The 1,153,433-nt window shown below is 46.7% G+C and overlaps 2 protein-coding genes across 3 annotated transcripts; one reads left to right on the top strand and one right to left on the bottom strand.

The window, feature by feature from the left end:
* Positions 1-188,203: 188,203 nt before the first annotated feature.
* Positions 188,204-757,676, bottom strand: C5PH6orf52 (chromosome 5p C6orf52 homolog). Of its 2 annotated transcripts, XM_069613441.1 has the most exons (10): positions 757,491-757,630; positions 683,079-683,176; positions 680,607-680,646; positions 680,390-680,489; positions 590,289-590,341; positions 483,231-483,362; positions 385,627-385,746; positions 271,191-271,380; positions 229,594-229,630; positions 188,204-188,573 (listed from the first exon to the last, which is right to left on the bottom strand). In XM_069613441.1, the coding sequence occupies exons 2-10, from the start codon at positions 683,092-683,094 to the stop codon at positions 188,437-188,439; spliced, it is 825 nt and encodes a 274-aa protein (XP_069469542.1). In that variant the 5' UTR covers positions 683,095-683,176; positions 757,491-757,630; the 3' UTR covers positions 188,204-188,436. The 2 variants fall into 2 exon arrangements, with proteins under 2 accessions (XP_069469542.1, XP_069469541.1); XM_069613440.1 differs by lacking the exon at positions 680,607-680,646 and having other exon boundaries at positions 757,491-757,676.
* A 740-nt stretch (positions 757,677-758,416) lies between these two features.
* Positions 758,417-1,080,834, top strand: PAK1IP1 (PAK1 interacting protein 1). Its single transcript, XM_069613439.1, has 10 exons — positions 758,417-758,658; positions 787,883-788,045; positions 806,967-807,087; positions 807,179-807,253; positions 807,672-807,724; positions 826,206-826,351; positions 906,073-906,170; positions 970,786-970,885; positions 979,751-979,877; positions 1,080,082-1,080,834. Exons 1-10 carry the CDS (start codon positions 758,578-758,580, stop codon positions 1,080,249-1,080,251), a joined length of 1,134 nt encoding a protein of 377 aa, XP_069469540.1. The 5' UTR covers positions 758,417-758,577; the 3' UTR covers positions 1,080,252-1,080,834.
* The last annotated feature ends 72,599 nt before the right edge of the window (positions 1,080,835-1,153,433 follow it).

Here is a 1,153,433-nt window from a genome sequence, read left to right as displayed (position 1 = left end):
AACAGCATTTCACGTAGCACTGGTACCGGCCGTCCACTGACCGCCCTCACCCGCACTCCAGCTAACTCCGCTTCACTGTGCCTCCGCTGTTGTAAAGCTGTAGAGCGACCCCTCGTGAGGTGGCGCTCCTGGGGCAGCTCTTGGGGCAGCTCTTGGGGCAGCTCTTGGGGCTCTTAGAGCTACTGTAAAGCAGCGCAACCTCCGACCTCTCCGTGGTGCTGCCTCTTGTAGATTACAAGTAGACAGATCGACGTGAGGTACATAGGCACCTCTCTTACTGGATAGCCTAAGCGACTGCTCCATTCCTGCCCCTCTTTTGTCTAGAGCATTACCCATGAAGTGTGCCACCTCAGGGTCTTTATTCTGCCCAGAATTCACTCTACAGGACAGTTTAGACTCCAGTTGGGTAAAATGCACTGTTAATTCCATGGCCCTCATTACGACCCTGGCGGTAAGTGAAAAACGATGCTGGTAAAGGATTACCGGCATCGCTTACCGCTAGGTCCGATTATGACCAGAGAAAGTGCAATTAGCGGCACCGTAGTTAACGGTGCCGCTAACAGCACCAAGCGCGCGGGCACGTGACCTCCCATGCTGTAAATACTGGCATGGCGCAAAGTGGGGAATATCACGAGTCAAGCGGACATGCTCTTAACGCCCTTGCGAAGGCCGTAAAGTACCTTACCGCCATGGTGCTAATACCGCCATAGCGGACCAACCGTAAATGGCCATGTGCAGTGTTCCCAGCTGCCACAGGTGCACACAATCAGCACAGGTGGAGGCAATACAGACTGGCCAAGTACAAAAGGAGCACACCCCACCCCTTCCCACACCCAGTCACACTCCACAATGATTCCAATACGACTAGCAATGTTGGGTCTGGAGGACCTGATTGCAATGGAAGTGCTACAGCAACAACAACAACAACAACTACAACAACAGGCAGCACAGAGGAGACGCAGGAGGAGAAGGAGGGCAAGGCAGGGCCAGCAAGCCCTACCAGCACAGCCAGTGCCACCACGCAGGCAGCCCCCAATCCCACGCATCAGAGCCAGTCCATTCAACCTCACCGCTGAGCAGATCCACACCCTGTACAGTTTGGACCGGGACACCATCACCACCATCGTGGACATGATACACAACGACATTGTCAGCATGATTGAAACACCCACCGCCACACCCCCCCCCCTTACGAAGGTAGTGTCCGTGCTCCACTTCCTGGCCACAGGCACCTACCAGCACACAGTGGGGCACTTGCATGGCATTTCACAACCATTATTCTCACGTACGCTGAACCAAGTGCTCAATGCCCTCCTCAAGCATACAGATGACCACATTTCATTACCACGGTCTGCACAGGAGATCGCAAACACCAAAGTAGGTTTCCATGCACTGGCCGGCATACCTGGTTGCATTGGTGCCATCGACTGCACCCATGTGGAATTGGTGGTCCCACATGCCATGGAGGTAGCGTACCGCAACCGTAAGCTATTCCACTCAATCAACATACAAATGGTATGTTACTCGAACAGGATCATCACACATTGTTGTGCCTAATTCCCTGGATCAACCCATGATTCAATGGTCCTGCGTAACTCCACAATTCCACGCTACATGGAGCGACATGCAGGGCCGAGATCCTGGCTACTCGGTGAGTCTCATGTCATGGCCATAGAAATGTGAAGTGGGTAGGTGACTGACGTACCAATGCATACTTTACCTGGCTGACATGGGGGGGGGAGAGAGATGCATATTTCACCTGGCTGACATGGGGGGGGGGAGATGCATACTTCACCTGGCTGACATGGGGGGGGAGAGAGATGCATACTTCACCTGGCTGACATGGGGGGGGAGATGCATAGGCTGTCATGGGGGCGCGGGGGGAAGAGATGCATACTTTACCTGGCTGCGAGTACCAGAGGTAATGGAGCCAGCTCATACCTAAAGCAGCCCAGACTTTAACTGACACCTGACCACATAATGCCAGATGTAAGCATCCCTACCATTTGAATGAAGATGTGTCCCAACCATGACACAACCATCTGTATGTGCACTGTACCAAATCAGACCTCATCCACCTCAACGAAATGCACCTACATGCAAGGACTTCAGCCAATACACGGCACCAAACACCATCAGCTGAAATGCCAGTCTCCCATAACTGCGCACAAAGGAGTCACATGACGGACATAAACATCAATACACCACTACACTGACACAGAGGCCCAAATAAATTGCATAACAACATTTGTAGTGCTCAGTGACGTCATCATGAGGCTGACAGCAATGGTGCCATGATGAGAGCATTGAAATCACATGGACATCGGCCAGATCACCTAAACTACCGCCATGTAATAAACACAGTCGATGGGCAATCATAAGGTACTGGACCACCCTGCATACACTGGTTGATGGTATGCAAAACAGTCCATAAGAGGAATACACATATAGCGGTCACATCGTGTGACTCCATTCGTGCATGGAAATGGGGTTCAAAGTAAGAGATGAATGCATGCCATGGTGTCACGTCATGATTTGAAATCTGATGTCATGACTGACACATACATTGTTGCCCACATACAGGTGATGCAGGCTATCCCTTGAAGAGGTGGCTCCTTACCCCAGTCCGGAACCCACAGAACCGGCACGAAGAGGACTTTAATCGTGCACATACACGAACCCGTGTGGTGATTGAGCAGACATTTGGCCTCTTGAAGGCACGGTTTCGCTGCCTCAGCAGGTCTGGTGGGGCACTCCTGTACCACCATGAGAAGGTGGCAAAGATCGTCATGGCATGTGTAATGCTACACAATATGTGCATCAGACGGAATGTGCCGCTGCCCCCTGACGCTGAACTGCAACCACCTGACGATGAGGATGAGGAGGGTGGGGATGGGGCAGCACCTCAGGGAGGAAGCGATGCACAGGAGGGACGTGCCATGCGTCAGACTCTCATTAACCAATGCTTCTAGCACACATGGACGGTGGGTGTCACATGGAGATGGCACTTGGGGCACTGTGTGTGTCTGGGACATGCACACTGCGGACTGTTCACCAATAAAGCACACGTACACAATGAGCAATGTCCACACATGTGATTTGTGCATAACCGAAAAGTGTATTGATTTTGTGATTTGAATGAACACATCCCATCCCCCATCCCCCATCCCCCTCCCCCCTCAACTCCCCAACACACCCCATACCCCCTCAACTCCCCAACACACCCCATCCCCCCTCCCCCCTCAACTCCCCACAAAGGTGTGTGGATGCCTGTGGTCAAGTGCATCATGTGGAATTGTTCCACTGGGCGGACTCTATTGGCACCCCCCTCTCCCTGCACCTGGGGCACCCCTGCCTGTACTCTGCAGGTTCCTGGCAGATCTGCGGATGGGGCTGGATGGGGCAGAACTGGCAGCAGAGGAGGTACTTGGCTGCTCGCAAGGATGCATGTCCCTCAAGGTCTGAACAAGGTCCGAGAGCATGTGCCGCACCGCGGCTAATTCTGCACAGATATCCTTGGAGGTGGATACTATTGCTGCCTTCACAGTTTCTGCACATTGTTGCATTTCCGCCCTTGCACTTCCACATTCGGCCACATGCTGATTCATGAGTGAGGACAGTTGTTGTTGGCGCGTGATGATTTGTTCCATCGACTCCTGGTTTGTCTGGACTAAGGATAATGCCAGTGTCGTGTCGAATGTGCTGCCCCCCTCCTGTAAATCTTCCACTGGGCATGGAGTGGCTGGCCAAGAGTCATCAGGGGATTGCCCCTGTATGCCTTCATCATGCTGGCTGCATGGGGAAAGGTAGGGGGAATGAAGGTGGGCAGTGGGGGGACCCACAACAACATCAGCATCCCCTGCATCATCGTCCGAGCCAGCTGCGGTGGCAGCAGTCTCGCCTATTGTGCTGCTTCCGGCAGACTCAGTGCCTTCGGTGGGCACCACTTGCTGGATGTTTGTTGCTGGTGGTAACATGGTGCTTGGCTTGGTGCACATCTGTGCCCTGGCCTGTGTCGTGGTTGTAGATTTCGGCTGTGGAGGGATTTTGCTTTTTCCAGCAGAGGTGTAGGGTTGGTGTGTGGGGACATCGGCCCTGGCCTTCTTGGCAGGTGTGGTGGCAGTGTCTTCCTCGTCACTGTCCGAATGAGAGCCTGTGGTGGAGCAAAGGGGGGAAAGGGTTATTGATGGGTCTGCGGACATTGAGCAGGCATTGTGATGACTGCATTCATATTGATTTCTAGATGTTGCACATTGGAGGCAGTGACATACAGGTTGTCTCACTTTTAGGTGGTAGAAGCATGGAGGCATGTGGGTGCCTACAGAAAGGGTGCGCATACTGCATGTGTACAAGGTGGAGGTCAGAACTGCCTGTAGGCAGTCTTCTGCTGATGTGTTGTGTTAACCTTGTCAGGCATCATTGCACTTCCCATGAATCTGGACTTCAGTGAGTTTGGCATGGCTGGATTTAAAGCACCTACCTGCGTCACATGATGTCGGGGCTCCTCTCTTCATGTCTCCGACCCCCTCTATGCTCTCTGTGCCAATGAGTGCAGCACATATCTCCTCCCACCGCTGCATTTTTATTGGTGACTCTGCTCCTCCAACAGTTGCTATGGCCAGGTTTCTGTTTGCAGAAAGTATACTCCTTACGCGGAGGCGTAGGTCATCCCACCGTTTCCTGCACTGTCTTGCATTGCGGGGTGTAGTGCCAACTGCACTGACCCTCTGTGCGACCATGGCCCATATGGCCTTCTTACGTGCTATTGCCGGTCTGGTCATCTCGGTCGAGAACACTACGTCGGCATGTTCTTGTAGTGTTTCTGCCAACATGTTAAGCTCCTCCTTAGAGAAGCGCTCCTGCCGCAGTCGATCGCCACTTTCTTTCACAAGTTTAGGCATTGTGAGGATTGATGGATGTAGGTGAAGGTTTGTAGTGGTTGTGGGGGTCAGGTGTTCACTGGTTGGGGAGGATGGCAATGGATTGTGTTTTTGAAGATGGCCGCCGTGCCCTTTCCTGTTCCTGTGCTGTGACGCAACTTCCGGATCCGCTTATTTGCGGTCACCGCTAATAGGGGTTTCCGTTATTTGCAGTCACCGCTATTAGCAGTGATTGTTGATATCGATGGCTAGGGTGGCGGACGTGCTATTTGCACGGCATACGATGCCGGTAAGTGGCATTTTCTGGACGTTACCGCCATGGTGGTAATTACATTACCGGCATGGCGCAATGCTCGTGCCCGAGAGGTTGTAATGTGGAGCTTTTAGCGGTATCTGGCCAGCACGGACGCGTTACTTATGCCATGCCGGTAATGTCCGCTACTTACCGCCAGGGTCGTAATGAGGGCCCATGTCTTTTAACAGACCCTTAGTAGCCGACGTGAGAACATGAAAACAGTCATTCAAATCGGTCTGTCCTTCTACTCAATCCTCCTGCCAGACAAACATACATTCTGCACCCGCCCCACCCCCCGGACTCCTACAGGTGAGTTAGGAAGTACATCCTCATAGTTGCTCGCAAGGAAAGCGGGAGCAGAAATAGGTGTATTTGACTTCTTTGCCTCCACTGATGTAGGTGTAGAAGCAAATGGCTGTCTGGTGTGGAGCCTCAGTTGTTTGTTCAAGAGTGGGGCACATGTTAGCTTCGGCATTGGGTTATGAATTTGGACAATCTTGACGGTACTGGCCATACTGCTACTAGTGTTATTGCCGTATCAGCACCAGCATTGCATTCATTTTGCACCAGCGTCACTTTTGGTTGTAGGCCAGTCACCACCACTGTCAGCTCCAACCCTTCTGTTTCTTCCAGGCACAACACCGGTAAAGGTCCGCCAGCCTTGCTTCGTGGTCCTGATTCCATTTTTCTCCACAGCTGATCGAGTTTCCTCCTTAGAACACAGGCTATTTAACTGTTTTGTATACAATCCCAAACCCACCAGGCATCAGACTAATGAGGCTTTTCAGTATTGCACATAACCAACCCAGCAAAGGGGGTGATCACCAGCTTCTTATTTTAGACAAAGTACATGGGGTCACATGTGATCGTGAAAATGTAAAAAGCTTGACCCACATTATAGTTATAAAAAAAAGGACCCAAGTATTTAATCATACAACTATAAAACTGTTCATTCATTTAAAAATTCAATATAATCCAATAAAATCCAATAGATATACAATTTCCAGAGTCTTACCGGAGGATGTTGAATAGCCAAGCACTGGGGGCCATATTGAGATCGTAAAGCCATGAAGCCCAAATGTAAGGGGCCAGGAGCTGGGTGCCGAGCACCCAGAACACACAAAGCACACCGCGCAACACACCGCACAGCGCTCTGTGATCAATTGAGTCTTTGTATCAATGTGAGCTTTAGCAGCTCTTCCTTCACCATAAACACAGAGAAAAGACTTCGGGCTCCAGTAGAACATCGAGTCCTTCAGGTAACAAGTGCACACAAAACACACTGCGCAACGCTCCACGCTCAGTGGTGTCTTTGTACCAATGTGAGCTTTAGCAGCTCCTCCTTCACCATGAAGACAGAGAAAAGACTTCTGGCTCCAGTAGAACAGTGAGTCCTCCAGGTAACTGGTGCACACAAGCATAACAAAAGAGGTGAAGGCTGGAAGGTTTAATGTTATTTTCCTGCCAAGGCATTACAAAAGGGCAAAGACCATATGCAAATCAGGCTAGGTCCCACCCCAAAAGGGGCAGTCCAGCCCAAACTGCTTGGTCACATCCATTCTGCACGAGACCACAAGCATCCCGACACATGTTTCAACCTTGTTGGGCCTCATCAGTGAGGAGTAGCTTGGATCTCTAAGCCCAGCAGGCACGGGACCCAGGTCTGGGCATACCCGTCCTACTCAGGGTGACTATAGCATAACAAAAGAGGTGGTGGCTGGAAGCTTTAGAATTAATCTTAACCTCTGGCATTGCTCTAGGCAACCCTCCAGACCATCGTTCTCCGCCTGCCAAGCCATTACAAAAGGGTAAAGACCATTTTCAAATCAGGCTTTGTCCCACCCCAAAAGGGGCAGTCCAGCCCAAACTGCTTGGTCACATCCCTTCTGCACAAGACCATAAGCATCCCCAGACATGTTTAAGCCTTGTTGGGCCTCATCAGTGAGGAGTAACATGGATCTCTAGGCCCAGCAGGCAAGGAACACACATCTGGGCATACCCATTCCACTCGGGGTGACTATTGCATAACAAAAGAAGTGTTGGCTGGACGGTTTAGAATTAATCTTAATCACTGGCATTGCTCTGGGCAACCCTCCAGACCATCGTTCTTCGCCTGCCAAGCCATTACAAAAGGGTAAAGAGCATATGCCAAAAATAAACGGTGCACACAAAACACACTGCGCAACACACCGCAATAATGGTATTTTAAAAATAAAGTTGGAGAAAATGTACCCGGGGAACATTTAAATGAAAAAAACTATAAAATGGCACATGTAAAGCTCCGCCGTAGTGTGGGCTGAATGCCAACTATAAAGAATGTATGATGATGGGGAAAATATGTATTATGTTGCACAAAGTTGAAATTGCTTGTTATTTTTAAAGTATTTAAAAATTATGGAGGCGAGTGGTGCTGTTCAATAATTAATTATAACCAGAGTATGTTGAACTATCAAATGATTAACTCTACAATAAGTTATATTTTTTTCGATATCTTATCACAGGTGTGCCTGGATCCATGCCAAATGCAAAATGCGAAGGGAACCTCGGAGCTGTGAAATGGAGCGACATGAGCGCCCATGGAGGTGTCATGGTGTGTGGTATTTTGCCCTAAATTGAACAAATGCGTATGTTATGGTATGTTATGAGAATGTCATTTGTAAAGCTCTCCTATACCCACAAATGCATTTCATGGCTCAAGAGGCAGAGCAACGACAAGTTGTACTTATGGAATTATGAGAACGCATTTATGAAGAAACAATCTTCTAAGGATTGGTGAAACACGGAAACATATTGTAAAGAAAGTGGTAGGTAGTTCCAGAGTGGGAAAGAAAAAGATCTACCACTAATGGGGATAAACAACAGAGGTACTTACTGGAGCAATTTACCAACTGAGCTAAGGGTTCTTATTGGGTAATAAACAAGAAAACGAGAGGAAAGAAAATCAGATAATTTGCCATAATAACAGCAATACTCTGTATCAAAAGCTATGAATGAATTACGTTGCTTGATGATAATACAAACATAGAATATGGGGATAAATGCAAACAATGCTTAGTGCTTGTACTCAGGCTGTCTGCTCTATTCTGGATAATCTAGAGTTGGCTGATATAGCTGGGCATCCCCAGATAAAATGCATTGAGGTAATCTAGTATCGAACGAGCAGTACGAAGAGAGGGTCCCCGGGAATGCCCCTCCTCAACCCCATGAACATGACAGCCCGAAGAGTTAAAAACACACAAAGCAACTCACTATTCCGACAGCCCCCAGGAGGGCCAGTGACATCTACACATGCAGACAGATAGTCTCTTAGACAGCCATTCAACCCATATCCAATGTCTTTATGGATGCAGGTGCTTCAACAGTGGTCATGGACCAAAACGCCTCGATGGACGACGTTGACTAATGCTGAGAAACCATTGTGCTGACGTTATTAGTGACACCAGGACCTAGCCACGTTAGTCACGAAGTACACTCGCAACCATGCACGAAGTTACAAGAACATACACTTGAACACACAAAGAACATGCTTATACAGTTCCTTAGCTAGAGGACAGATACATGCCACATCATATCATATCATACATATACATACTGTCAAAAGCTTTTATTATTATTCTCATTAAACAATTGCAGAAATGCTAAACAACGAAGAGATGCAGAGCAAGCTTGCAGATGTGTATTGCAACTAACCCTATGGGACTACAGGATCATGTAAGGAGCCTGTTAACCTATGGGAAACATAGCCCACTATAGATATGTAGAACTCATAGTATGATTATAATGGGGATTACATGAGGCCACAAGCCACAGGACAAGAGACAAGGGAAGGCAGAACTAGGCTGCACAGAACAACAGGCCAGGGCTCGCAGCTGAGGTCAGAAACGAGCAGCACATTCCAAACCTAAAACGACAAGGAACCATCTGCAGAAAAACAGGATTCATTTTCATAAATCGCAGACCTAAGAGCTCGATTTCGTGGTCCCCCAATCATGTGATGCAGCCGAGCTAGACAATGGTCATTGGTCATTCACCCGCTGTGGGAAGACGAACTGTTCTCGGAAACACAGACAAGAAGTGAAAAATTGAATTGTTAACAACGTTGCAACGCTGAGGGCACTCTCACAGGCAAAAGTGGTAATATTAACAATTACATTGGGAACACATAGTCATTCTCAACACCTTGAGAAGCTGCAGAGAGCGCGTAGAACAGAGCTGAGTCCCAGGCCTGGGGAGAACAGTTCCAGACGGTCAAGGGTCAGTGACATCTACACATGCAGACAGCTATTCTCTTAGTCATTCAAACCTTATCCAATCAATGTATTTATGGATAACGATGCTTCAATAGTGGTCATGGACCCAAACGCCTCAATGGACGACGTTGACTAATGCCGAGAAACCATTGTGCTGACATCATTAGTAACACCACGTTAGTCACAAATACACTTGCAGGGGTCTCAGGGGTGGATGGCAGAGGACAAGGGCCAATGGTAATCCTGCAACCCTGCAACAATGTAATCAATAGTTTCTTGGGGATGGGGCAGTCCAGCCACCTGACATGCGAGGACCAATAACACCATATCTATAGGTGCTATCCATAAGGGATACCATTTCAATGACCCAACCAGAAGGACCCGTATGTTATTCAGGGAAGGGCCCATGCAGCAGGAATGAAAAAAAATAGCCTATTACGGGCTTGGGAGCAGTGATTCATGAAATTTTCGAATGTCATGTATGATCCCTGTCGGTTTGTGTAATAAACAACAGCTCTAACTTGCCCTTGGCTGAGTCCTCCATTTGTATACTGGGGAGGGTTGTTGGGCCCTGGGAGCTGAGGCAGCACGCTTGTGGTAACTCCCATACCTCTGGCACACCTAAGCCAACAAGTAACTGCAGACACATGACAAACACAGGTCAGCATAGGAAAGAGCAGTTTGAGAATATGGTAGTGGACGAGCTAGGAGTATGCAACATATTTGATGGGCACGCCAAAGGAAAGATTGTGGCCAAATTTAAGTCCTAGATTTGTAAATGCAGATTCAGGTAAAGGACAGGGGCCCAAAGCAGTAGGCCATAAAAGGCCCTGTAAAATGTCTCCATTCCTCACCAGCAAAGCCTCAGCCTTTTCTCCATTAAACTTCAGGCTATTGTTGGTCATCCATTAGGTGATGGCTTTCAGCCATTGCTGGAATTTCTCTGACACCCTAGTATAGTGGCCGGACCATCGGACTAACAGCTGAGGCTGCCAGCAGAGGCACACAAAACAAACACAAAGGATTCCTTCTGCAAATGGATGAGCACAATTTAAAATAAAAGAGGGCAAATGGACATCTCTTGAGGTACTCTTCACATTTACGGATGGAACTGAGGTGCAAACGGAGAAAGTGGCACTACACGTGTCCTATCAGAGAGGAACGAGCTGCCCCAGTCAAGCGCCACGAGGGAGACACCATAGGAGTGTCTCATGCTGTTGTGCTCTTTTTTAAGGTAAACATACATAAGTTTGCTGCGAAGTACATTTCATCTGTGGTGGGGCAATCTCTGAAGAAGTATGTTGAGGATAATGCTGCTGTGGGGGGTCATGCGGCAGGGGAGGGTGAAGTAGCTGGTGAGGGGTGATGCAGCCATATTGCGCGATGTTTCAAAATAGCATTTTATTTGGAGTTTTAGAACATGCAACATTGCAATAAAATTGTTGCTTCAAAACATGCAAAGGGTTGGGGAACAATCACAGCTAAGCCCTGGACTTGCATTCTAGATCCAGATTAAACAAGCATTGGCAATGCTAACATGTGAGATAGAGACGACAGAACACCATGGAGTATTGGAACAAGATGTGTTGTCTTGTACTTTACATCGTTTTTCTTGAACAGAAGAAGTCGGGTTACTTCAACCCTTCCTCTTTCTTCTGGGTACAGATTCTTACTGAGTTGGGACCTCTCTACTCCCGAGCTTCTCTTCTCTTAGTCCTCAGGGAATCCATATACCCACTCTAGAAAGGCAGCTTCTCTCGACCTTCCTTCCTCCTAGAATAGACGAAATGAAAATCAACCTTCCTCTGGCTCAGTCCTTGTTTTATAGGGTAGGCCCTTGAAACCCACCAATCCCTGTGTTTTCTACTGATGCCAATGAAATATGCCATATTCGACTGAGCCCTGCCCCCCTCCCCGAGGATCCAGGCTGCCATCCAATCAGGGACCAGTTTGTGAGCCCTTGGGCTGAGACCTCGCCCTCTTTCCCCGTTGCTCTCGGCCCTAAGTAGCATTAACTCTGTGTGTCCACCATTTCCGTGCACCCCACGGCACCTAGGCCCCTACCTGTGTGCCATCCTCGATTTGATGCCAGATTCCACTTGGCAGATGTTGGTCCGCTCGGCCAGCTCGAGCCTTCATCCACAGTGGCATCTGGTATCCGGAGAGTACATCCACCCCAGCATTTTTCAGCCACATGGTGTGCCTCCGTGACAACGCGACAGAGACCTCCAACTTCATTGTGCCGCCGGCATCTTCCGTTGGCGGATGGTCCTTCTCTCAACGGGACTCTACCGGTCTCTCACCCTTGGTAAGTATAGTTCTGGGCTGCTAAGGTGTATGTCGGTCTTACCCAATAGTTGACCTTTCACACAACAGTTTGGGCTTTTGTCTTGGCATGGAAAAAGCACTTGCCAGGCACTTCCATAGTGGTATTAACTGGATATTGTTGGAAGCAGGTGCAAAATTGTGCAAGTACCTGGGCAGCAGTGCCTGGCAAATGCCTAATACTTATAAACAAGCAAAAACGGTTGGCTCTGCCAATGCTTCTTTTCAAAAAGGACTTCAGTGAAGGACACATATAGTGTTTATAAATCGAGTGGCTGAAGGCAGACCTGGTTAAGACATTTATATTAAACCAGTACAGTATCAAGTGGTAATGGAAAATCATTCCTTCTTTTGTAAAAATCTTACAGATTAAAAACAAATAAAAATAAAAATAAATAAATAAATAAATAAATAAATAAATAAACCAGTAGCAGGTTTGCAGCTCCAACGAAATAGTTAACTGTCAGAAGACTGCTTTGAAAAAACACTGGCAGGCACTTTGGGTGCAAAGATTAATGGTAAGGCTTGATTAAAGCAAGCTCAAAGAATTCCCATTAGGAGGTGTTTTGGGGGGGAGGGGCAAGAACTGGTTGGGAATGGCCATAGGGATTAGCATGACCATGGGCAGTCAATGGGTGGGCAAATAACCAAACAACACCTACGGGCTGTGTGTCCCCCCTCGTATGCCAAAATGGGTTTTGATAACATTCAGCAGCAAGCTCAGTACTGCTAGGAGAAAAACCGAAAACTATGCCATAGAATGTATAACAGTAATATTTCCAAGTAACCTTTACATAAATTAATAAAGGCTATGTATTTTAAATTCAAGGTAGGGCTTTTACTGTGACTCAGTAACTGAAATGAGAGCAGCATATCTATAAGATACAAGTGTTAAAATGTTCATCAGAATTGCACAGCCTAACCAATTTTAAGGAGTTGACAACATTTTAATTTAATTTCCACAATCACAAGCTGGCAAGCCTCATAGCCTAAACCACACCCACAAAGGTAATGTTGTACTGGAAAGCCCTACCCATTACTCACTTTCACGCTTGTGCGTTGGTATTTTGGAAGATAGCAGCAATGATGTAAGTTATGTTATGTTACATGGCATTTATATAGCGCCTTATGTATCATTGGTATGATCTCAAAGCGCTGGTAGGTTGAACGCCCTCGGGAACCATAGTTCAAGTCAGTAGAGAGAGAGAGAGAGAGAGTCATAAGGTGCGTGGCTGCACCAGATATGTGTGCAGCCGGTGACAGTATGTACTAACTTTTAAAATAAAAGCAGCCTGCACTGCACATCTAGGAGGAATACTGTTGCTTCCTACCCATGAATGAAGGTAAATGGGCTGCAGCAGGTGGTAAATTGCCTTATACCTTTTACGCCCCTTGCTAACACAAGCGCTATAACGTTTCATTAGACCCATGAGAAGGATTCCGCCTACGACACAAAAGTTTCTCAAAGGCTAACCACAACTGCACATCACTCAACCAATTCTCTACTTGTGGCTTTTTCCTGGTTTTCCATAGCTTCAGGGTCTGCACCACCAGAACCTGATCTATATCTATATATATATATATATATATATATATATATATTTTGGCTATATCGTTTAGCAGTCACACATCTTCCCCTGCCAGACAGAAGAAGTGTTTGAAGGGGCAATCTAGGAAGAGGTGTTTATGATTAGGATAGACTGATTTTGATACTGATTGCATTGTATTATCTTTGTTTACCGTTGTACTGTTTTATTAGATGTTTAAGATCTCCAAGGTGTGTTAACTTATTCTTTGTTTAATGCTAGAGGGAATATTGATCCTAGGTGTTTGATGTATTGCTTGATTTGAGTTAGTTGTTAAACATTTGTAAAACTTGAAAATAAAGAGTTAATAAAAAGGAGAACCATGAAAAGGAGAATTTGTTATTTTTAATCAACATTTGTTTACGATGTACCTGTGCCACCTGCATATATTTCATATGTAAACCTTATCATTTGACAAGACCACATGTAGACTTTTTTGTTATGTTGCCTCAAACATTCAAAAATTTAAATAAACAACAAAGACACATTGGTTCGCTCCCAAAATTATTTTTTGTTTTTTGTTTTTAGTTGGGCTCTGTATTGCATTCATACTGGGTGTTTTCACAGTTATTCACAATTTTTGACAATCTTCAAGCCCAATTTTTGATATTGCAATTTAGAAAACGTATGCCAATGTATACAATGAAGACTTGGTTCCCCCTCTTAGCTCCCTCTACACGTGTTTCTCCATCCCTTCAGACGGTTCATCAGGAGGGTTTATTGGTCTAGAGTCTTTGTTGGCCACCATTTGTGTTTCCATATTGAAGCTGTTGGTTTCTTAGTTGTTGGGTAGTTTGATATAGTGGGTAGGATCTTGCCTGTCTGTGCTTTTGGTATTCTTCTAAAAAAGAATATGTTGCCGTATTGTCTGATACCTTTGTACTTTCTTGTTGTGATTCTATTTGTTCTTCATTTTCACTTTCCTCAAACATTGATATTGCAGATTAGAATCAGTGTTTTTCATGAGGTGTGGGGACAGTTGGCAATTTCTCGTTCCAACCGTCCCTCCTTGTGTCCAGTTGGCAGACAGCTTATTTTATGATCTTTCCTTGCAAATATGGTTCTCTTGCCTAACTGAAAGTAGGCAAATGACCTCAACAAGTAGCTCTAGTGCACTCAACAATAGAACAACGTCTTCTCAATATTATGGGCAGCAGAGTTTAGAAAACAGTCTTTCAACTAACATCATTTAGAAGAGAACAGGCTTGAATTAAGGGAGTGTAAGCAATAACTTTTAAATACCCTCAGCCTTCATAATGGCATTATGCTGTTATGGAGCAAAATTGCAGCAAGATGGTGGTGAAGTGGGGTAGTTTGGCCAATGGGGGCAGAGTCTGGTGAAGGGGTGAAATCAGGTGAAGGTGCAGAGTCTGTTAAAGAGAGGAGTACATTTGTGGGGGCACATGCACTATATTAGGCCTAGGGCAGCACAAATCCTAAATACGACACTGCAGTGACCACACTAGCATATATTGTGGCACCAGGATGCAGCTTCTTGAAAGGAATTTGCGATGGAAGTGATCAATACTGGACTAGATTGTGGCCACAGCCCCATGAAGTGATTTACTGTGGCAAAAACTGGCATATATCTTGGGCATAGCTGCATGAAAGTGACTTATAAAGTCAATGCTGGCATATGCTGAGGACCCAGACACCATGAAAATGTTCTAAAATGCTCCCATCTACTGTTGGTGGCATGAGATCTACTGGATTCTTTCATGGTACTATAGAGAACCAATTGTATATTTTATGGCTTTTAACCATATTTATTTAAAAGGAAATTGTGCTGTAAAATGAACCATTTCAATACATTATTTTAAAAATGTTCTTGGGGAAGCACCCCTACTCTGAACCCTCCAACATTTCCTAGATCTCACTTAGTAACTTGTTTGTTCACTCTAGTTCCTGGGAAATGGTTATGCCTTGGCACTAAAAATATTTACCTCCGGCAACCAACTTTGCATTGTTTACTACGCCAGTGCCCCCTCAGGAACCCCCATGCACCAAAAGTTGCCTTGGACCTGTCATGCTTATAATAATGTTACCGGATATGCAGCAATGGGCAGGTACATGTGGGTGCCAGGGCACCACCTTCTTGTTTCTAAGGTAGGTGCAAGATGTAAAGTGTGATTATAAAATGTACTTGCATCTCTGACCTAGTCCAACGTGCTTCACACACTTGTGGCAGCATGATCATCAGGAGTTTGGGTGGGCCTCTGAGGAGGGCTTGAAGGGGGGGGCTACATTTGGAGCTGTGCTACTGGTGGAGCTTGAAGGAGAGACAGGATGGCCAATGACCACTTTCTTTTAGTGAAATCTTAATTCAGGAATGTTTCAGTTAAATCTAATCCCTTAACTTTTTTGTTTCTTTAATAAAGACGATGAAACCGTCCTAGGGCTCATAGGTTACGTCTGTCCTGTGCACCAAACCCCGGTGCCATCTTTACATCATTTAAAGTGGGCCGTGTGGTGGATTGCCAGAACTTCCCATCCTTTTATATGAGTGAACAGGAGACACTAGGACTTGGGTTGATCTGGCCGCTACCTTATGTGCCTCCTAGAGGATGGTTGAGGAGAGATCCTATTGGCACAGGGCATGGGGATAGGGTCTACACCTGCTAGTGTAGGAGTGGAGCCTTTCCCCCAAGAAACCCCTGAGGCTAAACACTGTCAAAGGTGAAGTCATCCGGTTATGTGGCAAGGAGTTTGCGCAGCCCCTGAACTGAAGGAAGTGGTCCTTAACCAAGGAAAGGCCTGTGAGGGCAATGTCACAGAGGTTGTAAAGCCTGCAAGTTATCACAGGGACTTAAACTACCAGAGTTCCCTAGACCTGCTAAAACCGTACCCAAGAGTGGAATGACTGATGGGTCAGCAAAGATCCCTCTGAGTCACACTGCAGAACAGGCTTCAACAGCGAATAAGCTAATCACTCTTACAATTGAAAGTCAATGTCTCGGATTGATGCAAAGTCCTACACAATATCACACAGCCCACCGACAGGCAGTCAGTGTATCAAAAAGCAAATGGGAGACCACTCACTTGTCTCAAGCGAACAGATGAAATCCAAGATGGCATACAATTCTGTGAATGCCTTTAAAGTGTTATCATTCAAATCATCCTGGACAATAATCTATCAGATGACCAGCCATCAAAACCTGGACTAATAAGAAAATAATGAAGGCAAGTGATAATTTAAGCAGAGCAAAAACTCCCAAGAAGGGATTCAGAAAGGCAGGAGGGTGAACAATCAGCAAGGCTCTCGGCCCCTCCTTGCCCAGGTCTGTAAAGGGAGTGTGGAAATGCCAGTATGGGGCATAATCCTAGTGCAGGCGGCTGTGTAGCACATGCCTTTGTTGGCACAAAGAGGAACTAATGAGGTGATACCTACATAGAAGAAGGCAACATTTTAAACATGTTGAGCAATACCGTGGCCTGGAAGCAGTGGTAAAAACCATTAAGAATAGACACAGCTCCCTAGGAGTGGCTGGTACCTGGAAGGTCTTTGGAGGTGGTTGTTAGAGGTACAACAGAGCAACCCTTGGACACAGGAGAATTGGTTAGCTAGGTCTGAAGGCTTACCACTGGTGACTCCTGGGAAGTAGAGTGAACACTTAACTTGTGGCACTGGGGTGGTCAAAGAGGAACTGCCCGGCAAGTACCCTTAATGAAGCCCATTAAAATGTTGTGAACCCTAATCAAACCAAGGACCAGGAGATACCTGTTGTGAATCCTGCCAGAGCCTATGTCAAGGACAAAACGACTCTGAACCCTAGTAAAGCCAGGGTCAAGGAGTGTCCTGCTGTAGATTCTGACAAAGTCAAGGTCCGGGAAGCACCTGTTGTCAATCCTGATGAGGAAGGACTTGTTGTGACCCCCAGGGAAATCCAGGTTCAGGAACAACCTGCTGTGAATACTTACAAATACAAGTTCCAGGAAAGACATGTTGTGAGTCCTCACAAAGCAAAGTTCCAGAAGAGAGCTATTTTGGATGCTGACAACACTAAGGTCCAGGAGGTACCTGTTGTGATTTCCATCAAAGCTAAGGTCAGGAGGGACATACTGTGACTCTTGATAAAGACAAGCTCTAGGAGAGACCTGTTACGAATCCTGACAAACCGACGATCAAGGAGGACCATGCTGTGAATCCTGATAAAGCAAACGTACAGGAGGGCCCTGTTGTGATTCCTAAAAAAAAAAATTAAGGTCCAGGAGCGACCTATTATGAATTGTGAAAGGTTAAGGTACAGGGAGGACCAGTCTTGACACCTGAATGAACAAGTGGTACAAGAGAAGCCTGGTGTGAAGTATGAGAACGTGACAAACAAGAGGGAGTTATTTGCTAAACTCCAAGAATGTGCAACTCTAAGAGAATCTTGTTGTGAATCACACCACCTCAGAAATGGGGGAAAACCCCATCATTGAAAGCCAACAGGGCATGGGGCGGCCTGCAAAATGGAGGGAGTATAATCAACTTCCCGGGAGAGATCCTGCATTCCAGAAGCAAAAGCAGAGAGAACAATGGAGCAGTCCAGACTGTGAGCAGCTCCTGAGTGAGCCTTCCTAGGAACGTTTGGATTTTGTGTTTGTTGAATTGGTATAGGGACAGGCTCTTAAGTATAGGTTTCAAGAACTCTTGAATAGGCCAACATTGTAACATTTATGTTATTAGGCTACGGTCGCCAGGAAGCCAAAGACTCATTAAGACTAGGTTGAACTATTCTGCTGGCCATTGAATTTGAACATTATTATGTAGAATGATCACAGCAGTATTATTATTATTAAAGTCCCTTTCATGTAATGATTAGAGAGAGATTAAATGCTCCTCATGATCATTAGGACTGTTCTAAATTACATCCAGATTTTGAATCCAAAGATATTCCCTATTCTGGTGCTTTTCTTCCCCTTATTCACTCTCCATCTAAATAGAGGTATGTTTACATCACTTTCCTCTGCAAATCAGTATCTTTATGTCCCTGGGGAAGAAGTGATGGACAGATTTGGTTGGGGCAGTGCCTTGATGCATTTTCTACCTATGCTTCCCAATCCGGGCCGTAGATGTACTCCAAGCCACACTGACACGTAATACAATAAATTACATTCGGTTTATAACAATTGATAAATCTTGTTCACACTTAACATTTCCAGAAACAAATTCTTTAGATGTTGTAAACTTACATGTCACACATCGCCCCCAAGCAGCTCTTCTGCCTACAAATTGGGCAATTTACAATTACTCGTGTCTCAACCATGTCTTGACTACAAAAGGGCTGAATATTTCCCTTAAAATCAAACAGTGGCAATCTTTTCAACAAGTCCTGGTCTTTCACCAAATGCCAACTTATTTTATTAATGTATTTATCGCTGATTTATATCATGCTTAACGTGGGACTCCTTCTGCTTCTAAGCACCAGGCCGGGGATCAAACCCACGTTGCACATCATAATCTTGGTCCCCGGGTGAGCACATGGCCCATGAGCTATCTTCCTGGCCCAAATTGCTCAACTTAGCAGCTGGCAGCTAGTATGTGATAGCACATACCATCCTTTTGGTGGCATAGTGCTGTAACCAAGAAGGGAGTTAAAACAGGACTCTGGACATTGATTAACTCTCAAAACAAGGTTAATTGTGCACAAAACAACCGAAGACAGGCAAAAAAAGTGAGACCCAAGGCAAGGTACATCCTTAAAGTTGATGAATGGAAACAAAACAGTGGCTGTAGAAATGGTTGTAAAGGCTCTAGGCAGTCTGTGAGAGGATATATCATTGGAGGCAAAACATCAAACAATGGTTTTAAGACATTTTCAAGCAAGATGTTTCAGTAATAGTCACACAGAAATCTCACAATTCTGGGGTCAGTGCTCCACTCGATGCCTCTGCTCCAAGAGGCACATTGTAGATGATTGTCAGTTTCTTTCCTATTAGTCATGGGTGGATTGACAGGCATCGTCAATATACCCCCTTCCAAGGGCATGATTTTTGTTGACTTGGTTTCTGTTAATCCATACCAAGCTTCAAACATTGGGAGGGCTTCTTGATCCTGGGTGCCTCAAAGAAACTTAGGGTCAGCCGCAGTTTATCTCTTGCCTGCTGGGGAAGTATGTTTAGTGTGCTTGGTGAACTCGCCACTCCCACCAAGTGTAATATGGCTAGCTTCTCACCCTTGAATGAATCCTAGGACAAACATTCTAGGAAACCGTATGCTCAACCAGCATTACTCATAGAGCTAGTAAGTCATTTCAGCATTGAAATTGATCAGTTAGAAATAGGTGCATATGACAGTACATATACATTCTGATGCAACTCATAAATTAAAGTGGACAGCATTTTTAATGCAAACATAGAGGATGGCGATGCATTTGAACAAGGTCTGGTAATGCATTTCGGACTAAGTGCATCCATGGGGCAACCTTATAACAATGAAATTATGATCAAGTAATCAACCAATCATGATTTCATGAAATTTTGTCCACTTTAATGTATGAGTTGCATTATAATTTACATGTACTGCCAAATGCACCTATTTCTAACTGTTCAAGTACACTGCTGAAATGGCTCACTAACTCTATGAGCAGTGCTGGTTGAACACCCGGTTGTCCTAGGATTCATTCTGGTGTATTTTATGCCTTAGTGCTTAGGGTCTCTCACAGTAGTGCTCCCGTATCCTCGAATACATTCACTGAATTCAGAGTTTATCTCTTGTTTGAGCAGGGGGTGGTGCCCACCTTTTTCCTCTTAGCTTCTCACCCTTGCAATGTTTCCCCTCAAACCTGTTAGAGCTGCACAACTTGCAGCCCAAGGCCAGCCAGGTCATCAATCCTCGCCCGGTTGTCTGTGCTTGTTGCCACTGCTTTCTCCACAGGGGCACCCTGTAACCACTTAATACCTTTGCTACTCTCTGGGGATGTGTCTGCTACGCGAAGCAGTCCTTGCAGTCTGGTGTTCGGGCAGTCTGCTTAGCCTGCCTATCAACGAGTGGAAATTACTTAATATGTAGACCAGTGCAAAGTGCCAGCTAAGTGCAACAGTTCCTGCAGCCTGGTGTTTGAACAATCGGTTTACCCTGCCTTTTGCTGAGTGGTGCTCTTGGATTGAAGGGACTTTTTTAGCTTTGGATTGTGACAAAACTCACGTTATATCACCTTTTGGTGGACATAGATATGGATGTAGTTGGTTATAATCTCCAAAGAAAAGCTGTCAAGGGTGGACCTACTTTATTGTCCGACTCTGCTTTTGCTTGTCTGAGCAATTCTTTTCTGGACATCTGAGCTATTATGCCATGGCAAGTGACTTGACAGGGCTGAAATCATTTTAAAGGGGAAAACATCTAAAATAGCAAACTATTTCAAAATATCAAAAGCCCACATGTATTGAAATGTCCCTTGGTTGTTGAGGTGCAGGTTGACTACTCTGGTCAGTGCTCAGGGTTAGGAGCGCCTAATTTGGATAGGTCTACCTATCCAACTGCAGATTTCTCTTTTCTCCAAACTTGCTAAAGTTTGGAAAGGTATATTGCGGAAGTCCAGGACGCTAATATGGATGTAAGAAAAGATTTGACTTAAGCAGCAGATATGACGCTTGTGAATGTGGAGACATTTGGATCCAGTGTGACTATTGACATCAGCTGCCCAGTTTTGAACTGCACACATACATAGATGTTTCCAAATTTAAATTATTCCTTTTTTAATTCTCGCTCTAACATTTTAACACCAGCACCACCTCCTCTCCAAACTCTACATACTGAACTGCAGTCTTTGGTCAAATTGTATGATGTACGGTTTAAAGAAGTTGATTCAGACACAGAACTATTAAAAGACATTTTTAATATCTTTTTTTATTTATTTTATTTTTATTTGGCATATAGTGATTAAACATGATAGGAAAACCTATTTGCCAAAACTCCAGATAAGAACATTAGGTTAGGAAGAGAGTAAAAAGAAAAGAAAAAAGAGAGATGAAGGAGGTAGGGAGAAGAAAAAGAAGCGAAAGGTTCATCCTTCAACTTTTTTCTGTTTCCAATTCATCGATTGGTAACATCTCTAGCCTTATTCCATCATTCAGATCAGTTAGTCTTTTAAAAACATCAATCATGAATTGTGTTAAATGTACAGTCAGCCGAACACACTCTCCCTCCAGCCGTCTGGTCCACCAATCTTCTTCAGATCTACTTGTGTACTCCTTGATGTAATCCCCCAGATATCTGATTCTTAGGTCCTTTGTAGCCGTGCAGAACATAATCAAATGCATAGTTGACTCCAATGATTTTGTATCTTTGCACAGTCTACAAGAGATCTCTTTGATTTCCGAGTGGGGTCTGAGAATTTCTCTATGAGGGAGCAAATTTAGACGCAACCTGAAGAATTGATCCCTAATGAACCAGTTAAGGAGCAGCCTGGGTGGGCAGTTCAGTTTTCCTGATTCCAAAAGTGGTTTTCCATACAATTTGTAGCATTGCCTCTCTTACTGCATAGTAATCCAGTCTTTGATGAACATTTTCTTTTTTACTTTATCTGGATTTCCTAGCAGGGTTTTCTCATTTAGGCCTAGGCCTTCCAAAATCGCAAGGCAAATTGCTTTCCACTCCAACAGCATTTGTTTAAGGTTGGTGTCTAAAGCTCTCTTCAATACAACAAATCCAGCCTTTGGGGGATCTTCAATACATTTTGGGTATAGAGCCACAGATTTCCACGTGGCAACCGCACTGAGTGATGTAAGGCCCAGCCCCATCTGGACGGCTTGTATGTTCGTCCCCATTGGGAGATGTAGCACCTTTTTCCAGAAGGCACCCTCGAGTTTAGGCCAGTTTGTGCTATCAAAAGAGAAGAAGGTCTCAGTTCTGAAAGTGAGGATTGGTTGCACCTTCATCCGATAAAAGGTAATCGGTGGCATTAGCGAGAATCCACAGTATCTTTTGAGCAAGATTCTTCCCTGCCCCGCCAGGTTGAGGACTTTTCTTTTCAGAGAGACTAGTCTCGGGCCTCAGTTTTAGAAGTGTTCAAACAGACCCCCAGATAGGTGACGATGAGACCACCGGTATTTTCTCTCCCTCCAGGTATAGTGCCTTAGATCATTTCTGGCCACCTCCAATCTGGTCCCCAAAGACCATGATCCTTGATTTACTAGGATTTATCTTCAGGCCATTATTTTGAATATACATTTGTACGGCATCTAGCTGTCTTTGTAGGCCTATTTGAGTCTGCTCCATAAGAACCACGTCATCCGCGTACAGTAGATGCCCCACTTTGGTGTTGGCTTTTTGTGGGGGGGAAGCAGTGAGTCGATATAAAGGCTTCTTCAACATCCAAAATGAACAGGTTGAATAGTTTGGGTGCCAAAGGGCAGCCTTGTTTAAGCCCCTTGTTAGTTTGGATCTCTCTTGATAATACACCTACACCATTCAAACGTATTCTGATTGTCGTGTCCGAATATACCCAGTCATTCTTCTTTTCTTATGGAGTTGGATCTCTTTATTCAGCAGTTTCTTTTTCCAGGCCACTTGTTGGTCAAAGACGTGTAAATAAGAGATATTTGGTCTGTTCCCCCAACCACTTTTTTTTTATCAAGAATGCTTTGAAGAGCCCTTGATAGTCAAATCTCTGCTCACCCCCGAAGTGAGCATGATGGTATATTCGTACGCTCAGATCTTCCATCAAGGCGTGCATTGTGTTAGCATCTACCTTCAATCTGGTTCTCCCCGGAGTAATACCAAGCTTGCAATTGAAGGTTTCACATAGATTAGTTTTTGGGCAGAGATAAGACAATTTGTGGTCACTTAGGGTACTCTCGAGGACTTTCAGAGATTCTACTACTTCGATCATGTTCCTTGAAGTACAGGCATAATCGAGGGTTTGGCCCCCCCAGTCGTCCTCGCTGTGTTGGTTTTCCCGGGACATCTCCCTTTGTTGAGCCATTCAAGATTATAATGTCTCTCAGACATATAGTCTTAGACCACTGTTGTCCTCATTTTTGGAACTTGCTTGAGGATGCCAAGCTCACTTCGATAGCTTGTCCCTTCTGATCCAAACAGGTACAGTTAAAATCCCCAAAAGGTATGATCCACGGATCTTTTCACTTAGCTCTCATTTTATCAATGAGATCAACAACCTGTTCTGGGAGATTGACCGTCATCTCAGTAGCCGGGTTCCAGTAAAGGTTTATTATCACCAGAGTTTTTTCAGTTTTTGCCGTTAGACTGTTTTGAGGTCTGACTGCTAGTATTTGAATAAATGGGTTCGGGTTTGTCTGTTCCAAACTCATGAGCTGAAGGTCCTCCTTTATGGCTATCAACAGACCCGACATGGGGCGTCCCCTCAGACCATTCATGGCCGGATTTAAGTATATTGTGTAGCCGTCTAAGAGTGGTGGCTCCCTTAGCCATGTCTCTTGCAGACAAATAATATCGAATAGACCAGAGGTTCAATCATGATTGGAGAATAAATGCGCAAAACCCCTGGTGTTCCAGCTTACCAGCTTCCGGATTTTGTCATCTGGCGTGCGTTGGCATTATTGGGGTTTGATCTCATCTGCCAGTAATCCTGCTAGCCACTTCCAGTTTTCTTCATTTCCCTCCTCACCCTTTGATCTTCTGTGTGAGTGTCTATCAATATTTTCTGGTTGGTCTTCCTCCCTTTTCTGATCTTTCTCTCTGGGATTTCGTGAAGACCTCTCATAGGTTTTGTCTTTATTATCTGTATAATTTCTTGAGGACCTTTCATGATCTTTGTCATTGTTGGGCCTGTTTTGTTGGTGTTTTTCATACTTCTGTCTAGGGGGCGTTTTAACCTCAGTTCTCAGGACCACCGGTTCGGTTAGGTCGAAGTCCAGTATGGTAGCATGTGGCCAAACACAGGTGATGACAAAAACTCACTTTGTAACGCTGGAATTAATAGAAGTAATATGTTCTCTCTACGGAACAATCAAGAGCAGAATATTTGGAAGCCAACAGGCCTAACAGAAGACTCCCAATTTAAAGTCCATCGCTTTTTATAACAACGTTCCACACCAAAAGCAACTAAGTGCTGGGAATCCCAGTCTTTATATGGCGACATACAAACACCAGCAAAAATCTCGGATCAGCTGCTAATTGAGACCTACCTGCCGGTGGAAAACAATGGATTAAACCTGGGAGATACCGGTGGAATCCACCCAAATAAAGGGGGATCAATTCCGGCTGTACTGAACAGTCCGTCTACACGATAAAAGTCCTGCTGTCCTCATTGTCCAACTCAGTACAGGTGGCGACTCTGCTCGAGTCGTGGATGCAATGTGCGACAAAATCCTCTTGAGATGAAGGATGTGAGGATGTCCACGGTGCAGGTTGGGGCAAACTCTCCATATGAGATGTTCGGGGCAGGAGACCATCTGTCTCACAAATGAGCCCCGCAGTCTCTACGGCATCACCAGGGGCAACCACAGTCCCGTCCAGCATCGTTGTCTTTCCCCTTTGAACTGCAATGGGGGAAAGACTTTCTTGCACAGTGTAGCCCCAGGCACCAAATGAGTCAAGCAGCTCAGCTGCGACTTTCGGTTATCTTTGCAGCTCGCTCACTCACGCGTGGCAGTCTGCCTCAGTTCAAGTTTCTCCCAGCAGCAGCTCACACTTTCCTCGCACAGAAATGCTGAAATGATACCTGCGTGCTGCATGCTTGTGCGATGAAAGGCTTCCTCACACAAAAAAAATATTTACACTAACGTGGAACCACCATCTTAAACGTTGACATTTATTGCATTATAATGAATAAGGCTTCCTTAGTGGTCATAGAAAAGTTAGTGCGCCTATTTTTCTCCTTGTATGTAAAATTACGATATTTCTCACCCAAGTACTACTCTTGATTTAATACATTTTTCAGTAGATAATATCTGGTTTTAAAGGCATTTATGCCAATAAAAATAAAAAAAAAAAATAAAAAAAAAAAAATATCTGGTTTTCAAGGTCTCACAAGCACCTGAAATGAATGCTTTAGTGTTACTTCATCAACCTCCTCCTATGCTCAGAGATGAGACTATGAAAACAACAAACAGCCGTCATAAAGTTGTAAGATTACATTGTCAGAAGAATTGTTCCTAGACACAGAGAAAGACCTGCCCTAAACATCACACTTAAAAAAAGCAAAAGGAGGGTATTACTAGTTGTTTTTCAAATGTTACCCTGATCACCAATGAAGTTGAACAATTTGATTTAATTCCTAGCGAATAGAACACTATAGCATCTATTGAAAAAAAGAAAAAGACTACTTGAGAGGGAAATTGAAGAGCAAAAGGATGACAGAAAGGATATACTTAACTTTTTAGTCCTACCAACACCATTAGCTTCAGGTCACCAGACTGCCGATTTTGATCCGAAATTAATATTCCAAAAAAAATGAACTGGCAAAATATCAGCGTTCGAATACAATGGAATCTAATAACAGACCCCTGGATCTCTCCGATGGTGCTTACTCAACTGGCAGAGGGCAATTATCTTCCTAGTATGCAGGACAGTGAAATTAATTTTGCTCCAGATCTTCCATGCCTCTTCAGTGAAACAAACTATTCTACCAGCCAGACATTGACCCCGAATTTGTCAGTAGACTCCTCACTCCCCACTTCACTGTGAATTTTTGTAAGCAAATTTGCAGTGGGGTCGATTCTCTCATTTTATAGATGGAAGTAATTTGAGGAGACTGAGTTTCCTCTTAATCGCTGTCTAATTCTTCAGATTTTCCTAATCTAAGAGTTTTGACGATACACAACATATCTGTGAATTTGTGATTCAAGATTTTGCTTTTATTGTTAGTGTTTATGTAAAGATTCCCGACATTATAAAGATTATTCTTTTAGAAGGTCATTATTTTTTATTCTTGGGCCATGACTCAGCCATTGCGGAAGAACATGTGGCTAAGGAAACAGAGCCTTGTTTTACACAAATGGTTGAGGGCATTTATGGTCATGTTAATAACCTGGAGGCCAGAATTTTGCTAAGGATCTCATAAATGATAGTATACAATGCAAAAGTAATTTGGCAGGCAAGAGTGTGGTTCAATTTAATAATGTTGGACAACCTCAAGCTGAGGTACTAACATCGGATTGATCATGGTTGCCCACAGTGCTTTATCCTGCATTGCAATCCAGACCCTGAGGTCAAGTCTAGTTTTGTTAGTTTAGTGTCTTCAAATTCCTGGGGTTTTAACAGCTTCCTGAATAATGGGGTGGTATTTTATTATTTAAGAGAACAAAGGGCCTCATTACACGGTAGGAGGTAACCATGCCGCTATTAGCGGCATGGCTACTCCCTTACTGCAAACCGGGTCCGCGTAGGCGGTATGGGGACTTACCGGGTCATTCCGACCCTGGAGGACCCAGCAAGTCCCCATTCCAAATACCATTCCCCATTCCCATTTGAGCCTACGGGCTCAATAGGAAAGGGGAAGGAGATAATAACGGTACCGCAATTTGCGCTACCGTTATTAGTTCTGAAGTCCCTCAGCGGGTCCCGTCCTTAACGCCTGGTCAGACCAGGCGTTAAGGACGGGACCCGCTGAGGGACCTCGTAGTAGGGCGCTAAGGGATTACAGGCACCGGTGACCTTACCAGTGCCGGCAATCCCTTAGCGCCTACCGTGTAATGAGGCCCAAAGTGTTATGGTTGGTAGAGCCTCCCTTTATTGATGGTTACGCCAGTTTCTTTTAATCTGATACAAAAGAAAGAGAATAAGTGGCATCCCTTTGGTAGCCTCTTGGTCGATATGATTTAAGTGTCTGGTAAATGTTTGGACATGCTACCCTCAAGCATAAAATGGACCGGACTGCCCCTTCATAAAAATTGGTAATTGATTAATGTTTACAATCCGATAAGGGCAGAAGTCATATTTTGTGGGTATAGGTAGCGATTTTAATTGAATATTGACTGGAGACCTCCCTAACCTATGTTGTAATATTCATAGGTAATTTGAATTCTAGGTGCCCAGACGTATTTAAATATACTTGTGGAGATTAATATTCTCCTCTATTTCAAGTTCCCCCTGTTCAATTTTTTCAGTGGACTCCAAATGCGCAGATTCTCATGTGGGCAACATTTCTGAATAAATGGGGGTTGGTAATCTAACATGGATGAATTAAAGGTGATATTCCAGGCACCTGAACCTGAAATCCAGGTATAATATGACACATTCTTATTTGTATGCATACATCAATGTCCTGAAAGGACGTTGACTGGTGCCTGTCAACCAAGACTATGGTAAGCGATCATGTGTGTTTGATCCTGCTTTTAGATGCTGGTTCTCAAGATTGAACTCCAGTGGCACAATTAAGTAGTGTCGCAGTTAATAAGAGCATGAATTGAATTATCTGTTACCAATGGAATAGTGCTCATATGTTTATTTAAGAGCCATACCACTACTATGTGGAATAGTTCATGCTGTGCTGCCATCGTTTTTTCAGTTCTCTGTTTCTCAATCAATAGTTAGGTGGACCTCCCATTATATCCCCCATTCTAAGTGCTGAAATCGGATCCAACCTAAGCATTCCATTGTTAAAAATAATACTAGGATTTGCAAGTGCATTCTGAGGCAGTAATTAAGAAACTGAAATGTTTGAAGTTCATCTGCGATTGATGTATCGCATATAAACATACATGTGAACAATGTTTTAAAAATTGGCTAATTTCCCATCAAAAATTAGCATATATTCTACAATGCCAAGGAATGATTGGAGTACTTAAAATGTATGACGCAGAAAGATTCTGGTCGCTAGTGGCAAGAGGAGACGTTTGCACACATCAGGCTAATGTTATACCAATTACAAAGGAAGTTTGGATTGAATATTTTGCTAAATTAAGTTGAATAAAAGAGTCTACAAATACCAATGAAATAGAGAAACGAGACATGTGGCCAGTGGCATTTTCCACTGTAAAGGTTGTGGTAGTCATGAAAAAAATGTAAGAATTTAAAAGCGCCTGGGCCAGATGGTTTATCTAACATGGTTCCTATAGAATTTCCTGAGCCATTGGATGAACTCCTAAGTGTTCTTTTCCGTAAAAGTGTACAAGATTCAGTTCAGGAGCAAGGCAGAATCCAGATAAGTACAAGCCGGCTAAACTACTTGATGTTACAAGAAGATTTGTTCTGAACTAGTACTCAATGAGTTGATGGACTGGGTATCTTCTAAGGATATTCTCTCTACGTTTCAATCAGGATTCAGGAAGGGTATGGGTACCACTTTAAATGGGTTCATACTTAAAGGGGTAGTCCAGCTAAAAATCTTATTTAACAAATAGATAGGCAACATTAAAAAAAACATACTAGCACTTTTTTTTTAAAACTTCCTATGTAAAATTTTGAGCAATTCAAGCTCAAAATTCACAAAAGCAAGCACATGGGTGCATCCATTTTGTGAGTTTCTCAGGCTCGGAGGAGCCTGAGAAACTCGGAAAGAAAAACCGCAGCGTTTTCAAACACAACCGCGTTGTGTTTCTGCCTGCTGTGGCTATCACTTTGGGTCTCCGGTGCTCCCACAGGGGAGCACCGGAGACCCAAAGTGAAAGCCAAGGCAGGCAGAAACACAACGCGGTTGTGTTTACATGCCACAGTGTTTCTGCCTACAGCTGATTTCCAATTTGGGGCTCTCGGGCTCCCCACGGGGGGCCCGGGAGCCCCAAATGGGAAATGCTAAATGCTGCAGTGTTTCTGCCTAAATCTGATTTCCCATTTGGGGCTCTCGGGCTCCCCACGGGGGGCCCGAGAGCCCCAAATGGGAAATGCTAAATGCTGCAGTGTTTCTGCCTAAATCTGCTTTCCCATTTGGGGCTCTCGGGCTCCCCTGGCGGAGCACCGGAGACCCAAAGTGATAGCCACAGCAGGCAGAAACACAACACGGTTGTGTTTGAAAACGCTGCGGTTTTTCTTTCCGAGTTTCTCAGGCTCCTCCGAGCCGGAGGAGCCTGAGAAACTTGGAAAGAAAAACCGCAGCGTTTTCAAACACAATAACGTTGTATTTATGTGTGCGGTAGCTTCAAAAGCTACCACAAACATAAATACGTTTTTAAAGCTGCGGTTTTATTTCTAAGTTTTCCGGGCTCCTCCAGCCCGGAAAACTTCTTAGAAAAAGAAACGCAGCTAGTACTTATTTAAAAAAAAAAAAAAAATAGCACTTACCGAGATTCAGCTGTAGCTTTCCTGCTCTGGTCTCCGGTCCCCGTCCTCCGCGTACAGCACCAATGAAGGAAAAGCCACCCAGCGGTAGCTTTTGTTTACTACAGCTGGCTGGCTTTTCCTTCATTAGTGCCGCAAAAGCAAAAGCCAGCACAGGCGGGCATCCATTTCACAAAATGGATGCGCCCATGTGCTTGCTTTTGCGAATTTTGAGCTTGAATAGCTCAAAATTTTACATAGGAAGTTTTTTTAAAAAAGTGCTTTTTTTTTTTTAATGTTGCCTATCTATTTTTTAAATACATTTTTTAGCTGGACTACCCCTTTAATTGCCTGAAGCTTTCTTTCACTTTTTTAGATTGTATGGATATGGATACATTTGAAATTATAGATTTGAATCATTTGTGGCCAAAACTGAAAGGTTGTGGCATACTATAGGGCTTATTGAAGATTCTCTTTCTAAGAAGGCTCAGCCAAGTATGGTTTAAAGTAGGGATGCATTCTTGCTCCCTACCTTTTCAACTTTTACATGGCAGACGTTCACACTGTGCTAGATAATGTGGGGAATTTTCCCCATAGGTTAGGTGGGACTTCAGTTTCTTGTCTAGCATATGAGGATGATTTAATTATTTCTGCATCATGGACCCAAAGGCTAGTCAAGAAGTTTGACTGCTATTTGGGCTTCTTCGGTCACTTAGTTATAAGCTGGAGAAAACCCTCAGTTATTGTAACGCTCACCTGAATCCCTCGGAGGCGCAGGTCTGGGCTGGGGGTTCTCGGAGTCTTCTAGGGTCACGCGCAGGCCTCGAATGCCACCCTGGAAAGGCCCTTTCCTCACTGAGATCTTGATCTGAAGGGTGAGGTGTCTGCAATTATGAGAGCAAGGGGTTAATAAGGATATATAAGCCTGACTGGGCAAGCTGACTCCCCCTTCCTGGTACTCCCCAAGTAGTTCGCAGGCTAAATGTGCTCACCTTATGTAGGTGAAAGCGGAGCTCTCCATCCTGCGTCTGTGCAGGGGCGCCGAAGCCAGTTACTTCACTGGTTAATTGTCCAGCCTCTTGGTTGCAGAGGATGAAGATTTGGAGCTAGGCTGTTGTTAGCAGCACGAACGGCGGTTGCTTGAATATGGAGGTCCGGAGAGCGATGGAATGGCAAAGGTATTGCAGGCAAGTAAGTAGAAAATGTCAATTCGAAGTTAAAAGCACTTCTTAATGTCTCTTCTCTTTTTTCAGGTTGCAGAAGCAGCTGGGTAGAAAAATACATGTCGAGGAATGCGCCGAGGAGTGAGAAAGATGAGAGCTGCCCAAAACACGTGCGTATAGATGGAGTTTTGTATTTCTTAATGATGTCCTTTTGTTTTGCAGATGCGAGTAGCAGCGTCGGCGGAGGCGAGAAGAATGCAGCGCAGGTAAGGAAAGTTTCACGGTGGTTTACTAACCAATGTCCTTACTTCCACAGGGTGCCGAAAAATGGAAAGCTGCAGCCCGTGGCTTGAGATGCACCGATGGACTGGGTAAGTGCTGCGCTGGTTTTTATCTCGTGCTAACCTGGTGTGCTTTTCCCTTCTCAGATGCTGCAGAAGACGAAGATGGTATTTCAGAAGGTAAGATTACGGATTTCTCTTCCCTGGATGCAGAAGTTGAAGATTCTCTGAAGCTGACACGGTGAGCGTCCTGCTGCTATTGCAGAATAACGCGAAGCACGTTGCTCTGATCGGGCGTGGTTTAAATAGTCCTACTGGAGTGCTTAGGTGTCTCCTTCCACAGCAGCCTCGCCCAGGTAAGAAGTCCCAGCTTCCAGAATAGTTCCAGTATCCAGTCCCAGGGAGTGGTGCTGGCCACACCCAGAAGGTAAAGTAGTTCCAGCCATGGATGGATGAGGATTTCATCCTGCAGGTGAGTGAGCAGCATGGTCTGCAGCTGGTAGGTCCACCCAAGCACCATTCCTTACATCATGAGCCCGGCACGTCCTGTGCGGGACTGGGTCCCCTTATGAGCCTGGCGCCACTGGCGCCAGGACAAGGTCCATAAGGCCCCTATAGGAGCCGATGGGTGCCTGGAAATGAAGTTGTGACCCAGCTTCCGAGGCAGTTGGGCTAAACCTGACTCCTTGGAGGCTGCGGTCATGACAGCACCCCCCCTCAAGGCCCCTCCCAAGCTTGTCTTTTCCGGAGGTTTTGGCTTGTTGGGAAAAGCCCGATGAAATTTTCGGACTAAACGAGGTGCATGTACATATTCTGAGGGTTCCCAAGATCTCTTCTGGGGTCCATATCCCTTCCAATCAATCAGGTAGTATAGTTTTGATTTGGAAATTTTGGAGTCCAAGATGTCTCGAATTTCAAATTCGGATTCTCCGTCAACTTGGATTGGCTCAGGAGGTTTAGTCAAACGGGTTCCGGGTTGCACAGGTTTCAGGAGAGAAACATGGAAGACAGGATGTATCTTCATTCGAGTAGGTAATTCAAGTTTGACAGCCACTGGGTTAATCACGGCCGTGATCGAGTAGGGTCCTAAATATCTTGGGTTGAAGGTGCGTGGCCCTTTTAAAGATAAATGTTTAGTGGACAGCCAGACTTGATCTCCTTTTTGATATTGAGGAGCCTCTTTTCGATGTTGGTCTGCTCCTTTTTTGTATGATTCTTTAGCTCGTTGAAGATGAGCTGTGGCTTCTTTAAATGCTTGAGTTATCGTCAAATGCAGATGGTCAACAGCAGGTGTTCCGAGAGCTTGAGGTGGGTCCAGATTTGAGGTTCGAGGATGACTTCCATACAGCAGGAAAAAAGGGGTTTTTCCCGTCCCAGAATGGATTGAATTATTGTAAGCGTATTCAGCAATCCAAAGGACATCCTTCCAAGTACCCTCGGATTGATGCAACATGCAGCGCAGATATTGTTCTAGAGTTTGGTTAGTTCTCTCAGTCTGCCCATCGGTTTGAGGATGATGGCTGGTGGAAAGTCGTACATCAATTTGTGCTAAACGACAACAACTCCGCCAAAAATGGGAAATAAATTGGCTCCCTCGGTCAGAGATTAGTACTGAAGGGAAACCGTGCAACCGGACAATGTTTTCAAGAAATTCCCGGGCTAGAATGGAAGCTGTAGGTAAACCCTTCAGTGGGATAAAATGAGCCATTTTTGAAAAAAGGTCCACGATCACTAGAATTGTGTTGTATCCGGAGCAAGGGGGTAAATCCGTGATAAAATCCATCGAGAGCGTGTGCCAAGGGCCTGGTGGAATGTCTATTGGACGTAATAATCCTGCTGGTTTTTCCTTCTGACTCTTGTTTTGTGCGCAGATACCACAAGAAGCCACAAACTCCTTAACATCTTTCCTCCAAGATGGCCACCAAAAATGCCTTTTAATTTTCTCTGAGGTTTTGGCAACTCCAGGATGTCCTTCCATTAGAGAATCATGGCAGCAGGTGATGACCTGTTTTTGTAAGTCAGCGCAGGGTAAGAATAGTCTTCCTTGGAAATACAATAGGTTCTGATCTATTGTAAAATCCTTTCCTTTCAATTGCCAATTCGATGAATCTTCGGGAGTTATGAGTTGATTGACCCTTGCTTTAATCTCTTCGAGGGATAATGTGCTGATTACTCCTAGTATCTTTTGTTCAGGAATTATTGGCACCGGCTCCGGATTAGCTGTAAGTTCGTCTACCCCTATCCGGGAAAGGGCGTCTGCTTTTCCGTTCCGAACGCCTGGTCGAAATGTGATTACAAAATCGAATTCTGCGAAGAATAAAGCCCAGCGTAGTTGCCTCGAAGATTGAGCTTTAGCTGACTTCAGGTACTGGAGGTTACGGTGATCCGTGATTACAATTACTGTGTGCCGGGCTCCCAAAAGATAATGCCGCCAGGCCTTAAAGGCGGACTTAATTGCCAAGAGTTCTTTGTCCGTAATTGTGTAGTTGATCTCAGGAGCCGAAAATTTGCGAGACCAAAAGGCTACAGGGTGTAACTGGTGCGTTTCGGGGTCTCTTTGTGACAGCACCGCCCCCATTGCAAGACTGGAAGCGTCTGTCTCGACGATGTAGGGAAGTTCTGGACGGGGATGCCTTAAGACTGGAGCAGAGATAAATTTGGCTTTTAATTCTTGGAAGGCTTGTTCGGCTTCTGGAGTCCACTCGAATTTTTTATTCTTTTTCAGAAGAGCCGTGATAGGTTGGACTACCCGAGAGAATTCAGGAATGAACCTTCGGTAAAAATTAGCGAAGCCCAGCATGCTCTGCACACCTTTCACGGAAGTTGGGGAAGGCCATTTGGTGATAGCATCCACTTTTCTTGAGTCCATGTGAACTCCGTTGGGTGATAGGATGAACCCTAAGAATTCCACTTCCTTTGCGTGAAAGGTGCACTTCTCCAGTTTAGCAAACAAGCGGTGTTGGCGAAGTCTCTGTAAAACCGCTGTGACGTGTCTACGATGATCAGTTTCTGAGGCTGAGTATACCAGGATGTCGTCGATATAAACGACTACGCACACATCAATAAGTTCTCTGAGGACATCATTCATGAAAAACTGGAAAGCGGCCGGTGCGTTACATAGTCCGAAGGGCATTACTTGATACTCAAATAATCCATATTTAGTGCGAAAGGCCGTCTTCCATTCGTCGCCCTCCTTAATGCGTACCAAATGGTAAGCTCCTCTGAGGTCTAACTTTGTGTATATGCAGGCGCCTTTTACCTGGTCCAATAATTCAGGAATCAAGGGCAACGGGTATCGGTTTTTGACTGTAATCTGGTTCAGGGCACGATAATCGATACACGTTCTTAGGTCACCTTCCTTTTTCGGGACGAAGAACAAAGCTGAGGAAGCCGGGGATTTCGAGGGGCGGATGAATCCGTTAGCCAAGTACTGGTCCAAGTATTGCCTGAGATGGAGGTTTTCTGGTTCAGTGAGGGCATATATTCTACTGCACGGAGGGGTGGACCCAGGTATCAGGTCTATCTGGCAGTCGTATGACCGATGCGGAGGCAGGGTGTTGGCTTGATCTTTCTGAAAGACGTCGCTGAACTCTTGGTATTCCAGAGGTAATCGGGGGTCCTCGGAAGTGATGGCTGCTAGCTTGATTTCGGGCTGAGGATAACAGGTTGAAGCGCATTCTGGAAACCGAATCACCTTGGCTCGCCAGTTTATCTGAGGATTGTGCTTTTCCAACCAAGGCATTCCCAGAATCACCTGAAACTGCGGGGCCTTGATTACATCAAACACGATCTTCTCCCGATGTCCGCCTTGACATAACAACGTTACCTCCATGGTGGTATGAGAAACTGGTCCGGAAGCTAATTCAGTACCATCCACTGTAGTGATTACGTCCTTTACCATCTTGGGACATAGGGGAAGATCCATCCTGGTAGCCAAGTCGTGGTCCACATAATTACCGATTGCTCCGCTATCAATGTATACTTTGATAGCATCCATGCGATCTGGTCTATTGGGACTTATGAGGACCATAGGCATTACCAAATGCGAGGTCAAGGAACTGGTTTTAACGCTCGGCAAGCGGACCTCTACGCTTGTCGGGCGAGGTCGTTTCCCGATTCCAGTTTCTCAGCATTTTTATCAGAAGCTCCTACGGTCTTCTTGACCGGTTTCACTGAGCAATCACGAAGGAAATGTCCAGAATTCCCACAGTATAGGCACAGCTGTAATTGCCTTCTTCTTTCCCGTTCTTTCTGAGTTAATGGTCCTTTTACTACTCCTATTTGCATTGGTTCCACGGAGTCATTCCCTTTAGCGGAGCTCTGAGGTCTTGAAAGTACCCGGGTTTCAAATCTGGATCGATCGGTCTTCCTGTTCTGTAGCCGATGATCTAATTGGACCACTAGGTCGATATAATCTGAACAGTCTTGCGGCGGATTAACCACCTGTGCTAAAACGTCTTTAAGTTCCCCACGTAGACCTCTGTAGAAGAGCGTGATTCTCTTATCTTCAGGCCACCTGGTCTCAACCACCAATCTATTAAAGGACGCTATGTAAGCCAGGAGATCCTGATTACCTTGTCTGAGTGACAAGAGTTCATTGTCCAAGGCCTGCCCCTGTGAATGTCTTGCGAACAACTTTTCCATACTGGTCTGAAAGTCTTGAAAGTTATAGAGGAGCGGGTCATCCTGTGTCACGAGAGGAATGGACCAATCTGCAGCACTACCGCTAAGATAGGAAAGTACAAACGCTACCTTGGCTTGGTCCGTTGGGAATGCGGCGGGTCTACACAGAAAGTGCAAGCGGCATTGATTGATGAATACTGCATATCGCTTTGGATCACCGGAAAAACATTCGGGCGGGGCCAAAGGCACATTCCCTGGCAGATTAATTTGCACCGGATTACTTGAGGTTGTAGGAGTGCCGCCCCCTCCATAGGGAGGCAGTGGCGTCTGTCCCGCTTGAGCCTGTAGCAACTGTCTGGCCAGATCATCCGTACGTTCCTTGGCAATGATCAACTCCCTTCGTAAAGCGTTTGTTTCTTGGCGAGATGCGTGTACTTCTGCCCTTAGTTCCCCAAGCAATTGAGCCAGTTGATCTGTGTCCGAGGTTTCCATTGCGCCTGGGTGGGAATATTGCGGTAGGCTTCGCGTTCTGTAACGCTCACCTGAATCCCTCGGAGGCGCAGGTCTGGGCTGGGGGTTCTCGGAGTCTTCTAGGGTCACACGCAGGCCTCGAATGCCTCCCTGGAAAGGCCCTTTCCTCACTGAGATCTTGATCTGAAGGGTGAGGTGTCTGCAATTATGAGAGCAAGGGGTTAATAAGGATATATAAGCCTGACTGGGCAAGCTGACTCCCCTTCCTGGTACTCCCCAAGTAGTTCGTAGGCTAAATGTGCTCACCTTATGTAGGTGAAAGCGGAGCTCTCCATCCTGCGTCTGTGCAGGGGCGCCGAAGCCAGTTACTTCACTGGTTAATTGTCCAGCCTCTTGGTTGCAGAGGATGAAGATTTGGAGCTAGGCCGTCGTTAGCAGCACGAACGGCGGTTGCTTGAATATGGAGGTCCGGAGAGCGATGGAATGGCGAAGGTATTGCAGGCAAGTAAGTAGAAAATGTCAATTCGAAGTTAAAAGCACTTCTTAATGTCTCTTCTCTTTTTTCAGGTTGCAGAAGCAGCTGGGTAGAAAAATAGATGTCGAGGAATGCGCCGAGGAGTGAGAAAGATGAGAGCTGCCCAAAACACGTGCGTATAGATGGAGTTTTGTATTTCTTAATGATGTCCTTTTGTTTTGCAGATGCGAGTAGCAGCGTCGGCGGAGGCGAGAAGAATGCAGCGCAGGTAAGGAAAGTTTCACGGTGGTTTACTAACCAATGTCTTTGCTTCCACAGGGTGCCGAAAAATGGAAAGCTGCAGCCCGTGGCTTGAGATGCACCGATGGACTGGGTAAGTGCTGCGCTGGTTTTTATCTCGTGCTAACCTGGTGTGCTTTTCCCTTCTCAGATGCTGCAGAAGACGAAGATGGTATTTCAGAAGGTAAGATTACGGATTTCTCTTCCCTGGATGCAGAAGTTGAAGATTCTCTGGAGCTGACACGGTGAGCGTCCTGCTGCTATTGCAGAATAACGCGAAGCACGTTGCTCTGATCGGGCGTGGTTTAAATAGTCCTACTGGAGTGCTTAGGTGTCTCCTTCCACAGCAGCCTCGCCCAGGTAAGAAGTCCCAGCTTCCAGAATAGTTCCAGTATCCAGTCCCAGGGAGTGGTGCTGGCCACACCCGAAGGTAAAGTAGTTCCAGCCATGGATGGATGAGGATTTCATCCTGCAGGTGAGTGAGCAGCATGGTCTGCAGCCGGTAGGTCCACCCAAGCACCATTCCTTACATCATGAGCCCGGCACGTCCTGTGCCGGGACTGGGTCCCCTTATGAGCCTGGCGCCACTGGCGCCAGGACAAGGTCCATAAGGCCCCTATGGGAGCCGATGGGTGCCTGGAAATGAAGTTGTGACCCAGCTTCCGAGGCAGTTGGGCTAAACCTGACTCCTTGGAGGCTGCGGTCATGACAGTTATGAATACCTCGTTCACAAACTTATGTGACAAATTTTATTTGAAGGAAAAAGAAATGACATACTAATATGAAGTCTGAGGCAAGATTGTAGAAGGATATGCTCCATCAACTACGGCCGATAGCAATGATATTGAAGATGTTTGATTGCGAATATGGGGATTTTCATTCTTGCACGGCAGGAAGTGTGCACAATTTCAATGAAACCCTGCCCAACATGCTTGCACGTCAGGCAGGGTTTCTTTCCAATTGGGAATATTGTTTACCATGCACGCATGTTAAGCATTATTCCTAATTGGAATTAAATCCTGCCTAATATGCTCGCATGTCAGGCAGGGTTACATTTTAATTGCGAGTGCCACTTGCCATGGAAGCATGGCAAGCGGCGCTCACAATGAAAAGCAAACACAGCCTAGCATGCAAGGCAGCGTTTACTCACTTTGCATGGCGGAATGCAAAAGTGCAGAGCAAAAGGCGGGGTGCTCTTTAGCACTACGCTGTGCAAATGAGTGAAATTTGGTGGCCGTGTGCGATTTTATAGAACATGAGCCCCCCTATATTGCATGCTAAAAGTTGAAGCTTGCTCTGGTCCTTGTCATGTTTTAACATACTTTATTACGAGTTGTGACAATTATATTAATTTGACAGATGCTAAAGTAGATAATTGTATGCATTAACACATTTTGATAACATAATTAGGCAAGGGAGTGCTCTTAATCCAATTGACACACATGACATATCTTAAATTATTTCTTCGAGATCAAATTGTGCAAACATATTTGTAATTTTCCTAATAGATAGTATGCTAGCGTGTAAATGTATTTTCATTGTAACCTGTTACTTACATATGCAGTCTTAGGCGCACACTTGAAAGTACCACGTTGTTTACGAATTTGTTCCACATGTCCTGATCCTTTGTCAGTTGAAACCTTGAGACGGCTTTTCATTCTTTGTGTAGGGATGGATGATTCACGCAAATTGTTTTTTTAGTCCATTTTTATTGAATGATAGTATGCTTCAGACATACATTTTGGATATGGGTAATTAGTGGAGGGAAAATCTCTTAAATTTTAAGCATGGCTGGTCATTGCCAAATATTGTTTCATTATTTAAGTGGATTGGATCGATGACATTGTTTTTAGTTAAATGCTTTGTGGAAACCCGAACACAGTAAATAAGTAAAGGTGTCCAGTCAAAGTTACGAATACAAAGTTTCGAAATGCAATATGTTTGAAACAAAAGGATCGAAAAAAAAATGTTTGAATGCTTTTTTTTAATGTATTTTTTTTTTGGTTTTGTATAGGAAAGATTAGTGGTATTTCCCCCAAAAAAACAGGGATTTGGGGGGGACCCCCCCTCCCCAAAAAAAGGGCTTTCGGATTTTTTTTTTTTAGATCATTTTGGTTCGAAATTATTGCATTTGATCCTTTTGTATTCGAACCTTTCACTATAAACCTAAGTAAATATTATCCAATTTGTGTGGAGTATGTCTGATTGTCTTTCTGCCTTATGAGCTTTCTCTGTCCCCTCTCCTCTTGTGCTATGGCATGTCACAAGAAGGACTTTCATGATTAAAAGTCATTCTCAAAAGCTTTTATTAAAATATAAAGAGTCAAAACGTCTAACTATCACTATTGCTATGAGGGAAGTTCACTAACAAAACAAAAGCTAAAATCGGCTTTAAAGTCCAAATTAAAGTTCTCCCATACGAATACTTTCCGACTACCTGGCCCTTCCACTTAAGGGAAAAACAGCTAACTAAAAAGAGGAAATGGGTAGCCTCAACTGGGTGTCTGCTTGGCCCAGTTTCTTCCATTGTGGGTCTAGTACACTCGCTCCCTCCTAACCTGAATTGTCTAGTCCATATTATTGTCATTATCCTGGATGAACATAGTAACAGTGAGGGCTATCCATTGCATTAAAACTGTACCGGGTTCTTGCTTTTGCTCCCCCGGAGCCCTTTCCCACACCCCAGTTTCCGCTGACGTCCATTTTCTAAAGTCTTCCTACCATCTGCTAACACTCGGTGTTGTGGTTGTCTTCCATGTGATTGCAATCCATTGCTTTGTCAGTACATATATGAGATCTGTGATTTTACGCATTGCTTTCTGTTTGGTTACCCTCTTAAACTGTCCTAATATGCATGCCTCTGGGGTTTGACATCTAGGGTGATTCCTCCTGAGGCCACTTTGGTTGCAATACACTTCCAAAATTCCTGTTTTATAGCACATTCCCATAACATGTGTGTCATACCTCCATTCTTCACATTACATTTGGGGGCCCTATGACTACTTTCTCCTTTAAACTTGGATATCGCCTCTGGTGTGAGGTATGCTCTTTGGATGATATAAACTTGGAGCATCTCCAGTCTACCATTTCTAGATACTTTTTTTATGGTATGTAACAATGTTCTCCCCAATTCTCTCTCCCATCCCGCTTTGCATTTAATTTCTTCTAGTGAGTTACACCCTATGAGGACCTCATACAACCTGGATATGGCGTGACCCCACTCCAAGATATTTATCATGGTTTCAATGTCCTCATGCATTTTCATGGCATCATCTGCCGCCGGCCACCTTTTCTTAATTGGGTTCAGTATAGCTCTGTGCAACAGGAATGGGCCCTTATGTATGCCTGTGGTTTCTTGCAATTCAGAAAATACTAACAGCTTTTCCAGATCCCGTAGGTCCCCTATTGTTGCGATTCCACACAGGTCCCAATGTGCTCTAACTCCTGCCCGCACCCACCTTTTATCCGCCATTAGGACTGCAAGCGCTGTCTGTGGTGACATTGGGTCCTTGATCCCCATAGTCCTGCAAGCCCTCTGCCATATTTGTACACCTAATGTTGCTAAATGTGGGTATGACCCATGCTCATGCAGGGGCACCCATACTAGGTCTCTCAGGAATAATTCCTTAATTGCCAGTTGCAGGAGAGTCGTGACCACCGTGGGTTCATCCACCATCCAATTCACCATATACTGTAGCTGGCACGCTAGATAATACAATTCAAAATTAGGGATCCTCAGCCCTCCCAGCTCATAGGGTCTTTGTAGCGTGTTAAGAGCAACTCTGTGCCTGCCACCTTGCCACAGGAATCTTCGACATTCTGCATCTAACCCAAGGAAGATCCTCTTTGGTATGTTGTACAGGATATTCCCAAAGCAATGCATTAGCATTGAAGCAACCATTTAAAGTAGGACCGCTCTACCTACCATTGACAGGGGTAGTCTACCCCAGAATTGCATTGACTTACCCAACCCCTCCCTAGCTCAAATGGTGTTCTTTTCATGTTCCTGTTTGCGGGTGTTGCATATGTTAAGTCCTAGATATCTGAAGTGGGGCCCACTCCATGGCAGGAGCAATACAGGTAGCTCTGTCTTTCCTTGCGGCTAGCTGGGCCAGCAGGAATAAGCAGGATTTAGTCTTGTTTATCCTTATCCCTGAAAATGTACCAAAATTGTCCAGGACCTCCAGTACATACTGTAGATTCTCCTGTGGGTCTCGTAAATATATATAAACATATATATTTACGAGACCCACAGTCTATATAAACATGTCCTCTGCATACATTGATATAATATGTTTGACCCCGCTTACGTCTATTCCTATATCGCTGTATTCCTGTCTCAAGTATGCTGCTATATTAATTTGGAACGCTCCCCAGAGGTTTGCCTGTGGGGGATCCTGCCAGGGGAGAAACAGAATAAGCTACGAAATAGGATGGGCCGGTTTCTCCTGATATTGGCCAAGCGCCGTATGGCGATTGAGTGGAAGTCCCCGTTGGGTCCGACAATCCAGTTATGGAGGAAAGATGGAAGGAGGTGGGGTCAGGCGGAGTTGACTGTGCTGCAAGCATTGACGGGGAAGGAAGATGCCGAAGAGGTAACGGTCCATTGGTCCCAATTGCTGAATGATCTGGCAAAAGATAATGACCTAGCCCACCGTGAAGTGAAAGATGCTGAGGGAAGGTGGCGAGGGGGGGAGGTTTGGAGATCGGTGAGCCAGAAGAAGTCTTTCTAATGACCTTGGGTTGGGAACTTTTGATGATCGACTGCTGTGCCTTATGGACGAAAGGGGATTCAGGTGGGATTTCGGTGGGAGGGGAGGTGGGAGGTAGACAGGGGGGGATGTTGGTTGAGTCATGATGTTTGGGGAAAGGCGGGGGGGAATTTTCTGGGGCTGGGGAAAGTTGGGTGGGAATGTTGACGGTTGTTATTTTAAAATGCCAATAAAGTGTTCTTTTAAATAAAAAAAAGTATGCTGCTATAGGTTCCACCGCTATTATATACAGCATTGGGGACAGTGGACAACCGTGCCTAGTGCCCTTCTGCAGCACTCATCTATCTGAGTAAGTTACTCCGGTCCTGACTCTAGCCATTGGTTCAGTGTAAATCAATCTCACCCACATCATGTAACGTGCACTGAAACCCATTTTGTTCATTATAGCATACAGCCAATCGCAATGGATGGAATCAAATGGATGCCACTGCACAACATTCCTGTCTGTCATTGGTGCTATGTATTACGTGGTGTAGCCTCCTTAAGTTCCAGATATGTTCCTAGCTGGGACATACCCTGTCTGGTCCAGGTGTATTATCTTGTTTATCACTTTTCGTAGTCTGTCTGCCAGTACTGCAGTAAGAATCTTGCTATCCTGATTTAGTAATGACAGGGGTCTATAAGACCCGCAGTTTGTGGCACTTTTGTTTGGCTTTAGTAGTGGAATTATTAAGGCCTCTCTCATGCTCTCTGGTAGGAGTCCTATCTCATATGCTTCATTAAATATTTTTGCCAGTACTGGCACCAGGATACTAGCATATTCTTTATAATATTCTCCTGGCAAGCCATCCGTTCCTGGGGTTTTGCCCGAGGGAAGACATCTTATTGTGACTAGTACTTCTTCTGCAGTTCTAGGTTCATCTAACATCCTCTTCTGTTCCTCGTCTAAATTTGTTAGTCTTATTAAATCCAGTACCTCAAGGAGTGCCTCTTCTCTGTCTATATGGATGTCTTTATACAGTTCTTCGTAGTACTCCTGGAATGCTAAATTAACTCCTGCTTGTATGTGTTCTACCTTGTCTTCGGATGTTTGTATAGAGTATAATGGGACTCTCTTGTTATTGCTTCTGTACAGCCATGCTAATAGTTTACCCGGCTTATCTCCTTGTGCATGGGTTCTTTCAATATACTTAGTGTAACTGAATTTACTTAACCTGTTCCAGTGAGTTAGGCAAGTCTGAAGCAGTCTAATCTCTTCCTCCGAGTGGTCTCCCCCCCACTGTTCCTCCTCTCTAGCTCTGCAATTTTTGCTTGCATGTTCTCTGTCAGTGGTTATGGATTTTTTAACTCCCCCTGCTTTGACTATCATTTCTCCCCTCATCACCACCTTATATGATTCCCATACTGGACCTATTTGTTTAACGCTTCCTTCATTGACCTCCAAATACTCTATTGTGTGTTTTCTGACATGCTCTTTAAATGAAGTGTCTAACAGTGCTTCGCTCCTGAGTTTCCAGCTAGGGATAGGAGGTCTCGGAGCCGCCATCATCCATTTGAGCAGGAATGGGGCGTGTTCCAAGAGTACTCTTGGTAAATAATTTGTCTCTACGAACTCTGTTATATGTTCCATAGATATGAACAAGTAGTCTAATCTGGTATATACTCTGTGTGCGGCTGAGTAATGGGAGTAGTCCCTATCTTCTTTATGAAGAGTCCTCCAATATCTGCCAATTGAAATTAAGATAGGAGTGTGTTCAGGATTTTGGCTGAGGGGCCGGTCTTTTAAATTTATGGTCAGATCCGTCTGTCGTTGGGTTCAGGGCACAATTAAAATCTCCCCCCCCCCCATATCATAACCCCATCAACAGGGCTAGTCTTGTGTACAGTGACTTGAAGGCAATTGTGGTATCGTGATTGGGCGCTTTGGTGTTTACTACGTGCACTTCCCTGCTTTTGCATGTATTATGACCATTCTTCCCTCATTGTCCATTTTAGTGAGCAGAACTTTGAAGGGGATTGAGGGAGCAATCAACATAGGTACCCATCTTGCATATACCGAACAGTCTGATCCCAATACTACCCCCTCCCCATTTTTCTGCTACTTTCTTCAGTTTCTGTTCGCTCAGATGCGTCTCTTGCAACATTGCTATGCCTACTTTATGTCTTCTTATGTATGTTATCGCCCTCTGTCTTTTACAGAAAATGTGGCTTAGCACACTGGTTTCAGCTAGAAAGAGTAAGTCTGACTCAATTCCAATCTGGAAAGATTTAGACTATGTTGAGGGTGCACGGGAGACATCTGTGACTCTGGCATCCAAAGTCATTCTATACACTGAAAACAGACTTAATGTCCACAATTTATGGAGACTCCCGTCCCATGCACACCTCTATGTACTGGAAAAAACTTCAGTCAGTCATTCAATATATCTTGTGTTACAGAAAAGTTTTTTAGAAAAAATTAACTTTTGCAATTACACTTCGTTTGTTTCGTGATTCTTTTACTCAGTGCAATCATGAGTAACTAACCAACTCAGTAATACCTCATGTTTTACGTGCATAACAAAACTAACTACAATTCTGGTTAAGGTACAATTTACAATATGACAAAGCAATTTTCTAAAATAAAAAGCTCGACGCGTTTTTGAGAATTGCATCTCTTCTTCAGGAGCAAAACGACAGATCGTCTTCAATTTTCAACAACATTTCTACAAAATGAATCCAAAATATATTTGTCAGAGATTCTCACTTCCTATGTCAGGATATTTCAATACAAGTATAATTTGTGGAGAGGTATTAGATTTTAAATTTACATATTTCACCTAATGTTTCTTGGCGCTGTGGTGGACCGTGGTGATATGTTATGCTTCATTTCAATTGCAAGCCTTTTGGGGAAATGTATAAACTCGGTCACCTGTGGGAAATATATTTGTGTTGAATTAGGGATCCTATTAATGTTTCTCACATATCTCAAGGTGATAATATTACCTTGTAATTTAGCTATCACCAGACATCTTTCACGGTTTCTTAACCACTTTAATGTAGAAGCTTTTTTCTTCTACAAAATCGCACAAAATATTCACAACAAAGCGTGCAGATATCTAGAATACTCCATAAGAATTGGAAAAAATCACCAGATTGGATCCCCAACTCAGCAATCGGTTTCCAAAACCGCAACTTATGGCATACACAAGAGGAAGGATCTTGAGAGACTGCCTATTAAAAGCAGAGAGAGTTGAGAAAAACAATCAACTTTATATGAACAAACCGAAGAAAGGCACATTTCCCTGCCTTCACTGTTGTCATTGCAATAATGTACAAAAAGGAGATACCATCGGACACCCATACACAGAACAGAAGATTATATTACAGAATTCCACTTCACATGGCAGTTAGCCACGCCCCCGACTGTTCCCCTATTTATCAAAGTTCTATTCTTTCTGTTACTTGTTCAGCCTTGATTCAAAGTGTCCTTCATAGGGTATTTGTACATTAAGGTTTCTCAGGCCCCAGTTAAGCAGATAGCTTTCCCAGCTCTTATCCATGATATTTGACCTTTTATGATTTCTCCTTTCACAGGGAATTTACACATTCAGGCCTCTCAGGCTCCTGTAACTTTGATAGCTTTTGCAGCAGTTATTCACAGTGTTGATACCACTTCTGGTCCCCTTTTCATAGTTTCTTTTTTTAATTCTCTGGTTTCTCAGACTCCTGTAACCTGGATAGCTTTTCCAGTGGCTTCTCACCATATTTGTCTTATTCTCAATCCCCCTTTTATAGGGAGTTAGACAGTTGGATGGCTCAGGCTCTTATAACCTGGATAGTTTTTGTAGCCGTTATTCAGTTTGTTTGTATCAAGCTCAGTCCCCTTTCCATAGGTTGCTTGCACTCTCTGGTTTCTCAGGTTCACGTAACCGAGATAGCTTTCATCGTCTTTACACACAATATCCGTAACTTGTATCGGGCCATTTTCTTTCAGTCCTTCTGGCCCCCATAGCCTTATCAGCTTTCCCCAGGGCTACACTTCTCTGCAGCCACGGTCTAGATTGCACAGGGCTCGAGGATCCAGGCTACTTCAGACAGTCTGGTATCGGTGTCCCTTGACAGCCTTGTAGGCCACCATTGCTCCTTCGTGGTCACGCTATCAGACTTCATGGGTGTCTCGCTGTCCATGTTCCTATTCTGACCTGGGCTTGTCGGTCGAGTCGAACACCAACAGGCATTAGGTTCACTGCTTGCTCCTCCTCCATGCAGCCATTGGCTCTGTGGCTCACAGTGGCTCCACCCCTCCAGGACGTCAATGGTGTAGCAGCTCGCATCTGTATAGCAGCTCTCCTCCCTTGCTAGGAGTCTCCCTTTATTTTACAATCCATTGTCTTTTTATACATGTCACAGGGATACATAGAACAGTGTCCTACTTCATTGACCAGGGAATTCAAGTTGTGTTCAGCATTATTTGTAGGCAAAGAGATAGAAGAAGTGTTACTATTAGGTGGTTTCAAAATAAGGGTATTCAAAACAGAAGTCAGTCCAATGTAAGTAGATAGCATGTTCCATGCAGGGAGTTCGTTATCCGGATAGGCGTTGTTGTCCCCGAGAAGGGAGTCACTCAGAGTGAGGTCCCACTTGTCCAAACCCCTAAGCAATGTTTGGCTGAGCGGCTCCCCTCAAAAGGGATGGCTCCTCTTTGGGGAGAAGGGATGAATACCTTGGATTTGTCACAGTGCTGTCTCTAAGCTCTTGCCCTCCTCTCCTCTACCCCTCACCAACACACACCTGATGGTTCTTGTTCCTCCTCACCTCTGATGGTTCACTTTCTTCCTCTCCACTCGTCCGTCTTTTCACTCCTCTCCCCTTTAACAGATGCTTATTCATTGGTTCTCCTCCTCCTCTCCTCTCTACAGATGCTCTCCTTGTTATTTCCTCCTCCTGGTCTTTCCCTGTACCCACAACAACCTTGCCCTCTTTTCTCTCTTCCACCTCCTATCTTGTTCCTTCTCGCTCCCTCCATCTTGTACCCCTCCCTGCTCCTAATTTCCCACTGTCTCTTCTCTCCTCCAACGTGGGACTACGTTCACCTGGGGTACCCCCATTCCACTGTACTTTCGCTGCTCTCACGGATAAGCTTGGCAGTTTAGTCTATAAGCCACACCTGAGCACCTATCAGGTTGTGGCTCTCTGTTCTTTTCTAATATGAACCATGACTCATGTGACCTTAGCCCCCATGGACTTGCAAGTCTTTTTCATAAACACAAGCATTTAAATACTGGTTGGAGATTCACTATGTCTCCGGGGGAAGAGGGAAGAGGCCTTGAGGGATCCTCATTATACCACCTTTGGGTAGCCATCATCTAGCGAGTGGTCTTTCATAGTCCTCATAGTTTCCTCTACCCTGCTTCCTAAGTTAAGGTTAGAGACTACATCAAAGAGTTAAAAGTATAGTCCTGTGAAAATGTAGAGAGTTTTTCTTTGCTGCCTTGATAACTCTTGGCGGGTATTTTCTCTGCAGTAATTTCTCCTATAGCTTTTTGGCTTCATTGTAAAAATCTCTTATTTTAGACATTTTCTGGAAAATACACAGACACTGCGCAGATGTAAGCAATTTTTTAGGCTTAGCAGGCAATATGCACAATAATGTAACCTTTTATTCCTGTCCATCTTCTTATTGCAGAGAAGCATATACATTTATCCTCCCTATTTTTTTATCAATAAATCCAGAAAAGCCACTTCCTCTCTGATCCAGGACATCATAAAGTTAGGTGTGGATTTTGTTAATCTAGCGACACTCTAAACAGCACAAGATCTGATTCTGTCCCTGTCCATATTATAAAGACGTCATCAATGTAGTTCTAACACAGAAATAAAACACACCAAGCGAGATAGATGATGGCTTTGGCAACATATTGGGCGTGTGTTGGAATATCTTGAGACGTGAATGAAAAGGGACTAGAAAGCGTTGCAAATCCATCAGCTTGAACTCTGCCTGTAAAATTAAAATGAAAGAACTATTGGCAGACCTGGTTGCAGCTTCCCATGAAAAAACCCAGGCTTAGACAGTGTTACTGGCATATTTAAATGGGAACTGAAACTCTGGGTGCAGTGTTAACCGCAGCCTTTAATGCTATAGCTAAGATATCTTGTATACCATTGAGTTGGAGGGAAGCAGGAATAGTCCCAATATATAGGAAGGGAGGCAGGACCCTGACTAAGTCCTACCAAACAATTACTCTGTTTGATGTGTGACAAATCCCTGGTTGTCGTCACGTCTCCCCTGCAGGGAGTCCCTTCCTATGAGGCCAGGGAAGTGAGGCCACTACCCGATAGTACCCCTGGGGGTGGTACTCAGCGGGTGGTTATTTCCTAGGGAGGGAAGCCTCCTATTGTATTAGTGACGACCTGGGGAGAACATGATATCCCCATATTCCACCTAACCCTAACAAACCTTCCTACCCCCTTCCAGCAACACATTCCCTAGTGTTCCTATGTGTTTTTTGACATACCACCAATATAGGCAGTACTGGGACGAGGAAGAGTGTGGACTCTGTAAGGAAGGCATAGTATCCAACAGTGAAGACAAACACAAGTGATCACAGTTCAAGGGTGCATATTGAACTTCAATGAGTTGGTTGAACCCCTATCTAAACCTAAACTAAGGGTGGGAGCAAGCTATGACCATCAAATAATATTAACGTAGTCTTAGTCAGGTCCGTCAAAATAAAAGGGCCTATACTAATAAACCTATTGCCAATCCTTACGTCTAAATACAAAATGGTGTGGGCAAATAGTGCATGCAAAAGAAAAGAGTTCAAGAAATAATATGTTAGGATAGTTGAGCAGTTTGCTTCTCTTCCCCACGTTTTCAGCACAGGGAAAGGCAGCACGTTTGAGCATTGTACACACTCTGGCTTCCCTGCCATGAGGATACAGTTCACAACATAGGTATCAAGGCCTTCTGCCAAAGCCTCCTTTCCAACAACAGTCTCTTACTGCAGAGGGCATACCGTAACAAACCAACACCAAAGTTCCTTTGATCATGGGTCTCCCTCCTTCAGGCTTGGACCCCTTTTTACCACAATGTACACAACTGGTCTCGTTCACGCTTGGACCACGGATCCCCTTTGCTTGGGCTCAGATCTCTTTTGTACATTATTCACCTTTGGTCTCCCTCGCGCGGGCTCAGACCATATAATCTCACTTTCTACATTTTCCTCTTGATATCAAAAATCAAAGACTTTTGAATGTGAGATGGTTTCACTTTAAACCGTTGCAGGACCACCTCGATTCATTTTCCACAATGTCCTTACTTTCGTTTCTGCCACTTCTTGTCTGGATACCTTTACAGAGACCTTAGAGGGAGCACCCATGCAGCGCCGGACCACTCTCACTGGTATTGCATCTTTCTCTCGTAAATGTTCAAACATCTATCAGCAATTAAGCTTTCCTCACGTCTTTCATCTTGCACATTTCAATCTTCGTTCTTGTACTCTTTACACAATGTTGCCGCTTGCGGCCCAGAGTTCAACACAGACCGTTCTCGTATCGGTCTCCCCAACTCGCCGGTTGTGTTGATCTCTTAGGCGCTGCTTTGAATTTGGATCCATGGACAGTACCACGGCAGCAACTGATCCTCCCGGACTCTGTCAGCCATGCAGGAGGGCCTGGGTATCTCCGACACACAATAGAGGATTCTTCAGTTTTGTTTCCGGGCCTTATGCTTTCTGGTTTGAAGTATTCTGGAAAGTAATGGTTTCTCCCCAAAAAGGTCAAGGGCATCTTCCTCCTTGGGTACCCTTCTTGGTTTACCGTCTTTCTTCCCTTGCTCAGCTGCCGTCTGAAAAGTACTGTTCCTTAGTGTGTTCTGCCTCGCTCAGAGTGTGCTCTCGTGCTCCACCTTTTATGCATGTGGGGAAGGTTAATGAAAGTCAGGGGTGAGTGATTACCAGTAATTGCCTGACTTTGCCTGACCACAGTAGTGAGACATGTCAGGTACAATGCTCGCGTGTGAGTGTTTTTCTCCCAGAGCGGGCTGTCTGTGTGGAAGTGTTCATGAAGGGAGAGGGGGGGCAGTAGAGTTTCTAAATATCCTATCGGGTAGGATGGGGTAAAGGTGTTACGGGGAGGGGGATACAGCGTCTCACCATCGGGTGTCCCACTCCCCAAAGACACCTCACCCAGGTGATCCTCCCACACTGGTCCACCCCTAGGGTCTGGATCTAAAGGCTATGGCCACATGAGAGAGAGACCCCTGGGGACTAGCGGGTGAGACACCTTCTGGTATCTCACAACTTCTTATGGAGCATGTAGCACTTAAGTACTGACACGAGGGAGAGACCAATTGATTCATTGGAAGATCCAAAGATCGGTAATGGGGCAAGGAAGCCATGCGGCAGCATAGAGAGCACTTGTGGGACCATGAATGAACAGTCTAGTTCGAGAGCTGATTGGGAAAAAGCCAGTTAAAACTATAACAGTAAATCAGGAAGAGGAGACAGGGCCTCCCCGGAGGAGCCACACGCGTGGGGAAGGCTTGGCAGAGGAACAGGGCAGCTTCAGAAGAACTTACCGGGCAGGCGGAGAGACTCTTAGCTTGTATGACGCCGAAGAAGAATCCAGCAAAGCAGAGCAGCGAACATCCAGGCAAGCCAAGCCGAGGGACCGTGCGGTTGCAGGAAGGTGCACCTGCTGAGGATCTGCAAATGCCATGGAGATGCTGCAGCATGCCGGTAGAGCAGAGAAGCCTAGAGGAGCCGGAACTAGAGGGCGGACAACCCAAAGACAGATGGGCCAAGATGGTAGAGACCCTAACGGTACAAGAGCTACCATGGCGGTTGGAAGGGTTAACAGAGTGCCCTAGCATATACTGGAGCTATAATACTAGGGCAGAACAGAAGCCCCTTGGGGAAAGAGCCAAGACCCCATAACAAAGTCACAGTACCTGGCAGGAGAGTAAACCAGGTCTAACGCTACAAGAAAAGAGAAATACATGGCCTGGGGCATGCATCCATAAAACTGGAAACTCATGTAAACGGAGAACTTTGAAGTGCAAAGCAAGCCAGGAGAGGGGGGATGCAACCCCCCCTCACAGATCCCCCGATAATACTGAACTGTGAATTGTTAAAGGCTGAGAAGGGCATGGTAGGAAGGGAGTCATTCCGTCCAGCTCTTGGGAACTGGAACTTTGTTTATTTCCTCAGAAAGGAACTGTGACATGGAGAAGGGAGTTATTCTCACAGGCAAAATCTCCCCTACATTGGAAACTGTGGCTCATTGACCAGAAGAAGGGTAACGTTCTTCTGGACCAAGAAGACCCACAACCCTTTTCTTTTTAGTTTCAAGTTTGAGGGATAGAAATAGGCATTTTGACACAATGGTGGACTTTTTATTTACTTGGACATTCTAACCGACTTCTTAGTTCCGTATTAGAGATAGGGAAACCCCTCTTAGAGTTAGGGAGGGATAGGTTTCCTCTTCATTTTTGGTTAAATAAAAGTCTTTGCCCATCACCATGCTGCCATTGTTTCAGACCCATACTTCTGCACCCTTACAGACGGTACTACTCATTTTTATTCTAAAATATATAGACTTGATGGGATGGGCCACGGAGCAAGATATATTATCAGATATACAGCTAGAATTTAGGGAGGGATTATGGACTGCTCATCACGCTCTAAATCAGGTTTTGATTTTGTCCAAGCATACCCGTGACATGGTGGTACGTATCGACGTGGCAATTATGGATTTGATGTCCGCCTTGGACCGCATGTACAGATCCCTACTGTGTCATTCTCTGTTAGATCTAGGAATGCAGATTCCCTTATTAGCTATACTAATTAAACTCCATAAGGGATCAGTGGTTAGATATGGGAAGGCAGGATATATGACAGATGCAATTGGGAATTGCTTGGTCAGGAAAGGTGCCTCAGCAGTTTTTGTGATGCATGCTACCTTTCAAATACTGATGGTCACTGAAGTTTCCATTGATTGTTTATTGAAATGTGGAACAAATAAACCAGCCATATTGCCTTCTCTAATTACTATTTTATTTGTGTGTAGGTCGCTACGTGAGTGATATCTGTGTATTTGGAACAGGAGACCTGCACTGGCTGCTCACCCCTGAAAGCATGTTCGCCAATAAGTTTGAGCTTATAATGTGGAAACAGGAAAATAATATGAGGCCGGGAAGCCCAAAAGAAACACACCAACACAGGTTACAAAGAACATACAAGTGCTTTATTTAAAAGCTACAACAGTTACCAAAGTCAATTGACAAACGGATAGCTATTCGGCTCTCAGAGTAACGTAACAAACGTAACGAATTTCAACGAAGGTTCGATGCATTAGTGAGAGAGACCGTACATTGGAATACTTGGGCCTTTTATACTATTTGTCCAGCCCTTGGCCAACCCTCTCGCATGTTAACCATTCTACGAGCCGGGCCCATGGGTTACTTGCCAGGTCAATCCTATAATATATGCATTTTGATTAGTTTCGCTGATATAGTTGTACATTTACACATAGGTCAACAGTAGGACAAGATCTCGGTTCGCGACCCCGACAAGTGGCCTGCAGGCATATTAATTATTCATGTGTACGGAGGTCACTACGGCCAGAATCTTACTCAGAATGACATTCGGCCTCCATTTGATGTTCAGGGTGACTTCCATATTACAAGAGAACCTAAATTGGCGCTTTAATCCAAGATGGCGACTTACATTACTTTTCTCTAAGGTCAAGACCTTGCCGTGGAGTTTGTTTGCATATTATGTTTAGACAACTTGGCGTAGGCCAATACACATACAATTGTTGCGATAGGAGGCATAATATTGTTTCAATTCCGACAAACCCTCCTTTTGGCCTATGCCAAGTGCTAATATCATTTCTAATACTTCTGTAAATAACTCCATGTATTGTCGTCCATACATCCTGAATCATTATCTGTAATGTCTATGGCCATTAGGTCGTTCATCAGAACCTCTTGTAACACAAACTCTTTAGATGCTGTGTCTGGGGCATACATTTTGTGCCCTACTGTGCTCACCGCTTGAGCACAACATCCCCCTAGCATTGCACATATACTAGGTAGACATTGGAAACAGCAACAAAGGAATAGCAGGATTCCCAAAATAACCAGGATAACAGAAAGCACCTTCCAACCCCAGAATCGTAGAGAATCCCAGAACCAGGCGCTAATATTCCAATCTCCCACAGGAACATGCACCTCAGAACTAAGGATGTGCAAGTTCTGTATTGCTTTGAAAATTGTCGGTGAGGAATCTGGTACGAAAACACAGCAAGCGGACCCCACTAATTTGCATACTCCATCACGTTCTGCCAGGATGACATCTAATGCCATCCGATTTTGGAGCGCTACCAATCTTATTGCCTTTTGTTCTAGTGTCATATTGTAGAGTATATCCGTGGTCCGGTTGATGGTTCTCTCCAGTACTCTTGCTAGCCCCCTAATATTTTCAGAGTTTGCTATCTGTCCCCAAAATGGCACAACTGATTTCGCTATATCTCCTAATACTTGCCCAGGGGTATCTCCGTTCTCATCCCGCCGTGGGCGAGCCTTTGAAACTTCCAATGTACTAGCTATAAATACCCCAGGTAATAGGATTCCTAAATAACAGGTTCCCTGCCAATCCTTGGGCAACCAGGGGAATGCTGAACTACCACAAACGAAATAAACAGGCCCCCCTACATACAGAGACCTATTCTCCCCGGTCAAATTTACAATGTTCACACAACCTTCAAAATCTCCCATTGGTCGAGTGCCATTTCTTTGTACACAAAAGGGGACCGAATCGGGGCTATGATTAATAGAGTAGGAAGGGGGCACAGCGTCCTTATTGCCTATCGGAGCCATTTTAAAGGAAATTAGAGTCTGGAAAGGAAGAGATAGTTTATCAGATGGCCTAATACAAGCAACATTAGGTCTACTTCTATTTGCAAAAAGCGAGCATCCCAGGGGAGTCAATTCACGTTTCTCAAAATCATTTAAATTAGTTCCATCAAAGTTCCCTGAGATGCTATCATTCCAACGGCCAAAGAATAGTGCTCTAAGAGAAGCATAGCAAGCAGTCGTTAAAGGTAAAGGGTGAATATACCATCCTAGCCCCTTGTTCCCATGTTGCGGTAAATGGGTGCAAATCCAGCAATTACTCTTATTAAAAATGGCATGCGTTGCATTCATTACTATCATTAAAGTGTTATTATGATACTTTCGTCTATGCTGGGAGTCTCTAGGTGACAAGGTGTGAAGGTGTACAGAGGGAGTCAAAGCAGTAGGTACAATCTCAATTGGCAGTAGAGGTTTTAGAGGGTAAATTTCTTCGAAGTACCAAAGTCCCACAGCAGTAATTACACAAATTCCAATTATTATTAACACAACACAGCAATACGTTTTCGGGGCCCAGGCACATTGGTCGTTGTCCGAGTTGGTCACCCCCTTACTTACAAGTCCAATGCGGGGAGCAGCGGTGGAGGTGGCAGGCATCATAGTTTCTCAATCAACGACCCCAATGTTCGTTGCTGGCGACACTACGGTCGCGTGACTTCTTAGTCCTTCCCAACCGTAGCCAGCAGAATCCCTGTTTTTTCCTTTTGTTCGAAAGGAACTTTCTTTTACAAGAGAAAACTTTCATTCACTTCTTTTTTCCAGATGCATGGAAAAGACCCGTGCAGTAGTTCTATTTTCTTCGTCGAAGGTCGTACCTGGTGGTACCCAGAACTGTTTGATCCGGAAACAAGGTAACGTCACTTCCTGAGGGAAGCGACGTATCGGAGGCGACGGAAGTCGCAGAACTTGAAACAATGTTTTCCGGAAGTGACTTTTTCAAACAGTGCGGAGACGAAATGGGCTGTTCCCCAAGCTCCACGGGCTCAGAGAAATTCTCCGACGCACTCACAGTGCTGTTTGCTACTCCAGGATCAGAGATTGTAGCATCAGCGAGGGATTCTGCTTCTTATGTAACGTGTGGCGTCGGGTGAGGAAGTTTCTTGACATGCGTCGCGTGGATCCAATGCTTCTTTCCAGCCACCCGCACTGCTGTTTGGGTGACCAACAGCACCTGGTAGGGTCCCCTCCGGCGAGGAGCGAGACAGGAAGACCTTTCATAGGCCTTCACTAGGACCCAACTTCCAGGCTGAATATCGTGTCCTGGGCCCGTAAACCGTACAGGTAAAGCTGATTGGACCTGATGATAAATGAGATACAGATTTTTAGTCAACTGGTTACAGTAGTCTACAAGCAATACATCCTCGACCTCCCTTAAGGTTTTGGGCTTCGGAAGGCCCCAAATGTTAGCAGGTCTCCCCATCACTACCTCAAATGGGGAGAGCCCAGTCTTAGTTTGAGGTGTGGTACGCATGGCTAACAATACAATAGGTAAGGCATCTGGCTATTTCAGTTTGGTGTCGGCACATGTTTTTGCAAGCTTATTCTTTAGGATGCCTTTATGTCTCTCTACCAACCCAGCACTTTGAGGATGTCTAGCTGAGGGAAATCGTTTTTCAATGTGTAACGCTGTGCATATCTGCAAAATTACTGCTGCAACAAAATGGGGACCATTGTCCAACCAAATTACCCTTGGAAGCCCAAATCGTGGAAAGAATTCTTTTACCATAGTCTTTGCAGTGGTCATGGCGGTAGCATCTTTAACGGGGAAAGCCTCGACCCATTTACTAAAAGCACAAATAATCACAAGAACATATTTTAGATTGTTACACCGTTCCATCTCAATAAAATCAAAGTGGATGACCTCGAAGGGAACAGAAGGGGGCCCAAAGCTTCCCCTTGGAGTTACTGTCCCCTTCCCTACATTGTGCTGTAAGCAAATCATACAATTCTGAACATGTCGCTGTGCAATCTTCGAAATTTTATCATTCACCCATACTTGTTCTAACATTTTCGTAATCTGCTGAGCACACACATGCGTAGGACCGTGTGCCATCGTAACCATTGCCAGCACATATGAATCAGGGAGCAACCATTTTCCTTCAGATGTATCCACCCAACACCCATCGTCATCCAGTTTCCCCATTCCTTCGGCCCACTTTTTAGACTCTTCTATTGTGGCATCAGTTTGGATATCTCGCACAGACCCGATACCCTCATCCATTACATAGGCATCTTTTGTTTCCCTTAGAGCATACATGTCTGCGCTAAGGTCTGTAGCCATTTGCCTGGCTATCTTTTCCCACATCATCTATGACCTTACGATGTGCTGCACATTTCATGATCGCTAACTGCCTAGGGAGTGAAAGTGCCGAGAGCAATTGCACTATCAGGAGACCATGCTGGATCTTGGTCCCATGTGATGTTAGGAACGCTCTTTCCGACCAGAGCCTCCCGAAGTTGTGAGCCACCCCAAAGGCGTACTGGCTATCAGTATATATGTTTACTATATGCCCTTCGGAGAGTTCAGAAGCTCGGGTCAACGCTATAATCTCTGCGGCCTGCGCGGAGTTATGCGGAATTTTCTTAGTTTCAAGAACCGTACTCAACGTAGTAACTGCGTAAGCAGCTGTAGATGTACCATCTGGAAGTTTGAAGCAGGAGCCATCACAAAACAGCTCCCCTTCTACATTGCCCAAACGAGTATCTATAAGGTCTAACCTGCCCTTCGTTTCCTGTTCAGTGGTAAACAGGCAGTCATGTAATTCTTCGTCGCCGCAAACAGTATTTTGCAGAAAAGGTAGGAGTTCAGCCGGATTAAGAACACAACACCTCTTAATTTGAATGTGAGGGGCGAACAGAATTAATTCATACCCTGTCAGCCGTGCAGAGGTGAGGTGTTGCGTTTGGGTTTTATTCAATAGGACATCTACAGAGTGAGGTACCATCAGATTTAAATCATGGCCTAGGACCATCCCCTCACTCTGTTTTACAGACCCAGCAGCAGCAGCGACAGCTCGCAAACATCTTGGCAAAGCGCATGCGACAGGATCAAGGGCGGAAGAGTAGTAGCCGCACGGTCTATTCTTCCCTCTGTGTTCCTGTGTTAACACAGCCAAAGCACATCCATCACATTCATGCACAAACAACACAAAGACCTTGTCATAATTTGGAGTACCCAGAACCGGTGCAGAGCATAACGCGGTTTTGAGAAGCTCAAATGATCGTTGATGTTCTGATTTCCATGCCAGCAGCAGAGAAATGCCCTTCTTCGTCAAAGCCAACATCGGTTTTATCACTAGTGAAATGTAACGCTCACCTGATTCCCGTAGAGGCGCTGGTCTTGACTGGGCGTATACCGTATCTGCAAAGGTGATGTGTAACACACGGCTGGCTCTTTGGGCTGGACCTCTGTGCACTGTATGTCTGACTTGAAGGGTAAGATGTCTTAGGTAAGTGAACGCCGTGCTCTCCATCTGCCTCGGGGCAGGGTGCTGTAACCAGTTTCTTCACTGGATAAGAAGAGCAGGCCTCTTGACTTCAGAGGACTGCTGTCCGTCGTTTACTGCACGAACGGTAAGTTTCGAGTAATTCTAATGTCTTTAAAGTCTTTAGTAATGATGTTTCTTGTTTTGCAGGGTTCCGGCGATGGCGGATGACGGGCTGAAGTGAGTTGAAGATGGAGCCCGTGTGATGAATAGAAGCGCCTGGAAGCACGTAAGTAAGCGCTTGTTGCCTGCTTCACGATGCGCTCTAACTGTCTTTTTATTTTGCAGGTACAAGTTCGGAGCGGCTGCAGGGTGCCGGAATACCCACTGGGTTAGATGTGGAAAGGAGTAATGGCACGTGAGTATTAAAGTTCCCCAATATCTTTAAACGCACCTTGTTTTGTCTTTCAGATGCGGGATGCAGCGCCGAAGGCCTCCGGAGCGTGCGAAGAGTTGGTAAGCTTTTGTCTTTCAGATGCCGGAATGCAGTGTGAAGACCTCCGGAGCGCACGAAGAGTAGGTAAGCCTTTGTCTTTCAGATGCCGGAATGCAGCGCGAGGCGTTGGTGACAGCCGATGGACCAGGTAAGTGAAGAGCTGTCACTGAAGACCGTAATGCTAACCTGTTCTTTCTTGTCTTTATAGGTGTTGCTGAAGACTGGATTCAGGATGGTAAGCCTTTTTCCTTAGGCCCAGGATCAGATGCAGAAGACACGATGAGCGTTCTGCTGCAGAGGATGCAGAATAACGCAAAGCAAGATTCATCCATCGGGTGTGGTTTAAATAGCCTCCTGTAGTGCTTAGGCGTCTCCTTCCACAGCCACGCCTAGGTAAGAAAAGAGTTCCTGCTTTCCAGAAGAGTTCCAGTGTTCTGAATCTAGGGAGTGGCTCCTGCCCCACCCAACAGGAAAAGTAGTTCCAAACAGAAGAGGATCAGAGGCTCAACTGGCAGGCAAGTAAGCAGCATGGTCTGCTGCAGGTAAGTCCACCCAAGCATTATGAGCCCGGCGCTTCCAGTGCTGGGACTGGGCATATTTATGAGCCTGGTGCCATTGGCGCCAGGACTGGGTCCAAAAGGTCCCAATTGGGACTGGTTGGCACTCGGAACCTGGGTTATGGATCTGCTTCCAAGGGAGTTGGGAAAACCCTGACCTTTTGGAAGCAGAGATCATGACAGTACCCCCCCTCAAGGCCTCTCCCAAACCGGGCTTCTCCGGGGGTTTTGGCTTGTCAGGAAATGTTCGGTGAAATCTTTTGATTAGGCGAGGAGCGTGGACATATTCAGCAGGTTCCCAGGATCTCTCTTGGGGGCCGTAGCCTTTCCAGTCAATTGGGTAAAATAGTCTAGATTTGGAGATCTTGGAGTCCAGAATGCTTTTGACTTCAAACTCGAGTTCTCCATCAACTAGGATAGGTTTTGGAGATTTAGTTAGTCGGGTTTGAGGTTGCACGGGTTTTAATAGAGAGACGTGGAAGACCGGATGTATCTTCATGTGCGGGGGCAAGTCCAACTTGACCGCTACTGGGTTTACTATGGTAGTGATGGAATAGGGACCAAGGTATCTTGGGTTGAATGTGCGTGGCCCTTTTAGAGGTAGATATTTGGTGGATAACCAGACTTGATCCCCTACTTGATATTGAGGGGCTTCCTTCCGATGTTGATCTGCTCCTTTCTTGTATTGTTCTTTAGCCCTTTGAAGGTGAGAAACAGCTTCCTTAAAGGCTTGGGTGATTGTAGAATGCAGGTAGTCTACTGCTGGTGTTTCAAGATCTTGGAGGGGATCCAACTCCGAGGTTCGAGGGTGACTGCCGTACAAAAGAAAAAACGGGGTTTTCCCAGTTCCCGAATGGACAGTTATTGTAGGCATATTCGGCTATCCAAAGGATGTCTTTCCAAGTTTTTTCAGTTTGTTGCAGCATGCAGCGTAAATACTGTTCCAGAGTTTGATTGGTCCTCTCGGTTTGTCCGTCGGTCTGAGGGTGGTGACTGGTCGATAGTCTCACATTAATTTGAGCCGACCGACAGCAACTTCACCAAAAATGAGAAATAAATTGACTACCTCGATCCAAAATTAGAACCGAAGGAAAACCGTGCAGTCGGACGATGTTTTTCGACAAATTCTCGGGCCATTGCTGCTGTTGGCAAGCCTTTGAGCGGAATGAAATGCGCCATCTTGGAGAATAAGTCCACGATTACTAGAATCGTATTGTATCCGGACCATGGAGGTAGATCGGTGATGAAGTCCATAGAAAGCGTATGCCAAGGGCGAGGTGGGATGTCAATAGGGCGTAAGAGGCCTGCTGGTCTTTCCTTTTGACTCTTGTTTTGGGCGCATACTCCACAGGACATTATAAAGTCTCTGATATCTTTTTTCCAAGACGGCCACCAGAAGTAGCGATTGATCTTTTCTGAGGTCTTGGCCATACCGGGATGTCCTTCCATTAAAGAATCGTGATAACAAGTGATTACTTTTTTCTGTAAATCTGTGCTGGGTAGGTATAATCGTTCTTGGAAATACAATAAGTTGTCCTTTACTGCAAAGTCCTTTCCCTGCAGATGCCAATTCTGTATGTCTGCTGGAGTTACAAGTTGCCTGGCCTTATCCTTAACTTCCTCTATGGATTCTGTGGCGATTACACCCAGAATTCTTTGTTCGGGAATGATTGGTACAGGTTTAGGGTTGATCAAGTGTTCTTCCACTCCCATCCGAGAAAGGGCATCAGCTTTACCGTTCTTTGTACCAGGTCGATAGGTAATTATGAAGTCAAACTCGGCAAAGAATAAAGCCCAACGGAGTTGTCTAGAGGATTGGGCTTTTGCGGTTTTCAAATATTGCAGGTTTCGGTGATCCGTAATCACAGTAACGGTGTGTCGGGCCCCCAGCAGATAATGCCGCCAAGCCTTAAAGGCAGACTTGATAGCCAGAAGTTCCTTGTCAGTAATCGTGTAATTGATTTCAGGAGGCGAGAATTTGCGGGACCAAAATGCCACGGGATGCAACTGATTGGTTACCGGGTCCTTTTGTGATAGAACTGCCCCCATGGCAAGGCTTGAAGCATCAGTTTCCACGATGTAGGGGAGTTCGGGGCGAGGGTGTTTTAAGATTGGTGCAGAGATAAATTTAGTCTTCAAATCCTGGAAAGCTTGTTCCGCCTCGGTAGACCATTCAAAACGTTTGTTTTTCTTTAACAAGGCAGTGATGGGCTGGACTATTCGAGAGAATTCGGGGATAAACCTGCGGTAAAAGTTAGCGAAGCCTAACATGCTTTGCACACCTTTTACGGAGGATGGTGATGGCCATTTGAGAACTGCATCGACCTTCTTTGAATCCATACGCACTCCGCCAGGTGATAATATGAATCCCAAGAATTCAACTTCAGTCACGTTGAAAACACATTTTTCCAACTTAGCGAAAAGTTTGTGTTGACGCAATCTTTCGAGGACCATTTTCACGTGTTTCCGATGTTCAGATTCCGATGAAGAATAAACGAGGATGTCGTCAATGTAAACAACAACACACACATCTTTGAGCTCTCTGAGGACATCGTTCATAAAATATTGAAAGGCGGCCGGGGCATTGCAAAGTCCGAAGGGCATGACCTGATATTCAAATAGGCCATATTTGGTGCGGAAGGCCGTCTTCCATTCATCGCCCTCTTTTACTCGTACCAAGTGGTAAGCTCCTCTAAGATCCAACTTTGTATATATGCATGCTTTTCTGACTTGGTCCAGGAGTTCAGGGATCAAAGGTAACGGATATCTATTCTTAACGGTGATCTGGTTCAGGGAGCGATAATCTATACAAGTTCTAAGGTCTCCTTCCTTTTTTGGAACGAAGAACAAAGCTGAAGAAGCAGGGGACTTGGAAGGACGAATAAACCCATTTGCCAGGTATTGATCCAGGTATTGTCGAAGGTGAAGGTTCTCAGGCTCGGTGAGGGCATAAATTCTACTACAAGGAGGAGTAGATCCAGGTATCAGGTCTATCTGGCAGTCATAAGACTTATGAGGAGGTAGAGAGTTAGCCTGATCCTTCCGGAAAACATCTTGGTATTCTAGGTATTCGGGAGGTAACTGGGGAGTCTCTGAAGAAATTGCTGCCAGTGCAACACCAGGTGGAGGGTGACAAGTAGAGACACATTCTGGAAACTGGACCGTTCTTGCTCGCCAATCGATCAGAGGATTGTGTTTCTCTAACCAAGGTATTCCTAGAATAATCTGAAACTGAGGGGCCTTGATCACATCGAACACGATCTTCTCATGGTGTCCATCTTGACTTACTAGCGTCACCTCTTGAGTGGTATGCGTTACTGGCCCGGAGGCTATCTCCGTACCATCCACCGTAGTAATGACGTCCTTTACAGCCTTGGGACAAAGAGTTAGATTCATCCTCAAAACCATTTCATGATCCACATAATTGCCGATGGCACCGCTGTCGACGTAAGCTTCAATTGCATGTAATCGATCCGGATTATCAGGGCTAATGAGGACCATAGGTATCACGAAATGCGAGGTCACGGAACTGGTTTTCACGCTCGGCAAGAGGACCTCTATTCTTGTCGGGCGAGGTCGTTTCCCTGCTCAGAGTTTGTAACTTTGGTAACTGCAGCTCCTACTGCCTTCTTGGCAGGTTTCACCGGACAGTCTCGAAGAAAGTGCCCTGAGTTTCCGCAATAGAGGCATAATTGCAACTGTTTTCTCCTTTCCCGCTCCTTTTGTGTTAGAGGACCTTTCAGACCCCCTATTTGCATGGGTTCACCGGAGTCTACTCCTTTGGAAGGAGTTGGCGGTTTGGAAAATACTCGAGCATCAAACTTGGAACGATCGGCCTTCCTGTTCTGCAGTCTGTGATCTATTTGAACGACTAAGTCTATATAGTCCGAACAATCTTGTGGGGGATTCACTACTTGGGCTAACACATCTTTGAGCTCTCCACGTAGACCTCTATAAAACAGCATAATCCTTTTGTCCTCAGGCCATTGAGTTTCCACTATCAGTCTGTTGAAAGACGCAATATAAGCCAAAAGGTCTTGATTACCTTGTCGCAACGAAAGAAGCTCATTGTCCAAGGCCTGCCCCTGTGAATGTCTTGCGAACAGTTTTTCCATACTGAGCTGAAAAGCTTGAAAATCATGGAGGACCGGATCATCTTAATTTACTAGAGGGATCGACCAGTCTGCCGCATTGCCACTAAGGTACGAAAGCACGAAAGCTACTTTAGCTTGATCAGTTGGAAAGGCTGCTGGCCGGCATAAGAAATGCAACCGGCACTGATTGATAAATACTGCAAACCTCTTTGGGTCACCAGAAAATCGTTCGGGCGGAGCCAGAGGTACATTCCCAGGTAGGTTGATCTGCACTGGATTCATAGAGGATGTAGAAGGAAGATTTCCCCCAGATGCGGGTAACGGGGTCTGTCCGGCTTGTGACTGTAGCAATTGTCTAGCGAGATCATCTGTTCGCTCCTTGGAAATAATCAGTTCCTTTCTTAGAGCGTTCGTTTCCTGACGGGCTGCATGCACTTCTGCCCTTAGTTCCCCAAGTAACTGGGCTAGCTGGTCGGTATCCGAGGTTTCCATAGCGCCTGGATGGGAGTTTTGTGGTAGGCTTTGCGTTCTGTAACGCTCACCTGATTCCCGTAGAGGCGCTGGTCTTGACTGGGCGTATACCGTATCTGCAAAGGTGATGTGTAACACACGGCTGGCTCTTTGGGCTGGACCTCTGTGCACTGTATGTCTGACTTGAAGGGTAAGATGTCTTAGGTAAGTGAACGCCGTGCTCTCCATCTGCCTCGGGGCAGGGTGCTGTAACCAGTTTCTTCACTGGATAAGGAGAGCAGGCCTCTTGACTTCAGAGGACTGCTGTCCGTCGTTTACTGCACGAACGGTAAGTTTCGAGTAATTCTAATGTCTTTAAAGTCTTTAGTAATGATGTTTCTTGTTTTGCAGGGTTCCGGCGATGGCGGATGACGGGCTGAAGTGAGTTGAAGATGGAGCCCGTGTGATGAATAGAAGCGCCTGGAAGCACGTAAGTAAGCGCTTGTCGCCTGCTTCACGATGCGCTCTAACTGTCTTTTTATTTTGCAGGTACAAGTTCGGAGCGGCTGCAGGGTGCCGGAATACCCACTGGGTTAGATGTGGAAAGGAGTAATGGCACGTGAGTATTAAAGTTCCCCAATGTCTTTAAACGCACCTTGTTTTGTCTTTCAGATGCGGGATGCAGCGCCGAAGGCCTCCGGAGCGTGCGAAGAGTTGGTAAGCTTTTGTCTTTCAGATGCCGGAATGCAGTGTGAAGACCTCCGGAGCGCACGAAGAGTAGGTAAGCCTTTGTCTTTCAGATGCCGGAATGCAGCGCGAGGCGTTGGTGACAGCCGATGGACCAGGTAAGTGAAGAGCTGTCACTGAAGACCGTAATGCTAACCTGTTCTTTCTTGTCTTTATAGGTGTTGCTGAAGACTGGATTCAGGATGGTAAGCCTTTTTCCTTAGGCCCAGGATCAGATGCAGAAGACACGATGAGCGTTCTGCTGCAGAGGATGCAGAATAACGCAAAGCAAGATTCATCCATCGGGTGTGGTTTAAATAGCCTCCTGTAGTGCTTAGGCGTCTCCTTCCACAGCCACGCCTAGGTAAGAAAAGAGTTCCTGCTTTCCAGAAGAGTTCCAGTGTTCTGAATCTAGGGAGTGGCTCCTGCCCCACCCAACAGGAAAAGTAGTTCCAAACAGAAGAGGATCAGAGGCTCAACTGGCAGGCAAGTAAGCAGCATGGTCTGCTGCAGGTAAGTCCACCCAAGCATTATGAGCCCGGCGCTTCCAGCGCTGGGACTGGGCATATTTATGAGCCTGGTGCCACTGGCGCCAGGACTGGGTCCAAAAGGTCCCAATTGGGACTGGTTGGCACTCGGAACCTGGGTTATGGATCTGCTTCCAAGGGAGTTGGGAAAACCCTGACCTTTTGGAAGCAGAGATCATGACATGAAAAGTTCGGGATCCACAACCTACAGTAAGAAGCCATACCTATTAAGGCCCTGACTTCCTTCTGTGTATTTGGAACAGACATGCCAGAAATGTGTTTTATTCTTTCAGGTGTCAATCTTTTCCCCTCCTTTGACAGGAGGTAGCCTAAATAGGCAACCTCCTGGCAACAATATTGAAATTTCTTGAGCGAAGATTTATGACCGTTTTTGGCCAGATGAATAAGTAACAATACAGTGCCTTCTTTACAAGCACTTTCAGAGTCTGCAGCCAAAAGCAAATCATCGACATACTGAAGTAGTGTACAAGTAGGTGGCAATTCAAGGGTGTCCAGCTGTTCTTTCAAAGCTCTACTATAAATGCTTGGACTTTCAGTATACCCTTGAGGTGCCCGAGTAAATGTAAATGAACGTCCTCCCAAGGTGAACGCGAACAAATATCTACTCTCCTTGTGTATAGGAATGCTAAAGAAAGCATTCTTTAAATCCACAACACTAAAGTGCGTAGCTGTAGCAGGGATCATTGTTAGTATCGTTGTTACATCAGGCACAATTGGAAATTGTGGGGCGACAACTTTGTTAATAGCACGAAGATCAATTATAAAACGGTATGGGATTGCATTGTCGCCTTTCTTGTATACAGGCAAAATCGGGCTGTTACATAAACTACCTGCAATCTCTTCAATCACCCATCGATGCACAAAATCGGAGACAATGCACTTCAAAGCACGCTCACCCTCAACTGATATTATATATTGCGGAATGCGTGGTAGTTTAACTCCATGTTCCAAAACTATTCTAACGGGCTCAATCTGTAGTACCCCGACATCATTGTCGTCAACCGCCCATAAACATTCCGGAACAACACTAAACTCAGGAGGCAATGGTTGAGTCAGAAACTGAGAACTGGGAAGTTGTTGTGGTGAAACCGTCAGCCGTACCCCATCAGAGGAACAATTAATTACTGCATTCAATTTCTTCAACAGATTTAACCCCAGCAAATTCTCTCCACAGTTCGAAGTCAGAAGGAAGGGACAATGGTCCGTAAAGGGACCCAAAGAAACAGACACCGGCGAAGAAACCGGACAAACAATTGGTATACCAGAAAACCCTACAGAAACATTTGTTTGCCCTGACAGTGGAATGTTTGGAACCCGGGAATGATCAATGGAGCACCTCTGTGCTCCAGTGTCTATCAAAAACTGATGTTTCATATTCCCCACTAACAATTCAACGTAGGGACCTTTCTGATTAACGGGAATAGGTGAAGGTTCCAAACCCTGCTTCGGGCAGTCCTAACGAAATAAAATGTCATTGGAAGGAAGCTCTTCAGAAAGGTAGGCAGCAGAAGGGTGATCAAATATGTTTCTTGTGTCCACACTCGGAATCTGATTTTCCCGTGAAAAAGGTTGCTGAGGATCTTGCGAAAACTGACCTCTATCAGGGCCCCCCGCTGCGGGGCGACCTCTAGGTCGTCTACCCATACTCCCAAATGCATTGTTTGACCTTTGGTGAAGGACGGGGCACTGTGCTCGCCAATGACCTTCCTAGCGGCAATAGGCACATTGATTAACATTCACAGAACCCAAAGGAGCGTTTCCTTTCGGGACATACTGACCTCTGGTCTGTGACGTACCTCCTCTGGGATTTCTAACAATTTGTTGTAACAATACTTCAGTCTTCAAATCTCCTTTCCTCTTCTCTATTTTCTCTTTTTCATTATTAACACGATTCTCATAATACTGAGCCATGTGCAAAACTTCAGATTGGGATTTCGCCTGCCAAGCGCTCTCAGAGGACATAATCTGTGACTGGATGTCGGGCAACAACCCACGTACAAATTTGTCCACAAACAACCTTTTCCCAGAATCTGTGCCCAAGTCCTGTCCACTGAAATCAGAGAATACCTGTTTGAATCTATTAAAGAACTCGGTGGCACCTTCAGTTTTTCCTTGAACACAGGCCGTAAGCTTGTCCCAAATAATTCTTTTCTCAGGAATTATGGTTTTCAATTTTGCGACAATTCTATCAGGCAAAGTAAGTATTACCTGAGGTGGTTTCTCACCAGCTGGTCTTTCCCCATCAAACCTAGTCATGTTAGCCCACGTATCTCCTAACCTTGGCACATCGTCTATTGTTCGAACCTGCTTCCATAAATCTACGGGCAGGAGTACAGGGAATAGCAAGTCAATGTCACTTAAGGTGAACACAGAGGACTGCAAAAAGGACTATCTCTTTGTAGAATCCTGTCGGGTTTTTCCTAATATCGGGAATTGATTGTCTAATAGTGTTCACTTCCTGTCGTGAAAACGGGACGTGAACAAATTGCGATACATAGTGTGCAGGGATGTCCACAGCGGGTGCACCAGTCCCAGCGTTAGCGGGAATCTCAACCTTAGGGACAAATGTCGGAGGAACCTCTCTCATAGGCAACTGAGATGTAGGTAATTCTGACCGCTTACTAAGCAACAGAGCCAGGTCGAGCGCTAAGGCAGCTGAATAAGTGTCGGGCGAAAAAAACCCTCTTACAAATACCCAATAATTCTATAGGACAACTAACCTTCTTCCTTACACATTCATCTTGCAGGTACTGTACCATCACCTGAATCACCTTCCTCTGCATTTCTACTGTATACTGACTATACGTGTCATATACTTCATCTGGCGGTATCGATGAATCCGAGATCCATCTAATCGCGTCTTTGGTACAAATTCGTACTTCCTCAGGTGCCGATGTACGACACGGAAGGAACCGTTTCTGTACATACATACTGTCGTCTTCATCATCCTCACCTCGTAATTTTTTCAAAGTCCCTCCTATACTCAAACAATCTCTCAACATGACCATGTACTTTCTCCTCTGTGTCCCTCGAAAGTGCTAAAGTATTTAGATCCCACTCCTTGTGGGAGATCCATATTATGTAATTTACCCCACATTACACATAAATGAGTCCCCAAACCTTCGATAAAAACATTTTTCTCGGGAAAATTGCCCATACTTGATAATGTGGAAAAAACGTTAACTTGATCACCTTTCTCCATACAGTGCTTAGCCCATGCAAATAATTCCCGTTTCTTGTCTGCCGAAACAGTATTACGAGTGACAATCTTTGACCCCGGACCCTGATCAACTTCAGTCGATACAGAACCACTCGGGAGCGGAGGTGTGGGCAAATTCAATGAGGGTGCAACTATCGGCGCAAAAGGAAGGGGTGGCGGGATAGGTGGAGGAACAACAACCAGAGGAATAGGAACGATAGGTTGCACAGGGGGAACAGGAATAACAGCAGGAATGGGCAGAGGACCCGGGAGAGGTTCATACGGAGGTGGCGCAGAGGCACCAGGCCTGCGTTCGTTTAATAATTTTTCAATAAATTCTTCAGAAATATGGAAATCTTTAGAGGGATACATTTTCTGGATACCTAGTGAGAAAGCCCTATCCATATTTCTAACTGACTCTGAATGTTTTTCTTTATCATATAACAACGCCTTTCAGGCATTTGTTTTATGACGGCGTGCATGTTTATCCCTACTTTTAAGCTGCTGCACCGCTTCTTTTTTCCAATTTTGCAAAACATCAAATGCTGCAGGTCTGGCCTTCTTTTTTAGCAAAACCGATTCTAGGTATTCAATACGGGGATCTCGAAACTACCATTGATTGGCCACTGAAATTCGGAGGCATGTCTGGTTTGTCTGTGCCAAATATCATTAAATACTATACTTCCAATGCCATACTTGCAGTACATAGTACATGCCCGCGACCCCTCCTGTGGTGCCGGGCGGCTAAATTCCAAAGATTGTCGATCGCTGCGGAACAGAGCCCTAAAGCAGCTAGACAATTTCCCAGGCATTTCACAAGAAATTGGTGTTACGTGGTCAATAATTGTGTCTGCAGATACAATACGCCAAATTCAAATTGTCAGGGTTAAATTAAGAGCCGGGTCACGACTGCACCTGACCAAACCTAAGGAGGACCGTACGGTTTACCAAAGAACTTACCTAATGAATTCTACCTTGTGTTTGGTGGTTTCGACAAATATGCCCGCCTCAAAAATGGACCCTCGTCAAGATGCCGTGTCAGACCACACGACTATCGCACAAGGATCGGATCGTGCAGCGCTGCCGAGGTATCGCGTCTCGTTCGGTCGGGCCCGCAGTATCACACCGTCCGATCCCGGTTCGATAGTCTGCGTCAACCTTCAATGATCCGGCATCAATCTTGAGGGTCCCTATTCGGGCGCCAACTGTGGAAACAGGAAAATAATATGAGGCCGGGAAGCCCAAAAGAAACACACCAACACAGGTTACAAAGAACATACAAGTGCTTTATTTAAAAGCTACAACAGTTACCAAAGTCAATTGACAAACGGATAGCTATTCGGCTCTCAGAGTAACGTAACGAACTTCAACGAAGGTTCGATGCATTAGTGAGAGAGACCGTACATTGGAATACTTGGGCCTTTTATACTGTTTGTCCAGCCCTTGGCCAACCCTCTCGCAGGTTAACCATTCTACGAGCCGGGCCCATGGGTTACTTGCCAGGTCAATCCTATAATATATGCATTTTGATTAGTTTCGCTGATAGAGTTGTACATTTACACATAGGTCAACAGTAGGACATGGTCTCGGTTCGCGACCCCGACAAGTGGCCTGCAGGCATATTAATTATTTATGTGTACGGAGGTCACTACGGCCAGAATCTTACTCAGAATGACATTCGGCCTCCATTTTGATGTTCAGGGTGACTTCCATATTACAAGAGAACCTAAAATGGCAGTTTAATCCAAGATGGCGACTTACATTACTTTTCTCTAAGGTCAAGACCTTGCCGTGGAGTTTGTTCGCATATGATGTTTAGACAACTTGGCGTAGGCCAATACACATACAATTGTTGCGATAGGAGGCATAATATTGTTTCAATTCCGACAATGACCTACCCACCAACGCTGGATTGCCTGGAACTGAGTCTAAGAGAGAGGGCGCTGAACCAGAGCGAGGTCCACGTGTAACCCAGCTGGCACTTTTGATCACAGGCTGCTGTTTGACACTTCCCATACAGGTGTCGCTTTGCTAAGTGCAGGGCAGAAAACCAGTGTCAGACAATTTGAGACCAAGGGCAGATTTCAGGATATCATTCCAGATATGGACTCACAGCAGCAGAGGTGTGCTATTCATGCTTGTGGCCTCTCACTGGGCACGTGCAACACCTCTCAGGCTGGGTGGATGTAGCTTATTGGTAGAGAGTGATGTAATTAAATGAGAAGTTCAAAGTCTGTGTGGAGGGAGGTGATCTGGTGGAACAGTGACGCATGGACATGTTGGCTCCAATGCCTTCCATCAATCCTGTTGTTGTTTCAGTGAGTCATCCCGTTTGGCATAGGTACACTCAGATGTGCATCCTGCACATTATGTCCCTGGAATTTCAAACTATACTCAGATGATGAGGTTGGTCTAGGTTGAAACTTTTTGAGGTCCCCTTCAGAAATGACGTGACCTAGTACTTCCGGACGGGACTGGCCATTTTAGGGTCAGGCCAGGCCTGATTTCTCTTTCTGCATGGGCTAAAATCAATGAAACAGGAACCTGCCCTGAGGAATTCCCATGCTAATGGCACCGTCTAAGCTCTCCATGCATTCAATGCATCGAGAAGGAACATTTCTGACTGTGCATGTAAACAGGCTTCCGCGTGAAGAAGGATTGCCTCAGAATGACTGCGGGCCCTCCATCACTGGAAAAGCGCATCAGAACACAGAAAGTCAGCAGGCCTTATGTATATCGAGATCATAAAATGGCTAGCCAAATCCAAAATGATCAAAAGGGTTCCTATGTCATCGCCAAATTAATTATCATTTAAATCAAAAAAGCCTTGAGGAAGCGGGAAGACTGGAAACACCTGCCAATCGTCCTCTCATGATAAACAATGTTCCGATGAGAAAGAAGCTGACCACTCCAGCGGGGTTACCTTCCATCATGCCCAAAAGAAGAACACACCAACCTCCCCTTCCCCCCACTCAATTGTCATCTAGGTGCCGAGTCTGGGAGTAGGGAGCACAGGGAAGAGAGAGCGCCCCCTCCCCAGGGTGAGTTTGGGGTCCCAGAAGAAGCACCTCTCTGCAGTGATCCGAAGTGGCTCCTGGTCTGCATTCGGTCACTGACCTGCTGATAGCGACCGAGATGAACTCCATTACCTGCATAGTGCAAAGGGCTTCCAGGGCCGTTAAAACATGTCCTTTCAAACGGATTTCAAAAGCATCTGCATGATCCTATGATCGTTTGTTTCCCTTTCAAAAGGCTCACGCACAGGGCAGCTAAACATTTATTTCTCAAGAAATTAGGATTGTAAACTGACATCTGGGCACCTAGATTGGATAAGCAGGAGGTAAAAGCAGCTCATAGCTATCCAACATTCACTAGTGACCAGGAGCTAAAACGGCAGGACGAGGAGCTACCACGTGGCGTTCTGCAAATCTGACAACCACATAAGATACAAAAACACAATGTTGTCTGTTATTTATGATCCCTTATGCTTTAAATGGTGTACAGATGTGCCCTAATGTTTATTTGTACATTGTACCAAATGCACACAGCTAAAGTCGCATAGGTGTGTTTGTTCGGCATCTCCTGGCCTGGGGAGCCAAAAGTAGCTCCTGGTGTCAAGCTAACCAGGATCTTTTAGGCTACAAGCAGCAGCTAAATAGCTCCCAGCTCCCCGCAATTTCGAACCCCGCTATTGTATTATCTGTAACCTTAATTTCTTGGGAAGATTTTGGAGAGCTTCTTCTCATTTCAGCTAACAGGATATGTTGCTACTTCTAGCCTTCCTAGACCGAGTCCACCAAGAGCCCAAATACAAACTTTACTGGGGCCCTCATTACGACCCTGGCGGAAATCGAAAAACGATAGCGGAAATGTAATACCGCCATCGAATACCGCTCGGTGCGATTATGACCCGTCACCGTAAAGTACGATGCCATTAGCGACACCGTAGTGAACGCCAACGCTAACTGCACCAAGTACGCGCACGCGCGCCATGCAAAACCGTAATTACCACCATGGCGCAACGGTACGCGAATTCTGACCCCAGCGGACATTTACTTAACGCCATCAAGCATGGCGGAAAGTACCATTCCGCCATGGTGAGAATTACGGCATCGTGAACCAACCGTAAATGGCCCTACTGAGTGCCTGTACACCACTCCCTGCCCACATTGCACAACTCCTCGTAGGTGCAATGAAGTTACACAATGCAACCAGTGAAATGCACAAGTCACCCATGCATGCCAACGAACAAATGAATGTAGGGGCTCCAAGTGCCTTGTGAGTGGCCATCCATATTTGGCATGTCACCATTGCCGTACTGATGCAGCACAGGCATGTGAAGGTTCAAGTACAGCAATATGAACTGAAATATGAGACAAAACAACAACAGGCCCCCATCGCTTGACACCAGTGTAAGGCAACATTCAAAACAGTATCCTGAGGGAGACTGCACCAGCCCTGTACTCATGCCAGTAAACAAACCAACCATCAGCATAAGCATGTACCACACAAGTTGGCAGAGTGACTGAGCAGCCAGGCTCATCTCAAGAGGGGCCAATGGGAGCTGCAGGGCACAGATGGCACGAATACAGAAGCTATTCCAATGGACATGACCTCAGTCTCCCTCCAAGAAACGCACGCAAACACAGGCACCTGTGACCAGCCATTTTCTGATAATCACATCATTCCACCAATCCACCTGGCTGACCGGCATCTGTTACACAAAAGCTAATCCCCCGCCCCTGAGCATGACATCATTAAAACAGTCATAATGGCAGCCCCTATCCCTGACCTTACTGGGCTTCGTAGGCAAACGCGGCCAGTACAGTACCACGCAACTATACTCAGAAGCCGGAACCCAATGCAGATCTACTCACAATACATTGCTCCACAAATAGGAATATGCTACATTACTTGCAAAGAATAACGCTACACGGTTAATATCAGAATAAAATTTTAATGCACATCAAATTCACCAAGCCCATACAGCTATTAGGTCATAAACCCCAAAATATTTTCATTACTGTGGGCTGCATCCGCAATAAATGACCAGCTACTCCTTGTGTGACGCCCTGTTCCTTCATGGTACACAGGGGCTACATTCACGTTCAAAAAGGCAACATGGAAGCGCCTAGAACCGCAGGACCGTCCCATTAGGTAGGCACTAGTCCAGCTGAAAGGTTGATATGTTGCTCCTAGCCATTAGTACTGCGTAAGGGCATGTGGCCCATTGGCGATCGTCCCATAAGATCGTAATGGTGCTCCACTGATTAACTCGAAGCAGCAGGTGTCGGGAGTAAAAGCCATCTGCAGGAGTGGCATACAGATGGCAGCGGCAAAAGGGGAGGAGATACCTGTCACCCAAATGAAATGAAAAAGAATAGTATGGGCATCAGAACTTCATTAGTATTACTCACTTCAATGATCACACTAAATCTACAGCCATATGCATGCTAGCCCACTCAAAAGGATTATTTCCACCCAAAAATCACTTGCCAATCATAACAATATAAATCGAGGTGAAAACACTATTACAAACGAGTGTTTGTGTGCATGCGTCTGTTAAAACAGAATCCATTAGATGGGAATAGTAACGTGCATAGACACAAGTGTTGGAAGGCGCGTCGAGACAGGGAGGGTTCAACAAGGGCAGATAGACGATGGACCCACTATGGCAGCTCTGCATCACATAGCGCAGGGGAAGGGGATAGATTCCAAAAAGCCATGTACATGGCAAACTCTCAATTAAATCATCTGTCCATGCATCCATACATCATTCCCTCATCCCGGTATAAAAACGCCTGATTATTTACTCACATAACATTTGAAATTTCCATTGAGTCTGTGCGTAATGCAGTCTGCAAAATCCACTGTGCTCCAGGCCGGAATTCTAGTGTTGTGAAGTAACATGTATTTGGGAACGTCCTGCCTTATCGTGCACTACGCTATTGCGCATCCCATACTATTCATATCAATCATTGCATTCTCGCCATGGCCCCTGTCCCAAGGACATTAAACGATTGAACGTTATATTTGCAGTCAGACCTGTGGGCGTCTCCTCGCCGCTAGCTGAAAACCGAAAGCGCTGTCCTTCGAATTCCTCATTTGCAACATCACGTCGAACAGGCATCTGTGACCGCTTGAAATCACAAATTCATCCATGTAGTGCGGCAGTGTGTGAAAATGGCAACTGGCTTCACTCACAAATGGGACGCCCCGCCCGTCGGTGAACCTCGGTACAGTGCTCGCCCAAAGGGGATTGCAGCTGGCACAGGTGGAATGAATCACCACAGGTGGAGGCTACACAGCCTGAAAACACATAAATTGCACACCCAACCCCCTCCCACAACCACACCCACTCCAAAATGCTACCGGCAGGACTAGCGATGTTGGCCCTGGGGGACCTGATAGCACTGCAAGTACTCCAACTTCAAGAAGAAGACGAACACCAACTACTACAACAACCGGCCGCACAGAGGAGACGCAGGAGGAGGAGGAGGGCAAGGCAGGGCCAGCAAGGCCCACCAGCACAGCCACTACCACCACCACCACGCAGGCAGCCCGCAATCCCACGCCTCCGAGCTCATCCGTTCAACCTCACTGCTGAGCAGATCCACACCCTCTACGTTTGGACCAGGACACCATAACCGCCATTGTGGACATGACACACGCTGACCTTGTCAGCATGATAGATAGCCCAACCGCCATCCCACCCCTACTGAAGGTGGTGTCTGTACTCCACTTCCTGGCCACAGGCACCTACCAGCACACAGTCGGACAGTTGCATGGCATTTCACAGCCACTGTTCTCACGGACACTATTGCAAGTGCTCGATGCCCTCCTGAAGCACGCAGACGACTACATCTCTTTACCACGCTCGGAGCTGGAGATTACAAACACAAAAGTGGGATTCCATGCACTTGCCGGCATACCGGGTTGCATTGGTGCCATCGACTGCACCCATGTGGAATTGGTTGTCCCACATGCCATGGAGGTCCAGTACCGCAACCGGAAACAATATCATTCTCTTAATGTACAAATGGTGTGTGACTCCAACAGGATCTTTACACATTGTTGTGCCCGATTTCCTGGATCAACCCATGATTCTATGGTCTTGAGGAACTCTACAATACCACGCTACATGGAGCGACACGCAGGGAACAGATCCTGGCTACTCGGTGAGTCTCATTCCATGCATGATAATGTGGGGTATGTGATGCGGCAATGACCTGGCAGGAAGGGGGGGGGATGCGTACGTAGCAATGTCATTCCACAAACATCCTTTATTGTCCACATACAGGTGATGCCGGGTATCCACTGAAGAGATGGCTCCTTACACCACTCCGGAACCCACAGAACCAGCATGAGGAGGACTACAACCATGCCCACTCACGTACCCGTGTAGTCATAGAACAGGCATTCGGCCTACTGAAGGCTCGTTTCCGCTGCCTCAGCAGGTCTGGCGGGGCACTCCTGTACCGCCATGAGAAGGTTGCAAAGATAGTCATGGCATGTGTCATGCTACACAACATGTGCGTACGTAGAAATGTGCCCATGCCCCCTGACGCAGAACTGCAAGCACCTGAAGATGGTCATGATGAGGCTGGGGATGTGGCAGCACCTCAAGGAGTCCGCGAGGCACAGGAGGCCCGTGAAATTCGTCAGAATATCATAGATTCATGCTTCTAGCACTCACGCCTGGTGGCTGATGCATGGACACGGGACTTGTGGCACTGTGTGTGTCTGGAACATGCACAATGTGGACTGTACGCCTATAAAGGCCTCGTACACAAAGATCAATGTCCACACATCTCATTGGATGATTATGTAATGTTTATAGCATATGTGAAATTATATTACACACCCCATCGACCCGCCACCCAAGTAAGCCCAACACCCCCCCTCCACCCTCCTACCTCCCCCCCGAACACCAGTGTCCAAAGATGCTCATTGTCAGTGGGCAGACGCTATTGCAAGCCCCCTCTCCGGGTATCAGGGGCACCCCTGCCTGTGGAGCGCAGGTTCCTCCCAGATCTACGTTGGGGGCTGCCCTGGACGGAACTTGCAACGGATGATGTCTCGGCCTGCTCACGTCCATGCATGTCCCTAAGGGTTTGTGAGAGCTCAGTGAGCACACGGCGCACAGCGGCAAGTTCACCACATACGTCTTTGGACGTTGCATGCAGTTCCCCCCTCAGGCTCTCGGTGCTTCTCTCCATTTGTACCCTTAGTGTCTCTGTACTTCGCTCCATTTGTGCCCTAAGTGTCTCAGTAGATGTTTCTATGGCTGCCTTAGAAGCCCCACATTCATCAGCATGCTCCTTGAGGAGCGTGGCCAGTTGCTGCTGTTGCACGATCACCTGGTCGAGGGACTGTTGCCTCTGCTGGGCCATGCCCATTTGCGGTGGTGTCACAGAGGGGCTGATCACCTCATGTTGCCTTGCCACAGGGCTTGTGGGGGATGGCCAGTCGTCGTCTTGTGGGTGCCCCCGCGTGGTATCCTCATGGTGTACGGGATGAAACAAACAGGGGGATTGAGACAGGTCATGGATGGGTCCTACATCGACAGCACCGTTGTCTGTGTCGGAGCATGCTGGCATTAATGCAGTGTCACCTATGGTGCTGCTGCCATCAGAAGCAGTGCCTTCTGTGGCATCCATTGGGGGGACCTGTGGTGCTGCTGGTGTGGGCATGCTGGCTGCTGGGGTGCCTGTTGAAGTCCCCTCCTGTGTGCTGCCACTTGATTTGTGCTGCTGCCGTGTCTTGATCCGTGCAGCTGAGGTGGAGGGTCTTTGGCCGTTGGTCTTGGCCCTCTTTGCAGGTGTGCTGGTAGGGGTGTCCTGAAGCTCGTCGTTTGAATCGGACCCTGTGGTGGAGTAAAGGAGGGCGAGCGTTATTTATGGGTCTGTGGAAATTGGAATGGCAATGTATCACATGCATTGGGGTGGTACCTGAGGGTGATTTGGGTCAGGGCCTTGGAGGTGGTTTCATTTTTGTGTGGATTGAGGATGCAGTTGTTTTGCAGCCTGCAGTTAGGGTGTGCATGCTGCAAGTGTAGAGGGTGTTTTTAGGATTTTTGATTGTTAATGTATTTGATGTGAGTTTTAAAGTGCGCTATCAGGCCAATTCTCCTGGACATGTGTTTCTGTTGCACTATGTGGACACATGGTACTTCACATGATTGGACATTGTGGATTTAGCATTGTTTTATTTGGCCCACCTACCTGGTTCTTCGGATGTCTGCACTCCTTTCTCCATCCCTCCGACTCCCTCTATACTCTCCATTCCAATGGTGGAGGCACAGATTTCTTCCCAGGGGGTCAACTTGATGGGTGATTCCGATCCTCCCCCGGTAGCTGTGGCAATGTTACGGTTGGCTGATAGTATGCTCCGTACGCGTATCCGCAAGTCGTCCCATCGCTTTCTGCATTGCTGTGGGGTGCGGGGTGCGGTCCCCACCGCACTTACCCGCTGTGCCACCAGGGCCCATATGGCCTTCTTGTTCGCAAGTGCCGTCCTGGTCATTTGCGTCGAGAAGACGACGGCAGCATTCTCCTGGAGGGTCTCTGTGAGCACGGTGAGTTCCTCATGGGAGAAGTGGACCTGCCGCTTGCGGTCGCACGCTTTTTTAGCAACTTTTCCCATTTTGATTGTTTTAACTAGGGTGGCTAACGGGTTGGGATGTGTCTCAGGGTCGGATTTTTGATGGTTGTGTTGGGATTCTGATTTTATAGGTGTACGGCGTGCTGTTTCCCGTTCCGGCCCCATGTTTTTACTTCCGTTTCCGTATATTTACGGTCACCGTATTTTGCGATTACCGCTCATTACGGTGACCGCTATGATGGGTGGCGGAATTGCACCTAGGGCGCCGTACGACGGCGGTGAGGGGCGTTTTGGGGACATTTCCACCATCGCGGACTTTGCACTTCCGCCATGGCGTAATGCTCGTGCCCGATGGGTCCGAATTAGCTGCACTTTACTCCATCGTGCAATGGCGGAAACGCTATTTACGCTATAGCGGTCAGGTCAGTTACTTTCCGCCAGGGTCGTAATGAGGGCCTGGGTGTTGAAAATTAATATAGCTTTGCTAAACTACATTTCTGTGTTATTTTGTGCCAGCGGTTCTAAAGTGCACGGGGGAATATTGTAGATCTTAGTAGTAAACAGCTCTCTGTGACATGCTCCACCTGTCAAGTGCATTTCTTTATTTTTTTTATGTGCAGTTGACGTTTGCTCAAAGTGACTGCACATTCAAAATACTACAAACATAAAAAACAAACTATTACAACATGTCAACCAATGCTATTTGTGCAATATTGCTCTACACGAATTAGCACTACTGGAATAGCATCCTACATAAATGGAATTCAGCCCTAGGATCTTAGTTTCCAACACCTGGTACAGTTTGTGTAATGCAGTGCCTGGTATTTGCATTGCAAATAGTGATCTTTGGCGATATTTCTGCACTTATAATAACTTGTAATTATAATAATAACTTGTTATTTAACACCTTTATCCAAATTGCTTTACAGAGAACATATGTAAATACGTTATTATTGCCCAATCGAAATTGGTACTCACATTATTGCCCTCGGAAGGATGAAAGGTTGAGTCGACCTTTCCGGGATTTGAATCTGCAATGTGCAAATCAAACACAGATTACAGCAACGAGCCCTGAACGTGGTGAGCTATCTAACCGGTTTATGATGGACCTATGCAAACTTGTGACACAAATCGTGATTAGTGTCCGGGCAACCCCCCTGTCCCCCGCCCCCCCAAAGTTAATGTGTGACTACTCACGGGTCACCATTTAGGAAATTCAATAAGCAGCAAATGTTTGTGCATCACCTTTGGGGGAACTAAGTCAGCCAAGCCCACCCTCCAACACTCCTATACCGCTGCAGCACCTCAAAACTAGCTTCTTGCTAAAAATAAATAAAATAGGTTTAAAAAATAAATAACGTGCCATGCTATGCTACCAGGAACCAGTACAATTGTGGAGCATGTGGTTTGGACCCTGCGGGGGATTGCAGCAGCCTGCCCTCCGTCACAGGGCCTTAATTGCGGAACCCAAACTTTTCCAGATTAATTTCTGGAAATGTTATAAAGTTTGAAGGCCCTCCAAAATCTGAAAAAATGGGTGAATTCAGTCTTTTCATAATTAAATAAGACCAGACAGGTATTCTCGTCGCATATTATATAATTGGGGATGTAAACTTGATGCATGATAATGCAGACCATACCAGGGCCTTCTATTTTCATAATAAATCACAAATATCCCTTGCTTAGAGACAGCGATAGTGTCATCGAGTGAACACCTCATACACAGGCTTTTTTTCGGAAGTCCAGACACAAACATTTCCGCACATCTCGTACATGGACCTGATACATCGCGCCTCATTCGAATGTGGTGGTTTTCCTGCAGTAATTCTGCATTAATACCACCAAACCTAGTTACCGTTATCACCACTCGGTCTGATGGAGATGCCACCAGATTATTTTCAGAGTAAATAAGACTTCTTTGGGGGTTTGTGCATATTTAATTAAATGGTAATTACAGGGGAGGGGGTAAAACTACACATCATTTTAAGAGTAAGTGGAGAATTCATGTATAGCTATTTGCTTGAAGCAAATCCTCAACTTTACCTCCAAAGTCAGAATCCGGCTATGTGGGAAACTGGTAGTAAAGTGGCGGTAAATCCGGTATGGATATTTCATTGCCATTTTTTCCACCATCCTAGTAGTGAGGCCAGAGATTTCTTTATGGAGGGCAAAAGGGGCACTTGCCCAGGGCCCCCACCTTGGAGCGAGGCCCACAAGGCTGCCTGATCTAAATAAGTCCGTTTCCATTGTTCACCAGACATAAATGGCACACGTGAGAATATTTTATGGCATGCTGCTCAGAGTAAACCTATTGGGCCTCATTACGAGTCGGCCGGAAAATCCGGCACAATTACCGGCACAGGGCTCGAGGATCCAGGCTACTTCGGACAGTCTGGTATCGGTGTCCCTTGCCAGCCTTGTAGACCACCATTGCTCCTTCATGGTCACACCATCAGACTTGATGGGTGTCTCGCTGTCCATGTTCCTATTCTGACCTGGGCTTGTCGGTGGAGTCGAATACCAACAGGCATTAGGTTCACTGCTTGCTCCTCCTCCATGCAGCCATTGGCTCTGTGACTCACCGTGGCTCCACCCCTCCAGGACGTCAATGGTGTAGCAGCTCGCATCTGTATAGCATCTCTCCTCCCTTGCTAGGAGTCTCCCTTTATTTTACAATCCATTGTCTTTTTATACACATCACAGGGATACATAGAACAGTGTCCTACTTCATTGACCAGGGAATTCAAGTTGTGTTCAGCATTATTTGTAGGCAAAGAGATAGAAGAAGTGTTACTATTAGGTGGTTTCAAAATAAGGGTATTCAAAACAGAAGTCAGTCTTTTTACATCCAATGTAAGTAGATAGCATGTTCCATGCAGGGAGTTCGTTATCGGGATAGGAGTTGTTGTCCCCGAGAAGTGAGTCACTCAGAGTGAGGTCCCACTTGTCCAAACCCCTAAGCAATGTTTGGCTGAGCGGCTCCCCTCCTTGACCTCAAAAGGGATGGCTCCTCTTTGGGGAGAAGGGATGAATACCTTGGATTTGTCACAGTGCTGTCTCTAAGCTCTTGCCCTCCCCTCCTCTACCCCTCACCAACAGACACCTGATGGTTCTTGTTCCTCCTCACCTCTGATGGTTCACTTTCTTCCTCTCAACTCGTCCGTCTTTTCACTCCTCTCCCTTTTAACAGATGCTTATTCATTGGTTCTTCTCCTCCTCCTCCTCCTCCTCCTCCTCCTCCTCCTCCTCTCCTCTCTACAGATGCTCTCCTTGTTATTTCCTCCTCCTGGTCTTTCCCTGTACCCACAACAACCTTGCCTTCTTTTCTCTCTTCTACCTCCTATCTTGTTCCTTCTCGCTCCCTCCATCTTGTACCCCTCCCTGCTCCTAATTTCCCACTGTCTCTTCAATCCTCCAACGTGGGACTACGTTTACCTGGGGTACGCCCATTCCACTGTACTTTTGCTGTTCTCATGGATAAGCTTGGCAGTTTAGTCTATAAACCGCACCTGAGCACCTATCAGGTTGTGGCTCTCTGTTCTTTTCTAATATGAACCATGACTCATGTGACCCTAGCCCCCATGGACTTGCAAGTCTTTTTCATAAACACAAGCATTTAAATACTGGTTGGAGATTCACTATGTCTTATGTTAAGAGGGAAGAGTCCTTGAGGGATCCTCATTATACCACCTTTGGGTAGCCATCATCTAGCGAGTGGTCTTTCATAGTCCTCATAGTTTCCTCTACCCTGCTTCCTAACTTAAGGTTAGAGACTACATCAAAGAGTTAAAAGTATAGTCCTGTGAAAATGTAGATGGTTTTTCTTTGCTGCCTTGATAACTCTTGGCGGGTATTTTCTCTGCAATAATTTCTCCTATAGCTTTTTGGCTTCATTGTAAAAATCTCTTATTTTAGACATTTTCTGGAAAATACACAGACACTGCTCAGATGTAAGCAATTTTTTAGGCTTAGCAGGCAATATGCACAATAATGTAACCTTTTATTCCTGTCCATTTTCTTATTGCAGAGAAGCATATACATTTATCCTCCCTATTTTTTTAATCAATAAATCCAGAAAAGCCACTTCCTCTCTGATCCAGGACATCATAAACTTAGGTGTGGATTTTGTTAATCTAGCGACACTCTAAACAGCACAAGATCTGATTCTGTCCCTGTCCATATTATAAAGACGTCATCAATGTAGTTCTAACACAGAAATAGAACACACCAAGCGAGATAGATGATGGCTTTGGCAACATATTGGGCGTGTGTTGGAATATCTTGGGACGTGAATGAAAAGGGACTAGAAAGCGTTGCAAATCCATCAGCTTGAACTCTGCCTGTAAAATTAAAATGAAAGAACTATTGGCAGACCTGGTTGCAGCTTCCCATGAAAAAACCCAGGCTTAGACAGTGTTACTGGCATATTTAAATGGGAACTGAAACTCTGGGTGCAGTGTTAACCACAGCCTTTAATGCTATAGCTAAGATATCTTGTATACCATTGAGTTGGAGGGAAGCAGGAATAGTCCCAATATATAGGAAGGGAGGCAGGACCCTGACTAAGTCCTACCAAACAATTACTCTGTTTGATGTGTGACAAATCCCTGGTTGTCGTCACGTCTCCCCTGCAGGGAGCCCCTTCCTATGAGGCCAGGGAAGTGAGGCCACTACCCGATAGTCCCCCTCGGGGTGGTACTCAGCGGGTGGTTATTTCCTAGGGAGGGAAGCCTCCTATTGTATTAGTGACGACCTGGGGAGAACATGATATCCCCATAGTCCACCTAACCCTAACAAACCTTCCTACCCCCTTCGATCAACACGTTCACTAGTGTTCTTATGTGTTTTTGACATACCACCAATATAGGCAGTACTGTCAAGAATGGCACTCTGTCAAGAGTGGCACAGGGTACCCAGGTAGGTTTTGGGTGGCTGTGCTGAAGTAAGGTAGCAGATAAGCACACACAGCAGGAAGTTCAACAAGAAAGAAGAGTAGGAAACTGTAGCTGTGAGCCAAAAGGGGCAAAAGATACAAAGGTACAAACAAACTGGATTCCCTCGTGGGGTGTATGCTGAAATGGGAAAGGGTGTTCCACAAACCTTAGGAAACTCCAGCCTTCTGCACAGATTGCTATAACAGAGGCCCACGCTGTACGTTCATGGCTGGGAACAACAGCAGTGGGTGTCTGTAACACTGAAAACGGGACAAGGGAAGGGGCAGAGGTTACCTGCCGGAAACCAATAAGCAAGCTCTGTACAAAGGGATTACATAAGACACATGAGAAGACAAGAACAGATATATACAGCGAAAAGGAAGTCAATGAGCAATCTAGCAGAAGGAAATGAAGGAAAGGCAGTTACACTGAAGTAGATAACCTAAGGTGGAGTACAGAGGACTCAAGGAAAAGAACAAGGGAGCAGCAGTCAGGAAAACAGAAGGGCTGCCAAGTAGGAAGCAGGTCTGCAGTCAAGAGTGGCACTAGGTGCAGGCAAACTGTAGTGGACTGCGGAGGACTGCAGTAGGCTGCAAGGCAGGGAGTCCAGAAGAACAGGACAGAGAGAGATTAGTAGTAGGCGACAGACAGAGAGCCCAAAAGAATAGGGCCGCGAGGTAGGGAGCCCAGAGGAGCAGGGCTGTAGGTAGCTAAGTGTAATACAGGCTGTAAGGCAGAGGAGTGTAGCAAGCCGCAAGGCAGGGAGCCCACAGGGCAAGGGCTGTAGGCAGTGGAGGGAGACAGGCTGCAAGGAAGGAGCCCAGAGGACACGGGCTGTAGGCAGCGGAGGGAGCAGGCTGCAAGAAAGGAGCCCAGAGGACAAGGGCTGTAGGCAGACGGAGTAAAGCAGGCTGTAGGCAGGCAGCCCAGAGGACAAGGACTGTAGGCAGCCGGAGTGAGGCAGGCTGCAGGGCAGGGAGCCCAGAGGACAAGGACCGTAGGCAGCCGGAGTGAGGCAGGCTGCACGGCAGGGAGCCCAGAGGACAAGGACCGTAGGCAGCCGGAGTGAGGCAGGCTGCAGGGCAGGGAGCCCAAAGGACAAGGGCTGTAGGCAGCCGGAGTGAGGCAGGCTGCAGGGCAGGGAGTCCAAAGGACAAGGACTGTAGGTAGAAGGCAGCGGAGCCCAGAGGACAAGGGCTGTAGGTAGAAGGCAGCGGAGCGGGATCGGCTGCAAGGCAGGGAGCCCGGAAAGGGCACTGAATCAAAACAGGATAATGCAGCAACAGGAACAGCATACAAAGTAGCGGGTCAAGGCAAACAGGAGCGGGGAGATCTCAAGATGCAAGACACTGTGCTCCTGCAGGCAGCTGCTTATATACAGCCCTGCCCTGTTCTGAGGCAGGCTAATTGACTGCACCTGTAGCAGCACACCTGAAGACAATCTGCCTCCTCCCTCTCTGGTCCTGAGCAGGTGGAAGCAGCACTGGCCGCTAGGGCTTCTGGGGATTGTGGTCCCAATAACGATGAATGAGAATAGCCAGGAATTGAGGACTGCAGCCAGGTGCATTATGGTAAATGTAGTTAATTGAATAAAATAAGAAAGAACCAAAGTTGAGCAAATGGAAATAAAAGACCAAGGCGTGAAAAGGAGTTGTTCAAGGAGTATTAGGAGGATAAATGAGTACCAAGTAGTCCATGATGGTTGCCAATGCGTGCGCCAGCGGCGCAGGCATGACAAGTACTGGGACGAGGAAGAGTGTGGACTCTGTAAGGAAGGCATAGTATCCAACAGTGAAGACAAACACAAGTGATCACAGTTCAAGGGTCTATATTGAACTTCAATGAGTTGGTTGAACCCCTATCTAAACCTAAACTAAGGGTGGGAGCAAGCTACGACCATCAAATAATATTAACGCAGTCTTAGTCAGGGCCGTCAAAATTAAAGGGCCTATACTAATAAACCTATTGCCAATCCTTACGTCTAAATACAAAATGGTGTGGGCAAATAGTGCATGCAAAAGAAAAGAGTTCAAGAAATAATATGTTAGGATAGTTGAGCAGTTCGCTTCTCTTCCCCACGTTTTCAGCACAGGGAAAGGCGGCACGTTTGAGCATTGTACACACTCTGGCTTCCCTGCCATGAGGATACAGTTCACAACATAGGTATCAAGGCCTTCTGCCAAAGCCTCCTTTCCAACAACAGTCTCTTACTGCAGAGGGCATATCGTAACAAACCAACACCAAAGTTCCTTTCTCATCAGGATTTTCACATGCACAAGTTATCGCTTCCAGTATTGATCATGTGTCTCCCTCCTTCAGGCTTGGACCCCTTTTTCCCACAATGTACACAACTGGTCTCCCTCGTTCACGCTTGGACCACGGATCCCCTTTGCTTGGGCTCAGATCTCTTTTGTACAGTATTCACCTTTGGTCTCCCTCGCTCGGGCTCAGACCATATCATCTCACTTTCTACATTTTCCTCTGGATATCAAAAATCAAAGACTTTTGAATGTGAGATGGTTTCGCTTAAACCGTTGCAGGACCACCTCGATTCATTTTCCACAATGTCCTTACTTTCGTTTCTGCCACTTCTTGTCTGGATACCTTTATTGAGACCTTCGAGGGAGCACCCATGCAGCGCCGGACCACTGTCACTGGTATTGCATCTTTCTCTCGTAAATGTTCAAACATCTATCAGCAATTAAGCTTTCCTCACGTCTTTCATCTTGCACATTTCAATCTTCGTTCTTGTACTCTTTACACAATGTTGCCGCTTGCGGCCCGGAGTTCAACACAGACCGGTCTCGTATCGGTCTCCCCAACTCACCGGTTGTGTTGATCTCTCAGGCGCTGCTTTGAATTTGGATCCATGGACAGTACCACGGCGGCGACTAATCCTCCCTGACTCGGTCAGCCATGCAGGAGGGCCCGGGTATCTCCGACACACAATACAGGATTCTTCAGTTTTGTTTCCGGGCCTTATGCTTTCTGGTTTGAAGTATTCTGGAAAGTAATGGTTTCTCGCCAAAAAGGTCAAGGGCATCTTCCTCCTTGGATATCCTTCTTGGTTTGCCGTCTTTCTTCCCTTGCTCAGCTGCCATCTGAAAAGTACTGTTCCTTAGTGTGTTCTGCCTCGCTGAGAGTGTGCTCTCGCGCTCCACCTTTTATGCATGTGTGGAAGGTTAATGAAAGTCAGGGGTGAGTGATTACCAGTAATTGCTTGACTTTACCTGACCACAATAGTGAGACATGTCAGTTACAATGCTCGCGTGTGAGTGTTTTTCTCCCAGAGCGGGCTGTCTGTGTGGAAGTGTTCATGAAGGGAGAGGGGGGGGGGCAGTAGAGTTTCTAAATATCCTATTGGGTAGGATGGGGTAAAGGTGTTACGGGGAGAGGGATACAGCGTCTCACCATCGGGTGTCCCACTCCCCAAAGACACCTCACCCAGGTGATCCTCCCACACTGGTCCACCCCTAGGGTCTGGATCTAAAGGCGATGGCCGGCCCTGGCCACATGAGAGAGAGACCCCTGAGGACTAGCGGGTGAGACACCTTCTGGTATCTCACAACTTCTTATGGAGCATGTAGCCCTTAAGTACTGACACGAGAGAGAGACCAATTGATTCATTGGAAGATCCAAAGATCGGTAATGGGGCAAGGAAGCCATGCAGCAGCATAGAGAGCACTTGTGGGACCATGAATGAACAGTCTAGTTGTTCAAGAGCTGATTGGGCAAAAGCCAGTTAAAACTATAACAGTAAATCAGGAAGAGGAGACAGGGTCTCCCTGGAGGAACCACAAGCGTGGGGAAGGCTTGGCAGAGAAACAGGGCAACTTCAGAAGAACTTACCGGGCAGGCGGAGAGACTCTTAGCTTGTATGACGCAGAAGAAGAATCCAGCAAAGCTGAGCAGCGAACATCCAGGCAAGCCAAGCCGAGGGACCGTGCGGTTGCAAGAAGGTGCACCTGCTGAGGATCTGCAAGTGCCATGGAGATGCTGCAGTATGCCGGTAGAGCAGAGAAGCCTAGAGGAGCCGGAACCAGAGGGCGGAGAACCCAAAGACAGACGGGCCAAGATGGTAGAGACCCTAACGGTACAAGAGCTACCATGGCGGTTGGAAGGGTTAACAGAGTGCCCTAGCATATACTGGAGCTACAATACCGGGGCAGAAGAGAAGCCCCATGGAGAAAGAGCTAAGCCTCCATAACAAAAAAGAACGGCAGCACCAAGGGGAGAGAATCCCACGGGTCTGGGACCCACACCCTTTTGTGAGGATCAAACCAAATCATCTTCATAGTCACAGTACCTGGCAGGAGAGTAAACCAGGTCTAACGCTACAAGAAAAGAGAAATACATGGCCTGGGGCATGCACCCATAAGACTGGAAACTCATGTAAACAGAGAACTTTGAAGTGCAAAGCAAGCCAGGAGAGGGGGAAGGCAACGCCCCCCCCCCCCTCACAGATCCCCCGATAATACTGAACTGTGAATTGTTAAAGACTGAGAAGGGCATGGTAGGAAGGGAGTCATTCCGCCCAGCTCTTGTGAACTGGAACTTTATTTCCTCAGAAAGGAACTGCGACATGGAGAAGGGAGTTATTCTCACAGGCGAAATGTCCCCTACATTGGAAACTGTGGCTCATTGACCAGAAGAAGGGAAACGTTCTTCTGGACCAAGAAGACCCACAACCCTTTTCTTTTTAGTTACAAGTTTGAGGGATAGAAATAGGCATTTTGACACAATGGTGGACTTTTTATTTACTTGGACATTCTAACCGACTTCTTAGTTCCGTATTAGAGATAGGGAAACCCCTCTTAGAGTTAGGGAGGGATAGGTTTCCTCTTCATTTTTGGTTAAATAAAAGTCTTTGCCCATCACCATGCTGCCATTGTTTCAGACCCATACTTCTGCACCCTTACAGACGGTACTACTCATTTCTATTCTAAAATATATAGACTTGATGGGATGGGCCACGGAGCAAGATATATTATCAGATATACAGCTAGAATTTAGGGAGGGATTATGGACTGCTCATCATGCTCTAAATCAGGTTTTGATTTTGTCCAAGCATACCCGTGACATGGTGGTACGTATCGACGTGGCATTTATGGATTTGATGTCCGCCTTGGACCGCATGTACAGATCCCTACTGTGTCATTCTCTGTTAGATCTAGGAATGCAGATTCCCTTATTAGCTATACTAATTAAACTCCATAAGGGATCAGTGGTTAGATATGGGAAGGCAGGATATATGACAGATGCAATTGGGAATTGCTTGGTCAGGAAAGGTGCCTCAGCAGTGTTTGTGATGCATGCTACCTTTCAAATACTGATGGTCATTGAAGTTTCTATTGATTGTTTATTGAAATGTGGAACAAATAAACCAGCCATATTGCCTTCTCTAATTACTATTTTATTTGTGTGTAGGTCGCTACGTGAGTGACATCTGTGTATTTCGAACAGGAGACCTGAACTGGCTGTTCACCCCTGAAAGCATGTTCGCCAATAAGTTTGAGCTTATGACCTACCCACCAAGGCTGGATTGCTTGGAACTGAGACTAAGAGAGAGGGCGCTGAACCAGAGCGAGGTCCACGTGTAACCCAGCTGGCACTTTTGATCACAGGCTGCTGTTTGACACTTCCCATACAGGAGTCGCTTTGCTAAGTGCGGGGCAGAAAACCAGTGTCAGACAATTTGAGACCGAGGGCAGATTTCAGGATATCATTCCAGATATGGACTCGCAGCTGCAGAGGTGTGCTGTTCATGCTTGTGGCCTCTCACTGGGCACGTTCAACACCTCTCAGGCTGGGTGGATGTAGCATATTGGTAGTGAGTGATGTAATTAAATGAGAAGTTCAAAGTCTGTGTGGAGGGAGGTGATCTGGTGGAACAGTGACGCATGGACATGTTGGCTCCAATGCCTTCCATCAATCCTGTTGTTGTTTCAGTGAGTCACCCCGTTTGGCATAGGTACACCCAGATGTGCATCCTGCACATTATGTCCCTGGAATTTCAAACTATACTCAGATGAAGAGGTTGGTCTAGGTTGAAACTTGTTGAGGTCCCCTGCAGAAATGACGTGACCTAGCACTTCCGGACGGGACTGGCCATTTTAGGGTCAGGCCAGACCTGATTTCTCTTTCTGCATGGGCTTCAATCAATGATACAGAAACCTGCCCTGAGGAATTCCCATGCTAATGGCACCGTCTAAGCTCTCCATCCATTCAATGCATCGAGAAGGCACATTTCTGACTGTGCATGTAAACAGGGTTCCGCGTGAAGAAGGATTGCCTCAGAATGACTGCGGGCCCTCCATCACTGGAAAAGTGCATCAGAACACAGAAAGTCAGCAGGCCTTATGTATATCGAGATCATAAAATGGCTAGCCAAATCCAAAATGATCAAAAGGGTTCCTATGTCATCGCCAAATTAATTATCATTATTTAAATCAAAAAAGCCTTGAGGAAGCGGGAAGACTGGAAACACTTGCCAATCTTCCTCTCATGATAAACTTAATGTTCCTATGAGAAAGAAGCTGACCACTCCAGCGGGCTTACCTTCCATCATGCCCAAAAGAATAACACACCAACCTCCCCTTCCCCCCACTCAATTGTCATCTAGGCGCCGAGTCTGGGAGTAGGGAGCACAGGGAAGAGAGAGCGCCCCCTCCCCAGGGTGAGTTTGGGGTCCCAGAAGAGGCACCTCTCTGCAGTGATCCGAAGTGGCTCCTGGTCTGCATTCGGTCACTGACCTGCTGATAGCGACCGAGATGAACTCCATTACCTGCATAGTGCAAAGGGCTTCCATGGCCGTTAAAACATGTCCTTTCAAACGGATTTCAAAAGCATCTGCATGATCCTATGATCGTTTGTTTCCCTTTCAAAAGGCTCGCGCACAGGGCAGCTAAACATTTATTTCTCAAGAAATTAGGATTGTAAACTGACATCTGGGCACCTATTGCAGGGCTCACAATTAAGATTGGATAAGCAGGAGGTAAAAGCAGCTCATAGCTATCCAACATTCACTTGTGACCAGGAGCTCCAACAGCAGGACGAGGAGCGTTCTGCAAATCTGACATCCACATAAGATACAAAAACACAATGTTGTCTGTTATTTATGATCCCTTATGCTTTAAATGGTGTACAGATGTGCCCTAATGTTTATTTGTACATTGTACCAAATGCACGCAGCTAAATTCGCATAGGTGTGTTTGTTCGGCATCTCTTGGCCTGGGGAGCCAAAAGTAGCTCCTGGTGTCAAGCTAACCAGGATCTTTTAGGCTACAAGCAGCAGCGAAATAGCTCCCAGCTCCCCGCAATTTCGAACCCCGCTATTGTATTATCTGTAACCTTAATTTCTTGGGAAGATTTTGGAGAGCTTCTTCTCATTTCAGCTAACAACATATGTTGCTACTTCTAGCCTTCCTAGACCCAGTCCACCAAGAGCCCAAATACAAACTTTACAGGGTGTTGAAAATTAATATAGCTTTGCTAAACTACATTTCTGTGTTATTTTGTGCCAGCGGTTCTAAAGTGCACGGGGGAATATTGTAGATCTTAGTGGTAAACAGCTCTCGGTGACATGCTCCACCTGTCAAGTGCATTTCTTTATTTTTTTTATGTGCAGTTGACGTTTGCTCAAAGTGACTGCACATTCAAAATACTACAAACATAAAAAACAAACTATTAGAACATGTCAACCAATGCTATTTGTGCAATATTGCTCTACACGAATTAGCACTACTGGAATAGCATCCTACATAAATGGAATTCAGCCCTAGGATCTTAGTTTGCAACACCTGGTACAGTTTGTGTAATGCAGTGCCTGGTATTTGCATTGCAAATAGTGATCTTTGGCGATATTTCTGCACTTATAATAACTTGTAATTATAATAATAACTTGTTATTTAACACCTTTATCCAAATTGCTTTACAGAGAACATATGTAAATACGTTATTATTGCCCAATCGAAATTGGTACTCACATTATTGCCCTCGGAAGGATGAAAGGTTGAGTCGACCTTTCCGGGATTTGAATCTGCAATGTGCAAATCAAACACAGATTACAGCAACGAGCCCTGAACGTGGTGAGATATCTAACCGGTTTATGATGGACCTATGCAAACTTGTGACACAAATCGTGATTAGTGTCCGGGCAACCCCCCTGCCCCCCGCCCCCCCAAAGTTGATGTGTGACTACTCACGGGTCACCATTTAGGAAATTCAGTAAGCAGCAAATGTTTGTGCATCACCTTTGGGGGAACTAAATCAGCCAAGCCCACCCTCCAACACTCCTATACCGCTGCAGCACCTCAAAACTAGCTTCTTGCTAAAAATAAATAAAATAGGTTAAAAAAATAAATAACGTGCCATGCAATGCTACCAGGAACCAGTACAATTGTGGAGCATGTGGGTTGGACCCTGCGGGGGATTGCAGCAGCCTGTTGGGGGATTGTGGGAGGGGGGAGTGGGCACAGTTTTGCACTTTCATATAATACACAAGTTTTCTGGAGAACAATCCATGGCTGGACATTGTTATTTTTGGTGTGCATCCATTTAATGTGTTACGGTGTTCAATGTTCAAATTACAACATTCACTTTGTGCATGTTCACATTGGCCCAGTGTCTGACTGACAAAAGTCATTCATGGTCCCTGTATCTTAAAGGTATTCGTCAATTAGTGCTTGGCGTACAGCATGGCCGTCCCGTGCATCACATACTGGCAGGGGGGCTCTTTCACCTCCGTCTCCATCCCCTTCATCCACACCCGGGCCATGCATGTCAATGTCAGGTGGCAGTGGTACATTCCTTCGGACGCACATGTTGTGCAGCATGACACAGGCCATGGTGATCTTTGCCACCTTCTCAGACCTATATAGGAGTGCCCCACCAGACCTGCTTAGGCAGCGGAACCGTGCCTTCAACAGGCCAAAGGCCTGCTCAATCACAACACGGGTACGAGTGTGCACACGATTGTACTCCTCTTCATGGCTGTTCTGCGGGATCCGCACAGGGGTAAGTAGCCATGGCCTCAAGGGATATCCTCCATCACCTGCAAGCAGATACAAATAGGTGTGTGTCACTCTGAACTGACACCTTCAGGGAGCACGGTCATGGCAGCAGCTATTAGGTGTGAGCATGCACATGTCCCTGTATGTGTACCAAATAGTCACCAATATGGAATGCATACTGTAAAGAGGTGTGGAACACTGGATGGGGTTGAATAGATGATGCAGGGTGTAATCATGCATGCTGAGGCAGATGTGCTGTGGCAGTGCGACAATGTTTAGCCTCCAATTTATGCTGTATACTCTTTACTATGAATGGTCACACAGGCCGCATTGGCACAGTTGCCATCCTATTCAGTCATGCATTGCTTGCCATCACCATGGTGCCCAGGTTGTGCCTCTTACTTGTTGTCTTCCATTTGCATTATTTGTGATATGTGGGCCAGTGATGTGTCATTTTCCGTTTGGCTGTGTCAGGTGAGGAGTGTTTAGCTCTGCATTCATTCTCCACTCACTGGCTATTGCCACCCAGGTAAACTACCCCCCCCTTTCCCACCCAGGTGTACTATTCCCCCCCCCTTCTGCATCTGCACACATGAGTACCCCACAGCATGGCCATGGGCCTGTTGTGCAACTCACCGAGCAGCCAGGCACGTGGTCCAGCATGTCGCTCCATGTGACGGGGTAGCGTGGAGTTGCGCAGTACCATGGCATCATGTGTGGATCCAGGAAATCGGGCGCAGCAATGGGTGATGATCTTGCTGGAGTCACATACCATTTGCACATTGATGGAGTGGTATTGCTTGCGAGGGGACTACCAATTCCACATGGGTGCAGTTGATGGCTCTGACACAATTGGGCATGCCTGCCAGTGCATGGAAGCCTACTTTGGTTTCGGCTATCTCCTGGGCAGTCCGTGGTAGGGATATGTGGGTGCTTGCGTACTTCAGGAGGGCATCCAGCACTTGGTTCAGCATGCGTGAGAATAGTGGTTGTGAAATGCCATGCAGCTGGCCCACTGTGTGTTGGTAGGTGCCTGTTGCCAGGAAGTGTAGCACAGACACCACCTTCAGTAGTGGGGGGATGGCAGTGCGTATTTGTATGTGGCTGGCAATGTCGTTCTGTATCATGTCCACTATGGTGGTGATGGTGTCACGGTCCAACCGGTACAGGGTGTGGATCTGCTCTGGGGTTAGGTTGAATGGGCTGGGTCTGGTGCGAGGGATTGGTGGCTGCCTACGAGGCGCTGGTGGCTGGGCTGGTGGTAATTGCTGGGCCTGTCTCACCCTCCTTCTCCTCCTGCGTTTCCTCTGTGCTGCCTGTTCTTGCAGCTGTAGTTGTTGTTGCTGTAGTTGTAGCAGTATAGGCATGTCCTCCAGCGCCATGATTGCAAATGCTAGTGGTAGCATTTTGGTGTAGGAAGGGGTGTGGTGTGTGGGTGTGCTCCTTTTGTACTGGGCCACTCTGCATTGCCTACACCTGTGGGGGGTGTGTGGTGTGTGGGTGTGCTCAGTTCATACTGGCACATCCTCCTTTGACTCCACCTGTGGGGATTGTGTGCACCTGTGGCAGCTGCCTTGTATCTTGGCTGCTGTTTGCGGGTGGTCCGCGGTGCCTGTTTTTCCGGCATCATGCAGCCCGTTATTTCCGTGTTCGCGATGCCGGTATTTGCATGTTTGCATGGGTTGTGATTGCCCCCTATTACCGGCATGCCGGTATTTACTACCCGAAGAGGCGCGTGTACGCGCCTATGCCGTTATTAATGGCACCGTAGATAACGGTGCCGTTAATACCGGGTTTGCGGGTCAGAATGCGCTGGGACGTTAAATGATGCTGGTATTTGGATACCGGCATCATTTTTCCCTTACCGGCATGACTCGTAATGAGGCCCATTGCCTGTCTGTTATTGACAAGTACATTCTGCTCTGATTAATTCATCCTGTAATGCTTTGTGTTCACTGGGGTATACATAGTTTGTGCATTCACGCTTTTCAGTGGGGATCATATTGATCTTGTGCAATTGCCAAAGTTGAAATGCACATTAACAAATAGGAGTGCTGCAATGGTTCAGAAGATAGCTCAGTGTGTTAAGCACTCATTGCAGAGATCTGTGTGGATATGCAAGATTGCAAAAACAAATTCTAGCAAGGTTGACTCAGCCTTTCCTATGTCTGAAGTTGATAAACATGCATTTATGTGTACTTTGTTTTGTAACACATCAGGTGCTATTATCAGCAACGTATCTGCACCAGGCAGTGGTTGTTATAAAAACAGAAAGCATCAGTATGGTGAAGGTCTAGAAATTGGTTTATTCAGAAGAGTCGATTTTAAACCCTAGGCAGCCACCCATAATGATGAGCATAATGTATAAGTCTGAAGAGATTATTAGGTAACCATATTCAAGACTGTGGAACCAAGGCGTTCATTCTGGTATCCTGGCTTTGCCAGGAGACGATCCTGTGATCCTGGTCAAATCATCTTATATAACTGACAGTACTATGTTATCTTCTGTGAAAAGATTTGCCTTTTCACATACTGGTGGCATTGTTTAGCCCATTACCTGGTCTTTCTTTTTATATGGTCTATGTGGGTGGAAGGTGGTCTAGACAGAAGAAAGTAGACCACATATCGCAGGCATCTGGAAAGCATATTTTAAGGTCTGTTCATTTCACACAAAAAGCTGTTTGCTTTATTTTACAATTCAAAGGTTTATCTGTACGTTTATACATTTCTGTTTCACAAGCCTGTGTTTTGGGCATATTTAAAGCTTTTAAATACACAAGAGAAACCCTGACAAAATCTTTTAAGAGCACATCAATTAGACTTCTGGTCCTTGATAATGGAGACAATTAAGCTAGAATCATTCCCATTTTGCGTAAACGCTTCTGTAACATTTTGTCTTGAAACATGATCTTTACTTTAATTAACTTACAATGCGCAGCAATGGACCCGTGGGCATGATGGCGCGGACAGGACAATATACAACCAATAAAACAAATCCACAAGCAATCTAAAAGAAAGGTCAAGTGCTGATGCAGAGATTTTAGTTAAACAGCAAGGTTTTGAGCTTTTTTTGAAGGGCTCGAGTTTGGTTTCTAGTCTAAGATCAAGCAGCAGGTGATTCCAAGCTGCCAGAGCCACTATGGCAAAAGCGCAATTTTCGGCTTTTTTAGATTTACTTCTCGGAATCATGTGCGTTTTAGTCTCATTAGATCGAGAAGTATTCTTGAATGTAATGAGATCGTTCAATTAGCGAGGCATAAGGCCCAAGAGGCTCTTAAAAGTGATAAAAAGGGGGTGATAGTGAAGTCTCGCCTCTACGTGGAGCCAGTGCACAGACCTTCTGGCTGGCGTAACATGGTCCCGTCTGGCTAGATCTGTAACAACCCTCACTGCTCCATTTTGAATAACCTGAAGCCTTTTCAGTTCAGTTTTACTGATGCCAGTCAGAAGGATGTAGCAGTAGTCCATTTTAGACCCCACTATGGCTCTAGACAATGTTTCTGCATTAATCTGGGAGATCATAGGACGGAGGTGTGCAAAAGGTTTTAGGTAGTAGGCTGCACCCGAGACCACACTCCCCTCTCTTTTTGGGTTATGTGATTTGTGTACTTTCCAAGACTGTTCTATGAAACTGGATTATTTTTAAATAATGGTAAGAATTGGAAAAGAAAGTGCTTAAGTGCAGAAAGTGCAAAGTGGACGCCCATCCCAGCGTCACCTCTTAACCAATTTGTGTTCCCCATCTCCTTTAATATTGTATTGCCTAACGAGCCAAAACTACCAGTCCCTAAGTGTCGACATTGTCAGAGTGATTTTGTTCTTAGTGTATGATATTTAAAAAAGGCCTCACTTGTGGTTTCACTGGCTATAGTGTTGCATCTCTAAAGAAAATAGTGAACAATCATATTGCACACAATAACCACTGGTTTCTTTGCTCTCTAATGGCAACACTACTTGAAAACCATGTCCTCTCCAATTCTCAGTCTGTCTGGAAATGAACCCATTCCTGGTAGCTTCTAATCTTCACTACGTATGCCATGGTAGGTGTAGCTTTCTCCTTGCTGTCAATTAACCTCCCGTATGCATGCTTGAGCACTTTGGCATTCTGTGAGGCAGCTAATCTGAGTAATCTGTCTATTCAGGATTAAGTGCACGTTTTTCAGATGATCTCCGTCTTGCATTTATACTATGGGCAGTGTACCTTCATCGTGGCTGCTATTGATGAAAAGTGCCCTGTACCTATGCTGGAACAAAGCAACTTTATCCTGGACTGCTAATGGTACCCTTGAAATGCTACTTGTTTATCATTCGGACTACAGCAAGAATTACACAAGAGAGTAATGGGATTGAAAGGGAGTACCAATGCTTATTTTCACACAGCAAGGCAGCATATCAAGCTATGGGAGATGATCGCAATGAGGGGAGCAAGACCAGATATTCAGATCCCTTCATTCCTTTGGTTGGGTGGAGGAGGCCACTGGCGGTGTCCGTGCCCCAGCCCCCAGAAATGCTGAATATGGCCCTGAATGAGGCCCATTGTCTTCTTTTCATTTGGTGGTGTTGGAGAGTGAACAATTTGGCCTAACATACAGGGCATGGGCGAGTGTACATGGCCGTTCTGCATTGGTTTCTAATAACATAGAAACATGGCACAGCAAAAGAGGTAATTGTGATCTGCCCTATTAACACAGGAGAAAAATAGGTTAGAATGCAGCTGCTAGCAACGGCCAAGGTGCTCAATGTGATGGCCATCCACCAGAATGAAGAAAGGCTGGGGGAGGGAGGAGGATGACCCCGCATATTTCGATGAGTGTCACCACTGCCTATGTCTTCACTCCAGAGAATTAGGAACTGGGGTGGAAGCTTGCCATTGGTTCAGAGAGAGCAGAAATATAAAAATTGGGAGACTACTGTGTGATGTCATAAGGACACCCAAGGTGGAAGCCCTGCCCTCCACTTTGGTTTCGAATAGGGAGGAGGGGGCCACTGGATGGCATTACTTCATTTTTCATACCTTGCTCAGTACTGTTGGTTAGTGTGCTTCTAAGTCATAGGTTATTTGGGTAAAGGGAGTTAAGGTGATCTTCTGAAGACCAGGCAAGTTGGTCAAGTCCAGACTCCTGACCAAGAGCCCCTATTCTCGGTCAACAAACACGTTAGACAACATCCACTTTTAATAGGAGGTACATCACTTCATATGAAAATTACCTGAATACCCTTAAACCAGCATGCGTTCGGGCACTCTACATGAAGTTACACCTGGGACCGTTGCCATTACGAGATATAACTAAAAAGTGGGCGGGGACAGACAATTCACAGTCTACTGTGCGAGAATGGGGTGGAAACAATGGTGCATTTTCTATTATTTTGTTAGTCATTGCAAGATTTTAGAGCCATGTACCCAATACCCCGATTTACACAGCGTGGTGCCCAAACTGTTAGCAAAGCCATTCGCTTATGCAAGGAGACTACGGATTTGAACGTGGTTCATTTTGTTGCCAAGTATATTCACAGAGCATGGTTAAGGAGGAACAGGGTCATTTGTGGCTAGCCTGTGAAGGTTTATAAAAATAGATGAAGCTCTATACTAAAACCGTTCTCCTGATGTAGAGATCAACAATCGAAGATGATTGGGATTTGGTTGATAAAATGTTGGACCGTATATCACCCTTTTTTTAAAAAATCTTATCAAACGTATTGTAGAGCTCTTGAATTGACGATTTTTATTACTATGTATTGTTGGGATGTTATGTGATTATTTACTGTTGTAATGCTAACCGATATGGCTTATGCCGAATAAAGGTTATTTTGAATTAGTGACTTCACGTGATAAAATCGAGTTCCGTAGCATGTTAACAAATGGCTCTGGTTGTGCACCTTTAATGAAAGATGAAGACTGTGACACAGAGTGGCTATAGGCCAGCTAGAATCTCACATAAAATACTGATGTTCTGGGGGCAGCATGAGAGCAAACCCCAGATTGTTGCCCGTTGTTGTTTTATAATGTCTATAAGTTTGAAATGTAACTACCACATCAGATGCCGTGGCTAGAGAGAACCTGTAAAAGTAGGAATACCACAATTTAAGCAGCCGACCATCTTTTGTTTGTATATCCCTGGCATTACTTAAGTCGAGTGCAATTCTTGACACCAGTATGTAATTCAAGAGGAGCCAGAACGAGCATTGATGCAAACCTCCTCCTGTTCGCGGCAGAGGATGTACAGACTTCTCAGAGAATTTCCATAGGCTGGCCTGTAGAGAGGTAGAGCTTATTATATTAAGAATATGCTACATATAAATTACTGAAAAGGATGACTAGGGCTTCATTTAGAATGTTTAGGTTTGATCTATGCATATTGTTTGTGTTACAATGTTTTGCTTAAGGACTAAGGATTGATACATTGGAATCTCTAGCTTTTGTACTAAGTGTGCTTTGTAAGTTTGCACGATGCATTTGAAAGAGAGCACTTTTTTATTTTAAAGCCAAAAGAATAACGATTGAGCGAACGACCAGTCGTGATGCTCAGCTAGATCCAAGTGCAGGATATGGCCAGGAACAAGTGCAATTTAATTCAGTAGAGAAACATTCTTACGGTCTCCTAAAGTTAAGATAATGATGTAGAAAGTGAAGATTTTCCAGCAGTGCTTGTGTTCTGCCACTTGCACAGAGAAGGCGCTTCCTACCAGTCCTGCACGATTGACTCATGAAACCGGCGAACACTGTATGCGCTGGCGACTTCAACATCTGAATATTTAGATGAGAAAAACTGGACCCTGTTTGTGATTGGAACCATAGGGTTACATTCTGTCTGCTTGGCTATAAGAAGACAGTGGGGTTGTGACAGGGTGCTCAACCTTGCAACAGCAGCACTTTACTTGGTTACCAGTCAAATGGTCGAAAACATTTGGTCGACAGACAATTTGGTCGACACCATTTGGTCGAATGCCAAATGGTCGAATTTTTTTTTTATTTTTTTTTACCCATTTTTTGGTTTTTTTGGGGGGGGTCCCCCCCCAACCCCCTTTTTTTTCTTTTTTATTTTTTTTCCCCACACGAAAACCCACAAAACACATATATATAAAAAAAAAAAAATTCGACCATTTGGCATTCGACCAAATGGTGTCGACCAAATTGCAGTCGACCAGTTTGTCGTCGACCAGTTGACTGGACACCATTGTCAAGGTCTGCCTGGCTGGGCGAAGGAAGCAGGGGACACGTACCTGAAGCAGTTGCCGACGAACAGCAACGAGGTGCAGGCGTCTCGAAATGGTGCCTGTACTGGCTCTGGAATCGAGAGCTCAGTATATGCGCTGTGAGGCGGAGCGCCACTGCGCATGCGCTGGAGACTAGTGTCTCATAGCGTTGGGAACGACAAGGCGGGGAGGCACGCAGGGATAGGCTGGCTTGTCAGGGGGCTCAGCCCTACTGAAAAGAAGCGATCAAATGAGGAGCGAGCCAAAATGCAAAGACCTCTGGAGAGGCGCCCGTGCTAGGGCTGGGACCCACATGAGCCCAATTCTCCGCGGCCGAATAAAGGGGCGGAGTCGTGTGAGTAGAACACACGGGGAGTGTGGTGGTGATAGCAGTGGGGGCGGGGGGGTGGGTGGAGGGGAGAAGGAGAGGTAGAGGGGAGTGGGTTAAAGGCGGGACGTCTGGAGGACGAAATGTTGACTCTAAAATGAATGAGTCTGCTGATTGGGTGCTGGGGACATGGACTGCTGCACAAAGTATATGCGTGATGCAGCCCAGTCTTATGTGATTGCCCGAGACAATCCATTGGGCAAGGAGCGTCATGGTGGAGAAAAAGAAAAAATGCTCGAATATATAGGGGTTACAGACTGGATCCCTGCATAGTTGGAGTGGGCATTTGTGTTGGTCTGTCAGTGGAAGAGAAAGTGTAAAGCAATTGTAACCTGACATCTATCTAGTGTTCTGATGTGAACAGATCTTGTATAATAATAAATGCATCAACACATGATGATGGATAGCAAATGCAGACACATATGATGATGGATGGCAAGTACATCTGTTCTCGACATTTGCTTTCCAAGACAGTGCATTCAGGAACGGAAGATGTGTGTCTACTAAAGACAATACATTAGGCATGGGACATTGTGGTGAAAAAATGATGGAAAAATGGTACAAATGCACATATTAATACAGATTACAAACTAATGCCCTGCACAGTTTGAGTGGGCATTAATATTAGTCTGCCCGTGGTACAAAGTGTAAAACAACATCTGTCTAACACTCTGATTTAAACAAGTTTTGTACAATAATAAGTGCAGTAACGTATGATAATGGATGACAAAAAATATATATATAGTCCTGCCAACAAGCTAACAACACCACTTGTTATAGCAGGATAAGGGAAATGGCGAAGCTACAGAAAAACTGATCAGAGCAGAAAACTGTTCCATAATCGACTGAACAATTTGTTTGATTGTTGAGAGAGGACTGACCACGTGATCCGGCTGTTTCTTGTAGTTTAGTGTAGTGAGAGGCCTGTATTAAAAGAGAAGCCTGTATTAAAAGAGAAAACTGCAGGGCCGGGCGGAGAAAATCAGGGGCTCCGCCTTTGGTAGGGTGTAATGATTAAGGGTGATGTTAGTAGTAGAAGGGTCCTGGCAAGGCTTCATTGAGGCCAGAAGTGGTGGATTTAAGTTTGTGCATCCACCATGCTTCTTTAAAGTTCAAGGAGTTGGCAGTGTTGTTTCTGTTGTGAACTTTGTCTACCACCCACCAGGTAAATGAATCTGGGCTGTGGTGGAATTCCATGAAATGCTGAACCAGAGGGGCAGAAAGGGTTTTGCAGCGTATCCTCGATCTGTGTTCACTGATCCGTTTGTGCACAGGTCTAGATGTTTGACCTACGTATCTGAGGCCGCAAGGGCACTGGATCACGTAGATGACGTTGGTGGATTTGCAATTAGAAAAATGTCTAAATTTCCACTCTTTTCCATCAATCATGAAAGAGTTGAGTTTCTTGGTTTGCCTGCATCCTGTGCATTGGCCACATGGATGATGTCCAGTGATTTCTCTCATGGCCCACATCGTTGATCGGCTCGTGTTTTTCTTGGGTTTGGCACTAGTGAGGAATTCTTTAAGGTTTTTGGACCTTTTGAGTGCCATCCGTGGTTTCGGTTCATCTGGGAGATTGAGTTGCACCAGAGGCCAGAATTTCTTGATAAGGGTCTTAAGTTTGGAGGTGGTGGGACTGAACGTTGTGACGCAGGTAAGGATGTTCTCAGACGAAGTGGTTTTGTCTTTCGGTGTGAGAAGGGCTTCTCTTGGTGTGAATCTTGCTCTTTTCTGGGTATTCCTTACAAGTCTTTTGGGGTATCCTCTTGCTGTCAATTTCAGCTGTAGGTCGCTGGAGTAAAACCAGCCGTTAAAGTCAGGTCCCGCAAAGGGAACTCGTAGTAAGGCGGTAGGGGTTTACCGGTACCGGTGTGCTTACCGGTACCGGTAAACCCCTACCGCCTACTGTGTAATGAGGCCCATAGACTTAATCTCGTCTTCAGCAAAGCTACTCTTGGGTCCATATACTTTCAGGCTATGTTTTCCTCATGTGAAATACATAGAGCAGTTTATAGTTAAGAGTAACACCTTGTGATAGATTGAGAAATAGAAACTGTGCCGTTCTAGCAATTAGCTTGTGTATGAAGTGCTAACTCATGGTCCCCTAGTGTGTGGCTTTACCAAATAAAGGTGATTCAGTGTCCATGTTGAAGTTAAAGTGCACAGTATTTCATTTAAAAAATGTCAGTTGCCTCTATATTTCGAACCGTCTGCATTTATTCTGTCTGTGTAATACTCAGCCTGATGTCAAGTTTTCCACATTGAAGTGTGTAAACACTTTCATATCATGTCACAATGTCAAAGTTCGCTGCTGCTCTTCTACTTTGCTATGTATTATTTGTCTTTACTTTGTGTTGTTTCCTGTCAATTAATTGGAACTAAAACTAAGTTCTGACCGGCATCCTGTGCTGCAGATAAAAGTTTGAGGTGGGAGTATTGTACTGCCAATCTTTAAATGTTCAGAGTAAACGTGATTTCAAGGGAGTACACATTAGTTGTCTCCTATGCACGCCTTGTTTCGTCCCTATATGCAGTAGCTCTGCAATGTTCACTGTTGAGTCGAACTCTGGAACATTCATTGGGCTACCCCTTTTTAATTCTGCACTAATTTCGTGGAGGCATTTGCTAGGACCCTGGTTGGTCTAGGCCCTCAACCCAGTTTGGGCCCTTCGAGTAATCTGCACGCCTTGCATAAACATATGTTACACACTCAACAGGAATACTATTTAGTACTTGCAGACAATGAACAGATTCCTGGGTCAACGCTATCCTATCACCAACAACAGCTAATGACTGAGACACACACACACTCACACTCTCGCCCCCCCCCCTCTCTTTTATCTATATCTGGGTCTTCTGGAATATGCTCTAGTGTGTCTGACATGTCCAAGATGCCACAGCATGCACTCTGCTTCATAGAGCGATGCAATCCTATTTCCCTGTGCTGAAGGTATGCCATGTGACATGGTCATTCATGTCACCCTTTCAAGAGGAGGGGGAGAGTTGAGTGGAACGTCGGTCACCGATATGTTTGGAGACAGGTGTGCCCTCCTAGCTGAGCAAATATTTATCAGCCTCTGTCCCGGCAAGGTCTCTTTCTGTTTCTCCAGTGAGCAAGCACCTGACTCCTCAGAAGTCTGCCTGGAATAATGGGTCAACGGAAGAAATATCAGCTGAAGGGAAATCTGAAACTACCAGTACCAGAATGCAACTGAGCTAAACCGACAAAACTCAGCGTGGAGCCGGAGGAAAGGATTTGGTACCCAAATGAAAATGTACTGGAGTTTCTTCTTCCCAAACTGATGGAGACACCCAACATCCACCCAAGAAGCCTAGACACACTCATGGAGAGCGGTGGGGGACAACCAAAGAAATTAAGCTTGCAAGAGACTACCATTGAACACAAGAGACCCAGAAACACTGCCCAACCCCCATTTGCACACAGACTTACTTGGAGCAGAAGAAACCTCAAGAGCAAACAATCAGTCTGGGCACATGGCTGCTTGCAGGAGACTGAAGTCTAAAAAAGGGGCTGGGCTAAAAGGCTTCCTGAAGACTCCCAGGGCAAGTCCTGTCCCACAGGGGAGTAGTTCTAGTAGATTTTGGATAAGGGGTGTAGCTGACCTAGAGGGTATCCACAGAAATAATCAAATGCAACATTTATTTGATCGAATTTGTTAGGGGCTTTTGAACATTTTAATTAATATATAGATGGGGGTGGGGTAAGGGAATAGGTGAAAGTAGGGGAAGTTGGGATCTGACAAGGGGTCTCCCCCTGCATTATTAAAAATAAATTAGACCAAAAGAAATGTGGTCATTTCTCATTGGGTATTTTTTTCTGATCATTTCATGGACAAGCGACTTAGAGAGCCAATGTAACCTCTTGAGCAGGAAAGACTAGGCTATAAAAAGCCAGCAGTTGCAGTAGGGAGTGAAAGGTGTTCTGGAGAGGGAGTGAAAGTAGAGGAGAGGGAAAAGGCGAGTGAGAAAGAGAGGGAGAGAGCGAGAGAAAATATATATATATATATATATATTCAGTGAAAAAACTTTGTTAAAGGGGACGTTATGGTTAAGTTGCGCTACTAAAAACCTATCAAATTCAGTAAAAAAACTTTGTTAAAGGGACGTTATGGTTCAAAGTAAAACCGAAAAACCCCTGAAATTCGGCAGTTATGGTAAGATAAGCAACCATAACTCGCGCCACTGTGCACTGCTAACACTAACACCCTGGACATCAAAGAAGACATCACAAATGTCATTGATGACATCACATGGCTGGCTCTCCCTTTTTTTTCCCTTTACTGACATATCTGAGCCACATAGTTTTCTTCAGTAACAGTCAGGAAGTAAAAATTGAAAAGGTACTATATTTGTAGACTTAGGGTCAAGTCATATCATTATGTCTATGGGAAAAAACAAAAGTTTTTGGACCCCCCTATACCTTTGCCCCCCCTGGACCAAACCTCTCCAAACGTTGCAAAGAAATTCAGAGTGGGCCATATACTTTTTTTGCAAAGTTTGGTGAGGATTCGTCCAGAGGGAGCGAAGTTATAAGCCACCCAAAAAATGCTCTATATGTATATATATATATGGGTAGAGTTGGGAGCATAAGATAGGAATGGAGTTGGAGGGAAGAGAGTGGAAAGACCAGGTGATGGAGTGTGGAGAGAAGGAGACACATAGAGAGATGAGACCAGGGAGTGGAGTACATGTAGATGGGAGAGAAAAGTTAGAGGGGAAGATAGGAGAAGCAGAAGAGAACCATAAGACCAGCGGGCGAATAGAGAGACACACACACACTGGGTTGTGAGAGGAGACGGGTCAGTGAAGAGTTTTCCATCAGGAGAGAAGCGACAGACCTGCCAAACTACCCTGTTAGGTCCCTATGGGAGTGATATATATATAGGACTATGGTCTTTAGGCCTCCCTCATGTGTGATAGATCTAGCTTGTAGGGGTACCCTGGCCGTAGTCACCTAATTGCAGGAATAATTGTGGCGGAATAGGTAGCCCTGGCTAGTGAGGTGGTGTAAGGTTGAAGATAGGGTGCAGAGAACACCCCTAGACTTAGAACCTCAATTACTTTGCAGATATATATGTTTTCTTATGAAAAGGTTGAAAGTAAAGTGGTGTCCAGTCAACTGGTCGACGACAAACTGGTCGACTGCAATTTGGTCGACACCATTTGGTCGAATGCCAAATGGTCGAATTTTTTTTTTTTTATATATATGTGTTTTGTGGGTTTTCGTGTGGGGAAAAAAAGAAAAAAAGGGGTTTGGGGGGGACCCCCCCAAAAAAAACCAAAAAATGGGTAAAAAAAAAAAAAAAAAAAATTCGACCAAATGGTGTCGACCAAATTGTCTGTCGACCAAATGTTTTCGACCATTTGACTGGTAACCCTTGACAATAGGTTTCCTGCCATCTTGTACTACCTTCAGTCTGTGTGCCCCAATTCAGACTGATTGCTCCCTCATACTGCTTTTTTCTTTATATTCATCTCTACTTTTCATTGTTTGCTCACAGGGCTCACGAGACGATTTCTACCCATGAGCTTCCCAGCCTCGAAGATTTTTCTCTTGGTTTCCCCCAGTCGGGCTCCCCACGCTTACGAACCACACGCTCTTACAACCTGAGACAGGTAAATTTCCTCCCCTGTACGAGTGCCCCCCCACTTTATCCACTTTTGTGACAGTACCACACCACCCACTGCACAGCAGTGCCACTAACTGCGGTTTGTTTTATTTTTGTTCCATTTTATCGCAGTTTCAATGAGGTGCCACATCCTGTGGACCCTCCTCAGTCCCTGCCTATCACATCAGGGATCCCGCATCAGCCAGGCATAAGGGTCGCCTCCCACCACCCAGGCCAGCCCTTATGCTCACGCAGCCTCAACCTGCATCCTCACCTGCCCCATTTGTGGATTGACATGGCGTCCATCTACACTCACTGGAAGCACGACCAGTGGTGAGTGGACTCCCTCTTTTGGAATCTGTGCCCTGTTCTAGTATTAAATACTATGTATCGACCCATTTTAACACTCTGCTGCTGCATTTTTACATTGATTCCTTTCCCTCATGACCTTTTCCTTGCTTTCTCTTTTTTCTCACACAGAGTCTCCTGACTATTCTTGGCCCAAGAAGAAGGCTATCAATCTATCCTGCCGAAACGTCAGCAGCACACCCACCCAAACTCTATTGGGCCTTTTTTGATTGTGCTGCCCTTTAAAATTCCTAACATCATATGCAGACGTAGACCGAATACAAGGTCAGACTTTAGCCGGGCATAGGAGACATATATCCAATCGTTTCACAGTGTGTTCTCCATTCTCAACGACATAAGACATTTTGATTTTCAAGTTGTTGGTTAGACACAAAAATGATGAACCTACTTCTTATGTCACCGAGTACAGTTTCCTTTATACAGTGAATTTTTATCTATGTATGTTTTTCCATGAATGGACATCGTGGACTGTTATGAAATGAAACAACTGAAATTTCTTGCAAATATAAAGTTTATTTAAAGCTCATAATAGAAAGTCAAATGATAAATTAAAATTCATTTTACATTTATTTTTTGAGTCATGTGTTCAGCATCAGCAAGTATGTTGTTTTTCTTAGTGGTTGCTCAGAATGATATATGTTCCCACTAGGGTCCAAATAACCAGTGTACACTGAATTTTCCCTGTACACCTCCTAGATTCATAGAGGGGAGGACAACCCCCTTGTTATAGCAAAGGGACCTCAGAGCTAATTACGGTACCGCAATTTGCGTTACCGTAATTAGCACCTTCCCCATTCCCATTATGCCCTATGGGGGCAAAAATGGGAATGGGGAAGAGCCTTGGTGAATGGGGAATTACCGCCCCCGCTCACCTTGGAGTAGGGCGGTAATTCCGCCATCCACCAAGGCGGACACGGTAAAATACCGGCGGCAACCATGGCGCTAATAGCGCCATGGTTACCGCCTACCGTGTAATGAGGCCATATGTCTTAGTTACTTACCTGTAACTGTATTTCTCCAGCATTGGTATCTTTCATAGATTCACATGCTTGAATATTCCCCATCATCAGAGTGGGAATCCTCTGTGATAAAAATAATTATTAAAATGTTTTAATATACACACATTGCTACATAGCAATGCATGTACATAGCCCATTATGGCCTATGAGCCATTCTATTGCGTAGTCCCTCCACCTCATTTTGGTCCTTTATGGCCCCAACCAATGAGGTGGCAGGGCTTAAGCTCTGCCCCCAGCAGCCATCTTCAGATTTTGAACCATAGAGACTACAGTATGATGGATGATGAGCGTAGGAGCAGCCTCTCAGGGGAGGCAGGCAGGCGCATGTGAATCTATGAAAGATTCCAATGCTGGAGAAATACAGTTACAGGTAAGTAACTAAGACTTCCCCAGCATTGGATCTTTCATAGATTCAGATGCTCGAATAGAATACCAAGCAGTTAAAACATGCCACCATCATATACATATATGCATAAATACAGAAAAAAAATATTTCTGATCAAACCTTTACCATGCAGCAACCCAACAGTTACATACTTCGGGAAAGGTGCGAAAAGGAGGCTGATCTTACCTTATGCAAAGTGATGGTGGAGCACTGCCTGTCCAACTGCAGTTTCTTTGTTGGCATCTTCAGCCAGGCAGTAGTGTTTCGCGAACGTGTGCAGAGTGCTCCACGTGGAGGCTCTGCATATATCCTTCAAGGCCACCCCTGCGTGGAATGCTGTTGATGCCGCCCTCCCTCTGGTGGAGTGCGCTGATGGTGGTCTAGTTAGAGGGTCGCCTTTCTTCTGATGGCAGTGAGTGATACAGGATGACACCCAGCGTGCCAGACTTTGTTTAGAGATATGCTGTCCCTTGGTATGGCCAGAGAAAGCAATGAACAGTCGGTATGAGGAGTGGAACCCCTTGGTTCTCTGCAGGTAAATTTCAGAACTCTCATAATGTCTAGAGAGTGTAATGCTCTTTCTGCTTCAGAAGTGTGATTCTAGAAAAAGGTTGGCAAAACAATGCGTTCAGTGAGTGTCATTTCCGAAAGTACCTTGGGAAGGATCTGGCCTTAAGATGACACAGTCCTTCTGCAACAAAGTAAAACGGAGGTTCAGACAACAAAGCTTGCAACTCACTGATCATTCTGTCTAATGCGATGGCTATCAAAAAGGCTGTTTTCCAAGATAAGAACTTTACATCGCATCTGTGTATGGGTTCAAAGGGAGGTTCCATGAGGGCTGTCAAGACAGTATTCAGGCTCCAGTTCGGAACTGGCGTGGGAGGATAAGTACACATCAGCCCTTTCAGAAAGACTTTAACCTTCGGCAAAGAGAGTAAGGATTGCATCTCCGGAGTTGTTGTGTACGCCGCTATGGCTGACAGATGGACCTTGATGGAGGACAATGAAAGCCCTGTCTTAGCTAGGCACAATAAGTAGGGTAGAACTTGGTCCAACGAAACGGTAAGAGGATCGAGGGCAGCTCTCTCGCACCACTTGGAAAATCAAGTCCACTTCCTGGTGTAGGTGACTCGTGTCGACGGGGCTCTCGCAGCACCAATGATATCCCAACATTCCGATGGTAGTTTAAGAGCCATCAGTTTGCGCTGCTCAGGAACCATGCCTTGAGAGATCGTGGTGGAGGACCTTGCGGTTCTGTTGCATCAACAGATTTTGATGTGCCTTGAGGCGTATCGGGGCCATCGGGAGAGATGCTTCAGAGTCGAGTACCAGACTTGTCGCGCCAATCCAGCGCAATTAGGATCATTGAACGATTCTGTACCTTCAGTCTGCGCAGTACCCTCGCAATGAGGGGAATGGAGGGAAAGGCATAGATGAACCTTCCTGTCCAAGCCATTGAGAACACGCCTCCCAGTGATCGATACTCCGGGTACCTCGAGGCAAACCTTCGGCACTACTTGTCCTTGGTGGTGAAGAGGTCGATCTGCGGATGGCCCCATAATGCAAAAATCTGCTGGATTTCTTTTTCGTCCAGATCCCACTCATGCAACAATGTGTATTCCCTGCTTAGCTTGTCCGCTAGGACATTGTCCTCTCCATGAAGATGTTCTGCTTTGATCTGCACCCCATGGTGCAAGGCCCATGCCCATAGCCTTTGGGCTTCTTGCAACAGGATCTCTGACCTCGTGCCTCCCTGCTTGTGTGTGTAGTGCATGGAGGTCGTGTTGTCTGTCTGGACTGTGAGTACCTGTGTAGCTACCACCCAAAGGAAAGCAAGCCTTCAGCACCCACCTTATGGCCCTGAGTTCTAACACATTGATGTGGAGTTGGGACACTTGCACCGACCAAGTGCCCTTGGTTTGGAGGTCCGCAAGGTGAGCGCCATAGCCTGATAATGACGCGTCCATCCTCAGCAGAAGGGTCGATGGCGGTGCTTGAAACAGCATCCCTTGTTGAAGATTCCGCTGAACATGCCACCATCGAAGAGCCTTGTGTAACGTCGATGGAATCTGGACGACGTCCTCCCAACATCCAAGAGCTTGTTTCCATTGGTGGTCCAGGGCCTCCTGAACCGGTCTCAAACGAAGCCTGCAATTTGGTATGAGGAATATGCACGAGGACATCATGCCCAGAAGGGATTTGTAAGAACGTACCGATGTCTGTTTCTCCAGGAAGCATGAGGTTGAGCGTACAAGCGCTGATACCCTTTCTGCCGATGGTCTCACCCTGAGAATGCTGGTATCGAACGCGGCGCCCAGGAAGAGAGCTGTCCTGCTGTGAATAGGGCAGGACTTCTTGTGGTTTATGGAGAAACCTAACCCTTTCAGGAGGTTGATCGTCCTTAAAACTGCTGAGCGAGCCCTTGCGGCAGAACATGCTTTTATCAACCAGTCATCCAAGTATGGGAAGACTTCCGTTCCTGTCCTCCTGAGCTATGCAGCTACTGGTGCCAAGCATTTTGTGAAAACTCTTGGTGCCGATTTTAGCCCGAACGGGAGCACACGGAACTGAAAATGAAGCTCTTCCACCGTGAACCTGAGAAACTGTCTGTGAGCTGGATGGATCGGTATATGGAAGTAAGTGTCCTCTAAGTCTAAAGTTGCCAAGAAGGCGTTTTTGTTTACCCAAGGCAGCACTCCTTGCAATACTACCATCTTGAATGTTATGCATTTGATATATTTGTTGAGCGCCCTCAGGTCCAAGATGGGTCTCCATTCTTTCTGATGAGGAAGAAGCGGGAGTAGAAACCCTTTCCCCTCTGGGGGTACGGTACCGGCTCTACCGCTGCTTTCTGGAGCAGTTTTTGAACTTCGGAAATTACCTGTTCTAACATGTGCACCCTGCGCGAAGATGGAGGCAGAGAAGGAGGTTGGTCTAGAAATTCTAAGGTGTGACCATCTCTGATCACCTGCAACACCCATTTGTCCGATGTAATTGACTGCCAGTGTTGGAAGAACTGGCTTACCCTTCCCCCCACCGGGGTGTGACGTTGAGGGGACAGAATCGGATAGTCAGTTTTGTGTGCCTTGTGACTTCCCCTGGGCAGAGCTGCGCCTTCCTCTATGGGAGTATCTGTTGGAGGATTGATACTTGTTCTCTTGGTACGTGCTACCTTGTACCTTCTGACCATAAGAGGAGCGGCCGTACCCTCTGTATTTAGAAGATGAGCCCCTAAAGGGGCGAAAAGACCAACGGCCCTTATCCTTGTCCTTTAAAGAACTGATGGCTCGGGCCGTGTCCGTCTCTGATTTGATTCCCTTCAGGTGGTCGTCTATTTTCTTCCCGAAGAGGTCTTGTCCATCAAAGGGCATGTCTAATATCTGCGCTTGGACTTCAGGCCTCAAATTAGTAGCCTTCATCCAGGCCTGCCTTCTGAGTACTGTGCCATGGGCCATCTGTCTGAAGCCTGATTCGACCACATCAACCACTGCATCGATAATATGATCAGAGGTTGCTTCACAATCAGCGATTATCGATCCAGCCTCTTCCTGAAGCTCTAGTTGTAACTGCTTAGCCAATTTGGACATGCGTAGCCAAAGCTTGCGATCATATCTCGCAGTCACGGCCATAGCATTACCCGCTCTGATGGTAAGTGACGCCGAAGCTGATACCTTCCTGCCCATGGCTTCCAGCTTAAGCCCGTCCTTGTCCGGTGGTCCTGACAGTGGCGAAGCGGGATTAGCAAACTTCTTTCTAGCCGCAACTGTGATAACAGAGTCCGGTTTTGTATGACCTCTCAAGCAAAGCGGCGCAGACTCTGGCGCTTTATATTTCTTCTCTGGTCTGGACACCAGAGCCGGGGTAGACAAGGGCGTAGATACAATCTTAGATCCGGACTCCCAGATGGTGTCGAGGAGCGGCATGGTGGTAATCGTCCTCCTGCATTTGTCCCTGTGCTCATAAAGCACCGATTTCTTTTCCTCGGATGTAACCTGAATTTTGAACAATTCTGCAGCCTTACCAATTATGATGTGGAAAGAAACCAGATCATGCGGAGGTGAAGCATCTCCTGGGGAATATCTCCTCCTGGGCTTCTCGACGATGTACTCGTCCCACTCACTGGCTGCGTCAGGCTCCTGTGTAATTTTGCCTTTTTCTGGATCAGAGAATTCTCTAAAAGGATCTTCCTGCCAATCCGAGACTGAAACGGAGGACGGCACCAATGTGGGACCCCATCCGGAGATCGAGGTCTATGCGATGATGGTGGTGATGTGTAACGCTCACCTGGTCTCCGCGGGGGCAATGGGGCACGGTTGGAGCCTTCCCTTGACCTGGCTCCTCGGAATCGTCTCCCCCTCCAGATTGCTGCCGGACCTGCTGCTCGAGATACTGGTGTTGCCCCTGAGTAATGATGAGAGGCAATGAAAATGGAGTAGGGGTGTCGTAACTTCCCTCGACCCTTTCGTGCCAAAATGCAGTGTGCAAGCGCCTTCCCATACGAGCTCACCCGTTTTGTAATGTTGAGCTATCTGTCCTGCTTATCCTAGCAGGGGCGCGTAGAACGGACCGAGTTACTTCACTGGCCGTGGGAGTGTTGATCCAGACCAGCTGCAACCAATCCACTTGGAAGGTAAGTCTTTGATTATGAATATTGTTCAATTAGACTGTCTGTATATTGTCCAATAATAATTCTTGCAATGTCTCATTCTATCTCCATAGGTGTGAAGAAGTAAATCGGAGCCAAGGGGGATCTGGGGAACCCCTTGAGACTGATGGAGTTTCAAATATGGCAGGTAAATTGGTCATTATAAGGAAACTCCAGTCCCTTGTATGGCACGGCCAAGTGTTCGTTATTCGTATGATTTCTAACCTGTTGCGTTCTTTATTTCCTTGCAGGTGCAGGCCGACGGTAAAGAATGGCGTCCAGATGCTTGATGAAGATCCGCGGTTGCAGAATGAAGATACCGCGAAGGAAATGGAGAGAAGTGGAGCTCCGGATAGCTGGGCACCCGGATCAGGTAAAATGAAGGCTCCGACTCCGGGAGTGAGCAGATGCAGGTAAGATGTGCGCACAGCGATGTAGCAGCTGGCAGCAGGTAAGAAGCGTTCTCAGCAATGGAGTAGCTGGATCAGGTAAGAGGCGCGCACAGCGATGTAGTGGCTGGCAGCAGGTAAGAAGCGTTCTGAGCAATTGAGTAGCCGGATCCCGTAAGAGATGCGCACAGCGATGTAGCGGCTGGCAGCAGGTAAGAAGCGTTTCCAGAGATTTCTTCAGGAATGGAGCTGCAGGAATCCAGGTAAGCACAGCGGAGAGCGTTACGCTGCTCAAAGCAGAATAACGTAAAGCGAAGGCACGTCGATGGGTTGGCCTCATATAGGCTGCCTCTGGCCCCTCCCTTTAACCCCTCCTACTGACTCCACCTTGCCCTTCCCAGGGACTTTGGCACGTGCCTTCCAATGTTGTTCTATGGCCATGCCCGGCCCTGCTGCACATGCCCTTGGCACTGAGTGTGCAAGGCACACTTTTACATTAGCCTGGCGCCAGAAGCGCCAGGACTGGGTCCATTTGGACCCTGGGGATAAGGAAGGACTGGCCCCTTGTCCAGTGGCCATGACATGATGGGACCCTTGTCGTTCAGGCACTGCGAGTCCTGCTCCTAGACCTTCAAGGAGGTTCAGGTGATCGTGCCCTCTTCTGAAGTCTACTCCTCTGAGGTGAACTTCTTTATGTTCCTAGAGTTGGATACACGTCTCTCTGACGGGTTTCCGGTTCTAAGGGATCAGACGGCCTGCTCTGCTCCCTTTGACACCTGTAGAACTCATCCAAGATCCTCTGTACGGACAACATCAGTATCGGGTCATGAGGATAGTTGGCCTCTTCCGTAGAGGGCTGCCAAGGGGGACTATGCTGCTTAGGGGAAGGACAAGATCATTCTTCCACCACTTCTGCATCTGAAAATTCCTCCTGGAGAATTACATCAGGAAGCTCTGCCATGTCCTCCAAAGGAGAAACTTGCGCTACCATTGGTTCAGCAGCCTCAAGGTAACTGTCCTCAATGACAGGTGTCACCCTGGCGTGAGTGGAAGGCGCCTCAGGCTCCAATTCCTCGGTGCTCGATGGTACTTTCGTCAACGAGTGTCCCGCCGAAGTAGTTCCGTCGACGAACCCGGCTTGGATGGTTTCTCCATGTCAACGAGTGTTCCATCGACAAATGTGTTTTGGCTGGTCTCTCTTCCGTCCATGAGTGTTTTGTCGATGAATGTATTTTTGGTTGGTCGCTCCCCCATTGACTCCGTGGACGAATGGTGCGCTTCCATCTTCGACGACCGTTTCATGGACGATAAATCCAATGACTAGGATCTTGCCGTAGACGATGTCTTATGTGTAATCGTCGTCGATGAGGGTTTCATCGACGGTGTGGCCGACGATGGGCCTTTATCCTTCAGATCGCTCGTGGACAGTTTCCCCATCGACGAATGCCCCCCCCCCCCACCGCCTTTTGCAAACTCCTCCTTACCTTTGGAGGTAGATTTGGCTGATGAATGTGACTTTTTCTGGCTCGAGGAGTCCAGTGGAGGTAGAAAGGGTATCCACTCCAGTTTCCTCTTACTTTTGGCCATGGGAGAGGAACTCCTTTCCACTGAAGAGGACTTTCTCTTCGAAGTTTGCCTCTCAGATGGAATGCTGGATTGGACAGGAGCTGTTCTGACAGACTCTTCATCTGAAGATTGATCCCCGGCTTCCAGATGCAAAAGAAGTCTTCTGTGCCTGTCCTGAACAGTCTTGTTTTTGCAAATATCGCATTTCTGAATGTCATGCGGATACAAGCAGTAAATGCAATGTTCATGGGGGTCCTTCATGTAGACTAACAGACTAACTTCTTCTTGCACCTCGTGCAGTCCCTGAACAGGGAAGGCTTCTTAACAGCCTGAGATGCAGCCATTCTGAAGAGAAGGTTTACACAACGATTTTGGGTCAAAAATAAGAGATATTTGTCTCAAAAACACCTGAGACCAAAGCCCCTAAACAGGGGAACAAAGTGGAATTTATTTGAAAAATATATATTCAACACAAAAAATAGAAAAAGAATTGAAGAGCTCAGAGACCTTGAGGATTCCCTATGTCTGTTAGACTGCGGTGAAAAATCTGAAGAGGGCTTCTGGGGACGGAGCTTAAGCCCTGCCACCTCATTGGTTGGGGCCATAAAGGACCAAAGTGAAGTGGAGGGACTACACAATAGAATGGCTCATAGGCCATAATGGGTTATGTACATGCATTGCTATGTAGCAATGTGTGTATATTAAAAAAAAATGTAATAATTATTTTTATCACAGAGGATTCACAGTCTGACGACGGGGAATATTCAAGCATCTGAATCTATGAAAGATCCAAGGCTGGAGAAACACATTTTCCTAAACGAACTGGGAACCCACCCCAATAAGCTTGCATTATTGACATACAACTGGAATATTGATGTTCTGCACCTGGGACATATTTGCAATAACTTCACTTACGTGCAGTGTCTATATGGGGATTTTCTGCACAGCTCTTAAGATGGGGCATACTAGCTAGGTCAAAGGCTAAGGTACTCTGGGCAGGTCTGGCCAGGGATTAACGTAGGGGTGTAGGGCAGTCAGTAGCAGGTCTTAGTGATTGGTAGAACCTTTCATTCTCCTCTGGTCTTCAGACACTGCAGCTGGCAAGGTGAGTTAAAGGCTGCGTTGGCAACCTTGCTTCTCCTTGCAGTTAGCGGGGCTGCAGTGTGCCAGTTAGCAGGACAGACAGCAGCAGCTGTGTCATGGATTTTTCTCCCTTTGCTCTTCTCTGGTACTCGAGCTTTTCAGCTAGTGCAGCTCTCAGTCCGAGGTGGGATTTGGCTCAACCTTGGACACACCTACCCCAGCTGAGTCTCCCCCCACCCCCCAACAGCAATCATGTCTGCCAAAGGGTAAAACACCCAGCAACAAGGCTTCAGGGTAATGCCTAGCTCAGAGCACAACTCTGCATCCATATGTGTCCCTTGAAGAGGGTCTAGAAAGCACTGTGTCACACAGCAACAGGCTGGTATCTAAAGACCAAGACAGGAGTGCTTACATTTTCAATGGCTTGGGAACATACGAAGCACGGGTGCACGAGGCACACAGGAAGGATGCACCAAGTACCAAATCTGGGGTGAGGGTGCAACAACTATACATTTCCCACACACCGTATTTGACAGGAAAGCTGATAAAACCGGAATTAAAATGATGTAAACCCGAACAAGGGTGAGAGTTACACAATGTTTTATGATAAAATAAATTAGTTAAAACATTCACACATACAAGGTGCACCCCCAGGGCAGTATCAAGGTTGGAGGAGGAGGAGGCATTCTCCTTTCAGTGCCAGGAAGTCTGAAATACAACTCAATGTAAAGAATTGGAGGAAGAATGTTTTGCCACATAAGGGTTCCATCTGAGCTGACATGCAAACACAAGGCAAAGGAGGGGGCTGCTAAGACTAAGGCTGTGAAGGGTTTCAGAATTCTGAGATGTTAAAGGTTCCAGCCTCCCCCCCACCTCCAGTCATGTCCATTGAAATACATTTCTGTCCATTCCAAGACATGGCAATGCATATGTGAATTTAAAGGACACTTTCTCAGTATTCCACTAATATGAAAATACAGCTATTGCTGGCCACATGAACGGTTCCTTTGTCACTAGCCCTTAGGGCAGGACTTGCCTGAATGAAGTTTCAGACTGTTTGTACTGCCACACCACGGCATGTCCAGCCTGTCAGGGTCCGGAGGCTCACACACCACAGCCTCTCTGTTGCAGGCACACTGTTCGTACCACTCGCAGTCAATGGGGGAGGGGCTAAAAGTGCTTCTTGAGACAGACTAAGGGGAGCATGAGCAGGGGCATCATAGCTTTGTTTGACTTCCCCTACATAAGCAACTGCTTGAAAATATATAATTTCCTTGAAAAGGAACCGTGTGGGAGACTGCACTGGTGATCCAGGGACTGTTTTGGTACCTGCAGTGCCACTTCCCATTGAGAGCAATTTTAGCAATCCTGCAGCACACTCAACGTGAGCATAGGTCATGCTAAAACATAATGTGACACTTGCACCCACTACTGTGGATGCAAGGATTAAATTCAAAACCCTCTACATTGTCCACAAGGCTTTCTGGGGCCTGGGTCCAACATACCTTCAGCTATCCCTCTGCAAATACCTCCCATCTTGAGCACTCCGCTCCTCTACCTCTCACTCCCTCAGGGTCAGTCGTTTCTCGCAGAAATGAGCTGGGGGTAGATCTCTGTCTTCGGCTGGGGCCTCCCTCTGGAACAGCCTCCCTGCCACTCTAAAACCTGAGAAGCATCTCCGGTTCCGGAAGTACATCAAAACCTTCCTCTTTGCTTCTGCCCTCTCCTCTCCTCTCCCCTGTTGATTCTACTCTCCCTCGGCACCATGCACCTGGCCACCCTCTGTCCTCTGGGCCCAGGTACCTGCTCATCTTGCCATCCTCACGCACTGCCTCCGGGCCACCCCCTGCACTGGGGTCTGTATCTGTACCCATACAGCCCTCCCCTTTTCTTCCTGCACTTTCAGACCTACATGGCCTACTGCCATAAACCCAGCACTTGCCACTTGCTGGCTGCACTCCCATTGTTTGTTGCCTTTTTAGTTATTATTTTATTATTATTTTTGTTTTTTTCTTCTCGCTCCGCACTCTCCTTTTGTTCCCTCTTCCATGCACTTCTCCCCATTCCCCCTCTACCCTGCACTTGCCCGTTCTCAATGTCACTGGGCCTAGTAAGATCATTGTTTTTGTTCTCCCCTGTTCCCCTTGCCTTGCCGCGCTCTGCGCGATAGAAATAAAATATCAATATCAATACTGCTGGAGAACTTCACAAACAAATATCCTCAGTGGTTCCAACTGCAACAGACCATCCTGCTGCAGCCTCTTGCATTGCCCGACCCACCGCAGAGCATCTTCTTTAACTTCAAGACTTCTTTGCCTCCAATAGGCATGCACGGACGCTAATACCTCGATCAGACACTAGTACACACCCTTCTTGTTTGATTGAACTAGGCAACTATTGCAAGGTCACCCTTTTATCACATTGCTAGCCTTAAACATTGGGCAGGTAAAAAGACCCATAAGTCCTTTTCATTGAAAATGTTTCCACCACAAGACATCAGTGAGCATCTATGATAAACCTATATCATAGTTTGCTAATTCTAATTTCATTTTTCATAGCAGACTAATTTTCCATGTAGGGTTAAGCGTGTTTTTTTTGTTCGGACATTTTCGTGCTTTCTCATTGATAAATTCTCATTCTATGGAATACCCTTGTCTATTTATTCATTGCCTGTTTTGTATTGTGTTTGCGGTTTCCCAAATTCCCCTGAGGAGTCTGTGGCCAGGTGTGTTATGAAATGCTTGATTAACGCAATTCTGCTTAAGACTAGTACAGGTTATGAAGCCTCTAGTTATTCGCCAACGCAGGCAGAACAGTATGCAGCTGGGGCCCTAATCAGGGAGTACACCCAAATCAAATTTGCAGTGGTAAAAAAAAATGACAGTGGCATCTTTTATTTGGAAACTACTAAAATATGGTCCTTTTTGAAATATGTACTGAGCAAATGTTTGGCATTAGAAGTAAAGCATCTCATGATAGGAGACCATGTAGTAGGTGTCATGCAGCGATTAATTCTAGGATAAGGAATACGAGAGGAAAAGTGTAAAAAGACAGAGACCACAGATGATGTGGTTGGGAGCGAGAGATGGCCCTTCTTAGGATAGCTCCAAGAGCTTTGGTAGTCTATGTACTGAGTAACGTAGTACCTGATCATTCTGTGGACACCCAATAAGTCATGCCCGCAGAACGGTGACATCCATAGACTGCCAGTAGATTAAAAAAAAGTAGGAGTAAAATTTACTGTTGGTGTTATCCAGACAGGGGTAAGGAAGGGGCATCCGATTTCTCCTTTCATGTTTTCTTTCTGAAAAAGTAATCTTGGACATATCCAAGTTTCATGGACCAGTTAGAAGGAAATAGCGATTCCAAGTACAACAAAGCATCCAGGTCATGGGAGGAGATGGCGGATCGAGAGACCAGGCGGAAGAAGGACGTAGCAGCAAAGTGTGAAGGATATTTACAGAGCGCGTGTGCAAAGTGAGCAATTGGTTGGTGACAAAATGTGGCACGTGGGTGAGAGTAAATGCCTGGTGAGTGAAGAAAGTGACTGATGTTAAGGGTAAGTGTAGGGGAGTAAGTGGGGTTGAATGGGAAATGTGGATGGGAGAGTGAAATAAGAGTGACTGTGACAGTGGGGTCTAGTGAGTAGTGGGATGAGACGGTAATAGAGCGGAGTGGGGGGAGAAGGTAGTGGAGAGTAGTGGGAGAAATGTGTGGTAGAGAGTAGTGGGAGGAGACTGGAGAATAGTGGAGAGTAGACGATAAGCAAGAGCAGTAGAGTGGTGAGGGAGTAGTAGAGAGTGAGGTAGAGGTAGAAAAGGCAGGAGATAGAAGAACATCAGAGGGACTGGGAGAGTGTGAGGAGAAGGAGAGGAAGAGTTGAAGGAGGGGAAATGAAAGGAAGGGAAGAACATCAGGGAGAGGAGTACTACGGCATGAGAGGTGAAGGCCAAGTGAGGCCTGGGTGTTTGTAAGACACCATTTCTTGAGATAATTTTTTATGTGGGACCCCAAGTTAGGATCTACCTGCAAATTCCCAGACGGAGTAAGAGAGAGGAAGCTTTTAGGCCTCACCACTAGCCGGCCAGATTTTAGATAGGAGTTATCAATCTCTAGTGACCAGCTTGGGATTTAGACATGTCTGGGCTAGGGTGGAGGGAGGCCCGAGAGACTAGAGAGAGGGCCAGTCCTTATGTGGACCCCTTCAACCATCTTCAAAAGTAGGTGCTCTCTTGAGACTATCTGTGAAAAAGGTTAGGCGTGATTGTTTGGCCTGTTGTATAACGTTGGTGATAACCATCACCTCACCCAATAACTGTATTTGGCTCTACAGTTTGTCAGCATGTGCACTGCATCTACTACTTGACCACCAAAGACTTGGCACAAAGGTATGCCCTTCTGCACCCTTTATTGAGACTTACAGGGATAAAATAACACAAAATAAGTAATTTTGAAGATTTGAAGACAATGATTTTTGGTAGAACCAACCTCTTTACTTCCCACGTTTCAGAGATCGAGCCTTCCTTTCTTGTTCACTTGGGAGTAGGGAAGATGGGGGGTTGTGGGGGTTCATGGCCTCATATAGTATAAAAAATGTCCCAATAACAATACAAAAGTGCCTAAACTGTAAATACTTGTAGCAGTCACAAGGCTGAGAGTAGTGCCCAGATAGTGTCTCAAAAGAGGCAATTCTTTCCCCCTACAAAAGGTCATTGAGCCTGCTCAGAGGAGTTTCCTTCCACTGTGCTGCATGAGCATCTGAGGCGATAGGGGGAAGATCCTATCTCCTGGTTGTCCCATATAATGCTCTGATCAAGCTTTCTAGGCAGCCCGTAACTTCCTACCGCAGAGAAACACAACCAGTGCCTGGAAAATATACATACATTTGGGCACCGTGGTCATCTTCAAAAAGTTGATTCTCCATAAATTAAATCGAGTTCAGACCACTTTGCCATTAGTGAATGTTTTTCTTTGAATATCCTCTTAGTCTTCTTGTGCCTATGCTTAATGGGGATTTCTAGAAAACCACGAAACTTACTACCTGTTCATACTGTGGTGCCATATCAGCTAGCTCTTTTCAGACAATAGTTTGCATCTTGGTTGCATTTGTATAACCAGAAAATAGTCCAAATATGGAATGCTTCAGCTAGTCATCAATGGTTCTGACGAGTAAACTATAACGTCATCTGTGTACAATGCAAACATAACTTAGCTCTCTTTTCTTGTAAAAGAAATGCAGGAATGCTTCTCTACGGTCAATGTTTTTCCACAAAAGATTCTAAAAAGATAGACGATGGGTGAGGTAATCCGACTTTCCCCCCTCTCCTGTTTTCTAACCGACAGCGATGCAGACACTTGCAATCCTCACTTTGAACTAGAGGTAGCAGGCATCAATCTGCTCTATTAAGTTGTCTGAGAAACCAGATATAAGCATGCTGCCCACAAGAGCCACCAGCCCAGCATAGATCAGTTAAGTAGTGTTGTCCGCAAAGCAAGTGTCAACTCACACTCTATGCGTATATTGCCTTTTTTGAAATGCAGTTTAAATAACAGATAGATAAAAATGCTGCAAGCATAGAAAACCTCATGCAGGAATCCCACATACAATGCATGGCCATGACTGAAACTTGATTTATAGATGGTGCATGGCCATCCTAGATGAGGTAGTTCTTATAGGCTTGTCATACCATGGGCATGAAACAACAGGCTGGACCACATGAGGTTGAGCTGTCAAGGTTATGTTGTTGATTTATTCTTTGTTTTTGCCTTTCTCAAATCTCAACAAAATAAACAAAACAGACCTCCAATAGGCACCCCCAATCTTTAACTTTCTACCCCCACGCTCTGGTAAGAAAAATAACTCGGCAGAGCAAAGGACATTTTCTTTTATAAAAAAAAAGTCCATAGGGACCAGCTTTTGCAAAAGAAAACTGATCACAGTCTCTTTGCAGTTGTATTAGTTCGAGATAAAAGTGCACCAAGCTTTTTGTTAAGTGGTTAAGGGGTTTGTGCCCCAGCACAGAGTCTCTCATTTCCCAAGGTGTTGGTGCTACACTAGTATCTGGGGGGTAGTAGCTCTGCTGTCCTGCCCAGCGTCCATTTCAGTCCTCCGGCCCAGTCCGTAGACATTGTTGTGTCAGTATCACTGGGTTTTTTCTGAGTAGGACTTCAGTTTCAGGTGCTGGGGAGAACCAGATGGGCCCTCTCACTGTAGTATCCACAGGAGGGTTGCTGAGGGACCGATTACTTCCACTTCCCAGGGTCCCGATCTCTACCCTACTCAGCTCGTCTCCAACTGTCTTCTGAGCCTGTCACTGCACATCGCCATGTCATGGCCTCACTCCTCTTGAGCCCCCTCAGATTGGGCTTTAACCCTACCTCCTGCCATGGGCAAGATGTGCAGTCTTGTTTCTTTCTATTCTACCTGGAGTTGCTAGGTGTTCTACCAAGCCTATGGTCTTCCCCTTGCTGGCTCCCGCCAATCAACATATTAACTTTTCTTCCTGAAACAACCTTTTGTTCTCCTACCAGCACCGGCTTCTGTTCTTTTCCTTCCACCTGAAGGGATAGTAGTTCAAAAACTGGACGAAAGGACAATCCAAAAAGCCAAATAAGCACTGCACCTCTTTGCAAGGGAAAAAAAAGGTCTGTTACATGCAAAAAGATCTCAGACGGTCCCGCACAACCGAATTGACATGGACCTCTCTGATTTTTTCGAAGGGTTACATCTTTTATAGGCTGATAAGCCACACTTAATAATAGCATAATTATGAGTTACAACATAATCCCTCCACCCTCATTGGCTACCACCTTTATAGCATGCTAATGTCCCCCTAAAGTCGCTGGACCGATTGGCCACATCTAATCTAAGCCAACTCCCCTGTATACGTGGTTTACTACATCGCCACTATTATTTCCAGGACCAGAATGGGTGTTTTTATCTTATGGACAAATTCATAAATCAGAACCGTCACGTGATGTGTACCCCTCTGGCCCAGACACAATCAAAGTAAATTGACAAGGCCAACTCAGCATTAATGGACAATAGGCCTTCTCATTATACCAGACACCATGGCTCACACAAGTTGCTTCTGCGAGAAACCTGAAGGTGTCTACCTGGCTAGTCCCCAGGGATCTGTCATCCAGGTGACCAGGACACGGCCATTGTTATTGGATGTAGTTCCGGGGGGTGGACGACGTGAGGGTTAACTCAGCACAGTAGTTCAAGAGGAGGCGAAAGACAGCGAATACCGAGAGGGTGACAAGGTGAGACGTTACCGTGCCCTTTCCAATCCAGGCCTGTGAAACCTCCACAATCGGAAACAAGACTTCAAAGAAAGGCCTGCGTGTGTTGCAGCAGATGTAGTATAGTACACAAGACCCTCCTACGCTGATAACCAAGCCGGGGCTAGACGCTTGTCTCAGTGGTACTCGAAGGAGAAGAAATGTTAAAGGACATTTATACCGCGCACTATCACCAACAGAGTGGTCCCCTGGCACTCTGGCGGCTCTGAAAAAGGGGAAAGGGAGGGTGAGTTAGTGGGAGGAAGCTGGAAAAGTGCAAGAAAGCAGTGATGTGGTGTTGGCAGCCTTAGCCCGGTGGGTCCGTTGGCTGGGCCTGGGGTGTTTGCGGCTGGCAGTCGTCATGTACTGTTGTGTGAGTCTATGTGTGTTTTTGTTTTGTTGTTGCAATGTAGTGAAGTTTGTGCGTAATGTTGTGGTTGTGTTTGGTTTGGAGTTTGAGAGGTGTATGCAGAGGGGGAAATTGTTAGTGGATTGGTTAGTTGGCATTTGTCTTGAAGTGAGGTGCTGAGTTAGCGTAATCTCCCCAGAAGGGGTGTGGGGACATTTCTGCGCCTCTGTCCTGATCTGGGTTTGTCCGGTATTCACACTCCCTTTCCCATCTGTCCTCGACTTCCATTAATTTCCTTCATAACCTTACCTGCCTTCCTTTTCCACTCATACGGCCAGTGTAACTGCTAAGGTCCACAGCTCAGTTCGAGTGTGGTGATTGCTAACCAGTGGTCGAAGTGGGCGGGAGCGGTCGGGAGTGGTGCTCCTCTACTTCTTTTAATTAGGTTTTACCATTCCTATACTTTTATTTTAAAAAGAAACCGTTCTGGAACGGTTTCGTTTTAAAAATAAAAGTGTAGGAATAAGTTGAAACTTGCACTTTCAGTGCACTGCACTGGACTTTCCCTTAATCAGCAGGCACATGTGTTTTGGGGTTTGTCGGGAGCGGTGCAGAAAAGTAGGGAACATAGTTCCACTACTACTTCTTGTACACTTCGACCACTGTTGTTAACATATAGAAAACTCTATAACAGTGTGGCACCTGGTAGCACTTATGGGGCGAGTGATGCTGGCTGGAATTTCCTGGGGTTGTTGATTCTGTCTTAATGGGTGTCACTTGTGTTCTATTTGACTTGGCTTGGCCTGTCTAGTTGTGGTGGGAGTTTCTTAGTCGGTTCTGGGTGTTGTCAGTGTCCTCTTAGGTTTAGTCATTCTTTTTCTTTCTGTTGTTTCGGTTTTCAGTTTGAGTCGGTGGTGTTCAAGAGCCAGGTTTCTAGTAATTTCCTGAATTTTAAGTGATCTTTGGTGTTTCTTATTTATTTTGTGATGTTGTTCTAGGTTTTTGCAGCTAAGTGGTAGAAGAAAGTGCCTCCAAGTTTTTTCTTAAGGTATGGTTTTAGTTCCAGGCGGGTTTCGTTGCTTGACCTGAGGAATCTCGTTGGCTTGTAGATTGTTATTTTTTTTGTAGGAATTCTGCTCCTTGTCCACTGATCGCCCTGTGAGTTATGGACCTTGTTTTGAAGGTGATGCAATGTTTTACTGGGAGCCAGTGTAATGTTTTTAGGGCAGGAGAGATGTGGTGTCTACTGGATAGTTTGAGGAGTAGTCTGGCTGCTGAAATTTGGATCCATTGTAGTTTCTTCAGGAGGTATTCTGGTATTCCAAGGTAGAGGCTGTTTGCTTAGTCGATTCTTGACATGATGAGGGCGATGATTGTGAGTGTTTTGTGTGTGAAGGAGAGAAGTAGGATTCTTCTTGCCTTGTGGAGGAGGAAAAAGCATTTCTTGACTGTTGCATTTATTTGTGGTTCTAACGTTAGGGTGTTGTACATCAGGACTCCCAGATTTTTTACTACCTTAGATGAAGATGGTGCGGTTCCCATTTCCGTTGGCCACGGGATGGCGGTTTCGTTCTCTTGGTCTTTGTATATGATCACGATTTCTGTCTTTCCTGGGTTGATTTTTCAGGTTGTTGACATTCATCCAGTTGAAGACTTTTTTTTTTTTTTTTATATTTTTATTGGTTTGTTCAACCTTTTAAAAAAAAAACGATAACCAAAGCAGACAGCACAAAAACAAAAAATACATCACATGTGAATTTTTTGTTTTGTTTCCCTTCCTCCATCCCTCACTCCACCATTTCGTCTTAACAACTCTATTAGCGCTTCCATCGTGTCATATTAAGGGATGGTATCATGACAGCTACCAGAGAGTTCAAGTCTTTAGTTGCACCAGATTTACTTTTTGATCGTCCAGACGTCCTTTTACTACACGGAGAAAATGTATTAGTGCAAATAGAACTGCTCTATTAGATACCTCAAATAAAGCTGCCCACCAGTCATCAGCCGTCATACATTGATGCTCGTTAATCAGCTCTCCAAAGCGGATTTGTCTTTGATGTTGAAAAGTTTGACAGAACAGCGTTAGATGTTTTAAGGTCTCCTTATACTTGTTACAGAAACGACACCTTAGGTAAATGTCCGCGCACTTCGCCCAGCTGCTCATACGCTCCTTTGTTTTTAGCATATTTAACCTGAAGTGCATGTATAGAGATCTTGCATAATGATCTGGAAGAAAGGTTAAATAAGTGTGCCTCTGATGATATGCTTTAGCTTCTCCTGGGACCTCTTGCATTAGAGTTGAATTAGCTCTTGAGTCGCAAGTTTTGATCCAGTCAGCTCTCCAGATTTTAGTTTTTGCCAACTCGGGATTCTCAGATAACATTGTGACAGAAATGCCAAACTCCTTTAAAAGTGTTTCACAAAGGAGATTCCATTGAAAGAAAATCGTATGTTCTTTGGCAGTATCCGGCCTGTGTAATATTTTAAATTGGAACGCTGGATCTTTTATCAGTGTTTTCCTAAATAGACTCAATAGGTTCCAAGTGACTCTTGCATTTATCGAAATGAGTCCCAATTCATATCGGAGACAACCCGTCGAGGTGCCTCTGGGAAGCTGTAGAACTCGCATCCAGAATATGTTTTCAAGTGAGTTCCACAGGTCACTTGAACAACCAAATGCATTTTCACCGCCATATATTAAGGCGGGTACTACTTTTTGTTGGAAAAATTCGATTACTGGTTTTAAGGATAACTTTCCAAATTTTTTGTTAATTAGAATCGCTTGGCAAGCCATCTGTCGGCATTTGCCCTTTGCCAATTCTGCCCATGGTGCATCGTTTCTACTGGCACTGATCTTCATGCCCAAGTATGTAGAGTTTTTTACGATCTGAAGTTGTTCGTTACCAAGACACCATCTGTTCTTTTCCCGTCGAGTGCTACGGCCTTGCAGTTTCTCCAAAATTAAAATTTTGCATTTTTGTTTATTAATTCGAAGGCCGTTAGCTGTGGTATATATGTCGAGACAATTTAGTTTCCGCTGAAGGCCTATAGGAGTCAGATCGACTAGAATAAGATCGTCAGCGTAGACCAAGTAGTTGATAGGTGAGCCATGTAATTTCGGAGGAAACATTGTTGCACCAGTGAACGCCTCATTTATGTCAGATATAAAGAGGTTGAAAATAATGGCTGCCAAAGGGCAGCCTTGTTTCACTCCCTTCTGTGTACTGATAGGGGCAGATAACGTGCCTTTAGAGTCCAAACGGATCTGGATAGTGGTATCCGTCTGTAATTCACGAATCGCTTCTACTAGACTTGGAGGGCAGTTCCATCTGATGAGTTTCTCCCATAACAGCTCCCTGTTTATGCTGTCAAACGCATGGGACAAGTCTATCAGAGCCAGATAGATCTTTGTGTTGGTTCTGATTGCTTCCATCTTTATGAGGTTCAATATCAATAGATTCAAGCCGCATCCAACTCCCTTTACAAAACCTGCTTGTCTGGGGTCTACATGGTTATGATCTTTAGCCCATTTTAACAGTTTCTGTTGCAAAAGGGTGGCATAAATCTTCCCCAACACGTCAAGAAGAGCTATGGGCCTGTAGTTTTTTGGATTTAGACGGTCTCCCTTTTTAAAGATTGGGACCACTACAGCTCTTTTCCAAGACTTTGGGGTTGATCGGCTCTCGATGACTCGGTCAAACAGAGTAACACAAAAGTCTGCCCATAAGGCGGGAGTTTTTTTCAGTGTATAATTTGTTAGGCCATCAGGGCCGGGCGCTCTAGAGTCGTGCACATTCTTGATTATATCCAAGATGTCACTTCTCTCAAACGCCAGGTCCCACTTATTTGACGTGGTAGGTACCCAAGTTGGTACGGGTTTATCACTGCAAAAAAGGTCTGTGTAGAAAGTCGACCACTCAGCTTCAGTTACTGCGATGGCTTGGAGGGCTTGCTGTGGGGCCATAGTGTTATTTATCAGTTTCCAGTATGCTGCTGAGTTTTTATCAGCCATTTTTTGCAGCATCTCTTCTGAGTCATTTTGAAGCATAACCGCTGCATGTGATTTAAGCCAGTTTCGGTATTTGGCCTTGATCACTCTTTTATTCTCTTTCATATTATCGGTGTGTGGACCTTTAAGTTTTCTTAGTTCTTGTCTCATCTTTCTTTTGCGTTGCAGAATAGAAACGTCGAATTTATGCTTTGGGCGAAACTCGACGTGTTTTTGATTACGTTTATGTTCCTCAAAGTTAGACAGAGATCTTGATATTCCAGAGATTTAACAGTGTGTTGAAAGGCATTAGAGATAGCCGCTACTTCTGTATCCAAAAGATTTAGACTTATTCTACCAGTCCCAGTGCACACCGCAAACGGCCAACAGATCTGCTCACCCAAACAAGGGTGATGAATTGATAATTTCACCATATCGTGATCACTGTATTGCATTTTAATGACTTCCAGTTTCGTTGTTCTCTTATGGATGCTTTCAGTCACAAATATGTAATCAATGACCGATTTTTGATCATCTCTTCTCCACGTAGGGCAGGCCGGAATATCACCAACTGTTTGTCCATTGAGCATGTGCAAGCCTCTGAGATCTAGTTCCAGACACCATTGAGCCGCAGCTTGCTCGCGTTTGCAGTTGCCTCTCTTATTTTCATCAGTTTTAGCAGTATCTGGAATACAGACAATGTTTAGGTCGCCACATACAATTAAGTCTAGCGGTTGCTCCTTTGTAATTAAATCGTCGATCAAGGTTGTTACAAGGTCGATAAAGGTACGCTCTTCATTGCGTCTGTGGTTCCAGTATAAATTGATGATATACAGGCAAGCTTCCTTGTTTAATTCTTTCTGATAGACACCAACGGTGGAGACTTGGATAAATGGTGAAGGATATGAGTTGAGGATCCGAAATCCAACGCCTTTCCTCACAGCCAAGAGGAGGCCAGCCATCGGCCTTCCCTTTGTTTGTTTTATAGCGGGATTAATAGCTATTTCGAATCCTTCCAACAACGGACTTTGAGAGAGCCATGTTTCTTGTAAACACAGAATGTCCAGTTCTGAGGCCCATGTTGTTTCAAATAGATGCATAAAGCCTCTAGTGTTCCAAGAACCTATATTACATCTGTGAGTGCTTCCCGGTACCTGGCATTATGTCATCGGTTCAGTGTTTAAGGTTTTGGCCAACCAGGACCAATCATCGCATTTGTTTGTTATGATGGCAGGGTTCCTCTCATTGTCTCGTGTGGTAGATGGGCTTACCATTCCATTGACTGTAATTCTTATCAGATCGCACCCATGTGGAGAAGCTGCTGAGTCCCATATTCTCAGCGGACTAAGCACTTGACTTTCCTTTGGTTGATTCTCGGTGCTGTTCTCCAGATCTTGAATAGATCTTTTATTCACTGGTCTACTGCGGGACTTCTCTTGGGAGTCAACAAGCAAAACCCCTCCTTCGGCATTAGTTATGTCGAATCCTAGGGACATCAATACAGGACCGGCGTCCAATAGTGCATCTGCTATGATCTTAGAGTGCAGATGTAAAATCACAGCATCAGTTTTCATTTCATTCGGAAATTCCACAATTTTAAGGTCTTCAGAGGTTATCGCGCGTAGGCTTGGAATCAGCTGACACAGCCGCAGCACGTTAAATCGATTTAGTATCAGGTCATCAGAGGATTCTATACGTTCCAGTATTAGGCGATGAGGTGCTTGCCGCGTCGCTGGTTGATGTGTTCTCCCCTTTGCCATTGGTTTTTGAGGTTGTTTAGTTGATCGGTTCACCCACTCTGTTTGATTTTTGTTTTTATCTATAGGCATAGGCAGTTTGAACCCAGGATTGCTCGCTGTATGAGCCCCGATATGTGCAACCTTTGTCGCACATATAGAAGCTTGCAACACATTAGGCCCGATGGATGATTCAGTCCCGACCTGCAGGCCTAGAAATGGGCCCCATTGTACGGATTTTGGCATCAAGCATCCGTCTTTTGTCGTCCAGAGTCACAAAGCGGGGACTCTGCAGAACATCATCTGTGTTCTGCAGCGATGGTGGTTTAATCAATTGGCAGATTCTAGACACTCCCTTAAACGCTTTCTCAATAGCAGGCACATGTTGCCTAAGCTTCAGAAATGAGGTACAAGAACTTTTGACTTCTTCCTGGGGTGTAATATCAGGCACGACTGAATCAGTGTAGGTATGTGCAGCGGAGCCTAATTTAAGTCCACCCTGCGAAGATGCCACCGACCTGTCTCTGACGGTAAGTTCTTCCTCGTCGTACACAGATACATTCAGTAAATCATCGGAACCATCACTGACACAATTTGATGTCTCTTTGAGATCTACTGGCATAGATTTTGTTGAGCTTACGACCATCTTTTTTCCAATAGTGGTGTCTTTAGTGATGGCGCCATTCACGGTTACGTTAACTGTTTTAATGTTACGTAAACATTTTCGAGTGTCAATTCCTCTTCTCGCTTTCCTTGCGGGTTGGTTTTTAGGTTTTTTAAGTGAACCACCTCTGGTTTGTTTGTTGGCTGCGGGAGACTTTTGTGCAGCAATTGGTTTCTTGAAGATGTCGTATATTGCAGACACGGGATTTACCCTCGCAGGTGGAGACATCGATTGCAGTTGGGAACAAGACGGATCTTGATTAGGAGTCGGCTTAGAGGTTGATGCCTCTTGGGGATTTTGTAGTGCCGGGTTCGTAACCGCCTGGCTCTCTTTTAGAGCAGTTGCAAACGGAGTACTAAGCTGGCATTCGTCTACTGCGGTGATATCAACATGCGGGTTAATAGACGCTCTCCTTCGTTTCTCCGTTGTCTCTGGTGTCAAGTTGAGATCTATCGAGTTTGCAGTGGCGATATGAGGCACCATAGACTCTGGAGTTCCCTTATTGCTTAAGATCGGCTCTTTTTGCACATTGGCAGGCCTGCATAATGTATTGGCAGCAGTAGTGTTGTTGTCGCTAGCAGCATTCTCAGGTGGGTTAGTTGATGTACATCTTTCAGTACTAAATGAGAAGACTGACATGACTCGTGGCTGTTTCGCCTGGAGTGCGACATGAGGGGAGACTACCCCCTGGTAGCTGTGTCCTTTTTTTTGTTGTTGAAAGATACTCAGCGCTTCTTTAGCTACTTCAGCTAAAAGCTTTTTGTCTAGGTTTGCATTTTTGGCGTGATCTGATAGAGTTTCAAGCGCCCAATCTGTTTTTTTGTGTAGCTCTTGTAAGACTTCCTTACAATGGAGGTTTTTGTTTTCCATGCTCTCCATTTTGTGATTCATGGCAGTAACCACCGTAGAAAGCTCTTTTATGTTGTCATTGAGATTCTCATACATTTTGATGAAGGGTGCGATGGAGATGGCCATAGAGGAGATTATAGTTGCTTGTAGGTCCTTAGTATATTGAACAGTTCTTGGACCTTCTGGATTTGTAGAGTCAAGTGGTGGCATTCGCCTACCACGGTGTGCCGGTCGTCGGATCTTGGGATATGGCCGTTCCATTATGGATGAATCCGTTGAGGTTTGATCAGATGAGGAATCCATTGCACAAGAGATATCTTCAGTAGCTAGGACTGTAGCTGGTGAACCCATTGCATTGCTAGGCTCTGTCGAGCTTCTTTTGAGTTTCTTGTTTTGAGAGCAGCTCAAACTGGGGGATACGCTCCCCCCAATCCTCCTTCGTTTATGCAGTGAGCTTGACCTCAAGGTGAGCGATATGGGTTGCATGGTAGAGGAACACGCCCCAGAGCCAGAATGATATTTTACGGGAACCTTTAAATCCAGGTCACCGTTTGTAATATTTTTAACAGCTCTTTCTTTGTTTAAACGAGTGAGGTCAAATAACAGTTTGTTGGCCACCTCAAGTGAGTTTCTTCTCTCAGATCCTATTATGGGTTTAGCAGTGACAGGGTTCGATGTAAAAAGAGGCAAGGCGCCACTCAAAACATTATTCAGGCATAAATCAGTACCCCTCTCTTCAACTTGTCGTGCTGCAAGACACACGGTCCCCTTGATCCCACACATACCTTCGCTAAAAAGTGCATCTGGTTCCTCAAATGAAAAGGCCTCTTTGCTGTTATGTGCTGAAGAGATGTCAGGGTTTCCAGGTGAGGCCAAGGCACTATAGAACCCGGATCGAGGTGACTCATGAATTGTGTTTGTCTGTCCATTAACAGTTGGGCTAGTAGTTCGTGGAGGCTTAAGAGGATTCCCAAGACGCAACTGCGAGTCACTCGAAACGGCCACGGCATCCAAAAAACAGACCCCGCCAGGTTCGCAGGGCGCTCTGCTCAAGCAGAGCTGCCGCGAGACGGCGCCCTCTGTGACAAGCGGAGTCCGCCTCTCCGCCCGCCCAGCAAAATCAGCATCACACGAGGCGACCGCTCCGACCCCGGACGGCTCCAGGCATCCGGCGAGGTCGGGGACCTCCAAAACAGCAGCGAAGACTTCGCCATCCACGTTGCCACCGTCGCCGCAACCAACAACGTCGGCACGCATAGCATGCCCACAAGACCAGCCGGCCTCCCCGACACTCGGCAAAGCAGCGGACAACGATGGATGTATACAGGTGACGGGGGTTTGAAGTGTCTCAACACAATTGTCGATACAGTAATTGTAATTGCAACTGTATTGGCAACTGTATGTGGCACAGTGTTTATGCTGGAAAGCACTCACCTCTGGCATAGGTGCTGCCCGTGCAAATGAGCATAGTCTTGATGGTGATGGTGGTGAGGCCGATGCCGCACAAACCGCACCTCGGCCATCATAAGACGGTGCGTGCGCGGCAGGGTCGCCAGAAACAGTCCTTGCTGTGGATCTTGGAGAGATCAGTTTTCGTTGAGCGCGGGTTTCGCGCTTTCTCACACTGAGGCTATGGCCGCAGAGTGGGTGTCAGACCAGGAGGGCTACACACCTCCACCCCTCCACTCCTCCGATCCTCTGACTCCTCAGACTCTGCCCTGACTCCGCGCCCGCTCCGCGGGGGGAATGAGTCTTTGTAGGCAGACACACCCACAGCGAACGATGAACAGAGTAAACAGACTTTCCGCTCCACTCTCCACAGCTCCTCAGACTCTGCCCTGACTTCGCGCCCGCTCCGCGGGGGGAATGAGTCTTTGTAGGCAGACACACCCACAGCGAACGATGAACAGAGTAAACAGACTTTCCGCTCAACTCTCCACAGCTCCTCAGACTCTGCCCCGACTCCGTTTTAGACACTCGATTAGGGTTGAGTGATCGGCTCTGGTGTCTTCGATTTTGTAGATGATTTGAGTATCATCTGCGTAGATGTAGCATGTAATGTATTTTTTGAAGATTCTGATAACTGGAGTCTGGTAGATATTGAAGTACGGTGCTGATAGTGAGGATCCTTGTGGCACTCCAGTCGTTAACTCGTGGGGTGGATTTGAAGGGTTTAATCCATACGGTTTCTGTTCTGTCTGCTAGGAATGATTTAGTCCATAGTAGTGCTATGTCTGTTATGCCTATGTCTTCTAGTCTTTTGGTTAGCGTGTCATGGCTAACTGTCAAAGGCTGCGGAGAGGTCAAGCAGGATGAGGGCTTAGGTTGTGTTCGAGTCTGCGTTAGTTTTTAGGCCGTCGCAGATAGATAGTAGTGCTGTTTCTGTTCCTCATGTGGGTCTGAAGCCGACTTGAGCTTGGTCTAGCAGGTGGGGTTTTTCTACGTGTTCTTGGGTTAGTTTGTATATGTAGGTTTCTAGGAGTTTTGCTGGACAAGGAATGTTTGAAATCGGCCTGTATTTGGAGAGGTCTTCTACTTCGCCACTTGTGTTTTTTAAAAGTGGTTTGATGTATACTGATTTGAAGGTCCTTGGTACAGTTCCTGTTGCTAGTGATCGATTTAGAAGGTTTCTGTAATATTCTGCTGGCGTTCCTTGTGCAAGGATTGATTTGTAGATGTCTGAGGGACAGGGATCCATGGGTGATCCTAATCCTGCTTTCTTGCTGTGTTTTACCAACAAGGCGAATGCCTCTGCTGATATTTCGGGAAAGTTTGAGTTTGTGCCGTGGTTTGATGTTGGGTTTGTTTGGTTGTGTGTTGTGGTTGGTTGGTCTGTTTTGTATGGTTTGTCAGATGTCATTGATTATTTTTCTTGAAGTGGTCTGCCAGGTCGTTGCATAGTTTCTCTGAGGGAGTTGGGGTATTGTCACAGCCTGGTGGGTTTCTCATCTCCTTAATGATATTGAACATTTATTTTTTGAGTGTCGGTGGCATTGGCGATTCTGTCATCATAATGCCTTCTCTTCGCCTTTAGAATTAACTTCTTGTATGCGCGGATTTGTTTCTGGAAGAGTTTTATATTGGGTTGTATTCTTTTCTCCAATCCAGTTCCATCTTTCTGTTTTCTTTTTTCATGGAGCTTAATAGGGGGGTGAACCATTTTGCCATTGCTCTTTTTTTTGATGGGGTGAATGTTTTCTCCGGGGCGATCTTGTCAATTGTATCTGCAATCTATTTGTGTATTATCTCCGCTTTCCCGTCTAGGTCAGCTAGCTCTAGTTCTTTAGTTGGGGGTTTGGTCATCTCCAGTTGATCGAATAGGATGCTTTCTTTGACGCATTTCCAGTTTTTTTTTTGATGGTAGCGAGTTTAGGGGGATGGATGTAGATTTGAGTTGGAGGAGTGATCACAAATGGGATGATGAGATGGTCGCTTCACAGTATTTGTATTGGCGGTGCTGTGGTGATGAGTTTTTCCTTGGCGAAGATTGTGTGGAGGGTGTGTCCTGCCACATGTGTTTCCTCTTTGACTAGTTGTCGTAGTTTCATGGTAGCGAGTTGTCCAATCAGTGAGTTTAGGGAGTTGGCATGACTGTCTTCAAACCAGATGTTGAAGTCCCCGAGGATGATTAGATGTTCGTGGTTCATGGCTATGTTGGGGATGAATGTGATGTTGGTTTTTGGGCTCCCTGTTAGGTGAATAACCATGGTTTCACAGTTGATGATGTTCAGCTGTTCGTCTGTTTTTATTTTCAGGTGTTCTTTGAATGCTATTGCGATGCCTCCTGCTTTTTTGTTTTTCCTGTTTATTTGAAGGCATTTGAAGTTGGTTGGAAGGCAGCTTTGGAGTGTGATTTTGTAGTGTAGTTGTCATCCAGCCATGTTTCTGTGATAAATAGGATGTCAATGCCATTGTCTTCGAGTAGGTCGAAGATCTCTGTTGAGTGTTTTGACATGGATCTTATTAGATTGCAGTGGAGTTTGGAGGTGTAGTTTGGTTTGGACTTTCTTGTTGGGGTGGTCTTCTGGTCAGTTTGGAGGTTTCCTTTCTGGTTCATCAGTTGTGGAGGTCTTGGTGCCGGAGTGTCAGTGTCGAAGAGTTTTTATTTTCATCAGGTTCGTCTTCCAGGAATTGTGGGTGTCGATTGGAAGTTCCTCTTGTTTTGGTGATGTATGGTGTTATTGCATCGATCATGTTTTTGTTGTTTCTAGTGTTGTTTATCCTTCTTCTGCGTGGTTGCGTTTGGTTGTTTGATGTTGCTGGTTCTAGCGTTGGGTTGGTTTGTTCTGATGAGCAGTTGGCGGCGAGGTATGGAGTTAAGTAGAGGGATTTGTCCCTTCTCCGGATGTTGGTTCGATTTGTCTTCTTGTCTGTGAGGGTGAGTTCTGTAGTTGTGGTTCTTTGTTGCTGTTCCGGAGTGTTTGTTCTTTCTTCTCTTTTTCTTTCCCTCTGTATGGGTCGTTTGCGGAGCATTTTAAGATTTAGAGATTTGTTTGCTGATGCTGAGTTGGTTTTACTTTGGTCTGGTTGTTTTGTGGTGTAGTACTGGGTGTGAGGGGTTGTCCTCTATCAGTTTGGGCTCTTGTCTTGAAAGGGGTAGTGGAGGTATTAGGGGTTATATAGTTGGGTGTTATCGTTGGCTGTCCTTAATGCCCATCTTCCTGGACGCGGTTCTCTGCGGTGAGCTAGCTATGTGGGTTTAAGAATATCTACTATCTAAAGTGAATTTGACGGCGCAGCTAGGGCTCACTGTGTCGTGGTGTCACTGCACAGTAATACTCACAATGCTATTTGGGAACAGAACCCCTGCTAAATTTGAGACACCTGTATAGTGGGAGAGAGGCCTATCAATGCAATCTGAATATCATACAATGTGATTTAGGAACAGAACCCCTGCTAAATTTGAGAGACCTGTATAGTGGGAGAAAGGCCCATCAATGCAATCTGAATATCATACAATGCAATTTGGGAACAGAACCCCTGCTAAATTTGAGAGACCTGGATATTGGGAGGAGGGCTATGCCTAACAGGTCAGGTGAGTACAGTATTAAACACTGCTTAAATTTAGTCTAAGTTGAGGGTGTGGGAGAGAGATGCAGTGGGGGGTAATCACCTTGTTCAATGTGGGTTTGCTAAGTGGCTCGGATTCTGGGTTAGAGTGGTTGCTCTACTCCTAACCCAGGCCACCCCTACCTTACTGGTCCTTGTAGTCGCTGGTTGACGGCTGGCCACTGGCTTCCCCAGCGGACACCTGCAGACACTCTCTGGAGCCGCCTCTATTGGAGCCTGCCCTTGGCCTTAGGGCCCTTAGCCTCAGGGCCTCAGGGCTGCAGGGCAGAGGGCTGCCCTGGGAGGTTTGGTTAAGACAGGGCAGGAGACCAATCACCGGAGGGGGAGGGCTAGGGAGGCGGGAACAAGGAAGTCTGGGAAGGGGAACGGAGCACACAGGCCTGGGGGGGGCACGCAGTGGCAAAAATATAGTGGAAAGGCCCAGAGGGTCTTCAAGGGGGCTACACTCACCTGCTGTCACGACCCTCAGCCCTGACCCCCACCGGCAGGCCCATTGGCCAGGTGGAGTCAGGACTCGATCACAAATAAGGCCTGGCATCCACCTTTCAGGCCCTCTTGGGACCAGTCCTGGTGCCTTTGGCGCCAGGCTCTTACCCATTGAAAGACATCTGCTCAAGGAACTACTTTATTTAGGCTTTCAGCCAACATGGAGGCATCCACATAGCTTGATTCCTAAGAACCAAGCTATGCAGTATAGTGTTTTAGGTGTGGTGGCCTAGGGACTACTTTACCTGCACTACTTTGCAGAGGCTATTTAAACCACATCCAAACAAGACAACACGCTTCGCGTTACTTTGCAACTAGCAACATGACGCTCACCGTGTCCAGCTTTCTCACGAGCCTGGCAAAATCCGGACCTGCAGAAAGACAAAGAACATAGTTAGCAGCAGAATACTACCTGCACTCTCCATCCTTCACTGCTCGAGCTCCTGGGCAGCTCCGTTGGAACGGTTCGCCGCCCGGATCGAAGGACCTGAGAAAGGAAGAAAGACATCATTAAAGGAGGTAGTAGAGACATTACAACCACAAATTGCTTAAAGATTTACCTGGCTGGTTGCTTTTCGACCGACATAGCTCCGGAACTCCACCCGCGCTGGGAGCACACCGTGACCTACGAAAAAGAGAAAACACAGGTCAGCGAAGACAAGACATCGCAGCGCTGCGCAAAGCGCCTACTTACCACATCATAGCGCTTATTGTGCGCCATCATTTACCGGCGAGGAACAGCCTACCCAGTTCGCCAAGCGGACGCTCTGCGCAGCTAAGGGAGATAAAGAGAGACATTACCGAACAGAGAAAAGGCATGCAAGAATAATACCATAAACCGCAATAAAACCTACCTGAAAGACATTACTTGGGCCGCTGTCAGTGAAGTAACTGGACCGCACACGCCCACGAAAGACAACGCGCCCCTACCCAGAAAGCAGGACTGAGAGCCCACCAACTTCTACAACAAGGTGAGAAGAGAACCCGGAGGGGGCTGAAATCACACGGGAGGTTGGGGGGAACTTACCTTGGTCATTCAGTCCTAAACACAGTCTTCATTTCCAGGCAGAATTTCCACCGAGAACCACACCAGGGAATCACTGAGAAGGGCACCAACGACCAACTGGCTGGGTGGCGTCCCCGTGCATAACAGCTGAGCTTAACACCTGCCTTGCACGATGTAAAGTGCGGGCAGGCAGAGAGACACGGCCGTAGGGCCTACGAGGCTCTGGATGCAAAGGAGCCAATCACCGGAGGGGGAGGGCTAGGGAGGCGGGAACAAGGAAGTCTGGCAAGGGGAAGGGGAACGGAGCACAAGGGCCTGGGAGGGGCACGCAGGGGCAAGAAAATAGTAGAAAAGCCCCAGAGGGTCTTCAAGGGGGCTACACTCACCTGCCTTGCACAATGTAAAGTGCGGGCAGGCAGAGAGACACGGCCGTAGGGCCTATGAGGCTCTGGATGCAAATGAGCCAATCACCGGAGTGGGAGGGCTAGGGAGGCGGGAACAAGGAAGTCTGGCAAGGGGAAGGGGAACGGAGCACAAGGGCCTGGGGGGGCACGCAGGGGCAAGAAAATAGTAGAAAAGGCCCAGAGGGTCTTCAAGGGGGCTACACTCACCTGCCTTGCACAATGTAAGTGCGGGCAGGGAGAGAGACACATCTGTACGGCCAAGTGGTTCATCACAGCTGGTGAGTCGAAGGGAGAGTCGGTAAGAAACCGAACTGTATTTAACGAAAAGTAGCAAGAGCTGTTCTGAACTTTGAAAAGAACTATTGGGAAAAGAGAGGAAAACCTGCAAAAGAGGCGACCGGCGCCACGAGGGTGCTGGTGCAGGAAACTCTGAGTGATTACCCGATAAGAGACTAGCGTAACCAGAGGCCTTGGGAAGAGGTGAAGAGAGGTCAAAGTTGTCATACAGGGGTCTTGTAAAATCCTCTGTACCGTTGAGTCTTTGACCGACAGATGAATGTGAAAAAAAGGGAAATTAATCCTGCATAGTGAAAACTAGTACATTAACTGTTTGTTAAAAGGTGGCAAGAGTAAACCCGGCGGAGGGATGCTAACGAGACGGCGCAAAGTCTAAAGTCCCATAGTGAACTGTTTGTAGAAGTTGGCGAGAGTGAACCCGGCAGAGGGAAACCGACAAACCAGAATAGCGCATTAAGAAAAGGGAAACCGACCAAGCGGTGTGCACAATGAACTGTGTGTAAAGGTTGGCGAGAGTGAACCCGGCAGAGAGAAGCCGCCAATTAGAGGAGCAACCTGACGAAATGTTCAAAGACATTAAGACCCGTGAAAGTAAGAAGCATTGGAAGACCAGGAGAAGTGAATGGTCCCCCTTGTCAAGTGTGTCCGAGCCCGGTTGAGTGAGCTCCAAGAGTGAAAAGTCCACACCCAAAGTCCATTGATAAAGGAACATTTTGTTTGTTGTTGACTTGATCAGGCCCTCGAAAGCAAGAGACTATTTATTGGAAATAGACTTATCCATCAAAGAACTTGATAGATGGAAAGGAACTGTTAGCTCGTGCTGAGAAGGCTTGAGCGTGTGCTGTGCTCCAAGGTCCCACCTGTACCATGCTGAAAACATGGGGAAGGGAGACCCCTGGCAATCACATCCTGACTTATTATTTGTGAACCCTTCTTTCTTTATTAAACCCTTATCCCACACTCTTTTTGTAATTAGTTGTAAAGAATTGGCAATAGGATTTTCTTAGTGTAGGCCCTTTTATTTTGACAACGTCACAAGCACTCTTATTTTTCATTTGATGGTTGACGCTTGCTCCCATCTTAGATTCAGGTTTAGATTAGGCGTTTTTCCACCCTGCATTTAGAGTTTAGTAAACACCCTTGAACTGTGATCACTTGTGTCTGTCTTTACTGTTGCCACCATGAGTTCCTTACACCTCCCCATCCTTGTACTTAATGTATTGGAATCACCTCTGCTCCTCCTATCCCTAATGACGGAATGTTCCAGACACAGCTCCCCTTTATCGCTTTCAAACCCCAGGTGCCTAGTAATGACGTGACTGGGCACCACTCTTAAGTCTCAATTTCAAAGATTTATTTGCTTTTGGTTGTGTGGCTACTTGTAATTCGTGAGGCATGAGGGTGCTGACAAAAACAAAAATACAGAAATCAATAACCCAAATAAGAGCACAGTAGTCTAAAACACATTAACAAGTTAAGCAACAAAAACTAATAAAAACAAAAGAAAAAAATATTAAATCAAAACATACAGGAAGAAAGATCAATTCAGAACAATTCTAACCTTAGTGGGCAAGATCATGTCCTGTAAATGCGTAATTCTGTTAAAAAAAACAATGGTAAACTACTGGAACCACATCCAATAAAGATACAGTCTGTATTGTCCGCTGTACACCAATTATTAATCTGTAGTCGACTGAGAACTTTCAAGTCCTGGGTTCTGACACAGTTGGGACCTAATTTTTGGTTAAGCCATTTTAGGATTTTTTTCTTAAGCACCTCCCTAGATTCAAATTGTTTCGGCTTGTCAACGTTTGTTATGATGATGTTTCTAGGATCGAGAACAAAGCTCCTTGCACTAGAGTCCATAATTTTAGCAATAGTTGATTATTTATATCGAATTTCCTTGGCAAGTGGAGAGGCCAGTGATGAAACAGACTTAGTGGAAGGCGGAATACCCTCCAAGGGAGGTGCACCCCCTAGGCAGCGAGCAGGGGATGCTTCCTTTGCTTGCAAGAACAAACCTGTCTGGGAGGACTCTAAGCACTGTCTGACAAGGGGGATTTTGGGAGAACTTTTCCATTACTTTAAGATCAGTTTGACTGGGCTTCTGCACATTTGGACGGTGTAACATAGGTATTTTTGGACTAACGGAGGCCACCCAGGACTGAAATTCCTCAAAGTTTGAGCAAACCGTTAAATCCTGCAGCATATGGTTCTTGAAATGCACCCACTTGTCTGGTGCTTTGGGTTCACCCAACCCCCTCTCAGCACTTTCAGCAGTCAATTCTTCTGGCTGCTCCCCTTTTTTTAATGGCTGAGCTAACAAAATCTGGGCACACATAGGTCCATGGCCTTTCCGATTTATCGGATTCCTTGTCCTCTAATAACACCCTGTTGACCCATCCATGGGTATCATGAAGATCAAGTGCCTTTATAGGTTGCATGGATAGGGGGGTGGGTGGGACAGGCAACACTGGCATCACTCTTGGGATCTTTATTGATAAGCAGAAAATTGGTGAGAAAAAGATGTCCTTTCTGCAAATTTTATCTTCTTTTAGCACTTACTACTAAAACATCAGATAAACGGCTACCAGCCGGTGATGGTGAGTGGAGGGAGAATTCAACCCTACTTAAGGCATTAGGCTGATTATCAGCGGTCCCAGTCCCAGAACTAGGGGCAATATCAGGTACAGAAAGGAGATCCATACCCTTGTCCCTGCTGGACATTGCTTGCATTGTTTGCAGCCTCGTAATTGGCATGCTAGCAAAGAAGAGGTTTTAGGACGCTGAAAAGACAAGGCAGAACACGGTTGGAATGGGAGGATGATGAGCGCTTACCCGCATAAGCTGCACAGGGCCGAACGGAGCACTGAGCATATAGCTGGAATGGTGCTCTGTAAGCTGCCCCCAAAGCTCCCTCTGGAATTCGTCGCAGGAAAGACCTCCTGGAGAAACACAGGTCTGTGGCACCTGTAGTGACACATTGAGGTACCCAACCTCGTGGACCGATGCCGCCAAGGAGCGTGCACGGCGCAGGGCTAAGAGGGCTGAAGGGCAAAAGGGCTTCAAAAAATGAAGAAGGCTGCAATCCTCGCAGCAGAGAGCCTCACGGCCGAGCTCGCAGCTTGCTGCGTCACTGCAGCAATATTGAAGGAAAGGACCCTACGTTGGTACAGGGACACGTCAGGCTGCATGGCCTAGAACAACCGCCTTCGACGTTGGTTTACCTCGGTTTCAGAGAGCTGCCCTAAAGGCAGCCCTAAATCAGCAAGAGCACAGCCCTTGAGCCTTTGATACTGCTGGACCTTTAGGATCCATATGGGATGACTGCTCTTTGGGGAGGGCATTAGCAATCTAAATCTTCACCTTGCATATTGATATCACAAAACCTGCTCCCATGAATGTGTCCTTCAAAAGGGCGCATCCCTATCAGCTCTTCCTGCAGCTCACATTCCGTTCCCACCCCAATCAGGCTCTGCAGTTGGATACAATTAGCATTTATCTGTGCACTGCGGGTGCCTCAGACCTCGGCTTCTCTCCTGGGGAACATAAAAGGGGATTTGTTTTTGCAGCCAAGCTACACACAGCCTCAGCTCCATGCCAGGGCCTGCATTATATTCTATTCAAAGTGTACCATGCCTTAACTTCTAATATGGCAATACTTTTGCCATGTTAACACATTAACCTCGCTTCTACCACAACACCTTTCTGACTCCATCTTTCACCCACTTCGACTCTTTTCGTACCTCACTATCGTCCATAACTTCAAATACATCAAATAAACACCATGCTTATAATACTGCCCTACCTATAACCTCTCCAAACACGAGTAGTACATTCGTTGCTTTCTGTGTTGCTATATGTGAACATCTAAAATGTGTCAAACCTAACTAAAAACAAAACAGGTGCCTTCTGCTGCACAAACCTCAGTCTATTCACACACTATCTTGCACTAATAGGTTTTCCTCAGCCTGAATCTTTTTGCCTGGCTGGGAAGCTGTACATGCATTCCAACACACCAACCCCTGTTCCCCTCCTACCACCAACCACGGCTGTGCCTTTCCTTTCACTAACCTCTGCTGTGTCCCTCTGTCCACTTCCTGCTGTTTTACTTTACCCAAACCATATTTTCCTCTTACCAACATCTGCTTTCCTCTATCCAATGCTTGTTGTTATCCTCTTTACAACCCCTGCAGTTATCCCTTTTCAGACCCCTGCTGTTATCCTACTACTGTCAACACTGTAAACTCGCCTCCTTCCATAATCTGCTGTTCTCTTCTGTTCTTCTCCTCTCCGATCTCCTCCAGGCCCTCCCCTCAATCTCCACTTCCCCTCTCCTCATAGCTCCATCTCCCAAAGCCAACTGAATCCAAACTATGCTCCGAACACCTTCCTGGTCATCCCTTTCTATCCCTGGTCTGCTTCTCCCCGTAGTTGGGCTATCGGTTTCCAACCATGTACCATTTTCTGCTTTGAGTTGCAATTGTTCCAATTTGAAAAACCAATGCCGACCAGCTCTTCCTATTGGCTAATGCCAAGGAAGTAAGCAGGGGTTGGACTATTGCTTTAAAGAGTCAGTCCGCCATTTTGGGACTGGATAGCGCACTGCTCCAAGCATGTAAAGGCAGTCATCACCTCAGGAGCAGAGCTGTGTCCTTTTCGTTTTTTGGGGATAATCACTTGTAAAATGTGGTCTGTATACATCAGGTGATCGCAAAATACATTCTCCTTCAGCTGAAACAGGTTCATTGGGCACAAGTGGGGCAATTGCTCTGAGATATTGCAAGGGTCCTGGTCTTCAGGATTGGGGAGTCTGTCTTTTCTTCCATGCAGATCCTTCTCTTGAACGCATGTGATGGTGCCCAGCTTGCTGGTGAGATTTAAATAGGGGTAAAGCAGGGGATCCTACCCATACCATCATCCACTGCATCCGTGTCCAGACTAGGACGTTCTCGCCCTCCTTCCTCCCCACTCTCCTCACCTGATGATAGGTTATCCAAATCTTCTGGGTTGAAGTTCCTTCGAATAAGGTAATCCTCCTCCTTTTTATGTGGAGGGAGCCTGCCGCGAGAGGAAGCCACAGTGACCGCTAGCTATAACAGAAGTCCTGTGGCCTCGTTCCCACGAGCAGCCAGGAAATAAAAGGGAAAAAGCCGAACGGCAGAAAAAACCCTTTTTGTCCGTAGAGTTGTTCCGCTCGAAGGAGATCCAGCAATGGATAGCGGTCCGGAGATGGTAGGAGTAACTGGTAGGTGGAAGCTGGTTCAAGAAGCAGGCGATCTTTGAGGCAGAGGTAAGGCTAACCACAAAGAAGGAGTGGAAAGGTAAAAGCCACTGGAGAGGGCGCCGGCCAAGCGGTTAGCGAAGTAGAAATGAGAAAGCAGCGAGGCAATGAGATAAAGGGAAGGAAAGACGCCAGAAGGGCGTATGAAAAGGAAAGCAGGAGTCGGCTAAAGGAAAAGCCGAAAGAGGAAAACAGCGTCTGACCTAAAGGAGAGCGAAGCGCTAATCTAAGGGGGTTGCAACGCAACAGTAACCCGGAAGTAAACAGAATATATACTTCCGGGCGGCCGTCAGGACGCAACAACTAGACCTGCACAGAGAGGAAACTAACCCCAAACTCTTCCGTGACGAAGCCGCTAACGTGGAAGTAAACCCCATCCGGCACGGCGGATGACAATCAGAGAGGTACCCGACCCATCAATGCATCTCACAGAAGTCCCCAAATTCAGTCAGTGGACTTCATTACATTCTGTAAACTATTCTGAAAAGAATAGAACCCATAAAGAAAGGGAACGCTTTGCTTTCATCATACGTTTCACTTTGGCTTTGGTGGAAGCATCACTGGGAGAACAATTCCCTTGAACGTCACTGAAACCATGGATGTACTCTCACCAACAATAAACCTTTTAATCTTGGAAATAAATGTTTCACCACAGAGATCTGGACATTATGGAAGCCCATCAAAAGCTGAAACGGAAATGAAAGATCACAGAAGCGCAAACTTCCTCGAGGTACCATGAAGAAAGTCTGCACAAAGTAACATCATATGCTAAAAAAAGATTCACCTCAATAAATGTAAACAGCAGTTTATACAGCTAACCTACTGAGCAGGTTAACAGCCCCTCCCCAAAACGTGCAGCCTCTAAATTTGCCACAAACCGCATATTTTTCAATGATGGATTTTAAGGATAGCTGTGTCCACCAATTGCCAGTTCGTGCTCTGTAAAATACGGATTACAACATTGGGATGGAGTGGTGCTGTACACAACCAGATAAAGCCAGTCACAGTAAACGAGTAACCTGGCACCCTTGGGGGTAATCCATTGTGTCAGATGACAAATATGTTGGATAACGGAATGGCTATTCCAGAGGGCAGAGAGCCAGAAAATCGTGCTGCAAGTCTGGATAACAAAGCATTCTGGACTTCTGCTCTATTTGCCAGCACTCTACCATCAGAAATGCTCCATTGTCTGGGCATTTAAACTTTGTTATCCGGCATGTGACCATCTAGAGTACTACTATTTAAGGCCATGACAGGTGATAGTACATAGAACGCTCGGGATAGCAAAGTGCTGGATAAAAAACGGCATTAATTGTAGATGCAATATTGCCCTCTAACCCAACACCAAACTTGTGTATATAGCAGACACCATCGATACATTAAGGGGCACCGCTTTCAATAAAGCGAGTCATTCTGCCACGTGTTTGGACCCATGACCCCTAGCCATTTTTGGCCTGAAACCTATCATGGTGGAACTCTTGCGTTCCAGCTCGGGGAACCACACCTTCATCCGGAGGCGGGCCTTGGTCTTGGCGGCCCCTTGATGACCCTGGTGCGCCAGTGCAATCACCTCGCCCACCTTTGACTGGGGAACTACAATCCGATCACCCCGAAGTAACAGGCCCGATGTTGAGAAGGACAGTTCTTCGCGGACCTTCCATAGTTGCTCCAGCCCAGTCCGGGCCTCCTGAGTGCACCCCGCCAGGGCCTCGAGCGCTGACGTCCAGGAGCCTTGCTGCATGGACTGCCTCAGAACCTTAAAACACTCATCCTGTGCCGCCGCAGCCTCCAGCTCCTGAAGAGGCATGGCATTCGGTGTGGCTGCTTCCACTACGACTCGGACATGCTCCTCAGCTTCTTCTTCACAGGTGTCTCGGTCCCCTCCTCCAGGCACCCCGGGGTGTCTGGAGAGGTAGTCAGCTGCGTTATTCGCCCCCGGTCGGTATACCAGAGTCACACCATACTCCAAAAGAGCCAGCATCCACCTCTCAATGCGTGCTGGAGGCTTGGATGACGACCCCGCTAGGATGGGCAGCAGTGGTTTGTGGTCAGTTACCACCGTCACCGGGCGTCCGAGTACATAGAGCCGGAAGTGGCGGCATCCCCACAGCACTGCCAGCGCCTTGCGCTCAATCTGCGAGTATTGTTGTTCTGCATCCGACAGTGCTTTGCTGGCATACGCAACTGGCCGGACGCCGCCGTCACGGTCAATCTGTGTCAATACAGCACCCAGGCCAAATGGGCTGGCGTCGACGATGATCTCCGACGGTAATGCAGGATCAAAGAACGACAGTGTCCTCGGCTGTGAGGGCACTTCTAATGTCATCAAAAGCCGCCTGCTCCAGTGGGCCCCAATTCCAGATGGTGTCTTTTCTTGTCAGGGCCCTGAGAGGCTCAGACCTGGATGCCAGGTTCTTGATGAACCGCCCACAGTACGTGACCATGCCCAAGAAGCTTCGCACTTCCGATACAGACTCCGGTGGTTGTGCCTTCTGTATGTCCAGTACCTTCTTGGGGTCAGGAGACACCCCCCCTCCTTGAACACAAACCCAAAGAACTCCAGGGAGGGGCGTAGAAACTCGCACTTCTCCTTGTGGAGGGTGAGTCCCAACGACCGCAGCCTCTCAAATGTCTTCGCCAAATGCCTCAGATGGTCTACCTCGGTCCTTGCAAACACCAGAATGTCATCGCTTATGTTCAGGACGCCCTCGAGGTCAGCTAGGGCACCCCGAATGATGTTCTGAAATACTTCAGCCGCCGAGGACACCCCAAAGCTCAGCCTCTTATATCGATATAATCCCCGGTGTGTGGTGAAGGTTGACTCGGGGTGGAGGACAACCTGGTGATAGCCGGCCCGGAGGTCGAGTTTCGAGAAGAACCGAGCGCCCTGCACCTCCGCAATGATGTCATCCAGCGTCGGGGTGAGGTGCCTCTCCCTCTTGATGGCCTTGTTGGGGATCCTCATGTCCACACAGATCCTGACTGCGCCCGGTTGTTTGAGTTTCCTTGCCACCACTATAGGGGACACCCAGGGAGTCGGGCCCTCAACCTTTTCTATGATGTCTAGATCGACGAGGCTGTCCAGTTCTTTGTCGACCTGCTCGCGGAGGTGGAATGGTACCCTCCGATGTTTCAGGGCGATCGGCTGTACCGACTCATCGATGTGCAGCCACACCGGCTCCCCGGCCATCCGCCCGATCCCCTTGAACAGAGCATCATGCTTCTCCAGTAAGTAATTAATGTCTTCCAGGTAGACGGAGTACGCGAAGCTGACGATGCCGAGAGCTTCTGCCGCTGCACAACTTAAAGTATTCGTACTCACTGGGATCACGTAGAAGCGTGCTGTGATGTGAGAGCCATCGTGTTCTACTTTTGCTACGAATGCCCCGTCCAGAGGGATGGGCTCCACACCACCGAATGCAAAGATGCGGGCCTTGGGTGTGACCAGCCTGGGCGGCTGATCCATGGCGTTGTAATGTTCACGGGCCATGACGTTTACCGACGCCCCTGTGTCCACGAGGACAGGGACTGGAGACTGGTTCACTTCAACCACGCACCTTGGTTGTCGTCGGTTCAGAACCCCCACACTTGAGACAAAGAATATGTTCTCTTCGTCTTCTTCCTCCGCCTCTTCCACCTGGGCCTCCTCCTAGCTCTGGTCCACTTGAGCGACGTTGGACGGCCGACCTTGGCGAGTGGAACTAGTTCGGCCTTGGCCCCTTGGCACCAATACGGGCATAGTCGCCCTACACACCCTTGAGAAGTGGTCCGGCAGCCCGCACCGGCCACAGGTCTTTCCAGCTGCAGGGCATTCTGATTGGTGGGGCAGGTCATACCCGCATTTTTGCCAAATCTCGCCTGCCCTCCCGGCTCTGTCTCGGGTGCTGCCACCAAACCTCCTGGCATCCCTTCCCCCTCGCCACATCACGCAGACCTCTTCAGTTTTGATAGGGCGCGACCCGGCCTCCATTCTTGCAGCTCTCGCCTCCGACACCTCGTGGCACCTTCCTAGCTCAAGGATGCGCTGGAGCGTTATCCCGGGCTCCCTCAGCACCTGGCGCCTGAGCTTGCCTGATGAGCATGCCTGGATAAGCATGGTCCTGATCATGTCCTCTGCATCACCCCAGGCACAGGCGAGCGACAGACGCCTCAGGCGCCCATAAAAAGTGACAAAGGTCTTGTCATCTTTTTGTTTGGCAGAGAGCATCACGAACCGCTCATATTCCGCGTTGGCAAGGGGCAGAAAGTACGCTTGTAGGGCGTCCTTTGCTTGATCATAAGTTCCATTCCCTTGTGGCAGAGATTCAAAGGTCTCCTGGACAGAGGGCCCTGCCGAGTATAACATCGTAGCCAGGCTGGTGTCGTCATCAACCACCTGTGCAGCCCTGAGGTACATGTCCAGGCGGTCCACCCACCTTCTCCATCTGGGCCCCAAGCTGGAGGGCGGGCCCGACACATCGAATTCGGGGATGGGCTGCAGAGCAGCATGTGCACGTACCTGGGCCATGACAGGTGCGGCTTGTTGAACACCAGGTGCTGCAGCTGGTTGTATTGGGGGTTGAAGAGCCGGAACCGCTGCCTGACCACCTACTGGTGCTGCTGGTTGCTGCATTGGAGGCTGTCGACCCTGCGGGGCCACTGGCGCACGAGGATGTAGCTGCGCCGCCGCACCGTGTGCTCCGTCCTGGTCCTCGGTGTCACTCATGAGTTTGAGCACACAGGCACCCCCAGAATGTTGACCAGGAGCCGCAACTCAAACACCCAGTCCAAAATGACCCCCAGCATGGACCACCCCTGTATACAGTCACTTGCAACACACCTCTGTGATGATGAAGAGGATGAAGGCTGGTGGGGCCACCAGGATGATGATGAAGGGGATGAAAAAGGCACTCTACCTTTAGCTGTTCCAAAAATTGTGCCAAAGGACAAATGGGTTATGCAGGCCCAGCCAAGATGGGCCTTCTCCTAGCTTCCACTCGACGTAGAAAACCCAAAATTGAGTTGATGCACTATTCAGATATAACCTCGTGTAGATGTAGCTGTCAGCTACCAGGATTTCCAAAAATTAGGCCTGGGGTCGCTTCAGTGCTCAAACCGGAGCATCTTGAAGTCCCACAGCCTGTTGCACAAAATGGCCACCAGCCGCGTGGGCAACGCACTACCCGCGGCGTGAAACGAAGTCTTTACTCCGACCTCGTTTCGGTGAAAAATTGTTCTGATGATCACCGCCGGGCCCGGGCATCGTTTCCCCCACTCGTCGCCACTGTAGGGGGTGACTGGCGCCCCCCGCGTGCTTCACCGCAAGCCCCGGCACCAAGGACTGAGGCACACACGTCCGTCTTGGTTCGGGCTTCCCGGTCGCTCTAGCGCGGCCGGGAAACGCCCCGTATATTTGTTCTGCACGCGACGGCGTGCAACGTCACGCCGCCGCGTGCGCGCCCGTCATCGGGCAGCGCCACACAAGGTATAATTCTGGACTATGGTGGCGGCACAGTAGTAAGGTAAATGCACACCTAATTAGAGAAAGTATTGCGAAGTATTGTTTAAACACCCACAAGGAGTGATCTCTATATTCTTATGAGGTGCAGAGGAGGAATAGAGGGTTTTGGCACAACAACCCTATAGTAAATAAGAACAAAGGAAGAGGACCCAAGGTTGGAGTCCTCCCGTCCCCTGCACACTCTAAGTCTACGCAACAGGGGCGTAGATATTTTAAGGTAAAATTCAAAATATTTGTTTTTAGACTATCTATAGGAAAATGATTTGTCGAGACTATTAACTTAGAACAGAAGAACAATCGTTTTGGTTTATTAGGTGTTCAAAAGTGGAATGAGCACCTATTTATTAATACATAAAACAATGTGTAGTCAAGGCAGGAAAAACACAACAACATTATAATGTCAACGTAAAGATGATTGATTGAGATTCCACTTTCTGTGGCTTGACGCGTTTCGAGGAGATTCCTCTTCTTCAGAAGCCTTTGTGGATCTACTGTCTAGTCATTGTGTACATAGAAATGAAGATCAAAAAGAAATCAATCAATCAAACGAGAGTATATGTCTATATAAGCTTCATTGATCAATAAAATACAGTTTCATAACTACAATCAGATTGAATAAATACACATATTGTGCTCTATATTGTTCAAATTCAGTTTAGTACACCCAGGGTTGCTATATTTTTAGTTGAAAACAACTCCAAAGAATATCAGTCTAGTGCATTCCCTAGCACCTCTAGTGGGAGTCTAGCAGACATGATGACCCAGAGGAGGACAATTTAATTGAGTCTGGTTGACGCGGGCTACTCACCCAACGAAGTTGTTTTGACAAGGAAAAACATTTTCTAGGTAAAGTGTACTAACCTATAGAGGTCTAATGTTGTGGCTGAGAAGCCACCCACAGTGAGCGGTGCGTCAAAAGGTTGCATATTAGAGGAGCCAAGTTCTCGATGTAAGTATTTTCCTGATGCCGGTTGGTGTTCCGACACTCTCGATATGACCTGTATGAAATAGTAATCACGTACAGGTCACCATGTGTGATTCGATGTAGCTATACAAGTGTGAAAACCAAAATACATTGGTCGGGATATGCCAAAATACCTTTCTGCGGCACGATTCAATGATGTGGTAGTCTCTGGGAAACGTGTAACATCTCAGGGGGAGCAGGTGAAAATTGATCGGCGAAGTCCTAAAGCCAGCCGTTGTCTGTGAAAAGACAATGGAGTGTAGGTAAGCCTGCAGAACTTAGTAAAGTATAGATAGCGTGAGTCGAGTGTGCAGAAAGTTGGAAGAACGCGTACCTAATCCATCGCGATGTTCTATTGAATCGGCAATGTTCTGCTCGTTGTTAGCACGATCTCCATGGAAACCAGGGACCGTGTAGAAGAAGTCTGGTATTTAGCGGGCTAAATTCAGTGGAGAGACATCAAAGACGGACTAACCCAATCGTAACAGAATGTGGCGGCCATCTTAAGCAGTCTGGGTAACACTAGTAAATCAATGAAGTAGCATGTAAACAATTCAGAGTGGCATCATCAAATAACTGAAACAGGATGATGATGCCAATAGCATGATTTTAAGAAATCCATGCTTCACCCATAGTGATCAAATATAGAAATCAGAATAATTTTCTCAAATGGTTTTTTACGTGATAGTGCTAAACAATGTGGCATTACTAAGGCATTCAAGTATAGGTGAGTCCCCATAAACATTCATTTCTTTTATTACACTTCGCTGAAACATCTGATAAAAAATCTACCAGGTGTCCTCACATTCTTTGTGATTGGCTGAACCATCTGGTTACGAGTACCAGGTGTCCTCACATTCTAAGTTGTACGTGACATATTCAATGTTTAGCCTTAGGGGATACCAATGTAGATTACATCTTATGACAAGGGTCTCAACTATGGATCCTTGCTTGCAACTGAGCATTTAGGAGTACAAACTGTGTAACATGACGTAGATACTCTACTTAAATGGTGGCGTCCCCATAGTTGGTGCTATTTGTGCAACAGATGGCTATTGTTCAATCGGGAGCCATTATGTTACTGATCATCTCATATATCAGGTGGGTAATTATTGGATCGTTGCTGACAACCCATGTCCCAAGACTTAGTAAATATGTTGGTGTATACTATAGGGTGCAGGGTCTACAGGACAAAAATATCTAGACTGTTAAAAAATGCTCAGATAAAGCAGTTAAGGGATGTTTCCTCATTGAGTCCCCTTGGATATTTAGTGTCTAGAAGGTATATCCAGAATTTTTCTCTTTGTGCCAACAATCTTGTATAGTTACCACCTCGCTGTGGTTTGCTAACAACTTCAACGACCTGAAATCTCAATTGGCTGATGTTATGTTTAGCTTCCATGAAATGTCTGGCTACCGGTGATTTCTGATTTAGGCAACGGATGGTAGACTTGTGCTCTGAAATTCGTTCTCTTAGGGACCTCGTGGTCTGTCCAATATACAATTTACCACATGGGCATTTCAAAGCATATATGACGCCTGCTGTTAAACAGGTGGCGAAGCTTCTGATCTTTATCTTCCTGCCAGTCGATGGATGAGAGATGGTGTTTCCCTTAATTACATTATTGCAATTGGTGCAGTTAAGACATGGGAAAGTACCCATTTTTTTAGTCTGTAGGAATGTTTGTTTCTCCTTGTCAGGTCTTTCAGCTTTCACGAGTCTATCCCTAAGGTTACGACCCCTTTTAAAAGCCATCATTGGTGCTCTTGGAAAAAGTTCTTTCAGATGTTCATCACTCTGTAGTAGTGACCAGTGTTTTCTTATTGACTTTCCAATTTGGAAACTTTGACGTGAATATTTAGAAATATACATCAATGGAGTGGAACTAGTTTTAGATTTAGGTGCTAACAGATCTTTCTGTGTTAGATGATTTGATCTAACGTTGGCATCTTGTAAAATATCATGGGGATAACCCCGTTTCTCAAAGCGTTCAATCAATTGAGTACATTCAATGTCGAAGCCCGCTGGGTCTGTTATAATCCTTTTCAGTCTCAGCATCTGACTGTAGGGGAGACTTTTTAGCATCGGTTTGGGATGAAAGCTGGTGAAATGTAGGAGATTATTAGCGTCTGTAGGTTTATGATAAATGGTGGTCACTATCTTGCCTTCATAGATCTTCAAGCTTACATCCAAAAAGTGGAGATCTGGTTCCCCCACATCCATTGTGAATTTGATTTTGGAATGTACTGTGTTCATGTAGAGCAGAAAATTGTCCAATTCCCTTCTTGTGCCGCACCAGATTCCAAATATGTCGTCTATGAATCGTTTCCATAATATGATCTTACTCGACCATATTTGGTTCTCTAGGACATGTTCTGTTTCAAATCTATGCATAAAAGAGTTTGCATAGACCGGTGCCATAGCAGAGCCCATGGATGTGCCGGATATTTGATTGTAAAAGGTCTTTTGAAATCTGAAGTAACTATTATGTAGAATGAGTTTCAGTAATTCTATAATGAACTCTGGGTTACCTCGTATTTGTTCCGAGTTGAGGAGCAACCATTCCACAGCGTTAATACCTTCCTCATGGGGTATGGAAGTATATAGGCTGCATACATCCATGCTGAATATGATGCAGTCACTACTGATAGCTGAAATTTCTGCTAAGCAGTTGAGAAAATCAGTAGTATCCTTGAGATAGGTAGGAATTACCTGGATCAGAGGCTGGAGAAGGCGGTCTACATAGATAGCCAGGGGATCGAATATACTCTCCGTCCCTGCAACTATGGGTCTTAGTGGAGGTTTCTGACTGTCCTTATGGATTTTGGGGAGTCCATAAAATACTGGTGTTATAGGATATTTATTGATAAGGAATTGACTGGTTTTAACACTAATCCAATCATTTTCGAGTGCATTATTGATTAGGGTCTCGATGTTAGTTTTTAGGCCCTGAAGGGGGTCTCCGTTCAATCTGTTGTATGTTGTCTGGTCGTTGAGTTGTTCAAGACATTGAGTGGTATAGTAGCTCGTATCCATAACTACTATGGCTCCGCCCTTGTCTGCAGGTTTGATGGTGATATCTTCATCTTTAGCCAAGGTTTCAATGTGCTCAAGTTGACTATTCTTGATATTAATCGGAGATGATTTACGGTAGTTAATCTGTTTCAGATCATTAAGTACCTTTTTCTCAAATAAATCAAGTATAGGGTTTTGAATGGGTGGGTCGAACAAGCTCTTAGGTCGTAGCTCTAAATTGTCTTCAGGAGTGTCATCTTGTCCAGGGTCATTTTCAAAAAACATCTTGAGTCTAATCTTTCTCATGAGACGGTGTAGGCACACTTGTTCATCAAACATTGATGTATTGTTCGTGGGTACAAATGATAGGCCCCGATTCAGGATAAAGAGTTGGTCGCTTGATAAATGTTTGCTTGAAATATTCATCACGATATTCTCAACTACTTGTTCTTTGTTTTTGGAGGTCTTTTTCCCTCTTCGGGTCTTTCTCTTAACCGGTCTCTCAGGCCTAAAAAAACCCCAGCTGTTGTTGCTGCTCGTCCCGTATGTTGATCTATTGATGATTCTATTCTGGCGCTTTCTGTCTCGCTCTGGGATACTGTTGATTGTTGTCCTGAAATTTGACCAATCGGGTCCCCTAAGCTCCCACTGCTGCTGTCGCTACCCGAGTTGGGGGAATTCGGGTGTGGTGGTCTATTTCTGTTCTGGTTTCGATGGTGGTAGAACTCTTGCCAAGAGTAGACGATGTCGTTCAAATAATCGAAGGTATCACGTTTGAACTTCCTTAATTTTCTTTGTTCAATGTCAACCTTATAATGATTTAATTTCACGTTGATGTCCTCCAACAGACTTTTGAGCTATGGTGGCGGCACCCCATTAGAAGCTAAACTAAATACAGCTGACCTGTGAAAACACCAACTGATTTTCAAAATTGCAAATCCTGCTAGTTAGATGCATTTGTATCCACCCTTTTATTGCTGTTGCTTTTTACAACCAATTTTCTACTACATTTTAAACTAATTTCAGCTGTAAAATGCGGTTTCGGTGGGTCGGGGGGGCAGTTGGGGGGTCTCACCTCAGCCTCCCGTTAACCCCAAGCCCTACCCGCCACCTCTGTAAACTCAATATCCTCTTTCGCAAATGAACCATTTTTTTTGTTTTTAAATACCCAGTGAATATCAATGCAATCAGTGGCGGAAATGGAAATAAATCGTTGGGGTATCCCACAAGGGCCAGGGTGGGGGTGAAGTTTGGGGGGGCGGTGCCCGAGGCGGGGTTAAGTGGGGCAGAGCTGGCAGTTGACCTCCATCAAATATGCTTTAAAATGCACAATTTGCATTCCATTTTTTTTTTATTCCCCTTGGGTACTATTCAAACTGTGATTTCCGTTCGCCACAAGCAACGTTTTCTTTTACTTAAACCTCACCCAGCACAGCTCCTGCAGCTCCCCTCTGAAAGCGGTTGGGTGTCTGCATCGTGTGGGATAGTGCCAATGTTAATGGGGGTATTTATTTATTCATGCTATATTTACCAGCTTTATTTATTTATTTATGCAATGTTTGTTGGATACATGGACCCGGATTGTTTATTTATTCATGCCAGGTTCGTCAGATACCTGTATATTTATTTATTCGTTCAATGTTTGTCGGATACAAGTATCCAACAAACATTGCACCCATAAATAATCCGGGTCCATGTATCCGACAAACTTTGCATAAATAAAGCGGGTTGTGGCTGAGGACTGTAACTTCGTCTTGTGACCTCTTGCATGGGGTCACCAGAAGAAGTTACAGTTTGCTCATGTGCACTTTGTTCTTCTTCTCCGCAGAGCAGGGGTTTGAGGCAGCTGACTATGGTTGGATCCCGAGATCCAGCTACACATCTGGTGCAGGATCTCGGATCTGGCGAGATCCGGCCCAATAACCAGCCCTGAATGGAATGATTTATCTGCACTGGAAATGTGTGCAGTGAATATCCTGAAATGATGCCCTTTCACTTCATCTATGGTGCACAAGTAGCCTTCTACCAGCTCGCCACAACTGGTCATAACTATCTCCTTCCACTAGTCCTCTGGCCACGAGATTTTCCAGTCCGAGAAAGCCTTATTGTTCATGCTTTTCAAGATCAACATGCAGCTAGTCCCAAACATACTACACATTCACAGCTTTAGCGACCACCTATTTGTGAAGGTTGGGCAAATGGTGGGACTGGAAAAGCACCCAGTGTCCAGTAGTCAGGCTAACCAGAAATGGCTGTTCTCAAGCACTTACGTGGTTTAACCTCAATTGGCCGATAGCAGGCTGGCTCCAGATAAGAATTTTAGGTAAAGGTATTTTATGTTTTATTTTGTGAAGTTTTTGACTGGTGTATTTTTAAGCAAGTAAAATATAATTGTATAAAAGAATAGGTATTTGCTTGTAATGCAGACATTCTTTGTAGTTTCCAATCTTATACTGGAGGTTTTCCCCATCAAGCCACAATATAGAAGGGGTCCTCTTTGTAGCAGCTTCTTTTCATGCCACTTCTCTGAACACATGACCCGAGCAGAACAGTTGCAATAAAAGGGTCAGACACATGGTTACTGCCGGCTACCACCCTATTCTGCTTTGTTAGGAAGATTATCCATAGTTTAATCAAATTGATGGGTTCACAGCTTATTTGGAGCCAAGAAGCATTATAAAAAACACTTCCAACTAACATTCCCCCCTGTGGCCAATCATTCTGGGTCCTGGGTTCTGCAATCGAAGTCTGTAATTTAGGATGCCTATTGGACTTTGTTCTTTCAGGAAAAAGTCTCTAATATAGTGGCACAGTGTAGATTTTACCTCAAGACTGTACAAGGTAGACCTCTACTCCTGGAAACAAAGCACTCCGATTACTCATTAGAACCGTTGTACTTGCTAACATCGACTATATAAAGAACGCCCTTGTGCGAGTTGCACTCAAAAACCCAAAGATAAATGATTTGATCATATATAATAAGAAGTTTAGCAAATTTGCATCTTGACAATCTGAATTGCAAGGAGACAGGGCAGATACCAGCATTTCGAGCATATGTTGCTTTAGCAATATGTTTTAGTGTGCCAAATCACCACGGTAGTAGTTTCGGAATGCCGAGGGTGGCTGGAAGTTGGAGGATTGTGCCCCCAACTGGGATATCCAGCCTGTCACCTGTGGAAAAAAGTGGAAAGAGTATAAGGTAGGGGAGAGAGAGAGAGAGTGTAGGTAATATTAAAAGGGGTTCAATCAGGTTTGGTCTACTTGAGCACACCTCAAGAATACTCAAGTAGACCCTGGCTAAGCTTGGTGGCCTTTGGATGGAGAAATCAAATGCATTCCTAGACCAGACAAAATCAATCCAGAACAGGATTTCTAGGAATGGCAGGCCAAGAGTGAGAACATCAAAAATACACTGACAGGAGAATGTGGATGGAAACGAAGGGAAGTAGTAAGGGCTGGGAAGAGGATTTTAAGTGATAATATCGCTGGAAGAAATACCATTTTTAAAATACACATTTACATTTGCGAAAAGCATTCCTCACATATTTCTCACATATTCTAGCACTGGGTTAGTTTATGAATGTAACTCCTGCTTTGGAATACTTGGGTAAAGTGCTGGATGGTGGTCACAATCAATTAGAAATCCACATTGTTTCAATAACAGTATTTATTCCAGTGATATAACTGGTTACCAAGATGGGCAACATGTGCTCATCCCACTTAAAGCAGTGAAAGGCAGCATGATATGTTCTAGGACCAGGCTTCCTAATAGTGCTGTCATATGCTGAACATTGTCTAGTACTGATCTAGATCTGATTTGGAACTGGTTTAACAGCAATAAACTGACGATACCTAATTGGTTACAAGCATCAACGATTTGGTAATATAGAACCTTGGCAAAAATGTCCCCACTCCAACAGAGAGGAAAACAACCAAGCGCTCCGTTACGGACTATTGGCAGAGTAGATATTCATGACTTGTTGAAATTGCTACATACCATCGGTCTGAGACATACAATAGGCATGCCTAGTATTGAGAGCAAAATCAAAGCCCAAGAATGAACTGAAAATAACGTTGACCTGTTACAGAACATAAGAATGTGACCGATCACAGCAGGAATCAACCCCAGCTTTGGTTTAGCCCGAATAGAAAAAGGTGGAAATCACAAGGGGAGCAGAAGTACAGCTGGACCAGACACAAGAGGACCTCCATTAGGGCACAAAATAAATAAGGGAGCTCTCCTTTACCTGGTCATATGGTGGTTGAGTTTGGGCGGGGTTGTGTGGTGGAGCAAGGCAACAGAGTAAAGAGGGGTGGCTTTGCTTTTTATCGGCTGCCCAGGCAAGGCTACCCTGGGTGATTCCAAGTTGTTACACAGGTCTCACCCCATGTGACAAGGCAAACACCAATTACTTTGCAAGAGGGGGAACAAAGGAGGGCAGGAGAGGATTGGTATGTGTGTAAAGATGGGCTAGAAGGCCTAAAAAAGTCTGGAAATGTCTCACGATCCTCAAGAACACTGGCGAGAATGCCCCTGTGAGATGAGTGGACCAGGTTCAGGCCCCTGTGAGACGAGTAGGCCAAGTTCTGGGACCTGTGAGACGACTGGGCCAGGTCCAGGCCCCTGTGAGATGACTGGGCCAGGTTCAGGTCTCAACTCGACCTAGTTCCAGTGAACAGAGTAGCACCAACTGCAGTGCAGGAGCAGGAAGGCGGGAAGGGTGAGAGAAGAAAGGGAGGAGTGCAAAGGTAGTCCTAAAAAATGTTGGGCTGAGATGGTGTATGCTTGCTGACATTGCAACACAAAAGTCTGTGCAAGGCTGCACTGCGAATCATCGGCATATACCACCCGTTTTCCAAGCCTCTGTCCCTGTGCTGCAGTCAACTCCTTCAGTTGCAGGTGTAGCACAGAGCATGTAAGGGAATGAATCATTTTACTTACAAGGAATATGTAAAGACAGGAGGGGGGGGTTATCTGTATTCCTGCCCTTTATATGGCAGAATAGAAGCACAGAGCACCCCAGCCAACGTTCTCTATTGTGGTAGCAATGGACTAGCAACCAAGGCTTAAGCTCTCAGGTGGTGATGCAGGCTGGTAGTACAGTGTAGTCCCGAAGCCCCCCCACAAAGGAATGCCCACACACTATGTTATGTGCCAACACAGTTCTTTATATAAACATAAGGTTCAATATATATATAAATACACACAATTAATAACACACTTTATACTTTGGCAAATCTAATATGGCAAATGTATACAATGTCTATGTGTTACCACTCTTAACTATTGACTCCATTAAAATGCACCATCTTCTAACAGTTTCTAATGGCATACAAATCAAACAGTAATGTATATCAGCATAGGAAGGAAGACAAGTTGGGTTAAACAATGGCAGAATAGTTCTGCTACTAAGACACAGTTTTGTGTGAGGATCCCCCACCCCCACCTGGGCAACCTGTAATAAAGCGCATTAGCAAGCCCAGTCCATATATGTTTAAGTAGTCTTGTTTTCTGGTATAAAAAAAAAATGTCCACTACCCCAATGTACTTGATTTAGCAGAGTTTCTTTGAATGCTCATCGATGGATTCCTCGTGAGTGGACTCCCTTTAAGGCAGGAGCCACCGTCATTGAGATTCCGTGAAGAAAAATGATAACACTGTTGTCGGGACAGCAGCTTTGAATTTCGCGATGCTAGTCGACGATCGATCATGGTCGTCCTGTGTAGACAAGGCGTTGACGGAGTTTGTGCCGCAAAGAGGACTCAATGACGAGCGTAGGCCCGGCAGCAGGCATCTGGTATTGGCATTGGCATCGACGATCGGGACTCGACCATGGCTGGATCTTCAATCGTCAGCGTGTTTGTGGACCCACCAGCGGATTCTCCTCAGTCATCAGCGACCAAGACATTCTCTGGAGGGGCAAAGTGGTCGACAGTGACGGCAAGAGAGCCCTTGGTATAAATGTTCTTAGGCAATGGTGGAGCGTTGCTGCTCTGGTCGTCAAGCAGCACAGCGTCAAGCTGTCCCCGCTTCTGGGCAACATGACTCGACAGGCTTCCAGCAGTCACAGAACTCTTCCAAACCCCGGTCAACGGTGATGGACGTTGACGGCCTCGATGTCCTGGTGTTTTACTTCAATGTTTCTTGGCGGACCCGGTCTCTGGTCGACAGCCTTTTGGGACTGACTTCTAGGTTGCCATGATGAAGATCAGCTTCTGCATGATGTTCCCTCGTAGCTCAAGGAGAGGTCTCCTCAACAGGTCCTCTCTTGGATCAGCCATTGACAGACAGCAGCTTTCAGATTTCGTCGATGGAGAGCAGCAGCAAACTTTCTTCCAGCTGGGCTTCAAGAACAAGCCGCTTCAAGTTTCAACCTCAGCTTCTGAACAAATTGGCAAGTGAAATGTCCCCAAATAGACAGCTCTGTCCCTCATTCACACTGCTGAGCCAAGCTCAGCCAGCCATTTAGACAGAAGGGCATTCATGCAGGCAGGCAATCAGGCTCACAGTTCATTCAGGCCATTCACTTCCACCCAGGCATGTGGCTTTGGGCAAGCACCCAGCCTTTCAGCACACCACACTGTATTAATGTCAGTTTCGGGCAGGGCTGTCTTATTCTGTGTGTCACACACACACAGATACCAGACACCCATAACATAGAATGCATATTGGTCACACACTCCATTCACCCAGGTCCCAACCCAATAGTATACACACAACATACAGTCACTAGGAAGGCTCCAGTCAGTCTGGCCTGGACTTCCCCACAATACCATATATGGTTATTCCACCCAACAGCCGGTAAGGTGAAGAGACAGAGTCAGGTCTTTAAAGGACTTTGAGAAAACAAGGTAAGGGGTAATAGAAACCAAGAGGCCACAGGGGCCACCTTGTCTACTATCAGGAATCCACATGCACTCCTGTTTAGAAAACAACACAGAACACACATAAGGGAGAACAGGGCAAGGACATGGAGGCCCTGTCCCTCCAATGCATTTCCAGCATCACAGAATATATGTTTCTTGCACTGATTGGTATTCATGTGCAGTTTCTACAGAAAGAGGGTGTTTTCATGAGATGTGCGTGTCTGTTCCAAAAACCTATCAAAAAACTTTAGGGAGACGTGAGGGAGGTTCACCTACCTAACCAAGCAATCCCTCAAAAACAGGTTTCAAAACCTTTAACTATCAACAAAAAAGCTTGCAGGTAGACTATTATTTCAGGGTGGGTACCGAGCCCTAACAAGTGGGTATCAATCTTAATAGGCGATGGACTGGCAGAGTTTTTCAATCAAGTCATAAGGCAGTTAATTTATAATCACAAAAATATAAATTTTATTTCAGCACACGTTTCAAAACAATTTCAGTTTGTTACAAAAAATACACAACAGTACGTAAAAAGACAGTTGAGTACAATAAGGGGTTGTCTTGGGAAACTCTGGACTTATTAAAGTGACAAGTGTTGTGCAAAATCAATTCTCAAGTTAAAACTCACACCAGACATTCAAATCCAACTACTGCTTGCTCTCAATTTCATAATACAACATACTCATCCATTCCAACATGTTTCTTTCCTTAACATACAAATGAGATGCTACTCTAGGAAATTCTTCAGGGATTAACTGTCTTGCGACTGTAGTGCAAGGTGCACTTGTGTCTCACAACCACCACGGTCTGGGAACGCAAAGAATTAAACCTGTTAATAGTCATTGATGTCCTCACTTGAGCAGGAAAACGTTTCCTTCCCTGAAACAAAATGAACATTGGTATAAATACGCCATATGTTCTGCAATATAATTTTTACTTCAGCACATAATGCTGTTTTTGAAAATGTGCCAGTGCATATGAGTTGCACTGGATTCTTATAAACGGGAACTCTAACAAACAGCAATTCCTGTTATATGCTTTAAAACAAGTCCCAACTAGCCTCCATTCAAAAAAGACATGCTCTCATTATCTTGGAGCTTAGTTCTAGAATTACAATGTTGTCAGTGTAAAAAATCCTGGGGTGTCTTGGCTAGGTCCAGTTGTTTTAAATTGGTACATACATAATTTCAAATGATTATTAATGCCACTGGTGATTGCTGTTAGTCAACATTCTTAAAAGGGTTCCCTCTCAAGTCGGTGTGCAGCAGGCTACACAACTGGTGGGGGATAAATGCAATGTTACGCTCACCTGGTCTCTGTGGAGTGAGGTCGCTCGGGTCCGACTTTTCCCTCTGCACGTATGTGGTGACAAGTGGTAATAGGTGATACTGCTCCTGCTTGGAGAATAGGGGGCATGAGTATGCCAGCTTGTGCGCCTGATCCCCTTCCAGACTGTGGGATGCTCCGTCCCTGGAAAGCTCACCTGATGATTAGTTTTGGCGAGCACTCCGTCCTGCTGCTTCTGGCAGGGGCGCTTGTATGATCTGGACCGAGTTTCTTCACTGGTCCCTTGAATGTGGTAGTCCAGTCCTGCTGCGACTAAGCCACTATACTTCAGGTAAGTGTTCCTGTTTGCCTTTGTCTTTACTCATCTTTTTTGTTGTATTGTAAAGTTTGTTGTTTTGTATTGCTGTCCTTTCCACTTTTGATGTTTGCTCTTTTGCTTTCATCCTTTGCAGGTGATGTTGCCGGCCCGGCAGAAGCTGCGGAGCTCGATGCGGCAGCTGGAGGAATGACGCAGCAGCGGTACAGTAGCTGGTAAGTTAACTAGGGGGCGTGCACGGTTGTAATGCGGCGCGGCACTAGGACAGATGTTCTAACATTGTCTTTCTTCTTCACAGGGTCTGAGTTCGTGGATGCGGAGCGCGGTGCTGCGGCGTCGGGATCAAGATCACTGGATGTCAGGAGATGAGTCTGCAGATGAAGCGATGAAGCACTGGTTTCCTGGAGGGGAGTATGCAGGAGAACACCTGGTTTCAAAGGTAAGTAAACTGGTCCAAGCAGCGGTGAGCGTCACTTTGCACGCAAGTGCACAGTAACGCGAAGTACCAGCCTTAAGGATGGAGCAGCTTATATAACTGAGCTTTTGAAGTCACGCCCACCAGGTTCAGCCTGCCTGCCACACTTGATGAGTCAGCACATGAAGACCCAGCCTAGGGAGCCACACCCAATGAGTCAGCACATGAGGATGTTTTCTGGAACAAAGGCTTTCAGCTCCTGGAAAGTTCTTGTAAAATAAAGAACAAAGCAGCGTCTGTACAGTAGCTGTTAAAATGTTAATGAGGGGGCGTGCAGGGTTGAAATGCGGTGTGGCCCTAGGACGGATGTTCTAAACTTGTCTTTCTTCTTCTTCACAGGGTTCGAGTTTGTGGATACAGAGCGCGGTGCTGCAGCATCAAGATCACTGGATGTCAGGAGATGAGTCTGCAGATGAAGCGTTGAAGCACCGGTTTCCTGGAGGGGAGTATGCAGGAGAACACCTGGTTTCAAAGGTAAGTAAACTGGTCCAAGCGGCGGTGAACGTCACGTTGGACGCGAGTGCACAGTAACGCAAAGCACTGGCCTTAAGGATGGAGCAGCTTATATAGCTGAGCTTCTGAAGCCACGCCCACCAGGTTCAGACTGCCTGCCACACCCTGCCACACCCGATGAGTCAGCACATAAAGACCAGGCCTAGGGAGCCACACCTGATGAGTCAGCACATGCGTATGTTCTCTGGAATAAAGGCTTTCAGCTCCTGGAAAGTTCTTGTAAAATAAAAGTATTCCTGCACTGAAATAAAGTGTTCCTGCTCACATCTCTCATAAGCTGTCGGTTAGTTACACACGGGGACCCTATTAGCGAGCAGATTATTGGCTGGCAAACACAGTCCACTTACCGATTGAGAACGAGAGTGCACTTAATGATGCGTGCTTCCAAATGGGAGCTGCGTGCAGGTGTTCCTCTCACCTCTTCCGTTTCGACAAAAGGGCTTGCAGAGGCGTACAAATCTTAGTCCTATTTCTAATGTGGGTGGAAGGCTTACGCTGACTTTTTACCAGTGCACATTCACCTTTACTTCAGTCCTCTTTTGATCTCTAAACACAACTTGTCCATATCACCGATCCTATGTCTGTTAATATCACAACAAGGAAAGCTGTGAGTGAAAGACACTGTGTTCATAGCAAAACTTATGCTGGGGAAACCAGTCCACAACACAGATAGGCGATTAGTGGTAGTCACTTGTTGCCAAGATCCATATTGTAGTCCTCATTCAGGAGTGCCTTGTTTGCATAATGTTACAATAGCAGCATGGCCATTTCTTAACCTGAGCAGACATGCACATCTTAACAGCCTGTGGTTGGTCAAACATGAGTCTCTAGTCGTGCATTCTCCAATGCCCATTATTGCGAAAGGCATTGTTCAGTAAATATACCATCCAGTCTAGTTTTTCACTGAGACCCTTCTCAATACTGTTGGCTAAATATATAAATTGTTGTTCTTTCCTGAGGAGCATTTTTTTTAAAATCACGTTTTCTATCCATGCCCGGTTTTAGTTTGAACAGGACTGACCATCTCAGTGCATCTGGTTGGTGCATCTGCTCGATCCAGTGCCCCACTAAGGGGGCATTGGGTGTCCGGTTTTTCCAACAGATTTATGTTTACTAATTCTTAGTTTGATCTTCCTTTCAGTTTTTCCAATATAGATTGGCACCAGATGCCATATATTTCCATAGATGAATTACAGTGGGATAATTTTGTTTCCATGGAGAGGCTAGACCAATGTCTATTTGAGTGCTTTTCTGGCAGATGGACAGCACGTGCACTTACCGCATGGATAGTGGCTCGTGATTTCTTACATGCCCCATTGTTCAGGAAGAGTTTTTTGTTTCGTTGGTCTAAGGCTGATGTCATTTCTCGTTATATAATCTTAAAGATTTTTACTTCTTTTGAAAGCTATTATCGGTCTGGACAAAGGTTTTGTGCCATTTTCTAGGATGTTCCAATTCTTAATAAGTTTCTTTTTGAACCAACATTATTACCAGAGCAGTCTATGGGAGTATCTATCAAATGTGTTAGTAAAACATGGAATGAAATTGAAACCGCACAGTACTTAAGCCAATTTTGGATTGAAATACCAATTTTACGTACTGTTGCGATTAGAAAAAAAGTAAGCGGTGGAAAGGAGTGATGGGGTCCTGAGTATATGTGTAATCTTGTTGGCTCAAAGGATTGAGAAACCAGGACATACTTGTCTCGTCCATGAAAGATCACCAAACTTTACATGCAAAAATACATACTGAGATGGCCAAATCTGAATACTAGGCCACAGATGGACATTTAGTCGATGTATTAATTCCTAAAATAACTGCTCAATGAGTACATTTTGTAGCATTCATTTTAAGCACAAGCAATATTTACAAATACTTATGTTTCTAAATATAAGCAGTAGGAGCAGGACAAATACAATAAAGTTCAGGCCGCTCAACAGAAAGATACGTGCTGGGGACATCTTTCCTTTTGGCAACTTTCACTCCATAGATTTCAGGGTATTCCCCAGGATCAACTATGTTTTGGTAGCCTGGCTGTTTTTTTAGCCTCACTTACCGGCTAAATTAATTGGCTTTGATGGGGCAAGGGTATGGCCAGTTCCTAATGCTGGCATTGCAGGGAGAGTTTTTCTTCCATTTATAATGTCTTATGTGTGTACTTTGTAACACAAACCACCAGTGGAGGGATACAGGCACACTTTGCATCCTTTTTTTCTCTAGCAACATTTTCAATGCCTGTTTGACGTGCCTGGGACAGGCTAGTGGCAGGGAATCATGTTTTATAACTTTTTATGGAGCACTACTGTGCACCATTTTTCTTTATACAATGTAAAGGGGAGACTGTATGTGCGGGAAAGTTAAGGCCTTTTTTTTGCTGTCATGAGTGTGGCGGGCATGCTTTTCAGGGGGCCAGGAGTGAGGGTCTGGGTCGGATGTATAGTAGTCTCTGCACCAGACAGTAATTCATCAGCAGGTATTTTCATGGGTAGCTGGGTGGAGCAGCAGGCTCCCAAGACAAGCGCTTCGAGAGGTGGGGCACGGGCTAAGAAGTCTTCAGTTCAGTGTCAGAGAAACAGTGGAGAGCTACCACAATCTGTGCGACTGTTTACGAGGGGCCACTGGGCCAGGCAAGGCAGAAGGAGGAATACAAGCTGAGCTACAGTTGCGTATGCCAGGAGCAGCAGCTCAAATAAATGGATCAGGCTAACCCTGCTGTTAATGGCGGCCTTGAATACCTCGAGTGGACACCAGAACCAGAGCGATCCGTGAGAGCGATGCATCATGCAGAGGGGCAAAAAAGAGCGGGGTGAGCAGAAGGGGTGGCGAGGCTGCACATGCCATAAGATGCAGTGGGAAGTAATGAGGCGGAAAGGCTGGCAGTCAGTTTGGGCGGGGTGCGGTTGGAACACAACATGGTTTTGGTGTTGTCAGTGAAGATCCTCACCATCTTGCAGTTCAGTACAGTAGGAACGACTTGACAGTCCAGAATACTGCCCATAGCTCCAGGATGTTGATGTGCACATCCTTCTCCTCTGGCAGCCACAGACCTCTGGCGTGCAGACTTCCAGTGTGTGCCCTCCCACCCCAACCTTCCAGCAAGGCGTTCATGGTGACCATCTCCTGGTATGGGGGTTCTGAAATCCTGTGCCTTGGGGATCCCCCCCTCCCCCACCACTGTCACCCGCTGGAACTCCTCGTTGAGAGGGATCTTGTCCTTGAAACTTCCAGACACCTGAATCCAACGGGCATCCAAGAATTCATGAAGGGGGTTGCATCTGCAACCTGCAGAGACGGACAAGGTAGATGCAGGATGACATCATGCACAGCAAGAACTGGATGGCCCGCACCGTAGCGGCCTTTGCCAACGACAGCTGCTGCACCTTCCCTTGAATGGCTGCTAGCCTCTCTTCCGAGGGCAACGCCAGGCAAGCCACTGTGTTGAGTTTGGGGCTGAGGAACAGCGCAGTCTGCGATGGCGGAAAGACTTCGGATAGTTGATGATGAATCCCAGATCCATCAATAATCAGACGGTCGACTTTGCGTGTTCGTCTGCCAGCTCCCATGAGTGGGAACGTATCAGCCAGTCATCCAGGTATGGGAATACATGCATGCCCTGCAGACGTAGATGGGCCGCCACTGGTGCTAGGCATTTTGTGAACACTCTTGGGGCCGACTTAAAGCCGAATGCAGGGCCTTGAACTGGTAGTGCTGGCGCTGCACCATGAAACAGGCAGTTTCGATGTTTCTTGTGAATGGGGACATGGAAATGGGCGTCCTCCAGGTCCAACAACGTCAAGAAATCCCCTTCTTCCAGTTGGCTGAGCATGTGTTGCAACGTGACCATCCTGAATTTTGGGGTTTTCAAGTATTTGTTCAGACCGCACAGGTCCAGCATGTGTCTCCATCCCCCTGTCTTCTTTCTGACCAGAAAGTATCTGGAATAGACTTCGGAGCCCTGGAATTGTTGGGGAACAAGCTCTATTGCCCCCTTTTTTTTTTAACATGGCCCGTACCTCTTCCAGGAGCGCAGGGATGTGCTGCTCCTACCGGGGACCGGCAGAATATGAGGACACTGTGTTGTAACTCCAAAGTGTACCCCTGGGCGAGAGCATCCAACACCCATCTGTCTGTGGTGCTCTTTCTCCACTCGCTGACAAACTTTGTCAGCCAGCCTCCCACCGGGGTGCACGAGTGGGGGTTCGATGTCTTAACTGGTTGAGGCTTGCTTGTGAGCCGGCATCCTGACCTCTGCTACCGTAGGCCTGCGAGCGGCCGCCCCTGTAGGCTTCTTGTGTTGAGGAGCAGGAAGGCTGTAAGAGGTGGAGAAACCGTTTGATGGCCTGCTCGATTTTCGCCTGGACGAACGAAAAGACGAGTGGTGCTACTGAAGCGTTCCAAGGGAACGAGCTGTCTGTTTTTATGGCCTGGAGGGACTCTACTACCTTTCCAAACAGATTCTCACCATCCAGGGGCATGTCCAGCACCTTCGCTTGGACCGCATGACGGAAGTTAGTGGCCTTCATGCATCCCTGCCGACGAAGGCAGACACCATTCCCATTTGCCAGAAACCTGTGTCGGTGACGTCCACTGCCACTGTGATGGCATGGTCTGATGAGACTTCCCCTTCTTGAAAAAGGGCAAGGGCTTCCATCTTCTTATCAGGGAGGAACTCCAGGATCGGTCCTAGTTTGTACCACAATTCCCTGGCTACTGGCTAGGATCCCCAAGGTTTTGGCCACTTTGATTGTGGACGCCAGCATGTAGATCACCTTCTTTCCCATGGCGTCCATCCTTTCTCCCCCTCACTGTCCGGAGGGACTGACGACGATGAGGCCGGGTTATTGATTGATATTTTATTTCTATTGCGCTCGTACACAAGTGTTTCAGAGCGCGGGTTAGCCGACCGTTGCCTCGTAGCTGCCAACACAGAGTCCAGTGACGGTTGCAACCTCGGGCACTTGGTTGAAGAGTTCGGCACTCTATACTCCTCCAGCCTATCCCACTTAGCTGGAGCTATGCAAGGGTTCTTCATGAGGCCCAGGCCCTCCTCCCAAATGTCGTTCAGAAAAGGCACCACCATGATCATCTTTCTTTTGGCATAGAAGTCCTGCTTCTTTGTTTCCTCGGGCACCAGCTGGAATAGCTTGGAGGCTCTTGCGGTCATGGAGTGGAACAATCCCATCTCGTCCAGTGGGAAAACTATGTGCAGCATCCAAATGAGGTGATTCATTGTCTGCTGGGACGAAGTCTTTCTCTTCATCCGTACTCGGGAGGAAAACTCAGGGGCATCACGGTCACCTTGGAAGCAAGACGACACGGAGCAACACAGGTTCGAACCCCCGGTCTGCACTTAGAAACCTCTGGGTATTAAGCATGTTATAAATAACCAATTACTCGTGACCGTATGCGTCCCAGTACCCTTTTCCGGGCCTGCTGGGGGAGTTGGGGCCCAAAGTGGTGGAGGCGGTTGATACAGGGGCGTCAGATGATGCTTCCTCTTTTTAGACAGAGGCTGATCAGGAGTCTGGGGTACCTTGGGTGTTGGGGGCATCCTCAGCTGGATCTCCGACACCAAAGTGTGGAGAGTCGATAGAATGTCCAAGGAAATGTCCCTCGGCTGAGAGGGTAAGGAAGGAAAACTAGGCCCTCTGCCGTTGTGGTCCTTGTTGACCGTATGCACACTCTTGATCTTCTCTGTCCATGGACGAGATAAACATAGGTTGAACGGCGACCCGGGAGGATGTTTTGGGACCTCCTCGCCCCCCGGACCTCAGCCGTTACCTTTACCTCTTCTGGATTGCCTGCAGCCTTTGTCAAGGCCTCTGCAGTGGCGTCACATCGTGGGGGAAGGGGTACTTTCTGTGCTGTGGGAGCCACCCTCGTAGGATCAGTGCCCGAAGCTGCCGTAGTAGTAGATGTCGACGAAGTTGCCGACAAGTACTTTTGTCTGCGCCGGTTGAAACTGAATGGGCTTCGCAGCCTGTCCTTGGATTATCGGATTTCTCCCGTAGCTGAGCAGGGGTGGATGACTTCCTTTTTGAAGAAGAGCTTGATGATAGGCTGGATATGGAGGCGGAAGGCAATGCTGATAGCGCCCTATCGAACTTGGGACCCACGTCAGCAGCAAACTCGGTGGACTCAGACATGAAGATCTTGGCCTTATCTTGGACCCCCACGGATGGAGCAAGCTCAAAAGGACTTAGAAGACGGCTCTTCGGACCGGCCGGTCCTGGACGAGCATGGGGCAGAGGCCTTGTTGGAGTTAAACCACACCAACAGCCTACTATACCTGTCTTTCGTCATTTTCTTTGAGAAACTGATTCATATTTTGCACTCTACCTCCTTATGGTCCAGATGTAGGGAGTAGAGGCATTGAGGGTGCTTGTCTTCCACAACCACATTCCATAGCCCGCATTTGGTGCAGGGTCTGAAGAGGTACCTTCCCTCCTTCTCCTCCGCCATGGTCAGAGGGCACGAAGTAGGTAGGCCCAACATGGCCTTCTAGAAACTTCAATGAATCTTTGCCTTTGAGGGGCGAGGAGCTTCACCAACAGGTCCCCGTTGCAGGCAGATGAGAGAAAGAGCATACAGGCTCTTTGAAACAAAAATTGAACTTTTATCACCAAAAAAGTAGAAGAAACGTTCCTCCAACGTATTCGACATCTTTGAAATGTGCTGCTTTAGAAATTTTTCAGCAGGGGGCCTCCTGCATCGATGGCGTTGGGTCAATGTCCCTCGAAGGCCTCCGTCGAGGGTGACGTTACTGGATGTTATAAGTAGGACGCACGGCGCCCGTAGCCTCAGTTCATGATTTTTCCCTCCACAATGTGTGCCATAACCGCACACCAAGCCTCCATGACTGCACATAGACTTGTGGGAACGCAAGCTGCAATAGCATATGAAGTTCTGCAGAGGAGCAGGCTGGGAGGGCAATGTGAAATACGAGGAACATCCAGTCGAAAGAACGTTACCAGTTGGTAAGTAACTTGTTCTTCACATGGATTTTGTCCTCCGTCGTATTCCACATATTTGACAGACGTCCAAAGCAGTATCAGTGAACAGACGAGGGAGAAGAATTTGGATATACGCAATCAGATGGCAGAATAGAGCACTGCTTTACCAAAGGCCATATCTTGACACTGGAAAGTATCCAGGGAGTAATTCTTGACAAAGGTGTGGCTGGAAGACCACGTTGCAGCATCACAAATGTTTTTAACAGGAACTCCCCATTGTAGGGCTGAGGATGTAGCCATGCCACTGGTGGAGTGAGCCTGCAAACCCTCAGGAGGGTCCTTGCGAGCCAAACCGTAACATTCAGCAATGGTGAGGATAATCCACCTGGACAAGGTCCGTTTGAGAACAGCCTGGCCCAATCAGTGCCCAGTGTATCCCACAAAATGTTGGTTGTCCACTCCGACCCTGGACATCCTAGAAATATATCAAAGCTCTCCTACGGTCCAACCTATGGAGTCTCTCCTCTTCCTTACTAGGATGAGGAGGAGGATAGAAAGCAGGAAGGACCACCTTCCGGCTCAAATGAAACTCAGACACTACCTTAGGTAGTAAGGAAGGACGTACCCTCAGTACAACCCTATCCCCTTGGAACACAGTAAAGGATGGCTTAGACGAAAGTGCCTGCAACTCGCTCACTCTGCGAGCAGATGTAACTGCAATCAAGAAAACTGTCTTGAAGGTCAACAGTCTCACAGGACAAGAGTGCAAAGGTTCAAACGGAGCACACATCAAGAATTTCAAGACTAGATTCAAACCGGCACCTGAAAAGGGGACGGTTGGAACACATTCATGAGCCCTTTTAGAAACTGGGCAATCAAAGGAATCTTAAAATAAGAACATTCCTCAGACGAGCACTTGAAAATAGACAGCGCTGCCAGGTAAGCTTTAATGAAGACCCTTGTGGGCCAAAGAAAGCAAGAATGAAAGAACCATTGGAATGGAACACTGAAAAAGACAGACATTGTTTCCTGTGCAACAGTCGCAAAACCTACGCCAACTGCAACACTACAGGGATTTGGTTGCCGAATGCCTGGCCGAAAACAACACCTCCATCACGTCATCCGGGAGGTCCCAATCCTTATATCTCAACCATTCCGAAACCATGCATGAATGCTTGAAGGTTGACAGTCTTGACCTCTGGATGTAGAACCCGACCTCTCTCGCGTGAGAGAAAATCCTCTCTGTGGGGAAGACGGCATGGAGTACAGATGGACATTTCTAGAAGGCTCGGGTACCACGCTCTCCTGGCCCAATCCAAAGCAATTAGGATAATGTGGGACCCGAACCTCTGCAACCTCCTTAGAACCTGAGGAATGACGGGGACCAAAGTAAATGCGTACAGAAGTGGGAATGACCAATCCATGATGAACGCGTCCCCTTAAGCTCCTCGCGGAGGAAATTCCCTGGAGCAATATGGCGTGTACTTCCGGGTGCAAACAAATCCACTTTAGGGGTTCCCCAAAGGGCAAAGATCTCCTGAAGGACTTCCTGAGATAACTCCGACTTATGGGAGACTGCGCTCTGCCTGCTTTGAGCGTCTGCCGCCGCATTCTCCTCTTCGGCCAGATGAACTGCCGAGAGTGAGAGTCCTTGCTGTATTGCCCAGAACCAGAGCTGCATCGCCTCGCTACACAGCGAGAGCGACCCTACACCCCCCTTTTTGTTGAGGTAATGCATGGACACTATGTTGTCCGTCATGATCAGGACACTCTTCCTGCGTACAAATGGGAGAAAAGCTTTGAGGGCTAACCTGATGGCCCTCAGCTCCAAAAGATTTGTGTGAAGTCTGTACTCCAACAGAGACCAACGACTGCTGGTGGTCAGCTAGTTGGTGTGAGCTCCCCATCCTGGGAGGGAAGCATCCGTCACTACCGTCACCTCCAGCCACGGTTGCCAAAACGGCTCTCCCTTCATCAGATTCACTTTGCTGGCCCACCACAGAAGATCCTGTGAGATAGTGAGCGGAATCTGCAGAAGACCTGACATCTTGCCTGAGAGCCAATTGACAGGATGTCATCCGCAGTCTGGCCTCTGGCACCAGAAAAATGTCAGATGCCATGAAGCCGAGCAACCTTAAGAATTCGAAAGCCGGGAAATTCTGGTCATGTTGAAACTTGTCGACCATCTGGCCAATGTGATGAGCCCTCACCTTGGGTGGTGAGCACTTCCAAGGATGTGTCCAACACAGCCCTGATGTACTGGAGCTGTTGGGAAGGTGTCATATGACTTCTTGAAATTGAGAGAGAAGCCCAGCTTAACACAAAGTATTAAGACTATACCTTTGCAAGTTGTGTCTTCTCACCAATAGACTAAAGGAGAAAACGGCAAGGAAAACGACGATCAACGTAAGCCACAGCTAACTCCTGGGAGACTGGATCTTTATTCATACCTTTGTGCGTCATTGGAATGAGAGGCGGTTCCATGGGCCTCCCTGCTTTATATACATAACTCTGACTGCTATGAAGGTGGAAGGCAAGGAGAAGTGGATTCACCTTAGTGACGCCCGAAGGAATACCTGTACAAGAGCAAGCACAATGTTAAGTAGGCCCTAGGGGTCCACCATTCATTCCAGTGAAAAGGGGGATGCGAACAAACATCTGGGACTTGAATTTCTTTGTTTAGGAAAAAGAGAAAATATTTAGATTCATAAAGTGTGTTCAAATAAGTATTTTTAGGGTCCTTACGGTTCTTTTGTCATGTCTGAAGATGGTAACAAGTGTAAATATAGAAGGTTCAAATATATCTAGTTTTATGGAACTTGAACATTTATTGTTGAGAGAAAAAAGAAGTTATGTATTTTTTTTTTTAAATAACTAGGACGATAAACTAGATCCCACAATGTCACGCTCACCTGAATCTCCGCAGGAGCGATGGATTCCTTCGACCTCGCCTTGCTCTCCCCTCACCCGGAGTTCTGCTCTCTCACCCTTCACCTAGGGTTCTACCTCTTGGTTTGGAAAGGGGGGCTCTCCGCCCTGCCTCTGCAGGGGCGCTATGGTGCGGGACCAGTTGGCTGTCGCGCTGACTGGATGCTGAATTTGCTGGTTGCTGTAGTGGTGCCGCTGAGAAGAAAGCACCGCCGCTTACTTGGTTAGAGGAGTTCTGAAGCTCCTGAAAAATGTTCCAGGGCCAGTTACTTCATTGGGCCATTCGTGCTGCTTGGATCAGGTAAGTGCTATATGTCCTCGAAATCCCAGTTCCTTCACTGGGTTCTAGCACGAGCAAGTACAGGTTTGAAATGCCTGTGGAGGGTTTTTGCAAACTGAGTGTCTTTAAGTTCTAACCTGTCTTTCCTTTGTGTTTTCTCTTTGCAGATTGCCAAAATACCTCAAAAATCCGGAAACCTTTGCCCAGGAGACGAGCAGAAGTGGCTTGTAGGCCCTCAAGTGGAAGATGAAGTCGCAGACACCACCGGACCGCCGCTAGACGGTGAGTAGAAAAACTGCTGCTTTACTAATGCTGCTGTTCTTCTCTTTACAGGTGCAGTGTCCGTAGTGAAGATTATGCCCAGCCAGGCGCCGTAACTGTAGAAAGCTGTGGAAGACTCCGGAGACTGGAACCAGGTAAGCGTGTGCTCGAAGCTACAGAAAGAGCACGAAGCATGGATTGCTCATTGGGCATAGCTTTTATAGAGAGCCACGCCGAAGACTAGAGTGTTCAACTTAGTTCTGGGCTGGCACAAAAGGATCCATACTAGTGGAAACAGGAAGTCTCATGTTACTCTATGGGAGAAGGGAGTACCAATGGATGAAATGGATATTAACCCTATCCTTGCTCACCATGCTCTCACCCACAGTGCTCCTGCCTGTTTTCCCTTCTTGCCATCATGAATTGAATATGAAGGTGACTTGGTAGTGCTAGCTAAGACAGTGCCCATGACAGTCCTCCCCCTCAAGGCCCCTCTCAAAGGTGTGCTTCCTGGACCAGGCTTGGTGGGATTGTTTCGATGGAATTTGAGTAGTAACCAAGGGGCATGAAAGTTCTCGCTTGGCTCCCATGACCTATCTTGGGGCCCATATCCCTTCCAATCCACTAAGTAATACAGGGTGTTTCGAACTATTTTGGAATCCAGTATTTGCTTGACTTCGTACTCTGGTTCCTCCCCTTTGATTTCTATTGGGGCTGGTGGAGCTAGTGTTTTAGTCCCAGGGTGTACAGGTTTCAATAAGGAAACATGAAACACCGGGTGTATGCGCATTTGTGGAGGTAGAGTCAACCTCATGGCAACAGGAGTAACTACGCTTTCAATTGTGAACGGGGCTAAGAACTTGGGTTGGAATTTCCTGGCCCCTTTTAATGCTATATATTTAGATGCAAGCCATACTGAATCTCCTGCCTGATAGTTTGGGGCCTCTTGTCGGTGACAGTCAGCATACCTCTTTTGTGTAGCCTTGGCTGTCTCAAGATGTTCTACTGCATCTTTGTTTGCTTGGGAGATTCTTTTGTTTAAGGTCTCAATGGCTGGCATTTCGATGGCTTTTGGTGGGTCGTATGTTGAAATTCTTGGGTTGCGGCCATAAAGAGTGTAAAATGGCGTCATGCGTGTGGAGGTGTGTATTGAATTATTGTATGCGTATTCGGCCAAGAGCTCCTCCCAAGAGAGTTCTGTCTGTTGTAATAGACAACAGAGGTATTGCTCCAGAGTTTGGTTTGTACGCTCCGTTTGACCGTCTGTTTGTGGATGGTGACTGGTGGACAACTGGATTTCTATTCCGGCCAGAGAGCAACAATGCTTCCAGAATCGTGACACAAACTGGCTTACTCTGTCGGAGATTAATATGGATGGAAACCCATGTAACTTCACAATGTTATTGAGAAATACCCGAGCCAAGACTTGAGCAGACGGAATGCCTTTTAAGGCAATGAAATGGGCCATCTTGGTGAATAAATCTACCACCACAAGGATGGTGTTAAATCCGGAACTGGGAGGTAAGTCTGTGACAAAGTTCATTGAGGCTGTGTGCCAAGGTGTGGGTGGTATTGCCAGTGGTTGCAGTAAGCCGGCAGGTTTTTGCCTTGAGGCCGTGTTTTGTGCACATGTTCCGCATGAGTTGACAAAATTGAGGGTATCTTGTCGCCAAGTTGGCCATCAGTAGGATCTTTCAATCTTTTCAGCGGTCTTTGCCACCCCAGGGTGACCTTCAATTGTTGAATTGTGGTAATTGGCGAGTATTTCTTCCTGCAGAGTACGTGTTGGGAGGTAGAGACGATCTCAGTAATATGGTAGACCGTTCTTGATGGAAAAGTTGACCCCTTTTTCTTCCCATGTTCACAATTCCTTTATGGACAGGCTGTCCTTTATCTTCTGCTTGAATGCCTCCCATGAAGAATCATCTCCACACAAACCTAAGATCTTGTCTCCCGGGATGATGTCCACGGGATCAGGAGTTCTGTAAGCTTGTTCCCCTTTACCAATGGGCAATAAAGCGTCTGCCTTTCCATTTTTTACTCCAGGCCGGTAAGTGATCACAAAATCATATTCTGATAGGAACAGAGCCCAGCGAAGCCGTCGAGGTGATTGTGCTTTAGCCGAACGTAAGTACTGAAGATTTTGATGGTTGTTATTATGGTAATAGTATGCTTGGTTCAGAGTAAATAATGCCTCCATTCTTTGAGGGCCTCTTTAATCGCAAACAGTTCTTTATCCGTAACTGCATAATTCAGTTCTGCTGGTGAGAATTTCTTCGACCAGAAAGCCACGGGGTGTAGATGGACAGTGTCAGGATTCCGCTGGGTAAGACCACTCCCATGGCTACACTTGAAGGATCAGTCTCGACGATATAAGGGAGGTCTGGTTGTGGATGTTGTAATACTGGGGCAGATGTGAACCTGCTCTTTAGAGCACAAAAGGCCTCTTCAGCTACGGGGGTCCATTTGAATTTTCAGTGCTTGCGTAAAATGGTAGTAATAGGATGCACTAAATGCGAAAATCCTGGTATGAAGTGTCGGTAGAAGTTCGCAAAACCCAGAAAGCGCTGCACTCCCTTTAGAGACAAGGGTGGATTTCCTCCACTTTCCTGTTGTCCATTCGGATCCCTTGTGGTGACAACACGAATCCTAAAAACTCAACTTCGGTGATATTGAAGGAGCACTTTTGCAGCTTGGCATAGAGGTCGTTTTTGCGTAACTTGTGGAGAACTGCCCGTACATCCGATACATCTTGTACGGTAGCCGAGTAAATAAGGATGTCATCTGTGTACACTAAGGCACATACGTCTAGCAGTTCTCGCAGGACATCATTCATGAAGTGTTGGAATGCAGCTGGAGAATTACATAGCCCAAACGGCATTACCTGATGCTCGTAGAGGCCGTACCTGGTGCGGAACGCGGTCTTCCATTCATCACCCTCCTTTACACGCACCAGGTGATAGGCCCCTCGAAGATCCAGTTTCGTAAACACTTGCGCTTGTCGCACTTGATCGAGCAACACAGGTATTAGAGATAACGGGTACCGGTTCTTCACCGTGTCCTGGTTCAACGTGCGATAATCGATGCACATACTTAGATCCCCCTCCTTCTTTGGGACGAAGAAGAGGGGGGAAGCCGCGGGGGATTTGGAATGGTGGATGAAACCATTTGCGAGGTATTGGTCCAAGTAGGCTTTTAGATGGGTTTTTTCCCCTTCCGTCAGGGCATATATGCGGCTACACGGGACCTTTGCTCCCGGTACCAGGTCTATCTGGCAGTCGTAAGAACGATGCGGGGGCAGAACATTGGCTTGTTCTTTGGCAAATACGTCTCGGAAGTCCTGGTATTCTAGGGGTAAAACTCCCAACATCCCCAGCACTTGGACTGTCTTCTGAGATGCGGATATAGGTTGGTCCGGCATCCAAGCTGACTTGTAAAAGTGTCTGCAGTCCCTGGGGAAGGTTAACGACCTACTACGCCAATCTATGAGCGGGTTGTGTTTCTCAAGCCAAGGAATGCCAAGGATCATCTGGAATTGTGGAGCCGAAATCAGATCAAATGAGATTTCTTCCTTATGCCCGTCTTGGCAGAGCATTATGACCTTTGCAGTACAACGGATAACCAGGCCTGATAGTAGCTGAGTTCCGTCGACAGCGGTTACATTGTCTACAATTTCCTTTGCACAAGTTGGTAAACCGATCCTGTCGGCAGTCTCCAAGTCCAAATAATTTCCAATGGCTCCACTATCCACGAAAGCTTCAAGGGCGTGTAACCTGGAGGGTTGGCGTTGGTCCACTATGGTCACCAGGATGATAAAGTGGGCGGTCAAGGGAGTCTTAGATGCGCTCGACAAACCAACCTCTATGTTTGCCGGGCGTTGGAGTTTTCCGCCTCGGTTGCTTCCTTTCCTCCCTCCATAGCCCCAACAGTCTTCCGGGGCGCTTTAGCCGGGCAATTACGAAGGAAAAGACCGGATTGTCCACATTACAAACATAGCTGCTCTTGCCACCTTCTGTCACGTTCCGCCTTGGTAAGCGGACCACGAACTCCCCTCAACTGCATGGGTTCAGGATGTACTTCCGTGGGCTAGTGAACCGGCGTCTCCTTGGGCCGCATGTAGAATGCCCTACTCTCAGAGCGTGAGCGATCGGCTCTCCGGGTTTGCAAACGGTGATCGGGCTGGAGTGCTAGGTCAATGTATTCTGCGCACCCATCGGGGGGATTAACCACTTGTGCCAGGACGTCTTTAAGTTCTCCCCGTAGACCTCGGTAGAAAAGAGTTGTTCTTCGGGCCAGTTTGTTTCGGCTACCAGATGATTAAAGGTTGCTACATAAGCCAAACGATCCTGATTTCCTTGCCACAGGGATAACAGCTCGTTATCCAAGGCCTGTCCTTGTGTGCTGCAGGTGAAAAGCTTTTCCAATTCACGCTGGAAGCCGGCAAAATTCTGAAGCCAAGGGTCGTCCCTATCGACTAACGGCACGGACCAATCCGCGGCATGTCCCACCCTCCTCCCCCCCCCTAAGTATGACAACACAAAGGCCACTTTTGACTGATCAGTGGGAAGCAGCCCTGGTTTGCACAGGAAATGTAGACAACACTGATTCATAGAAGTACTGAACTTTTTGGACTACCCCAAGAACTTCTCCGGGGGCGCGAGTGGTATGTTGCCAGGAAGGACTACTTGTACTGGTGCTGCTATGGGTTGGGATGGTGTAGTTGGCGTAGCCGTGGCTCCCCCTGGTAATGGAGCCATACCCGCTTGAGTCTGTAGTAACTGGGGAGCAATCTCATCCGTTTTGTTTCTGTTCACTGCCAGTTCACGCCTCAAGGCGTTTGTCTCAGAACAAGCTGCATGCACCTCAGCCCTCAAATCCCCCAATAACTGACAGTTGATCTACCTCTGAGGTCTCCATCGCTCAGGCGGAGGTGTTTTAAAGTAGGCTTTGTATTCTGTCACGCTGACCTGAATCTCCGCAGGAGCGATGGATTCCTTCGACCTCTGTCTTGCTCTCCCTACACCCGGAGTTCTGCTCTCTCACCCTTCACCTGGGGTTCTACCTCTTCGTTTGGAAGGGGGGCTCTCAGTCCTGCCTCTGCAGGGGCGCTATGGTGCGGGACCAGTTCACTGTCACGCTGACTGGATGCTGAATTTGCTGTGGTGGTGCCGCTGAGAAGAAAGCGCCGCTGCTTACTTGGTTACAGGAGTTCTGAAGCTCCCGATTAATGTCCCAGGGCCAGTTACTTCACTGAGCCCTTAGTGCTGCTTGGATCAGGTAAGTGCTATATGTCCTTGGAATCCCAGTTCCTTTATTGGGTTCCAGCATGAGCAAGTACAGGTTTGAGAGGTCTATGGAGGGTTTTTGCAAACTGAGTGTCTTTAAGTTCTAACCTGTCTTTCCTTTGTGTTTTCTCTTTGCAGATTGCCAAAATACCTCGTTGGAAGAAAATCCGGAAACCTTTGCTGAGAAGAAGTGGCTTGTAGGCCCGCAAGTGGAAGATTAAGTCGCAGACACCACCGGACCGCCGCTAGACGGTGAGTAGAAAAACTGCCACTTTACTAATGCCACTGTTCTCTTTACAGGTGCGGTGTCCGTAGCGAAGATGATGCCCAGCCAGGTGCCGGAACTGTAGAAAGCCGTGGAAGACTCCGGAGACTGGAACCAGGTAAGCGTGTGCTCGAAGCTACAGAAAGCACACGAAGCATGGATTACTCATTGGGCGTGGCTTTTATAGAGAGCCACGCCCGAAGACTAGAGTGTTCAACTTAGTCCCGGGATGGCACAAAAGGATCAATACTAGTGGAAACAGGAAGTCTCATGTTACTCTACGGGAGAAGGGAGTACCAATGGATGAAATGGATATTAACCCTATCCTTGCTCGCCATGCTCTCACCCACAGTGCTCCTGCCTGTTTTCCCTTCTTGCCATCATGAATTGAATATGAAGGTGACTTGGTAGTGCTAGCTAAGCCAGTGCCCATGACACACAACAAATACACATGATTCTGCAGTGAATAATGTCTGTTATAGCCATATGAGGAAGGTTGGGAGAGAGAGCGATCAGGAGGATATTGCTACATCTGCTCTCTCATTCCCTTGCGTCTGGTGTCCCAAGGCTGTTTATCCAGTACAAAGTAGAGGTAGCATTTGTGCAGGGTTTGATGGCAGTTTAAAGGGAAGTCAGTTACATCATCAATCATACCCAATGATGAAGAATGTATAGTTGCCGATTGTAAAGAGCAGAAAACCATACGGTGTATCCAAAGAGCCCAATTGAGTATAGAAGGGGCTATGTCTTCTAAAAATAGACTGGGGCAAGGGGTGAAGAGCTGCAGAGCTGGAGGAATGAGGGGATTCTCAGAAGAAGGGGTGACACGAATAAACCAAGAATGTGGGCCTGTGTGGCTAATTTATTTGTCGCATCTGACTTTGTTCAAAGAGCCAGAAAAACATGTTGAGATACAGACACTTATCCATTTTTCTATGTGTTTTAAGGGCAATGGCATGGTGCCCAGTGGGTCAAATGGGAACTGAAGCTGCACGCTTCGCATCGCTGATCTGGCTGTAGGTATGGCTGCCCTTCTGGGCCCAAGCATCGAACGCCTATAGGCAGTTTCCTCCAGCCTGGAGAGGTGTGTGCAGTTTCTCTATACTCCACGTGCCATTGCTCATCCCTGAGGGGCACCTAGTCCTAGTCCGTCCAGTCCCCAAAGCTACATCTGTGCCCCCTTTATCCCATGTGCCCCTTGCATCCTCTTCATCAACATATATGGACAATCCAATGACTTTGTTTGACGAGAAGCAGGAACTATTGCAATGGGCCAGACACTCAAATCACTTCTCAGAGGCATCATCAAAAGCTTTAATGGACATTCCTAATCAGTATCGGCTGTTTAGTCATACCAAAACTTTCTTTGCCTCTCTATTGGCTCCAGGCTACCAGATATGAACTTCTACTGTTTGTCAATGACTCGGAGTCAGCATTTAATGGCATTAAGGAAGTAGTCACAGGCCCCGAGGCTTAGGATGTTGCCAAATCGTTATCCTCGACCTCCTGACAGCAATGGAGGTGGGCATATCTCAAAACATTGGGAGTACTTGTTGCACATGTGTGCCTCCCAATGACTCAGAGAATGGTACTGTCACTATTGCTGCCTTGCAAACTCAAAGTGATCATGGAAAATAAGACAGGTATTACAATTGATACACAAGTAGACTCACTTTTTTCCTGTGTGCCATCTTGGATGAGCCTCTCTGTGAAGATCCTTCCTATTTTTGTCTTTTTTCTTATTGTTTTTTGCTTGTCAAATGCTCTTACAATGTTGTTCTGTTCAGGTACCGAAAGTAGCTGCTATGAGGATTGTGACACTTTGCAAAGCTAGAGTAACTACCATTTCATCTCTCATGATTACTCAGACTGAAGCTGTTGTGTCCTCCACCAAGTTGTGATGATTGTGTGGAGCAGTGGACAGATTGTGGAAGTGGTAGGGGACAAGTTGGGTTTGTTCAGCGGCGTATACCCATATTGGGACCGGTTTTAAAGGCGATTGTAGGGTTATTTCCCAAGATGATGATTATGATTTGCTTGTTAAAGTATTAAAGGGGGGAATGTTGGGGTGCTCAGCCAAGTTTCCCACAAGAGGGGTTTTTGTTACACATGCCATATTTGTAACTGGGAGTGAAGCGAACTGGGCGCTATGTTACAATTTCATATGTATCCACTGTAGCTAATTATGGATGAGATATTACTTGACTGTTACTTTTTGTTTAGATTTGATACATATCACAATTGCACGCGTGCAGAAAGATAAAATGCTCAAAGCACTGTTAGGCAGAATCATATGCAGTACCCTTTGGGAACACCACACACAATTAAGACTACAAGGGCAAGTACAAAATCACCTTTGGTACAAGCCTGTACTACACAGTAAAGTGGTAGTGATGGCTGAGCAGCCAGACTTATCTCAAGAGTAAAGTGAGCATTATCAGAAGTTATACAAAGGACAGCAATTACTATGGTTCAAACAAACACTGATTCAAGTTTTCTGAGTAAAAGAATATACATTTATTTACACAATCAGTTATAAAACAGTTCACGAGTATAAAGCAGCAGAAAATCACAATCTTAATGCACTACACACCACGCAATAAATTCTGGACAAGTTAAGCTCAAAAATGAAGTGTGAGCAAAATGGCACTCCAGCAATTTAAAAGGGAGGAAAAGACAAGGTTATCAAAAATCAACAACACCAACAAGTGATAAGCAGGGCAATCTAGAAAAGGCTTACTACAACTAGGATTCAAATCAATAGGCCTGGGCAATGTTAATGGTACAGAGTCTTTGCAGAGCATCACACAGTTCAGAGTAGTTTGCGGTTAAGTCTTTGCCAAGAGTTCAAAACGAATTTGGTGGGAAGAAAAGTTATTCAAAGGAGTAGAGAAGGACAAACCTTCTGAGAGGCGAAAGATTTAAAACACTTTCACCGCAGTCAGACGGCATGAACGACTGGATTTGCACAGTACCTTAACAGAAGAAGAATGCTGTAGCTGAGGCAGAAGTTCCTGGCCGTTCCTGCAGCCTCACGGTTCCTGAAGCGATTGTCGTACTGACAAGAAGGAGGAAGACTGGAGGGTCCTGCATTGCCCAGGGAAGAAGCCAGGAGCGGAGCAAAACGTCGAATAAAAGGTGCGCTCCTTAAAACCCAAACAGACTACTCTCCACCTGGCTATCCGGTTCACTGCAGCGATGCACAGCAAATTCGACCAGGAAGAGGACCGCTGTCTGGTGTTTGGCTAGCTAGTTGGTCCCACCAGGCTCAAGGGAAGAAGATTCCTTGCAGATGATCTCTGTCGTCGAAGTTCGGGTGATTCAGACCTGCAGCAGGGCTTCACCGAGATGTCCAGTAGTTGCAGCCGTCATCTTCCTTCAGCTTCTCCTCGGGTTTTTCGATCCAGTGGCAACTTTGCCTTCCAAGTCTCAGAGACCTGATTTTTATGCAGTTTGCCCCCATTCACATAGCCTGGCTGTCAATCACACAGCAGGGTGGCTGTCCTGGCAGGACAGTCACCTAGCCAATCAAACTAGAGTGCGATGTGGATCTCCAAGAAGGCCCTGTGCAGGGGGCCTCAAACCCCTCCCTCACATCCTGTCCACCCAGACACTCAGGTGCCTAAAGAGGGCTTCTGTGCAGAAGCCTGCCAAAGGACAGCAAACAAAGGAACCAAACCTGGTTTGGCGCGCAGAGTAAAACACGAGAAAGACCTTTCTACTAAGAAATGGCGAATAAACCCAACCGGAACCAAATGAAAATAAAAGGCGTCTAGTGGGTTACAGTTTGAGGCTACCACCATAGCCTCTAACAGTACCCAAGGCTATTTTCATAGTCTGTGTTAAAATAAAAACGGTAGATACCACTGCCACCAACCAAATCGTAGCGAAAGGGGAACAAAATAATGTTCCATGAGAAACAGAAAAAACGGATAACTAGTAACCCTTCCAGTACTCTATTGGAAGATAGGTTGTACTGGGTCTGAGAATTGAAAAAGACTAGTAAAGTCAATGGCAACTTTACATGTTCTGGGAGACAGTAGTCAGTCCTAGAAAATTGAGTTTAAAGTGGGAAGTCTAAAAAGACAACCCTGTGTCACTGCACTAAAGGTGCTGTGTGACACAGTAAAAAGATGATGTCTATGGAGTGGGTGAGACTCCATAGTCCATGAGCAAAAATGTACAACACAGCAAAAACACATGTTAGAATGGGGAAAAAAGGCTCACACTCTTACCAGGTGAAAAATAAATCCTAGAAATCCAGCAAAGCTGCTGAGGGACTCAGTAGGTAAGGGAAATTAGCCATTCTGGAGAATTCTCCCTAACAAGCACTAAATAGAACATGAACACGATTCACACATGGGGAAACAGACGGGGAGGGTTTTAATACGCGTGCAACCAAGGGGCCGGTCCTGAAGAACCCCCTCTAAAGGAAAGATAGTATTTTTTAAACATACATGCACACTGAGAAAAACAAAAAGGGTATTTATGAATCTACATGCTTCTTTATAAACAGATCAAAACACAGTAGTCAGGGTTTGACTTTGAGGAACTACTTCTGCAGAGTTTCACAAGCCAGGGAATGGGTAAATAAGCAACTATGACCTTAGTGACAGTCAGCTCAGTTAAAGGAGCCGGGCATGGTTTTTATGGTCTGATAATATCGCAGAAAGCAGATGTAAACTCTTGAATGCATGAGAGCTTGTGAGAGGGTTTTCAGCTATTTGTTTTTGACCAGTAATAAACGTTGGGTGCAGCAATGCTTGAGGCTAAAGTAATCGACATCGAAGAGTTTCAATGATATTCTTGAAATGTTCCGTGTGTGATGAGATGCAGTTATTCAGATTAGAATGTTCCAATGGAGCCAGAGAGCCGGGACAGATGAGATAGCTAATGCTAGTTTAAAGAGAACCGGTTTACTCAGATTTCTTCAACATGCCGTGAAGAATCTATGCGAACCATGTGCAATCACAATTAAGGTTAAAGGGCTCAGGCCAGTTAATAGTAATGAAATAGGTTTGTGCACAAATGTTTACCTGTTTGATGAGGTCATGACGTACCACAAACAAGTCCCAAGAAGGGGTGTGCCATGAATACAACATGTAGATGGTAGTTAAGATAATGGCTACCAATGAGAATGTAGGAATTGGAGAAAGATTTTGAAGAGGTTTTTGTCCAATCACATGTGGGGGGTGGAGTGTAATAAAACATATGAGAGTGTTTTAACTGTTGAAAAATCGTATATAATGTGTCAATTTATGTGGTTCAGTGACACTTGGGTTAGTTTGACTCCATGGCGTCATCTAACTGCTCCCCGGATGTTTGACAATAAACTTGCTTTACATATAAAACGTGCACTTGCTTCTTAAGTGGTGGGTCTCTTTAGGTTAAGGTAATTAAAGACCCATTCATACAATTCCAGGTCTTTTGAAAGTAAATGTTCCATTAAGGTTCCAAGCTTTTCGTAACAAAAACAGTTCTACAAGATCATTGTGGGGCTAGGAGAATGACTCCCTTTGCCTAGCTGGTTCCCCAATGTTCCTTATAGTTTTCAACAAAACGTGTAGTTCCTTCAAGGAAGTCTCAACACATGTTTTCTTTATACTCTTTATCCTGCCCCCACTTGGATGACGAAGATGCTCCCTGGGTCCCTCTCGACCCTCCAGCACCACACTCGTGAGGAAGTGCACAGGGAATTGTTCAATGAAATGATGCACTACTTCATCTGCTTCTTCTTTTGACAGAAGAGAGCACAACAACAAGGATATTTCCTCATTATTTAAGAAAGGAACATTAACCCCAGGGATTTGAAAGGGCTCGACTCTTGACGGGGTCTGGTGTCGACCAATAGTAAGTTCAAAATGTCCTTTTGAAAGGTGATGTTTGGCTTTTGCTTTCAAGACCAGCCCCAATCTTATTCTGGTGTGTGTTGTAGGATTTCTGGTTTAGACGTGTTTTAGGGCGTTACTTTTTGCCAAACATTCTTCTTGAAAGTCCTCACAAACTCCATTCTCGTCAATGACACGCTCGAAAACCCCTCAAAGGGTTTCGGGTCTTCTGTCCACATTCAGCAAGATAACCCCCCCTCTAATGTTTTGGCGTGTAGGGTTTCACTTTCGAGGACAGAATTACTTCACAGAGGATGAGATGAGTGCCATCTCCTTATTATCTTCACAGTTTTTTACACTTGATTGTGTTTGTCCGTTTTCCAACAACTTTCTCAATTTCCCCCCTCGATTATAACGATTCCAGTTACCTGCTCTCGGCGTCGGGATGTCTCACTGGTTCTGCCAGGAATCTCGTGGCAGTATATAGATTCTCTCTGGCTGGGTGCTCGTCTCCGAGGCCCTGTAGTGCTTACTGTTCTTGTAAGGAAAAAGGGACTGATAGCCTTGAAATGTCATGCTAAAAGTGTTTGGTGCCAAAATAGATGAAAAACTACAATCCCTGTGATCCTTTGGGGAGCAGTTGGTCTGGAATGAGGCAGGTGCAGCCAACTGCGATTTAAGAACTTCCTCGGCCCGTGCTGCCTGTTGGTGGTTGTTGGCGTGGCAGGCACGGGCCGTAGGAAGCAGGTGTGTGAATATGCATGTGGAGGTACCCCTTCACACAGGACTCCGGCCAGGCGGTGAATTTGCCAGAATTCAGGCACGGTGGTAAAAACGCTGCATTACAAGCAGCCTCTCCATACCTCTAGTGGAAGGAGCTGGAGCATGGCAGGAGACCATACAACGCTGGAGTATTACTGACTGGAGAGGAGCCGACGATCCCCCCCCCTCCCCCCAGGCTTCAGTTAAGTGCCTGACAGAACGTATTGTTACATGAGAGTGAGTTTTTTTCTTTGCTGGGTGCCGACCACACTGTTTTGAGAATCCTTGCCCGAACAATACACGACAGCGGTTATTCTCGGGGTATTCAACCCACAGATGGTTTTCTGTCTCAAGCAATCCGAACTTCTGTTAGGCGGACCGCCGTGTCCTCGGAACGCTAAATACGCTCAGAGAGTGTGGGGGCAGTGTGAACAATGCATGTCGTGAAGTAACACTATGTTTGTGGCTGCTGATTTGTCCATTTCATGTTTTGTACCATGTCATTATGTTTCAAGCCAAGTGTTATGTCTGACCATGTTCAGGTGACGCATTAAGGAGGACAAAGGTGCACTCAGGAGCCATTACTAATTAAGAAGTACAGCACCAGTATATTTGTTCACATGTGTATGTTGTCACAGTATCATGGTTTCATTTCATATGTGCTTATGTTTGTTGCTTTTTAAGGCATGTCTATGAATGCAAGGTAGAGGAGCCTGTACTCTAAATAAGAAGTTTACTGACTAACTAGGAACTTAGGGTGCATGACAGGTTATGTTACAAGGTTTGGTCAGGTTGTTTATCCCAATACCTTTTCCTGGTGACCCTAACGCCCCCTACCTATCCACAACTTCTCCCTAAACGTTTCTCCCATGGGCTGCCTCGTGGTGCCTGTATGTACTAAAATCAGGACCCCGTGCCAACCAAGGTGGAAGGGGTCAACTACATTTGGCTTCCGTGGCTAGGAGTTGTTTGATACTCCAGGGGTGTGACAATTCTGATGTGGGTAGCAGACTCTGTCCCTTCTGTACCGGTCAGGCATACACCACCACTCGGGATTTCCCAGGCTCATTTTGTTTCCCTTGCAACAGGTCTGTGGTGGCGATCTTGGTGTTGTTGGACCGCACCGTCCACCCACTTAAAGGCCACGTCACCATAATATACTCTTCGTCCTTCCATTGAGCCGGCTCTCTGACAAATGGTAAGATGCCTTTGGGGAGTCTCACCAATGATATCTGCTTCTTTTGCTGGGGCGTTGTATCGACTCTTCTGTCTCAGTCTTACTTTCATCCACCAGCCCCCAAATTCCGCTTTTGTAATGTTTGGCGTTCTGCCGCTAAGTGGGACGCCTTCTCCAGTCTCTACTTCTGCTTCTACTGCTACCAACACTGGCCTGAGAGACGTCCTTGTGAATTCCCTTGAACCACACCCCCTACGTTTCTCTCGTGAGTTGCTCGCTTCTTCCTGCTGCTGAGCTCTCAATCCCTCTCTCGATCTCAGCCTCCATCTCGGCCTCAATGTCATCTGTGGTTTCCTCTAATCCTTATTCTCATTCTCGGTTTCTGATGTCTTGATATAGTGGGATCTGCCCTAGCATAACACCAGCTTCACAGACTACAGCTGGTTGAGCATTTTCCCCACCTAACTGTAGTATGTGCAGGTTCATTCCGGTCCCGGTACTTATATTAAGATGATCCAATCTTGTACAAAAACCAGTGGTCGAAGTGTACGAAAATAAGTAGTGGAACTGTTTCCTGCTGGCCTGCACCCACTCCTCAGAAACCCCATCACCATGCCCCCTCCCACACACAATACAAACCCCCAAACACATGCACCTGCTCTTTAAGGGAACGTTCAACTTCTTCCTACACTTATTTTAAAATGAAACCATTACGGAATGGTATCTTTTTTAAATAAAAGTATAGGAACAGTAAAACAATTTAGAAAAGTAGGGGAGCACCGCTCCCAACCGCACCCGCTCACTTCACCCACTGACAAAAACACATACGGCCTCATTACGATACTGGTGGTAGCCGTGCCGGTAAAACAGGCATGGCTGCCGCTGGTATACATTTTTTTCCGGCATCCACAAATGGGCAATTACAGGGTCATTACAGCCTTGCCGGACTTGGTACTTGCCCGTTCACAGGCGCCGGAAAGAAAATGTCCCCCATTCCCATTGAGCCCTATAGGGCTCAATGGGAATGGGGAGGTTGGATGCACCAGCACCATTCAGAATGGTGCCGATGCATCAGACATGCTCTGCTCGCAGGTGCCGGTACACCCACCAGGTCAGACTAGGCGGGTGGGAAGGAACCCGCGAGTAGAACTCTTAGTTGGCCGGTCCGGTAACAATGGTAATGGTAGCTTACCGGTACCGTTGTTACCAGACTGGCAAACCTATGAGACCAATGATCTCAGATACGAGCCCAGGTAAGGAAGATCTAGGTGATGCTAGTACCTAACTGGGGTCAGGATTTAAAGGGGCCGGTTCCTCTACTTGCATCCTTGTCCCCAGGAAGGGATCTCCTCTCCATGAGGTCCTCCTGCAGATTTCCACCCCTAGGGGGACTATAGGCTAGCAGCCACACCTCCCTAGCCTCTTGGAAAGGGTCTCCCCCCTGGGGAAAAGTGACGCCATGTAACGGATTGTCACAACTGGCATAATACTAGCATACATTGTGGGCAAAGCCATCATGAAAATGTGTTGGGAAATGATCCTGCGTACTGTTGGTAACCTCTCCGCTATTAGAGTTTTCCCCCATATCACCCAACAAAACTGATTGTAAATTGTAGGGCTCTGTATCAAATTAATCACAAAAAATGTGCTGTAAAATTCGCCATTTTAACCCAACAATGTAAAAACTATTTATGGGTGGACCCTCTGCAATGCGATGAAGATGGATTTCCAAAATCCAACCTGAGGGGAGGATTTTGGGAGGCCACCATATTATCGTGAAAAGGCCACAGAGGTTAGTCAACCCAATCAAGGTAAGGTAGTACACTGGAAAGGCTAAGTCTCAGGAATTGTGTGAGAGAGGTCTAAGGCTATGATGAGTCCACACAGAGTAACACCAATAATTCCAGTTAGAAAGATAAGTATAAAAAATACAATCGTTTGTTGGGCCTTTACAATGCACACTAAGCAAGTAAAACCTTTATTGAACTACTGTCACACTATAAAACAGATCTATACATTCACACTTATGCAAAATGGAATAGCATGTGATTCAATGACCAGTAAGTACTGAGATGCATTAGAAATAGAAGGACACATTAGAATATTCATAGAACAGCTTCCCTAACTCTTATAATGTCCAACCCTATAATGGTGTGGGGCCTTGTGCCCAAGTCACCAGTTCCAAAGTAGATACTTCACAAATCTGAAAGTTGGATAACATTCTGTTAAGGCCAATCACGCAATATCACTCCTTACGGTAGTCCTAGAAAGGGATACATGACCAGGCCGCCACAGACCGAAACCATTTAGGGACAGGACTTTATCCTATGGAGAACAGGGGAGGACAAACAGGTTTTTAAACTTTCCGCCCTGACTTTTCTCCAGAGATCAATTCTGCTGTTTCGGAATCCATTGGGGACGCGAGGAATGCCCAGGGATCGCGGATGCAAAGGTCACTTTCAGATGCAGGATTTAGTTCTTTGTTGGTCGCTGTGCTTGGAAATCTGTTCTAGGCGGCATCCAGTAGAACACCCAAATGAGTAAAGATGAAGAGTTCTGTGGGGAATGCCACCTCAGGACAATTCCAGGGATTTAATGAGTGTTGCAACGGGAGTCACCACGGTCAAGTGGCGACAGGCGATATTCAGTGGATGAAAAAAAATAGCACACCCAGCACAGCTTCATTTCATGCAAGAAGACTAAAAAAATCAGGAGCCTTATTCCTTAAGGGGAAGATCTTCCAAATTCCAAGAAAGCACTCGGAACAGCAATGGCTGCAGCGAGGTAGCCCACGAGCGGGCTTGTCAGTCCCACAGTTGGTCCAGGCACACTTCCAAACGGCTCGGAATGCATGTATTCTCAAGCAGGGGTCAAGACAGGTTGTTCCCATTAGTCCAGGGGTTGAAGCACCAACAAGGGTCTTTTTGAGATCAGGTGAGAGGAGCAGGCTTCACTGGGACAGCACTGGGAGTTGATGCTGGTCAGCTGCAGGGGCCGTCCTCCGGTCATTAGCGGGCTGAACTTCTTCAGAGAGATCTTGGCTCCAATGTTCTGTATAATGGCTGTGGGAACCCTCCTTTAATACAAGATTTGGGCTGGGAGCATGCCCAAGCCCACCAATTGTAAGGATCTGCCCCATTAAAACAAGCAGTGATTATCCAATCAGAGAGCCACAGCATCTGCCCCACAACAGACATTCAGGCACCAGGGATGTGGATTGGGACTAGAAAGCCCCAGCTCCCCTCTGGCCACACACACAAACCGCCCCTTAGCCCACGAAAGCCACAGCTTTCTCCGGGAAAGGGCATCCCATATAAGCCATATAAAGAATTTCCTGACCTGAGAAGGCAGTAAGAAGGACAAAGAACAAGTGAAAAACCTTGTGCCCTGGCTATCTTAGGGTTCCATCTTTAGTAACCAGTTGTGGCAAATGCAAAAGTGCACGAGTAAAATGTTTCAAAAAAGGTTTAAAAAGAAATTATCACTGCCATCAGCTTGTTTTAGGCACGTTGTGAAAGTAACCAAAAAGCCATTATATAAAGTTATATGAAAACAAAGCATCCAAACGTCACTTCACACTAAGGTGATGTGTACAATTGTAACAATACAAGAAATTTACAAAGAGACAGTCTCTCAGTACTGATCGTATTAGAAGGTTTTACTTGCCTCCAAAAAGTCAGGACAGGGTTTAAAACAAGCAAACAGACAGGGTGTCCCATACATGTCTATGGGAGGAAAGCAGCCAAAAAAAACCTTTCCTAACCAAACACCCACATGGTTGGTTCAGGCTAACTCTTTATGCTCGGTTGGTCAAGCAGATGTGGTAAATATGCATGCCCCTACAATAAAAAAATAAATCGAAGTGTCACCAGCAACCACATTGGGGAGAGGAGGTGGGGATAGGGGGTGGGGTTATTGTGCTAGCAGGCTGTAACCAAGGTGCCCGCAGTGAGATAATGCAGCCACATATTGGCGCAGCGAGCATGGACAGGTTTACTTACAATGGTACTGCTGGCTATAGGGGCAAAGCAAACAAGAGTATTTTAAGAGGGGATAATAGCAAACATTGCCACAGCAGACGTGTTACAAGCAAATGTGTGCGTTAATGTATGGTTACTAGCATATCCTGGCCCAGCCAGCATTGACAGGCTCCCTTACAATGCATTATGGACAAAGCAAGTCTAAGTATGCTGTAAGTGAGAATTTGGCACAACAGTATGAACAAGTGTTCTTACAGTTACAGAATACTTGCACATGTTGTGGGAAAAAGCATCACAAAATGTGGTGGGGGAATACTCTTGAGTATTGCTGGTGACCTAGCGGCTGTTGGATATTTTCATGTGTTATCCTACTCAACCATTAGTAAATGGAAAGGCTTTCTAACCAATGTTTAATTAATTTTTTAAGTGTGCTGTAAAATGCACAATGTCAACCAAATATTATCAAATAATGTTCAGGACGGGAACCCACGTCCCCTCCGAAAATTGACCCTGGCTGGTTTGTGCTCCATTGCTATATTCCTCTCCACGTGTGGGAAATAGTTAAGCCCCTCTTATAAAAACAACCAACCACTGGGAGAGGGGGTTGAAATGAGGGGAGTGCTACTGCTAGGGACTGGGGTCTGCAATCGTTGGCTAGTAAGAGGTTTTAGGCTACAACTCCCATCAGTCTAGCCATCATAGTCAATGGTAGGTGATCTTTGGAGTCAAAGTACAAAACATCTGCAGAGCTTCAGGTTGCAGGCTCCTGAGCTAGCCGATTGACTCGAGATGTCTGCTGTTAGGGACAATGATGGGATCCTGCACTGGTTGACAAAAAGATGTGAAAATATTATATTGTACGAGTCTCCATAACCTCAGTTAAACTGACTTACAAAGTAAGTGGAAAGGATAAAAAAATAAAATAAAAAAATCCAACTAGAAAAACGGGAAACCTCTATGACTGGGTTGGATACTGCATCCTGAAATATGAAAAACAAAAGCATGCCTTTCCGGAGCAGATGCTTTGTGAAAGAACTACTTCACAACATCCCAAATAAGATGCACAAGGAAGAAAACTTGCATGTGTAAAGAAGAATTTTATTTACAAAAGCAGTTCTAAAGTTAGGTTGTAATTTACAAACATGTCAAATATATGTATTGGATACAAATCCAAAACGGAGGAAATAAAAAAAATTAAAATCATAAAAATAAAACATTTGAACGCATGTTTTTTTTTATTGATGGTCAATGCGTTGATTCTAGCAACTTTATCTCGCAATGTTCATGCTATGAATCAAAGAGTAAGACATTTATACAATGGAAGGAATCTCAGATGTGGCTGTATCCAGCGGCTGCCAATGGCAGTTCATGAGTGCATCAAAAACCTCCTCACTTCTCGCCATGTAAAGTCTGTTCAACGATTCTGTATCCGGGGTTTCATAGGGCTCTGGAAAAAAAACACAAGCACAATACATTACTGAAAGAGCCATTATTAGTGTGGACAAAAGTTCAACCATCCACAGCAAACCAAGCAGATGAAGGCCACATGTTCTGCAGTACATATTATGTCTTTTGTAAACTGCTATGCGGGGAAAGATTTTTCTTTTTGCAGATTCCCCCATCTCTTTTGATGGGACCCAGTCATACGTGCCAAGTGATTTGTGATTCTAGTGAAGTCCGTTTTAACCTCACTCACTAAACACAACGAATTTCTTCTTTGGGGAGGCAGAGCACTGTTGAGTCCTCAAGGCTACAAATGCAGGAGACCCCTGTCCCCGTTGTTCCTTTCTAATGAAGCACTACCACCTCATGTAAGGAGAATAGTTAAGGGGGACCTTCTTTCTCGTTTATTTTACCTCCGGTGCATGGCTACCTCTACGCAGTGTAGCCAGACGTGCTACCTTCTTTTTCTTTTACAATTTTAGGTGAAGTCCTGAGCACTGCGAGTTTGCCTTTTGCTAGCATAGACGTAACATGGCTAAGATTGTTGTTTAACTCTTGCCCTTTAAGCTTGCTATTTTTGTTGATGATATTCATCCCTTGAGAAGTAGGAAATGTTCATAAATGGTCAAGTACCTTTGCCGACTCTACCCAGAGCCAGGAAAGTGAAAAGTAGAGCTTGTGACGGATTTTGACTGGGCAGGAAGTTGTAGAAATCCAAATAGACCTCCAAACCAGTGATGATACAAGTGCATCTGAGATGGCTATTCGGGATCTGAGAGACACTCGAGCATGTGAAAGGAGCAAGTCCTCTGAGAGTGGAGCTGCGTCACCCCAACCCACGCTGTGTATATGTAGTGCAAGTGGCCTTGTCTAGTGCAGTCTGCCACCATCAGTGGCCTCGCTGCACATATATCATGGGGGGATCTGGAGCCATTTGGTAGTCAACCACTGCAACCTGGAACCCAAAGCACTTAGGGCCACTGAGATGCTTTAAGTTGCTGCTTGACAACCATTGTCAGTGCCATCTCCCCTATGGTAAACATTTCACTGTTAACTAGGGGAAGTTGAACCTTGTGCAGCCTCCAGTGCTGCGTAACCTGGTATGCCACCTCATTGAAGAACTCAGACTTGGCTGATCTGTGGCTGCTCTCATCAAGAGGGTCCTTTAAGGAGCTTAAATCCTCTGTCCTCCTTCACTGTTGCCTGCAGACCCTTGCTGGGTCACCAACACTGCTTCTTCCAGCTGCTTCATCATCATCATCCACGTTGTGGGTGCTGCAACAGAAGTCCATTCATTGTTTGAAGTTGGAAGTGCAGCTCCTGTTGGTATCCGGAACATATACCTCACTGGGCCGATCCAACACCAAAACTTAACTCTGCAACAATGACCTGTGGGACCCCTACCCCCATCCTTGCAGCAACCAATGGTTGTCCTCAATGGCCTACGTTTACCTGTAGTCAATATTCTGGATTGTGGTTTAAGGTAATTATTAGCTTACCTCTTGTTGCCCCCCAGGGACAGAGGCGTGGCTAGGTTTGTCTCACAAGTAGGGCAAGTAGGGTGTAAAGCTAATGAAGTTGGGCCGACCACAGTGACATTAACATATGTAAATGCCCACACAGCGCTGCTGAGTGGGCATTCACAGATTTTGGGTCTGCCTTGCCCGCTCAGGCCCTACCTGGTCTATGCCTGTGCCGATGGGCCCTGTTAAATTCAAAAGGAAGTAAAGTCCTACTTTGCAGGCACTCTTGCCTTAACTTTGCGGGTGGAACCTGGATACACTAATCTCCGTTGGGTACACTCAAGACTGTGGCACAGGTGGCGGTCTGCTTCCTGCAAGGAGAACTTGTAAGCACCATCGTAAGAACAGTGTCCCCATCATAACTGTGCTTAACTAACGTATTGAGCCTATTAAATCATAAGGGAAACCCTTGATAACCCATTTAAACCCCTTATGAGTACCCAACACTGGTTACTTACCAGAACCTTTGGATACACAAGTATCCAACGGATAGGGATGGACAACTTAAGCGAGTTTGTCAGTGTGTTGGTGTGCCCTATATATTTATAGAAATTGTGAATTAACACCCTTTTGCCTTACTTTAATCATTGTAACACTGTATATAACGGTTTTGAGATCGTATGTGCGGTAGGTGCCCCAAATGGACACCAAAGGTGTGTTGTGTGTTCATTTAAGATTTATTTTTCATGTTATAACTATAGAATGTAATGTACCGTTTTTTGTAGTAATACATACATATATTGTGATGCCTCTGTGGACTATCTATTGCGTGACAATCCCCAGCCCTCCTGAGAGACCCTGCGTGTCCACTAAGGTTGATCCTCTCATGGCCCTATTCCAATAATATTTCTTTAAACACCTTCCAACCCACTTTATGCCAGATCTGTGCAAATGCCAAACTTGCTGGATAGTGCTCATTTTATCAACCGTGGAAATATGAAAGGCTGAGTCAGCCTTGCTGGGATCCAAACTTGCAAACTGCAGACTCTCCACCCATCTAGTAGTTCTGCTGTTGGTCTCACTACATACAAGTGGGGTTTACAGTCAATCATCGTGCAGATAAGTAAAGTTTTACTGGTAAGTAAAATTGGGCCGAAACATTAACGGATTTCAAACAAGTGGAGAATCTGTGAAAAGCCCCAGTGTGGAATTGCCAATGAACACGCCACAATATATACAGCACTAACCAAACTCAAAGCTAAAAATGAAAACTTAGTTGATGCAATGATGTCCACAGTGAATACAAACATAGCCCGATGGAAGAATAAGCATTGGCAAAGCCATTAAGGTTGGGATGTAACATGTCAAACGCAGCTCATATGCCCCTGTAATGCCATGCTATGTCCAACTTAATCATTACCTGGTAAGGTATAACAACACGTGAAACTATTGCCATCATGTCATGCTAACCTCTAAATGCCCAAGTGATATGCCATGTTAAACTTCCAAACACAAATATTCAGTCATAAAGGGATTCATTGAGTAAGGTAGGAGTCAAATGGGTGGCCTTTTCTCAGGTAGTCTACCGACACGTTTGCATACCAGTATCTTGAGTACAACCTACGATGAAACTCGCCACACACCGATCTGCAACTTGAATGCCAGTGCGTGCGGCGTCAGAATCTCGCTATTATAGTTTTCAATTTCTCTATGTTGACAGTCAGGTCATTTTGAGTAGCCCCAGGGCAGCACCATGTTGCCAATAAATGGAATGAGGTAGAAAGGGGCGAGGAAGTAGGAAAGAGTAGACTTTGCAGGCTGCTAAGTGCAGATGTATGGACAGGGAGGTGTAAGGTGGTGCAGTGCCCAGCAAAATAGAAAAATCACCATTGAAACTTTCTTGGAGTTCAGACGATGTACGAAATGCCAGACATCCTCAAATGGATCAATTAGAAAGCATTTGAAAAGAGCCAATTGGAATTATCTGCAGGACACCTTGCCTTCAAGCAAAAAAAAACAAAAAAAACCCAAAGAGGAAATGCTGGTTAAATCAGGGAGGCAGCTCAAGTAGTTGTATATGTCAGCTGAAATTATTTATAATAGATCCAGTTTTAGCATAAATTGAACGGATTTACAAACACGTCCATATAACATTTACAAAAAAACGTGTATCCTTTGCGATAGCATACATCAGGGACCCTACTTGCAGGGGCCTGCAGGCACTGAACATAGCTGTCGACCAAGTCCTGGGCGGCACTGTGACCCTATCTGACACGATTGAATCATAGCCTACAGACACTGACCCTGTGCCAGCAGGACATGGCCTATGTTGACGGTAACAGCTGAGAGCATGATCTTTAGCCTTGTCCCGACAAAGTATGCATACCACACTGGCCACAGGGTGTGGCCATGTCCTACAGATACAGCGACTTTAAATAGCAGGATGTCCAAGCACTGCAGCCCTTGCACATCCATGTTAATAACTGTGAACCATTATTTTACGATTGGTACTCTTGTGGTATGTATCAGTGGTTGGAAGTAGCCTCTCCTGGTGTCCAAGAGCTCAAAACGCCCACAGAACCCTTGCTTTAACAAATGCCGTTCTGAAAAAGGGGGCAATGTGAAAATTTGCAAAGATCTGCCGTCGGGTCCAACTCGCATTTGCGCTCTCAGATTACCTGCTGACTCACTTCGTAAGCCAGCTGATTGTATATCTTTGGAAGGTTTTTTGCCATTCAAGAGATGACCCTATGAAGGCATTGTATTAAAATTCTTTGGGCAACTAGGGAGATTGTTGTCTTCCTTGTTTATTGATGTAGCGCATCAATTTAGTGCTGTTGGTTCCAATTACTAGTGTGCAATTTGTGAGTGAAAGATTTCTGGCCAAATCCAACAATTACACCACATTTATGTGGAACTCATTTTGATCTTACGTCCACATCCCTTTACCTTTATGTGATTTGTGTGTGCTCAAACCTGTTCCATTGTGTAGCCTTGATAGAACGGTGTGTGAAACGTCATTTCGTCAGTAAGTTCTGTGCATTCCAAGACTTCAGCAAATCGACAACGTTCTTGTCCACACTCCATTCTTTCAAATCCCATCATGGCTGGGACCACGGACTCATGAGCCTGTGTGTAATCTGGCAATGGGGACCAAACGTATACATGAAATCATTCCCATTAAATTCATCACATTCCTCGCTTGCACCGATAGGTCTGCTGAAGGGGAATTGGGTCTTGGAAGGCATTCAATCAAATTTGCAGGTTGTTGCAATTGCTATAATCAAATCTATATGGTACCCAAGGATTTGCTCACCAGTCATCTAGATATGGGTACACATGTAATGCATTTCTACATATATGTGGAGCCACCATGGACATACAATTTCTAAACACCCTTAGTAATCGTTTTATCCCAAATGGGAGCACCCTTACTGATAGTGCTGAGCACCCATCTGAAATAGTTGGGCTGCATTGATATAAAAGTATGTATCCTTGAGATCTATTGTTGTCCTAATCCATCACTTTGTATTTGTGGGACGACATGTTGAACTTCTAACCTTTCACTCCTGTTTTGTTGTTGTGGGTATTTGTCATCTTTCGCTGGAATAAGGAAGTGCACTGAATACATGTCTTTGCCCTTTTCATTGATAGGAACCATTCCTTTTGTCCCTTTTTAGTGTTGGCTATTAGGTGGCGCTGAAAGCACTACCTTTAAGCCAAAACTATTGTCACTAAAATAAGAGCTTTAACATAAAACCTTCAAATAGGGGCTTTGAATGATGGTCTGTAATGCTTTTTAATGCAGATGAAATTTGAGGATGGATTTGTGTTTGGTTATGTGTCCCACTCATTTAACTCCCAGTGTTAGGGAGAATTCTCAAAAATGTGCCAATTCCCTCCACCTTAGAGACACCCAGCAACTTTACTGGATTTTGAAGACTTGATTTTTTAACCTGGAGAGCGCAGGACCCTTTTCCCCACTCTCTTATGTATTTTAATGTGATTTTATACACTGTTTCCTTTAGGTTATGGAGTCTAACCAACTCCATAGGCATCATCTTTTACAATTGTGTCACAAAGCACCTTCAGTGCAGTACCACAGGGAAGTCTTCCAGATTTCCCAAGGTTTAAATACCTTCTCTGGGATCAACCACTCTTTCCCAGAGCAGTGAAGTGAAATGAACTTTACTTAGCATTGTACTTGCTAGACCCAGCACAACCTATCTTACAATAGAGTGCTGGAGGGGTTACTTAATATCTCCTGTGTCTAAATGCTCATGTAACATTTTTTATGTTACCATTTCCTCAATTGACTGGCTGGTGGCAGTGGTTTCATTTTGAACTACCTTGGATTGCATTTACCACAACCGTTCGCGGCTCCAGTAAAGTAACCGCGGGAGCCATCTTTTTCAAAATGGCGTACAGCCATCTTTGCTAAAATGGTTGCCGGTCTTTTTTCGCCAGGTCTTTGTAGAAAGGTCCTTCTAGAGTGTTTCTCTGTGCGCCAAACCAGGTTTGGTCTCTTAGTTCATTTCGCCTTTGGCAGGGTTTCTGAGAGAAACCCGCCTCTGGCTCCAGAGTGTCTGGGGTAGGCAGGAAGTGAGGGAGATGCACGAAACTCCCTGTGCTTAGTGTCCTAGGAGACCCAAATGCACCCTGTGGTGATTGACTGGCTGACTGTTCGGCAAGTACAGACAGTCTGCTGGGTGAGTGACAGCTAGGCTGGAATGAATAGGAGAGAACTGAATAAAAGGAGTCTTTTGGCTTGGAAGGCAGAGTCGACCACTGGACGAAGGAACTGAAGAAGAGCTTGAAGCGGACGCCTGTTGCAACTCCTGGACCGTTGATTTGCCCAGTGACGCCCCTTCTGCACTGACAACTTACCAAGTTCGCATCGACAGAGAAGCCCCTGCAAGGACGACTTCTCCCTTTGAGTTGGTTGGACCAATCAACTCCAAAGTAAGCCACCGGGACACCCATCTTGGAGCTGGTTGAATTTCCTCAGAGTTGCTGCAGGAACCGTATAGCCAGGGAGATGGACACCAGATCGTGTGCGTTACTTTTAAGCTGACCTAAAAGATTTTGGAAGCTCTTCCGGACTCCCACGAAGCAGGACTGACCGAGCCTAAGCCCCCCTCAGCAGAGTGTCCCAGAAGTAAGGACAGTCCACCATGACAGCCAGGAACCACGCTTATTGCCATTTGCTGTACTGCAAGGAGCTGAAACGCGAAACAGACACTGAAAGTAAAAGTTTGCCGGTTGCCAGTTTTGACAGTTCCAGTGCAGGAGTCACCCCCGACGCCCTCCCTCTTGTCCCCACAACTAAGGCCCAGGAACAGTGAGATCTGCAGAGCTGCACAGGAACAGAAGTCGTAAGCTGCATCTTTTCTTCTTTACCAAGGTACTGTAAAAGAAGTCTTAGAGAACTTACCTCTTTACTGTGGAAGTGCTAGTAATTTCTGCAACTCACAAGTCTAATCAGCTTGTGGCCCTACATTTGATTCTTCTTTTTATCAAAGACTCCTAAGAACTCGTGCAAAGACTTTTCCATTTACTTACCCGAAGTGCTGCATCCTATACAAAGACTTTTGCCCATTTACTTTGGCTTAGCCTATTTGAATTGAATGACTCTTCTAAGTGCTATCTGAAAGTATTTGCCCTGCTTAAGAATATTTATAATCTCTTGTGTTCTAACAACCTTTGCCTTTTACCAACTTTTTAAGAATGTTCTGAATGCCAACAGTAAGATATTGCTGTCCCCAGCACCCTTGTTACTGAAGTCACCTGTGGGTGTAGGTTGTGTTTGTGGGCCATCCCAAAAGGGTCTTGTTGGATTCAGAAACTCAGAGTGTACAGTACTGAAGTGTATTTGTATGTTACTAGTATATTGCTCCCTTCTAAAGAAGGCTTTATTATGGACTGATAAATACATTGTTTATGCAAGAAACCATGAGTGTAAGAGTTTACTTGAATACCTGTAATTGTGAATCTTTGTGTAACTCCACTACAGCTCACATTTCCCCTCTTGAGATAAGCCTGGCTGATCAACACGCTACCAAAACTGTAGTACAAGCTTATACCAAAGGTTGGGTTGCCTATACCTGTAGTCAAAGTTGTTAGTAGTGTTGCCAGAGGGTACTGCATTCAAACATTGCCCAACACCCATCTCGAAGTCAAAGCTGTATGATTTTCTGGCCATTCCCACCCATCTCTACCCAAAACCACACCCCTTTTGTATTCTTTACCTGCATTTGTATTGTGTGCCGAATTTGGCGGCCATTTTTACCTCCAAGGTCAGACCCACTCGCGACTACGTATGAGTTATGCAGGTCAGAAACATTTGTTACCTTCGCCATTCCGAGCCCCCACCAACGCTAAGCAGACCTACACGAAGCACTACAAGTGATATTACTGGTAAGCGCACATCCAGGGGGATGTCACACCTACCAATAGCCATGAATCACGCTTGCTTTAACATGTATATGCTTGTCGGTTCATGGTATAGCCGTCTCAGACATCCACACCATCTTTAGCATGCACGCTAAGGGTCTGCATGCATCTGTTGAACTTAAGAAATAATATTAGAACTTTTACTTCTCTGTTGGACTATTGGTGCTAAATTATGTTTTCTCTCTGTTGTATGTATTTGTATGTCTTGTTGCCAAATGCACACAACTTGTTCTGACCATGAATGTATTACATTTTTACCATGTATTATAGGGATGACCGCGATTTCGATATTGTTTGATCACAAACTTGTAATTTACTAACTTTAATAGTCTGCTTATTTGTTCGACATATGGCTTTCTATGGTTATCTGATTAACTTGTTTTCCCGGTGGATGGGATTGGAGGAGGTCATTGTGACAATTTGATGATTCTCAAACAATCTTATGAACTCTGATTTGACGTACTGACCTTTGGTATTAACAATCCGATGAAATCCGATGACTATATTACGCCCTGAAGAAGGACTTTCGATAGTCCGAAATGCATCAGCGATTGATACATCTGCACTTATTTCATAATCCATAAACCTAAAGCCATCTTTTGGCAAGCAAGAGGCTGAAAAGCATTACTTTCGAAAAACTATATGAAGCCCTTACGTGAGATATGGCAATACAACTGTACTATACATTTTACTGAACCACATGGTGGAAGTTAGGATGTGCAGCCCACACCGAAGGCTAGATTGCCTTGGTCCTTTTTTTGGCCACGATGTTAGTGATCTGTGTTTGCATTTGGTCGGTAGTATGTGCTTTTTTCAGCAAGCTAGTCATTTTCTTTTACTGAATCATGGTGTACCGAGGACAGGGTGCCTGGGCGTGAAGAGCACCCAGGCCATGCACTTCTTTCGTACACACTGCACAGGTGCTGCCCAGGGACGTCATTTCACCAAAATGCCAGGGGTAGCGGAAGTGACATCACACAACCCTTGACCCTCTGATGACATCACAGGAAGTGATGTCATTTGACCCCACCCCAAAGTGATATCTCAGGAAGCGATGGAACACGACCTTTCACCCGTTGACAAGACAGGAAGTGACATTACATAGCATTGTACACTACGAAAAATATGGTTACGATATCACTATAATGTGATGTACATTTCATGCAAGAATGCATCGCCATATGTAGCGTTAAGATCAGTGTGTAAAGGCACATATCATATTACAGTGAATGCAAGCAGACCATGACCAAATGATAATGTGTTATTATATAACATTTACGCTTAAGCGCTTTATATAGAAAAAATATATGTCGGTACTCATTTATCGACCTCAGAAGGATGAAAGGCTGAGTTGAGGTGATTAAGAACAGAACAAAATCAGTGACTCACCCCCTGAAGTGTGCCTGAAATAAACCTTTAATGAGTCTAGCAATTATTGTATAGAATTCCAGAAAGACACATTATTTGGTATTCCTATTCTTTCTTATTTAGGGTCAGTGCTGAACGTGTTAGACTTGTGGCACTCCCGTTCTTATTTTTCTTCTTTTTTTTTTTAAAAGTCCTGAACAAGAAAGCCAGCCACTCCAGGAGCTTGCATTACAAAAAACCGATATATATTTTTTCCCCTTTTTTTTCGCAAGTACGACCCCTAAATGACGTCCCTGGTGCTGCCCCCCAGTCACAGAGTCTCTCGTGGCCGGCACAGTCTGCTGAGTGAACTCGTCGGGTGATCGGGGCCCCGCGAGAGGCGGTTGTCTAGGAGGCACTCAATGGCTGCCCATCTTGCTTTACGTGGGTTGCGGAGAGCACAGACAGGGTGATAGATAAGCAGTCTGCCAGGCGGGTGGCCTGGACAGCCCACACCCTTCCTCCATCAGACGTCTCGCGAGAAACGATTCAAATATTTGCACGCAAATCCAACCCTCGCTTAAAAGCACAACAGATAAACACGTTTTCCTTGTATGCATGGTATATTTGGAAGCCTGTGTTTATCTAGGGCCTGGGCTCTATGAAACAATTCCATCTTCACGGGTTTATGAACACTGCAGACCTGCTTTTAAAAAGAGCGCGCTCTACTTTAATTTCTTACCATTTATGGACAAAGTAGAGCACAATGGGCATCCCGAGCTCCAGGAAGAGTTTAGCGCCCAGTTTAGCGCCCAGAAAACAAAAGGGTGAAACGTCCTCGCAAACACTGTCTGAAGCAGGAGTGTTCCCAGCCCTGCCTCATCATGGGGGCCCATTTTTATGGTTGAACAGACGAATCAAAACATACCAAATTGGACAGGACTGACGCCTGTGAGTATTATTAAGGCTTGTGCTTAGTTTGGGGTCATCCTGACAGTTTTCAGACTGTTAGACTGAGTTCTGCGATATGTTTTAGCATTTTTATTTTATTGTATATTAACATATGCCGACTGACGAGTAATCGTCAAAATCACAGAAAGGCTGCAACCCTTTTGGACCATGAAGTCCCGGCGGCCCCGTCACCTTACCAGTATCGGCACATGAATGACTTAATGGCGTGAAATCTCACTGGACTCCAGAATGCTCTGTTTATACTTAGACAACAATGTTACAAGGGTGCACAGTCAAGTGAGAAGAGTGTGTCAGGGGCACCGCAAAGCAAGAGGAGTGTGCAAGAGGCACAATAAATGGAAAAGGAGGTGCAAGTGTGCACAGCAAAGAGGAAAGAAAGGTGAAAGAGTAAACAAGAGCAGAGTAGAAAAGGCACAAGCGGAAAAAGGTGCCAGAATAAAGATACAAGGTGTAAAGAGAGGGGTCAGAAGACAGTGGTCGCACAGGTGAGGAGAAAAAAGCCCAGCTTTTTCGAAAGTCTCTGGCACTGCCCCTTGAAGGACTATGTGTTGAAGGGTACATCCTGACAAGGTGAATGTTTGTTTGATGTTTGAAAGAGAGGCCTAGACTTGGGGCAGGGAACCCCGAGAGGCCTAAACATGAACTGTCTTTGTTTGGAAATGGAAGGATTGAAGCTTGGGAAAGGGAACCCCAAGAGACATTGGCAACTTTATTGACTTACTGCAAGAACCCAACGTGGAAGGTTCCAAGGGCAACCCTTTTAAGTTGAACTATTTTTTTGAAACTGGCAGAACTACACCTGATCTTAAGGCTAACTGAAACCAGTCCTGGTCTGCATTTCTTTTTTTTTGAGCCACCGTTTTTTCTTTAAGAACCACAGAACACATTTTGTCTAAGAGTGAGGGCAAGCATAGGTTATCACACAGACAAATTTGGTTTTGGACTTACAGACATTGACGTCCTTTATGAACATCATTTGAGGGAACAACCCCCTTAGAGTTAGGGCCAGTTAGGTACTACACCACCCGAACACAGCTTTTCAATAAAGGTTTTTAAACTGTTGCTTTTGAGTCTGTGTCTCTCTTGATACCATGTCTGTCTCACAGTGTACAGGTCCCCAAATCTTAGTAGAAGTCTGCACTACCCAAAGGATTGGAAGAATGGCAGAGCAGCCAGGCTTATCCTATGAGGAGGATTTGAGCTGTAGGTAAGTACACTGAACTGAAAGTTATATTAACTATACATTTATTCTTATATACAGAAGGCAAGATAGGTAAATACTTATTTAAAATAACCAACACACATAGGAATCATTAACAATATTTTTCATAGGTGACTGATTCAGTAGTAGTTGCTTGCGCTTACATTTGTTACAGAAAATGACACTGACAGTTCTGCCGTATTACTGGTAGAGCCACACACTCATTTGTTAGAGAAATGATAATTTCATTCATTTAGTAAAGTCACAACAGACAGGTCTGTAGGAAGGAAAAGGATTGTTATTCCCAGTTTAGCAGTAATCTACTTTAAGGCTTCTAATGCTCGGCAGTCCAATCCCTAACTATCCAAGATTTCTTCAAAGTCAGTATAGGAGTGGAACAAAAGTCTTATGCAGCAGCAGAAAAGACAAGATACTTTAGTACTTTAACAAAAATGCTTAGCAAGATAACAAGTTATAGGGACCCTTCAAAGGACTTCCTAATGGAGCACACACTGTTAAGTCTGTACCAGAGGTATGGGTGGATACCCAAACACCTTGTAACGCACTCCAGTCACACCGTAGCGATTATTTGGCTCAAGGCAAGCTATTCCTTGAGCCACACAGTACCTTAAGGTGGATGATGGAAACACAGCTCAATTCTCTCCTGTGCAGCAGCAACAGACCTGGTCTCCTGATTCCTCGCTCCGGTGACAAAACAAGGACTTTGAATGGGATGTCACAAGAGCAGTCGCGAGAGAGGACCCTCAGCAAGGATTTCTTCGGTCTCCCACATTGGTCTGTGGTTTTGGCGCCTTTTTATCAGCTCCAACAATGAACTGTTACGGCCTGGTCAATCCGCCTCAATTCCGCAGTCCTACACTCTGGTGAGGGGACTCGGATGAGCGGGATCGTGCTTCTGGAGGTCCAATTGGAGCTCACCAACGTTCTGGGCAGATTCATCCACGCAAAGATGTTGCACTACAAATGGAATGGAGGTCTCCTTGTATTCGCTTTGTGCAGCCCAGGAAAGTCACAGCACCTCAGGAGAGGGTTCGATCTGCAGTTCGTTTTGTGACTGGTTGGTCCCACCAGCCAAAGGGAAGGAGCCGTCCTCTTCGGAGCCCCTCAATCGATAAGAAAATGGGGTCAGGACAGCAGTGGTCGCTTCACGGTTACTGGAAGCGTACGCAGGCAGCTCTGGTCGTTTTCAGCTTCAGATCTTCTGCTCCAGTGGTCGACTTGCCCTCTGCCTCAGGAACCTCACCTTTTATTCAACATTCCCATTCATTCCTCTGCAAACTCTCCATGCAGTTTACAGAAAGGGGCTGGTGGCGGTCCAATCAGAACAGCCAGTCGCCCCACCCCCCCCAGTGGGAACTGGTTCCATTCAGGAACGCCGACAAAGGACAGGGGAGTGTTAAACTTCTCCCCTGCCTCCTGCCTTCAGACACACTGGGGCCTAGGTGGGGACACCCAATGGTTCCCACCAAAGGCAAAACACATTCAGACCTCCCCCTCCCAGAATGTTACAAGGCTAAAAAAGGACAAGCATGCTCGAAATGGTGAAAAAATAAAGGAGCCACCATGTTAGAACATGGGTGACCCTTGTATGCATACCTGCTGCTGTGAATACAACCTGCTGTAAAAACAGCACACAAGTTGGTAGAACATGTCCACTGCCACCAGCCATAACTAGAGGGTTGTTACTGTGACTAAAAAGTCACTGGATCAGAGAAAAGGGGGACCATAGGTATCCCCTTAGCACACATAAGGAGGTGTGTGCTAATCTCCCATAAATTCAAGTTTTATGAAGGGTACAAAGTATCCCTCTTTCCTTAAAAACAGTACTCGTTAGGAAATATGAAATGAAAGCATCTCAAAGGGTAGCCAAAGGGTACGGCACATAGGGTGCTGTGGGGTGCAAAGGTTAACACAGATGCCTTCAAAAAGATATGAAGGAAAGCATGACTCTATAGAATAACTATAGAATAAGATAAAATGCAAAGAACAGAGTTTCCAAAGTCAGAGCAAATATGAAGGACGGGGGAAAAAGGCTTCCGACATTCAGGATAGAAAGAAAAAGGTCCAGAGGTCCAGCAAAAAGTGCTGGGGTCTCACTAGGGGAGGGGATTAAGCATAAAACTGAAATCTCTAACAGTAAGCAGACGTCCAACACAATTATCATCACTCGGGCAAAACTGTAAACAGAGAAAGCATCTCGAAGAGGCCTTAACCCCAAAGCTCAGACATCCAGTGCCCGACAAGTGTCTAGCCACAAACTAGAAACAGCAACTGACCAACACAAGTCCAACGAGAAGACCATCAGAGTCTGTACTGCTTCATGCTTTTACACTCGACAATACGCGCAGGGATCTTCAAGTCAATAGTGCACTTTGAACCATTGCACAACAACCCACTCCTGCCAGTCACCCAGAGCCTGAATATCTGCCAACAATTTTCACTACGGGCACCCCACCATCCACTGAGTCGCTAAGGGCCCTCTGTTAAATGTCTGTCACCTACTTCCACCCACCAACACCTTACACCTCCAATGCCGTGCTCCAACACCTTCATGTTTACACAGTGCCACCATCCAGCAACTTAAGTCTTCAGCATTCTTCAACACCATCAACCTCAAGCAAACTAGCAACTTAAGTCACCAGTACCCTCCTTCAACACCCCAACAGTGTGAGTCTCAATTACCCCCCTCAAACATTTTATATCTGCATTTAATGCATTTCAACTCTTACAACACATTACGTCTCAAACACTCTATCCCAACATCTGCAAGTCACTTGTGCAACATCGTAAGTCTCAAGTACCAGCCTCCATAACATTACATAGATGGAGGGGAAGGATGTATTGCAGGTCACAGTAATTGCAGTTTTAAAAACATTTTTTAAATGTAAACAGCAGCAGCAGCCTGACACCCCACCTAGAAAAGGCCAATTTTATTATTTTCTTTGGTCCTTTATGTCTTCCTTAGTGCCAGCCTCATCCACCTTTTAAACACTGGAACAGGACCTGAACCCATTTTGTATTGCATCCTCTTTTTCCAAAATCAAGCCTGTTGCCCGGAGCGATCCTTCCAAATGTATATTTATTTTGCTTGAGGAAGCAACAGATGGTTTACTTCAAAGGCAGAGGGCAACTTCAGGTAAATTATGTCATCTAGCATCTATCTACAGTGTGCCTGTGATGCAGCACTGGGGCACAACTCTCGCATCATAGGCCCAGTTGCTCACTGGATGTGCAAAGCAGACAAACACTGATGAGATTTGCGTTCATGCTGTGCTTTCACAGAGTACTGCAGGCTGCCCTCAACCATTCCTAGTTAGCTAGACCTAGTTCCCATACCTTTCCTGTTGCTACAGTACTGGGTATGAGCTGCACAGACAGCCCTGCCTCTGAACCCAACCATTCAGGCATTCTTCACAAATGGATTGCCAACCGGTTCGTGATGGCGGCTTCATTGTTTTTCCTGCATCTCTGTTATTTCTCCAACGAAGTCTAGATTACAGGTGAAAAAAGCTGTGGCACATTTAGCTGTATTTACAACCGCTTTTTTCAGGTGCAACACAGATATTTACTCTTGGCACTGTCTCTTTGTCCAGTGGCCCAGGGGTCGCAAGGACAGTGACAGGTCTAGGGGTAGCATATGTCTCTGCTAGCTATGCCCTATCTTGAGTAGCATTTCTTCATCCATCCAAATCAACCACACACCACCCCATCATTCTTCACTCGCACACACTGATAGCACAACATATTGAAATCATCCCTGCTTCCAAACCTTCCTAATTCGTCCTGGACTTATGTTCCACCTCTCATCAAGAAACAGACTACCGTCTAGCCAGATGCTGCTACCATAGTTATGGCCAGGGAACTATTTTTTACATGACTGAAGAGATGGCAATATTTGAATTAATAAATATATGTTCATCTATTTGATATTTGTCTTGAAATTGATTTGTCTGTTGTGGGTAAAAAAGCAGAGATGTTACCCATAAATGTTTTTAGGTCTGGCCCAATAGTGGCTTCATCAGTATAATGTGTTAAATACTAAGGCCCATAAAACTGATACAAAGACAATGCAAATCCCAAAACATTTTTGAAACAATGATTCCCATTGTGAAATAGTGTCAAAGTTGTGTGTACGTGGACAGAAAAGGGGTTCCTCTGCACATTCTCTACACAGTCTCATGCCAGTATCACTTAAACTTATCCAATGCTCTTTTCAACATGCAGCTATTCTACGGACCCCCCTCCTTGCTCCGATCAGATAACCTGCATTCATTGATTACTGAACACACCTAAAAACTCATGTATTCACCAACGTATTTAACTTGTTTCTGTTTCATCACCTGCCATTGGAGAAGAACCCTGATGCTGTTCCTGGTGGCATGTTGGAACTAACCATAATCTTAAATGAAGAAATAAATAGCTAATGTAATATACATATGAACAACAAAATCTAAGTAGTGTAATCAAAGCGCTATAGTGCTGAAAGAGCAACTCAACCTAATTCTTGTAAATCTTTCATATGCAAAGACGATTAAAAAAAATCATTGTACACTTGTTGCAGGAGTGTTGCAATTTATTTTTAACGGGTATTAGGTTACACAATGCACGTTTCGACCCAACACCATAGGTCTTCTTCAGGGCTATGAGAACCCAATTATCAGCCATCAAAATAGTTTATAATGAACCAATGAACATGTACAAAACATAAGTATCAATACATTACCCAATATAGGAATGGTCAAATTCAAAATGATTGTTGTTTTCATAAGTACATTCTTTGATGAGCACATCGAGGGACCTACATGGGTTTCAGAGGTTATGGAAAAAGACAATATGTGTAAAAGACTATCATTATTTGGTTTAATCATAAAACATAATTAGACACCAAGCAGCACCATCACAATCTAGTGCTGATTTCAATGTCCAGTGACTCACCAATCTGCTAATTGTACAAAGTGCACGTGTCCACCACCACTACAACCAATCAAAATACCTTTTGTGAGTGTCCCAGCCTCTTAGGGAGAGGGACAATCCCAACAATGGAACATATGAAGCAACCTAATTCTATCATGGTTTACATCCCGAACTGTGTATGCAAGCTAAGACCGTCTGATATATTACCTTATCTTATAATGGAGATCAGCAGGCGCTCAGTTCAGGTTTTGCCAGCTATGGCGAGTGCTTCAAAACCACAATCCTTTGTAACCAGTCCTTTGTAACACTGGCTGCATGCTGCACCTCCCGGCTACCTTGTATATAATGCATCTGTATATTACCCCTGTAAATGTTGTACATAATTTATATAGGTTTATGTATATATAAGTGTAACCTCTAAGTACCTGCTGTAACACTTTCTTTTTTTTTTTTATAACATATTTTATTATATTTTGTGCAAGAAACAACAAGAAATCAACAAAACTACAAGACTACAAGACTTTGCATACGGCTGGCAGGGTAGCCTGGACGAATATACTGGAGGACATAGGCAAGCATAGCAACACATGTGAAATAAAGTATATGAGCAGTTGAGGTGGCAATCAGTTCCTGGATAGTCATATTACGTGAAAATGCCCCAAAGCATGGTGTTAGCAGGCATGGATTTTGCGGGACTGCACGCCAATGCACAATGACGCTATTGCAGTAGATTTACATTGTTTGTTCCCATCTTCCCCAAATCTTGTCCGCTTTGCCCGGACAACCTCTGGCTTGATAGACTCTGCGTTCCATTAAAATGATTGCATCCACATCCGATAGCCAGTGATCATATTTCGGGGTGTTTTCTGAACCCCATAATTGCGCGATGTTCCTTTTCGCAATTCCTGTGGCAGTTGACACAAGTAGCTTTTCGAATCGTGGCAGTTCTAGGTCGTCTGTAATACCTAGGAGCATGAGTTTAGGGTCCGTCGGAACTGGGCGGGACATGGCCCTAGAGAGCCTTGCGCTACATTTATGCCAGAAGCGTTGTATGCGTGCACACTGCCAGAGGATGTGGTAAAAGGATCCTTCTTCTTGTTTGCAGCGTAGACACTTGGGGTTGGTCGATTTACCCCAATTGTAGAGTGTTATTCGAGGATAATATATCCGATGTAGTATTTTAAGCTGTACCAAACGAATCCGTGCCGAAATTGCGCATTCTCTAGGATACATTAGGATTTCAATCCAGTCTTCCGGTAATATGGGGCCAATGTCATTTTCCCACTTCGTCTTCAGGGTCAGAAGTTCTTTCGTGCCGAATGAAGAAATAACATTGTACATGGTAGACGTGACTTTATTGTTCACCTTGTCCATTACTATATTTCTTTCAATAGGTGTGCATTCCGACATGTCCACAAGTTGGGCTCTGTGTGCGACAAGTGCGTGTTGTAGCTGTCTGTGGTGATACTGTTCAGATTCCGGCAAGCCATGTGCCGCAGCGAGCTCGGGGAACTGCGTCAGCCGGTCGTTTACGATTATCTGTTGGATCGTCTGTATGCCAGCTACGACCCAGGCTGGCCATTTCGGGAGGTTGGCAAGATTCGAAAGGTGAGCATTGTTCCAGATGGGCTGGAGTGGGGTGATTTTATTGTCCCAACCCAAATGTCTGTGTATTTCTTTCCATACCAGGGCTGTGTGTACTGCTATCGTGTGTGCAGGCGGGTGAGTTTGTTTGCAGTAGAGACTTTCGAGTGGGGACATTCCATGTCTCGCCGCTAGTTCGGCTCTTATGTGAGGGATGCTCGGGTCCCCGTGTAGAATATCATTGATTGTTGCCATCTGGGATGCCCAGTAATAAATCTGGATATTCGGGAGCCCTATTCCCCCTTCCCAAACCGAACGTTGGAGAGTGTGGAGGGCAATTCTCGGGCGCTTCCCACCCCAGAGGAGTATACGTGTTGTGCTATTTATACTGTGGAATTCTGCAGCGGGGACGTGGAGGGGGGCATTCTGAAGAACATATAAAAAGCGGGGTAGGGCCAGCATCTTGAAGAGCGCTGCCTTTCCTAACAGTGTCAACGGGAGTGCCTGCCAGTGGGTTACATCTTGCTTATATCTTTTAGTAAGTGGGCGTAGATTTTGTTCTACATAGTTATTTAATTCATTGGCGATTAAAATACCCAGGTATCGGAACTGTTTGGTTTCAACCTTATATGGGGAGCCCGCTGTCGGAACGCAGTCCATCCCTTTAACCGGGAACAGCACAGATTTGGACCAATTTACTTTAAGTCCGCTAAAGGATCCGTATTCTATTAGGATTTGCGTGACCACAGGGCATGAAGAGGCTGGGTCGCCCAGGTATACTAGGAGATCATCTGCATAGAGGGAAACTATCTTCACAGCCCGGACCCCATCGAAAGCCAGTCCATGCGGAAGAATCCCTCAGGAGGACTGCTAGTGGTTCCATTATTAGTGCGAACACCATCGCCGAAAGTGGGCAACCTTGTCTGGTTCCCTTCCCTAGTCGGACAGTGCGCGACGGCCACCCATTTACTTTAACCTCGGCTATTGGGTTCTTGTATAGGAGTTGCACCCATTTTATGAACGGTTCTCCGAAGTGCATCCTATGCATTATGGCCCATAGCGCCTCCCAGTGAACAGAGTCGAATGCTTTCTCGAAGTCTATGGCCAACAGAGCCAGAGATTGCTGCAGGGCCGGGGCTCTTTCTAGTGCCAAGTGTAATCTGCGAATGTTCATTCTGGTCGACCGCTGGGGCATAAAGCCACATTGGTCCGGGTGGATCAGTGATGTGATGACTAGTTGTAATCTGTTGGCTAGAACTTTGGCCAAAATTTTTGCTTCGCTATTGATAAGGGATATGGGACGATAGGATGTGCATTCTTCTGGGGGTTTGCCTTTTTTAGGGATCACTATGATGGTAGCTTTGCGAAGGTCGGGTGGGAGCTCATTCTGGGTTAGAGAGTGTTCAAACACCTTGAGCAAGTGTGCGGGTATGTCCAGATGTTGTAGTTTTTTCCAAATGTCAATCGGGAACCCATTCGGGCCCGGAGTCTTGCCGGCCTGGAGTTGCATAATGGCAGTTGATATCTCGGTAGTAGTGATTTTACTATCTAGGGCAGTGGTCTGGTCTGGGGTGAGTGTTGGGAGAACGATATCATCTAGTATGGTACTATCCACAGTATCGGTGGGGGGTTCGTAGAGGTTCTCGTAGAACTCAGCAAAGCGTTCAGCGATCTCTGCGTCGGCATGGACTAGGTTTGCGTTTAGGGTTCTGATGCATTTCACCTTCGATTGTCCTTCATCACGTCTTTCCAGCCACGCAAGCAGTTTGCTTGCTTTGTCGCCTGTTTCATATACACGCGCCTTCATTGCTGCGTGTGCTTTCTTGGCGCAGTCCAAGGATAAGTTATGCAGCTTCCTTTGTGCCAACAGTAGAGCCCTGTTTGACTCCGGGGTGTCATTGGCAATGTGGTCCAGTTCCTTGGATGTGACCTCGGATTCAGCTTTGACGATTTTTTTGCGCTGTTTCTTCTTCTTATGGGACGTCCACGATATGATTTCTCCGCGGAGGACTGGTTTGTATGCCTCCCATAGTGTATTGGGGTTATCAACTGAGTCTATATTAAGCTCAAAGTAGTCGGAGGTGGCGGTCTCTACCATCTCCTGAAATTCAGGGAATCCCAAATAGTAGGAATTTAGGCGCCATGAGGGGGGTGGTCTCGGTCTGGCCGTTTCCAGCTCCAGCAGCAATGGGGAATGGTCAGAGATTCCTCGGGGAAGGAAGGATGCATTGTTTATTTGGTGGATACTTTGGTGTGGGAGGAAGAAGTAGTCTATCCTAGACATCGAGGCGTGGGCCCCCGAGTGGAAGGAATATTGACGAGTCTGTGTATTAAGGGCCCTCCATGCGTCACAGAGGCCCATTGCCGACACAAAGGAGGCCAGTTTGGTTGTGGTGGCGGGATTCCTGGTTCTTAGGTGCGTGCGATCAAGCGTATAGTCCATGACCTCATTGAAGTCTCCCCCTATCACCAATGTGTCTGCAGTTCTCGTTGCCAGGATGGGGGTGATTTCGTTTAGCAGATCTTTGAGGAGAGCTGGCGGGGAGTACACTGCCATGAGTGCTAGTGTTTGGTTCCATAGTGTTGCCTGAATGAATGCATAACGGCCTCCTCTGTCCAGCAACACGTCTGTGGTCACTAGCGGAAGCCTCTTGTGGATTAGTACGAGGACCCCTCTCGCTCCCATAGAAAAGCCTGCGTGTACCGCAGTGCGGTAATTAGATCTTTGAAAAAATTTGCATGTGGTTCCGGCCAGGTGTGTTTCGGTCAATATGGCTATGTCTGGGGAATGTCTATTTAGATGTTGCAAGACTAGCCGTCTTTTGATGCTGGCACCCAGTCCGTTCACATTCCATGCCAGGAGTTTAAGATTACTTTGGGTTGCAGTGTTTCGGGTTGCCATTGTCAATGGGCAATTTGTTTACACAGATATATTTCCTTGGTTGCATGCGCAATATTTCCGTCGTATTCGATCCGTATAGCATACTCGTCTTGCCTCTGTATGTCAAACATTGAATAACTATAAGAAACCCAACTCCCCCCTCCCCATACTCCACCCACAACTGAAGCATTGTCGACCCAGTGTTAACTTTTAAACAATTTAACAATAGTCTACATCTGCCTGCCTCGTGGCAATCCGCGTCTCGGGCACAGATGTGCCAGTTGTTACGCCCCGGGGGGAAGACACAAGGCAGGGTGTTGGAACTCCGCTATGTGGTGTTCTGAGTTCGTTTGGTTTGGTGTCCAGGGGCTGGGGGGGGCGCTGTGTGGGCGGCCGCCAGCCGGAATTGCTATCCTAGTCGCATTTACAGTGTACAATACAGCATCCCTGCAGGGTCATAGTGGTGGCCTGGATATCCCAGATATTAGTGATGTCTACTAAGCTTCTGCTTGTTGTGGGACTCCGTCCTGTTGTTGTTGCTGCGGTTCCCGATCAGGCGGTCGGTCAGGGCGCGGTCCATTCCGTTCTCTCCCTCCTCTCCCGACAGTGCTCCAGTCGCCGTCTATGTGTCTTTCAGCCCAGCTCCACGCCTCCTTGGGATCAGTGAAGTGGACTGTCATGTTCTTGTGATATATTTTGAGTTGGGCAGGGAATATTAGCCCGTATTTGACTCCCATTGCTTGCAGGCGTTTTTTGAGGGGATCAAAGGATTGGCGCGCTTTCTGTACTTCTCTGGTGAAGTCAGGGAAGAAAGCAATCCTTGAGCCATTGTATGTAATAGTCCCTTTGGACCTCGCCAGTTGCAGTACTGTGTCCCTGTCTCTATAGTTTAGAAACCTCACAATGACTGTACGTGGTGGTGCTCCTGGAATGATCTTGCCTGTGGGGATGCGGTGGGGGTGGGCTCGCTCGATGGAAAAGAATTTGGAGAAGGATTGTGCGTCATATATATCCGCAAGCCACCCTTCAAGAAAAAGTTCCATGCAATCTCCTTCTGCTTTCTCCGGAATACCCAGTATGTGGACGTTGTTCCGTCTTGATCTGCCCTCACTCTCATCGGCTCTCGATTCCAGGAGCTTTATGCGTGCCAACATGCCGGACATCTGTCGGTTCACACCGCGAAGGTTGTCCTCCGCTTCGGAGATCCGCATCTCCGCTTCCCCAGTACGAGAGGTCAGCTTCTGTAGATCATGTCTTAGCAGGGATACATCCGCACCAATGCTGTCCATCTTTTTCTCCATGGAAGTTCTAGAACTGGCAATAGCACCCATTATGTCTCTGAGGGAGATACTATCCTCCATGGGGTCTGAGTCCTGTTGCGTTGGTCTTTCCGGGGAGCGGGTGAGTGGCGTAGTTACGTATTGTTCAATCCGGCTTTGAGTGGAGGTCTTCCTAGGCTTATCTTTCCCCATTGTAGGTGAGGTGGGGAGGTGGTGGCAAAGGTTCACCCGGGAGAGGATGCTCGTTAGAGGGCAGGGAAGCAAGTATTGGTGTTCAATAGGCAGAAGAAATGGTTATGGCAGGCTCCACTGATGGCCCTTCGGGAGAGGGGCATCCACAGTCCATGTGCACGCAGCTGGACACGTGTCGGGGGGAAGCCCACAGATTTGGGTCTGGTTCGGTCGGAGGGCCGGAGTTCTGTGCACCGCGACTAAGTGGGTGCTTCTCCCAGTACCGCTTTGAGTGCGTTGAATCGGTTCCGAGGATGTGTTTGGCGGGTGATCACCCGCGGTTTGGGTAGGCCTGTGGGCTTAGAGGTAGTAAGGCCTATCTCTCCGGGGTTCGGAGTTTCGCTCAGGAGCTGCGACACACACGTCGGGCCCAGAGCGTGGCGTTTGCACATATGTGGCCAGGAAAAGTCTCACAGGATGCCAGGGTCGAATCCCCCGTCTCCCCCTCTCCTTACCGCTTGGCCCGAGTCCTCAGCGAGCGACCGGGAGGGTGATCAGGAGTCGCCGTCGGAGCTCAGCGGGTGCTTGACTGGGACCGGAGCGGCTTTGTCCCAGTGATCCTCTGGTGGGGCCTGTATCGTGCCGCGCCCGTATCAGGAGGTGTGGATCACGGCGGGGGAGGCCGCCTTCGTATTGTTGGAGCTGCCGGCTGGCTTCTCACCCCTTCAGGCGAGGTGACGGTATGGTTTCCCACAGGCTCTCGTACGTCGCAGCCAGCGCGTGGGAGGCCGCGCTCACTTCGCAGTTTCCCGGGGTGGCCGTAGTTTCAAGGATTCTCAGTCTCTGCCTCCCTCGCCCTCAGGCGGCCATCTTGGATGTTGGTAACGGTCCGCAATTTGAGTGCGCTGAGGGCTATATCTCGCAAAGCCCGCACCGATTCGGGTCCGCGATGTTCCGATTCGAAGCAGCAGGATTTCAGACGTCGCTGTAGTATTTTAGGGCTTTTTATCTATAATTCTAGTCGCAGGATGGATGTAGGATTAGGCTGGCGGCCGGGAGCAGCGAGGAATCACGTCCTCATCCTACGCCTGCTGGCCACGCCCCCTGTAACACTTTCTTGTAACCACCTTTCTAAACATGCGCCCTGATGCCCGTGGGCAGGCTGCGCAATACAAATAAACAAATACAAATACAAATACAATAGTCATTGAAGGGAATATGTCTTCCCACTATGTCCTGTAATTGTATAGTGCAAAACGTTTTTCAAAAATACTATATACTTCAATACCCGAAACAACCCTATAGTATGTATAGTATGTTAGCCAGAAACCAATCGCATCATGTGACAAACATCGCAATCCTAGAATAGTATTCTAACCAGAGGGCGTCACTTTTGTGAAATGTCAGCCATTTTTCTTTTTCTGTCAAAACGCTTTGCAAAATGTGTTCTATGCTTCGAACTCACACGGTGCGAGGCCACGGCCTGAATGCTGAAATACTAACACAGACAGGAATGTCAAACTATGCAGAAATGCATTGTTTTTCTCTCTCACCAAGTCCTTGAAGCCGAGCAGAAGCTGCATCTAATCAGTAGTCCAGGTGCCGGCCTGTCTTGGAAACACTATAGTAAAAGGCAGTTAAACCATGAATTATATTCTTCTACAGGTGTTCCTTCGCGGAGAGTGGTATTTTCTGCTTCAGAACTGTCTGACCCTTAGCTCATGAACCGAGACACAGATAACGTGCTAAGGAATGTTTCTCTGCTACGAACATGATATCTTCCCGAGCTAAGAGCTCCATGTTCCCCATAACTGAAAGTTGTCTCTGCTGCTACTGCTAGAATAACTAGGTTTAGACTGAATGAAAACTTGTCATAACGTGTCATATTGTCATGACTGTCGATCACCGAACCCTAGCCTGAATGACACGTTTATGGGCGGATCAAATTGCCTTCGTAAAGATTGTATGTGATGTATATATATTGTCGCTTGAGCGTTGCTCGCTCTCTTGCGTCCCATGAGGTCTGGGAACACACGCGAGACGTTGAGAACCAGTCGGCCGACTGAGATACTTTGAAATAAACCAGACTTGTTTGGAAATCGAACCTCGTGTCTGTCATGTCACTGAAGTATATGGTTATTATGCCTTAGTTTCCATATGCAGTCTTTATGGCCTAGCAAATATGGCGCCCGAACAGGGACCCTCCCACTTATGCTCCATCGTATACGTTGAGTTTGAAGAAGGCCAAAACGAGTCGAGGAGGAAGCTGTCGAGTCGGGATCAAAAGGTGTTCGGGGCGCCCCTGTAGAAGTGATAAGACTCCTCCGCAGATCTGTACAAAGCTGATCCCTGATCAAATAGCAGCGCCAAGAGAGCATCGAGGCGAGGGTCCTGGAACAAGGCAGTCACAACGTTTCTTGGTTGCATCTGTATACGGACGAATTGCGTCCCGAGTGACTAATTGGTTGATCAGGGGTGAGTCGTGGCCCGATTCTTAAACGTCCTGATATTGGTTTAGAGTTGCTCTTGCAAGATCAAACGCTCTGGGTAAGAAAAGGGTAAGGATTAACCATGCCTGGGGAATTGTCTTCCTGTCTAGTGAGATTCTTTCACTGTGGTAGACAATCTTTGGAAACTGGCCAGGTTGCGCCACCCGAGGGGTCACCGGCACATGAAATGTACATAAAATACGGTATAGGGGCAAGTGTTTAATGTGATTTGGCATAGGCAGACCAGACGTGTATCAGATCTTCAGTGGCCTAATAATAGGAGCTTTGAATTAGCATGTATAGAACACCTAGAATCAGTATTGCTACGCAAAAAGGCCCGACCAGCAGCGTTCAACGTTGAGAGACTGGAGGAAGGAAGCCAATCTCTGTCTGAGAAGTAGAGAGAAACACGCGCGCAGACATACAACAAATGTAGAGAAAGCGCTAGAGCATGATCAGCATCAGCAGACAGAAGCCATTAGGAATATGGACAGGGCTTTCCAATTAGCTGTACAGAAAATATATCCTCAGCAAGATTTGCAACCATCAGATGAACTTATAAACAAATATTGAATGAGCGAAGAAATGAACATCACAGTACTGACCCAGTTCCACCTCCTCCGTATGTACCTTCCATTCCCGCTATTCCAGCTGCACCAGCAGTAAGCAGTTCCTCTCCCCCTGTGCTGGTGACATCATTTCCTCCACCGCTGCCAGAGCATGAGTTAACCGCTTTAGTAGGCAGTTCTACTGAGATGGGGCCTGCGCAAGGAAGCAGTAGACATACTCGTTGTGCGGTTAGCAAATTATGGAAAGAAAAACTGAAAGTTTGGGCAGAAACATATATTGATTGTGATGATGAAGTAGCTGTACAAAGTTCCATATCTGACCACAGAGGCCTTGGTGAACAGCAGGTATTGTTAGAATGCCTGGGGAATTATCTTGTGAAAATGTGGAGCGATTTGACCGATAGAGTGGTACCGCAAGAATTGCGTGATTTGGTTGTCCTTTCGTATTTGCAAGATAATGCAACGAAAGTATGAGAACTTGTAGGCTGAATATTTGAGTTTAAGCACAAACTTGAACAACTGCATAAAGAATTATTGAAAAAAGGTAAACCGCATATGTCCAGCAATGATTTTTTCCGCCGCTGAAACCTGCTAGTGAAGAGATGAGAATTTGAACGCGAGATGTGCTTAGATGGATTACAGATGCCACCATTTCCCCAATGCAAGTGCTTGATACGTTTAGTCAGTATACACCAGAAATGCAGAACAAGGTATTACAGGTCATGGTAGAGTACTTACTGGATGAATGTATGAAGAATAAGATATGTTCTCCTGCCGATTTGATGACAATTTATAAAAGAGCATTTTTGCCTGAAACTGGAACGACTGCTTTTTCTCTCGATTTAGCTTTGTTGCTTAATAGACGAACTAATGTAGAATCGCCCAGTTTGCAATTACCCATGAGGGAAGTGCCTCCCACGTTTGTCCCGAATGTAGAAGTTGCTGCCTCTGGAGGAACTCCAGCGCGAACTATAGAAGATCATCATATTGCACAGTTTGTGCATGTCCCTTTTTCGAAGCAAGAGGTAAATACTATAAAGCAGACGATCCCTGATATTAGGAAAAGCCGGTCAGGATTTTATAAAGAAATTGAATCGGTTTTGAATTCATCTGTTTTTACATTGAGTGACATTGATTTATTGTTTCCCGTGATTCTTCCTGTAGACATATGGAAACAGGTTATAAATATAAACGGCGCGCCGATATTAGGTGATACATGGGAGAATTTGACTAGAATTGATAGTGAGAGAAAGGCTGGAGAAAAGCCACCCCAAGTTATGTTGGCCTTACCATTGCAAATAGTAGAGAAATTGAAAACTTTGGTACCCGAAAAAAGAATAGTTTGTGATAAATTGATTGCTTGTTTGCAGGGCAAAGAGGAAGGAGCGACAGATTATTTTCATTGATTTGAAGAAGTATTTGCAGATTTTAGTGGTCAAGATTTAAGTACTGAACCTGGGAAGCGATTGTTGATAAGTTTGTGCGAGGGTTGCTCCCGAAAATTCAAAGTTTAATAATGACATCTGGAAATGCATGGCAAGCAAAAACACAAAGTGAAGCATTACATATGGCCCAGTATTATGAGAATAGAGTAAATTCAGAAAAGGACAAGGAACTGAGGGACAAAGGGAACTTGAAAACAAGAGTATTATTGCAGCAAGTAGCAAACAATAATAGGGGTGGTAGGAACGCACCATCTAGAGTCCAATTTTCATTAGCATCCAACATGCAAGGTGGTCCAATAGGGATTAATCAGTGTGCATATTGTAGACAAGAAGGCCATTGGCGAGCACAGTGCCCGCATATACAGAATCAAAATGTGACTTTACCGAGAAGACAGAATAGAGGTCGCCCGGGAATACAAGGACAGAATAGAAACCACAATTTCAGGAGAACCAGGGTAATCAGAATCAGAACCAACAGCGAAACAGTACAAATGGTGGGAATATTTTTGACAATCAGTCCAATGCATATTACTCTGGCGCCTTTACATCTGACGATGTACTGTTCTACTAGGACAGCCCTAGACAGAGGATGGAACCAGTATCTATTCCCGTAGACCAGAAAGGGCCCTACGTAGAAATGAAGGTTGGGTATAGGGAACACATTGTTTAAGTGGACACAGGTGCACAAACATTTTCAACTGACCATCAGCGGGTTCCAAATATACCACTGTCAGGGCATAAGAATGTCTCAGTAGGGTTCTCAGGTACACAAGTAATTAGTCCAGTGTCACAACCAGTACCTATAACACTAGGACCATTCACTGAATCTTGCCCATTTCTTTTGACGAAAAATTGCGGGGAAAATCTTTTGTGATTAAATTTGTTGAAAAAACTGAATGCGGTCCTTTATTGTTCTCCTGATGGTGTATTTGACGATTTCGTCACAAAAGGCTCCTGTATCGCAATTTTTATCTAAGCCATTACTGACTGAATTAAGTAAAGTACCAGCTTGTATATGGGCAGTGAACGACAATGATGTTGGTTGTTTGAAAGTAGAGCCAATGAAAACAGTTTTTAAAGAAGGAATTACATTGCTGCGTACTCCGCAATATAACATTTCGGCCGAAGGTGAGAAATCATTGAAATGCATTGTATCAGATTTGATTAAAAGAAACGTAATTGAAGAAAATTCTGGTAGTACTTGCAATAGTCTGATTCTTCCGGTTTACAATAAAGGAGGTAATGACATACCGTACCGTTTCATAATTGATTTGAGCAGAGTGGAAGAGTTGTAGATCCGCAATTTCCATTAGTCCCGGATGTGACTACAATTTTGACTATGATTCCAGCATCAGCATCATATTTTAGTGTTGTAGATTTGAAGCAAGTGTTTTTTAGTATTCCAGTGCATCCAGATAGCAGATATTTATTTGATTTTACTCTAGAACGCTCATTTACACGAATTCCACAGGGCTACACTGAAAGTTTGAGTATTTACAGTAGTGCATTAAAGGAAAAACTAGATATGTTAAAATTACCAGCAGGTTGCGTTTTATTACAGTGCATAAACGATTTGTTGATAGCAGCAGACAAGAAATTTTTTAAGAAAGTACAGTTGCACTATTGACACATTTAGCAGCGCATGGACACAAGCTTTGCTAAATAAATTCCAGTATAGTCAAAAGAAAGAGGCCTACTTGAGCTACCTCCTTTCGAAGGAGGGAAGAAGACTGACACCAGAAAGAATAGAAACCATCTCGGATATGCCCATTCCAAATACGCAGAAAGAAGTCGGGGCTTTAATTGGCATGGCTTCATATTGTAGGCAGTGGATCGCTAATTTTTCTAGGATTGTGAAACCGATAGTGGCATTGACAAGGAAAGTTGTTACCTTACCTTTGCCATGGAACATGGAATGTCAAGAAGCTTTTGACCTGCTCAAAGCTGCATTGTGTTCAGCTCCAGTTTTGGGCACGCCAAATTACAACAAGAGTTTTAAGTTATTTGTGCATGAAAATAATGGATGTGCTTTGGCTGTTTTGACTCAGGAACAAGGAGGGAGAAATAGACCATGCGGCTACTTCTCTTCCATGTTGGATCCTGTTGCATGTGCTTTGCCGCGCTGCTTGCGAGCTGTTGCTGCAGCCGCTGAGTCAGTAAAACAAACCGAGGGAACGGTTTTAGGTCATGCTTTAAACATTACGGTACCTCATTCCGTGGACATTCTTTTAAATAGAACGCAGATGCAACACCTTACATCAGCCAGGTTAACGAGATATGAAATTGTCCTGTTTGCACCACATATCCAAATTATGAGGTGTTGCGCTTTAAATCCGGCCGAGTTAATGAACAATTCCCCCATGATATTTTAATGGTTACTGAGCAAGAGACAAAAGGAAGAATTGATCTAACTGATACCCCACAGAAAGAGCCAGATGGAGAACTGTTTTGTGACGGTTCTTGATTTAAATAACCTGATGGTACATCAACTGCTGCTTATGCCATCACTACACTGAAAAGTATTGTAGAAAACAAAAGAATCCCATATAACTCAGCAGAAGCTGCAGAGATAATAGCGTTAAGAGCATGTGAAATTTCTGCAAACCTTAATGTAAACATAACACTGACAGTCAGTATGCCTTTGGGGTGGTACACAATTTTGGTCGATTATGGGCTGAAAGAGGTTTCCAGACATCACATGGAACCAAAATCCAACATGGCACTTTGATAGTGAGACTGTTGTCAGCACTTAAGCTTCCCAAACAGCAATAATGAAATGTGAAGCACATAAAGTAACATGTAACGTTGGAAAGGGAAACGCATTTGCAGACAGAATTGCGAAACAAACTGCCACCGATTTACGCACGAAAATGTATGTTGAAAAAATAAAAGAAATATCCTGCATGATAGAGAATGGGATTGGCACAGTTAAGGAAATGCAAGCAGAAGCTACTGTAGATGAAACAAAAAAACTGGTCTGAGGGTCCAGAAGAATTAGATTCTGAAGGATGTTGGGTAGACAAATAGATGGATGTTCCCAAATGCCTATGTAATGGCAATGGTCACCATGGCCCGCAGTCCAACACACATGTGCCAGGAAAATGATTCAACATCTGGATTCTGTATGGCAGAATCCACACATTAGAAAAACTGCTGAAAGACTGGTTCAAAATTGTATGACTTGTTTACAACATAACATTGGAAAGGGAACAGTGACGCCAGTAGGAAGTTTTGGCCCCCCCTTTATGCCGTTTGAAGTCATCCATTTTGATTTCATAGAAATGGAAAGGTGCCAAAACTACAAATATGTCCTTGTGGGGGTTTGTGCATTCTGCAAATGGGTAGAGGCCGATCTCCTGAAAGATTGTACAGCTATGTCCACAGCTAAAGTCATGCTAAAAAGAGTACTTTTCCCGTTTTGGGTTAGCCAGTGTCATATGGTCAGATAACGGTGCACACTTTATTGCAGCCGTAATATTGCACATTTGTGCAGGCCTCCAAATTGACAAACTATTCCATTCGGCCAGACACCCGATGAGTGCCGGTTTGGTGGAACGTCAGAATGGTATCTTGAAAAATAAATTGAGTAAGATATGTGAGGGGAGCAAGTTGAAATGCATAACAAAGCTAGTGGTAATGCATCAGGCCATGAGAACAGCTGTACAGGTGAGGACTGGTCTCTCCCCCTTACGAAATCGTGATGGGGAGACCAGCGGATGTTTGGCATGCCCCTCAGCCGAAACGGCTGAGGGATATAGAATACCTGTTGCTTATTAATTATTGTAAACAGTTAACTCAAAACTTGCGTTTAATTCATCAGCAGGTGCAGGAGGCTCTTCCTGTCAGATATACTGGCCTAGGACATTGTCTGCAACCTGGGGACTGGACATTAAAATTTTGAAAGAAAATCTTCACTCGCACCGCGATGGAAGGGGCCCTTCCAGGTATTACTGGCTACGCAGACTGCAGTCCGAGTGGACGGGCGCAGACACTGGATCCACCCAACACATACAAAAAGAGTTTATTTTCCTTTGCCACATGAGAAAGAGATTGATGATCTGGATGTCGAAAGAAATACAGCTGCACCTGATCACAAACATACCATCGCCAGATCTCTGCCAGAAGTGCTTCCTAAGCCCGAGAAAGGGCCTGGGGAGATTGCAAAGAAGATCGAAAGGCCAAAGGTGCCTCAAGCTTGTCCAGCCGCTGCCTTATGCATTGCAACGCAAACTGGCGCTGATCCTGCATCTGGAAATGAGAGTGCACTGTTCATCGATCATACTGTACCTAGAGCTAGAAGGTACAATCTACGTTCACGAAATCGGAAGTGATCAGCGTTTTGTTTTGCCTTTGCTCCCAACATGGATGAAGTGGGAACGGAGGCCTAGGGAAAAGGAGAGTATAAGCTGTATCAAGCTGTGTTAGGGAGAATTCTCTGTAAAGGCTAATTTCCCAAACCTAGTGAGTCCCCCAGCAGCTTTGCTGGATTTTTGAGGTTTATTTTCTTTCTCCTGCTAAGAGTGAGCCTCTTTTCCTCCCACTCTTAGACATGATTTGAGGTGTTCCTTTGACTTTGAATGTGTTTTATAGGCTATGGGGTCCTTTACCCCATAGGGCTTCATATGTTTTTGGTATATGGGTTACACAGCACCCTCTGTGCCGTAACCCAGGGGTGTCGTAGTGACCCCCAAACAGACTCCATACCCTGAGACTGACTACCGTCTCCCAGGGCATGTAAAGTCACCATTGGCTTTACTAGTCTCAAATTGTGAACAGAACCAGTACAAACCATCATATTGTGGACGTACTGGTCGATTGCCCAGGGGTCTGTTGTTCGAGGGGGCACTGTCCAGTCCCACCCAACCGAGTTTTGGCTGGTGGCAGTGGATACTACTTTATATATTCGACCGCAAATGTATTCCTATGGGATTTTCCCATTGTTCGAGGCTACCACTTTTTAATAAAACCTCGAACATACCGCCGGTTTACTAAATTAATATTAATTCACCGGTTGGTAATTTTTGCCAAAACTTGGTTCCAAAATGGCGTTTGTGTTCGCTTCTGTGACTCCAACCAAAGTCGAGCCCTTTGTTCCACTTTTTGGCGGGCTTCTCCACAGAAGCCTCCAAAAGTGGTGCCACTCTGTCTGGGTACCACAGAGGGTGTGGGAGGGGGTTTAGGCACCCTGGACTGAGTTGCCTCGGCAAGTCAAGTCGCACTCTTGTGTGATTGGCCCAAGTGGTGAGCCCCCCGGCTCACCACTTAGCATGTTTGATTGACAGCTAGGCTGAATGAATGGGGGTTTTCTGCATAAAAGCAGGGCTTTGGGGACTGGAACTTCAGAAGTCGCCACAGGACCTAAAGAATCCGAGGAGGGAGAAGCCGAGCCGACCTGCAATGACGACACCACCGGTGGAGCCCTGCGGAACCATCTCACCACTTTTCCCAACGACAGAGGAGATCTCCAGTCCGGAGAGTCTTCTTCCTTTGACTGGTGGGGATAACCAGTTTGCCCGTCTTTTCGCCTTCCTGGACCATCTCGTGGCCGCCTTGCCTCTGCCAAGCACCCCGGCAACCAGAATACCACGTATCACCACTACCGCAAAGAACAGGGTAGTACCTTGTAATCGGGAAACTCTGCGGCTGGTTTCTTCCCTGGCAGGGCAACGACCTTCAGCTTTCCTCCACATCGAGACCTCCTCTTCCTCTGGACGAAACACCGACTTGCACCCGCTGCCAGGAACAACTGCCCCCGCTGGAGCGTTCTTCCCACTTTCAGGTACTGTGTCCCGCCTGGCTTCCCTTGCAACAGATCGTTCGGGGTGACAGTAAATCCTCGACTTTCTAACCTGGGCTAGCCTGGGGCCTGTTAACTAACTTTTCCTGACTTGATTTCAATCTTTTGCGAACTTTCTACAAAGACTCTTTGGGCATAACCCCACTGTGTGATCCTGGACACATTTCGCTTGCTCTCTCTAAGAGTGGGCCTGGCATTTGAACTTCCTTGCTCCCCAGTAGACTCTGCCTAACCTGCCTCACTGTGGTTCTTTGGAAAGTATTGAAATTTGTGTGCTTTCATAACTCAGCCTTTTACCCTCCCTTTTTATTAACTTATTAGAGTGCCACCTTATGTTAAGCGCTCACCTCTGTCTGAAAATAAATGGTGTTTCTCATCAAGACTTGTCTAATAAGTAATTAGGGTTGTATATATATATATAATAGTGACTGTGTGTTGAATTTATTTACCTCTCTTTGTGCTAGTGTAATTTACAAGTGTGTCTTTAAATAATGATATACTTTTACACCAAAGCTCTGGTCAGTGTTTGCTTGTGCTACTGTGTCTCTGTACCTATTGTGTATACTCTATATACTGCCTAACTCATCTTGAGAGAAGTCTGACTGCTCAGCCACAGCTACCAGGTAAATCTGGGTGGTACAAACTTCTACCAATTGGGTTTACTGCCAAACACCTGTAGTCCTAAATCTTTTGCAGTGGTCCCTAAGGGAACTGCACAGGTTTCTGCCTAACAAGCTGCATCAAATTGAAAGCTGGTTTCCCGGTGCTAGCATTGAAAAGTGAAGGCCCAGTGCAACCTAGCGTGAACGAGCGGGGGCATATGGTACCGACACTATCGATGCTTGCTCCTGCCTTTTTGGAGCTCTGTGCTTTATTTACATCAGCTTGCTGTCATTTGATAAGCAGGCTAGCCTGAACTGGCCTGAACGTTTTGTTACTAACGTGTGTTGCTGTGATTTCCTGAGATAAACATTGCAAGACAATGCCTATATTCACCCCTGCTCCCTCCTGCCCCAATGCTGTTGATGATATAGAAATAGAGATTAAGCCTACTCCTAGAAAGACTTAGTTTAAAAAGAATATCATGGTAAGGATTATGATACTGCTTTGCATTTTGATTACACTAGTCCCAATATTTTGGTATCTAGAAACTGTGCATCCTTTGAACTCTTAACTGCTACCAATGCTCCTACCGTGAGCAGCCCAGTACATGTGCTCTCTTATACTCTCTGCTCACAAGAAGTGAAACCCAGAAAAGGTTGACAATAATACATTGCTATTGATTATGAATATGACACATGCTATGTTGAATAAGTCCAATTGTTGGGTCTATTCCCATTTACCCCAGCATGGGGAAAGAGGAATGGGTTGGTATGTACAACCTTTGCCACTTAATACTGCCCGTTATGCATCATTAAGAGCGTTATTTTATGGAAAGTGGAATGATAGTGTTACTGGTCAGTTCGATGGAACAAATATAAATGAGTTTCAAAGACTAGTACTGGAACCATTGGGTTGTTCTGTATTTACAAGCAGAAGCAAAATAAACACGGTAACAACGAGTCCAGTAGATAGGCTCTCTAAGCCTTACAAGTCCCTAATTACTTTTAAAATGGCTCCAGTAGGAAACAAAGATGCTGTTCCTCCCTCCTATACTATTAATCACAGTCCACGTTCTGTCCCATTTTGCTTACGGAAAAAGGGTTCCTACTCAGTGGGAACGTTTACTAGATGCATGAATATTGCTGTACTTGAGCAAGAAGAAAAACCATTATATATAGGAGATTCTGTCTATTTTGTATATGATATGATTGTGTATAGGCACTATATAAATAAACTATGTGTTTCAAAGCACTTCAAGGCAAGGAAGGGAACAAGGGAAAATACAACGACATTCTTACAGGCCATGAACAGTAAGGATATGACATGAACTATCGTACTCGGCCTGACGACATTTCAGATAATGCAAGTGCTAAGACATAGATAAGGGAGGGGGAGAGTGGGAAGGAAATGGAAACAGACAGGCGACTACCGTACTAGGCCCGACGACATTTCTGGTAGAGCCGGAAGAAAACAAAAGTTGAGGGAGAGGGGTGCAGAAAGGGAGGGGTGGAACAAAACAAGTGACTATCGTACTAGGCTTGACAACGTTTCAGATAGTACTGGAGGGAGGGGGGCAACAGTAAGGGGATAGGGGGCCGACAGACAAGGTTGCTATCATAGTAGGTCCAGGGACAATTCTGATGGAGTAAGTGCATAGAAGAAAGTAAGGGGAGGAGATAGGAAAAGGGATAGGGGAGGAGAGAACAGAGTAAGCAGTCAAAAAGAGTGGAGAAGCAAGAGAGGAGAGCAAATACAATTGCAGAAGTCAGTAGTAACACAATGCTGCAAGCCAGGATACAAGATGAAGATGGAACAGCATGATTCAGGGCCACCATCAGTACAAGATGCAAATGAAGTCCAGCATGAGAGTTGAGAAAGAGTAACACACCGTGAATCAATGAAGTCCATAAAAGTAAAATCCAGCATTGGCCACAAGATGGTGATGGTGAAACCAGAATGTTTCAGGACAGACTCCTGTGTGCAGGAAGTGGGGTGCACAAGGTAACACAGGGGGACCAGAGAGGGTGGGGATGGCCTGCTGGGACAGAGTGTGTAAACATGTTGGTGCATGCTTACCTGCTGTCTTACCAGGGGGTCGGACACTGGATCCTCCTGTTCCAAACAGGTCCAAACAGCAATAGCCCTTTACTTTGGACGCCCGGGCGAGAGACGCCCTTCATCTAAGAGTTAAGAGCAGGAAGGAAGAGGCAGGGCTAAGAAGGTGGGTGGGGCTTAGGCCAGGTGACCTAGATCCACTTACACCTGCTCCCTAGCTGCAAAGGAAAAGAGGCTGGAGGGCTCCTTAAGTAGAGAAAAGAGCGGCAAGCAGGAAGCACCAAGTGGGCGGGGCTTGCTAAGTGGTGAAAAGGAGCAGCAAGCAGGAAGGCACCAGGTAGGCGGGGCTAGTGGCAAGCAGGAAGGCACCAGGTGGGTGGGGCTTAGGCCAGGTGACCTAGATCCACTTACACCTGCTCCCCAGCTGCAAAGGAAAAGAGGCTGGAGGGCTCCTTAAGTAGTGAAAAGAGCGGCAAGCAGGAAGGTACAAGGTGGGCAGGGCTTGCTAACTGGTGAAAAGGAGAGGCAAGCAGGAAGGCACCAGGTGGGCGGGGCTTGCTAAGTGCTGAAAAGGAGTGGCAAGCAGGAAGGCACCAGGTGGGCGGGGCTTGCTAAGTGGTGAAAAGGAGTGGCAAGCGGGAAGGCACCAGGTGGGCGGGGCTTGCTAAGTGGTGAAAAGGAGTGGCAAGCGGGAAGGGACCAGGTGGGCGGAGCTTGCTAACTGGTGAAAAGGAGAGGCAAGCGGGAAGGCGCCAGGTGGGCGGGGCTTGCTAAGTGGTGAAAAGGAGTGGCAAGCAGGAAAGCACCAGGTGGGCGGGGCTTGCTAAGTGGTGAAAAGGAGTGGCAAGCAGGAAGGCACCAGGTGGGCGGAGCTTGCTAAGTGGTGAAAAGGAGCGACAAGCAGGAAGGCACCAGGTGGGCGGGGCTTGCTAAGTGGTGAACTGGAGCGGCAACCAGGAAGGCACCAGGTGGGCAGGGCTTAGGCCATGTTACCTAGATCCACTTACACCTGCTCCCCAGCTGCAAAGGAAGAGAGGCTGGAGGGCTCCTTAAGTAGGGAAAAGAGTGGCAAGCAGGAAGGCACCAGGTGGGCAGGGCTTGCTAAGTGGTAAAAAGGAGAAGCAAGCGGGAAGGCACCAGGTGGGCGGGGCTTGCTAAGTGGTGAAAAGGATTGGCAAGCAGGAAGGCACCAAGTGAGTGGGGCTGGCTAAGTGGTGAAAAGGAGCGGCAAGCAGGAAGGCACCAGGTGGGCAGAGCTTGTTAATTGGTGAAAAGGAGTGGCAAGCAGGAAGGCACTAGGTGGGTGGGGCTTGCTAAGTGGTGAAAAGGAGCGGCAGCCAGGAAGGCACCAGGTAGGCGGGGCTTAGGCCAGGTGACCTAGATCCACTTACACCTGCTCCACAGCTGCCTGTATGTGGAAATCAGGCCCATCCATGGTTGCCTAGAACTTGGGAAGGGACCCCCTTATTTAGGTATATTTTTACCTGGTGTAGTTTTTTCCAAAACTTCTAGATAGTTTTGCAATTTCAGATCTCGGCTACGACGAGACGATACCACAGGACAGATTGTAGGGGATATAGCGAAGTCATTCATACCATTTTTGGGGCAAGCAATAAATTCATGGAATATAAGGAAACTGTCCAGAGTGTTAGAAAAAACGATAAATGGAACTACATATATGCTCTATAATATGACACTGGAACAAAAAGGAATCAGATTAGTGGTACTTCAGAATAGAATGGTGCTTGATATAATTTTGGCTGATCGTGGAGGGGTATGCAAATTGGTGTGGTCAGTGTGCTGTGTATTCGTAAGTGACTCCTCCCCCACGATATTTGAGGCAATCAAGAAATTACATGTCCTAAATTATGAAATTCATGTTCCTACAGGTGGTTGGAATCTGAATATAAGTTCATGGTTTTGGGAACTGTTGCAATCATGGGGATGGAAATGAATTGCAATTTTGGTCATGATATTTGGAATCCTCATGTTCTGCTGCTGTTGCATACAATGCCTGCCAGTCCTTTGCTCCCAAATTACACATGTGTGTACATGCGATTAAACCGAAACCTATTTGCATAAGTGAAGGTGCACAACACGAAAATGAAGTTATTAAAGAATTTATGGCAATTAATATTTCTGATGACGATTACAGCAGTATGGGTAGTTCAGAATTGGACACGTGGTCCGATTAAGACGCGATGTATGGATGACGCTCTTGGCTTACAGCCTAAAGGAGGGTTTGTTAGACTCAAAACAACCCTATAGTATGTATAGTATGTTGGCCAGAAACCAATCGCATCATGTGACAAACATTGCAATCCTAGAATCGTCATTGTAACCAGAGGGCGTCAATTTTGTGAAATGTCGGACATTTGTTTTTTTCTTTTCTGTCAAAACGCTTTGCAAAATGTATTCTATGCTTCGAACTCGCACACGGTGCGAGGCCACGGCCTGAATGCTGAAATACTAACACAGACAGGAATGTCAAACTATGCAGAAATACATTGTTTTTCTCTCTCACTAAGTCCTTGAAGCCGAGCAGAAGCCGCATCTAATCAGTAGTCCAGGTGCCGGCCTGTCTTGGAAACACTGTAGTAAAAGGCAGTTAAACCATGAATTATATTCTTCTAGCGGTGCTCCTTCGCGGAGAGTGGTTTTTTCTGCTTCAGAACAGTCTAACCCTTAGCTTATGAACCGAGGCACACAGATAACGTGCTAAGGAATGTTTCTCTGCTACGAACATTATATCTTTGCCGAGCTAAGAGCTCTATGTTCCCCATAACAGAAAGCTTCCCATGCTGCTATTGCTAGAATAACTATGTTTAGACTGAATGAAGACTTGTCATAACGTGTCATAATTGTCATGACTTTCGATCACCGAACCCTAGCCTGAATGACACGTTTATGGGCGGATCAAATTGCCTTCGTAAAGATTGTATGTGATGTATATATATTGTCGCTTGAGCGTTGCTCGCTCTCTTGCGTCTCACGAGGTCTGAGAACACACGTTGCGAGACATTCAGACCCAGTCGGCCGACAGATACTTTGAAATAAACCAGACTTGTTTGGAAATCGAATCTCGGGTCTGTCGTGTCACTGAAGTATATGGTTATTGTACCTTAGTTTCCATATGCAGTCTTTATGGCCTAGCAGTTAGCGGTATGCCCCAGCTAAACAGGGCTTAGGATATTGCCATCTCATCCATATTACCTTGATTAGGGAGCACAATGCAAGTTAGCATAATTCCAAAACTTTCCAGGCAATCTAGCTGAGTTCTCCAAGAATGCATTGTGTAGCCTGTGAAAAAACCCAAAATATACCCAATTGCATAATAGAAAGGATAGTGATACACTAAGCAACTAACCATCACCTAGCGTAATGGTGCAATCCCTTACAACTTACACTCTCAAGGCAAGTTCAACAGTGAATAAGATTGGCATTTGGCTATAAAACATTAGATTGCTAATGTTCTTTTAGTACTGCAAAGAAAGAGGCATAAGAAAAAGTACTCTTAGATAATCCATTCTTACAAACATACTATTTATTCTCTAGTAGTCCTTATAATATGAACCTGATCAACAACAGAAAGTAAAAATAAATTCAAAGTCAACCCACTATTACGTTTCTTTAGAACAAATGAAAAGGATCTGGAAAGGCAATTTCAAGGAAACAAGCAAACGGGTATTTTACTCAGATCCACCAGTCACAGGTTTTATAACCGATCTAAGACTAGGCGAGGTACCACAGGTGGAAGAGGAGGGAGGGGGAGAAGAGCTCACAACAGGGACACGAATCACAAGATCAGCGACAACAGAGAACCAGAAGTAAGTGAATATAGTAATTAGTCTAGTAGAATATTGGATGATGTAGAGATTGCAGTGCTCAATACAGGGTTATCCTTTGCACCTACAGTACAAAGTGTTTGGATTGATACACAGATGGATCTTTTCAAATTTACTAGAAAACTCAAACTAAAGACATTTTTTCACCAGAAACAATCCACACCAATTACAGGAAAGAGATCTAGTCCAGACACCGCCCTCATGGTATCGGTTGTTATGGATGCACATCTTTTTATGTCTTTAGAGGGGAGTAAGACTACATGCTCTTGATATTTTGAAAGATTTAGGATGTAGATCCTCAACATCTTACCAAGAAAGAAATGAGAAATCAAAATGTGCACCTTTTTTTGGAACAGAAAACGCCATTGAACTTTTTCATAGAGCGGTCACACGTGACATACATGAAATAATAGAGGTCATTAGGGTTACCAGTCATTTGGTCGACTACAAACTGGTCGACTACAATTTGGTCGATGCCATTTGGTCGAAAACCAAATGGTTGAATTTTTTATTTTCACCCCTTTTTTGGTTTTTTTTGGGGGGGGTCCCCCCCCCCCCGACCCCCCCTTTTTTTTTTCGACACGAAAACCCACAAAACATATATAAATAAAAAAATCGACCATTTGGTTTTCGACCAAATGGCGTCGACCAGTTTGTAGTCGACCAAATGACTGGACACCGGTCATTAGATATATATATATATTTTTTTTCTTTTCTCAGGCTGCACATTGCATTCTTGGACAACTCGGCTAGATTGCCTGGCACGTTCTGGAATTATGTTACCTTGTTTTGTGAGCATCTAGGCTCCCTAATTAAGGTAATATGAATGAGATGGCATGACCCTACGCTCTTTAGGTGGGACATACTGGTAATAGGTATTGACGTATATCATTTTTGAAAAACGTGTTGCACTATACAATTACAGGACACAGTGCGAAGACTTATTCCCTTCAATCACTATTGCAATTTTTAAGGACTTGCTGTAAAGTGGCAAAACCTGAACTGAGCGCCTGCTCATCTCTATTATAAAAGATAAGGTAATATATCAAACAGTCTTAGCTTGCATATACACTTCGGGATGTAAGGATTGATAGAATTAGGTGGCAATTGAGACAACTTCAGGATTGCTCCATATTGTCCCGCTCCCGAAGATGCTGGGACACTCACAAAAGATCTTTTGATTGGTTGTTGTGGTGGCGGGCACATGAACACTTTGTACGATTAGCAGATTGTGAATCACTAGACATTGAAATCAGTACTAGATTGTGGTGGTGCTTCTTGGTGTCTAATTATGTTTTATGATTGAACAATTAATGGTAGTCTTTTATACATATTTTGTCTTTTTCCACAACCTATGAAACCCATGTTGGTCCCTTGATGTGCTCATCAATGAATTTACTTAGGAAAAAAACATTGTGAATTTTGACCATTCCTATATTGGGTAATGCATTGATAATTATGGTTTGTACATGTTCATTGTTTATCACTAACTATTTTGCTGGCCGATGATCGGGTTTTTCTAGCCCTGAAGACCGATGGTTTCAGGACGAAATGCGAGTTGGCTAACTGCCTACCCATTAAAGAGAAATTGCAACACTCATGCAACAAGCCTAAAATTAATTGTTTTTTTATATCATTGTTGCATATGAAAAATTATGTATACGAATTAAGTCTGATTGCTCTTTTAGCAGTTTCTTAATAGGGTAGTAGTGCTTTGGTTACACTACTTAAAAGGTTTTGTGTTTTGAGGTGACCCATGGACTTGTGTCACCTGGTGCGACCACTGCAGACTCAGCACCCTCTTGTCAATAAGAAGGGTATTAAGAATAATCTATCTTACTGGTGATCCTTAGCTCGATGGAGATGTAGCTCCATATCTGTAGATTTACATTTGAACAACAAACCATACATTTATTAGGGTATCACAGTCCTACCTTCGCAGTCACTGGTCTCTGTTCCTGTGAGGAGCATCTGAAAGTGAAAGAGAATGCCAGTTAGGATAAAGAAAAATGTTTCAAACTATATAAAAGCTGTCCAGTGTGTGTTAGGTAGGTTTTTCATTTCTATGCCTAATCTCCTTCACCTTTGAGATCCCCAGTTTTTTTGCTTGACTCATGAATGTTTTGGTCTGTTCTCCTGACTAAGTGGGAAACTTTTTACCACTCACTCATCTTTTACTCTGTTTATGGGAACCCGTGTTCATTACTTTCATTACCTTTGTACTTGTTTTATGGAGTCATGTTGTAAAGACTGCAGGGGGTATCTGTACTTCTACCCCCATATGGTAGGGTAAAGGCACAGAACAACCCCAGCAATGCTCTCAATTGGGTAGAACATGGCAAGCTGCCAGGCTTAAGCTTCCAGTAGGTGATGAAGGCAGGTTCTTAAGTACAGTGTTTCCCCAAAGCCCCTACAAAGGAATGTCCACACACTATGTTAGGTGATAACAGCTGCTTTATACTGCGCTACCAAATATATACATATTATACATATAAATAATAACACTTTAGACATGGAATACTTATTCAGAGAATGGTACATATCTACACTATGCGGTACCACACACAACTTAAATTCATTAAGAACTGCACTAACTGCAGACAGTTTTAAATGGCAGGTGAATTCTTAAATAAGGAGTAACCAGCATAGAATAGGAAAGAAGGAAAAAGTTACTTACCTGTAACTGTTGTTCTCCAGCATGGGTCTGGCATGGATTTGCATGCTCATGAATATTCCCCGTCAGGCTGGAAATCCTCGGCAAAGAAAAAAATCAGTATCAGTTTCATTTCTGATCTGTCTTTCTTAGTAGTAACCAATCACTGATCTCTGGGTCATACTGCCCCCAGCCAATGACTGCCCTCTCACTAAGCCCCTCCCCTGGCAGCCATCCTCAGATTTGGTAGCACGTAAAGTGGCAGTATGACCAAGTGAAGAGCCGCAGAGGGGAAGGAGGGAGGGTTCGCTTGTGAATCCATGCCAGACCCATGCTGGAGAACAACAGTTACAGGTTAGTAACTTGTTCCTTCTCCAGCATGGGGTCTGGCATGGATTCACATGCTCATGAATATAAGAATACATAGAAGTATACACATGCACAACCACGGGAGGTGGCAACAGGCTCAACATTAAGCAATACAACAACTCAACATTAAGCATCTCTTACCTCCTCAACAGGCTAACGTTAAGCAAACAGGTTGCGCAGCACTGCTTGGCCGACCCTGGACTCCTCCCTGGAGTCCCGATCGATGCAGTAGAATCTTGTGAAGGTGTGCGTCGACCTCCACGTAGCAGCCCTGCAGATGTCCAGCAGGGGCACACCAGACATGAACACCGTGGTAGCAGCGATCGCTCTGGTCAAATGGGCTCTCGGACGGCCTGGCAGCGGTCGGTTTGCCAACCGGTGACAGTGCGTGATGCAGCCGGACAGCCATCTGGAAATGGAAGTCTTCCCTTGATTCACAGGTCCAAAATTCACAAACAGCTGTGATGTCTTCCGAAACTCTTCGTGCGGTCCACGTAGAACTTCAGCACTCTAGCCACATCCAGCGAGTGCAAAGTCCTCGCGGCCGGAGACGAAGGCAACGAGAAGAAAACTGGCAACACCAAGGGCTCGTTGAGGTGGAAGTCCGACGGCACCTTGGGCATAAAGGAGGGGTGCGTCCTCAGCACCACCCTCGTGTCGTGAAAAGTCAAGTATGGAGGCTTGCAAGATAGGGCCTGGATCTCTCCCACTCGTCGTGCGGAGGTGATGACCACGGGAAATGCTGTCTTCCACGACAGGAACTTCAATGGCGCCGAATGCATAGGCTCGAATGAGGCCCCCATGAGCCTGGTCAGCACCACGTTGAACTCCCACGCCGGGCCAGGGGCCTTCACCGGTGGGAACAATCAGAATAGTCCCTCCATAAATTCCTTCACCAGGCGATGAGACCACAAGGACGCCCGTCCTGTAGTTCTGGTGTATCGGGAAATGGCAGCCAGATGTATTTTGATGGAGGCGTGAGCCAGTCCAGCTTTGGCCAATGACAGTAGGTACGGCAGTACTTGAGGGGCCGTAATCCGCAGAGGGTTAATCTTCTGTGCACGGCACCAGACAGAGAACCTCTTCCACTTGTGTCCGTAGCACTTGAGATTTGAGGACGCCCTGGCCTTTGCAAGAACCTCTTTGCAGTCAGTCAGGATATCGTACCCCCCCAAACTCTAGTGCTGCAAGAGCCAGGCCTGTAAGTTCAGCGACTCCGGGTCGTGATGAAGAATGGCGCCTCCTTCTCTGGAGAGAAGATCCGCGTCCGCCGGCAGCTTGACAGGTGGGGACGCTGATAATCCAGGAGGTCCAGGAACCAGATCTGTCTCGGCCACGCCGGTGCGACGAGGATCATCCTGCACCGGGACCTCTTGAGCTGGTTGATGAGCTGGAGCAGCAATGGCAACGGAGGGAACGCATAGAGGAACAGGTCGTCCCAGGGGAACGAGAAAGCATCGCCCATGCTCCTTGGCTGGGGAAACCTGCTGGCAAACCTCTGGGACTTGGAGTTCGTCGTCGTCGCGAACAGATCGATCTGGCGTTTGCCCCATCGCTGGAAGAGTAGATCCACTTGATCCTGGCGTAGTTCCCACTCGTGGCACGAGCGCAGCTCTCTGCTGAGTGAGTCGGCAATGGTGTTTTTTATCCCTGCCAGATGAAAAGGCACCAGAAACATCCCTTGGCCGACGGCCCAATGCCACAGATCCTGGGCTTCCTTGGATGGGGCTGGGGATCTGGTTCCGCCCTGCTTCCTGATGTAGAACATCTTGGTGGTGTTGTCGGTGAAAATCCTCACCACCTTGCCCTTGAGGGACGGAAGAAAGGACCTGAGGGCCCAGAGCACTGCATGGTGCTCCAAGATGTTGATGCGGAGCGGCTTCTCCTCCGGTAGCCAAAGGCCTCTCGCGTGAAGATCTCGGGTGTGCGCTCCCCACCCTTCCAGGGAGGCATCCGTCGTCACGTTACCTGGTGAGCTGGGGTCTAAAAGTCTGTGCCCGCCGTCAGATGAGTGCGGGTGCCCCACCACCAGATCGCCTGTCGCAAGGTCTCGTTGAGCGGGATCCTGTCCTCGAAGCTGCCCGTCGCTTGGATCCAGCGGGCGTTGAGGAACTCTTGTAGAGGACGCATCTGAAGTCTGCAAAGGCGCACAAGATATATGCAGGAGGACATCATCCCGAGGAGGGACTTGATGGAACTCACCCTGGCCACATCTGTGGCCAACACAGGTGCTGCACCCTGCCCAGTATGGCCTTCGTCCTCTCCTCCGACGGCGAGGCCAGCCGCGCCACTGTGTCGAGCTTGGCTCCCAGAAACAGGGCGACTTGTGACGGGACCAGGTGGGATTTGAGAAAGTTGATGGAGAATCCCAGGTCCGTGAGCAGCTGGACGGTCTTCGCTGTGTGTTCTACGGCAAGCTCCCTTGTCCTTGCTCGGATGAGCCAGTCGTCCAGGTAGGGGTAGACGTGGATCCCCTACAGGCGCAGCCGCGCCACCACCGGTGCGAGCCACTTGGTGAACACCCTGGGGGCCGACTTCAGTCAGAACGGGAGGGCCTTGAACTGGTAGTGCCGTCCTTGGACCACGAACCTGAGCAACTTTCGGTGCCCTTTTAGAATGGGGATGGGGAAGTACGCATCCTCCAAGTCCAACGACGACAGGAAATCGCCCTCCTCCAGCTGTCCCAGCACTTGCTGGAGGGTGACCATCCGGAACTTCTGTGCCTTGATGTACTTGTTCAGTCGCAGGTCCAGGATGGGACGCCATCCTCCTGTCTTCTTTACGAGGAAGTACCTTGAGTAAACTCCGGAGCCCCAAAGCCTCTTTGGGACGAGCCCGATGGCACCCTTCTTGAGCATCGACCTTACTTCCAACAGTAGTTGAGGGACGCGATTTTCCTTCCTGGCCACAGGGGGAACGCGCGGACACTTTTTTAGAAATTCGAGAGCGTGCCCCTGGGCCAGGGCATCCATCACCCAACGGTCGGTGGAGATGGACTCCCACACGCTGATGAATTTTGCCAGCCGGCCTCCCACTGGGGTGCTTCGGTGGGGGCCCGACGCCACAGTCGGTTCCAGTCCTGTTTTGAGGCCGCCTTGCCCCCTTGGCCTCGCTGGCGACGACGGCGGGATCCATCCGACTTGCCTCGTCCCCTATAGGCTTCCTGCGACGAAGAATGGGTCGCTTGACAGTAGATAGAGGAGCCATCGCCGGAACTTTTGGAGGCCCCTTGCTTGCTTCCGGCACTCCGAAAGGACGGCCGTCGCTGCTGGAGAACTCCTAGGGCCCGGGCCGTCTCCGTGTCCGTTTTGATGGCTTGCAGGGACTCATCAACTGTTTTCCCAAACAGGTTGTTCCCGTCGAAGAGCATGTCCAACACCTTGACCTGTACTTCCTGGCGGAAATCCGTCGCCTTGAGCCATCCGCGCCGTCTGAGGCAAACGCAGTTGCCCAACTGGCGGAAAACTGGTGTCATCGATGTCCGTCGCCACTGTTAAGGCGTGGTCCTACGCCACTTCGCCTTCCTGCAACATTTCCAGGGCCTCCGCCCTCTTGTCGTCCGGCAGGAATTCCAACAAAGGAGCGATCTTATACCACAGCTCCCTGTCGTAGCGGGCAACTATCGCCAAGGTGTTGGCTGCCTTAATCGTCGTCGTCCCATCGTGTCCAGTTTCTTTCCCTCGCCGTCCGGCGGGGATGTCGATGTTGAGGCCGATGCCCCCGTTGAGGCCGATGCCCCCCCGCCTTTCTTCTGGCCGCCGCAGAGACGACCGAATCCGGGGTCGGCTGTGCCCTAAGGCACAGAGGGGCCGCGTCCGGGACCCGGTACCTTTTCTCATACCGGTCCCTTTTTGCCGGCGTCGTGGATGGGTTCTTGAGAAGGGAAAGTCCCTCGTCCCAGATGTCATCCAGCAGAGGCACGCGAGGACCGTCTTCCTCTTGGCCTCGCGCCGTTGGTAGAGGAACCCCTCCTTCTCTTCGGGGCAGAGCTGGAAAAGCTTGGATGCCCTGGCGATCATAGCATGTAAAGATCCAATTTCATCGGACAGGGAAGCCCGAGGGGAGGGGGGGGAGACGGGAGGTCCACCCCGTTGTCGCCACCGTCATCATCATCAGTACCTGTCGTGGCCGTGTCCGTGTCATCCCCGGGGACCGTGGAAGGGGGCGAAGGATGAGCAGGCCGCGAGGGTTGAAAAGGCGGACAAGGATGAGTCCTTCTCCTCTTAAGTGGTGGACTTCCCGACGGGCCTGGCTCTGGCTCCTCCGTCGGGCCTGGCTCCGGCTCCTCCGTCAGGGGTAAGGGCAATCTCGTCCTTATTTCCGTACATAAGGATTGTATTGCCATCAAAATGGCTGCCGAGTTGTCCTGCGGCATTGGCTGCGACGGGCGTGACAGTTGATCTGGAACCTCGTTGGCGCCGCCGTCGCTCTCGTCGCCCCCCTCGTCGGGGTTCCTCCCGATGGGCTGGACCTCCGCCATGCCCACGTCGTGGCTTTCTAAGGCTTCGATCAGTTCCTCCTCAGAGGCCGTGTCCGTATCTACGATGGCCACCGCCCCCCCTCTTTCTCCGCCGGGGACTTCACAGGGGTCTTCTCGATGGGCTTGAAAGAGGCCTCCCTCTGCGGTGGCAGGGAAACTCTGGGCCCCGAGGTCGCTTCCACCGGTGCAACCTCCACAGGGTGCGCCAGGCCCGCCGCGACTTTCTCGATAGAGGCCTTGGCCGGGTGAATCAAGGCCTTCGTCACCGTCTGTGCGCGAGAGGCCTTCACCTTGGGGGGAGGGTCATCGCCTCGCTCCCCCTCAGCCGGAACCTTCGAGATCGACCAGGGCCTCTCCAGAAGCTTAGCCGGGTTCTCGGATTTCCTCTTACCCGAGCCAGAGCGTTGGCTCATGGTTGATGGCGCCGGGGAGGATGCACCCTGCCTGGCAGCCGAGGAGCCCGACCGTTCGGCGCTCCCGGTGCCCGCGGACTTGCGGTGCTTAGCCTTCTGTTAGGCCCCCGTCGCCGGGGCGCCCTCACAGGACTTAGAAGACCGCTCGGACTTCTTTTTCTTCTCACCTGACGTGCTCTTTTCCTCCAGCCAGTTGGCGAGATGAAGATGGCGATCCCTCTTGGTCCGCTCCGACATGTTCCCGCAAAACACACAGTCATCCTCCATGTGCGTTTTGTCCTCAATAAGACAGTAGAGGCATAAAGAATGCTCGTCTTCCTTGAACACATTCTGTAGCTGGCATCCAGGGCAGGCCCTGAACAGCTTCCTGGGCGTCGAGCTTCCTTTTTCCGCTGCCATGTCCGGGGGTAGGCCTCAGAAACTTCTAGACTCCTCTCTTTGAAAAAAAACACCAAAACGCAGCAAAAGCTCGAGAGCTATAGCACGAGGACTCCCAACACTTGAACGTGCGGTAAAAATCTGAGGATGGCTGCCAGGGGCGGGACTTGGGGAGAGGGCAGTCATTGGCTGGGGGCATTATGACCCCAGAGATCAGTGATTGGTTACTACTAGGAAAGAGATCAGAAGCGAAACTGATTTTTTTCTGTACCGAGGATTCCCGTCCTGATGACAGGGAATATTCATGAGCATGTGAATCCATGCCAGACCCCATGCTGGAGAATATCCATTTAACCCTACAAAAGCTCTAAAATCGCTTTTAGTTTTGGTTGTAGGTGTATCTAGGACGGCTCTCACTTTATCATTTTGGGGCTGTACGTTCCCGTTCCAAAAAACCCAAGATATTTTATGGCTGATTGTGTCAATCTTCATTTAGATGGATTAGCATTTAGGCCGGCCTGTCTGAGGACTCATAGTATGAAGGTGAAAAAGGTGGTCTTTCCAGGTTTTACTATAAATTACGATATCAATCTAAGCTCCACAGAATTTGGAATAGGGATGTAAGATTTTATCCATTAGGCATTGGAAGGTGGCTGGTGTGCGGTACAAGCCAAAAGGGAGGACTTTAAATTGAAATAGTCGTAAAAGGGTTGAAAACGTTGTCTTTTCTTCATCTGGCCCATATACTGGCACCTGCAAATATCCTTTTGTTAAGTATAGGGTGGACAGAAAGGCGGCTCCTCCCAGTTTATCAATTAGGTCATTGATGCGTGGCATGGAAAATGCATCAAAATCATATATCGCATTGACTTAACGGACTTCTTTACAGAAACTCCGGGAACAGTCCAGTTCATTGACCAACACAATAGGGGAGGACCATGGGCTCGATAATATTAGCTTGCAGCATTTTGTTAACTTCCTCGACCACTATCGGTTTACAGGTCTCTGGCAGTCGATAGGGTTTTAAATGTACCACTTTTCCATTAGATGTTCTAATATAGTGGTGGGTGCCTTGAATTCTCCCTGGTTTGTCTAAGAATACATCAGGGAAGGATGTGATTTCATCTCTTAGATCTTGTTTTTAGCCAGATAACTCAGGGGGATTAGTTCAAAGTGGTCGATATCTTCTGGAACCAAACAAGATAGTACTTTGGCATGGGTGGCTGACAGGTTCTCCTAACACTTCTTTAGATTTATGTGGTATAAATGGACTGTTTTCAGTCCGGTCGGGCTACTTTATATGTACAGGTTCCCATTTTGTTGTATTATTTCAAAGGGCCCATGCCACTTCGAAACAAGCTTGTTTTGTGAGGTGGGTAATAAGACCAATACTTTCTGTCCTATAGAACATCATCTTCAGCTTACTTTCTTATCGTAGTTAGATTACTATTGACTTTGGGCCTTTTCCATATGAGTGCTGTCAACATCTCAGATGTTCTTGCATTCGTGTAGCGGTTTGCGAGATGGGAATGGATGCCTCTTCTCGTTCTTCCCAGGTTTCCCGCAGCATGTCCAAGACATCTCTGGGTTCCCTGCGATTAAGTAACTCGAAAGGAGAAAATCCTGTAGAAGCCTGTGGGGTTTTCCTCACTGCAAATAGTGCCCACGAGATCTTTTGGTCCAAGTCCTTCCCATCTTTACTAGTTTCCTCAAGATTAATTTTAAGGTCTTGTTGAATCTTTCTATGAAGCCATTGGTTTGGGGATGGTACACAGAAGTTTGTAAGGTGGTAACATGGAGTAGCTCTTTGACCTCAGCCATGAGCTTACTCATAACATTTGAACCCTGACTGGTCAAAATCTCCTTAGGAAAGCAACCCTGGAATAATATGGTAGGAGGTGATAAGGATTTGCTGTGTGGTATCATTACGCATTGGGAATGCTTCGGGGTATCTTGGGGCATAATCAACAATCACTAAGATAAACTTGTTGCCTAATCTGGATGTTTCTAGAGGTCCAACAATGTCCATTCTGATTCTTGAAAAAGGGACCAACGGATTCAAAGGGGCAGGTAGGGGGACGTGTGGGCTTTTTATTTTTTACATATTTCACATGTCTGGATAAATGTCTTTATATATCAGCATGGTTACCTGGCCAGTAAAACTTCCCACTGATATGCACTTGGGTTTCCATTTGTCCCAAATGACGCCCGGTAAGGTGAGTCTGTGCGATCTCCAGGGATTACCAACTGTGTTTTGTCAATCCTTCACTTGATGTTTCCCTACTGTATAACAATCCCTGTTTTAAGAAGGGCTTCCCTTTTCTATACCTTCTCCTTCCGAAAAATCCTGTAGGAAGGCTTCAGGGAGAGCCGGATCATTTCGCTGGGCGAAGGCTATATTGGGATAAATGGTGGGTTCCTCTTCCTTCGTGCCTTGAATGTCAGAAGGTTTATAGGCCTCCCCAAAGCTCAATATACCTCTTTCTATTTTGTCATGTTTGCCTTCTTGAAAGAGAGGGAATAGTGCCCTTTCCAAAATTCCTTTCAGCAATTTGATTCCCACTATGTACTTCAAATAGGACTTTGCTGTTGTTTTGTAAGAGAACCTTTATGTCTCCTCGGACGTCAGGGGTCAATGAAGCCGGCTATAACGTCTACACCAAACTTTCATGCTAGGCCAGATTTTGGTGCCAACCTGATGTATCGGAACCAAATCCGTAGGAATCATTGCTCATTTCCCAGGGGGGGGAACGACAGCTTTTCTACTGCTACAAATATCAAAACCTATGGAATCTTTTGTGGCAACAGAAGGGTTAGAAGCTTGTGGACTACGTTACTGAAATTGTAGGGTTACCCAATTTGTTTCAAATGAGTCCCATCCCTCTTCCGACACCGCGCTACAAATAAATAAACAAACCATATGTAAGGAACTCATGGTGGCAACAGTAAAGACAGTTCAAGGGTGTTTATTGAACCTTATAATGGGTAAAGGTGGCTAATCTAAACCTAAATCTAAGATGGGGGCAAGCTACGACCATCAAAAAATAATAAGGCAGTCCTAGTGGCATCTGGTCAAAATAAAAAGGGCCTATACTAAAAAAAAAAAAAAAAAAAAAAAACAATTGCCAATTCCTTTACTTCTAAATTATACACAAAAAAAGAAGGAAAAAAAAAAGTGTGGGATATTGTTCACCAGAAAAGAAATTGGTGTTCACAAAAAGAAAAGTCAGGATGGTATGGCACAGTCTCCCCATTCCCAACGTTTGAAGCATGGGACAAGGCGGGACTCTCAAGCACAGCACACTCTTTGGCCTCGTCAGTATGTGCATCACAGTTCAGTTCAATGATATCTAAAACCTTCTTAGGCCAAGTCTCTTTCCTGCAAATGTCTCTTGCCTCAGAAGGCCTGTGGTGCTTCACAATGACAAAAACAGTTTCTTCGGTACTCTTGTACCTTGGGCGATTGTTCTTCGCCCCTTGGATCTCCCTCTGCCAGGCTCGGACCCTCCTTACAAAAATGGGCCTCCCTCCGTCGGGTTCACTAGGGCCTTTCTTCAACAAAGTTCATGTATTCCTAATACAGTTCATGTATAGCTCAGTTTGATCAGAAAGCAGGGTTTCCTTCTCTTTAGCTTTCTTTCGGCATCCCTCTGTCAGGTTCGCACTTGCCAATTATCAGTTCACAATCGTTGTGGAAAGTGGGATCCCATCCCCTAGCTATCCACTGGCAACGGGTCAGACTTTCGAGTGTATAAGGGATTTGGTGTAACCCTCATAGGACCACTGATGCCTCACGCCACCCTTTCCTCTGGCCTTCTGGTTGCTGTAGTTTTCAAACAAAATAGGCCCTGGTCAGAGCCTTTCCAATGAGCGCCCACATGACACCGGACCTCTCTGCATCAGGACCTCAACTTGGCTTTCTTAAAAGTTCAAACATACACACAAGTTCCTTTTTCTTGCGTTCAAAATGTTGCTACTCGCAACCTTGGGTCTAACAGTTCGGTTTGATATCAGCCTCCTGACTCACTGGCTGTACCAAACCCATTGGCTTCTTTGTTCTCTGGAGTCAAGGATAGTACCATGGTAGCAAGCTTGCCTCTCCGCCTGCATTATCAAAGCGGGAGACCCCCGTGTACCATTGACTTCTGTTGCTCCGTACGCCAGTTGTAACTCCCGGTCTTTCTTTTCCCTTCTGGAAGCTTTGCGGGTCTGAGTTGAAAAGGGCATGGTCAATTCCCCCTTAGTCATCCTTCCTGGTCTCACCTATTTTCTTCCTTTGTACTGCCGGTTCAGTATAGCTGTCTCCTCGTGCGTTTGACCTTGCTCGAAGTGTGCTTTTGTGCTCTGCTTTTTATCCCTGTGGGGAAGGTAAAAGGCCGTCCGGTGTGCATGGTTATTGACAATTGCCTGACCCGAGTGTTGAGACACGTCAGGTAAACCGCTTTGGTGTTAGTCCATTGTCTGTTACTGTGTATTCAAGCCATGTGGAAAAAGGGAGTGTGATGGGTAAAGCTCCTAAATATCCTACAGGGTAGGAAGGGGAAAAGTTATTACAGAGAAGGGGATTACCACGTCTCAACCCCGAGTGTCCCACTTCTGTTCTCTGAAGACCCCTCGCCCAGGTGATCCTCACCCAGTGGTCCACCCCGAGGAACTGGATCCAATAGCAGTGGCCGTGTCCTGGCCATCTGGACAACAGATGTCCGGAGACCAGCGGGTGAGACCCCTTCAGGTTTCTCACAATTCCCAGACTGAAAAATTAGATGCTATTGTAAAGCCAAGAATGGCAAGTGGAGCAGGATTTCGGACCCTCCGGGTACCTTGACCTCCGCTCCACCTGACCGACATTATGTAGAGCACTGGGTTGACTTAGCACGAGATGGGGGTTGTTTGATGACATGCACTTAGTAAGAACATGCCTGGTAGGGGGTGGAGAAGAGGGGAGTTTACGCCATGTCTGATACCCAAAGACGATGACTATTGAAGAAGGGAAGCAGCTGTGTTAGTTAAGTTAATGGAGTATTAACTGAAGGGGTGAATATTGGATGCACTTAAAGCGTCCCAGCCAGACAAAAAGGTTCAGGCTGAGGAAAACCTATTGGTACGTGTCAGTGTGAGGAGGTTGAATTCTGCTCAGCGGAATGCGCCCATATCACTAGCAGTTAATTTTGACACAGAGACATCATATAGCAACACAGAATGAGCAACAAATATAGTAATGTTGCAGTTGCAGAGGTTATAGATAGTGCAGTGTTAAAGGCCTTGTGTTAAGAAGTAGTATACAAAGTTATGTTTTTTGGCGCGGTGCGAGGAGAGACCTGAAGTAGGTGAATGATGGAGTCAGAAAGATACTGTGCTAAGAGCGATGTCAGCGTGTTGATATGGCAGGAGTGCCCTATATGGATTTTAAGGCCTAGTACACAATGTACGGTTTGAGGAAGTGGTTTGAAAGTGGTCGGTCTGTGGAGACCAGTGGAGACCTGGCGAGTCTTGCCAGTGACAATTTGGGAGGAGCCACAGACCACAGCAGTTCCCACATAACCCGCAGCACGGCATAGTTTGAGGAAGTGGTTTGCAAACAAGGTCTGTTTGTATTTGTATCTGTATTTATATTTTATTGAATTTATATAGCCCTTTGCTCCAAAGTGCTTTACATGAGAACAGATAAACATACAGCAAGCATAAGATGACAATTGAACCACAACCTGAAAACAGCATAAAAAACAACTTACAATATTACAGCGGAAGGGAGGGTGTAGTAGGGGGGGGGGGTGAACAAGGGAGTGGTAGGTGATGGAGGAGTTAAGGATGGGGGAAAGAGCAAGAATGTGAGGGAAGAAGGGCAGAGAAAGTGAGACAAGAGTCAAGCGGGGGAAGGGAGGAAGGGGATAGGAGGGATGGAGAGGGTAAGGAAGAGGAGGAGTATGAGGTAAGGGTAAAGGGGGAAGGGAGGAGAGAGCAGGTGGGGTGCTAGGGAGGTGAGTGGAAGAGTTAAGATTTTAGAGAGGAGCGAAAGGAAGGGTAGGAGGGAGAAGAGCGGATGTGAAGGGGAGGCGGTTCCAGTGGAAAGGAGCAAGGAGTTGGAAGGAGCGGGAGGGGGCGCAGGGTGGAGGAGGAGAGAGTAGGAAAAGATTAGCAGAACGGAGAGAGGACGAGAAGGGGTGTGAAAGGAAAGATTGGAGGAGAGGTAAGGGGGAGCAAGATCATAGAGGGATTTGAAAACAAGACAGAGGAACTTTAACTTGAGTTGGGAGTGGAACGAGCCAAGCTAGAGAGGTGAGGGAGGAGGAGAGGGAGTCAAGAGGTGAGAGAAGGCATAGGGAGAGGATGGCAGAGTAGTAGATGGATTTAAGAGAGGAGAGATGGGAGGAGGGGAGTCCGAAGAAAAGGGTGTAACAGTAAAAGTTGGAGAAGAGGAGGGAAGTAATGAAATGTTTAGTGGCGTGAAAGGTAAGGAAGAGTCAAATTTTACAAATGTTATATAGGTGAAAGCGACAGGATTTAGCAGTGAGAGAAATGTGGTGAGATAGAGAGGAGTGAGGGTCAAGATGGAGACTAAGGTTACGGGAGTGGGGAAGAGAAGGAGAGCTGGGCGGGGGGAAAGAAAATGAAGGGGGAGGGAGGAGGAACAGTGATGGCAGGGAAGAAAAGGAGATCAGTTTTATCAGTATTCAGAGTAAGGAAGTGTGAGGACATCCAGGATTTAATAGCAGATAGGCAAGAAGAGAGTTTATCATGAATGTCGGGAGAGAAGGAGGAGAAGGAGAGGAAGAGTTGGGTGTCATTAGTTTAGAAGTGGTGCAAGATGCCAAAAGAGGAGATAATAGAAGCTAAGAATGAGGTGTAGAGTGAGAAAAGAAAAGGGCCAAGAAAAGAACCTTGGGGAACTCTGTAGTTGAGAGGAAAAGAAGGGGAGGAGGAGCCACCCCAGGAGACAAAAAAGGTGCGGTTAGAAAGATAAGAGGCGAGCCAGTTAAGAACATTGTCCTTGAAGCCAAATGATGAGGGAGATGAGGAGAAGAGTATGGTCAACAGTATCAAAAGCAGCAGAAAGGTTGAAGAGAATAAGGATGGGGGAGTGCTTTGCATAGCGTGCAGAGAGGAGAGAGTTGAGAACAGATGTGAGGGCTGTTTCAGTGGAGTGCAGTGGGCAGAAGCCGGATTGGGTGGAGGGAAGGAGCGAGTGGTTGGAGATGAAGGAAGAGAGTTGAGAATAGACCATATGCTCAAGAAGTTTAGAAAGGAAGGGTAGTAGAGAGATGGGGCGATATTTGTAGGCAAGGTGGGGGTTGGCAGAAGGTTTTTTGAGAATAGGGATGATAGCGTGTTTAAAAGGAGAAGGAAAGGTGAAAGTTGAGAGGCAGATGTTGAAGAAAGAGGTGAGGTAGGGAATGAGGAGGGGGTAGATTTTAGGGATGAGGGGAGAGGGAATCGGGTCAGAGGGGGGATGCAGTAGGATGAGTGTTGGAGAGGAGAAGAGTGACATCAGAGTGCGTGACTGGAGCAAAAAGAGGACATAGCGAAGGTAGTGGGGGAAGGAGGAGGAGAGTAGGAGGGGGAGGAGATGATAGTTTGATGGAGATTGAGGACTTTGCTAGAAAAGGAGGAGGCAAGATCAGTAGCAGTGAGAGAAGAGGTAGTGGAGGGATCAGGAGTAGATGGAGAGAGAAGTCGGGCTAAAGTTTGAAAGATGCGACAAGGGTGAGAGGAATGTGACTGGAGAAGGTCAGAGTAGTAGGTGCGTTTTGCAGAATTGAGGCATGAGTCATAGAGGGTGTGATAGGAGAAATAAGCAGATTGGTTAGAGGGGGATGGGTGTTTGAGCCACTGACGTTCAAGGCACCTAAGGAGGCGGCGCATAGAGGAGAGATGAGAAGAAAGCCAGGGTTGAGCAGGTTTGTGAGAAGGGCAAAATGGTGAGAGGGGGTAGAGAAGATCAAGAGTAGAAGAGAGAGAGGAAGATAAGATGGATGAGGCATCGGAAGCAGAGGTAGAGGAGAATTGGGGGTTGGGAAGAGGAGAGGGATGCTAGAAATCGGGGGGTTAAAGCAGCGTAGGTCACGACGGAGAAAAGAGGTAGAGGATTGAGTGGGAGAGGGGAGAGGGAAAACAAAAGTAGGAAGTGGTCAGAAAATAGGTGGGAAGAGAGGAGATGGGGAGGCAGAAAAGGAGTACGTAAAAATGAGATCAATAGTAGAGCCAGATTGGTGGGTAGGAGGGGAGGGGCGAGAGGAGGTAGGAGTCGTGGATGGAGAAGAGAGGTCAGGAAGGAGGGTTAGAAGAGAGGTGGAGGTTAAAGTCACCAAGAACAAGAAATGGAGTAGGACTGGGGGAAATAAGACTGAGGAGATGGTCAATGTCCTCACAGGAGGAGGAGACTGGCCCTGGGGGCGGTAGATGATTAGGAAAGAGATAGCATGAGGGCTATTAAAGATTTTGAACATGAATTCAAAGGAAGGGAAGGAGGGTAGAGAAGAAGGGGATGGAGAAGAGGAAGTGTGGGCGAAAGACGAGGCCAAGACCATCAACATGGCCAGTGGTACAGGGAACATGTTCAAAGGAAGAAGAGGAGGAGGTGAGGGAGGCAGGAAGAGGTATTGTGAGGCTGCATCCAGGTTTCAGTAATGCAGAGCAATTGTAGGTTAAGGCGAAGGAAAAGGTCAACGACAGCAGAGGTTTTGTTACAGATCAATCTGGTATTCCAAAGGGTGACATAAAAGGCATTAGAGGTGTTAGTGAGAGGAGGATAGATAAGGTTGCAGCAATGAGATGAGGCATTAAGGAGAGGGAGTGGGAGGAGGGGGGAAGATGGAGAGAGTAGATGGCCATTAGAAGAATGTAGAGTAATGTGAGGGGGAAAAGTGAGGGGGAAAGAGGGGGTGGAGGGAGAGGATCGGTGTAGAGAGAGAGGAGGAAGCATAACAGGAAGAGAGTAGAATGAATCAGGAATGAGGGGCAGTTAGAGGGATTATATAAGAGAAGTAGAGCAGTGGGTGAGGGAGGAGAAGGGAGAGGTAATAGGATGGGGACGGACACTGAAAAGTAGTTGTATTATAGGGCAGAAGAGGAGAAATACTGGTGAGGAGGGAGGGGGTAGGGGCTATGCTAGTAGTGGTGGAAGGTGAGTTCAAATCCCGCAGTTGTGTAGGGGAGGAGATCACAGAAGCCTGAAGTAGGAGAAATAGGTAGTGAGAAGAAGGAGCATAAGGAGTGGAAGCGGAAGTACAGTGGTCAGTGACAGGGAGGGAAACAAGGACGGAGGAGGGGGAACTCTGAAGTACCAAGTGGCAAGAGCCGGCCAGAGGGTAGCTGGAGCCGCGGTTGTGGAGGCGGAAGGCAGAGCAATACGACAGAGGGGAAGGAGAATAAGTCAACGGAGGGGAATGTTGCAGAACGTAGATGATGAAGTCAGCCGGAGTGCAGTTGGAGCTGTGGAGTAGAATTAGAGGCTTCTCAGAATGGTGTAGGGGACAAAGGCCGCCGGGGGAGATGACAGTGAGAAATGAGGGGTACAGTAGGAACAGGTATGGAAGTCACCTTAGGTAGAATATGGAAGTAAAAGCAGCAGTCCGTAGTAGATGGAGTCAGGAGGGGCGCAGTGGGCTATGGACAGAGCAGGCAGCAAGAAGCAAGCGAGTGCAGGCGAGCGGGTGGGCCTGCGGTAGAGGAAGTAGGCCTGAGGAGGCAGGTAGGAGATGAAGCAGGTCGCTGTAGTTGAGACAGGTCCAAGGAAGGCAGGAGTGGCAGGTATGGGGGAGCCACAGATGACGGTGCAGGCAGAGGGTGAGCTGGAGAGCAGGCGGTAGTGGAAGCAAACCAATGGCAGCGAGGAGATTAACTCGCAGGCAGCACAGTTGGCAGAGCAGGCAGCGGGAGGAGAGTGGGTGAGCCCGCAGGAGAGGAAGCTGCATCACAGATGTTACGAATAGGAACACCCCTCTGTAGGGCAGTAGAGGCAGCCATACCCCTGGTAGAATGGGCCCCCAAGCAGACCGGTGGGTCCTTACCCGCCAAGCAGTAACACTCAGAAATAGCCAGAATAATCCAGCGAGAGACAGTCTGTTTCGTCACAGCTTGTCCCAAACGCTTTCCAGCTTAACCAATGAAGAGTTGATCGTCCACTCTGACCCTGTACATGCGTGACATATAAAAGCTTAACGCTCTCTGAGGATCAAGCCTATGGAGCCTCTCCTCTTCCTTACCAGGATGTGGAGGAGGATAAAATGCTGGAAGAACAACCTTCTGGCCTAAATGAAATTCCGACACCACCTTCGGAAGAAAGGAAGGACGAACGCTAAGGACAACCCTGTCCTTATGAAACACAGTGAAGGGTGGCTTAACTGAAAGTGCCTGTAACTCACTCACTCTGCGAGCAGAAGTGACCGCAACCAAAAATACAGTTTTAAGAGTTAACAGTCTCAAAGGGCATGAATGCAAAGGCTCAAACGGAGCACCCATCAGAAACTTGAGAACAGGGTTCAAATCCCAACCGGGCACCTGGAAAGGTGACCGAGGGAACACATTAGTGATCCCTTTCAGAAACTGAGAAATTAAAGGAATTTTAAAATAGGAACACTCTTCAGATGAGCGCTTAAATATGGACAGTGCCGCCAGATAACCTTTAACGGTACCCACTTGCAAGCCCCTGTGGGCCAAAGAAAGCAAAAAAGACAGAACCATGGGAATGTCGCATGCAAAAGGATCCCCATTCTTAACCCTGCACCAGTCGCAGAACTTACGGCAACAGCAACGGTACAGGGACTTTGTTGCTGGCTGTCTGGCCGGGAGCAACACCTCCACCACATCTTCAGGGAGGTCCCAATCCTTATACCTCAACCTTTTCAGAAACCAAGCGTGAAGGTTGAGGGATCCCACTTCTGGATGGAGAACCTGACCCCCCCCCCCTGCCCCCCTCCCGTGAGAGCAGATCGTCTTGGTAGGGAAGACGACGTGGAGGGCAGATGGACGAGTCGAGAAGGTCCGGGTACCACGTCCTCTGGGCCCACGCCGGAGCAATGAGGATCATCCGAGAACCGAACCTCTGTAACCTCCGCAGTACTTGCGGGATGACGGGGACTGGAGGAAACGCGTACAGAAGTGGGAATTACCAATCCACAATGAACGCGTCTCCCAAGGCTCCTTTTGGAGGAAATTCCCACGAGCAGAACCTCTCGCACTTCCGGTTGACACTGGAGGCGAAGAGATCCACACGAGGGGTCCCCCAATGGGCGAAGATCTCCAGGAGAATCTCCTGAGCCAACTCCCACTCGTGAGAGATCGCACTCTGCCTGCTCAGAGCGTCCGCCGTCTCGTTTTTGTCTCCTGCCAGATGAACTGCCGAAATCGAAACCTCCTGTGGATTGCCCAGAAACAGAGCTGCATCGCCTCCCTGGACAGAGGAAGTGAACATGCCCCTCCCCTTTTTGTTGAGGTAGTGCATGGCCACCGTGTTGTCGTCAGGATCAGGACATTCTTCCCTCGCACAGTCGGCAGAAAAAGCTTCAGGGCTAGCCCGACGCCCATCAGCTCCAATAGATTGATATGGAGTCTGGACTCCGCCGGAGACCAATGACCGCCGACTGTCAACTCGTTGGCATGAGCTCCCCATCCCGTGAGGGATGCGTCCGTCACGATCGTCACCTCCGGCCAGGGTAGCCAAAATGGAGCCCCATTCATCAGATTGTCTTCGACGGCCCACCACAGAAGGTCCTGGGCGACAGAGGACGGCACCTGAACAGTGTCCGACATCCTGCCGGAGGACTGAGACCACTGGAGCTTGAGTGCCCATTGCAAAGATCTCATCCGCAACCTGGCCTCTGGCACCAGAAGAATGCAGGATGCCATGAGGCCGAGCAATCTCAAGAACTCGAATGCTGGGAGACTCTGGGCAAGCTGAAACTTGTGCACCATCTGCTGAATGTGATGAGCCCTCACCTGGGGAGGAAAACACTGCCCCAGGGACGTGTCGAGCACTGCTCCGATGTACTGGAGCCTCTGAGTTGGTGTCAAATGGGACTTCTTTAAGTTGAGGGAGAAACCCAGCTTGAGGAGGGTGTGGCAGGTGACTGACAGATGATCCAGGACCTACTCTGGAGAGCGCGCCCTGATCAACCAATCGTCCAGGTAGGGGTAGACGTGAATCCCCCTTTCTTGAGGTGCATTGCCACCACTACCATGAGCTTGGTGAAGACCCTCGGGGCGGAGGTCAATCCGAACGACAGGACCCGAAACTGAAAGTGTGAGTCGCCAACCGCGAACCTCAGGTACTTCTTGTGCTTTGGATGTATCGGCACATGAAAATAAGCGTCCTTGAGGTCGAGAGACACCAACCAGTCCTGAAGTGGAAGGGCCTGGAGGACTTGAGAGAGTAACCATCTTGAACTTGTCCTTCCTGAGGAGTTTTTTCAAACCGCACAAGTCCATGATGGGTCTCAATCCCCAGTCTTTCTTGAAAATCAAAAAATAAGGGGAATACCTTCCCTTGTACCTCTCCGCTACAGGCACCAGTTCTATGGCGCCTTTCTCCAGCAGGGATTGAATTTCCTGCGCAAGGAGCAGATCCGGACGCTTCAAAGAGTTTCCCTGGTGGATTGTCTTGAGGCCTCTGCCGGAAAGGAAGACAGTAGCCGTGGGTTATGATCTCCAGAACCCACACATCTGAAGTAATGCGCGCCACTCTGTAAGATGCTGCGCCAGCCTTCCCCCAACCGGCGACCCATGGGACATGGCCTCATGACTGAGCTGAAGCAGCTGTAGCGTTGCCTGAGGGCAAAGAGGCAACCGCCCAAGTGGCCTTGGCACCTTGTTTTCCACCACTGGCACTACTACGGTGGCCCCTTTGACTGGCAGCTCCTGTCGCTTTACCAAAGGATGAGTAATAACGAAAGGAACCTCCCCTCCATTGCTGTCCCCTAGGACAAAAGGCAGAGGTTGGCGAACTGCAGCGCCCAACGACTTCGCCGCACCTTTGGAGGTCTGCAACCTCTCAAGGCTCTCGTCAGCCTTGCTGCCAAAAAGATGTTCCCCGTCAAAGGGCATGTTGAGGAGCCGGGCCTGCACATCAGGAGCAAACTTCGACTTACGCAACCACGCAAACCTGCGTATCACGGTGCTCGCCGCCATGGACCGGCTGACGCAATCTGCCATGTCCAAACCCGACTGAACGGCCTCACACATGGCATCCTTGCGATCTTGAACCATGGCAAGGAAACAATCCCGTTCGTCCCCTTCGGGAATATGTTCAGCCGCTAAGGAAACAGTTCCACAGTGTGCGTGAAACGTGACAAGGCACATACGGAGTTGGCCGCCCGAAGCGCCATACCCCCTGAAGAACACACTTTCTTCGCCCAGCCGTCAAAACGCTTGTCGTCCCTATCAGGAGGGATGGTAGGATACGACGCCTGCTTTGCTGGGGCCGTAGCTGCCTGCACCACCAAACTCTCCGGAGTGGGGTGCTTGGTCAAGGAGCAGGGGTCGCTACTGGCTGGGAGGTATTTTCGCGGCAAAGACTTGCCCACTGCCGGGAGACTCTCCGGAGCAGTCCAAGCCGCCGCCAACCTCGTCTGTAGAGCCATATGGAACGGCAGTACCGGATCAGTTGTTGTACCTTGGTCGAGGATATCCGTAAGGTCATCCTGAAGAAAATCCCCTGAGGGAGCAGACTATCCCAAGTACTCGGTTACCCTAGACATAAGACGCCAGTACGAGGAGTCGGCATGAGTGCCAGGCTCAGGCCTACAAAACTCCACCTCCGGAGAGGTGTCCCGCCCACTGGCATCGTGCAGGGACTGCCGCAGGTTCTCAATTTGGCTATGGCCGAGAGAATCTCGTCTGGCACCGTATCAGGAACCATGCCATCATCAGAGCCCTCATCCACCTCTGAAATAAACTCAAGATGGTGGTAAGAAGGCACAGAATGTGGAACAAAGCCATGCTTGACCTTGGCCAGAGCCTTTCTAGGGGGTTCCACTGAGCCCCGGGGTACCCCAGTCGAAACAGCCTCAAAAGGCGCCGAGTGAATCGGCTTTGGCGCCGAATGCGGCGCCAACAGCATCGATGGCGTTGACACAGGCCTCGAGGCCGGAGCCCTGAGCATGTCCCTCGACAGCCTGGGCGCCGATGGCATCGACGACTTCTTCGGAGGCGGGGCCTCGAAAGAGTCAGTCGACGACCTCTGCGCCACCGGCATCGACGTCTTCCTTGAAGACACCACAGGTGCACACGGTCTTGAGCGCGTTGAGGACCGGGACCTGGACCGGGCATGACGAGAACGATTCCCCTTGTCCGAGTGGGACCTCTCCCACGAATCGTGCCGACCACCCGAGCCCGAAGACGTGCGAGCGGTGTCTCTCGACCGATCACGACCGACCCCACTCAGAGGCACGGACGGACCAGTGCCCTGCGATTCGAGAACCGCTAACATTTTCTTCCCGAAGGAAGCCCACTCCTCCCGCGTCGCATGCTTGGTGGGAAAGCGACCTGGCGACGGGCGGAGTCCTTGGATGAGGACGGGGAAGGCGACCGATGACCGCACTTCCGGGAGTGCCTCGAAGAGGCAGAGGAGTGGCGGGACCGAGACCCACTGGACTTCCAACAACGATGTGGAGAGTCGCCCCTCGAATCGTCCGTCGAAAGCCCCGCAGACCTCGACTTCCGTGGCTTGGACACCTTACCTACCGACAACAACTTCTTGTGCTCCCGCAAGGCTTTGGACGTGAGCGACTGGCAGTCGACAGTCATCCGTGTCATGGGCCTCCCTGAGGCACCAGAGGCAGGCGTTGTGCGAGTCCGTCACTGACATCTTGGACCCACAGTCCCCGCACTTCTTAAAGCCCGGACACGGGGTGGAAGACAAGGTAGACATCTTCACGAAGAATATACTACACAATAGGAACAGGTTTGAAGAACCGAGAAAGAACAAACTCCAAAGAGTCAAGGCACGCCCAGATCTATGAAGCGAACACGTTCGCGGAACAAACAGAACTGCGGCTACGGGCGTCGTGTGTCCTACTTATAACATCCAGTGACGTCAGCCATCAGAGGAGGTCCTCGAGGGCGGCGTATCGACGTCATCGACACAGGGCGCAGACGCCAAAGATTTTCCAAAGCAGCACAGCTGTGGTGATTACTGTCATAGATATGGAATACGTCGGAGGACCCAATCCCCTCGAAAATTGCTTTTTGGAATTGGTTAATGTTCTCAGAATTGTTCCAAATGCATATAGTGACCATGCCATGCTGATCCTTGATTTAAATATGAATACTGGAGAAATGAACATCCCCAAGTGTGGTAATGTCGAACCAAACGATGCAGGGAATAGAATCTGTGGGACTCAGGTAAACATTGGGAAACTGTGTAGAAGGGTTTTCTCACAGGGTTATTTTGATTGGAAAGGACTCGAACGTACAAGGGCCAGTGATAGAGGGTTGGCTCTCTTGGTGTGCATGAGGTGGGGGCTGTAATAGAGCCCCCATGGTGGTTCGTAATACTAAGCCTTTTCAAGTCTTTGACATAAAGATACACAACTGCAAGCGTGCTATTCGTAAGGCCATTTCGTGGCATTAGGTTTGCGAAACACCCAGAGTGGAAAACAAGGTGCCCTGGTAATTGAAATTGTGTAAATTAAAAATGAATTTCGTTCCTGATTAAAGAACCATAAGGGTACGATTAAAAAGTTAAAATGGGAGCAGTTTGTTCAGCTGTACGCGAGACAGGATTCTGGATCTTTGTGGAAATTACTTGCAACAGCTTGGGGGGGAAAAAGGATAAGAATCCTGTTAACTCGATCTCAGGAAACACTTGCTGTACCCATATTGGCATGAAATACTATGACCACCTCGGCACCATGTGTATTCCCCCAGTCTGATCTGGCTTGGCCATTGGACATAAACAGGAAGAACCCTTCTGGAAGCCATAAATAAATGAAAGAAATCCAGAGTACCAGGGCCAATGACAGGCCAAATGTGGCTTTAAAGAGTGACCCAGAGAACTGGGCACGTTATGCTTATCCCGTTTACTCGAGTTTGCAGAGAGCGTATGATTCCATCTTCATGGCAGCAGTCTGTCTTTATACCCATTTGCAAGAAGGGTGAGCGACTGTATGTTAATTATGGGCTACTGTCCATGTTGGGCGTCTTTGGCAAACTCTTTGCTACACTGGTTCTAAAGGAACTGCAGAAATGGGTGGATGAGAATAATATCCTGCACCCGTTTCAGACAGGATTCTGCCCAGGGTCGGGGACAGTCCACAACATCAGAGCCCTAGACTCTCTTATACAAACTACCCATGGCAATAGTTCAGCAACCTTATATGTGGCTTTTGTGGATTTTAGATCTGCATTTGACCACGTAAACAGGGAGGATCCTGTGGTCTAAACTTGGTAAACTGGGGTACCCACCATGGCTGCTGCAAATACTAACTCTGCTACATAGTAATAATTCAGTTTGGGTCAGGTTGGACAATGGAGGGACGATGACGCCTTCAGCGTTAATAGGGGAGACCAGCAAGGTTGTGCGTTGGCTCCCTGGTTTAATTTGTACATTTCTGATTGTTTGATGCATTTGCAGGCGAAAGCTAACTGCCCCACCAAAGACTGGCACTGTGCTAGTTGTTGCCAGTTTGTATGCCGCTGACCTGCTCATTTGCAAACGCACTTTTGCAGGCATGAAGAACATGCTTAATGAATTGGCAATATATGGCCTGGCTATTAACTTTGATAAGACTAGGATCATGCTAATATTGAGAAATAAAGTCCACAGAGTTACGATGGAAACTACCCTGGGTGTGATCGATTATGTTCCCTCCTAACCATACCTTGGATTGGAATTCAATATTTTGTCTGGCTATGACCAGATCGTGAGTAAGGTCAGGAGGGCCAAACTATTGACTTACCAAATACAAAGGTTTGCTCATGAGTATTCAGGATATTCAATTAAGGGCATTATTACCCCATACAAACAATGCCTTTGTCCTGCAGTACAATATGGGCTTGAAGCTTTGTCCATGCAGGATTTCGCCTGGCTTAATAAGATAGTTTTTGGCACACAGTCTAGAGCCTTAGTCCCTCTTGCCCCATGGAATATCTGTGCCTAAAACTAGGATTTACCTCACTCAGGGGCATTGTGCTTAGGGCATATGGTTGTTTCTACATGAAGTCCAAGGCCAAACCTAGCTGTGCTTTGTTGGCACGACTAGGGGAAAAGTGGTGACAAAGAAGTGGTCTACAGGGTAGTAATTATGTGAATTTGAAACTTGATATATTTGACAAGATTGACTGGGCTCCCAATTTTGATCTGGGAACACCCCTTTGGACCCTGAAGGAAGCCTTTGTGAGGCGCCTTAATAGATGGGACTGGTGTAATAACTAGCTCCACCTCTCTAAATTAAAGAGATATGAGGCAGTTAACGTGGTGCACAAGTACAGGAATACACAGCCTTATTTACTATTATGCCCAGACAGAGAAGTAAGGCAGTTTATTTTACAGCTTCCAACGAACAAACTTACTGTATTGGATGTGAATAGCCCACGTTTGCATCTTGTCGCTGAGGCGCGGTTTTGAAGTGTCTGTAAAAACCCAGAAAAAAGGGAGACAGCCAAACATGCTTTGACACAGTGTGCTGTTATGGGACCTACATATATGTGTACACTTTGGAGTATTGTCCATAGGTATGGGGCAATCACTACAGAGACCTTCTGAAATTATTGCCTGAATACTGACTATTTCTTCGCAGATAGCCTTATGTCGGGTCTGGCTTCAGGTGTCCCGGAGGTGGTCCCCTTAGCAAGATGCAATGTTGTGGGTAAGATAGATACATGTTATGTTATTTTGCATTTATATAGCGCCTTATATACCATTGGTATGGTCGGAAGGCGCTGGTAGGTTGAACGCCCTTGGGAACCGAAGTTCGGGTCAGTAGAGAGAGTCAAAGGTGCGTGTGCGCACCAGGTATGTGTGCAGCTGGTGCGGAATTCGTGTAGTAGCTGCTTCTTAGCGGTAGGTGTGGTGGTTGAGAGATCAGGAGTATGTGTTCGTTCTGGCAGGATTTATCCAGACCGAGTGTGGCTGCGTTAGGCCTGAGGAGAACGCCACGCTGGGGGGTGTGTAACCAGCAGTGTTTACTTATAGTGATGGGGAGTGAGCGGGAGATGTTGATATGAGAACAGTTATACCAAATGGTGTCATAGTATCTCTGTGTTCTAGTTGAGTGGTGGTGTAAAGAAGAGAGTAAGCGTGGGGTGTGGTATGATGGGATATATGCTCTTTCAAATGTTCCCTGCATTCCAAACCATACTATGTACGTCACGCAATTCTATGCAATCAAGTCCGTTCTATGCACTTTTATTCATTTCATGCGTCCCAGATTGCCCTACACACTCCGGTCTGCTCGACACACTCACGCACTCCAGTCCGCCTTGCGTGCTCTAGTCCATCCCTTGCGCTCCACTGTGCCCCACGCATGCACTCCTGTATTCCCCACGCATGCGCTCCTGTCTTCCCCACGCGCTCCGTTCCGTCACACGCGCTCCTGTCCCCACCATGCGCTAGTCCCTTCTAGGCGCTTGTCCCCTCTAGGCACCTCTTTTCGTATGCACTTGTTCGCTCATATGCACTCGTCTGCTCTATATATTTGTCAGCTCTACTAGTAGTCTGTTCTATGCAGTCCTCCACCATACATTCTTCCGCCCAGCTCATCCATCCATTCCCGCACTCATCCGTTCTATGCATTCATCATCTCTGCATGCATTCCATACCCATCCGTTCTTCCTACTTATCCATTCTACGCACCCACCCGGTCTATGTAACTCATCCGCCCTAGGTTTTTGTCTGCCTTAGGTCCTTGGATGCACTACACCTTCATCTGTTCTACGCATTCATCCACCCTACGCAGTCACCATCTCCTCGCACTCACTCGCCACACTCATCCGCTACACCCACACTCATCCGCTACACCCACACTCATCCGCTACACCCACACTCATCTGCAATATGCGCTCGCCACACTCGTCCGGTCTCTGCGCGCTCGTCCGGTCTATATGTTCATCCGGTCTGTATAGTCATCAGTTTAACGCACTCTTGCGTTCTATTCGCTTCTCTGTATTTACGCACTCATCAGCTCTACACGCTCGTCACACCCAACCACTCTACACACTCCTCACTCATCCGCTTAGCATGTTCATCTATTTTATACACTCATCTGATCTACATACTCATTTGATCTAGTCATCTGTTCTTCCACTCATGCACTCTTCCACTCAGTGCATTCATCTGTTCAACATGCTTCATCCATTCTAACTATTTCATCCACGCCATTCACTTCGTTCCCTCCTCATGAATTATGTCAATTTCAGCGGTTTAGATCCCCTTTCTTTTCCCTATGATTTATTCCTATTGTCCACTTCACTGTTTTGATCTACTTTTCCCTACGATTTATTCATATTATCCACTACACTGTTTTGATCTACTTTATTAGTTTAGTTCTGTTTGTCTTTCTAGTTTACATTAGAGTTTATTAGCTGTCAATTTCTAGCATCAGGTAGTTTGTTGGGTCGGTGTCATTGTGATGCTGTTAGTTTGGAAACCGGTTGGTTTTAGGGGAAGAGGCAGGTTTTCAGTAGTTTGCGGAAAGACGCTAAATCCTCAGTTAGGCAGATATGGGGTGGGAGCGAGTTCCACAGAGTTGGGGCCAGGGCTGAGAATGATGATCCGCCTAACCTGACTGAGTTTGTCTTAGGAATTACTAGGAGGCTGGCTGAGCTTGATCTTAGGGTGCGAGTGGGATGATAAGGTTTTGGTTTGTCTTGAAGATATTGAGGTCCACTTTTATGCAGTGCTCGATGGGAGATGCATAAGGTTTTGAAAGTCACCCTTCGGGCTACTGGAAGCCAATGCAGCATCTTAAGGGCTGGGGAGATGTGGTCTCTTGGGCCGAGTGCAAGTAGCATTTTGGCTGCCGCATTTTGTGCCCTTTGGAGTTTATTCAGTTGGTATGCGTGGACTCCGAGGTATAGGGGGTTTGCGTAGTCCAGTCTTGCTACAACGATTGATTGGACCGCAGAGTCTCTGTTGGGAAATGAGAGATATGGAAAGATGCGCCTAAGGGTTTTAAGGTGGTAGTGGCAGGACTTGAGATGTTGACTTGGCGCGAGAGTGTTAGGTCAAAGTCAAGGGTGCATCCAAGATTTTTCACTGATTTGCAGGGGGTTGGTGAGTTGCCCATGGCGGCTGGCCAGGGTAGTGGGTGCGGAAGGAGTTCGGAGTTGCCACATACCATGATTTCTGTTTTGGAGGGGTTTAACAGGAGGTGGTTTTGGGTCATCCAGAGTTCTATGTCGAGGAGGCAGGAGGCCAGGTCGGGAGTTGGGATTTGAGTTAATTAGTTTTAGAATTAGTTGAGTGTCGTCGGCATAGTTGTAACATAGGATTTTGTGTGAACGAATTATTGGAGGGAGGGTGATCAGGTAGAGATTGAACAGAAGGGCGGATAGGCATGCTCCTTGTGGGACTCCTGTGTCGACTGGTCGGGCTTGGGAGGTATAGGTGGAGAGTATCGTTATTTGGTACCTATCTTTGAGGAATGAAGCTATCCATTTAAGAGCGATTCCACGAATTCCTAGGGAGTGGAGGCGGTCAAGGAGGATTGAGTGATTGATTGGGTCAAAGGCGGCAGATAGGTCAAGAAGGATGAATGTGGCGCATCCCGCGGAGTCTGCCGTCATTTTAAGGTCATCCTAGATTGAGGTTAGGGTGGTTTCAGTTCCGTGACGGGCTCTGAAACTGGATTGTGCAGGGTCTAGGAGATTGTTGGTTTCGACAAAGGCATTTAGTTGGGAGTAGGCGGTTCGGTCAATGAGTTTGGCAAGGAATCTGGTGTGAGATGGGGTGGTAGTTTTTGGGCTCGAGAGGGTCGAGGGAAGGTTTTTTAATTAGTGGTTTGACATGAACCGTTTTGAATGCGTCGGGAAAGATACCAGAGGAAAGAGAGGCATTTATGATGGATCTTGCGTGCTCTCCTGCGCAGGTGGAAGCAAACATTTCTTTGAGGGTTGTGGCCGGGCAAGGGTCAAGCGGAGAGCCAGATGGTTTGCGGGCAGATAGAAGTTTGAGAAATTGTTCTTGTGATATTGGAGTAAAGGATTATTCGAACGTTGGTTGCGTAGTGGTCGCAGCTGGTGGGCTGGCCGCTATGGGGGTGCGGGGGGGGGGTAGGGAGTATTGCCTGGAGGTTGTAGGAGAGCCAGTTTGGTGGCTAGCGTATTTGTTCTTTCAAGAGCTGTGGTGTAAAAGTGGAGAGAGACTGAGTCGCACAGTGATTGTGAGGTCGTCGGAACAGTTGTGGTGCAAGCCGGTTTGGTGAATTCAGAGATGTGGAGTTCCTTGCTTGGGTTTTTGCAGTTTAGGATTCGGGAGTTGTAGTGGGCTTTTTTGCTTTCCGGATTTCAGCCTTGCACTGATAGAGGTGTCGGGCCAAGGTGGCCCTGCTCTCCTTGGTTTTGTCTTTCTGCCATTTGCGTTCTAGGTATTTATATAGTTTTTTATTGGTCTTCAACTCAGGAGTGAACCATCTGGGAAAGAGGCCACAGCAGGTTAATGGTTTGCAGGGGGGGGTGAGCCGCATCAGAGGTGAGTTGAGCCATGAGTCGAAGGCATCGGGGGTTAGTTGTTTATTGAGTTGGCAGGTAGGTGGTGGAGACTGGAGGAGTGCGTCGGCTAGGTACGGGACGATTATTAGTTTTTTCCAGCATTTGCGTAGATTCGGTGGTTCAGATTTGAGTACGGGATGGGTTCGGGTGAGCGAATGGCGAATGAATGAAGTGATCGGACCAGATGATGCGGGTGGAGGGGTTTAAATAAATCCGGGTGTTGGAGCTAAAGATGGCATCAAGAGTGTGTCCTTTATAGTGAGTCGGGACATTTATGTGGGGTTGGAGGTTAATTGCGTCTAAGCCGTCAAGCAGAGAGTGTGTCATAGGATTGGTGGGGATGTCGAGCCATATGTTGAAGTCTCCAAGAAGGGCGAGGTTGGGATGGTTTAGTTGGAGGGTGGCAATAGAGTCGCAGAGGTTGTTTGCAAATTGTCTATCATAGCCAGGGGGCCTGTAGATTATTAGGAAGCTGTGTGAGAGTGACGGAGAGAGGGATAGTTTAACGAGGAGTGATTCGCAGGAAGGAATGGAAAGTTGGTTGCTGATGATTGAGGCATTGAAGAGAGACTTGAAGACGAATGCTACTCCCCCTCCTCTAGAGGGACAATTCAGTGGGATGAGGGAGTAGTCAGGGGGGAAGGCTTCATTGGCGATTGGGGCAAAGTCGTCAGAGAATCAAGTTTCGGTGATGAAAGCCAGGTCTGGTTTGTCAGAGGCGAGGAGGTCAAAGATGGAGTATCTGTTTTTTGCTACAGATCGGGGATTAAATAGGATGCAGTTCACATCGGCTGGCGTGATTGGTCTCAGGCTGGAGCTGAAGGGGGTGGGGCTGGGGCGGAAGGGGGTGGGGGCAGAGAGAGAGGAAGCTGGAGAGGGGGAGAGTGGGTGATGATCAATGAGAATAGTGGGCGAGCAGAAGTAGTGGCGGGCTTCGGGCGGGATTGGGTGGGTGCGTGTGTTCGGATGAACGGGTTTGGCACGGGGGATTTGGAGGTGGGGTGTGGGCGGTTAGGAGTTTCAGTTACAGATGATGAGAATTTGAGGGAGAGGGGTTTCAGGAAGGGCGATGCTACGGGGGAAGGAGGTGATTGGGGGAAAGGGGTGGTGGGTCGAGACAGGTGAGGCGAGGAGTGATGAGATTTACGGGGACCAGGTACGATTCCTCTTCAGTTTCTTTGTTGCAATTGGTGTGTGAGAGAGGGTAGGGGGGGGGTCAGATGGGGAGAGGGATGCGGCTTTGGTTCTTGCTAGGGCTAGGCGTGCAGTTTTTAGGGAGGGGAAAGGGTGCGTTCGGGGGGGGGGGAGGGTGGTGGGGGTTTGTGGGCAAGGCAGGGGGGTGGGTGCTTGCGGGGCGGGGTGTGCCTGCTATGATAGTGAGGGGAGCGGGTATGGTTAGTGTAGGCTGGTCGGTGGGGGGGGCGGTTCGGGGGAGGAGAGGTCTTAGGGTGTGTCTCTGATGCTGAAATTGCCACTGGCAGGACTGGTAAATTAGATACATTTGAATGAATTTAAATGGAAGGTTCGTTTTTATAGATTTTAGTGTAAGGTATTTTTCTATTTACTGAGTATATTTTATGAGGGAATTGGTTAAATACTTACATATTTTATGTTTTGTCTTATGATTTTGTGTGTCTGGTAGCTTTGCTGCATGAGAAACTAGATTAATGATTTGTATGAATTGATTGTATTAATGTTGTGTAAATTTCAATTTGAACTAAATCACAATAAAGATTATTATTATTATAACAATGAACAGAATAGTTTAGGCCCGAGACAAATCCCTTTTCAGTCCCCCAAGAAAGAAGCAGAGGTCAGAGGCACGCACGTTGCACATGTACATGCTAATTGAATTCAGCTGCAGAGCCTTAAAGCAATGTGAATGGAATGTAAGCTGTGGCACCCTTTGAATGACAAATTCATGAGACTAGGGCACAAGGTTTTGTGATTTCAATAGGCCAGGCAAAGATTTACAGCATTGCTGCCCTCACTCAAGGAGCGGTCTTCCCATCTGAGCTGCAAGTAGACACATAACCAAAGCAAATAAATCCCTGAAATTCAGACTCAAGAGTGGTGCCCTGGTCACGTCATTACTGGGCACCTGGGGTTGGAAGGAGATGAGGGGGGAGCTGTGTCTGGAACTCTCCGGGATTTGGGACAGGAGGAGCAGAGATGATGCCAGTAAATTTAGTACAAGGTTGGGGGTGCAGCTTGTGTGTGCCGCAGCGTCTGGTATAACGAGGAGGCCCATTGTCTTATCAAAGCAGAGTTGGCCTTGCCAGTCTTACTTTGAATGTGTCTGGGTCGGAGCGGTGCACATCAGGCGACAGTCACAATTTATAAGTGTATCAGTGTACCAGTCGGCGAAAAAGTACCATGATTCAATAGTGATGTAGTGGGTCATGTGAATACGGGAATGGGTTTGATAAGGTGTGGCCAATTGGTCCTGGGAATATAAGGGGGTATTAGCATGGTCTATAGGAGGTAGCCAATTAGGGTGGTGTGCTGACATTGTAACCTATGTATGCTAATATGCAGTTTTCTGCTATATAACCTGTAACTTCTTGGGGGTGTGACGAACTTCATGTCAGTTTGGTACTATGAGGCCGCCCAAGAACCTTTTGCATCTAATAGAGCTACAAACACCAGTGTATAATTGTCCGACTGATAAGACCCAGGCCTGGAATAATGAAGAATGTACTTGTTACTCAAATGGGAATAGAATAGGCTTCCCCAAATACGGGCCAAATTGGAGACCAAGCAACCAGCCCACAAACCACATCCTGGCTGTAGAGGGAAAAAATGGGGCAGCTGTGACTGTGCAGGCGCCATCTTGACACTACCAGAGAACAGGGGAGAACAAGAACTCTCCCCAAAACCTGTTGAACAATTGACTGAGTGAGGGGGGCATGGAGAACAAACAGTGACTGCATGGACTACATGGTAAAGATTGAGGTTGAAAAGGAAGTATGACTGGAGGTCTTTATGAAGGCTTCCAGGAGAAGTCCTGGCCCAGAAAGGGATAGCTCACACAGGACTGATCCATTTGCTACTCAAGTCTGATTCCCTGGAAGCTTCTAGACAGGAAGGGGAGTGCTATAAAAAGCAACCAGAGTCAGTTGACAGTGTGAGATGTAGAGATGAGGTCAAAAGAGGAGAAGGTGGACCAAGAGACCCGCAAGGAGGGAGTAGCAGATGGCAGATTTAGAGGAGACCTTTGGAGTATTTGGAGAGAGCCAAGTTATGGTGTTGGGATTGAGGGAGTGGCATCAATTTGGCAGTTTGTCAGACTAATTGATTGAAGGTTTTGGAGAGAGAGTCAAGAGTAGATCTGCATGAGAGAGAATCAGGATGGAAGCTAGAGGCAGGAGGGGAGGAGAGTCAAGTCAGTGGTAGTGTTGAGAGCAGTGAGATCTGGAAGGAAGTGAAGAAGATCAGGAGGGAGCTGCAGGGGAGGGAGAAAGAGCAATATAACAAGGTGACAGTGCAGGAAGAGAGAAAGGCAGAGGAGGGTGAAGAGAGGAGACAGGCGAGTGAGGAAAAGGTTGAGAGACATTCATCTTGAGGTAAAGGGCACCAAGACTACCAGACTACCGTGTTAGATCACACGGGAAGTCACAGAGGGAGTCAAATATAAAGCTACTGCTTTTAGGCACTCTGTAGGATAGGTATAGACCAGACAGTAAGGTTACCCTTGCTCTAGTGAAGTGGCACTGCATTACAACCTGTTGGAGTAAAGAGCCTGGACTAGGTTAGGGGGATGGGAGTCCCCTCAAAGGTTTAGCAAAAGGTGTATAGGGATCCCACAGACAGTCTTTATTGCCTGTTTTAGGAACATACTTTTTATGAGAAAAACTAAAAAGTGTTGCATTTGTCTTGCGACTCATTGAGCACCTTGTCAAAACACTTACTAAGCATTTACCAAGAGACCATATGATCTACCTTATATCCTATAGTAGGTTTAGTTCCCAATGTTAACCTCACCCCTTTGTACAAATTGCTGGTCAAAAGTGGGATGGGCTCAACCCAGTCTCCCTGTAGTATCACTTTGATTGCAATGGTAGTCCATGACAATGCTATCTTAACACAAGAGCACCTTTCGATTAAATTATTCATGGCTAAAACCAAGGAAGGACAAGGAGAGCTCCAGAGTCATACAGACAATGATGTAAGCTAGCAAAATTAACAGGGGTTGTGAGTCCAACAGAATCATTGCCACATCATGTAGTTACCCTTATGGAAGCACTTCATTACGGAAAAAATGGGCACCATCAATTAATCATTTGCCTACATTTTCTACAGTCTATCAGGTGATTTCGTTTTTTTCACTCTTCCCATGCTTTTATGCAGGTAGCTTTCTTTTGTCTACTATAATCATATAGTTACTGCTAGCAGCTTTTAAACATTCTTACCAAGAGGACGGATTGATGCCAAGTTAGTTTTCTTGATCAGACTTGTTTTTTTTTTTAATTTGCAGCCATTTGTTAAATCATGGGTTTCTGTCTTTGTTTTGCCAGGCCTGTAGTAGTCATCAGCGTTTGTGATTTTCATTAGATGTATAAAAAAATATATATACAATACTGTGATCGATGTTAAATTGTTGACTTAAAATTAGTCACAGGAACTGGAGCATTACATAGACAAGCTCTGGAAAATAAAATGGTTTCTGATTTATAGCTGGACACTACCCTGGCATTAGAGCTCACTAAGGCTGGTATTTGGTCCCACAAAGAAGTATGAGCAATGTGGTGCCACCAAGTACCTTTAATAGATGAAACCGATAATAGAATAGATGAACAAGTTACTTCTTACCTTGTAACGCTCTTTCGATGGAATGTTCCTCCGACGTATTCCTCATCTTTGATAATTCGTCTCCAGCGTCCGTTGCTCAGTTCCGTTTTGTAGCATAAGATAAGTCATGCCTGAATTAGTTATTGACCTTGAAGGAGCATAAGCTGCAACCACAAGGGAAGTATTACTGCGGGGATGGATGGAGGGGCGATAAGGAATACGTCGGAGGAACATCCCATAGAAAGAACGTTACAAGGTAAGAAGTAACTTCAACGTATTCCTTATCTTTGATAGACTCCCATAGCAGTGGCGTGTAATTGAAGGTGGGAGTAATAATGTCATGTATCCCTTTTAGGAATGAACCGCATGTAATAGGGCTTTTCCAAATCTGGTCTCTTGACTAGCGGAGGAATCCATGTTGTAAAATTTTGTGAACGTATGTGCGGACGACCATGTGGCAGCCGCACATATGTCTCGGACCGGTACCCCTCTTTGGAGGGCCGAAGAGACTGTGATACCCCTGGTTGAATGAGCCCTAAGATTTTGGGGTGGCTCTTTCCCTGCCAGTTTGTAACATTCCAGAATGGCCAAAATAATCCACCTGGAAATGGTCTGTTTTGTTATGGGTAGTCCCAACTTGTGACCTGAGTATCCTACAAACAGTTGGTCTGCTTGCCTAATCCTAGCCAGTCTGCTGATGTAAAAACTCAGAGTTCGCCTTGGGTCCAGCCTATGTAGCCTTTCTTCCTCTTTCCCCGGATGGGAAGGAGGGTAGAACAAAGGTAAGGTCATTTTCTGAGTAATATGAAATTCAGAAACCACCTTTGGGAGGAAATTAGGCTTCACCTCTAGGACAACTTTGTCCTTATGGAAAATTGTATGGAGGGGTTTACAAGAGAGCTTGTAGCTCGCTCACCCTCCTCGCAGATGTTAGTGCTACCAATAGGACAGTTTTAAGCGTGAGAAATCTCAGCGAACAAGAGTGGAGTGGTTCGAATGGAGTCCCCATTAGGAAGTTTAAGACTAAATTTAAAGTCCCATAAGGGAACTTGGAATGGTCTTGGAGAATAAACATTAATTAATCCCTGGAGAAATTGTATCATTATAGGTAATTTGAAATACGATGATTCCTCCGCATTGCGCTTGAAGATTGAAAGCGCTGCGAGTTAGCCTTTTACAGTGCCAACTTGAAGGCCTGAGTTTGCCAAGTAGAGTAGAAACAATAACACCGTTGGAGTACCACATGAAAAAGGGTCGATATTTCCTTCTCTACACCAGCTGCAAAATTTGTTCCAGCGGTATAAAGACTTTGTTGCTGGCCTTCTGGCCAAAAGCAACACCTCCATGACGTCATCAGGGAGGTCCCAATCCTTGTACCTCACCCTTTCAGAAGCCAAACATAAAGGTTGAGGGTTCTGATGTCTGGATGGAGAACCTGACCTCCCTTCTGCGAGAGAAGATTCTCTTTGAGTGGAAGACGGATTGGAGGGCAGATCGACATATCTAGAAGGTCCGGGTACCACGTTCTCCTGGCCCAGTCCGGGGCAATTAGGATCATGGTTTTCCCGAATCTTCTCAACCTCCTGATCATTTGAGGAATAACAGGGACTGGTGGAAACGCGTAAAGGAGTGGGAACTCCCAGTCCTCTACGAATGCGTCTCCTAGAGCTCCTCTCAGGGGAAATTCCCTTGAACAGAACAGATCGCACTTCTTGTTGGTGCTTGTGGCGAACAGATCCACCTGAGGGGTTCCCCAAAGGGCGAAGATCTCTTGAAGGACTTCCTGCGCTAGCTCCCACTTGTGGGAGACTGTGCTATGCCTGCTCAGAGCGTCCGCTGTCAAGTTCTTCTCTCCGGCTAGTTGGACTGCCGATAGAGAGATTCCTTCCTGAATTGCCCAGAACCAAAGCTGCATTGCCTCTCTGCACAGTGGCAGTGACCCTACGCCTCCTCTTTTGTTGAGGTAGTGCATGGCTACCGTGTTGTCCGTCATTATCAGGCCATTTCTCCCCTGCACTGATGGCAGGAAAGCTTTCAGCGCTAGTCTGATCGCTCTCAGCTCCAATAGGTTGATGTGTAGTCTGGACTCCGATGGAGACCAACGACCGCTGATGGTCAAGTCGTTGGCATGGGCTCTCCACCCCGTGAGTGAGGCGTCTGTGACTACTGTTATCTCCGGCCATGGTTGCCAAAACAGTTCCTTTCAAGATGTTCTCTGGATAGGCCCACCATTGAAGTTTGTGGGCTACCTTGTCCGGAATCCGGTGGAGATCTGTCATTCTCCCTGAGAATTGCGACCACCGAGTTCTCAGTGCCCACTGAAGAGATCTCATTCTCAGGCAAGCCTCTGGCACAAGGAAGATGCAGGATGCCATGAGGCCTAGCAACCTCAAAGTCGAAGGCTGGGAGACATTGGGCATTTTGGAACTTGTTGATCATCTGCAGAATATCTTGAGCCCTCACCTCTGGTGGCGAGGCTTTTCCCAGGGAAGTGTCCAGGAACGCTCCAATGAACTGGAGTCTCTGTGATGGTATCATCTGTGACTTCTTTAAATTGAGGGAGAAGCCCAGTTTGTGAAGGAAGTGGCAGACATAATCTAGCTGGATCTGAGCTTGTTCCGAAGATACAGCCCTGATCAGCCAATCGTCCAGGTAGGGGTAGACGTGGATCCCTTCCCTCCTTAGACTCGCAGCCGTATTTCCTGTGTTTGAGATGGATTGGCACATGGAAATAAGCATCCTGAAGGTCCAGAGATACCAGCCAGTCCTGGAGCTGGAGGGCCTGAAGGATCTGAGAGAGAGTTACCATCTTGAACTTGTCCTTCCTGAGGAACTTGTTCAATTCTCGTAAGTCCAGGATGGGTCTCAGTCCTCCGTCCTTCATTGGCATGTGAAAGGGGGGGGGGGGCAAGTACCAGCCCTTGTTCCTGTCCGCTACAGGTACCGGTTTTATGGCACCTTTCTCTAGCAGGTCTATAATTTCCTGCAAGAGGAGCGGATCTGTAACTTTTAGAGAGCTGTGCCTCGGTGGATGACTGAGGGATGTGTAGAAAGGGTAGGCAGTAACCCTGGGCAACTGTCTCCAATGCCCAAGCATCTGATGTTATAGCCTGCCATTCCGTCAGATGGTGAGTTAACCTGCCCCCTACAGGTGTTTTGTGTGGAAAGACCTCAGAGTGGTTTGGGGGCGGCTGATGCAGATGCCGAAGGTAAAGAGGCACCTGGTGCTGCTGCGGCGGCTTTAGTACTTTTGACCCGTCCACCTCGGGTGGATCTCCTTTGGCCTCTTCGAGCCGGCTGTCCTCCGCCTTTCCCGAATGCGGAATAGTAGCGAAAGGACTTTCCTCTTCCAGAGGTTCCTGAGGGGCGAAAAGGAGTTTGGCGGATTGCAGCTTCTAAGGATTTTGCCGCTGCTTTAGATGTCTGCAACAAAGGGCATATTCAAAAGTCTGGCTTGTACATCTGGAGCAAAGCCAGACTTTCGCAACCACGCATGCCTGCGGATTGTCGTACTTGCCGCCATGGCCCTGCTGATACTGTCAGCGGAATCGATGCCAGTTTGAAGTGACTCGCACATGGCATCTTTGCCATCTTTAATAATGTTAAGGAAGGCTTCCCTTTCCTCTCCTTCGGGTATGCAGTGAGCCGCTGATGAAGCACACTCCCACAGTGTGTGACTGAACCTGGTGAGCGTACAGGTGGCGTTGATGGACTTCAATGCCATACTACAAGCAGAAAATACCTTTTTCGCCATAGAATCGTACCTTTTGTCATCTCTATCCTGTGGGACAGTAGGGTAAGCAGACCTGCTGCTTGATGAAGTTGCCGCTTGAACCACCAGGCTCTCTGGAGTCGGGTGTTTTAATAAGTATTCAGGGTCAGCCGCAGCTACCCTATACTTGGCTGACAATCTTTTATTGACTGCAGGGATAACTTCAGGGGTTTCCCAATTAGATGAAATCTTTCTTTGTAAGGCTGCATGGAAGGGGACCACAGGATCCTCCTGTGGACCTTTGTCTAATATGTCTGTCAGTGTAACGCTCACCTGACTCCCACGGAGGCGCTGGCCTGGTTCGCGCTGCTGTGACCCCTTCTAAGGTGATGCGCAGGGTTCGGAAGATGGACTGGACCGGGCCCCCAAATCTGGCTTGTCTGGTTCGCAGAAGTATCCTTCTGTAGGCGAAAATAGGGGATTAACTGTCTGCGGGGTAATGCAATCGGCCTCCCACTTTCCCCTCTCACCCTCCTCGAAACCTTTCTGTGATTCCCCGTAGCATCTCACCTTAGGGTCTGGAAGGACGACCTCTCCATCCTGCTTCTGATGCAGGGGCGCGTTGGTATCCAGTTACTTCACTGGATTTTTGGATTGGTGAGAACCAAACTTGCTTGGCTTCCAGGTAAGTTTTTTGATAAGAGGTTCCCCTTGTGTCCATGCATTAAATGTACTAATGCTAGTGTCTTTTTCCCCATAGGGGCCGGGGTACGGAATGCCGGGGAACAGGCACCGACCCGAGATGAGAGGTGAAATCCTTGTAGAAATCCGGTAAGTCTTTAATGAGCGTTTTTTTGGTAATGTCTTTTCATTCGCTCATTAACGCTCATGTCTCTTTTTCCCCTTAGGGGCCGGGGTCCGGAAATGCCAGGATGCAGCGCGGACCCGAAATGAAGAGGGAATGAATCAACAGGTAAGTCTTAACATGGAGATTTAGCTTTCCTTATTCCCTTCTCTCTCTCACCTTTTGTTCTTGTCTTTTTCTCCCTAGGCGCTGGGGCGTGACTGCGAATCCGGATGATAGCTGCTGAACATGGAGGCGCCCTGTAAAGGTGAGTGAAATGCGGCGCTGCAGCGGTCGACGCGATGAGCTTTTAAATAAAAGTCTTCCTTTTCAGGATTGTCTGCGAGATGTCTCCGGGATGCGGATTTAGCAGGTAAGGACTTTTCCTTCTTCTGTTCTCTTCTTCTCTTCCTTTGCAGGTGATCCAGGATGCTGGCAGACGTGGCAGAAGTCAGGATACAGGAGCAGACACAGTGAGTGTCCAGCTGCTAGATGCAGAACAACGCGAAGCACGTGTGGCTGTTCGGGTGGGGTTTAAATAGCCTTGGAAGAAGTTCCAGGTATGTATCCTTCCTCCAATCAGGTATGTATCCTTCCCCGACCTCGACCGGATGGTAAATTAGTCCCACAGGTAAAGTAGTTCCTTTCAGGCCTCAAGGAGGCCGGGATCCTGCAGCATGGTCTGCATCAGGTAAGTGCACCCAAGCACTCCCATAATGAGCCTGGCGCCTATGGCGCCAGGACTGATGTCTTTTATGAGCCTGGCGCCATAGGCGCCAGGACACTGTCCAAAGGGCCCCTATATGGGGTTGCTGGGTCCTTTCTTGGGGACTGGATGTCCGCTTTCGGGGACGCAGGGCTTGAACCGGCTCCCCGGGAGCGGGCATCATGACAGCCAGGTCATCCTGTTGAAAAACAGGTGAAGGCGCAGACCAACCCATAAATTCAATAATCCTTGCCATCAGGGTTCTATAGGGTGTTTCGGCATGTTCCCCTGGGTCTGGTTTAACAAATTCCACTTCTGGGGAAGTGTCCAGCCCACTTGCCTCGTGTAATGACTCCTGTAGGTCTTTCAAACTTCTTTCCTCAGAGGTGAAATCCTCTGAAACCGGTAGTGTGGCCCTCTGCAACCCGAAGGTTTCCTGGTCAGAATCCTCCCCTTCTTCATAGATTGAAGATAATCCGGGGTACTCGGACCTCGGAAATGGTGTAAACCCCATTTCTAAGGCAGAAGGAGCCAAACGCGTCATTATTGGGCGATAAAACTAATGTCGTTGATGCCAATGTGACAGGCTTCGAGGCGCCGAGAACGGCGTAGAGAAAACTGGAAGAGGCCTCGAAGAACTCGAGAGGATCGGGATCCTACTCGAGGATGTCAACGACGGTCTTGGCGTCGTGCCGGAGGCTCTTGGTATCACCGTTGGCTGTGAAGTAGCCGTGGTTCTCTCTTTCATTGGCGTCGATGTCGACGATGGCGTCAATGTCGATCGACGCATCGAAGAACCCTTCGACAACGGCGTCGATGGCGCCGATCCATGCGTCGAAGACAGTGCCTTCTTACCCAATGGCCCGTGGCGCTCTCGGGTGGAATCTTTCGCCGGGTGCAGCGACTCGCGGCGTTTCGATTTTTTGGGTTTTTCACCCGGGGTATCACCCTCAGCTGTCTTCGAGGGGGTCGAGGCCGCTTTCTCAAAGACGCTTAGCATTTTCTTCCTGAATTCCTCCCACTCAGCCCGAGAGCTGTGTTTTGTGGGGCAGGAGACCTTTTGTGGGGAAACAGAAGATGACGAGGAAGGGGATCTTTGACGTCTCTTTGAGTGTCTCGATCTCGACGAATGGTGGGAGCTACTTCGAGATCTAGAATGGGAATGCTTTCTATGGTGAGGAGACGAATGCCTCGACTCAGCCGAAGACATTTTCGAGGAGGTTTTGACTGAATTACCCCTCTCGAGCTTCCCCCTGCGCTCCTTCAAGGCTTTCGCCGTCATGCACATGCAGTCCTCACACTCTGAACAATGGTGCTCGGCTCCCAAGCACCACAAGCAGATCCTGTGTGGATGCGTTATCGACATTTTTTTACCGCAGTCTCGACATTTTTTTAAGCCGGATCACGGCGTTGTCGGTTCCGATGAAGATGCCATCGAGAACGAGTTGGTATATAAGAGTAATTGTAGAAGGTTTATCTGACTGAACAACGATATTCCGAGGCCCCACGAAGCGCGGAAAAGCGGAACTTAGCAACGGACGCCGCGCGTGGCTATTTATGGGCATGGTGACGTCGGCGCTGATACGGTGGCTGTCGAGGGACATCGACTCAGCGGACGTCGACGCGCAGCGCCCTCTACAGAGAAAAAATGTCCAAGGCCAGCAAGCTGGAGACGAATTATCAAAGATAAGGAATACATCGGAGGACACAATCCCTTCAAAATGGAAAGAGGCTCAAAGTCACTTTAAGGTATTATTGTAAATTATTTATTTCTTAGCCTGATTGGCAAGGTTTGTAATAGTATAAATTAAGAAGGAACATCTGCACCACAATAGTAACAGATCTATAGAGTTCCTGCTTCACTCTAGCCAGAGATGTACTCAACAGTGAATCATTTCAGTGACATTTTCAGAGCTTCTAAATACATTGCTCTAGTTCAACATTAAACAACTTAAAAACAAATTATATTTAATGCTATAAAAAATAACTGAACTGAGTTTTACAAAATGTGAATGCCAGAAATTCATTTGATAGCACAGACCTTTTGATCTAATTTTAGAAGTCGGAAAAACAAAGATGCCCGATGACGTTTTTGGCAGCACATGTCTAACATGTAGCTAGCATGCTAGAAAAAACTTTGTACAAACTAACTTAAGTGGCTAAAGGGCAATAAGTACGAAACCTGTTGGCCTTTGTACTTTAGATTCAATCGAACTGCACAAGGTTGGATCTTTGGAATCCTTTTTAACCATCCTTTCACCACTTCCTGCTCATACTACTATTGGTTATTTGTACAGTTTCAGATATACAACCAGTGGCAGCCAACTGAATACATTGCATAGCTGATAAGGACCAGAGATCCCTCCGACCTCCTCTCCTTCCCCTTCCTCACTTCACAGTTCACAGTTTGTAAGCTGCCCATCTATTTTAACAACTATTATTTCAGATTTCTGGCAGAAGAAGTGGAGCACCCGCCTGCGCCTTAAGTGAATCGAGAATTTCAACAAATTCTGTGTCAACCTAGGATGTCCAAAGAAAATGTAATTTTGGTCAATAAACCCTTGACCCAAACACCTCTAGAGGATTTACTAGAGGATATAGAAAATTATTTGCAACTAAACCAATGTTTTCCAGAGACCATGTGTCTTGGGTGGTATAACGAAGTTGAGAGAAAAGATTAGTAAGGCAAAAAACATGCACTAATAATTAATGTGCCTCCTACAGAATCTGCTTAGTTTCATGGTAACAGCTGAATATAAAATACTGTATTATTCACAATTTAATTATTAATTATACAGGGTGTCAGTTGGATTTAAAATAACGGCTTCATTTTTTGAGAAAGACTGTAAATTACTAACTCAGGGACTAGATAAACTGTCCTGTTTTGGCACCAACATAAACCCTGCCAAAGCATAAAGACAGCAAAACACATGTTGGTCTTCCTTAGATTAATAAAATGGCATTGATTGCCATAAATTGTCCTAGATTGGATTACCTATTCGATGAGCCGAAAAACACTATGAATATGGTGTTAGCTTTGCGCAGTATAAAAGCATTATAACACATCATAGAATATAATATCTTAATGTGCCCGAGCACAGGGCCAACCGTGAAGTGTTCAGACATTCAGGTTACATTTATGCATTGGATACATTCAGCAGATGTTAGGAACGTGCTTTGAAGAGGAAAAACCAACACGTCATTAAGGAATTATTTAAATGGCTCAAGAGGAGAAATCAATGAAATCGTGTCATCCCCTCAGTGCTGGGAAAAGTTTTAGCTTGAACTTGTAGCAAGTTCTTTTAAACTGTCTTTTACTTGATTCATTGCACCTTTAAGGTAAAACAAGGTACACAAATAGTGGAAAACTTGAGTCCAAACAGCATACCAGGTTTAGCAAACATACCGTACGTAGGATGGCAGGCGTTTTTAAATACATTGAAGTTCCTTTTAATAGCAAAGGGTGAGCAAAACGTTATGGAGCAACACAAACATAATAAATGAGGGGAGAAGATAAAACACCACTTAGTATATCATTAGTACCTCAGATCCAGCTTGTGCAAGTGCCATCTCTCCTGTTTCAGTGGGGTATCCAGTCATTGCACCAGGGGTTGTGTATCCAGCGGCGTAGGCAGCATACGCGTCATAACCATTTTTTGTATAGTAGTTTGAGTATTGCTGATAGTATTGAGCATAATCAAAGGGCTGGCCCTGAGGGCTCTCCGGCTTTAACCTGCAACAAGACAACAAATATCCCATTGTGATTAAGGCACTCTTAGTCCTACCTCAAGCCAGAAAGAGTTGCTTAAAAAATGTTACTCAAATCTTCGAAGGAACTGCTCTCCCGCCTGCCCCCGTCATACCAAATCCTCCTATTTCTCCTCCCTTGACCCCTCAATATTCTCAGCCCTATAGTACAACATGGTAAGAGACAGTTTAGTGAAGTGGACTCATTAAAAGGCTGAGAGAAAGTACTAGAAGTACGCTGAAGAACAGGGTAATGCGCTACTCTGCTTTTATACAACTCTGAGGAGAGTTTTTCAGAACCAACAACGGTGTGGGGTTCTGACAAACTAGCATCCTGGACTTTGTAAAGCTTTTCCACACTACGGTCTAACCAAACTATGGATAGCGTAGGTTGAGCAGTATGCTTTAGACTTCGGAGATCAGGGAGTTGGAGTCAGGTACAAATGACAAAGTTGACAAGTAATTGAACGTCCAAAGATGTATAATTTAAGAAAAACACTGCTTCCCATCACTAGACAAAACCAGAATCTAAATGTTATGTTGATTTATACTGTGCACCGCTACCACCCAGTGGCAGTCTCCAGGCGCACGCGTGGCCCTGGAAGAGAGGAGAGTGGGGAAGTGAGCGAGGCTAGGTTCAGAACCAGGAAGAACTGGCGTCTGTGAGTGTTGTTTTGCATGTGGAAGTGGTGTTGGAAGGCCATGTGCAGTGTATGGGTAAGACTCAGTGCCTCTGGGGTGTGCTAGCGTTTGTGTTGTGTTAGTGTGTTGTGTGGTGTGGTGCTGGGGTGGGGTGGGTTGTGCGCACTGGTTAGGTAGTGTCCATAAGGGATCCAGAATCACGGGTGGTGGTTGCTGTAAGACTACATGATGTCTTGGTGTGTATTTGCGTTGTTTTTTTGATAAATTCTTTTTATTAGTTTACAACAACAAGCTGGGCATACCGTCGCTCAAACATACATCAAGAAATGGGATTCACTAGGTTAGTTCAGCGGGTCGATCAGCTAAAGCAAGAGTAGTGCACATGTTAAACATTGTTCGGGCAGGCCAGGTCATCGCAGAGTGTGTGAGTGCGGACATGCATGCGCATAGCTCCTTCGGGGAAAGCGGGTCATTCCCTGGGGGCAGGTGTGTGGCGGGGTCCCTCAGTATAATTGTCAAGATAGGAGCATCGGCCTCAACAATCATGTAATGCCTGGCCATTTGCCCCACACTTTCAGAAATCTCCCCGGGCAGCCTCTGGCCAAATATATGTATTTCTCGATGGACGCACATCTGTCCATCTCATTGGTCCACGTGGTGGCTACAACTACAAATCTTTTGAGTTCAAGTTCAAACAAGTTTATTTGGATGTATAAAAACAACCATTAAACAACAAATAAACACATTATTGCACAAATCCAAATTACAAATTCATAAAATTACATTTCCATAAAAATAGAATCGATAAACATTTCCAAAAGCAGCATACAAATACAGTTAGCGGTCAAATGGTTACCTCATCAAAGGCTACATTAAAAATAGTAGAGTGAGGGATCATACAAAAAGCAGTACACAAACCTTTGTCCCATTACGGATGCTATTATGCTTTATTACAGACCTTCACCACCTTGCAGTTTCAGAATACTATTTCTGAAATACATCGCTCTTTTCAAGAACGTCAAAAGAGCCCATGCTGTATAAACTGTTTCGGCACTCAAAAGGAACACAAGAGCAGCACTATGTGTGCGGATCACAGTCTTCTTAAGGGCAGGAATCGGGGTTGATTTACGTATACCAACATACCCTGTGCAGAAGAACAGCAAGTGAGAGAGATCCTTTCTACAGTGTCCACAAACCGGGCAGCCCGCTGTGTCAGGAAAACCCTTCCACTTATGAGTGTTACCTTGCAGCCGAAGGCAATCAAACCGTGCCCTCGTGATCAACCACCTGTCCTTTTTCGACGTACCCCAAAGCAGGTAAGGTTGAATTCCAGTTATGCAGCTAATGCTGGTGTGAAATTCGCCATTTCTATGGCCATACTCTAGCAAAAATCTTTTTCTTACTTTGATTTCACCCAACATAGCTTTGTAAACGGTCCCCTCACTCTTAGATATGAGTGTATCAGGCGAGAAAAGGGTCTTTCGGTGACGCCCAGTGCTACAGCCAGGAATGTTTTTTCTCCCCTTGTGTGGTCCATCTCCCCCCAGATGCTCAGCAGTGCGGCCCTGGGTTCCAGGGCTGGTTTATCCAGGACTGTGTTAATGTCACGAATACATTCACGCCAGAATGTATGCATGACATCACATTCCCACAGCATGTGGTAGAAAGTACGAGGCACCCTACGACACTTGGGGCAGTGGGCATCCTCCCTCAGTCCCCACTTGGCGAGTGCAGCCCAGGAGTGGTAGGCCTGATGGAGTATTTTGTATTGTATTAACCTTAATTTGGCGTCTATGCCCATTTCACTGGGAAACATTAGGGCCTCCACCCACTCCTCGGGGCCAACAAATCTCTCCCGCAGGCGGGTTAGGTCTTGCGCCCCGAATGCAGTAATCACCTGGTACAGTGTCGACGTGGTTTTTTGCCAGGATCCTTGCATGAAGGATGTTGACCTCAAGGGGTGAGCTTTTAGGAATGTCTGAAAAGACGGGGAACTGGGCGCGTAGGGCATGTGTCAGTTGTGTGTGCCTGTAAATGTCTCCAGGAGGAAGGTCAAACACCTCACGTAATGTTGCGAATGGCTTGAGGTGTCCATCCTGTAAGACCTCCATGAGGGTTAGGACTCGGAAGGGCGTACTGTCACCCATGCACCTAGTCTCATTCCCGACATGTGGGAGAGCAGGGTCTGCATGGAGCCATTCATTCTAGACGCCTAGCTGTGCAGCCCAGTAGTAGGCCCGAAGGCAATGTATGCCCAGCCCCCCCCCCCTCGCAGACTGACAGCTGCATCGTGGTCAGGGAGATGCAGGGTTGTTTCCCGCCCCACAGGAGCTTTCGGAGGGTGGAATCTATATTGGAGATGGTCGTGGAGGGGATGTGAAGGGGGAAAGCATTTTGAACAGGGCTGCCCTGCCCAGTAAGCCCAGGGGAAGGGAGTGCCAGTGGATGACGTCTGCTTCGAGCCTGCTCACCACTGGTTGGAGATTGAGTTGAAGGAAGTCTTCGGGGTTGGGGGTCACCCGGATACCGAGGTAGACAAAGCTCTGGATGGAGCTTGAGTAGGGACAGTGCGGCGGAATCGGGTCAGCCCCACCTTGAAGCAGGAAAAAGATCATTTTTTGCCTGTTGACTTTAAGCCCACAAAACTCCTGATATTCTGTGAGGAATCTAGTGACCTCAGGGCATGAGACACCAGGACTGCTCATGTAGATGAGCAGATCATCCGGTAAAGTGAAACCCTATACTCACGTCCCCAGGGCCACAAACCCAGACCACCTAGGGGATGCCCCAAGTCAGATTGCAAGGGGCTCAATAGCCAGTATGAATAGGAAGGGAGAAAAGGGGCATCCCTGCCTGATTCCTCTGCCCAGTGGGAAGGACTTTGAGGAGATCCCATTCACCTGAACGGCCGTTTCGGGGGCAGTGTATAGTAGCTTGACCCACGACATGAAGTTGGGCCCGAACACCATGCAGTCCATTATATTCCATAGGGCAGTCCACCCCACCGAATCGAAAGCTTTTTCTAAGTCAACTGCGAGTAGCGCCAGAGGCTCTTTGATTTTAGGGGCCAGGCTAATTGCAAATTGGGCCCTGTGCAGGTTCATCCTGGTGGACTTAGCCGGCATGAACTCACACTGGTCTGGGTGGACCAAAGAACAAAGGACCTTGAGCATTCTGTTGGCCAGGACCTAGGCTAGGATTTTAGCCTCCACATTGATGAGTGAGATGGATCTATATGAGGCGCAGAGGTCCGGGGGCTTCCCAGATTTGGGGATCACAACGATGGTGGCCTGTCCAAGATCATGCAGGAGCATACCGTCCTTACGAGAACATAGCAGCATGAGGTGCATATGACCAGTCACTGAATTGCCCATTCTCTGCCAGATTTCGGCAGGGAAGTCATTAGGGCCTGGGGTTTTGCCAGGTTGGAGCTGAGACACTGCCGTGGCCACCTCCTCCGCCGTGACTTCCTCTTCCAGTTAGCTTGGGGAGATGGATGGCATCCAGAGTATGTGGGGACGCCCCAGCGGGCGTAGTTTCCCTAGGGGCATAGAGACTTTCATAAAAGGCAGCGAAGGCATTTGCTATGTCCGCGTCCTCATGAAACAGGTCCCCCTCGATCTTTTTGATGGCCCTGACACTTGTCTGTGGGTGCTTCCATGCTGCTCCAGCCAAGCCAGGCCTTACCGGCCTGGTCACCAGTGGCGTAGATCTGGCTGCGCATGGTGGAGTGGGTGCTTCTGGCATTCTCCAGCGCCAGATTTTTGAAAATTTCTTGGCCCGTAATCATCGCTTCTTTGGACTCCGGCGTACCAGAGGCTAGCAATTCTTCCTCAGCTCTCGCTGCAGCCTCCTCCTCTTCTGAGATTTCTAAGATTTGGCGGCATCAGTGTGTTGAAACCAGAGAGGGCGTCTCCTCTGAGCACTGCCTTGTAACCCTCCCATAGTGTAACAGGGCTAGATACCGAACCTTAATTGAGGGAGAAGTACTCAGTTGTTTTTGCATGAGGTCTCGACACACCTCGGGGACACCCAGATAGTATGCGATGAGCCTCCAGAAGGGTTGCTTCTTAGTTTGGGTCTGTTTTATAGTGAGGAGGGGGGTGGGGGAGTGGTCCGAGATACCCCTGGATAGGTAGGTGGTGGTTTTCAGCTTGTGTGACATACCCTGGGGAACGAAGAGGTAGTCTATGCGGGACATGGAGTTATGGGCGCTGGAGAAAAAGGAGTAACACAGGTCGGTGGGGTGGAGAATGCGGCATGCATCTACCCACCTTAGTGCAAATGTGAAGGAGTGGAGTTTGGTTTGTGCATCAGGGTTCCTACTGCCTACATGCGTTCTATCCTTTCCTATGTTAATGACTTTGTTAAAGTCGCCACCCAGTACCCACTTATCCGCCTGTGCCATCATCATTACCTCCTTGAGGATTTTGTGTGTCAGCAGGGGCAGGGGTGCGGGGGTGTAGGCTGCCATGACACGATACCCCAGGAGGTCTTCCCAATGTCGCCCGTGACCACCACGAAGCGGCCCCTCCGTTCAGAGTTGAGCTCCCTCAGTTGAAACGGGACCCTTTTGTGCAAAATGATCATGGAGCCCCGGGAGCCACCAGAGAACCCGGCATGGAAGGTGGTTGCATAGTTGGATTTCCTGAAAAATCTACATTCTGTGCCCATAAGGTATGTCTGTCAGGAGAGCTATGTCTGGTGAGTGTCTATTTAGTTGTTGTAGGACTAGCCGTCTTTTAACCTCGGGACACAGCCCGTTCACATTCCAAGTGAGGAGGGTCAGGTGCCATCATGTGCCATTGGTAAGTGTGTAGTGGTAGCATTTGCCGAGGGGGGGTTGGGGTCTTCGCCTAGGGCCGGTTTGTAGCCCCGGTTGCCCCGGCGGGCGCTGATCGTCCGCTTCAAACCTTTCACTTCCCGTACTGTGTCCCGACCTGCCCACCAGTGGTTCTGGCCCATACCTGATCTTGAGTGGTGAGAGTGGTTGCATCGACGCATCTAAAAGAACATCTTGCCCCCCACCCTGTAGTGCCCCCCCCCCACCCAAAACACCTGTAACCCAAACCAGGCACCAACAGGGCACGTAACTAAAAGCATTATAGGGCGGTAGCCCGGACTGAAGTGGTATAGTTCACCTAATGGAAGGTGGCGGCCGCCAGTGCCAAGCCCCTAAGGTAGTGCGTTCCGGCCCAAGCATCACAGTGTAGCAGTGTTCACCCGTTCTCTGTGGTGCTCTTGCCGGGTTGTGATGCAGTCGCGGGTTCCGGCTCAGCAGGGGTTGGGCGGGTGAGGGGAGGTCTGTTCCGACCTAGGTTTCCGTCCGGGTGGTCCCAAAGGCGATCGGCTGGGCCTGGACCCTCAGAGGACTTGATTTTCAAGCCATTCCTATGCCTTCTTGGGTGTGTCAAACAGGTGGGTGGCGCCCTTGTGGTGGACTGAGCAGTGCCGGGAAGAAAAGTGCATATTTAAATTGACAAAGATTAAAGCTTTTTCTTCACAGAGTTGAAGGAATGGCGGGCCCTCTGGACCTCCTTAGTGTAGTCTGGGTAAAACCCAATGCGGTATTCATTGTAGGCGATGGGACTGGAGGCGCGGGCCATCTGGAGGATAGTATTGCGGCCCTGGAAAGTTAGGAGGTGTGCAATAATTGTCCTTGGTGGGGCTCCAGAGACAGGAGAGACTCTCTGCGCCAGTTCAATGGGAAAAAAAAAAAAAAAAACTTGAGAGCTTTTTGGGGGCAAAGATATGGGCAAGCCAGTCCTTGAGGAAACGTTCAACACTAGGGCCCTCTTCCTTCTCCGGATCCCTAGAATCCCCAGGTTGTTGCATTGCACCCTGCCCTCACCGTCTTCCGCCCGGCCTTCAAGTTGGTCGACCTTCTTGGCAATTGCTGCCAGCTGCTTTTCCATTTGACGAACCGTGTCTTCCGTGTCCAATATTCTTTGTTCTGAATCCCCAACTCTAGATGACAGGTTGTGTAGGTCTTGGCTGAGGAAGCACACTTCTGAGGACAGTCACCCTATCTTCAATTCTAGAGATGCCCTTGAGTCATTGATCGCTCATGACGTCAGAGTGAGATGGGAGGGTTCGGAGCTTCGTCCCCGGGATTTTCACCGCCAAGGGTTTGCATTGTATGTCTAGGGGGGGGGGGCGCCTACCATGAAGAGGTCAATTTTGCTCTGCAGGGCCTGCTTTTTGGGCTTATCCTTACCCATTGTTCTTTTTGCGTAGTCTCAGGTGAGTCTTCAGGTCCTGGTACCTGTTTCAGTCTGTTGATTGGTCTCGAGCGTAGGGGGTGCAGTAGTGTCTGGGCTCTGCAGGTCCTAGGTGGGTCGGAGGGCCGTGGCACTGGTTGGGTGTGTGGTCACTTGGGTGTCTGTAGGTCGTCCACCAAGTAGCCCCCAGGCGGATAGCTCACTCCCACCCGTTTGTCTCTTGTTCAGAGGGCGTCGTTCCCAGGGCGGCTTTGGCGCAGTTTGTGGTGCCAGGAGGCAAGTTACAGGGGTGTTACAGTTCGCATGGGGCGCTTTTATATGTATGAGCTAGTGGCACAGCTGCACAGATGGTGTTGGAGGCTTTGCGCTGGTTGTGGGTGGCGTTAGGGCCCCTCACTCGATCAATCCTGTTGCCACCCGGGATCTCACCGGGGTCACCATGTCAAGTCGAAGCTGCCAAGTCTTATGATGCTTGCCCCGCATTGCCTGTTGATCCTAAGCATGCGCAGCTCGCCTCCCCCTGCGAGGCCGCCTACAGTGCTCACCCACGGTGGCCCTGCTGGGGTGGTGGTGCAGGAGCTCCCAGTTGTATTGTCAGGGGCGAATGCCTTGGCCTCTCAGCTCAGGGGGCGGAGGGGGGAGGCCGCACTCACCGTTGCCTTTGTGAGATTGATCGTCATGAATGCAGTGGCACCTGTGTGTAAGCTATTTTTGCTCCCGTGCCCCAGGGGGGTCCTGGGGGCAATTCTGTTCGTCCGCGTGGGTTGCGGCTGTGTCTCCTGCTCCACCTCGGGCTCCAGGCAGAATGTGGTCTCTCTTACCTAGTCCCGGTGTGGGGCAGGGGAGATGGGGACTGGAGGGGTGTGGGGGGGGGTGGTCGGAGAGGCTGTGGCCCAAATATCCAGCGTACAACAGACAGACCACCCAGTGTTAACATCCGGTATGAGCAGGGAGTCCTTTGGTAGTCCCTAGACTGTTCGGTTGGTCCACTTTAACAGCGCCTGTGGCACCAGTCTGCCTCAGGGGCAGGATATGCGGTCGCTGATGCTCCTTATCGCCTGTCAAGGCCTGGCGTCTGTTTGGCTATGCTCCGGATGTTTGATGAAGGCTTACTCCAGGCGTGGAGGTCGTCCCAGGAGCCTTGCCTGTGGATTAGCAGCTCCCCAGGTATGGTGCATTGTGCTTAAGGCTGTTCCACTGCCGCAGGACCACCCGCCAGGCGGCGGATGACGCTGGGGGCCGCGGGATGGTCCGGCAGTCAGAGTCTCTGACTCCAGGGTCGCTGGCGCGATGGAGTCTGATAGTGTTGCTGGCGCCGTGGATTGGTGTGGCTTGCGTGCCTCAGCCATCGGGGGGCTGGGAGGAGGCAGGGCCTATGGTGTTCGGCCACGGGGCCACCGTATGTAGGTGGTGCTTTCTCCTTACCTCCCCCTCCACTGCTGCTGCTCCGGGTCGGTGCTCCACAGGTCCCCGCAGGCGGCCCAGGGCTCAGGGATGGCTTCCGAGGCGCCCGCAGTGGGCGGGTAGGAGGGTTGTGCGCAGAGCGCATCCCGACTCCAGAGCGGCACCTCTTGGTCTGCAGAGGGCCGTGAGGCCGATGGTCCATATATGTGTTTCACCCCTTCCGATTTCAGTTGGGGTTGTGGGGGCTGGTCCCCAGGGCATTCCGTTGTGCGGGCAGTGGTTGCTTGTAGATGTGCGCACAGGAGGGGGGGGAGACGGGAGGGGAGGGGGAGGTCAGGATAATGAAGATTAACGGCGACCGCCGGGCGCTGCTCTCTATTCCATCCGCATCCACCGCTCCTGTATTTGCGTTGTTGCCGATTTTATGGACTATGTGGGGTGGTTCCCTCTAGGTGTGCTTCGAGCATCTCAGAGATGGTGGGTGTGAACTTAGAATTGATTCTTAGTTTGTTTATGTGTATTATGGCTAGCCCAAGGGTCTGGAGTAGTAGCGCTGGTTATGACGGAGGAGCAGGAAGGGGGAAAGGATTAGTAAGTTTGTCGGTTTGTTGGAGCTTCTGATGGTATCTACCAGGTTCTTGGATGTGGATCATCGCCCCATCTCACCTCCTCTCTAGTTATTTATGTGTGATGTTATTGCTGCCGGTGTCCCTTTGTGGCTGTCATTGTTTGTTGAATAACTAGGTTTTGAGTCGTTTCCTGAAGGCGAGGTGGTCTTCTGTGGTTCGAATTTCTTTGGGCATGGTGTTCCAGAGGGTAACAATTAGACGTGAGAATGCGGTTCTGCTGAATTTCCTTTTTTTGTAATGTTCTGGCTCTATTTTTAAGTTGTTGCTGGATCCATGGTCCCTTCTATGGCGGTACCAGCTAATCTTGTCTTGGAGGACTTCAGCTCCTTGTCTGTGCAAGGCTTTGTGGGTGATGCAGAGTTCTTTGAATTAGATGCGTTTTATTACTGGTAACTAGTGTAGACTTCAGTGCTGGCGTGATGTGATATTATTTGTTTAGTCTTAATAGGATCCTGGCTGCTATATTTTGCACCATTTGGGGTTTGAGTCTTTGCAGCATTCCTAGTTGGAGGCTGTTTGTGTAGTCAATTCTTGGGAGTATGAGGAATATGATTTTGAGGGTTCCACGAGGGAAGGAGAGGTAGGGGAGTAATCCTTCGATTAGTCTTAGGAGGAAGAAGCATTTTTTGGTGATTGCGTTGACTTGCGGTTCCAGGGATAGTTTGCTGTCCATTAGTATTCCTAGGTTATTTACTACATCAGTAGTCTCCGGTTGCATTCCCATGACAGTGGGACAGTGCAGTTGTGGGTTTTCTCTGTCGAATCCTGCAGGTGAGAGCATTATTTCCACTTTTGCCGGGTTAAGTTTATGGTTGTTCGTTGTCATCCAATTGTAGATTGGTCTGTTTTCACAATCATTTATGTGTAGTCTGCGCAGATGTAGCCAGTGAGTCTGTGGGTTCGAATGATTTTCATTAGTGGGCACATGTAGATGTTGAAAAGCAGAGCTTAGAGGCTGGATTCCCTGAGTGACTCCGCAGGATATATTTTTGGTGTTTGAGGTGAACAGTGGAAGGTAGGTTCTTTCGGTTCGGGATAATTAGGAATGAGCTAATCCACTTTAGTGTGGATATCTGTATGCCACATTCCATCAAACTTTTTATTAGTGTTGCATGGCAGTTTGTGTTAAAAGCCACTGATTTGTCCAGTAGTAGGGCCGATTGGGCGTTTATTTTCAGGTCGTACCGTATAGATAGGAGTGCTGATTCGGTTCCTCTCTTTGGTGTGAAGCCAACTTGTGACCGGTCGAGTATTCGGTTTGTTTCGACGTATTAAAGTAGGATCGTGTATCCATGGTTTTCCATGGTTTTTGCTGGGTAGGGCTGTTTGGATACCAGTCTGTAGTTTCACAGGTCTTCTGAGTTTTCCAATTCCTTTTTGATCGGTGGCTTGATGTATGCCGATTAGAAGGCGGACGGTACCATTCCTCTTTTGAGTGATATTCATTAGGTTCCGGAAGCGAGTTGTCGGGGTTCTGTGGTTCAGGATTCCTTTGAAGAAGTCGGGGGGTTCCTTGCACCTGGACAGGATTCTTGGTTTCTTCCAGGATCTCTCTAGAGTGGGTGCAGGGATCCTCTTAACCAAAAAGCCAAGTAAGAGCTCAAACTCCCACTAGCCAATGACAGATCTGGCCCACACACACACACACATCCCAGCAGTGGTCCAATCAGGATCACAGGCATCAAAATTCAAGCATACCACTCAGACACACTGAAACCAGTTTGTGCATTGGTGCCAGACTGTCCCAACACACTTCCTGGCAGCAAACACCCATGGCACTCCAGTAGCCTGCCAAAAGCCTCTGTTTTCCCGGACACTGGAAGTCCATATAAGGATGTCCCTGGCCTCGCAGGCCAGGCAGAAGGGTAACAAGGCAAGATGTCAAAGGACAAGCGAAATACCATGTGGCACAGCCATTTTTGGACAGCCACATGGTAGCCAAACGCAGTAAACGTGGTAAGGCTAAAAGGAAAGACACCCAGAAAATTGCAAATTCTAGCTGCTGCCACCAGCATGTCCCTTTAGCACACAGAGTAACCAGAAGTACTGCGAGTGTTAGTCTAGGGCAAAACAAAATGTGTACCCCCTTGTATTGCATTGTAAGATGCATTGTACAATGATAAAAGTTATCAAAAGTAACTAAACTAAGGGAAACAACATTTTCCAGTACTGACAGCCGGAAGGACATGTCAGTTTCCCTATGACAAATTAGCAAAAGCCAGTGTAGTAAAGCTTAAGGCTTCCCTGCACTGCAAAAAAGAGTAGGTCAGGATCCAAAATAAAAGCAACAAGTTTGGAGGTCCATAGAAATGAAAGGAAAGGTGCTTTAAAGAGAAATCATTCCCAATAGTACCATCTGCAAAAAAAAAAAAAGCTTTTGGGTAGATGCCTTCAGGATGCAGCAGCACAGGATCCGGTCCTTGGATTCTTGGTCTGGAGACTGAAGAAATGGACCCTAAAGGAAAAGTGGCGGCAGTTATCAACCGGGGAGGCTTTCAACAAAGGATTCTTTACAGCTTCTCGCGGCTCTGGATTTGGTACCCTTTTACAGGTACCGGAAGAACGAATATCGGCGGCCAGATTCTCGTCACTGTTAGGGGAGTTTTCCTAAAATCTAGCAACAGGTGTCACTCTATAAAACTATCCCTTGGTATACAGGCCCCAAACTCTTAGTATATGTCTGTACTACCCAACAGCCAGGCTTATTTAGGAGGATGTGAGCTGTTGGTAAGTACAATGAACTCAGTCAATACATAGGCGTAAATAAAGTCTCACACGCTTGTAGTTATAGTAAAATAGACATTTATTTTATATAGACAAGGCAAAGTTAAATTCAGGTATGTAAGTACTATTTCACTAATCAACACAATAGAAAACATAAGCAACAATTGTTCAGGTGAGTAAAGCAATAGTAGTGGAATGTATCAGTCATGAACACAGTGCAATGGTAATCAGTTCACTTATTAAAGTTACTCAGACAATGTTCTGTTGTAAAGGAAAAAGGGTTATTCAGTACCAGCAATAGCAATTCACTACTTTGTAATACTTTTCAAGGATCCCGATACTTTAGCAGTCCATTCCCTAACTAGTTAAGAGTTTCTTCAGAGTCACTTGAGGAGGGGTGCAAAGTAATGTGCAGCAACAGAAAATAGTACTTCTATTACTTTGAAGTAGAAGGCTTTGGTCGAATTAAAAATTACTAAGGACCTTGGAAAGGTCTCCCTATGGGTGAACAGGCCTTAGGCCTGAGCAAGTGCTATGGGTGTACACCCAAACACTGGATACAGCACTCCAGTAACACAGGATAGACAATTTTGTTTGGGGCAAGTACTACCCTGAGCCACACAGTACCTTTGGAGTATTGAAGATGATGCAGCTGGAGTCTTTCCGATGCAGCAGCAGTGGACTCGGTCTCCTGATCCTTGGTCGTGGTGACAAAATGGACTCTGGAAGGGATGTTGCGGTAGCAGTCGAGAGAAAGGACCCTCAGCAAGGAATTCTTCTTACTCCGTCAGTCTGCAGTTTTGATGCCTTTTTACAAGCTCCAACAGAGAACGACCACCGCTCGGTCAATCTGCCCCGATTCTCCAGTCCTGCACTCTGGTGAGGGGACGTTAAGGAGGGGGTTCTGGTCTCTAGAGGTCCAACTGGAGCTCGCCAAAGTTCTGGAAAGATTTGTCTCGGGAAGACGATGCACTGCAATTAGGTTGGAGGTGCCCTGGTATTGGTGGTTTGCAGCCCTGGAAGGGCACAGCACATCAGGGGATGGTTCGTTCTGCAAGTTGCGAGCACTGCAAGTGTATTCTCACTCTTAATCCCCATGGGTCCTCTGCGCAGGTGGCCAGGGAAAGGCCATCGCTCTTGGATCCCAACCCTGTGTGTGGACAAGCGAGTGAAAATCACATGGGTGGAGGGTCTGTAGGGACTAGGAGTGGGATGCCCTCAGAGACATGTTATCCCCATTTCCTACTAATGACCAACCCTCCCCCCCCCCCCCCGTCTTCATGGGATATTATAAACCAACTCCCCTGACCTCCTCATACATGACTACAAAAAGTACTGGGACGAGGAAGAGGCAACTGATAGTAATGATGACTAGTTGCTTTGACCACTCTGGTACTGGGACGAGGAAGATGCCTGCTAAGAGCAGTAGAGGTCAGGCATGTCCCCGTAATGGTCAGGCAGAGCCGATTGCAAGCTTGCAACTGAAGCTTGCCTGCAGGTGTATAAAAAGCCCCACCAAATGGGTGGGGTAGGAAGCAGTGGGAGTGAAATTGTAGCAGCAGCAGAGAGGCCAAGAGAAACAGCAGGGAGCAGTCCGTGTGGAGCACACCTGGTTCAGGGAAGAGCGGCCCAGGAGCTAGGGCTCTGTGGAACTGAAGGAGCATTGAAAGGGGAGCTGTGCTGGATGGCTGCCCTTTTAGCTATTGCTTGAAGTGCGCATTATCCTGGGGCCAGGAGCCGACCCAGGAGTGCCTGAGGGGCAGGAGGTGGAGCCCTGAGGCAACATCTAGAAGGCTGGGAGATCTGCGCTGCAGGAACTCTCATCGAAGCAACTGGTTTCTAAGCAAACAGAAACCCAGTATGCAAGTGTTTGATCTTACGTGCAAGGTTATATTGTATCAGAGTGGTAGCGTGAATGGTGAGACACTTTTTCGAAGGTCTCCAATCCGAATCCTTGCAAACCAGCGAACAATACAACTTGTTAATCTCTAAACAAGTAAGAATTCTTTGTTACACAGTGACTGCGTGCAGAAGAAAGCATGTTTTCAAAGGTCTGAGTGCAGGGCATATTTAAAGGCAAACAACAAAAGCATATTACAACGAAGTGAAAACCTTAACAACAATAGAGTGACTTCTATGAAATCCTTTAAACAATATTGAATGCCAAACCCAAAACAAAGCTTGACAAATATATCTTCCCATTCTGAATACCGCACTGAGAGAAGATTGTTACTTATGAAGATTCTAAAGAAATGAAGCTTAAATTTACCATATAAATACATACAACGTATGCCATCTCCAAGGGAACAAAACAAATTGCAAGCAAAGTTCATATACACTCCATCTACAGATCAATTGAGTGCTACATCAAAGAAACCAATGCACATTGAACCCTAAAATGAATAGACCTTTAGCAAAGCCAGCAAACCCAATGTGCAGTGTAATCCAAAGTGAATGGAACTTTGGAGATGAACTTTAAAAAGTGGATTAAAACAAACTGCCATTTCCAACTAAGACATTTGTTGTGTAAAGACTGGCCATATGCAGAGGGTGCAAGTGTGGCGCAGAACATTAAGAAAATTGGGAAATCTCATCATAGCAATACATCATTGAAAGTATATCTTGGGGAAGGGAAACCTGACGTTTGAACTACTTATTGACTCGAGGACGGATCCTCAGGATATTTTGTGTTTTGAATTGTGTTTTGGATCTTGGAAAAGGGAACCCAGAGTCCTGGTTATCTTTATGTTACTTTGGAACTTAAGGCAGTCCTTAACCTTTTGCTAGAACTGCTTTATACTGGGCGAAGGGTGCTGAAAGAAAGCTGCAAGCTGGACAAAGCTCTGAACTTTATGCTAAACACTATTTTGTTGGTTGCAGACATCCCTACATGTTGTATGGGATTAGTTGTGAGGGCAAGTATAGGTTTTGGAGACAGATTCCAAAGTTGAATTTGGGGAGTTTAACTTTGCTTAGGTTTGGTTTGGTTGGGAAATCCCACCATAGTATAGGGCAAGATAGGTGTTTTTCCATTCTGACATTTAAGTTAATGAAAGCGTTTACTTTGAACTTTGAATCTGTGGTCTGTGTCTTACTCCAAGATGCCCTCACAAGGTCGTTTTATGGCTAAGTTGGTCCCACCTGCTAAAGGGAAGGAGGAGTCCTCTTTGGCGCGCCCCTGTCGATTTGAAAACGGCGCCAGGAAAGTAGTGTTCTCTTCGCAGTTACTGGAAGGGTCTGTCAACGTCTCTGGTCGTCTTCTGCTTCGGATCTTCTGCTCCAGTGGTCGACTTGCCTTCTGCCTCAGGAACCTCACCTTTTATCAGGATTTCTTATTCATCCACTGCAAACTGTCCCTGCAGTTTACAGAAAGGGGCAGGTGGCTGTCCAATCAGGACAGCAAGCCCTCCGGCAGAGGGAAATGGTTCCATTCAGGCAACTCTCCATCGGACTACTTTATCACAAAAATCGAAACTATTTGGTCAAACATCTCGCTGGCCACTTCAGCGGGAGCACCTGTCAATGCATTACAGGACGTGGCTCTGGCTGGGTGTTACAAGTGGTCACGGTTGCCCCTGTATTCGGCAGAAACTATAAGTGCTTCTATTAGCCATTTGAAATCAGCGGCTCCTTCTGATCCTGTACCTTTATCTGTTTTAAAGGACATCTTCTCAGGGCTTATGGGCGAGATATCTCAGGCTATTAACGTGTCCTGTCAATCAGGTCACATTCTCAGAAAGTTGAAACAGGCTGTAGTTATCCCGCTGCTGAAGAAATCTGCCCTTGATACCTCACACTCCCTCTAATTTTTGCTCTATTTCTTTGCTTCCTTACTTTATGAAGTTGTTGGAGGCATTGGTGTCACAACTCCTCTGCCTTGATTCTTTGATCCCTCTCAGTCAGGCTTCCGGCCTGGCCGTGGCACAGAGAGCGTCCTGGTATCAGTACTGGGTGATACGGCCAGGCTGGTCGATGGGGCTGGGGCCCTAATTTTGCTGGATCCGCCTGCAGCGTTTGACACTGTCGACCACCCCACCCTGCTGGCCCGCCTGGCCCTGGTTGGAATCTCCAGCTCGGTGCTGGCATGATTGTCATCGTTCGTGGCTGACAGGGGCCACGCTCTGTCACTTTTTCCTTTTCTCTCACCTTTCTGTTCTCTCACTTGTGGTGTCCCTCAGGGGTCTGCCTTGTCTTCCTTGCTTTTTAATGTTTACATTCAGCCTCTTGTTTTTAATCTGCTCCTTTGGCCTCAGATGTTACTCGTATGCCGATGACACCCAGATTCGTATTCAGCCAGATCTTGAGCAGTGTGAGGTGTCATTGTGCCTGGCTCTTTGCCGTGAAGCCGTGGGGGAGTTGATGAACCGAAATTGGGTGAAGTTGAATGGAGACAAGATGGAAGTCCTGGTGGTGGGGGCCCCCCAATGCCATCACTTTGGGTTTCTGCTTTCTGGCCCTCTATCTTGGGTGATCTTCCCCACTCTAGTCTTGTGGTGAAAAATCTGGGGGTCATGCAGTCTTCTACCCTTTCTATGACTCATCAGGTGTCTGCAGTCTGTAAGGCAGGACACTCATCTGAGGATTCTGCAGAAGGTTCTACCCCTTCTTCCATTTCATCTGTGGCCTCTGGTGGTAGCAGCTCTAGTCCTTACCTGCTTAGACTATTGCAACTCACTGTACCTGGCTGTCATGATCTCTGCTTCCAAAAGGTCAGGGTTTTCCCAACTCCCTTGGAAGCAGATCCATAACCCAGGTTCCGAGTGCCAACCAGTCCCAATTGGGACCTTTTGGACCCAGTCCTGGCGCCAGTGGCACCAGGCTCATAAATATGCCCAGTCCCAGCGCTGGAAGCGCCGGGTTCATAATGCTTGGGTGGACTTACCTGCAGCAGACCATGCTGCTTACTTGCCTGCCAGTTGAGCCTCTGATCCTCTTCTGTTTGGAACTACTTTTCCTGTTGGGTGGGGCAGGAGCCACTCCCTAGGTTCAGAACACTGGAACTCTTCTGGAAAGCAGGAACTCTTTTCTTACCTAGGCGTGGCTGTGGAAGGAGACGCCTAAGCACTACAGGAGGCTATTTAAACCACACCCGATGGATGAATCTTGCTTTGCGTTATTCTGCATCCTCTGCAGCAGAACGCTCATCGTGTCTTCTGCATCTGATCCTGGGCCTAAGGAAAAAGGCTTACCATCCTGAATCCAGTCTTCAGCAACACCTATAAAGACAAGAAAGAACAGGTTAGCATTACGGTCTTCAGTGACAGCACTTCACTTACCTGGTCCATCGGCTGTCACCAACGCCTCGCGCTGCATTCCGGCATCTGAAAGACAAAGGCTTACCTACTCTTCGTGCGCTCCGGAGGTCTTCGCACTGCATTCCAGCATCTGAAAGACAAAAGCTTACCAACTCTTCGCACGCTCCGGAGGCCTTCGGCGCTGCATCCCGCATCTGAAAGACAAAACAAGGTGCGTTTAAAGACATTGGGGAACTTTAATACTCACGTGCCATTACTCCTTTCCACATCTAACCCAGTGGGTATTCCGGCACCCTGCAGCCGCTCCGAACTTGTACCTGCAAAATAAAAAGACAGTTAGAGCGCATCGTGAAGCAGGCAACAATCGCTTACTTACGTGCTTCCAGGCGCTTCTATTCATCACACGGGCTCCATCTTCAACTCACTTCAGCCCGTCATCCGCCATCGCCGGAACCCTGCAAAACAAGAGACATCATTACTAAAGACTTTTAAAGACATTAGAATTATTCGAAACTTACCGTTCGTGCAGTAAACGACGGACAGCAGTCCTCTGAAGTCAAGAGGCCTGCTCCCCTTATCCAGTGAAGAAACTGGTTACAGCACCCTGCCCGAGGCAGATGGAGAGCACGGCGTTCACTTACCTAAGGTGAGAGCGTTAACCTTTGGGGTGCTACAGGAGAAGAGAAAGGGAAGAAGAGAGAGACATTCAATAACCCAGTTCATTAATCCCATATTTTCTATCTGCAGACATCTTACCCTTCGAGTCAGACATACAGTGCACAGAGGTCCAGCCCAAAGAGCCAGCCGTGTGTTACACATCACCTTTGAAGATACGGTATACGCCCAGTCAAGACCGGCGCCTCTACGGGAATCAGGTGAGCGTTACACTGGCCCAGCCTAAGTGCTTAGTCCAACGGCTTCTAAATCTAGCGACCAGAGGGGCCACTGGATCCCCTATAAGAACTCACATCTTGCAGCCTGTACACTTGTTGCCAGTGTCCCAAAAAGTTGACTTTAAGGAGCTCCGTTTGGTTCATAGTCTCCTTTATGGCCAGGCTTCTGAATTTCTTCAGGACAAATTTGTGCACTACTCCCTATTAGGGAGAATTTGCATTTCTGTGTTAATTAACTTCTACCTTAGAGACTCCCAGCTCTTTTGCTGGACTTTAGGGTGGTTCCTTTTTATCCTGGAGAGAGTGAGACCATTTTTCCCACTCTCTCATGCATTTTTATCTGATTTGGACTCTGTTTCTTTTGGTTTTGGAGTCTGACAAACGCCATAGGCATCATAGTTTTGTGTTGCGACCCACAGCACCCTCAGTGCAGTATCACAGAGAAGTCCTTTGGCGTTCTGCCAAGGTTTAAATACCTTCTCTTGGATAAACTACTGTTTCCAAGACTAGTAAAGTGAAATTGACGTTACTTACCTTTTCTCTCGTTGTGGACCCAGCTCACACTACCTTATATAGCGTTCTGCAGGGGTTACTTAGTATCCCCTTTGTCTACCTTCTTATGTAACAATTTTATGTTACCCTTACTACAAATAATGGCGGGTGTCAGTGGTTTAGTGTTCCTACCATTGTACGTTTTTACCGCAGCTGTAGTATTGCACCCATCGGTGCCCATTTTGTCAAAATGGCGCTCTGCTTCTTTTTTCGCCATTTCTTGTTTGTAAGGTCCTTCTCAAGATTCACTCTGCGCACCAAACCAAGTTTGGTCCCTTTGTTCATTTTGTCTTTGGCTTGATTCACTGGTGAAGGCGTGACTGGCAGGGCGGAAAGCGAGGGAGATTCCTGAAACTCCCTGTGCTTAGTCTCCCTGGTTGCAGGAATACACCCAAAGGTGATTGGCTGCCTTGCTGTCCTTGGAGGACAGCCAACCTGCTGTGTGAATGACAGCTAGGCTGCAAATGAATGGGAGAAACGTGCGTAAAAGGCGAGGACTTTTGCAAGGAAGGCAGAGTCGACCACTGGACCGTCGGTTTGCCCAGTGAATCCCTGCTGTAGTGCTCAAGCTCGAAATTTTAAAATTGCCTAGAGAAGCCCGGAAAGGACGATTTCTTCCCTTGGGTTGGGGGAACCAACTGACCCCAAGACTAACTTGACTGGAAACCCTCTCCTTGCTGACTGTACTTCTTTGCTGCTGCTGGAACAGAGTGCCAGGGGACAGGAACACCAGAATTGAGTGGACCATTTTAAATCCGGCACCCAAGCTCCAGGACGATCCTCCAGACTCCCTCGAAGCAGGACTGCCCAAGCCTGAGCCACCTCAACAGAGTGCTGGATCCCAGAAGCAAGGAGGGCCCATAAGGTGTCCAAGAACCACAGTGGTGCTATTTGAGAGTAGCTGAAACCACAAAGTGCCACTGATCTGAAGTGTGCCCATTGCTGCCACCAACCTTCAAAATGTAGTGCAGGAGTCCCCAGACTTCCTCCCTCTTGTGCCCATGACTGAGGCCCAGGGACAACAGGATCTATAGGACTACAACAGGAACAGAAGCCAGCTGGAACCTTTTCTTCAGACTCAAGGTACTGTGTAAATAGAGGTACTTACCTCTTGTGTGTAGCTTGCTTGCTCTCACTGGAGACTTGCATTTGCTGCCCTTTGCAGAGTTATTTACATCTTTGCTCCTCACAAGCCTCCCAGCTTGTGGCCCAACAGTGATTCTTTTTACAAACAAACTCTTTAACATTGTGCCATCTTCAAGAGGTGCCTCAGTTCCCCTACACTTAGTTCAATTGACATTGGCTGTCCTGGCTCCCTGCAGACTCTTCTTACCCTCTGACTTTGTGTTTATCTGTCTCTCCAAAAAGTAATAAATAAGTTACTTGTTTAGCTGGGAAAGGGTTAACCTACATTTCATTGGGGGATTCTAAAGTGCTTACCTGTTTGAGAAGCTTGTTAACCATTGTTTCCTTCCCTAACCTTTTCCCTTTTACAGAACTCCAGTATTACATTTAAGTGTAAAGTGATATATAAATATCCACAGTGTCCCAACTATTGAAGTCACATCAGGGTGTAGGAAGTGTGTGTGTGTGTGACATCCCAAAAGGGTATCTACTTAATTAATTGAAAATGAAGGAGTGTATTTTTGAAGTGTATTTTATTGTTGCATATTGCCCTTTTTAAAAGAAGGCTTATTTTAAAAATGTTAAATTAATAAAGAATTATTTTAATAAGAAACCTTGAGTATACGTGTTATTTGAATACCTGTCAATGTGAATCTCTATGTTACACCTCTACAGCTCACATTAAACCCTCTTGAGATAAGTCTGGCTGCTCAGTCACTCTACCAACTTGGGTAGTACAGACCTATACCAAATGTTGGGTTACCTATTGCCAAGAGGACAAGGCTGGTGTAGTCTCCCACAGGGTTACTACATACAATCTTGCATAACACTCCCCCAGACTGCCGCTCTGCTGCCAGTCTGGGTTGGTGGTAGTTCCCAGCTTTCAACGCACTAGGGTGGGTGGCCGTGCCTTCTTCGTGGCAGTGGCTCAACTTTGGAACATTCTTCCACCTCCACTGAGAAAGGTTACTAATATCTGTAATTCAGATGCTTTTTGAACACCACCTTTCTCTTTTAGGTGTGGTCTCTAGTCCATCCAGTGACATCTTAGGTCCAAAATACGCTCGGGCAAGTCTTCGTAACATAATACAGATCAGCGAACACCTGTAGACTGCATATGGTCTGCGATTGAAAACAGTAGCAACACAGTTCCTTATGCTGAAGTTGGTGATCAAGAATAAAAGCGGGCCATAAGAGCTTTCGAAGAGGAGCTAAGGGGAGGTGACTGCGGGCTACTGCCCTGCAGCCTTCCCACTGGAATTATCCTCACAATCACACCGCTGATACCTGCAGGAAGCCTCCGAGTCAGACACCATTACCACTCGAACTACGATTGGTCACCCGATTGCTCGGAATATATACAAGGGATTCACAAAGGACTAATATCGGACACTGCTAGTAGCATTACAAGAATAACGCATACAATTACATTAAGAGGGTAGAATTAGCCAAGAGGGGATTTTGAAAACAAGGGCTTGACAGAGCGAGGTGGACGGGGACTGTGGGATGAAAGCCTTTGAGCTGTACACGTCTGCTTTTCGCCTGGGCTTTGACAGCCTAATTAGGGGCTATGCTGCGAACTGGGAGGACTTTGTACGGCTCGGGCTCACAGCTCTGGCCCTAGTGGTTTCTAATTATGTTGAAAACCAATGTTCGTCTTCAGCGCTTCTTGCACTCTCAACATTTTATCACTTTGACCAGTGTTAAAAAAAAGAAATCAGTACTCAGTGCCAATTAAAGTGAACAAAACATTCACAGTAGAAAGTGGAAAGAGAGTGGGGATCACAATACCTTTGGAACAGTGAATGACAATACAATTGAGAAAAATTCATATATGTACAATTTGAGGAGTGGCTCAAAGAAAAAGGAAATGGTCAAAATAAAGCGGAGACATGTAAAATAAAAAAACAAATGGAAGCAATTCATTCAACAGATCTGCAGGTTGCAGCTAAGGAAAGAAATGCCATAGAACAGAGGTCACGTAATCAAGACAAAGTGGAGCCCCACGTACATTGGTCTAACGTCAGTAATTTAGAGAGGTGGACACAGGGGTTCAAAAGAGTTGCTTGATTGATTCAAGCATAATAAATGCTTGGACCCCAGTTTATGTCATGGGGACTCTAGAATATGCTGTGCCAAACTCTCCACCAGACAATTCCAGTAGCAAAGTCGGAGAAGGGTGTGGCAACTAGATGTCTGAAGGGATCTTTCTTACCAGATAAAGCCTCAACCCCAAAAACTGGTGGAAGAAATCCAGGAAAAAACAAAGTGAGGCTTTCCTCATGTGCAGCCAGAATAGTACACAACCCGAAGGATTTAATGCCACATGCAACATTGTGGGCAACGTTGGCTAATCCTACAAATTGGAGGCCTGTGAATAATAATAAAGAAACATGAAATATTTCCTTCAAAAGTTGGCAACTAGCACTAAACATTCAGGCTGAGTCACAAACCCATGGGGTGTGTGATGAAGTATACTGGAGGCAGTCACCGATCTGGAAGAAGGAGGCGAACTACCAATCACTATTCATCATGATGCAGAAGCAGCCGATGGTGAAACTGGCCTTAATGTAGAAGACTGAATTATAAACTCCGGAGAGATTGTTTCAATACTGACTGAACATTTATCATTGAGCTCAATCTCTTCCCCCGGTCCAGAAGTACACCGCAGATTACACAAAACCCTTTGGTAAATGGAAGAAAGAATGAAATTGACAATGCCTTCAATTTCCACTTTAAACCTGTTTGTTGTTTGTATTCTTCATCGTATGATATTCGAATCTTGCCAGCTTTGCTGCTTCGGAAAAAAAATTCTTGGCAGTGGGCGCTGTGCACGAGGTCGTGGTGTCCATTTCCCTCGACGGTCTCCATACCGCGTCAACGTCACCATCAGTATAAGTAGCTTGTGCCGCGCCCGTTGGCTTCAGTTCTGGTTTTTCGAGGAAATATTAGAGTAACACCCGTGCGTGCCTCATGACTGAAAACTCTTTGTGAGAGAGAAGTGTAAATAACGCGAACTGTACTGGGGGGTAGGATGGGAGGGTTGATGAGGAATATGTGGGAGGAACATCCAGTCAAAAGAACGTTACAGTTGGTAAGTAACTTTCTTCAAATGGATTGTGTCCTCCCACGTATTTCTCATCTTATCAAAGACTCCCATAGCAGTGGAAATTTTTGGAGGTGGGAGTACCAATTATTTATTATCGTGGACGTAATGTAGTACCGCCTTAGCAAATAACCCTTCATGGGAAGAAGGAGAGGCATCCAAACAGTAATGCTTAATGAAGGTATGCATTGATGCCCATGTTGCGGCTGAACAATATCTGCTACCGGGACTCCCCTCTTCAGAGTCGCAGAAGTAGCCATACCCTTAGTGGAATGGACTCTAAGCCCATCCGGCGGGTCCTTTCCGGCCAATCTGTAGCACTCCACTACAGCCCTCCTGTTCAATCTCTACATGGCCACCCTCCCACGAATAATTTGTTCTCAATATCCTGTGCTACAACTACGCTGATGACACTCAACTAATTCTAAAACTCCTGAACTCAAAAGCAAACTGCCGACCTAACCTCGCTTCCTGCCTCCTCGACATAGAGCTCTGGATGACCACGAACCACCTCTTGCTAAACCCCTCCAAAACCAAAATCATGTTATGTGGCAACACCGAACTTCTTCCACACCCACTACCCTGGCCATCTTCCATGGGCAACCCACCGACTCGCTCTAAATCAGTAAAAAGCCTTGGATGCACCCTAGACTCTGACCTAACACTAGCGCGCCAAGTCAACAACGTCTCAAAGTCCTGCCACCACCACCTTAAAACTCTTAAGCACATTTTTCCATACCTCTCCTTTCCCAACAGACTCGCCGCGGTCCAATCAATTGTTATATCAAGACTGGACTATGCTAACCCCCATACCAACTGTCTAAACTACAAAGAGCACAAAACGCTGCAGCCAAACTGCTACTAGCGCTTGGCCCTAGAGACCACATCTCTCCAGCCCTCAAATCTCTGCACTGGCCTCTGGTTGCCCGAAGGGTGACCTTCAAAACCTTATGCATTTCTTACTGAGCACTGCATAAAACCAGACCCCAATATCTTCAAGACAAACTAAAACCCTATCACCCTGCACGTACTCTAAAATCAAGCTCAGCCGGCCTCCTAGTCATACCAAAAACAAACTCAGTCAGATTAGGTGGATCATCATTCTCAGCTTTGGCCCCCGCGCTGTGGAACGCCCTCCCACCCCACATCCGACTCACTGAAGGCCTCATGTCTTTCCGCAAATTACTGAAAACTTGGCTCTTCCCCTAAAACCGACCCCAGACTCAAATTAACTTAAACTGGATAAAAGCACTTCAATGACTTTTGCCCAAATGCTAGATCATAATAGCAATGCAGCCTCATGATCCGAGCGAGAATCGAAAACTAATAACCTCTATTGGTTAGCTAAAAAGAACAAACAAAACAGAATGAGTAAAAATGATCAAACCTGTGAAGTAGATAAGAATAAGCTGTACGAGAGCAGTAAAGTGGCTGAAATTAATGAAATGGACGAAATAAACGTAATGAACAAGAGGAGTAATGTGGACGTGAGGATTAAATTGGATAACAATTCAACGAACCCAAACTACTAGATCTTAAATAACAAAAAAACAAATAACAATACAACCTCTTGATCTGAGAAATTGAAAACTAATAACCTCTAATGTTAACTAAAAAGGACAAACTGAATAGAATGAGTAAAGTAGATCAAAGCAGCGAAGTGGATAAAAGAAGAAATTGCAAGAAAGCAGTAAGGCGGCCGAAATTAATGAAATGGATGAAAGGATTGAAATGGACGAAAGGAACAAAATGGACAAAAGGAATAAAGTGAAGAGGATGGAAAGATGAATACATGGGACGGATGAGTGCACAGACAGATGGCATGGAATGTAAGAGCGCATGGTATAAATGGAAAGTACAGAATAGACGATTCGAGTACATGAGATGGGTGTAGTGCACGGGACAGGTGGAGAGCACAGAACGGATCGAATGCGTGCGACAAGTGACATGGGCTGAACCGTTAATGCAGGATTAATGAACAAAGTGAGAGGAGCGGGTGAAGTCGGAGTGGATGAAGCGCGTAGAGCGGAGGAGTGGGTAGAGCGGATGTAGGTTGTGGTGCGGATGTAGGATGTTGAGCAGATTTAGGGTGTTGAGCAGAGGTAGGATGCGGTGGTGTTGAACCGATGTAGGGTATGGAGCGGGTGTAGAACGCGGAGCGAGGAGCGGGTGTAGCGTGCAGAGTGGGTGGAGAATGCGGAGCAGGTGTAGAGTGCGGAGCAGGTGTAGAGCGCGGAGCAAACTGATGATGAAAGTGGACGAATGGGTGAAGTGGTTGGATGGAACGGGTGTAGTAGGGGGAAGAAACGGGTTAAGTGGGTAGCAGGATCAAGTGAAAAAGGTGGTTGGAACGGGTGAAGTACGGGGTTGGAACGGGTGAAGTACGGGGTTGGAACCGGTGAAGTACGGGGTTGGAACCGGTGAAGTACGGGGTTGGAACCGGTGAAGTACGGGGTTGGAACCGGTGAAGTGGGCGGTACGGGTGAACAGAGTGGAATGGGTGAACAGAGTGGAATGGGTGAACTATGTGGACGGAAAGAGTGAAGTATGTAGATGGAAAAGGTGAATTATGTGGATGGAACGGGTGAAGTATGTGGATGGAACGGGTGAAGTATGTGGATGGAACGGGTGAAGTATTGTAGGTGCAACAGATGAAGTATTTGGATGGAATGGGTGTAGTATGTGGATGGAACGGATGAACTGGTGTAGAATGGATGAAGCAGGTGGAACGGGTGAAATGGTAGAACGGTGAAGTAGGTGGATGAGCAGGTGATGTGTCTGGAACCGGTGAAGCGGGTGGAACGGATGAAGCGGGTGGAACCAGTGAAGTGGACGGAACGTGTGAAGACGACATATGTGGAACGATGATGCATGGAGAAAGGTAACGTGGGTAGAACGAATTAAAGGAGCAGTGCATAAATGGTTGGAGAGCATAAGATGGCTCAGAGTGCATGGAACGGATTGGAGAGAGCATAGAATAGCGTGACTTACATTGAAGGAGCATTGAAAGGAACCGAGTGCTTGAATCGGTCGTAATACATGGAACAGTTCGGAGTAAATGAAACGGATGGAGTACATGGAACCATTAGAGTGGGCTCAATCTCAAGCTCCTAAGGTAAGCCACCATATCACATCTCCACGCTTACTCTCTTCTTTACACCACCACTCAAGTAGAACACAGCGATACTATGACACCATTCGGTATAGCTGTTCTCTTACCATCATTTGCCTCATACTCCCCATCACCCTAACTAAACACTGCTGGTTACCCACCCTCCAGCCTAGGTGTTCTCCTCAGGCCTAACGCAGCCAGAATCGGTCTGGATAACAACCTGCCAGAACGAACACATACTCTTGATCTCTCAACCACCACACCTACTGCTAAGAAGCAGCTATCACACGAATGCCACACCAGCTGCACACATATCCGGTGCTCACACGTACCTTATGACTCTCTCTATTCTCTCTACTGACGTGAACTTCGGTTCCTGAGGGCGTTCAACCTACCAGCGCCTTGAGACCATACCAATGGTACATAAGGCGCTATATAAATCCAAAGTAACATAACAAAAGGACCCAGCGGGATATGGTCTGTTTTGTCACTGCTAATCCCAATTTATGGCCAGTATAACCCACAAAAAGTTGGTCATCCTGACGCAATATTGATATTCTTGATATATAAAAACCGAGAGCCCTTTTTGGGTCCAGTCTATGAAACCTCTCCTCTTCTTTGCCCAAATGAGGAGGAGGGTAGGACGTTGGTAGTATAATTTTTTGTGACAAGTGAAAGTCAGAAACTACTTTTGGTAAGAAAGAAGGTTTAACCTTAAGTACCTGTAAAAGATAGTGTACAGAGGTTTGCATGAAAGAGCCTGCAACTCACTTACCCTGCAGGCTGAGGTTAAGGCCACAAGTAGGACCGTTTTTAATGTTAAAAGCCTCAAGAGACAGGAATGCAGAGGCTCTAAAAGGTATACAAGTAAGAAACTTAAGTACAAGAGTTAAATCCCAAGTCGGTACATGAAAAGGAACTGGAGGGTTAACGTTAGTGAGCCCTTTCAGGAATTGGATTATCAATGGAATTTTGAAGTAGGAAACTTCTTCCGAGGAGCGCTTGAAAATGGACAGCGCAGCCAAATATCCTTTAATTATTCCAATTGGAAGCCCCAGATAGGCTAGATGCAACAGAAAAGAAAGCCCCATACGGGTGCCACATTGAAAAGGGTCCACATTCTTATCCCTGCACCAGTTACTGAATTTATTCCAGCGACACCGTTACAGGAACTTAGTTGCTGGCCGACAGCAAAATCTCCATTATGTCATCCAGGAGGTCCCAATCCTTATATCTCAACCTCTCAGAAACCATGCGGGAAGGTTGAATGTTTTGACCTCTGGATAGGGAACTCTACCTTCCTCTTGCGAGAGAAGATCCTCTCTTTGTGGAAGACGTATTGGAGGGCAGATGAACATGTCCAGAAGGTCTGTGTACCACGTCCACCTGGCCCAATCCGAGGCAATTAGGATCATGTGGTTTACCGAACTTTCTCAACCTCCTGATTACGTGAGGAATCACAGGGACTGGAGGAAACGCGTACAGAAGTGGAAACTCCCAGTCCACCACAAACGCGTCTCCTAGAGCTCCTCTCGGAGGAAATCCCTTGAGCAGTACGGTTCGCACTTCCGGTTGACCCTGGTCGCGAACAGATCCACCTGAAGGGTTCCCCAAAGGGTGAAGATCTCTTGACTTCCTAAGCTAGTTCCCACTCGTGGGATACTGTGCTCTGCCTGCTCAGAGCATCCGCCGCTGTGTTCTGCTCCCCGGCTAACTGCCGACAGAGAGACTCCTTCTTGTATTACCCAGAACCAGAGCTGCATTGCCTCTCTGCACAGTGGAAGTGATCCTACGCCTCCTCTCTTTTTGAGGTAGTACATGGCCACTGTGTTGTCCATCATTATCAGGACATTCTTTCCCCGTACAGAGGGCAGGAAGGCTTTCATCGCTAGTCTGATCGCTCTCATCTCCAACAGGTTGATGTGTAGTTTGCACTGTGATGGAGACCAACAACCGCTGATTGTTAGATCGTTGGTGTGGGCTCACCACCCCGTGAGTGAGGCGTCCGTCACTATGGTTATCTCCGGCCATGGTTGCCAAAAAGATTCTCCTTTATTGTCGTTGCAAGCCGACCATAGTAGATCCTGAGCCACTTTGCTCGGGACTTGCAGAAGATTTGACATACTCCCCGAGAATTGGGACCACTGAGTTCTGAGGGCCCATTGAAGGGATCTCATCCTCAGTCGAGCCTCTGGCACCAGAAAAATGCAGGACGCCATAAGGCCGACAAAATCCAAAATCGTAGGCCGGTAGACACAGGGCAGTCTAGAATTTCGTTACCATCTGCAGGATGTGGAGAGCTCTCACCTTGGGAGGCGAGGCTTGCCCCGAGGAAGTATCCAGGACTGCTCCAATAAATTGGAGTCTTTGGAATGGTATCATATGGGACGTCTTGTAATTGAGGGAGAAACCCAGCTTGTGTAGGGAGTGGCAGGTCATTGCAAGATGTTCCTGAGCTTGTTCGGGGAAACAAGCTCTTATCAACCAATCGTCCAGGAAGAGGTAGATGGGAATACCCCCTCTCCTGAGATTCGCTGCCACAACCGCCATCAGCTTGGTGAAAACCCTCAGGCGGAGGTCAGCCCGAATGGCAGAACTCGAAACTGATAGTGAGCCGCCAACCGCGAACCTCAGGTACTTTCTGTGCTTGAGATGGATTGGCACATGAAAGTAAGCATCCTGAAGGTCCAATGATACCAACCAGTCTTGGAGGTGGAGAGCCTGAAGGATCTGAGAAAGTTACCATCTTGAACTTGTCCTTCCTTAGGTACTTGTTCAAGCTTCTTAAGTCCAAGATGGGTCTCAGTCCTTCGTCCTTCTTTGGGATGAGAAAGTAAGGGGAGTACCAACCCTTGTTCCTCTCCACTACAGGTACATGTTGTATTGCATCTTTCTCTAGCAGGGTTAACATTTTCTGTACAAGGAGCAGATCTTCAATTTTGACAGAGTTGGCTCCCGGTGGATGGTCCTTAGGCCTTTTTAGGAAGGGAAGGCAGTAACCATGAGCTACTGTTTCCAGTGCCTAATCATCTGTAGTAATGACCCACCATTCGTTCAGATGCTGAGAGATTCTGCCTCCCACCAGGGTCTTGTGTGCTAAGATCTCAGAGATTTGGAGGCAGCTGCCGGAGCATCTGAGGGCAAGGATGCCGCTGCTGAGGCCGATTTCACACCTCTTCCTCGTACGAGGGAAATTTCTTTTACCTTTCTGTGCAGCCTGTCCTCTTCCTCTACCAAATGAGGAGTAGTATCGAAAAGAACGACCTCTCCAGGAAGATGAGCCCGAATAAGGTTTTTGAGGCTATCGTATAGAGGCTCTAAGTGACTTAGCTGCCACCTTGGAGGTCTGCAGTTTTTCTAAGCTCTCATCAGCTTTACTGACAAACAGCCTCGAGCCTTCGAAAGGCATGTTGAGTAGCCTGGCCTGCACGTCTGGTGCAAACCCCGACTTCCTCAACCATGCAAATCTGTGCAGCACTCTGCTTGCAGCCATTGATCTGCTGATGCGGTCAACAGTAACCAATCCAGATTGGAGACATTCCCTCATTGCCTCCTTACCATCTTTCACAATATTCAGAAAGCCTCACCTTTCTTCACCTTCTGGAATATGTTCAGCCGCCGCCTTTACGCAATCCCACAGTGTATGAGTAAACCTGGCCAGGGTACAGGTAACATTTGCTGATTTAAGGGCCATACTGCCAGAGGTTAATACCTTGCGGGCCCAAGCATCCACCTTTTTATCCTCTCTATCTGGGGGGATAGATAGATAAGCCGACTGTCTTGTGGAGGTAGCGGCTTGTACCACTAGACTTTCTGGTGTAGGGCGTTTACTCAGAAAATCAGGGTCACTGCCTGATGGCCTATATTTCTTAGGAAAGTCTTTATTGACGGCTGGAACAGACTCAGGAGTCTCCCAATTTGTAACCACTGTTCTTTGAAGAGCCCCATGAAAGGGAAGAACTGGGTCCTTTTGGGGGCCCTGGTCCAAGATGTCTGTCATATCATCTTGTTCAAAGGTTGGTAAAGACCTGCCCCAACCCAAATATTAAACAACTCTGTTCATCAAGTTCCTGTACCCGGAATCTGCATGTTCTGCAGGATCAGGTTCTTGAAACTAACTCATGTGACGTATCAATGCCACTGGCAGAGTGAAGGGTATCACACATGTCTCTCAATCTTTACTCAGGGTCAATCAATTCCTCTGGCACATTTCTAGTACCAACCTATATTCCAAAAAGGAGAAATGTATTCCTCTGAGACACTTTCTTCCTCAAATATTGAGGACATGGATTTAAAAAAAAGTCTGATTTAGGTAAAGGTGTATACCTTTTTTCCTGTTAATGAATTTGTCTCGAGGGAATCAAAGGATTCTTAGAAATCGTTGATGACGACTTCGATAAAGTAGTGGAGTGCTTCAATGATTTATGCTTTTTTGCCATTACTGGGGAATCACTCTAATTTCGAGGAGCCTTAGATGTTTTAACGTCAGGTCGACATCGTTGAATTTCCTCCTTACTACTGGACTTGCCCTTAGTAGTTTCTGACTCTCCTGCGTTGTCCAAGGGAGCGACCGGGGTCTGGCTCTTTCGAGGTTTCTTTGAGGGGGTCGGGCCGCATTCTCAAAGACCTTCATCATTTGCTTTTTGAATTCTTCCTGTTTTCTTGGGGAATCCGACCTAGTCGGACATTTTACCAATTCGGTAGATGTGTCAGACGAAGAAGAGGGAGATCTGTGTCTCCTCGTCATCTTCTAGGAAGAAGAAAAATGCCTCGATCTACTACGTGATCAGGATCTCTTCAAATGTTTGCGCCGATCCGAATGTCTTGATTCGACTGACTTTTTGTTTTGAAGAGGTCTTCGAAGAGGCCTTGGAAGCTTCTCGCCCCACTGCCAGTTTACCTTTTCTCTCACAAAGAGCTTTCTCTATCATCGACTGACAGGAGCCACATTCGCCGGTCCGATGGTCCAAACCCAGGCACCAAAGACAAGCGTGGTGGGGGTCAGAGATCGACATCATAAGACAGTCGAAACATTTTTTTTAACCACGTCTTGGGAGTTGAAGGGGTAGAAGAAGACAATTTCTTGAAGAAAAATCGAAGCGCGCCGTTAACACTAGAGCGAAGCAATCGGAAAAACGGAACTGAAGCCAACGGGTGCAGCACAAGCTACTTATACTGATGGTGATGTCGACGCGTTACGGAGACAGTCGAGGGACATCAACGCCACGACCTTGTGCACAGCGCCCTCTGTCGAGAATTTTTTTTCCGAAGCCGCAAAGCTGGTGAGATACGAATATCATAAGATGAATACGTACGTGGGAGGACACAATCCATTCAAAATATTGTTTCAAAGCACCCACAGGGCAAAGGGAGGGAACAAGCGAGTAAAACACATTACAAACACAATATTTAAAGCCGTGGATGGGAATAAGGAACAAACCTACTATGCCTTGTGAGTATTCACAACGTGCAAGTGCACCAAGGAAGAGTGCTGAGGAGGTTAAGTGCTGGGGAGTTCGAGCTCATGGGTGAGCCACAGATGAAGTGCTTGGATGTTGAGTGCTACACAGACTGGAGGCATGTTAGGTGTAAGTGCGTACCTCGAGGGCGCAGGGTGTGCCAAGGCAAGTGCTGAAAGTCAACGGGAGCGGAGGCGATTCGGTGTTGGAGGTCAGGGGCCCGAGGATGCATTACCGCCCTGGACACCAATCACATCAACTGTGGGATTAGCAGAGGAGGGAAGAAGGGAAGGAGGAAGTAAAAAGTACAGTCTTGAGGAGCTTCCGGAATTTAAGAAAGTCCTGCTCAAGGCGCAGAGGGACGGGGAGGCTGTTCCACAGGAGGGAGCCAGCTGAGGCAAGTGATCGACCCCCTACCCTCTGTTTAGCGAAACACTTTACACACAAAGAGTTGGTGCCAGAGGAACATAGGGGTCTTGAGGGAAATTATTTAGTAAGAAAAAGTTGAAGATAGTGAGGTCCCTGGGCCCATACAGCCTTGTGGATTATGCAAAGGGATTTGAATTTAATCCATGCAGCAACTGGGAGCCAGTGAAGATTTTTTAGGGCAAGAGATGCGGTCCCTGGGATTAAGGCCAATGATAAGTCTTGCTGCCTTATTCTGGATTAGCTGGAGGGGTTCACAGAGTAGAAGAAAGTAGAATCAGGAGAAGGCTATTGCAACAGTCAAGCCTAGAAAGAACCAGGGTTTAGGTAACATTGAGCCTCTGGGGGAAGTGAGAAAAGGGAGAAATCCATTGAGAAGGAAGAGCTGAAAGTGGGACTTTTTGGCAATGTCATGAGTGAAAGGGAGGAAGGAGAGAGGAGTTGAAGATGATTCCAAGGTTTTGGCTTCAGAGAAAGGAGCAGGGGGATTGCCCAAAGAAGGACAGAGTGAATGGAAGAAGGAGGGAGCAGGGGTCCGGATGGGAAGGATCTCAGTTTTATAGGCATTGAGGCAGAGATTGTTGGAGGTGCACCAGGACTGGATGGCAGATTGGCAGTCAGGGATGATGTAGGGTGCAAGAGGGTCAGCAGGAAGTTTGTTATCTGCATAACACTGGAAGTTGGAGGAAAACGAGGAGATGAGGCATGCAAGCTGAGCAAGGTAGATGTAAAAGATCCAAGGGGAGAGGACCCTGGGGGACACCACAGGTGGCAAAGGAAGTAGGAGAGGAGAAGGTGCCTAGGATGACTTGGGAAGACCGGTCAGCTAGGAAGATGACAGTCAGTCCAGAGCCCGTTCCGAGAAACCAAGGTTATCGTGGAGCCTTTGTATGAGGATGGAATGGTTAACCGTGTCAAAGGCAGAGGAGAGATCAAGAAGGATGAGGACAGCTGGGGAGTTGGAGTCCAGAGATGCGAGCAGATCTCCACGGGTGTTCAGAAGAGCAGTTGCCTTGCCTCTGGATGCTCGGATCCAGATTTATGGTCGTGGATACCACAAACAAGTTTGGTGTGCGAGTTGAGTTGGGGAAATGTCAGCTTCTCCAGTAGCTTCCCCAGGAAGGGGGTGATGGAAAAAGGGCAGTAGTTGGCAGGGGAGGTAGGGTCTGCTGCAGGTTTTTTCAGGATGGGGTGCACAAAGGAGTGCATAAGGGAGGCGGGGAAAGATCTAGTGGCAAAAGAATGATTGCAGAAATCAGAGTGTGCTGGTATTAAGCTGACTTATGAGTCTTTATGAAAACATCAAAAGTTGAACTTTTAGCAAACACATTACAACTAAGCAAGATAATAATCAGATTGTTTGCTTTAAAGGACTCGATTGGCAAAAACAAAAGTGAAGCACTTAAGACTCGCTTAAAGATAGTTGCCTTTTTTGGATGAAATGAAGGAAAAAGTCTTGGAACTTTCGAAATTAACAGAGCAGATCTCAAGTACTGCAACAAAAAGTGTTTACCCCACAAATCCACTTGAGAAACTGACATTAATGGTCAGTGGGGGAGCTTGGCGAGACAACTGAAGTCGTTACATGACCATCCTGTAATTGGTCCACAAGATCAAACAACTATGGAAGATCCCATCTCAACGAGTATAGAGGCCACAGTTATGCCAGAAGGAGAATCTGTTCAGAACATTAATAATCAAAGTAAGCAATATGAAAAACAGTTGGAAATAATAACATTAAACTCAAAAATAATGAATGGGAAAACAAAGAAACGGTTAAAGAAACAGACAGAAATTGCAGAACGTTTTTGAGAAATATTGACCTGGCTGAGAGCCTATCTGAATGTATAGAACAGGAAGAAGATCAATTGGTTAATGATTAAAGAACAGCCAGGTCTAGGAGAGGCGTCAGCCCTGAACATTCACAAAAAAACAAAAGAAAATACAAAAAAGAAAAATAGAAAACGGCACACAAACTAGGCCGCTGGATAAATGCACTTTAGAAGTATTAAGTGCCGATCTTGAACAAAAACAGTCCCTAGCACCAAATGAAATGGATGTTGGTCACTAATCAGAGGTTACGACTATTAAACCCAGAATGGTAGACTAAAATCAACAAACAGGATCAGAGGCAGAGAGTCGGATGCTAATCTGATTGTCACGAAAACTATGCCATCGCAGACTCAAATTAATGTAGGATGTGAATGTGCAATTAAGACAGTGAAGAAAATAGTTGCAGAAAGATGGGAACCTATATTTGACTAAAGAAATTTTCAGTGAAAGTATCAACAGTGGAAAACAATGAAATCACAGCGCAAGTCATAACAGAATGAGAACATTTTGGAAGATCCTCCATTTAGACAATCTGAAAATGCAACAAATTCTCAACATCGTTTGCCAAACCAACTGGTTCCAGTAAGGTCAGGCCTAATAATTCAAGAGGCGCCAAAGAAAAAAAAAAGAAAAAAAAAAAAAGGGTGCACCAATTTATCAGACCAAAAAGAAGAATATTGAAGCTGAATAGATACACGATAATATAGCTTTATAGACCTGCAGCAAGGGCCATACTGGGCGTTATGGGCCCTGAAGACCGAGTGAAAGGCCTGAGCATAGCAAGGGCCTTTAACGAGGTATGAGGGACCACAACACCCGGTACGGCCCGAGCTGCAGGTTTATAAAGCTATAAGAACACCATCAGTATTTTATTAAATCAGAAAGAGAGATAAATGACTAATAAATGGGACAGTTTGAGAAGTTACTTCATCATGCAGCTAGTAGTTTTGACAAGTGATACTGAATAAATCAAATCCCCCTCTACCCCTAGGGTACTACTAAAACAGTCTGCCACAAAGGGCATCAATTGCCATTTGCAAATATAGGGCACTTTTTCATTGTCGCCCCAGACAATTTTATGGTCCAGTCCGACCTTTTTATTAGGCAGGTGTATGCATGGGCAAATTTGGAAGGTTAATACTGAAATTTAACGTTTATTAGTGACAAGAGATTTATAAATAAATACTGCCCAATATTGCATTTCAACCATATTTAGTGTATAGCTCATGTTTTCAATTGAAAATGTTTGGTACTTAAATTTTTGTCGTGTCTTTCTAGCGTTTTATTGAAGCTGACAGTGTTTAATTTCCTAACATGAGGGTTGTAGAGCACGCATATTATGGATGTCGCCAAGTGATCAAAGGAAGCGTTGAGGGGCTACTTGCTGTTTAACATGCAGAGTTATTGCAGTGGCATAAATGGAGGAATGAGTTGTGCCGGTGTGCAAACGTTATATGTGGAAATTGCAGTGAAAACGAAAGGAAGTTTACTTCCTTGAGGGGGCAGGCCCATGCCAGGCATGCTTCGATGGCAACACAGGACACAGAACATTCATTGTTTCAGTTCTGTGTTGAATTTAACTGAATGCATGAAGTGTATTTTTATGGGCGGCGGCAGGGGTAACTAGAATGAATAAAATTTGGGGCTATAATGACGGTGCCGCATTGGAGATATGCTCCACTTACATTTTTGCGGGCTTTATTCAATCTGAGGGCTACACCAATTCATATAGCCCGCACATTGACCCATTAGGTTACTGGAAACCCCACTAGGGTGTTCTAATGCATATTACAAAGGACATTCCCGATTTGTACCTTTTGTTAACTCACGCTATTGAATATATACATTTTTTCCATATGATGAATGTACGAACATTGTGGAAATTGGGCTAAAAACTAGAATGGGAACAAACGCCATGTTGGCAGCGCATAGTGAATTCCAAAAACTAAGCTATTCAATATCTGACAGTAAACCGGAAAACAAAAAAAGGTCTTGAGAGATGCCAACTCTAACAGAGAGATTAGATTGGTAACACGGAGATGGAAATGAATGCTAGGTGAGGAAGGGGGACTGGCAAATTCAAGTTGTGGTCTGTTTGATCCTAAAACTAAAACGTGGTCTTTGCGGCCAGATAAATTCTCTCCCAGGTATTCTAGAAGCTAGTGGAGACCAAGGTGTCACTTTAGCGAATAATGAGGTTAATATGTTAAGCTGTAATACAAGAGGTCATAGAAGCTTTACCAACACACTAACTTGTGGAGATATATTCGGAAAATATTACCTTGTTTTGCTGCAGGAAACCTGGCTGAGAGTTGGGGTCAAAATAGATGGGTTTTCAATAGTAGAGCAAAGGGGGACTACTGATAGTAACAAGAAACTCAACATTTGTAAAATCAGCAATATTTAAAAGTAACCACCAGGGAATCCTTGCAGCAAAAGTACAAGATCAGGTCGCAGTAAATCTAAGCAACATGTTAAGAACAATACTATTGGAACCCCTCGTGTTCCAGCTAGGAAACATTCTTGGAAAATCTGTTATTGAAGATCTATTCTTTGGTGCAAACAATGAGCATTGTAATTGCAGGGGGATCGGAATTCATACTGTTTGCCAACCAATGCATCTTGGTCCAAGAATCGCATGGCCTGTAAAAATGGGGCAAACTGGTTAGCCCTTATGAAGGTCTGGAATTTAGCTCTGGTGAATGGGCGTATTGAGGGAGATCAACCTCCGGTCCTCACATGGAAAAACAGGCAATCCTCATCAATCATAGATATCAGGAAATATTTATGATCACTGCACTTCAACTACTATGAATAGCGATCAAAACATGCCAACGGGTAAGTTCACCATGGCGGTATCAAGGGCCGTTTCCAGTAGACGTTAGGGTTAGTATTGAATAAGGGAGGAAATAGACTGTCAAAGTTCAGAGGTGGAAGCAGGAAGCTAAATAAAAATTTGAGTGAGACTAACTTTAATGACAGGAGAACAAATTGACGTAACCTGTTCTCCTTCAAACTTCTTGGATATTATTCGGGAGCAGGATAAACCCTTGGTGCTGAATAATAAAAAGAACATCAATCACAAAAATGCATTTGACCATTAAACATAGATTCGGAAAAAGGAGTTCAGAAAAAACATCAGATCCCTCAAAAAGGGGGCTGAATCAAACTATGCATTTAACAAGGGCAAGAAGAAGTTAATGTCAGACTATAGACATTGGAAAAGAGAAAACACCTTAACACAAAAGGCAGGGGGAATTAATGTTGGAGACTCTGGTATGAAAAATGCATGGAATTTCTGGGCATTAGGAAAACAGGATGGGGGGGTCCAAGCTCCAGTTACAAGTTGTGACAGAAACAGCCTGGTCAATCCACTTCAAAGAACTTTATAGAAATGTGGATGGAAATGTTGTAGAGTGCGATGCTAGTGGTCATTAAACGTGTCCAGAGAGTTAATATGGGAATTACTTACTAACTCCTCATAATCAAATGCGGCCGGACACAATGGCCTAACACATATTATATTTAGGTCCGACATAGTTTTGTGGTCAAAGGTGCCCTCGTCACTGGTTGGAAATTCGTACAGGGTGTGGCCCATTAAGTTGGAGGAATGCAATCATAATTCTAATTTACAAGAAGGGCAATGGGGCAGATCCTGTCAACTATCGCCAAAAATTGACGCAGACAGTAAACTGATTGCACGAACAAACCTGAGTGAACTACAGCATTGGCCTGAGAGTAATAGCATATTAGAAGGAACACAGACTGGCTTTAAGAAAGGCACATCTACGTCCCTGAATGATCGAATAGTAAACATCTTGCGTGAGCAGGCCTGAAAAGCAGGTGACTCTCCCCTCTATTCTGCCTTAATAAATATACCAAAAGCGTTTGACACTATTAATAGAGGGCGTTTATGGAATAAGTTAATATCTTGGGAAATCCCTCCTGGCCTGCTCTATATAACAGTTGTTAGGCAAGATTGTAAGCAGTACCTTTAGGGTGCACAACAACAACCCTGACCTCCTGGCAATAGCAACCCAACCTTTGGTATAAGTCTGTACAACACAGGTTGGTAGTGTGGACTAGTAGCCAGGCTTAGCTCAAGAGGGGTCAATGTGAGCTGTAGGGGAGTTACACAGAGGTTCACAGTGACAAGTATTGAAGCAGACACTTACACACACAGGGTTTCTTGATAAAACAATATTTACCAGTCAGTTAATGTAAGCCTTCTTCAGCAGGGAGCACTGTAAAACACCACACAAATATACTTCAAAATTATACACTCAAGTTCAGAATCAGTAAATGCCCACTTGGGATGGCATACAGCAGAGCCCTACACCCACGGGTAACTTCAATTGCTAGGGTGCTGTTGACAATGTTTTATTACTGTAGGCATTCAGAATTAGTTGAAAGCAAGTCAAAAGGGAAAGATTAGAGCAAACAAGATACCACAAATATGTCTTAAGCAGGCAAATACTTCCAGATCCCCCCAATAAGAGGCATTCAGTTAAAACAGGCAAAGCCAAAGTCAATAAGCAAGAGTCTATATGGGCTGAAGCACTTCTTTGCAGGTAAGTAGAAAAGTCTTTGCACAATGATCTTTTTCTTCAAAGACTTCTGAAACAATCAATGTAGGGCCACAAATGTATAGGCTTGTGAGTAGTAGAAGATGCAAGCAATTCTACAGCAAGAGGTAAGTTCTCTTAGACTTTGTACAGTACCTTTGAAATGAAGAAAAGATGCAGCAGTTGACTTGTTCCTGTGCAGCTCTGCAGATCTCACTGTTCCTGGGCCTCAGTCGTGGGGACAAGAGGGAGGATGTCGGGGGACTCCCGCACTGCACTCGGACGGTCAAAACTTGCAACCGGCAAACATCACTTTCAATGGGTGTTAAGTGTTTCAGCTCCTCGCGTCTACTGCAAATAGCAACACCAGAGTTCCTGGCTGTCGAGATGGACTTTCCTTGCTTCTAGGGGCCCGCACTATGTTGAGGGGGCTCGGGCTCGGTCAGTCATGCTTCCTGGGAGTCAAGAGGATCTTCCTGGAGCTCTTGGCCAACTTAAAAGCAACACACACAAACTGGTGTTAAGTCTTCCTGGCTCTACCGTTTCCAGCAGCAACCCTGTGGAAATTCAACCAGCTCCGAGATGGATGTCCAGGTGGCTTACTTTGAAGTCAATTGGTCCCACCAACTCAATGGAAGAAGTCCTCCTTGCATGGGCTTCTCTGTCGATGGGAACTTGGTGTTTCAGCACAGCAGCAGGGCTTCACTGGGCTAACAGTCCAGGAGTTGCAGCAGGCGTCCTCTTCAAATTCTTCGGTTCCTTCGTCCAGTGGTCGACTGCCTTACAAGCCAAAAGACTCACCTTTATTTCAGTTCTCGCCCATTCATTCCAGCCTAGCTGTCACTCACCCAGCAGGGTTGCTGTCCTTGCCGGACAGTCAGCCAGCCAATCATCACAGAGTGCATTTGGGTCTCCTAGGAGACTAAGCACAGGGAGTTTCGGGCACCTCCCTCACTTCCTGCCTACCCCAGAAACCCTGGAGCCAAAGGCGAAACGAACAAAGGGATCAAACCTGGTTTGGCGTGCAGAGCAAATTTCAAGAAGGACCTTTCCACAAAGAAATGGTGAAAAAAGACGACCAGGGCCATTGCGACAAAAATGCCACCCTTGGGTGCTTTACTGCAACTGCGAACGCAGCCCGCGGTAAATGCACGCCACGGTAGTTAAAATGAAACCACTGCCACCATCCATTCAATGAGGAAAGGGTAACATAAAAATGTTACACGAGAAGTTAGAAAAAAGGAGAAAAGGGGATACTAGGTAACCCCTCCAGCACCCTATTGTAAGATAGTGTGTGCTGGGTCTACAAAGTTACAAATGTAAGTAAAGTCAATTTCACTTTACTGCTCTGGGAAACAGGAGTTTATCCCAGAGAAGGTATTTAAACCTTGGGGAAATCCAAGACTTCCTTGTGGCACTGCACTAAAAGGTGATGTGACACACAATGTAAAAGATGATGCCTATGGAGTTTGTCAGGCTCCATAACCAAAAGAAACACAAAGCTCAGAAATCACATAAAATACGAGAGAGTGGGGAAAAAAAGGGTCTCGCTCTCTCCAGGTTAAAGAAAATCAAGTCCTCAAATTCAAGCTAAGTTGCTGGGGTTCTCTAAAGTGGTGGGAATTAGCCAATTTCTGAGAATTCTCCCCAACAATAGTTCACCTTCATGAACATTGGACCATTCAGGTAAGATTAGACGGAGTAGGACATTTGACCAAACCCATTCGAACAGAGGTGTGAGGCAGGGGTGCATTCTTGTCTCCTGCCTCTTAAACCTTTACCTGGCGGATTTGAATATAGCATTGAAAGATCATTGTCTCCTTACCCCAAAGGTGGTAAATCGAAAACTATGTTGGACCCATACACCGTCGACAGAACGTTTGGATTGTACCCTGTGGGGACTCCACGTTTATTAACTGCACTAGAGATATATGCGGACCAAAATGATTTGCTTATCAATCCAGGCAAATCTAACATTGAGTTTTAGTAACCCTACAAAAAGCCATCTGGGGCCCATTGGACTTTAAATGTCCAGCCGATAAATCTTTCTAAAGAAGTACATTATCTAGGATTTAATTTGGCATCACATCCTAATATCTTGCTTGCCGTGGCGCCTGCACACACTTTTTCTGTATAGGCTCCATACAAATGCTCAATGTTCTTTTCTCCTGCTCGGGAGTCGCGATGATCTGGTCTCCTCTCCTACTTGGGCATACCTGGAGCCCGCAACGCCGTCCCTGGGGGCTGCATTTATCTGCTGGCAGCATTTGACCATACAAAGAGCGGTATGTTTTGATTTAGAAAATTCAAATAAAAAAGAAACAAAAATGCAAATTAAAATTTTACTTTATTGAAATGTGCGATTGCTAAAGGGCCTTTTACGCATGCAGATCCACTGCTGTTTCGCTCCATGGGCCGATTGCATTTGTGGGCTGTTCAGGGAAAGAAGCCTGTTCGCCCATTTCAATCACGGGTACCATGCAGCATTTCCAAGATGGCCGCCGCCTTCTGACTACACTTGGAAGGCACCTCTGAGCTCCTTCACCCACCTCCCGCACTCTGATTGGGCCACAGAGCATTCTTTGGGCCTATCAGGGAACCGGCAGGCTTTAGCCACCCGCCTCCCAATTCTCTTCGTGTTACTGCAGGCTACATGATAGACTTAACTGGGCACTGCATCCCAGCTGCCTTGAACTATGGCATCCCTCCAGCCACCACGCGAGTAATGGCTGTTCAACAATGGGCTGCCATATTTCACCTGGAGTCATACCCACTGCCTTCCTGGTACTTCACACTGCCTCATCTCTACTCACTTATGTACCCTTGCAAGATGATCTCCTTTTTTGATTCCTCCTCCTCCTTTGGTGCTGCCTCCACAAGACCACATTTCTGTGCTACTGCCTCTAAAACCTGTGTCAGCATTTTCGTTTTTAGGTGTGCCTTCCCCATGCATTGATGGTTACTGTTTGTTAAAAAAATTAGGTGTACTCCCATTAGGTTAGTCTTGTCCTGCTAGTTAAAATTGTACCTACTCCCTCGCTCTCTGTCCCTGTCCCTTGCTCCCTGGTACTCCCTCCTCACTTCGTGAGCTCCTACTGTTTCTCCCCATTCCTATTGTGATTCCTTGTTTTGTGTGTCCTCCTGCCAACCCACTCCCTCCCGTGTGCCCAGCTGATCATTCGGGTTAAGTGAAGCACGCCCTGTGCCCCCTCATGGAGAAGATAGGAGAGATAGAAAGCGCCAATTGCTTCTCTATCTCCTATCCCTCACTGCTCAACAAGTCTGGCAGGAAGAAACTTAAGGACACACTTGGCTCCAGCCCAGGCCTTCCTATCGCCGACACCTACGTCAGTGCTTCTGCAAGAGAGAGACTCACCGACATCCTCTTCGTCGTTCCTTCCCCCGACCTTTGGACTCTTAATACGGTTGCTCTGCTCTCTCCCTACTCTTCCTTACACATCAATGGTGCCACCCACTGGGAGGTCATTCTCGTCGCCTCCTCGACTTCCAGGGTTATCATTAATGTTAATCGAAAAGGTACCGTCTTGGTACAAGGGCCTCAACCCAACCTCCTTTTTGATAGGATCCTCCCTCGCCTTATCAACTTTCCATCTGTCTCCTCACGGGCTGCCTTGCCAACTGCACGTTCGGCTTCCCGGGCTTCCTTGCCTCCACCTTGCCACACTGCCTCTCTTATTCTGGCTCCTTTGACTTCTACTATTCGGGCTCCCTTATCCACACACTCAGCACTGACCTTGTTGGCCACACCCCACGCTGGGGTGCCCTTTGCCACCCACTGCTGATGCATATGGCCCCCCCACCCCCCCTCCCCCCACCCCACCCTCCACTGGCTCCCTTGCCTTCTACTACTGTCCTGGCTCCCTTGCCTGCACCACTCTTGGGCCCCACTGCCTTCTCCTGCCCCTACCTCTTTGGCACATTGGCGCTTATGGCTGGGACCTCCATCCCCTGCAGGACCTCACCGTAAGTTAACAGCAATCTGCTCCACGTAGCAACTCTTAACTCTAGCTCTGAATTCAAGCACTCCTCCGACATCTGCCACCTCCTTGAACACCAGGACCTAGATGTTCTTGTTCTCTGGTTTAAGGACAGCTGTGTCACGAGTTTTGACACACCTCTCCCTGAAGGCTACAATATTCACTCTGAGCCCAGGCTCACCAGGCCAGGAGGGGGAGTTGCCCTGATATATCCTGAGTGGATCCCTGTTTCTACCATTGCCACTCAGGCCTAGTCCTCTTTTGAATGCCTGGTCTGCAGGCTCTCTTACTTTGGCCACCTTGTATCGGCCGCCAGGCCATTCCACCCTCTTCCTCTCAGAATGGGATGACCTGGCATCCTCTCTCCTGTCCTCTGCTTTCCAACTTCTCCTTCTGGAGGATCTCAACATCCATCTGGACTCTCCTGACTCTTCAGGAGCTTTCTGCAACCTATGTGACTCGCTCTCCCTCTCCATTTTACCCTCTGGTCCGACGCACACTGCTGGCCACACCTTGGATACACTCCTCTCCACAGACATCACTCCCTCTATCCCTCTCACTACTCCACTCTCATGGACAGATCATGCTCTCCTTTCCTCTCACCTGAAGCTCTCGTCTCCTTTAACACTGGAACACTCTGCACTGCCTCCCACCTATGAGGTCTTCCGACCCATGAAAAAAAAGTGTCAGTAGCTGCCTTTGCCTCCACCTACTCTCCTCCGCCTACTCGCTCGGCTGACTCCCATACTGACAGCCCTCGCCAATTTTCACCTTTCCATCACAAATACTCTCGAAATCCTTGCACCCATCATGAGGGTCCGACTGAAGCCAAAAAGTGCAACTCTTGGTACGACACTGATATAGCTGACCTTAAACACAAGTGCAGGGTAGCGAGGCAGAAATAGGGATCTTCAGGTGCACCCTCTGATAAGTTGGCCTGCTGCCTTCTGCAAAGGCAATATAGACGTAGCATTCGGCACAAGAAAAGAGTCCATATCCAAGCCCGCATCTCTGCAGCTTCCAACAATATGGCCAAACATTTCAATGTCTGCAAGGAGCCTGTCAACCTTACTGCAGCATCATCCTCTATTGCACACACCCAGGCCCTTTGCGGGGCCCTGGCTTCACACTTCACAGCCAAAACGCAGGACACCACTCCCCCACTTCTCTCCTCAGCTGAGGAGGTTTCTAGACAAGTCCAGTCTATGAAAGCCTCCTCCACACAGGTGGACCCTTGCCCTTCCAAAACCATCAAGAACAACATTGAGTCTCTAGCTCTGGCTTTGGCAACCTTCTGCTGTGCCACTGGAGTCTTCCCCACTTCTCTCAAGCACTCTCTTGTGCACCCTCTGCTCAAAAAACCCTCTGCCGACCCATCCATTCCAGCTCTCACCCAATCTCCATCACCCCTTTATTGGGTAAACTCTTGGAGAAGCTGGTTATCTCTCAACGTACCCTCCACACCGAATCTGTTGGCTGCCTCCATGACCATCAGTCTGGCTTTAGAGCATCTAGAGGCATCGAAACTGCTCTTCTGAACACCCGTGAAGACCTGCTCTCAAACCTTGACTCCAACTCTCCCTCTGTCTCATTCTCCTTGATCTCTCTTCTGCTTTTGATACAGAAAACCACAACATCCTGATCTCCCGTCTCCGTGATACCCTGGGCATCACAGATCAGGCCCTGGCGGGGCTTGTGTCCTTACTCTAACTGTCCCTCCCAGATGGAACTTGGGTCCTTTCTCTCTGCAATAACCTTCTCTACCTGTGGCGTCTCCCAGGGATCTAATCTATCCCCCTGGTTTTTTAATGTCTACATGGCCCCTTTGGCCGACATAATGTCCGCTTTCACCTTCAACTTTCAGTGCTATGCAGATATGAGACAGCTCTCTTTCTGGCTACCCTCAGCCTCTTCCTCATTCCCAACTCTGTCTGCAATTCAGTCCTGTTGTGCTGCTAACGACATCTGCTTTAATGCCAACAAGACAGAGATCGTCCTCATTGGGACCCCTGCTCCCACCTTCCCACACTCACTTGGGCCTGCACCCCTACCCCACCAAGCTCTTCAGCCAGACCTCAAGTTTCGGAAACTCCTCAAGTAAGTATCTCTCCCTCTCCTTCTCCTGACTGGTCGCCTGGTGCACCTCCAGAACCTCACAGGTCCCAGGCTACCCCGCCAGTCCTACACTTGCCTCCGGGCCTCTGCACTAGTGCAACATCCCCCACGATAGGGGCAACTACCCTGCACTTAACCCTGGCACCTATTGGTCTGGATGCAGATCATTTAGTTCCTATAGGCATGATCTGTATGTTCCCTCCCCCCCCCACCTCCTGTATTTTCTCCCCTCACCATTTGTCAAGTACTTCACTAGTAGATATGCCCCTGTGCCTAGTATGCTAGTTATTGTTAGATCATTCGGAACCTTTAAGACCGAAGAATGACAACTGTATTCCTTGTTCCCTTCCCGCTTTGAAGCACTTCACTTGTGGATAAGCGCTATACAAATAAACAATTACAATTAATAAAGATGAAAAGACTAAAAGGCGAGTACTGTAGATGTTCTATTGCCCCTTGATAAACATCTAAGGGCAAAGTAATCCCAACCCTGTTTTATACGGCATGGACGAAGAATCACCATCATGGAAGCTGAAATGGAAATGATTGAAAAGCAGACTTTGGAGGAAAGTATCTTCCCCAGTCACTTCCAATAGCTACATTAAAGTATGAACACGGTCTGAGCTATCTTAGTACAAGCCTGCAATGGAAATTGGTACAACTTTCAGTCAATCCAGGTTCCATTCAAAAACTCTTTGTATGAGGATGTCACATTCATGAAGCAGCAGGCCAGTAGTATTTTCCTAAACAAGTTGGGAAAAACGGTTAAGGTGATTCTAGAGAACTGTGCCAAAACTATAGATTTAGCCACAAATCCTGGAGTGAGAAGGCTGCGAGTCTAAAAACAGACTGGGCTAACACAATAGACAATGTGTGAAGTTAAAGAGTCCACAACACATTTTCTTGCTTGAACAAACCACAGAGCATACTACCAGCTTAGCTGATGAAATTTCCAGATGCAAGATGGAGAGATTAATTTCTAGGATTTCGTCGAAATGTGTTGCCAACTGGAAAAATCTTATGGATTCGGTCAAAAGATGAGAAAGTAAGGGCAGAATGTGCCACTTGTTCCTTGCATTAAAAAAAGCACAGACACTATGCAATATCTTGATTAAATGTCTGGCAATCCAAGAATTGAGGGTTCTGCATCTTGAACGTTGTGTAAATAGGATACAACGGCTTAACATTGAAGACTTTTGGCAGAGACTATCCACGGCTCAAGAAATATTTTTAAGTATGGAATTATTGAAGCTCTTGAATGAATTGGGTTTTATCTCTTTGAATAAGTATGTGAATATATGTGAACCTAAGATTGGTTAGGATTTTATAAAATCTTTGGTTTTTAGATATTAATAAAAAATAAATTAAAAAAATGGTAAAAATATTCTGCTGCCACCAGCTTCCTAAGTGTAATCCGCTAGGGTCCCCCAGCAGCACTGCATTGTAAGATGCTGTGCGCAAAACTAAAAAGTTACAAAAATGTAAAAGATAAAAGGGAAGGTTTCCCAGTACTGATAGTTTTAAGGATAGTTTTTCTAAAGTCTAACTAAGAGCTTCATAAAACCATACATCTGGGTCAGTACAAAATTCACTCTTAGTATAAGGCTGTACAACCTGAAAACATGTGGTAGAGTAGACAGAGCAGCCAGGCTCATCTTAGGAGGGAGAGAGTACTGTAGCTTGGTACAAAGAAATTGTAGCATACAAATGGTCCAGAGAAACACTGAAACACTATGTATTGCAAAAATAAAGGGTTTAAATACAGGTGGGCCAAGATAAATCTTGGATAAGTGTTAGGGGAGTTTTCTCAAAGTCCTCTGGAAGGTAGGACTTTACAAAACTATCCCAATGGTTTGTAGGTCCTCAACTCTTCGTATCAGTCTGTACTACTCATGGAACCTTGGTAGAGTGGCAGAGCAGCCAGGCTGATCATAAGAGGAAGATGTGAGCTGTAGGTTTATACACAGAACCTAGTTAGTAATGCAATTCAATGAAACAGTTACTCAATGTATGTTAAAATATAGAGTTATTATAAAAACACAAGACTCACTTTAAAATACGTCACACATTAAACCAGTTTGTAGTTGCTCTCAGTTACAATTGTTACAGCGCTTGACACGAATGACAGTTCTACTGTATTATCGGTAATAACGCGCACTCACAAAGTATTGCAGCAATACTATTTAGTCTGCAAAACCACATAAGAAAATGACTTAAGAAGGAAAACAGTTGGTTAGTGTAATACTAACAGGACTTAAGGTTTTAGAGGCAGTTTCTTTGCACAGCATGGCTTTTAAGGTCCAAGACGCAACCTTAGCTAAAGGCTGTTCGGAGAGGTTTCAAAGTCTTGACAAGCAGCAGAATACAAAAGGTTCCCGTGGATACATTCTAGTCTAGGTTTTAAGATGCAAGAGTGTACACCCTGTTAAAGGACTTGAAAAGGGACACAAGCAGACGCTTGGGTCAGAGGTAAAAGGGGGTTGCCCTGGACATCTATTTGTGCACTCCAACGCTCTGCAGAGACTTTTTGGATTAAGGTAAACAATACCTATTCCCCCACAGTACAATAGGTTTGAAGAAATATTTGTGGTTGGATTCTCCTCTATGTGTCAGCCCTGGACCCGACCTCGGATTCCTTGGTCTGGTGACAAGGCAGGACAATGGACGGGATCTCTCAGCAGCAGTCTCAAGGCAGGACCTCTGGCACGGATTTAATCAACTTCTCTGGTCAGTCTGCGGTTTTGTGGTCTGTGGTCAAAGGACACAATTCACCCAGTCAATCTTCTTCGGTTCCTGAAGTCCTTAACTCTGGTGAGGGGACTTGGACGGGTCTGATTGTGTCTCTGCAGGTTCATCTGGAGCTCAGCAAAGACTTAGACCGATTCGGCCGTTCCACAACGAGGTCCCCGGTATTTGTGGTCTGCAGCTCTGGAAAGTCACAGGACCTCGAGAGATGGCTCAGATTAAAGTTAGTCTAGGGATTGGTTGTTCCCACCAGTCAAAGGGAAGGAGTCCTCTTCGGAGTTCCACTGTCTTATAGCAGTGGTCGCTTCACTGTGTTGCAAAGGGTCTGCAGACGTCTCTGGTCGTCTTTTTCTTCGGTTACTTCAGTTTTCAGCGGTCGACTTGCCTTTCACCTCAGTAACCTCACATTTCATTCAGTTTCAGCACACACTCCTCTGCAATCGCTCTCAGCAGTTTACAGAAAGGGGTGTGTGGCTGTCCAATCAGGACAGCCAGACCCCCAGTGGGAGCTGGTTCAATTCAGGCACTCAAGCAGACTCTTCCACCACTTCCTGCCTGCCCAGACACACTGGAGCTTAGGCGGGGACACCAAGGGTTCCTGCCAAAGGCACAACTCCCACACAGACCTCTACCTCCCAGAATGGTAGAAGGGCTCAGAACAACCATGCTAGAAATGGCAAAAAAAAAGAGAATCCCCCAAGATACTACTTAAGTGCCCCTATTGTGCATGACTGAGGCTATGGACATAGCCTGCGGTTAAAGAATAACACAATAGTCGTTAGAACACGTCCACTGCCACCAACCATCACTGGAAGGTTTTATCTGCTACTAGAAAGTCACAGGAGCAGAGAGAAGGGGGATCCCCTTGGCACTCCACATAAGGTGGTGTGTGCCACTCTCTCAGAATATAATGTTTGTGGAGAGATCCTAATTATTTCTCTATCCTTAAGAACTGTAGTTACTCTAGGATATAAAAAGAATCTCAAAGTAGAACCTAAAGGGTTCCCAGCAACACTGCCCATAAGGAGGTGTGTGTGGCAAAGGTAAATTACAGATGCCTTAATAGAGATATGGAGGAAAGTAGACTCCATAGTAAAGGTTAAACACAGAACAGAGATCCAAAAGACAGACCATAAGAATGAATGAAGGGAAAAAGGCTCCTTTCATTCAGGATTTAAAGAAAAATGTCCAGAAGTCAAGCAGAAAGGGCTGGCGGTCTCGGTAGGAGAGGGGATGAAGTATAAAAATGATAAATCTCCCCAACAGTAAGTAAGTCCTATAACATCATATAACACAATCATAACATTAACTCAAAACCTATGGTATGCAAACCAAGGTATAACCTTATTTAGAGGAGCAAGTGCAACTCAAGGTGAGTCAAACCTAAAGTTATACATTCAGGATAGTAATCTACTATTCTTGGGGAATAAGACCAGGTTAGATACACTTTTAGAATACAATCAGTATTTCAAGCGTAGTCTGAAATCACACAATAAACCAAACCTGTTACACCGGATACTCCTTTCAATATTACTTTTTAGAACTCAGTTCAGAGCAACTTATATACTTTGTGGAAGGACCTTAAACTATTAAATGGTAAATATGAACACTCAACTATTTCTCAATGCACTAAGCAATTAAAGGAAAGCAAAACCCAATCACACTTTAAGACCCACAATATTTCAAGGTAAGCAATGGACCCTAGGACTATGTTGGAAATGCTCTAAGCAGTTTCAGGGGAGGCACAGCCTAGGGTTCCAAGTTTAGAAAAGCAGCAGCTATTCACTGTTAGTAAGGAACCATACACTTTTAACAGGGGCATCAAGCAACTCAAAGACAATCATGAACTTCTAGGCTGTTTTTGGTTTGTAAAAAGCAGATCATGGAAAGCAAAACCCCATGGTACACTTTAAGAAAAACACAATGTTATTCAAGGTAGCTAAACCCTATTGGTAAGCTTTTACACTCCTTCAGCTAAGCAATGATAAAACAGTACCAACACGTATTACTTTTTAGAATGTGGAACACAATTCAAGGCTAGTAAAGATAACATACTTTTAAAAGGAGCCACCAGCAACTTAAAAGTTAAGTAATAACCCTTAGACACTAACTTTTCTAAGACAGAAGCCTTTTCTTATCTCATCCTTCCCTAGTCAATTGCATGAGTTTTTCTAAGAGGCAGAAGAGGACCCTAGTGGTCTAGGAGCCAGCTCTAGGTAGGGTGAGATGGGTTTCAATTGCAGGAAAGTCAAAGTTCCAGAGATCATCATCTTTAACAAGTTAGTCTTAGTTTCAGAGTTAGTTCAGGGACTTAAGAAAGGGCTCCTTACGTGCATTCCGGCATTAGGCCTGGGCAAGTGGTATGGGCAAACTCCCAACCACATGAATCACCAACTCAGCCTCGCATGATTCACACAAGACTTAAGCTAAGTAGTACCCAAGCAAATCCTGAGGGTAAATGAAGAGCTTCTGAGTGGATTCCTTAAGGTGGCAGCAGCACAGGACCCGCTCCCTGGATTCTTGGTCTGGAGATGAAAGAACTGGACACTGGATGTAAACGTGCAGCAGCAGTCGTCAGAGGAGGATTCCAGCAAAGGTTTCTTCATGGATACTCACTTCTCTGTGGATTTGGTGCCTTTTTACAACAGCCATATGAAGAACGAATATCACCGGTCAGATTCTCTTAACTCTCTCGGTCCTGCCCTCTAGTGAGGGGACGTCAGGGATTCGAATCGTGCCTCTGGAGATGCAGCAGGAGTCCACCAAAGTTTCAGACGGATTTGGATTTAGGAAGATCATGCATGCACTCAGGTTCGAGGTCCCCTGGTATTGGTAGTTTGCAGCCAAGCAAAGTCGCAGCACGTCTTCAGATGGCTCAAAATTCAGGTCTTCTTGCGACTAGTGCTAGTGGATCTCACCAACCTATGGATAGGAGTAGTCACATTCTGGACCGCCCAGTCGATTGGAATGAAGGGTTAACATCAGGCTCCGGATACACAGCAGGCTCTCCGGTCACCGGAAATAGCTACAGACGTCTTTTCTTCATCTTCCTCTTCAGATTCAGATCCAGTGGTCAACTTGTCAGCATCCTCCAGGATTGGAGTATTTAACAGGGACTACAGCACAACTTCTGCAAACTCTCCCTGCAGTTTACAGAAAGGGGCAGGTCTGGCTGTCCAATCAGGACAGCCAGCCCACTCCCCCCACCCCCACTGGGAGTTGGTTGCCTTCAGGCAAGGTGGAAGACAAAGGACTGCAGAGTTTTGGACTCCTCCCTCGCTTCTTGCCTTCTCATACACTCTGGGGACTCAGCAAGGAACACAAAGGATTCCCGCCGAAGACAAAACTTTAACGAGGTCGTTCCCGGCTAGAACGGCAGGGGAAGTCCTCAGAAACAACAAGTACACAAGAAATGGTGAGAAAATAAGGAGCCAGCCATTCTAGCAGAATGGTGGCCCTTCTGTGCATTACCGAGGCTGATTTAACAGCCTGCAAATAATAATGACAAAGTCATGAAAGTAGTTACACTGCCACCAACCACTCAAGTAAACTTGCAAACGTAACAAAAATGTTACAGGTAAGTAAGAAAGGGGATACATTTTATTCCCCAGCACTCCACATAACAGGCAAAATGTGGTGGCCAGAGGCTGTCCACGATTGGACAGCCCCAGCCAATTTCAATGGTGCAGAGCTTAATATTGGTGAGCTATGGGGCGACGCCATGAATCCTGGATAAAAGGGAGACTCCTGCAGCCATTCTTCAGATTGCCATTATAGCCAAGGATCCCAGTTTTATGGTATCTATTTTTGCCGTAACCACAGACGGTTGCTGCGCCAATTCGTCCTGACAAGATATTTGCTGCCAGCAATGTGAAGAACTTTCATGTTATTTTTTAAGCAACTTTTACACTATTCATGCTGCCAGTCTAATGCGAATAGCCTAGGATGTATGATTGACAGCATGGGGAACCAAGCAGATAGACCTATTTTTTTCTATTTTTATATATAAATATAGACAAAGCAGATTGATTTCCGTCTCTAATTATGTGTACAAATCAGTAAAAACAGGAAACTGGAAGCCCTAATTATAGCCAACACCCCTACGAAGAGGAGCATCCTGCTGAAGACACGGAATTCATAATTGAAAGCCAGCCAGCATTGCTTTCAACTGTCCTGGTGAAGCCCTGCTCCTTTGCTGATCTCCTGAATGTCTCAACACCTGCTTGAAGACCCTGCCCTTGGGAGCATTCAGAAGGAACTATCCCATGGGCTGAAAACCTCTTCCTGGGCTACACTGCTGAATTGGTTGTCGTCCCGTGTGGAGCCTTGGGACCTTGCAAATCCTCGACTTGTGAAACAAGAAGCCCCCTCTGCAGTTACAGCTCTCCACCATCAAAAGGGGCCTTGTAGGTCCAGCTTCTTTGTTTCTGTCACACAAGTCGACTTCTGCTATTTCTTCAGATTGGCCATTGTTGATTGCAGTCTGTATCATGTCTTAGTGGTCCTCTGTGGTTGTCGCAAGAGTGGTCGTCCTTTCTTCAGCCTATCCAATGTGTCCAGCTGCCCAGTGTCCAGAACAGATCCATTGAAGCACAGAACCAAAACACAAAGTCAAAAGTGACCACTGCACCAGAGACCCCTGGACTTTCTTCAAACCAAGGCACGGGAAAAGGGGGCCCAGCGATTTCAGGAACCTTCATAGTAGTTCAGAGTGAATCGAAGAACAAAGGCTGAGTAAACATACCTATTCCTACCCCCCCACCTCCATAGTGTTTCTCTGGCGTAAAGTCCCTACTCTACCTTTCCCTTGCCTGATCAGGATTGGTGGTGCTCTGGTTCAGGATCCTCCCATGGGCTTCCCCTAAAGTGGTTGGATTTGAAGAGAGTCTGCCAAGAACTTTCTTCAATTGTTTGTTAACTTTGAAACCCTTACAAACTGCTTGGTGGCTTTGCCAACACTTGTTCAGACTCTTTAAAAGAATCCTAGTGTGACAAATTAACTTCTTGGGTACCAGTGGTCCAGGGATGAATATCTGTTTGTAAACCATCAATCAGCCCCACACCTCTAGTACACCAGAAGGGATCCTAACAGATTGGAAAAACAAGTCAATTATAGCCCTCCTTGTCCTATTTTGGTAACGTGGACGGAACGGCAGGCTTATCTCAGTAAAGTCGTGCATTGGTGGTTAGTTGCAACACAGCGAAAATACAATTACCCAATTATAAAAGGGACTGTCCAGTCAAGGTTGTATAAAAATATTATTATTGCAACAGACCGCTCTAGCACACTGCAAAAAACAACCCACCCTGTAAAGGAACACAGAGGACAGACAGTTTCACTAGGGAAAGGGATGCAATCTGGATACTGACAGGACGGAAGTTGGTAAAGCTATCATTCTCAACTGTTCAAGGTTTTTCGGTTTCTGCACCCAGAGAGCGAGGGGTCGTAAATGTCACTAGGGGCCTTTGGAGAAGGACCAAGGTGACAGGACGACAATGTGTCTGGGGCTTGAGATGATCTTGATGCTCGACAGCGTAAAGTCGGTTCCAGGATGCTTTGCTCCTGATCAAAGCACAGGTCTCCCTTGAAGTTATGGCGAGAACAGACTGTCTCCACCAAATCGCATATCTCTTCCCTCTGAAAGGTGGTCCCCCTGCAGGGGTTGCCTGCTGTAAACAGTTGTTCCAGACATGACCTTCACTGCCCTTCATGAAGAGGGGTGGGAGCCAGGGGTGGGAACCAGCATAACAGAGGTGTTGGTTTCCTGTCCCCTTCTGTCAGTTCTGTGATCAGGCCTCTCAATTAACATCAGTATGTGCTGCCACCAGCAAAACTTTGACGATACACAGGGCAGATCTATGGAGCCTTTGACATTTCATTAGGCTGGCCATGGCAGGAGGAAGGTGTTGCACTCCCTTTCCCGAGATGCTTTGATGTACCCGTGGCTGTCACATTCCAGGTGAACATGACAGGTACACCCAGAGTACACGTGACTGTTGTGCGGCGAGCATAGGAAAATGTGTGCAGTTTAGCACCACACATTTTCCGAGGTTGATCTCCCATCATTCAATTTCTTGAGAAAATATCAAAAAAGCCCAGGCGAGTGCACCACCGTCGTGCTGATGGTCGAATTCCTTGCACCTAGCCTTCTGAAGTGAACTGTGTTAGGGGAGTTTTCCGAATGTCCTACTGGTAGTAAAAATATAGTAAGCTATCCCAGTGGTGTGTAGAACTCCAACTCTTGTTATCAGGTCTGTACTAACTCAGGACCTTGGTAGAGTGGCAGAGCATTCAGGCTTATCTTAAGAGGAAGATGTGAGCTGTAGGTAAGTACACTGAATCTAGTTAGACATGCACACCAAAGAAACACTTACAAGTATATATTTACACCAGAATAACTTCAAATACTTTTGACCTTTACACTACAACACTTCGAAATACTTGAGAATACACTTGAAAGAACACTTTTGTGTTTGTTCGCGGTTACATTTGTAGCAAAGTTAGAAAGGGAAAAGAAAATGCTATCGTATTATCGGTTATTGCGCACTCATGTGGTTTTCCACTGTTTATACAGTAATACATTTGCTCTGCAAACACTTACAGTAAAGTCACTTAAAGGGAGCAAAATCATTAGTTTGTGTAACATGAGCTTGGTTTGAGGCTTCAGAGAGGGTTTATTTGCATAGAAACTTTAAGTTCCAAAATGCAACCCTAGCTAAAGGAAGTTCGGAGAGGGCTCAAAGTCTTGACAAACGGTGAAATACGAAGAGTTCCTGAGGAGTTCTTACAATCTAATGTTATTGAAGCAACAGATTAACTAACAAGGGAGACCCAAGAAAAGGCCTCAATGAGGGGACATAAACAGTCGCTTGACTCAGAGAGGGGGTCGTCCTGGACACCTCTATGTGCACTCCAACGCTCTGGAGCGACTTCTTGGCATCAGGTAAGCAATACCTTTTTCCCCACAGTACCTTAAGTTAAAAGAAAATGTTTGTGCTGGATGCTCCGCGATGTTGCAGCTCTGGACCCAACCTCCAGATTCCTTGGTCTGATGACTAAAGTTCTATGCTGACGACACCTCATTTTTAGGCTGCCCTCGGCCACCTCCTCTCCCTCTCTCATCTCTGACTGCCTAACTGCCATTCAAGATTGGTGTGCCGCCAATGATCTTTGAATGTCAGCAAGACGGAGATCCTCCTCATCGGCACACCTTCACCATCCTTTCCCCTCACTCTCTGGCCGGCCTCACTTGGCCCTCCTCCTGCCCCACCTGCGAGGCTAAGATCCTCGGAGTCATCTTTGACTCTACACTTTCCTTCTCCGCCCACATCTCAGAGGTCTCTAAAAAGTCTAACTTCCTACTGCACCTCCTCAGAGGTACTCTGCCTTTCATCTCCTTCTCCCCAGAAGCTCACTGTCTCCCAAGCTCTGGTTCTCTCTAGGTTGGACTAATTTAACAGCCTCTTTCTAAATCTACCTGCTTCTACTCTCCACCATCTGCAACTAATCCAGAAAAGGACTGCAAGACTTGTCCTTGGCCTCAAACCCTGGTACCATATCTCTCCAGCTCTGAAATCTCTCCATTGGCTCCCAGTGGATGCAAGGATTAAATTCAAAACCCTCGGCATTGTCCACAAGGCTTTCTGGGGACGGGGTCCAAAATACCTTCAGGTATCCCTCCACAAACACCTCCCCTCTCGAGCTCTTCGCTCCTCTAACTCCCGCAGGGTCAGTTGTTTTTCTAAGAAACGAGCTGGAGGTAGATCTCCATCTTCGGTTGGGGCCTCCCTCTGGAACAGCCTCCCTGTCATTCGAAAACCTGAGGAGAACCATCTCCGGTTCCGGAAGCACCTCAAGACTTCCCTCTTTGCTTCAGTCTTTGCTCCCCGTCTCCCCCGCTGATCCGCTCTCTCTTGGCACTGTGCACCTGGCCACCATCTGTCCCCTGGGCCCAGGTACCTGCTCACCCTGCCACCCTCCTGCACTGGGGACTATCTGTAACCATACAGTCACACCCCCCCCCCCATTTTCTTCTTTTTCCCTACCCAGTCTTCTGCCGGAAACACATCACTTGCCACTTGCAGGATGCACTACCACTGTTTATTGCCTCTATTTTCCATGTATTTTATGTATTATTATTATTTATCTTTTCTCCGCTACTCCGCACTTTCCACTCCCCCTTTCCCATGCACTTGCACATTCTCAATGTCAATGGGCCTAGTAAGATCGTAGTTTGTTCTCCCCTGTTCCCCTCCCTTGCCGTGCTCTGAAACACTTGTGTACGAGCGCAATACAAATAAAATATCATACATCATAAAGGCAGGACAATGGATGGGATCTCTCAGCAGCAGTCTCGAGGGAGGACCTGGGACACGACTTTCAGCAACTTCTTGGTTCACTCTGCGTTTTTGGCACCTTTCCTGCAGCACCAACAAAGGACACGGATCATCTGGTCAATCTTCTTTGCTTCCTGCAGTCCCACACTCTGATGAGGGGGGTATGGGCAAGTTGGATTGGATCTCTGGGGTGTCCTTACGGGTTCAGCAAAGATTTAGACGGATTCAGCCTTTCCACAAATATGCAACCGAACTGGGCAGCAGGTCTCCTGGTATTGGGGTTCTGTCGCTCTCGAAACTCCTAGGACCCCGGGAGATGGCTCAATTCAAAGTTAGTCTTGGGACTGGTTGTTCCCACCAGCCAAAGAGTCATCATCGTCCTCTTCGGAGCTACTGTGTCGCACAGAAAACAGGGTCAGGACAGCAGTGGTTGCTTCATGGTCTTGTAAAGTGTCCGCAGCCATCTGTGGTCGTCTTCGTCAGTTACTTCAGCTTCCAGTGGTCGACTTGCTTTTCACTCCAGAAGCCCCACCTTCTATACAGTTCCAACACAGACTCCTCTGCAATCTCTCTCAGCATTTTACAGAAACGGGAGTGTGGCTATCCAATCAGGACAGCCAGACCCCCTGTGGAAGCTGGTCCTATTCAGGCACTCTGGAAGACAAAGGAGGGGGAGATACCTCCCCCACATCCTGCCTGCCCAGCCACTCTGGAGCCTAGGCAGGGACACCTAAGGTTTCCAGCCAAAGGCAAAAAAACACACCGACCTCCCCCACCCAGGACATTAGAAGGGCTAACCAAGATCAACCACGCTAGTAATAGTTGGTATTCGTGAACAGTAGGCCATAACTGTACCCCTTAAAAACAGTGGGGTACCCTCTGATCACGCTCAAACCAGAATAAATTCACCCCTCTAGGGAATTAAGGCCATGAGTCTATCTTGCAAGTGATAACAAACTTTAATCTTTACAAAGATGAGGATTGGGGGGAAATGGCAGAGGACTCTGCCATTCCGACCAGCATTCAGTCTTCCTTGGCTGGCTCCTGCAGACTAAATGGCAAGCAGTTGCCTTTATATACTCTACAACTTGGTCACTGGATACCGGCAGAGCTCGTCCTAAACTGTTCTTGCCATACAAGGGATGCTGTAGTCTCCAGTGTTGCATGGCCAGGTTTGCATTTAGACCAACCTACTTTAACATACTGCTGCCTCTGCAGGAATACATTGCAGCTCTTACTTCGCATCATTTGCTATGTTATAAACATTCATACATAAACACATCCTCCCGCCATTCTCTCAACACTTAATAAAAAGATGTTTTACCTGGTCTAGTAATTTCTACAAAAAAACCTGTTTCCTATAATGTCGCATTATGTGCATGTACATGTAGATTCTCCTATTCTATTCTTAGTCTGCATGGGCTTTTGATGGACAGGAACAGTTGCTCATCCACTTCGTGTGCTCTGCGAGAGCTAGCCTCGGTGATGCAATGCCTGTAGTCTACTTTTAGCACACGCTGCATTCCTTCTGGCAGAGAGCCTGCTTTGAGATAAGCTAAATTAGCTAAATACAATGTAACAGTTTTACAACTATATTCAGCTAAATAATGATTTGCAACTTATATTTCAATCATAACTATCTTTATTTAGTGACCCCCACCTGGACTCTTGTAGTGCTTAGAAAACAGATAACAGAAGTCTTGCCCAATTCTAAAGTGCTTGGGAAACTTGGGAATGAAGGAAAGCACTAGGCTCCTTCCAAACATTCCCCCCTTTCGTTACTTCTACAATAACAAACTCATCCACACCTGACATATCTACACCCTCAGAAATATTTGTTCAAGTTTTGCTGTTTATTGTATGGTAAGGTGTTTTAGATCCCCCAATCTTTGCACTATTAAGGGACTATAGGAACACATCATCGAGACCCCATTGGCACGTGCAGAAGAGAACCAAGAAGAACATGATCACAGGAACCAGTATTTTTACTTCTGCCTCCAGCCATGACGAGACCCCATCAAAGGCAAGCGATAGCCAATCTGCGTTCTGAACTCCACCTTCTTTCTTCATTTGAACACCTAGATTGTGCACCGCCTCAATGACGTGGGATAGTGACCCATTCTAAGCATCCTCCAGAGGTATTAAAGTCTAGCAGCTGCTTGTACCCCCAGGAGCTAAAAAATATGAAAAAAGTCTCCGCTGAGCTAAAAAGCTGATACTGGTCAGGTTTTCCTCTGAGCCGTGCGAAACAGTCTTTCGAGACAGTTTGATCTCTTCTTTTCTTCCCCGCCGTTGAAATCGTCCTTTTTCCAGCAGCATACCAAATTCTTGTCTGATCTGCAAGCTTCTTTCTGCTTCTCTAAGCGCTAGAGTGGCTCTTGGCACCTAGACAGGCATTTCTTCTCCCTTCCGGTGTTCTTCCAGGATTACTAGTAGCACTGAGTGCAGGGTGGCCAGTGAACACTTGTCCCTCCAAGAGGGCAGGAGGTGCAGGTAGGCTCATTGGCCACAAACCCAGTAGTAATCCATCACCGCTGCTGTACCTTTAAGAGGGAGAGGGAGAGAGCGAGCGAGCCCCTTTTTCTGCCAAAAATTGAAAAAGGAAAAAACACTAAAAACAAAGAAAAAAAGAAAACTGGTGTGTGCCACTGCACACCACCCTTGCATGGATCCTCAAAAATGTCTCTTCTTTGGCTATGCCCTTTACTAAACTTTGCCTTGTCTCGGGTGCTCTTAGGAAATCCGAGAGATGCACCCAATATCTAAATGCTTCCTACGGACGGCGAGAGGAGTACAGAACACTACCTCATATGGACTTTTAAACCTGGGCCTGATCAGTTCCCCAGATAATAATGGTCCAGTTGTAATATGGGCAATGCTGTGTATGGAACTATGGTCTTGCTTTTTACAGGGGTGGTCACTATTTCTCCCCCCCCCTTTACCGTGTCCCACTACCGCGCCTGTGTGCTTCGTCCCGTGGTCATTATTTATGACACATCACCATATAATGTGTCTCCTTCCGTCAATGCATGAGCCGTTCATCAGAGTGGGAAAATATATAATCCGGAGTTGCTAAAACAGGGGCCGTGCAAATAGCTTAAGTCCTCAAATTGTCTAGTCATTTTGTCAGTCCATTCAAATGTACTTTTAAGTCCTCTGTCCTTCCCTGAGACTTTGTAACAGTGGCCTTGTTTAGACTGTGTATTCTAGGATCCATGCCCTACAATAATTACATGAGCCCAAAACAAAAAATTGCTACATTTCCTTCACAGTACTGAGCCTAGGGGCAGTGCTTTCCTCCGCTGCCCTATCTGATAATATTTTTCCCCCCATTACAAAAATGAGTTGTCCCCAAGTATAGTCCCACCTGTTGGCAGTATTGTATCTTCTTTGTATCTGCCTTGTACCCTTTGTGAGCCAGCAATTACATGAATGCAACAGAATCCCTCCTGTACTGATGTTTATTTTCACTACATCCCAACCGATCATCCACATACTGGATGATTTGTGCTAAGCACCTTACTTCAATGTAAGGTTGTACTGGGTTCACATCTCCAAGTAACCCAAAATCATGTGAATTAACAGTCCATAATTATGCTGGCATATATCGCATGTCCTCCTAAAAAAATAAAAACATTGAGTTACCACTGCCATCAGGGGGCACGGTACCTCCCATATACTGCACCATGATATCACAGGGGATGCAATTTCCAAAATAATCTCCCCATTTTGTTCACGGTCCTCAAATAACTCCTCACCAGTCATTTTCTTTAATTACACTGTCGGGTCTACACATAGTATTGTGCGCCACTCGCACCCATCCTGGTCTGTTCCAATTAGGACTGCTTTTGTCTGATACTACTAGTCCTTATAAATCTAATGACAATATTGTCCCTGCTACTATCTCGGGTGGCACCATGGGCCGGAAAATATCTGTAGGTACTTGCCAACACAAGCAATTTGAAGCACTGCATTTATTAATACCTTAATACTAATAAAATAAATATATCTAGGACCAGAGGAACCCCATGGACTACTGACTCCCTTGCTATTGCACTGATTATTACCATTGCTTGAGCTACACACACTACGCTTGATCTGTGAATAATACAGTTATATTTATTGTACTGAGAAGAACCCTACCCACCCAAAAATGTCACTGGGGAACTCTGAATATAACAATGGGGTTAGTACTACCTCCCCTCCCACTTTTATATCCAGCTCCTCAGTCTATGGAACTGTAGAAATAGCCCCAGAGAATCCCTGCATGTAAAGAGTTTTCCCTGATAATGGAAAGTTCCCCTCAATGTTGCATGATTTGGTTGCACCTGAATCTACCATAAATATAAATTGCCTGTTTCCCATTTCCTCTTTCACCACGGGCTCCTCTTCAGGGTGTTCGGTTATCAATAGGATTGGCCATGCAAGTGCTTTGTGTGGGCTGCCCTAATCAGAATATGCATTTGTCCCGAGGAATGAAAAAAAGGGCTGCCCCCTTCATTGTAACTCCTTGGAATGGGGTGCCTGTTCCCCCTGCCATTCTGTTAAACTGTGTTCCCTCACCCTGCTGTAGTTGTTGCCCATGTTGCCCGTGCCTGTCAGCCCCATAAGGGGATTGATGTTGAACACCTCGCCCAAATTGCTGTTGTCTCCTTCCTGGATACCTCTGGGATCCCTGCCCTGGAGGTGATGGTCCATAATGAAATCTCATCCCAGGCATGTTCCTGCATTCCCTTGCGAAATGCCCGCAATACCAGCACTGTGATGTCCCCAATCCTCCTCCCAGAAGCCCTATCCTCCCAAAGCCTCCTGCTCTTGCTCCTTGAAATCCTCCTTTTCCCCTTGATGCTCCTTCACACTGCCACTGTGGTTTGGGGCAGTGCCCCCCCCCCACCCCATTGTCCCTGTCCTCCCTCACCCCACAGTGCCACAGTTGTGGCATTCCCAATTTGTGGAGTATCTCCTGTCTTTTCCCCCCTGAGCCGGTGCTTTTACTGGTGCTTGAACGACAACCTTATTTAGTTTCTTTTCTGCTAGTTTTGCCTCGTCCGTTTGCCGCTTCCAGGCTGTCTCCCTGTCCCGCTCCTTGATTCTCTCACAATTGTGGACTATTATACTTTGTATCTCTGCCCATCCTTTGGCTTCAATTCCCACAATTTTATCTAGTGTCTTCTGGCCCTCTTTTGGTAGTCCCCTCTTTACAATAAAATAGAAAAATGGTACTGTCTCACCTCTCCACATTTCCTGTAACTTAAGAGTAAACCTAACTAGGTTCTTTTCACCCATTGTGCACTGCATTAAAGAATGTAAGTCAGGGGTATCTGGGTACATCCTTCGTAGGGCAGCCCATACCCTTGCCCTCACCTCATCAAAGGCTTCTCCGTCATGTTCATTATCTGCAAGACTTACCCCGGCCCTTGCCCATATGTCCCCAGCCTGGTCCCCAATTATGGTGACCAGTAAACTCTTAAGGTCTCCTAGTGCTCAAGATAACCCTGCTGTTTGTTTTGCAAATTCACAGATCCATTTACTAGCTCTGTCTATAAGCTGGGGGAGAGCTTTAATCAAATTATGTTTGTCCATTTGAGGCCAAGGCACATACTGCGTTAACCCTACTCCTTTATGTATTAGAGGCATCTGCATATCTGTTTTCTACCCCTTTAGTATTCTTCTGATCTTGAACTACCATGATTAAATCTTGTCTATTTCTTGGTCTGTGCCTCCGCACTGCCTGTGGCAGGGAATGGTTTCTCACTGCCTCCTCTCCTTGATCTCCTTCTTGCCCTGCCTCTTCATTATTTCTACCACCTTGATCTTCCCCTCCATTATCCACTGTTTGCTCTACTTCTGGTCCCAGGACCGTCCATACCCTCTGGCCATCTTTTTCAACACAAACATTTCTTACTGCCCTAGGGTTGAATCTAAACAAAAAATCTCCCAACTTCCAATCCCCTATTTTCTGTACCAGTATCCTTATTGCTGGTGATACTTCTTGTAACCTGAACAACCTTTCCTGCAATGCTCTTAACTCGCTGTCTATGTCTACTTGTGGACCCTCTGGGTACACCAATGCTACGGGCATATTAGAGCTTGTGGATACACCATTGTTACAGGCATATTAGAGCTTGTGGATGGGTTATATGGAGGTGCAATAGCTCTTGAGCCCCCCCCCTCTAGTTGCTAATCCTGATAATCCCGTTGACACTTGCTCTACCACTGGAGGCTTATAGACTGGGTTTTTATACCTTGCTGCAGGTTTAGGTGTTACAGGGTATATATTCCCTTACATTGGATCTCTTTTACCTTCTGATCTTCCAGATCCTCAACTAATTGCCAGAGATCTAGAATCTCTTCTTTTTTGGGACTTGTTCCCTTCATATTTTGCTGCTACAAAGATGGACATTCTTTCTAGCATGTTTTCGTTATGGGAGCCCTGCTCTGGCCAGTAGTAGGGCATCCGTCCTTCCTTTGTTTCTACTATTGTTTATTCTGTCACAATACAGTGGCAGAATCCTATGCATGTATTTTACTGGAGTTTCTTCCTCCATAATGTTGCGTGTGTCCCTAATGCTTCACTTAGACCCTACTGATATGCTTCAGCTTTTTTACACAAAAATACAGATCCCACTTTTTAACCCACCCTCTTTTACTCTTTCTCCACTTTGATCACACATACACACACACAATTGCTTTTATCATTATAAGAAGAATAATGTGTGGTACTACCTTCTCAACCTGTTATAGCAGAGGATCCCTTACCGCCCAGTCCTTATAAGTTGGGGATCCCTTTCACCACAGTCTTCTATATATGCTGAGGTTCCCTTTCCATTATAAAAAGTAGAAAAACAGAAATGCGTGACAATTTCAATACATGACCCATTTCTTATCCAATTTACTCCTTTACACAATACCTGAAATCCAATCTATCCTATCCAATCTTATTCCTTATCACCAAAAGTCCTATTTTATACTGCATCACCAATACTACATTACCAAAAGTCTTATTCCATCTATTCCATTGACCTCGTATATCCTCCACATCACTAAATATTTCGTTCACATCACCATATCATACATATACATCATTTCATGTATACATGTTCCCATTTTGCAATAACTTGCAAGAGTATACTCACGTGGGCGTTCACTCAATTTTCCTTCATTCCAAAGTCCCATGCTGGCCTGTCTTTCTGGAGCCACCCCCTGCTTCTGTGAGCGGAGAGGATTTCTTTTAAAATGGCTTCTATTAAAACCGCTCAGGAAACACATTTTTTTTTATTTAGGGCACAGGTCACTATAGTTGGGCGTGGCTGACTTGGCCTGGGACTTCACAAAAATTACAGGGGGGTGGGGGTGGACTGAGGTCACGTCAAGGATCACCACTGAATGGTAGGCCATACTTGTACCCCTTAAATACATTGGGGTACCCCCTGATCACGCTCAAACCACACTAAATGCGCCCCCCTAGGGAATAAAGGCCATGAGTCTATCTTGCAAGATATAACAAACTTTAATCTTTACAAAGATGAGGATTGGGGGGAATGGCAGAGGACTCTGCCATTTCAACCAGCATTCTGTCTTCCGTGGCAGCTCCTGCAGACTAAATGGCAAGCAGGCACCTTTATATACTCTTCAACTTGGTCACTGGATACCGGCAGAGCTCATCCAAAACTGTTCTTGCCATACAAGGGATGCTGTAGTATCCAGTGTTGCATGGCCAGGTTTACATTTAGACTACCTACTTTAACATACTGCTGCCTCTGCAGGAATACATTGTAGCTCTTACTTAGCATAATTTGCTATGTTATAAACATTCATACCTAAACACATCTTCCAGCCATTCTCTCAACACTTCACTCAATAAAATAATATTTTATCTGGTCCAGTAATTTCTACAAAAAAACCCTGTTTTCACATAATGTTGCATTGTGTGCATGAACACGTACATTCTCTATTCTTAGTCTGCATGGGCTTTTGATGGACAGGAACAGCTGCTCAAACACTTGGAGTCTCACGATGCACACGGTGACGCAATGCCTGTAGTCTACTTTTAGCACAGGCTGCATTCCTTCTGGCAGACAGCCTGCTTTGAGATAAGCTAAATACACTGTAACAGTTTTACAATTATATTCAGCTAAATCATTATTTGCACCTTATATTTCAATCCCAACTATCTTTATTTAGTGACCCTCCTCCCCCCCTGGACTCTTGTAGTGCTTAGAAAACAGTTAACAGAAGTCTTCCCTAATTCTAAAGCGCTTGGGAAACTTGGGAATGAAGGAAAGCACTAGGCTCTATCACAACACTTGGATGCCCCCATTATGCACGACCGGGGCTATGGACTCAGCCTGCGGTATAAAAACTACACAACAGTTGGTAGAACATGTCCACTGCCAAAAAGTCACAGGAAGCAGAGAGAAGGGGGGATACTAGGTATCCCTTTGGCACTCCAATGAAAGTGGTGTGTGCCAATCTCAGTAACTGTAGTTACTTGAGGATATAGAAATCAATAGGTAGATAACAAAGAACAGAGCTCCAAATGACATTGCTCACAAGAATTAATGAGTGGAAAAAAAAAAGGTTCTACTCAGGATTGTAAGAAAAAGGTCCAGAATTCCAGCAACAGTGCTGGGGGTCTTACAAGGAGAGGGTAAGAAGCATAAAAATGATACATATCCTTAAACTGCATTCTAGGCTCCTCCTTTCTAGCTAGGGAACAACTTTTTAAGGCATAGTAACACCTTACACTAAGGTTTTGCATGGCATTTCAAACTTCTTTATTGTTCACATATTAGTTCTCTGACTGATGGTTACTTAGCTGGTGCTTGTTATTCACTTTCTTTGCTTTTCTATAGTTCTCTGAAACTGATCTAACTGTACATGATCTAGCTGTATACATAAAGCTAGATCATGCTTTAGGATTAGTGCTCTCAGCAAAGCATCCCAAGTGAATGTTTTAGTGTGTTACTTAACTGCGTTTCTTCCATTGCTAAGACTACGTCCAAACCCTAAATAAATAGATTTGTATACATTCTGGCTAACGTGTGTTATTAGGAGTGCTCTGTGTGTGATTAACTGAACCCTTCACCACTCTCACTTCCCAAGTCTAGCCCTTTTTGCCCAGTCACACTTAACAATAGTTTGGCGAGACATCAGCGTCTATGGCAGTTCACTAGAATAGGGTGGCCTCTCAATCAGTCCACAGGGCTGAATCTAAACATCCATCTTAACAATTACTAAGAATCCTTTGGCATTTGACTTCACGAAGCCGGCTATACATATAACACTTGTGAGTGTGTTTGTTGCCCTATATACAAAATGTACCCACCTCTAGCACTCAAATTATATATAAGGAACAAGTTACTTACCTGTAACTGTTCTCCAGCATGGGTCTGGCATGGATTCACATGCTCATTCGCCATCGTCAGGCTGAGAATCCGCAGTAAAGAAAAAATCCTTTTCACTTCTGAACTGTCTTTCTCCTAACAACCAATCACTGGTCTCTGGGTCATATTGCCCCTAGGCAATGACTGCCCTCTACCTAAGCACCTCCTCTGGCAGCCATCTTCAGATTTGATAGCACTTAAAGTGGCAGTAGGACAAAGAGAAGAGCCGCAGAGAGTAGGCGGGAGGGTTCACATGTGAATCCATGCCAGATCCATGCTGGAAAACAGTTACAGGTTAGTAACTTGTTATTTCTCCAGCATGGGATCTGGCATGGATTCACATGCTCATGAATAGAGAATACATAGCAGCATACACATGCACAACCACAGGCGGTGGCAAGGCTCAACATTAATCATCTCCTACCTCCTCACCAGGCTCACCTTCAAGCAAACAGGTTGCTCTGCACTGCTTGGCCAACTCTGGACTCCTCCTTGGAGTCCCCGTCGACGCAATAGAACTTTGTGAAGGTGTGCTTCGACCTCCATGTAGCAGCCCTGCAGATGGCAAGTAGGGGCACACCAGACAGGAATGCCGTAGTTCCAGCGATCGCTCTGGTAGAGGGGCTCTCGGACAGCCAAGCAATGGTCGGTTTGCCAACCGGTGACAATGGGTGATGCAGCCTGAGAGCCACCTGGACATGGAAGCCTTGGAGAGGGCCTTCCCATGGTTCACAGGGCCAAAGTTCACAAAAAGTTGCAACGTCTTCCGGAAACGCTTAGTGCGGTCCACATAGAATTTAAGCGCTCTAGCCACATCCAGCAAGTGCAAAGTCCTCTCAGCCAGCGACGAAGATGTCGGGAAGAATACAGGTAACGCCAAGGTCTCGTTTAGATGAAAGTCCGATGGCACCTTGGGCATGAAGGAGGGGTGCGTCCGTAGCACCACCCTTGTCTTGTGGAATGTCAAATAAGGTGGTTTACAAGAGAGGGCCTTGATCTCTCCCACTCGTCGTGCGGAGGTGATGGCCACAAGAAAAGTTGTTTTCCACAACATTTTCAGTGGTGCCGAATGCATAGGCTCGAACGGAGGACCCAAGAGCCTAGTCAGCACCACATTGAGATCCCACGCCGGGGCCGGAGCCTTCACCAGCAGGAACAAGCAAAATAGTCCTTTGACTAACTCCTCCTTGACCAATCGATGTAACCATAAGGATGATCGTCCAGGAGATCTGGTGTAGCGGGAGATAGCCGCCATATGAAATTTGATGGAAGCAAGGGCCAGTACTGCCTTGGCCAACGACAACAAATACGGAAGCACCTGCAGAGCAGACACTCGTAGAGGGTCGATCTTCTGAGTACGGCACCAAACGGTGAATCTCTTCCACTTGTGCCTGTAGCATTTGAGAGTAGACGAAGCTCTGTCCTTGGCAAGCACCTCCTTACAATCCGCTGGGAGATCGTAGCCCCCAAAATCTAGTGCTGCAGGAGCCAGGCCTCTGGTGCCACGAGGTTCATCCTGCACCAAGTCCGTCTGAGATGATTGACTAGACGAAGAAGCAACGGCAACTGAGGGAACACATACAGGAACAGGCCGTCCCAGGCGAAAGAGAATGCGTCCCCCATGCTCCCTGGCTGGGGAAACCTGCTGGCGAACCTCGGGCACTTGGTGTTCATCACCGCAAACAGATCGATCTAGGGATTGCCCCATCTGCGGAACAGGTTTTCCACTTGGTCCGAAGTTCCCCCTCGTGGCAAGAGCGCAGCTCCCTACTGAAAGAGTCGGTTACTGTGTTCTTCACTCCTGCCATATGTAACGGGATGAGGAACATCCCCTGGGCTACGGCCCAGTGCCAAATGTCCTGCCCGTCTTTCATGAGCGCCGGGGATCTGGTCCCACCCGCCCCCCTGCTTCCGGATGTAGACATCGTGGTGGTGTTGTCCGTGAAGACCCATAACACCTTGCCCTTGAGGTATGGGAGAAAGGACTTGAGGGCCCAAAACACTGCTCGCAGCTCCAACACGTTGATGTGCAACGTCTTCTCCTCCGGTAGACACAGGCCTCTTGCATGAAGACTTCTGGTGTGCGCTCCCCATCCTTCTGGGGAGGCGTCCGTCGTGACCGTCTCCTGATGAGGTGGGGTATGGAAATCTGCGCCTGTGGACAGATGTGCGTGCACTCCCCACCACCGTATCGCTCAACAGAAACTCTTGTTGAGTGTGATTTTGTCCTCGAAGCTCCCAGATGCTTGTATCCAACGGGCGTCGAGGAACTTCTGCAGCAGATGAATCTGTAGCCTGCACAGCTGAATGAGGTATATGCATGACGACATCATACCGAGGCCCTTACCCTTGCGACCTTCAGGGCCAACAGCCGTCGTACCTTGCCCAAGATGGCTGCTATCCTCTCCTCCGGAGATGGCAGGCAGGACACTTGAGTTGGGATCCCAGAACCGCGCATCCTGCGATGGAATCAAGCAGGACTTTGCATAGTTCACCGAGAACCCTAGATCCGTCAGGAGTTGGACGGTCTTCGCTGTGTGTTTGATGGATGTCCTTTGGGCTTGCCCGGATGAGCCAGTCGTCCAGGTAAGGGTACACATGGATCCCTTGTAGGTGCAGCTGTGCCGCCACCAGCGCCAGGCACTTGGTGAACACTCTTGGAACCGAAGGGCACTGAACTGGCAGTGTTGTCCTTGAACCACGAAGCACAGATACTTGCGGTGACCCTAGTGTATGGGGATGTGAAAATAGGCCTCTTCAAAGTCCAGCAACGACAGAAACTCCCTCTTCCAGCTGTCCTAGCACGTGCTGAAGAGTCACCATCTGCAACTTTTGAGACTTGATGTACTTGTTTCGGCGGCAGAGGTCCAGGATTTTGACAAGGAAGTAACGGGAGTACTTCCGGAGCCTCTTTGGGATGAGCTCTATTCGCACCCTTTCTTAGCATGGCCGGCACCTCCAGCAGCAGCTGAGGGATGTGATTTTCCTGACAGGCCACCAGTGGTATACTGGGACACTTCCGTTGGAACTCTAGGGTGTGTCCGTGGGCGAGAGCATCCAGCACCCAACGGTCGGTGGAGATGGACTTCCACTTGCTGACAAAGTTCGCTAGCTTGCCTCCCAATGGGGTGTACGGGTGGGGGCCTAACACCACGGCTGTTTGTCCTGTTTTGATGTCAGAGCGCCACCTTGGGGGCCTTGGCGACGTCCACCTCCAGACTTGGCACGGCCCCTGTAGGTCTCCTGGGCCAACGAGTGTGAGGGTTGACGGTAGGACGAAGCACCTCCTCCGAATACTTTAGAAGAACCTTGGGATTTTCCTCCAGAAGTCCGAAAGGACGGCCGTCGTTGCTGGAGCGTGCCCAAAGCACGAGCCGTCTCAGTGTCCACCTTGAGGGCCTGAAGGGACTCGTCCACAGTCTTCCCAAACAAATTGTCCCCGTCGAAGGGCATGTCCAACACCCTCGACTGAACATCCTGGCGGAAATTAGTGGCCCTCAGCCTGCCCTGCCGATGAAGGCAAACGCTGTTGCCCATTTGGCAGAATCCTGTGTCGGCAATGTCAGTGGCCACTGTAATGGCGTGGTCCGAAGCCACCTTGCCTTCCTGTAGGACCTCCAACGCCTCCGCCCTCTTGTCATCGGGAACGAAGTCCAGGAGGGGGGCCATCTTGAACCAAAGCTCTGTCGTAACGCGCCACGATGGCGAGGGCGTTAGCGGCCTTGATAGTCGTTACCGACGTGATAACTTCGCCCCATGGCATCCAATTGCTTCCCCTCACCGTCCAGGGGGGAGGAAGCCGCCTACGAAGAGGAGCCCGAAGACTTCCTGGCTGCCACCAAAACCACAGAGTCTGGCGACGGCTGGGACCATAAGCACTTGGGCGCAGAGTCTGGCACACTATTTCTTCTCATAACGGTCCCTCTTCGCTGGAGCCGATGAAGGGTTCATGAGGGACAACCCCTCGTCCCAAATTTCATCCAACAGCGGGATCGACAGCACGGTCTTGCTTTTTGCCCGTCAGCGCTTGTATAGGAAACCTTCTTTCTTCTTCTCCTGCGGGACAAGCTGGAATAGCTCAGAGGCCCTGCAGATCATGGCGTGGAATGAGTCCATCTCAACGGGCGGTGAAGATCTGGCAGGTGGCGAAGGGAGATCCCCCCTCCCCCTCCCAACCCGCCGTCGTCCGTGCCAGTCTCCGACGTCGATGTGTCTGGGTCATTCTCATCCCTCGGAGGGGAGAGAGGGGACTCTCCTTCGCTTGGATGGTGGTTCCTCTGATGGTGCTGGCGCCACAGGTGGGGCCGCCGACATAAGAGGCTACCTTTTTTGGATCTTCGAACTCAGGGTATGCACAGCCGTGAGAATGTCCACCGACATATCCCCAGGTGGTTGTTGAGGTGGTGTTTACGGCTTAGGTTGTTCCTCCTCGTCGTCTTCACCTTTGTCGGCCCCTTAGTCGTCGCCCTTGTGAGGATCCCTCCCGTAGTGCCAGCTCTCGACGCATCGTCCCTCCTGGAGGATCAGGAGGTTGGTGAGCTCCTCCTCTGAGGAGATGTCCATGCCCTGGAGGGCTACTGTGCCCCCTCCTCTGTGATCAAGCAAGACAGTTTTGATGAAATTATGGGCATCACCTTCTCCGACGTCCTTTCGATGGGCTGAAGAGAGGATTCCCTCCTGGCAGGCAGGGGTACTCTCGCCTTTGGGGCCGTGCCCTGCTGATCTGCCACTGCTGCCTTTGTGGGGGACGCCACCACCCCTTCAATGGACGGGTTTGGCTTTCGTCTGATGCACCTGGGCCTTCACGGTCTTTGCCAATTCCGCCGCCTTCACCTTAGGGGGAGTGTCGGGGCCCCGCTCACCCTTGGCCTTCTCTGCAGGGCCGGGCTGCGTCTTCTCCAAGAGCTTGCCCGGATGGTTTGACTTCCTCTTCTTCGAAGATCCTGACTGTTGGCTCGTGGTCGAAGGTGCTGGAGACGCTGTACTCGCCCTGGTTGCTGAGGAGCCCATCGCAACGGCGCTCCTGGAGGCAGTGGACTCGTGGTACTTAGCCTTACGTTGGGCCCCCGTGGGAGGGGCGCGGATCGGTCCGCGTGCAGGGCACCATCTCCCGACAAGCCGCACAGTCATCCTCCACGTGTGTCGGGTCCGAGTGTAGACAGTAAGGGCACAGGGAGTGTCCGTCGTCCGAAAAGACATTCCGTAGGTTGAAGCCAGGGTAAACCTTAGAGAGGCGCCAAGTCCTTCTCATCCGCCATGTGCACGCGGGGTAGGCCATGAAGAAGCTTCTGGAATCCAAGAAGAAACTTGACAAAAAAATCGCCCTTGAGTGGTGCTGAAGAGTCCGAAAACGGGTCCCCATTAATCGAAAGATGGATCGATAGAGCTTGAGGCTCGATTGACCAAAAAATAGAGCAAAACTCTTAGAAAAAAATAATTATATATATATATCACAAAACGCAGTAAAAGCTCGAGAGCTGAAGCACGAGGACTACCAACACTTGAACGTGCCGTAAAAATCTGAAGATGGCTGCCAGAGGGGCTTAGGTAGAGGGCAGTCATTGGCTGGGGGCAGTATGACCCAGAGACCAGTGATTGGTTGTTAGGAGAAAGACCGTTCAGAAGTGAAACTGATTTTTTCTTTACCGAGGATTCCCAGCCTGACGACGGGGAATGAGCATGTGAATCCATGCCAGACCCCATGCTGGAGAAATAGCAAGACAACACTGTTTCCTGAGATGTGGTTGTGGAAATGTATGCCTTATTAGCTTGTGTGTTTTGCAGAAAAAAAGGAGCTGCATCAGTGAATCAATAACCCCCCTCGCTGCATTCACAAAGGGACTCTAGAACTTGGACCTCACCCCTTTTGCCAGTGCCGAACCTGTTGGAAGATGCCCTGATGATCCAGCTCTTCTCTGTGGATGGGTCAATAGTCTTCTTAAACTCAATTGGATTTAATTGCAAGGTAATTCCATACTGTTACTATATCTCTAACGTTCTCCAAAGGCCCCTTATTTAATGTACTTTTAATATCAAGTGATTTCAGTCCTCTGGTACAAGACCTTAACACTTCCCAAATAAATGAATATATACTCTATTGATACTATTTACAGTCAAAATCCAACCATGGACTATTTCATTAAGTCGTTAGCACCAGGTCATGATTTTTACATATGGAAAGCCAGAGCAAGGCGAGTGCCACCTTAATACAATCTGTGATAGAATCAAGGCCCAATTTCAGGTATACCGGCTGTTTAGGGGTGGACATTAAGCAACAACAATTTCTTTAAAAGCTCACTTCAATACTTTCTATTTGTGCTGCATCCCCATAACCCCAAATGCTGGACCCATAGCTGTCCTCAACCCCAAATTGGGCCATAAAGACTTCCATGACATGCTTGATACTATCTCTGCTTTTGCCATGGAAAAGAGAGGATACCACTGCTAGTCTGGTTTAGTTGCAATTGTATACATTGAAAATGGTTTTTCCATTTCATATTATTACATACACGAATACCGAGAGCATTGTAATTTGATCAACGAGGTAATGCACCACTGGACAGATGAATTAACCTTTGAAATTGTCAACCTTTACACCCAGATAATTTTGCTACATTAATGTTAAAGTGGTTATCAGCCATATATTGCTCAAAGCTAAAGCCAATGATTGCATGGTCTTGTGTGTCCTAGAAGACCCAGAATGGAGTGGGTTTTGTACCTATACAGGGTATGTCGATGGCTGTCTCCCAAAACGCTGCCCCCACATCGTTAATAAATATTGAAAACAAGAGGGGCCACAGGACACAACCCTGCCTCATATCTTTTGTCATATGAAATGGCTCTGTATTCTCCACCTAAATACATACCTAACACTAGAATTTAGGCCAGATTACATTTGTACCAAGATCTTCAGAAAACAAGGATCAAGTCACTGCTCATGAAGCATTTCCCACCGGACTTGCCAGTCTATAAAATCAAGTGCACTTTTCAGATAAAAATAAATACATTTTTAAAAAAAATAAAAAAAAATAAACACTAACCGTAATGTGCCATTTTTTAAGTGAACATATTTTCCTGTAATTAAAGTTAGATTCAGGCACTGTTCGACTGTACCCATGTGATGTCTGAATCCAAATTAAGCATTCAAGATGATCCCCCTTAGCCTGACACCAGTTTTCTAACTCGCCTAGAGTCATTTTACCAATGTTTTTTATTGGAAAGTGCTTAAAGGGTAATGGGATGGTAACAATCAATAGAGACTATGTCATTTAAAAAAAAGAAATCGACACAAAGTATCCTAGGTAGCATGTAGATGGGCTTTTACTGCCAACGCAAGTGTGCTGGAAAAAATTCAACAGAAGGGCCGAAAGATCTAGGTTCTGTGAGAAAACACCCATTATTAGACAATCAGGGCCTGGGGGCTTACGAAAAGCTGAATGATTATATAGCTTTCTTAACTCCGTCAACTTTAAATATGGGTCAGAGATGTTCCAAGTTGTTAAAATCAAACCAAATTGGAAATCTCTCTTCTGTTGGTTCGTCAATACGTGGATCTGCCCTATGCATTTTTACAAAGCGCTTGATCCATATAATACACTTTACGGGATTTTATATTGGGCCCCATATTGGCCCGGGTTCAGCCAGCTCACCCACCAAGGGTGAGACACCAAGAAGCCCACAGTATCTAATTGTTGACAAAGGGGTCCAATCCGCATTGAGAGATTTATCAATTAGTATATCAGGGGATGCTAACCAATGGCATGCCAGAGTTTCTGCAGGTCAACAGATAATAATGTCATTGAGGAGAGGGACGCTTGAGTGTCATGAAGTCAAGGGGTGTTGAGGGTGGTGTTCCAAGAAATGTTTTTATCCAATTAGGACATGCAATGTATACAAATATATACGGGTCCTGTAACGACCCACCAATTATGTATTAGCACATCAACAAAATTGAAACGATTGACAAATTATGCTACTATGAGATTTCCTTGTATAAATATTGTAGCCCTTCTAGGCAGAGTTGAGAATGCATTACAGTTCAGGTCCCCGGAGCCGTCCGTCATCCGAGTTGACTGCTCAATAAAGCGTTTTATTTTTTCTGAACAGTGTATGCTTTTCTTGGATTACTTTTGTACTTTTCCATGGAACGCCCCATAAGACACTTGGTCTAGATCCCTGTACGTTTTGCTGACTCTGTGTTGTGATTTTTCTCCCAGTCAGGCTTCATCCAAAGCGTGGCTGAGAGAAACACAGAATGGAACTCGTGTGGCGCTTTGTTTTTTGTGCTCTGCCTTCAGAGTCCTTATGACTGCTAAGGCAAAGGTATACCAGAGGTACCCCATAGCCTCCCAGAGAGAGTACCCTCTCCTTTAGTTGTGTAGCTAGGCTGGAGGTGGCTTTTTGCTGTGTAAAATGGTTTCACTGGGTGTACTGCATTTTTCCTACATGGGGCCTTTTTGACGCTATCAATCAAAATGGAGGTTGCAGTTGTTTGCCTCGAAGACGTGAGGGGTCAACATGAATGATCATAAGGGATTACCCTTCTAACTGTGTGTGTGCACCAGTAGGTGACCATCTTAGGCCACTGGGAATGTGTATCCCAAGACTGGGTGCCGTAGTCCGCCTGAAACCAGTTCTGGTTCATATACGCAGACACCCGTCTGCAACAGTTTGGATTTGTTCCTTAGTGCTGGAGACTCTTCCAGAATGCCTAGATATGCTTAGAGGAATGGTCTGTGCTAGAGTAGATTACATTTTTGAGTGAAATTCTCTCCACCTGCGAGTCCCAGAGCATATTTTGGTGGACTTTTTTTTTATCTAACTCTCCCGAGGTGGGAACCTTTTTCCACACTCACTCACTCTTTTACTCTGTACTTGGGAACACCTTTTTATCTCATGTTGATACTTTTTTAATGGAGTTCTGCTTTCCTCCATGTTTTTTGGCATCTACCTTTGACTACTTTAGCGCACAGCCCTTTCTGTGCAGTGCTGCTGGAAGCTCCTTGAGCTTTTCTTTTTATTTTACCTGGGTATAGCAGGGCAGGGGGGGGGGGGGGGGGGGGGGGGGACACCCTTTTGTCCCTCCTATATTTTATTAGATCAGCACACCCCACCTTATATGGAGTGCTGAGGGGAACACGGTCTCACTTTTCTCACTGTTCAAGTAACTATTAGTTACGGTTACAAGTTCATCTAACAGGCTGGTGGCAGTGTACCTTTTTGTAGGACCTCTTGTGGACATCTACCACAGGATGTTTCGCAGCTGCAATAGGGGCACAGGTGGTGGCTGTACTTTAAGCCCTGTTCATTATGACTTGTTCTTACTTGAGCCTTCTTCTACCTTCCTGGGTGGTGGGAGGTCTTGATGGGCCTTTTGTTTTTGGCAGGCTTCCCGTGGAAAGTCTGCCATGGCTCTATGAGTGCCTGAAAAGACAGGAAGTGGGGAGGTAACCGAAACTTACCTGCAGTGTGCCTGCCTGGAACAAGGTTTAACTAGGAGGCTGGCTGTCGCCCTGGACAGCATTCCGCCAGATTTGCATGGACAGCTTAAAATGGTGATTGATGGGCTTAAGTCGATTTCCTGCATAAAAGGCGAGGGTCCTCGAGCTGTACCTCTGAGCCAACCACTGGACTGAAAATGCAAAGAGGAGTTCAAATAAGGACATGCCAGCTACTTTCAAGCGACTGCCAGAGCCGTTATCACTGAAGACCAGATTCCGAATTCCAAGTGACAGGGAGGGTCTCTTGAACACTACTTCCCTCCCATGGACTGGTGGGCCTAACCAGTCTGAAGACCATGTGCATTTTGCGCCATCCCACAAAGAGCCGCAACCTTCCCGGGATGCAAACTTCCTATACCCTTGGACCTATGCCATTTTGCAGTGCAACGTTGTGTGAAGTGCAGATCCAGCTGAAACCTCATGGGCATCCTTCTGGGCTGCAGTGACACATACACTTTTCCCCCTCAGCTGAGCCGAGGACCGAGAACCAAAGAAAAAATCTCCCTGACGACAACCATCACTGAACTGAAGCCTGTAAAGGGATCCAATGCACCAGTGCCGCAAAGATCCACTGCTGGGCATCCTACTGCAGGAGAGCATCCGCCTGTTCCCTCCAAAGTTCCTTCTTCAGCCATCCAGGCCAAGAAACCAAACCAGGGACAATGGTCGCCTCACACTGGGGACCAACCTGCTGCACCAAGTTCTTATATGCTAAGGTACTGTTTCAAGCGTGGGTACTTGTTGGCGAGACTTATGCCAAATCCCCATCCACCTGTGAGGACCCCGACACCCAGAACTTTTTGCTGGACTCCTTGATTTTTCTCGTCTGTGTGAGTGGGAGCCTTTTTCCCCACTCACTCACTGTTCCTTATTTGTGTACTTTATTTTATGGAGTTATGCTTTCCTCCATCTTTTCTGAGGCATCTGAAATTTGCTTTTGCAGCACACATCACCTTTTGTGCAGTGTTGCTGGAAGTCCTTTGGGCTCCCTTTTTATTATATTTTCCTTATGAGAACTTGTTATTCTTCTTACCTTTCCTTTTGTTTTGTTTGATCAGTACACACTGCCTTATGTGGGGTGCCTAGGGGTTACACTGTATCCCCTTTGTGAGAAACCAAAGGGTGGCGGGGGCACGGCCATTGCTATTGGATCCAAAACCCTAGGGTGGACCAGTCCAGGAGGATCACCTGGATCAGGGGTCCTTGGGGCGAGGGAGTGGGGCACCAGGAGGAGAGATGCAGTATCATTGTTCCCATATTCCTGTAGAACAACCTCATTTAATTTTCTAAGACCTTTACCTCCCCTCCCACTTTCCTACACACACACTGCTACACGGACCAAACCCTTGAAGGGAACACAGACTCACACAAAGCCAGTCTTGTTAATATGTCTCAGTTTCAGGCAGAGTCAGGCAACCGCGAGCGACAGATTGTAGAATACAGAGATTGTGCTTGTGAGAGAAGCCGAAAAAAAATCTGAAGCACTTGCGAGTTTAACCGAGAGGAGGCGAATAATAAAGTGGTCATACGAGGGTAAAGTCAACGAAACGCACTCCTCGTACAGTCGAAAGTCCTTGACAAAAGGTGAAAGCTAACTTAAGGAATTATTAGGCTTGTGATGCTAACTAAGAACTGCAGATACCAGAAGGCCTTGGGATAGGAGGCCGGTAGAAACCTTTGAACTGTATCCAGTATTGTGGGTTGCGTGTAGGACAGCAGCCGAGAGAAAGAGAAGCCCAATTGTTGAAAGTAAACCCACTTGCTACAATATGACAGTGACCCAGGGAGACGCGATCGCCTATCAGAAGTCTCTGTATTGAACTGGCACGTACTTTGAAGTGAAAGCGTGAAAAGATAGCAAAGTAACGAGTGTGATGCTAGAGGTTTGAAGGCTCGCACCCGATCGAGGAAAGCCAGAACTGCCTACAGAGGAAGGTCTGAGCCTGGAGGAGGGGCCCATGAGTGAATCGGTGAAAGTGAACCAACTATTAGTTTAAAAGAACATTAAGAGCTCCTGCTGTTATAAGCAAGTAGAACTGGTAAAGTTTACTGAACTGGGATTTGAAGGCTACAGTGAACCAGACGGAGGGATGCCAAGTAAAAAAGGGAAAACGCATCCTGCATTTTGATGAAGTGACTGAACAGTGGTGTTAAGACGAAGGTGAACCCAACAAAGGTGTATAACGAAAAAGCCGTGGAAAAGGGGAATCCTGCATGGTGAGAGCTTGGGAAAAATCTTGTGATGCCAAGCAAAAGACATTGATTCGAGGGATCCTGCCTTTTCTGAAGAAACTGCTTCTTGATGCCTATAGACTCAAGGGGTGCTCACAGTCATGTCACTGTTCCACCTTGTCCCGTGATTTAACGAGGGGAAGGGAGTGCACTAGTTCAGCAGTCCTGAACTACTGAAACCCTTTTGGACATTACAGTTTGCACTACACTCTTGTTATACATATTGTCCCACACTCTTGTTATATAGAGTAAGGATTTGGGAATAGGTTTATTAGTATAGGCCATTTGGTTTTGACACACCACTAGTACAGCATTTTCTTTACTTTGATGGTCGTAGCTTGCTCCCATCTTAGATTTAGGTTTAGATTAGGCATTTTTCTCACCCATTGTGATAAGGCGGTGGAAAGGAAGGGAGATCAGAGCCAGGTCAAGGCCTCAAGCAAGAAGCTTATCAGACCTTGGGGATGAGGTCATAATGGAGGGTGGGACATACAGCCTAGGAGTGACAGACAACTGAGTCAATTATAATGGTGTAGAACAAGAAGGAATCTAAGAATGCCACCCTGATGCAAGTGTTCTGTGTTGTCTTTTGAATCAGAGACAGGAGTTGGAGGAGGGACCAGTACCTGAGGAGGAGGTGACATGAGTGGGCCTATTGACTGCTGCCCCCCTTGAAGAAACTGAGGTTCTTAAGGCACCCGTTGTGCCCAGTTCTGTTGTGTCAAGTTCGAAGAGGATAGATAAGTGATTGGGCAAAAGGAGAAAAGAAGTCGGCAAGTGGTCCAGCGCCGATCAGGTTAACAGACTTTCAGGCCTGACGAGAGCAGCTGTCAACAGCTAGCATCGACGGAGAAGCTGCCGGGTCCGCGGTTCTCCTCCTCAGCCCCCAACATCCTGGAGGAGGAGCCGCGGCGCAAGCCTCCCCTGTTGAAGTCCCAGCAGGGACAGAGGGCCCGACTCGCACAGCGAATCAGCAACGCTGGCGACTGAACGGCTGTTGTCTTGCCGAGCCCTGAGGCTTCCCTTGAGCGAGCGAGGAGAGGCGGAGCGCTCGGGGGCACAGAGAAGCGCCGCTGGTGAAGGTACTGGATGAAAGGTGAGCGGCGTGAGAGTGGGGATGAAAGTGAACGGAGAGAAAGGTAGCCGACCTAATAACGCTTTATAAGGAAGCCTTATTGCCCGAAGTTGAAGGCTGGAATAGCTCCGGCTCAAAGACTGACCAAGTTACCTTCCTCCTGGTCACGGAAAGAGGAAGAGGAAAAGAGAAGTTTGAGAGGCAGCGTGAAATTATAGACTTTTAGAAGAAATGTGACTTAGTGATCAATTCTCCGAACTGATGAACACAGGGACTTCCCTTTCTGAGAGGCAACCAATCTGTGAGAGTAACCTGATAGAGCAGTCTGAGACCACGTTAACACAGAAAGTACGGTCCTCTGAAGAGTGGAGCCGAGCACCAGTTGAATACTTCCAAAGTGAAAGAAGGCTGTTATTTTTCCCAAAAGTAAAAGCCAGTTGAGTTTGAAGAATCAAAGAGTGGTCTGCTTATTTTCAACTACTCGCATCCATATACTGTTCAATGAGCACCCTTGGATTGTACTCCTTGTGTCTTTCCTACTTCCGATAACCAGGCCTTCCTTACACCTTTCTCACTGCTCCTGTAACATTTCTGTTACAGTGACAGAAACCTGAATGACTGGTGGCAGTGGACATGGTCTACCAACTTGTGTCATTTTTACTTACAAGCTGTGCTTATAGCCGCAGCAATGAACAGAAAGGTCACCATTGACCAGAAATGGTGACGGTTTTCTTTTTTCGCCATTTCTTGGTTGCTTGTCCTTTCTTGGTCCTTCTGCCATGCTGGGTGGGTTCCGGGTTTGGATAGAAAGCAGGGGAGGATCCCCAAACTCTGCTGGTCTTTGTCTTCTGGCACGCCTGGAACCAGTTCCAACTGGGAAGCTGGCTGTCCAGAAAGGACAGCCACCCCCAAAGTTTGAATGTAGCATGAGTGTTGATTGGCTGTGTTTCTGGATAAAAAGTGAGGAGACGATCAGAGACACTTGCAACACCTTGCAGCAACCTGAGAAGCCCTTCTAAAGTCACCGCTGGTGTTCTGACCCGGTTTTTAAATTGACAGTCATTTTTATGCTTCATCCCCTCTCCTTGTGAGGCCCCCCAACACTTTTTGCTGGACTTCTGGAACTTTTTCTGAAATCCTGAATGAGTGGAGCCTTTCTCCATTTATTCATTCATTCATTCATTCATTCATTCATTTCATTCATTCGGGCTCTGTCTTTCAGAACTCTATTCTTTGCATTGTACTTATCCCATGGAGTCTATTTTCCTCCATAAACTTTTAAAGGCATCTGTATTTTACTATTGCAGCACACAGCTCATTTCTGGGGACCCTTCGGGACCTCCTTCCGGATTATTTTTTCTTAAGTAACTACAGTTCTTAAGTATCTCTCCAAAAACATAGTTCGAGGGATTGGCACACACCCAAAGGGATACCTAGTATGCCCCTTCTCTGCTCCTGTGACTCTTTAGTCGTATAGACAATCTCCTAGTTATGGCTGGTGGCAGTGGACATGTTCTACCAACTATTGTGCAATTTCTCTACCGCAGGCTAGGTCCATAGCCTTGGTAGTGCACAATAGGGGCACCCAAGTACCAACTTGGAACCTCCCTTCTTTTTTGCCATTGCTAGCGTGGTTGTTCTTTGCTAGCCTGCAGAGGTCGGGGGAGGCTTTTGTGTGGATTTTGCCTTTGGCGGGAACCCTTGGGTGTCCCCGCCTAGGCTCCAAAAGCTTTGGGCAGGCAGAAAGTGGGGGAAGTTTTCCACCCCCTGTCCTTTCTCTGCCAAAGTGCCTGAATACAACAAGCTCCCACTCGGGGTCTGGCTGTCCTTATTGAATAGCCAAACACCCGTTTTCTGTAGACTGCTGAGAGCTTGCAGAGGAGTGTGTGCTGGAAATGTATAAAAGGTGAGGCTCCTGGAGTGAAAAGCAAGCCGACCACTGTAAACTGAATTAACCAAAGAAGACGATGACTAGAGACGCCTGCAGACCCTTTACAACACTGAAGCGACCACTGCTGTCCTGACCCTGTTTTCTGTGCGACAGAGGAGCTCTGAAGAGGACGACTCCTTCCCTTTCACTGGTGGGAACAACCAGTCCCAAGACAAACTCTGATTTGAGCCATCTCCTGAGGTCCTGTGAGTTTCCAGAGCTGCGGAACCCGAATACTAGGAGACCACCTTCCCATTTCGAGTGCATCATTGTGTAAAGTCTGAATCCGTCCACGTCTTTGCTGAACCTTCAAGGACACTCCAGCGACCCAATCCATCTAGTGCAGACCCCCTCATGAGAATGTGGGACTCCAGGAATCAAATAAGATTGACCGGGCAAATCACGTCTTTTGTTGGTGCTGCAGAAAAGGCGCCAAAACCGCAGAGTGACCTAAGAAGTTGATGAGCCATGCCAGAGGTTTTCCCTCGAGACTGCTGTGGAAAGATCCAGTCCATTGTCCTACCTTTCGCCATCAGACCAGGGGTCGGGTCCAGAGCTGCAACATCTCTGAGCATCCACCACAAATGTTTTCTTCAAACCTAAGGTAGTGTGGGGAAAAGGGTATTGCTTACCTTAATCCAGAAAGTCGCTCCAGAGCCTTGGAGTGCACTTAGAGGTGTCCAAAGCAACCCACTCCTACCTCCGACTCAAGTTGCTGCCTGTGTACCTTTAGCGAGTCCTTTAGCAAAGTCTTCCACATTAGTTAAGCCTTTTTGTATCTTCCTTCCTAGAGACTAGGAAGTATCTACAGGAACATTTGACTTCTGCTGCTTTTAAGCCTCTCCGAACTGCCTTCTAGCTAGGGTTGTGTTTTGCAAGGAAACTGCCTCTAGAACCTGAAGCTCGGCTACGATAACACTAACCAACTGTTTTCCTTCCCAAAAATCACTATCTTATATGTGTATGCTGACTGAATATAATTTCTGTATTACTTTGTGGGTGCGCGTTATTACCTATAATACAGTAGAGTCGACCTTACATACTCTTGTAACAATTGTGCGGGTTCAGCAACTACCCACTAAGTGGCCCTTTTAAAGTATTGCAAAGTATACCTGTGTGTTGGTTTATTGTGCCAAGTATTTAACAGTGGCTCTTGTGTAAATATAATAAATCTATATTTTAATTTAACTGTATGTGTGTTTCTTGGATGTGCATTACTATCCGGGTTCAGTGTACTTCCTGTGAAAAACTTGAAGGTGTCTCACATACTTGTCCCTGGGGATCTGTCATCCAGGTGGCCAGGACACGGCCATCGCTATTGGATCCAGTTTCTGGGGGTGGACCAGTGCGGGAGAATCACCTGGGTGATGGGTCTTCGGGGAGTGCAAGTGGAACATCCAAGGGTGAGACGCGGTACCCCTTTCCATGACACCCTTTCCCCATCCTACCCCTTAGGACATCTAGAAAGTCACACCCCCTTTCTTGACACAAACTTTCTCACAGACCAATTACCATAAGAGACGATGGACTAACGCCAGAGCCGTATACCTGACATGTCCCAACACAAGAGTCAAGCAGGGTCAGACAATTGCCGAGAATTATACTCACCGGACTTCCCTTCCCTTTCCCCATAGGGATAAAAGAGGGAGTACGAAAGCATACGGGGAGCAAGGCCAAATGCCTGAGGAAGCAGCTCTTCCAGGACAGCAGTTCAAACGGAGGAGAAAGGTGGGGAGACCTGAAACGACAATGAGAAGGGAATCGCCAGTGCTCTTTTCAAACCAGACCCGTGGAACCTCTGAGAAGGGAAACGCAAGACCGGGAATTGCAGCTGGCGAATGGTGCGACAGATGTCAGCGGTACATGGGACCCTCCCGCTCTGATAGCCAAGGCGGGGAGAAGCTGTTGCCATCCTGGTACCATCCTTCACTCCAGAGGGAGGAGACGCCAACAGAGTTCAGCACAGCCGGTGAGTCGGAAAGAGCAGATAATAGATCGGACTGTGTTGGGCTCAAGGTTGTGAAGAGCAACAGCGTATGAAGAAAGAACACTAAAGCACAAAGGTCTTTTGTAAGCAAAATGGGTATCAGAGTGGTCTGGTGGCCGCTCAATTGAAGAACTCCGACTGATACCCCACTCCTGAACAAGGAGAATGTATTGAACTGAGAAATCGAAGTGGTCACACGAGGGTCAAGCCAAACCCCTTGTACAGTCGAAAGTCCTTGGCACGTTGCAGTACTCTGAGGAATATGAAAGTGTAAACCCGACTAAGGGAAATGCAAAACTGCGGTTTGAGCCCGGATGAGGGGGAACGCTGTGTGAACTGTGATATTTTGAAGTATGTACTTGCCAGAGAATAATAGAGCGACCCAGCGAGATGTGATTGCCTTTCGGAAAGTCTTTGTTTGAACTAGGAAGTGCTTTAGGAAGCCGGTGAAGGAAGGTCTGAGTCCGGATGAGGGGGACCAAACTAAACTAGATGGTTGTTTAAAAAGATAGACTTTTGAATACTACAAATGAAGAGAGTGATTGAACGGCAAATGTGAACCCGCTTGAGGGATGCCTGCGAATTAGGGTGAAGAGTGATACACCCGTGAACATTGCGACAACAAACGTGACCCCGATTGAGGGATATCCACACAGAGTTTTTGGTCTGAGCACGATTGAGGGAGGCTAACGTTGAGAGAAGGATCGGAGCCCGGCTGAGGGGGATCCAAGGGTGAAGAGTAATCACCTGACGTGAAGATTGGTAGAAGGAACTTTGTTTTGTTGTTTATGGCATATCAGGCCCTCTAAAGCAAGAGACTATGCATTAAAGAGACTTGGACACAGAATGTCCTGATGGAGAAAAGGAACTGTAACCGTGTGCTGGAAAAGCCCCGGAGTGTGCTGTGCTCAAGAGTCCCGCCTTGTCCCATGCTGAAAACATGGTGAAGGGAGACCCCGGTCATAACATCCAGACTTAACATTTTGTGAACACTTCTTTTCTTGTGAACACGATCCTACACTATTTTGTAGCCTAGCTGTAAGGATTGGCAACAGGTTTTCTTAGCATAGGCCCTTTTTATTTGACTAGACTCCACTTGGACGGTGGTATTATTATATGATGGTCGTAGCTTGCTCCCATCTTAGATTTAGATTAGGCATTTATATCACCCATTTTTACAGCTTAATAAACACCCCTGAACTGTGATCACTTGTTTCGGTCTTGCTTTGATACCATGCCTTCCTTACATTACCTACAGCTCACTTCTTCCTCTGAAGATAAGCCGGACTGCTCTGCCACTCTACCAAGGTCTCGGAGTTGTACAGAATGATACTAAGAGTTGGGGATCTACAACCCACTGGGATAGCTTACTAATGTCTTACCTCCAAGAGGGATTTCAGGAAAACTACCCTAACAGAGAGGGAAGCTCTGAAGAGGATAATTTGCTCCCTTGGACTGGTAGACATAATCAGTCCTAAAATGACCTGCAATTTGAGACATCCCACGACGACCTGCGACCTTCCTGATCTGCAAACCACCAATACCCTGGGGCCTGCGAGCATCTTGCAGTGCTTAGTCTTCCAAAGATTGAATCCTCCCAAACCTTTGGTTGACTCCTTGAGACCTACAGAGGCAAGAGTCCCCTCCTCAAAGTCCCCTCAACAGAGTGCCGGAGAGAACAAGCGGGGCAAATCGACCGGGCGGGAACCGTTCTTCATTGGTGTCTGTGAAAAAGGTGCCAAAACTACAGAACTGCGTTGGAGCATGAAGAATCCTTTGCTGGCGGTCCTCTCCCTCGACTGCTGCAACATCTCTTCAAGAGTCCCTCCTTTCGTCACCACAACCAAGTAACAGGAGACCGGTTCTGCAGCTGCTGTATCTTGAAGGCGTCCGGCTTCATCTACATCGCTCCTCAGACTGTGGGACTCCGAAAACTTAACTCGAGTCGTTCCGGCGCTCCTTTCCTGCTGGAGTGCTGATTCGAGTCTCTGGGTGTTTGCCCACACAAATTCAACGAGCCGTCTCTGAAGTCCCTAAACCCTTTAACCAACAAAAGTTTGCAATATACTTGTAACTGAAAAATCCTCTCGAACGTTGGTTTTTCTACAGCTGTGCCAGGCCTGCTTTCCCTCAATCGGACATTAAGACCTCTTACCTAGATAGGAATGGAGTGCTAAAGCCGTAAGGCCTCTGAAATGCAAAAGTGCTGAACTGTTATTGTTGGTGTTGTTCATTCATTTTATTTCTACAACAGAATATTCTGAGTCACTAGAACAGTGGTTTTACTTACCTTTCTACCTTATATGTTTTTATACTGTGGTTTACTCACCTGAATGATTGCATTGGTTTTCTCTTGTATTTACTAGCTTTGGAATGCCATTTACCTAACTGAATATGTATCTTTGTCTTGTGTATATATAACATGAACTATTTTTTTAACTCCAAGTAAGTGATTCTTTGGGCCTATGTAGATTCCGAGTACTCTGTACTGACCTAGAGCACACATCTCCCTCCTAAAATAAGCCTGGCTGCACTGCCACACTACCAGTACCTTGAGTGGTACAGGCCTATAATAGAAGTTGGAGCACTCTATACCAAGGGAACAGTTTAATAAAATCCTACCACAGCTGAACGTTAGAAGAACTCCAACAGTACTTACCTTGGTCTTGTGTTGCTCAGATGTTATTGGAAGGCTGCAGTTAAGCTGTTACTTGCACCCCCATCCAGGACACCCCGAGTCCCATTGGTGTGAACAACCCACTGGGTTCTAAATTGGCAAAACAAACTATTACTTTCCTGCAAACCTGAAGACATCCTCAGAGACTTTGTTCTTTTTGCGGCGTACCCATCTCTTTCCTCCTCAGCCCATGGTCACTGATCCCCCTTGACTCCGACTCATTTAGTATAGGGTTAGACTTTTGAAGCGTGTTTAAGAAAGAGTTAACTAAAGTTGCAAGAGGTCATCTAACTTTGCTTATTAGTATTAGTAGTTTTCTCCAACTTGTGTTGCTTTACATTTCTGATTTAAAGTGTGCTACCTTTTATTATACTTTGTGCATAGTACTGTTAAGGACTGTTTATCTTAAGTCCAACTAAGGGCTTCATAAAACCATATCTGAGGCACTACAAAACTAGACTCTTAGTATAAGGCTGTACAACTTGAGAATATTTGGTACCGTAGACAGATGAGCCAGGCTTATTTTAGGAGGGAGAGGGGGCTGTAGCTTGGTACAAAGAAATTGTAGCATAGATATGGTCCAAAAAAACACAAAATGTATGGTAAAAATAAATAGTTTAAATACAACTAGGCCAAGATAAATATTGGAGAAGGTTAGTACTATAGCATCATATAAACACAACTATAAAAACCAACTCAATAATTATGGTAACAAACCAAAGTATAACCTTATTTAGATTACAATAAGCGGTCAAGGGGAGTCAACCTAAAACACATTCAGAATAGCATTAAGCTTTTCGTGGGGAGAAAAAACACAGTAGCTGGGCTTTAGAATACCGTAAGTAATTCGAGGGCAGAAGACCCTATTAGTCAGAATATACAGTGTTATTCAGTTATAGAATCACTTAATTAGACATCTATCTTGCAACATATGTAACTTTCTTCTTTCAATAATGGACACAGTTACACACCCATGTAACCTTTTAGGACACCGTTCAGTGGGAGTAACTTAACTTGTATACTACCTAGAGGCCTAAAGCTACTCAAGTATAGGTACACACAGAGAAAAGTGCCTTACAGCAATTCAGGGAAAGCACAACTCAGTGTTACAATTTTAAAAGGGAGCAGCAGCTATTTACGGTCAGTATAATCTATTGGTACATAGCATTTACACCATTACTAATCCAGGAACAGCTAGTTTGAACAATGATACTATGGAGAAGTGTATTATACAATTCCAAGTTAAATAAATAAGAACTATAGCAGACTTTTAGGAAAGGCAATTAGTAGTTCAAAGGACTTGAATACATTTTAGAAGGGTATCAATCAACTCCAAGACCAGTATTAACTCCAAGACACTTTTAGAAATGCACTAAGCAGATCAGGGAACGCAGAACCCAATAGTACACACTTTAAGAATTACAGTTATTCAAGGTAGGTAGACTTATTGGTGAGCTTTTACGCTCATTTAGTTAAGAATTTTAAAACAGTACCAACATAATTACTTTTAAGAAAAGTGGGACACTATGGCAAAGCAATTTATATACTTTCAAAAGGAGCAACCAGCAACTTAAGGGGAAGTAATAACTTTTCTAACACTTGATAATTTAGTCTATTTCAGAGATACAGTTACAACACAAACTAATTTACAAGTAGATACTTTTACACTTGTAATAGTTTTCAAGACAGCAGCCTTATCTTTTGCAGTCCTTCCCTAGTCTGTAGCATGAGTTTTGTCAGAGGCAGAAGAGGGACCCTAGTGGTCTAGATGCAACCTGTAGGCCGGTCAGGATAGGGTTCAGATGCAGGAAAGTCAGAGTTCCAGAGGATATCTTCTTCAACAAAAAAGTATTAGCTTCAGAGTTAGTTAAAAGTGCTCAGGGACTTCACAGAAGTCTCCCTATATGCGTTCCAGCATTAGGCCTGGCGAATGGCATGGGCAAACTCCGAAACATGCAATCACCCACTCAGCCTCAAAGGATTCACACAAGACTTGAGGTAAGTATTACCCAAGCCAACAAAGTACCTTAGGAGAAAATAAGAGCTTCTGGGTGGGTGCCTTCAGGATGCAGCAGCAAAGGACCTGGTCCCTGGTTTCTTGGTCCGCGATGAAAGAAACTGACATTGGATGGGAACTTGCAGCAGCAGTCGCCAGAGGAGTCTTCCAGCAAAGGATTATTCTCGGATGCTTGCGGCTCTATGGATTTGGTGCCTTTTACAGGACCCAGATGAAGGACAAAGATCGTTGGTCGGATTCTCTTTACTGGGTCTTGCACTCTGGCGAGTGCACTTCAGGGATTCAAATCTTGTCTCTGGAGATTCAGCAGGAGTGCAACGTTTCAGCAGGATTCTGACTTCGGCAGACCATGGACTGCACTCGGGCTCAAGGACCCCTGTATCAGCATTTTGCATCCCAGGAAGGTCTCAGCACGTTGAGGGATGGCTCAGTCTTCTTGATACTAGTTGATCTCACCAGCCTCTGGGAAGGAGTCGTTGCATTAGGAATCGACAGGTCGATTGGAAGGAAGGGTTGCATCAGCCTCCGATTAGACAGCAGGCTTGCTGGTCTCTGGAAATCACTACAGATATCTTTTCTTCACCTTTCTCTTCAGATTCAGCACAAACTCTCCCTGCAGTTTACAGAAAGGGGCGGTCTGGCTGTCCAATCAGGACAGCCACCCTCCCCCACCGCCCAGTGGAAACTGGTTTCTTTCAAGTAAGGTGAAAGACAGAGCTACATAGTCTTGGACTCCTCCCTTGTTCCTGCCTTCAGACATTCTGGAGCCCCTGCAGTGAATACAAAGGTTTCCCGCCAAAGACAAAAAGTGTACCAAGGTCGTTCCCACCTAAAACTGCAGATGAAGACCTCAGAAACAACAAGCAAATGAGAAATGGCAAAAAAAAAAAGGAATCCATCATTCAAGCAGAATGGTGGCCCTCCTGTGCATTACCGAGGCTGATTTCACAGCCTGCGAGTAATAATGACTAAAAGTCGTAAAAGTAGTTACACTGCCACCAACCATTCAAGTAAACCTGCAATTGTCACAAAAATGTTACCAGGTACGAAAGGGGAATCATTGCATCTCCCCAGCACTCCACATATGGTGGGGTGTGCTGGCTCAATAAAATAAATTGAAAGGATATGGGACTCCCACTTTACTTCTTGGGAACAGTAGTTCACACGAGGTAAAAAGAGAAATGAAAAAGGAAAACCCAAAGGGGCAACCCAGCCGAAGCCCAAAAGTTATAGGGAACTATAAATCCAATCACAAACTATGGAGAGACATAAAAAGGTCACCCATAAAAAGAGTAAAAGACTAGGTGAGAGGGGAAAAAAGATTCCCACTCATCTAGGAATAAGGGAAAAAGATCACAAAGTCCAGCGAAATGTCCTGTGTTGACACAGGTCAGGACGATATATCACACAAAAGAAAATCATACCTAACAAGTAATTACATTACTTATTTTTCTAAAGCCTTAGTCTATATAAAATAAATAACTGCTAGTGTGTCAGTGTTTCCTTGAATCAGCTGTATGCTCCAATCACTGTGTGCCTCACTACAGCCCTTATCCATCCTAGACTAAGCCTGGCTGCTCAGCCATTGCAACAAAACATTTCAGTAGTTCAGGCTAAACCTAAGGGGTTACAACCCTGTCACCCAAGGTGGACTTTTCCAAGTACTGTCACAGAAAGTAACTTCTAAAAAAAACTCCCTAACAGTCTGACACTTACTGCCAACCGGGGTGCCAAGCCCCAGTGTTCAGGTTCTTCATCGAAGTAAGGAGATGGAGCAGATGCGGGGTAAACTAAATGCCACGTGCTACCATAATGTAAGTGGCACAGGAATAATCTGGCACTGCAGACGTGATTTGTGCATGCGGGTAGGCCGCCCACCCTATGAGGGGAATCCCAGATGGTGCTAACCCCCTTCAGATGAAAGCCGCCCATGTGCACACCATTATAAGCACAAACCGCCACTAAGGAAGGAAGGCATACCGGAAGTCTGAGGTGGACATTGTCGAACCATGGGGGAGCTATGTCCACATTAGCTGGATCCCCTTATGTGCTGCGCCTGAAGGGGTTTATCATTTTATGAGAGACATCGACTGATCTGATTTTGCCATGCTCAGCAACCCTTTGCTGTAACAGGAGTTGGTAGGCTCACCTAAATTACACAAAGCAAGGAAATGGTTATGCTCTCAGGCTGTTGAGTCTCCTGGGCCCAGATTAAAGGCACAAATGAAACCTGACCAGGCAGCCGCAGCTTCTTGATCTCCCGTCTTGGGCTGCTCAGGGTGCATGGCTTAATCGACCTCCATGCTTGACCTTGCGCGGTTTACACGCCGATTCACCATGGCCAAGACCCTCAAGCTCTCCAAAGGGGATGACACTGTAATGGAAATGCAAACTTTGTGCGGAAAGAGGCGTGCACATATCAGTTGCGGGAATAGCTCCCTAAAAGGGGAGGGGGACTTACTGATTAAATAATTTGGGATCATACAATCATTGTGCCGATTTCACTGAGAAAGCCAAAAATGTCGATTTTCGACATTCCCATTTCACCCCATATATATATATGGGGATGGGTAAAGTAAATTAATGTGGGAGGGAGTAGGGGGACTGCAGGGGGTCTTCCCCCGATATATATTCAGTGAAAAGGGGATACACATTTTTTATTTTAAATCAACATGTTCGGCTTTAGTAGTAAAACCGTTGAAGTAATCACATAGATCCAAATAATTTTAGGTCTTCAACTTGAGAATGTCCCAAACAATATAAGTTTAAGTAGATAGCATTTAAATGACAAAGATAGGTTACAGGTAAGGATGCAGGGTTTAACATTAGATCGCGGTACTGTAAACATAGCATGCATGTCGCTTTAGTAGAAATCTATTCACGTTTTAATTTGCTTAGCAGCCACAGGGGCTGAATGCACATTTCAAGAGTCCAAGGATCATATGAGAGGGAAGGAATTAACCACTTATGATACTTTCGAGGTCACAGAGCCGAGCTCACGGGTGCAGGGGAAAGGCAGTGAACATAACCTCCTTTAATAATTCGGCATATTAGGTATGAAACAGGTCTCCTGGCAGTTTCAAAGCAGCCATGACTGTTTCAAATTGCCCTTTAACACAACTTAGCCTGGGAAGCAGTTTGAGGTGTTCTTAAGATGCAACACTAGAATGGTAACTTGTCTTTGGTTCAATGCTCTGCCAGTGTCACGATCGGTAGTATCTTCATGAGAAGCAGATGGGGATGATCATCGGCAGATGAATAAAAATCCGCTGGTCATCCCAAATGTTTCAATGCCTTGGCTTCATGATGTGGGAATTTGGGGTTGGACTGTGATGTCAAGGTGGGTGTCTAGGGTGCTGTGATAACATTTTCATGACCCATCATTGCAGGCTAATGTATGTCCCAATATAGGGGAATTACATGTTTGCCCAATGATTTTCATTCAAAGGATGGACCAAATGTGTCAATGTGCTTTGATGTTAATTAGTTTAGATGATTATAAAAGTTCTAGACTTGGGGGCGTTTCTTTGACAGCTCCCTTTCATGAAGTTGTGTTCTGCGTTCCGTTTGAAAATTCCTGTCCTCACATTTACTAAGAACCTGTTTAACCTTTTTCCTTCCTTAAACCTTTCCTTTCTGCAACCTCAGAATCTGCAAAGTAACTAGTGCGATTTATAAATGCCATTACTGTCCTTGTGAATGAAGTCGCCTCAAGGTGTAGGAAGTGTGTAAGAAGCATAGCCAAAGAGTATCCACTAACTTGTTCTGACTCAGTAATTTTAAAGTATATTTACATTGTTACATGAACTGCCTTTTTAAATTAAGCTTATTTAAAAAATATTGTTAAATAAAGAACTATTTATAACAGAAAACTTGAGCGCAAGAGTTACTTGGCTACAGATCAGCGTTGGAGCCAAAGCATCCTGTGTAGAAGAGCAGCCGGCTGAAGATCTGAGGACGATTCCGGAGGAGGCCCACCCGGTGAAGCCCTGATAGACTACCTGATCTGCTAAGGCCCCATGTGGTATTTCAAGCCTTGGACTGGTGGGACAAACATGTTGCGACGTGTTCGAGGATCCGGCTGTCCTAAGCCTTCGGAAGTGTCCCTTGGCCACCCCAGTGGTACGATCAGCTCTCCAGTGGGCTACCTCATTAGAACAGTCGTACGTTCATCACCGGAACTTCGGTAGTCGCCAACTTGCAGTCGAAGTCGCCTTCCTGCCAGATTTCAGTCTCCCATCTTCAAGGGATCCTGCTCTGGAAGGTCTTCAACCACGACTGGAAGGACGCCTGCCATCACTGTAACTCACCTTACCCCGTCTGGTGTGTCCTGAAGAGATCTGCTTCGGTGTCTTTAGCATTTCTTCATCGCCAAGGGTTGCACTCTGCTCCTGGAACCAACCAGAAGAATCCTTGCACCCGCAACTCGCGGGCACCTCTCACTGGAGCCAACGGTGAGACAACCTACCTCCAGCAACCCCCAGTCGACCCATTTAGTCATCTGGGAAAATCAGAGTCAGGGGGGTAAGTAACCGCAACCAATTCATCCTTGCCTGTTCTCCTTGGAATAAACTATGGTTATTCCATTCCATCGCTTTTTTATTATGACTATTTGTTTTAGTTCATCAAGAACCTTTACAAAATATAAAATATAATATATCATCGCTTTTTTATCATTGCGTCTAACAGTAGCTATACCTGAAAGATAGGCACATCATTTTACTTACCAGTAACTTTGTTGAATATCTCTCAGGAACATTTCACCAACACAAGAATTCTTCCTGCATCAGACCCTTTTCCTAAGAAGCAGCTTTGTGACTTTTGGGCAAAAGGCACCACACATCATATGGATTGGATTTATAAAGTTAGGGTACATTTCTTGTGACTAGGTTCCATTCTACTGCTTCACTACTTACCTTCCTTTTTGTTGAATACGTTATTGACTGCATTCCTAAGAACTTAAAAGTGACCGTATGGGATGCATTACTCACCGTAATCGTATTTCTGATGCTTGTATCTGCTTAGATTCACATGCTATTCATAGGCCGACATCTAGTCGAAGCTGCAGAGTATTACAGTAGTTTTCAAAACTCGAAAAGTGACGTCGACAGGACGTGCCAGTAATACTATCCCTAGTGTGACATCCACTGTACAGTTGTGTAACATTATCACCTGCTTGTTTCATTTCCTAGTGTGCGTTTTGGGCCTAGAATAAATAACTATTTTTATACATTTCTGTCTAAAAAGAATTAGTGTGCTTCACTGTGTGGACTCATTGTGGACCTCCAATCCCACTCTCACTCTCCTTAGAGTAGTCTTGACTGCTCTCCACATTTACCTTGATCTGGCTAACCTCAGAGATAACTTGTTAAATACGACTAGTGTGGTCTCCTAAAATCTGTCCACCAGTGTTATGACAGTTTTTCTGAAGTCCAACTGAGGGCTTAGTAAAACCATTCAACTGAAACAGTACAAGACTCCACTCTTAGTATAAGGCTGTACCTCCTGAGTCCAGGCTCGCGTAGACAGAGCAACCAGGCTGATTTTAGGAGGGAGAGAGGGCTGTAGAATTAGTACAAAGAAATTGTATCATACATATTGTTCAAAGAAACACTGACACTATGTATTGTAAAAATAAAGGGTTTATTTTATATACAAGCCGACCAAGAGATTCTTGGGTAAGGCGTACTATCAAAGCATATAAACACATTATAAAAACACAACACTAAGCTTTAAATACCCAGATCAAAGCACAGACCTAATTTAGAACACCTAACAGTATTTCTAGCCTTTGCATACTTATTCAGTATAGGGCACACCTATTCTTGGGGAGTAAAACCATAAGTTACTTTCAATTTACTTTACAGTAATGCAAAGGTAGTAGGCCCCCAACAGTTGTTCCGTAACGCTCAGCAAGAAATCACATAGTAATATCAAATTGACAATATACTTTGCAGAATAGTGACACTTATTCTATGAACAGTATCTACCTATAACTTCTTTTGGGATAACTCAGTTATACCTTAGCATTGATACGCCTCCACTCCCATTCAGTATATAATCATGTTAGGATTTCTGATTGCCACTATGTACCCATTTTGTATTAAGGACTCCCTACCCTGCACAGGAAGTTCATTCATCACCCAGGGAAATGGCCTCTCCAGAATTGTCTGTTACCGGCATCATCCCATCCCCTGCCCCACCCCATTCCAAAGTTCTACCCCGCCTTTCCTGCCCGTCCAGAACCACAAACATATTCAAAGCTCCATAGGAAGCATCAATATCTTAGAGCCAATCAGCACCACTGCAACGATGCCCCAAGAACTTGCACCTACTAATGTGAATGCCATTGACACTAATCCCATCCAGTTCATTACTAGACTGAGTCGATTAAGATCACGTACCAAACATCTCTTTTCAAGTTCTAACCCGACTCCGGCCAACCATAGCAGCATAAACTCAATCCTCCCTCTGACATCAAACAACGTAAGATACCACCCAAAGCTGTGGGCAAACAACCCTTCAACACCAAAGTATCTCAGGCACCGACCACAACCCCTCCGCCACCGCCAGAACCCCCACTCAACCTTAAAGGCGCTCTAATCAATGCCCGCTCACTAAGAGCCCAGGCCATCGAGATCCACAATCTCATCATTGACGAACAACTGGACCACTTAGTTCTTACAGAAACCTGGGTACACCAAGCATCTGGCCCCCTACTAGCTCTTGCCATTCTAACAGGCTTCAGGATGGATAGCTCTAATGCACAGGGAGGCGGCGTGGCCATAATAGCCAAAACCAATGTGCAAATCAGATCCTGCCCCCTCGAAAATTAGAAGGATACAAGCTTCTTCTAGCCAAAATCACATCTAACCCAAAAACAACAACCAATATTCTGGTCATCTACAGATCACCTAACACCCATCCCGATCTAGACATCCCTCTCCTACTCGCCCCTCACATTAAACCCAATACCAAATACATCATCCTGGGTGACATCAACCTAGGGTTCAATCATTAACAGGATCACGAAGCAGACGCCCTTCATGCTCCTTCATGATCACTTCCTTCCTCGAAGGTAGGGCCATGAAAGTCTTCTCGGGCATCGCCAACGCCACTCCCACGACAATCCACTGCGGGGTCCCTCAAGGTTCCTGCACTGCACCTACACTCTAACTTGTTCACCAAGCCCCTCTTTGACAAACTTGACTCATACGGCATCACCTACACGAACTACGCGGACGACACAAGTACTTCTACCCCTCTCAGGCTCATACAACGAAGACGCAAAGGCTCTCCACACTATCTACTCCATCATCAAGGCATGGATGGCAATTAATGGCCTCTGCCTCAATGGTGACAAAACTGAAATCTTGATATTAGGTCAACAGAACACCTTAGACAAACTGGACAAACTGTACACTAACTTCTCCATTGACAACTCCATCATCCCCGTGTCCACAGCCGTCAAGACACTGGGAGTATACCTTGACTCTTCGCTATCAATGACTAGACAAGTCAGCGCAATCACTTCCGCATCCGCACACACCACCAAACTTATAAACGCCATCAAGCCCTACCTCTCTAAACCTAACTGCCTCTCCATAGCGAGGGCAACCATTGGAGCCAAATTGGACTACTGCAACGCTCTCCTAGCAGGCACATCAGCCAAAAACATAAATAGACTACAAATCACGCAGAACAACGCTCTCCGGGCTGCTCTTAGTATCCCAAGAAGAGAGCATATCACCCAGGCCAGGCTCTCAGCCCAATGGCTCCCAGTCAAAGAAGGGATCACCCTCAAAATCCTCACCCTCACTCACAAATGCCTCTCCTTCTCCGCCCCGTCCTATCTTTCAGATACCATCCTCAAACCTTCCTCCACACGTCCCACTAGGACGCAATACGCTAACCTACTCTGCATGCCACGCATCAAAAAAGCCAAAGCCGGAGGTCTAGGTTTTCCCTACATTGCAGCAGAGACATGGAACGCTCTCCCTTCAGACATCCGAACGGAAAACTCACTTCCCATCTTTCGCAGGAAACTGAAAACCTCGTTCCTTGCAAAATAACTAGCAAACTCTCAAGAAGCCATGTAAATATACTGCCTTGCTATTGTATATATTTCCTCTGTAATTTATATACTACTTGTAACTACGGTTTCCTTTGCAACTAAGATGTCTGTAACAAGCGCCACGATGCTTCTGGGCTGATGTGCGCTCAACAAATTTGAATAAATAAATAAATGCTGCACTCAAAGACATGAACTTCACACAACTAGTGCATGCTTCCACCCACAATAAGGGTAGAATACTCGACTGGATACTCACGCTTAACGCCCAGCTATCTATCGATTCCATCGTACCCCTCGATTGGACAGATCACAATTTTGTCAATTTTACACCAATAATGTGAAATGCCCCCCCCTTGACCAAGACTGGATACATATGAAACAAGAACCACCCGGAAGCTAACCGCAGGCAACCTCTCCCCCATCCTAAGAGAAGCCTCGTCAACCAATGCTTTAACAGGTGACAAGCCCAGCCACCTTGCAGACTTTTACCATAACCGCCTCACAACTACCATTGACTCAGTAGCACCCATTATAACCAAAACACGTCGTGCTGACAAACGTACGTGTTTCTGGTTTAATGATGAATTAGTATCGCTCAGGTGCACTAAAAGATCCCTTGAACACATCCACAAAAAAACTCTTACAATAGACTCTGCCAATGCATTCATAGTGGCTAACAAAATATACAAAGCAGCTACCATAACCCATAAAGCTAACGCATACAACATTCGCATAAGCAACGCCACTTTGAACTCTAATGAGCTCTTTTCCATTCTTGGAGAACTGGAAAATCCGATCCAGGCTATAACGCCGGCTAATTCTAGCAAAGTGTGGTGTACCACCATCCAAAACGCACTAGGCTCCAAAAAATGAATCACTACAAAAACAAAAAAAGGAAGCCATTAGCGGACAAATACATTCCCTCTTCTACTTTGAACATAATGAATGACAATACAAATGTGCCATTCTTTTACTCCTGTGACCCAAGATCTAGTGTTAGACGCCATATCTAAACTAAAAGCTTCTAATTGTAAAGGGGACAACTTCCCAGCCCACTTAGTCAAGCTTTGTGCCCCCACTCTCACTCCTATCATTAGCAATTTTGTTAATGCATCGTTCAATACAAATATGGTCCCAGCCAGTATAAAAAGCATAGGAGACCCCACTTCTGAAACAAATCCCTGGACTCAACAGGGATTTCGGCCCAACCACAGCACCGAAATGGCACTCCTTGATTTGAAAATCCAGATGAACACCATCAGGGACACAGGCAAACTGTGTACTTCTTCGGTTAGATTTATCTGCTGCATTCGATCTAGTGGATCACGACAAACTCTGTGCCACACTAGCGAATGACTTCAGATTCTCAAAGAAGGCCATCCTCTGGGTAAAATCCTTATTAGCCGAGCACACTTCCAGAGTATCCATTGGTAAAGAGGCAGCAGATCCCATCCCAGTCCCCATAGGGGTACCCCAAGGGTCATGCCTGTCCACTACCCTTCACAATGCGTACACCAAGCTCCTTTTTGCAGCATTGGATGCCATGGGTGTCATCTATACCAACTTCGCGGATGACACCCAGATCCTCATACTGATCACAGGGAACTATGACCAGGACACTTTGCTCATCAACAAAATGTACGCAATAATATAAAATTGGATGGCCCTTAACAGCCTATGCCTCAACAGTGAGAAACAGATTCTCATCGTGGGCTACCCAACTAAAATTAATGCCCTCCACTCAGATTATACAACTATGAACATCAATGGTGCTCCTATTCCAGTACTTAAACAGGTAAAAACCTTAGGTGTTTACTTAGACGCCAACCCAACCATGACTAAACAACTAAATCTTCAGCTACCTCTTACAATTCTAAACTAATTGCTTTAAAGCCGTGATACCTCAAGGTTAGGGCGTACAACAAATGCAATAAATAAATACTCAAGGTAGGTAACCGCTTTTGTGTAACATATCGTTACAGCTACTTTTCAGTTCATTGACACACTGTCTAAGACAAGCAAGACCTTTGTAACTTATTTTAGATTGGCACACAGCTAACTCAAGGTAAGTGAAACCGCTATACTTTTGTAAGGCGCTACCAGCAACCTAAAAGGTAAGTAGAACCTAAACCGTCTTATTCAAGGTAAGTAAATCCTATTCATACTGGTCAGCATGGCAGAACTTAGTTAAGGTCAGTAATAACCATGTGCAACTATTCACTCAGAGTTTAAAGTTACACACAAACTCTTTTACAAGTAAGGACACTTTATACTTTTCAAGGCCGACCCTTTAAATTGTCTAGCCCTTCCCAATTCTATTACATGAGTCCTCTCAGAGGCAGAAGAGGGACCCTAGTGGATTAGGAGCGAGCAGTAGGCAGGGTGAGGTAGGGCTCAGTTGCAGTCAAAGTCAGCGTTCCTGAGGAAGACTGGCCAAACAATGAAGTAGTTCACTTTAAAAGTTAGTTGATGGTCCAGGGGCTACACAGAATATACCCCAGGAGAATTCCAACAGTGGCCCTGGGTGAACTGGATGGGTGGCCTCACAAGCACAGCAGCAGCACCCCAAGGATTCACAAGAATAGTTCAGGCTTAAGTTAAGTAAATACCCAAGCCAGCACAGTACCTTATCAGTGAAGAAGAGTTTTTTTATTTTTTATTTATTTTGTTGGTTTGTTCAAAAACCTTTAAAATACAAAAGCAAAAGGAAAAGCACACTTTTTGCCAGTCCCACACTCTTCTCAAAATCCCGATAAAATCAAAATGACCTTTGTTGGTTTTTAACATCACATCGCATCACAAGGAACAGGTTACTTACCTGTAACTGTTGTTCTCCAGCATGGGTCTGGCATGGATTCACATACTCATGAATATCCCCCGTCAAGCTGGGAATCCTCGGTAAAGAAATAAATCAGTATCAGTTTCGTTTCTGAACTGTCTTTCTTAGTAGTAACCAATCACTGGTCTCTGGGTCATACTGCCCCCAGCCAATGACTGCCCTCTCCCCAAGCCCCTCCCCTGGCAGCCATCCTCATATTTGGTAGCACGTAAGGTGGCAGTATGGCCAAGTGAAGAGCCGCAGAGGGGAAGGAGGGAGGGTTCACATGTGAATCCATGCCAGACCCATGCTGGAGAACAACAGTTACAGGCAAGTAACTTGTTCCTTCTCCAGCATGGGGTCTGGCATGGATTCACATGCTCATGAATATAAGAATACATAGCAGTACACACATGCACAACCACGGGAGGTGGCAAAAGGCTCAACATTAAGCATTACATAAACTCAACATTAAGCAACTCTTACCTCCTCACCAGGCCCACCTTCAGGCGAACAGGTTGCGCAGCACTGCTTGGCCGAGACTGGACTCCTCCCTGGAATCCCGGTCGATGCAGTAGAATCTCGTGATGGTGTGAGTCGACCTCCACGTAGCAGCCCTGCAGATGTCCAGCAGGGGCACACCAGACAAGAACGCCGTAGTAGCAGCGATTGCTCTGGTCGAATGAGCTCACGGACGGCCGGGCAATGATCGGTTGGCCAGCTGATGACAGTGCATGATGCAGCCAGAGAGCCATCTGGAAATGGAAGCCTTCGAGAGAGCCTTCCCTTGGTTCACAGGTCCAAAGTTCACAAACAGCTCTGACCTCTTCCGAAAACTCTTTGTTCGGTCCACGTAGAACTTAAGGGCTCTAGCTACATCCAGCGAGTGCAAAGTCCTCTCGGCCGGTGACGAAGGCGACGAAAAGAAAACTGGCAACAACAAGGGCTCGTTAAGATGGAAGTCTGACGAAGGGGCGTGGCTAGGCGGCCATGCGGTGAGGAGCACGAAAGGGAAGCTCCCGTACGATCCTGATTTAATCCGCTTTCAAAACTAACTTACTCGGCTGGAAAGTTTACCGACGGGTGTAGGAAGATCCACCGACCACCCGATCCAAGCCCTGAGGAGAACCGGACTGGGGAACGAGGCGAAAAACGGCAGCAAATACGCGGAGCATCGAAAGCAAGATGGCGGCCCACTGACACTCGGCCAACGGCCCAGAGACCCAGAGCGGGAGGCTACGAAAGGCTGTAGTTCGGCGCTGCGAACCCGGGAAGGAAGGAAGAGAGGCCACGGCGGAGCAGGATACGCTCCCCAGGCAGCGGAACGACAATAGCGAGCGCCTGGCGAGAGGAGAACAGCGGCGACAGGGCGCGGTCGCGAGAAGGCGGCGCCGAGGGAACGCAGCAAGCTCCGCAAGCCGAGGGAGATCCGTGCCGAGGACAGCGTCACCTCCAGCCCCTGCCGGCCTCGCTAGCACGAGAACAGGGGACCCGAGGGAGAGCAGAGGGGCGAGACGGCTCTCCGCCGGACCAACTCAGGGCACCGGAGAGATCCAACGGCTAGCAGGTGAGGAGAGCGCCTGCAGGCCCGCACGGCACCCGGGGAGGCGTGTGGAAACACCCGAAGACACAGGGAACCCCTGGCGGGAGGAGAATAGCACAACGGGCAGTCCCCATCCAACTAGAACCGGACCCCACACGGACTCGGTACAAGCCACAGATAGCGGACAAGAAGCATTGCAGTGCAGTACCCGAGGCCCGCACGGCGAGTATGCCCAACAAGAAGGTGGAGGGGAAAACGAAACAAGTTAGCATGGATCACTTTGCCAAAGCACCAGACAATAGGCAGCCGAATTCATCGGAGACAGCATTGGCGGAGGCCAACACCCCACACCCACCAGGTAAAGAGGGGCAAATCCTAGAGGCAATCGCCACCCTACAGGCGACGCTCGAGAAGAAAATGGACACGGCCATAGGGGCCCTGAAGGCATCTCTGGAACAAAAATTGGACACAGTCATGGTGGACGTAGGCCTCCTTCGCCAGGACGCGAGAAACCTGGCGGACAGAGTGACAACAGCGGAGCAGCAGGTACAGCAGAACACAGCGGACTCCACCACCACGAGGACCCAGTTGACGGAGGTGATCCAGAGAGTCAAGATCTTGGAAAGGAGAGCAGAAGACGCAGAAGGGAGGGCAAGGAGAAATAATATCCGCATAATCGGGGTTCTGGAAGGGGAGGAAGGGAACGACCCCACGGAATATATCGAAAATATGCTCCTACAGGAGGTCGGAGCTGGAACCCTGTCCCAAGGCTTTGTGGTGGAACGGGCACACAGAGCACTGATGCGAAGACCCCAGCCGGGGGCCCCTCCCAGAGCCATGATCGCTAAAATCATGAACTTTAAGGATAGAGAAAAGATACTGGAGTTCTCGAGGAGGGGAGGAGAGATTATCAGAAATTCATCCAAGATTGCCATATATCCGGACTACACAATGACAGTCCAAAAACAAAGGGCACAGTTCGGCCCCACAAAGGAACGCCTCAGAAAAGCAGAGATACGATACATGCTCCTGTTTCCGGCCAAATTGAAGGCGATACACAAGGGGAAGACACACTTCTTCGAGTCCACGGAAGAGGCAAATGCGTGGATGGATACCCAAGGAATCCCCCAACTGGAGCAGCGAATCGCTAACAGAGGCAGAGCCCAGCCCGGGCGTGTAATCCGCAGATAATTAGAATCAAGGGTGCAGAGTATCAAACGGACGAGAAGTTGGGAACAGGACGATAAATATGAAGGGAGCAACCAACCCTAACAAACCGCACTAGCCTAGTACGACGCACCCCCAAGAAGTGCGACCGAGAGTTCAGATGCCAGTTTTAAGGCATCACGCTGCAGCAAGCCGGCCTCACCCAGAGGAGCAAGGCAGGAGAAGCGGCGAGGCCCGAGCAGGGGGAGGGTGGCTGGGCGTTTGTTGTTGTTGTTTAGTTACAGTTCAGGTTATCGATAGACAGGAAGAATCGGAAGAAGGCATTGGCGTTGAAGGAATGGTTAAAGACTATGATGGGGAGACGCCAGCACACCGTGACTGGAGCGAACCACAACAGGGACCCAGGAGACGGGGCCTACAAGAGGAGAAGAGACTGAGCCCCACGCGGGCGACCCCGGTCAACACCAGTGAACATGGAAGAAGGGAAATGGACAAACAAATAGGGCCATGGGACGACGAGGCCAGGACTGCAAACACCCATGAGCCGGGATGAGCTAACGATAGCGACATGGAACGTGAGAGGCCTTAACGCGTACGTCAAGAGGCTGCGAGTTTACGCCTGGCTCAATAAAATGAAGGTCAAGATAGCAATGCTCCAAGAAACGCACCTGACAAGAGAAAAGCAGTCCAAGATTGACAAAAAATGGGGAGGGCAGGTGTTTAGTGCTACATATTCCAACTATGCAAGGGGGGCAATGATTTGGATCGCCCCGGGAGTACCATTCCAACTCATTAAAAAGGAGATTGACCAAGAAGGAAGAACAGTGATAGTGCATGGCATGTTGGAAAATAGGGAAGTGTGCCTAGTGAACACTTATGCTCCAAATCACGACACGAGAGAGTACCTCAGAAAACTAACACCCAAATTAGCCCAGTACAGAGACACAATGTTCATCTGGGCCGGGGATTTCAACTGCGCCCTGAACCCGCTCCTGGATCGATCGGATGACAAGCTCAGGAGGCCAGCACCACCAGCCAAGGAACTACAGAGGGCACTAGATCACCTGAAACTGGCGGACGTCTGGAGACAGGTACACGGGACAAGGAGAGGGTACACACACTACAGTGCACCCCACGGAACATTTACACGGATAGATTACATACTCACGGGCACTGAATCACTACACGAATTCACAGGTATTAGCATTAAAGCCCGAACGCTCTCAGACCACGCTCCAATACTGACATCATGGGCACACACACAAGGGAGAGCCCCGATACCTACGTGGCGACTCCGGGCAGAGGCTCTGGACGAAGGCGAATTCCAAGAACACCTACAGGGGGCAATAGATGATTACTTTGAACACAACACAGGGAGTGTGGAGTGTAATGCCACGCTTTGGGATGCGTTCAAGGTGGTATTAAGGGGGGCAGCGATCGGTAAAATGGGCGGATTAAAGGGAGCGGCCATAGCAGAACTCGACGACCTAGAAAAGCGGATAGAAATAGAGGAACTGAGGGCGCAGGTAGCGGGGGAGGAGTCAGAGGAACTGATGGAGCTGAGAATGGGGTGCATAGGACTCTGGGAGAAGCTGGGACGGTTGAATTATGGGAGGTATTTACAAAGGCTACATGCGGAAGGGGACAAACCCAGCAGGCTCCTGGCCTGGCTCACTAGGCAAGAAAATAAGAGGGAACCCATAACGGTGATAGAAGACGAGACCGGGGAGGAGGTGAGGGGCCAAGTGCACATCAATCAGTTATTTGCGGAGTTCTACGAGGAACTATATGCCCCCAACCCGGAGGTAGACCCTGAGGACATAACCGATGCATTGGCAGAAATAAGGTTGCCAAAGTTAACAGAAGAGCAGGCCCAAAGGCTTGATGCCCCACTCACAGAGGAAGAGATAGCGGGTATAATAGCAGAGCTTCCTACAGGCAAGTCCCCGGGCCCGGACGGACTCCCAGGAGAGTTCTATAAAAAGTTCAAAGACACTGTCACCCCAAGGTTACTGGAGACATATCTAGATGCATACGAAAGCGCACGATTACCCGCTAGTATGTCGGAGACAATCATCGTCCCGATCCTTAAGCCAGGGAAGCTGCCCACAAGGTGCACGGCATACAGGCCAATTTCCCTTATAAACCAGGACGTTAAGATACTAACGGCGGCTCTAGCCAACCGTCTGAAGCAGGGGATTCCCACATTGATACACCCCGATCAAACAGGGTACGTTCCTGGGCGGAACACATCATGGAACCTCCGTAGACTACACCACGTGATAGATAGAACGAACCAGGGACGGGGAGAACGTGCGATAGTGTCTCTTGATGCTGTCAAAGCATTCGATTCGGTGAATTGGGGGTGGATGGTGAGGGTCCTCGCCCACTTCGGCATTGGCGAAGGGTTCCTCAGGTGGATTAGACTACTGTATAGTGAGCCCAGAGCCAGGGTTAAGACAGGGAGATATATTTCAAAGGAATGGAGGATCTATAGAGGAACGAAACAAGGGTGCCCACTATCGCCAATGTTATATATCCTGGCCCTGGAGCCACTGGCGGTCTTCCTTAGAGCAGAATATGGAGACACGGGGATTGAGGTGGACGGGGTGCTCCATCAAGTCTCGCTGTACGCGGACGACATGTTATTGTTTGTGGAAAACCCCCGCATTAACCTGCCCTGCCTCTTGGAAGCAATAGGAGCATACACCAGACTCTCAGGCATAGCAATAAATAAAGAAAAGTCCCTGATCTTCCCCCTGGCAGATCTGAGACGGGCCCCCCCGGAGGGACTCCCAGAAGTGGGCCTAACATGGGCGCCACAGTCCTTCAAATATTTGGGGATAGAGGTCCATCATGACATTGCAGACACTCACCGACACAACACACAAGCAGCCCTGGACACAACACGAAAATGCATGGCCTTCTGGAGAACACTCCCACTGGGGATGATAGGTAGGGCCGCCCTCCTGAAAATGGTAGTACTCCCACGCCTGTTGTATTTTTTCACCAACATCCCATATAACATTCCCAGGACATTCTTCACGAACCTAAACACAATAGCAAGAAACTACCTATGGGCAGGGGGGAGAAACAGGGTTGCAATGAGCACTCTACAGAGAGACTATGAGGGAGGAGGCATTTGTTTGCCGGACTTTGAAAAGTATTATCTGGCTGGACAGCTACAATTTGTGGTCAAATGGTTAGGGGAGGATGAAACAATGGACAAAACCAACTTCCAGCCCGCACTGAAAACACATTACCTGAGGGAAATACTGTGGCTGGACAAACCCCTGCTCAGGACTTTACCGTACATGCTAAATCTCGCAGTGAGATTGTGGTGGAGAGCATGGAAGCTGCAAGGGACAAAGGACCCCTACTCAGCGCAAATACCCCTGGCGGGCCTGGTGGGCACAGACAGGAGCTTGTTGGCAGCGTTCCGAACACAATGGGAGGCCAAGGGGGTAGCGCAAATCGGAGACATGAGAAGAGAGGGGAGATGGGCAGACTTCCAGGAGATGAGGGAAGAATACGAAATACATGAGGGCCAATTCATCCTGTATAATAGACTGATCCTCAGAATCAAGGATAGATGGCCAGATTGGGAAGACCAAGAAGAACCGGTAGGAGCATTAGACATGTGGTACGACATTTCAGAGGGGACACACACGACCTCCAGACTATACGAGCAGATGCTGAGACCCCACACAGACCAAAAACTACACATAAAACAAAGTTGGGAAGAAGAACTCCAAAGGCCGCTCAGCGACCATGAATGGAACAGGGTGCCGAGATACCCCAAAACAGTGTCCAGGAACGCAAGGTTCAAACAGGCCCAGTTGTACGTGACACACAGGCAGGGCGTACCTCACACCTAAGAGGATGAAAGTGATACGCGGAGGTGACCCCAGCGGGTGCCCACGGTGCTCGACCGAGGAGGCAGACATGGTGCACATGTTTTGGGAATGCCCGGTGATACAGACGTTTTGGGAAGGCATCAGGACCAAAATAGCGAAAAGTGGCCTCCAGATACAGATGGAGCACCCCGAATGGTACCTACTGGGCCTCTTCCCTCGAGGAGGCAGAGACAGGGTGCACCTAGCAAAAATGAAAGACCTGATTTGCATACTAGCTAAAAGAAGGATAGCCATGTCCTGGAAATCTAGAGGAGGCCCGACCATAGAAGCATGGTGGGCAGACCTCCGAAAGTGGACACTAGCGGAGACTGCGGTGTGGATCAGAGCAGTGCAAAGAGGGGAGGGGGAAACGGCTGGGAAAATAGCGGCATGGAATTCCCTAGTGCAGAATCTATTTGGACGAGAAGAAGAGGAAACCGAGGAGGAGGATCCGGAGGAGGCTGGGGGATACCAGAGCGCCCAGGACAGGGAGACACAAGGAATGGAAGAATAGACACCGTTGTATGGACACGGAGGCAGCTAGCGGAAGCATCCACAGACTGGGCAGATAAGCTGTTGGACACTTTAAGACGATGACCCCCACGGCAGAATCCGCCGGAAAAGCCAAAATGCCAGTTGAATGTTCGTATGTATTTACGTTGTTAATTGAAAATAAAAAAGAAATTAAAAAAAAAAAAAAGATGGAAGTCTGACAGCACCTTGGGTATGAAAGAGGGGTGCGTCCTCAGCACCACCCTCGTATCGTGAAAAGTCAAGTATGGTGGCTTGCAGGATAGGGCCTGAATCTCTCCCACTTGTCGTAAGGAGGTGATGGCCACAAGGAATGCTGTCTTCCACACCAGGAACTTCAACGTAGCCGAATGAAGGCACGAATGGTGGCCCCATGAGCCTGGTCAGCACCACGTTGAGCTCCCACGCCAGGGCTGGAGCCTTCACCGGCGGGAACGATCGGAACAGTCCCTTCATAAATTCCTTCACCAGTCGATGAGACCACAAGGACAGCCGTCCTGCAGTTTTGGTGTATCGGGAGATCGCTGCCAGATGTATCTTGATGGAAGCTTGAGCTAGTCCAGCTTTGGCCAGCGACAGTAGGTATGGTAGCACCTGAGGTGCCGTAATCCGTAGAGGGTTGATCTTCTGTGCAGGGCACCAGACACAGAACCTCTTCCACTTATGTCCGTAGCACGTGAGTTGAGGACGCCCTGGCCTTTGCAAGAACCTCTCTGCAGTCAGCCGGGATATCGTACCCTCCAAACTCTAGTGCTGCAGGAGCCAGGCCTGCAAGTTCAGCGACTCTGGGTCGTGATGAAGAATGGCGCCTCCCTCTCTGGAGAGAAGATCTGCGTCTGTCGACAGCTTGACTGGTGGGGACGCTGAGAGGTCCAGATGGTCCGGGAACCAGATATGTCTCGGCCACGCCGGTGCGACGAGGATCATCCTGCCCTGGGACCTCTTGAGTTGGCTGATGAGTCGAAGCAGCAGCGGCTACGGAGGAAACGCATACAGGAACAGGACGTCCCAGGGGAACGAGAAAGCATCGCCCATGCTCCTCGGCTGAGGGAACCTGCTGGTGAACCTCTGGCACTTGGTGTTTGTCTCTGTCGTGAACAGTTCGATCTGGGGTTCGCCCCATCGTTAGAAGAGCCGATCCACTTGATCCTGGCGTAGTTCCCACTCGTGGTACGAGTGCAGCTCCCTGCTGAGTGAGTTGGCAATGTCGTTTTTTATTCCTGTCAGGTGGAAGGGGAACCAGAAACATCCGCTGGGCGACGGCCCAGTGCCACAGATCCTGGGCCTCCTTGGATAGGGCTGGGGATCTGGTGCCTCCCTGCTTCCGGATGTAGAACATTGTGGTGGTGTTGTCGGTGAAGATCCTCAAGACCTTGCCCTTGAGGGACCGGAGGAACGACTTGAGCGCCCAGAACACGGCGTGGAGCTCCAAGATGTTGATGTGGAGAGACCTCTCCTCCGGGAGCCAAAGGCCTCATGCGTGGAGATCTCCGGTGTGTGCACCCCATTCCTTGAGGGAGGCGTCCGTCGTCACCGTCTCCTGATGTGCCGGGGTCTGGAAGTCCGTGCCCGTCGTGAGGTGTGCACGGGTGCCCCACCACTGGATCGCTCGACAGAAAACCTAGTTGAGCGGGATCTTGTCTTCGAACGGGTGTCGAGGAACTCCTGTAGAGGACGCATCCATAGCCTGCACAGGCGCACTAGATCGATGCATGAGGACATCATACCGAGGAGGGACTTGATGGACCTCACCCTGGTCACGTCAGTGGCTAGCAGGCGCAGCACCTTGCCTAAGATGGCTTTCGTCCGTTCCTCCGACAGAGATGCCATCGTTCCACTGTATCGAGCTTCGCTCCCAGAAACAGTGCCACCTAGTTGGAGAACCCCAGCTCCGCGAGTAAGCGGAGAGTCTCTGCCGTGTGCTCGACGGCAAGTTCTCTTGTCCTTGCACAAATTATCCAGTCATCCAGGTAGGGGTAGACGTGGATCCACTGCAGACGCAGCTGCGTCGCCACTGGTGCTAGGCACTTGAATAACCTGGGTGCCGACTTCAATCCGAATGGCAGAGCTCTGAATTGGTAGTGGCGTCCTTGGACTACGAATCTGAGGAACTCGGTGCCCTTTTAGGATGGGGATGTGGAAGTAAGCATCCTCCAAGTCCAACGACGATAGGAAGTCGCCCTCCTCCAGCTGTTCCAGCACATGCTGGAGAGTGACCATCCTGAACTTCTGTGCCTTGATGCATTTGTTCAACAGACGTAGGACCAGGATGGGGCGCCAACCGCCTGTCTTCTTTCTGAAGTATCATGAGTATACTCCGGAGCCCCAGAGCCTCTTGGGGACGAGCTCGATGGCACCTTTCTTGAGCATCACCTTTACCTCCAACAGCAGTTGAGGGAACGTGATTTTCCTTCCTGGCCACGGGAGGAATGCAGGGACACTTCTTTTGGAATTCGAGAGTGTGCCCGTGGGCCAGGGCATCCAGCACCAAACGGTCAGTGGAGATGGACTCCCAAAGGCTGACTAACTTCGCCAGCCGGCCTCCCACCGGGGTGCTTCGGTGGTGGCCAAACGCTACGGCCGGTTCAATCTTGCTTGGAGGCGGCCTTGCCACCTTGGCCTCCTTGGCGACGACGCCGAGATCCTCCTTGCTTGCCGCGACCCCTGTAAACCTCCTGGGATGAGGAGCGGGCCGCCTGGCGGTACATAGAGGAGATCCCTTGGAGGACCCCCGTCTGCCTCCTGCGCTCCGAAAGGGCAGTCGTTGGTGAAGGACTCCCAGGGCTCGGGCCGTCTGTCGGCCTTGATGGCCTGCAGTGACTCATCCACCGTTTTCCCAAACAGGTTGTTGCCGTCGAACGGCATGTCCAAAACCCTGGTCTGCACGTCCTGACGGAAGTCTGTCGCCTTGAGCCAGCCACGTAGAAGGCAAACACTGTTGCCTAATTGGCGAAAACCGGTGTCGGCAATGTCCATTGCCACCGTTATGGCATGGTCCGACACCACCACACCTTCCTGCAGAATCTCCAGGGCCTCCGTCCACTGGTAGGAAGTCCAGTAGGGGAGCTATCTTGTACCACAGCTCCCTGCCGTAACGGGCCACAATCGCTAAGGCATTGGCCGCCTTAATTGTCGTCGCCGCCGACATGACGACCCGTCGCCCCATGGCATCCAATTTCTTAACCTTGCCGTCAGGTGGGGAAGTAGAGGTTGAGGCTGTCGGCCCTGCCACCTTCTTCTTGGCCGCTGCTGAGACGACCGAATCAGGAGTAGGTTGAGCCCTGAGGCACAAAGGGGCGGCGTCGGGGACCCGGTACTACTTCTCGTACCTGTCCCTCTTGGCAGGCGTCGTGGACGGGTTCTTCAGGATCGCAAGTCCCTCGTCCCAGATATCGTCGAGTAACGGTACCGCGAGGACCGTCTTTCTCTTGGCCTCTCGCCGTTGATAGAGAAAACCCTCTTTCTGTTCCTCGAGCTGGAAGAGCTCGGATGCCCTGGCGATCATGGCGTGAAAGGAGCCAATTTCGTCGGGCGGGGAAGCCCGAGGGAGTGGTGATGGAAGGTCCGTCCCATCGTCACCGTCGCCATTCATCCATCCCCCGTCGTATCCGTCGCCGTGTCATCCCTGGAGTCCGGTGAGGGGGGATGAGGGCTCCACGGGTCGTGGGGGCATGAAGGGCGGGGAGGGATGAACTCTCCTCTGCTTGTTCGGAGGGCTCCCCGATGGGCCCGGTTCTGGATCGTCCGCCGGGGTTCGTGGTAATGTCGTCCTTATCTCCATGCATAAGGTTTGGATTGCCATCAAAATGGCCGCCGAGTTGTCCTGAGGCTCGGGCAATGGCTGAGACGGGAGGGAAGGTTGCTCCTCCACTGGGGCCTCGTCGACGCCACCGTCGCTTTCTTCGACCACCTCTTCAGGATCCCTCCCGTGGGATCGTACCTTCTCGACCCTCTCGTTGAGGTTCTTCATGGTTTTCACCAGCTCCTCCTCAGAGGCTGAATCCATGTCCGTAATGGCCACCAGCCGCCCCCCTCTTTTTCCACCGGGGTCTTGTCGATGGTCTGGAAAGAGGATTCCCTCCGCGGTGGCAGGGAAACTCTGGGCCCCCGAGGTAACCTCCACTGTTGTAGCCTCCACAGGCTTCGCCAGGGTCGCTGCGACTCCCTCGATAGAGGCCTTAGCCGGGTGAATCAAGGCCTTCACCACCTTGGGCGCGCTTGATGCCTTCACCTTGGGGGGAGGGTCACTGCCTCGCTCCCCCTCGGCTGAATCCTTTGAGATCGACTGGGGCCTCTCCAGAAGCTTACCCAGGTTCTCGGATTTCCTCTTCCCTGAACCAGAGCATTGGCTCGTGGTTGATGGTGCCAGGGAAGGCGCGCCCTGCCGGGCAGCCAAAGAGCCTGACCGTTTGGCGCTCCCGGTGCCCGCGGACTCTGTGCTTAGCCTTCTGTTGGGCCCCCGTCACTGGGGCGCCCTCACAGGACTTAGACCGCTCAGACCTTTTCTTCTTCTCACCTGCTGGGCCCTTCTCCAGCCAGCTGGCGAGGCGGGTACGACGATCCCTCATGGCCCGTTCCGATTGGTTCTTGCAGAATGCAGTCCTGCTCCACGTGCGTCTTGTCCTCATGAAGGTAGTAGAGACATCTCGAATGCTCGTCCTCCTTGAAAACATTCTTGTACCCGCATCCAGGGCAGTTCCTGAACAGCTTGGATCCGGGCGTCAAGCTTCCCTTGTCCTGGGCCATGTCCATGGTAGGCCTCAGATCTTCAGAAATCCTCCAAGAAGCGAACCTCGATGAAAACTTCACCCTTGAGGGGTGTAGAAAATTCCGAAACGGGTCCCCATTGATCGAAGTAGAACGGTGGAGCTCGAGGCTCGATTTAACTGAAAAATGAGAAAATCTCTGGAAAAAATCGCGAACGCTGCAAAAGCACGAGAGCTATAGCACGAGGACTCCCAACACTTGAACGTGCGGTAAAAATCTGAGGATGACTGCCAGGGGAGGGGCTTAGGGAGAGGGCAGTCATTAGCTGGGGGTAGTATGACCCAGACACCAGTGATTGGTTACTACTAAAAAGGACAGTTCAGAAACAAAACTGATACTGATTTTTTCTTTACCGAGGATTCCCATCCTGACGACTGGGAATATTTATGAGCATATGAATCCATGCCAGACCCCATGCTGGAGAACTATTTGCTGCCAGTAACTTTTCCATATTGTTCAGAAACTGTGTCAGGGCAAAAATCAACTTTGTGTCAACACCATCAAACATTTTCAGCCACCAGTCTTCTGCACTTAAAGAGGACTGTTTCAAAAGTAGAGGACCCAGGTGCCTGGTTCTTAGTGACCATAATTTTTGGCAAAACAAAGTTAGGTGTTTCAATGTCTAGTCTTCTCTGGCGCAGAACCTGCAGGGTGGTTTCAGGTCCAGATGTTTGGTCCAGACTCTAAGTCGCTCTTTCGTTTGAAATGCGTTAAGTCAGAAACACATATACAATTGTCTTAGGGTTTGATCAGGAAAGAGCTCCACATAGCGTTTTAGTTCGTTGAATGCATTTGCCTCGCCAGGAACATCTTTCATGATTCTGCAGCTCCTTCTCTGCTCTCCAGTTCGGCTCCAGTCAGTTTGTCAGATTTTTTTTTTTTGGGCAGATTGGTATTTCCATGCAGCATGTCCATTTCGATGTCATTTTCTTTGAGCATTCCTTCACAGCACTTAATCCACGTTGATAGGAAATATTTTTTGTTGTCAGAGTCATGCAGGATTTCAAATTGTGGAATTTTCTCTTCAACTTTCGTTTTTCAAAAAAGTGACAATAGATTCCAATTTATCCTTGCATGAAGGGAAATCAAAGATAGTTTGTGTCGTATGCAGGCTGTTGACGTGCCTTTTGACAATTGTAGCACTTTGACCCAGAATATGTTAGTTGTCCACAACTCGTGTGAGCATCCAGAGCATTTTCCACTCCGTAAATAAGGGCTGGTACTACTTTCTGTTGGTAAAAGTTAATTACCGGCCTTAAAGAAAACGTTCCGTATTTTTTGTTCAAAACGAAGGCTTGACAAACAAGTTGTCTACACTTGCTTTTGGCAATTGCGGCCCAAGGTCCATCGTTGATGCTGGCGCTTATTTGCATACCAAGGTATCTGGCACTAGAGACTATTTTCAAGGTTTCCTGGCCCAATGACCATACAAACTTCTTGCCATTGACTGTGCTCGCTGTTTTGAGATTATGGAGTGATAGGATCTTGCACTTTTTTATATTTATTTGTAGGCCGTTGTTTTCCACATACAATTCGACTGCATCTAGTTTTCTTTGCAAGCCGATCGGAGTGACGTCCACCAAGATTAAATCGTCGGCGTACAATAGCCAACTAAGGTGAGTCCTGTTAATTCACGGTGGAAAGGAGTGGACACGGTCTATAGCCTCTCTGATATCGTAGAGGAAGAGACTGAATATTGCAGATGCCAATGGGCAACCTTGTTTCATGCCCCGGAAGGTGTTAATCTGTGGCGACAGCGTTCTTTATTGGTCTAGATGGATCCTGATGTTTGTGTCCGTATGAAGCTCTCGAATGGCTGCTAACAAACTTGGGGGACAACCCCAGATCTTCAGTTTGTCCCAAAGTTTGTCTCAATCAATGCTGTCAAATGCATATGAAAAGTCAATAAGCGCAAGGTACACCTTTGTTTTAGTTCTCAAAGCCTCCATTTTAAGCAGATTAAGGATTAGGAGGTTCAGGGAGCAACCAACATTCTTTACAAAGCCGGCTTGTCTCATGTCGACGTGATTGGTTTCAGTCGCCCAGTCAACCAGCTTTCGTTGCTAAAGTGCTGTGTAGACTTTTCCTAGTACGTCTAATAGAGCCATCGGTCCATAGTCTTTTGGATTAGCTCTATTGGCCTTTTGGAAGATCGGTACAATTACCGTGCTTTTCCAGGACTGAGGCATACAACATTGACAGTTCATCCTTTCGAACAGGGTAAGGCTGATATCAGCCCATACTTCAGGGTTTTGCTTAATTGTATAGTTTGTCAGCCCATCAGGGCCAGGAGCTCTCAAGGCACTTGCTTTGTTGATCACACTCAAGATGTCATCCTTTGCAAAGGTGAGATCCCAACGTGGGAGTGCGGTCATGGATGCAATTTGTTGTTTTTCACTCCTACTATATAGATCAGTATAGTGCGATGTAATGCAGACTGGGGTGCCTGCATGTGATTGATCAGTCGCCAAAACTCCGCTGAATTTTGGTTTCTCAAATTACCCAACATTAGATCTGCATCGTTTTTGCATCATCAGATGGTTATGGGCTTTCAGCCATTTTTTGTACTTTTGTTTTGCAGCTTTTTTTTTTTTTTTTTAAGTACAAATGCTTGTATATCCGTACGTTTAGCGTTTCGGATTTCACAGTGCATCATCCTTTTTCTCTTTAAAATTTCTAGGTCAATGTTACGCTTTGGTACAAAGTCGCGGTGTCTTGAGCCAAGTTTCTTTTCCACAAACTGAGTTAGGAGATGTTGGTATTCCACCGTCTCCCCCCTCCATTCGGTATGGATGAGAAATTTGTGAGACTGCTTGTTTATTCAGTTTTAATCTGACTCTGTTCACGTTGGGGGAATGCAGGAATATCACCTAGTGTATTTCCAATCAGCATGAATAGCTTTCTTTGGTCCATCTCTAGACACCACTCTTGTTAGTTGGCTCTCTGACCATGGTGTATTGTTCAAACAGTCAGTGTTTAGATCACCACACACTATCAGATTGGTACGGTTTGCCCCCCTCATAGATTTCGTCCACAATTGCAGTTACCTGATCTATAAAGGCTCTTTTGCCAGCTCCTGTATGGTTCCAATATAAGTTAACGACCTTCAGGGATTCAGGGACATTGCCACTCTCGCTAGAACTCCCTAAGGTTGTAACTTGAATGAAAGTAGTCAAATTTTTGGTTTCGGTAATCCGAAGGCCAGTTTCAGCAAGGAGACTAGGGGAGCTGCAGCCAAAAACCCAGTCGTTGAATTAATTCACCAAGAAAATTGAAGACAACACTCTGGAAGGATTTTTGCAGCAGGAATCACAAGGAAGGCTCTAAACAAGATTTTTTCAAATGGACTACTCAGCACAGAAGAAGAGGATGCCAAAGGTGGGACCTCAGGATCTGCAGCCAAAAGCCCAGGCACTGCATTCCTTGTCAGGAGGACACAAGACAGTGCCCTGGATGGGCTTTTTCAGCAGGGATCGGCACAGAAGGCTTCGGGGAATGTTTCTCCGTGGCTGGACGCGGATCAGTGGATTTGGCGTCTTTTCAGGAGCACAGAACACAGAATATCGCTGGTCGGATTCTCGCCATTTACAAGGGCCAGCACTCTGGTGAGGCGACTTTTCGTGCTTGAATCGTGCCTCTGGAGATCCAACAGGATGCCCACGAAGTTTCAGCTAGATTCAGAAGACTGTGCACTGCCAGATGGCTCGACGTCCCAGGGTATTGCAGCCCCGCAGCACGACGCGGGATGGCTCAAAATGCAGGTCTTCTTGCGTCTAGTGGGTCTCACCAGGCTCAGGATCGTGGCAATCTGTTTTGGGCTCCCCGCTGGAAATCATCTCAATTGCGGTTTCTTCCTCTTCAGTTTTGGTTCCAGTGGTCAACTACCTCTTCAGCTTCCATGATCAGACTTTTATCCAGGAACCCAGCCAATCAAACAGCCATGCAACATTCAAACTTGGGGCAACATTCAAACTTGGGGGGGGGGGGGGGGGGTCGGCAGCTCTCTCAGGAAAACCAGCTTTGCAGTTTGAACTGGATTCTCGCAGTCAGGCTGGAAGACAAAGGGTTGCAGACTTTTGAACTCCCTCGCTTCCTGCCTTAACAGACACTCTGGAGCCAGGGCAGGCTTGGCCGAGGTGTGTGGATTCCCTGCCAAAGACAAATATAACCCAAAGGAATTTCCTGTCCTGGATGTCAGGGGAAGGAACAAGAAAGGACAACAAATGCTAAAATGGCGTAAAAAGAAGACCAGTGTCATTTTGGTAAAATGGGCATGCATGGGGTGCCTTTACCAGGGCTGTGGAAACAGCCTGTGGTAAAGGTGTACCAAATTATTAAAAAGGTTCACTGCCACCAGCCATTTAAAGTAGGTTTGTCCTTCTAACAAAAAACTTACATTTGAAATGAGAATGGGGATACTCAGCCGCCCGTTATAGTCCACAAAGTAACTGCCACCGCTTCCCTAATCTGCAAGTTCACTATTTGCACCTGCAACAGTGAACTTGTTGCCTTGATGTGCGTCCCTACCCAACTTGGCCTTTATCCATGCCCCCTCACGGAAGCGATCGGATTGCAAACGGCACATAGGGAAGAAACACTGCAACGAGCAGAAAGCAAAGCTCCATTAACAAAGGTAAATACACCTTACAAAATATTTAATCACAACAATGCCCATTTACTAAATGTTATTGAAACACTTGTTTATATTTGTTTATAAATTACATGCTATATTTGATTTTAAAAATTCCAACTTTACCCCTGCATTACCCTGCCTGATGTTTACTGCAATGAAACAGAACCTAAAATAGATGTTTGCCTTTACAACACTACATTTTCCATCCTCTAAACCTTTTACCAATAAAAACATTTTTTCTGTAGCATTTATGTGTCATTTGTCATTTTTTCGAGTTTAATCAAATACCAAGGGTGTTCTAATAGCTTTATAAACCTGAAGCTCGGGCCGTATTGGGCGTTATGGTGCCTCATACCTCGTTAAAGGCCCTCATTTAACTCAGTCTTCAGGGCTCATAATGCACGACGGACCTTGCTACATGTCTATAAAGCAACATTAATATATTGTCTGTTCTGTTGATGCATGTTGATTCACTGAAGGTCAACCGCCAAAACAGATTTTAAATAAACTGGAAAAGTATGCACCTAGAAGAAGAGTCAAGCAGCAGAAAGCACTTCCATCAGAGCCCAACAGAGGCATTTTCAACCAACAGTTAACTTTTCTTTCTCTATGGGCTTATCTGTCGTGGCTGCTGGTCTTGTATTAGTGCTCCGATTCTAAATGCACCCGGAGCGCAAGATTCAAAATAAACAAATGAAAATCTTCAGCAATGCTCACAAAATCCAAACTCGGTGCAAAATGAAAAATATTAACTCGTTGCCACTTTTAAAAACTAGAAACCACTGCAGTGTCCAACAACTTCATTGAGGAACCAAGTCTGGAATAAGTTTCGGCAATGAAATACAATGTGCTTCTTACCGCCTAGGAATGGCTAAACTGAGGCGGATCGGTTTTGTCCCAAGACCCTTCTTAAAGTGACATTCTTTTAAGGCTCTCTTCTGCTCATTTTCATCACCAAATTTAACAAAGCCATAACCCCTAAAAGAAATAAGAGAAAGTACTTTATTAACAGAACATTGGGCCACTTGATACAGGTTTGCTGCCAAGCTTACTGAAAAGTTGCAATGTCACCAAAACAAACATACTGGTGGCGCTACAATTTACATCTGTTGAAACTCTACAGTAAACAGGCTGCTTCTGTCTATATTACATTATGTAGACTAATGAGGAACATACCATGGATGAATTAGAAACACACATTACTTAAGAGGTCCTATTGATCTCACATAGATAGTAAGCATTGCCACATTTTATAAGAAATCCAAAAATAACTTTGAACCCTTTCTTGCTTTCTAGATGTCTGCAATTTGCAAGAGTACAAATGGTTTAAGGTACACCCCCAAAAAAATAATTTTCTTTTTGCAACTTTCCCTTCCATAGTTTTCTATGGAGCCCCCTTCGTTTTGCTTGTTTTTGACCCTGACCCGACTTTTTCTCACATCCTATGGGGAAACTGGTCAGTCTTACAATCTCTCAGTACTGGGAAACTAGGTTTCCTTTTTGGAGTCTTGTACTTTTATGTTGCACACATCATCTAACAATGCAGTGCAATGTGGATATTTATGCATCACCCTATCTTTTTACAAAGAGGATTGTTGGTTACTTTTATGTGCCCAATGACAAGCTGGTGGCAGCAGTTACATTTTTACTATTTTTGGTGTGCACGTTGCCGTTTACTGCATAATACTACTAAATGTGGTTGTGCCCTAAATTGGCTGTCTCACAAGCTTTTTGATTGTTACTGGGATATACTGTTTTCACCTTATTCTTGACCTGCCAGGTCAGGAAGGTCCTTATAAGTTTATGCACTTCCTGGCTTTCGGGAAAAAGCTGCAGCACTCACGGTCTAGTGAGCCTTTGTGAAGGGCAAGGAAGCAGACTGAAACGGTTTATTTCAGTCCACATAACTGGTGGGAGAGTCTGCTACTGGGGTGGATGTGAAACCAGTTATGGTCACCGATTGGACAACTACAGGACAGTGGTGGGCTTGGACTTGCTACTAGCTCAGATTTTGGATAAGATGAGGACTTCTGCAGCTATTCCTCACATCTACGTTGGAGCCAAGAATCCCTGGAAGAAGAGCAGACTGCTGAATATCCAAAGAAGACTTACAAAGTGGCCCAGCATCGCTTCCAGTGTCTGGCCCGGTGAAGTCCTGCTCCTCTGCCCCATTTCCGAAAACCCTGAATGGTGCTTCATCCCTTAAACTAGTGTGACCAGCCCTTCACAGCCTTCAGAAGTGTCCCTGAACAGCCCAGATCTCTCAGCGGCTACATCGCAGAATCGTTGCTGGCCCGCATTAAAACCTTGAACTTTGGTGGTCGCCAACATGTGCCACAAGTCACCTTTTAACCGAATTCCAGCTTCCTAACTTCAAGGGAACATGTCTTGGAGCAGATGCTCGAAACCGTGACTGGAAGGATGCCTGTCGTCGCTTAAAAAACTCTGATCGTCACTGGAACTTGCCTTCCTCCATCTTGTGAAGTGTCCCAAGGAGGCCTGCATCCTTGTATTCTGCATTGTTTCACCGACAGCGGTTGCATCTTGCATTGCCATTCGACCGGAAGAATCCTCGAACCCAACTCCTGGGGTCCTCTCACTGGAACAAAGGGTGAAAGATGGAGCCCCCATGGGCCGCAAAATAATCCACAAAAACATCTGGGGAAATCAGAGTCTGTCCATCCACCCCGCCCCACCCTCCCACTGTCCTCCATAGGATAACAGGAGACAAAGGGCTTGTTCTCTAACTCCATTTCACTCACCTTTGGTCATCAAACCTAGGTCGGGTATCCTGCCCCTGGTAAACCTTGGATCTGGAAAACGCATACCTTTTTGTTGGTAAATTGCTACAGAACACTATTAGTTTGAAATGAATCCCCACCACAAGTCCATGCATCCTTTCTACAGACAACCTATTTTTGTGAGAAACAGTGACTTTTGGGCAAGAGTTCCCACTCAGTGTAGGGTCTTGACTTCTAAAGTTAGGATACTGTCCTTGTGATTGATTGGTACCCCATCTTACTGCATCTATATGACTTACCTGCATTGCTAGACTAGGTATGTCCACCAGGCCAGATTATAGGAATCTTAACAGTAGCCATGGCCTAAACCCTACAACAATATACTGCAAAAATGATGATTGATATTGGGGTGAGATTGATATTGGGGTGAAAGTGCCTTGCAAGATTGCTTTATTAACAGATCAAGTCATCATCATAAATTGCTTATTTCAAAAAATCAATCTACAACTTAAAAAAAAAAGGTAACATAATTCCTTAGATAAAAACATCATTGCATGTCGCATTTAAAACACAGCATAAAAAATGTTACAAACATGAGCAGAGTTAATACACCTCTTACTATGGAGAGGTTGCCCATATATTAAAACTACTTCCCTCGCAGTGATATTCCAAAATGGCCACAAGTGAGTAAGGACGTGTTAGTCCTTCTCTCGGTTCCAGACTAATTCAGCGGGCCTTGCTTCCGATTCGGAGGCGGGTTGGGCCACGTAAAATCACACAGCGAGGTGCGGGAGCAACAGGTGACCCTCGGAGCCTGGTGCTCGGCCCATCCAAGAAAACTGAAGATGCCATAACACAGGGGAAAAAGGGCGTTGCCGGCACAGGGGCCTGGCGGTGATACCGACAGCCAGCAAGAGGGAGGGAGGCAACAATGAGTAGCAGCAGTACAGGAAGAAGGGATCCCGGCCACAGTGCAAAGCGCAGGGAGGCACATTTCCCTAGCGTATTGCAGCAAGCATAAAGCCTCCAGTAAGGTAGGCGGCCAGAGGGGGACAAAAAGGATAAATAAAAGGAGAAGAAAGGCCACTGCAGTAAGTTATGCTTCTGTGGACAGCGCCTGAATGCTGGAAAATGGAAGAATAATAGCAGGTAGAGGGGGGCGAGCAAAAGGTCGGTGCCAAGTGGAAATGTGCAAAAGCCTATTTGAGGGAAAGTGAATTGGAAAAACGCCCATCTCGAGGAGAAGCATATCTTCCATACAGTGAAGCTGGCCAGAGGGTGAGCACCCTGGAGGAGTCGGAACCGTGGTTGTGGCTTGGCATAACGTTGTGAAAGATGCGTGGGGAAGACCCTACAGGAAAATAGCCAAAGGTGCAGAAAGTGGTGAAAAGGAGAAGAATCACTGCTAGACAGTGTGTGCCGAGAGACTGATACATTTGAGATATAAGAAAGTGAATAAATAAGAAGCCGGGAAGTGGAGGAGAGCCTCATACATGAAGTGGGTGGCAGCCCCCTAGCAAGAGGTGACTGTGAGAAGCATATGATATATATAGGGGGAGAGACTCCTCCCTGATGCCAAAGCCTAAAGAAAAAGACACTCTGGCCAAAAGAAAATAACCCCGAACGGTGCAGGAGGGACAATTGGAGTGGTGTTGAAAGCAAAGTGAAGTGAAGAGGTAAAAACTAGGGCCAAAAGGAAGGTCACCAAGGAACAAAGTGGGGACGCATTGGAGCAGGGAGAGATGGCCTTCTGTAAGGAAGATCTTAAGGAATGCCTTAGAGACATGGAAGGAAGAATTACGAAAAAATGTCCAGGAACAGTTCACTTCATTGCGAGAAGAACTGAGAAACTCCCTGATAGAAGTTAAAGGGGAAGTGAGAGAACTAGGCGAAAGGGTGGATGTCACAGAACAGGGCCTAGCAGAGATGTCAGATGAGGTAAGGCAGAACAGTGAATTACTAGATCAACTGGCCCGAGTCTCACATAACATGGAATTGCACGCGGAGGACTTGGAAAACCGATCACGGAGGGTCACCATCCCAGTGAAGGGTTTGAGTGAAACAATATTGGATACAGACTTGAAGTATACAATTCAGCAATGCTTTGACCCCTTACTGAGATGTCCCGCCGGAAGACATAGGAAATGACAGAGTTCATAGAGCCGGCCCCAAGGAGAAGAGATCCAGGAGCTAGACGTAAGGGTGTTTTGGTTGCCCTAACTTCATATGGCTTAAAGGAAAACATTCTGCGAGCAGCAAGAGTGGAAGGGTTCTGCGAGCGGCAAGAGTGGAAGGGAATAGCTTAGTGAATGGGGCACAGGTACAGCTGTTACAGGACCTGGTGCTGGCAACACTACAAAAGCAGAGACATGGGCCAGTTGACGAGAGCTTTGATTGCAAAACAGACCTCATACAGGTGGACATTTCCTTTTGGATTGCTTTTTAATCTGGAGGGCGCACAGCAGCAGATAATATCGTGTTTGGAGGGTCTGGCACTGCTGAACTTGGATAAAGAAGAAGGACATGGAAGTAGACGGAAGAGGCCCTCTACCCAATGGGGAATGTGACAATGGGACTGGTCCACTGTGCAAGGGAGATGGGGAGAAAAACAAAGGTACGCTGGGGAGAGGGCAAGGAGGAGGGAGATTTGGGGGGCAGGGGGCAGACGGATGGTGTTCTATAGGGGTGTGAATGCACAAGGCAAAATTAAAGCAGAGAGGAGGGTGGTCGGTAATGGGAGGTTTTGCCCGGAGTGGAGGGCTGGTGGATAATGTTTTGAAATCCTAGGGAGGTGTTAGGATGCTTCCCAGAGAGGGTAACCTCAAGTGATATACTAGGCCAAAGCTTCAGCGATGGTCCCCGAGGGCATCATAGAATCTTCGACCTGGTCCTGAGAGGTTTAGTTGGGGTAGGGGGGTGGGGTGCAGAGGATGTGCAATAATGGTCATGGGTGGTGGCTGGGGAACGTTAGAAGGATAATGCAGAACAATGCGACTAAATTTGTGTTCAAGGTTGTGGCTTATAATGCAAGGGGATTAAACTCCCCTGTTAAGCGAAAAAAGGTGGAAGCTCTAATGAAGAAAGCAAGCTTATGTTATCATGCTACAGGAGACATATTAAGAAAACAGATACATCTGTGCTGAAATGTACAATTCAAGCTAATGCAAGGAGGAAACCATTAGGGGTTTTGATAGGACTTAGATTCATTCAAGGCCACGATTGTGCACTCTCTGGAGGACACAGAAGGGAGATATTCGTTTTTGCTCATACAATTGGAACATAGCCAAATTACTTTGGCAACGATATATGCGCCTAATACTGGGCACGTTGGGTTCCTACCAGAGGTGGTACTTAAGCTGGAGGCCTTTGCAGCAGGAGAAATCATCTTTACGGGGAAGGGTACAGTACTCCCCTCACGGCGTTAAAGTTAAGTTTGCAAAACATTTCTTGTATGTATGGCAGACAAAGAGAGGTGAAGGAACAAGTTACTTACCTGTAACTGTTGTTCTCCAGCATGGGTCTGGCATGGATTCACATGCTCATGAATATTCCCCGTCGTCAGGCTGGGAATCCTCGGTAAAGAAAAAACCAGTATCAGTTTCGTTTCTGATCTGTCTTTCGTAGTAATAACCAATCACTGGTCTCTGCGTCATACTGACCACAGCCAATGACTGCCCTCTACCTAAGCACCGCCTCTGGCAGCCATCTTCAGATTTGGAAGCACGTGAAGTGGCAGTATGACCAAGTGAAGAGCCGCAGAGGGGTAGGCGGGAGGGTTCGCATGTGAATCCATGCCAGACCCATGCTGGAGAACAACAGTTACAGGTAAGTAACTTGTTCCTTCTCCAGCATGGGGTCTGGCATGGATTCACATGCTCATGAATAAAGAATACATAGCAGTACACACATGCACAACCACGGGAGGTGGCAAAGGCTCAACATTAAGCATCACATCAACTCAACATTAAGCATCTTACCTCCTCACCAGGCTCACCTCAGGCGAACAGGTTGCGCAGCACTGCTTGGCCGACCCTGGACTCCTCCCTGGAATCCCGGTCGACGCAGTAGAATTTCGTGAAGGTGTGCGTCGACCTCCACGTAGCAGCCCTGCATATGTCCAGCAGGGGCACACCAGATAGGAACGCCGTGGTAGCTGCGATCGCTCTGGTGGAATGGGCTCTCGGACGGCCAGGCAGCGGTCGGTTTGCCAACCGGTGACAGCACATGATACAGCCGGAGAGCCATCTGGAGATGGAAGCCTTCGAGAGAGCCTTCCCCTGATTGACAGGTCCAAAGTTCACAAAGTTGTGACGTCTTCCGAAAACCCTTCGTGCGGTCCACGTAGAACTTCAGCGCTCTAGCTACATCCAGCGAGTGCAAAGTCCTCTCAGCCGGCGACGAAGGCGACGGGAAGAACACAGGTAACACCAAGGGTTCGTTGAGATGGAAGTCCGACGGTACCTTAGGCATGAAGGAGGGGTGCGTCCTGAGCACTACCCTCGTGTCGTGGAAAGTCAAGTACGGGGCCTTGCAGGAAAGGGCCTGGATCTCTCCCACTCGTCGTGCGGAGGTGATGGCCACAAGAAAAGCTGTTTTCCACGATAGAAACTTCAACGGGGCCGAGTGCAGAGGCTCGAACGGAGGTCCCATGAGCTTGGTCAGCACCACGTTGAGCTCCCACGCCGGGGCCGGAGCCTTCACCGGCAGGAACGATCTGAACAGTCCCTTCATGAACTCTTTCACCAGACGATGAGACCACAAGGACGTCCGCCCCGTGGTTCTGGTGTATCGGGAGATCGCAGCAAGATGAATCTTGATGGACGCGTGTGCCAGACCAGCTTTGGCCAGCGTCAGCAGGTACGGCAGTACTTGGGGAGCCGTAATCCGTAGAGGGTTAATCTTCTGTGCGTGGCACCAGACAGAGAACCTCTTCCATTTGTGTCTGTAGCATTTAAGAGTCGAGGACGCCCTGGCCTTTGCAAGAACCTCTCTGCAATCGGCCGGTATGTCGTATCCTCCAAACTCTAGCGCTGCAGGAGCCAGGCCTGCAAGTTCAGCGACTTCGGGTCGTGGTGGAGGATGGCGCCTCCTTCCCTGGAGAGTAGATCCGCGTCCGCCGGCAGCTTGATTGGCGGGGACGCTGACAAGTCCAGCAAGTCCGGGAACCATATCTGCCTCGGCCACGCAGGTGCGACGAGGATCATCCTGCACCGTGACCTCTTGAGCTGGTTGACGAGCCGGATTAGCAGAGGCAAGGGAGGGAACGCGTAGAGGAACAGGCCCTCCCAGGGGAACGAGAAAGCATCGCCCATGCTCCTCGTCTGGGGAAACCTGCTGGCGAACCTCCGGCACTTGGTGTTCGTCGCCGTCGCGAACAGGTCGATCTGGGGTGTGCCCCACCGTCGGAAGAGGCGATCCACCAGATCCTGCCGTAGTTCCCACTCGTGGCACGAGCGCAGCTCCCTGCTGAGTGAGTCGGCGATGGTGTTTTTTATCCCTGCCAGATGAAACGGCACCAGAAAAATCCCTTGGGCGACGGCCCAATGCCACAGGTCCTGCGCCTCCTTGGACAGCGCTGGGGACCTGGTTCCGCCCTGTTTCCTGATGTAAAACATGGTGGTGGTGTTGTCGGTGAAGATCCTCACCACCTTGCCCTTGAGGGACGGAAGGAAGGACCTGAGGGCCCAAAACACTGCACGGAGCTCCAGGACGTTGATATGCAGGGACTTCTCCGTCGGGAGCCAGAGTCCCCTTGCGTGCAGATTTTCGGTGTGCGCTCCCCACCCTTCCAGGGAGGCATCCGTGGTCACAGTCTCCTGGTGGGCTGGGGTCTGGAAGTCCATGCCCGCCGTCAGATGCGCGCGGGTGCCCAACCACCGTATCGCTCGTCGGAAACTCTCGTCGAGCTTGATCCTTTCCTCGAAGCTGCCCGTCGTCTGGATCCAGGTAGATGCAGGAAGACATCATCCCGAGGAGGGACTTGATGGACCTCACTTTGGCCGCGTCGGCCACCAACATCCGTTGCACCTTGCCCAAGATGGTCCTGGTCCTCTCCTCCGACGGGGAGGCCAGAAGGGACACTGTGTCGAGCCTCGCTCCCAGAAACAGTGCGACTTGCGCGGGCACCAGGTGGGATTTGGCGTAGTTCACGGAGAATCCCAGGTCCGTGAGGAGTTGGACGGTCCTTGCCGTGTGGACCACGGCGAGCTCCCTCGTCTTGGCGCGGATGAGCCAGTCGTCCAGGTAGGGGTAGACGTGAATCCCCTCGCGGCGCAGCTGCGCCGCCACCGGTGCGAGGCACTTGGTGAATACCCTGGGTGCCGACCGTAGTCCGAAGGGAAGGGCTTTGAACTGGTAATGACGCCCCTGGACCACGAACCTGAGGAATTTTCGGTGCCCCTTTAGGATGGGAATGTGGAAGTAGGCATCCTCCAAATCCAACGACGATAGGAAGTCTCCTTCCTCCAGCTGACCCAGGACGTGCTGGAGGGTGACCATCCGGAACTTCTGCGCCTTGATGAACTTGTTCAGACGTCGCAGGTCTAGGATGGGGCGCCATCCTCCCGTCTTCTTCTTCACGAGGAAGTATCTCGAGTAGACTCCGGAGCCCCGAAGCCTCTTTGGGACGAGTTCGATGGCGCCCTTTCTGAGCATCGCCTTTACCTCCAGGAGAAGTTGAGGGACGTGAAGTTCTTTCCTGGCCACGGGGGGGACGCGCGGGCACCTTCTTTGAAACTCGAGCGCGTGGCCCCGGGCCAGGGCGTCCAGCACCCAACGGTCGGTGGAGATGGACTCCCACACGCTGACGAAGCCCGCCAGCCGGCCTCCCACCGGGGTGCTTCGGTGGGGGCCCGACCCCACGGCCGGTTCAATCCTGCTTGGACGCGGCCTTGCCGCCTTGACCTCCTTGGCGACGACGGCGGGGTCCGCTAGACTTGCCTCGTCCTCTGTAGGCCTCTTGCGACGACGAGCGGGCCGCTTGACGGTAGGAAGCGAAACCGCCGCCGGAACCTTTGGAGGCGCCCTTGCCTCCGCCGCTCCGAAAGGGCGTCCGTGGTTGCTGCAGAACTCCAAGGGCCCGGGCCGTCTCAGTATCCGCCTTGATGGCCTGAAGGGAATCGTCCACTGTCTTCCCAAACAGGTTGTTCCCGTCGAAGGGCATGTCCAGGACTCTGGTCTGGACGTCCTGCCGGAAGTCCGTAGCTTTGAGCCATCTACGACGTCGAAGGCAAACGCCGTTGCCCAGCTGGCGGAACCCAGTGTCGGCGATGTCCGTCGCCACGGTGATGGCGTGGTCCGAGGCCACCTCACCTTCCTGCAGGATCTCCAGGGCCTCCGCCCTCTTGTCGTCCGGCAGAAAATCCAGCAGGGGAGCTATCTTGTACCAGAGCTCCCTGTCGTAGCGAGCCACGATAGCCAAGGCGTTGGCCGCTTTAATCTACGTCCCATAGCATCCAATTTCTTTCCCTCGCCGTCCGGCGGGGAAGTCGATGTGGTGGCCGCACCCCCCCCCCCGCTTTCTTCCTGGCTGCCGCGGAGACGACGGAATCCGGGGTAGGCTGCGCCCGGAGGCATAGGGGGGCCGTGTCCGGGACCCGGTACTTTTTCTCGTACCGGTCTCTTCTAGCTGGCGTCGTGGAAGGGTTCTTGAGGAGGGAAAGGCCCTCATCCCAAATGTCGTCCAACAGAGGCACTGCGAGGACCGTCTTCCTCTTGGCCTCGCGCCGCAGATAAAGGAAGCCTTCCTTTTTCTTCTCCTCAGGGCAGAGTTGGAAAAGCTCGGAAGCCCTGGAGATCATGGAGTGGAAAGATCCGATCTCGTCGGGCGGAGAAGCCCTGGTGGGAGGCGACGACGGAATATCCTCGTCGTATGCCTCGTCGTCCGTACCCGTCGCTGCCGTGTCAGTCCCCGTATCATCCCCTCGGGTGGACGGGGAGGAGGGCTGGACGGGGCGCGACGGTTGAAAAGGAGGTGGTGGATGGATCCTTCTTTTCTTGGTAGGGGGAACACCAGAAGGTCCCGGTTCTGGATCCCCCGACGGGAGAGGTTCCTCCGTCGGTAACGGTAGCCTCGTCCTTATCTCGGAGCATAAGGACTGTATGGCCAACAAAATGGCCGCCGAGTTGTCTTGCGGCGCTGGCAGAGGGGAATCCGACGGGCGAGCAGGGGCCCCGTCGGTATCCTCGACGATGTCGTCGTCGTCACCTGCGTCGGGGTCCATTCCGACGGGCTGGCCTTCTTCCACGCCTAGGCCGTGGCTTAAGACCTCGATCAGCTCCTCTTCTGAGGTTGAGGCTGAATCTACGACGACGCCATGCCCCCCCTTCTTCTTCCCCACGGAGGGTTTCACGGGGGTCCTATCGATGGGCACAAAAGAAGACTCCCTCCGAGGAGGCAGGGAGATTCTGGGCCCTGAGGTCGCCACCACTGGTGCAGCCTCCACAGGCTGAGCCAGGGCCGCCGCGACCGTTTCGATAGAGGGCTTGGTCGGATGGATCAAGGCCTTCACCACCCTAGGTGCGCTCACCGCCTTATCCTTGAGGGAGGGGGCACTGCCACGCTCCTCCTCTGCCTTAGAGCTCGACCGGGGCCTCTCCAGGAGCTTCGCCGGGTGCTCGGCCTTCCTCTTACCCGACCCAGAGCGTTGGCTCGTGGTTGATGGTGCCGGGGAGGGTGCGCCCTGCCTGGCGCCCGTAGAGCCAGACCGTTCGGCGCTCCCGGTGCCAGCGGACTCGCGGTGCTTGGCCTTATGTTGGGCCCCCGTCGCCGGGGCGCCCTCAAATGTCTTAGAAGACCGCTCGGATTTCTTCCTCTTCTCGCCAGACGGGCTCTTACCCTCCAGCCAGTTGGCGAGACGTTGATGGCGGTCCTTCATGGTCCGTTCCGACATGTTGCCGCAAAACGCACAGTCCTTCTCCACGTGCGTCTTGTCCTCATGAAGGCAGTAAAGGCAGAAAGAGTGTTCGTCCTCCTTAAAGACGTTCTGCAGCTGGCATCCAGGGCAGACCCTGAACAGCTTTCCGGGCGTCGAGCTTCCCTTCTCCTGGGCCATCTCCGAGACCGGGCCTGAGAAGCTTCTGGAGTCCTCCGAAGTGTAGCTCGACGAAATCTTCACCCTTGAGGGGCGCAGACGAATCCGACACGGGTCCCCGTTGATCGGATGTAGGATCGGTGGAGCTTGAGGCTCTTTTGACCGAAAGAATCGAAGTTTTTGTGAAAAAAGCGCGAAAAATAGCACTAACGCTCGAGAGCAATAGCACGAGGATCCCAACACATGAACGTGCGGTAAAAATCTGAAGATGGCTGCCAGAGGCGGTGCTTAGGTAGAGGGCAGTCATTGACTGTGGTCAGTATGACGCAGAGACCAGTGATTGGTTATTACTACGAAAGACAGATCAGAAACGAAACTGATACTGGTTTTTTCTTTACCGAGGATTCCCAGCCTGACGACGGGGAATATTCATGAGCATGTGAATCCATGCCAGACCCCATGCTGGAGAAAGGGGATACCCGTGCTTCTCACACATTTACCAATACCTGTCTAAAATTCATTATACGGGGTAACAGCTGGGCTAATGTGGGAGGTAAAGGAAATAGATTTAGGGTCTATATCATCATCCGATCATGCCCCTATGTTGATGACGTTTAGGGATGTGGGGCCACGTACGGGGCTGTGGGCTTGGATGTTGCCAATTGAACTACTAAGAGATGCGGCAGCGGTAGAGATGATTGGGGACAAGATTGATGGATATTTTGCGGTTAGTAATAATCAAGCAGTATCGACTGGGGACCTGGGATGTCTTCAAGGCAGTAAACTGGGGGGAACATAGTGCATTACGATCTCAGAGGGAGAAAAAAAGGGAGGACCTAGAAGCTCAATTATGCAATACCCAACAGGCTATAGTTAAATCTAGAATGAGAGCTTTACATAAAAGGCTAAAGGATCCAATAGCCAGTTAGACTTGCTAAGTACTCACAGGGCAGAGAGATTTTTAGTGACAACCAAATCGAGGTATTATGTGTGTGCCAATAAAGCGGACAAGTAATTAGCTAGACAGCTGTTAGGTATGATTTGCACAGAACTTAAATCTTCCTAACCTGGGTCAACCACAGAACTTTTTGCTTTATTAGTGGGATATTTTTCCTTAATACCTCAGTGAGTGGGAACCTTTTTCCACACTCGCATAATCTTTAACTCTTTTTATAGGTGTCATTTTTAAGACTCTCCATAGTGCCTTTTTAAAGTTATCCTCTAACAATTGGCAATAAGGGCCTGTTTATTGCTGGGTTACCCTAGGTGCTCCCCTTTTTAACTTTCTTGTGTTAACCTTGAGTGAACTACAGTTCCCAAGGGTAGAAAGGATCCTTGTATCCCTTTTACATTTTGTTAAGTGAAACCAGCACACCCCACCTTATGTGGAGTGCTGGGTTGATACAGTTTTAGTGTGAAAGGGAATACATTGTAACAATTCTGTTAGTGACAAGCTTACCTTCAATGGCTGGTGGCAGTGATACCTTGTATTAATTTGGTGCTTTACCGCGGGCTGTGTTCACAGCTGCAGTAAAGGGACCCAAGGGTGTCCATTTAACCAAAATGGCCAGTCTTCTTTTTTCGCCATTCTAGTGTTTGTCGTTTCTTGTTCCTTCCCCTGACATACAGGGTGGGAAATTCCTTTGTGTGATTTTTATCTTCGGCGGGAATCCCCTGGACTCCACGCCCAGGCTCCAGTCTGTTTGTGAGAGCAGGAAGTGAGGGAGGAGTCCAAAACTCCACAGCCCTTAGTCTCACGCCTTGCTTGAATGGGGACAAATACCAGTGGGGGCTGGGTGTCCTGATTTGACAACCAGACTGCCCCTTCTTGTAAAATGCAAGGAGAGAATGCAGAGGTTGTGCTGTAATTCCTGACAAATACTGTGATCCTATAAGCTGAAGAAAAGTCGACCACTGGAATCAAAACTGAAGAGGAAGATGAAGGAAACGCAGCTGAAATGATTCTCAGCGACTGGAGAGCCTGCGTTTAACGGGAAACTGCTGTAGCCCTTCCTTCCAATCGACCTGGAGACTCCGAAAACGACCCTGACCCAGAGCCTGGTGAGACCCACTAGACTCAAGAAGACCTGCATTTTGACCCATCCCATGCATGCGTTGCTGCGACCTTGCGTTGTTACAATACCCCAATACCCTGGGAATTGAAGGCACTGTGCGGTGCACAGTCTTCCGAATTCTGAATCTCGCTGAAACTTTGTGGGCATCCTGGTGGATCTCCAGAGACATGAATTGAGTCCGAAAAGAGTGCTGGACCTTTGTAACCACGAGAATTCAACTGCAATTTTCTGTCTTCTGTGCTCCTTGAAAAGGTGCCAAATCCGCAGAACCGCATTCAGCCGGTGTCCAGTCAACTGGTCGACAACAAACTGGTCGACTGCAATTTGGTCGACACCATTTGGTCGAATGCCAAATGGTCGAATTTTTTTTTTAATATATATATGTGTTTTGTGGGTTTTCGTGTGGGGAAAAAAAATAAAAAAGAAAAAAAGGGGGTTGGGGGGGGGACCCCCCCCAAAAAAACCAAAAAATAGGTAAAAAAAAAAAAAAAAATTCGACCATTTGGCATTCGACCAAATGGTGTCGACCAAATTGTCTGTCGACCAAATGTTTTCGACCATTTGACTGGTAACCCATTCAGCCGCGAGGGAAACCTTGCCTAGAGCCTACTTCATCGATTCCTGCTGCAAAGTCCCTTCTGAGGTCTTGTTCTCAGTCACCACGACAAGGAATCCACTGACCGGGTATTTGGCTGCAGGCCCTGAATTTCTCCTGCTGCAAAATCTTCTTCAATGCTGAGGTACTGTGTTGGCTTTGGTATGTACTTACCTTAAGCCGGTTAGGATTTCTGTGTAGCTGTGGGTTGTCTTCTGTGATGGGGAGGCCTCTCATCCAGTGCACCCAGTCCCACAGCTAGAATCCTGCTAGGGTGTCTTCTGCAAAGCCCCTGGATGCTCTTCTAACCCTAGAAGAGAAGTACTCACCTGTTTGCCCAGTTTTCCTAAGGAACTCTGGCTTTTGCTACTTAAGAACCTATTCGGACACTGCCTTTTGGTCACTAGTCCTAGTGACCCCCCTTCTGCCACTGAGAATACTCAGGCTCCAAGAATAAGGGAAAGACTTTCAAGGGATTGGGACGTCTGCCTAGAAAAGAAAAGAAGTGTTTCAAAGTTACTTGTAAAGAGTTGGTTGGTAACTGTAATTGTAAGAGTGAAGTTACAAAGGTTCTTACTGAACTTTAATGTGTGATGCACTATTCTTAAAAATATGGTTAACATATTTTCTTCCTTAGCAACTGTTTTTCCAGTCTAATAGAACGTAGATGTGAAGGTATTTGACTCTCCTGTGATTAGGTTGTGCCTGTTCCCAAAAGTAAAGTGTTGGTATCACCAGATTAGTCCTTTGAGGATAATTGTATGAGTGCCCCCCAACTGGGTCTTGCTTCCCCTGACTTGCTGCTAAACTGTCCAGAATAAGTCTACATTAGGTTGTTGAGTCATTCAGTAAAGTGTAACATTGGGTTTTACTTTCCCCTTCATTGTGAGGTTAAAAAAGTATGTGGGTTTTACTTACCTTATGTTCACTGCGTGTCATCCAAAAATAAGTTACAAGAGTTACTGCTTACCTCAATCTGGGGTTCACAGATTTCAAAAGCACCTGTAATTGTATGTTACATCCTTAGGTCTTACTCACCTAGTATAACTGTTATGGCAAAAGTAGTTCTAGGTTTTTACTGCACCTAGAATAAGTGTTTCACTATTCACCTAAAGTATATTGCACAGTTGACTGATTAAGTGATTTGTACCGAGAATCATTATACAACTGGAAGGGTCTACTGCCCTTGCATTACTGAATGTAATTGTAAAAAGTGCCCATTGGTTTTTACTCCCCAAGCATAGGCTTCACCTATACTGAATGTTTATGAAAAGGTTTGGACTTCCCTAGAACTACTGTTAGGTACTTCAAATCAGGTCTCTACTTGGGTCTGGGTACTTTCAAGTATATTGTGTTTTTATACTGTGATTTCATATAATGTTTTAGTGCTTACTTACCCCTGGATGTATCTGGGCCCACCTGTATTTAAATAAATCCTTTATTTTTACAATACAAAGTGTTTCAGTGTTTCTTTGGACCATTTCATTTACAATTTCATTTGTACTGATTCTACAGCCCTCTTTCCCTCATAAAATAAGCCTGGCTGCTCTGTCTACGCTATCATGAGCTCAGGTGGTACAGCCTTGTACTAGGAGTGGAGTCTTGTACTGCCTCAGTTGAATGATTTTACTAAGCCCTTAGTTGGACTTCAGAAAAACTGTCCTAACAGCTGAAGGGATCAGAAGCAACTAGGTCAATCCAACAGATTACACTTTCTGATGGATCGAGTGCTACTGTTACAGGAGCTATAATAGAGGCTTTCGCCCAATTTTATGAGTCATTATATACGTCAGAGCAACCCAACTTGAGGGAAATAAATGTGCATCTTTCAGATACATCAGTACCAAAGGTAACGGAGCAGGAAATCTTAGACGGAGACATAAGGGAAGAGGAGGTAGAGGCAGTTATTAAGGCATTGTCATTGAACAAAGCGCCGGGTCCAGATGGTTTTCCGACAGCCTTTTATAAGAAATATGCTAGGCAATTGATTCTGAGGCTAGTGGAGGTATTTTTTTTGTTTAACCTTTTATTTAAGTTGGCAATTAATGAGTGCAATAGAGAGAATGACGTCTCACAGATAATGGACAGACACAACTATCATATTGGCATCCGTAAATTACACAACACATGACTGCTTCAGCAAATTCTGTCATTAGTGATTCAACGCAGTGCACAGCATAAATACTTTCCCTCGCCCGTATGCTCGAGCAAGGTAAGAGCGGAAGTCAACCCATATGTCACATGGTCTAGCTGCAGCGGGGAGCGTATGGTCATATTGCTCCTCGCTCTCCTGTGCCCAGCTCAGCGCCCTCAGCCATTCATTCTCTGTGTGGGGGCCGAGAGGGTTCTTATTTTTCCAGTTCAGGAGGATAGTTCTTTTAGCAACCATGCATCCCATATTGACAAAGGCCCTGTGGCTACTACTTAGTGTATTGGTCCACCACCCAAATAGTGCCCCAAGTGGGTGTTTCTCCAGTGGGGTACCTATCATGTCTGCCAAGAAGTCGAGGATTCAGTTCCAGAAGGCTTCCAACTGAGGGTACCTCCAAAACATATGCAGGTGATTTGCTGTAGCACTGTAGCATCTGGGGCAGCAGTGCTCCATAGGTGGGGGCATTTTGGAGAGTCTAACAGGTGTATAGTATAATCGTTGCAATATTTTAAATGCCGGTGGACGTATTTAATGCAGTAGCAGCTAGTTGGGGGTAACACAGATCATGACGAGGTAAGGTGGTGGTGTTCGGGAAAACAAGTAAAGATTTAACGAAATGCAGGTCATATAGACGCATTTCATTGATGAATATAGATCAACATTGTATACTGGCATTCTAGAAGCGAGGTTAGCACCTCTCCTTTCCGACCTGATAAATACTGATCAATCAGGGTGTATTATGGGAAGACAGACCTCTGACAAGATTAGGAGAGTCATTCACCTAAAAGAAAAAGTGAACTTTAAACAAATACCCGCTGTATTGGTGTCGTTAGATGCCGCAAAGGCGTTTGATTGGGGGTGGAGTGAGCCTTTTCGTTTGCAGTTATGGAGCAAATGGGAACTAAGTTTATACAGAGGGTACGGGCAAATTATCAGGCTCCTAAAATACGCCTCTCTGTAAATAAACAAATGTCCCGTATTATAGACATAAGTCAGGGAACGAGGCAGGGATGCCCACTGTCACTGCTTCTGTATGCAATATATTTGGAGCCATTAAACTCAGAACAAGGCCAGCGATACAACGCATCCCTTTTGGGGGGTGGGAGGGAAGGCTCACAAGAAAGTGGCTTTCGCGGCAGATATGCTGATAACATTAACACGTCCGGAACAGTCAATACCGATACTAGTGGAAGAATTGGCAAACATAGAACGAGTGGCGGGCCTCACGGTTAACATGGGGAAGTCAGAGCTGTTGGGGTTGGGCCTATCCACAATACAGAAGGAGGCTTTGCATTCCCACTCTCAATTTGCACGTGCACATGCATTCATTAGATACCTAGGTGTCAAAATAACTAAGGAGGTTTTGTGGATGTTCGATGGCAATTATCAGAGAGTGCTTCAAAAGGTGAAGGAAGATCTGGGGAAATGGACCCTGCTTAGAATCTCATGGCTAGGAAGGGTGGCTACTATTAAAATGGTGACCCTCTCGAGATTACTCTACTGCTTCCAAGCCCTCCCTATACCGGTCCCACAGTCATTCTTTGTGGCACTGAATAAGAGTTTCGAGATTTGATTGGCAAAACAAAACCCAGAGAGTGGCATTACGTACGCTAATGGCACCAAGAGAGGGAGGGGGCCTTCTGAATTTTGTGAAGTATTATGAGGCTGCGCAGCTGCGTGTACTTTGGGAATGGTTTGTGGGTGATACTTCAAATCCCTGTGCTAGAATGGATAGGGCGGTGGTGGGGTGTCCCTAGGAAGCGGTCCTCTGGTTGCATAGACAAGATAGGCCCCAAAATACACGAAACAGACAAGTACTGGCAGTGGTTTGCAATATATGGGACCACTTGATAGAAAGGGGAAATGCATCTACAAGCCCGTCTCGGTTTACTCTGATATTTGGCAACCCGCAATTCCGCCCAGGGATGGTTTGAGGGGCGTTTTGACAGTGGCTGCAAGCGGGATGTACAAAGCTATGGGATATGATGCAGGGCAAGGATATCTATACATTTGAGGAATGCAAACATCTGGTCCAAATACGACACAGCATAGCTAGTTCAGGGGGTAAATCAGAGGCGGCGACAGAGCTCACGTTCGCAAAGTTTATCACCACTCACACGGGTAATAGAGAAATGGTGTCAAGGTTATATAAGATTTTAATGGAAGGCGAGTTAGAACAGATCTGGGGATATATGTATAAGTAGGAAAAGACGTTAGGGATGGATATACCGAGGGAGCACTGGAAACATTTATGGGCCAACATTCCCAAACTGACAAGGTCAATCCTTGGGTTAAAATAATGGTTGAAATGCACAATACCCCTGAGAAACTACATGCAATGTTTCCTACAACAGGGGATATGGGTTGGAGGGGCTGTGGCATGAAAGGGGACTGGAGGCATATTTGGTGGGCGTGCCATAGTTTGGCGAAATATTGGAAAGAGGTCATAACCTAGATAAAGACGATGGTAACCCCTGATATAATTCTGACACCTAGAGAATGGATGCGTGGTTTGTTCGACCTGGAGATTCGTTTGACTAGAAAATAACATAGTAAAGCCTTTATGCCGATGGTCATAGCGAACTCCTGGAAACAGAAGCGACCACCAACAATAAGGGAGTGGCTGTTCAAACTGTGGGGGTTCATGGCAATGGAGTGGATGACGTATAATCTACAAGGGGACTACGCGAGATTCCAACAAGACTGGGAAATGGTTTTGAACTTTCTTAAAGGAGCGTATGTAAGACAATGTTGCTGTCAGAACTTGAGGATATTGAATATTGTGTAAATAGGAAAACGTAGCTACCATCTGTGACATGGAAGTTATGACATCATTACTCTGCTTGGGCAGGGGTGTGTGGGGGTTAATGTTTTATCTATTATATAAAAACGTCAATGAAAATGTTTTGTAAAAAAATGTTAAAAACTACTTCCCTCTATGCAACCAACTTGCACAGGTCTAAAAATCAGATTCAAACAAATGCCTGCCTTCTTCAAATATTTCCTACATCCCATGCAAACATCAATTTCGTACACCCCAATCTACTCCCAATCACAGACTCCACAGCAATACATAATATGGATTTGTAATCCTGTATAAACTTTCGACTTCCATGGAAACACCCTTCTTTAGTTATTTTGTTTTCAATAGTTCATGCCTTAAAATCTACTCCCATCTTAAATACCTAGCCAATCCATGTATAATAAATAGGAGAGCAGGCAATCTACAAACAGAAAGTGTGGTACTAATGTCGGATGTAGAGGCTACATATTGGCCTAAAACAAGTATTTCTTGCCTCGAATAATGTGGACATATGAAGACAAAGCGTAGGATAGCCTCCTCAAAATCTATAGAGAGGACAGAAGTCATTTGCCATTTCCTACTGGGCCTTATTAACAGCGAGTGCCAAAATGCCCAATCATAATCTTATATTCAGTGCTCTTATGAAGGGCGGTTTTAGATTATCCAAATAGCCCTCATATTCTGTGGTTGTCCCAACTGCTGGGTATCCTTGGATATCCTCCAGATTCTGTAGGAACCTCGACATTTTCATTTTGAGATCACCCACCCAATCCCTCAAACCGCCCTAACCACCCCAACCCTTCTCTCCTAAAACCCCCTCCACCTCCTCACCTCCCTCGATCCCCCACCTTTCGCAGTATCCCAGTAAACTCCAGGCGACCCAAGACAAATCACACTGTCAGGTAATGACCCATTAAGAGTACCTTCCAGAAGAGCGTGAAGTGTTTTAAAGACAAAGCCAGTAGGCAGTTCTGCTGCAGTGGTGAAATGTCAGGTAAATCTAGTTCTCTCTTCAAGTGCAGAGACAGAAACAAACAACCCCAGGACACCCGAGAAAACCATTGAAGAGCTCCTGGGCCAGGTAGGAGATCCAGCAGCCCGCAGACAAGATGCAGCACAGAAGGATTAACTCCCAAAGCAAGTCAATGGGAAGCCGCAGAGATCTTATACAACAGACCATGGGGACCCACGAGGGTAAGTATGAGGAATAGCTCACAAAACTAGGGCCCTGAGGTAATTACTCATGCTCATTCTCTCTCCATCTAGCAAGGCAAAACAACCCGGAAAGTACAACTATTTTACTTAACAAGATGTAGGCCCCAGTCACCCAGGACTTGAACCTGAGTCAACGATGGCCCAAAAATGCAACAAGCAGGCATTCACCATCCAGAAGCAAAAACAGCAATACAGTCATGTCAAGAAGGATGGAAGAACAACTGTTGAGATGGATTCCCAAATTCAAACCCCAAAGTGGATTTGGGGAGGCCAGGCTATTATGGTTAACAGGAAAGACACTGATGTCTAGCTAGGTATACCGTGCTTTCATCGACGGGTGCAATTTCAATGTTTTTTACGAGTATATTTTACTGAAAAAAAAACGAATCGAAATATATAGGGGGGGTTGGAAAAGGTTGAATAATAGGAAAATAAACAACAGTCAATGGGGAGTGACTGGGGGGCCCCCAAAATACAAATAAAACAATTTCGATTGCTTTTTTTAAAAAAAACAGACTAATAAAAAAAAAATAACATTGAAATTGCACCAGTCGATGAAATGACATAGAACCGTCTAGCCAAACCAAATTAAGGTAGGTAGCAGGGCAGCAAGGCTTAGACTCGGGGGGGGGGGGGGGGGGGTGAGTGTGGTCTAGAGCTAGCTACATGGAGTCCACACAGAGCAACACAAGAATTCCAGTTACAGTTGATTACAAAAATATACAATGATTAGGTCTTTAAAATACACATCAAGAAATAAAAACTGACAATATTTTCCTAAACATACTGTAAAATACACATATACATGCACTCCTGTGAGAAGATAGAAAAACATATGATTCAAAACCAGTGCAATACAGGGAAGTAATCAGATGCAGTGAACACAATAGAAACACTTCAGAGCAACGCTAAAGCAGTTCCCCTATTACTTAATAAGTCCAGCCCTGATGTGGTTTGGGGCCTATTGTCCTAAAGGCATCAGTTCTAAAAGGTTTTCTTTTCAGGTAGGCATATTATGTGATTGAATGATGCCAGTGGTGGTGAGTGGTTCAGAGTTCAAAAACGTTAAGGATAGTTCAGGGGAGTATCTCTCTCAAACCCACTGTTAGGCAAGATTGTGTGCAGTATCCTACAGCAACCTTGACCTCCTGGCAATAGGAAAACAACCTTTGGTATAAGTCTGTATTACACAGGTTGGTAGTGTGGCTGAGCAGCCAGGCTTATCTCAAGAGGGGCCAATGTGAGCTTTTAGAGTAGTAACACAGTTTCACAGTAACAGTTATCCAAATAAACACTTAAACTCAAGGTTTCTTGATTAAACAATTATTAATTTATTTAACAGTCAGTTATATAAGCCTTCATCAATACAAGTAACAATTATAATACACTTCAAAACACACTCTGATTCTCTAAATCAGACGATACCCATTGGGGATGCCACACAGACACTTCCTACACCCTCAGGTGACTTTAATAGCTAGGACACCGTGGACATTGATTTATCACTGGTACATTTAGAGCAATACTGAGTTTGGTGCAAAGGTTAGGTATGGGAATAAAACAAAAGGTTAACTAATAATTCATAAACAGGTAAGTACTTTTTAAACCTTCCAATGTCAAGTAAATTTAGCCCTTTCCTGGGGGAAAGGTAAAGGCACAGAGCCAGAGGTAAGAAGAGTCTCTCAGGGAGCCAAGGAAGCCAATGTTAGTTGAGCAAAGTCTAGGGGAGCTGAAGATCTTCTTTTCAGGCAAGTAAAGGTGTTGCACAATGTTTTTAGAAATGTTTGTAGAAATAAGATTCACTTGAAGGGCCACAAGCTGGGAGGCTTGTGAGGGGGAAAAGCTGCAAGTAACTGCAAGGACAACCAAGACAAGTCTCAACTGAGAGCAAGTATGGCTACACAACAAGAGGCAAGTCCTCTTAGGTTTACAGTACCTTTGGTTAGAATTAATGTTTCCAGCTGGCTTCTGTTCCTGTACAGCTCTGCAGATCCTGGTGTTTGAGCCTCAGTCTTGGGGACAAGAGGGAGGACGTCTGGGGACACCTGCACTGCAATGGGAAGGTCAGGGGCAGCAATGGGCAAACTTCAATGGTGCTCAGGTCTGACTTAAAAGCGATCTACTTGGTTTGGTGTTCCTCGCCCTGGCACTTCAGTTCCAGCATCAGAAGTACAGCTAGCTCTGAGAGGATGTCCAAACGAGTTCACTTTGGGGTTGATTGCTCCCACCAACCCAAGGGGAGAAGTCGTCCTTGCAGGGCTTCCCTAGTCGAAACGAATTCGGAGCTTCAGCACAGCAGCAGGGCTTCTCCAGGCCAGCCAATGGTCCAGGAGTTTCAGCAGGCGTCTCTTCCAGTTCTTCTTCGGATTCCTTCGTCCAGTGGTGGACTCTGCCTTCCAAGCCAAAAAGCCTCCCCTTTTATGCAGGTTTCTACCATTCATTCCAGCCTAGCTGTCAATCACAGCAGGTTGGCTGTCCTTGACAGACAGCCAGCTAGCCAATCACCTTTGGGTGCATTCATGTAACCAAGGGGATTAAGCACAGGGAGTTCCGGGCACCTCCATTACTTCCTGCCCCTGCTAGACACACTGGAACGAGAGGTGGGCTTCACTTGTGAATCCTTCCAAAGGCAGAACTAACAAAGGGACCAAACCTGGTGTGGCGCACAGAGTAAATCTCAAGAAGGACCTTCCTGACAAGAAATGGCGAAAAAAAGACTGGGCCATTTTGACAAAATGGGTACCCATGGGTGCCTTACTGCAGCTGCGAACGCAGCCCGCGGTAAAAACACACAATGGTAGTAAAAAGTAAACCGCTGCCACCAGCCAATAATTGTATAAAGGGTAACATAAAAATGTTACATGAGAAACTGGACAAAGGGGATACTAAGTAACCTCTCCAGCACCCGATGGTAAGATAGTGTGTGCTGTATCTAGAAAGTTACAAAATGCAAGTCAAGTCAATTTCATTTCACTGCTCTTGGAAACAGTTTCACCAAGAGAATGTGACCTGTGATGCTGCATGTGCCCCCCCACACTCAGCTGGTCGCCTGTGATGTTGCTGTGCCCCTCACCCCCTTCTTACTGCCCTCGCTGCCCTACCAAACTCCCTGCCCCTCACTTCCTGTTTAACAATGCACTCTACCCAATTGATTTACTTTATCTACATGCTGCTGCTGCCCTGTAACAAGGGGTAGGCACCATGTATTTGCCCACAGATTTGACTCTGGTATCTGTGTGCTGCTGCCGCCCTGCAACATGGGGCTAGGCAACATGTTTTTGCCACCTAAACGGACTTTTTGCACTGTATGCCTATGCCGCCCTACAACATGGGGTTAGGCAACATGTATGTTTTTGTATGCACTTATGTAACTAAGTAAGCTTTCTGTAACCCTAACCCTAACCCAAGGGTTGCTGTGCATTTTATAAATGCAAATGAAATAAAGGTATTTAAACCTTTGGAAAATCTACGAGACTAACCTATGCCACTGCACTGAAGGTGCTGTGTGCCTCAATGTAAAGATGATGCCTATGGAATTTGTCAGACTCCAAAGTCAAAGGAAACAGAGTATAAATCACAGAAAAAATACATGAGAGTGGGAAAAAAAACTCACTCTCTCCAGGTTAGAAATGAAAAGTCCTAAAGTCCAGCAAAAGAACTGAGGGAATTAGCATATTTCTGAGAATTTTCCCCCCCAACACCCACTACACAAAGGTAGGCCCAAGAGGGGATCCTTAACTAGACCACCAATGATCTTAGTCAGGAAAGAGAGGGATGGGGACAAGACATCATGCCTCTGTAACCCTAAGGATGACAGGGTGGGAAAGAGATTGCTTTGTTAACTTACCCTCTTTCTCCAATTTCTCCAGAGACCACTGCTCAGGTTCTAGATTCCACTGGGGACACGCTCTTCTGTGCTTGGTCCGGTCGAGGGAGGGCCAGGTGTTGTTGGTGCAGAGGTCACTTACGGACACAGGGTTTATTTTCAGGTTGTCGTGATACCATATTCTTGTTCCAGGCACTGTCCAGCTCAACACACTTATGAAAATAAGGAAGAAGACTTCTGTTGAGCAGGCGACCTCAGGACATCTCCAGAGAGTGAAAAAGACAGGTTGCAACAGGAGTCAGCATCATCAGGCAGCAACAGGCAATTTTCAATGGAGGAACAAAGGAGGAGGCCCTGTATGGCTTCCGTTGGGGCTAAAAGGCTGGAGCAGGCGTCTTGTAGTAGAAGTTGACAATCCACCAAGTTCCAAGTTTGCACTCGGAACGGCGACAGATGCAGCAAGGCAGCCCAGGAGACAGCTGGTCAGTCCACCGGGTGGTCCAGGGACACTTCTTCAGACGGCACAGATCCTTGTGAAGGGGTTGAGACTGGTTGTTTGCAACAGCGTGTCAGACAGTTTTTCTAAAGTTCAACTAAGGGCTTAGTAAAACCATACAACTGAGACAGTACAAAACTCCACACTTAGTATAAGGCTGTACCACCTGAGTATTTGGTAGCGTACACGGAGCAGTCAGGCTTACCTTATGAGCTAGAGAGAGCTGTAGGAAAGTATATGTAGTATACCAAGGATTCAATAGAAACTCATACACACCGAAGTATTATAAAAAATAAAGGTTTATTATAAATACAAGTAGGCCAAGTTAAGTCTTGGGGTAAGTACTAGTCAGAGTCATAAACATATTATAAAAACACAACACAATGCTTGGAGGTACACAGACCAAAGCATAAACCTGCTTCAGAATACCAACAATAATTCTAGGGAAGTTAAACCTTAACATACACTTTTAGTATAGGCCACACCTATTCATGGGGAGTAACCAATGGTTATTTTTAGATTACTTTACATTACGTCAGGCTAGTACACCCTGTCAGTTATGCATTGACATTCAACAATGAAATCACATAATCAACCAATCCGATTACCAGGATACTTTTCTGAATAGTGGAATACAGATTCAAGGAACAGTATATACATATAACTACTTTTATGATAACACACAGTTAATACTAGGTGCGCAAGACCTTTTGGTGTAATATACAATTACAGTTGCTTTTCAGCTCAGTGGAACACAGACCAAGTTAAGCAAGAACTGTTTACACTAATTTAGGATTGCACCGGGCAGACCAAGGTCAGCTACACCTAAAGAACACGTTTTTAAGAATGGGCCAAACCTATTCTAGGCAGGTAAAAACTAATGTTGTAATACACTATTACAGTTGCTTTGCAGATTAGTGGAACACAGATTGAGGTAAGCAATAACTCCTGATTTATTTTAGGATGGCACACTGCTAATGCAAGGTAAGGAAACCTGTATATTTTTTACAGGATCTATCAGCAACTTAAAGTAAGTATGACCTAAGGCAGACTTATTCTAGACAGGCTAATGGCAGGTCAGGGAAAGCAAGACCCAATTGGGGATACTCATACATTTATATCCTAACAGGAATAGTAAAGTGAAACCAACACCATTACTTTTGGGGAAGAGGCACAAACAATTCACAGCTGAGTAAAATAACCTTACATATACTTTTCAGAATGGCACAACACACATTCAAGGTAAGTAAGCAGGTTTGTAACTGTTCACTCTCAGTTACTTGTGAAAGAGTTGGTTGGTAACTGTAAGTACTGTTAAACACAGAATCAAGACAGAATCCTTTAATTATCCAGTCCTTCCCTATTCTATTGCAGGAGTTCACTCAGAGATAGAAGAGGGACCCTAATGGCCTAGGTACCAGATGTAGGCAGGGTTAGATAGGGTTCAGTTGCAGAAAAAGTCAGAGTTCCTTTGGAAGACTGTTTAAACAAGCAGTTCACTTTAAAGTTAGTTGAGGGTCCAGGGACTTAAGAGAAGGCACCCTAGGAGGATTCCAGCAGTGGGCATGGGTGCAAAAACACTGAAAAGCTTTACAGAAATCACAAAGGCTTAAGGTAAGTAAATACCCAGCCAACAAGGTACTTTAGCACGAAAGAATTGCAGCACGATGGCTAGAGGTCCCGGGGTATTGCAGCCCCGCAAGGTCGCAGCACGAGGTGGGATGGCTCAAAATGCAGGTCTTCTCAAGTCTAGTGGATCTCACCAGGCTCTGAGTCGTAATTTTCAGAGTCCCCCAGTCGCTTGGAAGGAGGGCTAACAGCTGGCTCTCGGGTCACTGGAAATCGTCTCAGCTGGGTTTTCTTCATCTTCCTCTTCGGATTCAGGTCCAGTGGTCGACTACCTCTTCAGCTTCCAGGATCTGACTTTTATGCAGGAACCCATCTAATCGAACAGACGTGCAACATTCAAATGGGGGATGGGGTTGTGGTCTGGGGCATAGGTAGTCCTTTCAGGATAGCTAGACTCCCAGTTTGATCTAGATTCTCGCAGTCAGGCTGGAAGACAAAGAGCTGCAGAGTTTTGGACTCCTCCCTCGCTTCCTCCCTTCACAGACACTCTGGTGCCACGGCGTGCTTGACCGAGGTCTCCCACCGACGACAGAAATCACAAAAAGGACTTTCCCATCCTGGAGGGGTGCTCTGGCTTCCTGCAGACTCATCCAGTCCATTGCCTTTGATTCTACTATCCCTCATATGTGATATATTGGTTAACTAATATTGCTGGGAAAGATTTTATCTAGACTTCATTGTGAGATTTAAAAGTTCTCACATGCTCTGAGAACCTGTTTACCTTGTTTCCTTCACTTAACCTTTCCTTTCTGCCAACCTCAGAATTTACCAAGTACAAAAAGCTATATATGAATGCCAATACTCTCCTAGTTAGTGAAGTCACCTCAGAGTGTAGGAAGCATCTCAAAAGAGTATTTCCTTGCTTAACTTGATTATGAGAAAGTATTTTGGAGTGTATTTTTATTGTTGCACATTGCCCTTTTTAAAGAATGCTTATTTAAAATGGACCGTCAAATAAATAATTATTTTACTAGAAAACCTTGAGTGTAAGTGTTATTTGAATACTTGTATTTGTGGATTTCGATGCCACAGCTCACATTTACCCCTCTTGAGAAGTGTGGCTGCTCAGTCACATTCCCAACTTGTGTAGTATAGACCTATACCCCTATACCAAATGGTGGGTTACCTAGTACCAAGAGGACAAGGGTGGTGTAGTCTCCCACAGGGTTACTACTCCAGTTCTTGGCCAACAGTCATGAAAGTAGTTTCACTGCCACCAGCAATTGAAGTTAATTGCAACAAACATGTTACAGGCAAGTGAGAAAGGGGATACAGCATCTCCCCAGCACTCCACATAAGGTAGGGTGTGCTGGATCACTATATAAAATGCAAAGGGGATGAAAATCCCACTTTACCCCTTGGGAACAGTAGTTCACCCAAGTACATTAAAGAGAAATTAAAAGGAAGCCTCTGCATTTAAAATGAGGTGTGCTGCTATGGACAAGTTACTTACCTGTAACTGTTGTTCTCCAGCATGGGTCTGGCATGGATTCACATGCTCATGAATATTCCCCGTCAGCAGGCTGGGAATCCTCGGTGAAAGAAAAAACAGTTTCACTTTTCCTTACAAAAAGGCTTTCTCCTAGAAACCAATCACTGAGCTTTGGGTCATACTGCCCCCAGTCAATGAGTGCCATCTCCCTAAGCCCCTCCTCTGGCAGCCATCTTCAGATTTGGCAGCATGTAAAGTGGCAGTATGACCAAGAAGAGCCGCAGAGGGGCCAGAGGGAGGGTTTGCATGTGAATCCATGGCAGACCCATGCTGGTGAACAACAGTTACAAGTAAGGAACTTGTTCCTTCTCCAGCATGGGGTCCGGCATGGATTCACATGCTCATGAATGAAAAATTCATAGCAGTACATACATACAGAACCATCAGATGTGGCAAGGCTCTACAGAAGCAATTATTCTTACCTCCTCACCAGGCTCACCTTCAAGCGAACAGTTTGCGGAGAACTGCCTGGCTGACCCTGGACTCCTCTCTGGAATCCCTGTTGACGCAGTAGAATCTTGTGAAGGTATGCGTAGACCTCCATGTAGCATCCCTGCAGATGTCGCAGGGGCACACCAGACAGGAACGACGTCATTGCAGTGATCGCTCTGGTGGAGTGGGCTCTCGGACGGCCAGGCAGCAGTCGGTTTGACAATCGGCGACAGTGAGTGATACAGACGGAGAGCCACTTGGAAATGGAAGACTTGGACAAAGCTTTCCCATGGTTCACAGGGCCAAAGTTCACGAAAAGTTGTGATGTCTTTTGGAAACTCTTTGAGCGTGCCACATAGAACATCAGTGCTCGAGCAACATCCAGCGAGTGAAAAGTCCTTTCAGTCGGTGACAAAGGCATCGGAAAAAAACACAGGCAACACCCTCGTCAGGTGGAAAGTCAAAGAAGGCTGCTTGCACAACAGGGCCTGGATCTCTCCCACCCTCCTGGCAAAGGTGATGACCACCAGACACGCAGTCTTCCACGAAAGGAACTTGTGAGGAGCTTGGTGCATATGCTCGAAAGGGCCCCCGGCATTAGCCTCGTTAGCACCACGTTACGTACCAACACTGGGGCAGGTGCCTTCAGCAGCGGGAACGATCGAAATAGTCTTTTAAGGAACTCCTTGACTAGACTGTGTGACCAAAGAGAAGACCGTCCTGGAGACCTGGTGTAGCGGGAGATACCGTCAGATGCACTTTGATGCAGGCGTGCGCCAGCCCCGCCTTAGCCACAGACAACCAATACGGAAGGACCTGAGGGGCCGTGGACCTCAGAGGGTTGATTTTCAGCGACCGGCACAAGTCGCAAACCGCTTTCAATTGTGCCAGTAGCACTAAGCGTAGATGATGCTCTGGCCCTGGCAAGGACCTCCCTGCAGTCTGCCGGTAGCTCGTACCCACCAAACCCTATGGCTGCAGGAGCCAGGCCTTGAGGTTCAGCGTTCCTGGGTCGTGGTGTAGGATCGTGCCTTCTTCTCTGGCGAGCAGATTCACAACCACTGATACATTGACTGGAGGCGACGTCGACCTGATTACTTGTAGCAGAGGCAGCGGATGGGAATGCATACAGCAACAGGCCTTCCCACGGGAAGGAGAAGGCGTTTCCCCCATACTCCCCGGCTGGTGGAACCTGCTGGCGAATCTCTGGCACTTGGTGTTCACCGCCGTCACAAATAGGTCGATCTGGGGCCTGCCCCACCTGAGGAAGAGGTTGTCCACTTGATCCTGCTGAAGTTTCCACTATTTCTGCGCCTCTCTATAGAGCGCTGGGGATCTGGTGCCCCCCTGCTTCCTGATGTAGAACATCGTGGTGGTATTGTCAGTGTAGAACCTCACCACTTTGCCCTTGAGGGACGGAAGAAATGAATTAAGGCCCCAGAACACTGTCCGCAATTCCAGGACATTGATGCGTAGATCCCTCTCCTCCGGTAGCCACAGGCCTCTCACGTGGTGGGCTCCCCAGCCCTTAAGGGAAGTGTCCGTGGTGACAGTCTGCTGGTACGGGGGCTCTGGAAGTCTGTGCCCATGGTGATGTTGGAGCACACGCCCCACCACCTTATAGCCCGACTGAATTTGTCGAGAATAATCCTGTCTTCGAAGCATCCAGACACCTGGACCCACCGGGCATCCAGGAATTCCAGGGGTTGCATCCGCAACCTGCAGAGCCTGATCATGTAGATACACAACGACATCATGCCGAGCAATGACTTGAGGCCCGCACTGTGACGATCTTCAGTGCCAATAGCTGTTGTACCTTGCCCAAAATGGCTGCAATCCTTTCTTCCGAGGGTGCCTCGAGGCAGGAGACTGTTGAGTAACAGGAACAGAGCGTCCTGTGATGGAATCGAGCAGGACTTCGGATAATTCACAGAGAATTCCAGACCTGTCAGCAGCCGGACGGTCCTGTCTGTGTGGTCGACAGCGATTTCCCTTGACGTGGCCCGGATGAGCCAGTCGTAGAGGTACGGGTATACATGAATCCCTTGCCGACGTAGATGGGCCGCCAATGGTACCAGGCACTTTGTAAACACCCTGGGCACCAACTTCAGTCCGAAGGGAAGGGCCTTTAATTGGTAGTGCTTACCCTGAAAGACGAAGCGCAGGCACTTCTGATGCTTCTCGTGAATGGGGACGTGCAAGTAAGCGTCCTCCAGATCCAGCAATGTTAGGAAGTCCCCTTCCTCCAGTTGGCCGAGCATGTGTTGCAACGTGGCCATCCTGCATTTTTGGGACTTGAACTTTTTTAGTCACTGCAGGTCGAGAATGGACCTCCAGCCCCCGGGCTTCTTTCTTACCAAGAAGTATCTGGAGTAAACTGGCACCCCAAAGTCACTTTGGAACGCGCTCCATCGCCCCTTTTCTTAACAATGCTGCTCCTGCTGGGCCACCGGTGGTATCCGGACACTTCTGCTGGAACTCTAGAGTGATTCCGTGGGCGAGCGTCCAGCACCCATCGGTCAGTGGAGATCTTCCACTTGCTGACGAAGCGCGCCAGCCGGCCTCCCACCGGGGTACATGGGTGGGGGCCAGACATCCCTGCCGGTAAAGTGCTGCTTCGTGGCCTGCGCGCCGCCTCGGAAGCAACGACGACAGTGGCCACCTCCGAGCGCCTTGGAACAACCCCTGTAGGCCTCCTGGGTCGTGGGGGGGGAAGTGGGGGGCAGGAGTGGTAGGTGTTGACAATAAGAGGACGATCTGTCGCCAAAACCCTTTGACGATTTTCCGGATTTGCTTCGTGAGGCATGAAAGGAAGGGCAGTGTTGCTGCTGAAGCATGCCTAGGGCTCAGGCCGTCTCCATGTCAGTCTTGATGGCTTGCAACGAGTCATCAACATTCTTACCCAAAAGATGGTCACCGAACGGCATGCCCACTTCCTGCCAAATGTTGGTGGATTTCAACCAGCCACAACGGCGGAGGCAGACACTGTTCCCCATCTGGCAGAACCCTGTGTCCGCGATGTCCAGGGCCATGGTGATGGGTCCGATGCCACTTCGCCCTCTTAGAGGATCTCCAGAGCCTCGACCCGCTTGTTGGGGAGGAATTCCAGCAACTGGCCTATCTTGTTCCACAGTCCCCTGTCGTACCTGTCCAGGATAACAAGCGCGTTTGCCCCCTTCGACCATTTTGCCACTGAGTAAATCCCTTTTCGGCCCATTGCGTCCAACTCCTTCCCTTCGCTGGCCGGGGGGAACGGAGGCTGACGACAATGTATTTGAGGACTTCTTCCTCGCAGCCGCCGAGACAACAGAGTCTGGGGAAGGCTGCGAACGCAGGCATTTCGGTGTGGACTCCGGCACCCAGTACTTCTTCTCCAACAAGTCTCTTTTCACCAGGGCTGAGGCGGGATTCTTCATCAGCGCCAGGCACTTATCCCAAACGTCGTCTAGGAGAGGCACTGCCAGAATAGTCTTTTTAGCCTTTCGGCGCAGGTACAGGAACCCTTTCTTTTTGGTCTCTTCTGGCGTCAGCTGGAAGAGCTCCGACACGCAGGCGACCAGGGAGTGGAATGAACTCCCTTCAGCCGGTGGAGATGCTCTTGGCCGCGGAGACACTCCGCCATCGCCATCCCCATCCTTTGTCGCTGTATCTGTCCCTGTATCCCTGGAAAGGGGGGGGGGGGGGTGTTATGTGAAGCGGTTGATGAGGCAGCGTGGGGTGCCTCGTCCTCTTAGCTTGCGGTGGGCCCAGAGCCAGGTGTGCCATTGGCATCCTCTTCTGCATCTCCGACACCAGTGTGTAGAGAGTGGACCGGATGTCCAATGACATGTCTCTGGGAGCTGGAGAAGGCCTGCTGTGCCAAGCGCCCAAATCTTCATCAGCTCCACCATCGTCGTCCCCCTCAACAGGTTCACAGTCATCCTCCTCTGCATTTCCGCCATAGTCATTCCCCACGTCCTCTACGACCATGTGAACGGACGCCAGTCCTCGTCGTTCGACGAGGAAATATCCGTGCCTTGGAGTACCGTAGAGGCCTCCACTGCCCCCCCCCTTCTTTGCATCCTGAGGGGTCAGAGCCAGGCTCAGAGCTGGCATCTTCACTGGCGTCTTCACCGGCTTGGCGGAACCCTCCCACGCGGGTAGGAAGGGCCCCTCTGGCCGTAGCCAGGGTCCACTGGACCAGGTCAGCCTCTTTCACCTTCGAGTTGGCCGCCACCAGCTCGATTGATGAGGCGATTTCTCTTGGGGCACCTGGGCCTTCAAATGCCGGTCGGTCACCTTATGTGGCGCCTTGACCTTATTGGCTTCTCCCGCAGTTTCCTGGGGATAGCAGACTTCCTTTTCGAGGAGCAGCTTGAGACGGAAGCAGATGGTGATGTTGATCGCGCCCTGCTCATTGCGGGACCCGCTTGCGCAGTGACCCAAACAAAAATGGACTCACGGTGCTTGGCCTGGTCTTGGACCCCCACGGATGGGGCGACCTCAGAGGGCTTATGAGCGTGCTCCTCGGACTGGCCGGTTCAGGGTGAGGCATGCCCCTGCTTGCCGCATGTGGTAGAGGCCTTGCCATTGAGCCATGCCGGAAATCTGCTGTGCCGATTCTTCATGGTGCTTTTGGTGAATCCCAGGCAAATCTCGCAATCCGCCTCCTTGTAGTCCGGGTCGAGAGAGCAGAGGCACTGGGAGTGTTTGTCCTCCACAAACACGTTCCTTAGGCCGCAGCTGGAGCAGAGCTTGAACAGAGCACCTCCGTCCTTCTCCTCCGACATGGTCCGGCGTGCGGTGTAGGTCCTATGGCCTTCCAGAATCTTCAATGGAACGCAACGATTCTAGCCCTCGAGCGGCGATGAAAAACGCAGACAAAGTGATCCCTGCTTGCTGGTCGAAAGCACGAAAGAGCACACTGGCTCCATTAGACATAAATTGGACATTTTTACGAATAAGACTCGAAAATCTATAAAAATTCTACGGAACAAAACACAAGAATTCCCTACACTTGAACGTGCGGTAAAAATCTGAAGATGGCTGCCAGAGGTGGGGATTAGGGAGAGGGCAGTCATTGGCTGGGGGCAGTATGACCCAGTGAAAGAGTAAAAGACTAGCTGAGAGGGGAAAACTATTTCCACTCACCTAGGGACAAGAGAAAATAATGACCAACTCCAAGCAAAATGTTCTGGGGTTGACACAGGTCAAGAAGATGTATCATTAATATGTAAATCTTTCTTAACAGCCACCAACCTCGTACGGTCTCCAGCTGAGGCCTCTGTCGGTTCACTCTACAGCAACCCATCTTCCCAATAGATCCTTTGTTTCCCAGGGGGCTCACTCTCCAAATGGGAACAGGCCCGTCTCCTGAGACCTTCAAATGATGGATACTCACACTGACCTTCCGTAGATGGACCCCCGTCGAAAAGCAAACTATTCCGTTCAGGGGGATCATTAGGGTTCTGAATATCAGGCAGTACCTCAACCAAGAATGAGAGCTAGACCTTGGGAAAGGCCTTGATGACAGAGTACGTGCAGGTCACGTTAGTGAGTCTCAGACATGTGATTTTCTAGCCTGCATTGAGGTTCTTTAACTGTCTGATACAGCACATGTTCTTCAACCTTGTGCTGGATGGACTCATTCGACATATCACCAATCAGATGCCCATCCAAGGTAAGCTCGGACGTTGCCCCCCAGCTGAAATCTGAAGTGATGTTTCACTCTGAATGCAGCAATTAGGACAGTGACTGATTTTACTTTATGCATTTTTTTACCTTTAAATTCTTTGTCACGCAGTTTAAAGTGGCTGAGTAGGAGTACTGGTCCTCGGCGACGAGAGCTTTGAAACTGCATCGCGGCTCTTGAAGGTTGCCCGATACGAGTGGTATCTCCTTCTAGCTTCTGGTATGAAACTTGTTGCACAAATTCAATGCAAGTTCCTTTGCAAGGCACGCCTATGCGATGGATGCAACCCTTTGCTCCGGATACTATTCAGTGTGATGCTTCACACAGAATGCAGCAATAGGGACTTTTGACTGATTCCCCTTTGCCTTTTCTTTCACTCTCTCATTTTTTTAAGCCCGTTGTGAGCCAGCTTCAGGTGGTATTATACCACTTTACTAGTTCCTTTGTTTTAACTGTGAGCTCTGGTGGCACAAATGAGCACTTAAATATGGTAGGGCATTTTTCCTTTCCTTGTGAGATTTTACATGTGACTGGGGCTGGGCCTATTTTTAGGACAAATGTGTTTATACTCAAATTATCCATAGGTCAATAAGGCAGCCATTTCTGTGCTGTCTTTACAGAAACCAGGTGATATTGCTCCTACATCATGGTTAACTATTATATATACACACCATGATTTAAGAAAGACTGAATGGGTTAAAGTTGAACACTTTTTCTGCCTGAGTGAATAAGTCACTTTTTCATTTAAAAACCTGTCCGTCACTCTTTGGTGATCAGGCAGCTCTATCGGGAGTTTGCTTGTGCTGTGGTGGCTCGTGGTTCAGTTCATTCACTATTTCTCTGGGGTTAGTAGGATGGTGAAGGTTTTGACATCCATATTGTTACGGAGCGATATGTATGTTCTAAACGCATGCATGAGCCTCGTTCTGGCTTGCGCAATCAATAAAGAGGAACCTGTGTGCGTCAGTTGCTGCTGGGACCCTGAAGCATACGGATGTGTCTGCGTACTATTGCATATAGGTGCGTGAGTGTGTGAATGGGCGGCCTGGAGCATACCAACCAACACTGGCGACACGGAAGGCATTAATTGGGGCGGGTGAAATCTTTGGAATGGCGTTCCTGAATAAAAGATAATTCGTCCGACACGCTCACAAGGTGCCGGTTCCCACGCAGCTCCAGCGGCCGCCATCTTTCCCATTGATACGAGGGTTGCGGCCTTAACAGGTGCTTGTGCGCCATTCGTACCTATTGATATACAATTTTTGGAACTTTCCACAGCTGTCTGGCCCCAGATGGCTGTGGCTAATTGCAAAGAGGTGCACTTTCTACTGCCACACAATCAGTAGCCCAGCAGTGAGCTCATTTAGGCCCGGTGTGTTCGCACGTGCTGTTAACATTCCCAGGACAGAAGGAATCCAGCCCTGTGGTGCAGAACATCCTGAGGAGGAGACAGACTTGCGGCCTCATACTTTAAGGTGGGGTGCTCGTGCAGTCTGACATCATGGGAGAACAGGAAGATGCTGCTGTTGCCCTATCACCATTGCCACGCAGACAGCAGGGAACATTAGCGCCCATGTTGGAATTTGACCTTTCTGGGCCCCCGTCCAAGCTGGGCCCCAAGTGGCTTTTATGGGTGAAGTAATTGGAAATGTTCTTTAGAGCCACCGGTGAGACAGAGGATGATGCCAAGGTGGCGACCTTGCTGTATTCAGCAGGATCGGAGGTGCATTGCATTTTTGAGTCGTTGAACTCACAGGCGACTACGTATGCGGCCGTAAGACTGCCCTACAGGAACATTTTCTACCCCTGGCAAATCTAGATTTCGACAGGTTTGTCATGTGTGCAGAGAGACAGTCTGGTGAAGAGACATTGGATCAGTTCTGTGGAAGGTTAAGGCATTTGGTCAGTACGTGCAGGTGGGAAAACGAAGAGGGCATGGTGCGTAACCAGCTTATTCAAGGTTGTAGCTCAGGAAAGCTGAGACGGCAGGTACTACGTGAGCCGGGCCGACGCAGACTCAAATTTTGGACATTGGGAGAGCATATGAACTGGCAGAAAGTAGAGGGGCCTGAATGGACGCAGCAGTCCGCCCTGGGAAAAGTGAAGAGGCCTTTGATATAGGAAGCTCAGCAACCCAAAAACAGCAGTGGGCTCCAAGAAGACCCGAAGGTTCTCAGAAATCTGAGCACCCACATCCCGGTCAATATTGTGGCTACTATCTTCCGCACGCTGGTGAGTGTCCAGCGAAGTCGAGAGTATGTGGTCGCTGCGGGGTGTCAGGACACTATGCACGAGTGTGCAGGGCAGCAGTGCCAGTGGCTGCATCCAGGGGCCCGGCGAGTATCAGCAGCGATGGCCCGAAGAAGTCAAAGAGTGTCGCCACAGTGGAACAGGGTCTACAAGAACTGGACATCGCAGAGGACGACGAGGTGTTCTTCATCTCCAACATCGCGTTGAGCCCACGGAAGCCACGTCAGCCCACCTGTGTGGTCAACATTGGAGTGACGCCAAAGCTGGTACTGATGGACACTGGAGCGTCTGTGTGTGTGTCCTAGCTGCGGGGCATTATGAAGCACTGCCGGGCCCACCAGAGGGGATCCTGCCAGGAGTCCTGGTGCATGGACATTCAGCTGACCCTGACCATGCAAGGGGAGCATTAGGAGGGTCAACAGAATAAGGATGCTGGACTACTACTGAAGCACAATGCACGAAGAGTGTGGATCGCTGATAGAGAGTGTTTGGGGAACAGAGTGCATGGGTATTGGCGATGTTTTAGCTACAGACTGAGCAAATTGGGGAAGTTGGTAGGATGGCAGCGATAGACAGTGGGGGTTGGAGGGCGTATTGCTTGTTGGTAGGGTCCCTGAATGTAAAGGCCTAAATTCCCTGAGGAAACACTGGTTAGTTGCAAAGGAGTTCAAGAGATCTGGGTTGGATGGGATGATGCTTCAGGAGCCGAGGATGGTGGAAGGGGAAGAGAAGCGCATCCTCTCCGAGTTGATTGGGGAAACATACTGAGCTTCAGGAGAAGTGAAGGATGGGGTTGGGATTTTATTGCACAAGCAGCTGAATTTGGACAGTGTAAATGTGTGGAGGGAAAAGAGTGCGAGAGCTTTAATGGTGATGGGCACCAGGGGGGTGCTTGGTTGTCTTTTGCTACGGTGTACTGCCCAAACCAAGGGCAGCAAGCCTTCTTGGAAGAGACTCGGGCCCAACTGACCAAGGAAGCGAAGGGGCACTTAATACTGAGGGCTTTGGGGGGGGTTTGCTTTAGTATGTGGGCATACCCTGGGCTGGATAGGACCACCATTGGAGTAGCCGCTGCTGCGCTGATGGTACAGGCTTCTCCACAAATGTCTAGATATGTACGGCTTGCGGGATGTATGGAGACGACTCCATTCTCGAGAGTTGGGGGTTTACATTCTTCTCCCCTGCCCACGGTACCTATACATGTATAGATTACAATTTTGGGGGGCGGGACTTGTTGGGTAGAGCTGTAGTATGTGATATTGTTCCCATTAGATCATCAGACCACGATATGTTCTACATGGAGTTTTCCCCTGATGGGTTTACAGAGCCGCTGTGGAAGTGTAATGACTGTGGCAGGATGCACATTTTAGAGCAATATTAGAGGGGGCCATTAAGGAATATTTTGATATTAATGACACAGGGGAAGTCGACTACTGTATTGTTTGGGGGCGGCCAAAGTCCCTTGGCCCAGTGTTGATTCGGGAGGGTGTGAAAAAAAAGGGAAAGGAATCTTTGAGACTAAGCTGAGTAGGGAGATTCATTCCATGGTACAGAGAATACAGGCCTGTGTGGAGGAGAGGGAGGGAGTGGTTAATACAGGAGATGAGGAGTAAAAGGGAGGAATTGAAAGCCATTGAAATGGGGAAGGTGGTGCATCAACTGCAACTCCTATAGCAGAAGTACTACTAGAAAGGGGACAGGGCAGATAGGCTCTTGGTGGCTCGCCTGCGGGGACAGAGGGCCGAAAGTTGGGTTAATGGGATTGTGGGTGTGGATGGCCATGTTGATGTGTCCGCAAAGGGGATAGTGTAGAGATTTGCATGGTCTTATAAAAAGGCTGTACTGCTCTGTGACGGTTACGGAGGAGCACAGATAGATTATTTGCAGGACAGTGCCCTTCCTTAGTTGAGCGAGGCTAATGTACTGGTGATTGATGCTCCAATTAGTTCTGAGGAAGTCCTCCTCGCAATTCAAAGAATGCAAACTGGGAAGGCTCCCAGGGATGATCGATTTATCCGTGGATTTTATGAGACTTCTGTGGGTGGTTTCTCCCCGTATTTAGTTACATTGTTTAATCATATCTTAGTGACTGGGAGGGCACCAGAGTCCTTCCATCGGGCCTTGATATCAGCGATTCCCATGGGTGGGAGAGATCCTAGGACATGTGGTTCTTATCAACAGATACCCCTGCTTAACATAGATAATAAGAATTTTTTTACAAGGGTGCTAACATCTAGACTTGAGAACGTGATGTGTCGACTGGTCCACGGACCAGGCAGGCTTCATCAAAGGGAGACACGGGGCAGACACCTTGTAGAAGACTTTGCCCTTGATGGACATGGCTCGAGGCAAGGCGGTAATCCAACGCGTCTGACCTTAGACGGGGAGAAGGCCTTTGATAGAGTGGGTGGGCCTTCCTGTATGGAGTTTAGGGAAAATAGGATTTTGGGGGGTGTGAAGGCATCATGAGGTATATGACAGACACCAGACTGTTAGGACAGTTTTTCTGAAGTCCAACTAAGGGCTTAGCAACACCATTCAACTGTGACAGTACAAGACTTCACTCTTAGTATAAGGCTGTATCGCCTGAGTATTTGGTAGCATAGACAAAGCAGCCAGGCTTATTTTAGGCGGGAGAGAGGCTGTAGGAAGGTACAAAAGAACTTTTAGTATGCCAGGGGTTCAACAGAAACACTGGCAACCAGTAGTCTTACACAAAATAAAAGTTTATTCTAAATAGTCAGACCTTATCAAACACATTTAGTATAGGACACACCTATTCATGGGTGTAAAACCATAAATTACTTTACAATTACTGTCAGTAATACAAGGGTAGTAGACACTAGCAGTTGTGCAGTGACACTCAGTTAAGGAATCACTAGAAGTATACGTTTCTGAATAGTGGAACAGTCATTCAAGGGACAGTAGAAACCTATAGCGATATTCAGGATAACACACAGTTATACTTGGTAAGACCTTTTGGTATAATATACAATTACAATTGCTTTTCAGCTCAGTCGAACACAGACTAAGGTAAGCAATAACGTTCTAATTAATTTTAGGATGGCCCAAGGCAGACCAAAGTAAACAAAACCCATACACTTTTTAAAATGAGCTACCCGCAATTTAAAGGTAGGTATAAACCTAAGACTGTTTTCTGTATAAAACAGAACAGGGAAAGCAAAACCCAATGTTACACGTTAAAAATGACTCAATGTTATTGCACGTAGGTAAAACCCAAGGCAGACTTAGTTTAGACAGAATATACAGGTCAGGGTAAGCAAGACCCAGCTGGTGAACTTGCACACTAATATTCTGAAAGAAATAGTTAGGTGAAGCCAATAGCATTACTTTTGGGGGAAGAAGCACAACCAATTCACAGCTGAGTAAAATAACCTTACATATACTTTTCAGAATGGCACAACACACATTTAAGGTAAGTAAGAACCTTTGTAACTGCTCACTCCCAGAGTTACAGTTGGCAACTAACTTGTTCACAAGTAAGTACACTTCTTCTCTTTTCTAGGCAACAGGCCAGATTCCTTACAAAGTATTTCTCTTATTCTTGGGGCATGAGTGCTTGCAGTGGCAGAAGGGGCGGTCACTAGGTCCCTAGTATCCAACCGACAGTTTAGGAGGGCACTGAAGTAGAGTTCCTAAGGAAGACTGTTGAAACAGGTAAGTATTACACTTGGAGGTTTGAAGGGTCCAGGGACTCCTGAGAAGACACCCTATGGGGATTCTGTTAGGGAGAATTATTATTTCTCTGCCAATTATCTTCAACCTTAGAGACCTCCAGCTCTTTTGCTGGACTTTGACTTAATTTTAGCCCTGGAGTGAGCAAGACCTTTTTCTCCCTCATGTGTTTTGACTGGATTTGGATTTCCACTGTTTTTGGAATCTGACAAACTCCATAGGCATCTACTTTTTGTATTGTGACGTACAGCACCTTCAGTGCAGTGACAGAGAAATCCTTTAGATTCCTCCTAAAGTTTAAATACCTTTTCAAGTGTGAACTACTGTTCCCAAGAATAGTAAAGTAAAATTGACTTTACTTACCTTTTCTCTTTGTAGGTCCAGTACACCCCATTTTATGTGGAGTGCTGAGGGGTTACTTAGTGGCCCCTTTTCCTACATACTCATGTAACATTTTAATGTTACCCTCACTGCTTTAAATAGCTGTGAGATGTCTTTCTTGGGTTTTACTATGTGTGTCAAAGCGGATTTGAGCCTTTTGTTCAATATACCTTTGGCAGGCTCCAACCCTGAAGTCCGCCTCTGGCTCCAGTGTGTCTGGAAAGGCAGGATGTGAGTGAGGTTCCCGAAACTCCCCTGTCCTTTGCATCTAGGATTGCCTGAACGCAACCAGTCCCGATTGGCTGGCTGGCTGTCCTCATAGGACAGCTACCCTGCTGTGTGATTGACAGCCTAGGCTGTGCATGAATGGGAGAAACCTGCTTAAAAGTCAAGGGTTTTGGGACTAGAGGCAGAATCGACCACTGGGAGAAAGAATCGACGAAGAAACTGAACTAAGCTTGCTGCATCCTCCTGGATGTTTGAATTGCCCGGTGAAGCCCTGCTGCTGTGCTGAAACTCCTTTCAATTCGACAGAGAAGCACCGGAAGGGATGACTTCTGCCCTTGGGTTATTGGGAGCAACTAACCCAGAGACGAACTCCACTGGACCATCTTCCCCGACTGGCTGTACTTCATTACTGCAAGAACCAAGAGCCAGGGTTCGCGTAATCTGTAGTTGAGTGAAATGCCTGAAATCTGTCTAGAAGCTCCAGGAGTCTCCCAAGGACCCTGCAGAAACAGGATGACCAGAGCTCGAGTCCCCTCACCGGAGTGCAGTTCCCAAGGAGTGAAGGAAGCCCAACCGGTATCGGAGATCAGCGATGGTGCTGTTTACTAAGTGCTGAAATGGCAAAGTGCTGCTGAAGAGAAAAGAGGCTGTAGCTGCCGACGACCTCCCAAGTACCGCCGCAGGAACCCTCCAGATGTCCTCCCTCTTGTCCCCATGACTGAGGCTCAGGAACACGGAGTCTGCACCGCTATACCAGGACAGAATCCAGTTGGACCACTCTTTTTCAAAACAGATCTACTGTTTAGACATGGGTTACTTACCTCATTGTCTTTTAGCTGTGCTTTTCATAGTTGGGAATTGCATTGGCTTACGTTTAGAGTTGATTCTAACTCGCTTTTCACCAACTTAACAGCTTGTGACCCTACAAGTGATTTTCTACAAACTCTCTAACTTTGTGCAAGACTGTTCCTGATCTAAGAAGTGCCTCAGCTCCTTAGACTGTGTTCCAATTGACTTTGGCTGTCCTGGCTCCCTGAAGACTCTTCTAGTCCATTGACTTTGATATGGTTTGTCCCTCATAGGTGGTAGCTTGTTAACTGTTACTGCTGGGAAAGGATTGTCTAGTCTTCATTGGAAGATTTAGTTGTCCTCACATACACTGCAAACCTGTTTAACCTTTCCTTCCTTAAACCTTTCCCTTCTGCAAACTCAGAATCTACAGAGTTTAACCAGTCTGATATATAAATGCCATTACTGGCCTTATAATTGAAGTCACCTCAGGGTGTAGGAATTGTCTAAGAAGTATATCCAAAGATTATCCACTGCCTTGTTCGGATTCTGAAAAGTAATTTTAAAGTATATTTACATTGTGCCACGAATTGTCTTTTTCAAGTACACTTATTTAAAAATTCATGTTAATTAAATAACTATTTATAACAGATACCTTGGGTGTAAGTGTTACTTGGCTACTTGTATTTACGGATTTCATTTGTACAGCTGCACAGCTCACATTTACCCCTCTTGAGATAGGCCTGGCTGCTCAGTCACACTACCAACTTGTGTTGTACACACCTATACCAAAAGGTGGGTTACCCAAGTGCTGTGTAACTTCACACAGTGTGACTTCACCAATTCTTACCTAACAGATTCGAGCAGTGGGCCTGGGTGAACCGGATGAGAGGAACCGGATGAGAGGACTTCCAATCACAAGGAACACCCCAAAGCTACACAGTAATCACAAAGGCTTAAGGTAGGTAAATGACCCAGCCAACACAGTACCTCAGCACAGAAGAAGTGTTGCAGCAGGGGAGACTTCATGATCTGCAGCCAAAAACCCAGTCGATGGATTCCTTGATCATGAAGACAGGACTTTTGAAGGTATTCTGCAGCAAGGATCAAAGGGGAAGGCTTCAGGGAAGAGTTTCTTCGTGGTCAGAGGCGACTGGATTTGGCGCGCTTTTCAGGAGCCAGAAGAAGACAGAATACCGCTGATTAGATTCACGTCGCTAATCTGGTCCAACACTCTGGTGAAGGAGACTTCAAGGACTGGAATCGTGTCTCTGGAGGTCCAGCAGGATGCCACCAACTTTTCAGCTGGATTTCGGAAGACCAGGCACCGCTCAGTGGCTCAAGGTCCCAGGGTATTGGGGTATTGCTGCCCCGCAGGGTCACAGCACAATGTGGGATGGCATAAAATGCAGGTCTTCTTGAGTCTAGTGGATCTCACCGGGCTCTGGGCCGGGGGTCATCATTTTCGGAGCCCATACGTCACTTGGAAGGAAGGATAAAAGCAGTCTCTGGTTACACAGCAGGCTCTCCGGTCGCTGGAAATCCGTCTCAGATGCATTTTCTTCATCTTCCTCTTCGGATTCAGGTCCAGTGATCCACTACCTCTTCAACTTCCAGGATCAGACTTTTATGCAGGAACCCAGCCAATTAAATAGACATACAACATTCAAACTTGGGGGGTTGGCAGTCCTTTCAGGACATAGGGCTGGAGAGTTCTGGACTCCTCCCTCACTTGCTGCCTTCCCAGACACTCTGGAGCCTGGGCAGGATTGACCAAGGTCTCACGCCGAAAATAAACATCGAAAAAAGTAATTTCCCATCCTGGAGGGCAGGGGAAGGCTGTCATGATGCCTACCCCCCGGGGACCCGGACCAAGTTCAGCAACCCCGGAAGTAGGCATCAAGTTACCCCAAGCAACCCCCGCTATGGGCTATTTGGGTGCAGTCCTGGCGCCTACGGCGCCAGGCTCATATGGAGAGTCAGTCCTGGCGCCATAGGCGCCAGGCTCATAGATTAAAACTTACCTGATGCAGACCATGCTGCAAACTTACCTGATGCAGACCATGCTGCAAGAGCTCCAAGCCAAACGAGGCTTGGAAGGGACTATTTTTTACTCGGGTGGGGCTGGAGAGGAATACTTACCTGGGACTACTATGGAGGCTATGTAAACCACGCCCGAAGAGCAGCAACCGCTTCGCGTTATTCTGCATCCAGCAGCGTAACGCTCAATGTGCCTGCAAGTCTGCATCTAGTTTTCTGCCACGCCCACATCGAGTTTGGAGCTCCTAGAAAAAGGGAGAAAGAAGGAGAAAAGGATAGAACGAGAGCAACACCTTTGATCCTTACCTGAATTCCCGATTCATCGCGCCTTCGAGCTGGAAGAAAAAAGTTATTTTATGCGCGTCGCCTCGCCTGCTGCCGCGCTGAACTCACCGGCCTTCGCAGCATCTTCACATTTCACCGCATCCTCCTGCATGTTCCCGCCGCACTCCGGCACCTAAGGAGAAGACAAGAACAGCAAGGTGAGCCAAGGGAATACCCCCATAGACTTACCTGATTTTACCACCGGGGGGTACTATTCTCCTTCACGGGTCGGCGCAGCTTCCACTGCATCCTAGCCGAACCCCGGCACCTAAAAGGAAACAAAAGGACAGCAAGGTGAAACAAGGGACTAACAAGGGCAACCCTTCTCACCACAAAAGACTTAGCTGATTTTACTGCCGGAGGCATTATTCCCCGAGACTTCATACTTTCTCTCAGCGCCTGAATAAGGGAGAAAGCAACAGGTTACATATGGACATTATTTTATCGAACTGTGTTGGATAATACAAATCCTTACCATAACATTACCAGTTGCCACGAGGAACTCTTCAGTAGGGTCAAGCTGCAACCTGCAAGGCTTCGGACAAGAGTGAAAGTCAGGCATTTGAACTCTTACGAACTACATACTTACGGCGTCTTGCCAGGAATATCGGAGTCAATATTGTCCTGGAACTCACCAATTCCTTCGAGCCAGTGAAGCAACCTGTTATCTACGCGCCTCTGCGCTCAATGCAGGATGGAGAGCTCATCTTTTCAAATCATCAGGTGAGACTATATAAGAGGGGACATCCAAGGTGATCAGTGGGGAGAACAGCGGGGTGGGGGGATTTACGCTCAACTCCACGGGTGGTTAATCCCCTTTCTCCATTTGCAGAAGAATATTCCTACGGGCCAAGCAAACGAAGCTAGGTGGGCCAGTCCAGTCCGTCATCTCGGCCCTACGCGTCACATTGGTGGAGACCGCAGCAGTCCAGTCCAGATCGACTCCTCTGTGGGAGCCAGGTGAGCGTAACAAAGACCAAGAAGGGACAAGAAGCACGAATATGCCAAAAAAAGAAAACCGCCTGTGGTAAAGGTGCACTGTATTTGTAAAAAGGTTCACTGCCACCAGACATTTAAGGTAAACGTGTCGCAATTGTTACAGTGCTAGTGAGAAAGGGGATACATTGCATCTTCCCAGCACTACACATAAGGTGGGGTGTGCGGATTTTCACCTAACAAAATGTAGAAGATAAAAATATCCTTTCTACCCTTGGGAACAGTAGTCCTCACAAAGTTAGCCAGAGAAAGTAAAAGGGGAGCCCCACAGTGCACCCCTGTAACAATAAAAGGGTATAAACCAAAAGATGTCAAAGAGGATAACATTGGAAGGACACTATGGATTGTCTAAGAAGTGACACCCATAAAAAGAGTAAAAGGATCTGCGAGTGTGGAAAATGGTTCACACTCACTGAGGTATAGGGCAAAATAACATACCAGTCCAGCAAACAATTCTGGGGTTCATACAAGTGAGGTAGATTTAGCTCTAAAGTTAAAATCTTACTCAACACAGACTTAGCAAGTACAAAATAAAATTGTTTATTAAATGAAATGTCAGGATGGTAAAAGGTCTAACTTGCCGTATGTCAAGGTGGGATGTCCCTACCTGAACAAAACTAATGAAAGTCTGAGTCAAAGGGCCCCATTCCGAGTGTGGCAGTTGGGAAACAAGGGTGCCGGTAAGCTCAACGGCACTCTTGTTTCCGGACCGCCACACTGCGAGTTTGCCTGCAGGGGCCATTGCGCCCGGCAGTGTCAGATCTGCTGGGCGGTACAACCCCTGCAGACAGACTTTTCACGGAAGCACCGGCACTAGTAGAAACGGTGCTGGTGCTTCCGGATCCCCATACGACAGGAATGGGGACTTACTGAACCCCAAACAAAAAAGAAGAATCAGAACTTAATCTGATCCTAGGTGTGCTCACTCCCAGCTCTCCTGGTTGGAGTTGCTCAAATTCTGAGTATCTTCAGTAATATTCACATCAAATTAGAAATTAAATTCACAGTTTATGTAAAATCATGAAGATTGTCTTCCACTTTATTTATAAGGCATAGGCGCTCCTTAGTTTCATAGTGTCAACAGATTTCTTTGCCAATGCATTTCGGACTATGTCCGTCTTCAGGGCTCTTAAGCACTACATGTTTATCACATTATATCAATCAAATAGTAAATGTTTAGCATCATCAAACGATTCACACATTTCATCCCAAAAGGAAGGTCACCATGTAATGTCATTCCCCCATTTTTCATGTTAGACCACAATAAATTAATTTGACCAAAATCAATATTTCAAGGTTCCATTCAATACATTTGGTAACATACCATTTGATGTCGGTATCCAGATTGTCCACATTCATGAAAATAGACAAATAAAAATTAATACTAAATGAGTCCATTTGTTCAGTAACGTGGCAATATATAATCAGATTTCAACTTAGTTCATAGTGCGTGTTCCGTGTACCTGTATTCCAAAAGGGCACTGTCTGTGTCCTACGTGATATCACTGCGCTAAGCCTCGATTCACTCTAGTCACCGTGGTATATTTGAGCAATCTGTTAGTCAAATGAAAATAACCCAGATGTGTTTACTGTCGCATCACTGTGCGTTGTTGCATGACTAACTCTCCTCACTCAGCTCTCCCCCTGGCTTACCTTCTTCACTCCATATTCTGTGATGAATCTTGCAACGAAGAACCGGCGTCTATCACAGACGCTGGTTTTCTAACTTGTTGTCTTCTGTTACTTAGCAACCTGCACATGCGCAGGCTGTACATGGAAAGTTACTTTCTTCCCACTTACGAGTGCCGTAGCGCTGTTGTACTCGTGAAACGTTCGGTGTACATGACACGTACTTATGTACCATGTCGTTGCAAATGTATCTATGACCACATACTGTTCTCCCATTAGTCACATCTGCGTGAATTGTCATGGATATTGTTCGCTATTCTGCTCATGTATTTAAATGCACAATGCAATACATCTTCCACTTTATATTAGGCAATCGTTATAACATACTTCACATTTGTAATCAATATAGATTAGCATATGAGTGTTCGAACACTCCCGGTGTCCTGTACAAGTCTGCTTTACTGTGAGGGGTGTGTTATGGCAGGAGTTCCAGCTACTGCCTTGGGTCCCGCTAGGACAGAACAAGTCCTCACGGGAAAACACCCACACAGTATATTCTAACAGTATGTTCAAATATATCTCTCTAAGAACATAGATATAAGCCATTCTTCATCTTCAAGTGTATATCCTTCACAGAAAGCACGCATAGTTCGTCTCCTCATCGATCCCGCCTGTTTTTAACAAGTCCAATCTGTCAATCCAGTAGGTCACTTGTTGGTTAAGCCTTCTGGTCAGGTCCTCATATTTGTCTCTCAGTCTTACCACTTCTAGGACCTGGATCCTAATCTGGTTTAAGTTGTTTTTCTTCATTTCCCAATGTCTTTCCACTGCAGAGTTTTTGTTATTAGTGCGGATACACGATCTATGTTCGTTCCAACGGATCCTCTCTGACCTTGTTGATTGACCCACGTAATAAATACTGCAGGGGCATTTGATAGCCTATATTATATTGGTTGTATCACACGTTGCATAGCTTTCCGGGGGTGATTGATTGTATCACCCTTGATGATGATGAAGTTGCAGTTACTACAATGTAGGCATGGGTAAGTTCCCGTTCTCTGTGCTGCGGGTGGTTGGGCCGCTGGTCTTGTCTTCACTAGTCTGTCTCTTAAATTTCTGCTCCTTTTATATGCAAAAATAGGATTATCTTTGAATAAATGTTACACTCGTGTCATTCCTTATTATCTGCCAGTTTTTCAGTAGGGTCGCTTTTATGCGACTGCTTTGTAACGAATAACATGACAAAAACTATAGGGGTATTTGATTTCTGAGGTTTTTCTTTCATTTGTGTTCCAATTGTCAGTGGTGATAAGCGCTCTTTTGCTGCTGTGATTTCTTCTTGTTTGTATCTTCTGGCTTCAAACTTTCTCCCCATGATCTCAATCTCCTTGTTGCATACCACCGGATCATTTACAATTCTTTTCACTCGCATCATTTGGCTGTATGGTAGATTCCCAAGTAGGCTTGGCTGATGGAAACTGAGTTGATGTAAGAGGTTATTGTGACCCTTTTCCGATAGATGTTTGTCTCATATCTCCCTTCTTTAACATGTATAGCCACATCTAGAAAATAAATACCTGTAGTGGAACTCTCATGGGTGATCTATATCCGTGGGCCTTTCGTATTAAGATATATAAAGAACTGTTGTAATGTCTCGGATGTTTCTATTCATATACCAAATATGTCATATATATACCTTGTCCACAATGCTATGTTGTCCTTCAAATGTACTTGTGATAGAACATGTTCCTCGAATTTTTGCATGAAACAGTTTGCATAAGCCAGGGCCATTGTGGCTCCCATCGATGTCCCAAAAATGTATTTCTATATTGGAAATATGAGTTCTCTGAGATGAATTCAAGTAGCACTATGATGAATTCTTTGACTGCCTTAATTTCGCCTTCATTCACTAGAAACCATTCAATAGCTTCTTGACCCATATCGTGAGGTATAGACGTATAAAGACTCTTGATGTCAATCGTAAACATGACTGAACCCCTCCATGTAGCCAATGTCTTTCAGGCGATTCAGAAAATGTGTGGTAGCTTTAGTGTTTGTACATGTTTTTTGTACTAAGTACGTGTCATGTACACTGAAAGTTTCACGAGTACAACAGCGCTACGGACGGACACTCGTAAGTGGGAAGAAAGTGAAAGTAACTTTCCATGTACAACGTGCGCATGCGCAGGTTGCTAAGTAACAGAAGGCAACAAGTTAGAAAACCAGCCCCTGCAATAGACGCCGGTTCTTCGTTGCGAGATTCATCACAGAATATGGAGTGAAGAAGGTAAGCCAGGGGGAGAGCTGAGTGAGGGGAGTTAGTCATGTAACAACGCCCAGTGATGCGACAAGCGGCAGTAAACACATCTGGGTTATTTTCATGTGACAACAGATTGCTCCAATATACCACGGTGACTAGAGTGAACGGAGGCTTAGCGCAGCAATAGCATTTAGGACACAGACAGTGCCCTTTTGGAATACAGGTACACGCAAGGACGTTTTTATGGGAGGGCAAAAGGGGCATTTGCCCAGGGCCCCCACCTTGGAGGGGGCCCCGCAAGGCTGCCTGATCTAAAGAAGATTCCTTTGCTCACCAGACTTAAATGGCACACACAAGGACATTGTATTGCATGGTGCCGAGGCTCTTAACCTATTGCCTGCCTGTTTTGGAAAGTACATTTAACTTCATTAATTCATCATGTACTGCTTTCTGTGTTCACTGCAGTATACATAGTTTGTGTGTTCCTTGCAGCACAACTCCTGTAACACTCTTTCCTTCCTGTGGGAATTATGTTGATCATATGCAATAGTCACATTTGAAATGCATACTGGTAAATGGAGTGCCACAATGGTTCAGACGTTAGCTCAGAGTGTTAAGCACTCATCGCAGTGATATGTGTTCCTATGCAAGATTAGAATAGCACATTCCAGTAAGGCTGGCTGAGCCTTTCCCATGTCTGAAGTTTATAAACATGCCTGCATATGTACTTGGTCTTGCAGCACAACAGGTGCTGTTATCAACAATATTCCTGCACCAGATAGGGGTTGCTATAAAAATGAACATGTCAGCCTTATGGTGAAGGTCTAGAAATTGGTGTGCTCAGATGGGGTGTAAAACCTAGGCAATCTCCTCCAACGATGAGCATAAACTGTTAGTCCAAGAGATGAATAAGTATCAGAATTTGGAGCCAAAGCAGTCATGCTTGTATCCTGGCTTTGCCAGCAGACAATACAGTGAGTCCAATCAATCACCTTATATCTTGTACATTATTGTACTGTCTTCTGTGAAATTTACCTCCTTGCATGCTGGTGGCATCATTTAGCCCATTACTAGATCTTTCTGCTTATGTAGGCTATTCAAGTGGAAGTGGTGGTAGATCGAAGGGAGCAGATCGGATGGGGAAGGGCTCGGGCAAGCATATTTTAAAGTCGCTTTGCATTTTTGTAAAAGCCAAAGGTTTTTCTGCACGTTTATAAATGACAATTTGACAAGCCAGTGTTTTGGAAGTATGTAAAGCTTTAAAATACAAAAGAACAACCCAGATTAAATTCGTTACATCACACTGTTTGCTATGCTGGTACTTATATACGTCCCTTGATGATGGAGACAAAGAAGCTAGAATCGTTCTGTGTTCCACCCTTCCATGATATTTTGTTTTTTAAAATGGTCATGTTTGGTAATGCGCGGTGTGTACTTTCCAAGTCAGTTTTATAAAATGAGATTATTTAAGTTCATGGTAAGAACTGGTAACGAAAGTGTTCAAATGCAGAAATTGCAGAGTTGGCACAAATCCCAGCTTCACCCCTTAACCAATGTGTGATCTTGGGCATCTCATTTAATCTTGTATTGTCCAACCTCTCAAAATTGCCAGTCCCTAAACCTTTCAAAATTGTCACCCATTCAGAGTGATTTCTTTCTCAGGGTATGATCTTCAAAAAACCCTCACTCATGGTTTCACTGGCTATAGGGTTGCTTCCACTATAATAGTGAGCTTTGATATATTGCACACCACAGGAATGTGTTCCTTAGATCTCCAATGGCAACACTATTTGAAAACTATGTCCCACTTATAATCTCAGTTTGTCTGGATACAGACACCTTTCTGGTAGCTTCTAATCTGCATCCACTATCCATGCTATGGTACATGTAGCTTTCGCCTTCCTACCAATTGGTCTGCTCTATCCATGCTTGAGCACGTTTGCATTGTGTGAGGCAGCAAATGTGAGATCTCTGTCTATTCTGGATTACATGTAACTTTTACATATAGTCCTGCATTAATACTACAGGCTGCTTACCTTCCTGGAATCTATTGATATAAAGTCGCCTGTATCTATGCTAGAACAGACTTAACCTCATTGTAGACAGAACAAGTAGAATTTGAAGGCCAACATTATCAGTCTGATTAGAGCAAGAATGAAGAGGGTAAGGGGACGTAAAGGGAGTAAACATTTGAAATGCTGTGAGGCAGCATATAAATCTATGGGTTGTGTTTGCAGCGGGGTGGGGCAGGTCACATATTCTTGATCATTTAATTCCTTTGGTTTGGTGGAGGGGGGCCCCAAAGAAGTTCGTGCCCAGGGCCCCAAAAGTGCGTAAGATGGCCCTGGGTACACAGAACATGCACTATGAAAAAACTGATTACATAATGCCACGTTACTGAACAAATGGACTCATTAGTATTCATTTTTATTTGTTTATGTTGGTCTATTTTCATGAATTTTGACAATCTGGAAACCGACATCAAATGGTATGTTACCAAATGTATTGAATGGAACCTTGAATATTGATTTTGGTAAAATACATTTATTGTGGTCTAACATGAAAAATGGGGGAATGACATTACATGGTGACCTTCCTTTTGGGATGAAATGTGTGCATCGTTTGATGATGCTAAACATTTACTATTGTTTGATTGATATAATGTGATAAACATGTAGTGCTTAAGAGCCCTGAAGACGGACATAGTCCGAAATGCATTGGCAAAGAAATCTATTGGCACTATGAAACTAAGGAGCGTCTATGCCTTATAAATAAAGTGGAAGAAAAGAATCTTCATGATTTTACATAAACTGTGAATTTAATTTCTAATTTGATGTGAATATTACTGAAGATACTCAGAATTTGCGCAACTCCAACCAAGAGAGCTGGGAGTGAGCACACCTAGGATCAGATTAAGTTCTGATTCTTCTTTTTTGTTTGGATATCATAACCTTGTGCCAAGATGTGCCCCAAACACATGAAGTAATATCGTACTAAATTTAAAATACACAGCAGTGCCCACCCTTCATATACAATTCAACTTACTGAACCCCAACCCCCCCCACTGACCTCAGTCTGACTTTCCGCTCTGCTGGGACTTGTAATTTTCCAGTGGTACTGGGAAGTCAGGGGGCGGATTTGGTGTTACGAGGTCGGCGGCAACCCGCCAGTAGCATCAGCGGGTTACCGCCAACCCCGTAATGAGGCCCAAAGATAACTTAAAAGTATGTCTGTGTGCAAAACCTATCCTTGCCCTCACAACTAAAGCTAAACAATGTGTAGGGATGTCAATAATGAAAGAAGTGATGATCAACACAACGTTCTGAGCTTCGTCCAGTTCCTAGCTTCTTTTTCAGCTTCCCTTCCCCAAGTTCAAGCAACACAGTTCAAAAGAAAAGGGTCTTGAGGCTCTGTCCTCAAGACAGCACTTGCAGTTTCTCAAGTCTCACTGTACCCTTCCCAAACGTAGCAACCAATGTGTGTTTCAGTCTTTCAAAGTTCAACTTAACTCTAGGTAAACCTGACCCCCCTCCTGGTTTGCAGCACCGGTTCGCTTACAGTGCTTCTCCTTAGTTTCTTTTGCATTGTCTTTGGCTTTTACAATGTAGGGTTAATTGGTATACGCGCAGTTGTCAGACCACACTGTCCACCTCACAGGTTCAGGACCCCCAGGTTGATTGGAAGGAAGAGTTACATCAGGCTCTGGTTACACAGCAGGCTCTCTGATCGCTGGAAATCGATACAGACGTCTTTTCTTCATCTTCCTCTTCAGATTCAGCTCCAGTGGTCGACTTGTCAGCAGCTTCCAGGATCGCAGTATTTAACAGGAACTACAGCACAACTTCTGCAAACTCTCCCTGCAGTTGGGGCGGTCTGGCTGTCCAATCGGGACAGTCAGCCCCCCGACCCCACCAGGAATTGGCTCCTTTCAAGAAAGGTGGAAGGCAAAGAGCTGCAGAGTTTTGGATTTCTCCCACGCTTCCTTCCTTCTCAGACACTCTAGAGCCTTGGCGGGGAATACAAAGGATTCTCGCCAATGACATTTCCACTGAGGTCGTTCCCGCCTATAATGGCCTAGGAAGACCTCAAACAACAAGCTCACGGGAAATGGTGAAAAAGGGAGCTCACCATTCTCACAGAATGGTGGCCCTTCGGTGCATTACTGAGGCTGAATTAACAGCTCGCGAGTACGAAATGACTAAAAGTTATAAAAGTAGTAACACTGCCATCAGCCATTCAAGTAAACTTGTTATTGTAACAAAAATGTTACCAGGTAAGTAATAAAGGGGATACATTGTATCTCCCAGTACTCCGCATAAGGTGGGGCGTGCTGGCTCACTATATAAAATGTAAAGGGAATGAAAATCCCCCTTTACCCCTTGGGAACAGCAGTTCACACAAGAACATTTAAGAGAAATTAAAAATGGGGAGCTCCAAGGGGCACCCAGCCTAAGCCCAAAGGTTATAGAAAACCAACTCCAATCACACACTATGGCGAGGCATAGAAAGGTCATCCTTAAAAAGAGTAAAAGGCTAGGTGAGGGGGGAAAAGAGATTCCCCTTCACCTGGAGACAATGGAAAATATTTAAGTCCAAGCAAAACATTCTGAGAACGACAGGTCAGGAAGATTATTCACATTTATTAACATCTTACCTAACATACTCTGCTAAGAGCACTAACACACATTTAAAATACTGTTAGAAGCAGTTTTCAGAATATTGTAAATGCAGTTAAGGAAGTAAATAATTTTTTTTAAAAAAAACAGGTAATTAACCAATAGGCTGAAATTAAAGCAGTTAGATATACCATACTGAACCTTAGAACTAAGGTACTATTCTTTAAAAAGTCCTTGCCTAGATAAAAAGAAGGGAGCCAAGTCATCTTAAAGTCACATATCCCAATATAAGCCTTTCAGTAAGATAGTCTCTTTAGAAAGTTAAACAAGTGTTGGCTTGAGCCAACATGTAGTTTTGTAAGTGTTTCAAAGTACAATAAGAACAGCAGACCCTCTCTCAATTCAACCACCTTAGGGAAGATACCCGACCAGAACACCACCGTTCAAAGCTAGGTAAGGGAGCGGTACAGCCAGGACTTTACGCCCATACAACACTAGGGAGATGGGGGCCAAAACAGCTGTTTACCCACCTCCTGTTAGGTAAGAATTGGTGCAGTCACACAGACTACACAAGACTTATCTGCTTGGTATTAGGTAACCCACCTTTTGGTATAGATCTGTACTAAACAAGTAAGTAGTGTGACTGAGCAGCCAGGCCTATCTCAAAAGGGGTACATGGGAACTGTAGAGCTGTACAGATGAAACCATTCAATACAAGTAACCAAGTAACCAAGTAACACTTACACTCTCTCATTTTCAGTTATAAATATATATTTACACATCAGTTTTAGTTAAGCATTCTGTAAAAGGGCAATTGTTTGTAACAGTCAAACTTTGGAATCACTTTACAAAGTCAATAAAGTTGGTGAACTCTCTTTGCACATGCAAATACATTTCTCCTACACCCTGAAGTCACTTCAATAACAAGGATAGTATTGTTATTTATCTTAAAGACCAATATACCTTTTATACTCTGGGTTTTAGGAAGGAAGTGTTAAGGGAAAAGAAAGGTTAGAACATACTTTCTCATAACATGAAGACAGTTTGAATCCTCTAATGAAATCTAGGTAAGCCTTTCCCAGCAGTAAAAGTGTTCAACACATTACAACCTATGAAGGGACAAAGCAGTGCCATAGTCAATAGATTGGCTGTCCTGGCTCCTTAAAGGCACCCTTCTAAAGTTAATTGGACACAGTCAATAGTTCTGATGCACTGCTTCTTGGACAACTTCTTTCACAAAGTCAGATAGCTCAAGAAAATCACTGAAGGAACACAAGCCGTTAAGCCTGGTCATGGGGAGTTGGAATCAACTCAGAAAAGGTAAGCCAGGGCATTTCTCAAGTGAAGAACACAACTTATGGCAATAAGGTAAGTACCCCAACTCCCCCACAGTACCTCTGTCTTGAAGAAAGTGCTCCAGCTGGATTCCTCCTTGCTACAGCCAAGCAGACCCTTGTTCCTGATCCTCAGTCGTGGGAGGATGTATAGAGGGCTCCTGCAGCAGTACTCGAGAGAGGACTTGGTCAACTACAGATTTTCTTAGATTCATGGTTTCAGCGCTTCACAAACAGCACTGATGCAGAACAAATATCCCTGGTTGGACTTTCCTTGCTCCCTCGGTCCTGGACTCTGGATCGGGATTTCCTACTCCTGGAGTGTCCTTGGGAGGCTCCTGGAGCTTTTGCCTGGATTGGACCGCTGGCATTGGGCTTCTGCAGCACTGGAGAGGTACAGCAAGTCAGGGATTGCACCAAAGTGGAGTTCGTCATGGGGCTAGTGGGGAGAAGTTGTTCCGTCCGGAGCTTCTCTGTCGATGCTAAAAAGAAGTTTAGCACAGCAGCAGGGCACATCAAGATCCAGGAGGTCGCTGCAGGCTTCTCTTCACGATTTCTTCTTCGGATGTTTCTTCCAGTGGTTTACTCTGCCTGTAGCCCCAAGAACCTAATCTTTTAAGCTTGTTCTCATTCATTCACAGCCCTAGGCTGTCAATCACCCAGCAGGGTGGCTGTCCTTCCCGGGCAGCCAGCCGGCCAATCAGGACTGGTTTTGTTCAGGCACACCTAGAGAAAGGACAGGGGAGTTTCTGGACCCTCCCTCACTTCCTGTCCTTCAAGACACACTGGGGTCAGGGGCAGGCTTCAGGGCAGAATCCCGCCAAAGACAAAACACACAAAGGGCTCAAACCTGTCTCAACTTACAGAGTAACAGCCAAGAAAGACCTCACAAACAGAAAATTGCGAAAAAAGAAGACGGGCCATTTTGACAAAATGGACACCCATGGGCGCTGTACTGCAGCCGAGGGTTCCACCTGCAGTAATAATGCACACCGATAGTAAAACGTAAACCACTGCCACCAACCATTTAAATCAGTAAGGGTAACAAAAAAATGTTACATGAGAAAGTAGGATAACTGGCTATTGGGTAACCCCCCAAGCGCTCCACATAAGAAGGTGTGTGCTGGACCTACGAAATAAAAAAGGTAAGGTCAATTTCACCTTGCTTTTCTTGGGAACAGTAGTTCACCCAAGAAAAGGTATTTAAACCGTTCGAGAAATCCAAGGGACTTCTTAGTGACACGGCACTGAGGGTGATATATGTCAATATACAAAAAGCAGATGACTATGGAGTTTGCCAGACTCCAAAAACAGTGAAAATATAAAATCATAGTCAGGGGGAAAAAACACAGGAGGGAGTGAAAAAAAGGTACCACTCAATCAGGAGTTAAACATTTTTTTTAAAGTCCTAAGTCCCGAAAAAGAGTTGGGGGGTCTCGATGGTTGGAGGAAATTAAAATTCTCACTAACACCGCCTGCACTCAGATTCATTCAGGGACCACTGTAAATTCCTGAATTTACCTGACCTCTTGGATTAGTTCTTTTGTTCCACAGAAGAAAGTCCAGGGGTCTCGGGTGCAGAGGTGACTTCAGGTGTCTGGTTATTGGGTCTGACTAAAAGGTGGTTACGGGCATCTGTTGGGGGGAGGGGTGAGGGGGGGTGGGAGGGGTTTACAAAAGTACTGAGACAGCACTTAGTAAAGCCCACCTTGGACAAATAGTTACAATACTTAAGTTTAGCCTGAACCACAGAAGGGTTTGGTAGAATAGCGAGCAATCAGGATTAGTTTAAGAAGGGAGGAGGGCTGTAGTGAGGTACAAAGAACTCAGGGCATACACTAACTCCAAGAAAACTCTGATACACTTAGAATTTATGCAGAAAAATTGTTATTTAATATATACACCAAGGCACGCTGTTGTAACTTGCAAGTCAAGCAAGTACTATAATACAGTAAAACAATAGAAGAACACTTGAAATAGTCTCAGGAGGATAGCTCAGGGGCAACATACTTGCCTGGGAAGCAGGACGACACGGAGCAACACAGGTTCGATCCCCGGGTCCGCGCTTAGAAACCTCTGGTTATTAAGCGCGTTATAAAATAACCAATCATATCGTATCATTCTTTAATAAATCACAGTTGTCGTCACACTAGAAGAACAAGTTACTTTCTTACCTGGTAAGGTTCTTTCGATGGGATGTTCCTCCAATGCATTCCACATCTATGACCGATAATCACCACAGCTGTGCTGCTTCGGAAAGATTTTCGGTGTCCGAGTCCTACGTCGATGACGTCGATACACTGTCCCTCAAGGGCCTCCGTCGAGAGCTGACGTCACTGTAAGTTATAAGTAGGACGCACGACGCCCATAGCCTCAGTTGTAGGATTTTTCCCCAGAACGTGTGGCACAAATCTTCTGCCAGTATGACTACAGAAAGCCCTGCGGAAACGTAAGCTGCAATCGCATAAGAAATTCTGTAGAGGGGCAGGCTGGGAGGGTGCGATGTAGAATATGTTGGAGGACTATCCCATCGAAAGATTGTGTCATCCAACGTAGTCCACATCTATGACAGACTCCCAAAGCAGTACCAACGTATGGAGGTGGGAAAAGAATTTAGAATTTTAGAATGCCGAATCAAATTGCAGAATAGAGGACCGCCTTGCCAAAGGCCAAATCTTGCCCACGGATAGAATCCAGGGAGTAGTGTTTCACAAAAGTATGGACAGAGGCCCGTGTGGCTGCTTCACAAACGTTACGAATAGGAACACCCCTCTGCAGAGCAGTAGAGTCAGCCACACCCATATTAGAATGGGCCCGTAAGCCTACCGGAGGGTCCTTAACCCCCAAATGGTAACATTCAGAGATTGCCAAGATAATCCATCTGGACAAGGTCTGCTTAGTAATAGCTTGACCCAAACGCCTTCCAGCGTATCCAACAAAGAGCTCATCTTCCACTCTGACCCGGGACATGCGTGAGATGTAGAAACTTAAAGCTCTGCTAGGATCCAACCTATGGAGCCTCTCCTCTTCCTTACCAGGATGGTGAGGAGGATAGAACGCCGGAAGAATGACCTTATGGCTCAAATGAAATTCCGACACAACCATTGGAAGAAAAAAAGGACGAACCCTAAGGACAACCCTGTCTTTATGGAACACAGTGAAAAGTGGCTTGGCGGATAGTGCCTGCAACTCACTCACTCTGCGAGCGGAAGTAACCGCAACTAAAAAATACAGTTTTAAAGGTCAACAGTCTCAAAGGACAAGAATGTACGGGCTCAAACGGAGCTCCCATCAGGAGCTTTAAAACTAAGTTCAAATCCCAACCAGGCACCTGGAAAGGTGATAGTGGAAACACATTAGTGAGCCCTTTAAGAAACTGAGAAATCAAAGGAATCTTAAAATAAGAACACTCCTCAGACGAGCGCTTAAATATGGACAGCGCCGCCAGGTAACCTTTAATGGTACCCACTTGCAGGCCCTTGTGGGCTAAAGAAAGCAAAAAAAGACAGAACCACAGGTATGGTACATGAAAAAGGATCCACATTCTTTACCCTGCACCAGTCGCAGAACTTTCTCCAACGGCAACGTTACCGAGACTTTGTTGCGGGCCTTCTGGCTGAAAGCAACACCTCCATCACGTCTTCAGCGAGGTCCCAATCTCTATACCGCATCCTTTCAGATACCAAGCATGAAGGCTGAGAGACTTGACCTCTGGATGGAGAACCAGACCGCCCCCTCCCGTGAGAGCAGATCGTCTCAGTAGGGAAGACAGCATGGAGGGCAGATGGACACGTCAAGAAGGTCCGGGTACCACGCTCTCCTGGCCCATGCCGGAGCAATGAGGATCAATCGGGAACCGAACCTCTGTAACCTCTGCAACACTTGCGGAATGACGGGGACTGTAGTAAACTCATACAGCAATGGGAAGGACCACTCCACTACGAACGCGTCCCCCAAGGCTCCTCTTGGAGGAAATTCCCGCAAGCAGAATCTTTCGCACTTCCGGTTGACACTGGTGGCGAAGAGATCCACTTGTGGGGTTCCCCCAAAGGGCAAAGATCTCCAAGAGAACTTCTTGAGCCAGCTCCCACTCGTGAGAGACCGTGCTCTGCCTGCTCAAAGCGTCCGCCGCTTCGTTTTCGTCTCCGGCCAGATGAACTGCTGAGATCGAAATTTCCTGCTGGATGGCCCAGAACAAGAGCTGCATCGCCTCTCTGCACAGAGGGAGTGACCATGCCCCCCTTTTTTGTTGAGGTATTGCATGGCCACTGTATTGTCCGTCAGAAGCAGGACATTCTTCCCCCGCACAGTCGGCAGAAAAGCCTTAAGGGCTAGCCTGACGGCCCTCAGCTCCAACAGATTGATATGGAGTCAGGACTCAGACGGAGACCAATGACCGCTGTCAACTCGTTGGCATGAGCTCCCCATCCTGTGAGGGATGCGTCCGTCACGATAGTCACCTCCAGCCAGGGTAGGCAAAATGGTGCACCCCGCATCAGATTGCCTTCGACGGCCCACCACAGAACATCCTGGGCGACCGAGGACGGCACCTGAACGGGATCCGACATCCCTCCGGAGGACTGCATCTTGAGAGCCCACTGCAGAGATCTCATCCGCAGTCTGGCCTCTGGCACCAGTAGAATGCAGGATGCCATGAGGCCGAGCAACCTCAAGAACTCGAACGCCGGGAGACTCTGGGCATGTTGAAACTTGTTCACCATCTGCAGAATGTGATGAACCCTCACCTGGGGAGGCGAACACTGCCCCAGGGATGTGTCTAGCACCGCTCCGATGTACTGGAGCCGCTGGGTCGGTGTCAAGTGTGACTTCAAGTTGAGGGAGAAGCCCAGCCTGTGAAGGGAGTGGCAGGTGACCGACAGATGATCCAGGACTCGCTCAACAGAGCACCCCCTGATCAACCAATCGTCCAGGTAGGGGTAGACGTGAATCCCCCCTTTCCTGAGATATGCTGCCGCCACCACCATTAGCTTGGTGAAGACCCTCAGGCGGAGGTCAATCCGAACGGCAGGAAAATGCGAGTCGCCAACCGCGAACCTCAGGTACTTCCTGTGCTTGGGATGAATCGGCACATGAAAGTAAGCATCCTTTAAGTCTAGAGACACCAACCAGTCCTGAAGTTGAAGGGCCTGGAGGACTTGAGAGAGAGTAACCATTTTGAACTTGTCCTTCCTGAGGAGCTTGTTCAAACCACGCAAGTCCATGATGGGTCTCAATCCCCAGTCTTTGTTCGGGATCAAAAAATAAGGGGAATAACATCCCTTGTTCCTCTCCGCTACATGCACCAGTTCTATGGTGCCTGTTCTCCAGCAGGGATTTGATTTCCTGTGCAAGGAGCGGATCCGGACGCTTCAAAGAGAGCTTCCCTGGTGGATTGTCTTGAGGCCTCTGCCGGAAAGGAAGACCATAGCTGTGGGCTATGATCTCCAGAACCCACACATCTGAAGCAATGGCACGCCATTCTACAAGATGCTGCGCCAGCCTTCCCCCAACCAGCGAACCATGGGACATGGCCTCATGACTGAGCTGAAACGGCAGTGCCTGAGGGCAAAGAGACAACTGCCCGAGCGGCTCTGGCACCTTGAGTACCTTGCTTTCCACCTCTGGTACTACGTTGGCCCCTTTGACAGGCAGCGCCCCCTCAATCTACCAATGGTAGAGTAGTATCTAAAAGGAACCTCCGCTCCATTGCTGTCCCCTAGGAAGAAAAGGCGGATGTTGACATACTGCAGCGCTCATCGACTTTGTTGCAGCTTTGGAGGTCTGCAACCTCTCAAGGCTCTTTTCAGCCTTGCTGCCAAAAAGATGGTCACCATCAAAGGGCATGTTGAGAAGCCGGGACTGTACGTCAGAAGCAAACCCCGACTTCTGCAACCACGCAAACCTGCACATCATGGTGCTCGCCGCCATGGGCCGGCTGGCACAGTCTGCCACATCCAGACCCGGCTGAACGGATTCACACATGGCATCCTTGCCATCCTGAACAAGGGCAAGAAAACTATCCTGTTCTGAACAAGGGCAAGAAAACTATCCTGTTCCTCCCCTTCGGGAATGTGTTCAACCGCTAAAGAAACAATTCCACAAAGTGTGAGTGAATTTTGCCAAGGAACAAACTGAGTTGGCTGCCTTTAAAGCCATACCCCCAGATGAAAATACTTTCTTCGTCCAACTGTCAAAGCGCTTGTCGTCCCTTTCAGGAGGGATGGTAGGGTACGCAGCCTGCTTCGATGGGGCCGTAGCCGCCTGCACCACCAAACTCTCCGGAGTGGGGTGCGCAGACAAGTAGCCGGGGTTGCCACTGGCTGGACGGTATTTTTTCGGCAACAAATTATTCACTGCCGGGAGACTCTCCGGAGCAGTCCAAGCCGCTGCCACCCTTCTCTGTAAGGCCATTTGAAATGGCAGCACTGGGTCAGTGGGTGGACCTTGGTCCAATATATCCGTCAGGTCATCCTGCAGGAAAATCCACGGGTGGAGCAGACCACCCCAAGTACTCAGTCACCCTCGACATGAGACGCCTGTACGACGACTCGGCGTGTGTACCAGGCTCAGGCCTGCCAAATTCAACCTCCGGGGAGGTGTCCAGACCACTGGCGTCATGCAAGGATTGACGCAGGTCTTCCAACTGGCTATGACCGGATAACAGCACATCAGGCACCTCATGAGGTACCAAGCCTTCCGCATCGGACCCTTCATCCACCTCAGAGATGTAGTCCAGAGGCTGGAATAAATCCCTGGATGAGGGCACAGAAAAAGGCACAAACATTTTTCGATTTGGCCAGGGCCTTCCTCAGGGTTTCCTCCGGTCTCCTGGGTACCTTCGATAAAGCCTCCTCCAAAGGCGTCGACTGAATCGGCGTCGAGCAAGGCACCGATGGCTTCGAGGCCGGAGCCCCAAGCGTGTCCTTAGACGGCCTCGGCGCCGATGGCTTCCTTGGAGGCGGAGACTCGAGAGAGTCCCTCGACGGAAATGGCGCCGACGGTGTCGATGCCTTCAAAGAAGGCCTCACAGGATCCAACGTCTTGAGGGCGTCGAGGACCGGGACCTGGAGCAGGCATGGCTAGAGCGATCTACCTTGTCCGACCGGGACCTCGAAGGTTCCCGATGATCGCGCCGATCGCCCGAGCCCAAAGGCGTGCGAGTGGTGGCCCTAGCGCGTTCCTTGCAGGCTTCTCGCGAAGGCGCGGACGGAACGGAGCCCTGCGATTCGAAAATCGCCATCATCTCCTTGCGAAACGTCTCCCATTCCGCTGGAGATTAATGCTTGTTGGGACAAGCTACCCACCCTCTGGCAGAGTCCTCGGACAAGGAAGGCCACCAGTGACGGCGCTTTCGCGGGTGCCTAGAAGAGGCAGAGGAATGGCGGGAACCACTCATGGACTGAGATCTCCCCCTCCCCCCCTCGACTTACGCCGATAGTGACCCCTCGAATCGTCGGTCAAAAGCCCAGCGGATTTCGGCATTTGGAAACCCTACCTACAGATCACATCTTCTTCCGCTCCCGCAAGGCCTTCGACGCCAAAGACTGGCATTCATCACAGTCATCGGTGGCGTGGTCCTCGCCGAGGCACCACAGGCAGACGTTGTGCGGGTCCGTAAGCGACATCTTGGAACCGCAGCACTTCTTGAAGCCGGGGTAGAATAAGACAAAGACATGATTTACACAAAAACCAATAACGAAGAACCGATTCTACAGTAGAAGAACCGCGGAGCGCCGAGATTCTGAAGCGAACACGTTCGCGGAAAAAATGGAACTGAGGCTACAGGCGTTGTGCGTCCTACTTCTAACATCCGGTGATGTCAGCTCTCGACGGAGGCCCTCGAGGGACAGCGTATTGACGTAGGACTTGGACACCGAAAAAATTTCTGAAGTAGCACAGCTGTGGTGATTACCTGTCGGATGTGGAATACGTCGGAGGACACAATCCCTTTGAGTAGCTTTTACCAGTACCAAATCACATAGTAAAACCATCTGAAACAAAAACGCAAAACCACATAGGAGAAAGTCTTTTGGGAAGGAAAACTTGGTTAGTCAAACAGAAGCAGAGCTTAGAGTTCTAGGGCATACTGTTTCTTTGCACACTAAGGCTGTTAAAGTCCAATTCGCAAGGCAGTTTGGCCTTTGGATACTTTTAGTCTCTAGAGAAAGATACTAGGATGGTTAACACAATGTTGGAGACCCCGCAAAAAGGACTCTCAAAGAGGACACAAGCCTGCAGCTTGGGTAAGAGTAGACAACCCCTGGACACCTCTTTGTGCACGCCAATACTCTGCAGCGACTTCGTGGTTTCAGGTAAGCAATACCTTTCCCCCCGCAGTGTTAAGGAGAATTCTCTCTTTAGGCTGAATTTCCTAACCTAGTGAGTCCCCCAGCAGCTTTGCTGGATTTCTGGAGTTTGTTTTTTTCTCCTGGCAAGAGTGAGACTTTCTCCCACTCTTGGACATGATTTATGGTGCTCCTTTGACTGTTAATGTGTTTTATGGGCTATGGGGTCCTTTACTCCATAGGGTCTCATGTGTTTTTATTATGTGTGTTACACAGCACCCTCCGTGCAGTAACACAGGGGTGTCATAGTGACCCCCCACCATAGACTCCATACCCTGGGACTGACTACTGTCTCCCAGGGCATGTAAAGTCACCATTGGCTTTACTAGTCCCAAATTATTAACAGAAACCCATACAAACCATCATATTGTGGACGTACTGGTTGGGGCAATTAGATTGCCCCGGGGTCTGTTAGTCAAGGGGGCACGTCTCCGTCCCCCCTGATTGAGTTTTGGCTGGTGGCAGTGGAAACTACTTTTCATATTCGACCGCAAATTCCTATGGGATTTTCCCATTGTTCGAGGCTACCAACTTTAATTATTTAATTCTCATAGCCTCAAACATACCACCGGTTTATTTAATTAATATTAATTCGCCGGTTGGTATTTTTTGCCAGGACTCAATTCTAAAATGGCGTCTATGTTCTCTTCTGTGACTCCAACCCAAGTCGAGCCCTTTGTTCCACTTTTTGGCAGGCTTCTCCACAGAAGCCTCCAAAAGTGGTGCCACTCTGTCTGGGTACCACAGAGGGTGTGGGAGGGGGTTTAGGCACCCTGGACTGAGTTACCTTGGTAACTCAAGTCGCACTCTTGTGTGATTGGCCCAAGTGGTGAGCCGGCCGGCTCACCACTTAGCATGTTTGATTGACAGCAAGGCTGAGTGAATGGGGGTATGCTGCATAAAAGCAGGGCTTTGGGGACTGGAACCTCAGAAGTCGCCACAGGACCTGAGAATCCGACGAGGGAGAAGCTGAGACGACACCACCGGTGGAGCCCTGCAGAACCGACTCACCACTTCCCGACGACAGAGAAGATCTCCCGGCTGGAGAGGCTTCTTGCCCTGACTGGTGGGCACAACCAGTTTTACCTTCTTTCTTCGCACCCCAGAGTGGTTTGTGGTCGAACTGCCCGTGCCAAGCACCCCGGCAGCCGGATAGCCACTCATCACTGAACCACGAATCAACAGACCGCTCCTTGTACCTGGGAAACTCTGCGGCTGGTTTCTTCCCTGGCAGTGCAACGGACTCCTGTCTTCCTCCACGACGAGATCCTCTTCCCCCGGACGAAGCACCGAATTGCATCTGCTGCCAGGAACAACTGCCCCCGCTGGAGTGTTCACCACTTTAAGGTACCCTGTCCGCCAGGCCTCCCTTTCTAAAGATTGCTACAAGGTAATAATAACTCCTTAACCTTCTGGACTGGGCTGGCCGCCTTGACCCTCTAACTGGTCCATTTCTTTGGTCCAACTCCTTTTTGAACCTTTACAAGAGTTTTGTGCACTGCAACAGTGTGACCTTGGACATATTTCGTTTCGATCCTCTTAAAGCGGATCCGGCCTACTGACTCTGAATTCACGGTTTTACTTTGCCTTCCTCTCTTGTTAGGTTCTTGTAAAAGTGTTGGGATCTGTTTCAATTTGTTCTCTGCTTTTCTCTCCCTTTTAAAAACGAACTATTAGAGTGCCATCTACGTTAAGCGCTCACCGCTGCCTGAAAATAAGTGGGGCTTTACTTAAGACTTGTCTAATATTCTTTTAAGGGAGTGTATATCTTTTAGTGACCGTGTTTTTGAATTGCTTACTATTAGTGCCTGTGTGTTTTTCTAGATGTGGTTTTTAAATAAATAATTATATCTCTTTTACACCAAGCCCTGGTCAGTGTTTACTTGTTCTATTGTGTTCTCTTGACCTATTGTGAATACTCTGTATACTGCCTAACTCTTCTTGCGGGAGGTCTGGCTGCTCAGCCACAGCTACCAAGTGAATCTGTGTGGTACAGACTGCTACGAAGTGGGTTTACTGCCAAACATCCGTAGTCTTAAATCTTTTGCAGTGGTCCCAGAGGGAACTGCACAGGTTTCTGCCTAACACGCAGTACCTTAGGTTAGAAGAAATTATTGTGGCTAGATTCTCGTCTGGACAGCAGCGGTGGTACCAATCTCAGTCTGGTGACTAGAGGATGGACTCTGAAGGGGATGGCTTGGTTGCAGTCTCGAGAGAGAGGACCTCTGGCACGGATTTCTTCAACTTCTATGGTCAGTCTGCGGATTTGGCACATTTTCTGCAGCATCAAAGGACACAATTCGCCCGGTCAATCTTCTTTGGTTCCTGGAGTCCTGCACTCTAGTGAAGGGACTTAGATGAGTCGGATTGTGTCTCTGGAGTTTCACCTGGAGCTCAGCAGAGACTTGATGGATTCGGCCTTTCAAGGATGATGCAGTGCAATTGGATTGAAGGTCTCCGGGTATTCACGGTCTGTAGCTTTGGAAAGTCACAGCATGGCAGGAGATGGCTCAGATTGTATATCGGATCAGGGCTGGTTGGTCCCACCAGCCAAAAGGGAACGAGTCGTCATCTTTGGAGCTCCCCTGTCCCATAAAAAAACGGGTAAGGACAGCAGTGGTCGCTTCACAGTGTTGCAAAGCGCAGGCATCTCTGGTCGTTGTGAGAAACCTGAAGGTGTCTCACAACCCAGTCCCCGGGAGGTCTGTCATCCAGGTGGCCAGGACACGGCCATTTCTATTAGATCCAGTTCCTGGGGGTGGACCAGTGCGGGAGGATCACCTGGAGGGGGGTCCTCGGGAAGTGATAGTGGGACACTGAAGGTTGAGACGCGCTATCCCCTTCCTTGTGACACCGTTTCCCCATCCTGCCTAGTAGGATACCAAGAAACTCTACTCCCCCCGCTCCTTTCCAAAACGAACACTTTCCCACAGCGTGACTGACAATGGACTAATACCCCAGCCGTTAACCGGACATACCCAACATAAGGGTCAGGCAATTACAGGCAACTATGCACCTGACTACGCTTTCCCTTCCCCATAGGGATAAAAAAAGGGGAGCACCAGAGCACAGAGCAAGGCCGAAAGCACGAGGAAGCAGCCATTCCAGGACGGCAGTTCGGTCTCGCCGCCTTTCTACTCCATTTGAAGAAGACATCAAGGAGGGAGTTGCCCTTCCCCTTTTCAAACCAGACCTGCAAAGCCTCAGATGAAGTAAACATAAGACCAGAAATAGCAGCCGACAGTGGTGTGACTGATGTCAGCGGTACATGGCACCCTCCAGCATTGATAGCCAGGGCGGGGAGACGTGGTTGCCATCGAGGTGCCATCCTCGACTCCAGCGGCAAAGGAATCGCCAACGAGTTCAGCACAGTCGACCGGACTGTTAGGCTCAAGGTTGCAGTGGCAACATAAAGAACATAAATGGACAAAAGGTCTTTGTGAACAAACTTGGTACCAGAGAGAGTGATCCGACGCCACGTGGGCGCTCAGTCAGTTCTCCAACTGGTACCCCTCTCACCTGAGCAAAGAGACAGTGTTGAACATTGTGACTTTTCTACAGAAAATTATAAGTACTGAGAGGCAATAAGGAAGGCCTTTATAAGGTGGTAATACAAGGGTCCAGCCAAATCCCTGGTACAATGAAAAGTACTTAACACATTACAGAAGTTTTATTATTGTGAAACAGGCGTTTGCGACCAGGTGAGTGGAACGCTGTGCGAATTGTGATGGTGTGAAGCCTGCACTTAGCATAGGCAAATAGAGTGACTCAGCGAGACGAGATTGCCACTTTTCAACAGAGACTTGTGAAGGGCAAAGCGCTTTGGGATGTCCGAGCCTGTATGAGGGAGCCCTAACATGAACCTTGGACAATTGTTTAAAAAGACATTAAGACTTTTGGATATTAAAAATGAATAGATGATTGAAAGGCAAATGTGAACCCAACTGAGGGATGCCTGCGAATAAGGGTGAGCAGTGTTACGGAAAATTCTAATTTCTGTGCTAATTCCCTTAGAGACCTTCAGCTCTTTTGCTGGACTTTAGGACTTTTTCATTTTAACAATGGAGTGAGTGAGACCTTTGTCTATCTCATGTGTTTTCAGAGTCTGACAAACTGCATAGGCACCTGCTTTTTGTATGGTGACACATAGCACCTTAAGTGCAGTGTCACTGAGAAATCCTTTAGATTCCTCATAAGGGTTAAATAACTTTTCTTGGGTGAACTACAATTCCTAAAAACAGGAAAACAATTGGCTTTACTTACCTTTTCTCTTTGTAGGTCCAGCCCACACCATCTTATGTTACCTAGTAGCCCCTTATCCTACACACTCATGTAACATTTTTAGGTTACCCTCACTACTTTAAAATGGCTGGTGGCAGCGATTTACTTGTTCCTACCATTGTGCTTTTCTACCGCAGGTTGAATCCTCTGCGGCAGTATAGCACCCATGGGTGGCCATTTTCTCAAAATGGCCCCCGTCTTCTTGTTTCCCCATTTTCTGTTTGTGGGGTCTATCTTGGGGTTTACCCTGTGAGTTGAGACAGGTTTGAGCCCATTTGTCTTACCTTTGGCGGGCTTCAGCCCTGAAGCCCACCCCTTGCTCAAGTATGTCTGGAAGGACAGGATGTGAGGGAGGGTCCCAAAATTCCCCTGTCCTTTGTCTGTAGGAATGCCTGAATGCAACCAGTTTTGATTGGCTGACTGGCTGTCCTTTGAGGACAGCCACCCAGCTGTGTGATCGACATCCTAGGCAAGGGTTCTGGGACTAAAGTCAGAGACAACCACTAGGAGAAACTCCCAAAAAAAGAAACCAAGAATGAAGCTTGCTGCATCCTCCTGGACCTTTGAATTGCCTGGTGAAGCCCTGCTGCTGTACTGAAACTTACAATTCGACAGAGAAGCTCCGGAAGGGACGACTGACTTCTTCCCTTGGGTTAGTGGGACCAACTAACCCCCGAGACGAACTCCACTGGACCATCTTCCCCGACTGGCTGTACTTCATCACTGCTGCAAGAACGGAGTGCCAGGGGTCGAGAAATCTGTAGTCGTGTGCAACATCTGAAATATGGCTAGAAGCTCCAGGAGTCTAAGGACCCTCCAGAAGCAGGACGATCAGAGCTTGAGTCCCATCACCAGAGTGCAGGACTCAAGGAGTGAAGGAAGCCCAACCGGTATCTGAAATAAACGATGGTGCTGTTTCCCAAGCGCTGAAACCGCGAAGTGCCAAAGAGCCCATAGCTGCCGACAACCTCCCAAGTACTGGCACAGGAGCCCTCCAGACGTCCTTTCTCTTCTCCCCACAACTGAGGCTAAGGAACACAGGGTCTGCACCGCTGTAGCAAGACAGAATCCAACTGGACCACTCTTCTTTAAACCAGAGGTACTGTTTACACTTGGGGTACTTACCTCGTCTTTTGGCTGTGCTTTTCTCAGTTGAGATTTGCAGTGGCTTAACTTTGGAGTTAATTACAACTCTGTTTCTCACAGGTTTAACAGCTTGTGACCCTACACATGATTTTTCTACAAACTCTCTAACTTTGTGCAAGACTTATCTAAGAAGTGCCTCAGCTCCATAGACTGTTTCAAATGGACTTTGGCTGCCCTGGCTTCCTGCAGACTCTTCTAGCCCATTGACTGATATTGTTTGTGCCTCATTGGTGGTAACTTGTTTTAGACTGTTACTGCTGGGAAAGGCTGGTCTAGTTTTCATTGGCAGATTTAGTTGTCCTCACATATACTGAGAACCGGTTTAACATTGTCCTTCCTTTCTGCAACCTCAGTATAATTAGTGGGATATATAAATGCCATCACTGTCCTCGTGATTGAAGTCACCTCAGGGTGTAGGTATTGTGTAAGAAGCATATCCAAAGATTATCCACTAACTTGTTCAGAATCTGAGAAGTAATTTTAAGTGCATTTACATTGTTACATAAATTGCCTTTTTAAATATCGCTTATTTGAAAATGTTAAATAAATATTTATAGCAGAAACATTGAGTGTAATAGTTACTTGTATTTACAGATTTCATTTGTACAGCTGTACACCTCACATGTACCCCTCTTAAGATAGGCCTGGCTGCTCAGACACTACCAACTTGTGTAGCACAGAACTATACCAAAAGGTGGGTTACCTAGTACCAAGCAGATAGGTGTTGTGTAGTGTAGTCTCACATAGTGTGACTGCACCAATTCCTACCTAACAAGCAGTAATGCACCCGTGCACATTGTGACAAGTATGAACCAGACTGGAGGTATGTCCACAGTGAATGGCTGGCCTGAGCCCGACTGAGGGAGGCTGACGACAGACGGATCGAAGCCTGGCTGAGGGGGATCCATGGGTGAAAGGCAATCACCTGACGTAAAAGGTTAACAGAAGGAACTTTTTGTTTTGTTGTTTTAGCGCATGCAGGCCATCTGAAGCAAGAGACTTTGCACGAGAAGCGACTTGGGCACAGCAGGCCCGGATACTGAGAAAAGGAACAGGAAGCCTTGTCCCGCCTTGTCCCGTGCTAAAAACGTGGGGAAGGGAGAACCCGGCCATAACATCCTGACTTATCATTTTGAGAACACTTCTTTCATTTCTTGTGAACATTATCCCCCACTTTTGTAGCATAGTGGTAAGGATTGGCAATAGGTACAGCCCCCTTTTTATTTGACTAGACTCTACTTGGACTCTTATTATTTAATGGTTGTAGCTCCCATCTTATATTTAGGTTTAGATTAGGCGTTTATCTCACCCATTTTTACAGTTTAATAAACACCCTTGAACTGTGATCACTTGTGGATGTCTTACTTTGATGCCATGCCTTCCATCGCCTTCTTCGGTTACTTCAGTTTGCAGAGGTCGACTTGCCTTTCACCTCAGGAACTCGACCTTTTGTTCAGTTTCAGCACACACTCCTCTGCGATCTTTCTGATCAGTTTACAGAAAGGGGCGGATGACTGTCCAATTAGGACAGCCAGCCCCCCAGTGGGCATCGTTTCCATTCAGGCCCTCAGGCATACAAAGGGCAGGTGAGTGAAAAACTGATTCGGTCAAAATGACCGAATCCAAATGACCTACACCACCAAATTACCAAAAATAGATGCTACTAAATGTCCTACGGACTAAATGTTCATAGGACATTTTGTAGTAACTATTTGGTGGTGTAAATCATTTATTTTTAGGGTAGGAACAGCGGTTTCTGCAGCTGACCCGACCCAAAAATCCCCCCAAACCCCAGACCCCCCCCCCCCAATTATTTTTTTCAAAAAAGGACCCTGCGGTGCCGGTTCCCGATCAAAGAAGTGAAAAGGAACTGGCGTTGCAGGGACCAACGAGACTGAAGGCAAGGTATGCGTTGGGGGTGTGGGTGTGGGCAGGGGGGGTTAGGGTTTCTTTAGATTTGCTTTTTTTTAACCTTGAATGACCGAATGGGAAATGTACAAACAATTTTGCATTACGTACATTTCTCATTCGGTCATTTCCGTCGCAGTTATTTTTGCCACGGGTAAAACAACCCCAATTCTGAAAAACTCCTCCCCCGCTTCTTGCCTGCCCAGACACATTGGAGCCTAGGTGGAGACACCAAGGGTTCCTGCCAAAGGCAAAACACTCACACAGACCTCTCCCTCTCACAATGATAGAAGGATGGCTAACAAAACAACCACGCTAGAAATGGCGGGGGAAAAAAAAAAAAGAACCACCAAATTAGTACTTGGGTGACCCTATTGTGCACAACCGGGGCTATGAATATAGCCTGAGGTAAAAATTAGCACAATAGTTGTTAGAACACATACAACCTTCTAGGTATGGCTGGTGGCAGTGTATCGGACTAAAAGGTCACAGGAGCAGAGAGAAAGGGGCTACAAGGTATCCCGTTAGCATTCACATAGGGTGAAGTGTTCTAATCTATCACAGTATAACGTTTTAGTTAGGATACAAGGTATCCATCTATCCCTAAGAACAGTAGTTTATTTTATTTTGTTTATTTGTTACACGCCCAGACCCTCAGGTGTCACGGCGAGGTTATAAGACAGCTTAGAAGATAGTCATGTTCAAACATTACATTGGTTACATTACATGATATAGGTTACAATATATTAACAACACTAAACAGTGGCCTAAGTATTTACAACAGTATCCGGTGGAAGGTGTCCTATCCTTGGGTGCTAATATTGGTTGAATAACCAGGTTTTAAGCTGTTTTTTAAAGATCGTGAAGGAGGATGCTTTTTTGATGTTGATAGGTAGGGAGTTCCAGTGTTTGGGGGCTAAGGTGGTGAAGCTGCTGCCCCCTGCTCTTGTGGTTACTGAAGGATAGTAAAATAATCTCAAAGCAGGACCCAAGGGGCACCCAGCAACACTGCACATAGGGTGCTTCGGGCTGCAAAAGTAAAATACAGATGCCTTAAGAGATGGAGGAAAGTAGACTCCATAAGAAAGTTAAAACACAGAACAGAGTTCCAAAAAGACAGAGCACATAAGAATGAAGGAGTGGAAAGAGACTCCAGTCATTCAGGATGCAAGCAAAAAGGTCCAGACGTCCAGCAAAAAGTGCTGGGGGGGCAAGGGGGAGTGGTCTCACTAGGAGAGGGGATGAAGCATACAAATTATAAATATTTGTACACAGCTGGTCACAGGTTTCTCGGTCTTGGCAACAGAAGAAAAGGGACTTCGGTGGATCAGGCGACGGCTCTCGTGCAGACAGACGCCCAGCCAAGGACCTTAACGATTCTGGCTTGTTGGTGACTTTTTCAGGCTTGGATGAAGGATAAGTGTCATGCCCGTAGACTCTTCTCCTTTTCTTGGGCCTCATCTTGGGTGAGGGGTCTTTAGGAAACTGGCTCGAGTCACTGCAAGATTAGAAGGATGCCCACAAAGGTCCAGGCGAATTCACGTTTTGGTCGACTATGCACAGCGAAGCAGCACAGGTCCCGGGTATTGGTGAATTGCAAGCCATGAAGGTCGCAGCTCTTTCTGGGATGGCACAAAAGAAGTACGTCTTGGGACTGGTTAGGTCCACCAGTCTAAGGGAGGAAGTCACAGTGTTTGGATATTCCCTGTCGCTTAAAAGTTGATGTCGGGACAGCAGTGGTTACTCAGCAGGCTGTTCGGGCTTCTTCAGAATCTTCTGTTCCAGTGGTCCACTCCAAGTTTCAGCTTCAGGACTTTATTAAGGAACACCGGCTGAGTGCACCAATCACGACACAAGCACCATTCAAACATGGGGGGTGGGGAGTTGCTGTCCAATGGGGACATCCAGCCCCCCGATCTGAACTGATTTCAGTCAGGTACATTGCAAGACAAAGACCAGGGGAGTTTCAGTCACCTCCCCCATTTCCTATCTTGCCAGTCACTTAGAGACCCTTTGCAAGCTTGGAGCCCTGCAAAGACAAATGGGGCCAGAGAATCCTCCCTCACTCAGAAAGGTAGAAGACAACACCAGAAAGGAAAAGTCATCTTGTTGAGGGCTTAGAAAAATACAGCCACCATTTTGGGTCGATGGTGACCCTTCTGTCCCCTACCACAGTTGAGAAGACAGCCTGTGACAAAAGTCCACAAAAAGTCATGCAAAAAATGTACACTGCCACTAACCAGAGGACCCGTCACAGTAACCAAAAAGTTACTGGAGAGTTGAGAAAAGGGATACATTGGATCCTCTCAGCAGTCCACATAAGGTGGGGTGTGCTGATCTCACAAAAGAAAATACAGGTAGGATAAAAAGTATCCCCCTGCCCTGGGTAACGTCTGTGAACCCAAGGAAAATAAAGTGGGAGAACTCTGAACCCCCCCCCCTCCAGCAACACTGCACTTAATGTGCTGCAATAGTAAAAAGGTAGCTGCCAGAAAAGTTGGAGGAAATCAAAACTCCAAACTGAAATACCAAAAAGAGGTCAAAAGGTTTCCCCAGGATCAGAGAAAAAGAATGAGTGCGTGTGGAAAAAGGTTTCCAGGCACTCAGGAGAACTATTCAAAAACCCAATGGTGCAGCAAAAGGTGCTGGGGGACTCACAGGTGGAGAGCATTTTACACAACAAGGGAAATCTACTCTAACAGCGCCGATGGACTGGTTTTAGACACTGGACAGGTGGACACCCAGGACAGAGACTACTGGATCATTACTCCTAGGAGGACTTCAAAGGGCTCCCAGGGAGCAAGGCGGACAGCAAAGGCCACTTGACGAAAATGGCAGAAAGCGATCCTTGTGTCAGAAACCAAGAAACTGGTCTTGCAAGGCCCCTCTTCATGGTGTAGAGGTGCAACTTCAGGGAAATTGCTTCTTGTTCGCGTCCCAAGGCAAAACTCAGGGTTATTTAAATTTGATTACTTTTATTGGCAGCGCCCAAACCCAGAGGTAGCAAGACTCTAGTACATGAGCAAGTAATAAGGGAAAAGTCAGCAGGAGGTAAAAAGATCCAGTTCCAAGTAAATGGACAAGGCTAGCCATATGCTAAAAAGGCAAGTTTTGATACATTTTCAAAAGACAGGGTAGAACTGTTCGTTTGGATGGGGAGGAGGGGAGAGGAGGAGCGGCCTGTGACGCCCGCTTCACTGGATGCGGAACGAGAAACACAAGCTTGAGATGTGGCGGAGAACCACAGATTTGGTACCACAACAGCAGTTCAATCCCAGTCACCCTGAATCAACGAGAGGGATCGGGACCAGCCTCCTGTGCAGCGGGCCCCAGAGAGGTCGTGCTCAGGCACAAGGAGGCTGCTGCCCCGAGGCGGCAGGCACACTCCCTGCTACCCGAAGACATCTGGAACAGTGACCTTGGAAGACACCGGCGGAAGTTATGCCCCGAGGCGAGGGGTGTGGGAGGCAGATCCAAGTCAAAGGTGGGCCTCTTGGGTGTTGCAGGTGTACCAGGACCGCCCGGCTCGGGCCTGCGCCTGGATCCCACTCGCAGCCTCTTCTCATAACCCTAGGGCAGACCGGAAAAATCTGGCATATGGCAACGGAACGGTGAGAAGCACACGTCTGCACGACTAATCAGCTGAGTCGGGGGTGGGGGAGAGAGGGTGAGACACTACCCATATTGGTCGATGGTCCATCGACTCGACCCGCAAAAAAGGCCCGTTAAACCACTGGACTAAGACTGGGCGCATTGAGCTACATCTGGGCCGTTCCCTCTCTGAAGAGACATTGCCAGGTGACAAAACAGCATGCGCCTTCCTTACACTTGTGCGCTACATGCCTGTCTCTTGATACTAGGACCCCAGCCCCCACCCAACAAAAGTGTGCACTGCACATGCCTGTGTGACTAAGCAACCAAACTGGGGCGAGTGGAGGGTGGGAGGGGGCGAGCCAGTGTCTGGCCAAAAGTGGTGAATTGCCAGATCTGGCCAACAGACTTCCATCAAGCCACTAGTCCACCAATGAGGATACTGAGCTACATCCGGGTACCCCGCATCCCCTCAAGAAAGACACTTTCAGATACCTGGAACAGCGCGTGCCTGCCACAAACTCGTACACTTCAGTCCTCCCTCTGGCAGTCGGATAAGCTTTCATACATGAGCACATGCTGCGAGGGACCACACTCTTCCAATCTCTTGTAGAGGACCGAGCATGGTCACATATCCCCCAACGGGGCACATCAGAGGTGGTGTATCAGACACATCTGGGACACAGCAAAGCAGAAGGAGCAGCAAACATGATACGGCATGTCAAAATCTCAGAAATTATGCAAACACCAGTTAAGACTGCATTTTCAAAGGCCCTGGGACGGCAAAAGACCGGACCACGGGGTAGGACTCCACCGAACACCACTGACCACTCCACTGGGCTCGACCTGGGAGGGGCCCTTAACATTAAAGCAATGCTCAGCCAAGTGCAAGCAAGCATCCATCGTCAGGGGAGGGGCCGGATAGTGCATGGAATCATACAGGGCCGACCATACACACTAATTATTACGGTCCCAACCAAGATTCGGTGAACACACTGGAATGGATAGGCCGTCAATTAGAGGAGCTACCTGGGGGCGGGGGGGATAATCTGGGGTGGGGACTTTAACGCGGTCATGGAGCCTGACCGGGACCACTCCGGGGTGGCTCACTGCTCGGCACCAAAAACAACACGCACACTACAGGACATGTGCTGAACCTGGGAGGTCCAAGAAGTCTGGAGAACTCGAAACACGTTTCACTCCTCTGTCCATAATTTGGTGTCCAGCTTGGATTAGTTTCTGATCTCCCACTCTCTGATGGGGATGGCATCCGAGGTCTCCATCCTCGCACATACCCTGTCAGAACACACCCCGTTACCATTGAATTGGTGGGCAGAGACAGGGGGGTGAGGCCCCCTGGGATGTTTAAAAGCAATGGGCTGACAGATGAGGTGTTTAGAGAGGGGCTGACATAGGCCATAGATGCCTTTTTCAAAACAAATGTAGGAACCGTGGAGTCACACGCAACCCTGCGGGAAAGATTTAAATGCGTAATTACAGGAGAATGCATCTCCAAAGAAGCAGGGCTGCTTAAGCAAATTTGTAGTGAACTCAAGAGACACAGAAAAATCACATACACAGTGTACAGTCAGGGGCACCCACACCTACAGTACAAGAACAAGTAACGATCAAAGAACAGCTACAGATGTTTAATTAACTGGCGCACAGATAGGTGAGGTTTCTCCAGGGGAGGGCAGCGGTACGACAATATGGGGAGGGACAACAGTCAGGGAGACTATTAGCAAGGGCTTCAAGATTTGAGGACACCAGAAACCGGGTCCTATCCATTAAAAACACACAAGGGGTGGAAGGATTCGCTGACACAGAGATAGTTGAAGAGTTTCGCAAATTCTATGGTCAGTTATATTCATCCCAAATATAGGTTTCCCAACAAGAAGTGAACGACTATCTAGATCAGGTCGCTCTAGATTGGTGCACACATGAGGAAAGGCAGTGGTTGGGTCGCCCTGTGTCGTTGGAGGAGGTCCTGGCGGCTATTAAGTCCTGGTTAGGCAAGAATTGATGTAGTAACCCTTTGGGAGACTACACAACCAGTGTCCTCTTGGCATTAGGTAACCCACCTATTGGTATAGGCCTGTACTACAAAGGTTGGTAGAATGACTGAGCAGCCAGGCTCATCTCAAGAGAGGTAAAATTGAGGTGTAGCAATGAAATCCACAAATACAGGTATCCAAGTAACACTTACACTAAAGGTTTTTAGTTGAAATAATTATTTATTTAATGGTCGTTGTTAAATAAGCAGTCTTTCAAAAGGGCAATATATATAGCAAGCAAATGCACTTTAAAATACTTGTTCAGAACCAACACAAAGCTAGTAGATACTCTTTAGAAATGCTTCTTACACACTTCCTACACCCTGAGGTGACTTCACTAACTAGGACAGTAATTGCATTTATATAACACTAGTACACTTTGTAAATTCTGAAGTTCGCACAAAGGAAAGGTTAGAGGAAGGAAAAAGTTAAAACAGGTTCTCAGAGCATGTGAGCACTTTAAATCTTCCAATGTTGTCTAGATAAAAACCTTTCCCAGTAATATTAGTTTAAAATCAATGCATCACCTATGAGGGACAGTAAGTATCAAAGTTAAATGGAATAGAAGAGTCTGCAGGGAGCCAGGACAGCAAAAGTCAATTGGAGCAAAGTCTATGGAGCTGAGGCACTTCTTCGATAGAAAAGGTTGAGTACAAAGTTAGTTTGTTGAAGAAAAATCCTTGTAGAGTCACAAGCTGTTACACTTGTGAAGGGTAGATCTGAGATCATCTCTAGAAAAGCACCTACTGCAAGTTTCAACTGAGAAGAGCAAGCTACAGACACTGAGGTAAGTACCCCAGGCCAGAACAGTACCTTTTGTTAGAAGAGGGTCCAGCTGGCTTCTGTCTGGCTGCAGTGATGCAGACCCCGTGTTCCTCTGCCTCAGTCGTGGGGACAAGAGGGAGGACGTCTGGGGACTGTTCATGAGAATTCCCAAAAATGTGTTAATTCCCTCCACTTTAGAGACCCCGAGCAACTTTGCTGGATGTTGAGGACTTGATGTTTTTTAACCTGGAGAGCGCGAGACCCTTTCCCCTACTCTCACATGTATTTTAAATGTGATTTTATACTCTTTCTTTTGGTTATGAGTCTGACAAACTCCATAGGCATCATCTTTTGCAATGTGTCACACAGCACCTTCAGTGCAGTGGCACAGGTAACTCTTGCAGATTTCCCAAGGTTCAAATACCTTCTCTGGGATAACTATGTTTCCCAGAGCAGTAAAGTGAAATTGACTTTACTTAGCATTGTACTTGCTAGACCCAGCACACCCTATCTTACAATAGAGTGCTGGAGGGGTTACATAGTATCCCCTATGTCTAAATGCTCATGTAAACATTATGTTACCCTTTCTTAATTGACTAGCTAGTGGCAGTGGTTTTGTTTTGAACTATCAAGGTTTGCATTTACCGCAACCGTCTACGGACCCAGTAACATTAACCGCGGGAGCCATCTTTTTCAAAATGACGTCCAGCCATCCTTGCTAAAATGGTGCCGGGTTTTCTTTTTTCGCCAGGTCTTTGTGGAAAGGTCTCTCTAGAGATTTTCTCTGCATGCCAAACCAGGTTTGGCGTTTTTGTTCATTTGCCTTTGGCGGGCTTTAGGAATGGAACCTGTCTCTGGTACCTGAGTGTCTTGGCTAGGCAGGAAGTGAGGGAGGTGCCCAAAACTCCCTGTGCTTAGTCTCCTAGGGGACTCAAATGCACTCTGTGGTGATTGGCTGGCTGACTGTCCAGCTAGGACAGCCACCCTGCTGGGTCAGTGACAGCTAGGCTGGAATGAATAGGAGAGAACTGAATAAAAGGCAAGTCTTTTGGCTTGGAAGGCAGAGTCGACCACTGGACGAAGGAACCAAACAAGAGCTTGAAGAGGACGCCTGCTGCAACTCCTGGACCGTTGGTTTGCCCGGTGAAGCCCTGCTGCTGTGCCTACTTGCCAAATTCTTATCGACAGAGAAGCCCCTGCAGGGACGACTTCTCCCTTTGAGTTGGTGATACCAATCAACTCCAAAGTAAGCCACCTAGACACCCATCTCGGAGCTGGGTGAATTTCCACAGAGTTGCTGCAGGAACCGTATAGCCAGGGAGAGGGACACCAGATTGTGTGCGTAGCTTTTAAGCTGGCCTAAAGCTTTTGGAAGATCCTCCATACTCCCATGAAGCAGGACCGACCAAGCCTGAGCCCCCTCAGAGTGCGCGACCCCAGAAGCGATGAAAGTCCATCTTGACAGCCAGGAACAGCGCTTGTTGCTATTTACTGAAACCGAGTAGCTGAAACGCGAAACAGCCACTGAAAGTGAAGTTTGCCGGTTGAGAGTTTTGACATCTCCAGTGCATTGCAGGAGTCCCCCGACGTCCTCCCTCTTGTCCCCACGACTGAGGCCCAGGAACAGTGAGATCTGCAGAGCTGCACAGGAACACAAGCCATCAGCTGCATCTTTTTTTTCATTCTAAGGTACTGTAAAATAAGTCTAAGAACTTACCTCTTACTGTAGAAGTGGTTAAAACTTCTGCAACTCAAGAGTCTAATGAGCTTGTGGCCCTACATTTGATTCTTCTTTTTACCAAAGACTCCTAAGAACTTGTGCAAAGACTTTTCCATTTACTTACCCAAAGAGCTGCATCCTATACAAAGACTTTAGCCTATTGAATTGAATGACTTCTATTGCTATCTGAAAGTATTTGCCCTGTTTATGAATATTTGTCATTTCTTGTGGTCTAATAACCTTTGCCTTTTACTTACCTTTTTAAGAGTATTCTGAATGCCAACAGTAACATATTAATGTCCCCAGCACCCTTGTTACTGAAGGCACTTGTGGGTGTAGTTTGTGTCTGTGGACCATCCAAAAAGGGTCTTGTCCGATTCAGAAACTCAAGAGTGTACAGTATTGAAGATATTTGTGTGTTACTAGTATATTGCTCCCTTCTAAAGAAGGCTTTATAACTGACTGATAAATTAATAATTGTTTATGCACGAAACCTTGAGTGTAAGAGTTTATTTGAATAACTGATTCTTTGTGTAACTCCACTACTGCTTACATTTCCCCTATTGAGATAAGCCTGGCTGCTCAACACGCTACCAAAACTGTGTAGTACAAGCTTATACCAAACGTTGGGTGCCTATATCTGTAGTCATAGTTGCTTGTAGGGTTCCCAAAGGGTACTGCATTCAAACTTTGCCTAACAGGTGGGTGTCTCCCATGTGGCTCGACCATCCCCAAGTCCAGTGGCCATTCCGGCAGGGTCCCCATTCTTCCCCGGAGGGAAAGGCTGTAAAGCAGCCCAGCCAGAGCTCCAGGCTGGGTTTGGGGATGGTCGACCCACATGGAGAAGGGTGCCCAAGGCCAGGGACATCACCCCTGATCATCCTGGAGGTCTGGCTGGAATGCGTTACAGAATTTACCTCCAGGAAGGGAGGGGGACCGTGCCGGGGCTGCCTGCGACTGCCACCGCACTTGGGGATGGTCAACCCACATGGGGGATGGGTTCCCAAGGCCAGGTACATGATCCCTAACCTTCCTGGTCTTCTGGCTGGCCTGCATTACAGCTTCACCCTCTGGTAAAGGACGGGGAATGTCTCGGGCTTCCCTGGAATCACCGCTGGGCTTTGGGACATTCAACCCACATGGGAGTCAGCCGCCCAAGGCCAGGGATATGACCCCCCTACCAACCTGGAGCTCTGGCTGGGTTGCGTAACACCTTCTCCCTCTGGGAAAGGACGGGAAGCCTGCCGAGGCTCCATGAAACCACCGCTGGATGTGGACCGTCAACCCACATGAGGGATAACCACCCAACGTCAGGGAAATCACCCCAACCATCCTGGAGCTCAGGACAGGAAGCATTACAGAATTTCCCCCAGGGAATGGACGGGGACCCTCCCATGGCTCTCAGGGACTGCCGTTGGACTTGTGGACGGTTGCTACTTTTTCTTTTCCGCCCAGGTAGGTGCACCCACAAGTGAGGTATTGTTTTCATCCGGACACCTGTGGGAATGTGGGACGGTAGGACATGTGTTGTGGTGGCGTGTTTCAGTAGTTTCCAGGTGGGAAATGTCTGAAAATTGTGGACTTAGCTTGTGATTGTGGGTAACACATTCTGGGGCGATTCACTTAAGTCAGACCTCTGTGGATTCCCACGGGTGTCTTATTTTCGGAAATGCATGGGGTTGCCTGTTTTCATTGGTGGCTGCGACATCCTAGGTCCAAATCTGTAGTTTGTCCACAAGAGCAAAATCTGCTCGGCCTAAAGACTTGGGGGTTACCAGTGGTTTAGCCTTTTCCCTTTGCGCCGAGGTAGGTCAACACACAGATGCCAGGTACCATTTTTGTCGGGACACCTGTGGAAACGTGGGAAGGTAGGACATTTGTTGTGTTTGCTTGGTTTTCATACATTAGCTGCTGCACTTTGTCACACAACCCTCTCATTTCCCAAATGTGACCTACATTTAGTCGCAGCTTTAGGCACTATACATCTGTAACCTGCACAAGACACCTACCCTTCAAATGGTCTACCTGTGCCCTTTCAAAAAAATGTATGCTTGCTATTCCTCACTACATTTGTTTTCCTTACTTAAACATTCTAAGTACGTCCATCTAAGCCGTAAGCATAAGTGTTCCATGGCTCAGCTTTTGGCTTGTGGTATTGCTTGTTTTGTGAAACATTACGGAAAATGTGTGATTTCCTAACCGTTAGAGTCGGGGGAATATAGCGGGCATTGCTTTTCTCAAAATTCACAGAAGCCATTGCCTTACCGGGCTAACCATGTCCACCACATCCCTTTTTTATCGTTCATTTTTCCAATTTTTCCCCAAATTATGGAAATCTTCCCTAAACAGTTGTTGCCTGACCTGTGCAAACCACCCCTTCCATAACTTCCAGAATTCCGTCTATTTTTCAGAAATGTATGCCTTTTTGTCTTCCCATTCAGTTTTCCTACCCGCTTCCATTCTGTCTACGCATGTCCTATTGGAAAAAAAGGGCAAAAATCGCCTACCTCTCACAAAACGGATGGTAACCATACAAAATAATGTTTTTGTTGGTTTACACAACCTGTTATTGAAAGCCTGGAAAATGGTGAATTCAGAACAGCAAACCACTTGTTCCTAGCTCTTACAAGGAAACACATTTTTCTTTGTACATAATTTTATTGGCATTTTCTGAGAAAAAAAAAAACATTTTCTCCCTTTTTGGTTATTTTCTCTAGCCCCCCTACAGCAAACTAGGATTACTTGGTGGTGTTATGACCACCTACATGTGGGAAGAAAAGGGGACACATTTGGCCGAGATATCTCATGTAACAAAAATGTTACAAGGGATTGAACGGCGACATACCGAAATCACCAAAAAAGGCCTTGGGACTGGGAGGGTGGTCTGGGGGGGGGGCGACCCTTGGCACTTGAGGGGTTAAAGGCAGCTCAGCTGAGATGCTAGGAGAAACTTATCCTACGAGTAGTAACTGCGGGAGCCGTGTACCAGGCAAGCAGACTTTTGGGTAAGATTTTCATATCATAGATAAATCTTCCCGACTTGTGTCAACCCCAGAACTTCTTGCTTTGACAGGGTAACTGTTTTACCTTGTCCCTAGGGCAGGAGAATCTTTTTACTCTTTATGGGTGACCTTTTTATGTCTCTCCATAGTGTATGCTTGAAGTTATAGTTTCATACCACTTTTGGGTCTAGGCTGGTTTGCCCCTTTGGGCTCCCCTGTTAATTTCTCTTTCATGTACTTGTGTGAACTACAGTTCCCAAGTAGTAAAGAGGAATTTTCATCCCCTCCCTTTACATTTTATATAGTGAGGCAGCCCACCCCAATTTATGTGGAGTGCTGGGGGAATGCAATGTATCCCCATTCTTACTTACCTAACATTTTGTAACAATTGTGAGTTTTACATGAATGGCTGCTGGCAGTGGTTTTACCTTTATGACTTTTAGGATTTATTACTTGCAGGCTGTTATTTCAGCCTTGGTAATGCACAGAAGGGCCACATTTTTCTAAAATGGTGGGCGCCTTTTTTGACATTTCTTGTGTGCCTGCTGTTTGAGGTCTTCCCCTCCCACACACTAGGCAGGAACGACCTTAGTGGCTGTTTTGTCTTCGGGCAGGAATCCTGTGGATTCCCCACCCAGGCTCCAGTGTGTCTCGAAAAGCAGGAAGCGAGGGAGGAGTTCAAAACTCTGCAGCCCTTTGTCTTCCACCTTGCCTGAAAGGGAACATCTACCAGTGGGGGGGGCTGGCTGTCCTGATTGGAGAGCCAGATCACCCTTTCTTTGAAATGCAGGGAGAGAATGAAGAGGTTGTGCTGTAGTGCCTAATAAAACTCCTAACCTGGAAAACTGCTGACAAGTCGAAGAGTGGAACCAAATCCGTAGAGGCAGATGAAGAAAACGCGGCTGAGACGATTTCCAGCACTTGTAGAGCCTGCTGTATAACCAGAGCCTGCTGTTATCCTTCCGGAGAGATCTACAAGGCTCAAGAAGACATGCATTTTTAGCCATCCCACGTCGTGCTGCAACCTTGCAGAGCTGCAATACTCAAATATCCTAGGACCTCGAGCAATTGTGTGGTGCACGGTCTTCCGAATCGAGCTGAAACTTTGGTGGCATCACGCTGGACATCCAGAGACACGATTTGCGTCCTAAAATGCCCCTCATCATAGGGCTGTACCTTGCAAACGACGAGAATCCGACCAGCAATATTAATTCCAACTCTAGCACCTGAAAAGGGTGCCAAAACCACAGAAGCATCCAGCTGCGAGGAAACTCTTTCCTGGAGCCTTCTCTGTTGATCCCTGCTGCAAATTCCCTTCCAAAGTACTGTCTTTCGTCTTCACGACAAAGGAATCCATCAACCAGGTTTTTGGCTGCGTTAGGTAAGAATTGGTGCACACTGTGTGAGACTACACCACACTTATCTGTTTGATATTAGGTAACCCACCTTTTGGTATAGTTCTGTACTACACAAGTTGGTAGTGTGACTGAGCAGCCAGGCCTATCTCAAGAGGGGTAAATGTGAGCTGCAGAGCTGTAGAAATGAAATCCGTAAATACAAGTAGCCAAGCAACACTTGCACTCAAGGTTTCAGTTATAGTTATTTTAATGTCAATTTTAAATGAGCATTCTTTAAAAAGGCAATTCATTGTGACAATTAAAATATACTTTAAAATTACTTTTCAGAATCAAAACAATTTAGTGGATAACCTTTGGATATGCTTCATGCACAATTCCTACACCTTGAGGTCACTTAAATCACAAGGACAGGAATGGCATGTATATATCACACTGGTATACATTGAAGATTCCGAGGTTGCAGAAAGGAAGGGGCTGGGGAAGTAAAAAGGTTAGAACAGTTTCTAAGTAAATGTGAGGACAACTAAATCCTCCAATGAAGTCTAGATAAGCCTTGCCCAGCCGTAGCAGTAGACAAAAAGCTACCACCTATGAGGGACAAACAATATCAAAGTCAATGGATTTAGAGGAGTGCCTTTAGGGAGTCAGGAGAGCAAAAGTCATTTGGAACACAGTCTATGGATCTGATGCACTTCTTGGATGAAAGTCTTGCGCAAAGTTAGAGTTCATTAAAATCACTTGTAGGGCCACAAGCTGTTAAACTTGTGAGAAGGGAGTTGAAATCAACTAAAAAAAGGTAAGCCAATGCAATTCCCAAGTGAGAAGAGCTTGGCTAAAGGAAATAGGGTAAGTACCCCAAGCCTAAACCGCACCTTTGGTTAGAAGAAGAGTGGAAATTAACAAGGGGGTCCTGGGAGTCCCTCTGCCAGACGTTAGTCCTGGTTACGAGAGACTTACCCAGAGTCTTTAGTTCAATATCTTTCACAGAGAAGAAATAATCCAAACATATCAGTCTTTGTCCTGCCCTGGGGCAGTCCATCACCGAAATGCTGGATGAGTGGTGCAGCTGGATTACGTCCAGCTACAGCGGTGCAGACCCTGGTTCCTGAGCCACAGTCTTGGGGACATCTGGAGGGCTCCTGAGGCAGTACTTGGGAGGTCGTAGGCAGTAACGGGATCTTTTCGATGCAGCAGAACTTCAGGGTTTCAGCACTTAGCAAACAGCACTGATGCGGCTCTCGGACACTGGTTGGACTCTCTCCGCTCCCTCGGTGCTGAAATCTGGTGAGGGGACTCTGGACCTGGAGGTCCTGCTTCTGGATGGTCTTTATGAGTTTCCTGGAGCTTCTATCCGGATTTGTTCCGCGGCAGACGTTGCACTCTTCTACGGACACTTGACGCCTGGCATTGGGCTTGCACAGCAACGAAGAAGCACAGCCAGTCGGGGATGGTGGTCCAGTGGAGTTGGTCTCTGGGTTAGTTGGTGGCACTAACCCAAAGGGAGAAGTCGTTCCTTCCGGAGCTTCTCTGTCTAGGTGAAAAAGGTCAGCACAGCAGCAGGGCTTCACCGGGCAATTCAAAGGTCCAGCATGTTGCAGGAAGCTTTGTTCACAGTTTCTTCGTCAGGTGTTTCTCCCAGTGGTCGACTGCCTATAGTCCCAAAACGCTTGGCTTTTAAGCAGGTTTTTCCCATTCATGCACAGCCTAGGCTGTCAATCACACAGCGCCAGCCAATCAGGACAAGTTACAATCAGGCATTCCAAGAGACAAAGGATAGAGGCGGTTCGGGACCCTCCCTCACAGCCTGTCTTTCCAGACACACTGGTGCCAGGGACAGGCTTCAGGGCTGAAGCCCACCAAAGACAAGACAAACAAAGGACTCAAACCTGTGTCAATGCACAGAGTAAAACCCAAGAAAGACCTCCCCAACAGAAAATGGCGGAAAAAAAAGACAGTGGCCATTTTGACAAAATGGTCACCCATGGGTGCTATACTGCAGCTTAGGGTTCAGCCTGCAGTAGAAAAGCTCAACGGTAGGAAAAAGTAAATCACTGCCACCAGCCATTTAATGTAGGGAGGGTAACAAAAATGTTACATGAGAAAGTAGGGTAAGGGGCTACTAGGTAACCCTGCAGCACTCCACATAAGATGGTGTGCGGCTGGACATACAAAGAGAAAAGTTAAGTAAAGTCAATTTCACTTTACTGTTCTTGGAAACTGTAGTTCACCCAGGAAAACGTATTTAAACCTTATGAGAAATCTAAAGGATTTCTCAGTGACATTGCACTGAAGGTGCGGTGTGTCGCCATACAAAAAGCAGGTGTCTATGGTGTTTGTCAGACTCCAAAAACAGTGAAAACACAAAATCCAAATCAGGTAAAAACACATGAGTGAGAAAAAGGTCTCACTCACTCCAGGGTTAAAATTAAAAAAGTCCCAAGTCCAGCAAAAGAGCTGGGGGTCGCGAAGGTTGAAGGGAATTAGCACAGAGATGAAAATGTTCCCCAACAGGCTGCAGCTCTTGAAGGCTTCCTGCTGCAACTCTTATTCTGTGCTGAGGTACTGTGTTGGCTGGGGTATTTACTTACCTTATGCCTTTGTGATTTCTGTAACTGTTAGGCAGAATTCTCAGAAATGTGCTAATTCCCTTCTACCTTAGAGACCCCCAGCTCTTTTTGCTGGGGGGTCTTTTTGCTCCTATCCTGGAGAGAGCGAGACCTTTTTCCTCCACTCTCACATTTATTTTTCTTTAATTTGAACACAGTTTATTTTGGTTTTGGAGCCCGACAAACTCCATAGGCTTCATCTTTTTACATTCTGACACACAGCACCTTCAGTGCAGTGGCACAGGGAAGTCTTTCAGATTTCCCAAAGGTTTAAATCCATTCTCTTGGATAAACTACTGTTTCCAAGAGCAGTAAAGTGAAATTGACTTTACTTACCTTTTGTAACTTTGTAGACCCAGCACACACTATTTTCCATAGAGTGCTGTAGGGGTTACTTAGTATCCCCTTTGTCTACTTTCTCATGTAACATTTTTATGTTACCCTTTCTACAATTAATGGCTGGTAGCAGTGGTTTACTTTTTCCTAACATTGCATGTTTTTACTGCAGTAAAACACCCATGTCAAAATGGCCCAGTCATTTTTCGCCATTTCTTTTTGGTAAAGGTCCTTCTCGATATTTACTCTGTGCGCCAAACCAGGTTTGTTGCGTTTGCTTGCATTGTCTTTGGTGGGGTTCACTGCTGAAATCTGCCTCTGGCTCCAGCGTGTCTGGCAGGGCAGGAAGCGAGGCAGGTGCCCGAAACTCCCTGTGCTTAGTCTCCTTGGTTACAGGAATGCACCCAAGGGCGATTGGCCGGCTGGCCCTGCTGTGTGATTGACAGCTAGGCTGCGAATGAATGGGAGAAACCTGCATAAAAGGCAAGGACTATTAGATAGAAGGCAGAGTCGACCACTGGATGAAGGAATCCGAAGAAGAACATGGAAGAGATGCTTGCTGCAACTCCTGGACAGTTTGCCCGGTGAAGCCCTGTTGCAGTGCTGAATCTCCGAATTCGCCTCGACTAGAGAAGCTCTGCAAATGATGACTTCTCCCCTTGGGTTGGTGGGATCAAACGACCCCAAGACAAACTCATCTGGAAATCCTCTTTTTGATGGCTGTACTTCCATTTGCTGCTGTAGGACCCGAGTGTCAGGGAAAGAACCACTAGAATCAAATATCGTTTTTAAGTCGGACCCAAGCTCCAGGAAGATCTTCCGGACTCCCTCGAAGCAAGAGAAAACAAGCCTGAGCCACAACAGAGTGCTGGACCACAGATGTGAGGACAGCCCATAAGGTATCGGAGAACCGCGGTGGTGCTAGTCGCAAGAAGCTGAAACCGCAAAGTGCCGCTGATCTGAACTTTGTCGATTGCTGCTGCTGACCATCGAATGTAGTCGGCGGGAATGTAATGCAGAGTCCCCAGACATCCTCCCTCTTGTCCCCAAGACTGAGGCCTAGGAACAACAGGATATGCCATACTACAACAGGAACAGAAGCCAACTGGAACCAATTTCTTCAGACCTATTGTACTTTAAACTAAGGGGTACTTACCTCGTGTTGTATAGCATTGCTAGCTCTCAGTTGAGACTTGCATTGGCTGCCTTTTGCAGAGTTGCTTGATGTTTTGCCTATCACAAGCCTCCCAGCTTGGGGCCCAACAGTGATTTCATTTTCTACAAAGCTCTCTTTAACATTGTGCAAGACTTTCTACTTGCCTACAAGAAGTGCCTCAGCTCTCCTATACTTTGCCCAATTGACATTGGCTGACCTGGCTCCCTGAAGACCATCTACTTCTGACTGTTTCGATCTGACCCTCCAAAGTCATACATTCTTTACTTGTATAGCTGGGAAGAACAAGTTACTTCTTACCTTGTAACGTTCGTTCGATGGGATGTTCCTCTGATGTATTCCTTATCTTGATAGATTACTTCCAGCTTGCTGGCCTCAGACTTTTTTTTTTTCAGTAGAAGGCGCTGCGCGTCGACTTTCCTCGAGTTGGTGTCCCTCGACAGCATCCGTATCGGCACTGACGTAATCGTGCATATAAATAGACTTGCGCAGCGTCCGTTGCTCAGTTCCGTTTTGAAGCTTAAGAGTAGCTGTGAATGAATTAGTTATTGACCTTGGAGGAGCGTAAACTGCAACTACAAGGGAAGTTTTACTGAGGGGATGGATGGGAGGGGCGATAAGGAATACGTCGGAGGAACATCCCATCGAAAGAACGTTACAAGGTAAGAAGTAACTTGCGTATTCCTTATCTTGATAGACTCCCATAGCAGTGGTGTGTAAAACGGAGGTGGGAGTAAAATTGTATTTCCCTTTAAGAATGAACAGAGTAACACAGCTTTGCCAAATCTTGTCTCCTGGCTAGAGGAGGAATCCAGATTGTAGAATTTTGTAAAGGTATGTGTGGATGACCATGTGGCAGCCGCACATATGTCTCGAATCAGTACCCCTCTTTGGAGGGCCGAAAAGGCTGCGATACCCCTGGTTGAATGAGCCCTAAGGTGTTGAGGGGGCTCTTTCCCTGCCAATTTGTAGCATTCTAGAATGGCTAAAATAATCCATCTTGAAATGGTCCGTTTTGTGATTGGCAATCCTAATTTGTGTCCTGCATAACCTATAAACAGTTGGTCTGCTTGCCTTATCCTGGCAAGTCTGCGGATATAAAAACTCAAGGCTTGCCTTGGACCCAGCCTATGTAGCCTCTCTTCCTCTTTCCCTGGATGGGGAGGAGGATAAAATGAAGGTAAGGTTATCTTCTGAGTGATGTGGAATTCAGAGACTACCTTTGGGAGGAAATTAGGCTTCACTTGTAGGACAACTTTGTGAAAAATTGTATGAGGAGTTTTGCAAGATAGAGCTTGTAATTCGCTCACTCTTCTGGCAGATGTCAAAGCCACTAGTAAGACTGTTTTAAGGGTGAGAAATCTTAATGAACAAGAATGGAGTGGTTCAAAGGGAGTACCCATCAGGAAACATAAGACTAGATTTAAGTCCCACAAGGGAACTTAAAACGGCTTTGGGGGATATTAGTTAACCCCTTCAGAAATTGAATTACTAGGGGTAACTTGAAATATGATGGCTCCTCCGCAGTGCGCTTGAAGATCGTACCAACTTGAAGACCTGCATTCGCCATATAGAGCAAAAAAGATAACACCATTGGTGTAACGCACGAAAAGGGTTCGATATTCTTTTCTGTACACCAGCTGCAAAACTTGTTCCAACGGCAGCGGTATAAAGTCTTTGTTGCTGGTCTTCTAGCCGAAAGCAACACCTCCTTGACGTCATCTGGGAGGTCCCAATCCTTGTATCTCAACCTTTCAGAAGCCAAGCGTGAAGGTTGAGGGTTCTGATGTCTGGATGGAGAACCTGACCTCCCTTCTGCGAGAGAAGATCCTCCCTGTGCGAAAGACGAATCGGAGGGCAGATGGACATGTCCAGAAGGTCTGGGTACCAAGTTCTCCTGGCCCAGTCTGGGACAATTAGGATCATAGTCTTCTGGAATCTTCTCAACCTCCTGATCATCCGAGGAATGACAGGGACCGGAGGAAATGCGCACAGAAGTGGAAACTCACAGTCCACTACAAACGCGTCCCCTAGAGCTCCTCTCGGGTGAAATTCCCTTGAACAAAACTGATCGCACTTCCTGTTGATACTGGTGGCGAACAGATCCACTTGAGAGGTTCCCCAAAGGGTGAAGATCTCGAAGGACTTCCCGAGCTATCTCCCACTCGTGGGAGACTGCTCTGCCTGCTCAGAGGGTCCGCTGTCAAGTTCTTCTCTCCAGCTAAGTGAACTGCCGATAGAAAGATTCCTTCTTGAATTGCCCAAAACCAGAGCTGCATCACCTCGCTGCACAGTGGCAGTGATCCTACGCCTCCTCTTTTGTTGAGGTAGTGCATGGCCACTGTGTTGTCCATCATTATTATGACATTTTTCCCCTTGTACAGAAGGCAGAAAAGCCTTCAGCGCTAATCTGATAGCTCTCAGCTCCAACAGGTTGATATTTAGTCTGGACTCTGATGGAGACCAACAACCGTTGATGGTCAAGTCGTTGGCATGGGCTCCCCAGCCCGTGGGTGAGGCATCCATGACTACTGTTATCTCCGGCCATGGTTGCCAAAACAGTTCTGTCAAAATGTTCTCCCGACAGGCCCACCACTGAAGGTCTCGAGCCACTTTGTCTGGGACCTGAAGGAGATCCGTCATTCTTCCTGAGAATTGCGACCAGTGGGTTCTTAGTGCCCACTGGAGGGATCTCATTCTCAGCTGAGTCTCTGGCACAAGGAAGAAGCAGGATGCCATGAGGCCTCGTAACCTCAAAAAGTCGAAGACTGGGAGACGTTGGGCATTTTGAAACTTGGCGACCATCTGCAGAATATCTTGAGCCCTCACCTCTGGTGGCGAGGCTTTCCCCAGGGAAGTGTCCAGGACTGCTCCGATGAACTGGAGTCTCTGTGATGGCATCATCTGTGACTTCTTTAAATTGAGAGAGAAGCCCAGTTTGTGAAGGAAGTGGCAGACATAATCTAGTTGGATCTGAGCTTGTTCTGAAGATACTGCTTTGATCAACCAATCGTCTAGGTAGGGGTAGACGTGGATCCCTTCCCTCCTTAGACTTGCAGCCACTACCGACATTAGCTTGGTGAAGACCCTCCGGGCGGAGGTCAGCCCAAATGGCAGAACTCAAAATTGATAGTGAGAGTTGCCAATTGCGAACATCAGGTATTTCCTGCGTTTGAGATGGATTGGCTCATGAAAATAAGCATCCTGAAGGTCTAGAGATACCAGCCAGTCCTGAAGCTGGAGGGCCTGAAGGATCTGAGAGCGAGTTACTATCTTGAACTTGTCCTTCCTGAGGAATTTGTTCAATTCTCCTAAGTCCAAGATGGGTCTCAGTCCTCCGTCCTTCTTCGGTACTAGAAAGTAGGGGGAATACCAAGCCTTGTTCCTCTCCGCTACAGGTACCGGTTCTATGGCACCTTTCTCTAGCAGGTCTAGAATCTCCTGCGAAAGGAGCGGGGTCTGGAAACTTCAAAGAGTTGTTCCCCTGTGGATGACTGAGGGGTGCGTAGAAAGGGCAGGCAGTAACCTTGGGCAACTGTCTCCAATGCCGGAGCATCTGACGTAATAGCCTGCCATTCCGTCAGATGTTGAGTTAACCTGCCCCCTACTGGTGTCTTGTGAGGAGAGACCTCAGAGTGGTTTAGAGGCAGCTGACGCAGATGCCGAGGGCAAGGAGGCACCTGCTGTTGCTGCGGCTTTTGTACTTTTCACCCGTCCACCGCAGTGAATGGTTTTTGGCCCCTTCGAGCCGGCTGTCATCTCCCTTTTCCGAATGCGGAATAAAAGCGAAAGGACCTACCACTCCAAGAGGTTCCTGAGGGGCGATACGAGTTTGACGGATTGCAGCTCCAAGAAATTTTGCTGCTGCCTTGGATGTTTGTAACTTCTCTAGGCTGTCATCAGCCTTCTTACCAAACAAAGAAGTGCCGTCAAAGGGCATATTCAAAAGTCTGGCCTGTACATCTGGAGCAAAACCAGACTTTCGCAACCACGCAAATCTGCGGATTGTAGTACTTTCCGCCATGGCCCTGTTGATACTGTCAGCAGAATCAATGCCAGTTTGAAGGGACTCACACATTGCATCTTTAACATCTTTAATGATGTTCAGAAATGCTTCCCTTTCCTCTCCTTCCGGGAGACAGTCAGCCGCAGATGAAGCACACTCCCAAAGTGTATGGCTGAATCTTGCGATCGTGCAAGTAGCATTAATGGATTTAAGCGCCATGCTACATGCAGAGAAGAACTTTTTTGACATAGCGTCAAACCTTTTATCATCCCCGTCTTGTGGAATAGTAGGGTATGCAGATCTACTGTTCGATGAAGTTGCTGCTTGTACAACCAAACTCTCTGGAGTTGGATGTTTGCTCAAATATTCAGGGTCAGAAGCAGATACCCTATATTTGGCAGATAGTTTTTTTTATAACCTCAGGAGTTTCCCCGTTGACAGATATTTTTCTCTGCAATGCAGCATGAAAGGAAACCACAGGATCTTCCTGTGTGCCTTTAAGTAAAATGTCCGTAAAATCACCCTGTTGAAAAGAAGGTGAAGGTTAGACCACTACATTAACTCTATTATTCTGGCCATCAAGACCCTATAAGGGGTCTCAGCATGTTCCCCTGGGTCTGGTTTAGTGAATTCTACTTCTGGAGAAGCATCTAAACCACTTGCCTCATGCAAAGAGTCTTGAAGGTCCTTCAATCTGTTCTCTTCAGAGATAAAATTCCTCTGGTATAGGTGTAGTGGTCCTCTGTAACCCAAAGGGTCTTTCATGGTCAGAATCTTCCCCTTCCTCATTTATAGAGGACAAAGCTCTGAAATAATCGGACCATGGGTATGGTTTAAAACCAATTTCTAGAGCAGAAGGGGCCAAGCTTGTAGTCACCGGTTGAGAAAACATCGAAGTTGTCAAGCCCTCGGTACGTCTACTGACTGAGATGTAGTAACAGCAGGTCTGTCCTTTATCGGTGTCGACAGCGGCATCAAGGACGGTGTCGATTCGACGATTTGTGTGTCGACGGGCCCTTCGACGACAGCGTCGATAACGCAGTCTTACTGCCTTTGCTCGAGGGTTCATGATGCTCTCGGGCAGTTACTTTCACCGGGTGCAACGACTCGCAGCGTTTCGATTTTTCGTGTCTTTTACCCAGGGTATCACCTTTAGCCGTGTCCGAGGGGGTCGAGGCCGCTTTCTCGAAGACGCTAGGCATTTTTTTACGGAATTCCTCACACTTACTTGGAGAGCTGTGTTTCGTGGGGCAGGTGACCCTTTCCGGGAAAGTGGAAGAAGACGAAGAGGGAGATCAACGACGCCTATTTTTCGAGTGTTTAGATCTCGAAGACTGATGGGAACCGCTTCGAGGCCTTGAACGGGAACGTTTCCTGTGGCGGCGAGGAGACGAATGTCTCGACTCTGCCGAGGAAACTTTCGAAGAAGTTGAAGTTTTAAGAGTCTCATCTCTTTCTAGCTTCTCCTTAGGCTCCTTCAATGCTTTCGCCGTCATGGACATACAGTCCTTGCATTCCGAACAGTGATGCTCCCATCCCAGGCACCACAAACAGATCCTGTGAGGATCCGTCAACGACATTTTCTTCCCACAATCTGGACACTTTTTGAAGCCGGACCGTGGGGTCAACGGTTCGGAAGAGGAAGCCATCGAATGAAGAAGATATCTTCGAGGAATAATAAGATATACTTGAAAAAAAAACTGAGCAACACGATTCCGAGGCCCACGAAGCGCAGAAAAAATGGAACTGAGCAACAGACGCTGCACGAATCTATTTATACGCATGACGACGTCGGTGCCGATACGGAGGCTGTTGAGGGACACCAACTCGAGGGACGTCGATGCGCAGCGCCCTCTACTGAAAAAAATGTTCTGAGGCCAGCAAGCTGGAAGTAATCTATCAAGATAAGGAATACGTCCGAGTACACAATCCCTTCGAAAGGGTTAATCTACATTGCATTGGGGAGTTCTAAAGTGCTTACCCGTTTGAGAAACTTGTTAACCATCGTTTTCTTCCCTAACCTTTTCCTTTTGACACCAAACTCAGTATTGCTCTAAATGTACCAGTGATATATCAATGTCCACAGTCCTAGTTGTTGAAGTCACCGGAGGGTGTAGGAAGTGTGTGACACACCCCAAATGGGTATCTACTGTATTTCTGAAGTATATTTAAGTGTTACATATTTGCTCCCTTCTAAAGAAGGCTTATTCAAACGGACTGTTAAATTAATAAATAAGTGTTATTTGGATACTTGTCACTGTGAAAGTCTATGTTGCAAACCTACAGCTCACATTGACCCCTCTTGAGCTAATCCTGGCTGCTCAGTCACTCTACCAACTTATGTAGTACATGCTTATACCAAAGGTTGGGTTAACTATTGCCAAGAGGACAAGGCTGGTGCAGTCTCCCACAGGGTACTGCATACAATCTAGCCTAACATTAACGCTTTGGGGCGTTATTGTGATTGGGACTCCTCCCATCCAGTTCACACAGGCCCACTGTTGGAATCCTCCTAGGGTGTCTGCTCTGAAGTCCCTGGACCCTACCCAACTTTAAAGTGAACTACGTACTTGTTTGAACAGTCTTCCACAGGAAGACTTTTGCCTGCAACAGAAACCTATCTCATCCTGCCTACAGCTGCCTCCTAGACCACTAGGGTCCCTCTTCTGCCCCCCCAAGTGAACTCATGCAATAGACTAGGGAAGAACAGGCTAAATAAGAGATTCTGTCTTGAAAAGTATAACAAGGGTTTACATGTACTTACTTGTGAAAGTTAGTTGGCAACTGTAACTCAGAGTGAGCAGTTACAAAAGTTCTTACTTACCTTGAATGTGCGTTGTGCCATTCTGAAAAGTATATATAAACACAATTTATAGGCAAATGGTTGTGCCTCCTCCCCAAAAGTAATGCTGTTGGCTTCACTAACCATTTATTTCAAAGAAACTGGATCTTGCTTCCCCTAACCTGCTGTATTGCCCGTTTAGAAAAAAGTCTGCCTTAGGTTTTACCTACCTAGAATAACATTGAGACATTCATAAAAGTGCAACATTGGATTTTGCTTTCCCTGGTCGGTTTTATTCAGATGCTAAAACAGTCTTAGCTCTATACAAACCTTTACATTGCTGATGGCTCCTTTAAAATGTATATAGGTTTTACTCACCTGGAGTTAGCTGTGTGCCATCCTAAAATAAGTTAGAGTCATTGCTTACCTCAGTCGGTGTTCCACTGAGACGAAAAACTACTAATTGTATATCACACCAAAAGGTCTTACTCAACTAGTATGATATGGCATTTGTAACGAGCCTGTAAACAAGTGTTTCTAGGCGCGACAGTAGCTGTTATCATAAATGTAGTAGGTATATACTGTTCCTTTCATACGTGTTGCACTATTCTGAAAAGCATCCTGGTGTTAGGGAGAATTCTCATAAATGTGCCAATTCCCTTCACGTTAGAGACCCCCAGCAACTTTGCTGGATTTTGAGGACTTGATTTCTTTACCTGGAGAGAGTGTGAGCCCTTTTTCCCCACTCTCTCATGTATTTTGATGTACGTTTTACTCTTGTGTTCTTTGATTATGGAGTTTTATACAGCTCCATAGGCATCATCTTTTCATGTGTATCACGCAGCACCTTCAGTGCAGTGGCACAGGGATGTCTTTTAGACTTATAAATACCTTCTCTGAGATAAACTACTGTTTGCCAAAGAATGCAAAGTGAAATTAACTTTACTAGTCTTTTCAAATTCCTAGACCCAGCACACACTATTTTACAATAGAGTGCTGCAGGGGGTTAGCTAGTATCCCCTGTGTCTACTCATCTAGCAGTCAAATGCTACCCTTTCCTAGCGAAACGGCTGGTGGCAGTGTTTTTACGAGCTACCATGATTTTTCCCGACCGCGAACAATGGTAGCGTTAAATCGCAGGAGCCATGTTTTTCAAGATGGGGTCTGAGCCTCCTTTGTAAAAACAGGTCCCGGTCTTCTTCCTGCTCCTCCCCACCCCCCCGTTTATTTTTGGAAAGGTACCTCGAGTTTGTCTCTGCGCACCAAACCAGGTTTGGTCCCTTTGTTCCATCGACTTTGGCGGGCTTCAGGACTGAAGACCGCATCTGACGCCTGAGTGTCTGGGGTGGGCAGGAAGTGAGGGAGGTGCCCGAAACTCCCTGTGCTTAGTCTCCTAGGAGACCCAAATGCACTATGGCGTGATTGGCTGGCTGACTGTCCGGCAAGGACAGCCCCCCTGCTGGGTGAGTGACAGCTAGGCTGGAATGAAAGGGAGAGAACCAAATAATGTCCCCCGCAACACCCCGCTCACTATACTAACAAAAAAAATGAAAAGGACCCTGCGGCGCCGGTTCCCGATCACAGAAGTGAAAAGGAACTGGCGCCGCAGTGAGACAGCGTGAAGGAAAGGTAAGTAGGGCTGGGGTATGTTAGAGGTGTGTTAAGGGTGGGGGTGAGGGCATGGGTTTGTAGGGGTTTTAATGCGTGTTCGTAAGGGAAATGTGCGAACCTTTTGTGGTTTGCACATTTCTCATGCAAACATTTCCGTCGTTGACTTTTCCGTGACAGAAAAATCACACAGATCCAAATACTGTGTAGTACCGACTTATACCAAAGTTTGGTTTTGCTTACACCTGTAGTCCTAGTTGTGTGTAGTGGTCCCAGAGGGTACTGGACACAATTCTGCCCAACACCTGGTAATCAGGATGATTATGTGATTTCTTTGCAGAGTGTCTCTGCATAACTGACAGGGTCTACTACCCTTGTATTACAGAAAGCAATACAAAAGTAACTTATGGTTTTTACTCCCAATGAATAGGTGTGGTCTTTACTAAATGTGTATGATAAGGTTTAACTTCTAGAACTACTGTTAAGTATTTTGAAGGTGTTATGCTTTGGTCAGTGTACCTTCAAGCATTGTGTTGTGGTTTTTTTATTAATTTGTTTACGACTATGACCAGTACTTACCAAGACTTAACTTGGCCTCCTTGTATTTATAAGAAACCTTTATTTTTTAGAATACTTCTGGCTGTAAGTGTTTCTATTGAATCCTTGGTGTACTACAGGTTCAGTGTACTTTCCTACAGACCGCTCTCCCTCCTAAAATAAGCCTGGCTGCTCGGTCTACACTACAATATATTCAGGTAGAACAACCTTATACTAAGAGGGGAGTCTTGCACTGTCTCAGTTGAATGATTTAACTAAGCCCTTAGTTGAACTTCAGAAAAACTGTCCTAACAGACTAGAGCTGAAAGGGAAGCCGTGAACGGAGGAGGAGAACCGAACGTGGTACAGGACAGAAGGACTACTCAGGCATCGGTCAAGTCGGACCTCTGGGTGACCCAGTTACCGGCAAAGCTTCAGAGACCGGGCACGCAGAAGGGAAGAGTCAGGCGTCTGAAGAGCAGCTGCAGATCCAGTCGGTTAACCAAACACTACCGGAGCCTCGAGAGGGGACGCAGCTGGTCAGGAAACACTGGTACCTGCACGGAAAGACACATGTATGCGGGTTACCTGAGAGAAAGTAACAAAGAATATCAGTGTCTGGCACCCTGTGAGAGAAAAGGACAGTCCATGAGAGGACAGTTGCTTGGTAGGAGAGTAAACCAAGCTATTCAGAATATTGCGAGTCTGGGACCTGCACCCATATGGAAGCTTGAGAATAGGAGAGTTAAGAAGCCTGGAACTGTAGAGGACTAATTAATGAGAGCCTGAGAATAAGCGGATCAAGAACCCTGGAACTGAAAAAGACGGTTTTGATCTGTCCCAGCGTGCCAAGTTGGGAGGGGGGGGTAAAGCAAGGTGAATCTGAGAAGCATATCCTTGTGAATTACCCAGTGACATTTGCCTAAAGAGAATACGGGTCTTGGGAGCCCACAAGGAAGGAAAGTAAAACAAGATGTCATCTAGGAAAAGGAGCATGACCCTAGCCTTGGAGTTTGATTTGTGAACGTTGTTTTTAATCGGTTTTGGTTACCCAAGAGAATGGGAACTTCTGTTGGTTGTAACTACCATCAACACTTTACTGTGGGAAGATATCATCCTTGCACAGTTTAAGTTATTAGCGTTAGGGACAAAGGTAGCTTTTCGAGACCCAACAGTGATAGACTTTAGTTTTGGACATTCTGACAACTTCACTAATTTTCTTTGAAGCAGTGAAAACCCTCTTAGCTTTAGGGATGGGGGGCATTTTTCCAACCATTTCTTTATCAATGAATGTTTGCACCTAAAAATATGTCACCATTGTGTCCGAGCCTTAATTCTACACCCTTACAGTGCCCAACTTTGGAACACCTACAAAATGCCTTTTAGCTTTGCCAAACTAATCCTAGACCTTTGAAAGAAAATATATAGCGACCTGTGGGTCTAGGACACTAGTTCCCATCTTTTCTAGCTGGGGAAAGACATATTAAGGTGTAGTGCCTTATTTTATAAAGGTTTTGCATGGTGTTTCTAACTGCTTTATTTTCAACATATTAGTTCTCCAACTTCTGGTTACTTACCTAGGTCTTTTATTCACATACTTTACTACTCTATGGTATTCTGAAACTGCTTTAACTGTATTCTTAAAGAGAGGTTCTGGTGCTCCTCGCAAAGCACACCAATGTGAGTGTGTATATAGTAGCAATTACTGTTTTAATGCATTACTAACCTGTGGTTTTTCATTGCTAAGAGTTTGTCTAAGGCCTAAATAAATAACTATTTTGGACATTCTGCCTAACTTGTATTAGTAAGAGTGCTCTGTGTGTGCTTAACCGAAACCTGCACCACCATCACACTTACAAAGTCTAAGCCTTGCTCCCAGTCACACTACCAAGATCGAGATTTAGACAGTCTTTCTCAGTTCACCAGAACAGGGTAGCCTCTCAGAATCTTCACAAAGGGTGGGATGCAAGCGAATACATCTTAACAGAGTCCAAACCTAAGCTCCTTTCACAGAAAGGAGCTTTGTGAGCTCAGATCACATGACCACGTAGACAGGCCAAATGGCTGTTCCAAGTCGTTCCCGCTGTGAAACACAAACAAGTTACAATCACAGCCATAAAAATGTAAATTGCTTGGCCACCAAATAAGCAGTATAGAACTGTGACCAGCCTGAAACACTGATAAGGTTTGAGGAGAGAATGGTTGAGTGACATTTTTGTCGTCTTTACAAAATGCCCTTGATCACTAGGATTGTAAAAGAGGAAACTTGGAGATTTTGTTTAAGCAAATAAATCACTTAATATGCTTTTACACAGGAAAACAGCTGGATCCATTTGACGAGAAAAGGAAATCCAGTTTTTTCCCCCGTATATAGTGGGATTGTGCCCAAGTGGAAAAGCATAGCTTTTTCCACTTGTATCTTAAGCACTGATATGATCAAATGTAGCTATTGAGGAACTAAAGTCTGCAGTCAAAAACACAGTTTAATGAATACCAGATCAAACCAATACATATATCGAGACAATGCCACTCTCTAGTTACCTGGAGTTTCCCAGAGGATCTGTGACCACTTTACCGCCTCTGCATGAAGGATACTTGGTTAAAAAATAGTAGTACAGCTGGAAGTCATCCACTTCAGGAGTTAGGTCTCCTACAAATATGGAATAATCCGGCCTACAGAGATTGCAGAAATAGAATTGGAGGGGGGTTAGTATTAAAAACCTTTGTTCCTTGTCATACAGCCTTTCCACATCATCTCGCACAGCAATCAAAAAAATAAAAAACAGCAATTGGCTGATTCAATGTTCTATTGGTTGCAATTATTATCAATCATTCATATAACAAATATAGATGGTTTAACAGTGTTAATTTCAGGTCAGATGCATTCATAAAACAAAGTCAATTATCCACACTCACAGAAAAGTTACAATGATAAAACATGGAAGAAATACACAATTAAGACAATGGTATTATTTCAAAGCCATAAAACTATTAAATAACATTTTACATATATAAATAGGATTTAAAAAAGATGGCAGGTTTAGCCATCATCATAACATTGGAGATTAGTGTCCGGCACCATTTGTTTGCCCCCATCCTCCGAAGGATTAAAATTGACGCATCAGAAATTAGACAAATTCAGTACACATTTCTGTAATCTGTATTGCATGAAATAAAGGTTTCTGCCATAATTAAGGCACCTGGTCTTCTGGTATATATTTGTGAACCATGTTCCATCCGTATTCATAATTATTCATTATGCCGTCAGTTTATCTGCATTTCGCAACATTTATGTTTTGTCCTGAAAAGAATGCATATCTATTCATTTTTCTCTGGCAGACGATTATGTAACTATGTTCTTGCACATTAAGACAATATCCATTTTCATGATAATGGCAGAATTTCATTTTTGGGGCGCTTTTTCTGAACTTTGTGAGCCCCCAAAACGTTTTGCTGGCTTTCTTTTTTTTTTTTCAGAGAGACCTACTCGCCCTAGTTTGCCCTTCATAACAGAAACTCATTTTGATGTGCTGCCCATGTTGTGACACGTTTGGAAATGGGTCGGGGGTTGGGTGGTTCCACAGCCTGAGGGTTGTAAAGAGACCCCTTCATCCCGAGTGGAAAAAACGACGGGGTGCCCACCAAGTTAGATCAAAACTCCCTCCATGGGTGTTGAGATGCTAAAATGAATTTCAAGAACCTGGCCTGGTGGACAGATATTATGAGGAAAAAAAACAAGTAAGGGGAGGGGGGGGGGGGAGGAGACAGACGAGGTTGCTATGATACTAGGTCCAGGGGCAATTCTGATAGAGTAGGTGCATAGAATAAAGTAAAGGGAGGCGATAGGAAAAGGAAGAAAGGGAGACGGAAGACAAGTACCGGAATGACGGAGCAGAGGTGTCCAACGAGACAGAAGCAGAAACTTAGTGCGGGAGCAGGATGTGCCGTGGAGATGCTGGGAGCGGCGAGAGAGTTCCTGGGCGCTTGGCAGCTCGAAGAACTAGCGTTCTCCATACTGTGACATGAAGGGAAGCAGGCATTTGACTACGGAGCCGCGAAGGAAGCCGAAAAGACGTCGGCACAATCCAGAGTGGGAAGCTGTTGGGGATCATTCTCAAAAAATGTGCCAATTCCCTCCACCTTAGAGACCCCCAGCAACTTTGCTGGATTTGTTTACCTGGAGAGAGTGCAACCCCCCCCCCCCTCATGTATTTTAATGAGATTGTACACACTGTTTCTTTTGGTTATGGAGTCTGACAAACTCCATAAGCATCATCCTATGCAATGTGTCACACAGCACCTTCAGTGCAGTGGCACAGGGAAGTCTTTCAGATTAACCAAGATTAATTACCTTCTCTGGGATAACTACTGTTTCCCAGAACAGTAAAGTGAAATTGACTTTACTTAGCATTGTACTTGCTAGACCCAGCACACCCTATCTTACAATTGAGTGCTGAAGGGGTTGCTTAGTATCCCCTGTGTCTAAATGCTCATGTAAAATTTATTATGTTACCATTTCCCAATTGACTGGCAGGTGGCAGTGGTTTCGTTTTGAACTACCAAGGTTTGCATTTACCGCAACTGTTCGTGGACCCGGTAACGTTAAAAAAATGACGTCCAGCCATCCTTGTTAAAATGGTGCCTGGTCTTCTTTTTTCGTCAGGTCTTTGTGGAAAGGTCCTTCTAGAGAGTTCCTCTGCACGCCAAACCAGGTTTGGTCTCTTTTTCATTCGCCTTTGGCTGGCTTCAGGATTGAAACCTGCCTCTGGCTCCAGAGTGTCTGGGGTAGGCAGGAAGTGAGGGAGGTGCCCGAAACTCCCTGTGCTTAGTCTCCTACGAGACACAAATGCACTCTGTGGTGATTAGCTGGCTGACTGTCTGGCAAGGACAGCCACCCTGCTGGGTGAGTGACAGCTAGGCTGGAATGAATGGGAGAGAACTGAATAAAAGGACAGTCTTTTGGCTTGGAAGGCAGAGTCGACCACTGGACGAAGGTACCGAAGAACAACTTGAAGAGGACGATCCTGCTGCAACTCCTGGACCGTTGGTTTGCCCGGTGCAGCCCTGCTGCAGTGCCTACTTGCCAAATTCGTATTGACAGAGAAGCCCCTGCAAGGACGACTTCTCCCTTTGAATTGGTGGGATCAATCAACTCCAAAGTAAGCCACCTGGACACGCATCTCTGAGCTGGTTGAATTTCCTCAGAGTTGCTGCAGGAAACCGTATAGCCAAGGAGAGGGACACCAGATTGTGTGTGTTGCTTTTAAGCTGGCCTAAAGCTTTTGGAAGATCCTCCTGACTCCCACGAAGCAGGACCGACCAAGCCCGATTCCCCCCTCAACAGAGTGTGGGACCCCAGAAGTGAGGAAAGTCCATCTTGACAGCCAGGAACCACGCTTGTTGCTATTTGCTGAAACCGAGTAGCTGAAACGCGAAACAGCCACTGAAAGTGAAGTTTGCCGGTTGCGAGTTTTGACAGCTCTAGTGCATTGCAGGAGTCCCCCGACGTCCTCCCTCCTGTCCCCACGACTGAGGTCCAGGAACAGCGAGATCGGCAGAGCTGCACAGGAACAGAAGTCATCAGCTGAATCTTTTTCTTCATTCTAAGGTACTGTAAAAAAAGTCTAAGAGAACTTACCTCTTACTGTAGAAGTGGTTAAAACTTCTGCAACTCACAAGTCTAATCAGCTTGCCGCCCTAGATTTTGATTCTTCTTTTCATCAAAGAGTCCCAAGAACTTGTGCAAAGGCTTTGCCATCTACTAGAAGTGCTTTATCCTATGCAAGACTTTTGTCCATTGACTTTGGCTTAGCCTACATAATTGAACGACTCTTCTATAATAATTTAAAAGTATTTGCCCTACTTAGAAACATTTGTGATCTCTTGTGTTCTAATAACCTTTCCCTTTCACCAACTTTTTAAGAGTGTTCTGAATGCCAACAGCAAGATAGTAATGTCCCCAGCACCCTTTGTGATGCCGGAAAGGCATTGGAGAGACAGGGCCTCCCTGTCCTTGTCCTGTAGCCCTTTTTCATATTCTGTTCTGTGTTGTTTTCTGCCCAGGAGTCCATGGGGGACTCCTGGCAGTGCAGCTCTTCCTCTTTTTGGTTTGGTGTACAGACCCATGGGATACCTTTATGGCACCCAGGGGTGGGGGTGCAACCCTGTGCCCCTAGTGTATGTTTTTTGGGCACCTGTGTGTGACCCACAGAGCAGGGTATAGGCTGGTGGCAGCACCATGCTGAATTTGACAGGTGCTCTGGGGGTCTTCCATTTTGGGATACCCAGGCCCTGCCATTGGAATCAGTTGATTCCTGATGGAAAACAAGATGGCCCCTGTGGCCTCTTGCTTTCTATTGCCTCTTACCTTGTTTTCCCAAAGTCCTGGGAAGCCCTGACTCTGCCCCTTCCCCCTGCCTGGCTGGTGGGTAGAAGTTCCATATATGGAGTTGTTGTGAAGGCCAGGCCAGACTAGCTGGAGCCTTCCCAGTGACTGTATGTTGTGGGTACCCCTGTGGGAGGACCTGGGTGAATGGAGTGGTGTGACCAATATGCACTCCTTGTTGTGGCTGTCTGGTTTCTGGCATGAGAGACAAAGACTGAGACAGCGCTGCCCGAAACTGGCTGAATGCAGTGTGTAGTGTTGAATGGCTGGGTACTTGTCCCAATCCACATTCCTTGTTGTGAGTGTCTGAGAGGGAGGAGGATGGCCTGAATGCACTGTATGCCTGATTGGCTGACTGACTGCATGAATGCTCTTCTGTATGATTGGCTGCTGAGTGTGTGCCAGCAGTGTGGATGGGAGACCAAATAGTATATCTGGGGACCTCTCAACACTGGAAATTGTTCAGAAGCTGAGTCTCCACTTTAAGAGTAACTGGAACTGCTGACCCTCGACGCCCAGCTGGAAGAAGAAGCCTTGCTGTTGCTTTTGCTTCAACCCGATCCAAAGGCTGCCGTTTTCGTCGAGGACTGACCCGAGAGAGGACCTGGCTAGGCACCCTCTTCCCGTGCTCCGAGGGACCATCGAGCACCGCTGAATCTTCGCCGAAAGCTTCCTGGACGCCAGACCCTCGAAAGGCTGCCGACCGGAGAAGGGGACCGCCGAGGAGATCGAAGTGAAGCACCCGGACCTCGACCAGGGTTCACAGGTTCGTGTAACCGCTGGAGGACCGTCGAAGCCGTGTCATCCCAGAAGAGGGAACCGCTTGACGCCGTGCCGCCGACGACCGGAGCCGCCTGCTCCTTTGCCTAAGAACATTTGAATCAAAGGACTCCCTCGTCCGCATCGTCGACCACTTACTCCTGCCGGAGAAAGTCGAGGACGACCAACGCGCCGAGGAGAATCTGCCGGTGGGTTTCCCGCCACCTCACGACCACAAAGACTCGATCGACTCGACGCCCCTGCTGGGCCACCGTCCTTCACAATCTTTGTGGTCCAGAACTAGTGTCTCCGAGGTGCCCCGCACGCCTCTTCCTTGCAGGACGCCGACGAGCACCACTCGGATCGAAGCCTGCCACCTCATCGACGCCGTTCTACTCCGTTCACTGTCAGACGTTCGATGACCCGTGTCTCCCGCTTTAAAGGGAAGGCACTCAAGAAGGGCCGTCGATTCCCCGACACCGAACACAGAGTTCCTCGACGCCTCTCGACGATCCGTGACTCCTGCTTTAAAGGGAGTCACTCAAGAAGGATCTATCGACGCCTCTTCGAAGAACTCGACTCCACCAGGTACATTGGGGGTAAAAACATAGGAGAGAATAAGACTAGTGATCAATATAAGGACTGGGCTTGTGTTATATATCTTTATTTTACAGGTTGCCCAGGTGGGGGGATCCCCACACAGAACTGTGTCCATTGGTAGGGGCCAGTATTCTGCCTCTTGTTTCAACCATCTTGCTTTCCTTCCTCTTTATTGCTGGTTTTCCTCTTTATTGATCTGTGTGACATTGCTACAGTATTGTTAATGCACTTTAATGAGATCTAATATTAGTGGTACCACTTTAGAATTGTAGATATTTACCATTGTTGATTTTCCTGAGCACAAAGGGCGTTATTGTGATAAGTGTACATAACCTTTGAACATTAATTATATAAAGACTGTTTTCAGTAATACAGTGTGTGGACATTCCTTTGTGGGGGCTTGGGGACTACACTGTACTTAAGAACCAGCCTGCATCACCTCCTGAGAAGCTAGGCCTTGATTGCTCGACCATAGCTACCGAACAGAGAATCTTGGCTGGGGTCCTCTGTGCCTCCCCTCTACCATATAGAGAGCAGAAGTACAGACCACCCCCACCAGTCTTTACACCCTTGTCATTGAAATCACCTGTGGGTGTAGGCAGTGTGTGGGCCATCCCAAAAGGGTCTTGTCTGATTCAGAAACCAGAAACTCAGAGTGTACAGTATTGAAGTGTATTTGTGTGTTACCATTATATTGCTCCCTTCTGAAGAAGACTTTATAACCGACAGATAAATAAATTAATAATAGTTTATGCAAGAATCCTTGAGTGTAAGAGTTTATTTCAATAAGTGTAAATCTTTGTGTAACTCCACTACAGCTCACATTTCCCCTATTGAGATAAGCCTGGCTGCTCAACACGCTACCAAAATTGTTTAGTACAAGCTTATGCTAAAGGTTGGTTTGCCTATACCTGTAGTTATAGTTGGTTGTAGTGTTCCCAGAGGGTACTGCATTCAAACTTTGCCTAACAGAAACGAGCAGCAGAGCCACGCTGCAGAAGCCTGAATAGGACTGGAGATGCCGGAGAAAAAAAACTGTAAATTAACCCAACGCAATTGGGGACCGCTGGGCCTTCCGGCAACTGTGCCAACGACAATTTGAATGCTAATACCGAAACTACAAGAAGCTTGTTTGAATGCAGAAAAGGCAAAGTACAGATTCAAGTCCAATAAGATACGGGTGCATGAGATGCAAGTGTGGGGCAAAGTTTGAACAAACATTACCGCAAACAGATATAGAAAGCCAAGAATGATATATGCAGTTTTGGTGATAAAGGGGACCTGTGAAATACCGAAGTCGTCCTGGCAAGGGAAGGATACCAGGCAATTGAAACACAAGAGAAGGCCCAGCAGGAGAGTACACCAGGCAGTTGGAATTGGATACAGAGTACTGCCAGGGGATTATACCAGGCAAGTTGCAAAGCTAAAAGAAATACTAAAGAAGGACAGTGTTTGCTAGACAAAGGAGACACTTGTGTTAACTAAAGACTGTTAAATAACATGTAGCCTAACAGGAATATTGTGAATCAAGGAGCAAGTGTTAGGACAGTTTTTCTGAAACGACTTAGTAAAACCATTCAACTGAGGCAGTACAAGACTCCACTCCTAGTATACAGCTGTACCACCTTAGTACATGGTAGCGTAGACAGAGCAGCCAGACTAATCTTAGGAGGGAGAGAGGGCTGTAGAATCAGTACAAATGAAATTGTAATACAAATGATCCAAAGAAACAAAAACACTTTGTATTGTAAAAATAAAGGATTCATTTAAATACAGGTAGGCCCAGATAAATCTAGGGGTGAATAAGTAGCAACACATTATATGAAATCACAATTATAAAAACACAGCACTATACTTGAAGCTACACAGACCAAAGTGTATACCTTATTTGGAATACCCAACAGTAGTTCTAGGGAAGTCAAAACCTTTTCATACACATTCAGTATAGGTCACACCTATTCTTGGTGAGTAAAAACCAATGGTTACTTTCACAATTACATTCAGCAATGCAAGGGCAGTAGACCCTTCCAGTTGCACAGTGATTCACAGTACAAATCACTTAATCAGTCAACTGGACAATATACTTTGTGAATAGTGGAACACTTATTCCAGGTACGGTAAAAACCTATAACTACTTTTTTGATAACACAGTCATACTATGTGAGTAAAACCTAAGGATGTAATATTCAATTACAGGTGCTTTTGAGATCAGTGAAACACAGATTGAGATAAGCAATAACTCTTGTAACTTATTTTTGGATGGCAAACCGCTAACTCAAGTTAAGTCAAACCCATAAACGTTTTATATCTCACAAGCAGTCCAGGTTAGATCTTTCCCAGCTATAAGGATAACTGCAGTATGACTTATCAGGGACAGTTAGAACCACAGACTCTAGGTTAGATAGCACAGGGAAAGTAAAACCCAATGTTACACTTTACTGAATGACTCAGTTATTCTAGGTAGGCAACAACCTAATGCAGATTTATCATGGACAGGCTAGCAGCAAGTCAGGGTAAGCAAGACCAAGTTGGGGAACACTCATACAATTATCCTCAAAGGACTAACCTGGTGATACCAACAGTTGGAGGACACTCATAAAATTACCCTGCAGGAATAATCTGGTGAAACCAACACATTACTTATGGGAAGAGGCACAACCTAATCACAGGAGAGTGGTAGACCTTCACATGTACTTTCTATTAGACTGGCAAAACAGTTTCTAAGGAAAGAAAGATGTTAAGCATACTTTTAAGAATAGTTCATCACACATTCAAGATAAGTATGAACTTTTGTAACTGTTCACTCTTAGAGTTACACCAACTCCTTACAAGTAAGTAACTTGTGAACACTTATTTTCTTTTCTAGGTAAAAATCTTCAAAGTCTTTCCCTTATTCTTGGAGCATGAGTGTTCTCAGTGGCAGAAGGGGGGTGATCACTGGGACAAGTGATCAACAGGCAGTGTCAGAATAGGTTATTTAGTAGCAAAAGTCAGACTTCCTTAGGAAGACTGGGCAAACAGGTGAGTACTTTACTTCTGAGTTAGAAAAGAGTTCAGGGGCGTCGCAGAAGACACCCTAGCAGGATTCTAGCAGTGGGACTGGGTGCACTAGATGAGAGGCCTCCCCATCACAGAAAACACCCCACAGCTACACAGAAATCCTAACAGACTTCAGGTAAGTACATACCCAAGCCAACACAGTACTTCAGCATTCAAAAAGATTTTGCAGCAGGACGACATCGGGGTCTGCAGCAAAATGCCCAGTCAGTGGATTCCTTGTCGTGGTGACTAAAAACAAGACCTCAGAAGGAACTTTGCAGCAGGGATCAATGAAGAAGGCTCTAGGCAAGGATTGCCTCGCGACTGAATGCAGTTCTGCGGATTTGGCGCCTTTTTAAAGAGCACAGAAGACAGAAAATCGCGGTTGAATTCTCGTTGTTACAAAGGTCCAGCACTCCGTTGATGGGACTTTTCAGACTCGATTCGTGTCTCTGGAGATCCACCAGGATGCCCACGCAATTTCTGCGAGATTCGGAAGACCGTGCACCGCATAGTGGCTCAAGGTCCCAGGGGGATGGCTCAAAATGCAGGTCTTTAGTCTAGTGGGTCTCACCAGGCTCTGGGTCAGGGTCGTCGTTTTTGGAGTACCCAGGTCGATTGGAAGGAAGACCTACAGCAGGCTCTGGTTACACAGCAGGCTTTCCGGTCGCTGGAAGTCGTTTCCTTCGTCATCCTCTTCAGTTTCGGTTCCAGTGGTCGACTTTTCTTCAGTTTCCAGGTTTCGCAGTATTTATCATCAGGAACAACAACACAACCTCTGCATTCTCTCCCCACATTTACAAGCAGGGGTGGTATGGTTGACCAATCAGGACAGCAAGCCCCCCCGCTGGGATTTGTCGCAGTTCAGGCAAGGCGAAAGACAAAGGGCTGTGGAGCTTTTGACTCTTCCCTCGCTTCCGCTCCCATTTTGCTCTGTGTGCAAAACGTGGGGAAGGGAGACCCAGGCTTCCACATCCTGACATAATATTTAAGAACACTTTCTATTCTTGAAAACTATTCCTCATCCCCTTTTGGTATTAGTTGTGAGGTTTGGCAATAGGTTTCTTAGTATAGGCCCTTATTATTTGACACAAGGCCACTAGGACTCCCTTATTTTTCATTTGATGGTCAACGCTTGCTTGAATCTTAGATTTATGTTTAGATTAGACGTTTTTCCAACCTACATATAGCATTCATTGTTCAATAAACACCTTTGAACTGTGATCACTTGTGTCCGTCTGTCTTTTTGCCACCATGAATTTCTCACAGACCCTTGACCAGACCCCTGTCGGAGAAGCCTTTCTCCAGAAGCTGTCAGAAGTGCCCCCGGCTCATTCCGTGGGCTATCCAATCTCTGCAAAGGTCTCTCTGCTGTACCAGTCACCGTCCTGAACTGGAAATTGAGACCCTGCAGGCCGACGACCTGAGGCTGAAGACCCTCTCTCCCGTTGATGCTGCTTTCCAGAATGAAGAGTGACCTCCCTGAAGCGGAGTCTTCCTCGACAGCCCACATCTCGCCTGCTACCCCTTGATTGGGGTGAGCTTTGCTGCTGCTCTTCTCTGGTGTGTTGCAATAGGCCTAGTGTTGGAAAGTTGCTAAAAGAGAAATCTTTCCCGGCATATTCTATGGACCTGCAAACATTTTGCTTTCCACACTGACCTGACCTTTTACAGTGAATTGAAGACTTCAGCTAAACTCCACTGTGCTTTTGCTCACATGTTACGCGGAAACTGACTACTTCTTCATGGTTGTCAGTACTGGTCTCCCTTAGTCTTCTGACTTTGTTACTTTTTTGGTATTTTTTTTTTATCATTGCTCAATGCATCTTACAATGCAGTGCAATGGGGATTCTTCTGTATGACCCTACACTAGAGTCAAAGGGATTTTTCTGGTTACCTAAGATGTGCTAAAGGACAAACTGTTAGCAGCAAACTTTTTCTTACTTTTTCCTGTACTTAGCCTCGCTGCATTTACTGCGTTTGGCTACTAACAGTGGCTAGTGTCCAAACATGGCAGTTCCACAAGGTTTTTTGTTTGTTCCTTGGCCATCTTGCCTTTTAGCCTTCTTCCTGACATGCCAGGTCGGGAAAATCCTTTAATGGTCATGCACTGCATGGGAAAAGCCTGGCTTTTCGTGGGCTACTGCAGGGGTTGGTTATGGGGTCCCAGGAAATGTGTTGGTCACAATCCATATACTAGTGCCTGAATGTCTGGTGTGCATGCTTGCAGGAGATTGGACTATTGCTGGTGTGCATGTGTGGGGCATATCTTGCCATTGGAGCGCTGAGTCGGATCACTCACAAGACTTTGGGATAAGAAGAGTGTCCTGCAGCCATTCCAGCAGATCAGAAGAGGAGCCAAGTATCCTGTGCAGCTGTGAAAACTGAATGAAGACCTGTGGGCGATCCCTGAAGCTGCAGTGAAACCCTGTCGAGCTGCTGATCCTAGAAGATCCTTGTTGGTGCTTCGGCACGCTGGACCAGTGGGAAAAACTGGTGCCCAAGCCAGTTGAAGTCTTCGGAATTGTCCCAGGGCTATCCAGGGGACTGACCAACTACGAAATTGGGCTACCGAGTTAGGAGCGTCGTGGTCCTGTGTTTTTGCCCAGAACTTTGGGGACTGCCAGCTTGTCCTACAGAGGTAGTCTCTTCCATATTTTGGCACTCCAATATAAGGGTCCCGAGATACAAGGCTGACTTCGACCATGACAACTGTGCCCTCTGTTGTTGCACTGCAATGGTGAATGTCACCAGAAACTGCTTTTCAACATCCTGTTGGGTGCCGAAAGGAGGCCTGAACCCAAGTGAGCTCCATTCTGCAAGTGGAACATGTTGCACCAGCATCTGTGGCAGACCAGGGACTCCCACGAACCTGCAACTCCTTGGCACTGAAGTCCGGAGGAAATGCAACCTCAGACGACCCTCTAAAGACCTGCCAAGTCCCAAGAGAAACCAGAGTACAGGCGGTGTGTGTTACAGTTGTAATTACCAGAACCCCCATCTCCACTTTTAAAAGTTTTCCTACGTTTTACATTAGTTTGGCTTTGACACAGCTTGTTCTCCCAAGCACTCCGAAAGGTGGGGATAGTTTTATTGGCTCGAATGCCATCTTATCCATCTTCACGTCCCCAGGGACCCTCTGCTAACTTCCCACCCAACTTACAAAACCGTGCAGAACTTTGGGCACAACCAAGATGCGTGAAAATTTTTTTTTTTTTATTATGTCATTCTTATGTTTTAGACCTCTCAAGCAAGGTGCCCTTTGATTACACGTGTTTCAGCAACACTAGTGCCTTGTCGCAAATCTGGGCATTCCATAAAACATTTCTTTTTTCCAATTTCGTATTGATTTGTAGTCAGGCCTCTTGCGTGATTAAATATGCAAATAACTGGGTTAAATCCCATCTAGGGTTTTCACGATTATCGTGCAGCATTGGCTCGGAGAGACAGCTGTGAGAACGGCACTAGTGTTGCCGAAACAAGAGTAATCAAAGGGCACCTTCCTTGAGAGGTCCAAAACATAAGAATGACATCATTAAAAATGTGTTTTTTTCACGCATCTTGGTTGTGGCGCAATTTAATGTTGAGGACAATAGTCTACAATTTTGAGGTGGGGTCTTGACCTCCGTTCCTCACATTTGAGACAACACCCTAAGCAGGGGTTCGTGTAACCAGGTCGCCCAGCATAAGAAGTTGATGTAACAACCCCCCCATATCCCAACCCATACAATTTAGGGTTGACTTGTAAAGTTAGGATTGTAAATCCTGTGGACAGTTGGTGCTATCTATAACCATTTGCCTTTCCTTTCAGGTATTGGGGGAGAGGGGTTACTGGATTGTTCAGCACCAACTACAATGACATTAAATCTCTTGTACAGTTTTTTAGTACTGCGTCATAATATTACTTGCCAAATAGTCATTCTTCATGCGTTTCCTGAGCCTATAATAAATGTGTTACGCTTATAACTAACTGGATTGTTGGTTGCTGAGAAAATCATAGAACAGGGTGCAAGCCTTGAAAACAGTTTGCGCCCCGTCCTGCTGTGGTAATAGGATGGGCATAAAGTTCCCTTGTCTGGTCATTAACGGTGGGTTTCAGGCCAAGAACCCCCAGAGTAGCTCCTAGTGTGGTGGGATTAAGAGAGCATCCGAAAAATATCTATTTTCTAAACTCCAATGGTACATTTAAAACCAAAATTGAAGCCAACAAATTGGTTTTGCCAAAGCTTGTTCTAGGGGGACTTTAAAGACTTCCTGCTCCCTCCCCATAAACCATCCTGGAACTTTATAAGGTACCTTGAGCAGTTCTTCCATACGAGATAGGTAGGCCTAGTATATTATCACTTATAAGGCAAGGTATATGGTTACTCTTTTAAATGCATTATTTCACACTTTACTACCTACAGTTTTCCTCATTTCATTGATTTGAACTGCTTTCACTGGTTTTATTTGTAAAGTGTAGGTGAGAATGCCAACTATGTTCATACACGTGGGTATAATTGTGCTTTTTCGGCTTTACTTCTGCATTATAGTTAAAAGCCTAATAAATTAGCATATTATTGAACACTGCGTATTTTACTTGAGTGGTTTATGTGTAGTTAACTGTACTACCCACGCCACAGCAGATCTCCTGAAGTATGCCTTACTGCTCAGTCTGTGTCGCCTTAATAGAGTTTGGCGAGACCGAAGTGTCAATTGCCCTGTTCAGTAAAATGAATCGACTCTCGGAACATACGTTTAAAAAGCAATCTCAACACCTGGGATGGGGGCCAACACAGCAGAAGACTCAGCAGCCACAAAGATGGTGACAGCAGCATGAAAGAACCAAACGAAGGTCCCAGGTGATCCCGGTGTAGCAGGAAGTGGCTGCCAGCCAGAAGACTCTCCACCTTAGGGCACTTTGCCCAGAAGGAGTACAGAGGCAAGAAAGATAGCCCATGAAGGAAGAACCAGTCCATCCAGAAAGGACAATGGCTGGAAGCAAACAAAGAGCTGTGTATTGGATTGCACCAGCAGGAAAGAAGTAGGATGCTAGGACAAAGGAGCCAGGATCGTCAGCAGCAGCCCATATGCTGCAGCAGCAGCCTTTTTGGAATTCAGGTGCAGATGAGGAATGCACAGGGGCTTCCACTGATAAACACTCTAGGTGAGCAGCGAGTAAAAACAATTTGATCAAAGCACCAAGCGCACAGGCACCCCAACACTGGATGTAAATTGGGCAATCTAGGGGCAGTTTACAATAAGGGATAGTTGAACTGTAGATGCTCGTTTATGGTTTTAAATGTTCATGCAAGGATGTTATAATTCACAGAATTGTTATTGATATTGATATTTTATTTCTATCGCGCTCATTCACAAGTGTTTCAGAGCGCGACAAGGCAAGGGAAGAGGAACAGAGGAGAAACAAAAACAACGATCTTACTAGACCCAGTGACATTGAGAACGTGCAAGTGCATGGTAGAGGGAGAAGTGCATGGAAGGGGGAACAAAAGGAGAGTGCGGAGCAAGGAGGAAAAAAAAAAAACATAAATAATAAATAAATAACAAGTCAACAAACAGAGGAAGTGCAGCCAGCAAGTGGCAGTGCTGGGTTTAAGGCAGAAGGTTGGGAAGGTCTGATAAGTGCAGGAAGAACAAAACAAAAAGGGGAGGGGGCTGTGTGGGTACAGATACAGACCCCAGTGCAAGGGGTGGCCCGGAGGCAGTGAGTGCGGGTGGCAAGACAAGCAGGTAGCTGGGCCCAGAGGAAAGCGGGTGGCCAGGTGCATGGTGCCTTGGGAGAGTAGAGTCAGCAGGGAATAGGGGGGGCAAAGGCAGAAGCAAAGAGGAAAGTCTTGAGGTGCTTCCGGAACCGGAGATGGTTCTCCTTAAGTTTGAGTGGCAGGGAGGCTGTTCCCGAGGGAGGCCCCAGCCGAAGACAGATCTACCCCCAGCTCGTTTCTTTCAGAAACAACTGACCCTGAGGGAGTTAGAGGAGCGGAGTGCTCGAGATGGAAGGTATTTGCGGAGGGATAGCTGAAGGGTCATTTCTGTATTGTATATAATGCAAGTGATAAGGCGCTCAATTTTAGAATTTTACAACATAATATTGTTTCATGTGGTCTTGTTAATGGAAAGGTGTCTACACCGAGTTATGAAACGTACAAAATGTATTAAGTGTTTTTCTAATATAATTTGATGTTTGATGTATGTGCAATAGTTTGAATAAACTAAAAGCAGAATAAAAAAAGTTTGCAAAAACTGTTTGCCTTTTCGGGTTCAGGATGAATCCATGTTAGCAAAACGACCATTGCAGTTGTGCCTCATACTCTACAGACAAAAAAGATGACCCAAAACAAAATGACCGGGAGCAGAGCTTAGTACACCAATAGTACACCAATGGCTACCATAAAGACGCATTGCGCTACTAACGTGGTGAATGTAGCAACAGCCATAGTGTAACCAAAAAGGAATCACTGTTGCTACCCTCCGTCTCCACAACACGCTTTCAGGTAGAGTCATCCTGCAACCAAAATGCACCACTGCCCTGGTAGTGACATGGGTTACTAAGGGCAGCACACTTCAGAAAAGGTTTGCAGTAGTGGGAGCGGGGGTTACAGTGCAAGTCCCTCTAGCCACAAACGAATGGTTGAGAAACCATGAAAGGCACAACAAAGCCCATATGGCTACCAGGACCCTATTTTGGTTGCAGGGTGTTAGTTGGACTTCAGAAAAACTGTCCTAAGGGCTTAGGTAAAACCATTCAACTGAGACAGTACACAACTCCACTCTTAGTAAAAGGCTGTGCCACCTGAGTCCAGGGTAGCATAGACAGAGCAGCCAGGCTAATCTTATGAGGGAGAAAGGGCTGTGTAATCAGTACAAAGAAATTGTATTATACATATGGTCCAAAGATGCGTTGTAAAAATAAAGGGTTTATTTTATATAGAGACATGTCGAGTGTATTACCTTGGAGTTGCGCCTACAGTTATCAAGAAATAGTATTGATTATTTGGTTAGTATTGTGGTAATAAGTCAGAGACACAATAAAGTTGATAATTCTTGTTTATTCAAATGTAGTTGTTGCCTACATCGTTCAGATATATTGTTAGCTTCACAATCTATATCTGACTTGTGGAACTTAAATTCTTATGAGTCCATTCGTGTAGATTCTTAGATGTCCTTATTGGGTTTTCGTTCTCATGAGTCCATATATGTAGGTCTTGATATCCTTATTGAGTTATTGATTGCAATTGAAATGGATTGTTGATTTCACAATAGATGACTAATTATAGTACTCTTATGAATCAGGGTCCTGTTGATTTCCTCATTACAAATTGGTCCTTTAGGTGTCTTGAAAGTCAATTGTAGTTTCAGTGCTGTGTATTTCCTCGGATTGTTGTTTTGCCTCTTCTGTATATTGCCTATGATTTGTTATTTTGCCTCGACACGCGTTTCCCCAGTAGAGAATATACTGGTTCCTCATTATTAAATATTATTTTATATACAAACAGATCAAGAGATTATTGGGTAAGTAAGTACTATCATAAATCATATACACAAACACATTATAAAAACACAGCACTATGCTTTAAATACACAGACCTTATTTAGAACACCTAACAGTATTTCTAGGGAAGGGGGAGAGGGGGCAAGACCATAGATTACTTTCAGTAACACAAGGGTAGTAGACCCTGTCAGTTATGCATTGACACTCAACAAGGAAATCACAGTCAACCAACTTGTATACTTTTCTGAATAGTGGAACACAGATTCAAGGAACAGTATATACCTCTAGTAACACACCGTTCTATTCGGTGAGTAAGATCTTTTTGGTGTAATATCCAATTACAGTTGCTTTTCAGCTCAGTGGAACACAGTCTAAGATAGGAAAGAACTCTTTACAATAATTCTGGATGCTCCAAGCAACCCAAGGTCAGCTACACCTAAAGGAAACCTTTTCAGGAATTGCACAGCTATTCTAAGCAATTAAGACCTAATGTTATAATATCTTATTACAGTTGCTTTTTAAGATCAGTGGAAGACAGATTGAGATAAGCAATAAATCCAACTTGTTTTAGGATGGCATACAGCTAAGACAAGGCAAGTAAAACCGATATACTATGTACTTGTTGCTATCAGCAACTAAAAGGTAAGTATAACCTTTGGCATACTTATTCTGGACAGGATAACTGCAAGTAAGGGGAAGCAAGATGGGGATACTCCTACATCTATGCTAACAGGAATTGTAAAGTGTAGCAACAGCATTACTTTTGGGGAAGAGGCACAACCAATTCATTAGTGAGTAACTTAACATCATGTATACACTTTTAGGAATAGTGCAACACACATTCAAGGTAAGAACTCTTGTAACTGCTCACTTTCAGAGTTAGTTACCAACCAACTTCTTTCACAAGTAACGTTTGAACAATTGTTATTCTTTTCAAGGCAGAACCCTTTTCTTATCCAGACCTTCCCTTATTCCATAGCATGAGTTCACTCGGAGGCAGTAGAGGGACCCTAGTGGTCTAGGTGCCGGCTGTAGACACCTGGGTGAGATAGGGTTCAGTTGCAAGCAAAGTTAGTGTTCCAGGGGAAGACTGTTCAAACAAGTAAGTATTTCACTTTAAAGTTAGTTGAGGGTCCAGGGACTTCAGAGAAGACACCCTAGGAGGCTTCCTCAGTGGAACTGGGTGAACTGGATGCATGGCCTCCCAATCACAGAACACACCCCACACCTATACAGGAATCACAAAGGCTTACGGTAGGTAAAATAACCCAGCCAACATAGTACCTCAGCACAGAAGAGTTGCAGCAAGAAGACTTCAGGATATGCAGCCAAAAACCTGGTTTCTGGATTCCTTTGTCAAGAAGACAGGACTTTGGAAGGACTTTTGCAGCAGGGATCACAGGAGAAGATTCCAGGCAAGAGAGTTTCCTCATGGCTCTGGGGATTTTGTGCCTTTTCAGGAGCACAGAAGAAGACAGAATATCGCCAGTCGGATTCTCGTGGTTTGCAATGTCCAGCACTCTGATGAGGCGACTTTACGGACTTGAATCGTGTCTCTGGAGATCTAGCAGGATGCCCCTGAAGTTTCAGCGATTCAGAAGGCTGTGCACCACTAGATGGCTCGAGGTCCCAGGGTATTGCTGCCCCATAAAGGTCACAGCACGGCATGTGATGGCTCAAAATGCAGGTCTTCTTGAGTCTAGTGGGTCTCACCAGGCTCTGGGTCGGGTTGTCGTTCGAGTCCCCAGGTCGATTAGAAGGGCGGGCTACAGCAGGTTCCGGCTACACAGCAGGCTCTCCGGTCGCTGGAATAGCTTTGGCTGCGGTTTCATCTTCCTCTTCGGTTTTGGTTCCAGTGGTAGACTACGTCTTCAGCTTCTAGGATCCAACTTGTATGCAGGAACCCAGCCAATCAAACAGCCTTTTAACATTCAAACTTGGGGGTGGGGGTTGGCAATCCTTTCAGGACAGCCAGCCTTGCAGTTTGAACTGAATTCTCGCAGTCAGGCTGGAAGACAAAGGACTGCAGAGTTTCCGACTCCTCCCTCGCTTCCTGCATCAGAGACACTCTGGAGCCTGGGCAGGGAATCCACAGGATTCATGCCGAAGATAAAGTTAACAAAGGAGTTTCCCATCCTGGATATCAGGAGAAGTGTTAGGTGAGAATTCTCACAAATGTGCCAATTTGCAGCTGCAGCATAGCACCCATGGGTGCCCATTTTGTGAAAAAGGGCCCAGTGTTTTTTTGCCATTTCTTGTTGAAAAGGTCCTTCTTGATATTTTCTCTGCGTGCCAAACCAGGTTTGGTTCCTTTGTTAGTTTTGTCTTTGGCAGGATTCACTGGTGAAGCCCGCCTCTGGCTCCAGCGTGTCTGGCAGGGCAGGAAGCAAGGGAGGTGCCCAAAACTCACTGTGCTTAGTCTTCCTGGTTACAGGAATGCACCCAAAAGGCGATAGGCTGGCTGTCCTTGGAGGACAGCCACCCTGCTATGTGAGTGACATAGGCTGAAAATTAATGGGAACGACTTGCATAACAGGCGAGGTCTTTTTGAAGGAAGTCAGTCGACCACTGGACAAAGGAACTGAAGAAAGAAACTGGAAGAGAAGCTTGCTGCACCTCCTGGACTGTTGGTTTAGCCGGTGAAGCCCTGCTGCAATGCTGAAGCTCCCATTTCAACATCGACTAGAGAAGCCCAGGACGACTTCTCCCCTTGGGTTGGAGGGACCAATCAACCCCAAGATGAACTTGACCGAAACCCCTCTCTGCTGGCTGTACTTCCATTGCTGCTGCCAGAACCTAATGCCAGGGGACAGGAATGCCAGAATCAAGTGCATCGTTTTTAAGCCGGACCCGAGCTTCAGGAAGATCCTCCGGACTCCATCGAAGCAGGACTGACCAAGCCTGAGTCAGCTCAGAGTGCTGGACCCCATAAGCAAAGAAAGTCCACAAGGTGTCCAAGAACCGTGGTGGTGCTATTTGCGAGTACCGGAAACCGCAAAGTGCCACTGATCTGAATTGCGCCAATTGCTGCCGCCAACCTTCAAATTGTAGTGCAGGATTCCCCAGACGTCCTCCCTCTTGTCCCCATGACTGAGGCCCAGGAACAACAGGATCTGCAGGAACTACAACAGGAACAGAAGCCAGCTGGAACCATTTCTTCAGTTCTAAGGTACTGTGAACTAAGGGGTACTTACCTCGTGTGTGTATAGCTTGCTTGCTCTCACTGGAGACTTGCATTGGCTGCCCTTTGCAAAATTGCTTGCAGATTTGCCCTTCACAAGCCGTCGAGCTTGTGGCCCAACAGTGATTTCATTTTACAACAAAATTCTCTTTAGCATTGTGCAAGACTTTTACCTACCTTCAAGAAGCGCCTCAGCTCCCCTAGAATTTGCTCAAGTGACACTGGCTGTCCTGGCACCCTGAAGACTCTTCTTAACCTCTGACTGTGTTTAACTATCCCTCCAAAAAGTCATAGATACCTTACATTAGAGCTGCAAAAGGGTTAATCTACATTGCATTGGGGGGGGATTGAAAAGTGCTTACCTGTTTGAGAAACGTGTTAACCATCGTTTCCTTGCTTAAACTTTTCCTTTTTGCTACCACTTCAGTATTAACATTTAAGTGTGAAAAGTGATATATTAATGTCCACAGTGTCCCAACTATTGAAGTCACCTCAGGCTGTAGGAATATATGTGTGCCATCCCAAAAAGGTCTCTACTTTATTGAACTGAAGGAGTGTATTTTGAAGTGTATTTTTACTGTTGCCAATTGCTCCTTTCTAAAGAAGGCTTATTATAAAACTGACTTAAATTAATAAATCATTATTTAACCTCTTTAGTGCAAAGGACAAGGTATTTCGTCCTTGGGATTCCCTCCCTGTTGCCAAGGATGAGATACCTCGTCCTTTCAGGCACTCTGTTTTGTGCGATCAACTGTAATCCAACCCCCAGGCTATGTGAGGGGGAGGTCCCTCTTCACTGCCCGGGGGTTGGATTACCTTCAATTTCACGTCGGCGTGCGTGACGCACGCCGACATGAAATTGAAAGTAAATTCATCGCGGCAGCCATTTTCGGCTGCCGCAGCGTAGAGAGAAGGTAAGAGCACCTCGATCTCCTGCTGTATTTCAAGCCAGAGAATGAGGCAGGTATCGTTGGAAAGGGGAGATTATCCCCTTTTCAACGATACCTTGTGTGACAGCATTGTTGCCCGCGGATCAGGCGCAGAGCTCGATCCACGGGCAGCAATGGCCACTAGACCACCAGGGATCTGTTTTGGGAGTGGGGGCTGCTTACCAGGTAAGCGGCCCCCTCTTCCCGAAGCCCCCAAAGCATGGCGCCACGGCTGTGGAGACCCCTGGGGGCAGTGATCTGCCCCCAGGGGTGAAAATAAAAAAAAATTAAAAAAAATATTTCGAAGGGCGGTGGTTTGGGGCCCTGGGGCCCACTAGACCACCATGGATTCTGGCAAAAATGGTGTTCGAAAGAGGAGAGAGCTCGATCCGTGACCAGCAATGGCCACTGGACCACCAGGGATACGTTTGTGATGTGGGGGGTCTGCTTACAGTAAGCAGCCCTCTCCCCCGGCCCCCAAAGCATGGGGGCACATATCTAATAAACACTGGGGGCAGATGGCTGATCATCTGCCACCAGGGAAGTGTGCAAAATAAAAGTAATAAAACTTTTTTGAAGGGAGGTGGAAGGGGGTTTGGGGCCCTGGGCCCTACTAGCCACCACGTATTCTGGCAAAAATGGTGTTGTTGGAAAGGGGAGATTCTCCGCTTTCCAACACCATGTATGAAGCATTGCTGGTCACGGAGCATTGGAGGAAATAAATCCATCACCCACCGAATCCAAATACTACAAAATAACGCCCTACGAGCCGCCCTTGGTGTCTCTAAAAGATCACATATCTAAAAGATCAGGCGTCAAAACTGGTTGTCCACCCAAAATAAAATCCACTTAAAAGTAGCATCCTTGGTTTACAAAGCCCTGAATAATGCCGCACCAAGCTATCTCTGCAATAAACTCACTAAAAGAAGCCACACACGCCCTGCCATATCTTCAAATGCCAATAGCTTCATCATTCCAAGATTCAGACTCACCAAGGTGGGGGGCAGCAGCTTCCAGGTCCAAGCTGCCCAATTATGGAACTCACTGCCAAACACTCTACGGGAGGAGCAGCCCTTTCCCGAATTCAGAAGTAACTACATTAATCTGTTGGTCTGCCAATGATTAACCCCTTTGGCTTCCACTCAACCCCACTTACACACACCTCGATCCTGCACCTTAATCTTTAATCTTATGGACCTTCTCACATTGCCCATCTGGCCACTGAGCGAACGTCTGAGTGCCTTATATATACACCATCATTGTATCTTGTATTCATTTTACGTGTACTTGTGTGTATTTTGCCATCGCCACATACAGGCGATGTATTGTATTTTGTATCTGTATTTTTAATGTGTACCCTGTAACCTAAGCTTCTCATTTTCTGTACTGCTGTGCCCGGCTTCCTTTGGGTCTGGTGCGCATTATAAATGAATAAAACAAACAAACAAACAGATCGGCGCAGATCGCTCGATCCGTGACCAGCAATGGCCACTGGACCACCAGGGATACGTTTGTGACGGGGTGGGCTACATGAGATGGGCCGCCCCTCCAATTGGGGTGGGGGTGGAGAGGTGCACCCCCCTTCACAATAGAAAATTCCACAGCGGTGTAGGTAGCCCCACCGCCCCCGCTAAAGGGCAGCCTGCCATTTTGAATTATTTTCTTCGTTTACTATACCTGCCTTGGCGCAGAGGGGCACATTGGTGTGCCAATCTGGCGCCGGGGTGCCCAAACCTTACTGCCCCACCCACTGGGGGGCCTGTCCCACCATTTTGGGGGGCCCTCTCCCCCCCTCGCCCCAAATGGGTGGCGGGGACACCTCATGCAGGCCTCCTACAAATGGCTGCGTGCAATGCACCCCCCCTCCATTTGGGGTGGGGGGAAGAGGGCCCCCAAAAATGGTGGGACAGGCCCCCCAGTGGGTGGGGCAGTAAGGTTTGGGCACCCCGGGGCCAGATTGGCACATCAATGTGCCTCTCTGCACCAAGGGGAGTTGGGTTACTAAAGGAAACAATTAAAACAGTGGAACGCTTTTTAGGGGGGGCTGTGGGGCACCCCAAAGGGTCGGGGAATTTTCTAATGGGATGGGGCGTTGACCCCCCTGTCCCCCATCCACAATGGAGTGGGTGCCATGTCATGCAGCCCTCTCTGGGACCAGATATCTGCTCTTAGGAAGGGACGCCTGACCCCAGGGAGAAGTGCAGGACAGCCCCCCACTTATCTGCCCCCGGGGATGGCTACATTTTGCTGGTGTGACCGTAGGTAACATGTTTTTTGTTTTGTTTACAGCTTTTTCTACCCGAGCAGCTGCAACGTGATGGGAGTACTGTTTTTTATTATTCTATGGTTAGGGCCCACTGTCAGTGGGGTGGGTGAGACTGGGGCTGGATTGTTGGTGGTGTGGGTCAGCAATGGCCCGTCTGGGCACATCACCTCTAACTGTCCTGGAGTTGCGGCTGGGCTGCATTACAGCTTTTCCCTTCGGGGAGGTATTGGCACACTGCCGAGACTCCTTGGTGGGGAGAAGCTGTAATGCAGGGCAGCCAGGGCTCCAGCAAAGTCGGCGGTAATATCCCTGGCCTTGGGCACCCTTCTCCCATGTGGGTTTTTGCTGGGGGTTCTGGGTAATAAATTCTGGGCCGATTTGCGTAAGTCAGACCTCTTGATTCCCACGGGTGTCCTCTTTTGGGAAATGCATGGGGTTCCCCGTTTTCCTTGCTGGCTTCGACACCCTAGGCCCAAATCTGTAGGTTGCCCACATGAACAAAATCGTCAGTGGAGAAAGGCTTGGGGTTACCCTTTTCCTTTTGCGCCCCCGGTAGGTGCACCCACACATGTAAGGTACCGTTTTCATTGGGACACGTGTGGGGGCGCGGGAAGGTAGGCCATGTGTTGCTGGCGGTGTGTTTTTTCGGTGGGTGGCCAGAGCGAAATGTCTGAGAATTGTCTTCATTTCCAGCCAATTTCAGAGACATTTCCCTGTGTCCACTCACCGAAACACGTCGCCAACAACAGATGTCATACCTTCTCGCGTTCCCACAGGTTTCCTGACGAAAAATGGTACCTCACATGTGTGGGTTCACCAATCTAGCCGCAAAGGGAAAAGGCTAACCCACTGATGACCACAAAAGGGTTTGGGGAGATAACCTACAGATTTGGGCATAGGGTGTCCAAGCCACCAAGGAAAACTGGGAACCTACGCAAATCACCCCTTCCTAAACTTGGAATTTTGTCTACTTTTCAGAAATATATGCCTTTCTATCCTCCAATTCGGCATTCTGTCCATGCATGTCCAATTGGCAAAAATGGCCAAAATCGCCTACCTCTCACAAAACAGTTGATAACCACATCAAACTAATTTCTTTTCGTTTCCACTCAACCTGTTCTTGAAAGCCATGAAGTTGGGGAATTCAGCACAGCAAACCATTTGTTCCTAGCTCTTACAAGGAAAAAACCACAGGCTTCTTTGTACATCATTTTATTGGCATTTTTTTTAAAAAACCCAATATTTTCCCCCTTTTTGCTTATTTTCTCTCATCCACCTACAGCAACCTAGGATTCCTGGGTGGCGTTGCGACCGCCTACATGTGGGGGGAAAAAAGGAGCCAAATGTGGCCGAGATATCTCATGTAACAAAAAAGTTACAAGGCATTGAATGGCCACATACCGAAATCACCAAAAAAGGCCCTGGCACTGGGGGGGAAATACCCATGGCATTTAAAGGGTGAGGATAACTTTAATTTCAATAATTGCCAATGTGAAACTATACTGCAACCCTACAACTCACATTGAACCTTCTTGAGATAAGCCTGGCTGCTCATTCACACTACCAACTTGTGTAGTACAGGCCTAAGGTTGGATTACCTATTGCCAAGAGGACAAGGATGGTGTAGTCTCCCACAGGGTTACTACATACAATCTTGCCTAACAGGAAGGGACAAGGAATGCTGAAATGGGGAAAAAAGAAGACCAGGGCCATTTGGTAAAATGAGAACCCATGGGTGCCTGTACCGGGGCTGTGGTAAAGGTGCACTGAATTAATAAAAACTTTCACTTTCAGCCATTAAAGGCAAGTTTGTCCTTTTAACATAAATGTTACATCTAAAATGAGAAAGGGGCTACTCAGTATCTCCTGAGCGCTCCACGTAAGGTGGGGGGTGCTGGGCTCACTTAATAAAATTTAATAGATATCCAAAGATCTTTTCTACTCTTTGGAACTGTAGTTCTCACACTGTTAGCCAGAGAAAGTTAAAAGGGGACCCCCTAAGGCAACCCAGCAACAAAAGGCAATTATTGCCAAAAAGTTATCAAAGGGGTTAACTTTTCCAAGACCCTATGGGGAGCCTTCTAAATGACACCCATAAAAAGAGTAAAAGTCTGAGTGTGGAAAAAGATACCCACTCACTAAGGTATAGGGAAAAATAATCTTCCAGTCCAGCAAACAATTCTGGGGGTGACACAGGTCAGGATGATTTATCATTGATGTGAAAATCTTACCAAACACAGGGTGATCCGCTCACCCAGACAGCCTGCAAGGGAGTAGGCTGGTAGTAGCTGTACTTTCTTTAGCTACAGCAGGTGTATGGCAATTTTTTATCAGATTAGTAGCAGATTGGTTGTATATGGTGGCCATCTGGGTACTAATGCTTTTTTAAAATTTATATTTTTAAGTGCTGTCTCTGGCCTCTCTCTGGTCGAGTGGACCATGAAGCACAGCCAAAATGACAATTTTGCAGGCGTAGCCTCATGCAGACCTCACAAAGGCATCCTCAGTTGGGGTTTAAACCAGTCAGAAACAACGTTCCCTCTAATTATTTTTGGTTATGTGTGGCAATAAAATGCTTGTGTGCAGGATGTTGGCGGACATGTGAGCAACTAAATGATGCAGTGAGAGAGGAATATGACCCACTGTGCAAGCGTAGCGTTAAAAAGCTCTACTAATGTTTTAACTATTCTGAAATTGTACTATTTTAAATCTCAAAATGCTAGGACGGTGCGCCTTTAGTTTGACTTGTTAAATGTTTCTGGGGAGCATGTCCGATAGCACTTTTACGAAAATAGAAACAAGGAAATATGTTATTTTGGTGCTGTGAGATTCTGCCTCAATCCCATCATCTCCTGCCTTCTCACCATTGGCTTAAAATATGGACTACAAAGGAAATGCTAGCGACATACAGAGGCAAAGAGACAGGTGGGCACACAAAGAGAGAGAGTGTAGCGAGGAGAGACAGACAGAGGGTGAAAGAGCACAGAAGAAGAGAAGCTGAGAGAGAAAGGGAGAGGGAGCACTAAATCAGTGTATGAACCTCTGGGTACAGTTATTATACAGAATATTTTTAGTTCAACTGCTTTGGATGGGCAAAAGGTGATGTCACCTGTGTAAGGGTGTGTAAGGAGGAGATCAGCACATAGGAGGCATGTTTCTGGCTATAGACATATTGGTAGTAAAACAAGAGAAAACCTTATCTACCTATTCTAAGAGGGGTTTCCCAGCCTCAAATAATTCGGATCTACGTGAAACTAACGGGAAAAAAAAATACTAAAGCCCAAACAATCTTTGGGTGTCGAATTCCCAATTTTGGGGGAGTTGAGGGTGGGGCGGGGTTATGAATTATTTTTTGATGCGGGGGGAGATCGTCCTGTGTCCAAAACCTATTTCCGATCCTCACACTATACATACAACTACAGAAAAGGATAGGTGGCTTTCTTGATTCAGAAGACTGGTTTATTCCTTCGGGAAGATAGCTGAAAGTTCACTTCTGGGTGATTTACAATGAAATGTTTTTCTTAAGGGATACAAATCAAAAGTATCCAAATTTTTTTTAACTGGATTGAGGGTACATAGAACAGAGTCTTGTATTTTCACAATGTCCAGAGAAGGACCCCCCGCCCCCCGATTCCTTTTTTCAATATCCACAAATACCAGTGGGTAGATCTCCTTTGCCCTGTTTTTTTCCTTAATCTCAACAGTACCCGGTTCACTATCCTGCAAGGTATGCTGGTCGGGTAGCAGACCCCTGTGATATTGGCTACTCTCTCTTTTGGGTCCCATACCCCTTCGGCTTCTTGCTTTTGGGTTCCAGACCCCTCCAGCTTTGTACAATAGGGATGGTGTTGTAGGGGGTTGGAGAGGAAGGCTGGTTAGGGTTAGGTGGGCTACGGGGATACCATGTTCTCCCCGGATTGTCACTAATCCCATAGGGCACTTCCCTCCTCATGAGATCCACCCAATGAGTACCACCCCCAGGGGACTATGGGATAGCGACCTTAGGGGAGAAGTGGCGACATCCAGGGATTCGTCACACCAGGCATAGAAATCATAGAACCACCATGCCTTCTGTTAACTAGTTACACAAAATAAGGTATATTACAACTGGGCGAGTATTGCAGACATTTGAAAAAAATAGATTTATCAGAGGTTCATAATACAGAGAAATGTTATAAGGAGAGGTCATTGGTGAATAATCTCACTCTCTCATCATGTTGGTTTCAAACAACTTTCCAAAGCTCGAGAAATTTAATTAGATTGATTTTTTAAATAAATATACCCATTAAACCTTTCTGTGTTTTCCAAGCGCTTAAACAAAAGATGATACGTTTATCCAACTCACTTGTACAGTTATCAATCACAAGGGTCTGGAAGTTTAACACATTCCTGTCAGTATGTACATTTGTGACCAGATGGCCACACAAAGTAGGCTGCAGCATGTGTTTTATCACACCAAGCTATCGCTCTAACCATAGTGATAACTTTAGCTGCATTAAGCAACATCCAGCCAACAAAGGCACCAACGAAGATCCCCATTCTTAAACTAGGCTACAGAGAGTGACAGATTTTTCACTGTACTGTTAATTTTTCAAATATGTTATTTCCAGACAAGATGGAGACCAGATTCCCTGAATCCATATACAACACACTAAATGAGTAGTAATTTTGCACATGATGTAGAAACAAAGGCTAGCAACCTGGGCTTGCTAAAGAAAATCCTAGTGGGAGGAAGTGATCGTGTTAAAGATTTGTGAAAAACCAGAGGGTGCTTCACAACCTAGTCCCCGGGGATCCTATACTCAGGTGGCCTGGGAAAAGCCATTGCTTTTGGATCCCGACCCTGGGGGTGGACAAGCAATGGAGGATCACCTGGGTAGGGGGGCTCAGGAGGTGGGGGTGGGGAAGAAGCACCCAATGGTGAGACATGGTATCCTCCTTTTTCCACAACCAATGTAACCCTTTAACCCTGCTCATTTTATGGTAAACCAACTACGATAATTCCTCCCCACTTTATTTTAACAGTACTGCGGCTGTGGAATTCGGAAGGCAAACAGGCTGATAGGCAATTGAGAGGATCAAGAGAAAGCCAGGCAAGATTCCCATGCTTTCGGGAAGCAGTGAGAGTTCAAAGAGCAAAGACCAGTGAGCGGAGGAAAGAAACCTTCAAGTTGCCAGAAAGCGTCCTGCGACCTGCCCAGGTACACAGCAGAGTTGGGGAAGAGCAGAGGTGGCATTGATAATGGCCTTGAGCTGCTGGAAAAAGATGAAAGAAATCCAGTTAACACAACTGGTTCGTTGTTGGAGTGAACAAAAGTCTGGTTGATGTTAAAGCGAAAGTGACTAATTTGAAAGTTGTGCATGTGCCGATAAAACTTGAATGAGGAGAACAATTGTTGAAAGCGAAGGGATACAGAGTAACAGCATGGTCCTGCAAGGTGAAGTCGCACATTCTAAAGTCTCTGAAATGTTGAAAATTTTGAAAGATATTGCAGCGGAGATCAAAGGAAAGAAAGTAACCGCAATAAGGAAAGAAAGTTGAATATGAGGAAATTGAAATATGTGAACATGCCAAGAGGGCAAAATAGAAGGACTTTGGAAATGGCCAAGAGGGCACATTAAAGAGAATAATTAAACAGAATAAGAACTACAAGTACCAAGTATTATGGAGAATATTCAGTTTTGTGCTAATTCCCTTTAACCTTAGAGACCCCCAGCTCTTTTGCTGGAATCTGGGATCTTTTTGATTTTTAACCTCCTGAGTGAGTGGTACTTTTTGCCATTTTTGTGTTTTAGGATTTTTAACTGTTTAAGGAGTCCGGTAAACTCCATAGGCATCTGTTTTTTGCATAGTGACACACAGCACCATATGTGCAGTGCCACGGAGAAGTCCTTTGGACTTCTCTTAATGGTTAAATACTTTATCTTGGGTGAACTACCGTTCCTAGGAACAGCAAGACAAAAGTTATCTTACTTAGCTTTCTTTTGTGGGTCCAGCACACACCACCCTATGTGGAGTGCTGGGGTGTTACACGGCGCTGGGCAAGAATTAGTGCAGTCCAACTGGTGTGGCACTAATCAAGACATCTCGTGTTATTAGGTAACCCACCTTTTAATATAGGCTCTACTACACAAGTTGGTAGTGTGACTGAGCAGCCTGGCTTCTCTTAAGAGGGGTAATGTGAGCTGTACAATAAAATAAGTAAACACAGGTATCCAAGTAAACACTTACACACTTAGTTATATAATACATTATTTATACACAAAGATATTAAAAGCATTCTTTGAACAGCAGTAATTAGCTGTAACAGTAATCTCAAGCTAGGATTCAATTCAAACAGTGAACAATAAAGCAGGTGAGTAATTCATTCATATGTTACACATTTTCCAGCACCTGGAGGTGACCTCATTGGAGGTCTGTATAACATGAATATAGTATCACCTTTGCGATATTGAGTTTTCAAGGAAGGAAAGGTAGAGTTAGATCTGAACAGACTGATGGGTTATAAAAACAGCTACATTCTCCCAAAGGGACGCAGGCAGTCTATTATCCCAGCATTAAAAAGTATTCAACATTTTAAACCTGTAAGGGAACACGCACTGCCAAAGCCAATAGGTTCAGAAGAAGGCCTTTAGGGAGCCAGGACAGCCAAAGTCAATGGACAAAGTCAAAGTTCTGATGCTCTTCTTCTTAGATTATTTTTCTTAAATAAAAAAAAAAAGAGAAATCACAGCAACTCAAGAGGAGTCGCCTTCAGAAAGCACAAGCTGTAAGGCCAATGCAGGTAAGTTGAGGTGAATTTAGTGTAGGGTTACATCGCACTCCCAAAGAGAGGAAGCACCCCCAATGGCAAAATGATAATGTACCCAAAGACCCACAGTACCTCTGAAATGAGGAAGTTGTTCCAGCTGGATGCCTTCACAGTGCAATGCAGTAGACGCATGTTCCTGGTCCTTGTCCGTGGTGACAAAAGGGTCTAGCGGGCTCATGCGGCAGCACACGAGAGAGGGGCTCGGCAGCAATGTATTTCTGTCAATTCAGCAGCTCTTTGGTGCTGAGAAAAAGGCACCAAAACCACAAAGAAAAAAAAGGTCTGCTTAGGATGTCCTTTACCCCTCGGTCCTGGACTCTGGACAAGGATTTCTTGCTTCTGTAGGGTCCTCTGGATGCCCAAAAAAAGGTCTGGACGGATTGGGACTGATTGAAGACAATGCACTCACAGATGGTCGAGGTACCCCGGGTATTTGGCTTCAGCAGCCTTGGAAAGTCGCAGCAATTCGGGGGTTGCGCCAAAAAAAAGAGTTTGTTTCGAGGCTAGTTGGTCCCACCAGCCTAAGGGAGGAAGGCATCCTTTACGGGTCTTCCCCGTCGATTCGAAAACGGGGTCAGCACAGCTGCAGGGCTTCATCAGGCACTTTGCAGTCCAGCAGTGTGCTGCTGGTGTCTTCACTAGTTTTCTACTGATGTTTGTTTGTTTATTTGTAATGCGCGCCAGACCCAAGGGTAACCGGGCGCAGTGAAGAGTATGCAAAGCTTACAGTGTTACATAGAATTACAATGTTACATAGAATTACAATATTACATAATTTACAGTGATAGAGAGATGGGTATGTACAGACTTAGCAGGGAGCAGATCTGATCAAAAGATTGAGGCATTGCTCTAAAACAAGGCGGTCAGTTATATACAATGTTACTATAATTATTTATATTTGTGATATATATTTCTAATACATATATACATTCAGGTAAAGTAGCATAACACAAGTGTCTAGCAGTACATTACATATTTTTGTCATTGAGGTGTTTGATAAGATTCATTCTAAAGTGTGAGAAAGGTTGGTGTGTTCTCAAGTTGTGTGGCAGGGCATTCCACCATTTAGCGGCTAGTACGGGGAAATTGGTGCCGCCAATTTTTGCAAGTTTAAATCTAGGAATTACCAAGCAGTTGGAGTTGGGAGTTCTTGTAGGCCTACTGGAGATTTTTATTTTTATTTTGTCCATCAGGTAGCTAGGAGCAGCGTTATTGAGGGCTTTGTGTGTCAAGGAGATCATTTTTAGATGGATTTTATTGTTGGTGGAGAGCCATTTGTATTGGTGTCTGATAGAGGAGATATGTTCCCTTTTATTTATGCCTAGAGCAGCTCTGAGGGCATTGTTTTGTAAGATTTGTAGCCTTTTGGTGATAGTTTTATTAACACCACTGTAAAGGACATTACAATAATCAAGTTGGGATAATATTAAGGCTCTTGCTAGGATCATGCAACTATCGTTAGATAAGAAGGGTTTGCCTGCTCTTATTAATTTACAGGTATAAGCTGTAGTGGAAGCTAAGGAGTTAACTTGTTTGGTGAAAGAAATGGTGGAATCAAGATAAAAACCTAGTGTTTTTACTTCTCTCGAAACCTTAATGCTATTGCCATCTATGTTAAACATGGAGTAGTCCTTGCCTAACTTGTTGATATCGGCCTGCGTGCCAAGGATAATCAGCTTGGTCTTATCATTCAGGCAGAGGCCATGGGATGCCATCCATGCCTGAATAATGAGGTACACCCTATTCACCAACTCCATGTCCTTACTGTGATCCCCAGAAAGTGGGAGGAGAATCTGTGCATCATCTGCATAATTAGTGTAGGTGATACCTAGAAGGTCCAGATCATCGAAGAGGGGTTTAGTGAATATGTTGTATGGGGTCGGTGAGACACAAGAGCCTTGAGGGACTCCGCACGTGATTGGTGAAGGGTCGGCTGCTGCCGAAGGGGATAAGACTCATTGTTCTGTCGCTCAAAAAGGATTCAATCCATTTAGTGGCGTGGGTGGAGAAGTGTGCAGCAGTGTCCAAGTGTTTGCAAAGGACCTTGTGGTCCACTAGATCAAAAGCAGCTGAGAGATCAAGTAGAAGGAGGAGTGCTGTTTTACCTTGATCTCTCAGTTCATCTATTTGGGTCTTTAAATCAATGAGGGCAGTTTCAGTTCCATGGAGTGGACGGAAACTAGATTGTCTAGCTCCCAATAGATTATGTAGTTCAAGGTGTCTTTGAATTTGTGTATAGGCAACCTTGTCTAGTATTTTCAGTAAGAAAGGTACTGTAGTAATGGGCCGATAGTTGGTGGGGATGAGGGGGTCTAGAGTCTGCTTCTTGAGAAGCGGGAGCACCCATGATTGTTTTAGATTAGCCGGGATGTTACCTGTGGTGAAGGAGGCGTTTATCAGTTTGGAAATGAACGGCGAGAGGTCTCTGGCAGCGTCTTTTATTAGTTGTGCTAGGCAGATGTTACCTTTGCAATTCGAAGGAAAGGATAGTTTTCTCTACCTCTAAGGCGGTGGTTTTAGTGAAGGAGAATTTGTTGGTAGGGTCGTTGGTGGTGTCGTTGAGTGGCGGCTTATTTGGGAGGTTTAAGGATTCTTTTTTTAGTTGGATTTTGTTTTGCAGCGTGGTAATTTTGGTTGCTAGGGCAGTTTGGATATCTGTACACCAGGTCTGACCTTAATACAGGTATCTGGTGTGGCAATGGGAGACTCAAGTTCTTTCAGGATGGAGAAGAGTGCCTTCATGCTTGAGTTAGAGTTGGCAATACGAACATTGTAAAAGTTACGCTTTGCTAGGCAGATTTCATTTTTGTAGTGCCGAGAGATGTTAGTTAAGTTAACTTTGTTCTCCTCAGTTGGACAGACTTTCCAGTCTGATTCTCATTTTCTTTTGGTTAAGCGCAGGGCTTTAAGTTCTGGCGTGAACCACTTGTTTAAATGTGCCTCGGGTTTGCTTGTTCGCATTTTGAGTGGGGCGACTTTGTCCATAGTAGTACGCATGATATTGTATTTGTTGACCAATGCACTAGGGTTGAGGTTGTCTGGCAGTGCATTTAAGGTTGGAAGGATCAGGGGAATAATATCCACTGTAATATTGTTTCTTGTGGGGCAGGGTGGAGCCACCTGTAGGACTGGAATGGGTGGTTTAGTGGTTAGTTAGTTAAAGGACACCAGGGAGTGGTCGGTCCAGGAAAGGGGCGTAATAGAGGAGACTGTGGCTGAGCAGTTGGAATCAGCGATCCAGTCAAGTATTCTGCCCTTCACATGGCTAGGGTTGTTGACTTTTTGGGTTAGTCCTAAGGTGTTAAGGGTATTGGCAATAGTTGATGCATGAGCATCTGCTTTGTCATTGAAGCCAAGGTTAAAGTCCCCTAGTACCAGCAATTGTGAGGTAGTTTTGGTATTGTTGGACAGAAGGCTGTGCAAATCCTCCTCGAAGGTTCCAAGTGGACCCGGTGGTCTGTAAATTAGGTCAATAGATAGAGTTTGGGTATTGTTTATGGGGATTTTCGCAGTCAGAGTTTCACAAGATTGCATGGTTGTGGCAGGAGTTAGTCGTAATGATAGGTTTATTTTGGATATAATGGCGATTCCACCTCCACGGGACCCTTCTCAGTCCTGCCTGGATATGGTGTAACCTTCGGGAATGGCCAACATGAGTGATGGACCTGCCGCATTGTGTAAACAGGTCTTGGTTATAGCAATAAAATCTAGATTGGCTTCTATAATTAGGGCAGCTAGGGATCTTACATTAAGGAGTGCTCCCTTAAAGGAATGTCCTTCAGGGTCCATTTTAGTTAGGGCAGTATTTGATGAGTTAGTATTTGTCTTAAGCTTGAAAGTTTGGGTCTTTATGTTCACTGGTAGGGAGTGAGGGGGATTGGGTCCATTACATATCCTGGTATGTTGGCCTTTCATTGTACGCTTTATAGCGGGAAGGGATCTTCTAAGTGGTTCATAAAGTTTGAGTCTGGCACGTAACTTGAGGTTTCTCTCGTGAGTTGGAATAGGCCGAGAGGTATAGGCTAGTTGGCCTGGTATGGCCTGGTGCATGGGGCTGGTATGGCCAGAGTAGTTGAGTACCTTGGGAGTGATGGGTGGGAGAGGAGGCGCAAGAACTGACTTGCATAGGGGGGACTACAGTATGGCACTTCTGGGTACTGGGGGCATGAAGCATGGCCATGACCATTATAGTCTAGATATTAAGTAAGCTTGACATAGTGCAAAGCTATCCCTGGAGACTAGCAATGCCACTTGGTGTGAGCAGACTAAGAGTTCAGGCAGTCTCAGTTACTAGGTGTCGGATAATTATATGACTAAGAACAGGTAGGTAAAATGGCTAGATACATTTACCAATTATGGCAGAATCTCTGCAATCTAGATGCCATTCACTAGTGGGGCACAGAACAATAAAGCGCAAACAGACACGTTAAAATGCTAGGCGCATTTTACCAAGTGTGGCACAATCTATGCAATCTATATGCCATTCATTAGTAGGGGCACAAATCTGTAAGGCATGAATAGGCAGTGACTAAAATACATAGCATAGGAGGCACCTAAATGCACCAGTCCCAACAAGGCTAAAATGCAATGAGTAAGGGCACTTAGATATGGCTATCAAACAATGACTAAAATGCAGAGTATAGCTACCTTGAGGCAAGACAAGTAGTGATACTGATATGGGTGAGAGGGTGCATTTACAATACCTCTGTAGCTCTCTAAGCAGTATTCATACAATGGAGGCTAAAGACAAATCAGGCAATGCTAAGAGTATCTGGGCAATAAGTGTGGATTTCAATCAAATTACTTTATGTATTAGTGATCTATGACAGTATCCTGTCTACACGTGCAGGTGTCGAGTTAGTATATATCCATGCAGTGGATGCACTAGCGCCCAGTACAGTGCAAGTACATTATGACAGACGTTCAGATTATACATTAGATAGCATTGTATGAGATATTATTAAAATTCGTTCTGAGATTAAAGCTTTACTGGGGGAGTGTCTATGTGTGGGTACACAAAGGTACAGAGTTCCAGCTGGAGAGAGTCAATCGTTGTCACAGCGATTCTAGGCAACGTGCATTGTTATGGGATGTGAGATGGCGTTAGACGTCGCAGGGAGCAAAGTAGCAATATCAGCTTACCTGAAGCAGAGCGGGCATAGGTACGGGCCCCAGGCTCCTACGGCTCCGGACAGGCTCAAGACAGGGGTAGCCTTTGTGTGTCTGCCTTCTTGTGGAGGCCGGCTCTCATTGGCTATGAAGTAAGGCCCAGCAGCCAATCGGTGGCCAAGTTGGGTGCAGCTGGGGCTTTCACGATGCAGCTGTTGTGCCGTGTCGGCGAGCGGCCATCTTGAAAGGAGTTTGCCTCGTGGCAAACAATGGAGGTCAGCGGAGTATGGGCTGTGGAAGGTGCTGCATGTGACCTGCTGTGGAAATGCAGGTTGTCCTGCAGTGGTCGCCTTGGCTTAGTCCCAAAAATCTCACTTTTTAAGTAAGTTTCCATTCATTCACAGCCCTAGGCTGTCAATCATACAGCAGGGTGGCTGTCCTCCAGGACAGCCAGCCGGCCAATTGGAACTGGTTTTGCTCAGACACACCAAGAGAAAAAGGACAGGGACGTTGCGGGACCCTCCTCCACTTCCTGCTTTTCCAGACACACTGAAGCCCGCCAAAGACAAAACACACAAAGCACTCAAACCTACTTTAAACAGAGTAAAAGCTGAGTAGGAACTAACTAACAAGAAATGGCCTTCCAGCTTGTGCGCCATCAAGTGGGCTCCCCTTCAGCGCCTGTGATTTTTCAAAGAATTCCTAACGGTTTGATACATTTTTCCTAAGAAATGGAACTGTCCCATTGACTTTGGTTGTCCTGGTTTCCTAAAGGTTCCTCTTCTGAACCCTATTGGCTTTGGCAGTGCTTGTTCTTACAGGTTTTCATTGTGGACACTATTGTTGCTGGGATAAAAGACTGCCTACATCCCTCTGGGAGAAACTATCCATTGAAGCAGTTGAAAGTGTGTTCTACTTTAACTCTAACCATTTCCCCTCAATCCTATTTTGTAATGGTGAACAAAAATAAGTGCCAATACGGACCACCTTGATTGAGGACACTCCGTGGGCTGGAACAGGTTTAGCATAGAAAAAGAAATTACTTGCCTGCATTATTGGTTCTTATTTAAATTAATTCCATCTTCCATTGATGCTTGGTCACTCTGCCAACATGTGTAGTGCAGGCCTATATTAAGAGTTGGGGCTGCCTAATACAAAGAGAAGTCTTGTGAAGGCCAACACCCGTTGGACTTTACAAAATCTTACCTTACACCAAGAGGCATTGGGGGAAAAGAAATACCAAGAGGTATTGGCGTTACACATGAACTTTTGAAAAGGCGAAGAGGGCAGACTAAAGAGAGCAAGAACCACAAGTACTGAGAAGTATTGGTGCCACAAGATGAGTTTTGATTGTGAATTGAAGAATTGTTGAAAGAGAGGTTGAAGTGGTCATGCAGAGGTCTATGTGAATTCCTTGCAGTTTCGAAAGTCTTAGACAGTAAAGAAAATACTTTAGATAAACCGTGGGGAAGAGAACCCCCACAAAGGAGAGAAATTCCCGAGCCCAGCAGAGGGAAGCCTGTGCAGAACTGTGAAATATTGAGAAAGTGAATGTGAACTGAATATTGATGGCAAAGCGGGCGAAGCCTAACGTAAGTGATGGAACTACCAGGAGATTGAAACCTAAGATTGAACTGTTGAATTGTACCAGTAAGCCAAAGTGTGCAAGACTGATAGAATTGTGCCAGCCACCTATACTTTTCTTTTTTTAAGAGACTCTACACCCCGTGGCGTTGAACCTGGGCAAGGGAGTTGGTACTGAAGCCATTCTGACATTTCTTTTAGAGACACTCATTTTCTTTAGTATTCCCTTAACACATTTGTCATTTTGAGAAGGACAAGGTTAGGTGTTCCTAGTATAGGCCTTTTTTATTTTGACCAGATGGACTTGGACGTATTTGTTATTTGTTTAATGGTCGAGAGGACTCCCATTTTAGAGTCAGGGCTAGTTAGGAATTCTACCAACCCAAATGAAACTAATTTTTGAAACTTATATCCATTGTGTCTGTGTCAACTACTTGATATCATGCCTTTCTCAGATAGCAGAACTGTAAAGGTAGAGAAAGTGTTGAAAAGTAACAGCCATTAAAACCTTACAGACTACATTTTCACTTCAGTGTTTAACTAGGTCATCTCAAAGCAGTCATCATTGCATTTCTATTGTTGTCCAATTATTACAGCACACCACAGCGTAAGAGCACCTTAACCGGCTGTGTTTATCAATATACTCTACTTTCGTTACAGGACCTTCAATTATACAATGCACTCTCAAAAGTTAGAATGCCTGCGCATGTTAAAATTGCATTTGCTTGCCTGTCGCAGAAAGAATAGGTATACAGATCAGAAAGGGCACTTTTCAAAGTAATCTTGGAATACTAAGAAGACCAAACGCAAATCATATTTTTTCAGAAAGGCAATTTAGAATGCCTTTTCTGAACCTAGACAAGTTAAGCATTGGCTGCATCTGTGCCAGTAATGAGCGCAGAGCCAAGGACCATCTCTTATTTACAAATACTTTACTGATTACTTACTGACCATAGCAACCTCAAGTGTAAAGCAATGCATCTTCCATAAAATGTACCCCTGCCAAGCAGATGCTGGTTAACAGGGAGGTTACTACTCTGAGAACTACCAGGTCTGGATGAGAGCTTCTGCTTGGATCTAGTGCTGTCTGCAGTCGTCTTGCATGAGCAATACCTTACATATCAGAACAACAAGTTACCCTCTTACCTGGTAACGTTCTTTCGATGGGAGGGTCCGACGATGTATTCCATATCTATGACAGTAATCACCATAGCTGTGCTGCTTCGGAAAATCTTTCGGCATCTGTGTCCTGCATCGATGACGTCGATACGCCGCCCTCGAGGACCTCCGCCGACGGCCGACGTCACCGGATGTTATAAGTAGGACGCACGACGCCCGTAGCATCAGTTGTAGTTTTTTCCCAGAACGTGTGGCACCAGTCTTCTGCCAGTCTGACCACACAAAGCTTTGCGGAAACGTAAGCTGCAATCGCATAAGAAATTCTGTAGCGGGGAAGGTAGGGAGGGAGCGATATGGAATACGTCGTCGGGCCATCCCATCGAAAGAACGTTACCAGGTAAGAGTAACTTGTTCTTCGAGGGGATTGGGTGCTCGGACGTATTCCATATCTATGACAGACTCCCAAAGCAGTACCCACGTAAGGAGGTAGGAAAAAGAATTTAGAAGATAGAAATTTAGAATGCCCAATCAAATTGCAGAGTAAAGGACCGCCTTGCCAAAGGCCAGATCCTGCCAACGGATACAATCGAGGGAGTAGTGACGTAAAAAAGTATGGACCAAAGCCCAGGTAGCTGCATCACAGATGTTACGAATAGGAACACCCCTCTGCAGGCCAGAAGAGGCAGCCATACCCCTGGTAGAATGGGCCCGCAAGCCGACTGGTGAGTCCTTACCTGCCAAGCGGTAACATTCAGAAATAGCCAGAATAATCCAGCGAGACAAAGTCTGCTTACTCACAGCTTGTCCCAAACGCTTTCCAGCGTAACCAATGAAGAGTTGATCGTCCACTATGACCCGGGACATGCGTGAAATATAAAAGCTTAACCCTCTCCTAGGATCAAGATTATGGAGCCTCTCCTCTTCCTTCCCAGGATGTGGAGGAGGATAAAACGCCGGAAGAACAACCTTCTGGCCTAAATGAAATTCCGACACCACCTTCGGAAGAAAGGAAGGACGTACTCTAAGGACAAACCTGTCCTTATGAAACAGTGAAGGGTGGCTTAACTGAAAGTGCCTGTAACTCACTCACTATGCGAGCGAGCGGAAGTGACCGCAACCCAAAATACAGTTTTCAGAGTTAACAGTCTCAAAGGGCATGAATGCAAAGGCTCAAACGGAGCACCCATCACAAACTTGAGAACAAGGATCAAATTCCAATCGGGCACCTGGAAAGGTGACGGAGGGAACACATTAGTGAGCCCTTTCAGAAACTGAGAAATTAAAGGAATTTTAAAATAGGAACACTCTTCAGACGAGCGCTTAAATATGGACAGCGCCGCCAGGTAACCTTTAACGGTACCCTCTTGCAAGCCCTTGTGGGCCTAAGAAAGCAGAAAAGACAGAACCATGGGAATGTCGCATGCAAAAGGATCCACATTCTTAACCCTGCACCCATTGCAGAACTTACGGCAACGGTACAGGGACTTCGTTGCTGGCCGTCTGGCCAAGAGTAACACCTCCATCACGTCTTCAGGAGGTCCCAATCCTCATAGCTCAACCTTTCAGAAACCAAGCGTGAAGGTTGAGGGATCTGACCTCTTGATGGAGAACCTGACCCCCAACCCCCCTCCCGTGAGAGCAGATCGTCTCGGGAGGGAAAACGACGTGGAGGACAGATGGACAAGTCGAGAAGGTCCGGGTACCCCATCCTCCGGGCCCACGCCAAAGCAATGAGGATCATCCGGGAACCGAACCTCCGTAACCTCCACAGTACTTGCAGGATGACGGGGACTGGAGGAAACGCGTACAGCTGTGGGAATGACCACTCCACCACAAACGCATCTCCTAAGACTCCTTTTGGAGGAAATTCCCGCTAGCAGAACCTCTCGCACTTCCGGTTGACACTGGAGGCGAAGAGATCCACTTGAGGGGTCCCCCAAAGGGCGACCATCTCCAGGAGAATCTTCTGAGCCAACTCCCACTCGTGAGAGATCGTGCACTGCCTGCTCAGAGCGTCTGCTGTCTCGTTTTCGTCTCCGGCAAGATGACCTGCCGAGATCGAACCTTCCTGCTGGATTGCCCAGAACCAGATCTGAATCGCCGCCCTGCACAGAGGAAGTGACCCTGCCCCCCACTTTTTGTTGAGGTAGTGCATGGCCACCGTGTTGTTCGTCAGGATCAGGACATTCTTCCCTCGCACAGTCGGCAGAAAAGCTCCAACAGATTGATATGGAGTCAGGACTCCAACAGAGACCAACGACCGCACTCGGCATGAGCTCCCCATCCCGTGAGAGATGCATCCGTCACGATAGTCACCTCCGGCCAGGGTAGCCAAAATGGAGCCCCCTTCATCAGATTGTCTTCGACGGCCCACCACAGAAGGTCCTGGGCGACCGAGGACGGCACCTGAACAGGGTCCGACATCCTGCTGGAGGACTGAGACCACTGGAGCTTGAGTGCCCATTGCAAAGATCTCATCCGCAACCTGGCCTCTGGCACCAGAGGAATGCAGGATGCCATGATACCGAGCAATCTCAAGAACTCGAACGCTGGGAGACTCTGGGCAAGCTGAAACTTGTGCACCATCTGCTGAATGTGATGAGCCCTCACCTGGGGAGGAAAACACTGTCCCAGGGACGTGTCAAGCACTGCTTCGATGTACTGGAGCCTCTGAGTTGGTGTCAAATGGGACTTCTTTAAGTTGAGGGAGAAGCCCAGCTTGTGGAGGGAGTGGCAGGTGACTGACAGATGATCCAGGACTTGCTCAGGAGAGGGCGCCCTGATCAACCAATTGTCCAGGTAGGGGTAGACATGAATCCCCCCTTTCCTGAGGTGCGCTGCCACCACTACCATGAGCTTGGTGAAGACCCTCGGGCCGGAGGTCAATCCGAAAGGCAGGATCCGAAACTGAAAGTGCGAGTCGCCAACCGCGAAACTCAGGTACTTCTTGTACTTTGGATGTATCGGCACATGAAAATAAACGTCCTTGAGGTGAAAAGACACCAAGCAGTCCTGAAGTTGAAGGGTCTGGAGGACATGAGAGAGTAACCATTTTGAACTTGTCCTTCCTGAAGAGTTTGTTAAAACCGCACAAGTCCATGATGGGTCTCAATCCCCAGTCTTTCTTGGAAATCAAAAAATAAGGGGAATACCATCCCTTGTTCCTCTCCGCTACAGGCACCAGTTCTATTGCTCCTTTCTCCATTAGGGATTGAATTTCCTGCGCAAGGAGCGGATCCGGACTCTTCAAAAAGATTCCCTGGTGGATTGTCTGGAGGCCTCTGCCGGAAAGGAAGACAGTAGCCGTGGGTTATGATCTCCAGAACCCACACATCTGAAGTAATGGCGCGCCACTCTACAAGATGCTGCGCAAGCCTTCCCCCAACCGGCGAACCATGGGACATGGCCTCATGACTCAGCTGAAGTGGCTGCAGCGTTGCCTGAGGGCAAAGAGGCAACAGCACGAGCGGCCTTGGCACCTCGAGTACCTTGTTTTCCACCTCTGGCACTCCTACGGTGGCCCCTTTGACTAGCAGCTCCTTTCGCTTTACCAAAGGATGAATAATAACAAAAAGGAACCTCCCCTCCATTGCGGTCCCCTAGGAAGAAAAGGCAGAGGTTGGCGAACTGCAGTGTTCCCAACGACTTTGCTGCAGCTTTTGAGGTCTGCAACCTCTCAAGGCTCTCGTCAGCCTTGCTGCCAAAAAGATGGACACCATCAAAGGGCATGTTGAGGAGCCGGCCTTGCACATCAGGAGTAAACCTGCGTATTACGGTGCTCGCCGCCATGGACCGGCTGACGCAATCTGCCATGTCCGAACCCGACTGAACGGCCTCACACATGGCATCCTTGCCATCCTGGACCATAACAAGAAAACCATCCCATTCGTCCCCTTCAGGAATATGTACAGCCGCTAAGGCAATACAGTTCCACAGAGAGTGCGTGAAACGAGACAAGGCACATACGGAGTTGGCTGCCTGAAGCGCCTTACCCCCTGAAAAAAACATTTTCTTCGCTCAGCCCTCAAAACGCTTGTCGTCCCTATCTGGAGGGATGGTAGGATACGACGCCTGCTTTGCTGGGGCCGTAGCTGCCTGCACCAACAAACTCTCCGGAGTGGGGTGCGTGGTCAAGTAGCAAGGGTCACTACTGGCTGGGCGGTATTTTCACGGCAAAGGCTTGCCCACTGCCGGGAGACTCTCCGGAGCAGTCCAAGCCGCTGCCATTCTTCTTTGCACAGCCATATGGAATGGCAGTAGCGGGTCAGTGGGTGGACCTTGATCGAGGATATCCGTAAGGTCATCCTGCACAAAATCCCAAGTAGTCGGTGACCCTCAACATAAGGCGCTGGTACGATGACTCGCCATGGGTGCCAGGCTCAGGCCTACAGAACACCACCTCCGGAGAGGTGTCCAGACCACTGGCGTCATGCAGTGACTGCCGCAAGTCCTAAATCTGGCTATGACCAGAAAGAATCATCTGGTACCGTGTCCGGAACCAACCCATCTTCAGAACCCTCATCCACCTCGGAAATATGATCCATAGGCTGGAAAGTGGGCATTGAATAGGGGAAAAAGACATGTTTTGCTGTGGCCAGAACCTTTCCAGGGGGTTTCCCCGTGCCACGGGGTACCTCCGACACCACAGCCTCGAAAGACGTCGAGCGAAACGGCGTCGAGCGAGGCGCTGACAACATCGACGGCTTCGACACAGGCCTCGAGGGCAGAGTCCCGAGCGTGTTCTTCGACAGCCTGGGCGCCGACGACTTCCACTGAGGCGGAGCCTCGAGAGAGTCTATTGACGACTTCGGCGCCACTGGCGTCGACGTCTTCTTCGAAGACTTCACAGGTGCACACGGGCTCGAGCAAGTCAAAGACCGGGACCTGGAACGGGCAGGACTGGAATGATTCCCCTTGTCCAAGAGGGACCTCTCCCACGAATCGTGCCGACCACCCGAGCCCGAAGGCGTACGAGTGGTGTCTCCAGTACGGTCACGACCGACCCCTCTCGGAGGCGCAGACGGACCGGAGCCCTGCGAATCAAGAATCGCCAACATTGTCTTCCCGAAGGAAGCCCACTCCTCCAGAGAGGATCGCTTGGTGGGATAAGAAACCCGCCGACGGGCGGAGTCCTCGGAAGAGGACAGGGAAGGCGACAGATGACAGCGCTTACGGGAGTGCCTCGAAGAGGCAGAGGAGTGGCGGGGCCCACTCCGGGACCGAGACCCCCTAGACTTACGACCACGATGCCGAGAGTCGCCCCTCGAATCGTCCGTCGAAAGCCCAGTGGACCTCGCCTTCCGGGGCTTGGACACCTTACTGACGACAGCTTCTTCTTACATTCCCGCAAGGCCTTGGACGTAAGCGACTGGCAGTCGACACAATCATCCATGTTGTGGGCCTCCCTGAGGCACGAGAGGCAGGCGTCGTGCGAGTCCGTCACTGACATCTTGGACCCACAGTCCCCACACTTCTTGAAGCCCGGACGCAGGATGTAAGAAGAGGTAGACATCTTCAGGAAGAATATACTTCACAATACGAACAGGTTCAAAGAACCGAGAAAGAACAGAAACTCCAAAGAGTCGAGGCGTGCCGAGATCTCCGAAGCGAACACGTTTGCGGAAAAAAACGGAACTGAGGCTACGGGCATCGTGCGTCCTACTTATAACATCCGGTGCCGTCGGAGGAGGTCCTCGAGGGCAGCGTATCGACGTCATTGACGCAGAAAGATTTTACGAAGCAGCACAGCTGTGGTGATTACCGTCATAGATAAGGAATACGTTGGAGGACCCAATCCCCTCGAATTAGGCTCTTTTAATGTCATGAACTCCAATTGAACCAATGTTAGCTTTGAGCTGGGGGGTAAATGCTGCCAACTCATGTTTGGGTAGATCCTTAAATGTAATGTGGCGGTAATAGAGTTACCGCAGCATTTAAGGGCTACCGCCCAACTCGTGATGGGGCCCCTAATATTTAAAAACCGCCACATCCAATCTCAAACGCAGATTGAAATGTTGATGGATGAGAAAGCCCCAGCAGCCACAATAAAATGCTTGACATGCCTTTTACCATCTAAAATAAAAGCAAAACTATTAACAGTAGACTGCTACATGCATTAAGTCAAATAACTGCCACGGTTGTAAGCAAGCAACCCCATCTCTGCCACATATGCTAAAGTGCAGTTAACATGTTATTCACCATGTGTTATTACGAAGCTGTCTTTCTTGCTTTTGTAATTCACAATGGTCATTCCGAAGCAGCCTGCTCTGCATTTGTACTGCAGTCTGGAAATGAGCGATCATCCATTATCCTTAGTTCACTTTATGCTACGTTATAACTACTTAATGAACAGAAGGTAACAACTCAGTGTAAAGAGACGGCCCCCTTTACCGGAACATCCAATGGCCTGTTCTGCGAAATAGTCTTCTGTAGTGCTCGTAATCTGGAAGAGTTTGGGGCTGAAAGTTATGTAAAAAAGCAATGGGGATGGGTAGGAGCCCAGTACACCCAAACAGCACACCCAAACTGAGAGGTTGATGCCAGGCCTGCTGCATGAGGACTGGTGTGAGCTGTATTTCATTAGCTGTTGTAGTACAGTACACATGCAGTCAAGCACTGCTGCAGCAAGTCGGTTTGAAAACATGGTTTGCACAGCTCCCGATTGGCTACAAAAATAAAATTGGGGATTTATGGAGAATTATCATTTTTAGTGCTAAATTCCTCCCACCTTAGAGACCCCCAGCTCTTTTGCTGCACTTTAGGACATTTTAATTTTAACCCTGGAGTGAGTGAGCCCTTTTTCTCACTCCCTCATGTGCTTTGACCTGTTAGGGAGAATGCTCAAAAACGTGCCAATTCCTCTCTACCTTAGAGACACCGAGCTCTTTTGCTAAACTTTGGGATACTGAACTTTTTAATTCCGTTTGTGTTCTGTGTTTATTTCTTTTGGTTATGGAGTTTTAGACAACTCCATAGGCATCTTTGTTATTTGTGTCACACAGCACCTTCAGTGCAGTGACACAGGGATGTCTTTTAGACTTCCCAAAGGTTAAAATACCTTATCTGGGATGAACAACTGTTTCCCAGAGAATGTAAAGTGAAATTGGCTTTACTAGTCTTTCCAAATTCATAGACCCAGCACACACCATTTTACAATGGAGTGCTGGAGGGGTTACATAGTATCCCCTGTGTCTAAATACTCATGTAGCAGTCAAATGCTACCCTTTCCTATTGAACAGGCTGGTGGCAGTGGTTTTACAACGAACTACCATGATTTTTCCCAACCGCGAACACCGGTAGCTAAAAATCACGGGAGCTATGTTTTTCAAGATGGCGCTTTAAGCCCCTTTGTCCCGGTCTTTTTTCGCAGTTTCTTTTTGGAAAGGTCCCTCTAGTGTTTGTCTCTGCGCGCCAAACCAGGTTTGGTTCCTTTGTTCGTGTGCCTTTGGCGGGCCTCAGGAGTGAAGACCGCCTCTGGCGCCTCAGTGTCTGGGGGTGGGCAGGAAGTGAGGGAGGTGCCCGAAAATCCCTGTACTTAGTCTCCTAGGAGACCCAAATGCACTCTGGCGTGATTGGCTGGCTGACTGTCCGGCAAGGACAGCCACCCTTGCTGGGTGAGTGACAGCTAGGCTGGAACGAACGGGAGAGAACTGTTTAAAAGGCGAGTCTCTTGGACTGGAAAGCAGAGTCGACCACTGGAACGAAAGAACCGAAGACGAGCTGCTGCAACTCCTGGACCATTGGTTTGCCCGGTGAAGCCCTGCTGCAGGTCCGAATTGCCAAACTCCATTTGACAGAGAAGCTCCTTCAAGGACGGCTTCTTCCTTCGAGTTGGTGGTACCAATTAACTCATAAGACACCTGGATACCATTCTCAAGGCTGGTTAGGATTAACCAGGGAGAGGGACACCAGCTTGTAGATTCAAGAACACAGCTACGGGAAACTGAAGTGACTCCATTTTGTTTGCTTTCTTCAACCATCCCGTGGAATGCAGGAGTCTCCCGAAGTCCTCCCTCTTGTCCCCACAACTGAGGCTCAGGAACAGCGAGATCTGCAGGAACTGCCAGGAACCAACAACATCAGCAACATTTGTTTCTTCATACAAAAGGTACTGTGCCAACCCGATTGAAAGAACGGTACTCTCGCAGTGAAAGTTGGTGAAACTTTCCCAACTTGCAAGGCCTAAATCAGCTTGTGACCCCACATACGATTCTTTTTTGCCTAAACTACTTCTAAGAACTTTTGCAGACACTTTACTGTTTGATACCAGAACTGCTCTTTCCTATCCAGAACACTAACCCATTGACTTTGGCCTAGGCCTATTGACTTGAATTGAACTCTTCTGGTGAACTGAAACTATTTGCACGGTCTGATAAGTATATGTGATTTATTCTACTTACTTGGACCCTTTTGCTCACTTCTAAGTAACTGAATTGCTATTTTGCTCCTACTTCAGGCGAGCTCAAACTGACTCAAAATCCTAAGTTTTGTATTGAAGTGAATTTGCCTATAATATTAAGTTGCCTCCTTCTAGTGAAATGTTTTTAAATCTCTGTGTAATACATTAATAAGTGTTTTATCAAGAAATCTTGAGTGGAAGGGTCTACTTGAAGTCCTCTGTGAAATTGACTGGTACTACTCACATTCACTCTTGGAAAGGCCTGGCTGATCAGCTTGGTACCAAAAACTGTGTGGTACAGACTTATACCAAAGGTTGGTTTGTGCTTACACCTGTAGTCCCAATTGTAGGTGGTGGTCCCAGAGAGTACTGCATGAAATTCAGGGTAACATGACCTGATGTGGATTATGTTTTTCCTTTGTTTTTGGTGTCTGACAAACTCCCTAGGCATCTACCTTTGTATGGTGACATACCGCACCTTCAGTGCAGTGTCACAAGGAAATCCTTTTATATTTCTCATAAGGTTTGAAAACCTTTTTTTGTGTGAACTACTGTTCCTAATAATAGTAAAGTAAAATTTACTTTACTTTTCTTTTCTCTTAGTAGGTCCAGCACACACCATCTTATATGGAGTACTGGGGGTTACTTAGTAGCACCTTATCCTACCTACTCATGTAAAAGAAAAAATGTATGTTGCCCTCAGTACTTTAAATGGCTGGTGGCAGTGGTTTAATGTTCCCACCATTGTGCTTTTCTACCGCAGGCTGAATCCTCAGCTGCAGTATAGCATCCATGGGTGACCGTTTTGTCAAAATGGCCAGTGTCTTCTTTTTTCGCCATTTTCTGTTTGTGAGGTCTTTGTGTTTTACTCTGCGCGCCAATACTGGTTTGAGCCCTTTGTTACTTTTGCCTTTGACAGGCTTCAGTACTGAAACCTGCCTCTGGCTCCAGTGTGTCTGGAAGGGAAGGAAAGGAGGGAGGTTCCCGAAAGGCCCCTGTCCTTTGTCTTAAGGAATGCCTGAATGCATCCAGCCCTGAACGGCTGGCTAGCTGTCCTTTCAACGACAGCCTAGGCTGTGCATTAATGGGAGAAACCCGCTTAAAAGGCGAGGGTTTTGGGACTAGAGGCAGAGTCAACCACTGGGAAGAACACCCGACGAAGAAACCGTGGACGAAGCTTGCTTAATCCTCCTAAACCTTTGAATTGCCCGGTGAAGCACTGCTGCTGTGCTGAAACTCCTTTTACTGATCGACAAGGGAAGCTCCAGAAGGGACAACTTCTTCCCTTGGATTAGTGGGACCAACTAACCCTGAGATTAACTCCACTGGACCATCTTCCTCGACTGGCTGTACTTCTTTGCTGAAGCAGGAATCGAGTGCCAGGGGTCGAGAAAGTGCATTGTCTGTGATATGCCCGGAAGCTCCAGGAATCTGCCCAGGACCCTCCAGAACCAGGACGACCAGAGCTCAAGTCCTCTCACCAGAGTGCAGGACTCACAGAGTGAAGGAAGCCCAACAGGTATTCAAGATCCGCAGTGGTGCAGTTTACCACGCACTGAAACCGCAAAGTGCTGCTGATCCGAAAAGAGCCCGTAGCTGCCGCCGACTTCCAAATTGCTGCTGAAGGAATCTTCCAGACGTCCTCCCTCTTGTCCCCACGACTGAGGCTCAGGAACCAAGGATCTGCATCGCTGCAACATGACAGAAGCCAGCTGGACGACTCTTCTAACCAGAGGTGCTGTTCAGACTTGAGGTACTTACCTCAGTGTATTTAGCTTTGACCCTCTCAGTTGAGACTTGCAGTAGCTATTTTTTAGCTAGATAATCGATTTCAGCTCTACCCTCCACAGGTTTAACAGCTTGTGACCCTACAGTGATATTGTACATGAACTCTAACTTTGTGCAAGCATTTTATTAACTAAGAAGTGCCTCAGCTCCTTAGACTGTGCTCCAATTGACTTTGGTTGTCCTGACTCCCTGCAGACTCTTCTAGTCCATTGACTGATATTTTCTGACCCTCAGAGGTGATAACTTGGTTTAACTATTATTGCTGGGAAAGGTTTTATCTAGACTTCATTGGAATATTTAAGTATACTCGCATGCCTTAAGAACCGGTTTAACCTTTTTCCTTCCTGTAACCTTTCCTTTTTGCAAACCTCAGAATCTGCAAAGTGTACTAGCGATATATAAATGCCATTACTGTCCCAGTGAATGAAGTCACGTCTGGGTGTAGTAAGTGTGTAAAAAGCATCTCTAAAGAGTATCTGCTAGCTTTGTGCTGATTCTGGAAACATTATTTTAAAGTATATTTGATTGTTACATAAATTGCCCTTTTTAAAGAATGCTTATTTAAAAAACGATATTTAATAAATAACAATTTATAACTGAGACCTTGAGTATAAGTGTTACTTGGCTACTTCCATTTGCGAATTTCATTGCAACAGCTCTACAGCTCACATTTACCCATCTTGAGATAAGCATGGCTGCTCAGTCACACTACCAACTTGCGTAGTACAGGCCTGTACCAAAAGGTGGGTTACCCAATACAAAGAGGACAAGTGGCGTGTAGTCTCCCACATGGTTACTACATCAATTTTGCCTAACAGGGACCCTGCAGGGAACATTGTTCAGAACGGTCTTAAGGGCCTCAAGGTTTCCAAACACACAAGCACTCCCACACAGGATGTGGATTTAATCGTTTGGCTGGTTTGTCCTGAAGGTCTGGCTGCCAAAACTTGAAGGCCACATGCTTGTTTGGTGGCTGGTGTTATGATGCGATTTTCTAGAATCTGGCCTGGTGGACAGATTTTGGGAGACACCCCTAGTTATGGTTGAAAGGGAGCTCTGAGAGGTTCACTAAAACCTAGTCAAAGTAGCAATGGAGAGCAGTTGAGAAAGAAACAATAGCTCAATAAAGTATTGAACGAATAATGTGAGCTGATCAAAACAGTCACAGAGACTATCTGATGATCAGCTATTAAATAGAAGTCGGTAAAAGCCAAAGTCCAGGAGAAGGGAGTCATTCTCCCGTCTTGCCATCGTAGTGGTAGGGCCAGTTAAGGTTAGTTTTGAATGGTGGACCGATTCTGTTAAGACATTCACGGACTACTTAAGTAGTTTTGTTAAGTAGTGATTGTTAGGGAGAATTCTCAATTCTGTGTCAATTCACTTCTACCTTAGAGACCCCCCATCTCTGTTGCTGGAATTTAGGACTTTTAATTTTTATCCTGGAGAGAGTGAGACCTTTTTCCCACTCCATCATGTATTTCCTTTGATTTGAACCCTGTGTTTCTTTTGGTTTTGGAGTCTGATAAACTCCATAGCCATCATCTTTTTATTGTGACACACAGCACCTTCAGTGCAGGGGCACAGAGAAGCCCTTTTGGATTTCTGCTAAGGTTTAAACACCTTCGCCTAGATACACTACTGTTTGCAAGAGTAGTAAAGTGAAATTGACTTTACTTACCTTTTTCTCTTTGTAGACCCAGCACACACTATCAGAAGAGTGCTCGTGGGGTTACTTAGTATCCCCTTTATCTACCTTATCATGTAACATTTTTCTGTTACCCTTTCTACAATTAATGGCTGGTGGCATTAGTTTATTTTTCCTATCATTGTGCGTTTTTACCGCAGGCTGAATCCTCAGCTGCAGTATTGCAACCATGGGTGCCCATTTTGTCAAAATGGCCCCAGTCGTCTTTTATTACTGTTTCTTGTTGGATTAAGTAAATTGAGATTTACTCTGCACGCCAAACAAGGTTTGGCCCCTTTGCGGGGCAGGAAGCGAAGGAGGTTCCTGAACACCCTGTGGTTAGTCTCATTGGTTACAGGAATGCACCTAAAAGGTGATTGGCTGTGCGAGTGACAGCTAGGCTGCGCATGAATGGGAGAAACTTGCATAAAAGGCAAGGTCTTTTGCAAGGATGGCAGAGTCGACCACTGGAGGAAGGAACCGAAGAAGAAACTGGAAGAGAAGCTTGCTGCACCCTCCTGGACCGTTGGTTTGCCCGCTGAAGCCCTGCTGCAGTGCTGACGCTCTGAATTTCTAATAGACTAGAGAAGCCCGGAAAGGAAACTTTCTCCCCTTGGGTTGGTTGGACAAATCAATCTCAAAACAAACTCGCCTGGGACCCCTCTCTCTGCTGACTGTACTTCTTTGCTGCTGCAGGAACCGAGTGCCAGGGGAAAGGAACACCAGAAATGAGTGCATCGCCTTTAAGACACCCAGAGCTCCAGGAAGATCCTCCGGACTCCCTCGAAGCAGGACAAACTAAGCCTGAGCCATCCCAACTGAGTGCTGGACCCCAGAAGCAACGAAAGTCCACAATGTGTCCAAGAACAGCAGTGGTGCTGTTTGCGAGTAGCTAAAAAAAAAAAACAAAGTGCCGCTGATATGAATTGTGCCAATTGCTGCCGCCAAACTTCCAACCGTAGTGCATGAGTCCGCAGGCGTCCTCCCTCCTGGCCCCAGGACCGAGGCACAGGAACAACAGATCTGCAGGACTACAACAGGACCAAAAGCCAGCTGTAACCTGTTCTTCAGGCTCAAGGTACTGTGTAACTAGGGGTACTTGCCTCTTGTGTGTAGCTGGCTTGCTCTCACTGGAGACTTGCATTGGCTGCCATTTGCAGAGTTGCTAGCATCTTTGCTCTTTCACAAGCCTAACAGTGATTCTTTTTACAACAAAACTCTTGAATATTGTGAAAGACTTTTGTACTATCTTCAAGAAGTGCCTCAGCTCCCCTGACTTTGCTCAATTGACAGTGGCTGGCTCACTGAAGACTCTTATCCTTTGACTTTGTGTTGAACTATCCCTCCAAAAATTCATACATACCTTACTTGTGTAGCTGGGAAAGGGTTAACCTATATTTCAGTGGGGGATTGAAAAGTGCTTACCTGTTTGAGAAACTTGTTAACCTTGGTTTCCTTCCCTACAAGTGTGAAAGGTGATATATTAATGTCCACAGTGCCCTAACTATTGGTGTCATCTCAGTGTGTAGGAAGTATGTGTGTGCCATCCCAAAAGGGTATATACTTTATTGAACTGAAGGGGCGTGTTTTGAAGTGTATTTTTACTGTTGCATATTGCTCCCTTCTAAAGAAGGCTTATTTTAAAAATGACAAATTAATAAATCATTATTTTATCAAGCAACCTTGAGTATAAGTGTTATTTGGATACCTGTCGCTGTGAAACTATGTTGCAACCCTACAGCTCACATTGACCCCTCTTGAGATAAGCCTGGCTGCTCAGCCACTCTACCGATGTGTGTAGTACAGGCCTATACCAAAGGTTGGGTTAACTATTGCCAAGAGGACAAGGGTGGTGTAGTCTCGCACAGGATGACTACATACAATCTTGCCCAACAGTGATGCCTTATAGCATAGGGAGAGGTAGGCTTTTCCCTTTCCTTTATAAAAAACTACAGTGAAATGGCTCAGAGTCTGCGCCCTTCTTCTGACCCACCACATTAGCCAAAATGCAATTGAGGTAAAGGAGAGTAATCAAGGCCATTCTCGGGAGAGTGAGTGTGTGGTCAGGGGCCCTCAATGAGTCCACACAATACACAATTAGTCAGGTATGCATAAAAATACAAATATGTTTCCTCGGTCTTCTACACAATGAAAAATGAAACTAGCAAGTGATAGCACACAATACCAAATAATAAATGCATATTCATTCACCATAGCTTCTTAAAATGCATTCAAATTACTTAATCAACACAGGAGGTAAGTAAATGAATGCCATCAAGATGGAACCAAATCACAAGTTACTTCAGCATCAAATCCCTAAGAAGAAAGGGGCCTTGTGCCCAAAGGTCAAAGGAGCCACAATGCTTCCCCCAAGAACGTAGTCTCTGTAGGCAAGTTCTAATTTTACTTGTGTTGGGGATTGTTCAAAGAAGATATTCAACAAGGTTACTAGGGAAGTAAATTGTGTCATCTTTCAGAAACTACTGCCCAGGTTCGATGACCAAAAGGCAGTGGAATGGAAGATCGGGATACAATGGGACGGGGGAAGGAGCAGGGAGGCACATGCTTTGTGTTTACTTATTACCCCTCACTGCCCAGTCTCTAATTTTCCCAGATGACTTGATGGGTCGACAGGGGGTGGCTGGAGGTTGGTTTGCACACTGTTGGTTCCAGAGAGGGGTACACAGGGGCTGTGAGTGCAAGGATTCTTCCGCTCAGGTCTAGATGCAAGATGCAACCCCTGGCAATGAAGACGTGCAAGATTCACTGATGCAAGCCTCTTCAGGACACTTCATTGGACGGGGAAAGGGGAGGACCAACAACGTCCACTGCATACAGACCACAGCAGGTGTCCTTCACCCTTGATACTGGGACAGTGACAGTCACAGAGGAGGGGACTTGTAACGGTTAGGTACGTTTTTCTAAGTCCAACTGGTGTGGGACTTCATAAGACATCTCTTGGTATAAGGGAGCCAACTCTTAATATATGCTTGTACTACACAAGTCGGTCAAGTGGCTGAGCAGGCGGACTCATTTTAGGAGGTAGTAATGTGAGCTGTAAGGCAGAACAGTGAAATCAGTAAAACATGCATTTCTCACCCTAATAGCATTTCTGATTATTGTATCTGCTTAGATTCACATGCTGTGCATATAGTCCGACATCCAGTGGTAACTGCAGAGTATTGCATCTCGTCGTTCAAGAATCGAAAGGAGACGTTGACATGGGCATGCCCGTAACACTATCCCGATCGTGACATGTAGTGTACCCAAAATCCCTCACGCGTTGAGGTTCCTCCGATTGTTTTTTTTCTGCCATGAGGGAGCCCAATGACTATCGTCATGTAGTACATAAAAGAGAAAGTAGAAGGGCGTCAATGTTCCTTCCACCCTGAGCGGGGAGGAAGAGTGGGCGCATGTGAATCTATGCAGATACAATCATCAGAAATGTTATTACGGTGAGTAATGCATGTCTTCTGATGCTTGTTAATCTGCTTAGAATCACATGCTGTGCATAGAGTAGCGAGCAGTACCCGGAGTTGGAGGTGGGTTGTGAGAAGGAACAGTGGTGAAAAGATGTCTTAATACTGGTTGTCCTACCTGAGAATCAGACCTAGAATGAGTGTCTAGGCAATAGTAGTAGTAGTGGAACATTTGCAATGAAAGCTATGGAAGCTCCAGTGCCTCGAGTAGGATGTGCTCTAGGCTTGAAGGGCAGTTCTCTCTTAGCAAGAGTGTAACCGAGTGTCATGCATTTGACAATCCACCTTGAGATGGCCGAGTTAGAGACAGGATCCCCTTCTTTACCAGCTGCCACTGAAACGAAAAATTGGTTTGTCTTTCTCAGTGGTCTAGTTCTTTCCAGGTAAAACATGACTGCCCTGCGTGCATCTAATGTGTGTAGGCTTCTTTCGGCCACATCAGTGGGATTCTGGAAGAAAGTAGACAGTTCTATTGATTGATTCACATGGAACTTGGAAATAAATGTAGGCGCAAATCGAGGTTAAGTGCGCAGAACCACCTTATTTCTGAACTGTAACGAAAGTGTCTAGAACTGAAAGGGCCTGTAGTTCACTAACTTTCCTTATAGAAGTGATAGCCAAAAGGAAGGCTGTCTTATAGTTAAGATCTTTGAGACTTGCCTTATGCATAGGCTCAAAGGGAGGCCCAATAAGTTTAGTCAATACCACATTTAGGTCCCACCTGGGAGCCAGGTTAGAAATCTGGGGATGAATCCTTTAAACCCCTTCCATGAACGACTTAATAACTGGTATTTTCCACCACAACTCCTTCTGTTGTGACGTAGTGTAGGCTGAGAAAGCAGCTAAGTTAACCTTCAGGGAATTAAAAACCAGGCCTGAGTGTAGTAGGTGAGTCCGGTACAATACAATGCAAGTAAGAGAGCAGTCAATATGAATGACGCACTTGGAATTGCACCACATAAAGCGCTTCCATTTACTGGAGTAGCAGTATCGGATGTTAGGTTGTTAGGTTTTCTTGCCTCCCTAAGTATGTCCATGCACCTCTGAGGGAGTTGTAGGTGCCCAAACTATAGGACCTCAGGAGCCAAGCCGCTAAGTTCAGGGTTTGCGGGCATGGGTGAAGAGTCTCTCCCCTGTCCTGAGATAACATGTTGTACGGGCAAGGCAGTTTCATTGGAGGAGATGGGGACATCTCCATCAGATGAGAACCAGGGTTGGCGGGCCCACCAATATCATGGGGACTAGTTCCTGGCACATCTTGTGCACGATCTCGTCGAGTAGGGGAGTCGGGCGGGGGTATGGGGGAAGCGTAAACAAATTTCCCTGACCATGTTATCCAGAGACCGTTCCCCTTGGATCGGTTCTGGGGGTACCTGGAGGCGTAATCTTGGCATTGGGCGTTCTCCAGAGTTGCAAACAGGTCGATCGTTGGGAAAACCCATTGTGCGAAAACATTGGAGACGATGTCTTTGTGTAGTCGCCATTCGTACTCTACAGGCAGTGGGACGTCTCTGCTGAGCACATCCGCTAGCAGATTGAGTTCCCCTGGAACGTGTTGAGACAACAGGAACATCCTGTGTTTGAGAGCCCATTTCCAAATGTTCTGGCACAGCTTGGATAGCCCTGGAGAGTGTGTGCCCCCTTGCTTGTTCAAGTAATACATGGCCGTGGTGCTGTCTGCGAGAATCAGGACGGACTTCCCCTGTAACTGTGTCTGAAAGGCTTTCAGTGCCTCGAATATGGCTAACAGCTCCAACAGACTTATGTGGTTGGGCGCTACTTCTGGGGACCACATGCCGTGCGCCGTCTGCTGAAGCAGGTGAAACCCCCCCACCCCCCCTGTGAGAGATGAGTCTGTCGTGAGAGTGGCTTCTGCTGCAGGGTGGTGAAGGTTTTCCCCTTCAAGAGGTTTTCCCTCGACCACCACTGCAGAGAGAAAACGAGGACTAGCGAGACAACCAACAGATCTTCCCATTGTCCGCTGGTCTGACACCACTGGCTGTTGAGCCACTCGTGCATAGGACACATACGCAGACGCGCATGACGAACTAAGTAAATGCATGACAGCATCATTCCTAACAGTCGCATGGCTTTGCATATCATCAACTCTCGACCGGCTACATATTGAGGGATCTGAAACAGCACGTTTTGAACCCTCTCGTTAGAGGGGAAGACGAGGCCGTCTTCTGTCCGAATTAGAGCCCCTAGGAACTGTTTGACCTGACTGGGGTCTAGGCTGGATTTCTTCTCGCTAAATAAGAGGTCGATCATCTTTTGGGTGTTCAACAGGCATGTTCCATAGGAATCCCCTGTTATGAGTCAGTTGTCGAGGTAAGGATACACCGGAACAGATTCTCTGGGCAGGTGCGCTGCTGCCACTGCCAGTACCTTCGTAAACACCCTTGGCGCTGAGGCAATGACGAAGGGGAGTACTTTGAACTGATAGTGCTTGTCCTCTATCATGAACCTTAGGTATTTTCTGTGTGCCGGCAACATTGAAATATGAAAGTATGCATCTTTCATATCCAGTGTTGCTATGTAATCCCCCTGTTTCAGCAGAGGGATTACCTCCTACAACGCGACCATACGAAACTTTTGAGGTTTGACTAATTTGTTCGCTGGGCGCAAGTCTAGCACAGGGCGCATAGAAGTGGTTGAAACTTCTGCAACTCACAAGTCTAATCAGCTTGTGGCCCTACATTTGATTCTTCTTTTCACCAAAGACTCCTAAGAACTTGTGCAAAGACTTTTCCATCTACTAGAAGTGCTTTATCCTAGGAAAGACGTTTGCCCATTGACTTTGGCTTAGCCTATAGAATTGAAAGACTATCATAATCTAAAAGTATTTGCCCTGCTTAGAAACATTTGTGATCTCTTGTGTTCTAATAACCTTTGCCTTTTAACTACTTATTAAGAGCATTCTGAATGCCAACAGTAAGATATTAATGTCCCCAGCAACCTTGTGATTGAAGTCACCTGTGGGTGTAGGTTGTGTCTGTGGGCCATCCCAAAAAGGTCTTGTCTGATTCAGAAACTCAGTGTACAATACTGAAGTGTATTTGTGTGTTACTATTATATTGCTCCCTTCTGAAGAAGGCTTTATAACTGATTGATAAATAAATAATAGTTTATGCAAGAAACCTCGAGTGTAAGTTTATTTCAATAAGTGTAAATCTTTGTGTAACTCCACTACAGCTCACATTTCAAGTCTTGAGATGAGCCTGGCTGCTCAACACGGTACCAAAACTGTGTAGTACAAGCTTATACCAAAGGTTGGTTTGCCTATACCTGTAGTCCTAGTTGTTTGTAGTGTTCTCAGACGGTACTGCATTCAAACTTTGCCAGACACTGGTGGCAGGCGGTGATGATGAATTGTAGAGTTGTTACATTGAGCACACAAGGCTAAGCTCCACTAGAAAAGCACTTGTAACATGCCAGATACAGATAATTTCAGACAGGAAACCTTGATCATGTTCACAGTAGAGCAACTGAAAGAAATGTGTAAAGTCAGGTCTCTCCCTGTTAAAAGAAAGAAAAATGAACTAAATACAAGATTGTTGAAAAGTCTGGGTAGTGGGCTGTCGCACCTAATATCCCAGAAAATGTCGAAAATGATGAGGATGATGATTCAGAGTCCTAACTCTAATATTGTTGAAGAGTCAGAACAGTTAGAGGAGTCTCAGCAAGAGAGCCCCTCTTTACCTCAACAGGCCCTTATGCCTCAACCTTTAGCCACAGGCACTACCATAGTGAGTCCATAATGGGTCTGTCTTGAAAAGATGAGACTTGGGTTAGATTTCAAAAAGTTACAAGTCCAAGCTGAAAACCAACATCAAGATCTCAAACTAAGGGAAATGGAATTACAACATTCCCTTGAAATGAAGAAATTGTCTCTTGAAAATGTTTCTATCCCAGAGCCTTCTAGGTCTTTCAGTCTTTAGAGACATTGCAAGCCTAAGGTAGCTGTGAGTATGTATGAGGTGAAACTAGATATTTTGGATTGGTTGGGTGCTTTTGAAGATAACTTTGGGATTCAGGGTTTCACAGGGAATCGGTTGATTCCTTGGCTTTTGTCTAGGCTCCCCCAGATTGCAACTGATGCTGTAATGGAGGTGGGGGAACTTGAAAGATTGGAGTATGAAAATGTGAAGCTAGCTTTGATAGCTAGATTTGGGAAAACTCCTTCCCAGTACCTTAAGAGGTTTACAACCCTCAAAAAGACCGATGGTACTCCTTGGGCTACCTGGGTGTGTGAATGTTTGAAAAACTTGGATGGTTGGGTTAAGGGTTAGAGTGAACTCCTTTGAAGGAATGAGAAATCTGTTTTTGTTGGAATCCATTTTTGATGCCGGCTCTCCTGAGCTGAGACAGCACTTGGCTGAATCAAAAGAGATTGATCCCAAGAAGTTAGCAAAAGCTGCTGACTTGTGGGTTGCCAACATGGCTACTCAAGGATTCTGGGGCGAATCATAAAAAGGATGAGGGGAAGCAGCAAAAGAAAGATGACAAAGAGAATTCTAAAACCTCCCATCCAAAAGAGGGCCACAAATATAAGAAGGGTAATCCACATGGGAAACCAAGTCAGTCTAGTGAAACCTCTGGTGCCAAACCAGAGGGCGGTCAGCAGAAACCCCCCCATTTGTCAAAACATTTGGAAAATGTTATGCTTGTGGGTCTACTGACCATGTGAAAGGGATACCAAATGCAAGGGTAAACCTTCAGGGGTCCACACTGCCTCCTTAGCCTTCATCCCTGAGGGAGAAGTACATATGGCAAGTGGAAACTATTGGCTGAAGACCCCATTGGAGTCTCTGCCAGTGTTTCTTTCGTGTCCCTGGTGTTACGCTCACCTGGTATCCACAGGGACGCCACCCAGCCGGGTTACTCGCTGGTATGCTTCTCAGCTTTGCCCTGATGTGGTCTGCGGGGAAGGTTCTGCCTGAAAATACAGGACTGTGTTCAAGACTGACCGACAGTATCCTCCCTCTTCCCCCGTATGATTTCAGTCCCTCTTGCGTCCTCTCCTCACCTTGTGGTAGAGTTAGGCGTGCTCTCCATAATGCCTTCTTTGCAGGGGCATGTTGTCTTTCATGGGCATGTGCGGTCCAGTTACTTCACTGACGCCGGCCCGTTTGATATTGTTCAGGTAGGTCTTATTGCTGTTCTTTAGTTTTGTTGCTATCCTGCATGCCTTTCATTGTTTAAAATGTCTTTTTTCTCCCTTAGGTATGCAGAGCTTCAGCACGGCGAACTGGCTTGGTTGAGCCCCGCTGGTAAATGATGGCGCATTAAGAGCGCTATGATACGGTAGGCGCTATGCGCAGCGCTGCGAAGTCTTGCCTTTGCTAACCTGTGTTTTCCTTCCTTGTAGGTCGCGGTGTTCTTCAGCGCGAGTGGAATGTCCGGAGTGGTGCCAGCCGAGAGGCGATCAGCCAGGTAAGCCTTTTGAGCAGTTCGTAATTTGCAAATGTCTCTACTGCTTTCTTTAATGTTGCCTCTATCTTCCTCTTTCAGGTCGTTCTGTCCAGGAGGCGTGCAGATTCGAGGAAGCTGTTCTCAGTAGCTCCGAGTGGCTAAAGATGAAGACTGCAGGTAAGATGCTACTGCTAATGATGTTCCTTTTGTCTCTTTGCAGGTTCTGCTTCTCCAAGGTTCGAGGGAATAGCTGGACACAGTGAGCGTCACGTTACAAGCTGCAAAATAACGCAAAGCGTGTTGTCTTGCTAGGGTGTGGTTTAAATAGCCCCAACAAAATAGTCCAGGTAAAGTAGTCCCTAGGCTACCACAACCAAAACACTAGACCGCATAGCTTGGTTCCTTGGAACCAAGGTATGTGGATGCCTCCATGTTGGCTGACAATACAATAAAGTAGTTCCCAAGCACATTGTTTTTCATGGTGTATGAGCCTGGCGCCATAGGCACCAGGAGTGGCCCCAAGAGGGTTTTGGAAGAGGATGCCAGGCTCTAGAGGCCAGAGTCCTGACTCCACCTGGCCAATGGGTTTGCCAGAGGGAGTTTTGGCCGAGGGTCGTGACACTGGGTCTGTGGGAATAGCAGAATGTAGATGTGTATAACTCTATACCAGATAACACAAACGAATACTACAAGGACAGTGCACTTGTAAATGGTCAGGAGACCCCTGCCATTAGCGACACTGGGGCCAGCATCACAGTGGTAGATTAAATCTTTTTCAAACCTGAGGATCTTGCGAAGGCACCCAAAGGTCCCACTAAGCTTGCTATCCAGATGGTTCCAATACTACCAGCTCTCATCCAGTGCAACAATATGTTTGTAAGAATACCTGTTAGTGTACAAAGTGAGGTGCCTGGGAGAATCCAGCTGGGGAATGACTTAAAAACTCTTGGAGTGTATCAAGCACCCCCTGGCCTCCCAGTAAAAGGAAGCAGGAGCAGACAAGGAAGGATAGAGAGCTCACTTTAAATGACTCTCAGTGTCAGTGGGTTGTTACAGAAGAACCTATAACACCCAGCCCAGAGGAAATGCCAACTTCTATTTCCAGGAAGAAAGAGACAAAGGGAAGCCTCAGGAAACAAGAAAGATAGCACTCCTGTGCATCAAACCAGGACATCCCCGAGAGGACAGTCCACGGTCACACCAGTGACTACTCCACCAGATAAAGCTGAGTGTGAGATCCAATCAGGAGAGGTTGAGTCAGCTGCTGAGGAATCAGAGCTGGAAGAAGACCTCTCCCTGTTGGAGGTCTGGATCCTAAAGACCATCCGGGCCCTGGCCCGGCTCGCTGTGGTGGTTCTCCGCGCGGTGCGCTGCTGTTTGGAGACGAGGCCGTAACAGAGGCTCACGCTGGGGTGTGCCCGAGCCCCTTCGCTTCGCTTCCAGGGCCGGATCCTTCTGCGGTCAGGAGGTGGCGCGTTGCTGCTGGGCTGGGGCCCAGCTGTCATCCCGGGGGCCGTACTCGGCAAGCCTGCACCGACTCATCCACGGATCAGGTGAGGAGCGGGGAGACCGATAACAGTCCGCTATTGTTGTCCGAATTTGCAGGCTTCCAGCAAACTTACCTGGCACACTCACAAGTCCACAATGGTACGCACATAATGTTCCTGCACCCCGCCACAACATCAGCCCTGGACTGGGTCATATGAGCCCCCGTCTGCCCAATACGAGACTCTTGGTTATTTTTGCCCACTCTGGCTGCGAGGGACACAGTGCTACCCGGCGCCACTAGGCCCTGCCTAAGACTGCGGCTCCTCTTTGATGCGGCCATAGGGCCCTGCGGCTCCTGCACACAATGAACAGTTAGCTCCCTAACCCCTACTGCAACTGCTGAGAGCGGCGGAGGGCAGATCCAACACAGCTCAGCAAGGGCAGTATTTAATACCTCTACATCGGAGTGAGGCATCACACTACAGCTCTGACAACTCAATAATTTCTCCCGACAACTGTAACCAGCCCCCGCTTTGCGCCTGGGCAGCCCTGTGCCCCACATCCCGCTGAAGCCTTGTTACTTTTACCCGCCGCTGCCATCGCCAAGCCGCCCAACTGCCACTGGGGGGTATTATCTGGAGCCTACCAACCTGTTGGATCCTTTATTGTCCACCCTGCCTCCAGCTCCTCCTGTGGATCATTGTCGTATCCAGTCTCTCACTTGCCATGTCTAATGATCCCGAGGCACCGGCAAGGGGGGGGGGGGGGGGGGGGGGACTATGGATAAGTTTGCTAAGGCCGTCCCTAGGGCCGAGGCGGGTCACACTTCTTCCCCCCAGGATGAACTAGAGTATGATCCCCATCCTAGTGCACTGGTACCAGACCTTACCACGTTGATGGAATCAATGGCGAAGAACTTTGACTCCTTCCATGAGAAATTAGACGACATTAACGCCAATGTCGCGTCACTCAAAACCGGAGTCAATCGAGCAGGAACTAGAATCTCCGATGCTGAGAACAGAATCGCTGTGAATGAAGATGAAATGCATACCCTTCAGAACACTGTTGCCTCCTTGACCCGAGATATGAAAAGCGTTGGGGCAAAGTGCGATGGCTTGGAGTCTCGCTCCCGCAGGAACAACCTGCGTATTGTCGGTGGTCCCGAGAATGCCATGAAGGGGAATATGGAGAACGTTGTTGAGAACCTACTGTAAGACCTTCTGGGTAATCTGGCCTTGTCACCATACTTCACGGTTGAACGAGCCCACCGGGCCTTATCACCACGTCCCAAACCAGGCGACTTTCCCAGGCCCATCATCGCCAGAATCCTCAATTACCGGGACAGAGACCTCATTCTTCGCCCATCACGGGAGAAAGGAGACTTGCGCTTGGAAGCCCACACCATCAGGGTCTTCCCTGACGTCTCAGTGGGGGTTCAACAGGAGAGGCGCCAGTTTCTCAGTGTCAAAAAACTGCTCAGAGAGCGCAACGTCCCTTATGCAATACTGTTTCCGACAACTCAAAATCACCCATAATGGAAACTGTAATTTTTCACTTTCCCAGACGAAGCAGTGAAGTTTATTGAGTCGCAAATACCTCTCCATAATCCAGGAGGGGGCCACGCTGATGACGACTAGTCATAAACTGTGTCACTTTCTTGGTGCCCATTCCATCTGGTGATCCTGGTCTTATAATGCGAGGATGGCAATGCTGCATTGTTAACCCAGCAAATATGGCTCCCGATTACAAGTATGCGGGCCACTGGTCGGCTCTTAACCCATAAACACTAACTATCTCCCTTTCCTAGTGCCTGGAGCCGGCCGCATGTCCCAACTAATTCTTCGCTCCAAGTCTGCTTTGATATGCTTACTGGTTTCAGGGGCCAAGCAAGTAATATATACACCACAGAAACCTGTGCAGGAAAACACATGCTGTCCACCTCCAAGTCTAAAATGTAGACCACACAGCAACAGTGTGCCCCACTGCAGTTGCAATGTTTATTTTCACTTGGTCGTTTACGATTGTTGCCCCCTGTTGGGCCACTAATAGGGCATACCCATGTTGGGTTTTGCTCACTGACCTCTGTTTTCAAGGGAGTGTCAGTTTATTGGGTGGGGGTGGGGGGGTGGACGGGAGCACTGCCTGGTTGGGGGAAGGTCGTGAGGGAGGGGGGTGGACTTGGGTTGGGGGATTATTCTAAAAATGGCAGAGGCAGACAGATGCACCATATTACACCCGGGTATCCCCGGACCGGAAACGCTGACAGCAGACACATACGACACCGCCAAAGCTGGGATGTGCGCTAGACTTCTAAAATGCCCACTACTATAATGTCCTGGAATGTCTGGGGCCTCAGTAATCACACCAAAGCCCGCAAGATTTTGGCCTACGCCCAAAGACACGGTTGCAAGATACTACTCCTACAAGAAACTCACTCCGAGGGCCCCCTGGCTAAAAAACATGGTGACATCCTGGGGACCAAACAGGTATTACACTTCCTACTCCACGAAGGCCAGAGGGGTCCTAACAATGATACATAAATCCATCAAGTTCGTAATGCACAAAAATTATATTGACCCCAATGGCCGATATGTCATATTGCACTGCACAATCATTAACAGAGAATACCTCCTAGTAAACACATATGGTCCTAACGTGGATAGCCCCAATTTCATAGACAGTGTGGTCTCCATACTCCTGGGATACGTGGGAATCCAGATTATTTGGGGGGGGGGGGGCGGATATGAACTTCATACTTGATACCAACCTGGACAGAACAGGGTCGGCGCCCAGGTCACTGTCTGGCACGGCGCGCAGACTATTGTCACACTCCGTCTCTCGATATTCACGACACCTGGAGACTTCTGCACCCACAGTCACGCGAATATACCCACTATTCCTCCGTACATGATAGCTCCTCTAGAATTGATTTATTCCTGGTGTCAAGTGAGATAATGGGGAGGATCGAGGGAGCACAGATACTTACCCGCACCGTTTCGGACCATGCTCAGATCACCCTGGAGGTGGAATTGGGGACTCCTGCTCCACCATTCAACACTTGGCGATTCAAATCCGCCGCACTGCGCGACATTGTGTTTAAAGCGGATGGCCTTGCGGACATCGAGGGCTTCTTTGAGCATAACGTACCCCTATTGGGGTACGATGGGATGCCTTTAAGGCTTATATTAGAGGAATGTCCATATTCAAGGAATCCGGGATATTAAAGACCATTAGGGCCGATCTTAGCCGCTCTGAGGCCAGATTAAGTGATCTAGAGCAGAAATGCACAACCTCAGCTGACCTCGCTACTCTTGCTCTTATTAGCGAGGAACTTCGGCTATTCAATTCGCACACTACCAGGGAAATTCAATACTTCAGCCGTCCACTGGCTGCTCGGAAGTACATGGAGGTCGAGACACCCGGTAGAACACTGGCTACCCTGACAAGGGGGGGAACGGGGACAGGCCCAGATCGCCTGCATTAAGGATGAACAGGGCACCACACAATGGTCGGACCGGCAGATACTGGACACCTTCACTAAGTTTTACACAAACCTCTAATCCCAACCCCTGGAGCTCAGCAAACAGCATATGAGGGGTATACTTGACCGTATACCCACAACTAGTATCTCACTTGCAACCAGGGAACAGCTGGACACCCTGCTCCGACTCGATGAGATTTTTTCCGTCATCTCAGATCGCCCCAAGAGCAAAGCCCCGGGTCCTAATGGACTCACAGCCATATTTTATCAGGAACACATTGCTATATTGGCCCCCAAGCTCTTGGAAGTGTGGGAGGAGTCCCTTCATGTCTCTTCCCTCCCCCCGACCTTGCGCGAGGCCGTAGTAACGGTGCTACTTAAACCCGGCAAGCCCAGAAAGGAGTGCAGATCCTATAGACCCCTCTCGCTGATGAATCTAGACACAAAAATGTTAAAGTGATAGCGAACCGCTTCCTCCCAGTGATGTCTTACATGGTCCATGAAGACCAGGCAGGCTTCGTACCCGGTAGATCCACCTCCCATAACATTAGGCAGCTACTTAACGTCATGTCACGGATAAACCAGAGTTCAAATGCGGTTGCGGTTCCATTGGACGCCCAAAAAGGTTGCGAGATGGTATCCTGGAGATACCTGTGGATGGTGCTGGAAACGATGGGCATAGGCCCTAACATGATCAACTATATCAAATTACTATACACCTCCCCACTGGCCAGGGTTCGGGTCAATTCTCTAACATCATCTTTGATCCCACTCTCCAGAGGTACTCGCCAGGGTTGCCCATTCTCCCCTATTCTCTTTTCCCTAGCAATACAGCCCATGGCAGACCACATTAGAACATATCATGCACACCGGGGGATTCGACTGAAAGACACTCCCGAGATCATATCCCTGCATGCGGATGATGTATTACTGTACGTAAGGGACCCTTCCACCCATCTAGACCCAATATTACGTGACATTACACAAATCGGCACTCACTCAGGATTTACAATTAAGTATACCAAATCTGAGATCCTCCCATTAACCAATTCCACCCAACAACCGGCCACCGAATACCCACTTTGTTGGTCTCCTAGTGGGATTAAATACTTGGGGGTAAATTTATCCCTCACCAAGGACACTCTCCTCACCGACAATTACATGGCAGTGTCACAGCTCGCTGAATCCAAAATGACTCGCTGGCGCGCTCTCCCGTTGTCACTTGCTGGGAAGCTTTCACTTATCAAGATGGTGTTGCTATCCAATTTCTTATGCACCTTCTCTAACATCCCCCATCTGGCCAGGGATAACATACTTTGCGAAACTACATAAAATGTGTGCACAGTTCTTGTGGCATTCAGGTGCGGTACGCAAGAAAAGGATGTCCCTCCCGTATATGAGAGGAGGAGGATTCACCGCCCCCGATTTGATGCTATTCTGGCTGATGGCACAGGCCCAATATGCCTCTCATTGGTACCCTGTGTCATGATCACTGCTTCCAAGGAGCTAGGACCAGCCCAACGTCCTTGGAAGCAGGCCCCTAACCTTCATCCTAGGCACCAGCCGGTCCCCACTGGGACCTTTTGGACCTTGTCCTGGCGCCGGTGGCACCAGGCTCATCAAAGTCACTGGTCCCGGCACTGGAAGCGCCGGGCTCATAATTTGTATGAAGATGCTTGGGTGGACTTACCTGCAGCAGACCATGCTGCTTACTTACCAGCCACATAGGAATCCTCTGTGAGCCGGGACTACTTTCTTACCTGGGTGGGGCAAGCTCCACTCCCTGGATACAACACTGGAACTCTTCTGGAACAGGAACTCTTTTCTTACCTAGGCGAGGCCGTGGAGGAAGACGCCTCATCGCTCCAAGGCTATTTAAACCACACCCGATTGATGAAACGTGCTTCGCGTTATTCTGCATCTGCAGCAGAACGCTCACCGTGTCTGTTCCAGTTTTCTTCTTTCCGATCCTGAACCTGCAAGAACAAACGCTTACCATTCCTGTATCCCGCCTTCAGTAGCACCTGCAAAGACAAGAAACAACAGGTTAGCACGGCAACCTTCACGCGCAGCGCTTTCCTCACCTGATCCATCGGCAGCTACCATCTCTTCACGCTGCTCCTCCGCCTGTGAAGACAAGAGCATAGTTATCCCTGTGTGGAATTACTTACCGGCACTCCAGGAATTCCGGTTTTCTTCAACGCTGCAATCCTGCACCTGAAAGACAAAAGAAGAGACATTAGACAGGTATTTTACTTACGCGCCATCGCGCCCGCCACAATAGGGCGCCTGCAAATACTCCGGCGTTTCCAGCGTCTCTTCAACACCCGAACTCACAACTGCAAGGGAAAAGAGACAGTTAGAGAGCTTTTGAAAAGCAGACAACCGGCATTTACTTACGCATTTCCAAGCGCGTCATTCTAAGACTCTAGCTCGAACTTCGGCTTTCTTCACACCATCTTCTACCTTAAGAGCCCTGCAAGACAAATAGAAAAAGCATTATACAGAGCCCTGTTCCACATTAATGTGCCCACGCACCTAAAGACTGTAAAGGACTTAAAAGGTGTCCGGAAACTCACCGTTCGTGCAGTTAACGACGGTAGCAATCCTCTGATGTCAAGAGGCCTACGTTTCACCCAGTGAAGGAACTGGCAACGGCACCCTGCACCAGACGCAGATGGAGAGTCCAGCATTCACCTATCTAAGTTGAGCACGTTGACCTTGGGGCTCCACGGAAAAGCGAGGAAGGGAAAGGGAGAGAGATACCCGACAACCCCAGATCATTAACCCCATATTCTTTCACCTGCAGATATCTCACTCTTCGAGTTAGACACACAGTGCGAAGAGGCTCAGCCCCGGAAGCCAATAGAGTCCTGCACTTCACTTTTCGAGTCACAGACACCATCCTGCCGAGACCGGCGCCTCCGTGGGAATCAGGTGAGCGTTACACCCTGGGACCCCCCCTCCCCTCATCCGCCTGCATGTCAAACTGGAAATCCTTGCGGCCGACAATGTTAATGTAATGACACTAATTTTACATTGCCAATACATACCGGACTCCCCCATAGACCCAGTTGGCACCACTGTACAGGCTTGGGGCCATCTCCTTGGGTTGATGGCAGATCACCACCCCTATTACAAGTGGCTCCCTGCATGGGGGTTCCCCGGATTAGAGCCCATGCATGATGCAGCCCTCTCACAACACTGGAGTAATCTGGGTTATCAGGCTCTGACAGATTTTTACCCGGACGGGCAATTTATAAACCCACAGACATGGAACCGGGCCGGCCCTAGAACTCCTGCAATATTACAGACTTCGTGCGGCTTTCCGAGCCACATGGCCCGACTTCCCCACTGAGCCCCCCCCCCCGGACTGCCCAGGGATTGCCTATATCACAAATTCGGGATGTGCCCGGGGCATTGTGTCTGCACTGTATAAGCTACTACTAATAAACGCCTGATCCCAACCCTCTAGGGCACGAGACGAGTGGGCAGAGGAACTGGGCCTCGAGATCTCAGATCATCTATGGGGGGAAAATGTGCTTGCACGCCAGTAGAGTCTCCCTCAACTTCCGTTACTGCGCCATGCAATTTAAGCTGCTAAACAGGCTGTATTACAACCCCCTCAGGATCTCCAAATTTGCCAATACTGGCCTGCACACTTGCCCCGCGGTAAGATGGAAAATGCAGATCATTTACATATGTTTTGGACATGCCACAAATTGGGAGAATTTTGGGGGAAAATACTAATGACGTTGTCGGAGGTTGGTGAGTGTTGTTGACCCGGACCCCTTGGGAGTGCTGTTTGGGGTGTGGAAAGCTAAGAACATTAAGGGCATGGCTAAATTGCTAAATATAGGCTGTATGGTGGCCAAGAAGTGTATACTTCAAAACTAGAAAAATCCCTCTCCCCCACATTACAGAAATGGTTGAACTTGCTTACTTGGTCCCGGAACTGCGAGGAGGAATATCTTGATATGCTCCCCACTCGCTCTCGCCCCAAGAACATTTGGACTGCATTCAATAGTTACCTCAACAACCAGGAGGCGAGTGCATCAGAGAGCGGCTCATCAGTGGGCCACTAGGATAAAACTCCAGAGTAGCGGATTGTTATGATTCTACCTGTCTGTCGTGCTAGCCGTCCTCTCAGTATGACCACTTTAGACCACTGTGTCATTGTATCTACCTATTCAATGTGAATGATCTCCCTGATGTGTGTGTTATGTATGTCTCTGCCAACAAAAATAAAACGTTAACTTTTTTTAAATTTTTTTTTAAAAGATCATGTGCTACTCTTGAAGGACTTTGGCAACGGGCAGCTATCCAGCTGAAAGAGGGAAGAGCCAGAGAAGCACAGGTTATACTGGGAGGATGGTCTCTTCCACAGTGAACCTATTGAGTCTACCCCAGGAGACTACAGAAGACGTGTAGTGCCCCAGGAGGCAAGATCTCAGTTTCTACAGTTAGCCCATGAGATTCCTTTGGCTGGTCACTTAAGCTTTAAGAAGACCAAGGAAAGGATTTCTCTGCATTTCTACTGGCCTAAGATAGGGTCTGATGTAGATAAATTCTGTAGAAGCTGTCACACTTGTCAGAGATCTGGCAAGAGTGGAGCCAAGAACATGGCACCTTTTGTGCCTCTACCAGTGGCGGGAGTACCTTTCGAGAGGGTAGGAATCGACATTGTTGGTCCCTTAGACCCTCCAACATCTTCAGGCAACCGATTTATATTGGTTGTGGTAGACCAGCTACCAGGTACCCTAAAGCAATACCTATGAGGACTGCCACAGCTCAGGCTGTGGCTAAGGCCCTACTTGGTATTTTTACCAGAGTAGGTTTGCCTAAGGAGGTTATCTCTGACAGGGGATCTAATTTTATGTCCCACTACATGCAGGCCATGTGGAAAAACGTATTCAGGGTTGGAGAGTGCCCCTTCCCCCAAGCCAGTGAAAGTCGCTGACTATGTTTTAGGTCTCCAGAGGAGAATGACACACATGATGGCAGAAGCTTCAGATAACTTGAAAGCAGGTCAGGCTCTGGTGAAGCATTGGCATGACCAGAAGGCCAACATTGTACAGTTTTACTCAAGACCAGCTAGTTCTAGTTAGGGTACCTACAAGGCAGAGGGCCGTGCAGGACAAATGGATTGGAAACTTCAAGGTTGTGGGAAAACTTGGAGGTCAATTATTTGGTGGACTTAGGCAATCCTAAGGAGGCCCCCCAAGGTCTTTCACACCAGCCACCTAAAGGCATAGGTCTCTAGACCAGAACTGGGAGCTTTGCTTCTAGCCTCTGATCAGGAAGAGAGTGAGCCTCTACTTGACCTTCTCAGGAGACAACCTTTAGATGGAAAGATAGGAGTAAATCTCTCTTCTGATCGATCCGACACTGGAACAGGAGGAGTGCAAATCTCTGTTAAATCAGTTTGCCCCCCTGTTTTCACTTTCACCAGGCTTGACCCCTTGGAGCCAGCACGAGATTCGTACTGGTGCACTGGTGACTATGTACCTGTTAAAAACAGACGTTACAGAATGTCAGACCATATCAGAACCCACATAAAGGAAGAGGTCAACCAGATGCTTGATCTCGGGGTAATAGGGCCATCTACAAGTCCATGGTCTAGTCCAGTTGTGCTAGTACCAAAGGCAGGATCCAAGGATTTGAGATTCTGCATTAACAATAGAGCCCTTAATGCAGTCACCACGACTGATGCCCATCCTTTACCTTTACCTAGGAGAGATGAGCTGGTGGACAAACTTGGTTCAGCCAAGCACCCGTTAGGCAGAATTGTATGCAGTACCCTCTGGGCCCACCACACACAATTTGGACTACAGGTGTAAGCAAAACCAACCTTTGGTATATGTCTGTACTACACAGTTTTTGGTAGCGAGCTGAGCAGCCAGGCTCATCTCAAGAGGGAATGCGAGCAGTAAACAATGTTACACAGAGGTCTTTCAATGACAGTGGTTGAAGTAGACACTTGCACTCAAGGTTTCTTGGTAAAAACACATTAATTTATTACAGTCAATTAGTCAATTAAAAACCAATCACCAGAAGGAGGCAACTAAATAGTATACACCGATAAACTTCAATACGCTTCTACAAGTTTGAGACAGTTTAGGCTCCCCTGAAGTAGGAGTAAAATGGCATTTCAGTTACTTTGTAGAGAGCAAAAAGGCACAGGTTAATACAAATAGATTACAAATACTCTTTAGACAGTGCAAATAGTTTCAGTTCACCAGAAGAGTCAATTCAATTCACTAGGCCTAAACCAAAGCCAAAGTCAATAGTCTAGGGCTTTGGATAGGAAAGAGCTGTTATGGTAGTAAACAGTAAAGTCTTTGCCAAAGTTCTCAGAATTAGTTTGCGAAAGAAAGATTCATATGTTGGGTCACAAGGTGATTAGGCCTGCAAGTTGGGAAAATTTCACAAACTTTCACTGCGAGAGGCAAGTTCTCTCAATTGGGTTTTCACAGTACGTTAATATTAAGAAAAGATGCAGCAGAAGACATCTGTTCCTGGCAGTTACTGCCGATCTCGCTGTTCTTGAGCCACAGTCGTGGGGACAAGAGGGAGGACGTTGGAGGACTCCTGCACTGCACAGGGACTGGTCAAAAAGCTGGCAAATGGAAGATCTTCGGTTCGAGTAGCTGTCGTCAAGCACACAAGCTGGTGTCCCTCTCCCTGGTTAAACCTAACCAGCTCCGAGAATGGTATCCTGGTGGCTTATGAGTTGACTGGTCCCACCAACTCAAAGGAAGAAGTCGTCCTAGAAGGGGCTTCTCTGTCGAGATGAACTTGGCAATTCGGACCTGCAGCAGGGCTGTACCAGGCAAACCAACGGTCCAGGAGTTGCAGCAGTCGTCCCTCTGCCAGCTGGTCTTTGGTTCTTGTTTTTTGGTTTTTGTTGCAGTTGTCAACTCTGCCTTCCAAGCCAAAAGACTCACCTTTTATTCAGCTCTCTCCTATTCATTCCAGCCTAGCTGTCACTCACCCAGCACGGTGGCTGTCCTTGCCAGACAGTCAGCCAGCAAATCACGCCAGAGTGCATTTGGGTCTCCAAGGAGACTAAACACAGGGAGTTCAGGCACCTCCCTCACTTCCTGCCCACCCCAGGCACTCAGGCACCAGAGGCGGTCTTCAGCCCTGAAGCCCGCCAAGGGCGAGGGAACTAAGGGACCAAATCTGGTTTGGCGCACAGAGACAAACTCAAGAAGGACCTTTACAAAAAGAAACAGCAAAAAAAGAAGACCGGGACCTGTTTTTACAGAGGGGGCTCAGACGCCATCTTGAAAAAATGGCTCCTGCGATTTAACGCTACGGTTGTTCGCGGTCGGGAAAAATCATGGTAATTAGTTGTAAAACCACTGCCACCAGCCATTTCGATAGGAAAGGGTAGCATTTAACTGCTACATGTCTATTTAGACACAGGTGATACTAGGTAACTCCTCCAGCACTCTATTGTAAGATAGTGTGTGCTGGGTCTATGAATTTGAAAAGACTAGTAGAACAAGTTACCCTCTTACCTGGTAATGTTCTTTCGATGGGATGGTCCGACAACGTATTCTATATCTATGACAGTAATCACTACAGCTGTGCTGCTTCGTAAAATCTTTTGGCGTCTGCTTCCTGCGTCAATGACATCGATACGCCGTCCGAAGACCTCCTCCGACGGCACCAGATGTTATAAGTAGGACGCATGACGCCCATAGCCTCAGTTGTAGTTTCACCCAGAACGTGTGGCACCAGTCTTCTGCCAGTATGACCACAGAAAGCCTTGCAGAAAACGTAAGCTGCAATCGCATAAGAAATTCTGCAGCGGGGTAGGCAGGGAGGGAGCGATATGGAATACGTCATCGGACCATCCCATCGAAAGAACGTTACCAGGTAAGAGAGTAACTTGTTCTTCGAGGGGATTGGGTCCTCCGACGTATTCCATATCTATGACAGACTCCCAAAGCAGTACCAACGTAAGGAGGTGGGAAAAGAATTTAGAATATACAAATTTAGAACGCCCAATCAAATTACAGAGTAAAGGACCGCCTTGCCAAAGGCCAGATCCTGCCCCCGGATAGAATCGAGGGAGTAGTGACGTACAAAAGTATGGACCGAAGCCCAGGTGGCTGCATAACAGATGTTACGAATAGGAACACCCATCTGCAGGGCAGTAGAGGCAGCCATTGCCGTGGTAGAATGGGCCCGTAAGCCTACCGGAGGGTCATTACCAGCCAAGCGGTAACATTCGGGAATTTGCCAAGATGATCCATTGAGACAAAGTCTGCTTAGTAACAGCTTGTCCCAAACGCCTTCCAGCGTAACCAATAAAGAGTTGATTGTCCACTCTGACCCGGGATGCGTGAAATGTAGAAGCTTAAAGCTCTTAGGATCCAGCCTATGGAGCCTCTCCTCTTCCTTATCAGGATGTGGAGGAGGATAAAATGCCGGAAGAATAACCTTCTGGCTTAAATGAAATTCCGACACCACCTTCGGAAGAAAGGAAGGACGAACTCCAAGGACAACCCTGTCCTTAACACAGTGAAGGGTGGCTTAACTGAAAGTGCCTGCAACTCACTCACTATGCGAGCGAGCGGAAGTGACCGCAACTAAAAAAACAGTTTTAAGTGTTAACAGTCTCAAAGGACAAGAATGCAAAGGCTCAAAGGGAGCACCCATTAGAAACCTGAACAAGGTTCAGATCCAACCGGGCACCTGGAAAGGTCACGGAGGGAACACATTAGTGAACCCTTTCAGAAACTGAAATCAAAGGGATTTTAAAATAAGAACACTCCTCAGACGAGCGCTTAAATATAGACAGCGCCGCCAGGTAACCTTTAATGGTACCCACTTGCAGGCCCTTGTGGGCCAAAGAAAGCAAAAAAGACAGAACGACTGGAATGTCACATGAAAAAGGATGCACATTCTGAACCCTGCACCAATCGCAGAACTTCCTCCAACGGCAATGGTACAGGGACTTTGTTGCGGCCGTCTGGCCGAAAGCAACACCTCCATCACGTCTTCAGGGAGGTCCCAATCCTTATACCACAACCTTTCAGAAGCCAAGCGTGAAGGGTGAGGGATCTGACCTCTGGACCGAGAACCTGACCCCCCCCCCCCTCCCATGAGAGCAGATCGTCTCGGTAGGGAAGACGATGTGGAGGGCGGATGGACAAGTCCAGAAGGTCCGGGTACCACGTCCTCAGGGCCCATGCCGGAGCAATGAGGATCATCTGGGAACCGAACCTCTGTAACCTCCGCAGCACTTGCGGAATGATGGGGACTGGAGGAAACACGTACAGCAGCGGGAAGGACCACTCCTCCATGAACGCGTCCCCTAAGGCTCCGTTTGGAGGAAATTCCTGTGAGCAGAACCTTTTGCACTTTCGGTTGACACTGGAGGCGAAGAGATCCACTTAAGGGGTCCCCCAAAGGGCGAAGATCTCCAGGAGAATCTCCTGAGCCACCTCCCACTCTTGAGAGATCGTGCTCAGCCTGCTCAGAGTGTCTGCCGTCTCGTTTTCGTCTCCAGCGAGATGAACTGCGGAGATCGAAATTTCCTGCTGGATGGCCCAGAACCAGAGCTGCATCGCCTCCCTGCCCAGATGAAGTGACCCTGCCCCCCCCCCCTCCCGTTTTGATGAGGTAGTGCATGGCCACTGTGTTGTCCGTCAGAATCAAGACATTCTTTCCTCGCACAGTCGGCAGAAAAGCCTTCAGGGCAAGCCTGACGGCCCTCAGCTCCAACAGATTGATATGGAGTCTGGACTCCGACAGAGACCAACGACCGCTGACTGTCAACTCGTTGGCATGAGCGCCCCATCCCGTGCGGGATGCATCCGTCACGATCGTCACCTCCGGCCAGGGTAGCCAAAAAGGAGCCCCCTTCATCAGATTGCCTTCGACAGCCCACCACAGAAGGTCCAGGGCAACCGAGGACGGCACCTGAACAGGGTCCGACATCCTGCTGGAGGACTGAGACCACTGGAGCTTGAGTGCCCATTGCAAAGATCTCATCCGCAACCTGGCCTCTGGCACCGGAAGAATGCAGGATGCCATGAGGCCGAGCAATCTCAAGAACTCGAACGCAGGGAGACTCTGGGCATGTTGGAACTTGTGCACCATCTGCTGAATGTGATGAGCCATCACCTGGGGAGGAAAACACTGCCCCAGGGACGTGTCGAGCACTGCTCCGATGTACTGGAGCTGCTGAGTTGGCGGCAAGTGGGACTTCAAGTTGAGGGAGAAGCCCAGCCTGTGAAGGGAGTGGCAGGTGACGGACAGATGATCCAGGACTTGCTTGGGAGAGCGCGCCCTGATCAACCAATCGTCCAGGTAGGGGTAGACGTGAATCCCCCTTTCCTGAGATACGCTGCCACCACCACCATGAGTTTGGTGAAAACCCTCGGGGTAGAGATCAATCCGAACGGCAGGACCCGAAACAAAGTGCGAGTCGCCAACCACAAACCTCAGGTACTTTTTGTGCTTGGGATGGATCGGCACATTAAAATAAGCGTCCTTGAGGTCGAAAGACACCAGCCAGTCCTGAAGTTAAAGGGCCTGGAGGACTTGAGAGAGAGTAACCATCTTGAACTTGTCCTTCCTGAGGAGTTTGTTCAAACCGCTCAAGTCCATGATGGGTCTCAATCCCCAGTCCTCCTTCGAAATCAAAAAAGAAGGGGAATACCATCCCTTGTTCCTCTCCACTACAGGCACCAGTTCTATGGTGCCTTTCTCCAGCAGGGATTGAATTTCCTGCACAAGGAGCGGATCTGGACTCTTCAAAGAGATTCCCAGGTGGATTGTCGTGAGGCCTGTGCCGGAAAGGAAGACAGTAGCCGTGGGCTATGATGTGGGCTATGATCTCCAGAACCCACACATCTGAAGTAATGGCACGCCATTCTACAAGATGCTGCACCAGCCTTCCACCAACAGGCGAAGCATGGGCCTCATGACTGAGCAGAAGCAGTTGCGGCGTTGTCCGAGGGCAACGAGGCAACTGCTTGCGCGGCCTTGGCACCTCAAGTACCTTGTTTTCCACCTCTGGCACTCCTACGGTTGCCCCTTTGACTGGCAGCTCCTCTCGCTTTACTAAAGGATGAGTAATAACGAAAGGAACCTCCCCTCCCCTGCTGTCCCCTAGGACAAAAAGGCAGAGGTTGGCAGACTGCAGCGCCCAACGACTTTGCTGCAGCTTTGGAGGTCTGCAACTCTCAAGGCTCTCGTCAGCCTTGCTGCCAAAAAGATGTTCACCATCAAAGGGCATGTTGAGGAGCCTGGCTTGCACATCAGGAGCAAACCCCGACTTCCTCAACCACGCAAACCTGCGTATCACGGTGCTCGCCGCCATGGACCGGCTGACACAGTCTGCCATGTCCAAACCCGTCTGAACGGACTCACACATGGCATCCTTGCCATCCTGAATAATAGCAAGAAAACCATCCCGTTCGTCCCCTTTGGGAATATGTTCAGCCGCTAATGAAATACAGTTCCACAGAACGTGGTGAAACGTGACAAGGCACATACAGAGTTGGTAGCCTGAAGAGCCATACCCCCCTGAAGAAAACACTTTCTTTGCCCACCCATCAAAATGCTTGTCGTCCCTATCAGGAGGGATGGTAGGATACGACGCCTGCTTTGCTGGGGCCATATCCGCCTGCACCACCAAACTCTCTGGAGTGGGGTGCGTGGTCAAGTAGCAGGGGTCACTACTGGCTGGGTGGTATTTTCGCGGCAAAGACTTGCCCACTGCCGGGAGACTGTCTGGAGCATTCCAAGCCGCTGCCACCCTTCTTTGCAGAGCCATATGGAATGGCAGTGCTGGGTCAATGGGTGACCTTGGTCGAGGATATCCATCAGGTCATCCTGCACAAAATCAACTGGGGGCGCCGACCAACCCAAGTAGTCCGTGACCCTCGACATAAGGCGCCGGTACGATGACTCGGCATAGGTGCCAGCCTCATGGCCTACAGAACTCTACCTCCGGAGAGGTGTCCTGACCACTGGCGTCATGCAGTGACTGACGCAAGTCCTCAATCTGGCTATGACCAGAAAGAATCTCATCTGGTACCGTGTCCGGAACCAACCCATCTTCAGAACACTCTTCCACCTCGGAAATATACTCCATAGGCTGGAAAGTGGGCAAAGAATACAGGAGAAAGACATGTTTTGCCTTGTCCGGAGCCTTTCTAGTGTGTTCCCCTGTGCCACGGGGTACCTCTGACACCACAGCCTCGAAAGGCGTCGAGGGTGTCGAGTGAAACGGCATTGACGTCGAGCGCCGCGCTGACAGCATAGACGGCTTCGACACAGGCCTCGAGGGCGGAGCCCCGAGCGTGTCCTTCGACAGCCTGGGCGCCGATGGCATCAACGACTTCCTCTGAGGCGGAGCCTCAAGAGAGTCCGTTGACGACCGCAGCGCTGTCGACGTCTTCTTCGAAGACTTCACAGGTACACACGGGCTGGAGCGTGTTGAGGACCGGGACCTGGAACGGGCATGACTGGAACAATTCCCCTTGTCCGAGCGGGACCTCTCCCGCGAATCGTGCCGACCACCCGAGCCGGAAAGCGTACAAGCGGTGTCTCCAGTACGGTCACGACTGACCCCTCTCTAAGGCGCGGACGGATCGGAGCCCTGCGATTCAAGAATCTCCAACATTTTCTTCCCGAAGGAAGCCCATTCCTCCGGAGAGGTACGCTTGGTGGGATAAGAAACCCGCCGACGGGCGGAGTCCTCGGATGATGACGGGGGAAGGCTACCGATGACGGTGCTTCCGGGAGTGCCTCGAAGAGGCAGAGGAGTGGCGGGACCCACTCCGGGACCGAGACCCCCTAGACTTACGACTACGATGCGGAGAGTCGCCCCTCAAATCGTCCATCGAAAAGCCCAGTGGACCTCGCCTTCCGGGGCTTGGACACCTTACTGACCGACACCTTCTTCTTACATTCCCGCAAGGCCTTGGACGTAAGCGACTGGCAGTCGACACAATCATCCGTGTCGTTGGCCTCCCCGAGGCACCAGAGGCAGGCGTCGTGCGAGTCCGTCACCGACATCTTGGACCCACAGTCCCCACACTTCTTGAAGCCCGGACGGGGGGTGGAAGAGGAAGACATCCAGAGAATACTTCACAAAACGAACAGGTTCCAAGAACCGAAAGAACAGAAAGAGTCGAGGCGCGCTGAGATCTCCGAAGCGAACAAGTTCGCAGAAAAACCGGAACTGAGGCTACGGGCGTCGTGCGTCCTACTTTTAACATCTCGTGACGTCGGCCGTCGGGAGAGGTCCTCCAGGATGGCGTATCGACGAAGGAAGATTTTCCGAAGCAGCACAGCTGTGGCGATTACGGTCATAGATATGGAATACGTTGGAGGACCCAATCCCCTCGAAAAGTCAATTTCACTTTACATTCCATGGGAAACAGTAGCTTAGCCCAGAGAAGGTATTTAAACCTTGGGAAGTCTAAAAGACATCCCTGTGTCACTTCACTGAAGGTGCTGTGTAACACATGAAAGATGCCGCCTTTGGAGTTGTCAAACTTGTCAAAGAACACAAGAGTAAAACACACATCAAAATAGGAGAGAGTGGGAAAAAAGGCTCACACTTTCCAGGTAAAAAATCAAGTCCTCAAAATCCAGCAAAGTTGCTGGGGGTCCCTAAGGTGAAGGGAACTAGCACATTTATGAGAATTCTCCCTAAGAGTACCTCAGTACATTTGAGCTATCATCAGGCTATTGGCAAATAGCTCTGGCAGATCACGCCAAGGAGAAAACTGCATTTTCAACCCCAGCAGGCCTCTACAAGTTTAAGGTTATGACTTTTGGATTAAAGAATGCACATGTTTCCAGAGGATGGTGAATCATGTTCTGAATGGGATGGAGGACTTCTGCATGGCATGCTTGGATGACATTGCAGTCTTCAGCCCTACTTGGAAAGAACATATTGACCACTTAGGATATGTATTGCAGGCTCTTGAACAGGCCAATTTGACCATAAAGGTAAGTAAATGTCAAATTGCTCAGAGTAAAGTGGTCTACCTTGGACATGAGGTAGGAGGTGAAATAAGGCCATTGCCTAGCAAGGTACAAGACTGGGCCACCCCTACTACTTGATCCCAAGTGAGAGCCTTTCTAGGTCTCACAGGGTAGTATAGGAACTTCATAGAGAACCATGGCACCATAGCTTCTCCCTTGAATGAGATAGCCTCACCAGAATTCCCCAAAAAAGGTCAGGTGGACTGAGGAGAGCAGTAAAGCATTTGAAGGATATAAGAAAGCCCTTTGTCAAGTTCCAGTCTTAAGCGATCCCGACTACAACCAATCCTTTACGGATGCTTCCAATACACGTATAGGTGCAGTTCTGAGTCAGCTGGATTAGAAAGGCAGGGAACACCCAATCTGCTTCATCAGTAGGAAACTGAAGGAACCTGAGACAAGGTAGGCAACCATAGAACGTGAATGTTTTGCCATTGTGTGGTCTTTGAAGAAGTTTAGACCATACTTGTATAGATCTACTTTTGTAATTCAAACAGACCACCAACCCCTGCAATGGTAAATGCAGATGAAGGGGGAGAATCCCAAACTGTTAAAATGTTCAATCAGCCTACAGGGGTTTGAAAATGCTGATGGTCTCTCCATAAAGTATGACCGACTGGAGTAAGGAGATTCATCCAGAGGTGGATAAAATATTCCTGTCCCTTAGTCTGGGGGGTGAGGGGGGACAGGTGTTAGGGAGAATTCCCAGAAATGTGCTAATTCCTCTCTACCTTAGAGACCCCCCAGCTCTTCTGTGGAATTCTAGGACTTTTTAATCTGGAGATGGTGAGACCCTCTTTCCCCCCACTCTCTCGTGTATTTTAATGTGATTTCTGAACTCTGTGGCTCTTTTGGTTGTGGAGTTTGACAAACTTCACAGGCATCAGCTTTTACATTGTGTCACACAGTGTTACGGAGAATTCTCAAAAATGTGCTAATTTCCTTCACCTTAGAGACCCCTCGGCAACTTTGCTGGATTTTGAGGACTTGATTTTTTTACCTGGAGAGTGCGTGACCCTTTTTCCCACTCATGTGATTTATCACTGTGTTTCCTTTGGTTATGGAGTCTAACCAACTCCATAGGCATCATTGGTTACAATTGAGTCACACAGCAGCTTCAGTGTAGTGGCACAGGGATGTATTTTAGACTTCCCAATCTTTAAATACCTTCTGTGGGATCAACTACTGTTTCCCAGAGCAGTGGAGTAAAAATGACTTCACTTAATCTTTTTAAATTCCTACACCCAGCTCACCCCATCTTACAATAGAGTGCTGGAGGGGTTACTTCGTATCCCCTATGTCTAGATACTCATGTAGCAGTCAAATGCTACCCTTTGCTCTCAGAATGGCTGGGGGCAGTGGTTTTACAACAAACTAACTATTCGTAGCTCCGGTAACGTTAAATCGTGGGAGCTATGCTTTTCAAGATTGCGTCTGAGCCCCCTCTGTAAAAACAGGTCCCGTTTTTCTTTTGTGCCATTTCTTTATGGAAAGGTCCTTCTCGAGTTTCTCTCTGCGCGCCAAACCAGGTTTGGTCTCTTTGTTCATTTGCCTTTGGCGGGCTTCAGGACTGAAACCAGAGTCTGGCGCCGAGTGTCTGGGGTAGGCAGGAAGTGAGGGAGGTGCCCAAAACACCCTGTGCTTAAGTCTTCTAGAAGACCCAAATGCACTCTGTGGCGATTGGCTGGTTGACTGTCCGGCAAGGACAGTCACCCTGCTGGGGGAGTGACAGCTAGGCTGGAATGAATGTGAAAGAACTGAATAAAAAGTCAAGTCTCTTGGTTTGGAAGGCAGAGTCGACCACTGGAACGAAGGAACCAAAGAAGAGCTTGAAGAGGACGGCTGCTGCAACTCCTGGTTTGCCCGGTGAAGCTCTGCTGCAGGTCTGAATCGCCAAGTTCACATCGACAGAGAAGCCCCCACAAGGACGACTTCTTCCTTTGAGTTGGTAGGACCAATCAACTCTAAGGTAAGCCACATGGACACCCATCTTGGAGCTGGTTAAAGTTAACCAGGGAGAGGGACACCAGTTTGTGTGCTTTACATTTAAGTACAAAAGTCACAGGAATTGAAGATTGCCAGTTGCAAGCTTTTTGGCTATCCCAGAGCAGTGCAGGAGTCCCCCGACGTCCTACCTCTTGTCCCCACGACTGAGGCACAGGACCAGCGAGATCTGCAGGAACTGCCAGTAACTGAAGTCATCAGCTGCCTCTTTTTTCATTCTAAGGTACTGTGAAACAAGACTAAGAGAACTTACCTCTCGCAGTGAAAGTGCTTGAAACTTTCCCAACTTGCAGGCCTAATCGGCTTGTGACCCACCATATGATTCTTCTTTTAACAAACTACTTCTGAGAACTTGTGCAGAGACTTTACCGTTTACTTACCAGAACCGCTTTATCTTATCCAAGGCTTTAGCCCATTGACTTTGGCGTACCCTACTGAATTGAATTGACACTTCTGGTGAACAGAAAGTATTTGCACTGTCAAAGAATAATTGTTGCTTTCTTTTTTATGTTCCGATAACCTTTGCCTTTTTACTCCTATTGTAAAGTATTCTGAATGCCAACAGTAAGGTATTAATGATCCCAGCACCCTTGTTACTAAAGTCACCTGTGGGTGTAGGTTGTGTCTGTGGGCCATCCCAAATTGGCCTGGTCTGATTCAGAACCTTAGAGTGTACAGTACTGAAGTATATTTGTGTATGATTATTAAATTGCCTCCTTCTATTGAATGTTTTATAACTGACTGGTAAATAAATTAATAAGTGTTTAACCAAAAATCCTTGACTCTAAGCGTCTATTTGAACACCTGCGATTGTAGACCTCTGTGTAACATTACAGCTCACATTCCCACTTGAGATAAGCCTGTCTGCTCAGCTCACTACAAAACTGTGTAGTGCAGACTTATACAAAAGGTTGGTTTTGCTTACACCTGTAGTCCTAGTGCGTGTAGTGGTCCAAGAGGATACTGCATACAAAACTTTGCCTAACACACAGCACCTTCAGTGCAGTGACACAGGGAAGTCTTTCAGATTTCCCAAAGGTTTAACCACCTTCTCTTGGATAAAGTACTGTCTCCATTTCCAGTGAAGTGAAATTGACTTTACTTGCATTTGTAACTTTCTAGACCCAGCACACACTATCGTGCAATAGGGTGCTGGAGGGGTTACTTAGTATCCCCTTTGTCTAGCTACTCATGTAACATTTTTATGTTACCCTTTCCCAATGAATGGCTGGAGGCAGTGGTTTATTTTCAACTACCATTGGGAGTTTTTACTGCGGGCTGCATTTGCAGTACAGCACCCGAGGTTTCCATTTTTGTCAAACGGCCCGGTCGTCTTTTTTTCACCATTCCAGAGTGAAAAGGTCCTTCTTGAGATTTACTATGCGCGCCAAAACAGGTTTGGTCCCTTTGTTTGCTTTGTCTTTTCTTTGGCGGGATTCACGAGTGAAGCCTGACTCTGGCTCCAGGGTTTCTGGCGGGGGGCAAGAAGCAAGGGAGGTGCCCGAAACTCCCTGTGCTTAAGTCTCCTAGGAGACAGGAATGCACTCTTAGGTGATTGGCTGGCTGGCTGGCTGTCCACTAAGGACAGCCACCCTGCTGGGTGGCAGACAGCTAGGCTGGAAAGAATGGGCGAAATCTGCAGAAAAGGCAAGGCTTTTTGGCTTGGAAGGCAGAGTCTACCACTGGACGGCGGAATCGGAAGAAGAACTTGAAGAGGGCGCCTGCTGCAACTCCTGGATTGTTGGTTTGCCTGGTGAAGCCCTGTTGCTGTGCTGAAACTCCAAATTCGTATTGACTGAAGCCCCTGCAAGGGCACCTTCTCCCTTTGAGTTGGTGGGACCAATCAACTACAAAGTAAGCCACCTGTATTCCTCTCGGAGCTGGTTGAAATTCCACTGCAGTTGCTGCTGGAACCGAATAGCCAGGGAGAGGAACACCAGATAGTGTGCGTTGCTTTTAAGATGGCTAAGAGCTCCAGGAAGATCCTCCGGACTCCCAGGAAGCAGGACTGACAGAGACTGAGCCACCTCAGAGTGCTGGACCCCAGATGCAAGGAAAGCCCATCTCAACAGCCAGAAACCATGGTGTTGGTATTTGCGGTAGGCGCGAGGAGCTGAAACACAGAAGTGCCCCATGTTTGAAGATTGCCGGTTGCGGTGGTGAACGTCCCATTGCAGGAGTCCCCAGACGTCCTCGCTCTTGTCCCGACGACTGAGGTCCAGGAACACCAGGATCTGCAGAGCTGCACAGGAAATGAAATCATCTGCTGCCCTTTTTCTTCAACCTAATGGTACTGTACAGTCGAAGAGAACCTCCCGCTTGTTGTGTAACCTCATTTGTCCTTGTTGGAGACTTGTCTTGGTTGCATCTTTAGAGTTGCTAACAGCTTCTTTACCTCCCAAGCCTAATCAGTTTCTGGCCCTACTTTGACCTCTTCTATTCTACAAAGACGACTTTCTACTTACCTGCAAGAAGTGCTTCAGTTCACCTTGATTTTTGCCAACTTAACATTGGCTGGCCTGGCTCCCTGAATGAGGCTTCTCTCCTCTGCTTATCTGTTGTGTCTTCCTTCCAGGAAGGGGTTAACTGCCTTTGCATTGGGGGGTTATTGTGAAAGTACTTACCTGCTTAAGAACAATTGTGTAAATACTTGTCTATTTTCTGAAACCTCTTTTCTTGGACACTCCTCTCAAGAATCTTCTAAATGCAACAGTGATGTATTATCACCCTAATTATTGAAGTCACATGAGGGTGTAGGTAGTGTCTGTGGGCCATCCGAAAAGGGTAATTACTGATTTAGAAATATTAAGAGTGTATTTTGTTAAGTGTATTTGAGTGTCACTATTATATTGCCCCCCTTCTGAAGAAGACTTACTCTGTTAAATACATTTTGTTTAATCAAGAAACCTTGTGTGTAAGAGTTTGATTACTTGTCACTGTGAATCTATGTGTAACTCCCCTACAGCTCACATTGACCCCACCCACCTGCTGGAGATGAGCCTGGCTGCTCAACATGCTACCAACCTGTGTAGTACAGACTTTTACCAAAGGTTGTGTTCCTATTGCCAGGAGGTCATGGTTGTTTTAGTGCACCCAAAAGGGTACTGCATACAATCTTGCCTAACAGTATACCATTGGGATAATTTTATGAAGTCTTACCTCAAGGAAAACCGCTTTCATACCTCCATCACAAATTGGTCAGTGATCCACAAAAAGAGGAAGGGAAGATGCAAAATGTTAAGGGGACTCTACAAAGGGCCCACAGCATTGCAAAAATGAAATTGTCATAACAGGGGTGTTGCAATGTTTGAGGGTTGTGAGCTAAGTCAAAGTAGAATTCACTCATCTTGTGTCGGTGCAGTGATGGCAAACAGTCAAAGCGTGAAAAGATATGCTACAACTAGCGTTTATATTCTCCATTGACGATTAGGTCCAGGTAATGTACATTGATATATGGGAAAGATGGTGCTAGGTGGTAGAAGCTTTGCCTAGATAATCATCTACATAATTCAGAGGATGAGAACAATGGCTTAAGTATATCTACATATAAGTGGAAATTCTCAGAAATCATGATCAGACTTGATATGGCGGCAAATGACATTTGGCACTCAGCCAGATCTCACAAATGTTGTGAGAGCATTTTATGTGGCCCAGGGAGAAAAGTAATAAAAGGTGTTGAGGGCCAAAATGTCTACATTGTTGACAAGGCAGGAAATAGATTTGTTTGGACATCGTGGAGTCAGAGGACCCACTATGCTCCCCCTCTTCTAACTATCCTAATGCATTCTTGTGTTGTACGGCCTACGGCACACCTGCCCAGTGAACTCAATTTTTTAACTAACCTTTTGTGAACGTGTACACTGCACTCTTGTACTGCATGATATCTAGTGTTCTTGCCCACGGCATTCCCACCCAGTGTGCTCAATTTTGAATTTGCCTATTTCCTGGCTATTCTTCAGGACCTTCCTAGTCGCCATGACAAATGACGTCTATCTCTTTGCTCCATATCGGAACCTATGTGTTACTTGTCTGTATATGTCTCTGGAAGTGCCCCGAGACCTTTTGGGCGAGTGACTGCGAGACAAAAAATCCTTTAGTTAGAGATGAAAATGAAGATTAAGCTGCCTCTCCTTTCGACGTGCTTCAGAGAGAAGGCTGGCCAAGGGGCTGGGTGGAGGTTCAGAAATCAATTGGGAAGAAGCAGTCTTACAAAAGGTCATTGGTCGTGAAAGCTGTAAGGAGAGTTTGCCTAAAGTCCACTTGAGGTAATGTTAGGCAAGATTGTATGCAGTACCCTTTGGGTGCACTACTACTACAACAACCCTGCCCTCCTGGCAATAGGGACCCCAACCTTTGGTGGCAGTGTGTACTAAACAGGTTGGTAGCGTGTTGAGCAGCCAGGCTTATCTCAAGAGGGGTCAATGTGAGCTGTAGCGGAGTTGCACAGAGATTCACAGTGACAAGTATTCAAATAAACACTTACACACAAGGTTTCTTGAATGAACAATTATTAATTTGTCAGTCAGAGTAAGCCTTCTACAGAAGGGAGTAATATAAAAGCAACACACAAATACACTAAAAAAAAATGCACACTCTTAGTTTATAAATCACTAAAGACCCTTTTGGGATGGCCCACAGCCACAACCTACAACCTCAGGTGACTTTAACAGCTAGGGTGCTGGGGACATTAATATCTTACTGATGCATTTAGAACATTCTTAGGAATTGATCAAAGCAAAGGGTTATTAGAACAAACAAGAGATCACAAATATTCTTAAACAGGCGAAAACTTTTGTATTCTCTAAGCAGAGTCATTCCGTGTAATAGGCTAAGCCAAAGTCAATAGGCAAAAGTCTTATATGGGTTGAAACACTTCTGATAGTTAATTAAGAAGAACAAATTACTCTCTTACCTGGTAACGTTCTTTCGATGGGATGGTCCGACGACATTCCATATCTATGACAGTAATCACCACAGCTGTGCTGCTTCAGAAAATTTTCGGCGTCTGCATCGATGCGCCGTCCTCCAGGACCTCCTCCGACGGCCGACGTCACCTGATGTGATAAGTAGGACGCACGACGCCCGTAGCCTCAGTTGTAGTTTTTTCCCCAGAACGTGTGCCAGCAGTCTTCTGCCAGTCTGACACACAAAGCCTTGCGGAAACGTAAGCTGCAATTGCATAAGAAATTCTGTAGCAGGGAAGGTAGGGAGGGAGCAATATGGAATAAGTCGTCGGACCATCCCATCGAAAGAACGTTACCAGGTAAGAGAGTAACTTCTTCAAGGGGATTGGGTCCTCCAACGTATTCCACATCTATGACAGACTCCCAAAGCAGTACCAATGCAAGGAAGTGGGAAAAGAATTTAGAAAACAGAAATTTAGCATGCCCAATCAAATTGCGGAGTAAAGAACCGCCTTGCCAAAGGCCAGATCCTGCCCCCAGATGGAATTGAGGGAATAGCGACGTACAAAAGTATGTACCAAAGCCCAGGTGGCTGCATCCTGCCCCCAGATGGAATTGAGGGAATAGCGACGTACAAAAGTATGTACCAAAGCCCAGGTGGCTGCATCACAGATGTTGCGAATAGGAGCACCCCTCTGCAGGGCAGTAGAGGCAGATATAGCCCTGGTAGAATGGGCCCGTAAGCCGACCGGTGGGTCCTTACCCGCCAAGCGGTAACACTCAGAGATAGCCAAAATAATCCAGCGAGACAAAGTCTGTTTCGTCACAGCCTGTCCCAAACGCTCACCAGCGTAACCAATAAAGAGCTGATCGTCCACTCTGACCCGGGACATGCGTGAAATATAAAAGCTTAACGCTCTCCTAGGATCAAGCCTATGGAACCTCTCCTCTTCCATACCAGGATGTGGAGGAGGATAAAATGCCGGAAGAACAACCTTCTGGCCTAAATGAAATTCCGACATCACCTTCGGAAGAAAAGGACTAACTCTAAGGACAACCCTGTCCTTATGAAACACAGTGAAGGGTGGCTTAACTGGAAGTGCCTGTAACTCACTCACTATGCGAGCGGAAGTGACCGCAACCCAAAATACAGTTTTCAGAGTTAACAGTCTCAAAGGGCATGAATGCAAAGGCTCAAACGGAGCACCCATCAGAAACTTGAGAACAAAGTTCAAATCCCAACCGGGCACCTGGAAAGGTGACGGAGGGAACACATTAGTGAGCCCTTTCAGAAATTAAAGGAATTTTAAAATAGGAACACTCTTCAGACGAGCACTTAAATATGGACAGCGCCGCCAGGTAACCTTTAATGGTACCCACTTGAATGCCCCTGTGGGCCAAAGAAAGCAAAAAAGACACAACCATGGGAATTTAACTTGCTAAAGGATCCACATTCTTAACCCTGCACCAGTCGCAGAACTTTCCCCCAATGGCAACGGTACAGGGACTTTGTTGCGGGCCTTCTGGCCGAAAGCAACACCTCCATCACGTCTTCAGGGAGGTCCCAATCCTTATACCTTCACCTTTCAGAAACCAAGCGTGAAGGTTGAGGGACCTGACCTCTGGATGGGGAACCTGACCCCCCCCCCCCCTCCTCCCGTGAGAGCAGATCGTCTCGGTAGGGAAGACGACGTGGAGGGCAGATGGACAAGTCGAGAAGGTCCGGGTACCACGTCCTCCGGGCCCACGCCCAATGAGGATCATCCGGAAACCGAACCTCTGTAACCTCCACAGTACTTGCGGGATGACGGGGACTGGAGGAAACGCATACATCAGTGGGAATGACCACTCCACCACAAATGCGTCTAAGGCTCAGTTTGGAGGAAATTCCCGCGAGCAGAACCTTTCGCACTTCCGATTGACACTGGAGGCGAAGAGATCCACTTGAGGGGCCCCCCAAAGGGCGAAGATCTCCAGGAGAATCTCCTGAGCCAACTCCCACTCGTGAGAGATCGAGCTCTGTCTGCTCAGAGCGTCCGCCGTCTCGTTCGTCTCCTGCCAAATGAACTGCCGAGATCGAAACTTCCTACTGGATTGCCCAGAACCAGAGCTGCATCGCCTCCCTGTGCAGAGGAAGTGACCTTGTCCCCCCCCTTTTTGTTGAGGCAGTGCATGGCCACCGTGTTGTCCGTCAGGATCAGGATATTCTTCCCTCGCACAGCCGGCCGAAAAGCCTTCAGGGCTAGCCTGACGGCCCTCAGCTCCAACAGATTGATATGCAGTGTGGACTCCGACGGAGACCACCAACCGCTGGTGTTAACTTGTTGGCATGAGCGCCCCATCCCGTGAGGGATGCGTCCGTCACCATCGTCACCTCCGGCCAGGGCAGCCAAAATGGAGCCCCTCTCATCAGATTGCCTTAGTCGGCCCACCACAGAAGGTCCTGGCCGACCTAAGACGCCACCCGAACAGGGTCCGACATCCTGCCAGAGGACTGAGACCACTGGAACTTGAGTGCCCATTGCAAAATTCTTCTGGTGCCAGAGGCCATGATCTCATCCGCAACCTGGCCTCTGGCACCAGAAGAATGCAGGATGCCAAGAGGCCGAGCAGTCTCAAGAACTCGAACACTGGGAGAGTCTGGGCAAGTTGAAACTTGTGCACCATCTGCTGAATGTGATGAGCCCTTACCTGGGGAGGAAAACACTGCCCCAGGGACGTGTCAAGCACTGCTCCGATGTACTGGAGCCTCTGAGTTGGTGTCAAATGGGACTTCTTTAAGTTGAGGGAGAAGTCCAGCTTGTAGAGGGAGTGGCAGGTGACTGACAGATGATCCAGGACTTGCTCGGGAGAGCGCGCCCTGATCAACCAATCGTCCAGGTAGGGGTAGAGGTGAACCCCCCCCTTTCCTGAGGTGCGCAGCCACCACTACCATGAGCTTGGTGAAGACCCTCGGGGTGGAGGTCAATCTGAACGGCAGGTCCCGAAACTGAAAGTGCGAGTCGCCAACCACAAACCTCAGGTACTTGTGCTTTGGGTGGATCGGCACATGAAAATAAGCGTCCTTTAGGTCGAGAGACACCAACCAGTCCTGAAGTTGAAGGGCCTGGAGGACTTGAGAGTAACCATCTTGAACTTGTCCTTCCTGAGGAGTTTGTTCAAACCGCACAAGTCTATGATGGGTCTCAATCCCCCGTCTTTTTTGGAAATCATAAAGTAACGGGAATACCATCCCTTGTTCCTCTCCGCTACAGGCACCAGTTCTATGGCGCCTTTCTCCAGCAGGGATTGAATTTCCTGCGCAAGGAGCGGATCCGGACTCTTCAAAGAGAGATTCCCCGGTGGATTGTCTTGAGGCCTCTGCCGGAAAGGAAGACAGTAGCCATGGGTTATGATCTCCAGAACCCACACATCTGAAGTAATGGCACACCACTCTGCAAGATGCTGCGCCAGCCTTCCCCCAACCGGCGAACCATGGGACATGGCCTCATGACTGAGCCGTAGCAGCTGCGGCGTTGCCTGAGGGCAAAGAGGCAACTGCTTGCGCGGCCTTTGCATCTTTAGTACCTTGTTTTCCACCTCTGGCACTCCTACGTTGGCCCCTTTGACTGCCAGCTCCTCTCGCTTTACCAAAGGATGAGTAATAAGGAAAGGAACCTCCCCTCCATTGCTGTCCCCTAGGATGAAAAGGCGGAGGTTGTCGAACTGCAGCACCCAACGACTTCGCTGCAGCTTTGGAGGTCTGCAACCTCTCAAGGCTCTCGTCAGCCTTGCTGCCAAAAAGATGTTCCCCCGTCAAAGGGCATGTTGAGGAGCCGGGCCTGCACATCAGGAGCAAACTGACTTCCGCAACCATGCAAACCTGCGTATCATGTTGCTCGCCGCCATGGACCGGCTTACGCAGCAATCTGCCATGTCCAAACCCGACTGAACGGCCTCACACACATCCTGAACCATGGCAAGGAAACCATCCCGTTCATCCCCTTCAGGAATATGTTCACCCGCCAAGGAAACAGTTCCACAGAGTGTGCGTGAAACGAGACAAGGCACAAATGGAGTTGGCCGCCTGAAGCGCCATACCCCCAGCAGAAAACACTTTCTTCGCCAAGCCGTCAAAACGCTTGTCGTCCCTATCAGGAGGGATGGTAGGGTGCAGCGCCTGCTTTGCCGGGGCCGTAGCCGCCTGCACCACCAAACTCTCCGGAATAGGGTGCTTGGACAAGTAGCAGGGGTCACCACTGGCTGGGCGGTATTTTCGTGGCAAAGACTTGCACACTGCCGGGAAACTCTCCGGAGCAGTCCAAGCCGCTGCCACCCTTCTTTGCAGAGCCATATGGAATGGCAGTACCGGGTCAGTTGGTGGACCAATGTCGAGGAGATCCGTAAGGTCATCCTGAATAAACTCCCCTGGGGGAGCCGACATCCTAAGTACTCGGTGACCCGTGACATAAGGCGCCGGTACGAAGAATCGGCATGAGTGCCAGGCTCAGACCTACAAAACTCCACCTCCGGAGGTGTCCAGCCCACTAGCATCATGCAGGGACTGCCTCAGGTCCTCAAACTGGCTATGGCCCAAGAGAATCTCGTCAGGCACCATGCCATCATCAGAGCCCTCATCCACCTCTGAAATGTACTCCAGATGGCGGTAAGAAGGCACAGAACTGGAACCAAAGCCATGCTTGACCTTGGCCAGAGCCTTTCTAGGTGGTTCCCCCGAGCCACGGGGGAACCCCCGTCGACAACCCCGAAAGGCGTCGAGGGTGTTGAGTGAATCGGCGTGGACGACAGACGCGGCCAGACGGGGCCTCGAAGTCGGAGCCCCAAGCGTGTCCCTCGACATCCTGGGTGCCGACGGCATCGGCGACTGCCTCGGAGGCAGAGCCTCAAGAGAGTCTGTCGACGACCTTGGCGCCGATTTCTTCCTCGAAGACTTCACAGGTTCATGAGGTCTTGAGCGCGTCGAGGACCGGGACCTGGACCGGGCATGCCGAGAACGATTCCCTTTGCCTGAGCGGGACCTTTCCCACGAATCGTGACGACCACCCGAGCCCGAAGGTGTGCGAGTGGCGTCTCTCGGCTGATCACGACCGACCCCACTCGGAGGCGCGGACGGACCAGTGCCCTGCGATTCGAGAATCGCCAACATTTTCTTCCCGAAGGAAGCCCATTCCTCCGGTGTCGCATGCTTGGTGGGGTAAGCGACCCGCCGATGGGCGGAGTCCTCAGATGAGGACGGGGAAGGCGACCGATGACGGCGCTTCCGGGAGTGCCTCGAAGTGCCAGAGGAGTGGCGAGACCGACTCTAGGACCGAGACCCACTGGACTTCCGACGACGACATGGAGAGTCGCCCCTCAAGTCGTCTGTCGAAAGCCCCGCAGACCTCGACTTCCGGGGCTTGGACACCTTAGCTACCGATAACTTCTTTTTGCGCTCCTGCAAGGCTTTGGATGCGAGCGACTGGCAGTCGACACAGTCATCCAGGTCACGGGACTCCCCGAGGCACCAGAGGCAGGCGTCGTGCGAGTCCGTGACCGACATCTTGGACCCACAGTCCCCGCACTTCTTAAAGCTCAGACGCGGTGTGGAAGACGAGGTAGACATCTTCACGAAGAAATCGTACACAAACAGGTTCGAAGAACTGAGATGAACAAAAGAAACTCCAAAGAGTCGAGGCATACAGAACTGAGGCTACGGGCGTCGTGCATCCTACTCATCACATCGGGTGACGTCGGCCGTTGGAGGAGGTCCTCGATGACAGCGCATCGACGCAGGACGCAGAAAATTTTCCCAAGCAGCACAGCTGTGGTGATTACTGTCAGATATGGAATACGTCGGAGGACCCAATCCCCTCGTAAGGTATTTTCACAATGTTTTATAAGTCTTTGAAGAAAAGAAGAATCAATGTAGGGCCACAAGCTGGTTAGGCTTGTGTGTAAAGAAGCTGTAAGCAACTCTACAACAAGAGGCAAGTTCTCTCAGACTTTACAGTACCTTTGAATTGAAGAAAAAGTGCAGCAGATGACCTCTGTTCCTGTGCAGCTCTGACAATCTCACTGTTCCTAGGCCTCAGTCGTGTGGACAAGAGGGAGGACTCCTGGGGACTCGTGCACTGCAATGGGGTGGTCACCGCTCGCAAACGGCAATCTTCAAACAAGTACCACTTCGGTGTTTCGGCTATTCGCGTCTACCGCAAATAGCAACACCATGGTTTCTGGCTGTCCTGCACTCTGTTGAGGGGGCTCGGGCTCGGTCAGTCCTGCTTCCTGGGAGTCCGGAGGATGTTCCTGGAGCTCTTGGCCAACTTAAAAACAACGCACACAATCTGGTGTTCCTCTCCCTGGTGTTTCGGTTTCCAGCAACAACTCTGTGGAAATGCAACCAGCTCCGAGAGAATGTTCAGGAGGCTTACTTTGGAGTTCATTGGTCCCACCAACTCAAGGAGAGAAGTCATCCTTGCAGGGGCTTCTCTGTCGATACGAATTTGGAGTTTCAGCACAGCAGCAGGGATTCACCAGCCAAACCAACGGTCCAGGAGTTGCAGCAGCCGTCCTCTTCAAGTTCTTCATTGGTTCCTTCGTCCAGTGGTCGACTGCCTTCCAAGCTAAAAGCCCTGCCTTTTATTCAGTACTCTCCCATTCATTCAAGCCCAGCCGTCACCCAGCAGGGTGGCTGTCCTTGCCGGACAGTCAGCCAGACAATCGCTACAGAGTGCATTTTGGGTCTCCTAGGAGACTAAGCACAGGGAGTTTCGGGCACCTCCCTCACTTCCTGCCCCCACCAGACACCCTGGAGCCAGAGGCGAGCTTCACTCGTGAATCCCGCCAAATTCAAAGCAAACAAAGGGACCAAACCTGGTTTGGCATGCAGAGTAAATCACACAAGAAGGACCTTTACGCAAAGAAATGGCGAAAAAAGAAGAGTGGGCCATTTTGACAAAAATGGCACCCATGGGTGCTTTACTGCAGCTGCGAACACAGCCCGCCGTAAATGCACACCGCGGTCATTAAAAATAAACCACTGCCACCTGCCATTCATCGAGGAAAGGGTAACATAAAAATGTTACAAGAGAAGCTAGACAAAGGGGCTACTAAGTAACCCTTCCAGCACCCTATTGTAAGATAGTGTATGCTGGGTCTAGAAAGTTACAAATGCATGTCAAGTTCACTTTACTGCTCTGGGAAACAGTAGTTTATCCCAGAGAAGGTAGTTAAACCTTTGGGATAATCTGAAAGACATCCCTGTGCCACTGCACTGAAGGTGCTGGGTGACGCAATGTAAAGGATGATGCCTATGGAGTTTGTCAGACTCCACAAACAAAAGAATCACATTGTTCAAAATCACATTAAAATACATGAGAGAGTGGGGAAAAAAGGGTCTCACTCTCTCTAGGTAAAACAAATCAAGTCCTCAAAACCAGCAAAGTTGCTAGGGGTCTCTAAGGTGGAGGGAATTAGCACATCTCTGAGAATTCTCCCGAACAGGTAAGACTTCATAAAACTATCGCTTGGCATACAGATCCCAAACTCTTAGTAGGAGCCTGTACTTCCCAAAGGATCTTGGTAGAATGGCAGAGCAGCCAAGCTGATCGTAACAGGAAGATGTGAGCTGTAGGTAAGTACACTGGACCCAGTAAATACAGTAGTCCAAAGGAGTTCCTACACAGTAAAGATCACATCATAAATATACATTTATTCTTATTTACACAAAGAACGTAGATAAAAACGGATTTCACTCAACCAACACACACAGGAATTATTCATACTTTTCAGAGGTGATTAGTTCAATAGTAGTTGCTTGCTGTGACAATTGTTACAGAATTTGACAGTTCTACCATATTATTGGTACTACCGCGCACTCGCATAGGTTTACAGATAAACAGTAATTGCATTTAGTTAGCAAGACCACATCAGATAGACTTTAGGAAGGAAAAAAGATTTGTTATACACACACAATAGAAAAGCTTAATGTTATAGTGACAGTTTTCAGAGCTTCTAGTGGTTTTAAAGTCAAATCACTCACTATACGAAAAGTCAGTGTAGGAGTGGAGCCAAAGTCTTACGAAGAAGCCGAACAAGCAAAGTTCTTCAGGATGCTTTCAGTCACTAGAAAAAGATACTCAGCAATAAAACACAAGTTAGGGGGACCCTTTGAAGGACAACCTAAATGACACAAACTGACAAGCCTGGACCATAGGTATGGGTGGACACCCAAAGACCAATTCACGCACTCCAGTCACACTTGTTTCGACTCTTTGAGTTAAGGTAAGTTCTACCTTTCAGCCGTACTGTACCTTAGGTTAGAAGAAGCAAATTCACCTGGATTCTCTCCTGTGCAGTAGCGATGGACCCGGTCTCTGGATTCTTCAGTTTGGTGACGAGAGGACGGACTCTGAAGGATATGTCACAGCAGCAGTCACGAGAGAGGACCCTCAGCAAGGATTTCTCCGGTCTCCTGTTTCAGTCTGTGGTTTTGGTGCCGTTTTATCAGCTCCACACAAAGGGCAGCTAGGGCTGGTCGATCTTCGATTCTGAAGTCCGGCATTCTGTTGAGGGAACTTCAATGAGTGGGGATTGTGCCTCTGGAGGTCCAGCTGGAGTTCACCAAAGTTCTGGGCACATTCCTCCATGCCAAAACGTACTGCAAATGGGGTGGAGGTCTCCTGGTATTCGCGGTCTGCAGCTCTGGCAAGTCACAGCACCTTGGGAAATAGCTCAAATTGTAGTTCGACTTGAGGCTAGTTGGTCCAATCAGCCAAAGGGAAGGAGTCATCCTCTTCGGCGCTCCTCGGTCGATTACAAAACGGGGTCAAGACAGCAGTGGTAGCTTCAAGGTTACTGGAAGCATCTGCGGGCGTCTCTGGTAGTCCTCAGCTTCGGTTCTTCTGTTATGGTGGTCGACTTGCCTTCTGCCCCATAATAATAATAATCTCTCAGCATTTTACAGAAAGGGGTGGGTGGATGTCCAATCGGGACAGCCAGCCTCCCAGTGAGAACTGGCAGTATGCAGTGTTTATATCAAAAATGTTATAGTTAACGAAACATATTCAGTGTTTTATAATGAAGTTTCATACCAAATGCATTTTGGGGTGGGGTGAAGGGTTACATTTTTTCAGGAAATATTTGGGTGGGTTTTTAAGGGTGGTAAACTGGTTTTTCAGGGTGGGGCCGCCAAAAAAATAAGAACAGAAATACATTTGGTATAAAGGTTTTCGTTATAAAATACTCATATCTTTCTTTCACTATAACATTTTCGAGATTAAGACATGTAACCGAACTGGCTCCATTCAGGCAATATGGCAGACAAAGGGGTGGGTAGTATTAAACTCCTCCCCTGCTTCCTGTCCTCGGAGACACAATCGAGTCTAAGTGGGGACACCCAAGGGATCCCGCCAAAGGCAAAACACACATTCAGCCTCCACCTCCCAGAATGGTAGAAGGGCCAACTAAGAACAACCACGATAGAAATGGCAAAAAAATGTAAAGGAGCCACCATGTTAGAATGTAGGTGACCCTATTGTGCATAACTGAGACCCTATTGTGCATAACCGAGACAATGAATACAGTCTGCCGTAGAAAATAGGACAATAGTTGGTAGAACACGTCCACTGACATCAGCCAAAACTATAGGGTTGTCTATGTGACAAAAAAGTCACATGAGCAGATGAGCGGGGGATACTAGGTATGCAAGGGAGGCATGGTATCACAATTATGACACTGACACAAAGGTTACAAGTTTCAAAACCTTTATTAGATTCTTGGGGTGTGGAAAAACTGCTATGTTGAACTATAGCTATGATGGGAGTAGTCTATACCATCAAATAATAAAGAAAACACAGTCCTAGTAGTCTATGTCAAATCAAAATGGTCTACACTACCAAAACCTAATGCCTGCCCCATCTCTTGTACAAAAAGTGTGTAAAGAGGAATGTGTATGCAAAGGAAAGTCAGTGTTATAAAGGATCAAGGTGGCTGAGTCGGCTCTCCTCCCCACATTGGGCAGCACATAGTTAGGTGGCCCCCGTAAAAAAAATGACAGACGCTGGCTCAGGTTATTAAAAAAATGCAGTTGAAAACGTGGGTCACGGCCCACTTAGCCTTCCACGTTAAAGTCACTTATTCCAGCTTTCCAAAAGTTCTTTCACAGTTAAACAAATGTTCACGTAGGTCTCCGTGTCGGGCTCGGACTTTTGAAGCAAAAAGTACTTGATTCAACATAGATCTCCCTCAGCCAGGCTTGGACCTCGTAATCACTGCACTTGCAGGGATTCCCTTTCCGCAAGCTTCATTCACATTATTTAGGGGTTCCCTTCAGGATCGGACCGTTCACTGATGTCGAAGACTTTTGAACGTGCGAGGCTTTTACCATAGACCTCTGCAGGACCACTTCGACCTTCACTTCAGCTCTCCTTTAATGTTATTTGCCTCAATGTCTCTTGGTACTGGTTGTTCCATAACACAATCAGAAAAGTTCAAAGAAATCTTCCCTCGTGAAGCAATCACCTTTTAACTCCCCCTTTCGTCTGAGTTAATCTTGACCATTGCACATTTCAAAGTTCATTCCTTTCGCCAGACCACTCTGCTACTCTTTATCACGGTCTTCAGTTATTGGGAACTTCATTACTGGTTTGCTTTCTTTCACGTCTCATCAGCATGTGTACACCCTTCAAATTGTGAGCCACACTGTTGTGGCTTCAAGCTTTCCTTGACACAAACCGGCCTTTCATGTCTTTTGCTGACTCACCAGTTGTGTGAATTACTTTGTCTTCGCAGCTTTGATTCACGAGTTAAGGTAGATGCCACAGGCTTGGCATCACCTCCCCAACTCTTGTCCTTCAGACGGAAGGGTCGCTGGGGTCCTGGAAACACAATGCAGGCTTCTTCTTGTCCGAGATTTGGCTTTCTCTGCGTCTCCTTCACAGTTTCCCAGAGACAAAGACCTCCTGCATGGGACTTCAAGTTTTCCCTACCCTTTGCTCTGGTCCCTCGATCGGTCATCCTGCTCCAGTGGGTTCTGCATTCGCCCCAGAAAATCTGTTCCTTCTCGTGCTTCACCTTGCTCACAGTGTCTCTATGTTCCGCCTTTTATCCGTGTAGGGGCTGGGAGGGGGCTAATGGGTCTCAGATGTATGTGATTAAGGTCAAGTGCCCGACTTCACCTGACCTGATTAACAGGACATGTCCAAGGAAATATGTAATTGTTGGCCCCTTTACTCTAAGCTGCCCTCTTCCTCGGCCTAGTGTGTAGAAAGGTGGTGGGGGAGTTTGGACGTTGGAGAATCCTATAAAATAGGATGGGGGCATGGGCATGGGAAAGGGGGCGGGGGAGTACAGCATCTCACCATCGGTTGACTCACCCCCCACTCCCTGAAGATCCCTCACCCAGGTGATCCTCCTGCACTGGTCCACGCCCAAAGTCTGGATACATAGAATATGGTTGTGCCCTGGTCAACAGAGATCCCCAGGGACTAGCAAGTGAGACACCCTTTGGTTTCTCACAGGTATCCCCCTTAGCACTTCACATAAATTGCTGTGTGATAATCTCTCATAGAATAAAGTTTTAGGAGGGACACAAAGTATCCCTCTATCCTTGAGAAAAGTAGTTTTCAATGATAATGACAGGCATAGGTAGATATATACTGGGGTGTATTGTCTTTGCAGGTGTGCTGCTGCAGCTGCCAGTACCTTTGTAAACACTGTTAGGGAGAATTCTCAAAAATGTCTTAATTCCCTCTACCTTAGAGACCCCCAGCAACTTTGCTGGATTTTGAGTCTTGCTTTTCTTAACCTGGAGAGGGCGAGACCCTTTTTCCCACTCTCTCATGAATTTGAATGTGATTTTATACACCGTTTCTTTCGGTTATGGAGTCTAACCAACTCCATAGGCATCTTTTACAATTGTGTCACACAGCACCTTCAGTGCAGTGGCACAGGGTAGTCTTCTAGGCTTCCCAAGGCTTAAACACCTTCTCTGGGATCAACTACTATTTCCCCTTGCAGTGGAGTGAAATTGACTTCACTTAATCCTGTAAAATTCTAGACCCAGCACACCCCATCTCACAATAGAGTGCTGGAGGGGATACTAAGTATCCCCTATGTCTGGCTACTCAAGTAGCACTGATCCGTTACCCTTTCCCCTCAGAATGGCTGGTGGCAGTGGTTTTGTAATGAGCTACCATGATTTTGCTCCAACAGCGAACAGTTCGCAGGTCCGGTAAAGTTAAATTGCGGGAGCCAGGTTTTTCAAGATGGCGTCTGAGCCCCCCCTTGTTAAAATGGTCTGCGGTCTTCTTTTTTTGCCATGTCTTTGTGGAAAGGTCCTTCTAGAGAGTTTCTCTGTGCGCCAAACCAGGTATGGTCTCTTTGCTCATTTGCCTTTGGCGGGCTTCAGGAATGAAACCCGCCTCTGGTGCCCGGGTGTCTGGTGTAGGCAGGAAGTGAGGGAGGTGCCCGAAACTCCCTGTGCTTAGACACCTACGAGACCCAAATGCACTCTGTGGCGATTGGCTGGCTGACTGTCTAGCAAGGACAGCCACCCTGCTGGGTGAGTGACAGCTAGGCTGGAATGAATAGGAGAGAAGTGAATAAAAGGCGAGTCTTTTAGCTTGGATTGCAGAGTCGACCACTGGACGAAGGAACCGAAGAAGAGCTTGAAGAGGACGCCTGCTGAAACTCCTGGACCGTTGGTTTGCCCAGTGAAGCCCTGCTGCAGTGCCTACTTGCCGTTTTAGTATCGACAGAGAAGCCCCTGGAAGGACGACTTCTTCCTTTGGGTTGGTGGGACCAATCAACTCCAAAGTAAGCCACCTGGACACCCATCTCTGAGCTGGTTGAAATGCCTCAGAGTTGCTGCAGGAACGGAATAGCCAGGGAGAGGGACACCAGATTGTGTGTGTTGCTTTTAAGCTGGCCTAAAGTTTTTTGAAGATCCTCCGGACTCCAAACTGCAGGACTGACCGAGCCCGAGACCCTCAGCAGAATGCGGGACCCCAGAAGCAAAGAAAGTCCACCTTGACAGCCAGGAACCACGCTTGTTGCCATTTGCTGTAGTGCATTGCAGGAGTCCCCTGACGTACTCCCTCTTGTCCCCACGACTGACGCCCAGGAACAGTGAGATCTGCAGAGCTGCACAGGAACAGAAGTCATCAGCTGCATCTTTTTCTTCATCCTAAGGTACTGTGAAATAAGTCTAAGAGAACTTACCTCTTACTGTAGAAGTGGTGAAAATATCTGCAACTCACAAGTCGAATCAGCTTGTGACCCTACATTTGATTATTCTTTTTCTCAACAACTTCTAAGAACTTGTGCAAATACTTTTCCATTTACTTACCTGAAGTGCTGCATCCTATACAAAGACTTTTGCCTATTGACTTTGGCCTAGCCTATTGAATTGAATGACTCTTCTAACCCTGTCAAAGAGAGAATTGTCTTTAAAACTCTTACCCTCACCCACAAATGCCTCCACGAACTTGCCCCCCCCTTACCTGACTAACAGAATTACCAGGCACTCCGCCACAAGACCGCTCAGATCCATCTATGACAACACCATTGTTACGCCTACCTCACGGAAAGTGCGCACTGGTGGCTCCAGTTTCCCCACCTTAGCAGCCACGCATTGGAACGCCTTGCCTCCTCATCTAAGACTCATTGAGTCCCACCTAGACTTTCGTAAGGCTATCAAAACCAGGCTTTTTGTGTAATTTAAATCTGTATCCTCCACTGCTTATATGCTGCCAAAGTGTAACTAAGAGCCTTCTGGCACCTGTATGTAATCTCAAATCTCTGTATCCTCTGTAACAGCACCTCAATGCCTTATGGGCTGCAAGTGCGCTTAACAAATGCAAATAAATAAAAATAAAATTACTATATGAAAGTATTTGCCCTGCTTAGAGTAATTGTACTTCATGTGTTCTAATAACCTTTACCTTTTACAAATTGAGTGTATTCTGTATGCCAACAGTAAGGTATTAATGTCCCCAGCACCCTTGTTACTAAAGTCACCTGTGGGTATAGGTTGGGTCTGTGGGCGATCCCAAAAGGGTCTTGTCTGATTCGGAAACAGAGTGTACAGTATTGAAGTGTATTTGTGTGTTACTAGTATATTGCTCCCTTCTGAAGAAGGCTTTATAACGGACTAATAAATTAATAATTGTTTATGCAAGAAACCTGGAGTGTAAGAGTTTATTTGAATACCTGTAACTGTGAATCTTTGTGTACCTCCACTACTGCTCACATTTCCCCTCTTGAGATAAGCCTGGCTGCTCAACACGCTACCAAAACGGTGTAGTACAAACTTATACCAAAGGTCGGGTGTAGTCATAGTTGCTTGTAGTGTTCCCAAAGAGTACTGTTAAGGATTTCAATCAGGCGACACACACCTTGGTCTCGGCCTAGTATGTAGCGCACAACGGAGATGTTATTCTCCTTATTTTATGCAGATTCAGTTTGAGATGGTACACAACTCTTATGACACCCCCATTTCAAATACCCCGGGTCACAATGGAACATGCACCAGGCTGGTTGGTGAAATGTGTCTATACTTCTGCTCTCTGTATGGTAGAGGGGAGGCACAGAGGACCCCAGCCAAGATTCTCTATTGTTGGTAGCAATGCATGAGCAATCAAGGCCTAGCTTCTCAGGAGGTGATGCAGGCTGGTTCTTCAGTACAGTGTAGTCCCCAAGCACCCACAAAGGAATGTCCACACACTATATTAGTGAAAACAGTCTTTATATAATTAAGGTTCAAGGTTATATACACAATCACAATAACTCATTTGTGCTCAGTTAATCTACAATGTATATAAAGTTCCAAGTGGTACCACAATTATTATCAGATTTCATTAAAGTGCATCAACTGTACTCTGGTCAAATGTCACAAATCAATTAATAAAGGTAACCAACAATAGACATAGGAGGAAAGCAGTTGGTTAGAACAGAGTAGTTTTTTTAATTTTTTTATTTATTTATTCTGCAATAGCCAACATTTGACTTAACACTTTTACAATTTTTCAGCAGAATAATAGAACTAGAATGCTTCAATCAATTTAGCAGAATAGTACTTTAGCTACTAAGTCACAATTCTGTATGGAGATCGCCCCCTCACCTGGGCAACCTGTAAAATAAAGATATACTACAAGCCCAGTCCATATATTGTGAGTCTTATTCCCTTCTAAAATGTTCTACAACCCCAAAGTACCTGGACTAGTAGGTTGCGACGTCGGATTGTCGATGGATCCTTCTTGAGCGGCTCCCTTTAAGGCAGGAGCCACGGATCGTCGAAATCCCTCAAAAAAAAAATAAAAAATGGGAACAACGACAGAGGCAGCAGCTTCGGTCATGGCGGTGCTCGTCGACCATGAGTCGAAGACGTCCTGCAAAGATGAGGCATGAGGGGCTCCTCGATGTCGATAGTTCAGGACCGCAAGAGTTTGTGAAGAACTGTGGCCAAGCAAGGGCGTCGAGTCATCCGGCATCTCTACTGTCTCTGGGTGACGGGAAACCCACCGGCGGATGCTCCTCGGCGCGTCGACGGCCTGGCCTTCTCTGGCGGGATAAGGCGGTCGGCGGTGCAGACGAGCACGTCCGGAAATCGAATGTTTTAATGAAAGGAGTGTTGCGGCTCCGGTCGTCGACAGCACAGCGTCAAGCAGTCCTCGCTTCTGGGCAACATGGCTTTGACGGGCCTACAGCGGTTACAGCAAACCTGCGAACCTTGGTCGACAACGGTGGACGGGATGTCCGGTGCTTCTCTTAGTTCTCCTCGGAGGTCCCAGTCTCCGGTCGGCAGCCTGTCGAGGGTCTGACTTCCAGGGAGCTTTGACGAAGGTTAGCAGTGCACGATGGTCCCTCGTAGCTCCGGAAGAGGGCACCTAAACAGGTCTCTGATCAGTCTCGACGTAACGGTGGCTTTCAGATTGCGGTGAAGGTAACAGCAGTCAACCTTCTTTGGGCTCGGCTTCGAGATCAAGCATCAGTTTCGACTTCAGCTTCTGAATGAACTCTAGCAGTGAGAGGCCCCCAGATAAACTGTTGACCTCCCATTCATTCTGCTGGGTCACACTCAGGCATCCAATCACTCAGAAGGTCAGAAGGGCATTCATGCAGGCAGCCAGCCAATCAGGTGCATAGTGCATTCAGACCATTCACTTCTCTCCGGACACTCACAACAAGTTATGTGTATTGGGAGAAGTACCCAGCCATTCAACAGTCCACACTGCATTCATACCAGTTTCGGGCAGGGCTGTCAGTCTTTGTGTCACACAACAGATACTAGATATCCACAACACAGAATGTGTATTCGTCACACACTCCATTCACCCAGGTCCCACACACAACATACAGTCACTGGGAAGGCTCCAGCCAGTCTGGCCTGGACTTCACTACAATACCATATATGGAACTTCCATCCAACAGCTAGTCAGGGGGAAGGGACAGAGTCAGGGCTTCCCAGGTCTTTGGGAAAACAAGGTAACGGGCAATAGAAAGCAAGAGGCCACAGGGGCCATCTTGTTTCCTATCAGGAATCAACTGATTCCAATGAAAGGGACTGGGCATCCCAAAAAGGAGGATGCTCAGGGCACATGTCAATTCTGCACGGAGCTGCCACCAGCCTGTACCCTGCTTTGTGAGCCACACACACACGTGCCCAAAAACATACACTAGGGGCACAGGGTTGTACCCCCACCCATGGGTGCCATAAGGGTATCCCCCATGGATCTGTACACCAAACCAAAAGAGAGCTGCACCGCCAGGAGTCCCACATGAACTCCTGCGCGGGAAACATCACAGAACACCCGTTAAAAAGCAGTAAAGGACAAGGATGTAGAGGCCCTGTCCCTCCGATGCATTTCCAGCATCACAAAATACAATATTTATTTAAAAATTCAAAAGAAATCATACCATTTTTAATATGGGGCAGCAATCACCAATGGGGTGATACTTACAATAGAAATGTAAGCAATGCACTTGGTTAACCTTCTGTTAGAACATGTACACAGCACAGATGAATAGGAGCACTTTTTGATTTAGGAAAATTAGCACCCAAGTTAAGGTTTCCCCCTGCAATGTTCCCTCAACCCACAAATAATAGAATTCCGAGTGGATAGAAAGAAGCAGCAGGTAATCGGGGATAAGAGGCAGAAGACAGAATAAAAATCCGACCTTCCCCATCAGAATAAGAGGCAAAAAACTGAAAAACCTTAGCAAAGCCCCAAAATAACACTCGAAAATAGCAAATTAATTAATGTGTGGTTAAATTATAATATACATATGTTTTATCACAATGGCATGTATTTTATGTCACTGGCAATCACAAGGCAATGGATCAGCAAAAGGCATACAATTTGAAAACGAGTGGAAAGTTTAGAGCATGCTCTAGCCAAATAACACGTTGGAAACTTTGCAATTTACCCAATTCCCGCTTTAAATTACCCAAACGGTTTTTAATAAAAACGGGTGAAATGCTCGGTTCTTGGGCTGGGGGATAGAGGTATATCAAAGGGATATTCCAGAATTGAAAATAGGTCTCTAGCTATGAAACTGGATGAGTTATGCAAGATACAAAAAGGTGCGCTTTGAGTAAAATGAAGCTGTGAAATAGGAAACAAAATAAGTTGTGACAAGAACAGTTTCACTTTAAACTAGAGTATTCAGACTAGACCACCAAAGATGGACACAGTAAGATCTAACCAGTCCGATCACTCGAAATATGACGAATGGCTTAGGATTACACAAGACAAAATTGAAAAGAGATGGCGCTAGCACTTAGTATTATCCTTGCATCCTGTCCTTAATTTTTAACAGTTTCAACAAGTTATCGGGGTAAGATCGGATTGCTTAGAGAGTGGGATAAGGACAAAGGCAAGACAAGATAGGCTATGTTTTTCTAAGGGGTACGGATTATACTCTCAATCCACTTTTGAGTTTTGGGATTTCGGACAGTCAACAGGTTCTGGTCACAAAAGATTCTGGTCACCGGATAGCGGACAGCTGGAGGGCAATTCTGGTCACTGGATACTAAAGGTCAGCTGGATAGCAGGATTGCAGCAGGCATGCAGTTAATGGGCAGCAAGCTGGGCTGGTTCAGGATGCTTCCCAAAAGGATACCACAGCCCTTTCCCTTTTTAATGGGACTTTTAGTGGGGTTTCAGGATTGAGGCCTTGCTGGGATTGTCAGCAATGCTTTGGCCTGCAGTGGAGTCTTGAGTCAGCTCTCCTTTAGCTTTTCAGAGGGATCTGGAGTCTGGTAAAATGAAGGTAGAAGATCAGGAACGCAGCGCAGGAATTCAGAAGCGGGGTGTGTGGTTGGAGTCTTGTCACTATGCATTATAAATAAGAGTCCCTGACATCAAAGTATATGGCTGGGCAGGCTTAGCTAAACACACCTTTCACCAACGGTCTCCACCTCGCTCTCAATTGGTTGGATTTCAAGAGAATGATGTCAGATTTATGATGCGAGTTTTACAATGTCCAAAAACCTCCCACCGTTATTTTAGCTAAATCCGATTTTGCCACAGGTGGTACATTTAGACAGTTAAAGTCTCTTAGCAACTTAAACAGGTTACATAAAGCACAGCACTCCAACTTTGCAATCTGTGAGACATTGTTTTGTCCGATTAACACTAGTAATTTTGAGTATGAAAGATTCAGCCTAAAATTCCATAACTTTATACATGTGTGTGGATTATCACAAGGGAGGTAAGTATGAAAATTTGCGTTGGAATCATGGATACTGTAATCCCCGATTCTTTGCCATTTCTATTACCAAAGGGTCAGGGAATTCTACAATGTCTCAAATTATAAACCACAAAATAACTTTTAAACTGCGAAATGTTTACATTTTCACCAAGTCTTGCTGCAGAGATAAAAGTCTACACATTTTTATTAATGAATAGTCTTTGGAAACAAATGTTCAATCTGTTCCCCGTGTGTGGTCCTGCCTTCCAAGGATACCCCCCTTCAGGGGCAGGGTCATCATGTAGATTCCCTTGCAGCTTCCTGTAGAACTCACAAAGAATTGTGACTTTCTTTTCATATATCCTTGTCCTGGAAATTCCATTGTCAGTGGGTTCAGCCTAGACTAGATTCTGTCCCACCTAATAATTATCACTAGGGTGTTAGTATCTACTGAGAGAGACCCCTTTTGTTTCCGTCATCCTCTCAGCAGAAAACTTGTCTTGGGCTGATACCTCACCCCATGCAGCCACTGAAGTTTACTTTCAATGTATTTATTTTTGTTCTCAATTGGAAGGAAACCTGCTGAATAGAACCATTTCCTACATTGTATTTTCACAGTACAATCCCCTTTCACATTGCTAGGCAAGAAGAAGTTTTTGCTTAAGATAGTACTCTAAAACAAGCCTTTTTCTTTAGTTCGCAAAGCCCCTTTTTACACATGTGGTGAAAACTGCTAGCATTTCCTTTCAAAGTAGATTTTGCCATCTGACTTCTCAATGTTTTGCAGCCATAGTTAGTTTCTTGTACACAACAGTCCGTACAAGGCAAATGTCTCCTGGAATTGATGTGCACAGAGCTATGATTTCTTTTGCAGGGTTAATTCCTTTGACACTTTGTGGCACAAAATAAAGTGTTTCCCGTGCACCGCAGAAAGTGAAGTGTCTTGGGACTTTTTTTCAGATTTGGCTTAACAGAGCCGGTCATGCTTGGTTTTGCTTAAGCACCATGGAATATAGTGGGTATGGCAGGGCTTTATTAATCACAGTGGTTTAAGGAAGAACAGATGGAAATAGTGTCAGAGCAGCATTATTTTGAAGGTGACAAGTTTTGTTTTTAATGGGGATTTTGGGCTGGCAGCAAAGCAATGGTGCTTTTTCGCTTTATTCCATTTGTATATGTCAGAACACACTGGCACACTCCCTCAGTGTGTCCCCTTGTTCCATCCTGCCCAATGTGTGCTTGGCAAGACGGTGCAGCCATCTTTTGATTGCTGCAAAACGCAGTTTTGATGTGAGGCAGTATTGCACACAGAAGCCAGCGCAGCCATTTTGCTGTTTCTGCTGAAATGCAGCTTTGTTATGGATAGGAGTACTGCTGAGTGGGTCAAAGTAGCCCAAAGTACTGCATTCAAACTTTGCCTAACAAACACCCTTGGGGCTGAGGCAATGCCGAAGGGGAAGGACCTTGAACGGATAGGGTTTGTCCTCCATCATGAACCTTCGGTATTTCCGGTGTGCCGGCAACATTGAAATATGAAAGTATGCATCTTTCATGTCCAATGTTGCCATGTATTCCCCCTGCGTCAGTAGAGGAATTACTTCCTGCAATGTTGCCATTCAAACTTTTTTGGTTTGACAAATTTGTTCACTGGGTGCAAGTCTAGCACAGGGCGCATGGCGAGATCCTTTTTGGGTACAAGAAATACACTGAATAAATACCCTTGTTTACCTGTAGAACGGAGCGACTTCGGGTGCGCCCTTTTCCTGCAGGATCTCGACCTTTTGCAGCAGGATCTTCAGGTGTTCTTGTGTTAGGCGCCTGGACTTTGGAGGTCTGAATCGAGGTGCCGGCTGAACTCTATGCAATAACTGTGGGTGACTGTCTTGAGCACCCACTGGTCTGTGGTAATGCCCTCCCATGCGTGCAGGAATGATGTTATAGGTCCCCTCACCGGGGAGGCATGGAAGGGGACCTGGATTTGATTGTCATTTCTGACTGGAGGCCCGGGAGCCTCTGGGGTGGCGTTGTGACCCCTACCTTTCCCACAGCGTTGTCCTCTGGGTGGATATGGGTTTGCAAAGGCAGACCCCACTCCTGAGGACCAATTGTTGCCCGAGCTATATTGGTTGTGTGGGGAACGAGAATAGGACTGCCCACGAAAGGCACGGTGAGAACTTCCCCCTCTCTGTTGAAAGGGACTTTGAGTGATTTGATTCAAAGTTTAAGTCTTGTGTTCCTTCTTGGCCGTTTCCAGCACCTAATTAACAGCCTTGCCAAATAGGTTTGAGTCTTCCACTGGTTTGTTGATTAAAAACGCCCTTGTCTCTGGTTTGAAGCCCAGGTTCAACAACCAATCGCAGCGTTTCAAAAGGGCACCCTGGGCTAAGGTCCTCCCTGCCATCTCAGCAGCATCTAAGGTGTTTTTGAGGATGTTGTGGTTTACTTGCTTACGCTCAGATACAATTCTAAGCAGGCGAGAACGCACTGGTTCAGGGACCTCCTATAGGCCCTCCTGCAGTAGGTTCCATTGGACATCTGAATAGCTGGCCAACAGCATGGTATTGTTGGCTATGCAGGTGGAATATGCTGCCGCAGTAGCGATTCTCTTTCCAAGAGCATACCATTTTTTACATTCTTTGTTTGGCTGTGGCTCGTCTGTGGACAAGGGGTCCCCTGCATTTTTCCTCGTAGTCGTGACCACAAGAGAATCTGGGATGGCATGACCCCCGACAGAGGGGGTCAGAAGGTGAGGGGAAAAAAAAGTTTCCAACCGAGGGTTCAAAGATGGTGTTAATAAGGAAGGGGCGATGCGCCTCTTGATGAATTAAATAAAGGGATAGCCTGGCTGGCAGGAGGCTTCTCCTTCAATATGTCCTCCACGAAATCCGAATCTAACACCACTTCTTGCGTGGCTATCTGGAAGAGGCTCTCCTTGATCTGTAAGGTCAAAGACCCCTTCATGAAGAGGGCAAGATGTTTTCTGAAATTTGGTCAATGCAGGATAAAGGTAGTCTTTACTATGCCTTTTAGGGGTGAATCTCTCAGAGAAGTCCACAAATGTAGCCAACCTGCCCATACACCCTTCAAATTTCTCCCTGGTCCATGGAGATGAGCCAGAGGGGTCCAGAGGGGGAAAGGGCTCCTCCTGTGGATTTTCCAGCCTAGGACGCCGAGATTTGTCAAGGAGGGTTTTAGATGAGGGCTGTGGACTTTCCGAATAAACCTCCCGCTCTTCTGGCCGTTTAGACGTATCTCTTTTCGAAGTATCTTCAGAATGGTCCCTTTGTTTATTGTCCGCCGAAACGATCTTAGCAAGACTCTTGCTGATGTTCGGCATTACCGGGAGGGGTTTAGGCTGGTTAGACAGTTGCGCTAAAGACTTCGACGCAACCAGAGTTTTATGCGTCGGTGTGCTCTTAGGAGTCTCCACGGCCTTGTGAGTTTGGGTGCCGGCGCCCTTACTTGTAGAATGCCCGGACGCATGCCGCTGACGTGGTTGCGGGGAGGGCTGCCGATCACGCGAATCAGCAAGTGCCAGCCAGGAACTCGACGTATCCTTTGGCGCCTTAGCCTGCTTTGACTGATCCGCTGAGGCGGTACCGGGAGTTGTAGGTTTGGTTCTATGGGTAGCGTGTGCGTCCCTGTCAACGGGGTGTACCTTCCCCATAGCAGAGCTATCGTTGTGGCTGGTGGGGCCTGGGACAGACTTTGTGGAGTGCAAGCGCTCCGATGGGAGGTCAATGGCAGCCGGATCAGAGCCATGGCCATCGCTTAGCTCCTCATCAGTTTTGGTAGGGGGGGTTAGGGGATGGGGGGAGGGGGAACAACCCTCAGCTTGCGACATGGCGTAGGCCGCCCACTGCTTCACTCGACACTCCTTGATCGTCTTAGGACGCAGGAGCTGGCAGTACTTACAGGACGCCTCGTCGTGATTGAGGGAAGACACTTACTGCATTGCCAGTGCTGGTCTTTCCAGGGTTATTTTCCCTTACAGGAAGGGCAAAATTGAAATGGTGTCCTGTCCATAGCTCAGGTATGTGAAAGCAACAGCAAAAGGGCTAAGAGAGGGGAGAAGGAAAGACATTCTTGAAAAGAATAGAAAACACCATTCCCCACTCTCATAAGAATGAATTGGGGGGGGCTCCCTTCACTTGGGATATAAAAGAAAAAGGTGCAGAAGTCCAGCAAAAAGTGCTGGGTGTCGCACTAGGAGAGGGGATTAAGCATAAAACTGATCAATTCCACCCCCCCCCCCAACAGGAGCATGCAGGAGAATGGAGCAGCTATTTAGGAATGTGCAGGTGGTCTCTTACTGGGAAAGGGTGATGTATGGTGATGTCGGGATGCAATGGTTAATGGTTTTATAATGCTAGATGTCAGGATAAGAAAATGATGCTTTATATCACGGAGGACCTAGGGACTAAGTGCACTGTGTGTAATATAAGGAAGTCTTCTCTGTTGTAGCAGTGATTGAAGTTGTTTATGTCGGAGTGGACTGCAGTTGGGAGGACCAAAGTAGGCAGATCCTAATCACTCAATCGTATGGACTTAAACGAGTGGAATGTCATGTGTTAAGAATGGGGCAGGAAGAAGGGTAAAGGCTGTAATCTGGAAGAAAGCAGAAGTAAATGAATACTGTACTTCACAAACTTTATAAAACAAAAACATGCAACCTTACTTCAGTTTCACTTTTTATGGGGAATCCTATTCTAGGTCTTCTATGTTTGATTGTTCCAGTGTAACTTAATATGCTCTGCGATTTATTTTCTGCATGCCGAGTAGTAACAATGACCAGTTAGACTTAACAGATGGAGCTTGGGGGCAACAAAGAATCTTCTACCAACGAAAGCGATCATCTAAGTACACTGTTTGCCAAAAGGTGATGGCCAATTGCAGCACAAAACAGCATTAAACTCCCCAGCAATGAACATAAAAATGTTTAAGAAAATAGATTCAGCAGTGTACTTGTATTTGTCACATGGCACTTACGTTTGGTCATGCTTCTTATGATTTATTGAATAGTTCAGTCGAAACTTCTTTAGCTAAGAAAAAGTAGAAAGAAACTATGTTCAAAGATAATGGCAAAAACAAACAGCCATTGCTAATCCCCTTCTAGTAGTTTACAAAAAGAACACATGATTTGTGCATATAGCAACCAAAGTAAAGCTGGTGTTTAAATTCAAAGATAGGGAAATGGAGAATCCATCGTCCGGGAGATTTTTCCACAGCCTTCAAGTGAGAGTCGAAGGCTCTCACGCAAAAGATGGTCCAAATCCTCTCTGTTGGTAGATGTAGCAGAGCAGTTTTGGCCTCACTTAGGGAAGAACACTGGAGGCTACATAGAGTTAGTCCCAATATAGAACTGAAAAGAAAACAGGACACCAGCATGGTGAAAAATAAACACTTCATTAAATATGTGCACACGGTAAGTACTATCTATTTGGAATGCCACATACAGTAAGGTTAGTGTAGTTATAAACACAGCAAAGGAGATTAAGAAAGACCCTCCTCACTCCTAAAGCCAATGTAAATCATGTACCTGGCTCGGACATCTATACATTATAGTGCTAAAAGGTGCAGGAAAAAAAAAAAGATCCCTAGACATTAATAATCACAGTATTCCAGACAGCCTCTAGTAGACAGTAAAATCGATAGCTTACTGATAACCCGTTTACTTGAGTGGTACCTAGCAAGAGGGAAACAGTAAACAAATTAAACAATACACTGTGAGCAACCAAGGTTCAGATGAACTTTCGTCAACAAGTACTAGGCCTGAACAGGACCCAATTCACACCGACAACTGAAATGAAATACTCTAACCACAAGTGGTTACTATTACACCATTGCATCCTATGAAATGGAGTGAAATGCATGGATTACGTTCAATGTCTTAATATATCACAGGTGGGTATGAGAATTCCAAACTTTAGTGAGAAACCCCATGACAACCACAAAAAAGGTCTAATTCAGGTCAGTACCATTTTCAGTCACTACAGGAGTTCAAATTGTTGTACAAGCTTCCTTTATAGGAAATTGTAAGGAATATTTTCCTTAAGCCCTGTGGCAAGGGAGTTTAGGTACCGCTCCCTGACTTGGGTACTGTTAGTGATTTCCAAAAGGACATCAGGCTCTGCAAGTGGCAGTCAAGACAAGAGTAGGCCTAACCCTCAAGAGGTGAAGTGAACAGGTACAGTATACACTTCATTTATAGACCGTGAATGTCCAACACTATATTTTCATAGAACTCTGGGTCTCATTATCAGTTTGGCGGTGCAGTAAAAAAGTGGTTGTAATTCCGTTAGTGCCACTTTTTTTGGGCGATAACTGAATTACTGCCATTTGCACTGCACCGCCTGTTAGGGAGATTTATCGGGTTTATGCTTCATCTCCTCTCCTAGTGAGAGCCCCAGCTCTTGTTGCTGAACTTCGGGACCCATTTTTTTCAAAACTGAATGAGGAGCCCTTTCCCAATCATTCATTCTTGTCTTTTGGCACGCTGTTCTCAGTGTTTTACTGTCCCATGGAGTGTACTTTCCTCCATATAGTTTAAGGCATCTGTATTTTATTTGTATTTATATTTCTATTTATTGTGTTTTATATAGTGCCTTTGTCCAAAGCGCTTTACATAGGACAGTCAACAATATAATTAATGAATCAGAATACAAATCAGCGTTCATAAACAGTAACATACAAACTGTGTTCATAAATAGTAACAATCAATTAACATTCCTGGGAGTAATCAGTCAAACTGTGTTCATAAACAGTAACGATCCATTAGTGTTCATAATGGGCAGTGTTGCAGAGAACCCTTTGGGTTCTCCTTTGAGATTCTTTTAATATCCTAGAGTAACTACAGATCTTAAGGATAGAGGAATACTTTGCATCTCTCCTAAAACTTTATAGTCTGAGAGATTGGCACACACCACCGTATGTGGCGTGTCAAGGGGATACTTTGTATCCCTTCTCTCTGCTCCGGTGACTTTGTCACATAGATCACCCTATATTTATGGCTGGTGGAAGTGTTCTACCAACTATTGTGCTATTTTCTAACGCAAACTGTATTCATGGTCTTCCACCATTCTGGCAGGGGGAGGACTCTGTGTGCTTTGCCTTTGGCAATAACACTTCAGTGTCCCTACCTAGGCTCCAGTGTGTCTGGACAGGCAGGACGTGGGGGAGGAGTTTTTCACTCCCATGCTCCTAGTCTGCCCGAGTGCCTGAATGGAACCAGCTCCCACTGGGGGTCTGGCTGTCCTGATTGGACAGACACCTGCCCCTTTCTATAGAATACTCAGAGATTGCAGAGGAATGTGTGCTGAAACTTAATAAAAAGGTGAGGTTACTGAGGTGAAAGACAAGTCGACCACTGGAAACTGAAGTAGCCGATGACCACTGTTGTCCTGACCCCGTGTTTTGTGCGACAGGAAGTCAGAACTGGATTGCTCCTTCCCTTTAACTGGTGGGAACAACCAGTGCCAAAATGTACCTTAATCTGAGCCATCCCCCGAGGTGCAGTGCCTCTCCAGAGCAGCATAATCCCCAATACAAGGAGACCTCCAACACAATTGAAGTGCATCATTGTGAAAAGATTGAATCGGTCCAAGTCTTTGCTGAACTCCAGGTTAACTTTCCAAGACACAATCCGACCTGTCCAAGTCACCTCAACACAGTGCAGGACTCCAGGAGCCAAATAAGATTTTGCCCGCAAATCACGTCCTTTTGTTGGTGCTGCAGAAAAGACACCAAAACCGCAATGTGACAAGAGAAGTTGCAGAAATCCGTGTCAGAGGTCCTCCCTCGAGACTGCTGCCGAGAGATCCCATCCATTTTTCTGCCTTTTGTCATCAGACCAAGGAATCCGGAGGTCGGGCTCCAACGCTGGTTCTATGGTCTTGCATCTTAAACACTAGAAAGTATCCACAGCAACCTTTCATTTTCTGCTGCTTTTCAAGACTGTGAGCCCTTCCCGAACTGCATTTAGCTAGGGTTGCGTTTTGGACTTTAAAAGACTTTCTGCATGAAGAAATGGCCTCTATAACCTTAAGCCCGGCTAGTATAACACTAACCAACTATTTTCATTCCTCAAAATGACTATTTTATGTGTGTTTGCAGAGTAAACGTCTACACCGCATGTCTGCAAAGATTCAAAAGTATGCATTATTACTGATAATACAATAGAACTGTCATTACTGTCAAAAGCTGTAACAAATGTAACCGCAATCAACTACAAACTAAGCAGTGGCCTTTAAAAGTATCCTAAAGTATTCCTAAGTGTTTTGTTTATGTGTACTATGTATTTTAGAGTATTTCTTGTCTAATATATATTTTAATACACATGTATGTGTAAGTGTTTATTTGATGTGCTTTACTAATTAAGTTCTGTGTACTTATCTACAGCTCACACCTTCCTCTTATGATAAGCCTGACTGTTTTGCCACTACCAAAGTTCCACAAGTAGCACAAACCGATACTAAGAGTTGTGGCTCTACAAAGCATTGGGATAGTTTTGGGAAGTCCTACCTGTTAGGGAGATTTATCATTATTATGCTTCATCTAGCACTTTTTGCTGGACTTCTGGGCTTTTTTCTTTTAATCCTAAATGAGTGGAGCCTTTTTCCACCAATTCATTATTTTAGGCTCCGTTGTTTGGAACTCTATTCTTTGCATTCTACCTGTACTAGGGAGTCCGTCTGCTCCATAGCTCTTAAGGGCATCTGTTTTACTTCTGCAGCACACAGCTCCTTATGGGCGTGTGTTACTGAGGACCCTCAGGGTCCTCCTTTAAGATTATTTTTTAATATCCCCAAATAGCTACAGTTCTTAGGGATAGAGCAGTAGTATCCCTACCAAAACGTTATAGTCTGAGAGATTGGCACACATCACCTTTAGTGAAGTGCCAAAGGGATACCTAGTATCCCCCCTTGTAAAGGAGGCATGGCATCACAAGTATGACAAGGCAAGAGTTACAAGTTTCAATACCTTTATAATCTTTTTGGTGTTTGGAGAAACTCCTACTATGCCCTATAGCTACGATGGGAGTAATCTCTACCATCAAATAATAAAGAAAATACAGTACTAGTTAGTCTATGTCAAATCAAAATGGCCTATACTAACAAAACCTAATGCCTGCCCAATCTCTTATACAAAAAAATGGGTGGAATATGTATGTAAAGAAAAGTCAGTGTTCTAACAAAGAATCAATGTGGCCGAGTCAGCTCTACTTCTCATGTTGGACAGCACTGAGTAAGGCAACCCCTGTAAACAGGACAACACTCTGGCTGACATTCTCAAAACAAAGGCAGTTCAAAACCTGGATCGAGGCCCGTTTGGCCTTCCACTTTAACGTCACCAATTACAGCTTTCAAAAGTTCAAGCATGTTTCCGTCGGTCGTGCTCGGCCCTTTCAACCAAAAAGTACCCGATTCAAAGTAGATCTCCCTCAGCCGGGCTCAGCCCTCGCAATAACAGCACTTGCAGAGTTTCCCTTCCCCAAGCTTTATTCACATTCGTTAGGGGTTCCCTTCGCCTAACTTATCACACTTCCGGTCTTCCTCAGTCGGGCTCTGACCTTTCACGGATGTCGAAGACTTTCGAGTGTGCAAGGCTTTTACTATAGACCTCCACAGGACCACTTTGACTTTCTCTTCAGATGACATTCTTATTTGTCTCAGTGTCTCTTGGTCTTGGTAGTTCAATATCATAAGCTCAATGGTTCATAGAAATCTTGCTCTTAAAGTAGTTTGTTCACTTTGCTGCTTTACAACAAGATAATCACATATTTCGCAGAGACTTTCGAGTGGGCCATTTCCTGTCCCCGGACATTGGAGAATATAAAATAGGATGGGGCATGAGTACCGGAAAGGGGGAAATACTGTTTCTCACCATCGGCTGCCTCACCCCCACTCCCCAAAGACCCTTCACCCAAGTGATCCTCCCGCGCTGGTCCACCCCCAGGGTCTGGATCCAAAGTAAATGGCTGTGCACTGAGGAGGGGGGGGGGAGGGAGATATATGGGATACATTACTCACCGTAATCGTATTTCTGATGCTTGTATCTGCTTAGATTCACATGCTGTGCATAGGCCGACATCTAGTGGAAGCTGCAGAGTATTACAGTTTGTTTTTCGAAACTCGAAAATGGGCGTCGACACAGGCGTGCCAGTAATACTATTCCTAGTGTGACGTCCACTGTACCCAAGATCCCTCACGCGTCTAGGATCCTCAGATTGTATTTTTTCTGACATGAGGAAGCATGAGGAGTAGCGTGAGTACAGATAATCCAAGCAGATAGACAGAAAGGTAAGACTACAAGCAATCATGCGCCTTCTCTCGGAGGGGAGGAAGGGTGGGTCGCATGTGAATCTAAGCAGATACAAGCATCAGAAATACGATTACGGTGAGTAATGTATCCCTTCTGAGGCTTGTGGAATCTGCTTAGATAAGATGCTGTGCATAGATTAGCGAGCAGTACCCGAAGAAGGAGGTGGGATGTGAGAAGGGTCATGAGCAAACAGGTGTCTTAGAACCGCTTGTCCCACTTGTGTATCTGTCTTGGAATGAGTGTCAATGCAGTAATGCTGAGTAAAAGTGTGAATAGAGCTCCAAGTAGCTGCTTTGCAAATGGTGTCGAGGGGAACATTTGCAATGAAAGCCAGAGTGGCCCCAATGCCTCTAGTAGAGTGGGCCCTTGGCGTAAAAGGCAGAGTCTTTTCAGAAAGAGAGTAACAGCTGTATACAGTTGATAATCCACTTCGAGATAGCGCCTTTAGAGACGCGATCTCCCTCTCTGCCTGTAGCTACGGAGACAAACAGTTGATCTGTTTTCCTTAGCGGTCTGGTTTTATTTACATAGTAGAGGACCGCCCTATGCACATCTAGGGTGTGTAGTTTCACCTCAGCCGAGCTTTGCGGGTCCTGGAAGAAAGCCGGAAGCTCGATGGACTGGTTTACATGGAACTTTGATATAAATTTAGGTGAGAACCTTGGGTGTGTGCGCAAAACCAGTTTGTCCTTGTGAATAGTAAAGAAAGGATCCTGCACTGACAGAGCCTGAATTTCACTGACCCTTCTTATAAAGGTAATGGCTACTAAGAAGGCCGTTTTATAAGTCAGGTGTTTGAGACTACTCTTATGCATGGGTTCGAAGGGGGGGCCCATGAGCTTAGCTAGCACCACATTAAGGTCCCACCCTGGCGGTGGGTTTGAAATAGGAGGGTGAAGTCTCTTTACTCCTTCCATGAAGGCTTTAACTACTGGTACCTTCCACCACGACACCTTGTTATGGGATGTGGTGTAAGCCGAGAGGGCTGCCAGGTGTACTTTCAGAGAGTTAAAAACCAATCCTGCATCCAGCAGGTGGAGCATGTATGTCACGACGTTGGAAGGAGTGCAATCAACAGGGTTGATTTGTTTATTCTGGCACCAAATAACAAATCTTTTCCACTTGTCAAAGTAACAGTGCCTTGTGTTTGGTTTCCTGGATTCTTTTAGGATGTCCATACACCTCTGTGGTAGATTGAGATGTCCAAACTCTATGACTTCAGGAGCCATGCTGCCAGGTTCATTGAGTTGGGTTGTTGGTACACTGTTTGACCTTGTTGCTGGGACAGAAGGTTGTACCAGGCTGGAAGTTTGATGGGCTCGCACACCGCCATTCTGCGTAGGTGTGGAAACCATGGTTGTCTCGCCCACATGGGAGCAACTAGGATGAGCGTCATCGATTCCTTGTTCATCTTGTACACCACCTTCCTGATGAGGAGTTGGTGGAAAAGCGTACGCAAACATCCCTGACCAGTTCATCCACAGGGCGTTCCCTTGGGAGTCTGGCTGGGGGAACCTGGATGCAAATCCTGGGCATTGTTTGTTTTCGCTTGTGGCGAATAAGTCTATAGTGGGGAAACCCCACTGAGAGAAGAGATCTTCTACGATCTCTCTGTGAAGGACCCATTCGTGTTCTTCTGGGAGGGAGTCTCTGCTTAGAGCATCCGCTAGGGAATTGAGCTCCCCTGGAACATGTTGCGATGACAGGAAGATGTTCCGTCTGAGTGCCCATATCCAGATTTTCTGGGCAAGCTTGGACAGATTTGGCGAACGAGTCCCTCCTTGCTTGTTCAAATAGAACATGGCTGTCGTGCTGTCCGTCCGGATCTGCACCGACAAGTTTAGTAGATGGGGCTTGAACGCCCGAAGCGCTCGGAATACTGCCAGAAGCTCTAGGAGGTTGATGTGGTTCTTGGCTACTGAGTGAGACCAGAGACCCTGAGCTATGTGGTGGAGATGGTGAGCTCCCCACCCAGTCAGGCATGCATTTGTAGTCACCACTGCCTGTACTTCGGGATCGTAAAAGGGTTTTCCCCTTGCGAGATTCTCTCTTGTCCACCAGTGTAGGCTCTGTACAAGTGTTGGCGAAACGACCACTAGATCGTCCCACTGACCACTTGCCTGAGACCACTGTTTCGCCAACCATTCCTGCATGGGACGCATGCGCAGACGCGCGTGGGGGACCAGGTAAATGCATGATGCCATCATGCCCAGTAACCGCATTGCTTTGCGTAACGTTATTTGTTGACCGGACTGATAATGTGGAATTTGCAGTAGTATATTCCGAATTCTCTCTTCCGAAGGGAAGGTCAACCCTTCCTGAGTATCTAGGATTGCTCCTAGGAACTGTTTTGAGGTGCTTGGCATCAGGCTTGACTTCTTCTCGTTGATTGAGAAGCCTAATTCGTGGAGAAGGTCGATAGTCCTTTGAATGTTTGTCCTGCAAATTCCTGGGGGTTTCCCCCGTTATGAGCCAGTCGTCCAGATAAGGGTACACTGGGATTGCCTCCCTGCGTAGGTGTGCCGCTGCCACCGCCAGTACCTTGGTAAATACCCTTGGTGCTGAAGCTATCCCGAAGGGCAGTACCTTGAATTGGTAGTGGCGACTGTCCACCTTGAAGCGCAAGTACTTTCTGTGCGCCGGGAGCATGGAAATATGAAAATAAGCATCTTTCATATCCAAGGTTGCCATGTAATCCCCCTTTTTTAGGAGGGGGATTACCTCTTGTAGCGTGGTCATACGGAATTTTTGGGGCTTGACATACTTGTTGGCAGGCCGTAGGTCCAATACTGGGCGCATTGTCAAATCTTTCTTTGGAACAAGGAAGTAGGTTGAATAGATACCCTTGTTTACCTGGTGTCCTGGGACGAGTTCTATCGCGTCCTTTTCTAGCAGAATGGCGATCTCCTCGAGAAGGATATTCTGATGTTCTAGAGAGTGTACTTTTTGTCGTGGAGGATGGTTCCGGGGACGCTGCAGTAATTCTATACAATATCCTGTGGACACTGTTGACAGCACCCATCTGTCTGAGGTGATCCCTTCCCAAGCCTGGGTGAAGTTGGAAATGCGTCCCCCTACTGGGGTTGCATGAGAAGGGACCCTGAACTGAGCGTCACTGCTTTGGTGGAGGCGTCCCACCTCCCTTGTTGGGGCTGCCTCTGCCTTTCCCACGACCTCTTTTGTTACCCCTGCCGTAACCTTGGGTAGACTGCTGGCTGTTGTTCCACTGTGTACCCTGTCCCTGGGCATAGTTGCCTCTTTGTGAATTTTGGCCGCGTGGGCGACGAAAATTACTGTTCCCCCTCTGGTTAGGGGGTTTGTTGGTTAGTTGGCCAAGGGATTTAAGTGTTTCGTATTCATCCTTGGCATTTTTCAGTGCGTCTTCGACCGCTTTCCCAAACAATAGATCGGGTTCCACCGGCTTATCTATTAAAGAAGCCTGAGTTTCTGTTTTGAACCCCGACTGCCGTAACCACGCATGTCTCTTGATAACAGTACCCTCTGCTATCAATCTCCCTGCGTTGTCCGCGGCGTCGAAAGTTGCTTTCAATATGCAACCGGACACGGCTCTCCCCTCTGCCGAGATCCAAGCCTATTGGCCCTTTAAGGGTTCCGGAGCAGAGGCTATGAGTGCCGCGACCTCTTCCCATTGATGGCAGTTGTAGCTGGCCAACAGGGTGGTGGAGTTAGCAATCCTTGCTTGGTAGGCGGACGTTGAGGCTACCTTTCTGCCAAAGCCGTAAAGTTTCTTGCTCTCCTTGTCGGGAGGAGCTTCTGATGAAGATAGGGGTGTTCCAGCCCTCTTTCGAGTGTTGGTAACCACTAGGGAGTCTGGTTTAAGATGTCCTCTTATATAGAGAGGGTCAGATTGGGCTGCCCGGAAAAGTTTTTCGACCCTGGGGTTAACTGCTCTGGTGAGGATTGGGTTCACCAGGGACGGATCTATTCTTCGTTGGATGGATTTAAGGATAGGGATGGTCTGAGCGACCGGCCTCCTCTCTCCTGCCAACTCTTCTGCGAAGTCCCTTTCCTCCTGTACACCGTGGGTGTCGATGTGAAAATGTTCTGCCGCGCGAGCGAGAACCTCATTAAGGAGGGGCTGGTTATCGACTGGCGAGTCGGTAACTGGGGCTTCATTCTCTACCGGGGAATCTACTCTGTAAATTTCCTGCTCATCTTCTCCCTCCTCCTGGTCCTCATCATCCGCATAGTATTCCGTCCCGGTTTGTTCCTCCATAATTTCAAACTCCTGGTCCCCCTCAGGGAAAGGCTCTCCTTGGTACCTGGAGTGTGGAGTAGAGTATGGAGTAGAGTAAGGCTGTACCTCGAAGGGTTCAGGTCTTTCGAACCGGGCCCTTTTACTTAGGGGGATGGGATCAGTGGAACCTGAGGGTGTGGCTCCCTGAGGGTCATACGAGAGGAAATGCTCTGGATTTTTGTCGTAAAAATCAGCCAAGGAAGACATCCTTGACATGACCCTGTCTATGACTTCGCTGGACCATTCTTTGGAACAGGGGATGACTTTAGTAGGCAGTTTAGGGGACTTATCAAGGGTACCCTTGCTGGATGTTGATTTCTCAGTAGACTTGTCTTTGTTTGTCTGCTTAGGGGGGAAGGATGTTTTTACAGGAGTGGAAGAATGTGCTTTCCGCTGTTTCCCCCCCTCCCCGTGCGTGGAAAAATGTTTTCCCTGTCCCTTGGAGGCCCCGGAGACTTTCGACGCCTGGCGTCGAGGATCGGGTGGGGCCTCGCTGGTGTTAACTTCGGGCTCCGTCTCCTGGAGCGCGGCCTGGGGGTGGAAGTCGTCTTCGTCCTCCGACGATCGAACTTCCATTAGTCTAGGGAGCGAGGCACTCTTGGCAAGAGTGGATGATTGCCTTGCGTCATGAGGCGATCTCGATCGAGAGCGCCCAGAGGACACCGAGTCGGACCGTTCTTTTTGTGCCTCTTTCCGAGAAGTCGACGTCGTCGAGGTTCGGTTGGACTTAGTGTGCTTAGTGTGTGTAGGGTGTGTAGCGCTTGCGTCGCCGGGGGTCTTCCCCATAGCCGCCCTGCCGGATGACCTTCCGAGGTCGGGGACCTGCGCTCGGCTGTCCTTCGACGCCGTAATGCCCTCGCCGTCCGAAAGTACGGCGTCGCTGCCATCGCTGAAGGCGCCCTCCGCTGCCATGGCCGCCTGCCTGGCGTGGTGGGCCCAACGCTTTGTCGAACGGTCCTTGAGTGTCTTAGGTTTAAACCTACTACACGCTCTGCAGTTCGCTTCGGGGTGGTCCCTCGGCAAGCAGAGATTGCACGTAGCGTGCCTGTCGACCCAAGGGTATTTGCGGTTGCACTTGGGGCAGAATTGGAAAGGGGTACCCTCCATACGCACCTTGAGGCAGCGGGCTGATAAGTGTAGGAATTATATAAGTGTATCTATATACCAAGAGTGAAGAGTATGTACCACCCCCCACTCTCCCTACTTGCAGGGCCGAGGCCAGCGGCCTTCCGAGGCCCAGATCCGTCGTGCAGCAGCCGACGGTCGATGTCTTCTCCAGCCGTCGTCGAGTGTCGAGGGTCGACGTTGGGGTGGGGAAGGATGTCAATAAAGAATATTAAATTTCAATTATTAGTAAAAGTATGGCTAAGGCCAGGGGACTCCGCAAGATGCTTCCGACCAGTATGGCGGAAAAAAACAATCTGAGGATCCTAGACGCGTGAGGGATCTTGGGTACAGTGGACGTCACATTAGGGATAGTATTACTGGCACGCCTGTCGACGCCCATTTTCGAGTTTCGAAAAACAAACTGTAATACTCCGCAGCTTCCACTAGATGTCGGCCTATGCACAGCATGTGATCTAAGCAGATTCCACAAGCCTCAGAAATATATATATGACAATGCATTACTTACCGTAAAAGCATTTCTGATGGTTGTATCTGCTTCTTAGATTCACATGCTGTGCATAGGTCCGACATCCAGTGGTCACTGCGGAGTATTGCATTTTGTTTTTCGTAGTCGAAAAGGGGACGTCGATAAGGCGTGTCTGTAACACTATCCCTATAGTGATGTGCATTGTACCCACAATCCCTCACGCGTTGAGGTCCCTCTGTTTGTATTTTTTCTGCCCTGAGGGAGCCTTCTATACGTGAGTGAGTACAGAAAAGAGAGAGATGTAGAAAGAGGTCTATGTTCCTTCCATCCGAGCGGGGAGGAAGGGTGGGCGCATGTGAATCTAAGCAGATACAACCATCAGAAATGCTTTTACGGTAAGTAATGCATTGTCTTCTGATGTTTGTTAATCTGCTTAGAATCACATGCTGTGCATAGACTAGCGAGCAGTACCCGGAGTTGGCGGTGGGTTATGAGAAGGAACAGTAGAGAAAAGATGTCTTAATACTGCCTGTCCCACCTGGGAGTCAGATCTAGAGTGTGTGTCTAAACAGTAGCGTTTTGTAAAGGTGTGCACCGAACTCCAGGTTGCCGCCTTCCAGATGGAATCAAGGGGAACATTTGCATCGAAAGCTATGGATGCCCCCGTGCCTCGAGTAGAATGTGCTCTTGGCTTGAAGGGTAGTTCTCGCTTAGCAAGAGAGAAACAGAGTGATACATTGAACAATCCATCTAGATATAGTGGACTTTGAAACTGCATCTCCTTCTCTTCCTGCTGCCACCGAGACAAAGAACTGATTAGTCTTTTTCAGTGGTCTGGTTCTTTCCATGTAAAACATGACAGCTCTGCGCACATTGAGTGTATGCAGACTTTTTTCTCCCAGATTGGAAGGGTTTTGAAAGAACCTTGGTAGTTCTATTGACTGGTTCACATGGAATTTCTAGATGAATTTCGGTGCAAACCTTGGGTGTGTGCGTAGAACCACCTTGTCTTTGTGAACTGTTACGAAGGGGTCTAGAACTGAAAGAGCCTGTAGTTCACTTACTCTCCTAATGTAGGTGATAGCTATTAGGAAAGCAGTCTTAAGAGTGAGGTGCTTAAGAGTTGCCTTGTGCATGGGTTCAAAGGGCGAGCCCATGAGTCTGGAAAGTACCACATTTAGGTCCCATCCGGGAGCTGGGTTAGCTATCGGAGGGTGTATTCTCTTTACCCCCTCCATGAAGGCTTTGATGACTAGGATTTTCCACCACGACACTTTAAGTTGGGAAGTGGTGTATGCAGAAAGTGCCGCTAGGTGGACTTTTAATAGAATTGAACACCAGACCTGAGTCCAATAGGTGGGTCAGGTACAGAACAATTTGTGTGGGTGAGCAGTCAACTGGGTTGATGCTTTTCCCTCTACACCAGATGACAAATCTTTTCCACTTACTAGAATAGCAGTGACGAGTGTTAGGCTTTCTAGCTTCCCTGAGGATGTCCATGCATCTCTGCGGGAGTTCTAGATGTCCAAACTCTATGATCTCAGGAGCCAGGCTGCTAAATTCATGTTCTGAGGGCATGGATGCAATGTCCTGCCCTTGTTCTGTGACAGCATGTTGTACGGGCAGGGAAGTTTCACTGGGGGAGATAGGGACATCTCCATCAAGTGAGCAAACCATGGCTGCCGGGCCCACATAGGGGCCACTAGTATCATGGTGACTTGTTCCTGGTGCATCTTGTGCACAATCTTGTTGAGAAGGGGAGTCGGGGGGAAAAGCGTAAACAAATCTCCGTGACCATGGAATTGACAGACCGTTCCCCTTGGACTGGTTCTGGGGGTATCTGGAGGCGTAACTTTGGCATTGTGAGTTCTCCAGAGTTGCGAACAGGTCGATTTCGTGGAATCCCTATTGTGTGAAGACGTCGAAAGCGATGTCTTCTTGCAACCGCCATTCGTACTCTGAGGGCAGAGGGAAGTCTCTGCTGAGCTTGTCTGCTAGCAGATTGAGTTCCCCTGGTACATGTCGTGACAGTAGGAACATGTTGTGTCTGAGAGCCCACTTCCATATATTCTGGAACTGCTTGGACAGTCCTGGAGACTAGGTGCCCCCCCTGCTTATTGATGTAGTACATGGCTGTGGTGCTGTCCGTAAGGACCATCACTGTCTTCCCTTGTAGGTGTTCTTGGAAGGCTTTTAGTGCTTTGAACACCACCAGTAGCTCCAGTAGGTTTATGCGCTTGGATGTTACGCTCAGAATCCACACTCTGTGAGCAGTCTGATGGGATAGGTGAGCCCCCCATCCTGTGAGGGATGCGTCTGTGGTTAGAGTGGCTTCCACTGCGGGTGAGGCAAAAGGTTTCCCTATTACCAGGTTTTTCTTTGTCCACCACCGCAGCGAAAGAACTAAGGCCTGCGAGACCACCACTAGATCGTCCCATTGTCCGCTGGCCTGACACCACTGGCTGTTGAGCCACTCTTGCATTGGGCGCATGCGCAGGCGCGCGTGAGGTACCAAATAAATACACGACGCCATCATTCCTAGCAAGCGCATCACTTTGCGCACCGTCACCTCTCGACCTCCCACATATTGGGGGATCTGAAACAGCATGTTTTGGACCCTCTCGTTGGAGGGGAAGACGAGGCCGTCCTTTGTTCGAATTAGAGCCCCTAGGAATTGTTTGACTTAGCTGGGGTCTAAGCTGGACTTCGTCTCGTTGATGGAGAAGCCCAGTTGGAACAAAAGGTCTACAGTCTTTTGGGTGTTTGAGAAGCATGTCTCGTAAGAATCCCCTGTTATTAGCCAGTCGTCGAGGTAAGGGTATACTGGGATGGATAACCTGCGCAGATGGGCCGCTGCCACTGCCAGTACTTTCGTGAATACCCTTGGTGCAGATGCTATGCCGAAGGGTAGCACTCTGAACTGGTAGTGTTTGCCCTCTATCATGAACCTGAGGTATTTTCTGTGCGCTGGCAACATTAAAATATGAAAGTATGTATCTTTCATGTCCAGTGTTGTCATTTAATCTCCCTGTGATAGCAGTGGGATCACTTCCTGCAAGGTCACCATACAAAACTTTTGGGGTTTGACAAACTTGTTCGCTGGGCGCAGATCTAATATAGGGCGCATGGTTAGATCCTTTTTGGGTACAAGGAAGTACACTGAATAAATACCTTCCGTTACCTGAGATAGAGGCACGGCCTCTACAGCTCCTTTTTCCAGTAGCTGATCCACTTCTTGGAGAAGGATGGCAAGGTGTTCTGATGTCATGCGTCGTCCCCTCGGGGGTCTGTATATTGGGAAACTGGTGAACTCTATACAGTAGCCGCGGGATACGGTGGATAGCACCCAGCGGTCTGATGTTATTTCCGCCCATGCAGGAAGAAAGGATGTTAACCGGCCCCCGACCGACGATGCATGGGAGGGGACCCAAATCTTTGCATCACTTGGTGTTGTTGGTGGCTTGGGAGCCTCTAGGGGTGGAACCCTGGCCTCTCCCCTTGCCATGGAGTTGGCCTGATTGTACTGGCCACTATTACCTTGGTAGTTGCTGGCAGAATACTGTTGTTGCTGGTTCTGTTGCTGGCGTTGGCCACGAAAAAAAGCGATTGTTCCCAAATCCCCATCTGTTAGGGGGCTTTGAGATTTGGTCCAAGGTCTTTATGGTGTCAAATTCTTTTTTCGCATTCTCCAGAGCGTCATCAACTGCCTTACCAAAGAGGTTAGACTCTTCAATGGGCTTATTAATGAGGGACGCTTGCGTTTCTGCCTTAAACCCGGAATTGCGAAGCCAGACGTGACGCTTCAGCAAAATTCCCTGTACTAAAGTACGGCCAGCCATCTCTGCTGCATCGAGTGTATTCTTAACGATGCTTTGGTTGACCAGAGAGCCTTCATTAATTGTAGCCAACAATCGAGTTTTAAGGGGTTCAGGGGCCTCTTCGATGTCCTGCTTAAGCTTACCACATTGAGAATCTGCGTAGCTTGCCAATAATGTATATTATTGGCAATTCTGGTAGAGAATGCTGCAGAGGTGGCGATTCTCTTGGCCAGGGCATAAAGCTTCTTCCCCTCTTTATCTGGGGGTGCCTCGCTGGTAGACAGTGGGACCCCAGCCCTCTTCCTAGTGTTGGTCACCACTAAGGAGTCCGGGATTGAATGACCCCTAATATATAGTGGGTCTAACAGAGGGCGAGAACAATTTCTCAATTCTCGGATTGACACCCCTCACCAGTGCCGGGGTGGACAGTGAGGGGGTAATACGTCTTAACTGAGGCGATGATGGGAATTGTTTGGCTAGTGGGAGGCTTTTCCTTGATAATCCTTTCCACGAAGTCAGTACCTCCCCAGTTTCAAGTTCGAAATGTGCTGCTGCCTTCTTCAGTAGCGCATTGAAGGTGGGCTGATCATAAACAGGCGAAGGGTTCCTAACTGGTGTAGTCTCAGTAGACCTGATGACTATACTGTCTGTCTGTAGACCTAGCTGGTGACTGCCAGGGATTTGGGTCACCCTCGCCTGTGTCCTCCTCGTACCCCCTCCTCACCTATGTTCGAGTCCTCATGAAACCCTTCTTCCTCTTGTTGGTCTTCATCATTAATGAACTCATCTCCCTGCTGGAAGTGAGTGTCCTCCTCAGTGAGGTCGTAAGAGTCCATGTCTTCGTGTATGGGGTTATAGAACCTTGGGTATTTAACCATTGGACTCTCCTGGGGTGCCTCCCTTGGTCTCTTGGGTGCCCTATTTTCTGGGATGGCCATGAACCTGTCTATTTTATCCATACAGGACTGGAACTAAGTCCACTGTCCTGACCAGTTTTCCTGCGCCTTCAGTGTTTCTTTGGCCTTGTGCGCGGTTTTAGGCGTATCGCTCGCCGTCCGTCTCTGGGCGTCCTTAGTGGATATACGCGTGAGGCTTTCTGCGATCATTCTCTCTGCCGAGGGATCGGTCGCCGCCACGCTAGATAGCGTCGAGTCTTTACTGGTAACGTGAGCACTCTTACGAGGTGCGTCGCCGGAGGATTTGGTGTTAGCGCCCTTATCTTTAGAATGCCCGGACGCCTGTCGCGGAAGCGGTGGCCTGGAGGGCTGAAGACCCTTACGGTCGGCGGAAGACGCCGGTGGACCCGACGCCCCTGTTGCCGCTATGGCTGCCTTCCTCTTCGACGAATGCGTGCCGGGGGTTATGTGTTTTTGTGCTTTTTTGTGTGCGTCCTTGTCGCCGGGGTGTTCATCCCCATAAGCTGGGCATGAGCTGGGCTTGTCGGGGCCGGGGACGGACGACGAGGAGCGTGAACACTCCTTTGAGAGGTCTGCAACCTCCTTTACGGGGGCCGTGTAATCACTGTCCTCATCACATTCGGCGGCGGCGGCAGCGGGCGAGGAGTCAGGCCTAGACATGGCGTAGGCCGCCCACCTTTTGACCTTGCGGTCCTTTAGCGTTTTCGGCTTCAGTAACTTACAGGCCGCACAGCCGTCCTCCTTGTGATCGAGGGGCAAGCAACGGTTGCACCGTTTGTGCTCATCTTTCCAGGTATATTTACCCTTGCAAAGTGGGCAAAACCTAAAGGGCGTCCTCTCCATAGCTGAGGGCCAGAAGTGTGATTACGACCTCGAAAGAGAGGGAGGGGAAAGAGAAATGCATTCTCAAAGAGAAAAGAGACCACACAACCCCACTCTCCCCTACTGTGTAAGGCCGGCGAGGCCAGGCCACGTGTTCGACAGCGCCGAAGGATCTCCTCCGCTCGTCCTTCCGTCGAAGATCTTGCTCGGCAGAGGAACAGCTCTGCGTCACGGGAGGGATCTATGTTATTAATATTAATAATAAACGACCAAAGGTCGAAGGAAAGATTTGGCAATGTCTCTCGAGGAGCTCCGCATAAAGGCGACCAGTAACTGGGCGGAAAAAAAACAATCCGAGGGATCTGGACGCGTGAGGGATTGTGGGTACAACGCACGTCACTATAGGGAATAGTGTTACAGACATGCCTTGTCGACGTCCCCTTTTCGACTACGAAAAACAAAATGCAATACTCCACAGTGACCACTGGATGTCGAACCTATGCACAGCATGTGATTCTAAGCAGATTAACAAACATCAGAAATATATATATCTATATATCCCTGGGAACTAGCAGGAGAGAGACCCTTTGGTTTCTCACATACTCTTCCCCTATGCGATGTTGCCGCATCTGTTTCGCAGGGAAGCCGGGAAAGGAAATCTATGTTCCACTGTCCTTTACCTTATCAGTGTTCCACATGGAAACAGTAGGGTTGCAGGTCTACGATCCATCGCATGACTCAAGGGTTAGCGTCCTTTCTTTGACTTATCCATGCCAAAGGTGAGTGGTCCGTGATGAGTGAATTTTCTCCCTAGAAGGTAGTATCGAAGATGGACGATTGCCCATTTGATGGCAAGGGCTTGCAGTTCTAACACAGTAGTAGTTCTCTTGGGGGAAGAGTTTACGACTAGTGAATAGGATGGGGTCTTCAAATGCATCGTGTATTTGTGATAATACTGCTCCTAACCATGTGATGAGGCATCATCTGGAATAAAAATTCCGTTGAGAAGTCTACTACTTTTAACATTGGATTTTGGTATAAGGTTTGTTTCAGGTTATTGTAACAAGCATCGTCCTCATCAGTCCAATGAATTTTGTGGGGTTCCCCATTTCTTAGTTTGTCAGTCTGGCTGTTCTACCGGAAACATTTGGCATAAACCTACGATAATATCCAATCAAACATAGGAATGCCCAGTGTTAGGGAGAATTCTCAGAAATGTGCTAATTCCACTCTACCTTGGAGACCCCAAGCACTTTTGCTGGACTCTAGGACTTTTAATTTTTAACCTGGAGAGAGTGAGACCTTTTTCCCCACTCATGCATTTTACTGCAATTTAAACTCTAGTGTTGCTTTTGGTTATGGAGTCGGAGAAACACTATATAGGCATCATCTTTTTACATTGCGACACATAGCACCTTCAGTGCAGTGACACAGGGAAGTCTTTCAGATTTCCCAAAGGTTAAAATACCTTCTCTTGGGTAAACTACTGTTTCCAAGAGCAATGAAGTTAAATTGACTTTAAATTACACTTCTAACTTTCTAGACCCAGCACACACTATCTTGCAATAGTGTGCTGGAGGGGTTACTTAGTATCCCCTTTGTCTAGTTGCTCATGTAATATCTTTATATTACCCTTTCTACAATTAATGGCTGGTGGCAGTGGTTCACTTTTAACTACCATTGGGATCTTTTATCGCAGGCTGTCTTTTTTCGCCATTTATTGCTGGAAAGGTCCTGCTTGAGATTTACTCTCTGCGCCAAACCAGGTTTGATCCCTTTGTTTTGTTGAGCCCGCCTCTGGCTCCAGTATGGCTGGCAGGGGCTCCAGTATGGCTGGCAGGGGCAGGAAGTGTGGGAGATGCCCGAAACTCCATGTGCTTAATCTCCTTGGTTACAGGAATACACCCAAAGGTTATTGGCCCTGCTGTGTGATTGAATGAGAGAAATCTGCTTAAAAGGCAAGGTTTTTTGGCTTGGAAGGCAGAGTCGGGCACTGGACGAAGGAATTACGAAGTAGTACTTGGAAGAGCCGCCTGCTGCAACTCATGGACCATTGGTTTGCCTGGTGAAGCCATGATGCTGTGCTGTAGCTCCGAATTTGCTTCGACTAGACAACTTCTCCCCTTGAGTTGATGGGACCAATTAACTGCAAAGTGAACTCGTTTGGACATCCTCTTGGAGCTGGCTGTACTTCCACTGCTGCTGGACCCGAAGTGCCAGGGAGAGGAACACCAAATAGAGAGCATCACTTTTAAGTTGGACCCAAGCACGTGGAAGATCCTCCCGACTCCCAGTAAGCAGGACTGACCAAGCCTGAACCACCTCAGACTGGACCCCAGATGCGAGGAAAGTCCAGAGTGGTATACGAGCATCCGCAGCGGTGCTATTTGCTGAGACGCGAGAAGCTGAAACCGTGAAGTGCCGCTGAATAGAAGTTTGTCCTTTTCTGCCGCTGATCGTCCCATTGCAGTGTAGGAGTCCTCAGACGTCCTCCCTCTTGTCCCCACGACTGAGGCCCAGGAACAACAGGACCTACAAAGCTGCACAGGAACAGAAGCCAACTGGAACCATTTCTTCTAACCAATGGTACTTTACAGTCTAACCAAACTTACCTTTTGTCTTGTAGCCTTACTTGTTCTCAGTTGAGACTGGTCTTGGTTGCTCCTGTAGAGTTGCTTGCATCTTCTACCCCTCACAAGCCTCCCAGCTTGTGGCCCTACATTGATTCTACATTTTCTACAAAGACTTCTAAAACATTGTGCAAGACTTTTACTTACCTGCAAGAAGTGCTTCAGCTCACCTAGACTTTTGCCCAATTGACATTGGTTGGCCTGGCTCCCTGAATGACTCCTCTCTGCTCAGATTGTGCTTCTCTACCTTCCTTCCAGGAAAGGGTTAACTTACTTTGCATTGAAGGGGTTCAAAAGTACTTACCTGCTTCAGAATATTTGTGTGATCTCTTAACTTATTGTGAAACCTTTTTTCTTTGACACCAACTTCAGTATTGCTCTAAATGTACCAGTAAAATATTAATGTCCACAGTATTGTAAGTATTTAAGTCACCTGAGGGTGTAGTAAGTGTCTGTGTGCCATGCCAAATGGGTACTTGCCGATTTAGAGAAACTAAGAGTTTATTTGTGTGTTACTATTATATTGCCCCTTATGAAGAAGGCTTATTCAAACTGACCTGTGAATAAATTAATAATTGTTTAATCAAGAAACCTTGAGTGCAAGTGTTTATTTGGATACGTGTCACTGTGAATCTGTGTAGCTCCCCTACTGCTCACATTGCCTGCTTCTTGAGATAAGCCCGGCTGCTCAGCCACACTACCAACCTTTGTAGTACAGACTGTTAGGGATAATTCTCATATGTGCTAATTCCTTTCACCTTAGAGAACCCCAGCAACTTTGCTGGATTTTGAGGACTTGGTTTTTTTACCTGAAGAGTGTGAGCCTCTTTTCCCCCACTCTCATGTATTTTGATGTGCGTTTTACTCTTGTGTTCTTTGATTATGAAGTTTTAGACAACTCCATAGGGATCATCTTTTCATGTGTGTCACACAGCACCTTAAGTACAGTGGCACAGGGAAGTCTTTTAGACTTCCAAAGGTTTAAATACCTTCTCTGGGATAAAGTACTGCTTCCCAGAGAATGTAAAGTGAAATTGACTTTACTAGTCTTTTCAAATTCCTAGACCCAGCACACACTATCTTACCATAGAGTGCTGGAATGGTTATCTTGTAGCCCCTGTGTCTAGATACTCCTGTAGCAGTCAAATGCTACCCTTTCCTATCGAAATGGCTTGTGGCAGTGATTTTACAACAAACTACCATGATTTTTCCCAACCGCGAACAACGGTAGCGTTAAATCGCTGGAGCCATGTTTTTCAAGATGGCGTCTGAGCCCCCCCCCTCTGTAAAAACAGGTCCTGGTCTTTTTCACCATTTCTTTTTGGAAAGGTCCCTCGAGTTTGTCTATGCACGCCAAACCGGAATTGGTCCCTTTGTTCCTACGCCTTTGGCAGGTTTCAGGACTGAAGCCCGCCTCTGGCGCCCAAGTGTCTGGGGTGGGCAGGAAGTGAGGGAGGTGCCCGAAACTCCCTGTGCTTAGTCTCCTAGGAGACACAAATGCACTCTGATGATTGGCTGGCTGGATGACTGCCCGGCAAGGACAGCCCCCCTGCTGGGTGAGTGACAGCTAGGCTGGAATGAAAGGGAGAGAACTGTTTAAAAGGCGAGTCTCTTGGACTGGAAAGCAGAGGTAACCACTGGAACGAAAACTAAGAGCTGGAAGAGGACAGCTGCTGCAACTCCTGGACCGTTGGTTTGCCCGGTGAAGCCCTGCTGCAGGTCCGAGTTGCCAAGTTCATCTCGACAGAGCAGCACCTTCAAGGACGACTTCTTCCTTTGAGTTGGTGGGACCAATCAACTCGTAAGCCACCTGGATACCATTCTCAAGGCTGGTTATGATTAACCAGGGAGAGGGACACCAGCTTGTGTGCTTGAATCTACAGCTACCCGAACTGAAGTAACTCCATTTGGTTTGCTTTTTCGATGATCCCCGTGCAGTGCAGGAGTCCCGACGTTCTCCCTCTTGTCCCCACTATTGAGGCTCAGGAACAGTGAGATCTGCAGGACCTGCCAGGAACCAACTGCTGCATTTTGTTCTTCATATTAAGATACTGTGTCAACCCGATTGAGAGAACGCCACTCTCGCAGTGAAAGTTTGTGAAACTTTCCCAACTTGCAGGCCTAATCAGCTTCTGACCCGACATACGATTCTTTTTCACCTAAACTACTTCTGAAAACTTTTGCAAAGAGTTTACTGTTTGACACCAGAACTGCCCTTTCCTATCAAGAACACGAGCCCATTGACTTTGGCCTGGCCTATTGACTTGAATTGAACTCTTCTGGTGAACTAAAACTATTTGCACTGTCTAACAAGCATATGTGATCTATTATACTTACCTTGTCCCTTTTTGCTCACTTCCAAGTAACTGAACTGCCATTTGGCTCCTATTTCACGGGAGCTTAAACAGTCTTAAAATCTTAAGAGTTTTGTATTGAAGTGTATTGGTATATAATATTAAGTTGCCTCCTTCTAGTGAAATGTTTTCCAAATGATTGTGTAATAAATTAATAAGTGTTTTTACCAAGAAACCTTGTATAAGTGTCTACATGAACCACTGATTGAAAAACCTCAGTGTAACCTCTAGTACTGCTCACATTCACACTTGAGATAAGCCTGGCTGCTCAGCTCGCTACCAAAAACTGTGTGGTACAGACTTATACCAAGGTTGGTTTGGCTAACACCTGTAGTCCTAATTGTGTGTAGAGGTCCCAGAGTTTACTGCATGCACTTCTGCCCAACACCAAGGATTTGACATTATGGACCCTCTGACGTCGGGAAGGATCTGGGTTTCCAAAGATGAAGATAGAAATCACGCATGGGTATTACGTCTATTTAAAAGTACTAAAAAGGAGGTGAACAAAGGCAAACAAAGGGTTAGAACATTTTAGGAAGCAGGCTCCAAAGGGTCAACTAAACAGTTACTAACATCATAATTAAAGTACTTTGCCTGAAAAGGTTCTGGCTCACTTCCTTTTTGAAACAAGAAGACACAATGTGACTAATAGTGGTTACTGTTACACTTATGCACTGCAGTCACGGATTATATAAATATCTATAATAACTGAATCTTTCTAAAATATTCAGATTTTGTTCGAAGAACTCCAGCCCAATGGGACCCAGGAAACATTTCTTAGTTCATTTAAGTACCTTAACAAGTCACATTTAAGTAACCCCTAATGTTCACCCATTGCTTCCTCCTTTGACAGGTTCTAGGTTAGTCCTATATGTCTAGGAGTGTCTGTCCGCTTTCTTCCTTTGCTGCGGATTATCTTTTGCGCACATAGGCATCGGGGCAAGTCTTGGTTCATGCGGTACAAATTACATTCAAGAAAAGGAAAAAAAAAAAAAGTTTTCAAAAGTATACCCTTGGTAAACAATGGGGCCAATTCTCACAAGTCTGTTGGGGTTACAGGGCAAAGGCATGTTTTCATTTTACCCCAAAAGTTGCAACAGAAGAGTCAACCAGCCAGGGAGGGCCAACAGAGGACCACCAAGCAGAATTCCACCCAAGGGTTCAAGTATTGACTCACAAGACCCCAATGCCCTACAAATCAACAGCACGCTTGACGAACTAGGATTCACCCAAAAGATTACAGATCCTACCCATATCAAAAGGTAGGACCCTCGATTGGATTGCTGAACATAACTGCCCTATCACCATTAACTCTATAATGCCTCAGTCATGGTCCGACCACTACATGATATCCTTCACCTTAGAAGCCACCACCACCATGAACAATAGTATCCTTGCTCCTACCGCACCTACTAGAAATAAAAAAACACATCACCCCTGAAAATCTCATCCCCCCTCATCCTCCCCACCCTAAACTCCATCCCAGATCAGTCCGACCCAGCCTATATGGCAGAAAGGTACAATGAAGTGATGCTTGCCTCTCTGGACACTATCACACCTCTGAAAGTTAGGAAGAGCAAACCCCGCCAACACCTAAATACCTGGTTCACACCTCTACTGAAAGACAGACAAGAAACGTCTCCGCGAAAAAACTTGGAGATTAGACCCCTCAGACACCAACAAAAATAACCTGAAGAAACTAGTTACCCTCTACAAAAAAGAAATTATTCTTGCGAAACAAACATCTTACAACACCCGTATCACCCAAGCTAAATCTAACACTAAAGAACGGTTCGCCATCCTAAAGGAGGTAGAATCCCCTATCCAAGTTCCAGACTCCTGCATCAAGGACAAGAACTGGTGCATAGGCATACAAAACGCCCTTGCCAACAAGATAACAATGCTTCAGGCTAAAATTAACAAAAAGAACGCGTCTATAATTGGCCCAAATATTGCCACCTCCAAGGTCACCATGAACTCACCTCCAACTCTGAAACCCTCCCTTTCGCCACCCGTATCGGACACCCCCCCCTGTCTACTTCCGCAAAGTCTCCACTAAAGAAGTAGAGAAAGTTATCCTTACCCTCAAACCCTCCAACTGCCAGGGCGACACATGTCCAGCCCAAATCATAAAAGATGCTGCCTGTGAACTCTCACCCTTCATCGCCAAACTCATAAACGCCTCTTTCACTTCAGGCACCATACCCAGCAACCTGAAGCACTCTTGGGTCCTCCCCCCTCCTCAAAAACCAAACTCTGGACATATCCATCCCAACTAACTACCGTCCCATAACCACTGTGCCGTTCTTACTGAAAATCCTAGACAAAGTAGCTTATTTACAAATTCAACACCATCTGGAACTCAAACATCTCCTAGGAGTCCGACAGTCCGGCTTCAGGCCACAGCATGGGCGGGACTGAGACTGCACTTCTGGACCTTAAGGCCCAAATAGACACATTAAGGTACGACCTCACTCCTACTACTCCTAGACCTCTCTGCCGCATTCGATCTGGTAGACCATGCAATAGTCTGCAATCACCTGATCACTGCAGCCTGCATCTCCCATGAAGCAGTCGCATGGATCCAGTCCTTCCTAGACAACAGGACAATGCGCGTCTTCTCCCCTCTAGCAGCTGCAGACCCCGCATCTAGTTCATGTGGCGTACCCCAAGGTTCATGTGTATCCCCTACCCTCTATAATATCTTCACAAAGCCCCTTTTCGATGATCTAGACGGTCTGGGTATCACCTACACTAACTATGCAGATGATACACAGATCCTCATCCCGCTGACGGGAGATTACGACAAGGATTTGGCCTTTGTGAACAGAATCTACCTCATCATCCAGGCATGGATGGCCTCTCACGGTCTATGCCTGAATGATGACAAAACTGAACTCTTCATCCTAGGTACCTCCTCCAACATCAAAAAGCTAGGCCACAACTATGACTCCTTCACAATTGACAATAACATCATTACAGTGGCCAAAGTAGTTAAAACCCTTGGCTTCTATATAGACTCCACGCTTACCTTTGGTAAACAAGTGAGTGCCATGGCCTCAGCCACGTCCTACACATACAAATTAATCAGAGCAGCCAAGCCCTTCCTCTCTCCTAACAACTGTGTCACTCTAGCAAGAGCACTAATCCTGTCAAAACCAGATTACTGCAACGCCCTCTACACAGGTAGCAACAAATACATCACCGACAAAATACAGACACTTCAAAATAACGCCCTGAGAGCCGCCCTAAACTTCCCTAAAAACGCCCACATTTCTGACCTCAGCAGATCTACCAAATGGCTTTTCACAAAAGACAAAATCCTCCTGAAAACAGCCTCTCTTACACACAAATGCCTTAAACCAGCAGCACTGCAATACCTTATAGACAGATTCACTAGACAAACAGCCTCTTGCCCCCTAAGAAAAGCCAATTCCAACCTCCTACTAGTACCCAGATTCAAACTCACCAAATCTGGGGGGGGGGGGGGGGGGGGGGGAGTAGCTTCGCTGTCAAAGCAGCACAATACTGGAACTCCCTTCCCCCTGCCCTAAGGGAAGATCTCCCATACCGGCAATTCAGATCTAACCTGATCCAACGGCTAAAAGAACATGATACCTAACCTCACTCCACTGACATCTGGGATATCAGGCATAGCCCTTATACCTATTCTGCGTTAATTATATGCCACTTCTGTCTCACTATAAATTTACTGTATACACTCTATCTCCGGACTTGACATGCCACAGCAATGTAACCGTAGCTGTACTTTTATGTTTAAATCTGTAACCTGTAACTTAAGTTGAACAATCCTCTTGCTGCCTTTGCGCCCGATACCCCTGGGTCTGGTGCGCTATACAAGTAAATAAACAAACAAGTACCAGCATGCCAGGAAGGCTTTTTGAAGAGTGAGCACAAAGCCCACTCCCGACAACCGAAGTTAAAAGGTAGAACGGGTTACCTCAAAGCACCACTACTCCCAAACCTAGGGGGCACCGGCCGAGGGAACAAACTACAAAACAGGACCTCAGACACTCACTTTGCTGGATATAAAGCATTTGGCACAGGAACAATGGGTGCAGTGTGAGTTTGGGTGTCTGGTTTAGGTATGGCGAGCTGTGGTTGGGAATGAGCAGGGAGCAAGACCAAAGGGGTAAGAATCCGTCCAGCATCGCCATGTTTTTCTGGACTGCAGCCTATTTTTGGAGAAATTCGCCTTTGCTTGGTCAGTACTCTGGTGCGAGAATTCAATCATAACAATGGGTTAAACCAGTGTAATAATTTATTGCAATACAAAGGCCTTATCTTGAAGGATAGCAGCTCTTACATTGTGTAACTACATAGGAAAACAGAATATCAAATGGTGAAGCAGCATAACGCTTAGCATAGGACCTGCCTACAGCAATGTTTGAAACTGTTAAGATGAGTTAGCAAATAGAACTGTTCAAACCGATTTACTTTATATACCATGCGAGGAGTGGCATTTAGATACTTCACATTAACTGAAGTAACATATGAAAACACATTATCAGGGCATCCCTTGAGAAAAGACGTTTTAGAAGTTAATTTGTGTTCCATTCCATGGAGTCTGCAAACGCAACTCAATGAAAAGACAGCATCTTTTGCAATAAGAAGCAACATTTGCGTTATTAAAACATGTGCGCTGTTGAAGTCTTAACCTTTGCTCTTCTCACTTTCATCGAAGTCGAAGTTAAAAGAATGTATGTATGTCTCACCCGAGCCATCGACGTAGTATGCAGGAGGAGGATACGTTAATGTCCAGAAAGAGTGGATTTTTACTTTGTATGGAAAACCAATGTGTGTCCATTATGACGGCTACAGAAGTAGACCTCTATCTAAACAAAAGTGTCACACACTATGAATAATGATTAAACTAATGTCGGGAGGCGCAATTATTAGGTTTGTCACTTCTTGCCAGCTTCAATTTTAAGAGTCCAGAAAATTCAATTCAATTGCAATGCAACTCAAAATTGAACCTGCATCCCGCGTGTTAGGGAGAATTCTCATAAATGTGCTAATTTCCTTCACCTTAGAGACCCCCAGCAACTTTGCTGGATTTTGAGGACTTGATTTTTTTTTTTTTTAACCTGGAAAGAGTGCAAGCCTTTTTTTCCCCACTCATGCATGTATTTTGTTGTGTGTTTTACACTTGTGTTCTTCGATTATGGAGTTTTTGGATAACTCCATAGGCATTATCTTTTCATGTGTTCCACAGCACCCTCAGTGCAGTGACACAGGGATGTCTTTTTAGACTTCGCAAAGGTTTAAATACCTTCCCTGGGATAAACTACTGTTTCCGAGAGAATGTAAAGTGAAATTGACTTTACTAGCCTTTCCAAATTCCTAGATCCAGCACACACCATCTAGTGCTGGAGGGGTTACATAATATCCCGTGTGTCTAAATACGCATGTAGCAGTCAAATGCTACCCTTTCCTATAGAAAAGGCTGGTGGCAGTGGTTTTACAACAAACTACCATGATTTTTCCCGACCGCGAACACCGGTAGCTAAAAATCACGGGAGCCGTGTTTTTCAAGATGGCAACTTAAGCCCCTTTGTTTAAACAGGTCCCGGTCATCTTTTTTCGCCATTTCTTTTTGGAAAGATCCTTCTAGTGTTTGCCTGTGCGCGCCAAACCAGGTTTGGTCCCTTTGTTCGTGTGCCTTTGGCGGGCTTCAGGACTGCTGGTAAGTGCAGAATAACGCAAAGCGTCTGTCTTGAGGATCAAGGCAGCTTATATAGCTGTGAATCCATTAGCAGCCACACCCAAGAATACAGTTGGGGCTGCTAAATGGATGGAATGTTCAAGGTTAATTCATCCGATATCCATAATAAAAGCTTTTTGATGTTAAATGGAGGTTCTTGTTTACTTTTGTTCATGAACCTGGCGCCAAAAGCACCAGGACAGTGTCCACCCAGGTCTCCTGTGCATGCGACCCCTGCATGCCTGTGCCCCTGACTTCATGAGCATGACAATAACAAAGTTCTAAAAATACTTTTTAGATTCAACAAATTTGTGCAGTACTTCTACAAAATTGTCTGGTACATCAATTCATTAACTCATATTTAGTATATAGAATACGTTTTCATTGAGGATCTATTGTGAACTTCCATCTCTCATCATGGTAGCATACACACGTCCCTGCACCTTTAAACTCTCTGTGCATCCGTCACTCAATCATACAACATTCATCACACACCCAACATGTTTCTTTCCTTAGATTATTAAACAGTTGACTAGGAAATTCATCAGGGGTGAGTACCACACCAATTTGTGATGTACACACTAGTCTTGTCTTTTAGGATTCGTTGAGGGAAGATCGACAGATCCAGTCCCTTTCTTCTTTCAGCTAGGCAAGACCACCGAATATGTATCTGTGGGAAGCAAGTATCAAAAGAGAAGGTTTTATTAATCAACCATTCTCTGTTGTATTCTTATTACTATAACAGGCTATGCACAATATCACAGCGGGAGGAAACCATTTACTTGACAAATCCTCCCTGTCGTCTATCTTGGACTCCTTTCTCTTGGGAGAAACTACAGGTTATAACATGGACTCCATGTTTGACACATGTCACTTAAAGCTAGCCACCTCATGGGGCCAGAATGCAAAGGATACCTCTACTCATCATCCAGTTAATTACAGGATACTGAGGAACACGGTTCAGTGTGTTTAGAGGAGCATATAATCAAAAATGACCTTGGACTGGGCGCACGGCTCTATCAATGGTCTCTGGTCTTTTTCATGTCTTTTGGTGTGCGTTTTACACTTGTATTCTTTGATTATGGAGTTTTAGGTAACTCCATAAGCATCATCTTTTCATGTGTGTTACACAGCACCATCAGTGCAGTGACACAGGGATGTCTTAGACTTCAGAAAGGTTAAAATGCCTTCTCTGGGATGAACTACTGTTTCCCAGAGAATGTAAAGTGAAATTGACTTCACTAGTCTTTCCAAATTCATAAACCCAGCACACATCTTACAATAGAGTGATGAGGAGTTACATAGTATACCCTGTGTGTAAACACTCATGTAGCAGTCAAATGCTACCCTTTCCAAGTGAAACGGCTCGCTGCAGTGGTTTTACAACAAACTACTATGATTTTTTGCGACCACAAACACTGGTAGCTAAAAATCACGTGAGCCATGTTTTTCAAGATGGCGCCTTAAGCCCCTTTGTTAAAACAGGACCCGGTCTTTTTTCACCTTTTCTTTTTGGAAAGGTCCTTCTAGTGTTTGTCTCTGCGCGCCAAACCAAGTTGGTCCCTTTGTTCATGTGCCTTTGGCGGGCTTCATGACTGAAGACCGCGTCTGAGTGTCCGGGATGGGCAGGAAGTGAGTGAGGTGCCCGAAACTCCCTGTGCTTAGTCCCCTAGGAGACCCAAATGCACTCTGGCGTGATTGGCTGGCTGACTGACCGGCAAGGATAGCCACCCTGCTGGGTGAGTGGCAGCTAAGCTGGAATGAAAGGGAGAGAACTGTTTAAAAGGAGGGTCTTTTGGAAAGCAGAGTCGACCACTGGAACAAAAGAACCGAAGACGAGCTGGAAGAGGACGGCTGCTGCAACCACTGGACCTTATTGGGGCATTGCTGCTCTGCAAGGTTGCAGCAATGCATGGGAAGGCTCACAATACAGATCTTCCGGAGTCTAGTGGGTCTCACCAGGCTCTGGGTCAGGGCAGTGATTTTCAGAGTCTCCAGGTCGATTGGAAGGAAGGGCTACAGCAGACGCTCCAGTTGCTGGAAATCATTTCAGCCGCTTTTCCTTCATCTCTTCAATTTCAGTTGTAGACTTGTCTTCAGCTTCCAGGTTTTCAGTATTTAACAGGAACTACAGCCCAACTTCTGCATTCTCTCCCTGCATTTTTCAACCAACAAAGGGCTGTCTGGTTGTCCAATCAGGACAGCCATCCCCCACTGGGATTTGTCCCCATTCAGGCAAGGAGGAAGAGAAATGGCTGCATAGTGGTTGACTCCTCCCTCGCTTCCTGCGTTCACAGACAGACTGGAGCCAGGGCGGGGAGTCCAGGGGACTCCCGCTGAACATAAAATAAATCGCACAAAGGTATTTCCTGTCCTGATGTAACTGGAAGGAACAAAAAAGAAAGGACAAGAAACACTAAAATGGCAAAAAAAGAAGACGGGCCATTTTGATAAAATGAGCACCCTTAGGTGCCTTCGCTGCATTTGTGAACACAGCCCGCAGTAAAGGTGCACCAAATTGATACAAGGTTTCACTGCCACCAGCCACTGAAGGTAAGCTTGATCTGTAACAGAATTGTTAGGTTTAGTGTGAAATGGGATATATAGTATCTCACCAGCACTCCACATAAGGTGGGATGTGCTGGTTTCACAGAATAAAACGTAAACGGGATCCAAAGATCATTTCTACACTTGGGAACTGTAGTTCTCTCAAGGTTAGCCAGAGCAAGTTAAAACAGGGAGCCCTGGGGTAACCCAGCAACAACAGGCACTTATTGCCAAAAAGTTTTTAAAGAGTATAACTTTATGAGTGAGAGAGTGAGAGAGTGAGAGAGTGAGAGAGTGAGAGAGTGAGAGAGTGAGAGAGTGAGAGAGTGAGAGACCCAGAAGCGAATCAATGTAGGAGTCTCACTATCTGGCACAAGGTTGACAGCTGTGAGACAGGAATTCAGTTCAATCAGAAGAACAAGTTACTCTCTTACCTGGTAATGTTCTTTCGATGGGATGGTCCGACAACGTATTCCATATCTATGACAGTAATCACCACAGCTGTGCTGCTTTGGAAAATCGGCATCTGCGTCCTGCATCAATGACGTCACTACCCCGTCCTCGAGGACCGCCTCAGACAGCCGACGTCACCAGATGTTATAAGTAGGACGCACAACGCCATAGCCTCAGTTGTAGTTTTTTCCCCCAGAACGTGTGGCACCAGTCTTCTGCCAGTCTGACCACACAAAGCCTTGCGGAAACGTAAGCTGCAATCGCATAAGAAATTCTGTAGCAGGGAAGGCAGGGAGGGAGCGATATGGAATACGCCGTCGGGCCATCCCATCGAAAGAACGTTACCAGGTAAGAGAGTAACTTGTTCTTCGAGGGGATTGGATCCTCCGACATATTCCATATCTATGACAGACTCCCAAAGCAGTACCAATGCAAGGAGGTGGGAAAAGAATTAAGAAAACAGAAATTTAGAATGCCCAATCAAATTGCAGAGTAAAGGACCGCCTTACCAAAGGCCAGATCCTGCCCACGGATTGGAATCAAGGGAGTAGTGACTTACAAAAGTAAGTACCGAAGCCCAGGTGGCTGCATCACAGATGTTACGAATAGGAACACCCCTCTGTAGGGCAGTAGAGGCAGCCATACCCCTGGTAGAATGGGCCCGCAAGCCAACCGGTGGGTCCTTACCCGCCAAGCGGTAACACTCAGATAGCCAAAATAATCCAGCGAGACAGTCTGTTTCGTCACAGCTTGTCCCAAACGCTTTCCAGCGTAACCAATTAAGAGTTGTTCGTCCACTCTGACCCGGGACATGCATGAAATATAAAAGCTTAACACTCTCCTGGGATCAAGCCTATGGAGCCTCTTCTCTTCCTTACCAGGATGTGGAGGAGGATAAAATGCCGGAAGAACAACCTTCTGGCCTAAATGAAATTCCGACACCACCTTCGGAAGAAAGGAAGGACGAACTCTAAGGACAACCCTGTCCTTATGAAACACAGTGAAGGGTGGCTTAACTGAAAGTACCTGTAACTCACTCACTCTGCGAGCGGAAGTGATCGCAACCAAAAATACAGTTTTAAGAGTTAACAGTCTCAAAGGGCATGAATGCAAAGGCTCGAACGGAGCACCCATCAGAAACTTGAGAACAAGGTTCAAATCCCAACCGGGCACCTGGAAAGGTGACGGAGGGAACACATTAGTTAGCCCTTTCAGAAACTGAGAAATTAAAGGAATTTTAAAATAGGAACACTCTTCAGACGAGCGCTTAAATAATGACAGCGCCGTCAGGTAACCTTTAATGGTACCCACTTGAAGGCCCCTGTGGGCCAAAGAAAGCAAAAAAGACAGAACCACGGGAATGTCACATGCAAAAGGATCCACATTCTTAACTCTGCACCAGTCGCAGAACTTTCGCCAATGGCAACGGTACAGGGACTTTGTTGCGGGCCATCTGGCCGAGAGTAACACCTCCATCACATCTTCAGGGAGGCCCCAATCCCTATACCTCAACCTTTCAGAAACCAAGCGTGAAGGTTGAGGGATCTGACCTCTGGGTGGAGAACCTGACCCCCCCCCCCGCCTCCTGTGAGAGCAGATCGTCTCGGTAGGGAAGACAACGTGGAGGACAGATGGACAAGTCGAGAAGGTCTGGGTACTACGTCCTCCAGGCCCACGCCGGAGCAATGAGGATCATCCAGGAACCGAACCTCCGTAACCTCTGCAGCACTTGCGGGATGACGGGGACTGGAGGAAACGTGTACAGCAGTGGGAATGACCACTCCACCACAAACGCGCCTCCTAAGGCTCCTTTTGGAGGAAATTTCCGCGAGCAGAACCTCTCGCACTTCTGGTTGACACTGGAGGCGAAGAGATCCACTGGAGGGGTCCCTCAAAGGGCGAAGATCTCCAGGAGAATCTCCTGAGCCAACTCCACTCGTGAGAGATCGCGCTCTGCCTGTTCAGGGCGTCCGCCATCTTGTTTTCGTCTCCAGCCAGATGAACTGCCGAGATCGAAGCTTCCTGCTGGATTGCCCAGAGCTCCACCGCCTCCCTGCACAGAGTAAGTGACCCTGCACCCCCCTTTTTGTTGAGGTAGTGCATGGCCACCGTGTTGTCCGTCAGGATCAGAACATTCTTCCCTCGCACAGTCGGCAGAAAAGGCTTCCAGGCTAGCCTGACGGCCTTCAGCTCCAACAGATTGATATTGAGTCTCGACTCCGACGGAGACCAACGACCGCTGACTGTCAACTCGTTGGCATGAGCTCCCCATCCCGTGAGGGATGCGTCCGTCACGATCGTCACCTACGGCCAGGGTAGCCAAAACAGAGCCCCCTTCATCAGATTGCCTTCGACGGCCCACCACAGAAGGTCCTGGGCGACCGAGGACGGCACCTGAACAGGGTCCGACATCCTGCCGGAGGACCGAGACCACTGGAGCTTGAGCGCCCATTGCAAAGATCTCAATCGCAACCTGGCCTCTGGCACCAGAAGAATGCAGGATGCCATGAGGCCGAGCAATCTCAACTCTGGGCAAGTTGAAACTTGTGCACCATCTGCTGAATGTGATGAGCCCTCACCTGGGGAGGAAACCACTGCCCCAGGGACGTGTCGAGCACTACTCCGATGTACTGGAGCCTCTGAGTTGGTGTCAAATGGGACTTCTTTAAGTTGAGGGAGAAGCCCAGCTTGTGGAGGGAGTGGCAGGTGACTGATAGATGATCCAGGACTTGCTCAGGAGAGCGCGCCCTGATCAACCAATCGTCCAGGAAGGGGTAGACGTGAATCCCCCTTTCCTGAGGTGCGCTGCCACCACTACCATGAGCTTGGTGAAAACCCTCGGGCGGAGGTCAATCCAAATGGCAGGACCCGAAAGTGCAAGTCGCGAACCGCAAACCTCAGGTACTGCTTGTGCTTTGAAGTAATGGCGCGCCACTCTGCAAGATGCTGCGACAGCCTTCCCCCCCAACCGGCGAACCATGGGACATGGCCTCATGACTGAGCTGAAGCGGCTGCGGCGTTGCCCGAGAGCAAAGAGGCAACAGCCGGAGAGGCCTTGGCACCTCGAGTACCTTGCTTTCTACCTCTGGCACTCCTACGGTGGGCCCTTTGACTGGCAGCTTCTCCCGCTTTACCAAAGGATGAGTAATAACGAAAGGAACCTCCCCTCCATTGCTGTCCCCTAGGACGAAAAGGCGGAGGTTGACGAACTGCAGCACCCAACGATTTCGCTGCAGCTTGAGGTCTGCAACCTCTCAAGGCTCTCGTCAGCCTTGCTGCCAAAAAGATGTTCCCCGACAAAGGGCATGTTGAGGAGCCGAGCCTGCACATCAGGAGCAAACCCCGACTTCCGCAACCACGCAAACCTGCGTATCACGGTGCTCGCCGCCATGGACCGGCTGACGCAATCTGCCATGTCCAAACCCGACTGAACGGCCTCACAAATGGCGTCCTTACCATCCTGAACCATGGCAAGGAAACCATCCCGTTCATCCCCTTCGGGAATATGTTCAGCCGCTAAGGAACCAGTTCCACAGAGTGTGCGTGAAACGTGACAAGGCACATACGATTTGGCCGCCTGAAGCGCCATACCCCCTGAAGAAAACACTTTCTTCGCCCAGCCATCAAAACGCTTGTCGTCCCTATCAGGAGGGATTGTAGGATACAATGCCTGCTTTGCCGGGACCGTAGCCGCCTGCACCACCAAACTCTCCGGAGTGGGGTGCTTGGACAGGTAGCAGGGGTCGCTACTGGCTGGGCGGTATTTTTGCGGCAAAGACTTGCCCACTGCCGGGAGACTCTACGGAGCAGTCCAAGCCGCCGCCACCCTCCTCTGTAGAGCCATATGAAACGGCAGTACCAGGTCAGTTGGTGGACCAAGGTCGAGGATATCCGTAAGGTCATTCTGAAGAAACTCCCCTGGGGGAGCAGACCATCCCAAGTCCTCGGTGACCCTAGACATAAGGCGCCGGTACGAGGAGTCGGCATGAGTGCCAGGCTCAGGCCTACAAAACTCCACCTCCGGAGAGGAGTCCAGCCCACTAGCATCATGCAGGGACTGCCTCAGGTCCTCAAATTGGCTATGGCCCGAGAGAATCTCGCGTCTGGCACCGCATCAGGAACCATGCCATCGAACCATGCCATCATCAGAGCCCTCATCCACCTCTGAAATAAACTCAAGATGGCGGTAAGAAGGCACAGAATGTGAACCAAAGCCATGCTTGACCTTGGCCAGAGCCTTTCTAGGGGGTTCCACCGAGCCCCGGGGTACCCCCGTCAACACAGCCTCGAAAGGCGTTGAGGGCATCGAGGGAAATCGGCGTCTACGCCGAATGTGGCGCTGACAGCATCGATTGCGTCGACACAGGCCTCGAGGCCGGAGCCCTGAGCGTGTCCCTCGACAGCCTTGGCGCCGATGGCGCTGACGACTTCTTCGGAGGCGGGGCCTTGAAAGAGTCCGGCATCAACGTCTTCCCCGAAGACACCACATGTTCACACGGTCTCGAGCGCGTCGAGGACCGGGACCTGAAACGGGCATGACGAGAACGATTCCCTTTGTCCAAGCGGGACCTCTCCCACGAATCGTGCCGACCACCCGAGCCCGAAGGCGTTGCGAGCGGCGTCTATCGACCGACCCCACTCGGAGGAAGAATCGCTAATATTTTCTTCCCGAAGGAAGCTCATTCCTCCGGTGTCGCATGCTTGGTTGGATAAGCGACCCGCCGACGGGCGGAATCCTCGGAGGACGGGGAAGGCAACCGATGACGGCGCTTCTGGGAGTGCCTCGAAGAGGCAGAGGAGTGGCGGGTCCGACTACGGGACCGAGACCCACTGGACTTCCGACGACGATGCAGAGAGTCACCCCTCGAATCGTTCGTCGAAAGCCCCGCAGACCTCGACTTCCATGGCTTGGACACCTTACCTACCGACAACTTCTTTTTGCGCTCCTGCAAGGCTTTGGACGTGATCGACTGGCAGTCGACATAGTCATCCGTGTCATGGGCCTCCCCGAGGCAGGCATCGTGCGAGTCTGTCACCGACATCTTGGACCCACAGTCCCCGCACTTCTTAAAGCCCAGGACGTGGGGCGGAAGACGAGGTAGACATCCTTCACTAAGAAGAAACTTCACAAGACGAACAGGTTTGAAGAACCAAGAAACAACAAACTCCAAAGAGTCGAGGCGCGTCGAGATTCCCCAAGCGAACACGTTCGCAGAAAAAAGGGAACTGAGGCTACGGGCATCCTGCGGCCTACTTATAACATCTGGTGACGTCGGAGGAGGTCCTTGAGGACGGCGTATCGACGTCATCGACGCAGGACGCAGAAAGATTTTCCGAAGCAGCACAGCTGTGGTGATTACTATCATAGATATGGAATACGTCGGTGGACCCAATCCCCTCAAAATCACTTTTAGGAGTGAACTCATTTTCACCAGAAATCAGGCCTAATTTGATTAGCCCTTTCACTCTACAGACCTCAGGCAATTGGTCACAATTAGTGATTACTGATCATCATCCCATATGTCCTTGTGCCACACCTCAGAGAACGATTGCCAAGTCAGTCAATGACACCTTAATGAATGACAGTCCCAGAGGTAGCTCCTCTGCTGTGCTAAGTTTTCAGACCCCGGGGAAGGAGGTTGATGTGACCTGTCAAGTGTCACTGAACGGTCATCCACAAGGGGATGTTCACAGAGAGACTTGTCAAAGCTCTTAAGCTTGATTGGAACCTTCAGTGAGCCCCAGAGAAGGAGGTGGGACCTTCTCCTGTCAAATTTACTTTGTAAATCCCTGAACACATATGGGTGGTGTTGGGAAGGAAGCAGGGTCCTCCCGAACCCCCAAGTGCTTTAGACTTAGGCAAGACCACTTTAAGGCTTTATAATGGAATAGGGGGACGAGGGGCACTGAGAAGGCAATCTCATGCAAACTATTACATAGACATAATCCAGCACAGAAGAAGGTAGTTATTGTATAAATGTAAGTCGCAATATAAGATTAGTTGGATATATTTGTAATGTCAAATTCTAGGCAAAGTAAAATCTTAGTGCTGTACATGAGTCAAAACACCCCCTCCTTCCCAGAAGGAATACGGCCTGTGGGATCTAAAATTGACCACAGGCGCTTAAGTGTGCAGTGTTGGTCGCCATGGCCAACACAAACTGACTCACCAGGTGTCCACTGTCCCGTAAAGGGGCCATGCAGGTTAAAAATAGGAACATGTTCTGTGCGGCAAAATGCAGAATGGGATAAATTATAAGTATTAAGTGTGGAGGAAACTACATGACCCAGTTAACATTAGCAGGAGTGAAATATGGATAGAATGAATGAAAATTGTACATTAAAATGTTTATTTTTTCTTTGGGCTAGGCCTCAAGGTGTGTAAAAATCTGCAGAGCTGCAGTCTGTTTTTTTGTATTGTTAGCTAAATGGAGGAAAGCATGATCTATAGTGTGTTTTTGCATAGCTAGCAAAATGTAGAACAGCATGCTCTGACACTACCACTGACAACAAAGAAAGAAGGCTTTTGGAGCATCCCTATTATGCAAAAAAGACGGGTTGGGATGAAGCCATGATCCAGATCCAGTGACGGACACCACCAGAGCACACCAGGCCTATCTATTCCCCTGCCTGAGGCCACTTTGGAAGGAAGAAACGGGGAGATGGACAGGAGAAGATCGTTCAGGCAGCAGAGTCCTTTGCTACCAACCTCATTTTGTAAAATGAATCTCGTTATCCTTACAAGATCGCCTTTTTGCCTCATTTCCCTAGAGGGGTTTGTTCATTTTGGTGTGAGCGTAATTAGTGACACCCTTACAAGTGGTGACTATCCCGACATGATCCCAGTTCCCCCAGACTTTGCGAAAATGCTCCAGGTAACTTCTCCAGGAAAAAGCCACAGCCCCCTACAGCGACCGGTCCCCCCACCAAAAAAAATAAATAATAAAAACATGCGTTTCCTCAGCGGTTTTGGAAGGAGCCATTCTAATAGAAATCAGCGAGGCGTAGCTCCAGAGAGAAGGATTGGCCAGTATTGGACCCTGTACCGGAGGAAACTCGGGTGAACACGCACATGTAAGTAGACTCTCCTAAGAGATCACAAGAAGGGGACGTGTGTATGACAGTATGTGAGGAGTGAATGGATGAAGTATGAGGTCAATGACAGATTGAATAGGGCCTTTGGTGATGTGTTGAGGTATGGATTGGATAGGAGGTAGGTTATGTATTGAAATTGTCGCATATTCCGTTTTTCCACTGTTTATAATGGAAAAAGAGAGCCTCCGAATTGAAAGACTGGGAAGAACGCGACCCTCAGCGTATAAAGACTGGGAGATAAGGGATCCGCAGCCATAACAGGTTGAGAAGTTAGTGGCATGCGAAAAAAAATTATGACGATAAAAGCACTGGGATCCTCAGCATGTAAAATAACCTGAGATGGTGGTAATACAAGGACATAAGGAAAGTAGTGGATCAGTATAAGGAATGGGAATGGATTTTAGTCAATTATTTTAGTATATTTTCTCTTGCTATCTTTTGTGGTAAAAAAGATAGAAGGTGGATGACTCGTGGTGGGTGTTTGTAAAAGGGGGGAAAAAAGGGGTGGAGAAAAAGCGGGCTGATCTGTATTTTTGTGCAACAAGCAGCAGTGTGCAAAGCACAGCAGTAAGGTCTAAGTAAAGCATAAGGGACGCGCAAGATTAGTATGGGGGAAAAAACCCCAATTAGACACATGCATAGGGCCCCGCCACTGTACAGATAGAAAAATATCAGACAATGGGTGTTGGAAACAAAGGAAGAGGGGGATGTCCTGCTCCTGGCCAGAGCAGGGCTCCCATAATAAATAGAAACTGCTAGAAAAAAATGTCCATCTTTTAAGCAGCAAAATATAAGGGAAAGAAGTTACAAAAATGGAGAGATTTTAGATTTCTGGTGATCATTCAAGGATATGGAAGATCAGGAAGATAAAAAAAGAAATCCAATGTAAGGGGATATACCCTGGAAAGCCTAAACCTGCAGTACGGTATACAAATCCAGTCTTTAAGCCTCCAGTGGTAGAGAAATTGTCGACAACAGTATCATCTGGATCAGCAACTACGGGGTTGGGAGGGGCTCAAGAGCTTTTGCACCTCCACCTCCATATAACACATCAACACACGCTGACATGCCCGTAGCATCAGTGTACCCAGGGGGTTCACAATCAGGTATTTACAACAAGTTAACACAATTGCGGGAAAGGTTTGTCAGGTTAAAAGAACCTGGAGAAGTACCACCAGAAATAAGGGTAACAGTGCAGAAAATAGGGGATTGCCAATCGGGAGATTTTTTTGGTTAGACTCAACCCTGGGGTAGCAAGACATTTTTGTGGTGAAAAAGTTGATGGAAAGAGGGTATGGACGGTCCTGGGATTAGAAGTTGAATCAGCAAAGGGAAATTAATGGGAAGAGCAAGGCGGCAGAAATAATGGAGGCAGGGCAAGAAAGATTGAGGAGAGGAGGCAGCAAGAAACCCATCCCCGCCACAAGAGGCAGTGGGAAGGGTAGACCAGATTTAATGGTGGTAGTACAAGATCAGAAAAATACTAAAAAGGGGGTTGAAAACAAAATAGACATGCAGATGCCCCTTATACATAAAGGAGTAGGGATAACGCAGTATGTGTCATGGCCTCAAATGGACAAAGATAATTAGATGAAGTTCTACCCCAGTTTAAAGCCGGAGCCAGTAAATGGATCTATGAATTTGAGAAACAAACAGCAGGGGTAGCCTTAGCACTAGGAGACCAAAAGAGTTTACTGGTCGACATAGTTGGAGACCAGGCTGGGGACATATGGATAAGGGCTGGGAAGCCTTGGATAATTCTTGCAAATAACGAACATGACGGCACAGCCTTTAATGAAGTAAGGGCATGGGTATGGGATGCCCTACGAAAGATGTACCCAGATACCCCTGACTTACATTCTGTAAGGACCCATTTAGTTTTATTCTTAAGTTCCAGCAAATATGGAGAGATGAGACTGGAGGGCAGTGGGACCATTCAGTACCATTTTTCTACGTTATCATAAAGCAGGGATTACCAGAAGAGGTCCGTAAGGCACTAGATAAAATTGAGAGAGTTGAAGCCAATGGGTCAGCGGGGATACAAAGTATAATAGTCCACCATTGTAAGAGTATCAAAGAGCGCGACAGGAAGACCGCCCAGAAGCAGCAAACGGACGAGGCAAAACTAGCGGAAAAGAAACTAAGGTTGTTGTCCAAGCACCAGTGACGACACCAGCTGAGGGGGAAAGGACATGAGATACTCAGATTGTGAATGCCACGAAGGAGGACAGGGAAAATGCAGTGGGGCGGGGGGAAACAGTACCCCAAACCACAGTGGCAGTATGAAAGAGCACCAAGAAGAGGAAGAAGAGGATTTTGAGGCGCAAGAGCAGGCGGCTTTGGGGGAATAGGGCCCTGGGGAGGAGGATTGGGAACATCACGGTGTTGGTATTGTTGGAGATGGGGGAATTTCGCAAGGGAATGCAGGAACAGGCCTGGGATGGGATGATTTAATTATGGACCATCACCACCATGGTAGGGATTCCAAGGGTCTCAATGAATGAGACCCCACAATTTCTGGGCGAGGAAGTCAAAAACAGTTCCGTTATGGGGCTGACGGGCAAGGGCAATGTAGGCAACAACCGCAGCAGGGTGAGGGAACACTAACAGGATGGCAGGGGGAAACGGGCGCCCCATTCCAAGGAGTTACAATGGTGGGGAGGCCATTTTTCGTTCCCCGGGACAAACGCATATTCTGATTAAGACAGCCCACAGAGAGCACTTGCGTGTCCAATCCTATTGACAACCGCACACCCTAAAGAGGAGCCCTTGGTGGTGGCAGAAATAGGAAACTAGCAATTCATATTTATGGTAGATTCAGGTGCAACTAAATCATGCATTATGGAGGGGAACTTTCCATTACCAGGTAAAACTCTTTGAAACTCAGGGATTCTCTGGGGCCATTTCTACGGTTCCATACACTGAGGATCTGGATATAAAAGTGGGAGGAAAGTTAGTACAAGCCCCCTTGTCATATTCAGTGAGTTCCATGTTAACTTGTTGGGTAGGGATCGGCTTAGTAAACTAAATGTAACTATACAATTCACACATCAAGGAGTAGTGTGTTCCACTCCGGGGATGTGTGTAGCTCGAGCAATGGTAATAATCAATGCAACGGCAAGGGAATCAATAGTCCATGGAGTTCCTGTGGCCCATATTTGCCTATGGCATCAAGGTACTAGCAAAAGAAGTGCCTCACATTGCGACAAAATGAATGTTGGCGAGTGCCCACATATTTTACTTTCCGACCCATGGTGCCACCCAAGGTGGCGGCAGGGAAATATTGTCATTAGATTTGCAAGGACTAAGTGTCAGACAAAAGAGCAGTCCTGATTGGAACAGATCAGGACGGGTGTGAGTGGCGCACGGTACTATGTGTAGACCCGACAGTCCAATTAAAGGAAATGACGGATGATAGTGATTTGAGGCCAGTGAGCAAGATGGGGGCGAGGGGGGGGGGGTGGGAGTTCATTTTGGGAATCTGCATCCTCTGTGAAATCATGGTGCAGTATAGGAAGGTACAGTGCCCCCTGATGGCAGTGCTGACCCAGTCTATTTTTTTTAGGAAGATATGCGTATATGTGCCAGCACAATTATGGACTGTTAATCCGCCTGATGTTGGGTTACTGAGAAATATGACCCCAGTAAAGAGGACGTTGAAGTTAGGAGCAGTACTCCAGAGGGTGCGGCAGTACCCGTTGTCAAGGGAAGCAGAGGAAGGGACAAAAGGCACAATACATGCTCTATTAGAGCAAGGGATCTTTGCGCCATCCACGTCCCTGTGTAATACAGCCATATAGCCAGTCAAGAAAGCAATGGGGGTAAGTTGGAAGATGATCCAGGATCCAAGTCCTCTTAATGCCGTGGTGCAGAAGGAGTTTCCGGTAGTTCCAAATCCTACGACTATTCTATTGTAGAGAAAGTGCTAGACCCTACCCCCCTCAAACTGAATATGGGTAACATGCCAGGTTGATCAATGGTTCAAGTATTGCAACAAAAAAAAAATATATGGGATACATTACTCACCATAATCGTATTTCTGATGCTTGTATCTGCTTAGATTCACATGCTGTGCATAGGCCGACATCTAGTGGAAGCTGCGGAGTATTACAGTTTGTTTTTCAAAACTCGAAAAGGGGCGAACTAAGGCGTGCCAGTAATACTAGTTTTACAAAGGTAGCGGGCGCCCCTCTCTCGCAAGAACAGACATGATAACCTGTTCAGTGGTTATTAACCACTTGAGAGTTCGCAGCCACTGCTTTTACTCACTGTGCCTTTCACAGATGGGAAATATCCATTTGCATATCAGTCTTTGTCCTGCCCAGGGGCAGTCCAGCACCGAAATACAATGGCAATTCCAATCTGAACGAGAGTACCACCAGCAACCCCATACACGTGTTTCACCCTTGTTGGGGATCATCAGTGAGGTGAAGCTGATGCCTCTCTAAGCACAGTGAGAGGGAGACCACGTCTGGTTGCCCCCAGGAGACCTGAACAGGTTATCATGTCTGTTCTTGCGAGAGAGGGGCGCCCGCTACCTTTGTAAAACTATTATTTAAGGAACCTGGGATTGGTAACCCTAGGTCTCCTGGGGGCAACCAGACGTGGTCTCCCTCTCACTGTGCTTAGAGAGGCATCAGCTTCACCTCACTGATGATCCCCAACAAGGGTGAAACACGTGTATGGGGTTGCTGGTGGTACTCTCGTTCAGATTGGAATTGCCATTGTATTTCGGTGCTGGACTGCCCCTGGGCAGGACAAAGACTGATATGCAAATGGATATTTCCCATCTGTGAAAGGCACAGTGAGTAAAAGCAGTGGCTGCGAACTCTCAAGTGGTTAATAACCACTGAACAGGTTATCATGTCTGTTCTTGCGAGAGAGGGGCGCCCGCTACCTTTGTAAAACTATTATTTAAGGAACCTGGGATTGGTAACCCTAGGTCTCCTGGGGGCAACCAGACGTGGTCTCCCTCTCACTGTGCTTAGAGAGGCATCAGCTTCACCTCACTGATGATCCCCAACAAGGGTGAAACACGTGTATGGGGTTGCTGGTGGTACTCTCGTTCAGATTGGAATTGCCATTGTATTTCGGTGCTGGACTGCCCCTGGGCAGGACAAAGACTGATATGCAAATGGATATTTCCCATCTGTGAAAGGCACAGTGAGTAAAAGCAGTGGCTGCAAACTCTCAAGTGGTTAATAACCACTGAACAGGTTATCATGTCTGTTCTTGCGAGAGAGGGGCGCCCGCTACCTTTGTAAAACTATTATTTAAGGAACCTGGGATTGGTAACCCTAGGTCTCCTGGGGGCAACCAGACGTGGTCTCCCTCTCACTGTGCTTAGAGAGGCATCAGCTTCACCTCACTGATGATCCCCAACAAGGGTGAAACACGTGTATGGGGTTGCTGGTGGTACTCTCGTTCAGATTGGAATTGCCATTGTATTTCGGTGCTGGACTGCCCCTGGGCAGGACAAAGACTGATATGCAAATGGATATTTCCCATCTGTGAAAGGCACAGTGAGTAAAAGCAGTGGCTGCGAACTCTCAAGTGGTTAATAACCACTGAACAGGTTATCATGTCTGTTCTTGCGAGAGAGGGGCGCCCGCTACCTTTGTAAAACTATTATTTAAGGAACCTGGGATTGGTAACCCTAGGTCTCCTGGGGGCAACCAGACGTGGTCTCCCTCTCACTGTGCTTAGAGAGGCATCAGCTTCACCTCACTGATGATCCCCAACAAGGGTGAAACACGTGTATGGGGTTGCTGGTGGTACTCTCGTTCAGATTGGAATTGCCATTGTATTTCGGTGCTGGACTGCCCCTGGGCAGGACAAAGACTGATATGCAAATGGATATTTCCCATCTGTGAAAGGCACAGTGAGTAAAAGCAGTGGCTGCGAACTCTCAAGTGGTTAATAACCACTGAACAGGTTATCATGTCTGTTCTTGCGAGAGAGGGGCGCCCGCTACCTTTGTAAAACTATTATTTAAGGAACCTGGGATTGGTAACCCTAGGTCTCCTGGGGGCAACCAGACGTGGTCTCCCTCTCACTGTGCTTAGAGAGGCATCAGCTTCACCTCACTGATGATCCCCAACAAGGGTGAAACACGTGTATGGGGTTGCTGGTGGTACTCTCGTTCAGATTGGAATTGCCATTGTATTTCGGTGCTGGACTGCCCCTGGGCAGGACAAAGACTGATATGCAAATGGATATTTCCCATCTGTGAAAGGCACAGTGAGTAAAAGCAGTGGCTGCGAACTCTCAAGTGGTTAATAACCACTGAACAGGTTATCATGTCTGTTCTTGCGAGAGAGGGGCGCCCGCTACCTTTGTAAAAGTGCCAGTAATACTATCCCATGTGTGACGTCCACTGTACCCATGATCCCTCACACGTGTAAGACCCTCAGATTGTATTTTTTCTGACATGAGGTAGCATGAGGAGTAGCGCGAGTACAGAGTATCCAAGCAGATCGATAGATAACACTACAAGCATCCATGCGCCTTCTCTCAGAGGGGAGCAAGGGCGGGCGCATGTGAATCTAAGCAGATACAAGCATCAGAAATACGATTATGGTGAGTAATGTATCCCTTCTGAGGCTTGTGGAATCTGCTTAGATCACATGCTGTGTATGGATTAGCGAGCAGTGTTAGAAGGAGGTGGGGTGTGAGAAGGGTCATGAGAGAACAAATGTCTTAGAACCGCTTGTCCCACTTGAGTATGTGTCTTGGAATGAGTGTCAATGCAGTAGTGCTGAGTAAAAGTGTGAATAGAGCTCCAAGTAGCTGCTTTGCAAATGGTGTCAAGGGGTACATGTGCAATGAAAGCCAGAGTGGCCCCAGTGCCTCTTGTAGAGTGGGCCCTTGACGTAAAAGGCAGTGTTTTTTTCCGAAAGAGAGTAACACAGCTGGATACATTTGACTGTCCATTTAGAGATGGCACCTTTAGAGACGTGGTCTCCTTCTCTGCCTGTAGCTACGGAGATGAACAGTTGATCTGCCTTTCCTAGCGGTCTGGTCTTGTCTACGTAGTAGAGGACCGCTCTTCGCACATCTAGTGTGTGTAGTTTCACCTCAGCAGAGCTTTTGGGTTCCTGGAAGAAGGCCGGTAGCTCGATGGACTGGTTAACATGGAATTTTGAAATTAACTTCGGTGAGAACCTAGGGTGAGTTTGTAGAACCAGTTTATCCTTATGAACAGTAAAGAAAGGATCCTGCACTGACAGCCTGAATTTCACCGACCCTTCTTATGGATGTAATGGCTACTAAGAAGGCAGTCTTATAAGTCAGGTGTTTGAGACTAGCTTTATGCATGGGTTCAAAGGGTAGTCCCATGAGTTTAGCAAGCACCACATTAAGATCCCACCCTGGTGGTGGGTTAGAAATTGGAGGCTGGAGTCTCTTCACCCCTTCCATAAAAGCTTTGACAACTGGCACCTTCCACCATGACACCTTGTTATGGGAGGTGGTGTAGGCTGACAGCGCCGCCAGGTGTACCTTGAGTGAATTAAATACCAACCCTGCATCCAGTAAGTGGAGCATGTAGGTGACAATAGTGGAAGGAGTGCAATCAACTGGGTTGATTTGTTTATTCTGGCACCAGATAACAAATCTTTTCCACTTATCAAAGTAACAGTGTCTTGTGTTCGGTTTCCTTGATTCTTTTAGGATATCCATGCATCTCTGTGGTAAATTGAGATGGCCAAACTCTGACTTCAAGAGCCATGCTGCTAAGTTAGAGTTGGGTTGAGGATGCACGGTTTGTCCTCCGTGCTAGGAGAGTAGGTTGTGCCAGCACGGGAGTCTGAAGGGTTTGCACACCGCCAGTTTGCGCAGGTGCAGGAACAACGGTTGTCTCGTCCACATGGGAGAAACTAGGATGAGCGTCATCGATTCCCTGTGCATCTTGTTGACCACCTTCCTCATCAGAGGGGTTGGTGGAAAAGCGTAGGCAAACATCCCTGACCAGTTCACCCATAGAGCGTTCCCCATAGAGCCTGGCTGGGGGAACCTGGATGCGAATCCGGGGGCATTGTCTGTTTTCGCTTGTGGCGAATAGGTCTATCGTGGGGAAACCCCACTGTGAGAAGAGGTCTCCTACGATTTCTTCGTGTAGACACCATTCGTGTTCATCTGGGCGGGGGGGGGGGGGGTCTCTGCTCAAAACGTCCGCTAGTAAATTGAGATCCCCTGGAACATGCTGAAACGACAGGTAAATGTTCCGTCTGAGTGCCCATATCCAAATTTTCTGGGCAAGCCTGGACAGATTTGGTGAACAAGTGCCCTCTGTTTGTTTATGTAAAACATTGCTGTTGTGCTGTCCGTTAGGATCTGCACTGACAGGTTCGATAGGTGGGGTTCGAACGCTTGAAACGCCCTGAAGACTGCCAGAAGCTCTAGCAGGTTGATGTGTTTCTTGGCCACTGTGTGAGACCAGAAGCCATGAGCTGTCTGGTGAAGGAGGTGTGCTCCCCACCCTGACAGGGACGCGTCTAGTGACTACAGCTTGTATTTCTGGATTTTAAAAGGGTTTTGTACTAGTATTGGCGAAACGACCACTAGATCGTCCCACTGACCACTTGCCTGAGACCACTGTTTCGCCAACCATTCCTGCATGGTTCGCATGCAGGTGCGCATGGGGATCCAGGTAACTACATGACGCCATCATGCCTAGCAAACATCGCTTTGCGGACCCTTATCTGACGACCGGACTGATAGCGGAATTTGCAGTAATAGGTTCCGAATTCTTTCCTCTAATGAAAAGGCCAACCCCTCTTGAGTGTTTAGGATAGCTCATAGGAACTGTTTGGAGGTGCTTGGCACCAGGCTTGATTTTTTATCGTTGATTGAGAAGCCCAATTGGAATAGGAGGTCGATCGTTCTTTGGATGTCAGATCTGCAAATTACGGGGGTCTCAACTGTGATGAGCCAGTCGTCCAGGTAAGGGTACACTGGGATTGCCTCCCTGCGTAGGTGCGCCGCCACCACCGCCAGTACTTGGTGAATACCCTTGGAGCCGAGACTATGCCAAAGGACAGTACCTTGAACTGGTAGTGCTGGCTGTCTACCTTGAAACGCAAGAAACGTCTGTGCGCTGGGAACATGGAAATATGAAAATAGGCATCTTTCATGTCCAATGTTGCCATGTAATCTTTTTTTAGTAGGGGATTACCTCTTGTAGTGTAGTCATGTGAAATTTTTGAGGCTTGACATACTTGTTTGCAGGGCGTAAGTCTAATACTGGGCGCATTGTTTAAGCGCTTTGAAACACATTGTGTATAGGCGCTATATAAATAAACTATCATATCATTGTGATCTTTTTTTGGCACAAAGTAGTAAGTTGAATAAATACCCTTGTTTACCTGGTTGCCCGGGACGAGTTCTATCGCGTCCTTTGCAAGAAGAATGACGATTTCCTCGAGGAGGATTCTTTGGTGCTCCAAGGAGTGTATTTTCTGTCTTGGACGATGGTTGCGGGGGCATTTCAACAGTTCGATACATTATCCCGCGGACACTGTGGACAGCACCCAACTGTCTGAGGTGATCCCTTCCCATGCGTGGGTGAAGCTGGAAATGCGCCCCCCTACTGGGGATGCAAGGGAAGGGACCCTGAGCGGAGCATCACTGTTTGTTGGGAGGCGTACCGCCTCTGCCTGGGCTCCCTCTCCCTTTACCATGGCCCCTCTTTTGACCTCTGGCAAAACACTGGGTAGCCTGTTGGTTGCCTCCCCACAATGTTCCTTGGCCTCGAAAGTAATTCGACCCTCTCTGGGAATTCTGGCCACGAGAGCGACGAAAATTATTCTCTCGTTGGTTCGTGGGCTTATTAGTTAATTGTCCAAGGGACTTTAGGGTATCATATTCGTCCTTAGCTGTTTTGAGTGCCTCCTCCACCGCTTTCCCAAACAAGAAATTTGGTTCAACCGGCATGTCAATGAGTGTGGCTTGGGTCTTGGGTTTAAACGCCGACTGCCTCAGCCAGGCGTGTCTCTTGATGACTGGTCTCTGCGATGAGCCGGCCTGCATTGTCTGCTGCGTCAAAGGTCGCCTTGAGAATGCATCCGGACACAGATCTCCCTTCTGACGCAATCTGGGCCAACTGGCCCTTTAGAGGTTCAGGTGCGGAGGCAATGAGGGCAGCTACCTGTTCCCATTGGTGACAGTTGTAACTTGCAAGCAGAGTGGTGGTATTAGCAAGTTTTGCCTGGTAAGCGGAAGTGGAAGCCACTTTCCTTCCTAGCCCATATATCTTTTTGCTCTCCTTGTCTGGAGGAGCCTCAGAGGATGCTAGAGGTGTCCCCGCCCTCTTCCTGGTGGTTGTAACCACCAACGAGTCAGGTTTAAGCTGACCCCTTATATAAAGTGGGTCGGAGGGGGCGGCCCTGAATAATTTCTTTATTCTCGGGTTAACTGTCTGGGTAAGATTAGGGGTGAGTAGGGAGGGGTCAATTCTGCGTTGGAGAGTTCAGAATTGGTATGGCTTGGGCAAAGGATTTTCTATCCCCCATAATTTGCTCTGCAAAGTCCCTCTCTTTTTGAGCCCCTTGAGTGTCTATCTGAAAGCATTCTGCAGCTTTAGCTAAGACCTCGTTCAGTAATGGCTGATTATCCACAGGTGAGTTCTTTGGAATAGGGGAGTCGAGGCTATAGGCCTCTGCCTAGTCTTCCTCTTCTTCATCCTGGTCTTTATCGTCTCCATAATATACGACCCCTGCCTGGTCGTCCAGTGTTTGAATGTCTGAATCTTCACCATACTGATAAGGTTCAATAGTGAGTGGAACTGAAATCAGGCCCTGAACTGGAGTCTCAGTATGGGGTCTCTGACTAGGAGGTTGAGAGACTTTGGAGCCGGAAGGATTAGAGGTGGCAGGGGGATTCTGATAGCGGAGGAAGTAATCAGGGTTTTTCTTGTAAATATTTGCCATAAAAGACATTCTCCTCATCACGCTGTTGATGTCTTCAGAGCTCCATTCTTTGGAACTGGGAATGAACACCTCCTGCTGTGGTTCCTCTTCTATTCCCATATCCTGTAAAGTGGGAGGGACAACTTTAGGCCTAGTGACAGGGTCACAGGTCTTGGGCTTCTCAGAAGATTTATGTTTGTCCTGCTGAACTTGGTGGTCAGAAGCTTTTTTTCTGTTGTTTCTCCCCTTTTCCATGTGTAGAGGCATATTTCCCTGACTCCTTGGCTTTCCCTGAATCTTTCGACACCTGGCGTCGAGATTCGGAGGTGGGTTCACTAGCTTCTGGAGTTTTAGAGGGGGGGACGTTGAGACTCGGAGGCAGACGTGGAACAAACTACCAGAGTCGACTTTGAGCGTGCTGCTTGGGGGTGGAGGTCGGATTAGTCTTCCGGCGACCATACCTCCGTGACTTTAGGAAGTGTGGCACTTTTAGCAATCAGACGGTTGCTGTGTGTCATGAGGCGATCGAGACCTGGAGCGCCCAGAGGACACAGATTCTGCGGACCGCTCTGTGCCTTTTTCTGCCGATCACTCGACACGCGAGTCTCAGGTGGGGTTCGTGTGCTTAGATTAATGTGTGTGGGTAGCCAGGTGTAGTCCCCATAACTGCCCCACCGGACAGTCCTCCGAGGTCTGGGGCTTGCGCTTGGTTGTCTAATGACACACCTGTACCCTCGCCGCCCGATACGGCGGCGTTGCTGCCATCACTGGAGGAACCCACAGAGTCCATGGCCTAGAGCTGCCTGGCGTAGTGGGCCCAACGTTTGGTGGAGCGGTCCTTTAGTGTCTTAGCTTTGAAGAGCTTACACGCTCTGCAATTCGCTTTGGGGTGGTCCCTAGGCAGACACAAATTACAGGTGTTATGCTCATCTACCCAAGGGAACTTACGGATGCACTTGGGGCAGAATTTAAAAGGAGTACTCTCCATATGTTATTATATAGCAGCGGGCGAGAGTATGTAGGAAAATAAACATGCAAGTATGTCCACCCCCCCACTCTCCCTACTTGCAGGGCCAAGGCCAGAGGCCTTCCGAGGCCCAAAGTCTGTCGTGCAGTTTCGCCGGCTGTTCGTTTTTCAGTACCGGCGTCGATCTTCGAAGTCTCGACGTGGGATATGAGGAACGGGGAATTTTAGATTAATTTATGACAAGTATGGCAGAAAAAAACAATCTGAGGGTCCAACACGTGTGAGGGATCATGGGTACAGTGGACGTCACACTAGGGATAGTATTACTTACACGCCTTAGATGTCAGCCTATGCACAGTATGTGATCTAAGCAGATTCCACAAGCCTCAGAAATATATATATCAGAATTTTAGTGTTTTAGGGCGCTATATATTTTTTAGGGTCAAAATGCCCCATGCAGTTGAGGGGGATCTCTGGTATTACACATATATCCTGAATATCGAAAATAGTCTGAAAACTGAATAGGAAAAATGTTATTCATATAAGTAGAAATAATAACTCACTGTGTGGTAGCTACACAGAACATTCAGGCCAGGGCTCAATTAGTGCGGAAATGGATGCCGGAAAACAAGATGGTGGCAAAACCCTTATTCATGCAAAATTAAATAATTCTCTAGCAGCAGTTCACTATAGCTGGGGTATATATTTAGAACTTCTTGACAGCAATTCTGACTGTGATGGGTCGTGGGAGCCGGTTAGAGGTCTGGGAAAATACCAATTAGGGCAAACAGCTGCTGGGTTTGCAACATATGAGACGAAAAGCACAGTATACCCTGCCAAAAAGACTAAGGTGATCTGATGAGGACTGCTTCTTTCCAGACATCAAAGGATTTATAATGAAGGTCGTTAGGATCTCATACCAATTTAATTAGACTATGTATCAGTCAAATGAGGCTTGCCAAGCAAAGTCATATGGGCTTGGTGATGGACTAGCAAGCAACCCAATTGGAGAATTGGAGGGCTTATATGTTAGCAAAGAGAGCCAATGAGGAATGTATCTGAATTTGCATGTAAAGATGAGGTAATTGAAAAAGGCCTATAAAAGGCACGGTGTGATTTCTGCTCAGTGCTGCCACTTCTGATGTCGTAATAAAGATGATTGTTGAAACCTGTCCGGGTATCCGTCTGCCTCCTTGCCTTGTGTCCAGTCTCTGCATACCTGATCCACAGATGTCAAGTGCACAGGGAGGGCATTGGGAAATCCACTTCACTTGGCTTACCACAGGTGCCCAAAAACACACTAGGGGTCAGGGTTGTACCCTCACCCATGGGTGCCATAAGGGTATCCCATGGGTCTGTACACGAAACCAAAAACAGGAAGAGCTGCACTGCCAGGAGTCCCACATGGACTCCTGGGCAAAAAACAATACAGAACACAAATGAAAAAGGACTACAGGACAAGGGGGCCCTGTCTCTCCAATGCATTTCCAGCATCATAACTACCCACTAACAATCTCACCCCTCTGCATACACCTCTCAAACTCTAACCAAACAACCCTAACGCACAAACTTCACTACACCAAAACAACAAAACAAACCACACAGCCTCGCACAACTGCACACGGCGGCTACTGACTTGTAAAGCACCCCCAAGCTCAGCGAACTGCGTTAACTGAACTGAATCTGCCAACAGCACATCACTGCTTGCTTGCACTTATGCCGCTCGTTTCCCACTAACTTCACCCCCAACCCTTTTCCTTTCAGATCCGCCAGAGGACCACTCCAGTTGTGATACTGCGTGGTACAAATATCCTTTAACATTAACATCATCCTGGAGGGGCAAGTGTTTACTGGCCACCCTGCATTCAGTACTACTAGTAATCCCGGAAGAACACATGAAGGGAAAATAACTGCCCGTCAAGGTGCCAACAACCACTCCAGCACCTAAAGAAGCAGAGAGAGACTTGCAGATCACACAAGAATTTCGTATGCTGCTAGAAAAAGAACGATTTCAACAGCTGAAAAGAAAGAAGAGATCGAACTATATCTCAAAAGACTCTTCCGCGCTGCTCAGAGTAAAAACAGACGAGGATCAACTTTTTAGCTCAGCAGAGACTTTCATCTTTTTTGGTTCCTGGGGCATAAGCAGCTGATAACGCCAAGTGGGTTCAGATCATTCGATGGGCGCTAGTCCAGCTCGCCAATGATACAGAGAATGGGTTCAACGCCATCAAAGTAGAGCTCTGTGCATTGAGACTCATGACAAGGCAGAACCGCTATATGCTGTATCTGTTAACAGCCATAGAAGGAGGGTGTGTAAAAAGTTGGGAAGCAGCTGCTGCACTTTTGTACCCCAACGAGGATGCTGAGAATGGAACAAGTTACTTACCTGTAACTGTTGTTCTCCAGCAGCGGTCTGGCATGGATTCACGTGCTCATGATTTCTACCGCACGTTCAAGTGTTGTGAGTCCTCGTGCTTCACTCTTTGAGCTTTTTGCTGCGTTTTTCTGCTTTTGAGAGTTATACGCTTTGGTTTTATCGAGCCTGTGTGCTCCATCGATCATCTGACTAACGGGTTGACCGTTTTTCGTTCTTTTTTTCCAACGCTGATCAAGGGATGTTTTCATAGAGTATTCTTCTTGGAGGCTTCCAGAAGATTCTTCAGGCCTACACTGCATGGATCATGTCGGACGAGAAGAAGGACGGTGCTTCCCTCTTCAAGCATTGCTCCGACTGCAGTTTGCAGGATGTGGACATGGACAACAAGGATTCCCAGGGCCTGCGCTCACTGCACCAGACGCATTAGGAGGAAGATTGTGTGATTTACCATGGCTACAAGAAGTACACGTTGAAGGATCAACACCAACGACTGGAGTCGTGGCTGCAGGCCAAGGCCTCTGCACTGGGTGGTTCCCATGGGCATGCCTCTTCTGGATATGGCAAACCTGAGCTGGCTTCTAAGTCCTTCGAGGGCACTCCACTCGAGGGGGCCGAACACAAGGCCAAGCACAGCAAGTCCACTTCTGTCGGGGGTCGCCGCTGTGGAGGGTCCCGCAACTGTCAAGGCGCGATTGTCATCCCCAGCTGCATCGATCTCCGGCCACCACTCTGGATCGTCGTCCTAGAGGAAGTCAGCTACCCCTGGCGAAGCAGAAGGCCAGACAGGGTGCAGTGTCCAACCCACCCGCGACAGAGATGGCCAAGGTGGACAAGGGTTCCGACAAGGCCTCGAAGGAGAAAGCCAAGCAGCACAAGGTGTCCGACTCAGCCAGGAAGGAGAAGGCCAAACCAGACAAGGGATCCAGCCATTCTGTGAAGGCCCAGGTGCAGAAGGCGATAGTCGCCCTACCACGAAGGTGGTGGTAGTGGTGTCGCTTTCGAAGGCCGTAGGGACAGACATGCAGGGTACCCGCCCCTGACGATGGCCAGGGTGTCTCTTCCTCCCACGAGGCAGGCTTTGAGTAAGCTACTGGAGAAAACCCCTGGAGAAGAGTATGCGACCTCAATCCGAGACTGACCCCTCTGGACCAGAAGAAAGGGGGGCTGGGCAGGGGAGGGGGTGGGGCGCAGAAGGCCTCCAGGGACATTTCTTCAGCTGATGAGGAGATCATTTCAGTCGACAACCGTCCAGGCAGGTGATGAGGGAAATGCCGGGGACGACAACGGAGGTCACCATCTATGGAGGCGACAACAAGGGGCCTCAGGACAACAAGGGGCCGGATCCTAGCGCCCCTACACCCCAGATGCCACCTAGAGACCAGTCACTGAACATCCTCAACCCTCCACACGCTGGTGTCTGATATACAGAGGAGGATACAGACGACCCCTCCGCCTGCTCCTCCCGCAGCACCAGTGCCGGCCACCCCATTGACACCAGGGAGCCTCCAGCCAAGAAGTGAAGGAGGCACCCTGTGCTTCCATGCCACCCATCACCCCACTCTCCACTGCCACCCCCTCCTCCAAGGAAGACTGAGTCGGACACAGACAACAGGCACGGGTGACGACGGTGGGATGGGGGACCTCCCGTCATATTCTCCCAGAACCTCTGTCGGACGAGGAGGGAGGAGAAGAAGGAAGGCTTCTTATATCAGTGCCGGGAGGCGAAGAGGAAGACCATCCTTTCGATCCCTCTCCTGGACGACTTTTTGGGAGGAAGGGCCGTCTCTGCTGAAGAACCCCTATACAGCCCCAGCGAAGAGAGACCGGCTGGAGAAGAAGTACGGGGTGCCGGACTCTGCACCGAAGTGCTTACGGTGTCAACGGCCGCCAGTAAGAAATCATCGGGCTCGGCTGCTTCCTCCACCCCTCCGAACGAGGGGAATAACTTAGATCCTATGGGTAGAAAGGTTATCTACTCGGTGGCAGCGACCGTCGAGGCTGCCAACGCCCTCGCGATTATGGCCAGATATGACAGAGAGCTGTGGTTTAAGCAGGCTTTGCTGCTGGACTTCCTCCCTGATGACAAGCGGGTTGAGGCTTTGGAGATCCTTCAAGAAGGCGAGATGGCGCCAGACCACGCCATCACAGTGGCCCTGGACATCGCAGGCACGGGTTTCAGCTAGATGGAAAATGGAGTTTGTCTTCGCCGTCCTGGACAGGAGGTCCAGACAAGGGTTTTGGACATGCCCTTGGACGGGGACAACCTGTTCGGGAAGGTTGTGGTTGGATCCCTCCAGGCCATAAAGATGGACACAGATGGCACGTTTGTCATGATCTCTGCTTCCAAAAGGTCAGGGTTTTCCCAACTCCCTTGGAAGCAGATCCATAACCCAGGTTCCGAGTGCCAACCAGTCCCAATTGGGACCTTTTGGACCCAGTCCTGGCGCCAGTGGCACCAGGCTCATAAATATGCCCAGTCCCAGCGCTGGAAGCGCCGGGCTCATAATGCTTGGGTGGACTTACCTGCAGCAGACCATGCTGCTTACTTGCCTGCCAGTTGAGCCTCTGATCCCATTCTGTTTGGAACTACTTTTCCTGTTGGGTGGGGCAGGAGCCACTCCCTAGGTTCAGAACACTGGAACTCTTCTGGAAAGCAGGAACTCTTTTCTTACCTAGGCGTGGCTGTGGAAGGAGACACCTAAGCACTACAGGAGGCTATTTAAACCACACCCGATGGATGAATCTTGCTTTGCGTTATTCTGCATCCTCTGCAGCAGAACGCTCATCGTGTCTTCTGCATCTGATCCTGGGCCTAAGGAAAAAGGCTTACCATCCTGAATCCAGTCTTCAGCAACACCTATAAAGACAAGAAAGAACAGGTTAGCATTACGGTCTTCAGTGACAGCGCTTCACTTACCTGGTCCATCGGCTGTCACCAACGCCTCGCGCTGCATTCCGGCATCTGAAAGACAAAAGCTTACCAACTCTTTGCACGCTCCGGAGGCCTTCGGCGCTGCATCCCGCATCTGAAAGACAAAACAAGGTGCGTTTAAAGACATTGGGGAACTTTAATACTCACGTGCCATTACTCCTTTCCACATCTAACCCAGTGGGTATTCCGGCACCCTGCAGCCGCTCCGAACTTGTACCTGCAAAATAAAAAGACAGTTAGAGCGCATCGTGAAGCAGGCAACAAGCGCTTACTTACTTGCTTCCAGGCGCTTCTATTCATCACACGGGCTCCATCTTCAACTTACTTCAGCCTGTCATCCGCCATCGCCGGAACCCTGCAAAACAAGAGACATCATTACTAAAGACTTTTAAAGACATTAGAATTACTCGAAACTTACCGTTCGTGCAGTAAACGACGGACAGCAGTCCTCTGAAGTCAAGAGGCCTGCTCCCCTTATCCAGTGAAGAAACTGGTTACAGCACCCTGCCCCGAAGCAGATGGAGAGCACGGCGTTCACTTACCTAAGGTGAGAGCGTTAACCTTTGGGGTTCTACAGGAGAAGAGAAAGGGAAGAAGAGAGAGACATTCAATAACCCAGTTCATTAATCCCATATTTTCTATCTGCAGACATCTTACCCTTCGAGTCAGACATACAGTGCACAGAGGTCCAGCCCAAAGAGCCAGCCGTGTGTTACACATCACCTTTGAAGATACGGTATACGCCCAGTCAAGACCGGTGCCTCTACGGGAATCAGGTGAGCGTTACAACGTTCCCTAGGCACCCAACAGCATCGACGACCATCCTTTCGTTCCTCAGGAGGGGAGTCTATCCGCTCTTTGAAGGGTTTCGGGCAGGGGGGGTTTCGTCCTCTTACCGCCAGCTCTCCCGTTCCTTGACCCAGTAAGCCAACAGGGGTCGCTACAAAGCCTTTGGGGACGGAAGTCGTCAAAAGGGACCGCAGGGGGCCCATCGACCTCCAAGCAAGATTGACCCAGCCAGGACGTCAGGCCCCCACCTGTGCACCCTGGTGGGTGGCCAGCTGGCGAACTTGGTGGGCGTGTGGGAGACCAGCTCCACCTACAGATGGGTCGCCCATGGACACACCTTAGTTCCAACAAAAGTGTGAGCGAATACCACCGGTGGGCCGGCAGGAAAACTACATCCCTCAGCTGCTCGGGTAGGTTCGGGCCATGTTACAAAAAGGGGAGATGGAGCTGGTTCCAGAGACTCTGGGGCTCCTGAGTATACTCAAGGAGCCCCCTGTCGTCTTCCTCACAAAGGAAGACGACAGGGGGCTGGAGGCCCATTCTCGAGCTACGACGGCTAAAAAAATACATACAGTCCCAGAAGTTCAGGATAGTCACACTGCAGCACGTGCTCGGCCAGTTGGAGGAGGGGGACTTTGTCGTTGTTGGATCTGGAGGACGTGTACCTCCACGTCCCCATACACAAAGGACACTGCAAGTTTCTGTGCTTCGTCGTTCAGGGGAAGCATCATTAGTTCAAGGCCCTTCCGTTCTGGCTGAAGTCGGCGCCCAGAGTCTTCACCAAATGCTTGGCTCCGGTGCTGGAGCATCTGCAACTACAATGGATCCACGTTTACTCCCACCTAGACGACTGGCTCATCTGGGCCAAGTCAAAGGACACCGCCGTCGAACACACAGAGTGGACCGTGCGTTTGCTTATGGATTTGGTGTTCTCAGTTTACTATGCAAAGTCCTGCTTAACTCCATCGCAGGACGCACTGTTCCTGGGATCCAAGCTCGCAGTGTCAGGCCTGGCGTCACTGTCGGAGGAAAGGATATCGGCCATCCTGGGCAAGGTGCAACAGTTGTTGGCACTGAAGATCGCCATGATGAGGACCATCAAGTCGCTGCTTGGCATGATGTTGTCGTGCATTTACTGGATACGGCTCTTCAGGCTATGGGTGCTGCCACTGCAGGAGATCCTCCCGTGGGTCCAGGTGTCGGGAAGTTTACAGGACACGATCGAAGAGTAGTTCCAACGAGCGATCGGATCGTGGGGCGAGCGCTCCAATATCACCAGGGGCACATATTTCCAGAGCCCACCAAACCAGGAGACTGTCACGAAGGATGCATCGCTGGAAGGATGGGGAGCCCACATTGGACATCTTCACGCTAGAGGCCTGTGGCTGTCGGAAGAGAAGACGCTGCACATAACCGGAACTACTGGCTGTGTTTTGGGCCCTCAAGTCGTTTCTGCCATCCCTCAAGGTCAAAGTGGTGAGGGTCTTCACAGACAATACCACCACAATGTTTTACATCCGGAAGCACGGGGGCACCATATCCCCGGCTCTCTCCAGGGAGGCGCAGGACTTGTGGCACTGGGCCGTCGCCAGGTGATGTTCCTCATTCCATTCCACCCGGCAGGCGTAAAGAACACCATCGCTGACTCCCTCAGCAGGGAGCTACGCTTGTGCCACGAGTGGTAGCTCCAGCAGGACCAAGTGGACAACCTGTGACAGATGGGGCAATCCCCAGATCGATCATTTTGCCAGTGCAACGAACACCAAGTACCGGAGCCAGCCGGGGAGCATGGGGCACGCATTCTAATTCTCCTGGGAAGGCCAGTTTCTGTATGCGTTCCCTCCGTTACTTCTTTGAGTCAATCAACTCAGAAGGTGCTGGTGCAGGATGATCCTCATCGCACTGGCGTGGCCGAGACAGATCTGGTACCCAGACCTTCTCAGCAAGTCAAGCTGCTAGTGGTTTCGGATTTTCTCGCCAGGCAAAGAGGCACCATTTTGCACCACGACCCAGGATCGCTGAACCTGAAGGCCTGGCTCCTGCTGCATTAGAGTTCAGGGGTTACAGACTTCCAGCGTACTGCAAGGAGGTACTCGCCAAGGCCAGGGCATCATCTACATTATAATGCTACCAACACAAATGGAAGTGCTTTGCAATTTGGTGCCGTTGGCAGACGATTGACCCGCTGAGGATCACGGTCCCTCAGGCACTGCCACATTTGCCGACATTGGCTAAATCGGGGCTGGCTCACGCCGCCATCAAGGTTCATCTGGCGGCCATCTCCCGATACACCAGATCCCCAGGATGACCCTCCTTTTGGTTAAAGAATTCATCAAGGGACTGTTCCACTCTTTCCCACCAGTGAAGGCTAAGGCCCAGGCAAGGGGGAGCTGAATGTGGTACTTACTAGGCTCATGGGGGCCCCGTTCGAGCATATGCATTCTATTCCACTCATGTTTCTGTCATGGAAGACAGTATTTCGCGTGGCCATTACCTCTGCATGATGAGTGGGTGAGATCTAGGCCCTATCCTGTAAACCATCTTACTTGACTTTCCACGAGATGAGGGTGGTGCTCCGTACACACCCCTCCTTCATGCCCAATGTGCCGTCAGACTTTCATATAAACAAGCCCTTGGTGTTGCCTGTGTTATGTGGCCCGCACGAACAGTTTTCGGAAAACTTCTCCGCTTTTTGTGAACTTTGGTCCTGTGAACCATAGGACGGCCCTGTCCAAGGCTTCCATTTCCAGGTGGCTCTCCGGCTGTATCACTCACTGTCACCGATTGGAAACCGACTGCTGCCTGGTCGTCCGAGAGACCTTTCTACTAGAGCGATAGCTGCTAATACGGCGTTACTGTCTGGTGTGCCCCTGCTGGACATTTGCAGGGCTGCTACATGGAGGTTGATGCACACCTTCACGAAATTCTACTGCGTAGACAGGGATTCCTGGGAGGAGTCGAGAGTCGGCCAAGCAGTGCTGTGCAACCTGTTCTCTTGAAGATGAGCCTGGTGAGGAGGTAAGAGATTGCTTCTGTTGAGTCTTGCCACCTTCTGTGGTTGTGCATGTGTGTATTTCTATGTATTCTTTATTCATGAGCATGTGAATCCATGCCAGACCCCATGCTGGAGAAGGCACAAGTTACTTACCTGTAACTGCTGTTCTCCAGCTTGGGTCTGGCATGGATTCACATGCAAACCCTCCCGCCTGCCACTATGCGGCTCTTCTCTTGGTCCTACTGCCACTTTACGTGCTACCAAATCTAAAGATGGCTGCCAGAGGAGGGGCTTAGGTAAAGGGCATTCATTGGCTAGGGGCAGTATGACCCAGAAGTCAGTGATTGGTTTATAGGAGAAAGAGTTTAGAAATGAAACAAACTTTTTTCTTTTACCGAGGATTCCCAGCCTGATGACAACGAATATTCATGAGCATGTGAATCCATGCCAGACCCCATGCTGGAGAAGGTAAGGTTTTCATTTCAGTGATAATTCTTCCTGACCCATGTCAACCCAAGAACTTTGGTTAGACTTGGTAATTATTTTACCTTGTCCCTAGGTGAAGGGGAAATATTCCCCTCTCACCTTATCTTTTACTATTTATATGGGTGACCTTTTTATGCATCTCCATAGTGTAAGGTTGGAGTTATAGTTTCCTATAACTTTGTACCGACTGTAATATACTATGGCAGCACACAGCCTTTTAAATGCAGTGGCTTCCTTTTAATTCCCTTATTTCTTCAGTGAACTACTGATCCAAAAAAGTAAAGTGGGATTCACATACGCTTCACATTGATTTAATTAAAGCAGCACACCCCACCGTATATAGGGTGCTGTGTGGATACAATGTATCCACTTTATCACTTACCTGGTTAAATTTTTGTTACAATTACAAGTTTACCTGAATGGCTGGTGGCAGTGGTTTTACCTTAGTGACTTTTTAGTCGTATTACTCGCAGGCTGTTCAATCAGCCTCAATAATGCACAGAAGGGCCACCATTCTGCTATAACAGTGGGCTCCTTTTTTCGCCATTTCTCGTTTGAGGTATTTCCCTGCCATTCTAGATGGGAACAATCTCAGTGGAAGTTTTGTCTACGGCAGGAATCCTTTGTATTCCCGCCCAGGCGCCGGAGTGTCTGAGAAAGCAGGAAGCGAGGCAAACGTCCAAAACTCTGCAAGCCTTTGTCTTCCACCTTGCCTGAAAGGAACCAAGTCCCATAGGGGAGGGGCTGGCTGTCCTAATTGGACAGTGATACCGGCCCATTCTGTAAACTGCAGAGAGTTTGCATAAGTTGTGCTGTAGTTCTGTCAGCAGACTCCACTGATAGGACTTCAATATCCCCGCTTCCCTCCTCCACCTCCTCACCTGTCGAATCTGAGTTGTCTTCAATAAAGTTGAGAGTTCGATGTGCTCTGTAGTCCTTTTCTTTATTTCTTTGTTGGGGATGTCTCCCACAAGAAGAAGCCACCGTGAGAGCGATAGAAACGCCCTGACCGGGACTCCCTCCCGGGAGGGACCGGAAAGGGGGGGGGAAAAAGCCAAGTGTAGGCAAAAACCCCAGTCAATAACAATGGCAGGTGGGTATCCTGATGGAGGTTGGACTAGCAGATCTCAGCAAAATCCAGCAAAGGGATGCAAAGAAGGAATAACAAAGAAACAGGAAAGGTAGGAAATTACAATAGCTCCTACTCCAGGAAAACGGAAAACTGCAGGCAAACAGGACGAAAAAACAAAAGAAAAAAAGTAGTAAATAGAGAGAGAAGGGGGGTCACGGGAACCGGGACCCGAGAGGACGAGGCGGAGCAAGAGAGGAAATGCTCAGCGGAGCCGAGTAACAGCGTATAGCAAACCGCGGCAGCAAAAGAAAGCACAGCTGACCGTGAAGGGGTTGCAACGCACAGAAGGAAGGATAGGGTGTGGTTAAATAACACCACGTTCGCCTGAGCGGAAAAAGACTAGACCGCTAAGTGGACGTGACAGGAATTAAGAAGTGCGTAATCGGAATCGGGGCCACAGACACCAGGTAGGAATGCGCAGCATGACAAGTTCCTGTTAAATACTCTGATCATGGAAACTCTGACAAGTCGACCACTGGAGCTGGAACCGAAGGGAAAGATGAAAAATAAAACATCTGTAGCTATTTTCAGCGACTGCAGAGCTTGCTGTGAATAGAGAGCCTGATGTAACCCTTCCTTCCATCGACCTGGGGATCCCTAATGCGACGACTCCTACCCAGAGCATGTTGAGATCCACTAGTCTTGATAAGATCTCCATTTTGAGCCATCCCACAATGTGCTGCAACCTTGCTGGGCTGCAAACAGCCCCTACCCTGGGACCTCAAGCCTGAGTGCAATGTATGGTCTTCTGAAGTCTGAATCTCGCAGTAACTTGGGTGGACTCATGCTGGATCTCCAGAGATCCGATTCGAATTCCTAGAGTCACCTCACCATGTGCAGGACCAAGAGAGTGAAGAGAATCCGACCGGCGATATTCGATCTTCATCTGGCTATTTTAAAAAAGGCACCAAATCCACAGAGCCGCGAGAATCCATGAAAAAACCTTTGCTGGACACCTCCTCTGCCGACTGCTGCAGCAAGTTCCAACCAGTGTCCAATTCTTTCGTCTCCAGACCATGAATCCAGGGACTGGGTCCTGTGCTGCTGCATCCTGAAAGCATTCACTCCAAAGCTCTTTTCTCCTAAGGTTCTGTGCTGGCTTGGGTAATACTTACCTTAGGTCTTGTGATAATGCTGTGAGGCTGAGTGGGTGTTTTGTGCAGTTGGGAGTTTGCCAATACAACTTGCCCAGGCCTAATGCTGTAACACATTTAGGGAATCTTCTGTTAGTCCCTGAACACTTTAACAAACACTGAAGCTGCTACTTACTTGTTTAAGATTATATACTCTGAAATTTTGACTTTCCTGCAACTGAATCCTATCCTGACCAGCCCACAGCTGGCACCTAGACCACTATGGTCCCTCTTCTGGCTCCAAGAAAGCTCATGCCATAGACTAGGAATGGACTTATGAGATACAGATTCTGTCTTGAAAGTATAACAATGGTATAAGTACTGACTTGCCAAAGAGTTAGTGTGGTAACTGAAGCTCTGCAATAGAAAATTCCAAAGTGTATAAAAGTAATTACTTCAAGTTGCTGTTTACTCCTTTTAAAAGTATAGAATTTGATTTACTCTGAATAGTGTCACACATTCTATAAAGTAATGTGTTGATAATGTTTTATCATTGCTTAACGGAATGAGCGTAAATGTTTACCAGTAGGGTTTACCTACTGTGAGGAATCTGAGGGAGTCCTCACTTCTTTCCCCAGATTATCACCCCTCCAGGGGCCAGGGAAAGGCCATCGCTTTTGGATCCTGACCCTAGGGGTGGATATGCAAGGGAGGAACACCTGGGAGAAGACTTGGGGAGTGGGGTTGAGGCACCCTTGGGTGAGACACAGTATACCGTCCGACCCACCCCCCCCGCCCAAGCACCCAACCCCCCCCACCCATTTCCCTTTCATGAGGAATCTGATGTTCCCCAGGCTTTTATGGGGTATTGACAATCCCTTCCCCATTTCATCTCTCAATATTTACCACTATGGTACTGAGACGAAGAGACCACCTAGGAACACACATCCATTCTTCATTAGTTCAACCACACACCTACACCACTCTGGTGCTGGGACGATGAGGGATGCACAGTACCAAGACTGTTGTGTAATTAACATAAAGAGCCCGCACCTGAAGACAAAGGGGCAGAATAAATGGCACTCTCACGTGAGGCTAATAGAGACACCAATACCTCTTGTGGAATGCTTGCAAATGGAAAGGCTGGAGGAAGAAGCAGGTAGACACCGGTCCGAAGCGCTGTGGTTCTGCAGAGTCATTGCAGTGGAAGCAGACTGTCTGCCACTGTCGTAAGGTCTCCGGAGGCAGGGGAAGGCTGCCGACCTCCAGGAGTGGATAGGACTCCCACTCCAAAGTAGCAGCCATAAAGGGCCATAAAGGGCCGACCAGACCGGAGAAGGGCACCTGAAAACAGCATTTTCAGGGAGTCAAGTGAGGCTGTGTGACAGAGAGGGTTGGAATGCTTGCGAGTAAACGAGCAGAAGCGGAGGCAAGGTAACGGTCTCTTCGGAAAGGTAAAACACAGATGCTGGATGCAAACAATGTTGTGCAGTTCGATGAACTTTATGAAAAGAGCGGTTTGAGAATACCGAACTGTAAAGAAAGTGCAAAGGCATTGGAAAGGCCAGAAAAATTGTAAAGTGGGAAATTAATAGGTGATAATTCCCAGCAGAAGTGAGACCTGGGAATTTACCATTACCTTGTTTTGAACATGAAGCATTTTGAATACCGAACCAAAAGGAAAGTGATGAGTGAATGCCACATGCATGAAAAGCCGGGGAAAACGTTCCCCGATATAAATAGATCAAACCAGTTCCTTTGTGACAACAAAAATAACAACTTTTTCAGTGACACGTAAATAACGAATAATGTTGACTGAAAACGTGTGTTATTTTATTTCTTTATTAACACTGTATACCAAAGGAACCGTGAATCAGAAAGCAAGCATTTGTAATGAATATGATTAACTGTGAAGTGTTGGAGTTCAGAAAAAGCAAGAATGGCTAAAGTCATAAGGGAAAGAATTGTACAAATTGTGGCAAAGCTATGAAAAGGTTGTGATGTTTCAACAAGTGAATAGTGGAAAGACAAGTATTGGAAAAGACTGAGATAAATGAAGTCTGATATCACTGTAGCTGAAGCAGTGGTGGTACAACTGTAGAAAAGAAGCCAATCGGATGTGTCGGTTGCGGGAAATGTAATGGGTGAAGCGCGTGGTTCGACAGCTACGCCTAGACTGAATACACCCCACTCAGGAAAAGCCACTTGAAGAATTTATAAGTTTATGGTTGAACATATAGAAAAGACTGCTTTATGAACTTAAAAGAGTTGAGCTTTATGATTTTGATGAAGAGTCAACAGCCTGAAAGCTGGGAAGAATCCTGAGGAATTGTGTTGTGAAAACAGTGAGAGACTTGAAAGCTTGGGGAAGGGAACCCCTTTTGATTGACATTGAACAACTTGGAATCCTGGGGAAGGGAGAGCCCCTTTCTGACCAAGAGCTGGAATACGTTCTGGACTTTTGTTTGAATACTTACTCATTTGAAGCAGACATCCCTGCACAGTTTGAACAAATAGATGTGAGGGCAAGTATAGGTTTTGGACACAGACGAACATGTTACTTACCAACTGGAAACGTTCTTTCGACTGGGTGTTCCACCCACATATTCCTCAGCTTTGATATACATATCTCGCCATCTTCGCTGCTTCAGAAAAACATTTCTCGGCAGAGGGCACTGTGCACAATGTTGTGGCGTTGAGGTCCCTCGAAGGCCGCTGTGGCGCGTCAACGTCTCCAGTATTATAAGTAGCTTGTGCTGCACCCGTTGGCTTCAGTTCTGTTTTTTGGTTCCATAACTAGAGGAACTAACCAGGCGCACCAAAGACTGCAAGCTCTCAGGAAACACAGTGTAATTCACATAAATTGTACAGTGGGGTAGGCTGGGAAGGGCGGTGAGGAATAAGTGGGAGGAACATGCAGTCGAAAGAACGTTACCAGTTGGTAAGTAACTTGTTCTTCGAATGGATTGTGTCCTCCCATGTATTGCTCATCTTTGATAGACTCCCAAAGCAAGCAGTGTCAATTTGGAGGGTGGAGTACTATTCAGATTTATCATGAATAGAATGAAGCACAGCCTTGGCAAAAAGGCCTTCTTGAGACGAAGAGGAGTCTAAGCAGTAATGCTTAACAAAGGTATGAATGGACGCCCAAGTTGCAGCTGGGCAAATGTCAATTACGGGCACACCCCTTTGAAGAGCCGCAGAAGTTGCCATGCCCCTTCGTGAATGAGCTCGAAGCCCTTTCCAGAAAGTCTGCAACACTCTCTGTAAGGGAGAATTCTCAGAAATGTGCCAATTCCCTCCACCTTAGAGACCCCCAGCAACTTTGCTGGATTTTGAGATCTTGATTTTTTTTTTACCTGGAGAGAGCGAGACCCTTTTTATGTATTATAATGCGATTTCTGAACTTGGTGTTGCTTTTGGTTGTGGAGCCTGACAAACTACATATGCATCATATTTTACATTGTGTCACGCAGCACCTTCAGTGCAGTGGCAAAGGGGAGTCTTTCAAATTTCCCAGAGGTTTAAATACCTTCTCTGGGATAAACTACTGTTTCCCAGAGCAGTAAAGTGAAATCGACTTTACTTACATTTGTAACTTTCTAGACCAAGCACACACTATCTTACAATAGGGTGCTGGCGGGTTTACCTAGTATCCCCTTTGTCTAGCTTCTCATGTAACATTTTAATGTTACCCTTTCCTCGCCGAATGGCTGGTGGGAGTGGTTTAATTTTAACTACCGTGGTGTGCATTTACCGTGGGCTGCGTTCGCAGCTGCAGTAAAGCAACCAAGGGTGCCATTTTTGTCTTCTTTTTTCACCATTTCTTTGTGGAAAGGTCCTTCTTGAGATTTACTCTGCGCGCCCAACGAGGTTTGGTCCCTTTGTTCGCTTTGCCTTTGGCGGGATTCCCCAGTGAAGCCTGCTTCTTGCTCCAGGGTGTCTGGGGTGGGCAGGAAGTGAGGGAGGTGCCCGAAACTCCCTGTGCTTAGTCTCCTAGGAGACCCAAATGCACTCTGTAGCGATTGGCCAGCTGACGGTCAGGCAAGGACAGCCACCCTGCTGGGTGATTGACAGGTAGGCTGTAATGAATGGGAGAGAACTGAATAAAAGACGAGGCTTTTGGCTTGGAAGGTAGAGTCGACCACTGGAACGAATGAACCGAAGACAAGCTGAAGAGGACGGCTGCTGCAACTCCTGGACCGTTGGCTTGCTCGGTGAAGCCCTGCTGCAGGTCCGAATCCCCAAGTTAATCTCGACAGAGAAGCCCTGTCAAGGACGACTTCTCCCTTTGAGTTGGTGGGACCAGTCAACTTGACACTAAACCACCTGGACACTCATCTCAGAGCTCGTTAGGTTTAACTAGGGAGAGGGACACCAGTTTGTGTGCTTGACGACAGATTTGCCAGCTTTTTCGACTATCCCATGCAGTGCAGGAGTCCCCCAACGTCCTCCCTCTTGTCCCCACGACTGAGGCTCAGGAACAGCGAGATCTGCAGGAACTGCCAGGAACAGAAGTCTTCAGCTGCATCTTTTTCTTCATATTAAGGTACTGTGAAAACTCGACAGAGTACTTAACTCTCGCAGTGAAAGTGCTTGAAACTTTCCCAACTTGCAGGGCTAATCAGCTTGTGACCCAATGTACGATTCTTTCTTTTACAAACTACTTCTGAGAATTTTGGCAAAGACTTTACCGTTTACTACCAGAACTGCTTTTACCTATCCAAGACTCTAGCCCATTGACTTTGGCCTAGGCCTATTGAATTGACTCTTCTGGTGAACTGAAAATATTTGCAGCGTCTAAAATGTATTTGTGGTCTTTATGATTAACTTGTGCCTTTTTGCTCCTACTTCAAAGTATACTGAATGCCTTTTTGCTCCTCCTTCAAGGGAGCCTAAACCGTCTGAGAAACTTACAGATTAGTACTGAAGTATATTTGTGTGTAATATTTGATTACCTCCTTCTAATGAATGTTTTATAACTGACTGTGAAATAAATTAATAAGTGTTTTACCAAGAAACCTTGAGTGTAAGTGTCTACTTGAACCACTGTGATTGCTAAGCCTCTGTGTAACATCATTACTGCTCACATTCCCTCTTGACATAAGCCTGGCTGCTCAGCTCCGCTACCAAAAACTGTAGTACAGACTTCTACTAAAGGTTGGTTTTGCTTACACCTGTAGTCCTAGTTGTGTGTAGTGGTCCCAGCACACAATTCTGCCTAAAAGTATATGGTTTTAATTACCTTTAATAGCTGCTGCTCTTCTAAACGTGTACCAAATGGTTGGGCTTTCCCTGGAACTGCTTGAAGCATTTCTAAAATAGTCTTAGAGTCAATTACTTACCTTCAAATACACTATTTCTTAAAGTGAAATTGGGTTTTGCTTTTCTTTAATGCTTAGTGCATTCTAAAATAGTGTGTTCATACTTATCAGAATAGCTTAAGGCCCCTCCAGAACATATACTAGTTGATTTACTAGCTCTGAACCGAGTTCTAAAAAGTAATGTTGTGGTTTATTATGTGATTTCATAACAGTGTCACTGCATGACTGACAGGGTCAACTATTCTTGAAATACTGATTGTATTTAAAAGTATATCTAACCTGGTCTTATTCCCCTAAAATAGTACATTACTATCCTGAATATATAACCTTAGGTTTCGATCACCTGGACTTGCTTCTTGCTCCTCTAAATAAGGTTACACCTTAGTTTGCATACCACGGGTATGGAGTTGCCTTTTATGATTGTGTTAATATGATGTTAAAGTACTTACTTGCCCAATATTTATCTTGGCCCACTTGTATTTAAATAAAGCCTTTATTTTCACAATACATAGTGTTTCAGTGTTTCTTTGCACCATATGCATGCTTCAATATATTTGTACCAAGCTAATGCCCCTCTCTCCCTCCCTTCCAAGATAAGCCTGGCTGCTCTGTATACGCTACCAAATGTTCTCAGGTGGTACAGCCTTATACTAAGAGTGGATGCATGTACTGCCTCAGATGTATGGTTTTATGTAGCTCTTAGTTGGACTTGAAAAACTGTCCCAACAGATGGTCCCACCAGTCCAAAGGGCTGAAGCACCAACAAGGGTCTTCTGAGATCAGGTAGTCGAGTCGAGCAGGGCTTCACCGGGACAATAACAAGAATGGTCGCCAAGCCTCCTCAGGTTTCGTTCTCTGGTTTTCCGTCGTCTGCACAGCTACACAGGTTACTTGGCTACTCATTTGATCTGCTGGAATAGCTGCAGGACTCTTCTTCTTACTCTAAATTAAGGAGTGATCAAACTCATACATCCAATAGCAAGGATATTGTGTAGCGTCAGCAATGCGAGGCAGACAACTGTTTGAAGTTTTTCAAAATATTCCTTTTTTATTAAAGGATACATATGAAATATCCTTACTCTTCTGAGGATTTCCCTGCCTAAACAAAACTAAAGGGAAACACCCAACACAGGATGTCTGGCCCTCACACTCAACATCAAATACAAAGAAAATACACATGGCAATTCAAAATAACATCAACATCATTCACAGTTTGATTACCTTTTAAAAACCCTGGGTGAACTCCCTTCCCCAGGATTCAAAACAGATTATAATCCAAAGGTCAACAAAAGAAAAAATAAACAAGAAAATCCTTGTAGACAGAATGGTCTTCAATTGGTTCTTGTTCAATGTCAAAGTAGGGTTTGTTAACCACAGTTCCAACAATATCAATAATTTTCTCCTTGAAAAAATGGGAATGTTCCACCTTCTTTGAACAGCCCCAATGGTATTCCCAGCCACGGTGCTTTGCCACCACTTCCAGGGACTCCAGGAGTTTCACCACAGTTTAAAAGAATAGCACATAGTTCCTGGTGAACAGTCAATATGCCAGTAAATCACAAGATTAGGATTCAATATCTGCGGAATGGTCAGGATGCTGCTTTCACAGTGCTGTTTTCACTTCCACAACTTCACTTCAACTCAACTTTACTATGAGAACCCTTCACCTTCCTCATAGTACTTCACGTCTTGTAGGCTTCTGTCTGGGTGCATCTACCGATACCTGAAAAATATGACTACAGATTCAATACTTTGCAATAAAAAAAAAGAAATAGTTTTAGACAAGATTTAGGTTCAGGCACTTCTAAACCCCAGGCAAGGCACTCTTCCTCTGAATATCTCCTTCAAAAGGGGCAGCCCATTTGTCCCTCTTGCCAGTCTCGATTTCAAGTAATATTTCCGGGCAGCAAGTTTGCCTTCTCCAACTTGACCTTCTTTCATCTGCCAACCAAACACACTCAGAAGCCTTGATGCCACAATCGTGGCTCCCGAAAATGGTTGCACACTTGTATCTTAAGCAACACTAAACTATCTGTAAGCATACAGTCTTCGTTTAGGTGGTGTTCTGGCTTTAAGAAAACTGCTTGCAGACTTCGTGGGAGAACATTCTTGGTGTGGCCAATGCTTGCTCCCTTTCTCCCTCTTCAATAATGGATCCCAAGTTTAAATGATTCATTTGTTGTCATTCATTTAAAAGGTTTGTGTGAAAGTTCACATGAATCAAGATGTCAAAAGTTCACCATTACATTGGCAAGTAAAATTAGGCACACAAGATCACTTCTTCATATAGGTTTTCAACTTCAATATGCTTGAAAATGACTTTTGGTAATATTGTTGCTGCACATGAGTGAAATAAAGATGTACAAGTTCACTCTTCCCTTGGGAAGTGAAATAATTCACACAACCACTTCTTCATATAGCTCTCTGACTTCAAAGTGTTCAATAATGGGTTTTAGTAGCGTTCGCTCTTCACGTAACTGAAGAAAAAGAATGATGAATCACACGCGAGTACTACTTTTCATTGTTCCATTGTCAATAGGATTAACCGAGAACTTCAGGGGGCTCAATTCTTATACGCGAGTGAACACAGGGCTAGACACTGTTTCCGGCAGTGCTCATGCAAGGAATCAGAATGCCATGTTTGACTTACTGGCTTCTGTAATCCTTGTTCTGCAGGTTGCACAACTTCAGGTACCACTTCTACTGCTTCTAGCTTCACATCACGCCCTACCTTGCTGCAGGTGTCTCCGGTTTGACCACTCAAAAAAATAAATAAATAAAAAAAAAAAAGGGGGCCCTCTCGCTCCTGAGGCCATGTCTTGCCTGCAGCACCTCGCCTCAGTCTCCGACACACTTGGGCACGACAATCTTCGCAATCAGGCTCACATGGGGAAAGGCATACTTGCACACCTTCCACTGAGCAGTTGGGGGGGTGGGGGGGGAGCAGGACCCCCTCAAAACAAGCAGGCGGAAACTGTCTCAGCGTTCCTGCGTCTCTCTGGTTCTCCCACTGCTGCATTCATTGCCAACAATGTGTAGTTTTCTTTCTGCCTCTGCACCTACAGCCCGCACTTCAGTCACAGCTCCAGCTCCTTCTCATTGCCTGCACCTAAGGGAGCCTTTTTTTTATTTATTTTAATTTGTGTATGGTTTTATTAAACCTTTACAAAAAAAAGGGTACAGCAATAATAGGAATTTACAGTACATACAAATAATTCATATACAGTGAATATATAGGTAAACAGAATAAGCAATAGAAAAACACAGCCATTTAGCAGTCGTCATATGGAGCTGGAATAATGGCGAATATATATATATATATATATATATATATATATATATATATATATATATATATATATGATACATTACTCACCGTAATCGTATTTCTGATGCTTGTATCTGCTTAGATTCACATGCTGTGCATAGGCCGACATCTAGTGGAAGCTGCGGAGTATTACAGTTTGTTTTTTGAAAGTCGAAAAGGGCGTCGACACAGGGCGTGCCAGTAATACTATCCCTAGTGTGACGTCCACTGTACCCATGATCCCTCACGCGTCTACGATCCCCAGATTGTGTTTTTCCTGACATGAGGTAGCATGAGGAGTAGCGTGAGTACAGATAGACCAAGCAGATAGACAGAAAGGTAAGACTACATGCAACCATGCGCCTTCTCTCGGAGGGGAGGAAGGGTGGGTCGCATGTGAATCTAAGCAGATACAAGGATCAGAAATACGATTACGGTGAGTAATGTATCCCTTCTGAGGCTTGTGGAATCTGCTTAGATCACATGCTGTGCATAGATTAGCGAGCAGTACCAGAAGAAGGAGGTGGGATGTGAGAAGGGTCATGAGCAAACAGGTGTCTTAGAACCGCTTGTCCCACTTGTGTATCTGTCTTGGAATGAGTGTCAATGCAGTAATGCTGAGTAAAAGTGTGAATAGAGCTCCAAGTAGCTGCTTTGCAAATGGTGTCGAGGGGAACATTTGCAATGAAAGCCAGAGTGGCCCCAATGCCTCTAGTAGAGTGGGCCCTTGGTGTAAATGGCAGAGTCTTTTCAGAAAGAGAGTAACACAGCTGTATACAGTTGATAATCCACTTAGAGATAGCGCCCTTAGAGACGCGATCCCCCTCTCTGCCTGTAGCTACGGAGACAAACAGTTGATCTGTTTTCCTTAGCGGTCTGGTTTTATTTACATAGTATAAGACCGCCCTACGCACATCTAGGGTGTGTAGTTTCACCTCAGCTGAGCTTTGTGGGTTTTGGAAGAAAGCCGGAAGCTCGATGGACTGGTTTACATGGAACTTGGATATGAATTTAGGTGAAAACCTAGGGTGTGTGCGTAAAACCAGTTTGTCCTTGTGGATAGTAAAGAAAGGATCTTGCACTGACAGAGCCTGAATTTCACTGACCCTTCTTATGGAGGTAATGGCTACTAAGAAGGCCGTTTTATAAGTCAGGTGTTTGAGACTACTTTTCTGCATGGGTTCGAAGGGGGGCCCCATGAGCTTAGCTAGCACCACGTTGAGGTCCCATCCTGGCGGTGGGTTCGAAATAGGAGGGTGAAGTCTCTTTACTCCTTCCATGAAGGCTTTAACCACTGGTACTTTCCACCACGAGACCCTGTTCTGGGATGTGGTGTAAGCCGAGAGGGCTGCCAGGTGTACTTTTAGAGAGTTAAAGACCAACCCTGCATCCAGCAGGTGGAGCATGTATGTTACAACGTTGGAAGGAGTGCAATCAACCGGGTTGATTTGTTTATTCTGGCACCAGATAACGAATCTTTTCCACTTGTCAAAGTAACAGTGTCTTGTATTTGGTTTCCTGGACTCTTTTAGAATGTCCATACACCTCTGTGGTAATTTGAGATGTCCAAACTCTATGACTTCAGGAGCCATGCTGCTAGGTTCATAGAGTTGGGTTCCTGATGCAGTGTTTGACCTTGTTGCTGGGACAAAAGGTTGTACCAGGCTGGGAGTCTGATGGGGTCGCACACCGCCATCCTGCGTAGGTGTGGAAACCATGGTTGTCTCGCCCACATGGGAGCAACTAGGATGAGCGTCATTGATTCCTTGTTCATCTTGCACACCACCTTCCTGATGAGGAGTTGTTGGAAAAGCGTACGCAAACCTCCCTGACCAGTTCATCCACAGGGCATTCCCCTGGGAGTCCGTTTGGGGGAACCTGGATGCAAATCCTGGGCATTGTTTGTTTTCGCTTGTGGCGAATAGGTCTATAGTGGGGAAACCCCACTGAGAGAAGAGATCTTCTACTACGTCTCTGTGAAGGACCCATTCGTGTTCTTCTGGGAGGGGGTCTCTGCTTAGAGCATCCGCTAGGGAATTGAGCTCCCCTGGAACATGTTGCGATGACAGGAAGATGTTCCGTCTGAGTGCCCATATCCATATTTTCTGGGCAAGCTTGGACAGATTTGGCGAACGAGTCCCTCCTTGCTTGTTCAGATAGAACATGGCTGTCGTGCTGTCCGTCCTGATTTGCACCGACAAGTTCAGTAGATGGGGCACGAACGCCTGCAGCGCTCGGAATACTGCCAGAAGCTCTAGCAGATTGATGTGGTTCTTGGCTACTGAGTGAGACCAGAGACCCTGCGCTGTGTGGTGGAGATGGTGAGCTCCCCAACCAGTCAGGCATGCGTCTGTAGTAACCACTGCCTGTACTTCGGGATCGTAAAAGGGTTTCCCCTTTGCGAGATTCTCTCTTGTCCACCAGTGTAGGCTTTGTACGAGTGTTGGCGAAACGACCACTAGATCGTCCCACTGACCACTTGCCTGAGACCACTGTTTCGCCAACCATTCCTGCATGGGACGCATGCGCAGACGCGCGTGGGGGACCAGGTAAATGCATGACGCCATCATGCCCAGTAACCGCATAGCTTTGCGTACTGTTATCTGTTGACCTGACTGATAATGCGGAATTTGCAGAAGTATATTCCGAATTCTTTCTTCCGAAGGGAAGGTCAATTCTCTCTGAGTATCTAGGATCGCTCCTAGAAACTGTTTTGAGGTGCTTGGCACCAGACTTGACTTCTTCTCGTTGATAGAGAAGCCTAATTCGTGGAGGAGGTCGATAGTCCTCTGAATGTTTGATCTGCAGATTCCTGGGGTTTCCCCCGTTATGAGCCAGTCGTCTAGATAAGGGTACACTGGGATTGCCTCCCTGCGTAGGTGTGCAGCTGCCACCGCCAGTACCTTGGTGAATACCCTTGGTGCTGAAGCTATCCCGAAGGGCAGTACCTTGAATTGGTAGTGGCGACTGTCCACCTTGAAGCGCAAGTATTTTCTGTGCGCCGGGAGCATGGAAATATGAAAATAGGCATCTTTCATATCCAAGGTTGCCATGTAATCCCCCTTTTTTAGGAGTGGGATTACCTCTTGTAGCGTGGTCATACGGAATTTTTGGGGCTTGACATACTTGTTGGCAGGCCGTAAGTCCAATACTGGGCGCATTGTTAAATCTTTCTTTGGCACAAGGAAGTAAGTTGAATAGATACCCTTGTTTACCTGGTGTCCTGGGACGAGTTCTATCGCGTCCTTTAGGAGCAGATTGTAGACTTCCTCGAGGAGGATCTTTTGATGTTCCAAAGAGTGGACTTTTTGTCTTGGAGGGTGGTTTCGGGGACGTTGCAGTAATTCTATACAGTACCCCTTGGATACTGTCGACAGCACCCATCTGTCGGATGTTATCCCTTCCCATGCCTGGGTGAAGCTGGATATTCGTCCCCCTACTGGGGTTGCATGGGAAGGGACCCTGAAATGAGCGTCACTGCTTCGGTGGAGGCGTGTCACCTCCTTTACTGGGGCTGCCTCTGCCTCTACCACGTCCTCTTCTACTAGCCCTACCATACCCCTGGGTAGACTGTTGTGAGTTGGTGTTCCACTGTGTACCCTGGGTGTGGGAATAGCTATTACCTCTATTGGAATTTTGGCCGCGGGGGCGACGAAAATTGCCGTTCCCTCTTTGGTTAGGTGGTTTTGTAGTTAACTGGCCAAGGGATTTGAGGGTGTCGAATTCCTCCTTAGCGTTTTTTAGTGCGTCCTCGACTGCCTTTCCAAACAGGAGATCACTTTCCACTGGTTTGTCTAAGAGTGCAGCATGTGTTTCCGCTCTGAATCCCGACTGCCTCAACCAAGCATGTCTTTTGATGACAGTCCCCTCTGCTATAATTCTACCCGCATTGTCTGCGGCGTCTAAAGTTGCTTTTAAAATGCAGCCTGAGACGTTTCTTCCCTCTGCACAAATGCGAGCTAGCTGGCCTTTAAGGGGTTCGGGAGCGGAATCTATTAGTGCTGCCACTTCTTCCCACTGATGGCAGTTGTAGCTGGCCAACAGTGTGGTGGAATTCGCGATTCTGGTTTGGTAGGCTGCCGTGGAAGCTACTTTTCTACCAAAACCATAGAGTTTTTTACTTTCCTTGTCGGGGGGAGCCTCCGAGGAAGATAATGGGGTTCCAGCTCTCTTGCGGGTGTTAGTTACGACTAGAGAGTCTGGCTTAAGTTGGCCTCTAATATATAGAGGGTCCGACTGGGCTGCTTTAAACAGCTTCTCTACTCTCGGGTTTACAGGTCTTGTCAAGTTTGGGTTGACAAGGGATGGTGCTATTCTGCGTTGAATAGATTTCAGGATGGGAATGGTCTGGGCTACTGTCTTCCTTTCCCCTATTAGTTCCTCCGCGAAGTCCCTCTCTTCTTGGACACCTTGTGTGTCTATGTGGAAGTGGTTAGCTGCCCGAGAGAGCAGTTCATTTAGGAGGGGCTGATTATCTATTGGGGAATCAGACACTGGGGCTTCCCTTTCGACTGGTGAGTCCATTCTGAAAATATCTGGGGTATTTTCTGGCTCATCCTCGTCTTCGTCCTCCCCGTAATAGTCTGACACTGCGAGATCTTCTGGTGTCTCAAAATCCTGGCCCTCTATAAGGGAAGAGTCTCCTTGGCCTGTAGGGAAAAGGCAAGAATAGGGTTGGACCTCGAAGGGTTCTGAAGCCTTTACTGGTGTTTCGACCCGGGGCCTTTTATTTGAAGGGATAGGGTCCCTTGAACCTGAGGGAGAAGATTCCGGAGGGTTTAAAGCTAGTAGTTGGTCAGGGTGTCTTTCGAAGAAATTTGCTAAGGAGGACATCCTTGACATTACTCTGTCAATGTCCTCGCATGACCAGAGTTTAGAGCTTGGGGTGACCCTGCTGGAACTCTCTAAGGACTGTCCCTGAGAAGACTTGGACGGGGAAGTCAGTTCTATTGTTGTGGGGGATTGCAAGGGTTGTTTCCTTTGTTGCTTACCCCCTTCCCCGTGGGTGGAAGTGTGTTTACCCTTTCCCCTATCTTTCGACGCCTGGCGTCGAGGATCGGATGTGGAATCCCTGTGTTTCGAACTAGGCTTCGAAACTGGGCCCTCCTCACTCCCAAGAGATGTACCCTTTCCCTGGGGTGTGGGCTGGGGATGGAAGTCATGTTCGTCTCCGGACGAGTGATCTTCCGTGATGTTAATGGGCGAGGCACTCTGTGCAAGTGTGGAGGCTTGCCTGACGTCGTGCGGCGACCTCGACCGGGACCGCCCAGAGGACGTCCTTTCGGACCGCTCCTTTTGTGCCTCTTTCCGAGGTTTCGACGACGTCGAATCTCGGGTGGGTTTTTTGTGTTTAGTGTGTGTGTGTGTAACGCTCTTGTCGCCGGGGGACTTCCCCATAGTCGCCGGGACGGACGACCTTCCGAGGCCGGGGACGTGCGTTAGGCTGTCTTTCGACGCCTTGGTGCCCTCGCCGTCCGAAAGTCCGGCGTCGCTGCCGTCGCTGAAGGTACCCTCCGCCTCCATAGCTGCTAGCTTGGCGTGGTGGGCCCAACGCTTGGTGGAGCGGTCCTTAAGAGTTTTTGTCTTAAACCTGCTACAGGCCCTGCAACCCGCCTCGGGGTGGTCTCTGGGCAGGCAAAGGTTGCACGTAGCGTGCTTATCTACCCAAGGGTATTTTTTATTACACTTGGGGCAAAACTGAAAGGGCGTACCCTCCATACGCGCCTGTGGGCAGCGGGCAAGTGTGTGTAGGTAAGAAGGTGTTTCTAACCGAGTGTGGAAGTGTACCACCCCCCACTCTCCCTACTGTAGGGCCGAGGCCAGCGGCCCAGGCCCGAGCCGAGGCGGAGCCTCAAGGCCCAATCCGTCGGGTTTCGACGTTGATCTCCTCCCCGGTTCGGCGTCGAGATGCTGGTCGACGAGGGGTGAGAAAATGGGGCAAATTAGAATTAGTTTTAAGTGTAAATATGGCAAAGCCAGGGAACTCCGATGAAGTGCTTCCGACCAGAATGGCGGAAAAAAACAATCTGGGGATCCTAGACGCGTGAGGGATCATGGGTACAGTGGACGTCACACTAGGGATAGTATTACTGGCACGCCCTGTGTCGACGCCCTTTTCGACTTTCGAAAAACAAACTGTAATACTCCGCAGCTTCCACTAGATGTCGGCCTATGCACAGCATGTGAATCTAAGCAGATTCCACAAGCCTCAGAAATACACACACACACACACACACACACACACACACACACACACACACACACACACACACACACACACACACACACACACACACACACACACACACACACACACACACACACACACACACACACACACACACACACACACACACACACACACACACACACACACACACACACACACACACACACACACACACACACACACACACACACACACACACACACACACACACACACACACACACACACACACACACACACACACACACACACACACACGGCTGGGGCTGGTTTGGGGGTAAATGCCCTTATGGTTAGCCTGGGGGGCGGCCAAGCAACCAGAAAGCACTCCACCAAGTACTCCAGGCGTGTGGTCCAGGGATGGAGAACAGCCCGGGAACTTCATTTCCCAGCGGGCCGCTCGCCGCTTGGGCCCGCTCGGAGGAAGACTGCCGCGCCCGCATCAGCGCGCATGCGCGAGCCGCGCCCATGGGGAGCCGCTCGCAATTCTGACCGGCGTCCTGGAAAGACGTGTTCTCCGGAGGCAAGCTTACGCGGGGCGATTCCACCCGACGCCTGCAAAACCCAGGCCCCGCGTACAAGGCAGAGATAAGTACAAAGCCTTACCTTGCACTTCATACCCGAGGGGGGGCCACGCAGTAGAAGCGGCGCAGAGACCCCACCAGCCCACCGCGAGCCGGAGCGCAAAACTCTTGCAGGGAACGCTAGAAGTAATAACGTCCCTAACCACGCATGAGACTCGAACTAACAATGCCCGCATGTTTCAATGTGATTAACAGTATAGTCGCATGACTCCGGACCGGCGCTTCTCGCCGTGCAGGGTATTCAGAAGCCACTAACCAATCACGCGCACAGGTATTGACTCTAATTTTGCTCTTGCAGAGAGAGACAGGAAATCTAGGAGAAGTTTGTGGCCCATCAACACGAAAAGGCCAGAAAGGCTGTGGACCCAGGCAGAAACTCAGGCAGAAACCGAAGCTAAGTACATTATTGCTTTGGGGCAATTCCCATTGGTACTGCATGAAGTGAATGCAGGTGTGGGTGGGAAGTTGGGCAATTGCTATAGATGCTGCATGAAGTAATGCAGTTTTGGAATCCCGCATGCTGCAATGTGGGGCTAATCTGAAGTCAATGCGTTTACTTGTGATGTCCTGGTGAGGGGCTCCAGTACAAAAGCCTGAGGTGAACTCAAGCATTCAGTGAAAGAGTGAGTGGTGAGAGCAGGAGTGCATGGGCGGCGAATTCATGGGGCAGGAGCCGAGGAGCATGTGACCCTGACATTCCCCCTTCCCATCCAGAACCACTACCTAAACCTTTTTCCGGTGTTCCTAACTTCCTTACCTATCCAACCAACGGACCCTAACCCTCTTTCCCCGAAGGGTCAAGGTTGCCTGTGCTGTCTATCTCCAGGTACTGCGACCTAACGGGGAGGGAGGCGTTTTAGCTGCGTTTGTGCTGCCTCTACACCTGGAAGAAGCAAGTTCTGACACACACTATCTCATATGGTCCAATTGGAGGTTGCAAATAAAGCCAGACAGTGCCAGACCCTCACACGTAGTTTGAATGCACAGACAGCGTTGCCATACCAAGTCAGTTGGTAAACCCAAGTATACAAGCTTTAGTGCACTCAAGCAGGAGTCTCTGAGGACGCTAAGTTGCATGCAAAACAGAATGAGATGTTTAGCTGTTTCAGGGGCTGACTGGCAAAATCTACAGAGGCTTTCTTCCACTGTGATTTGTTTCCACCTCAATTTAGTGTCCAGTGTTGAAAGAATATTCCAGCGCAATCTTAGCAATACATGCCGATGGTTTCGATTTGGGAAAATCGTAAGAACTGGAGAGGGGAACCCTCTTTTCTTATGTTCATGTGCTAAGTGAAGCATAGATTTATATGAATAGAAGGAGTTTGTAGTAAGGCAGCAGTCATAATCCCGAAGTTTTTTTGGTTTTTGCAGGATGAGTGGTTAGCTGTTCTAGATCCGAGTCAATATTGCAGAGAATGGTTTCACACAGGTTGCAAAATTTGAATAAGAAGCCAGAACGTTCAATATTACTTCCAACAAGTTCATATAAAGTGTTCGATATTGGTACCTTAAGCTTAGCATAAAAGCTAAGCATCCTCCAGTAAACACAGGATTTTAAATAAATATAACCTAACTCATATCGAATTGCAGCCAGAGGGACTGCGTTAGGTAGAAGTAAAACCTGTCTCCAGATGTCACCTTCAATCACATTGAGTTTAGCAATGGTTAGCCCCGTACATAGCTCCAAACCATATGTCAATTTCAGAGCTATTTTTCCTTCAAAGAAGAGAAGAGCTGGTCTAATGGAAAATTGACCATATTTGCGATCGATTTTCAGGATCTGTTTACCAAGTGCCTTAGCTTTGTTCAGAAGCATATTTATCTGCCCTCTCGAACCCCTACTAGCCCCAACATAACAACCAAGTTAGGTAGAGCAGATGTAGGTAATTATCCTTAACACCCCCCCTCCAACCCCCTGCAAGTTCCAGGAGTTGGTTTTCTTCCTGCAGGGACCTTTCGATAGGGCGAGGATTTTAGTTTTGGTGGGATTGATGTTCAGACCATTTAACTTCGCATAGTTTGAGAAAACATCTAGAAGACGCTGAAACCCCACCTTCGTTAGATCGAATAATAAAAAAAATCGTTCGCATAGGCCAGCCATATAATTTCACAGAACCCAGTCTTGGTGCCAAGAGACCCGCCTTTAGTAGGTATTCCACTGCGTCAGAGACATACCGATTAAACACCGATGGGGCTAAAACGCACCCCTGTTTAACCCCACAGAATGTGCGGACAACAGCTGACATGTCCCCCTTTTGGTTTAGGCGTATTCTTACACCAGAGTTATTATAGACCCCTCCAGAAGACACAGTAGTCACCTCGGTAAGGGTACTCGGGGGTGGGGGGGGCTAATAGAGCATCTGGGCCAACCTTTGTTAGAGATACCAAGGGTTGTTCTGGCGGGCTTCTTTCCAGCATGCCAGGTATGATATGATATGCTATATGGCATTTAAAACGCGCCTATACACAAGTGTTTCAAGGCGCAAAAAGGTATAGGTGTGTTAAACGTATTACAACTATCAGTTTGAACAATGGAGTCAACCAATTTGGCTTTAGTTAAACTAACAGAGGAAGATCTGTCCCTTGAAAATAGGCGCCAAATTCGATTTAGGTAGAGTGAGTGCGGAAGTTTTGACAAATAATAGGTTAGACTGTTTTGTAACCATTTTCCGCTTAATTGAGCGCGATTTACGTGGTACTAATGACTTTTTAGGGACAGTATGCTTAAGAGTACTTTACTGTATAGCACCGGTCTGAACAGATGGTAATAGTCTAGGAATAGAGTGAGGATTGGGGATAATCTGGAGAGGGTTAGGTGTCCAGGGTGAGGAAACACTAATGCACAGGCCATCAGATAGTGCAGGCTTAGGTTACCCTTGTGGTAGGTCATAAGGAGCTTCCAGAATAGACATGGTCTATTATTTCTATCATTCGCTGTGTTACTGAGGGTACTTGAGCAACTACAGGGGAAATTGCATCACCCTGTGGTACCAATAGCCAATTTCTGTGACAATTCAGTTCCAATCCAGTACACTTTGTTGGTTAGGTCTAAGAGTATTTCAGTGCCAATGCAGTCGATTTTCAAGTTAAGTTCCGTCATTGATCTTTGTACAGTCTTAAGTTCAGCCCAGAAGTTGTCGTACAGGGCGACAAATGAGCTGAGCACCATGTTTAAAGCGGAGACCGTCAGGTGAGTCAAACGGATGCGTGCATCCAGATCTTTCAAAGTGTGATGTAGTCGGGGGGCGCTGTTGTGCCCAGCGAAGATGGCCGCCTGATTTTCGGCTCCGTACTGCGAGGCACCTTCTCATCGTGATTCTCCTGTCTGCCCCGGCGCCACGATCATCCGTCACTCCAGAGAGACTGCTGGGGAGTCCGGGCACCCGCGGTCCAACCGCCGCCCACGGAGCCGCTCCTGCTGCGGCGATACGACCCGCCGCGGGTTGGGCGGGAGAGAGTGCTTCCCTGACCCCGCACACGGATCCGTGGGATCACAGTGGAGTCCCGCGGCTTGAGGCCTCCTGAGGGGGAGGGGCGCTTCACTCGGTTGCGCACTCGCCCTCCCCCACTTGCTGCGAGAGCGGCTGGCCTCGTCCTCCCTAATCCTGTGGACATCGGGTCCGGACTCCAGAGCGATCCGCTCCGCTGCCCCGTCCTGGGCGGCGTGCTGCCAAACCTCCATCACGGACTGGACGGAAGCGGGTGCGCCCCCGGCCCCTACTCTTGACTTCGCGAGGCCGCGCCGGTGACAAGCGGCTCGCGGTCCACTGTGGGGTTGGTGCGCTCTGCTTGATCTGTACGGCCACCCCCCCACCGGCTACGGGCACTGCTGGCCTCATCCTCTTCACCAAGGAGCCCCCCCACTACGGACTTCAGAGCGCTCCGCTCCGCTACCCCATCCTGGGGGGCGTGCTGCACACCACTGGGACTCTGGGATTCCGGCTGCGGGCGGTGAGTTCCCCCCTTCCTCCGGACCCCGATCCCCGGCCCCACGACCCTTATATCCCAGGGGCCGCGGGTATCTCTTGGGCCCTACGGGCACGAGGTGAGGTGTGTGCACCCCGGGTCTGCCTCATTCCAACCTTGCCACACCATAAACACTCCTCCCCGGACCCGTGGCCTGCGGTGGCAGTCCTCGCCGACATAGCAATTTATTTCTGAGACACTCTGAGGAATCTACCCCTTCGGCTGCTCTCCCTCCCGCACCGGAGTGCGCTGGGACCACCAACCACCAACATTCCAGGTGCCTCTGCTTCTGGGCCCCAATTGCCCTTGGATCCCTCCTTCCACTGACCGCTTTACTGCTTCTATCGGGGGCATTCCTCTCCAGTGGTCTCTCCCCCAGCCAACAACCCCCCCTCAAGCCCTCAGGAGGTGGTAACCCACACAGAAACATCATCAACGGTTTCCCACCGAACCCCCTGTCTGGGGGACCTAATCTCCAAGGGTGTTCCGGGGTCCATCCACTCGCCTTCAGTGATCTGCACTGTATACCACCCACCTCACTGCATTGTACGGTCGGGGTCTTCTACACCATATCAACACCTGCGACTCCGGCTACTACTGCCTCTACTACTGGTCACCACCACTCGGGCCCTGTCCACCCCTACAGACTTTCCGGCGAGGTGTTCAGGTCCGCCTGAAGTTTATCGACCCCCTCGTGCTCCGGCGGGACCCCCCCATCGGAGACACCATACCCCTTCCTTCCTGGTGCTCTGCCTGGGCCTCCCGCTCACACGTCTCCCTGACGTTCCTGGTGTCTCCCCTTGTGGCCCTACCCTATCTCTTTTGCACTCAAGGTTCCCCCCCTTCCGGCAACATGTCAACACAAACCGGCAAGAAACAATCCTCCATCAATATCTTCACGAAACCCTCGGGGACCCCCGGAGCTGAGGCGTCATCACTGGAACCTTCCCCCTCACTGGTACTGGAACCACCCGACTCCCAGAAAATGATGGAGTTTATCCGAGAGGGGTTCACCACACTTCATAGTAAACTCTATGACATGAACGGCACGATCTCATCCATCAAAGCACACATGGAGAGGACTGATGGTCGGGTTACAGAGATCGAGACACGAGTGAGCGCCGCCGAGGACGGTCTGGGTTCCCTTCGTGCGGAGGTCTCCACGCTATCTGCCCGCGTTACGGAGGTTGAGAAGAAGAACGAAGACCTCGAATCCCGTTCGAGACGCAACAACCTCCGTATAATCGGGGTGCCAGAGGATGATATACATGAACCCATGGAAGACTACGTGGAAGGCATGCTACTCCAACTCCTTGACTCCCCTAAACTTTCCCCGCAGTTTGCGATCGAGAGGGCCCACCGCTCACTTATGGCAAAACCTAAACCTGGAGCACCCCCACGCCCGATCATAGCCAGGGTCTTGAACTTTCGCGACCGCGATGCACTCCTCAGGGCGGCGAGGGCCCAGGGGGATCTCCTCCTAGGCGCAGCCAGGATCCATCTATATCCAGACTTTTCTGTGGCAGTTCAACGTGAGCGAAAAACCTTCCTGGCAGTGAAGAAGAGGCTGCGCGACCTCCATGTTAAATATGCAATGTTATACCCCGCCAAACTGCGTATCGAACACACAAACCGGGTATACTTTTTCACGCTCCCCGAGGAGGCATCCAGGTTCATTGATGAACACTTTCCTGGCTGAAATGCCCCCTCGACGGCCACTGACACTTGATCGCAACAGATCGCCCCAACTGTTGAACTGACACCGTCTAATCCTGCTTGGCTGGATTTCTGTAATTCCGCTATTACCTGATAAGTCTATTGAGTAGTGCCTCATTCACACTTTTGACAAAATGTTGGTATCACTGTTGTTGTTTCTCACTGTGATTGTTGCCCCCAGATTCACTGGCCCTTCACAACATGGCCGGGTCGCCGGGCAGTCTCCTGCTCGGTCCACCCCCCTCCCTGATGGGCTATGGTGGCCCGCCAAATGCTTTTCTCCCCCTGGTTCACCTCTCCTTAGGATTCTCTCTCGGTTCTCGCAGTTAAGCTAATACGCTTCTTGGTCCAGTGGATCGGTTATACACACTTTTTCACTCCAGTTCTCTTGTTCCACCACCTGCTGCCCATTTCCCCCACCGTCACCCATGGAACCTCCCCTGGGTGGGTACGGGTAATACTAGTGGGCATTATGTTTATCCTTAAATTGCCTTAAGGTTCGGAGCATCGCCGCCAGGCCGGTACACAGGCCCCCCAGGCGTTGATGCCATCGGGTTTGTTCTGGTTGCTTGGGTGTGGGTTGTTCATCCCTTCGTTTGGGGGAGGGATGTGGGAGGGGGAGGGGGGATCGGGGTTAAATGTAAAAGCAGCTTGGTATTCTCAGAAAGAGCAGAGCCCGAAGCATCATGGCCCCGTCGGCGTTTTCAATTGATCCACAGTAAGCACCGCCCATGGGGAGCACATTTCCACCCGCCCGTATTTCTTTATGGCTATCCCTGGAGGGTCGAGTGAGGAAACCCTGACATTTATGAGTTGGAACGTGCGGGGATTGGGTAATCATAAGAAAATGAGGTTACTACAACTTCAAGCCGAGAGGCATGGGACTAAAATCCTCTTCCTTCAGGAGACACATGCCTGCACAGAATACTGCGAAAAATTTGCTAAAACATGGGGCCCCCAAAGGTACTTTACCACCTATTCCACTCAGAGCCGCGGGGTTATGACCCTTATTCACAGAAGCCTCAGATACAACCCCATAGCCACGATTATCGACCCCCTGGGCAGATACGTTTTACTCCATGGTATCCTACAGAATAAGGAAGTAGTCCTGTTGAATATATACGGTCCCAACATTGATGATCCCGGATTTTACTCTGATCTTATAACTCTCTTAGATGGCTTCCCTCTGGTACCGATTCTCTGGGGAGGCGATTTCAACACAATATTCGACGTGGACTTGGACAGATCTGGCTCCAGACCCCGTCAACTCTCCAGAGCGGCTTACACTACACTCTCCTCTCTTCCCCGTTTATCCTTATTTGACGCATGGAGGCTTCTCTACCCTGATTCCCGCTCTTATTCCTTCTACTCTACGGTCCACAATTCCTTCTCTCGGATCGACAGATGGCTGTTGTCTGATGGGCTAATAAGGAGTGTATCTGGCATGACAATCCTCCCCAGGACCCTATCCGATCACTCCCCTGTAACCGTTACACTATGCTGGGGCCCAGATCGGGATCGATCCAGATACTGGAGAATGAAGCCGCATTCTTTACTCGATTCGGTATTTAGCTCTGAGATGGAGTCGGCGATCGAGGAGTTTTTCGAGATCAATACCAACTCCGTGTCCTCGCAGGCTACCCTCTGGGAATCCTTTAAGGTCTACATCAGAGGCATTGCCCTCTCCAAGGAAAATGGCATCCTCAAAACTATTCGCAGGGAGATCGCCGAGAGCGAGGCCACGTATCCTCACTTGAAGCTCGGTATTCCCTAGATCCAACCCCTGTAACCCTCGCCTTAATCGGCACTGAATTGGACACCTTCCGCGCTCTCGCGGACCGCGAGCTGAACTTTCTTGATAATCCCGGGCGGGCGAGGAGGTACGGTGAGGGCGAACGCCCTGGCCGTCTCCTAGCCAGACTCCTCCGCCATGAGTTTGGCTCCCCGCCCATTCCCGGAATTCAGAGACCCGATGGTTCCATGGCCACTTCCCCTGGAGATATCAATGTGGAATTCCTTTCCTTCTACCAATCTCTATATGCACACTCTGACAGTGCCACCGACGCAGAGATCGATGCTTTCCTAAATGGTCTCCCACTCTCGGTTCTCTCTCCCGACACCATCGGATCCCTCGAGAGTCCATTCACCCCTGAGGAGTTCTCAGATGCTATAGACTCTCTATCCTCGGGTAAGGCCCCAGGTTCAGACGGTATCCCTGTCGAGTTTTATAAACAGTTCAAATCCCTCCTGCTCCCCCGCCTGGTGACTCTATGGGAGGAATCGTTGGAGGCGGGCCAGTTCCCCCCTTCACTCCGCGAAGCCACCATAACAGTCCTACTAAAACCTAACAAACCCCCGACTCAATGCGGCTCTTACCGCCCGCTCTCACTGATCAACTGTGACGTTAAAATTTTCGCAAAATTACTCGCCCTACGACTGGTCCCTTACATGCCACACATCATCCACCCTGACCAAGCGGGGTTCATCCCGGGCCGCTCCACTTCCTTAAATCTGAGACGTCTTTTCAATATTATGAGCAGAGTGAACCCTGGCGTACACGCGGTGGCCGCGACCCTAGACATGCAAAAAGCTTTTGATTCTGTGTCGTGGAGCTACCTTTGGCGGGTGCTCGATAAATGCAAATTTGGTCCCACCTTTGTATCCTGGGTCAAGCTACTTTACTCCAACCCCGTCGCCAGAGTTCGCACTGAGGACCGCTGCTCCCCCCTATTCCAAATAGCTAGGGGCACCAGACAAGGCTGTCCCTTCTCGCCCTTAATCTTCGCTGTGGCAATGGAGCCGTTTGCGGACATGCTTCGCCAGAACCATGCACATAGAGGTCTACGTACGGCCGGCTCCTCAGATATAGTCTCTCTATATGCCGATGATGCTCTTCTCTATATCCGCTCCCCCGAAACTAACCTAGCCCCAATACTTGCAGACATTGCTCTCTTCGGGCGGATCTCCGGTCTCACAGTGAACTGCTCTAAATCAACCCTTTTTCCTCTCACACCCAGTACGCTCCCCCCTCCCGATACCTTGGGATTCGCATGGGCCCAATCTAGATTCACTTACCTGGGCGTAATGGTGTCACGTCATACTGAACGAGTCTTGGAAGATAATTTTCAGTCATACCTCACAAACCTTATGATAAAAATACAGGGCTGGAACAAACTTCCGATCTCACTGGCAGGCAGGATAGGGGTACTGAAGATGGTGGTACTCCCCCCAACTCCTGTACAGGTTTGCTAATATTCCGCTGTGGCCAGGAGTTGAATTCTTTCAGACATTGACACGCTCTCTTAACTCCTTCCTCTGGCATTCCGGTGCGGTCCGCCTTAAGCTTAAGACCCTCTCTGCCCCAATGGAGGCGGGCGGCTTTGGGGCACCAGACTTCCTCAAGTACTGGCTGGCGGCTCAACTCCAGCATACTGCACACTGGTTCAACATATCAGACCCCCCGCCCCACGTTAGACTGGAAAGGCTGTCAGTCAGCGATCGCGACATTCGATCTCTGGTGTTCATGCCAACCCCGGCGGTACCAGACTCACTTGACCCAGCGACATGCACATCCTTGGCCTTGTCCAAATCCTGGCAAATGTTGGGCATCACCCATCCCTTTCACGGTAACTTTCCAATTTGGAATTTCCTCCCTGGGGTCCCACGAGTTCCTCCCTCCGTGGTTCGCACATGGGCCGAGGCGGGTTATGAACTGCTGCGCGATATATTCGAACAAGGTAATTTTATAGAATGGCCCGACCTCCCGGCCCCCCTTAGACGGAAACCTTCCGTCTGGCTTCAGTATTCATCCCTACGTAGAGTCCTCAAGCACAAGTACACAGGCTTCCCAACATTGCCACCTGACGAACCTGCAATCACCGAGCTTTCCTCACCTGACCCAATGAGGGGCAAAATCTCCAGACTATACACCTTACTCCAAACCAGGTCACCCCCCACATTCCCCAAACTACGGCGCTCCTGGGAGACAGATCTCGGCCTCGAGATAACCGATGAACGTTGGTCCCACATGTGTGCACGGATCCATGGGGTGTCCTTCAACTCCCGGTTCAAACTGATCCAATTTAAGGTGACTCACAGGTACCACTACACCCCGACCAGGCTACATCACATCTCTAGTGACTCCTCCCCTAGGTGCCCTAGATGCGGCTACGAGGAGGCCGATTACATCCACATGATCTGGTCATGTCCTCGACTCACCCAATTCTGGACCTCAGTGTGCTCCACTACATCGACCATCCTCGAATCTCCCTTCCTTCCATCTCCAATGAAATGCCTATTTCATGATTTCCCTGAACTCCACCGCAACTCCAGGAAACTGGCCGGTCTCTGCATGCTACTAGCGGTGCGTACAATCCTACTCTGCTGGTTACGGCCTACCCCCCCCACCCACGCGCAGTGGCTCAAAGCAGTTACATGGGCCTCCGACACTGAAGAATCCTGGGCGGCCCAACAACCCGCCTGCTCCAGGCCTAGAGACATATGGCAGAAGTTCCGCTCGTTCACGTCCTCCACTGACACCGACTCAGATTCCGTATCCCCAACTCCCTCTCCTAACTCAACCTCAGGTGGCCCCTGAGCTGTCTCTCATTTACCTTTTATTTCGACCCTCTATGGGCCCCCTGGTGCTTATGTCGTTACCCTTTCCTTTATGTATCCCATTGATATGTATTGCATGTAATATGCCGATTGCCCTGTTTTGCTTCTAAAGGCTCTATTGTTATTCACCTGTATCTGTGTTACCAAGCTGAATGAATAAACAAAAGTTTAAAAAAAAAAAAAAGTGTGATGTAGTCTTGGAGTGTACATGACTTCTGATTTGTATCCCATGAGCTTGCTTCCCCCGCAGAGAGTACATTATTTGGGTCGATGCCTTCAATAATATTTTAAGAGCAGTAGGAGTATTCTGGGACAAGGCCCCTTGAGGCTGTAAGATCGAGTTTACAGGGATTTCATCAGCAGAGGGCAAATCCATGCCTATATCTGCACATTCAATAATACTAATATCAGTAATATTATTGTTGCCGCCAAAAATAGCCTGGTTAGTCATAGCTGAATGGCATAGCATAGCATTGCCTCTAAAAGCATTAGGTAGTTTGAATTCAGTGCTAGTAGAGGTTGCTTTCAAAATATATTTGTCCATAAATGTTTGGGCTGAGACAGGCTGAATAAGTTATTATTGTCTGGGGGTTTTATGATGCAATTCCCCATCAGGTGTAGTCGGGATATGAATCAATACTTTATGAGTGAGTGCCGCGGGACAAGTTTCCTTGTAGTTTGGGGTTTTATGCTTGGCTGTAGAAAAGCTAGATGACAGTCCCCGTTTTAGGTTTGAGGTAGTTAACACAGGCAAAGGCGGAACGCAGAATGAAGTTGAGGTTAGTTGTCCACTGGTAGGTAGACAACAGTTAATCAATGTAGGAAGTGGCTGGCTACTACCCGGTGGGTCCGCCAAAATGGCATCTGGGAGCATAGAAGATCCTTTTTGACTGTGTAGACCAGGCCTCATAGTTGTAGGAAGTATTAAAAGAGCCTCAAGGAAGGTGATAAAAACAAGCTTCTGAAATAGATTGAAAAGTAAGTAAAAACAGGTCCAAGGTTATTACGCTAAGCACAAGGTACCTTTAAATGAAAAATAGGTGTTACCAGATCAAAGTGTTTGCAGATCTGATACCAAGTCTGCAAACCCTGCAGTCTCTGGTAGGATGGAGAAGCAAAGGTGCTTCTCAGTGGCAGGAACACAGAGCGTGTGTGGGAGCAAAGTCAGTAGCTTAGGAGCTATTCAGACCAGATCTGATAACCAGCTAAAATTATTCAGTAATATAGGCAAAAATGTCCAGATATCTCAAGAAGTAAAATGCTTACTGTACTGCAGCATACGGCAGCCATCCACGCCAAACAGCCAAACAGCACCAGCCCTTCTGCCACCAGGGTTTACGCCGCTCGGGCGGCTGTGCGGGAGATTTGTAGTGCCGGCGATGTCACGTGAGGAAGTCACGTGACCTTCAGCAGCTCCGCCTCCCTGGATGCAGGCAGCAAGAGCAGAGTGCTTGCAGTGCTGCCTGGAGGGGGAGGCTAGCTGGAATAGGTAAAAAGTAGTAAAAACACACGATCCTGCAGCTCTGTAGCAATTCATATCCGGTCCCTTCTCTCAGCCTTTTGTGTATCCCAGGTCCCTTCAGGTGTGGGCTGTTCTGCATAATTGCCCAACTACTACAGCAGGTCTCCTCAGTCCTCTTCCTCGTCCCAGTACTTAAGAGATTATGGGAGTTGTAGTCCCAACCACAATGTAGGCAACTTCTTACTTTTAAGGGTAGATCTATTTCCTTAGAATTATTAAAAGATTAACTGTTAGAGTTAGTTGTTACAGAGGAAGATAATTGACTTAAGCAATATTGCTAGATACTTTTACTTCATACCACTTGGAGTAAGGAGGGTTATCATCTTGAGACACCCTGAAAGATCTTTCTGTTAAGGTCTGTTCAGGTTTCATGGTATTGGTGCTCAAAGCCATAAGATTTCTATGTGGTTCAGATACACAAGCCATTACCTGTTTTGGCCATCTTGAAAGGTGTTCGCTTTCAAAGGACACATGCCGTGTCCCATTCCCCGGGATCTCCTCACCACCCTGAGCCTCATCTCCTCCCAGGTGATCCTCCCAAAGTACGCCACCCCCAAGGTCAGGATCAGAAAGTTTGCCTTTCCCTGGCCACCTAGGAGCAGACTTTAGGCAAGGGTTCAGTGAGAGATCAGTAGGATTCTTCACAATATGCACCCCACACACACAGCAGTGGTCCAATCAGGGGCCACTGTGGGGCCGACTCATGCCTGCAAACTAGACTCACTTGCACCAGTATGTGGATTGGGATCATACAGTCCAAGCCCACTTCCAGGTCCATATACACATGGCATGTACTAGCCCGTTAAAACTTCCTGCACAAATGCAGGACCATAAAAGGGAATTCCTGAGAGAAGGCCAAAGAAAAAAAATGGGCAAAGAACAAGCAAACAACCTTGTGGCACAGCCATTTTAGGACACTGGTCACTGTTGGCATCCAAACACAATAAACGTGAACAGGCACACTAAAAATATAGTAATAATGGTAACTGCTGCCACCAGCTTGTCTTTAGGTAGTTAAAAGTAACCAACAATCCTGTTGGTATACCAAAGTATCCCCATTACCCTGCATTGGAAAACGCTATGTGCAAAATTAAACCGTTACCCAAACAAAAAGACAAAAGGGAAAAATGTCCTAGCACTGACAGTCTGAGGTTTCCCCATGACAAATGAGCAAAAAGGCCAGTGAAGTGAAGCTGAAAACTTCACTTCTCTATAAAAAGTCAGGACAAGGTGTGTAACAAAAGCAACAACTCTGGGGGGTCCATATAATATGGAGGGGAAAGTTGCCTAAAAGAGAAATATATCGCAAAAAACAGGAGGGGCCAGAAGCATCTTAGTCTTGTGCTAATTATGCAGACATTATTGCATCTTCCTCCACTACCTCTAAAACATACTTCACATTTTTTATAGCTACCTATTTTTAAACTATTACTTCCTGGTAGTTTCCGGTGATGAACAGATGTTGGTTGCAAGCCTCTTATTTCTGAAAAAAGGCAGGTCCTCTTCAAACATTTTAATACAGACACAATCTTGCATACAGTTTATTTCCCTTCATGAATATGATGTGTAGTCCTTAACCTGCGAACCATTTTTAATTTTTCAAAAAAATTAAAATCAATAAGTAATACTTACTGGATTTGTACCAGGTATGTAGACCCCATTCAGTCTGTGCAGGCAACGCTCAACACTTGCTTCATCTACAAGATCGACAAAGCAGTATCCAGTTTTCCCTCTAAAACGATACATTAAATCACATGGTATCAGTGTTTCTTGCTGTGACATTACAAACACCATTAAACATAAAATAAAAAATCATCTGAGAATGTGGAAAGTTCAAAGTAAAAGTTACCTTTGAGGAAAAATTAAGGCCAGGAAATACCTTTTTACCACTAAAAAAAGATAAAGTTCACTTAGTTATTTGTTTATGCTCAACACTGAATCACTATGGTGCATGCACAAACCAGGCATAGTAGAGCAGCGATCAGCAAGGGTTCAAGTGGGCTACCATTTTCCATACTCTACTTACAAATGTACAGTTACACTGCTACTGGTCATCTGAAAAAGGAGAAAAATACTGAGACCGACTTTATTAAGGGCATCAGACTAAAGCCGGAGTGTGTTTAGTACACTGGTCTTGGTTACAAAGGTTTGATTTATATTGCGAGAGAATAAGCAAATGAGACGTGCTCTTTGCAAATGGTTTGGGATCTGTACGGGACTGCATCAACTCAAGTGTGTGACTTGAAGTGGAATGCTAACATTCTAGTGTTGTGAATCCCTTCATAGTTGTGGGAGGCCAGAAGGAATATTGATTTGCAGTGTAATTTACTTTTGACAAACACCTCACCTAATGGGGTTGCTTTTTTGTAAATTACCTTCATCGATCCCTCTCAAACCTCAAATTCTTTCCCCATTGTTCTATAGATCACATTTGCGCTTGGGGAGGGTGGGGGTTTCATACCAAACATAGTGAGTGAACAAATAAGCAAGAGCAGACTCATTTCAAAATAGCAATGGTTGGTCCCCGCAAGTGTCCAAAACATTGGAGGGCATTACAGTAATGCCCACCTCTTCAGATATAGTGATCAGAAAACAACCATTGTAAATTAGGACAGTTTCTTTGGTCTGGTGTTCACTTTCGTTCTACAATCATGTACTTCATCCCCATGGTAGGCGATAACATTTTTGTTTTTCTACCATCCGTTTCTCACCACTGAGACCTTGCTAAATGCTACGCTCGACTACCCACTGTCAAACCTAACCTTAACTGGGTAGAGTATAGTATATGTTGCAAGAGCTTGGGGAAAGAAAATTTGATATATAAATTGGACCTCAAATGTACCATCCACCACAGAAAGTTTGCAAATAATAAGTTGTGACATGTCAGGAAATTCAGCTTTGTATTTCAACTTAGTGTACAGGCCAACATGCGGTTGGGTGATTTAATGTTAGTAGGTTGAGGAGCCTGGCAGTGCAGCAACAGACATTTTGAGGACCATGGGATTAACGTCGTTTATATCTGGCCAAACGAGTGGTCATATATCCTATTCACTCTTTATACAGAGACCTATATTCAAGATGCTCGACATGATCTCAAACAGATACAGACTAAACGTAACTTGCCTGCTAATCCCAAATATGTTATAAGTTATGTAAACAGCCCATAACAGCATCGTTTACAGACAAGTGTAGAACTGAAATGCTACTCATGGTAAAATAACTGACAAATCTCCCACTCTTAGCAGGTTCTTCCATTGAGGCGGTTTAGGGTCCATGTCATTCCAGAGTTTAAGCCACTACAAAAAGGAAGAAATAGCTTTGGTTGAAGTGGTCTCATAGGGATGCTATAACCTGCCAATAGGGTTATAGGTTTTTAGTTTTTGGAAGTCTACACTGCCCTTGGATCACTACTCAAATAGTTTTACAGCTGAATCCTTAAACATGACAGGAAACCTAGCTCATCCAATATGCACATTAATGGCAGCCTGCTTATGGTGTTTTGAGAAGTGTTTGTGCCTTAAATGATACACTTCTGAGATGGTAAAGGGAAGTCTGTGCTCGCCAATCTGGTGAATGATTTGCTGATGGCTATAAACAGATTCGATGCCAGCCTTTGACACGTAGCAGGCCTAATCATTTGCCACAAACACCATTAGGACAAAGCCTGGCAAGCATCAGAGGACTTGCTTACTTTTCATTATTGCAGTATGTACAGCAAGGCATCTTGGGATCACAGGCATCTATTAATTGTCCTGCCCTATTAGCTTACCGCAAATTGAACACTGTCGCCCCTTTTGTTCAATGGCATGTTACTTCAAAACATCAGCCGTAAAGCATGATTTACAAGATCACATATGCTCAAGTCACACAGATCTAATTATATTTCCTTATCAACTCAGAAGCAGCCGTTGAAGCCTAGTCAGGTTATGTGTCTGAGGTGATTGCCTGGATGAAAACAAATGGGGTGGAACTCACTCCCAACCAACATAGATATGCTCAAGACAACCCTTCATTCCATACTTGCTTCAAAACATTTTCCATCTAGCCTTTATTTTGGGATAGTTTACATCCACCACTTTGGCAAGGGGTGTGATTTTTCGTAACATTAAAGCACTTTGATGGAAGCCCAAGATAAAGGGCAGTTGGTGATAGAAAACGATAGTGCTTTTTTGCAAAACAATCCAAGTGAGACTCTTTTTCTGCAATCTAAAAGACGCCAATACCCTCGAGACACTCCCACTCTTGTAAATGCAGCAGACCTGTAGCATATAGCATCCAGGCTTGCCTCACAACACAACATAGGACTTTTTTGATCACATACCTTCCAAGCCAATCATTAACTAGTTTGACATTCACCACAGCCTCTCCCACTGCAGTAAAAGCTTGTTTGATGAAATCTTCAGTCATGTAGGGCTCAAGCTAAAAGAAAAAGAAAATGTAACCTGGATAAGCACTTTGTTAGATAATCCCATTTCTACTAGGCAACTGAACACATGCAGCAGCAACCACGTGCGTTCACACTTGCTCTTCCTATGACCAACATGTTATTATATCAAAATAAGTGGGGAAGATGCACTACCAGCGTTTTATTATGCATTTTAATGTCCATGCTGTCAACACTCCAAGAGTAAGAACCAGGTCAAATCTCCCAATGAAAGTGCAGAGTAGTTCGAGTGTCCTCTAGACTAGGACGCGCAAAACTACCAGAGGTTTGAAACACGGGTTAGCCTTTAAGCCTTTAAAAGCAAATAAATACTTAGCAAACTATAAATTCAGCAGGGATAAATTATGCAAAAAGATATGTGTCAATCATTAATGTGCTGTAATGAATCGTGAAAACACATGAAGGATACAACTACAATGTGCACTTTTGTATTTTACTGTAGATGACAGATTTGCTTAAGGATACTAGAATACTTGCGACTAAAAGTATGTGGACTATGAAAGAATGTCACTCTGAAGGATAAAAGCAATCCCATCATATTCCTCCCAGCCAAATGACTAACGGTGGAAATTATTTGGATTTCAAAACAAGAGAGTTCGTCTTTGACACAATGTTACTCTCCTAAGTGAGCCTACAGCTCCACTAGCGTTAATGGGAACACCTTGCAATATGTCCATCTAAGATGGTAACATTCCAAGCGTGTACCGGGGGTGGTGAGCCGCTTCCAAGTAGTCCATTCCACCTCGAAGGGCGCTATCACTATTAGGACCACAGGGCCTTAGTCTGGGTACTGCGAAGTTTAGCCATGCGTCAGACTTGCATAGAATTGTGGAGATTAATCATTTTGTCACAACAGATAGTACTGTATAGATTAGCCACATAGAAGTTAGCGAGTAGCCAAAGCACTAACTACTCTGCTACTACTTTCTCTAATACACCACCCAACACAAGCAACAGACACAACAAACTAGGACAATGGACCTTACCCGTAAGGACACAACAAGCCAGTGTGCACAACCTTAAACCCCTGCCCATCTACACAAACACACATACAAACCCCAACATAATAGTCACATAGAAACATCCCATGCATTGAACCTTAACCGCAAGGATCCACAAACGTCACTGCACACAAACCGAAATACCAGCAATCTACACATAAAACACACACCCACAACAAAGAGCCACACCAAAAGCATCCCAGGCATTGGACCTTACCTGTACAGATACAACAAGCCAGTGCATGCAACCTACCATCTGCAACCTACCTTTCTTTCTCTAGTTGCTGCGGCTGCCGCAGCGACTGCAGTTGTGCTTCCTCCCACCACCCGGAGCCCTTCTGTGCACATCCACCGTGGAAGGTAAGCGCCTCCCCTCCCCCCGGGGTGCAGTGAGCAATATCCGGCCTTAGTGTACAATCATTTCTTTGGACAGGCAACATCATCCTGCAAGTAATTTGTACAATTTGGGCTTTTACAATGCTCCGTTTTGTGCCAATTTTGTTTGCTCTCATTTGCCATCCCTGCTGATCGCCCGTTCCAAGATGGCCGTGTCCTTTGTGAGCACTGGAGTGCTCGGTCTGGTGCAGCATGGGGCCTAGGATTGGCTGTGGCCTTCCTTATCCTGGCCAATCAGAAGGCCAGCAGACTTGCCCGGAGGCCCTCTACTAAGTACCCTGTATGCTCCCTGTCCGCTACCAGGCCCGGTCCAGGGGTCTGCCCCAACCCTCCTCCCCACAGTGGCTGCTCCCCATACTCAGTTCCCTCTACTTACACTATGTACCTCTCCTGTCTGTATGTGCCTGCCTGTGTGAAAGTCATAGCTTGCTGTTCCCACTCCCCTTCCCTTGTATACCACAGTTGCCTTGCCTTTATGCTTCAACTAAACCCACAATGCCCACAGTCTGATTATGTTGCTACTCATTGATGTACCTACACCGCCTTTTGCTCAAGCTTTGAATTGCCTTTTGATGCAAATTGCTTTCCCATCCTTATCCTTGTCGTCATGCTGGACCTTTTGATCAACACAATCACAATGACTTGAATCATATTGTGCTCAATGACTTTGCATCATGGCACGTCCTGCATGACTCTTGCATCATTTCCGTCTCATTTCTGACTATTGTATCATGGCAGAGTTAATTCCATCTGTTTGCGCCTTACACTGTATTCTGCCTGCTTTTCCTTTGCTCACCTACTCGTCTCCCAGTCTTTCTCTGCTACCCTTTGCTTTACCTACTCTCCTCCCCCTTCCCTTCTCCATTAACTATGCACTTGCACTATCAGAAATGTCGTCAGCCCTAGTACAACAGTCACCGCTTGTTTCCTCTACTTGCCCGCCCCCCCCTCCTTTCCCCACCTCTTTCAATGTCCATGCACCATCAGAAACGTAGTTGGGCTTAGTACCATAATACATTACTCATTCTTAAATGTATCAAGGCCTTGTAAGAATGTGATTGTATTTTCCCTTGCTCTCTCCCCTGCCTTGAAGTGCTTCGAAAATCATTGCGTATAGGCGCTATACAAAAAAACTATCAAGCCAACACACAACAACGCCAGTTTTCCTCGTTCTGAACCCATTTTATCATTCTACCCTCACTAACCAATCCCTTCCTCTTTCTTACAGAGCCACGTAAGCACCTGGAGACTGCCCGTGGGTGGTATTGGTGTGCCGTATAAATCAACATAACACGTGGCCAAGATTTCTAAATAATTGGCAATATATGGACAAATACAGAGAAACAGAGACGGAGACAACAGCACAGTTACATTGTTGGACATGAACATAAAAAGCATGGTTTGTGTCTTGATGCAGTTTATCTGTATCCTTGATCCATAATGCACTTATAATTAATTCAAAAGTCAATACTTTAATGTTTTTGTTTTTACCACTGGCTTGGTACTTTCACTGTACAGTTAGGCGGGTGAAAGTCAGATGAACCAACTTGTGATTAAAGTTGGGTGCCAGACGTAAATGGCATGCGTGAGAACCACTATCAGTATCGGGTTATGGTGCAAACCAGTGTCAGGCTTAACAGGATCTCTCCCTTGATCCTCACCCGATTCTTCCTCGGTGTGTGGGGACAAAGAGGATCCTTTCCGGATCGCCTTCTTGTTCTTCTTTGAAGTCTTCCTTTCTTGGAAGAGATTGGGTAGCGTCTGTCACAAGGTGAAGCCACTATGTCCAACTGATAAACAGGCAGACTAGGGGCCCCTCTCTCTGTGTCTGTTGTGTCACGGAGAGCTTGGCAGAATGTCGTGAAAACTGATTGAAGAAGGCAGCAGCAGGGAGAACTCCAAGAAACTAGCCGGACTCCATAATGAGTAGCAAGAGAGAGAAAGAGATAGAGGCGCAAACAAAGCTTCAAGGAGGAAAAGGACGAGCATCGAAGAGTAATGGAGATCCAGGGAGCAAAGCTCTGGAAACCTGGGAAAGCAGAAAGCCTGGAGGAAAACCATAGCACAGCCAGGGGAGGAAGATGCTTGGGAAGACAGAGCGAGAGAAAAGCCAAAGAAATGAGAGAAGGGAGGTCAGAAGGGGTTCCTAGCACAGCACCCTACCTGTAAGAGCAGGAAGTCTGATGGGTTGCAATGCAGCGCGTTGGAAGTGAAAGCTATCAAAATGGCCGGTGGCCATCTTCGAAAAGACTAGAATGGTGAATATGTTCCAGGAAGAGAATGTAACAAAGTCAATGGCAGCTTGTCCACCTCTTCCATAGGCGCCAGGGGTAAAGGGCCATGACAACCACTCTGTCCAATCACCTTATTGTGTTTTGATTATGTGCATATTAAATTGAATGAAAAGCGAGTTTACTGGATGAGTGGCTTTTGTAAACAACCCCGTCCCCTACCTGAAATGACAGTGATTGATCTACAGAAACTGGTTTGTGGAGATACAGTCTTTGAAGTAAACGAATTTTAAAATTATGTACATTTTTGCAATCAGGACCCTAGCCTACATTCAAAGTAATGGGTTATTTTAGATGTGCCCAAGGAAAAACTGGTGGCAGCAGTTACTTTTGATGATTTTTACTGTACTTTTTGTTAGCATTACCGCATTTGGCCATTAACAGTGGCTAGTGTCGCAACATGGCCTTGCCACAAAGTTTTGTTTGTTATTTGGCCATCTTGTCCCGTTACCTTCTTCCTGCCCTGCCAGGTGAGGAAAATCCTTTTATGATCTTGCTCTTGCCTGGGAAAGTCTTGCTTTTAATGGGCTAGTGCAGGGCAATGGCAATGTGTGTGTTCCCAGGATGTGGGTTGAGACTGTTTGGTCACCATCCAAAAACTGGTTTTCTGTATGTCTAAAGTGTATGCATGAGTTTCAACATCAGTGGTCCTGATTGGACCACTGCTGGGGTGTGTATGAGGGGCAGATCTTTCACTGGGTGAGCCGAGTTTGTCTCACCCGAGTTTCTAGATATGAAGAGGAGTCCTGCAGCCATGCCCCAGGGATCCTGTAGAGATTCTGTGAGGGCCAAGTGTCCTGCGCAGCTGCGAAGACGTCAGAAGACCTCTGGCCCTGTCCTGAGAATGCCTGGCAACCAACTGTTGCTACAGTAATGGTGGAGCCCTGTCTGGCTGGTGATCTTTAGAAGGCCTTCGGTTGTACTTCAACGCTTGGAGCGGTGGGATCAACCATTCCCGATGTCTGCTAAGTGCCAAGCCACCTGGAGTCTTCGGAATCGTTCCTGGAACCATCCTGTGGACTGATTAATTCCAGTTTCGGCTACTGTGGTAGGTAGAGGCGTTGTGGTTCAGTGTTTCAACTCAGAACTTTGGGCACCCTCAGCTTGTTCAACAAGAGTAACTCCCGCGAAATGATGACGTTCCAGCTTCAATGGGACCCGAGATAGGAGGCCAACTCTGACCGCAAAAGCTGTTTGCCCTCCTGACACCGTGCATTGGTGACCTATGTCGAAACTGGCTTGCCCACATCTGATCAAGTACCCAGAGGAGTGATGCATCGATGCGAGTTGCATTCATTGACGGGAACAGGTTGCGCTAACTTCTGAATCCAACCGGGACATCTCTTGCACCCGCAACTCTTGGGCTCTGGTGACTGGAACAAACATCGGGAAAACCAACCTCAGATGACATTGTCAAGTCTAAAGAGAAACCAGCATATGGGGGTGAGTTACAGCAATACTTATCTGCCCCCCCACCCCAAACTTGTTGTCGAAAGCTGTGTTTTATTCGCTAGAATACATACTTAACTGACTTTTGGAACCCGTCTCCTATCCACAAGATCTTCCTCCCAACTTTTTCCCAGCTAACAAAACCTCTGGAAACTTTGTGAACCTTTTGGGCACAAGGCCCCAGTCAACATAAGGTTGGACTTCTAAAGTTAGGGTTGTATTCTTGTGGACTGCCATTGCAAATAATACCCATTACCTTTCCTTTCAGTATTGTGGGTTGGAAGTATTGTGATTTTATTGCTCTGGTTACAGGGGCTGTATATATGTATTTTATTATGAGTGTTGTGTGATAGAATTACTTGCCTACAGTCATTTTTATAGTGTTCGCTTGTCCATAAATAAAGTATTTGTATAACTACCTATCCAAGTGTAATCCTTGTAGACTCATTGTTGACCATTGCCCAGGCTCATCCTTCGTGAGACTTAGCCTTGGCCACTCCCCATGCTACCTTGATTGTTTTGGCTTCAGCTCCCAGAGTTGTTCCCTGCTCACTAACTAGGATGGCCTCCTACACATCTGTCCACCAAGCCAGAGTGCAGAAATCCAGCCTAACAATAGTTTTTTTTTTGTTTCATATTTCTTTCTCCAAAGATTTCAATATGCATAGAAAAAGACAAAAGCTTCATTCACCAGTCTGTTAGCTCCAACTTAATATATATAACCAAAAACGCCAGTGACAACAGTGCCCTCCACCCCCTCCGCCAGCCAGCACTGATGTCCATACCCGCTCGCCGCTCCCCAGCCCCCACCCACATACTCACGGCTCAGCAACCACTTCTCCCAATTTACAGTAATCACCATGTGCTTGGCCTCACTGAAGTCTCTTAGTACCATACAAGTACCTTCCATCTCTGCACTTACAATACATATCATATCCATCCCAGTCTACCACTCCCTGACCTACCCACCGTGCTTACCATACATCGGCCCATTCCGCAGGCAGCCTCACAGGAGCATTACATCTGGGGAATCCAGTAGAGCATCCAAGTAGTTGTCCCAAATAGAGCAAACTCCGTCCTGTTCAATGAATTCAGCCCGCTTAAGTCCAATGTGCGTCTCCGCTGTTGCCCATTTGATCATATTGCTAGACCTTGATCTCAGAGAACCTGATGGATTGCTTCCATTTCATAGCAATTTGTCTTTTTGCCAGTGTCATTCCCAACATAACAAGCCTCAATAGCAATTTACCCTTCTTCCTTGGCAGTATGCCCAACAGATATGTTTAATCGTGGCCGATAGCATCCACTCTGTGAAACTGGCTAACACTTCCATTACTCAATTCCAGAAGTTCCTCACAATAGGACATTCGGAACACATATACGAAAGAATGAAGGCCCATCGTATGAACATTTAGGACAGCCGGCACTCTCCTTGTTATACATTTTTTGCACTCTGGTGGACGCAACATACACTATAAAATGCTTGCAGCAACGGTATTAGTGTACACTGCATGTTACAAGAAACCTTTGGTATTCTTGCAACGCTCTCCCCCATTCTGCACCCGCCAGCGCCTGCCCTATGTCCTCTTCCAACTTTCCCCTTACCGCCTGCACCCGAGTCACTGATCACCTCATGCATGACTATTGGGAGGGGTCAGAAATGCAAGACAGACAAGTCAAGAGTTTTCTAGCAAGAGGCCATTTTATTTAAACAATAGGGGGGTGAGAAAATCACCTCCATTTTCCTAACCCAACGAGGATATCCCTGCCTGTTAAACTAAGATTAAAAAAACAATATCAAAAAGGTATCTGTCCCTCACCCGTATACATAAAATAGAAATAATAGATGTATCATATGGCCGATTAAACTTAATAAAAATAACAGTTGTGTTCAACATAAACTTGATAAATTCAAGATTTTCCAAGTCAAAATTTTAAACAAGAAAGTTCCTTTCAATAGCCAAGCTCCGCCTCAAACCACAACAAAGTTCTTTTCACTCCACAAGTCTTCCACTTGGTACTTGAATGTCTTATTGCTATCCAGACCCTTTCACTCTTCAAAATGATTGTCCAAGTTCCACAGTTCTTGCTTGATAAACCAAACACTTTGTCTTCACACTTCCGGTCAGTATTCAATATAACCCCTCTTCAAGAACCACCACTTTCACATTTCTTTTTCATAAAGAAAGTTTTGTCAGGATAATTATAGCACAGTTCATCATAACACATTAGTGGCCTTGCCACATTCTTTCACCACAACTTCTACCACACTGTAGTACTTTAATGATCTTCCTCGTTCACTAACCTGCCAGGATTTACCACTAATAGTCCCTTTCCTGGTATACTCGCCTGCCAGGATAAAATTCCTGCCACTACTAATACAAGCACTCTGTGGTGACGCTTGCACTGCTTCAGACTTTCCACACTTCTACCCTTAATGAAGAAAGTTAATCAAAAGAAAGCTACTTCTTGTAAAAGTCTTTCACTTGCAACAACAGTACTGGGGTTCACAACTCCTTCCATAAGAATACATTACACAATGACACTCATTTGTTTGACCAAGGTAATGCAGGTTAAATTCCTCTCCTCCTTGATTTGTACGAAGAGGGCTTCTCTCCTGCCATCTTTGAATGTATTCAATATCACTGATACACTTCTGGTAATGTCTCCCTTTGAGGTAATCTAGATTACATTCATCTAGTTTAAATATTAACCCCGTTTTACTTTGGCAATGGTAGTCACAATACTTCTCCACTCAGACTCTTAGTATAAGCGTTATTGGCTTTACTTTGTTAGTTTGGTATTCAAAGGAATTGCATTCAGTCTGTGGTCTTTCACAGAGTGCCCCGGGGTCACCCATCAATGGCCAAATCACTGGTCTTTCCCTGCATGTCTGTTCAATCCGCTACTGCTTCAACTTCTTCTCTCATCAGGTCCTGGGCGTCCGTTCTGGTCACACTCCCACAGCCCGTCTTTTCTGAAATGGGAGCCTGTCTTCCTCCTTGCATGCTAAGTTGAACGGCAACCACTGTAGCGGGACACAGTTAGGAGAGCCTCTCTCTCCTACGGGTCAGGTCGACTCAGCACCACTTCCCACTGTGTGATCTCTGCATTTCAAAGTCCCAACTTCTACGACACTGACTGCACTGCGTTCTGCTGGAAACACAGCGGCGGTCCCAGTGTCACCTTTCTGCTTCTGCTGCTCCCACCGCTGCAGTAGTCTACTTCTTCTAATGGCCTGCACCTGAAGGGTCTTTAAACATTTAAAAAGTCCCGCTCAAGCATGGGCCATCAGAACCAAACTACTAAACTGCACATCACAGTTCTGTACCTCAGAGCTCCTCTTCCCAGTACCTAGAGCACTATGGGACTTGAATTTCCTAATGTTCAAAGTCAGTTTAACCTCATCTAATTAACTTGGTTTACATAGTGAATAGACTATACCTTTATGGGAGGTTTCTAAAGGAATTAACAGTTAGTTTTTGGTTTTATAGTTCAAACCCAAGGCAGAATCATAGCTATCAGAAGTAGTGATAATGATGCTTCTTGCATATATCATTCTCCTGTTGACTAGAAGGGTCTTTACCACTAACAATTTGGGTAATTTTGGGAAGGGAAGCCTTAAGCCTTACTCTGACAACAAGCCATTAGGTATTCCGGTATTATGGAAATATCACCCTCTGAAGTAGATTAATGCTGTGGATCTCCTAACAGTCATCCTATTCCCTTGGTGGCCTTCTCCTCCCAGATGATCCACCCGGCTAATACCATCCCCAGGTTTAGGATGTATAGTTATGGTTAAGTTGCTGTTTCCATAGGAAGAGCACTTTTTGGGTGGCTTATAACTCAGCTCCCCCTGGACAAATCCTCATCAAACTTCGCAAAAAAATGTATATGGGCCCCTCTGAATTTCTTCAGAAAGTTTGGTGATGTTTGGTCCAGAGGGGTCGGGGTGGAGTTATAGAGGGGGGTCCCAAAACATCTTTTTTTCCCCATACACTGAATGGGGGAAAAACTTTGCGCACGCCTACAGGCCAATCTGCTGGATGGATTTTCACCACATTTGCGGCAGGGGCTTGGTCCCGAAAGCGTGCTTTTGTAAATTTGGTGGCAATCCGTCCAGTAGTTTTCTTTAAAACGACCGAAAACTAGGTCTCAAAAAATTAGTGATAACTATGTCCGCTACGCGGTCACACTTCCCTATTCGCTGCGCGGACAAGAAATAGATTGGCTAACCCATAGCGTCATGTCCGCTGACATGTGACGCTTTCAGTGATTGGTTGTGGAAAAGCGTGAAGTTCGTCAGATTCTCCTGCTGCGCACGCCATCTTTTGTTCGTGTTTTGGTTGTACACGGACATCGCCGGTATCACATACAAAACAAGACACCATTGCACTGGTTACACTTATGAAATACTGTTTTGGAAGATGAACGTTAATGCAGCTATGATGGGATGTGGCAGGAGAAAGGCAAATAATGGTGTTTTATTGCCTGTCACCAAAGTCATACGGTAAACTGGAAGTTGACGCTCAATATACGGCCAACAATTACTGCATCTGTGTTACAATGTATTTAGAATAATATTGCAGTCAGACTGGCGTCCTAGAGTTTGAAATCTGAGGCAGCCACCTGCACTGTTTGTTGGAAACAGCGGTTCTGCAAGTGAATGGCGGTTCTCATGAATGTATTCGCATATGTTGTTGCAAAGTGAGAATGTATTTGCATTCTGAGTGAAGGTCACTTGGTTTGCTTTTATGGTTGCGAGCTCAATAGGCCCAAGCATCCCTCTAAAACCATAAGTGTAAATTGTTTTTTGACCTTGAGCGAAAGGGAAACTTAAGCAACAATGCAGAGAGTTAAAGTTTGCAAAAAAATACCATTTGATCAGGATATGTTTCAAAAACGTTTTTAAGGCACATGAAATATCAGTTCACGCAGATTCTTTGCAGCAAGTACATTGCAGTCTGACTTTATCCAAAACCAATGGAGGCGATAAATATCAAGTAAGTTTCATTTTGACGACTACATCGGACTGAGTTTAAATTTATTACCAGAACAATAATTTTGACAATGTAACTGAAGTATTACTTTTCTGTGCAGTTGTCATTTTTTTTCCACTTACGAAGAGTGCGGATTCTCTGCCTTTGCAGGCCAGGACTAGACTTACCCTTGTTCAACGTTAATATTTCTTCTTTAAAATGTCATGTTTGACCCCATCTCTTTGTTTATTAGGCTACACGTTCTTTTGGTCTTTTTTGAAATCACGAGATGTAATTTTTGTTACTTGACCATTATATTTTGGCTTTGTAACTGAAGGACATCTTTTTTCCAACTTATGAAGAGTGCAGATTCTCGCAGTTTGTAGCCCGTCACTAGATTTACCCATGTTCTGCCTAGACTTACCCTTGTTCAACGCTAATATTTCCTTAAAATGTAATGTATGACCACTTTGATTTGTGTATTAGTTTCCACATTCTTTTTGTCTTTTTTGACATTGTTTGCTGAAGGATGGGTACTGATATGTACTTTCTCTTACGTTTTTTCGACCAGCTACATCCTGCCTCACTGTGCTTGCCATGGATTTCAGATGCCGAGCAACGGCTTCTTTGGACGCCATCTGCAACTGATCGTGACCGGCTGCCTGTCCGTCCAATTTTGTGGGATGATCGGGCTGGCCCCCTTTGTCCATACGCTGAAGTGGCCATTAGGGGGAACCTAACCTCTTTTATGGTGGTGTAGGCCGAAGGTCATGGTGACGTCTTGGAAATCACTGTGCGAACAAAGCGGTTGCTTTATCGAAAACGCATACTTTGTGTATGCGAAAAGAACAACGTGTGCCTCACCATTAACATTTTCGATGACGCTCAGACACAATGTTACACTTTCATTGAAAATGGGATTAGTCTGATGGTCTCGAACAGTTTGTGAAATAAAACTACTTTACAAATTCTAAAATGTTAATGTTTTCTTTTAAAAAACAATGTATTATTTCAAAATGAAACGTTTTACGTTGCTGTATGTTCGTTCATTTTCAGGTTCTGCATCACGGCACATATTTTTGCTTTTTGTAGGCTGCCATGGAAAGCAAAGAGGGGACACGTATGGAACAACCGCCTTCCCTTTCTATGGTGGCCATCTTGGAAAAGGATTTGGTTACAGCGGGACGGATTATCATGACAAATCCTATTTTTTAGTACCACACGTTCCTGCTTTGCAAATCTAGATTGTTAATGCAAATCTTATTACGTCTATGTCCTTTACTGAGAAATATAAAGTAGAGGGAGTGTATGAGATTTTTTTTTTTTTTTTTAAATATGTTTACACTGTGAAAGGTGGTTCTTAAAGGAACATTTACTTTGTTTAGGGAAGGCTAATAAGGAAATTTGCGAACGGAAATGTGAAAAGAGGGCCCAAACAGTAATATGGGGCAGGGGGGGGGGGGTAGGTGAAGGGTGGAAAATGTTGTGAGTTTGTTATTTGTAAGGTAGGGGCAGCGTTTCTCATGCTCCTTCATTACAGCAGTGCTGCTGTTTCCTGGGGAGGAGGGATGGCTTTAGCTGATGTCATTTTCAAATAACTAGAACTTTTGCTAAAAGTATGTAATGTGCACTACATTGCTAATGGCTGACTACCAATACGTGTTCGAGCAGTGCAAGGGAAATGTTGAAGTTCGACGTTCCTACATCAATATGAAATGTATTCCCACACTGTCCACGAGGCATACATCTTATTGTTAAGTGTGTACGGATTCTCGGACACGTCACCGTGTTGTCTGCCAGCATATGGTAAGGAGGCATTCTGTGCAAGGTGTGTAATTAAGTTAGAAGTTACTTTACATTATGGTTATGTGCCACTACTAAAAACAGATGACCTTTAGCAAAAAAAGTTCTTAAAAAGGGACAGTATGGTTAAGTTGCCCTACTAAAAAACATGTCAAATTCAGTAAAAAAAAAAAGAAAAAAAAAAACGTTGATAAAAAGGACGTTATGGTTATATGTAAACCAGTTATGGTAAACTAAGCAACCATAACTCACGCCACCACCGTGCCCTGCTAGGAGTAACACCCAGGACATCAATGATGACATCACAAATATCATTGATGACATCACATGTGCATTTACTTTTCATACAAAGGGTTCTGAATGTAATGTTGGCAAAAAAGTATCAGGGATTGTCGGCAGATGTGATATATATATGCAAAACAAGGAGGAAGAGGCGAACCGCACTCCCGCAGGCACAAAAACTAGTGCCAGGTTAAGAAAAAAGTCAACACAACCGACACAGTAGAAAGAATACTTGTGTCTAATGTTTACAAAAGGATTTTAAAAAATGCATCGTGCAAAACCGAATGCACAACACACAAGCAGCACATAGAAAACAAAACAACAGCAGGACACCTAGGGGTAGCAGCCTGCAAACAATGCGTTCCGCGCCATACTGAGCGCTTGATCACGTAAGGGGGAGCGAGATTAGCAAAGGTAAATACCCTTCTGAGGTGCAGTCCCTTAACTATGTCAATGGCAACAAGTTGTTTGGAAAACATGAGGAAACAAAGCGGCCATATTGGAAAGGGTTAAAAATACAGGCAAAGTCAGAGAAGTAAAAGTACAGTGCATAAACAATTTCGTTGCAGGTTAAAAGTGGACCTGACCAGGATGTAAAACAGTGTGTGGGCCATAATAGTCCCAACATAAAGTCTGAATCCTCAAAAAAATAAAAAAATATTAATATGAGGGACATACTGAATATAAATGCACAGTGCATTATAAGCAGTGTAATCACCGGATTTGGCCAGACCACTATGGTGTAGTGAACCTATATATATTGCACATAATGATAGAATAGCCTGATTAACCTCGTGTCTGTGGAATCTTTGGGAAACCTGCACAAAGCATGCCTGCTGCCACTATCAGGTCATAAAACCAGCCCTCCCCCACTGTGAACTGGGCTTCGTCTGCTCACAACTCACAAATCTGACCTCCTCCTACAGCTGGCCCCACTAATGAATACACTTCTCGCCTGTCTGTCCCCCACCGCCTCCAGCGCCCTCCCCTGGACCCTTATTGGCCAAATCCATCCAGTGAGTTGTTGCTGGCCCGACACGCAGCACATCTGCTCCCTGTGCCTTTCCCCATCTTGGCTTACAGGTGAGCGTGTGCTTGTGCTTGTGACCACCCCTGCCCCCCCATTTGTACCATCATGGCACCCCAGTTAATACCGGGACCCTTGCGGGCTTTCCAGCTTCGCCACAGCTTGCCCCTTCCTTGTACCGCCTCCTGCACTCTCCCCCCTGGCCCTTATTGGCCAAATCCATCTTGGACCAGATCTGGGCAGCCATCTGCCCGGCAGCCCCAGAGGCAAAGGGCGCCTCATACAGTGGTGGCTCCAAGGTGTGTCTGCGGGTGTCAGCAGGGGAAGCCAGTGAAGCCAGTGACCAGCCGTCAACCAGCAGCAACCACCAAAGTAAGTGTGCCATGGGTGGAGAGTAGAGCAATTACTCTACTCCAGAAAGCCCTGCCACTCTACATTACCATACCTCAGAATACAGCTTGCCAGACAAATGCCACCCGCATCACCCTCTTAGGGAACACTCAACACTAGCAATCGCCCATTACAACATTACTCTCAAGCATAGGTGTATCAAACCCTCTGTATCTGCCATAATCTAAACTTACTGTACTATATCCTGAAATCTGCTGCATTGTGAAACTTTAGCCTCCCTCCCACTATACAGGACTTTCAAATCTAGCCATAGCCTCCGCCTCAATATATGGTTAATAGACCACTTTCTCTGCGTCACACCCAACAGAAATATAAATGTTGGCAAGTACCACACTTGGATTGAATTATGAACATTAGCCTGCGTCACATCTAGACAGGATTGTGAATGTCAGCCAGTGCCACATCTAGATAGAATAGCGAATATTAGCCATTTCCACATCTAGACTGCATTGGGAATGCTAGCTTGCCGCTTGCTGCGCATCTAGACAGGATTTTGAAAGTGGGCCAGTGCCACATTTGGATAAATTGTGAATATTGGCATGCGTCATATATAGACAGGATTGTGAATATAAACCAGTGTCGGATCTAGATAGAAATTCGTAGATATTCACGCGCCACACCTAGAAAGAACGTGTAAAGTTAGCACATATCCCTTCTAGATAGCGAGGCCACTAACCAACCCACTAACAATTTCACCCCTCTGCATATACACCTCAAACTCTAACCAAATACAACCATAGCCCTAAAGCACAGCAAACTGCACAAAGCAGCTTAGCACAACAGCACACAATGGCTACCGACCAGAAAAACACCCCCAAGCTCAGCGAACAGGGATGACCGAACTGAAGCTGCCAACAGCACACCATTGCTCTCTTGCACTTATCCCGCTCGTTCCCACTAACTCACCCTCCCACCCCATTTCGTTTCGTTTTCAGATACGCCAGGCGACCAGTCCGGTGGTGTTAATGTTAAAGGATATTTTTACCGTGCACCAACACTGTATGTCTGCTACAATATAGAGCAAAACCCATTTCCCCATACTGGGATTTGAGGCACGTACATATTATCTGTGTCCCTCTACTTCAGTGACCCTTTTCCATATTTTGTAAATCGCTTGCATCTGCCATAGCATTTGTTTAGCCTATCGGACAATCATAACCGGAATGTTCATCAACCCCTGCGGCGCAATTATTGCATGACCAGCCCCTTACACCCATCAAAAAAGGGTACCACATACTGCAACCAATATTTTTTAAAAAAAGGAAATGTGTGCTGCCTGCAGTTTTGCATGTGCCCAATTGCCTTTAAAAACATTAAACAAAGTGGCCAGGATAAGAAAATGGTAAAGGACAGACGTCCCTTTTCTATTTCCAACGCTGTTAGACATGGTTGGGATGTGAAGAAATATGCCGGAGGCCAGGTGAGTCTGGGTGGGGGAGGCGGTGAAAGAGTGCAAGGCGGGTGGAAGCAGCCAAGTGTCAAAGCAGCTCAGTGCAGTGGTTGAAGGGGCTGGAACGGCACGCAGGTTTATCCCTGCAGATATAGCCAGTGTTCTGTGCCTCCCGATAGGGCAGCGCGACTTCCTCAGTGCGAGTAAAGTATTAGTACAGTGTAGCACGGGTCCCATAAACCTCCAATATGTTTCGTGGCCCAAATCACAATTCCAGTGCATTAGTTACAATTCTTCATCTGTACAACGCTGCCTTCATTTGCAGAACTCTTTCGGTCAGTAATAAAGAGGCCTGCGGAAAGAGTACACCCCATGGACAATATTCAGTCACATGATACGATAAATCACAAAGCACATGGGCGCCACTTATTTCAACAAACATAGTAAAATGACACACGCCTCTAGAGCACCAATACAAAATGATAGAATCAGAAGATAAGGGCAAGGATAGAGTTTCAGTCGCAGTCAACAACTCAAGTCATACCTTTAGAAAATCATTTTCTTTGCCTAGGAAAATGCTTTTTTCAATATTGGATCATTCACAATTCCTTTATAGAACACTGGCTCCTAACAGCATCGGTTGTGCCCCGGAACAGAGCCATTGTCTTGTAAACAGTTAAGGCCTGATACACCTTGACCTTGGTGAGATCTCCACTTACGAGGCATTTTGCTTTCTGATCCTCCTGTTGAGACTCAATGAACCATACACTGGAAACTGCCCAGCCCTAAGTGTATGCAAGGAATAGGGTGGAGGAAGTGGCCGTCAGTTTGAAAACAGAGTTCGGGCAGAACTCAATGTTTGCCTAACTAAGAAGGGCTCTGTGTGGGTTATCTATAAAGGCCTAAGGTTTGGGGCAGCTGCAATGGATGTAGTGTGAGTGTTGCTAGTAGCAGCTGAGGGACAGAGTCTGATGTTAGCCTTGTGCGTGGTCTGCTGCTAGGGAGTGTTTTCTAAAACGTGAACTTCTAGCAGTAATTACGTCAATGTGATCGGAACTACAGGCAAAAGGAGAAACTGTAGTGAGGGCCCAGGAGGAAAACATATGTCCTCGGGGCAGATTGGCGTCTTTCCTTGGTTGCCACAGTTGAAGACTTGTTTGAAGATTGTGGATAGGGGATAAGCTTACAGACGAAAGGGAATGCAAGATGTAGTTTGTCAGGGCGATCTATAGTAGACAGACTCCTTGCTCAGCTATGGGTAGATGGTTCTAGCAGTTCGTTGAAGAGCCACGTCTTTAGCCGTTTCCGGAATGACCAGTAGTTCCATGAAATGTTTGAGAAAGAAGTTCCAGAATTCCGTGGCCAATAGTGAGAAAAAGGATCTTCCCTGCTGAAGGTCAGATTAAAGTGGCATTACTGAACCTTTGAGCACTTGGGGTGTAGTGCTAAAATATCATTTTTAAGAAAATTGGGCCAGTGACTAATCTGGCCTATTCATCACTTCTCCTCATAGGGGAGCCACCCGCTTTGAGGCTAGGCAGGCGAGTCTGCTAAGCAAGAACCTCCCCGGGGACTGGGAAAGTGAGACCTCCCTAGGGGCGACTCCCCGCTTGGGGACACGACTCGCATTCCTGTAAGAACACCCTGTCCAGAGTACATGGTCTGCCTACATAGGAATCAGAACTGCTGCTGTTACTTCTGTTTTGGACTTTCCAAAAAGTGACATTGCTTCAATGTCTGTGGCTTCAGGTAATGCTGGATCTTGCCTAACTCCAGTCAAATTAGCGACACAACCCTTTTGTTTGTGATGACGTACATGAAATAACGGGGAACTTGAAATGGAGGATAGCCAATCCCACCCAGAGGCGAGCCTCTGACTCAGTACGCACTGATGGGAGGAGCCACGGTAGGCCACGGATCTGGCGGTAGTGTGAGGAGCGAGCACATCGCTAGCAAGGCAACGGAAGGCTGTCATCCTGGATGGCAAGGAAGCCAAAGTCGAGAGAGAGAGACGGTGAAGAGACTGTCTCGCCTGGTGGGTCGCCCCCATGAAAGCAGTGGTGGGCTTGGGGCTCATTAATAAGACACTGAGATCAGACTGCATGGAAAAGTACGGACCCCAATCTCCACACGATGGGTGCATCAGTTGCCAAGCAGGGCAGAGCAAGGGAACACCATTGAAACACCTTTCTAAGGTGCCTTGAAACACCACGTGTTGTATAGGTGCCTTTCAAATATCCAATAAATAAAACGGAAGCAGATGCTTGCGATGCGCTAGCGCTGCTAAAAAGGGCCAAACAGCTACATCCAAGGCTGTGAAAGCCTAAAAGGTTACAGGAGCCAGGAAAACCAGAAAGAAAGACGTCCAGCAGAGACCTCGCTAAAGCAGGTGTATTTGAGAACCAAAGGGCTTTGGGAAGCACTGGAAATAGAATACACAAAGCAAGACTGCCAACAGAGGATCAGGCGGGGTTCACACGCCCAAACCAAAATGAGGAACATTTTCCAACGCCAAATCAGAAATGATGGCATTGCATTAAAGAAATCCTTTTTCCACGCAAAAAAGGGAATGTGGCGGAACTGTGAACAGATTCAAGACCTGGTGTTCAAAGCCTGCAAAGGAGGATGGAAGACCGCATTGTGAGATGCGAGACATTGAAGAACTGTTAAAACGATATCTTGGAAAGAGATCCCAGCAGTTGGGCCGAGCAAAACCAAAGGGTAGAGACTATTGCTCCAGTCCATATTATTTTGCATTCGTGGTAGGGCCAGATAGTACATAAGGTTTGGACTAAGTACTATTCTTTTGGGACATTTGACAAGCATCATTCGTTTTAGTTGGTTAGGTAGGGCATTTCCCTCACAGCGGTAGGGCTAGATAGGTGTTTCTTATTTAAATAAACACCCTTGAACATGTCACATCTTAGTCTGACTCCTACTGGTCCACCACAGGCCACTCTCGGTTTTGAAGTGTATTCCTTTCTTGTCCAGGACCCAATGGAGAATGCGCAGAACCTGGGTAATTTGTTCTAACGTTTTCATCCTAAGGAGTAGTCTGGCTGCTGCTTTTTGGACTCTGAAGTTTTTCCATTGAATATTCTGGAATGCCGAGATAGAAGCTGTTTACATAGTCCAGTGTTGACATAACTAGTGTTATCATGGCCATGTTACTATGGCTAAAGGCCAAATCCAGTCACAAGGCATCAGACGACAAAGTTGGAAAATGCAACTTCTGACAATTTCCTTGTCCATTTTAATTCTGAGCAGTTTTACTAAGGAAGATGGCACTGTACATGGGCTCATCTCATCTGGTCATGGGATTAGAGCATTCATCGATAGTTATTAAATAAAAAGTCAAAATGCAACTTAGCTGAGTTTTTCTCACTTTAACACATGCGAAAACAACAGGTCGGGTACTGCCATCTTGTGCTAAACTTATCCGTTGATCCATCACCCTAAATTCAAGTGCCCTCACGGCACTAATTCAGATCACTCACCCCAAACGATGACATCACTAGACGCTCCCGCCCCATTTCACAATGCCAATGCATGTCTCATGTCAACGCCCTCTGTGCGCAATCAATTGACGTGTCTCCATGGAAATGCCAAGACGCCTCGTTCCTCGACAAGTGTAAACAAAACTGATCACACAGCGTTGAAGTTTCTTCTTCCTTCGTGTCAGTGCATTTAATTTCAAGCTTCCCTGACTTGTTTCTGCTCTATTCAGGTATCTGCCAGGTAGGATACGCTGAGAACCCGTACTTATACTGCCTAAAATTAACTCCGATGCTTTTCATTTCTTATATTATGGACAAATGTCTTTACCAATCCCTATTTAATCATGTGCCCTTGCAAACTTTTAAAGTTTGAGCCTATTAATGTGGTCTTTTCACAATGTGTTTTGTAACATGGCAGTTTCTTCCCTTGTCTTTCTTTAACGTTCAATGTTAAAAGAGACACTCTTCATTTACCTCACTGTTGGTTCTGTGCTTCTTCACTATTCAGGAACTATGGCAACAATTCAGCCTACCTGTATGAGCCTGAATATTCTCAAGAGGAAATCCTCGGAAGAGAAAAAAAAACTCAAGAGGATGTGGAATCAGATGAAAGTCATGAGGCTCAATAACTGGAGCCTGGACCCAGTCGCATGGAACACGTTTCCACCTGATGTACCTGCCATCGTTTTGAGGTTATGCCTACTGATGTTGTAGAGAAAACTCTGGCTGCTTGGCCTACTTTGCTAAAAAAGACACCACTGCTATACGTTACCTAGCTGAATTACTTCAGGGCTGCCTGCCTTCCAAGATCCGTGTTGCGAATGAGGATGGTCTTTAAGCACGAACTTCGAGCTAAAGCTCGCCCTCGTAATCTCAAGTAACAAGTAAGTTTACGCTATATATGTTGTGTGTTTGGTGACTGAGATGGCTAACATAATAGGTTGTTACCCTACATCAATTTAACTTCAATGGATCACTGATGAAAGACTTTCTGTAAATTGTTTTCAGATTATAATAAATAATGTTTTCAAAGTGTCATCTTTAGATTTATCGGCTGAAAAATTAATTTTCTTTCACTTGGAAGTATCGCCCAAACTGTTTTTGGTGGAATGTGCATTCACATTTATAATTGATCTCTACTTGAAATCACAAGTAGTGCGAGTACTTCGCACGGAAAGGTACTTTTTAAAGCATAGCAATGCCTTCAATTTCACAAGGTAGTGCAAAGCAAATAAATTCAATGATTGGGTTAATTCAAGTAAAGTGTTTCTGCATCTCTTACACACGTGGTACAGGCTTGTGGCATATCGTGCCTTTACATGATGGATTCATGGACGACTGGGATTTCGCGTTCGATGAGTAATACCTGGCTGTGTTATTTGAGCCATTCGTGATGAATTCCCCAGTGACAATACTGTGTATTTATACAGACAATACCTCGACCGCAGCAGCATAATTTGTAGTGTCATTGCCATCCACTTTACCAAACTAAATAAAAAAATGAGAATCTGAACAGTTGTTAGACATTTTTTCTAAGTACACAAAACGTCCAACCATCTAAGAGCGTCATAAAAGATTGCTGTGCTTGAACAGGTTTACTGGCCTATCGCGCTCCCCTCATCCACACCCTCCGCCATCAATGACAGTTTGCATCCGTGGGCGTGCGCTCGCAAGGGGGCTGGGTAGATGGTGCTGAATACCATATACACCACAAAGGATTCTTTCGCATTAGTAACCCTTATCCACATGGCCACCCCAGACCAGTTGTCCACAGACCCCCCTTTGAAGACCCCGTCCCTGCAATCAACATAGGTCTGTGTCCTTTGACTGTGTTCCGGGCCTATTGTGCTCACCTCTTCCACACCCTTCTCTAGCAATGACAGTTTGCATCTGTAGGCCTGCGCTTGCAAGGGGGCTGCACAGGAGAGATGATGAGGTCAAACAATGTCAGAGGCCTGGGGGTGTGAACGAACACGTGAAACATTCACATACACACCCTCTTGTAGCTGACGCCTCATCATACCTACTACCCTCAACCTGAACGCAGCTCCACCCATTCATCTGAGCAATGCCAGACTCCGCTATCGCACTGGCCTGAGCCACAAGTCCTTTAGCATGATCTCCAACCAGACCAAGAATCTTATGCGGCAGACAACGCACACCGAATCCCCAGTTAACCAGAACTGTGCAACACCCCACAATCCACCACCCACTAATGCTACCCCTACTTCCATTCCCATTAAGTGTGCTTTCATCAATGCCCGCTCCTTGGTAGCCCACGCCACCTATGTTGCAGACCTTATCACCGCAAACCACTTAGACTTCATCGCAAATCACTGAAACTTGGCTCCATCTAGCAGCTGGTCCCACATTAGCCTTAGCCATCCCTGATAAGATCATCCGCGCTGACAGAAAAACTAGAATTGGAAGGGGAGTGGCCCTTATTGCGAAATCCAACCTAAACATCAGAAAAGCAATTAACACAACCCTTCCCTCGGCCGAACTCCTCTCCATCAAACTTCCATTATCTAACACCCAAACCACTCTCCTACACATTATATACAGACCCCCAGGCGCCCTGTCCACCTTCAAAGAGGATATCTCTCTTATACTTACTAACACCAAACCTAATCACAAATTATCATCATGGGTGATTTGAACCTGGGACTCAATGACCCTAATGACAGTCATGCCACCTCTCTCAATGACACCATTACTCACTTAGGCCTAACAACACATCAACAAACCAACACATACAAAAGGGAGAGCCTTAGATTGGCTAGCAGACGCCAACTGTAACCCCTCATTGACAGACATCACGCCTTGATCTTGGACCGACCATCTTATCACCTTCTCACTACCGAGAACTTTACCCAAAATGGCACTGCCAACTAGGACACCACAAATAATTTCCAGAAACAATCGCAACATTACTATAGAAAACTTTAGACCACTCGTTATGCCCATCACCAAGGCTAACTTCCACACTCAGAATGCCAACCCATCTGTCCTGGTAGATCTCTACAACACCACTCTGGAACTAGCCCTCAACCAGTTAGCTCCACTCAAACAACGAAAGGCTAAACCTATTGCCCATACTACCAAATGGTTCTCAGCATAAATAAAGGCTCTCCGCAACATCAAAAGATCTGCGGAAACTATCTGGAGAAAAGCCCCATCTCTCTCTACTAAAGACAAATTCTCATCAGCAGCCTCCACCTACAAATCTGCTATCTTAAACGCCAAAACAGAGATTTATAACTTGAGAATACACTGCCAAATCTGGCCCGAAAGAATTACTCTCCATACTAAGAGAACTTGAATCACCATTGCCACCCACAGAGGACTGCATTAAGGACAAAGCCTGGTGCAATAATATCAAACTAGCCCTTTCTAACAAAATTGCCCTTCTACAAGCTAAGTTTGGGTCTAAAAGAAGCCAACCTCGCCGCCAAAGACCACCTTAATAGCAAAAAGAGAACACTCCCAACTGCCCCCCTTTCCACTTCTCCCCAGTCACTGAGGAGGAAGCGTGGGTCCTCCCCGCCCTTATTAAAAAACCCAATCTAGACCCTAACATCCCCACAAATTATAGACCGATCACAACGGTCCCCTTTCTCCTCAAAATACTAGACAGAGTGGCTTACCTCCAAATACAACAACATTTGGAAGACAACCTCCTAGGCTTGCGACAATCCGGCTTTAGACCCAGACATGGGACCGAAACTGCCCTTCTGGATCTAAAAATCAAATGGACGAAGCCAAAGACAAGGGCAATATGGCCATATTGCTCCCGTTGGACCTCCCCGCTGCCTTCGATCTGGTTGACCAACAGATCCTCACACAACACCTCTCTTCGGCTGCCGCATTCTCTCAGAATGCCACCAATTGGATTCAGTCATTCTTGCCCGAGAGGTCGACTAGGGTCTTCGCCCCCCTCAGTGGCTGCCGACCCTGTCCCAATCCAATGTGGAGTTCCCCAAGGTTCCTGCATCTCTCCAACACTTTACAACATCTTCACTAAGCTTCTCTTTGACGGTCTTGACGATCTGAGTGTCGGTTATACTAGTTACGCAGACGACACCCAGGTCCTCATCACACTCACCGGATGCTATCAAGATGTTGCAAAGCTCAACGAAATGTACCTAGAAATTCAAGCCTGGATGGCCACACACAGCCTTTGCCTTAACGATAAGACGGAACTGCTTATCGTAGGCTCCCAGGCCCGCCTTAATAAATTGGACAGCAGGTACCAATCTTTCACCATTGACGGCAACATTATAAAAGTCTCTAAAGAGGTCAAACACTAGGTGTGTATCTCAACTCCACCCTATTGCTAAAAAAACAAATAAATGCCACCATCTCATCTACTACCACCTTTACTAACAAACTTATCAATGCCTGCAGGCCATTTTTATCCTCCACCAGCTGCCTTACCTTAGCCAGAGAGTTGATATTATCCAAACTAGAATATTGTAATACACTCCTGCTGGGCACCACAGCTATAAATCTGAACAGACTCCAGATTTTACAAAACAATGCCTTAAGATGCGCTCGCAACCTCCCGCGTAAGGCCCACATCTCCACAGCTAGTAAGGAAGTACACTGGCTCCCCATCCGAGACAGAATTACATTAAGAACCCTTGTCATTACACACAAATGCCTTTCACTGACCGCCCCATGCTACTTATCTGACAAATTCTCTAGACAGCACTTCCAGACCCACCAGAACACCTTACCCTGCACCAACTAAATATTCCCAAATTCAACCTAAAAACAGCAGGAGGTTCCAGTTTCCCTGTTCTTGCAGCTCAATGTTGGAATACACTCCCTTTAGCAATCAGATTGTAAGCTTCCTTTTGGCCATCCAGAGCCATGGTGAAATCCTGGCTGTCTAACAAAATGTTACTTGCCTACCCACCAACTTTGCTTCTCCACTACTCTAATCAGTACAGTATGATTTAACTTATAAATTTGAACTGGACCACCTTGTAACCCGGTCCTATACTATCTATTGTACTTGCATCATGTCACCCAATGCACTCTATGTACCACCCAATGTATGTACCTATTTCACACAACGATATGCAACTATGTTGGCCACAAGATTATGCGCCTAGCTACCTGAGGGTTTGGCCGCGCTCTACAAATAAACAAACTAAACTCTTCTGTAATGCTTTACAAACACTGTGAGGGTTAACAAGCATACATCTGTGAGCTCGATAACCGACATCGCCAGCTCTCCACTTTTTACCTTCCTTGCTGAGTCAGCTCATCTGTTCTTCTAGGTAACGGTTCGTCAACGTTTACTATGGTTTTCTATTGTTCTCTTCTAGGCCACTTTCTATTGCTTTATACTCAATGTACACTCTATATTTTATTTTATGAACAAAGTCTATGTAAGTAGGAAAAGAGATCTACATAATTCCTAACAACTATCTCATATCTGGTGACAGGCCACCTCTCTTCTCCCACTAAGTCCTGAAAGAATTGACCCAGTAGACCTTAAATTTAAAATCAATTTATTTTGTCAATATGAGACATAGTGACTATAAAAAACTAAACACCCAACATAACAGAAAGCATCACATACACCTATACACTGAAATCACATATCAACAACATCAACACTAAACAATTCAGACACAATTTTACAACTCAAACCAAGGCGATGCACGAGAAGGAGCAGTTCTTCCAAGGCGACCTTTAAGCAGGCAGAGCAGAGCGACAGGCCGAGGGACGGAACTGAGGTACGGAGAAACCTTCGACACCCTGGCAAGGGATTGGGACCTCAGAAGGGCCTTGAAAGTTGAACGAGGAAACCCAGCCAGAAGAGACAAACCTCTTGTGTTTCAAGGATACCAGCCATCCTCCCGGGGAAACAGCAGAGTTGGGGAGGTGCAACAACAGTTGTGATATCAGCCTTGACTGTGCTAAATGAAACTTGACTGCAACAGTATCCGACCAATGGATGTTAGATGTGTGTTGATAAGACGCTAGAGAAAGCAAAGTATTGTAAAGAACTGTAAATTAAAGATACAAAGTGGTCCGGCGAAAGGAGGATTGCCCAATCGAAAGTCTCTGTGAAATGTATGATGCTGTCAAAGCGCGGGAAGAGAAAAAAAAAAAGGAGATGCAAGATTTGAACTGTTGTAAGGTTTGATCTTGGCAGAGGGAAGCCTGGATTTGAGAGATCTTTGAACTTTGAAATAAGTACTGTGCTCGAAACTCTTAAGGAAAGAAGGTCAAAGTCGTCATGCCGAGGTACGAGCAAAAGCCTCGCAGTGCTGTCACGAGGCCCGCTCCCGGGGAGCCGGCTCAGGCCCTGCGTCCCCGAAAGTGGACATCAAGTCCCCGGGGAAGGTCCCAGCAACCCCTTATAGGGGCCCTTTGGACAGCGTCGTGGCGCCTATGGCGCCAGGCTCATTATGAAAGTGTTTGGGTGCACTTACCTGATGCAGACCATGCTGCAGAACCCCGGCCTCCTTGAGGCCTGAAAGGAACTACTTTACCTGTGGGACTCATTTACCACCCGGGCGTGGTCGGGGAAGGATACATACCTGATTGGAGGAAGGACACATTCTAGGAACTTCTTCCAAGGCTATTTAAACCACACCCGATCAGCCACACATGCTTCGCGTTGTTCTGCATCTAGCAGCTAGACGCTCACCGCGTCTGCTCCTGCATCTTGACTTCTGCCACACCTGCCAGCATCCTGAATCACCTGCAAAGGAAGGGAACAAGAGAACAGAAGAAGGAAAAGGCCTCACCTGCTAAATCTGCATCCCAGAGACATTTCACCGACAATCCTGAAAAGGAAGACATTTATTTTCAAAAACACATCGCATCGATCGCTGCAGCGCCGCATTCTACTCACCTTTACAGGGCGCCTCCATGTTCAGCAGCGACCATCCAAATTCGCAGTCGCACCCCCGTGCCTAGGGAGAAAAAGACAAGAACAAAGGTGAGAGAAAGAAGGGAAACGGGAAGCTAAAACTCCATGTCAAGACTTACCTGTTGGGTCATTCCCTTTTCATTTCGGGTCCGCGCCACATCCAGGCATTTTCGGACCCCGGCCCCTAAGGGGAAAAAGACATCAGCGTTAATGAGTGAATGAAAAGACATTACCAAAACACTCATTAAAGACTTACCTGATTTCCACAAGGATTTCACCGCTCACCTCGGGTCGGTGCCTGTTCCCCGGCATTCCGTACCCCGGCCCCTATGGGGGAAAAAGACACTAGCATTAGAACATTAATGCATGGACACACAAGGAGAACCACTTATAGAAAAACTTACCTGGAAGCCAAGCAAGTTTGGTTCTCACCCATCCGAAAATCCAGTGACGTAACTGGATGCCAACGCGCCCCTGCATCAGAAGCAGGATGGAGAGCTCGTCCTTCCAGACCCTAAGGTGAGACGCTACGGGGAAGCACAGAAGGGTTTTGAGGAGGGTGAGAGGGGTAAGAGGGAGGCCGATTTCACTACCCCGCAGACAGTTAACCCCCTATTCTCACCTACAGAAGGATACTTCTGCGAGTCAGACAAGCCAGATCTGGGGCCCGGTCCAGTCCGTCTTCCGAACCCTGCGCATCACCTTAGACGAGGTCACAGCAGCGCGAACCAGGCCAGCGCCCCTGTGGGAGTCAGGTGAGCCTTACAGTTTTGAAAGTCTTCGACATCAGAAGGAAAGTGAAAGGAGGATTGAGCCCGACACAGGGAAGACTATGAAGGTGTGATTGAAGCTTGGGGGAAGTGAACCCCACACATTGTGATAGAAAGGTTTGATTTACAAGCTAAAAGGTGACCTGTGCTGGAGCGAGAGAAAGCCGAGAGGTCCAGCAGATAAGCTAGTGACTTTTTGTGGAAGGCCAAGTAGGCCCTGGTCCACAAAACTAACTGCATCCTTGTCTCCGAAGCCTTGTGTCACAAGGTCCAAGTGTGCCACCTTACCAGTGCTATGAAACGTGGGTAAGGGAATTCTCAGCCATACTGACATTTCTTTTTTACACAGATTTTACTTTTTGCATTACGCATTCCCTTTACACATTTATTTTATTAGAAAGAGGCAGGCATTAGGTTTATTAGTATAGGCCATTTTATTTTGACTGACTAAGACGATATTTTCTTTTTTTGACCGTCAAAAATACTCCCATTTTAGGTATAGGGCAAGGTTGGAGTTCTCCAACCCCTTTTAAACTATCAATAAAGGTTTTGAAACTTGCAGCTCTTGCATAAGCGTCTACTTGTGACACCATGCCTCCCTTACACATGCTAAAAGTCAGAGTATAGTCCTGCATGTATTTCCAGACGATTTAAATTTAATAAGACAATGGCTCTTGAACAGTGGATTTCCAGTGTCCGAAATTGAAAGCAGAGCCAATGATGTCTTGGATGATGGGAGGGTTAATTGATTCCAAGCCTGCAGCATGCACTTCTGAGAAGATATGTACGAACAATCACAGTAAACTAAAAAGCGTGCCCCAGACTCCTTTGCAATTTAGTTCCAACTGAATTTCAGCACATGCTGACCCAAGTGAGAAGTGGACGCAGAATTTTTTATTTTTTTTTAGCACTTTCCAAATTTGCCTCTATAATAATAGATCTTATAAATGACGACTCAATATATTGAAATAGTATGTGAACGGGTAACAATTAACCATTTTCAGTTCTTGGGGCAGATTTCCATTGATATTTTATTACATAAGTTTCCTTCGAGACACGATGTAGCGTGGGTTTGTACATTTTGGACTTAAGAATACTTTGTGTATACCTGCTTTAGAGATAGTTGAATAGTTCAGTGCAGTGGGAGCCTTTCCAAACACACACACTCACATCCTTTACAAATCGGTCATTTTTTAAAATAACTAGTCTAGAAGTAGACCGCACTGACCCAATTACACACCATTACCATGAAGGAAACAGACACGTCCAACATCCTAACTTGCACACAAACCCCTTTTTTTTTTTAAATCGTTTTTAAGGTGGTCTAAATTATACTAATATCCATTTTCTATTGAACAATGGTATGAATATATACATCGATTAAAGGACCGTCATGCTAATCGACCACTATTCCGGAGTCAACAGCAACCTCACTCACTTTTCAAGTAATTGTTTTAAAATATTCCTTCAGAGGAGACTATACAAAATATGTATTTGTTCAAGTTAAACTTAAAACATATTGATTATTGTTATATATATTAGCTTTTGATACAAACTGGCTTGTAGGCTTCTTTGTCAATAGACAATTTTTCAAATGTAATTTATTTTGATGTTACATCTTTAATATTACAATTAGTTATATAGGCAGAGCCTGGAACTTCAACAATGTACTATTCTTCTACTGCAACCAGTCTGGAGCACAGGGTATGAAAAGTGATAATTTACTGATTTATACTAATAGTTCTTGATTAAAAATATATTTTTTACATTCAAGATAAAAAAATGTTTTATAATTTGCAATACTGTCATCAAATTGCAAAGCATTTCATCAACAACCTTAAAGTATCTGTCGCATAAACACACCCTTTCACTATATGGTGTAGGTTTTGCTTACAAACTTTAGTTGCTTAGAGAAAAATTGAATTGTTGAAACAAAATAACATTAATACGCATTAAAAGGGGCCACAATTTAATCAATAGGTTTTGCAGGAAGATCTCACACCAGCTCCATGCGACATCTCTGAAGCTTATCAGGTACAGTTTTCAAATATGTCTTTTTTAAAATGTTACATGTACACAGTGTTCGCCTTTACGTCAATACCAATTTAAACATTTTAAATCAGACGATTAACTTAATCATTTTACATAGTTGAACTTACATTATAAGGTCGACATCAACTTTCTCAAGATGTACTTTGTGAGATCAAAGATTTTAACATTACATAGTTTAACAATTTAACAATGTTCTTTAATTTGTTATGTACAAAAATGTACTAATGAAGCGGTCAAAATTGAAGAGGCACATGGACATGAGGTATATATAGTATATTGTAAAATATCAGTGATCATCCATTTGAACTGTGATATAATATTTAATATATAATGGTTTCCATAGTGACATTTTGTTATATATGTATATAGGATTCTTTAAGTGGAAGAGCACATTTCAAGGTTGATACAATTTCAAAAAGCTGTTTTTTCAACTTGGTCTGGTGCTCGGCAAATCTAATTTGACCGTTTCAAGGAAAATTCAGAAAAAAAAAAAAAGTACATTAAAGATTTTTTTTAAAAAATAAGTTGCTTTTCACTTATTTAATTGATACTCCATTTTCAAGTTGTAATTCATATATTCTCTAGGTGAGCTATAAATTAAGCATTTTTTTTCCTCTTTGATTACAAGCATAGGAAGACGACGAGCATAAAGACTCAACAACTACACAAACTAATGATGTTGCTTGCCAAACCTGTGTCACTTGGGAGCAGCTACATTCTGAGGCTCAGCATGGTCCTCAAAAGATTCAGTGTCCTGATGCAGATGTCCAGTGGCCGGAATTTGAATTGAATGTCACAAGTGACCCATACAAAGTAACCCTGGATCATTATTACTGCATACAATGTCACCCAGAAGAAACAGACAACCTAGAAGATGTTTCAGAATTGCTTGCAGAACCGGTCACACAGTCCACACCCTCTAACAAAATGCTATCTAAGAAACAGACAACGTCCCCGTTTCCCCAATACATGTGGGCAAATCAGAAATATCACACAGAAATAACCGAAGCATCTTCGCTACCGATTGACGATTGTGCTCGTGATGTGGACTTAACTCTTCCTAGTGTTGATGACTTATCCACCACCATGCAATCGCAAACCAGTATACTTCAGGACGATTGGCTATTAAAGGAACCAAAATACATTGTATTCGATTGCTGCCTGATTGAGATTATGAACATGATGAAATGTGATCATAAATTGCATAGGAGGATTTGTGGGGAGCCATTGGGGAAGTTTACTTGTGTAGTCAAAGGCACTAACCTGAAGATCAAGGGTAGCTGTCTACATTCATGGTCTGCTCAACCTATACTTGGAAAAGTGCCTGCTGGAAATGTACTTTGTTAATCTGCTTTGTTGTTTAGCGGATCAACATACAGTACAATTACAAGTGTTTCCATCTTGGGGGGGGGGACTCTAGTTCCTTTAAAAAAATCCAGTACTCCAAATATAGTACGGATTTTTTTTGTTCACCCGCTATTAGCCAGGCATAGACACTGAAACAGATGTTAATGGACAATGCTCTCACTGGCAAAAGGCTCTGGCTTGCTGGTGATGCAGTGTGGCAGTTCAGGTTTTTCTGCTAAACACTGCACTTACCACTTCCAAGACATGGCAACCAAACAAATCGTGAGTTCAGTCGTTGTGCAAGTATATGAATGTAGATCTTCTGTTGCCATGAAAAAATATGGTTTCAATAAATCCATTGAACTTCTACATTCCAGAGGATTGCAAATAGACCCGATAGCCACTGACGGGCACGATTCAATAGCCATGGACATGCAAAGCAGTTCCCAGACACAAGCATCAACATGATATATGGCGCGCTGCAAAATCAATTTCGAAAATACATTACAGCTGCTGAAAAAGGTTACAGAAAACATTTTAAATTGGTCAGTGTCTATCAACAACCATCTTTGGTGCAGCTCAAAAACTTGCGATGGATCTTTAGATATTCTGCTTGAAAAATGGCGTTCATTGATGCACCATTCTGCTAACATACACTCTTGGAAAGAAAACAAACCTTTCCACGAATGTGTACATGGACCATTGAGCAAGTAGCAGGAGCATAAGAAAAGGTGGTTGGTTCAAGGCTCCCCTCCTCACACAGCACTTGAGAAGGTTGTGTACGACAAAATGCTGCCAAGAGATAGGTGGGGACACTCCGAGTTCTAACACAATGGAGATTTGGAGGTGTTCCATAATATGTGCCTCAAGTACATGCCTAAAAGGTTACATTTTGGCATGGACGGTATGGAGTCAGAATAAGACAAGCTGTCAATTGCACACAATGAGAATGTTGGAAGGGAACAAGCAAAAACTGCAAGAATATACTTTATGCTGCTTTACAACAAGGAGTTCACCAAAAGAAGAAAACAGTGGGTGACAAAGGCAATCTTCCAGCAGATGGATTTTGAGTTTGTGAAAGATCAGACATTGAATGTGCCGGCCATGCAAACACATAGAACTGAACCAGATTTTGTGTTTCCAGGGCCCAGTCAATGCCACAGAACACTGCAAAAGAGGTTTGCCCTCCCAAATGTAACTTGTTGAGAGGTAGATTTCAAGATTCAAATGATGTGTGGCTCTCTTTACAATGTTTAACAATGCCAGTTTCAAGCCCTTGCATCGTGTTTGGATACAGTTTTCACTGTACAATAAATGGAATTGTATGTCACTTGAGTGTCACCCATTTCCCCCGTGCCTTCTGGACTGCAATCTCGAAGGATCTGGTAGGGAAACTACTTGGGTAGCAGCTTTAGGGGCTGGTTGATGCTCAGTGAATTGCTACACATGGATTGTAATCCGTTTTTGGCCTCTTTCATGTACTCTAGTGGGGGTTGGAATGTTTTTTCAATCGTTGTTTGACCAATTTGTGATGGGTTTCTCTTGTGTTATTGTAGCTTCTGAACATGTTTTTCTGGGCTGGCCTGCATTTAGGGTGTGCAGCCCTGGGGCGTTGTCATTTGTTTGTGTCTGGCTTTCTCCCAGTCCCGCCCTCCCCCTCCCGCCTCCCAGATGCCCCCTCCCTTGTTACGTCCACCTGGTCATAACTGACCTTCCCAGGGCAGCCCTCTGCCCATGCAACCCCTGAGGCTAAGGGCTCCAAGGCAAAGGGCAACTCCAGATTGTGTCTGTAGGTGTTAGCAGGGGAGGCCAGAGGCCAGTTGTCAAGCAGCATCAACCATCAAGGTAGCTGTGGCCTGGGTGGGGAGTAGAGCAATAACTACTCCAGAAACCCTGCCACTCTACCTGCCCTCTGACCATAGCAGACTAGGACATTAACACTAAGCTGCCTAACAACTAGATAAAATTGTGAGCAATAGCCTGTGTCGCAACTAGATAGAATTGCGAATGTTAGCAAGTGCCACACTTCGATAGACTTGTGAATATAAGCCTGCGTCACATCTAGACAGAATTATAAATGTCGGTCAGTGCCACATCTAGATAGAATGGCGATTAGCCATTGCCACATCAAGACTGCATTGGAAATATCACCAATGCCACATTTGGATAGAATTGTGAATGCTAACTTGCTTTGCATCTAGACAGGATTTTGAAGGTGGGCCAGAGCCACGTTTGGATACAATTGTGAATATTGGCGTCATATATAGACAGGATATTAGCCAGTGCCGGATCTAGATCACATATAGCTTTGCACAACAGCACACAACGGCTATCGACAAGAAAGCACCCCCAAGCTCAGTGAACAGTGTTAACCGAACTGAAGCTGCCAACAGCACATCACTGCTCTCTTCTACTAATCCTGCTCATTCCCACTAACTCGCCCCTACCCCCTTTCCTTTTCAGATCCGCCAGGGGACCACTCCGGTGGTGATATTGCGTGGTATAAATATCCGTTAACATTAACATTGATATGTAACTGTTAATTACATTTTAATTAATTACCGTTTGTGAAGTAATGTCACTAGAATGGCCTTAGAATTTCTATTTTTAGTTGATTTGCGTGTTTATTACCATCAATATAATTGATTTATATTCAATAAATGTCAGTCAGATTATTTCTATGTGACTCAAATCAAATGTAGAAGAGAGTGGTGAGCTTAAAACCAACAGGCCAACTAATTTAACGCTATAAACTAGCTCCTTGTTCGAAAGTGGTAGCTCCTGGTGACCGGTTCCTGCTGGATACCCAGGCACTGCTTGTAAATCCTGCTTATACAATCCCAATTTGGAGCCCTCTTTTGTAATGAACTCACAATAGTTGAAAAATCCAAGCAGAAAATCTGAGTAGTAGACATACAGAATCTCAATGTCTCCAGTACTCTGGTCCTCTCCAGGCTGGACTACTGCGACAGCCTCTTCCTCAATCTGCCTAAATCCTCCCTTTGGCCCCTTCAACTAATCCAGAATAGGACTGCAAGATTTATCCTTGGTCTCAAGCCCAGGGGCCGCATCTCTCATGCCCAAAAATCTCCCCACTGGCTCCCGGTGGCTGCCATGATCAGGTTCAAGACCCTCTGCCTCATCCACAAGGCTTTCTCAGGCCAGGGACCCCACTACATCCGACTCTTTCCCTAAATACCTCCTTAGAGACCTTCGGTCATCCAGCTGCTATTCCAAGCAGAGAGTGTGGGGTATATCTCTTTCCTCGGCAGGAGCATCCATCTGTAACAGCCTCCCTGCCCCGGTTAGGCTTCTGCCTTATCTCCTTAAGTTCTGGAAGATTCTGAAGACCCAATGTTTCTCTTCTTCACCCGCCCCTGCTAATGCCCCCCCGTCGCATTGGCTGGCTGCATGGTCCCTTCTGAGCTCTACAGGGCACCAGGCCCTCCTCGCCCAGTATACCTCGGCACACTATCTTCCTATCCCCCTCCCCACACAACCTGCACTTGCCCTTCCAGGTCCCCTTCCCCAGAAAAGCTTGGCGGCGTGTGCACCCCAACCGAGACTACTACTACAGTAGCTCCTCCTCCTCCGCCTCCCCCCCTTGTATACCTCCTCTTGCCCAACACCTCCCTCCCACCCTAGCATTTTCCCTTCTGCCCTGACCTACACCTCCCTCACTCACTCACTCACTCCCCTTCGCACTTCTTGTTACTGCTCTTGCATGATCCAAATGATACAAGGCTACATAGGACCGTTCTTGTTTTGTTCCCCCTCCTCCCCCTTGTCTTGTGGCACCTTAAAACACCATTTTTTGTATAGGCGCTTTACAAATAATAAATAAATAAAATAACTTGAGTCTAACCGTGCTGGAAAGTAAATATCATGTGAAGTGGCTGCAGATAGCAATAGACCATAGTGTTAGCCAACACTGAAATAACGAGTCAAGGAATATGAACATGCACCTGTGGCCTTTGCACATTTACATCTTACTGTGGCGGCTTACATGTGAAGGACAACCAGGCACGCATGCATCAATGTAGAAATCAATACGATTGCCGGAATAGATATAAACAGAAGCCAGTAAGCCATCCAAAACTGCACTCATTCAAGGCATGCTGGAATTTTAGAGACAGCTTCTTTAACCGCAATTAGACAAAAATCATGAACAACGCACCTGTGATAACCATGATCTGGGATGATCCCCAAACACCAATCTGTCCTTTTGCAGTTGCAGCAATAAAGTAACATGGCAGCCTATAGGTTCTAAAAACGTGCAGATGTGAAAGTGTTGCATTTGAAATTTAAATCACTAATTTCTACTCTGTAATGGAACGCCATGTGCCTCGATCACACATCGGTAATGGAAGATAACTTTCTGTGAAGAATGCAAAGCCTGGGATTAATCGATCGAAGATCACCGTTCACAATCAAACAACAAATGAGAACCTACCATGTGATGTTCGTTAGTTATAACCTCTATTGGAAAAAGTTAGTCATGTTTTTGTGGACTTAATCACCTCTTTTCAGCTGGTGGGAAATATGCAGTACTATCGAGCTAATATAAGAAAACGGGGGTCAGTTCTTGCGGTTTAATGCTAGTTTTGTATGATTGGGGGGCATGGTTTTTAGAGGTTCTTTGTGGGTTGCACGAGTCGATAGTATACTGTAGGACTTGTATGGAGAAAAGGTGGAACGATGACAGATAAGGGTAGCTTGGTGTTGTGGGTGTGGATTCCTTTGTCGGGCAGAGTGGTGGCGATTCCCTAATGGCCAGGTACTCTTGGATTCAGATGATCTTCATTCTGAAACATGCAGCAATTTGTTTGCAGAGTTCTTGAATCTGTGATGGGGTTCTGCTGCCAGGGGTTTGAATTCTTGGATGATCTTAAGCATTTCCCTTTGGCTGTTGTGCTGCTTCTATGCCAATGGGGAAGCTTGCTTGCTTGGCTTTGATCATTTCTGCCCTGAAGAAACAACTGCTGGTGGCAGGCAAGCCCGTCTGCTTGTATGGTTTTGCTGCATAGGTCTTACAATTTTATATTTTATGTGGTTTGAATTCCGGGGAGTTTAATCTTCTATGAGCTTTTAAATGGCTTCTTTGGCACTATGTTGTTAATTGTGGAGTTTATCTAGTCGTTAAGGTTGTGCAGTTGCTTCGCTGCTGTTGCAATTTGTGCTGGGGTTGTCTTAGGTCTCGCTATTGGAATATTATGTCTTTACCTGACCAGAGTCCAATTAGGATGGTGGGTGCTTTGGATAGTTCTGCGAGTGGGGGCACTTTTGTGAAAATTGTACATGGGATAGATAAGCACTGAAAGCTAGAATCATACCCTAAAATACTGTTGAGCCCAACAGAAAGCTTATGGTTTAGCCTGAACCTGCATAGTGTCAGTAACAGATAGACAGTGAACCAAAAGGTCATCTTTAAAAGAAGTAATTGGAGGGGGGCGGGTCGGCCAAGATGGCAGAGGTATAGCACGCACACCTTCAACCCTCTGTCCACCAGCCCCCCCACCGACGACACCCTGCTGGCGCCGATTTTGTCCAAGTACTCTGACTCCTTCTGGGGGTTGAAGGAGAGCAGGCTCCAGTAATGGTGGCGCGGTGGCTGCAGTGAGCTGTGGTGTGCATAGGCTCGACCTCGTTGGTTGTGCGGGCAAGATGGTGGCTGCCGAGTAACTCTGATAGGCTGGGACGCTGCGTGACATGGAAGCTGCGGCACAGGACTAGAGGTGACCTGTGAAGTGGGGAGCTGGCAGAGACCCATTGACAGAGCTTTGAAGGGGTGAGGTGCTGTGGGAGCAGTGGAGCGGTGGCCTGCGAGCAGATCATAGACAAGTGCGGATCGCTGTCTGCTGGTGGGAGACCCTGCACTAGCATGCCCGCCAGGGCCTCTGATCATGACTCACAGCAGGGAGGTAAGGAGAAAGGCATGTGCTGGGAGGCTTGGTGCGCCCCGCTCTGAAGTGTCCCGCAGTGCAGAGTGATGCTGCAGAAGGCCGATCTATGCATTTCAGCACACAGCTGCTGCTGCTCTGCCTGCCCGTGGGGTCCAACTATAACCAACTGGAGCAAAAGAGCTCTGCTGAGGCTTTGAGTTGGGGGTTTGGCTCCCCCTGCTGATTTACAACCTGTTAAGAGGGGCTGAGTGGAGAAGAAACAGCAGCAAAGGAGACATGATGAGGAGCTCTCTACAGTGGTGTTGGTGTCTCCAGTGGCAGGGGGTGCTGTCTGGGCTTGGAGGCTTTCCTTCAGACCAGGGAAGAGAGCGGAGGCTGGGTCCGTCCCCTAAGAGCCCTGAGGGTGCAGCTATCTGGTCAGATGTCCTTGGAGGCGGGTGAGTTGTACCGTCAGTCTACGACCCGAAGCAGGCCCAACAAGTTGAGCGCCTGCTGCATGCAGGGAGGGAGGGAAGTGCTGCAGCTCCAGACCCATCAAGAGTATCCGGTCTTGGGGTAGCCCCGCTGGCTGGACCCTTTGTCCTGGTGTGTGCTCTGCCCTCCCGCCGTCACCGCTCAGCAAAGAAATGGTCAACTCAGCACGGGAGCTGCGGAAGGAGATCGGTGCACTAGGAGACAGTCTACCAAAGTGAGCGGTCGACAGTGAATCTGGCATCGTAGATGAGAAGTTCAGGGGTCTCCGACTGCTCTTCATGGAGGATACCGAGATGCTGAGTACTAAATGCAAGGATCTGGAGAACAGAGTGAGAAAGGACAACTTATGCATTACATTTCTCAAAGGAAGGGCAGAGGGAGACGATATCGACGGATGCGTCAGGCAACTTTTTCAGCAGCTTCAACCGGAAAGGCGCCCATGCTACACTTAAGATTGATAGGGCTCACAGGATTGGCCCAAAGAGGGACTCTGCGGACTGCCCTCCTTGGGATGAAGTTGTAAAATTTCACAATTAGAAGACCAACGAGACAATCCAGGGACAGGCGAGAACAGTGAATAAGATCCAGTTCAGAGACTCTGTGTTCCACTTATTTCAGGACGTCTCCCAAAACGCACTCCAAAAGGGAGATGACAGATTAAACCAATAACGGAAGAGCGGAGGTGCCGGGAAGTAGGATATAAGTGGACATATGCCTTTGGCTTGTAATTCAAACTGGGAGACAGGGTGCACAAAGTGTTCTCGGCTGAAGGGGGGAGCAAAGCTTCTGAACCTTCAAATTTTAGAGCTGGATCACCCTGGCACGAGGTCACAGAGACAGGACCCCCGCCCAGGGGGATTGGAACACAGTCCTGCATGGAAAAAAGATAGCCGGCAAGAGAGATTGGCATTGATCTCCATGTTGCCACGGATCAGTATGTTGTTAGGGGGAGGGGGGTGCAGGATGAGGGGTATAGCCATGCCTGGCATACCTCGCCAGTGCTCACCGTAACAGTTAAAAAGAGGCCTTGCTGGTGGATAGAGCACCAGCTCAAGGTGCTGCCGACATGGTTGGTAATTAGGCCGTTTTGTTGATCTGCGATGGCCAGTGGAAGGGAACGCAGGGGAATGGTAGTTATATCTTCCAATGCAAGTGGGATAACGAGGAGACAGAGGGGCTCTTAGGGGTAACTATTGGGCATTTGCTTGGCAAGAACCGGGGAATGATTACCCATGTTGTGTTTGTCAATGATGAGAGGTCCGGGCAGAGTAGCATGGGCGAGTTCACGAATAGGGGAGAGCAAGTATTTGTGATGCACGGGACATTTGGGAAGGTAGTATGTTGATTAACGTATGCAGCCGGAATGTTCGGGGCCTCAACACCCAGACTAAACGTACACCTAGATGCGCTCCACGAAACACACCTAGTGGCCAAAGATCAATTCAGGACCCGCAACAGGTTCTACCTGCAGTAGTTTCATGCCTCAGCTGATAGTAAGAGAGCAGGAGTAGCAATTCTGGTCCATAAGAACCTGGTATTTGTGCACATTTACCAGGAGGGGGGGACAGATGGGAGGTTGGTGATCAGCAAATTGCATGGGAAACTGTAAACCATCCTAGCCTTCTATGCCCCAAACATTTCCCAGGAGTTATTCGGGATGCAAGTATTAGACCTGGCGGGGAAGCATGGGCAGGGAGCACATTAATCCTGGGAAACATGAATATGGTCATGGACAGATGGCAAGACAGCGCCACACAGGTGACTTACTCTTCAGCAGGGGTGGCCTCTGTGAGAAACCAGAAAGGGCTCTCACCCGCTAAACCCGGGGATCTGTCATTCAGGTGGCCAGGACTCAGCCAGCGCTTTTGGATCCAGTTCATGGGGGTGGACCAGTGCGGGAGTATCACCTGGGTGAGGGGTCTTCAGGGAGTGGTAGCGACACCGGATGGCGAGACGCTGTATCCCTCTCTTCCCTCTAACACCTTTACCCCTATCCTACCAGGTAGAATATGTGGGACCCTTGCCCCACCCCCCTTCTCTCTTTCCCTTCTCCAGCACTTTCACAGACAGCCAGCCAGCTCTTGGAGAAAACAGACTCCGAAAGGTGTACCCGACATGTCCCGCTGCTATGGTCAGGCGAAGTCAGGCAATTACTGACTATCACTCACACCTGACTTCCATTAAAGTTTCCCACATGGATAAAAGGCTGAGCGCGAGAGCGCACGGAGCGAGGAAAAGCACACAAAGGAACATCAGTTTTGAGTCGGCAGCTGAACAAGGGGAGAAAGACGGCAAACCCAGAAGGGTATGCAAGAAGGGAAATACCCTCAACTTTTTCGACCAGACGCCGTTACTTTCAAGAAAACTTCAAGGTAGAAAGCGTAAGCCCAGGAAACCGGAATGAAAAATCCTGCATTGTGTGTCGAAGATACCGAGGGCCCTCCTGCATAACTAACCAAGGCGGGGAGGAGCAGCAGCAGCTGCCGTGGTATCGTCCTAGGCTGGCTCAAAGAAGAAAAGAAGCACCAGAGAGATCAACACAGCTGGTGAGTTGGGGAGACCAATGCAAGACTGGTCTGTGTTGAAGAAGGTTGCAAGCAGCAACATTGTATAATGAGTGCTGGAACGAACATTGCTGAACGTGTGTGATGAAACACGTGAGTAAAGCTAAACTGCTGATGAATGTTTGAACTTAGAAGGCAAGATACAATACCTTTGACAGAGTGGTCCGGCACTGTGAATGTGCTCAATCGAAGGTCTCTGTAAGGTATCCAGCCAAAAGAAATGAATGTAGAAGATTGATGAAAAGAAGTGTGTGAAGTGAAGCGGTCCTGCGACGGTTTAAGCAAAACCCATCGCACATTCGAATTCGATTTTGGTAAAAAGAGGATCCAAGCCTGCACGAGTGAGGTCCATGGTCTGAGGGAGACCAAGTGTAAACATTGTGATAAAAGGGGGTCTCAGCCTGAAGATGACCGATGATGAACATTCAAAGAGAGAACTTGTGCATGTAAAAATCCAGATAAGAATGGAACTTTGTTACGACAGAACCTCTGCAGTAAGACTGTTATTGGAAAAGAGGCTTTGGCAGAAGGCCCTGCTGACTGTGCTTTGAACTATATCCTTGTGGCCAAGCAGCCACAAGGCCACAAATGTGTGAGAAGCTCGAACATGCCACCTTGCCATGTACTGAAAATGTGGGGGAGGGAAGCCTACTCCTCAACAGTCCTGACATATTTCTTGAACACTTTCGTTTTTGGATACACCATCATCCCACACCCTTTTATATTTAGAAGTAAGGATTGGCAATAGGTTTATTAGTTTAGGCCCTTTCATTTGAAAGAGTGTTGACTAGGACTGCATTATTATTTGATGGTCATAGCTTGCTCCCAGAATTAGATTTAGATGGGAGTTACTACCAACCCATTTGAAGTTCAATAAACTCCCTTGAACTGTGATCACTTGTGTCTGTCTTCACTGATACTGTGCCTTCCTTACACCTCACGTAACCTACGGGACCAGCTCCAAGAGTTAAATCTTGTAGACATCTGGCGCAATAGGCACCCCACAGCCAGGGCAGATACGTACACTTCCTACATTCACCTGTCAGCTTCAAGAACAGACTACATTGTCTTGTCGGCAGAAATGGTCAGACTGGCCTTGTCGAGTGAGATTCATCCAATGACTATGGCTGATCAGAACGGTGGGTCTTGGGTGGGAGAGCGTCCGAGTGCCCAGTGGAAGTTGCCTCCTGGGGTTCCTGATGGATCCAGTGTGCCTACAAGGACTGAAAGAAGCCATTAGAGGCTATCTTCGAACAAACGCCGCTGCTGACACTTTGTAAGGGTACTACTGGGATGCCCTTAAGGCGGTAGTTTGGGGTGACGTTATCTTCAATGCAGATGCAATGAAGTGTTTGAGAGGGCAGGAGAAGCATTATCTCCTGCAGGAGGTGGGGGATGCAGAGAAAAGATATAGTGATATCTGTAAAAGAAGAGCTTTAGAGAGCGGTTGCCATGGCAGAGAACCAGTTGAAACTGCCCAGGACCAAGAAGGCAGAGCGCACCCTGCATGGTCTTTGGCCCCTCTACTTTGGGCTGGGTAATGTCCCAGGTAGGCTGTTGGCTCATCTCATTAGGCAACAGAGCAGCTCCTCATTTATTTAAACTCAGATGCCAGAACAAGGAGTGGAGGGGTGGGTGTGGGAGAAGCGAGAAGAGGAACCTCTTTCACGTGTTTTATAGCACGCTGTACTCCTCCAGCAGACCCAGCATTCAGGAACAGAGATTATACCTGGACGGCGTGGAGTTGCAGCAGGTCTCCTCTTTAGACGTGGAAAGCTTAGAGGCACTTAGAGCCGCAAGAGTTATACAGGCTAACTGATCCCTAAAGTTGAATAAGGCCCTTTGGCCTGATGGGTTCACTGCCCAATTTTACAAGGCGCTGGCTCAAGTGCTGGCCAAACCAATGTCCGAAATCTTTAACGGTGTAAGGGATGGGGAACACTTCGGAATCCATGAAAGAGGCCGAGGTGGTGCTCATTCCTAAGCCAGGAAAAGTCCCCAAACTATGCTCGTCATACAGTCAGATAGGATTTTTCGTAAAAAGTCTAGATTCAAAAGGACCAACAAGCCGGCTGGAGAAGTGCATGCCTGCCTTAAGACACCTGGAGCAGTCAGGATTTATCTGGGTCAGGAGCACAACAGATAACATTAGAAGGGCACTCCATCTAGTGGATAAATCGATCAGAAATCAGGCACACTCCCTCCTTGTAACGCTCACCTGATTCCCGTAGAGGCGCCGGTCTTGACTGGGCGTATACCGTATCTTCAAAGGTGATGTGTAACACACGGCTGGCTCTTTGGGCTGGACCTCTGTGCACTGTATGTCTGACTCGAAGGGTAAGATGTCTGCAGATAGAAAATATGGGATTAAGGAACTGGGTTATTGAATGTCTCTCTCTTCTTCCCTTTCTCTTCTCCTGTAGAACCCCAAAGGTTAACGCTCTCATCTTAGGTAAGTGAACGCCGTGCTCTCCATCTGCCTCGGGGCAGGGTGCTGTAACCAGTTTCTTCACTGGATAAGGGGAGCAGGCCTCTTGACTTCAGAGGACTGCTGTCCGTCGTTTACTGCACGAACGGTAAGTTTCGAGTAATTCTAATGTCTTTAAAAGTCTTTAGTAATGATGTCTCTTGTTTTGCAGGGTTCCGGCGATGGCGGGCTGAAGTGAGTTGAAGATGGAGCCCATGTGATGAATAGAAGCGCCTGGAAGCACGTAAGTAAGCGCTTGTTGCCTGCTTCACGATGCGCTCTAACTGTCTTTTTATTTTGCAGGTACAAGTTCGGAGCGGCTGCAGGGTGCCGGAATACCCACTGGGTTAGATGTGGAAAGGAGTAATGGCACGTGAGTATTAAAGTTCCCCAATGTCTTTAAACGCACCTTGTTTTGTCTTTCAGATGCGGGATGCAGCGCCGAAGGCCTCCGGAGCGTGCGAAGAGTTGGTAAGCTTTTGTCTTTCAGATGCCGGAATGCAGTGTGAAGACCTCCGGAGCGCACGAAGAGTAGGTAAGCCTTTGTCTTTCAGATGCCGGAATGCAGCGCGAGGCGTTGGTGACAGCCGATGGACCAGGTAAGTGAAGAGCTGTCACTGAAGACCGTAATGCTAACCTGTTCTTCCTTGTCTTTATAGGTGTTGCTGAAGACTGGATTCAGGATGGTAAGCCTTTTTCCTTAGGCCCAGGATCAGATGCAGAAGACTCGATGAGCGTTCTGCTGCAGAGGATGCAGAATAACGCAAAGCAAGATTTATCCATAGGGTGTGGTTTAAATAGCCTCCTGTAGTGCTTAGGTGTCTCCTTCCACAGCCACGCCTAGGTAAGAAAAGAGTTCCTGTTTTCCAGAAGAGTTCCAGTGTTCTGAATCTAGGGAGTGGCTCCTGCCCCACCCAACAGGAAAAGTAGTTCCAAACAGAAGAGGATCAGAGGCTCAACTGGCAGGCAAGTAAGCAGCATGGTCTGCTGCAGGTAAGTCCACCCAAGCATTATGAGCCCGGAGCTTCCAGCGCTGGGACTGGGCATATTTATGAGCCTGGTGCCACTGGCGCCAGGACTGGGTCCAAAAGGTCCCAATTGGGACTGGTTGGCAATCGGAACCTGGGTTATGGATCTGCTTCCAAGGGAGTTGGGAAAACCCGGACCTTTTGGAAGCAGAGATCATGACACTCCTATTGTCACTAGATGCTGAGGAAAGCACTCAACAGGTCGGAGTGGGGGTTGGGGGGGGGGGGGGGGGAAAGTGTTCTACAGGTTCAATATAAGCCCTGTTCAGATGGATTTCTAAACTCTGACCTGCTGGGCAGAGGTTTAGGAGACCACCCTCGGCCTTGTGAAACAGGAGAAACTTCTGGACAAGCCTAATCTTGGTAGCTTGTCAGGCGGTCAAGACTAAATCTCAGGAGGGTTGAGAGTGATCGGAATGCCACAATGAGCACATACAGCAACAAACCAAAAATTACTCTTAGACAAGTGTATATGAAAAATATCTATACATTGTTGGCCCGATTAAATAGACACAAGTAACTTATCAGTGAGTAAAACAATGATCACACAAATCCTTAACCCCTTACCTGCCAAGGGATACCCCCCCCCCTCAAACCCCTGTGCCTAGGCCTTTTTTGGTATGTCGCCATTCAATCCCTTGTCATTTTTTTGTTACATAAGATATCTCGCCCAAATTTGGCCCCGTTTCTTCCCACATGTAGACGGTCATAACGCCACCAAGGAATCCTAGTTTGCTGTAGGGGATGTGAGAAAATAACCAAAAATTGAGAACATTTTGGATTTTTTCTGAAAATGCCAATAAAATGATGTACAAAGAAGCCTGTGGTTTTTTCCTTGTAAGAGCTAGGAACAAATGGTTTGCTGTGCTGAATTTGCCATTTTCCAGGCTTTCAGGAACAGGTTGAGTGGAAACCAAAAAAGTACATTTTGATTTGGTTACCAGCCGTTTTGTGAGGTAGGTGATTTTGTGCGTGGACGGAATGGAAGAGGAGAGTAGGAAATCTGAATGGGAAGACAGAAAGGCATACATTTCTGAAAAGTAGACAAACTTCCAAGTTTAGGAAGGGGCGATGTGCGCAGGTTGTTAAGACAGTTTTTCTGAAGTCCAACAAAGGGCTTAGTAAAACCATTCAACTGAGACAGTACAAGACTTCACTCTTAGTATAAGGCAGTACCACCTGAGTTCATGGTAGCGTAGACAGAACAGCCAGGCTTATCTTTTCACATGAAATTGTAATACAAATGGTCCAAAGAAACACTGAAACACTTTGTATTGTAAACATAAAGGATTTATTTAAATACAGGTAGGCCCAGATAAATCTACGGGTAAGCAAGCACTAAAACATTATATGAAATCACACTATAAAAACACAACACAACACTATACTTGAAAGTACACAGACTCAAGTATAGACCTTATTTGAAATACTCAACAGTAGTTCTAGGGGAGTCAAAACCTTTTCATACACATTCAGTATAGGGCAAGCCTATTCTTGGGTAGTAAGAAAATGGTATCAGGTAATAAAATCGCGGCACAAATGCTGTGGTTTGACCCGGTAAAGGTGTACCCCATTATACCATTTAAGGGAAGCAGGAGTTGCAGGGGTGTCCCCCGCTCACCTTAAATGGTATGATGGGTGCAAGAGTGTCCCCCACATCCTTTAAATGATTGTGGTGCAAAAAAAATAAAATCACTGCATTTTTGCTGCAATATTTTGTATACACTGCCATTTTTTCAACGATTTTAAGACATGGAACCGTAAAAACCAATGGTTACTTTTTACAATTACATTCAGTAATGCAAGACCCTTCCAGTTGTATAATGATTCCTACTTAAAAATCACTTCATCAGTCAACTGGACAATATACATTAGGTGAATAGTGAAACACTTATTCTAGGTGCAGAAAAAACCTATAACTATTTTTGTGGTAACACACAGTTATACTAGGTGAGTAAAACCTAAGGATGTAATATACAATTACAAGTGTTTATGAAATCAGGGAACCCCAGATTGAGGTAAGCAGTAACTCTTGTAACTTATTTTGGATGGCACACAGCTAAATCAAGGTAAGTAAAACCCACATACTTTGTAACCGAACAAGGAAGGGGAAAGTAAAACCCAAAGTCACACTTTACTGAATGACTCAAAGTTATTCTAGGTAGGTAACAACCTAATGCAGACTTATTAAGGACAGGCTAGCAGCAAGTCAGGGGAAGCAAGACCCAGTTGGGGGACACTCATACAATTATCCTCAAAGGACTTATCTGGTGATACCAACACTTTATTTTTGGGAAGAGGCACAACCTAATCCCAGGAGAGTAACATACCTTAACATCTACTTTCTATTAGACTGGCAAAACAGTTGCTAAGGAAGAAAAGATGTTGTTAACCATACGTTTAAGAATAGTGCATCACACATTCAAGTTCAGTAAGAACCTTTTTAACTTCACTCTTAGAATTATAGTTATCAACCAAATCTTTACAAGTAAGTCACTCTGAAACACATTTTCTTTTCTAGGCTAAAGTCCCAATCCCTTGAAAGCCTTTCCCTTATTCTTGGGGCATGAGTGTTCTCAGTGGCAGAAGTGGGGTCACTAGGACTAGTGACCCACAGGCAGTGTGAGAATAGGTTCTTTAGTAGCAAAAGCCAGAGTTCCTTAGGAAAACTGGGAAAACAGGCGAGTACTTTGCTTTAGAGTTAGAAGAGGATCCAGGGGCTTCACAGAAGACACCCTAGCAGGATTCTGTATGGGTGCACTGGATGAGAGGCCTCCCCATCACAGAAAACAACCCATAGCTACACAGAAATTCTAACAGGCTTAAGGTAAGTACATACCCAAGCCAACACAGTACCTCAGCAGTGAAGAAGATTTTGCAGCAGGAGAACTTCAGGGTCTGCGGCCAAATACCCAGTCAGTGGATTCCTTTTTGTGGAGACTGAAAGCAAGACCTCAGAAGGGACTTTACAGCAGGGATCGATGAAGAAGGCTCTAGGCAATGTTTCCCTCATGGCTGAATGTGGTTCTGGCGCCTTTTCAAGGAGCACAGAAGAAGACAGAAAATCACGGTTGAATTCTTGTCGTTACAAAGGTCCAGCACTCTGTTGAGGGGACTTTTCAGACTATTCGTGTCTCTGGGAGATCTATCAGGATGCCCACAAAGTTCAGCGAGATTCGGAAGACTGTGCACCGCACGATGGCTCGAGGTCCCAGGGTATTGCAACAACGCAAGGTTGCAGCAACGTGTGGGATGGCTTAAAATGCAGGTCTCCTCCAGTCTAGTGGGTCTCACCAGGCTCTGGGTCAGGGTCATTGTTTTCAGAGGCCCCAGGTCGATTGGAAGGGTGGTCTACAGCAGGTTCCGTTACACAGCAGGCTCTCTGGTCGCTGGAAATCATTTCAGCCGCTTTTCCTTAATCTTCCTCTTCGGTTCCAGTGGTCGACATGTCTTCAGCCTCCAGGTTTGCAGTATTTATCAGGAATTATCTGCATTCTCTACCCCGCATTTTGCAAGAAGAGGCGGTCTGGTTGTCCAATCAGGACGGACAGCCCCCGCACCCTCCCCCACTGGGATTTGTCCCCATTCAAGCAAGGCATAAGAAAGGGCTGGGGAGTTTTGGACTCCTCCCTCACTTCCTGCTCTCACAGACAGATTTGAGCCTGGGACTCCCGCCGAAGATATATAAAAAAAAATTAAAAAAAAATAAAAAATCACAAAGGAATTTCCTGCCCTGGATGTCAGGGAAAGGAAGAAGAAACTACAAGAAATGCTAAAATGGCAAAAAAAGAAGACAGGGGGCATTTTGGTAAAAACTGACACCCTTAAGTCCCTTTACTGCAGCTGTGAACATAGCCCGGGGTAAAGGTGCACCAAATTAATACAAGGTATCCCTGCCACCAGCCATTGAAGGTAAGCTTGTCACTGTCACAGAATTGTTACAGTTTTAGTGTGAAAGGGGATACATTGCATCTCCCCAGCACTCCACATAAGGTGGGGTGTGCTGGTTTCACAGAATAAAATATAAAAAGGGATCCAAAGATCCTTTCTACCCTTGGGAATTGTAGTTCACTCAAGGTTAGCACAAGAAAGTTAAAAGGGGAGCCCCTAGGGCAACCCAGCAACAACAGGCACTTATTGACAATACGTTGTTAGAGGAGAACTTTAAAAAGACATTATGGAGAGTCTTAAAAATGACACCCACAAAAAGAGTTAAAGATTATGCGAGTGTGGAATAAGGTTCCCACTCACTGAGGTATTATGGAAAAATATCCCACTAGTAAAGCAAAAAGGTTCTGGGTTGAACCACGAAAGGCAGATTTACCATTTACCAGTTCTGTGCAAATATGTATGTGGTGGACATGGTAAGCCCGGTAAGGAAATGGCTTCTGTGGATTTTGAGAAAAGAAATGCTCCGCTACATTGCCCCGACCCTTCCAGTTAGGAAATCACACATTTTTCGTAATGTTTCACAAAACAAGCATTACCACAAGCCAAGAAATAAGCCATGGTACACAGGATTTTTATGCTTACGGCCTAAACAGACGCACTTAGAATGTGTAAATAAGGAAAACAAATGTGGCGAGGAAGGGCAAGCGTACATTTATTGAAAGAGCACAGGCAGACTATTTGAAGGGTAGGTGACTTGTGTGGGTTACAAAAGCGTACAGTGACTAAAGCAGCGACTAAAGGTAGATCACATTTGGGAAACGAAATTGTGTGACGAAGAGCAGCAGCAAAATGTATGAAAACGTTATGAAAACCAAGCGAACACAACAAATTTCCTACCTTCCCATGTTCCCACAGGTATCCCGACGACAACGGTACCTCACATGTGTGGGTGCACCTCTGGGCGCAAAGGGAAAAGGCTAAACTACTGGTAACCCCAAGTCTTTCGACAGAGCAGATTTTGCAGGAATTTGCTCTTGTGGACAACCTAAAGATTTGGTCCTGGGGTGTCGCAGCCACCCAGGAAAACAGGGAACCCCATGCATTTCCGAAAAGAAGACACCCATGGGAATCCACAGAGGTCTGACTTGCGGTAATCGCCCCAGGATTTATTAACCCCAAACCCGGTCAAAGTCCCAAATATAGGGAAAATAAACCTCAATTTTCAGACATTTCCCACCTGGAAATTACTGAAAGACGCCACCAACACCACATGTCCTACCTTCCGACAGGTGTCCGGATGCAAACAGTACCTCACATGTGTGAGTGCACCTTCTTTGGTGGAAAACAAAAGAAGCGACGACCGTCCACAAGCCCAACAGCAGTCCCGGCAGGGTCCCCGACCTTTCCCGGAGCGAGAAGCTGCAACACAGGCCAGCCAGAGCTTCAGGATAGTCGGGTATACTGTCCCTGGCCTTGCTGGGATGTCTCCCATATGAGGCAACTATCCCCAAGTGCAGCAGCAGTCCCAGAGAGCCCCGGCAGAGCCCCCCTCCCTTCCCGGAGGTAAATTCTGTAACGCATTCCAGCCAGACCTCCAGGATGGTCTGGGGTGAGGTCTCTGGCCTTAGGCACCAGTCTACCATGTGGGTCGACCATCCCCAAGCCCAGCTTACTGCACCTTTCCTTCAATTTATATGGACCCCAACACATTTTGCTTTTATATCTCGCATGTTCTTTTTGCAGTGCAGCTTTAAGCTTCACTACACTGGCTTTTTGCTCATATGTCATGGGGAAACTGACATGTCCTTTAGGCTGTCAGTACTGGGAAACATGGTTTCCCTTAGTCTAGTTACTTTGCTACTACTTTTAGTAATGTTTTACAACGTGTGGTCATTTTTATCATTGTACAATGCATCTTACAATGGGGTACACTTTTTGTTTTGTCCTAGACAAGAGTATTTTTGGTTATTCTAGGTGTGCTAAGTGGATAAGCTGGTGGCAGAAATTACTTTTGGCAAATTTTTGGTTTACCTCTTTTGGCTACTAACTGTGGCTAGTGGTCAAACATGGCCATGCCACAAGGTGTTTTGGCCATCTTGTCTTTTAGTCTTCCAGTGCCCCGGAAAGCAAAAACGTTTGGCGGGCTACCGGAGAGGGTTGGGGGGGAGGTAAAAGAGAACGAGAGATCTTTCATTGGCTAGTGAGTTTCAGCTCTTACCTGGCTTTTAAGCTAAGAAGAAGACACCTGCACCCACTCTGAAGAGCCAATACTCTGTCCAGTTACAAGACTTGCGAGGAGACTGGAGACTCGTTAGAAGAGGGCCTGGCAACCAACTTCTGCTGCTGCCCTGGAAGAGGCCTGTCCTGTGGAAGATCTCCAGCAGTCCTGCAAAGGAGCTGCGACCCTTGGAGTGGCGGAAACATCCATTCTCGATGTCAGCTGAGTCCTGAAAAGAAGAGCTTTCAGACATGCCCAAGGACTACCCTATTACTGACCAGCTCAGAGTTTTCGGCTACTGCGCTGCCGATGTTCCGAGGGGAGGCCTGAAACTTGTGGGATCCTCAGCTTGTGCAACAAGACTTACCTCTGCAAAATGTCATAGCATCAAGGGGACCAGAGATATGAGGTAAAGTCTGACTGCAGCAAGTGAATCCCTTTACATCACTGTGCATCAGATGACCGTCATCCAAAACTGCTCACCTCCATCCAGTCCTGTCATGAGAGGGGCCCTGCATCGGTTTATGCTGCATTTTTCAATTGGAAGACCTTGCACCAGCATTAAACACCGACCGGCGAAGGCCTTGAACCTGCAACCCCTGGGGATCAATCTCTGTAGACCAGTAGTGCCAATACTAATCTGTAGAAGTAAAGAAGTATTTTATATCTATTTATCCATGTGTTTCTTCGCTGCTTCACTCTGTGTGCTGATTGTGGACTCCTTACAAGTGCACCACCTCTTGAGGCTTAGCCTAGACCACTCGCCTTGCTAACGAACTGGTTTGGCTACAGCTTCCATAGTTGTCACAGTCTCAATACTAGGTTGGCCTTCTAAACATATGTCCATCAGGCCAGAGTATAGACAATCAGTCCTAATAACGTCACTGCCGCCACTGATGGTGAAGGCGTAGATACAGGAACACTAGACTACTGCCACAATGTTCTGGGAAACGCGCCGTGCAAACGAAAAGTAACGCATTGGTGACAATCTCCAGAGATTCCACACCCTGCACCTGGGCCAATAGCGGACAAAGGTTTCTTGTAACCCTCCTTTCTGAATGGGTTCCATGGTAACCTGAGCCAGTGCCACTCTATTAGAAGATCAGATCCCAAGGGGCGGTTCTGAAGCATACTGTGTTTTTCCCTGTCTGTCTGCCCCACAAATGTCAATTTGAAGGACTAAATGCACAAACTCGATATAAGAAGAGGGTATTGCTGAGACCAACATAATGGCATCTTTCAGTCCCTTGCTAAAACCACAATAAAAGGCGGCTGCCTTTTCATTCTTCGGCCAGGCAGCTGCCAGCTGATTTAACCAGGCAATAGACTCAAGGACACCAGTCTTTCCTTGATTCAAGATTTATAACTCAATGTCTCATGCCTCGGCCTTACAAAGCGTGCCAAAGACCCCCGATTTCAGCCAATAGAAAGTCAAAATTGTACAAGAGGATATTGGCCTCTGGTTAGCCAAGGTGGCGGCTAAACCACCCAGAAGCAAAAAAGCATGAATGCTGCCTTGTTAACAGCATCGAGGAATGCGGCAGGCCAGCAAAGGAAATGCAACTTGCATTGGTTGATAAATTAACAGTATTTTTGGGGGAAACACAGTTGGAAGACAAACGAGTGTGGCCGCCCCACAGGATTCAGGAGGGAATTACGTGGGCCAGCATCCCTAAACTCGTCAACAGACAAGGGATGACGACCACCCTTTACATTATCCAGGCGCCGATTGCTGCATTGGTGGGAGTCATGTTAGCTAGTAACAGAGCAATGGCTTGGATTTATGCGGTTCCTGGATCCTCTGAAGCCTCCATACTTTTTCTAGGCCCAAAGCGTCGGCAAGGCTTCTCAGTATGTCAAGGCTTAGTCCCTACGGGGATCGAAATTAAGATTGGATCAGCAGGAGCTAAAGCTCTTGGGTAATGTTGGGGTGGTCAGGAAAGGGCCCAATGAGAAAGCAGGGTTCACATTGCACGCGCCATATAGGTGACTGTTTGGGGGGGGGGGGGGGGGGAATTGTAATTTTACAGATATTTAGTGTAGTTAATGGGATGTGTGTTACTTTTAAGTGTTACTTTGCGTTTAAATTTATACATTTTCGATTGCACACGCAACAAGACATAAAAAACGCAGATGAAATATAAACACAATATAGGTGTGGTGTGGTGTGGCTTGTAGCGCCTACCTAGATATTGGCCAACAAGGAGCTTCATAATGCGCATGCGAGAAAGGAGATTTGCAATGAAGAAACTACTGTAAAGAGGACAGTAGTTTTAAACATGCATGGGCATACATACATGAGGGTCGTAAGGGACATACGTTTGGAGTACATGGGGAGTGTACAACTGTGGATGCCGTGTGCTTTTTCATAGTTTGGCCAGGCCCTGCAGCCAGGGTTTGCGAGGTGAACTCTGTGTGACTGGAAACACTTGTTTTGCAAGGTTGGAGGCCAAGGAAAGGCATTGAGTAGCTGCAACATTATCAGATGGTCAGTTCCCGACAGGCTGGGTTTCATTAGCACTATTACAGAAAAGTGATGCAATCTTTTAAAGTTTATGTGAGCTTGTTATTTATTGTCGTGGGGAATCCAGTCATCAGTTTACGGGTGAGTAATAAACCTGGGGTAAAGGGACACCCAAGGCTGGAGTTGACCAATACCGTTTGGGTTTCGAATATTTTCTCAGGTTGTGTCCGGAGGCCAGGCATGTTCAATTGGTAGTCGTTACGATTATAGTGAAACAAGGACACCAGCAAGTCTGGGCAGGTGAGATGGTTATAACAAGTTCAAAAGAAACATGCTTATTCGCCCCCTACCCATATTGTTTGAAGTGTTCTTGCAAACTATGTGCATCACTTCTGGGGTAAGAAGGTTCCAGACCAGCTGGAACTTTTAACGAATTAGGTTTGTGTTAAAAAGGCGTTACTATGTGATGATGTCATGACCTACCACAGACAAATCTCAAAAAAGGGTGTGCTGTAAATATAAGCGGATGAGGGTTGTTAGATAAATGTGACCAATGACAATGGGAATTGGAGAAGATTGGATTTCTTTTGTATAGATTTGACCTATCGTGGTTGGGTGATGTTATAAAATATGTGCGAGTGTTTTAACCGTTGCAAAATGTATAGAATGTGTAGTGTTTGTGTGGTTCAGGGAGACTCAGGTTAGTTTGACTCTATAGGGTCATATAGCTCCTCCCGGCTGTTTGAACAATAAATTTGCTTTACCAGCGCCACAGTAACCATTTTTGGGGTTGATGTTCAGTTTATTAGGGAGGGGGGCGGGATATCACGGTTGGTAGATTGGGGTTTCTGGTGTGGGTGGTGGTAGTTCAATGTTTACAAGTTGAATCACAGCAACTAGAAGGAAGAGGAGGGGGAAGACTGTTTCCAAGCACTCAGGGTATTTTACACACTCAGTACTAATCATGCACCTAGCACACACTCGAGAAACCAGATCGCAGTCACTACATCCTCTTGTTATTAAGGCCGGCTCCGACATAACGTGATGAACCCCCCAGGGAGTAGATACACCCTCTAACACGGACATAACCTTAGTTTTGTGGAACATTACAGGGTTCACTAATGCTAAAAAACAAAAAACGGCTGATTGCGAACTATGCCAAGAACCACCATGTGAACGTCCTTTGCCTTCAGGAGACCCACCTGGGAAAAGAACATAAACTCCCCAACCTGGCTGGGGTATTCATAGGTACGGCTCACCCCACACCACCCCCTCCTGGGAGCTAGCAATATACATACACCGATCATTGGAATTCAAGCTACATAACCTGATAACAGACACAGACGGTCGCTTTATTCTGGTAGTTGGTGAAATAGCAGGATGGTCTGTGCTCTTCATCAACATATATGGCCCCAACTATGACTGTCCAAAATTATTCCAGACATGCTCCGTGCACCTATGCACATTCCCTGCCTAAGAGGTGGTGTGGGCAGGAGATTAACATAGCTTTATCACTTAACCAGGATAGGTCCACATCCGCCCAGATGACCCTCACAAGAGCGGCCCAAAAATGGATGTCCATCGCGACCGATTACGTGCTTATTGATGTATGTCATCTCCTTCACCCTAACAATGTGAATTCACATTCTACTCAGGCGTCCATGGGAGTTAGTCTAGGATAGACTACATCCAAATGTCCCCATAACTGGCCCGAGTCACCTACAGAGCACAGATCTAACCACAAACTCTATCTCACCACTCCCCGGTCCTGGCACAATTCACAGGCCCAAGCACCCCTCCGAAACAACCTTGATGGCGATTTAGGGCCTGTGCACTGGAAGACATCTCATTCCGTGAAGAAAGCCACCAATTCATCACAGAGTTCTTCCAAATAAATAATTACTCAGTCCCTGACCCTAGGGTAGTTTGGGAAACCTTTAAAGTATACTTCCGGGGTTGGTCCATATCCAAAGAGGGGAGTGTCCTGAAATGCATCCGTAGATCCATATTGTCTAAGGAAAAGGGAATTAAGAATCTAGAGACCTAGCAGGCTCAGCAGGACTCTCCAGAACTACAAGCTAGGCTGGGGGATAAGAGAGACAAGGTCTGCACTCTGATGGCCAGCGAGGAGAGGTTCCTGGGCGACCAAATAGCTGACGCGGGGTATGGGGAGGGGAAATCGCCCCAGTAGGACCCTAGCATGGGCCATTAGACAGGAGCGGCACTGTGACCCTATAATAGAAATAGAAGCGGCGACCGGGGAACTCACCAGGGATAACAGGAAAATAAACATATTCCGACAATACTCGGGGAGCCTATACACGACACAGAGCACAGCGGGACACTATAGTATCAAACAATACCTAGAAAGAGTGGCCTTGGGATGGCTAGACCCCGAACACTGAGCCCTGCTAAATGACCCCCTGCCCACCCCCTCGGACGAAGAATTCCTTAAAGTAATACGCTCACTTCCCAATGGTAAGGCCACAGGAACAGACGGCATTACAGCGGAACTGTATAAGGCCTTTCCCAACCTGCTTATCTCCCCATCTACGAAGCATGTTTGAAGTGGCTAGCTCGGCGGGTGCCCTCCCAGAGTCCACCAGAAAGGCCCGAATGACGGTCCTGCTTAAGCTGGACAAGGACCCCAGTAAGTGTTCATCCTATAGGCCCCTGTCCCTGGTGAACACCGACAATAAGATTCTAGCAAAACTACTGGCGGACAGACTTTTTGCCATTCATGCCCAGCCTGGTCTTCCCGGGCCAGGCAGGATTCATACCGGGCTGCTCAACTCAAAACAACTTACAGAGACTATTCACTGTGATGCATAACACGAACCCGGAGGTCCCTATAGCAGTGGCAGCTCTAGATGCTGAAAAAGCATTCGACTCTGTCGAATGGCCGTTTTTGTACGTGGTCCTCTGCCCGGCTGGCCTGGGGACCACCTTTCTACAATGGGTTTGACTACTATACACGACCGGAGGGCTTTAGTCTACACTAACCGTATGCAATCTGAAACCATTCTCCCGACCCGTGGCACTAGGCAAGGCTGCCCCTTTTCCCCTATATTATTCACCTTAGCAGTCAAACCGGAAGCGTGCGCCCTGAGGGAATACAACACCCATAGAGGGGTTATACTCCATACACACACATTCATCATTCATTGTCTCGTTATACGCAGATGACATGTTAATATATATTAAGCATCCACTAACTAACCTGAACCCAGTGGTAGATGAGATCACCGAATTCGGGGCTCTATCTGGCCTACGGATCAATTGGTCCAAGTCAGATGTCGGCGACGATTTCGCCTGGTGCCCACAGGGCATCCGGTACTTAGGAATTTGAGTGTCTACTTCTTCCATTAGGCATAATGAGGAGAATCATGTGACAGTCTTTCAGAGCCTGGCACACAAGGTGGACACCTGGGTGCGTCTCCCCGGTGTCCAGTCAGTATGGCAAACGCACTTTTTCGAGTGCAAAAATGTCGAAAACAATGTTGAAAAAAAAAAAATTTGAATGTCAATTTTTTTTTTATTTAATACGTTTTTGGGGGGTTTATAAGTAAAATAAAGTGTAAAAAAAAATAAAACAGGGGTTGGGGGGAACCCCCCATTAAAAGAAAAAAATAAATGAAACATTCGAAACATTTTTTCAACTTTATGTTTGACATTTTTGCATTCAAAATAATTGAATTCGAAATATTAACTATAAACCAGTCTCCCCATCTCTCAGGCAGGCAGAATCTCACTTTTGAAGATGGTAATCCTACCAAAACTACTATACATCTTTAACAAGGTTCTGATACGGCCCCCGGTGAATTTTTGGGACTATCTAAAGAGTTTGATTAATACATTGATTTGGGCTGGTAAGCAATCTTGCTCGACATGATGTGTCGCCCTAGCTCCCAGGGGGGGTTTGATGTTCCGTACCTCTTTCTGTATTTCCTGATAGCACAAGCCCAATATGCCATCTGGTGTGGTCCCCCACGAGTGACTTGCCACATATGTGCCTTGAAAAAGCACTTATACGTCCGAACGACCTGAGGGGGCTGCTGTGGGGCATGCGTGAACACGCCAAGCTAGAAGTACAACCATTAGAAGTAAGCCTTAGTTAGGGCATGGGACCACCTGGCGGAATGGGTTGGACTGGAACAATGGTACTCCACCTTCATGGCCATATAATATATACAGGGTATACCACTCACACATGAAACTATTTACCAACAACACTTTGCAAACCTACAGATCACTACAATAGGAGACCTGGCCCCAGAGGGCAGATCTCATGGGACGACCTTAAAGCTAGGGGAGAATGGACTTCTATCACGCTGTTTCTGTATTACCCGCTGCGCGAGGTGCTTAGAGCTCGCTGGCCGGACTTCCCAATGGCGCCTCCCATATCCCCAGTAACGACTTACACATTCACGCCGCTGACCACAAGGAAACTGGCGTCAACCCTATATGATTGGCACAGTCGCTCAGATGTCCTCCTTAAACCCCTATAGGCGTAGATGGACGACAACCTGGGAGTGGGGGGGCGTGGGTGGACACTGACTGACGACTAGTGGAGCATAATTTGCTCCCAGTCAAAAACCATATCTGCCAATAACAGATTTCGCCTGATACATTTTAAATTCATACATCAAATATATTACTCCCCACATCGTTTTAACAGACTCTACCCACACAGACCGCCGAACTGTAAGAGATGCATCCAGTCACCTGCAGACTTTTACCATGTTGCCTGGCTCTGTCCGCAGGTATAGCCCTTATGGTCCAAAATAACCGAAGCAACATCAGCAATGGTCGACACACATACCACTAACCCCTGTGATCTGGCTGCTGGCCCTGGTCGAGTCGGGCACCCGGAATTAGAAACGCCTCTTGGGAATGGCCTCGGTGGTTGCTAAATCGCTCATTGCCAGGTCATGAGCGCAGAGGGCTCACGGTGCCATAACTTTATCACTGTGCAAAATCTATGACAAAGCATCACTAGATCTCGTATCCCCAGCATTACGTTGAAGAATGGACTCCCACACATTTGCTGCGAGTACCCTCCCCTAAGAACTTCCATCTATGACCTCGTCCACTTGATAAACCTGCACATTCACTGACTCTTATGCTTACGTATCCGAAGAAGCGGTTTGCTCCTCTGCCACCCTTGTACCCAATAGCCCACCCGAGGCCCATAGCACCTAGATTTACAAACTATCTGCTCACCATTGTACTTGGCCTGCACACTTTACCACTGTACCCGAAAGCCTGCCACCTATGCCTGCTTTGCACTACTCTTGTTTCATGCATTTGTTACTGCGTGTGCTAATTCCACATTATTATTATGCATGTTTGCATTACGTTGGAAACTTTAGTGCCTACCTACCTGAACTATCTGTCAATTCGACTGGCTAATTCTCAAATCAATGGAACCATATATCTGCACTATATTTAGCTCATTGCATTTAGATTTTGACTATTAGCAATTCCTGAATCTAGGGCACTGCATTTCTGTGCACCGCATCGGTTACTACTGGTACCAGCCTACTGTATTTAGTATTTGCCTCCATCTTTTCGCAAAGCTAGCCCACTGCATATTGGGTCACCTTACCAGTGATTACAGGAACTAACATACTGTATAAGAATACTATGGCCCCCTTCCACAGAGTCACGTTGGCCCTAGCCAAGGTTTGTAGTGGCGCTTACTATAGTCGGTTGTCTTATTTACAGTAACAATGCCCAATTATGATACTTATCTGCACGTTATGTTGCCCAAACGATTTAGCCTATTTGTGATGATATGTTGATCGACTTTAAATGCCCTTCTGCACGGTATGCTGATCTAAACTAATCAGCCTACTTTTTGAGGCATTGATCAAACTATATGCAGTTAACACTACTGATGTATTCCATCTTTATGTAACAACTCGCAGTGTATGTCCTTTATTCTGAATTAGACACTTGCTGTTCCTGTACTAATTTAGCTTACTCCCTCATGTCCTAATATTGTTTAAAATTGCATACAAATAATCTTGCATTCTTGTATAACTGCTACAAGCCCATCCGCATGTGACATAGCACCATAAGCCTAGCTAACTACGTTGCCACTACAACATGTATGCTGTAGAGCTCCTTCCACTTCTGGCAATACTGATCATAGCTTTAGCCTGCTCTCACAGGACTTGGACAGAACTGTTTGTGTCCCCCTACTGCCCACCTGACTTTACTACCATGACCCAGTCAAGCCAGACAAACACCCAATTACCTATCATTATCAACAATAGGGTAAGTTCACAGTTGCCTCCTATCTATGACACCCAACCATGCAATACGATTGCTAGGAACAAAAGACTAAGCTTTAGACTATCTAAATTATATGAACCTCCAGCTAGAACACTCCCCTCACCAAATGACAGGAAGCCTACGCTCCCCAATAACACAGCCTATAATATGACCAAAAGACCATTCAGCCCTCCAAAGGCTCTTGAGACAAAGACCCACCTTACCTCCAAGATTAAGACCACTGCACCAGAAACTGTCACTCAAACACCGACTAGCTTTCTCCTTAAAGGAGCCCTAATAAATGCCAAATCGATGGTAGCACAAGCTAACCTTATCCAGAATGACAACCTTGACTTCCTGGCTATCACTGAATCTTGGCTGCACAATACAGCAGGCCCTGCCCTCATGTTAACAAGCCCCAATGGCTACACTATCTTAAGATCCAACAGAAGTGAAGCACATGGAGGCGGCATAGCCCTTATTGCTAAATCTAATCTTTCCATTAGGTTAGCTCCCATCTCCGACATTACATCCTGCGAAAACCTCATAGCTAAGCTGCTCATCAATAACTCCCAAACTCTTACTATCCACTTGATAAACTGACCTCCAGGCCCAATGGGAACCTTTGCTGAGGATCTATCCAATATCTTGTCAAATAACCTAAAAGATTCTTCCCAAGTCATTCTTCTAGGGGATTTTAATCTGGGTTTGAATGACTCCAAAGACCTACACGCAACTAGTTGCCAATATTCTGACTGAACCTTGCCTCGCCCAAAGAGTACTCTACCCTACATATAACAAAGGTAGAATACTGGATTGGGTGGCAGACTATATAACTGCAATTCCTCCATTGGGTCGATATCCACCCAAATTTGGACAGACCACTACCTGGTGGTTTTTTCATTAATGACCAAAAGACCGACCCCCACCCTTATCCTAATGGCCCCACCTATTCCCACAAGAAACAAAAAAAATTACCACGGATGATCTACTCCCCCTTATCATCCCTAAACTTAACTCTCTACTAGATACCCTGGCCCCAGAAGCCTTGGTGAAGGAGTATAACAACTTCCCTCGACCTAATCGCACCCTTCAAACTGAGGCAAGGTAAACCCAAAGCCCACCTTAACTCGTGGCATACTCTACAATTAAAAACCCTACGTACAAAAAAAAAAAAAAAAAAAAAAAAAAAAAAGACAATGCGAAGCATCATGGAGATCACTACCTTCAGATGAAAACCAATCTAATCTAAGTAATATAACTACTCTCTATAAAAAGAAAATAATATTGGCCAAACATGACACTTACAATACCAGAATCTCTCAAGCTAACTCTAGTTAGAAAGAACTTTTTATCATTTTGAAGGAACTTAGAACGCCTACCCCATTCCCTAACAATTGTGTAAATGATAAATCCTGGTGCTCCTACATACACCAAGCATTGGCCAACAAAGTTTTGACCCTACAAGTCAAAATCTCAACAACAAAAAAAGCGTCACTTACTACCAACCCTTCCCACAACAGTTCCCTGCCTTCCTCCTCCATCAATATCTCTCCATGTCGTACTTTAAATTTTCCAAGGTTTCTAACAAGGAAACAGAATAAATTATCCTTTCGCTCAAAGCCTCTAATTTTAAGGGAGATCAATGCACTGCCCAGCTAATAAAGGATGCAGCCAGAGACTTGGCTCCCTTTATCACCAAACTTATTAATGAGTCATTCTCCACGGGTACCATACCAAGCAACCTCAAAGAATCTTGGGTGCTACCTCTACTTAAAAAACAGACGCTCGACCCTGCCACAACTACTAACTACCGCCCAATCACTACAGTGCCATTTCTTCTATAAATTCTAGACAAAATGGCGTATTCACAAATACAGAATTATTTGGAATCTCGCCACCTGCTAGGAGCTCGTCAGTCTGGCTTTCTTCCTCAGCAAGGAACTGAAACAGCCTTAATTGACTTAAAAAGGCCCAAATCGACGAGCTCAGGGATATGGGTAAATCAGCCCTACTGCTCCTACTGGACCTGTCAGTGGCATTCGACCTTGTTGATCACAAGGTCCTTTGCAACCACTTAGTCACGCTGCCCATTTCTCTGACGAAGCTATGGTATGGATCCAATCCTTTCTTAACAATAGGACTATGAGAGTCTTCTCCCCCACAGCCTCCGCAGGCCCCATCCCCATTACTTGTGAAGTGCCCCAAGGCTCATGTGTCTCTCCTACACTATACAACATTTTCACAAAGCCCCTTTTCGTTGATCTGGACCATCTTGGTATCACCTACACTAATTATGCAGATACCCAGATTCTCCTACCACTTACTGGTGATTATGGAAAGGATTTGGCCTTGGTGACTAGCGTTTCTCTCATCATCCAGGCATGGATGGCCACACATGGACTATGCCTGAATGATGAAAAGACGGAGATCATCATCCTGGGCACCTCATCCACGCTTAAAAAATCTAGGACCTAGATATTCATCCTTCAACATAGACAATAACCTCATCGCTACCGCCAACGAGGTTAAAACTTTGGGTGTCTACCTGAACTCGACCCTCACTTTCAATAAACAGGTCAATACGATGGCATCCTCCACCGCATAAACCTGCAAATTAATTAGAGCAGGTAAACCTTTCCTTTCCAACAGTTGTATTACCTTGGCAAGAGCGCTTGTTCTGTCGAAGTTGGATTACCGTAATGCCCTCTACATTGGAGCCAACAAGGCAACCATTAAAAGAATCCAGCTCCTCCAGAATAATACATTAAGAGCAGCTCTTGGCATCTCCACGAGAGAGCACATATTTGAAATTAGTAAACTAAATAATTGGCTCTCTACTTACGAAAAGATCCAGTTAAAAGTCGCCTCACTCGCATTCAAATGCCTGGACAATGCAGCACCCTGTTACCTCGCAGACAGATTCATTAAAACCATCCCCACTAGGCATACTAGATCATCCAGTTCGAACAGTCTCCTAGTCCCTAGATTCAAACTGTCTAGAGTAGGGGGGGGGACGATGTTTCCAGGTTAAAGTAGCGTTACTTTGGAATTCTCTACCCCCGCCTCTGCGAGTGGATCAAACATACCCGAAATTCTGTCCAAATTTTATAACATGGCATAAAAGTTCCAACAAGTAATGCCAGACGTCACCCCTTGACGGACGAACCACTACGACATATGACCCACTCTGTATTATTTGTATATTATCACCTCTACTGTGTAGTTAAGCTGTATACTAGATGATTCTATGATAATGTAATCTTGATGTGTAACTAACCTGTATACAAGTACACTATCTTGTCTACTGCCTAGATGAGAGTTAAATTGTAAGATAATATGTCACTTTAATATTGATGTGTAGTGTAAATTGGATAATATGATGTTGTGTAACTAAGCTGTAAGTCTTCTTCTGCGATGCGCCCTGATACCTATTGGTCTGGAGCGCAATACAAGTAATAAACAAACAAACATGCGGAGCCAATAGGCCCCCCACTTTTCAACATTGGCGCAAGGTCATGTCAACCTGCAAATTGAGAGAAACACAGTATAACTTGACACTCCCTCCTCACAGCAGACCCAAAGACTACTGGGCAGCTTTCAGAGGCTACATGGCCACGAGGACAAACCCTGCACCCGAACCTAGCTCACAAGAACCCCTTGGCAACACCCAATAAATAAGCCCCTCGATCTGTATCCTAGAGGACATTAATCTACATGGGGAACGAAGGTCTAAACTGTCTGAGTGTATTGGAGCCGCCCAGTTCTGCTATCCATGAACAATTTGTTTACGCCAACGGAAGGACGCCCGGTATTGTGAATGACATGGTAACTCTCGAGATGTCTAGGTTATCTTGTGTACCTGAGAAGGAGAAGTTGGAGGTGCGGGGGGTCAGTGTGGGGCGCAGAGCCCTCACGTGAGGGAATTGTAAGCATGTTTTGTATGCAAGAAAATAAAAAAACAGTTTTAAAAAAATAAACTTGCTTCTTAAGTGGTGGGCCTATTTTAGGTTAAGGTGATTAGCGGTCCACCCGCACAGTAACCAGAATTAACGAGGGACTATGAGCTACCACTAGGGAACAAGTAGCTAGTACATAGAGTTCCTCAAATCTAACTTCCACAGGATGTGCAAACTTTTCATTTTGTCCATTTATATATGAACCACTATGCTTTGTGTCAAATATTTATAATAGATGGTCCCAAATGCAAAAAGTTAAATTCACAAAGGTGTGTTTGTTTGGCATCAGTTGGCCTGGAAAGCCAAAAGTAGCTCCAGGTAACTGTTGGGTGTCAAGCTAACCAGGCCGTTCCCGGCTACAAGCAGGAGCTAAATAGCTTCAAGCTCCTATCAATTTCGAACCCTGCTCTATTAGACTATTTACCAATCTAGACAGGGAACAACAAAGCAGCCATGTTGGGGATATAAGAAGCTGATAATATCAATACCATTGAAGATTATACAACATTCTAAATAGCCGTTTTGTCCACTCTTCCTCTCTCGCCACAGGGATATCATAATACACATGAAGAAATCGTTTCAATATATGGCTCTCAACAGAATTGAATGTACAAGAAGTCTTGATCTAAATTAGCCCTTATGACGACCCCATAGGTCGAAAAACACGCATCGGCAAAACAGTTGTTAAAATAGTGCCCATCTGCCCATGAAATTAAGTGCCACAAATTGCTGATGTAATAATGGTTTATATTTTTTGTTAAATAGACAAAATGGGTGTCTAAACAGTTGTTTGCTTACACGTTTATATTTTTTATTTTTGCCCAACATTGGTACCACAGTCATAAAACAGTGATCATTTGCTGACCGAATCAAATGGTATAAATTATTGATGGGGATGCAAATGTTGTATGTCATTAAGCAAGCAGGTAAACATCGATTGCGCATATGACAGTTTACAGATAGATATTATCAATTAATCTCAGCACTGCCCACAGGCAAACAACTTAGCAGTATTTATCATTTGTATCACTTCTCTAACGCATAGTGTTGAGCGCGGTAAAGGAGAAAATCACATTTACCAATCTACTCTGCATCCTTTTTCTTGTTTCCCAAGCATATTGTCCCACTGATTATAAGCTGGACATTAGTTTATTCTAAACCTCAGTAACAAGAATCTGAAATATATTTGTAGATCATAAAAAATACTATAAAGTCATAACTTTTGATTGTGTTGTTTATTTATCTTTGCCAAGAAAAGTTATGAATTCAGCCCTCTACCAATAAGCTAGACTTAGTAATTCTAAGAAGCCTTTGTCCCCGTCTATGAAGAACTACTGGTATTATCAACAGACTACAAATGGCACAAAACAGCGCCCTCAGCATCCCGAGGAGAGAGAACATCACAGGCAAGGAAAGACGCCGACTGGCTCCAATCAAGGAACGCATTACATTTAAGGCCCTCACCATCACCCACAGATGCATTGCCCAGACTGCCCCGGCATACCTAGCAGAAAGAATTCACCAAGCTCCGGCGCACAGACCAAAACGTGACCAATACGCTCACCTGCTCTCCGCCCCAGCCTTCAACACAGCCAAAGCTGGCGGCACAAGCTTTGAAGTCTTAGCACCAAAAGCTTGGAATGCGCTCCCAAGCAAGTTAAGAAATGAACAATCCCTCACAACCTTCAGGAAGGTGCTAAATACTAATCTCTTCAACTAGACTATTGCCAAATGTACTGCCTTCAATACTGTTTCTATGTAACCTTGGAACGCTGTCGGGGGGTGTGGCTACGGGAGCCATATGAGCAGTCGAGCTCAAAGAGAGCTCCCGTGATCCGGCGTCCGATCCTCTAAAAATAAGCCTCCAATTTGGACCAAAGAGCTTTGGGCAAGTTGGGCATCGCCTCTGAGCCGAAAGTCACCTGTATTTATGTGCCTAAATATTAGCACCGAAGCCCTGGAACTTCGTATACTTGCGGTGGAATAGCAAGAGCTAACACCCTGCAAATTTCGAGCCAGAGCCTCAGACGAGGACCGTCCCGTGAGCTCTGCTGGGTTGGTGCACCGAGGGGCCAAGACCCCCCAAAATGGCGGCCTAGGGGAGCTAACAAAGGCTCCGGCGGCCAGCACTGAAAAGGCGATGGTACTGCGGCGGTGAGGACGGTGGCGCCCGGCGACGCACCGTAGCCCTGGGACACCCGCTGGAGCAGAGTTGTTCGGAGCCCGGTGTTCGGAGGGCGAGAAAGCCTTCAGCAAATCCCATTCCGTGGCATCTGAGAGGACGGGGGGTGAGGACGCACCCGCCTCCAGCAACTCAGTGACTGGGAAATTGGCCGCGCCGGGCACGAGAGGACCAGCTTGACACTCGCATCCCCGGGAGCCTGCCCGCGGAGCGGTCACCAGCTTTGGAACACCTGAGGTCCCCTGTGCCCCTGAGAGACGGAGTGCGCTGCGGGCAGGGAGGCGGAGGCGGCCTGGCCTCCCACTCTCATTCTGAAGCCGCAGATAGCTTCGGTGCGAAAAGTGCCGACGGAGTCACAACCCAGCAATTTTTGCAACGCGGGCTCTGCACGGCCCGGATGGTTGCATCCAGGGCACACGCACGGCACACGCACGGCACATGGCCCCAGTTTTAATAACGTGCTTTGTGCCACCCCAGGATGTTTGACAACGGGCGAGGCGCTGTGCTCAAAAGGAGGGCATTGATAGAGGTGGCATTGGGCCCTGCTTGATTCAGGAGATCGGATACCCCTGTACTGGTGGATGACAGGAGACCTCCCCCTGCCAGCGTACGCCAACAAATCACCTGGTGGATGGTCACAGTATGCTCTACGGGCAATATTGGAACTTGGGGGCATCTGTGAAGCGGCCTGCCAGTAAGGCAGATCTAATGTGAAGCTCCGCATAACACCACAGCTGGGAGGTGAGGACGAAAACTGGGAGACCTGTGGGATACACAGAGGTAGTACACACGCCCGGGGTGCCACATAAAGACCGGGAAGCGCGCCTGTTTAACCAAATCGAATTGAGCCAAAGGTCGGGTAAGTGGAAGGAATAACCCCTCATGAACACGTGGGAGGACACAACCCACTCCAGGAGTGGAATACGCAGTCTGAGTATACCCCTGAGGCACATGGCTGGGCCCTGACACTTCGGGTGTTCTAGGTCGCCCGAGCTGAGGGCCACATGTGGTGGGGTCAGCCCATACGCTCCCGACGCATCACGGTGTCCAGCAAACCTGTGAGACCAAAGGGCAAGCAACCCACACTTGATGAATATGCTAAAACGCCACCGGGCGTTGAAGGAGCCAGGAGGAAAGACAGGCTATGGGCAATCAGGAGGTACTGGCGGCAATTGCAGGTCTGAAAGTGGCCTGGGAAACTAAACTGGGACTGGCCATGAACGAACTGAAAGTGGCACTTAAGCTCAGAATTAGGGGCAGTACAGGAGGAGGTAAATCTTCTCCGGCAAGATGTAAGGTCACTAGCTGAACGCACGGGTGACCTGGAAAAAGAGGTGGCCCTGAACACGGCGGACTGTTCAGCCCATAAATTGGAACTCCATGCCCTAGTGCAATGAGTGGGCAATCTGGAGAGTCGGGAGGAGGAGGCAGAGGGAAGCGCCCGAAGAAACAACATTTGTATTGTGGGATTGCCGGAAGGTGCTGAGGGAACTAACCCCACGGAATTCATTGAGTCAATGTTGTTGCAGGAGATATCTGGAGGAGTGCTGTCCCAAGGGTTCGCTGTGGAGAGGGCGCATAGGGCCCTGCTGAGAAGGCCACCGCCGGGAAACCCTCCTAGGCCGATGATAGCTAAGATTCTGAATTACCGTGACTGGGAAAAATCCTCGAACACTTTCGGAAGGGTGGTACAATACAAAGAGGGGCGGCTAACATAACGACATACCCGGATTATACCTTGCAGGTGCAGCGCCGTCGCATGAACTTTGGGTCCGTGAAAAGAAGGCTGTGGGAGGAGGGCCATAAGTACATGTTGATCTCCCCAGCAAAATTGAAGGTGTTCTACAAGAGCAGAAGCTTGTTTTTTGAAACCCTGGAGAACGCCATGGGATGGTTGGATGCGCAGGGTTGCCCCCAAGAACCGGTATCCATACAGAAGAAGGCGGAGATAAGAAAAAGGTGTCGAGGGCACCTAGGGTGCCGCAGCCTAGGACAATGGGGCTTGAATATAGCATAGGATATAATATGTGGGGGAGTGTTTCTAGGGCTATAGATATAAGCACGATCCGTTTGCTCTAGAAACTTTGGTAACAATATGGGAGCTTTTTCGGAGCCGGCCCTCACATCCCCATTACGAGAAGGTTAGTTAGGCCACCGATAGTCCGGTGACACCCTGCTGGGTTCCTGGCCTAGGCGCTCCAAGGCAGGACCAACCAACCAAACGCAGGGGAGCCTGAGATCCAGGGATGGAGATGGGCATTTGTTGTGGTTGGGGCTAGGTGGAGAGGGGGGGAGGGGAGGGCTTGTGTGCAGTGGGTTGTAGAAAAGGGGAGGGGGGTTGGTGGGGAGCAGGAGCAGAATGAGCCGAACTTTGTGTCATGAGGGGTGGAGAGGGAAACTGGGAGAGGAGATGGGACATCAGATAAATGGCGTTGGGTAGCCTCAGAGTGGTGACCTGGAATATGAGGGGCCTCAATAGTTATCTTAAGCGCAATAAAGTAATGATGTATTTAAGAAGGATGAAGATTGATATAGCACTATTAAAGGAAACCCACCTCACTAGGGAGAAACTGGAGGTGGTCAAAAAGAAATGGAGGGGGAGCCTCACAGAAGCCACATATTCAGCTTACGCTAGGGGAGTTATCTTATGGGTGGCACCACATGTACTGTTCCACCTGACTCGGTCGACGGTAGACCCGGAAGGTAGATTGGTGGTAGCGCGGGGGATGCTGGAAAACCGGGAAGTGAGCATTATAAATGTATACGCCCCTAATCAAGATACAGCGGCTTACTTTAGGACTCTATAGCAAAATCAGCCCCCTGGTGGGGGACGTGATCCTACGGGGAGGGGACTTCAACTGCACTTTGAAACCTAAGATGGACAGATCAGACAGCAAGTTAGACAAACCCACCCCGGCTGCTAAGGCGTTACAGGCCCTGTTGACAGACTTTCAGCTTGAAGATGTCTGAGGCGGCTGCACCCAGCAGACAGGCAGTACTCGCACTACGCGGCAACACGTGACTTGCACACGAGGCTGGATTATGTGTTTAACGCTGCTGAGATAGTGGGAGAAATGGTGGGTGCGGAATACAAGGCTAGGGTGCTCTTGGACCATTCCCCCCTGGTCCTGGAGTGGCGACACCAACCCCCTAGAGCGCGGATCCCAACATGGAGGCTTAGAGCGGAGGCCTTGCAGGATTCCGGGAGGACCTGAGGGACGCGAATACTGAGTACTTTGACATCAACACTGGTAGCGTGCAATCGGTGGGGACAGTATGGGAGGCATTCAAGGTGGTAGTGCGGGGTGTAGCCCTATCAAAATCCAGAGGTCTCCAAGGAGGTATAGCACAGAAGTTACAAGAAACGGAAAGAGAACTAGAAGCCATGATGCGTAAGGGGGGTGCCTCTCGGGAGGATGGGGAGAGGATGAGACTGCTGCAACAAACCAGTAGTGAGCTCTGGGATAGATTATGTAAGTTGAACTACAAGAAATACGTGGAAAGGCAGCATGCGGGAGGAGACAAGCCGGGCAGGTTGCTGGCCTGGTTATACAAAAACAAGACGCCACGACCTGTGATTGACTCCCCAGTGAATTCTATAAAACGTATAGACAAGAGCTGCTCCCGCCGCTACTGGCCATGCTTAATGAGGCTTATGAACGTGGGGGCTGCCAGAATCCCTACGGAAGCGGTTATCATACCCACTCTTAAAGCCAGGCAAGCCGGGCACAGATTGTGGGTCATATAGGCCCCCATCGATGCTCAATCAGGACAGTAAAATCCTTACAGCTGTGCTGGCTAACAGGCTTAAGCGAGTCATCGGCAGACTGATACACCCAGACCATACATGCTATGTTCCTGGTAGGAATATAACTGACAATCATAGGAGATTACATCACATTACTGACCAAACAGAGAAAGACTCCGGCGAACTTGCAGTGGTCTCGTTGGATGCGGTCAAGGCCTTTGATTCAGTGAAGTGGCCATGGTTGCTGGCGACCTTGAAAGAATATGGGATGGGGCAGGGGTATCTGAGATGGGTCAAGATGTTATACAGCTCCCCAATTGCGAGGGTTAAAACGGGCGCTATGATATCAGATAAATGGCAACTCAGCAGAGGCACTAGACAGGGATGCCCTTGGTCGCCCATGCTATATATCCTAGCGTTAGAGCCACTGGCAGTGTGCCTTAGACAATAATATAGTGAGATTGGGATCTGTACCGCAGGAGGTACACACCTTATATCACTGTTCGCAGATGACATGCTTTTGTATCTGCGCTTCCCGGGAGGAGAACCTTCAATATGTTTTGGAGGTGATGGAACGTTACGCTACCCTCTCGGGCATAGCAGTGAATCCCAGAAAGTCCAGTGTGTTCCCTCTGGGGAGGTATAAAGGCACTCCATTGAGAAACCTGCCCGTTTTGCCAATACCATGGCGAACCGAGATGTTTTGATACCTTGGTATCGATACATACCACACGGCGGGGGCAGAACATAAGTGCAATACGGAAAAGGCAGTTGTAGGTATTAAAAACAGCATGGGATTTTGGTCTAGATTGCCCCTGGCTATGATGGGGAGAGCGGCTTTGCTTAAAATGGTATTCCTGCCCAGGCTGATACACTTTTTTGTAAACATCCCATTTGTGATCCCCAAATGCTTCTTTGTCAAACTTCATAGCTTGTGCAGGGGTTTCATTTGTCACAGTTTCAGAAATAGGGTGGCCCTCTGGAAATTGCAAAACTTGTGTGATGGGGGGGCATAAACCTGCCGAACTTTGAATTATATAACATGGCAGGACAACTGCAATATGGGGTGAGGTGGTTGTCTGAGGAGGAAACGGCCGAAGCTATGCTGCTGCAAAGGGATCCCGCTCTCTACTTCCTCAGAGAGACAGTGTGGTTGCCAAAATCTAAGGTATCAGGAATGGCGAGATTGTTGGTAGTAGTAGTAGTTTATTATTTATAGGGCGCGCCATACCCTGGGGCATCAGGGCGCACAGGACAAGAAAATGCTCGGCTTAGTTACGAGTACATAGTAAGTGGTAACAGTACAAGGTATCATACAATAGTACAGGGTATCATACAATATACAGTATATAGTAGGCATATATATACGCGGCCGGAGCTAGGTCCAGAGTCAGCGCAGTTTTACAGGTGTGGGTACACTATCAGGAGTATACAATAATATCTACAGTAGTAATATACATACAATATATAGTGTACAATAATATATACAGTAGTAATATACAGGTATCAGGAACATTCTAGTGCAAAAGGGAGTTGATTTAGATAGTCTGGTATAGGGGTGCCAGTGGAGCTTCAGTTAGTATATCAATGGAAACAGTCAGGACAGGGAGGTTAGTTAGTCGTCATTTACTCTCAGCCAATTGATCAAGTTCTGCCTGAATTTCGCAAAGGGCTGGGGTTCTCTGATGCCAAGGGGAAGTGAGTTCCACAGCTGCGCTGCCTTGACTGGGAAGCTCTGTCCTCCTATAGTCGCAAGTTTAAAACGCGGGACTTGTAGGCAGTTAGCATTTGCTGTTCTTGTGGGTCTGGTCGAGGTTCTAGGGTGTAGCCTATCCTTGAGATATGGTGGTGCTTTGTTATTGAGGCACTTGTGGGTGAGGGAGGCAATTTTAAGTTGAATTTTGTCCTGTGTGGATAGCCATTTATGTTCTCTTCTTACCGAGGATATGTGCTCCTTTCTACTAATGTTGAGAGCTGCTCTCAGGGCATTGTTCTGGAGGACCTGGATTTTATGAATAATCTGTTTATTAGCCCCAATGTATAGTCCATTACAATAATCCAATTTGGAGAGTATGAGGGCTCTGGCAAGCGTGATGCAGCTGTCTGTAGAAAGGAATTGTTTGCTCGCTCTGATTAGTTTGCATGTGTATGCGGTAGCTGAGGCTAGGGAGTTAACTTGTTTAGCAAAGTTCAGGGTGACATCTAGGTAGAAGCCTAGGGTCTTCACTTCCTTCGCTGCTTTTATGTTGTTCCCATCGATGATGAAATTGGCATAATCCGGGCTGAGTTTGGTTATGTATGTTTGGGTGCCTAGGATAATGAGTTCAGTTTTGTCATCGTTCAGGCATAAGCCGTGTGTGGCCATCCATGCCTGAACGATGCTGTAGATTTTATTCACTAAAGCCAGATCCCCGACGTAGTCACCTGAAAGCGGGAGGAGGATCTGGGTATCGTCTGCGTAATTGGTGTAGGCAATACCCAGATGATCCATTTCGTCAAAAAGTGGCTTTGTGAATACATTATAGAGGGTGGGAGACACACAGGATCCCTGAGGTACCCCACATGTTATGGGGATCGGGTCTGCTGAGGCTGAGGGAGAGAAGACTCTCATAGTTCTGTTACTCAAGAAACACTTGATCCATATTATGGCCTCTTTGGAGAAGTGGGCTGCAGAATCTAGGTGACTGCATAATACTGTGTGGTCGACTAAATCAAAGGCCGCTGAGAGGTCTAGCAATAGGAGAAGGGCTGCTTGGCCATTGTCTCTACATTGATCTATTTGGGCCTTGAGATCGATTAGGGCTGTCTCAGTCCCATGCTGTGGGCGGAATCCGGATTGTCGTGTTCCAAGTAAAAGGTTGGATTCAAGGAAGTTTTGTATTTGCATGTATGCCACTTTGTCTAAGATTTTTAGAAGAAAGGGCACGGTCGTGATAGGCCTAAAGTTAGTAGGGATGGCCGGGTCAAGGGTTTGCTTCTTTAGGAGTGGCAGTACCCAGGACTCTTTTAGGTTATTCGGTACAGTGCCTGTGGTAAAGGATGAGTTGATGAGTTTGGTTATGAATGGCGATAATTCTCTCGCAGCATCCTTGATTAATTGGGCAGGGCATTGATCACCTTTACAGTTGGATGGTTTTAGTCCCAAGATAACTTTTTCTACCTCAATGGTCGATACCTTAGCGAAGCAGAAACGTAGTTCTTGTTTAGGTTTTGGATGTGGAACTGTAGTCTGTGGGATGTGAGGTGTAAGAGAAGCTTTTTTGAGGGCAATTTTAGTTTGTAGATTGGCTACTTTGTTGGTGAGGGCCGACTGTATGCTGGAGCACCAATTTTTATCCTTGGTACAGTTTTCTTGGGGGGGCAATAGGAGTTTCCAGTTCTTTAAGGATGTTGAACAGTTCTCTGACACTAGATTTAGATTGTGATATTCTGGTATTGTACGTTTCCTTTTTGGCTAGTAAGATGTCTTTCTTATATTGGGAGGATGCCTTGGCTAGGTTGAGTTTGTTTTCAGCTGAGGGAGAGAGTCTCCAGGTAGTTTCAAGGTTTCTTTTGATTAGTCTGAGCTTTTTTAGGTGAGGAGTGAACCATGAGTTGAGATGTTTCTTAGGTTTACTATTACGAAGCTTGAGCGGAGCTATGTGGTCGAGGGCTGTGTTGATAGTTTCGTTAAATTGTTCAACTAACACATTTGGATCCGTATTCGCTGGGAGCGAGTTCAGACGTGGTAGAATGATGGGCAGCAATTTTTCCGCCGTCATAAGTTTTTTGTTCCTCGTGGGCATGGGAGGGGCAAGTGGCGACTGAGCCGTGGCCGCGTTCGTGGCTACTGTGAATAGTAATAGATGGTGGTCAGTCCAGATCTGGGGTATAGTTTCTGTGATGATTACTCCACAGTTATGTTCCGCTATCCAGTCTAGGATGCGGCCTTTGTCATGAGTAGGAAGGTTAACTTTCTGGGAGAAACCCAGTTCTTCAAGGACCAGAGCTGTGGCTGTGGATTGGATATCCTTAGCGTCATTATAGCCTAGGTTGAAGTCCCCTAGCACTATTGTTTGGGAGGTGCTTTTTAGATTATTGGATATGGTTGTAGATAGGTCCTCAGCGAAGGTTCCAGTAGGACCTGGAGGTCTATAGATAAGGATGAGGTTGGTGGGAGGTGTGGCGCAAGGCATGGCGGAATGTGGGAGACCTAGCCCCATTTTCCCCGCAGGTGCTGTTAGTGGCATTGTGCGGGGAAGACCCCCAACTGATAAAAGGGGTCTGCAGATGCTGGGAACCGGTGGGTCTGGCTGCCCTTGGCGATATATGGCAAGAGGGGGTGGTATTGGACTTTCAGAGATTAATGAGGATACTGGGTGCATAAGGGCCAACACATTACTTATTGTAGAATAATTAAACTAGTGACAGAAAGATGGCCTGAGGCAGTGCTTGCGGAACAACCTGATGCCACGATAGAGACATTGTACGAGGTCTCCGAGGGTGGGCACGAAATATCTTGTATATGTGAGTTATTGAGTACCAGGACGGGGAGGGAATTGCTCCAACTGAGGCGAGACTGGGAGGAGGAGGTGGGTGAACCCATGACGGATGGACAATAGGATAGAGCCCAAAGGTATCATAAGAAGGTGTCCCGAAACGCAAGACTTCAGCAGATCCAACTAGATGTCACTCAGAGCATATCTGACCCCCGGTAAAATAGCCAGGTTTGGCGGCCCGGCGCTACAGAAATGCCCCAGGTGCGGGGAGGTAGAGGCTGGGTTGCTGCATATGTTTTGGGCTTGCCCGGAGGAGGGTAGGTTCTGGACAGAATTGAAAACACGATTAGCAGACAGAGGGGTTATGCTGGATGTGGAGTCGGCTTGGGCATGTATGCTTGGGGGTTTCACTAGACCACGTACCCTGAGGCACATCAGTAAAATGAAGGACCTGGCCTACATCTTGGCCAAACAGAGAATTTCAATGTGCTGGAAAGTGGCCCATTGGCCCAGAATTGAGATGTGGTAGGCAGACCTTTTGAAGTGGGTGGCAGAAACAGCTGCCTGGTATGAAGCAGTCTCCAGGGGAGGGGGAGGAAGAGGTGGGTCCCCTAATTGCATGGAGACAACTGGTGGCCTCGATGGTGGGTCCCTCCCAGGCCGACCACAGCAACGATGACATGGAATAGATGATGATACTAGACACGCCTGACGGTGTGCAGGTGAGAACATGGATACAGTGGCTCAAGTTAGTAGGGGGGGAGGGGGGAGGACCGCAGAGTGCATTCTGCAATGTAATGTTTGAAGCTTAATCACGAACGTCCTAATTGTTTGTAAAGTTTGGAGAAAAAAAACCTTGGAACGCTGTCGTGTTTTTACCTGTACCACTGCCTATGAATTATCTGTACCATGTCATAAGTGAATATCCTGTACCAGCGCCACAATGCTCTTGGGCCGCTGGGATCTTTATAAATCCAAATAAATAAATTACATTTTGACAGGAATTCTGTATTAACAAAAGTGGTGAAAAAGCAGCACACTCACGGGCAGAGTTTGAAGGTGACAGTGACCAGTGTTGGATGACGTGGTAACGGTACTGGTAGTTGAATGACTGGAGCACTATGAGATATAAGCTTAGAGGAGACAGGGGTAGCGCAGCATACTAGAGTGGGTGTGCAATGGATGGGGGTTTTAAGCAAACCTGGGTGGTGATGCCAAGAGGTGGGGCATGCATGAGATGGTTTAGGAAAGAAGGGCACAGGTTATCCTTACGCACTGGAGGCACCAACAACTGGCTTGGGAGGGTTGAAGGCCCACAAAATGTTGTAGAAAGTACATGTGGTAAACCAGAGAGGCGCCAACACACGATGCCCTGAGCCTGCTCTCCCATCATCCATCATGCTGGCAACAAGCAAAGTGTCCTTTCAAATAGTATTTTCTTAAGTAGTGATTCTGCAATACAGGGCTGCAGCAGGCACCGCAATCAGTGACGAATTTAGTGCATAAGGTTCCCGATCCGCTGGCCAGATTTCATTACATATTTAGGTTTGATTGTTAGTACTGGGATGGTTGATATGGATACCAGAGACCTACAGTGGCTCTTTAATCTGTGCATCCTTCAAACTAAGCTGTAAACCTGTGTCAAACAATGACCAAAAGATGATGACAATTACACCTTCTCATTTGCTGTGTCATTTCTTAAAACTAGACTATAGGGCAGCTCAAAGCAATCTCAAGGAGTAGAATAGCAGTTGTGGGGATATACATTTTAAATATAAAAGCCAATCCTTACTTGTAGGCTTACTCGTTATTGCATTCTGGTACGTGTAAACCTGCATTGACAATGTGAACAAATCTGCAAGTGTTGTACTAGAACGCAATATAATGTGGTGAAAAAGCAAGAACTGCAGTCCATAATTGAGCCTTACTGGAATTACTAGCTTTGATGGGCTTTTGAATGTATGTAACCAGCAGTTGTTATACTACTTCACATGAAGTTTACTGCTATGCGATAAAACATTTACAATAAAACGGTGAAGGGTTTGGGTGTCTGGAGATATGCAGAGTTCTGTGTGCAACTTGCAAGACTATGTTTGAATCATGGCAGAGCTGTAACTGACAACCAGGCCATAACATGAGTAAGACAGTTTAGGTAATTTGTATCATCTGTTACTTACAACGTTGTGATACAGCAGAGCTGTGATCATTATTGAACAGAATTGTGTGATATGAAGGTGTTTCTGCCATATGGTGGTAATACGTTGAAACATAAGGCTGAACCTGGCATACGAAGTTGTTGCATACATTAAATGTGTGGGTATTTTAAGAGGAATGCGTGCTGGTGAGTGGGATTGTGTAACATTAGAAAACGTGTTTACTTAATGAAATCGATACGCTGATGTTTGTGCACACTCCAAATCGGAATTGGGTGATCACACTAGGAACGCCCCCTTTAAGGAGTTGTTATTGGGCTAATACCCCCTCCCCCCATGCAAGAGAGCAAAGAGTTTCAAAGGGAGACGCACAACATAAGGGGGGATGCATCATACGGGTGGTCATGGAATATAGTGGGATGGGCTGCAGGTAGGAAAGGGGTCACACCAGTGATATGCGACACAGCAGGCAGAGGGCACAGCACAGAAAGCAAAAGTTGATTATAGCAGGTGGGAAGGGGCTAAGCAAGGGATGGACACAGCAGTCGGAAACATAAGTGCGAGAGAGTAGGTGCAGCAGGGAGGAGCGGCTGTAGCAGAAAAGCGGTTAAAGGTAGAGGCGCGACATGGGTGTGTATCAAGTAAGGGTTTGAATTTAGAGGTGTAGCAGGGGTGTGACCCGGGGATGCACTGGGAACCAAAAGTTCTTCTTCTGAGATAAATGGGAATTTGCAACAGATGGAGCCAGAGGTGGGACCGAGTGATGTCAAAGGGTCGGCATTAATTGTGGAGCGGCTAGAAGGGGGACAACGTGGGAGGGCGATTGATGGAATATATTAAATGGGGAGCATGGTGGGGGAAATGCTTGGATTTAATTTTAATCTCACTCACATCTCCCATCCACACGCTGGTCATGTTGCCTCTTTCTCCCAAAACGGCAGGCAGCTGGGCACAGGTTTTCCGTCAACAAACACAAATCACTTTATCACAGTGAAAGTAGAGGAGCATGGAAAGGGACGGAGGGCTTCGCCATAGCTTTGATAGCAGAAAGAGGACTAACACATGCAACGGACCGATTTTTTTTTTTACAACATGCACTGCAATGACAAGGTAATCAAACAAGAACGGGATCTATGGTTGAATATGGGATGCATGAACGGATTATGGATATTTAGCGTATTTTAACAACCACGCGTAACGGGACGGTTTGCACGTCAGTTTAAAAAACATATTTGCTGTTGTTTACCAATTAAAATATTTATACTTTTTCTTTATATTGCTTTTGATATTAGGGAATTTGCATTTTTCTACTGTTTTTTTTTGTGTCTGCGTTTTCTTTTTGTGGCTTTGTAGCTTTTCCCAACGAGAATGGATCGAAAGACTACACAAGCCTGACACTAGTGACGACGAGCGGACGTACCCGCGCGGCACAAAACTAAGACGCAAGAATGTACGTGACGTTACTTCAGTGGCATAAAAAGAGGACTAAAACGTGGAGCGTCGCTTGCCGACCCTCTGTTCTCCCATCTACGGCTATGATGTCAATGAGAATTTAGCAATCCTATGTACCAACGATTACCCCAACGAAGGACTCACGCCCAGACGTCACCAAATTAGCAATTGTGCCCATTATAGAGAGTGACATAAATGAATATTAAAATTCCAATGTAGTGTTACTACTATATTACGTCATTTCATAGTATTCACATTTTATATACAATTGTAGAATCTAGCGAATTTGTTTTGGACAATTCTCACGCCATACTTTTCAGTCTGGAAACCTTTTCAAAAGGGATGATCCAGGGCCTGGGTCGAACGGACTGCATGAGAGTACATTAACTGCCTCCCTTCTAAAATGGCCTCTAGGTAAGCACCAGGGAAGCAGGAGACAAGTTTGTCAGGGATCACAGATTCTCACGTGTACGTTTCGGTACACACACACACTGGCTAGACACCTTGTATCTGAAGTTGGCGAGAAATGGAGCGGCGTGTGCAGCTACTGGGTGGTTGCTATGAGCAAATCCTTTTCGGGTTCAGAGTGGAGCAACGCGAGGGGCAGGTATGGAGAGTGACTAATGACTCCATGCAGCGTTTAACTCACAGCTACCCTGTTGGTCCTAGGAGGGAAGATTGTGTTTCCAAGTTATTCGAGAGAGCAAGTTGCAAAGGGAAGAAAGGCGCAGCGAGGTTTTGAAGAATTCATGCATTGGATATTTATGTAGTGCGTAAATAGGATATGTAATTCTTGTCACTAGCTGCACCTTCCAATTAAAAGGTTTTCCACTGGATCCAGATACTGGTGTGAGCATGTTTTGTTTTCTGTGCGGTGAGCTTTCTTCATTGCAATGCAGATCTGGTTGTGAGCATGTCTAATGTTTTCAGTTCATATATTTTTCAGATAAGAATTTCTCCTCCAGTTGTTTCCATTGAACAAATATTCAAACCTAACCGGTGTTCAGGACTTTAAGGTTTTTACTAAAACAATCACATTCTATGTCTCAAAGGAACTCCTGAAACCTGTAGTGTTTAACTTTGTGGTCACCTTCGCCGTTATGTTGTGTATGGCAGGCGTTAGATGAGTTTGCTGCTTGCTTGCGATTTTCCCAAAAGAGCACGTTGGTTTGACAGTGAAATACACGTGTTTGTCTATCCGAAGCCCTGGCTCTCTCATGGGGCGCTCTTATCCATGCTCCTCCCAGCATGCCTGTCAACCTTTTCAAATGAAAAGGGTGGTGACAAATGAAGATTTCACTTTTGCATGTGACATCTCCATTGACACCTGGGAATTGGCGGGTGATGGAACTGCTTCTATGGTGCGTGTCACCTGCCAAAAATAGGTGTTTAGACAGGTATGCACCATGTCTGGTTGTCATACGTCCAGGGGCTTAGCTTAATAGGTTATTCGGAGGGGATGGGTGGGTGGGGGGGGGGTTGACTGTGAAATTTCCCACAAAGCACCGGAGTGTACCCAACTTAAAGAATAGCACTAGGATTTTTTAATTTTTTTTTTTATTACTTGTGTATGTTAAAGGTATTTGTACCGCGCACCGTCACCAACGGAATTGGTCCCCAGGTGCTCTGGTGGATCTGCAAATGATAAGGTGGGATGGGTTAGTAAGGTGAAGAGGGAGTAGGATAGTGAGAGGAGTGGTGTTCTGTTGGCAGCTTCAGCTCGGTATACAAGAAGGAGTCCTTTAAATAAATCGGAATTCATTTCTAAAAATTTCAAAGGTGCAAAGTCGGGGCTTTTAATTATGAAGTAGTTGACTTATGATCAATCTGTGACGTGGGAAATTAATCTTTCACAGAATTTCCGTGAGAGTTCGTTGCCTGGAGGGGGAGCGTCTATGATAGTTCGAGCCTGTCAGCCTGACTTTTGAAGGTGTTGGGGGCCTCAGGGCGTTGATTTTAATGAAGGCTACTTCCAGTACTTTGGCCATAGCGACCGCCCAGCAAGATTTTTCCCCAGATATCAGACGGCACCACCATGTGTCTTCTTCTATCAAGACGGAGTCAGCCCATAGTGGAGCCAAAAAGGCTGTACGTTCTTGAATTAAGAGGGGGGCAGTTTAACAAGAGATGGCGAATCATTCTTAATTGGGATGTCAAATGTTTCTTTATTGCCCAAAGATGTGGCTGCATTTTTGACTCTTGAGGTGTCCCGTCAATAATGACTCCCAAGTATTTAAAATGGCGGACCACTTCGATTCTGACTTTGTTCACTGACCAAGACATGATTATTTTCCGGGGCTGGCAGTTTTTGGAAAAAATCATGATTTTGGTTTTAGCCTGGTTTATTTGGAGCTTGTTTTTGACATATAGTCTATCAGGTTATCCAGCTGACGTTGTAAGCCGATGGGCGTTTGATCGAGCAGAATCATATCATCGGCGTAAAGAAGACGGGAGAGGTCCGAGTTTCCAAACTTTGTAGGGAAGCTGCGAACTAAGGCTTCCAACTCTTTGAAGTCCCCCAAAAAGGCGACGAAGAGCGCAGGAGACAGCGGGCATCCTTGTTTGACTCCTCTATCTGCTTGGATTTCCTTGGAAAGAGCGCCTTGCCTATTCAGCCGGACATTGAGTGTGGTGTTGGTGTGGAGCACTATTATCGGGTTTAGAACTGCGTCTGCGCAGTTCCAGATTTTCAGCTTTCCCCATAATCGCGTTCTGTCGACTTTGTCGAATGCCTGCGAGAGGTCGATGAACGCAGCGTACACTGTCCGGGAGCCCTGTTTTATTTATATAGGATTTTTTAACAGCATTCATTATTTAAATAATTTTTGGGATGTTTCTTGAAATATTTTAGAAGTACAATTAATTGAAATAAATAGCGGGAACATTTAAAAAAACTCAGTGAAATATAATGAAGCAATTCGTATAAAGTGGAAATCGCGTTATAAAGATGGATAAATGCAATAGAACAAGTGGCAAGTCGCAATAATCTATTCGGTGAGTGGAAACAGTAAATTCCACCATTCTTTAATATGTAATCCCGGAGTATTTTTCCAGTGTTTAGTAACCATTTGAAAAGATAGGGTAATAAATGAAATGGGCTTGGGGAATCAATGATTGTAGCATATGGTGTACCAAAAAGATTGATAAAAAATTTCTGTCAAGATAGAGGGGCATGAAATGTGCAAATATTTTACAAATTCTTCCTTGCGTGTTCCCAAAATGATTGAACAAATTTGCATTCAAAGGTCATGTGTTTAAAGGATGCTCCGGGACTTTCACATGACCAGCTGGTATCTGATAAATGAGGATATGTTTTAGATATACTATGGGGGGGGTAAAAAGGGCTCTTGCATCATAAAGAACATGGATTGAGTCAAATTAGCAGCCATGCTTATTCTGAATATTCTACAAACATTTTCCCCAAGGTCTCCACATATGTTGAATTCACCATATGCTTCTAATGCAAATTCAATTTTTAATTTGTATTCAGGAAGTTGTTTGGGTCATAAAACTTATTGATGTTCGAGACCTTGATCGAGGATTGTTTTAGTGAATTAGTGAGGTTGTCCGGGATAGTTTTACATGAACACTCAAGGATCCCTATGGGAATAGCGTTAATTTGATGTGTAATTTGAGATCAGTATTTTACAGATTATATCTATTTTGTAAAGAGTGGAATGGTATAGGTAAACTATCCTAGTATAACTATTGGATATTTATAATGCCTTTGTTAAAACAAGGGAGCCAAAAAAGTATTTTATTAGCAATACTAATATCTTTATTGTACCATATGGGTATGTTAGTGTATTGCGTCAATCCCAGTTAATTTGAGAAAGAAATGCTACGCTTGTTTTAAGTTCGATAGAACACAACATTTTTGATGAGGGGGGCCATCATTGTATTTTAGAAAGTTAGGGATAGTAGATGGTTTAACTAGGTGTGACTCATCGTGGGGGATATGTTATGATGAAAATAATGTCGGAGGAGTGATATGAGCGGAAGTTCAGAAAGGTGACTGTCTTTTGATTTAGGTAGTTTAAGTTTATTTAGAGCGATACAAGGTTTATTATTGCAAAGGAATATTAATAAGATTGAGTCCATTTAAAAAATTTAAAAAAAGTAGTCGGCAAATGTGATAGGCAACATCGACAAAGGATGTTGGAAAAAGGGAGTAAGCATCATCTTAATGGTGTCTATTCGAACTCATTGTGATAGGTGGTCACCACTCTACCTATCTGTAAATTCTGTGAACTTGTCAAGGCACTTCTTTGAGTTAAGACTAATAAGACGCATATAATCCCGATGATTTGTATTCCATTCCAAACTATGGATGTCTGCGTGCGCGCAAAGAATTGAAAGTGGGAGAATTTGCAATTTGATAGTCTCTAATAACTTAAGTGATTTAATTTGGTGTAGTTAAATCTAGAATATATCATCCGCACAGGCCGAGACTTTAAATTGTGAATTACCAATTTGAATGGCATGAGTGTTGGGATTATTACAAATATTTTGAAGCAATGATGAAGTACTAAAATAATAGCGGACATCCTTGGCTAGTTCCACTATATAAGAAAATGGGATTCAAGTGCTATTGATCCCAAATCGGAGCTTGGGGTAAAAATATAAGATTTAACATATGGGATGCATTTAAGGCGAATGCCATGCCAGGTGAGAGATTGAAACATGAATTGCCATTAGACGCAGTCCAATGCTTTTTTAGCATCAAATGACATCAGGATAGCTGGATCAGTGTGGTTTTTAACTCTGTCCATAATGTGGCATAGACGGTGAGAATTGGAAGCAACATGTTTTAATTTTTTGGTGACAGATCCATCTTGGTCATAGTGTGTTTAAAAATGGTATAAACCTGCTCTAGTCCATTAGAAAGTAGTTTAGCGAATACCTTGCCTTCAGTATTAATAATAAAAATGGGACAGTAATTTTGAACTAGCTGACAGTCCTTCTCAGGTTTAGGAAAAAGGATAATTCATGTGTCAGAAAAAGTACCATAGGTGTGTTCATCTTCTGTAAAATAGTTAAATAATAAGGAAAGAATGGGGGCAAGAATTCAATTTTTTTTCCTTTTTTAAGATCAAGGATGTTTGACTTCTAAGGAAATATGTTGTCCAATTACACGATATTCGGTGTATGCATGTTATAATGAACTGTGTTCGAAAGGTAATCTGATATTGAAGGGAGTGAAGCAGATTCGCCTGGTGTATATAACTTTGCATAATATTGGAAAACTTTATTGACAATGTCTGAGTTTTTAGTTAAAAGATTTGTCGACAACAGGCTTCTGCCGGATTTAATTTGGGTGCGTTCAGTTTTATGTTTTAGGTATGCTGTTAATAGGGGTGTCACAGTATTGGTTTTATGGCGGTATGATTACCTTCTTGCCAAATTACAGTATATCATGGTTATCACGGTATAGCAGGTGGAGTTAACTAATCTTAACAAATATTTTCTTTAAGGTCATAAATTGTCAGCATTTTGAAACTTGTCCCTGCACATTTTTAGCTGATTCTCCAGGAATCTAAGGTGGCTTCAGATTTGGTCTTTCATGGCGCTCACTCGTTGATCGCCTTGAATGAAAGAGTGTCTAGTGGAAGTGTTAAACTGCACATTTTGAGCAATGAGCTTGCTGCTCAGTCACAGGTCATCTCTTTGAAACTTGGCCTTGATCTGCATTATTTTGGAACCACATGGCATGGGGATCATGACCTTTTTGCTGCGATCAGTCATAAAAGTTTGTTTTGATAACACTTTATCCCGGTGAGGTCTGAAGCCCATGTCAAACACACACTCGCCGAAAGGTTGTATATTGATCTAATCACCATAGCTTGTTTACCATCTGCCTGGTGTATTCTAAAGGTTGGATGTTGGAGTCACCACTGACCATGTAATCCTAATGAGACAGCGTTCAGTGGGTGCTGTATGCAATACGTGTTCATTTACTTTCTTAAAGATAGTGGCACAAAAACATTTTGACAATGACAAAATTCAAATACATATCGGCACAAATATGGCCTAGATCACCACCTCACCACAGCTCCATCATTGCCATTTTCCCCAGGTCTGATCGCATTAGGACCCTTGTCATGTGAGTTTAGATGGAGGAATGCTTTCATCGGTGGTGCCACAAATCGAAAATAGACCCGAGAAATCTCACCCCCATTGCTCTGGATGCTTCAAATTGAATGTAGAATCTGCCCTGCCTGCTTGAGTCCAGTGCCATATGCAGAAGGCAGGTGAAGGATGAAGCGAAGCAACAACTGTACAACTCTAGTGCCAATGTGCAAATCTACACAGAGGACAGTGGGGGGGGGCAGTATATATACTAGCATAAAGCACTGATAGGCCTAGCGTTCATACAGTCTGCAGAGCTAACGGTTTTTGTGGGCATGTATCAGAAGGGCATCCAGTTCATTCCCCCCTTTGAATTCTGGGATGTGTAGTTCCCCACCTTTGAAATTGGTGGGAAAACTTAAAATCGTCTGATCTTTAACCCGACTCTACTGGTCACAGCATCAAAGCTGCGTTTACTAATGTGACCTCACTTCCCTATGCTCTTGTCTGCCAAACAAGGACCCCTTGGCAGACGCCACATCCCACAGTGCAAGATTCAGACTGCGCAGCACTTGCTTACTGCAGCCTTTCCAAATCAGATTTAAAAGCTCACTTAATAGCCGCAGGCCCTAAAACAGTATACTGGTATAAACCATGTGACGGTTATTATAGTTCAATTAAGTTGTTCACGGTATCTATAACAATATACCGTTACAACGCTAGCTGTTAATAGTTTACCTGATGTGTTTGATCCTCTAAAATTTGGATTTTGTACTTGGCAAGCTATTACTAGATGTTGTAGTAATATATATTGTATTCACTTCTTTTCTCAGTTGGAACGAAGTTGCTTCATTCAAATTGATCGCGTTTTCTAATTGTTTGATTTCTGGTAATAGATTAGTAGCCAAATAGTTGTATCCCCTTTTTATTTTTTTTTTTGTATTTTTTTTTTTGCAGACTATCCCATAATATGACCATGTATAATAGCTTTATAGGCATCCTGTATGACAGGAATTTGACCCCTCGTGATGGTATTATGCATAATACAAAAATCATTGTGAGTTTAGAGTAAGGTTAACAAAATCAGGATCAGAAAGTAGAGAATTATTACATCTCCATAAAGGCTGCTTAGAATCCCGGAAATCTCAATAAAGCCTTGTACAAATAAGGGCATGGTCAGATATAACCAGAACTTCAATAGTGGAACCAATCATGCGTGCAGATACTCTTGTTGACAAACATATAATCAATTCTAGAGAAAGAATGTACAGGTGGATAGAAGGAACATTTAATAGAACCAGGATTTGTAAGATACCATATATCTATCCGGCCCAGTTGCTCAATAAGTGGTAGAAATTCTTTGGGCTTTTGAGTTAATACATTTCATTTGTAATTTTCGATCCAAGGACAAGACAATAATCTGGTTTCATTCGCCACAGATAATTAGATTATCTAGACGGCGAGTCAAGAGAAATTGACGGAGATCTTTCCAGAATGAAAGGAAGCAATATTCAATGGTGTTCCGTTAACGTTCAGGGAAGCAAGAGTCCATCTGTCTTGTTTGTTTGTTTTTTTGTTTATTCATGTCATGATCATCCTTATATTTTCGAACTATTTGAGCAAGGAACATTTTTTATATTAGAATAGTAACTACATTTCTTATCCAAAGCAGGTTATGTTATGTTATGTTATGTTATGTGGTCTTGTAAACTGCATTGCTGCCACTTGCGTGGTCTCTTGGCGCTCTGGTGTTTCTGCAATGGAGGGAGGTTTGTGGGGTTGTTGGTGGATTGAGAGGGAGAAGTGGAAGAGAGCCTTGATGTGCTGTTGGCAGCTTCAATTCGGAAAAAAGTCACTGAGCATTGGCGCATTTTCTGGTTGGTAGCTGTCATGCCGTCTTGAGGTATGATTGTGCATGGGTGCTTAGTGTGTACTTATGTTTGGTTTCATGTTGGGTGTTGTGAAGTGTGTGCGGTAGAGGTAGGGTTGTGTCTAGTTTAGAGTTTGAGGGTGAGTTTGCAAAATATTGAGTTTTTAGCACGGTTAGTTGAGTGCAACAATTTTCCTATCCCCACACTACAGCTAAAGTTGACCTATTTCCTACCCCAAAATCCATCTATGTGCAATGCATTTCCCATTCCCCAAAATACAGCTCTGCGTGACACATTTCTACCCCCTAAGAATCCACTCAAGTGCAACACATTTCCCGCCACCAAATCCATCTGATTGCAACGTGTTTGCCACGCCCAACAATTCATCTGGGGGTGACACACTCCCTACCCCCAAAATACAGCTAAATGCAACTCATTTCCTATCCCCTAAAAATCCATCCAAGTGTAACACACAGATAAAGCAGGTAGTCTACACAGTGTTATAATTCGATGGTGGTATTGTAGCCCATTTGGCAACTTCAATTATTCATGACATTTGGATTTAAGAACGATTGGCCTAGAAGAGGCTGGTGAGAAAGGTGGGAGATATCTGTTTAGCCCATTAAGTTAATTTTGTCTTTTTTCATTAAGATGAGTTTCTTGAAGACCTAAAATGTCAGGGTTGATCTTGGTCATATGTGAAAGGATCGTTTGATGTTTAATGGGACCAGAGATACCCTTGACATTCCAGGTTAAACATTTTAAATGAGGACATTCATAGAAGCAAAATCAAGATTTCAATAATATTCAGCAAATATTTCATATATTAGGTTTGTGACATATAGTAATAATTTAATTGCATCGCTATATACATTGAATAACACAGTTACTGGTTCTAGATAGTTAGGTACATGGTTAAAGACTGGTACCACACATGAGGGAGAGGAGAGACCAGACAAAATAATGTAGGTTGTAATAAACATATTGGACAAATAGGATGTAAATGTAATAGAATTGAGTTAAGGACATCGAACACTAGCAGGAAGTGATGGCCCTTTTGTCCCAGAATGTATGTAATTCTGGATACTGGATTAAGGGGAAGGGAGACATTTATTTATTTTATTTTTTTACTGCTCAGATGCAATTTAATTCTTAGCTAATCTTCATGTATTTCTATACATAAACTATAATTGTTTTCAAATTATACATGAACAATCCATTATACTCGGTTACATTCCATTTTAAATGTGAGATTACTCAATTGAACAATGAACACAAGTATGCATGTGACAATCTATCAAGAAAGGAGATTGGAACGTTTAAGTTTTAATGGGTGATCGAGATGTATCGCTGTTTGTTGTTGAGTATGCTTTGGGTACAAACGTTTGCAGAGGGTGTTGTACTTGAGCGATTTGGGATTTTGTGTCGAGATTCTTGTGGAAATCTGGATATGTAGTCCTGGTCTTATTGGCCATTTTGTAGGAGTAGATGAAGAGGTCTCCATGTGATCGTGTGCATTATTGAATTTCACCAATGCATATGGTTCAAAGAACTCACTAGAAACTCCTTCAGTAATGTTGACTAGCATTTTGGCGGGGCTGATCAGACCATACCCAGGGGTCGAAATTGAGATTTGATGAGCAGGTGCTAAAAACCAGCTCCTGGGTCTCTGTCATCATCCTGTAGGCATGAGCTACCACAGGGGAACCAGGAGCTACCAGAGATCAGGCTCTTCAATGCTAGCAGCAGAAGCTAAATAGCTACCAGCTCCCCTCAATTTCGAACCCCGATACCAATTTATGTAAGAGCAGGATGCAAATCCAATAACTGCTTTCTTTTATTTGGTGTCTCTTTGGAGAAATTCGGTGCAATGCACATTTTGTTACCTTCAAACTGATATGAATAAGTAGTCTTTGCAGCTTGGAGAATAATTTGAGTATGTTGATGTCTCAAAATACTCGCGATTGATAGTCTAGGAGAATTGATACATGAGGTACTGCGAGGAGTAATTCTGTGAGTTCTTTGGATCTCAAATTAAAAGAAATCTCTAGCAATTTAGGAATGAATTTCTCCATGAATGTTATCGGATCAGATCTTTTCCACCCACGTGTTCAGGAACCCCCCAAACATTCTGATATTGTCTGTACAATTGCGATCTTCCGGATTGACACGTGCAAGTTCCATTTGAGTGACCTGCATATACTCCAGACCTTAACTCTTTCTTCTATGCATGAGATACGATGTTCAGCTTCTCCATTACAACCATAGAATTGTAGCATGTCATCTCGAATGGCGCGGAGGTCAGTTTGTAACGCGTTGGTCGAGTGTTCTACAGTAGATAATGTATTTATGATACTGGTGACTTCCTGAAGAATTCGTGAAATACCTTTTTGTATAAAGAGTTGTTAGCAGTAGTAGAATTTTCATCTTCAGATACAATAGTGGAGCATTGAGATGCCATGTTAATCTTTTAACTTGGAATATAGCCGGTCAGATAGCACAGTGAGCTAAGCGCTTGCCCCAGATATCTGTGCTTTGCCTGCTGTGGCAGGTTTGAATCCCGGCAGGGTCAACTCAACCTTTCATCCTTCCGAGGTCGATAAATAAAGTACCACTCTGTCGGATAATAATGTCTTTTGTTAGTTCAGTGCTCTGAGATCTATGGGTGTGTAGCACTATATAAGAAATGTATTATTATTATTATACACAGCATATAGAAGGATTGAGACCAAACTGAGTGATTTGTATTAGCTAGAAATGTGCTTCAAATAATTGGCCACCAGACTGGAAGAAACTTGCTATTGATTGATTGTGTGAGCGCAGTCAAATTATAAATTAATCCAAAAAAGAGAGACTGAGTGGATGATCTTCAATAACATTAGTATTAGAGACTGAGGGTTACAGCTGAATCACTTAAAATTTCATTTCATTGCCATTTCCTGGGTTGCAGTGATTTTGTGTGAGTAGAATCAAGAGTTGCTTCATTACTTTGTTGAAGCATCATAAGCTGAGGGAAAGTGGCTGTGTACTCTATTTCTACTGCATTTCACTGAAGGTTTAACATTATTTATTTTGGCATGCAAATGAATTGGTGGATAGTGGCCACCAGGTGGCGCTGTGATAGACTACCACCTCGTAGTTCGAAGAGAAAAAAGTACAATTTCTGCAGTTTGGCCACTGGCAGAATGCAGTTGCCATGAAATGCATTAAGTGGCATGCTAAAGCAGTATTTCTCCTCAGTATTCCATCAGCATTTATTATGGCTAGTCAAAATTACATTTTCTGTGAAGAGGCTTGTGAGGTTAACTTGTGTGGTGTTCATCTGCCAATCAATTAATATCGCCACTTATTTTTCATTCAGTGAGTGGGCAAGCATCCCTATTATGTGGGGTTATTATAACCGTAGTGGGACTGAGAGTGGGGCGCTCTACGAGCATACAGCCATCCTCCAAGCCACGCCCCATGTTTGTAAAGAGCATAGTGTCATTTTCAACATAAATAATTTACAAAGTAAATATTAATGGAGAGCCGAGGGTTAGGTACCTTTACATAAGAACATTGCTAGATTTTGAAGATGTATACAGGTTGGCAAAGGATTAATAATTAGGACAGGAGAACAATACACAATTGTTAACATTGAGAACTTGAGGCCAGTATTTACAACTAACATAGAGTAGCCCTGAGGACAGCATGCAGGAGAGTTGGGTTGGGTGGTTAGTTTGGATAGGGAGTGGGGGAATTTTAGAGTTCCTTCCATTACTAGCGTTTGAGCTTCGTTTTGTAGAGTTCCCCTGAGGTGGCTTCGAATGGCAACGCAGTCTTGAAGCGTGGGGCAGACGCGGAAAAGGAGCAAAAGCGGGAGGAAGCACGGGTTGGTGGGGGATTGATAAATTGTGACAAGGAGTGGACAGTTCAGTGGAGGTTACAGTGAGATAATTCACTGAGGAAGTGGGGGGGCGGGGGGGTAAGACCCTGTTTGGATATATGGAGGAGTGCCATTAATTTAAAGAGGAGTCTTTTGTATGGAGATAATGATGTTATTTATTTAGTGCCTTAATCCAAAGCACTTTCCAGAGCACATATTTAAATACAATATCACCCAACCGAAATTGGTACTCATTTACCGACCTCGGAAGGATGAAAGGCCGAGTTGGCCTTGCCGGGATGCAGACCTGCAGATCACTCAGATCGCAGCTGCGAGCGCTCAACCCGCTGAGCTATCTTACCGGTATCCACATCCATACATCCGCCATGGTGCTGATGGTAGGTAGAGGTAGGGGAAGGGTATGGATATCTTCAAATTGGTGTCTCACAAAGTTGAGGATTTTGTTAAGAGGAGCAAAAGAGTAGAGTGGTAGACAGAGCAGTAGTCTAATGCAGTAGTCCAGTTTGCTCTGCACAAGACTAGTGGTTAGTGATGTGGATGGATTTTGTGTTAAGTAGGTTGACCTGGCATGATGGAAGAAAGGGGGGTTGGCCTTGGAGCAGGAAGAATAATGTCTTCAGTCTTTGAAGAGTTTAGCATGAAGCAGTGTAGAGCCATCCAGTAGTGAATGATGTTTGACAATTAAGCATTCAAAGATTACAGGAAGGAGCAGAATATCATCAGCGGAGAGGTGATGCTTTAAATCAAAGGCGGAAATTGGTTTTCCAAGGACGGGGTATAGAAGATATTGAGAGGTAGACCTAGGTCTGATCCTTGAGGAACTCCCATGGGAACGGGTATTGGGGAGAGGTTTCTGGAATCCCTTGAGATGAAGGAGTATGGTGTCCTTGAACCGAAGGAGGGAAAGAGTTGGAAGGGCGAGGGATGATCCACAATGCCAAAGGAAGCAGAATGCTCTAGAAGGTTGAAAATGGGGGAGAGGCGGGCAGTGGTAAGAGAATTGCAAAGGTGGATGAGCGCAGTCTCGGTTGAGTGGGTCAGGAAGTGAGTATACCAAGAGATGGTAAGGATTTTAGAGTGGTAGGGTGGAAGAGAGACAAGCTCTCTAGACTGGAGGGGTTGTTTGGGTCATCAGTTGGTTTCTTTAGGAGAGTATGACTGTGGCGTATTTTGTGAGAGAGAGGGAGAGATATCAGCAGGGGTGGTGGGTGCAAATCCTTGACAAAATTGTGATGCAAAGGGGTGCATTGGAGTACAGGATGGGTTAGCACTGCGAAGGATTGGTAGATGTTTAGTGGTGGAGGTGAGAGAGAAGAGATGGAGAGGTGTGTGAAGCTGAGAGAAGGTGGTAGGGGGAAGAGGCTGAAGGGGTGGGGGATCACTGTTTCCTGTGTTTCGGTGAGGGTAGTGAAGGTGTGGGAGGCAGTCATCAGCGGAGGGAGAGGAGGAAATGGTGCTGTTCTGGATGGGTGCCAGAGCATAGCCTGGAGGGACATGGATCGATGGTGAGGTTTCGAGCAAGAAGAGGAAATCAGATTGGTGTTATGGGAGGGTTTGGCTGTGTCGAGAGCTGCGGTCCTGTTCAGTTGAGTTCTTGTAGGCATTGAGAACAGTGTGGGGGACTGGTCTTTTCACCAATGGTGTAAGCAGCAACGCATTGTTATTCTGAGCAGCTGGATCGCAGCGGAGATCCATGGTTGAGAACGCAGGAGGGGCTGATGGAGCAGGCAGAGAAGTTATCATTGTAGGGATTAGATGGTGTATAATTGTATTGGATTAAAGGCCAGTTCAGAGCAGTGAGCAAGAGATCGAGGTGGACTTTGTCGAGGTAGGGGACCATCGATTCTGGCTTGAATTTACATTTGATGATCGATGAAGGTTAGGGATAGTGAAGTGAATGAGAGAGTAGCCATAGAGGGGGGTGGCAATTGTTGGAGCAGGGGAGACCAGTGTGCAAAACAGGAATATGACCTCAAGAGAGTTGCCATAGGTTATAGGTTTGAAGGTTATGTAGATCGACTAGTGAAGTGTCAGTGTGGAGTCAAATTGGATCTGTTGGGCCGTCAAATTGGAGAGGTTAAGTTCAGCCATTATGATGGCAGGAACATTGTCTCGATGAGTTTCAAGTAAGGGATCACGATCAGAGAACATGTGGTTCAGTGTGCCTGGCAGGCATGGATGAAGAAGGGTGGAAGGTGGACCTCAAAGGATGAGTTTTTGACCAGATAGTGTATCTCCGATTGGTTCCGCCACATGTGGTTTCCACATTGTCTTGCATCCACCTGTCTTCCTTACATGTACTTGGTTGGCCACGACAGGTGGGAATTAATATGGTTACTATGGTATGGCCAGTGACTGCTGGGTCCTGTGAACACCCTGTAGATGTGAGGCATGCTTCTGTAGTTCTAAAGTAAGTTGAATTTCCATCTCAACCATGTCATTCTGTGGCTGTTTTTTATCACTTTGTTGAAGGTACACTTAAAATGTTCTTCATCTTTATTTGCTTGAAGGAAGCATGACGTGTTCTTCGTTTGTTCAATCTGCAGGTGTTCGATGCCATTTTGGAACTCTTTGCATTGAAAAAGTGGTATGTCATGTGTTTATAGCTCAAGTAGGATTCTTTTTACACTTGCAGATATCTGTAAAGACGACTTTGTGCATAACTGCAGCATTATGGAGTTTGACAAAAAGACACGGGAAATGGTGCCGTAAATCATTAGGCAGGGTCCCTTCTGGCAATTGCAGTGGATTTGAAACAAGGCTAGGTCTCTGGACCATATAGACAAAAGTGAAGTAACAAGGCGACACCTTTTGTACAAAGAACACAGAATAGGGGCTTCACTAGGCAAAGCTCCGCAGAGGAGGGCTCTGCAACAGAAACAGTTGCATCGTTGGAATGCTCTTATTTTATGCTTTCCATGCAGAATTATTTGAAATTCTGACGTCATGATTACATGTGTAACATTCATGCTCCGCTCAGATGGAAGGATGCCAAATGCATGAGGTCGGCACCATCTTGAAGCATCCTTGCCTATTGTCACTGTGGTCTGCTGCCTGTGTAGTGTCTTACTTATGCTGTGATGTATTTTGCCATTGATGTTTTGTACATGTCAGCCGATGCAGTGTTTGCAGGCGTCCTACCCCTGGTAAGCCCTGACAGTACATCCCACACACAGCTTATAACACTTTGATGAGAAAGGAGCAGGTTTTGAAAGCAATAAACCTAAAAGATTCTAAGGACATCTATTTTTATTTATTCAACATTTGTAATGCGTGCCAAACCCTGAGGCATCAGGGCATAGGTTACGTGGATAGCATGTACGGAGAGAGTTACATGGATACAGTAATTACAGGAATGCAATTAAATAGATGTAGAGAGCGCTGCATGCAAAGAGACGGGTGGCTCTGGGATGAAAATGTATAGTGTGATGAGGGGGAGGTACAAGAGGGAGCTTTTGTCGTGTTTTCATTCGGCATCCTGGGTGAAAAGTAGGGTTTTGAGCTATTTGCGAAAGACCCCATGTGAGTGTTCTGATCTCAGTTTGTGTGGGAGATTGTTTCACTGTTCTGCTGCGAGAGCGGGGAAGCTGATGCCTCCAGCTCTTTTCCGTTTGTAGGGTGGGATAGTTGGGTGGTTGGATTGGATTGACCTGGTTGGTTTAGAACATGGTTGCACAACATACGGCCTGCGGCCCGCAATGGCATTTTGTCTGGCCCGCGAGGCACAAAGACTTTCCTAATGGAGTGCGGCCTGCAAGCAGCATCGGCCGCCCTCCATTAGGAAAGTCTTTGAAACTCTTCTCTTCCGGGCAGGACAAAACACTGGCCCTCATTGGCTCAGCACACACGCACCACGTAGCTCCTACGAGCCATGTAGTGCGTGTGTGCTGCACCAATGGAGGGCCAGCACTACGGCTGGCATGGCCAGTAAGGCTTGATGCCGGAAGCATTTCAGCCTTGCCACGCCCACGCCAGCCGTAGTGCCAGAGACCTCGCCAGCGTTCCAGCTAGCTAGCCTGCCTTCCAGCACGTCAGGTAAGTGGTCCGTTTGTTTGTGTGTCGGGTCTGTTCTGCTGTATGTTTGTGTTGTGTTTTGAGATGTGGGGGTGGGGGATGTTGGGTGTGCATGAATGTTTGTTTTTGAATGTTGTGCTTTGTTGAGATACAGGGGTGGGGGTGTCGGGTATGCATGAATGTTTGTTTTTGTGTAATTGTGCAGTGTTTGTTGAAATGCGGGGGTGGTCGGGTGTGCATGAATGTTTGTTTTGGAGTGTAAGTGCGGTCTATGTTGAGATGCAGGTTCTATATGGGTGCATGCGTGAGAGTGTGTGCTGAGTTGGGTCTGGGGGGTTTGTGTCTGTATAGGTGCATGCTTGAGTGTGTGTGCTGAGTTGGGGGGTAAAGGTCTGCATGGGTGCATGTTTGAGAGTTTGTGTACTGAGTTGGGGGTGCGGGGTTCAGGTCTGTATGGGTGCATGCTTGAGAGTGTGCTGAGTTGGGGGATGTGGGGTTCGGGTCTGTATGGGTATTGGTTGGGGGGGTGGGGGCCATGGGGCATAGTGTTTGGTTGGGGGTGGGAGCCATGAGGCATAGTGTTTGGTTGGGGGTGAGGGACATGGGGCATAGTGTTTGGTTGGGGGTAGGGGCCATGGGGCATAGTGTTTGGTTGGGGATGAGGGGGCCTTAGGGCATAATGTTTGGTTGGGGGTGAGGGACATGGGGCATAGTGCTTGCTTGAGGGGTGGGCGCCATGGGGCAAAGTGTTTGGTTGGTGGTGAGGGACATAGGGCATACTGTTTACTTGAGGGATGGGAGCCATGGGGCATAGTGTTTGGTTGGGGGTGAGGGGGCCATGGGGCATAGTGTTTGCTTGAGGGGTGGGGGCCATGGGGCATAGTGTTTGGTTGAGGGGTGGGGGCCATGGGGCATAGTGTTTGGTTGGGGATGAGGGGGACATGGGGCATAATGTTTGGTTGGGGGTGAGGGACATGGGGCATAGTGTTTGCTTGAGGGGTGGGGGCCATGGGGCATAGTGTTTGGTGAGGGGGCCATGGGGCATAGTGTTTGGTTGGGGGTGAGGGACATGGGGCATAGTGTTTGGTTGGGGGTGGGAGCCATGGGGCATAGTGATTGGTTGGGGGTGGGGGCCATGGGGCATAGTGATTGGTTGGGGGTTAGGGGGCCATGGGGCATACTGTTTGCTTGAGGGGTGGGGGCCATGGGGCATAGTGCTTGCTTGGGGGTAGGGGCCCTGGGACATAGTGTTTGCTTGGGGGTGAGGGGGCCATGGGGCATAGTGTTTGCTTGGGGGTGAGGGGGCCATGGGGCATAGTGTTTGGTTGGGGGTGAGGGGGCCATGGGGCATAGTGTTTGGTTGGGGGTGGGAGCCATGAGGCATAGTGTTTGTTTGGGGGTGAGGGACATGGGGCATAGTGTTTGGTTGGGGGTGAGGGGGCCACGGGGCATAGTGTTTGGTTGGGGGTGAGGGGGCCATGGGGCATAGTGTTTGGTTGCAGGTGGGAGCCATGAGGCATAGTGTTTGGTTGAGGGTGAGGGACATGGGGCATAGTGTTTGGTTGGGGGTGGGAGCCATGGGGCATAGTGTTTGCTTGGGAGTGAGGGACATGGGGCATAGTGTTGCACTCCAAGAGTGAACCCAATAATAAAGCTTAAACAGGCATAGTTAGGAGATGTACATCCTTTGCTTTTTGAGGAAACCTGACTCAATGAAGGCCATACTCCTCTTGGGCAACCCAAACAGCAAATTATAGCAGTCCAAAATAACGGAATGTCCAATCAAGGGTCAATAAAATATATATAATTTAATTACACAGACGATATACAATAACTAAATAGAAATAAATTATAACAACGGAAAATGTGTAGTACAAAAAGTAAGTTTGAAATACAAATAAAAATCGTTACCCCCTCAAAAACATATTCTTTTTCCATGCGTTTAATACAAATTGTGGGTTGAAAAAGCCTCCTGCCATGCCCAGCCAACCGCCCGCCCACATTTACTTTTCGGCCCACTATAGCCATCATGTAAGGTACTTTCGGCCCTCTGTCAAAATCAGTTGTGCACCCCTGGTCTAGAAGATGTTTTTTTTTTTTTTTGGTAATGTTTGAGAACAGTATCTGGGTGCTTTATTGGTTAAGCATTTGTGTGTGATGGCAAGTGTTCTAAAGAGGATGCATTGCCTGATGGGTAGGCAGTGGGCCTTTTTTCTGGCCGCAGAGATGTGTTCCTGGTTTGGGATATTGAGTGTCTCTGATGGCGTTGTTTTAACTTACCTGGAGTTTCAAGATTCCGCGTGGAGGTGCCTGCAAACAGTGTGTTTAAAATAGTCCAGTCTGGAGCCTAATATGGCTCTTGGAATCGTGAGGCAGCTCTCTTGGGATGGGAACGGTTTGGAGGCATGTATGAGTTTAGTTGTGTAGGCAGCGTGGCGTCCAGGTATACCGCTAGTGTTGACATTTGAGACAGGTATGGTAGTACCGTCAATGGTGAAGGCTTTGTAGTTGTCAACGAGTTTAAGGGCAGTCTGTGAACCTGTCAGGAGGATCCTGTTTCCACAGAGCTCTTGAAGACACTACGATAAGGCACAATCAGTTACTCTTTACCACAGGAATACACACTGTGACAAATCCAGGGTATTCGTCTCTTCTGCCCAAGGGGGAGCCACCTCCTATTAGGCTAGGGAGGTGAGCCCGCTAAGCAAGACCCTCTGTAGGGGTCTGGGCAAGTGATATATCATTGGGGTGACTCCCCTTTAGGGGACAATGACGCCCATTCCAAGAAGGAACTCCCTATGAAGAAACCCTATCTGTTTACATGAGAATCAAAAGGACTGCACTTACTGGGATATTGCCTTCAACAACCAGTCATTCGATTTCCTTCTCTATGGCACTATGCAGTGCTGGATTATGCACAACCCAGGAAAAGAACCAAAACGCCCCTTTAAGCGGGAACAGTTGAGTTAAGGAGATGAAGAACCAAGAGAGAAACGGAGGAGAGCCTCTGACAAAAGTATGTCCTGGAGGGGTGGAGCGCTGTGAAGTTGCAGAGGCAGCAGTAGCGCAAGAGAAGCAGAGGGACAGGCGAATGACGGGAGGCCGGCATAGTGAGCAGTAGAGTAATTGCTGCTGGGACCGAGTTACGAAGACCGCCCTTCTTGGTGGCGTGACCATGTCAGACCTATGTCAGACCTGTGGTGAGCCTGGGACCCAAGATCTAACACAGAGACAAGGCATGTCGGGAGGAACAAATCCTTTTCTCGGATTATATGCACGGAGGCTGCCGAGATGGGCAGACTGCAGGCGAGAGAGACCAGGGCAAGACGCCACGATGCAATGCCAAGCCCCGTCGAAGGCATCACTACGGGGTGGTTTAGGCAACAGGAACGAAACAGTGATTGCTAATGTCAGTTACGGGAACCTGAGAAACCCAAAGTACAAACCGTGCCAAAGGCTACGAGAGTGGTTGTACATAACGAACCAAGAGGGCCTAGATCACCCCATAAGAGACAGTGTTGAAAGCCAACCTAGATGAATCAGCTTGATAAAGGAGAGATTGTAAGAACAGTAGCATGGGCGGAAAACTGGTACAAAAAAGTGCCCCATTTATAAAGAGAATGTGTCACGGGAGTTACAGAATCTTGTGAAGGACTTTCTTTACTGACTTTAACCACTGCTGAAATCTTGAACTGAACTTGGGACTTTTAACAAAAAAAAAAAGAACTTTGCCCCGAGAGGAAGCTCAGTGAGCTTGTCAAAGAGGGGAAACCCACCAGATGCTGAACCTTCTGGTGTTTTTCTGTTGGTTAGCTATAGTGCGAGGGCCAGTTAGAAGTACGTTTTGGACAGAGGATGTTCTTTTGCTTTGGACGACTGACGATCAGAGTTTGTTAGGTAGGGAAAATTCCCTTTAGCAATGGGGATAGCTAAGCCTCATTATTTGAAATAAATGTCCCCAGTGAAATAAATTGAAATAAATGTCCCCAGTGCGTCACACTCCTTCTGGTTTGTCACAGCACATGGTATAACGATTCAACGCACACTTCCACAACTCTTTTCAGCAAGCCTCTCTGGAGCACAAAAGCAACACTAGTGTAGCACTGTAGCTGCAAACCCCACTTCAAGGAATGAGTATCTGTGCAGCTGTTGCACCCATGATGTTGAAAGAAGGACAGCAAATAGTTATGTCAGTGCGCCCTTTATTTTAAGTCTTTGTAACAGTTGTTAGGAACGGTCTATGATCTTTTCCCCCAATGCTTCTATGAGGGTTGTATGATGGGATCTTGCCGGTGAATCTCCAGTACCTCTGGGTTGCCCTTCATAGACCCAGGTGTGTTCTACTTGTTCCTCTTCCTCTCCCTCTCCAGCTGCTGCAAGAAAAATGGAATGGGGTTATCGTCTTGTGCAGTGTTTTCATATCCCTCCCCCCCCCTCATCTGAATTGGTTCTCTTGCTTTCCTCACCCCCTCTCCCTTGCTCTCTCAAGTTGAATCCTATTCCCGCTGTCACTTCTCCATCTGTAAGCTCCGCCCTCTTTATGTTCTCATTGCATCCATTCAGGCATATTCTGCACCCGTTTGCCAACAAGGAACTAGTTTCCATGCTTTCATCCGTGTTTCCACAAGTAAAGTGTTGTGGCACCCTCTGGCATATTCCAAGAAATCTTAATGCCACTGAACCCCGCTTTTGCCATAAACTACAGTATCCTTCCTAAATATGACCCAGAGACAGCTCGCTCACCAGGGATGCCTACACATTTGAATTATGGGATACGTGGTGAGGCGAAGGAAGAAGTCTGACAAAGGGTGGCATGTTTCAACAAGTTTTATTTGTAAAGATAAAGAAAGGTCCCTCCAAAGGGTTCTCCCTTCCTAAACAAATGTTAACTCTGGTGCTCATCGTCAGGATGTTTTCCCAAATGGAAAGTGTTCGTCCTCTGTCCCAAAACCTGTTCTTATCCTACCGCTAGTTTACACAAGGATTCAGCAATCAAATTAAAGTAATACCAGGAGAATGACTCCCTTCACCTGGTGAACTGGCTCAGTCTTTCTCTTTTCCAGCAATCCTTCACACTAGCTTCTGATTCAACAAAGAGAGTGTGGTAAGGAGAATTACTCCCTTCTCTTGGCCTGCCTCGCACAGCCTTTGAGGGCTGTCTTGGGATACTCTTTAGCAATAGTCCTCAAGAGTCTCTCTACTTCGTCCCAAGGGCTTCTGAAAGCTTGTTTTACAATTTTTCTTATCCCTCTGTCTGACGTTATGAAGATTATCTCCAGATTGCTCTTGTTGTCTGGTGTCCTCTTTAATTGGAAATTGGAACTAGATTACCACTGTGACGAGGGAGATTCCTCTCTATTCTCTGGATATCGCTGTTGTGATGACTCTCAAGGCTTTCTTGATTCTCTGAATGTCACTACTGTGTCGAGGGAGATCACTCCTGATGCTCGCAAGTCTCCGGAGCTGCCACTACCGGGTCTCCCGCTACTCCTGTAAGCTGTTGTGTGTTGGGACTGTGTCACCGGTTCTTCCTGGGGTGATGGGCTGGCCCGCCTTGCTTCACTGTTTAGTACTTTCTTAACTCTACTCCCACTGCGTACTTGCGGCTTCCCGGAGACTTGTGCCACATGGCTCCAGCGTAGTTGCAGGACCACACGGTCTACCTCCCCGAGGTCACGCCACAGCTGTCTTCTTTCTCCTTTCTTCACTTGTCGGGTGCTTGGCCTCACGAGCAGGGTTCCACCGACAGTTCCTGGATATCCCCGCCACCGGATTCAGCGTATGTGCTGCTTCGTGTTCCCAGGTTTGAACTTTACTTGCTGGGCTGGCTTCATGCTGGCTGCTCTCTCCATTTGCCAGTCCTTCCTCACTCTTTATTGCCTGTAGCTGGATCTTCCCCAGTGTAAAGAAGGAGTACTTTACTGTTGTTGCTGTAATCTTCATGCCTCTTTGAAGCCAACTCTTCTCAGTGGTATGGTCCGGCAACCTGTCATTACTCTGTAGGTTTCTTTGGCTCACCTTTTGTCTGGGTTATTTTAATTGGTAAATCAAAGACTGAAGAGCCATTACCATAGCAGACAGTAGTGTTATCTGGAATTAATGACAGGAACCTGCTCCCTGGGGAAAAGGGTTTAGGGAGTTCCTTCATGGAACAGGGGTCCTTATCCTCAGGAGGGGAGTCTATCCCTGTGAGGGCCCGCTTCCTACCACCCCTAGGGGGACTATTGTGTAGCAGCCTCACCTTCCTAAACTCACAGGGAAGGGCTCCCCCCTGGGGAGAAGTGATAAGATCCTGTGCATTGTCACATATGGCACATGGAAAAACTTTAACCTTATGTATATGCCATGATTTAGATCAACTCTGCCATGATCGAAAATGTGTGCATATGCAAGCTGAAAAGATATTAAGAGTATCCTACAACCAATGGTGCAGTCAAAATGTGCATGTTTTTAAATGTTCTATGTAATTGACTTCTCTGATGTAGTCCTAATTCAGATAATGTCAATGTTTTATATAGTAAATAATACAGCCTGCAAATTACTTTGTACATAATGGTTTTCCTTTATATCTGGCCAATAAGTACTCATTACACCTTTTTTGAAAGCTGTACATCACTGTTACAGCTTTCAGCCTTATCGGTAAAGTCCAGATCACTCCCTGCCTGTGACTCCTCCCCCTCCTCCTCACCTGATGTTATGTCCTTAGTAGGCTTCTTGCTTCTTTCTTTGACGGAGCACTTTTTTTTTTTTTAGAAGATACGGCCTACCACGGAACGACGCCACAATGGTTGCCGAAGATTCCGGAAACCTAGTTGCCCCGGATCCGTGATAGCCAGCGGGGAAAAAGCCAAACAGGCAAAAAAAAAACGAAACATCAGCCGTTGGGAAGAATTCCAGAGGTCTCCGAGCGTGAACGCGGAACTCTGGCCACAGGTAAGTATTGGTGTCAAACGAAGTATGTAAACCGGAGTGCGCCGTAGAACAGAGCGAAGAGGCTCCGGAGGAGGTTACGAAGGGCACACCCGTGAGAGGAGAACGTAAACACAGCGAGAAACCGTGGGAACCACTGCAAGAGAGGGAAAGAGAAACAAGGAGAGAAACGAGAGCACAGGAAGGGAAGCAGCCCCGGGTAAGTCCGGGATTCCGTACAAGACAAGAGAAGAGAAATGAGGAGAAATAATGGCGAGGGGCAAAGGGAGCCCAGAAAAGGAGAGGAGGGCTCAGCAGAGCCAAGAGAAATGATAATGAAGCGTAACAACAAAAGGGTAGCAAAACACACAGTTGCAACGCGAAGAGCCGAGTGCAACTGAACACTGTTATTGCCGGAGGCGGCCATCTTGAGAAAGACTAGACCGCAACCTGAGATGACGTTCCCAACGTGACGGGACTATCAATGGCGGCCAAGTCTCCATCGGTTCCATCGTTTGACAAAAAAGGGGCGCATGACAATCACTACTGGTGCTTATTGGATTGTGGTACTGTACTGAAATTGCTCACAGTATTGATAAATCCTAATTCACAACAATCAAGATGGTGTCCATAAGCAAGAGCCGAAGAAGCTTCTGTGCGTAGATCACCCAGTGCGCAGGAGCTATTATTGCCTATAGCTGGCAACAAATTTAACTTTAACAGGAGCTATTGGTGTCTTTCAAAAAGCTCCCAAGAGACTTGTTAATCATATTGCATAATTGTGCCTAGTCTAAAAAAAATCACAACTGTGATTAAGGTGCATATTTTTGACCATCCCAAATGAGCAACACTGGTGTAATGTCATGTGTTGCGTCATATCGCCCAACCATAGAACATCTGGGCAAAGAGAAGCTAGAATTGCCAGGGAAAAAGGCCCAGGGAAATCCAGGGGGAGAAATGAGGGAAGGGAGGCTCGCCACGAGTAAAGAAAAGAGGAAACTAGACCAAGCACCTACCCCGCCCCACCAGAAACCTAAGCCCCACAAAGAATCCAGTCAAAGAACCGCCCACGAGTAAGTACAACTAGCGGGAACCAGATTTAGCACCAACTCAGTGTCACGTCTCCCAGTGTGCCCACTACTAGGCAACCCACGATCAGCCCGCATTCACCTGGCACATCTTTCGCTGCACATTGGGGCACAAGAACACGACCTTCTGCTCGACACTGGAGAAAGATGACTGGTTTTCCAGGTGTTTTCTGACCTTCATTGTCCTGGCAACTCCCGTGGAAACTCTCGTATGCCTTGCAGCACCGCCGAGGAACACGGCGATTCACACGTCACGTGAGGTGAACTGCTGCCAATCACGTTCATCCTCTGCCATCACGTGATTTTCCCAGGCTGCCGCGTTTTTGCATCATGTGACTACAACTAACAGTCAAAAGCGCCGGAAACCACGGTGGCAGCGCTTCTCAGCTGCTTCTCGTAAGGACTGTTTGGCGTTATTGTTTTCATCAAGGATTCATAGGCTCTACGACCACGGACTCTTTGGATACTCTACTTCTTCTTGGCTTCATCTGTTACCTTTGCCCTGGAACTCTTCTTGCTTGCTTCTAAAGATATTTGACCCTGCACCTCCTCCACGGATTGCTTAAACGGACTATCCCTTTGCTTAGACCTTGTGCTTTGAACTGGTTTTGACCCCATTACATTTTTTTGGACTCCTTGTGCCATCTTGCCCAGGTGTGGAACTACTACCCAAGCCTCTCTGAAACCCGGCCCACTGTCCCTGCTGGTTGCCCCTAGTGCATTACGACCTGGCCCACAGCTCATATAGGTAAGCCTTGCTACAATCAGTTCCTTATTGCTGTGTCCATATTGCATTAGTTGTTAACCGTCTATTGCCTTACAGCGGTCAAAGGGGTTCTTCGGCGTTTCCTGGTTCCAGTTGACGGCTCACCACACCTTTGGCCTCAAAGATTGCACAGACAGTTTTTGGTCATTCTGTCTGTGTGGTACTTGGGGACGGAGGTATTCAATAATCGGCACGACCATCAGGATCAGAACACTCAGCCCCTACTGGAAATCTAAACTCCTCAAGGGAATGCAGTTGAAGAACATTACGCCCGCTGCTGATCACCCTAGGGGCAGAAGACCGACACCAGGCTAGAAATAGAGCCAGAGATCACAGTTCAGGCAGCCAACAGACTAGCAGTGCAGCATTAGAACCCATTGCCACAGAGGTAACCTCACTGATACAACTAGAGCGGGCCAACAAAGGATGAGTAGGTACTACTAATTGACCAGATAAAGCATAAGATCTGCTACTAACAACAACTAATAATAACACCTTTCCCTCTGCACACATCTCTCACATACTGCACTAGACAACCAGAACTCCTCAGCACAGCAAACCGCACCTACTTCACAACACTGCAACCACAAGACATAGCGCACACAACCTTGCACAACATGACAGCCGCCTCCCGAAGCACGTACCCAGGCTCTGTGAACTGTCCACCCGAATTGAAGCTGCTAACATCACATCTTTGCGCCCTTGTTTTTCCCCTGCTTCTCCCACTAATCTTTACCCTCAACCCCCTTATATTCACAGAGCCGCCAGGGCACTGAAAGACCATGCAAGTGGCACCTGTGCACGGTATAAAGGCCTTTAACATTAACAAATGTTTGGTTGCCAAAGGTGGCTCTATCTGGGTAATGTTAACTAGGTTCTAAACTACAAGCGGGAGCCAGATTGCTACCAATTATTTTAAATCCCTGTCTTCTTATGACTGGCAAGAATTGAATGAACAGAGATGTCTGCAATTGGAACGACGACAACATTATCACAGGGTATAGACATGATTCCAGAGCTGGGGAACAGTCATTAATTTGTCCAGTAGAGCTTTGCAACAGCGAGAGATCGTCACACTACAGAAAGGTTTACATTTTGTCCCCCATTCAAAACTATCAAAATTGACCTGCATCATTTTGTTTGGAAATTAAAGTATCTTTTGCGTAGTTACCATCCAAGGAGGAGTCGTCGGAAGTGGAGAAGGAGTATAGGGAATTTAAGCCGAAAAGTACCTTTGTGCCCCCAATCGTAGTGCCATTTTCCAGAATGTGGTTCTTAAGGATTTGAGTAAAATTTCCTTCCGTAAACCCAAATACTCTTAATAGAGGTGTTCTATCACAGATCCAATCTTTATACTGTGACAGTAGAATTACCATTCACCCTGCTGACCGGGGTGAGGCCCTAGTTATCCGGGACACTTTAGATTACGAGACTGAATGTTATCGACAACTGAGTTGCATTAACCCACGTTCTCCGTTTGGACATGACCCTACACTTGACATTCAGAACAATCAAAATAATCTCAATATTGCCTTAGAGATGGGTGGGACTAAGGGGGGGAAAAAAGGAATACCCCACAGTACCACATCCTGGAGTTCCCACCTTTTACCCAATTCCGATAAACGTCCTACTCACCCCCTGGGGAGACCTATAGTTGCTGCAACCAATGGTATATTGCAATCTTTAAGCACTTGCATAGATTATTTTCTGCAACTACTAATTCAAAACGCAGAAACCTTCATCAAAGGATACCACCTGTTTTCTGCAACTACTTGAATCTGTTCAGTTGGCTGAAGGTGATTGTCTTTTCACTGTGGATGTGAACAGTCTATACACCAGCATACCCCACAATCTGGAACAGGAGTCGGTGGAATGGATATTATTACAGACTGGACACATAGGAGCCGCAATATGATTTGGTTTTTCTTGAGTTTATATCTCAAAATTATTTTGGGTGCAAGGAGCATTATTATCTGCAGACATCGAGCACTGCTATGGGAGCCATCATGGCTCCAGTGTATGCAAACTGTTTTATGTGTAAGTTTGAAAGTCAAAACATACTGAACAATCCAGTATGGCACAATTATCTTAAATTCTGGGGCAGATACATATATGATATTATGGTAATTTGGCAAGATTTCTTACACTACATTGATGCTATTGATTAATTCAATTTAGTGCAGACCTCTTATACACGGTGTGGATGGTAAAGTTCTAGTACAAGAAGGCAGGATAGCCACTACACTATTTACAAAAGAAACTGTCGGAACAACTTACTCCACCGTACAAGTGTTCATCCTCCGAGCACATTAAGAAGCCTTCAATATGGGCAGTTATTATGGGTCAAGAGAATTGTTGGCTGCACTGAATAATGTTGTATGGAATTTGCCCAAAGAAATTTAAGAGTAGGGGTTAATATAAACGGGAGCTTCAGGCAGCTTTTGAGAAAACCAAAGTGAAAACCTGAATGTCCTTGCTTCACATGCAAACTGTCAGGACTGCCCCAAAACTTGTCTCTTAAGTTTTCGCTGCAAAGCAATGTAATCATAGGAAGTATACTTAAACATTGGAAGATACTCGAGAATGAGAGAACAAAGGACAGCTGACTAGCCCTCATGTATTTGCCTATAAACATAGTAAAAATCTACATGATTTGCCTGTTGGTACCAGCAGTGAAACCAGAATAACACATGACCTACTCGAGTGGGAACATATTCTTGTCTTAACTGTGGAAATTTCAATAGCCTAATCGATGGTTCAGTTACATGCCACCCTAGAACAGGAGAAAAGATATCTTTGAGATGTTATGCTACTTGTGAGTAAGAATATGCAATGTATTGTATACTTTGCCTGTCTGGATTGAAACACATGGGACAAACGGCAAAGAAAGTACAGGTCCGGTGGAACGAACATAGATCCTGCATTCAGAACGGCATCATGAAATCGTCAGTAGCACGACACAAGGAACGAGAACATTCAACAGTACAGATGATATTCCAGGTGTTAGAAGTCGTTAACAAGAAGGAATTTAACCGAAACAGCCACTGAAGACTGGAACAGAGAGGGGCTTGTTGGGTGCATCAGTTGGACTCTTTGGCACCCAGAGGCATGAGTGAAGAGTTGAATCGTCCTTCTTTTTGTAGAAGGAGCTACAAGAATGTTTTTATTTTTTGTGGCTGATGAGGGGATTACATGCGTTGTCTGTTATTTTGTGTGAACTATTTCAGTTACCATTGAAAACAGTATGTGTTTATTGTCGGATAAGGAAAAAAGCCTTTACTTCACATAGGATAAGCACTAGTATTTTAGGTATAGTTCGATCTCTAAGTGTGTTATTGCACGCATCAGTATTGGTTTATGAATTTCCAGCTATGGTAAAACGATCATATTCTGTCCTATTTGTTGCAAATCATATTTTTTGTTGACAATCACAAGTTGGAAATGGGCACAAATGGTTATACCAACATTTTAACTTTATGCTGCATATTTCATAAAGGTCTCCTGTTGATTTTCATGCGTGATCTCGGGTACCGTTGAAATCAATGTGTATTTATTTATGTATTATTGATGTATGTCGTTTTTTTATTGAACGAGGTCCCTGCAAGACATATTAGTTCGTGTCAGTTCTAGATCCCACTATGTGTTATCACTGGCATCAAAAAATGTGTTTACCTGGTCCCTAACATGTATGAGGGTCATTCTTATTTAGTTTAACTTCATGTTATGCATTAAACACATGGCTGTCCTTTGTTTTGCAATGCACAGGTTTTCCGCAGTTCGTTTACTTAATGATTTTTTGCAAATCATCACAATCATGACTTCACTTCGGTGTGATGTCACAACGTAATGTCATCAATCAAGAGCGATCAAGTCATTTATTACAAACTTACACAGACATGAGTATGGCAGAGACTGGTACATCCTTGCGCCTTCCACATTTCCTTACGACAGTAACGTAAAGGGATTTTATTTTGAGACATTACTGAGGATTTCTTACTTTAATCTGAGCATGGGCTAATGTTGTCCTTTTATTGTTTTTCTTACAGGAGTTATAATGTAGGACAAACTGGGATCTAAGAATAGGGCCCATTATTCTACGCTGCTTTTGAATGCTTAGTGTGCATTCTTTTGTGACTTATGCATATATTTTTCAATTTTCAGTAGGTTGGAGGAATAACGTTTTTTTTTTTTTTCTTTTGCAAGTCATATTGTTCCATTAGTGATTTTACTGTCATGTTTTCATCTGTTGCAGGTTAGGTAAAGCGTTTTTTTGTTTAAAAAAAGTGTTTTGTTTTGTGATAAACGCTGTTTATAGATTGTTTTTTATTTATTTTTATATATATATATATATATATTTTTTTTTTTTTTCCCTGTGTTTCATGATTTAGATTTTGCCTTGAAGGACCGTAGTGGTCGGAAATGCATTGGCTTCTGCCTGAAGGTTTTTAATTAACTAAGATTTTCATCAAGAGAGTGGCCGATTGGGACTATAGTGCGTTTCTAACAATTGTTGAAACGGGTATGTTATTGAGTATAAATAAGCTCACAGCAGTATAGCCATAAGGCAGTGCATTTTAGAGGACTGGCAGCCTGAGATGCGATTTGAATCTTAGGGAACAGCGTTAATTGAGTGTTGCCCACCCTTGTCCCAGTTTGTCTGCGATTGGTGCCATTTCTTGGATTGAAAAATGTGCTTCATGCTGTAACCTTGAATATAATATGTACTTGCTATAGAGAAAATGTTTTCCCCAGTGCACAGAGAGCTTTTACTCTTGCAGTGAAAGCTCTAAACCAGAAATGTTAGATGGCTCAAGATATTAGATGGCTTTTTCCCTCCGTGGATGCAATTTATGATCTACATCACTACAAGTAAAACATTTTAAATGCTCCCAATGATGATGTGTTTCCGAAGAGCTGCTCTGAAGATTAGTTAGTGCAACTAGAATGCTCTCAAACTTTGTTGTGAGGGTCTTAGTTTAAAATCCAAGACTGGTGCAGGGTGGTGCACCTGCATATTGAATGTGTATGCCAAACTAGTGTAAACAATTGTCTCTTACAGATTTAACTACTATGCAGTGGCCCAAAGCCTGAGCTCACTTAGTTCGTGGTCAACAAAAATCTAAATAAATATAAATGTTTTTGGCTATTCCTGTTCTCACCCTCTTTCCAAAAGCACTTTTGTTTGTTTCATCTGCATGCTGTATTAAAGTCATGTGCTTACTTTTCAGAAATGGACGGTTGTCGCTGACTTCACCCACCATGCCCACACTGCCTCGCTCTCTGCCATTTCTGCAAACAACAGATATGTGGCTACAGGGAGTAAGGATGAGACCATTCAGATCTATGACATGAAGAAAAAAGTGGAGCATGGGGCACTCCTGCACCATAACGGTATTTCTGGTTTTCAATACATCTCGTAATCATGCTTTTTAGTTTCATTCAGTAATTCAAAACCCCTGTAGCTTGCAGTTCCAGTTTGCATTCACTCACTGGAACCTCATGATGGTCTAGAGACTTCAACACAAAGACCAAGCCTCGGTAAAGCCCTCACATTGTATCTTGTAAAACTAAGTGTTAAACCTCAACAAGGTGAACATAAGAGAACAAGCACGCATTACCTTGAGCCAAGAGGTAAACAAGCATTGCCCTCAGCAAAAGGAGACTAAAATAAAGGTTTCCTTGGGAATAACTATTGCTACCAGAGGAAAGAGGGCAGACGTAACCTCTTTAAAGGTAGAGCTTGTAAATGAATGACTATGGTGTGAAAGAAACCGCTATTGGTCATGAACTCACATTGCTAAAGCTAATGGAGTTTGAATTTAAAGTACTTGGTTGGTGGCTTGACAAAAGACAAGAGTGGTTGAAAAGCAGACCCATGAGAAAGTTGGTGTTAAAAAAGAGACAAAGACCTTGCCTGTATAGCACAGCTAAAAGGGCTTTGGTATAAATCTTGTCTTTGCTGTAATGTTGTGCAGAAAGGTTTAAAGCAGGTTAAAGTGGAAAAAAAAGTGTTAACCTTTGCAAGTGTCTGTGAAATTGAAACTTCAAAAGCAGGGAAGTGAAAACTGCATGGTGTTTATCTGATGGGTTTAGGTCTAACAGCAGAGTGGACTGGACAGAAGAACAGGTAGAAGACTGGGAGTGGGTCACCCCAGTAAAGTTGTGGTGTTTCATGGTGCCAAGAGAAAAGCACTGTGAAGAGTCGTAGAGGAAGCTAGTGTGCTTAATGGTGCCAAGAAAGAAGCACTGTGATATTCTCTAAGCCAAGAAGTTGTGTTGTGTAGTACTGTAAGAGAAGCACTACATACTGTTTGAAGAACATTTTGAACTATGTTTCCCGGAGGAGAAGGATCTTTTCCTGGTTGAACTGTGAAGTGTTGCAAGTTTTCTTCACCAAGACAGACTTTATCAAGAACTGTGTTGGAACTCTGTTCCAACCCCGGATTTCCTTGGTTTGTGTTGGACATGGTTTTGACTTAAACCCTGTGGAACAGGAATTTACTCCGGTTATAAATATAGAATTTTAACTTGTTATAAATATAAGTGTTTGTCTTGTGAATTGCCATATACTTTCTTGTTCAAGTTTATGTATACATGGGAGGGCCAGAAACGTTATGCTGGAGTGTTTTTCATTATTTTATTTACGCAGGGAAATCCCTGTTAGAGTAGGGCAAGTGAGGTGTTGGATTTACATTTTGGTTAAATAAAATGCCACTGTTTGAAAACCCCTCCATAAATGTGTGCACCTCGCATATCTGACCCCTCACAGTATAACGGGTACCTTTAACAAGATAAAGACCAAGAGCCAAGTTGTTTTGTTTATCAGTCGTGTTCTGGAACAAGAGAAACTCAAGGAACTGATATCTTTGAATCTACAGCAGAGGGAAGAGAAATCCAGAGGAAGGGAACCACCCTCTAAACCACAAACTGTCCTCCTGGAACTTTTTTAAAAAACTTTTATTTATAGCCAGAGATTTACAACACACAGTCTTAGACACTTCACATGGAATCAGAAGAGTGCAGTTTGCAGTACACGGTTGCAATTGGTACATATAAGCGTTCCTGAGTATGCTGGACATAAAGCAGTGTTACACAACTCAATGGCTGTACATATTACTCTCGTGGATTTCCAGGTGAGGGTGGTTCTGAGTTTCCATCTGACAGTCTAATGAGGTAGGCACAAAATGCAGACCATGCATTTTTGGGGCAGGAGCGTGTGGAGAGGGAGTTGATGTATTCTTCTTCGCAAGTCTGAGTCCAGGTAAGTGCATTCAGCCACATATCGTTTGTGGAGGGGGGGGGGGAGAGTGCTTCCAACATTGTAACACACATTTATTTAATTTAATGTGATAGTTTTAAAAAATAAAAACTTTACACATATAATCATAATTACAAATGCATTCAACATATATAAACATATAAAAAGTACAATCAATAAATAAGGACTAACCACATTAATCATTTTAGACCCTTCACGTCACAGTCCATCTATCGTCATTTACATTTCAATTTCCAGTAAAATAATAACATGAATATAAAATATATAAAGAGAACTTTTATAGCCCAAAGCTATTTATCGGCACTCTCAATTCTTTCTAGGCATGTACACCACATATTGAATACATTATACAGGGCAATTTGAGGACTGGGATTCCAGGTGGGTGTTACTCTGGTACCAGAATTCCAAATCTTTGATGTGATTCAGATTGTGTACACATTTCCCCTAATGTTTTACATATGCTGTTACCATTTTAGGGCATAATGTCAGTATATGTTTGCCACTTCCCAATTGATTCTGTGTTTTACACAATCTACAAATCCGCTGAGAACGAGCTATTTGTGCTTCTCTGCCCATTATTTCCATAACTGGAAGGTTGAGTCTTAATAATAATGGGGAATCTTCTGAGCTTTGCACCGGGACAGAGGATAACATACATTTGTGCTTGCTTAAAAGTATATAGCATATGAGTTACATGCCTATGACTCTTAAGTTTCTCCAGATGCCTAAAATATTTTTGCCAGTCCCACAGCTCGATATATTTGCCTAGATAGAATCTGTTGGTCTCATAATTATCACATTATTTTGGAGCCCAGCCTATATCTTCAAAAAGTTGGTCCATGTTTTCAATAAGCCTATTAAGCTTATTTGTGCCCAACTCTTCCCCCAGTCTAGCCGACAGTTGGTTTGCTTGGTTGGACTGAGTGGTAGTGCTATTATAGATCTTAATATAAATCTCCACCCTCTTCCTTAATACCCTGGTCTTTAAAGATGTAAGGACCAACTCCAACCTTAGGATTGCCATAGGGATGGACTGAGGAAGCTCCAGTAGTTTCCTCCCGAATTTACCTTCGAGTACTTCAAGCCATTAAAAATCCATATCCAGCACAGATTCAAGACCATATACGACCATAGGGATCATGCATTGCACGTATAATTGTCTCGCTCCCCAAATCGAAAACCCGCTCTGAGTACGAGTAAATTGATATATCAGAGCGGTTAACTGGGCCGCCTTCACTTTACAGGTTTGGATACAATATAAGTGTCCCCTTTTGGCGTCAAACCCTACTCCTAGATACTTATAAGTATCCACATACTGAATTTCATGAGATCTAATATACATGCATGGTCTAGCTATCTTTTTGTTGGAATAGACCATGATCTTGGTCTTATCATGGTTGAACATCAGGCTATTAGTATCTGCAAATTGCCATAGACATTCCGCAGATCTCTTAAAACGTGGTCAAAGATAACAAGATCATCGGTGTATGCCATAACAACGCAATGTTTTGATCCTATTTTAGGAGGAGTATTTGGGGCATTCAATATGAACTGAGGTGCATCAGAAACATAGAGGTTGTAAAGAAGTGGTGTGGTAACGCAACACTGCTTCACACCCCTATTCTGAACCACTATCTTAGTCATAGTGCCCCCGCTATCTAGTTTAAGAATTTAGAATGTTAATTTTTGTTTTGTTTTGTTTTTTTTTTTTGCCACTATCACTGCTTCACACCCCAAACAACACACCAATCTGGTCTGGTTCGATCGTGTCCCCCACAATATCAGAGAGCCCACAGTACCTCATCCCAGAACTTGCTGAGTTCGGCGCAGGTCGAGAACATGTGGATCTGATCAGCACCTTCAATATGGCACCTGGCTCAGGCCTGTGCGCGGTTTTGAGTACATTTAGCAATCTTGTGTGGGGTATAATATAGCCTATTCAAAAGCTTATATTGCATGCAGCAAAACCTGAAGTTGAGGGAGACTTGGCGTGTGTGGGAGCACATTCTCTTCCATGTATCATCTGAGATCTCGGTACCGAGTTCATAAGACCACTCATCCCGTGCGGTGGGGGGTTGGTCGGGAGATTTAGCTAATAGCATTTTATACAGGGCCGAGACCACTCCGCGGGTGCCACCAGAGTTAGCCATATAGCCTATTTCCAGCGTGTCTGGGGTTTCATTCGGGTAGGATGGCCCGGACCGCCGCCCAAAGTCCTTAGTACCGTAGCATTTCAAGTGCTGACTCAGAGTGCCCAGGGCGTCATGTTTGTGGAGTGATGAACTCCCCTTCAGGGAACAGATCAGTCAAGGCCTGATAGCCCAGTGCTAGCCAGTGCTGGGCTAGAAGTTTGTGTGTGGGCTCAAGCCCGGGGAATCCCCAGATAGGGAGCCACTTATAATAGGGGTATGAGTCAGAGGCTAGGGATAGTAGCCGATTCCATGCCAGTAAGGTGGATGCTACTGGGTCAGAGGGAGTGTCTACTTCGTACTTGCGATAAAGGATTAGTGACATGTTTACATTGGCTGCTGCGAGTCTTTCTAACTTGACGTGGGGTGTAACCGATGGCCTTGTGTACCAGTACATGCCGCTATCTAGTATAATACCAGGTTGGGGCCGGTGAAGCCGCCTCTTTCATAGGGCAAGGTCACATGGATCCACTTTTTACGGACCGCACCAGCATGCCATAGGAATTGTGCACACAATTTGTGTATCCTGTTGAAGTATTGTTTTCCGGGCCATACCTGTACGTTCGCAAAAATGTATAGCAATTTAGGGACCAGGACCATTTTGAGCAGAGTTTTCCAGCAAGCGAAAGGGGAAGGGAGCGCTGTCTTAGTATTTTGCACTCAGTGTATTGTGCCGCCATATAGTTCTCAGCTAGCAGGGTCGACTTTGCTAAGGAGATATGAACCCCCAAATATTTAATCCCTCCCGGGGACCTGCGCAAGGGATATTCGCACATAGGTTGTTGGGTAGTGCTTGTGAGCGGGAGGATGTCGGACTTAGAGTAGTTTATAGTGAAGCCTGAGAAGGTGCCTATTTGCGTTATGTCACGCGGGACGGGGTCCAGGTGAGTAGCGGGGCTCCTAACATACAGCAATACATTGTCTGCATAGAGCGATATTCTCTCTGGATTGCCCTTCAATCGTACACTCTTGCTGGCATGACACGCTCAGACATCTGCCATGGGTTCAATGACCAATGCAAAGAGAATGGGCAGCCCTGTCTGGTGCCCCTGAGTAGTGGGAAGGGTGCAGATATCAGGGAGTTGACTAGGACTCTAGCTGTGGGACACATAAACAGTAACCTAACGTATCTAATCATATTTGGGCCCACCCCCATCTTCACCAGGACCTCCCACTGCCACAAGACCATGTCAAAGGCCTTCTGGGCATTAAGCGTGACCGCCACCGCCTCCGCATTTTGATCTATCCTGGACATGACATTGCTCTTATAATTAGGGGTCTTTTCAGTCGACTGCCCGAGCACGAAGCCGCCTTGGTCTTCATGCAGCAAATGTGGCATGATTGGCAAGAACCTATTTGCTATAATCTTTCCGAATATCTTTGTGTCCAGGTTCATCAATGACAGGAGCCTATAGGATCCACATTTGTCACTGGGTTTTCCAGGCTTTAGAAGTAGAGTTATAAGTGCTTCTCGCAGTGAGTGGGGAGGGTGGATTCCCGGAGTGATTCAGTCCCGACCTCCAGCAATCTGGGCGCCAGGAGCACCATGTGTTCGTGGTATAATTCAGAGGTTAGGCCATCTGGACCGGGGCCCTTGCCCTTCGGCAGGTTTGTGATGGCCTTGACTATTTCATCTAGCGTGATCGGGTCGTCTAGCTGTTCTCTGGTTACTTGGGATATGCATGTCATGGGGTCCTGGTCAAGAAACTCACGTTTAACTTCTATACTATGCTCCGGGTCTCGGGGTGTACAATTATGTGTGAAATTGTGTGAATACCTCCAATATCTGGTGTCTGTCCATTTTGGGATGCCATGTGCATCCTTGACACACTTGATCTGAGAGTGGCTCCCTTCAGCACGGACTAGTCTAGCAAGTGTTCTCCGGGGCTTTTCACCTTCCCCCATACTTCTAGCAGCGCGTGGGCAGGAGAAGTAGCGTATTTCCGGCAAGGCGTGCGACTCAAAAGCCCCCAGTTCTTCCCTTATCTGTGCCAGTTTAGCAGGGGTAGCTGACGTTGCACATACCTGCTCCAACTCCATGAGTTTGTTCTCAGAGCGGCATAGGTCATTCCTTATTACTTTTAGTATTCCCGCCTCTTTAGAGATGGACATGCCCTTATATACATTTTAAAGGCTTCCCAGTGCACGCCCATTCTCGTGTCTTGTTGCATGCAAAGAAGGTCTCAATGTCTGAGAGGATCTCGGCCCCGAAGACCACATCCAGCAGGGCCTCTGACTTGAAGCGCCAAATGGCGCGGGGGGAGGGAGCGAACCCAGCACAATGGCTAATGTTATTGGGGCATGGTCTGAGAATGTACGGGTGAGTATCTGAGCACCTTCTACTTTGCCAATTGGCTCGTCCGACGTGAGGAAATGATCAATCCGGGAAGAGCTATCATGCACCGTTGAATAGTATGTGTATTCTCGCGCGGGGTTTTGGGGGGCGGGGGGCGGGGTGTTAAGAACCCGCCAGACGTCCCTTGTGCCAAGCGGTGTCGTGTGTATGCAATCTACGAGCTGCACGCGACAGTCTTCTAGGCGCAGCTCCAGTTCTGTCCAACTCGGTGTCTAGTATCAGATTCATATCACGACCCCCCCACCCCCAGATAATCTGCACTCCAACATACCCCAGCAGGATAGCAACAATAGTATCAAAGAATTCGGAAGAGTCTACATTGAAGGCATACATGTTCACAATCAGGTATTCACCATTCGCTAGTGTGCAATATAAAATAACATATTTGCCCTCCGGGTCTATATAGCTCTTCTTAAGTGTGAATTTGAGCGTCTTATGGATTAGCGTTAAGACTCCTCTAGCCTGTGTGGAATTGGTTAAGAATCTGTTTGACCCCCCCCAGGATGGAGCAAGGGAAGCTGCAAGTCGACCACGGGCGTGGGTCTCCTGTAAGAGAAGTATCTTTACACCATGTCTCTGGGTATGCGCAGCAATCTTACCGGCCTTTGGGAAATTGCCTATCCCACGGACATTCCACGACCTCAATCGTACCGTCATGTCAGTTTTTCAAGGGACATCCCAGCAGTCTCGCTTCTGTGGATCTAGTACTGCCTTAGTTATGTCACCAGCCTGTCTATCAGACCTATGTAATGCTGCAACACCTCTGCCATTTTTAACGTAACTTTCCCAAACACATCCACCCCCCTCCCTCACTGTCCAACCCAAACGAGCAGTGTAACTCCCTTCCCCTCTCGTCCAGATATCAGCAGGCTGCGCCCAACTTGGCCCACCTACGGCACGTGCCCAACAGGGGCTTGCGTGTAACAAAACCCCAGACATTACCATTGCAGCTGCAGTGGGTGTGCTGCTGCCGTGCGATAAACTATAAAGGATTTGTGGCCAGACACTGCACATTGTTCCATACGATGGGTAAAACATTTAAAGTTATTCTATTGGCTCATGAGAAGGATGGTGCCGCTTACATGCGGAGCCATTGAACAGAAAGCGCACTATTTTAGCCAAAACAGACAGTACATTGTGCAGTAAATGAAACGGTGACACTGTGAGGTGCCAACAACACATGGGCAGAAGTACAGTGAAACCATTATAAACAAGGCGTAGCGATGCGAGCCACAGCCCGCCAATGGGCCCACCGTGTGCCCCGCAATGTGCGGGAAGGACTCGCCCCAGTCTCAAAACCTCACAGGAATGCCGGATTATAGGCTCAGGAGTGGGGCTCAACAGAGTGAGCAGCGCACTATTCAATCGTTGTCCATCAGGTCCAAAGCAGGGTTGTTCAGTGGAACTTGTCCTTCAATGAACTTCACTGCTTCTTCCGGTACAGTGAACAAATAGAGCTTGTCTCTAAAAATTAACTTGAGGCGTGCAGTGAATAGCATTGCGTAGGGGATGTTCCGTTCCCTGAGCATCTTCTTCACGCCAGTGAATTGGCGCCTCTCCTGCTGCACCCCGACCCAAAAGTCTGGGAAGATTCTGATAATTTGCGAGCCCAGTGTAAGTTCTCTCTTCGCCCTTGCAAGGCGCAGGACGTGATCCCTGTCCCTGTAACTGAGCATTTTTGGAATTATGGGTCTTGAGAAATCTCCAGGTTTGGGGCGCGGAGCCAGCGCCCTATGTGCTCGCTCAACAGCAAAGAAGGGGGACAACTCAGGATAATCTAGTAGTTCTTTCAGCAAGTCTTCTGTCGCCGTTTCCATCCTACCCCTCAGTGCGTTCTCAGGCACACCAATAATTCGAATATTATTCCTACATGACCTGGACGTCACATTTTGCTTTGACAGACTTCATGCCCATAGTGAGGGAGGGCACTGCATCCCGAAGTGAATGTATCCCATCCTCATTCATACCGATCCTGGTCTCGGCCTCTGTGATTCTGGTACCTGCATGGTCTAACTGCGAATTGAGTGACGCCACATTCGCATTAATATCCAATTTTTTTTGTGGAAGGAAGCAAAGTTTTTAGCCTTGGACTCTATCCTGATAGTCAAGTCTGGAGCGGGTGTTCCCGTGGTCACTGACACGTCTTCCTGGCTGTTTGAGGATTGCCCATTGTCGGTTCTCTGCGCCGCTTTAGTGAATTTATCCATGGCGCCAGTCTTATTAGCGCCTCAAGACCTGTTGGACGTTATGAAGGCGGAAAAGGGACCGCTGGCAGGGTGTGCAGCGATCAGGCCGGCCTAGGGCCCTCTGGTGTAATGGTTGGGCCTGGCTGTGGGGCAGGAGAAATCAAGATACTGCAATGAATATAGAGTGCACCAGTGTTCCCAATAGCACGGCAGAGCCCCAGGCCTCAGGCCCCTTCAGTGCAGGGCGATGCTGCGATTAGCACGTAGGTCCCGCTGTGGACGTCCAGACCAGGTCAGGGATCAGGATCCGAAATGAGCGGTGGCGCAGTGAGGGGCAAAAATGTGTTGGGGCAGACAGCGGCCCCCCCAGCGGCACTGCAACACCAACGCACAGCCTCAGAAGTCAATGTCCAGTCAGGGGAATGTTGCTGTCCAGTCCAAGAAGGCCCAAAGCGGCTTTGGGGGTACAGAAGGAGCGAGGCCTGTGGCTAGGTGTGAGTCGAAGCGCCAGCTGGGCAGCGTGCAGCATGCAGTTTGCAGAGTGGAGGGTGGGGGCTCAACCAGTAGGGCGGTAGGCCACTCTGCACAAGATCCCTACTGATGCGCAGGCCTTGCCGCATCTATGGCCCGCAGGAAAGGGCTAAGATCCTGAAGACGAGCGAGGGACAGAGTATGCCGCCTCACGGAGCCTCACAGCAGTCAGTATCCCATAGCGGCAAATCCAAGTTGTGTGGAGACAAATGCTGAGGTGCTGCAGGCCTGCCGTAAGTAGGAGGGCGCCTGTGGCTCATAGCACAGAGGTTCAGGCTGGGATCAGATGCAGCCCTCCTCCGCAGCAACCGCCCATGGGCACTCCAGTCAGGCAGAGCGGGTTGCAGGTTTATGTTTGGGGGCCGGCGTGCATGTGAGCCTGATTATCGCTGCAGGGCAGGGACGGCACCATGCAGGTCATAAGGGAGCATTAGAGGATCGGCTGCTGTACGGTGTCGCAGCGCGACCCAGCTCCAGAGTCAACGAGGAGTGCCGTGGGCTGCCCCTCCCCCATCGGGCTCACCTGCTCAGTCCCGCTCGGGAGCCGGCCCGCAGCATACCAGACCTGGATATAGACTTCCAGGGGTCACAGCAGCCCAGAGGCAAGGTCGCACAGCTGGCGCACCCACAACCCGGACCCCCCTGTGCTGTTCCTCCCAGTGCGCGGCAGGGGTGCAGCCGGAGCCGCAGTGGCAGGATGGCGGGCAGGCGTTGGGTCACCAGCAGCGCAAACCCAGTCGATGCCCTAGTAGCCCTGCACTATGGATGGGCTGGCACAGGAAAGCACCACAGCGTCCTACAGGAGTCCGTGCAGATAGGTCCAACCCCCACCGCAGGCCGCCGGGAAGAGGCAGTAGCAGACGAACGCTGTGCCGCGGGGGCAGGAGCCCCCACGCGGCCCTGGGAGATCGGGGGGGGTCAGCGGCTTCAAATTTTCACCCGGAGGTGCTCCGCAGTCTAGTCAGCCAGTAGTAGTCTTCTTGGGGGCGGATGGCCAGCGATGCCGCCGTTGTAGTAAAACTAGCTGGTGTAGCACGGGGCTCTGTAGCTAAGCAGCCATTTTCAGGCTGCTCAACTGCGCCCCCGCGTTCTTCTGGAACCTTTGTGTTGGAGTTACGTATTTTCCTTTTTTTAACACTTTAATATCAATTGTATCTATGTTTTGTATTGCACAGGCATAAAACAGTAAACCGTTTTTTTAAATGCTTTATTTTGGTTTTTTTCTTCTTGGTTGACCTAGAACTCCTTTTAGAAAGTCTTTTGGGGCCACCTGTGCAGCAACTTCCGTGCAGTTTGTATTAGGCTGAGATTGAGGTCTTGTGTGCTGATCTACACATTTGGGACCATTGACGGTCCGACATTATTGGGCCCATGCCCTTCTCCCATCTTTTCTTCAGGCCGTCAATTCTGCTTCCTCTTGCATTTATCATGGCTGGATACAGCTGTGAGATGAGGCCCTTGGTTTGGAGGGATACGCTTAATATTTTCTCCATTGATGTGAGGTCTCTCTGGAGTTTCTCCTTCCATTTTGAGGCTATCAGAGCTCCTTTTAGTTGCAAGAACATAAACACTGCCAGTGGTCCAATTTGCGAACCTGATTCCAACTCTTGGATAGTTGTAAATCCATTAGGATTAATGACTTGTCCCATTGTTTCTAGTCCTGCATCATACCATTTCTGGTATCGCTGTGGGTCTTGGACTTAATTTCTGATAGGGGGGCCCCATATACAACTCATGGGGATGGCCATTTTGTGAGTCCCTTCGTTTCTCCCTTGTTCGCCCATAACTGCAGGAGCATTCCCATTACAAAATGATAGATTACGCTGTTGGGTAAGGCCTTCTTTGGTGCCCAGAGCCATTCTCCGAGTGTTACAGGCCGAAGCAGATGGTTCTCGATAGTAACCCATTGTTTTTGTTTATCTCCTGAGGTGCGGCACTATGTCCCTGAACTGGGCTGCTCGATAATGTGTATAGGTCTGGAAGCCCTGTTCCTCCTTCGTCCTTTGGTTGGATCAGGCTGTTATACGCTATCCGCTGCTTTTTCCCCCTGCCATAGACATTTGTGGATCATGGCTTTCATGTCTGTGAAGTGGGTTTGCGGGATACTGATCGGGAGCATTTGGTATTGGTAGCGAATTTTGGGGAGTACTACCATTTTTATGGCGTTCAGGCAGCCCAGCCAGTATTGTTAGCTTGGTCCATCTTTCCAAATATTTGGCTATTTCTGCTAGCAGCAGTGGGAGATTTGCCTCGTACAGCTCCTCCGTTCCTTTTGTGATGTTGAGTCCCAGGTACGTTAAGCTTTGGTATGTCATTGGTATTCCTCACGTGGTACAGGTTGTAATGTCCGGATGATCGGGCGTCTTGTATGGGAAGAGCGTTCATTTTTTTTTTTTCTGCATTAACTTTTAGTCCGGCCCATTTGACAAATTCTTGTATTGTCTGGAGCACTCTGGTATAGCAGACTGGGGGTCTGCTAAGTACAGGAGTATGTTGTTGGCAAACATAGCCAGTTTGTATTCCGTTTCGCCCACCATAATTCCCTTGATTGTCTTTTCATAATTGCGTTACCAAGCGGTTCAATGGACGGGGCATAGAGGAGCGGGACAGGGGGCATCCTTGTCTGATTCCCCTGGACATCTCAAACTCTCCCGAGAGCTTGTTGTTCACAGCCACTTTTCCCTTTGGGGTTTTATAAAGAGCCTGGATCCCACGTATGAATCTTTCTCCAAAGCCCATGTTCCTAAGTATGGCCCAGAGGAAGCCCTATTCCACCCTGTCGAATGCTTTCTCTGAGTCCATGCTGAGAAGCGTGTGGTCCCTGTCTAGTGCCCTGGAGTGTTCCTTGATGTCCAGGGTTTTACAATGGCGTCTGCTCCTTGTCTGCCTTTTTATGAAGCCCACTTGTTAAGAGTGGATTAGGTGGGGCAAAATCTCTTCCATACGTGTGGCTAGGACATCTGTGTTTAACAATGAGATTGGTCTGTAAAAGTTACAGCATGTGGGGTCTTTTCCTGCTTTGGGGATTACTACTATGTGCCGCAGAGAATGATGGGGGTGCATGGCCTGATTCTCGTATGTGATTGAATAGGTTAGCTAGGTGGGGTGACAGGGTTTCGGTGAAGCATTGTAGAATCCCATGCCATAACTGCCCTCCCCAGAGGCCCCTCCAGGAGGGGAGTCTCTTTATTGCTGCTTTCACTTCCTCTGGAGTTATGGCAGAGTCTAGGAGAGTCTGTTCTGAGCCCTTTAAATGTGTTAGTCCTGCACCCTTAATGTATTCTCCCATCTTTCGGCCCGGTTTCCCTCTGTGGTGAACAGGTTTCTATAGTATTTGGCAAATTTGTCGGCTATTTCCTCTGGGGATCGTGCCCAACATCCCTCCTCCGTTAACTCCCTCGACCCATCTCTCTGCCCGTTGAGCTCTTAATCTAGCGGCTAGCATTTGATCTGCCTTATCGCCCTTTTTGTAGAATTTCTGTTTGTTTTCTTATGTCTCCCTTCACAAATGCTTTACGCTCCTCCCGCTTTTGTTTGAGAGTTTCTAGGTGATCTTTGCAATAGGACCCCTGGGAATGTAGACTCCCCTCGAGTTTTGTGATTTCCTCCCCCAATTTTTCCTCCTGTAGCTTCCACTCTTTTTTTGCGTTATGCCCCTTCCCTCATCAGGTGACCTCTCCATACAGTTTTACCAGCTTCCCATACTGTCGTGATGTCCACTTGCCCATTATTGTTTATTTGAAAATATTCTTCTATCGTGTTCCTGGGAGTAGAGCGTGTCCTTCCACAGGAAGTCATTGCATTGCCACCTAGAATCTCTGTGGTTAAGCCCTTTCATTTCCAATGTTGCTTTGACCATGTCGTGGTCTAACCAGCCTATAGGGCGTATAGCGCTGTCATTAATTTGTTGACCAATAAATAGTAAATTCTGGTAAATGTATAGTGGATGTCTGACTTGAATGTAAAGCCCTCTTTGTCTAGATTAACCGATCTCCAGACATACACGAGGCCCTCCCTGGTGAGGGTGGTTAGGAACCTACTGGATTCCTCACTAGAGTGGGTCTTGGTTATCAACCGGGTTGTTTGTTTTTTGTCGATCGCCCCAGGTGTTAAAATCTCCCCCCATCACCATGGGGCCTCTGCTATCTCCCATTATAGTGGACAGGGCTTTCTCGTTGAATGCCCCCTGGACTTGATTGGGCATGTAGACCCTAGCGAAGGTGATCTGAGTGGCTTCCCATTCACCCTGAACCACCAGGAGCCTACCTTCCATTGATGCCTTCACCACTGGGTTGCTTAATCTAATTTGTTTATTCAGCATTAAGCCTTCTCCGCCTTTCTCATGACCTGCCAACACCCAGAACGTTTGTCCCACCTCTCTCCCCCTCAGTGGCTTCTCCTCCCCTGAGCCTAGTCTCTTGTATGAAGAGGACATCCAGGGCGGCTGTATCAAATTCCTTCCTTACCAGGGACCTTTTTGTAGGGGAGTTTAGCCCCTTGATGTTGTGTGTGCCCACCCTTAATATTCTCATTGGCCCTGTGTTGGAGGCTTCTTCCATCCCTATGCTGGGTCCCATCTTTTCTTGCCTATTCCTTCTCATTTCGCCCCTTTGCTTGACACATGATCCTCTTAGTCACCCAGTTAGTTTCACCCGTCTGGGTCTCTGTAATCCTCTCCTTTAAACTCTTAAGGTCAGGACCTTATCTGTATCGGATAGCCTGCTCTGTGAGCCACAGGGCGAGTGGTCAGCATGCTCTTCTCCTTCCCAGCATGAAGTTTGACAGGTCCTGAAATATATATATATTTTTTTTGCCTTGGAACTTGATGTCTTGTCTTTGCTTTGACAATAATTTCTGATTTCTCCTTGTAGCTAAGAAATTTCACTACGATTTGAGCGCAGCCTTCCTCCAAAGGCTCTTCCTTCCCTGTGGGCTTTCTCAATTTGCACTTTTTTTGCCACCCTCATCTTCAAAAAGCTGATTTACTATGTCCTGGAACTTTGTTTCAACTTGTTGTGGGGTCTCTACCTCTTTCTCCTCCAGTCTGATTATTCACAGGTTTGACATCTTTTCCCTATTTTCCTTATCGTCCATTTTGAGCGTTGGGGGGCTTCTCTCACCTGGTGATCTTGCTGTGTTGCCTCACGGTTCATCCGCCACGGCATCACTCCAGGGTGTCTGTCTTCTCCTGGTTGCCGCGTCGGGCCTCTGGGTCTTCTGCCCTCTCAAGTTGGGGCCCTGACTGGGCATTCCTGTCGTGGTTGTAGCTCGGGGGTGGATCTCGCACAAGTGGCCTTCACGCTGTGGTTCCAGCCGCACTCGTGTCACCTACCCTGCGCTTTGACGTTTGCTGGTTGGTCTGGCGTAGCAGAGGGAGCTGGCTATTTTTGTTCAGGGCCTCGCCACTTTTCGGAGCCGTTGTTTCATGTGTGGCAGGGGTCTGCTGCTGGCCTTGGTGATGTCGCACCTTAGCACTGTTAGCTCTGCGCCAAATTGTTGCTCCACTGTTCGGGGGCCAGCCGATGGTGAGAGTCTCTCCCTTTATTGCTACGTTTTCCTGATCTGCAGCGCTAGTCCTCCACTCTGTTCCGTTTAAAGCTCTGCTTGTCAGTTAGTATGCCAGCGTTGGAGTCTCGTCTCTTACCGCTGCTTGGGTCGGGAGGTCGGTCGGGTGCTCCTCACTGGGCTGCAAGCCGGTCTGCGTTCGCCTGAGACGGTCTCAGGTTCCCAGATGCGTGACTCGGGTTACCACCGCGCGGACCTACCCGCAGCTCTGCTACAGTCAGTCGGGCTACCAGTGTGCTTCTGGAGTCTCGGCTGGCCATCGGGGGGAGTTGTTTTCTATTTCTCAGGGCTCCATGCAGTTTTTGCCTTCACGCTTTCTCTTTAGTGCCTTTCACTGCCAGGCCGCCATACTCGGAGCTCTGTGGTGGGGGGGATGGGTGCCTTCCTTTTTCTCTCGGTTATCTTTACCTCAGGCCGCGTCGTCTTATCACTTCCTCCTTCGCGTATGATTCCGCAGGTCGGTATTATGCTTTTTTCATAAAATTACAAATGGGATTATCTCTTCATCGCTTTCTTCCCCTCAAAGTGCGGAGCCGAGCTTCGGGCAGCCATTGCCTGCTGCGCCCCCTGCTGGTCCCACCCCCTTTTATTTTAAAAAGTATTTGACCAAAACCATGAATCCCTTGTTTTCTGAGTCTCATTCCTGGCTCCTCACATATGGTGTCGGGAGTGGGCTCGGGTTCAGTTGAGACACTGTAGGACCCTCGGGTTTGAAAAACTTTGCAACAAAGAAGTTACTTCGATTTGATTTATGTATTAGCCGGGGGGGAGTTAATACAACCTGGAGATTTGTCTTAATTCCAGCTCATTTTGTCTTCACGCACATGGCGAGCATCAAAAACAGATTTCAGCAGATCCGTGTTCGCCCTGCGCCTTGGTAATTACAAATCCGAAATCCCAAAGGCCAAAAAAGCCAATTACAATAAACAGATTCTCGACTGTGGAAACCGCAGCAAAGAACTCCACATGATCATATCGGATTTCCTGAAACCTACATGCACCTCTGCCCAATCCACCCCCACACAATCACTCTGCGACTCCCTCTCTCTACATGTCTGCAACACTGCACTTGACAGGATGGCAACCCTTAACACCAAACTGTCCTTGCTCTCCCCTTCCCTTTGCCAACCCCTCCTGATCCTATTGCCCCGACTCCCACTTTATCTACTTTCGACTCCTTTAAACCCATCTCCAGAGACTAGTTCCTTGGCCTACTATCAGCCAGCAAACCCTCTTGGTCGCCCCTCGACCCTTCCCCCGCCTCTGTCCTGAAAGAAATATTCTCCTCTACCTGCCAAGGAGAAAATGCGAGAGCCATGCTAAACGACACCCTCACCTCTGGCATCTTCTCTGAAGCCTTCCAAATAACGCATGTCAAGCCACTTCTAAAAAAGGCATCCCTTGACCCCAAGAATTACAGGCCGATCTCCAACACTAGATTTCTCGCAAAACTCATTGACCGGAACTGCATACTCCCAGTTCAACTCCTTTGTAGAATCCAACAATCTCCTCGACCAAGCACAATCAGGCTTCAGACCGTGACATGGAACAGAGACCACTCTGATCTCGATCTGGGATGATCTCGAGGTCACTGCAGACTCTGAGAGCTGCAAAGCTCTGATTCTCCTCGATCTCTCTGCAGCCTTTGACACGGTTAACCATTCAATCCTCCTTGACCGCCTCCACTCCCTTGGAATCCGTGGCACTGCTCTCAATTGGATTGCCTCCTTCCTCTGCAACAGGAAACAACTTTCCTCTCCGCTTTTGTCTCAACTTCTCGCTCAGTGAACATTTGAGTACCCCAATGAGCATGCCAATCTGCTCTCCGGTTCAACCTCTACCTGACCACTCTACCGGGAATCAGCCGCATGCACAACCTCTCCTATTACAACTACGCTGACGATACCCACATTTATCCTAAGAATCCCCAAGACAAGCACCAACCCTCAACCCGACCTTGAAGCTTGTCTTCATGATATTGACTGGTAGATGACAAAAAACACCTCCTTTTGAACACTGATAAAACTGAAATCCCGGTGTGCAGCAATACTGTCCTTCTCCCACATCCACTCCCAGGGCCGCCCCCACTCGCCCTCCTCCCCGCCCATCCGATATAGTCAAAAACCTAGGCTGCACTATGGACTCAGGCCTAACCCTCTCCTGTTAGATCAACAACGTGTCAAAATGCTGTCACTACCACCTCAGAGATTTTCGGATGCATTTTTCCCTACCTCTCCTACCCCAACAGACTTTCCACAGTTATGTCTATTGTGATGTCGAGACTGGACTATGCCAACTCCCTATACCTGGGAGCACCGGCATACCAACTCGACAAGCTCCAAAGCGCCCAAAACGCTGCTGCAAAACTGCTCCTCGTCCTGGGACACAGAGACCTCATCACACCCGGTCTCCAAACCCTCCACTGGCTCTGAGTCGGACGAAGGGCCACCTTCAAGACCCTATGCATCACTCACCAAGCAGTGCACAAGACCGGCCCAACGTACCAACAAGAGAAGATAAAACCCTACCTCCCATCTCGCCCTGTAAGATCAAGCACTGCCCTCTTTCTAGTGATTCCAACCTCTATCTCTGTCAGGATCGGAGGATCCGCCTTCTCAGCCTTGGCCCCTACTCTGTGGAACTCGCTCCCCTCACATATTCGACACACCCAAGATTATATGACCTTCTGCAAAGCTCTAAAAACGTGCCTCTTTCTGTAATGCCGACTATGACCATCTGAGGCGACTAAGACCTTGCAACCTGATGACAGATTCTCAATGAGATCCCAAGCAATGACGCCACTGAATACGATTATTAAGTCACTATCAAGCAAACGTGTTCTTGAAATCTGGAATAGTGAGCTCCTTAGATAAGAACTCCACCCAAACACTCACCTCCCACATCACTATGCTTGCTCTCTACTCTACACCAACACACAATTAGAGTGCAGCTACACCCCTCGATAAATTTCAGCCTAGCTACTCACCTACGACCATTACTCCATGAGCACCTCATCATTCTAATAAAACGCAGCTACACCCCATGAAAACCTGCCTAGCTGCACACATAAGCGTCCTACACAGGCCTAACGCAGCCAGAACTCCGTCTTGGTGTCCATCCTCCAGACTGCACACATTCAACTGATATCAAATACCACCACACCTAATGCTAGGCTGCCACTACCCTTAGGCAATTGCATCGACTGCCCACCTAATTGGTGCACCCAAGCACCCTATGACACTTTACTCTCTCAACTGATCTGGACTACGGTGCCTGAGGGCGTTCAACCTACCAGCGCTTTAGGGTCATACCAATGCTATATAGAGCGCTATATAAATGGCAAATAACATAACATTAATACCCTCGTCAGACACTTACATCAGACTTGCCGCCAAGTCAGGCCTAGCTTGGCGATATGGCCTGGATGTGTTGGCATTAGGCGTCATAGACCCTGACTATACATGTTACATACAAATCTTGATTCAGAACAGTGTGAAGATGACGCATCAGGTAAAGGCAGGAGAGAAAATAGCGCTGGGGATCCGGGAAAGGGCTTTGTTTCCCAAAGTGGACGAAGTTAAGACCACTGGTAAAACTGAGGGGGGAGCAAAGGCTTTGAAGAGGCAGATGCAGATTCCACAACTACATCCGAGGCAATACCATCTAAAGCCCTTGGGAAGGAAGCAGAGATTATTCCAGACTTAGCATTCGCCCAAAGGAAAGATCCCTTGCTTGTAGAAGCTTTCCTTCTTGTGTTAACTGAGGATGAGGGCAGAGGGAAAGGCTGGGCATTTTTTCCTAAAGGCTGGACTACTCTATAGGGGGTGACCTTAGTCCCGGTGGCACTCCCTGGCCTCAGATAATGGTACCCAAAAGCCATAAAAGAATGTAATTAGAAATTACTCACTGGATTTGTATAAGAAGTTATGTATTACCTAGCTGAATTATACCTTCAAAATATAAGTCTGGATACTGAGCGCTGAGTAGGACCGGCCCATTTAAAGCACTGCTGATGACCCTGTATGCTCTTAATCACTGCACTGGTTGGTGAAGAGTGTTGCAGTAGCTGAAACTGCTGGTTTTCCCCTCTACTGACACAATATCGGTTTATAAATCTTGTTCACATTACGTTCGGGAGGTACTGAGGTACAGAGTGAGGCACTGGCCGAATTTGATGTCCCTGCTCTCCTCTTCCTTTCTCTTTAGGGACAATCTCTTGCTTGGAATTCTATGGCACTGCACACTTACTCAGCGGGGCGGAAGATGGGCTGATTTGCGTGTGGAGTACAAAGAAATGGGAGTGCCAGAAGTCTATCGGCGCACACAAGTGAGTATGGTGCATATGTATTTTAATTTGCCCACGCTCGAAACGGGAGTTACTCACCCAGTGCTAAAGCTTTCCTCATCACTTTTACCAGGGGGCATGTTACATCCCTTTCCATTCATCCGTCTGGAAAATTGGCCTTGTCAGTAGGAACAGACAAGACGTTAAGGTATGTATACCCTGGCATGGTGAAGAATTGGGGTGGTCGGAGGGGGGGGGGGCAGACAACCTATTTTTGAAAGGTCCCGATTTGCTGTTGAATTTATTTTCGATATATTTTCATTGTGTTTCAGACACCTTGCTCATTGCTTCAATTTGTTTAAATCGGTGCAGCACTTTTTTTCAGCCCCTCACAGTACTTAATTGGATTAAGTCAGATGGTGAATTTTTAGTAACCAGTGAATGCATGTTTGCAAAGCTGCTTCTAAGTAGCCAGTACCCTCGATTTTGTTTTGTGCAATAGAAATATTAGCATCAAAGGGTGTAGTTTCTCCTAGTCTAGTAGCATGTTGGGGTATGTGACTATGCAGCCGTGAACCTTTAGTGCTTATTACTGTAAATGTCACTCATTTTGTTGTCTTTTACAGGACATGGAATCTGATTGAAGGACGTTCAGCATTTATCAAAAACCTCAAACAGAGTGAGTTTTTCTTTGTGATATTTTGGGGGGAATCCAAATGATTGTCAGGGTTTGGCTAATCCTCTACTTCCGCAAAACTAGTTTAATTCTAGTTTCTTCATCAGTAGTAGTTCTTAGCCAAAGACTATTCATTGAGCTAGTTTCCCTAGCATGGTTGACTGTGGTGTCAGCCTTTGTGATGTGGCAGCACAAGCATTCTGCGCTGTACCTCTGCCTGGCGATGGAAGAAGGCAAACGGTAAAGAAAAGCCAAGGGTGCGGCATTGAAAGAAAAAAAAAGGCTATGATAAAAGGGGAGGGGGAGATAACATGACCTGCCTCCCGCGATTTAGAAAGGGACCCGGCGTGGAATCCCACTTTTTTGACCCAGTGATCTCTGAGATGGTAAGGCGGCAACCCAACCAATATTCTGTGCGTAGTTGACAGTTGCCAACTAATTTTATTTTAGAAAAAGGAAAAGAAACGGCTAAAACTAGTACTTTCAATGAAACCAAAGAAAAGGTCAATAGCTTGGGAGACCATATCCCAAGACTGTAATTATTAATATCAAGAGTGTAGGCTAGAGTGATAGTCAACAAGTAGAGTGGCTGAAATAGAACTCAGTGCTGCAAATGGGCCCGTGAGAGTATGTGACACACATACACAGACGAAGTCTACCAGGAAAAGATGACATAGGACAGATCATTATTTCTTACTGTCACCCACCAGGGAAAGACCAAGGGAAGTGCATTTTCCCCCCTTGGCAAGTCAGGATAAAGACCAGGGAAAGAGGATTGTTACCCTTGGCAAAGAGCCACAGGGATAACAGGAGAAGCTTCTACTTGTTTGTCACGACATATTGAAGTGGTATATTAGAGAATACGATAAGACTGTAAAAAACAAACCGCCAAGTAAATTTTTATTATTTCACTCATAGTAGTTTTGTAGTGTTTAAGTGGGAGGGTCAGAATAGGTTTCGACACAGGACTATGAAGAATAATTTTGGACAGCCTGACAACGATGGGTCCACTTGTTTTGTTGAGGCAGGGGAACACCTCTGAGTTAGGGCAAGTGAGGCATTTTTCCCACCTCTTATTATTTGAATAAAAGTATTTGTGAAACAAGCCACTCTGTGTCCGTGCCCTTAACTCTGATATCCTTGCACTTTCCTAACCCTTAGTGTCATAAGACATGCACAAAAAGATCACATGATTGAAAAGGGAGAAAGATGAGAAATGATGAAGCTCCATCTACAGTTTCCAACAAGTTAAATCATATTCTCACGGGAAGACTTAGCAGTTAGCCTTCAGTCTTAGCAGTTAGCCTTCAGTCTTAGGAGGGGTACACACAGCTATAGAGTACAGATCACTTACAAGGGAGACCAAGTAAAATATTGTCCACACAGTATGTATTGAAAACTACATAGGCGTTTATTTGTCAAGGTAAATGTGCATCACTCTAGGAACTACAAGATAAGTAACACTTAAATATGTAGACATAAAAAACAGTAAAGTGTCCCAAGTGGACACCAACACTTCTAATTGGAAAACAGAGTTACAATTATCACAATGGGTTACATTTTTGCAATGGAAAGTGGAGTGTAAAGCAGTGGTTACAAGTTTTAAAGGTCTTAGAAAGTCTAAAGGGACACCAGCAAAATTACCAACACGACCTTGTAAAGACTAGCCATAGACCTTGAGCGTTTGTCCACAGGTAAGTAAGTAGTTTTACATATTGGAGTGTTTTTAGGCAAAAAATCTGGGGAGTCCGAAAGACACCCCATGAGATTCTTATGTCCAGGTTTTGCCACGGGTGGTTGCAGGCAAAGTCTTTAGACAATATGGAGATTTAAACATTCCAAGGGTGAGCAAGAATCCAGGAGGCCTCTGAGAAAGATCAATGACTCCAGATAAAACGGAAGAGTTGGGAGGCACGGGGGAGGAGACTGGGGGGGTGACAGCTCGTGCTGAAAGTTGTATTGAAGAAGGCCCGAAAGTCGAGGGTACAGAGGTGTCTTTTGAGATCTGTATTGCATCTAGCTGGTGGCTGTTCCAGTCTCCTCTTAAAGGCTCATGTTCACGGAAGGGGACTGCAGCTCGACTTCAAGCAGAAGTCTTCCTTAGTCAGAATACTGGAGGCCTACAGCCCTGCAGAAGGGCAGACAGTGAAACTGCCAGTGAGCAGCCTCAATGGGGACCCAGCAAGGACCTGTTGGCAACAAAGCAGGAGTCTAAAGACTTCAGCTCTGATGGGCTAATTCAACCTGATGGCCATGAGCAGCAGAAGAGCCATGACGATCCCACCAATGGTTTCATACTGCTCAGGTGAGCAACTGCAGCTCAGTGTCCAAGCTTTAGAGAGGTCCCCTCTCAAGATGTACAGACCTTCCTGACTGGAGCACCATTTTAGATCCCATGAGAGTCATGAATATGCCAAAAGAAGAACAAGACAAACCAGTTGTGCCAACTGGTTCAAGAGAGGGTCAGGCTCAGGGATGTCAGTACACCATAATACCATGGGTGGCCAAAGTGACGACATACACTGGATGGTATTCTGGAAAGTGATGTCGGCTAAACTTTGACCTCAATGACCTCACTGCAAGTGGCATCATAGGACCTTGGATCCTCATGTCATCCCATGAATGAAGTTGCAGATCTAAAAACAATGTAAATTCACTCACTAATTGAGCAGCCAAAGGGCTATTTTAGCTTCCAGCAATGCGTGCTGCCCAGTGCTCCAGATAAGATTTTGAGGTGGCAGTATTTAATTTTCTATTTTTAAACTTCCAGAGAATGTGATTTCAAGAGAGTAAAATGACTTTTCTCCTTTGCAAGAGAGTAAAATGTATGTGACATCCAGCCGACGTGTGCAAAAACTGTATGGAAATAATTACCATTACAACAGCTTTCTGCATTGTGACTGAATACAACTTTCATTATTTCTCTAAGGTCTGGCCATTTGATCTCTCTTGTTTATATTTAAATGTTAAAAAACAAAAACCTAGCCAATTACATAGTAAGGAAAACATGAATTGTATTGTGCGTTTTGAGGTTCGATAGCAGAATTGTGTTTTGATGTTTAACGAAAGTCCGAATTTCCTGGAGGTATTACTAGCTAAGGGTATGCTAATGTTATGATGCAACAAAGCAGAGAGGCAAGGACTCCATGCTAAATTCTATACCTCATCTCACGGTCAAATTGTTATTTAGATAGCGGTTCTTGCAACGCGGTGTACATAGAACATATTTATCACAATTACCACCAAACCCAAGTTTGTACTCCTTTATCAACCTCGAAAGGATGAAAGGCTGAGTTGTCATTGCCGGGATGCTAACCTGCAACCTACAGATTGCAGCAGCGAGAGCTCATCTGGCTGAGCTATCTTATTGCCTATTTGGACGGTAAACTGATTATCAACTGAGGTATAATAATCACAGTGCCTAGATGTTGGACAAACCATGTATGAAGGGATACATAAAGTAAAAATTCCTATCTGAATTATCACAGGGACAGGTTTTGCTGAGTTTCAATTACAAATGTAACTTTGCACTTCCTGGTTTTGGATGTTTTAATTGTAGTCTTGAAGATTTGAGAGGCTGTAACACCTGAGATTGGTGTAATGACAATCGCTCACCCTTATGAATATTCCCAGTTGGTTGATAATACTCAGTAAAGAAGAAATCGGTTTCAGTTTCATTTCTGAACTGTGTTTCTCTTAACAACCAATCACTGGTCTCTGGGTCATACTGCCCCCAGCCAATGACTGCCCTCTACCTAAGCCCCTCCTCTGGCAGCCATCTTCAGATTTTTACCGCACGTTCAAGTGTTGGGAGTCCTCTTGCTTAGCGCTCGAGCTTTTACTGTGTTTTGCGCTTTTTCGAAGAGTTTTACTCTATTTTTTCGGTCAGTCGAGCCTTGCGCTCCATCAATCCACCTTCTGATTAACAGGGACCTGTTTTTTCGGATTCTTCACGCCCCACAAGAGCAAATTTCGTCGAGTTACTTCGTGGAGGATTCCAGAAGCTTCTTCAAGGCCTACGCTGTGTGTCTGACCACACCAGCATGTCAGATGAGAAGGACTCAGCGCCCCTCTTCAAAATTTGCCCTGGCTGCGGCTTACAGAATGTCTTTTCGGCCGACAGATATTTGCTTTGGCTTTGCTGCCTACGCTTTGACTCGACATGCGTGGAGGATGACTGTGCGTCTTGTCAGGATATGGTGCCCCGCGCGCTGAGTGATCGGCGCAGGCGGCTCAAGGAATGGCTGCAGGCCAAAGCCCCTGCTCTGGTTGAGTCCAGGCAGCATGCTTCCCCTGCCCAGAAGAAAGGTGAGCGGTCTTCTAAGACCTTTGAGGGCGCCCCTCCCGTGGGGGTTGAACAAAAGGCTGAGCACCGCAAGTCCACTGTCACCGGGAGCGCCGTTGCTATGGGCTCCTCGGCGGCCAGGGCGAGTACAGCGTCTTCGGCGTTGTTCACAAGCCAAAACTCAGGAGCTTCTAAGAAGAGAAAATCGGACCATCCGGGCAAACTCTTGGAGAAGACCCAGACAGGCTCTCTGGGAAGGCCAAGGTGCAGCGGGGCTCAGACCCTCCCCCTAAGGCTGCATGCTCAACCAAGGCCGTGAAGGCCCAGGTACATCTGTCAAAAGCCCAGCCTTCCATCGAAGGAGTGGTGGCGTCCCTCGCGAAGGCCGCCGTGCCAGATCTGCAGGGCGCTGCCCCGAATGCGAGAGTTTCCCTGCCTGCCACGAGGGAGTCCTCTTTTCAGCCCATCGAAAAGGCACTGGAGAAGATGCTTATCATTTTGCTGAAACCATCTCCCTTGGTCGCAGAGAAGGCGTGGGCACGGTAGCCCTTTAGGGCACGGATATCTCCTCAGATGAGGAGCTTACCAACCTCCAGACCTCCCAGGAGGAACAATGCGTCGGACAGGGCCTTCGACAAGGATCCTGACGAGGGCGATGATGGGGACGACGAGCAGCAGGGCGTGGTGGGCCTGGAGAACCAACCTAAGCCGCGACCGCCTTCTCCTCTGTCGCCGCAACCACCTCGACATCCACCTGGAGATATCTCGGTGGACATTCTCACTGCCTTGCATACTCTATGCTCGGAGATCTGGACGAGGAAGTCTCTTGCACCGACTGCCCCTCCCGCGGCGCTGATACCATCGGGGGAGCCGCCAGTCAAGAAGAGGAGTGTTCACCCTCTGCCTCCTTGTCACCCCTCGCCGCCCTCTTTCTCCCCACCCCCCCCACGAGGGATGAGACGGATCCTTACACAGCGACGACGGGCACTGGCACGGATGAAGACTGCGGATTGGGGGGGGGGGATCTCCCGTCTCCGCCTCCCAGATCTTCACCGCCCGACGACGAGAAAGGCTCGTTCCACGCCATGATCTCCAGGGTCTATGAGCTATTCCAGCTCGTGCTTGAGGAGAAGAAGAGTTTCGTATACCAGCATTGTGAGGCGAAGAGGAAGACCGTACTTTCGATCCTGCGGTTTTTGATGTTTGGGACAAGGGGTTGTCCTTCATGAAGAGGGACCGTTATGAGAAGTAGTACAGAGTTCTGGTTTCTGCGCCTAAGTGCTTGCAGTCCCTATCGTCTCTGGGCTCTGGTTTCGGCAGCAGCCAAGAAGTCTTCGGGCTCCTCCTCTTCGGCGGCCTCCTCCCCTCCGTACAGTGAAGGGAAGAAGTTTGATGCCATGGGGCGAAGTTATCATGTCGGCCGCGACTACCATCAAGGCCGCCAACGCTCTCGCCATTGTGGCTCGTTACGACCGCGAGATTTTGGTTCAAGAATGCTCCCATCCTGGACTTCCTTCCCGACGACAAAAGGGCAGAAGCTTTGCAGATTCTACAGGAAGGCAAGGTGGCATCTGACCGCGCCATTACGGTGGCCACAGATATCGCCGACACAGGGTTCTGCCAGATGGGCAACAGCGTTTGCCTTCATCAACAGGGTAGGCTGAGGGGCACACATTTTCACCAGGATGTTCAAGCAAAGGTGTTGGACATGCCCTTTGACAGAGACAAATTGTTCGGGAAGACCATGGATGAGTCTCTTCAAGCCATCAAGGCGGACACAGATGGCTCCTGCCTTGGGCACGCTTCAACAACGACGGCCGTCCTTTCGGACTTCCAACGGGAAATCCCCCAGGTTCTTCCAAAGGATTTGTTGGAGGAGCTTCGTCCTACCATCAGCTGGCCCGCTCTTCGGCCCAGGAGACCTACAGGGGTCATGCCAAATATGGAGGAGGACGTCGCCAAGGACTCCAAGACGGCCCCTCAACGTCAAAACAGGATTGAGCCAACTGTGGTGTCGGGCCCCCACCCATGCACCCCGGTGGGAGGCTGGCTGGCGAACTTAGTCAGCGTGGGGAAGACCATCTTCAACGACCGTTGGGTGCTGGACACTCTCGCCAACGGACACACCGAAATTTCAACTAAAGTGTCCCCAAATACTACCAGTGGCCCGGCAGGAAAACCACGTCCCTCAGCTGCTGTTCGAGGTGCGAGCCATGCTAAGAAAGGGCGCGATAGAGCTCGTCCCAAGGAGGCTCTGGAGTGTACTCTCATTACTTCCTCGTCAAAAAGACCAGCGGATGGAGGCCCATCCTAGACCTCCATCGTCTGAACAAGTACATCAGGTCCCAAAAGTTCCAGATGGTGACTCTTCAACACGTTCTAGGACAGCTAGAAGAGAGGGATTTCCTATTGTCGCTACACTTGGAGGATGCTTACTTTCACATCCCCATCCACAAGCGACACCGTAGGTTTCTTTGCTTCGTGGTTCAAGGGCAACATTACCAGTTCAAGTTCCTTCGGATTGAAGTCGGCGCCAAGGATTTTCACCAAGTGCCTGGTGCTGGTGGTGGCCCAGCTGCGTCTACGAGGGATCCACATATACCCTTATCTGGACCACTGGCTCATCCGGGCAAGCTTAAAGGGCATCACTGCCGACCACACGGCGAGGACCGTCAGGCTCCTGACAGATCTGGGGTTCTCGTGAACTATGAAAAGTCCTGCTTGACTCCATTGCAGGACGCGCTGTTTCTGGGGTCCCGACTCAACACAGTGATGTGCCTGGCGTCTCCGTCGGAGGAGAGGATAGCGGCCATCTTGGTCAAGGTACAACGGCTGTTGGCCCTGAAGATCGCAAGAGTGAAGTCCATCAAGTCTCTGCTCCGCATGATGTCGTCATGCATATACCTCATTCGATTGTGCAGGCTGCGGATGCGCCCATTACAAGAGTTCCTCGACGCCCGTTGGATACAAGTATCGGGAAGCTTCAAGGACAAGATCACACTCGACGAGAGTTTCCGTCGAGCGATACAGTGGTGGGGAGTTTGGATTTCCAGACCCCACCTTACCAGGAGACTGTTACGCACGACGCCTCCCTGGAAGGATTGAGAGCACACCCTGGAAGGCTTCATGCAAGACGCCTGTGGCTGCCGGAGTAGAAGGCGTTGCACATCAACGTGTTGGAGCTGCGGGCAGTGTTTTGGGCCCTCAAGTCTTTCCTTCCGTCCCACAAGGGCAAGGTGGTGCAGGTCTTCACAGAGAACACCACCACGATGTTCTACAGCAGGAAGCAGGGGCACCATGTCCCCAGCGCTCTCCAAAGAAGCACAGGAACTGTGGCACTGAGCCGTCGCCCAGGGGATGTTCCTCATCCCGTTTCACTTGGCAGGAGTGAAGAACACTGTCCCAGTCTCCCTTAGCAGGGAGCTGTGTTCTTATCACGAATGGGAGCTTAGTCAGGACCAAGTGGATCCCCTGTTCTGCAAATTGATCTATTTCAGACGTCAACGAACACCAGTGCCGGAGGTTCGCCAGCAGGTTTCCCCAGGTGGGGAGCATGGGGGATGTATTCACATTCCCCTGGGACGGCCTGTTTCTGTATGCGTTTCCGCCGTTGCTTCTTCATTTAGTCAATTAACTCAGACGGTCCGAGTGAAGGACGATCCTCATCGCACCGGCGTGGCCGAGACCGATATGGTACCTGGACCTTCTCGACATGTCAGCGGCCCCTCCAAGCTTCCTGTGGTCGCAGTTCTTCCGCCAGGGAAGGAGGTGCAATTCTGCACCACCAACCAGGAGCGCTGAACCTGCAGGCCTGGCTCCTACAGCGCTAGAATTCAGAGGCTATGATCTACCAGTGGACAGCAAGGAAGTGCTTGCCAAGGCCATAGCATTGTCTACTATTCAATGCTATGGACATAAATGGAAGAGGTTCGCCGTCTGGTGCTGTGCACTGAAGATCGATCCTCTACGAGTCACAGCTCTGCGGGTACTGCCGTGTTTGCTGTCCTTGGCAAACGCTGGACTGGCCCATGCCTCCATCAAGGTTCATGTGACAACTATCTCCTGCTACACCAGATCTCCGGGGCGGTCGTCGCTGTGGTCACACCGTCTTGTTAAGGAGTTTGTCAAAGGACTGCTCCGTTCGTTCCCACCGGTAAAGGCTCCAGCCCCGGCGTAGGAGCTCAATGTGGTGTTGACTAGGCTCATGGGTCCTCCATTCGAGCCTATGCATTCGGCGCCACTGAAGTTTCTGTTGTGGAAAACAGCTTTTCTTGTGCCCATCACTTCTGCCTGACGAATGGGAGAGATCCAGGCCCTCTCTTGTAAACCACCTTACTAGACATTCCACGAGACGAGGGTAGTGACTGCAGAGGCACCCCTCTTTCAAGCCCAAGGTGCCATCGGACTTTCATCTAAACAAGCCCTTGATTATTTAGTTTTAGCATTTATATAGCGCTACAAACCTTTCAGGTATCTGAGCGCTGCTTATTACCCACGGTGTGTGGTGCTCGTTTATAGAGCTTGGAAGGATGGGGGGGGTTGAGTTTGGCCCTGCCGGGATTCGAACCTGCGGCGGCAGGCTCTGCACAGATGTCAAAGCGAGCGTTCTACTTGCTTGGCTATCTGACCGACCTGTGTTGGTGTTGCCTGTATTTTTTCCGACGCCTTAGTCACCGGCTGAGAGGACTTTGCACTCGCTAAATGTGGCTAGAGCGCTAAAGTTCTATGTGGACCGCACGAAAAGTTTCCGGAAAACGTCAGGTAAGCTTTTCGTGAACTTTGGCCCTGTGAACCAGGGGAAGACCCTCTCTGAGGCTTCCATTTGCAGGTGGCTCTCCGGCTGCATCACCCATTGTCACCGGTTGGCAAACCGACCGTTGTCTGGCCCTCCGAGAGCCCATTCGACCAGAGCGATTTCTTGCAACTACAGCGTTCCTGTCTGGTGTGCCCCTGCTGGACATCTGCAGGGCAGCTATGTGGAGGTTGACGCACACCTTCACGATATTCTACTGCGTCGACAGGGATTCGAGGGAGAAGTCTAGAGTTGGCCAAGCAGTGCTGCGCAACCTGTTTGCTTGAAAGTGAGCCTGGTGAGGAGGTAAGAGATTAATGTTGAGCCTTGCCACCTCCTGTGGTTGTGCATGTGTGTACTGCTATGTATTCTTTATTCACGAGCATGTGAATCCATGCCAGACCCTATGCTGGAGAAGGAACAAGTTACTTAAATGTAACTCTTCTTCTCCAGCATGGGTCTGGAATGGATTCACATGCGAACCCTCCCGCCTACCCCTCTGAGGCTCCTCGCTTGTTCCTACTGCCACTTTCCGTGCTACCAAATCTGAAGATGGCTGCCATAGGAGGGGCTTAGGTAGAGGGCAGTCATTGGCTGGGGGCAGTATGACCCAGATACCAGTGATTGGTTGTTAGGAGAAAGACAGTTCGGAAATGAAACTGAAACTGTTTTTTTTTTCTTTACCAAGGATTCCCAGCCTGACGACGGGGAATATTCATGAGCATACGAATCCATGCCAGACCCATGCGTCAGAACAACAGTTACAGTTAAGTAACTTGTTCCTTATTTTCACAACATAGCCATTCTTACTTTGCTCATTAATATAGCTTGAAATCATCAATGTAAGCAGCGCTGGTAATTGGGGCAAATTTCCCTGCATCGGAGATCTGGCAAAATATGGCTCCAGGGATCTCGGATACCCCTTCAAGTGTTTTTTTTTTTTTTAACTGTTTTTAATAATGCTTTTGTTTGGCAAAGCCGGGATTCGTACACATGTTCTGTGGATGAAAGCCAGGACATTTACCCACTAGAACACTTGAAAATCTGGTCAGGATGCATGTGAATATGCTTGTTAAGATTGCACTCTGCAGAAAATATTTAAGCAAGCTTTGTAGACTTCAAAGTTTTGCAACTTCTGTACTTTGCTTACAACATCATGGGTAACACTCCACTCTTCCTCTCTTGGGTTATTTTCCAGGTGTTAATCTCCTGAAATGGAAATCTTTATTTATGGGGGTGGGGGCTTCGATCTCATTCACAATATCACGCCATTGCCCCCTGCCCCGCCCCCGCACCCCATCTTCGCTTGTGGGCTCCCACAGTTAATAATTGCTATTTCTAGCACTGAATGTAAGCACTGTGTGCATAAGAGAATCCTTAAGGTTTAACACATCAAAGAGCTGTGAACCAGAATACCTGAACACGTGCCATTAAAAATGGCAGGTTTAGCTGCGCACAGAATGTATGTGTTAACTTTCCTAAATTGAACATGCTATTTTTGATATATTCTATCAGACCAGGTTAAAAAATTAACATTCGCACAAATGGAATATTTAATGAGTTAAATGTATGAGAGGCAGTTTAAAATCGGTAGACATTACAGTAAAGGAAACGAGACAAACATGCAAGAGCACCTTTTAGACAATTCCTCAAAAGGCTGTCACGCATATGACTTGAGCAGCTACACGTGCCATTATTCAACTTTAAATGAAGTGCATGCACAACATCATTATTTTCAGCAATTGCAGCGTTGAAAAATATGTACGCCAGCCGGAAATGGAGTGCATCGTTTTCTACGGCTATAAGCATTGCACAGAACAGCAATTCTGTTGATTAACAATATAGTGTCACTTAAACAATAAATATTGATTGTTGAAAACAGCTGATGTTCTTGCAAATTGTAAAGCGTTTGGAAGATCTGGATTCCTCCATAAAATACTCTAAAGAGTTTAACCTCAATAAAAAGATCTTGAACCCAAAAAAAAGATCTTGCAATATTTACACAAGAAAAAGTGTATCCATACATCACGGATTCATACTATGATGATCAGAGTAGAAACAATGAGACAAGTGGTCAACAATCTAATGCCTTTTCTAAGAAACGAGGCTACAGCATATGCCAAAGGTCGAATAACTGGAATTCTTCTAGTGGAAGTTCAGACGACAGTGGACCTAGCACGTCTAGTACAAATCAATCCATGACTAAACCAGCCAACAGAAATGTCTGCTTCGTGGACCCAAATAATGCTGGTACCAATGGGAATCTGGGATTTTCTTTTCACAGGGGTCAAGGCAAAGTCCAGAACAAAAACTGAGGAAATTGGCAGAACCAGTGGCAAAATCAATCACCCCGAGTCACACAGAGCCGAGGATGGAATATGTTGTAATCTGTGCTTGTGGTGTCATCTGTAATGGAATGGAAGGCACAAGCTCGTGCAATGTATTATGACTTGGGTGTGACGTGCGAGTGTCCTGCAGGAGTCGGTTGGAGTGTGCCTGCCGGGTGGGAAGCTGGTGTCTGTTCTCTGTATGTTAATCTGTATCTGGAGACATTAAAGGCTTACCTGTAACTTACCTGCACGTACGATGCGTATGGGCTGTGAGTGTTTTTGTGCGAGTACTTCTTTACTCCCAGCGCGGGGTAGGTTCGTGTTTTTGGTGTTGGTGTTTCGAGTGCACACATTTTGGGTCATCGCAGGTTGCGGTTTCCGTTCATAACCTCCTTTGTTTGGGTTCAGGTTGTTTGCTGCAGGATTAGTGTTCGGCGTTTTGTTTTTACTCCGTAGGCGGTCGGGTGGGTCTATGGAGTGGGAGGGTCATGGATTTCTTCACTTCATGTTGATAGTGATTTTTGCTGTTTGAGGAGTTAATTCACTTCAGGTGTTTGCCAAATGATTTTTCGTGTTAATATTCAGTTTTAGCCTTGCGTTGCTTTGACATAGTGGCTTGCAAGTTGTTGTGGGGTCTTGTGTCGGTTGAAGCGTCTAGTGCAGTTGGTATTATTTCTTTCTTGCCAGTGGGTGTTTGGTTGTGGTTTTCTGTGGTGGCTGGACTGTTTGTGGTGCTTGTGGGTTTTGGACGGCCGGGTGGGTTCAATTCCTATGGGTGGTGCTCTGGTATGGGAGGCTGGAGGCTCTGGGGTGGCAGCCTGGGGCAGAAGGTGAATAGTGCACGGTTGGTTGTGGGCGTTAGTTTGCTTTTGAGTGACAGGTGTGGCAGGCCTGTTATCCGAGGGGCAGCTCGGGTATGGTTAGTGTAAGGGTTGGTGTCCTTGTACGTTAGTCCTGGGTTGTAGGTGTAGGGACTATGGTGTTGAACGGGTGTTCTGTGGTGCTGTTCGGATTGGTGTTTAGGTGGGTTTTGGTTGGATGAATGAGTGATGTAAGGTACACGTGTCTTGGCACTTGGGTTCTTTTCACGTATAGTGTTTTGGCACATTGGCTTCTTTCACGGCAGTGTGGATGTTGTTGGCAGCGTTAGTATTGTGGGCTTTGTAATTTTTTTGGGTGTGTTGTGGAGTGCACGTCATGATGGCCACATGGTGTGCATTTTTGAGCTGTTAGGCTTGGTCTCCTTTAATTTTTGACTAACCGAAGGGGGGAGAAGTGTTGTAATCTGTGCTTGTGGTGTCATCTGTAATGGAATGGAAGGCACAAGCTCGTGGAATGTATTGTTATGACTTGGGTGTGACGTGCGAGTGTTCTGCAGGAGTCGGTTGGAGTGTGCCTGCCGGGTGGGAAGCCGGTGTCTGTTCTCCGTATGTTAATCTGTATCTGGAGACATTAAAGACTTACCTGCACCTTACCTGCACGTACGGACATCCTTTATTACAGAATACACCACACCCATTGTGAGGGGGGATCGTGTGGGCTCACTGGGAATCGGAGATGGGAATGAACCGCAGGTAGTCTGACACAGGAATGACTACCCGAATTTGGTACAAAATCGACAAGAAGAACCAGATGTTAGCCTCCCGGCCTCCCTAGTGGTCAATCTATCAGAAATTGTACTTAAGGTCAATACAGGATTTTGGAAAAAAGGACTATCCTTCCTACCAACGGCGACACATGATCCGTTTGAGACACCGATTGAAATAGCACAACTAGGAAAATTTGACTAAAACAATTCTTCGAAAATAACACTCCAATAGAAGACAATGGGGCTACTGATTTGAAGAAGAAATCAACATTCTATCCACCTCCAAATGGCATCACCCCAGAGTCCGTAATTTTTGAAAAAGCTCTATTAAAGAAATGGATGAATTAGAGCAGAACCAGTCTCTGAGCTTTAATAACTTCTCAAAGAAGGACAGAATGGCGCTTAAATCCTTAACCGACAATTATGACATTGTCTTAAAACCTGCCGACAAAGGTGGTGTGACAGTAATAATGGACTCCGTTAAGTACAAGAAAATGGTGACTGATCTTCTGGGTGACCATCACAGCTATAGTTCGACTTGGGAGTGGTCCTATGGAAAATATGCAACAGCTAAACACCACAATTATTGAGGAAGCTCTGGCCGAAGGACATAGCCACAAGAAAAAGTGAATTCCTCATCACTACTACACCAACGCGGCCGGCGTTTTACGCCTTACCTAAAATTCACAAAGGAAAAATCCACCTTCGGGTAGACCTATCTCCTCTGGGATAGTGTCCATACTCGAATTTCTTTTCAAAACCAGAGATTGTGAAAATGAGATCATACATAAAAGACACGACAGCAGTTTTGTGTTTGACAAAAGTCTGACAGTTCAATCCAGAGTCAGTTATTAGTGACCCTAGACATTGACTCCCTTTATACCAAGATACCACAAATGGCAACCCTCCAAGTTATAGAACAGGTACTAAGGAATAGGAACAGGAACCCACCAATAATCACACCAGTATCCCTCATCATGCAATTGGCTGAGAACGCCTTAACCAAGAACTCATTTCTTTTTGAAAATGAGTTTTTTGAACAAATATCTGGAACTGCGATGCGGGCAACATTTGCACCGCGTCTGGCAAATTTGTATGTGGCAGATTTTGAAGATAAAACCATGTATAGTGAACACAATCCCTTCACTGAAAAGATCAGCCCATGGTACAGATACATTGATGATGTGCTGATGATCTTCAATGGAACGGGGGAGGAACGGAGCACCTTCATGGACTGGTTAAATGATCAAAACATATTCCTAACATTTACTGACACCCATAGCAGCAGGAGTGTGTTTTCTGGATCTGAATCTGAGTGCTGCGGACAAGTTCATTAGCGGTACAGTATTCAACAAACCAATGGATCGCAATTCTTCACTATTATTTAATAGTTACCATCCATCGAGCTTGAGGAACAACCTCCCATTTGGACAGTTCCTTAGATATACGAGGAACTGTTCCATGCCAAGTGACTACAACAAACAATCAAGCAAACTGGCAGACAAACTACAGAGTGGGGGGGGGGGGGCTATCCCAAGTGGGTTATAAAACGAGCTAATAAAAAAAGCAAGTAACATTCCCAGAGACATAACCTTAGAGCAACATGGTAAAAAAAAACTGAAACCAGCAATACCATCACAGCCGTTTTCAATTGTTCAATCTGGAGGCTGTTATACGTTGTAAAAAAACGAACCCGTTTTAATAAACTAACACGTATGGAAAAAATCTATTGAACAGCCCAGAGAAAACATTACTAAATGCACACTCGGCTTAGACCCTCTCTGTCAAACTGACCGGTATGACACACTCGCAGTCCCAGAAAGCTCTGCGACTAGATTGCTTGAAAATTACCTAACATCGGCAAGTAGCTTAATGAACTCGTTGTTTAGCTAAATGAATGAGTGAACAAACTTTCTGAGCGTGTAGTTATTCTTCCTCCCCCAAATTATACAAGATGGGTGGGGGGGGGTACATATCTTTCAAGTTCTCAATTGAGAAAAAGCTGCAGAAGAGGCACATAATATATTTAACCATTGCAAATGACAGATCGGAAATTGGACATTAGGGGCACTAGTTCATTGAAAACATGCGTTCTCTACACCTCTTTACACATACGCGGTGGAAACACTATCCCTCTAGTGATGGCCGACACGCATTCTGTTGAAAAACTACAAACGCGAGTTGACACTACGAGTAGTGCACGCACTGAAATAAGATATGACGACCGCGGAAGTCAAACTGCATTATACCCACATGTTGAGGTGGTAACGCAAATATCTAATGAACGAGCAAAGCAGTCTACTGCTACAGCAAACAGAAACTAGGTGAGCCATTTAATTTTAGCTGATCCCACTGTGTCCTTAACGATAGGGGTTTGAGAAAAAACTGGAAGCCCAGTTGTTTGACAAGTTGGTCAGTGCTCAAAAAATGCACTTCTATAGATCTCGTTTTAAACAGATTGATTTATTCAAATAGCCCCTCATGCTTCAACCTGAAAGAGCCACGTTATGTACCCTCTTAGGTTACAGCTGGACGCCAAGGAAACTTCGCCCGTTGACACAGAAAAATAGCTTTCTGATTTTAAACTGCTTGGCAAAACACGCAATTGGGGTAAGGAGCATACTTAAATCCTAGAGGTATATATATATATATGCACATATAGACACAATAGAGGATAATGACAAATTGTTTTTTCCTGTTTCCACCTTCGCCATCCCCGTTCTCTTATGCACAGGTGCAGTGAAGAGACAATGCAGAAACTCGACTTTGTTGTTTTTGTGGCAGCACCCTTGTGCTGTGGCCCTGAAAAAAGTGATTTAACTATTATATCTCTGAAACCGGTAGGCCTGGATAGACCTACTGTAAGTGAAGGACCACTGGCAAGGTCTAGAGGTCTACGCAAGTGGATACCATAACACTTGCGAGTGAGAGAATCACTTTAGTAGCACCAACAACTGGAAAGTTATGATTCAGGAAGTTACAATAGTAGTTTTCCATTAACGTTGAGAGATTTCGTTTTTTAAATACATTTTTTATATAAAAATAGCCTTTTTTAATTGCCAACTCAGGGAAATTAAATTTCACCTGTAAGGGGCTTAGCACAGAAGTTGGTCATATATCGGAGTTGCGCCTTTTATGTGTGCAAGAAGTGTATCTGTGTTTCGATAGTCATAGGGCAAGTTTCTCATCTATCCCCTAACCCTAGATAAGTGGCCCATCGGCGTTCTCTAGGATGAGTCGCCACACTATAGAAAGATTGGTTGGAGGGCAAGTAAGCTACAGTTATACAGAAGGTAACATGAAAAAGAAAAGAATCAGTAACCTAACAATTTGTGTGAAAAACTTACGGTATACTGTTGGGAATGAAACCCAATAATAGTCCCTTTTTTAAGTGTGTTTTTCATCTTAAGCACAGCCTTCCACCATACAGGTGTGAACCACGTGGCGGCTGGATGAAGACAAAGTCTTAAGTATTGTATTAAGTTTAAGAAGTCGCATGAAAGGAAATTGTCATAACCAACTTTTAACTTGCACGCCTTTCAGTACAAATTATCTTATTTACACAACAGGAACACAATTTAGATGGTTCACTTGTAATGGAGTTGCAATGATTCCTTGGTTTGTAAAAAGTCATTAACAGGGAGTAGGTTGTGGCCCTGATTTACCCCCGATCCCTCAACCCCTTCCCCGCCCCAGTCTCAACAGCTACCCACAGCAACAGGCATATTGAGTGTGGCATTGAGGTGCCACCCCCAACCACTGACTAGTTGTATGCGTGTATGGAATGATTCCTAATGATTTTCAGCTCCGTGCAGCTTGAGAGTTCCAATTCAAGTGTCTTTCAAAAAACCAAATATCAGTATTTCTTGGTAAGTTAAAGGAAATTACTTTTCATGCCGACATGTTATGTTTTCTTGAGTTGGTAAAGCTCCGTCCCCCAAAGTGTATGGGTTTGAAGCGCTTTATCTATCCGAGAGGCAGAGAAACATAATGGAATATTCAGTAGTGGTAGGGAGAAGCGAAGTCGGGTAGATAGTTGGGGTGAGGGATAGATGAGATGCACGGGAAGGCATGAGAAGGAAAATGTGGAGCAGCTATGTGTATAATTGGGCCAAATTTATCGTGGGCCTGAACTGTATTTTATGGGGTGCAGCGCCAAGAGGAGCGATTACTGGAGAGGTGTCCTCTGCACAAAGGTGGGTATGTCTGGAAATGACTTGCTGCATGGTGAGCGTGGGCATATTGAAACCCTGCCAAATAAACATATGCAGCAAAGCCCTTATGCCTCCTTCAGGCCCCCCCAACATCATTTGGGAGTGGTTATCTGTCAGGAATCCGAATTTGGCAAGTTTGCAAAAGCTCCCTGAAAAGTGAGCAAAACTACTCGTATTTTTTGGTTTCATTTGTCATGGTTAACAAAACCCAAGGCTTGTTCGAAAAGTGCTTATGGGCCAGACTTTGAGCCTTCCGCAGTGACTTGGTGAGCCAAGGCATGTAGAGAACCATGCCCAAGAAAATGCAGAGTGCAAAGCCCCTCTACTTACTCCATAGGGTCTTAAGTTATGCCAGCCTAGTGATGTTAAAAGAATGCTTGCCGGATCAGTATCCACTCATCTGGCTGCAGCCAACTGGCCACATTTTCGGGTTGGATAATTTACCACTTTTTATCGCAGCAGGAAGGGGGGCGGTGGGGATGAGGGTGGTAAAATAATGGACGCAAGAGTGACAATGGAAGGTGGTGGTGTAGGGAGGTGCTAGAATGAGGGAATCGGAGCTAGACCCCATAGGAATGCTGGGGCAAAGTGCAGTGAAATATACCGGTGGCCACATGTGGTAGGACAGCTCTGTCAAGAAGGCCATCTTTATCAGACACACGGGGCACGAATATGCTGAAAGGGAAAGCAGTGCTTCTGTTAGCTTTCGCAGACCACACGTAGCAACAATAATTCTGGTGCCGTTCTTTGGGCTAGTGGAGGAGGGTAGGGTAGGGTAATGTGAGAAAGGTTATGGGGGTGCCTCCCCTAACCCCCACAAAAAAGCTTCAACATTGCTGCAAAAACGGTTGTTATAGGGTGGGCAATCTCCGTTCTTATTTCTAAGTTCATCATTCATTTCTGTTTGAGAGGTTCTTTTAGGGTATTTAAAATGGATCCCATCTTTACAAAAAATCGGTCCAAAACCATAACATTTTGTTAAGCGTCGCCCAGAAAAGCTTAAACTTTTTTTGTTTTAGATTTCTATCGACCATTATACAAACTGACGCGTTGTTAACCAAATTGTAAACCTTGAAATGTCAGCAAATAAGCATTATGTGGCACAGCATGTTAATAAAAATGTGGCATTGCAATAATCAAGTAAATACATATATGACAATGCATGTGAACGGTTTCTTGGAAGTTGCCAGTGGCCGTTGTGATGTATTTCAGAAGTTGAAGTTTGAGGTAGGGTTTATAGACAGCAGTCAAAATATTTCTATTCTTTCCATTCAGATGCACACATAGTGCGGTGGTCTCCTACCGGCGACAAGTATATCGTGGTAGCAAATAACACGGCAGACATCTACAAGCTGGAAACGGCCTCTGTCATTGGATCCATCACACACGAAAGGAGGATTTCGTCCATTCAGTTCGTCACGGTGCGTTCAGACATGACATTATATCGGCATGGAAGCATAAACTGCAAGGATTATCATTTGCTTAGATGGTGCCGAGCCATTGGAGTGCACGTTTTAAGAATTGAGCATCTGTACTTTGGTGTTGAGATCGAGTGCGCCCCTAGGTTGTAGTTGTACAAAAAAGCGTCCTCTTTTAAGACCTTAATTTGGGATTGCGGCTGTTTGTTTGACAGTGTTAATTATTTCTCCTATTTGATGGGCAATTTTGCATTCTATCTTTACATCCCATGTAATTATTTATCCTATTTGATGGTCAATGTTTTATTTATTTTTCATTTTTACATGTGTATAGCGCCTAAACCCAAGGGCATCAGGGCGCTGTTGCAGACATGTTACATTCAATTCTCGGCGGTACATGTTGCACTTTTTTACATCCGCTGTCTAGTTTGATAGCTCTTACTTTCTTGCTTTGCTTTCTGGTACTACATTTCAGTTTTAATGGTAAAGGCAAATCTACATGTGCCAGAATGCAAATAAAAAACCTGCTATGAAATTATTTACCCAATTTTAAGTGTAAGTACATCTACTTAATTTGAACATTTGTGTCTAACTATTAACGTTAAAATACAGGGTCAACTATTAAGTGTTGGGCATATTTTCATTTTTATGTAAAATCCCCTTCACATACTAGTCCCCCAGTACTTTTTACTGGACTTGAGGATTTTTTTTGGCAGTTCCTGAGTGGGAACCTTTTGGCAGACTTGTTAGGCAGAATTATATACAGTACCCTTTGGGAACACTACACACAATTATGACTACAAGTGACAGTAAAATTTCACCTTTGGTACAAGTCTGGACTACACTTATGGTGGTAGCAGTAGCGGAGCAGCCAGACTTATCTCAAGAGTAAGTGAGCAGTACAAATAGTTACACAAAGGACAGCAATTACTATGATTCAGGCAAACACTGACTCAAGGTTACTAAGTAAAAGAATATATATTTATTTACTTATCAGTTGTATAAGAGTTCACCTTTCTAAGCAAGTTAAGAATCACAATCATAAATACACCATACCACTTCCCTTAATTTCTAGACAAGTTAGGCTCACAAAATGAAGTAGGAGCAAAATGGCACTCCAGTTATTTAAAAGGGAGGGGAAGACAAAGTTTTTTTTTTAAAATTATTTTTATTTTCAATAAAACCAAACAAAATAACATACATTACAACTGTTTAGGACGTACATAATCCGCATCAAACCATCACATTATACAGTATAATTCTCCGTCCTCCCCCCTCCCACCCCACAAACTAGAGCCGGCTCACTCATGTCATCTATGGGAGCATTATCAGGTATTGCAGTGCTTGTGCACTCATCAGAGTCCTCTGATTCGCTATTGTCTTGGTGAGGGTTTGCCATAGAGGTCATCAATTGCCGCCAGGCCAACAAGGGCCCTACTTCCTCCTCTCTCCCCCCCCCCCCCGCTAGTATCTGCTTCAAACCAAACTACTGATTCCGCCTCCGCCCATCTGAGGAGGTCCGTCCACCATAGCTCTACCTTAGGTCTGTGGGCCGCCTTCCAACCCATTGCGATCCTGCGCTTAGCCAGGATGTAGGCTAAATCCTTCATTTTGCTTATGTGCTTTAAATCCCGTGGCCTGGGAAAAATCCCGAGCATGCATGGCCAAGCTGATCCCACGTCCAGCTCCACTCCCCCACCAGCCAATTTATTTTTAATCTCGTCCCAAAATCTGTGCACCTCCGGGCAAGTCCAGAACATGTGTAGCAGCCCCGCTTCCACCTCTCCACACCTGGGGCATTTCTGCGTAGCCGAGCCTCCAAACCTTGCAATTTTCCCGGGAGTCAAATAAGCCCTGTGAGTGACATACAATTGGAGTTGTTGGAGTCTCGCATTCCGGGATACCTTTTTATGGTACCTTTGGGCTCTCTCCCATTGCCCATCTGTCATGGGTCCTCCTACTTCCTCCTCCCAGTCCTGCCTCAATTGAAGCAGCTCCTTCCCTACCTTTGCTATTAGAAGCTCGTATATTCTAGATATCTCATGCCCGCCCTCCGAAACATCATTTCCAGGGAGGCATCAGGGTCATCCGCTAGCACTGTCTCCGGCCATCTCTCCCTTACCCGTTTCATGAGCCTAGCGTAGGTTATATACTGGCCTCTATGCATCCCTGTCTCTTCTTGCAACCTCTGAAATTCCAATGCCTCCCCTTCCTGCCATATGTCCCCAAGGGTGGCCAGGCCCACCGGTTCCCAATATCTACGGACCGCTTCGAACAGTTGTGAGTCGTTCGCATAGTGCTACCAGCGAGACCTGCTGAGAGAACGGCTCTGTCACCCATCATTCTCCACATTCTGCGCCAAACCTCCCAGCCCAGCCTCAACAGCCGCCCTCTTCCCACCAGTTTCTTTTGTAACCACACCACCTCATTCAAAAAGTATGGGGCCGAGTCTTCCCGCAGAAGCCTGGCTTCCGCCGAGTCTTCAGTCGACAGCCACCTGGCCACATACAGCAGCTGCCCTGCCAGATAATAAAGCTCAAAATTTGGCAGGCCTATGCCCCCCATGTCAGATGGGTTCTGGAGTTTCCACAGGGCCACTCTGTTCCTGGAGTTACCCCATATGAAGCCCCTGCACACGCTATGAAGTCTCACAAATAGGCTCCTGGGAATCAAACCTTGACCCCCTCTATTGCTTTCTCTGTATTATGTTGGTGCTCCGCCTCGATCCTGTGGTAAATATTTACTCCCAAATACTTAAATGTCTCAGTCTGCCATGGTATCGGCAGGCTAGGAAGCCTCTGTAACGGGACATTCTTGTATCTACCCAAGGGGAACAGACTAGACTTCCTAGGGTTCACCGATCTGCCCGAGAGGGTGGCATATCGGTCCACCACCTCTAGCACATACTGCAAGTTCTCCTCCGGATAGCGCAGATAAAGGAGCATGTCGTCTGCGTACAGCGATACCAGGTGTCTACCACTTACTGTACTAATCCCCGCCTCCCTGTATTGTTGCCTCAGACATATTGCCAGCGGCTCTAATGCCAGAATGTATAGCATGGGCGACCAGGGGCATCCCTGTCTGGTCCCCCTGCTGAGTTGCCAAGTATCTGAGATTATGGATCCTGTTTTAACTCTCGCCACCGGGGTGCTGTATAACAACTGAACCCACCTGATATACCCAGGTCCCATTCCGTATCCCCTCAGGGCTGCTTTCAACCATGGCCATCGCACCGAGTCAAAGGCTTTGACCGCGTCTAGCGACACGATGGCCAGCTCACCCGTATCTTCCTCAGTGTGGTCAATGATATGGTGTAGCCTCCTATGGTTATCTGTGATGTTCCTGCCGGGGACATATCCCGTCTGGTCTGGGTGTATCAGCTTACCGATCACCCTCTTCAGCCTATTGGCCAGCACTGCCATAAGTATTTTGCTGTCCTGATTCAGTATAGACAAGGGTCTGTAAGACCCACACTCCGCGGCCGGCTTGCCTGGTTTTAGGAGTGGGATGATCATCGCCTCGCGAATGGACAATGGCAGTTCCCCCTGCTCATGGGCCTCGTTGAACATAGCAAGCAGTGGCCGAAGCAGCTCCTGTTTGTATGTCTTGTAAAACTCGCTAGGCAACCCGTCCATCCCGGGTGCCTTACACGTGGGCAAATGTTGGATCGCTACCTCCAGCTCTTCCGAGGTGATAGGGGGCGTCCAATTCCGCGCGTTCTAGGTCGTCCAGGGTGGGCAGCTCTATGTCCTCTAACGTGTCCAGTATGTCTCGGCTCCTATCCTCCCCTGCGTCCTCATATAAGTGTCTGTAAAACTTGAGGAACTCCTCGTTCACCCCCTCCTGGGTATTACAGATGCGACCTTCCTCATACCTTATCTCACTGATCACTGTGCGGGGGGCGTCTCACTCTTATACAGCTAGGCCAGCAATCTGCCCGGCTTATCGCCCCCTGCGTGTAGCCTCGCCGTGTATTTCTTGTAATTCAGTCTACATAGCCTACCCCAGAGTCCACTGCAGGTTAACTGTAGGTCTTTTATCTTATCGCTATTCTTCCGGGCGGTATCCTCATGTCGCGTGAGGCCCTCCAGCTCCCTTTCCATTTCCTGAAGTTCCCTTTCAATGCCCCCTGGAGCCCTTTAGATTTCGAAATGGCTACTCCACGCACCACCACCTTGAACGCCTCCCATCCTGTTCCAACCGAGCACACACTGCCCATGTTTATATCAAAATATTCCTCGATGGCTTCCCTCAAATCCTCCCGGAACCCCTCATATTGTAATGCCTCAGTACTAAGTCTCCATGTCGGGATCCACGCTCTGGGGGGTTGGTGTCGCCACTCTACCACCAACGGCGAGTGGTCAGATAGTACCCGGGCCTTGTATTCCGCTCCCACCATTTCTCCCGCTATCTCAGCCGCTACGAACACATAATCTAGCCTCGTGTGCAGGTCATGTGGTGCTGCATAGTGCGAGTATTGCCTATCCATTGGATGCAACCTTCTCCACACGTCTTCTAGGCCCAGATCTTTTAATAATGTCCCCAGTGCTTTGGCCGCCGGCGCCGGCTTCCCCGCTTTGTCGACTGACCCATCCATTTTGGGATTCAGGGTGCAATTAAAGTCCCCTCCCCACACCACCACACCCCCAACCAGGGGGCTAATTTTGCTGTAAAGGTATCTAAAATAAGCCGCTGTATCATGGTTGGGGGTGTACAGATTTATGATATGCACTTCCCTGTTCTCCAGGAGTCCTGTCACCGCCACCATTCTGCCCTCTGAGCTAAGCACCTGGAGCAGCACGTGCGGCGCCACCCAAGTGATCACCCCTCTAGCGTACGCAGAATACGTAGCCCCCACAACATGTCCCCTCCATTTTCGCCTGACAACCTCTAACTTCTCCCTTGTGAGATGAGTCTCCTGCAGCAGGGCCACATCAATGTGCATCCTTTTTAGATACAGCATCACTTTGTTACGTTTCGGATAGCTATTAAGGCCCCGTACATTCCAGGTCACAAGTCTGAGGTTACCCGATGCCATCTACTCGGTTTATCCCAACCCACCTCTCCCTTCAATGCTTCCCTTGATGGTTTGTTTTCCCGGCTCTCCCCCGTCCACCCCTCAACAGTTTCCCCCCTCCCTGTTCCCCAACTCCCATCCACTGCACACAACCCAGCCCCTCCCCCCACCCTGCCCTACCCCAACAAATGCCAAGCTCCATCCCTGGATCTCAGGCCCACCCGCGTCTGGTCCTGTCTCGTCGCCGAGGACTAGGCCCCACGCGGGGCGTCACCGATCTAACAGCGACCTAAATAAGTATATTAGTATTGGGTACAAGGGATGCCTCTCAGGAGCTCCCAGTCGTCTATTTTAGGATTGGTGCGTCCAGCGGGTCCAGCCAGTTGATACAACACACTCCCCACAAGCTTAATACAACTCTATAATCAAGTCCCAATGTCTTGGCCATGTCACCGCAGGTGCCACAGCCGTCCGCTACTTATCTCCTGCATGTCCAGCCAGTCCATTGCCTCGGTCGGCGTCTCGAAAAAAAGGGATCGGTTCTTATAAAACACTTTCAACTTGGCTGGGTAGAGCAACATGTAGCGGTGGCCTGCGTCTTTCAGCCTCCTTTTCACCTATCCGAAGTTCATCCTACTACGCTGTACAAGCAGCGTATAGTCCGGGTAGGCTGTGATTTTTGCGGAACCCTTTTCAATCGTTCCTCCCCTCCGGAAAAATTAGAGGATCTTCTCCCGATCCCGATAGTTCAGGATCTTTGCGATCAGCGGCCGCAGGGGTGCTCCAGGAGGCGGTCTCCTTGTCAAGGCCCTGTGCACCCTTTCAACCGCGAATCCCTAGGTCAGCACCCCGCCTGTTGCAGCACTTTCATTGCCTGGCCCAACTTAGTCTCCCAGGCCACCTTTAAGTCTGTGATCTCTGCCAGCACCTCCTGGATCGTGCCCAGTGTTTCCGCCGCTGCCGTGGGGGTCTCCTTGCTCTTGCCCCCCTCCGTTTCTGGGGGCGAGCTGGCATAGGTCTCCATCGTGGACTGTCGGATCCTTGGTCTAACCACTTAAGAGGACATCCTGCTATGTTAGCTGGGCGAGGGCCTGCCGTGCCTCCCTCCGCACAAAGGTCTGCGTGATCGCGGACCACTCTCAGCAGGCCAAGCATGTACTTGTATGTACTTGTCTCTTCTCTTGCGCCCAAAGTGGGCCGTCTCCTCCCATGTGCTCGTACCCTCTTGGTGTCGTGGCCCGGTCTCTGTCGTGTTCCTTCCGTGGCCAGTGCTCGAGTGCTCTCACCTATTCGCTGCACTCCCTTTGTTCCCCCTCTACCGTGATCACAAGGCCATCCGGCCCACAATGCCCAGGCCCAGAGGGGCCACTCTAAGTGCAGGGGATCAGCAATTGTCTCGCATCAACCTCAACCAATGGCCTGCGCCGATGTTTCGTCTGACTCTATGGGACTTCTCCCATCTTCCCGTGTATACAGAGTTGATCCGCTGCGCTGTGGAAAACTGCAGCCACCATCGCCCGCTCGTTCGCGTCGGCCCCGGGATCCACGGCCACCTAATTGGCACGCTGCCACAATGAATCTTCCGGGGTTCCGCCGGCGTTCGATCCGATTACGCCGCGGGCCCAGCGTCGGTTACCAATGTGCTCGATGAGTCTCGGCAATGTACAGTCTGTAGGTTGTACCAGCTCCGGGTACGTGTGCCCACAGATGTGCGCCGCCTCAGTGAAGCAACAGCGCATTCCGGTCAAGTGCCGCGGTCTGCTTCTAAACGCTGGTCTTGGAGTTCGATGCAGGGGCTTTACAGGACCTACATCTCGTGATCCCTGTTGTCCTCTTCATCTCTGCCGCCATCTTGTTCCACTCGCCGATCCGGGGCCCGCGGCCCGCAGACGAGTATAACTCAGTGTCCTCACCCTCCACTCGCATCAAAGTTTCAGCGAGTGTAGCCATCATCTTCACACGCATGGGCATTATTTTTCGGTGCCGTCCGGTTCCGGTGCACGCACTTCTCCTCCAGGATCATTGTAGGATCAGCGGAGCTCCACGAGAGCACGCCCTTTACATGGCCGTCCAAGCCACACCCCAAGAGGGGAAGACAAAGTTATCAATAATTAGGCAAAAACCAACAGGTAAGTATTCTGAGCAGTTGAACAAGAGAGACTACATTGAGGAGATCAGCTAAAAAAGGCTTAGGGACAAAGTCAATAGGTGAAGTCTTTTGCTCAAGATCACACAGTTCAGGGTAGTTCGCAGTAAAGTTTGTGGCACAGATTCCGGACGAGGTTGGTTGGTAGAAAAGATAGTTTGAAGAGAAGAGAAGGACAAGCCCTCGGATTGGAGAAAGATTTCAAACACAGAGAGGGGCCTGTAGCTGAGGCAGACGTTCCTGGTAGTTCCTGCAGGCTCACGGTCCCTGAAGCGACTGTCGGTCTGATCACAAGTAGGAAAACTGGAGGGTCCTGCACTACCCAGGGAAGAAACAAGCAGCAGCGCCAAACGACAAATAAAAGGTGCGCTCCTTAGAACCCAAGCAGGGTCCGACCTTCCTGGCTATCCGGCCCAGTGTAGCTCTGTACAGCGAATTCGACCAGAGGAGGGGTCCTGGCTTGTAGTTTGGGCCAACTGGTTGGTCCCACCAGCTGAAGGGAAGAAGTTTCCTGGAGGATGTTCTCTGTCGTCGGATTTGGAGATTCAGACCTGCAGCAGAGCTTCACTGGGCGGTTCAGTCGTTGTAGGGGTCCTCTTCTTCCAGTTCCTCATTGGTTCTTTCGTTCCAGTGGCGACTCGGTCTTTCCAGTCCCAGAGACTTGCTTTTTATGCAGTTTTCCCCCATTAATACAGCTTGGCTGTCAATCACACAGCAGGGTGGGTGGCTGGCCTGGACAGGCCAGTCCCCTTAGCCAATCAGACAAGAGTGCGACTTGGGTTAATAATGCAACCCATGGCAGGGGTCCGAAGATCCCTCCGTCACATCCTGCATATCTAGACTATCAGGCGCCTTAAGGAGGGCTTCTGTGCAGAAGCCCACGAAAAGACAGTGAACAAAGGAATCATCCCTGGTTTGGCATGCAGAGTAAAACACGAGAAAGACTTTAACAAAAAGAAATGCCGACTAAACCCAGCCGAAGCCAAAATAAAATGCATTTGGTCAAGCGGGTTTATGTTCCGAGGCTAATATAATGGCCTAAAACATTACCATGTTATATAAGATAATTGCGGTAGAAAAGTTAGGGTAGATACCACTGCCACCAGCCGAGTCTTAATGTTAAGGGAGCGAAACAATGCCCCAAGAGGTACAGACAAAAAGGGATAGGAGTTAACCCTTTCCAATACTTGTGGTTTAAAGTGACTATATAAAGTTAATGGCAACTTTACCTGTTTCTTGGGGACAGTAGTCAGCCCCAGAAAAATGGAGTCGGTGGGAAGTCTCAAAGACAACCCTGTGTCACTGCACTGACGGTGCTGTGTAACACGCACAAAAAGTGGTGCACATGGAGTAGGTGAGGCTCCAGTGCCCAGGATCACACAAAAAGTAGAAATACACATAGCAAAGCACATGTAAGAGTGGGGATAAAAGGCTCACACTCTTACCAGGTGAAAAAAATAAATCCTAGAAATCCAGCAAAGCTGCTGGGGGACTCTTTAGGTAAGGGAAATCAACCATTTATGAGAATTCTCCCTAACACTCTCATTCTTTTACCCTAACTTTTGGGATACTTTTGTATTTCTTTGTGTACCTTTTTCTTGGAGAAATGCATTTCTCCAAGTTTTATTTATTGGATTTGTAAACCGCACTAGCAGCCCGTAGGCATCAAGGCGCCGTTGCAGGAAAGTGTCTTAGTTACAGAAAGATTACTTTTATAACATCTGCATTTGAACTTTGCGATCCGGCGTCCCCAGGTGAGCATTGTTTTGGTGCCTTGAGCCCTGTGGGCCCAAACAAGTATGGCCGCGTTGCGTGTTGCCTCCAGGCCCCACGTGTTATCCTGCTTTTTCCCGGCCCTTTGATCCCTCTCCCCTCTCTCAGCCCGCCTCCCAACCCTCCCTCCACCCGTGATTGGCTGTATGCCTTCCTGTAAGCTCCTCCAACTGTGATTGGTTGGCTCTCTGGCCTTAATGGACCCTGCCATGGCAGCCCTTCGCCCGGCAGCCCCTGTGGCTAAGGGCCCCAAGACAAAGGGCAGCTCCTACCTCGGCGGCTCCAGATGGTGTCTGCAGGAGACACCAGGGAAGCCAGGAGCCAGCCGTCAACCAGCGCAGACCACCAAAAAAAGTATATGTGGCATGGGTGGGGAGTAGAGCAATTACCTACCTCTAAACTGTGAATGCTTGCATGCACCACACATAGATGTAATCAATTGCATATCTCCCTCTTAGTCTAACAATTCGAGACAGTGCACTGAAAGTTTGCTGAATTGTACTCCACCCATAACACTGTCACATAGTGCATCCAAAGATTACTAGAATGTTTCTTAGATGGATTCACGAACATTACTTTGTGGTGCCTCTAGATAGAAATGCAATTGTAAGCATGTCCCACACCAGATGGAATTTTTGAATCTCAACAGGTCACACACTGACACACATGACAATTAGCCTGCGACGCATGTAAATAGAATTGTGCATGTTGGCATGTCCCAGCACGTCCCACACCATGATAGAAATGTGAATGTTAGCAGGTACCACACTCAGATGGAATTGTGATTGTTGGCATATGCCGCACTCAGATGGAATTGTGAGTATTAGCATGTGCCACACCTAGACGTAATCGTAAACATTAGCCTCTAGATGTAATCGTGAACATAGTCTCATCTAGAAGGGATCATGAAGGTCAGCTTGTGCCACACGTAGACTGAATTACAATTATTGGCACATGGCACACTTAGATGGAATTGTGAATATTAGCCGCTGCCGCACCTAGACATAATCATGAACACTAGCCGGCGTCACATCTAGATAGGTCTAAAATGTCAGCTTCTGCTACACCAAGATGGAATTAGGATTGTTAGCATTTGCCCAATTAACCAATCCACTAACAGTTTCACCACTCTGCGTATACCTCTCAAACTCTAACCAAACACAACCACAAGCCTATAATGCAACAATCCGCACAAACTTCACTACACTGCAACAACAAAACAAACCACACATAGACTCGCACAACATCACACGACAACTACTGACCGGAAAACAACCCAAGCCCAGCCAACGGAATTCTGGGTTGAGGCCGCCAATAACACATCACTGCTCTTTTGCACTTTTCCAGCTTATTCCCACTAACTCATCCCCTCCCTTTTTCAGAGCGCCAGGGGACCACTCCGGTGGTGATAGTGCACGGTACAAATATCCTTTAACATTAACACGGCACTTTCTGTGCAGTGTTGCTTGGAGCCCATTGGGCTTCCCTTTTTATTTTCTGTTATTTCCTTTTTGGGGACACATGTTCCTAAGAGCAGGTGGATATTTAATATCCGTCCCATCTTTTATATTGAGATCAGGTACCCCACTTTATGTGGAGTGCTGAGGGCTTTCACTCTATCCCCTTTCTCACTGCTCCTGTAACTTTTTGGTTTCAGTGACAAGCTAATCCGAATGGCTGGTGGCAATGGTTTTATCCTACCTACTTTTGTACAATGTTTACTCCCAGGCTGTACTCGCAGCCACGGTAGAGCATAGAAGGGTCACCATTGATCCAAAAGTGACCATATTAATTGTTTGTTTTTTTTTTGCCAATTTAAGTTGGCCTGTCCCTTCTTGGTCCTTCTGCTGTGCAGGGTGGGGAGGTCCTGGTTTGACTTTTGTCTTCCCCAGTGTGTCTGTGAGGACAGGAAACTGGGGAGGACTCTGAAACTCTGCTGTTCTTTATCTTGTGCTGTGCCTGCCTAGAATCGGTTCCAACCGGGAGGCTGAGGACAGCCACCACCCAGAGTTTGAATGATGCATGGGTGCTGATTGGCTAGGTTCCTGCATAAGAGGCATGGATCCTTGGGGTGAAGACAAGGTGACCTCTGGAACAGAAGAATCGACGAGGAAGAAGAGGAGAGATGTCTGCAGCAGCTTCCATATTACTGGAGATGCCTTCTGTGTAATCGCTGCTGTTCGACCCCCTTCTTTCAAGTGTCAGGAGAAATCTGAAGAGGACGGGGCCAATCAGTCTTGAGACGACCTGCATTTTGAGGCATCCCATGACGAGCTGTGACCTTCACAGGCTGCAGACTGCCAATACCCTGGGACCTGTGGCCACTGTTTAGAGCATAGTCTTCTGAAGACCGAATCCTCCTGAAGCTTTGGTGGGCTCCTTTTGGACTGCCAGAGGCAAGATTCCTCTCCTTGAAGTTCCCTCACCAGCGTGCTGGACTGAGAAAGCGAGGCAAATCGACCGAGTGGTAATTGTTCTTCACTGGTGCTTCCCAAAAGGCGCCAAAATTGTGGAACCATGAAGAATCATTTGCTGGAAGCCTCTTCACTCGACTGCTCCTCTGAGAGCCATTCCAGTGTCCCTTCTTTCGTCTGCCTGACCGAGATTCCGTTGACCAGGTCTACAGCTGCATCACTGGGGCATTGTGCTGCATCCCCTTGTTCACTTCTAAAGTACTGTGAGACTCTTGGTAGAACTTATCTAGAGTTGTTTTGCTGCTCTTGTGTTGCTGGAAAGCTGATTTGGGCATTTGGGAGTTTGCCCATATACATTCGCCCAGGCCGAATGCCTGTGTGCCTACAAGGAGTCTTCTCCGAAGTCCCTGGCCCTTCCCCCAACAATAAGTGTTACTTACTTGCTACTGAAGACTTCCTCTGGAACTTTGGACTTTCTACAGCTTGTGCCTTACCCGTTTTACCCTCCAATCTGACTCTCTCATAACTAGCTCGGGACGGACTACAAAAACCTAAGGTTTTGTTTCATCCATTTCTACCTCACAGATATTCTGAAAGTTATTACAAAAGTTTTACTTAACTTTGAATTGCATACTGCCATTCTACAAGTATTACAAAAGTGATTTGCATTCTGTGAATAATGCATTACTTTTTTCTAAGTTTCTTATTGTGTATTGTAGTATTTACTTTTCTGAAGAATTACTTAGTGTGCATATATAAAATAAACCATTTATTTTTTTATAACTTTAGTGTGTCAGTGTCTCTTTGGGCCTATGTGTGTACTGTAAGTTCTGTTTACCTCCTACAGCCCTCTCTCCTAAGATGAGCCTGGCTGCTCAGCCATTGCTACCAACAAAACTTGTGTGATTCAGACCTGTACTAAGAGTTGGAGCCCTGTGTCCCAAGTGTGAGTCTTCTTAAGTCCTAGACAAGGTGGACTTTTGTTAAAACCCCCTAATAAGTCATGGCAATGCTTCTAGCTCATCCATGTTGCCCTCAAAATAGCTAGTGATTTTGGCAAACAGTGCTACATTTTCTTAACTCCTTTCTCCACAGCTTTCTTGTTCACTATTCTTGTGAACACTATTTGGTGTAACCAGTGGTGGCATTTCACAAAAATATGCTTAAGGAAAGTGGTCTGTCTCCTTGGACTCCCCTCAGGAGTAACCCACATGTCCCACCAGATCAGGGAAAGCAAGCACTGGTTCGGTTCCCGGTGGTCACCTGAAGTCTACAATCCAGAGTCCAGCAGAACTTTGCCTTTGGTTGCTGATTCAGGGTAGATGCCACAGCAGAGCCTCCTTGGTTTTTAAGTCTGCAGTTCCTTGTTGGTAATTTTGGCTAATTTTGGTAGCCCACTATTCTTTTTGCTGCCCTGATCTTTTACTCTCCCGTAACAAATTTATTTTCAATGGAGTGACTTTGTAGCCTTCAAGGCTAGAGCACAGGGGTACTGCAGAAGCATCCCATTTTGGTCTCTGGGTGAGTTTTCTCACCAGACAATGTGTCTGTGTTTTAAGGATGGTGGCATTCCTTACTACTTTGGAGGTTGCACCACATTATAGCCATTTTGCTTCAATGGTAGCCCTTAGCAGGAGTAAATGTCTGCCTGTTCAATTGTTGGATTAGGCCATTGTCTTTGTGGTCCTTGCATGTGTTTCATGGCGGAAATGCTTATCTTTGCCCTATGCTTACACAAGCAGAACTCAAAAACGCTATGTTTGAGCAGGGTGAGGACCTGCCAGACACCTCAATCCACACATTATGAAAGAAATTCCTATTTTTTGCACATTTTTGAGTGTCCCCTCTACTTTATCAGTACCTGGTGAGGGGGATGTAGCGGCCTCCCAGCCAATGAGGAGACTCGAAACAGTGGCTTTGCCGCACAGGGAAAGACCCCGCCCGGAGGCTTCTCAGTGCGGGAGGCCGCCATCTTCCCTCGGCAGGGATGAAGGTAAGTGCAAACCTCTGCCCCTCAGTATCCCCCTTTCCGCCACCCACACCCCTTTTTCACATATTTTGCCTCCCCCTCACCCCAACCCACCTACGTTGTACTGCTGTGTCCCATGCGGGCGCCGGGAACAGTAGTCTTCCTGATGCGTCCCCGCCTTGCGAATGGCCACATTGGAAGGGGAGAAGGGACTAAAACCGCTTACATTCCGTTTCTCAACTCAAGAAAAATACACTCTGTGAGGAACCCTCACTTCTTTTTCACCAGTCCTCTACTCAGGTGGCCAGGTAAAGGCCATCGATTTTGTGAGGAAGGATCACCTGGGTGGAGGGAACCTGGGGAATGGGGAGAGGACATCCTTGGGTGAGACACGGTACCCCCATTCCCTTTTTACAATTAACCTTCTGTCCCAACAGCCTTTGTAGCGTACTGTCAACCTTTCCACTTCCTTTTCGATGTTGTGCTCAGAAATGTCATTGTTATACTGGGACGAGGAAGAGATCAACTAGGAGGACACATCCTCATTTAGGTGGGACAAACAAACATCAGCCCCCTTCTATTAATAAAGATACATATCAACACAGTAGAAGTTATGCGCACTTCCATTAATTGGCACCACTTTGGTACTTAGACGAGGAAGAGGGCTTTGGAGGAGTTCAATGGTAATAGCCTTTTTTTCTCATATTCAATTTTCTGTTCTTTTCCTTCTACAATTCTACATTTATCAGTAGCTTTACTGTAAATTCTTTTTTATCTGGATTCCTGGCCTGAATTGTCTGATTGCATAGAGTGTAATCGGCAGTATGTTTTCTATGTCTATCAGCCTTTTTTCTCATATTTAATTTTCGATTTTTTTCCTTCTATAATTCCGTAATTATCATCAGCTCTACTGCAAATTCTTTATTTCCATGATTCTTAGCCTTGATTGCCTGATTGCATAGAGTGCAACTGCCTATCGGCATCGTGTCGATCAATGGACACATTTGGGTCACGTGTTTATATTAGTATGAGTAACCTTGGGAACACTGTTCCCTGGCTATGCGGAATGGCGTCCCCTGCTTGACTGCAATCCCAGCCTCAGTACACTCGTAGCTTTACGAGTACAGGTAAGCCTGCAGACCTCTACAACTAGTGTCTATGACAAATTCTGAGACAACCCACTAAAACACATGTCGTTGCACCTACAGATTGAAGAATTGATTTGGTCTGGTTTCCAGACCTTTGATCTTGCGTGAAGTTGTTGTCAACTCCCCGCACATTCTTTCCACGGGCTACCTCGATCCCTTGAGGTAACTTTCCTTGGTTTTCTGATCATGTTCAAATTAACTGTGTTATTTCATTTACACATTATTTATTTTGGCATCTTTTCTTTTCCCTACTGTGTGGCTTCATTCACCTTTTCCATTTACCTTGCAACTCATCGAAAATTGGTATGTTATTTTTATATTGTTTTCACGCATGGTTATATTTTGTAACACAATCACGATTTTGTTTATGTTTTTCAAAACTTGATGCTTTTGGTATAAATGTTCCACAGTTTGTGTAAATTAGACCTGCCCTGATGAAGGAGCTGTATGCTCCGAAATGCATTGGCACTTTATGTTTATAACAATTATGGGATGAGTTAGCCGCGGCCTCACTAAGATTTTATTAGTGACCAACTTGGAATTTTCTTTTTGATAAACGCATATTACTTTTGGATCCGACTAAGAGATTTATTTGGATGAGTTACATTCTGTAAATACAGTGAACATTTACTAGTTGACTCTAATTTTGCAAATTGCACTGCCCTTGGTAGGGCTTATACAGAGAGCGGCTGTGTGGCCAGGTTTGTTACCTGGTCTTCTGCATATTTTTGTGTTCCACGAGTCAGGGTGTCTCCAGACTCATCGTAGCCAGCTCCTGTGAATTTTTTGAAAGATGATTTATAACCTCAACCTTTTTTGATCTGTTAGAAAGTGAATTTAAACAAGTGGTGCCCACTTACTTACCTTCCTGCAATGGCCAGGCATGTCCCAATAATAGATTTCACCAAGGGCAGGCAGTTTGTGTGAAGGACTTGCACCTGCAACCATTTGACAGGCCCCAGGTGTATAAAAATGGTTACCGCACGTGAGAAGGAGCGGTATGGCCTGGAGAGAAGGACGCAGCTTGCAGAAGCGGAGCGGACTGGCAGGAACTGGCTAGACGGAAGACGGGTTGAGCAGGAGGGCGAAAGACACCAGGGCCAAAGCTGGTCATGAGAGTATCGAAGCCTGCTGTCATCCCTGCCTGGTGTCCACAGCAGTAGCGGTGGGACACTGGAAGCTCCCAAACATCGCTGCTCTCGGAGAGCGCAGGAAGTGCACTCATCCGCTCCTGCTGCGGAAGAGCAGAGCTGCATGTTGCAGCGGACTGCCAGCGCTACTCGCTGTGGGTCCTGCGTGGAAAAGGCGGAACAAACAGAAGCCGGGAAGCAGAACCGAAGAGCCCAGGAGTGGCCGTATACCGGTGAGTGCAAAGAAGGGACCACTCATACCAGGGCGCTCCGGGGGCTGGAAACAAGTATGCCTAGATTCCAAACGAATTGAGAATTATTACAGGGGCTATGAGAGATCCATGCAAGTGATTGTGAATACCAAGGGCTATGAGAGGCCAAACCAAGGGCTATGAGAGGCCAAACCAAGTTGTTTTGGATACTGAACAAGCTGCAAAGTATTTGAAAGATGCAAGAAGCATCATTAAATACCGAACTAACTGAAAGATATGATGAGCATATTTGAATACAGCACAAGAACAAAGAAAGCAATGAGCATTTATTATTGAGCAGAAAGCAAGGCAATGAACAGAGAAAAACACCAAGTGAATTGTGAGAGTCACAAGTTGTGACCACGCCAAAAGAGTTGTCAAGAAGAATGTTAACTGTGTATTGGCTCAAGGTACAGGAACCCAACAAACTACAAGTTAAGAGAGAACCTGTGTTGGCAAATATTCGAAGAATTCAGAAGCAAAGTGCAATAGGGTTATCAGTTGCGTGACCTTTGATGGGTGGACCGTGTCATCCGACAACTGCGCATAGATCGAGTGACCCTTACTTGGGAAAACCCAAGAAAAGCAAAGGTGAAGCAGCTTGTATTTTGCAACAGTTGCATAGAAGAATGATAGAAAATCTTGGATGACCTGTTTTGAAAGATATAGATTGGAACTGTATTGAACTCTTGGGGAAGAGAACCCTAAGGCCTTTTGTGAACTGTCGGAGTTTGGGGAAGGGGAAGTTAAGTATAATCCAAGAGCAGAAAGAGGCTCAGAACTTTATTTTGGAACACTATTTTCTTTTTGCTGCTGACATCCCTACACAATTTATAGAGTTTGTTGTGAGGGCAAGTATAGGTTTTGGACACAGCCAGACTTTTGCTTTAAACTTACAGACATACACTATCCTTCGTTTCCTTTAGGTAAGGAAATCCCACCTTAGCATAGGGCAAGTTAGGCCTTACTCCATCGTGACCTTTAAGTAAATATAGCTATTATTTAGAAAGTTGGGTCTGTCTTACTTCATGATGCCTTCACAAATAATAGCAATAGAACCCTGGGAGAGGGACTTGCGTTAAAGCCCTTGCTTAGCTCGGGCTTGTAACTGACGGCCAGGGGCATTACCAGGCCAGTAATGCCCCCTCCTTCGGTTCTATTGCTTAACTAATTCTGTGGATATTTTTGCTCATTGAGAAACATCCAGATCTCCATGGGCATGTAACGCTCTTCTATATGTGTGGCCCCGTGGCTTGCAAAGGAGGGAACTGTTAGAATGGATTTCCAAAATTAACCCTGACTATGGATTTTGGATGGCCAACTTATTACGGTGAACACTCAGACAGGGAGACACTATGAATAGCCAAACCCAAACAAGCTTAGGTAGCAGGGGGGCTGTTGGCGTAGTCTTGGGCTACAATGAGTCTATATAAAACACCAATAATTCCAGTTCAACAGGTGAGTGGAAACATATCCAGTGCTTTATTAGGCCTTTAGAACACACACTTAGGAGGTAAAATGTCTATATTGCACTCCTACTCTAAAACAGATGCATGAATTCACCCCTAGGAATAGAAATACAGTACATGGTTCAATGACCAGTGAAAAGCAGGGAAGATGAATTAAATTCTCTAAAGACACTTTAGAATAGCCACTGAACAACTCCCCTAGCAATAAATTAGTCCAACTCTAAGATGGTTTGAGGCTTAGTGCTCTAAAGCCATCCGTTCTAAAGTTCTCCTTTTCAGATGGGTTTACTAAGAAATTGTATGCCAGTGATTATGATTAAAAATCAAAACGATAAGTAAAGTTCAAGTATGCAAACTCACTCAATCCCAGTCACTAGGATAGGCCTAGTAAGGGATCCTTGAACAGGCCTTCACCGACCATGTAGGGACAAGATTTTATGCCCATGTGGAGAACCGGTGGGGAAAGGAAGAGGTATGTTAACTTACCTCCCTCCAGCCCCCAGACTTCGAATTCTGCAGAGACCACTGCTGAGGTTCTGAATCTGTTGGGGACACAGTCTTCTGTGCTTGGGGCTATTGAAGAATGCTCTGATGAATCTGGCGGAGTAATCACTGATGTCTCCGCGCTAATCTCCTCTCATGTGGCCAGGGAATGGCAGCAGCTATCTGTTCTGACCCTGGGGCCGGTAAAATGAGGGAGGATCACATGGGAGGGAGACAGTCTCCGTGGAGATGTATGACTCATCGGGTGAGAAATGGTATCCCCCATTTTCCCTTGAAGATGATCTTCCCCAACCAAGACTCGTATGGCTAATTGTCATACATATACACCACCTCCAAGCATATGGAAACCTTTCCTCACATCAAATGAACCAAACCTCCAACCTTAAGTTATCTTGTGTTTTTCACTTCAAAAAGTACATTTACACAAACAAGAAAAACAAAAATATTTTATACATACAAATATTTCATATACATTATAAAATGAAGTAGCTGAAATAACAATACATTAAAACAATAAAATGTTTTCTCTTGATGGATGCATCAGCCTCAATTCAAATCTATGGTACATTTACTACTTGCATACTGACAAGACTCCCCCCATCTGAATATCCTCTATACCAACACAATCCATTTTGCCTTGCTCTGATACCTTAGTTGGTTCTGTAAAGATGTACATTAACATTCAAACCATTGCAATAATGAGTGAAACCCGAGTGGTAGTCATGAGCCTGCACCATAGGTAATGGGTTAGAATCTGGGAAGTTAAGTGGACATATCGCCCCACACTTTGAATTCTCAATCCAAGAAGAACGGGCAGCCCATCACAAGATGGAACAAAGTCTCAGCACAGCCCAGGCCACACATATGCAAGTTCACAATTCACTAGGAATGCCAGGAGTAGGGCCGATGAACTCAAACTTAGGAAGACATTTCAATCTAAACCTGAGAAACCAATACCTAAATTTTGTTGATGGAAATTTCGATAGATATGCTCTTAGATCGATTGAAGGGAGAGTTCCTTAACAGAGTAGAATTTCAGTGTACCCAGATCTTGCAAATCCATGATTCTATCCCAATTTTTCTTATTTTCTTTTTCAAGATGCCATCAGGCTCTGAACCACTCTGATCAACTGCCTGCCTCATGATAGCTCATCGCCTTTGTGAATTTTTTCAGATAGGGATACAATTCTTTTGAACATAGTGCCATCTGATATAACACAAGAGAAGATTGACCTGCATGCTCCAAATGGCTCAGTATAGAGAGGCTCCTTTTGACGTACCGTGACTACCAGGAAATCAATCCCAGTTCCAATCTGATGACACTGATGGGAACAGAGATTGGAAGTCCCAGAACTCGTTTCAGAATTTTAGACTCTAGGACATCAAAGCATTTCCTGTTGCTAATCTTCCACAATTCACATCTATACAGAATAAAGTGCATGAACCAATCTTTTCCTCAATTCGTGAACTAAAATGTTCTCAGTGTTTTTTGACAGATATTATAAAGCCAAGGTAACAAATCGACTCCACTCTCTGGATTGGAGTGTTATCTAGTTTCCAAGTGAAATTTCTGTTTTTTCTGCGTGTTGTACTAACCATTACATAAGATTTTGTAGAGTTAATCTGCAAGTGATTTGCACTCTCAATACTTCTTCACACCTATAAACTGCAGCTGTAATCCCACCAGCGTATAATCCATTAAGATTAGATCATCAGCATAAGCAATGCAACTCACTTTCAGACCCGACCTCATGGGAACATAGGCCCCCCCACTCCCTGCTTCTTTCCAAAAGATCGGCTAAGTATACATTGAATCGAGTGGGGGCTAGCACACGCCCATGGTGTACTCCCCTATTCAGGTAGATATTTCTCGTTAGTTCACCCAGCGTATTTAATCTAACCTTGGTGGAATTATTAGAATATAGCGGTTGTATCAACTGGAGTAAACCAGAACCTATCCCCCAGCTGCACTGTTTGGACTTTAACATGGAGATATGAACATTATCATACAAAAGCTGAGGTTCGATCTATAGTTGCTACTTGGAGTAAACGGCCCAAGACAGACCCAATATCAGACAAACGGGCAGTCTGAGTCTATTCACTCACTACCATACCGCTACTTTTCCTAGAACCTGTTTGCAGTGGGCTAAGGAGGTTGGCCCTCTTTGCCCACTCCGTTAATTCCCTAAGCAATATTGTTCCAAAGATTTTTGATTTTGTGTTTATCAGTGAGATAGGGCGGTCGCTAGAAGGATAGTCTCTTACCCCTTTTGAAAATTGGGACAAGTATCCAGGGGGTCCAAGAGTTCAGGCAGATGGCATCCCTAACTATATGGGTAAACGGATGGTGAAGAATATCAGCCCAGAGTACAGGGTTGTTCTTTAAAAATACTGTTGTCTAATTTATTAATAATGACCTAATTGTCTAATTGGTCGAAAGGAGGGGACCAGGCAGACTTACTAGTAATGATGGTACCCTGGGCAATCCCAGTACTACTCTGCCTCATATTTGTTCATAAAATAGTCTACCCATACATCCTCCAACACTCCAGATGATTGGGCGTGGGACGATCATTGCTTTTGTTGTTCAGTGTCTACCAAATAGCACGTGTGTCCTGGGTGACAATTTTGCTCAAGATGTCTTGATTTTTCACAATATATTTTTGGTGTTGATGTAATCTACACCAAATTCTGTACTGTTGTTTCACCACCTTTTTCTCTTTTTTTCCTTGTTTTCCCAGGTCTTAACCGAACATTTGATCACCTTCCTAAGTGCTTTCCTCATCTGACATTTTTATTTTTGATCTCTCTATCAAAGTTATTGCATTTCAAGTATAGGAAGATATTTTGCTTAGCTGCTAAACTGGCCTTCAATGGTCTTCTCAACCTATGGAACAAATTTGGAAATTCTTTTGTCAGTGTGTGAAAAAATGTCTTTGGTTAGATTTCCCCACCAGTTAAACAAGTCATTATTGACTTGCTTCAAGTTGGTACTGTATTGGGCAACCCTATTAGCCTGGCCCGAGACCACCAAGGCCCCACTTTTCATGAACTCAGCAGCTTCCGGGATGCCCACACGGCTCAGGGTTAACTAACATTGCATGGTCACTTAAGTTTGATTACACCATCTTTAGTTCAACCACCTATTCTGCCCCATAATTTTTTACAAAATATATAATCGATCGTGGAAGCTGAAAAAACATTTGACCATGTTAGGACCTTCCACAAGAGACCCCTCAAAAAAATAAATTAGTTCGGAGAAAGAACCACCTAGAAAGAAATTTTGACTAAATCCTCCTGCAGTTGTCTCTACCTGCCAAATAAGTAAAGGGGGCAACAATTCAGTTATCAAGCTCATCCCAACCACTCTTCATTGCCACACATTTACAGTTCAAATCCCCAGCCAAGATAAAAGGACCATCAGGATAAGTAGTGGACCAAGCTATGAATACATTGTCAATCTCATGCATAAGTATATCCAAGTCTGACCTTGCAGGGTTGAAATAGATGTTAATTATCAGCAATGGTGCTTGTTGATGAGTTTCCCTCCTATCCCACACATTTTATGATCAAGATGGCATCGGATTGTTTGTAGTATCTCAATACAACAAAACCTTTTTAATTTTTACAGTAGACAGCACCCCCCTATCCCCTATGGGCCTCTCCCCTGAGACCTTTCTTTACTAGCATAGAATGAGTTAACTACCCATCCCCTATCAGTTGTCCTAAGCCAGGTCTTTTGGAGAAGAATGATGTGAAATGTGTCGAACCCTCTTGGTGACCTTGATCAGAAAGCAATTGTGCCCTCTTCCCCCCCCCCCCCCTCCAGCTTAGTAATTGCCACTTGTTGCTAGAAGCCCGATTGACTTCCTGCTGAGGCTGGGATAGTTGCCGCAAGCAAGCCCCAACTCAGAGAATCAGGCTTATGAGGGATAGATCTGCTCAGATCATGATCAAAGTAACATCTCACTGTGATCTTTGAGCTGTGGCAATCTTTTTGGCTGACCCCTCCTTGGCGTGCTTCATAGCATTCAAAATCTTTCCGAAGAATTTCCTCTTGCTGTTGAACCACTAACTTCTCAATCATCTTAGAATGAAAGTGAACAGCACATTTCCCCAAACGGGTGCGATCAAAGAGATGGACGAACTTTAAGTTGAACAATGAGATCAAACTTCGCACTGGAATGGTCTTCAAAAGAGCGAACAATCTACTCTGATGTAGAGTGATATTCCAATCCTCATCAAACAGGGATTCAAAGATCAGAATCGGGTCATCATTCTTCCTAAGCAAGCCAATATGGGCAGTCTGAGTGTATAGGTTCAATCCCTTCTCATGGAATTTACCTGCCATCACCCTGATTCACTTTACCCAGTGTCACGTGGACGGATGTTTGCTTTAACTGTTGGATCCCAGGATCGACATTAAACGTCTGTTTACCCAACCGATCTCCATGATCCAGCGGCTTAACTGAGGTTCCCCTCAGAGTTTCTGGTCGGAGCAATAATCGGAGGACCAGTGTTGGGGAGAATTCTCAGAAATGTGCTAATTCTCCCCACCCTAGAGACCGCCAGCAACTTTGCTGGATTTTGAGGACTTGATTGTTTTAACCTGGAGAGAGTGAGACCCTTTTTTCCCCACTCTTTCATGTATTTTCATGTGATTTTTGAACTGTTTCCTTTGGTTGTGTAGTCTGACAAACTCGATGGGCATCATCTTTTACATTGTGTCACACAGCACCTTCAGTGCAGTGACAAAGGGAAGCATTTCAGATTTCCCAAAGGTTTAAATACCTTCTCTGGGATAAACTACTGATTTCTAGAGTAGTAAAATGAAATTGACTTTACTTAAATTTGTAACTTTCTAGACCCAGCACACACTATCTTACAATAGCGTGCTATAGGGGGTACCTAGTATGTTACGCCTCGGCAGGCACGGAGGAGGATTATTGCCCTTCGTAAGGGCATGCGTCACATTGCAAATCCATTCTACTCCCACTGGCAACTGCCCTGGAAAATAGTGGCTTCGGCTCACTCCGCAGCGCCCTGCGGCAAGTTGGACTACGATTCCCAGCCTTCCGCCTCCCACTGTCAGCAGAGAGGCGATGATGCGTGAACCTCGGTTTCGTCCGGTTCCGCCTTTCTCCTTCCCGATTTAAACCTCAGAACCAGGCAAGACGCTGCTTCTGATTAAAGTTGCATCCCGGTGTTTAGAAGTTCCGTCTTCGATCCTACCTTACTTACCCGTGTATCAGACCTGTTTCCTCCTTCACGAACTGCCTTTGCCTGCCGCTTTTTGGAAAACTACTTACCCGTGTACCAGACCTGTTTCCTCCTTCACGGACTGCCTTTGCCTGCCGCTTTTTGGAAAACTACTTACCCGTGTACCAGACCTGTTTCCTCCTTCACGGACTGCCTTTGCCTGCCGCTTTTTGGAAAACTACTTACCCGTGTACCAGACCTGTTTCCTCCTTCACGGACTGCATTTGCCTGCCGCTGAACCATCACCTACAATACTCCAATTCAATTGTGCCTCTTATTGTTGCTGTTACCATCATCTCCACAATCAGACTTCCGTTGGACATTCTTCAGTAGTGCACAGGGACACCTTGCAGATAGTGCACCCACTCGACTCTAGCGCGGCCCTCGTTCCGCCCGGGTTCAGTTCCCTAACTAACCTACCCATTTGTTATTTTGCACCTCCGTTTTTGAACTCTTTGGGACAACTCAGACTCAACAGCTCAGCAGTGGTAAGGGTTTTCTATTTTTATGATTCCATACCTCGTAGCTAATCGACCACTATCACTAGTATAGGTTACATTCTCCTTTCTTACTTATAGGTGGTTCCGGTTGCCTTAAAACAAGGGGAGGGCATAGCTCAGGTACTACTAAGCAAGAAGTATCAAGGGAAAGGGATTCTTCTTAAAGTTCCATTTGCTCACCTCTTGTTTTTCCTTTACAGCTGGGTTCTTGGCGGCGTGTCCTCCCCGCCCTTTTGAGCGATCAGTCCATCTGCCTGGTCCTACCCAGCAGAGGGTCATATCGTTAAAAAGGTCTTGTGCCCTCACAGAGAGGAGGCTAGGTTGGAGGCCCCGACCTAGCTCTTCAATCAATAGTGCAGTCCTGTGTCTTCCGGCCACCGATTGGTTTACTTCCCGTCCGGTGAGTAACAAAATCAGAAGCCATGGAAGAAGCGGATCCGTTGACCACTCTAGTTCATTTGGTATCCGAACTACGGGCAGACATGACTGCCCCACATGATGCCTTACACCAGCGGATTGACAACATGAGGCCCTTTCCTGCACCCCAGACACTGGGAATTGATCCGTCCGGTGCTACTGCCTCAGGTTCTGGAGCCCATTCAGCCTCCGCCTCTGGGTTTACCTCGGGCCCCGTTCTGATGGCCACCCAATTCCCATTGGCTCCTCCGGAACGCTTTACGGGTGACCCAAAGCAGTACCGGACATTTATCAACCAATGCAAATTGCATTTTCTTTGTCGCCCTTCGGCCTTTCCCAATCCCACTACGAAGGCGGCCTTTATCCTTTCGCACCTCGGAGGGACGGCGGCAGCTTGGGCTAATCCCTTGCTTGAATCCAATAGCTATGTTTTGTATGACTGTGACGCTCTTATTACAGCCATGAATAGGGTATTCGATACCCGGTACAAGTCACAAGCCACGGATCTAGAATTCTTAAATTTACGTCAGGGTACGTCTTCCTTGTTTACATACCTCACTAGGTTCAATCAGTTTGCAGCCGAGACGGATTGGCCGGAAGAAAAGAAATCTGCGGTATTCTACAAAGGATTGTCTGAGGTGTTAAAAGACATCCTTGCTACTGTGCCGGTGATTCCTACTACATTCGGGGAGTTACTTGATTTGGTACTACAAATAGATGCTAGAAGATCTGAAAGGAAGGGTGAACGGAAAAATATGACTCCAGTTCCCCTTCCCCTTGATTCTGTTAATCCTCCTTCCTCTGCTTCTTCTGAGCCTATGCAGATAGGGGCAGTACGTGGTCCGTTGTCTCCTGCACAACGTGAACACCGTCGATCCAACAATTTATGTATGTACTGTGGTTCGTCTGAGCACCACCTCAAGGATTGTCCAAAAAGACCCGTTAAGAAGGCGGGAAACGCCAGAACCCGGCGATAGCAGGAGTCCCTATGCCGGGGGTATTATCTTTGGACTCGAATGTGGCAGTTACCGTACCGGTTAGTCTGCCAGTGGTATTTACCACTACAACTGACTGTTCTTTCTCTTCTCAGGCTATTATTGATTCCGGTGCTACTGGGAATTATATGGATTATGATTATGCCATGAGCAATAACTTTCCTGTGGTTTCTAAACCACAACCTGAAGCCGTACATGTGGTAGACGGCTCTTCTCTGGTCTGGTTACTAAAAGTACGTCCCTCGTCCGTATGCAGACGGACGATGGACATACCGAAACACTCACATTCGACCTAATTAAGGCCCCCCAGCTTCGTGTAATTTTGGGCATTCCGTGGTTACAACATCACAATCCTGACATTGACTGGGCCAGGAAGGTGGTACAGTTTCCTTCCTCTGTCTGTAACGAAAGCTGTTTTCAGACTAGTAGCATTTCCGGTACTTCCTGTCAAGCCCTGGTGGCCTCAATGGCCTTGATAGGTGCCATTACCAATGCCATTGAACCTAGCATCCCTGTGGAATACGCTTCTTTTCGGGACGTCTTCGATAAAGGTGGAGCAGATCAGTTGCCCCCACATAGGCCGTATGATTGTCCTATCGACCTGGTACCGGGGGCTAAAATACCTGCTGGCAGGGTTTATTCGCTCACACTGCCAGAAGACAAAGTGCTAAAAGAGTATATTGACAATGCATTGGCTACAGGGTTCATCAGACCATCGAGATCACCGGCAGCGTCTCCACTGTTTTTTGTTCCTAAAAAAGAGGGTGACCTTCGCCCTTGTATTGATTTATAGGGCATTAAACGCAATCACAGTCAAGAACCAGTACCCTCTTCCCCTGATCTCTGTACTCTTGGATCAGCTGGGTTCCTCTGTAATCTTTACCAAACTTGATCTGCGGGGTGCTTACAACCTAGTTCGCATAAGAGAAGGGGACGAGTGGAAAACCGCCTTCAAGACCCGGTATGGGTTATTTGAATACCTAGTGATGCCCTTCGGGTTGTGCAACGCCCCGGCCACCTTTCAGGCCTTCATGAATGATGTCTTTCATGATTGTCTGGACCGGTTTGTTGTGGTCTATCTAGATGATATACTGATTTACTCCTCATCCAAGAGTGAACACACCCAACACGTGAGATTCGTCTTACAAAGGCTGAGAGAGAACCATCTCTTCGTCAAAGCCGAGAAGTGTATCTTCAATTCGTCGGAGGTTGAGTTTCTAGGTTATGACCTTACCAACCGGGGTATCCGGATGAGCCAGTCCAAGGTTAAGGCCGTTTTGGAATGGCCTGTCCCTACTACAACCAAAGCCCTACAGTCATTCCTGGGGTTCTCGAACTTTTACAGGCGCTTTATCTTTTCATTTTCTACCATCTCGGCTCCTTTGACGGCTCTAACTAGCTCAAAACAGCCAAACCGATGGACACCAGAAGCGCAATCCGCCTTCAAAGCCTTAAAAGCGGCTTTTTCTTCAGCGCCAGTGCTGCAACATCCCGATCTGCTCCTACCATTTTTTGTGGAAGCTGATGCTTCTGGGATGGCCATCGGGGCTATTCTGTCGCAACCCTGTCAGGATTCGGGTGAGATTCATCCGGTTGCGTTCTTTTCGAGGAAACTGACACCATACGAACGCAACTATCCTATTACGGAAAGAGAATTGCTGGCAGTCAAGGACGCTTTCTCCGAATGGCGTCATCTATTGGGGGCCCATCATCCGGTTACTGTCTTCTCTGACCATCGGAGTCTATTGGCATTCAAATCAATGAAGTGTCTCACTGCCCGGCAGGCCCTCTGGCACCTCTTCTTTTCCCAGTTCAATTTCACCATCACGTATAGGCCAGCCCGTCTCAACGTTTGTGCAGACGCCTTGTCTCGCCTGCCCTCTCACTCGGAGCAAAGCAAACCCGAGTGCCCTCTTCTGCTGCCTTCTAGGGTTGTATGTGCGTGTACTCCACGACCTTTGCTCCGTTCTTTAATCTCGGACTGGGTGAATACACATAAAGAGGAATGTGTAGTCCTAAACCTTGATGTGGTACAAGGACTTCCTTATATTCAGGGCCGCCTGTTTGTGCCCCCGGGGAAAGCCCGTCTCCAAGCCCTTGCTTTATCCCATGACTCCTTGATAGCGGCTCATCCAGGCCAAAAGAAGACTCTGGACTTGCTTCGTCGTTGGGCCTGGTGGCCGTCTATGTCACAGGACGTGGTTCGCTATCTGGCCTCCTGTTCTGTGTGTGCTCAATGTAAGGTCTCCCGGTCTAAACCTGTGGTTTTGTTGCAGTCACTCCCGGTTCCTCACAAGCCATGGTACATGGTCTCTATGGATTTCATCGTGGACCTGCCACCGGTGGACGGTTTTGATACCATCTGGGTGGTAATTGATTATTTCACAAAAATGGCGCTCTTCGTTCCTTGTGTGGGTTTGCCCTCTGCTCCGACTTTGGCCTCATTGTTCCTTAGGAACGTATTTCGTTTCTTTGGTCTGCCCTCTATTGTGGTTTCGGATCGCGGACCGCAGTTTACATCACGTTTCTGGAGGGCTCTGACGGCATCTCTGGGCATTGATGACAGGTTCAGCTCTGCCTTCCATCCACAAACAGATGGGCAGACTGAACGGCTCAACGCTACTCTCGAGCAATACCTGCGCTGCCTCACACTTCGTTTCCAGTCATCTTGGTTGGCGCTGTTACCACCTGCTGAATTCGCTTATAACAATTCTCTGCATGCCGCTTCTGGTGTATCTCCCTTTTTTGCACTTTACGGACACCATCCGCGGTCCTTGCCCCTGGATCCTGATCTTCCAATTGACAATCCAGCGGCTCATGCGTGTGTTCGGGACCTCAAGTCCATTCATGAGGTCGTTCGTCAACACCTGCTGCATGCTCAGGCTAAGGCTAAGAAATTCGCTGACATGCATCGGGCACCTGCACCCGACTACCGTGTAGGTATGAAGGTTTGGCTGTCATCACGCAACCTGAGAATGCCTGGAAAACGGATGCTCTTACCCAAGTTCGTGGGACCCTTTCCTGTCACTAAGGTTGTGAATCCAGTTGCTGTGCGTCTTTCATTGCCCTCGTCCTGGAAACAGCACCCAGTGTTTCATGTCAGCTTGCTGAAGCCTTGTCCGGCCAACATGCGATTGCCGATACGCCCACCCCCGGTGCGGGTGGATGGCAATGATGAATTCGAGGTGGCCGATATCCTGGATTTCCGACTTCGGAGGGGTCGTCCTTTTTACCTGGTTGACTGGAAAGGTTTTGGCCCTGAGGATAGATCTTGGGAGCCTTTATCTAATATTCATGCTCCGGCCCTGCTTCGCCGCTTTCATGCCCGTAGGGGGGTGGTGCCGCCTTTGGGGGTGGATGCTGTTACGCCTCGGCAGGCACGGAGGAGGATTATTGCCCTTCGTAAGGGCATGCGTCACATAGCAAATCCATTCTACGTCCACTGGCAACTGCCCTGGAAAATAGTGGCTTCGGCTCACTCCGCAGCGCCCTGCGGCAAGTTGGACTACGATTCCCAGCCTTCCGCCTCCCACTGTCAGCAGAGAGGCGATGATGCGTGAACGTCGGTTTCGTCTGGTTCCGCCTTTCTCCTTCCCGATTTAAACCTCAGAACCAGGCAAGACGCTGCTTCTGATTAAAGTTGCATCCCGGTGTTTAGAAGTTCCGTCTTCGATCCTACCTTACTTACCCGTGTATCAGACCTGTTTCCTCCTTCACGGACTACCTTTGCCTGCCGCTTTTTGGAAAACTACTTACCCGTGTACCAGACCTGTTTCCTCCTTCACGGACTGCCTTTGCCTGCCGCTTTTTGGAAAACTACTTACCCGTGTACCAGACCTGTTTCCTCCTTCACGGACTGCCTTTGCCTGCCGCTTTTTGGAAAACTACTTACCCGTGTACCAGACCTGTTTCCTCCTTCACGGACTGCATTTGCCTGCCGCTGAACCATCACCTACAATACTCCAATTCAATTGTGCCTCTTATTGTTGCTGTTACCATCATCTCCACAATCAGACTTCCGTTGGACATTCTTCAGTAGTGCACAGGGACGCCTTGCAGATAGTGCACCCACTCGACTCTAGCGCGGCCCTCGTTCCGCCCGGGTTCAGTTCCCTAACTAACCTACCCATTTGTTATTTTGCACCTCCCGTTTTTGAACTCTTTGGGACAACTCAGACTCAACAGCACAGCAGTGGTAAGGGTTTTCTATTTTTATGATTCCATACCTCGTAGCTAATCGACCACTATCCCTAGTATAGGTTACATTCTCCTTTCTTACTTATAGGTGGTTCCGGTTGCCTTAAAACAAGGGGAGGGCATAGCTCAGGTACTACTAAGCAAGAAGTATCAAGGGAAAGGGATTCTTCTTAAAGTTCCATTTGCTCACCTCTTGTTTTTCCTTTACAGCTGGGTTCTTGGCGGCGTGTCCTCCCCGCCCTTTTGAGCGATCAGTCCGTCTGCCTGGTCCTACCCAGCAGAGGGTCATATCGTTAAAAAGGTCTTGTGCCCTCACAGAGAGGAGGCTAGGTTGGAGGCCCCGACCTAGCTCTTCAATCAATAGTGCAGTCCTGTGTCTTCCGGCCACCGATTGGTTTACTTCCCGTCCGGTGAGTAACATAGTATCCCCTTTGACTAGCTTCTCATGTAACATTTTTATATTCGCCTTTCCTCACTGAATGGTTGGTGGCAGTGGTTTACTTTTAACTACTGTGGTGTGCATTTACCGCAGGCTGCGTTCGCTGCTGCAGTAGAACACCCAAGAGTGCAATTTTTGTCCAAATGACCCGGTCTGCTTTTTTCCCCCATTTCTTTGTGGAAAGGTCCTTCTTGAGATTTACTCTGCGCGCCAAACCAGGTTTGGTCCCATTGGTCCCATTGTTCACTTTAGACAGGAAATAGAATACCCATTCTCTAATGGGTACTCCCGTTCCCTGCACACCTATCAATACTGAGGAAGGACCCTCAGTCAGGTTTTACCAAGACTGAATCTCTTAAGTCTCTTTTAATTTTTCAACTTTCACACAAGTATTGCTAACCACTTTTTTGTTGTTGCTTAAATCAAGCAATATTGATGCATTCAATATTTAGGAAAACAAGAAATAGTTGAGAGAAAAAGCTCCTCTTTTCATAATTATGTGATTTTGGCTTAAATCATATTGCATATTCCTGGTTATACACTGTCACCAGTTGATACCACAAAATTCACATCTGATATCTGTTCCAGAAAACAACTCTGTACACTATGCAATTTCCTCAGTAGTAATACGCGTTTCGAGAGGTAACTCTCTTCATCAGGAGTGGAAATGTATATACAAGAAGTAGTTGACATGAATCATCTTCAAATATTATTTACAAACATCATCCTTATTAGAAACCACTTCATGCAGATGGTAATGGTCCTTGTGTTCAAAATGGCAAGTTTAAACACCAATCTGAAGTAGTGGTAACTTGTCCTCAGTCTAAATGGTGGTTTGAGTGTGTACCTACAACATAAGTCAAAGAAATAGTTTTAGACTATTGTTTTGTCAGTAAATATGGCAAATACATGAGTGAAGAGGAATACGATGCATGTAGTTTGTTACCTGATGTGGGTCTCCAATACTGTTCCGACATGCCAGTGGCGTTAATATGATTGTCAGTCGCCAAAAATAATAGTCTGTGTTATCTGTGTAAGTAATATGGTTCCAATTGGAACACTATATTGCATAATTTCCACTTAAGTTGGATCGTGTACGTTTATTCCAATTTACCTGCAGAGGTTATTCGTGCACCTGGCGGAGGGATTTATAGTACTGATTTGGTGGCTCTCTTATTCATTCAGTATTGTAATATGTTTGGCAATCTAACCTGTTCTCCCCTCTCCCCACTCATTTTGTCTCTGCTATTAGGTAAATTAATGTGAAACCATCGCAGCCGCTTACCTGAACCGCGCGGTATTCACTTCTTAGTCTCCAGATCTCTCCTGCTGCACTGAGCGCGAGCCCGTTGCTATGCAATGTTTTAAGAGTGTACGTGGGATCGCGTGCTACGTGACGATCTCGGGTGCTCATGGGAAATAGTTTTCTCCATCATGTGTCCACCGCGTTATGAGAATTCAACATAAGTGGTTAGAGTAGTTATGTGTTCGTTATCTGATGTTCGGCCACGAGTATCTGTTAAGAGAAGACATAACGAGCCTTATTCTGAGTTGACAATTGCGATTGTTGACACTAGGAGTCCGGACAGTTGTGCCTGCTCTATTTACCCTGTCAAATGGATACGTTTCCACTATTTCACAGTGGGTTAACCCATAATAGCATTTTTGTTCCTCCATACCATATTCATAGTTATAAATGCGTTCTGATTTCTAGCAGACTTCAAATAATTGGGTGATGTCAAACCAGTGCATTTTTACATTGATATGCTCATCTCAAAAGTTTCATTCACATGGTTGGATGGCTGTCTCTCAACAATCCAGTCTATACATCTAATGGCAGTTGGTTATGCATGCATCACAAATACTTTCAATGACAATTCTTCATTCCACGAGGTTCTAGGGCCTCTAATTTGTGAATCCAAAACATTTCCCTGCAGGACAGTATCTGCTGAAGATTACCGACTCTTGGTGGTTTGGAGACCTTTTCCAACACTACAAATTTTAACTGTGAGATGGAGTGCTGTTTGTTCATAAAGTGTCTTGATACTGGTGACTTAATGTTTTTTGTGCAAATGTTTGACTTATTCTCTGCAATCCTGTTATTCACTCTTCTTGTTGTCTGTCCTACATAGCACTGTCCACATGGACATATTAATGCATACGTTAATAGTTCACTTTCACATGTGGCATAGACTTTCGATTCAATTTTCTTGCCTATGTATAGATGTCTTAAATCGCTGCCTTTTTTGTACGTTATTGCAATGGCAACAATTTAAACAGGGGAATGTTCCTTTTTTTGGGTTTCGCCAACATCTATTGATTGTTCTTTGTCACTCGTTTGGCTTTCACCAGGGAATCTCTTAGGTTTTTGCCTCGTGTGTAGGCCATTAGGGGCATCTTTGGGAATAGTGTACTCAGTTGTGGGTCTGGTTTAGTGATCTTCCAATTCTTCTTAGTATTATAAAAGTATTCTTTTGATTTGGGGACTTTGCTGTGAAAATCCTGATAGGCATATCAGTGGATGATCCTCCTTGTTGTTTTTGATTTTCGGTCTGAGCAAGTCAATTCTCTTTTTCGTTCTACACTTTGTCACTGCTTCTGTCAGGATGGATTCTGGGAACCCTCTTTCTTTAAATCGAATGATTTGATATTTTTCGGCTTCCTTATATTCCCCTTCATCTGACACAATGCGTCTGATCCTTATAAGTTGACTCAAGGGAAGATTGTTTTTCAAATGTTGGAGATGATGGCTTGTGTAGTATAGGCTATTGTTCAAGTCCGTGGTTTTTCTGAAAATTGTGGTATATAATTTGTGTGCCTTCGGTATCACTGTAACGCTCACCTGATTCCCGCAGAGGCGCCGGTCTTGACTGGGTAAATGCCGTATCTTCAAAGGTGATGGGTAACACACGGTTGGCTCTTTGGGCTGGACCTCTGTGCACTGTATGTCTGACTCGAAGAGTAAGATGTCTGCAGATAGAAAATATGGGATTAATGAACTGGGGTTATTGGGTGCCTCTCTCCTCTTCCCTTTCTCTTCTCCTGTAGAACCCCAAAGGTTAACGCCCTCACCTTAGGTAAGTGAACGCCGAGCTCTCCATCTGCCTCGGGGCAGGGTGCCGTAACCAGTTTCTTCACTGGATAAGGGTGCAGGCCTCTTGACCTCAGAGGATTGCTGTCCGTCGTTAACTGCACGAACGGTAAGTTCTGGGCACTTCAAATGTCTTAAAAGTCTTTTGTAATGATATCTCTTGTTTTGCAGGGTTCCGGCGATGGAGGATGGCGGGCTGATGAGAGTTGAGGATCGAACCCATGTGAGGAATAGAAGCGCCTGGAAGCACGTAAGTAAGCGCTTGTAGCCTGCTTCACGATGCGCACTAACTGTCCCTTTTATCTTGCAGGTACAAGTTCGGAGCTTTAGAGAAGCTGAAGGGTGCTGGAATACCCACTGGATTCGGCGTGGGAAGGAGTAATGGCACGTGAGTAATAAAGTTGCCCAATGTCTTTAAACGCACCTTCTTTTGTCTTTCAGATGCCGGAATGCAGTGCGAAGACCTCCGGAGCATACGAAGAGTAGGTAAGCCTTTGTCTTTCAGATGCCGGAATGCAGTGCGAAGACCTCCGGAGCATGCGAAGAGTAGGTAAGCCTTTGTCTTTCAGATGCCGGAATGCAGCGCGAGGCGTTGGTGACAGCCGATGGACCAGGTAAGAGATGCGCTGCCACTGAAGACCGTAGTGCTAACCTGTTCTTTCTTTGTCTTTACAGGTGCTGCTGAAGACTGGATTCCAGGATGGTAAGCCTTTGTTCCCTTAGGCCCAGGATCAGAAGCAGAAGACACGATGAGCGTTCTGCTGCAGAGAATGCAGAATAACGCAAAGCAAGATTCATCCATCGGGTGTGGTTTAAATAGCCTCCTGTAGTGCTTAGGTGTCTCCTTCCACAGCCTCGCCTAGGTGAGAAAAGAGTTCCTGCTTTCCAGAAGAGTTCCAGTGTTCTGAACCTAGGGAGTGGTTCCTGCCCCACCCAACAGGAAAAGTAGTCCCAAACAGAAGAGGATCAGGGGCTCAACTGGCAGGTAAGTAAGCAGCATGGTCTGCTGCAGGTAAGTCCACCCAAGCATTATGAGCCCGGCGCTTCCAGCGCTGGGACTGGGCATCTTTATGAGCCTGGTGCCACTGGCGCCAGGACAGGGTCCAAAAGGTCCCAATTAGGACTGGCTGGCACTCGGAACCGGGGTTATGGGTCTGCTTCCAAGGGAGTCGGGCAAGTCCTGATCTTTTGAAAGCAGAGATCATGACAATCACCTTAACATCAAGGAAGTGTACCTCTGGTGTGCCAATTTCCAAGTGAATTTAATTCTCGGATTACATCCATTTAAGTAGTCTACAAAGGAGACGAGTTCCTCAGCCGGTCCTTTCCAAATGCCAAAAATATCGTCGATGTATCTCTTCCATATAGCCAATTCATTTGACCATGTGTCATTTTCCAGAATGTCGAGTTTCAAAATAGAACATGAAAATGTTGGCATAAGCCGGGGCCATCGCAGAGCCCACTGATGTGCCTGAGATTTTTTGAAAGTATTGTCCATCGAATCTGAAACAGTTGTTGTATAGAATCATTCTGGCGAGTTCAATCACAAATACCTTATTTGAATTGAAGTATTCCTCCTTAAGAAGTATCCATTCCATTGCCTCTAATCCTTCATGGGGTATAGAGGTGTATAGTGATTGGACGTCGAAGGTGAATAGTGTCCAATGTTCTTCGATCTTCTCCAATTGTTCCATTGTGTTCAGGAAATGAGTTGTCTCTTAAGTATGTAGTAGATAACTGTATGATTGGTTGAAGTAGATTATCTACATACTTAGACAGTGAAAAAACAATAGTCTTAAACTATTTCTTTGACTTATGTTGTAGGCACACACCAAACCACCATTTAGACTGAGGACAAGTTACCACTACTTCAGATTGGTGTTTAAACCCGCCATATTGAACACAAGGACTGTTACCATCTGCATGAAGTTGTTTCTAATGAGGATGATATTTGAAGATGATTCATGTCAAGTACTTCTTGTAAATACATCTCCACTCCTGATGAAGAGAGTTACCTCTCGAAACGCGTAGAGTTATTACTACTGAGGAAATTGCAACGTGTACAAAGTTGTTTTCTGGAACAGATATCAGATGTGAATTTTGTGGTATCAATTGGTGACCATGAAAAACCAGGAATATGCAATATGATTTAAGCCAAAATCACATAATTATAAAAAGAGGAGCTTTTACTCCCAACTATTTCTTGTTTTCCTAAATATTGAATGAATAAATATTGCTTAATTTAAGCAACAACAAAAAAGTGGGTAACAACACTTGGGTGAATGTTGAAAAATTAAAAGACACTTAAGAGATTCAGTCTCGGTAAAACCTGACTGAGGGTCCCGCCTCAGTATTGATAGGTGTGCAGGGGACGGGAGTACCCATTAGAGAATGGGTTTTCTATTTCCTGTCTATTGTTAGTCTCTCACTTGTAATCCCAGAGTCAGCCTTTCCTCCCCTGCACCCTTTACTTTCAAGAAATCTGATTGGGTTCACTATTGAACGCTGAATGATAGAATTCTAATTACATTGCCGGATATAACGGTTGTGCTTGTACTCTATTGGCATTTTCCCATTGTTCGCTTTGCCTTTGGCGGGATAAACGAGTGAAGCCCGCCTCTGGCTCAAGGTTGTCTGGGGTGGGCAGAAAGTGAGGGAGACCAAATGCACTCTGTGATAATTGGCCGGCTGACTGTCCGGCAAGGACAGCCACCTTGCTGAGTGACTGACAGCTAGGCTGGAATGAATGGGAGAGAACTGAATATAAGGCAAGGCTTTTGGCTTGGAAGGCAGAGTCAACCACTGGACGAAGGAACCGAAGAAGAACTTGGAAGATGACTCCTGCTGCAAATCCTGGACCGTTGGTTTGCCCGGTGAAGCCCTGCTGCTGTGCTGAAACTCCAAATTCGTATCGACCGAGAAGCCCCTGCAAGGACGACTTCTCGCCTTGAGTTGGTGGGACCAATCGACTCCAAAGTAAGCCACTTGGATATTCTCTCCGAGCTGGTTGCATTTCCACAGAGTTGCTGCTGGAAACCGAATAGCCAGGTAGAGGAACACCAGATTGTGTGCGTTGCTTTTAAGTTGGCCAGGAGCTCTGGAAGATCCTCTGGACTCCCAGGAAGCAGGACTGACCGAGCCTGAGCCCCCCTCAACAGAGTACGGGACCAAGAAGCAAGGAAAGGCCATCTTGACAGCCAGAAACCGCAATGTTTCCATTTGCGGTAGTCATGAGGAGCTGAAACACTGAAGTGCCACTTGTTGGAAAGATTGCTGGTTGTGTATGGTGACCGTCCAATTGCAGTGCAGGAGTCCTCCATCTTGTCCCCACGACTGAGGCCCAGGAACAGTGGGATCTGCAGAGCTGCACAGGAACAGAAGTCATCTGCTGCACCTTTTCTTCAATACAAATGTACTGTAAAGTGTGAGAGCACTTACCTCTCATTGTAGAGTTGCTTGCATCTTCTACTACCCTCAAGCCTAAACAGCTTGTGGGCCTACATTGATTCTTCTTTTCTTCAAAGACTTCTAAAACGTTGTGCCAAGACTTTTCCTACTTGACTACTATAAGTGTTTCAGCCCGTATAAGACTTTTGCCCATTGACTTTGGCTTAACCTGTTATAAGTGAATGACTCTGCTTAGTGGATCTAAAAGTATTTGCCTGCTTAAGAATGTGTGATCTTGTTTGTTCTAATAACATTTTCTTTCAACCAATTTCTAAAAGTATTCTAAATGCAACAGTAAGATATTAATGTCCCCAGCACCCTAGCTATTGAAGTCACCTGAGGGTGTAGGTTGTGACTGTGGGCCATCCCAAAAGGGTCTTTACTGATTTAAGAATATTAAGAGTGTGTGTTTTGAAGTGTATTTGAGTGTTACTTTCATATTGCTCCCTTCTGAAGAAGGCTCACTCTAACTGACGGACAAAATTAATAATTGTTTATTCTAGAAACTTTGTGTAAAGTGTTTATTTGAATACTTTTCACTGTGAATCTCTGTAACTCCCCTACAGCTCACATTGACCCCTCTTGAGATAAGCTTGGCTGCTCAGCCACACTACCACCCTTTGTAATACAGACTTATACCAAAGGTTGGGGTTCCTATTGCCAGGAAGTCAGGGTTGTTGTAATGCACCTAAAGGGTACTGCATACAATCTTGCCTAACAAAGACTACCAGAGATGCGTGTAGCACCTCCAGTAACCAGAGAAGCACTTCTGAAGTACAGCTGCTTTCCTGGCCCCGTTTATGCATAAACAGGGAAGCTCCGCCAAGGGCAACTTATTTCTTTGGGCTGGTGGGTGTTAGGGAGTGTTAGGACAGTTTTTCTAAAGTCCAACTAAGAACTTAGTAAGACTCCACTCTTAGTACAAGGCTCTACCACAGGAGTATATGGTAGCATAGACAGAGCAACCAGGCTCATCTTAGGAGGGAGAGCGGGCTGTAGAATCATTACAATGAAATTGTAATATACATGCGGTCCAAAGAAACGCTGAGACACTATGTATTTTAAAAATAAATGGTCTATTTAAATACAAGTAGGCCCAGATAAATCTTGGAGGTGGGAGGGGGGGATAAGTGCCATCACAGATCATATAAACACATTATTAAAAAAATCTATGCTTGCGGGTACGCAGACCAAAGCGCATAACCTTATTTGGAACACCTAACCGTAGTTTTAGAGAAGTCAAAACCAATATTTACTTTTGGACTACTTGCAGTAATACAGGGTAGTAGACCTTAGGAGTTGTACCATGACGCTCAGCAAGATATCACATAGTAATTAGGTCAACTGGACAATATACTTTTCTGATCTAGTGAAACATAGATTCTAGTAACAGTATCAACCTTTAACTAAGTTTTGGATAACAGTTATACCAGATTAGGAAGACCCTTTTGGCGTAATATTCAATTAAAGTTGCCTTTCAGTTCACAGACGAAAGCAATAACTTGTTAACTTATTTTTGGATGGCACGCAGCTACGCAAGGTAAGTAAAACCTATATACTTTTGTAAGGAGCTACCAGCAACCTAAAAGGTAAGCATCACCTAGGCAGATGTATTGTGGACAGGCTAACAGCAAGTCGGGGGAAGCAAGACCCAATTGGGGACACTGATATAATTATCCCAACAAAAGAAGACTATAAAAGAAGACTAAAAATAGGCGATAAAAGAAGACTGTGGCCATTTTGGGAAAATGGCCACGTGCGGTTGCTTTACCGCAGCTGGGAAAACAGCCTGCGCGTAACCAAATGGTAGAACAATTTCTCCACTGCCACTAAGTTTGTTACTGTAACTATAAAAGTTACAGGAGCAGCGGGAAAGGAGTTTCTCTGTAACCCCGCATAAGGTGGTGTGTGCTGATACTAAAAAAGAAAACGTAAGTAAGAAAAAAAGTATCCTACTTTCTGATGCTTGTTAATCTATCTTAGAATCGCATGCTCTGCATATGGTCTGACAGCCAGTGGTAACCCCAGAGTATTGAGGATCGAAAGGGGACGTCGGCATAGGCGTGTCTGTAACACTATCCCTACCATGACGTGTAGTGTACCCAAAATCCTTCATGCGCTTAGGCCCCTCAGATTATTTTTTTTCCACCCAGATTACTGGTCGCCCCTAGCGATGACCAGGTCTCTGTGTCGGAAGCCATTGACCTAACGGCGGACTGCTCTCGGCCCGCGACGCCCGTCCCCGACCCCACCAGGCCTGACGCGAGTCACGGTATTGGGGAAAACACAGAGCAACAGGGGCGCACACGATCATAACACCAAACACACAACCCAAGGTTCTGCTTCGGCGGCACTGTCGCAGCGTACCAAAGCATCAACGGGATCCTCTGATCGGCATGATCGGCAGCCTTCCCTGCAACCGCAGCCTGCGACTGGGCAATCCAAAGTAAAGGACGCTAACACTAAGAGACACACGGATGTCGAGGCGCTTCAGGACGTCGCGCAGACGCAGCTTAAGGCACGGGTGGTGGTGAAATCCACCGCTCAGCACCCGGATCGCCCGGTGGCGTCGAAATCCACCGCTCAGCCTCCGGTTCAGCCGGTAGACAGCCCGGATTCTCAGACCATTGCCGAGAGCATTGCAAGGATTACTTCAGCAGTTAGACTGAAGGAGCAGTCGAAGGAGGCGGCGAAGCACAAAGAACGGCCTAGAGACGTGTCAAAGGACGCGCCACAGCGCCCCGAACCCCGCCAGGACTATGCTGAGAGTCCTGTGTCAGGCACATTATGGGGAACATCTTGAGGTCACAGGGAACAGGATGAACCCTTTCCTCCCCTGGACCTCTCTGGTTCATCCTCATGGACCAGGGAGAAATTTGAGGGATGTATGGACAGATTAGAAAAAAGTCTTATTCTGAGACCCTTGCTCCCAAGAGGCCTCAAAGACTTTACTTCTACTCCTGTATCCAAGTTTCAAAGGACCTTGGAAGATCCACATGAGCAGTTTGCTTGTGTCCTCACAGATGATGATGATGATGATGTTATGGACACTGATGATCAGGATGAAGATGGCACCTTTCTGGAAAACTACAATGTGGATGATCGGACAGGTCTTATGGACAGTTGGGAAGACAGCCGTCTGGTTGATGCTCAACCCTGGACGTCCCCTACTCCCACCCCGGACCCCGATGTCCTGTGCATGGATTCACCCCCTCCTCTCCCCCCTCAACTCCCCCATCCCACTCCGGCTCGGCAAGCCTCCCCAGTGGACGACCATATGGCGTTCAATACCATCTTAAATAAGGCGGCTGACCTTTTTCAGATCGCCACTCAAGAGGCCTTACCAGATTCTGATTTCGTGGAGGATATACTCAAAACCTCCGGCCAGCCAGGCCATCCCCTTGTTGAACACAGTCAAGCGGAGATTGGAACCTTCTTTGTTGATGCTGTCCAGGCCAGGGCGGTGAACCCTAGGGTGGAAAAGCTGTTTTGGCCTTCTCCGACCTACCCTGTCTACATCAAGGGTCATGCCACTCCAGATTCGTTAGTGGTTACCACTTCTAGAAAACAGGCTGGTGTTACCCTGTCCACACGAGAGGCACCATCCGATAAGGAATCCAAGAAACGTTATGCACTGAGGAAAAGGGTAACAACGGCTGCTGCATTTACAACCCATATAGCCAATAACCCACGCTATTGGCCAGCTATGCAGACGTCCAGTGGAATTTTCTGCAAAAAGGTCTTCAGGAAGTGTCAGAACCTACAAGGACCAAGCTGCTCACCATTGTTTCTGAAGGCAAGCAGGTGAACCAGAATGTGCTCAAAAACACTCTGGACACTACCGAGACAGCGGGGAGAAAGAACCCTGGCGCAAGGTACCTTGCTCAAGAGACATGCATGGCTGAGGAGCTCCAGTTTCAAGCCAGAGACCCAAGCAGCACTGATTAACAAACCCGTTGAGGAGACCAACCTGTTTGGCAAGGCAGTGGACGATGCTCTTGAAACAGCTAAGAACATAAAACACTCGAGTCCCTTCAACAAATTACCCAGAAACGCTCTCCTCAGAGAGGAAGCGGCTCCAGCCGGTCCTTTCGTGGGCAGTCTTGTTTTCCCCAAAACCAGTATAATGCAGAAAACAACTGGAATTTGCGAACAAGGGTCTAATACCTCCACCATTTATCCACCCAGAGGACAGCAGCGTGGGAAAGGTGGAGGACGGACGAGGTTCCAACCCCAGAGGTGCTCCGGCCTCTGGTCAGAAATGACCTGCGGATCCAGGTCCCCTCGCATGCAACCCCAGTCGCGGGGGCGTATAGCATCTTTCCTTACTGCATGGGAGGGGATAACAGACCAGTGGGTACTCAAGACGGTTGCCCATGGGTAATGAAGCAGGACCACATGCAAATCCTACTGAGAGGTGTGCAGACCCTTCTAGGAAAGGACGCAATAGAAGTCGTCCCTATTCTACAGGTAAACAAGGGTATTTATTTAGTTTACTTACTTGTACCCAAAAAGGATCTCACCTTGCGCCCTGTGCTAGATTTGCACCCAGCAAACAAGTTTGTCAAACCTCAAAAGTTTTGTATGGTCACTTTACAGGAAGTAATCCCGCTGTTGAAACGGGGATTACATGGCAGCACTGGACATGAAAGATGCATACTTTCATATTTCAATGTTGCCAGCGTGCAGAGGACAAGCACTATCAGTTCAAAGTACTCCCCTTCGGCATTGCCTCTGCCCCGAGGGTGTTAACAAAGGTACTGGCAGCAGCACACCTGTGCAGAATATCCGTCCCGGTTTGCCCTTACCTCGACGACTAGCTCATAACGGGGGGAGTCCTACGAAACATGCCCATTGAACACTCAGACGACAATAGTCCTCTTATTCAGTCTGGGATTCTCCATCAACCAGCCTAGACCCCAGTCAAGTTAAAGTTTCTAGGGGGCTCTAATTCGGACAAGAGACGGCCTCATCTTCCCCTCCATAGAGAGGGTTCAAAACATGCTGTTTCAGATCCCTCAGTATGTAGCCAGTCGGGAAGTGACAGTATGCAAGGCCATGCAACCGTTAGGAATGATGGCGTCTTGCATTTACTTTGTTCCTCACGCGTGTCTGCGCATGCTTCCCATGCAAGAGTGGCTCAACAGCGAGTCAGGCCAGCGGACAATGGGAAGATCTGGTAGTTGTCTCAACCAGCCCTCGTTTTCTCTCTGCAATGGTGGTGGAGGGAAAACCTCTTGAAGGGAAAACCTTAACCACCCCCGCAGTATAAGCCGCTCTCACGACCGACGCATCTAAAGGGCGATGGGGGGCTCACCTGCTTCAGCAGACATCGCACGGCGTGGGTTCCCCACAGGTAGCGTCCAACCACATAAATCTGTTGGAGCCATTAGCGCTATTCAAAGCACTGAAAGCTTTTCAGACACAGTTCCTGATCTTGACAGACAGCACCACAGCCATGTACTACCTGAACAAACAAAGGGGCACACACACTCCAGGGCTATCCAAGCTGTCCCAAAACATTTGGAAATGGGCTCTTAAACACAGGATGTTCCTGTTGTCCCAACATGTTCCAGGGGAACTCCATCTTCTGGCAGACGTGCTCAGCAGAGATTTTCCACTGCCTGTAGAGTACGAATGGCGACTACACAAAAACGGTGTCTCCAATGTTTTTGCAGGATGGGGTTTCCCAGAGATCGAATTGTTCGCAACTCTGAAGAATGTTCAATGCCAAGATTATGCCTCCAGGTACCCACAGAACCGCTCCAAAGGGAACAGGCTCTGGATACCATGGTTAGGGAAATTTGTTTATGCTCTCCCTCCCCCAGCCCCTCCTCCCCCGACTCCCTTACTCCATAAGATTGTTCACAAGATGCACCAGGAACCAGTCACCATGATACTGGTGGCCCCCATGTGGGCCCGCCAACCCTGGTTCTCATCTGATTGAGATGTCCCTCTGCCCTCCTATGAAACTACCCTGCCCGTACAACATGTTATCTCAGGACAGGGGAGAAACACTGCATCCATGCCCGCAAACTCTGAATTTAGCGGCCTGGCTCCTGAGGTCATAGAGTTCGGACACCTTCAACTCCCTCAGAGATGTATGGACATACTCGGGGAAGCGAGAAAACCCAACACCCGATACTGCTATTACAGTAAATGGAAACGCTTCGTTATCTGTTGTAATGCCAAGGACATCCATCCCATTGACTGCTCTCCTACTCCCATTATATTGTACTTGACCCACTTACTGGATTCAGGCCTAGTTTTGAATTCACTTAAGGTTCACTTAGCTGCTCCCTCAGCCTACACTACGTCACAAAGTGTTGTGGTGGAAAATACCAGTTATCAAGGCTTTCATGGAAGGGGTTAAGAGGATTCTTCCTCCCCGCCCCCCCCCCCCAATTTCAAACCCAGCTCCCGGATGGGACTTAGATGTGGTTCTGACTAGACTCATAGGGTACCTCTTTGAGCCTATGCACAAGGCAAGTCTAAAAGACCTTACCTATAAGACAGCGTTTCTAGTGGCTATCACTTCTATAAGAAGGGTTGGTGAACTACAGGCCGTCTCAGTACTAGACCCTTATGTTACTGTTCAAAGAAAAGGTGGTTTTGCGCACTCATCCTCGATTTGCGCCAAAATGTATTTCCAGGTTCCATGTGAACCAGTCAATAGAACTGCCCACTTTCTTCCAGAACCCCACTAACCTGGCCGAAAGAAGCCTACACACGTTAGATGTGCGCAGGGCAGTCCTGTTTTACCTGGAAAGAACTAAACCACTGATGAAAATGAATCAATTGTTTTTCATTGGCAGCTGTTAGAGAAGGGGATCCTGTCTCTATATCGGCTCTCTCAAGGTGGATAGTCAAATGCATCACACTGTGTTATGCTCTGTTGCTAAGAGAGAACTGCCCTTCAAGCTTAGAGCACATTCTACTCGAGGCACTGGGGCTTCCATAGCATTCATTGCAAATGTTCCCCTAGAGTCCATTTGCAAAGCGGCAACCTGGAGTTCTGTACACACCTTTACAAAACACTATTGCCTAGACACTCATTCTAGGTCTGATTCTCAGGTGGGACAAGCAGTACTAGAACATCTTTTCGGTGGTCGGTCAAAATACCGAAAATAAAATCTCGAACTGCAAAAATCTCGAATACAAAATCTCGAAAAACAAAAATATCGAATTATTTATTTATGTGTTTTTGGGGTCAGGTAAGTAAAAAAAATAGAAAAAAGGGGGGTTGGGGGGAACCCCCCCATTTCGAGAAAAAAACGTCATAAAAAACAATTTGATATTTTTTTTTTCGGCCTTTTGTTTTCGAGATTTTTGGTTTTGAGATTTTTTTATTCGGTATTATCACTATAAACCCATCTTTTCACTACTGTTCCTTCTCACAACCCATCTCCAACTCCGGGTAGTGCTTGCTAGTCTATGTACAGCATGTGATTCTAAGCAGATTATCAAGCATCAGAAGACCTGCATTATTTACCGTAAAAGCATTTCTGATGATTGTATCTGCTTAGATTCACATGCGCCCACCCTTCCTCCCCGCTCGGGTGGAAGGAACAGAGACATCTTACTACTTTCTCTCTTTTATGTACTCACGTTGGTCTTGGGCTCCCTCATGGCAGAAAAAATACAATCGGATGGACCTCGGCTCGTGAAGGATTTTGGGTACACTACACTTCACGGTACAGATAGTGTTACAGACCCGCTTATGCCGACGTCCCCCTTCGATCCTTGAAAGACAAGAAGCTATACTCTGCGGTTACCACTGGATTTCGGACCATATGCACAGCATGTGAATCTAAGCAGATACAATCATCAGAAATGCTATTAAGGTGAGTAATGCATGTCATCCTTGAGAATAGTAGTTCTCGGGCGGGAGGGAGGGGGAATATAAAATAAAAAGGGAAGCCCAAAGGGCTCCCCCAGCAACACTGCACGTAGGGTGCTATGTGTTTCAACAATCCTTTGCAGATGCCCGTAATAAAATACATAGAGGAAAGCATCACTATTAAAGTAAAAATAATTTACAGTAGCCGTAGGACAAGGTTCCCAAGTAAAAGAAAAAATAAGTGAGTGGGGACAAAGTCCCACTTGCTCAGGAGAATAAATACAAAAATCCCAGAAGTCCAGCAAAAGTGCTGGGGATCTCTCAGGTTGAGGGGAATTGGCACAAGAATTGAGAATTCGCCCTATCACCTGGCAATTTCCAGATGGGTAAGGAACAAAAGCCCTTGCAGGAAAGTGTACCAGGTAATTGCAAGCAATAATAAGAATCCCTGGCAGGAGAGTATATTTGTTTATATATAAATGGCGCCGAAGCCTGCAGGCAGCAGGGCGCACACCAGGCAATAACGAATGTGTTAAGAACCTAAATATCAGAACTGTATTCAGCAAATAAAGAAAAGCCTAGTCCTGACAAAAGAATTACAAAGCAAGGAAGCTTTGTCTATGAGTGCAATTGTGGGCCAAATATGACCCAAGGGACTGTTGTATGCAAGGAAGAGAAACCCAGGGGAAGAGAACTCCATTGTGGAGCAAGAGCTCTTCAAATGTAAATAACTTTTTTTGTGTTGGAACTGCGTATTATTCTTTTATGAACACTTTTGCAAGAATTTCAAAAGGTTGAAGACCTTTATCTTTTCACCTTTACAATTTAGTGTTAATGTGAGAGCCAGAATAGAACCTTTGGACACAAGAACAGTTTGATTTTGACATCCTGACACAGACTGATCCTTAGTTTGGTTTAGGTATGGAGATTCCTCTTGGAGCAGGGTCAGAGAGGCCTTTTCCCAATCCTTTTATTTTCAATAAAAGTATTTAACCAAAAACATGGGTAACTTGTGTCTGTCATTCCCGACTCCTCACAATGCCCAGTGCTCGTGAGTGGCACAATCACTTTCGATTGCAGGATTTCGTTTCGGTTGGTCTCTGTGCTTAGGAATCATTTCCAGACACCTTCCAACTGAACACACAAACAAAGAAAAGATGAAGACTTCTGCAATGCAGGCAACCCCGGTACACCTCCATGATGCAAAGAAAACGTAATGCCACAGGAGTCAAAACGGTTAGGTGGCAACAGGCAACCTTCCAGGGACAAACAAAGTAGCAAATCCTGCATGGCTACTGTGCTCGGTCCAGTCGAGGGTGGCCCAGGGGTTGCTGGTTCAGAGGTCACTTTTTGATGCAAGATTTAATTTCATCGGTTACGCTGCTTAGGAATCTGTTTCAGAAACCTTCCAGCTGAACACCAAACCAAGGAGACTTCTGCGGAGCAGGAACAATCTCAGGACACCTCTGGGATGTGAAGACTGATTGGAATAGGAGACACCACTGTTAGGCGGCGACAGGCATTATTGAAGGGATGAACATAGGAGCAGGTCAGGCACGGCTTCCGTTGATGCAAGAAGGCTCAAATGCAGGAGCAGGCGTCTTGTGCAAGTTGAAGATTCTCCACTTTCCAAGGATGCAATCGGGATGCTGACTGCTGCAGTGAGGTAGCCCAGGAAAGAACTGGTCAATCCACTGGTTGGTCCACAGACACTTCGAAAGGCTCAGAAGGCATGGATCGAGACTGGTTGTACCCACCAGTCCACGGGTCAAAGCCCCGGTAAGGGTCTTCTGAGATCAGGCAGAGAAGCAGGACTTCACTGGAGCTGATCAGCTGCAAAGGTCATCCATTTTTTTAAGCCAAGATGTTTTACCCACTGTAGGGGTGCTGAAGTAAGAGTCTGACACAGTGGTGGCATGCTTGTTGGCAAAGACCTTTATTATAAAGATATAAAACAAAGGAAAACCTTTCTTGTCCTATGTCTGAGGTGTTTCCCTACCTCAACAAAAATTCTAAGGACTCTATCAGGATGTCCATAAAGTAAATTGTCCACCGTCCTGTGTCCAAACCTATTTCCGCCCCTTACACTAAACCATGGGTGCACAAAATACGGCCCACGGGCCAGTTGCGGCCCGCCATGCTCTTTTGTCCAGCCCGCGAGGCACAAACACTTTCCTAATGGAGGGCGGCCCGCAAGCAGCATCGGCCACCCTCCATTAGGAAAGTCTTTGTTGTCTTCTGGGCCGGACAAAACACTGGCCCTCATTGGCTCAGCACACACGCACCACGTCGCTCCTAAGAGCCATGTAGTGCGTGTGTGCTGCACCAATGGAGTGCCAGCACTACGGCTGGCGTGGCCAGTAAGGCTTGATGCCGGAAGGCATTTCAGCCTTGCTGGCCACGCCAGCCGTAGTAAGATTCCACTTACCTCGCCAGCGTTCCAGCTTACCTGCCTTCCAGCACGTCTCCGGTAAGTGGTCTGTGTCTGTGTGTTTGTGTGTCGGGTCTGTTCTGCTGTATGTTTGTGTTGTGTATGTTGAGATGGGGGGGTGTCGGATGTGTATGAATGTTTGTTTTTGAGTGTTTGTGTTGTGTATGTTGAGATGGGGTGGGGTGTTCGGGTCTGTATGGGTGCATGGTGTATGCTTGATAGTGTGTGCGGAGTTGGGGCGTGGGGGGTTCGGGTGTGCATGAATGTTTGTTTTTGTATGTTTGTGTTGTGTTTGTTGAGATGCATGTATGGTTGCATGCTTCAGAGTTTGTGTGATGAGTTGGGGGGGTTTGGGTCTGTATGAGTGCATGTTTGAGAGTGTGTGTGCTGAGTTGGGGGGTGGTGGGGTTCGGTCTGTATGGGTGCATGCTAGAGAATGTGTGTGGTGAGTTGGGGGGTGGGGGGTTCAGGTCTGTATGGGTGCATGCTTGAGAGTGTGTTTGGGGCATAGTGTTTGGTTGGGGGTGAGGGGAGCCATGGGGCATAGTGTTTGGGGGTGAGGGGGCCATGGGGCATAGGGTTTGCTTAGGGGGGGTGAGGGACAGGGGGCATAGTGTTTGGTTGGGGGTGGGAGCCATTGGGCATAGTGTTTGGTTGGGGGTGGGAGCCATGGGGCATAGTGTTTGGTTGGGGGTTGCAGCCATAGGGCAAAGTGTTGCACTCCAAGAGTGAACTCAATAATAAAGCTAAAACAGGCACAGTTAGGAGATGTACATCCTTTGCTTTTTTGAGGAAACCTGACTCAATGAAGGCCATACTCCTCTTGGGCAACCCAAACAGCAAACTATAGCAGTCCAAAATAACGGAATGTCCAATCAAGGGTCAATAAAATATATATAATTTCATTAAACAGACGATATACAATAACTAAATCGAAATAAATGATAACAATGGAAAATGTATAGTACAAAATGTAAGTTTGAAATGCAATAAAAATCGTTACCCCTCAAAAACATATTCTTTTTCCATGTGTTTAATACAAATTGGGGGTTGAAAAAGCCTCCTAACATGTCCCGCCTACTGCCCCGCCCACTTTTACTTTTCGGCCCACTATAGCCCTCATGTAAGGTACTTTCGGCCCTCTGTCAAAATCAGTTGTGCACCCCTGCACTAAACTAAGGAAAACTGGGTGAATTCAGGTGGAGGCTTCTCTCACTCTCTTGATGTGGTACCTTTATAGTCAGTTCTCCAGAGGGGAGAGGGGGGGAAAGAGTCCCTTCCCCTCAATTCCAACTCAAAACTGGCTCCAAGTCTGGTACACTATCCTGCCAGACTTGACCATAGAATTCGGAGCTCAAGCAAATGTCTTTCTTCTAAAGTGGGTCCTCGACCCCTTGTTTTAATCTCTTGCACTTTTCCACATGGGTCGCAGATCGCTCTGGGCTGGCCCATGTTCTCCTCTACACTTTCACACTGGTATGTGTCTGGTTCTCCCTGACTTATTCTGCCTTCCCTGTGGGTCCTAGCCCCCTTTGACTTTCATGGGTTCTTCCTGACTTGCTTTGTTTCTCAGCCCTTTTAAGTACCTCTTCCTTTTGTGCGAGTCTCCGACCCATGTGGCTTACTTGTGTGGGCCTTGTCCACCTTCATATGGGTCTCAGACCCTGGTGTGTTGCACTGTCCCACTGAACAGACCGGATGTATTCTCATGCCAGGTACAGTTCAGCATAGGGTATGTTTAAACAAACTTTTCTTTCCTTTAGTACTTCTCTCAGGTCTCTGACCCGACTTAGCTTCTGTAGGTCCCACACCCCATTACATCGGCCTTTCAGAACACTTGGTTTACTCTCCTGCCAAGTGCTCACTGATGTGGCACATTGGTTTGTCCTTCTGCTCCTTTTGGGGTCCTTGACTCATGTGTCATTAGCTCTCTTTGGGTCCCTGACCCTCTCAGGTTTCCCTTGTTCGGTTTCCAACCCCTCTCAGGGTCTCAGGCAGTATCTGTACCTTGATTCCGGGCTTCGGCTGTGTGGCGTCCTGCTCGAGCTCCTCTGATTCTCTGGACAACCTTCTGCTTCTCTTGTTTCTGCTCATGCTGTCTTTTGAGACCCTGCTACGCCTTCAGAGTGTCAGGCTGCGCAGCTCCCTTTAGCTTCAGCGTGTCGAGCTGCATGGCTTGGCTCCAGGTGGCGTCCCAAGGGTTTCTCGCATTTGGGTTCTCTCTCGCTTCTCTGGTTTCATCGGCTCATGGCAGCACCTCTGCGCACGGCAGATTAGTTACACTGTTTCTCCATCTTCTTCCTGTGGTTTCACCTTTTGCAGCGTTCATACTTTGCTCTCGGTTCCTCTGGGGCAGGATTGACCGATGAGTTAGTACATCTTCTAATTTGTATTCTGTATGGCCAATAGGCAGTCTCTAACAAAACGACTGCATTTCCTGGTTCACATCATTTGTCCTCATTGCTCCCCTGTTCCTCCTCATGACCGTACTGAACTGCTGATCTCTATAGAGTTCAGTATCGCTCTTCTCACTCTTAGTACTTGCTTGAGACTCAACTTCCTCAAATCTTCGAAGATTAATGTAAGTGTGAGGAACTACAGCATACTGAGTGGTATGAAGGGAAGGAGGGGGCAGACAAGAAGGTGGGGAATACAGTGTTCTCCCAAGGTGATTGCCACTGGTCCCATGGAGGATTTCCCTCCCTGTGAGATCCACCCGCCGAGTACCACCCCAAGGGGGTCTATCGGGTAGCAGCCTCACCTCCCTGGCCTCGTGGAAGGGGTTTCCCCCGTGGAAGCAGCGACAATACCCTGGGATTCGTCACATACTCCAGTGTGGAGGATACTGCCTTTGGAGGCAAGGTAATTGTCATTCTACTCTGGGATGCTTGTTTCCTCCTAGAAGATTAACATTTTCCTTGTGTCCTCATGTATGGGTAAGAGTGGCCAATGTTACAGAGACGCTGTCTGGCCCTTCTCAAATTCTACTGGAATTTAGACATGCAGTGTTCTGTAATACAACCCGAACCTTAAGTGATCTGATATTTTCATTGTCATTGGAAAGTGGGATAAGGAACTCTTTTGCTTGGGATAGCACACCGTGCATAGGTGAGGATGTTCTGTAGGAGGCCTTTTAAAATGTACAAACCTGGCATATCTGTAGAGGGTGTCCTGTTAAAAACAATTCGGCGGGAAATGCATGTCATCGAAGAATGGGTAAATTTGGTAGAGCACGAGTATGAGGAGATGGAAGATTGAGAGATTGTTTCAAAATAAAAATCAGAGTGCAAAAATCTGTGTTAGAGGTGTAAGCGTGCAAATGAAGGCAACTGACTAGGAGGTGTAATAGTGGTTGGACAAATTTATTGAATATAAAAACCTAGCTCTCCCTAACTCTAAGAGGTGTTTCCCTGCCTCAAACTAAAGGATCTGTCGGAATGGCCATAATCTGAAAGTCCACCGCTGTCATGATCTCTGCTTCCAAAAGGTCAGGGTTTTCCCAACTCCCTTGGAAGCAGATCCATAACCCAGGTTCCGAGTGCCAACCAGTCCCAATTGGGACCTTTTGGACCCAGTCCTGGCGCCAGTGGCACCAGGCTCATAAATATGCCCAGTCCCAGCGCTGGAAGCGCCGGGCTCATAATGCTTGGGTGGATTTACCTGCAGCAGACCATGCTGCTTACTTGCCTGCCAGTTGAGCCTCTGATCCTCTTCTGTTTGGAACTACTTTTCCTGTTGGGTGGGGCAGGAGCCACTCCCTAGATTCAGAACACTGGAACTCTTCTGGAAAGCAGGAACTCTTTTCTTACCTAGGCGTGGCTGTGGAAGGAGGGACCTAAGCACTACAGGAGGCTATTTAAACCGCACCCGATGGATGAATCTTGCTTTGCGTTATTCTGCATCCTCTGCAGCAGAACGTTCATCGTGTCTTCTGCATCTGATCCTGGGCCTAAGGAAAAAGGCTTACCATCCTGAATCCAGTCTTCAGCAACACCTATAAAGACAAGAAAGAACAGGTTAGCATTACGGTCTTCAGTGACAGCTCTTCACTTACCTGGTCCATCGGCTGTCACCAACGCCTCGCGCTGCATTCCGGCATCTGAAAGACAAAGGCTTACCTACTCTTCGTGCGCTCCGGAGGTCTTCACACTGCATCCCGCATCTGAAAGACAAAACAAGGTGCGTTTAAAGACATTGGGGAACGTTAATACTCACGTGCCATTACTCCTTTCCACATCTAATCCAGTGGGTATTCCGGCACCCTGCAGCCGCTCCGAACTTGTACCTGCAAAATAAAAAGACAGTTAGAGCGCATCGTGAAGCAGGCAACAAGCGCTTACTTACGTGCTTCCAGGCGCTTCTATTCATCACACGGGCTCCATCTTCAACTCACTTCAGCCCGTCATCCGCCATCGCCGGAACCCTGCAAAACAAGAAACATCATTACTAAAGACTTTAAAGACATTAGAATTACTCGAAACTTACCGTTCGTGCAGTAAACGACGGACAGCAGTCCTCTGAAGTCAAGAGGCCTGCTCCCCTTATCCAGTGAAGAAACTGGTTACAGCACCCTGCCCCGAGGCAGATGGAGAGCACGGCGTTCACTTACCTAAGGTGAGAGCGTTAACCTTTGGGGTTCTACAGGAGAAGAGAAAGGGAAGAAGAGAGAGACATTCAATAACCCATTTCCTTAATCCCATATTTTCTATCTGCAGACATCTTACCCTTCAAGTCAGCCATACAGTGCACAGAGGTCCAGCCCAAAGAGCCAGCCATGTGTTACACATCACCTTTGCAGATACGGTATACGCCCAGTCAAGACCGGCGCCTCTACGGGAATCAGGTGAGCGTTACAACCGCACTGAGTCAAAACCCTACCTCTGTCCCCTTACACTACAAATAGTCTTAATGAAAAGTAAAAGTTCTTTCAACAGGAAAATGACTCCCTTCTTTTGGCGCCTAAAAGAACGGCTCTTAGTGCTACAATCGCTACCAGGGCGAACAACTCCTTTCAACTGGCTTCTCTCATAATGTTCAAGCTGGTTCCAGGGGGAATGACTCCCTTCCCCTGGATAATGGTTTCACCAAAGTTCCAACTGTGTCCAGGGGAAAGGAATCTCTTCACATGGATGGTTGGTATCAACAAAGTTCCAAGAGTGCCCAGAGGGAATTACTTACTTCCCCCGGGTATTAGTTTCAACAAAGTTCCATTTTAGGTCAGGCGGAAAGGCTCCCTTGCCCTGTCGTTTTAGGTATCTTTTTATAACAGTCCTGGGCTCTCTTTAGCCGGTCAGTGGTCTTTTGTTTACCACTGCTTTAAGGATTTCATTCGGGTGACACACACCTTGGTCTTGGCCTAGTATGTAGCGCACAACTGAGATGCTTTTCTCCTTATTTTATGCAGATTCAATTTGAGATGGTACACAACTCGTATCACACCCCCTTTTCAAATACCCCGGGTCACAATGGACCATGAACCAGGCTGGTTGGTAAAATGCAAGATTTATTTATTTTAAAATTCAAAAGAAATCATACAATTTTTAATATGGAGCAGCAATCACCAATGGGGTGATAATTACAATGAAATTGTGAACAATGCACTTGGTTAACCTTCCCCTAGAACGTATATACAGCACAATGGAATCGGAGCACTTTTTGATTTAATTGAATTCTGAATGGAAAGAAAGACACGGCAAGTAATCAGGAATAAAAGGCAGAAAACGGAATCCAAATCTGACCTTCCCTCACCAAATAAGAGTGGGAAGGTCGGATTTTAAACCCCTTGCAATGTTATAAAACGACACTCAGAAATGGACAAATAACTAATGTGCGGTTAAAACTCGAAGGTAAATACAATTTCTCACCAAAAGCAACAATACATAGACCCTAACAATCACAAGCAATGGATTCCCAAGAGCATATAAAATGAAAATGAATGGAAAATTTAAAACGTGTTGCAGCCAAATGACAAGTGTAAAAGTTGCATTTTCTTCCCCTTTTAAATTACCCAAACGGTTTTTAATACAAACGGGTGAAATACTCTGATTTGGAGTGGGTTGGGGGATAGATATATATCACAGGGACACTCTAGAGTTGAAAATAGGTCTCTAGCTATGAAACTGGATGAGTTGTGCAAGATCTATAAAAAGGTGCGCTTTGAGCAAAATGAAGCCGTGAAATAGGAAAGGAAATTGGTTGTGACAAGAACAGTTTTCCTCTAAACTAGAGTATTCAGGCTAGACCACCAAAGATGGACACAGTAAGATCCAAGGTTGATTCGCGAATTCAACCCTGTCACCCCAGCGCCGAACCCTGGCAGAAACCAATCCGATCACTCAAAATCTGACTAAGGGTTTAGAATTACACAAGACACAAAGGAAAAGAGATGGCGCTAGCACTTTAGGAAGTCACGGGCAGGGTGCACAGATAATTCTGACAGTTTTAACAAGTTATCAGGATAAGTATAAGATGGCTTAGAGAGTGGGATAAGGACAAAGGCAAGACAAGATAGGTTATGTGTTTCTATGGGGTAGGGATTATACTCGGTCCACTTTTAGTTTTGGGATTTTTGGACTGTCAACAGGTTCTGGTCACCACACGGCTGCGCGCCTGGCAAAAGAAAACAGCTGGGCCGTTCTGGTCACCGGATGGCAAGGACACCGGAATGGCAATTCTGGTCACTGGATACTAAAGGTCAGCTTGATCGCAGGATTGCAGCGGGCATTCATTTAGTGGGCAGCAAGCCAGGCTGGTTCAGGATGCTTGCCAAAAGAATACCACAGCTGTCCTCTTTTTAATGGGGTGTTAGTGGGTTTTCAGAGTTGAGGCCTTGCTGGAATAGGATCAGCAATGTTTGGGTTTTGCAGTGGGCCCTGGAGTAGGGTCAGCAATGCTTTGGCCTTGTGGTGGAGTCTGAAATCTGGATGGAGCAGATCTGGAACGGTGTGCAGGAACTTCAGGAAGAGTGTGTGTCTAGAGTCTTGTCAGGGACTCTTATTTATAATGCATGGTGACCACCAAAGTATACGGCTGGGCAGGCCTAGCTAAGCACGCCTCTAAACTACTGGATTGGTCAGGGGTGCTAGTTCCCGCCTCGCTCTATGCTGGTTGGATTTCAAGGGAATGTCAGATTTATGATGCAAGTTTTACAATGTACAAAACCTCCCACAGTTATTTTAGCCAAAATCTAATTTTGCCACAAACGGTACATTTATACAATTGAAATCGCTTAGCAAATTATATGCACAGGTTACATATTTTATGTAGAGCATAGCACTCCAACGCTGCAATCTGTGAGACATTATTACACCCTTTTAATACATTTTGGTAATTTTGAGTATGAACGATTCAGCCTAAAATTCCATAACTTTATACACGTGTGTGGATTAACATAAGGGATGTAAGTATAAAAATTTGCATTGGCGTCATGGAAACTTTCCTTATAATCCTTGATTCTTTGCCATTTCGATTCCCAAGGGGTCAGTGAATTCTATCATGTCTTCAATGAAAGCCCATAAAAACACTTTTAAACAGTGACATTTTTTTCAAAGTCTTACCTCGGATATAAGTCTTTACATTTTTATTCATAAATAGTCTTTTGAAACAAATGGCAGTCTGTTGTCTGTCACTGGACCATTTTGTTTTCCTCAGCTGCGACCAACTGTCATTTCCTCCAGAGCAAGGTGGGTGTTTTCAGCTTGATTGAAGGTTTATTGCCCCCTCCCCACTTATCACATACTTGTCCTGGGAGTTTCATTGTCAGTGGGTTCAGCCTTGACTAGATTCTATCTAGCCTAATGATTATCACTGGGGCGTTTGTATCTGCTGAGAGAGGCCCTCCTGTTGGTAGCATCCCCCCCAAGCAGAAACCTATCTTTCTTTTGGAGCTTGCAAAATCCAGCCATATGGTTTAACAGGTTTAGTTTTTTACATTTAGTCCTGAATTAAACAAGCCAGTTGAATAAAATAACCCATGTGTGTATTTTCCCCAGCAACAAACCCCTTCACATTGCTATATAATGGCAGGCTTTCATTCAACAGTTTACTTTTAAAATGGGCCTTCAAGTTTGCAAGGCCCATTTTACATTTGTGGTGAAGAGCTGGCATTTCTTTTTAAATTGGGTTTTGCATCTCCCTCTGGATTGCCACACTGTCTTGCAGCTATAGTTACTACTTTTATGCAGGAGTTTTGTTTGAAGCACAGATGCCTTGAAATTGACATGGCTCAGATAGCTGGAGTTTCTTTGCACTACTGAGCTTTGATACTTTGTAAAGAAAATTAACATGTTTTCCCTTGCGGGTAAAAGTGGAGTTCCTTGTTGATTTTTCTCAGTTGGTTTGACAGGGCCTGTCATTCAGAAATCATGCCTGGTTTTGCTGAAGCACAATGAGATATACCGGCCATTGCAGGGCCTTTTTAATAACAGTGGTTTAAGGAAGAACAGATGGAAATAGCGTCGGCAGCATTATTTTAAAGGTGAAAAAGTTTCCTTTTTAATCGGGATTTTGGGCTTTCAGCAAAGCAGTGCTGCCTTTTCACTTTCTTTTGCACAGGTAAGAACTCACTGGCAAGCGCCCTCAGTGTGTCCCCTTGTTCCATCCTGCCCAACGTGTGCTTGGCAAGACGGTGCAGCCATTTTTGTTTGTTGCTGCAAAACAGTTTTAAGGCCATGGTGCTCACAGGGGCCAGCACAACCATTTTGCTGTTTCTGCGCAAATGCAGCTTGGTTCTGCCGAAGTTCTGTTCAGTGGGTCAATATAGCCCACAACTTGCGGGGTTCTTCCCTCCGATATTTATATTGTACTTGTTTGGGTCCTAGACCCTGTTTGCTCCCCCTTTCTTGTCAGGCCCACTTGGTTCACTCCCCTGCCAAGTACTGCCACATGGAAGATGACTCGCATTAACATAGGCTTCACCTCGGCTTGGGTCCCTGCCCCTTGGTTCTCTTCCCTTCTCACTAGACCCACTTGGTTGACTCTCTTCCCAAGTACTGCCATGAGGAAGATGCTTTGTATTGTTATTTCTGTGCGGTTTCCTCTCTCTCCCGCACCTCCAAGCCCGTCCCGTCCCCTGTGACGTGCCTGCTACCTTTGTTGGCTATGGGCCCATTGACTGCTTCTTGCCTTTTGGAGCGGGATGCTCTTCACATCCCCACTGCATCATCTACGTCTCCTTTTGCACTTTGCCCTCCGTTGATTTCAATGGCTACACCCTTCCTTTTGATTATCTTTGACCCTGTCCTCACTTTTTGAAGGGAAGTAAAGCCTTCAGCTTCACTTGCCTTGCTTTTGCTCATAGTTATGGGGAAACTGGCTAGTCCCTTAGACTGTCAGTACTGCACAACTTTATTTCTATTTGCTATTCTTGTATTTTGGTCACTGCATACAGCACTCTCAGTGCAGTTCAATGGGTATACTTAGTATCCCCATAACATGTAATCTTTTGAGTTTTTGGTCACTTTTTATATGAGATGTAGACAAGCGTGTGGCAGCAGTAACTATTTTATTTTACTTGTGCACTTGTGTATTTACCGCAAATTGCTACTAAAGGTGGCTAGCACTCTAAAATGGCCATGCCACATGATTTTTCATTTTGTTCTTTGGCCCTGACATAGTTTGGCCTTCTTCCTGCCATCACAGATCAGTAAAGACCTTCTAGTGTTGTCTAGGAAAGCTATTACTTTTGTGTGTGTGTCTGTCTGTCTGGCCCAGGAAGGTGGTTGGTACGGTCTAGTCTAGTCCACATCCTTGGTGCCAGAGAGTCTGCTACTGGTGCAGATGTGAAACCAGTAGTTGTCCCCAACTGGATATCTACGTGCTGTTTGAATGATGCTGATACTTATTATTGGTGGGCTTGCTGCCAGGTCAAAACTTGGATTAACAGAGGAGCTATGCAGACATTTCTTCGGATCTATGTTGGAACCAAGATCCGAAGACTACACCTGAAGTGGCCCATCATTCTTTTGTGTCCGGCCTGGTGAATCGGGCCTGATCGACAAAGACCCTGAGCGGTGCTTCAGCCCTTGGACTAGTGGGACCAACTAGTCTCAAGGTCTCCTTGAGATCCAGCCCTTCTGAGCCTTCAGAAGTGTCTCTGGACTGACTTGCTCTATCGTGGCAATCTCGCCAGAAGCGTCCCTATTCCACATTCGAGTCCAGAACTTTGGTGGTCACCAACTTGTGGTACAAGTCAGTCTCCCTGAATTACATTGTCCTAGCCTCAAGGGATACTGTCCTTGAGCAGCTTCAGTGATTTCAACTGGGTGGACTGTTGTCTGTGTGCAGAGACTGTCGCTGGAACTCGCTGTTGGGTAAGGTTTTCATATTTATGATCTTCCTAAACTGTGTCAACCCCAGAAACCTTTGCTTGGAGTTGTTTATTTTCCATTGTCCCTAGTTGAGTGGGAATCTTTTTCTCCGCTCACCTAGTCTTTTATTCTTTTTATGGGTGGCTTTTTTAGGTTTCTCCATAGTGTGTGATTAGAGTTATAGTTTCCTATAACTTTGGACTGACTGTAAAGTACTATGGCAAACGAAAGTCCAGAGGGAACCGATACTTTGTAGGTATTGTGGTATTGAGATAGAGACATTGAAACATTTGTGTGTGTATTGTCCCAACCTACAGATACTGAGGCGTGAAATTCTATCTATGGATTTTATATCGACAGAACAGGATGTGTGGAGGAGGATTTTAAATGCAAATTAACTTTCTCTACTAAATCGAATTTTAAGGATTTTAAAGTAATGTGCAGTGGTCTTTTAATTATATTGTGTAATCAAGTGACTGTTTTCTTTTAAAAGTATTAATGACTGTATTGAAATTGTGAATGTAATTGTTCCGTTAATGGAGTATTATGTTGGGTTGTGTCAAAAGTACAGATTGTACTGTAATACACAATAAAAAAAAATTAAAGAAATACTATGGCAGCACACAGCATTTAAATGCCGTGTCTTCCTTTTAATTTCTCTTTATTTTACTTGGGTGAACTGATGTTCTCAAGGGCTATAGTGGTTTCATCGCCTTTACATCTTATATAGTGAGCCAGCACACCCCACCTTATATGGAGTGCTGGGGGAGATGGACTGTATCCCCTTTCTCGCTTACCTGTAACATTTTTGGTACAATTACAAGTTAACTTGAATGGCTGGTGGCAGTGAAACTACTGTTGTGACTTTGTCATTATTGCTCACAGGCTGTCAAATCAGCCACGGTAATGCACACTCGGGTCACCATCCTGCTAGAATGGTAGTCTCCTTTTTTTGCCATTTCTTACTTGCTTACTTGTTGTTTCTGAGGTCTGCCGTCAAGTTTTGTCTTCGGCGGGAATGCTTTGTATTGCCCACCAAGGCTGAGTGTCTATGAAGGCAGGAACCGAGGGAGGAGTCCAAACTCTGCAGCCCTTTGTCTTTCACCTTGCCTGAAAGGAACCAGTTCCTGCTAGGGGGCTGGCTGTCCTGATTGGACAGCCGGACTGCCCGTTTCTGTAAACTGCAGGGTAGGGGTGTCACGGTATTAGTTTTATGACGATACAATGACCTTCTTGCCAAATGACGGTATATCATGGTTATCGCGGTATAGCAGGTGGCGTTAACCAATCTTAACAAATATTTTCTAAAAGGTCATAAATTGTCAGATTTATCATCACAAACAAAACCAGGCACCCAGGGCCAGAACTGGGATTTTCAACATACTTTCCACTGAAATGCCACCCCTTGCTTCCACCAAACACAAACACATGTGTGGAGAGGAGGAGGGGGTGGGAGGGAGCCCTACTGCGACTGGCAAATCAAACTGAATAGCTTTTCTTAAGTGGTCATTTAGGCTTTTAGCTCCCCCACTGGCGACGATGACCATGTTGCCATCTTGATAACCTGTATGCCACAGATCAATGGAGTCTGATGGTAGTTTACGCTTGTGCGCATACACACACGCGCTCTCTTTACGTTACAGCCTTTAGTTTACTTGCGGGCCAAAAGGTGTTCAGTAATCACGGACATGTTACCCTTTGGTACGGCAGCAGGGAATACCCACAGAGATGAGTACATTTCACAGTGTGACTTATTATATGTAAATTCAATGATAGAACCAGGGAAATCTCCCATTGTCATATGTTTAGAAAACATTATCCATTATAAATATATAAACCCCAAAGCCGCCAACCCAAAGTAAACCCTTTTCCTTCTTGACACTGTATTTATTCTTGCTATTGCTAACATATTGATTTTATGTCGGGCACGTGTGGTTTATGGAATGGCATTAAAAACTGCTCCAACTGAAACTACTTGGCAGACGGCACATCCAACAGTGCAAGACCAAGACTGTGCAGCACTTGCTTACTGCAGCCTTTCCAAATCAGATTGAAAAGCATACTTAACGGTATGAACGGTATACCGGTATAAACAATGTGACGGTTATTATTGTTCAATTAAGTGGTTCACGGTATCTTTAACGGTATACCATAATACCGTTACAGCCCTACTGCAGGGAGAGTTTGCAGAACCTATGCTGTAGCTCCTGATAAATGCTCCTGGAAGCTGTTGACAAATCAACGACTGTAACCAAATCCCAAGAGGAAGATAAAGAAAGGAACGCTATAACCATTTCGAGCTACTTGAGAACCTGCTGTGTAACCGGAGCCTGATGTAACCTTTCTTTCCAATCACCTGGGGTTCCTAAATGGAACACCTTCTACCAAGAGGCTGCTGAGATCCACTAGTCTTAAGAAGACCTGCAAATGCACCATCCGTAGACGTGCTGTGACCTTGCTGGGTTGCAAAACGCCAATACCAGGGGACCGTGAGCCTGGGTGCGGTGCATGGTTTTCCAAAGTCCAATTTCACCCGTAACTTTGGTGGACTCCTATTTGACCTCCACGGACACGATTCAAATCCCTTAAGTCCCCTCACCAGAGTGCAGGACCGAGAGAATGAAGAGAATCCAACCTGCGATATTCGTTGTTCTTCAGGTACCTGTAAAAGGGCGCTAAATCCACAAAGCCCCGAGAAGCTGGGAAGAATCCTTTGTTGGGAGCCTCCCCCGTTGATTGGTGCTGCCAGTTTCCCTTCAGTGTCTATTGCTTCAGCTTCCAGACCAAGAATCCAGGTACCAGGTCCTGTGCTGCTGCATCCTGAATGCATCCACCCAGAAGCTCTTTAAGCTACTCTGCTTACATTAAGTCGTGGGTGAATCCTGTGTGTCTGAGTGGGTGGTTCATGTTGTTGGGGAGTTTGCTCATACCATTCGCCCAGGCCTAATGCTGGAACGCATATAGGGAGCCTGCTGTGAAGTCCCTTAACACTCCTAATTCTGAAGTGACTACTTGTCTGAAGAGATCCGCTGGAACTCTGACTTTCCTGCAACTGAATCCTATCCTGACCTGCCTCCAGTTGGCTCCTAGACCACTAAGGTCCCTCTTCTGCCTCTGAGAAATCTCATGCTATAGACTAGGAAGGGCTTTAAAAGATGAGGCTTCTGTCTTGAAAACTATAACCTCTATATTGACAATTCACAGCCCTGCTCTGATTGTATTTAACCTACCTGTAACCACTGAATGGGCATTTTTCTGATTTTCGCCGGCGGCCCCATGCTGTTCAATTTACTTATGTTTTGAGCCAGTGCTATGCCTGAATGTGCACCCTCTCGAATTCTGTATTACTGATGTAGCCCCCGCACCATGAGGTGTGGCTTAACCAGATTATGCTACTAAGAACCACTTGTAACCTGCTTATGTGATCGTGCACCTTTTAAGTATTACAATGTTGCATTTTCCTACTTGTATTTTCATACTTAATTGTTTCCTCATTCCAGCCTTTGTGCTTTGTCTAACCTGTCCACTTGCACTTAATGTTCCTTTTGCCTCCCTCCCTCCTTATCTTGTCACCTTCCGCCCCAACCTGCACTTCCGCTCCTCCCCCTCTCCCCTGCATTTCATGTTACAGCACTTGCATGATCGGAGTGTCTCAAAGCCTAGTAGGAATGTTTCTGTAGTTTTTCTTCATCCCCATCACCCCCCACCCCTTCCCCCTTTTGTCTTGATGCACCTTAAAACACCTTTTTGCTGTATGGGTGCATTATAAATGCCCAAGAACCAATAAATATAAATAAAATTGCAAGTGTGAAAAGTACTTACTTGCTAAAGAAGAGAGCGGTAATGGTATTTCTGTAATAGGATAAGTTACAAAGTGTCCTGAAGGTTATTCTTACTGTTGTTCCTTTAAAAAGTATAGGAGTTATTTTACTTACTTTGGTGTTCCGACCCCCCCCCCCCCCTGCCCCCCAGTGCCCCTTCTGAAAATTAATAATTGTTGGTACCGTTTTATCATTTCTAAAGTGAATGAGTGTCAAAGCTTACCAATACGGTTGATCTACTTTGAATAACAGATTGTCATTTGTCATTCTTAAAGTCTATTATCGGGTTTTGCCTTCCTGGATCTACTTTAGGGCATTTCTGAAACAGTCTTGGAGTTAATACTTATCTTTGAGTTGCCCCTCTTAGAAGTATATCCGAAAAGCCCATCGACGTATGAACCCTGCAGCTCCTGAAGCAAGAGCTCACAGATCGATCCCGAGATACTTGGAACTATTCCCCAGCGCAAAAAAGCGAAGAATTTACAGGACATTTCGAATGAACCTCTTTTTAACTAAGGAACTTTTAAATCTACGCCAACTCATCCCGAAGGTGGTTTATCCATGTAGATTCTGTAACGGTGAAAACGAGACACTAAAACATCTGACTCTTTTCTGCCCAAAACTATCAGAAACAAGAATTCTTCTGATGGGGAAACAATTGGCGGCTTCACTGTGTTTATCTGCGGAAGACTGGTGGAAGAGGATGTCTCACGGAACGGATAGGAAACTAGTCTATGCTCTGGTTTTCTTCTTGGAAGCATTAGAAAAGAGATTACTGAGACTTGAGGTAGAATAAAGTATCGGACTCCACTTACAACAACACCTAGCTGGCCAAAGAAAGAACAGTGATTAAACCCCAGTGATTAAACCCTCACTGTCTTCAAACTTGATGGAAGGAAAACTGAATAATCCTTCTTCGTTTTCTCTTTTCAATGGTTTCTTTATCCGCTGCCTTCTCTTTCATCCTTTTCTCAACATTCCTTGTCTTTGCCTTTTTTTTAAAAAAAAAGTTTGTAAACTAATAAAAAATGTTTAAAAAAAAAGTATATTAAGTATTAATATACTTTAAAAAAAAAATGTGAATTGCTGAATGCCATTCGCAAAAGTATAATAGGGTCCTACCCACAATCCCATTATAATCAACAAACCTGCGCTTTTGCACGTGCGCATTTTCGAGAAGCGCTGTTAGTCAAGAGCTGTCAGCGGCTGTCTGAGGCGTACTGGGGTGGACGGGTGAAAAGTCCTTTTTATATACTTGTGTTCATTCATTGTATTGTACTGCAAAGTTATATTTTATTTTTTATTTTTTTACCTTTTCTTTTATTTTCATAAACACACAACTAAACGGGTATATCAGAACTGCACTGAGTGTAGTAGCACATTTTGTGATTGGTAATTGGTACTGTGTTGTTACCCTTAAAATGGGACCCAAAAAAATGTACCCTAAAAACTGGAATGCCACTTCCTGTCCTACCGCGTCCACTTACCGAAGGCCAACAAAGAATGTCAGAAGCTAGTGTGTCCAATCTAAGAGCAAAGCATGTGTCTTCTGCCGCTAAACATGCTGGCTTTATGCCGCGCCGATCACTATCACTCTCTTCTGAGATTCGATTGTTTTATTTTAAAGACACTAGTGAGCACAATACTGTGAATTCCGAGAGCGAATGCAATAGGAATAAGACTAGCAATAAAGCTATACCCGAAAATCCCGTCATACATGCGGTCAGTGCCCCATCTACAAAATCAATGGTAACCAGTATAACGAGCGAACGGGCCCCTAATAATGGTGCCTCGATGCCAGTCAATACTCTACAAAGGTGGTCCAATTATCAGGTGAAATTACTGATACCACGATGGCATCAGCCTCCCTAGTAGAAGAACTGTGTCACCCGAATGTAACTGTACCAATTCTACCAAACACTGGGGTAAACATAATGGAACCTGTCCGCTGCTCTGTAGCAGCCCAAAAAAGATTACGGGATGCTTATGAGCATTTGACAATAGTAGGAGAAATAGATGAAGATGCACTGGATTTTATGGAATTCTCCAGTGAACCCTGTCCGCAACAAGATGTATTATACATCTGTTCTAACACAGGAGATTGAATACAATTACAGGAAAGCATCTATGACAATAATGTACCTAAGTATGTTGAACATAGATGCCCGGCTAGTCCATCCCCTTGTAAAAATATGACAAAAGAAGCTATATCCGCAGAGACGCAGGAGAACCTTGTGAATGAATCACTATCTTTTATTGCACCCAATCCGAGGCGATCCAGATTTCAAGAAATGGAACAGGGTGCAGAATTTTTTATACAAAAAGGTCAATCGACGCGTTTCTCTTTTCCCGAAGCTCCTGCCCTGAATAATACACTAGGAGCCATGAATAGAGCCTTCCTAACTATAGCGAAACTGTATGAAATATTAGAGGACAAAATGAGTACCCAAACACTAATGATTGAGCGACTAACTGATAAAGTATGCAGTTTGGAACTATATCTTAGACCCACTCCCATATCTGGCCCTGTGGAACATAAGATCCATCATATCCAAGATTCATCTGAACATCAAAAGACTGATAATACTGTAGAGAGAATCAGGTGCCAAAAGGATTTGGCGCGGCCAGTACGAGAAGGATCTGAGATAATAGATCCCTCTTCAACACTTGTGAAAGCAACCTTCATCACAGAGATTAGTAGTGATAGAATAGAGCCACCATCTGGCGTACCCCCAACCAAAGAGTCGCCCATAGTGAGCTCATCAAAAACCAATAGCTAGTCTCAAAACCAATATATTCGAGTTGTTTGTGCCAGTTGAAAGTAATCAAGCAAACAAAACGGATACAACAACTAAACCTAACAAGGATTCTAAGAAATATCGGAAATTAATGAGATTCGATTCAAAAGCATACAAAGAAAAAAAAATGGAAGGATAGTCAAAGCTATCGGTCATTTACCCAAGAGTAAAACCAGTGGCAGTGATAAAGTACCTGCTATGTCTACTGAGAATGTTGGGAAATACACAATGACATACAAGCCGCTAGATGACTTGGTAGCTTTTTCTGATAGCATAGCAGTCAAGGAAAGAACAAAAAATACTGAGGAAGGCCTGAGAGATATCTCTGACAAGTGTCCAGTAGAAACTAAATGTCCTACTGATAATACTGAAGTGCTATCCACTAATCTATCAAGACCAGCAAGCACAAATATGGTACAGCTAAGTATTGATAGATTAAGGGAAGAAATCTGCGCCTCGATTGAATCCTATGTAATACAGAGTTCTGTAAAATCACCACAACCGAAGTCTGCACAAACTGTAATAGCGTGTCCTTTATAGACAAATACACCAAGTATACTTATCAAGCCAGAAGAAAGGCAATTGAATCCAACATTTTCTAATCTAAATCTTCAAGCTGGATTACAACAGTCCAATAATTCAGTTGACCTTCCTGCAGTGTCGACTTTACCAGTCAGAGTGGAGAAATCTATGACACAAGAGATAAGAGACATGGTAAAACTGTCTATGATACTTATATTACTACGAATGAAGGGAAAATGCAAAATGATGAAATGAAACGGAGACCTGCCTTCCCTGATATTACGACCTTACTTCAAGGTCCACAAAGTTTATCACAAACCTATAGACCTGCGCAAGGAACTCTTGTAAATGTGGCAACACCGATGAACCATCCGATGGTATCTGCAAAAAAACCTGCGTCTAATATCCAGACAGACTGGGCGTATAAATAGTTGTAAAAACTATAATTGCCTACTGCTAAAATGCAGAAATCTACCAGGTGCCCAGTATGTGTTGAATAGAACTAGCATACTGAACATTTGTGCAGAAATACCATGGTTAAAGAACTTGGTAACATCTGATATTGACCTAGTGGAATTTAGTAACAACTCAAGTCTAGATGAAGCAAAAATATATGTGAAATCTACTCTAGTTGCAAATATACTATGGCAAGCAAGTTTAGATTTGTATAATCTTGGCTTTAATTCATCACAAGCTAGTTCTCCATCTATATCTATAGTCTTCTTCAAAAACCAGGATCGGAACAAACTTTCCAGTACACAAATGAATTCCCAGAATCCCAATTTCCAAGAGAGAGGTCATAATTGCTGAATAATGAAAACGTAAGTCTAATTTCTTGGAATACGAGAGGCCACAACCCTATTATAAATTCATGGTAAACTAAATTGGGTGATTATGACATCATTGCATTACAGGAAACTTGGCTTAGGAATACACCGGTATGGGACTCGCACACAATAACAGCCGCTACTAGACAACTCCTAGGACGTCCCAAAGGTGGTCTCTTAATAGCAGTGAAAAAAACCACAGGTTTGACGTGTGTAGTATGTCCCTCCTTGTCCCCTTGTTTTCTTGTAGCAAAACATTCGAGAAGCTCATTGTCTATTGCCATTATTAAGATCTATTGGAGTAAACAATCAATACCAGCAAAGCAGTTCTTTAAGGATCTGTGTATTATTTTAGATCAACAACTTTTAGATCCCCAAATTTTGCATACATTAATTATGGGAGATCTAAACTTGAATCTTCTTACTAAGACCGATTCTGACTTTACACATGATGAACTTACATGGTCCTCAATAATGAAAGAACAAGGCTTTATAATGCTGAATGGTACAATAGAAGGTGATACCTCTCCACAGTATACATGGAAAAGAGGTCATCAACAATCTATCTTGGATTACATATTTGTAGATAGTCCATTTCTGAAGCATGTAACAACTTTAAAAGTTATAACAACGGACCCAAGTGATCATAATATATTGCACTTGTCATGTAATCTACCACTGAATGCACAGACCGCTCAGCAAAACGTCCATGTGAGAAATATACTGGTCAATAATCAAGATAATCGGTTAAGATGGAATTGATGTAGACTTGCCCAATTTAGAAACAACATTGGAGAGATCCATGAGTCTCCGCTCACCAACGGCTCAGAGTGCTACGTCCAATTAATGCAGATCTTGATTATACATCGCTGAATTCAAAGAATAGGATAGAACACAGTCATGTATTTAATTTAGATTTACGACGCAAAGCACAGCTACGGAGTGACCTTCGATCTCTAAGCAATCAGTTGGGTATAGATAAAGGAGAAGGGAAAAAACGGCTCAAAAGGACCTATATGGTATGGTTAAAAAATCGTCAAATTGCCCAACATCAACGTGATGGCGAGCTGATGCTTAAACAAATTCTAAGTAAATCTATTAGTGGAATCTGGACCTGCTTAAATAATGCGACTTAAAAGACTCAAGGTGCATTACAAATCAATGCAATATCCCAAGATGCTTGGCAGAAATACTTCAAAGATGTATACTGTTCCCCATTTGGTGAATTTAAGTTTAATCTAGTAATGCCAAGCAATAGCCACTCATTTCAGATAGACAGTGAGGACATTATGATCTGCATTAATAATCTGAGCCGTTCCCGAGCTATGGGGCCTGATGGTCTACACAATGCTATGATGAAAGACTACCCACAGGAATGGGCAGATATACACCAAATATTTAAGAACATATTCACGAGAGGACAGGTACCCGAGTCATGGAAACTATCTTTAATTGTACCAATCTTCAAAAAGGGCAATAGGATCGATCCAAAATCCTATCGACCGATTGCTCTATTGGATTGTCCGGGTAAAATATTCGCACGGCTAGTACTGAACCAATTTAACGCATGGCTGGACACAAATAATCATCGTGACCCCTTTGAAACTGGGTTCATACCCGGCCTTGGTACAGGAGTGAATATTGTCACACTGAATAGCCTTATCCGTCAGTCATAAGAATGTCGCTTGCCGCTATACACAGCATTTATAGACTTCTGGGTGGCATTTGATGCAGTGCCACGTGAATTACTGTATAAAAAATTAATGGATACAAATTGTCCGTGGCACATTTTAAAGTGGGTGATCGATTTGCACTCAGACACCACAATTCAAGTTAAACTAAATGCCGATGGCCTGGTAACTAATCCTATTGACACCGCCCGTGGCCTAAAGCAAGGCTGTTTATTAGCGGCAGCAATGTTTAATTTTTTCATAAGTGATGTTAATGAGGCTTTTATGGACATCAATGCAGACTCTCCCAAACTTAGTGGAAAGCACATAACATTTCTTTTATATGCAGATGATATGGTTTTATTTTCAAAAACTCCGAATGGCCTAAGATCTTTACTTAATGCTCTCGATATATACACAAAGAAAAATTGCATTACTATTAATGTTGGGAAAACTAAAGTAGTACAATTTGGAAATAGACAATGTTAAACACAAATGGCCACTGCAAAATGTACTATTGAGATCTGAGTCATCATATATTTATCTAGGTAGTCATGTGGCAAACCAGCAAAGCAATGGTACCCTGGAACTGCATATTAGAGGTAAATTGCGTACAGCTATCTCGCAAGCCCAGTTGATTAAGACTACATTTTGTAAATTTTCCTTTATTCCAATTCTTGTTTATTATAAGCAAAAAGTGACCCCTGTAATTATGTATGGATCAGAAGCATGGCCTGAAAGATCTTATAATTACTGGGGAAAAACTCGAGGGAGAGTATTGGAAACATGTACTGAATCTCCCAAAATCAGAACCCATAAGTATAACAAGACATGAACTGGGCTTGCTATCCCTATACGCAATATACAAATGGAAATTATGCTCTTTCTAATGGAAATGTATCATGGCTGAATCCAAAAATGGGTTGTTACACTTGGTGTCGAATTATTTGTTATACTCGCCAAAGGCATACCCTCTATCATGGCGTAAAGTAATAGAGAAGATTATCACAAACACAGGAATTTCAATGAAACTTCTGATAGACAACCCTAATAGAGCCAAAACTTGCATATGGAAATACGACTGGATTCAAACGAGAGAGGCATGTATCAAGTATGACATTTTTGGCCAACCCGTTCAATCATAAACGATATGGTATAATTGAAAGCTATTTGAAGCAGTTCCCTAATTCCCGTCCTAGGAATGATTACTTGCGTTTTCGCTTAAATCTGTGGCCTACGCGTGAATTACTATACCATCACAGGCTAATAACAAAAGAAGAGACAAAATGTCGATTTTTGTGACCTAGAACCTGAAACTATGAGCCATATATGCGCAGAATGTCCTATGCTCTACCACCTGAGAGTGATACATTTTAAAAATCTATTTGAAGGCTTTGTCAATTTGAATGCTGTTCGCTTTTGGGAACTATTATACCATACTACGAGTCAGAAGGTGAGATATGCAATCCTCAATTTCCTATATGGCGTAGAGCTGTCAAAGAAAGAAACAAAACTATGCAAGAGCAAGCTATGAAAACCTTTTATGCCTTTTAACTTTTACTTTCTTAGCTTGTTTTTTCCCTTTAAGATTTCTTTCTTGTATGATGTATTTAACAAATGAATGTTTTAATTGAATGTATTGAATGTTTAAGTTGAAAAATCAAGAATGATCTTGATTAAAACAAATGTTTAAATTAAAAAAAATAGGTTCCTTACTTAACTTGAATAGCTTCGCCATTCTTAAAATATATAGTTGGGTTATGCTTTCCCTGCACTACTTTAGAGCAGCTCCAAAATAGTCATAAAAATTACTACTTATAATAGAACTGTATACTACACTTCTGAAAGGTATAACCGGTTATACTGACCTTGAAGTACAACTGTAATTGGTTTCTGCTTTTCCTAAATTGCTTTAGAGCATTCTAAAATAGTGATTAGGTTCTTACTTCTCCATGAGTAGCTGAATGCCCCTCTAGAAAAGTATGAGTTATAAAGTAATTCTGTAATTGAATAACACTGTATGATCTGATCAATAGGGTCTACTACCCTTGAATGAATGATTGTAATCTAAAAGTAACTAAACTGGTAATAGCAGATTGCTATCCTAAATGTATAGCCTTAAGTTTGACACACCTTGACTTGTTTAATGTTCCCCTAAATAAGGTTATACCTTGCTTTGTAGACCATAGGTATTGTGTTGGTTTTATAAATGTGTTTATAATTTATGCGAATAGTACTTACTTCCCCTGGTTTATCTTGGCCTACGGTATTTAAAATAAACCATAACTTTTACAATAATTGGTGTATCAGTGGTTCTTTGAACCATATCTATGCTACAATTTCATTGTACTGACTTACAGCCCTCTCCCCATCCTAAGATAAGCTTGGCTGCTCTGTCTACGCTACAAAATGTTCTCAGCTGCTACAGCCTTATACTAAGAGTGGGGTTTTGTACTGCCTCAGATAGGGTTTTATGGAGCCCTTAGTTTGACCTCAGAAAAACTGTCTTAACATTTGCCTTCCCCCAGCCTGTGACGTGTCAGTTGTTGTTTGATTTATTCATCGACGGAGTTGCAGGTACACCCGACTTAATCCTCAAACCGGCTGCTCCTGTGCACCTCTCACTGGAAGCAACGGCAGGAGATTAATCCCCCTGCCAAACCCTGTTAAGATTTTCATATTCATGATGAATCTTTCTGAAATTTGTCAACCCCAGAACCTTTTGCTTGGACTTGGTAACTAGTTTACCTTGTCCCTAGGTGAAGGGGAATCTTTTTCTCCTCTCGCCTAATCTTTTACTCTTTTTATGGGTGACCTTATTGTGTCTCTCCATAGTGTATGCTTGAAGTTAGAATTTCCTACAACATTTGGGCTTGGGCTGGTTTGCCCTTTGGGCTTCCTCGTTAATGTCTCTTTCATATACTTGGGTGAACTACTGTTGCCAATTAGTAAAGGGGGATTTTCATCCCCTTTACATTTGGTATAAGTGAGCCAGTTCACCCCACCTTGAGTGCTGGAGGTATACAATATATCACCTTTCTTACTTACCTGGTAACATTATGTTACAATTGCAAATTTACTTGAATGGCTGGTGGCAGTGTAACTACTTTTATGATTTTTACTCGCAGGCTGTTAATGGAGCCTCGGTAATGCACAGAAGGGCCGCCGTTTTGCTAAAATGGTGGGCTCCTTCTTTTTTTCGCCATTTCTTGTGTGCTTGCTGTTTCTGAGGTCCTCCCCTGCCATTCTAGGTGGGAACAACCTCAGTGGAAGTTTTATCTTTGGTGGGAAACCTTTGGATTCCCCTCCTAGGCTCCAGGGTGTCTAAGAAGGCAGGAAGCGAGGGAGGAGTCCAAAGATCTGCAGCCCTTTTTGTCTTTCACCTTGCCTGAAAGGAACCAACTCCCAGTGGGGTGGTGGAGGGGGCTGGCTGTCCTGATTGGACAGCCAGACCATCCATTCTGTAAAATGCAGGGGGAGATTACCGAAGTTCTGCTGTAGTTCCTGTTAAATACTACGAACCTGGAAGCTGCTGACAAGTCGACCACTGGAGCTGAAACCAAACGGGAAGATGAAGAAAAGACGGCTGTAGCCATTACCAGCGAACGGAGAGCCTGCTGTGTAACCAGAGTCTGCTGTAACCCTTCCTTCCAATCGACTAAGGAGTCCCGAACGCAAAGACTCCTTCCCAGAGGCTGGTGAGATCCACCAGTCTCGAAGGCCTGAATTTTGCCATCCCATGACGTGCTGCGACCTTGCTGGGCTGCAAAACTCCAATACCAGGAAACCTTGAGCCATTGTGCAGTGCATGGTCTTGCAAATCGCACTGGAACTTTTGGTGGCGTCCTCCTGGACCTACAGAAACTTGATTTGAGTCCTTTAAGAACCCTCACCAGAGTGCTGGACCCGATAAGTGATGAGAATCCGACCAGCGATATTCAGTCTTCTCCTGGCTCCTGAAAAGGGTGCCAAAACCACAGTCACATCCAGCCACGAAGAAACTCTTGCATGGATCCTTCCCCGTTGATCCCTGCTTCACATGTCCTTGGAGTGTCCTTTCTTCAGTCACCACAACAAATTCAAGGACTAGGTTTTTCGGGCTGCAGATTCTGAAGACGTTATTCTGCAAACTCTTCTTCTGTGCTGAAGTACTGTGTTGTCTGGGTTATTACTTACCTTAAGCCTTGTGTGATTCCTGAGAAGCTTTGGGGTTGATTCATGTGATTGGAAGTTCTCTCATCCAGTTTGCCCAGCCCCAATCTTGGAATCCTTCTAGGGTGTCTTCTCTGAAGTGCCTGGACCCTAACTAACGCTAAAGTGAACTACTTGCTTGTTTTGAAGAAACTTTCTCAGGAACTCTGACATTTCCTACATCTGTGCCTATCCTGACCTGTCTGTTGGCCGCTAGAGTAACAGTGACCCCCCTCCTACCACTGAGAACACTTATGCTTCAAGAATAGGGAAAGACATGTAGCCTTTGTCTTGAAATGTAACAAGTGTTAAAAAGTTACTTACTTGTAAAAGAGTTGGTTGGTAACTGTCCCTCTGAAAAATTAGCCATTAAAGAGTTGTTACTTTCCTTTGATTGTGTCTGCCATTCGTAAAAGTATATGCTCGTTTGTTTTACTTGCCTGTGAATATGATCTCCCCCCCTCCCCGGACTAAAAGTAATGCTGTTGGCTTCGCCTAACTTATTTCTTTCCGAAAATATGTGTACAATTTCACCAACTGGGTTTTGCTTCCCCATACCTTCTGTATATAGCCTGTCTAGAATAATTCTGCCTTGGGATTTACTTACCTTGAATAGCTGTGTACCATTCTGAATAGGTTTACTGTGGGTTTTACAGACCTTGGTCTGCTTTGTGCAATCCAAAAATAGCGTAAAGAATTATTGCTTACCTTAATCTGTGTTCCACTGATCTGAAAATCAACTGTAATAGTTTATTACAACATTAGGTCTTTCTCACCTGGTATAACTGAGGGTTATCCTGAATGTAGTTATAGGTTCATACTGTTGTATGGATTTGTGTTCCACTATTCAGAAAGGTATCCGGGTAACAGGGTTGGTTTACTATGTGATTTCCTAACTGAGTGTCACTGCATGACTGACAGTGTCTACTACCCTTGAATTACTGACTGGATTCAAAACGTATATGTACCTGGTTTTACCCCCCAAGAGTAGCTGATTGTATTTTGAATGTTATAGGTTTGACTCGCCTTGAACTGCTGATTGCTAGTCTTAATAAGGTTATACTTTGGGTTGTATCCCTTAAGGATTGAGTTGGTTTTAATAATTGTGTTTATATATAATGGGATAGTATTTATTTACCCAAGATTAATCTTGGCCTACTTGTATTAAAATAAACCATTTGTATTTACAACACTTAGTGTTTCAGTGTTTCCTTGGACCATATGTATGCTACAAATTCTTTGTGCCAAGCTACAGCCTTCTCTCCCCATAAAATAAGCCTGGTTGCTCTGTCCATGCTACCTCATTCTCAGGTGGTACAGCCTTATACTAGAGCGTAGCTTATGTACTGCCTTAGATGTATGGTTTTATGAATTATTTAGTTGGACTTTAGAAAATCTGTCCTACACCCCCAGACGATCCCCAAATTAATCTGAGAAAATCAGAATCAGGGGGCTTGGGGGTTGCTAAGTAAATGGAGTGTTTCTATAAGGCTATAGAGAATAGATACTGGGTTTTTCATGGGATTTAGTTTTGGTCAGTCGCAGTACTTGGTGATCTGGTTCAGACAGCTTCCAGTAGAAGACCCAAACAAAGATGGGTAAAAAACCTCTGCGGGCAGCCAGCCAGAAGACCTCTTGGGGACACGAAGATGACAAGATTCAACAAAGGGTCGCCATGGTCAGTGTTGAGAAGATTTATCATTGTTATGCTCCCCTCTCCTAGCGAGACCCTCCACGCTTTTTTCTGGACTTCTAGACCTTTTTCATTCTGTCATGAATGGGTGGAGCCTTTTTCCACTCATTCCTTCTTATCTGCTCTGGCTTTTGGAACTATGTTTGATTTGCCGGCTATTTGTAAAACGCAGCGTTCGCCCAAGGGCACCTTGGTGCTAAACTAGCAAGAGGAAGATGGGATGCTAAGCTAAAAAAGCTAAAAGAGTTGAGTCTTCAGGGCTTTGTAAAAGGCAAGATGTTTGGTGGTAGCGCCAAGAGAACTGGGTAAGGCATTCCAGAGGCCGGCCGCTACTACAGAAAAAGCATGTCCCCCAGTGCAGGAATATTTCACCGCTGGAATGCGTAGTAGACGGGCATCGGCCGAGCGTAGGGCCCATCTAGGAACATAGTGCCGAAATTTAGCCTGAAGATATTCTGGCCCGCATCCATAGAAGGCACAGTGAACCAGACAGAAGGACTTAAAAAGGATGCATTTGATCACATGGAGCTAGTGAAATTGGGTTAAAATTGGAGCGATATGGCATCAATGAGGAGTAGATGTGGCTAACCGTGCAGCACAGTTTTGAAGAACCTGAAGCGACTGCAGGATATAAGCAGGTTGGGCCAAAGAGAGAGAATTGCAATATTTGATAGAGACATAGAAGTTTGAGTTGAACGTGGCACCGTTGACAGACAGCGCTAACCTGGGGTTCCATAGACGGGTACGAAGAGAGGTTTCACTCTGAGATCTTTAACAGTAGTGACCGGTTTAGGAAAAGGGCCAAGAGAATGGGGCTCAGAAATCAGAGGTCCAGAGAGAGGAGGCTTTGGAGGGGCCTACTACCAATACCTTGGTCTTGTCTCCATTCAACTTCAGCCAGTTATGCATCCATTCTCCCACAGCTTAAGGCACGCCCGGAACCTAGACGCTGACTCGAGGACAGACGGGTACAGGCGCACCAAGATCTGAGTATCGTCTGCAGAGGAAGCCCTGGGAGAAGATCAATTTGGTCAGTGGTTAAATGTAGACGTTGAAGACTGGGGAGATAGCTGACCCTTGGGCGACACCACAGGAAAGATCAGCCACCACAGAAAGGAAAGGGGGAATTGAGGGTTTGACGACGATCTGTAAGGAAAAAAGGGTGAACCAAGCCAGGATGGGGCCCCGAGATGCCGGCTCCAGTTAAGCGACCCAGCAGGATACCATGATCGATGGTGTCAAAGGCGGCCGACAGATTGAGCAGCAAAAGAGCGCTAATGCCGCCTTTGTCATGGGCCGGTGCTAGGTCATCCATAAGAGACCAAGAAACTCTGTTCCCCGCCCTGGATGAAAACCAGATTGCGAGGAGTGACAGAAGATTCCTGAGAATGGTGGTGAGCAGAGGGCAGACTAGAGATTCCAAGAGCTTCATAGGGAAGGGGAGTAGAGAGATAGGCCTCAAATTGGCTGGGATTGAAGGGTCTAGTGAGTTTTTTTTCCAAAGTGGAATAACGGTAGCATGTTTGAGGGGGGCTGGAATTGCCATGGTTGATAGCGAGTTGCTCACCGTCAACCGGTGGATAAGATGTGGGGCAATGGTTTTAATGATGGTAAGGGGGATCCGATCTTGAGGGGAGGATGACTTCAATCAAGGGATGGCAGCTACGACATCTGTGGAAGAGAAAGGGGAATAAAGACCAGGATGCAGTGGCAGGTGGCGGCAGGGCAGCTAAATGAGGCAGCCCTGCACTGATATTGAGCTGAATAGTTTTAATTTTTTCGATAAAGACTGGGAGCTGCAAAGTTCCTGCAAAGGAGGAACCGGATTGGGGACCACAGAGGATAGGCCACGTACCACCTTAAAAGGTTCGTTAGGCTGGTTGAGAGAGGTCCCAATCAGTGCAGCAAAGAGCAGCTGCTTGGCATTAGAAATGGCACAGTGATAGTGCTGCATAGCCCAAGGTTAGCTGGGTGTAGGAGGGTGTCCATTGGCGCTAGAGTTGTCTAACCTTCAGTTGTATGGCCCGGAGCTCCTCTGAGAACCACAGTTGCATAGGCCGAGCAGAAGCGCTTGACCTAAGGGGGGCAAGGCGATCAGCTGCTGCCAAAAAGCAAGCCAAAATCCACATGCAAGGCATCAGAGTGGCCGGCAAGAATTAACACGGAAATAGCAACCTGTTGAACAGCGTGCCAACCCCGACAGGAAATGACATGGGTGCGCAAGGCTAGTTTAGGGGCCCGGAGGTCCCACATAAAAGGCACAATAAAGTGATCGGTCCAAGTGACTGGAAAGGCAGGGTATGCCCGAGCCCCTGCGTCGGGGGAGAAGATGAGGTCAAGTGTGTTCCCAACGCTATGCGCGGGGCTAGACACTTGTTGTATGAGAGCAATTTCCTTCATAGAGGACTGGAAATTCAGGATTTTAGTTATCTACATTTACCTTGAGATTAAAATCCCCCAGGACAAGTAGATGGGCGTGCCTAAGATGGATATCGGCCATGAAATCTAAGAAGGCAGCACTAAATAATGGCATTACCAGGAGGGCGGTATATAACCAGCAAGTGGAAGCAGGACTTGGATCCAAGGGAGAGGCGCACTAACATGGCTTCTATGTTGATGATATGACTAATAGTTCATGGGGCGCCTGTAAAGAGTGGGCTAAAGACAACAGCAATTCTTCCCTTTATCTAGGGGGTGTGGTCCATGTTAAGTATCTAATAGTTGGGAGGAAGTGGTTGGACCAACGTGGGGCCAAAGGTTTTCCCCAGCCATGTTTCCGGAATGCAGGCAATCAGGCATAGTGTTGCAAAGGTCGTCGTGGCAGAAGGCAGTGTGGGCCACAAGAGAGCAGGAGTTAAAAACAGGCCTTTAACTGGAGCAATGGAAGAGTTGAAGCTAACTCTCCCTAATCCCCTCCAGCCTTTTGCTAATACCGTGGCTGGGTGAGCAAAAGTAACTGACTGCGGGAATATAGTGCAGGACTGTTCCGTTTTTTGCCTTTACTATTGATTCTACTTTTCTTTAAAGACATCTGTGTTTAACTTTTGAAGCACACAGCTCCTTATGGGTAGTGTTGCTGGGAGCCCTTTGGGTTCTCCTTTGAGATTTTCTTTATCCTCGAGTAACTACAGTTCTTAAGTATAGAGGGATACTTTGTATCCCTCCTAAAACGTTATACTATGAGAGATTAGCACTCACCACCTTTTCTGGAGTGCTAAGGGGATACCTAGCCTCTCCCTTCCCTCTGCCCCTGTGACTTTTTAGTCACATAAACAACCTTCTAGTTATGGCTGGGGGTCCGGAGGGGATGAGTGCGTCTATGTCTCTGTCCCGCCGTCTTGGAAGGAAGTGGTGAAGGAGTGTTTCACTCCTCTGCCCTTTGAGTGCCTGAATGAAACCAGCTCCCATTGGGAGCCCCTTTCTGTAAACTGCTGAGAGAGATTGCAGAGGCACGTGTGCTGAAACTGAATAAAAGGTGAGGTTCCTGAGATGAAAGGCACGTCAACCACTGGAAACTGAAGTAACCCGAAGAAGATGACCAGAGACGCCTGCAGACCCTTTGCAACACTGTGACATGACCACTGCTATCCTGACCCTGTTTTCTATGCGACAGAGGAGCTCCGAAGGGGACGACTCCTTCCCTTTCACTGGTGGCACCAACCTGCCATGAGATAAACTACAATCTGAGCCATCTCTCAAGGTCCTGTGACTTTCCAGAGCTGCAGACCGCGAATACCAGGAGACCTCCAACCCAATCGTAGTGCATCATCTTGTCGAGGCCGAATCCGTCCAAGCCTTTGAGCTCCAGGTAAACCTCCAGAGATGCAATTCGACTCATCCAAGTCCCCTCAACAGATTGCCGGGCTCCAGGAATCAAAGAAGATTGACCAGGCGAATTGCATCCTTTGTTGGTGCTGCAGAAAAGGCGCCAAAACTGCAGACTGACCCGAGAAGCTGAAGAAATCCGTGTCGGAGGTCTTCTCTCGAAACTGCAACAGAGACACCCCTCATTGTCCTGCCTTTCATCACCAGACCAAGGAATTCAGAGACCGGGTTGATCGTTGCTGCAGAGAGGAGAATCCAGCCACAAACATTTCTTTGAACCAAAGGTTCTGTGGGGAGAAGCTTACCTTGATCCAAGACCTCACTCCAGAGCGTTGGAGTGCACGTAGAGGTGTCCACTCTTACCTCTGATCCAAGCTGCTGCTTGTGTCCCTTTTGCGAGTCCTTTAACAGGGTCTCCACCGATTAGTTATTCTTCTAGTATCCTTACCTAGAGACAAAGTATCCACAGGAACCTTTGCTGTTCTGCTGCTTCGTAAGACTGAGTCCTCTCGAGCTGCCTTTTAGCTAGGGTTGCAAATTGACCTTTAAAAGTGTGAACTTGTGCTGAAACTGCCCCTGGAACCTTAAGCTCTGCTATAGTTTGGCTAACCAACAATTTTCCTTCCAAAAAGACTTAATCTTATGTGGTTTTGCCAACTAAATGTAATTACCGTATTCTGTCTTACACAAGTGGGCAGTAGTACCGATAATACGGTTGAACTATCAGTGTCAAACGCTGTAACGAATATAACTGCGAGCAACTACAAACTAAGCAGTGGCCTTTGAAAAGTATCTACAAGTGATCTTATGTGTTTTGGTTTAATGTGCCAAGTAGTTAAAAACCTATCTTGTGCAAATATAATAAATATATATTTTATATACATTTATTTATGTAAGTGTTTCATTGAATTGCATTACTAACTGGGTTCAGTGTACTTACCTACAGCTCACATCTTCCTCTTATGATAAGCCTGACTGCTCTGCCACTCTACCAAGTTTCCAAGAGTAGTACATACGGATGCTAAGAGTTTGGGACCTGTATACAATTGGGATAGTTTAATGAAGTCTTACCTCAAGTGGACTTTGGGAAATCTCCCATAACATTCAGGCGGCGCCCGGCAATCATCCAGTGGTGAATACAGGAGCAGGCTTAGCACAGTTGCCCTTGGTGTGAGGCAGCTGAAATTGCAGGATCAGGCGACTTGTGGCACAAGCTGAAGATCTGCAAAGTTCCAAGGCTTTGAATCTTCAAATCAACAAATTAAATAAGGCTTTGCTGCAAGCAGTGACGGCTGCAGCGAGGTAGCCAAGGAGAGAGCTGGTTAGTCCACAGACACTGCTGAAGGCTCAGCAGGCACGGATTGCTAAACAGGAGTTGAAACTGGTTGTTCCTACCAGTCACGGGATTAAAGCACCGGCTAAGGCCTTTTTGAGATCAGGATAGAGGAACAGGGCTTACCTGCGACAATGCTGGAGACGAAGCAGGTCAGCTGCAGGGGTCAACCTCGGGTTGTGAGCGGGCTGCTACATTTTAGTAGTAGTCTTGACTCCAACAGTGATCTGATGAATAGTTGCAGGAGCCCTCCTTTTAGCCAAAATTCAATATGAAAGTAATCCCAAACCCCAATAGTAACGGTTTACACCATTCAAACAGCCAGTGGCTATCCAATCATGGACAACCACTGGTCCTCACATCTGCCCTGTAGCAGGCACTTGAGCATCAGAGACGTGGATTGGGACTAGAACGCCACCGCCCGCGTCCCTGGCATGCACACAACACCTGTTAGCCTTGAAAAGCTGAGCTTTCCCCAGGAAAGTTATTTCCATATAAGGCATGTCCTGACCTGAGAAGGCAGGAAAAAAGCCAAAGAACAATATGTCCAAACCATAAGCGAAAAGCCTTGTGGCACGGCCATCATAGGGTGTTAGCCACCTTTAGTAGCCATTCACGGTAAATGCAAAAGTGCACGAGTAAAATGTCCCATAAATTGTAAAAATATCACAGCTGTCACCTCCTTGTCTTCGGCACATTGTCAAAGTAACCCGAAAAGCCCTTTATAATAAAAGATATGAGGATACAAAGTATCCTAACTTCACTTCATTGTAAGGCAATGTGTGCACTTGTAATAATACAAGAATTCATAAAGACTGACAGCCTTGGGGACTAGTCAGTTTCCCATAAGAATGAGCAAAACAGGTAATAGAAGTAAAGCAGAAGGCTTTATCTACCTCCAAAAAGTCCAGACAGAATTCAAAACAAGCGCAAAGGATGGGTGCCCCATAGACGTCTATGGGAAGAAAGCAGCAAAAAGATTTCCTAACTGTGATTAATTGGATTGGCATACAGAAATTAGTTCACCTTGTACAGGACCAAACTTATGCCCCATGTTACGACTTCCAGAAGGCCAGCAACAACCTGTGAGTGTCCATTTATACATTTTAACTAGAGATCAGTAGTATTTATCATTTTGCATGAAATAATGTACCTGTACACACGTTTACTATTCATTATTACACAAAAGAAAATCCCAAACAGTCTATAGGTGCCCAAATCCTGACCCAAGCACTCTTTGCTCTCGTCGACGTAATCGGCAACCTCCAACTGATCGCTGGGTATACCATAACGGGTTATAGATTGATTCTTCAAGAATATTCCTGACGGCAAAACGTTAAGAGTTGAGCAGCACGTTCAGTAACAATATCTGGAAAAATCCAGCTCATTTGGCTTATTCTTGAACTTTAGGAAATGAAAGGTTTTAGGACAGCTAGCCTCCCAGTTTGAACTGGAATCTCAGTCAGGCTGGAAGACAAAGGGATGCAGTTTTGGACTCCTTCCTGGCTTCCTGCCTTCACAGACACTATGGAACCTGGGCAGGACTCCCGCCGAAGATAAAAATCAGCCAAAGGAATTTCCCACCCTGGATGTCAGGAGAAGGAACAAGAAAGGACAGCGAACACCAAAATGGCTAAAAAAGAATACGGGCCGTTTGGTAAAATGAGCACCCATGTGTCCTTTTACCGGGGCTGTGGAAACAGCCCGCTGTAAAGGTGCACCAAATTAATAAAAAGGTTCACTGCCATCAGCCATTAAAGGTACATTTGTCCTTGTAACGTAAACGTTAGAGTATCCCCTTTCTCATTTTAAATGGATCTCCCCAGCACTCCACATAAGGTGGGGGGTGCTGGTCTCACCTAAGAACATGTAAAAGGGATCCAAAGATCCTTCTACCCTTGGTAACTGTAGTTCTCACAAGGCTAGACAGAGAAAGTTAAAAGGGCAACCCAGCAACAAGAGGCACTTATTGCCAAAAAGTTGCCAAAGAGGATAACTTTAAAAAGACACTGTGGAGAGTCTAAAGAATGACGCTCATAAAGAGTCAAAGATTCTGTGAGTGTGGAAAAAGGTACCCACTCACAGGGGTATAAGGAAACCAGTAAAAGCAAAAAGTTCTGGGGTTGACACGTCAGGAAGATTTATCATTGCGATGAACATCTTAACTAACACTCCTTCCCCCCACAAACCTCCCCTCCCCCTCATTCCAGGTCCTCCAATAAATAGTGTTTTGCCATTTGGTTGTAGTTCTTTCCCATGTGGGTAATGGAATTTTAAACCTGCCTTTTTTTCCTTCTCAGGATTCCATCCTGGCAGTGGCTGGAGAAGAAGAGTCTGTACGGCTATATGATTGCAACACATTGGAATGTGTGTGCGAATTTAAAGCTCATGAAAAAAGGTATGTTTGAAGTGTTGATAATTTTATGTTTTGTTTAAGCACTTCTCCGACTACTGATCGGTGGGGAACCAATTTGGGAGTTCAATTTACCACATGGTGCATTTAGCTTTGTGGATTGTTTTCCATTAAGCACCTTGCATGATGTCAGGGGCTTATGTCCCTGCAGGGGTTGACCTGTTGGGGTAAAGGCTCCATCGGATGGATTGAGTAAACAGTCAGCAATGGTGTCTGGGTGCTCTTGTGAAAGGGGCTAGAGAATATCAGTCGTACAGTCAAACCATTTGAACAGGAAAGTCTTTCGGCTTTACATAAGTTGTTTGCTTTGTTCTGATGTTAGACACAAGTGCAAGTTAAACCGAAGTAGCCTCCACACAGAGTGCTGGTGGCTTGATTAGTATTTTGCATGTTACTAGTGTGCAAAGTACAATAGGCTGAGTGTGTCTTTTCAATGTACCCATACATTTGAGAATTGTACAGAAGGCACACAAATATATGCTTTGGAGTCATACAATTGATAATGTTAGATTCATTATTCTGCAGCCTCAAACTGTATTAAAACGGTATATATGGTATATTACGCAAGCAAGCATCAATGTACACTGTCTTAATACACTACCAGTTGTAATAATTCTCGGTACTGACCATATTTTACGACAATAGGCTTCTTTTTTAAAAATTAATAATTGTTTGGGTTAAAAAATAACCTTTACAAAATTTCTTAAAGACAAAAATAACAATAAAAGGAAAAAGAAAATACAATTAACAGACGTACATAAGGAAGTACACAAGCCCTACAGTACAATTCATTAAATGCCTAATTTATAGAGCCAGTCTCCCAGGATACAAACATTAGGGGAACCAAAATAAAAATATCTATTATCAGATATTCATCATAACTATGAATACAACTTTCTATCTTACAGTAGATTACACTCTTCAGACAAAAATCAAATTGCTGCCAATTTTATAGAAACAGATTTGCTATGGATCATGACCAACCAGTTTTTCAGTGTAAACACGTTCCAAATAGAGCACACATTTCTTTAAATAGTTTATACGCTGCCCCCTCAAAGTTTTGCATTCCATCAAGAGATGCTCTAACGTTTCCCTGTATACACATTTATTGCGGAATCGGCAAAGCACCCTTTCTCTACTTATCTTGCCTCTTACCAGCAGGATCTCCCTTGTCAATAGTACATTAAATCTAAAACGCATGAAATTTTGGCGCTTAATCTCATCAGGTAATGTTACTAAATATGATTCTGGACAACACATTCTTTTATGCAGAATTATCTGAGAGTAGTACTTAACACTGCATCCACAATCCTTATGCTGCAAGGATATTTTCACCTTAAATGGATATTGCAGTACGGTTTCTAGAGATGACCCTACATTTTTCAGTAACAGAGGTGATTTTCCAGGTCCATGAGGGCTGCCTTTCCCACCTGAAGCCTCCAGTCCAAATCAGCACTCTGACCAGGGACTTCTCCACCCAGCTGGAGGAGGCCGCTGGGATGGATGGATGGATGGATGGATGGATGGATGGATGGAAGGAAGGAAGGAAGGAAGGAAGGAAGGACGGACTTTGTGCACCTAATTGTGTTAACGCTCGCTGCTGCACATGCGCGCGAGTGTAGTGGTTTTCAATCCTGATATTACTTCACTGCGCTTGCGCGCGGTCCGCATTGTAGTGTCTTGCTATAGATACATACTTACTCTCGCAGCCCAATGTTAATCCTTATATGTATATACACCTAGTGGAGGGTTGGGAGTGAGCACACTCGGGAACGGAAGGAATCCGTCCCTATTTTTTTGGATATTGCTAATAACCTTGTACCAAGGTTACAAGGTGTGCACCTAATAAACTTGTTCGAGAACAATTTAATTACATTTTTACAGTGTTTAAATACAAACAAATAGCGGTGCCCACAATATCCCCTTGTTCTTTTGCAATAGTTTAACTCCCACTCGTTCTCTGTCCTCAAATTGCCTACCCAGTTCCCTCTCCCACCTCTCCTTATACTTCAGTTCCGTACGCGAAGCCATTCCTGTCAACACCTCGTAGATCCTTGAGATGGCATGTCCGCCCTCTGCCACTGAAATTGGCATCTCTATTTCTTCACTCCCTATGATCTCATACTCACTTTCCGGCCACCTGTCACCTGTCTTTCGGTACCTTTAACACTGTATTATACAACAGAAACTGACCCTTGTGTATACCCATAGCCTTTTGCAACTCAACAAAGGACATTGGCCCCGTTTCGTTCCATAGGTCCCCACCGTGGCTACACCACCCTCTTCCCATCTTGCCTGCAACATTGCCCTACTGCCTGGCATACCCTCTATAATTGCTGCTATGGGGGTATGTGGCGACAGTTGGTCTCCCAGTACCATGTCTCTGCAGGTCCTGCTCCAAACCCCGATGCCCAGTTCCACCAGGTAAGGGCATTCCCGTAGTTCCTTGGCAGGGATCCAAAGGAGATCCCTCAGGTACCTCCTTTTTAGTGCCACCTGATTCCTCCGCTCCTGCCACAGGAAGCCCCTACAATTTTTCTCCAGGTGTCGAAAGAACTGCCTTAGGATATGATATGGGACATTCCCAAAGCACTGCGTGGGTCTCGGTCGCGCCGCTCTACCCAGCACTGATAGAGGTACCTTACTCCAGAATTCCATTGATTTCATCAGCCCATTTCTGGCCTGTACTGTATTGGACTTGTGTTCCCATTCGGGGTCATGATATATGTTTATTCCCAAATATCTGAAGGAGTCTGTACTCCAAGGCAGGGGAAGGACTGGTAGCTCCTCCCTCGTCACCTTAGCCGTCGCGGCCAACGGGAACAAACATTGAATTCATATAGTATTTCTATCGCGCTCGTACACAAGTGTTTCAGAGCACGGCAAGGCAAGGGAGGGGAACAGGGGAGAACAAAACACTGATCTTACTAGGCCCAGTGACATTGAGAACGCGCAAATTCATGGGAGATGGTGAGGGCAAAATTGCATGTAATGATCGAAGGGGGGAAGAAGTGGAAAGTGCTGAGCAATGGAGAAACTGATACATAATAATAAAGGCAACAAACTGTGGTAATGCAGCCAGAAAGTGGCAAGTGCTGGGTTTAAGGCAGCAGACAGTGTATGTCTGATAAGTGCAGGAAGAAAAAGGGGAAGGGGGCTGTAGGGGTACAGATAGAGACCACAGTGCAAGGGGTGGGCCGGAGGCAGTGCAGGAGGGTGGCAGGGTGAGCAGGTACCTGGGCCCGGAGGACAGAGGGTGGCCAGGTGCATGGTGCCAAGAGAGAACAGATCAGCAGGGGAGAGGGGGAGCAAAGGCAGAAGCAAAGAGGAAGGTCTTGAGGTGCTTCCGGAACCGGAGATGGTTCTCCTCAAGTTTTAGAGTGGCAGGTAGGCTGTTCCAGAGGGAGGCCCCAGCCGAAGACGGATATATAGCCCCAGCTCGTTTCTTTGTAAAACAACTGACCCTGAGGGAGTTAGAAGTAGAGGAGCGAAGAGCTCGAGAGGGGAGGTATTTGCAGAGTGATAGCTGAAGGTATTTTGGACCCAGGCCAAACATGACTTTCTCTTATTTATTCTTATTCCCGTCAGTTCACTGGAGTTATCCAGTACCTCCAGAATGTATGGCAGTTTTATCTCTGAGTCTCTAAGATACAGCATCATGTCCGCATACATAGACACTACGTGCTTGACCCCATCTATATCCATCCCTGCGTCCCAATATTCCTGCCTCAAGTACGCTGCTATCGGTTCCGCCGCAATGATATATAGCATTGGGGACAGCGGGCAGCCCTGTCTCGTGTTCCTGTATAATTGCCATTTGTCTCAATATCTGCATCCTGTACGGACTCTGGCCATCGGTTTGGTATAAATCAGCTGTACCCACCTCATGTACTGTGGCCCCATCGCCATCCCCATCCTAGTCATCGTCGCATACAACCAATTCCAGTGTACTGAATCAAATGCTTTAGTCTCATCCAATGATGCTACCGCACCTTCTGTTGTATAATCTTTTGTGCTGCACATCACGTGGTGTAGCCTCCGGAGGACTCCGATATTTTGCCCAGGTACATACCTGGTCTGATTGGGGTTGATCAGTACCTGTATTACCTTGCGGAGTCGGTTTGCCAAGATTGATGTAAGGATCTTGATATCCTGATTTAACAGGGAGAGCGGTCTATAGGATCCGCAGTCCGTGCTTGTTTTATTTGGCTTTAATGGCCAGATTATCAGAGCCTCCCTCATGCTCTCTGGCAGTATCTGTTCTGCGTACGCCTCGTTATACACTTTCTCCAAGATCAACGCCAAATGTGCCACCATATGCCTTGCACAATTCGCTAGTGAGCCCATCTGGACCTGGGGCTTTTCCCGTAGGCAGCGCTCTAATAGGGGCTGAATCCTCTTCTGGAGTTATGAGTGCCTCAAGTGTCTGCCTGTGCTGCATCTAATTGTGTTAGGGTGACCAGATCCAGGGTGTCTTGTAAGTCCCCATCCTCTCCTTCCTGCTGAGCCGCGTATAATGCCCTCTAGTACTCTGCAAAGACATCATTAATGCCAGCTTACATGCTAACCTCTACCTGGTCTCTGCTTTGTATGGAGCATATAGGAGATCTTTTGTCCCTACCTCTATATAACCAGGCCAACTGTCTTCCTGGCTTATCACCCTGTGCATGGCTCCTTTCCAGGTATCTTGCATAATTAAGCTTCCCCAACCTATCCCGCTGTACTAGGCATGCCTGCTTCAGTTCAGTCACTTCCTCTACGTGGTCTTTATTTACCTTGGCTTCCCTGGCCAACTCTGCCAATCTCACTTCCATGTTCTTTAGTTAATTGACAATTACTTTCTGTACACCGCTATCATTTTGCCCCTTATGACCACCTTGTACGCTTCCCAGACTGTGCCCACTTTCTGTACAGTCCCCTCGTTTACAGCAATATATTCCTCTGTATGCTTTCTAATATGGTCAGCAAATTATTTATCTAGCAATGATTTGCTTCTCAACCTCCATGTGTGTTTGGGTGGTCTTGGCGCAAACACCTGCCATGTTGCAATAAGCGGGGAGTGGTCTGACAGGACTCTGGCTAAGTATTCCACCTCCGAGAGTTCAAGCACGTGCTCCTCACTAGCAAACACACAATCAATTCTTGTGTACACTCTCTGTGGGGCTGAATAATGAGATGGTCCCTGACCCCCCGCCTCCCCCCACCCCGTGTTTCACCCTTCATAAATCGCTTAACTGGAAGTGCTGCAGTAACGAGTGCAGCACCTTTGCTTGTGGGGGATGGCCTTTCATGTTTATCATCAGATCTGTCCATGGTCGGGTCTAGAGTACAATTAAAATCCCCTCCCCATATCAATAGTCTGTCCCTGTAGGGTGCCAGCCTTGTGTATAATGACCTAAAGAACACTGTGGTGTCGTGGTTAGGTGCGTAGGTGTTTACAATACATATTTCCTGGTTTTCCAACATGCCATTCAACATTGCCATCCTACCCTTGTTATCCGTCTTCATGTTCAACACTTTAAATGGAATGTTAGGGTCTAACCAAATGAGGATTCCTTTTGTATCAGACGATTATGTGGAACCCACCAGCAATCCTCCCCACTCCCTCGCCAAGTCCTGCTGCGTTTGGGCATACAGATATGTCTCCTGCAATAGCGCTATCCCCACTCTGTTCCTCTTGATGTACATGCCCACTCTTCTATGTATTACGTAATTATTTAACCCCCTGACATTCCATGTCATGATTCTGACACTGTCAGCCATTGTTTACCATATCTGGGGTGTCAATGAGGCCTCCAACCCATGGCTAGCCCCCATAGAAGTTTCATGCAGCGTTTTGTCCAATGTGCCAGGCTTTCTATGTCCATCTCCCTCCTCCTCCAGTCCCTTCCCAACTCCCCCCCCCCCCAAACCACACTCAAACATAACCTGTCCAGCAGTGTAAAGCACGCTAGGACTCTCCCTTTTCCGCTCCATTCGACCTGGTTGACAGACTAGTCTCCCGTCGCCCTACGGGCGAGCACTTCTCAGTAGCCCTTTACTAACTTCGATGGGAGTAGAGGGTCTGCTCTGTGTTCCCCCTACCGGGTTTCTGTGACCCACCTTACTACCCCTGCTGTAACTGCACATCTTATATAGCTTCCATGTTTGCTCATAACAGCACATTAAGCGTAGTCCTCTCGTCGCTGTCCTCCTGCGCCTGTAATAGTGGGTCAGCAATATTATCTAGTACTCTGCTATAATTCTGCTCGCCCTGTCAGGTACAGTGACTTTGCTCTGTCGTCTCTGGGACCTGTTCACTGTCCATCCAGTCCTGTGCTTCCATCAGTGTCTCGAAGAAATGTACCTTGCCCTTGTGGATCACTTTCAGCTTTGCTGAGTATATCAACATGTACTTAAATCCCGCCTTTCTGAGCCTTATTTTCGTTGCAATTAATTGGGCCCTCCTTTTGGACCTGGAATGTGTAGTTCGGGTATATGGCTATGTTCGCCGAGGCTCTCTATTGTCCTGCCAGCCCTGGAGAAGGCGAGAATCTTCTCTCTGTCTTTGTAATTCAAGACCTTGGCTATCAGGGGCCGTGGCGGAGCTCCCGGTGGTGGCTTCCTGATGAGGGAGCATTGCGCTCTTTCTATAGTAAACCCTTGTGTGAGTTCCCCTGCACCAATTTCCTGTATTAGCAAGTTCTCAACGTATGTAGTGGGGTCCATCCCCTCTGTTCCTTTGGGCATTCCAACTATTCTGATATTATTCCGTCGAGCCCGGCCCTTCGCTTCATCAGCTCTATCTTCGAGTAGCTTGACTTTCTGTAGAAGGATGTCAACGTCCCTCATAGTCTGTACCCTGGCTTCTGTGTTTTCCTTAACCTGCTCCTCCAACTTCCCAGTTTGTTCCGCAATGGCCCTCACATCTTGTCTTAATAGTCCCACACTTCGCATCTGGGTGTGCACATGGTCCTGCCTCCACCCACCTTGAAAAGGGTCAAACCACCACAATAAGGTACCTATAGCCATTGCACCTTTCCCCCATATCTGCATAATCTATATGCAGTTCACGGAACGGCCCCATACAGCGAGGCAATGTACCTCTTAATGTCTGTAATATCATCCCTGTGCTGAAACCTTGGCATGTCAGTGTATTGCTTTTTCCGAAATGCTCTTCTGGAGGTTTGGAAAAACCAGTCCTCCTGAATATCTGCCACAATATGTTGTTTGGAGCTATGGGAGGGGAAATGTAGTTGCTCAAATGCCACAGAGTAATTCTTGGGGCATCACCATCGTCCCAGAACTTTCCTGCCTCCACAATAGATCAGTGGGAGACTTTCCTGCCTCGGCAACCATAGCTCCTTTTCCTCGTCGGGCACTTTCCCTTGCATCTCTATAATCTGTGATATGGGCAATGCTGTGTATGGAACTGTGGTCTTGCTCTTTGCAGGGGTGGTCACTGTACACTCTGTTAACATTGTATCTAGGAGATAGGCTGCCAACTTGGTTGCCTGGTCTGCAGCCGCGTTGCCCTTACAGATTTCATCTGTGGCATTAGTATGGGCAGCGCATTTGTTGACTGAAACCGCGGAGGGCCATGATAAGGCGAGACAAACGGTTCTTCCAACAGCCGTGCATGCTGCACTAGAGAGCCATCTGCCCTCAAAGACTCCTCTTCCACCGAGACAGACCCGCATGCACTGTTGTCATGACGTATGTCGAGTCTGAGTAGATGGTGAGACACTGCCTTTGGGAGGCTCTGAATGCCTCAATGAGGGCGACTCAGCTGCCTGAGCTGAATAATGAATAATGTAGGTCATCTTTTCATGATCGGAACTTCATGCTCTCCCCCTTTTCCTGCGCACCACTGCCTTCTGGTCATTTGTTGATGACCCATCAAGATATAGTATCTCTGCTTCTGTCAATGCACTGTCTCTAGCTTTGGATTTACCTTCCTCTTCACCCTCGTATGTAGCACAGTCATGCATTTTCAGGTCATCATCAGTGGATGCCTCTGTCAAAAATGTGGCGGGATTCACCGTCCTACACCTTACTATATGAATATGAGGTTTGGATATTATAATCGCATATGCAGAGGATCTGAGTTGTCAAGGTTGATTCAGATCTTTCTAAAATGGAGAATAGTGAATGTTCCACCAACAAGGTAACAGAACACCCGATGACAATCGTGGAACTTTTCTCTATCGCAAATGCAGCCGCTGCGAGTGCTTGTTCACATGCGAACTGTCCCTGCATGATTGAGTCGAGCTTCGACCTATAATAAGCTAATGGCTTGTGGCCCATTGTGCCCTTTTGGGTTAATACTGCCGTCATGAGCCATTCACCTGTCAGGTTTCGTGGGATTTGGATGAATGTGGTGGAATGAGGATATGATTAACATAAAGTATGGTTTGGGCCTTAACTTTCTGTGCAGAGTGTGGAAAGCTTCCCAAGTCAAAATGGAGAATTCCAAAAGGATCAGTGATTGGTCAGAAGTAAAAGAAAGGCATTGTTGGAACATTCTAAACCGCCTTTCATTGTCAGAAGCCCAGCTGGAAGGTCTTATGTTTGAAGCTCTTAAGATTTAGAAAACTTTAGTTAGGCCCTTGTGCCTAAAATTAGTTATTTGGACCAGGAAAGTGTTGGAGAATTAAGAAGAAACTTAGAAAACGTTCCGGTGAAAGAAAGAAGCAAGCTAAGTGAATTCATTATCTTTTATGGAATTTTTTGATTTTCAAGCAGGAGTTAAATATTAATACCATTAATTAACGTGTTCCTGTTTTTCTTAGTTTTTGTTTAAATAGTAGTTCATTTCGTTCTTTCAAGAATTTATTTTTGAACTTCTAGAACTGTATTTAAATTTATTGAACTGCGTCACATTTTTTGCACCTGGCAAGTTGGAGTGTGGAGGTCTGTTTATTATTTTAGCGTCGTGTGTTTTTTCGGCCGTATAAAAGATTGAGTATTGTAACATTTGACGGTAACAGTGCTTTTCTTAGCGTCGGACTAGCGTTAGAAATCTTACACTGTCTGCGCAAGTGACAGTGTGGTAGCCACGCGACTCCGAGGCGTTATGTTTAATTTACTAACATTTTAACCTGGCGCGTGATCATCACTGGGCTGCCTCGTCAAGGATTAGTGTCCGGAACTGAGGAATTTCTTCTTTCATGTTTGAACAATTCATATTAAGAAGAGTGGAATACTATTCCTTTACGCATGCGCCCATGCCAGTTTCATTTTTGAACTCAATTCCTTGTTCATGTGCGCTTCCATTTTAGAAGGAGTAAACAATATCTTCACGCATGCGCATATTCTGGTTAAAGGAACGCTTCTTTTATGAGCGATCTTCTTTGCAAGCAAAAGATCCAATTAATGAACACTTTTATATATTCAGGAAACAAACAATTTTAAATTGAATAGCCAGAGTGTCATTCTTGGAATTTGTGTTGAAGCTAGAAACCAATACAAACTACATGTATAATATTTCCAGCGGGTTGTTTGGGTAAAAGACATTTGAACTGCTTGAAGATTAACTCATTTAAACTGAGAGGAATTAGCAGTTTTTCAAAACCGAATTGAAGAAATTAGTAAGAGCATCTGAGACTCTATTTTTATGTTTTCTTCAGTAGAATTCACACACGTCCTCTACGTTATTCACAGAGGATAATCAGGTATGGTGGCGTGTTTATTTACTTAAATTTATAAAGAGAAGTCAGAGCCAAGGAATTCAAAGGTTAGTGACTAAAGTGAATTTGTTGTTATTTTCACCAACAGGTTGACGGAAAAAGAAGCTGAGCAAAACCTGAAGTTTATTATTTTGTCCCATTTTCCCCCTTTCCCTTGGGGGTGCTCTCAACTGAACTGTTTGATACCAGTTAAGAGGTTAGCATCCAAAGGGGACTGCAGGGGTTCAGCAGCTTCCGGGGACAACATCAGATTTGAGAAAGCCTGACATCACCAGAGTGGGGAAATAAATAAAACTGCTGTGTATAATCCGGAGCTGCTAAAACAGGGGCTGTAGAAATAACTTTAGTCCGAAATTATCTATTCATTTCTTCAGTACATTCCAATTTACCATTTTTTTTATCTTCTGTCCTTTTCTGAGACTTTGTAACAGCGGCCTTGTGTAGGCTGCGTACTATAGGTTCCATGCCCTACAATAATTACATAAGCCCAAAAACTGGTACATTTCTTTGTCAGTACTGGGCCTTAGGGGTGGCGCGTACTGCTGCCGCCCTATCTGGTAATATTTTTTTCCCATTTGCAGAAATAGGTTGCCCCAAGTATAGTACCTTTTGTTGGCAGTATTGTAGCTTCTTTTCATCTTCCCTGTACCCTTTGTGAGCCAGCAATTGCAATAATGCAATAGAATCCCTCCAGCACTGATGTACATTTTCACTACATACCAGCAGATCATCCACATACTGAATGATTGTGCTACGCACCTGAATATTTCCCAAGTCGGCATACAGTACTCTATTGAAAATACTTGGACTTTCACAGTACCCTTGAGGCAATCTTGTGTGCTCAAAGCGCTGTTGACCATGCGTAAATGCAGTGAGATGCCATGAATCAGGGTGAAGTGGGATTAAGAAGAACGCGTTCTTCAGATCCACCATTGTGAAGTATGTCACTGTTTTAGGAATGCTACATAATATTGTCGCCGGATTTGGAACCACAGGAAACTCCTTCTGCACCACGTCATTAAGATGACATAGATCCTGGATCATCCTTCAACCACCCCCCTGTTGCTTTCTTCACTGGGTATATGGCAGTAGTACATGGGGACGTGGATGGCACAATGATCCCTTGCTCTAATAGAGCCTGAATAGTGCCTTTTTATCCCTTCCTCTGCTTCCCTTGACAACTGGTACTGCTGCACCCTCAGGAGTACTGCTCCTGACTTCAATGTAATCTGTACTGGGGTCACATCTCTCAGTAACCCAACATTATGTGGATTAATAGTCCCTAATTGTGCTCGCTCATATCGCATGTCCTCCTAAAAAAAAAAAATAGACGGGGTCACTACTGCCATCAGGGGGGAACTGTACCTTCCTATACTGCACCATATCATCACAGGGAATGCAGATTTCCAAAATAATCTCCCCATTTTGCTCAATGTCCTCAAATAACTTGTCATCAGTCATTTCCTTTAATTGTACTGTCGGGTCTGCACATAGTACCATGCACCACTGGCACCCGTCCTGGTCTGTTCCAATCAGGACTACTCTTTTGCCTGACGCTACTAGTCCATGCAAATCTAATGACAATATTGTCCCTGCCACCATCTCGGGTGGCACCATGGGTCGGAAATAAAATCTGTGGGCACTCGCCAACATTTTGTCCCAATTTGAAGCACTGCTTTTGCTGGTACCTTGATACCATAGACAATTATGTCTGGGACCACAGGAACACCACAGACTACTGGCTCCCTTGCCATTGCATTGATTAGTACCATTGATCGAGCTACACACATCTCTGGAGTGGAACACACTACCCCTTAATCTGTGAATGATATAGTTACTTTTAGTTTACTGAGCAGATCCCTACCCAACAAGTTAACAGGAACTCTCTGAATATAACAAGGGGGCTCGTACTACCTTTCCCTCCCACTTTTATATACAGCACCTCAGTGTATGGAACTGTAGAAATAGCCCCAGAGAATCCCTGAGTGTCAAGCGCTTTACCTGATAATGGAAAATGTCCCTCCATAATGCATGATTTTAGTTGCACCTGAATCTACCATAAATATGAATTGCTTGTTTCCTACTTCCTCCTCCACCAAGGGCTCCTCTTCAGGGTGTGCGGTTGTCAATGGGATTGGACATGCAAGTGCTCTCTGCGGGCTGTCCTAATCAGAATATGTATTTATCCCGGGGGAAAAAAAGGGCTGCCCCGCCATTGTAACTCCTTGGAATGGGGCGCCTGTTTACCCTGTCAACCTGTTAAACTGTGTTCCCTCACCCTGCTGCAGTGGGTGCCCACGTTGCCCTTGCCAGTCGCCCCCATAAGGGAACTGATTTTGACCCCCTCGCCAAAATTGCTGTTGTCGCATTCCTTGAGGCACTTGGAATCCCTGCCCTGGAGGTGATGGCCCATAATTAAATCACATCCCAGGCCTGTTCCTGCATTCTCTTGCGAAATGCCCCCATCTCCCGCAATACTAGAACTGTGATGTTGCCAATCCGCCTCCCTGGGGCCCTATCCCTCCCAAAGCCTCCTACTCTTACTCCTCGAAATCCTCCTCTTCCCTTTTGGTGCTCCTTCATTCTACCACTATGGGTTGGGGTACTATCCCCCACCCCATTGTCCCTGACCTCCTTCGCTCCATAGTGCTGCAATTGTTGCATTCACAATTTGTTGAGTGTCTCCTGTCCTTTTCTCCTTTTTAAGATAATACTAGAAAAAATATTGGAATCCGCGTCTAGTAGTGCAATTGGTCGGTAGTTTTGTGGGGAGGCCCTGTTGCCCTTCTTGTAGATTGGAGCAAGATATGAAATCTTCCAATAAAAGGGCAGACATTTGGTTAGAACAATATCTTTAAACAAGATGTAAAGTGCTCTCGCCCATAAATCAGGATTATTTTTTAAGTTGGACCTCTGAACCATGCTTAACAGGAAATCATATGGCAGTAAAAAGAGAGCAAGGGTGGTAACAGGACTCTGCCAAAGCACTGCACAACTGTATTTTGTCAGGACTAATCTGATGGAGAGGCTCTGCCAGTGCTTGTGGACACAGCTTTTTAACTGACCAGAGGCAACCAATTTGCTGGTGCTCTGCCAAAGGACACGTTGCTCAGATCGTGCAGAGCTAACAGAGGCCTGAGAATGGGACAACTGTAGCAATTGCACCGGACAGAGCTTGAGGACTTCTATAAGGGAAATAAAGGATTGAGAACGATTTGTGGGGGCTCCAAAAAGCTATGCGCCTACCAGAACTGCAGCAGTTGGACTCTATGTACTCTTTGGTAATTAATCTGTACCACTACTCCCCAGCATCAACAGTTCACCTTCTCCAGTGGTTCTTCTGCAGACTAGCTTGCCTGCCAACCTTCAGGGCTACCGAAACAGTCAATGTAACAGCCTTGCAAGTAATTGAAAAATTAATGGCGGGAAACATCCAAAGCATTTTAAACTGTGAGCTTCTGCTACATTTAGATCCTTTAGAAGGATCTGGATATGCTGAACCACAGCACTACCTTTAACATTTGGCCTATTGAGCAACATTGGGAACAATATTTCACTCAGGCCATCGGAAGTCGACACTATGATTTCTGAGAGAGATCAACCCCCCGTTGAGCAGATTCAGGTCAAGAAATGCCCCTGTGATACCACCACCGAAAGTTGGTGCCAGAAGGACCGTCCAACTATGGATATTACTTAAGACCTTAACGGTTCAGGTTGTAACCCTGAAATCTGAAAGACTCTTATCTAAACTGGTCGATTGACCGGTATAACTTGAACATCGTTTATGTATTTGCAGAAGAAGATGTATTTGAAATATGGAATAAATGTTAGTGGCCCTCCAGGTTGAATAACTTAATAAATGTCCTAGGCCCCAGAGTCTGGACTCAAAGTAGCAGTAACATGTTTTTCTAGACAAACATTGTTTTTGTTTCATGCACGCCTGATTTAATTGTCCAAAATGTGGAATTTTCAACTTTTAGCATGTAATGGGAGGCCTGCAGAAGAATCAGTTGCCTTTTTAGGTGCCTGATGCACAACTTTGTGCCCACATTTTAGAGGTAATTATGACTTGTTACACTAGGCTTCAGCCTTGGTGACCTTTTTGTTAGGACAGTTTTTCTCCAGGCCAACTAAGGGCTTAGTAAAACCATACAACTGAGACAGTACAAATCTCTAGTCTTGGTATAATGCTGTACCACCTGAGTAATTGGTAGCGTGGACAGCTTTTCTTGGGAGGGAGCGAGGGCTGTAGGAAAGTACAACGAATCTGAAGCATGCAAATGGTTCAACAGAAACACTTGCAACCAGAAGTATTTATAAACAATAAAGGTTTATAAAAGATTTTGAGAGCCCTTGGACTAGTCACCTGGAATGTCTGGGGTCTAAATAACTGAAACCGGGTGATGCCATATTTATGCAGACACAAGGTCGACATAGCATTGCTGCAAGAAACACATTGACCCAGGATAGACCAAATACACTAAGAAATGGAGCAGCAACACAGCGGGCTCAGCCTATAAGGCATGTGCAAGGGGGTGTTTATTTTATTTATTGGTCACTTGTTAGGCACTTATACACTTAGCAAAACTGTTTCAAAGCACCCACAGGGTAACAGGGTGGGGGACAGAGGAAGGTAGACAATGAATTACAAAGATACGTAATTGAATTAATAGTACAAACAAATCATGAGAATAACGGGGAGGGGAGACAAACCTACTATACCTTGTGAGTGTTCAGAACGTGCAAGTGAAGAGGGGAGGTAAGGGAAAGGTGCTGTGGTGCTCATGGAGAAGTGCTCGGAGTGAAGTGCTAGAAAAAGTAAGTGCAACCTCCCGTGGGAAGGATGAGCCTAAGAAAGTGCAGTAAATAGACAGCGGCTGGGATGAGAGATGTGGGGGGTCAGGGCCCCCGAAGATGCATAAGGCCACTGCACATCAGTCACGCTACTGTATGATTAGCAGGTGTTAGGCAAGATTTGGAGCAGTACCCTTTGGGTGCACTACAACCTTGACCTACTGGCAATAGGAACCCAACCTTTGGTATAGGTCTGTCCTACACAGGGTGGTAGTGTGGCTGAGCAGCCAGGCTTATCTCAAGAGGGGTTACACAGAGATTCACAGTGACAAGTATCCTTGCTTCCGCTCACCTAGACTTTTGCCCAATTGACATTGGCTGGCCTGGCTCCCTGAATGGCTCTCTCTCCTCTGATTGCGTGTTTTTACCTTCCTTCCAGGAAAGGGTTAACTTACTTTGCATTGGGGGATGCGTTTAAAAGTACTTACCTGCTTCAGAATATTTGTGTGATCTTGTCTTATTCTGAAACCTTTTCTTTGACACCAACTTTAATATATATCTGGTACATTTAGAGCAATACTAATGTCCACAGTGTCCTAACTATTTGTCGGCTGAGGGTGTAGGAAGTGTCTGTGTGCCATCCCAAAAGGGTACTTGCTGATTTTAGAGAAACTAAGAATGTATTTTAAAGGTTGTTTGTGTGTTACTATTATATTGCCCCTTCTGAAGAAGGCTCATTCAAACTGACTGTTAAATAAATTAATAATTATTTAATCAAAACAACCTTTAGTGTAAGTGTTGATCAGAATACTTGTCACTGTGAATCTCTGTGTAACTTCCCTTCTTTCGTCCAGTGGTCGACTTTGCCTTCTAAGCCAAAAAGCCTCGCCTTTTATGCAGGTTTCTCCCTAGCTGTCAATCACACAGCAGGGTGGCTGTCCTTGGCGGACAGCCAACCGGCCAATCACCTTTTGGGTGCATTCCTGTAACCAAGGGGATTAAGCACAGGGAGTGTCGGCACCTCCCTCACTTCCTGACCCTGCCAGACACACTGGAGCCAGAGGCAGGCTTCACTCCCCTACTGCTCACATTGACCGCTCTTCAGATAAGCCTGGCTGCTCAGCCACACTACTAACCTGTGTAGTGCAGACTTATAACAAAGGTTGGGTTCCTATTGCCAGGAGGTCAGGGTTGTTGTAGTGCACCCAAATGGTACTGCATACAATGTTGCCTAACGAAGACTACCAGAGATGCCTGCAGCACCTCCAGTAACTAGAGAAGCACTGCTGAAGTACATAGCAGACCCTACCAACCCTCCTCATAGGGACGATAAACGCCAAAATGGATGGGCACGGAAGGTATTTTCGGCAGGGAGTATGGCATGGAAATCTGCCAACTCCACCTGTGCTCTTGCAAAACTTTCGTACACTGTGGGAGTGCATCTCCATGGCGGCAGAGCACGTTCCAGAAGGGGATGAGAAGGGCGGCTTCCTGGCTATTGTTATGGACGGCAAGGAGGCCATGTGCGAGTCCCTCCAGTCTGGATTGGATTCTGCGGATAGTATTGGCAGATCCATGGCCACGAGCACCGTGATACGTAGGTTTGCGTGGTTACGGAAGTCTGGTTTTGCACCTGATGTGCAGGCTCGTCTTCTCAACATGCCATTTGATGGGTCTTTTTGGCAGCAAGGCTGACTAGAGCCTTGAGAAGTTGCAGACCTCTAAGGCGGCTGCCAAGTCTTTAGGTGCCGCCGTTAGGCAACCTCAGCCTTTTCGTGCTATTCGACAACCATGGAGGCGTAGATCCTTTCATTATTACTCCTTATTTGGAAAGGCGAGAGGAATGGCAAGTCAAAGGGGACAACGTAAGTTCCCTCGTGGTGGACGAGGTAGAGGCGCCAAGTCAGCTCCAGCAGCATCCTCTGTGCCATCGGCCTCTGTAACAGCCACTTCAAAACCTCTCTGAAGGCTTCAGTAACAATTCACCAGTGGGGTGGGGCAGGCTGTCTCAGCATCTCGAAGAATGATGAGCCATTACTTCAGATACGTGGGCTCTGGAAACCATAGCCCACGGATACTGCCTTCCTTTTTATCAAGAAGCCTCAGACCAATCCACCGAGGAAACGCTCTGAGGATTCCAGATCCGCTCCTTGTGCAGAAGATTTTAACCCTGCTAGAGAAAGGCGCTGTAATACCAGTGCCTGTAGCAGATGGGAACAAGGGTTGGTATTCCCCATATTTTTCTATTCCCAAATAGGTCGGGGGACTGAGACCCATCTTGGACTTGAAATACTTGGACAAGTTCCTCAGGAAAGACAAATTCAAGATGGTCACTCTTTCTCAGATCCTTCAGGCCCTCCAGCCTCAGGATGGTGTCATTGGACCTTCAGGATGCTTATTTCCATGCATATTTTCATGTGCCAATACATCTCAAGCATGGTAAATACCTGAGGTTGACTGTTAGCGGCTCACACTATCAGTTTCGAGTCCTGGCATTCGGGTTGACCTCCACCTGATGGTATTCACCAAGCTGATGGTGGCAGCACATCTCGGGAGAGAGGGGATTCACGTCTACCCCTACCTGGACGATTGGCTGACCAGGGCGCATTATCCAGAACAAGCCCTGGATCATCTCCACGTTACCTGCCACTCTCTTCACAGACTGGGCTTCTCCCTCATTTTCAAGAAGTCCCATATGACCCCTTCCCAACAGCTCCAGTACAGTTAGACACTTCCTTGGGAAAGTGCTTGCCTCCCGAAGTGAGGGCTCAAGACATTCTACAGATGGTTACGAAATTCCAGCATGCCCAGAATCTTCTGGCCTTCGAGTTCTTGAAGTTGCTCAGCCTCATGTCATCAAGCATTGTCCTGGTGCCGGAGGAAAGCTTGAGGATGAGATCCCTTCAATGGGCTCTCCGATCGCAATGGGTTCTCAGGCCAGATGTCAGACCACCTCCAGATTCTGACCAGGGTCTCGCAGGATCTGCTGTGGTGGGCCTGCGAGGAAAATGGTCTGAAAGGTGAACTTTTGGCAACCATGACCGGAGATCACTGTAGTGACGGACGCCTCACTCACTGGGTGGGGAGCTCATGCCAACGACTTAGCGATCATTGGTATCCATCGGAGTCCAAACTACACATCAATCTTTTGGAGCTAAGAGCAATCAGACTTGCACTGAAGGCTTTTCTGACATCTGTATGGGGAAAGAATGTCCTGATAATGACAGACAATACAGTGGCCGTGCACTACCTCAACAAAAGGAAAGGCGTAGGGTCACTACCACTGTGCAGTGAGGCAATGCAACTCTGGTATTGGGCTATTTAAGAAGGAATCTCCCTTTCAGCGGTTCACCTAGCTGGGGAGGAGAACACAGCGGCGGGCGATCTGAGCAGGCAGAGCGGAGTCTCCCACGAATGGGAACTAGCTCAGGCAGTCCTTCAAGAGATATTCACCCTTTGGGGGAACCCCTCAGGTGGATCTGTTTGCGACCAGTGTCAACCGGAAGTGCGAACTGTACTGCTCAAGGGAATTTCCTCAGAGAGGAGCTCAAGGAGACGCGTTCGCGGTAGACGGGGAATTCCCACTGCTATTCGAGTTTCCTCCACTTCCCACCATTCCTCAAGTAATTGGGAGGTTCAGAATCCACATGATCCTCAATGCCCCGGATTGGGCCAGGAGAACGTGGTACCCGGACCTTCTGGATATGTCCATTTGTCCTCCGATACGACTTCCACTAAGGGAGAATCTTCTCTCACGAGAGGAGGGTCGGGTTCTCCATCCGGATATCAGGAATCTCAGCCTTCACGCATGGTTTCTAAGAGGCTGAGATACAAGGATTGGGACCTCCCGGGCGATGTAATGGAGGTTTTGCTTTCGGCCAGAAGGTCAGCAACCAAATCTTTATACCGCTGCCGTTGGAACAGGTTCAGCTGCTGGTGTAGAGATAAGAATGTTGACCCTTTCACATGTAATGCCCCAATGGTGTTATCCTTCCTAAGGAAGAATCTTCTCTTGCAAGAGGAGGGTCGTGTTCTCCATCCAGAAGGCAATACTCTCAACCTTCACGCTTGGTTTCTGAAAGGTTTAGGTACAAGGTTTGGGACCTTCCGGATGACGTGATGGAGGTGTTGCTTTCAGCTAGGAGGCCAGCAACAAAGTCTCTGTACCGTTGTCGTTGGAATATGTTTTGTGACTGGTGCAGAGACTGGAATGTTGATCCTTTTCATTGTGAGACACTGGATGTTCCCATTGTTTCTGCTTTCCTTGGCACATGAAGGTTTGTAGGTTGGTACCATTAAGGGTTACCTGGCAGAGCAGTTCATTGTTAGCGCTCATTAGAGGAATGTTCCTATTTTAAGATCCCTTTGGTCACTCAGTTTGTGAAAGGGCTCACGAATGTGTTCCCTCTTTCTACATTCCAGGTTACAGTATGGGACCTCAACTTGGTTTTGGAATTCCTGATGGGTGCTCCTTTGTAACCACTGCACTCGTGCCCTTTAAGGTTATTGACCCTTAAGACCACCCTGTTGGTTGCTATTAATCTGCTAGGAGAGTGAGCGAGTTGCAAGCGCTTTCTTCCAAGCCACCCTTTTCTATATTCCACAAGGACAGGGTTGTATTGAGGGTGAATCCCTCCTTTTTGCCTAAGGTTGTTTCAGAGTTTCACCTACGGCAGAACATTGTGCTACCAGCATTCTATCCTCCTCCGCATCCTAGCATGGGAGAGGAAAGACTTCATCGGTTGGACCCTAGGAGGGACAACCAACTCTTTGTAGGGTATACAGGACACAAGCTAGGCCAGGCTGTTTCCAAACAGACCTTGTCTAGGTGGATCATCCTAGCTATTTCTGAATGCTACATGCTGCAGGCAGGCAAAGACCCTCCTGAGGGTTAACGTGCACATTCCACCAGAGGCATCGCTACTTCGTCTGCACTGCAGAGAGGTGTCCCTATTAAGAACATCTGTGATGCTGCATACACAAGTTTACCAAGCATTACTCTTTGGATACTTCCAACACTCCGGATGTCGCTTTTGGCAAGGCAGTCCTTTAGTCTTTACTTTGAAAATTATGCATGTCTAAATTCTCACCCTCCTCCTATCATGGATATTGCTATGGGAGTCTGTCAAAGATGAGGAATACCTTGGAGGACACAGTCCATTCAAAGAAAAAGTTACTTACCCCCGGTCATGTTCTTTCGACTGGATGTTCCTCCAACGTATTCCTCATCGCCCTCCCAACCTACCCCTCTTTTGGAATTTTCCATACTATTACAGCTTTCGTTCCAACAAGGCTGAGTACTGTCCTGCCAGTGTTTATGTGCACTTCTGCTACAGGAGAGGGGTTGAAGAAACATAAATGAGGCCAACGGGCACTGTGGGTGCTACTTATAACATCATATGACGTCACCCTCGACGGAGGCCTTCGAGGGACATCGACTCGACTCAGGGCGCCCTCTGCCAAAAATTGTTTCCAAAGCAGCCGAAGCTGGACATTACATGTCAAAGATGAGGATTATGTTGGAGGAACATCCAGTCGAAAGAATGTTACCAGGGGTAAGTAACTTGTTGTTCGAGGGGATTGGGTCCTCCGACGTATTCCATATCTATGACAGGTAATGTCCACAGCTCTGCTGGTTCGGAAAATCTTTGGCGTCTGCGTCCTGCGTCGATGCGCCGTCCCAGAGGACCTCCTCCGACGGCACCCGATGTGATAAGTAGGACGCACGACGCCCATAGCCTCAGTTCCGTTTTTTCCGCGAACGTGTTCGCTTCGTGAATCTCGGTACGCCTCGACTCGTTGGGAGTTGCTGTTTTCTATTCTCGGTTCGTTGAACCTGTTCGGTTGGTTGTGAAGACCTGTTCGTGGCGATGTCTTTCTCATCTTCGACCTCGCGTCCGGGCTTCAAGAACTGCGGGGACTGTGGGTCCAAGATGACGGTCACGGACTCGCACGACGCCTGCCTCTGGTGCCTCGGGAGGCCCACGATACGGACGACTGTGTCGACTACCAGTCGCTCACTGTGAAGTCCTTGCGAGAACGCAAGAAGAAACTGTCGGTAGGTCGGGTGTCTAAGCCCCGGAAGTCGAGGTCTGCGGGGCTTTTGACCGATGACTCGAGGGGTGACTCTCCGTGTCGTCGTTGGAAGTCCGGTGGGTCTCCTTCCAGGAGTCGGTGTCGCTACTCCTCCCCCTCTTCTAGGCGTTCCAGGAAGCGCCGGCATAGGTCGCCTTCCCCGTTCTCTTCCGAGGACCCCCCCCCCCGTTGGCGGGTCGCTTATCCCTCCATGCAAGAGACACCGGAGGAATGGGCTTCCTTCGGGAAGCAGATGCTAGCGATTCTGGAATCGCAGGGCACCGGTCCGTCTGCGCCTCCGAGTGGGGTCGGTCTGCACCGGTCGAGAGACACCGCCCGTACGCCTTCGAGCTCGGGTGGTCGGCACGGCTCGCGGGAGAGGTCCCGCTCGGACAAGGGTAGCCGTTCTCGCCATGCCCGTTCCAGGTCCCGGTCCTCGACGCGCTCGAGACCGCGTGATCCTGTGCCGTCTTCGAAGAAGACGTCGATGCCTGTGGCGCCGAGGTCGTCGACGATTTCTCTCGAGGTTCCGTCTTTGAGGGGGCCGTCGGCGCCCAGGTTATCTAGAGACACGCTCGGAGCTCCGGCTTCGAGGACTGTGTCAACGCCGCAGATGCTGGAGGCGTTGCAGCTGACGTCGACGCTGATTCGCTCGACGTCGACGCCTTTTCTGTCGGCGCCGACTCGCTCTGCACCCTCGACGCCTTTTCTGTCGACGCCTGTGCCGACTCGCTTGGCGCCCTCGATGCCTTTCGAGGCGGTGGTGTCGGAGGGGCCCCGTGGCACGGGGTTTGCCCCTAAAAAGGCTATGGCTAAGGTCCGGCACTGCTTTGGTCCGCAGAGATCTTCCTCTCCCCGCCTGGAGTACATTTCAGAGGGTGATGAAGGCTCTGATGGCGGCCTGGTTCCGGTTACGGTTCCGGATGACCTTATACCGGGCCATAGTCAGTTTGATGACCTGAGGCAGTCACTGCATGATGCAAGGTGGAGTTTTGTCGGCCGGAGCCTGGCACTCATGCCGATTCGTCATATCGGCGCCTTATGTCTCGGGTTACCGAGTACTTGGGTTGGTCAGCTCCCCCAGGGGAGTTCGTTCAGGATGTTCTCACGGACATCCTTGATCTCGGTCCACCCACTGACCCGGTTTTGCCTTTTCATATGGCTTTGCAGAGAAGGGTGGCGGTGGCTTAGACTGCTCCGGAGAGTCTCCCGGCAGTGGACAAGTCTTTGTCGTGAAAATACCGTCCAGCCAGTAGCGACCCCTGCTACTTGTCTAGGCACCCCACCCCGGAGAGTTTGGTGGTGCAGGCGGCTACGGCCCCAGCTAAGCAGGCGTCGTATCCTACTATCCCTCCGGATAGGGACGACAAACGTTTTGACGGCTGGGCGAAGAAAGTGTTTTCTTCTGGGGGTATGGCGCTTCAGGTGGCCAACTCCATATGTGCCTTGTCTCGTTTCACACACACTCTGTGGAACTGTGTTGCATTAGCGGCCGATCATATTCCCGAAGGGGACGAATGGGATGGTTTCCTTGCTATGGTTCAGAATGGCAAGGATGCCATGTGTGAGGCCGTTCAGTCGGGTTTGGACTTGGTGGATTGTGTCAGCCGGTCCATGGCGGCGAGCACCGTAATGCGCAGGTTTGCGTGGTCGAGGAAGTCTGGGTTCGCTCCTGATGTGCAGTCCCACCTCCTCAACATGCCCTTTGACGGTGAACACATTTTTGGCAGCAGGGCTGACGAGAGCCTTGAGAGGTTGCAGACCTCCAAAGCTGCAGCAAAGTCGTTGGGCGCTGCAGTTCGCCAACCTCTGCCTTTTCGTCCTAGGGGACAGCAATGAAGGGGAGGTTCCTTTCGCTATTACTCGTCCTTCAGTAAAGCGAGAGGAGCTAGCGGTCAAAGAGGCCATCGTAAGAGTGCCAGAGGTGGAAACAAAGGTACTCTAGGTGCCAAGGCCGCTCGGGCAGTTGCCTCTTTGCCCTCAGGCAACGCCGCAGCCGCTACCACTCCGTCATGAGGCCAGGTCCCATGGTTCGCCGGTTGGGGGAAGGCTGGGGCAGCATCTTGTAGAGTGGCAAGCCATTACTTCGGATGTGTGGGTTCTGGAGATCATAACCCATGGCTACTGTCTTCCTTTTCGGCAGAGGCCTCACGACAATCCACCAGGGAACCTCTCTTTGAAGAGTCCGGATCCGCTCCTTGCGCAGGAAATTCAATCCCTGCTGGAGAAAGGCGCCATATAACTGGTGCCTGTAGCAGAGAGGAACAAGGGATGGTATTCCCCTTATTTTTTGATTTCAAAGAAAGACAGGGGATTGAGACCCATCATGGACTTGCGCAGTTTGAACAAACTCCTCAGGAAGGACAAGTTCAAGATGGTGACTCTTTTTCAAGTCCTCCAGGCCCTTCAACTTCAGGACTGGTTGGTGTCTCTTGACCTCAAGGATGCTTACTTCCATGTGCCGATCCATCCCAAGCACAAGAAGTACCTGAAGTTCGCGGTTGGCGACTCACACTTTCAGTTTCGGGTCCTGCCGTTCGGATTGACCTCCGCCCGAGGGTTTTCACCAAGCTCATGGTAGTGGTCGCAGCGCATCTCAGGAAAGGGGGGATTCACGTCTACCCCTACCTGGATGATTGGTTGATCAGGGGGAGCTCTCCCGAGCAAGTCCTGGATCATCTGTCCGTCACCTGCCACTCCCTTCACAGGCTGGGCTTCTCCCTCAATTTAAAGAAGTCCCATTTGACACCAACGCAGCGGCTCCAGTACATCGGAGCAGTGCTCGACACGTCCCTGGGGCAGTGTTTTCCTCCTCAGGTGAGGGCTCTTCACATTCAGCAGATGGTGCACAAGTTTCAGTTTGCCCAGACTCTCCCAACGTCCGAGTTCTTGGGACTTCTCCGCCTCATGGCATCGTGCATTCTTCTGGTGCCAGAGGCTCGCCTGCGGATGAGATCTTTGCAGTGGGCACTCAAGCTCCAGTGGTCTCAGTCCTCCGGCAGGCTGTCGGACCCTGTTCAGGTGCCACCCTCGGTAGCCCGGGACCTTCTGTGGTGGGCCGTCGAGGGCAATCTGATGAAGGGTGCCCCATTTTGGCTGCCCTGGCCGGAGGTGACGATCGTGACGGACGCATCCCTCACGGGATGGGGAGCTCATGCCAACGAGCTGACAGTCAGCGGTCGTTGGTCTCCGTCGGAGTCCAGACTCCATATCAATCTTTTGGAGCCGAGGGCCGCCAGGCTTGCCCTGAAGGCTTTTCTGCCGACTGTGCGCGGGAAGAGTGTCCTGATTCTGACGGACAACACAGTGGCCCTGGACTACCTCAACAAAAAGGGGGGGCAGGGTCACTTCCGCTGTGCAGGGAGGCGATGCAGCTCGAGTTCTGGGCCATCCAGCAGGAAGTTTCAATCTCGGCGGTTCATCTGGCCGGAGACGACAACGAGATGGCGGACGCTCTGAGCAGGCAGAGCACGATCTCTCACGAGTGGGAGCTGGCTCAGGAGATTCTCCTGGAGATCTTCGCCCTTTGGGGGACCCCTCAAGTTGATCTCTTTGCCTCCAGTGTCAACCGGAAGTGCGAAAGGTTTTGCTTGCGGGAATTTCCTCCAAAAGGAGCCTTAGGAGATGCATTCGTGGTGGAGTGGTCATTCCCACGGCTGTACGCGTTTCCTCCAGTCCCCGTCATCCCGCAAGTGTTGCGGAGGTTACGGAGGTTCGGTTCCCGGATGATCCTCATTGCTCCGGCATGGGCCCGCAGGACGTGGTACCCGGACCTTCTAGACTTGTCCATCTGCCCTCCACGTCGTCTTCCCTACCGAGACGATCTGCTCTCACGGGAGGGGGGGTCAGGTTCTCCATCCAGAGGTCAGATCCTTCAATCTTCACGCTTGGCTTCTGAAAGGTTGAGGTATAAGGATTGGGACCTGCCTGAAGACGTGATGGAGGTGTTGCTCTCGGCCATGCGGCCAGCAACAAAGTCTCTGTGCCGTTGGAGAAAGTTCTGCGATTGGTGCAGAGTTCAGAATGTGGATCCTTTTGAATGAGACATTCCCATGGTTTTGTCTTTTTTGCTTTCTTTGGCCCACAGGGCTTGCAAGTGGGGACCATTAAAGGTTACCTGGCGGCGCTGTCCATATTTAAGCGCTCGTCTGAAGAGTGTTCATATTTTAGGATTCCTTTAATTTCGCAGTTTTTGAAAGGACTCACTAATGTGTTCCCTCTGTCACCTTTTTTGGTGCCAGGTTGGGATTTGAACCTTGTTCTTAAGTTTCTTATGGGTGCTCCGTTTGAGCCTTTACATTCTTGCCCTTTGAGGCTGTTAACTCTGAAAACTGTGTCTTTAGCTGTGGTTACTTCCGCTCGCTGAGTGAGTGAGTTACAGGCGCTTTCAGTTAAGCCACCCTTCGCTGTGTTTCACAAGGACAGGGTTGTCCTTAGAGTTCGTCCTTTTCTTCCGAAGGTGGTTTCGGAATTTCATTTGAGCCAGAAGGTTGTTCTTCCGGCGTTCTATCCTCCTCCACATCCTGTTAAGGAAGAGGAGAGGCTCCATAGGCTTGATCCTAGGAGAACGTTGAGCTTTTGTATCTCGCGCATGTCCCGGGTCAGAGTGGACGATCAACCTTTCATTGGTTACGTTGGAAAGTGTTTGGGACAAGCTGTGACGAAACAGACTTTGTCTTGTTGGATTATTTTAGCTATCTCCGAGTGTTACCTCTTGGCGGGTGAGGACCCTCCGGCTGGCTTGCGGGCCCATTCTACCAGAGGAGTGGCTGCTTCTACTGCCCTGCAGAGGGGAGTTCCTATTTGTCACATCTGTGATGCAGCCACCTGGGCTTCAGTACATACTTTTGTACGTCACTATTCCCTCGATTCCATCAGAGGGCAAGATCTGGCCTTTGGCAAGGCTGTTCTCTATTCCGCAATTTGATTGGGCATGCTAAATTTGTATTCTAAATTCTTTCCCACCTCCTTGCTTGGTACTGCTTTGGGAGTCTGTCATAGATATGGAATACGCCGGAGGACCCAATCCCCTCGAAGAACAAGTTATTTTCTTACCTGGTAACGTTCTTTCGATGGGATGGTCCGACGACGTATTCCATATCGCTCCCTCCCTGCCTTCCCCGCTATAGAATTTCTTTTGCGATTGCAGCTTGCGTTCAGCAAGGCCTTGTGTGTCTGACTGGCAGAAAACTGGTGGCACACGTTCTGGGAAAAAACTATAACTGAGGCTATGGGCGTCGTGCGTCCTACTTCGCGTAACGTCGGCCGTCGGAGGAGGTCCTCGGGGACGCCGCATCGAAGTCATCGACGCAGGACGCAGACGCCAAAGATTTTCCGAAGCAGCACAGCTGTGGACATTACCTGTCATAGATATGGAACACGTCATCGGACCATCCCATCGAAAGAACGTTACCAGGTAAGAAAGTAACTTGTTCTTCTGCTAGAATGGTGGGTTCCTTCTTCTTTGCCATTTTTATGTATCCTTGTTTTTCTGAGTTCTTCCCCTGCCATTCTAGGTGGGAACGACCTCAGTGAAAGTTTTCTTTGGCCGAAATCCTTTGTATTCCCCGCCCAGTCGCCAGAGTGTCTGAGAAGGCAGGAAGGAGTCCAAAACTCCACAGACCTTCGTCTTTCACCTTGTCTTACTGTCTGAAAGGAACCAACTCCCATTGGAAGGTCTGGCTGTCCTGATTGGACAGCCAGACCATCCCTTTCTGTAAACTGCAGGGAGAAATTGACGAAGTTGTACTGTATTTCCTGATCAATACTCAGAACCTGGAAGCTGCTGACAAGTCGACCGATGTAGCTGAAACAGAAGAGGAAGATAAAGAAAAGGCATTTGTAGCGATTTCCAGCGACCAGAGAGCCTGCTGTGTAATCAGATCCTGATGCAACCCTTCCTTCCTAGTGACCTGGGGGTCCTGAACACGGTGACTCCTACCCAGAGGCTGGTGAGATCCACTAGTCTCAAGAAGACCAGCATTTTGAGCCCTCTCACAACGTGCTGTGACCTTGCCAAGAAGGTTTTGGCACCCTTTGCTGTCATGTCAGACCCCCGTTTTCTTAATCGATCAAGAAGGCCTGCCAAGGTGCATCGCCCCTTTGGAGTAGTGGGAACAACTACTCTCTGCACCCTCTGCGTACCCACTGAACGAGCCCCTTTGCAAGTGTTCCAGGGCCATCCATTGAACTCTCCAACTCTACCTCAGGATATCCCGTGGAATCGCTGCCATCTCGAGTGGAAGCCCGAGACTTGGGACATCACTTGCTGGCGGTCCCATGCCCTCTCCCGCCAATTTTCGCAGGCCTAGCTCTGCTAGGTCCCGAAATAGAGTGCGTAGCAGGGCCAGCATATGAGATTCACATGTCACTACTTGGTGGTGGTGGTCACTATATGTGCCTTGCTCTTCGCTCCTGTGCCCTGAAGCCTTATGCACCAGAATATTCTTCATACCTCCTTCGGAAGCTGAGAAAAGGCAACTGTCCCGTCACAGACAATCGTTCTATCCTGCAGCTGCTGAGAGCTGGAGCGCCGCTAAACGGCAGGACTTGAACATATTGCAACCTCTACTAGACTGGCAAAGTTTGGTCCAGACTGTGCCAAGGATCGTGAGTACTTGCATCACTTGCCGATGGCCCCCTGGCACAACTGATCCCTTTTACGCACAAATATCCCCTAAAGCTATTCGACCTTGGCTGGGTTAGCCTGTGCTCCCTAGCTAGTCTCAGCTTTTGAAAACTCCTCTGCTGTTAAGGGCAGATCCTACTTAACTAGTGGGAACCAATTCTTCATCGCCTCAATTTCCTTCCTGACTTGCTACAAGCCCTCACAAGAAGACCCGCTTTTTGCTTCACTGTTAGGGAGAATTCTCATTTCTGTTATAATTCCCTTCAACCTTAAAGACCCCCAGCCCTTTTGCTGGACTTGAGGACTTTTGAATTTTAACCCTGGAGTGAGACAGACCTTGTTATCACTTGTGTGTTTTGACTTGATTTGGATTATCTGTTTTTTTTTAAAAATATTTTTATTTTATTTTGAAGCCAAACAAACACACTACAACTGTTCCAACACATGAAAAGCATCATTAGACCAGCACATTTTCATTAGAACTCCCCAACTTCCCCCCCCCTCCCCCTTGAACTAGAGCCGGTTCTCGCATGTCATTTAAAGGAGCATCATCGGGTAGCACAATACTTAAGCAGTCATCATCCGAGTCCTCTGTTCCGTTGTTACCCTGGTGAGGGTTTGCCATAGAGGCCACCAATTGCCGCCAGGCCAGCAAGGGCCCTACTTCCACCTGGCCCCCCCTAGTGACCGCTTCAAACCAGACTACAGATTCAGCTTCCGCCCACCTCAAGAGGTCCGCCCACCATAGCTCTACCCTAGGTCTGTGGGCTGCCTTCCAGCCCATGGCAATCCTGCGCTTGGCCAAAACACAAGCCAAGTACTTCATCTTGCTTATGTGTTTTGAATGTCGGGGTCTAGGAAAAAACCCAAGCATGCATGACCAGGCCGATTTCACATCCAGCACCACCCCCCCACCAGCCAGATTCGTCTTAACCTCATCCCAAAATCTGTGCACTTCCTGGCAAGCTCAAAACATGTAGCAGTCCCGCATTCACCTCCCCACACCTGGGGCATTGCTGCGTAGCTGGTCCCCCAAACTTTGCAATCTTCCCGGGAGTCAGATAAGCTCTGTGGGTAATGTACAATTGAAGTTGTTGGAATCTTGCGTTCCGGGACACCTTTTTATGGTACCCCTGGGCCCATTCCCATTGCCCGCCTGTCATGGGTCCTCCCACCACCTCTTCCCAATCTTGTCTCAATTGAAGCAACTCCTTCCCTGCCCTTACTCGCAGGAGCTTGTATATTCTCGATACTTCGTGCCCGCCCTCCGATACATCATACATAGTTTCCAGGGAGGCATCAGGGTCTTCCGCTAGCACTGTCTCGGGCCATCTTTCTCTAGTCTTTTTCACAAGCCTAGCATAGGTTATATATTGGCCACCATGCACCCCCGTCTCTTCCTGCAACCTCTGAAAGTCCAATGCCTTCCCTTACTGCCATATGTCCCCGAGGGTGGCCAGGCCTACCGGTTCCCAGTATCTACGGACCGATTCAAGTAGTTGAGTCGCTTCCGCACAGCGCCGCCAGAGGGGCCTGCTGGGAGTACGGCTCTGAGTCCCCCCCAATCTTCCATGTCCTGTGCCAGATCTCCCAGCCCAGCCTCAGTAGCCGCCCCCTGCCCACCAGTTTGTCTCTGCGCAACCACACCACTTCCATCAGAAAGTATGGGGCTGAGTCTCCACGCAGAAGCCTAGCTTCCGCCGAGTCTTCAGCCGAAAGCCACCTGGCCACATACAGCAGCTGCCCCGCCAGGTAATGGAGTTCAAAATTAGGCAGGCCTATCCCCCCTTGTCACATGGGTTCTGGAGCTTCCACAGAGCAACCCTATTCCTAGAGCTGCCCCACACGAAACCCCTACACATGCTGTGAAGTTTCGCGAATAGGCTCCTAGGTATCAAAAACGGGACATTCACAAAAAAGTGTAAGAGTCTAGGCAGGACCACCATCTTGAGCAAGGCCGCCCTCCCCATCATGATCAGGGGCAATCTAGACCAAAATACCATACTGTTCTTGATCCCCTCTATCACTTTTGCCGTGCTATGTTTGTGTTCTGCCTCGACCCTGTGGTAAATATTTATTCCCAAATACCTAAATGTCACAGGCTGCCATGGTATTGGCAGGTCAGGCAGCCTCTGTACCGGGACCTTCCTATATCTGCCCAAAGGGAACAGACTAGACTTTCTAGGGTTCACCAATATGCCCGAAAGGGTGGCGTACCGTTCCATTACCTCCAGCACATACTGCAGATTTTCTTGGATAACGCAAATAAAGGAGCATGTCATCCGCATATAGTGATATCAGGTGCCCTCCGCTGACAGTGCTTATTCCCACCTCCCCATATTGTTGTCGTAGGCATATTGCCAGCGGCTCTAATGCCAGTATATATAGCATGGGTGACCAGGGGCATCCCTGTCTGGTCCCCCTGCTAAGTTGCCAGATGTCTGAGACTGTGGACCCCGTTTTGACTCTCGCCATCGGGGTTCTGTAAAACAACTGGACCCATCTGAGGTATCCAGGTCCCATTCCGTACCCCTTCAGGACAGCTTTCAGCCAGGGCCATCGTACCTAGTCGAAGGCTTTGACCGCGTCTAACGACACTATGGCCAACTCGCCCATGTCCTCCTCGGTTTGGTCAATGATATGGTGTAGCCTCCTGTGGTTATCGGTGATGTTCCTGCCTGGAACATATCCTGTCTGATCTGGGTGTATCAGTTTCCCAATCACTTTCTTCAATCTATTAGCCAGCGCTGCCGTAAGTATTTTGCTGTCCTAGTTAAGCATGGACAACGGTCTGTAAGACCCGCACTCCACGGCCGGCTTGCCTGGTTTCAGGAGTGGGATGATCACAGCCTCGCGGAGGGACAGTGGGAGTTCCCCCTGCTCATAGGCCTCGTTGAAAGTGGCAAGCAGTGGCTGAAGTAGCTCTTGCTTGTATGTTTTGTAGAACTCACTAGGCAGCCCATCCGAACCAGGCGCCTTGCAAGTGGGCAGATTCTGGATCACCACCTCCAGCTCATCCGAGGTGACAGGTGCGTCTAACTCTGCGCGTTCTAGGTCATCCAGGGTGGGCAGCTCTGTCCTCCCTCCCCCGTGTCCTCATACAAGCGTCTGTAAAACTTAAGGAACTCCTCATTCACCCCTTCCTGGGTGTTGCAGATGCAACCTCTCTCATCCTTAATCTCACTGATCACCGAGCGGGGGGGGTCTCACTCTTATACAGCCAGACCAGCAGTCTGCCCGGCTTGTCGCCCCCTGTGTGTATCCTCTCCGTATATTTCCTGTAATTGAGTCTGCACAGCCTATCCCAGAGTGCACTGCAGGACAACTGTAGCTCCTTCACTTTGGTTAGGTTGTCATGAGCGATGTTCTCACAAGGTGTGAGATCTTCTAGCTCCCTTTCCGCTTCTTGGAGTTCCCTTTCGATACCCCCCTGTAGCCCCTTAGCTTTGGAAATGGCTGCCCCACACACCACCACCTTAAACGCTTCCCACAGTGTGCCCACAGAGCGTACGCTTCCCCTATTTATATCAAAGTATTCTTCGATGGCATCCCTCAGACCCTCCCGGAACCCCTCGTCTTGCAGAGCCTCGGTCCTGAGTCTCCATGTGGGGATCCGCGGTCTCGGGGGCTGGTGTCTCCAGTCCACCACCAAGGGCGAGTGGTCAGATAGTACTCGGGCCTTGTATTCCGCTCCCTCTGTCTCTCACTATCTCGGCTGTTACAAACATGTAATCTAGCCTTGTGTGCAAATCATGTGGTGCTGCGAAGTGTGAATACTGCCTAGCCGTGGGATGCAGCCTTCTCCACACATCCTCTAGGCCTAGGTCTTTCAGTAAGGTACCCAGCGCTTTGGCCGCCGGTGCCGTTTTCCCTGTCCCGTCCTTGGACCTATCCATTCTGGGATTCATGGTACAGTTAAAGTCCCCCCCCACACTACCGTACCCCCTGCCAGGGGCCAAGTTTACTTTAGAGGGTCCTAAAGTAAGCCGCTGTGTCGTTATTGGGGGCGTACAAATTTATAATATGCACTTCCCTGTTTTCCAGGAGACCTGTTACCACCACCATTCTACCCTCCGGGTCCACCGTAGAGTCAAGCACCCAAAACGGCACATGCAGCGCCACCCAAGTAATAACCCCTCTAGCGTACGCCGAGTACGCCACACCCACAACATTGCCCTTCCATTTTCTCCTGACCACCTCCAGCCTTTCCCTAGTAAGGTGAGTCTCCTGCAGCAGGGCTATGTCTACACGCATCCTCTTTAAGTACAGCATCACTTTATTATGTTTCAGGTAGCTGTTAAGGCCCCGTACATTCCAGGTCACAATTCTGAGGTTACCCGATGCCATCTGGTCGGGATTTGGATTATCTGTTGCGACTGTTTTGGAGTCTGACAAACTCCACAGGCATCTACTTTTTGTATGGTGACACACAGCACCTTCAGTGCAGTGTCAGATAGATCCTTTCGATTAATCATAAGCTTTAAATAACTTTTCTTGTGTGAACTACTGTTCCCAAGAATAGTACAGTGAAATTGACTTTACTTACATGTTACTCGTTATAGACCCAGCACACACTATCTTAAAATAGCACATTTCTGAGAATTCTCCCTAACAAGATTTGAGCCCTTTGCTTGTCTTGCCTTTGGCGGGCTTCAGCCCTGAAGCCCGCCTCTAGCTCCTGTGTGTCTGGAAGGACAGGATTTGAGGGAGGGTCCCGAAACTCGCATGTCCTTTGTCTCTTGGATTGCCTGAATAAAACCAGTCCTGATTGGCTGGCTGTTCTGAAAGGACGGCCACCCTGCTGTGTGATTGACAGCATAGGCTGTGCATGAATGGAGAAACCTGTTTAAATGGCAAGGCTTTTGGGCCTAGAGGCAGTGTCGACCACTGGGAGAAACACCCGATGAAGAAACAGTGAACAAAGCTTGCTGAATCCTCCTGGACCTTTGAATTGCCCTGTGAAACCCTGCTGCTGGGCTGAAACTCCCTTTTCGATTTGACAGAGAAGCGCCGGAAGGGACGACATCTCCCCTTGGGTTAGTGGGACCAACTAACCCTGAGACAAACTCCACTGGACCATCTTCCCCAACTGGCTGTATTTCTTCATTGCTGCAAGAACCGAGTGCCAGGGGTTGAGTAATCCATAGTCGAGTGATATGTCTGAAATCCGGCTACAAGCTCCAGGAGTCTTCAAAAGACCCTCCAGAAGCAGGAGGGCCAGAGCTCGAGTCCCCTCACCACAGTGCAGAACCCAATGAGTGAAGGAAGCCCAACCGGCATCCGAGATCCGCAACGGTACTGTGCCTCTGCGGCATCTAACAACTCGGCCGAACTTTTTAAATTCTGCAAGGAGCTGGACAATCCTTATGCAGTCTCTACCTCCCCTCCCCCTCCCAGGCCCTCTGCACGGCCTGGCTTCTCACTTCATCTCTAAATCTCTGGGCGTCATGTCCTCTCTCTTCCTCTCCCCCTCCTCCCTCTACTCCCTACTCTTCCTGCCGCCCTTCTGTGGCCACCTCTCCTCCCTCCTTCTCTGCCTTTCCCCTGTTCTCCCCAGACGAAGTTTCTAGACAAGTCTCGTCAAAACAGGTTCACCCCTGTTCCTCCAAAACCATCAAGGACCACATAGACTCCCTGGCTCCTGCCCTGTCTGACTTCTGCAACCACTCCTTCACCACCAGAGTCTTCCCTTCACCCCTGAAGCACTCTTGTGCACCCTCTTCTTAAAAAAGAAACTCAGCCCGACCTGTCCTGCCCGGCTAACTATCGCCCAATCTTCATCACTCCTTTTCTGGGCAAATTCTTGGAAAAGCTGGCCTTCTCCCAGCTCAATCTTCACACTGTATCTGTTGTTTGTCTCCATGATCATCAGTCTGGCTTCAGAGCTGCGAGAAGCATGGAAACTGCTCTCCTGAACATACGTGAAGACCTGCTCTCCAACCTTGATTCCAACACCGCCCCTGTGTCCTCATCTTACTTGATCTCTCCTCTGCCTTTGACACGGTCAACCATGCCATCCTGCTCAACTTTAGTGCTAACCTGGGGATCGGATCACCGGTCAGGCCCTGGCATGGCTGACTTCTTTCCTTTCTGACCGACCCTCCCAGGTTCAACTTGGGTCCTTCCTCGATCGCCATCTCTACCTCTACCTGTGGTGTTCCCCAGAGGTCTAACCTCTCCCCCTGGCTGTTCAATCAATACCTGGCTCTTCTTGCCCACTGTATTGCTGCGATCTGCCCCAATTTACAGTGCTATGCGGATGACACTCAGCTCATTTTCAGGCTACCCTCAGCCACCTCTTCTCCCTCTCTCCTCTCTGACTGTCTGCTATCCAGGAGTGGTTTGCCGCCAATGATCTCTGCCTTAATGCCAGTAAGACTGAGATTCTCCTCATCGGCACACCTGCTCCCTCCTTTCCTGTCACACTCTGGCCGGCCTCTTTTGGCCCGCTTCCTGCTCCCACCTGCAAGGCTAAAAACCTTGGGGTCATCTTTGACTCTACGCTCTCCTTCTCTCCTCACATCTGACGTCTCTAAGAAGTCACACTACCAGCTGCACCTCCTCAGAGGTATTATTCCTTTCCTCTCCTTCCCCCAGAAGCTCACTGTCTCCAGAGCTCTGGTTCTCTCTAGGCTGGACTACTGCAACAGCCTTTCTAAATCTGCCTGCTTCCACTCTCCGCAACTCATCCAGAACAGGACTGCGAGACTTGTCCTTGGCCTCAAGCCCAAGGATCGTATCTCTCCAGGACTGAAATCTCTGCACTGGCTCCCAGTGGCTGCAAGGATTAAGTTCAACACCCTCTGCATGGTCCACAAGGCCGCCTGGGGCCTCAAAACCTCCAACTCTCTCTTCCTAAATATCTTCCTTCTCAAGCTCTTCGCTCATCCACCTCAAACTCCCTCAGGGTCAGTTGCTTCTCCAAGCAACGAGTTGGTGGTAGATCTTTCTGCGGCTGGGGCCTCACTCTGGAACAGCCTCCCTGCCTCCCTGAAACTTGAGGAGAATAATCTCTGGTTCCGGAAGCACCTCAAAACCTTTCTCTTTGCCTCTGCTTTTTCTCCCCCTCTTCCCTGCTGACCTCCTGGCTGAAACTGCACTGGTCACCTGGCCACCCTCTGGACTTGGGACAAGGTCCCCTGCCCCGCCAGCTGTACACCTGCACTTGGGGCTGTTTCTGTATCACTACAGTCCCCACCAACTCCTGACACTTGATGTCTGCACTTGCCACAAGCTGGCCGCACTTTTTACATATTGTTTTTATTTATTATATTTATTTTGTACTGTTGTTCCTATGTACTGCACTGCCCCCTTGCCCTTCAGCACTTTCCCTTTCCCCTCCCTCCCCTGCACTTGCACAATCTCCATGTCACCTGGCCTAGTAAGATCATTGTTACTGTCTTCCCTCTGTTCCCCCACCCTTGCCTCGTCGTGCCTTGAAACACTTGTTTATAGGCACGTTATAAATGCCAGATCATATCTCACACAGTGTGACAGCACCAATTATCACCTAACATTCAGCTGCGCGATTGTGCGCTTTTACGCACAAACTGTACTGTTGCGCACAAGACTCCCCACTTCTTAGGGCTGGACTCGAAAGTTAGGGAACGACTCTGAAGAATTGTCTAATGCTCCTACCTAGTGTGTTAACCCACCCTTCTCTTAACAGGTTGTGGCTGTGCTTTCTTCATTAGTCGCATTAGGAAACGTATTGTATATATCCTGTATAGTACAGTATTTTGTGTGGGGACTGTTTTTGCATAACTAAAGTTTACTTGTGTCTATTGGTCCAGCCGACAATAAATGTATAGATATTTTTCATATACACTTGTCTAAGAGTAATTTGTGGTTCGTTGCAGTGTGTGCTCATTGTGTGCTTTCGATCATTCTCCCTCCCGCCCCCCGATACTTAGTTTTGACCGCCTGCCAAGCTACCTAGATTGGTCTGGCTTGTCCAGAAGGTTCCCCTGTTTCACTAAACCGAGGAAGGCCTCCTAAACCTCTGCCCACCATGTCAGATTTTAGAAATCCATCTTAACAGTGGGCTTGGGTAATACTTAAGTCTGGTGTGCCCCCTGTGGAGCTGAGTGTGTGATTCATGTGGTTGGGAGTTTGCCCATACCACTAGCCTAGGCCTAATGTTTGAACGCGTATAGGGAGCCTTCTGTGAAGTCCCTGAACACTTTAACTCTTAACATTAACAAGATATCCTTTGGAACTTTGACTTTCCTGCAAATGAACCCTATCGCAACCTGCCTACAGTTGGCTCCTACACCACTATCGTCTTTCTTCTGCCTCTGAGAGAACGTATGCAATGGACTAGGGAAGGACTGAATAAGAAAAGGATTCTGCCTTGAAAGTATAACAAGTGTAAAAGTACTTACTTCCTAAAGAGGTTAGTGTGGTAATGGTATCTCTGTGAAAAGTTGTTACGAAGTGTCTTACGTTATGCTTACCTTTGAGTTGCATTGTGCCCCTCTAAAAGGTATCAAAGTTGCTTTACCCCTGGCCCCCATTCTAAAAAGTAATGAGTGTTGGTATTGTTTTATCATTGCTGAACTGAATGTGTGTTAAAGCTTATCAATAGGTTTACCTGTCTTGTGTCATTCTTAAAGTGTGTAATTGGGGTTTGCTTTCCTTGGTCTACTTTATACAGATCTAAAACAGTCTTTGAGTTGCTTGTAGCACTTCTTGAACGTATACAGGACTTACTTACCTTGAATAGCTGCTGCTCGTCTTAACTTGTAACCCTGGGTTGTGCTTCCCTAAATTGCTTTGGTGCTATTCTAAAATAGTTTCATAACGTTCTTAGCTTAGAAACTGTATTATACACTTCTTAAAAGTATACTGGGTATAACCAGCTATTGCTTTTGTACTAATAGGTCAGTTACTTAACTTGAAATAGATTGTGTCTTTCTTGAAGTGTAATTGGCATTTGCTTTCCTTGAATTGTTTGGCACATTCTAAAATAGTTATGGTTTGTTAATATTTATCATAGAGTAGCTTAAGGACCCTCCAGAAAGTATGATTGTTTTACTAGCTCTGAACTGAGTTCTAAAAAGTAATGTTGCAAAGAATATGCTTGTAGCAGGGTTGGTTTATTATTTGATTTCATAACTGAGTTTCACTGCATGACTGACCGGGTCTACTACCCATGAATTACTGATTGTATTAAAGTTTCTGAGGCTTGCGGAATCTGCTTAGATCACAAGCTGTGCATAGACCGACATCTAGTGGAAGCTGCGGAGTATTAGTTTGTTTTTCGAAAATCGAAAATGGGCATCGACACAGGGCGTGCCAGTAATACTATCCCTAGTGTGACGTCCACTGTACCCATGATCCCTCACGCGTCTAGGACCCGCAGATTGTTTTTTTTCTGCCATACTGGTCGGAAGCATCCCGCGGCGTTCCCTGGCTTTAGCAAAACAAAAGAGTTGATGGCTGGAAGGTTTAGAATAAATCTTGACCTCTGGCATTGCTCTGGGCAACCCTCCAGACCATCGTTCTTCGCCTGCCAAGCCATTACAAAAGGGGAAAAACCATATGCAAATCAGGCTTGGTCCCACCCCCAAAGGGGTAGTCCAGCCCGAACTGCTAGGTCACATCCTTTTTGCACGAGACCACAAGCATCCCCAGACATGTTTCAGCCTTGTTGGGCGTCATCAGTGAGGAGTAGCTTGGGTCTCTAGGCCCAGCAGGTAAGGGACCCACGTCTGGGCATACCCTTCCCACTCGGGGTGACAATAGCAAAACAAAAGAGTTGATGGCTGGAAGGTTTAGAATAAATCTTGACCTCTGGCATTGCTCTGGGCAACCCTCCAGACCATCGTTCTTCGCCTGCCAAGCCATTACAAAAGGGGAAAAACCATATGCAAATCAGGCTTGGTCCCACCCCCAAAGGGGTAGTCCAGCCCGAACTGCTAGGTCACATCCTTTTTGCACGAGACCACAAGCATCCCCAGACATGTTTCAGCCTTGTTGGGCGTCATCAGTGAGGAGTAGCTTGGGTCTCTAGGCCCAGCAGGTAAGGGACCCACGTCTGGGCATACCCTTCCCACTCGGGGTGACAATAGCAAAACAAAAGAGTTGATGGCTGGAAGGTTTAGAATAAATCTTGACCTCTGGCATTGCTCTGGGCAACCCTCCAGACCATCGTTCTTCGCCTGCCAAGCCATTACAAAAGGGGAAAAACCATATGCAAATCAGGCTTGGTCCCACCCCCAAAGGGGTAGTCCAGCCCGAACTGCTAGGTCACATCCTTTTTGCACGAGACCACAAGCATCCCCAGACATGTTTCAGCCTTGTTGGGCGTCATCAGTGAGGAGTAGCTTGGGTCTCTAGGCCCAGCAGGTAAGGGACCCACGTCTGGGCATACCCTTCCCACTCGGGGTGACAATAGCAAAACAAAAGAGTTGATGGCTGGAAGGTTTAGAATAAATCTTGACCTCTGGCATTGCTCTGGGCAACCCTCCAGACCATCGTTCTTCGCCTGCCAAGCCATTACAAAAGGGGAAAAACCATATGCAAATCAGGCTTGGTCCCACCCCCAAAGGGGTAGTCCAGCCCGAACTGCTAGGTCACATCCTTTTTGCACGAGACCACAAGCATCCCCAGACATGTTTCAGCCTTGTTGGGCGTCATCAGTGAGGAGTAGCTTGGGTCTCTAGGCCCAGCAGGTAAGGGACCCACGTCTGGGCATACCCTTCCCACTCGGGGTGACAATAGCAAAACAAAAGAGTTGATGGCTGGAAGGTTTAGAATAAATCTTGACCTCTGGCATTGCTCTGGGCAACCCTCCAGACCATCGTTCTTCGCCTGCCAAGCCATTACAAAAGGGGAAAAACCATATGCAAATCAGGCTTGGTCCCACCCCCAAAGGGGTAGTCCAGCCCGAACTGCTAGGTCACATCCTTTTTGCACGAGACCACAAGCATCCCCAGACATGTTTCAGCCTTGTTGGGCGTCATCAGTGAGGAGTAGCTTGGGTCTCTAGGCCCAGCAGGTAAGGGACCCACGTCTGGGCATACCCTTCCCACTCGGGGTGACAATAGCAAAACAAAAGAGTTGATGGCTGGAAGGTTTAGAATAAATCTTGACCTCTGGCATTGCTCTGGGCAACCCTCCAGACCATCGTTCTTCGCCTGCCAAGCCATTACAAAAGGGGAAAAACCATATGCAAATCAGGCTTGGTCCCACCCCCAAAGGGGTAGTCCAGCCCGAACTGCTAGGTCACATCCTTTTTGCACGAGACCACAAGCATCCCCAGACATGTTTCAGCCTTGTTTTACTAGCTCTGAACTGAGTTCTAAAAAGTAATGTTGCAAAGAATATGCTTGTAGCAGGGTTGGATTATTATTTGATTTCATAACTGAGTTTCACTGCATGACTGACCGGGTCTACTACCCATGAATTACTGATTGTATTAAAGTTTCTGAGGCTTGCGGAATCTGCTTAGATCACAAGCTGTGCATAGACCGACATCTAGTGGAAGCTGCGGAGTATTACAGTTTGTTTTTCGAAAATCGAAAATGGGCATCGACACAGGGCGTGCCAGTAATACTATCCCTAGTGTGACGTCCACTGTACCCATGATCCCTCACGCGTCTAGGACCCTCAGATTGTTTTTTTTCTGCCATACTGGTCGGAAGCATCCCGCGACGTTCCCTGGCTTTAGCCATCATTTTGAAAAATATCTTATTATTTCCCCATTTTCTCCATCCCAACGTCGAGTCACCGAAGTTCAAACATGGGGTATCGCTTAAATGCTATGTACAGCCACGAACCCGAAGGAAAGTCACTATTACAAAACACATCACTTGTGCAACAACCTATGTGATCTATGTAATTACATGTGACTGTAACCTCTGGTACATAGGTAGCACAAAGTTAGAAGTGAAACTTCGAATATTACAGCACCTTCGAGCCATCAAAAATAAAGATCCTACCTACCCATTGGCCAAGCATTTCGAAGATAAACATAATGGAGACATTTCTTCTTTCAGATATTTTGGCATAGATAAAATCTTAACATACCCGAGAGGAGGCAATCGAGACAAGCTGAGTTCAAATATATTATTGACTATCATACGAAAAACCCGGGTGGTCACAATAAGGATGAGGAGCTTTATACTTTTGTGGGAAACTAGACTATTGACACAATGGATGCAATACGGTAACAACACTGTGTTTGGAAAAATATGAAAGAAATGTGAAATTACAATATTGTTGCTTAGCTTTTTGATACTTGTTTTAACATACATTTTTCACTTAATACTTTTTACATTTTTATATGTAGGGAGCTTTTTAAACTTGTGTTCACTTTGTGAATTTATTATAGGCTTTTTTTAAGACTTGAAAAACATGTTTATTCCGTTCTCATTTTCCGTGTAATTAACATTCTATATATCTGGAAATTAAGAATATTTTGGATATTCAAATGGTTTTATATATTGCGAGCGCTATGCACTTTATCCTGGCAATTGGCTTTTTTACTTAAACATCGTCAAATCTTCAATAATACTGGGTAACAGATGCTATAATGCATTATGCACTTTATTTTTAGACATTTTAGTAACATAGTAAGTGTAATACTCTGACATGTGCCCTCTCAAATAATACCAACAAATTATCAGTACTGTTGAATAATTGCTGCTGTGATGTACCATGCACTTTATTCAAAGCACTAGACACTTTACCATGCACTTTATTCAAAGCACTAGACACTTTAGTAATGGTGGAAGTGCAACATGCGCATGATGCACTATGCACTTTATTGTTGGATAATTGCTGCTGCAATGCACTATGCACTTTACTCAAAATGCTAAATATTCTAGCGATGGGGAAAGTGCAATTTGCGTATGACGCACTATGCACTTTAGTGTTGGATAATTGCTGCTGTGATGCACCATGCATTTTACACAAAGCGCGAGACACTCCAGCAATGAGGGAAATGCAATATGCACATGAAACTTTATGCATTTTCACTTAAGGTGTTAGACTCTATAGTAATATGAGAAATACAAGATATGTGTGACAAACGTGTGCAAAAGTAAAAAAAAGAAGCCAAATTTGCAAACATACACAAAAAAAGTACTCCAATAATTGTTTGAGAAAGTACATTACCGCTGTGATGCAATGGTTATGTTGTTTTCTTGTGAATGGCAAGCACTGTGCATTTTATAGAAATAGTCAATATATTGGGAATATGAATGAATCTTTATAATTTTTGATTATTTGCTGCAACTTTATGAGCACTAAGCACTTTATAAAAAGTCATTGACATTAGGAGAAAGCACATACTTTCCGACATTTTTGACTATTCCAAGATGGCACCCAGATAAACAGAAATTTTTCCGTTCAACGGAAAGAAAAGGAGGACTATCATTTATGTGAAGTGTTTAAAAAGAGAAGCCTTTTGTCTGTCTACAATCTGACGAAGCCCGTAAGGGTGAAATGCGTTGTTGTTTTGTTTTTTCTACTGAGCTACTTGTCCACTATACATGCTAAAATAAAGGACGTTTGATGGAGATCCTTTTTTACGTATCCAGGTGATTTTTTCATTGAGGAGAGTGCCGCCCGGAAAGCTGCAATTTGCTTTCATTGTTTGTCTTTGTTCTGATTGATATATTCCTACACACTCTAGCCCGCTGCCAGACAAGGTGCGTATGGAGGGTACCCCTTTCCAATTTTGCCCCAAGTGCAACCGCAAATTCCCTTGGGTTGACAGATACTCCACCTGTAACCTCTGCTTGCCGAGGGACCACACCGAGGCGAACTGCATAGGGTGTACTCGGTTGTTAGGGAGAATTCTCTTATAAGGCTAATTTCCCAAACCTAGTGAGTCCCCCAGCAGCTCTGCTGGATTTTTGTTTGTTTTTTTCTCCTGCTAAGAGTGAGACTCTTTTCCTCCCACTCTTTGGCATGATTTGAGGTATGTCTTTGACTTTTTGTGTGCTTATGGGCTATGGGGTTTTCTTTCTGCTCCATACGGTATCATCTATTTATGTGTGTGTTACACAGCACCCTCAGTGCAGTAACACAGGGGTGTCATAGTGACCCCCAAACATAGACTCCATACCCTGGGACTGACTACTGTCTCCCAGGGCATGTAAAGTCACCATTGACTTTACTAGTCGAAATTGTGAACAGAGCCAGTACAAACCATCATATTGTGGAAGTATTGGAAAGGGTTAATTATATTGCCCCGGGGTCTGTTTTCAAGGGGGCACTGTCCAGTCCCCCCTTGTCGAGTTTCTGGCTGGTGGCAGTGGTTACCACGCAAAATATTCCACCGGAATATTCTCTATGGGATTTTCCCATTGATTTTAAACACACCACTTTTTGGTGCAATGTTAAAGATACCGCCGGTTTATTTATTTAATATTAAATTAACAGTTGGGTCTTTTTGCCAGAACTCTTTTCTAAAATGGCGTTCATGTCCGCCTCTAACTCTGACCAAGGTCGAGCCCTTTGTTCCACTTTTTGGTGGGCTTCTCCACAGAAGCCCTCCAAATGGTGCCACTCTGTCTCGGTTCCACAGGAAGGGTGGAGGGGGGAATTGGCACCCTGGACTGCGTTGCCTCGGTAACCCAAGTCGCACTCTACTCTGATTGGCCCAGTGGTGAGCCGCCCGACTCACCACTTAGCATGTGTGATTGACAGCTAGGCTGATGAATGGGGGTTTTTCCTGCATAAAAGCAGGGCATTTGGGACTGGAACTTCAGAAGTCGCCACAGGACCTAAGAATCCGAAGAGGGAAGAAGCTGAGCCATCTGCAACAACGACACCACCGGTGAAGCCCTGCTGCAACTACCTCACCACTTTCCCGACGACAAGAGATGATCTTCTGCTGGACGAGTCTTCTTCCTCTGAGCTGGTGGGACCAACCAGTTCGCCCTTTTCGCCTTCCAAAGGCATCTCTCGGTCGAATTGCCCGTGCCAAGCATCCCGGCGGCCGGATAGCCAAGCTTCACCACTTTGACCGCGAATAAAAGGAACGCACCTTCTATTGAACTCCGCGGCTGGTTTCATCCCTGTGCAGTGCAACGACTCCACGTTTCCTCCTCAACGAGATGCTCTCTTCCCCTGGTCGAAACAACGAACTGCAACCACTGCCACAAACGACTGCCACCGCTGGAGCCTCCTCTCTGTTTAAGGTACTGTGTCCTGCCTGGCCTCCCTTTCTTCGGTTTGCCCAAGGTGACCCTAAAATCCTTGGCTTGCCAACTGGGTGTTGGCCCCAGACCTTCTAACTTTACCTTCTTGAATCACCCCAACCTCTTTTGAACCTTCTGCAAAGACTTTTCGTGCATTTATAAACCGTGTGATCCTGGGCACATTTCGCTTTGCTCCCTTTAAAGTGGGCCTGGCCTATGAACTTTGGCTCTACAGTATTTACTGCCTTTATCCCCTTGCTGAGAACTCCTAAAAGTGTTGGGACCTGTTTTATTTCTATGCTCTGCCTTTTTCTCTCCCTTCAACTGAACTATTGGAGTGCCAAACAGGTTATGCGCTCACATCTGTTTAACAAATTGTGATGTTTTAACTCTGACTTGTCTGATAGTTATCAAGGGAGGTGTGTATACTTTACCTGACTGTGTTTTAACTTGCTTTTGATTTAGAGTGCTAGTATATTGCCTAAAGTGTGTTTTAAATGATATACCTTTGATACAAAGCTCTGGTCAGTGTTTGTTTGCTCTACTGTGTTTTTAGCCCTATTGTTTATACTCTATATACTGCCCTACTCTTCTTGAGAGAAGTCTGACTGCTCAGCCACAGCTACCAGGTAAATCTAGGTGGTGCAGACTGCTACCAATTGGGTTTACTGCTTACTCCTGTAGTCTTAATCTTTTTGCAGTGTTTCCCAAGGGAACTGCACAGGATTCTGCCTAACATCGGTTTAAGCCGAAAACTCTAAAGGACCGTTCGATTAAACGTTGGGCCCACCACGCCAGGCAACGAGAGGCCATGTAAACGGAGGGCGCCTTCAGTGATGGCAGCAACGCCGTGCTATTGGACGGCGAGGGCAACGTGGAGTCGAGAGACAGCCAAGCGCAAGTCCCCGACCTCGGAAGGTTGTCCGGCAGGGCAGCTATGGGGAACACCCCCGGCAACACGAGCGCTACCCACACCACTTCCACTAAACACTCGAACTCCAACCGAGACTCGACGCGCGCGCCGGGTTCCCGGATAGAGGCACACAGAGAACAGTCCACCGAATCGGTGTCCTCTGGACGTTCGCGGTCAGGATCGCCGCATGACACCAGGCAACCATCCACTGTTGCCATGAGTGCCTCGCTCACTAAAGTAACGGAGGTTCGATCGTCGGAAGACTAAGCCGACCACCATCCCCAGGCCGCACTCCAGGAGTCAGTGTCAGCAGACCGCGTGACGGCTTCTCCCGTGTCCCGACCACCACACTCTAAGGAAAGGGACACTACCCCCGAATCTCGACGCCAGACGTCGAAAAGCTCAGAAAAGGTGAAAACACCAAGGAAGCACTCTTCCACTCACGGGGAGCGGGGAAAGCAGCAGAAGATGCATTCTCAGCCTTCTTCTGCACAACAGAAACATAAAGACAGGTCACAGTCTTCTGTAAAGATTTCCAAGACCCTGCACAAGGCCATAGGTCCAGTCAGGATATGGCAGGGAAACCCTCCCAGGAAAGGGTAATCCCCAGCTCCAAGGAATGGTCAAGTGAGGATATAGACAGTTATGTCTAGAATGTCATCCCTAGCAGACTTCTATGCTAAGGATCCAGAGCACTTCCTCTCCTATACCCCTGACGGGGTTACCCCCTCAGGGTCTAGGGACCCGCAACCCCCCGGAAAGAAACCTCGAGTTAAGGCGCCAACGCAATGTCGTCTTCTGACCCTTTCTACATACAGCCATACTCTCAGTATGCTGAGGATCCATTACACGAGGATCCAGAATTGGCCACGTGTGACGACCAAACTGGGATGGATTACTATGGGAATGACTAGGACCAAGAGGAGGATGAAAATGACACAGAAGCCTACAGAGTAGACTCCCCAGTAGGCAAAGAAACTCCGGTTACTGACTCTCCTGTCGACAACCAACCTCTCTTAAATGAGGTTTTATCTAGAGCGGCTGAACACTTCCGCATAGATACTCAGGGAGCACAGGAGGAGAGGGACTTTGCCGAGGAACTAGTGGGAGAAAAGAGACCTGTTGCCCAGGCCATCCCTATTCTCAAGTCTATACAAAGGAGAATAGACCCTTCCCTTCTCAATCCCAACCTCACCAGGGCAGTAAACCCCAGGATCGAAAAACTGTTCAGGGCAGCCCAGTCAGACCCGCTGTACATAAGTGTAACGCTCGCCTGGTATCCACGGGGACGTCACTCAGCCTGTTCTGACCTCTTACGACCTCGAACCGTTCCCTGGAGTCTACTCGACTGGAGACTGGGCCTGAAACACAGGATTGGTAGAGTTTAACTCCCTATTGTCTCTGTGTGCTTGAACCCCTTCTTCCCTGGGGTCCAACCCTTCCCTTTGATCCACAGCTCACCTTGCTTTCTTGGAAAGTGTGCTCTCTGTCCTGCTTTCAGCGCAGGGGCGCGTTGATTGATGCGGTCTCGTTGCTGCCTAGTTACTTCACTGGCAAGAGTTCGACAGGTAAGTATAATGAGTCTTTTGAACAGTTCTCTAACTTCGTTCCTTTCCTTCCTTAGATGATGGCCGGCGTCCGGGGATGGGGACGTGCTGCTGAGATGAGTAGCGTTGAAGGTGAGCGCGATGCAACCATTTTGTATTTGTATTGAACCGAGTTCTTTTTCTGTGTCTTTTAGGTGCCACAACGTTTTCAGCGTGGATGCCGGTTATGAAGAAGAAATGCGGTGAGTAAGCGCGGTATGCGGCGCCTCTAGATGTTTCCGCGCTAACCTGGAGTGTCTTTTCCCTCTTGCAGATGGATGAGAAGTTTCGGAGACAGAGTTCCCCCAGAGCGGCTGGGATTCAGGTAAGCGTTTGAAGCTCGTACAGTCTTTAAAAATAAGCAAAGATTTGCTGAATGCTTACTAATGCCTTTTTTCTGTTCTTTTCCCTTTTCCTTAGGAAACGGCATGCTGGGATGGGAATGACTCCGCCGAAGATGCCCGCAGAACAGAAGAAGCAATGAATAATGGGCAGAAGCGCCGGAAGGTAAGGCTGTTCCTAACGGTGTTCTTGCAGGAGCTGAGCGCAGAAGAAAGATGCAGGCCTAATGGAGACCGATCCGAACACGGCGAGTGTCACGCTGCAGGTGCAGAAAACACAAAGCATGTTTCTCAGCCTGGGCGTGGCTTAAATAATCTCTGGGTATCCCAGGTGTCTCTGGGCTGAACCACACCCAAAAGACTAGACTGCACATGCAGTTCTGGGAACCGAAATATGTGGGGGCATCCATCTTGTCCCCATCAATGCACTAAAAGTCCAATCCCCAATGTTATCCTATGGGAGTGAGTGAGTCTGGTGCCACAAGCGCCAAGTCTGACTCCAAGTGGGTCTTTGGAGGGATGCAGAGGCCCTTGAGGGCCATGTAGGTGATCGTGGTCTGGCTCCAGCCTGACATCTTGGGGGGGGCTGGGGACATGAGGAGCAGGAATCGTGACAATAAGGGGGCAACTGAAACCGGACTCCCTGGTAGTGACTAATACCTGAAAGAGGGTGGGAAAACCCCCATCATCGTCTGAAGCTCCCCCCGACAAGGAGAGCAAAAAGATCTATGGGTTGGGAAGGAAGGTAGCCTCCACTTCCGCCTACCAGGCAAGGATTGCCAACTCCACCACCACCACCCTGCTGGCGAGTTACAACTGCCATCAGTGGGAAGAAGTTGCGGCACTCATTGACTCCGCCCCGAAAACTTTAAAAAGCCAGTTGGCACAGGTTGTGTCGGAGGGAAGAGCCGTGTCCGGTTGCGTCCTTAAGGCAACCTTTGATGCCGCAGATGACGCCGGCAGACTGATAGCAGAGAGCACTGTTCTCAAAAGACATGCCTGGTTAAGACAATCTGGGTTTAAACCCGAGACACAAGCAACAAATCCCTGGGCCATTTAACCAACAAACCCCCTAATCCAAGAGGGAATGGCAATTTTCGTCGCCCACGCGGCCAAAATTCACAAAGAGGCTCCAACTATTCCCAGGGGCAGGGTACAACAACCAGCAGTTTACCCAGAGTTATGGCAGGGGTAACAAAAGGGGACGTGGTAAGGGTAGAGGCAGCCCCAATAGAGGCAGCGGCACGCCTCCCGCAAAACAGTGATGTTCCGTTAAGGGTCCCTTCTCACGCATCCCCAGTAGGGGGACGCATTTCCAACTTCACCCAAGCTTGAGATGGGATCACATCAGACAGATGGGTGCTGTCCACAGTGTCCGAAGGTTACTGCATAGAACTGTAAGAGCGTCCCCCGAAACCACCCTCCACGTGAAAAAGTACATTCATTAGACTACCAGAAGATCCTCCTCGAAGAGATTGCCAATCTTCTAGCAAAGGACGCGATAGAACTCATCCCGGGACACCAGGTAAACAAGGGTATTTATTCAACTTACTTCCTTGTGCCAAAAAAAAAGATTTGACAATGCGCCCAGTATTGGACTTACGGCCTGCAAACAAGTATGTCAAGCCCCAAAAATTTTGCATGACTACTCTCCAAGAGGTAATCCCCCTCCTAAAAAGGGGATTATATGGCAACATTGGACATGAAAGATGCATATTTCCCTATTTCCATGTTCCCAGCGCACAGAAGATTCTTGCGCTTCAAGGTGGACAGTCCGCACTATCAGTTCAAGGTACTGCCCTTCGGTATAGCCTCGGCTCCAAGGGTATTCACCAAGGTACTGGCGGTGGCGGCGGTACACCTACGCAGGGAGGCAATCCCAGGTTATCCTTACCTGGACGACTGGCTCATCACGGCGAAGACCCCAGTAATTTGCAGATAAAACATTTAAAGAACTATCAACCTCCTCTTCGAATTGGGTTTCTCCATAAACGAGAAAAAGTCAAGTCTGGTGCCAAGCACCTCCAAACTGTTCCTAGGAGCTGTCCTAAACATACGAGGGATTGGCCTTTCCATCAGAGGAAAGAATTTGGAATCTATTGCTGCAAATTCCGCAATATCAAGCCAGTGGCCAGGTAACGGTGCGCAAAGCGATGCGTTTGCTGGGCATGATGGCGTCATGTATTTACCTGGTCCCCCATGCGCGCCTGCGCATGCGTCCCATGCAAGAATGGTTGGCGAAACAGTGGTCTCAGGCAAGTGGTCCGTGGGACGATCTAGTGGTCGTTTCGCCAACACTTGTACAAAGTCTTCACTGGTGGACAAGAGAAAACCTCTCAAAGGGGAAACCCTTTTACGATCCCGAGGTACAGGCTGTAGTCACAACAGACGCATCCCTGTCAGGGTAGGGAGCACACCATCTCCACCACACATCTCAGGGTCTCTGGTCTCACTCAGTGGCCAAGAACCACATCAACCTGCTAGAGCTTCTGGCAGTATTCAGAGCGCTTCAAGCATTCGAGCCCTACTTGTTGGACCTGTCAGTACAGATCCTGACAGACAGCACAGCAGCTATGTTTTACCTGAACAAGCAGGGAGGGACTCGTTCGCCAAATCTGTCCAAGCTTGCCCAGAAAATTTGGATATAGGCGCTCAGACGGAACATCTACCTGTCATCTCAACAGTTTCCAGGCAGCATGGCTCCTGAGGTCATAGAGTTTGGACGTCTCAAATTACCTCAGAGATGTATGGACATCCTAAGAGAATCTAGGAAGCCAAACACGAGACACTGCTACTTTGACAAATGGAAAAGATTTGTTATCTGGTGCCAGAATAAGCAAATCAACCCAGTTGATTGCACTCCTTCCACTATAGTCACCTACATGTTCACCTGTTGGATGCAGGGTTGGTATTTAATTCACTGAAGGTACACCTGGCAGCTCTGTCAGCATACACCACCTTGCATAACAAAGTATCGTGGTGGAAAGTACCAGTGGTTAAAGCCTTCATGGAAGGAGTAAAGAGACTTCACCCTCCAATTTCTAACCTACAACCAGGATGGGACCTCAATGGGGTGCTTGCTAAACTCATGGGGCCCTCCCTTCGAGCCCATGCATATGAGCAGTCTCAAACACCTGACCTATAAAACTGCCTTCTTGGTAGCCATTACGTCTATAAGAAGGGTCAGTGAAATTCAGGCTCTGTCAGTGAAGGATCCTTTCTTTACTGTCCATAAAGATTAACTGGTTTTACGAACACACCCTAGATTCTCACCTACGTTTATTTCTAAATTCCACGTGAACCAGTCCATCGAGTTTCCGGCTTTCTTCCAAGACCCACAAAGCTCGGCTGAGGTGAAACTACACACCCTGGATGTGCCTAGGGCGGTCCTATACTATGTAAACAAAACCAGACCGCTAAGGAAAACGGACCAACTGTTTGTCTCCGTAGCTACAGGCAGAGAGGGAGATCGCGTCTCTAAAGGTGCCATCTCTAAGTGGAGTATAAACTGTATCCAGTTTTGTTACTCCCTTTCTGAAAAAACTCTTCCTTTCACGCGTAGAGCCCACTCGACAAGAGGCATTGGGGCCACTCTGGTTTCATGGCAAATGTACCCCTTGACACCATTTGCAAAGCAGCTACTCGGAGCTCTATTCACACTTTTACTCAGCACTTCTGCATTGACAACCATTCCAAGACAGATACCCAAGTGGGACAAGCGGTTCTAAGACATTTATTTGCTCATGACCCTTCTCACATCCCACCTCCTTCTTCTAACACTGCTCGCTAATCTATGCATAGCATGTGATCTAAGCAGATTCCACAAGCCTCAGAAGGGATACATTACTCACCGTAATCGTATTTCTGATGCTTGTATCTGCTTAGATTCACATGCGACCCACCCTTCCTCCCCTCTGAGAGAAGGCGCATGGATGCTTGTAGTCTTATCTTTCTATCTATCTGCTTGGATAATCTGTATTCGCGCTACCTCATGCCAGAAAAAATACAACCTGAGTGTCCAAGACATGTGAGGGATCATGGGTACAGTGGACGTGGACTAGGGATAGTATTACTGGCACGCCCTGTGTCGACGCCCATTTTCGAGTTTCGAAAAACAAACTGTAATACTCCGCAGCTTCCACTAGATGTCGGCCTATGCACAGCATGTGAATCTAAGCAGATACAAGCATCAGAAATACGATTACGGTGAGTAATGTATCCCATATACAACCTGGTTTTACTTCCCATGAATAGCTGACTGCCATTTTGAATGTGTTTTAGGTTTGACCCGCCTAGACTTGTTTCTTGCTCCTCTTAATAAGGTTATATCTTGGTTTGCATACTGAGAAACCTGAAGGTGTCTCTAAGGCTAGTCCTCTGGGATATGCCATACCGGTGGCCAGGACACAGCCATCGCTTTTGGTTCCAGTTTCTGGGGGTGGACCAGTGCGGTAGGGTAACCTGGATGCGGGGACTTCGGGGACTGGAAGTGGGACACCAGTGGTTGAAACGCAGTACCAAACCAGCTTGTGTTTTGAACCAAGGTTGGAAGTGGCAACATTGTATAAAGAGAAGAGTGGGTGAGGCATTTGGGATGAGCAACGCAAATACAATTGGAAGCCAGAAGAAGTAATTAAACTTTATAATTGAACTTTAGGAGGCCAAGACAAGACAGTGGTCCAGCAAAGTGTGGGTGCTCATTCGAAAGTCTGTTAGGTATCCAACGGATGTTGAGTGTGAGAGAAGTATTCAGATCGAAGTGGTCATGCAACGAGCCCAGCTAAACCATGTGCACATTCTAAAGTTTTCGATAGTTTAATGTACGTCACAATTGGTCTGAGCCTGGCTCAGGGAGACTGATTGAACGAAAGAAAGAAAGGGATCTGAGCCCAACAGAGGGCGATCTGGGTTGAACAGAAAGCAACCCAAAAAAGAATTCTGAACCTTGTTTTGAAAGGGATCTGAGCCCAAGAAAGTTTGTGTGTTTTTGGTACAGCAGGCCCTCTGCGTCAAGAGACTTGCAAGAGGTAAAGAGACTTGGACACACATGGTCCTGAACTGGGAAAATTTAACTGTATCCTCGTGCTGCAGAAGCCAGAGTGTGTGCTTTGCTCGAGTGACCCACCTTGCCCCGCGCTGCAAACGTGGCGCAGGGAGGCCAACGGCCCGAGCATCCTGACATATTATTTTTGTGAACCCTTTTTTTTCTTTTTCATGAACATCACCCAACATTATTTGTAAGTGAGTGGGGAAGATTGGCCATAGTTTTGATTATTTTTTGATGGTCGTAGGTTACTCCCATCTGTAGATTTAGGTTTAGATAGGCATTCATCATACCCCTGTGCAAGTTCAATAAACACCCTTGAACTGTGGTCACTTGTGTCTGTCTTACTATTGCTACCAATCATTCTTTACAATACCATAGATATTGAGTTGTTATGATTGTGTTTATATGATGTTATAGTACTTACCCAAGAATTATCTTGGTCTTCTTACATTTAAATAAGCCCTTTGTTTACAATACATAGTGTTTCAGTGTTTCTTTGGCAGATATGTATGCTACAATTTCTTTGTACCAAGCTACAGCCCTCTCTCTCTCCTAAAATAAGCTTGGCTGCTCTGTTCATGCCACCCACGTTAGTGTGTGTGTGAACTTTACCCCCTGTGTATCAGGGTTGGCACTTCCCTGGATTGCGTTGAGTAGTCTGGAATCGATTGGTCACCCATCCCTTGGCATAGGTAATGTCCCTGCTGCCCTGAACATGCGTTTTGCAATAACAGAACCTTGTCCCCATGTCGGCGATGTAGTATGTTCGCTTCCATGCCTTGCAGTAGTTCCCAAGCACCCTCACATTCCAGCTTAGTATCTTAAGTCTCCATGCAGGTCTAGGGTGGGTTAAATGGCACTGCTACATTACATTTACCGTGTTGCAACCAAGTAGGCAAACCATGAACACTGATGTGCACTGCATGCTTGCCAAAACATGTTTAAACCCTTTTCACACCAACAGTTCCCCAGCTTAAACCCCCCAGCCCCCTCCTTCATCACCCTCCTCCCAATTAGGGTAAATTTAAACCTCCCCTGCCCCCCTCTCTAACCCCAACCATAACACTGGTATGCCAGCAACCTTGCATGGGGGGGGGGGGGCAACCGCTTCTACTTCGACCAACCACTGTTGCTATCCCGCTCGCCCACATTAAGGATACATGTTCAATCTAAAGCCGCACTTGCAGTAACCTCTAACGAGTAACCAAAGCTCAATCAATCCAGGTGTCGCACCGCCAAGTCCGAGGTCATATTGAGGAAGACGCCACTTTGGTCTCATCTTCCGGTGCCTGCTGAGGATGTATCGGTATATTGGCCTCGATAAAGGCCACCGCCTCTTCTGGAATTGTGAAGAATAGTCTTACCCCGGTGCTGTATATTCCGTCTTGCCTGGAAGAGCATGGCATAGGGGGTGGCCCTCTCTCGGAGCATGCGCTTGACGCCAGAAATGACTTCCCCTCCAGCTTGACGGCTCTGGAAAAATCAGGATATATATGTACTGTTGTATTCTCATAGCATAGTGTGCCCCTCTCTCTAGCTAGGCACAACACAGTGTTGCAGTATCTGTAATTAAGGATCTTTGCTATGACCACTCTGGGAGGAGCTCCAGGATTTGGCCTTGCTGTTGGTGTTTCTGTGAGCTCGCTCAATTACAAATGTGGAGGAGAGGTCCTGCTCACCAAGCAGTTCCTAGAGTAGGTTCTCAGTAGCCACTTCCATTGAGTCGCACCCAAACCCCTTCAGGAGGCCCACTATGCATATATTGCGCCTGCTTTTGGACAAGGCTCTCTTCAGATCCTTAGCCATGTCTGCCACCTGGGCCTTGAGTGTCTGGACGGGATTGTACCTTTTTACCGACAATAAAGGTCCGCAAGGACCAAAAGTTCTAAAAATGCTACCACCAAAGGTTCGAACACCAAAGGTTCGAACCTTTGGTGATAGCATTGCAGGTAAGTTAAAAAAAAAAAAGACTGCGGGGGTGACCCCCTCAACACCCTGCTCACTATACTTCACAGTATAGTGAGCTGGGGTTAGTACGTACGTGTGTTCGCATGAGAAAGGTGCAAACGTTTGGTAATTTGCACCTTTCTCATGTAAACATTCCGACTGTGGCAAAATCAGCCGCGGTCGGATCACGTAGATCCGTCTGGACATAGTCTTCAGTTGTCCCGATCGGAGTCTCGGGCCTCTGTCACCAGTGCACATACCCGTTCCAACTTGCCATTAAGGCTGTTTATGTTGCTCATGATACTGTCCAGTTTATCATGTGTGTCTCCATTAGCTGCTTGGGGCCTCGGGGATTGGTTCTTGCGAGTTCTCTGAGGGTGTCTCCTCCCGGGGCCTGTTGGGCTGCCACGCAAATGCTTCAATTGTTTTGCTTGCTCTGCCTGCCCCGCCTTTGGTCATGGGTGTGGGTCCAGGTAGTCTGTCCCCCCTACCTCAGTCGCTTATAGGGGTCGGTCAGAGAGTCCTCTGCTGCAATGTCAGGGAGACGTTGCACAGTTCTTGTCCCCGGTCTTGTTCCAACGCTCCTCTGCATGACAATTGTTGCGCCCCCACGTTGCTAGCTTCTCTGTAGTGGGGAGCTGTGATGCTATTCAGTCCCTTCACCCAGTGTGTTCTGAGTAGTGCAAGGCCGTGTTCCCCAGATGCACAGTTGTAGGTTGTAGAGCAGCTCTGGCTTTTGTGCTGAACAAGAGTTGGTCTTATAAAGACTCTCTGCCTCCTTTGTTGCAGGAGAGCACTCTGTTCGTGAGCACACTAACCCTTGTATTGCTTTGCGCAGAGGAAAGACCCAATGTTCATAAACTGTGACATTTGGTGCTGAAACGTCTCTTGCCTTACGTCGTGTCCTGTCTTGCCAATGTTATTTTCCTACTTGTTCCCCTTGCGGCCATGGTATGCTGGAGCGAGCAGGACATTTAGATGTCCCCCTTCAGGTAAGCTGGTGAGTCTATGAAACCGCGCGGTTGTATGAGGCACCCATTACTCCACGGGCCCGAGTGCAGGCGTTTAACACAAAGCACGGCCGCACAGGGTGCCGTTCAGCCTCATTAGTGGCATAGTCTGGTTGCAGGATTTAGCCAATAAGTCGTTCTCAGCCCAGAGATTGGGGAGTGGGTGGCCACAGGTATGCTCCATAGGTTGTTTTCAGTAGCTACATGGGCTTAAATAGTACCGGAGTGGGCCCGGCCTTAAGCGGTGGCCCTTTCCGTTCCGTATCGGGTCCTGCACTCCACTGTAGCCTCATCAGAAGTGCAGAGCTTCAGGGCATGACCGTTCCCCACCAGCAGTGCCCGGTTGGGGTCCCAGCACCGTACCGTCACCTGTCCAGCCTGTCCGCCCTCACTCCAGCCCGGTATTTAGAGCCCACACAGCTGGTAACTTTGCAGTGGTACAAAGTCCTCTTATTTGTTTGCTGCACACACCAGGATGGATAGGCGGTGGGACTTTCACTCTCTGCCACGGGGCTCCTGGGCTGGCTCAGTGATGGCACCCACAGCTGTTGGTACCTCAAAGTTATTCGCCCAGTGCCACCGCCAAGGAGCAGCTGACGGGCCATTAATTGCACCCCACAGTCGGAGGAAGCCTGTCCCGCCTCCAGGCCGCTTGCCTACCAGGCTGCGCAGCACAGGCACCAGGGCATGAAGCAGCAGCAGACTCATCGTTTGTTCCCCAGAGCTTCTGACGCTCGTTGTTTCGGTCTGTTGTAGGAGGGCGTCACTGTGTTCGAGTTATTTCGCCGGGATACAGGAGGTCGGTACAGGAAATCAGAAGAAGGCAGCCCTCAGCATCATCCCCCCCCTAGCAGATATTTTTCTATCGTGTTTTTCGATTTTCACGAGTGTAGTTTTGCATTTTACTGCATAACGCCTTATAAAGTACCATATACTCAAAATGGCTGTGCCACAGGTTCTTTGCCCTCTACTTTGGCCAGCTTGTCCTTTGGCCTTCTTCCTGCCTTTTCAGGTCAGGAACTACCATATATGAAAAGCTCTTTTCAAAGCAAAGCATCTGCTTCCCCAATAAAAGCAACAGTGTGAGCATGTGTGTGGGCGGATGTGGGAGCTGGGACTGTCTGGTCCCAATTCACACTCTGGCCAGGGGTAGGTCTGTTGCTGGGAAGAAAAGACGCTGTCCATGACTGGGTAGAGCCTGCCAGTTTGAATGGTGCAGATCTTTTCCATTCGAGATCCCGGTGGCTAGAATTAAGAATAAAAGGAAGACTCCTGCAGCCATTCTTCATATAGTCATTCAGCCAGATGAACAACCATGGAAGATTGACTTCCGGCATTAATTCTAGCCAAGTTCCAGCGAAGCCCTGCTTCTTTGGACCGATATCCTGGAGGCCCTAGTTCGTGCTTCCACCCTCGGTCTGGTGGGACCCACCAGACCAGGCCCCCTGCACAACGATTCTGCTCTCTGGAGCCTTTGGAAGCATCTCAGAACCATCCTGAGCGCTGACCTGCTCTGTCAAGGCCCTCTGTTCTGCATTGGTCATCGTTCCACGTTTCGCTTTGGAACTCTGTAGACTTCCAGCTTGTGGCCCAAGAACTGTCGTCCTGCACCTGCCACTCTCCAACTCGGAGGCGTCTTCTAGGAACGTTTCCTTTGTTCTTGCCACGTGAGTCGCCCGCCACTGCCAGAGTATGGTAATCTTTGCTTTGCCAGTTTCCATCGTGTCGTGGGGGGAGTCTTCGATCATTGTGAGACTTGTGTGGTCTGCAACTCGCAGTGCCTGGGTCATTCAGCACCAGGAACAGTTTCACCATAGCTCAGAATCACTGCTTGGCTGGACCCAATCCCAAAAAAACGACCTCTGCACCCATGCCCTGGAGCCCCTGCAGCTGAACCAATTATTTAAGTGGGCCCAGCGGATCTAGGAACCCTGTGGGTGTTTTCTAGTGGAATCTGAGTTAGGGTGAGGGGGGGGGGGAGTGATCCTGCATAGCTGTTTCCACCCCTACCGTGTTGAATGGGCTCACTGTCCTGACCCTACCTCTCTTGACTCATCGTGGTCGGTGGCGTGCTGGTCAAGGATCCCCCCCGCAGGCTTATCCTAGAGTACTGGGATTTGGATGTTATTTTATAAGGCAGGGTAATCCTTTCCATTGCTCTTTCAGTACTTATCTTGAATTTCAACAGTGTCTGAATTACTTACCTATTTTACTTGCTTTTCTAAACAGTTTATTTTGATTTTTCAATTGAATCATCTCTGTGTTAAAAGTATAGTGTTGGTGTTCTCTAGCCAAAACACCCATTATGAATGTATATATGGGCAGGTAGTAGTGTGACAGTGATAATTGCCCTTTATTTTCCCATGGAGTGTGTTGGGTAGAATTTTCATCTTGTGTGCAATTTTCCCCACTTACTGAATCCACCAGCACTTTTTGCTGGACTATTGGATTTGTGTCCCTCTGAGTGAGTGGGAAACTTTTTTTTTTCTCATTCACTCATTCTTTTCTGTGACTGAGAACCATTTTTTGGTTTATTTTGATGGAGTCTGTTTTCCATCTTTTTGAGGCATATGTATTTTACTATTGCAGCACCTTCTGTGCAGTGTTACTGGAAGCTCCTTGAGCTTTCCTCTCTGGTTTTCTTTTATTTTCCTGTACTAACTTAATGTTACCAGGATAGGGGATACATTTTCTCCTCCCTATGCTTTTCTTTTGTGAGATCAGCACACCCCACCTTATGTGGAGTGCTGAGGGGACACATTCTATCCCATTTCTCACTTCTCCTTTAACTTTCTGGTTACATTGGCAAGTCTTTCAGAGTGGCTTGTGGCAGTGGATATTTTCCACCGACTTTTCCAAATTTTTACGTGCAGTCTTCTGTCACAGCTGCGGTAAAGAACACATGGGTCCTGTCGTCTTTTTTTCTCCAACTCCCAATGGCTTGCCCTTTCTTGAGCCTTTCTTTGCGAACCTCTTTTGGGAAAGTCCTGCTCACTCCTATGTCTTTGACTGGCTCTCATTGGGAAGCCTGCCCTGAAGCGCCAGTGTGTCTGGGAGGACAGGAAGCTGGGAGGACACCGAAACAAACTCCTCAGGTCTTTGTGCTCCAGTGGGTCTGCTTCAGTCCCGTTCCAAATGGGTGCCTGGCGGTCCCTTGGGACAGCCACCACCAAAGTCTGAATATTGCATGCATGCTGATTGGCTGGGTTCCTGCATAAAAGGCAAGGGTCTTGATGCTGAAGGGAGAGTCAACCACTGGAAGAAACATTCTGTAGAAGGAGGAAAGTGGAGGTCTGCAGATACCAACAGCGACTGCCAAACTGACTGAGTAACCGCTGCAGCTCCAGCCGTTTCTTTTGTGCGACAGGGAAGATCCACACTGGAAGACTTCCTCCCTTGGACTGGTGGGCCTAACCAGTCTCGAGACCAGCTACAGTGTGAGCCATCCCACAAAATGGTGGGCTCTTCCAGGCCTGCAATACCTGTATACCCTGGGACCTCTGGCACTGCTGCGGTGCATTGTCTCACCAAGTGCAGTTCTGTCTGGCTGCAAACCTGTGGGCATCCGTCTGGGCCTACAGAGACTCCATCCTGATCGTAGATGTCATCCCAGAAGTGTGGAAGACTGAGAGAAGGAAGAAAGACTGCTGGATGACAACCGTCGCTGCTACAAAGCCTATGCAGCTTCCGCAAAGAGTATCTTCTCTCGTGAGAGGCGGATTGGGTTCTCCTTCCAGAGGTCAAGACATTCAACCTTCATGCATGGTTCATGCATGATTTCCCCCGTGACTACTGGTGAGCCACTTGTGCTGTGACCTTCCAGAGGCCATTTTTGACCATTTGAGCAGGCCCCAAGTGCATCGCTTCCCAGGCACCCACTTCCTCATCCCGCCTCCCGGCCCTCCTTCCACCCTGATTGGCTAAGGCACCAGCTACTGCTAGATTGCTGCATCGAGCGCACCACCATGCTCCAACTCATTTCCCCCGTGACTACAGGTGAGCCACTTGTGCTGTGACCCTCCAGAGGCCATTTTTGACCAGGCCCCAGGCCCTGAGTGTATCGCTTCCCAGGCACCCACTTCCTCATCCTGCCTCCAGGTCCTCCCACCCTGATTGGCTTTCCCCCCTACCCTGTGCCAATTCCATTTGATTCCTGATTGGAGTGGTAAACAGTCATTAGTGACCCTCCCAGGGCAGCCCTCTTCCCGTTGCACCCCCCTGTGGCTAAGGGCCCCAAGGCAACGGGCGTCTCCTACATTGGTGCCTCCAAGACATGTCTGCGGGTGTCCGCAGGGGAAGCCAAGAGACACTGAATCAACAAAAAGGGGGCCACTCTGTAGTGGCGTTGGTCTGCCCATCGGGAAACGTAACAGTCTGGGGCATGTGTACATTATATTCGAACAAGAAGGTGCTGGTACGCAGAAGATTGGTCACTAGGTCAAATTATTCGGTCAAACTTTCCTAGTCCAACCTGTTTTCAAAGAGATCATGCATACATTCACTCACAAAGAAAGAAACACCATATCAGCCTCAAATGTGAAAAAAATAACATTATTTTGGACAACAAGTAATGTTAATCGAAGAAGAAAAAAGAAAAAACAAGTGAGGCCCAGATCATAGGGGCACATAAACATATGCATTTTCTTGATCACGTATATAAAAATTTATACAATTAGCCAAAATAAAAATGGGTGAGAGAGCCATTAATTGAAAAAGAGCATAATTACACAAAATACTTAAACATAGTTAACACACAACACAGTGAGATAACCGGCTCTAATTAGCCGTTATATGAAGAAGACACACATAGCCTGTGGTATATACACGCTAAGTCTTTTCGCCTCCTAATTAATGAGAAAGCTGTCTTAAACCCAGACACTGTTATTAGTTCAAGAAACTGGTTTAAGATGCAGGAAGGAAGTAGATCCTTCTTGGTGTCCCAGGGTCAAAATGATTCTTTATCTGGGATCGGGTCTGCCAGCACAGAAGGGGGAGCCAGGAAGAAACCAAAGGAAGTTCCTTCAGTTGTTGGACCCGTTGAAATTCTTGGTCCAAACTTGCGATTCGGTCTGTAGAAGACCTTCAATCCCCTCTTATAACCATGCGTTTCGGCGGTGTGAACATATAAGTTCAATTTTTCAGAAAGAAAGATCTGCCTTCGTCAGTGCTGTGATTCAAGAAGGGAAAGAGAAAGAAAGTGGTGAGAAGGTATTAAAAGCGGGTTCAATTGACCACTTGTATAAGGTGGAATGTTCCACGTGTAGGCAATGTAAAAATACTCAGGTTAATAAATGCATCTAAATTTGTATTTCTTTGACAACTCCAAACTGTTTGTTCTCGTCCCTAGCGATATTCTAACTGCAGGGAAGAAGTATCACTGGGGGAAAGAGAATCCTAGTTACAAGCCCCCTTCTATAGACTCCACATGGATTCCAAGAGGAACAACCTAGACGTTACCCTCATGGTAATAGCAACAGTATTACTCATTGTGAAAAGGTGCAAAGAACACAAAGTATTAGACATGTGGCTCTGACTTAAGTTGGTGTCTGTGAGTACTGTGGGTTGAAAAGGCCATTAGTGTCTGGCATCCATGGGCAATGCAGTACGCCTAGAGGTAAACAAAAGAGAAGAAAGAAGAAAAGGGGGTTGTTCAATTGGTTGTGCGAAGCTGCGTATGCAGTCATACTTGTTTCAATCCCCATACATTTGAATGGAAAGTACCTGTTTTATTGGAGAAGTTGGTTGCAGCTGTTTGAAATTTAGTGAGGCGTTTGGCTGTGTCACCTCTCAGAGGAACAAATCTCCTAGTAGGCGGGACTGTGGAATCCTGGAGAAAAGAAATCCAGTCTCCTAAGTGGAAATCAGTCCGGAACGTAAAGAGCCCTTTTACATATGGGAGCGGTGCATCTGGGGCGGAGAGAGATGCGGGGATGCAGTTAGTGAAACATGCCCCTCCATGGTTGTAGGAAAATGCTACTGTATGAGAGAAATGATAAATCACGGAAGCATGTGTGCGCTGGTGGCAGGGGGTGCACGTACCTGGAGGTTCAACGGACCTCTTGCGAAAACTCAGAGCCGAATGCTGCGGAGTGCCAGTATTCCACGGAATGCGGAAGCAAACACAGGGTTGCCGTAGATACAGAGGCCCGTAATGGGGCCGGAGTAGCTCTGCATGTCCCGATAGAGACACCCAACAAAAACTGTAAGTGTGGCATGGGTGGGGTGTAGAGCAATTACTCTACTCCAGAAAGCCCTCGCCACTCTACCTTACCTCACCATAACGTAGACTGCCATAGACTTGCAACATGCATACATAGAGAGATTTGTAACCACCAGCCTATATCCATTCCTGGCTAGTCGTAAATGTTGCATTGCATTACGCACTAACTTACTAGCCAATGTTAACTAGTGCCACACATATAGAGAAGGGCCAAGATTAGCTTGCATCACATCTAGACAGGATTATGAGTGTTAGCAGGCACCACACTTAGATGGAATTCTTAACCTTAGCCTGCGTTGCATCTAGATAGAAATGTGAATGTTGGCATGCGCCACACTTAGATGGAATTCTTAACTTTAGCCTGCATCGCATCTAGATAGAAATGTGAATGTTAGCGTGTGCCACACTTAAATGAAACTGTGAGTGATGACAAGTGCAACACTTGAATGGAATCGTGATCACTAGCCTGTCCCACATCTAGATAGAATATTGAAATTAGCAAGCGCCATGCTCCGATGGAATAGTGAATGATAGCAAGCATCACACCTAGACATAATTGAAAGGACAGCAATGTCAATTAACCAAACCACTAACAATGTCATCCCTCTGCATACACCTCAAATTCTAACCAAACAGGACCACAAGCCTAAAACGCAGGAATCTGCACAAACTTCGGTACACTGAAACAACAAAACAAACCGCACATAGACCTGCACAACAGCACACAGCGACTACCGGCCGTAAAACACCCCAAGCCAATCAACGGACCCACTGGGCTGAGGCTGCCAACAGCACATCACTGCTCTCTTGCACTTTTCCAGCATATTCCCACTAACTCACCCCCCACCTCTCCCTCTTTCAGAGCCGCCCGGGGACCACTTCAGTGGTGATAGTGCGTGGTACAAAAATCCCTTAACATTAACAAAAAAAAAAATATCCTTTAACATATGTCAAGCCTCCACATCCAAGTCCCGTGAAGATAGACTGCTGGGCATCCCTGTGACCGAGTCTGACCGTCTGCTCCTGCCTAAAGTTCTCCATAACAGACACCACGGGCAGATACCCGGAGCGGCTGTCGTCTTACCTGGGGGACCCGCCGGTGCCATCTCTCTCCATCATAGAAGGTACTGTGTCTGAATCCTGGGTACTTACCTAGGCATTTTTTGTGTTGCTGTTGACTCCTCCTGAGCTTCTCGAGTCAGGTTGGGGTTGACGACCCAACTCTCTTCTCTCAGGGCGAAGTGCATCCCTCCTAGATGCCGGAATCCTTCAGAGGGCCTACCCAGTCCCCCTGTGAACCCTTTGAATCAAATTCCATTACTTGTTACTAAAACGCTTCTGCTATTTGACAACTTTAACAGCATCTGCCTTCTTTTCTGCCGCCCAAGGGTCCGTTGCCCCCCAGTTTCCCCATCTGACTTTTTGAGACATGCATTCCCCAGATAGGGTTTGAGTTCCAAAGATAAGGTTTTCCTAGAGTTGTTAACCTAGCAGTATTGCTAATTCAATAAATGTTGGTTAATGCATGATTTGCTAATCTGAAACTACTCTTGTGCTTACCTGATTATCATCTAAAGGTCTACTGTTTGAAATGAGTATAGCTACAGCAAATATCTAGTGCAAGTATTTCTGTGTGAACTGATTTTTACTTTCCTGAATTATTTCGACGCTAACTGTTCCTATTATATATAATAAATGAGCATTTTTTTAATATAACTACAGTGTAAGTGTTCCCTTGACTGTAGGTGTGCCCAACGGTCTTAGTACTTAGCCACTGTCCTTCTCCCTCCTAGACTAAGCCCGGCTGCTTAGCCATAGCTACCAAACCTTTTGGGTGGTTCAGGCCAAATCTAAGAATTGGAGCCCCGTACCTCTTAAGAGTGAGTCTTCTCTAGTCCTACCGTACTTTAACTTTAGTAAAACTCCTTATGCGTGTGTTCAGCCCGAAAAGTTTTGTACTTACTGTCTATTTTGATTAATTTGCATGCTTTCTGTTCGTGTATGTGTGTCATTGTACCATTATACCATCCCGACAAAAGTCTAAGCCTCACTGCTCTACCACCTACCTTGATTGAGTTTAGGTAGATTGAAGTGTCTTCGCCCTGTTCACTATAATGGTGTCCTCTCTGGACCCTCCATCAGGACTGGTTCTGAAAATCCATCTTAAATGTGAAGGCGCCTAAATATTTTAATCTGTTTCTGCATTTTTGGACATTAGGGTTCATCTAGAACCCTACAAAAGTGTGTGCCGACTTGTTTTGTGGTTACAGACCCTACCTGGTAATATGGCAGAAGTAAAAGCAAATGTTTTCATTTAGGAGTGGTTTCACATGAGAATTAGGAATTTGTATTTCGCTGAGCCATCTCTACAACGTGAAGGTCACAGTTTCGACTCTCAGTGAGATTAATGACCGGTTTCAACCTAAGCATCTTTTCTGTACAAATCCACAAACAAGTGGATAAATACGGCAATAGACCACCCCATAAACAAGTCAAAATTACACCTCTGATCACAAGTTAGACAACTGATGTTATTTATCATGACTAATTGCACTTTACCACAATTCTGACTTTAGAGAGATTGCTGGTTCGAAGCTTGCAAGGCAGAACTCCAGGATGAAGTTGTCACTAGGAAACGGATAACTTTATAAACATGTTTTAAAAAGCGCTGGCATTGGTGCGTTTGTTCATGGTAAAGAAATCTCTTGGACATGATGGAAGGAATGAGGTTATATGACCCTGAGAAGAAAGAAATTAGACCAGAAAGAAACTGAGCCCGAAAGAAATGAAAAAAAAAGACAATCCAAGGAGGAAAGAGGGATCCTGAGGAGTCAACATAATGACCAGAATGGAGAAAGGTGAAGAGCTTATTAAAAAAAAAAAGTTGGAAGAACATAAAAAGGAAAGGAGACACGGTAGCGAGAACAGGGACTTTTACAGCAATTATTTTACTTTTTTAGGATAATAATCAATTCAGCAGAGGAACACAAATTGATGAAAGCAATTTGTTTAGTAAAACAGCTATTTCTAAATATTATAAAGGGTACTTGCCCCATGTAAGGATCACTTGGCTTTTCACTGTAGGAGGGTGTTGCAAAACAATGTATGTGATCGAAGCCTACTCTTTTATGATCAATTTGAACCCCTATATTATGCATCGTACTAGAGAACGTTGTCTCTGTTTTTAGGACAGAATTCCAGTTTTGGAATGACCTGGACCTATTTTGTGGATCCCTAAACGTGTTTTTTGGTTATTTTCCCAACCATTGACTGCCCATGGCCATGCTAATCCAAATGGCCGTTCCCACACAATGCCTGCTCCTCCCCAAACAAAGCACCTCCTCCTGCGACTGCTCTATTTTAGCTAGCTTTATCAAGCAGTAACATCAAACTGTGTGCTGCAATTGTTCGCCAGTGTTATTTCAAAGCTGTCTACTCGGGGTTAATGACTTACTCGCAGATATATAATGTCTTCATTGCAGCTAAACATGTGCTTCTGGGTGTAATAGAAATCTCTTAGCCAACTATTTCTTCTGCCACTTGATTTATCAGCAGCATGTGTGCACTTGCACGGTTCAAAACGATTACTGGCAAACCCAACATTGTTGTCTGGTGTTAGAATTTGGCTATCCATTTGCCAGACATCGCTACAATATGCACTGGTCATCACTCTGTCTGCTGTTGCCAGGTATGGCCAGGTAGTACCATTATTGCAGCTCCTGGCAAGTACCTATCCAATTCCTACACAAAAGCCAAAAGGTTCTGGCTTTGCCCCAGCTTGTAGTTGTAGTTTCTAGATATGTTTAGGTAACTGGAAACTAGATATGCCCAGTACTTATCTAATTTTACAGTATTTTGGCTGTTAATTTCCTCTTTGGACTACAGTATGTGCCTCTAACATCTTTCTTTTTAAAATTTGTATGTTTTAGAGATTGTGGGGAACAACTAATGACCATGTTTTGAGTCATAGGACTACGTTTGATTAACACTGGACCCATTGTTGCCTGCACTCCAGATAGGGCATCCCGAAGTTTCTACTGATCTCTGGTACTTACACACCGAATACGAGTGCCCCTCGTAACGCGCACACTAGGCACATACTAACAGGATCACCTCTGCGGGATAGACATTCTATATTCAAATACACCATAGCTGGCTAGCGGCAGCTAGGTTGAGACCCAGGACCCTTCTGGGCCAATCCCCCCAATAGACGTACCTTAACTAACAATACTTCAACTTCAAGATTAAAGCCATCTGCTTAGCTTCATTTTATATCAACCCTTAACTTGGGGATAGGCATGTAAAATGAGCATACGAACAACACTGGACAGAGGCCTTTATCTTCCCCTCCCCCCATGTTTCACTTTGCATTCATCTCGCCATGTCCTATATTATTCAGCTGGATTGGCAAAAGCCAGTGCCCTGCCATGCCACATCGGTGGCGGTACCAACCGACTTGGTAAAACACTCAATACTAGAGCACCTCTAAAGTCCATCACACAACCAGCACAAACTTTATCTAGTTCCCAGACTTAATTGGGTGCTAGATCATGCCATCCTCATAAATCAATCAACACATCATCTATGCGCGTACTGATAACACGCACATGCACCCACACACCCATTTCCCACCAGCCTTTTCCCTTAGGTTTTCCCCTGCAGAATCCATGTCTTATTCCCCCCCCCCCTTTCTTATTACCTTTACCCAATTCTCTTTTGTCGTAGCCCCTATTCTAGCTTATTCATCCCCACCTTTCCCTACCCTCAGACCAAGGTCGGGCAACACCTGTGCAGGATCAACAATAAACTGTGCTTTCAGACAAGGTCTGCTTGCTGCTTCTTTTTTTTTTTTTTTTAAAAAAAACATGTGCCATTTTGCGATTTCTGGTCAGTGCAAGTTAATAATTTAAATAGCGTAGTTTGACAACATTAGTCAAACTTGGACTCCTATTGCGGACAGCCTTTTGGCATGTGATACTAACCCTAGGGAATTAGGTCCCGACCTTCAGGATGTTACGTCTATGTTAATGCCATTATATGATTTTGCCTTGAATCATTTTGTGAACGACATACTCGGCACCTTGAGTTTGCAAAGAGTATATTGGAGTTATTTGCACTTAAGGACACATTGGTGGTCAGAAAGGGGACGTTTTAACGTTTGACATCCGAGTTTTGTTTTCCACTTTTCAAACATGATGCTTTCTTTTATTTAATAGGGTTAAATGCATTTACGGTTTTGAGCTTGAAGGGCTTAACATTTTAGCGTCTGCATCAACGGATGGATTCATGAAACTGTGGAAGATTGAGCTGGACGAGGCAAGTATGGGGTTATGTTGCCAGCGTCAAGCCCTAATCATGCATATTGTGTCTTGGCAAATTATGGAATTGTGTGACTCTTGAATGTATGCTCTCCAGCTATGCTGTGCCTTATATAAATGTTAATGTGGTGCCTTACTTGCCTTAGCCAGAATCATTTGGGTATTTCCTGAACTGCATACTTTTTGTTTTGGGTACTAGGTAGTGCTTGAGGGCCAGCTATACTGCGAAACGGTTGCATTGGAGTGCAGTTCCTTTGATGAGGGACACACAGCTTGTTTGTGTTTGGTTATTTACCCACCATGTTACTGCCTTTGGTCGTTCCCATCCACTATCTGCACAAAACACATACTCCTGGGATCTCACTAAGCTACCTCTATCAATCGATAGCATGAAACCTTAGCCTGCCTTGTTATTTTTAAGCAAACTGCTGAGAATTACTGTTTTAAGTGCAGATTTAAATATGCTACTGGTGGAATAAAATGTCTTAACCAAGTGGAACTTTGGTCACTTGATTTCTATCTGCTCCTTTCACTGAAATCCTGTTAACACAAGCATTTCCAAAGACAGCCGTTTTTGGTTTGTGCATAGGTACTGGCTAGCCCATGGGTCTGCAATATGTGACTCTGTTGGTGGGCATTTCCTTTAATCTTGCTTCATCCCCAGGCCTCCTCTTCATCTATGCCAATTCTTGAGGGTCTTCCTCTAATGGAACTCCAGGAACTACTCCTTTGGGGTAATTCTCTCCAGCCTAAGTCTGCCCTCTATTCGCAATACTGATTCCTCTTAATCTCTGAGAACTTGCCTGCCTGTCCCTAGTGCTATATGCTGGACATTCGTCAGAGGTCAACATTAACATTGGATGGTCTAGTACAGATTATTTAGTTGACGATAGTACAGAAGAAACATAGTTCCATCAATTTTGACAAACACACTCTTGTAGCATTGGAAAAGACCAAATCTTTATAATGGCAATATTCATGGCATCCAGGTCTCTATTGGGTCAGTAGGACAACTTTATATCCGACCATTCCTTAAGGGTTGGAAAAGATATGCAGAAGATGCAATTAATTGGTCATTCACCAATAATCACGTATTTTGCACATCTGACACAATATAGACCTGGATGCCAAGGACACAAGCTGTTTCTTGGATAATCGAATGATGAAATCGTGTTGAAAGCTGGTAGTAACCTGTAATGTGACGGAGAATGGGTATTGTTCCCTGCCTGAATCTTTACACTAAAAGTAATGTGAAAATATGCCCAGGGAATAGCCTTCCCAAATGTTACAGGATGCATCGTTGTTGGACATCTTCTAGATGGAATGGATTCTTGAAGTATTTTCCAATGCTGTCAGCATGACTTTGTCAACATTGATGGGAGCATGTTTGTTCTGTACCATCTTCAACTAAATAATCTGGACTGCTAGACCATCCAATATAAAAGAAAAAAAGAAATTATAATAATAAACACATACCTGACTTTGCATGACAGGATATAGTTGTCTTAGTAAAAGTATTGTCCCGATTACTTATGGATTGCAATTATATGAAAAAGAAAATACATTCTTGCCTAGCACTCCCACATAGGCCTTTGACACCTAAAAGTGGAGGAGAGTATTATTACTGCACTATCTCCCCACGAGCCCCTTTGAACTTGCAGCAAACCGAGAAAAGAGAGTGGAGAGAGCACTGAAGGCAAAAGCAGAATACTGTGGGAGCTGTGCTGCTAGCTTTGCTACAAAACTGCCAATTTAATTAGCAAACCTACAGAATTGCATAGAAAGTTGCTATGCGTCTTTGCTTATTTTATGCCTTGCAGTTAGGCGTATACCACCAGACCCACATGGTCTCAATACTCTCCTAAAAATAGGTGGAAACAATATAACAACCTTTAGGCAAAGTAATCCAGTGCCGCTCTGTGTACAGGAGTGCAGTGTAGTAGTTTATTAATTTAAAGGTCCTAATGAACCACAGGTTTCAGCTAAAATCCATCTTGGATGTAAAACCCTACACACCCAAGGGAGACCAACAAATCATGTCAATGTCCGGAAAATAACCTTTTTCGTGGCTTCAATAGAAGTTTAAAAGTTTGTTTCCCCAGTGGAATTGTTGGGGAGATTTTCTTTTTCCAAATCTTATCCTCTGCCCTGAGCCTCCCCGCCCTACTGCTGGACCCACTGGGATTTTTTCATTGACTTTGAAGGTGAGTGAAACTTTATATCTCTCTCCACCTGATTTTACTTTTGTTCCGGAACCACTGGACCAGAGAGGGGAAGTGTCTCCCCTTAGTTGTCGTTCCATGCTTTCCTATGGCAGCACCACCACCTGCCCACCCCTCACCCACCTTGTGGTGTGCTGCCAGAGACCCCAGCAGCGTCCCTTTTTGAAATGTAATTTTGGGATCACTAGTGATTCCCCAGACACCCTTGTACAGGAGTGGTCATCGCCCTGATATTACTTTGTTGTTTTTGCTTTTTGCAGCACAAGCCATATTCAGTAGAGAGCTGTGTGGACACTTTGTATCCTCTTATCTCAGTTCTAAGCTTCATGTTTCCTACATTCCAGGCATCTTCAGAACAGGCTGTTACTTTTGAACCTATTTTTAAAAAAAAATGTGTATGCTTTTTAACCGGGCTGCCACGATAGTACACTAAAGGAGACCATATATTGAAAATGGACCCCCTTCTTATTTTAAGTCCTGTTCATGACAGCCTGCCCTTTAGCTGTGTTTCTTTCCAGTTTGAAACTGAAAACCAAATTGCAATATTAGTAGAATTGTCTTATGAGGAAACACTCAAAACATGAGAAAAATATTTAATTTTCCATCCGTTGATTACCTTACTCTAAACGTGATTGGATCTGCCATTGTGTAACTCAACTAATGGAATGCTGCTTCGTTTTGTGCTCAACATGGGTATAGTCAATTCTTAGTTTCTAAAATTATTTGAAACAAAATATCCATGGCCAGATCGAATTTCCATATGTATTAGTGTAACTAATTATTGTAAAATGATGCGATGTTTTTGTCTGTTTTTAAATGTATATGTTTTAACAGAAAACACAATATTGGAACAAAATAAATTAAGCATTTCAAAAGTCATTGTGCTATGATCCATGACCATGGTTTCTCTTAACAAGCTATAACTAAATCTCAACGGTATAACACAGCGATAATTAATCGCCAACAAACATCCCTAAAAACAAAATTTCATAATCCGACACATGTAGACGACAAAGCACACCCCAAGCGCGCGCATACACGAGCCTCTACCAAGTTACCACTCGCAACCCAACACAGAGGCCCTCCCCTTAGCCCTATACATCGTTAAAGGGCGCCCACACCCTCAGCTTTTTCCTAATCTTCCATAATCTCAAGATTTGCTTAGCCGCAGTCACCAATGCTTTGTTGATCCAACATTCAAATCACTGGGCAATCACACATCTCTCACTATTTGATAGCCAAAGTACCTGAGGAGGCGACCTAAGAGAGGTTATATTTAATATCACATCCCATCTGTCCAAACCCCTCCCCCCCCCCTTTCCACTCCCCTGCAAAAGCCAAGGACTCTGGAACAATCCCACAACATGTGCAACAAGGTACCCCTTTCACTACCACAACACCAACATGAATCATTGCTCAATAAACCCAATCTGTCCAGGAGTCAGATTTACTCGCCCTAAGACTCAGTTGCATGAGTATTAAGTTCAAGTCTAATTTTGGCCTAACAACCTCTTTCAATTTACAGTCCCACTCTGACAGAAATATCCTGTTCTAACTCACTGCCCAAGGCCATCTACATTTCTCCCAGGATTCATCATATGAGGGTTTTATAGGTATCGTCTTAAGGAAAGTGGCGACCATATGCAGTGGTGGGTCAAACCACAAGTTGCCAGCTTAGATTCCAACAGAGTGTCTAGCATACCCCCCGTCTATGTGCTAAAATGGACTTTAGAGCCATATACCTCCTTAACTCTTCCCAAGGCAAACCCTATGACAAAGAGAAGTAAAAGACACCATTTGCCCCTCTTTCAAAACATCACTTAACATCAGTATGCCTCCCGCAACCCAACATCGCCAACATAAATCTTTGTTCCCAAGTTGCAGCACAGGCTTGTGCCATAATGAGGTATTCTGACCCTTCTCAATCAACCACGAGGCAAGAGCTACCTGAGTAGCATCTATTGAGGCAATTTATTACCCAAACTTGGCATTTTCCCCATGGAATACACATTACCCAATAAATATGCAGAGAATCTATCTCTATTGTCATCGAAAGCGGCATGGAAGTCCCCTCCTTCGCAAAGTAGGACACAGATTTCTTAAGCAAGAAGCCTCTACTATTTGCAAGCTTGTAATATCCTTATTCCTTTTCTGTCAGGATCAAACTCACAACCATGGATTTCACCTTGCGCAGGAAAACCAGCAAACGCCATCTTGGTAAAAAGCAACAGATTGGGTGGCTCTTGTGAGAACCAAAACATGGTCATAGATAATTAACTATTGTTCAAAGCGATATTAATAGTTAAAGATTTCTACTTTGGTCAGGTGCTACCAGTAAAGGAGAGGTGAGCAGTCCTATAGCAGGGGGCATCCCGTGTGTTGTGCAGCAGCTGGGGAACACCATTCTGTCCCCTCAATCTTGTGGCTTCTTGGAACATTTTGCTACTTTCATTCAATTGGATTGCTCAAAATACATGGATGGGTCCCATTAAGATGAAGCTAATGTAAAACTTGTATTTATTACAAAAGCCTCTAAAGTAAAGTATAACTATGTTAATTAAAACCTGTGTTTCCCAAAGTATGGTCATTTATTTTATGACGCAAAGTTTCTTTACCAAGAAATTAAAGTAAACCATAAGGTAAAAGTAATCTTAAAACGGGTTCATCCCTTCTTGCATGTAAGTAGGTAATTTTCCCTACAACACTGCATGTAAATTCATAATTTAACATTTGTGTAACTTCACAATGAACTCAAGCCAAAACTATTTTTACTGGATCCACATAACTAGCAACCGAGATACAGGCCTTGAGGACGACTTAGGTCGAAACACCTGTTGGCTGATCTTTGGGAATAAATCATAACAGATGAAGATTTGATGAGACTCATTTGTCTTCATAATACTTTTGTACAACTATCATTACAGAGGCAAAAGCGCGATTCACGAGTACCAATCTATTTCTTGTTTCATTCAGGATAACGCACAGTTCTACCAGGTGAGTAAGACCTTATGGTGTAATATACAATTACAGTTGCTTTTCAAATCAGTGGAACACAGATTAAGGTAAGCAATCACTTTCTACACTAATGTAGGATTGCACCAGGCAGACCAAGTTCAGCTAAACCTACAGAACACGTTTTAAGAATGGCACACAGCTATTCAAGGCAGGTAAAACCTAAGGGTGTAATATACTATTACAGCTGCATTTCAGATCAGTGGAACGCAGACTAAGCTAAACAGTAACTCTTTACAGTTATTATGAATGGCACACAGTAATTGAAGGCAGGTAAAAACCCAATGCGGACTCTAGACAGGCTAAACAGCCGGTCAGGGGAAGTAAGACCCAGTTGGTATACTTGTACATTTATATCCTAAAAGAAATAGTAAAGTGAAGCCAACAGCATTACTTTTGGGAAGAGGCATAACCAATTCGCAGGTGAGTAAAATAACCTTGTATATACCTATAAGAATGGCAAAACACATTCAATGTAAGTAAGAACTTTGGTAACTGCTCACTCTGAGTGACCATTATCAACTCTTTCACAAGTAAGTAACTTTTAAACACTTACCTTTTCTGGGCAAAAGGTCCAAACCTTAGAAGTCTTTCCATTTTCTTGGAGAATGAGTGTTCTCAGAAGCAGAAGGGGGTCACTAGGGCTCTAGTGTCGAACAGGCAGGTCAGGATAAGCACAGATGTAGCAAAGGTCAGAGCTCCTGTGGAAGTCTCTTCAAAGAAGTATTTTACTTTAGAGTTAGTTAGGGTCCCAGGGACTTCTGAGAAGACACCACAGGTGTACTCAAGCAGTGGGCCTGGGTGAACTGGATGAGGGGCCTCCCAATCGCAGAAAACACCCCAAATGCTATACAGAAATCACACAGGCTTAGGATAAGTAAATACCTCAGCCAACACAGTACCTCAGCACAGAAGAGTCTGCAGCAGGAAGACTTCAGGATCTGCAGCCAAAAACCCCATAGATAATTCCTTGTCATGAAGACTGGACACTGGAAGGGATTTTGCAGCATGGATCAATGGAAAAGTCCGCAAGCAAGAGTTTCTTTGCGGCTGGATGTGGTTTTGGCACCTTTTTCAGGAGCCAGAAGAAGACTGAATATCGCTGGTTGGTTTCTCGTCACTAATCTGCTCCATTATTCTGGTGTGGGCACTTCCAGGGGTGGAATCTCATCTTTGGAGGTCCAGCAGAATGCCACCAAAGTTTCAGCTCGATTCGTAATTTGGAAGACCGTGCACTGCACAATGGCTCGAGGTCCAAGAGTATTGGTATATTGCAGCCCGGCAAGGTCTCTGCACATCACGGGATGACTCAAAATGCAGGTCGTCTTGCTTCTAGCGGATCTCACCAGGCTATGGGTTGGGGTCATCGTTTTCAATATCCCCAGGTCACTTGCAAGGAAGGGTAACAGCAGGCTCCGGTTATACCCGGTTACACAGCAGGCTGTTTGGTCACTGGAGATCATCTCGGCCGCGGTTTCTTCATCTTCCTCTTTGGATTCAGGTCCAGTTGTCGACTGCCTCTTCTGCTTCCAGGATTGGATTTCTATGCAGGAACCCAGCCAATCAAACCGGCTTGCAACATTCAAACCCTACCAGGTCCAACATAGGTCTTTCCTCTCTTCTATCTCTCTCTACTTGTGGTGTTCCCCGAGAGTCTACCCTTTCTCCCTGGCTTTTCAACCACTACCTGTCACTGCTTGCCCAACAAATCGCTACATTCTGCTCTAACCTTCAGTGTTATGCAGATGACACCCAGCTCTCCTTCAGAATCACCTCAGCCACCTTTGCTCCTTCTCTTATACCAAACTGTCTGGCCGCAATTCTGGATTGGTGTGCCGCCAATGATCTCTGCCTTAATGCCAGTTAAGACTGAGATCCTCCTCATCGGGCCTGCTCCCTCCTTTACTCTCTCTGGCCACCCACCCTGGGGCCCTCTTCCTGTTCCTTCCTGTGAGGCTAAGAATCTTGGTGTCATCGTCGAATCCACCCTCTCCTTCTCTTGTCACATCTCTGACATCTCGAAGAAGTCACACTATCAGCTGCACCACCTCAGAGGTATTCTGCCTTTTCTCACTTTCCCCCGAAAGCTCACTGTCTCCATAGCCCTAATCCTCTCTAGGCTGGACTATTGCAATAGTCTCTTTCTAAATCTTCCTGCCTCTACTCTTCAAAGTTTACAACTTATCCGGAACAGGACTGTGAGACTTGTCCTTGGCCTCAAGATCAGGGATCATATCTCTCCAGCTATGAAATCTCTCCACTGGCTCCCTGTGGCTGCAAGGATCAAGTTCAAGACCCTTTGCATCGTCCACAAGACTTTCTGGGGACAGGGATAACACTGCCCCCAACGTTCTCTTCCTAAACATCTTCCTTCTCAAGCCCTCCACTCATCCAACTCCAACTCTCTGAAGGTCAGACTCTTCTCAAAGCAGAGAGTGAGTGGTAGATCTCTTTGCTTGACTACGACCTCCCTCTGGAACAACCTACCTGCCTCTCTCAAACTTGAGCAGAACCACCTCTGGTCCCGGGAGCCACTCAAGACCCTGCTTTTCGATTCCGCTTTCTCTCTTGCTCGCCCTTGCTGATGTCCCAGACTGCTCCACACACTGGTCACCTGGCCACTGACTAAAATTCAGGCCTAGGCTCCTGCATGTCCAGTTGCCCTTGCACTGCCTCTGGGCTTCCCCAGCACTTAAAGGTCTTCATCTGCAACCCTACAGTCCCTAGTCTCTCTGCACTTATGAGCCACCCTGTTAAAGCACTTATTGAGTTACCTGCACTTCTTCCTTTCACCACGCACCCCCATGGCACTGCTCCCCTTTCCTCATCCCCGCACTTGCGCGATCTGATTGACACAAGCCCTAGTAAGATGGTGGTTTTGTTCTTCCGCCCCGGCCCCTCACCCCTCCTTGTCTAGTTGTGTCTAGAAACACTTGTGTGCAGGCGCGTTATACATGACTTATATCATATAAACCTGGGGGGGTGGCAGTCCTTTCAGGACAGCCAACCTCCCAGTTGGAACTGGATTCTCACAGGCAGGCTGGAAGACAAAGGGCTGCAGAGTTTTGGACTCCTCACTCGCTTCCTGCCTTCAGACACTCTGGAACCTGAGCGTGCTTGACCGAGGTCACCCGCCGAAGACTTGTAGCTAAAAGTGTAGAATTTGCCTCCTTTTGTTTACAGAAAGTCTTAGCCGCTATTCTCCTGTGCTGAAAGTAAATTGGCAAATCCAGGAATCCCATTTGTGTCTTTTTTTATCAATAATAATTCAATCTTATCACATATTCCCTTAATTCTTGCTCGTAGCCTTGCCAGATGAAAATGTCATCGACCTAGAGGGATCAGGGAATAATGTTGCTTTTTTAATCTAATAATTATAATAATGGACATGTCTGTGATGTTCATTGCCTACAGAGTGACAAATGTCTTGCTTTAGTTTCATTAATGTATATTCTAGGCACTAAATGGATGCCTGCCGGTGCAGATTTTACTAATTGGGAATAATTAATAAGGGTTACAGTCAAGTCAGTGAACTCAACAACCTCATAACAATATTAACATAATCTTATTTAATAAAATGTGTAATACGTGATTATAATCTGTCCTTTTTGTCTTGTGCTACTGTTCAGATTCAGAATCCACCATCCTTGTTGTGTGAAGTAGACACCTCAGCTAGGCTTACTTGCTTATCTGTCTGGCTTGAGAAAGACATGGAAGTAAAAGAAACAGCCAGTGAACGTGCACTGCCTACTACTGGTATGTACCTTTTTTCAATGTTTTTGGGCAACTATAGAATGTATGTTTTATTAATATGTTTATATCTGTGCAAACTGGTTTGTGTTCATTTAAAATCCGAGTTTGGTAGGTCCGCAAAAACACTAAGATGTTAAATATAAAAAAAAGCATTTAAGAGCTCGGTTTTAATCTCCTTCGGGTAATTCTCCCAGGTGTTTTTTGATTTGACAGTACAAAAATGTTAAATGTATTTGAAAATGTTTTATAAAACTTCTCGTAAATGTTCTGTAGTGGTTCATATCTGTTAAATGACTAGTTAGACTAATTCCTCTGAGCAGGCCCAAAGAGCGTAAATTAAAAGCACAAACCAGCTTTCAATGTGATCGGATGTTGCACCCTACCACGAGGATTGGAGGACTATTGATTTTTCTCTACCTGATGCACCCGACTTTCCTCATGTGAGGGCTCACCAGGAATCTAAATAGAGATTTGTACCCTTTTAGAGATCCTGAGTTCCTCAAGGCTAGGTAGGCTATTCCAAGAAACCCTTCCATGTGAGAATCTTCTCACACAGCTGGCGCGTGTGCTTTACTGGTTGGTGACGGTCTTTGCTTGATACTAGTAGAGTATAGCCTGCTGTAAGATGATGGGGTGTTGCTACAGGGAACACCTGTGTGCATCCTGTACAGCTACCAGGCATTGTTCCTATGAGAGAGTGAAAACCATGCAGATGTTAGGATCTATGGTCATGGTCAATGTCTGCCACAGGGAGCAAATGGCTACAGTTAACAGAGCAATATATGAAATGTTTGCGAATGCTGTCAGAATCCACACCGGGGAGAAAACCAGGACGATACAAACACGTTGAATGCCACAGCCATAAGTGGCAGCAAAATGTTTGAATTTTAAGGGGTGCTACTGAATCAATAGTTTTAAGCATAGAGGCGTTATAAGTGTCAACAAGGACGTTAGGGTCACTTGTGTTAGGTAGTGCGCTGAGGGTCGGGATTACAAGGGGCATGATTGCATCAGCCGTAATATTCTGTTTGTTTCTGGTGGGGCACAGGGTTCTATAGGACAGTTTTGATATGAGCAGAGGCCATAATGAGCTCGAACTTGATAAGGTAGTGGTCTGTCCAAGTTTGTGGTGTGATGCCATTTACTGAGATGTTAGTATAAATCTGCTACCCAGTCGAGGGTCCTTCCTTTCTCATGAGTAGGTGGGGTGATTTTTTTTTTGAGTAAATCCTTGTTCAACCAAGGTGTTAGCTAGAGGGGTTGCAGGGATGTCATTAGGGTTGTTGTAGCCTAAATTGAAATCTCCTAGGATTATGGTTTGCGAGGTGGTTTTGATATCAGACAGAGTAAGGTTATTATGTCCTCTTTGAAAGTGTCTGAGGGACCAGGAGGTCTGTAGATAAGGTGGATGTGAGGTTTGGAGTTTGGCTGAGAAGATTTCACATGATGATAATGATGGTGAAGGGACTAATTTCATATCAAGTGTGTTCTTGAAGATGAGGCTGACGCCTCCACCTCTGGTTGTGGGTCTGCCAACTCTAATGATAGAATAGTTATCCGGGATAGCTAGTAGTAGTGAGGGGCCTGCTGACACATGCAGCCAGGATTCTGTTACTGGTAGGATGTCCAGGTTGTTGGATAGTATGGCGTCAGCTACATCAGTGCCGTGAGCAACTAAAGACCTTGTGCTAATTAAGGGTCATTTGAGAGGCTGTGTGGGGTTGACTGACGCAGTGTTGACAGTTTTCGCTTGTTTCAGAATTTCTGGGTTGAATTGTGCAGTTGTCAGTTTTGACTTGTTTCAAGGATGCATGCTTGCTGGCAGGGGAGTTGCTAGGTCTGGAAAAGACCCGGGGCTATGCTGATGTCGGAACTGTTGGGACTGGGGGCTAGCTAGCCTTTTGGTTGTAGCTCCTGAGATTCTATCCGGGGCTACCACCAAAAGACCAGGGGCTATAGCCCCCTTAGCCCCCCCCTAGCAACACCTCTGCTTGCTGGAATGGGCAGGGTTGGTGGCCCGGAGCCCCTTACGGTGGTTCACTGTAGTATTGGGGAGTGCATGACTAGTATGGTTCCTGTTAGATACAGGCTGATAATGTGAGAGTTAACCTAGTGCGAAGTCTGGAGTTTGAGTTTGGGCTAGGGTGAGTGGATAGCAGGTTAGTGGTACAGTTTGTGGTGCTCCTGTCAATGACGTGATTGGGGATCATCACCGTATTGGTCCTCGAAGTGTCTGAGTAGTTTGGGTAAGAATGTGGTGGGTTTGATTTTTGGCATCTGTGATGAAGGTATTTAGTGCTGGTAGGAATGGTTTGGCCTTAATTCTGTGGTCGACATTGTTGGAGGGGGTAGCATGTTAATGCTTAGCTGTGGTTCGATCAATGTAAGCCAGTGAACAATTAGTATGAAAGCAGGTAGTAGTAGAGGTAGGGTAAATGTGATATGCATAATGCACTAAGAAGGGCCCAGTTGCGTGATATCAGCACTAACAGTAGGGGGGCTCAACTGGGATGATCAGGAATTCTATCAGGGCTATTACGAAGCTAAAGCTAGTGAAGTATAGGCAAGGCCTACATACATTCACTTAAGATAGTTCAAGAAAAGGGCTAGTACGGCAAGAATATGCTTAGTCTAGAGCAGTCAAAATGGGCTAGGTTGACAAAAATTCACTTAGACAATTGTAAGCAAGATAGGCTGGTCCAATGCTAATGCAGAGCTAATATGGGTGTAAAGTAGTCAAAAAAACCACATTCATTTGCTTCTTGCTAACTCAAGAGTAGGCTAGCCCAACATGGATTCAATTGGTCTAAAACAGTTAATAATTGGCTAGGCCGACATGATATCACTTAGTCAATTGTAAACAAAATAGGCTAATGCAGAGCTAATGCTAGTGCAGGGTAGTCAAAATGAACATACATTCATATCATGTTAATTCAAGAGTCGGCTAGTTGGACATGGATTTACTTATTCTAGGGTAGTCATAATGGGCTAGGCCGAGATATGTTCACTGGGCGATTGCAGGCATGGGTAGGCTATCCTGACATAGGTTCACTTAGGTTAAATAGTCAAAAATGAGTTGGTCAGATATAGAATCACTTGGGCTAAATAGGATGGCCCTGCAGGGTTATTAAACAGTGTTAAGAACGGTTAAAATACGCTAGTCCGCCATGGAGGTTACATAGCTGCAGGACTAGTACAGTTAGGGAGAGCTAGGCTTTTGTATCGGGAGCGCCGTACAAATATGGGTACGTTAAAAGTTGGATATTAGAAGCTTGGACCGTGACCAGCTTGGGTCTTGAGCAGGGAATGCAGGCTAACAGTTGCACATAAAATGTTGGAGATGGTTACTAATCACAGCGGGTGGTTAGCATAAGCCTATGAAATAACATACATTCAAACATTGTCTTAATGCTGGCATTTAGGCGTACTCACTCGCTTGTCTACTGGGATAGTTCCATAAAGGTTCGGAAGGTTTTAGAGATGATCGGCGTATCTCGTAAGGGAAGTTCACACCAGGGTGGGTGCTGGCAGGGATAAGTCTATGTGCGCCCCGGTGCGAACAGGGGGCAAACGGCCTTATAGTGGCCTTGGATGTGGCCGCCGGCTCCTTCCGCCTACCAGCGGATGTTTGCAATAATATGGGCGGCGTTGCCTAGCAACCAAAAGGAAGCCGAGCCTCACTTTCATGCCGCATCGCGCTCGACATTTTGTGTAGATAAGCAAGTCGGCACAGTGCGGATCCGGGCTGAATAACAGCACTGCAATGTAGATTCAGGCTGTTAAGGAGGTCGAAAAAGGGGCCCAGGAAGGGCTGATGCAATGATGGCCTCACCAGTTGATCGCCATGTAATTGGCTTCGGGCGATGTCTTCATGATTCGCGTGGAGGGTTGCTCGGTCCACGTCTGGAGTCACGCTGCATGGAGGTCAGCATGGGTAGCTATTGGGGGCTCCTGCCCTCTCCACCAATGAGGGGCACACACTGTATGCCTCGTGATTGTTTTCAAGCGGTAGCTTCTGCGTCCGGGACACCATCACCCCGAGGTATTTAACAGTTTTTTGGTGCCACCGGAGCCCCTGCAGATTATCCGGTTCTGTAGTATTTCCGTTAACGGGATTAATTCGGACTTAGTTGTGTTTTATAACCTGAGTGGAATGGGAATTCTTCAACTTCATCCAACATGGGCTTTATGTTTGCATTTGGATTTCGTAGATACAGGAGGGTGTCATCTGTATATAGTGAAATCACTTGTGGATGTCCTAGAAAATGTATACCTCGGTGTACGTGAAGGTCCATTATCCAGCATGCAAGCGGTTCTATTGTAAGAGCAAATAGTGGGGAAAAGGGGTACCCCTGGCGTGTACCTCTTGGTAGTGTAAATTGCTTAGAGTAGTTGCCGTTTGTATGCACTTTGGCTGTCGGATTAGTGTACAGTAGTTTCACATAGTTTATAAATCCGTCCCCCAGGCCAAATCTTTTTAGTACTCCAAATAACAAATTCCACGAAACAGAATCAAATGCTTTTTCAGCATCTAGAATAACTGCCGCTGCAGAGGCATCCGGGTCTATTTGAGACATTATCCCGAAATAACCTTCGTAGATTCAGGGCAGTTCTGCCCGGGATGAAACCCGATTGGTCATGGTGTACTAAGCTAGCCATGCACGCGACCAATCTGCAAGTATTTTTGCAAATATTTTTGCATCAGCATTTATTTATGACGGTGGGCGATAAGAGGACATCTCGGAGGGGGATCTGCCCGGCTTAAGGAGGACTGTTATCGCAGCTTCGGATAATGAGGGTGGAAGTTGGCCGATGATGCACGATTCTTTCCACACCTTCAGTAGGCGGAGGGCAATTATGTCCTTATACGTCTTGTATCATTCTGTCCACAATCCGTCCGGGCACAGAGCCTTTCCAGAGGCAAGTGCAGTAATGTCTTCCGTGACACCTTCAAGCGTAAATGGACCACTTAACTTTTCTTTAGATTCGTTGTCCAGACAGGGTATGGCAGTTCCCCCAGATAATGATTTACCTCTTCCTTTGTGCTAGTGTCTGAGTTTGCATAGAGGGTTTGATAATAATTGAGAAATGTCGTATTTATCTCACCTGCATTAGTTACATAGTCTCCATCCACACCAGTAATGCCTGTAATGTGTTGCATTTCCCTCTCCCCTTTAACTATCCCCGCTAGGAGTCGGCCGGGTCTTTCTCCCTCACCATATTTATGGGCCTGGCTCAATTTCATTTTTTTTTAAAGATGTTTCCAATTCCCCATCTCTTTTCTAGTATTCTTGAGTATGCCGGTTGTAGAGGCCATCATCATGCCTCAGAATCATGCTTTAAAAGTTTCCTATATAATGGCATAACTTGTGACTGATCCCTTGTTAAAACTGAAGAAATGTTCTATTTCTACACTCAGTGTTAATTAATGTGGTGTCCATAAGTGCTGATGGAGCCATCCTCTGTAATGGGCGGGGTTTGACCTTGGTTGATAATTCAATGTGAATCACCACTGGTGCACGGTCCGACAGAGTGCGCTGCAAAATCATGGAATTACGTAATCTTTCCAACCACATGGCCGGTATCAACCAGAAGTCCATTCTGGATAGCGCATCATGTACCATGGAATAGTGCATGAATTCAGTTGTGTTTGGATGTTCTACTCCATCCGTCTGAGTGCGTGTTGTCATGATTTGGTGTATCATTTGGGCTGCTCTTGTGTTTCCTCGGCTTCTGGTGTTAGACCTATCTTTGGATATATCCAGTATCGTGTTGAAATCACCCCCCCCCCCCATAGAACGAGAACATCAGGTGCCTTTCCTAAGAGGGTGGACACGTGGGCATAAAATGTACGGTCTTCAATGTTCGGGCAATGTGTTTAACAATGTGATAGTCTCCTTGTTTATTGTTCCATTTGACAATCACGTATCTCCCACCAGGGTCTATATGGGTAGCCTCTGCAATACATTTTATGGACTTGTGTATTAGTGATTACTCCTCTTGCTTGCGATGAGTATACAGTGTAATATCTTTGCTTGCCCCATCTTGGTACAAGTTTGCAGTGAGTCATTTCTAAGTCATGTGTTTCCTGTAGCATCACTACATTAGGTGGATGTCGCTCCAAGTACGCCCACACACACCTTCCTGCTTTTATTGGATTAATTCCACGTACATTCCAAGATATCAATTTTAGCGTGTCAGCCATTTGTGCGTAGCATAGACATCTTATTATCCCCTGTATACTGGTATCCTGAATTATTGTCCGATAGTAGTGTCATCCCGTTCACCGAACTGCATATGTTATAACTTTTCCCTGCTTTTATTGAGTATGGTCCTGGTTGGTCTTTAGTTCCCAAACATCGCCACATTACCTTAACTTGTTTAACACCCTCCACCCGCACTATCTACCCCAACTCGATGATGTATTCCCCTGTTAACATTGGAAACTCCCCGAGGCACTTGATTGGCTGTTATGTCCTCCCAGCCAGGCTCCAGTTTGCCACAGTAACTCTAAATATAATATTTGTGTGCGCCAGGTTACTGTATTATACGATAAACGATTTCTACCATAGTTCCATGTCAGGCGTTTACATTACCCTCATCATTTCCCCCTCTTGGTAGCTGGTTCGGATCTCTGTTCTGGTGCAGCAGTGGGGCAGGTATGGAGGCCTTTACATAGTGGAGTCCGTCTGCAGGAGTTTCAAAAAAGGGTGCCCTGCCCCCATGCTGAATCCTTAATTTTGCACGGAAGATGAGAGAGTAGGGAACTCGGTGTGCTTGTAGAAGGTGCTTCACAGGGTCGTATGTTTTCCTCTGTGCTTGTATGCCAGCAGCAAAGTCTGGGTATATATGAATATTGCTTGACTCATACTGCAGTGTCCCAAGTTCTCTGAAAGAAGCCGGGAACGCTAGAGGTTCGAAGAACGGCAGTACTCTGACAAACAGCAAGGACGCAGCAACAAGGGCAACCGCTGCATACAACGCATACTGACTGAATCCCGCTACAGACTCTGTACCCGCACTAGCTAACCACATTGAGCATGGGAAAACCAAACCCTCCTGGCATCCAAGCCATACAGAGACTCACACTAAAATGAAGGGCGGGCGTAGTCCTGCACCCACGAGATTGAAAGATGGAGACCAACAATCCATCTCAACCCGAAGCGGAAAGTAAAGATGCGGAAGCATCACGCTGCGTTCTGACACTCAAGATCAGTGTACGGCGGCCAACCCGTAACTGCAGGTGAGGACATGGTATCCCGTACAAGTGTGGACCACACCATGGATAAAAAGTTAAGAATGCATCATCACTAATAAGAAGTGAAACCATTGCCCCCTAAAATCAATTCTTTTGTGTAGTTTGTTTTGTCAGTTGCACCAAAAAGACAAGCAGCCCCTGAGGAATTTCCGTAATGTCATTTAAATCTGATGTGGAGAAAAGAAACATGTTGGGGCGTATGAGTATGATTCAATAAGAATGCATTAGTGAGAATGAGTTGTAGTATATTTGATGCAAGTTTCATCTGATAATCTCTCTTGCACAGCACGCGTCACTTTATTAATACCAGTGTAACAATACAGAATAACACCTGTTGTAGAAAACTGTCTTTGTTTGTTGTGTGTATTGTACAAACAATATGTATACAAATAAAATATGTATTTTTGTAATCAAATCCTAGGTGTTTGACTAGTTTATCAAAATCCTAGATCAGACATGTTGGCCCCCTAATAGGAGTGGAACCTTTACTATACGGGACCTGTACCGTCCTGAAACACATTTCTATCCACAAGCACATTTGTTGTTAACTAAAGGTTCACAACCTTGCCGAGGGGTTGCTTGTAGAGGTAGGTTTTTCTCCCTCACGCCTCTCACTGTATTGCATTACATACCATAGTTCCAGGTCAGCCATTTACACTACCCTCATCATATACCTCTCTTGGTGGCTGGTTCGGATCTCTGTTCTGTTGCAGCGGGGGGGCAGGTATGGAGGCCTCTACATAGTGTAGTGCGTCCGCAGGAGTTTCAAAAGTGTGCTCTGTCCCCATGCTAAATCCTTAATTTTGCTGGGAAGATGAGGGAGTAGGGAACTCGGCGTGCTCGTGGAAGGCGCTTCACTGGGTTGTACGTTTTCCTCTGTGCTTGCATGCCAGCAGCAAAGCATGGGTATATATGAAAATTACTTGACTCACACTGCAGTGTCCCAAGTTCTCGGAGATTTTCAGGATAGTATTGCAGTCTCTGTAATTCAGCAGTCTGGCGATAATCGTGCGTGGAGGTGCGCCTGGGCACAGTGGTGGCGTCAGGGTTCGTTGTGCCCTCTCAACGAGGAACTGTGCAGAGAAAGAGGCAGTGTCAAACAGTTATTTCGAAGGGATTGTGTCCTCCGACGTATTCCTTATCTTTGATGGATCATCTCCCAGCTTGCTGGCCTCGGAAAAAAATTTCAGTAGAGGGCACTGCGCGTCGACGTCCCTCGAGCCGATGTCCCTCGACAGCCTCCGTATTGGCGCCGACGTCGTCATGCGTATAAATAAACTTGCGCAGCGTCCGTTGCTCAGTTCCTTTTTTCAGCGCTTCGTGGGGGCTCGGAATATCGTTGCTCAGTTCTTCAGTCAAATATACTTCATTATTCCTCATGAATACCGACTCGTACTCGATGGCTTCCTCATCTGAACCGACGACTCCACGGTCCGGCTTCAAAAAATGTTGAGGCTGTGGAAAGAAAATGTTGTTGACGGATCCTCACAGGATCGGTTGATGGTGCCTGGGAGTCGAGCACCTTTGTTCGGAGTTCGAGGACTGCATGTCGATGACGACGAAAGCCTTGAAGGAGCGTAAGGGGAAGCGTGAGAGAGGTAAGGCAGTTAAAACTTCTTCGAAAGTTTCCTCGGCAGAGTCGAGACATTAGTCTCCTCGCCATCACAAAAGACATTCTAGTTCTAGGTCTCGAAGCAGTTCCCATCACTCTTCGAGATCTAAGCATTCAAAAAAGAGACGTCGAAGATCCCCCTTCCGTTTCCCCGAAAAGGGTCTCCTGCCCTACAAAACATAGCTCTCAGGCTGAATGGGAGGAATTCAGGAAAAAGATGCTTAGCGTCTTCGAGAAAGCGGCCTCGACCCCCTCGAAGACTGCTGAGGGTGATACCCTGGGTGAAAGACCCGAAAAATCAAAACGCTGCGAGTCGCAGCACACGGCGAAAGAAGCCACTCAAGAGCGTCACAAACCCTCGAGTAAAGACAAAGTCGCGTCTTCGACGCCATTGTCGAAGATCCCTTTGACGCATAGATCGGCGTCTTCGACGACATTATCGAAGGGTTCTTCGACGCACAGGTTAGTCGAGTCGATGCCGTCTTTGATGCCGAGAAAGGACAAACCCACGGCCACCTCACAACCAGTGGCCATACCCAGAGCCTTGATCACGAGAATGTCGTCGACAACCTCGAGTAGAATTCCGATACTCTCAAGTTTATCGAGGCCTCTACCACCTTTCTCGACGCCTTTTTCGATGGCTTCGAAGCCTTTAACATCCACGTTTTCTCAGCCAATCATGACAAATTTGGCCCCTTCTGCTCTGGAAATGGGATTTATACCATTTTCAAGACCTGATCACTCCAGAGTCTTATCTATTTATGAAGAAGGGGAGGATTCGGATCAGGAAAGACCTTTTGAGTTGCAGGGATCTGCAACTCCTGTACCAGAGGAATTTACCTCTGAGGAAGGTAGGTTGAAAGACCTCCAAGAATGTTTACAGGAAGCAAGTGGGTTGGACACTTCCCCAGAACTGGAATTTGCCAGACCAGACCCAAGGGAACATGCTGAAACCCCTTATAGAACCTTGATGGCAAGGATAATAGTTTATGGGGTGGTCCACACCCTCACCTGCTTTTCAGCAAGACGACCTCAGACATCTTGGTCAAAGGTCCACAGGAAGATCCTGTGGTGCCGTTTTATGCGGCATTACAAAGGAGAATATTGGCAAACTGGGAAACGCCTGAGGTAATCCCGGCGGTTAACAAAAAATTATCAGCTAAATATAGGGTGTCTTCTGCTGACCCTGAATATTTATCCAAACACCCAACTCCGGAGAGTCTGGTTGTTCAGGCAGCTACTTCATCAGGTAGTAAATCGGCTTACCCTACTGTTCCACAGGACAGGGATGATCAGAGATATGACTCTATGGCCAAAAAAGTATTTTCTGCATGTAGCATGGCATTGAAATCCATCAATGCTACTTGTACGCTCGCAAGGTTCAGCCACACACTTTGGGAGTGTGCTTCATCAGCGGCTGACTGCCTCCCAGAGGGAGAAGAAAGGGAAGCGTTCCTAAACATTATCAAGAATGGTAAAGACGCTATGTGGAAATCCCTTCTGCTGACAGCATCAGCAGGGCCATGGCGGCAAGTAAAACAACCAGGAGATTTGCTTGGTTGCGGAAGTCTGGTTTTGCTCCAGATGTGCAAAGTAGACTCTTGAATATGCCCTTTGACGGCTCTTTCTTGTTTGGTAAGAAGGCGGATGACAGTTTAGAAAAGCTTCAAACATCAAAGGCAGCAGCAAAATCCCTGGGAGCTGCAATCCGTCAGACACCATATCACCCCTCAGGAACCTCTTGGAGAGGTAAGTCCTTTCGCTTCTATTCCGCATTTGTAAGAGGCAGAGGACAGCCGGTCCAAAGGGGTCAGAAAAAATTCACCCGAGGTGGACGGGTTAAAAATACAAAAGCCGCAGCAGCAGCAGGTGCCTCTTTACCCTCGGCATCTGCATCAGCCGCCTCCAAACCGCTCTGAGGACTCTCCTCACAAGACACCAGTAGGGGGAAGGTTAACTCAACATCTGACGGAATGGCAGGCTATTACGTCAGATGCTTGGGCATTGGAGACAGTTGCCCAAGGTTACTGCCTGCCTTTTCTACGCATCCCTTAGTCATCCACCGGGGAACAGCTCTCTGAAAGTTCCAGATCCGCTCCTCTTGCAGGAAATTGTAGACCTGCTAGAGAAAGGTGCCATAGAACCGGTACCTGTAGCGGGGAGGAACAAGGGCTGGTACTCCCTCTACTTTCTCATACCGAAGAAAGACGGAGGACTGAGACCTATCTTGGACTTACGAGAATTGAACAAGTTCCTCAGGAAGGACAAGTTCAAGATGGTAACTCTCTCTCAGATCCTTCAGGCCCTCCAGCTCCAGGACTGGCTGGTATCTCTGGACCTCCAGGATGCTTATTTCCATGTGCCAATCCATCTCAAACACGGGAAATACCTGAGGTTCGCAATTGGCGGCTCTCATTATCAATTTCGAGTTCTGCCATTTGGGCTGACCTCCGCCCCAAGGGTCTTCACCAAGCTAATGTTGGTAGTGGCTGCAAGTCTAAGGAGGGAAGGGATTCACGTCTACCCCTACCTGGATGATTGGGTGATCAGAGCTGTATCTCCGGAACAAGGTCAGATTCGGCTAGATTATGTCTGCCACTTCCTTCACAAACTGGGCTTCTCCCTCAATTTAAAGAAGTCACAGATGATGCCATCACATTGACTCCAGTTCATTGGAGCGGTCCTGGACACTTCCCTGGGAAAAGCCTCGCTACCAGAGGTGAGGGCTCAAGATATTCTGCAGATGGTCACCAAGTTTCAAAATGCCCAACGTCTCCCAGCCTTCGACTTTTTGAGGTTGCTAGGCCTCATGGCATCCTGCATCTTCCTTGTGCCAGAGGCTCGCCTGAGAATGAGATCTCTTCAGTGAGCACTGAGAACTCAGTGGTCGCAATTCTCAGGGAGAATGACGGGCCTCCTTCAGGTTCCGAACAAGGTGGCTCGAGACCTTCAGTGGTGGGCCTGCCAGAAAAACATCTTGAAGGGAGAACTGTTTTGGCAACCATGGCCGGAGATAACAGTAGTCACAGATGCCTCACTCACGGGGTGGGGAGCCCATACCAACGACTTGACCATCAGCAGTCGTTGGTCTCCGTCAGAGTCCAGACTACATATCAACCTGTTAGAGCTGAGAGCAATCAGACTAGCGCTGAAGGCTTTTCTGGCATCTGTACAGGGGAAAAATGTCCTGATAATGACGGACAACACAGTGGCCATGCACTACCTCAACAAAAGAGGGGGCGTAGGATCACTGCCACTGTGCAGAGAGGCAATGCAGCTCTGGTTTTGGGCAATTCAAGAAGGAATCTCTCTATCGGCAGTTCACCTAGCCGGAGAGAAGAATTTGACGGCGGACACTCTGAGCAGGCAGGGCACAGTCTCCCACGAGTGGGAACTAGCTCAGGAAGTCCTTCAGGAGATCTTCGCCCTTTGGGGAACCCCTCAAGTGGATCTGTTCGCCACCAGTACCAACAGGAAGTGCGATCTGTTTTGTTCAAGGAAATTTCCCCCGACAGGAGCTCTAGGGGACGCGTTCGTAGTGGACTGGGAGTTTCCACTCCTGTACGCGTTTCCACCAGTCCCTGTCATTCCTCAAATTATCAGGAGGTTGAGAAGATTCCGGAGGACCATGATCCTAATTGCCCCAGGAGAACGTGGTACCCGGACCTTCTGGACATGTCCATCTGCCCTCCAATTCGTCTTCCACTCAAGGAGAATCTTCTCTCACAGAAGGGAGGTCAGGTTCCCCATCCAGACATCAGAACCCTCAACCTTCACGCCTGGCTTCTGAAAGGTTGAGATACAAGGATTGGGACCTCCCTGATGACGTCATGGAAGTGTTGCTTTCGGCCAGAAGGCCAGCAACAAGGTCTTTATACTGCTGCCGTTGGAACAAATTTTGCATCTGGTGTAGAGAATATCGACCCCTTTTCATGTGGTACACCAACAGTGTTATCCTTTCTACTCTACTTGGCAAATTCAGGCCTTCAAGTTGCCACTATCAAGGGCTATCTCGCAGCGCTATCGATCTTCAAGCACACTGCAGAGGAGCCATCGTATTTCAAATTACCCTTAGTAGTACAATTTCTAAAGGGATTAACTAATGTCTATCCTTCAAGACCGTTCCAGGTTCCTTTATGGGACTTAAATTTAGTCTTAAATTTCCTTTCGAACCACTCCTCTTGTTTGCTAAGATTTCTCACCCTTAAAACTGTCTTATTAGTGGCTTTAACATCTGCTAGAAGGGTGAGCGAATTACAAGCTCTATCTTGTAAACCCTCTCATACAATTTTTCATAAAGACAGTTGTCCTACAGGTGAAGCCTAATTTCCTCCCAAAGGTGGTTTCTGAATTCCACATCACTCAGAAAATTACCTTACCTTTGTTCTATCCGCCTCCCCATCGGGGAAAGAGGAAGAAAGGCTACATAGGCTGGACCCAAGGCGGGCTTTAAGCTTTTACATCAGCAGACTTGCTAGGATTAGGCAAGCAGACCAACTGTTCGTAGGTTACTCAGGGCACAAATTGGGACTACCGATAACAAAACAAACCATTTCCAGATGGATTATTTTGGCCATTCTGGAATGTTACAAACTAGCACGGAAAGTGCCTCCTCAAAATCTTAGGGCTTGTTCAACCAGGGGTATCGCAGCCTCCTCGGACCTCCACATACCTTCACAAGATTTTACAACCTGGATTCCTCCTCTAGTCAAGAGACTAGGTTTGGCAAAGCCGTATTACATTCTGTTCATTCCTAAAAGGAAACATGGCATTTTACTCCCACCTCCAATTACACACCACTGCTATGGGAGTCTATCAAAGATAAGGAGTACATCGGAGGACACAATCCCTTCGAAGAACAAGTTACTTCTTACCTGGTAACGTTCTTTCGATGGGATGTTCCTCCGACGTATTCCTGATCGCCCCCCCATCCATCCCTGCAGTAACACTACCCTTGTGGTTGCAGCTTACGCTCCTTCAAGGTCAATAACCAATTCATGTAAAACAACTGTTAACGTCAAAACGGAACTGAGCAACGGACGCTGCGCGTGTCTATTTATATGCGTGATGACGTCGGCGCCGATACGGAGGCTGTCGAGGGACATAGGCTCGAGGGACGTCGACGCGCAGTGCCCTCTTCTGAAAAAACTTTCCGAGGCCAGCAAGCTGGGAGATGATCTATCAAAGATGAGGAATACGTTGGAGGAACATCCCATCGAAAGAACGTTACCAGGTAAGAAGTAACTTGTTCTTTAGGAGAGTCTCAACAAAGGGCTCCATCGAGCCTTTGCATGCGGATTCCGGCACCCCAATAATGCGAATGTTATTGCGCCTGGAACGGGACTCCAGGTCCTTACGTTTACTCCTGATCTTAGTAAATTTTGCATTCAGGATCGTTATGTCACGGTCATGCTGGGTAAGTGCATCTTCCGCTGTGCTGACTCTAGTCTCTACTTCGTTAATGCGTCTGCTTTCTTTCTCGAGTTTTGCTTTTAGAGATCCCATTGTTGAGGCGATGTGGTCAAGCTTGACGTTGATTGCCATGAATCCGCTCTGCATTGTGTGGAGGAGGTAGTCAACTTGTGTATTTTCTGCCATGGTTTCTCCCTGACCAGCGTTGGTGTGTGGCCTCTTCCGGAACTGAGGGCCAGCGGGCAGTGAATGAGTCCATGGGGCCCTTTTTCTTATTGATGCCTCAGTGTCAAATACTGAGTGCGCGCGTTGTCAGCTAGTACATACCCGTTGTCATGGACAGCAGGCGTGCATGTCCAGACATGCACAGCCCGGATAGTAAATAGCACTTTTTTCCTGGATACACATGGCTTCTTACGCTCTCGCAGCAGGGCATTCCTTGGTGGAGGCTGTGTCGTCCTTTACTAGTAACCAGTTCTTGTTACTCGTAGTTTATCTCTCGCTACTTCCCTTATGTAGTTACCGAACTTGCGACCCTCTATTTTCCAGTTATCTATTATGAGAGGTAATTTACTGTTCCACTGATAGTGGTTCTACCTGATTTTGTCTCTGCAGGGGCTCCTGTCCTTCTGCATATCTAGACAGTGAGTGATGCCTTAAGACCTCCCATTGCTACACCACACCCGGTGGCATTTTTGCTGCGGGCAGTAACCTTATTTTACCTCTGTGAGAGCAGAGTACTGTTGACATACAGGTGAGCTTAATGGCTATCTACCTCTTGTACCTCCAATTGTGCCAATTACTTTTCTGTGCTATTTTAGTATTGTAGAGAAGTGTTTTTTAGCTAATTCAAAAAACATTAATGAGCGTTTTTCATGTAATAGTTACAGGTTATGAGCTATTTACCAGCCTACCACAACCTGATCCACTAAAGTTGTGAGCCCCCACAAGCGCCACTGAAGGTAATTTGAATCCTTCGTTTGGTCCTATTATTCACCTTTTCTAGGGAATTTGACAAATCAACCTAGCTACGTTTTGTTATGTTATATATATTTGTATAGCGCACAGTCGCCCAGAGGCATCATGGCGCTGGTGGGGAAGCTGCGAGCTCAGGAAACGCAATAAGGGCGGAAACGTTAGAACAGGGTGGTCTTCAGAGCTTTCCTGAAAGCCAGATGATTAGCCGAGGATTTAAGTGATAGTGGCAGAGTGTTCCATAGCTTGGCTGCGGTAATAGAAAAGGCTCTGCCGCCATGTCTTTCCCGGTTGAACCTGGGAACCTTAAGAAGGTTGGTTGTAGAGGAGCGAAGGTCACGATCCGGGATATATCGGGAAAATTTAGCTTGAAGGAATTCCGCTCCTAAGCCATGAATTGCCCGGTGGACAATGCATAATGACTTAAACTTAACACGCTGTGCCACCGGGAGCCAGTGGAGACGGCGAAGTACCGGTGAGATGTGGGTGCCATAGGGGGGACCCAGTGGCCAGTCTGGCTGCCAGATTTTGCATACGTTGGAGGCGTTGTAGCAGACCCGTCGGTTGGGATAAGTACAAGGAATTACAATAGTCCAGCCGTGAGAGAACCAGTGCCGCCACCACCGGGGGGACGCATGGTTTCTGGGATCATAGGTAGCACCTTCTTTAGAACCCAGATCTGGTGGTGTGCGGACTGACAGACAGCCGAGACCTGATTTGACATAGAAAGGGAGGCAGAGAGGATAACCCCCAGATTCTTTACCTTGTTCACAGGACAGGTTTTGAGCGTACTATTTGTCCACTCTTCTTTTAAACCCACAGGTTGCACGCCCACAGCCGTCCTTTCTCTTAGAGAAGGATACAATTGTTTTATTTGGATGTTCGTGACTTTTACAACCCTCCTGATGAATGTTCTTTGAGTGACTCCCCAAGAACTGAAACATGTCGAGACACCTTCCTGGAAATATATACAGGAAGATAATTTGTTCTATCTGACAATAATAAGAAACTGATGCATTTCCCGATTTGTGTTATATGTATCCATAACCTTGTTTGAATTTACCATCAATTGTAACTGACAAAGTCTTATGGTTTATGTGAATGTTATAAAGTGAGTGATTTGGTATTTTGTTACTAATGTTTTGATTAAACGTGTATATATTGACCTTAAATGGATCCAGTTTAATTGTATGTGTTGTGCAAGCTGTGCTTCAAGCTCTCATTTATATATTGATTATTAGTATGCTATGCTGTTGCAGGGAGACCTTGCTGCAGTACCCGTCTTTTCGCTATCCTAGCACCAGTTTGTTAGATTATTCTCACCATAAGATCTTTAATTGCCTGCTGTTCCTGGGACCACTCCTGTCTAAGTACCGTATTGCAGCACGTATCACTGTTGTTGCCAATGTTTGTAAGACCTCCCCAGTATGCATGCTTCTATACCAGACCGAGACTATTTGTTCGCGCAGATCAGGCACAGTCAGGGGTATGTCGTTTTACTCAGATCAATGTCTAGTCCTCTAATGTATAGGGGTGGAGTGTAGTGTATTATCTTGGTCCCAGCGCAGTTGCAGGGGTCTTTTATGGACATGCTGTTGACGTTCTGTGTATTCCACTGGGATGTTTAAGTGGCGTTGTACCTCGGCCCTCTAAGGTTTTTCATGCCCCTTCCTTCTTATATTGTGAGGGGAATCCAGCTCAATCTGAAGGGCAGTGCTCAATGCCTCTTGATCCTGCAGGTAATGCCAATGGGATTACTCCAGGCCCACCAGTTGGGTCGCAATGCAGTTTCATGAGATCTGCATGCATCCAACCTCTTAAGGCCTCCATGAGGCTAGGTGAAGTAAACGCAGGCCTCCGCAGTGCTGATGGCTTTATATTCATGCGGCCATGCATCACACTCCCGGCCCCCCTCACGTTGCCCATGGTGGACGCGCCTCCGCTTGATGAGGATTAATACACACCAAGTGTATGAGCGTCGGAGCGTTAACGGGGTGCCTCTTCGGATTCCGATTAATTGCGGCTCGTGTCATCGTGGCAGCCGGTAGCGGCATTCACCCTGAGAAGCCCATGATCTGGTGTCAAGAGGCAGATGGCGTGTTGTCCCTCAGTGGAGGACAAGGCGAGGCACAGTGGGACTCGCTGCCTTTGTGTTGGGACGAGCCGATATTTCCTTTTTGTTGTTTGCATCCGACCTCCATCACAGACCCTGTCAGCGCAGATCCTGTGTACCTCCTTCAGCTCCAGTCGCAGGCCCGTGTTGTAAGGATCGCTTATTTCTTCGGGTTGTTTTCCCCTACGATTGGAGGCAATGATCTTCCTCCAGTTCTTCCACTATGGTCGGATTGAGCAGACACACTGGGCACAAGTCACTGCATTTGTGGGCTTCCAACTCTCACCCGCAGCCTCAGAGTAGACTCCTCCATCCCTGGATGTCTGCAACGGCTGCTGGTGGCGCTCCTCTGCGCCTGCTTTCCAAAGTCTTTAACGTCTCTGAGGGGGCTGCAAGGTCCAATACCTGGCCACTCGGTGCCCAGACCAATGTTCATTCCATACCGATAGGTTATATTGCTGAAGTAGGCACAAAGGATTTATACATTTAAGGATTATCAGTGGGACCAGAGCCTTTGTATCAGGCGGCCATTGCTCTTGGTTGCTCAACAGCGCCCCCAATAGTTTAACTTCTTAGAGACGTCTGAGATATGAGGAGAGGAGAGGGTGGAGTTGAAAATGACCCCCAAGGTTCTTAGTCTCACAGGTAGGAGCAGGAAGAGGGCCCAGAGTTGGCGACCAGAGAGAGATGGGAAAGGCGGGAGCTGCTGCTCCGATGAGGAGGATCTCTGTCTTACTGGCATTAAGGCAGAGATCATTGGCAGCACACCACTCCTGAACTGTGGACCGACGGTCCTGAATGAGAGGAGTAGACAGCTGAGGGGAGCCTGAAAGAGAGCTGGGTGTCATCCGCATACGCATAACACTGAAAGTTGGAGCAGAGAGTAACGAAGCAGTGGGTAAGAGGTGCCAGGTATTAGTTGAACAGCCAGGAGGAAAGGTTAGACCCCTGGGGAACACCACAGGTAGGGGGAGAGAGGGAGAGAGATAGAAGAGAGGAAGGGCCCCAGTTGGACCTGGGAGGGTTGGTCAGTGAGAAAGGTGGTCAGCCAGGCCAGGGCCTGGTCGGTGATACCCAGGTTATCAGAGGAGCTTGAGCAGGATGGCATGGTTGACTGTGTCAAAAGCAGAAGAAACATAGAGGTGAATGAGGATAGAAGGAAGGTTAGAGAGCTGGTCTTCTAGGATGTTCAGGAGAGCACTTTTCGTGCTTCTGGTCACTCTGAAGCCAGACTGATGGTCATGCAGACAACCAACAGATTCAGTGTGAAGGTTAAGCTGGGAGATGGCCAGCTTTTCCAAGGGTTTGCCCAGAAAAGGAGTGATGTAGATCGGCGGCTAGCCGGAGAGGAAGGATAGGCAGAGGGCTTCTTTAAGAGGGGCTCGGGGTGTACAAGGGAGTGCTTCAGGGGGAGGGGAAAATTCCAGTGGGAAAAAGGGTGATTGCAGAAATCGGCCAAGGCTGGAGCAAGGGTTTCGATGTGGTCCTTGATTGTTCTGGAAGAACCTGTTCTGATGAGACTTTCATAGATTGGACTTGTCTAGAAACGTTGTTTGGGAGGAACAAGGTGAAGGAAGAGAAGGGGGAAGAAGAGGAGGCCACAGGAAGGCCAGGAGTGGAGGAGGAGGAGGAGGAGGAGGAGGAAGAAGAGGAAGATAGGGTAGACAGGATGTCCTGAGTTTGAGTGATGAAATGCGAAGCCAAGGCCGTACAGAGGGCCTGGGAGGGAACATGAGAGGTAGAGACTGGAGCAGGATTAGCCAGCTCCTTCCAGATTTTGAAGAGCTCGGCCGAGTTGTTGGATGCCGCAGAGACACAGGCTTGGATGTGAGCTCTTCTGGCGAGGACATACTGCCTTTGGAGCAAGCGGCAGGCCAGGTTGTCGGAGGGTGCACCTGTTGCCCTCCACTTCCTCTCTTCAACCCTGCACTTTCGTTTAAGGGTGACAGGGTCATAGTCCTATCAAGTGTTGCACTTGGATTTGAGCTTCAAGCGGATCCTCATGACAGTGTCAGAGATAGAAAGATGAAGGTTGGACAGGGCTATGTCTGGGTGTGAGTCAGCCAAAGGTGAAGGAGGAGAGAAAGTAGCAGCAAAAGCCTCCACAAACACACGCTTCATGGGTCGGATGGCCGAGAAGGTAGGTGGCAGTGAAAGAGTTAGCTTGGCTTGAGGGGTAAGAGAGAGAGCGAGAGAGATGGGAAGAAAAGAGAAAGTGATCACTCCAGGAGAGCGGAGTGTTGAGAGGGTAGGAGAGGGGGAGGTCTGAGGAGATCAGAACATCCAGGGTGTGCCCTGCAGAGTGAGCAGGGCCAGAGGGAAGAATAGAGCGCGGGAGGGAGGAGTCGCAGAGGTTGCAAAAGAGTCCTGCATAAGTACAAGAAGCATCTAGGTGGATGTTAAGGTCTCATAGGAGAAGTTGAGAGCTAGAGGCGATGTGGGAGGAGGGAGGAGGAGAGGTCTGCCCACTCGGAGAAGAAGGAGGCAACCCGGCCAGTAGATTGTGGTCACAGTGAGAGAAAAGCCAGGAGAGAGAGAGAGAGAGACAGACAGACACTCCAGACCAGGCATTCAAAGGAGGAGTATAAGAAAGATAGAAGCAGGGATCCACTCCGGGAAGATCAAGGCTACACCCCCACCACAACGGTTGGTTCTGGGCGCAGAGTTGATCTTGTAGCCATCAGGAAGAAGCGTTTCAAAGCTTGTGACAGAGCTGGCCGTGAACCACGTCTCTGTCAGATCGAAAACATCCAGATTGAGTTCTCCAGGTGAAGGCAGATGTCGGAGGAGTGTTTGACAGCTGAGCGAGAGTTGCAATATGGAGCAGGTTGCCCCCTTTCAAGGAATTCCGTGGAGGGGTACAGATCAGAGGTACGCCCTGTGGAAGTGTTGAAGGTCCCCGAGGGTGGGCACACGAGGAGGAAGGAGGAGAGGGCAAGGTAACCAAGGAGGAGGAGGTGGGTACCAGAGGGGTGGTGGAGGAAGGAGGTAACAGGGTGGCTGGAGAAGCAGCAGAGGCAGCCATAGAGAACAGTCACAAAGTACACAATAGGTTGGAAAGGGGGCTAGGAAAGGGGAAGGAGAGGGCATGCAGGGGATGCAGAGGGCATGCAACCGAGTGGAGTAGACCGGCCTAGAGTTGCGAGGGATTCTTTGTATTCTCCGCAGAGACTCAAGAGTGTCTGAGAAGGCAGGAAGTTACATTTGTTGCAAGATAGACTTGTAACAGTGGTGGTCTAATTAAGTGATTCTTTTACTTAATACTATTTCTGATGCTTGTTAATCTGCTTAGTCACATGCTGTGCATATGGTCCGACATCCAATGGTAACCGAGTATTGCATCTTGCCTTTCGGGGACTGAAGGGGGACGTCGGCATAGGCGTGTCTGTAACACTATCCCTATCGTGACGTGTGTAGTGCCAAAAATCCCTCACGCGCCCAGGTCCCTCAGATAGTTTTTAACTGGTCGCCCTATAGCGGAGCTCTTACTAGAGACATTGTTTATCTTTACCGAATTGTCGGTTTATTCCCTGTTAAGTCACTTCGCCAATAACAACAACTTCAACTAAGACTACGGGGGAATCGTCTACGGCTGTGGATTTCGGCGCCTAAGATCCGGCAGCCGCATTGTCCACGTTGTCGGGCCCTCTGGCCGACCTATACAGTAGGGAGAGTGGGGTCGGGGTGGCCATATTGTTTAGTATGTCTTTCCTCCTTTCCCCTTTCGGTCTGGTCATCCTTCCCTTTTGGTATGGAAAGGATCCTTTTAGATTCTGCCCTAAGTGAAGGGTTAGATATCCTTGGAAGGATGAGCACAGGACGCGTAACGCCTGTCTCCCCCTAGAGCACGACAAGAAGCAGTGTGCGGCGTGCAAACTCATTCGGCCCAAGACCCTTAAGGAGCGGCGTGCAAAGCGGTGGGCCGCGTACGGTATGTCACGCGTGGATGTCATGATCTCTGCTTCCAAAAGGCCAGGACTTACCCAACTCCCTTGGAAGCAGACCCACAACCCAGGTTCCGAGTGCCAGCCAGTCCCAATTGGGACCTTTTGGACCCTGTCCTGGCGCCAGTGGCGCCAGGCTCATAAATATGCCCAGTCCCAGCGCTGCAAGCGCCGGGCTCATAATGCTTGGGTGGACTTACCTGCAGCAGACCATGCTGCTTACTTACCTGCCAGTTGAACCCCTGATCCTCTTCTGTTTGGGACTACTTTTCCTGTTGGGTGGGGCAGGAGCCACTCCCTAGGTTCAGAACACTGGAACTCTTCTGGAAAGCAGGAACTCTTTTCTTACCTAGGCGTGGCTGTGGAAGGAGACATCTAAGCACTACAGGAGGCTATTTAAACCACACCCGATGGATGAATCTTGCTTTGCGTTATTCTGCATCCTCTGCAGCAGAACGCTCATCGTGTCTTCTGCATCTAATCCTGGGCCTAAAGGAAAAAGGCTTACCATCCTGAATCCAGTCTTCAGCAACGTCTATAAAGACAAGAAAGAACAGGTTAGCACTACGGTCTTCAGTGACAGCTCATCTCTTACCTGGTTCATCGGCTGTCATCAACGCCTCGCGCAGCATTCCTGCATCTGAAAGACAAAGGCTTACCTACTCTTCACGCGCTCCGGAGGTCATCGCACTGCATTCTGGCATCTGAAAGACAAAAGCTTTACCAACTCTTCGCACGCTCCGGAGGCCTTCGGCGCTGCATCCCGCATCTGTAAGACAAAAGAAGGTGCGTTTGAAGACATTGGGTAACGTTAAATACTCACGTGCCATTACTCCATCCACGCCGAACTCAGTGGGCATTCCGGCATCCTTCAGCAGCTCCGAACTGGTACCTGCAAAATAAAAGGACAGTTAGTCTGCATCGTGAAGCAAGCAACAAGCGCTTACTTACGCGCTTCCAGGCGCTTCTATTCCGCATACGGGTCCATCCTCAACTCACTTCAGCCAGTCAACCGCCATCGCCGGAACCCTGCAAAATAAGAGACAGCATTACAAAAGACTTTTAAAGACATTTGAAATATTCGGAACTCACCGTTCGTGAAGTAAACGACGAACAGCAGTCCTCTGAAGTCAAGAGGCCTGCGCTACCTATCCAGTGAAGAAACTGGTTACAGCACCCTGCCCCGAGGCAGATGGAGAGCTCGGCGTTCACTTACCTAAGGTGAGAGCGTTAACCTTTGGGGTTCTACAGGAGAGGAGAAAGGGAAGAAGAGAGAGACATTCAATAACCCCAGTTCATTAATCCCATATTTTCTATCTGCAGACATCTTACTCTTCGAGTCAGGCATACAGTGCACAGAGGTCCAGCCCAAAGAGCCAACCGGGTGCTACACATCACTTTTGAAGATACGGTAGTCGCCCAGTCAAGACCGGCGCCTCTGCGAGAATCAGGTGAGCGTTACAGAACGCAAAGCCTACCGCAAAACTCTCGCCCAGGCGCTATGGAAACCTCAGATACCGACCACCTAGCCCGGTTACTGGGGGAACTAAGGGCAGAAGTGCATGCAGCTCGTCCGGAAACGAATGCTCTAAGAAGGGAACTAATTATTTCCAAGGAGCGAACAGACGATCTTGCTAGACAATTGCTACAGTCACAAGCCGGACAGACCCCGTTACCCGCATCAGGGGCAAATCTTCCTTCAACATCCCCTATGAATCCAGTGCAGATCAACCTACCTGGGAATGTACCTTTGGCTCCGCCCGAACGATTTTCTGGTGACCCAAAGAGGTTTGCAGTATTTATCAATCAGTGCCGGTTGCATTTTTTATGCCGGCCAGCAGCCTTTCCAACTGATCAAGCTAAAGTAGCTTTTGTGCTTTCGTACCTTAGTGGCAATGCGGCAGACTGGTCGATCCCTCTAGTTAATCAAGATGATCCGGTTCTCCATGATTTTCAAGCCTTTCAGTTTAGTATGGAAAAACTGTTCGCAAGACATTCACAGGGGCAGGCCTTGGACAATGAGCTTCTTTCGTTGCGACAGGGTAATCAAGACCTTTTGGCTTATATTGCATCTTTCAACAGACTAATAGTGGAAACTCAATGGCCTGAGGACAAAAGGATTACGCTGTTTTATAGAGGTCTACGTGGAGAGCTCAAAGACGTTTTAGCCCAAGTAGTGAATCCCCCACAAGACTGTTCGGATTATATAGACTTAGTCGTTCAAATAGATCACAGACTGCAGAACAGGAAGGCCGATCGTTCCAAGTTTGATGCTCGAGTATTTTCCAAACCACCAACTCCTTCCAAAGGAGTAGACTCCGGGGAACCCATGCAAATAGGGGGCCTGAAAGGACCACTAACACAAAAGGAGCGGGAAAGGAGAAAACAGTTGCAATTATGCCTCTATTGCGGAAACTCAGGGCACTTTCTTCGAGACTGTCCGGTGAAACCAGCCAAGAAGGCGGTAGGAGCTGCAATTACCAAGGTCACAAACTCTGAGCAGGGAAACGACCTCGCCCGACAAGAATAGAGGTCCTCTTGCCGAGCGTTAAAACCAGTTACGTGACCTCGCATTTCGTGATACCTATGGTCCTCATTAGCCCTGATCATCCGGATCGATTACATGCGATTGAAGCTTACGTCGACAGCGGTGCCATCGGCAATTATGTGGATCAGGAAATGGTTTTGAGGATGAATCTAACTCTTTGCCCCAAGGCTGTAAAGGACGTCATTACTACGGTGGATGGTACGGAGATAGCCTCCGGACCAGTAACGCAAACCACTCAAGAAGTGACGCTAGTAAGTCAAGATGGACACCATGAGAAGATCGTGTTCGATGTGATCAAGGCCCCTCAGTTCCAGATTATTCTAGGGATACCTTGGTTAGAGAAACACAATCCTCGGATCGATTGGCGAGCAAGAACGGTTCAGTTCCCAGAATGTGTCTCTACTTGTCACCCTCCACCTGGTGTTGCTCTAGCAGCAATTTCTTCGGAGACTCCCCAGTTACCTCCCGAATACCTAGAATTCCAAGATGTTTTCCGGAAGGATCAGGCTAACTCTCTACCTCCTCATAGGTCCTATGACTGCCAGATAGACCTGATACCTGGATCTACTCCTCCGTGTAGCAGAATTTATGCCCTCACCGAGCCTGAGAACCTTCACCTCCGACAATACCTGGATCAATACCTAGCAAATGGGTTTATTCGTCCTTCGAAGTCCCCTGCTTCTTCAGCTTTGTTCTTCGTTCCAAAAAAAGAAGGGGACCTTAGAACTTGTATAGATTACCGCGCCCTGAACCAGATCGCCGTTAAGAATAGATATCCGTTACCTTTAATCCCTGAACTCCTGGACCAAGTCAGAAGAGCATGCATATATACAAAGCTGGATCTTAGAGGAGCCTACCACTTGGTACGAGTAAAAGAGGGCGATGAATGGAAGACGGCCTTCCGCACCAAGTATGGGCTATTTGAATATCAGGTCATGCCCTTCGGACTTTGCAATGCCCCGGCCGCCTTTCAATATTTTATGAACGATGTCCTCAGAGAACTCATAGATGTATGTGTTGTCGTTTACATTGACGACATCCTCGTTTATTCTTCATCGGAATCTGAACATCGGAAACACGTGAAAATGGTCCTCGAGAGGTTGCGTCAACACAGACTTTTCGCTAAGTTGGAAAAATGTGTTTTCAACGTGACTGAAGTTGAATTCTTGGGATTCATATTATCACCTAGCGGAGTGCGTATGGATTCAAGGAAGGTCGATGCAATTCTCAAATGGCCATCACCATCCTCCGTAAAAGGGGTCCAAAGCATGTTAGGCTTCGCCAACTTTTACCGCAGGTTTATCCCCGAATTCCCTCGAATAGTCCAGCCCATCACCGCCTTGTTAAAGAAAAACAAACGTTTTGAATGGTCTACCGAGGCGGAACAAGCTTTCCAGAATTTGAAGACAAAATTTATCTCTGCACCAATTCTAAAACATCCTCGCCCCGAACTCCTCTACATCGTTGAAACTGATGCTTCGAGCCTTGCCATGGGGGCAGTTCTATCACAGAAGGACCCAGTAACCAATCAGTTACATCCCGTGGCATTCTGGTCTCGCAAATTCTCGCCCCCTGAGATCAATTACACTATTACTGATAAGGAACTTCTGGCTATCAAGTCTGCCTTTAAGGCTTGGCGGCATTATCTTCTGGGGGCCCGACACACCGTTACTGTGATTACGGATCACCGAAACCTGCAATATTTGAAAACCGCAAAAGCCCAATCCTCTAGACAACTCCGTTGGGCACTATTCTTTGCCGAGTTTGACGTCATAATTACCTATCAACCTGGTACAAAAAACGGTAAAGCTGATGCCCTTTCTCGGATGGGAGTGGAGGAACACTTGACCAACCCTAAACCTGTACCGATCATTCCCGAACAAAGAATTCTGGGTGTAATAACCACACAATCCATAGAGGAAATTAAGGATAAAACCAGGCAACTTATAACTCCAGCAGAAATACAGAATTGGCATCTGCAGGGAAAGGACTTTGCAGTAAAGGACAACTTATTGTATTTCCAAGAACGATTATACCTGCCCAGCACAGATTTACAGAAAAAGGTGATCTCTTGTTATCACGAGTCTCTAATGGAAGGACATCCCGGTATGGCCAAAACCTCAGAAAAGATCAAGCGCTACTTCTGGTGGCCGTCTTGGAAAAAAGATATCAGAGACTTTATAATGTCCTGTGGAGTATGCGCCCAAAACAAGAGTCAAAAGGAAAGACCAGCCGGCCTCTTACGCCCTATTGACATCCCACCTCGCCCTTGGCATACGCTTTCTATGGACTTCATCACCGACCTACCTCCATGCTCCGGATACAATACGATCCTGGTAATCGTGGACTTATTCTCCAAGATGGCGCATTTCATTCCACTCAAAGGCTTGCCAACAGCAACAACTCTGGCCCGAGAATTTCTCGAAAACATCGTCCGACTGCACGGTTTTCCTTCAGTGCTAATTTCGGATCGAGGTAGTCAATTTATTTCTCATTTTTGGCGAAGTTGTTGTCGGTCGGCTCAAATTGATGTGAGATTATCGACCAGTCACCACCCTCAAACCGACGGACAAACCGAGAGGACCAATCAAACTCTGGAACAGTATTTACGCTGCATGCTGCAACAAACTGAAAAAACTTGGAAAGATATCCTTTGGATAGCCGAATATGCCTACAACAACTCTGTCCACTCAGGAACTGGGAAAACCTCGTTTTTTCTTTTATACGGCTTTCACCCTCGAACCTCAGAGTTGGATCCACCCCAAGATCTTGGAACACCAGCAGTAGACTACCTGCACTCTACAATCACCCAAGCTTTTAAGGAAGCCGTTTCTCACCTTCAAAGGGCTAAGGAACAATACAAGAAAGGAGCAGATCAACATCGGAAGGAAGCCCCCCAATATCAAGTAGGAGATCAAGTCTGGTTATCCACCAAATATCTACCTCTAAAAGGACCACGCACATTCAACCCAAGATACCTTGGTCCCTATTCCATCACTACCATAGTAAACCCAGTAGCGGTCAAGTTGGACTTGCCCCCTCACATGAAGATACATCCGGTCTTCCACGTCTCTTTTAAAACCTGTGCAACCTCAAACCCGACTAACTAAATCCCCAAAACCTATCCTAGTTGATGGAGAACTCGAGTTTGAAGTAAAAAGCATCCTGGACTCCAAGATCTCCAAATCTAAGCTATTTTACATAATTGACTGGAAAGGCTACGGCCCTCAAGAAAGATCCTGGGAACCTGCAGAATATGTCCACGCTCCTCGTCTAATCGGAAGATTTCATCAAACATTTCCTGACAAGCCAAAACCCCCGGGGAAGCCCGGTTTGGGAGGGGCCTTGAGGGGGGTACTGTCATGATCTCTGCTTCCAAAAGGCCAGGGTTTTCCCAACTCCCTTGGAAGCAGACCAACAACCCAGGTTCCGAGTGCCAGCCAGTCCCAATTGGGACCTTTTGGACCCTGTCCTGGCGCCAGTGGCGCCAGGCTCATAAATATGCCCAGTCCCAGCGCTGCAAGCGCCGGGCTCATAATGCTTGGGTGGACTTACCTGCAGCAGACCATGCTGCTTACTTACCTGCCAGTTGAACCCCTGATCCTCTTCTGTTTGGGACTACTTTTCCTGTTGGGTGGGGCAGGAGCCACTCCCTAGGTTCAGAACACTGGAACTCTTCTGGAAAGCAGGAACTCTTTTCTTACCTAGGCGTGGCTGTGGAAGGAGACACCTAAGCACTACAGGAGGCTATTTAAACCACACCCGATGGATGAATCTTGCTTTGCGTTATTCTGCATCCTCTGCAGCAGAACGCTCATCGTGTCTTCTGCATCTGATCCTGGGCCTAAAGGAAAAAGGCTTACCATCCTGAATCCAGTCTTCAGCAACATCTATAAAGACAAGAAAGAACAGGTTAGCACTACGGTCTTCAGTGACAGCTCATCTCTTACCTGGTCCATCGGCTGTCATCAACGCCTCGCGCAGCATTCCTGCATCTGAAAGACAAAGGCTTACCTACTCTTCACGCGCTCCGGAGGTCATCGCACTGCATTCCGGCATCTGAAAGACAAAAGCTTACCAACTCTTCGCACGCTCCGGAGGCCTTCGGCGCTGCATCCCGCATCTGTAAGACAAAAGAAGGTGCGTTTAAAGACATTGGGTAACGTTAAATACTCACGTGCCATTACTCCATCCACACCGAACTCAGTGGGCATTCCGGCATCCTTCAGCAGCTCCGAACTGGTACCTGCAAAATAAAAGGACAGTTAGTGCGCATCGTGAAGCAAGCAACAAGCGCTTACTTACGCGCTTCCAGGAGCTTCTATTCCGCATACGGGTCCATCCTCAACTCAGCCAGTCAACCGCCATCGCCGGAACCCTGCAAAATAAGAGACAGCATTACAAAAGACTTTTAAAGACATTTGAAATATTCGGAACTCACCGTTCGTGAAGTAAACGACGGACAGCAGTCCTCTGAAGTCAAGAGGCCTGCGCTACCTATCCAGTGAAGAAACTGGTTACAGCACCCTGCCCCGAGGCAGATGGAGAGCTCGGCGTTCACTTACCTAAGGTGAGAGCGTTAACCTTTGGGGTTCTACAGGAGAGGAGAAAAGGAAAGAGATAGGGACACCCCAATAACCCCAGTTCATTAATCCCATATTTTCTATCTGCAGACATCTTACTCTTCGAGTCAGGCATACAGTGCACAGAGGTCCAGCCCAAAGAGCCAACCGGGTGCTACACATCACTTTTGAAGATACGGTAGTCGCCCAGTCAAGACCGGCGCCTCTGCGAGAATCAGGTGAGCGTTACAGTGGAGCCCCCACCGCCACACCAGCCGAAAGTGACGGGGGTACTTCGGATGACCAAACGTCCAACGCGGATGTTATAGACCTTGAGGCGGACACTTCTAGATCCGCCACGCCCGTCCCCGACCCTTCCAGGCTCTACCCTAGTCTTGCTACAGGGACCACACCCGGCGACAGGGGCGTACAAGCGCATCGCACTAAGCTCACAACCCCTATGCCAATTTCAACGCCTTTGTCGAAAAAGGCGAAAGTGCCAATGGGGCCGCCGAAGTCTTCGCCGGTTCCCTTGGATCGCTCTGATCCAAGGCCTTCCCCCGCATTCGCAGCAGCGCATGGCGACTGGGCAACCAAGACAAACCAAGGGCGCTACTCCTAATCCTACACATGTCGAAAGTCGGGAGCCCGACGCTTCGACGAGTTCCAAGGCCTCAGTAGGCCCAAAAACTACGACTAGGCCTCTACCCGGAAACCCGTCTGCTAAACCTCCTGGTGGCACGGACGGTATTTCAACTGCCAACAAATCACCGGAGCCTTTGTCTCACGACGATTCGGCAACTATCCAAAGTAGCATCGGAAGAATCGCAGCGGCTGTGGGCCTTATTCTGGTCCCGCTGAAGGTTATGGGTCAATCCGCTGAAAAGTTTTCGGCAGATTGGATTCCCAATTCCGATGGGACTTACGTAGATAGTCAAGAGACTCTCTCCAACACCCTTAGAGGTTACCGTCGACGCCAGGGTGCGGAGAATTTCATTTTTCCTCGCGCCGGCCCGTTTGGGTCCTCTAAATGGACTACAGAAAAATGTGAGGTTTGTTTGGATCGGCTAGAGCGGATTATCAGTTCTTCTGATCATCCGCCCCCGAAAAAAGCACGGGTAGATCCTAACCCACAAATTCAAGTAGATCCGTCTCAGGTTTTCCAACAAGAAGACGTAATCCATATGGATACTTATAGAGACATCTATAATGAAGAACACGCTTCTTTTCTTGAAAACTATGAGGAGGATCAACAGGATACGATGGACAACTGTGAGGAAATCCAGCAGGAAGGGCAAAACCCTTGGACACATCAAGATCAGGACTCTGATATTTTGTGCCTAGATTCTCCTCCGTCCACCCCGGCTCGCCAGGCCTCCCCTGTGGATGACCAAATGGCTTTCAACTCCATGTTGAAAAAAGCGGCATAATTCTTCAAAATTGCAACTAAAGAGGCTTTTCCGGAGTAGGATTTTGTGAAGGATATTAAGGAAAAACCTCCTGCGAGTGAGTCCATCCCCCTCCTTAACTCTGCCAAGAGACATGTAGCTTCTCATTGGTCACACCTGCTCAGACACGAGCGGTGACCTAGAGAGTCGAAAAATGATTTTGGCCCTCTCCTACCGACCCTCTATATATTAAAGGGCACGCCATCCCAGACTCACTGGTAGTGACTACCACCCGGAAGAATCGCCACCGGACAAGGAGTCTAAAAGGTTATATGCCCTGGGCAAACGTGTCACATCAGTAGCTGGAAACAACCATTCGGGTTGCTAATAATACTACGTTATTAGCAAGCTATGCTGATGCCCAATGGAACTTACTCCAAGAAGGCCTCCAGGAGGTTCCTGAACCCACCAGAGCAAAGTTTCTCGCTATTGTTTCGGAGGGAAAACTGGTTAACCAGAATGTGGTGAACACCCTGGAGACTGCAGAAACAGCAGGCAGGTCTCTTGCACAAGGTATTCTTCTGAAAAGACCCGCATGGCTGCGTACATCGGGCTTCAGACCTGAGACGCAGGCCTCCCTCATTAATAAACCCATTGAGGAGACTAACCTCTTCAGGAAAGCAGTGGATGAAGCATTGGAGACAGCCAAGAAGGAGCACGAGACTATTAGGTCTTTGAACCAAATTACACAGAAACCCTCTTCCCAGAGGGGTAATAATTCTCGGCGGTCCTTTCGAGGACAAGACTGTTCCGGTCGAAACAACTACGGCACAGGTAACTTCAACACAAATCAAGCATACGGAAGCCCTACTTACTACCCCTCAAGGGGTGAGAAACGTGGCAAAGGTAAAGGCAGAGGCCCCAATCCCAGAGGAGCCACAGCCTCTGGTCAGAAATGACCACCAAGTCCAGGTCCCCTCCCATGTCTCCCCGTCGGGGGTGATTAACATCTTTCCTCAAGGCATGGGAGGGGATAACTTCAGACCAGTGGTTCTTAAAGACGGTCGCCCACGGTTATTGCGTGGAATTCGCCCAACCTCCACAGTTCAGACCGCCGCGCTCACGGCGCCTTTCACCGGACCATCTGGAGATCCTGATCCAAGAGGTGGAAGCACTGCTGGGAAAGGACGCCATAGAAGCCGTCCCTATTCTTCAGGTAAACAAGGGTATTTATTCACTGTACTTCCTTGTACCCAAAAAGGATCTCACCATGCGTCCTGTTCTGGATCTGCGCCCAGCGAACAAGTTTATAAAACCCCAGAAGTTTTGCATGGTAGTACTGCAGAAGGTGATCCCATTGCTGAAACAGGGGGACTTCATGGCAACATTGGATATGAAAGATGCATACTTGCATATTTCAATGTTGCCAGCGCACAGAAAATACCTAAGGTTCATGATCCAGGACAAACACTACCAGTTCAAAGTACTCCCCTTCGGCATCGCCTCGGCGCCACGGGTGTTTACCAAAGTCCTGGCAGTGGCAGCAGCACACCTGCGCAGACTATCAGTCCCAGTTTACCCTTACCTCGACGACTGGCTAATTACGGGGGACTCGTTCTACGCTTGTTTTTCGAACACCCAAAAAATGGTAGATCTCCTCTTCAGCCTGGGTTTTTCAATCAACGAAAAGAAATCCAGCTTAGTCCCCAGCCAAGTAAAACAATTTCTGGGAGCGCTAATTCAGACGAAAGATGGCCTCGTCTTCCCCTCCAGCAAGAGGGTTCAGAACATGCTCTCTCAGATTCCTCAATATGTAGCCAGTCGGGAGATGACTGTACGCAAAGCGATGCGTTTGCTAGGGATGATGGTGTCATGTATATGCTTGGTTCCCCACGTGCGGCTGCGCATGCGTCCCATGCAAGAGTGGCTCAACAGCCAGTGGTGTCAGGCAAGCGGACAATGGGAAGATCTGTTAGTTGTCTCGCCAGCCCTCGTTCTCTCTCTGCAGTGGTGGTCAAGAGAGAACCTCTTGAAGGGGAAGACCTTCACGACCCCTGCAGTGGAAGCCACTCTCAACAGACGCATCTCTCACAGGGTCGGGGGGGGCTCACCTGCTTCAGCAGAGAGCACACGGAGTGTGGTCCCCTCAAGTAGCGTCCAACCATATAAACTTACTGGAGCTACTAGCGGTGTTCAAAGCATTGAAAGCCTTTCAGGTGCAACTGCAAGGGAAGACAGTGCTGATCCTAACCGACAGCAATACAGCAATGTATTACCTGAACAAACAGGGGGGCACTCACTCTCCAGGGCTATCCAAGCTGTCCCAAAACATTTGGATATGGCCTCTCAAATACAAGATGTTTTTGTTGTCCCAACATGTTCCAGGGGAACTCGATCTTCTGGCAGATGTACTCAGCAGAGATTTTCCTCTGCCAGAAAAATACGAATGGCGGCTGCGGCTGCACGAAGACATTGTGTCCAACGTCTTTGCAGAATGGGGTTTTCCAGAGATCGACCCGTTTGCTACTCAGGAGAACGCCCAATGCCAAGACTACGCCTCCAGGTACCCACAGAACCGATCCAAGGGGGGGGAACGGTCTCTGGATAACTTGGTCCGGGACATTTGTCTACGCTTCACCCCCCCCCCCCCCCCCCCGACTCCCCTTCTCAACAAGATAGTGCACAAGCTGCACCAGGAACCAGTTACCATGATACTGGTGGCTACCATGTGGGCCCGCCAACCCTGGTTCGCGCACCTGATGGAAATGTCCCTCTCCCCACCAGTCAAGCTGCCCTGCCCGTACAACATGTTGTCTCAGGACAGGGGGGAGACCTTACACCCATGCCCACAAACTCTGGATTTAGCAGCCTGGCTCCTGAGGTCATAGTTTGGACACCTGCAACTCCCTCAGAGATACATGGACATATTCGGGGAAGTGAGAAAGCCTAAAACACGTTATTGCTATGCCAGCAAATGGAAACGTTTTGTCATCTGGTGCAATTCCAAGGGCGTCAATCCCATTGATTGCTCACCCTCACACATTGTGTTGTATCTAACCTACCTGTTGGACTCTGGGTTAGTCTTCAATTCCCTAAAGGTTCAGCTGGCTGCTCAGTCAGCCTACACCACATCACAGCAAAAAGTATTGTGGTGGAAAATACCAGTAATTAAAGCCTTTATGGAAGGGGGTTAAGAGGATTTATCCTCCCATTTCTCACCCAGCCGCTCAATGGGATCTGAATGTGGTTTTGACCAGTCTCATGGGAGCTCCCTTCGAGCCTATGCATAAAGTAAGTCTGAAAGACCTGAATTGTAAGACAGCCTTCCTAGTGACTATCACTTCTATCAGAAGGATTCGCGAACTACAGGCTCTTTCTGTTTTAGACCCCTTTGTTAAAGTCCACAAAGATATGGTAGTTCTGCGCACACATCCCAGGTTTGCGCCTAAATTCATTTCGAAGTTCCATGTGAACCAGTCAATCGAACTACCCACTTTCTTCCAGAACCCTTCTAACATGGCCGAAAGAAGCTTTCACACACTAGACGTGCGCAGGGCAGTCATGTTTTACCTGGAAAGAACTAAACCACTTAGGAAGACTAAACAATTCTTCGTTTCAGTGGTAGCTGGTAGAGAAGGGGATCCTGTCTCTAAATCAGCTATCTCAAGGTGGATTGTCAAATGCATCACACTTTGTTACACTCTTGCTAAGAGAGAACTGCCCTTCAAGCCTAGAGCACATTCTACTCGAGGCACTGGGTCTTCCATAGCATTCATTGCAAATATTCCCTTAAAGTCCATTTGCAAAGCGGCAACCTGGAGTTCTGTACACACCTTTACAAAACACTATTGCCTAGACACTCATTCTAGGTCTGATTCTCAGGTGGGACAAGCAGTACCAAGACATCTTTTCACTACTGTTCCTTCTCACAACCCACCTCCAACTCTGGGTAGTGCTCGCTAGTCTATGCACAGGATGTGATTCTAAGCAGATTAACAAGCATCAGAAGACATGCATTGCTTACCGTAATAGCATTTCTGATGATTGTATCTGATTAGATTCACATGCGCCCACCCTTCCTCCCTGTTCGGGTGAAAGGAACATAGACGTCTTACTACTTTCTCTTTTATGTACTCACTCACGTTAGCCTTGGGCTCCCTCATGGCAGAACAAATATAATCGGAGGGACCTCGGCGCGTGAAGGATTTTGGGTACACTACATGTCCCGCTCGTGATAGTGTTAGACACGCCTATGCTGATGTCCGCTTTCGATCCTCGAAAAACGAGATGCAATGCGGTTACCACTGGAGGTAGGACCATATGCACAGCATGTGAATCTAAGCAGATGCAATAATCAGAAATGCTATTATGGTAAGTAATGCATGTCATTTATTACCTCTTTGTTTAGTTAAATGCTACAAATGCAATTTTCCCCCCAGAATGCTACATTTTGCTATGCTATCTGTTAGGGAGGTTGCTATACAGGCCGCTGGGGAGGGCTGTACAGCCACCTACCAAAATAGCAATAAACTGGTAAGGCAGTTTTTGTGCCACGCTAGGTTGAGGATGCTGCAACAATTTACCCTAGTAAAATACCTGACAAGAAAGGGAAGACAACTGTGCTTAATCCGATGGTGTCGTCACTCCTTTCCCGGCAGTGACCTATCCCCATGTGACCAGGGGACGGCAGCCGCGGTCTGATCCTTACCCTGGAGGCAGCTATATGAGTGAGGATCACAGGGGGTGGGGGAGACAACCTCTGGTGGAGTAACAGGGCACCATTGGACAAGGCATGGTATACCACTTCCTCTCTTGAGGATATCTCATCCATACCCAATGCCTACATGTAAAACATCAAGAATGGAGTACCATTCCCATAACCACGAGAATACTGGGACGAGGAAGACAAGCCAAGTAATGCAGAGCAGAAAAGACCAAGAGTACAGGCTGCGCTCTGATTGTGAGCCCCTGCCTGTAGCCAGGAGACATAAATAGCGGCAACAGCGGATAGGGGAGTACACCAAGCAATTGCAAGTGTTCCTGTGAGAGCCCTTGTAGGAAAGCACACCAGGCAAGGACAAACTGAACAGTCTTTAAGAAATACAGCAACTAAAGGGTTCCTGAAAGAGTTATATCGGGACCAGCAAAAAGCTGTGAGAACCCAAAGAGAAGAAGAGGGAACACCTGGCAGGTGAGTACTCCAGGTATCCTAACAAGATGAAGACAAAGAGCCAACTTATTTTGTGTATAAGTAGTTTTGTGGAACAAAAGAAAAAACCAAGGAAAAGATACCTTTTGATTACACAACAAAGGGAAGAGAAATCCAGGGGAAGGGAACCACCCTCTGGACAAGGAACTCTATCCTGCTCGAACATTTGTGTTGGAGTTGCACATTTTCCTTTTTGAACATCTATAAACCACTCAAGGCCAAAGACATTACTCTTTTCACTGTAGAATTTATTTTGTTAGAAAGGCAGGGACAGAATAGTACTTTGGACATGGGATGGTTTTGCTTTGGACATTCTGACGTTGACAGATTCTTAGTTTTTGTTTTAGGTAGGGAACCACCTCTTAGTGCAAGGACATAGATCCATTTCCCCACCCTCTTTTATTTTAATTAGTCTTTGACCAAAACCATGAACGCCTTGTGTCCGAGTCTCATTCTTGGCTCCTCACACAATCCTCTCTAAATGTGGGTAGGATTGTCAGAGCGACAAGGCTGATCTCTCAATAAGAGGGTAGTAGGTCGACACCGAGGTACAATTAGTCCAGACAAATAATCCAGGAAATAGACCACACTTGTATACGGAGTATGCTGAAAACTATATGCACATATAATACTATCAATTCAAATAAGTACTTTAACATATAACCAAATACAATAAATAAAATAAACATTAATACACAGTATTAAAAAGCTACCAGAAAATTATTAAAACAGTATTGCATATACAAGGGTCCCATAACCTCAATGTCTATATGTGGGTCCTTTGCCAAGGACCAGCACCCAACATAAAATAACGGGGTGGGGTGAACCAGGATAGCAATCAGCATAAAGGGTAGGTTATTACCTAGTAGCCTGCACCAGGGGAGCCGACTTATGAATTTCCCGGGGGGGTGCCCAAATATAGGAAGTGACATCACTGGCAGTTATGACCGCATTTGCACGTAGTCGCCAACTTGGTGCGAGGGTGTGGTGAGGGGGGTGCAGAACAGTGGAAACATTGGCTAGCATGTACTGCATATACTAAAGTCAAGTAAGAAGGAGGTTTTTAAGGGTATCCGGTCATTGCATTGACAACCAAAGCATCGACAGACAAACCATCTAAAAAAAGCATCTAATGCATTTTTTTTTGATGGTACAGGGTTTAGTTGAATAAAAATGTGTTTTAAAGGTTAAAAAGGGGGGGTTGGAGGGAGGCCCCCCATTTGAAGAAAAAAAATGCATTAGATGCTTTTATTTTAGATGCTTTTATTTTAGATGCTTTTATTTTAAGATGCTTTTTTTTAAGATGCTTTTTTTAAAGATGGTATGGCATTAGATGCTTTGGCTGTCAATGGAATGACAATAAACCGGTTTAAGCCTTCCAGTTGCATTCCTGTAGGCCATCACTGCCCCTACTCCACCCCTCTGTAATCATCCAGGTTGTAGTAGCCCTCAAAAGGCAGAGCAACAACTAGGATGGGAGCATGAAATGCCAGCCCATCATGTGAGTGTGTAAAACATCAAAGCAAAGACTGTGGGTGTGCCTCCTACCTTGGAGCACAATTTCACTGATTTGGTGCAAATCTCGCAAGTGGGAGCATGGGAATCCCCTGTGTGTGTGTGGGCTGCAGACCCTGGATCACATGCTCACTTCAGTGTGAAACTCTGGCCAAGGCTCTTTGGGCAAGCATTCAGGGTGGGTCTCACACCTTTAAACAGTGTGATATATTGAGTGGGCACCTCACTCCTTGGAGCATAGTATCACATGTTGCTGGTAATTGACTGAACGTACAGTTTCACTCTAGGTCATCTCAGTGACCCCATATATTAATGGAGTATGTCTCCCATCTGGGAAGACAATTAAATATTTCTGTTAAAACACTCTGAATTGTCACTCCAGTTTTCTCGATCTATAGATCCATGCCATATTCATTCAATGTGTGTGCAGGGGTGATAACTTGTGTCTGAGAGAGCTCATTCTTTCATTCAGGAGAGATAAAGGGGTAACAACCCCTGGTATGTGGAATCAGGCTCATTTTGCCCCATGGCCCCTCATGCCAGAATGAGCGAGCCGGTTTGAAGACCCTGCTGATTCTGATAATTTACAGGCTCGAGCCTTCTATCCCTTGCCCCATGACGGCTTCCAACATCCTGAGCGGCAGTTTATGGGCAGCAGGCAGCTTGGGACATGCTTGTTGCCAATTGAATGTAGCCAGATCTACTATTTAGAGACTGGGAGAGTGCCATGAATCCACATTGGTGGTCAAGAAGTACTCAGCATACAGAACACAATGGTATAGTGTTGCAGTCCTGCTGAGAAATGACAATTTGGTCTGTTTAAATGTAAAGCACAGTGGCTGAGAAGTGCACGCACTGTGCCATTAAAAATAAAGCAGCTGTGGTGGGTTTACGTGCTGCTTTGGTGGCAACAAGTGTATGCAATTCCATGTGGGGTAGTGTTGGTCATTTCCTATTGAAGTATAGCAGCCCTATTGAGAAGTGCCATTAAAAGTGAAGCTGTCCAGTAGGCTGTATCAGGGCTGCCCCATAACTGGCGTAGATGCCTCTTTGAGAAGTGGCAGTACTGTCCCAACAGTCAGAAGTGTAGTATTTTCACATTAACTATGTGAAAGCACTTTAGGTTATTGAATAGTGCTGCTACATTCGGAGTAATTCCACCCCTTTTAAATATATTAGCTCTTGTTTAACCACAACAGTGTTGAGTTATGATGATTATGATGATGATCTTGCTCAATAGTTCTGGTTCTGGATCATTAAATGTACTTCGGATCGTCAGTCTCGGGAGGATAGCTCATGGGCAACATGCTCGCCTTGGAAGCAAGACGACACAGAGCAACACAGGTTCGATCCCTAGGTCTGCGCAACACAGGTTCGATCCCTCAGTCCGCGCTTAGAAACCTCTGGGTATTATGTGCATTATAAATAACCAATAAAAATAAATAAATCTGCTGAGAATTGCTGGGCCTTGTCAATAAGAGAGTAGCAGCTCAACTGAGAAGTGGTGATGTTGTCCCATCAAAAGTATAGCTGCACCACGAAGATGAACTAGCATTGCCACAAAAAAGCATAGTATTACCGCTGAGAAGATTCAACAATTATAGAAGCCCTGTTGTGAAACAGCAGTACTACCCCATCAAGAGTAAAGCGAGCTAAATGAGGAGTACCAGCATTGCCCCATTTCAAATTTGGCAACCCTACCAGAAAGTGCTGGCTCATATAGATTACACAGCCCTGCTGAGAAGGGCTGTTACTGTCTCTTTAAAAATATAGAAGCCCAATAGCTCTGCAACATTGAGTTACAGCAGCCCTGCAAGTACTGTCCCATTTACTGGACAAGGTCAACAGTATGGCAAGGGCCATACCGGGTTCTATGTGATAATTCCGCATTTTGAAGAACAAATACAAAAAAAGACCAATTTATTTCGCCCTATTTGTGTAGTCTTCAAAATGCTGAATTATCACATTCTACAGCCCCCCTACTTAACCTCCCAAGAGGGTGATCCCACCTCACCCGAGCCCCCCTACCCCCCTGCTCTCCCGTGCGAGTTCCCTCACTCAACGCCTCCGTTCCCCACCCATAGCATTCACCCTCACCACGTGCACACTGAGACATGCAAACCGTCTCATTTTCCCTCTCCCTGCCCCCTCCTTCCGCAGATGCAATGCAAGAAGGGTGCACAGATGGAGAGGTACACCCAACCCAAAACGATTTTTAGAAATTGAGGGATAGATGCAAATCAAGAGCTTCTTGCTTTGCATCTGTCGCTCAATTTCTTAACATCATTTTTTACCCGGGCGTGAGAGAGAGACAGTATGGATGGAACAAAGGGCCATCCATACTTCATCTCTTCTTTCTGTGTGGTTAACAGGGGGAGTGGTGGGGGGGAGCTCAGCCCCGACTTCATTCTGCCAGCGGGTGCCCGGTCCCGGAGCACCCGCGGACATCAAGTGACACCTAGAGACGCATCCCAACTCTAGTAGATGTAAAAGGCTCTAGGCCCAAACCATCACAGGGTTGGACTCGTTAAGTATTAGGGAAACTGTTCTGTTATTTTAAACAAGTACCCGGCGAGGGCGGTGTGGTGGCCCAACCAGTCAATCAGGAGGCATAGAACGGGGCTTTAAACATATCGTAAAACCCCTGCTCTGAGCTGGAGGCCGTCATTTCCCCCACCAGGTCTGAGGTATGTGCGCCACCATACTTCCCCTTCCTCACACACACCTTTTCCACATATTTAGCTCCCACCCATCCCCGCCCGACTTACCTGGCGTTCTCTTGTCCCTCGCTAGCACCAGGAACACTATTGTCCCCGGCGCATCCCTGACGTGGCAATGGCCACCATAGAAAGGGAGACTGGAGTATGTGTATTCCTTCTTGTTTGGCAATTTGCCGTTTCTCATGAAAAGCAAACATGCCGTTTCTCAACTTGGAAAGAAAACTATTTGTATCCCGGTACAGCGTGCCAGGATAATGATGGCAATAACCCCCTCTTGCTGGGTGCATTACCAGGCAGGGAAGGCCTCGGCTACATTAAAGCCCTCACTTCGCGCTGGCTTCTAACTTGCCCGCAGCATTGCTTGGCCCGGTAATGCCCTTGCCATCTGTGTGTATTTTGTACTCGCAAGTCTAATTGGAATTATTGATGGTGTTCTATGTGGACCCATTGTAGCCATAGACTGTTGGGTAAGATTTTCAATATGATAAATCTTCCTGACCTGTGTCAAACCCAGAACCTTTTGCTTAGACTTAGTGATTGTGTCCTTGTCCCTTGGTGAGTGGGAATCTTCCCCCCCCCCCACCTAGTCTTTTACTCTTTATGGGTGACCTTTTTATGGCCCTCCATAGTGTGTGCATGGATTTATAGTTCCCTGTAACTTTTGGGCTTAGGCTGGGTGTCCCCTTTGGGTTTCCCTTTGGAATTTATCATCTCTTGGGTGAACTACTGTTCCCAAGAAGTAAAGTGGTATTGCCGTTCTCTTTACATTGATTATAGTGAGCCTGTACACCCCACGTTATGTGTAGTGCTGGGGAGATGCACTGTATCCCCGTTATCACTTAACTGGTAACATTTGTTTTACAATTGAAAGTTTTCTTGAATGACTGGTGGCAGTCATTTTATCTTAATAACTTTTTAGTCCTATTACTCGCAATCGGTCAATTCAGCTGCAGTAATGCATAGAAGGGTCACCATTCTTCTAAAATGGTGGGCTCCTTCTTTTTGCTCTTTCTTGGGTCTTCTTGCCGTCCTAGGTGGGAAAGATCTTGGTTGTAGTTTTCTTTGGCGGGAATCCTTTGTATTCCATGCCGAGGCTCCAAACTCTCTGAGAAGGCAGGAAGCGAGGACAGAGTCCAAAACTCTGCACTCTCGTTCACCATGCCTGAAAGGAACCAGTTCCTACTGCAGAGCTGGCTGTCCTGATTGGTTAGCCAGCCGCCCCTCTTCTGTAAAATGCAGGGAGAGTTTGCAGAAGTTATGTTGTAGTTCCTGATAAATACTCAGATCCTGGAAGCTGCTGACTAGTCGACCACTGGAGCTGAATCCGAAGAGGAAGATGAAGAAATGGCAGCTGTAACAATTTCCAGTGACTGGAGAGCCTGCTCTGTGACCGGAGCCTGGTGTAACCCTTACTTCCATCCGAAATGGGGGTCCTGCAAACAAGGCTCCTACCCAGAGCCTGGTGAGACCCATTAGTCTCAGGAAGACCTACAAAACAAGCAATCCCTTGACGTGCTGTGACCTTCCTGGACTGCAAACCGGCAATAGCAGGGGACCTCAAGCCTGTGAACTCCTCCTGCTGGACCTCCAGAGACACGATTCAAGTCCCCTTGCCAGAATGCTGGACCGAGAGTGCCGAGAATCTGACTGGCAGTATTTGTTATTCACCTGGTACCTGTAAAAGGGCAGCAAATCCACAGAGCCGCAAGAAGCCTTGAGTAACCCTTTGTTGGAAGCCTTTTCTGGCTACTATTGGGAGTTCTGTCCCAAGGTCAATTTCTTTCTTCATCTCTCCCAGAACTGGGTCCTGTGCTGTTGCATCGCAAAGCCATCTATCCAGAAGCTCTTTTCTATCAAGGTACTGTGTTGGCTTGGGTAATACTTACCACAAGTCTTGTGTCGATCCTGTAAAAGCTGAGTGGGTGATTTGTGTGTTTGTGAGTTTGCGCATACCGTTCGCCCAGGCCTAATGCTGTAACGCCTATTGTGCATCTTCTATGAAGTTTCTGAACACTTTTAACTAACTCTAAAGCTAATACTTACTTGTTGAAGATATCCTCTGGAACTCTGACTTTCCTGCATCTGAACCCTATCCTGACGTCCCTACAGCTGGCTCCTAGACCACTAAGGTCCCTCTCATGCCTGTGAGAGAACTCATGCTCTAGGACAGGGAAGGACTTAAGGCTTCTGTCTTGAGAATATAACAAGTGTTGAAAGAACTTACTTGTAAATGAGTTAGTGTTGTAACTGTTTCTCTATAATAGCATAAGGTACAAAGTGTATAAAAGTTATGGCTTACCTTTTTAATTTATGGTTCACCTTTAAAAAGTATATACGTTGCTTTACTTTGAATAGTGTTCCACTCTCCTTAAAAGTAATTGTGTTGGTACTGTTTTATTAATTACATTAAATTGAATGAGTCTAAAAGCTTACCAATAGGGTTTACCTACCTAGAATAACTTGGTGTTCTTCAAGTGTACCATTGGGTTTTACTTTCCCTGATCTGCTTCAGTGCATTTCTAAAACTATCATGCCTTAATACTTGTCTTTGAGTTTCTTGTAGCCCCTCTGAAAAGTGCATATGTCCTTACTTACCCTGAACCGCATATTGTCTTCTTAAGTCTAAGAGTTCTTATTTACCTTAGAATTGTGTAATACACTTCAGAAAAAGTATCAAAGGTTGAACTGTCTATTCCTACTTCTAGTAATAGTCTAATAAGTTTATGTATCAATATGTTATAATGACCTTGAATTGTTGCTGCTCTTCTTAAACCGTAATGTTGGGTTATGCTTTCCCTGAATTACTTTAGTGTACTTCTAAAATAGTTTAACTAGGTCCTTACTTGTCCAGGAGTAGCTTAAGGGCCATCTAGAAAGCATACAATTTAAGTTACTCTCTCCGAACTGTGTTTTTAAAAGTAACATTGGATGTTGTAACTGCAACCATTCATACTGGAAGAAAGTTACATATGTTGCAAGATAAACTTGTAACAGTGTTGGTCTAATAAAGTGATCCTATAACTGAATAACACTGTATATTACGGCCAATAGGGCCTACTGCCCTTGAATTACATATTGTATTCTGAAAGTATACCTAACCTGGTTTTACTTCCCATGAATAGATTAAAGCCATTCTGAATGTGTTATAGAATTAACTCGCATTGGCTGCTTATTCTATTCTAAATAAGGTTATACTTTGTGTTGAGTTGATTTTTATAATTATGTTTGATATGTGATGGTACTTGCCTTTCCCAATATTTTATTTTGGCCTACATGTATTTATATAAATAATTATGTTTACAATACATAATGTTTCATTGTTTCTTTGCACCATATGTATGCTACAATTTCTTTGTACCAAGCTACAGCCCTCTCCCTGGATGCTCGGTCTACGCTACCAATGTTCTTAGGTGGTACAGCCTTATACTAAGAGTGGAGTTTTGTACTGCCTCATATATGATTTTGTGGAGCCCTTAGTTGGACTTTAGAAAAACTGTCCTAAGATAGATCAATCTCATAGACCTCCTGAGACCAAGCCTTTCCGCTCTGCTACCTTTGTGTTTGGCTATTCTCAGTGTCTTCCTGTTTACCATAATAGGTTGGCCTCCCAAAATCCACCCCCAGGGGTAGATTTTGTAAATTCATCTTAGTACTATATGAAAAGATGCACAATAACATGCTGCCAGAGGCCACACAACCTCAATGCAGAACCAGGTGTTTTGCAGGAGGTTTAAAGGATTCCATGTCAGTAGGCCACCCCAGTCAGGTATTCACTTTGAGATGGAAAATGATACTGTGCATAACTGACTAGATTCATGTTAGTATTTTATATTAACTGTAGGTCATTTTACATAAAATGCATTCAAGGTGCTCAAACACTGCTTCCAGACTGCTCTGTTTTCCTAGTCTAGTGTTCAAAACTACACACTAGCAATTGGTTGCTCATGAAGCTCTTGCAATCATATACAAGTTTAAACATAGCATGGTATGTTACAGTATTGATGGGGAAATCCCCAAGTGAACCCCCCAAAGGGTCCGTACGGAAGGAGCCCCGCAGCAACAAAGAGTCTGGACACCAAGCTGATAGATGAACCAAGTTTTCTTATTGGAGAGCACAGAACAGCAAATACAGTATTGGCAAAAATACAGAATGACAAGTGATGGGCAGTTGTCAGATGGAGCGCTCTGAGGATGTTGGCTCAGAGCTTATATTATATAGCATTGCATAAACCTTATCACTAATATGTTCTTACAGTTTCATAACAGTAGGTGTTACTTTCCATGACATTTGTAGATATTTTGTAATAACAGAAAGCAGCTTGTTATGAAGCTTTGTGGTTAAATGCAGTGTGTGTTGTGTGGCAATATCAGTAAGCAGCTTTGGCGTAAACGACTCTTATATTCCTTATAAGGTGATATTGTAGCCAGCCATAGAGAGGCACTGCAGGACAGTGACTGACGTGTCCTGGTGTGTATTACTGGTTCTGGACCTGGCAGGCTAAGGTGGTCTGAGACAAGATGGAGGATCTAAGACCCAAAGTGTAGGTGTGATGAATAGGATGTATAGTAGCAGGACAATCCTGCCACATCAACCCCCCCCCCCCCCTCCCACCCCCAATTTGGTCATCCCTGAGACAGGGTGAGACTACAGTGCGCAAGATTGGAATATTTGCTTACCTGTGTCTTCCCATTACAGTAAACTCATTTCTAGTTTCATGTTGGCAGGGGATGGCGGATATGGGTGTCGTGTTACATTGGATATCCGCCCAGGGGCGCCATTACCTATGGTAGGCATGGGGGGTGTCCCAGAAAGGATGAGGCCTCGTACGCAGGGAATATGGTCCTATAAGGTCATAATGCAATCATTTGTACATCTCTGCATCTGACATTTCAACTGGAACATCTACCATTTCCTTATCTTCAGGGTCATCTTGCTTTGTGGGCATTTCTACTTCTAGAGGCAATAGTTGTGCGGCTGCTGGTAAGTGAGATGTCTGTTTTGCACAGCAAGAAAGTAGGCAGCGAATAATGAACATTTTCATAGCAAAGGCAACAAATATAACAATAAGGATCAAGACACCATGTAAATTTGAGGATCCCTGTGAACCAAAGATGTTATGAATCCATGTCAAAAGGGACCCTTCATTAATTTTATGTAAGGTTGTACCAATCCCTTGGAGGTATTTAATTATTTCATCTACCTGGGAGGAGTTATCTGGCACCCAGGTGCAGCATTCTTGTCCATTTTGCATGTCCCTCACTTGCACAGCTAACGGGTAATCTACGGCCATTCTATTTTGGAGCTACTTGCTCAGTTCTGAGAATAGACATACCTTTTGCAGTGTCATTTGCTACTTGTTAGAGCAGGAGTGAGAGGGCATGTTGATTGTCTGTTTATGGGAGTATCAATGCTAGTGACCAGGAAAACTAAGAGGCCCTTGAACCACTCCCAGGTTTCCTTTTGATACGTCGTGGTATGTACTGGTGTCCAGGGAAAAGAGGTGCAAGTCTAATGGCAGGACGAATGAACCGGATGGTACATTCAACTGTCCAATTGTTGGGCAAGCAATAATAGGCAGCAGAACCGCAAAGGAAATGCAGTCCCCTGTAAGTTTACTCTGCAGTGTAGAGCTTAAGCTTCCTCCCCGGGAGTGTTCTACTAGTGTGCAGGTGGAAGGTGAGGTTGCTGCAGTGGTCAAACAAGTATGTTGCTGGTGTGTGTTGCAACGGCATAGAGTTAGTAGCACCACTCAGCCAAGGGAGTAGGAATTAAGGGAATCCCGCTGCTAGCTTGAGTTGGGGTGTTTGCTTGCATATGTTAACAATCTGAGGCGTTCATCAGGTCAGTATAGGCCCAGGAGAAGTTGAGGGTTGTATTTGTGTTGAAGTAAGGGGCAGTATTCCGAATAACACAGTGAGGAGCAGAAACATGTCTGATGTCTGTTGGGAGCACAATGCCAGTGCTTGGGGTATTAATTTTGTAAATTCCCCTCTTGGTCCGAGTTTCATGGCGAAGGCCTGTGGAAAAGGCCTTCACCACTCTCTGCAGCTCCGCTGCAAGTGGTCTCCAGAGGTCCCCAGCCCAGGCAGGAGCCTGCACCTGCATCCCGAGGAAGTAGGCCAGCACCCGACACCATAATGCCCCACGCGGCCCACGCCGCAATACACATTGGCCGCGAGCTATGTCTCGCCTCCCTGGCAACCAGCAACACCCATGCCCGAACCGAGTCAGGTGACTCGAACACAACGTTGCCTGCAGCCCCTCCTCTCCTGCTTTAAAGGGAGAGGAGCAGCGCCGCCAGGCCAAGCCGCTTCATGGCGAAGGCCTGTGGAAAACACCTTCACCACTCTCTGCAGCTCCGCTGCTCGACGACGCTGGACGGAGCACCCGGCCACCATCAACAAGGTAAGCCGTCGAGCTGGCTCCTGAAACACCCACTCTGCTCCGCCCGCAATACTCGCCTCTGCACACGCAATTTGCCATCCCAACGTACCTACTCCCTAAGCACAAACTTCCGTAACAAGCGCTTAGGCAGTAGGTGCTGGACTGATACCGCAATACTACCCGCTGCTCACCCGGAGTTGCCTACGATGATCCCAACCCTCTACCACCATTCACTCGAACGCCCACTGCTCAACACTGGCCTGGGTCTGTTGCCCCAACTATTCTGAAACTGCCTGTGTTGCCCATTCCACTGAACCTGCCTACTGAGCCCGCTGCTCCCATGCTATTGACTGCTGCACCCATTGCTTTGAATTTGCCTGTGGTGCCTGCTGCACCCATTGTTTCGAATTTGCTTGTGATGCCTGCTGCACCCACTGCTTTAAATTTGCCTGTGCCGGATGCCCATCACAAAACCATCATGCCTACGCATGACCCCATGGCCTCCTCATGCACGGCCCAACTGACTTCCACCCTTAAATGTGCCCTAATAAACGCCCGCTCATGCCCTAGACATTCACAACCTTATTCTTAAAAACAGCACTGACCTCCTCATTATCAATGAATCCTGGCTGAATGACTCATCAGGCCCTGCCCTCTCCCTGGCTATCCCAGATGGATACACCATATATAGGCAAGATCGACCCTTTCTCAGAGGCGGGGGAGTAGCCCTCATCGCCAAAGACAACCTCACCATTAGAAGGGTTGAAGGTGAACTTGGCCACAACTGTGACTACCTTCCCCTCAGAATCTATCTCTCTCCTAACCTTACCTTGACCCTTCATATTGTTTACCGACCTCCGGGTCCTATTGCTGAATTACAGGAATCCCTCATCCATGCACTCTCAGCGAACCTAAAGAGAAAATCCAAAGTCCTTCTCTCAGGTGACCTCAACCTAGGCCTCAACGATCCCAATGACACCCACGCAATCGCTCTACACAAAGCCCTCTCCACTCTCTGATTCGCACAAACCATTTCGAATCCTACCTACATCAAAGGACGTTCCTTAGACTGGGTTGCCCACCATAACTGCCCAGTCCTAATCACCGGAAACTCTCCTGTCCCATGGACAGACCACCACCACATCCAATTTGACCTGGACACATCTAAAGGGCCCCCTAAACCTACCATCCCTATTCCCGCAGCTCTCGCCAGAAGCTCCTGCCTACTAACTGTAGATAGGATCACTCCCTTCCTTGAGATTCCGGCTCTTCAAGCCCCCTTCTCAACAGACCCTGACACCCTTGCCAACGTTTTCAATCTGGCAATCACCAACGCAGTTGACGCCATCGCCCCTCTCACTCTCAGGAAAGCTAAGAAAGCCAAGCATACCAATGCATGGTTCTCCCAAGAGCTTCTTGAGCTTCGGTCTAAGAAGCGAGCTGCCCTCTCAGCCTGGAGAAACAAACCTAATAACGATACTAAATCCACCTTTAAGACTATCTCTAAGGACTACAAATCCGCTATTATCCTTGCTAAAGCGAACTCATTCAACAATAGGATTGCCAATGCTAAATCTAGCACCAAAGAAATATTCACCATCTTTAGGGAACTTGAAACTCCATCCACCCCACCATCCACCATCTTGAAAGATGAAAACTGGTGCAATGACATCCAATCAGCCATGCTTAATAAACTAAACACCTTGCAAACCAAAATTCAGGCGCACCAAAAAGCTCTTACCCTCCTAATTGCTAACCAGAATATCAACACCAACAAAGAGACCAACACCCACTCCTGCCCGCCTTTCGACTTCAAGGACATCACCGAATCTGAAGTCATAACGCTCCTGAAAACCATCAAACCATCTAGCTTTAAAGGTGACGTTTGCCCTGCACAGTTAGTCAAAGACTGTGGCCCTACCCTTCCCCCCTTCCTCACAGCCTTCATAAATGCATCCTTTCACTCTGGACATGTTCCGTCTGATCTTAAGGAAGCTTGGGTCCGTCCGCTTCTCAAAAAACCTTCACTTGACCCATCAGTACCGGGGAACTACAGGCCCATCACCACCATCCCCTTTCTACTGAAAATTCTGGACAAAGCAGCCTACCAGCAAGTCCAAAAATTCCTCGAAGCGCACCGCCTTCTAGGCCTTCGGCAGTCTGGTTTCAGACCTCGACATGCACCGAAACCGTTCTACTTGACCTAAAAAATCATATGGACGACATTCGTGACGCCGGCAAACCAGCGCTCCTGCTCCTCCTCGATCTATCTGCGGCATTCAACCTCGTCGGCCACAACACTCTATGCCGCATCTCTCTATAGCAGCTAACTTCTCCCCAAAAGCATGCACATGGATCACCTCCTTCCTACAGGAAAGGGTCATGAAAGTTTTCTTGGACTCAGCATGCGCCTCTCCCAGTCACATCAAATGTGGGGTGCCCCAGGGCTCCTGCATAGCGCCCACCCTTTACAACCTGTTTACCCTGCCTCACTTCAATCTCCTCGATGCCATGGGCATCTCATACACCAACTATGCGGATGACACCCAAGTGCTCATCCCGCTCACAGTTGACTGAGTTGGACAAGAACACCCTCAATTCCATCTATGCCACCATCCAAGCCTGGATGGCAGACAATTGGCTATGTCTTAACAGCGAGAAGACTGAGCTTCTACTCATCGGGTCACCAACAATTCTAGGCAACTTCGACAAGCAATACTCATCCTTTAACATCGACAACATACCGATTGCGGTATCCCAAACAGTCAAGACTCTAGGCTAGGAGTCTACCTTGACTCCAACCTCACCATGGACAGGCATGATAATACCATTGCCTCCTCATCTGCATACTACTCCAAACTCATCTACGCAGCAAGCCCCTTCATCTCTTCTCAAAATGGCCTCACTATTGCCAGAGCAAAAACAAAGAGGTGATGGATGGAAGGTTTAGAATGAATCTTAACCACTGGCATTGCTTTGGGCAACCCTCCAGACCACCGTTCTTCGCCTGCCAAGCCATTACAGAAGGGGAAAGACCATATGCAAATCAGACTTAGCCCCACCCCAAAAGGGCAGACCAGCCCGAACTGCTAAGTCACATCCCTTCTGCACGAGACCTCAAGCATCCCCAAACATGTTTCGCCCTTGTTGGGGCTCATCAATAAGGAGTAGCTTGGGTTTCTAGGCCCAGCAGGCACGGGACCCACATCTGGGCATACCCGTCCCACTCGGGGTGACAAAGCAAAAACAAAAGAGGTGATGGCTGGAAGGTTTAGAATGAATCTTAACCACTGGCATTGCTCTGGGCAACCCTCCAGACCACCGTTCTTCGCCTCACTATTTCGAGGGCCATGATAGGATCCAGGCTGGACTACTGCAATGCGCTCCTTGGTCAAACCTCCGGCAAAAACATTGCTAAGCTCCAACTTGCCCAGAACAACGCCCTCAGGGCCACCACAGGTTTCTCCAGGAAAGACCATATCTCGGACCTCAGAAGGCAGGACCACTGGCTACCCATTAGGCAGAGGATCACCTTTAAAATACTCTCCCTCACCCATAAATGCCTCCACGACCTTGCTCCCCCTTACCTTGCCCAGAGGATCGCACGACCCACCTGCCAGGCCCGCACGATCTGCCTACACTAACCTGATCTCTACACCCAAGACCTGCAGAGTATGTGCAGGTGGCTCGAGCTTCCCAGCCCTAGCAGCTTCACACTGGAACGCCCTACCTACGCACCTCAGGGGGATTGACTCTCACCTAGCCTTCCGCAAAGCCTTAAAAACCAGGCTGTTTGTCTAAACCCTCCTGCCATGATCGCTTCAGACACACGAATGTCATATGTAACCACCCTCCGCTTTCTATCTCTGTAACGAAGTACCTATGTTTTCTATGTTTACATAATCTTGCTTGCATACACCTTCCTGTAACAGCGCCTCGATGTCTGAGCTGCAGTGCGCTCTACAAATGTAAAAAAAAAAAAATAAAAAATAAATAAATGATGGCAGTGCCACCCTTTTTCTTCCTGCACTTATCAGACCGACCCTGTCTGCTGCCTTAAACCTAGCACTTGCAAATTGCTGGCTGCATTACCACTGTTTGTTGCCTTTATTACTTATGTATTGTTATTTAGCTGTTTCTCCTCTGCTTCGCACTTTCCACTTCTCCCTCCTTCCATGCACTTTTCCCCTCCCCCTCTCCCATGCACTTGCGCGTTCTCAATGTCACTGGGCCTAGTAAGATCGCTGTGTCGTTCTCCCCTGTACTCCTCCCTTACCCCTCTGAAACACTTGTGTACGAGCGCGATAGAAATAAAATATCAATCAATCCGTGTACATCGAGGGACCAGTGTGGAAAGTAGTGAGGAGAGAGAGAGAAAGAGCAGGGTCCAATACTTTGGAATGAACGGCGCTGCACAAGAGGCAAGCAGATCAAGCACACTTATTACAATAAGGAATCTGGCCCACCTGTCTGGGTAGTATCTTCTCCACGGAATGCTTGCTTGTGTAGCCTGTGAATAGTGACCAGTAATCATTTGTGACATGATGACCATTGTAGGGATGCATTCAGGCAATCATCTATTAAGCAATTGCCAGGAGATGACAATGGTATTCCTAGCTTTGAGCTGTCCAGCCCTATGCAGATTGGGGCCTCATGCCCAAAGGTTCTGAGCAGTTTGTGATCCTCAGAGATAGAATGGTGCGAAGTTCAGGATACCAGCAGGAATTATGATGAGGCAGGCATGGAGCTTGACGAAATCAGGCCAGCGTTCAGCAATTGTCTCCTGGCGGGTAGCTGTGCAAAGGCAGAGATGAGAGTGCCAGGTTTTTCCCGCCCGATGAATGAGGCAAAAGATTTTTAAAAACGGGTATACACATCAGCTAGAAGACCCCAAAACTTCATGTGGGTCGGGTGTCGCTGGTCTGTGATGAAGGTAGTAAAAAAGAAGCAAATGCAATTTTTAATTTTTTTTAAATTTTATTTACTTGTATTTAATCAAAAACAGCTTTTTACAAGAGTGATTTCCACTCAAAACGATTCCCAATGACATCTCAAAGGTGACGACAGTTTGTAGTTTGTGGTATGGCCCACAGTCTTAGGAGTTAAGTAGGCGAGAACCCGACGTCCATGCTCGATTTTGTCCTTTCCATAGCCAGTTTCAGAAGTGTTGCAGCTGCCGTGTGGCATCGAGTCTTTTCGCCTGTAATAAGGCGATTCCACCAGATTGCTTCATTGCCAGCGAATGAGGTAGCAGTCAGAGGACTGAAATAGGCAACCCTGACTTAGTGCAGGGCAGAGCATCAGCAGGTGTCTTATAGATTCAGTCTCTTCAGGATTTTGACAGAATCTACAAGTTTTTTCCTTTGACCCGGGTCTGATCGCTAGAATTTCTTGCGTCGGTAGGACGTTAAGACGGGCTTTAAAAAAAAAAAAAAATTCTCATCAGTGATTTACTGGGGAATCTTTTACAGTATGCCATTGGTTCTTTCAGTTTGTTGGTGTTTGTAGGAAGATGGGCTAATAGTTTGTTAGATGTTGCTTTTTCAATAGTAGTGATCCAGTCCCAACATTCCAGTTTTGTTTTTATCCTGGTCGGATTATTCTTCAGTTCTTCTTCGGTACAGGCGATTGTCTGCAATTTTAGTTTTTGATCCGTGGCCCACAGATTCATAGTGGTTGTTGCCTTTTTCAATCTCTTCTGCTATCATATGATAGATTTCCAGACTCTCAGGGTGGATGACTTTCCTATATAGCTGTTAGAGTACTGTGGTCCACCACTGCTTTCAGGGATACGAGGCCGAGTTCTCGTCTTATCGGTGCTACCGCTGTGGAGTTAGGTAAACCCAGCACTGCTCTCCAGATGAAACCTTCAAGTTTTTGCCAAAGTTGTGGAGGAATTGAAGGTGTGGCATCCATGCCATAAGTTAGCGAGGGAATAATCTTGGCCTTGTAGAAACTGATCGCCGGTTGAAGTGAAAATTTGCCATATTTTCGGTCAACTGCTCTATTGTGCGGCTAGGTTCTTTGCCTTAGACCACAAAATAGCTTGCATGTTGCAGGGTTTCTTGGTGCTATCAAGTTGCACTCCAAGGTATTTAAATGAGTCAACCACTTTGATTTTTGTCTCATTGAAAGCGGTCTTTCTTTTTGCTTCCTGGTTTTTGCAAGATCATTATTTTTGTTTTTGAATTATTGATTTCAAGGTTGTTTTTGTTAATGTAGGTTGAGAGGTTGTCGAGTTGACGTTGCAGACCGACCTGAGTGAGGTCAAGTAATATCAGGTCGTCCGCATACAGAAGTCTCGGGACCCTTGTAGTGCCTATTTTTGGTGGAAATGACCTGATCTTGCTTTGGCTGTCTTTGAAATCTCCGAGAAAGGATATAAACGGGGCAGGTGCCAGAGGGCAACCTTGCTTCACTCCACGGAAGGTCAGTATAGAGTTCGAAATTAGGCCTTGATTGTTTAGACGGACATTTATGCTGGTGTTGGTATGGAGACTGTTATGGGTTCCAAAATGCTTTCCGGACAATGCCATGTCCTAAGTTTAGACCACAATTTCGGTCTATCCACTCTGTTGAAAGCTTGGGACAGGTCGACAAATGCTAGAAAAATCTGAGGTGCTCCTGTCAGGACTCTTTCCTTAAATAGATTCAAGCACATTATGTTGGCACTGGTGCTCGCGTTTTTCTGGAATCCTGTTTGCAAAGGATTGGAGCACAAGGAGGTGAGAGCCCATTTCCAGAAATGTGACAGAAGGATTGAGGCAAAAACCTTTCCGATGACGTCAAGAAGGGCTATTGGCCAATAGTTCAAGGGATCTTCTCTGGCTGCTTTTTTGAAGATCGGTACGATCACCGCTTTCGTCCATGAGTCCAGAATCATTCTTCTTTCTCTACAGACTTTGAAAATTGAACTGATGAGATTTGAACACTCATCCGGGTGTTGTTTTAGATCACAATTCGCGAGCCCGTCGGGCCCGGGTGCTCTTGACGACTTCAATTTCATGATTATGGATTTAATATCACCAATGTCAGTCTGATCCACTCACTCAAGGTCCTTTGGTCGTATGATTTTATCATTGTTGCCTTCTGCTGATTCGAACAAATTCAGGAAATGTGTGGTCCATTTTTCTTCCGAGACTGGATTAATCATGTGCGAATTTGGGAGCTTATTCGGTTTGTTGATCAGAAATCATGGGATTTTTTGTTGGAGAGAACCTTCAGCATCTCTTCGGCATCCGATTGGTATAGCAAACATCTTGAGTTTCTCAACCATTGCTTGTAGTTTCTTGTTTCTACTTTAAGGGATTCCCAATGTATTGGTAGATCCAAAGTAACTGCCTCTCTTTTTAGTTTTCTTAAAAGTTTGCATTTGGCAACCAATGTCGCATTATACTCATGGATGTGCTGATTACTTTGGTTGTTGAAATTCTTCCTGGGTTTTTCGAATGCAAGAAGAAGTTTAATATAGCTCGATCTGGCCAAACTGTTTTGCAATGCGGGGTCAGACATTAAGCTGGTAAATTGATCTGTGAACTTGCAGACATCTGAAGCAATCATGCGGAGACGAGTTTGTTGCGAGTTTGTCTCAATTGATGGTTCATAGAATTGCAAATTGCTCCCTTTGTTTCTGCATGTAAGATTCAGTAAATTATGATCACTGTGCTTCGTTTTAATAACGTTGAATGAGACTATGTTGAAATACACAGGTTCGGAGACAAAGATGTACTCAAGAGTGGCTGATGACATGCCACGTTACCAGGTTGGTATCAAGGCATCTGAATCTGTTATGGCTGCGGAATTGAAAAGATTTTGGGATTTCATAATTGCGCTCCACGTAGGTCCCCTATTTAAGGCAGAAGAGTTAGTAGGTCCTTTTCTTTCAGGCAAGCTGGATATTGTGCAATTCGCATTGAGGTCCCCGCAGATCAAAATGTTAGAAGATTTGTATTTGATTGCGATTTCATTGATTGTGCTGGTCACTTTATCCACATGTTCACTATTGAAGTCTTTTGAGGGTTCCAGTAAACGTTTATAATCGCTACAGAGTCCTGTGTTCTGAGCTTGGTCGTTGGAGTTTCAGGGTTCCACGTGGTCAAAACAGCCAGAATTTCGTAGCTGCGAGTTATGACCTTTGTGATGGATATGCCGGATCCTATACGGGTGGCTGTTAATAAACCCGACGAAGGTCGACCCAAAGGCCCTTTGAAGCCTGGAGATATTTCAATGCAGTAACCATCGAGGGCCGGTTTTTCACGCAAACCACGTTTCCTGAAGGCATATAATGTCATAGGAGCTCAGGTCGTGACTGTCGGACTTGGTTAGATGAACGTGACCTCTAGTGTTCCATGATGCTATGCTTAAAGTTTCTTTCGAGGGTATTTGCTGAAACGATTGGGATGTGAGTGACGTCAACTTTACATCCCCAGATGGTTGCTATCTCTTCACCCCCGAGGTTAGGACACTACGAAACCAATTCCATTTGTCTTTCTTAGTTGGTTTTTCGGGATCAATCGGGGTCTGCTTTGTGGTTTTTCTTGAGGTCCCGTCATTAAACGGCGATGCTCCCCGATCTTGATTGCGGATATGGGGAGTTGTAGGATGTCCTTGGTATCATTCAGGATCATATTTTTGTCTGAGGTCTTCTCTATGCTCAGCTCTCTCGTCACTCCTTGTAATATGTCTCAGGCGGACAGTTGCAGAGAGTCCGTCTGATGATGAGCCATTGGTCCTCGAGCTCTTGTTTGATGTTGGACTTCTTCCCCTTCTCGCTGTTCTATAAAGGTCTTCTGTTCGTGATTTGAAGCTGTAGTTTTTTTTTTGGGGGATTTTCTGTAATTGTCTCTTGGCGATTCTTTGGAGTTCGTAGAGGGAATCTCGTACAGGTTGAAGGCCAAAAGGGATAATTCCACATATAAATCGTGTGGTAGTTCTTCCAGTGCACGTTTTTTGATGTGCAAGTAAGCCTTCGCTTGATTCTTTCTATGATAGGGTTCAATCAAGGTGAAATCGTCCGATTTTAAGTTCTGTAGGGTTTTCACCTTTTTGAGTGTTCTGAGACCGTATTTCTGTTTAGAATCATATAATGGTCGTTGGATGTTTTTTGTTCAATTTTAAAGAGAAGGGTCGAACATAGAGACGGACCTCTTGATTTTACTTGATCCTCCAGTGAGCGTCTCGATGGGCTGTGTCTACAATTGATTTGGATGGAAGGAGCTGGCAATACTTTTTGTTGATTCTTGGTCATCGTGTCCGATGGCAGTTTGATTGCTTTGTGTTCAATTTGAGTCGATGTTGCAATAGGAGTAATTTCCTCAAATGAAACGCCAGTTTGGACAGGCAATTCATTTGAAATTACTGGATTCGATTTTCGTCCTCGCATTGGGTCCAAATGTTGGGTTAGGTCCATCAGCGAGCTTTGAGCTATAAATTCTTCGGTGGACTTGGGGGAGGTGGAGATGCAGATAACTGAGTTATTAAGACGTTGATTTTTCTTTCAATGACTCTTTGTTTGGTTCTCGCTGCCATCAGGGGATCAAGAGCCGACACTGTTTGTACGCCATTGAAAGCCGATTTGTTGACCGTTATGATTTTCAGAAGTGGTTTACTTCTGCTAGTGCTCGGTGTTATCTTTTGTTGATTTTCCACAGTTCTCTTGTGTTTAGCCACTACTAAGTTGGATTGTGGGAGCTTTTCCATTTTTTCTTTTAAAAACCGGCGCCGGATCAGATGGATTTGCCAGAACTTTGGTCTGGGTCTCTTTTTCCAGAGTAGCTGGTGAAGCTGGTTTGAGACGGTATAATAGGTCTTCTAGCCGGCTCAGTTTTGAGTCCCACATGTCACTCTCCTCTTTGCTTCTTTGGTCCAGTGCTGTAATGAAACCTTCAACAAAGATCAATTTGCTATGCATCATTGCAGTTAGAACTGTACTGTCTTTCAGCGAGTCATTGATGGCTTCGTACAGCTTTCCAAATGGTGCTAAAGCTATAGTAATTGCCGACATGATTACTGGTAGATCTGTTTTTTTTTTTTTTAAGGCGAATCCTTGTTGCCTGAGGTTGTGATTTCGCAGAGTCTTCAGTTTTTTGGCGGGGATCTGGGACGTGGCGTGTGTTGGGACGGTGAGTATGATGTTTGTAAGTGATCATCTGGTTGAATCGGACCCTCATCCGGGATCAGGCGATCGGGAGAAGGCCGTGTTGCGGATGGCGTCGATGGTGTGCAGGATTTCGGTTCAGGGCCACGTATAGGCATGGAAGAAATTTGTTTACCGTGTGTTGGCTCAGAGTCTTTGGAGGGAGTCGACTTAAGTCAGGGGTACTCCAGCCCCCCCCCCCCCCTCCCCTAAACTGGGGAGTTATGAGTACCAATTGGATTCGTGTCGTCTGGGTTAAGAGTCACTCCCTGCGATTCTGAGTCTTTGTTAACTTCTTTAGCCGAGGGGACCTCGTTGTTTAGATTTGCTGAGGCCCTTTTGGGTGCCACATCGGTTCTGGGTGCACTGAAAGCCTCTTTTGATCCTATTAGTTGGTTTTTGATAGCTGATTGAATCTGGGTCTGATTTGGAATCCCCGACGTTAGTTTCCTTTCTTTACTCAAAGGTGGGAGGTCCTGAATGGCCTCCAACATTTCTGCCTCTGACAGTTCTTTAGTATGGTCCAATTTTCTTTTGTGCTCCTTATTTATGAAATCTTTCAGTGCACTGGAAAGGAGAGGGGCCGGTAGAATTAACTTCCCTGCTTTCTTTGATCTATTTGCTTTTTGTTTTACGTTTGTTGTAGGCTTTTTTTTTTTCTTTTATTGTTTTGTTTAGTAGCCTGGATTTCTAGTTCAGGCACAGGGGCTAGCTCCGAGTGAGGAATGGACAGTTCTGTCCGCTTTTCCGTAGACCACGGTTGCAGAAGGGGGCCCTTAAGGGTTGAACAGGGCGCTGCAGCTGCTGTTTCGGCGTTACTCTGTGCGGGAACGTAATCCCGGTCTGTTGATGGAGGGTCCCAAGGGGCCGAATGAGTCTCTATTTCTTGGTACTTCTTGTGAGGCTTGATATTGTGTCTCCACCACAACTGCCGTTGGATTCGTGGCAAACGTTATGTCCTTAGGGAAGACCTTCGTAGGGTCCTCCAGTTCAGGCAGCAGCGAAACGACTCTCTGTATTGGCTGTACACGGAAATCCTGCACCCTGCAAATACTCATCGGGCACAGCATCTCAAGCGCCTGCATCGAAGAGGGGCCCTGCTCACTGAGCGACCCCGCCTTGACCAGAGTCGACTCGCTCCTGAAGGAGCAGACCCCGAAACCACTGCCCAAAACAATCTACACAGGAGCCCCTGGCCGGCTGTCCTCCGACAGCCGAAACCAAGGCACCCCTCGTCTCATTATCGAGTCGGGAAGGCAGAGCCTGCCAGGCGGGGGATGGGCTGCAGAGTGAAGTGGAGCGAGCCGCCGGCACTGCAGGCAGGGAGACCAAACGGGACCCCGTTGGATGTGGCATCAGATGTCACCAAACCATGGATCCATGGCACCGGAGAAACAGGTAACGTGGGAAGCGTGGTCGCAGGGGACTCTGGCGCTCCGAAGGTCATTGTTTTCGCCGGGCCCGAGTTGTCTGAAACATTATTGGAGGTATTTATAGATGTGTTGGATGTGTTAGAGAAAGTTGCAAAGTCACTGGATGACTGAATCACGGCACTAGGGTAGTCCACAAAGTTCCGGTCCCTACTGAGCCTGGGGATGGTCGTTGGGCTCAGTGAATACACAGTGCTCGTAGTGTTCGTGTTAATCGAGGGGATGGCAGTAATTGACTTTGGGGGTAGCCTTGGCTCCTTCAATTTTTTTAGACACAGGACTGATTTGATTTTCTTGACATCAAGTGTTTTCGAGGAGCTCCGTAATATTCGCAAAGAGACCTCTGAAGTGGGGTCTGTTACGCTTGCACTTGCGAGCTGTGGAAGCAGGGTCTCGGACGTGCCAGTGGGCTCCATAGCTCCTGCAGACGACTGCTCACCCTCTGCTCACGCTCCGCTCACCGCTCCACGGTAATGTTGCTGGTTAAAGGCACTTCCAACAGCAAACAGTGTAGAAAGACTGCAGTGTGCAGACGACTGCTCACCCTCGGCTCACGCTCCGCTCACCGCTCTGTGGTAATGTTGCTGGTTAAAGGCACTTCCAACAGCAAACAGTGTAGAAAGACTGCAGTGTGCAGACTGCTCACCCTCTGCTCATGCTCCGCTCACCGCTCCGTGGTAATGTTGCTGGTTAAAGGCACTTCCAACAGCAAACAGTGTAGAAAGACTGCAGTCTGCAGTGTGCAGACGACTGCTCACCCTCTGCTCACCGCTCGCGGTAATGTTGCTGGTTAAAGGCGCTTCCAACAGCAAACAGTGTAGAAAGACTGCAGAAAGACTGCAGTGTGCAAATGCAATTGTTGAGGCGGTGGGCTCACTCAGATGGCCCCCAGACCTCTTGGACTGGAGGGCTTTTGCACCTATACTCCAAGTGCGCAGCTTTATTGTGGCTGCATGAAGAAGGAAAAGTATTGAGAGCGTTGGGCCACACGCAGGGGATGGGTGTAGCAGACACTCTGACGTTCACCTGCCGATGGCAGATGTGTTGGGAGCTGAACTCCGTAAGTTATAGCTCTGGACAAGTATCAACGTGTCGTCTAGAAGAGCAGAATGTGGTGTCACTGGGGGTGTGGCATCTGGGTCCCCGGTGGGCAGATGCAGTGTGGTATCTTTGTTCTGGACCCCTGGAGATGGCAGCTGGGCTAGAGCTTTTGTGCTGGCAGGTGGCGAGATCCCTTTGTCCTTGTCCATCTGCTGTTGGTGGCACTGTCTTTACACACTGGCTGGTGTGTACCCAGGGGTCATGGCCTTTGCAGGGAACAGCGTTGTGGGGTCTCAGTAAGATGTGGTAAGGGCCTTTTCAGCGATGGTGTAACGAGGACCTTCGTTGATTAACCCTCAATATTCTGTACAATCTGTCCTGTGAAATGTGTGTGTATGTCATAGTTTATAGAAACTGGGAGTCCAAAGCGTGTGCTGAATCTTTCAACAGTTTCTTTGCTACTGTGATTGAATCTGCATATTTAATGTGGTAGGCCTCAGTCCATCCAGAACATTTGTCTAGGACAACCAGGACATACTCGAAAGAGGTACACTTCTGCATGGAGATAGTCTATTTGTAAATTCACGAAGGGCCCGTGTGGCGAATCATCTGCCCCGGGAGTAGTTTTAAGAGGCTTTCCCAGGTTCAATGTAAGACATGTGGTGCAGTGAGCACAGTACCTCTGTGCAATGGAGGGGAACTTGGGAGCAAACCAATACCTCTGAACCTCTGGGGCCCTTTTCGCTTTACTTGAATGTGACAGAGTGAGAAACATGTGCTAAGTAGGGTAGCACTGAACGTGTGGCCACTAACGGGCCGTTGTTATCATGCCATAGGCGATCAGAGTAACGAACACATCCTTTACTTTCTCAGCTATGTTTCTCGTCCTGGGGGGCCGCCTCTAGGAGGTCCGCCAGGACGGAAAGGGATGCGGAGAAATGAGCGGAGAAACAGTGGCACATAATCAGGGGCCTGAGGGTCATGGAGGGCCGCGTTTTTGGCATGGTGGTCTGCCAATGCATTTCCCTGCGAAATGTCTGCAAACAGAGTGTGGGCCTTATATTTCACAATGGCCAAATCGTGGCTAGCAAAATAGCATTAAGCAGTCCTTCAGCATAAGGGGGGGAATTGAGAATAGGTTTACCTTGTGCAGTCAGGTAACCTTTTGGTTTCCAGAGGGTCCCATAATCATGTGAGATGCCAAAGGCATAGCGGGAATCCGTGTATATAGTGGCTGTGCATTTTATGGCAATCGTGCAGGGCCGGGTGAGGGCAATGAGTTTGGCAACTTGGCTGATCTTACCTATGGGAGCTGGAAGGCTTCTAATACCTCAAAGGTGGTACAAACTGCAAAGCCTCCCTGGCGACTGTGTGGAATCCCTAAGACATGACCTGTCAACATAAAGTACTACGTCCGCATTGGGGAGGGGTGACATCTTATCCTTGAAGTCAGGTTGTGGAGATGAAACTGTCAACTGCAACAAGGCAATCGTGCACGGGTTACCATCATCCGGAAAGGGGAAAGGGGAGGTGGGTTTGAGAGGGTTGCATCTGATGAGGGTGATATTGGTGGGGGAGAGAGTCGTTTTTCATACTTTTTGAGGCGTGCAGCTGATGGTGTGTTTTTCCTCTGAGGAATAGGGCCAATACAGAGTGTGGCACTGTCACATTTCTGTGGTGTGCTAGTGCGATGTCAGCTTTGGAGAGCAAGAGAGCGCCAGCGACAGCCCACCACCCTTAGATATTTGGCATACCCCTCTTTCTCATCACAGAATAGGGTGAAGGATTTAGAGTAATTGGGGAGGGCAAGGGCAGGGGCGATGGATAGGGCAGTCTTTATCTTGGCGAAGGCTGTAGTGGATTCCAGAGACCATGTAAGTATCAAGCAATTAATCAAAGAACATCCTTTGCATCCGAGCTTCAGTGGAGGCGTAAAAGGACCCAAGGTTGTCAGAAATTGCACATTGCTAAAATGGAGTGGAGTTGCCGCTTGGTGTCAGGGATGGGGCATTGAAGGATGCATGAAACGCGAGAGGGTTCACGGTGCCTGGTGCCATGCGAGATGTCCTGTCCTAGGTAGCCAACATTGGGGAGGCAAGCCTCAAAAGAGGGAGACGCTAGCAGGAGATCTACATATTGTAGCATGGTGGAACCTTTGGAGAAGGTGAGATCTTGGAGGTCTTCTTGTAGTATTTTGGGAAAAGTGGGAGCGGAGTCAATAAAGCCCATGCAAAGTGACCTGTGGGTGAGCTGGTGTCCCTTATACATGAAGGCAAATAGAACTTGTTCCCCTGCATTAGCAATGCCAGAGTTTTTAGTAAAACTGTCTGTTAACCTAGACAGGTAGTCGGAGGGGGATTCAGACTGGTTTTGCTTACAGGTGGCAATTTTGGTCCAGTCTGATTTGACAGGGTATTTCTGCTTAATGAGGGCAGCTAGTGCTTTAACACTTGCGGTAATACCAACACCCTCAGTTTAGGAATCAGGCCACTGGAGTGTGTCTAAGTTGTTTGTAGAGCGTGTCTTTGAGAACAGCCCTCGGTAGCTGAGGTCACCAATGGTGGGCTCATAACAGGCGATTACTTTGGTCAAATGTTCCATGAATGCGGGTGGGTTTTCGGGCACTGTTGTGCCATATGGTACAAGTCCATGGAGAGTGAATTTTCATTGGAGGATGCGCAACATCTTCTTGGGGATAAGTGTGCATGGGCAGGAGGGTAGTTTCTGTGACATTTGGCACAGAGACGTACACAGGGTGCAGGGAAGGGGGTTTGGTAATCGAAGAGTGAGGCAAGTCAATATCTTGTTTAGTGAGGTGAGGCCTTGGCGTCAGTGACAATGATTTTAACAGTAGGTCGTCAATGTATTTTTGACAGTAAGACATGCGCCTGTAGGACGTCGTGGCAGACTGGTCCTCCGCGTACAGCAGGGAGGCGGAGGTAGATCAAGGTCGAAAATTACTGGGATGTGACCGTATCCTGGGAGTGGAGTAGGCCAAGGTAGCAGGAGGTAGAGTGGGTGTGGGTGGGTGTGGGCGAGGTAGAGGGCAGCCCGTCCCCTCTTGGTTTGAACTTGGCAGGAGGTGGGGTGGCTGGAGCGGGGGGAAGGAGGGGTTGGAGGGGCAGGCGATGTGTTGCAGGGGATGTGTGGCGGCAGAGTGGCCGGAGGTGTAGAAACTCCTGGTGGGGCTGCGTCAGGTGGCGGAGGTGTAACGATAATGAGCGGGGGAGAGTAGAGGTAGCTGATCTAGAAAATCAACTACTGGCGCCCTCTAGTGGGGCATCTTTGGACAGGTCAGCTGGCAAACTGGGGTAAAGGCCTGTCTTTCCTTTTCTAACTTTCTGCGTATTTTTAAAAGATCTAGTCTGACTTTCTCTCAGCCTCCTCTCTGCTTCTTTGTACCAAGCAAAATTAAGCAGACCAGTGATTTTGGGACACCTTAGACAAGGCCCCTTGCAACACAACTAGGTGATCAATACCAAACCAACCATCCAATGGCCATTGAAATACCTTCTGGAACCTTGTGAAAGTGCCATTCCAGCAAAAACGTACAGGTGAAGGTGCCATACGTAGAAAATATAAAGAAAACATTGGTCCTTAAGGCGGGGGGGGGGGGAGAGTGGGCCTTTTAGAGGCCCTAGAACCCATTGACAGTCCTGGAAAGTACAGAGTGGGGAGCCATAGAGGGGTAGTGGGTTTGCAGGTGGTGCAGGCCAAGGTGGGTATAAACAGACAACCTAAGGATAATTGTACTTCCTGCTGTAACCAAGGGTAAATACCAAACAAGACAGGTAACAGAAGGTGAGACACAAGCGAGCAAAGGTGGATAGCCGTTCGCAGACTATAAAGAAATGTGGTGACAAGAGAATACTAGAGGAACTGTATGACGTTGGGGCCACAACAAATAAACAAGATGCGGCAGGCAAGTTAGGCGATCAAGGGGGCAATGGTATTCCCCAGTAAGTCAAGTCTGCAGGCAGCCATGAAACAGACGTCTGGAGGAAATGAAGGCAAAATCTGATAACAGCCTACCAATTAGACAGACACCTTGGAGAGAGTGGCAACGGCAAGCCACGGAGAGGAGAGCCCACAATGTTAGCCGGGTCCATTAAAAACGACAACCCAAAGTATGCACAACAATCGTACAGCGGCTGCGTGCTGATGTAGAATTTTTAAGAGCAAACAATGCATCATAGTAGTTTAGCACACTTGATGGCCATGTGACAAAACACATAGGCTCCTTCTTATCCCACACGGCACTAAACACCTTTACCTTGTTTTCTGTGGCAGTACCCAGGAACCTTTGTTTAAATCAATGTGAAAGCCCAAAAACGAATCCTGGTCCTTGGGGGCAGAACCACAAGCAATCAATGCAGCGACACCACAAAATGAAATAGCCAATGCTCACAAGCAGGCTAGGGCCATAAGCATGTCCCTTTCCTGCACAGCTATAGCAAGCACACCTTGGTCCCCGTAATGGCACGCAGGGTCCACAATGTACAAAATAACAGACTAGTAGACGCAGCATTGTACATAAATGGACAAATACAAATAAACAGATGCTGCACTTTACATGAACTAACACCTAAACGTGTTTTTGTGCTGTACAGTCACAACATTGTACTCCAGCGTGCTTGAAAAGCCCTGCAAAGCTGACCCTGTGCACGCTGCAAAAGGGGAAGTTGGGCAGGTGTTGTCAGCTAGAGGTCCTAGTGGAGTTACAGCGTGGAAAAGAGGAAGCAGCCAATGCCCTGCTCAGGGGGGCCTGGCAGCGGAAAAGAGGAAGTATATGTGAAGCAGCTTGAAGACACTGGTAACTACTACGTAAGGTGCCACTAGGCGCAGCGCTAGACTGTGGGTATTTACTTACAAAGTGTTGTGCCTGGCAATATTAGACTTGTGTCCGTTCAGCTTTTACCCCACACTCGAGTGGTCTATTGAATGGGGCACTGTTAACGATCTCCCCATAGGAAAAGCCTGTGAGCTTAATATAATTGTGGCCAGCTTTCCGGAGTGCAATCCTTGCACTGGATCCAGGAAGCCTAGAAAATGACAATGAGCATCAGCATGACATACAAACAATTAATACAATGGCTGTAGCTAATGACATTTATGCATACACCTGAACCAACACAGTACATTATTTCATAGATTGGCAAGTGTGCAACAGTACATAATACGTGATTAGAGAAAGATGGAGAGTGCGAGAGAGATATTAAAAAAAAAATGTCATGGAGATATTGTAAATGTAAAATCAGCTTGCTTTACCCATCAGCAGGGAGGGGGGTATAACTGCTTTTCATCCATACTGCTACACATAGATTGCCTGCAGACCACCAAGTCAGGCACAACCAGTGGATGGCATCTTCGATTTAACAGTATGCTGCTTTATCTTAAAAAGCATTTACCTTCAGTCACTGGACCCCTGGTGTGGAAACCTCTTCAGTGGTTTGCGGGAATCCCAGAGACCAGCAGGATGGAAGATCATGGCACCATCTGATAGGGAAGTCCCCAAGTAGACCCGCAAACGGTGGGTTTGGAAGGAACCCCACAGCCATTGCTTAATTTGTAAAAAAATAAGTGTCAGTGCCCAAAAAATATTGGCCCCATAATGCGCGGCGCCGCCCGCAATGTGGACGCGCGGCGCCACCCGCATTACGCGCGTGTCCTATGCCAGTTCAGTGCTAGACCTATATCGGCCCACCACCAGCCAATCACACTGCTGCTGCTTCATGTCACATGTTTGGTGCTGCACCAACTGCTGGCACAGGCTAGTAGTGGGATGGATGCGGAAGGGCAAACATGGGTTGAGAAAGTATAATAGCTTAAAGGCATGGTCTAGTAAAAATGTTTATTGTCCCTACGGGTCGGCCATGTTTTTTTAAGCCTAAGTGGCTCGATTTTAGAAAACTTTCCTATGGACCTTACCCGAGTTTTCGTCCATTAAATGCACGCGAAAGCAAGCACCAGGGAGCCGCCATTTTCTGATAATCCTATCTTTTCCCCCATCGCCCTGGTTGACCTGCTTTTGCGGCACTAAATCAAATCCCCCGTCCCTGAGCCTGACATTATCAAAACATTCATATTCCCCGCCTCTCTCTGTGACGTTACTGTGCTGCGTAGGCAAACGCGCCCAGTCGTCTTCTACGCGACTCCACACAGAACCCGGAAACCAACACAGACCATCTCACAACACAGCGCGCCACAATTCGGAATATGAAACTGTACTTTAAAATCTTTTGGTAAAGTACATTTATTTTACATTAAATGTTTAGAGAATATTCAGCAATTGCCATATCAACTCCGAAAGCCATTTATTTTCTTTTATCTGTATCCGCCATGGTACACAGGGTGTTGCTTTTCGTTAAAAGATGCACTTTGGAAGCACAGTGAACCGCAAGGCTGTTCCATCAACTAGGCACTAGTCCATCGTAAAGGTCGATATGTTGCTTCTAGCCACTAGTACAGCGTAAGGGCATGTGGGCCCTTGGCGATCGTCCCATAAAATTGTCAGTGTGCTCCAGTTGTTCACACGAAGCTGCAGGTGTCTACTGTAAAAGCCATCTGCTGGTGTCTCAAACCGATGGCAGTAGCGGAAGGGGAGCAAATACCTGTTATGAAAACAAAAAAATTATAATTAGTCTCGCCAGCCGATCTTCATTAATATTACTTATTTTATTTATTACAGCCGATCAGAAACTATTTGCTTGCAAGGATAGTTCAATGGAGTATGTTCGGCTCTAAAATCAATGCGAAAAGTAACTAAATAAATCGAGGCTAACACAAAATGATAAACGACAGTCTACATGCGTGAGGAATGATATGCTATATGATATGGCATTTGTAACGCGCCTATACTCAAGTGTTTCTAGGCACGACGAGGCAGGTGGGGAACAAGGGCAGACAGACAACGATCCTACTAGGCCAGGTGTCTTTCTGATCGCGCATGGGGAAGGGCTGTACATGGTTAGTTGAATACAAATTAAATAATGGGGCCAGCTGGTGGCAAGTGCAAGGTAAATGCCGGGAGAAGGGGCTGAAGGATACAGAGACAGTCCCATAGTGCAGGTAGGCAGTGCAGGGAAAAGTGGCTGGGCCAAGGACCGAGATCGGTGAGACCAGTGGACCTGCATGCCCATGTGCCCACTACGAACACGTTTTCCTTGCTTTTCCTAGCTCTTCATTCATTCATTTATTCATGCATCCATTCATTAAATCTTCATTCCGGTATACAAGCGTCTAAAGATTTACTCACATTATATATGAAATTTCCATTGTGTCTCTTCGTAATGCAGTCTGTAAAACGGACCGTGCTCTTGACAACGATTTTTCGTATACTGAACTAAAATGAAACTCGGTCTAGTTTCTGAATTTTCTGCCTTATCGTCTCTTACGTTATTGCGCACCCCCTTCAAATCTATTTCTTTCGGCATGGTCCCTGTCTCAAGGTCAAAAAACAATAGACCTTTATACTTCCAGTGCGACTTGTGGGCCTCATCTGGGCGCGAGCTGAAAATCAAAGCCGCTGTCCTTCGCATTCTTTATTTGCAACATCACGTAGTGTAGGCATCTGTGAGAACTTGAAGTTTAGAATCCGCCTATGTAGTGCGCCTCAATGTGCAAATACGAACTGGCTTCTCTCCCAAATGCCACGGCCCGCTTGGCTCGCGCGTTTTAAGTGCCCCAATTTTGTCCCCGTTGTCTGCGAGCTTTGCAGCCCAAATTGAGACATTTAATTTTTGGCGGAAGGTCAGGGAAAGTATAAAGTACCACAGGAGTTGAATTAAAAGTGAGATTTATTGTTTGTTTTATTATTTGCAATACGCAAGCCTCCCCTCCGTTAACAGTGCGCAGCATTTACATTTACATGAGATGAGACATGAGAAAAATATATACATACACATATATGAGGTGAATAGAGAGAATTCAAAGATGACACCCAGCTTGTTCGCCACCCATGATGGTGAAGGTAGGGGTTAGGTTTACAGGTACACTGTACAATAACATTTATTTACAAAAAGACAATCGTATTGCAATTATTTAAACCGGGATTTGTACTTCACAATCAGCTGTGCTTCGGGTGGGCATGGCACAGTCGCAATGTTTGGTGGCAATGGATCACTGCTCTGCACAGAAACGTCCAAAATTCCATATCTGTGCTTCTCTAACACATCAACAATAAGGCCTTTCACAAAGTCGAATTGCATTTCATCATAGACTGGTTTGATCACCCATTGCTTACTTCGTTTTGTAAACACCTTAGTGTAGCGAGGCATCCTTACTTTACCCCTAGTCCTAGATTGTTCACGTCCGACATTGCTGTTATGGGCCAAGACCGCTAATAGAGTGCGGTGTTTCATGCCCCGAAAGCTAAAATGCAAGCGCTTTGGCCTGTACTTTAGGCACATATTGTGGAACACCTCCAAATCTCCTGTGTGACAGAATTCTGTCAGTCCTCTCAAATCTCTTGATAGAGTTTTGTCGAAAACAATCTTCTCAATGGCTTTGTGTGTCGGTGAAGATGGAATCAACCACTTCTTCTTCCGTGCCTCCTCTGGGGACAAAGGGCCATGTTCACATTGGTGGAAATGTTGATTTGCTGTCCAGCGGTGAACGTTGGTACAGTGGCGCATCAGTGACCGCCATTTTTCAAGTAGTATTTCCACTGACCCTTCACAAGTTTTTGAGCTCCACCAAAAATGGTTGGTGATAGAATGTGACCACTGCAAAATACTTTCAAAACCTTTTTTTTTCCCCTGCAGCCGAGATTTTCTTATTGATTGATTTAGCAAGATGCCATACGTCAAATTGATGTTTAATATGTGGGAACTGCTCTCTCATTGTCTTGGCAATTGAAACGTGTCTATCCATGGCTATGAGGTCGATGTGCATTCCCCTTGATTGTAGATATTCCACTGATTTTATAAATTCTAGTTTCTCCATGGCCACTGACGATGTACATTGTGTTACCTGCACGACCACCGAACTCACAATTTTCTTACTATCCATGTCCTGAAAGTGGTAGGTGCAGTACTTGGCCAAAAAATCCAGGGCTGTCGCACTGTCCATCGCCGGCTAGCCTGAATCGTTTGCCTTCGAATGTACCAGAGACAATTGTTCAATTTTCCAAGCATCACTAATGGCCGGAAACAGATAATCACGTTGGTATATGTAGTACAGCGCTTTAGAAATGAAATCTAGTCCCACAAACTGAAAGAAAGCCTCTAACTTTCTAAAACTGGAGCCACTAAAAAGTGATGCAGCTGCACACAGTAGATTGCCTGCTGGCAGTTTCCCCAGCATCGGTTGTGCAGACCATGAGAACCTATGATTTAACCTACAGGCGTCCTTTATTTTGACGTTACTGCCTTTTATTTGACGAGTCACATTAATCAATGGCTTCCCACATACTTTCCCTCTAATGGAATGCACACATTTCAGAATACTTATAATTTCCATCAAACAACTGTCGAATACAATGTATTTGCTCTCTTTCATTAGACTGTCATCCTGCGTCAACGTTGTTTCGGCTTGTGACGTTGTGGAGATTTCAACACATTGGAAAGTAATATCGCTGATATCAAGTTCTGATGCGTCTATGGATGCTGCGGCTGGTTCATTCTCTGTCATTTCGACATCTGCTACTTCAACATTGATGGGAGAACACAACAATGTCGACATGTTTTTTGGTGGCAAATTTTTGGCGGGTGTAGATTGTGTGAATTGATCTGCAACTACTTCAGAGCTATCTTCAATACATTCAATAACATCTTCTTGTGGTGGTGCGGTCGCACTGTAGCTATGGTCCAATGCAACTTTGCTCTAGTCTCCAAACACAGTTAATTCATGTTCTGGCCATTGGACATGAGCATCTCGAGCCTGAACACGCCTCGCCTCAATTAATAGTTCCTCCATAGTGTACACGGTCTGGCAAGCCACATCTCTCATTCGCTTCACTGTCTGTGTATGTATAGTTCTGACACCCACGGGTAACTGGAGGAGAGATTGGAAAAGGGATGTTCAGTTTAAACACAAGATGAAGTGTAGTAGAATTGACTGGAAAAAAACATAAAATATTCCCCAGCACAAACATTTTTTAAAGTTATGAACTGTTTGTAAGTAACCTTTTTTTTGGTTTTTTTTTCTTTGCAACTTTTTTGACTTGACCTTCAACATCTGCACGCTGTAGCTCCGATTCGTTTCCGCATGTCCTCCCTTCCTCTTGCGCTGCAGCGACTATATTTTCTGTATTCCCATAGACAGCACGGAATGAGGCTCCATCGTCTCCCTGAAACATAGTACTTTCATTACTATGGATCAAAATATTGTTCGCATGAAACACACGTGAGGATGAACACACAGGTACATCTCAATAGCCAAACACGATTTAAACATTGTGTGCAACAATCAAACGACAAGTATTCGACCAGTGATGATCTATTTTGATGGAGCTGTCAGTATCCATACCTCTGGCTCTGCATGGACTGCCATGAATGGTTGTATTGGAGAGGAGGCATCCACATCTCCCTGAAACACAGTACTTGCATTAGTATGCTTTTCAATATTGGAAACACAACACACACTCGGGGTCGACGGCACAGGTACATATAAAGAGATAACCACAAATGATGCATTGTCCAAAAGAATCAAGGAAAATCTAAATATGATCACATTTCATCGACTTATTTCTCCGATTCCTTTACATCTGCATCATCTAATTGAGATGTTGTGATTGTGGTGGAAGCTCCGTCGTCTCCCTGAAACACAGTACTTGGATTAGTATGGTTTTCAATATTGGAAACGTAACACACACTTGGGGTCGAACGCACAGGTACATATAAAGAGATAACTGCAAATGATGCATTGTCCAAAAGAATCAAGGAAAATCTAAATACGATCACATTTCATCGACTTATTTCTCAGATTTATTTACATCTGCATCATCTAATTGAGATGTTGTGATTGTAGTGGAAGCTTCGTCGTCTCCCTGAAACACAGCACTTGCGTTAATAGGGAAGAAAGTATAGCAAATGGAATCACGTTATATGATCACGCATGATGGAGCTGTCATTATCCATACCTCGTGCTGCTGAAGAATATCTATGGATGTTGCAAATGTAGTGCGCACTTCCGAAAGCAGTTGCGCCGATTCGTATACGCATGGTCCCGCTTCCACTTCCCCTGGAATTACTTGAATGTCAGGCTCTGCATCAAGTGCAGGGGTTGACGCTCCATCAACTGCCTGAAACATAGTATTTGCATTAGTGAGGATTACAATAGTGAAAACATAACACACACCTGGGGTCGACAGCACAGGGTACATATCAACGGCTAACCACGAATGAAACATTGTGTAGAACAATCAAACGACAAGAATTCCAGCTCTGATGATGACGCACGATGGAGCTGTCAGTATCCATACCTCCTGCTGGTGAAGAACATCTAGAAATGTTGATGTGGCGTACGCTTCAGCATCTCCCTGAAAGACAGTACTTGCATTAATATGGATAACACTAATTATAACTGAAAACAAACACCAGTGGACTATAACTAAGGTGTATATCAATTGGAAAGCACTAACCAAACATTCGGTAAAATAATTACACGATAAAATAAAACTTTTACTTGACATGCATAAAACAAGTCTGTAGCGTATTAGCCTAGTGAGATTACCTGATACACGCTAGAAGTGGTTGATAACTGCGACCACGGCAAGGATGTACAATGTTCTTGCTTCAGATTCAAGGGATAGTCAAGAAGTTGTAAAGGTAAATTAATGATTGATAATGAAATGCCAATATTAAAAATAGCCATGTAAGGCGACAGAATACTTGAAAAATGCTCAATCCAGCACAGTTCCCTGTTCCATATATATACATTGCGTTTGTGGGTTATGAAATCGAAAAAGAATATATTGATAAATGTCATTATTCAAAAAACTATACACTCATATCAATATCGAAATTATTACAAGGGATAGAACACCTACAATATCAATTAATCCGTTCGGCTACCTACACACTACCGCAAGTCCTAAAGCTACATCCGGACACTTGACTCACCGGTGGCGGAATGTGGACGAATAGAGTGGGAATAGCGTTTTCGAGCAATTTCCGTGTCGTTCGCCGTTTATTCTTCTTTGTTACCCAAGATGTTGTGTACATGTCCAAGGAAAAGTGCCGGCTGCAGATGCGGTATCGATCACCCCTCTTGTCCTGTAAGACTTGTTGGACTCTACTTTCCAGCTCATCCAGTGGATATCCGCAATGTCTGACCCATTCCCTTATTCGATCAACAGTTTTCGGGAATACATGCATTGTAGTGCCTTCAGATTTCGCATGGGTCTTCGAAGGGCAACCGCTAATCGAACAGGCAGGCATTGTTGATAAATCTGAAAAGTAAATATCGACATTATTATACAATCTTCAAGAATAAAGATTTGATACAAAAGTAAATGAATCATACAATGATCAATGCAAGGTTTGTTTTGGTCGCAGGAACTATACCAGTTTATTATGTGCGGCTTAGTATTTGCATAAGTTGCAGAAATGTATAAATGATGTGTCTAAAATCTGAACATGTGACTCGTCCCTTGGATGTTCTGTCTTGCACGAGAAGGAAACATGCTTTCATTATAGACTGGACCCCCGAAGGATGCAATTTGATGACAATAGACACAGATGAAAATAAATAGATCTATTGATAGCATAGCAATGGAAACTCAAGTCAATAGCAATGAGAACAATGAACATAGCACTTTTGTGTACTCTACTCGCAAATAGATAGAAATTTAAAAATCTGCGAAATATGAGTAGGATACATGGCCTTACCTTGACCAACAAACAGTTGGATTCAGCAAGCAGAGCAGTATGTTGCAGGAGAATAGGTGGGTGGCCACAGGTAGCACACTGATGGGTTTGCTCTAAGCGGTCACAGAAGTTCACGGATAGCACGACGACGAGCAGATTAGCGTAGATCTCAGTGGTTGCCAGGTAACACGTTCAGGAGTTGACTTGCAAAGCACAAAGATGTTCTCATGAGACATATCAAGTGGTTTATAAAGTATTAGAAACAGGGGTGTGTTTGTGAATGAATGACGTATGTATGTCGTGGTCTTAGGGGAGCGGCCTGCTTGAAGGGGAGGCCTGGCTGGAGACACAGGGTCTGAGGAGGCCATGTGACCGATGGCCCCTTGGCGTGGGATACCTTTTGAAGTGTACATGTAGTTTGGCACCTTGGCCTTTCGCGCCCCTGACAGCCCCCCATGCCAGCGCGCATCCACTGGCGCGAACTGCCTTTGATAGAGGGTGGGTGGGATGGATGGGCCTGGGGCGTGCAGATCAGGCACAGGAAGACTGCTGAATGGAGACACACTTATGTGGATTGCAGGGGGGCGGCCTGCTTCAAGGGAAGGCCTGGCTGGAGACACAGGGCCTGAGGAGGTCATGTGACCGATGGCCCCTTGGCGTGGGATACCTTTTGAAGTGTACATGCTGTTTGGCACCTTGGACTTTCGCGCCCCTGACAGCCCCCCATGCCAGCGCGCATCCACTGGCGCGAACCGCCTTTATATCAATATATAGTATATCGCCTTTATATCAATGATGGTATATTGTTGCTTATCAATAACAAATGCCACATACCAGAGATTCTTGTGAGCACAGACCCACACTTCAACCGGTGTATTATAGTGGTCAAGACCCTAAGGCCTGTATAATCCAATGGTAATTGTTAGTATAGATATATGTGTGACTTTTATAGAGACATAACCTACTGAAAGACTTTGAACAAGTGTTATTTAGTGCATGCATTATCGAGAATATGTTATGTTAGCTTAGATAGATAGTGACCACCCTGCTTCACAGCGACCAGACCTTCACCCATTCGGAGCACAGATGTCTGACGTCCATCCTTGAATGGAGACACACTTGATTCATTTAAAAAATCGAAACAACCGTTGTTAAAATATATGTGGTGTTTTATTTTGTATCTTATTTTCATGACGCAAAAATACAAGACTTTAAAGATTATACAGGTCAGGTTGCAGCACAGCGAGATAAAATCCCCTGTACTGACCGCTGTCACTCGGGAACGTTTCTCTAATGGCACGAACGGCACAGGCGGGTATCACTCTTCGAACGCGGTGTCCAAGCCTCCCGTGGAGCCACCATGTAAAGGAACAATAGGCCACCAGCCTGTACCACCTGTGAAAAGGAATGAAACAAACTGTTTTTAAATGACCAAGATAAGTTTAATAAACGTTTGTTGTCAATGACAATTCTTGTAACTAATGGCATTCTGCACGGACAAATGCTATCTAGACAATGCACACTATTGAACGACTTACATGCGTTACAATGATATGTAGATGTAATTTTGGATATAGTAGAAGAACATGAAATAGGAGTGGCATGACAAGCAGAGTATACTTACTCGTTACTCGGATTACGAGGACGAACAGTTGCGCGAAGTTCGTGCATAAACACCATCATTATTCTCAACACGGCCCGTGTGTGGCAGGCTGCCCTGAAGTCTGGCAGCTCGGTGATGCATTGCGGTCGTGGCTCGCCTTCCGAAATGTAGGCCAGGCATCCCGAGTTTTCTCGGCAGCAGCAGTTCTCGTCCTCAGTTGACATTAGCTCGCACCGATTGCATGTGCACCAGGTGGAGACGCCGTCCATTCGACTAGGCCCAGGCTCTTCATCTGTTGATTCGTCCTGCCAACTGCCGTCCGACTCCCCATCGTTTTCGCGTGCTTCCCTTTCCAGTAGTTCCTCCTCGGTATACTCGGGCTCGTGCATGTAGGGCATTATTGTAGCCATTGTGTGTTTAACAAACTAAAATAATTTATAGCAGTGGTACTGGTATCTGTTCACACGGGCTACAAGCGGCGAAGGTAGCTGACCAGAGCACTGAAACGAGTCACAGAATAATCAAAGTAACACAGAGAGAGGAATGGAATGGAAAATCTGCTGCTGTGTGTTGTGAAACGGTCTGTTTATACTTATTGAGGAAAGAGGCGTCCTGCCATTTCCATGGCGACACGTCATTAGCTGAAGCGCAGAGAATGTTGACACAAGACGTGCTTTGGCGTTGGGAAATGGGCGGTACGAGTCTGCTGATGACAGGCTAAGGGGCGGGGGATTTGATTTAGTGCCGCAAAAGCAGGTCATTCAGGGCGATGGGGGAAAAGATAGGATTATCAGAAAATGGCGGCTCCCTGGTGCTTGTTTTCGCGTGCGTTTAATGGACGAAAACTCGGGTAAGGTCCATAGGAAAGTTTTCTAAAATCGAGCCACTTAGGCTTAAAAAAACATCCGTAGGGACAATAAAATGTTTTACTAGACCATGCCTTTAAAGTTGGAAAACACTTGTTATGGTAGGTGTAGTGGTTCCAGCATTCTGGCAACCCCAGAGGCAAAAGAGTGCATTTGAACACACTTCTAAGGTCTAGACCACACTTGTTAGATGTCTGGGCCATACTTGCTATCCTCAAAGTGATAATGCATTTGATAAAATTGTTGCAAACCTGTGGATGTTATCTTATTTGTCAATTTTGTAGAATGACAATGACCCCTGACCCCCCACCACCCACCCCCTCCCACTGCCCTGTTTCCCAAATGGCTCTGAGTGGAGCTGGGGTCTCTTGTGAGAGTATCTTTCTGTTTTGACGTACACTAGGAAAAATAATTTACTGTATTTGAAACATTAGCTTTGATTGAATGAAAGTTAACAGATGTTGCAGTAATTACAAATCTGCGACATCCTCAAAAACACTTTTTTATTTAACCTCACACACTGAATAAATAAACACACTAAGAATAAACACACACATTGGATATCGAACAGAACCAAACAAGAAAGTACAAGGTGCCATGTTTGGCTTTCATTTTAAACTTAGAAAAGGAGGTAGAGAAGGCATCAAATCTATATCAATTAAATAGACTGTCAGATGCTATTTAAATATTCTGTTTGTTTGAAGTAATTAACATTCTGCCAGCCACAGTATTTAGCCTAACATGGCAGAATATTCTGTTTAACATTTCACAAAATGTCATGGTAACTCCAGATTCTATAATTATATATAAAGGAGACAGATTCAATGTTTTCAAAAATTGCTGATCTATACATATGGTCTGAGGTAACAAACCCTCCCTGTCTGTACATTTAGTCTTGAAAAAATAGACCCAATACATGATGTTTTTCCATAGTATCAAAAACGAATATTTTAATAAAGTTCTTCACAAGAGGCAAAACACTCATAAAAATGTTTTGCATAAAAAAGACCCCACACAACAAAACATGGTAGGTATAAAACAGTACAAATTACACATGTATATAATACCACATACAATGAATACAACATAGTATGAACCACACAAATGATTTTAACACTTCTTCCAAAGCTGAGTCTTATTAACTCAGGCAGATCACAATCCCGACATGTTTCAGTTCTTAAATTGCACTAATTGCACGAACATTCTTCAGGGGAAGAACTCTATTTTCTTAGTTTTCACCATGCAATCCAGGGCCACACATGGAGATTTCAATAATACTCCTAAAGTCAGACAAATAAAAAGAAAGAAAAGGGGGGCTATCACTGTATGTCAACCTCATCCATATTTGAAAGTCAGAAAAAGCTCAAACACATAGCTCACCATCCCAGTAAACCTGCTAGTTAATTGCAATGTACTGGGTGAGGTCCATGGGTTGCTGTCAACCCTGCATCACAATCTCTACAAACGACATGCCTATAGTGAAGAACATATACAGAAACTGTTAGATTCCCTGTCTGGGTTAGCAGATACAGGTGATGGCATTCTAAATAAAAACAATGATGAATGGGATGAATTAGCCCAACTTAGAAAACGTTTAATTCGCACAGAATTACAGTGTCATCATGCTACAATACCTTAAGAATCAGGCACTCCCTCAAGGTCTCATAGTTAGAAATGAACCCCGGCTATTTTTGGACAATCCCGAATTTAAGATCAAGTGGAGTTATATGTCAAATAAATGCGGTTGGGATTGGTTATTACTCATAATAGACACAGCCACAGAAGTATCCAAACAAATTGAAATTGATATTTCTAAATTACAAGATGAACTAAAAAAGGATTTAGATCTTGATGCTTTTAAAACCAAATTAGATCTACACCTTAAAGAATTATTAGATTTCAAGAATGACACTAGTCTAGATCGTGTGAAAAGGATGAAAAAATATCTCTCCACCTTCGCACATGAAAAGGCTTTTCCTTATATTACTGATGGCTATAAGTTTGGTAACAATGAACAGGGTACAACCAATCTGACCTCTTAAGAAAAGGGTTCATTTCCGCAACACCTCCTATAGTTCAAGTGACGATGGGAGCAGAGACTCACGAGATCAAAGCAACCAACAGGGCACAGGTAGAGGTCGAGGACAACGGTATCAGAATAAACAGAGTCAAGGACATCCTTTTCTAGGACAAGGGCCCAATCGAGGAGATTGGGGGAAATCGGATACAGACACGCAGCAGAGTGAGGAATCAATGGTAATAAACCTGTCAAGCTATGTCCTAAGCAGAAATGAAGAGCTAGTCCTCAACAAAGGCTTGAATTTTGTTACCACGAAATATCATGATCCTTTTGAGTTTAGGTCCGAGTTTCATAGTTTCATGCGTAAGGTCCATTTAAATTAATTTTTCCAGAATGATAATGCCTATGAGAACCTCAATCGTACTGGCTTGAGAAACAAATCCACTTTTAATGCGCCAGCTCAGTTACACCTCTGAATCTCGGGTGTTTGAAAAACAGGTACTCAAAGAAGTTCACAAACTAGAGCAGGGTATCCCTCATTCCAATTTTAGCAATGCTCAACGAGCATTGATTTCTATATTGGCCAAGGTTGAAGGTGTTATAGTGAGGCAAGCAGACCAGGGTGGGGCCATTGTGCTACTCAACCGTAGTGACTATGTGGGTGAATGCCTACGGTTATTGAACAATGTTAAAAGCTATCGTCCTATTCCATCTGATCCCTTGATGGACTTGATGGCGATCATAGAAACCAAGGTAATGAGGGCCTACAAGGCAGAAATGATCAGCAAGCAGGAATGCGACTACCTTATTAGGAAACGAGGGCGAATACCGGTATTTTACATCTTACCTAAAGTACACAAAAGCCTTATTAACATGCCAGGCAGACCCATTGTATCGGGAGTTAGCTCTATACTAGAACCTTTATCCAAAATTGTGGATTACTATTCAAGACCATTTGTTCTCAAAATGAGTAGCTATCTAAGGGATACATCAGACGCCATCATCAAAATCGAGAATTTGCTTTTTAGCCCAGGCAAGTCTTTATTGATTAGTCTCGACATACAATCATTGTATACAGTCATTCCACAAAGGGCCACCTTGGAAGTGGTAGAGGAGATCTTGAGAGACATAGAAGATGGGCATCCAGTCAGCAACACCTTTATCATGTGGTGTGCAGAGTTTGCTTTAACCAAAAACTTTTTTCAATTTCAAGGAGCCTTTTTTGAACAGATAGAAGGCACAGCCATGGGTGCTGCTATGGCACCGAATCTTGCTAATCTTTATGTGGAATACGTTGGCAGTGCTATCAGAGGGAGCTGTCGGAGTTCAGTCTGCAGCAGTTTGGGGCGAGAGGGGAGCTTCAGCTACTAGTGGAATTGTACTTTGCATCTGCTGGGCGAGTGTTCCTTTAAGGAAACAACATCTACTCCCCTTAAAAACTCCAGGCGAGCGCGGAGCGCGCGCGGAGTTCGTGCGCAGAGTTCAGTCTGCAGCAGTTTGGGACGAGAGAGGAGCTTCAGCTACTAGTGGAATTGTACTTTGCATCTGCTGGGCGAGTGTTCCTTTAAGGAAACAACATCTACTCCCCTTAAAAACTCCAGGCGAGCGCGGAGCGCGCGCGGAGTTCGTGCGCAGAGTTCAGTCTGCAGCAGTTTGGGACGAGAGAGGAGCTTCAGCTACTAGTGGAATTGTACTTTGCATCTGCTGGGCGAGTGTTCCTTTAAGGAAACAACATCTACTCCCCTTAAAAACTCCAGGCGAGCGCGGAGCGCGCGCGGAGTTCGTGCGCAGAGTTCAGTCTGCAGCAGTCAGCAGCGGAAGCAGAGGTAAGCCCAGAGGTAAGCCCAACACATGGCCGAATCCGGACCTCAAACCCGCGCTAAGCTAAAACAATCAGCACACTTGCGAGACTGCACCGCAAATCTGTTGATAACACGCGTTCATAGCGATGCGGTCAATAGAACAAGAACATTAGATGGCTATGACTGGTCAAAGGGACGACACGAAGAGGGCGGGGAAGGCCGAACAACAGCCACAAATCGTATAAGTACGTCTAGTACAAACCCCCGACTCACCCCCTCGTGCACCCCGACAAAAATGCAACCCAAATCCTTAGTCCAAATTGCCACGGAATGTATCACCAATACAAAGAAACAGGAAAGAGCCCCGTGGGGGACACACAAAGAGACTAAGGAAACTGTCGAGACTACCTCAGAAGTGCCAAACGCCGACGCCCACACAAACACTAATAACGACGCTGAAAACGCCCTGCGGGTCGAGGCGGAGGCCTCGACCAGCATGGCAGTGTTGACAGCTGACGATCTTGAGGCGATCGGCCCCCGAACGAACAACGAAACAGAAGTATCACGCCAACAAAACCATGGAGACAACATCAAATGCGATTGAGGTAAACATAACGGCTTTTCAATCACCCTTCGATGTAACTGACATCGAACTGCTGGAAATAGAAGTACCCTCACACTACACTGATACAAATCCTGTGAGATTCACTTTCCCAGATAAAGGGCAAGATCCCTGCATAAATTCGACAAACACAGTGACCATCACACCTTGCGCAGGAGTTAAACTTCCTGCTGCTGGGTCCCTCCTCAAAGCGGTGAAACAGACAAACGACCACAAGCAAATCACTGATCCCATGGAGTGTGGATTGAAATGTACTTTTGCGAACGCCACGCTCAACGCACGGAGCACCTTAAACAAACCCAAACGAACGACATCCCCACAAATGGCGATCCCGCAGATCCCCGTACCAAAACCACATACGTATGAAGTGGACCTGGCCGGACGCGAAGCTCGGCTCACTGATCGTCTCAAAGCAGACTTTGAAACAATGAAAGAACGTATGTCTGAGACTTTCGCAAACAATAACACCAAACCTTCGAGCTCGACAACTGCTAAATCCCAGATGGAAGTTAGGCGCTGTGCGCAATACAATGCTCACCTTAACACCACAGCTTACCCGCATATTGATGAGACTACGCAGAGTGAGGATCTGGATGCCCTCAGTACAGCCGAATTGGTCTCTCAGCCCTTGACCCCCTACAACCGGGACAATAGACCCCCCCAAAAGACCCTCGAGAAAAAGATGAGTACAAGGCCCCTGTCCCACTGCTCCACTCCAAAAACACAACACGATTTGAATGGAGGTCCCAAGCGGACAGATGAAACCTTAGACCGCAGAGCACAAGGGGACAGCGTACCGAGTAACTATAGCGACGGCAACAACTCAATGCACGGCCACAAGGAGATTTACGTGACATTGAAATCAAACTTGTCGGCAGCTGCCGCTATACAGATCCACAACAACGTTCTGGCTGCTACATCACTTGCATTAATCCCGTTTACTAAGCTCTACGAGAACCTACATGAAACGTCGCAAAACAATGGGGCGATACTGGGCCAACTGAACGAAAAGTTAACAAAAATGGAAAGCAGGTACACAACGCTGCGAGAACGCCTTGACAAGGAAACCGAAACCTCCAAATTGTGGCTCAACAGACTGAACGAAATAACAGTCCAAGACATCCTGGAAAAAAAAAAACTGATGGAAACCATGATCGAATGCATGAACCAACTGATCCAAACCAAGAGCAATTTAAAAAAGGCTCACGAACAAAATACAAACGATAACAACGTGACAAAACGGGCACAATTGCCTTCCGATCTCAAAACGGCGGACCCAAACAACATTGCTGACCACCAAGCTGAGGTTAGAGAACATCTGATTACCCCAGATGAAAACACGACTTCCCACAACAAACCCTCAAACAATCTAATCACAGCTGAGCGCAATTCCTCTTACCCCACCGAAACCAAACAAGACAGCAACATCGAAGGCGCAGTACTCGGATCAGCTATAATTGATAGACCAGATGAAGTGGCCAATAAAGATCGCTGCGAAAAGAACAAAACACCACAATCCCCGTCCAAAGCACACTGCTCATTACCAAAAATGTCATTCGGAATATTCACGGGACCTGCAAAAACCTTGACGACCGTGAATTCAAAGCAGAGTGAGCAAGGACCAAGCTGTGGCCCAACCGGCAAGAGAAAAGAAAAAAAGAAACACTGTGCATCGCACAAACAAACCAGCAACTCAAAGAAATTTATAAGAAACCTAACCACACCTGCAAAATCAGGATTATTCGAAAGAGAAAAAAAAGATGAGCCATCTAAACCAAAAGATACAGAAACGTTGAAAAGTGCTGAAATCACAACGTCCAAACCTCCGAAAACAAACCCTAAAAAACGACAAAGATTGGACTCAGACGTACAATCAACCCAATCCGTGCCATCATTAGAAGACCTATGCAACCTTTCAACCTACGACGACGAGTCCGAGGATGAACACAATCTTGAGGCACGAGTGTCTAGTCCAATACACCTCAATGCAGAGGAACTTGAGGTTAAAAGCGCCTCAAAGAAAAAAATAAATCCCTGGTTGACAAAAATACAAATTGGACCATACCCTGATGGAGAGAGTGCCGCTAAGAGAAGACCGGCAAACCCGGGGAGAGGCCTAGGGAAAGATATTCACTCAGCTTCTCAAACTGCAACGAACGAGAGCCAACGACTTATGGACCCAGATTCGAAACCAAAAAAATATGTGAAACTGAACCCCAAACAGACAGCAGCTCAGAGACAAAAGGGGGCAAGCCACGCCGAACAGAAAATGAAGGCTGACCTCAAACTATCGGCCCCAAAAATCCTCATTGCGAACGTATTTAAAGACGACAACGATGTCAACCTAAATAGAGGAAATGTCATGCGACTATTACACTCACTACCAGCCCTAAGAACGGTGTCCTCCCATGACATCTCAATAGTCGAATACATCTCGGAAGTACATGCAGACAGAGTCCACCTCCACATAAAATCACAGGCGGTACGAAAGACCATACTGGCTTCCAAAGAGGACCTCCTGCTGCTTGGATTCGAGGTCGCCGAAGTATGGACGGAAAGTCATAATAATCATCTCAATAACAGAATAAACGATTCGAATGAGTCAGGCCACACAAAACGCAGAGATGAAATACGACAACTTCTAACGACAACATATAATCCACAACAGTCTAACGATAAAGGGACAAATGGAAGGAGCAACCATTAGCTAATCCAGAGTGATGGAAACAATCTGTTGACACTAATATCTTGGAACACACGCGGATTTCACCACCTCTACGACGACTTTCCAGTGGACCTAAGCAACAACCTCGTTATCTGTCTCCAAGAAACATGGCTGAGGAGCACGCCGGTGAAAGATGGATACGTGACGTTGCTAAACCCTGCAGGAAAAAACACACAAGGACGCCCGTTTTCAGGGCTCATAACAATGATAAAAATTGGAACCAATTGGGAAGTGTCTGAAACTGAGAACCCAAACATCTTCGTCCAAAGCACGCTGTTACAGCATCACACTGAAAACACTTCCAAAAAACAGTACATACTTTTAATCAATGTGTACTGGAATCCCGCTCAGATAACCAACGGAAAGTTCGTGTCATCAGTAATGGCAATTATAGATAAACATCAACAAACTGATCGCGAGATATCCATCATTGTATGTGGTGATATGAATACAACTTGGTTCAACGCAAATGGGACCCAAATAAAAGAACCCAGGAAGGAAAGGTCTCATAACCTGTCGAGAAGTGCATTATGGTCTATCGAAATGGATATTCGTGATTGCGACATGGCAAATGGACAGGTCGAAGGCGACCTACCACCAAAGAACACCTGGCACGGCATGGGTCACAAGAAAATCTTAGACTACATATGGTTATCAAGACATTTTTGGCATAAGATCGTGAACCTGAAAATAATAGAGACAACAACCAGCGATCACAATGTCTTAGTTCTAACCATGAACTTACCCTCGAAAAAACATACATCTAGAATGGTCCAGAGTCTCGAGGTAAATAATGGCCAAAATAGATTAAGAATAAACAGCAAACAAATAACCACATTAACCAGGAAGTTTCAAAACCCGACAATGATCGACGAAGCGGCCCTAAATTATCTTCCGCTACTACCTTACACCAACAAAGGATCCCTCTTGACGACACATTCAAATAAAACTCACACCCACGCTTGGAGCATTAAAGTTACAGAAGAAAAAAAGAAGACACAAAAAGAAATTCGTCAACTGAAACAACAAGGAGGCCTGGATACATCCATTAAGATAAAACAACGAAAGCAAAAATACCGTAATTGGGTGAAAGCTTTTGCTTTCCTTCGCGATCAAGAACGAGGCGAAGCAATGCTGAGACTGATTAAATCGAATAATTGCAGAGAGATCTGGCAAATCATAAACAAATGCTCCAGAAATCAAGCAAACACAATGGCCAGTGGGGTCACAGAAAGTGACTGGAAAACCCACTTCAACAGAGTGTTCACGAATGGAAACAGCATTCCAATCCAAGCACGTCATGTAGCGGAAGTCGAATGGGACTGCAGCGAGAAAGCCGAAGACATCTCCATGGCAATCACGAAACTGAACAACTCGCGTGCGGCAGGACCGGATGGCATCACCAACGTAATGCTGAAAGCCAACAAAGACGAATGGTCAAACTTCATCACCAAACTATTCGCAAGAATCGCAAAGCATAAAAGAATACCAACCTCATGGACCACGGCCATTATAGTTCCAATTTTCAAGAAGGGTAATCGGGCCGATCCTGCCAATTATCGCCCGATTGCCCTACTGGACACAATTGGTAAGATATTTGCGAGTTTCCTGCAAAAGAAACTATCAGCATGGGCAGAAATGAGGAACATCAATGATTGCCGGCAAACTGGTTTCACCAAGGGAGTCGGAACAGAAATCAACCTGACCCTGGTAAATATACTAAAATTGAACTGTATAGAAAAAAGGTCAAAGCTTTTCATAGCCTTCATCGATATGCATCAAGCATTCGATGCCATAATTCGTGAAAAACTGTGGCAGAAACTAACATCTTGGGGGTGCCCACAGAACTTACTACAGCCTATAAAAGCACTCCACACAAGGACGTCAATTCAGATAAGACTAAATGAAAAAGGACTCCTCTCAGAAGCTGTTAATACTCAAAAGGGGGTGAAGCAAGGTTGCCCGCTTGCAGCCTGCTTATTTAAACTATTCATTGCAGATATACCCTTGGCTCTCAGTGATGTGAAGTGCTTTTCACCAAAAATCAATGGACATCACATCAACTGCATCACTTATGCGGACGATATAGTCTTATTCGACAAAACCCAGATAGGTCTGCAACGTCTACTGACACAACTTCATACACCTATTGCTGAAATAGAAGAAATTAGATACCTAGGGGTAATGATCAACAAATCCATACGAGAATGGAACTGGACACAAGACATCTCACAGCGTATGAAAACACTCGCAATACAAGGCAGACGCATTCATAACCTGTATGGCAAATTCTCACTAATTCCAGTAAAAACGTTTTACCTCCAAAAAGTAATACCAGCTATCACCTATGGTTCTGAGACAGGTTGGAACCTGGACTTTCGTATTTGGGCAAAACTTGAAAGCCTATTTTGGAAGACGGTGTTGCAATTACCTAAATACATATCGATGATCGCCATCAGACACGAACTAGCCATAAACGAACTATACTCGAATGTGATCTGGAAGTCGTTAGCTTTGCTCCGAAAGATGCATATGCCAACACCGGAACCTGCCTACGAGATACTTGCGATAAACAACCGACAACCCCACATAGATCTAATACAGAAATGGACACAAGGTGTGAAGGCGATAATGCAAGCAGCTGATATAAAAATAGAGCTGCTGCTGGCACAACCACAAATCGCAAAACGAAAACTCCAAGATTGGTCCTGGATGAAAAACCTGGAAAATCTTGAAGGTTTGACATCCTCTCTAAAACTCGGACCCACAAAAAACAAATTAAACGCAATGCCAAGATATCTGGTCCAATTCCCTTCCCGATATCACCGCGACAGATTTCTCCAACTCAGATTAAATGCCATTAAGAACAAAGAAATGCTATTTATGAGACACGACCAGGTAACCACAGATAATCTATGCAGACATTGTGGGACAGAAATCGAATCAACAAGACATTTAATAACCGAATGCTCAACGCTCAAAGATCTACGAACTCTCCATTTAGGAAAATTTGCACCGCTGAACATGAATATGGATGACTGGTGGCTTCGGATAATAAGTGGAAGCTCAGTCCACCTCACATGTTCAGCGATAAACTTTATAGACACAGCGTTGAACTCATGAGGACGGAAAGATAAACGAAAGAAAGAACCTAATATGACCAGTCCAATTATGCCCAAGAGGCATGGAAGGAAAACGAGAACATTAATAATGACAGGAAGTGAAAGTTTTGTAATAAAAGTTTGTAATAAACTATATGTTACAATAAAAAAAAAAATAAAAAAAAATACTTTGAGAAACGGGTCATCTATCCCATTACAAATCCTTTCAAAAAACATCTATTGAAATTGTTACGATTTATAGATGACATCTTCATACTATGGGAAGGCACAGTAACAGAGGTAGAGGCCTTTGTGGAATGGTTGAATGTACAAAATCAGTTTTTAAAATTCACCAGGGAGATCAAAGAAATCAATTTCCTGGATATCTCAATTTTTCATCACGGGTTATCTCAAAGTGAAACCTTACAACAAGAAAACTAATTAAAATGCCCTTCTACAGTTCTCTAGCCATCATGCCAATCACATCAAAGCAAATTTACCTTTCGGGCAATTTCTTAGGATAAAGAGAAATAGTAGTTTGCAGCAGGATTACAAGGACAGTGCTCTCGTTCTGTCCAAAAAACTTTGTGTGAAAGGCTACCCAGCTAAACTGGTAAAGACGTCCTTTAAAAGGGCGTACAACAACAATCGAGAGGCTTTATTAGAGAAAAAGAAAAGAGATGACAAAGATAATCGAATCGTGTTTGTCAACACTTTTTCAAATTTGTCATACAAAATCAAAGGCATCATCTACAAAACATGGAGAAAAGTCTGACAAATCCATTCCTCCTCCACTTGTGGCTTTCAAGAAAAGTCAGAACATCAGAGAGATGCTTATTAAGAATGACATATCGATTAAGCATATGGCAGGACCAAGACAAACTACTCTGTGGGGGATCCCACCGGTGAAGGGACACTTCCCCTGTGGGAAATGTGTAATGTGTGCCTCTACCAAAGAAACTAAACCGATAATGTTGAACTCAACCACCAAGTGGACACTTAATGATATGACCAATTGCAACACAGAGAATGTTGTTTATTTAGTCACTTGTCCGTGTGGACTACAATATGTTGGAAAAACAAATAGGAAATGTCGCGCACGTATGGTAGAACACCGGAGTTGCAAAAAAAATCAGATTTTAATGGCACCTATGGTCAAACATTTTGTGCAGATGAAACACTCCCATAAAGATTTTAGGTGGGTCATTTTGAAGAAAATTGTTGGGAAGAACAAATCAGAAACAGACAGAAAAATGATACTGTTTGAACAAAAAATGATCTTCAAATGTCAAAGCCATATCATTGGTCTTAATGAAGAAATTGATAGGCAGCACATGCACAAATAATTGGGTAAAGGTGTGTTATGAATAACTGTCTCTATCCAGTAATCACCCAGGCCCTCTGAAAAAGGTTTCCATTATGATGACTGGTCAATTCTGTGAATCCTGAAGTTGTGTTGTGCCATTGACTGTTCTGTAAAAATACTGTTGATGCACCATTAGGATGGTTCATAAAAAAGAGATATATTTGGTGTCTGTATTCTCCAGTTACATATTCACTATTTATTTGGAGTGGGAAATGTTTGGTCTATGCTGTAAAAAGGAAATATGACTGGATTTTTTCCTGTTTTTCACCATGAAATCTAGTGCTTATTACTAACTTCAGCTTTTTAGAGGTCTGGTATTTACTACCTTTTTCTTTGTCTATTTACTGGGGGCAGTTTAAGTCTGTTCTCTATTTCTATCATCACTCACATTTATCGTAATTTACTTATTTCAAGTTGTTCAATAACTTGTTTAATACTGGGCATGTTACAGTGGTTCTATTCTGTATTGAAAAAGAATAGTGTTTTGTAGTGTGTATCCGGGTTTACCGACACGTCCAAATACGTCTTATCTCGAATGTAACGCGGGTGCTCAGTCCTCTTTTTACTTCTATGGAGGACGAGCTCTGCAGTCTGCTTTCCATTGCGGTATTACATTGTAATTGGTTTATTTTTTCCTGCGCGGAGTACAATCCGTACGCAGTGTTGTTAGACGTGATACTTGGATAGTCACTGTTGTCCCTGCCCGCTCAGACCGCTGTTATTGAAGATTGATGTGGAAATCAGGTATATATAGTGTGGCCACGGCTTAAACATTAAAGCTAGGCATCTATAGTCATATTTTAGTGACCTACAGTGATAGCATGGTGACGTTTGTTGTTGTGTGTTTTTACTGTTTTAAGGTACCTCACTTTGAAGGTGCAGTGTCAATTGATAGAAAAATCGCTTTGGACTGTGAAGGATCACGGTGGAAACCTGGCGGACAATCATTTAGTATATTAGGAGGTATTATAGCTGCATTAAAACTAGCATGGTGATGGGGACACCTGTTAGTTGCACTACAGCACGTCCTTGTAATGCATGGCACAGTCGTTTGACTCTTTATGTGGGTGTGCTTGGTATAGGAGTTCCTATAGTTCGCACTCTCAGAATGAAGGGCACAAGATGGTGCGTAATATGGTGCTAGTGGTATAGTGGTGATGTTTTAATGTGGTCCCAGCTCGACATACTACAATGGTTGTGTCTTTTTTTTGCAACACTGGTTAGGACACTGGGCTATTCAAGAGCTACTAAGGAACATTACTTAGACTTGATTATTGGAGTCTACAGCTACTAAAGTGTGTATTGCAACACCACCACTACAATTATCCTACTCTGAGATATGTAGTCGTTTTTGTAGAGATTGTGAGGCAGGGTTGACGGCAACCCATGGACCTCACCCAGTACATTGCAATTAACTAGCATGTTTACTGGGATGTTGAGCTATGTGTTTGAGCTTTTTCTGACTTTCAAATATGGATGAGGGTGACATACAGTGATAGCCCCCCTTTTCTTTCTTTTTATTTGTCTGACTTTAGGAGTATTATTGAAATCTCCATGTGTGGCCCTGTATTGCATGGTGAAAACTAAGAAAATTGAGTTCTTCCCCTGAAGAATGTTCGTGCAATTAGTGCAATTTCGAACTGAAACATGTCGGGATTGGGATCTGCCTGAGTTAATAAGACTCAGCTTCGGAAGAAGTGTTAAAATCATTTGTGTGGTTCATACTGTGTTGTATTCATTGTATGTGGTATTATATACATGTGTAATTTGTACTGGTTTTATACCTACCATGTTTTTGTTTTTGATACTATGGAAAAACATCATGTACTGGGTCTATTTTTTCAAGACTAAATGTACAGGGAGGGTTTCTTACCTCAGACCATATGTATAGATCAGCAATTTTTGAAAACATTGAATCTGTCTCCTTTATATATAATTACTTGTGGTCACCCCCTCACCAAGTGAGAGAGAAAGTATTCGTAAGGAGTACTGTTAGCCTTTAATAAGGTGGAACTCCAGATTCAATTATTTACTTTGCCAAAAGCTGGTTGGGATCACCATGGCTAAACTGCAATAGTAAAGTGCAAATTGCAAAATATGAACAAAACAAACAAATGAAAATAGCAGTAACTAAATAAAGTACAAAAAAATAATATATTAAATAATTACAAGTGCAATAGTGTGCATCGTTGTCTCTATTCGCTCATAAAAGCCCATAAAATGTCTAAATCTGACCTGGCCATGTCCTCCTTTCGTTCCTTACTCCTAGGGTCATCAGCAGCTCTTTGTCCTTTTGCAATCCATTAATTGACAGGGGATGGGGTTGAACTTCTTCAATGGTGGGCCAACGAGATTAATAAATAATAAGGATGACATGGTGTCAGTATGTAGGGATGCTCTTGTTGATGTGCAGACAAGATTCATTTGTGAAAACCCTCGTTCACACTCAGCAGTGGAGATAGCAATAGTGTTCACAGCTGTCAAAAGTTCCTTGTAGTGTCTATTAGCTTCTTTTCCACCCACCTCCCTATGTTCCTTGTAAGCCCGAATGGTTTGACGAGTGTCACCAATGTCAAATCTTTCACACAGAGACTCTATCTCACTTTCTCCATACATGGGTGGTAACTCATCTGGCCAGTACTGCTTGTACAAAACTTTGAGTTCGCTTATTAGCTTCTCGTACGCAACTTTGTTTTTAGCAGCAGCAGAACCGCCTGTAGACATACAAAACGACTCCGTACATTTTCTGCAAGACTGCGAAAAAACTGTCCATGTTCAATTCTTTTGTCGCATGCCTTTCCTTCATGCAGGGTCACTCCTTGGAAACTATTTTCTTCTATGGCCTTCTGGCACTGGGAAGAGTGTTTTCCTTGCCTTTCTACCATTGCCTCAAACACTGATATTTGTCGGCAAATAGCACGATGTGCATCAATGATCGTGTAATCACGCTTTTGTAAGTCAAGAGACAATTCTGATAACTCTTGAAGTGCATCAAACATAATGCCAAGATTACCAACAAACTGCACAGACGAAAGGCGCCTACATAGTCCCGTGTACATGTTTTGTGTTGTGCCATCACGAGAGCCATCACTAGATGCCAATGTAAAGTGTTTGTAAAGCGCAGGATAAGCATTCCAAACAGCCTCTACTGTTCTGTAGCTTGAGGCAACCCAGTGAGTATCTAACACACTTCCTATTTTACAAAGCTGAATGTCAGGAGCATCTGCACATTCTTTTAGCTGCAAACAATTTTTCACAGATGTGCTAAAAAGAGAATACAGTTTGTCTAGCAATGCTTTGAAATGATTTGTAGCTCCAATGTCTTTCATGACATCGTTGACTACAAGTTCTAAGCGGTGTGCTGAGCAGTGCCAGGCTACAATATTGGGAGAAATTCTTTCTTGTAACCTTTTCACAACCCCGCTATTGTGGCCAAACATTACTGATGCTCCATCACAAGCGACTGACACCAGACATTTGGTAAGAAAGTCCTCACTAAGTTTAATTGGGTCCTTTTGGAGCGAAGACAGCAAACTGTTCACTATACCTTCTGCAGACACATCACTGAGCTTGATAAGGTCAACAAAAATATTAGCTGGAGACTCCATATCCTGTAGCTGAGTACGTAGGTACACAATGAAAGCACTTTTTTTATTTAAGGCAGTTGCCTCATCCAGCAAAAGGCTCACCTTAGGAGAAGAGGCAACTATTTTGGCAAATGTCTCGTTTCATTTCCGATGAAATGTGTTGCTGTATACTTGAGCAGGCCACATTGGAATGTAAAATGTGTCCCATATCTAGCCCATTCAATTGCTGGCAGTCTATCTCGGATTCAAAACCATAGGCTGGCCTGTTCCGTTTTGCTTCTTTATAAGCCGTTTGGAATATTCTGGCAGTTGTTGCTATTTTCCCTGCCTGGGCTCTAGAAGTTACTTTAAGCAATGTATCTTTTTTTGCCTGCTCTAATATTTTTGATGCAGCAACGTGTGCCTTAGTTGAAAAATGTTCGGTAATCTTCTTTCGGAAGGATCTTTGTTGCTTGTCTTTGTTGGTACCATATGAGCTAACAGTACACTCAGTCCATTCTTTAGACAATTTCATCCCATGTGTTTTCTCTGCACCAAAGCTATTGACTTGACGGCAAATGGTGCATCCAAGAGTGTGTCCTCTAACAATCAACCATGGGTACTTGCTTTGAAAAAATTGTTTCTGGTCCAGCTTCCAGCCTTTAGGGAGTTGGCCTTTTGTTAAGGGAGCTGAACGTTGCAGAAGAGATAATTGACCAGATTCCAGCATGCTAGTACTTGGAATTTCCGTGTCACTGTTGTTTGGTAGTTCGCGATCTTCAACAGTGATACCAGCAGTGCCGCCCAGTCCCTCTCCGAGTGGAATGCTTGCTGTCTGGATTTCTGTATGAATGTTGACAGTAGTCGTGCTGGTGGTCTCATCTAGTGTTTGTTCTCGTTCTTCACAAACACTATCTGACCGTTTACTTCGCTTGCTTGTAGGCTCATCTGTGCTGCATTTTTTACCAGGTTTTGAAAAGTATGAAGAAATTTTCTTCTGGGCTCCAGACATTCTAGGGAAGGAAATGAGAAGTAGGGATAATCGATATCATGGGATTCCTTCCAAGTTTCGATACACACAATGATCAGGCGAGGGGTCAGGATAGGACAACGGACCTCTTAAGTGCTTCAAATGGAATTGAGGACTGGTGAACAGCAAATGTATAATAACAAAAGCATATAAATTATAATTATGGAGCACACATGGAATGCGCTTTCCATTAGAGCCGGGCTAATAAATACAAATGTGCACACGTTTGACATGTCCTGGCTGAAGAGAATACTGCAAAAAGAAATCTAACAACAAATACCACATGGGTGGTTTGTAAATGGCTGCAAAGTGCCAGTTGCCTCCTTTTATTCCCCAACACACCACACTGAACCATACAATTTTGCAACTTTTGAAATGTCGCTCTGTAGTGAATTACCCATGCCCGCCTCCATTTTTAAACAACACCCACTTTCCTTGAGTCAGTAAAACAATTACACCCCACTTATGCTTGGTAACGTACTTCTTTCTTACCTTGTTTTCAGGGATGACGAGGATGCAGCGTACGGTATCACACAGCACCCTGCGACTCTCAGACTCTGACTGCCACCACGATGAACGAACCTCTGAAGTCGCTCACTGCAAACCTAAAGGGGGGCAAAGGCACTAAGTCAATTAAATTGCAAACCGCTGGCGTGATACCTGTATGCTCAATAGGAAATTCAACTGCTGAAGCAGAATTGGGATATTTGGGTTCATACAAAAGGCACGACCATTGCCCCTTGAACTGTATGCACCAAACATGAGGGTGGGAAAAAGAAAGCCTCATAGGACACAGTGGGCCAAATCTGTACCTATTGCAAGAGAGACATTTTACTAACAGGGCAAACATTCTATGACCGGTTGGACTTAACATGACAGGATGTTACACTGCACAATATTTTACTGACCTCTATCATAGCACCCGCAGACATATGTTTGACTTGCCTTCAACAATGCAGAGGGGAAGAAGAGGGTAGAGAGACCCTTTGCAGTGGAAGTCGGGTGACATTACATTATTTGCCCAGGATAACACACTTATGCTGAACAGCAGGCACCTTCCAGGGTGCTGCGAATGCTTCATAAATATACCTAAAAGCTTTACACATAATATTGCTGTCAATTGAGAAAACTAGAGCAAGGGCCCCGCCACCCCCCAGTGTGAATTTGACTGACCTTATTTTACATTATTATTGCTGCCAGGCCACCGTCAGTGGCCGCAATAATAATGTAAGGCAATTTAGCGTTAGGCTGCCTCAGCCTGCAAGGGCCTAGGCAGCCGGTTAAGGTTGGCTAAGTTACCTATTATTATTGCACCCGCCGCGGCGCTGCCGGCGGTGGCTGCAATAATAATGTAAGGTGAGCGACTGCGGTGCCGGCGGCAGCCTTGGTTGGACGAGTCCCTAGGCAGGCTGGGCAGCCCTAGGTCGTCCGACCAAGGCTGCAGCAGTGCTGCCCCGCCCGTGCGGCGTTACTTAAGGCGAAGCCAAAAAGGTACTATCTATAAGTAACTAGAAACAAAGCTGGAGTCGAGGGTACACGCCGATGAACGGAGTCCACCCACTTTTTTCAGATGGTGGACTCTGTCCACACTGAGCTAAAATGAGAACCATTGAATCACTTGTATTGAATTAAAGCCGACCTCGGGATTGAACCACAGTAATCAGGTTTGTAGGCCAGACACTTCACCGCTGTAGCCTGTATTATATAACCTGATGAAGATTAGCAAACAACTAAAGAACTAAAGGTAAAATGTCGCATTTTGGTACTGCAAGTCCCAGGGAAAAATGTTGTATTGGTTCATGGAGTTCAAAAGTGCACCACTTTTAACGTTTTCAAAAACATTTTTAGAAGAAAATATCCTCTCTGGGTTTTGTGTGTGCGCGCGTTGTTTTGATGAAAGGCAGATGCCATTCGTTTTGTGCAATTTGGGTGGTTGTACAAAGCCAATTTAATGAAATGTACATACTTCACCTTGATATGCTAATTTCTGGTGACGTCACATATCCCATTGCATTTGTTGATGAGTCCCCCCACTTTAATTTTTAGGGCTTGACCCCTGACTAGAAAAATGGTTTGCTGAAAGAATTAAATCTGTCAGCTGTGAGAAAGACTACGTATGTTTGTGCGCAGTTTTTCTGCATACTGTGGTGTTCTTGGCACCAGTTGGCAGGCTGATTCCCTATGCAACTGCGACTTCATATAAACTGAACTTTCTGCTGAGGAAAGCTTTCTTTATCTACCCCCCAGCTCTGAGCAGGCCTGTCGCATTGTTACTTTTCCTGTCACCCACAGCGCAAGCAAAGTCCCCGAACATCCCTGGGACTGAGCCAGGTTTGGGAAAGGCCTAACCCTCCAAGGAGTTGGAATCAAGGAAGTGCTTTTCAGCAGCAGCGCGAGTAGCCAAATCATGAAAGAGAGAGATCAGATCCCTGCACGGATGCTGGCTTGCAGTTCTGTGGGGCATTATAACACCATCAGTGAACCCGCTGCCGTGATAGTGAACGGGGAGGGGAGGGGAGGTCTGTGTTCTAACTCGGGATGTGTCCCATGCAGAACAGGGGTTACGTTTTGTTATTTTGCGTGGTGTTTGTAAATCGCACATCTCCAATGTGTTGTGCACACATCACTCGCGATGTGCTGTAGTGGGTTGCAGCTGCAGCGAGCAACAGCGGGTCGCTCGCAATCTGCTGCGCTGATGCTGCAGAGATGCTACAACATTTTTGTCACTTATTTACACACAAATTAAGCACTGGCTAAAGCGCACACCCTTAGACGCTTAGATTGTGGTCTGGTGCTAACCTGTGCTGGGACAGTAGCCACTTCCTCTGAGTAAATGTGTATTCACTAATCCCGCCATATAGGGCCACAATTGAGGGGAGTGGGTGCATGACAAAACTGACCCTAACACTTCGGTGCATACAGCATTTCAGTTCACGACCAACCCATCATTCGCTGGACAATATTATAAACCCCTGTACAGCTTGTCAGTTGTGCAGTATTATGGTGGGGAAAGATGGGGTCCCAGGTTGGGTGTGTAGAGTCTGAATCCGATGCTTTGAGTGTGATTATGCTGCGGTGTATTGAGCGGCCTGTCTGGGCTGAGTTTGGTGGTGTGCTTATTGCACCCTGCTCGAGTAGAAGTCGTGGGTCATTGACCCAGTTCACTTTAAGCTGGTGTGCCTGCCGTGTATCTAATTTAAGCTGAGTGTCTTCTGATTGATGCAGACTGCGGTCAGCGGTGTGTGTACGAAGTAGTGCCAGAGTTGATGCACAACACACCTGGGTAGAATGAGATGGTGGCAGCAGCGATTGCTCTTGTTAAAGGCCGCTTCGCTTGGTGTGCATGTAATAAGTCATGTCATTTGTTTTGAGTAGCACACATCTGCACTTCTATCCCATTATAATCTTTGTCAATGTGTTTTGGCTAAAATGCGGAGCCCTGCTAATTGAGATGCCCGGTGCCCTAGCACTGTGCGTCGTAGGTATGCAGGGCGGACATTACAACCCCGATTTATGGATCTGAGCAAATGGGTATTTTTGCAGTGCAACGTCAGTGCAAAGTTCTTTGTGTACTGCCAAAATGGCTTTGCCCTGCAATAATACACTTTGCACAGTTCCATGAATCAGGGTTTAAGTGTGTGTGTGCACTAGCGAGAGCGCTCGGTGGGCTGATGTACCTATTGCAGTGGTGGTACCCGGTGGGCTGATGTGCCTATTGAGGTCAATAATTATCCTGAAAAGCCTGCTCTGCTAAATACAAGTGCTCCTCACTCACCAAATGCTCATGGCGCAGCTTAGAAAAGATGTCTGTCTTAAAATAACCAGATATTAGCAATGCGTGGGAGTATGGTGTGAAACGGGTAAGTGGAGGCAGAAAAGACGGTGAAAGTACGAAAGAGGCATGCAAGAGAATCATGGGGGGGTCAAGGGGATGGAAGAGGTAGGCTTAATAATACAACTAGACAAGGCACAAAAAAGACAGCTAATGCTGTATGGTGGTGAGGCGGAAACCGATATCATGCACAGAACAGAGCACTACAGAGTGAGAACGATGCCAGTGGGTGTTATGGTGACTAGATGTGTCCATGTTATGTGGATTACCATGGTTACTGTTCTTGTATTTCCTTTAACAGGCCATTGCATTCTGGGAGGTGTAGTCTTCATTAACTTCAATTGAACACATTGGATTCAAGCACTCAATGTTTTGTAGCGGAACAGGGTGTTGCAGAGCAAGTTTGGAAAAGGTATTGAGGTGAGCGATACTGAGATATTGTCGAGACACTGATTCAGTGAAACCCGAGGAGGTGGGCAAAAGTGATACAGCTGGAAATTAAGCCGAAGAGGAACCTGGAGGGATGGTGAGAGAGCAAATATAATTGACGAGGGGGAAAGTTGGATGCACTCAAAACCTGTGTATAAACATGGCAGGGGAGATGGTGAAGGAATGAGAAAGAAAAGAAGAGAAGGGCGGCATAGAGGGATAGCAAATAACAAAAGCGATGGAAGGAGGAATGAATAAGTGAAGAACAGGTGGCGGTTAGGGTGGTAGTTGCAAAGATTGAAATGCGAGGGAGAGAAACAACCACAGAGAAGAGAGATGGAGAAATGGACAAAGAGAGAGACCAATATTATATGGTAAGAAAAGAGAGGGTGCAGAGAAAAAGGGCAGAATATATAGGGTGAGGAAAGACAATGGGAGAGAAGGTTAGGGCAAACGCGTTATCGATCTGGGAATTACAACAGGGAGGTTACAATGTAATTCCACTAGATCATGATGCTTTAATAGTTATCTATTTGGATCTTAATTGAACGCGAAGCTCCGAGAGTTTTGACGTTTTGAACCATAACTGTACCTTTTCTGGCTGCAAAATGATTCTAATCAATGTGGGGTCTGGAGGGACCCCTCAAAGGTTAAACAAAAAAACAGGCAAATAAATACATGAGATGAAGGCGAGGGGTTTTGTGGACACGAGAAAGGGGCGAGTGCAGCTTGTCGGTCCTGGGCGAGCAGCACCCGCTGTGAAGGCGCCTGTTCCGTCTCTGCAAAACCGACGGCCCGTTTCCGAGTTCTGTACGGGCTCCGAGAGGGGAGGGGACAGAATAGCACAGCGGGGATCGGTGGGTAACAGTGCACGCAGATTTGTTTGGAAAGTGTCCTTGGAGCAGCGCCGTAATGCAATGAGCTACACACAGCTACACAGTGCGCACTGCAGGCTAACTCTGCCACAGCCGCTCCGCTCTCATTGCCTCGTGGCCTGCCTGCCAGGCCAGCTCGGGTCAAATCCTGAGCCTGCAGCGGCGGCGGGCATGACGAACGGAGCAGGCGAGGCGAGCAGTCTGCACGCCCCAGTTGCCACAGCGCGCCTGGGTCACAGTCTCACAGACACCGGCCCAAGGCAGCAGTACCGGTCCGCAGTCAAAGTTGGGGGTTGGGGGAAGGAAGGGGCTAGTTACTTACCGAGTTGAACAACAGCACACTAGGCCAGCCAGGCCTGCTGCCTTAGAACTTAAGCTGCGCCTGCAACTTGTAAGTAGGCTGCGCACGGGACCACGCAACATGTACAGGGGCAGGCTTTCCTTCCTCACGAGCCATGCCTTAAGTGTGTACCTTGTGAAATGAAGGTGGCCTACCTCGGCAACAACAGACCCACGTGAACCCCCGCCTGAGAACAGCCAATGAAAACTGTACATTCTGTGTTACTATACAGAATGTATCAATACTGCATAGTAACAACAGAATGTTGGTTTCCATTGGCTGTTTGTGTCTCATAGGCCCGGCCAGCAACCAGCCATGGCCTGCAACTGCAAGCAGAGCCAACTCGGAATAATTTATGATCTTACAGTTTGGAAAGCTGAACAAACTAACTAATTACACGTGCGTGCCCCAGCCCCAGCCATGTTCCGGGCCCCAAAAAAAGACTGCCGGTGGCCAACACCGCCAACCACCGCCACAAATTAAGCACTGCTCACAGCAAGGAAGTCTTCTAGTCTCAATCAACTCTACCCTCTCTCCTCTTTCCGTCCTACCCCATAAGCCTTCCCAACCCTGGCTCTCCCCTCACCTCTTATCCATGCGTCATCTCCCTCAACTAGAGCGACGTTGGCTCAAATCCCCCACTCATTCCCACCAAACCTCTTACTTCTCTTATCACTCTTTGATTCCTGTCTTAACTCTGCAAAATGTTCCTACTTTTCAAACCTCCTTCACTCGCAAGCCTCTCACCCTCGTCGTATCTTTCAAACTCACTCCCGCCTACTCTCCCCTCTTACCCCTGAACCCTCTTCTTCCTCTCCTCTCTCTCTCCTTCTGACTTTGCAGAATTCTTCTCTGCTTAAATTCTTTCTCTTTGCCAAAAAGTTAACCCTTCTCTACCCTGCTCCCCTCCCCCTCCTTCCCTCCGCTCCCCCTCTGCTTGCATGTCTGAATTCTCTCCAATCACTCCCTCTGACGACATCCTCCTCCTAACTAAATCCCACCCTACTGCTGCCCCTTCTGATCCCATCCTTACCCTTCTTATTCCCAATATTTACCCCTCTCTTATTCCTTATCTAACCTCCTTCCAAATCAGTCTCTCCCCGGCCTCCTTCCTGCCTTCAAGCATGCCACTATTATCCCTATCCTGAAGAAACCTTCTGCTAATCCCCTTCTTGCTTCCAACTTTCGTCCAATCTCACTTCTACCTTTTCTCTCTAAAATACTCGAACGCTTAGCCTACTCTCAGCTCTCGACCTTTGTCATTAACCTCTCTCTCTCCTTCCCCCTTCTCATTCTGGCTTCCGCCCCAAACATTCCACTGAGACCGCTCTCACCTATGTCCTTAACTCCCTCCTCACTGCTCATTACTCCAAGCAATCTTCAATCCTCATGCTCCTTGACCTCTCTGCTGCCTTCGATACTGTCGATCACCCCTTACTTCTCAATACTCTTTCCTCCTTTGGCTTCAATGGCTCTGTCCTTGCCTGGCTCTCCTCCTACCTCTACCAATGTTCTTTTGCTGTCTCTTGGGGTGGTCGAACCTTCCCTCTGGACTATGGTGTTCCCCAAGGCTCTGTCCTTGGTCCCTTCTTTTTCTGTCTTTACACTTCACTTCTGGCCCCTATCATCTCTTCCTTTGGGATCTCTCACCATTTCTACACTGATGACACTCATTTATATCTCTCCTTTACGGCTGACCTACATCTAAAGCTCTCTTCCTGTCTTACCACCATTAAAAACTGGATGTCATCTCACTATCTCTCTCTTAACACTGATAAAGCTGAAGTATTATTCTTTCCCTCTAACACACTTCCTTCCTCTACGCCGCCTCCTTCTATTCATTTTCTAACCTTCCCAATTCCACCCATGCTCGTAATCTAGGCATTTACTTCCACCCTTCCCTCTCTTTTTCCCATCATATCTCCCTTACTTCTCGCACATGTCGCACCACCTCTTTAATATCCGTAAAGTCTGTTCCTCTCTTACCTTCCATGCTACCAAACTTTTAATCTCCTCTCTCATATTTTCTTGCCTCGTCTATTGTTTTTCCCTCTTCCTTGGTCTCCCCGCCTCCCACCTTGCTCCCCTCAAATCCCTTTACCACTCTGCTATGCGTACCCTTCTCTCTCCCCTTGACTCCATCTCTAACTCACTATCTAACCTAAGCTGGCTTCCTCTCCACTCCCAATTTAAATTTCACTTCCTTTGTCTTGTCTTTAAATCTCATGACCTTGCCCCTCCATATCTCTCCTCTCTTCTCTCATTCCACACTCCCTCTCGCTCACTTAGCTCCGCTGATCTCTTCTTACTTTGTTTCCCCACCCCCTTGTGCCTCTTCTGAGTTCCGCTCCTTTCAGCTCCTTTCCCCTTTACACTGGAACTCCCTGCTTCTTTCTATCCACTCCATCCCTACCTATGCTTCCTTCCGTTCCTCCTTGAAATCACTCCTTCATTCCCCTCCCTGAAGCCCTATTCCCCCTTTTTTACCTTTTCTCCCTCTCCCTCTAGTACCCCCATCTTAGTTCTATTCATCTTCCCCCTTCTTTCCTATGACAGCTCTTCCTACTACTCAATTTACTCCCTCATCCTTCCTTCCCTATCCCCCTCCTCTCCTCCTTCTACTCATATGCAAAGTGTTCTACATACTGTTTTTTGGTTTGACTCCTGTATATTGTTTGCTTCTACTGTTCAATGTTTGATGTATTCTTGTTATACTGTAAAGCGCCTTGGATTAAGGTGCTATATATACAGTACAATGCAAGGACGAGTCTGGACACAAAGCTGATAGATAAACTAAGTTTTCTTATTGGAGAGCCCAGAACAGCAAATACACTATTGGCAAAAATACTGAATAGTGACAGGCTGTTGTCAGAGCGCTCTGAGGGTGTTTGCTCAGAGCTTATATTATATAGCATCGCATAAGTGTTATCACTAATATGTTCTTACAGTTTCATAATGGTAGGTTTTACTTTCCATGACGTTTGTAGACATTGTATTATGGAAAGCAGCTTCTTGTGATGAAGCTTTGAGGTTACATGCAGAGTACATTGTGTGGCAATATCAGTAGGCATCCTTGCCGTAAACAACTCTTATATTCCTTATAAGGTGATACTGTAGCCAGCTATAGAGAGACATTGCAAGACGGTGACTGACGTTTCCCGGTGCGTGTTACTGGGTATTGACCTGGCAGGCTAAGGTGTGTTGTGGGCATGTTAGTGCCTTCTTGGGGGTGGTATAGAGTGAATTCTCTGCAGGACAGTGGACCATGTAGCATATTCGCTATTGCCAAAGTCCTGCACATGAGCTGTTTTATTTCATTCAGCAACACTGTAAAAAGTTGGTTTGTTTGTGGTTCGGTCTATCGCTGATTATGCAGATATATATGGCAGCAAAGGGTGCATCGCATGTCTGACAATATTACATATGTGGGTGCAAGTATTGTATAATGGCTATTTTTTTCTAGTTCAAGGTTGAGGTTTAGTATGAGAAAACCGTTGTCGTTAGATGTCAGAAGCTTGAGTGCTTAGGTTTTGGTGAGGTTTGGTTAAACCAGTTAAGGGGCCTGAAATTAACAGGATCCAAGGTTGATTTCCGGTAGTTGCCCTGTTTGTCTTCAGCAATTCCTGTTAGGAACCGGATTTTGTCTGACTAGAATAGTTGTATGCTTTATTGGTTCCACTTCCAAGGCCTTGGAGAAATTGCCTCAAGAAGATGTCCCTCCCTCATTTACAGTTTGGTTGAACTTTCTGAAAGGCCTAATTAGTTGTACACTTGATAAGACTTTATGCTGACCCATTTGTGAGGCAATTCAGCCAGACCTCCCCTTGATAGTTTCCTAGCATTTGCTTGCATGTTTATCATGAGATCAGCCCATTCCAAGGCTGGTTTCGGATTTGGAGTCATATCTGTAATTATGTGCTGGTGAATGTGAAACCCGCTCCCCCATTGGTCAATTTCTGGGCTACTGTTAGATTGTCCATTGAGGTTATGTCAGAATGAAGAACACGCGCTCTGTACTTTATAAGTATATTTATTTAGAAGTTAACAGGTAAGTATGAAGGCAGGGAAAAGGCATCCACCGGTCCAGATAACAACTGAGCAAGCTCCCAACTGATTCTCAAGGGAACGTTCCCTGACTACGTACATAAACATTCCAAAGAAACATTCTCAAATGGAGCTGAGCTTACTTGCATTTCAGTATTGATCTTAACAGCTACACAGGATGGTATGCCTTTGAAATCTCATATAACCTGGAAATTGCCCAATGAAGGGAGTCTGTGCCATGTCCACAATCTGCAGTGCCGGCAGTACCCACAGCACAGTGTTCACGACCCGCTTCTCCCTCGCCCCTCTGAACATTGCTATGTGCTGCCAGGCGCAACCTAAGGAGTTCATACAACCACCCAGATTTCCTGTTAAATGCTCTCGCTGCACTCGGGCCTTTAACCTGGCCTTCAGCGCCCATAATTCCCTATATGGCTCGCGGGCTAGGTATATAAAGCTTAAATATGATTACTGTTCTGGAAGATGGACTAGATAACATACTGCTAAGGTGATTAAATGTATTTTATTTTTATTAAGATGTAAGTCTATGAAGTCCCACGTTTCATTGATAAGCATGAAGAGCAATGGCTTGGTCTGTCGTCCTCATACCGCTCTTCATAATTCATATACTCATGGATGATCAACAAAAATGGAAGATGTCCGCCTTCGAGAAAATTGAAACCAATTACTTATACTGTAACACTTTATTACTGTTGCAAACAAGACAGCCTTTCTTTCCATACAGAGGCAAGGAGAACTATTTTCTGCTCATAAGAACGAGGGGGAGGTAAAGGAATGTGTGGTAGAGTAACTATAGTGACTGAGTAACTTGTACTTTTAATGACAGACAGGGCAGCCAATACTGCTTTTTGATCACTTTCCAATTGTATAAATTAAATGGTGATCACATTAATTTCTATTTTGTTGTAGCTAAGAAGCCTGGCCCAAAGCCCGAAAAGAAAAAACAAAAGCTTCAGTTTGCTGAACCGAACAATGCTGATAAACCAGAAGAGGACAGTCCTGGGGCAGAAGAGACCAGCAAACCAGGGGCGCTAGAGAAAAAAAGGAAAAGAAAGAAGAAAAAACCCACAGGAGAATAAATTGTTAGGAATTGGGAAAAACTTTCAAATGCATATGGAATTATTAACAGTGCATTTGTGTGCAATAACCTTGCTTTGTTGCAGTGGTGTCTCTCTTGCTCAGCTGTGCACATTGATCCTGTTATGGGGTAGGGACACATCCTATCCACATAACAAATATAGCCAGTGACTCCCTGGAATGAGGCAGTGTTTTAATTGTACTGGTACCAGAGAGGAAATATTCGCTGTAGGGGACAATCGTGTGGAAAAACTGTTGTGTAGTTGCACTTTCTCTACCACAATGTTGATAGGAAGATGCAAATGTAAACCTCAGCACCTTCAGAAGTTTTTAAAATCTCACTCTATATTTTTACCACATGTAATGGACAGTGACATTTATAGAGCAAATATACCTTTTTAAAACTCAAATTACCGAACTTTATATGTTTATGATAGAGTAATGTGTGTGATTTAACACTTGGTTCTCATCATATAGCCCTCTTGTGTTTTTGCACTGATTTGTCCTCTGTTTCCAATACTCTCTCACAGCCAGTTTGAAACCATTAAACTGAGAACCTTGCTGTTAAGTATGGAAAGAAACAAAGTTTATAGTCAATATTTTGTGGGATCTGCCGTTTGTATTGTCAAACTCCAATTTAGCCATGACTGCTGGAGAGAAAATGTAGTATTAACAAATGATACCTTTTTTTGTTTCACTTCGCTCCTGTCCCCAAGCTACTCTGATCCATTGCATCTACTGCATACCTAGCACATTACTGGACTGATATATTGCATTCACCTGCATACCTAGCACAGAACTAGATTGCAATTTTTTGTCAGGTGGGAACAGTGAAGCAAAGTGACAGAATTTGCCTACGTACCAGCACATAGCCAAGTTGACTTGTGTGTGTACCTGCTCACATAGTTAGATTGCCTCATTCTTACTGGTAGAACAACTGCATAGCTTCATTGTATTTGCTCCGACACCAAACACTTAGCTAGGCTGTTTCAAGCCGTCTGCCTGCATACCAAACACAGAGGTACAATGCACCATTGTGCCTGCCTGTATAGCAATTGCATAGTGATCATGTTTATCTGAACACGTAGAACATAGCTGGATTACTCGTTGCGCCCTCTACATAACTGTATAGTGGCTGTAGTTTCCTGCACACCTAGGCAATAGCTAGGTTAACTCCTGTTTAGCTTCATTCCTGGACTGTTCCATTCTATCTGCCAAGTACCTAGCACATACCTAGACTGATGAGATTTGCCTGCACACCTAGTAACGTGCTAGATTGCCTCACTTTGCCTGCTTGCAAATGCATAGTGATTGCATCTTCCTGCACTCGTGGCCAGACTGATGAACTGTTTACCTGGTACGTTGCTTGAATGCCTCATTGTGTCTCCCTGTATACTGAGCACATAGGCATTTTCATTGTGCTCGCCTGCATACAGAGCACATACCTAGGTTGCCTGCATATATCTAGAGTGATTCATCATTGTACGCTTTTGTCCCGTCCCCTCTATACTGCATGGGTGTCCCTTCCAAGGGACAGGAGAAGGAACCTTTGTCACTAGAAAAAAAACTTTTTCCCCTTTAAATTTATAGGCATGCTGGGGTGTGGCCCAGGGAGCATGTGTTGCCCCGATTATGCCCTCTGGTGCCACACCCCAGTCCCCTTTTCTGCGTCTACAGGAACGGGCCAAATTCACCAGTGCTTCTGGGTTTGGCTCCGGCCATGTTATTCCACACGCAGATACTTCTTCTCTTTCTTTCTTATCATTCAGGTGCTTGGTCCTCAGACGTCATGCTCTTCCCTGGGGCATGTCGACTTCCACAGGGTTCAGCAGGTGTCCATCCTGCAACAGGCTCTTCCCAACTTCAGACCCCCATGCCCTCTGCCTACGTTGCCTTGGCCCTGGCTGGCAAGCTTGCTCAGCGTGCAACGCCCTGTCATCGAAATCGCTGAAGAACAGACTAGCCATGTGGAAGGAGCTCTTCCAGAAGTCTCCTCCAGAGGACCTGAAGAACTTTGTGAAACATCAAGCCAGGCCCAAGGTAGGGCCTCTATTTTTCCATCTCACCCCGCAAGGGAGACTCCATCCCAAGGACTCGTACGCGTGGGAGGGACCGCTCAGGTCCTTGTACCAGCATGTGCCCCGAGGCTGCTTCAGCTACCGGCCTACAGGCCGAGGGATCTTCGCATCCTCCCTGTGACCGTGTTGAGGGACCGGAAGGATCTTGTACCGGATTTTCATCCGAGGGGCTACACCCTATTACCGGCAATACGTCCGAGGGGGTGCCTAAACGCAGCTCTACTGACCCCTGGGATGAGGGTGTCACACCTACTGGGTCTAGGCCCAAGGAGCAGGGTAGGCCTCGTGATCCACACTCAATGTTAATGTTGAAGGACATTTGTACCTTGCACTATCACCACCGAAGTGGTCCCCTGGCGCTCTGGCGGCTCTGAAAAAGGGGAGGAGAGGGGGTGGGTTAGTGGGAATAAGCTGGAAAAGTGCAAGAGATCAGTGATGTGCTGTTGGCAGCCTCAGCCTGGTGGGTCCGTTGGCTGGGCTTGGGGTGTTTTCCGGTCGATAGTCGTGTGCTGTTGTGCAATTCTATGTGTGGTTTGTTTTGTTGTTGCATTGTTGTGAAGTTTGTGTGGATTGCTGCGTTTAAGGCTTGTGGTTGTGTTTGGTTAAAGTTTCAAAGGTGTATACAGAGGGATGATGTTGGTTAGTTGGCATTGCTGTCCTTGCAATTATGGGATTCCATCTAGTTGTGGTACATACTGACATTCACATTTCTATCTAGATGCGACGCAAGCTAGGGTTCAGAATTCCATATGAGTGTGGCACATGCAAACAATCACATTTCTATCTAGATGCGGCGCGAGCTAGGGTTCAGAATTCGAAGTGTGGTGCATGTTAAGAATAGAATTTCTATCTAGATGCTGAATTTGTGGCACATGCTAACAATCACATTTCTATCTAGATGCGACGCAAGCTAGGGTTCAGAATTCCATACGAGTGTGGCACATGCTAACAATCACATTTCTATCTAGATGGGGCGCAGGCTAAAGTTCAGTTCCCTACATGTGTGGCACTAGATAAAATTGGCAAGTAAGTTCATGTGCATCACAAGGCGACATTTACAATCCATTTACAGTGGTCATAGGTCTTCCTAAGTATGTCTTGTTTTAAGTCTATGGCAGTCTATGCTATGGAAGGTAAGGTAGAGTGACAGGGGCTTTCTGGAGTAGAGTGATTGTGAGTGTGGAATGGGTGGGGTGTAGAGCAGTTTTGTTGGTGTCTGTCATGATGCCTACCCCCGGGGACCCAGACCAGGTCCAGCAACCCCGGAAGCAGGCATCAAGTTATTTTGAGCAAGCCCAAAAACCCCTGCTAGGGGCTGTTTGGGTGCGGTCCTGGTGCCTATTGCGCCAGGCTCATTGGAGAGTCAGTCCTGGCGCCATAGGCGCCAGGCTCATAGAGTAGAACTTACCTGATGCAGACCATGCTGCAAGCTTACCTGATGCAGACCATGCTGCAAGAGCTCCAAGCCAAATGAGGCTTGGAAGGGACTATTTTACCTAGGGACTATTTTTTTTACTCGGGTGGGGCTGGGGAGGAATACTTACCTGGGACTACTTTGGAGGCTATTTAAACCACGCCCGAAGAGCAGCACACGCTTCGCGTTATTCTGCATCCAGCAGCGTAATGGTCACTGTGCCTGCAAGTCTGCATCCAAAAAGGGAGAAAGCAAGAGAAAAGGTTAGAACAAGAGCAATACCTTTGCCCCTTACCTGAATTCACGATCCATCGCGCATTCGAGCTGGAAGAAAGAAGTTATTTTATGCGCGTCGCCTCGCCTGCTGCAGCGCCACGCTGAACTCACCGGCCTTTGCAGCATCTTCACATTCCACCGCATCCTCCTGCATGTTCCCGCCACATTCCGGCACCTAAGGAGTAGACGAGAACAGCAAGGTGAGCCAAGGGAATACACAGAGGAATATTAGTTATCCCCCCCCCCCCCCTCCTAGACTTACCTGATTTTACCACCGGGGGTACTATTCCTCTTCACGGGTCGGCGCAGCTTCCACTGCATCTTCGCCGAACCCCGGCCCCTAAGGGGAAACAAAAGGACAGCAAAGTGAAACAAAGGGACTATCAAGGGGAACCCTCCTCACCACAATAGGCTTACCTGATTTTACCGCCGGAGGTATTATTCCCAGAGACTTCATACTTTCTCTCAGCGCCTGAATAAGGGAGAAAGCAACAGGTTACATATTGACATTATTTATCGAACTGTGTTGGAAATACAAATCCTTACCAGAATATTACTGGTTGCCACGAGGAACTCTTCACTAGGGTCAAGCTGCAATCTGCAAGGAATCGGTCAAGAGTGAAAGTCAGACTCTTACGAACTACATACTTTTCAGAGTCAATATTGTTCTGGAACTCACCAATTCCTTCGAGCCAGTCAAGCAACTGGTTATCAAAGCGCCCCTGCGCTCAATGCAGGATGGAGAGCTCATCTTTTCAAACCATCAGGTGAGACTATAAGAGGGGACATCAGAGGTGATCTGTGGGGAGAACAGCAGGGATGGGATGTGGGGGGGGGGGGGTTTACACTCAACTCCACGGGTGGTTAATTCCCTTTCTCCATTTGCAGAAGAATATTCCTACGGGCCAAGCAAACGAAGCTAGGTGGGCCAGTCCAGTCCGTCATCTCGGCCCTACGCATCACATTGGTGGAGACTGCAGCTGTCCAGTTCAGATCGACGCCTCTGTGGGAGCCAGGTGAGTGTAACAGTGTCTGGCTTCCTTTGCTTCCCCTGCGACACCTGCAGCTGTATTCCAACATGTCCTTGCATCTTCATCATACCGATGCCATGCTGGCTGCCGCTAACCAAAGGTTATGGGGGGGAATTGCAGACTTCCTTCCGGAACTCCCTACGCAGAGCCAATCACGTTTTAAGGCAGGACTGGCTGAGGCCAAGCTGGTGGCGCAGGACCTCATGGCCACTGTGGCCCATATTGACCCCTCTGGCTGTGCCATCTCTATCGCCACGGACATGAGAAGGACAGCCTGGCTCCAGGCAACAAAATTCAACCCGAAAGTCCAGGACCACATATTAGATCTGCCGTTTGAGGGGCGGGGTGGACCTCTTCCACTCATCCACGGACGAAGAGCTGGACAAGAGGAAAAATAGCTCACAAACGGCCAAGTCTTTATTCATCTTGACAAAGACCACGCCCAAGTCGTACACCCAGTCACAGCAGTGCTATGACAGGTGGCGTATATACGGAGGGTTCTGCGGCTTCAAGGAACGGAGATCCAGGCAGCCTGACTGCTTGCTGTCTCAGAACACATTGGTGGAGACCGCAGCTGTCCAGTTCAGATGGACGCCTCTGTGGGAGCCAGGTGAGCGTAACAGTGTCTGGCTTCCTTTGGTTCCCCTGCGGACACCTGCAGACACGTCCTGGAGCTGCCAATGTAGGAGTCGCCCTTTGCCCCGGGCCCTTAGCCGCAAGGCTGGACCAAGCGAGCCGAGCAACCCGGCGCAGGCATGTGACAGGCATCTCAACAAAATGGCTGCTGTGCCAAACATGGGCACCCGTCCGACACCATTCCTGGAGTTCAGTGAAGAACAAGTGTCAAGGTGGGACTGGCCACAACCAGGTATGTGGCTTACAGCCTATCCTTTATTTACGCAGGGCAGGTTCCCTCTGCGTCCTTACGGGCAGGGTATGCTGCAGCAGCCTCCTGATACCCTGCCGGTACCCCCTAACACTGTACCAGCCTGTGAAGTGGGGTTCTTTGAGAGGTTCCTCGAGCTCATGAAGTCACCTAGGATGGGGGTTATCCTCAGGGATGCCATCGTGGACGTGCTCGCTACGATGCTACCGGCACCACGGGCTCCTCCAGTGCCCCCTGCCCCGGCGCAGCCTCTGCCTCCGGCTCCACAGCCTATTCCTCAGGCGGTTCTGTACCAGCCTCCACCTCAGCTTATGGCTCCGGTCTCCGTACCCCCAGCCTCCGGCTCCCGCTACTCCTCCAACTACGCAGGATCCTCCTGACCCACAGGATATGGATGATGAGGATCCTGACACGCCATCCTCAGCCAGGTCCTTCCACGAACTTCTTGCAGGGCTGGCGGAGTACCTGGGCCTCCCTCAGCCCGAGGTTGAGCATCCGGCAGAGGGGGTTCTGGCTGAAGTCCTCACACGATGCCCCTCTGCCAAAATGGAAATTCCACTGCAGGCTGATGTAGTCTCCCTGCCAAAAAGGGGTTCGCTCAAGCCCCATTCTGTTCTGCCGGTGAATCAACGCCTGGACGCCAAGTACAGGCAGATGGAGGGGGGTACACTCTTGCTATCGGCCCATCCTTAGCCACACTCCTCGGTGCTTGCTGCAGCATCACTATACTCCAAGCCTCAGTTGTACTCTGCCTCCTCAGCGACTCTGCTAGGCAAGGAGGAGAAGATCTTGGAGGTGTACGGGAAGAAGCTGTATTCCAACGCGTCCTTGCATCTTCATCAGACCGATGCCATGCTGGCTGCCGCTAACCAAAGGTTATGGGGCGGGAATTGCAGACTTCCTTCCGCAACTCCCTACGCAGAGCCAATCACGTTTTAAGGCAGGACTGGCTGAGGCCAAGCTGGTGGCGCAGGACCTCATGGCCACTGTGGCCCATATTGACACCTCTGGCTGTGCCATCTGTATCGCCACGGACATGAGAAGGACAGCCTGGCTCCAGGCAACAAAATACAACCCGGAAGGCCAGGAACACATATTAGATCTGCCGTTTGAGGGGCGGGCGGACCTCTTCCACTCATCCACGGACGAAGAGCTGGACAAGAGGAAAAATGGCTCACAAACGGCCAAGTCTTTATTCATCTTGACAAAGACCATGCCCAAGTCGTACACCCAGTCACAGCAGCGCTCTGACAGGTGGCGTATATACGGAGGGTTCTGTGGCTTCCAGGAAACGGAGATCCAGGCAGCCTGACTGCTTGCCGTCTCAGAACCGGCGCAAGCAACAAAAAAGGGTGGGGCAGGGAGTAAGGGCTTTTTCCAGTCCCCCTCCTCTGCGACAGCCTTCGAGGAAAGAAGGCATGACACGTCCCTCCGGGTCCACTTGTCTCCAGTTTGGGGCAGGCTTGCTCTACATGCACATTTCTGGCGCCAGAATTTCGTGCACCCCTAGATCCTCTCTGTAGTATCCACGGGGTACCGTCTACCCATCCCATCCCAGCCTCTCCTCCCTCAAGTTGGGACAGCAACTCTTCTGGCTGAGATCCGGTTGCTCGTAGAAAACTAGGCGTGGAGGAAGTCCCAGCCTCTCAGCGAGGCTTGGGCTTTTACTCCAGGATTTTCACCATTCAAAAGAAGAACCAGGCGGGCCTGAGAGTTGTGCTGACCTTTCCACCCTCAACCTCTCCTTTAACCCTGCAAGAATTCAAGATGGTTACGCCAGTTTTTTGTAGCTGAGACATTGTGCAAGGGAGACTGGATGTGCTCCCTGGATCTGAAGGACGCGTACTGACACGTCCCGATTTGGCAGCCCCATTATTCTTTCCTTCGGTTCAGGATCATGGGCTACCATTTTCAATACAAGATCATTCCTTTTGGCCTCAACTCGGCCCCCAGGGTCTTCACCAGGCTCACGAATACAGTGGCTCCCCTCCTCAGAGTGCAAGGCCTCCACATCTACCCATACTTCGACGACGGGCTTGTCAGGGCTACATCTCCGGAAGCAGTTCACCACTCTTCCCATTCCCTTATGAACACGCTGCACGATCTGGGCTTCTCGCTCAATCTCAAGAAGTGGCAGCTGCAGCCCATGCAGACTCTGACATTCTTGGGCCTCATCTGGGACACATTCTCTGAGAAGGTATTTCTGTTGGAGGACAAGATCTTGGCCATCAAGAGGGCCACCGCGCACTTCCTCCTCAGAGAGGTGACCTCGGCTTGGTGGTACCAGCATCTCCTGGGTCTCTTGGAGGCAGTCCTGCACTTTGCGGCCTCATGGAACGAGGAGCGGGGCTCTCAATCCGAGAGGATCAGCGTTACTCCATCTCTCTACCCGGACCTAACATGGTGGTGCATGGACTGCAACCTACGGACGGGCAAGCCCTTTCGGCCGCCCAGTCCGCCATCACTGACTCCTTGCTCGAGGGCTGGGGAGCCACCCTGAACGATCTCTTGGTCCACAGCACCTGGACTCGACAGGAGCAGGAATACCACATCAATTGGTTAGAGCTGAACTCCATCTGGCTAGCGCTCAGAGCATTCCTCACACTTCTCAGGGGCAAGGTTCTCCTCATCCAGACAGACAACTCGACCAGCATGTACTACGTCAACAAGCAGGGAGGCACCAAATACTCTCCTGTGTGCAGACTGGCAATCAGCATGTGGGAGTGGGCCCTGGAAAACATCTACCTCATGGCAGTCCACCTCCCGGAGGAAGCCAACCTGGAGGCGGACAGGCTCAGCAAGTTGGGAGTGGACAGTTATGAGTGGCAGCTAAACAACCTCATCATTCAGGAGATCTTCAACAGGTGGGGTCATCCCCAGGTGGATCTCTTTGCCACCAGGCACAACAAGATGTGCCCTCAGTTTGCCTCCTAGCAGGGACAGGGCCCAGGCTCCCTGGGCTACGCATTTTGGCTTCAGTGGAACAGCATGAAGGCTTACGCTTTCCCGCCCACTCGGCTGATTCACAGAGTGATTTGCAAGATCAAGGAGCCTCGCCGACTCAACATCATTCTAATCATTCCATGGTGGCCAGCCAGGCCATAGTTTTCGGAGCTGCTCAGCCTCTCAGAGATGCCTCCGATTCACCTCCCAACGGGCCCAGCACATCTTCTGGTGCAGCAGGGGGGGGGAGGGGAGGGGAGGGGAGGGCAGGGTCATGCACCCCGCGCCACAGAAACTAGCCTGCACAGTGTGGTACCTGAGCCTCTCATAGGCTAATCTGGAAATCATACAGGGCGCAAGGAGCAAGGCTACCAGGGCCCAGTATAAAAGTAAATGGACCAGATTCTGCCACTGGGCATGGAAATCGACCCCTTGGCATGTACTTTGCACGATGTGCTCTCCTTCTCGGCACACCTCGCCCGCTCTGGTGTGCAGGTGGACACCTGCTGTACATACCTTGCACCCATTGGGGTTTACAGGAACTCTGAGGAGGGGGATATTCTCCTCCTCCAATCCTATCATCAGGAAACATTTGCTGGGGCTCGCAAGGCTCTACCCGTCCATCAAGAGGCCGCACCCTGTGTGGGACCTCAACATAGTCTTGGGTGCCCTGGTGCACAAACCTTTTGAGCCAATGGCGTCCGTGGACATCAGGCTGGTCACCCCTCAAGACGGCCTTGCTAGTCGCCCTGACCTCACCTCGGCTCGTAGAGTCAGTGAAATACAGGCGCTGGTTTCCTCGGAACCATATACTACCTTTCACAGGGACAAAGTAGTCCTGCAAACACACCCGGCATTTCTGCCCAAGGCACCATTTGCTTTCCACTTGAACGAGGAACTAGTCCTTCATAGGTTATTTGCTGATCCCAAGGAGGAAGCACAGAGTGCTGCATTGCCTGGATGTTAGGCGTGCCCTGAAATTTTACTTGGACAGGACCAAGGGCTTCTGCAAATCGGACACCCTGTTAGCCTGGTCTTGTGCCTCCGAAAGTGACCATCAGGCCTCCATATCCCGCTGGATGGTCTCAGCCATCAAGGAAGCGTACAAGGGCCAGCACAAGCTGCTTCCGGCCAACATGCACGCCCACGCAGTCGGGGCCAAGGCAACGGCCATCGCATTCCAGCGCCATGTCCCTTGGCAAGTCATAAGCAGGGCGGCCCCTTGGGCCACTCCCTCGGCTTTCTGCAAGCATTACTGTTTGGATGCTAGCTCTAGGTCGGATGCGGCTTTCGGATAGGCGATTCTCAGGAACCTATTTGCTTATGGAAGGTCTCCGATCCACCCTGTGGCTACATTCAGTTGTAATTGCCATGCAGTATGGAGGATAGTGGACGGGATGTAAGAGTAATTATAAGTTACTCACCATAGTGACTAACGTACTCTTAGTCATTAGTCCCCTTTCCTCCATACGTCCCAACAACTTCCCCCCCCCTAATTATTCTGGTGTCATTAGGCAATGTTAAATCTATTGTTGATGTGTCAATGGGTACATTGAGGTGTGGCACATGCTCCCTGGGCCGCACCCGCGCCTCTAACTTTAAAGGGAAGACGTTTTTTCTGGTGAAAAAGGTTGTCTACCGTCCATTGATAGGGACGCCCATGCAGTATGGAGAAAAGGGGACTAAGGAATAAGAGTACGTTAGTCACTATGGTGAGTAACTTATAATATTCACCTGCATACTTGGCACAGAGCTAGATTGCTTCATCATGCCTGCCTACATATTAGTTGTATAGTGATTGTATGTGCCTGCAGACCTGTGCCAAGCTTGATTGAATCATTATTTACCTGTGTGCATAGCACATAACCACACTGATTGTTTGCTTGACTTACTGAACTCTTGCATACTATGCACATACAGATAATATTGTTTGCCTTCTTACCTAGCACATATCCAGACTGATTAAATGTGCCTTCCATACCTTTCACCTAGCAAGATTAGTTTTCACTGATAGTGTACATAACAATTTGCTTAGTCTCTTAAATTGAGAGGTGTAACCGCAAGCTCATCTTAGAAGAATTCTTTGCACAAAATCACCCCTAAATTGACTTTCACCCGTTTACAATCTCAAGAATTTACACCAATAGCACCTCGAGGCATGATTCGAATTGGAGGGCAAGTATCACTCCATTCATCTCCTATCCATTACACTCTACTCTCACCCGCTAATCATTTAATCTATAAAACCCAACAACAGTATGCCTAGACACTACAATCCTGAAACGAAGGAAAGAGTTGAGAACAGCCCTAGCCACTCCCTCAGATAAGTCAACCAGAGACTCTAAAGGAGTTCTCTTCCCTCAGCAGACTCCATTGAGGCTGGATTACATGTTTGGGGATGTTTGTGGTCTCGTGCAGAATGGATGTGTCCAAGCAGTTTGGACTGGACTGCCCCTTTTGGTGTGAGACAATGCCTGATTTGCATATGGTCTTCTCCTTTTGTACTGGCTTGCCAGGCGAAGAATGATGGTCTGGAGGGTTGCTCTAAGCAATTCCAGAGGTTACTATTACTTCTGAACCTTCCAGCCATCGCCGCTTCTGTTTTCCCTCAGCAGACAGTTAACAACCCTCAACTCAGATACCTCCTGAAACATCCACCAGAACCAAGTGTCTATGACCTTCTTCCTAAAGCCCGCTCTTCATGGACAAACTCACTGATGTAGCTGCCTACTTGTCAGTGGATTGACATCTTTTAACTATACTCAAAGATTTCAACTTCTAGTTCGAGAAAGAATGCACACCCCTCTCCCCTGACAAAATCACTCGAAGCAAATCTAGCCACAAAACACCTCAAAGAAATGGTTAAGGGCCCCATCCACATAGCTAATCGCATAGCAAATGGATTTTTCTGCAACAACAAAGTGTCATTGTTTGCTCCCCAGTGCACCTTCCGTGGGGAGACGGCCTGTTCATCCTTTTCACAATGTTCACAGATTTGCCACTGCTCTCAGAACCATCCGGAGACCCCTCGATAATGACGAGGATTTGGAAGAACATGAATGTTATTGGAAAGGCGAGAAGCAAACAAATGTTATCTCCCCACACATGGACAAATACCCACACAAGACACAAAATGGCAAGATTCATAACTGGATCTGTTCCGTCATAGACCGCGATGCTCCAAAAATAAATGTTTAAAAGCTCACAGAAGAAGAACATGTCGAAATGGTACACTCCCAATCTAAATGTCATTCAAAATAACAAAAGTAAATTCGAAACTACCTGGACGAAAAACAAACTACGAATTACAGCTACGATTTTTCAGGGCAGATCTCATCTAATCAAGAAACCTTACTATGAACGCATCGGACCAGCTTAGCACAGTCGAAAGGGAACATTCAAAATCTTGGAAGAAATCAAAAACCCAACGGTTGGTAGCACAGCTCCCACTCCAACCCCAGAACTGAGAGATCAGGTTCCCACACTTCTCCCAAAAAGATCCTCCCTATCCAAGAACTTCCAGACAGTAAAGAGACTTAATGCGCACAACCTTCACATCTGTATGCCATCAAAAACATCTTGCTGAAGGCGCCCCACCTTTCTTCTCTTATCCCATTCAACCACTTCTCTACAGAGGATCCACTCTCTACCAACAACTCCTGTAAACCAACAAGTTCACTGGAGAAACAGTGTACCCCCAACCTATACAAATCGATCATGAAACGCCCAGAACTAACGCCTATATTCCTATCCTTCCTCAATGGTTCCATAAACAGCAGACACTATGAGTCCCAACCCAACTGTAATATGCATACATGAAACACATGTGCAAAAAGCCTACAGCTGACCCATCCAACCCATCGGGCTACTGTCTATATTTCAAACAAACCATTCATCTGAAAATGGCTGAAAGAATTCATACATGGCCATCATGAGAACTCATAAAAAAAAAAAAAACAATCTTGGTCGGCCACCAGGGGACACATAGATGCACTAGCTCTTCTGTGCAGCTCTGGGCCCGTTGATGGCACCTGCCCCCTGGAAACCAATTGCACTGGACGAAGTGACCTCCTCCCACCCCTTGCCATCTGAGCAAGTCTGACTGGCTCGGGGAGAGGTGGCGAACCCGGTCTGGGCTCTAGGACAGAAGAGGGGAACGAGGTTGGCGATCGTCCCGGCCCCTGGGCACCGGGGAGGGAAGTGGACGTGTGATGCTGAAGTGGGCTGGGTTGCTGCAGACGCACAGGAATAGCCCCAATGGCAGCCCTTGAGGGGAAGAACATGACCGGGGTCCCCGAGTGGCGAGCGGTGCGTAGGCTTGGCCCAGCCGCACGGCCTGAGCTGCCAGGTGAGTAGGTGTGGACCGCACAGACCCTTGTGCGGATGCCTGTTCCCCGCACACCAGCAGTCAGAGCAGGGAACACGGCATATTCGCCGGGGGAGCGATAGCCACACTCAGAATCAGGAACAGAGGAGGGGCGCAGCGACATTGAATCCCTCCGTCTGGGACCAGTGGCAGCTTCTGCTGAGGAGGGTGGGACCGCAGAGGAGGATTGTGGGCCCCAGGATCTCCCCCACAATGTCTAGATTGCACAAGAAGTTCAGGGTGCCCCTGGATGTACGTTTTGGGGCATGCCTGTGCTGCCTGGCCCCACCCAATATAGTGAGGGCAGAGACACCAACTCCTACACCCCAGGCGCAATAAGTCCTGCACACAGGGCAGCAGATTTATCGGGACCTGGTGCATGGGGCTCCATGGTGTTTCCGTGCCGGAGCTGACAACGCTGGTAGAGTGCTTTGATCAGAGGAGCGGGTAGCAAGAGACGCAAAGAGGCTATGAGTGGTGCAGCCCTCCCCCAGGGACTAGATATCCGCTCTAAGGGACCCTGTTTCTACTTCGAGGGACTTGATACAGGCCCCCACTCAGCCAGTGCGAAGTCTGCTACCGGCGGGAGCCTCCCTGGTGTGGTCTGCACTGCTCCTCGACCCCTGCCTCCCTGTGGGTGGCGAGGAGCTGAAGACCCTTCCGGCCAGGGTCATGTCGAGAAGGAGGGGCTTGAAGAGGGGGGCGATCACTGACCGTGGGTCCACAGCCCGATTAAGCGCAACGCATTCAGCAGGGGAGCACCGAGAGGAGCCCGCGGGGCCTACATGAGTTGGAAGGCCACTCTTTAAACATACAGGCTTGTGGAGGGACCCCCCCGCCCCCTGTGTGTTGGATCCCCCACGAAGGCCCCAATTTGTGGCTGAGGATGAGATTCCTATGAAGAGGGACATCGTGGCCTTAATGGAGAAGATCAGGGGAATTCGTACCAACATCGGCCGGAGGATAGATGGCCTTGACAAGTAGGTTGAGGCAATTGACAGCAGATTGGATGGGCTGGAGGCAAATAAGTCTTCTGTGGACATCCTTGTGACCCAAATGGACATGCATATTTCGGAATTGGAGTCGTAACAACTTAAGGTTTTTCAGCTTTCTGGAGAAGGATGGGGAAAGTCTTTAATGATGACATGACCACAGTGCCTATTATTGACCGGACCCATTGAGGGGCAGGTAGAGCCTGTGCTCAATCCTGGCCAGATTTCATTACTATGCTGCAAAATCCAAGGTTCTAGAAAAAGCTAGGAAAGTGGGCCTGGTGGAGTGGAGTGGAGCAGAGAACTCGTCTCCATCTTCCAGGACCGCTCCTCATTCACTCTCTCTAGGAGGTGGTAGGTGACCCCTGTCTAAATGGCTCAAAGGGAGTGAGTTACAGGTGGGGATTTCCTTTTTCACTGGCGTTCGAGCTTGAAGGTTCCAAATATAAGCTGGTCACAGAGGAGGATATGCATAGGGCATCTGCAAAACTGCTGACTGAGGAGGAGATTAGACCGCTGACTGGACACTCGGGTGGTTCGAGTAGGTTGTAGGGGGCGTAGGGGAGAGAAGGGGAGCTCACAAGACAGAAGGCAGGTTCCGAGAGCATGGAAATTTAGGAAGTTGAATACCCCATCCCCAGCGGGATCCTGAGGGAGGTTGGGGGAACTTCGTTATTTGTTGGGCTGGAGGGTTGTCCTCATGGCTGGGGGGGGGGTGTGTTGGTCCCTGGAGGAAGAGGGGTACAGGTCCTTCTTTTAGGTGGGCCGACCTGGGGTCTGCAAAGCCCGGGGGAAATGAGGATGTCATTATTTGGGGGTAGGACAGATGTGTGGGGGGCTCAGGGAATGGACTGGTGTGTCTGATATGTGCTGGCGTCAGGGGGGACAGGTGGTCCGGTTGTTAGATGCCATGATAGTTGGTGTAAGACTGGACGCTGACAAACGGGGGGTGGGTGATGGGGGGATTTTTGTGGCAGATTGCCCAATGTTAAGTTATGATACTGTTGTGTTTTACAAGGTGAAAGGATCGCAGGTGCGCTTAGAAATTGCGGGTTTTTGAATGGGGGCCTGTTATAAGTTGGAGGAGTATGAGAATTTTTGGAGGGGCCTCAATGATTTAGACAACAATCTCCATAGGGGTGTGATCCCTTAATGTGCAGGGATTGAACTGACCATTTATACGCTCTCAGTTTGGGGGTTCAACCGACTCAAGCTAGATATACTGTGTGTTCAGGAAACCCATTGGAGCAAGGGGAAAGAACCAGCACTGAAAGCCAGAACCATATATAAGGTACATAGTGCCTCAAAGAAGAGGGGGGTGGGGATCATTGTTGCTAACAAGTTGGGGATGAAGGTGGAGAGGGGCGCTTCCTCTTCTTGAGGGGGAAGGTGAGGGGCCGGGGGTTCATGGTGGGGTCCGTCTATTGTCCAAATGAGAGCCAAACCTAATTCTGGGACCAAGTTATGGAGAGGCTTTGGAGCTTTGTGGAGGGTTTTCCAATAGTGGGGGAGATTTCAACATGGCCCTGGATCCTGTGGCTGACCGCACAAGCCTGGCTCCGCTCCCTCTCAGCTGCGGGTTGCTCAAGATCTCCGGTTTGGACAGACTAATGATGAACTGGGAGTGGTGGATGCTTCTGCAATGGCACAGGGGGTGCTCCCGCCTTTCCCATATTACTCTCACGTCCATGATTCTCACTCGAAGATTGACTATATTCTAATAGACAAGGGGCTGCAGGGGCAGGTCACTGACACAAGGACGGAACCCATTCCGTGGTTGGACCACAATGTGGTCAGGACAGTGATGGGGGACTGGAGGGGATTGGGCAGGTCGACTCCTCCTTAAAGACAAGGAGGTGGCCCAGACGGTCTTGCAGAACATACATTATTACTTCCTACTTAACGATAACCAGGAGGTGGATTTTCCGTTTGTATGGGCACATTTAAAGCTATCAGGGGAGAGCTCATGCAATTGGGACCCTGGGAAAGGAGGGGTTGAGAGAAGCATGAGTCTGACCTGAGAGGGGAAGTAAGTGCTTTGCAGCCTGAGGGGGGTGGGGGGTGAGCGGGGGTGACACACCCTTAGCGGCAGAGGATTGGGAACATCTGATGGTGGTACAGGTCTCAATTGAATGAACTTTTGCTCTACCAAACGGAAAGGAAGTTGCTGTTCCTTAAACAGAAATATCATGAAAAGGGGGAGAAGGCAGACCGTATACTCGCCTGGAGGCTGAGGGAACAAGGGAAGGCTAGAAGGGTGGAGGCCCTACGTACCCAGGGATGAGTGACTTATATGGATGAGGACATAGGGGAGGAGATTCAGGTCTTTTATGAGAAGCTCTATACAGTGGAATGTGGGGAGGCTGAATCAAGGGTGGACTCGTTCCTGGGTGCTCTGCCCATCCCGGGACTAGCACTGGAGACTTGCGCTGGCCTTAATGCCCCAATCACAGAGACAGAGGTGATCCATACGTTAGGACAAATGAGTGGGGTACGTCTCCAGGGAGGACGGCTTCACCACATGCTTTTACAAGCTTTTTTGCTCAACCCTGGTTCAATTTGTGGCAAAATCGTTTAATTCTGTCAGGGGGGGTGGGGGGGGATAATCTTCCAGACTCACTCCATGTCGGGGGCCATTATCGTGGTGCTCCCAAATGCAGGTAAGGACCCTACCCTCTGTCAGTCCTACCACCTGATTTCCCTGCTCAACTCGGATGTTAAGATCCTGGTAAAACTATTGGGGAACAGATTGGAGAGGTTGATGCCTTCCTTAGTGCATGGGGATGAAGTCAGCTTTATTAGGGGCCGTCAGGGTTCAGACAACGTGCAAGAAACAATTGCCTGAACTCACCACACTCAGGTAAATGCCTAGGACACATGCCTGGTGTCTATTCACTCTGAAAAGGCCTTTGACCGGGCTGAATGGGGGTACATGACTAAGGTGCTGCAGAATATGGGGTTTGGCCCCAACCTTTGAAGGTGGGTAGCATCGAGGTAGAAGTCCCCGACATTTAGTAGAATATACATGGGTATGCCTCTTTGTGTTGAAGTGAAGCACCATAAGTTCATAAAACAGGTCAAGATATGGCTCTTCAACTAACCACCACAGAAGGAACAGGAACAAACGGTGAACTAGGCAGCAGATCTCCCCCTGCTCCTGGGACCACACCGAGCAAACAAACTAGGCACCCATGACCATCTGTGTGGCTGACCCTGATGCTATAAACCCCTCACCAAATTAACAGAGTTTTCCTTTTTACATCGACACACAGATAAGAGGTACGTCTGATGTGCTGCACTCCTGAACACCAGAGGTTTCTGCATCTACCTTTCCTGCTATCCAGCTAACACCTCTCCCCCCTCCCCCTCTTTTTCTCTCACAGGGCCATGTGCAGCAAGCTAATATTATTGGCAAAAGGGTGCTATACAAGACTACTTACCTTATCTTTTAGTCTGTTACATTTTTGAGAAAGTAATTTTCCTTTACCGTTGGGCAACCAAGCCATACTCTAATTGCTAGTGTCCAGCCTTTGTAGGATAATGGACAACCTGAGCTATTTGGGTTAATCTATGTAAGCCGCTCTAAGAGCTTGGCAGCAATTCTGATGTTGAAAACAGATTCTACTGAGTGTTCTCTGCCTACTTCACCAAGTAGTGGTTTATCAACGCCAATCAGTTCAGGGTCAGCCCGGACAGTGAATGGTTTGCTGGTCTGTAGTGTTTGGCAGAAATGCCTAGAAGAAATATGAAGATGGCCTTCCAAATTCACCACGGTATTTATGGGTCTCAAGATGGCTAATGCTGAAGCACAGTTCCTGACATAGAAGCACTGGAACCTTGTTTCTGTGCAGTGATTATGTTCATGCTAGATCCTCCCACAGAGGTTACTTCTGAAATGTAAGTTCTCGATGCAGGCACACTGCACAGCTAAGACAGCCCAGTCACTTGTGTGTCTCCTATTACCACCTTGGATCAGAGAGACCAACAGTAGGTGTGCTGCCTATGGACATACAGAAGGAGATGGACTTTGTGCGAGTCTGAAGCTATGCAGCAACAGCTGCTTCTGTTTTGCTGGCTGTATTGAATGGAACATTAAAAGTGAAGCAAAACAAAAGCAGGAGTGGCTGTAAAGTTTTGAATTCATTTTAATTTCTGACATGGCTCTGGGCAACCCTCCAGGCCATCGTTTTGGACTCATTGGCCGTCATCAGTGAGGTTTAGCTTGGGCATCGAGATCCAAGTTGCACCTCACTGATGATGCTCAACGAAGCTGAAACATGTCTGGAGTTCGTTGGGGTCTCGTGCAGAAGGGATGTGACAAAGCAGTTTGGGCTGGACTGCACCTGTTGGGGTGGAACCAATCGTGATTTGATTATGGTCTTTTCCTCACAGTAATTGCTTGGCAGGCCCAAGAATGATGGTCTGGAGGCTTGCAAAGCCAGTGGTTAAGCTTAAGTCAAAAGTTTCTAGCCATCGCTCCTTTTGTTTTGCTTAAGTCACTCTCAGTGGTACAGGTAAGCCCACAGGTGGGTCCTGGGCCTAGACTCCCAAGCTACACCTCACAGATGATACCAAATGAGGCTGAAGCATTTCTGGGGTAATCTGTGATCCCGAGCAGAAGGGATGTCACCGAGCAATTCTGGTTGGACTGCCCTTTTTCATGTGGACCAAGCCTGACTTGCAAATTGGTCTTTTCCCCCTTGCTCTATAGGCTTGGCAGGCTGAAGAACGGTAGTCTGGAGGGGTGCCCAGAGCAATGGTGGAGGTTAAGATTAATTGAAAACCTTTCAGTCATCACGTATAAATTTAAGTTCAAGGCGTAGCCACTTAACATTGTATGCAAGGGATTCCTGTTCAAGCTGTCCAGCTACAGATACATGGAGACAGCAGCCTACTTACTGCAACCTTGCTCTCTCATGGATGCTCTTCACACCTTTGCACTGTAGACTTCTACTAATTCCAGCGCTGATGAATGCAAACCTTAGTGTAAGATAATTGTAATTAAAGTGAGGGCTCATAGTGTTCCGTTATTACTGATTTTTACACATAAATGCAGACAGAAATCACTATATCGTTTCAGTATTTATTTGCAAAATAGGGAGGGGGCAGAAATTCATGTGTCTGGATTATCTTTTCAGTTGTTAGTTATGTCTTGCAGGCCAATGTCTGTGCAAAGTAACACAAAGGAGAGGCTAAAACAGTAATTGATTTCCCTTATAAAATGTTTAAAATGCTAAAGAAATATTTAAAATGTCTGCTTAAAGGTCAGTTTATTTGTAGGGTGAAATTGTATCTTGCCTTAATGTGCAAGCACCCAGCTCTTTGAGCTTCGCATTGCAGGCATCGAGGAGCTAAATTTGAAATCTTAATAAATGTGGGAAAGGACTAATTGCAGCCTACGTTTTTACAGTGCAAATATAAATGTGTCTAAATCCAGATAAAAATACAAATAAATATGGATGAATACAGACAGAAATGATGAAAACATTAATACCATAAAGCTGGGAGCCTTACTCATAACCTAATGCAAGATATATTAAAACAATATTGTGGATGATGTGTGAAGTACTTAAGTACGCTGAATTTGAATATATTAATACTTGAACGCCTACCCTCCGTTCGAAACAGGGAACTGCAGGCTCTAAAAGTAAGGAAAACTTCAACGTAATGGCACATGGGTTGAAATAATGGATTTCCACAATGATACATTCAAAATGATTGTGGGAGCCTATAACTCATACATCAGAGGGGGCAGAGAGCTTAAAACTGCCTTGTAGAGACAAGCAGATTGGGCAGACCTAAAAAGAAAACTGGTCTTTAATGCTTGCCTGTGGATGGTGTGGCAAGCCAGAGGTAGGACTAGGACCCTGGGACATAAAGTGTACAGACCTTTGTCTTTTCTCACAGCTCGTCTGACCGCCTGGCCAGCTTCAAAGAAAATAATTAAAACGAACTCTTTCCTATTCCAAAACCCAAAAGTTAAAGGAAAACATACTAGTATCAGGATGCCTTGAAACAAAGTTCCCAGTCCAAATCCTAAACTAGCCTCCTACTTTCCTGGAAAAACGAACACACATGGGTCTAAAGGGTTTAACAACTAAAAGGATGATTGAATTGACTGCTTCCCCTGGATAGAAAGTTTCTTCAGGCGCCAGTATAATAGCTTAGTCTTACTTGGGATATTCCAGTCTCTCTTTCTGCCATTTTCACTTGTTTACCCCACTCGGGGTTGTTTCTTCTCCAGTCTAGGGCTTCACACTTTCTTTCGCTCCACTCTGTATTTATCTCCTATATCCCAGTTGCAGGGTGTCTTCACACACACTCACCCTCTACTGGGCTCGCTTGACCCCACTCTCTTGCGGTAACTTCACTCTGAGCAAGGGATGAGTTTCTTATGTACTGGGCTCACCCCTTCCACTCCAGGAGTAGTCAGGCGGCCTGCAGTCCCTACTTCACCCAGGAACTTTAGGTTGTCCAGTCCCTTCCATAAGCTAGCATGGGCTGCCTTTCGTCCAGCTTCTCGGGGCTCCTGGATCAGAGCGGTTAAAGGGTCCTACATAACAGAGAATGCTTTTTCATTGAAAACAATAACGGTGAAAAGGTATCATTTTTTTGTGGGTGCAGGGTATTGTTTTTGCTGAAAAAGCATTCTCTGTTATGTATTCTCTATAATCGCATGGAACCTCTGATCTGTAACATACAAGTTAAAAAGGGAGAGAGGAGCAGAACCCTGGGAGACCCCACTTAAAAGGTAAGGGAAACGATGATGGATGGACTGCCTAAGAGCGTCAGAAAGAAAGGACGCCAATCAAGTGCTGCGGATGCTGGAGACACTGAGGTGATCAGTCATTTTATGATCAATGGCGTTGAATGCTTCAGATGAGGTGAGCATAGTTGGGGCAGTGACACCACCCACGTCAGCTGTCCTCTGAATGTCAGTTGTGTCCACTAAGAGTGATACTGTGCTAGGACCTGGGTGGAAATCACCTTGAAGGTAGTGCAGAAAACTTACATTTCAGAAAGTCTTGAAACTGGGAGGTGAGGCTTTGTCTTGTGGGGTTAAAATGTGATGGATCAAAAGTTAGAGCAGTGGGATCAATGGGGGGATTTTTTGGTGGGGGGCTGACTAGAGGCAAGCAAACAATTCAGGAAAGTAGCAGAAACCCAGATGTAAGGTTTCACTGTAGTGCGGAAAGAGACCATGAAGACAGTGGGGTGCATTGGTTTCATTGCTGGGAAGGGGCACTGTAAGGAATCTGCTCAGCCTCTGTTATACCACTTTTTCTCCCGATTTCAGTGCTCATTTCTTATTTATTTTTCAAAATAAGTAAATATTGTTCATTACAGGCCCCCTGAGAGATAACCGTCGCTGCTCCTGCTCAACTCGCATCAAAAGACAAATCCCACCTGTGTGTTGACTACAAAAGCTGGATCTGTGCTCATGCCCGTTGCATCACAATGTCCTTCATCATTGGTGTCTCATCGGCTCCCATGATTCTCGCTAAAGTCCTTTCCTGCCAGTGTTAGTTTTTGTGTTGTGTCCCTGTTAGTATCTACAGCCAAACCTGCACATCGTCTGTGAAATCCTGCTTGTTCCTTACATGACTATGTCTGCCAGTGTTGGCCACCCACCTATCCATTCACCTGGATGAGTTTGGTGGACTGCGGGAGAGAGCATGAGCACCCCAGAGGTAGGTAGGGCTCAGGTCAAGCCTGGTTACTCATTACTGTTCCCTGCTCAAGCCATCCGCTGTCGTACTGCTGTGCAGCTAACTGGCCCAGCTCCTTCTGCCTCTGTGCCATATGCTTGAAGGAAGATGTTTGCTCCTGTCTGGCTGACATGGTCCCATCCTGCTCGCCTTCCCAATGCACCTTGCCCTCACCTGAGGAAGTGTTTGAGAGGTGAGGGGTTTGGTGCTGGCCGACATCAGTTCCTGTGCCCATGTCACAGAGTCCAAGGACTGATGGGCAGGGAGCAGGAAGGTGCAGGAGTATCAAGGGAAACGGGGGCAATGTCCTCTCTAAGAGAGTGGACTTTGATAATTAAGAAAATAGCTGCAGAGTTCAGTGGAAGAAGCAGCCGCCTCCCACAGCGGAGCCTTTCATGGATGTAAAATACCTTTTGTTTGTTGCAGACTATGAGAATGTGCGAGTAATAAGCCTTTAAGTGCACTGGGTGACTTTTCTCCTAGGGTTCAGTTGACCCCGATAACAGGCTTTGATCAAAGCACAGCTAACGATCCTCTACTGCCTCTCGCAAGATTAAAGCAGGGTTTTCGCAGCTGTGATCACTTGGCCTGATCGAAATCTCCAAATTGTGCTTGCATTGACGTCTGCATTCCTTTCCCATTACACCTTATGTCTCTGTCCCTTTCTCCCACCCACTGGGCTGATCCAGCCACTGCCCCATGTGCCTCACAGTGGGTGGGTGGAGTGGGATCCCCTGCGCTCTCCCCTGTCAGGAAAACCGTATCCCTCTTCCAGTGAGAATGGAACAACCAGTAACCTCCAGGAATCCCTTCACCAGCACCCATGAGTTTGCCCTTAGTACTTCAATCACATCTCTTACACCAGTCATAGGATTAGTGGCCTCCCAATCAGTGGAGGGTAGTCTCATTTTCGCAGACTTACACAGGACTGGATTGTGGTGTCTTCTGAGTGTACCTCAACCGGCCTAAACCAGTTTCCATTCAGCCAGGACTGCTCTTGTGAACTCAGAGCTCACATAAGTAAATATCCGACATAAGTAAATATCTGATCATGGCTGTTCTTGCCAGGAAAGACATACAAGAAGGGGAACAAAATCACTTGCCATGTTACAAGACTTTAGAAAACGCCAGACCGATATTGTGCTCCTTTTCAGGGGGCAAATGGCTACCAATTGATGAAATGGCTACATCATGGTATAGCCTTGTAGAAAAATAAATGTTCTACCAGCCTGTGACAAGGAGCTACAGACCTCATCCAAAGACACCTTGAGGCACATTTACAGTACCCCTTTTCTGGTAGCATTAAGCCTGAGGTTTTCATACTTTCTTGTCAGATGCCAGGGTAGCCTCTTCTTCGAGAGGGCCATCCTTCTAACCTGTTCCTAACGTAACTCCATTTATCCTGAGAGGTTCTGTCTGAGTTTTTCTCTGGGTGGGTCCGCTTTAAGGACTTGTCCATGACGTTTCTTTGCCTCTTCTCATCTACTTCAGGTTGCCCCACTTAGCCATTCTTCTTGTAGTAGGTTTTCAAAGCCAGGTAGATCTTTGCTCAGGACAACAGGTTCTGGCAGCCTCAGCATGACCTCTACCCTTCATGCTATAGTTTGACTCTGTAGTTTCCAACTACATCAGCTCTTGGATAGATCCCATGTTTAAATAATTCACCCTGTCCTGGGATAGCACTAGCTATGGTATTACATCAGATGTGGGGCTACCCAAATTGATCAGGGCAGGAATTCTATAGGATCCTATATTTCTCTGAAGTAAACTTGGACCATTATTCTTAGTTTGTGTTTCTGTGAGACCCGCTTCTGTATTACACGTTAAACGAAGAACTTAGATTTCTCTGTTTTCTGAATGGTTTCCTTCTAATATTCTAAGAATTATTTTGCTCCCATATAATTGGGAGTAATTCGCACTAGAAAGTCTACACTCTCTACAACCAAAGCACTATAATGGAGAGATTAGGTGGTATAACTCATTTTCTTTCTTTCTTCCTTCCTTATGTACTTTTTCTTCTGGTTGGAAAGCTCCTCCAAACGTTTTTCCTAGTCCCGATTTCACAGTAAACATCATGGACCCACTATTTTTAGTTTGGTGTTTCAGTGATTCCATAGACCAGAATGATTCTCCAACTAGGAGATGCCCTCAATGGGCTTGATGGTATACTAAGACTATATTCATCACCTCCTTTATAGAACATCTGTGATTTTGTTGAACTCTTTCTGCACGGATAATGCCGCAAGGAATTGTTTAAGCATGATGTCCTGTATAATTTTATCAATAGTAGTCATTGGATGTCAAGGCCCCTATGCTGCCAGGTATTTTGCACTGTAACATAGTTGCCTTAGAGTGTCTCTTGGTCTTAAGTAGAGAGTACAGGGTATTCCTCTTCATGAAACCCAAGGCTCTCCTAGACAGTCTTCTTTTTTAAAATCTTTGTGTGGTCGATCACCTGCTGTGTTGGCTGCCAGAAAAGCCAGCTGCATATCCTCTACCAACAGTGGTGCTAAATACATCTCATCATTCTTTCTACAAGCTAACCATTCAAGCTTGTCTCTAAAATTTTGTGAATATAAAGGGGGGTCCTTCCCAGGTGAACAGCTTTGTAGGACCATGATTGGGATTTTAGGGTGAACACTGGCAAAAGCTATAACATGCCTTAGTTGTAGAACTGGGTCCCTGTGATGAAATGACTCTGTGGGAGCATAGTGATGAGTAGTGGCTAAACCGCCTATCCAGCCCCACACTACTACTAAACCACCATTTATCCCAAATATAAAGGTGAAACATGTATAGCCTGAAAGGTATAGCTTCTTTGCCTTGTGTGGTAATACAGGTTGAGGGCTAGCTTTATCTTCAGGAGGGGTGTGAACTGATAACAGTAGAAACCCCAATAACCCAAGTACAATATTAAAGAATGGGCAATTAAGGTTCTATAAAAATATAGACTTTTAATCAAACAATAAAATGCAAACAAACTAATTGGAAAACGCTAGGAAACCACACTCCCGCAAAAGAATATAGAGAACACAGATTGTTTAGAAATGATCACTCTGGGTAGATGATCGGGGGTGTTCAGGCACAAGAACAGCACAATGTCACTGTTCAAAGGATATGTCTTGAAGAATAATGTAGAAAAGATCTGAGCTGAAAATGTGGCCTAGGTGCCTGGGCCTCTTCATAGTACCTTAGTTCTTGTGTTTGGGGCTCAGTGGTGTTGGGTAATGCTTTTCAGCATCAAACCAGCAGTCTGGGCACTTTCGGCGCAGGGCTAGGATCAAGTCATGGAGCAGCAGCACCAGGCCCCAGCAATCCAGTGCTTTTCTGCAGCAGCTTCGACTTGCAGGTGGAAGACACTGGGAATGGTAGGCAGTGTTGGGGCAGCAGCGCTGGAAGACTGCGATATAGGAAATGCAGAAGTGGAGTCATGGATTTGTCGGCCGATGGGCACGGCTGGCTCAACACAGTGTCAGGCCACTTTAGCGACATCTGCTGGGAGTTTGAGGGAGCTTGTGAGCAGGTGACACTGTCAAGTTCTGTACGCTAGATGTTAAGACGGATTTCTGAACTCTGTCCTGGTGGCGCAGAAGTTCAGAAGGCCAACCTAATTACTTGGAACAGGGTAACCTCTGGACAAGCCAGACCAATCAAGGTAGCGATCGCGGCGGTCAAGACTAGGTCTCAAGAGGGGTGAGGGTGACTGAAAGCCCGCAGTGAGCACACAAAGCAAGAGCGCTTACAAACTACTCCAAACAGTTGTTATATCAAAAATAGATACACATTTATTTTAAGGCCTTTAAAATAATGACCGTAGCGAGAAAATCACAATATCACAATATTAAACCAACACATACCATATCAACACAATATATATACAAATACACAGTCGCAAGCGTTTAAAGCACGAAATATGTAGTCCACCTGCCAGGGAAGGAAAACAGGCAGTGCGATAATGCTTTCGACTCAGTTCGCCTTCATAGGCACCTAACTAGATGGAAGTCCGAGCCCTGCGAAGAGTGGAGCCTTGTGCTCAAAGTACCTGCCACGCCGGTGCCGACGGGCACAAGGGGAAGCTCTTCGGAGGAAGTCAGGCGGTTCACGTTAGTGCACAGCAGAAGAAGAACAGGTTCTGCAACTCAAGCGCAGCCTCCACAGCGGGCAGAAGCAGAGCGCGAGCGCGGCAAAAGGGTGCTGTTTTTACACAGCAGGGAAAAGCAATGGGATACTGCAGGAGGGCGACCAGATCCTAGATATACTACTCACCGGTCCCCGAAGCAAGCAGACCCAGGCTTCTCCACGATGGTTTCAGCAGCTGGCAGGTTCAGAAGAGCAGGGAACGCTTTGTAGTCGTGTAGAGCAAAAAGACGTCCCAATCGACGAAACCGGCACAGTTTTGTTGCCGCACAGGACAACGGAGCGGCCGTGTGTATTCGAGCCAAATGAACCCTCCTCCCTTCAGACCTGGGAACGCCAAGCGTACGAAGCGTGGGAGAGGGACAAGGACTCGCAATACAACACAACCTGGCGGCGGTTGCAGAGCCAAACTCCTTGGTAAGCTGGTCAGTCAACTGGATGGCCCAGAGACGCTTCCGAAGGCTTACTTGGCAGGAGATGGTTGAAGATGCCGGGAATAGCTGTTCCTGCTATTCCAAAGGTCGAAGCACCAGTACAGGCCTTCTGGTTCGATCAAAGGAGGACAGGGGCTCTCCGGACGACAGCAGTGCAAAGGAGGATTCCTTCAGCGGGTCACCAGCGATTCCTCGGTCCAGCCTCGTAGTTGCAGGATACTTGGCTCCTGTATTCCTTCGTTCGTGAGAACTCAGGAGATCGACATGGTAGTGGTGTTTCCAGCCCCCTCTTATCCACGGTTCCCTTCGCGCCAAAACGGAGGGGAGCCAATGGGAGATCCGCTCATCAAAACACATACCATACGTGGACCAATCACGGACCACGGTGGTCCCAGGCATTCACACCACCCTAGACTCTCTGGCACCCAGGATGTGTATTGGGACCAGACATCCCAGCCCACACCCTGGAGGCACACAAACGACATGTAGAAGCCCGCGAAAGCAACTACGTTTCGCGGGAAAGTACATGCCCAAATAAGGAAGGCCCCGGGTCGCCGGACCTGGGGAAGGTGAAGGGAGCAAGACGGACAGTGGACAGGACAAAGGAGCCTCGCGGCCTGGCCATTTTGGGAGCCAGACCACCATTTTGGGTTCAGTGCAAAAACGTGCTCAGAACGCCAAAAGGAGCTCAAAATAAACAAAACGATCGCTGCCACCATTCCAGTCCCTGAATGACTTGCACCGATCAAATACCATCCTAAAAGAGATCTAGGGCCTGTAGAAGGCTAGAGACCCAAGAGAGCTGTAACTTAGCTTACAGTGCCCTCTTGTGTCGTGTTGCACTAAAGCTGCGACACGATAAAAGAAACTACGGGAAACCACGTTCCCCGGTACTGACTGTCTTAAGGGCATGTCAGTTTCCCCGTAAGAAAGGAGCGAAAGCCCAGAGAAGTGCGGCAGAAGGCTGTACTTCTCTGGCAAAGTCAAGAACAAGGTTAAAAATAATAGCAAAAAGTTTAGGGGTTGCCACATGGAAGGAAAATTCCCTACAATTATGAAATCTTTCCTAACACTCGCCCCTCCCAGACTATGGACAGGGGGAACTAATCCACCCCTGGATGAGTCTCTTGTTCAGGTCGGTTAAACATTCTGGACAACCCATCAGCATTGCTATGTTGGACACCTGGCCTATGCTCAATAGTGAAGTCGAAGCCTTGTAGACTTATGGACCACCTAAGCAACTTTGGATTCTCCCCCTTCATGTTCATTAGCCACTTTAACGGCTTATGGTCAGTCTGCACAGTGAAGTGGGTCCCATAGAGGTAGGGCCTCAGCTTCCTTAGGGCCCACACAACAGAGAAACATTATTTCTCTACCGTGGACCACCTGAGCTCTCTGTCCTTAAGCTGGCGACTAATAAAACCGATAGGGTGTTCCTTACCCTTCTCATCTACTTGTGATAGTACAGCTCCTATCCCAGTGTCAGAGGCATCCGTCTGCACGATAAAAGGTCTTTGATAATCAGGGGCCCTTAGGACAGGGGCCTGGCACAAGGAGTCTTTTAAGCCATTGAAGGCCTTCTCACACTCGTCGGTCCAAGTTACCTTCTTGGGTTTCTTCGGAGTTGTGAGGGCAGTCAGAGGAGCAGCTATGGTACCATAGTCTGCCACAAAATTGCGGTAATACCCCGTGAGTCCTAAAAAGGCTCTCACTTGGGTTTGCGTAGTGGGGGTAGGCCAGTCTTGTACTGCTTGTACTTTACTGGGTAGAGGCTGTATCCTCCCTCCACCTACTTCATGTCCAAGGTAAACCACTGAGCCTTGTCCAATCTGGCATTTACTAGCCTTTATGGTCAAGTGGGCTTTCTGAAGAGCCTGGAGCACAATCCTGAGGTGTTTCACATGGTCTTCCCAGGTGGCACTGAAAACTGCTATATCGTCCAGATATGCAAGACAGAATTCGTCCAACCCATTCAACACATGATTCACAAGCCTCTGGAAAGTGGCAGGTGCATTCTTCAAACCGAACGGCATTACCCGGAATTGGTAAAGGCCGTCTGGAGTAGAAAATGCTGTCTTCTCCTTGGCATGTTCTGCTAAAGCTATTTGCCAATAGCCAGCAGTGAGGTCAAACGTGCTGAGGTACTTGGAGGCACCCAAAGTATCCACCAGCTCATCTGTTCGAGGCAAGGGGTGTGCGTCTGTCTTGGTGACAGCATTCAGAGCCCTGTAATCCACGCAGAACCTCAATTCAGAAGTGCCTGCTTTTGGAACCAACACCACAGGACTGGACCAAGGACTACTAGAGGGTTCAATCACCCCAAGATCTAACATCTTGTTGACCTCGGTCTTAATATAAGACCGTACTTTATCTGACATCCTGTATCCCCTACTTTTGGTAGGTACACTGTCTCCTGTGTCAATGTTATGTTTGCACCAAGGTGTCAAACCAGGGGACTGTGAAAACAGGGGGGAAAACTGCCTAAGCAAACTTTTCACCTCAGCCTGCTGATCAGAAGTCAGGTGAGGGGCCACTCGGACACCCTCAACGGAGCTATCTGAAGGACCGCTTTGGAACAGGTCGGGGAGAGGTTCTGACTCCTCTTCCTCAACATCTGAAGCCAGTAGCAGTGCTGCGATTTCGACTCTTGGGACGAAAGCCTTCAGCCTATTCACGTGAAACACTTTTGGAGCCTGTCCAGGCCTTCCAAGGTCCACTAAATAGTTCACCTCACCCAGGGGCTCCACCACTGTGTAAGGGCCTGACCATTTGTCCTGTAAAGCTCGAGGCCTTATAGGATTCATGATCAGGACTTGCTGACCAGGTGTAAAGTTGATGAAGGAAGCTTTCTGGTCGTACCAATGTTTCACCAGCGCTTGCCCTGCCTTCAATTTATCACTAGCCAAGCCCATCAGAAAAACCATCCGTTTTCTGAGCCCTAGCACATAGTCAACTACATTGGTAGTAACAGGGGGAGTGGGCATCTCCCATCCCTCCTTGACAATGGCTAAGGGTCCCCGTACGGGATGACCGAACAGAAGTTCGAAGGGGCTGAAGCCAACACCCTCCTGTGGTACCTCTCGGTAGGCAAACAGCAAGCATGGTAAAAGAAGATCCCATTTTCTTCTCTGGGGCTCCTCCAGAGCCCCAATCATGCTCTTTAACGTTCTGTTGAAACGTTCCACCAGACCATTGGTCTGGGGGTGGTATGCAGAAGAGAACTTGTAGGTGACCCCACATTCTTTCCACATAGCCTGCATATACTTCGACATAAAGTTGCTGCCACGATCTGACACAACTTCTTTAGGGAAGCCAACCCTAGTAAATATGCCGAGTAAAGCTTTTGCAACTGACTTGGCAGTTACAGTTTTCAATGGGATGGCCTCAGGATACCTGGTTGCATGGTCGACCAGCACCAGGATAAACCTATTGCCCGAGGATGTTTGCGGGTCAAGGGGACCAACGATGTCGATCCCTACCCTTTCAAATGGTACCCCCACAACTGGGAGCGGTACCAACGGAGCTTGGATTGTCGCGCCAACCTTACCAGACAATTGGCAGGAGGCGCAACTCCTGCAGTGACTTTCTACTTGCACCCCCATCTTGGGCCAGTAGAAGTGCATGGATAACCTTTGCTTGGTCCTCTTCATACCAAGGTGACCAGCAAGGGGAACTTCATGCGCCAACTGCAGGAGGAAGGGCCTAACAGCAAGGGGAACCACCAACCTCCTATGGTCTCCTTCTGTAGACTCTGTGGGCTCACTATACAGGAGTCCACCTTCCCAATAAATCCTATGCTTCCCAGGAGGTTCACCCTCAAGCTGGGAGCAGGCCTGTCTCCTTAGGCCTTCCAGAGATGGGCACTCACGTTGGCCTTTACTGAATTCGTCCCTATCAGGACCTCCTTCAACTAACAAGTCTTTTAGTTCAGGATGATCGTTGGGGTCGAATACTTCAGGCATCGCCACCTCCTCGTCAGGCTCGGGCGATTGACCAACTTCCTCCACCGCAGTGGTAGGCGAGCTCGGGGGAATATTCTCTTTCCCCCGTCTTGACTTGTAGACTCCTTTCGCCTTGGGTTGCCCCTTCGGCTGGGGCGGCGTATTGGACTTGGCCAATGCTGCCCGTGCTTGAGACCGTGTGTAGGGTCTTTCGGCAGTGTATCCTACGAGCCCTAAAGCTCTGAGATCATTACCTAATAAGACCTTTCCCGGGACGTTTCTCTGAATGCTCACTGGAATCCTGACTGCTGTACCATTTAAAGTTAGATTAACAGGGATCACGGGAAACATACGGAGGGGGCCGTCAGCCAACTTAGTGGGCATCAGAGTAGCTCTGGCAACTTCCTCTGAGTCTACCAAGGTAGAATCCACTACAGTTCGACTGCACCCACTATCCCTAAGAGCTGGAGTATCCACTCCATTGATCAGCACACTGTCTTTAAAGTAGTGCTTGGTATTATCCGGAATCCTAGCATACGCCTCTGCGACTTTAGGCTCCCAGGAACCCAGGGACACTAAAACTACCTCGGCCTCTATTCCGCTGGGAAATGAGTCCGAGGAGAAGGATGCTCCTGTAATCTCTTCTTCCTCGTAGGAGGAGAAGGCCAGATTAGCGGAGTGGACCCCCAAAGGTCTAACCTTACAACGGGGATCCCCCTTCACATGGTCAGTTGCTCCACAAGAAAAACAAGCCCCAGTGGGTCTGTTTACGTAGGGAGGCTTATTGTAACCAGAGTTCTGTTTCGGAGGCGCACCTCCACTACCCTGTGAGTTCTCTTGTGTCTTACCCTTGTTTTTCTTTTTGTGGCCCTTTTGGGAAGAAGATTTAGCAGATTCCCCACCCTCCATATCTTTGGACTTTTTCCCCTCCTCCTGCTTACCAGGATGAGTTTTGTCCTTATGGGACACTCGATGTGACACCCATAAGTCTGCTGCAATGGCCAGCTTCTTAGGATCTATCTCCTTCGAATCGGCCAAATGCTGCTTAAGCTCCGGGGAAGAAGAAGCAAAAATGTGTTCCAGCATGACAAGATTTATCATGCCGTCGAAGGTAGAAACCTTATAGCCTTCGACCCAGCCAGTTAAGTTTTTCAAAGATTCAGCGACATAAGATACCCAAGTACCACCTTCCTTTTTCTTATACTCTCGAAAACGCTTTAAATATTGGGCCGGAGTCTTCCCAAACTTTAAAATGAGAGTCTGCTTTAACATTGCGAAATCAGCCCGCTCAGCCTTCGACATTTCCATAATGGCACTACAGCCAGAATGGGGCAGTCTACTGAGCAACCACGCAATCCTATCAGCATTGTCAACTTCCTGGACCTCGCATGCATACTCAAACGCATTCAGCCAGTCCATAATGTCATTCCTCTCTTCATACACACTGAGCAGATCTTTTGGAAACCGTGGATGAGAGGAGGCCCCAGACCCATGTCCAGGACCCTTGGATCCATTTGCAACCTGAAGCTTGGCCAGTTCCAACTGGTGATCCCTGTCTTTTTGTTTTTCTGCCTGTTCGATTTTTAGTTTGGCTATGCTGAATTCAAGCTCCTGCTGCCTAAACCGCAGCTCTTGCTTCTTGAATTCAAGCATAGCCTCCCCATCAGCACTGGTAGAGGAAACATTAGACAGCTCGTCCTCCCTGTCCTCGTGGTCGCGGTGGAACAGTGCGGCGGCAGAACCGTCGGTTCTACCAGTGAGAGCAGCCCCACCACCTTCCGCACTGTCCTCAGAAGTAATAGCGTCAAGCTGCGCTTCTTGCCACGCCACGATTCTTTGGATCATTTCCAATTTCGTGCCTTGAGAGGAAACACCTCTCTCCGCACACATCTTTTTCAGCGTTTCTGATTTGGAAGCATTTAAAGTTAACAACGTACTTGTTTCCATACTGTTTGATAGGACTATGGCCTTTTTAAAGTTATACTATAACAATTCACTACGTGTACTGTTTGGAATAACCTGAAATGCCTTAGTTCGAGCGCAACACTGGATACCTTCAGTCGTATCCCACCGCTGTACACCAATTTGTTAAGACGGATTTCTGAACTCTGTCCTGGTGGCGCAGAAGTTCAGAAGGCCAACCTAATTACTTGGAACAGGGTAACCTCTGGACAAGCCAGACCAATCAAGGTAGCGATCGTGGCGGTCAAGACTAGGTCTCAAGAGGGGTGAGGGTGACTGAAAGCCCGCAGTGAGCACACAAAGCAAGAGCGCTTACAAACTACTCCAAACAGTTGTTATATCAAAAATAGATACACATTTATTTTAAGGCCTTTAAAATAATGACCGTAGCGAGAAAATCACAATATCACAATATTAAACCAACACATACCATATCAACACAATATATATACAAATACACAGTCGCAAGCGTTTAAAGCACGAAATATGTAGTCCACCTGCCAGGGAAGGAAAACAGGCAGTGCGATAATGCTTTCGACTCAGTTCGCCTTCATAGGCACCTAACTAGATGGAAGTCCGAGCCCTGCGAAGAGTGGAGCCTTGTGCTCAAAGTACCTGCCACGCCGGTGCCGACGGGCACAAGGGGAAGCTCTTCGGAGGAAGTCAGGCGGTTCACGTTAGTGCACAGCAGAAGAAGAACAGGTTCCGCAACTCAAGCGCAGCCTCCACAGCGGGCAGAAGCAGAGCGCGGCAAAAGGGTGCTGTTTTTACACAGCAGGGAAAAGCAATGGGATACTGCAGGAGGGCGACCAGATCCTAGATATACTACTCACCGGTCCCCGAAGCAAGCAGACCCAGGCTTCTCCATGATGGTTTCAGCAGCTGGCAGGTTCAGAAGAGCAGGGAACGCTTTGTAGTCGTGTAGAGCAAAAAGACGTCCCAATCGACGAAACCGGCACAGTTTTGTTGCCGCACAGGACAACGGAGCGGCCGTGTGTATTCGAGCCAAATGAACCCTCCTCCCTTCAGACCTGGGAACGCCAAGCGTACGAAGCGTGGGAGAGGGACAAGGACTCGCAATACAACACAACCTGGCGGCGGTTGCAGAGCCAAACTCCTTGGTAAGCTGGTCAGTCAACTGGATGGCCCAGAGACGCTTCCAAAGGCTTACTTGGCAGGAGATGGTTGAAGATGCCGGGAATAGCTGTTCCTGCTATTCCAAAGGTCGAAGCACCAGTACAGGCCTCCTGGTTCGATCAAAGGAGGACAGGGGCTCTCCGGACGACAGCAGTGCAAAGGAGGATTCCTTCAGCGGGTCACCAGCGATTCCTCGGTCCAGCCTCGTAGTTGCAGGATACTTGGCTCCTGTATTCCTTCGTTCGTGAGAACTCAGGAGATCGACATGGTAGTGGTGTTTCCAGCCCCCTCTTATCCACGGTTCCCTTCGCGCCAAAACGGAGGGGAGCCAATGGGAGATCCGCTCATCAAAACACATACCATACGTGGACCAATCACGGACCACGGTGGTCCCAGGCATTCACACCACCCTAGACTCTCTGGCACCCAGGATGTGTATTGGGACCAGACATCCCAGCCCACACCCTGGAGGCACACAAACGACATGTAGAAGCCCGCGAAAGCAACTACGTTTCGCAGGAAAGTACATGCCCAAATAAGGAAGGCCCCGGGTCGCCGGACCTGGGGAAGGTGAAGGTAGCAAGACGAACAGTGGACAGGACAAAGGAGCCTCGCGGCCTGGCCATTTTGGGAGCCAGGCCACCATTTTGGGTTCAGTGCAAAAACGTGCTCAGAACGCCAAAAGGAGCTCAAAATAAACAAAACGATCGCTGCCACCATTCCAGTCCCTGAATGACTTGCACCGATCAAATACCATCCTAAAAGAGTATCTAGGGCCTGTAGAAGGCTAGAGACCCAAGAGAGCTGTAACTTAGCTTACAGTGCCCTCTTGTGTCGTGTTGCACTAAAGCTGCGACACGATAAAAGAAACTACGGGAAACCACGTTCCCCGGTACTGACTGTCTTAAGGGCATGTCAGTTTCCCCGTAAGAAAGGAGCGAAAGCCCAGAGAAGTGCGGCAGAAGGCTGTACTTCTCTGGCAAAGTCAAGAACAAGGTTAAAAATAATAGCAAAAAGTTTAGGGGTTGCCACATGGAAGGAAAATTCCCTACAATTATGAAATCTTTCCTAACACTAGACAACTCAGCAGGTCTCAGATATGGAGACAGCCGAGCTTCGGCATCAAAAGAACCTGGAGATGCTGATGTTGTCAGGCTTCTAGATCAGAGACAACTCTGGTGCTTCCCGTGCAGCATCTCAGATGGCATCAATGGTGCCCAAACTAGCGTGGAGATAGCTACGAGATACACAGAAAGCCTGGGGTAATGTCCTTGATTCTTTGGTTGCTAGTACTCCCAATCGAGGGGCTCCAGCATAAGGTGAGTCCTTTTCAGTGGTCGAAGTGAGCGGGAGCGGTGCTCCTCTACTTTTTTAAATTACCTTTTACAGCTCCTATACTTTTATTTGAAAAAGAAACCGTGCCGGAATGGCTTCGTTTTCAAATAAATGTGTAGGAAGAAGTTGAAACCTTTGCTTTCAGTGCAATACACTGAACGTTCCCTTATACAGCAGGTGCAAATGTTTGGGGGGTGTATTGTCTGTGGGAGGGGTCGTGGCAATGGGGTTTGTGGGGACTGGGTGCAGGCCAGCAGGGAACATAGTTCCACTACTTCTTTTCGTACACTTCGACCACTGGTCCTTTTGTACTGCTAATCCAAGGAGTCTGGCTGGCACTTACAGGGGATTCTCCACCTCCAGTGATGGCGCAGGTTCCATTGCAGCCAACAGTGAGGCCTGAGTCCAACATCAGTCACCCCACCAGTTCCCTGGCGATGGTTAGAGACATAGCTCTCCTTTGCCTTGAAAGCCTTCTGTCATCACTGCTATGGGAGTGGACTTTGAAGTAGCCAGTACTTCCAACAGAGGACTAGTGAATTATTCTTGTCCTTGCAGAAATCCATTGAAAAATCAAAAGAGGGGGGGGGTGCGGGGCTCTCTTTTTAAAGGCTGTCACAGTGGATTGGTGAAAAGCAAGCCTGCTGTAAGAGGTCAAATCCTGGTTATTGTAACAAGTGCCTTTAGATTTAAGGCATCAAACTCCCGCTGGGAGGAAGTTGCTCCCTCTGAGGAAGTTCTGGTCCCCTTAGGGGAGGTGTTACCCTTCTCACCGGAGAATCAAAGGGGCAGGATCCTGCCCATTGTTGCACATGACTGTCATGGCGACTGTCAGACCCGACACCAATTTACGTCAGGCGGAGTGTTTGCTGAGTGTTTGGCATTGGTGAAGGTGAAGCTCTGTTACTGTTACCCAACCCCTCGAAGAAGGAAGCCACCCTGCTGGAGTCTGTTTTTTGTTTCTACCACAGGAAACCATAAAGACCATTCCCAGACGCAGAGCGTAGTGGAGTGTTTGCCGAGTGTTCGCCTATGTGCGGGCAAATGGACCCTGAAACGCCTGGAGAAATGTACTTGCGAGTAAGGTATGTGCTTTAGATGCCACTGTAGATAAAGGGATTGTTGCTTTACCACCCATTGTATCTGTCACAAAGACTGCCATAAAGGTTACTGCAAATCAAATTACAAAGTCAACCATAAATTTACATTCAGACATGGCTTGCGAAATTAGACATAAATCACATGCTGTCACCAATTGCAGCCAAAAACTGCTCCTTACCTATTGTTGACATCTGCTTTACGCCGGGGGGGATTCGATGGCATGCTCCGAAGAGGTGCTTCATGGCCCCTGTGGCTTTGGCAGCCCCTGCGGCGTAGCTTGTGGGAGCGCGGCCGTGAGCGAGCCACCTGCCCAATGTGAGGATGGGCGTGTTGGATACGATGCGGGCGGTGGTGCTGATGGGGCCACCTTTGTCTCGCCATTTCTACGCACATCTGAATGTCCCATTTCTGTGGCACGGTGTGGGTGAGGGGGAAGCGGCGGCGGAGCCTCCTTGCTGTTGGCCGGTGGGCGATCCGCTTCCTTGTGTGGGCAGGGCCCACAGCGTGAGCGAGCAGGGAGAGCCTTTGGTTAACGCAGGCGTAGAGAACAAGGGCTGTTCTCCGTTATCATGCGCTTTGGCTTGCGAGTGCCTCACCTCTGAAAAACCGAGGTCGAGCGGACTCTGCAACAAAGTTAATACCGCTCTGCAGTTGGAACACTCGCTAAACCCTATAAACACGCCCATACCTGATTCAGCAAAAGCAATGGATTTGCAGTCAGCACTCCTATGAAAACTGGAGAATCCGCCCACACAAGAATTTCTAAATACGCCACAATCAGAATCAGAAAATATGCAAACACAAAAATAAAGCGCCAATATGAAGCTTTCAAAAAAATGACTAAATCAAAAACACCAACTCACAGTCTGGTGCGAGACCGAAAGGTTTAGAATTAGCAGGAATACAAAGCCAGATGAAATATGCAAAAAAAAAGGTGCCACTCTAGTTCAGAGATTGGAACTCTGAGGTGGCATTTCAAAGGAAAACCACTGCAAATTGGAGCAAGCAAATCCACAAACATGGGCAAACCACAAACATGCAATAACATGCAAGAAAGTATAACATCCAAAATAGTGCTAGAAGGCAGAAGCACTATTATAAAAGGAAATGTTACTCTGGAAATAACAGATAATGACCTATTATCAAATAAAGCTGAGATGCTGGATACTCAAAAAATAAATCCAGAAAAATCTAACACCAAGATTGTAATTGTGGAAAAAATGCCAAATGAAACAACCCAAAAACAAGGCTCGTCAAAGCAAAATGTGAGAGTCTTTAAATGAATCATGGGCTCCAAAACGCCCAAGGATACATTCACCTACACAGAGCACGTCAAAGAATACACAGTGTGAACCTGAACTTCCAGATCCGGAAGTTCAAATTGTATCGACAGCCAAAACTACAAATGAAAATAGTGCTGAACCTGAAAGCATAAGACCACCTGAAGAGGGAGAAGTAAACAGGTTGCCCTAGAAATAAAAGCACTACAAGAACAAATTAAAAATGACTTACCACACACAAATGTTTGCTCAAAGGAGACAATGCCAAAGGAATTAACTCGCAAAGACTCAAAAACTTTACATGTAATAGGGAAACAAAGGAAATGAGGTGGCTCAAAGAGGCGCAGGAATCCATCATCGCCTCAGTATCCATAACTATGGCTCCTTTTCTAAAACTATACAAAAGTATAAATGAAAATCAACAAGCCCAAACAACAATGCTTGAATTAATGAACAGTAAAATGATCTATGTAGAATCAGTCATGGAGGCAATCAAAGAAAAGCGAAGCCGGGAGAAAGAAATGGACGGAGTTATCCTAAAAAACACTTATAGACCTATTACAAGACAAAAAATCTGATAAACACCTTTTTTTTTAGAAGGGATCAGAGAAATTGTCACAACCTTATCACCCCAAACAAAAGGTGCCAAAAAAGTGGAAACGAGAAACGTAAAAACCATCGGTGTGACAGTGACGGAGCTTGACATCGCAGAGCTCACTGTATGCGAAGAACAAAGAGTCATACCACCTGTTACATCTAGTTTGGCAATGACCGTAAAGTCAGTACCATTGGAAAATGAAAACAGCCAACCAACTTCATGCGAGAATGCTGCCCAATCCGGAAGATCTACGGTTAAAGCAGTCACAAGCGCCTTTTCTATATTCAACCAAAATTCAACCAAAAAGGCAGAGGAATTAAAGTCAATAAACACACAAAAGTAAAACCTGAAAAGTGCATGTAAAACAAAAAATGTAAAAAATAGAAAAGAAAAAGATCTGTGGCTCCAGGAGTTTCTTAAGAAATTTAAAAACCACAACTGAAGATGAGATACCAAGCACTTCTACTATGCCACCACCGAGCAGTAAACCATCAGAGTCCTCAGCTCAGTTGGTACAAGGAAAGATCTTGACTGTAACTGTGTCTTCCGATGAATCTATTATATACGATGGTAGCTTACAGGAACTCGTAGATGGCTCGGTTTATGAAACTGAAAACTCGCAAGAAAATTAAACCCAAGAAAGGGTGATTAGAGATTTCAATATATATGAATCCAAAGAAGTATGCATTGACCCCAAGGCTAATAATAAAAAAGTGAAGAAAACTTTCTAACTTTAAGCGAAAGATTGCAAAGATGTACAGCTAAATATTCAGAAATGAGCAAAGAACTTAAAGAAACTTCCGTGCCTAAAGAGTTACCACTTGAAAATACGAACATTGGCCACCATAAAAACACAGGAAATGAAATAAGGACACCGATTAAAAGACATGGAATCTCAAGAAAAACTGGACAAAACAACAAATGGACTAAACCAAAACCACTGACGAACACGGTTGTGATACTTGAGAGATTGGCAAGAAACTTCGGACGGGCTAATATTAAATAGATCAGCCGTCATGAAACTCTTACAATATATTCCGCAACTAAAAATTATAAAATCAGAGGAAATCTTGTCTGTAAGTTTCCCTATTGAAGCTCGTGTTGATCTAGTTGAAATAGTAACAAACTCGGTTATACTTGCCTCTATTATGCTAGAGGCCCATGAAAACTTCAGAATGCTGGGCTTTAAGATCACAAAACTAGTTGCTAACCAAAACGCAGAGGAAGAACTAGGGGTCTGGGAAAATAGCAAAACCGAGCAAATCAATAGAGAATTTTTAAAAAATGATGTAGTAAGACAAGATAAAGAAAGAAGTGAGACTGCAAAGTCAAAACGGAGAGTGAACTCTGAATATGATCAGAGTCATCCATGTGGAAACAGTAATAAAACAAAACAGATTACAGAATCATCGCAACAGCAATTAAAGGAAGATGGAAATGGAGAACAAATTCAAAGGCATGAAAAGGAACACTTAAACAAAATAAAAATAACCATAAAAAGAAACCAAAATACAGTTGAACCAAACAATACAACACAGACATCAAAAGAGGATCCAAAGTATTGGAATTGGCTAGCTGGCACTCTCACCATAAAACTGAAATTGTAGCCACCCAAGGAATCCCAAGAGGTTCAATGGAAAATAGGAAGCTGGAATACCAGAGGATTCCGCTATCTTTTCAGTGATTTCAATACAATTCTTAATAATCTTGAAATAATATGCATACAAGAATCATGGCTGAAAATCGCACCTATTAAGGATGGATACACCGTGTTATGTAATCCGGCAAAAGGAGGCTTGCTTGGAAGACCATCTGCAGGCCTGCTAACCTGAATTAAAAATGGCTCTGGTATAACAGTGCTTGAATCCATAAACATCAACTCGTACATACAGGCAACAGTAGTGCAATTTCAGTCGGAATCCCCAAGGCCTAAACACATGTTATTAATATTGAACGTATATTGGAATCCTTTAAAAAATGAAAGCGAACAATTCATAGATCAAATATTGGAATGTTTGGATTGTAAAAGAGAAGTGCATCAAGACATGAATATCCTTATCTGCGGCGATCTTAGCGCAAACTGTTTTGAGGTAAAGAGATCAACACAAAATGAGATGTATCACAAAAATGGCCAAAAATGCAAACGTGGACAAATGTGGAATGACGAAATGGAAGCGAGGAGATTGCACAGATTAAATGGAAATATGAAGAGAGATATCCCGCCCACCAACACCTGGACTAATGGCAAATTGAGTAATATACTGGACTACGTGTTTGTCTCGGAACAACTTTTAACGAAAATCCGGGGTTTTCGTGCAATACCATCAATTCACAGCGATCATGACCCAATCATCGCCGTGTTCTCTGACTGGAAGACAAGTCTAAATCCGGTATGGAATGCTAAAATCGAGTTGGAATCTGGATTAAATCGCCTAAGGTTAAAAAGAAACGACTTTGACACTGTATTAAAAAACCTGGACAAGTGGCAAGCCAAAGAAAAAACATCTGCAGAATATGACATGTCTCTACAGATATTCAAACAAGGCTCAGGAAAATATATGAAACCCAAAGTAAATAATTACACGTGTATGATCCAGATGTGATGACACAAAAGAAACAATTGCGAAAAGATCTATACGCATTAAAAACAGAAAATAGCAAAGAAACAAAAGAACTGATCCGGAAAAGAAAACAAAAATATAAAAACTGGCAGAAGTCCCATAAAATACAATTGTTACAACAGGATGCTGAAGCCATGCAAAAAGCCATAGACAGTGCAAATAGTAGTACTCTATGGGATCTGCTAAACGAGAAACAATCAGCTGCAGCTCTTATGAATCCTATTCCAGAAACTAGCTGGATGGAGCACTTCACAAAATTGTTCAATGACACAGAAAAACTGGACTCCCAAAGTAACATAAATGAAAATGAAGCCGGATCTTGGGATACACCCTTCGACAAAGAAGGCATAAAACTGCTAATTTTAAAAGCAAGTTCATCAAGAGCCCCAGGGCCAGACGGCCTATCGAATGCGGTGTTAAAAGAAGATCCAGAAAAATGGGCCACTTTCTGTGAAAGACTGTTTAAGAGAATCATCAAGCTGGGACAAATCCCAAAATCATGGAAGTCGGCCATTGTTGTTCCTATTTTTAAAGAAGGAAATCGGATGGAACCTAAAAATTACCAGCCAATCACCCTACTGGATTGTGTTGGGAAAATGTTTGCTACACTTCTGTTAAAACGATTAAAAAGGTGGATTCAAATATCTATGACAAACGGCAATCGGGCTTTGTCGAAAATGTAGGGTGTAACCTAAACCTCCTGATACTAGGCTTGATGAAAAAAAGAGCTATAGCAAATAAACAAAGCTATATACAGCCAGCATTGACTTGTGCCAAGCTTTTGACAGTGTAAACAGAGGACAGCTTTGGGAAAATTGGCCACTAAAGGAAGCCATACAGATCTCCTGAAAGCAATCAAAGAACTGTATGTTGAAACCTCTATAAGAGTCAAATTGGATCAAGGTGGAAACCTATCAAAGGAAATAAAAACAAAACAAAGGGCCTAAAACAAGGGTGCCCGTTAGCCACTACTCTCTTCTGCTTCTATATCGAAGATCTGCAATACTGTCTGAAAAATAGTAGAACTTTTCCACCAAGATTAAATGGCAGACCGGTCAACCATCTATTATATGCAGATGACCTGATTATACTAGACCACACACAAATCGGCCTACAAAGAGCCCTAAATCAGGTCAAAAAATGCATTGAAAAAAAGGATCTAGAATTAAATGCAGAAAAGACAGAAATACTGATATTTGGGGACAAAAGATGGAAAAAAGGTAAGACCGAAGAATGGGTGGTGAATAAAACGCAAATAAAGCCGTGTAGCAAAATGAGATACCTGGGTAACTCGGCCTGACTGCTCTATATGTACACATCCGCTATAATAAGCTGATGTTATATAGAGAAACAATGAACAACTTGACGCCACCTCAATTTCAAATACTCTGCGAAAATAAAACTTCACAGAAGAGATTGTTGAAGATTGGAAAAGGAAAAATGACTGCATTTTAAAGGAGTCAAGCCTAGAGAAAGAAACCTTGGCGGAAAACCCAAAAGCCATCAATAGAATGCTATGGGCTGAGGACTTGACCAACACTGAAACAAAAAGAGCACTGGCAAGAACTCATTCACTCCTAAGAACAAATTGTGGCGTGATGTCTATTATACCGGATTACTTGAGAACATTTCCAAATAGTAAGCAAAGAGATCTATTATTACCTTTTAGACTGAATGTTCTCCAAAATCAAACAACGAATGCAAGATATACCAAAGAAAAGATCTGTATAAGGTGCAGACTATGTAAAGGAAATGAAGAGTCTCTCAGCCACTTGATACTATTCTGCCCAAAGCTAAGAGAACTTAGAAATGTGTACTTAAACAGCAACATCGTAGATCTATGTGGTTTAGACTCTGAGAAATGGTGGAGTATAATATATGACTGTCGAACACCAAGACTAAACTTTGTAACAGTCACATTTCCAGAACAAACCCTTAAAATGCTAGACCATCTTGGCGATGAGGATGCAAAGCAAAAAAGTTGATTTGTCCTAGTTAAAATGATGTAATGTTTTATGCGCCACCTTGTTTCAAAACTTGTTTTAATACCTATTAAGAAATGCTTGCTTAATTTTGGAGACTTCTTTTAGGTTAGAATTTTGTTAGTGTTTGTTGTTTGTTTTGGTTCTTTTAATTTTTATGCATGATCTCTTTTGTCTCTTCTTTTATGCATGATCTCTTTGTTGACATTTGTGAACATTTGTGAAAGGTTTGTAATAAACCAAATACACTGAATACATTTTTTTTTTAAAATGTACATCAGTCTTGTCATAGCTAGTCCTGCTCACAGAGCCGATTCTGATATGGAATGCTGTAGAATGGTGTGCTATGATCAGTCACCATGAGGCATTATTTATATTTAAAGATGTATGTGCCAGCAGACTGACTAAGGCATCAAATTATTACAATTTAGAGCTGCGGTACAAAAATTAAAACGAATTTTTAAAACGTGGGTCGTAGTAGTAGACTTCCCTTTCAGCAACAGAATTACAGGCATGTGAATAAAAATCAAAAAAGGTAAGTCCCTGCCGCTCTTATTATTATTGACCGACTTCTAAAGCGTTGCTTATACCCAAGAGTAAAATGGCGCTGAGGATTCGCTGTTGGGGGGGATCCGGCTTAGGAAGAGCGATGGAACCGAGCCAAAGCAAGACTGAAACAAACAAGCTTTCCGCGCCTTATGAAAGGCAAGATGATTAATAGTGGCACGCAGGTCCAATGGGAGTGAATTCCACAACCCCAGAGCTGAGACAGAAAAAGCTTGTCCACCAATTGTGGACCTGGATAAACAAGGAAACCCCACCAAAAGCTAGTTAATAGATTGCAGATTCCTTTTGGGGACATACTTGATGAACCTTTCCCACAGAAAGATGGCTCAAGAGCCATAGAAAGCCAGTTGGAACAGGCAGAGTGTCTTAAATTTAATTCCGGCCCAATCGGCAGCCAGTGAAGATTTCTTAATACTGGCGATGGGTGGGAACATTTAGGGAGACGTACGGCCAGAGGGCCACCAGAGTTCTGCAACACCTGAAGATGCTGTATCAAAAGCATAGATTGGGAAAGTAGCATTGCCTTGCAGTAATCAAGAGTCCCTGAGATGGAAACAGAGACAACCCAGCTCCACAGCTTTGCAGGATATATGGGCCAATGTTCTTCAACTACCTAAGCTTAGCATGGCCTGAGCTACATCTGGCACTAACTTAGTGTGGGGCGGGGAGGCGGGGAGCAGAAAGGGATGAGGCTATTTTTATATTTGATGATAATGGCAGTGGTAATAATGTTTGCTATAAGCAAAGACTGTCTCAAATGTCTCAAATCACAAACTTTACCATTAGAGTTTCTAGAAATTTATATATATATATTTATATATCGACTCACGTTATTTTCATTGTGGATTCTCATGCTTTGCTGAGGTCGTTTCCCATTTATATATTTTTTTAGTATTTTCTTGTGGCTAATGGCAAGGATTTTTGGCAATTACACACGCAAACATGCAGGACGCTAGGGTAGCAGCCCGGCTGCTCCCGGCCAGGGACCTATTCAATGAAAAGCAGGATTTACCCACAGTGGTACCCACTAGCGGGGTCAAGAAAACTGCCACCACTACCTCTATTGAAGTCACATTACTTCGGGAAATTGAAAAATCTCGCACAAAGGAGATATCTAAGTGGTGGGAGGAACATTCCCTGCAAAACTATCTTGATGTGGGTCGTGTGCCTCGCGGACTACGCATTATGACTACACCATCCTTTGAGGACCAGGATCCCAACATGCTGGAAGAGTGGGGTGGTGCCAGCAGTCACTGTTCTGCGCAATTCTTGAAACTTTTAGTCAAGAATGCTAATTCAGACTGTACCACTGTACTTTCTCATCTTAACAAATTAGAGTCTGAACTACTTGACATTCCTAGCACTGAAGAGGGCAAGAAATTACGAACCAAACTCGAAGAAGACCTAATTGCCTATGAAGAAGAGATCAAACAACGCAAACACAGGAAGTTCATTAGAGACAAAATTGACTATGAATCAGGTCGGATCTTTACTTATGCTAAGCAGTTTGACTCATTACGTAAGGGTTCGAATATACAATTACTGCCTAAACAACTGGGGGAGGCAGAAGCTATTACTTCAGAATCCGATGTCTCCATCTCAGAAAATGATGAAATGCCTATCAAATAATTTTTTTTTAGACGAAATGAGACTGTTGTGTCCAGACGGAAAAAAACAAAAGAGAGGCAGAGGCCGTGGAAAGAACAGAGGGAGAGGAAGAGGAAGAGGAAACAAACAGAAATCATCAAAGAGAAAAAAAAACATTGAGGCTGTCGTGGGAAACGGCTCCGATGTATATCAACAGGGCAGGTCAATGTGCTCTGGAATCAAATAGCCGCCACAGACAACATGAAGATTCAACAAATTGTTAACATGTCTTCCCACATCCTCACGGGTTCCCAATTATCATTGCTCAAATTGGGTTTGAATTTCTGTCCCACCACAAAGTTTGACTATGTCCAGTCACGTTTGGACTTCGATACATTTTTATGTAAGGTTAGACTAAAAAGATTCTAGTCCATCAATCCCCCGCAGGCCAAACCATCTATGCCGCGCCTTGGCCGAACTGATCTCTGCATCTCTGATATTCCCTCTTTAACTGATCTGGCCTGTCTCCAAAATGAATTTTTTGATCCCTCCACTTTTGACCTTGTTGACTTTGACATCAATCCCAATTGGGATGTACGCACTAAATTAAAAAATAAGTCCAGGTTCAATCCTCAATTGTCTGTGTGAGGTTGCATCGAGGCATTCCATGATTTATGTGTCAATGATTTTCGCAAACTTCGGAAAAAACCTTTTAATAACAAACAGAATCTCACTACTTCACAACGATCTGCCCTCAGTGAATTACAGAATTTGCCCAGTATTGTGATAAAATCTGCTGACAAGGGTTCCAATATTGTTATCCAGGACAGGGAGTGTTATGTGTCTGAGGCCAATCGCCAACTATGGGATCGGTGTTGTTACTCTAGGCTATCCAAAAACCCATTTGTTGAAATACAGTTGGAGCTCACCTGTTTGTGCACCAAGTGGGCCGAGAAAGGCCTCATCTAGGATGAGTTGGCCAAGTTCCTAGTTCCTGCTAGCCACACCATTCCAACTATATATTTTTTGCCTAAGACCCATAAATCCCTGACCCACCCGCCAGGTAGGCCCATTGTAACCCTGTGTGGTTCCCTCCTGGAACATATGGCTCAGTTTGATGAGACCCTGTTTCCATTGGTGTCAGCTTTGCCCTCGTATCTACGTGATACCAAAGATTTCCTGTGCCACATTTCAGATATACCTTGGGAGGAGGGGTTAATGCTAGCTACCCTCGATGTTGTCTCTCTTTATACATCTATAGATCACACGACCGGGCTGACAGCTTGTAAGCATTTTTTGGACACTCGTTCTTTGAATTTTTTGGGGCACAGTGGTATGATTTTGGATATGCTTTTGTTTTGTCTAACCAACAATGTCTTCCTTTTTGAGGGTTCCTTTTATCACCAGGTTAGAGGTACTGCTATGGGCACTACCTTTGCTCCATCATACACTAACTTGACTATGGGGGGTGGGAGTCTACTTTTTTGTCTGAATTACTTTTACTTGGTTTTCCTACACAAGTTATTGGTTGGTGGTGTTACATCGATGATCTTTTTATAATTTGGAAGGGTAATGAGAAGGAGTGGGGTTCCTTTGTGGACAGTATTAACAACAATGCTGTAAATCTGAGATTCACTGAATGTCACAGCTTCTCTGAGATCGCATATTTGGATGTCAATATGAGACTCGACAATCTAGGCATTCATACCTCTCTGCATAGAAAACCCAGCAATATAGGCCTCCCCTTGCATGCAACGAGTAGTCACCCGCTTTTTTGTAAGAACAGTATCCCTTATGGCGAATTTATTCACTTCCGGCGCAACTGCACAGATATTCATGAGTTTGACCGATGTTGTAGTTTGGCTGCTGTTGATTTTTTACAACAGGGTTATCACAAAAAGATTATTCAAACAGCCTTCTCTAAAGCACAGACACTCTCAAGGGAATTATTACTACATGGTCCCCCCAGTAGGAAGAAAAATAATGATCAGGATGATCCAAGCCTCATTGTGACATTCAACAATGCTTCACATGATGTTCGTAAGATTGTTATGAAACATTGGCACATCCTTAGATTAGACAAAGACCTTGGTCCATTACTACCCAAATGCCCTACTCTAACTTTTAAACAGGCACCTTCACTGAAGGATAGACTGGTTTCCAGTTATTTAGCTCCCGTCCAAAAAAACTCCACCATGACCAATTGGCTTACCCAAAGGCTTTACCAAGTGCCAAAAATGCAAAGCCTGTCCCCATGCCACTATCTGTAAATCTTTCATACATCCAATTATGGACATTGAATTCAGGTTAAAGCATTTTATCAATTGTTATACACCATTTGTAGTTTACGTTCTTGCATGCCCCTGCCGGAAATGGTACGTGGGATCCACCACATGTATACTTAAGCTCCGTATTTTGCAGCATCTCAGAGCAATCAAGAATTTTGACCCCACGTACCCCATGGCGAAACATTTCAGGCAGGGTCGATCGGCTCATGTGCCGATCGACCCAAGAGGAGGTGATCGCACGCTAAGATTAAGACAACTGAAAACAAGATTTAATTTGGATTTTGATACTAAATATTTTATTTATTTATTTATTTATATGTATATAGCGCGCAAGCAGCCCAGGGGCATTGAGGCGCTGTTACTTGCAAGAACTTAGTTACACAGGTACAGGCATGGTAGCAGTCGTTGAAACATTGTGAATACTACAAAACATCATGCTGTTGTTACAGATATTGCACATAGTCATTATATTACAACTTATGCAACGGGTAAAATGATAAGTATTCATGCTTATGTGAAGGGCCTTATGTGAAGAGGATGGTTTTCAAAACTTTGCAGGAGGTGGTGAGGGAGGCCTCACCTCGGATAGTGGGAGGTAGGCCATTCCAGTGAGTGGGTGCGAGATAAGGGAAGCTGGATCCGCCCGCTCTGGCTCTTTTTACTAGTGGCACAGAGAGCATGTTGGGATACGGTGATCTGATTGGCCTGGTAGTGGAGACGGGGTGGATCCTTTGTGAGAGGTAGAGGGGAGCAGTGAGGTAAATGCACTTGTGGGTCAGTGTCAGGGCTTTGAAGACGATCCTTTCCTTTATTGGGAGCCAGTGGGCTAATTTTCTGGCCTCAGAGATGTGTTCTCTTTTAGCAATGCCTTGGGCTGCCCGGAGAGCATTGTTCTGTATGACTTGTAGTCTCTCTAGGTTTTTATTGGAGGTTCCTAGAAAGAGTATATTGCAATAGTCTAGCCTAGAGCCAGTGATGGCTCTGGCTATGTTGGTGCAGTTCTCTTTGGAGAGAAAAGGTCTGACTGCGTTGATTAGTTTGGCATGATAGGCAGCTGCGGAGGCTATTGCGTTGACTTGTCTATCCATGGATAGGCTGGAATCCAGGTAAACTCCAAGAGTTTTGACAGAATCTGAGACAGGGATTTTGATGGTGTCAATGGTGAAGTGACTGAATTTGGAGTCTAGATTTTTTAGCATGTCGGGGGAACCTATCAGGAGGAGTTCAGTCTTGTCGGAGTTGAGGCATAGTCCATTGTCTGCCATCCAGGCTTGGATGGTTTTGTGGAGGTTATTGAAGGTTATGGAGTCAGTGTCATAGTTCCCAGTGAGGGTAAGGAGGATCTGAGTGTTGTCGGCGTAGTTGGTGTAGGAGATGCCCATAGCGTCGAGGATGAGGAAGAGGGGTCGTGTGAAGATGTTGTAGAGGGTGGGGGAGAGGCAGGAGCCTTGGGGCACCCAACAGAGTATGATGGTTGGTGAGGCAGAGGCTAGGTCAGAGAATACTTGGATGGTTCTGTCTTGTAAGAAGGAAGTGATCCATGCTGTGGCCTCTGGGGAGAATTTGACAGTAGAGGAGAGGTGGTGGCATAGGATACCATGATCTACGAGGTCGAAGGCCGCAAATAAATCAAGGAGTAGGAGAAGTGCTGGTTTACCCATGTCTCTAGCATCATCCATCTGGTTTTTCAAGTGAAGTAGGGCGGTTTCCGTCCCGTGTCTGGGACGGAAACCAGATTGGCGGAGTCCAAGGAGTTTGTTCTCTTCAATGAAGTACTGAACCTGCAGGTAGGCTGCTTTGTCCAGTATTTTGAGGAGGAATGGGACAGTGGTGATAGGTCTGTAGTTGTTGGGGGAGGTGGGATCGAGAGTTGTTTTTTTTAAAAGAGGGCCGACCCAAGCTTCCTTGAGGGAGGCGGGGACTTTCCCTGTGGCAAGGGATGCATTAACAAAGGCTGTCAGGAAGGGAGCTAGCGTTTCAGTGCAGTCTTTGATAATGGAGGCTCGGCATGCATCACCTTTGCAGTTCGAGGGCTTGATGTTCCTCATTATGTTGATGATATCTTTTTCCTGAATGGCTTTGAAGGAGAAAGGTTGGGGGGGGGTCCGGGCAGGTGGTGGGACAGGGATGTGCTTATTAGGAAGGGCTTGTTTGGTGGCTAGTATTTTGTTTTTGAGGAGGCTTAGTTTGGTTTGCATTGCCGTTTGTATTTCATCACACCAGTCTTTGTCTTTGGTGAAGTTCTGGGGGGCGGCAGTGGGTGTCTCAAGCTCCCTAAAAATGGCGAAGATTTATTTTGTGCTAGATTGGGCTTCCGAGATTCTGGATTCAAAAGATTTGGCCTTTGCTTAGGTGATTGCCTTTTTGTATTTAGTGGATTGGGCCTTAAAGATCATCTTATCTTTGTCAGAGTGGAACGTTTGCCACTGTGTGAGTGCAGGATTTTTCTCGTTGCGGAGTATGAGGAGGTCAGGGGTGAATCATGAGTTGGAGTGGGTAGTGGGTTTGGATTTGCCGGGTTTGAGAGGGGCAATGGAGTTGATAGCTGCTTTGATGGCAGCATCATAGGCTGTTGCGAGAGTTTCTGGGTCTGTGGAGAAAGGTGGTCTGAAGGCTGGGCCTTGGAGGAAGGGCAATAGCCTTTCCTTTGTGAGCTGGCGGGAGCTTCTGGTGAGGCAGGGTGGGAGCGGTTGGGGTGCGGGGGCAGCGGAGGAGCTTGTTGTGAGGATGTTAAAGGTGATGATGTGGTGGTCAGACCATGGGGGGGGGATTTTTTCCTGTGAAGATGAGTGGGCAGTTGTGCTGTGCGATCCAGTCGAGAGTTCTGCCCTGGGAGTGAGTTGGGCTAAGGATAGTGTTCTTGTAGCCTGGAGCCTTGAGAGCTGAGTCAAGGGATTTGGCTGCTAGGTCCTTACTATCCAGGAGACCTAGGTTGACATCCCCAAGGAGAATGGCTTTAGACTGTTTTTTGAGGTTGTCAGAGAGGAGGTGGATGAGAGAGGCTTGAAAGTCTCCTGGTGGGCCTGGAGGGCGGTAGACGGTGTGCACAGTAATGGTGCTGTGGGGAGAGAGGGTTATTTTGACTTGGAGGTAGTCGTCGTTATGCAAGGATTTCTCTACCTTTCTGATAGAGAGGCAGTCTCTGGCAATAATTGCTACAACTCCACCTCTAGAGAGGCGATCTTGTCTAGTGATGGAATAGCCAGGGCGTAGGGCGAGGGAGAGCGCAGGGCCGGAGGCCTCATGTAGCCAGGTTTCTGAGATCATGAGCAAATCGAGGTCATGGGTGGTTAGCAGGTCATAGACCTAGCGTTAATCATGGCACATTTCAGATGGGGTTCAGTAGCGGCTGGGGGGGGGGGTTCATGCGGAGAGGGGGCGAGGTGGAGGGGGTGGTTGTGCTGTGGGAGTTGGGGGATTTGCACATCACAGAATTTACACTGGGGGCTCATTTTCAGTGGTGGTGGACACATGTGGAGTAGCATTTGGCACAATAGCATTTAAATTGGTGGTAGAAGAATTGCACATCACAGATTTTACACTGGGGGCTCATTTTCAGTGGTGGTGGACACATGTGGAATCACATTGATTATGGGGGCAGTACAATTGTATGAGGGGATAAATACTTCATTTGGCGCTATATTGGCAGTACTTGTAGCGGCTGTGGGCTTTGAAGTTGGGTGGAGGAGTCTGGCCCTGTTAGCAGACTGAGAGGGTTGCACGGTACGTGAACATAGCCGGGCATTACGGGTGCTCGTGGGGATGGGCTGAGAGCTGATGGTGGCTTGCAGAGTACGGGCGCGCAATCTGAGGCGTCTTGAGGTAGAGCATGGGTTAGTGAGAATGGTCACAATTTGGACGAGGAGATGCATACCTTTGTGGGTATTTGACTCTTCTGCCTGTCCTTGTGTTCCTACCCTACTCTTTCTCTTATTTTGTTGCCTTGTTTGATCCCGGTTTTCTATCACTCACTGCTTTTTTTTAATTATCATTTAGATTTCTTGTCCTAGCCTGGAGCTGCCCTACCTGTTTTAGTTTTTTTATCTTTGTTATCCAACTTGATTTACTTTCTTGTTGACTTGGATCGGCTGCCTTGCCTTCCTGATGTCTTAGGGAGATGTGATTTTGTGAATACACAATAACATCTGTATTCCAAATTCCTGTCTTTGATACTGCCTTCCTTATTATTTCCCTGTCCTTATTTTTCAACAATCCCATTGCTTTGTAGGTATGTTTCTTTACTAGTGTTCTTCTTTATATGGGCATTTGAACCAATAACCAACACTGGATATATATACAGTCCTATGCACTTGCACTTTAAATTGCAGCCGTGGGTTAATGTCTTCATGAAGTCCTACTATTTGCAGTTTATGGGTCTTGCCAGAAACATGGTCTTATTCCAAGGATTGCAAATATGAACTGCCTGCAACTGTCAATAGAGTTCCCACTTTTGGCAGTATTACTCTGTCTTTATATATTGTCACTTTGTTGCCATGTCGAGACAGATATGCACTTGCACTTTATCTTTTAGCCTTTTGCTGCATCTTCATGTACCTTGCCTACATGTTTACATAAGAAATGCATTTTACACCTTGCTCATATGTTTACGTTAGGATTGCACTTTATACTGTAGCCCTGAGCTGATGTTTTTACAAAGTTCTGCGATTTGCACCCTTTGGCTCTTGCTTGAAACATGTTTTTAATTTTAAGGGTTGCATATATTGACTGTCTACAACTGCCATTTGAGATTCCACACTAGACAGTTTTATTCCGTTCTTGCTGTATTCTCAATTGAATATTCATATCATGCTGCCATGCCTAGCCAGATATGCACTTGCACTTTATCTTCCAGCGATTTGCCGCATCTTCATTTACCTTGTTCATATGTTGTCATAGGAATGCACTTGCACTTTATGCTATGGTTATGGATTGGTGTGTTCTTCTCTATTAGCGAGATTTGCTGACACCTTTCTCATTATGCGTCCCTTGTATTTTATTAGTATGATTATCCTGCATGTTTCGTGATGCATTTCATTACATTCTGCATTATTTTGGCTCTTTTAAATCTGTTTGGTAATGGCCTATGCAGGGCTTTGCTACATTTCAATATGGCCGCCATGGTTTTGAGACCAAAGCTGTCAATATGTGTAATAAGGCAACATGGAAAAAGGACTAACTTGCAATATGTATTATGATTGTTTTCACGTCTCCCTAACGTGATCAAGCGCTCGGGGGAGCGCGAAACGCGTCGTTCAGGACACTGCACTGGAGTCCTGTCTTGTTTTGCTCTGTGTTTTTTTGCCTAATACTTTTTTTTTACCATGAATTAAACTCGTTCTGTATTTTGAATTCGAGTTTGTCATTTTTTTATTGGGACCTGCTGACCTCATGCCTGGAGTGCGGTTTTCCTTTCCTCCATGTCTTCACGATATATATATATATATATATATATATATATATATATATACACATTTTGTAGCAGGGTTTTCTTTATCTTCTGCTTTGAACTTTGTCAGATCATGGGAGCCTGCTTCTCATACCAAGTGTGGTTAACTGAACCCAAATAACTGAAATCCGGTTTAATGCAACATTACTCTTATGTTCGCCTTTAAGAATTGTCAAGATCTGGAGTCTCGTGAACAAAACGTTTTTCTCTACAGTCTCTTAAGTTATTATCCTGAGGAACTATTTATTTCTTAATGATCTTTCTTTTAGTTGCTACAGCCCCATAACTCATTCTCCCTCTACTCTTCTCTGTTTTGGATTGTCCATGTTATTTTAGCTTCAAATGTTTTCTGATTGATCTTTTCTTTGTCCCAGTGTGGCCAACCGAGCGGTTCAACTTTTCATCCTTCCTCTGATTTCCTTTCTCCTTGGAAGCTTCCTCTTGGGTTGAGGTTACTATCCAGCCTCCTTAGACGTACTAGCCAATCTTAGGATTTCCTCAACTTCAGTAAGATTGCACAACTCACTCCATTTATGCTGGCCTTTCTTAACTTTCAAGTAATGCCTTGAGATTGCTACCCCAACTCCTAGAGTGAAGCCTTATCTTGTGTCCATAGAGGTTTGCTTAAAGAATACCTGTAGACCTTAACCCCCCCCCTGTCTCCGGAATGAAATGTTGCTTGGTTAGTTAGTCTCCTTCCTATTACAAATGTGCTTTGGGGTTTTTGACTTAAATTCTCATAACACACTATGGTGTTAATGTAGTCTCTCTCATCCTCATTAAATCCCTGGAATTCAGTCTATTCTCCTTGTATACAATTTTATTCCCCTTCACCAAACATTTTGGCACGTTGTCTTCAGCTCCCAATATGCAGCGTTTTTCTTTATGGGTAGTTGCTGTCTTGTGCACAAAACATGTTAGGACTTTACTTCTCAGGCTACAGCGTTGATGTTCCTCCTTATTCCCTAAATGCCTAGGGACAGTTCCCAGAATTCAGCATTTTTCTTTGTGGGTAGTAGCTTTCTCATTTTCAGAGCACTTTGGAACTGCACTTTAGAGAATTAAGCCTTTCCGTTCTTTATGCCTGGACTTAGGCAATTGCGCACCTAGGGATCAATCTCTTAACGCCTTGGGATTCAAACACTTTATCTCTCTCTGAGTTCCTTCTGTCGTTCACCAACCTCTCTGTGGCTTCTAGGGTCCTAAATGAATAGCATGCAGATGTCAGAATGGTCGTCTCCACCTCACTCATCTCTGGGCTGGAAAAAGGATGTTCACAGACTCCACCCTTGCATCATGGCCATAAAAGGCAGACTTTGGTGTTGTCACACAAGGGTAACCCATTAGAGTGAATACCATTGTAATAATCTGATAATCATAAAAGTGTACAAGTGGTTACATTTCTTTTGCACTGCAGTGAAAATGAGGGATCTTTAGTAGTAGGATTTAGGCAGAGCCTACACCTTATAATTTTAGGAAATGAACAGGTCTTCTGGTCACTCTGAACAATAAATGTGTAAACTCTTAGCAAAAGGAATGCCAGCATATGGGGCAGAAAAGCATTGGCTCATGGAAAATTTCAATTTTGTCTTCTAGCTAAACACATCCACATGATTACCTACAGTAGAGAATCGTAAACAGAGTGGGCCTCATTACGACCCAGGCGCTAATGGGTTAACGGCGCCGTAAAAGGCTGCGGCGCCGTTAACCTATTGGCGCCTAATTACGAGGTCCCTTTGCGGGACCCGACCTTAACGGCTGGTGTAGACCAGCCGTTAAAGTAGGGACCCGCAAAGGGACCTTGGTGCTAATTACGGTGCCGCAATTTGCGGCACCGTACTTAGCGCCTTCCCCATTCCCATTGAGCCCTATGGGGCAAAAATGGGAATGGGGAAGGGCCATGGAGGAAGGGGGAATTACCGCCCCACCAACCTTGTAATGGGGTGTTAATTCCCCCTTTCTCCATGGCAGAGTTGGTAACTTACCGGCATGGACCATGGTGCTAATAGCACCCTGGTCTTCCGCCAGGGTCGTAATGAGGCCCAGTATATTTTGATAATGATGGACTATTTAGAAAGTATCTTCTCTGAAACAATCTAACCCTGAAATTGCAGAAGTATGTCAAAAGCCAAGATGCATTTAATTATGGTTTCTCTTTTGAAAGTGAAATAAAATAGTCGTGTTGCTGCAAGGACTATGGGCCTCATTCCGAGTTTGGAGGCAGCCATGGTGCTATTAGCACCATGGCTGCCTCCAAACTCGGGTCCGGTTCCCTGAATGGGGACTTACTGGGTCATTCCAACCTTGGAGGACCCAGTATTTCTCCATTCAGGGAAGCCACCCCCCTTCCCATTCGATCCCCCAGAGGGCTCAATGGGAATGGGGAGGGAGCTAATAACGGGCCCGTTATTAACAGGCCCGTTATTAGCTCCCTGGTCCTTTAGCGACTCCCGCTAAAGGACCTCGGAATGCAGCGGTAAGGGGTTAACGGCACCGGCATCCTTACCGGCGCCGTTAACCCCTTACCGCTGCACTCGGAATGGGGCCTTATATAGCAGGTCTATAGTCCTTTCAGCAAGGATAATCATCTGATCGAACTTCAATGTATGGTCTCGAAACCGGACAACTCTACAAGAGCAGGTCAATAACAAGATATGCAGATATCAAACAATCACCTTTGGGGGTGCTGTGGAGCAGGGAAGAAGATGGGTCACACTCTTTCTGACGCTCTGGTGACTGCTGCATATTTTCATACCAGCAGATGCACTTCTGCACTTCTTTGAACCATCCCTGGGGCTTATTGGACAGCTGATTCTCTGCAGGATATTTAACACAGAGAACTCTGAATTCGGTGGTTCCCTCATGGCTCTCCACCATTAATTAGCAATCAAGCCACTGTCCCCCGCCAAGCTCTGTTGCCATGAACAAAGCAAGCTGCAGGAGGCTTTCCACTTACCAGATGGTAGAGAAGGGGCCACACCTCAAGTCCCTAACTGAGCCATCCAGCGAGGGTGCGCAAGCAGTGGAAATGGGATGGTATTAAAGGACACTCGGTCTGCCCTGGATGTCCTCTGCCGTCACATGAACACTTGAACACCACTGCACAAGAATAAGAGTGCTATGGAGAGAAGTCCCCTACAGCCAGATGTTCAGTTTTGTGAAACCATCTTCAAGAGTGTAAACCAGGAAGACACCTGCGTCCTGACCGACCATTGAAGGTTGCAGAGACCTTCTCAACCCATAGGAATTATGTAATGCTGAGCCCATATTTTATAAAATCTTTGCTGACCAAGTAGGATGACATTTTACCAAATTATGCAATGCCTATTTAAAAGAAGGAATTGGGCTAGGGACCATGAAACTGCTAACATGTTGGTGATTACTAAAGTATGGAAAGACCCAGAGTGCTGCACTTACTTACCCCATTCTTATTTGAAAATAGACCTACAAACCATCACTAAAGTTAATCAAATTGAACCCAAACCCACTAGGTGCAATATTCACCCAGACCAAGTGGGGTTTGTTGCTGTCAGATCATCTAAACACTGCAAGGCAAGACTAAGACATTTCACTGATGGAGCATGGACACAAAGGGAATGGGAGCGCAGAGGTATAGCAGAGTTTGTTACGGTAGAAGTAACAAAAGTGGGGAATGTTGGGAAGCAGCTCTTCCCTACCCCCCTTAGGTGCTTTAGAGTGAGGCACAATGCATTCAAAGCATGATGATGGGGAGGGGGGGACGGTGAGAGGACTACCTCCCAATACAAAAGGACCCCACTCCATTATAACTAAATATAGTCTATCCATATAGTACAGCATAAGGCGCAGGCAACGTTGCTATTTTGTGTAGATATTAGTAACCATAGGTAGACGGGAAGGCCTGCGCAGTAAATGCAGCATTGCACACACTAGGCCCAAATTGCGAGACAAGAGAAATCCCCAGCCATGCCCAAGCTCCTATGAGGACAGCCCACACCCCAACCGCCACAACGCCTATTCATTGTTCTAACAGTGTTGCAAAGATGTTCGAGAGGAATGTGCCATACAAGGCATCGATCACAGACGGGCGCCTGGTGTGTATGTTATCTCACACTGGCCAAGGCATGACCCGGCCCATCCCCAGGTGACCACGAGTTATAGCCCATATAACTGACTAAAACTTAAGACCTCTGAATTCCATGGCACCATGTGCCCTTTGACCACCGACCCCAAAGTGACAAGTACTGAGATGTTCAAAGAGGACATACAGGGCACATTGTTGAAGCCACAATTGTGCGGTTTGTATTGAGAGGTGCTGGGACTGATAAATTATAGGTCAAAACGAGGGTGGAGACTTTGGAGTCAGATGGCACAGAAGGGAGTGATGGAAATATGTGTGTGAAAGTTAGAATACCCCAAACCTCCTTTGTGCCTGTCTAAAGATCTGCCAAGTGCACAGTATGAGTGATAATGTAGTCGTATGGTAGGAGTACAATTGATTTGTTTTCTGACCTTCGACGTGAGAAGAAGATGATCACTGCAGCACCCACATGACGGAAGACGGAGGGATGGTGCCGGAACCAATGGCCTGGCATCCCTTATGGGGCAGGTGGATTCTGTATAAGAGCACACCAACCAGCCACGTGAGATTTTAACCTATGTATTGCATCATGTATGACAATTTTTTTCTTTATAAGATTCTGCTTGTGCTACTTTTCAATAGAACATTCGTAGCAGCAGAGTTCTTTGCTGTTGCGCTCATCTGCGTGTGAGATTAAAAACGTGTTATCCTTACAAGATCGACGTGACCCTTTCTTCCCTAGCGGGTTGTATTCTCTCCGGTGTGAGTGTTCAGGGACTTGCCTTCAGTAGATAGGATATAGGAGAGCGAGAGGTGCAATCAGCAGATCGAGTGAAGTGATCAGGGAGAGACCAGAAGGAGGGTGGAGACAGGAGAAGTGAGAGAGATGGATAAGACCAGGAGATGGAGTGTGAAGAGAGACACAAGTAGGAGGATGAATAAGAGAGGAGACAGCCAAGACAAGAAAAGATTAAGAGACAACCACCAAAAGGAGAATGGTACCAGGACTACCATGCTAGGTCATGTAAGAAGTCCAAGAGAGAGTGAGAGACGTAAGGCTGTGGCCTCTAGGGATAGACATTACAGTGATCGACCAGATTGTAGGGGTGCTAGACATAAAAAAGGTGACTTTAAATGTACACAGCTGTCTCTTTGGTTACATCCTGTGATAGAGTGTCTCATTTCAAAACGTGGTACTATTCTTAATAAAAGTGGCAGACATCTTTTAGTGTCTAAGTGCAAGCATTGTTCCAATTACTGAACTAACATAAAGGGCCTCATTACACGGTAGGCGGTAGCCATGGCGCTATTGGCGCCATGGCTACCCCCTTACCGCATTCTGGGTCCGTGTTCCCGGAATGGGGATTTACCAGGTCATTCCGACCTTGGCAGGACCGGTAAATCCCCATTCCGGGAACCATTCCCCATTCCCATTTGAGCCCCCATAGGGCTCAATGGGAATGGGGAAGGAGCTAATAACGGTACCGCAATGTGTGGTACCGTTATTAGCTCTGAAGTCCCTTAGCGAGTCCCTTCCATAACGCCTGGTAAAACCAGGCGTTAGGGGAGGGACCCGCTAAGGGACCTCGTAGTAGGGCGGTAAGGGATTACCGGCACCGGTGCCCTTACAGGCCCTTACCGTGTAATGAGGCCCATAGAGTTCTCAAAAACAGTACATTAAAGGCAGTATAGTGGAAAATGAGTTTTAGCCTTGTCACAATATTCTCTTAACTAAGAGTCTGTTTAATACATGATGCAACAGCAAACCTTCTCCTGCATGTGCGCAGCGGCCACTAACGCTCCAAGAGGAATATTAACATCAGCATATACGGGTACAGATATTTTAGAAAGTCATTATAAATGTGTAACCATACTGTGGGCCTCATTACGACCCTGGCGCTAAGTGTTTAACGGCGCCGTAAAAGGCTGCGGCGCCGTTAAACACTTAGCGCCTTACTACGAGGTCCCTTTGCGGGACCCGACCTTAACGGCTGGTCTACACCTCCACGTGTGAGGAGACCACTGGGGAAGTCGGATTACTTCGATTTGATTCCTATTTTAGCTTGAGGTACTGTCATGAACCACCGGACGTGTCCCTTTTGGACTTTGTCGTCCCTGACCCATAGGGGACTGAACTCAGCAGTACTCCCAACATGGCAGCTGAATGTGAAACGCTGTTTGCCAGTCTCCGCGTTGTACGCTCTGCGTTCTACAAAGCAGACACGCCCCGCGGCCCTGCGCGTCTTAACGCTACCGCTTGCAGTAGTCAGACGTGTGCTGCCGTAGTTTATACAGCGATTTCCACTGATTCCTGGTTCCCGGTCCCCTAATTTTCCTCCTCCTTCATCTTCCCCTTTTTGTCCTTACCTTGCATTCTTGGATTTCCTTCGCACTCGCCTTCTGAGTGCGCTCCTCACCATTTCCTGGACTTTTTCCCCAGACATCTGAACGCTCCCTGGAGACGGGACACGAACCGCACGCTGGAAACCGAGGACCCACGCACAGGGTTATACAAGACCCGAACGGTGCGAAAGAAGACTTCATGGAAGAACTCGAACAAACAACACAGACAGGTGAGAAAGGGGAAACCTGTGACAGATTGAGACGCCAACTAACTGATACAGTTACGGACATGGAGGCTGCAGTTCAAGACCTCATGCGCGGCATGCAGGTGTTAACAACAGAAGTTCAGAATCTTAAGGCCGAGAATGCTGCATTGAAACAACTAATCCTGTCGTGAACATAAGCTCCTGGCTAAACCTGAGAAATGCCTTTTCCATGTGTCTACTGTTCACTATCTCGGATTTGTCCTTAGCCCAGAAGGAATTGGAATGACCGCTCGAAAGTAGACTCCATTCTATCCTGGCCTGTTCCAACTACTGTGAAACAGATTCAATCCTTCCTGGGGCTTGCCAACTTCTATCGAAAATTCATACCTTCCTTTTCGGAGATAGTACAACCGATCATTACATTATTGAAGAAGGATACTCCCTTTCACTGGACAGCAGTCCAAGATGAGGCATTTCAACGACTGAAGTCAGAGTTTACACAAGCCCCCATCTTGGCTCAACCTGACATTGATCGACCCTTCCTAGTGGAAACGGATGCCTCTAATTACGCCATCGGGGCAGTCCTAAAACAGGAATTTGATGACAAATTAGAACACCCCATTGCCTATCTTTTGCGCACCCTGACTCCTAGCAAAACCCACTATTCTGTTCTGGAAAAGGAATTATTAGCCATCCGCCAAGCCTTCACAGATTGGCGTCATCTACTCCTGTTCAGGTCCGCACGGACCATAGGAATCTTCAAGTTCTGTAATCCCTGGAATGTAGGAACAGTCGTCAAGCCCGTTGGGCCTTCTTCTTTGCCCAGTACCAGTTTCAAATCCATCATGTTCCTGGAACACACAATATAATTGCTGATGGCTTATCCCGACGTCCCGACTACAAAATTCTTGAAGACCGATCCTTCCCAAAGATGTTTCCTCACACAATATTTGTTGCCCAAGCAATCAGTTTCCTGGAAGACATTCGGATTCAAACCCAGTCCTCTGGGATCTGGAAGGAGTTTACTGGGAAGAATCGATGGAATCTCAAAACAAAGGACGGATATTTGCTCAAGGATAATGGCCTGGTCATCCCCACACAGAGACTGCGACAAAGGATCACAAGCCTATGTCATAACACCCTTCATTCAGGACACTGTGGCATCACCAACACTCTCTGTTTAATACAAAGACAGTTTTGGTGGCCGAAAATGAAAGATGACGTCCAGCATTACATCCAAACCTGTGCAGTCTGCACTCAAAATAAGCATGATAACAAGAAACCGGCGGGTGTCCTGCTCCAACCAGCGCTGCCAACAAGACCTTGGGAATTCATCGCTACGGACTTTATTGTGCAACTACCACCTTCCATGGGATACACAACTATCATGGTTACCATTGATTTATTCACTCACATGGCTCATTTCACACCCATATATAAACTACCATCTTCGTCTGAACTCGCTGGAATCTTCCTGGAACACATATTCCGACTTCATGGACTACCCTCCAAGATCATATCTGACAGAGGACCTCAGCACATATCTCAGTTCTGGAAACACTTATGTCGTATACTAGTAATCCAACATGCCCTCTCCTCAGGTTATCATCCACAGACCAATGGAGCTACTGAACGCGTGAACCAAACCCTGGAGCAATATCTTTGCTGTTTTGCTACCAGGGTCCAGGACGATTGGTCACTTCTAATACCGGTGGCTGCATTTGCATACAATAATTCGGACCACTCGGCTGTCAAAACCAGCCCCTTTTTCTGTAGCCAAGGATCCCACCCTTTGGTTCTACCATCCATACTCCCACATCCTACGCCAGTTCCTACAGTTGATTCCTGGATTGAAACCCTCATCAACGTACACAGAGAAGCCAAAGAACACCTCGAAAAGGGCCGATCAAACACCAAGCATTATGCGGATTCCAAAAGAAGAGCAGGGCCTTCATACGCAGTGGGTGATAAAATCTGGCTATCCTCTAAACTACTGCCTCGACACTTACGACCAAATAAGTTGGCTCCCCGGTACTATGGCCCTTTTTCCATAAAGGAAATCGTTAAGCCAATGGCCTTCCGACTCAAACTACCAGAATCCTGGAAAAGGATCTACCCAGTTTTTCACACTTCTCTGTTGAAACCATACGTCCAGTTCTCCCGAACTGCTCCAAGATCTACCCCTGTGGTTGTCAATGATCAATTAGAATACGAAGTGTCCAGAATATGTGACTCCAGGTACAGACGTGGTCAGCTACAGTATCTGGTCGAGTGGAAAGGGTACCCTCCAGTGAACGCACCTGGGAACCAGTCGCAAACATAAATGCCCCCAGACTACTCCGAAGGTACCACCTTATACACCCGGGTAAATCGGAGGAACTGGGTTTCAGAGGAGGCATGCTGTCATGAACCACCGGACGCGATCCCTTTTGGACTTCGTGGTCCGTGACTCATAGGGGACTGAACTCAGCAGTACTCCCAACATGGCCGCTGAACGTGAAACGCTGTTTGCCAGTCTCCGTATTGTACGCTCTGCGTTCTACAAAGCAGACACGCCCCGCGGCCCTGCGCGTCTTAACGCTACCGCTTGCAGTAGTCAGACGTGTGCTGCCGTAGTTCGTACAGTGATTTCCACTGATTCCTGGTTCCTGCTCCCATAATTTTCCTCCTCCTCATCCTCCCCTTTTTGTCCTTACCTTGCATTCCTGGATTTCCTTGGCACTCGCCTTCCGAGTGCGCTCCTCGCCATTTCCTGGACTTTTTCCCCGGACATCTGAACGCTCCCTGGAGATGGGACACGAACCGCACGCTTGAAACCGAGGGCCCACACACAGGGTTATACAAGACCCAAACAGTGCAAAAGAAGACTTCATCGAAGAACTCGAACAAACAACACAGACAGGTGAGAAGAGGGGAAACCTGTGACAGGTACCCTGTCCTGTAGCTGTGCTCATCATGGCACCGTGAGTGAGGAATGTCACTTGCAACATTGTGGCCTTGCCGGTGGCATTCCCTGCCAGGGCGATTCTGCTCGCTCAGCAGCTTGCAGCTTCGAGATCTCTGTGAAATGAGTTTAGTGTGCTGGATTTGTCTGAGGCCTACTTAAGTTCTAGTTATTCTTCCAATATGATTGTTCAAAGGTTAAAAGCGTGCAATGAGTGGTCAGGTCCCTGAAGTGCTCCTGTCCATCCATAGGGTAAATAGCGAGTAGCATCTGCAAGCATATACACAAGCTCTTCTGGCATCTTACGTTTCTGCGGTGCAATAGCGGGCCTATATGAAAAATAACAAACGTGCAGACAGGATGTGTGTCACTGTCCTCTAGCTCATAAACTGTACACGTATGTTCTTTGTGTGGGAGTGTCCCAATTGTGCCAACTGCACATGTGCTTCCTGTCTAACGCGGCTATGTCGTCATGAAGTCTCTAACGGCCTGCAGCATGGCTTGCGGGGGACGTCCATCGATTTAGTCCATATAGTTGTATCCAGCTCGGTCTTGGTTGTCATTGGTTGTGTTGGCTAAGGCTTTTGCCATTGCAGGATTGAGTGGGCGGATGGCTGGATGTCTGTCGTGATGTGAGCTTACGTTGGGAGCGGTGGGACCGGGTGCAATCTCGTATAGTCGATAGTTCTGTCGGGAGTGCTTCTTCCGGTTAGGGGCTCCGTCAGGAGGGAAGGGACATTCGGATTTCCCCTCTTCAATCCCCCATCTGGTCGACTTGTTGACCACAAAATTATTGCTTCTCTTGTCATCTCTCAGGAGCCATACCTTCGTTATTCCTGCTAGATGTCCGTAGTGGTTCACATGATCTTTGAACGAACATCCCCCATCAGGCTTGCAGTAAACCCACTTTCCGACATAAATCTTGGGATTCCTTGGGTTTTCTAATTTCATTGATGGCGGGTACATGTCTGATTCCATTAGCTGTTGTTGTAGTCTTTCTTATTCCATACGTATTATGTCTCTGTGTTGGTCGTCCTCTGCAGGTAGAAGTTGCTTCATCCCGATCATTTCTTCTGCAGTCGTCTTGGATTTTGCCATGCACTCTTTTATCCCAAGTAGAGAAGCCGACCCCAGGATCAGGCCTCCTGTTTACATTTTTAGGCCATCAGCTAGTGTAACGCTCACCTGATTCTCGCAGAGGCGCCGGTCTTGACTGGGCGACTACCGTATCTCCAAAGGTGATGTGTAGCACCCGGTTGGCTCTTGGGCTGGACCTCTGTGCACTGTATGCCTGACGTGTAGAGTAAGATGTCTGCAGATAGAAAATATGGGGTTAATGAACTGGGGTTATTGGGGTGTCCCTATCTCTTTTCTCTTCTCCTCTCCTGTAGACCCCCAAAGGTTAACGCTCTCACCTTAGGTAAGTGAATGCCGAGCTCTCCATCTGCCTCGGGGCAGGGTGCTGTAACCAGTTTCTTCACTGGATAGGTAGCGCAGGCCTCTTGACTTCAGAGGACTGCTGTCCGTCGTTTACTGCACGAACGGTAAGTTTCGAGTCATTCAAATGTCTTTAAAGTCTTTAGTAATGATGTCTCTTGTTTTGCAGGGTTCCGGCGATGGCGGATGACGGGCTGAAGTGAGTTGAAGATGGAGCCCGTGTGATGAATAGAAGCGCCTGGAAGCACGTAAGTAAGCGCTTGTTGCCTGCTTCACGATGCGCTCTAACTGTCTTTTTATTTTGCAGGTACGAGTTCGGAGCGGCTGCAGGGTGCCGGAATACCCACTGGATTAGATGTGGAAAGGAGTAATGGCACGTGAGTATTAAAGTTCCCCAATGTCTTTAAACGCACCTTGTTTTGTCTTTCAGATGCGGGATGCAGCGCCGAAGGCCTCCGGAGCGTGCAAAGAGTTGGTAAGCTTTTGTTTTTCAGATGCCGGAATGCAGTGTGAAGACCTCCGGAGCGCACGAAGAGTAGGTAAGCCTTTGCCTTTCAGATGCCGGAATGCTAACCTGTTCTTTCTTGTCTTTATAGGTGTTGCTGAAGACTGGATTCAGGATGGTAAGCCTTTGCCTTTCAGATGCCGGAATGCTAACCTGTTCTTTCTTGTCTTTATAGGTGTTGCTGAAGACTGGATTCAGGATGGTAAGCCTTTTTCCTTAGGCCCAGGACCGGATGCAGAAGACACGATGAGCGTTCTGCTGCAGAGGTTGCAGAATAACGCAAAGCAAGATTCATCCACCGGGTGTGGTTTAAACAGCCTCCTGTAGTGCTTCGGTGTCTCCTTCCACAGCCACGCCTAGGTAAGAAAAGAGTTCCTGCTTTCCAGAAGAGTTCCAGTGTTCTGAATCTAGGGAGTGGCTCCAGCCCCACCCAACAGGAAAAGTAGTTCCAAACAGAATGGGATCAGAGGCTCAACTGGCAGGCAAGTAAGCAGCATGGTCTGCTGCAGGTAAGTCCACCCAAGCATTATGAGCCCGGCGCTTCCAGCGCTGGGACTGGGCATATTTATGAGCCTGGTGCCACTGGCGCCAGGACTGGGTCCAAAAGGTCCCAATTGGGACTGGTTGGCACTCGGAACCTGGGTTATGGATCTGCTTCCAAGGGAGTTGGGAAAACCCTGACCTTTTGGAAGCAGAGATCATGACAGTACCCCCCCTCAAGGCCCCTCCCAAACCGGGCTTCTCCGGGGGTTTTGGCTTGTCAGGAAATGTTCGGTGAAATCTTTTGATTAGGCGAGGAGCGTGGACATATTCAGCAGGTTCCCAGGATCTCTCTTGGGGGCCGTAGCCTTTCCAGTCAATTAGGTAGAATAGTTTAGATTTGGAGATCTTGGAGTCCAGAATGCTTTTAACTTCAAACTCGAGTTCTCCATCAACTAGGATAGGTTTTGGAGATTTGGTTAGTCGGGTTTGAGGCTGCACGGGTTTTAATAGAGAGACGTGGAAGACCGGATGTATCTTCATGTGCGGGGGCAAGTCCAACTTGACCGCTACTGTGTTTACTATGGTAGTGATGGAATAGGGACCAAGGTATCTTGGGTTGAATGTGCGTGGCCCTTTTAGAGATAGATATTTGGTGGATAACCAGACTTGATCCCCTACTTGATAGTGAGGGGCTTCCTTCCGATGTTGATCTGCTCCTTTCTTGTATTGTTCTTTAGCCCTTTGAAGGTGAGAAACAGCTTCCTTAAAGGGTTGGGTGATTGTAGAATGCAGGTAGTCTACTGCTGGTGTTTCAAGATCTTGGAGGGGATCCAACTCCGAGGTTCGAGGGTGACTGCCGTACAAAAGAAAAAACGGGGTTTTCCCAGTTCCCGAATGGACAGAGTTATTGTAGGCATATTCGGCTATCCAAAGGATATCTTTCCAAGTTTTTTCAGTTTGTTGCAGCATGCAGCGTAAATACTGTTCCAGAGTTTGATTGGTCCTCTCGGTTTGTCCGTCGGTCTGAGGGTGGTGACTGGTCGATAGTCTTACATCAATTTGAGCCGACCGACAGCAACTTCGCCAAAAATGAGAAATAAATTGACTACCTCGATCCGAAATTAGAACCGAAGGAAAACCGTGCAGTCGGACGATGTTTTCGAGAAATTCTCGGGCCAGAGTTGCTGCTGTTGGCAAGCCTTTGAGCGGAATGAAATGCGCCATCTTGGAGAATAAGTCCACGATTACTAGAATCGTATTGTATCCGGAGCATGGAGGTAGATCGGTGATGAAGTCCATAGAAAGCGTATGCCAAGGGCGAGGTGGGATGTCAATAGGGCGTAAGAGGCCTGCTGGTCTTTCCTTTTGACTCTTGTTTTGGGCGCATACTCCACAGGACATTATAAAGTCTCTGATATCTTTCTTCCAAGACGGCCACCAGAAGTAGCGCTTGATCTTTTCTGAGGTCTTGGCCATACCGGGATGACCTTCCATTAAAGAGTCGTGATAACAAGAGATTACTTTTTTCTGTAAATCTGTGCTGGGTAGGTATAATCGTTCTTGGAAATACAATAAGTTGTCCTTTACTGCAAAGTCCTTTCCCTGCAGATGCCAATTCTGTATGTCTGCTGGAGTTACAAGTTGCCTGGCTTTATCCTTAACTTCCTCTATGGATTCGGTGGCGATTACACCCAGAATTCTTTGTTCGGGAATGATTGGTACAGGTTTGGGGTTGATCAAGTGTTCTTCCACTCCCATCCGAGAAAGGGCATCAGCTTTACCGTTCTTTGTACCAGGTCGATAGGTAATTATGAAGTCAAACTCGGCAAAGAATAATGCCCAACGGAGTTGTCTAGAGGATTGGGCTTTTGCGGTTTTCAAATATTGCAGGTTTCGGTGATCCGTAATCACAGTAACGGTGTGTCGGGCCCCAAGCAGGTAATGCCGCCAAGCCTTAAAGGCAGACTTGATAGCCAGAAGTTCCTTGTCAGTAATCGTGTAATTGATTTCAGGAGGCGAGAATTTGCGGGACCAAAATGCCACGGGATGCAACTGATTGGTTACCGGGTCCTTTTGTGATAGAACTGCCCCCATGGCAAGGCTTGAAGCATCAGTTTCCACAATGTAGGGGAGTTCGGGGCGAGGGTGTTTTAAGATTGGTGCAGAGATAAATTTAGTCTTCAAATCCTGGAAAGCTTGTTCCGCCTCGGTAGACCATTCAAAACGTTTGTTTTTCTTTAACAAGGCAGTGATGGGCTGGACTATTCGAGAGAATTCGGGGATAAACCTGCGGTAAAAGTTAGCGAAGCCTAACATGCTTTGCACACCTTTTACGGAGGATGGTGATGGCCATTTGAGAACTGCATCGACCTTCTTCGAATCCATACGCACTCCGCCAGGTGATAATATGAATCCCAAGAATTCAACTTCAGTCACGTTGAAAACACATTTTTCCAACTTAGCGAAAAGTTTGTGTTGACGCAATCTTTCGAGGACCATTTTCACGTGTTTCCGATATTCAGATTCCGATGAAGAATAAACGAGGATGTCGTCAATGTAAACAACAACACATACATCCATGAGCTCTCTGAGGACATCGTTCATAAAATATTGAAAGGCTGCCGGGGCATTGCAAAGTCCGAAGGGCATGACCTGATATTCAAATAGCCCATACTTGGTGCGGAAGGCCGTCTTCCATTCATCGCCCTCTTTTACTCGTACCAATTGGTAAGCTCCTCTAAGATCCAGCTTTGTATATATGCATGCTTTTCTGACTTGGTCCAGGAGTTCAGGGATCAAAGGTAACGGATATCTATTCTTAACGGTGATCTGGTTCAAGGAGCGATAATCGATACAAGTTCTAAGGTCTCCTTCCTTTTTTGGAACGAAGAACAAAGCTGAAGAAGCAGGGGACTTGGAAGGACGAATAAACCCATTTGCCAGGTATTGATCCAGGTATTGTCGAAGGTGAAGGTTCTCAGGCTCGGTGAGGGCATAAATTCTACTACAAGGAGGAGTAGATCCAGGTATCAGGTCTATCTGGCAGTCATAAGACCTATGAGGAGGTAGAGAGTTAGCCTGATCCTTCCGGAAAACATCTTGGTATTCTAGGTATTCGGGAGGTAACTGGGGAGTCTCTGAAGAAATTGCGGCCAGTGCAACACCAGGTGGAGGGTGACAAGTAGAGACACATTCTGGAAACTGGACCGTTCTTGCTCGCCAATCGATCAGAGGATTGTGTTTCTGTAACCAAGGTATTCCTAGAATAATCTGAAACTGAGGGGCCTTGATCACATCGAACACGATCTTCTCATGGTGTCCATCTTGACTTACTAGCGTCACCTCTTGAGTGGTATGCGTTACTGGCCCGGAGGCTATCTCCGTACCATCCACCGTAGTAATGACGTCCTTTACAGCCTTGGGACAAAGAGTTAGATTCATCCTCAAAACCATTTCATGATCCACATAATTGCCGATGGCACCGCTGTCGACGTAAGCTTCAATTGCATGTAATCGATCCGGGTTATCAGGGCTAATGAGGACCATAGGTATCACGAAATGCGAGGTCACGGAACTGGTTTTCACGCTCGGCAAGAGGACCTCTATTCTTGTCGGGCGAGGTCGTTTCCCTGCTCAGAGTTTGTAACTTTGGTAACTGCAGCTCCTACTGCCTTCTTGGCAGGTTTCACCGGACAGTCTCGAAGAAAGTGCCCTGAGTTTCCGCAATATAGGCATAATTGCAACTGTTTCCTCCTTTCCCGCTCCCTTTGTGTTAGAGGACCTTTCAGACCCCCTATTTGCATGGGTTTCCCGGAGTCTACTCCTTTGGAAGGAGTTGGCGGTTTGGAAAATACTCGAGCATCAAACTTGGAACGATCGGCCTTCCTGTTCTGCAGCCTGTGATCTATTTGAACAACCAAGTCTATATAATCTGAACAGTCTTGTGGGGGATTCACTACTTGGGCTAAAACGTCTTTGAGCTCTCCACGTAGACCTCTATAAAACAGCGTAATCCTTTTGTCCTCAGGCCATTGAGTTTCCACTATTAGTCTATTGAAAGATGCAATATAAGCCAAAAGGTCTTGATTACCCTGTCGCAACGAAAGAAGCTCATTGTCCAAGGCCTGCCCCTGTGAATGTCTTGCGAACAGTTTTTCCATACTAAGCTGAAAGGCTTGAAAATCATGGAGAACCGGATCATCTTGATTAACTAGAGGGATCGACCAGTCTGCTGCATTGCCACTAAGGTACGAAAGTACAAAAGCTACTTTTGCTTGATCAGTTGGAAAGGCTGCTGGCCGGCATAAGAAGTGCAACCGGCACTGATTGATAAATACTGCAAACCTCTTTGGGTCACCAGAAAATCGTTCGGGCGGAGCCAGAGGTACATTCCCAGGTAGGTTGATCTGCACTGGATTCATAGAGGATGTTGAAGGAAGATTTGCCCCTGATGCGGGTAACGGGGTCTGTCCGGCTTGTGACTGTAGCACTTGTCTAGCAAGATTGTCTGTTCTCTCCTTGGAAATAATTAGTTCCCTTCTTAGAGCATTCGTTTCCTGACGAGCTGCATGCACTTCTGCCCTTAGTTCCCCAAGTAACCGGGCTAGGGGGTCAGTATCCGAGGTTTCCATAGCGCCTGGGCGAGAGTTTTGCGGTGGGCTTTGCGTTCTGTAACGCTCACCTGATTCTCGCAGAGGCGCCGGTCTTGACTGGGCGACTACCGTATCTCCAAAGGTGATGTGTAGCACCCGGTTGGCTCTTGGGCTGGACCTCTGTGCACTGTATGCCTGACGTGTAGAGTAAGATGTCTGCAGATAGAAAATATGGGGTTAATGAACTGGGGTTATTGGGGTGTCCCTATCTCTTTCCTCTTCTCCTCTCCTGTAGACCCCCAAAGGTTAACGCTCTCACCTTAGGTAAGTGAATGCCGAGCTCTCCATCTGCCTCGGGGCAGGGTGCTGTAACCAGTTTCTTCACTGGATAGGTAGCGCAGGCCTCTTGACTTCAGAGGACTGCTGTCCGTCGTTTACTGCACGAACGGTAAGTTTCGAGTCATTCAAATGTCTTTAAAGTCTTTAGTAATGATGTCTCTTGTTTTGCAGGGTTCCGGCGATGGCGGATGACGGGCTGAAGTGAGTTGAAGATGGAGCCCGTGTGATGAATAGAAGCGCCTGGAAGCACGTAAGTAAGCGCTTGTTGCCTGCTTCACGATGCGCTCTAACTGTCTTTTTATTTTGCAGGTACGAGTTCGGAGCGGCTGCAGGGTGCCGGAATACCCACTGGATTAGATGTGGAAAGGAGTAATGGCACGTGAGTATTAAAGTTCCCCAATGTCTTTAAACGCACCTTGTTTTGTCTTTCAGATGCGGGATGCAGCGCCGAAGGCCTCCGGAGCGTGCAAAGAGTTGGTAAGCTTTTGTTTTTCAGATGCCGGAATGCAGTGTGAAGACCTCCGGAGCGCACGAAGAGTAGGTAAGCCTTTGCCTTTCAGATGCCGGAATGCTAACCTGTTCTTTCTTGTCTTTATAGGTGTTGCTGAAGACTGGATTCAGGATGGTAAGCCTTTGCCTTTCAGATGCCGGAATGCTAACCTGTTCTTTCTTGTCTTTATAGGTGTTGCTGAAGACTGGATTCAGGATGGTAAGCCTTTTTCCTTAGGCCCAGGACCGGATGCAGAAGACACGATGAGCGTTCTGCTGCAGAGGTTGCAGAATAACGCAAAGCAAGATTCATCCACCGGGTGTGGTTTAAACAGCCTCCTGTAGTGCTTCGGTGTCTCCTTCCACAGCCACGCATAGGTAAGAAAAGAGTTCCTGCTTTCCAGAAGAGTTCCAGTGTTCTGAATCTAGGGAGTGGCTCCAGCCCCACCCAACAGGAAAAGTAGTTCCAAACAGAAGGGGATCAGAGGCTCAACTGGCAGGCAAGTAAGCAGCATGGTCTGCTGCAGGTAAGTCCACCCAAGCATTATGAGCCCGGCGCTTCCAGCGCTGGGACTGGGCATATTTATGAGCCTGGTGCCACTGGCGCCAGGACTGGGTCCAAAAGGTCCCAATTGGGACTGGTTGGCACTCGGAACCTGGGTTATGGATCTGCTTCCAAGGGAGTTGGGAAAACCCTGACCTTTTGGAAGCAGAGATCATGACAGCTAGCCAGTACGGCATCCATGACCAGAGATATGAGAACCAGCTTCTGTCCTTCTTCATGCCTTTTGATTCTTCTTCCATTTTAGCGTGCATTTTTGCCAACTGCGATACTGCTTCTGATAACGTTCCATTATCTTTGTCGTTTGCTAGTCTCTACGTGCAGCAAGAGCTCCCTATTTTTGCACATACTCCTTCTTCCATAGCTGTGAGCAGGTCCAGAACATACCTGTTCTGTAGGGCCACTAATCGTATAGCTCGGAGCTCTTCTTTTATTGCGTTGAATCCGTTGACTGTTGAGTTTATTGTCATCATTAGCTCCCACCGTGTAATCTGGAGCCAATTTGCATTTGCGTATGTCTGGAACCCTGGGTGTATGATTGCTGAGAAAAATATGGCAGCCCTGCTGAACAGCCGATGTGATGGTGGCACTTTGTTGAGTGCAGCTTCTGATTTTCCCCTTAAGTAATTTCCCTGTCGCTTTACTCTTCGTAACTGTGTCTCTTTTTTGATGTCATTGTCAGATGGTAGTGTGGTAGGTGATAGGGATCTCTTCCTTTGCTTATTGCCTTCATCCATTTTCGGGAAGTCGTCCATCTTGACATGCTTCTGAGGCACTACTATCGAGGGTACATTGACATGTGCAAGGGAGCAGATCCCTCCCCAGTTAGGTGGTAGTTTGTCATATGCTTTTGTCCCACATGCCCAATAATGGTCCATCAGTACTGCTGTGCCTGATCCCATGTATCCTATCTTCTCTATTCTCCTGCATCCCTCGTTTGTCCCTACTTCGATATCCCCGTCGTGCTGGTAACATAGGGTTGGTGTTGTAAGAGGAATGATTGTCAGTGGCCCATCTTCTTTATTCAGCCATGTCAGCAAACTTGCACTCTTAGCCCATTTTTTGAGGCACCTGTCGTTTTCTTCCTGGACCTTGTTCACTGGAGCCTTTGTGAATGTTAATAGCTTGCTTCCCCCCACTCTATCCACCCATCCTTCCTTAGTGTATACTTTCCCAAACACCAACATCTGGGGGCATTCCTAGCAACCAGGTTCTCCACTTGTTTCTCTGGCGCTCCATTTACATGGCAGATAGTCTAATGTCACCTCCTTCGTTTCTCCTTTCTCTGGTCCGTCAATTATATACCGGAGTGCTTGAGTGTGTTGCCAATAGTTATCAATCATAGGTAATGTCTTTATGAAGCTATCCTCGTACGGGCATGTTGCTTTTGATCTCCACCGGAGGGTTGCTGTTTTCCCTTGGAATCTCCCCCGTGCTTGGAACAATGCGAGGTATAGGAGGCTTTGTGCGGTTGTTGCTACAAAGATTCTGGAAGCGCTCATGGCATACGGGATCAAATGAGCAGACATAGCAGCTGTCCTGTGTTGTATCTTTATCAATTTTGGACATGTGCTTGTTCCACATGTTTGTGACGTGTACCAGTGAGAACCCCATTAACATCAGTACCAATGCTACACTTACCTCTCCTTACCTTCTCATTTGTGCTGGTCGTACCACCTGACACAGTGCTCCTTGCAGCTCGGGTGGGAGAAATATTAGTATGGGGTGTTGCAGATACATGCAAAGCTGTGTACGTTTGCCAAACAACAGCAGCTACCAATCCGGTAGACAAAATTACCCACATTATTTTTATTACAATCTTTATTAAGGTAGGTATTATTAGTACTTACACTGCAGTCCGGTTGTCGTTGAGATGATATAGTTGTCCGCCTGAAAATCACAGTAAACCAGCATTAATGTATTAGTATTTGTAAGTATTTTAAGTCCGATGAACTAAGTAGTCATTTAATGCCCAGGGGAAAAAAGCTCCTCCCAGATCCTCCTTATTGCTCTGTTTCTAAGTATGGGTAAGGCGCGGTGAAGATGTGGGTCTGATTGTGCTATATACTCAATAAACGCGTTGTAATATACGCGTGGTGGTCTTGGTCTGGAATGGGTGGGTCTTCGTAGGGCTTGAATATATTGGTGGGAGAATACTTCAGGGTGTTCAATGGGAGGCAACATCTAAATCAAATTTACCTTTTAATCTATCTTCAACATTTATTCACATTAATCTGTCAGACGCAGAACCCTGCATGTGTGAGACAAAAAGGAAAAAGAGAACCTGCAAAGACAGTGTAACACAGTCTGTTGCTAATCGGTGAGTGCGTGCTGGATAGCCCTATCTATATTGTAGCGTTCTTTATTTGTACAGCCAGCACTTACATTATGATTTTATGTATTTTGGTAGTAACATCCAGGTTATTCTAAATCTCTATTAACATTGCTGTGGGAACTTCAGCTGTCTGTGAGCGCCTGATCATTGAGTGACATGTGTGCTCTTGTTCACTTGTGTCCTATGAAGTATGTAAACTGGCAGGTAATGATAGTGGGACATTGTTATTGCCTGATGTATTAGTTGATGAAGCCTTGGCCCTGTCGATGCTGAGGTGGGGCGAGGTCGATGCTTTGTAGTGTTTGATGTAATGTAGGTGTGACCAAACCGTTTTGTGCAACTTTCTCCACTTTGTGAGGGCCCGTAAATCTGGGCGAGTTCCACTTCCGGCAAAATGTTTGTAGGAGAACTTGTGCTCCTTCTTTCATTGTTGACTCTTTTGAATTCTTTTGACTCTTTTGCTTGTCCTTGAGGGTTGTCCCTGTGTCCTGTGTCCGTTGGATCTGTTGGGAAATAAATGCGGCACTAGTAACCAGTGAAGTGACATACTCATGCATTTCCCTCCCCAATACTTCTGCTACCCCATAGCAATCATACATGGCCCTTGTAGGTGGAGCTAGTGGGAGGTGCATTCGGCGACCAGTCACCACCTCGAGGGGCATGAGATGGTGGTCCAACCCGGGTTTATTCCGCAGCTCAAATAGGGCCAGGGGGAGGCAATACAGACAATTATTTTTGGTTGACTGTTGCGTTTTTGCAATTCTTTCCTTTAGGAGGC

Source organism: Ambystoma mexicanum, chromosome 5p (assembly GCF_040938575.1).
Source record: "Ambystoma mexicanum isolate Mex_15411 chromosome 5p, UKY_AmexF1_1, whole genome shotgun sequence".
NCBI lineage: Eukaryota > Metazoa > Chordata > Amphibia > Caudata > Ambystomatidae > Ambystoma > Ambystoma mexicanum.
The sequence above is the reverse complement of the archived record's forward strand: the minus strand, read 5'-3'. Positions and strand labels throughout refer to the sequence as shown.

Bases quoted from the DNA above. Each gene is read 5' to 3' on its own strand.
- C5PH6orf52 (XM_069613440.1), bottom strand. From the start codon at position 757,514: ATGACCAGCGTGTGGATGGGAGAT. The intron at 271,381-385,626 runs GTAAGAAGCACA...GTCTTGTTGCAG, and splicing joins AGTTTAGCCATTCCTAGGCG to GTTAAAGCCGGAGAGCCCTC. The intron at 229,631-271,190 runs GTACTAATGATA...TTTCACTTTCAG, and splicing joins TTGCACAAGCTGGATCTGAG to ATGCTCCTCACAGGAACAGA.
- PAK1IP1 (XM_069613439.1), top strand. From the start codon at position 758,578: ATGGAGCGGCGTGTGCAGCTACTGGGTGGTTGCTATGAGCAAATCCTT. The intron at 807,254-807,671 runs GTATGTATACCC...TGTCTTTTACAG, and splicing joins GGAACAGACAAGACGTTAAG to GACATGGAATCTGATTGAAG. The intron at 979,878-1,080,081 runs GTATGTACCTTT...ATTTTGTTGTAG, and splicing joins ACGTGCACTGCCTACTACTG to CTAAGAAGCCTGGCCCAAAG.